The sequence below is a fragment of the Rana temporaria genome, chromosome 1 (genome assembly GCF_905171775.1).
Source record: "Rana temporaria chromosome 1, aRanTem1.1, whole genome shotgun sequence".
In the NCBI taxonomy this organism is placed as follows: Eukaryota; Metazoa; Chordata; class Amphibia; order Anura; family Ranidae; genus Rana; species Rana temporaria.
The window spans coordinates 647098270-648251702 of NC_053489.1; the positions used below are offsets into that span (position 1 = coordinate 647098270).

At 44.1% G+C, this 1153433-nt stretch overlaps 1 protein-coding gene across 2 annotated transcripts; it reads left to right on the top strand.

The window, feature by feature from the left end:
- The first annotated feature begins 1380 nt into the window (after positions 1 to 1380).
- CTNNA2 (catenin alpha 2) lies at positions 1381 to 834334 on the top strand. 2 transcript variants are annotated; one of them, XM_040335493.1, is made up of 12 exons: positions 1381 to 1503; positions 102236 to 102388; positions 517821 to 517913; positions 522621 to 522777; positions 529916 to 530116; positions 560826 to 560977; positions 578407 to 578520; positions 626037 to 626218; positions 633276 to 633381; positions 674241 to 674375; positions 747539 to 747682; positions 833052 to 834334. In XM_040335493.1, the coding sequence occupies exons 1-12, from the start codon at positions 1471 to 1473 to the stop codon at positions 833337 to 833339; spliced, it is 1758 nt and encodes a 585-aa protein (XP_040191427.1). In that variant the 5' UTR covers positions 1381 to 1470; the 3' UTR covers positions 833340 to 834334. The 2 variants fall into 2 exon arrangements, with proteins under 2 accessions (XP_040191427.1, XP_040191428.1); XM_040335494.1 differs by lacking the exon at positions 747539 to 747682.
- The last annotated feature ends 319099 nt before the right edge of the window (positions 834335 to 1153433 follow it).

The following is a 1153433-nucleotide window of genomic DNA, read 5'->3' on the forward strand; positions in this document are numbered from 1 at the left end:
ACAAAACATGGCAAAATCACTGTAAAATTGTGGTGCAGCTTTTTGTGTTTTCCCAAAGCTGTGGTCATAGTAGGCTATGTGTACATGAAGCATAGGTAGTATAATCAGTAACCCACATTGCTCCAAACACTCCCCACTTATTGATCCTCTGGCTGCTGTCAGGAGCCTACCTGAGAGTGCATCCCCGATACATAGACCAAGGAAATAAATGGTGATGGAGTCACTGATTAAAAAGCAATTTAAAGTGACACTAAAGGTTTACTTAAAAAAAAAACAAAAAAAAAAAACATGTTATACTTACCTCCACTGTGCAGTTCGTTTTTCACAGAGTGGGCTCGATCCAGCTGTTCTGGGGTCCCACGGCGGCTCTCGCGGCTCCTCTACGCAATAGATAGCCCCCTCTGGGAAGCTCTCTCCTGAGGGGGTTACCGTGCGGGCGTGCTTCCGTATGACTCGGCCCCGCTCCCCGGTGCCTGCAATTTGATTGACAGCAGCGGGAGCCAATGGCTGCGCTGCTATCAATCTATCCAATATAGAGCCGAGAAGCAGTGGGGAGAGCAACAAGGGATCGCACCCATGGAAATTCGGGGCTCAGGTAAGTAAAACAGGGGGGCTGGGGGGCTGGACAGTGCAAGGTGTTTTTTTCACCTTAATGCATAGGATGCATTAAGGTGAAAAAGCACGAAGGTTTACAACCCCTTTAATTCCAGCAATGAAGGTGTGCAGAATGGTTTCCCACCTGTCCTACTCATACTTCAAAGTGTTTCACCCAGTCTTCATGATTAAGCCTTTTTTTTGGGTGAAACGCATTGGAGCACAAGGTAGACAGATGGGAAGACATGCTGTAAACCTTTTTTTCTGGAATAAAATTGTTTTTCACATCACTGGTCACCAGTGTGTGGATCGTTCATTTCATTTTGACAAAAGGGTTGTCCCCTTGTTACAGAAATTGCAAAAATAAGAGATAGGATTAACAGGTAGTAAACTTATCTTACATGGGGGATTTATAGAAACAGGTTTTTTTTTAGCTCCACCCTAAAGTGTACCTGTGCACACTTATAGCACACCCTCAATAAATTACAAAAAGCCTGTTTTTCATTTCCGGTAAACCAACCCCTGGCTTTATCTCCAAGTGGGTTATTGACTCAGAAAAGGCGGGCAGGGGTATGTGTTAGGTGCCATTGTTCGCATTCTTACTCCAGTTCAGTGGCTCACTAGGTAATGAATCAATGATCAACATGGCAGACCTGAAACTTGCACCCTTACAAACATGCCAGCCATGATGTGTCCTATTTCTGTCTCGATCTGTTCATTTAAACTGTCCCTCAACATAACGAAAGCAGAAATTTCTTTTGCCTGATATGCAGTTTGGTAATTCTGTGTATTTAGTGTAAGCTAAAAGTATGTCCTTGTTTTTTTTAGAGTGGAAGAAAAGAAAAAGGTGACCCGCTGAACATTGCCATCGATAAGATGACCAAGAAGACACGAGACTTGCGGAGACAGGTGAGCTTCATAGTCTATACTTTATAGGCTTTTCAAATTCTGGTAAAACAGTATATAGCAGTATATAGTAGCAAAGTGTGTGAAAGAAGAATAATTTACACATTCAGCAATATTGACTTTCTGAAAAATATTCATGGAAAACCAAAAAAGGGAAAAAAGTCGAGATTTCATGGTGGATAATATTACAGTCCTGCTCAGTGAGGTTAGATTTTATTGGAAGATTTTCTTTCTCTAGATGTTCACCAAGAAACAATAAGAATACAAAAAGATGGATAGAAAAAAAATCACACAGAACTATATAACAAATGTATTTAGAGGGCAGGAAAAAAAAGGTCTGCAGCAGTTTTATACAAATAGGAATTTTTTTTCTTTGGTTCAGGATGCATTTGATTTAACAGCTCCATAACAACGAAGGGTAACCATGTACTGAAATATTAGAATAAGTACAAGAGTACACTGGCCTTGTGTAATAAAAAAAGTCACATAAATGTGGTTTAAAAAAAGTGGCAACTCACAATTTTGGTGCAGTAAGCATGTCTTGGGCAGTGGCTGGGCCCGATTGATGTTCTTGTGGTTGTCAATAGAACTAACCAGATGGTCCTGAACCAGGAGGGCTGAATGGAGGCTTCATAACTCTCAGGAGCCAATTAAGGCCCATTACATCCTTATAAATCAATAGACACTCACCCTTGGTAGCACCTTTTGGGGTGGAAGGGGAAATGATTGCCAAGAGACAGTGATTTCCTCTTGAACAGAGATTACTCCTATGGGAGTGGATTTCTTTTTCTAAGTTGGTGTTTAATGGTTTTTGAGGGTGCAATGGGCCTTAATTGGCTCCAAGAGAGCTGAATGGTTTCAAAGCCTTCAGGAGCCAATTAAGGCCCATTGCACCCTTAATCATCAAACACCACCTTTAAAAGTAACTACCCCCCCCCCCACACACACACACTTTAAAAAAAAATCTTTTACCTGTTAGGCAGAACCCACTCCAGTAATCTCTGTTCAAGTGGAAATCTTGGCCTCTTGGCAGTCATTACACCTTTGCCCCAGAGGTGCTACCAAGGGACATTGATCACCGCTTGCCCTGAGATTGCTGTAGTGGGTTCTGTCTAACAGGTACAGTAAGAGGTGATGAAATACAAAAGGGGGAGGGGAATCACTTTTAAAGGTGGCGTTTGATGGTTTTTAAGGGTGCAATTGGCCTTAATTGTAGGGTTATAGGAATCTCCATCGGGAGATGGACAGATGGCAAGGCAACAAACTGAGGCTTCCTCACCTTAGGAGGCAGGTGATGAGTCCTGGCTGGGATGACACTCTGATCTCCCCTCCTACTCCCTCCACTGTCTGAACCAGGGAGTGCTGGATGTGGCTGTGGGTGAGCCATTGTTTGAGACCTCACTTCAGGGCCGTTGCTTCTCCTCCCGGCTAAACAGGAAGCGGATCCTGTGACCCCTGGTCAATCGGGTCTTCCTGATTGACTGGGAGAAGAATGAGGAAAATAGTAGTGAATATTAATTTGCTTTGTCACACAACTGGGTGGGCTCAGGCCGCATTGCCCTCTAAGTACCCGCTAATCATGTGCTGCTGCTACTGCAGGAAAAAAAAACATTGGAATCCATGCGTCCAGTGCCCTGCATGTAGATTAGGGACCGGGCACATGGATTAAGGGGCGGCGCCCCTACACCCCTTATGTACGGGCCGCCACTGGACATCACCTAAGGTCTGTTCAGGAAGTAAGGCAGAAGTAATGAAGAAGTGTTTTTAAACAGCCATTGGAAGTGAGGTAAGCATGTGTAAAATAAATGGAAAGTTGGTTTAATTTTATAAAATAAGTACATTAAAGCTACTGTATATTGGTACTGGAATTTAGAAGAAAAAAAAGGTGAACAACGGTGAAAGTGGAAGTTTAGTCAAAGACTAACTAACTCTAAAGCTAGTCTTTATCACATTCTAAGCCTAATCTATCTAGTCCTGTACAGAAAGAATCGCTATACTTACCAGTTTTGCAGCCGCTGAGCTGTCAGTGGCAGCTTCAATGTGTAGGCGTGTGCAGGAGAGACAGCCAACAACGGAAGTCCCATAGTAAGTCTAAGGATGACTTAACTTCCCAGACATTGCACAGTCATTGCCGGTTGTCTCCTGCACACAGCAGCCGCCACTGGGGACTGGACCAAAGCAGCTGCAGAACAGGCAAGGAAAGGCAAGTATAGCCATTTTTAATTGGCTCCTGCGGGTTATGGAATCTCTATTGAGGTCTCTTGGACTTTTCATGTGGCAAAAAATGGCCTTCATTAGCCCCATTATTTATTTCAATTTATTTTTTTCACAAAATGGTAAAAACAGACAATGAAAACAATTACAATAATACATTTAAAGTACACAGTGAAAAGGTGATCAAATACACACATACAAAGAGAAAAATACACAATGGGAAGAACACTAAATTAAATGAACTAAAATACCCTAAATACATCTAAAATAAAAATCAGACAGTAACTACACAAAAAAGGAATAGTGTTTTTTTTGTCAAAGCAGTTTAATTACTGAAATTAATAACTTACATTGATTTTACATTTTGTTGGGAACTCCCAGTGCCTAGCAATACATTTCCTCTTCCCAATAAGGAAAAGGAATTAAGAGGTTAATTTTATGTAGGCTGCCTTAGTCTATCAAACAAATTGCACAAGAAACAGTCGTGGGTCCCAAAGCTACAGAAGACAGGTAGCTGCTCCTCATCATTCTCAAAGACATCTTTACATCTATGGCTAGCCTTAGAACCAGGAATAGGAGTAATAGAGTGATACTGAGGCATATAATCAAATTTTGGGCACAAAGAACAGCTGCGAAAATCCGAAAAAAATGCAGTTATATAATGGGGGACACTGATAAGGACAGAACAAAAAAAAACGTTTGGAGGCATTTCTTGGGTAGTTTCTCTATTAAAATCTTGATTGCCTTCCTTTACTGATAAGCCACCCTAGTCTTTCAGACTTCAGGGCAATAAAAGTTGACAGAATCTTCAAAAACTTCAACAGTATCCTACGACTAAAAGTCAGTTGGAATAACATTGGATTCACCCTGCTGCTTGATAAATTTTAGTTTTATAGCTGAGCTAAAATTGTAGCTGTATTTTTTTTCTATCTTTTATTTTTGTGTATCTTTATTTTTGTTGTCTCTGATAAAATGAATTTCTGCTAAATGTTTATTGGGATGACATTGGACTTTATGGGACACTTAAGTGCTTCAGGGGAAATGGAGAGTGGTTTAATACAGATGATTTACTTTGCCAAGCTGCAGTTATTTCCTTACCGCCTAATTATCGGGCTCAGTTTCATCTATTTCTCATGTACCATTTGCTGATACACATATAGCTTTCTATATTAGAACTCTTCACATGTTCCAGGTTTAAAGCAGGGCAGTTACTACAAATCGGAGATAGTGGTGCATATGTATCATGTTACTGGAAGAAATTTTGTTTTCACGTACAAGGGGATATTATTTTATTTTTAAATATTTGTGTCTTGTATGAAGTTCTAGGTTATAAGACATGATTCACCCTTATACTTCTTTATTATGATGATGATCATCATCATCATCATAAGTTCATCATCATCACCATCATCCCTACCCATCACCATTCATTAACCTTCATCTTATATCATTTTTTTCCTTAACATGTATTGTTTTATTCATCTGCTGACTCTAATAAGAGTTATAATTGGGGATGCAGCAGAGCATTCCAGAATGAATTTATTTTTATCGTTTACATTGAGAAAATACAGTTTAAATTCCTGAAGATAGAATCTCTTCAGGAGGATCAGATCTTCTTTCTCTAAATCCTTGGAGATAGACTTTTTCTTGCCCAAGATCTCCTCCCATTTAGGACCTGGAAATATAACCTCCACGGGTCAAGATATTCTCCTATTAGACGCCTAGAGACTTTCTTTGACTCATGATTTCCCCCAATTAGAGTCCTTAAAATATAATCTCTCTCTAGTCCAGGATCTCTTCTGGAAGTCGAATTTTCATGGATAGGATCTCCTCTCATTAGAGACCTGGAATTAACATTTCTCAGACTTGGGATCCTCTCCTTTTCCTTTTAAAGACTTGGAGTTAGAATCTCTCTGGCCCTGGACCTTTTCCAATTAAAGACCCAGAAGAAAGCAGGATGTCATCACTCTAAAAACCCAGAGATAGGATATCTCTGGCCTAGGATCTCCTCCCATCAAATAGAATCTTTATGGTCCAGTATCTCTTACCATTAGAGACCTGTAGATAGAATGTTTCGGTCTGAGCTTCCCCTCCAGTCCCCGAATAATAAGCCAGAGACAGAATTTCGCTGGCCTAGGATCCCATTCAATTAAAGACCTGCAGTTAGAATGTCTCTGGTTCAAGATCTCTTCTAACAAGAGGCCTGACGATAAAATCCTTAGAATCTTCTCCCAATAAATATATGGGAAGGAATCTCAGGAAGTCACTTCATACAGTAGTATCCACAAACCACCTTGACTATTAATAATGCGTTTCCCAAGAAAATATGATCTACCCCAATAATAAGACCTAGCAGGATTTTCGGGGAGGGCTGCAATATAAGCCCTACCCCAAAAATAAGCCCTAGTAAAGTGTGTTAAAAAATGTAATCCACCTTGCAGAACGATTACACCGCTATAAGGTGTGCGTGTCTTCCTTTGTAACTGCATTGTGCAAATACTTTATTTACAGACTTGCCGGAGGTCTTCTCCTCTCCTCCTCGCTGACGTCTGCAGCGGGGATATCGGCTCTTCCCTCTTCTGCTCTCTTCCCGGCTGACATCTGTGGCCCCTCCCTCTTAAGTGCACGGAGTCGGCTGATGTCAGATCCTAGAGAAGAGAAGAGCTCATGCAGATCATGTGTCACCCAGGGGAGCTGTAACAAAGGGTATTTCCAATAAAACAATTACAAAGGGAGTCTTTCAGTCATTTTAAATCTGAACCTTTAATTTAAATAATACCCACCATCGTATACAAGATCAAGTGCTCAGTATAACAGTATAAATGGGTGTTCTACCCAGTATAGAAGTACCTACATCCTAAATCCTAATATAATTGGACAAAAAAGTGGAAGTGGCAACAGGATTTTTCTTGGTACCATTAAGGACATTACATTAAAATCGCATAATTTCACGATTTTCACTGCAAAACATGTTGAGTTTGGCTGACTACAAAAAAGTGGAAGTGGCAACAGGATTTTTCTTGGTACCATTAAGGACATTACATTAAAATCGCATAATTTCACGATTTTCACTGCAAAACATGTTGAGTTTGGCTGACTACATGTACTATGGATTAACATCATTATGGTGCTAGTAGCACCACATTGTGGGTGTATTACAGCCATACAAGAGGGATTTTTATTCTTATGTTTTGTCTTAATGAAAAATATAGTTCATTGTGATGTTATTTGTAACAATAAAATTATGTGATTTTAATCTAGCGTAATGTCCTCCATGGTAGCAAGACAAATCCCGCTGCCCCTCCTACTTTTTTTGTCCAAAAATTCCCGCTATCTCTGACTCTTTGCATATATGCAGCTGTGAGGTCGGGAATGCCTCTGCCTCGGATATTCGGCTTAGCACTTACAGTTACCTTCTGGGTTTAACCCAATATGGATTTATCTTAACCCAAGCCAATCCCAAGCTCATGCCTAATCACTAGAAGGAGGCCTGTCCAGAGAAAGACTATATGCCCAATGCATGTAGACAGGGAGAAAGGGAGGCTGAAGGACATCAGCATCAAACATAAAAAGGATGTTATTGTCAAGCAAGCGTACATACTCGCCAGCACACCATGGATCGACTACTTCCATCCAAAAGTTTTAATGAAAAAAGATCACAACACAAGGGATAGTGCAACGTTTCGGAGCCACGCAGGGCCCCTTCATTTTGGCAACAGTGTCAAAGCAGAATATAAATACAATAGCCAATAGGCTATAGGCTATTGTATTTATATTCTGCTTTGACACTGTTGCACCTTATCACATGCCTGACGAAGGGGCCCTGTGTGGCTCCGAAACATTGCGCTATCCCTTGTGATATGATCTTTTTTTATTAAAACTTTTGGTCGGAAGTTGTTAATCCATGGTGTGCTGGCGAGTATGTCCGCTTGTTTGATGTTTCCAGAACCCAACTGGTAAGCGTTTCAGCACCCACCATTTTATGAGCCATATTTGCCAGGAACGTGCGCGATAGGAATATTGATCAGATTGTTTATGAGTCACTGAGCTTTAGAAGTCACCCAGTTATAGTTTGGATCTTCTATACGGCTAGTGGGTTAGCAACATAGCTGTTCAATTAGCATTTGTAGAAGAAGGTCAGGAATGATAACCCCCATAGTTTCTTAAGGCAGGCTTATTTTAAGGTAATAATGTAGGCTTTACTTGCAACAGTCCAAAAGTGCATGGAAGAAGCCTTAGTACCAGATGCCCCTCATTAGAGATTCACAGCTTTCAAATAACAAAAAAGTCCATGGTGCATGTACTAGACTCATCTCTTTTTTTTTTTTTATTACAGTTTTTTAAATTGCAATATACTTAGAAAGTGAAAAAGCCAACGTTCTTCATTGATTTTGTTACCGGGCCTGATAATTTGTAGTTAGACCCTTGAAAATAATGCCGCATTATAGCAAAATGTATGAGAAATAATGGCAAACATGTTTCTGGAGCTTCAGTGACAGTCTTCCACTTGGAAAAATTACAGCATTCATCAAGGAAAAAAAAGCCTATAATGTTTCAGTGCAAAATGTGACCAATTCATCTGGCGGCGGGCAGGTTTGGAGAATTATTCAGTAATGTATTTGCGGCAGGACCAAAGAAATGTTCCGCACAGCAGGGTATTAATTTGTCTCTGACTTCAGAGGCTGCTGAACATATTCCGAGGGCTGACATCGCTGAACTTTCCAATCTCTTCACTACTGCGCCAAAAGAACCCGCAGAACTCCGAAAGTAAATGAAATAATTCAGAAGAATATGATCCTTATTTTCAAATGGTTAACTTTATCTCTGGATGTTTCACCATCCTCCACAATGTTATCTGGAGCATATCATACAGGCATGCCATCCCTTGAGATTTGGTGTCAGGCTTCGAAAGTTTTGCAGTGATGGTTCCATGGAAAAATACTGTGAAAATATAAATTACTACTATAAGGAAATTTTGCAGAATATGTAAATATTTTAGTGCTTTAAAACCTTGGTGTATTAAAGGAAAACTAATTTTGTTGAAAAATTGATATAAGCTGTTTTGTGATTTAATGTTTAATTTAATTTTCCATTTCAATCCACAGCTAGCTATGATTTGCTAAAACTGACGAAAATGTTGCTTCCTTGTAATCGTGGCAACAGTGAGAGTGACTTCTAAATTATATATGTACAGAACACCCCCAGTGAGCTAATCTTCTGTTCATGGGATTGTCTTACCATTTAATGGAAGTGATCAAAGACCAACATGCTTAACTACTTCCCACCAGGCCGCTGTATATATATAGTCGGGTGAGCGCTCTCTCCTGAGTGGACGTTCAGGAACGTCCCTCAGAAGGAGGGGGATCGCACGCGTGTGCCCGTGTGCATGCCCACACAACGGCACGATCCAGATGTGCTTGTGCCACCCAAACATGGTGCATCTCCGATTGGCAGGAGGGCTCTGTGATTGGCCCTCCTGATCACATGACGGCCGTGTCCAATCACAGCCATCATGTGATGTAAATAGAGAGCCAGTTGCTAGGCGATCGGCTCTCCTCTCCTCACACAGAAGTTGCCGATGAGTAGAGGAGAGGGATCGCTGCAGCCTGCTGGTGATCAGTGAGTATGTGCGTTTTTTTACAGCTTTTTACACACTGATCACCATCCTAGTGTCCCCACACATGTAAACACACAAAGTCCCAGCACAATGTCCCCAAAACATATGTCCCCACACATGTTTCCCCACACATGTCCCCACACAGTAAAAACACATGTCCCAATGATTATCTGCACACATATATGTCTGTGATCACCTGCACACCTATGTCCGTGATCATCTGCGTACATCTGTCCGTGATCACACAAACCAATTATTATACACTTAACTGGATTTTTTTTACCAAAAACATGTAGTAGAATACATTTTGGCTTAACTTTATGACAAAATTAGATTTTCTTGGATTTCTTTTAAAATTGAAAGAAGAAAATATTGTTGTTTTTTTTTTTCAAATTTCCGCTCTTTTTTCGCTTATATCGCAAAAAAATAAAAAACAGATTCAGGAATAAATACCACCAAAAGAAAACTCTATTTGTGCAGACAAAGTGATAAAAAATTCATTTGGGTACAGCGTAGCATGACCGCGCAATTCTCATTGAAAATGCGAGAGCGCTGAAAGCTGAAAATTGGTCTGAGAAGGAAGGGGGCGAAAGTGCCCAGTATTGATGTGGTTAAAGCTCAGCCTTGGTGGCAACCATGGCTCCTTCTATAGATACAGTGGAGAAATTAGGGTAGACATAAAAGGGGCAGGAATTGTGTTGTTTGCAAGATTTCCAAGTATAAAAAAAAAAAAAAAAAAAAACATTCTGGCACAGGAAATAGACGATGACCCTGGTTAATAAATATGGTAACTGAATAAAAGTAGTTTGATCCTTCTGGAGAGAAAAGCACATGAAGTCATTGTCAGGGAGTACTGTAATCTACGAGAGAGGTAATAATACCTGGAAATATTACACTGACATATTACACCGGTTGCATGAAATGACCATGAAAATATACACGGTCCAGTCATAACAATATGGTGACCTACCTAATATAAGTAGGTCCTTCTTTTGCCTTCAAAATGGCCCTGACCCATCATGGCATGGATGCAGATAGACCTTTGAAGGTATGCTGTGATATTTGGTACCAAGCGGTCAGTAGCAGATCCTTCACATTCTGTAAGTTGTGAGGTGGGGCCTCCATGGATTGGACTTGTTTTTCCAGCACATCCCACAGATGCTCGATGACTTGAGATCTGAAGCATTTGGAGGTCAAGTCAACAGCTCAAACTTATTGTTGTGTTCCTTAAACCATTTTCCAGTGTGGCAGGGAACACTATCTTGCTGAAAGTGGCCACTGCCATCAAGGAATACTGTTTCCATGAAGGGGTATACTTAATCAGCAACAATGTTTATTTAGGTGGTACATGTCAGAACATCGCCCAAGCATCACACTGCCTCTGCCGACTTGCCTTCTTCCCATACTGCATCCTGGTGACATGTCTTCCCCAGACAAGTGATGCACACGCACCCGGCCATCCACATGATGTAAAAAAAAGTGTCCACATTGACGCTATTTTGGGACCATTCACATTTATACAGCGATGAGTGCTATAAAAATGCACTGATTACTATATAAATGTGACTGACAGGGAAGGGGTTAACCACTAGGGGGCGAGGAAGGGTTTAAGTGTGTCCTAGGGAGTGATTCTAACTGTGTGGGGGCAGGGCTTACTGTGACCCGACACTGATCGCTGCTCCCGATTATAGTGTCCTGTCACTAGGCAGAACAGGAAAAAGGCCTTGTTTACACAGACATCCCCCTGTTCTGCCTCTTTGTGACCCGATCACCGGACACCAGCGGTCTCGCGGGCACGGCCATGGGGAGTGCGGCGGGCACGCGCAATCTTAAAGGGGACATACAGATACACCCATTTTCCTACGCTGCCATTCTGCCGACGTATATCGGCGTGCAGCCGTCAGTAAGTGGTTAATGCCTGAAAATAAAAATAATCTTAATGCCTGAACCCAGTTTTGTGACTTTGGCATGTGTTAGTAAAGCCGTACATATCATTACAACTACTAAGTTTATCCAGGTAAATTATAAAACAAATTTTAGTTTCTTTTTTCAGAATTTATAAATTTATAAATTTGTCTGTAAATTTCTTTCCATTACCGTAACCCCCCCCCCCCCCCCACCAAACCAAAAAATAAATGAAATACATTTCATTCACCGTAATATCATATGTGTATATTATTTGTTGTTTGTACCGATAGTAGGGCCGAGAAACAATACTTCACATTTATTTTTTTTTTATCCTACCTAAACACGCTGACGCTAAATACAGTTTTTTTTGTTTAATCTTACCTAAAAAATACTGACACTGACCGTTGATCCTGACATTGACCCTGAAATTAAACCTAGACTAAGCCCTGATATAGCAATTTTACCTTTATTTAAATTTTTTTTATTTTCTCCTTTAATACCCAATTAATGCAAATGATATATGATTATTCAATAATAATATCGTATAATCGATTTATTTAAAAAATAAAGTGAATGGTGGGATATCAGAAAAACAAAAGCGCAGAGGAGCGAAGGACAAATTGCAGAAAGCACATTTGAGATGGCCTTCATTTTAATGGCACCAATAATCGCGGTGTGGTTCTGCCACGATTGTCACGCGATAGATAGCGCTGCAATCGCGGTAACCCGTAGGGCATGAAGCTTGATGCTCAAAAGTAGCGCCTGAAATTTTTTAGGGTGACAAGCTTCATGGGCTGATTTCTAGTGCACACAAGCACACATTAAGGCCTCTTTCAGACGTGCGCTCCGCCTGTCCGTTATTACAAGTCCGTTAACGGACTTGTAATACATCCCTATGGGATCGCGTCCGTTAGCGGATGGACGGTTTTCGGACAGAAGAAAACCCTATTTTTTTTCCGTCCGGCAGAACGGAACTGATGCAGACGGACAGACGGTCCATCTGCATCCGGTACCCCATAGGGCAGAGCGGAGCTGAGACAGGGCGGTCTCTGCACTGTGTGCGGGGACCGCCCTATCCGCCGACAGCTCAGCGGGGATCCCCGCTGAGCCTACGGAGACACACGGAGCGGACCCAGAAACGAGTCCGCTCCGTGTGAAAGAGCCCTAATATCCCATTTTTGGTAAAATATAAAAGATAATGTTGAGTCAAGTAAATAGATACTAAATGTGACAGAAGCCACTGTCACTGTGTGTTTTGGAAGGGACTGTGGACGGGCCTCCTACCCACAGACTATGGCCCAGAAGAGACTGGAGACCTGGGGACAAGCTGGCATTGAGATAATGTAATGTAATGCTACATCCCTTCTCCCTCAACCCCCCTCTTGTTGTTGTGTCTAATTGTGTTGGACATAGGCAATGGTCTGGACTGGAGACATCTCTAAGCACGGGATATGTATTGAGAGGCTGCCTGCTTACCATAATCTCATTATGTTTATCTGTAGTCTCAATGTATGTATGTTCCGTTCCCATTGGTTGTTTCTTGTCCCCTATCCCCTCCCCTCTAAGACAAAGCTAAGGGGAGTGTCCCTAACTGTGTGTAAAAGGGTATGTCTTGTATTTAATAAAGAGTTTATGCTCTGCATGTTTAACCCCCAACACCTGTGTGGATCTCGTGATTGAGGGGTTAAGGGCTGGTTATGGCGAATCTGCAGGCTGCGGGTGCGTTTGGAGAACAGGAGACACAGGTCTGGCGGATGTGCCCACCTGGGGTATTCGAGATCCGTCACACTAAACATGTCAAGATTTACACTTTTTTTATTTAACTTTATTGTTATCACAAAGGGGGTTAACACGCCCGCTTGTGATAGCTTTGGGTAGGCGATAGGACAGCGCCAAAATCATTGTCACTTCTGGGATAATTCATCACAGCGGAGATGGGGAATATAAGTTCTTCCATCTCTTCTGTGGGAAGCTGTCCCAGGCCCCCCAGAGTAACAGGAAAGTGCAGGGAGAATCACAGGGGCAGCAAAAGTGGGAGGAAGCCTTTCACAGTGCTGTAAAAGTGATCGGGTGGATGTAAAGTCGCCATAATCACTTTCCAAAACAGCCATTGAATATAAAACAGTACAGGAAGGGGCCATCCTCAAACTGTTCCCACAAAGTTAGGAGCATGAAAATGTCCAAAATGTCTTGGTATGCTGACACCTTAGGAATTCCCTTCACTGCCAAGCCTAGCCCTCGAAAAACAACCCCACACCATAATCCCTCCTCCACCAAATGATTTGGACCAAACCATGGTCCAAACAGACATGGATGAGCGAGTTATGGGTGGAGGAGCTTGACTGATCTCAACCCGATAGAGCACCTTTGGGATGAATTAGAGCGGAGACTGCGTGCCAGGCATTCTCGTCCAACATCAGTGCCTGATCTCACAAATGCTCTTCTGGAAAAATGGTCAAACATTCTCATAGACGCACTCCTAAACCTTGTGAATAGCCTTCCCAAAAGAGTTGAAGCTGTTAAAGCTGGAAGGGTGGGCCAACTCAATATTGAACCCTACATACTAAGACTAGGATTCCAATAAAGTTAATGTGTGTGTAAATACAGGTGTCCCAATACTTTTGGTAATATAGGGCCAGATTCAGGTAGAAGTGCGGCGGCATAACGTATCGTAGATACGTTACACCACCGCAAGTTTTCATCGCAAGTGCCTGATTCACAGAGCACTTGCAATGAAAACCTACGCCGGCGGCCTCCGGCGTAAGCCCGCGTAATTTAAATGGGTGTGTGCCATTTAAATTAGGCGCGCTCTCGCACCGGACCTACTGCGCTTGCTCCGTTTCGAAATTCCCGCCGTGCTTTGCGCGAAGTGACGTCATTTTTTCGAATGGCGACGTGCGTAGTGTACTTCCGTATTCCCGGACGTCTTATGCAAATGACGTGAATTTTAAAATTTCGACGCGGGAACGACGGCCATACTTTATACAGCACATACGTGTGCTGTATAAAGTTAAGGCACCCAAAACGACGACTAACTTTGCGACGGGAAACTAGACTAGCGGCGACGTAGCGAACGCGAAAATCCGTTGTGAATCGCCGTAACTCCAAATTTGCATACCCGACGCTGGTTTACGACGCGAACTCCCCCCAGCGGCGGCCGCGGTACTACATCCTAAGATCCGACAGTGTAAAACAATTACACCTGTCGGATCTTAGGGATATCTATGTGTAACTGATTCTATTATTCAGTCGCATAGATACTCTGAGAGATACGACGGAGTATCTGAGATACTCCGTCGTATCTCGGCTGTGAATCTGGCCCATTGTGTATATCGGTCAGCAAGTGGCAATTACTACCATAATATTTTGGACACCTTCACCACCATACCATTAACTTGCTAACATTTCCATCCCTTGTATCTTATAATCACAATAGTTTGGTATCACCTAATCGCTATAATTATTTAGGTTGGTCATTTCATACAATGTGAAAAACAATCTAAATATTCTTTGCGAGGACAGAGGTACGTAGTCTACTGCTCGCTCACCATTTCCGTTCTTTCCTTTTTTTTTTTTCCTGTCCATACGCCAAATTCTAACTAGATTGCGCCCTGAGAACAATGTTGACAATAGTGACAGTTTGTGGCTGCGGGGCACAAAAGTTGTTAGTGTCACTCAGCTAGGCAAACTTTAAATATCAAAGTGCGCCACAGTAACCTTCAGAAAACAGTTCATGCTAATAGTGAAGGACAGGCTTCATCCATTAACACATGTGAGAAGGTCGTCAGGGCTGAGCTTTGATTTCTCATAATGTGGCAATTTGCTTCTCAGGGGGACCGAGGTGTTACCTTTTTTTTTCTCATCTGTTAATGTGTGGATGTTTAGACAGACTTCTTCACAAAAAATAAATAAAAATTAAAAAGCATAATCCTATGGGATTTTCTGGTTTTTAGCAGCTCAATGCACACTGAGGTTGACTGAACATTTTTTCCGCAAACATTATGCTTTATTCATGCCAGGGCTGCGAAGGGGGATTTGCTCTACTGCTAAAAAAGTATCATTGCTTCTAATATGTTTTTGAAGAAAAAAAATATGGATATCCTGAGTTGTCACCCGCTAAGAAAGTACTCTTTAATCCCTGGTAAAAAATATGTTTAAAGCACATTTATTGAAAATTAATACAGAATATAATTTTTTTGCTTGTATTCTGCTAACGAATAGATACAGTACTTTTTTTTTTTTTTTTTAGTATATACAGTATGATACTATTTTAGTAGATTGTTGTTTATCCTGGTCAGGGTTAAGCCTTATTAGAATTCCTATTTTGTTAAAAATAACTAATATAGCATTTAAAATTGCGACTTTGTATTTTAATGTTATTTAAAGTACTGGTACTTTTCCATTTCAAATTGAAGCTGTTGAATTCTTTGTGTGCTTAAAGCATGTTTATTGGAAAGTAATACACTATATTACATTTTTGCATTTACGTGTATTCTGTTAAAGAATAGATTATGGGCCAGATTCTCAAAGGCGTTACGACAGCGCAACACCATTAGCGCCGTCGTAACTCCTCATCTGGCCCCGGGTATCTATGCGACTGATTCTTAGAATCAGTTGCGCATAGATAACCATTAGATCTGACATGCGTAAGGCTGTTACGCTGTCAGATCTTAAAAAGTAATTTTTTTTCCCGCCGCTAGGTGTCGCATCGTCGTTTTCCCCGTCGTCTATGCAAATGAGGTAAGTATGCGAGATTCCCGAACCTAGGCGCGTCCGACGCTGAGAATTTACGTCGTTTCCGTAGCGTACGCGACGCGTAAGGTTGCCCTTGCTATTAGCAGGGGCAACCAATGTTAACTATGGCCGTCGTTCCCGCGTCGAAGTTTAAAAAAAATACGTTGTTTGCGTAAGACGTCCGTGAATGGCGCTGGACGCCATTTACGTAAACGTCTAAGCAAATGACGTCGGGGCGACGTCATTTAGCGCAATGCACGTCGGGTAATTTACCTGACGGAGCATGCGCAGTACGCTCGGCGCGGGAGCGCGCCTAATTTAAATGGTGCCCGCCCCATTTGAATTGGGCGGGCTTGCGCCGAGCAGGTAAGTGTTCTGAGAATCAGGATGTAAACCTGCGGCGGTGCAGCGTACAGCACATACATTACGCTGCCCAGGAGCAACGTTAATGTATGAGAATCTGGCCCATAGTATTTTATTTTCGTATATACAGTATTATACTATTTTAGTAGTCTAATATGTATTATTTATTCTGGTCAGGGTTAACCCTTAAGAAGAGAGGGCCATATCCTCAAAAGAGATACGACGGCGTATCTACTGATACGCCGTCGTATCCCTGTTTCTATCTATGGAACTGATCCACAGAATCAGTTTCCAAGAGATAGACAGAAGATCCGGCATGTGTAAGGGACTTACACTGCCGGATCTTAGGATGCAGTACCGCATCCGCCGCTGGGGGCATTTTGCGTCGAAATGCCGCCTCGGGTACGCAAATTAGCACTTACGGAGATCCACGAAGCTTTTCAGCTTCTTTTTTTCCTCCGTAAGTATTAAGTTGCATGTGTAAAATTAGGGCTGCTTTTACAAAGTGTAAACTGTTTACACCATGTAAAAGCAGACCCTTCTGTCCAGCGACGCGTTTTTTTTTTTGTTTTAAATTTTTTTTTTTTCGCCGTATCTTTTTTTTTCCCGACGCAACTTTATTGACCCGTAGCGATCCACAAAGCTTGGCGTAACGTAATTTTGCGCTATGCACGTCGGGAAAATTACGTCACGAGCATGCGCAGTACGGCCGGCGCGGGAGCGCGCCTAATTTAAATGGGAATCACCCCCATTTGAAGAGGAACGCCTTGCGCTGGCCGGATTTAAGTTACACCGCTCAACATTTCTAGGTAAGTGCTTTGTGGATCGGGCACTTAGTTAGAGATTTTGCGGCGGTGTAACTTAAATGGAAAAAGTTACTTTGCGCCGGGTTTTTGAGGATTAGGCCCAGAATTCCTCATTTGTTTAAAAAAAAAATAAATATAGCATTTAAAAATGCCACTTTGTATTTTAATGCCATTAAAAGTACCTTTCTATATCAAATGTAAGCTGATGAATTTGTGTTTATAGCACATTTAATGGAAAGTACTGATGTATCTTTAATTTTTGCACTTGATCGAGTTTTGCTAAAAAAATAAAAAAGGTTTTATCCTGGTCAGGGTTATAACTTAAAAGGGAATAAAAATAAATAAATAAATAAATAAATAAAAAAAACACAAACCATACAAGCTATTTTGCAATTTAACGTTATGAAAATTACCTTTACATTTAAATCTTAAGCTGCTGAAGATTTCCAAAGCAGTTAAAATTTCAATGCAATCTTTGTTATTTCTCCCTGATAATATTGTTGCTTGTGCTGTCTATACATCAACCTAAATGGAATTGTATTTATGGAATTGAATGGAATTGTATTTACCATATATGACTCTGTTTCTGAGAAATTCTTGCTATAAAAATAAAAATAATATAAAATAAAATCAATGCATTATGGCAGAATAGAAGCATTTTGTCCCCTGTTGGTGTACAGCCCCCCCCCCCCCTTCACCCCAAAAATCGGGCAGAAAAACTTGATCATATTTTAACACATAGCCATGCTTATTTTATTAAATGTTTTTCCATTTTTGATTCGATCTACAAAAAACTTTATCAAAGTCAGATTGTGGGGGTGATTAATTGCTTAGTTTTTTGTGATTACTCGCAATTTTATTTGCAATTCCCATTGGGTAGAAAGTGGTTTAAACTGACTGAAAACTGCTGTATGTATGGTAAGTCATACAGTACGGTTTAGATTTAAAGGGAATACAAATTGCTAACAGTATAGGGTCTTCATTGTAAGGATTTTTAGCCTTTCAATTGCTAACCAGAGAAAGTGGTAATGACCAACTTTATGTAAATGTTGGTTGTCAAAGAAAGTGGTGGAGGCCAGCAATGGGTTGACAAAGGGATGTACTGAAGACCAATAGTATAGCAAAATTTAAATGTTAATTGGAGGCCTTTAATATTAGAAATGTCAAACCCAACTATAATTTGCTGGACTCGTTTGTGGAAGGTATTTATCTCACCGCCATTAACAGGGTCAATTCTTGCTCTTAATATGAGGATACATTGGCAAATGCCTTACTGTGGCTTCATTTTTTCTTCTGTTTTAAGAATATAAGAATAGTGGTAGTGATAATTAGAGCGGGTCTTTGTCCCTTTCCATCTTTATTTATTATGTTACTATGTTGTTATTTACACTATGGTCTCCTATGTCTAGAAAACACTTGGTTTAAAGTGCATGCAAACCCTGAGATTGAATTTCTCTTACTTGTCTAATTTTGATCTGTTAAAGATATCATTGGAAGTATTTGGTTATATCTAGAATTGCAAAAAAAAATAACTAATCATGTCGGAAATCTAGTGCAGTTCTTTGTCCATTGCACTTCGCAGTGTTATCTGAAGCAATGTTATCAGCCCTGCCCAGTTCTCCTCTGAAATACAAATGGAAATGTAAGGCTTCAAGTACACTTGGCCGTGATTTACAGTGGTGCGATTTTGCTGCAGTTTTGCCACGTTTTGCGGTTTCCCATGGTCAGCAGTCAAAATGTTCCTTTTCTAAACGTGATTCTTACGCAACCAGGAGAGAGAAGTTGAGGGAGGTTGAACCTCACCTAACTACCGCAGCTCCTAAACTCTGCTAAATGTCAATGTGTACATGGACACATAGGCCTGGATTCACATACATTGGCGCATATTTATGCCGGCGTATACGCTACGCCGACGTAGCGCAGAGAGGCAAGCACCAAATTCACCAAGCACTTGCCTCCCAAACTGCGCTGAGTTCCCTCAGCGTAAGCCGTCGTAGGTGGAAGCGGCGTGAGCCATGCTAATGAGGCGTGACCCCATGCAAATGATGGGCCGAGTGCCATACAAGTACTTAAAAGGAACGGCGCATGCGCCATTCCATGGACGTATCCCAGTGCGCATGCTCAGAATCACATCGGAACTACTCCCTAAGATACGACGGATCACTGCCTACGACGTGAACGTAACCTACGCCCAGCCCTATTCACGTACTACGTAAACGACGTAAAATACCACGGCTGTGTTCCCTGGTCCATACCTTAGCATGAGTTGCGCCTCCTATATGGGGAATAACTTTATGCCGGACGTACGACTTACACAATCCGCGTATATTATGCGCCGGGCGCAAGTACGTCCGTGAATCGACGTATCTCCCTCATTTACATATTTGAATAGGAAACCTTGCGACCAGCGTAAATATGCACCCACGATACGCCGACGTAGGAAAGTTACATCGGTCGGATAAAGCCTATTTTCAGGCGTATCTTGGTTTCAGAGTCCGGTGCATAGATACGACAGTGCATATTTACACTTACGCGGCGTATCTCGAGATACGTCGGCGTAAGTGTTTTGTGAATCCGGGCCATGGGCTTTTATGGAGTTAGGATTAGGAGCTTTGGTAAAAAAATGCCAAAAGTTCCTAAATTTAAAGCGGTGTTTCGGCCCAAAAAAAATTATTAAAAGCCAGCAGCTACACATACTGCAACTGCTGAGTTTTAATAATAGGACATTAGGGATGAGCCGAACACGCCCCGGTTCGGTTCGCAGCAGAACATGCAAACAGGCAAAAAATTTGTTCGAACACGCGAACACCGTTAAAGTCTATGGGAAACGAACTTGAAAAATTTAAAGTGCTCATTTTAAAGGTTAATATGCAAGTTATTTTTATAAAAAAAGTGTTTGGGGACCCGGGTCCTGCCCCAGGGGACATGTATCAATGCAAAAAAAGTTTTAAAAATGGCAGTTTTTTTTCAGGAGCAGTGATTTTAATAATGCCTAAAGTGAAACAATAAAAGTGAAATATTCCTTAAAATTTCGTACCTGAGGGGTGTCTAGAGTATGCCTGTAAAGTAGAGCATGTTTCTTGTGTTTATAACAGTCTCTGCACAAAATGACATTTCTAAAAAAAAAAATTATTTAAAACTACTCGCGGCTAGAATGAATTGTCGGGTCCCGGCAATACAGATTAACCACCTCAATACCGGGCACTTTACCCCCTTTCTGCCCAAACCATTTTTCAGCTTTCAGCACTGTCACAATTTGACTGACATTTGCGCGGTCATGCTACACTTTACCCAAATAAAATTGTAATAATTTTTTCCCCACAAATAGAGCTTTCTATTGGTGGTATTTGATCACCTCTGTGTTTTTTTCAATAAACAAAAGAAGAGCGACAATTAAAAAAAAAGCTATATTTTTTACTTTTTGCTATAATAAATATCCTCAAAAATATATATATATATATATATATATATATAAAAAAAAACTTTTCCTCAGTTTTGGCCGATACGTATTCTTCTACATATTTTTGGTAAAAAAAATCGCAATAAGCATATATTGATTGGTTTGCACAAAAGTTATAGGCTGGGATTCACGTACAGCGGCGTATCTTTAGAGCGGTGTAGCGCATCTGATATGCGCTACGCCGACTTAACATAGAGAGGCTCGTACTGTATTCACAAAGCACTTGCTCCCTTTCTTGCGCCGGCGTAACGTAAAATGGCCGGCGTAAGCCCGCCTAATTCTAAGTAGCAAGGCAGTGGGCGTGTTGTATTAAAATTAACCGTGACCCCATGTAAATGCATGGCGGAACGAACGGCACATGCGCGCCCATGCTCAGAATTTACTCCCTATGATACGCCGGCTCCATTCATACGATGTGAACATAACCTACGCCCAGCCCCATTCACGTACGACTTACGTAAACAACGTAAAATACAACGCTGTTCCCGCGCCCATACCTTAACATGACTTACCCCTGCGTGAATCGGCGTATCTAGCTCATTTACATATTCAACGCGTAAATCTATGGAAGCGCCCCTAGCGGCCAGCGTAAATATGCACCCTAGATATGACGGCGTAGGAGACTTACGTCGATCGTATCAAGCTAAAATTCAGGTGTATCTTGTTTCCTGAATACAGCGCATAGATACGACAGCGCATCCTTGAACTTACGCCGCGTATCAATAGATACGTCGGCGTAAGTCGTTTGTGAATCCCGGCCATAGTGACTACAAAATAGGGGATAGATTTATAGCATTTTTTTTTTTTTACTAGTAATGGCGGTGATCAGTGATTTTTTATCATGACTGCGATATTCAGGCTGATGGCCTTGACATTGTCCTGGCATACTTTCTACCATGTGTTTTACTACAAAATAGTGACCACTTCCCCCACCTATAGCTGGCCTTTGGATTAAGCAGCATTGGAGGGCACATAAGATATAAACAAGGCCAAGCATAAATCCAAGGCAAAAAACAAGCTTACTTACCGACCAGCCCACAGAAAATCGAATCAACCTGTCTAACAGTATGCGTTAAAAACAGGGGTTTAGTCTGCACACATGTGCCAATGCATGCATAAGCTACAGAGCCTCACCAAGGCACCCTGGTATCTGTAGTTTCTATCATTAACTAATGAGCACCCAGCATATGGCACGTGTTTTACTAGCCAGTGCCTGCATTCAATATCGCCAACTAAAACTGACCAAGTGTGTGGGAGGCTGCTGGACCTCCACATCAGATCAAAGCCAAGACCTTCTCCTGGTTGCCAGGCCACGCCAAACATGATTCTTTTTCCGCTGGTCCGTCACATGATAATTTTAATTTAATTTCAACCACTTTCAATCTACAGAAAATCAAAAATAGGGTTGAAAGTAATTAGCATAAACTAAACAATTCACCACCCATGAGTTTGATTGGCCACCAGAATTTGGACAGTTGTGAAGTGGAATTTGGCCAATAAATTTACATCTTCAATACAGATTGTTAAAAGAACAAATAGAAAAAAGCTACATCTATAATGTCGAAATAAATCAGATTTTTGCTCCATTTTATGTTGTGGACTGCTTTGTTATTTAAGTAAAACAATGTAACAAATGTTTATTTATCATATAGCCAATAGTATGGGCAGCTTAAGGGGTAAAGGCACGTGCCTTGTCATGTCTGGTTTTAGGCAATGTTAGATTTAAATTTTCATGACAGGTTTCCTTTAAGGAAAATTAATAGGAAAGCATGCACTTAAGACAACCTCATTACAAGTTGCTTACTCAGAACGTCTGAATCTTCATCATCTGCGTCCCTCTCTATCCGGCAACCAGCAATTCATAATGCGCCCACTGAAAAGCCTATCGACAAAACACAAATTGCTTAGAAAGATCATTTGAAATATAATTTCCAGGCTTGACTTTTTTCTCTACCATAATAACAGTTTTTTAACTTATGAGCTTGTCAATATAAACTCATGTCACTATTGATTGTGCTATCAATGGGCCTCTCTGTGTTCCACTGCTTTCCTAGTGACCCTGCCTGCCTGCAGCACTGCCTGGGGCTGTCTTTGCATGACTATTACTGCAAGCTAAAACATCTTCATGTTTGCCAGTATTGTAACAGCATGGTTTGGTCTAAGCAGCAACATCTGAAAGCCCATAGCATTGCCAACGGCTCCTGGACCTTATACTGTATACTGAGTCCTGTTGTCTGTCTGTCTGCTTCCTAAATAGAGCTACAGGAAATGTTCTTGGGATTACAGAGGAGAACAAATAGTTTCATAAGCCCACACAAAATGTTCCCATTTCAAATCATTACTATATCCAAATTAAAATGCCATGAACAAGTTCAGTGTATTCATTTAAATAGTACATTTGGTACACTTTGGACCCCAGAAGTCAGTATTGGAGGCACAGGTAGGTAAAGGTGCTATAGTGGTAGAAATCTCTAGCAGGCTCATACATGCAAGGGGAGGGGTATGCCTGTATATGAAGAATGATCTAGAAAGTAAATGTGAGGGACGACATCACTGATAGAGCAAAGGAGGAAAAGTAATACTGGGAGTATGCTATAGGCCCCAAAACCAGAGGGAGGAGTAGAAGGCGGACCTCCTATCACAGTTTGAAATGGCGGCAAGGATGAGAAGTGTCATTATAATGGGGGATTTTAATTATCCAGACATAGACTGGGCGGAAGGAACCATACATTCGTCAAAGACTTGCAATCTCCTAAATGTCTTGCAGGACAATTTCATGAGTCAGATGATAAATGCACTAACAGGAAACAATGCGTTACTAGACCTACTGATTACTAACAATACAGAGCTGATCGTGGATGTGAAAGAGCGATCACAGGTCAATTGGATTCAGCATAAATCACACAAATAGGAAACAGAAGGGTAATACAAAGACAAAGAATTTCAAAACTTCCCTAAACTACGCACCTTGCTAGAAGATATTAAAGGGGATAAAATCTTGGGAACAAATAACACAAAAGAAAAATGTGTGTGTTTTAAGAGCATATTAAATAAATGTATTGGCCAGTGCATTCCAATAGGAAATACATTTAAAAGATCTAACAAAAGTCCTGGGTGGCTTAACTCCAACGTAAAAAATGCATATAAAAGCAAAAGAGAAGGCCTTCAAAAAATACAAGGCTGGTGGGTCATCACCAGCATTCCAACTTTACAAAGACTGCAATAAAACATGTAAGAGTGCAATAAGGGCAGCAAAGATAGAAAATGAAAGGCGCATAGCAGAGGAGGGTAAAAAAACAACCCAATAAATTCTTTAACTATATAAATAATAAGAAAGGGAGGTCAGAACATAATAGCCTTATAAATAATTATAAAGGGAATCTGATTACAAAAGATGGAGAGATGGCAAAGGTTTTGAATGTATTCTTCCCTTCAGTCTTCACAAGGGTTTCAGTAAACAAACTGCAATGTTTATCCTCATGACACATCACAGGAAGCATACTCATGGCTAACATAGGATAGAATTACAAATAGACTTGAAAAATGTACCGTATATAAGCCAAGTTTTTCACCCCTTTTTTTGGGGCTGAAAATACCCCACTCGGCTTTTACCTGAATTCTTGCCAGGTGTCCATTTTTTTTAAAGTCGTGGCTTCCTCCTGGTGTTCCGTTCCGTGATAGGCATTTGACACTGTGTTCCACCTATCACGGCGGTCCTCTCATCCTCGGACAGTTTCCCAGCAGACACTGTTCAGTGTTCCAGCAATCGCGGACTTCCTCTTGTTCGAGGATGAAAGATTGGCGGAACACTGAACACAGTGTCTGCAGGGAAACTGAGTCTGAGGATGAGCGGACCTCCATGATAGGCGGAACACAGTGTCAAATGCCTATCATGGAACGGAACACCAAGAGGAAGCTGCGACTTTTAAAAAATGGACACCTGTCAAGATTGCAGGTACTCGGGCACAGAGAGGTATGGCACAGTGAGATTGCAATGGGCACAGTGAGGTATGGCACAGTGAGACTGCAATAGGCACAGTAAGGTATGGCACAGTGAGACTGCAATGGGCACAGTGAGGTATGGCACAGTGAGACTGCAATGGGCACAGGGAGGTATGGCAGTGAGGTTGCAATGGGCACAGTGAGATGTGCAAATGGGCATTGTTGACCCTCTTTTTTCACTTACAGTAGCTGCTGCATTCTCACCCTCGGCTTATGCTCGAGTCAATACGTTTTCCCATTTTTTTGTGGTAAAATTAGGTCCTTGGCTTATACTCGGGTCAGCTTATACTCGAGTATAAATGGTAACCTTAATAAGTCACCGGGACCAGGTGGCTTACACCTGAGGTCCTTAAGGAACTCAGTCAAGTGATTGTCAGACCATTGTTACTAATTTTTACGAACAGTCTACTGACTGGAATGGTACCAGCTGATTGGAGAAAAGCCAATGTAGCACCGATTTTTTAAAAAGGGCCAAGATATATCCCTGAGAACTACAGACCAGATAGCCTAACATCAATAGTTTGCAAGCTCTTGGAGGAGATGATAAGGGACTATATACAAGATTTTAGTAATAAAAACTGTATTATTATCAGTAATCAGCATGGATTCATGAAGAATCAATCTTGCCAAACCAATCTATTAACCTTCTATGAAGAGGTGGGAAACCATTTAGATAAAGGAAGGCCTGTAGATGTAGTGTATCTGGATTTTTCAAAGGCATTCAATACAGTTCTCCATAAACGTTTACAGCAGTGGCGGCCCGTCCATAGTGGGCGCAGGGGCGCCGCCCCCCCAAAGCTACTCATCAAAAAAAAAAAAAAATGAAAAAAAAAAATGAAAAAAAAAAAAATGACATTTTTTTTTTTTAATAACATGTCCCTTTAAGTGTGTGTGTGTGGGGGGGCGGAGCGCCGGCCACCGAGGTGCTGTGGGAAGCATGATGTCATCGAAATCGTGAGATTGGGCAAGCCGCAAGCAAATCTATCGGCTGGCTTTTATACTGCCCACGGAGCGCAAAGCTCCGCGCTCGCACAACCACTCTGTGCTGGATGTGTCCTGTTGGTGGTTAGTGATTGGCTGGTCCATAGGACTTAGGGCGGTGCTTTTATCGGACCAGCCAATCACTTCCGGTTTTCTCAGTGACTCATCCTCGCTAGTGTGAACATCGGGACATCTCACTGAGCTGCTAGCAGGTAATTAGGCAGAGAACTCTCGTGTTGTGCTCTCAGAACGTGCAGCAGCAGTGTCCTGTGTGTAGTGGATCTGGGAGGTAGAAGGAGGGGGAGAGTACAGTGAAGGGCTGAGAAGCTTTTAGCACATTTCCTGGGGACAGTAATCTGGATGGGGCTGCTAGTGTTATTACACATCTCCAGTATGTGTAACACGAGGGTTCCCAGCTCTGCAACCTCCTAGAGTCATGCAGCTCATGCTGTGTATAGGTCTGTATTCTCTCATCTCTCTTTCTATTCTAAATCTATCTATCTATCTATCTATCTATCTATCTATCTATCTATCTATCTATCTATTATATATCTATTTATCTATCTATCTATCTATCTATCTATCTATCTATCTATCTATCTATCTATCTATCTATCTATTATATATCTATTTATCTATCTATCTATCTATCTATCTATCTATCTATCTATCTATCTATCTATTATATCTCTATCTATCTATCTATCTATCTATCTATCTATCTATTATATCTCTACCTATCTATCTATCTATCTATCTATCTATCTATCTATCTATCTATCTATCTATCTATCTATCTATCTATCTCTCTATATATCTATCTATTATATCTCTATCTATCTATTATCTTAATCTATCTATTCTATAGCTATCTATCTATCTATCTATTCTATAGCTATCTATCTATCTATCTATCTATCTATCTATCTATCTATCTATCTATCTATCTATCTATCTATCTATTCTATATCTATAGCTAGCTATCTATTCTATATCTATCTATCTATCTATCTATCTATCTATCTATCTATCTATCTATCTATCTATCTATCTATCTATCTATCTATCTATTCTATATCTCTGTCCGTCTGTCTGTAAGCCCAATCACGGGTGAGTGACGTTGGGGGGGGGGGGGGGTGTTTGTGATTTTGTTTGCGCCCCCCTAAAAAAATGGAGCACCAGCCGCCACTGGTTTACAGTACAAACTAAGGTCTGTCAGCATGGACCAAAGGGTGATTACATGGATTGAAAACTAGCTATGGGGGAGTCCAGAGGGTGGTGATAAATGGAGAGTACTCAGAATTGTCTGGTGTGGAAATCGGGGTCCCCCAGGTCCTGGGACCAATCCTATTAAATTAATTGATAAACAATCCAGAGGATGGGATAAATAGCTCAATCTCAGTATTTTCGGATGATACTAAGCTAAGCAGGGCAATCATTTCTCCACAGGATGTGGAAACCTTGCAAGAAGATCTAAACAAATTAATGGGGTGGGCAACCACATGGCAAATTAGGTTTGAAGTTGAACATTTTTAAATAATGCATTTGGGTGTCAAAAATATGAATGCAATCTACTCGCTAGGGGGAGAATCTCTGGGGGAATCTAGGATGGAAATGGATCTGGGGGTCTTAGTAGATGACAAGCTCAGCAATGGCATGCAATGCCAAACTGCTGCAAGCAAAGCCAACAGAATATTGACGTGTATTAAAAAGGGGATTAAATCCAGAGATAAAATTATAGGGCCAGGTTCTTGTAGAATCTGCGGCGGCGTAGCGTAAGCCATTTACACTACGCCGCCGCAAATTACTGGAGCAAGTGCCGTATTCTCCAAGCACTTGCTCCGTAATTTGCGTCGGCGTAGTGTAATTGGCCCGGCGTAAGTCCGCGTAGTTCAAAGGGGGCGGCTTGTATTTAAATTAAGCGCGCCCCCGCACCGATCGAACTGCGCATGCACCGGGCCGAAAAATAGCCCAGTGCGCATGCTCCAGCTCACGACGGAAAACGTCAATGACGCCGACGTGAGCGCCATTGACGTAAAGTCATATTCGCGAACGACTTACGAGAACGACGGAAAAAGCCAACGCTGATCCGACGCCATACTTAACATGGCATACGACGGACCTACGTAAACTTGCCCCTCATTATAGCAGGTGCAAGTTTAGGCTTACGGAAACATCGTAAAATCACTGCGTCGTCCGCGCGTACGTTCGGGAATCTCGCGTAACTAGCTAATTTGCATAGACGACGGGGAAAACGACAATGCGACACCTAGCGGCGGGAAAAAAAATTGCATCTAAGATCTGACAGCGTAAGAGCCTTACGACTGTCAGATCTAATGGGTATCTATGCGACTGATTCTAAGAATCAGTCGCATAGATACCCTGGGCCAGATTAGGACTTACGACGGCGCAAATGGCGTTGCGCCAGCGTAACGCCTTTGAGAATCTGGCCCATAATTCCCCCACTCTACAATACTCTGCACCTGGAGTATGTCGTCCAGTTCTGGGTACCAGTCCTCATAAGGGATGTGCTGGAACTAGAGAGGGTGAAGAGAAGAGCAACAGAGCTAATAAAGCTAATAAAGGGACTGGAGGATCTCAACTATGGGGAAAGATTGCAAGCACTGAACTTGTTCTCTCTGGAGAGGTGATGCTTGAGAGGGGATATGACTTCAATGTACAAATACCGTACTGGTGACCCCACAGTAGGGATAAAACTTTTCCATGCAAGGGAATTTAAAAAGACACATGGCCATTCACTAAAATTATAAGAGAAACGGTTTAACCTTAAACTGCATAGAGGGTTTTTTACTGTAAGGCCTTGTACACACGAGCAGACATGTCTGATGAAAACGGTCCGCCGACCGTTTTCATCAGACATGTCTGCTGGGAGGTTTTGGTCTGATGTGTGTACACACCATCAGACCAAATTCCCTGCGTACAGAAAATTACGATGGCGCGGCAACGTGCGCGAACCAGGAAGTCCAATGCTTCAACACATGCGTCGAATCACTTTGACGCATGCGCGGGATTTCGGGCCAGCGGACATGTCCGATGAGTTGTACTAACCATCAGACATGTCCGACGGACAGGTTTCCACCGGACAAGTTTCTTAGTATGCTAAGAAACTTTTGTACGCTGGAAACCTGTCCGCTAGGCCAGGAATTCGGTCCGCTAGGCCGTACACACGGTCGGACATGTCCGCGGAAACTGGTCCGCGGACCAGTTTCAGCAGACATGTTCGGTCATGTGTACGAGGCCTAAGAGCGATAAGGATGTAAAATTCTCTTCCACAGGCAGTTGTTTTAGTGGGTAGCATTGATAATTTAAAAAAAAAAACTATTAGGTAGGCACCTAAACGACCACAACATTCAGGCATATACAATGTAATATTACCATAAAAGCACATACACAGGTCGGACTTAATGGACTTTTTTCAACCTCACCGACTATGTAACTCTTTATGGTGGCAACCAAACTCCTGAAACGTGAAATGTAATTGTTTTACTTTTTTATCCACTTGCCGACCGCCCACCGTAGTTTTACAGCGGCAGGTCGGCTCGGCTGCGCAAAAATCACGCAAAATAAAGTGATATTGCATTTCAGCCACTAGGGGCATTTCCCCTAGTCAGTCCCACCCCCTTCAGTTAGAACACGATGAGGGAACATAATTAACCCCTTCCTTACCCCCTAGTGTTAACCCCTTCCCTGTCAGTGACATTTTTACAGTAATCAATGCATTTTTATAGCACTGATCGCTATAAAAATGCCAATGGTCCCAAAAATTTGTCAAAAGTGTCCGAAGTGTCCGCCATAAGGTCGCAGTACTGATAAAAATCGCAGATCGCCGCCATTACTAGTAAAAAAAAATATTAATAAAAATGACATAAAACTATCCCCTATTTTGTAGACGATGTAACTTGTGCGCAAACCAATCAATAAACGCTTATTGCGATTTTTTTTAACGAAAAATATGTAGAAGAATACGTATCAGCCTAAACTGAGGAATATTTTTTTTATATATATATATTTTTGGGGGATATTTATTACAGTACAGCAAAAAGTAAAAAATATTATTTTTTTTCAAAATTGTCCCTCTATTTTTGTTTATAGCCCAAAAAATAAAAAACGCAGAGGTGATCAAATACCACCAAAAGAAAGCTTTATTTGTGGGAAAAAAAGGACGTCAATTTTGTTTGGGAGCCACATCGCATGACGGCGCAATTGTCAGTTAAAGCGACACAGTGCAGAATCGCAAAAAAAATTCCGCGGTCATTGGGCAGCCAAATCCTCCAGGATGAAGTGGTTGAGTAAACACAATACAAAATATGGTGCTTCTGAAGTGTTTGATACACTGGATAGATCATTTTTTTTAACAACTCCAACTCTATACCACTAAATTACTGTATTTTCAATAATAATCTGGAAATGAAATGAATATGACATGATGAAAAGAAATGCTAACAGTGAAAATTTGCGTGTATACGCGGCATGAGTGTAAAGTGTAAGGCCCCGTACACACCATAGAATCCATCCGCTGAAAAATCCCAGCAAATGGGTTTCAGCGGATAGATCCTATGGTGTGTACACTCCAGCGGATCTGTTTCCGCGGATATTTCTCCCCTGGGATGGATTCCAGCAGATCGAATATTTGCTGACATGCCAAACAAATCCATCTGCTGGAATCCATCCCAACGGATGGATCCGCTGGTCTGTATAGACTCACCGGATCCATCCGTCCGAAGGGATCCCCCGCATGCGTCGTAATGATTCGACGCATGCGTGGAATTCCTTATATGACAGCGTCGTGCACGTCGCCGCGTCAAAACTTTGTTTTTTCTAGAGGCTGAAAAACTTTTTTACAAGCCGAAAAATTATCGTGTGTACGCGACATCAGTCACCTATACTGTTGTACTAAGTTTTTTCACAACATTTAAGTTAATTTTCAGCGCATAATACTCATTTCACATTTATATTTGGTTGGTTACCTTTTTATATGCTGCGATTATTATTTGGTTGTTTTTTTGGTGTCATATATTGTAAGTATTTAGTAGCGCTGTAGTACTATTTCACTTTATTTCTGAAAGTATTCTTCATTTACAGCATTTTTTTAAACATCTGCCTAAAACATTAGCATAGTACTGAATATTACATTTGTGTTAGTGTATTTTTTATTGAAACTTTACATTTCATAAATTGTTGTGCTTATATTGTGTGACATAAAAACATCTGAACTACCATTATTTTATTCTCTAGGGTATCTTTAGTATCTCTTTCAGAAAATAGATAATGTTTTGTATGTTGGGGGTTTTACATGATCTTCAGGCCTAATTTGTATTTATTTTTTTAAACGTGTGCAATAAATTCAAACATGGCTGCAGAAGAAAAAGTATAGGAAGTATAATTTTAGTGAAAGAGTAGTTGATGCCTGAAACTTTCAATTGACTTCCAGCATAGGAAGTGAGCCAGTGAGCAGTTATGCCCCGTACACACGATCGGAATTTCCGTCTGGATAAACTCAGAAGGATTTTTCTGACGGAATTCCGTCCAAGCTGTCTTGCATACATAATGTCACACCAAATTCCGACCGCCCAAAACGCGGTGACGTACAACACTACGACGAGCCGAGAAAAATTAAGTTTAATGCTTCTGAGCATGCGGCGACTTGATTCTGACCATGCGTGTTTTTTTTCTCCGTCGGAGTTCCATACAGACTAAAGGAATTTCTAAAAGAGATTTTTTTTTTCATTGGAAAAAAAGAGAACATGTTCTCCTTCTAAGTCCGTCTGAATTTCCGATGAAAAAACTCAGATGGGGCACACACACGGTCGGAGTATCCGTTGAAAAAATTCCGTCAGACTTTTTCCATCAGAAATTCCGATCGTGTGTACAAGGCATAAGTGAATTTAAACATGCTTGAAACAAACATAGCTCTAAACTAGGGGCAAACTTGATGGATCACTTGGCCTTCTTCTACCGTAACTCTTAAAGGGTCACTAAAGGAAAAAAAATTTAAGCTAAATGGCTTCCTTTACCTTACTGCAGTCCTGGTTTCATGTCCTCCTTGTTCGTTTTTGCTCTGATGTTGCTGTAATACTACTATGTTCTTAACACTTCCTGGTTGTCTGGCTCCTTTTGAAAAAAGTCATGGGAGACTTTAGTTTTGTTTTCCTAGCCATGACTCTCTATGGCACTGTCCAGCACAGAGGCATAAAATAACATGCAAAGACTAAACTACTTTCACTTTCGTTTTTGCATCTAGAGGCACATTATATGATTGATTTTTATCTATTTTTAATCGTTTTTAAAAGGAATCAGTTAACTATTATTATATATAATAACCACCGGATCAATCCGCTGGACAGGATTCCAGCGGATAGATTTCTTAGCATGCTAAGAAATTTATATCCGCTGGAAATCCATCGGCCGGAAAAATATCCGCTCGGACGTACACACCACCGGATCTATCCGCTGGAACTGATCTGCGGATAAAAACTACGAGGCCTAAGAACTGGTAAGTTGCAATAGGTTACATTTTAAAATGGAATGTGGCTACGGGGTTTATGGGGACACAGAGCCAGTCACGTTGTTGGTCTATGTAGCTTCAATGAGAGGCCCGCCCTTGTATAATTATGGTTAATCAACAGTCCCCAGTGCCTTACTGCAACATTTATTCATTCTGAACTCCACGGCGGCACGCATTTTGGTGCCGATGATAAAATATTAATATAAACATTTGATTTTACATATACTGTAAACTGCCTCTTCGCTCCTTTCTGGCTGAATTGCATAAATAATTGTTCATGTGAAAAGATCTGCTTCTACTCCTCTCTGATGGATATCTCCAGGCCACGCTAGGAACATTTAAATAAAAACAACCTTATTAAACATACACGAAAATGTACAAGCAGGCCGAGCGACTACCGGCATTTCAAGCTGTAGTTAAAAAATAAAAAAAATAAAAAATAAAAAAAACAGCCAGCAGACCAAGAGGGCACCTCGGGCAAGAGTGCCTAGCATGTGGTGGAAAGACTTATAATCATGGACTCACAAACTAAATGTTTTCATTAATTACAAGAAAGTCTGCTATGGAGCTTTACATTCTAATCAGAGAGGTACTTTTGGAGGCTCCATTGGGCACAGAGGAATTGAACAGCTGCGCCAAGTCACAGCTACAGCGACTGCGAAAATCTTCAGCTTTCATGGAATGGATGTTCATGGCTATCAACATTTTCATTTTGGAAAAAAAAGACCTTATAAAGAACTTTGGAGTTGTTAGAATGTTAAATTCTGAGACTTTGCCAATATATGGGTCATAAATCCTGTGGCTTTTTTTTTTTTTTACTTTGGTAACATATAAGTAAACCAAATCAGTAAAACCTTGTATACTTTTTAAAATGTTCATGCAATTTAAAAAGTTTTTTTTATTTTTATATACCGTATTTATTGGGGTATAGCGCGCTCCCGCGTATAGCGCGCACCCCTAAATTTGCCCAGAAATTCCTGTGAAAGAAAGATTTTTGTACTTACAGTTTGGTGTCTTGCACGGCGTCCATCGGCGGCCTCGTCGGGTCCGGCGTCCATCTGCGGCTTCGGGTGTCCTCTTCGTCGGGTCCGGCGTCCTTCTGCGGCGTCCTCTTCGCTCGTTTCCCGCTTTCCCGCGCCGAGTTTGAATACTGCGCCGGCATATACCGAGCGCAGTACACTCACGTATAGTCGGCAATGCTCGCGCTGACGTCCTGGACGTACAGGACGTGAGCGCGAGTGTAGCCGAGACTGCCCGACTATACACGAGTGTACTGCGCTCGGTATATGTTGGCGCAGTATTCAAACTCGGCGCGGGAAAGCGGGTATCGGCGTATATCGCGCACCCACGATTTTGCCCTGATTTTCAGGGCAAAATAGTGCGCGGTATACGCCGATAAATACGGTATATATTTAGATATGCACCTTTCATTAAAATAATACCTGGTGATCCTGCTATGAAGGTCCTTGTTAAACAATTGACCTCTTCCTGACCAGGCCATTTTTTGCGTTATGGAACTGCATTATTTTAACTGACAATTGCGCGATCGTGCTATACCCAAATAAAATTGATATCCTTTTTTTTCCCCACAAACAGAGGTTTCTTTCGGTGGGATTTGAGCACTATGGGGTAGATTCAGGTAAGAGATACGACGGTGTATCTCCAGATACGCCGTCGTATCTCTGAGTGTGCGGCGTCGTATCTATGCGCCTGATTCATAGAATCAGTTACGCATAGATTAGACTAAGATCCGACCGGCGTAAATCTCTTACGCCGTCGTATCTTAGTTGCAATTTTAGGCTGGCCGCTAGGTGGCGCTTTCGTATATTTACGCGTAGAATATGCAAATTAGGTAGATACGCCGATTCAGAAACGTACGTTTGCCCGGCGCATTTTTTCACGTCGTTTACGTTAGGCTTTTTCCGGCGTAAAGTTACCCCTGCTATGTGAGGCGTATCCTATGTTAGGTATGGATGTCGTTCCTGCGTCGAGTTTTGAAAATTTGACGTCGTTTGCGTAAGTCGTTCGCGAATAGGGCTGGACGTAATTTACGTTCACGTCGAAAGCAATGACGATTTGCAGCGGAATTTCGAGCATGCGCACTGGGATTTTTTTCGTAAAATACGTGGGGTCACGGTAAATTTAATTAAAACATGCCCACACCATTCACATTTGAATTACGCGGGCTTAGGCAGGACCACATACGTTACGCCACCGTAACATAGGGCGCAAGTTCTTTCTGAATACGGAACTTGCGCCCTCATTTACTGCGGTGTAACGTATCTGAGATACGTTACGCCACGCGGAGAGATACACCAATGTATCTGAATCCGGCCCTGACACTGTACTAATGACACTGTCTGGGAAGGGGCTAAGCATCAGGGGCGATCAAAGGGTTAATTGTGTTCCTAGCCAGTGTTTTAGTACAGTGTGGGAGGTGCTTTCACTAGGGGAAGACTTGAATCATTGTCCCTGCTATATGAGGCGTAGATGAGGCGTACCAATGTTGGGTATGGACGTCGGAACAGCGTAAAATTTTTTAGGGCTGTGCGTCATTTACGTTCACGTTGAAAGCATTGGCTTCTTGCGGGTTAATTTGGAGCATGCGCACTGGGATACTTTCACGGACGGCGCATGCGCCGTTCGTAAAAAGCGTCATTTACTTTGGGTCACATTAAATTTACATAACACACGCCCACATCTTCCACATTTGAATTAGGCGGGCTTACGCCGGCCTATTTACGCTACGCTGCCGCAACTTTGGTTTGAGAATACTGCAATGGGATACGTTACGCCCGCACAAAGATGCGCGCTTCTACGTGAATCTGGGCCCTAGTGGTTAACCCCTTCCCCGCCCGTCACATTTATACAGTAATCAGAGCATTTTTATAGCACTGATTGCTATATGAATGTGAATGGTCCCATAATGATCGCTGCCATTACTAGTTAAAAAAAAACAAATATTAATAAAAGTGGCATAAAACGATCCCCTATTTTGCAGACGCTATAAATTTTGCGCAAACCAATCAATAAACGCTTATTGCGATTTTTTTACCAAAAATATGTAAAAGAATACGTAACGCCCTAAACTAGGAAGAAAAAAAATGTGTTATATATATTTTTGGGGGATATTTATTATAGCAAAAAGTAAAAAATATTGTTTGTTTTTTTTTCAAAATTGTTGCTCTATTTTGGTTTATAGTGCAAAAAAAAACAAACTGCAGAGGTGATCAAATACCACCAATACCACACACAGAAAGCTCTATTTATGGGAAAAAAAGGACGTAAATTTTGTTTGAGAGCAACGTCGCACGACCACGCAATTGTCAGTTAAAGTGGCGCAGTGCCAAATCGCAAAATGTGGCCCGTTCATTTGTCAACCAAATCCTCTGGGGGGCTGAAGTGGTTAAGCCTTCCTGATATCAAGGATGGGATCATGTAACCAGAACAGGGTGGTTACACAATTTTTACATCTCCTATCCTGTCCTTAGGCAATAACATCAGTTTTTTCATGGTAATTGGATCAAGGTGTTAGGGTTACTAGTTTGGATATAAATGCCGAGGCTTATTACAACTAAAAAAGTGGCTTGGACAAGCTATGAAACATTTGAAACATTACACGTTTGGTTAATTCGAAATGTTACAATATTGAAATATTTAAAGTTTGACTAATTTCTAACTGTCTGCAAATTCTGTTTATTTGAGGATCGAAGTGGGGGAAGTGTGTAGCCCTGGCTGGCAGCTCCTTTAAACATCTACCATTACCGCATGCCTCGGGACCCTTTCCACTCTCATAGCTGGATTCAGAGACAGTTACGCTGGTGTATCAGTAGATACGCCGTCGTAGCGCTAAATCTACGCCGTCGTTAATTTAAGCGTATTCTGGAAACCAGATACGCTTAAATTAGGCTAAGATATGAGTGGCGTAAGTCTCCTACACCGTCGTATCTTAGGGTGCATATTTACGCTGGCCGCTAGGTGGCGCTTCCGTTGATTTTGGCGTAGAATATGCAAATGTGCTCGATACGCTGATTCAGAAACGTATGTGCGCCGTAAGGCGTCGTTTACGTAAGGCTTTTTCCGTCGTAAAGTTAGTCGAACAAATAGCTGGCCTAGCCAATGTTAAGTATGGACGTCGTTCCCGCGTCGAAATTTGAAAATTTTACGTCGTTTGCGTAAGTCGTCCGTGAATGGGGCTGGACGTAATTTACGTTCACGTCGAAACCAATACGTCCTTGCGGCGTACTTTGGAGCAATGAACACTGGGATATGTCCACGGATGGCGCATGCGCCGTTCGTTAAAAACGTCAATCACGTCGGGTCACCAGTCATTAACATAAAACACGCCCCCCTGTTCCACATTTGAATTAGGCTCACTTAGGCCGGCCCATTTACGCTACGCCGCCGTAACTTAGGAGGCAAGTGCTTTGTAAACACAGCACTTGCCTCTCTGACTTACGGTGGCGTAGCGTATATGCAATACGCTACGCCGCCTCAAATTTAAGCCAGGCTATCTGAATCTAGCTATCAGCCTTTGATGGCTAGGCCACCAGGAAAGGAGAAAGAGCAAGGGAAAAAGTGGAACTATTACTAGATGCATCAGTGGCCACTGTGGCTGGGAAGTTAAGCCCTGCTGACAGGACCATGGAGAAGAGCCTCAGCAGCCAGGTTGCAAAGCAAAGAGAGCTTGGGGAGGATTAGCCAAAAGCAGTGGTTTGGGCAGAGAGAAACCCAGAGGAGTCTTTTAGGCTTCATGTACACAGGACGTTTTTACAACGTATTTAACTTGACAGATAGTAACCTACGTTTAATAAAAATCTGTTTTGACGCATTTAGCAGCGTTTTGCCGCGCTTGCTTTTAGAAGCGTAAAAAAAAAACACGTTTAGCTGCGATTAGTCGTCTGAAACTTGGAAATCTTCGGTGTCTGAACCCATTTTTTTGCTTTTAAAGGAACGCTGTTAAACGCATCTGCCTAAAAATGGCAATAAACGAGACTGTGTACATGGTCACATAGGATAACATTGAATGACTTGAGGGGCAGTTGAAAAAAGCGTCCAACTGCCTCTGAACGTAAGGGGGGGAGGTACTGCTCCAGGTGGGTATGCTAAGCAATCAATGTCAATCAAGGGTGCCGGAAATGCATGAAGCAAGTGGTAGAGAAATTGAATGGACAGCCGCACTCCAAAAGAACCTTGATGGTTGTCTTTATTGTAGAACAGATAAAAAATAGCACTACAAAACATATCAAAAGATGGGGATAGTAGCTTACGCGTTTCACGCTATCAGTTAGTGCTTAAAGTGGAGGTTCCCCTAAAAATAAACTTTTAACATTGCATTTCCCACATTAATGACAATTAGAATCATCTGGTTTTATTAAAAAAACGTCTGTGCGTACCGTTTGCTATATGCGTTCTCACCGCCGCTTCCGGGTATGATGGTGGGGCTGGGTGTTCCTAATTGATGGACAGGCATCTGACCGCCGCATACATCGCGTCACGAGATGCCGAAAGAAGCCGAACGTCGGTGCGCATGCGCCGTATAGAGCCGCACCGACGTTCGGCTTCTTTCGGCATCGTGACGCGATGTATGCGTCGGTCGGATGCCTGTCCATCAATTAGGAACGCCCAGCCCCACCATCATACCCGGAAGCGGCGGTGAGAACGCATATAGCAAACGGTACGCACAGACTTTTTTTTTAATAAAACCAGCCGATTCTAATTGTCATTAATGTGGGAAATGCAATGTTAAAAGTTTATTTTTAGGGGAACCTCCACTTTAAAGCGGAGTTCCACCTAAAAATTGAACTTCCGCTTAATCCACTCCTTCCCCCCTTACATGCCATATTTGGCATGTCATTTTTTGGGGGAGTAGTGGGGGGGTCAGGAGGAGTGGGACTTCCTGTCCCACTTCCTCCTTCCGCCGAGGGGCTGGTAAGGTGATTAGCTTAATCGCCTTATTCCAGCCCCTCCCTGTAGGCAGGCGCCTGTCCAATCGGACGGCCCTGCGCTGCTCGTGCATGCGCAGTGCCGCTCACGCATTCGCAGTGGGTGCCCGGCCGTGAAGCCGAAAGCTGTCACTGCCGGGTGTCCACACTAGGAATGAAGACGTCGGCCGGCAAGGGGGGGGGGCGAGGAGCGGAGCCCCGGCCGGCGCGTCGCTGGAACCGTGGAGCAGGTAAGTGTCTGTTTATTAAAAGCCAGCAGCTACACTTTTTGTAGCTGCTGACATTTAATAAACTTAAAAAAAGGGAGGGAGCTGCGGTGGCTCAACACGATTGGCACTGCGCTGACAAGCCATTCACCTCTACAGCTAGGGATTCGGATCCCGGTCTCGGCTACATGTGAATTGAGTTTGGTGGTCTCAGCCCGGCTCCCGGTGGGTGTGCTATGCGAGGTAAGCCTGCACTTAGTACGCCCACCCCCCTCCCACAAAAAAACACCAGACTTACACGCACTCGAAATTGGGTTAACATGCACGCACTTTGACCACGCGGTCTCTAAAAAGAGAGGCGAAGGACTAACGGGGCTGGTTGAGTGGGCTAGATCCTCTCACTCCCTTATAGGGAGTCCCTCTGCCCCGTTGGGCTTCAAAGCGGAGCAGGTAGGGCGGGCTGTGTGGGAGGACCCTCTCACACACCCGCCATTGCCACCCGGGGCATGGAGAAAGGTGGCAGACTCCTGCAGTCCGGCTCCTCTCTCGAGTACACGCACAAAATACACTTTAAAAAAAAAAAAAAAACTTTAAAAAAGGCTGGAACACCCCTTTAATCATGGCCTCTGAATGTACCTTTAGCAGCGTCCCGTGTACATGAGGCCTAAGCTCCAGGGAGACTGCATGCGTGGTCTTCGAAGGACAGACTGCATCCAAGAAGGCCATCAGATTGGTGAGCAGCTTTTGGCCATTATTGCATGTAGAAGGTTGCCTACACTTGCTGGGAGAGCTTTAAACGGGAACATACCCTCCTTTCTCTTTCTGTCCTTGGGACACTTTGCACATATACCTTTATCCTGTTGATTGCAAATACCTTTCTTTAAGCCCTGGTTCACACTGGGCTGCGGGAGTGAAGCCGTGCGAGTTCAGCTGAACTCGCACGATTTCACTCCCGCCGGCAGTCCCGATTTCGGCCGCGATTTAAGAGACATCTGTGCAGGTTTCTGCACAGATGTCTATGTAAATCGCGGCCCGAAATCGCAAAAAGTAGTACAGGAACTACTTTTTGAAATCGGTGCAGCGCCGCAGATGCGGCGTCGCACCGATTAGGACAGTGTCATTGCCGACAATTGGCGGCAAATGGCGCCGATTTGAGATGCGATTTCACATGTGAAATCGCATCTCAAATCGAAGGAAATCGTACCCAGTGTGAACCTGGGCTTAAGGTTGAGCTCTCCACTGTAAAATTAAAAGGGTCTCACTTCCCGCAGACGTTGTGCAATTATACCCAGTGGCCAGTGGTTAGCTAAGGTCAATTTGTGGGTAGCTAGGCCCCGGTATTTAGCCTTATCCTTCTCACTCGACTGATTGTTGTTATTGCTATTTGCAGTTTGGTTCTCCAGTCGTTTATTGCGTTTCATTTAAGGCCTTTCACTGGCAGTAATGAGAACGAGCACCAACCCTATTCATCTCGTTGTGTCATTGCATTGTACCTCTGTCTTTGAACCACTGCATTCACTACTGTTAAGCTTGTTTAATCCACATTTTATTTTAGGGCCTATAGCTGTCTTAACAAAGCCCATTTATCACTATTAGTGTGTCTGTGATTTTCTTTTCTTTTCTTTTAGATAACATTGCTTACAGAGAAAAAAAAAATGTTGTGTTTGCTTTTACCTTTATGATTACCTTGGCATTAAACATTGTTGCTTATGACTTAAGGACACATGAATTTATTGTCATTGTTATTTTTTTCCTTTGAAAGACCACAAAAACAAGTACTGCGTCCTTTGTCTATTTATCAACATTAGCATTGACATTATATTTTTATAACTTTTTTTTGCTTTTCAGTTTTAGGAACTCAGAATGCTGCAGCTTTGACCCAGCTTTGTTCTTCCGTTGGCTGCTCTAGTTTCATGGTATTTTATAGACTGTACTCCTAGGAAATAACACGATGTAAAAGCAAGGTGCAACTTGTTACGTGGTGTCAACATAGTGTATGGACTAAGATAATGCCTCCTAAGATGTCAAGGAATCAAACATTTATTTAAAAATGGAAGTATACATAGCATAAACAAGTGGTGACAAATAGTCTATGTTTTTCTTTCAGAAGGACTTACTTCTGTAGTAACAGAGCACACAACAGTTCAAAGGTAGAGTTCCCCATATAATAATAATAAAAATCAGCGAGCGCGTAGGTGGTGAAGCTGCTAGCACAAAATGGCGACCAACCTAGTACATATTAACATTTTAAAAAAAATGTGCAGCGCATAAAAACCTTATAAATCATATAACTTATCTTAATAAGTGTGAAAAAAACATGCATAGACCCCTTTTGAAAGCCTCTGATTTGGGAAGACAATTAGAAGAAGAACCACTATAGAAAATAGAAAAATTAGTGGGATGTTGGGAAGACAATTAGATCAAGAGGATTAGATCATGACAATAGCCCTTTCTAGTGGCTCCTCAATGTCCTCATTTTGGTGAATGCCTACTAGGCATGTGCATTTCGTTTTGTTCCGAATCGAAATTCGGACAAATTTTTCATTATTCGGATGCATACGAATTCCCGAATTGTAATATTAACTAATTTAACCGAATCCGAACAAACGTTTTCAAATCGAAAACCCGCCGACGAAATTCGATCGAATTCGAAAACAAATTCGATTCGAATCGAATTCGAAAACAATTCGATTCGAAAACAAATTCGAATGAAAATTGAAAGCAAATTTGAATCAAAATCTAAAAAATATAAATCGATTTCTAAAAAAGAATACAATAAAATAGAATATAAAATAATTAAACAATAGAATGAAAATCAAAGAATAGTAAAGAACAGAATTGAATTTAATAGAATGTAATCAAATACAATAGAATATGACCTGGCTTCTATCTATCTTCTATCCATTTTATGAAATTTGAAATTCATATAGAATGAACTGAAATTCGAATAGAAAAATATTAGAAGAGTAGAATAATAAAAAAAATATATATATTTTATTCTACTCTATTCTAATATTTTTCTATTCGAATTTCAGTTAATTCTATATGAATTTCGAATTTCAGAAAATGGAAGATAGGTAGATAGAAGAAGCCAGGTCATATTCTATTGTATTTGATTACATTCTATTAAATTCAATTCTGTTCTTTACTATTCTTTGATTTTCATTCTATTGTTTAATTATTTTATATTCTATTTTATTGTATTCTTTTTTAGAAATCGATTTATATTTTTTAGATTTTCATTCAAATTTGCTTTCAATTTTCATTCGAATTTGTTTTCGAATCGAATTGTTTTTGAATTCGATTCGAATAGAATTTGTTTTCGAATCCGATTGAAATATTATCAAATCCGGTCGAAATATTTTCGAATCCGACCGGATTTTTCGAAAATTCGGTCGAAAACGAACAAATTCTGAAAACGAATTTAACACATGTAACGAATTTAACTTAACTAAATTAATTAAATAACGAATTAAAACGAAACTAAACGAAACAAATTTTTCCCTTTTGCACATGCCTAATGCCTACAAGGTATTATACACCAGCTAGCCTAGGGCGCTTCATTGCATCATATTCCCCTCTTTGTTTCCGGGGTTGCTCACAGGAGGGAACTATGGCCCATATTTGGTGGGCATGTCCTAAGGTATGTAGACTATGGGTCAGGGTTCATACCCTTCTTCGTAACATGTTTTTTTACCAATCTTAAAAGGGACCCCTGTGAGGTTCTTCTTTGTAAACCAATCCTGGAACTCCTTTGTCCGGTGCGCCAATTGGCGCTGCACCTTTTTTTCTGCAACTAAGTTGACCATTGCGAGAACTTGGAAAACTCCTGTGCTTAGCTTTGAAGCAGTTAAAATATGCATGAATGACATCATGGTTAGTGATGGACGAACATCCGATGGGACGGTTCACGGACGTTAACCGCGAACGATCGCAAATGTCCGCGAACCGCAAGTTCGCGGCGGGCCCCATTGACTTTAATGGCAGGCGAATATTAAAAACCTTCAGGTCATATTTGCAGCCACAAAATACTTACTAGCTGTGCACAAATAGTCCCACAACATGGACACTGACCTACCAGAAGTATTAAGTGAAAAACCGGAAACATAAGTAAGTGCCGGCCATTACAAGCCCCAAAAATTTGCCGACAGGTGTTCACCTGACAGCAAACAACTTTGTATTCTGTAGCTGGTGGTACATTAAGCCATTCACCGGATACAGAAGTAAGTGTCGGCCATTACAGGCCCTAAAAATTAGCCCACAGGCATTCACCTGACAGCAAACAACCTTGTATTCTGTGGCTGGTGGTACATTAGGCAATTACTGGATACAGAAGTAAGTGTTGGCCATTACAGGCCTCAAAAATTAGCGCACGGCCACAGGCGTTCACCAGACAGCAAACAACTTTGTATTCTGTGGCTGGTGGTCCATTAGGCATTCACCGGATACAGAAGTAAGTGTCGGCCATTACAGGCCCCAAAAATTAGCGCACGGCCACAGGCGTTCACCAGACAGCAAACAACTTTGTATTCTGTGGCTGGTGGTACATTAGGCAATTACTGGATACAGAAGTAAGTGTTGGCCATTACAGGCCTCAAAAATTAGCGCACGGCCACAGGCGTTCACCAGACAGCAAACAACTTTGTATTCTGTGGCTGGTGGTCCATTAGGCATTCACCGGATACAGAAGTAAGTGTCGGCCATTACAGGCCCCAAAAATTTGCGCACGGCCACAGGCGTTCACCAGACAGCAAACAACTTTGTATTCTGTGGCTGGTGGTACATTAGGCATTCAACGGATACAGAATAAAGTGTCGGCCAGTACAGGTCCAAAAAATTAGCCCACAGGCGTTCACCAGAATTTGAATGAAACATGGTCTACTGGTCACATGTGTTGAATTCCTCCGAGATCCATGCTTCATTCATTTTTATAAATGTGAGGTAGTCAACACTGTTGTGAGCTAGGCGAGTGCGCTTATCGGTCACGACCCCCCCTGCTGCGCTGAACGTCCTTTCGGACAGGACACAGGACAAGGGGAAAGCCAACAGTTCCATTGCAAATTGTGCAAGCTCTGGCCAGAGGTCAAGCCTGCCCACCCAGTAGTCCAGGGGTTCATCACTTCTCAGTGCGTCCACATCGGCCGTTAACCCCTTCACTGCCAGTGTCATTTAAACAGTAATCAGTGCATTCTTATAGCAATGATCGCTGTATTAATGACAATGGTCCCAAAACAGCGTCAAAAGTGTCCGATGTGTCCATTATAGTGTCGCAGTCATGATAAAAATCGCAGATCGCCATCATTACTAATAGAAAAAATTATAATAAAAATGCCATAAAACGACCCCCTATTTTGTAGACGTTTTTTTTTCAAAATTGTCAGTCTATTTTTGTTTATAGCGCAAAAAATAAAAAGCGCATGGGTGATCACTAGTGTTGAGCAGAATATGCCATATTCGATTTCGCGATATATCTCGAATATATATTCGAATATTCGAGATATATTCGCTAAATTCGAATATTCGTGATATTTTATCGAAATTAAATGATTGCGATTTTTCGCTATTGCGAATGCGAAAATAATTGCGATTTTTTGATAACTGCGGTAGGAGCACTCTGATTGGCTCAGAATATTCGTGATATTTTATCGAAATATCGCAACATGCGAATGCGATATTTATTGCGCAATTTCGAGAAATGCTGGAGGAGCGCTCTGATTGGCTCAGAATATTCGTGATATTTTATCGAAATATCGCAACATGCGAATGCGATATTTATTGCGCAATTTCGACAAATGCTGTAGGAGCACTCTGATTGGCTCAGAATATTCGTGATATTTTACAATACAAAATAATTGCGAATATTCGGCAAATGCGGAAGGAGCACTCTGATTGGCTCAGAATATTCTTGATATTTTACAATACAAAATAATTGCGAATATTCGGCAAATGCGGAAGGAGCACTCTGATTGGCTCAGAATATTCTTGATATTTTACAATACAAAATAATTGCGAATATTCGGCAAATGCAGAAGGAGCACTCTGATTGGCTCAGAATATTCTTGATATTTTACAATACAAAATAATTGCGAATATTCGGCAAATGCGGAAGGAGCACTCTGATTGGCTCAGAATATTCTTGATATTTTACAATAGAAAATAAAAAGTGTTTTGCATTGGTGGTGATTCTTTACTCTATCCATCTGTCACAGCCATTTGTCAATCAAACACCTTGAAGATTGAACACGTTCATGCTGCATGCTTTGGACTTTTTTTCACTTCACATATCAAAGACATTTTTATGAAAGATTATTTTTCTATTATTGGGACTATATTTCTTTATATATTTGTTTCACTGTGTATTTCACAAGTTATTTGCGCTTGCTTATTTTATAATTTGCCCACATGTCTTGTCACTAGACATATTTTTTATTCTTGTAGAGCGACTCCATTTTCTGTCTTGTATTAATTTATGTTGTATAACATTTTTGAGTTGCTGCTGTATTCTCCCCTTTTTTAAGGTATGCGCAATATTTTCCTTCTTACAAAAAATAATAATATCAAACATACAAATATTCATAACAGAAACATACACAAAGCCCCCCCCCCCTTTTGCATCAGAGACAATCAGAGTTCTCCTACCACAGTTATCGAAAATTCGCAATCATTTTCGCATTCGCAATAGCGAAAAATCGCAATTTTTTTTTTTTCAATTTGGCAACATAATAGGATCGCCTCAGCTTAGCTACTCGGCCCAGGGTCTCTAATCATACCAGCAATGCTTTTAGACGTCGATAGGATGTGATCTGTTTTAAAAATCAAATTGAAAAAATGTGAATATTCGGAATTGCGAATATTCACCGCGAAATTCGAAATATAGCGCGATTTCTCGAATATGCTATATTCGAGTCGAATATTCGCAATGCGAATATTCGTGAACAACACTAGTGATCACATGCCACCAAAAAACAATATTTGTGGGGAAAAAAAGTTGTCAATTTTGTTTGGGAGCCACGTCGCACGAACGCACAATTGTCAGTTAAAGCGACGCAGTGCAGAATCGCAAAAAGTGGCCCGGTCATTTGGCTGTGGTTAATAGTGGTTAATAGTCTTCCGCTGCACCTCAGTTGGACTCCTCTCCTCTCTTTCTCTTTTTTCTTTTCTCTCTTCTTTCCCTCTTATTTCCCACCTTTTGTTCAAACACTTCACGCCGATATACGTCGGCAGAATGGCACGGCTGGGCACATCCACGTACATGTAGTGGCCCTTTAAGCCCAGCCATGGGGTTGCGCGCGCGCCGCCGGTGCGTGCACGCGATCCGATCAGAAGCTCCGTGACCACGGCCATGGGACCCGATCGCTGCTGGAGTCCTGCGATCGGTCCCCGGAGCTGAAGAGCGGGGTGAGCTGTGTGTAAACACACCTTCCCCGTTCTTCACTGTGGTGCCGTCATCGATCGTGTGTTCTCTGATATAGGGAAGCACAATCAATGATGTCACACTTACAGCCACACCCCCTACAGTTAGAAACACAGATGAGGTCACACTTAACCCCTTCAGCACCCCCTTTTGGTTAGCTCTCAAACTGCAATTGTCATTTTCACAGTAAACAATGCATTTTTAATGCATTTTTTGCTGTGAAAATGACAATGGTCCCAAAAATGTGTCAAAATTGTCCGGAATGTCCGCCATAATGTCGCAGAAACATGAAAAAAAATCGCTGAACGCCGCCATTAGTAGTAAAAAAAATGTTTTATAAAAATGCAATAAAACTATCCCCTATTTTGTAAACGCTATACATTTTGCGCAAACCAATCGATAAACGCTTATTGTGATTTTTTTTTTACCAAAAATAGGTAGAAGAATACAGCCTGATCTGAGGAAAAAAAATGTTTTTTTATATATTTTTGGGGGATATTTATTATAGCAAAAAGTAAAAAATATTGAATTTTTTTAAAAATTGTCGCTCTATTTTTGTTTATAGCACAAACAATAAAAACCTAATAAGGTGATCAAATACCACCAAAAGAAAGTTCTATTTGTAGGAAAAAAAGGACGCCAATTTTGTTTGGGAGCCACGTTGCATGGCCGTGCAATTGTCAGGTCCTTTAGCTGCCTAAAGGTCCGGGTCTTAAGTGGTTAAGATGGTTACAGTGATTACATTTTGCAACTTGTATACAGTTCATCTATGTATGATTGCACTGTCGTTTTTAGACATGTGCAGACTGGAATATTTTGTTTCGTTTTTTCGTTTTCGTTTGGAAAATAAATTTATTTAGTTACTCCCGAAAATCGTTTTGAGTTATTTTGTTTTTCGTTGGGGAATAGCTTTCGTCTGAAAATCCAATAATACTTGGTTTCTGTCGAATGGTCAAAAGAATATTCGCCGAAACGTTGAATCTTTTTGGTTTCGGTCGAATGGTAAACGAATATTCGACGGAACGTCAAATCTTTACGTCGAATCGTACATTTCCGTTCGAATATTCCGCCTACAAGAATTCTAATGTTGTATGACTAGTAATAATGTCGAATCTATTCTCTATAATGTCGAATCTATTTTCTCATAAATCGAAATCTATTCTCTGTAATGTCGAATCTATTATTTCTATAGTATCGAATCTTTTCTCTATAATGTCGAATCTTTTCCCTATAATGTCGAATCTCTCTATATCGAATTTTTACCACAGCGAAAACGAAAATAAAGCATTTTTTATGTCGGATCTTTCGGTTTTCGTTTCTTGCACTTTCGTTATCGTTTGTTAAAACGATAACGAAAAAAACAGATTTTTGGACGAAAATGCATTCTAACGAAAACGAATGCACATGTCTACTCGTTTTATCAATCAGGGTCTCCAGGTTTTACTCCACCATACGGTATAGTTTGGAGCAATGAGTGTTCTTCATTATGGACGACAACTTCTATTGTATTGGAGAAGTATGTACTATTCTTATTGCATCCCTCTGTTGGGATCTTTTTTTAAGAAAAAAACATGCATAAATCAATAATAAATGTTAGCAAACATCATAACTGTGATCATGAAGGAGATATCCACATACATCAAAATATCCACGGAAATTATAATTGATATAAAACATCTAATAAAAAATCCTTTAGTAATGACACTTCCCAGTGCAGCAATACAAAAACATGATTTGTCTCCGATGTTCTTCCTTCACCAATATGCACTCACCAGAACATTATTAATAAACAGAATTGAACACCATTCCAATCATAAGAAGTCTCCAGCAATCACTCAATCAATCTTCTGGATATATAACACTCACCCCGGGGAGTCCTATTTAACCACTTAAGCCCCGGACCATGTGGCACGGTGTCGCTTTAACTGACAGATGCGCGTTCGTGCGATGTGGCTCCCAAACAAAATTTACGTCCTATTTTCCCCACAAATAGAGATTTTTTTTGGTGGTAGTTGATCACCTCTGTGATTTAAATTTTTTGCGCTATAAACAAAAATAGAGCAACAATTTTGAAAAAAAAACACAATATTTTGTACTTTTTGCTATAATAAATATCCCCAATTTTTTTTTAAAAAAGCAATTTTTTCCAAAGTTTAGGCCGATATATATTCTTCTACATATTTTTGTTAAAAAAAATGGCAATAAGCGTATATTGATTGGTTTGCGCAAAAGTTATAGCGTCTACAAAATATGGGATAGTTTTATGGCATTTTTATTATATTTTTTTTTACTAGTAATGGCGACGATCTGCGATTTTTATCATGACTGCGACTTTATGACAGACACAACGGACACTTTTGACACATTTTTGAGACCATTGTCATTTATACAGCGATCAGTGCTATAAAAAATGCACTGATTACTGTGTAAATGACACTGGCAGTGAAGGGTTTAACCAGTAGGGGGCGAGGAAGGGGTTAAGTGTGTCCTAGGGAGTGATTCTAACTGTTAGGGGGAGGAGCTACCAGTAATACGTCAGTGATCACTGTCACTGGGAACAGTAGATCCCAGACGTGTCACTAGGCAGTACAGGGGAATGCCTTGTTTACAAAGGCATCCCCCTGTTCTGCCTGTTCTGCCTTTGCCAGGCCGCAATTGCAGGCCACCCGGGAACATCGAGTTCCCGGGACCTGCGGGCGCACTCACGAGGAATGCGGTGGGTGCATGCACACCCGCTGGGTGTCATATTTAAAGGGACGTACAGGTACGCCCATTTGCCTGCCCATGCCATTGTGTCGGCGTATATCATCGTGCGATGGTCAGCAAGTGGTTATAGATGCTCACCACACAGAGCCCGAGAGGTAATATACAGTGTAGCATTTATTTGAAAATGTGTTCATTAAAATACCTTTTTACCTGGAACTCAGAAACGTCAGCACATAAGCACTCATCCAATGAGTTTCACACGCACGTACGTCTTCAGGGGATATGCTTACAGGCCATGTCAGTCCTTTCTATTGAAACGGTTTTAGGGATATTTATTATAGCAAAAAGTAAAAATGTTTTTTTTTTTTTTAAATGTACGTTCTTTTTTTGTTTATAGCGCAAAAAATAAAAACCGCAAAGGTGATCAAATACCACCAAAAAGAAAGTTCTATTTGTGGGAAAAAAGAACGTCAATTTTGTTTGGGTGCAGCATCGCACGGCCGCGCAATTGTCAGTTAAAGCGACGCAGTGCCGTATCGCAAAAAGTGCTCTGGTCAATAAGGGGATAAATTATTCAGGGGCTGAAGTGGTTAAAACGTCCGCGTGGCAAATGGGACCCAGGCAGCAAAGAGGCAGGACAGAAATAGGTAGGTATATAGAAAAGCCACAGAATATAGGTAAGTATGATTGTTTATTTCCCCCTTATTTAGGTATAGAGGTTTATAGTGTAGGGAAGGTGGGGAGGGGTCCTCTCTAAAGTGTAAGGGTCCTTTCACACGTGCAGACCATTTTTTAGATCAGTTTTTTATCATCAGTTGATCTGTTTTTTCATCCGTTTTACATCAGTTTTTCATCAGTTGTCATCCGTTTTTCATCCGTTTTTCATCTGTTTTTCATCAGTTGTCATCCGTTTTCATCCGTTTTTCATCCGTTTTTTTATCAGTTTTTTCATCCGTTTTTTATTTTTTTTGTTAGAACTTTATTTTTATTACATATTTTGATGAAAAACGGACGTTAGTGGATCGGATGTTAAACGGATCGTCCGCTAACATCCGTTTTTCGTCCGTTCCGTTTTTTTGATGGAAGAAAAATAGGGCTTCCGCTATCCCATTGGAAAGCATTGCAGTCCGTAAACGGACGTATGAAAAAAAGGACCCTAAGGGCTCTTTCACACGTCCGTTCAGTTTTTCAGATCAGTTTTTTTTTCATCAGTTGATCCGTTTTTCCATCAGTTTTCCATCAGTTTTCCGTCAGTTTTTCGTCAGTTTTTCGTCAGTTTTTCGTCCGTTTTTCGTCCGTTTTTGCATCAGTTTTTGCATCCGTTTTTTTTTTTTTGGGGGGGGACTTTTTACATAGAAAAACGGATGTTAGCGGAACGGATGATAAACGGATCATCCGTTAACGTCCGTTTTTCGTTCGTTCCGTTTTTTAGACGGAAGAAAAATAGGGTTTTCTTCCGTCCAAAAAAACGGAACTGAACGCAGGCGGATGCTAACGGACGTTAGCGGATGCTCATCCGCTAACGGACGCTAGCCCATAGGGAAGCATTGCGGTCCGTTAACGGACGTCCAAAAAACGGACGAACGGAACGGACGTGTGAAAGAGCCCTTACTAAACACTTGTTTTTTCACATTGAAATAACAAATATGTTAAAATTACAGCTCTGTACAGAGGTTTTGCACAGAGCAGCCCGGATCCTCCTCTTCTCGGGTCCCGTGTCGGCAGTCCTGGCCCCTCCCTTCTGCCTACACCCAAGCAGCCGTGCTCCCTAGCTACGGCTCTGTGTGCCCCCACACTCTCCATCTCCTGATTGGCTCACTGGCCATTGTGGACATCGCTGGATCAAGAAGGGGCTCGGGTAAGTATTGGGGGGTTGGGGGGCTGCTGCACACAGAATGTTATTTACCTTCATGTATAGAATAACCTTGTGCCTTTACAACCACTTGATGTATTATTGATTGCAAATGTTGCATACTTTTTTTTTCTGCCTTGTGTTCAGCTTTAATAGGGAAGATTATATCAACAGTCATTATTCATAGTCAGCCAATGGATGGAGTTTGGGTCCCTCGGGTGTAGCTGGGTTGTTCCATTTGGGAAGGAAGGAAAGGGGTGTCCCTCTTGCTCCTTGCCCCTCCTGTGCAGGAACACAATCTGCATGATCAGGAAGACCGGAGCTCCCATTGCTGACCACATTTCCATGCGGCCGCCGGCCGGTGTCGCCCCTTCACATTACTGTTAGTGAAAATCCACCGTTTTGGAAACAGTAACGGCAACACATGCATCTTTCACTGTCACTTGATCAATAGCTAATCCTAACACTCAGCACCTTGACTCACAAAAGCAACTCTACAGATGTAATTGCAGCAAGCTACTGTAGCAATTTAAAATTCATTGTCCGTGTGCTACAGCTCCATAAGTCACAAACGCTCCTCTATCTCCGGATCCCATGCATGTTAAATAGCAAACCGGGAAAGTTAATTGCCATTTGATGTGGCAGGGGGCAATGTTTTCTGAATTTGTATTAAAAATGGCCCTGTGCATTCAGACTTCATAAACCTAAAGAGACTGTTCAGCCTATTAATCTGTCTGCGTGGGAGACTGGGCGACCCAGAGCTCTGAACAATGTACAGCAATTGTGTCTGGGAAATAATAATGGATTCTTAAAGCCAACTTAGCATTGGATGTATTCTTTTTAATGTTAAGTTCAGCATCCTAAGTAATGTGTAAGTATAAGACTTCCAGCTATTTATTACCTCTCACAGACATCACAGTACTCCCCCTGACAATGCTGTCATCTGCCTTTCCCTCCAGAAGGAAGGCACCGGCTTTAACCACTTCAGCCCCGGAAGGATTTACCCCCTTCCTGACCAGAGCACTTTATGCGATTTGGCACTGCGTCGCTTTAACTGACAATTGCGCGGTCGTGCGACGTGGCTCCCAAACAAAATTTACGTGCATTTTTTCCCACAAATAGAGATTTCTTTTGGTGGTATTTGATCACCTCTGCGTTTTTTTTTTTTTTTTTTGTGCTATAAACAAAAAAATTTGAAACGAGGGCAGGGGATATACAAAATTAAATTATTGGTAATAAACCAATTATGTATATGTGCAAGACACGTTAATATACAAAAAATAGTGGTAAATAATTGATGAAGTCCCGTGATGTAAACATCTACACGCTGAACAACTCCATAGTACAAGTGCAGTATACAATAGTCCAGTGATTCCCACTAATGGGAAATGGTTATAAACAGTCCTTGAATAATAAAGTGCTGTGTGCTTCAAATCCACTGAATGCTCAAAATAAGGATGGCACCTTACCAACAGTTGTTGACCCTTTGGTTAGAAAGAGGTCAATTACAGCTCAATATCACAAAGTGGCTCCATGCAATGCTCAGACTCCTTTAGCAATGACCATGCTCCGGTAACAAACCGTGGGATGCAGCAATAAAAGAGAGGAAGGACCGCAATAGTATAATTCCGTATTTAATTTAAAATCGCAATAAAACAAAACGCCAAATGGCTCCTTACTATTGACAGTGCCTGAGACCCGGCACTGAGGCTGTAGAGCGTTTCAATAGTGGAGAGATGTCCCCTGTAGCCGGAGAGACTGGCGTGCGTTCCACCACCAGAAACCATCTGGACCGGAAGTACGTAACTGTGCGTGACCAGGTACCGCCTCAACGTACGTTTCGTTACCACGTCATCAGGAAGCAATACTTTTAACTTTTTGCTATAATAAATATCCCCAAAAATATTTAAATAAAACAAATTTCTTCCTCAGTTTAGGCCGATATGTATTCTTATACATATTTTTGGTAAAAAAAATTGCAATAAGCATATGTTGATTGGTTTGAGAAAAAGTTTTAGCGTCTACAAAATAGGGGATAGATTTATAGCATGTTTATTCTTTTTTTTACTAGTAATAGGATGCATTAAGGTGAAAAAACATTTACCTTTACAACCCCTTTGAGAAAGGCCTGGATACTTTCCTAAATGTACATAATATAACTGGGTACTAACATTTATAGGTAAATTTGATCCAGGGAAAATCCGATTGCCTCTCGGGGGATCGGGAAGAATTTTTTTCCCCTCCTGTTGCAAATTGGATCATGCTCTGCTGCATTTTTTTGCCTTCTTCTGGATCAACTGGTATAGAATTGGGTATATGGGATTGTACAATATATTTTTTATTTTTTATTTGGTTGAACTAGATGGACTTGTGTCTTTTTTCAACCTGACTAACTATGTAACTATGAGGCTGCTAGCCTGTGGAACTGTAAGGGCAACTGAAAGCTGCTACAGCTGGATTGGGCTGAATAGGGCATCAAGTGGTACTAACATGTAGGGCAGTATGTGCCCTGGGGAAAATGCCCAGAATGCAAGCAGTCTGTGTTCCAGGTATTCACCCCTGGGTGCATACGGCTCTAAAAAATAGTAACACTTGCTGTCCAGCCCTATCCAGCCTTTCATAATGTTTTACAGATTGCTGACAGAGGGTCTGGATGGTGCACCTGTGTCTTCTGCCTGCGTAAAAATACATAATCTTATTTATTGGGGCCAAACACCCACTGTGCATGAGGCCTTTGGCATATCTTGATTGTGTGGCTGTGGCCCCCTCACCAAGACTTTATAACCTGTCCCAAAGTATTTGAGATCCTGGGGTTACCTATAGTCTGAGCTAGTCCCGTACTTTCGTTTTTCCTTTTTTTAAACATGGATAATGGTGTTCAGTAGAAAAATGGTAGCTAACAAGCTCTAATTGAAAGGCAACTTGGCAAGAATTAAGGAACTATTTTAATTCTCTTTGTTGTTATTTTAATTACAATACAGTGGAGAAAAGCAATTATAATTAAACAATTAAAAATATGAAGAGAAACAATTTTAGCTTTTGGTAATATTAATTGGACAACTGATTGGGGAGCAAGGGGAAAGTGACAAAGATGAAGTGAGCTGTAATTTATTACCTCTAATAAATAATACATTATAACCAATGAAAGGCATAATACAATTCTTGTATACAGGGACGTACATACACTCTGGAGGGCCCTCTGGGGAAAAGTTCAAGGCCAACAGTTCATAAGTGCTCTGTGTATGTATTAGTTGTATTGCCATGGTCCTGCCGGATCATAGTCAGTCTGAACAGGGGAACCTCACTTTTTGTGCACTCCAAATGGTACTCCGAAACTTGACAAAAACATTATTTCTCAGGCCCCGTACACACGAGGGGACATGTCCGCTCGGAGATTTCTGTCTGATGGTTGTACACACCATCAAACAGAAATCCGGGCGGACAGGATACGCGGTGACGTGGCCGCGCCGTCGACGTGCGCGACCCTGGAAGGTAAATGCTTCCACGCATGCGTCGAATCACTTTGACGCATGCGAGGGCTTTCGGCCGAGCGGACATGTCCGGTGAGTCGTACATGAACATGTCCGACGGACAGGCTTCCAGTGGACATGTTTCTTAGCATGCTAAGAAACATTTGTCCGCTGGAAACTGTCCGATCCGCCGGAAAATTGTCCGGTCGGCCGTACAGACGACCGAACATGTCCGCGGAAACTGGTCCGCCGGACCAGTTTCAGCGGACATGTTCGGTCGTGTGTACGAGGCCTCAGTCTGCCATACATAGAAATACTTATTAGTTTTTCTCTTGTTGTAAAGAAAGAAGAAAGCGTTACTTGATTGTAGCCATCTTGTCCTAAGCAGGAGTTATTCAAATTGTAGTGCTACTTAGCTGAATTGATAGTTTCATATTCATTTAGTCACCCCTAAGCCTGGTATTAGACTTTGTGTTCTTCTGTCTGCTGCTGAAGAGTGTCCCTGTAAATAGTACAAGAAGATTCAACAAAGTTGGTTTAAGAATATTTATGTCCCCCTAGCCAACCAGTTGGAGGTTTGTTGCCAGTGGTACAGACTGGGAGATAATATGAATGTTTAGGTGTGACCAGTGGCGGCTGGTGATACTTTTTTTGGGGGGGGAGCAAACCTGGCCCATCACTAAACCGACCCAAAAAACCCAACCCCCCAATCGATCAATTGCCGGTTCGCTCGCCTGCTCACCCGTCGCCAGCCCTACACTTACCCCATCCAGGTTGCGGCTTTGGTGGCTTCCCCACTGCATCTCCTTCCAAGTCCTAGCGGTCGCTTCTCCTCCTGGCCAATGGGGTCTTGGGACTCGCAGCCAATCGGGTCTTGGGACTCCCAGCCAATCAGGTCCTAGGTCTTCTGGCCAATCTGACCCACTTCCTGATTGCCCGGGAGGAGAAGCATGAAGACATTAGCAAATATTAATTAGCTAAAGTCACACAAGTGGGTTGGCTCAGGGGGCAGTCCTCTGTGCCCCGAGCCAACCCTTTTTGAAGCCAATTAGAGCCTCAGGCAAAACGCTATGTATGATGGAAAACTAACACAGCACAGACACATAGACAGCACAGTGGTGTAGTGAGTAGCAATTTCGCCTAGCAGCAAAAGGGTCGCTGGTTCGAATCCCTACCATGACACCATCTACCTGGAGTTTGCATGTTCTCCCTGTGCCTGCGTGGGTTTCCTCCGGGTACTCTGGTTTCCTCCCACACTCCAAAGACATGCTGGTAGGTAAAATTGGATCTTGTCCAAATTGGCCCAGTATATATATATATATCTGTGTGTATGACTGTGTGTCCCAAGCGTGTCACGATCCTACGGGGTAAAATGACCACACCAGCCAAGCGCCCAGAGGTGATTTAGTTCGCATGTGTAGCGCTATACAGATCATTCATTCATTCAACAGTGCACATCACCCAGAACACACCATTCCCACTGTGAAACATGGTGATGGCAGCATCATGTTGTGGGGATGCTTTTTTTCAGCAGGGACAGGGAAGTTGGTCAGAGTTGATGGGAAGATGGATCGAGCCAAATACAGGGCAATCTTAGAAGAAAACCTGTCAGGCCTCGTACACACGACAGAGTTTCTCGGCAGAATTCACCGAGAAACTCGGTCAAAACCCGGATTCTGCCGAGAAACTCTGTCGTCTGTACAGTTTTGGCTCAATGGAGCCGCCGAGGAGCTCGACGAGAAAATAGAGAACATGTTTTCTATTTTCTCGTTGTTCTATGGGAGAAGGCGGCCCGCCGAGCTCCTCGGCGGCTTCATCCCAAAACTCGACGAGGAACTCGACGTGCTTTGCACGTCGAGTTCCTCGGCCGTGTGTACGGGGCCTTAGAGACTGCAAAAGACTTGAGACTGGGGAGGAGGTTCACCTTCCAGCAGGACAACAACCCTAAAACTACAGCCAGAGCTGCAATGGAATGGTTTACTTTAAAGCATATTCATGTGTTAGAATGGGCCAGTCAAAGTCCAGACCTAAATCCAATTGAGAATTTGTGGTAATACTTGAAAACTGCTGTTCACAGACGCTCTCCATCCAATCTGACAGAGCTTGAGATATTTTGCAAAGAAGAATGGGCAAAAATGTCTCTCTCTAGATGTGCAAAGCTGGTAGAGACATACCCAAACGATTTACAGTTGTAATTGCAGCCAAAGGTGGTTCTATAAAGCATTGACTCAGGGGGCATGAATACAAATACATGCCACACTTTTCAGATATGTATTTGTAAAAAAAAAAATATATATTTATTATTTTCCTTCCACTTCACAATTATGTGCCACTTTGTGTTAATACATTTACGTTTTTGGTTATAACATGACAACATGTGGAAAATTTCAAGGGGTATGAATACTTTTTCATGGCACTGTACCTGGTCACCCACAGTTTACAGAACATGGAAATGCAAATATAGTATTTTAGTAACTAATGTGAGGAGAGTCACTTTGGACGGGGGGCCCGTAGAACCCAGCTTACCTTAGAGAGCTCTGGAAACCCATTTTACACTTTCCCAGGCCCCACTTATATGTAAATCACCCTGGGCCATATTCTGAGTAAAGTTACGATGGAGTATATCAGGATACTCCATCGTATCTCTCTTTTTTGGCCAGTGTATCTATGCGAGTGATTCTTAGAATCATTTTCGCATAGATACACTGAAGATCCGACATGTGTAAGTCACTTACACTGTCGGATCTTAAATGTAATTACTCCGCTGGCCGCTAGGTGGCGTTTACGTTCAGGTCTCATTTGTTTATGCAAATGAGCCTGATACGCCGATTCCCGAACGAATTTGCGTCGCGTAACCGTCGCTTACGTCAATGACACACACGTCGGCATCATTGACGCTTTACGCCGAGAACTGGAGCATGCGCACTGGGCTATTTTAAGCCCGGCGCATGTGCAGTTCGTTAGAATCGGGGGCGCGCTTAATTTAAATAGAAGCCGCCCCCTTGGAGATACGCGGGGATACGCCGGGCCAAATACACTCCGCCGCCCCAAACTACGGAGCAAGTGTTTGGGGAATATAGCACTTGCTCCTGTAGGTTGGGGCGGCGGAGTGTAAATGGCTTACGCGCCGCCCGCCGGAAATCTACGAGAATATGGCCCCCTGTGTCTATTAGGGGCACAGTGTTACTGAGAACCCCAGTCAGGTCTGTCCTAACCAGACTCCCATTACAACCACACCGGACTCTGCATTTTTCGTTACCCCTGTTATACTGGTTTTATATGTGTGTTTTGTGTGAAAAAAATGAAGGGGCTCTTTCACTTAAACAATATCCGTGAACAATATCCCTCAAGAAATATATGAAGATAAATAATTCCACCTTTCAGACTGCTAGAATATTGTAGGATTGTCTCATAGACCATTGCTAGATAGTTTGAGGTGGGGTTTGTTAAGTGTTTATTGTTAAGTGGCTGTATCCCATTGTTCTATTGTTTCTGTCTGCCTCAGGAGCAAACTATTATGGGATGTAAATGTTTATGTGGATTAGTTTATGGGTTAATGAACTCATTGTCAGCTATTATTTGCTAGGGGGGGGGGGGGGGGATTTCTCCAACAGCCCTACCAGTTGAAAGGTTTGAATGTACCTTTGTCTCTTGTTACTGGATGTATAGTTTACCCCACCCTGTTTTATTATGCAAAGAAGGGGAGATTGTTCCCTGAGTGTATATCTCTTTGTACCTGTGTTTTAATAAACAGTTGATGTTTTTGCGCCACCCTAGACTATGTCTCAACAAGTGAATGGGTGAGCTAAGGGATCTTGTAGCGTGCTGGTACCAAGCAAGGGAAGCTTAAACTGTGGACATACTCGTCTTGAGTATGGGGTTCATCACAAATATAAACTGCGAAATACGTTTTTTTCTCAGTTTATAACAGACTTATGATTATGAGTCTGGGAACAGAGAAAGGTGGGAGTATAAGGGATAGTGCTGTTCCTCTATACTAATTTGGATGATGGTACTCTATTACGGTTCATTATATGTTTTTTTATGTGAGGACAAAATTCTGCATTATTAGTGTCTGGTTAAAGCTTATAGGATGCGTTTTCATTCTATTCTGACTGTCCTATGAGTCAGCAGGACCCCTGACCTTCTGTCTGGACAGTGTTGATTGGGCCTGTGCTGATCACATGCACCCTCCCAAGAAAAAAATACTCTCTATCAATGCACACCAAACTGAGCATATGTAGAGTACTACCAAAGCTCTGTACTATCAGGAGATGGATTGGGCACAGTGAAAGAGGGGGAGGATGAGAGAAGACAGGATCAAACAGCATTTTTTACACAATGCAGATGATTTACCCCTTAGGTTCCACAATCAGTATAACAAGCATGCTTTACTGCAAGTACAGACTAATTTACTGGTGTGGGTTTAGTAACTTTAACTTCAGCTTTTTCACAGATGGCATCAAGTTACCATCCAAAATGTGCTGAAATTTTATTGAATCAATTTTTCCTTCTACTCGTGAAATGTTCCCTGTGCCACTGGCTGCAATACAATCCCAAAGCATGATTGATCCACCCCCATGCTTAACAGCTGGACAGAGGTTCTTTTCATTAAATTCTGTGCCCTTTCTTCTCCAAACCTACCTTTGCTCATTTCGGCCAACAAGTTCTATTTTAACCTCATCGGTCCACAGAATTTGTTTCCAAAATGCATCAGGCTTGTCTATATGTTCATTTGCAAAGTTCAAACGCAGATTTCTGTGCTGAGGACATAGAAGAGCTTTTCTTCTGATGACTCTTCCATGAAGACCATATTTGTACAAGTATCTCTTTATAGTGGAATAGTGTACCACAACTCCAGTGTCTGCCAGATCTTTCTGGAGGGATCGTGCAGTCAAACGTGGGTTTGAATTGCTTTTCTCACAATCCTGCGAGCTGTTCTGTCTGATATTTTTCTTGGTCTTCCAGATCTTGCTTTAACTTCCACTGTTCCTGATGACTGCCATTTCTTAATTACATTCCGAACAGAGGATATTGATATCTGAAAACGTTTTGCTATCTTCTTATAGCCTTCTCCAGCTTTGTGAGCGTCAACTATTTTCAGTTTCAGTTTTCTAGACAACTGCTTAGAAGAACCCATGGTGCTGATTGTTGGGGCAAGGTCAGATGAGTCTGGGCATTTAAAACCTTTGAGATTGACATCACCTGGTCTTCCCAGACGATGATTGAGAACAATCCATGACACTGGCAGTGCTACAAATTCTGCAGGGTGCCCAAACTTTTGCAGACACCATTTTTTTCTGCAATTTTGAAAGTGTAAATGATGGAAATAAAATCTAAGGGCCAGATTCACAGACGAGATACGCCGGAGTATCTACTGATTCTCCTCCGTATTTTCAAATTTGCCGCGTCGTATCTTAATTTGTAATTCACAAACAAGATACGACGGCTTTTGGCTAAGATCCGACAGGCTTACGGCTTCGTATGCCTTCGGATCTTAGGCTGCAATACTTCGGCCGCCGCTGGGTGGAGTTCGCGTCGTTTTCCTGCGTCGGGTATGCAAATGAGCTTTTACGGCGATCCACGAAGGTTTTTGCGTTCGTTACGTCGTCGCTAGTCATTTTTTCCCGTCGCAAAGTTACGGCTGCTTTAACATTGCTTACATTTAGACGAGCCATGTTAAAGTATGGCCGTCGTTCCCGCGTCAAATTAATTTTTTTTTTTTTTTTGCGTAAGACGTCCGGGAATACGAAAGTATGTTACGCACGTCGGCGTTCAAAAAAATGACGTCACTGCGGGAATTTCAAAACGGAGCATGCGCAGTATGTCCGGCGTGGGGGCGTGCCTAATTTAAATGGTACACGCCCCATTTGAATTAGGCGGGCTTGCGCCGGACGCCTTTACGTTACACCGCCGTAAGTTTACAGGCAAGTGCTTTGTGAATCAGGCACTTACGCTGAAAACTTGCGGCAGTGTAACGTAAATGGGATACGTTACGCCGCGGCGCAGGTACCTTAAATTTGGCCCTTACTTTTTTGACATGTTATAAGAATGTCTAATCTGTAATTTGATGCATTTTGGAGATTTTTCCATCTTTCCTTGGCTTCGTTATGCACATTAATACAAATTTTTACCTGGGGTGCCCAAACTTTCGATCCCCACTGTATAGCTTTAACAATTATTTTACACAAATCAACTCATGCCTTATGTTCAGCTGCCTTTTGTAGCCACTTTTTTTTCAGTTGTTATTAGCCATCTTGATTGAATTGTGTGCCTGACACTACAAACCCTTATACTGTTCTCTTGCTGTTGTCTGAACTAGAATTCCCGGTAGCTGTGTGTAGATCTAAGTATAAAAGCAGATGTCACATCAGATTTATTAAGTGCCGTTAATCTTTTACTCTGAGTGTTCATTGCTGTGATAATTGTAGAACATTGTGTTTGCACATTCTGGAAAAAAAAGAAAAAAGAAACAGAACAAAAAAAAAATTAGCACAGTGGATTAAAGAACAATAAGAAAGTTCTATAGAATTGCATTATCTACAAGAAAAGGACATTAAGATGCCATTATGGCTTGTGACGTAGCGCGCTTTTAGCCTTTGTCGCTCTGTATCCAGGAAGATTGCACTGAAACAATAGGACCATTATCAGCATTTTGGTATAGAAGTCGCACTTACATTTGGCGCCTCCTGATTTAGGTTATATAACACAGTCCTTGCATTAGGAGCTGAGAGAGGCATTATGCGGAAAGCTCTTCACACCTTCGTTTTTTTTGTGACTTCAGCCATAGGATAAAAGGTACGACTTCGTCTACTGCGTTATCAGGAGAATAATGTAGTGTGCCATTGTCAAAGGGAGATTACAGTTTGTAGCGTGCTCCATTCAGTCTAAAAATAATTACAATATGCTACCAGTGTAGGGAGGGGATCTCGAAGGTAAAGTAGGTTGAGCTCCATAATGGCTTAAAAAATGCAGCAGAAATGGAAAAAAAAAAGTTCAAAAAGATTTTCTAAAACTGAATCATAGTCACAGTTACAACTATTAAAGTGGTTGTAAACCCATTACAACCACTTTAACCTACAGGTAAGCCTATATTTAGGCCGGGTTCACACTGTCGCCGCATGCTGCGCACAGCAGGGGTCTGGTGCATGCTGGTTCATCGTTTCAGGTCCGATTTCAGCCCGAATTTTGGGCTGAAATCGAACCTGAAACGCACCAAAAAAAGCACGCATTTTTCTGCCACACCGCACCAGATCCACTGCGGAGATATGTGAACCACCTCCATAGAGAGCCGGTCACATTCTCCTGCTATGTGAATTGAATGCGGGGAAATGCGCAAAAGTCGAAAGTACGAACACGCATGCTCGAAATCAATGCTCACTAAACACAAAATTAGCAGAAGGGGCCCAAAGGGTGGTGAAATTCCTTGTAGAACTTCTAACCCTTCCACACTATGGGCCGGATTCAGATACGAGAAAGGACGGCGTATCTCTGAGTGCGGGCCGTCGTATCTATGCGCCTGATTCAGAGAATCAGTTACGCATAGATTTCCCTAAGATCCGACCAGCGTAAGTGTCTTACACCGTCGTATCTTAGCCTGCATATTTACGCTGGGCGCTAGGTGGCGCTTCCGTATAGTTACGCAAGAAATATGCTAATTAGGTATTTACGCCGATTCAGAAACGTACGTCCCGCCGGCGCATTTTTTTACGTTGTTTACGTTAGGCTTTTTCCGGCGTAAAGTTACCCCTGCTATATGAGGCGTAGCTAATGTTAAGTATGGACGTCGTTCATGCGTCGAGTTTTGAACATTTTACGTCGTTTGCGAATAGGGCTGTACGTAAGTTACGTTCACGTCTAAAGCAATGACGACTTGCGGCGTAATTTCGAGCATGCACTGAAATGCTGCTGCAAAGAGCCCGACATTCCTATTTCAGTTACCCAGATGTTTTGGGGCAGGCGTTGTCCATGAGCTGACCCTACTTACCAGGAACCTCTCTCTGCTCTATACAGTCTCTCAAGGTCTCGGTCCTTGAACCACCACTCACTCCAGGTGCTCCCAAATGACATGTGTACCCTATAATACAGGGTCTTACACCAAGATGGCCACCGGGAATTTCAAGAGGTTTCATCGTCCAATCAGACAGGATAATTCCCCTAGCAGACTCCACTTCATCAGTAATAACGGCACAGTGCCACCTCCAGGATGTGGTTTTAGATTGTGGCTAACTTATTAAGTGAAAACCCCAAAGCTACAATAGTTAAAGGAGTTGTAAAGGAAAAAAAAAAATGGCTAAAATTAATGTCTGCAAGGTAGACAGACAGAATAGTGTAATGATTCTGTTAAAAAACGAGTAAATACCTATTAAATTCCTTCATCTATATCACCTCCGGCGTTCTAGTTTCTGTTCACTCATTCACTTCCTGGTTTGCGGCGCTCGTTGATGTAAGAACTACATTTCCCAGTATGCATTGCGGCACACCCAGTAATTCACACCTCCTTGAAGTCTCTAAGGCCTTGTACACACGACCGAACATGTCCGCTGAAACTGGTCCGTGGGACCAGTTTCCGCGGACATGTTCGGTCGTGTGTAGGGCCGACCGGACAGTTTCCCGGCCTAGCGGACAGGTTTCCAGCGGACAAATGTTTCTTAGCATGCTAGAAACATGTCCGCTGGAAGCCTGTCCGTCGGACATGTCCGATGGTCAGTACGACTCATCGGACATGTCCGCTGGCCCGAGAACCCGTGCATGGCGTCGAAGTGATTCGACGCATGCGTGGAAGCATTGAACTTCCGGGTTCGCGCATGTCGCTGCGACATCGTCGCCGCCACGTCACCGCGTCGTCTGTCCACAGGGAATTTGGTCTGATGGTGTGTACAGCCATCAGACCAAATGATCCCAGCGGACATGTCCGATGAAAACGGTCCGCGGACCGGTTTCATCGGACATGTCCCCTCGTCTGTACGAGGCCTAACACGTAGAGAGCGTCCTGCCGCACAGATGTAGTTCCCAGGAGGGGCACGTCACTGACCTCCGCAGTAAAGCCTCCCTTCACGGTGTTGAGTAACAATCAGACAAGCAGGAAGTGAACAGAACAGAGAAGAAATAGAGCAACTTCTGAGCAAAAACGAACACTGAGGAAGTGAAAAGAGGAATGTCTGCAGGTAAAGGATGCTTATTATGAAAAAAAAAAATGTTTTCCTTTACAACCCCTTTAAGGTGGGTTAGGTTTAAAGCATGCACCTGTGCTTTAGCCATATAATTAGACCAGCAGCTTGTAAAAAAGAAGAGAGGATTTTGTTGTCCCGTATCTGTTTTTTATGGCAAAATCTGATACACAGCTGCTGGTTACCTATTACATATTCAGGTTCTGTCTGCTTGGCTGTCCTCCCTTTAAGTACCATGAGGGTGGAAAATAGCAAAAAACACGGGATTAGCTCCTGCTTTTCAGCAGTTATCTACATTGATGAATAACCCTAATTGAATAAAATAGACTTGTGTTGCTGAGCTAATGCCTTTGAATGCCTTGTCTGGTGCAATTAATATTCCCTTGTCATATATCCATTTAAGCTGTGGGAAGATTGTGTTCACCTAGCTTGTCTGTCACTGTTAAGGGATGATTTTGTCAAGTCATGGTGTCTGTTGATTCGTAACCAAAAAAAAGATGAATAAGAGCGTTTGAGAAACATTTACTTTATTTTGCATCTTGCCCTCTGAGGAGCAAACAACTAAACCATATCCGTTGTTTAATATGTCCCAAACCAAAGATGGACTTTTAAGGTGTCCCAGAGAAAACCAACAATACAAAGTTCAAAATGTAGGGGGAATGCGCACCCCTTAACAATTTAATTCATTTAAAGAATTAAAACTAGAGATGTGAGCAACTTCAAAATTGCAACATAAAAGACACTGGGGCAGATCCACAAAGCGAGTATGCCGGTGTATCTACTGATACGCCGGCGTACTTTCAAATTTCCTGCGTCGTATCTTTGTTTTGAATCCTCAAAACAAGATACGACGGCATCTGGGTTAGATCCGTACGCCGTTCCGTACGGGTTAGTCTTCGTACGCCTTCGGATCTAAGATGCAATTCTTCGGCGTCCGCTGGGTGGCGTTCCCGTCGTTTTCCGCGTCGAGTATGCAAATTAGCTATTTCCGACGATCCACGAACGTACGAGCGGCCGTCGCATTCTTTTACGTCGTATCTAGTCGTTTTTTTTCGGCGTATAGTTAAAGCTTCTGTTTGGTGGCGTACTCAATGTTAAGTATGGCCGTCGTTCCCGCGTATAATTTAATATTTTTTTTTTCGTTTGCGGAAGTCGTCCGTGAATCGGGCTGGACGTAATTTACGTCCACATCAAAACAATGACGTCCTTGCGACATCATTTAGCGCAATGCACGGCGGGAAATTTAGGGACGGCGCATGCGCAGTTCGTTCGGCGCGGGGATGCGATTCATTTAAATGAAACACGCCCCCCTAGTCGCCGGTTTGAATTAGGCGCCGTTACGCCGCGAGAGATACACTACGCCGCCGTAACTTACGGCGCAAATTCTTTCAGGATTCAAACCAAAAAGAGTAAGTTACGGCGGCATAGCGTATCTCAGATACGCTGCGCCGGGGCAGATCTTTGTGGATCTGCCCCTATATTTGCATGGCTCCCATATGCCAATGATATACCACACAATTATACTGTAAATAAATCATTCCCGATACAGAGTCATAAATCGCCTCAATATATGTGATATCCACTGTGTTGATGCAGAGTTGTTCCTCTATGCCGTGGGTCTCCAAACTTTCTAAAGAAAGGGCCAATTTACTGTAGTTCAGACTTTGGAGGGGCTGGAAAGTGTCCAGTGGAAGTAAACAATGCCCGATCTTTGGAATTAGTGGGGAAAAACAGGTAATGTAAGTGGAAGGAATAGTGTCCCATTTTTGTTGTCAGTGGAAGGAATAGTACCCCGTTGTTGGTGTAAGTGGTAGGAATTATGCCTCATTGTTGGTGTAGGTGGCAGGAATAATGCCTCTAGGGCCGGATAAAGGCAAGCAAAGGGCTGCATCTGGCTCCAGGGCCGCAGATTGGAGTTTACCGTTATACACGTTTCACAGCAATCTGCTTCCTCAGGAGGAATTCAAGTAAAGGGTAAAGCCATTCAACAATATTTCAATAACATCTCCCTGCACTGAACATGACCTCAAGAGGCAAAACCGATTTCCACCAGCCAGGCACCTGGGACACCAGAAGGGCAAGAGGAAGGTACCGGCTACATGCAAACATATGCGGAGCATATAAAGAACCAGATGTTAGGTATCCACAGGAGGTATGGCACAGCATCCAGTCAGGTGCAAGGTTCAAGGGGGGTTCCCAACCTCCTCTTCTCGGGCAGCTTGCTATGAGGGGCGCAGAGCCAATTGCTGCTCTGTGTGTCCATTCAGACATAGAGGCGCGGTACAGTCCCGCCTTTTCCATCTCCTGATTGGCTCACTGGCTATGATTGGCAGGAGCCAAGGTTCTCGTGGACATCGCTGGATCCAGAGGGGGATCATGTAAATATTGGAAGGGGGGGGGGGGGTGCATGAATGTAAAAAACCTTGTGCCTTTACAACAACATGAAACCACTTGCTGACCGCAATACTTATATTTATATACATATATATATATATACATATATATATATATATATATATATATATATATATATATATATATATATATATATATGTTGTGGTTTTCAAGTTGTTTACTGGTATTATGGCTGAAGCTATCTTTTTTTCAGCTGGTGACTTTCTTTCTTTTGAAAGCGTTCCGAGGGGCTCATGAGTCGATGTTTCTTACCGTTTTTACCGGTGAAGATGGTCTCTATGGCCTTAGAGGACCGGGGGGACGGCATGACGTCTCTTCCGGTCCAGGGTGGAAGTAAACAATATTTATTTTCTAAGCAAAAGATATTTTGCTTTTGATGGTAAAGAAGAGATGTGGGGTCTATAAAGAGGACCTATCATCCTTATTTCTATTACAAGAGGTGTTTACTGTACATTCCTTGTAACATGAATAAAAAGTGATTAAACAAAAATTAAAGGGACATTGTAAAAATTGGAAAAATAAATACATTTAAAGTGCCCCCATCCCCCCATTTTCACGTGCAGAAGTGAGCGCATACGTAAGTCATGCAAGCATATGTAAACGGTGTTCGCACCAGAATTGCTGCGAACATTAGAGCGAGAGCAATAATTCTAGTGCTAGATCTCCTATGTAACTCTAAACAGTTAACCTGTATTTTTTTTTTTTATTAATGTGGCCTACCGTGTCTGTTACAATTTTTTTTATAATGTTTGGGGGTTATAAATAATTTTCTGGCAAAAAAACACTGATTTAAATTTGTAAACAAACAGTGCCAGAAAAGGTCTGGTCAGCAAGTGGTTAAGGGAAGAACCATAAAAATAAACTAAGAAAATTACGCGGGGTTCCCCTAAATTTGTAATACCAGACCTTTTAGATCTCGTATGGATTTTAAGGGGGAACCATGCACAAAAATGCAAGAAAAAAAAAGGTTGCCCCCCCCCCTCTCTAAATCTATACCAGACCCTTATCCGAGCATGTGGCCTGGCCAGCTAGGAAAGATCCCCCCCATCCTGAAACATACAGAGTCATATTACCTCAACATGGGGGGGTACATTGGTGAACCCCCCTGGCAAACCACTTTTGTCCTCATGTTGATGGGAACACAGGCCTCTTCCCCACAACCCCAGCCTGGTGGTAATGGGGGTATGTGAATGGAGGGTTTATTGGAATTTAAAAGTCCACGTAAACGATAAGAGGACCCCCAGATACTGCTTCCCTGTCTATGAATGAGTTATGTGTACCCCTACCCATTCAAAAAAACTTGAAAAGCATACAAACATACATGCATGATTTTGACAAGTTCTTTAATTAAAAAATAAAATAAAAATCCACATCCATTATCAATTACATCATCCAGCAACACAGATCCACGGCAGTAACAATGAATGTGTTTGCAGTGTTATTGTTACAGGAAGGGTTATTGCAATTTATAGAAACACTGCATTATAGATATACAGGTAAGATTAAAGCGGAGGTTCACACAAAAAGTGAACCTCCGCTTTTTGGATCCCTCCCCCCATCCGGTGACACATTTGGCACCTTTCAGGGGGAGGGGGGTGCAGATACCTGTGGGACCAGTGACGGCGCTCCGCGATCCTCGCGCATGCGCAGTAGGGAATCGGGCAGTGAAGCCGTAAGGCTTCACTGCCCGTTTCCCTCACCGAGGATGGCAGCGGAAGCAGCCGAGGACCGAGTGATTGCTCAGCCTCGGCTGCTGACATCGCGGGCGCGCTGGACAGGTAAGTGTCCAATTTTTAAAAGTCAGCAGCTGCCATATTTGCAGCTTTTCCATTGTTTCCATGACTTTAAAGTCCGACCATGGTTACTGTAAGGAGTAGCCTTCCATGTTTAAGCTCCACTCTCCTCCCAAAAAAATTAAAGTCAGAAACAACAATATTTGTAGCTGCTGACTTTTATTATAAGGACAATTACCGGCCCCAAGATCCAGCGATGTCCTCACCTAAACGGATCTTTCAGTTGGCTTCAAGTGCAGGCTCCAGCATTTTTACTAAGGGAAACCAGCAGTAGAACCTTGCAGCTTCACAGCCGGGTTCCGTATGCGAGCCGCGCTGCGATTTGCGTTTGGTTCCGCAGTCTTCTGGGACACAAGCTGTGGGGGCAGGGAGGGGGACCGAACTTCTGCTTTGATAGCCGCGGGAATCTGACTGGAAGTTAGGGAGCAGGTACCTGTCAAAATCAGGTACCCGTCTCCCCCCCTAAAAAAAATAATGCACCAAATGTGCAAGGGGGGGGGGAAGAATGGAATGTCCCCCTTTGGGTGAAGTTCTGCTTTAATAAGGAAGTTAGTGTTAAGCCTCGTACACGCCAACGGGAAAACTGCGAGGAAAGCTTTTGGCCGGGATTCCCGGCTGTGTGTATGCTCTTTGCAGTTTTTCAGACGGGAAAACTGCCCAAAAACCGCCGGACAAAAAAAGAGAACCTGGTCTCTTTTTTCACGCCAGGATTCCCGCCTGACTTTTTCCCGGAAGTTTTTGGCAGTTTTCTTATGGATAAAACTGCGATGGAGCATACACACAGCCAGGTTTCCCGCCTGACTTTTTCCCGAAAGTTTTTGGCAGTTTTCTTATGGGAAAAACTGCGATGGAGCATACACACAGCCAGGATTCCCGGCAAAAAGCTCTCATCTGAGTTTTCCCGATGGGAAAACCTTTTGTGTGTATGGGGGAAAAGTTACCGAGCAGGTGCTCTGTTTTTCCCCCAGGGATTTCTGACGGATCTTTTCCCGTCGGGAATCCCAGTCATGTGTACGAGGCATTAGGCTGCGTACACACGATCGGTCAAAACCAATGAAAACGGACTGAAGGACCTTTTCATAGGTCCAAACCGATAGTGTGTGGGCCTCATCGGTCAGTTATCCTTTGGTCAAAAAAAAGAGAACTTGCTTTAAAATTGAACTGATGGACGTCTAACCGATAGGTCAAAACCGATGGTTAGTATGCAAAAGCATCGGTCAAAAAGCCACGCATGCTCAGAATCAAGTCGACGCATGCTTGGAAGCATTGAACTTCGTTTTTTTCAGCACGTCGTGTGTTTTACGTCACCGCGTTCTGACACAATCGTTTTTTTAACCGATGGTGTGTAGGCACATCAGACCATCAGTCAGCTTCATCGGTTAACCGATGAACCGGTCCTTCAGTCCGGTTTTGACCGATCGTGTGTACGCGGCCTTAGAGGTACAGGGAGGTAGTGTTAGGGGAATTGCTCTTTGCTCTTAAGGCTTTGCGCTAAAAACTAAGAAGACCAATCTAACAGCAAACAAAACTAACATCCCATCCCTTTAACTACTAGCCGACCAGCCACCGTCATTATACGGCGGCAGGTCGGCTCTCCTGGGCGAGAGCCCCTAGCTATACGGCAGCTCTTTGAGCAGCCACTAGGGGCGCGTGCGCGCCCCCCGCTCGCCCCCGACTCCCGTGCGTGTGCCCGGCGGGCTCGATCGCCGCCGGGCACCCGCGATTGTTCGTTACAGAGCGGGGACCGGGAGCTGTGTGTGTAAACACACAGCTCTCGGTCCTGTCAGCGGGGGAAATGCTGATCTTCTGTTCATACAATGTATGAACAGAAGATCAGTGATTTCCCCTAGTGAGGCCACCCCCCTACAGTTAGAACACCCAGGGACATACTTAAACCCTTCCCCGCCCCCTAGTGTTAACCCCTTCACTGCCAGTGGCATTTTTATAGTAATCCAATGCATTTTTATAGCACTGATCGCTATAAAAATGCCAATGGTCCCAAAAATGTGTCAAAAGTGTCCGAAGTGTCCGCCATAATGTCGCAGTACCGAAAAAAAATCGCTGATCGCCGCCATTACTAATAAAAAAAATATTAATAAAAATGCCATAAAAATACCCCCTATTTTGTAAACGCTATAACTTTTGCGCAAACCAATCAATAAACGCCTATTGCGATTTTTTTTACGAAAAATATGTAGAAGAATACGGATCGGCCTAAACCGGCCTAAAGGAAAAAAAATGTTTTTTTTATATATTTTTGGGGGATATTTATTATAGCAAAAAGTAAAAAATATTCATTTTTTTCAAAATTGTCGCTCTATTTTTGTTTATAGCGCAAAAAATAAAATCCGCAGAGGTGATCAAATACCACCAAAAGAAAGCTCTATTTGTGGGGAAAAAAGGACGCCAATTTTGTTTGGGAGCCACGTCGCACGACCGCGCAATTGTCAGTTAAAGCGGCGCAGTCCCGAATCGCAAAAAGTGCTCTGGTCTTTGGGCAGCAATATGGTCCGGGGGTTAAGTGGTTAATTGAGGTTTGTAACATTTGTCCAGAGCTCCTCTTTAACCATCTTCATCTGCATGGAACTGGCTCCTTGTGTATGCAATCTCTTACGCCATGTATTTTATTTTTAATCCTTCAAGTTGGCAAACCTCCGCTCTTGGCGTTGACCAGCCTAACATCTCTGCAATGAAGGTTGAACGAGGCAGGAATTTTCTTCCTTTGTTGTTAGTGGGGAACTTTAAAGAAAAGTACAGATGCCTTGGGCTGTGTTATCAAATTGATTGAGAAAGAACAGCCACTCATTGCTCTGGACTTCAATTATAGCTCTGCTCTTGGAGCAAACTCCTGCAAAGAAAAGAAAAAAAAAGTTCAACATCGATTTTTGTTTATGTTGAGGGAACAGAAAGAAATTTATGCCATCACTCTTACTAATATTTCCCCCACAAGCATCTGCTTCTCGCAGTAGAACAGGTGCTTAATCTTCAAAAGGTTTGTGAATTCTCATTAAGAATACATTTTGGATGCGTCTGTTAATTCCAGCCCTGAAACCGGTTCTGGGGCTTCATTTTGCTCATTAATACAAAACGTGCGATCTTAGTAAACACGTAGGCCGAGGACACCTTTCACATTATGGGACTGCGTGGAAGGGGCTGCTCTCAAAGCATACTGTTTTGGGCTGACTTGTTACGGTCTGGAGATTTGTCCATAAGGCGGAAATTGGAAGATGCTCTTCATCTTTGGCGGCGTCTCCGATCTACATAATGTTCTTATTTCTCTGGGTCAAGGAAGTCAAGTTGTCTTTCAGGTTTAGAAGCGGTTAAAAAAAAAAAAATACTAATGCCGCGTACACACGATCATTTTTCGGCATGTAAAAAACAACGTTTTTAAAAAATTTCATTTTAAATGATCGTGTGTGGGCTTCACATCATTTTTCGGTTCTGAAAAACGTCCAAAAAAAAATTCGAACATGCTGCATTTTTTAACGACGTTTTAAACTACCGTATTTATCGGCGTATACCGCGCACGTTTTTGCCCTGAAAAGGGCAAAATCGTGGGTGCGCGATATACGCCGATACCCGCTTATATGCGCCGGCATATATTGAGCGCAGTACACTCGGGTATCGTCGGGCAGGCTCGGCTCCTCTCGCTGTCACGTCCTGGACGTACAGGACGCACAGGACTTGACCACTAGAGGAGCCGAGCCTGCTCGTCTATACCAGAGTGTACTGCGCTCGGTATATGTCGGCGCAGTGGTTCAAACTCAGCGCGGGAAGCGCGGAGGACACCACGATTGCCGCAGAAGGACGCCGGACCCGACAAGGACGACACCACCGAAGCCGCAGACGGACGTCGGACCCGACGAGGCCGCCGCGCAAGACACCAAAACTGTAAGTACTAAAATGTTTTTTTTTACAGGAATGCCGGTCCACATTAGGGGTGTGCGATATACGCCGGATCGCGCAATTCCCCGATAAATACGGTATATCGTTTTTCGGGTTGTAAAAAATGGTCGTGTGTGGGCTAAAACGACGTTAAAAACCAGCGCATGCTCAGAAGCAAGTTATGAGACGGGAGCGCTCGTTCTGGTAAAACTACCGTTTATAATGGAGTAAGCACATTCATCACGCTGTAACAGACAGAAAAGCGCAAATCGTCTTTTACTAACACAAAATCAGCTAAAGCAGCCCCCACGTGTGTGGGCAACGTCGTTTTAATCATGAAGTTGGAAAAAACTATGGCCCAGATTCACGTAGAATCGCGTATCTTTGTGCGGGCGTAACGTATCCTATTTACGTTACGCCTCCGCAACTTTTACAGGCAAGTGCCGTATTCTCAAACCAAAGTTGCGGCGTAGCGTAAATAGGACGGCGTAAGCCCACCTAATTCAAATGTGGTAGATGTGGGCGTGTGTTATGTACATTTTATGTGACCCCACGTAAATTACGCTTTTTACGAACGGCGCACGCGCCGTCCGTGAAAGTATCCCAGTGCGCATGCTCCAAATTAACCCGCAAGAAGCCAATGCTTTCGACGTGAACGTAAATGACGCCCAGCCCTATTCGCGAACGGCTTACGCAAACGGCGTAAAATTTTCAAAATTCGACGCGGGAACGACGTCCATACTTAACATTGGTACGCCTCATATAGCAGGGGTAACTTTACGCCGGGAAAAGCCTAACGTAAACGGCGTATCTGTACTCCGTCGGCCGGGCGTACGTTCGTGAATTGGCGTATCTAACTGATTTACATATTTCTAGGCGTAAATCAGTGTACACGCCCCTAGCGGCCAGCGTAAATATGCAGTTAAGATACGACGGCGTAAGAGACTTACGCCGGTCGGATCTAATACAAATCTATGCGTAACTGATTCTAAGAATCAGGCGCATAGATATGACGGCTCGGACTCAGAGTTACGACGGCGTATCTGGAGATACGCCGGCGTAACTCGTGCGTGAATCCGGGCCTATGTTTTTTCTAGATGCTGAAAAACTTCGTTTTTTACAAGTCGAAAAATGATCGTGTGTACGCGGCATAACATTTAATGGCTTACTATGGGTGTCATGAAGGAACTTCATCACTACCAAGGTGATTAAGGTAAACCTTAAAGTAGAACTCTCCCATACAAAAAAAAATGAAATTTTCTTTAGATAGCATCTGTGTCAGGATTGTCAATAAATACCGTATTTATCGTGGTATAACGCGCTACCGCGTATACCGCGCACCCCTAAAGATGCCCCGAATCCTGTGGAAAAAAAGTTTGTTTTGTACTTACAGTTTTGGTGTCTTGCGCGGCATCCATCGGCGGCCTCGTCGGGTCCGGTGTCCTTCTGCGGCTTCGGGTGTCCTTCTGTGGCTTCGGGTGTCCTTCTGCGGCGGGTCCGGTGTCCTCTTCGGCGGGTCCGGCATCCTTCTGCGGCGTCCTCGAGTCCTCCCCGCTCGTTTCCTGCGCCGAGTTTGAATACTGCGCCGACATATACAGAGCACAGTACACTCTGTGTATTGTCTGCAATGCTCGGCTACCCACGCTGACGTCCTGTACGTCCAGGACGTGACCGCGGAAGGAGCCGAGACTGCCCGACTATACCCGAGTGTACTGCGCTCGGTATATGTCGGCGCAGTATTCAAAACCCGCGCACGGGAAAACGGGTATCAGCGTATACCGTGCACCCACGATTTTGCCCTAATTTTCAGGGCAAAAAAGTGCACGGTATAAGCCGATAAATACGGTAAACATACAACGCATATATAAATATATTTAATATACACACACACACTGTATATACATTTTGTCACGTTACAACCAAAAACATAAATGTATTTTATTGGGATTTTATGTGATAGGCCAACACAAAGTGACACAAAATTGTGAAGTGGAAGGAAAATGATAAATGGCTTTCAAAATGTTTTACAAGTAAATAAGTGAAAAGTTTGGTGTACATTTTAATTCAGTCAATACTTTGTAGAACCGCCTTTCACTGCAATTCCAGCTGCAAGTCTTTTTGGGGATGTCTCTACCAGCTTTGCATATCTAGAGAGTGACATGTTTTCCCATTCTTATTTGCAGAATAGCTCAAGCTCTGTCAGATTGGATGGAGAGCGTCTGTGAGCAGCAATTTTCAAGTCTTTTCACAGATCCTCAATTAGATTTAGGTCTGGACTTTGACTGGGCCATTCTAACACATGACTATGTTTTGATCTAAACCAGGGGTCTCCATACTTTCTAGGCAAAGGGCCAGTTTACTGCCCTTGAGGCTTTAGGGGGGGCCGGAGGGTGGCCACTGGGAGTAGAAGATGCCCTGGCATCAGTGCCCCACCATTGGTTTTGAGGGAAAGAATAGTGCCCAATTGTTGATATCAATGAGAAGAAGTGCATTTCATTGATGGTGTTAGTAGGTGGAACAGTGCTCCATCGTTGGTGTCAGTTGGTGAAATAGTGCCCCAAGGGTCAGATAAAAGAAAGAAAAGGGCCACACCTGGCCCCCAGGCCACAGTTTGAAGACCACTGATCTAAACCATTCCATTGTATCTCTGGCTGTATGTTTAGGGTCGTTGTCATGCTGGAAGGTGAACCTCTGCCTCAGTCGCATGTATTTTGCAGACTCTAACAGGTTTTGTTCTGAGATTTCCCTTTATTTGTCTCCATACATCTTCCTATCAACTCTGACCAGCTTCCATGTTACTGATGAAGAAAAGCATCTCCACAACATGATGCTGCCACCGCCATGTTTCACGATGGGGATGGTTTGTTCAGGCAATGTGTAGTGTTCGTTTTCCGCCACACATATGGTTTTGCTTTTAGGCCAAAAAGATCAATTTTGATCTCATCTGACCAGAGCACCTTCTTCCACATATTTGCTGTGGCCCCACATGGCTTTTTACAAACTGCAAACAGGACTTCTAATGGCTTTCTTTCAACAATGGCTTTCTTCTTGCCCCTCTTCCATAAAGGGCAGATTTGTGGAGTGCACGGCTATGGCCGCGTACACACGGTCGTTCCAAACCGATGAGAATGGACCGAAGTTCAGTTTCATCAGTCCAAACCGACCGTGTGTATGGCCCATCGGTCTGTTGTCCTTCGGTCCTAAATTTTAAAACATGCTTTAAAATCGAACTGATGGACCGATGACCGATCGGTCCAAACCAATGGTTAGTACAGAAAAGCATCGGTTCAAAACCCGCGCATGCTCAGAATCAAGTCGACGCATGCTTGGAAGCATTGAACTTATTTTTTTTCAGCACGTCGTGTGTTTTACGTCACCGCGTTCTGACCCGATCGGTTTTTGGAACGATGGTGTGTATGCACGTCAGGCCACTTTAGCGGTGAACCGATGGAAACGGCCCGTCGGACCATTCTCATTGGTTTGGAACGACCGTGTGTACGTGGCCTAATAGTTGTCCTGTGGACAGATTCTCCCACCTGAGCTGTGGATCTCTGCAGCTCCTCTAGAGTTACCATGGGCCTCTTGGCTGCTTCTCTGATTAATGCTCTCCTGTTAGTTTAGGTGGACGGCCATGTCTTGGTAGGTTTGTAATTGTGCCATACGCTTTCCATTTTCAGATGGTGGATTGAACAGAGCTCTGTGAGACGTTCAACGCTTGGGATATTTTTTTTATAACCTAACCCTGCTTTAAACTTTTCCACAACTTTATCCCTGACCTGTCTGGTTTGTTCCTGGGCCTTCATGATGCTATTTGTTTACTAAGGTGAAATTACACACAGGTGAACTCTATTTACTAATTAGGTGACTTCGGAAGGCAATTGGTTTCACTAGATTTTAGTTAGGGGGTATCAGAGTAAAGGTGGCCGAATACAAATGCACGCCACTTTTTATATATTTATTTGTAAAAAAAATGAAAACCATTTATCATTTTCCTTCCACTTCACAATTATGTGCCACTTTGTGTAGGTCTAGTACATAATATCCCAATAAAATACATTTACATTTTTGGTTGTAACATAACAAAATGTGGAAAATTTCAAGGGGTATGAATACTTTTTTAAAGCACTGTATCTATCTATCTCTTTACCCCTTCTATCTATCTATCTATCTATCTATCTATCTATCTATCTATCTATCTATCTATCTATCTATCTATCTATCTATCTATCTGTCTATGTATTTCTCTATAAAGTACTTGGGGTGGTATGATTGCTATGGTAGATTGTTAGAGGCTGTGGACATACTACAGTAAATTGTCAAAGACTGCAAACATACTATGGTAGATCGTCAAAGACTGGACATACTATAATAGATTGTCAAAGACTGGACTTACTATGGTAGATTATCAAAGACTGGACATATTATAATAGATTGTCAAAGACTGGACATACTATAATAGATTGTCAAAGACTGAACATATGATAATAGATTGTCAAAGACTGGACATACTATGGTAGATTGTCAAAGACTGAACGTACTATAATAGATTGTCAAAGACTGGACATACTATGGTAGATTGTCAAAGACTGGACATACTATAATAGATTGTCAAAGACTGGACATATTATGGTAGATTGTCAAAGACTGGACTTACTATGGTAGATTGTCAAAGACTGGACATACTATAATAGATTGTCAAAGACTGGACATATTATGGTAGATTGTCAAAGACTGGACTTACTATGGTAGATTGTCAAAGACTGGACATACTATAATAGATTGTCAAAGACTGGATATACTATAATAGATTGTCAAAGACTGGACATACTATGGTAGATTGTCAAAGACTGCAGACATACTATGGTAGATTGTCAAAGACTGCAGACATACTATAATAGATTGTCAAAGACTGGACATACTATGGTAGATTGTCAAAGACTGGACATACTATGGTAGATTGTCAAAGACTGGACATATGATGGTAGATTGTCAAAGACTGGACATACTATAATAGATTATCAAAGACTGGACATACTATAATAGATTGTCAAAGACTGGACATACTATGGTAGATTGTCAAAGACTGGACATACTATAATAGATTGTCAAAGACTGGACATATTATGGTAGATTGTCAAAGACTGGACATACTATGGTAGATTGTCAAAGACTGCAGACATACTATGGTAGATTGTCAAAGACTGGACATACTATGGTAGATTGTCAAAGACTGGACATATTATGGTAGATTGTCAAAGACTGGACATACTATAATAGATTATCAAAGACTGGACATACTATAATAGATTGTCAAAGACTGGACATACTATGGTAGATTGTCAAAGACTGGATATAATACAGTAAACTATCAAAGACCGAGAATATACTATAGTAGATTGTCAAAGACTGAGGACAAATTACAATGAATTGTCAAAGACTTTGGACATACTATAGTAACATACTAATTTAACGAAGTCTGCAGACATACAGTACTATGGTAGATTTTCAAAGACTGGACATATTACAGTAGATTGTCAAAGACTGAGGATGTTTTACAGTAGATTTTAAAAGACTGGCTATATTACAATAAATTGTCAAAGAATTTTGACATATCACTGATAGAGGTGGGCCTCTAGCACAACACTAGAGTACAGCTATTCTGCCTGCTGATCCGAATTACAAGAGCAAGAAATAATAGACTACTCGCTTTGTGTCCCAGTGCAAAGAGAAAGGGAGGCGGAACCTTTATTGGCCTTTATAGACAAAATGACATCATTCACATGAGCACATGTGATTAGTTCAGTCCATATAAAGTCTTCTCCTTGCGATGTTTATTCTTGGCACAAAAGTCCTCGTGGCATATCCAGAAGCACAGGGCCCCCCACTCAAGCTCACAGGGACTTCACTCGATGGAGGGGGGTTTGGAGTGACATCTGTTTTCATTTAGTCATTTCCTGAGCCAAGGTTTAATTCTATAATCTGCCATTCCATTTAAGGACAATAATACTGTAGTATATTTTCACACATACATATGTATACATATCTTATATAGATCAAGAAATAAAACAATATAAGAATATAAAAGAAATAGAAGAATATAAGAAAAGAAAGGCAACATTTCAGTGGTTTTAGTTTAAGATAGCATAAACACAAAAATATTCATTTTAGTAACTTCCATCACACCACAATACATTGTCAGGGACTGTTAGTGCTTTTTACAACCCTAAGCGAGATCTATTATAACCGATCAGAGGGGGGGGGGAGACACAACGAGAGAAGAGAATTGAAAACAGAAGCCTGGGTATTTTCTAGGTTTCCATCACTGAGCCTGCACCTAGGCAGGAAAAACACTAACTACTAGACATGTGCATTCGTTTTCGTCCGAATTTGAGTGATTTTCACGTTCATTTTAACAAACGCACAGAATCCGAAATCCAAAAGATCCGACATAAAAAATGCTTTATTTTCATTTCGTTGTGACAACAGTTCGATATAGATAGGAGATTCGACATGACGCTGACAATAGCGATCTGTGTCTATCGAACCTGCGGTTGAATGTGCCTAACCTTAACTCTATTAGTCCAAGATTATTCTACATAGAGAGAACAGATTCTACATACAGTAGAAAGAAAAGATTCGACATTATAGAGACATGAAGATTTGACGAAGTAGCTGAAAACATACGATCGCCGCGATCGGACATTTATGGTCAAACACATATAGGTAGATTCACAAAGAGTTAGGCCGGCTTATCTACAGATAAGCCGACCTAACTCCGAATCTAAGCCGACCTATGTTTAAGTGTATTTTCTAACAGAGATACACTTAAACATATCTAAGATAGGACGGCTTGCGCTGTTCTATCTTAGATTGCAATGTTTCTTTTGGCCGCTAGATGGCGCTTCCATTGCGGCCGGCGTAGATTATTTAAATGAGGGGATATGCCGATTCACGACGGAACGCAAGCGTACGCCAGGCCTACGCCGTCGAATTACATCGTTTCCGTAAGGGATAGGCCGCCTAAAGTTAGAGCTATGCTCTAGTGGCCTAGCCAATGTTAAGTATGGCCGCCGTTCCTGCCGCAAATTTCGAAATGTTAACGTCGTTTGCGTAAGTCGTCCGCGAATCGGGAGTTACGTAGTTTACGTACTCGTCGAAATCAATAGGCCCGTACGGCCTACTTAGCCGCAATGCGCACTGGGAAATGTAGTCGCCCGGCGCATGCGCAGTGTAAAAAAATGTCAAAAAACGTGAGGTCAAGCCTCATTTCCATACTACATGCCCCCCTGCCAGTCATTTGAATTAGGCGCGCTTACGCCCGCTCGTTTTAGGCTACGCCGCCGAAAATTTGACTAATAGCCTAAATAATTTACGGCGGTGTAGCCTAAAAAGACTAGGCTAGGCCGTCCTAATTTTCGGCAATTGTATGTGAATCTACCCAATAGACTATAGAAGAATTCTAATGTTGGTTGACTAGTAATAATAATTTATAAATATAATTATTACTAGTCATACAACATTAGAATTCTACTATAGCTTGTGGGCGGAGCATTCGACCGGAAATGTACGTTTGCGGCGTCGTACAGTTTAGCTGCTTCGTCAAATCTTCTTAGAACATTCGACAGACACCATAAGCCTTCAATGACAGATTTGACCTTAATTAATTTGGATTTTCGGACGAATGCATTTTTTAATGAAACAAAATAATAAAACAAATTTCGGGAGTAACTAAATAAATGTATTTTTTGGACGAAAACTAAATTCTGAAACAAAATATTTCAGTGTGCACATGTCTACTAACTACTGACTTCTGGGGTCTGAGGATCATACATTAGGTACCAGCAGGCCACATATGGCTTTCCGGCCCCAGGTATGAAGAGAATATGCATAGATATTGTTATGCCCATAGGGAAGACTGCCACTTACTTCCTGTTCTGGTGACACCCATGGCCCCCGACAGGAAGTGAGGATAAATCTCTCTAGTGGAAACCTTAACCTGGAACTATGGAACTAACAGGCAAGATGGTAGATGAGGTTTTTTTTCCACGCTCTGTCTGCTTGTCCAAGGTCAGTGTCACAGAAGGTCACAATGGCCGAGTCCAAAGTGATTGGTCCAAAGCCTGAACTTTTTAAAAGCAATGCAGCAATGTCTGTACCCTTACCAGCTCCCTTTTACTGACTGACTCCTGTTCTATAAGAACAGAATCCAAAAACAGGTATTTTATGACTATATTTACGTGGAAAGCATAGATAAATGAATACTGTAAGAATATAAACAGGGTAATAAAGTGCTATGCCTTCAATTACCAACATAAAAATAAACATCCCCAAAGCATTGTCTTTACAAACAATAATTTAAGGTCTGAAATGACAAAATACTGTTTGTGTAGCGGAAACTATAGAACAAAAGAGCATGCAGCAGCAAAAGGTAATTCTAACTACCAGACACTAATTTTTTTATTTTTTTTCATTCGTACTTGAGAATAAAAATGTATTGTGTTAGGAAGCATTTACAAAGAAAGTTAGACTGCAGCAAGAATAATGGTTGATTTTGGAACCAACGAATTTGGGTAACCTCAAAATACCTTGGAGTGTGTGCTAACTGGGGACAATGGGCCAGATTCACGTAAGAAGTGCGGCGGCGTAACGTATCGTATATACGTTACACTGCCGCAAGTTTTCATCGCAAGTGCCTGATTCACAGAGCACTTGCAATGAAAACCTACGCTGGCAGCCTCCGGCGTAAGGCGGAGTAATTTTAATGGGCGTGTGCCATTTAAATTAGGCGCGCTCCCGCGCCGGACCTACTGCGCATGCTCCGTTTCGAAATTCCCACCGTGCTTTGCGCGCCGTGACGTAATTTTTTCGAACGGCGACGTGCGTAGCGTACTTCCGTATTCCCGGACGTGTTACGCAAACGACGTTAAATTTTAAATTTCGACGCGGGAACGACGGCCATACTTTAGACAGCAATACGTTTGCTGACTAAAGTTAGGGCACCAAAAACGACGACTAACTTTGCAACGGGAAACTAGACTAGCGGCGACGTAGCGAATGCGAAAATCCGTCGGGAATCGCCGTAACTGCTAATTTGCATACCCGACGCTGGTTTATGACGCGAACTCCACCCAGCGGCGGCCGCGGTACTGCATCCTAAGATCCGACAGTGTAAAACAATTACACCTGTCGGATCTTCTGGCTATCTATGCGTAACTGATTCTATGAATCAGTCGCATAGATAGAAACAGAGGGCCAGATTCACATAGAACTGCGGCGGCGTAACTTATCGTAGATACGTTACACCGCCGCAAGTTTTCATCGCAAGTGCCTGATTCACAGAGCACTTGCGATGAAAACTACGCCGGCGGCCCCCGGCGCAAGGCGGGCCAATTCAAATGGGCGTGAGCCATTTAAATTAGGCGCGCTCCTGCGCCGGACCTACTGCGCATGCTCCATTTCGTAATTCCCGTCATGCTTTGGGCGCCGTGACGTAATTTATTCGAACGGCGACGCGCGTAGCGTAATTCCGTATTCCAGGACGGCTTACGCAAACGACGTTGATTTTTAAATTTCGACGCGGGAACGACGGCCATACTTTAGACAGCAATACGTTTGATGACTAAAGTTAGGGCACCTAAAACGACGACTAACTTTGCGACGGGAAACTAGACTAGCGGCGACGTAGCGAACGCGAAAATCCGTCGTGAATCGACGTAACTCCTAATTTCCTTCCCCTGACGCTGGTTTATGACGCGAACTCCCCCCAGCGGCGGCCGCGGTACTGCATCCTAAGATCCGACAGTGTAAAACAATTACACCTGTCGGATCTTATGGATATCTATGCGTAACTGATTCTATGAATCAGTCGCATAGTTAGAAACAGAGATACGACGGCGTATCAGCAGATACGCCGTCGTATCTCTTTGGTGAATCTGGCACAATGTCCTCACAAATGATAAGCTTGGGTTTGGTCCAAACTTGGAGAAGGCAGCTGTTCTCCCCGGACCAATGAGCTGCAAGCAGGGATTCCCCAGGAATGCTCATGACTTTACTGACCTATAATGGCCACATGGCCATCTCATTGGCCCAGGAATGACAGCTCATCACTTAAGTGGACATAGATATTGTTTCCTGTCAATGCACACTCTGTGGTATTCCAAGCTCACCCAATTTGGGTTTGGCCAAACCCAGATGACAACTGTGGGTCAATGAGCTTTGGGTAGCGGATTGGGGTGATATAAAGTCAATGATCCTATGAGCATCTCTTCAGGTTTGTACACGTGCAGCTGTGGGGTGGAGAATTTGCAGGTCACTGGCCTAGGAATGTCACTGCCTTTCTAGGTTACGTGGAACACATGTTGGGCAATCTCGAAATACCTTGGAGTGTTTGCTAACGGAAGACTGTGTCCACACAAGTTATGAGCTTGGGTTCAATCTGATGTTGGGTTTAGCTGTACTCAGAAGGCAGATATCATTCCTTTGCCATTGTGCTGCAAGTGGGGATTCCCCAACCCACAGCTGCACGTAAACAAAGGGGCAGAGATGCTCATTACTTTTAGGTTAGTGATAGGCCCCGTACACACGATAGAATCTATCCGCAGATAAATCCCAGCAAATGGGTTTCAGCGGATAGATCCTATGGTGTGTACACTCCAGCGGATCTGTTTCCGCGGATATATCTCCCCTGGGATGGATTCCAGCAGATCGAATATTTGCTGACATGCATAACATATCCATCTGCTGGAGTCCATCCCAACGGATGGATCCGCTGGTCTGTACAGACTCACCGGATCCATCCGTCCGAAGGGATCCCCCGCATGCGTCGTAATGATTTGACGCATGCGTGGAATTCCTTATATGACAGCGTCGCGCACGTCGCCGCGTCATAATCGCGGCGACGGCGCGACACGTCATCGCTAGAGGATTTCAGCGCGGATTTCAATGCGATGGTGTGTACACTCCATCGCATGAAAATCTGCCGAAATCCTCGAGAGGATTTATCTGCGGAAACGGTCTGGACTGGACCGTATTCGCAGATAAATTCTCTTGTGTGTATGGGGCCTTAGTGTCACACCACTTCCTCAAACTCAACTTGTCCAAAACTGAGCTCATATTTCCTCCCTCACGTGCCTCTTCCCCTGACTTCTCTGTCAAAAGCAATAGCACAACCATCCACCCATCCCCACATGCCAGGGTGCTAGGTGTTATCCTGGACTTTGAACTCTCCTTTTGGCCCCAAATCCAATCACTTTCCAAAGCTTGGCGGCTCAACCTCCGCAACATCTCCAAAATATGTCCATTTCTATCCAATGAAACCACAAAGCCCCTCCCTGTAGGCGATCGCCTGGGACATGTGACAGGTCCCAGGCGATCACCTGACCACTCATAGAGTGCAGCGTTGCTTGCGCATGCGCAGTGAGTGCCTGGCCGTGAAGCGAAAAGCTGTCACGGCTGGGTGCCCACACTATGAATGGAGAGAAGCGGAGCTCCGGCCGGCGCGGCGCTGGAACGTGGAGCAGGTAAGTGTCTGTTTATTAAAAGCCACCAGCTACAATTTTTGTAGCTGCTGACTTTTCTCCTTTAATATATAAAGTGCAGCCTCATCAGTGCCCATCAGTGCCACCTCATCAGTGCCACCTCATCAGTGCCCATCAGTGCAGCCTCATCAGCGCATATTAGTGAAGGAGAAACATTTTCTAACAGAAACTAGGAAAAACATATTTTTTCAACATTTTCTGTATTTAGTTATTTTTTGTTTCACCAAAAAAAAAAAACTAGTGGTGATTGAATACCAATAAAAGAAAGCTCTATCTGTCTCAAAAAAAATGATAAAAATGTCACATAGGTACAGTGTTGCATGACCGCGCAATTGTCATTCAAAGAGTGACAGTGTGTGACAGCTGAAAATTGGCCTGGGCAGAAAGGGGTAAAAGTGCTCAGTAAGTTGCTAAATAATTAAAGTAGAACTACAGGATAAGCAAATATGGTTTAAATACAAGAGTCATTCTTTCTTAAATCTTGGTGTGCTTTGTGTATTTCTTCCAGATACAGTAATCCGGTGTGACGCCTTACCTCTGTGCAGGAAGCTTCCTGTAATAAAGACCGCTCACTGCTGCTCTCTCTCCTTTTGCAGGGTGACTGGTCTGTCTCCGCCCCCTCCTGTCGTTTTCAGTAGGGGATTGTGCCTGCTGGGCCGCTCCCGCAGCTCTGCTCTCTGCCTGCTGGGCTCCTCCCGCAGCTCTGCTCTCTGCCTGCTGGGCCCCTCCCGCAGCTCTGCTCTCTGCCTGCTGGGCTCCTCCCGCAGCTCTGCTCTCTGCCTGCTGGGCCCCTCCCGCAGCTCTGCTCTCTGCCTGCTGGGCCCCTCCCGCAGCTCTGCTCTCTGCCTGCTGGGCCCCTCACGCAGCTCTGCTCTCTGCCTGCTGGGCCCCTCCCGCAGCTCTGCTCTCTGCCTGCTGGGCTCCTACCGCAGCTCTGCTCTCTGCCTGCTGGGCTCCTACCGCAGCTCTGCCTGCTGGGCCTCTCCCACGGCTCTGCTCTCTGCCTGCTGGGCCCCTCCCGCAGCTCTGCTCTCTGCCTGCTGGGCCCCTCCCGCAGCTCTGCTCTCTGCCTGCTGGGCTCCTCCCGCAGCTCTGCTCTCTGCCTGCTGGGCTCCTCCCGCAGCTCTGCTCTCTGCCTGCTGGGCCCCTCCCGCAGCTCTGCTCTCTGCCTGCTGGGCTCCTCCCGCAGCTCTGCTCTCTGCCTGCTGGGCCCCTCCCGCAGCTCTGCTCTCTGCCTGCTGGGCTCCTCCCGCAGCTCTGCTCTCTGCCTGCTGGTCCCCTCCCGCAGCTCTGCTCTCTGCCTGCTGGGCCCCTCCCGCAGCTCTGCTCTCTGCCTGCTGGGCTCCTACCGCAGCTCTGCTCTCTGCCTGCTGGGCCCCTCCCACAGCTCTGCTCTCTGCCTGCTGGGCCCGTCCCGCAGCTCTGCTCTCTGCCTTCTAGGCCCCTGCCCCGCAGCTCTGCTCTCTGCCTGCTGGGCCCCTCCCACAGCTCTGCTCTCTGCCTGCTGGGCCCCTCCCGCAGCTCTGCTCTCTGCCTGCTGGGCTCCTCCCGCAGCTCTGCTCTCTGCCTGCTGGGCCCCTCCCGCAGCTCTGCTCTCTGCCTGCTGGGCTCCTCCCGCAGCTCTGCTCTCTGTACAGCATTAGTGATGATGTCACTGCTGCTTTTCAAGGTAATATCTGAGTTTGCAAAAGCATTTGGTGCACACATCATGGATTTATATCCTTTGTGGCTATTGAGGTATAAATTTATGTGAAAGCCCAGCTTTAAAAAACTAAAAATGATCCAGTAAGCTTTCTCGTTAAAGAAATCCAGCTTGGCAAGAGAACACAGGCATTACAGACGGAACAAAAGACCATTCAGCCGTCTATTTTAGCTTCTGCAGGAAAAAATAAATCTACAGTATGTTGTAATTTTCATTTCTACAATTACCTCCCAAACTGCGGAGCCTCAGCATGGAGAAATTGGTGGTTTTTACGTAAGTGACCCGAGATCCCTTGGTGAAATCTCACATTAGTTTGTTGAGTAATACGCCAGGCGTCTTCGCGTTTTGATGGTCGTGTACATCTAATCTGGCCCCTTCTTGGCCTAATCCCCCATGAAGGCGGCAAATCGGGAATATTCCTACTTGATCATGAGCTTCGAAATTACTTACCTGCGTTTGAGGGAGGACCGTCTCCGAGAGAATTCAGGGAGGAGGGGGGGGGGGGGGGTGGTTGCCACGGCAACCACTTGTCAATGGCGTACACAGAGCTCGTCTTCGAATCTAAATCAGCGGGAAGCGAGCGGAGTCTCCCAGCTGTCTCCATGCTACAAATGCCAGCAAGATGCCGATTGTAGTTCAGTATGGGCTGCCTGGATCAGCTTTGTTGGCGGCGTTTCTATAAGATCAGTACTCCGGGAGGATTTGAGGGTCGGTCGCTGGTTCAGATGTATTCAAAAACAATTATGTTATTATTTAGTGTCGTGCCATGTTTATACATGCCCTGCAATTTATTAGGGCCTTTCTAATTTCCTTCTAGATATGTCCAATACCCTCTTAAAGGATAACTCCACTTTCATGGAAAAAAAAAATATATATATAGATAGACAGATATAAGTAGATTCAGTAAGAGTTAGGCCGGCTTATCAGTAGATAAGCCGACCTAACTCACAATCTACGCCGACTTATGTTTAAGTGTATTCTCAATCAGAGATACGCTTAAACATATCTAAGATACGACGGCTTGCGCCGTCCTATCTTAGATTGCAATATTGAGGCTGGCCGCTAGGTGGCGCTTCCATTGCGGTTGGCGTAGAATATGTAAATTAGTAGATACGCCGATTCACGAACGTACGCCCGGCCGCCGCAGTGCATTTACGTCGTTTCCGTAAGGCATTATCAGGCCTAAAGTTATTCCATCTATTAGATGGAATAGTAATGTTAAAGTATGGCCGCCGTTCCCGCTTGGAGATTCAAAATTTTCACGTCGTTTGCGTACGTTGTCCGTGAATAGCGATTTACGTAGTTTACGTCCACGTCAAAATCAATAGGCCCGTGCGGCGTACTTAGCCGCAATGCACACTGGGAAATGAAGGCGCCCGGCGCATGCGCAGTAAAAAAAAAACCGTAAAAAACGTAAGGTCAAGCCTTATTAACATAAAACACGCCCCCCTTACACACATTTGAATTTGGCGCCCTTACGCCCGCTTTAGGCTACGCCGCCGTAACTTAGCAGGCAAGTACATTGTGAATCATGTACTTGCCTAGCTAACTTACGGCGGCGTAGCCTAAACACGCTAAGCTACGCCGCCGCAAGTTTAGGCATCTGTACGTGAATCTACCTAATAGAGAGCATATACCAGTACTTAATTAATGTAAAATGTGTTATGGTTTTTATTATGCTTATTTTACATTTATTACATTTATATTTATATAACAAAAAAAAATAATAATACTGCATATACCTAATTAATGTAAAATAAGTAATATATATATATATATATATATATATATATATATATATATATATATATATATATATATATATATATATATATATATATATATATATATATATATATATATATATATATATAAAACATTTTCTTTGTTGGCTGCATCTCTATAAGCTCAGTACTCCCAGAATATTTGAGTAACCGTGTGTTGGTTCAGATGTATTCCTAAACACTTATGTTATTATTTAGTGTAGTGACAACATTATACATGCCCTGAAATGTATTAGGGCCTTTCTAATTTCCTTCCAGATATGTCCAATACCCTCTTAATGGACAGCTCCACTTTATATAACAAAAATTAATAAAAAAAATAGATACATAGGCAGATAGAGAGAATATATTTAATAAATGTAAAATATGTGATCATATTTAATATATTTACTTTACATGTATTACATTTGTATTTATATAACAAAAAATAAAAAATATAATAATGCATATACTTAATTATATATATATACAGTACAGACCAAAAGTTTGGACACACCTTCTCATTCAAAGAGTTTTCTTTATTTTCATGACTATGAAAATTGTAGATTCACACTGAAGGCATCAAAACTATGAAGTAACACATGTGGAATTATACATAACAAAACAGTGTGAAACAACTGAAAATATATTTCATATTCTAGGTTCTTCAAAGTAGCCACCTTTTGCTTTGATTACTGCTTGGCACACTCTTGGCATTCTCTTGATGAGCTTCAAGAGGTAGTCACCTGGCGCAGCACTCCATCACTCTCCTTCTCCTCCTTACACAGCCTGGAGGTGTGTTTGGCGTCATTGTCCTGTTGAAAAATAAATGATGGTCCAACTAAACGCAAACCGGATGGAATAGCATGCCGCTGCAAGATGCTGTGGTAGCCATGCTGGTTCAGCATGCCTTCAATTTTGATTAAATCCCCAACAGTGTCACCAGCAAAGCACCCCCACACCATCACACCTCCTTCTCCATGCTTCACAGTGGGAACCAGGCATGTAGAGTCCATCCGTTCACCTTTTCTGCGTCGCACAAAGACACGGGGGTTGGAACCAAAGATCTCAAGTTTGGACTCATCAGACCAAAGCACAGATTTCCACTGGTCTAATGTCCATCCCTTGTGTTCTTTAGCCCAAACAAGTCTCTTCTGCTTGTTGCCTTTCTTTAGCAGTGGTTTCCTAGCAGATATTCTACCATGAAGGCCTGATTCACACAGTCTCCTCTTACCAGTTCTAGAGATGTGTCTGCTGCAAAAGGTGGCTACTTTGAAGAACCTAGAATATGAAATATATTTTCTGTTGTTTCACATTTTTTTCTTATGTATAATTCCACATGTGTTACTTCATAGTTTTGATGCCTTCAGTGTGAATCTACAATTTTCATAGTCATGAAAATAAAGAAAACTCTTTGAATGAGAAGGTGTGTCCAAACGTTTGGTCTGTACTGTATATATATATATATATATATATATATATATATATATATATATATATATATATATATATATATATAATTTGCTTTGTTGGCTGCATCTCTATAAGCTCAGTACTGCCAGAAAATGTGAGGGTCAGGTGCTGGTTCAGATGTATTCATAAACTTTTAGTGTAGTGCTAAAGCCTAGTACACACCAGTTGCGGCCCGTCCTTTGGGGGCGCAAAGGCGTCGCCCCCCCCGCCCGCCATCCATGCACCTGGCCCCCTGATTTACATGCAAGGATTCCAATGGGGGGGGGGGGGGGGTTGCAGCACATGATTAGAGCCAGAAGCTCTAATAGTTTAAAAAAAAAAGGGTGGGCTCGGGGAGCAAGATATATATATATATATATATATATATATATATATATATAGATATATATATATATATATATATATATATATATATATATATATATAGGGTTTAGAAAATTTGAGGGTTCAGATGTATTTATAAACACTGTCATTCTTTTTCCAGTTCAATATTTTTTTAATGAAGATGAAATATAGTACAACAAATGTAACATCACATAGTATAATAAGTCCATTTTCCATAATAGCTACAGTGGGTAAGTCCATACAGTGTAGACCAGTGATTCTCAACCTCAGTCCTCAAGTACCCCCAACAGGCCATGTTTTGTGAATTTCTTTCAGATAAAATTGCTTTCCAAAATACCAAGTGTCCATCTGCAGCCTCAATGCAGCCTGATCTGTGTCCATCTGCAGCCTCAGTGCAGCCTGATCTGTGTCCATCTGCAGCTTCAATGCAGCCTGATCTGTGTCCATCTGCAGCTTCAATGCAGCCTGATCTGTGTCCATCTGCAGCCTCAATGCAGCCTGATCTGTGTCCATGTGCAGCTTCAATGCAGCCTGATCTGTGTCCATCTGCAGCCTCAATGCAGCCTGATCTGTATCCTTCTGCAGCCTCAGTGCAGCCTGATCGGTGTCCATCTGCAGCCTCAATGCAGCCTGATCTGTGTCCATCTGCAGCCTCAATGCAGCCTGATCTGTATCCATCTGCAGCCTCAGTGCAGCCTGATCTGTGTCCATCTGCAGCCTCAATGCAGCCAGATCTGTGTCTATCTGCAGCTTCAGTGCAGCCTGATCTGTGCTCATCTGCAGCATTGATCTTCAATGCAGTTTGATTAGTGCCCATCTGCAGCCTATAAATTAATCAAAATGCTCTTCCTGTTCAGTGCCAATCTGCAGTTTTTACCTTTCAATGTTAGATCATCTCTGTTGTCACCGAGGGAAGAGGGGGAGCAAGAGCGCCACTGAATTACATAGACCCGCAATCTCCTTCCTGTGTACCCGGCGCTCCGTCACTCACAGCCACGCCTCCTGCCCCTGCTCATATGATAGACATATGATAGACAGTACAGTAATCCAGTGCGGGACCAGAAGACGTGGCTGTGCGTGACGGAGCGCCGGATACACAGGAAGGAGATCACGGCTCTATGTAATTCAGCGGCACTCGCTCCTCTTCCCTCAGACAGCAGGGATCGGCGTATAACACGCACACATGATTTTCCCCTGATTTTAAGGGGGAAAAAAATGCATGTTATATGCCGATAAATACGGTAGCTTTTTTTTTATAATATTTGGGAATATTCAATATACCAAAAAGCACAAATATATATATTTTTTTCAAAATTTTCACTCTTTTTCTGTTTATAGCGCAAAAAATAAAAACAGCAGAGGTGATCAAATACGACCAAAAGAAACCTCTATTTGTGGGGGAAAAAGGACATTGTGGGCCAGATTCTCGTAGTTTGGCGTAACTTTGTGCGGGCGTAACGTAACCTATTTACGTTACGCCTCCGCAACTTAGACGGGCAAGTGCTGTATTCTCAAAGCACTTGCTCCGTAAGTTGCGGCGGCGTAGCGTAAATAGGCCGGCGTTATCCCGCCTAATTCAAATTTGGAACAGGGGAGCGTGTTTCATGTAAATGTTCTGTGACCCGACGTGATTGACGTTTTTCACGAACGGCGCATGCGCCGTCCATGGAAATCTCCTAGTGTGAATTGCTCCTAATACGCCCCCAAGGACGTATTGGTTTTGATGTGAACGTAAATTACGTCCAGCCCCATTCACGGACGAGTTACGCAAACGACGTCAAATTTTCTAATTTCGTCGCAGGAATGACGGCCATACTTAACATTGGTGCGCCGCACTTACGCCACCATATAGCAGGGGTAACTTTACACCCGGAAAAGCCTAATGTAAACGACGTAACTGTACTGCGTCGGCCGGGCGTACGTTCGTGAATTTGCGTATCTAGCTGATTTACATATTTTGACGCGTAAATCAGCGTACACGCCCCTAGTGGCCAGCGTAAATATGCAGTTACGATCCGACGGCGTAAGAGACTTACGCCTGTCGGATCTAAGGGAAATCTATGCGTAACTGATTCTAAGGCCCCATACACACGATAGAATCCATCCGCTGAAATTTATCCGCGGATCGGTTTCAGCGGATCGACGGATTTATCTGTTGATCCGCTGGAACGTACACACTAGCGCCCAAAAATCTCCGCGAACCAGAACGTATGCAACGTAAACCACGTAAAACGTCACTATAAAGGGGAAGACCAAAGTCAACGGCGCCGCCCTCTGTTCCGCTTTTGCTAGTTCCGTGTGACCGCGTGCTAGTGAAGGTTTGGTTAGAGCCGATTCGTGCTTTTCATTCTCCGCGTTTTGACAGTAGGTATTCTCGGGTTCAGTGCGTTTGCTTGCGGGTTTGCAGTTGGCATTCGGGCACAGGCTTTCAGCACGTTTCCGCGTACTGTGCGCTCGTATCTGTGTGTCGTGCGGGCTTAGCAGGTTGTGCTGGATTTGCGAGTGCTTTCTGTTGGAGTGTGTTCTTGACTGACCAGCCGGCCGGTTTGAATCCATGATGGAGCAGCAGCGTCGATTCTCGCGAATTGGTGCTGGTTATGGGATTGCTAATGGACAGGCTCAGCGAATCAGTTGTTTGGCCAGGAACAGTGGGAGGAGGCGTTTCTGGGCCAAGAATTGGTTGCGCCAGCGTGACCATTTTTCTCATATGCCTCTGCTTAGGGAACTCCAGGAGAATAATCCGGATGATTTTCGGAATTTTCTCCGCATGACGGACCCCGTATTCAACCGTCTGCTGGAACTTCTGTCCCCCTATATCACGAGGCAGGACACTGTGATGCGCGATGCCATCACGGCCGAGCAGAGGCTTATTGCCACGTTGCGGTACCTGGCGACTGGGAGGAGCCTGCAGGACCTCAAGTTCTCGACAGGCATCTCTCCCCAGTCACTTGGGGTCATCATACCGGAGACGTGTACTGCCATCATACATGTTCTGCAGGAGGAGTATATTAAGGTAAGTTCCCTAATTTGAACAACACAATTTTGTTTTTTTAAATGTGTGAGAAAGTCTTTTTTTTTTTCTTCCCTAATAACCATGAGATTGTAATCTGCTGTGTGTGGGATGTTCCCTTTTCTCCCCAGGCATGTTGTTAACCTTTACATGTTTGTTTTGGGCCTAGCTGCATATTTTGTCCTTACCCACCATAAACCTGTCCAGCATGCTTTCCTAGGCCCAAACCCACCTAGCCTAAATTCTCGGTTATTTTTAGGATAATCAATTGTAGCTCTGCCCCTCCCCCCCCCCCCCAAAATAGTTTCTTGCTCTATCATCAGAGGGATGTGGAGTCTGATAATTAAGTGGGTCTATATTTTTTCAAACAAATAAAAAATTCACAATGCTTGTGTGAAATGTGAATCCTGTTGTTGATGTTGCACAATGATGGTTTTTCGATTATGTTTGCAATGTTTATGTGCCAAAGTAGAAAATCTCATTTTTTGTTTGTCCCCACAGCTACCCTCCACACCACAGGAATGGCAGTCTGTGGCTTCCCAATTTGCCCAGCGGTGGGATTTTCCTAACTGCGGTGGAGCAATAGATGGGAAACACGTCCGCATTGTGCCCCCACGCCACTCGGGGTCCTACTATTTTAACTACAAGGGTTATCATAGTATTGTGTTGATGGCGGTGGTGTCGGCACAGTATGAGTTTCTATATGTGGACGTGGGGAAGAATGGCCGGATGTCAGATGGGGGAGTGTTCTCACGGACTGAATTCTATGATCGTCTCCAAACTGGTGATCTGGCACTGCCACCAGATGAAGACAATGTGGAAGGACTTCCGTTTGTGTTCCTAGCGGACGAGGCTTTCGGGCTTGGACCTCACCTAATGCGGCCTTTTCCCCAGAGGACCCTCACCTCAGAGAGGAGTGTGTTCAATTTTCGGTTGTCCAGGGCTCGGAGGGTAGTCGAGAATGCCTTTGGGATCCTCAGCAACCGGTTCCGCCTGTTCCTGACATCGATACATTTGGCGGAATATAAATTGAACACCGTTGTATTTGCCTGCTGCATTTTGCACAACTTTTTACGCAGGCATTCCCAGACGTACCTATCAGACAGCGTTTCTGAGGCAAGACTACTCTCAGATCCTCTCCCTGGGCTGGTCACTGGTCGCGCTGGCACTGGCACCCCATCTGCTCGTGAGGTACGCGACAAATATGTTGAGTACTTCATGGGTCGGGGGGCCATTGCTATGCCAGATCATATTTCTTTCTAATTTGGCCCCCCAAAGAAAGGAATATTCACAGAAATAATAAATAATTAGACCATTGGACTTTATACAGTTGTTTGTCATTCCTGCTTTTAGTATTTTTTTCTGTCTTCATGGTTAGCCCAAAAAATAGTGCACTTCTAGTGCCAAATGTAGGGTTCAGGTTTTAGTAAATAAACACAATTGCACATTATTCACTCATCTCCAAACTGGGTATTCAGCATCTTAAATAATCAAGCCACTCCTTGTAATGTTTTAAAACCAACTTTTTTTATTGTCAGTTTTTTTCAGTTTTTTTGCCAAAAGGTTTTTTTTTGGCTCTTAAACATGCCAACATTTTTACGTTTCACGTTGATTATTTTTTTTTAGTTTTTTTATTAAGTATCCTTTTTTTGATTTTTTGGGTTCCAAACAATTTCTTCAATATTTTTTCTCGTAATTGTGTCTAAAAATATATTCAAAATTTTTTTAACATATTTGTTCACCAAATAATCGTTATTATTTTTTTTGGGGAAATATTTTATAACAATATTTTTTTTTTTTTTTTTTTGGGTGTTGTTTTTTTTGGAAATCAATTAAAAATATTGATCATATTTTTGGGATCGATGTGTTAACCAATCTTTTTTTTTAATTTTTGGTTTAATTTTTTTGATTTTTTTACATTATTTTTTTTAATTTTTGTTTACTTTTTCTGTTTTGTATGGCTTGTTGAATGGAAGCCATTTTTAAACTATACAATAGAAAACATGTCCCAAAAAATACAAACCCAAATGTGTCACTTTTGCATTCCCAAAAACAGTCATGGTGTGAGGTCACACCGGAACACGCCAAAATTTCAAGATGCACACATTCAGTGCTTTTCGCCAAATGTCAGTTCTACCACAACAAAAGACTTTAAAAAGGCGACATGTGCTATCTGCCATCATGGGTGAACAATGTCTGGGTTTTGTGGGAGCAAACCTTTCCTTGAAAATTATTTAATAATCGAGGAGGGGGTTGTACCCACAAAGCACAGATATTCTATATTCTGTGATGGCAGATAGCACATGTTGACACACTGTGTGTGCATCTTCAAATTTTGGCGTGTTGCTGAGTCAGACATAAAAACAGGTTGGGGGATGGGCGGGGGGGGTTGGTTTAGTCTTTCACACGGCCCATCATGTCAATGATGTTCTTATAGTTTTGCTCTATAACCACCATTCGTTGCCGCATAGTGTCCAGCTCGGCACAGCAGTCGACTATTATATTGCGCACATTCTGTTCCATCTGAACCATCTGTTGCCGCATATTTTCCATTTCGCTGCTGCACTCCATTACTTGCTGGATTATAATTCCCGCACTTGCCCGAGAAAAATGGGGAACAGCATCTTCATCCCCTACAAAATTATTAAAAAATATAAAATTAGACATTTGACCGGCCGAGATACATCTAGGGTTGCCAGCTCATCACTTTAAACCAGAACACAGATTAATTACACAGGTTCTGTGGCTGATTAAAAGGTGGTAATTTTACTCACCTGGTGCCATATCAGCATTACATTAGCCACAGAACATGTGTAATCCATATGTGTTCTGGATTAAAGGGATGAGGTGGCAACCCTAGCTACATCTGTTTTGCCCTATCAAGCTGGGATGACACTGACCTGATGTCGTGTTGATTTCCTCCTCCTCCACCACTTCTCCATCTTCAATAACTCCTCCTTCTTCTTCTTCCACCAATCCACCATCTTCAAAATCTGCTAAATCTTCTTCTTCAATTTCATCTTCCTCCTCAACAACTACCAGATCTAAAATTACGCCATCATCCTCTCTTCCTTCCTCCTCCTCCTCCTCCACATCCTCCTCTCTTCCTTCCACCTCCTCCTCAACATCCTCATCTCTTCCTTCCACCTCCTCCTCAACATCCTCCTCTATTCCTTCCTCCTCCTCCACATGGCCAGATGGCAGATCCCGGGCATGTCTGGCCCTCTCTGCCTCCTCAAATTGCTGGCGTCTTCTTTCCCCTAGAAAAAAAAATAAAACAAAAGATATTGTAGAGCAAAAATCGCACACATTGCATAGAGGTTTAGAGGCTTTTTTGAAAAATATTTAGTTGTCTTATGAACACAAACCTATATTTTAGGATGACTTCTAGGCCAAGCTCTGATTAATTCCATTTTTAGCAAAGTGACACACATGGATGTCCCCCCCTTATAATTTAGAGCAGAGACCATCCAAATTTGCTGGTAAGATTTTGAGGGAGACACAGGTGCTATGGATTACAGATATGGAAACACCTGCTTAGTAGCACTGTTTGCATTTCCCATTCTTGGATTTAATTGTTCAATTAATAAATTTGACCACAATGTTTACAAACAATGTTTTTGGCAAGAGAGGCATGTCCAGGTGTGTTGTTCCTGGGCCAACATCGTATTTTTGCGAAGCAACCTGATGTGAACAAGGTTTCCTATTAACAGTCGTTGGCCAAGCAAATGAGATTTTGAGAAATACAATTATTTAAACATATTTTCTGAAGTACAACCAGGCCAAGGATACAGATGTAGAAATTTACCTGACCAAACATTCAAAGAATAAAATTGTCCCCACCCCTCAAAACAAAAAATAACTTACGTTTTTTGAGTATTTTTTTTATTTTCTTTAGTTGATGTGGCTCACGAAGCTTTAAGTCTGACCACCGCTTCCGTAGCTGCTCCTTGGACCTTGCGATGCCAAACATCCTCTGCATTTTACGTGCCACCTTCTCCATAATTTTCCCCTTCCTGCGGTTGGGGGTCTTGTATGGGCCATATTGCCCATCATAGTCCTTCCTCCGCATAATGTCTACCAGCTCCACCATTTCGTCAAAGGACATATTAGTTGCCTTATAACGTTTAGGCCGGGATCGGGACGTTCCTGCCTCTGTCCCCTCACTTCTGGCCTGAGAGCTCCGTGCATGCTCGCCTGTCATCGCCATCTTTCATCCCCACAGAGATTAGGGGCGTGGAAATCTGGAAATGTCCCGTCATGGGCGGGGACCAGGGCGGCGGGTACTACATACGCGGAGTCTAGAGAATGAATAAGACGTGATTACGTAGGTTACGCGGAGATAATGCGCCCGTTTCTGCTCAGTTGCTTCCGCGGAGATTAGTAAAACATTTGACAGCAGTAACACAGTTAACGCCAGATTTACAGAATTAACATTGAGTAGGGGGCATGGCAATGGTGACGATGTGTCACGCACACGCGGAGTCTTTTAAAGGGAACCTACGTGATTACGTTGCTTACGCGGAGATTTGTAGAACATTTGACAGCAGTAACACAGTTAACGCCAGATTTTGAGAATTAACATTGATTAGGGGGCATGGCAATGGTGACGATGTGTCACGCACACGCGGAGTCTTTTAAAGGGAACCTACGTGATTACGTTGCTTACGCGGAGATTTGTAGAACATTTGACAGCAGTAACACAGTTAACGCCAGATTTTGAGAATTAACATTGATTAGGGGGCATGGCAATGGTGACGATGTGTCACGCACACGCGGAGTCTTTTAAAGGGAACCTACGTGATTACGTTGCTTACGCGGAGATTTGTAGAACATTTGACAGCAGTAACACAGTTAACGCCAGATTTTGAGAATTAACATTGATTAGGGGGCATGGCAATGGTGACGATGTGTCACGCACACGCGGAGTCTTTTAAAGGGAACCTACGTGATTACGTTGCTTACGCGGAGATTTGTAGAACATTTGACAGCAGTAACACAGTTAACGCCAGATTTTGAGAATTAACATTGATTAGGGGGCATGGCAATGGTGACGATGTGTCACGCACACGCGGAGTCTATAAAAGGGAACCGACGTGATTACGTTGCTTACGCGGAGATTATTTCATTGAGCTGCACGAGGAGCTAGAGATAAGGTACAAACTTGAAACATGGGATCAGCAGAGGCCTAGAAACTTGAGAGCCATGGGATTGTGGTTTTGTCTGTTGTTTGCAGCCTTTTAACGCAAATTAGTATGTTTATTGTGTCCCCACAAACTGAATTAAATTCTCACAATGCTTTTACACATCACTTAAATCTAGATGTGAAGAATGCTCTACCTAGTTTTACTTTTTGCCAGGTGTATTGTGATCATGCAAGTATTGTTCTGTGTTGGTTGGCCAAAGGTTATTAGGAAGTGTATTTAGATTTCAGGAATGATGAGTGGCAGGCTAAGTACACATTAAATACTGCCTTCATGAAAGGTCTCAATCTGTAAATTTGGGGATGGGTCTAGATTACACGTATTTAGCAAAATGATTTTAAAAAGGGTCTGCATGTGAACTAATTTTGGGTCACAACAATGGGGCAGAGCTGGCCAGCATTTTGGCTGCAGGAGACACTGTGTTTGCATAGTACAAGATCAATCTGGGGCCACATATGAATACAATGTGAATGATGGGCATTTTCTAATTTTTAAAATTTTTGGTTTAACAGTGTTCATCAGAAATTTACCTTCGAAAACTCACAAATGGAAAATATCGTGGGAAAGGAGATAATTTCTAGGCTAATAGAGAAGTTTAGGGAAATGCCCCTACTTTGGGATTCAAAACATCCTCATTATTCAAACGGGGACCAACGAAAGGCAGCACTTGCTGAAATAGCTAGATATCTGCAGACATGGGTTCCCGGCTGCACAGGCAACATGGTGAAGAACAAAATGAATAACCTGAGGGCCGCATACAGAGCAAAAAGAAGAGAACTTCGGGAGCAAAGATCAGGAGCAGCAGCAAGAGAGTCCACGGAGCCAAGTCTGTGGTACTACCAGGAGATGGAGTTTTTGGGGGATCAAATAGAGGGCCGGCAATCAATGTCAAGCCTTCCACCCAGACAGCAGGGCAGCAGACCTTCCACAGATCACCCCAGCCAGGAGGAGGACGGTGAGGGGCTGGCTGGCAGGCCGGAAAATCTGCGACTCTCCACTTCTGATGAGGTAGAGTATTTTAAAAAATGTTTTTGGCCTGCTAATTCTTGTTTGTTTATTGAGTTGATATTGTAATCCCAAACAAAAAAATGGACTTGAAAAGTCATGGTCATAAAAATAGGGGTGATGGATGCCAAGTACAGGGATCAGAAGGAGAGTCTATTCAAGTTTAAAGTAAGATAAAACAAACCAGTCTAGAGCATGAAAATGTGTGTGATTTGCTTGTGCCAAATTTTTAAACATGTCACTTTTTTTTACACAGGAAGAAGGGAGCAACCAGGAAAGATTGGCTCATGATGCTGAGCTGCCTGCCAGCCAGGAGGAAGGGGTCATTGTCAGCCAGGAGGAGGAGGCCGGGCCCAGCACCAGCCAGGAGGGCCCCAGGCCCACGGTCAGCCCCACCAGGCAACTCCCTCCCCCCAGGGTCAGGCAAACTGGCCTAATGAGGCGCAGGAGGCAGGTGGAGGATGAGAGCCTCCGAATGATTAGGGAAGCTAGCGCCTTAATGAGGGCCCCCCTCAACCCCACTGAGGCCTACAGTGCCTATGTGGCCCATGAATTGTCCCAAGCGGGGGAGGACGGTCAGAGGCGTGCCAGGAACCTCATGAACCAGGTGCTTTTATGGCTGCACCAGGGCTGGCTGACCGATGACACTGAGCTGAGTGACCCGGCCTATCCTGCACAACACCTGCTAACTCCTCCTGCTGCCACATCATCCCGACCTGCAAGGGGCCGTGGACGGGTCCGTGGAAGATCTGCTGCAAGGAGTGTTCCAAGGAACAGGAGACGATGATTGCCGGCCTTCTATTTGATCCCCCAAAAACTTCATGTTTTTTGGAGTACCACAGCCTGGGCTCCATTGGCTCACTTGCTGCTGCTCCTGGTTTTTGTTTTTGTTGTTCTTTTTTTGTTCTCGGTATGCGGTCCTCAAGGTTATTCATTTTGTCCTTGACTATGTTGCCTGTGCAGTCTGGAACACAAGTCTGCATGTATGTTGCTATCTCAGCAAGTGCTGCCCTTCTTGGTAATTTAATTTTGTTTATGTACCAAATAAATGGTTATTTGATTTACTGAAAGACCTTGTCTATTGTGTTTTAATACTGTGGTGATTAGGCATGAAACATTTTAGCAAATAATATGTGTCATTTAGAAAGGACACCAACTCCTTGGGGGGGGGGGGGGGGAATTTGGCGTACCAACTTGGTAAAACAAAAGAGGAAAAACACACGCCTACATAAAATGGTGACATAACTTTACCAAAACAAAACCCAAAAAAAAGGGTAAAAAAATGGCCAAGGGAAAAGAATGGGGACATAATTAGCTAAACCTAAAAAAAAGGGTAAAAAAATGGCCAAGGGAAAAGAATGGGGACATAATTAGCTAAACATAAAAAAAAGGGTAAAAAAATGGCCAAGAAAAAAGAATGGGGACATAATTAGCTAAACATAAAAAAAAGGGAAAAAAAATGGCCAAGAAAAAAGAATGGGGACATAATTAGCTAAACATAAAAAAAGGGTAAAAAAATGGCCAAGAAAAAAGAATGGGGAAAATAATTTACTAAACATAAAAAAAAGGGTAAAAAATGGGCAAGGAAAAAGAATGGGGACATAAATTGGAAAAGAAAAACAAAGACATTCACATGTGGATGCAAAAAATAAAGTTCAAACATCTGGATAGATGGCATCAGCGAGAGAACGGGTTTATTCTAGCAAGAGAACGCGGAAAAAACAAGAGGAAATAAACGACACACTATATAGTTAAAATGACGAATGTGCCATATCACAAACAAACGAGAGTTTTACCTGAACGAGTGCTCCCATCCCCTTATTTTGTCTGAGCATGCGCGTGGTTCTTATCCGCGGATAATGTGTACTAACCAACTGATCTATCCGTCGGATAGATTCGCAGCGGATAGATTTGTTCAACATCTCAACAAATATTCGATCTGCTGAAAAGCCATTCGACGGAGAAATATCCGCGGAAACAGATCCGCTGGAGTGTACACACCATAGAATATATCCGCTGAAACCCATTTGCGCGGATTTATCCGCGGATGGATTCTATCGTGTGTATGGGGCCTAAGAATCAGGCGCATAGATACGACGGCGCAACTCAGAGATACGACGGCGTATCTGGAGATACGCCGCCGTATCTCTTTTGAGAATATGGGCCTAATTTTTGTTGGGGTATAGTGTCGCAATTGTCAGTTAAAATGTTGCAATGCCGTATCGCAAAAAATGACCCGGTCATTGAGCAGCAAAATCTTCCGGGTCTGAAGTGGTTAATTGAACAAGCTGACGTTAGAAGCTGATTGGCTACCATGTACCAGATTTTGAACTCTCCAATTTTAGTAAATCAACTCCAGTATCTCTGTTTGGTTGTACTTAAAAATCCATATATAAGCTACCGTATTTATTGGGGTATAGCGCGCTCCCACATATAGTGCGCACCCCTAAAGTTGCCCCGAAATTCCTGTGGAAAAAAGATTTTTGTACTTACAGTTTTGGTGTCTTGCGCGGCGTCCATCGGCGGCCTCGTCGGGTCCGGCGTCCGTCTGCGGCTTCAGGTGTCCTCTTCGTCGGGTCCGGCGTCCTTCTGCGGCGTCCTCCCCGCTCGTTTCCCGCGCCGAGTTTGAATACTGCGCTGGCATATACCGAGCGCAGTACACTCGTGTATAGTCGGGCAGGCTCGGCTTCTCTCGTGCTCACGTCCTGTACGTCCAGGACGTCAGCGCGGGAGGAGCCGAGACTGCCCGACTATACACGAGTGTACTGCGCTCGGAATATGCCGGCGCAGTATTCAAACTCGGCGCGGGAATGCGGGTATCGGCGTATATCGCGCACCCACGATTTTGCCCTGATTTTCAGGGCAAAAAAGTGCGCTGTATACACCGATAAATACGGTATATATTCCCTGATACACGACCCTAGCAGAGCCTGCTTTTAAACCTAGCAGGTCATTAATTCACAGATCAATTGTAACTTGTCGGAAGACTGTATCTTTTGATGAAATATTACAGAGCAAAGCATGTCCAGGGGTATAACACCCGTTTAGATTTCAATGTCGCTAATCCAGTCAGTTACCCGGTGACAACCATGTCGATTGCCTAGCCGGTTGCCGACTTCTTAAAGTAACTCAGTAAATGGCTGCAGTTGCTACAGTAACACGCTGGGCTGTGTGCCAGGCTGCCTAATGATAGATTGGATCATGTGGCTGCATTATCAGTCTTGGAAAGCTGTCAAGAGTCACAATATCAGTTTTAAAATGAAGAATACATTCCCTAAAAGAGGCCTCCCTCGTACCGGTGACAGATATTACAGCATAACTCTCTGTTCATTGTTTCATTTTTACGTTGCGTAGGATCAAAGCAAGGTTTGGTCCCCTGTTGGCTGCTTAAAGCTGCCTGGGGCCCACAATGGAGATTTTCCCCATCCGCCCTCATAACTGCACATCTTCTGTGACCTGCTGGTCCTGGCTGTCTGCTCCAGAGTACATTCCTCATATAGTCCTATACAGCACAGGCTTTTAGTCCCAGGGGGTACGTCTGATGAGTTCAGGGAGTACTTCTGCTTGTCAAAGTGAATTGGTCATCATAACGGTTATGATTTTTAGCAATTAATACATGTAAAACAGAAAATTCTGAGTTATTAGAGACCTTGTAGCTTGTCAAAAGTATGCTTTGTCTAGCTAGCAAATGTAGAAATGAGCTCAAGAGGTACTTCAAGTAGAACTGGTATATATTTTTTTGTTTTTGTTTTATCTGTTCTTCCTAAATCCCCACCACAAAAAAAAAAGAAAATACCTACTCATAGTGCCCCTCTCTTCTCTTAGAAGCTCCCACAGGATGTATGATTTACTGCTTTTTTATACTCACCTTTCTCAAAGTCCTTAGGCTGGTTTTATAATGCTGCATGGTGCTCTTTCTCTTGGCCTCTTCTCCAGGCTGGGCAGTCCTTAATGGAACAAAGGGTGATGCTGTTGTTGAAGGTGCATATCGCAGCCTGGGTGAAAGGTGCATATTGAAGCCTGGGTTGAAGGTGCATATCGCAGTCTGGGTTGAAGGTGCATACCGCAGCCTGGGTTGAAGGTGCATATTAAAGCCTGGGTTGAAGGTGCATAATACAGCCTGGGTTGAAGGTGCATATCGCAGCCTGGGTTGAAGGTGCACAATACAGCCTGGGTTGAAGGTGCACAATACAGCCTGAGTTGCAGGTGCATAATACAGCCTGAGTTGTAGGTGCATATTGCTACCTGATCTAAAGGTGCATAATACAGCCTGGGTTGAAGGTGCATAATACAGCCTGGGTTGAAGGTGCATAATACAGCCTGGGTTGAAGGTGCATAATACAGCCTGGGTTGAAGGTGCATAATACAGCCTGGGTTGAAGGTGCATAATACAGCCTGGGTTGAAAGTGCATATTGCTACCTGATCTGAAGGTGCATAGTGCTCCCTGAGCTAATTTTCACACTAGGGTGCTGGTGGTGGTGGCTGAACTTGGGTGGTAACTTTTTCAAGAGTTCCAGTTGTAATATTTGTGCCCTTGGTTTTCTAGATCTCCTCCATACAGCAATACAATTTTTAATTAAGAGAATGCATCAAAAGGCGTAAGAATACCCAAAGGTAGGCAAGAGGAACATGGACTCCCAAAGCTGGACAAGAGCAGTAGGGGCATTGAAAATACTGCAGTGACCGGAAACAGCAAGGAACTCTATTGGGGAAATCTCATTGCTGTAGCCCCCAAAATATATACACAAACAACATGGCAATTGTCAACTGCTGCCTAACGAAGGGGTCCTGCAGATCCTTGAAACATTGCACTTTACCATTGTGATGTTATCACCTGAATAAATGTTCAGACAATATTTTGAGAATCCATGGTGTGTTGGCTATATACTGTATACTTCCACTAACTATAAGGGCACTCCAGCCAAACTATTTAAAGTTTGGAGCCCAACTAGGTATTATAGTTGAGCATTGCATGCAAGAACTAGACAACACTAGCTTAGGTGGAAACTGGAACTGACTTTATTGTAAATTCACACAGAATATATACTGTATATAAGAAAACATGTTGACACTTAACCAAATTGTCTGTGTTGTTCCTCCTAAGACCCCCTGCTTTTGCAATCAAACTCATGAAACTGTCTAATTTTCATGAATAATGCTTGTAAATTTTTCCGATTTACATATTAAATCGTTTTCCCACTAATTTTTCTTTTATTCTTGTTTGCTAGCTCCGGAAAGCTGTAATGGACCATATCTCTGACTCTTTTCTGGAGACGAATGTTCCCCTGCTGGTTCTCATTGAGGCAGCAAAGAGCGGTAATGAGAAGGAGGTAAAGGAATATGCCCAAGTGTTCCGTGAACATGCCAACAAATTGGTGGAGGTAAGCCTTTGTTTCACATCAAAAGATGTTCTTTCATGTTCCTTGTGAGGCATTAAAGCAGTCTGGACGGATGTTATATTACCTTTATGAGATAATGAGCTGTGCAGAGCTGGTTTTCAAGGTATATATTGTTTTCCCCCAAACCCCCAAAGATTTTCTTTTATTGTTGTTGAAAATCATACAGTGAAACCTGGATGGTCTGTAATGTGTCGGTGTTTGGTAGAAGGATATGTACTTTATAAGGTATACTTGTACGTGTCGCGCTTGATACTTTACGAGCTTAAGTCATTATTGGCAATAATAGTTGTTTCAAATAGTTTCAATATGCAGAATGTGTCATTATACATACAAAGTAGCACACATGACTGTGACACATAAGCAATAAATGTATAAGTGAATAAAAACTTTGACAGAGTAGTAAAACATGGCAACAATCTATTTATAGTACATTAGACATGTGCACACTGAAATATTTTGTTTTTGGAATTTCGTTTTCGTCCGAAAAATAAATGTATTTAGTTACTCCCGAAATTAATTTTTATTTATTTTGTTTCGTTAAAAAATGCATTCTTCCGTAAATCCGAATTGATTAAGGTCGAATCTGTCATTGAAGGCTAATGGTGTCTGTCGAATGTTCTAAGAAGATTCGAAGAAGCAGCTAAACTTTACGACGCCGCAATCGTAGATTTCCGGTCGAATGTTCCGCCTACAAGCTATAGTAGAATTCTAATGAGTGAGTGAGTGAGTGAGAAACTTGTAAAGCACAGCACATGCAAACTGAATCGCCTCTGGGCGCTGTATCCATTTCATGGGTAAGGAACCCCTTGACCTCAGAAGAGATGGGTTTTAATCTTTCTCCTGAAGGCCAAGTGGTCCGACTCCAGTCGGATGGTGGTTGGTAGTGCATTCCACAGCCGAGGTCCCTGGACTGCAAATCTTCGATCTCCTTTGGACTTTGGGTATTTGGAGTAGGTTTTGATTGGTGGATCGCAGAATGTGATTGGCATTATGGGCTTTTATTTTTTCGCACACTTATGTATTAGGCAGAGTGCCTTGAAAGCGATTCTGTTTTTTACTGGCAACCAATGAAGGGATCTCAGTGAAGGTGAGATTGATTCCCATGTTTTTTTACCAGTCACTAGTCGAGCGGCCGTATTTTGAACGACTTGCAGACGAGTGATTTGGTATTTGGGGAGTCCTAGATAGAGGGCATTTGCGTAGTCGAGTCTGGAATTGATGATTGTTCCCACCACGACTGCAATGTCCTCTTTCGGGATAAAGGGCGTGAGTCTGCATAGTAGGCGCAGCAGATGGTGGGCTCCGCTGACTACTGACCCTATTTGTGCATCCATTGTCATGTAGGTGTCGAAAATGACTCCGAGACTTTTGACTTTGGTGCTAGGGGGGATGGTTTTGCCCAGAATGGGCGGGGGAGTCCATGTTGACGCGGGGTGATTTTTCTGGTTAGCGTGAAACAGGAGAAGTTCTGTTTTGGAACCGTTGAGTTTAAGATAATGTTGTATGACTAGTAATAATTATATTTATAAATTATTATTACTACTGTAGTCAACCAACATTAGAATTCTTCTATAGCCTATGAGCGGAGCATTTGACCATAAATGTCCGTTTGTGGCGATCGTATGTTTTTAGCTGCTTCGTCGAATCTTCTTAGAACATTCGACAGACACCATAAGCCTTCAATTGACAGATTCAACCTTAATCAATTCGGATTTTCGAAACAAGCTAAATAAAAATGAATTTCATTCAAATGATTTGTGAGCCGTCGGTTGCTAAGCAGCGCATATCTTTGAAAATAATAAAAATAACAGCAGAATGTCTGCGTTCCTATAAAAGTTTCTTAGCTCCGCTTTTTCTGAACAATAAAACAGGATGGGATATGAGGAACGTGGGGTGTATCAATGAGATCAAATGGCAAGTTGTGTGTAGGGTGACCAGGTGTCCCGGATTGCCCGGGACAGTCCCGCATTTTGCAGGTCTGTCCCGGGCACCTTCATTCCAGGGCAATACAGTGTCCCGGAATGAAACTGACACAGCCACCCCCCGGGCCAATCTGATGCCCCCAAAAAAGGCTGCCACATCACTGCTCTACTCACTGACAGTACTTGCCCTGGCTGGGAATGCCTGGAGGAGCACAGTCCCCCGCCCCCTGCTTGTGATTGAAGAAATCATAAATCCCGCCTCTTGTGTACAATGGGCGGAGCATTTGACCATAAATGTCTGTTTGTGGCGATCGTATGTTTTTAGCTGCTTCGTCGAATCTTCATGTCTCTATAATGTCAAATCTTTTCTCTCTATGTCAAATCTTTTCTCTATGTCGAATCTTCGTGTCCCTATAATGTTGAATCTTTTCTCTCTATGTCGAATAATCTTGGACTAATAGAGTTATGGTTAGGCACATTCAACTGCAGGTTCAATAGCCACAGACCGTCATGTCGAATCTTCTATCTAAATCGAACTGTTGTCGCAACAAAATGAAAATAAAGCATTTTTTTATGTCGGATCTTTCGGATTTCGGATTCTGCACGTTCTTTATCATTTGTTAAAATGAATGCGAAAATCCCCGAAATTTGGATGAAAATGCATTCGGATGAAAACGAATGCACATGTTTATACTGTAGTACAATAGTCATTGAGGTTAGGATAGCAAATAAGAATAGAATCAAAGCCTCAAATGACATATGTACTGTGCATAAATGTTTACAGACCTGGCTGAAGAAATGAGGCCAACATTTCAGGGTCCATGCTGAACGCTTCATTAAGGAGTTCCTCGTAAGGTGGAAACCTTATGGATTGCCCAATAAATATGTTGACGCCACAGTGATTATAGAGGTCTCTACCAGGGCCACAAGTCATTAAGTCCACCGTCTACCTGATATTGAGGAATGAGGTTTTTAAGCTGCCACAATGCTGTTTTAGCACACTATAAGTGGAATGAAGACAGCACTGTGCCAGGACAGGAAAACAAGGTGGTTATTCTGGAACTACTTTTGCAATATAATGCAACGGAAAGGTCATAAAAGGTTTGACGTTTGATCAAGCTGCTTAGGATTCATAGCTGGTAGGCGAGGGTCAGGGCAGGCACAACCGGACTGTAAAGATTTCGCCAGTTAATATGTCACAAAGGCATATGTGTTGGAGCTTTGAGGTGCACACCCTAAGGCCCCGTACACACGTCCGAGGAACTCGACGTGCCAAACACATCGACTTCCTCGTCGAGTTCTGTGTTGAAGCCGCCGAGGATCTCGGCGGGCCAACTTTCCTCATTGAACAACGAGGAAATAGAGAACATGTTCTCTATTTGGCCCGACGAGTTCCTCGTCGGCTTCCTCGGTGAAAACTGTACACACGACCGAGTTTCTCGGCAGAATCCAGCTCCAATCGAGTTTCTGGCTGAATTCTGCCGAGAAACTCGATCGTGTGTACGGGGCCTAATACAATAGGATGCACACACCTATGGCCGCGTACACACGGTCGGTCAAAACCGATGAAAACGAACTGAAGGACCTTTTCGGACCAAACCGACCGTGTGTGGGCCCCATCGGTCAGTTATCTTTTGGTAAAAAAATGTAGAACTTGCTTTAAAATTGAACCGATGGACGCCTAACCGATAGGTCAAAACCGACGGTTAGTATGCAAAAGCATCGGTTAAAAATCCACGCATGCTCAGAATCAAGTCGACGCATGCTTGGAAGCATTGAACTTAGTTTTTTTCAGCACGTCGTTGTGTTTTACGTCACCGCGTTCTGACAGGATCGGTTATTTAACCTATGGTGTGTAGGCGCGACGGACCATCAGTCAGCTTATTCGGTTAACCGATGAGAACGGTCCTTCGGACCAATGGGACAAATAAGGCCAATGGGACAAATAAGGAGGAAAGACAGACAGACAGAGGGAATGTGTTCCAAATCAGGGAAAGTCCCTTAATATCAGGGACAGTTCAGGGGCTATGATATTCTACATATATTGGGCCATATTCTCAAATAATTTACGCCGGCGTATCAGCAGATACGCCGACGTAAGTCCGATCCTATGTTTAAGTGTATTCTCAAACTGAGATACACTTAAACATGCCTAAGATACGACGGCCTGCGGCGTTGTATCTTAGGCTGCAATATTTACGCTGACCGCTAGGTGGCGGTCAGCGTAGAATATGCAAATGACTAGTCACGCCGATTCTCTAACGTACGCTTGCCCGCCGTAGTGTTTTAACGTCGTTTCCGTAAGCGATACGCGGCGTAAAGATAAAGATGCCCCCTAGGTGGCGTACTCAATGTTAAGTATGGCCGTCGATCCCGCATTGAAATTTGAAAATTTAACGTTGTTTGCGTAAGTCGTCCGTGAATGGCGCTGGACGCCATTTACGTTACAGTCAAAACAAATGACGTCCGTGAGACGTCATTTAGCGCAATGCACGTCGGGTAATTTACCCGACGGAGCATGCGCATTACGATCGGCGCGGGAGCGCGCCTAATTTAAATGATCCACGACCCCTACCAGGATCATTTGAATTAGGAGGGCTTGCGCGGGTGGACTTTACGCGCCGCCGCCGCAAGTTTACAGGTAAGTGGTTTGGGAATCAGGCACTTGCCACTTAAACTTGCGGCGGCGTAACGTAAAGGACATACGTTCCGCCGCCTCAGATCTTTAAGAATATGCCCCATTGTACTCTCTCCTGAGACTCAAACCATCTGTTTCTATGAATAGCGTTGAGTCTTAATTAGCAATTTTGGGTAAAATAAAAGTTCATGCATTAATTCAAAGTGATTGTTTAACAAAACATTTAAAAAGAAAAAAAAAAAAAATATTTAAAACAAAACACAATTTTTTTTAATCGGTTGTCTGGTTAGTACATCTGTACATGTGTACTGCTGTTTTGTTTTTCGCAAGATACAATTAAAAAAAAAGTTATTTGAAAAAAAAAATAATAATAATTTAATCAGCATTTTTGTTTCCTGCAAAGTACATTTATAAAATAAGCAATGCATACAAATCAACTAGAGAATCATCTTCTCTTTCAGACTACAGATGGGTTAACACATTTGAGTCAGACTCCTTTTCATTCTTATATTTGAACTTTTCCCCATTAGAATAAGACATCAATTACCACGGCAGCTTTCAATGGACAAAACTGGTGTAAAAATTGGAAATTTACTACGTTGTATAAAATTAGACGGAGCCAGCTAAATGGAAACATAATTATAGTAAGATAGCCATTTTCTTTGCCATTTAGGAAGTAAAAGCAATGCATTTTCTGAAGTAAATATAGATAAAACTTCATTTTAAGGCACTATTAGAATTAATCGGACAGCATTAGAAATGATACTGTGAAAATATTACCTTTCTCAAGTAGGGAGTTTTTTATTTTAACTTTATCTTAAGTTTTACAACATCTCTGTACTCTAGGCTAATTCGAGTAAATGTGATATTGTGCAGAAGGCATCATGAATTAATCTTAATCATTTTATCTGTGATAATACTTGACATTTGCTGGTTACCAATAGATCCCATCCAAACTAATACACAGCTAAGGCAAATTTGCTGAGAGGAATGGGCTCACATAGAGACGTTGGGGTGGATTCAGAAAGCATTTGCGTCTGCGTAACCATAGTTACGCAGCGCAATTGCTTACTTGCGCCGGCGTTTCGAATGCTCCTGATTCAGGAACCTCGATACGCCGACTGCAGCCTAAGATATGACTGGCATAAGGCTCCTTATGCCGTCGTATCGTAGGCTGCATTCTTACGCAGGCCGCTAGGTGGCGTTCCCGTAGTGGTCAGCGTAGAGTATGCAAATTGCATACTAACGCCGATTCACAACCGTACGCGCGCCCTGCATACGCAGTTTACGTTGTTTGCGTTCGTCTGGTTCCGCGTAAGGCTGCTCCTGCTATTAGCAGGCGCAGCCAATGCTAAGTATACCCGTCGTTCCCGCGTCGCAAAATTTGAAAATTACGTTGTTTGCGTAAGTGAATCGTGAATGGCGCTGGACGCCATTCACATTCACTTAGAAGCAAATGACGTCCTTGCAACATCATTTACCGCAATGCACGTCGGGAAAGTTTCCCGACGGAGCATGCGCACTACGCTCGGCGCGGCAACGCGCCTAATTTAAATTATCCACGCCCCCTATGGGATCATTTAAATTACGCGCGCTTACGCCGGGCAGTTTTCCGGAGCGCTCACACAATTTACGGAGCTACTGCTCCATGAATCAAGCGTAGCGCAGGTAATTTACGGAGGCGCAGCGGCAAAACGGTACGCTGCGCCTCCGTAAGAAAAGCGCAAAACTACCTGAATCTACCCCGTTATTTGCTAATTCAAGGCAAAGTAAAAGGTTTGCTTCAACTGACAAAACATGGAAAATTTACTGATGGAGCACATTTTTTACTGACACCCTAAAATATGACAGAAACTCCTAATATAAATTAAGACAATCAATATTTAACTGCTTGCTGTCCAGCCGCCGCAGTTATACGGCGGAAGGTCGGCTCCCCTGCGCGAGAGCCCGTAGCTATACGTCGGCTCTCGCGCTTGCCACTAGGGGCGCGTGCCCCAGACTCCCGTGCGTGTGCCTGGGGGCGCGATCGCCGCCGGGCACAAGCGATCGCTCGTTACAGAGTCCGGTCCTGTCAGGGAGAGAAATGCTGATCTTCTGTTCATACAATGTATGAACAGAAGATCAGTAATTTCCCCTAGTGAGGCCACCCCCCCCCCCCACAGTTAGAACACACCCATCGAACATACTTAACCCCTTCCCCGCCCCCTAGTGTTAACCCCTTCACTGCCAGTGGAATTTTTATAGTAATCCAATGCATTTTTATAGCACTGATCGCTATAAAAATGCCAATGGTCCCAAAAATGTGTCAAAAGTGTCCGAAGTGTCCGCCATAATGTCGCAGTACCGAAAAAAAATCTCTGATCGCCGCCATTACTAGTAAAAAAAAAATATTAATAAAAATGCCATAAAAATACCCCCTATTTTGTAAACGCTATGGCCCAGATCCAATATCCATTGATACGCCGCGTAACTTCTAGGATGCTCCGGTATATCTTTGTTTTGTATCCACAAAACAAGATACGCCTGAAGCTGGGCTAGATCCGACTGGCATACGTCTTAGTACGCCGTCGCATCTAAGGTGCATATTTATGCTGGCCGCTAGGTGGCGCTTCCGTTGATTTCCGCGTCGAGTATGCAAATGAGCTAGATACGCCAATCCACAAACGTACGTCCGCCCAGCGCATTTTTTTACGTCGTTTACATAAGGCTTTTTTCGGCGTAACGTTACCCCTGTTCTATGAGGCGTACGCAATGTTAAGTATGGAAGTCGGGCCAGCGTATAATTTTCCGTCGTGTACGTCGTTTGCGTAAAACATTTGCGACTAGGGCTTTGCGTAAATTACGTTCACGTCGAAAGCATTGGCTTGTTGCGATCTGAAACACGCCCACATCTTATTCATTTGAATTGCGCGCCCTTATGCCGACACAGTTACACTACGCCGCCGTAACTTACAGCGCAAATTCTTTGTGGATACGGAAAATACGCTGTAAGTTACGGCGGCGTAGTGTATCTGAGATACGCTACGCCGAGCTTAGAGATGCGCCGAGGTACGTGGACATGGCCCTATAACTTTTGCGCAAACCAATCAATAAACGCTTATTGCGATTTTTATTTACGAAAAATATGTAGAAGAATACGTATCAGCCTAAACTGAGGAAAAAAATACTTTTTTTTATATATATTTTGGGGGATATTTATTATAGCAAAAAGTAAAAAATATTATTTTTTTTCAAAATTGTCGCTCTATTTTTGTTTATGGCGCAAAAACTAAAAACCGCAGAGGTGATCAAATACCACCAAAATAAAGCTCTATTCGTGGGGAAAAAAGGACACCAGTTTTGTTTGGGAGCCACGTCGCACGACCGCGCAATTGTCAGTTAAAGCGACGCAGTGCCGAATCTCAAAAAGTGCTCTGGTCTTTGACCAGCAATATGGTCCGGGGGTTAAGTGGTTAAATAGTATAAACAAGATGTAAACATTAACAATACTCATAATCATAATACACAAATAAGCTGCTAGATTTACAGTTAAAAACTGAAAAAAAAGTGACAAAACAGGAGAATGACTAGAATTATTTATGGCCTTGGTCACCCTGGGACAAAACAGAAAAAAATAAGTTTGCATGCCATGAAAAATTGATATGCATGTCTAGAGTTTGCCAAACAGTAAAGGAGAATCATTATACAGAATCTGTGCCAATTGCTGTATACACTGTACACATATACCACAGTCCTTGTACCCCCAAAAAAATACGTTTAGTTACTGTAACACAACTGCCAGCCTTTCAGACACATATAAACCTCAGGACAAAGGAGCATTTTTTTTTAAATAAACATCTCTATTACTTATGCTTTTGTGCACACAAAAAAGGATATAATTTAGTCTGACTGAGTCTATCTTAAAGAAGAACTTCCTTAAAACTAACAACTGTTGGGATAATGAACACTTTGGTCAGGACTATGTAATGTACCCCATAATGTATAGAGTGCAGGGGTCAGGAATAAATAACCTACAAAACAACATATAGAGTGCAGCAGCCAGCAAGAACCCTCTGTTCACTTTAGAGTCCCCACTTACATCACAGTCCCCAGCACTTTACTATAGGTCAGAGTTCCCAGAGTTTCTCCTTACATCAGAGTCCCCATTGTTCCCATTACACCAGAGTGCCCCCCTCACGTAAGAGTTTGCTTTTACATCAGAGTCCACATATATTCCCCTTAAATCAGATTCTCCCCAGCATTACCTTCTTATATCAAAGTCCCCTGTGTTATCCCTTACACCAGAGACCACAGAGTTTCCTTCTACATCAGAGTCCACAGAGTTCCCTTTACATCAGTAAGTCACTAGAGGGGAGCAGGACGTTAGGGTGAGGAACCAGTAACAGGGTGCAGAGTAGGAAGTCAGTAGTGGAAACTGTGCTTATTGTGCATGCATTTACTGAACACGGTGCTTAACCACTTACCCCCCGGACCATATTGCTGCCCAAAGACCAGAGTACTTTTTGCGATTCGGGACTGCGTCGCTTTAACAGACAATTGCGCGGTCGTGCGACGTGGCTCCCAAACAAAATTGGCGTCCTTTTTTTCCCACAAATAGAGCTTTCTTTTGGTGGTATTTGATCACCTCTGCGTTTTTTATTTTTTGCGCTATAAACAAAAATAGAGCGACAATTTTGAAAAAAATGAATATTTTTTACTGTAATAAATATCCCCCAAAAATATATAAAAAAACATTTTTTTTCCTCAGTTTAGGCCGATACGTATTCTTCTACATATTTTTCGTAAAAAAAATCGCAATAAGCGTTTATTGATTGGTTTGCGCAAAAGTTATAGCGTTTACAAAATAGGGGGTATTTTTATGGCATTTTTATTAATATTTTTTTTACTAGTAATGGCGGCGATCAGCGATTTTTTTTTCGGTATTGCGACATTATGGCGGACACTTCGGACATTTTTGACACATTTTTGGGACCATTGGCATTTTTATAGCGATCAGTGCTATAAAAATGCATTAGATTACTATAAAAATGCCACTGGCAGTGAAGGGGTTAACACTAGGGGGCGGGGAAGGGGTTAAGTATGCCTGGGTGTGTTCTTACTGTGGGGGGGGGGTGGCCTCACTAGGGGAAACACTGATTTTCTGTTCATACATTGTATGAACAGAAAATCAGCATTTCCCCGGCTGACAGGAACGAGAGCTGTGTGTTTACACACACAGCTCCCGTTCCCCGCTCTGTACCGAGCGATCGCGTGTGCCCGGCGGCGATCGCGCCCGCCGGGCACACGCACGGGAGTCGGGGGCGAGCGGGGGGCGCGCGCGCGCGCCTCCGGCGGCGCGCGTGCGCCCCTAGTGGCGGCTAAGAGGTAGGACGTCCATTTACGTGGTCTCGCCTAGGAGAGCCACCTTGTGGACGTATAATGACGGTGCGGCGACGGCAAGTGGTTAAGCACAATGCAGGCAAAGGCCCATACTGAGCAGGCGTTGGCCAAACATAATAAACCATTAGCCATAAAGTTCAATCTAATACGCCGTCGTATCTCTTCTGTGAATCTGGCCCTGTGTTCCAATACTGTAGACAAAAAACAAGGGAAGAGGCGACTCTGAGTGTATTCAATGTATTCAATTTATTAAGCAAGTTTATTACAGGCAACTCACATTTAGCGAGGTAAAAGTAGGCCCAGACTTACCACACTCCAGGCCTTGCTCTGAAGCTCCCCCACCGCCACCGGCTTTCTACCATCCATCAGCGGTGCACGATGACTTCCAGCAGCACAGTGCCCCAGCAGGAGAAGGAACAGTTAGACTGATCTGAGCATCCTTTTCCAACCATGGAATTCGTACTATGCCTACTTTTACCTTGCTAAATGTGAGTTGCCTATTCCCTTGCTTTTTGTATGGGGATTCCACCTTCACCACACCAGGTGATAATCCGCTCCCTTAGGAGTTGCACTCACCAGATTTATATCAGATAAATGCTTTTAGATATGTTATGCCCATACGATCAATGCTGGAGTGCCATCTGCCAGGATAACCAGAATGGATCACCAAAAAGAATTTATTCGCTCTGGTCCTGTGATTCACTCATGCTCTACAAGCCATAAACATTCCAGTAGGCTCAGACATAAGGAAGGAAACAATCCTTATAGCGTGAATCCATTAAAACTTTATTCCATAAAAAGAAACCCTTTCCCTTATACCGGGGTCAAGTCCTGGGGAAAAAAGTGTGGGAACTCCCACCCAAGATCCACTCCCCCACCAAAAAAAAAAAAATGATACGCTCATATGCATAATTACTAAACCGCATTTTTTTTTTTTCGAACCACTGTACCTTAGTAATCCTTTATGTTACTGGCCACTTCCTGTATTCATCGGGTAGTGTGCGGGTATTCCGTTCTTTCTAAACCCCGCGATAACTCGCAGCAGACCTCCGCAATGTCTCCTGGGAACAATGACAAAAGCTCCCAGGAGACATTGCGGCATCGAGGAAGTGACGGAATACCCGCACACTACCCGATGAATCCATATAAAGGAAGCGGCCAGTAACAAAGGATTACTAAGGTTCGCCTGCCCCTGACAGTGACTCGAACTGGGCATCACCTCTTAGTGAAGAATTGGCTCGGGCGGGTCGGCTGCTCTAGTCCTGCAAAGGGAACTGAGTTGAAAAGTGCAGGAACTCCGTTCCCACGCGTTCCCACAGGACTTGAGCCCTGCCCTTATCCCTATGCACTTACAAACAAAGTTAAAAGAATAGCATTCAATGTAAACACATTGCACTGTGTACTGTATCTTGATACTCTCTCACCACTCGTGAAGATCTAATCGTCCGCGGTGATTCCCGGGAGGAGATCGGAACAGATGACAGATGCAGCAAGCTGTGTGGTCACGCCTAGACGTGTTTCGTCATTCCATCTTTATCAATAGGTGTTGGCCAAACATAGCACTACAGAGCTAGTGGTCCATACTCTGCATGCGTCTACAAACTCAACACCAGAGTACAGTAAGGGCAGCAGCAAGCACATTTGTTGGCCGAACACAACACCGGAGAGCTTGCAGACCATACAGCACATGCACCAGGCAGGGTGTAAGAAGTCATGGGACATGTAACCCCAAAGATTTCGAGTTCTGACATCCCCAGGGCTCATTCCCCAAATGGAAGTTCGGGGAAGGAGTGAGCAGAGGGACACGAGAAGGGGTAAATCATGGCAGCTAAAAAGTAAGAATTGGGGTCACAAGAAATGAAATAACATTATAGTATCTACTATTGGAGTGGATTTTAATGTAAAGAGCAGTAGATCAATGTAGGTTTAATACCACTTTTTTTAAATCCTAAAAAACAGACTTGGCTACACTTAAAGGGTAATGCCGCGTACACACGACCATTTTTCGGGTTGTAAAAAATTTCATTTTTTTTTAATGTCATTAAAAACGATTGTGTGTGGGATCCAGAGCATTTTTCACAATGTAAAAAATGGGCATTAAAAATTTCGAATATGCTCTAATTTTTCACATCGTTTTTTTACGGCGTAAAAAATAGTCGTTCGTGGGCTTTAACGGCGTGAAAAAAACGTGCATGCTCAGAAGCAAGTTATCAGACGAGAGCGCTCGTTCTGGTAAAACTAGCGTTCGTAATGGAGTAAGCACATTCTTCACGCTGTAACAGACTGAAAAGCGCGAATCGCCTTTTACTAACACTAAATCAGCAAAAGCAGCCCCAAGGGTGGCGCCATCCGCATGGAACTTCCCCTTTATAGTGCCGTTGTGCGTGTTTTATGTCACCACGCTTTGCTAGAGCATTTTTTTTCACGATCGTGTGTGGGCAAGGCCGTTTTAATGATCGGGTTGAAAAAAACGTCGATTTTTCTAGACCAGTGGTCTCCAAACTGCGGCCCTGGGGCCAGATGTGGCCCTTTGCTTGCCTTAATGCGGCCCTTGGGGCATTATTCCATCCAATTTAAATGGGGCATAATTCTTGTTGCTGACACCAATGGGGCACTATTCCTCCAACTGACACCATCAATTCTTTCCATTAACACCAACGATGGGGCACTAGACCTCCCACTGTCACCAAAGATATGGTATATTTAACTCCCACAGGGCACCTGGACATTTTTTTACTCCCAATGACGCTAGTCTGGCCCCCCTAAAGTCTGAAGAACCATAAACTACCCCTTTGTTTAGAAAGTTTGGAGACCCCTGTTCTAGACCCTTAAATACGTCATTTTTTACAACCCGAAAAACGGTCGTGTGTACGCGGCATAACACTAAGCAGATAAAAAAAATGATCCCTTGAGGTGGGGTTGTGCTCATATTGCAAGGGTTTTTAGCATGTTTTGTCTAGGGGGGAGGAGAAGAAGTTTTACCCATTGTACCTGATAGACCCCCCCGCCACCCCAACAAACAGTGCAAGCGACACTTTATTATTTGCCTGGAGTTGGGCTTTAAAGGCCAAGTCTAGGTTTACTTTTACTTTAAATGGTATGTCCCAGCCAGTTTGGTTTAAGGTTTTCAGTAAGCAGGGTAGCAAACTGTATGCAATGGTAGTAATATGAACCATCCAGGTCTGCTGTGCCTACTATATGAGTTTAAATGCATAGGCCCAGATTCACAGAGAGCAGGCGCACATTACGCCGCCGTAGCGCAAATAATATACGCTACACCGGCGTAGCGTGGAAAGGTAAGCATGGAATTCAGGAAGCCAGTGCTCCCAAAACTGCGCCAGCGTGGGGTGGATTTCGAGGGCGTAAGCCGGCGTAGGTGGAAGTGGGCGTGACCCATGCAAATGAGGCGTGACCCCATGCAAATGATGGGCCGAGCGGCAGACAGATACGTATCACGAACTGCGCATGCGCCGGGACGTGGACGCATCCCTCTGCGCATGCTCATAACCACGTCGGAACAACTGCCTAAACTACGCCGGATCACTGCGTATGCCCTGAACGTAATCTACGCCCAGCCACACACATCCAGCGTAAATTACGCCGGCTTGTGTTCCCTGGTGCAGACCTTTGCATGTCTGCTGCTGGGTTACACCTCCTTTATGGGGCATAACTTTACGCCAGACGTATAACTTACGCGCACTGCGTCGGGCGCACGTATGCTCGTGAATCGCCGTATTTTCCTCATTTGCATATTTGAATGGGTAATCAATGGTAGCGCCACCATGCGTCCAGCCTAAATGTGCGCCCACCCTACGCCGGCAAGTTACGTCGGCGGGATGAAGCCTGTTTTTAGGCGCATCTTAGTTTGTGGGTCCGGCGCACAGATACGACGGCGCACATTTGCACTTACGTTGTGATACGTCGGCGCAAGTGCTTTGTGAATCTGGGCCATAGTTGTTGTTTTGGACTGGAGTGAGCCTTAAAAGTTGTCTGCTTCCATTCTTCCCTAAAAAAAATATATATAAAAAGAAAATAATGTGTACACGGTCCTGATGCCTACTTAGCCTGGTTTGATTAATCCAGGCTTTCTGCACTCCGAAGAGGTAATTATCAACTATTTGTTTCTATCTAAATTGTTTCCTATTCATAAGGTGGTAGCTTGAAGAAAGATCTTATGGCCCTGAGACAAGCAAATGAATCTTGTTTGTTTGGTAATGATATCTTCAGCGCTCAGGAGGAAGATTCAAATGATTTGTGAGCCGTCGGTTGCTAAGCAGCACGTATCTTTGAAAATAATAATAATAATAACAGCAGAATGTCTGCGTTCCTGTCAAAGTTTCTTAGCTCCGCTTTACTGGACAATAAAACAGCATGGGATATGAGGAACATGGGGTCTATCAATGAGATCAAATGGCAAGTTGTGTGGTATTTGCATGTTTTACCCCTGGGTGTGTCAATTATTTTTATATTGTATTTTATGTAAGTTTACATATATTATAGAATTCATATTGCAACTTAACTGCTTAAGGACCGGCGCACGACTATTTAAGGCAAGCACAATGGCATGGCTGGGCACATGGACGTACAGGTACGTCCCCTTTAAGATGCCCAGCCGTGGGTCGTGAGCGCGCCGCCGCGTTCGCGACCCCGGTCCTGTCCTCCGTGACCGAGCCTGTGGGACCCGCGGACCCGATCGCGATCGGGTCACACAGAGGAAGAATGGGGAGAGGTGAGTGTAAACAAACCTTCCCCGTTCTTCCTAGTGTGGCTGTCAGTGATCGTCTGTTCCCTGTGTTAGGGAATGACGATCAGTGATGTCACACGCACAGCCACGCCCCCCCCACAGTAAGAACACTCCCTTAGAACACACTTAACCCCTACAGCGCCCCCTCCTGGTTAACCCCTTCACTACTAGTGTCATTTTCACAGTAATCAGTGCATTTTTATAGCACTTTTCACTGTGGAAATGGCAAAGGTCCCAAAAATGTGTCAAAAGTGTCCGATATGTCGCAGTCATAAAAAAAATCGCTGATCACCGCCATTACTAGTAAAAAAAAAAATCCTACTTTGTAGACACTATGGGCCAGATTCACATAGAATTGCCCTGGCGCAGCGTATCAGTGATACGCTACGCCGCCGTATCTTACCTGGCGGAATTTCGAATCCACAGCGAATTCGCGCCGTAAGTTACGGCCGCGTAGTGTTTTTCTGACGGCGTATTTGAAATTGGGCGGGTTGGGGCGTGATTCATTTAAATGAAGCACGTCCCCGCGCCGAATGAACTGCGCATGCTCCATTTTGAAATCTCCCGCCGTTCTTTGGGTGAAATGACGTCGCACCAACGTCATTTTTTGAAGTTAGATGTGAGTTACGTCCTTTCCTATTCACAGACGACTTACGCAAAAAAATAATTAAATTCGACGCGGGAACGACGGCCATACTTTAACATGGCAAGTCTATCTATACGCCACAAGATAGCAGCTTTAACTATACGCCGGGAAAAGCCGACTAGCGACAACGTAAGAGAATGCGACGGCCGCGCGTACGTTCGTGGATCGACGGAAAAAGCTAATTAGCATACCTGACGCGGAAAACGATGCAAACTCCACCCAGCGAGCGCCAAAGTATTGCAACTACGATCCGAAGCCGTACGTTTGTCGGATCAAAGCCAGAAGCCGTTGTATCTTGGTTTGAGGATTCAAACTAAAGATACGACGCGGCAAATTTGAAAGTACGCCGGTGTATCAGTAGATACGCCGGCGTACTTGCTCTGAGAATCTGGCCCTATACATTTTGCACAAAGCAATCAATAAACGCTTATTGCGATTTTTTTTTTTTGCAAAAATAAGTAGAAAAATATGTTTTTTTTATATATTTTTTGGGGGATATTTATTATAACAAAAAGTAAAACATATTGCACCTTTTTTTTTAATTGTCGCTCTATTTTTGTTTATAGCACAAAATATAAAAAACGCAGAGGTGATCAAATACCACCAAAAGAAAGCTCTATTTGTGAAAAAAAAGGGCGCCAATTTTGCTTGGGAGCCACGTCACACAACCGCGCAATTGTCAGTAAAAGCGACGCAGGGCCGAATCACAAAAAGGGGCCAGGTACTTTACCTGCATATTGGTCCGGGTCTTAAGTGGTTAAAATGACGCTGTAGCAAAAAATAAAAAATCTTTTAGGTGTAAATAGTACATTGGGGGGGATAGCTGTTGGGTTTTTTTGTTTGTGTTAATAACACTGAACCCTTAAAGCAGGGTTCCGGGCATAATATGTTTTATTTATTTTTTGCAATCCAAAATTAATTACTTTAAACAACCTCTAAAACATATCAATATCTCCCGATTTGTAACTAAATCAGTCCAAAAACATGCCAGATATCTGCTCAGTGTTCTTGTGCCCGTTTCCATGATAGCTAAGGGCACGTGAATACCAGTTTATTTTTCTTCCTGGTTGTTATGAGAGAGGTGCATGCTGGGAAACCAGCCTAAATGTGTGCCCACACTACGCCGGCGTAGGCAAGTTACGTCGGCGGGGTGAAGCCTATTTTTAGGCGTATCCTAGTTTGTGGGTCTGGCGCACAGATACGACGGTGCACATTTGCACTTACGTCGGCGTAAGTGCTTTGTGAATCCGGGCCATAGACTTTAGTGAAACTTTAATTAGAAACCATTTTTGTTTTCTTCATTGGTGTTGAAAGTACCACATCTGTTGCCATCTGTAATACAGTGGAACCTAGGATTACGAGCATAATCCGTTCCAGGAGAATGCTCGTAATCCAAAGTACTCACATATCAAAGCGAGTCTCCCCATTGAAGTCAATAGGAACGAAAATAATTTGTTCCGCATTGACTTCAATGGCATGCAATACCGCATGCGGCCATAGGTGGGGGGTTGCCGGAGAGCCTCAGAAACGGCCAGAAAGGCCAGCTCGGCTGACCTCTCCAAACTTTGGAAAGGCTCAGGAACGTTGTATTTCAGTGCCTTTCCAGGGATTTCTGAACGGTGAGATCGGCTACACTCGACGCCGCTCTGCTCCGGTGCCCCCCCACCTCAGGCCAAACGTGGTACTGCACACCACTTTGGTCTGAATCCTGCTCGTTTTGGGAGACAATAAACAGCAAACCAAGTTAGGTTTTTTTTCAATACAGTGCTCGTATTGTGAAAAGCTCGTTAACCGCTTTACTCGCAATCCGAGGTACCACTGTACTGTTCTTTGATAAAGAATGTGCATTTGCTTTACAAAACCTTATAATGAATAATTTAGAAGGCTTGTCTTGTCTATTTATCCATCTACAATTTCTAGGATTGCCAATGGCTGTCAAGAAGAAGGTGACGCTTTAACCACTTGCCGACCGGCCACCGTCGTTTTTACGGGGGCAGGTCGGCTCCCCTGCGCGAGAGCACATAATATAACGTCGGCTCTCACGCAGGCCACTAGGGGCGTGCGCGATCGCCGCCGGGCACCCGCGATTGCTCGTTACAGAGTGGGGACCGGGAGCTGTGTATGTTAACACACAGCTCCCGGTCCTGTCAGGGGGAGAAATGACTGATCGCATGTTCATACAATGTATGTACAGCAATCAATCATTTCCCCTAGTGAGGCCACCCCTCCTACAGTTAGAACACACCCAGGGAACATACTTAACCCCTTCCCCGCCCCCTAGTGTTAACCCCTTCACTGCCAGTGGCATTTTTATAGTAATCAATGCATTTTTATAGCACTGATCGCTATAAAAATGCCAATGGTACCAAAAATGTGTCAAAAGTGTCCAAAGTGTCCGCCATAATGTCGCAGTACCGAAAAAAATCGCTGATCGCCGCCATTACTAGTAAAAAAAATATATTAATAAAAATGCCATAAAAATACCCCCTATTTTGTAAACGCTATAACTTTTGCGCAAAACCAATCAATAAATGCTTATTGCAATTTTTTTTTACGAAAAATATGTAGAAGAATACGTATCGGCCTAAACTGAGGAAAAAAAAATATTTTTTTATATATTTCTGGGGGATATTTATTATGGTAAAAAGTAAAAAATGTTCTTTTTTTTTTTCAAAATTGTCGCTCTATTTTTGTTGATAGCGCAAAAACTAAAAACCACAAAGGTGATCAAATACCACCAAATGAAAGCTCTATTTGTGGGAAAAAAAGGACGCAAATTTTGTTTGGGAGCCACGTCGCACTACCGCGTAATTGTCAGTTAAAGTGACGCAGTGCCGAATCGCAAAAACTGACCGGGTCCCATAGGTTGTGTTCCCATCGTTTATAGCAGGGGTCTCCAAACTGCGGCCCGAGGGCCAGATGTGGCCCTTTGCTAGCCTTTATCCGGCCCTTGGGGCATTATCCCTCCCAATGACACCAGCAATGGGGCACTATGTTTTCCACTGATACCAATAATGGGATACTGTTTCTCCTACTAATACCAATAATGGGGCACTACTCCTCCTACTGACCCCCAACCCTGAGGCCATATTTATTCTCACTGATGCTGGGCTCGGGACATTTTCTACCCCTGCTGGCCACAATCCGGCCCTCCCAAAGTCTGAAGGACAGTAGACTGGCCCTTTGTTTGAAAAAGTTTGGAGACCCCTGGTTTATAGGGTGGGCTTATGGTGCTGGGCCTACCGTATATATATTTTGTAGCCTGGTCAACTATTTACATTGATGGAATTTAAAGAAAGTAATATATAGACACATGTAGATACCAGCCTACCTCATCTATAATTCCCAAGTTGTTTACAGATCCTAATGATGTTATTTTTCCCACAAGCTGCTATCAGCCGGGAACATTACTTAACATTCTTCCTGCATCCACACAGATAATAAACCACAGGGTATGAGACAAACAAATGTAACAGAGCGAAATACAAGCCACTGTGAATAGTTAATGAAAGACAAGGCAGACGTGTATGAGAGCGAGAGGACGGCTTCTTTTCTCTCATCCGAACACACAAGCCCGGCCGTTATTTTTTTTCCTGCTCCGTGTCGCTCGGGTCTGCAGCAGATCTGACCAGTGAGCCCACTGCATGGTGATGGTGCAGAGACTGAGGCTGGGTGATTGGTAATGTACAAGAAGCAGCCTTGATTGATTGCAGCACCAGAAGCATCATTATGTGGCTCCCTGGGCAGAGCGCTACAAATATGGAATACACATAATTACCCCATAGTCATCTAAGTCTCTAATGTGATATTTCTGTGTAAAAGGGCTCAGCAAACGAGGTATGCATGTATTATGCCGTAATATGCACACCGCTAAATATGCAGTTCAAATGTTATGTAGCCAAGCTGGGCTGCATGTCCTACACGTGCGCAGCCATGTGGTGGGGGAGCATCCTGGCTCTTTAACCCATTCCTGACTGGTATTGGCTGGTTCCCTAAACTCACTGTAGTGCTAAGAGCATGAGATCCTCCCCTGGATCCCATATTAGAGACCAGTGGCGACTGGTGCTCAAATTTTTTGGGGGGGGGGCGCAAATGTAAAAAAAAATTGCAGCCACACTGTGCCCATCAAATGCCGCCACTGTGCCATCAATTGTCACCACTGTGCCATGTCATGTCATCAAATGCAGTCACTGTGCCATCAATTGTCACCACTGTGCCATGTCATGTCATCAAATGCAGTCACTGTGCCATCAATTGTCACCACTGTGCCATGTCATGTCATCAAATGCAGTCACTGTGCCATGCCATCAAACGCAGCCACTGTGGCATCAATTGTCACCACTGTGCCATGCCATCAAACGCAGTCACTGTGCCATCAATTGTCACCACTTTGCCATGCCATCAAACGCAGCCACTGTGCCATCAATTGTCACCACTGTGCCATGCCATCAAACGCAGCCAATGTGCCATCAATTATCACCACTGTGCCATGCCATCAAATGCAGTCAACTATGCCATCAATTCGCACCACTGTGCCATGCCATCAAATGCAGTCACTGTGCCATGCCATCAAATGCAGTCACTATGCCATGCCATCAAACACAGCCACTGTGCCATCAATTATCACCACTGTGCCATGCCATCAAAAGCAGTCACTATGCCATAAATTCGCACCACTGTGCCATGCCATCAAACGCAGTCACTGTGCCATGCCATCAAACGCAGTCACTGTGCCATGCCATCAAACGCAGCCGCTGTGCCATTCCATCAAACGCAGTCACTGTGCCATGCCCTCAAACGCAGTCACTGTGCCATGCCATCAAACGCAGTCACTGTGTCATGCCAAACGCAGTCACTGTGCCATGCCATCAAACGCAGTCACTGTGCCATGCCATCAAACACAGCCACTGTTATTCCTCCCCTCAATTGTCGCCACTGTGCCAATTGTCACCACTGTGCCATTTAATTGTCGCCACTGTGCCCATTGTCACTACTGTGCCCATTTATGCCACTGTGCCCATTGATGCCACTGTGCCCATTGTCACTACTGTGCCCATTGTCACCACTGTGCATGTCACTGTGCCCTTTAATTGTTACCACTGTGCCCATTGTCACTACTGTGCCCATTGATGCCACTGGGCCCTTTGTCACCTCTGTGCCCATTGTCGCCGTTGTGCCCTGTAAAATGCACTTACCTTAATCCTTCAATGTCCCTCGATGTCTTCTCCCGCCTTGGTGACGCTTCAGCCAATCAGGTTACCAATAACCAGAATCGGCGAACCTGATTGGCTGAGACGGCCGTCAGTCTTATCCAATGTAAATGCATTTTTTGCTGTGAAAATGACAATGGTCCCAAAAATGTGTCAAAATCGTCCGAAGTGTCCGCCACAATGTCGCAGTCACGAAAAAATCGCTGATCGCCGCCATTAGTAGTAAAAAAATAATAATTAATTAAAATGCAATAAAACTATCCCCTATTTTGTAAACACTATAAATTTTGCGCAAACCAATCGATAAACGCTTATTGCGATTTTTTTTACCAAAAATAGGTAGAAGAATACGTATCGGCCTAAACTGAGGGAAAAAAAAATTATATATGTTTTTGGGGGATATTTATTACAGCAAAAAGTAAAAAATAATAGGATTTTTTGTACTCACCGTAAAATCCTTTTCTCTGACGTCCAAGGACGGACACAGCTCCTTAAGTCTTGACAAGTGGGTTATGTTCCCTGTTTACAGGAGAGGACTAGGCAGAAACATGTTAAATGGTTAAATACATGTTAAATTAACAGAGTTGAACAGCCCCGCCCAGGGGGCGGTCCCTCCAGACATAACCCTCCTCACTGCAGCATGCAGCCTCAGTTCGTAACAAGCAGTACAAACCTAAAAGGAGGGGTGGGAGCTGTGTCCGTCCATGGACGTCAGAGAAAAGGATTTTACGGTGAGTACAAAAAATCCTATTTTCTCTTATCGTCCATGGACGGACACAGCTCCTTAAGTCTTGACAAGTGGGACGTCCCCAAGCAGTGTCAAAACGAGGGGTGGGAAATATATCAGTAAAACCAATTTTAACTTCACCCCAAAACAAGCAGAGCTCCTCAAACGGAGGAGATGCAACTTCAAACGGCCACCTGCAAACGCTAGCGGGCGAAAGCATCATAAGATGCACTCACAGCAACCAGGACATTTTGAAAAACAAAAACGTGAACGGACGACCAAGTCGCCGCCCTGCACACCTGTGACACCGACGTATGAAGTCGGAAAAAACCCCGGAAGCACCAGGTGCCCTGGTCGAAAGTGCCGCGACCGGAAAAAGGGGGGCCTGCCCCCTAAGAGCATAGGCCTGTATGACGGTCTGTCAGATCCACCGAGACAGGGTGGTCGACGAGACCGCCAGGCCCTTTGTGGGCCAGACACTGACACAAAAGAGGGTCAGATCTCCAAAACGGAGCCGTAGCAGGTAGATACACCCGCAAAGCGCGTACCACGCCTGAAGTATGAAAAGCAACCTCCGCAGGATGCGCCGGCCGAGGACAAAAAGGACGGACGGAACAATGCCCCTATTCAGGCGAAAGTCCGAGACCACCTTCGGAAGAAGGGAAGGTCGCGGGCGCACCACCACCTAATCCTTATGGAGGATCAAGCATGGCGGCTTGCAAGACAAGCCCGCCAGCTCAGAGACCCCTCTAAGGGAAGAAAAGGGCCACCTTTCGAGATAGTGTTAAGAGAAAATCTCTCTGAAGTTTCCAAAGGGAAAGCTCCTGAGGAACCAGGAGCACCAGAGTCAAGACTCATTGGGGAAGAGATGGGCCAAGAGGGGAGCACAAAGAGGTACCCACCAGGGAACGGGCCCCAAAGGGCCACTGAAAGAACACAGCCAAGACTGAACTCTGCTCCCAAACGGTGCTTAAAAGTAATTTGAGATCCACACCAAGCTGTAAAAAACAGCAGGACCCTGGCCATCGAATACGTCCGTGGACGTCACTTCATCTCTTCGCACCAAGAGATGTGGGTCTGCCAGGTGTGACTGTAGATTCTCCTGGAAGAAGACTACCATGCCCTCAACATGGTTGAGATGACCGAGTCAGACAGACCCCGGTCTCTTAAAGTCTGGCTACCAATAGCCATATTGAGTAAGTTAGTGACTGTACAACAGAAGGAAGTATGGAACCTCGAGACAGAAGGACCTCTCGCCCTTGCGACGGCCAGGGTACCTCCGTTATGAAGCGCCCGAAAACGGCGTACCAAGGACGCCAATGTCAATCTGGAGTGATTAGGAACATCGGGATCCCCTCAGCCTCCACTCTATGGAGCACCTGAGGAAGCAACACAAATGGAGGAGCGGTATAAGGCCGCTGATACAGACCCCCACAGGGTCACCAGCGCAACTTACGCGTCAGTACCAGAGCACTAGACCTGGTCACTACTTCGACACCCTTGTGGTGGAGACGAGCGGCCAGGAGATCCACGAGTGGAAAAAAAAACCAAGGCGAGCCCGAGCCGTGTAACGACACAGATCTTCCTGGGCTTGAACCCAGAGGCAACTGCCTGCAGGGCAGGCAGTCTACCGCTGAGGCATAATCTCGCCTGCCCTGCGAGACTCACTTCCTGCAAGGGAGCCGAAACACCCCCGGGCACAGAAAACCAGTCACCCTGGTCCAGCATCAGGTGACTCCAGTAGTCCGCCTGCTGGCATACCCATGGTAGACCGAAGCCACGGTCGTGGCGTTGTTGTCTAGTACCTTGCAACCGCCTCGAACACGAGGAGAATCAAAGCCTGATCATGGGACAAAGAACGGTAGACAGGGTCCACAGCACCCAGGCGGCCTCCCACCTAGGTACTAACCAGGCCCGACCCTGGGTAGCCACCAAGATCAGAAGAGAGCAGGCACATTCAGGAAGTTGTGGCCGTAGGTCCATGCAAATCCAGCGACTCTGGGCCAACTGGACCCCCCCCAGGGGTCCCCACAATCTGTGAGGCCTGCATCCGTCGTAAACAACGACCACTGGAAGGAACAACTTCCCGGGCCGAAGATCCAGGGATCTCCGTCCCAACTCAGAAGACTCCGACTAAGTGGCGCACCTGAATCTGCCGATTACAGAGACAAGAAATTTCTTACCACCTGGACAGTATTTCCTGGAAAGCCCAAGTGTGGAACTGGGCATACAGTACCGCCTCGAAGAAGGCTACCCACAGGTCCCGGACCAGCATGCACCCGGAGAGAAGATCGATAGCGTGATGCTAATACCCTCACTGCAGACTGAAGAGTCTGCAATTTCTCCAGGGGAAGAAGGACCTTCGCTCCCTTTTGAGTCGGACTCAGGACCGGCTCCAAATGTTTAGCACCCACCCGAGACTTCGGGGGGTCTGAATGGCTATAAACAGCTACATTAGGTCTGAGACAGAAGCTGCCCTCAGAAGAAGGTCGTTCAAGAAGCCCACGAGGCAAAACCTCACTGTCCCAACAAAGTTAGGATAATTGCGAGCTCCTAGGTAAAAACCCTCAGTGCCAACGCCAGATCAAGAGGGAGGGCCACAGACTGACAGAAGCCCTCCCCCATCATGGAGCACAGAAAATTCTGTGACATATGCAAAACGGGACATGCATGTATGCGTCCATACAAGCGGGGACTCCCGTAATAGGGAGAGTGGTCAGCTATACATGACACCCGGAGGATCCCCTAAAAGGGCTCTCCTCAAAAGGGCACTGAACCGCCAGGCGGTGAGGGACTACCTCAGCGGCTTTTCTCATTCCGCATCTTAGAAATTATCAAAGAAGGGCAAAAAGGAGAGAACCTACACAGAGCGGTCTGATTTGTGAGATCCAAAAAAAGACCGAGCCCTCGGCGGAAACACAGCTGCACTATACAGCTTAAGAAAGTCCCTTACAGCAGTGAGAAGCGCACCCATAAATGCCTTATCCTGCTCTTTTTTTTTTTTTTTTTTACTACCCAGGTACCTGGTCCATGGCTTCATAGCAGAAAAAACAAAAGTACCCCCCTGAGGGTGGGACTTTAAAAGGTGACACACAAGAGAAAAAAGATAAAAAACACATATGGTCACAAATTCAATAATACGGAGCATTCCCCAGGGGATAACGGAGGGAGGGGGCACTCTTTTAACCCCCGCCCATCCGCATTCCGTCCCCAGCCTGGCCCAAAAGTGTCCAGGGCTAACAAAGAAGTCTCTGTGGAGATCCCAGGTGCTAACACCTGCCGCTGAGCATGTTGGGGGAAGGACGAGATACTGACTCCAAATATAAAAGACATTTACATGTGTATGTAATACCTGTCTTAACATAAAAACTGACGCTCCCAGGGCCCTATACAGGGCATCTTACCCACTCGCTGCGCTGACCCGGGGAGTTAACAACTTATCCCAATATAAGTCTGTTAGCATAGCCAGGGGACTCACCTCAGGAGGAGACTGCCCAGCGCTGCCGACCGCTCTCATCACACAGCGTGTGGAGAGGAAAGAAACCATGAAGGAACTGCGGCGTCTGCAGGGACCTGTGTGCGCCGTAGATACAGCACTAGGGGTCAGGACTGCACAAAGATGGCCGCCCGCTGCACATGGTGCGGCTACGACAAAATGGCCGCCAATGGGAGTTTTCAATGTAATTGAAAACCTCCCAAAAAATGGCGCCAGCGTCGGCCAAACGCCACATTTTAAACAGGTAAAGCCTCCTAGAGCCTTTACAGTGAAAACCCCCACAGGAAAAACCCAGTATCAGACAGTAAAAGGTGCCAGATAACACAGCCCTCTCAGGAAAGCCCCCCCCCCCCCGGACAGCGTGCCTTAGCAATGCAGCAAGGGAACGGAGCAGGGAAGGGAGGAGTGCTCCTCCACTGTCAGAGCACCTCCGAACCCCAGGAATGCCCAGCCGTACCAACCCACCGAAGTAGGAGGGACTGTACTTACCCGTCCGAGCGAGGACTCGCTGACGCATTCCTGACAGACATACAACCGCAATGGAGGTAGCTGTCGGCCCGGTCCACTGTGAGTGAGGCAACACCACAGCCCAGTCATATGTGGACCTCGGAGCAAAGCTCACGGCCACCTCAGGAGTCATGAGGTACGGCGTGGCAGACCAAGCCTCTTTGCATAGGTGTGTCCACGCTTGCTGGTCGGACTGAGTAGACTACAAGGATCTATAATATCCAGCCTGTCACTCAGCCGACAGTTGAAAGAAGATTCTTCAAGAAAAAGTGAAAATAAAATAAAATAAAATAAAATTTCTCCTCAGGGCGCTGGGCCCAAAGGGAGCCATACGTCCTTCTCCTTTGCTAGGCAGAACGAAACTGAGGCTGCAAGCTGCAGTGAGGAGGGTTATGTCTGGAGGGACCGCCCCCTTGGCGGGGCTGTTCAACTCTGTTAATTTAACATGTATTTAACCATTTAACATGTTTCTGCCTAGTCCTCTCCTGTAAACAGGGAACATAACCCACTTGTCAAGACTTAAGGAGCTGTGTCCGTCCATGGACGATAAGAGAAATTGCATTTTTTTAAAATCGTCGCTCTATTTTTGTTTATAGCGCAAAAAATAAAAACCGCAGGTGTGATCAAATACCACCAAAAGAAAGCTCTATTTGTTGGGAAAAAAATACGTAAATTTTTGTTTGGGAGCCACGTTGCACGACCGCGCAATTGTCTTTTAAAGTGATGCAGTGCCGAATTGCAAAACCTGGCCTGGGCATTTAGCTGCATTTTGGTCCGGGGCTTAATAGTGCCGTCGTACATGTTCTACATGACCGCAATCTTGGCGTTTAGAATTTCTGACAACATTTGTGTGACCGTGTGTATGCAAGACAAGTTTGAGCCTACATCCGTCAGAAATGTATCCATGGTTTTGTTGTCGGAATGTCCGATCGTCTGTACTCAGCATTATACACACGTTTTTCATGACGAGAAAAATGCCATTTTTTTAATTCGTCATTGGTGCATTTTTATAGCACTGATCGCTGTAAAAATGACAATGGTCCCAAAAATGTGTCAAAAGGGTCCGATGTGTCCGCCATAATGTCGCAGTCGCTGATCGCCGCCATTTTATATATATATATATATATATATATATATATATATATATATATATATATAAAATTAAATATACAGTATATAATAACAGCTAAAATATAACAAACAAAACCCTCTTGGCTAACCTTCCGATATTGCTGTTAAACGGTCTGAACCGTTTATTTTCTGAGTGGCCAGATTGGCAGTATGTAATCCTGAATAACAGCAAATACTGAACATTCCATGTAACACACAGACACAAATCAATTGCCTGGGCAAATTTCAACACATGGGACTCTCCTTGGAAAATGAGAACGATTTGTCAGTGTATTGTCACATAGAAAACTACAGTGCAAAGACACAATTACTGTTTCTCTAGGTTTGTATATCCAGTTTAAACACATTTTTTTTTCAGAGTGCAATTCATTTTTTTTCTTCAACAATACATTATTTAATGTTCCTTTTATCACATTTTTTTTGTGAGTCAGTTCTTGAACCATATTGAACCTAAACAACACTCTCAATGGATTGTTTTCATTCTTTTTTACTCCAATGTTATGTCTTTTTTTTTTTTTCATTTTCTGTCATTCGGCACATTTTTTAATTCATGAAAAAAACAAAAAAGCCATTTTAAATGAATAGTATTCTTTCTTTTTAAGGCTGCTTTTCAACTAAATGTATTAATGTAATAATAATTGAATAATTGTACTAATGCTTGGTAAAACGCATATTTTGCTGCATATTTACCACTTAAGCCCCGGATCATTTTGTAGCTAAAGGACCAGGCCACTTTTTGCGATTCGGCACTGCGTCGCTTTAACTGACAATTGCGCGGTCGTGCGACTTACTTTTTCAAACAAAATTGGCGTCCTTTTTTTCCCCACAAATAGAGCTTTCTTTTGGTGGTATTTGATCACTTCTGCGTTTTTTTATTTTTTGCGCTAACAAAAATACAGCAACATTTTTGAAAAAAATGCAATATTTTTTTACTTTTTGCTATAATAAATATCCCCAAAAAATATATAAAAACATATTTTTTTCCTCAGTTTAGGCCGATCGGTTTGCGCAAAAGTTATAGCGTCTACAAAATAGGGGATCATTTTATGGCATTTTTATTAATATATTTTTTTGTTTTTTACTAGTAATGGCGGCGATCAGCGATTTTTATCGGGACTGCGACATTATGGTGGACACATCGGACCCTTTTGACACATTTTTGGGACCATTGTCATTTTTACAGCGATCAGTGCTATAAAAGTGCACTGATTACTGTGAAAATGAGGCTGGCAGTGAAGGGGTTAAACACTAGGTGGCGCTGTAGGGGTTAAGTGTGCCCTAGTGTGTGATTCTTACTGTAGGGGGGCGTGGCCTGGCGTGACATGTCAATGATCTCTGTTCCCTTTGACAGGGAACAGACGATCACTGCCACTGCCACTAGGAAGAACTTGGAAAGGTTTGTTTACACTAACCTCTCCCCGTTCTTCAGCTCTGTGATCTAAATGCGGGACATCGGCGGCGATCGGGTCTGCGAGCAGGCGCGGTCAAGGAACTCAGGACTGGGCGCGCGTGACCCTGGGGCTCTTAAAGACAACGGATAAGCTGCGATCGCGTGCCCGCGGTGGTGTGGTGTGTCAGTCTGACGGAGGCTCCTTACCATGTGATCAGCTGTGTCCAATCAAGGCTGATCACAGTGTAAACAGGAAAAGCCGCTTGTCTGACAGACGCGAGTAGAGGAGAGCCATTATCAGCGCAGCCCCCTCACGGATGCCCACCCAGGACCACCAGGGATGCTGATCATGGATGGCCACCAGGTATGCCACCCTGGACCACCAGGGATGCCAGTCAGTGTCCAGACGTGAAGTCAATCAGTGCCCATCAGTAATGACTGTCAGTGCCATTAGTGATGCCTATCAGTGCCATCTATCAGTTTCCATCAGTGCCACCCATAAGTACCCATCAGTGCAGCCTTTCAGTGCCCATCAGTGTTGCCCATCAGTGCCACCTATGAGTGCCCATTAGTGCCGCCTATCAATGGCCATCAGTGCTGCATTGCTGCATTTGAAAAGTGACAGGGCTAAAAGTTGAAAATTGGCTTGGGCAGGAAGGGTGGAAAGTGCCCGGTATTGAAGTGGGTAATCATTTTGAATGTCAGCCCAATACACATACAGAGCACACCACAATGCATAACATAGTTCTATCAGCTGTTGATCCTGCCAGTGGATCTACTATTTTTTCACTTTTTTTTAACAGGGTGACCACCCTTTTTTTTCTGCGGTGAAATCACAGAGTAGTGTTGTCACCCTGTAGACAGGGTAGTCTTAGGTTGACATGTAGTTTTATATGGATATTAAAGTGGTTTTAAAGTCAGATATCAATTTCTGCCAGCCCCTCTACGATAAGAAGATATACTATACAGTGTGTGTTTTTTTTAAACATTCAGGAGCTAAATACCTTTTTTCATATCACTGTTGTGCGGTTACGTGACTGCCCGCCACTCTCCCTCCCTGATGTATGGACTTCAGTGCGTGATCGCCGTTGCTAAAGTGCGCCTGCGCCGTTGTCTATGGTGCATACGCCGTAGACATTGGCGCCTGTGATTTTTGTAAATATCTCCTAAGCCGTGTAAGTTTAGTATATATTTCAAGCACCTACAGAGATAAGCCTTATTCTAGGCTTACCTGTAGCTTAAAGTGTTTGTAAGGGGTTTACAACCACTTTAACCACTTAACCCCCGGACCATATTGCTGGTCAAAGACCAGAGCACTTTTTGCGATTCGGCACTGCGTCGCTTTAACTGACAATTGCGCGGTCGTGCGACGTGGCTCCCAAACAAAATTGGCGTCCTTTTTTCCCCACAAATAGAGCTTTCTTTTGGTGGTATTTGATCACCTCTGCAGTTTTTATTTTTTGCGCTATAAACAAAAATAGAGCGACAATTTTGAAAAAAATGCAATATTTTTTACTTTTTGCTATAATAAATATCCCCCAAAAACATATATAAATTAATTTTTTTCCTCAGTTTAGGCCGATACGTATTCTTCTACCTATTTTTGGTAATAAAATCGCAATAAGCGTTTATCGATTGGTTTGCGCAAAATTTATAGCGTTTACAAAATAGGGGATAGTTTTATTATTTTTTTTTTTTTTTACTACCAATGGCGGCGATCAGCAATTTTTTTTCGTGACTGCGACATTATGGCGGACACTTCGGACAATTTTGACACATTTTTGGGACCATTGTCATTTTCACAGCAAAAAATGCATTTAAATTGCATTGTTTATTGTGAAAATGACAGTTGCAGTTTGGGAGTTAACCACAGGGGGCGCTGAAGGAGTTAGGGTTCACCTAGTGTGTGTTTACAACTGTAGGGGGGTGTGGCTGTAGGTCTGACGTCATCGATCGAGTCTCTCTATAAAAGGGATCACTCGATCGATGCAGCCGCCATAGTGAAGCACGGGGAAGCCGTGTTTACATACGGCTCTCCCCGTTCTTCAGCTCCGGGGAGCGATCGTGAGGGGGCGGCTAGAAACAAATAGCTGCGCCCTCGTTCCGGATCGCTCCTGAAGCCACGGGAACCGCTGCATGTACCGAGGGGGGGGTCCCGATCGGACCCCCGACCCACGTCTAGGCAGGGACGTACAGGTACGCCAATGTGCCTGTCCGTGCCATTCTGCTGACGTAAATGTACATGCGGCGGTCCGGAAGTGGTTAACCCCCCTGGCGGTATGATCATTTCAGATTTTAGGTGCTGAAAGCGGTACCATTATTTTGCAAGGAAATTTGGCGTTTTATACTGTAGTCCTGCAATTCTTAGGAATAATTCACTTAACTACTTCAGACTCGGGTGTATGTAAAAAGATGGCCTCAAGGTGGCTCTATAAATCTGGGAGGCTATCTTTTTACGGCCTCGGGTTTCTTTTGGGGGTATTTGATCACCTCTGCGGTTTTTAGTTTTTGTGCTTTAAACAAAAATAGAGCGACAATTTTGAAAAAAAGGAATATTTTTTACTTTTAGGCCGATACGTATTCTTCTACATATTTTTCGTAAAAAAATCGCAATAAGCGTTTATTGATTGGTTTGCGCAAAAGTTATAGCGTTTACAAAATAGGGGGTATTTTTATGGCATTTTCATTAATATATTCATTAATATTTTTATTAACGGCGATCAGCGTTTTTTTTTTCGGTACTGCGACTTTATGGCGGACACTTCGGACACTTTTGACACATTTTTGGGACCATTGGCATTTTTATAGCGATCAGTGCTATACAAATGCATTGATTACTTCAAAAAAAATGCCACTGGCAGTGAATGGGTTAACACTAGGGGGCGGGGAAGGGGTTAAGTATGTTCCCTGGGTGTGTTCTAACTGTAGGGGGGTGGACTCACTAGGGGAAATGACTGATCGCTGTTCATACATTGTATGAACAGAAGATCAGCATTTCTCTCCCTGACAGGACCGGGAGCTGTGTGTTTACACACACAGCTCCCGGTCCTCGCTCTGTAACGAGCGATCGCGTGTGCCCGGCGGCGATCGCACCCACCGCGCACAGGAGTCGGGGGAGAGCGGGGGGCGCCTAGTGGCCTGCGCGAGAGCCGACGTATAGCTACGGGCTCTCGCGCAGGGAAGCCAACCTGCCGCCGTAAAACAACGGCGGTTGGTCGGCAACCAGTTAAGACCCATTTCACATTGAGGGTGTATTGCAGGCACTATAGTGTTAAAAATAGCGCCTGCAATTCGCCCTCAAACATTATCTCCAGTGTGAAAGCCTGAGGGGCTAGCGGTAAAACCGCCCCACTAGCAGCCGAAATGCGCCACAAATCCGCCCATAGCGTCTGCGGTAAAAATAGCAGAAAGTGTGAAAGGGGTCTAACTAACACTTTTGCTGAACGGCTTGTCTTTCAGGCTAGGATCACACGGCTGCAAATTCTATTGCGAATTTGAGCCGTTTGCGATTTCTCAAATAGTTTAACATTAGTGCCGTTCACATCAATGCGTTGCGAATTTAAGCTGCGGAAAAAAGGGTCCTGTGCGATTTTGATCCGTGTGTGCGATGCGAATTCAGCTCTATAGACTGGCATTCCCTGAAATCGTGGCCACGAATCGCGGAAAAATCACGGCAAAAAACGCAGCCGCGAAATCGATTTTACCGCGATTTTGAATTCACAGCAGTGTAAACCTAGCCTTATATGGAAAGACCTGTAAATAATAAAATAATTTCTATATATAATACTACCGTGTTTCCCCGAAAATAAGCCCGGGTCTTATATTAATTTTGGCAACAAAAGACACAGTAGGGCTTATTTTCGGGGTAGGTCTTACCATGTAATGTGCTGTCTTCTCTCCCTGCCTGACAGGAATCCCCAGTGTGAACTGAGTTAAAATGCTTGTAAAATCCTATAATCCACTCTATTACAGTAGTATATAATGTACAATGTATTTGTTTTTGTAATATAATTGTCCCAAATACCTTCGTTATAGCGCCGCTCTGTGCTTCTGTGACCCGTCGGAACTCTCTTCCCCGCAATTATATTACAGAAACACACACACTGTACATTATACACTACTGTAATAGAGTGGATTATAGGATTTTACAAGCTTTTTAAACTAGGGCTTATTTTCGGTGTAGGGCTTATATTGCAGCCCTCCTGGAAAATAACGCTGGGTCTTATTTTTGGGGTAGGTCTTATTTTCGGGGAAACACGGTAGCATTACAGGTAAAACTACATATATAAAATAATTATTACTATGGTGGTCCAATAATACATATGCACTAAAGCACAGTAAAGAAGTGAATTCAGCCTCAAAAAATAATAATGATAAAAAAGAAATGGTATTGGCGTTATATCAAAGTTCAATGTTCTAGCTAGACGGATACAACTTTTATGTCCTGTCAATATAGAGACCTTGGGGTTCAACATAAGCTCTTTTGTGTCTGTTATTATTTTTATTTTATTTTTTTGCTATTATTTTTTGCTCTTTTGGTGTATACTATCTTCGAGAGTCTGTCTCCACAGCTATGTGACATTTTCTTGCCAGCCTGTAATTCTCCATTATATGAGATATGAATGTGTCTCCAGGCTTTGTCAGAATGACATATCATTTCCTAAAACTAAACTTTGATAAAACAGAATCATTATTTTCCCTCATAAAACATTTTTTATTTCTCCTAAATAGAAATTATCCGTCAAGTCGTGCGCTATCCCTTTCATTAATTTTTCCAGGAGCCTGGTTTTATGTTTTCTGGGTTCGGGCAATCCATATTTTTCTTCCACGCGACTGCTAATATTTTTAATTTTACTTCAAGGAAAGTTTGTCATTTTGCCATGAATTATTTTTTTCTGGAATGGAATATAAAGAAATAAAGAAATAATTGAAATAAAAAAAAAAAAAATTCTGGAATGGAATATAAAGAAATAAAGAAATAATTGAAATTAAAAGAATGGCTTGTTGAGTTGTGAGTTTTTCTTTTTTTTTTTTTATGAACAATTGTTGTAAAAAAAAGTCCAAATTATTTGTTTTGCCCCAAATTAGGAAAATAATTTGGATGATTTGTGTTTTACATTTTTTGCCTGGTGCTCAAAGGGAAATCAGGACAAGTCAAAGCTTTAGGGATATTGTAATGCTCATTGATCTGTTCTATTTGCTGGGGTTTGTTCCAAAAACAAACAATGCAGATGAAAGTGTTATAACCCAGATAAACATTTTAGATAAGATTGGTCTTTTGACCTTTCCTTTGACTGAAATGACCTTCTATTGCTGTTTGTCCAAATTTTCTCCAATGTCTCTCTTAGGCCCCATACACACGAGAGGATTTATCCGCAAATACGGTCCAGCGGACCATTTCCGCGGATAAATCCTCTCGAGGATTTCAGCGGATTTCTCTGCGATGGAGTGTACTCACCATCGCATTGAAATCCGCGCCGAAATCCTCTGGCGATGACGTGTCGCGCCGTCACCACGATTATGACGTGGCGACGTGCGCGACGCTGTCATATAAGGAATTCCACGCATGTGTCGAATCATTACGACGCATGCGGAGGATCCCTTCGGACGGATGGATCCGGTGAGTCTATACAGACCAGCGGATCCATCCGTTGGGATGGATTCCAGCAGATAGATTTGTTTAGCATGTCAGCGAATATTCGATCTGCTGGAATCCATCCCAGGGGAGAAATATCCGCGGAAACAGATCCGCTGGAGTGTACACACCATAGGATCTATCCGCTGAAACCCATTCGCTGGGATTTTTCAGCGGATGGATTCTATCGTGTGTATGGGGCCTTAACCTCCCTGGCGGTATGATTATTTCAGATTCTAGGTGCTGATAGCGGTACCATTATTTTGCAAGGAAATTGGGCGTTGAATACTGTAGGCCTGTAATTCTTAGGAATAACTCACTTAAATCTGTCCAAACAAGAGTCTAGTAGACATCCCGGGTATGATAAAGTTTGAAAAACAAAATCATAAATTATAATATAATAAATAACTATAGAACAGAAAAAATATTGCGCATACCAAAATAAACAAAATGTGTAGCAGCTGCGTCTCAAAATGTCATACAACATCAAACAAATACATAGAAAAAAGGGGAGTCGCGCTAAATAATATAAGAAAATATGTGAACACCAATGTGATGTGAACGACAATAAATTGGTAAGTGAAAACCTGTATGGCATAAACTGGGATCCTTATAGCAGTTCAATGCATCAAAACAGTCCCCAATAAAATTACTGAAAAGAGAAATGAGCTGAAAACATGAACACAGTCCAAAGTAAAGTGATGAAGGAGCAGTGAGTCCCAAAGGTGCTGGACAAATCCACAACTTAGTGATTGGTAACGGACAGGAGACCTCCACCAGCGAGTAACACTAAGGCCCCGTACACACGACCAAACATGTATGCTGAAACTGGTCCGCGAGCGGGCAGAATTCCAGCAAACATTTGCCCGCCGGGCCTTTTCCCAGCGGGCAAATATTCCTGGACTTGTTTTAAAACCGTCCGCTGGAATCCTGCCCGCTCGGACATGTATGGTCGTTAGTACAGACCTACCGTACATGTCCGAGCGCCCGCCGTCCCTCGCATGCGTCGAATGACTTCGACGCATGCATGGAAGCATTTAAAAGGCAGGCCCGCCCACGTCGCCGCGTCATCGTCGCGGCGACAGCGCAGACATGCCCCGCGTATTGTTTACGCGCGGACTTCTGTACGATGGTTAGTACAGCCATCGTACAGAAGTCCCCGGGCAGACATGTACGGTGAAAACGGTCCGACGGACCGGTTTCATCGTACATGTTTGCCCGTGTGTACCCGGCCTGACTCTTACCACAAATATATTTTAAAACAGCAAGATAAATAGATATCCACTCTCCACAGCGGGAACAGGTCCAATCATCCATCCAATAGTATAAACCCCGGCAACGAGTACTTCTCTCTATTGACAGCCCGATGCAATGCTCCAAAGTATATGAAAAACCAAGGAGAGCTCATAGCATAATACTGTATGGTGGTTTATTAGATAAAAATAGATTGTGCACTTACATCAATCCAGATAAAAACGGACATAAAAAACAGCCGGCCGGCCTGTTTAGGAGCGTGTGCCCGGGATATCCGGGTCCTCACACGTGTAACGCGGTGACGTCGAAGCGTAACAAGTCCCTGTTGAGACGAAACGCCGGGAGGCGGCGCTTTGACGTCACCGCGTTACACGTGTGAGGTCCCTGCCTGTGGACACTGCGAGGCGATCCAGAGTCTGGCTCGGGGTTACTGCTTTTGGTTCTGAAATTCCACCCCGAGCCAGACTCAGGAATACCGCTTAGGGGGTTAAACACGAGGCCATGGACTGAGGTGTGAAAAAGTACCGACTACCATATGCTGTTCTACTCAAACATGTTTTGTAGGCCACTAGCTGGACGATGCCGTCAATCCCAAACCTGAGTGTAAGGCCTCGTACACACGGCCGAGAAACTCGACGGGCAAAACACATCGTTTTGCTCGTCGAGTTCCTTGTGAAGCCGCCGAGGATCTCGGCGAGCCAACTTTTCCCATTGCCGTCGGGGAAAAAGAAGACATGCTTTCTTTTTGGCCCGACGAGATCCTCGGCGGTTTCCTCGTTGAAAAGTGTACACACGACCGGTTTCCTCGGCAAAAAAAATAAACCAGCAAGCTTCTTGCTGTTTTTTGCAGAGAAACTCGGCCGTGTGTACGAGGCCTAAGATTTTTTTGGCTAATTTTTTTAACCCCTTTACGATCGTGCTATAGAGACTACAGCACGGCTGCACTTTGCCAGGAGGCCATCATATGAAGTGTGCATTGGCAGTGATCCGTGATCGATGCATCCTTCGGACACAGCTGATCACAGATCGGCATAAACAGCCCATCATGGCGGCTCTTTACCATGTGATCAGCCATGTCCAATCACTGCTGATCACAATGCATCCCTCACGCTGATAGGTTTGAGGAAAGAAGAGACGAAAGTAGGCAAATCCACACAGGAGACGTCTACACTGACAAATTAGGGCACTGATCATCAGTGTCCTGATTATCAGTTCAGCCTCAACAGTGCCCACCAGTGCTGCCAATCTGTGCCCACCAGTGCTGCCAATCAGTGTCCACCAGTGCTGCCAATCAGTGTCCACCAGTGCTGCCAATCTGTGCCCACCATTTGTGGCAGTGTTGAATTGTAAGTCTATTAAAGAGGACGTAAACCCCCAAAACATTAAAAAAAAAAACCTGCAAGAGAAAGTCATAATGAGCTAGTATGCATAGAATACTAGCTCATTATGATTGACTTACCTGAGATCGAAGCCCCCAGAGTTCGCCTCGGTTCCCTCTGCCGCCACCATGTCTCCTCCGATCTTCTTCCTTGGTGTTGTGACTGGCCGGAGAAGCGATGACGTCACACCCGCGCATGCACGCGGGACTGGCAGATCCCCTCGCATGCGCAGGATTATGGCATTAACCCCCCAATATCCCATTCACAAAAACGGAACGCTCAGTGCGCCTGCGCCATTGTCTACGGCGCGCATGCACCGTTGACATCGATGCAGTCCTTACTGCAAATATCTCCTTAACCGTGTAGGTTAAGGAGATATATCTTGCACCTACAGGTAAACCTTAATCTAGGCTTACCTGTAGGTGCAAGATGTAAGGAGGGGTTTACAACCACTTTAACTTCCTGCACATTTTCAATGGCAAGTTGTACACTTGCAGAGCACTTGAAGCACATGTTCTTGTAGACATGTTTCCAATTTGTAGCAAATTTGCATGGCAAGCCTCTAGCAAGAGCAAAGTTGCAGTGCTGAGTCTACAGCAAGAGCTCTGCAAGTCTACAGCATTAAAATTCAGCCACAGTGACCCCTATGGTGGGATGACTATTGCACAAACATAACTGAACCAGAACTTGCACCAAACTTGCAGAATGTTTGTAAAGAAAGTTGATCTGGAGTCACGCAATGTGGACTTGCTGCAATTGTGCAACAAACTTGTGAAGTCTAGCAATAGCTAGGCCAGACATTTTCAAACTTGCTGCACAATTGCTTGTTATCTGGGATGGTGTAGGTCATACATGACATGTGTGTTCTCTGGCTCGCAAGTGTGAAAAACTTAAAGCATTTTGAATAAATGGTTATATAAATGACCCTATGCGGGTATTTACTAAAACTGGAACATGCAAAATCTTGTACATCTCTGCATAGAAACCAACCAGCCTCCAGGTTTGATTGTCAAAGCTTAATTGAACAACTTAAAGTGGAGTTCCACCCATAAATATAACATTACATCCGTAGTTTTAAAAAAATGTCATTAGTCCTTTACAAATTTTTTTTTTTGTTTTTTTAGATGACTTCAAAGTGTTGTTGCTAGGCAGAATAGTTAATCTTCCCACTTCCTGCACCTAGGTGCTTAATGCTTCCTAACCTACACCGCACAGACTCCTGGGAATGTAGTGGGTGTAACTTTCCAGGAGTCTGTGCACTCCCCAGTCTCAAAGAATCATGTGACTTGGACAGCACAGGTGCTGAAACCTGATCTGACACTGCTTGTGCAGCACTGAGCATGTGCGAGATCTGCAAGGCTGAAATCCAGGAAGTCATACAGTCTGGCTTCATGATGCCCACACTTAAGATGGCCCCAGTCAATTTCTATTTTATAAAGTGTCTAAATGCTGTAACAACCTAACAAAACGGACCTTAGTTTACAGACTAACTTTACTATAATACATTAAGCTTGTGTATTACAGGGGTATTTATATTTAAAAAGTGAAATTGTGGCCGGAACTCTGCTTTAAGTTAGAAGATGATTGGCTACCGCCCATGGGGGTCCTACATTCTTCCCACTTTGCATCTGACCAGCCTAGACCTTGCTAACTGACCTCCTCCACGCAGAGGCAGCTCTAGGCTTTGTGAGGCCTCAGACAAGTCTGAGACATGAGGCCCCACTCCCATCCATAATGGGAAAAATAATTCAAGGGATAAAAATTTAACTGTATACATTGAATATATAAAGAGTTTTAAAATCTATGAACTATAAATTCACAGTTTATAGAATTTTCTCTAACCAATTCTTTAGGCAAATTAGGCAGCCGTGAGGCCCCTGTGGGGGCGAGGGCTAAGGCGACCGCCTAATTTGCCTAATTAGAGAGCCGCCTCTGCCTCCACCCTCCCGACCTGGGAAACCTCTTTCCTATCTATTCTACCTATTCGGCACCTACTTTTCCTTCTCTGTCTTTTCTTCTCATTCTTTGTGTCCCTCCTTTGCCATCTTTCCCCCCTCCCTCCTTTTTTTGGGGGGGTTCATTTTTGTTTTTTGCTTGCTCTTATGACCCTGATCCCAGTTTTGTTATTCCAAAAATTTTGTGGGCTACTTCACACCTCAACCACTGAGCAATTAAGCTCAGTCACCCCAAGTTGACCCCCGGCCTTGGCCGGAGGGTTGTTGATGTTCGACAATCTTTAGTACTGAATATGTTTTCAATGGCCCAGATTCAAGAAGCACTTGCGCCCGCGCAACCATAGGTTACGCAGCGCAAGTGCTTACTTGCTCCGGTGTAACGAGTGCTCCTGATTCAGGAACCTCGTTACACCGACTGCAGGCTAAAATCTGCGCGGCATAAGGCTCTTATGCCTCGCAGATTTTAGGCTGCATTCTTGCGGGGGCCGCTAGGGGGCGCTCCCATTGTGTATCAGCGTGTAGTATGCAAATAGTATGCAGTAGTATGTAGTATGCAAATTGAAACGTGAATGGCGCTGGACGCCATTCACGTTCACTTAGAAGCAAATGACGTCCTTGCAACGTCATTTGCCGCAATGCACGTCGGGAAAGTTTCCCGACGGAGCATGCGCTGTACGCTCGGCGCGGGAGCGCGCCTAATTTAAATGATTCCCGCCCCCGGCGGGATCATTTAACTTGCGCGCGCTTACGCCCGGCAAATTTGCCGGCGTGCCCTCGCAATTCACGGAGCTACTGCTCCGTGAATCGAGGGCAGCGCAAAATATTTGCGGGGGCGCAGGGCAAAATCGTTGCCCTGCTCCCCCGCAAATATCGCGCAATTCTACTTGAATCTGGGCCAATGTATATTATTAAGTTGTACCATGTTATGCTTACTGCCTATATCCCCTGCGTGGGATCATTACAGCTGTTTTCACTTCTCATATATTTTAATAAAAAAATTGTACCAGAAGACGATTGGCTACCATGCACAGCTGCACCAGATTATGAGTGCTCCAATTTTGGTTTTATTATTATTTTGCTCTTTAACCACTTAAGGACCCATTCACGCCGATATACATCGGCAGAATGGCTCTTTAAGCCCAGCCGTGGGCGCGTGCACGCGACCCGGCCCGAAGCTCCGTGACCGTGTCCGCGGGACTCGCGGACCCGATCGCCGCTGGAGTCCCGCGATTGGTCCCCGGAGCTGAAGAACGGGGAGAGGTGAGTGTAAACACAGCTTCCCCGTTCTTCACTGTGGCGCTGTCATCGATCGTGTGTTCCCTTTTATAGGGAACCACAATCGATGATGTCACACCTACAGCCACACCCCCCTACAGTTAGAAACACAAATGCGGTCATACATAACCCCATCAGCGCCCCCTTGTGATTAACTACCAAACTGCAATTGTCATTTTCACAGTAAACATTTTTTTTGCTGTGAAAATGACAATGGTTCCAAACATTTGTCAAAATTGTCCGAAGTGTCCGCCATAATGTCGCAGTCACAAAAAAAACCGCTGATCGCCGTAGTAGTAAAAATGTTTTTTATAAAAATGCAATAAAACTATCCCGTTTTTTGTAAACGCTATGGGGGTAATCCACAAAAGGGATACGCCGGCGTATCTACTGATACGCCGTCGTATCCTGGCGAGGCCATTGCGGCCGGCCTAGAATATGCATATGAACACTTACGGCGATCCACGAACGTTCCGACGGGCCCGTTGCGCTAAATCTACGTCGTTTACGTCGAGTTACGCCGCGTAAAAATAGGGCTGAGTCCTATTTGACCAAGCCCTATTAAGTATGACCGTCGTTCCCGCGTCGAAATTTTAAACTCTACGTCGTTTGCGTAAGACGTTCGTGAATGGCGCTGGACGCCATTTACGTTAACGTCTAAGCAAATGACGTCGGAGCGACGTCAGTTAGCGCAATGCACGTCGGGTAAGTTACTCGATGGAGCATGCGCAGTACGTCCGGCGCGGGAGCGCGCCTAATTTAAATGGGACTCGCCCCCATTAGATTCGGCACGCCTTGCGCCGGATGGATTTGAGTTACACCGCCGCAAATTTCCAGGTAAGTGTGTTGTGGATCGATACCTAACTTAGGAAATTTGCGGCAGTGTAACTTAAATCACTTAAGTTACGTTGCGCTGCGGGGCTGTGGATTTGGCCCTATAAATTTTGCGCAAACCAATCGATAAATGCTTATTGCGATTTTTTTTTACCAAAAATAGGTAGAAGAATACGTATCGGTCTAAACTGAGGGAAAAAAAAAAATGTTTTATATATTTTTGGGGGATATTTATTATAGAAAAAAGTAAAAAATATTGCATTTTTTTCAAAATTGTCGCTCTATTTTTGTTTATAGCGCAAAAAATAAAAACCGCAGAGGTGATCAAATACCACCAAAAGAAAGCTCTATTTGTGGGGAAAAAAGGACGCCAATTTTGTTTGGGAGCCACGTCTCATGACCGCGCAATTGTCATTTAAAGCGACGCAGTGCCGAATCGCAAAAACTGTCCGGGTCCTTTAGCTGCCTAAAGGTCCGGGTCTTAAGTGGTTAAACAGTTGTGAATACAAAGTTGGCAACGTGGGCACACTGGCATGATTTACATGTTTTGCTTTAGAAATCTGCCAAAAATTTGACTTGTTGATAAAGAAGATATATAGGAACGCTAGCTACCCTATTTAACGTGGAAATAAACTCAAACATTGAAGATATGCTATGTAATAGGAAACATCTAGTAATGTTAATAGTGTAATTTTCAAAATTTTTATTTCAATTCATCCTTAAAATTAGCAGTGTGCCATTAAGGATAAGAGTTGTTTTGTTGGTTGTCTTTATATTGAGTCTCCCTTTTATATGGCATGTGACTGACTGTATTACTTTGGTAAAGCTGATGTTTATTGATGTGCCATGATGCCTCTGGATTGTCATTTCAAACACGGATTTCTGTATTCTATGATCTGTATGTTACCATATTCAAGCTGCAATTCTGCATCAAGTCAGTCGCTTATATTACTCATCTCAACCCAGAGGGTTGGAAAAAAAAATCTGAAGAGCTCGGGAGGAGATCCTGTACTAACAATTAGTGTTGCTCACGAATATTCGTATTGCGAATATTCGGCTCGAATATGGCATATTCGAGTATTCGCGATATATTTCGAATTTCGCGGTGAATATTCGCTATTCCGAATATTCGAATTTTTTAAATTTTATTTTTAGAACAGATCACATCCTAGAGATCTCCATCGACGTCTAAAAGCATTGCTGGTATGATTAGAGACCTTGGGCCGAGTAGCTGAAGCGATCATTTTATCTTGCCGAAAAATCGCAATGCGATTATTCGGCAATCGGAATATCGCGCGATTATTTTCTCCGCCCTTCTTTTGCATCAGAGCCAATCAGAGTTCTCCTACCGCAGTTGTCGAAATTCCGCAATAAATATCGCATTCGCATTTTGCGAAATTTCGATAAAATATCACAAATATTCTGAGCCAATCAGAGGGCTCCTACCGCAGTTGTCGAAATTCCGCAATAAATATGGCATTCGCATTTTGCGAAATTTCGATAAAATATCACGAATATTCTGAGCCAATCAGAGGGCTCCTACCGCAGTTGTCGAAATTCCGCAATAAATATCGCATTCGCATTTTGCGAAATTTCGATAAAATATCACGAATATTCTGAGCCAATCAGAGGGCTCCTACCGCAGTTGTCGAAATTCCGCAATAAATATCGCATTCGCATTTTGCGAAATTTCGATAAAATATCACGAATATTCTGAGCCAATCAGAGTGCTCCTACCGCAGTTGTCGAAATTTCGCAATTATTTTCGCATTCGCAATAGCGAAATTTCGCAAACATTTCATTTCGATAAAATATCACGAATATTCGAATTTAGCGGATATTTCTCGAATATTCGGCTATATATTCGTGATATATCGCGAAATCGAATATGGCGTATTCTGCTCAACACTACTAACAATCCGATATAAAGACACTGAACTATTGTGTTTTGACGGGGAGGACAGCCCCCCTACCAGAACACACCGGTCAGCGCTCACAGCCATTGGCTGAGAGATCTAGGGCCTAAGGGCCAGATTCTCGTACCTGCGGCGCAGCGTAACGTAACCCGTTTACGTTACACCGCCGCAAGTTTTCAGTCTAAGTGCCCGATCCACAAAGCACTTACCTGGAAACTTGCGGCGCGCCGACGTGTTGAGAATCGCGACGTGCGTAACGTACGCCGGGAAAACAAAAAAATTCAAAAGCGACGCGGGAAAGACGGGCATACTTTAACATGGTGGAGTAATTTTACACCATGTTAATAGCAGCCCTATCTTTGCGACGGGAATCTAAAACTTGCGACAACGTAACGACGGGAAAAACCTTTGTGGATCGCCGTAACTGCTAATTTGCATACCCGACGCTGGTTTACGACGCAAACTGCCCCCAGCGGTGGCCGAAGTAATGCATCCTAGGATCCGACGGCGTAATTCAATTACACCTGTCGGATCTTAGGGCTAGCTATGCGTAACTGATTCTACGAATCAGTCGCATAGTTAGAACGGCCCTAAAACAGAGATACGATGGCGTATCAGGAGATACGCCGTCGTATCTCTTTTGTGAATCTGGCCCTAGGTCTGCTGAGGCAGAGACTAGTCCCTAAAAACCGTGATGGCTATGCCAGACCAGGATTCCTAAAGATTATGCCCCATTTTGGCATTTCTAATGACTACGGAAGTTGCCCCTAAGTAGGGGATCCCTTTTGCTGTCCCTGCCTTCGAGTTGTGTGGGACTTTTTTTCTCTTCCCGTTCTATGCCTGCAAGGCTACAGGGAACTTTTGGTTTGGTTGGCAACTTTTGCCACAATGCCAGGGTACTGCACTGTCTGGGTTAGTCAGCACCTCTAGTGGCACCATTGGAATGTAGTGTGGCTAGTGTGCATACCATCCAGCTTGGGACACAATAGGGGACCAAGCATCCCCTATGTGATAGAATGTTGTTTTCTCTAATAAGAACTCATGGGGATTTTTGACACATATCATGCTTAACCACTTAAGGACCGGACCAATATGCTGCTAAATGACCCAAGGGGTTTTTACAATTCGGCACTGCGTCGATTTAACTGATAATTGCGTGGTCGTGCGACGTGGCTCCCAAACAAAATTGGCGTCCTTTTTTTCCCCACAAATACAGCTTTCTTTTGGTGGTATTTGATCACCTCTGCGGTTTTTATTTTTTGCGTTATAAACAAAAATAGAGCAACAATTTTGAAAAAAATTCAATATTTTTTACTTTTTGCTATAATAAATATCCCCCAAAAATATATAATTTTTTTTTTTCCTCAGTTTAGGCCGATACGTATTCTTCTACCTATTTTTGGTAAAAAAAATCGCAATAAGCGTTTATCGATTGGTTTGCGCAAAATTTATAGCGTTTACAAAATAGGGGATAGTTTTATTATTTTTTTTTTTTTTTAACTACTAATGGCGGCGATCAGTGATTTTTTCGTGACTGGGACATTATGGCGGACACTTCGAACAATTTTGACACATTTTTGGGACCATTGTCATTTTCACAGCAAAAAATGCATTTAAATTGCATTGTTTATTGTGAAAATGACAGTTGCAGTTTGGGAGTTAACCACAGGGCGCGCTGTAGGAGTTAGGGTTCACCTAGTGTGTGTTTACAACTGTAGGGGGGTGTGGCTGTAGGACTGACGTCATCGATCGAGTCTCCCTATAAAAGGGATCACTTGATCGATGCAGCCGCCACAGTGAAGCACGGGGAAGCCGTGTTTACATACGGCTCTCCCCGTTCTTCAGCTCTGGGGAGCGATCGCGATGGGGCGGCTATAAACGAATAGCTGCGCCGTCGTCCCGGATCGCTCCCTGCGGGAATCTGACCGCCGAATGTAGCGGGGGGGGGGTCCCGATCGGACCCCTGACCCACGTCTAGGCAGGAATGTACAGGTACGCCAATGTGCCTGTACGTGCCATTCTGCCAACGTACATATACATGCGGCGGTCTGGAAGTGGTTAATAACTTTTTCCCTTGCCATAGAGGCCAGGGGAATTGATAGCATTATGCACACTTCCAGGTTCTTTCTAGGTGGGGAGATCAGCAAACAGATGTTCACTGGTCTACCTCCCCTCTACCCAGCAACTCCTGCAATGCTGGTCCAGGGCTTGCAGAGCCCAGGATGCATGGGGAGATGTTACACACTTCTGGGGGTCCATGGCTGTAGAGCCACCCAATTGCTTTCATCTGATTCTGGACAGTTGACTTGTAAAGTATACAAACACAGTTACTTTTATGGCACCCAAGTGCAAAATATTACACATATTTGATAAAATATAGAAGATAAGGTTGTGCCAAGTAAATAGATACCCATCATGTCAAGCCTTAACTACTTGCCAACCACCCACCGCAGATATGCTGCGGCAAGGCTTGGCTGCGCAAATAGACTTACCTGTAGGTCGGTCCGTGCATGTGATCGTGTGGGCGTGCTGCATGTGTGGGGAGCGTGCCCCGGCCACTGGCCACACGCGATCTCTCCTCACAGAGGCAGAACGGGGGTCTGACAATGTAATTAAGGAGAGAGAGAGACCTGCTGTTCCTAGTGATCGAAAACAGCTATCTCTCTCTACTCCCTGTTAGTCCACTCCCCCCACAGTAAGAAAACACCTCCCTAGGGAACACTTAACCCCTTGATTGCCCCCTAGTGTTAACCCCTTCCATGCCAGTGTATTTATACAGTGATCAGTGCATTTTTATAGCACTGATCACTGTATTGGTGTCACTGGTCACCAAAAAGTGTCACTTAGGGTCAGATTTATCCACTGCAATGTCGCAGTCCCGCTAAACATCACTGCCATTACCAGTAAAAACAATAAAAACAAGTCCCTAAATATTTCCCCTATGTTGTAGAAGCAATTTTGTTTGGGTACAGGGTCGCATGGCCGCAAAATTGTCAGTTAAAACGATACAGTGCTATATCGCAAAAAAATGGCCTGGTCATTAAGGGGCAAATCCTTCCGGGGGTTGAAGTGGTTAAAGTGTTATTAGAGGCAATATTTTTTATTTAAATAACAAACATGTCATACTTACCTGCTCTGTGAAGCGGTTTTGCACAGAGAAGCCCATATCCTGCTCTTCTCGGGTCCCCCGCTGGCACTACTGGCCCCTCACTCCAGCCAAGTGCCCCCAGAACAAGTAGGTTGCAATCCAAGCCAGTGCTCTGCGTGTCCATTCACACACAAATCTGTGGCTCAGCCCCATCCCCCTCTCTCCTCATTGGCTAACTGGCTGTGAATGACAGAAGCAGGAGCCAATGGCTCCGACTGATCTCTTATGAATAGAATGCATGAAGGTAAAACACCTTGAGCCTTTAGAACCCCTTTAAAATTGCATGTGGCCATAATCTTCTATACCCCTACATTTTTCATATGTGACATTATAAAAGCCTCTATAGCCCCTAAGCTCATATGCCATATGTTGGTAAATGTTGGTTGCAGTGTTTGGGCGAAAATCACATACATGTTTTTAGAAATATGATTCTTAGTAATTTGCATTCTTATTTTGGTTTTTGAAGTGAATACTTTTTCTGGCCGGGTTTTTTTTTTGGCATTTTTCTTTGTGCTTTTTGTGATCAGACAAGCACACATCAGAATAACAGGAGCCCTCTCATGTATTAATTCAAGAAGGACATTTCCAATTCAGTGCTTGAAAAGTGGACGACTTGAGCGAGGAGAAGCTTGGGGCAATTACCCGGAACTGGGAAGCCTTATCAGTCTTTTTTTATGCTATATTAAGTCTTTAGTGGACCTTCGGAGACTCTGGTAGACTTATTGTGAAGGAATTCACTAGCAAGAATATGAACTTATTAGGAATTCCATATGTGTCTGAGCCAGTTTTCTGTTCTGATATCGTTAATCATGTGAATGGAGCATTTACATATTAATGAATTATAAATAAACTGGTTCATTAGACCCAGCAAGGTACTGAAAGTATTTTTCAATAGACGACTGATATGTCATGAATTCTTTTTATTCCTTTCTTTTTGCTTATTTTTATCTGTTGCATTTTTATATTTGCCAGTTTTCTTTTATTTTATTTTCTTTTATTTTGTATTAAAGGGGTGGTTCACCCTAAAAACTAATTTTTCTTATTACACTGGCCCCCCACATTACAATACGATTAAGGCTATTATAATTTTTTTGATGCTGTACATACCTTTGTACAGCATATTCACCCGTGGCATCCGGGTTGCGAGTCCCGCGGGAGTGGGCGTTCCTAACATGTCTGTGATTGACGTTTTGCCCAAAAACGAGCTCCCCCCCGTCGCGTTAGCCGCGTCACGATTGGCGAAAGGAGCCGAACGGCGATGCGCATGGGCAGTATAGCGCCGACTCGCCGTTCGGCTCCTTTCGCCAACTGTGACGCGGCTTACGCGACGGGGGGGAGCTCGTTTTTGGGCAAAACGTCAATCACACACATGTTAGGAACGCCCACTCCCGCGGGACTCGCAACCCCGAAGCCACGGGTGAATATGCTGTACAAAGGTATGTACAGCATAAAAAAAAAAATAATAGCCTTAATCGTATTGTAATGTGGGGGGCCAGTGTAATAAAAAAAAGTAGTTTTTAGGGTGAACCACCCCTTTAAGAAAAGAAAAAGAGAAAATAAGGGCACAGTATTATATACCAATATCAATGTATTTGTCTATATTTTCTCAATGGGATCTATTCCTTCTATTGTAATCTTGTCTTTTCAGTAGAGATCGCTTATATCACTAAAAATGTAGCCTATCCATTTATTAGGCCTGATTCACACCTATGCATTTTTTGTGCTTTTTGCATTTTGCTGGTTTGCACTACAGTCCATTTACCATGGTTTCCTAAGGAACACGTTCTGTAGTGCAAATCTGCAAAATGCAAAAAGCACCAAAAATGCATAGGTGTGAATCCAGCCTTAGAGGATGATAGCATCATTAAGAAGGTAGCCTATATGTGTATTATAGGATGGTGACAACACTGAAAAATGAAGCCTATCTATTGATTATATCAGGGCTCGACAAATCCCGGTCGCCAGGTCGCCATGGCGACTAGAAATAGGGTCCTGGCGACTTGGCTTGGAAGGCTCACCAGATGTGAGCTGGCGCCATCTGGTGGCGAGCCGTTGGTATTACAAGTTATTACCACCAGATGTGTAAGCTGGCGCCATCTGGTGGTGGCCGTTGGTATTACAAGTTAAGCATTATAAGTTAAACAGCAATTCTAATGTAATTTTTCACTATTTTCACTGCCATCTTCTTCCCTCTAATTAGAACCCCCAAACATTATATATATTTTTTATCCTAACACCCTAGAGAATAAAATGGTGATCGTTGCAATACTTTCTGTCACGCCGTATTTGCGCAGTGGTCTTATACGCGCACTTTTTTGAGAAAAAAATACACTTTTTTTAATTAAAAAATAAGACAACAGTAAAGTTATCCCCATTTTTTTTAATATTATGAAAGATAATGTTACGCCGAGTAAATTCATACCCAACATGTCACGCTTCAAAATTGCGTCCACTCGTGGAATGCCGACAAACTTTTACCCTTTAAAATCTTCATAGGCGACGTTTAAAAAAATCTACAGGTTGCATGTTTTGAGTTACAGAGGAGGTCTAGGGCTAGAATTATTGCTCTCGCTCTACCAATCGTGGCAATACCTCACGTGTGTGGTTTGAACACCGTTTACATATGCGGGCGCTTCTCACGTATGCGTTCGCTTCTGTGCGCAAGCTCGTCGGCTCTGGCTCCTAACTTTTTTAGCTGGCTTCTAGATTCCAAGCAAATTTGTCAAACCCTGGATTATATGATAACATCACTGAAAATGGAGCCTATCTATTGATTAGATGATGATGTTAACATCACTGAAAATGGAGCCTATCCCGTCTTAGAGGGTGGTGACATCAATGACAATTGAGCTTTAAAATGTAGAGACAGTAAATAAATACAAAATATACAACTTTATTATGAAATCATTAAAATGCACAGGTTGAAAAACCTTAAAATTTGGGTGATTTCATAATATCATAATCTAAAATCAATTGCCAATTATACCACATATCCTCAAACAGGAATTGGCAGAAAGGTGATTATATAAAGGTTAAATCAGATCACCAACTGAAGAATGACACGTTTCGCTGGATCACCCAATTCATCAGGACCTTGGATCTCAGATATACATAAAGATGGACTCTTCAATAACAGATAGTAGTCATATGTTGCATAGGGAAATATGTCTGGACAAGTCCTGCTGGCCCTTGGAGAGGTTACCACCAGTGAAATAAGGCAAAATATAGACAAATACAGCTCCTGCTGTGTATTTAATATAGCAGTATTTCAACAGTACTTCAAGTCTGGTATTGTAAGTCTTGTTAAGTCTAGTGTAACAACATGAGTAATGGCAGACGTAACCTCCTACCACATGGACCAAAATGCCACTCAACCAGTTCCCAAAGGTGTGGTGTTTATACAAACACCCCTTACCTCCAGTTTATATAACTGAAAATGTAGACTATCCATTTTTACAGGGTGGTGACATAATTGACAATAGAAATTATTAGGTAGATTCAGGTACGTGAGCCTAAAGATGCGGAGGAGTGGCTTAGCCTGTTTAGGCTACGCCGCCGTAAATTAGCTAGGCTAGTAATGATTCTAAATCAACTTACCTGCTAATTTACGGCGGCGTAGCCTCAAACGAGCGGGCGTAAGGGCGCCAAATTCAAATTGGTTGGAGGGGGGCGTGTTGTATGGAAATGAGGCTTGACCTCACGTTTTTTGTCACTTTTATACACTGCGCATGCGCCGGGCGCCTACACTTCCCAGGGCGCATTGCGGTTAAGTACGCCGTACGGGCCTATTGATTTTGACGTGGACGTAAACGACGTAACTCCCGATTCGTGGACGACTTACGCAAACGACGTAAAAAATTCGAACCTCGCGGCGGGAACGGCGGCCATACTTTAACATTGTTATTCCACCTCATAGGTGGAATAACTTTAGGCCGCCTAAGGCCTTACGGAAATGACGTAATTCGACTGCGGCGGCCTGGCGTACGTTCGGGAATCGGCGTACAAGCTAATTTACATAATCTACACCGGCCGCAATGGAAGCGCCACCTAGCGGCCATCAGAAAAATTGCAAGCTAAGATAGAACGGCGCAAGCCGTCCTATCTTAGCTTTGTTTAAGTGTATCTCTGTTTGAGCATACGCTTAAACATACGGCGGCGTAGATTCGGAGTTAGGTCGGCTTATCTACTGATAAGCCGACCTAACTCTTTGTGAATCTACCTATATCTATTTATTAGAGGATGGTGACATCATGGAGAATGAAGCCTATCCATTTATTAGAGGTTGGTAACATCATTGAGAATGTATCCATTTATTGTGACATCACTGAAAACTCAGCCTGTCCATACTTTAGAGCAGGGGTCTCCAAATTGTGGTCCTCCAGTTGTTCTGGAACTACAATTCCCATCATACCTAGTCATGTCTGATAATGTCAGAGTTTTACAAAGCCTCATGGGACATGTAGTTCTGCAACAGCTGGAGGGCTGTAGTTTGGAGATCCCTGCTTTAGAGGAGGGTAACAAGGCTGAAAATGTAGCCAGTCCACTTATTAGAAGATGGCCACATCACTGAAAATGGAGCCTATCCACTGAATAAAGGAAATTGAGCCTATCTACTGAATAAAATATTGTAACATTAGCGAGAATGAAACCTATCTGTTCATTAGAGAATTTTGACATCACTGATGTAGTCTCTGTTTTCTAGAGGATCGTGACAATACTGAGAATGTACTGATAATTTATCTACCTAGAATGCAATCTGGCCCTTCACTAGAGGCCAGTACCTTCAGTGATGATCCATCTTGTTTATTCACTAAAGATTGCTAATACCACTAAGAATGTAGCCTGTCCATTTATTAGAAGATTATAAAATCACTAATGCCAGACCATTTATTAAAAGATGGTGACATTGATGAGAATGTAGTCTGACCATTTATTACAGGATAGATACATCATTGAAATGCAGCTTATTCCTTCTCTAGTAATTTGTGACATTGTTGTTAAACAAGCCTATTATTTCACTTAAAACCAATGACATCATAATTGAACATATAGCCAATGCTTTTACTGGAGACCATTGACATCATTGAGAATGTAGTATATCCTTTTACTAGTGACCGATGATATCACTGAGAATGTAGCCTATCCTTTAACTTTAGAACAGTGACATCACTTGGAATGTAGCCTACCCTTTTACCAGTGACACCACTGAGGAAGTAGTCTACCTAGGGACCAGTGACACCACTGAGGAAGTAGTCTACCTAGGGACTAGTGTTGAGCAGAATATGCCATATTCGATTTCGCGATATATCTCGAATATATATTCGAATATTCGAGATATATTCGCTAAATTCGAATATTCGTGATATTTTATCGAAATTAATTGAATGCGATTTTTCGCTATTGCGAATGCGAAAATAATTGCGATTTTTTTAATAACTGCGGTAGGAGCGCTCTGATTGGCTTAGAATATTCGTGATATTTTATCGAAATATCGCAACATGCGAATGCGATATTTATTGCGCAATTTCGAGATATGCTGGAGGAGCGCTCTGATTGGCTCAGAATATTCGTGATATTTTATCGAAATATCGCAACATGCGAATGCGATATTTATTGCGCAATTTCGAGATATGCTGGAGGAGCGCTCTGATTGGCTCAGAATATTCGTGATATTTTATCGAAATATCGCAACATGCGAATGCGATATTTATTGCGCAATTTCGAGATATGCTGGAGGAGCGCTCTGATTGGCTCAGAATATTCCTGATATTTTATCGAAATATCGCAACATGCGAATGCGATATTTATTGCGCAATTTCGAGATATGCTGGAGGAGCGCTCTGATTGGCTCAGAATATTCCTGATATTTTATCGAAATATCGCAACATGCGAATGCGAAATTTATTGCAGATATTTCGAAAACTGCTGTAGCAGCACTCTGAAATCGAATATGTATGATATTTTAACCAAAATACATATTGCGATTGCGATTTTTCGATCGCGCATGCGCAATTGCGCGAACAACACGCGACCATTTCCTGGAGCCTTGCCAGTTTCCCAATATTACAGCAACATGGTGGGAAGCAATTTCTCAAAGTCTGAGGAAAAGTTGCTGATTTGTGTAAGTATTTTGACCACTGTTATTTCATCATCTTCAACTGCATTTAAGTCTAGTTTAAAAGTTAGTATATATGATCAGATATTAGTATTTAACCAAAAATGTGTCTCCTGCTTTTACAAAACTACAAGTCCCAGCATGCCTGGACAGCTGCAGACACCCTGGTTGGCAAATGTGTATTTAGGCACTTTTCCTTGTTATTTAGCATAATGAATTTAAAATTTTTTTGGACATAGGACGTATGCGAACGTCCTGACTTCAGTGTCCTCAAGGCCCAAGGACGTTCGAATACATATTGCCCTTTAGATGTTGCAGAACTACAACTTCCAGCATGCCTGGGAATGCTGGCACTTCTAGTATTGTAAGTTCTGCAGGCCCACATTTTTCAGGCCTTTATGCACGGGTCTCTAAACTGTGGCACCCTAGATGCAGCAAAAGTAAAATTCTTAGCATGCACTGAAAGACCGTGGCTGATGGGAGTAGTAGTTTTGCAACAGCTGGAGGTGGACTGGTCTTGAAACCCAGAGTTAGGTAACAAACCCGTAGTGTTTTGCAACCATTCTGCCTCCAGCTGGTTATTTTCTGTTGAAAAGCCTGTGGCGTGCAAAACACAACCCAAAAACTCCACCCGGTGCAAGGAAAAATTTGCACACACCTAAAGAGTGACATCACAAAAAACTGCGACGGTTGCATACGTCAGTGGTCCTCCGAAAAGGTCCCGTCTCTGACCCCCCGGGGCGTTAGGCTCCTAGGCTCCTGACAGGGAAAAGAGTTACTGTGGTCCATACAGCCGAAGCCATATGGACCCATCTCGGTCCAAGCAGCGCAATCAACACGCGAACAACACGCGACCATTTCCTGGAGCCTTGCCAGTTTCCAACTTATGATCGCAGCGCAATCACACAGCAACATGGTTGGAAGCAATTTCACTAAGTCTGAGGAAAAGTTGCTGATTTGTGTAAGTATTTTGACCACTGTTATTTCATCATCTTCAACTGCATTTAAGTCTAGTTTAAAAGTTAGTATATATGATCAGATATTAGTATTTAACCAAAAATGTGTCTCCTGCTTTTACAAAACTACAAGTCCCAGCCCAGCCCAGCATTTAAGTCTAGTTTAAAAGTTAGTATATATGATCATATATTAGTATTTCACAAAAAATGTGTCTCCTGCTTTTACAAAACTACAAGTCCCAGCATGCCTGGACAGCTGCAGACACCCTGGTTGGCAAATGTGTATTTAGGCACTTTTCCTTGTTATTTAGCATAATGAATTTAAAATTTTTTTGGACATAGGACGTATGCGAACGTCCTGACTTCAGTGTCCTCAAGGCCCAAGGACGTTCGAATACATATTGCCCTTTAGATGTTGCAGAACTACAACTTCCAGCATGCCTGGGAATGCTGGCACTTCTAGTATTGTAAGTTCTGCAGGCCCCCATTTTTCAGGCCTTTATGCACGGGTCTCTAAACTGTGGCACCCTAAATGCAGCAAAAGTAAAATTCTTAGCATGCACTGACAGACCGTGGCTGATGGGAGTAGTAGTTTTGCAACAGCTGGAGGTGGACTGGTCTTGAAACCCAGAGTTAAGTAACAAACACGTAGTGTTTTGCAACCATTCTGCCTCCAGCTGTTTTTTTCCTGTTGAAAAGCCTGTGGCGTGCAAAACACAACCCAAAAACTCCACCCGGATGCAGTGAAAAATGTGCACACACCTAAAGAGTGACATCACAAAAAACTGCGACTGGTACATACGTCAGTGGTCCTCCGAAAAAGGTCCCGTCTCTGACCCCCCGGGGCGTTAGGCTCCTGACAGGGAAAAGAGTTAGCAACGCATATCTCCCCTATACGTGTATCCTGTGTTGTTAATAATATATTCATAATTATGCAAATGATAATGGCTGCTATATTTATGCAAAAAAGGTGGCGACCGAAATGGCAGGATATAAAATCTTTCATGTTACCCCTGTCATTGATTAATAAGGCGAGAATGCTTCCAATTGTTGAATAGCATACATTTACGTCATATATCCATAAGGCTGTCAACAGAAGTATTACAATATACTTTGTTCTTCATCTTGCAGAAGTTCCTGGAAACAGGATACGATGACCTGCGGCGGCAGCCACAGAAAAGGGCTGTGGTCAGCGCCCTAATCGCTGACTTTGGCGGCCAACATGACCACAAGGCCATTGTTAAGAAGTGGTCTGACCTCAAGAGGCGCCAAATGGGTAATGTCAGACGTCTTCGGGCTAAATATCATCCAGGTAAGTTATTGTTGACAGTTATGTTTTTTTTTAAAAAAGTGTATTTTGTGCGTGAACTCGAAAGAGAGAGGAGCCGGCCTGCAGGAGTTGGGAGGCCTCCCCCAGAGGCAATCTGCCACCTTTCTCCATGCCCCGGTTGGCAATGGCGGGTGTGAGGGGGTCCTCCCAACCCAACCTCGCATAGCACACCCACCAGTGGCGGGGCTGAGACCACCAAACTCAATTCACAGGTAGCCGAGAGCGGGATCCGAACCCCTAGCTGCAGAGGTGAATCAGTTGTCAGTGCAGTGGCAATCGCGTGGAGCCACCGCAGCTCCTTTGGTGACAGTTATGTAAGGTCATATGTAATTCATGTAAGGTCAGATGTTGTTAACCAAGATGCCATGTTGTGCTAACATATATCACCACCGGCCAAGGTATTCATAGTACTGTTGAAAAAAGACATGGGGCAGCAGACAGGAACACAGAAGTTATGTGGGAACATAATTTTCCCATTGCTTTGCATGGGACTTTAAAGAAAAACCCCGACCATGGCAAGTGGGGGTGGGTAAGGTTTAAACCACCTATCCTATGTTTGTGGCTGACATATAAGTAACCTGTGTGCCAAGTTTCATATAAATATCTTTAGCCGTTTGTACGTGATGCTGGAACATACATACATACATACATACATACATACATTTATGCACACACACACGTTGAGTTTTATATATATAGATTACCACTAAATTCCTGTGTTAGGAGTGGGGTTGTTATAGTAATCCCGTGTGCTCCATCAGGCCCTTTTTTTAACATGAGATGGTCTGAACAAAACAAAGGAGACAAAAACAGCTCATTTTAACATGGTTGCATCCCAGCTCACGCTCAGTCCCCTGTAGTGCCCACAAGACCCTTTAATATAACATTGTCCCATTGGTTAACTGTCTATATAAATCAATTTGTATTCATATACAATACAGCACAGTTCACAGAATTTGCATACGTCATTAGAAAACATTTTTATAATATATGAACATTGTGTTATTATAGGAGCTCCAATGCCAGTTGTCCGCGCCAAGCGCAGAAGGCGCCAGGCCGATGAGGAGGAGGAGGAGGATGCGGCAGAGGAGGATGCGGCAGAGGAGGACATGGATGAGGAGGAGCAGCCAGGGCCCTCCCACTCCCCAACCCCAGCTCCTGTTGAGGAGCAAGCTGAGGAGCTTCCCCCCCCCACCACCCCAACTTCTCAAGCAGAAGAGCAGGAGGAAGAGAGCGGTCCTGTGAGCCTCATTCAGGAAGGTAAATATGTGCACAATGATTAATAACATTTCAACAACAAAATGTAGATATAAAAATGGACAACATATAAAGCGCACCTGTCAGATTGTATAACCATAATATGGTATTGATGCTAGAAGTATACAGGTAGTGCATAATTATTAGGCAAGTTGTATTTTTTGAGGATTCATTTTATTATTGAACAACAACCATGTTCTCAATGAACCCCAAAAACTCATTAATATCAAAGCTGAATTTTTTTGGAAGTAGTTTTTAGTTTGTTTTTAGTGTTAGTTATTTTCGGGGGATATCTGTGTGTGCAGGTGACTACTATTACTGTGCAGAATTATTAGGCAACTTAACCAAAAAATAAATAGATAGCCATTTCAATGATTTATTTTTAACAGTGAAACCAATATAACATCTCAACATTCACAAATACACATTTCTGACATTTAAAAACAAAACAAAAACAAATCAGTGACCAATATAGCCACCTTTCTTTGCAAGGACACTCAAAAGCCTGACATCCATGGATTCTGTCAGTGTTTTGATCTGTTCACCATCAACATTGCGTGCAGCAGCAACCACAGCCTGCCAGACACTGTTCAGAGAGGTGTACTGTTTTCCCTCCTTGTAAATCCCACATTTGATGATGGACCACAGGTTCTCAATGGGGTTCAGATCAGGTGAACAAGGAGGCCATGTCATTACTTTTTTTTATTTAATACCCTTTCTTGCCAGCCACGCTGTGGAGTACTTTGACACGTGTGATGGAGCATTGTCCTGCATGAAAATCATGTTTTTCTTGAAGGATGGTGACTTTTTCCTGTACCACTGCTTGAAGAAGGTCTCTTCCATAATCTGGCAGTAGGACTGGGAGTTGAGCTTGACTCCATCCTCAATCCGAAAAGGCCCCACAAGCTCATCTTTGATGATACCAGCCCAAACCAGTACTCCACCACCACCTTGCTGGCGTCTGAGTCGGACTGGAGCTCCCTGCCCTTTACCAATCCAGCCACGGGCTCTTCCATCTGGCCCATCAAGACTCACTCTCATTTCAGCAGTCCATAAAACCTTAGAAAAATCTTTCTTGAGATATTTATTGGCACAGTCTTGACGTTGCAGCTTGTGTGTCTTGTTCAGTGGTCATCGTCTTTCAGCCTTTCTTACCTTGGCCATGTCTCTGGGTATTGCACACCTTGTGCTTTTGGGCACCCCAGTGATGTTGCAGCTCTGAAATATGGCCAATCTTGTGGCAAGTGGCATCTTGGCAGCTGCACGCTTAACTTTTCTCAGTTCATGGGCAGTTATTTTGCACCTTTGTTTTTCCACACGCTTCTTTTGTTTGATGATCACGCTTCAGAAGCTTTGCAACTTTAAGAGTGCTGCATCCCTCTGCTAGATATCTCTCTATTTTGGACTTTTCAGAGTCTGTCAAATCCTTCTTTTGGCCAATTTTGCCAAAGAAAAGGAAATTGACTAATAATTATGCACACCTGATATAGAGTGTTGATGTCATTAGACCACACACCTTCTCATTACAGAGATGTACATTACCTAATATGCCTAATCTGTAGTAGGCTTTCGAGCCTATACAGCTTGGAGTAAGACAACATGCATAAAGAGGATGATGTGGTCCAAATACTCATTTGCCTAATAATTCTGCACTCCCGGGATGTGTTAGACACATAACAAGTGTATACACATGATAATGATTGATTAATAAGCAAAAAAAAATATTTATTTATTTGGTAACGTTATTTGAAATCCAAATGTTTTTTTATTATATCCTAAAAGCATCAAGAGATCTGAAGAGGCAAAATATACTCATTGAAAAGACGCACCAGAAGATCCTTCAGAACCAGCGTAAGATGAGCTACCTCAACCAACAAAATGCTCTGCTAGAGCAGCAGCTATCGGGTCAGATTGCGGAAATGCACCGCATTCAAAAACGGATTGAGAGCTATATTTAAATTTATTTTTGTATTAAAAAAACTTATTTTTTGGAAATGTTTCATTTCTTTTTGAGATAGAGTTGTAGGTTTTTCAACACATCTAACTTCACATCAAACAAATCAACATCAACACATTTAACTTCATAATAAGCAAAAACATTTTATACTATTATTTTATTTAACATTAACCTAGGACAAACTAAAGCACACGACACAGACACGACGAACACAAAATAAACTGTTGAAAAATGAACATAACAAAAGCAACAATATATATATATATATATATACAAAGAGAGAGAGAGGGAGAGCAAGAAAGAGAGAGAATGCAGATGAGCTCTTGCAGTCAGCCCAATGGTTGCAGTATAAATGCCGCAAAACAGGGTTTAACATAAGGTTCATTGTTATAGTTACACTTGCTGTTTAGATCCGGTCTGGTAGTCCGGTCTGGTAGCTTGTAGCGGAGGCTGTTGGTGGATCCGCTGTGCCAGAAAGCTCATGAAGCTTTACTCAGCATGGAGGCAGCAGCAGGAGTATTAAAATATAATATAACTAGACAATGCATTTCCTGAGGAAAATGCGAGTGGGAATGCTGAATAGCTTAATTGGTGAGCCCCTTGCCAAAGACATTCACCATAACCACTACACTATCTTTAGGACACACAGCTTCTTTCTCTATCTGCAAAGTATAGAGTATGCTGACTTCCTGGTTGCCCCTCCCCCCTCAATAGGTTTCCCCTCCCCCCCAGGTCAGTGAGGAGGAATATTGCACTGAGGTCAGGAAAGTTATTTATGGAAAGAAATAACATTACAAACGCTTTTAATTCACAGATCTAATACATGATTTAAGCCTCCAAACAAAGCTTAATAAATCCTCAAACGTACATGCAATTGATACAACGACTACACCGTTTGAAATACACGGCCCTTGTAAACGCATCGATATGAAATTTATGTAGATAAACTTAAAAATGTGGCCATTTCTGCGATTTAGAAAAGAGCGTCTTTGTGAGTTCTGCAGCAACATTTTTTAGATAATTTCACATGAGAGTCTATGAGACATAATTTCTGGCTGTTGCTCCAATAATTAAAACTAAAATACGTATCGCAGAATTGGTCACATTGCCATAAACCAGACAAGCATAGCTACGTTTTGATCTAAAAATTGTGTATGAAAAGTAGATCTTGTGGGCGTGAGACCAATTTGTTTCCCCTTTTTGTAAAGATATTTTTAATTACAAAGATCTCCAATGTTAAGGTCACCTGACAGACTCTAAATCCCCTCCATAGGATTACATTATAACCTATTGCATTTTTGTGAAAAATTCGCAAAACGTAAATTGCGTTTTCACCAAAAAATTGTAAACGATAACGATTTGAAAAGTCATAGCCGGATAGCTAAATATTTTGTGACCGCTTTAAAGTTTTTTCAGTGTCTGTAAGTGAAAGTATGAAGTAGCTGAAACTTTTGGCATGGCATGTGAATTCAAAGGGGAAAAGGATGTTCTCATTGACTTCAATGTTTAAAAAAAGGGTCTAAAAGCTTAAAATTTATAAAAGTGTAAAAAGTAGAAAAAAACTTGAAGAAGTCCCATCATTAGCTGAACGAGACGAACATTTTTACAGTTGAATGGTCTCAATAGTTGAAAGTATGCCGAAGTTACGCAGAACCAAAAAACTTAAGGAATAATAAGATTACTAAATTTACGGATATCAATACTGGAAATGTTTATTAAAGCATTCACACTAATTAAGATTAATACATTTACGGGTATCCATACTAGGAATGCTTATTAAAGCATTCCCACTAAGTATCACACAGGCATGATTTACAAGCAGTAGTGGTAATAGTAATACATAGCATAAAAACACTTGGGGAATACTTTACAGCATCAGTAGTGGTCATAGTAGTCAATAGTGTACCAAAAAATTGGGACACAGGTGTCTTGACTGAGCTGTAATAGTAGTAGTAGACATTGACAATACAGTGTCAAATCACTCGGGCAAGAGGTGCCATGATGAACAGCAGTCTTAATAAGAGTATATAGGGTGTGAAATAACTGCTGACATAGGTGTCTTGACTGGGCAGCAGAAGCAGCAGTAGTAGTATTAACAGTAGTAGTTGATACAGAGTCATATCACATGGGCAGGAGGTGCCATCATGAACAGCAGTAGGAATAGGAGTATATAGAGTGTCAAATAACTGCTGACATAGGTGTATTGACTGGGCAGCAGCAGCAGAAGCAGCAGTAGTATTAACAGTAGTAGTTGATACAGAGTCATATCACATGGGCAGGAGGTGCCATGATGAACAGCAGTAGGAATAGGAGTATATAGAGTGTCAAATAACTGCTGACATAGGTGTCTTGACTGGGCAGCAGCAGCAGAAGCAGCAGTAGTATTAACAGTAGTAGTTGATACAGAGTCATATCACATGGGCAGGAGGTGCCATCATGAACAGCAGTAGGAATAGGAGTATATAGAGTGTCAAATAACTGCTGACATAGGTGTCTTGACTGGGCAGCAGCAGCAGCAGAAGCAGCAGCAGTAGTATTAACAGTAGTAGTTGATACAGAGTCATATCACATGGGCAGGAGGTGCCATGATGAACAGCAGTAGGAATAGGAGTATATAGAGTGTCAAATAACTGCTGACATAGGTGTCTTGACTGGGCAGCAGCAGCAGCAGAAGCAGCAGCAGTAGTATTAACAGTAGTAGTTGATACAGAGTCATATCACATGGGCAGGAGGTGCCATGATGAACAGCAGTAGGAATAGGAGTATATAGAGTGTCAAATAACTGCTGACATAGGTGTCTTGACTGGGCAGCAGCAGCAGAAGCAGCAGTAGTATTAACAGTAGTAGTTGATACAGAGTCATATCACATGGGCAGGAGGTGCCATCATGAACAGCAGTAGGAATAGGAGTATATAGAGTGTCAAATAACTGCTGACATAGGTGTCTTGACTGGGCAGCAGCAGCAGAAGCAGCAGTAGTATTAACAGTAGTAGTTGATACAGAGTCATATCACATGGGCAGGAGGTGCCATGATGAACAGCAGTAGGAATAGGAGTATATAGAGTGTCAAATAACTGCTGACATAGGTGTCTTGACTGGGCAGCAGCAGCAGAAGCAGCAGTAGTATTAACAGTAGTAGTTGATACAGAGTCATATCACATGGGCAGGAGGTGCCATGATGAACAGCAGTAGGAATAGGAGTATATAGAGTGTCAAATAACTGCTGACATAGGTGTCTTGACTGGGCAGCAGCAGCAGCAGAAGCAGCAGCAGTAGTATTAACAGTAGTAGTTGATACAGAGTCATATCACATGGGCAGGAGGTGCCATGATGAACAGCAGTAGGAATAGGAGTATATAGAGTGTCAAATAACTGCTGACATAGGTGTCTTGACTGGGCAGCAGCAGCAGCAGAAGCAGCAGCAGTAGTATTAACAGTAGTAGTTGATACAGAGTCATATCACATGGGCAGGAGGTGCCATGATGAACAGCAGTAGGAATAGGAGTATATAGAGTGTCAAATAACTGCTGACATAGGTGTCTTGACTGGGCAGCAGCAGCAGCAGAAGCAGCAGCAGTAGTATTAACAGTAGTAGTTGATACAGAGTCATATCACATGGGCAGGAGGTGCCATGATGAACAGCAGTAGGAATAGGAGTATATAGAGTGTCAAATAACTGCTGACATAGGTGTCTTGACTGGGCAGCAGCAGCAGAAGCAGCAGTAGTATTAACAGTAGTAGTTGATACAGAGTCATATCACATGGGCAGGAGGTGCCATCATGAACAGCAGTAGGAATAGGAGTATATAGAGTGTCAAATAACTGCTGACATAGGTGTCTTGACTGGGCAGCAGCAGCAGAAGCAGCAGTAGTATTAACAGTAGTAGTTGATACAGAGTCATATCACATGGGCAGGAGGTGCCATGATGAACAGCAGTAGGAATAGGAGTATATAGAGTGTCAAATAACTGCTGACATAGGTGTCTTGACTGGGCAGCAGCAGCAGAAGCAGCAGTAGTATTAACAGTAGTAGTTGATACAGAGTCATATCACATGGGCAGGAGGTGCCATCATGAACAGCAGTAGGAATAGGAGTATATAGAGTGTCAAATAACTGCTGACATAGGTGTCTTGACTGGGCAGCAGCAGCAGCAGAAGCAGCAGCAGTAGTATTAACAGTAGTAGTTGATACAGAGTCATATCACATGGGCAGGAGGTGCCATGATGAACAGCAGTAGGAATAGGAGTATATAGAGTGTCAAATAACTGCTGACATAGGTGTCTTGACTGGGCAGCAGCAGCAGAAGCAGCAGTAGTATTAACAGTAGTAGTTGATACAGAGTCATATCACATGGGCAGGAGGTGCCATCATGAACAGCAGTAGGAATAGGAGTATATAGAGTGTCAAATAACTGCTGACATAGGTGTATTGACTGGGCAGCAGCAGCAGAAGCAGCAGTAGTATTAACAGTAGTAGTTGATACAGAGTCATATCACATGGGCAGGAGGTGCCATGATGAACAGCAGTAGGAATAGGAGTATATAGAGTGTCAAATAACTGCTGACATAGGTGTCTTGACTGGGCAGCAGCAGCAGCAGAAGCAGCAGTAGTAGTATTAACAGTAGTAGTTGATACAGAGTCATATCACATGGGCAGGAGTTGCCATGATGTACAGCAGTCTTAATAAGAGTATATAGGGTGTGAAATAACTGCTGACATAATTGTCTTGACTGATCCAAAGGAGTCATGGGAGAAAATCATGTGGTCAGATGAGACTATAATATAATTTTTTGATCATAATTTCACTAACCGTGTTCGGAGGAAGAATAATGATGAGTACCATGCCAAGAACGCCATCCCTAATGTGAAGCATGGGGGTGGTAGCATCATGCTTTGGTGGTGTTTTTCTGCACATGGGACAGGGTGACTGCACTGTATTAAGGAGAGGATGACCGGGGCCATGTATTGCAAGATTTTGGGCAACAACCTCCTTCCCTGAGTTAGAGCTTTGAAGATGGGTCGAGGCTGGGTCTTCCAACATGAGAATGACCCAAAGCACACAGCCAGGATAACCAAGGATTGGCTCTGTAAGGAGCATATCAAGGTTCTGGCGTGGCCTAGCCAGTCTCCAGACCTAAACCCAATAGAGAATCTTTGGAGGGAGCTCAAACTCCGTGTTTCTCAGCGATAGCCCAGAAACATGACTGATGTAGAGAAGATCTGTGTGGAGGAGTGGGCCAAAATCCCTCCTCCAGTGTGTGCAAAGCTGGTGTAAAACTACAAGAAATTTTTGACCGCTGTAATTGCAAAGAAAGCCTACTGTACCAAATATTAACATTGATTTTCTCTGATGTTGAAATAGTTATATTCAGCACTGTAAATACATCAGGTCCGGGGCTTCATCAGGGAATGCATGGCAAGGGACCCTTCAGCGCCCTGAACCGACGACGGGTGCCAGAAAGTCACCGCCGATCCAGGACTCATTCATCTTTATGAATGTGAGTCTGTCCACGGACTCTGTGGACAGACGGGTCCTCTTGTCCGTGACCACCCCACCTGCCGCGCTGAATGTCCGCTCAGATAGTACGCTGGAGGGGGGGCAAGACAATAACTCCAGCGCATACTGAGCGAGCTCGCGGCAGGTGTCCAATCTGGCAACCCAGTACTCCATGGGGTCGTCGGTGCTCATACTGTCAGAAGCACCGACGGACGCCATGTAGTCTGCCACCATGTGGGCCAGCCGCTGGTGGTGACTGCTGCTGCTGCTGCTGGTGGTGGTACTGGGTCGCTCGGTTTGGAAGAACATCCTCATCTCTTCCATTAGGTCCCCTGCTCGGCTGCAGCTGGGTGCAGCCACCTGCTGGGTGAGATGAGGGGGGACAACTGGAGGCCGGGGAGTTGCCTGCTCCAACCGTCTGACAATGGCTGCCTGCAGTTCCTCCATCCGGTGCTGCCTCCGGCTGGCTGGGATGAACTGCTCCAGTTTCCCCTTGCACCTGGGATCCAAAAGGGTGGCCATCCAGAAATCATCCCTCGTCTTGATGGTCTTAACCCGGGGGTCCCTCCTGAGGCATCTGAGCATGTGGGCAGCCATGGGGAAGAGCACAGCCCGCTGTGACTCCTCAATGCTGGCCAGGTGAATGAGGTGCGACTCTTCTTCCCTGAGGCGCTGCTGGTCAAACTCAGACATGCCCAACCCCCGGACTATCGGTGCCCCCAACACCGGCTCTCCCTCCTGACCAGGCCCTGACTCCGGGACGACACCAGCAACCACCTCCTCCTCCTCTTCATCATCATCCTCCTCCTCCTCCTCCTCCTCCTGGTCCTGGCCCTGGTCTCGGTGGAGCATTGCTGACTCCTCCTGCTCCACCAAGGCACTCTCCCCAGCCTCGAGCAGGCGATCTAGTGTCCTCTCCAGCATGAACAGTATTGGCAGCACGCTATTGAGGCCAATTTGCTCACTGCTGACCATCTTGGTCGCCTGCTCGAAGGAGGACAACACTTGGCAGACCTGGTTTATCTGCCCCCACTGCGCACAGGCGATGAAAGGGAGTTGTGGTGAAGCCCTCTGAGTGCCTAGTTCCATCAGGTACTCCCTCACCGCCCTTTGCTGCTCCCACAACCTCTTCAGCATGTGGAGGGTGGAGTTCCACCGCGTCACACTGTCCACAATCAGCCTGTGAAGGGGCAGATTGTACTTCCGCTGCAATTTGGACAGGGACGCGGTAGCGGTTGGGGAGCGCCTGAAGTGGCTGGCAATCCTACGCGCCTTTGCCACAATGTCACTCAACCCTGGATAAGTGCGCAGGAACTTCTGCACCACCAGGTTGAGGACATGTGCCAGACAGGGCACGTGCGTCAGACTGCCAGCATGGAGGGCGGCGAGTAGGTTGCTGCCGTTATCGCAGACAACCATACCTGGCTGGAGCCTTCGGGGTGTCAGCCACTTCTGGACCTGAGCTTGAAGTGCTTTCAGCACTTCTTCTGCAGTGTGTCTCCGGTCCCCTAAACTAACAAGCTGGAGCACGGCCTGACAGCGCACGTGCCCCACACTTGAGTAGCTACGGGGGCGCTTGCTGGGAGGCTCAGCAGCTGCGGAGACAGTGGCTTGAGGGAGACCAGCAGTTCTCCCCTGGACACCCCGGGGCGGCACCACAAGATCGGTTGCCGACGATCCCTCACCGACGCCTCGGAGGGAAACCCAATGGGCCGTGAAGCTGATGTAGCGTCCCTGCCCATGCCTGCTGGTCCAGCCATCCATTGTCAGATGAACCCTGTCGCTGACAGCGTGATCCAGCGACAGGGTTACATTCTGAACAATGTGCTGGTGTAGGGCAGGGACACCAGTCCTGGCAAAGAAATGGCGGCTGGGGACACGCCATTGGGGTTGGGCCTGCTCCAACATCTGCCTGAAGGGGTTGCTGTCAACTATGTTGAAGGGCAGCAGATGTTGGGCAATAACCCTTGCCAGGAGCCCATTGAGGGAACGCACACGTCGGTCTCCAGGGGGGAAGGGAGTGGTGCGGTCAAAGGCGTCTGAAATCGACGCCTGGCGCCGGACGGCAGTGCGGGACACAGACGTGGAGGGTGCTGTGGAAGTAGAGGTCTGGCTGCCGGTACCAGTACCTCTACTAGAGGGAGCGGGGGGGCATGACCTGCTGGAAACAGATGAAGATGTGGCAGGGGCTGCTGTACCCTGCTCACTTGTGGTGGTGGCGCTGCTACCACCACCACGCTTCATCTCCTCATACAACGCCCAGTGGTTTATCCTGAGGTGCTGGTTCAGGGCTGTGGTACCCACCCGAGCCAAACACTTCCCTCTCTTCACCCTCACTTTACAAATCCGGCAGATGGCCACGGTAGGGTTGTCTGCCACCAGGGTAAAGAAATTCCAGACAGGTGACTTCAGCACCGCCCTCCTGTCAGATGGGGTGACGCTTACTTGCACCTGCTGGGATTCGGTGCGCACAGGTGGAGCTGCCTGCTGCTGCTGCTGCTGCTGCTGCTCCTCCTCCTGACACCTCCTGCTGCCATCACCAGTGGAGACCCTGACGATGGTCTCCCTGGTGGTGACCTGGCGCACCGTTTCACCAGGGTGCCTACCTTCCCCGTCGTCACTGACGTAGTGAGCCGACGCGTCAGATGGCAACCATGATGGGTCACCCTCTTCGCCCCCAGAGATGTCAGACCAAGGGCTGAGATGTGTTGGTCTGAGGGAACCACGTGACATGGAGCCTCTAGCCTGGCTCCGCTGTCCCCTCACCCACGCCTGGGTCTGACTAGGTGCTGCTGTTTCCTGCACCAAAACAGCAGCACCAGTTTGAAGGGATGTCTCTGGGATACTGCCAGCAGGTATCCCATCCTCCTCATCCATCCCTTCAAAAAGGTCCTGACCATCAGGACAGAGCTGGAGGTCTGCCTGATGCATGGCCTCCCCCAAGAGATCCCTATCACTGTCGCTGTCGAACAGTAAGATGCTGGACTCTTGGGGGCTGGGGGGGGGGGTAGTACAGGCAACGGTGTAATGGTGGTACTACTGTGAGTCGGGACCGACGACTCAGTGGCACTGCTGTGCCCCATGTAGTCCACCACTACTTGAGCCTGAGATGGCAATATCGGGCGGCTGCCCGATGGGAAGAACTCCCGGATCAGGCGTACTCCCCTTGCACCCGATCCTCTACCACTAGTAGGGGCACGAGAGGTACCCCGTGCTGGCAGCGATCCAGCACTGGGAGTAACTCCCCTACCCCTACTGCCACGGCCACGGATGCCGCTCATAATTGCTGATATGTGTGTGGGGGGGTTAAACTTTATTGGGGGGGAAAATGTGAACAAAATGTGTTTTTGTGTTTTTTTTACAAGACAGGCACGCAGACAAAGACGTACACAGACAGCTACTAAACTATAAGAAAAGTAGTACACCAGACAAGGACTACAAAATTAAAGAAAAAAAAAAAAAGCACTAAACAAACACTAACTTTTTTTTTTTTTTTTTTTTTAAACACAAAACACAGACACTAAACACACACTAAGCTAAGCTAGATGAAATAAATGTACACTAACAGTGTGTACACTTACTACACAAAATTTAACTAAACTGAACACAAAACTTAGCTTTTATAAAAGCTCTTTAGGGAAAACTAAACAAAATTTGAACTGAGATGCCTATCAAATATCACTGAACAGTGAACCTGCAAGATCTGACAGTAACACAAGATGAACAAAACTTAGCTTTTAGAAAAGCTCTTTTATAAAGCTCAGATCAATATGTGTTCTGAAATCTCTTGCAAATATAACTGAACAGGGAGGATTGCAGGATCAAACAGTAACACAAATGAAAAAAACAGCACAAAACAGCACAAAACGTAGCTTTGAAAAAAGCTCTTGGGTCTATTGCTTTGAAAAAAGCAGTTGATATACTGGAAAAGATCCACTGGAATCACTAAATAGCAATGCTGGTGATGATCTAAATCAATCAAGAACAAAGACACAGGAAACCAGGAACACAGAAACAGCCTCCACACTCTATAGCCAGCTTCTGAATCTGCAATGAAATGGTGCTGGGAGTGAGCTTATATAATGTCCATGCAGGCAGGTTCCTATTGGTTGCTAACCTGTGACGAGTGTGGAAGGAGAACTCTGATTGGCTCTGATGCAAAAGGGCGGAGCAAATAATCGCGCAATATTCCTATTGCCGAATATTCGCATTGCGAATATTCGGCAATATAAAATGATCGCTTCAGCTACTCGGCCCAATGGCTCTAATCATACCAGCAATGCTTTCAGACGTCTATGGAGATCACTAGGATGTGATCTGTTTTAAAAATGAAACTGTAAAAATCGCTCTGATGCGGAAGATCGGGGCGAGGAAAATAATCGCGCGATATTGCGTTTGCCGAATAATCGCATTGCGATCTTTCTGGAAAATTCAATGAACGCTTCAGCTACTCGGCCCAGGGTCTCTAATGATACCAGCAATGCTTTTAGACGTCGATGGAGATATCTAGGATGTGATCTGATTAAAAAAAAAAATTGTAAAAAATCGAATATTCGGAATTGCGAATATTCACCGCGAATTTCGAAATATAGCGCGATTTCTCGAATATGCTATATTCGAGTCGAATATTCGCAATGCGAATATTCGTGAGCAACACTACTAGGGACCAGTGACAGCACTAAGAATGTAGCCTACCCTTTTACCAGTGACAGCACTGAGAATGTAGCCTACCCTTTTACCAGTGACAGCACTGAGAATGTAGCCTACCCTTTTACCAGTGACAGCACTGAGAATGTAGCCTACCCTTTTACCAGTGACAGCACTGAGAATGTAGCCTACCCTTTTACCAGTGACAGCACTGAGAATGTAGCCTACCCTTTTACCAGTGACACCACTGAGGAAGTAGTCTACCTAGGCACCAGTGACAGCACTGAGAATGTAGCCTACCCTTTTACCAGTGACAGCACTGAGAATGTAGCCTACCCTTTTACCAGTGACAGTACTGAGAATGTAGCCTACCCTTTTACCAGTGACAGCACTGAGAATGTAGCCTACCCTTTTACCAGTGACAGCACTGAGAATGTAGCCTACCCTTTTACCAGTGACAGCACTGAGAATGTAGCCTACCCTTTTACCAGTGACACCACTGAGGAAGTAGTCTACCTAGGGACCAGTGACAGCACTAAGAATGTAGCCTACCCTTTTACCAGTGACACCATTGAGGAAGTAGTCTACCTAGGGACCAGTGACAGCACTGAGAATGTAGCCTACCCTTTTACCAGTGACAGCACTGAGAATGTAGCCTACCCTTTTACCAGTGACAGCACTGAGAATGTAGCCTACCCTTTTACCAGTGACAGCACTGAGAATGTAGCCTACCCTTTTACCAGTGACACCACTGAGGAAGTAGTCTACCTAGGGACCAGTGACAGCACTGAGAATGTAGCCTACCCTTTTACCAGTGACAGCACTGAGAATGTAGCCTACCCTTTTACCAGTGACACCACTGAGGAAGTAGTCTACCTAGGGACCAGTGACAGCACTGAGAATGTAGCCTATACTTTACCTAGTGACCAGTGACATCCCTGATGGTATAGCCTATTATTTTACTAGAGACCAGTGACATCACTGAGAATGTAGCCAATCCTTTTACTAGTGACCAGTGACATCACTGAGAATGTAGCCTATTATTTTACTAAAGATCAGTGACATCACTTGCAATGCAGCCTATCCTTTTTATTAGACAGCACTGACATCCCTTAAAATTTAACATTCTATCATTTAGGTAGTGTCAAATGGTATACATCAAAATGTAGTCTATGGGGCAGATCCACGTACCTGCGCGTAAGAATCCGCCGGGCGCAGCGTATCTAAGATACACTACGCCGCCGCAACTTATTTTTATTTTTTCGAATCAACGAATTTGCGCCGTAAGTTACGGCGGCGTCGTGTATCTTTGGCGGCGTAAGGGCGCGGAATTCAAATGGATGTAATGGGGGCGTGTTTTATGTAAATACGTTGTGACCCGACGTTAACAAAGTTTTTTTTAACTGCGCATGCGCCGTCCGTGGGGGTATCCCAGTGCGCATGCTCCAAATTAAACCGGAACTAGCCAATGCTTACGACGGTGACGTCATTCTACGCAAATCCCTATTCGCGAACGACTTACGCAAACGACGTAAAAAATTCAAAATTGGACGCGGGAACGACGGCTATACTTAACATTGAGTACGCCACCATATAGCAGCTTTAACTATACGCCGGAAAAAAGCCGAACGAAAACGGCGTAAAAAAATGCGACAGCCGGACGTACGTTTGTGGATCGCCGTAAATAGCTAATTTGCATACTCGACGCGGAATTTCGACGGAAATGCCACCTAGCGGCCGCTGAAATATTGCACCTTAAGATCCGACGGCGTACTAAGACGTACGCTTGGCGGATCCCTCCGAGATGCTGTCGTATCTTGTTTTGTAGATACAAAACAAAGATACGACGCAGGAATTTTAAAATTACGCCGGCGTATCAATAGATGCGCCGGCGTAATCCTTTTGTGGATCTGCCCCTAGGTTTTAACTAGAAACAAATGGATGCAGCCTATTCACTCTCTATAGACTAGTGACATCCCTGGGAATGCAGCCTATAAATTCATTATAGAACCAGGACATTTCTGGGAATTGAGCCTATCCATTGCCTAAAGGCCAGAGATCTTACTGGAAATGCAACCTATCCATTGACTAAAGGCCATATACATTTCTGGGAATGCAGTCTATTCCTTCTATATAGACCAGTAACATCTTTAAGAGTGCAGTCTATCCAATGACTATAGGCCATATACATTTCTGGGAATGCAGTCTATTCCTTCTATATAGACCAGTAACATCTTTCAGAATGCAGCCTATCCAATGACTATAGGCCAGAAACATTTATGGGAATGCAGCCTGGTAATTCATTAAATACCATGATCATCACAGAGAATAAAGCCTATCCATTGAATATAGACCAGAGACATTTCTGGGAAAGCAGCCTATCCATTAATTATATCCAGGAACATTTCTGAGATTGTAGCCTATCCACTGACCATAGGCCAGAGACATTTCTGGGAATGCAGCCTATTCCTTCACTATGGGCCAGAGACATTTCTGGGTATGCAGGTTGCCCATTCATTATAAACCAGGAACATCTCTGAGAATGCAACATATCTATTGAATATACATCAAAGATATTTCTGGGAATTCAGCCTATTCATTCACTATGGGTCAAGGACATTTCTTGGAATGCAGCCTATCCATTCATCATAGACCAGGAACATCACAGAGAATGCAATATATCCATTAAATAGAAGACAAAAACATTTCTGGGAATACAGCCTATCCATCCACTATGGGCCAGAGATATTTCTGGGAAAGCCGCCTGTCCATTCACTATGGGCCAGAGACATTTCTGGGAATGCAACCTGGTAATTCATTAAATATCATGATCATCGCTGAGAATAAAGCCTGTCCTTTGAATATAGACCAGAGACCTCTCTGGGAAAGCAGCCTATCCATTCATTATAGTCAGGAACATCTCTGAGCTTGTAGCCTATCCACTGACTATAGGCCCAGAGACATTTCTGGGAATGCAGCGTATCCATTCACTATGGGCCAGAGACATTTCTGGGAATGCAGCGTATCCATTCACTATGGGCCAGAGACATTTCTGGGAATGCAGCGTATCCATTCACTATGGGCCAGAGACATTTCTGGGAATGCAGCGTATCCATTCACTATGGGCCAGAGACATTTCTGGGAATGCAGCGTATCCTTTCACTATGGGCCAGAGACATTTCTGGGAATGCAGCGTATCCATTCACTATGGGCCAGAGACATTTCTGGGAATGCAGCGTATCCATTCACTATAGGCCAGAGACATTTCTGGGAATGCAGCGTATCCATTCACTATGGGCCAGAGACATTTCTGGGAATGCAGCGTATCCATTCACTATGGGCCAGAGACATTTCTGGGAATGCAGCGTATCCATTCACTATGGGCCAGAGACATTTCTGGGAATGCAGCGTATCCATTCACTATAGGCCAGAGACATTTCTGGGAATGCAGCGTATCCATTCACTATGGGCCAGAGACATTTCTGGGAATGCAGCGTATCCATTCACTATGGGCCAGAGACATTTCTGGGAATACAGCCTGTCCATTCATTATCGACCAGGAACATCACAGAGCATGCAACATATCCATTGAATATACACCAAACATATTTTTGAGAATGCAGCCGATCCATTTATTATAGACTAGGAACATCACTGAGAATGCATCTTATCCACTTATTATAGGCCAGAGACATTTCTGGGAATGCAGCCTATCCATTCACTATAGACCAGAGGTATTTCTGGGAATGCACCCTGTCCATTTACTAGACACCAGCAACAATAATGCAGCCTCACTGAAAATAAGGCCTCTACATCTTCTAGAGCATCATTATTAGTTTATAAAAAAAAATCCTGGTTAGGAGCGCTGTCCTTTGATAAAGTGTATGAGTTCCAAAGCTATATAAGCCAAGTCAGGTCCCAGTGGGTGACACATAGCCACAAAAAGGCATCTGTCTCTGAGGCTGCTAAATCTTATTTATTACACTGTAAAAATAGGCTGCTGGTATGAGGCAACCATAAAAGCAATAGCTGTAATAGCCACACAAATGAATGACAACTACAGAATGGAGGTTATTGCTATTTAATTCATCCCCAGTGAATGCTGGATTCACAGCATCCCAGTAACGCAATGGGAACTGACAGTGTTACCTGATGCAGCACGACTCATAATGATTTCCTAGTTATCAGGTTATTTACTAATTCAATTTAACTCCAATAAAAATAAGTAATTGGGCTTGTTAGGTTGTTTTTTTCTTCCTTTCTTGGATATTTAGGTTTTGCCATTAGGTTCTGGTGGAAAAATGAACAAAGGAAGGATTGGGTAGGTGTAAGAGAATTAGTGAATAGAACACGATTCTCATTATACTCAGGGCTTTCTTTTTTTGTAATATGTTTAATGTAAAACTACATTTAAAATAAAAATAAATAAATTTGCATTGGGTAGAGTGAAGCCCTGTACACACGATAGGTTAACCAGAGGACAACGGTCTGATGGACCGTTGTCATAGGTTAACCGATGAAGCTGACTGATGGTCTGTCACGCCTACACACCATAGGTTAAATAACCGATCGTGTCAGAACGCGGTGACGTAAAACACAATGACGTGCTGAAAAAAACGAAGTTCAATGCTTCCAAGCATGCGTCGACTTGATTTGGAGCATGCGCTGGTTTTTAACCAATGGTTTTTCATACTAACGATCGGTTTTGACCTATCGGTTATCAATCCATCGGTTAAATTTTAAAGCAAGTTTTCTTTTTTTTAACCAATGGTTAAATAACCTACTATGGGGCCCACACACGATCAGTTTTGACCAATGAAAACGGACCTTAAGGGAACTTTATAACCCCCCATACATTTTTTTTTGCCAGCTGTGTCCCAAAGGGAAATTTGAAATTCCCCTTCACTTCTTGCCCCTTACGTCAAACAGGAAGTGGGAGGAGATCTCCCCAAAATGATGGGACGCCTGGTTGACACCAGAATGAGTGACCCTATTGGAAGATTTCCCCTCTATTCCTGTTGTTGGGAAAATTGAAAATGTGGGATTTCCTTTTACTTTCATTTATAGTGATATTCAATTAACTCATACAGTCTCAAAGCCCATGGATACAGACCCTAAAGGAAATACCCACTCCAAAAAAAAAAAAAAAACTAAGCTTACATCATGCCAAATTAATGTTTTTTTTGTCCAGTTTTACAGGATGTGAGGGATAGGTCCTGGTTGGAAGGTACTGTATGTGTCCCTATTGTTTGGGTTGTGGTCCCTTTAAGGGGGAGGACAGGAGGCGGTTGGAGTAACCAGGGGTTCTCATCCATACAGGGGAGGGGTTCCGGCGTGATCTGATAAAGGGGGAAAACTATCTTGCAATATTCCCAAGATTACAAAGTTCTCACCTGGGTCCTGAAATTCAGAGACTCTGAGATATTTTCATGGGAAAGGGCTTCCAACCATGACTATGGGTACTTTTGTCCTGAAAGGATTAACCCCCCCCCCCCCCTGCAAGAGAGGGCTTAAAAAGCAGGAAACAGTCAGCAGGTGTGATATAGAACAGCGCACAGTTATGAAACCCTGCTTGGCTCCTTTGATCTTTTGCTGAACCCCTGAAGCAGGTTGAGCACTAGCCAGCTAAAGTCTGCACCATCCAGTGGCTAGCAATGAGGAATATGCTTGTCTAAAGGGTCGAAAGGGGGGGGGGGGGCTCTTTCATACAGGTTACTCGCCTGCTCATCACTCACTCTCTTCTCTCAGTGCATCTGAAAGTATGACTAGGAGAGGGGATATCGAGACAGCAGAATGAAATGTAGACACATAATTAAACTGGAAGCAGATGATTTTAAGGTATTTATGGGGAATAAACGTACACTCATTTTTTTTGGAAACCGGGTGAAACAATTGAACATTTTAACTTAAAGCATACATGTAATTGTGGTTTATTGACTTTAGATACCCATTAGGTTTATAGGTTTTATTTTTTATTTAAAATCTGTTAATTACACACACACACATCCTCTGCTTCCAATCCTTTCTATAAAAAAATAATAATACAAATAAAGCACATGACACGTGATTCCCAGAGAGAGTGTAGATTTTCAGCGCCCTATTTCTGATCGAAACCTCATACAAAATAGCTCAGAGGAAGGATAGAGAGGATGTATGAGTCACTTCCCTAACTCTTTAATTTGTGTATAAAAATGTCAACTTGAGCTACTGAGTTCTGTAAACAACAGACTTTTATTGTATTTTATTTTATTGTTTTTAGTCTTAATCATAATAAGTGCATAAAAAGAGAAAATGTATACACTAAATACTTTCTTTAAACAGTTTTTTTTAACTACTTGCCGACCAGCCGCCACAGTTCTACGGCGGCAGGTCGGCTCCCCTGCGCGAGAGCCCGTAGCTCTACGTCGGCTCTCGAAGCGGCCACTAGGGGCGCTCGTCCCTGACTCCCGCGCGCACGATCGCCACTGGGCACCCGCGATTGCTCGTTACAGAGCGGGGAACGGGAGCTGTGTGTGTAAAAACACAGCTCCCGGTCCTGTCAGGGGAGAAATGCCTGACCGTCTGTTCATACAATGTGTGAACAGCGATCAGTCGTTTCCCCTAGTGAGGCCACCCCCCCCACAGTAAGAACACACCCAGGGAACATACTTAACCCCTTCCCCGCCCCCTAGTGTTAACCCCTTCCCTGCCAGTGGCATTTTTATAGTAATCCAATGCATTTTCATAGCACTGATCGCTATAAAAATGCCAATGGTCCCAAAAATGTGTCCGAAGTGTCCGCCATAATGTCGCAGTACCGAAAAAAATCGCTGATCGCCACCATTACTAGTAAAAAAATATATTAATAAAAATGCCATAAAACTACCCCCTATTTTGTAAACACTATAACTTTTGTGCAAACCAATCAATAAACGTTTATTGCTATTTTTTTTTTTTACGAAAAATATGTAGAAGAATACGTATCGGCCTAAACTGAGGAAAAAAAAATGTATATATATTTTTGGGGGATATTTATTATAGCAAAAAGTAAAAATATCAAATACCACCAAAAGAAAGCTCTATTTGTGGGAAAAAAAGGCAGCCAATTTTGTTTGGGAGCCACGTCGCACGACTGCGCAATTGTCAGTTAAATCGACGCAGTGCCGAATTGCAAAAAGTGCTTTGGTCTTTAACCAGCAATATGGTCCGGGGGTTAATTGGTTAAAGTACTGTATTGACTCGAGTATAAGCCAAGTTTTTCAGCAAATTTTTTGGTGCTGAAAATGCCCCCCCTTGGCTTATACTCGAGTCACCTTTTTGCGCCTGATCTCCCGGACTTTGGGGACCTGGTACAAACTTGGCACACATGTAGCCCAACTCTTCCTCTATAAGTGTACAAAGTTTGTTGTCCGGGGGACTTACGGCCGGGGAGCACCGATATTTCAAAGGCGGGCACCCCTTCAATATACTCCCATGTTAAGCGTAAGTCTAGTCTTGGACACAGTGAGGCATGGGCACAGTGAGGCATGGACACAGTGAGGCATGGACACAGTGAGGCATGCACATGGACACAGTGAGGCAAAGTGAGGCACAGTGAGGCATGCAGATGGACACCCTAGGCTTATACTCGAGTCAATATGTTTTCCCATTTTTTTGTGGTAAAATTAGGTGCCTAGGCTTATATTCAGGTCGGTTTATACTCAAGTATATACGATAAATAGGTTTAAACATGCTTGGGACAAACATAGATCTATACTGAGACATAAATTAAATAAATGAAAAAATGGGCAGACTCGATGGACCACCTGGTAATTTTTCTGCTGTCACTATTCTATGTTTCTATGTTTTAATCCCCTGTTACCTTCCTTTTATAATATAATTATCTTATTTTCTGTCCAAGAAATATCCGCCAGTTAGGGTTCATTTACACTTGGGGGCAGTAAAAACAGACACACGCCTAAACTTTGTCACGGACCCACAATGACAAGTTCAAATGGGTCTACACAATTTGCTGTGAAATTAGAAAGATGTGTTTTATTCCAACAGATGTTTACACATAAGGCTCAATGTATCTTCATCTCCAGATATATTTTATTCATGTATTTTCTATTTGCTCTGTAGCACTTGAAGATAATCCCAAGATGCTTGGCAAAATCTAGTGTGGACAGTCAGTTTTTATGAAGGCAGCAAACAGATATTTCCCTTGGGATGGGGCATTGTAATTTCAGTATATCACTTTATAATAAAATGCAATGTAGAAAAATAAAGTAGTTTATATACATAATGCAGCTGGTGGTCAGCTTCAACAAAGCCACAGTCATTGGTTTTAAAACACAGACCACGCACATTATTCGAAGAGATGGATATAATTCATATATTTGTTTATGAAATACTATTCTTATTAGACAACGAAGGACGTTTCGAACTAAAAATGCCACCTTTTCATACAATTTAGGGGTTCTCCGTCTAATTACCATATATGTCAGTATTTTCGTTTTGAACTCCTTATAAAAAATACATTTTTGAGAAGTGTTTCCCTGTCTGTAATCAATGTTATCACATGTCCTCTTTGGTCTAAAAAGCAACGTGACCAAACTTCCCCTAAACCAATTTAGGGCCAGATTCAGGTACATTGTCGTATCTTTGTGCCGGCGTAGCGCATCTCATATGCGCTACGCCGACGTAACATTGAGAGGCAAGCTGAGTATTCACAAAGCACTTGCTCCCATATTTACGCCAGCGTAACGTAAATAGGCCGGCGTAAGCCCGCCTAATTCAAAGTAGGCAGGTAGTGGGCGTGTTGTATTAAAATTAATCGTGACCCGATGTAAATGAATGGCCGTACGAATGGCGCATGCGCACGCATGCTCAGAATCACGTTGCATATACTTCCTAAGATACGACGGCTCAATGCGTACGACGTGAACGTAACCTACGCCCAGCCCCATTCACGTACGACTTACTTAAACAACGTAAAATACGACGCCTGTTCCGACGTTTCCGACGTCCATACCTTACCCCTGCTTTATGAGGGGTAAACTTACGCCGGACGTACGCCTTACGTAAACGGCGTAGCTTACTGCGACGGGCGCAAGTACGTACGTGAATCGGCGTATCTAGGTTATTTACATATTCGATGCGTAAATTAACGGAAGCGCCCCTAGCGGCCAGCGTAAATATTCACCTAAGATACGACGGCATAGGAGACTTACGTCGGTCGTAGGAAGTCAAAATTCAGGCGTATCTTGTACTGTGAATTAGGCGCATAGATACGACGGCGCATCCTAGAACTTACCCAGCGTATCAACAGATACGTCGGCGTAAGTTGTCTCTGAATCCGGCCCTTAGTCTCTAAACCATTTAACTAAACTCTCCTTTCCCTCTTTGGTTTCCAAGCCATGAGACCACATTTCCCATCTGCTCTTTGATGTAAAAGACATGTGACCACACTCCCTTTCTCCTCTTTGGTCTATAAAGCTGCCCATAGATCGTTCCATAAACTAACAGATAACTCAGTCCTCGTAAAAAAGGTAGATGGAGAAATATTTCCAGGATATTGTATTCCAACAGTGGTACCAGGGACCCAGTGTTAACTTTGTTGACGAAAATATTTTTATTAACCTAATTAACGCTTGTTTCGTTGACTAAAACATGGCAAAAACTATTCAGAAGACTAACATACAACTAAAACTAAAATGCCATTTTAGTCAAAAGACTATTAGCTAGATTCAGAAAGACCGCCTTAACTTTGCGGCGGCGTAGTGTATCGTGTTTAGGCGAGGCAAGTACATGATTCACAAAGTACTTGCCTGCTCAAATTCAAATCACCTGACGTGATTGACGTATTTTACGAACGGCGCATGCGCCGTCCGTGTACATATCCCAGTGTGCATTGCAGCAAAGTACGCCGCACGGTCCTATTGGTTTCGACATGGATGTAAATTACGTCCAGCCCTATTCACAGACGACTTACGCAAACAACGTAAAATTTTCACATTTCGATGCGGGAACGACAGCCATACTTAACATTATTATTCCAGCTATTTGATGGAATAACTTTAGGCCTGAAAATGCGTTACGTAAACAGCGTATCTTTACTGCGTCGGGCAAGCGTACATTCGTGAATCGGCGTAACTACTCATTTACATATTCTAGGCCGACCGCAATGGAAGCGCCACCTAGCGGTCAGCCTAAAAATTACACTTTAGGATACAACGGTGTAAGACACTTACGCCGCTCGTATCTGAGCCTAATTTAAGCGTATCTGGTTTCCAGAATACGCTTAAATTTGCGTCGGCGCAGATTCTGACTTAGGCCGGCGTATCTACTGATACGCGGGCCTAAATCTTTCTGAATCTGCCTATATGACTAAAGATAAATCGAAAACAGAAGAACAAAAGTACTCATATGAGTACTGTATGTAATAAAACTTTTTTATACTATCTTTTGATCGTATCCCTACCTTATTATTGTGCCTTTAAAGTCCATGACTGGCCCTTTTGTTCTTCTGTTTTCAATTTATTAGGACGTGGCACAGCTACTTTTTTCATGTATCCGCAGTACCACTCTGCGTGTTGATACACTTTCTCGATTTAAAGATAAATCGAAATTTGACATCAAAATTAACAATGGTTATATATCTCATCTTCTCATCTCATCTCATCTCATCTATATATCTTATATATCTCTATATTTAAACCTGTGTCTGTAGTACATGTTCAAACCTTAAAGGGGTTGTAAAGGTACAATTCTTATTTCTTCTGAGAAATCCTCACTTCCTGTTCTTCTGTCTGTAACTCCACACAGGAATGCGAGGTGTGTCGTGCTCACCCCTTCCCTTGGACTACAGAAGAGTCAGGACGCCCACTAACACACAGCTCCTTTCTCTATCTGCAACGTAGAGAGCGTCCTGACTCTCCTGTACTCCAAGGGAGGTGGCGAGCACGACACTCCACACCAGGGAAAAAGCCTTGCATTACTGTGTGTAGGTACAGACAGACGAACAGGAAGTGAGGATTTTTCAGAAGAAATGAGGACATTTAAAAGCAAAATGGAAGGATGAGGTAAGTGAAGGAGGACTGCACTAAGGTAAAGGACGCTATATAAGGAAAAAAAATGTTTACCTTTACAACCCCTTTAATATCATAAGCAATAACATGTTATTAGATTTTTACAGGAGTATATATTAAGTTTGGAAATTCTAGAGAAATGCTTAATCAATGCATTACAATTTAACTAAACCCATTCGATTTTAGTAGACTAAAATCATTTTAGTCTACTGAAATGTACTGGACATTTTAGTTGTCTAAAATGTGCTGAAGATTTTAGTCGACTAATATACGACTAAGACTAGAACAATTTAGATGATTAAAATATGACTTAAACTAAAATGGAATTTTAGTCAACAGACTATGACTAAAACTAAATTGAAATTTGACATCAATTAATTAATACCCCAGGGACCATGACAACGTTTTCCAACTTGTCTGCTTGACAGAAGTCGATCTGATGATCCACTTCTGGCAAACAGGGAGGGCCAAACATTGACTGAAATTCTGATTAATCTATGGCCAGCCTAAGCCATGTGACCACACTTCTTTCCATCTTCTTTATTTTGAAAGCCAAATGACCACACTCCTCTTCTCCTCTCTGATCTCTAAGCCATGAGACTATGCTTCCCATCTTTGTTCTCTAAGCCATGTGTCTATGCTTCCACTTCCCGACCCTTTCTGGTGTCTAAGCCATGTGACCTACCTTACCTTCTCTGAACCTCTAAGCCGTGTGACAACCCTTCCCTTCTCTGGTTTTTAAATCATGTCACCTACCTTCCCATTTCTAGTTTGTAAGCTATGTGACCACTCTTCCCTCCACTGATCTGTAAGCCATGTGACCACCCTTCCTATCTCTGGTCTCTAAGCCACAAGACCACCCTAACCCTCTTTGGTGTCTAAGACATGTGACTACACTCCCTATTCCTCTTTGGTCTGAAAGCCATATGATCAAACCCCCCCCCCCATTGATCTGTAGGCTATGTAACTACACTTCCCTTTATCCTCTTTGGTCTGAAAGCCATGTGATCACACTCTCCCTTATGCCCCATACATAAGACCGGATCTTCCACCAGCAAAAGTCCGATGTGAGCTTTTCGTCAGAAAATTCAGACCGTGTGCATGTTCCATCTGACTTTTGCTGTCGGAATTTCCGCCAGCAAAAGATTGAGAGAAGGTTCTCAATTTTTCCAACGGGAAAAATTTCCGATCGGAAAATCCAATCGTCTGTAGCAATTCCGACGTGCAAAATTCCGATACATGCTCGGAAACAATTCAAGGCATGCTCGGAAGCATTGAACTTAATTTTCTCGGCTAGTCTTAGTGTTGTACGTCACCACGTTCTTGTCGGGCGGAATTTGGTGTGACCGTGTGTATGCAAGACAAGCTTGAGCGGAATTCCTTCAGAAAAAACATCCAAGGTTTTTCCGATGGAAAATCCGGTCCTTTGTATGGGGCATTACTCTCTTTTGTCTGTAAGCCATGTGACTCCTTTTCCTCTTTGGTCTGAAAGCCATCTGACCACGCTTCTTTTACCCTCTCTTGTCTCTAAGTCATGTGAACACCCTGCCTCTTCCTCCTTGTTGTCTCTAAGCATATAACCATGCTTGCTCTTCCCTTGACCATATGATGCCCTTCCCCTGTCTGGTCTATATGCCATGTGACCACCCTTAACTCTTTGGTCTGTAAGCCATGTGATCACCCTTCCCCTGATCATACTTCTTTACCGCTTTGGTCTCTAGGCCATATGACAGCACTTTTCCTTCCCCTCTTTGATATAGAATGGGTTGTCCTGTAGCTGTCATTGGGCATATGTACACTTGTCAGTTAGGGAGCCAATGCATTGCAGCACTTTTGTTTATTTTTGATATATGAACAACCCCTAATATGATTATTGCCAAATAACTTTAAAAACCTATTTTAAGCATGAAAAAGTATATTATACATGTAATAGTATGGTGATGTAATTAATTTACCAGTTTGTGATCAAGTTTACAAGCTTCCCTTTAAGTCATCTATATAGCCACGATATTTGGTTTCCACTTCATGCTCTGTAGGATCTAATGCAAATGTCATAACTGACATATAAATACAGCACTGGACAGCCAGGCAGATGTGAGCACCCTATTTTCTGATTTAGGTTTCCATTTTTTTGGTTTACGCGTTTCATCATAAATGTGCAACGTTTTCAGGAGCACATGGGATTAGAATAAGCACACAGAGCACATATTTTATGTGGATTTAAATCTTGTTTATTTATTTATTTAATATATTTTTATGTCTACAAGTTGCACATTTGAGGTTGTAGTTTTATGTTACAACTGCTGTCTTGCCCTGGAATTTGTGTATTTGTTTTTAATTATTAATAATTTGAAGATTTTTTTTTTTCATTTAAGCATAATAACAAACCATTTATTTTCACATTTTTGTCCCTTTGTCAGTCCTTAATAAGATAAGAAAATTTGTCATAGAGGTAATATCTGCTTAACAGACCTATACTGATGCTGCTCTTAGGTCTTGACCTCTGGTTGTTAAAGTATGGTACCCTGGGCCAGATTCACCGAAAAAGTATGCCGAAGTATCTGCTGATACTCCGGAGTACTTTCAAATTTGCCGCGTTGTATCTTAATTTGTGATTCACAAACAAGATACGACGGCATTTGGCTAAGATCCGACAGGCGTACGCCTTCGTATGCAATACTTTGGCCGCCGCTGGGTGGAGTTTGCGTCGTTTTCCAGCGTCGGGTATGCAAATGAGCTTTTACGGCGATCCACAAAGGTACGCGCGTTCGTTACGTCGTCGCTAGTCGTTTTTTCCCGTCGCAAAGTTACGGCTGCTATTGAGGTGGTGTAACAATAGACAGCCCATGTTAAAGTATGGCCGTCGTTCCCGCGTTGAATTTAATTTGTTTTTTTTTGCGTAAGACGTCCGGGAATACGAAACAACGTAATACACGTCGCCTTTCAAAACATTACGTCGGGGGGACGTCATTTCGCGCAAAGCACGGCAGAAAATTTTCGCACGGAGCATGCGCAGAACGTTCGACGCGGGAGCGCGCCTAATTTAAATGGTACACGCCCCATTTGAATTAGGCGGGCTTGCGCCGGACGGCTTTACGTTACACCGCCGTAAGTTTACACGCAAGTGCTTGGTGAATCAGGCACTTGCGCTGAAAACTTGCGGCGGTGTAACGTAAAGACGATATGTTACGCCGCCGCAGATCTCTATGAATCTGGCCCCCAATTTTTTTTAAAGGTGGGCCTTTTATTTGCATATGACACATATGCATGAAGCAGGTTAAGAAACCATTGCTGGAACGCTAATAACAAATGGTATGATCAAGAGACCACAGCCGCATACATTGTCATCTTCCGCAATGGCATTTTGTACCAGTAAAAGGGCAAAGCAATTACACCAATTTTTTTTCTCCTTCCTGTGATCAGCTTTGCAGAAATTTACAATGACAGATTTTTTAACAGGCCCTGGAAATATGATTTACCCTTAGATGATTTTTTCCCCTCTGAAAATGGAAACTTGCAAGAAATTTCACAAAACGAAAAGGAGCGTTTGTAGGAGAGACAGACCAGCCTCGCTGCTTTAAATTATTTCCACTTTAGAGATATATATTAAGAGCTGTTTTCACCTAGATGTCAATCAGGTCTGCGGTGGAGGATTTCAATTAAACCACAGCAGCCGCGTAGTCAAACAGGGCGCTGTCTGAGATAGGCAGAGAGCCAAAGCATAAGCATCAACATGAACTATCTGTCTTTGATCGATTAACAAGCCCTCTACATCATTATTAGGCTCCCCGAGAAGGAGAATGAAAACCTGAGAAGTATCTAAATGGCTTAGGAATAACCCCTTTATTAAATCACAAATAAACATTTGATCTTTTTTTTTCCCCTTTAGAACCATATGTTATTCTGTCCACAAAGTTATAATTGTTAATGCCTTTTCATTTTCCAACAAAGGCAAAGCACAATAGGGGACTTTTGTAACATACTGCTATTGAAATCTTTGGGGATGAACTGATACAGTATGGAAGCGGAGGTACATGGGGAAACAGTTATAATTTACAGAGAAAACTATCCACTCAGTTGGCAAGTATGTCAAAGATACCTATTTTCAAAGCTTCAAACAGCTAATTACACAGTTGAAATACACTTACTGTATGTGAACTGTTTTTGCTAAAAATAATTCGTAAATTTGCCCGGTTGCTCTTAGAGCCATCAGGAGATGCTAGTCTTCATCAAACCTTAAAGCGGGGGTTCACCCTAAAACATTGATATACAGTTACATCCAACATACTGCTGACATCAACAGTATGCTGGATTTTTTTTTTTTTCAGCTGTACAGTACTTATGTTTTTTGCTTTCTATTCACCTGGCTTCTGGGTTCTCGCTCCCCCAGGGAGTAGGCGTTCCTAAGACGAGGCAGGAGACGATTAGACATGTGCAATTTTTTTAGTTACGAATACGTTTTCCGTCAATTTTCGTTATTTTAGTTGATTCGTTAACATACGAATGAACGAACGGTTTAGCGCAATTAATAACGAATAACGATATTTTCAAAATAACGAATATGGAAAACAACTAAGATACGAAAGAAGAAAGAAACGAAAACATAGAAACAATAAAAATACCGAACCCCAAAAAAAAAATTATTACGAAAAACAAAATGAACGAATATGCAAACTTACTAATATTCGAAGACCGAAAAGAAAACAACCGAAATGCCGAACAAAGAATAAAAAACTAAAATCAAAACTAACGAAAAATAAATTACGAATCTTCGGAAAACGGAAATGAAAACAACGAAAATACGAAATAATGTAAATTAGCTTTCGTTAGTACTGAAATATTTCTGGACATTGACCAATAGCCACTGAGCGCTGTCCCTTTCCTCTGAAGAGGTTTGTTCCTTCCCCCAATGAGCTTCTTTCTCATTACCTCCTGGCTCCTTGTGTCTTTTTCTGTGTTAGACTGCAGTGCATCTAATTTCTAGATTTGTATTTGTAATATCTGACATATTATAGTTTTCTTCTACGTCAGACTTCATTCTAGACAGGGTGTGTGTGCTAACTAAGACAGTCAAGTCAATCACAGTAAAGTACGAATTACAAAATTACGACGAGTAGTGTGTCGAATAAACGTAAAATGTATTCTAACAGAATTACGAATGCAATAAAATCTACAAAAGTACGTTTTTACAATCAAAGGAAATTTGACACGAAAATACGAATGATCATAAAGCAACGAAGATATATTTCTTACGAAAATACGAACGCGGCATCATGGAAAATATAATGTAAATACGAATAGCAAAACAACGAAAATTAAACCAACGTAAAAACGAAGGAACGAATAAAATCATTATAAAAATACGAACGCGGCAGAATACAAAATATAACAAAAATACGAATCTCGATTCAACGAAAAATAAACTAATAGAAAAAAACGGAAACAGAAAAAAAAGTGTTACAAAAATACTAAAGTACGAATACGATAACTAACGTCTTACGAAATTACGACTCGTTACGAATCACGATAAACGAACAGAAACTAAACAGAAATAAACAAACATTTTTGCTGTGCACATGTCTAGAGACGATTGACATGCGGGTAAAGCACATCATCGCCTTCCGAAAATATCCGAGGGGGACTCTGCACTTTACGGCGCCTGCGCAGTCAGCTCTACACGGCAGGCGCTGTATAGCGCCTTAAAAAGCCGAGTCCCCGTCGGATATTTTCGGAAGGCGATGACGCACTTTACCCGCACGTCAATCATCTCCTGGGAGGATAAACACTCACTCCCAGGAGACATTGCGCAGAGCTCCCCGTCTGGGAAAAGGAGCGACACGCCCACTCCCCGCAAGGAAGAAGACCCAGAAGTGAGGCTGAAGACAGGTAAGTGTCCACATTTAAAAAAAATGACAACGCTACGAGCCTTTATTAAGGCTGGAGATAGGTTAGGTAAAAAGTTAATTTTGAGGGTGAACCTCCTCTTTAATGCAGGACCCCTAGTGTATTCCATTGTGATTCTTTTAACATCGACTGATCAAGCCCTGAAAAAGGGGGAGGATTTTCCCCCTGAAACGCATTGGCTGTATTTCACGCTCTTAGCCAGGCCCCAAACTTTTTAGTCTCATATTTAACAAATATTTGCAGGCCAAACAAAATTAGTTTTATCAGAATTTTAAATGTTTATTGAATTTATATATATATATATATAGAATTAATACAATTGAAATTAATTAATACATTTTACTTGGAGTTTTTAATTTTGCAATCAGCGCCATATGATTCAGAACAATAGAGATTGAAGGTCCCTTGAACCAATTTAACAAAAGTAAACCTTGACTGATGGAAGCATTGCATTACAGTGGGTGATGATCCAAGCCAAGGAGCCAGTGGCTCTGTCAGGTTTGGCAACAAGGACACAACATTATGGGGCGGAGCCTGAACACTAGAAAAAGGTTATGCTGAGGCACGCCCCTCAGACCTGAGAAGATCTTCAGTAAAGCAAAGCGAAGAAATTCCAAAGAAGCTTGAGCCCATCAGAGTTGCCCTTACATCAGAATCCCCATTTGGGTCCCTGATGTAAGAGGGGGCTCTGATGGGGGCTCTGGAGGAACTCTGATGCCCCGTACACACGATCACATCGGAATTCTGACGGAATTCCATCGGAGTAAAAGAGAACATGTTCTCTATATAAACTCCGATGGAATTCCTGGGAAAAAAGTCCGATGGGGCATACACAAGGTCGAAATTTCCGATGGAAAAAGTCTGTCTGACTTTTTCCATCGGAAATTCCGATTGTGTGTACGGGGCTTTATGGTCATCTTAATGTAAGGGGGGCTCTGATGGAGGCTGTCATGTAAGGGGGAGTGACTTTGATGGGTCCTGCTGTAAGGGTTAAGACTCTGATGGGGGTTCTAATGAAAAGGGGACTTACATGATTGATTGTTAGGGCACTGGTGGTCCTAGCAACCAACAGAGGTTCAATGAAGGGGAAGCCAGGGGAACCTACGCTGGAGACCAGATAAGGGTTGTGGATTTTGGAGAGAGACAGAGATTCCAGGCTGACCTAAAGACCTGTGTGAGAGGTCACTGACCCTAGCTGTGGGCCCAGAATAATATCTTTCAGTGGGCCGGATTTGGCCTATGGGCTGTCATTTGGAGACTGCTGCTCTTAACCATCAAATGTTTCGAAAAGACCTTTAAGGGATATTAACTTTTTGTATCAGGCACTCTTCTATACATATCCAAAAATTGTTAATCTGTCTGGTCTCTCCTTAATTTTATACATCTCTGTTTAACCACTTCAGCTCCGGAAGGTTTTACCGACTTCTTGAACAGGCCACTTTTTTGCGATACAGCACTGCATTGCTTTAACTGACATGTTAAAAAAAAAATCACTATAAACAGTTAATAAGAGCACATAAAGTGCAAGAATTTATAAATTATAAATCCAAATGACATATTATATATATTTTATATATATATATATATATATATATATATATATATATATATATATATATATATATATATATATATATATATATATATATTATATATATTTTATTAGATACATATTAGATACATATATATATATATATATATATATTTTTACCTACATGTGTAGGCATTTGTGGATGGAAGCGTACCAAAGCGGATGAACACTGTGGGAAAGAAATAGGTGCGAATAAATATGTGTGACTTTCATTGACAGCACCGAGATGAGGGGATTGGTGGAGTGGTCTCAGAAACCCCAGACTTTGTTACATACAGCTATGGTGTAAATAAAACAGCTTTTTTTCTTAGATAAAGTTGAATTTACTAATACAACTCAACGTACCAGGGTAGGTGCGAAGGGGCTACCCTGCACACTGTAATAGCTTTAGGCTTTTATCTTTTTTTTTTTATTCCTTATATGATTCTATAACTGCAGTTCTTTTTTATTCTGAAATTCAAGAGCCCAGGGATTAAAGGGAAGCTCTTTTATATTTTCAGTACACACAAATTTTATTTTTTTATTCGCTTTATTCAATAAAACATTTGTTAGTTCTTACAGCATTTCTAAATAAGGAGGTAAAGTGGAACTAAAGCAAAAACAATAAAAAATCTCTAGTTTTTTTTGTGAAAGTTTTGAAACTTCTATTGGGCTTTTCACAACTGGCAGATTCAATTTCATGTTCTGGTTCCCTATTGGTCAGAAAGTAAAATATATAATTATATAATTATATGTTGTTATTGGGTCAGTAACTCTTGCTATTTCTGTCGCAAAGAAGTTGGTAAGCTCTGTGTGTGGGTGGTGTGGGGTTTAGCTTATGTTAGGGTAGGGGGCAGGGAAGTGTAGGCATTATTTTATTAAAGCAAAACTGTATATTAACCACTTAAGGACAGAAGGTGTTTTTCAGATTCGGCGTTTACAAGACTAAAACATTTTTTTTTGCTAGAAAATTACTTAAAACCCCCAAAAATTATATATATTTTTTTCTAACACCCTACAGAATAAAATGGCGGTCATTGCAATACTTTTTGTCACACCGTATTTGCGCAGCGGTCTTACAAGCGCACTTTTTTTGGAAAAAATTCACTTTTTTTAATTAAAAAATAAGACAACAATAAATTTGGCCCAATTTTTTTATATATTGTAAAGGATAATGTTACGCCGAGTAAAATGATACCCAACATGTCACGCTTAAAAATTGCGCCCGCTCGTTGCATGGCGTCAAACTTTTACCCATAAAAATCTCGATAGGCGACGTTTAAAAAATTCTATAGGTTGCATTTTTTGAGCTACAGAGTAGGTCTAGGGCTAGAATTATTGCTCTTGCTCTAACGATCGCGGCGATACCTCACTTGTGTGGTTTGAACACCGTTTTCATATGCGGGCGCTACTTGCGTATGCCTTCGCTTCTGCGTGCGAGCTCGTCGGGACAGGGCGCATTAAAATATTTTTTTTTGTTTTCTTAACTTGCCCCCACCCCCTTCTAAACTAACTTGCACTAACACCCCCAAGCTGAGCTGGTAGACCTTGTGGATTCTTATGGGGCTGGCCCTGCTGTTGTAGATTTTTACAGTATGGCCCCTACACAAGTAGAGGCCATGGTGTTGAGTTCTTGCTGGTGCGCTCCCGTGATACAGCCGGCGGCCATAGCCGCTCACTGCATCACTTGGCCCCTCCCCCCGGCGTGCCGTGTCATCGGATGTGATTGACAGCACCGTGAGCCAATGGCTGCGCTGCTTTCAATCCATCCACTGTAACTATTCAACGGCCAGGCTGAGCGGCGAAGAGGATGTCGGGGGCGAGCGCTGAACTTCCAAGGGTAGGTAAGTATAACGGGGCCGGTATTGTCGGAAGTTTTTTCACCTTAATGCATAGAATGCATTAAGGTGAAAAAATGTTTAACTTTACAACCCCTTTAACCACTTCCCGAAGGCCGTACGACTATATACGACCGCAGGGTGGTTCTACTTCTCTGGGGTGCCGTCATTTGACGCCCCTTTCCGCGTTCCCCGCGCACGCTCCTGAGCGCGCAGCGGGGAACTTCTGTGCTGGCCGTGTCCCTTGGACACAGCCAATCACAGATCGCCGTTAACGGCCAATCGGAGTGGCCGTTTGCTAGGCGATCTGTGCGGCCAATGAGAGAGCGGTGCTGTCAGGGAGAGAGGAGACCGATCTGTGTCTCTTGTATATAGGAACACAGATCGGTCACCTCCCCCAGTCACCCCCCTTCCCCCACAGTTAGAACACTATATAGGGTACACATTTAACCCCTTCCTCACCCTCTAGTGTTAACCCCTTCCCTGCCAGTCACATTTATACAGTAATTAGTGCATATTTATAGCACTGATCGCAGTATAAATGTGAATGGTGCCAAAAATGTGTCAAAAGTGTCCGATGTGTCCGCCATAATGTCGCAGTCGCAATAAAAATCGCAGATCACCGCCATTACTAGTAAAAAAAAAAATAATAATAATAATAATTCTGTGCCTTATTTTGTAGGCGCTATAACTTTTGCGCAAACCAGTCGCTTATTGTTTTTTTTTTTTTTTTTTTTAATAAAAATATGTAGAATACGTATCGGCCTAGACTGAGGATAAAAAAAAAAATTTGAGCTATTTATTATAGCAACAAGTAAAAATTTTTTTTTTTTTCAAGATTGTCGCTCTATTTTTGTTTATAGCGCAAAAAATAAAAACCGCAGAGGTGATCAAATACCACCAAAAGAAAGCTCTATTTGTGGGAAAAAAAGGACGTCAATTTTGTTTGGGAGCCACGTCGCACGACCGCGCAATTGTCAGTTAAAGCGACGCAGTGCCGAATCGCAAAAAGTCTTCTGGGCAGGAAGGGGGTTTAAGTGCCCAGTAAGGAAGTGGTTAAACAGAAAATAATGCTTGTGGCCACTAAATGTCACTAAGTATTATATGTAGGGCCATCTAGTGGCCAAATTCAGTACTTTCCATTTGAAATCAATGAAAAACATTAGTCCAGCACAGAAAATTGCCTAATAACTTTGCCCCCAATTATTTTTTTTCATTCACACAGAATGAATGTGAAGATTTTCACTGTGTGAATTTCTATGCAGTTTTTGTTTATAAATTAACTTCTTTATGTATTTCTGTTATTCTTTGCATTTCTTCCTTGAATTAGCCTACAAATCTTATTTTCATTTGGCCTAGTCCATTTTAATTCCTTTCGAGCCTGTACCTAACACATCATAGCAGGTGCTTTTCTTAGATTAACTCGAAAGGGAGTATTGCCGTGAAATGGGACAGGTAATTGATGAATCTTGGGCAGAAAGCTCGGCACACATTCTCTGTGTTTGTCATGGTGAAAGATGTGGTGACAGAATTTGTCATGTGGCGAGGTGGACCATCGAGGGAAGGCCATTTATCTCTATCCAGTTGCATAGTGAGTGATTTTCGAAGGGGTCTGATAGGGGACTTCAGTCATCCACAGCTTTAGTGACAAATATGCATTTTTAGGTGAGTGCATCTGGAAGCATGACATATGTAATCCTTTAATATCATACTGGGAAATCATTAATGTTGTAGCTGGTAGTTATAATGAAACTGGTTGTTGTAGTTTATTTATATTTTTCTGAAAATTTCCAGGGACCGTTTGCTGTTGAGCCATTGTTTCTCTGCAAGGTGTAAATGACAGCATGAACTTTCACAGACAACATTTCCACTGAAAATTGTGTAATATGGGACTCAGTCTGGCACAATACCCTGTGGGTTGCAAACAATCTATTAATCTTCCAATCAATAACTGGTTAGCAGAGAGCAAATACAGATCTTACAGGGATGTAGGTAGTAAATAATAGGACAAAACAGTTCTTCCCAGGAGAAAACTGTATGATCACCAAAGGTAATGTTTTTTTTTTTGTGTTTGCTTGGAATTTAGCTTTAAAGCGGAGTTCCGGCCACAATTTCACTTTTTAAATATAAATACCCCTGTAATACACAAGCTTAATGTATTCTAGTAAAGTTAGTCTGTAAACTAAGGTCCGTTTTGTTAGGTTGTTGCAGCATTTAGACACTTTATAAAATAGAAATTGACTGGGGCCATCTTAAGTGTGGGCATCATGAAGCCAGACTGTATGACTTCCTGGATTTCAGCCTTGCAAATCTCGCACATGCTCAGTGCTGCACAAGCAGTGTCAGATCAGGTTTCAGCACCTGTACTGTCCAAGTCACATGGTTCTTTGAGACTCCTGGAAAGTTACACCCACTACATTCCCAGGAGTCTGTGCGGTGTAGGTTAGGAAGCATTAACCACTTACCCCCCGGACCATATTGCTGCCCAAAGACCAGAGACCTTTTTGCGATTCGGGACTGCGTCGCTTTAACAGACAATTGCGCGGTCGTGCGACGTGGCTCCCAAACAAAATTGGCGTCCTTTTTTTCCCACAAATAGAGCTTTCTTTTGGTGGTATTTGATCACCTCTGCGGTTTTTATTTTTTGCGCTATAAACAAAAATAGAGAGACAATTTTGAAAAAAATGAATATTTTTTACATTTTGCTATAATAAATATCCCCCAAAAATATATAAAAAAACATTTTTTTTCCTCAGTTTAGGCCGATACGTTTTCTTCTACATATTTTTTGTAAAAAAAAATCGCAATAATCGTTTATTGATTGGTTTGCGCAAAAGTTATAGCGTTTACAAAATAGGGGGTATTTTTATGTCATTTTTATTATATTTTTTTTACTAGTAATGGCGGCGATCAGCGATTTTTTTTTCGGTATTGCGACATTATGGCGGACACTTCGGACACTTTTGACACATTTTTGGGACCATTGGCATTTTTATAGCGATCAGTGCTATAAAAATGCATTGGATTACTATAAAAATGCCACTGGCAGTGAAGGGGTTAACACTAGGGGGCGGGGAAGGGGTTAAGTATGCCTGGGTGTGTTCTTACTGTGGGGGGGGGGGCCTCACTAGGGGAAATCACTGATCTTCTGTTCATACGTTGTATGGACAGAAGATCAGCATTTCCCCTGCTGACAGGACCGAGAGCTGTGTGTTTACACACACAGCTCCCGGTCCCCGCTCTGTAACGAGCGATCGCGTGTGCCCGGCGGCGATCGCGCCCGCCGGCCACACGCACGGGAGTCGGGGGCGAGCGGGGGGCGCGCGCCCCTAGTGACGGCTGGGAGAGAGGACGTCATACTACGTGCTCTCACCCAGCCGAGCCAACTTGCCGACGTATAACGGCGGTGGGCGGTCGGCTAGTGGTTAAGCACCTAGGTGCAGGAAGTGGGAAGATTACCTATTCTGCCTAGCAACAACACTTTGAAGGCATCTAAAAAAAAAAAAAAATTTCGTAAAGGACTAATGACATTTTTTTAAAACTACTGATGTAATGTTATATTTATGGGTGGAACTCCACTTTAAAGTGCAGCTGAAGTCACAAATTTGATAGGTTTTGCATTTACAACCTCCATTATTATAGTTGTCCCTTCAATTTCCTGTCACAGCAGTTGTCCAAGGTGTCTAAATATCACTGTGCAGTCCAACAGGCACCAGAGTTAGACCCAGTTGTAGGCAGGTGTAAGCTTCAGTATTTCCTCCAACCTGAAGATGGCACTGTGCCATTTCTTCAGGCTGGCAGAAGCCCATTGAGGAATAATAGTCCACTGCTTTGGGCTCCAGGCAGCCATCTTGGGGAGGATACGAATATTATTGGAATATGGAAATAATGTGAGATTTGGGCCATCTTGATTTAGAATAATTTCATATAATAGAGTGATTTTGTGTAATTTGGTGTGCCCAAAGTGTGGGAGTAGGATGAGAACAAAGCCCCCTTCCCCCACTAGATAGGGAGGAAATAGGAGCTGCAGTATTAGGGAAAGAATAGGTTTCCCCTACCAGCTTTTAAGAAAATGCCAGCCGAAGCTGTGGAGACCTTTGGGGATTGAAGTAATACCACCACCCCTCCAAGGGAAGTGCTTGACCTAGCTTATGATGCTTCAGGGGGCATGGGTAACATGACCGCACCTTCTGGTAGAGCTGGGAGATTGAAATTCCTTGCAATTGCAATGGACTCTGCACAAAGACACTACACAATGGGCCTGATTCCCAAAAGAGATACGCAGGCGGAACTGCTGTTCAGTCTGTGCCTAACTTTGGAAACGATCCTCAAAAGGCTTTTTCCAAAGTTAGGCAGAAAATCTGACATGTGTAAGACACTTAGGCCCCGTACACACGGCCGAGGAACTCGACGTGCCAAACACGTCGAGTTCCTCGTCGAGTTCAGGGATGAAGCCGCCGAGGAGCTCGGCGGGCCGCCTTCTCCCATAGAACAACGAGAAAATAGAGAACATGTTCTCTATTTTCTCGACGAGTTCCTCGGCGGCTCCATCGGGCCAAAAGTGTACAGACGACAGAGTTTCTCGGCAGAATCCGGGTTTGACCGAGTTTCTCGGTGAATTCTGCCGAGAAACTCTGTCGTGTGTACGAGGCCTGACACGGTCAGATCTTAGGATGCAGTACCGCATCTGCCACTGGGGGCATTTCTCATTGAAATGCAGCTTTGAGTATGCAAATAAGGACTTAAGCAGATCCACAACGCTTTTCATCAGCTTTTCATCCTTGTGATTTCTGCGTAAGTTCCGATTTGCTTGCGCAAAACTAGGGCTGGTTTTACAATGTGGAAAGTTAGTCACACCTTGTAAAGGCCCATTCAAGCGACGGCATTTGGTATGCATTCCTGAGGGAGAACTCCACGGCAATTTGTAAAATCAAAACCGGCATGGGTTCCCCCCCAGGAGCATACCAGGCCCTTAGGTCTGGTATGGGTTGTAAGGAGACCCCCCCACGCCGAAAAATCGACGTAGGGGGTCCCCCTACAATCCTTACCAGACCCGTATCCAAAGCACGCTACCCGGCCGGTCAGGAAAGGGAGTGGGGACGAGCGAGCGCCCCCCCCCCTCCTGAGCAGTGCCAGGCCGCATGCCCTCAACATGGGGGGGTTAGGTGCTCTGGGGCAGGAGGGCGCACTGCGGGCCCCCCCACCCCAGAGCACCCTGTCCCCATGTTGATGAGGACAGGACCTCTTCCCGACAACCCTTGCCGTTGGTTGTCGGGGTCTGCAGGCGGGGGCTTATCGGAATCTGGGAGTCCCCTCAAATAAGGGGGCCCCCAGATACCGGCCCCCCACCCTAAGTGAATGGATATGGGGTACATCGTACCCCTACCCATTCACCTGGAGGCAAAAAGTTAAAGTTATTAAACACACAACACAAGGGTTTTTAAAATAATTTATTAGTCTGCTCCGGACGCCCCCCATGTCTTCTTTATTAGCTCTAATACCAGGGGGGGCTTCTTCTTCCACTCTCCGGGGGTCTTCTCCGCTCTCCGGGGGGGTTTCTTCTTCCGCTCTCCAGGGGGGGGTCTTCTCCGCTCTCCGGGGGTCTTCTATCTTCGCCGCTCTCCGCTGTTGACTCGGCGAACCCCGGTTCTTCTGCAGCTGCCCGGTGCCCTCTTCTTCAGCGCTGGCTGCCTGCTATCTTCGTGTGTTAGCTCAATTACTAACAGGCAGCCTGCGCAGTCTTCTGTGACGTCACCTTCTTCTCTTCTGTTCTTCTCCCCTCTTCCGATGTTGACTCGACGCCTCTTGTCACTGCAATGATGGAAGCGCGCCTTGCATCCCATTTATATAGGCATCACCGTCCCATCATGCTCCAGTAGGTACCCACGTGGTGAGTGCACGTGGGTAGGCACCCACCACGTGGGTACCTGCCGGAGCATGATGGGACGGTGATGCCTATATAAATGGGATGCAAGGCGCGCTTCCATCATTGCAGTGACAAGAGGCGTCGAGTCAACATCGGAAGAGGGGAGAAGAACAGAAGAGAAGAAGGTGACGTCACAGAAGACCACGCAGGCTGCCTGTTAGTAATTGAGCTAACACACGAAGATAGCAGGCAGCCAACGCTGAAGAAGAAGGCACCGGACAGCTGCAGAAGAACCGGGGTTCGCCGAGTCAACAGCGGAGAGCGGCGAAGATAGAAGAAGACCCCCGGAGAGCGGAGAAGACCCCCCCCTGCAGAGCGGAAGAAGAAACCCCCCCCGGAGAGTGGAAGAAGACCCCCGGAGAGTGGAAGAAGAAGCCCCCCCTGGTAATAGAGCTAATAAAGAAGACAGGGGGGGCGTCCGGAGCAGACTAATAAATTATTTTAAAAACCCTTGTGTTGTGTGTTTAATAACTTTAACTTTTTGCCTCCAGGTGAATGGGTAGGGGTACGATGTACCCCATATCCATTCACTTAGGGTGGGGGGCCGGTATCTGGGGGCCCCCTTATTTGAGGGGACTTCCAGATTCCGATAAGCCCCTGCCCGCAGACCCCGACAACCAACGGCAAGGGTTGTCGGGAAGAGGTCCTGTCCTCATCAACATGGGGACAGGGTGCTCTGGGGTGGGGGAGCCCGCAGTGCGCCCCCCTGCCCCAGAGCACCTAACCCCCCCATGTTGAGGGCATGCGGCCTGGCACGCCTCAGGAGGGGGGGGCGCTCGCTCGTCCCCACTTCCTTTCCTGACCGGCCGGGTAGCGTGCTTTGGATACGGGTCTGGTATGGATTGTAGGGGGACCCCCTACGTCGATTTTTTGGCGTGGGGGGGTCTCCTTACAACCCATACCAGACCTAAGGGCCTGGTATGCTCCTGGGGGGGGGGAACCCATGCCGGTTTTTTCTTTGAAAATTGGCATGGAGTTCTCCCTCTCAGGAATGCATGCTGAGCGACACTGTCATTTTTTTTATAATTATTTGTTTTCCCGGCGCGTATATTTTTTTTCACCCGTCGCAACTTTAGTGTCCCGTCGCAATCCACAAAGCCCGGCATCAATTACGTTCGCGCGCTGCACGTCGGGAAAATTACGTCACACGCATGCGCAGTACGGCCGGCGCGGGAGCGCGCCTCATTTAAATTTTAAACGCCCCCCGGAGAGGAGGACCGCCTTGCGACGGAGGCACTTAAGTTACACGGCGTGTAATTTCTAGGTAAGTGCTTTGTGGATCAGGCACTTAGGTAGAAATTTTAAGTCAGTGTAACTTAACTGCTGAAAGTTAAGTTAGGCAGCTTTTTTGGGAATCAGGCCCAATATTACCAAAAGTATTGGGACGCCTGTCTTTGCATGCACATGAACTTTAATGGCATCCCAATCTTTGTCCGTAGGGTTGGCCCACTCTTTATTAAGTTGGCCCACTCTTTGCAGCTATAACAGCTTCAACTCTTCTGGGAAGGCTGTCCACAAGGTTTAGGAGTGTGTCTATGGGAATGTTTGACCATTCTTCCAGAAACGCATTTGTGAGATCAGGCTCTGATGTGGACGAGAAGGCCTGGCTCATAGTTTGATTTATTTTTCGTTTTTCAGATCATTCGTTATGATCGCAATACGTAAATTCGTAAAAATTTGTGGTTCAGTAAATTCGAAAATAAGAAAGAAAATCCGGAAAATTAGAAAAACAACGAAAATTTTAAATGATAACTAACTAGTTATTATTAACTAACTATTAAATTATAGATATTGGAATTTCCTTTCAAATTTGGCTGTTAGTGAACGTTACGAATTTATCCGAAGTTACGAATTATGCAAAATTACAAATGGCGCATCTAAACAAATGGAACGTAACAAATGAATAATAAATAATAATAAAAAGTTATTATTATTTATTATTAATATTAATTTGTTACGTTCCATTCGTTTAGATATGGCATTCGTTATTTGGGATTATTCTTAACTTCGGATACATTTGTATTTGTTACGTTCACTATGGCCCCTTTCACACTGGGGCGGTGGGTGCATCGGCGTTAAAGCGCGCTATTTTTAGTGACACTTTACCGTAATTTTTGCGTCACTATTCAGCTGCTAGCAGGGCGCTTTTACACCCGCTAATGGCCGAGAAAGGGTTAAAACCACAGTAAAGCGCCACTGGCGCACCGCTCCAGCCTTTGGGGCTTTCACATTGGAGAGACAGCAGCAGCTCTTTCAGGGTGCTTTGCAGGCGCTATCTTTAGTATTATAGCACCTGCAAAGCGCCTCAGTGTGAAATGTTAAACAGGTTTTCGTTCATTTGGATATTTCCGAATTTAATAATTTGTCGAAATTCGTTAAAAAAAACGAATTTGGAATAAAACACATTGCACATGTCTACAGGCCAGTCAAGTTCCTCCACACTAAACTCGCTCATCCATGTCTTTATGGATCTTGCTTTGTGCACTGGTCCAAATCATTTGGTGGAGGGGGGATTATGGTGTGGGGTTGTTTTTCAGGGGTTGGGCTTGGCACCTTAGTTCCAGTGGAGGGAACTCTTAAGGCATCAGAATACCAAGACATTTTGGACAATTTAATGCTCCCAACTTTGTGGGAACAGTTTGGGGACGGCCCCTTCCTGTTCCAACATGACTGCGCACCAGTGCACAAAGCCCATGAAAGCATTGAGGGCTATTTTAAGTGTGCAATCTAATTGGGATTTCAAGCATCAGAGGCCAGGTGAGGGTGAGTACATTTTTACTTTTTAAAGCGATTTGTGTTGGGGGGGTCATGGAACTTGCCAAAAAGCAAGGAAGATCCACATTAACCACTTCCAGCCCGGTCAATAGACAATTGACGTCCAGGAAGTGGTTCTGTAATCCTGACTGGACGTCTATTGACGTCCAGCAGGATAACATGCCGGTGCGCGCCCGTGGGGGCGCGCAGCGCGGCAATCGGTGATGCGGGGTGTCAGTCTAACACCCTGCATCTCCGATCTCGGTAAAGAGCCTGTTCCTTCATCACTTTTACACATAACTGCAAAAACCAGCAACCTTAAAGTGGAGCTCCACCCTAATTCCAACATTATCTTAATTGTACTGCTGATATTAAACATGCTTAAAACGGATGTTTTTGTTTTTCGTATATGTACAGTACCTATATATTCATGATCCTTCCGGTCTGCACAACTGCAGGTTTTCTTTGGACATTGCGTCACTTCCTGTACCATGCAGTGTGCTCTGGGAGCTTCTCTCATAGCTCCCTGTGTTCAGTTTCTGAGCTGTGATATCAAATATCGCGAGATTTCAGGACCAGGAAGTGACGCGACATAAACACAGACACTGATGCCGCGGCTCCCCGTTGCGAGTGCGCATGCTGGGACATCAGCATCACCGCAACAAGGAAGTGCCTGCTTGTGGGCTTCTAATGCCCACAGTTAAAATGGCAACGGCACGAACAGCGGAATAAAAGTCTAAATTGCAGGCAGAATGACAGAGGAGTGGACGTAGGACACCAAAAACGTGAGTTTATATAAGCAGCGCTATTAACTATTTAACTAGCCCTAAAAAAAAAAAAAAAAACATTTTTGCGTGGGAGATCCGCTTTAATCAGAGCCAGAGATGGAAGAGCCTGTGATGTGCACACTCAGAACTGACTCTAAATCTCTGGCTTCTTTTCTATAAACAGAGAGCAAATGATTACCACTCTCTGATAATTCTTGTGCCTCACATTACAAAAAGCTTCCTGTGTGCTGATTGCGTCCAATTTATATCACGCATTTCAAAGCACCGTCATGCCAAGCCCATTTCGGCTTTTTCCTTGGCTATTTTATCAAGGTCAGTTGGTTCTTATTTTGGACTCTACAGCTTATATAAAAAAAAAAAAAAGAGAAAAAGAAATTCCCCAAAGCTCATTTTTGTTCGGTGTGTTTACTTGCTACACTGTGGAGTTTGTATCTAATATCCCATTCTGCCATTCAAAAAACTGTTTGACAGCAGACAATGTGCCTAGCACTATGACATCTGCCACTGATAATTGTCTATTATGTGAGATATGAATGTGTCTTTAGGCTTTTGGCAAAACAACTGGTGACTCGTTTCCTAAAACTACATTTTCATTATCCAGGATTGTTCGTTTTTGTTCTCCTGAAACATCTTGAATTGCTAATATTCTGCAGTTTCATCTGTGGAAATACACCATATTAAAGGCTAACTCCATTCAAAATTGATTTTTTTTTCAGCTCCTGGTGGTTGAAGGCAAGGCCTATTGTATAGTATCCTCTTTCCCACCGGGCTTGTTTTTCAGATTTGGTGTTTACGAGACTAAAACAGTTTTTTTTTTGCTCGAAAATTACTTAAAACCCCCAAACATTATATGTATATTTTTTTAACACCTTAGAGAATAAAATGGCAGTCATTGCAATACTTTTTGTCACACCGTATTTGCGCAGCGGTCTTACAATCACTTTTTTGAATTAAAAAAATAAGACAACAATAAATTTTGCCACAATATATTGTGAAAGATAATGTTACGCCGAGTAAAATGATACCCAACATGTCACGCTTAAAAATTGCGCCCGCTCGTGGCATGGTGTCAAACTTTTACCCTTAAAAATCTCGATAGGCGACGTTTAAAAAATTCTACAGGTTGCATTTTTTGAGTTGCAGAGGAGGTCTAGGGCTAGAATTATTGCTCTCGCTCTAACGATCGCGGCAATACCTCACTTGTGTTGTTTGAACACCGTTTTCATATGTGGGCGCTACTCGCGTATGCATTCGCTTCTGTGAGCGAGCTCGTCAGGATGGGGCACTTTAAAAAAAAAAATGTTTGTTTTCTTATTTATTTTTATTTAGTTTATAATTTTTTACACTGAAATAAAAAAAAATTGATCACTTTTATTCCTATTACAAGGAATGTAAACATCCCTTGTAATAGAAAAAAGCATGACAGGTCCTCTTAAATATGAGATCTGGGGTCAAAAAGACCTCAGATCTCATATTTAGACTCAAATGACAAAAAAAAAAATGTTTCTTTAAGACGCTGGGCGGGACTGACGTTTTGACGTCACTTCCACACAGCAGAGCTATGGGGACGGGTGAAGGAGATTTTTCCTTCACTCGCATCCCCAGTCAGCTGCCGAACGGAGCCGATCGCCTCTGCCACTACCGACGGCTCCGGTGAGCGGCAGAGGGCGCGGGAGAGCGGCGGGAAGGGGGGGACCCTCTCCCGCCAACGATAACGGCGATCTCGCAGCGAATCCGCCACGGAGACCGCCGTTATCGTGTACAGGACCGGCCACTGAAGAGATGGATATCTCAGTTGTGGCAGCAGCTGCTGCCGTTACCGAGATATCCATTTTTAAAATGAGGACGTCTTTTTGACATGGGGCGGTGGACAAGAGGTTAAACAATATAGTGCAACGCTGAAATAAACAAACACAATAAATAAAACGTATGGTATGATGACCATACAAAAGATGTGCAAAATAATAACAAAAGTGTAAATGTCAGGAACGAGTATGGAGATCGAGTTGCAAAGAGGGCTTCCCTTTCGGCTGAGTGCAGCGCGACCCTGGAGTTTGGAACAGGAAGCGCAGTGCTCACAGAAGCAGGGTTGGCCAGGTGCTTGCTTGCAGTCTGATGAGCTCAGCCACTGTGGGATGGCTGAGGCAGGCAGAACTGAGCTTGTATTTAAATGAACGGAGATACCAGAAGCCAGGCCGGGGGTCAAACACAGGTAGGTCAGTCCAGAGCAAATACAGGGGCGAGACAGGGTCATACACGAGCAGGGTCCAGGTACAAGCCAAGGTTCAAGCCGGGTGGTCAGGAAGCAGGAACAGAGTCCAGCAAGCCTGGTCACAACGGATAAGCACGGATCAGGAAACAAGGTCAAGGTACACAGGAGACTGAAGAGATAATCCAGCAATGAGCACCTCCAGCAGCAGGCTTAAATAGACCAGGAAGTTAGTCATGTGATCTGTTCAGGTTAGAAGAAGGAAGTACTGTCCACCTTAGTCACCATGGTGGCCATGATTGCCTTGGGCGGAATTGCCAGTCCTTCTTCGGCCATTTCCCTGACAGTAAATCACAATAGCTCTGAAAAAGCACATGGAGCTATACCAGTAGTCTCCAAACTGCGGCCCGGGGGCCAGATGTGGCCCTTTGCTTGCCTTTATCCGGCCTCTGGGACACTTTTCCTCCCACTGATACAAAACACTATTCCTTTCACACCAAAGATGGGGCATAATTCTTGCTACTGACAAAGGGGAACTATTTCTCCCATTGACAACAATGATGGGGCATTATTCTTTAAACCTACTCCGATGATGGGGATCTATGCCACCCACTGACACCAATGAAGGGGCAGTATTTCTCCCACTGACACCAATGATTGCACCTTATTCCTCTCATTGACACCAATGATGGGGCGCTATTCCTCCCACTGACACCAATGATGGGGCGCTATTCCTCCCACTGACACCAACGACTGGGTGCTATTCCTCCCCCTAATACCAAAGATAGGACTTGGTTTACTCCCACTGACACCAGGACAATTTCTACCCTGAATGGCTACTGTCCGGCCCCCTAGAGTCTGAAAGACTGTAAATTGTCTCTTTGTTTGGAAAGTTTGGAGACCCCTGAGCTATACTAACCCCAAGTGATGTGAGTAAAACTCATAAAACAATACATAAAACAATACAATGTGATTGTATGGATGACTAATCACTAAAAATAAAAGTTTGTGGAAAAGAGTAAGGTCCCAACAAGGGACTGATGAACAATACAGTCCGTGGTGGAAAGAATACACTGTGGAGAAAACTGGAACAATGTATTTCAAACAAGGAAAACTGTGGAGGTACCCAAGTTGACATCAAATCTCCAAGAAAAGGTAAAAGTAAATGGATACTCTTATCGACTCTGGTGGACACACATAGCATACGGCAGTAGGTCAATCTAGGCTCCAGAGGTAAATTGGAAGGATGGAGTCTGGTCCAAACGTAGAAACAGATCGGCTGGTGGATCCAATAATATACGTTTTTATCAAGAGCCCAAATAGAAAGAAGTAGAAGGCAAAAAAAGCTCCATATGGTGCAGGTCTAAAACGTAAAAAGTGTTTATTTTAAAAGTACATCAAGGCAAGATGTATAAAAGTAATCACAAACGAATATGGTAGCAATGTGGCAAGCTATATGCAGTCCTATGGCATGCTGGCTTCTTGCATCTCTCCATGGCTTCACTGGCAGAATGTGTCCATCAGAAATCACAGGGCCATCCAAATGTTGCAGCAAGGCCAAACGATGGCGTTGCACACCTATGATGGACCCATAAAGAAACAAGCCATGAGCCCAGCTGTGAGAAAGTGAGACTGTGAATGCCTGGTTGGAGGGGCGAAGACAATTGTTCTGTTATAAATGCCACTTTATACATTGACATACATCCATAGTCTGTCTGGACAGTATGGTAACCTGCTGACATGGCACCATCCACAGGCATCTTAACTCAAAATATAACACAAAAGTCAAATCAAATTACATTTTATGTCAGATAATTGCAGTACAGAGGATGCTTTTCCAGTTCTTTAACGTGTAAGAAGACGATAACTTTCCTAAGCCCTATCTCTGCAAAAAACTAACACTAAAACACAAATAACACTTTACACCTTATTATGTGTATGTATCTTGTTTAGCAGCCACTTAAAACCCCATATAACAGTCAAACCAAGGGGGATCAGCCCAATTCTCACCCTTCCAGTGACTAGCAGAGTGCCAGTGGACCTCGGCAGCATGCATGAGTAGACAACATGTATGTGTTTCAATGTAGCATCTTCGTCAGGAGCCTGATAGAAAAGCAATGTCTTGACAATCCATTGATGATTATGAGCTGCGGTAAACGTCTTTGTCATGAGCCCGATGATGCAACCTCAAAATGCGTAGAGCGGGTACATGATATCATTACACATGCAACACATGGACACTTTACTTCTCTGCAGGAGCTTCCTGTAATATAAAGCAGTCACTGCTGCTCTCTCTCCTTGTGCAGGGTGACTGGTCTTGTCTCCGCCCCCTCCTGCAGTTTTCTGCAGGCGGCTTGTAGTAGGTGGGGCCTGCTGGAGGGTGGGGGGTTGCTGATAAACAGGATTTTGGTCAAATTTTAGTCTAAATAAACCACCAGCAAAATTATATTATTTATAGTGGCCCAAGGGACAAATACACCCTTGTTCTCCAATTTAGACTTTCCTTAACCCAGAAACACAGGAGATGGCACACTAGTAAAACTATAATACCGCGTGCACATGATCGGATTTTTCGTTGAAAAACCTTGGATAGTTTTTCTGACGGTTTTTCAAATTGTTTCCGAGCATGCGTCAGAATTGCTACAGACGATCTGATTTTCCAGCTCTCAATCTTTTGTTGATGGAAATTCTGACAGCAAAAATCCGATGGAGCATACACACGGTCGGAATTTCCGTTCAAAAACTCACATTGAACTTTTTTTGTCTGAATTTCCAATTGTGTGTACGGGGTATTAGAGTTATAGTGGATCTGGGGACAAATACCATTCATGTTCTGTGACCCAATCTTCCGTTTTATATCCCTTTCCTGTTTTATACAGTTCAACTTCCTTTTCCCGCAGATCCTTTGACAGTTCTTTTGCTTTCCCCATGACTGAGGCCTCGTACACACGACCAGAATCCATCAAGAAACTTGCTGGGAGATATTTTCTTGCCGAGGAAACCGGTCGTGTGTACATTTTTCGTCGAGGAATCTGTCAAGAAACTCGACGAGCCAAAAAGAGAGCAAGTTCTCTACTTCCTCGACGGGAGTCTCAAATTGGCTCGTCAAGTTCCTCGACGGGCTGGTTTTCGACGAGAAACTCGAGCGGGTGTATGCTAAGAAACCCGTGCTTGCTCAGAATAAAGTATGAGACGGGAGTAAAAGTAGCATTTGTAATGGAAATAACACATTTTTCAAGCTGTAACAGACTGAAAAGTGCAAATTGTCTCTTAACAAACTTTTACTTAACACGCAAACACATGAGATTGGCAAAACCAGCCCCAAGAGTTTAGCCAGTGGAATCGAACTTCCCCTGCCGTTGTATGTATTGTATGTCAGCGCGTTTGAGAACGAGGAGATTTTGTCTTGACAGTGTGTACGCAAAGCAAGCTTGTTCCTCGACAAGCCTAACAAGGAACTCGACGAGGAAAACGATGTGTTTCGCCCGACGAGTAACTCGGTCGTGTGTACGAGGCCTCAGAATCCAGAAACGTCAGTGCAGCACTGGATGAAAGATGCAAGGGTCTGTCAGGAGTCCAGAAACTCATTGACCTTATTGACAGATCACAGTTGAGGATGGTTACCTTTAATAGCCATTCAAACCCCTTTGTGCCAACTTGTGTGCATGTTATCAGGCCAAAATCACCAGGGTATGTAAACTTTTGATCAGGGTAATTTGGGTTGTTTCTGTTGCCATCATGATTTAAAAAGAGTAAACACAGTTGATTGATAATAAATGGCTTCAGCCAAACACTACCCATGAGTGAAAGAAATGTTTTTGTGTTATCATTCATATTCTCTGTAAAAATGGCCAAGCAATCATAAATTCTCTCAGGGTATGTAAACTTATGAGCAAAACTGTATATTATGTGTAATGCCCACAGTACTAGAACAGGTTCATCCAGCACCCAGGGCAAAGATTCAGAACTATGCCCCATCCCCTGCCGCTAATGTATCATAATGGGTGTACCGTCCTGAGCCCATTCTCTCCCCCTTGTGTCTGCTGCCCATGGTTGGCATGGAGTATGGCATGTGAGGCCGATTGCTTGCTTTCGCGATTGAAATGCCCACTAGTGCAGTTCCAAAATGCTTTATGCAGACTTTTTCTCTTCTGATGTTGCTATCAACTTATTTTATATGGCCCAGATCCACGAAGAACTTACGGCGGCGTATCTATTGATACAGCGCGTAAGTTCTACGATGCGCTGGTGTATCTTTGTTTTGCATTCACAAAACAAGATACGCCTGAATGTGGGCTAGATCCGACTGACGTACGTCTTAGTACGCCGTCGGATCTTAGGTGCATATTTACGCTGGCCGCTAGGTGGCGCTTCCGTTGATTTCCGCGTAGAGTATGCAAATTAGCTAGATACACCGATTCTCAGAACGTCCGTCCGGTGCATTTTTTTACTTCGTTTGCGTAAGGCTTTTTCCGGCGTATAGTTACCCCTGCTCTATGAGGTGTACGCAATGTTAAGTATGGACGTCGGGCCAGCGTCGAATTTCCCGTTGTTTACGTAAAACATTCGCGAATAGTGCTTTGCGTAAATTACGTTCACGTCGAAAGCATTGACTATTGACTAGCATTGACTATTTGCGTTGTGATTTCAAACATGCGCACTGGAATACCCCTACATGCGCCGTTAAAAAAAAAACGTCATTTATGTGGGGTCAAGTTGAATTAACATAAAACACGTCCACATCTTAGTCATTTGAATTTCGCGCCCTTACGCCGACACATTTACACTACGCAGCCGTAACTTACGGCGCAAAGTCTTTGTGGATAAGGAACCTCCGCTCTAAGTTACGCTGAGATACGCTACGCCGGCCTATATATGCGCCGAGGTACGTGGATCTGGCCCGATATGTGTAGGTTTCCCCAATGTGCTCAGAAATTTCAAATATAATCCTGTTTACAGAATAGATATAATACAGTATGCACAATATCTTCCCTATTGTGTATGGTTATATAGGGTGAAGAGTGGACAGTCACACATTGCGATTAAAGTATCATGGATTATGTTTTCATATACAGTAGTTTGTTGAAGTGTCTCGGGTATAAAAATTTGTTCTCCCCTTATTAAATATCTTCAACAACAGATCAGCTCATGGAGCAGTCTAATGCCGCATACACACAATCAGAATTTCCGACAACAAATGTTCGATGTGAGCTTTTGGTAGAATATTCCGACCGTGTGTAGGCTCCATCGGACATTTGCTGTCGGAATTTCCGACAACAAATGTTCGAGAGCTTGTTCTCAATTTTTCTATCAACAAAAATTCTTGTCGGAAATTCCGATCGCCTGTATGCAATTCCGATGCACAAAAATCCTATGCATGCTTGGAATCAATTTGATGCATACTTGGAATCATAGAACTTCATTTTTCTCGGCTCGTCGTAGTGTTGTACGTGACCGCGTTCTTGACGTTCGGAATTTCAGACAACATTTGTGTGACCGTGTGTATTCAACACAAATTTGAGCCAACATTCCGTCAGAAAAAATCCACGGTTTTGTTGTCGGAATGTCCGATCGTGTGTACGCGGCATAAGGCATCTCTTTATTTTAGGGTTAGTAGATGGAACCATGCAAGTCATTCCTTCATGTCTCTGGGCTAACCTTGTTAATCTGTGCTGTAACCTGGTGGTTCTGGGAAGTTAGCCCAGAGAAATAAAGAGATAAAATTCATGGCTCTGCTCAGAACCCCGAAAACAAAACCCATTACATTGGATATGTGGTCGAAGTTAGATCTACATAGAAGACTCTACTGTGCTTGGAGTTCCTAAAAGTGAACCTGATAAAATACTTTTATTGTTGGTTCTTCTGTTCAGCTTTCGGTGTGTCTTCTTCTGTAAATGGCTGGCTCTGGCCCGCCTCTTTCCACCTTCTACCCCTCACTAATGGCCCATCACTGTGATAGTCACCCTAGGATTGGAAGGAGATGAGTCCAAGCCAACTGCTTTCTGGGGAAAAGCTCACTGCTACTTTAAGATCCTGGGGTGCTAGACCGGTGATAGCGAATCTTGACAATTTCCATGATGCTCAACTACACTGCAGAGTGCATGAGCATCATGGGAAATGTAGTTCCAAAACATCTGGGGTGCAAGGGTTCACCATCACTGTCTAGACCAAGGGTCTCCAAACTGCGGCTCGAGGGCCAGATGTGGCCCTTTGTTAGCCTTTTTTCGGCCCTTGGGCACTATTCTTCCCACTAATATGAGGCACTATTCCTCCCACTGACACCAACAATGTGGCACTATATCTTCTACCGATACCAATGATAGGATACTATTCCTTGTACTAATAGGGGCACTAGTTCTCATTCTATTGACCACCAACCCCGAGGCCATATTTTTTTTCAATGATGCTGAGCCCGTGAAATTTTTGCCCCTGCTGGCCACAATCGGGCCCTCCTAAAGTGTGAAGGACAATAAACTGGCCCTTTTTTTGAAAAGTTTGGAGACCCCTGGTCTAAACAGTACCTTAGCATACAGGTACCTGGAGACACCACTAACACAAGATCGGGATAACATTCCTTTGACTGGCCGAAGGTTCATTTTCAGCAAATGTTGTACCCTTATTTGTGACATTGAACACTTGTTTTCTACACTCACTAATCTCGAGCTTCTTTCATCCCATTTCTCTTTAAGCATGACCCTACTAATTAAACTGTAATAAGGCTAAAAGATACCCATTAATGCTATTTCCTCTTACCAATGCAGACGGTGTTTTCATCATTTCGTGCACAGCCCTGTTCTGCAATGTTAAGTCAATGTTATTCCACGTTTATTGACCCCAAGCATCCCTTTTAAATTATCTCTTTTGAGGCGGCTCACCCTTTGAAAGATATTTGTCAATTGCGTTGTGTTTGATGAAATAATCTCATAAAGTAAATATCTGTTGTTGGATGTTACCAGCAATGATTAAAGTTGACCAGACTTTTTACTTTTGTCCTTTAGATGTGAAATAAATGTAAATAATGAGGGGTGAATATTCCAGGCTCTGTAAAGTTGTAACTAGAACTGATTGCAAAAATGGCGTTGTTTTATCTGTGCTCTAAGGAGCAGATCCACAGAGCGAGTATGCCGGCGTATCTACTGATACGCCGGCGTACTTTCAAATTACCTGCGTTGTATCTCTGTTTTGAATCCTCAAAACAAGATACGACGGCATCTGGGTTAGATCCAACAGACGTACGTCTTCGTACGCCTTTGGATCTAAGATGCAATTCTTCGGCGTCCGCTGGGTGGCGTTCCCATCGACTATGCAAATTAGCTATTTCCGATGATCCACGAACGTACGAGCGGCCGTCGCATTTTTTTACGTCGTCTCTAGTCGGCTTTTTTCGGCGTATAGTTAAAGCTGCTATTCTGTGGCGTATAGTTACATCTGCTATGTTAAGTATGGCCGTCGTTCCCGCGTTTAATTTGAATTTTTTTTTGTGTAAGTCGTCCGTGAATTGGGATGGACGGAATTCACGTCTATGTTAAAAAAAAATGACGTCCTTGCGACGTCATTTAGCGCAATGCACGGCGGGAAATTTAGGGACGGCGCATGCGCAGTTCGTTCGGCGCGGGGACGCGCTTCATTTAAATGAAATACGCCCCCTAATTTCCAATTTGAATTACGCGCCGTTACGCCGCCAGAGATAGACTACGCCGCCGTAACTTGCGGCACAAAATCTTTAAGGATTTGAACCAAAGCCGGGAAAGTTACGGCGGCGTAGCGTATCTCTGATACGCTGCGCGGGTGCAGATCTCTGTGGATCTGCCCCTATGTATCCATCAAAATAGTCAAAGTTTTTGTATATAGGGTCACAGCACTTCGTGAATGTTTTGATCTTTTCCTTATAATTTCCTAATGGTGGTACATTATCTCATATATTAGAAGATGATCCCACCATATTTGACCACCATGTTGTGATTTTAGAATTATACAAGCTAGAGTTTTCTGTCTATAATTAACCACTGCAGTTATGCACCAAGTGTTGCCTATCTTTACAGAAGCCCACTTACTCTCCAAATAGTTGCCTGATTTTTTATTTATTTTTACATTATTATTACGAGGCTGAGAGGAGCACACAAAGTAAGGGAACACCAACAACTCTAAGGTACCCAGGAGCAGAATTTAGAATTGCAGTAGGCAGATCTCACTGGTGGAGTATTCAAGACATACAAGAAATCAAGGGATAACTAAAGCCTCGTACACACGACCAAGTTTCTCGGCAAAAACCAGCAAGAAACTTGCTGGGAGATATTTTTTTGCCGAAGAAACTGGTTGTGTGTACATTTACGTCGAGGAAACTGTCGAGAAACTCGACGAGCCAAAAAGAGAGCAAGTTCTCTATTTCCTCGACGGGAATGGAGAAACTTGCCTTGTCGAGTTCCTCGACAGCCTAACAAGGAACTTGACGAGGAAAACGATGTGTTTCGCGGTCGTATGTACGAGGCTTCAGTCTTTTAGGCTCTACCTACAATGAAAATGTGTAGAAGGACTGATCCTTCTACACAATATAAACAAAACCTAATGCCCCGTACACACATTGTGGAATTTCCTACAGGAAAAGTTCCCGTCGGAATTCCCGGGGGGAAAGCCGAGAACCTGCTCGGTCAGTCTTTCCCCCTACACACGAGAGGTTTTCCTGACAGGAAAACTGCAATGGAGCTTTGGTCGGGAATGCTCCATCGCAGTTTTTCCCATAGGAAAACTGCCAAAAACTATTGGGCAAAAGTCTGCCGGTTTTCCAGGTGGGAAAAAAGAGAGCTGGTTCTCTTTTTTTGTCCAGCGGTTTTTAGGCAGTTTTGCCTGCAAGGAGCAAGGAGCAAACTGCAAGGAGCATACACATGGCCGGGATTCCGGCCCAAAAGCTTTCCTCACAGTTTTCCCATCAGGAAAACCGTCCGTGTGTACGAGGTTTAATCCTTGGTACAAATAAAAGAAACATACTTTAACAGCAATAAAATGTAAAAAAACACTTGAAAGCTTTTTAATTAACTTCCCATGATACCCTCCTCAATATATGTAGATGTTCATACAGTCATATATGACAATTAGCACTTCTATTGGACAGCTCTTTGGGCACCATGTCTGATATGATTTTTTATTTATGTTTTGCCAGTTTTTTATATGAGGCGGGTTGCTAGGCCTTTCCTCAACCCTTCCAAATTGCTTGATGTGGAACCAGCATGCAGAATGTGATATACAAGTTGCATATACTGTATGTACTGGGCCCAATTATTGACAAGTTGTGACTAACCTAGTCAACCTCAACCTTTTTTAAGCCAAGGCACCCTTTAAAATGATGTACAATCTTGGGGTATCCCATTCTAAAATGTAAAAAACAAAACTAATCGTTTTACATAATGCAGTACGACACCCAACATTATTAATAATAATAATAATAATTAATAATTAATAATAATAATGCACCGAACATTGGAAGCAATTTATTTTTACAAAGCAGTATTCCTCCCTGTGACCCCAGTGCTGAGGGGGGGGGGGGGGCAAATAAGAAAAACCTTGTCAACCTGTGATACTATCGAGTGTTAGAATGCCAGCAATTGGCCCGCATGGTGTACAAGGTTGTAATGCTGCACAACACCTATGACTAAAAATCAGGCTTGATCAATCTGCCATTTTTCCATGCATGTTCCCTTGATGAACTGCTGATATGATTGGTGGAGTGAGGTGGCAACATCATATTTCCAGGATTTTGGCCAATCACTTTCAAGTTCTTTGACTTCTCACTTTACGAGTCATACCATTCTGGTAAGCCTTTGACTTTGACTTGGGTACTGGTGTGGGAGAACGGAGTGTGTTGTTTTTTTTTGTTTTTTTACACTATATGAACATTATTTTGTTCACAATTCACTGTGGAGTTCCTTTGTTTGCATGAATATTCTACTATAGACACACATACTGGACTGATATTAATGTTGTCATTGTTTTATGATCACTGCACTTGAGTTTGGGTTTAGTTGACCCACCTGCCAGACTGTTGACAATTTGTGGGCAATATAAGGCATTTTGCCAAGGCAGACCTGAAGAACCCAGAAGGCAGTGCCCTGGTTGAAAAATGCTGGATTAATCTACTCTGGAGTGTGGAAGGAAACCCAGACAACCATTTAACTCCTAGATGGTGTCCGTGCCGAGATTTGAACCAAGGACTCCATGGTGCAAGGAAGAATGGGTAACCACTAAACCACTGCATCATCCCACTCAATGGCCAATACTACAAGTTTTTTGTATTGTGAACCAATACTTGACAAATAATTGATAAACATTTTAACTACACATTTTAGCAATAGTATAGGGATGAGCCCGATGTTTGAGTCGAAAGTAAGTTTGACTTGAACATCTGGTGTTCCCCGAATAGAAGACAATTTGCGGTGTTCTCTGCAAATTCGAAAGCCGCGGAACACCCTTTAAAAGTCTACGGGAGAAATCAAAAGTTAGGGAGCAATGATTTGGTTGTGTGCTCAAATGTGTGCTCAGATAAGGGTCTGGTATGGATTTTTGGGGGGACCCTACGTCATTTTATTTTTATTTTGGCGCAGGCTTATCCTTATAATCCATACTAGACCTGAAGGGCCTGTTATGGAATTTGGGTGGGACCCCCACGCATTTTTTTGTTTTACATTTTGTTTTGGGGTTCCCCTTAATATTCATACCAGACCCAAAGGGCCTGGTAATGGACTAGGGGAGGGGGGAACCCATGCCATTTTTTTCAATGAGTTTTACCTTTTTTTTTCCCTTAGAAATGTAATTTTGCTGCAGGACTGTTCTAAACACTGGAAAAATGCGCCACTTTGCAGGCATACTATAGACACCCCCCAGGTATGAAATCTAAAGGAATATTTTACTTTTAATGTTTCACTTTAAGCATTATTAAAATCACTGCTTCTGAAAAAATGGCCGGCTTTATAATGTTTTTTTTTTTGCATTCATACATGTCCCCTGGGGCAGGACCCAGGCCCCCAAACACTTTTTTATGACAATACCATGCATATACACCTTTAAAATGAGCATGTTTGTTTTTTCATGTTCGTGTCCCATAGACTTTAACAGTGTTTGCGTGTTCGAACAAATTCTTTGCCTGTTTGCAAGTTCTGGTGCGAGCCAAACCGGGGGGGGGGGGGGTGGTTTGCTCATCCTTACAATAGTATTATTCATGCTATAATTGACATTGTGATCTGTATTTTGTGTTGAGGACTGGGGTTCTATGTACTCACCTGTCGCACATCCAGTGCAATATTGGCTGTTCTAATCAATCAGGGCAATTACACTACCAGCATAAGGCCGCGTACACACGGTCGTTCCAAACCGATGAGAATGGTCCGATGGGCCATTTCCATCGGTTCACCGCTGAAGTGGCCTGATGGTCTGATGTGTGTACACACCATCGTTCCAAAAAGCGATCGGGTCAGAACGCGGTGAGGTCAAACACACGACGTGCTGAATAAAACTAAGTTCAATGCTTCCAAGCATGCGTCGACTTGATTCTGAGCATGGTTTTGAACCGATGCTTTTCTGTACTAACCATCGGTTTGGACCAATCGGTCATCGGTCCATCGGTTCGATTTTGAAGCATGTTTTAAAATTTTGGACCGAAGGACAACAGACCGATGGGCTATACACACTGTCGGTTTGGACCGATGAAACTGAACCTCGGTCCAATCTCATCGGTTTGGAATGACCGTGTGTACGCGGCCTAAGATTACTACTTTTTTTTTATGTGATCTTTTTCTGGAGTAATAAATAAGGTTTTTGAATGTTATGAGTATACATTGTATCAGATATGGTAAAAGATAACTGTGCCATTAATGTACAGTATATAGCAATATTTCCAGCACTGGATTTTCCATGTCAAAGACAACCAAACAAATTTTTAAAAGCTAAATGTTACTCTTTCATTACCTGTGGGGAGATATTCACTTATTCAATGAATGAAGTGGATATGGGGAGATGACCCCTCGAATCCCTTGAATAATGAATGATGCCATCCTCAATAAAAGCAAAGGTGTGTGAATGGAAAAGACTTGTTGAACAGAATTAAAAATTGTTATGCTTAGCTGGAGGTACTTTAACCTCCCTGGCGGTATGATTCTTTCAGAAAAAAGATGCTGAAAGCGGTACCATTATTTGCAAGGAAATTTGGCATTTTATACTGTAGGCCTGTAATTCTTAGGAATAACTCACTTAAATCTGACTAAACAAGAGTCTAATAGGCATCCCGGGTACGACATTTTTTTAAAAACAAAATTATAAATTATAATATAATAAATAATTATAAATAATTATAACAAATAATAATATAATTCTAATAAAAATTATTCAATAATGTAATCAACTCAAAATCACTGAAATTTGCTCAGTTGCAGAATTGTCGCTGTCATTTTTTTTTTTTTTTTTTTATGACGAATTTCCCCACAAATCGCTATCGCTCAATTCTGCAAGTGATTATAATTTATTATCGCTGTTTTCTGGCTGATCTAAAACCATTTTTGACATAAAGGGACACTTTTGGTTGCTATGGACAATATACAGTTTGCAGGGAGAAAGAACCGTTTTTATTACCGTATTTATCGCGGTATAACGCGCTCCCGCGTATACCGCGCACCCCTAAAGTGGCCCCCAATCCTGTGGAAAAAGTTTTTTTTGTACTTACAGTTTTGGTGTCTTGCGCGGCGTCCATCGGCGGCCTCGTCGGGTCCGGCGTCCGTCTGTGGCTTCGGATGTCCTCTTCGTCAGGTCCGGCGTCCTTCTGCGGCTTCGGGTGTCCTCTTCGTCGGGTCCGGGGTCCGTCTGCGGGCTTCAGGTGTCCTCTTTGTCGGGTCCGGGGTCCGTCTGCGGGCTTCGGGGGTCCTCTTCGTCGAGTCCGGCGTCCTTCTGCGGCGTCCTCGTGTCCTCCCCGCTCGTTTCCCGCGCCAAGTTTTGAATACTGCGCCGACATATACCGAGCGCAGTACACTCGTGTATTGTCGGGCAGGCTCGGCAACACTCGCGCTCACGTCCTGTACGTCCAGGACGTGAGCGCGGAAGACTGGCCGACTATACCCGAGTGTACTGCGCTCAGTATATGTCGGCGCAGTATTCAAAACTCGGCGCGGGAAAGCGGGTATCAGCGTATACCGTGCACCCACGGTTTTGCCCTGATTTTCAGGGCAAAAAAGTGTGCGGTATACGCCGATAAATACGGTATATAAAAGAACATGTAGGACACTGGGCAGACCACTAGGGACAAGGGGGGTGTGTATTATTTACATACAGTACTGTATGTATAGTGTTTGTTTACCTTTTTGAATTTGGCGCCGATCTCCGCCCCCGTGCGTCATAACATCGCAGGGAACGGAGATCGGCGGCACAGGAGGACACTGTGTGAATCGAGCGAGGTCCCGCTCGCTCACACAGCGCGGTGGCATCGCTGGATCCAGGAACAAGGTAAGCCAGCGCGCGCTGCAGGCTCTGCATAGCTACCCCGAGCGTGAATCGGGGTTACTGATTTTGGCACAAAAAATCCACCCCGAGTCACGCTCGGGAATACCGCCAGGAGGGCTAATCCAAATCACTTTCCCCAAACAACAGCTTTTAAAATTCTTTCAGAAAAGAAATATTGAAATAAGGCCAATCACTTTTGAATGTACAGAACATTTTTTTTTCCTGATTATGTTAATGGAGCATGAGTTTCTTTATAATTGTAATTCCTGCTCCAACATTTACCTGAAGGCTGTGAATAACGAGTCGCGATCCTGCAATCTCACATAGAGGAACAAGAGCTTGGTCCGCAACCTGCCTTCCTCACTTCATTATAAAGTATTGTTATAACTTTCCTGAGCTCCACAGGCAGGGGGAAGCGAGAGTCTACAATGGTCAGTGTGGAGGAGTCAATTTACATATATTTTATACAGTTCAATTGCAAATAGGTGATTGCTTTCTTTATTCTTAAATAGTTACTCACAGCTAGAGAAGAGCATTTAAGAGGAAACCGACTGGTGTTGCACAGGATTTCATGAAAACTCCAGGAAAAGACGAAAAAACTAATAATAATATATTTACAATACAAATAATGGTTAAAGTAGATCAAAACTTTTATGGGTGGCGTTTGCAAAAAGCACCATGCATCATAAAAATAAAACATCCTTGATTTACATTTTTATAAAATATTGCTTTGAATTTTTTGCTCAGCATTGCTGATCTCCTTTAACTTTTCTTGGATACTTAGGTCGTTATTTATGAAAGGCAAATCCACTTTGCACTACAAGTGTTGGCCCCACACTGCCGGAGAACACCCGCTGGTGAACACTGGTACTATGGCCCATGGATCCGGAACAGTGCCACCAGCAGGTGAAATCCTTTATTACAGATCCTGTCTGTAAGAAGACACCTGCTGGTGGACACCGGTACTGCGATCCACAGGACCAACAGCGCCACCAACGGTTGAACCCTTTCCTGACACAATGCTTTCTCCTGCTCTGACTGTGAACATTGCTGTATTGTGATGTCCTCTGCATCTTCAAGCAAATAAAAAAATTGGAAAATGCAGATCTGACAGATCATTACTGAGATTTACAAAAGGCAGATTATTGCAAGCGGCACTCCGCTTTGCACATTGTTCTTTGCCACACTGACTTGAGTAAAACATTATTTGTGCTTCTCAATAAAGCCACCCACACAGCAGTTGCAGAGTACAGAACGCAACAGCATACGTTCTTCTTGAAAAGTAAATGAGATGCCGAAAAAAACACAAAACTGAAATCAAAAGTCGTTCAGCTTTCGGAGCCATCCTTGCCCCTTAAAATTAGCCAATCTTGTGTTACAGCTGCACTCGTATTGTCAAACAGGTATTTATATGTGGTTTATGATGATTAAAATTTGATTTACTACCAGTGGATCAATGTAATCACAAGCCTGAATGGTGATTCCGAGGAGATGGAATCGAGCTTCAGCGTGCTGTTTCTATTTGTGCTTCTTAGTCATTATCTGAGATTCATATAGAAGATATTTTTATTAATGTTCTTGTGACTGTAAGGCTTGCAGCGGGAGCTATAGCTTTCATTCTTTACTTTTGTATCATATTTGATGTGATGCACAATTGTGGGACCATTTTACTCCTCGGAGACTGTTTTTCACATTGCTTGTCATGTTCGAATGCCCATTCTAGTTGTACAGCAATACATTAAAGTCTTGTTTTATACAAATCATAAGATGGCATATGGAATTTTTTTTTCCCCATCACATTCACAGAAAGGTCAAATGATCAGAGCAGAAGATATCTGAAATGAAGACGGTACAGCAGGGGAAGTGGGTGGGAGGAGATCTTCCTACACACAGTTGACTTCCTGTCCAGTAATCCCAAACTATAGTATAGTGCTATTAAAGGGACAAACCCAGGATCTGTCGAGATCTAGTGCACATTTATTAGCAGTATGTTGGTATTCATAAACCAGCAAATGTCGTACACTACATGGCTAAGTTTGGGGACATCTGAGTTTGGGAATCAATATGGTGTTGACCCTTTTTTGCAGCTATAACAGGCTATAGTCTTCTGGATGCAATAAAAAGTGATAAGCGCTCAAAACCGTAGTTGAAAAACTACTAAATGATGTGAATCCACATCCATGGATATGCCTCCCCAGACCATCACTGACCCATCACCAAACCGGTCATGCTGAACGATGTTACAGGCAGCATAAAGTTCTCTGCGGCTTCTCCAGACCCTTTCACGTCTGTCACATATGCTCAGAGTGAACCTGCTCTCATCTGTGAAAAGCATGGGGCACCAGTGGTGGACCTGCCAATTCTGATGTTCAATGGAAAATGCCAATTGAGCTCCACAGTGTCCGGCAGTGAGCACAGAGCACACTAGAGGACGTCGGGCCCTCAGGCCACCCCCATGAAGTCTGTTTCTGATTGTTTGGTCAGAGACATTCACACCAGTGGCCTGCTGGAGGTAATTTTGTAGGGCTCAGACAGTGCTCATCCTGTTCCTCCTTGAACAAAGGAGCAGATACTGATCTTAATAACCTTCTACGGCTCTGTCCAGCTCTCCTAGAGCATGGGTCTTCCAACTATGGCCCTCCAGTTGTTCAGGAACTACAATGCCCAACATGCCTAGTCACGTCTGTGAATGTCAGAGTTTTACAATGCCTCATGGGATGTGTAGTCCAGCAACAGCTGGAGGGCCGTAGTTTGAGGATCCCTGTCCTAGAGTAACTGCCTGTCTCCTGGAATCTCCTCCAAGCTCTTGAGACTGTGCTGGGAGACACGGCAAACATTCTGGCAATGACAAGTATTGATGTGCCGTCCTGGAGGAGTTGGACTGCCTGTGCAACCTTTATAGGGTCTAAGTATCGCCTTGTGCTACCAGTAGTGACACTGACCCTAGCCCAATACAAAACTAATGAAAAACTGTCAGAAAAGATGAGTAGGGAAAAAAATGTCAATGGCCTCCACCTGTAAAACCATTCCTGTTTTGGAAGTTGTGTCATTGTTGCCCATCTAGTGCACCTGTTGTTAATTTCAATTAACAGCAAAGCAGCTAAAACTGATAAACAACCCCCTCTGTCCTTTAATTTTTTTGAGAAGTGTATATCTATCTATCTATCTATCTATCTATCTATCTATCTATCTATCTATCTATCTATCTATCTATCTATCTATCTATCTGACTTAACAGGTTGCCACTGGACTCCTCTTCCACTCCTCCATGACGACATCACGGAGCTGGTGGATGTTAGAGACCTTGCGCTCTTCCACCTTTTTTTTTTCGGATGCCCCACAGATGCTCAATAGGATTTAGGTCTGGAGACATGCTTGGCCAGTCCATCACCTTTACCCTCAGTTTCTTTAGCACGGCAGTGGTCGCCTTGGAGGTGTGTTTTGGGTCAATATCATGTTGGAATACTGCCCTGCAGCCTAGTCTCCAAAGGGAGGGGATCATGCTCTGCTTCAGTATGTCACAGTACATGTTGGCATTCATGGTTCCCTCAATGAACTGTAGCTCCCCAGTACCGGCAGCACTCATGCAGTCTCAGACCATGACACTCCCACCACCATGCTTGACTGTAGGCAAGACACACTTGTCTTTGTACTCCTCACCTGGTTGCCGCCACACACGCTTCACACCATCTGAACCGAATAATTGTATCTTGGTCTCATCAATCCACAGGCCATGGTTCCAGTAATCCATGTCCTTAGTCTTCTTCAGCAAAATCTTTGCAGACTTTCTTGTGCATCATCTTTAGAAGAGGCTTCCTGCTGGGACGACAGCCATGCAGACCAATTTGATGCAGTGTGTGGAGTATGGTTTGAGCACTGACAGGCTGACCCCCCACCCCTTCAATCTCTGCAGCAATGCTGGCAGCATCATACATCTATTTCTCAAAGACAACCTCTGGATATGATGCTGAGCATGTGCACTCAACTTCTTTGGTTGACCATGGTGAGGCCTGTTCTCAGCGGAACCTGTCCTGTTAAACCGCTGTATGGTCTTGGCCACTGTGCTGCAGCTCAGTTTCAGGGTCTTGGCAATCTTCTTATAGCCTAGGCCATCTTTATGTAGAGCAACAATTCTTTTTTTCACATGCTCAGAGAGTTCTTTGCCATGAGGTGCCATGAGGTTGAACTTCCAGTGACCAGTATGAGAGAGTGAGAGCGATAACACCAAATTTAACACACCTGCTCCCCATTCACACCTGAGACCTTGTAACATTAACGAGTCACATGACACAGGGAAGGAAAAATGGCTAATTGGGTCCAATTTGGACATTTTCAATTATGAGTGTACTCACTTTTGTTGCCAGCGATTTAGACATTAATGGATGTGTGTTGAGTTATTTTTTTAAGGAGGCAACAAATGTACACTGTTATACAAGCTGTACACTCACTACTTTACATTATAGCAAAGTGTAATTTCTTCAGTGTTGTCACATGAAAAGATATAATAAAATATTTACAAAAATCTGTGGGGTGTACTCACTTTTGTGAGATACTGTATACCCACTGACTCACTCATGACATCACTACAACTGGGCTCCAGCTAAAAGGGACCTAGCACCTGATTACACTTTCCTATCCCCATACAGTATTCTGGGACAGAGCCACCTAGTGACAGACTAGCTCGCCACATCTGCCTACACAAGGATTGTAAGTAACTGGCGCCTTGTAAGTACTGAGGACTGTGAGTAACTATGTACTGAGTAATACTTCATATTCCCATCGCAAACATTCCTGGATAAGCTCTCAAATTTGGATGCTGCAGCAACAACCAGCTGGATACTGGTTCAAGTCACAACGAAGATATTTGCCAGCACACCATGGATCGACACAAAATAGCGTCCAAACGGATAGTTTATTGCATGATCACAACACAAGGAGGGTGCAAAGTTTCTGAGTCAAGTAGGACCCCTTTGTCAGGCGTGCCTGACAAAGGGGTCCTGTGTGACTCTGAAACTTTGCACCCTCCTTGTGTTGTGATAATGCAATAAACTCTGGGCCAGATTCTCGTACGATCGCGTAACTTTGTGCGGGCGTAACGTATCTGATTTACGTTACGCCTCCGCAACTTAGATGTATTCTCAAAGCACTTGCTCCGTAAGTTGCGGCGGCGTAGCGTAAATCGGCCGGCGTAAGCCCGCCTAATTCAAATTTGGATCAGGGGGGCGTGTTTTATGTAAATATTCTGTGACCCGACGTGATTGACGTGCGCCGTCCGTGGATTTTCTTAGTGTACATTGCTCCAAAGTACGCCACAAGGACGTCATTGGTTTCAACGTGAACGTAAATGACGTCCAGCCCCATTCACGGACGACTTACGCAAACGACGTAACTTTTTCAAATTTTGATGCGGGAACGACGGCCATACTTAACATTGTTACGCCGCACTTACGCCACCATATAGCAGGGGTAACTATACGCCGGGAAAAGCCTAACGCAAACGGCGTAACTTTACTGCGTCGGCCGGGCGTACGTTCGGGAATTCGCTTATCTAGCTGATTTACATATTTCGACGCGTAAATCAGCGTACACGCCCCTAGCGGCCAGCGTAAAAATGCAGTTACAATCCGACGGCGTAAGAGACTTAAGCCTGTCTGATCTAACAGATATCTATGCGTAACTGATTCTAAGAATCAGGCGCATAGATACGACCGGCCGGACGCAGAGATACAACGGCGTATCTGGAGATACGCCGTCGTATCTCCTCTAAGAATCTGGCCCTATCTGTTTGGACTAGGGTGACCACATTTCCAAACTGCCATTCAGGGACACACTCTCTCTCTCACATTCCCCAAAAAAAGATGAGCCGGGGGAAATGTCTCGGGGTTGATGGGGAATTTGGTGGCGGGTTTTTTGTCAGGTGAATGTGCCACCAGATGCAGTGCCTCTTGCCACCCATAGCCTGCCACCAGATGCAGTGCTGCTGTCACTCCCTCTGCATGAGCCACATGCGTAGAAGGAAAGGAGTGGCGTCACTATCTGGAGAGTGAAGATCACACCAGTTCCTGCCGCTTGCCACTGGGTGCCAGAAAAGGAGGAGGTGCCGAGGTGGGTGGGGACAGCAGTGCTGTACTAGGCGCAGGCCTCGCTCCCGGTCTCACTGTCAGAGTAAATTGTCACTGGTTGCAAGACGCCAGGCAGCGCCGGCCCTAGCAACCAGTTCCCGGAAATGTAGTTACCGTATTTTCCGGCGTATAAGACGACTTTCTAACCCCTTAAAATCTTCTTAAAAGTCGGGGGTCGTCTTATACGCCGGTAGCCTAACATCTTACCTTACCAGAATCGCGGCCTCCGTGATAGGCGAACACCAAACACAGGACGAGAGGGCCTCCGTGATAGGCGAACACTGAACACAGTGCCTCCTGGGAAGCTGAATGTTCTGCCTATCACGGAACAGAAGACGTCGGAGGCGCGGCTTTTGAAAAATCGTACGGCCGCGATTCTGGTAAGGTAAGATGTTAGGTTAAACGGCCGCGATTCGCATGGGATAAGGTAAGGGCACGGTCTGGTCATGTAATGGGGCAGGTCTGGTCATGTAATGGGGCACGGTCTGGTCATGTAATGGGGCAGGTCTGGTCATGTAATGGGGCACGGTCTGGTCATGTAATGGGGCAGGTCTGGTCATGTAATGGGGCAGGTCTGGCATGTAATGGGGCACGGTCTGGTCATGTAATGGGGCAGGTCTGGCATGTAATGGGGCACAGTCTGGTCATGTAATGGGGCAGGTCTGGTCATGTAATGAGGCAGGTCTGGTCATGTAATGGGGCACAGTCTGGTCATGTAATGGGGCACAGTCTGGTCATGTAATGGGGCACATTCTGGCATTTAATGGGGCACAGTCTGGCATGTAATGGGGCACGGTCTGGTCATGTAATGGGGCAGGTCTGGCATGTAATGGGGCACAGTCTGGTCATGTAATGGGGCAGGTCTGGTCATGTAATGAGGCAGGTCTGGTCATGTAATGGGGCACAGTCTGGTCATGTAATGGGGCACAGTCTGGTCATGTAATGGGGCACAGTCTGGTCATGTAATGGGGCACAGTCTGGCATTTAATGGGGCACAGTCTGGCATGTAATGGGGCACAGTCTGGCATGTAATGGGGCACAGTCTGGCATGTAATAGGGCACAGTCTGGCATGTAGTGGCATAGTCTGGCATGTAATGGTGGCACCGTGAGGCGAGGCATGACTAGTAGGAAAGGGGGTATTAGTTAGTAGGGGGTGGCTGTGTCCTATTTCATTCCGGGACATTGTATTGTCCCGGAATGAAGGTGCCCGGGACCAGAGACAGACATGTCAATTGCAGGACAGTCCCGGGAAATCCGGGACACGTGGGCACCCTAGTTTGGACGCTATTTTGTGTCGATCCATGGTGTGCTGACAAATATCTTCCTTGTATGTACCGAGGACTGTGAGTAACTCTGAGCAAAATTGTGGCTCAGCGATCTGTTTTTACCATCCCCCGCCCGTCTGTATGAAAGAACCCTTACACCATGGCTTCGTACCAGTCATACAGTGGAGAAAAAGCCTTCAGGAGCACAGCTTTAACACTTTGTAGAATATAAAAGGTGTCATGCAAATGTAATAATTTGGGAAAGTCACAGTTTATCACATTTCTTAGAAATATAAAACAGTGGTTTCGCATAAATAAAACATATTTTTTTTTTTCAGTTTTCCAATCTTTAGTTGAACACATAATAAATGAAGACAATATGTACAAAAACACTTTTCATTCTGTTTAATAAATTGTGTCTGCTCAATGGATAGTCACGCTTCCTCTTATTTAAGGGAAAGCACATGGCTTGTTTTCCCTCCGAGTCTCTGATGAAATGCATGCTGGGAATCAAACCAATGTTCATAACAAGTCAGAGATAACTGACCACCTCTTCCATCATGGTTAATGGTTAGAGATCACCGGGGCATACAAATATGAAAGCGACTTCAATATTGTTGCTTCTTATAACAACTTTCGGCTCAGTCACTTGAGTGACATTTATACGTCCGGTAAGGCTAAGTGTACAATTACAGAAATGTATCAGGTCGTGGCCTCTGACCTCTACAGGCAAGTCTATGGTTATGGCATAAATCAGTCATCTCTACAATTCTCTGGCATGTCACATGCAGCTACAACCGCATTGCAGGGGTGTATTTAGGTTTTGTTCTGCCCTAGGCCTGACTAAACTCACGCAACCCCTAATTTAAATATGACCCACCCCTTCCTGTCAAAGCCCCACCCCTTTTTGTTTAAGACCCACCCTGGAATTTTCAAGAGGGGACACTAGTTCTTAGGTCCTGGGGGGGGGGCAATGGATTCCCTTAAATTGCATAGATTTCCTCTCACTTCCTGTTTGGCTATGGGGCAGGAAGTGAAGGGAAATCTCTGCAATGGAACAGGTATGGTAAAAAATAAACTGACATGGGCTATAACCCTCCCTTACTCTATCCAAGATGAAAAAAAAAAGTGTTGCCTATAGTTCTACTTTAACCACTTAAAGCGAAGTTCCACCTAGAAAAAGGAACTTCCGCTTAACCCACTCCTCGCCCCCTTACATGCCAAATGCCACATTTGGCATGTAATTTTTTTGGGGTGGGAATGGGGGCTTCAGGAGAAGGGGACTTCCTGTCCCACTTCCTCCTTCCGCCGAGGGGCCTTAAAGACGATTAGCTTAATCGCCTTTTCACAGCCCCTCCCTGTAGGCGAGCGCCTGTCGCGCATGCGCACTGCCGCTCGCGCATTCGCAGTGGGTGCCCGGCCGTGAAGCTGAAAGCTGTCACTGCCGGGTGCCCACACTAAGAATGAAGACGCCGGCCGGCGAGAGGGGGCGAGGAGCGGAGCCCCGGCCAGCGCGTTGCTGGAGCCGTGGAGCAGGTAAGTGTCTGTTTATTAAAAGCCAGCAGCTACACTTTTTGTAGCTGCTGACTTTTAATAAACTTAAAAACAAGGTGGAAAACCCCTTTAAGGACCCATTCACACCAATATATGTCGGCAGAATGGCACAGCTGGGCACATCTACGTACATGTACGTGGCTCTTTAAACCCAGCCATGGGGTCGCGTGCACGTAACCCGGTCCGAAGCACCGTGGCCGCGGGACCCGCGGACCCGATCGCCGCTGGAGTTCCCATGAACGGTCCCCTACACTGAAGAACGGGGAGAGCTGTGTGTAAACACAGCTTCCTCGTTTTTCACTGTGGCGCCGTGATCGATCGTGTGTTACCTTTTTAATCGATGACGTCACACCTACAGCCACACCCCCCTAAAGTTAGAAACACAAATGAGGTCACACATAACCCCTTCAGCGCCCCCTTGTGGTTAACTCCCAAACTGCAACTGTCATTTTCACAGTAAACAATGCATTTTAAATGCATTTTTTGCTGTGAAAATGACAATGGTCCCAAAAATGTGTCGCAGTCACGAAAAAAAACGCTGATCGCCGCCATTAGTAGTAAAAAAAATAAATAATAAAAATGCAATAAAACTATCCCCTTTTTTGTAAACGCTATACATTTTGCGCAAACTGATGATAAACTCTTATTGCGATTTTTTTTACTAAAAATATGTAGAAGAATACGTATCGGCCTAAACTGAGGAAAACAATTTTTTTTTATATATATTTTTGGAGGATATTTATTATAGAAAAAAGTAAAAAATATTGAATTTTTTTCAAAATTGTCACTCTATTTTTGTTTATAGCGCAAAAACTAAAAACCGCAGAGGTGATCAAATACCACCAAAAGAAAGCTCTATTTGTGGGGAAAAAAGGACGCCAATTTTGTTTGGGAGCCACGTCGTACAACCGCGCAATTGTCCGTTAAAGCGACGCAGTGCCGAATCGCAAAAACTGTCCGGGTCCTTTAGCTGCCTAAAGGTCCGGGTCTTAAGTGGTTAAGCAAACATTTTCGATAATTTTATGGAGAGGACTAAGAAGATATAACCATGCCAATGGTGCAGCAGAAAACATATAGCACAGTGAGGAAGGTTTGTGGTCCAGGATGATAGGGCAGTCAAAATCAGAAGCAGCTTGCGTTACACTAACAGTGTAGCACAAGACGGCAGGGATTTTTTCCATGCTGCCCCCCTGCAAAGTGCTCCCCTAGGCCTGGGCCTTGTTGGCCTAGGCCAGGATACAGCTTTGTCGCATTGCGATGCAGATCTTGTGTAAGGCTCCACACTCTCCGTTAAAATAATTATTTTATTGATTGCGTAGAGTTTTTTTGCACCATTTTTCCGGAGAACACAAACGGGAATCAAAAAGATGCGGAACTAATATGGCTGGATTAAGCCAGAGGACATTTCCGAAAGTCTGAAGACATCCACCCACATAAAAAACAAAAAACGATTGCCCAGTCAAGCTGATTGTGGATTTTCTTAGCCGATAGCTGTTGTTTTCACCTGGGATAAACCAGCCCTCAGATGCCTCCTTCTCCTTCCTCCATAAGCCAAGATGTGCACTTTAGGCCAATACATTTGTACAGAGATTTTTCATGAAGAAGTTTGTTTGGAGGCTGGGTTGTGTAGGCATGGCTGCCATCCTCTGATATTTGTAGGTGCCTTAAAGCGGAGTTCCGGCCACAATTTCACTTTTTATATATAAATACCCCTGTAATACACAAGCTTAATGTATTCTAGTAAAGTTAGTCTGTAAACTAAGGTCCGTTTTGTTAGGTTGTTACAGCATTTAGACACTTTATAAAATAGAAATTGACTGGGGCCATCTTAAGTGTGGGCATCATGAAGCCAGACTGTATGACTTCCTGGATTTCAGCCTTGCAGATCTCGCACATGCTCAGTGCTGCACAAGCAGTGTCAGATCTGGTTTCAGCACCTGTGCTGTCCAAATCACATGATTCTTTGAGACTGGGGAGTGCACAGACTCCTGGAAAGTTACACCCACTACATTCCCAGGAGTCTGTGCGGTGTAGGTTAGGAAGCATTAAGCACCTAGGTGCAGGAAGTGGGAAGATTAGCTATTCTGCCTAGCAACAACACTTTGAAGGCATCTAAAAAAAAAAAAAAAATTCATAAAGGACTAATGACATTTTTTTAAAACTACTGATGTAATGCTATATTTATGGGTGGAACTCCACTTTAACCACTTCAATACTGGGCTCTTTCGCCCCTTGCTGCCCAGGACAATTTTCAGCTTTCGGTGCTGTTTGGATGACAATTGTGCGGTCATGCAACACTGTACCCAAACTACATTTTTATCATTTTCTTCCTAAAAATAGAGATTTCTTTTGGTGGGATTTGATCACCTCTGGGGGTTTAATTTTTTGCTAAACAAACTGAAAAAGACCCACATTTTTGATAAAAACATTTTTTTCCTTAGTTTCTGTCATAAAATTTCATTTTTCCCTTCACCAACAGGCACTGATGAGGCGGCACTAATGAGGCAGCACTGATGGGCACCAATGAGTTTCCACTGATAAGGTGGCACTGGTGGGCACTGATGAGGAGGCACTGATATGCAGTGGTGTATTTAGGTTTTGTGCTGCCCTAGGCCTGACTAAATTCATGCACCCCCTAATTTAAATACGACCCACACTTCCTGTCAAAGCCACACCCCTTCCTATTTAAGACCTGCCCTATCATCTGTAAATCACACCCCTTCCAGACCCCCACCCCCTTTCAGCACAAATCCTCACCCTCATAAGACTCCTTCCAGTGAAAATCCCCCTTCTCAGCACAAACCCTTGCCTTAACCTCCCCTTTCCCAGCACAAATCCCCCTTCCAGCATAAATCCTCCCCCATCACAAATTCTCCCCCATCTCCCCCTTCCAGCATAAATCCTCACGTTCAGAAAAAAATCCCCCCTCATCTCAAACCTGTGCCTCCTTCTCTCCCCTCCCAGTACACCCCCAGCTCTTTCTCCTGTTCTGTAAGAGTAGCCTCCTATGCTGGGACTTGTAGTGCACTCTGGGGGGCTAAGATATGGCAGTCTCCTATGCTGGGACTTGTAGTCCACTCCAGGGGGCTGAGATATGGCAGTCTCCTATGCTGGGACTTGTAGTCCACTCCAGGGGGCTGAGATATGGCAGTCTCCTATGCTGGGACTTGCAGTGCCCTAGACTACAGGGGATGGAAGAATGGCAGCCCACTCTGCTGGGACTTGTAGTGTCCTCAGTAGCGGAATGAGGATTCCTCAGTCCCCCCACAGTCTAAGTCACTACAAGTCCCAGCATAGGAGGCTGCCATATCTCAGCCCTCCCAGAGTGCACTTCAGGTCCCAGCATAGAAGGCTGCCATATCTTAGCCCCCACAGTGCACTACAAGTCCCAGCAAGAACGGGGCTGGGGGGATGTTTTTCGTGCAGGACACACAATTTTGAATCCGTACTGTCCGGACGAATCCCCTGGAAAGTGCCGCCCTAGGCCTGGGCCTTGTCGGCCTAGGCCAAAATACATCCCTGCTGATATGTAGAATTGATGGGCACTGATAGACGGCACTGATATGCAGCACTGATGGGCACCAATAGACGGCACTGATATGCAGCACTGATGGGCACTGATAGGTGACACTGATGGGCACTGACAGGCAGCACTGATGGGCACTGACAGGAGGCACTGATGGGCACTGGCAAGCGGCACTGATGGCCACTGACAGGAGGCTGTAAATGGCACTGACAGGTGGCACTGATTGGCACTGGCAGGTGGTACTGATTGGAAATGACAGGTGGTACTGATGGGCAGCACTGATTATGAGGTACTGATTAGTTACTGACATGTGTTACTGCTGGGCACTGATTGGCACTGTAATGGGCACTGATTGGCACTGTGGTGGGCACTGATTGGCACTTTATTGGCCACTGGCAGAGGGCTATGATGGGGCACTGACTGGGCATCGATTGGCAGCGTATTAGTACATTTGATGGGGGCTGTGCTGATAATCAATGTGCTGATTATCAGCACAGACACCCCTCTGACAGGGAGAGACGCCGATCGGCTCTCCCTTGTCTCTTTGAACCTTGATCGTGTCCTGGGGAAGCCTAACGTCGAAACGCGTGGACGCACAAGGGCTCACTGTACATACTGTATCATTATAGATGATTTTTAACTTTTGAACACTGTTATTATACTGTGTACTTTTTTCAATATTTGTGTCTATTTTTGCTACTTCTTCATTGTTTCCATGCCTCTAAAGTCTGACCCCTGGTTACTATCTAGTACCATTTATGTGTTTCCTTAGTATACTCACTCACTTGGAGGCAGGAGAGAGATGGGAGGGGGAACACTTTATTCACAGACATTGGATGGTGAGCTCACTCACCTAAATATGGAGGCTCAGGCATAGACACCTTTCATCCACAATGTATCTGCCAGTTGCTAAGCTTCAAACTTCTAGCCCACACATCCCTTTCCTGAGGCACAGCATGCCGGGGATTGATGTGTAGGTGGGCAGACAGATGGGTAAGGGTGGGGGGAGGAGGAGCAGATCAAGCCCTCTCTCCTCTCCTGTATGGGGGTGGGGCCCGTGTGCACCCCTATGCACTTGGCGGTTGTGGTAATGGATACTTGGGGAGCCACAGCCCATTATGAATATTCAGGTGGTCTGAAACCTGGACACACAATTTTGAATCCGGACCGTCCGGGTGAATCCTGGACGGGTGGCAACCCTATTTCCCTCTATCAATTATGTTACTTAGTTCTTCTAAATAGGCCTCAGTGCTATGTACAAAATGTCTGATTTGCCTCAGTATGGCACTAAATTCTAATACGGCTGCACTGGCATTCACAAAATGGCCTCTAATAAGTAGGCAGCAGAGAAAATATTACAATTACAGGATCTTCTCTGAGTTGCAAACACTGCAGCTGTGTTTTTTTCCTCTGTAATTTATTTATTTTCTGTTCCAATTCCCTAAAGAAACAATTAAGGGTCACCTCTATTTCAGAATGAAAGGGATTTTCAGAATAGGCTTGGGTTTGGTATTCATACACGTTGTCATACGCTAGAGAGAATTAATATTACGACTGTTCTATTCACTGTCCAGTATCATGTTTTTTCCACAATTATATTATAAGAAGGGTTATTTATTTTTTTCTTCCACCTGCACTTGAATCTTTGCACTTGAAAAAAAATGCATTTTTCAGCCTATTGTGTTTCCTAAAAATAGGTCATCGGAGGGCAAATGTAGACTATATAAAAAAATATATATATTTTCACATTATTTTCAACAAATGTTCTAAAGAACGTTTTAACACGCAGAAAAAAAAGAGAGCTCAATATTGTTCACCTTTTAGAAAAAGTTCACCTTATACAAAGTCTTTGGGTATAATTGCCACAATCTTAAGGAGGCCCTTAGTTAGAACAATTTATACTTAACCACTTCCGGACCGCCTCCTGCACATATACGTCGGCAGAATGGCACGGCTGGGCACAAGCACGTATATATACGTCCTGTACTTGTACCCAGCCGTGGGTCGCGGGCACGCTCCCGCGACCCGGTCCGAAGCTCCGGGACCGGGACCGCGATCGGTCCCCGGAGCTGAAGAACGGGGATAGCCGTGTGTAAACTGTGGCGGCGTATCAATCGCGTCATCCCCTTTATAGGGGAGACACGATCGATGACGTCACACCTACAGCCACACCCCCCTACAGTTGTAAACACTCACAAAGTGAACCCTAACTCCTACAGCGCCCCCTGTGGTTAACTCCCAAACTGCAACTGTCATTTTCACAATAAAGAATGCAATTTAAATGCATTTTTTGCTGTGAAAATGACAATGGTCCCAAAAATGTGTCAAAATTGTCCGAAGTGTCCGCCATAATGTCGCAGTCACGAAAAAAATCGCTGATCGCCGCCATTAGTAGTAAAAAAAATAAAAAAAATAAAAATGCAATAAAACTATCCCCTATTTTGTAAACGCTATAAATTTTGCGCAAACCAACCGATAAACGATTATTGCGATTTTTTTTACCAAAAATAGGTAGAAGAATACGTATCGGAAAAAAATTATATATGTTTTTGGGGGATATTTATTATAGCAAAAAGTAAAAAATATTGAATTTTTTTCAAAATTGTCGCTCTATTTTTGTTTATAGTGCAAAAACTAAAAACCGCAGATGTGATCAAATACCACCAAAAGAAAGCTCTATTTGTGGGAAAAAAAAGGACGCCAATTTTGTTTGGGAGCCATGTCGCACGACCGCGCAATTGTCTGTTAAAGCGACGCAGTCCCGAACTGTAAAAACACCTTGGGTCTTTAGCCAGCATATTGGTCCGGGGCTTAAGTGGTTAAGTATTCAAGGGAGATACACATCTTGTTCCCCCTTGACCCTACCTTCTTTCTCACTATCTGGCCAAAACATTAGATCCTATTTGGTACTTTTTTTTTCATATATGTAATGCGTTTGCTCCTGATGAGTAGCAACTGGTGACGAAAGACGTCAAGCCTATCAATGTCATCATGTTTCCAACACATAGCTTGACCTCAACTGTGATTCATCAGTATTCTATAACCCATTTTTATCCATTACCCAATAAGTATTTGGCTTTTTATACTAGTTACTTTCATGGGATACTATGCAATTTCAGATGCATGCATGTATACATATATGAATTCTTCTTTTTTGTATGACATCATCTTGTATATAGATAAAAATACTCAACCATGTTGTGAGGTATGCTTTGTTTTTATGCCAATTAAACAATTTACATAATTACTCCTACCACGTGCCTCACTCAAAGCCCCAAAAAAACCTTTCTTACATTTGAACATCACAAGCCCAGAACCCTTGACCGACCATTTAACCTGCCTTGACCTTACCCTGTTCCTGGATTACTGTATCATCTGCGGTCTGCCCTGATCTGTGCCTGACCCTGGACTGAGCTTACTCTTTGCTGCCTGCCCTGATCTCTGCTTGACATTGGATTATGCTTATTGACTTCTGCCTGATCTGACCTTTAATTATGCTTATTGTCTGCTGCCTGCCCTGACCTCTGCCCAACCCCGGATTATGCTTATCGTCTGCTGCCTGCCCTGACCTCTGCTTATCTCTTGCTTACAATTATTGTCTGCTGCTTGCACTAATATCAGCTTGCCTCTGGATTACACATATTTAGGTAGATTCAGTAAGAGTTAGGCCGGCTTATCAGTAGATAAGCCGACCTAACTCAGAATCTACGCCGACTTATGTTTAAGCGTATGCTCAAACAGAGATACGCTTAAACATATCTAAGATACGACGGCTTGCGCCGTCCTATCTTAGATTGCAATTTTTTGGATGGCCGCTAGGTGGCGCTTCCATTGCAGTCGGCGTAGAATATGTAAATGAGGAGATACGCCGATTCACGAACGTACGCCCGGCCGACGCAGTACTTTTACGCCGTTTACGTAAGAGATAGGCCGCGTAAAGTTAGAGCTTAGCCCTAGTTGGAATAGTAATGTCAAGTATGGCCGCTGTTCCCGCGTCAAAATTCAAATTTTTTACGTTGTTTGCGTAAGTCGTCCATGAATCGGGATTTACGTCGTTTACGTCCACGTCAAAATCAATAGGCCCGTACGGCGTACTTAGGGAATGCAATGCACACTGGGAAATGTAGGCGCCCGGCGCATGCGCAGTTAAAAAAATTAAAAAACGTGAGGTCAAGCGCCATTATCATAAAACACGCCCCACTCAAACACATTTGAATTAGGCGTCCTTACGCCCGCCGATTCAGGCTACGCCGACGTAACTTAGCAGGCAAGTACATTGTGAATCATGTACTTGCCTCGCTAACTTACGGCGGCGTAGCTTAAATTCCTTAAGCTACGCCGCCGCAAAGTTACGCGACCGTACCTGAATCTACCTAATTGTCTGCAGCCTGCGCTGAATATTCTTGGACAAAAGTGTTATCCCAATGGACAACATTCACAATGTTAAAGGAACACTAAAGCTTAGTTTTTTTTGTTTTGTTTTTTTAAATGACAAACATGTTATACTGAGTATGAAAACCTCTAGGGTTGGGATTATGTGGGCAACAAAAATATTCAAAAAATATATGTAAAACATAGATTTATTATACAAAAGTAGATAAATTCATAACAATACAGTATCACATCATAAAAAAAGATTACAGGCATGTGAATGACAGAAAGACCCAATGCCACATTTCAAAGTTCCCCAACAGGGATAGAATGGAAAAGTGGCTCATCCGACGTGTTTCAAAACAAACATTACAATTTGATCTTCATCAGGCATATCATATTGTGTCTTTGAGATCTAAATAAAGAAAAAATAATTGAATAGAATAAAACCAAAAACAAATCATATCCAATAGTGTAAACATATTCAAAGAAAAAAGCAAACAAAACTGGTAATGGTAATGGGTCTCTCAGCGCAGAAACTTCTACCACCCCTGAAGGCATAAGTGGGGGGGTGTGGGTGTTAACCACTAGCCGACCGCCCACCGTCGTTCTACGTCAGCAAGTTGGCTCGGCTGGGCGAGAGCACGTAGTATAACGTCCTCTCTCCCAGCCGCCACTAGGGGCGCGCGCACGCCGCCCGCTCGCCCCCGACTCCCGTGCATGTGCCCGGCAGGCGCGATTGCCGCCGGGCACACGCGATCGCTCGGTACAGAGGGGGAACGGGAGCTGTGTGTGTAAACACACAGCTCCCGGTCCTGTCAGCAGGGGAAATGCTGATCTTCGGTTCATACAATGTATGAACCGAGGATCAGTGTTTCCCCTAGTGAGGCCACCCCCCCCCCACAGTAAGAACACACCCAGGCATACTTAACCCCTTCTCCGCCCCCTAGTGTTAACCCCTTCACTGCCAGTGGCATTTTTATAGTAATCCAATGCATTTTTATAGCACTGATCACTATAAAAATGCCAATGGTCCCAAAAATGTGTCAAAAGTGTCCGAAGTGTCCGCCATAATGTCGCAATACCGAAAAAAAATCGCTGATCGCCGCCATTACTAGTAAAAAATATATAATAAAAATGACATAAAAATACCCCCTATTTTGTAAACGCTATAACTTTTGCGCAAACCAATTAATAAACGCTTATTGCGATTTTTTTACGAAAAATATGTAGAAGAAGAAAACGTATCGGCCTAAACTGAGGAAAAAAAATGTTTTTTTATGTATTTTTGGGGGATATTTATTATAGCAAAATGTAAAAAATATTCATTTTTTTCAAAATTGTCTCTCTATTTTTGTTTATAGCGCAAAAAACTAAAAACCGCAGAGGTGATCAAATACCACCAAAAGAAAGCTCTATTTGTGGGAAAAAAAGGACGCCAATTTTGTTTGGGAGCCACGTCGCACGACCGCGTAATTGTCTGTTAAAGCGACGCAGTCCCGAATCACAAAAAGTACTCTTTGGGCAGCAATATGGTCCGGGGGTAGTGCTGCGCTAATCAGTGGTGAATGGATAAGTGAATAAACAGGTGGGGGAGGGGAATGAAAGTAGGTGTAATTGAAATGAGGAGCAATATAGCCCAAATGGCATCAGCATAAAAATAAATATAAATGATCAGTGAACAATAACAGTAATGGTGCAAATCATATAACTACACAAGTTCCTCTTAATGTGATGAAATACACTATAAGTAATGGTGCAAAGAAAATTCCAGGTAACTGTGCTAAGTGACACTCCTATACTGGTGATAAACAGTCCATCAACAGAGTTTGAGAAATATTAGCAAAAAATATAAGTAAAATTTCAAAAGTCCAAGAAAGCAAAAGTGCAAGTGTAGGTCCGCAATATGGAGTGAGAGGAAAATGGGTATCCAGTGATCCTTTTAGGGTAAGTAAGGATGTCCCCTTACCTTACTGCTGTAAGGTAACAGCATATAGATCCAACCACATTAGATGGTTCACTCGATGGGCTCTGATCCAACAACGGCAGGTCCTCCTTGGAGTTCTCGTCCCAGATTGGTCAGTTTCTCGCCCCAAAGAAATAAAGCATCGATGGTGTGATACCGTTTTAAAAATTTTAATTCTCAAAGAAAATAGACAGGGGTACTCACATAATCCAAAATACAATTGAGCATGTAAAAAAGAGGGGCAATCTGTCGCCAACGTCACCTCCGATACCTCTCAGTGGACTCATGCGCATTCGTCACTATCATGTGACTTCCTCAGGAGTAGTGAGAGGCATAAATGGGATCCTTTTTATAAGGTGACTTGTTTAGTAGGCTGTAAGTAAACTCAGCTGTTTGCCATGTAAATAATGCAGCTGCAGCCATTTTCCCGTAGTCTGCTAGGCATTTAATAGTAAAATCAAAAAATTTCGCCCAGCATATAAAATATTTAAATTAGTAGCATTCAGATGGTGGGTGACAGATATGACATCTCATTTATATGGTTAACAATGAAAAAAATTGAAAAAACTTAAAAGCTTCAGCCAGGGGACGGAGACCATGGGGGGGGCCAAACACAGAAGTCCCATTGTACCATCATAACATTCTGTGTTGACAGTACACAGCGTTCTACAGGAAGTCTGGCAGCCGCCATTTTGTTGTAGCTCAAAAGTACCATCATAACATTCTGTGCTGACAGTACACAGCGTTCTACAGGAAGTCTGGCAGCCGCCATTTTGTTGTAGCTCAAAAGGCGTCCCCAGCATCTCACAGAGCGCTGGGGATACGTCTTACAAAAGTGAGCCATTCTGTCTGATGTCTGGTCGGGGGCCTGCATGGGGCCCCCCGACCTCGGCCAGCATCACAAATAGGCTTCCATCACGTATCGGCGGCGTCTATCAAAACGAGCGCCGCCGGAAGTGGAGCTGCAGCCACCTTGCAGCCACCGGAAGTGGAGCCGCGGCCATTTTTTTGAAGCCAATGCTTGTTAGATGGTGACACACGGCATCCTCACAAGGGAGCACTCGAGGGAAACAATTAAAAACACAGGGGAGCAGGAATTTATGTGTATATACACACTCATAATGCACCGAGAAGATTGAGGCTCAATTGGTATATTAAAAAATATTGAGAGCCAGAATAATTTGTTAAAAAATATATATATGTTAAAAAGTATAAAAAATTTAAATGAATGTATGTCGACATATTTAATTTCATTGAATGGATATGCCACATAAGGTTAAAAGACGTAGATGACGTGTGCGAACAGATCCACATATACAGATTAAAAACAATCTACGTCATCAATATTAGATAGCGAAAAGGAGAGAACAGAGAGGGTAAGTGAAGCAAGAAATAAATCAAAAAATAAAGTCTTATCGGTCACTTAAAAAACAATTAAGATCAAAATCTATGTTAAGACCTCGGGGAGCAAAAGTATCCAGAGTAAATATCCAGCGAGATTCTAACTGGCTCAATGTTCTAACTTTATGCCCGCCTCGCCAGTGTCTCACATAGGGCTCTATGCCCCAAAATTTAAGATGTGTCGGATCTTTATTGTGGTGGGTAAGGAAGTGTCTTGATACACTATGTTTATCGAAACCTTTAAGGATGTTTTGGACATGTTCTTTTATACGCACTCGTAATGCTCTTTTTGTCCGGCCTATGTATTGTAGACCGCAACTGCATTCGAGTGCGTATACAACTCCCTCTGTGTTACAGAGGGCAATTAATGCGCCTAAGACGAAATTGTACAGACAAAGATACTTTTCTCACCCAAGCAAAAGACATGGGAGAAAGGTTTAAACAAAAAGGATACGACAATTCCTTTATTAACCAGAAGATTGCAGAAGTGGCAACAATGGATAGACAGACTCTTATGAGTGATAAGCCTAAACAAAAAATGCATAAAGACTTGATGCCTATCATCTTCGATTACAGTATACAACATAAATGCATTGAAAAAGTCATTAGACGCCATTGGAATATACTACTGGCTGACAAAGAACTGGGGGGTGTCCTTCCACCGATTCCAAAGTTCGTATATAAAAGGGCACCTACTATTAGGGACAAAATTGTTAAAAATGTGCCTGATCCGCCTAAAAATAAAAACAACTTCCTCTCTTTTTTCACTGGTAAAGGTTTTTTTCCATGCAAAAGATGCTACGCATGTTTGAGAACTCACAAACCGAACCAGAAGAGGAAAGATTTTACTGCAACTAGTACAGGAGATGTATACGAAATAAAAGAATTTATCTGCTGTAACACAGAGGGAGTTGTATACGCACTCGAATGCAGTTGCGGTCTACAATACATAGGCTGGACAAAAAGAGCATTACGAGTGCGTATAAAAGAACATGTCCAAAACATCCTTAAAGGTTTCGATAAACATAGTGTATCAAGACACTTCCTTACCCACCACAATAAAGATCCGACACATCTTAAATTTTGGGGCATAGAGCCCTATGTGAGACACTGGCGAGGCGGGCATATAGTTAGAACATTGAGCCAGTTAGAATCTCGCTGGATATTTACTCTGGATACTTTTGCTCCCCGAGGTCTTAACATAGATTTTGATCTTAATTGTTTTTTAAGTGACCGATAAGACTTTATTTTTTGATTTATTTCTTGCTTCACTTACCCTCTCTGTTCTCTCCTTTTCGCTATCTAATATTGATGACGTAGATTGTTTTTAATCTGTATATGTGGATCTGTTCGCACACGTCATCTACGTCTTTTAACCTTATGTGGCATATCCATTCAATGAAATTAAATATGTCGACATACATTCATTTAAATTTTTTATACTTTTTAACATATATATATTTTTTAACAAATTATTCTGGCTCTCAATATTTTTTAATATACCAATTGAGCCTCAATCTTCTCGGTGCATTATGAGTGTGTATATACACATAAATTCCTGCTCCCCTGTGTTTTTAATTGTTTCCCTCGAGTGCTCCCTTGTGAGGATGCCGTGTGTCACCATCTAACAAGCATTGGCTTCAAAAAAATGGCCGCGGCTCCACTTCCGGTGGCTGCAAGGTGGCTGCAGCTCCACTTCCGGCGGCGCTCGTTTTGATAGACGCCGCCGATACGTGATGGAAGCCTATTTGTGATGCTGGCCGAGGTCGGGGGGCCCCATGCAGGCCCCCGACCAGACATCAGACAGAATGGCTCACTTTTGTAAGACGTATCCCCAGCGCTCTGTGAGATGCTGGGGACGCCTTTTGAGCTACAACAAAATGGCGGCTGCCAGACTTCCTGTAGAACGCTGTGTACTGTCAGCACAGAATGTTATGATGGTACTTTTGAGCTACAACAAAATGGCGGCTGCCAGACTTCCTGTAGAACGCTGTGTACTGTCAACACAGAATGTTATGATGGTACAATGGGACTTCTGTGTTTGGCCCCCCCCATGGTCTCCGTCCCCTGGCTGAAGCTTTTAAGTTTTTTCAATTTTTTTCATTGTTAACCATATAAATGAGATGTCATATCTGTCACCCACCATCTGAATGCTACTAATTTAAATATTTTATATGCTGGGCGAAATTTTTTGATTTTACTATTAAATGCCTAGCAGACTACGGGAAAATGGCTGCAGCTGCATTATTTACATGGCAAACAGCTGAGTTTACTTACAGCCTACTAAACAAGTCACCTTATAAAAAGGATCCCATTTATGCCTCTCACTACTCCTGAGGAAGTCACATGATAGTGACGAATGCGCATGAGTCCACTGAGAGGTATCGGAGGTGACGTTGGCGACAGATTGCCCCTCTTTTTTACATGCTCAATTGTATTTTGGATTATGTGAGTACCCCTGTCTATTTTCTTTGAGAATTAAAATTTTTAAAACGGTATCACACCATCGATGCTTTATTTCTTTGGGGCGAGAAACTGACCAATCTGGGACGAGAACTCCAAGGAGGACCTGCCGTTGTTGGATCAGAGCCCATCGAGTGAACCATCTAATGTGGTTGGATCTATATGCTGTTACCTTACAGCAGTAAGGTAAGGGGACATCCTTACTTACCCTAAAAGGATCACTGGATACCCATTTTCCTCTCACTCCATATTGCGGACCTACACTTGCACTTTTGCTTTCTTGGACTTTTGAAATTTTACTTATATTTTTTGCTAATATTTCTCAAACTCTGTTGATGGACTGTTTATCACCAGTATAGGAGTGTCACTTAGCACAGTTACCTGGAATTTTCTTTGCACCATTACTTATAGTGTATTTCATCACATTAAGAGGAACTTGTGTAGTTATATGATTTGCACCATTACTGTTATTGTTCACTGATCATTTATATTTATTTTTATGCTGATGCCATTTGGGCTATATTGCTCCTCATTTCAATTACACCTACTTTCATTCCCCTCCCCCACCTGTTTATTCACTTATCCATTCACCACTGATTAGCGCAGCACTACCCTCCCCATTTTCAATTGCTTATGGTTTGATACACCTTCCAGTGCCGCAGCTGTACCTCCACTTCTCATCACTTTCATTTCCCCTCCCCCTTTCTTCCCCTCTCTGTTTCCCCTCCTTTGATAAGCGCGGTAATATCCATTTTTCCAATATGGTCCGGGGGTTAAGTAGTTAAAGCCCACTCTCTTTGCCGCTGCACATATGTGTTACATGGGCAGCAAGAGGTTAATAACATCCCATGGTCACAGAGCTCCTGCCATAAACATGAATAGGCAAGAATGAAGAGAGGTCTTTTTATAAATGAATCCTCTACAAATATAGTGCAGAAAAGTTACTTGGAAGGAAGAGCGTTATCTCTAGGACCATGCAGCTTCACAGGTCAATACAGTCACTACCTGGAAGAAAACAAACTGATTAGGAGACAGTTAATTAATCTCTACACTGTTCCTCTTGTAAGACCCATTCTAAAGTTTTGACAATTTTCTTATCCCTTTTGACAGTTTGTGCAGATATCTTACATTGTGAAACTGTTTATGTCAAGCGCAGGTTTCCCTAAAGGACGTTATGGCAATTCTCACACATGACTGTTGTATAATCTATGTCATCTCAGATCTATACCCTTACCCACGTTGCTATACCTTAACAAGTAACTTAGACCAGACCAAGGGTGTGGAGTAAACATGGCCGTAGCAGCCTCCTTTATTAAAAATATAAACCTTTTAACATAACTTAAAAAACCGGATTTCCTAACCCAGGGTGTGATCAATGATGGAGGAAAACTTTAATAGAACTTGTGTACCATTCCTGCACTACGGCCTTCTTCTTCCGGTAACAGGCCTCAAGCCGACTTCCTGACTCAAAGACAACTTGACCGCAGTGCCCCATTTCCATTACTTTCAGCTAAGCCTCCGCTTGCTGTAATTCCCAAACCTCAGGACCCATACCAACGACAAGTCCTGACCATGTTTTCCTGGTATTTCCTCCTCCTCAACACGACCGACACCCGCCACTGCCACGACTCAGGCAAACGTCATAATCTACATAGAAAGGGAAGACACAAAAACAGACACCCCCAAAACAACAAGACCAACTTATATCCAACTTAGGGACGGGTGGGTGGGAAAATCACTAGGGGAAGTGTTACAGCAATGGGCGGGCTCTTTCTATTTATATCGCCCTCCCTGCCCCTCCCCTGTTATCCCGGCCAGTCCCCTGCCGTCTCTCTTTCCTTCCCAGTTTAACCCCTGTCATGCCCGCCCTCCGCCTATGGCATTCTTTTTTCTTTGGCTCCGGGCTTTTCTTTCTTTTGTTTCATTGTACACTTTATTCTAGAACTAGAGAGCATTCCACTAATTGGATTTTTGCTTAAATAAAATGAAAATATCTGTTTGTGAACACAGCCGAAAGGAGAATTGCAATACACAAAATTCATCATTACAATAAACCTCTGTTTTTTTTTGTAGGGAAAAAAATGTAATCATCTCCAGCTATACACATTACATAGCTTTTAGGGAAATTCAGATTCTAACTTACTTCTGCTCTGTGGATGCCACAACAAGCTATGAGAGTTAGGTCTTATTTACACAGTACCTACACTATATTGTCAAAAATATTGGGACACCTGCCTTTACACGCACATCAACTTTAATGGCATCCCCCAATCTTAGTCTGTAGGGTTCAATATTGAGTTAGCCCACCCTTTGCAGCTATAACAGCTTCAACTCTTCTGGGAAGGCTGTCCTTGCTTTGTGCACTGGTCTAAATCATTTGGTGGAGGGGGGATTATAATGTGGGGTTGTTTTTCAGGGGTTGGGTTTGGCCCCTTAGTTCCAGTGAAGGGAACTCTTAAGATGTCAGCATACCAAGACATTTTGGACAATCTCATTGTCATGGACCTTGGGATGCTAAAGTGTTTCTACTTGACATCTGTTACACAGGAGAGGGTTGCTAATAAATCATAATTCATGTATTACATGAGATGGGACATTACTGACAGTTCATTGCAGGAGATACTGGACACATTACAAGTGGTTTAGTTGTCCTGACTAGGTCAATAGACAATGACCCTTCAATGCTTAGCTCAGGCTATTGAAATGCTAAGTGAAATACCTTTTATTGTGTTCTGCAGGTTAAGAGCGGTTGTCAGAGACGGGACGTCTCTAGGAGATAATTACCTCCACTAAATGACTTTTAGAATGTGTGTTTGAAGATGTATGTGTTTACGCTAAAAGACTTTGTATTGTTCTAAAAGTCAGAAGTCTCCTGTCAGGAGTATTGAATTAGCATGTTATATCTAAAGGAATGTAACCTCTCAGAGATAGTAATTAAGTTCTGCTATTGTGTACATTGATTACCCCCTGGGGCTTCTGTCTCAATACACATAATAGTCTTTCTATCCAGCTATTGGACCAATCCCTGTTGACTATTTCAAGTCCTCATTTGCATGATTAAGGAGGACCTGAGTGAGGACTGCATATACTTTACAATTGACCAATAGGAAAGCGGTTGTTGGGGGTGGGATGTTCCAAATTCTGTATAAAAGTGTGCTGTGTACTTGGAAATAAAGAGTCCTGTTTGAACTTACATACAGCCTGCCTGGTGTTTGTTCTTAATGGGTCTGAACGGCACATAGCTGTAGTTCGGATCCCGGAACCTTGGATGACTGGACCATCAGACGTTGCAATCTGTCTGCAAGCTGACTCAATAGTAGCCGAGGAGTGTCGGGAGAGCAGAATCGAGCGAGCAAAGGGGTCTCGTCACACTCATGCTCCCAACTTTGTGGCAACAGTTTGGGGATGGCCCCTTCCTGTTCCAACATGACTACGCACCAGTGTACAAAGCAAGGTACATAAAGACACAGATGAGAAAATTTGGGGTAGAGGAACAGAGTCTATGTATATGTGGCACATGTGGCAGATTCAGGTAGCCCGACACCCTAATACAGTAGTGCAAATTTTACAAAGTTGTGCTAATTGATGCACCAAATAAAAAAATAATTACCATTGATTCATAGTTGTTGAAAACTGCATAAATTAAGACCTACTCTAAGCTGGCTTATAGAGAAAGGCTTCACTGTCATTGGTTGTTAAGAACGCTGTTGGCTTCCCAGTCGACAGTCTCCTAGCAACCTGTGATACTGCAGTGGGTGGAGCCTAAGGGAAAAGTTGAAACACTTGCGACGAGAAAGAGCCTGACAGGATACACGACGAGAAAAAAGAGAGCTGGTTTAAAAAAAAAAAATTTTGTTTAGAAAATTGCTAGGGAGCATACTGTACACACGACCGATTTTCTCGGTCGTGGCAGTTTTCTCGTCGTGAAAGCCGGTCGTGTGTATAAGGCATCAGGATCCACACACTGCCTGCTGTCAACCACAGAGGAAGCGGACCAGATGGGGAACTAGTGTCTGTGAATCCTCATTAGACTCCGCCCCCTGGTACAAAACTGACAGATGCAGTGGTAGGGAGGAAGCACAGTTGTACTGAGGGCAAAGTGTCCATATGAACACTCTGGCCTCAATGCAACTCCACAACCCGCCTGTCCACCGGATTTCTTGACCTGTCTACAACAGATACATATATCTGTTGCTCACACTGCCATTTTCAAAAGTGACCCATAAAGCTTCATATAGTTCTAGCAGTTTGAAACGGGTAGCTGAGATGTGTGATTTTTGGTTCCTAATTGAGGGAGTTTGGTCCATGTACAGGCGATAGAAGCAGTCTTTTCTTTTTTATCCTAGCCCCTTGTTGGAGGAAAATCCCTTAAAAGACTGCATCAAGGGCTTCCCATTGGTATAGTAATGGAGTAGGGTCATTAGAGCGATCAAGTAGAAACATATTAATCACTTCAGTGATTTTATTATGGCAATCCCGATCTGTCCAACAGTGAGTTATTGAAATGTTGGTCCATTCTCTAATTGTAAGAAAGGGAGAGCTGCTCTAGATAAGTCCACTCATTCTAAAACCCTGCACACTTCTATTTCATGTGTGTTGGCCCAGTTCACACACCTGGGCAATGATCAAAAGAAAGTCCTGCGTCGGTCTGGCCTTCCCACACCTCCAGCGCTACTATTATGCAGCACAACTAAGGGCTATAGCTTCCTGGGTTACCCTTCCGGCCTATAATCGCTGGACTCAAATAGATAAAATTTGTATAGCCCCCATCCACCCAAACAATTTATTGTGGAACACTAATGCAGATGTCCCCTCCACCGCCCTGCTGCATACCATGAGCCTCTTACACACTATTTGGAGACGACTAAATCGCAACACCCCCCTACAATCTGAGGCCTCTTTGGTAACAGCTTTTCTTTACAACCCTAAACTACCCGACAGCTTAACTTCCCAGATGATTTCTCCCTGGCTGCAGAGGAATCTCTTTCACTATGGACATCTGGTGAATCCAGTTTCTAGGACCTTGCTGCCATTCGACGAACTCAGGACTAAACACGAACTCCCTTGTAGTGCCTTTTTCGGTTACCTCCAAATCAGACACTACGCTCTTACCATCACCCCCACCCTCCAATTCTCTAAGCTATCCCCATTTGAACGCTTAATATTATCAGGGCCTACACAGAAAGGGCTCACCTCGGACATATATAAGCTTCTGAATTTCTATGATATGGCCATCCGGGGGAAACATAGCTATATGCGTAAATGGGAGGAACACATTGGAGAGGAGCTAACCCCTGAACAATGGGCTACCATATGGTCTTGGGCAGCCAAGAGTTCTCTGTGTACGCTCTACAAAGAGAACACGTATAAGGTACTTTTCCACTGGTACCTGACTCCGTCACGTCTGCATGCTATCTTTCCGTCGGCCTCGGATCGCTGCTGGAGATGTCTCCAGGACCGGGGCACGCTACTCCATGTTTACTGGAGCTGTCCACTCCTCCAACCCTATTGGCACTCGGTCCGGGGGCTGCTTCACCGGCTATTCGAGGTAGATATCCCTCTCTCCCCTAAGTTCTTTTTACTGGGCCTCCCCCCTCCTAAACTATCCACACTAGCTAAAAAGTTGGCCACACAAATTTTAACAGCAGCCAGATGTCTAGTAGCCCTTTACTGGAAACAACGAAACCCCCCATCTCTATCTGACCTTTACTCCAGAATTAAAGATGTGGAGGTCATGGAGTCCATGACAGCTAGGCTAGTGGACCGGGTGGACCGACATTCAGCAACGTGGGAACCGTGGCACCGGCGAATAGACCCCCCATGACCTCACGAGACCCCCCCCGTTCTGTACAACACGATCGCTTGGAGCCCGGGAGGGACGTGCCCTTCTGCTTGGGTCTTTCTTATGCCCTTCCCTTGCCTTATCCTCTCCCCCCTTCTCTCCTCTTTCTTTCTCTTATTACTTTTCTTTTGCTCCTCTCCCCCCCCCCCTTTTTTTTTTCTTTTTTCCTTTCTCTTCCTTCCCTTTGGAATAGCAGGACACGCAAATGTAAATCGCGGACCTCACTAATGGTCTGTTTTGTGCGAGAAGCCTGCGCTATAATTACTTTAGCGCTACTTCGGTCTGATACGCAGTGCTTTCCCTTATTGACTCCTGTCTGTGGTCTGTATGTTAATTTTATACTGTGTAGACCTCCGTGTCCTTTGCAGAGCTGATGGCGAATGCTGATTCCCTTTTACTTTTGTATTGTTTTGTTCTTTTGTTTCTGTTTTAAACCCAATAAAAATTGTCAATTATATAAAAATAAAAAAAAGAAAGTCCTGATGGGTGAAAAAATAAAACTTAAAAAATAAAATCCCCCAAATCAACCAATGTATCTAACCATGGCTGTTAGCAGGCCTGCCAACCATGGAAACCCCCCTCCCCCAGACATATATAAATACCACCCTATGTAATTTACCAACCCGAAAACTATTATCATCCACTACTATACAGAGATTCCCCTAACCAATCTCTCTTATTTCAAGAAACCAGCTCAATTCACAACACAGTCAACTCCAACACGGAGTCACAAAGTTTGTTAATACTCACCACATAACTTTTACTACTCCTTTGGATTTCCTTAAACGCATTATAGCGGTGCTATACAACGTTTTGTCATTAGATTTGGGTTAAACAATAAACCACTTTTACGGTTATGATATGCTTGTATAGCTTTAGGCCGGTGGGCCCATGTAAATTCTGGTATTCTATGCTCGTCCATCTCTGTATTCTTACTTTGAATATCCTTAATAAAATGTTATGGAAACGAAAAACTAAAATCCACTTTGTTAATCCTGAATAAAACAGCATACAAATACCATACAGAACCACAGCGGGGAGAACAAGTTCACATGTTTCGAGCTAACCTCTTTGGGTAATCATGGGCTACCCAGACTTAACTTTGATTCATTCTCTTATTGGTGAGTTTAGTAGTGTAAGAGCAGGAAATAGAGGGGAATAGTCAGACCACACCATGGTGTAGATGTCACAAGATGACCAGTCCAAGGGACTGTAGTCTATAAAAAAGTAAACGTGGTCTAGGACAGTGGTCACCAACCTTTCAGACCTCACAGACCACTAAACTCAAATTTTATATTCCTGTGGACCACTAATATGAATTTTACATACCGTATAGACTCGAGTATAAGCTGTCTTTTTCAGCACATTTTTTTGTGCTGAAAAAGCCCTCCTCGGCTTATACTCGAGTCTCACGCTGTGCAGTGTAACAAAGCCCTGCCTTCTCCTTGTCCTCGCCCGTGATAGACGGAACACTGAACACTGACTCACTGCTGGGAAACTGAATCAGTGTTCCGTCTATCACAGGCGAGGAGGAGGCGGGGCTTTGTTACAGTGGACGGCCGCCAATTGCAATAAAGACTGCACAACACAGCGGATACAGTGGGAAATCAGGTACATGAGGCATGCAGATGGACACAGTGAGGCACAGTGAGGCTGCAAATGGGCACAGTGAAGCTACAAATGGGCACCACAGTGAGGTTGCAGATGGGCACAGTGAGGCACAATGCAGCTGCACATGGGCACAGTGAGGCTGCAGATGGCCATTGTTGACCCTCTTTTCCACTTACAGTAGATGTTGCATTTTCCACCCTAGGCTTATACTCGAGTTAATATTTTTTCAATTTTTTTGTGGTAAAATTAGGTGCCTCGGCTTATATTCGGTTCGGCTTATACTCGAGTATATACTGTACCTTATTCACACAATGCTCCGGATTTCTGCCCCCTTCCGCCTGGATCGCACTACTGCCTTACACAGACTCATCATTGGATCTCATCTCCTTATCCAGCCATGTGCTCAAGCTCCATGCTACCCTCCACAGTCTGTGATCAGCGCTGCCATTGACAGTCCCCTCCTTCTTAACCTCCTGCTCTCTGCACTACTTCTTTCGTCTCCCTGATCTCATAGCGAGTGTGTGCTATGAGATCAACACTAGAAACAACAATTTTCTTGTGGACCATAAGTGGTCCATGGACCACTGGTCGGTGACTGCTGATCTGGGACACTATAAACTTGGTGGGGAAGAACAAAGTGTAGTTCTTAGACTGAGAATGTAGCATCCACCTGGCATCAATTAAATGATAGTTATCATCTATGAAAATGACAGTAAGGCTTCATTTCCATGGACGTTTTTACAGCCACTTTTCTGTCTATGGAATCATGCCCACCATGACGTTTTTGAGCTGTAGATGGCTGAGCCGTTTTTAAGCTGAAAAAAAAAACCCAGGACCAATGCCTTCTGAAGCCCCAGCCTTAGAGCTGTAAAAACGCCAGACGTTAAAAAATGCTCAAAATGCTCAAAAACGTGCAAAAACACTCAAAAACATGCAAAAAAACGTGCAAAAAAATTAAAATAAACATGGACAGGTGTTTTTAAGCTGTAAAAAAGACTAAAAAAAAGTGGCTGTAAAAACATCCATGGAAATGAAGCCTTATTGTTTATGATACACCATACTTTATAAATCATAAAGTGAGTGGCCTTGCAGATTACAGTAGTTACACTAGCCTGTGAAATGGAGACTTTGGTTTTTGCCGAAGTATCAAAGGCGGATTTTAGCAATTATCCTTTACATGCGAACATAGTTGAGCGTGGGGGAACCTTTTGTATGTTTGAGAATTTACCGACACAAGTAATTATCCGGCGTGTTATTCCCAGTACAGAGAAAGACGTGCTTGGTGCTCAGTGTGCAGGTGATCCTGACCGCCACAAATACATCCCCAGTTCAGCTATAGATTACATTCCCAAGGTTCTTTTTGCTCCCGATGACCTTACAGCAAATATTTCTCTGCTCCATTTACTGCATTATGTATGTCTTGTTCTTGCGCTACTCATCATAAATTCTTCAAATTCTCTCTGTGTATATTTTCTAAGTTAAAAGGTCTTATGCAATTTGCTGTCGGACCTTTTATCATACATGTATGCATGTACTGTAAATAACTTATTTATAGACGTCTAGATGCATTAAATATAAATCGGGGGTAAGTCTCTTGTAGCAAAAGCGGATGGATAAAAAGTTTGTCTCATACAAATTGTTGTCTCTGATGCAACCATTTTCCTGCATTAGTGTCAATAAAGCTGCCTGGCTTTGCCGTGTGTTGCGGGAAAACGCACTACTTCCATTGTCAGTGGCCCCCTGCTGTCAGCCATAAGCGTTGGCACATTGTGACTCTGTCCCCGTCACAAGCTGTCGTGTGTGTAGACATTTAAATGGAAAGGTTGCTGCCTCCCACCAGACTTGCACTTACCTCCTGAAATGTTCTTTGCTGCTGGAGGTCCCCACTACTTATTTGTAAGCCTCAGGCCCCGTACACACGACCAAGTTTCTCGGCAGAATTCAGCCAGAAACTCGATCGGAGCTGGATTCTGGCGAGAAACTCGGTCGTGTGTACACTTTTCAGCGAGGAAGCCGACGAGGAACTCGTCGGGCCGAAAAGAGAACATGATCTCTATTTTCTCGTTAGTCAATGGGAAAAGTCGACCCGCCGAGATCCTCGGCGGCTTCCTCACTGAACTCGACGAGGAACTCGATGTGTTTGGCACGTCAAGTTCCTCGTACGTGTGTACGGGGCCTCAGACTATGAAGTCACTATGACAAGCCTGGGTTCACACAGGAGCGGTGGGGGAAACTGCATGTGATTCAGAGAGGAAATGCACCACATTCCTGTTCAAATCAAATGCGATTCTTTGCAGTGAGATTTGATCCCATTCATTTTGTATGGGCTCAAATTGCACCACAAAGGTATCGTTTTCACACACACACACACACACACACTATATATATATATATATATATATACACACACACTGTATTACCAAAAATATTGGGACTCCTGCCTTTACACGCACATGTAGGTAGATTCAGGTACGAGTGCTTAAAGATGCGGCGGCTTAGCTTAGCCTGTTTAGGCTACGCCGCCGTAAATTGGCTAGGCTAGTAATGATTCTCACTATACTTGCCTGCTAATATACGGCGGCGTAGCCTAAAGCGGGCGGGCGTAAGGGCGCCAAATTCAAATGTGTTGGAGGGGGGCGTGTTTGATGGTAATGAGGCTTGACCTCAAGTTTCTTACGCTCTTTTAAGTGTGCATGCGCCGGGCGCCTACATTTCCCAGTGTGCAATGCGGCTACGTACACCGCACGGGCCTATTGATTTTGACGTGGACGTAAACGTTGTAAATCCCGATTCGCGGACGACTTACGCAAACGACGTAAACAATTCGAATCTCGCGGCCATACTTTAACATTGTTATTCCACCTAATAGGTGGAATAACTTTAGGCCTGCTAATGCCTTACGGAAACGGCGTAAATCGACTGCGGCGGCCGGGCGTACGTTCGTGAATCGGCGTATAAACTCATTTACATATTCTACGCCGGCCGCAATGGAAGCGCCACCTAGCGGCCATCCAAAATATTGCAATCTAAGATAGGACGGCGCAAGCCGTCCTATCTTAGATATGTTTAAGCGTATCTCTGTTTGAGCATACGCTTAAACATAGGTCGGCGTAGATTCAGAGTTAGGTCGGCTTATCTACTGATAAGCCGGCCTAACTCTTACTGAATCTACCTAATGAACTTCCCAGTCTTAGTCCGTAGGGTTCATTATTGAGTTAGCCCACCCTTTGCAGCTATAACAGCTTTAACTCTACTGGGAAGGTTGTCCACAAGGTTTAGGAGTGTGTCTATGGGAATGTTTTGACCATTCTTCCAGAAGAGCATTTGTGAGGTCAGGCACTGATGTATACGAGAAGGCCTGGCACGCAGTCTCTGCTCTAATTCAATCCAAAGGTGTTCTATTAGGTTGAGGTCAGAACTCTGAGCAGGCCAGTCAAGTTCCTCCTCCCCAAACTCGCTCATCTATGTGTTTATGGACCTGGTGGTTTTATTCTTGTTGATGTGGGAACACACAAGTGGTGCATGATACAAAAAATGGAGATAAATGGACAGCCGCACTCCAGGGAAACTTTAAAAAAGTAGTCTTTTATTCATAAAAACGGGACATGCAAATCCAAAAAATACAGTCACAAGAAGGGACAGCCAACGCGTTTCGCACACTGTTAGTGCTTAGTCATGGCTGATGTACATTTAAAACATGATAAAATTTATAGGGTAACTGCACCAAACCTGTGACCACCATCCTCCAACTGCCAAATGGGCTGATTGATGGAAAATACGCCCATTCTAAATTGGTAATGGAGATCACATGTGAGCACTGAAACATTGAACTGCAAGCATAAACATAAGTATTCTGAACAACATAACTTTTAAAAAAAAACACAAAATATAGAAAAAATATATGTATATGTTCATGTTTTACAGTGAAATGACAAAACATAAATATGTGTGTACACAACATATGTGTGTGACTATCTTTTAAGTGAAAGAGTCTATATATATATATATATATATATATATAGAGAGAGAGAATGACCCTGCAAAACTATTCAGAATGCAAGACCTCAGATAAACCTCAGATAGACAAGTGGTGCATGCTGTAGCTTAACCCCCTCCCGTCAGCAGTATAGTAAAATGACCGGTGGCTCTCTCGCCGGGCATGCAGCATGGTGATCGGTGGTACCCTCTGTCCCTGGGACACGATGCATCACTGATATCGGTAAAGAGCTGATGACAAGACTCTTCACCCAGGTCAAATGTGCCCAATCACAGCTGATCACATGTGAACAAGGAAATGCCAGTTATCAGCATTCCTCTCCTTACACTGACAGCGTTTAACCACTTGCCGCCCGCCAATGACAAATTGACGTCGGCAAAGTGGTTGTAGAATCCTGACTGGACGTCATATGACATCCTCAGGATTCTCAGCCGCTGCGCGCCCCCGGGGGCGCGCAGCGCGGCGATCGTTGTTGCAGGGTGTCAGTCTGCACGGCTGATCACGATGTAAACAGGAAGAGCCGTTGATGGCTCTTCCTCACTCGCGTCTGACAGACGCGAGTAGAGGAGAGCCGATCGGTGGCTCTCCTGACAGGGGGGGTTCGCGCTGATTGTTTATCAGCGCAGCCCCCCTCGGATCACCACATGGACCACCAGGGAAGCCCACCCTGGACCACCAGGGAAGGGCAACAAAAAAAAAGTCTTGGGAAAAAAAAAAAAAAAGTCTTGAAAAAAAAAAAAAAAGTCTGAAAAAAAAGCAATAAAAAAGATGCCAATCAGTGCCCACAAATGGGCACTGACTGGCAACATGTGTAAATCAGTGCCGCCCCACAGTGTCCATCAGTGCCACACCACAGTGTCCATCAGTGCCACCCCACAGTGTCCATCAGTGCCACCCCACAGTGCCCATCCATGTCCAGTGCCCACCTATCAGTGCCCATCTGTGCCACCCATAATTATCCATCAGTGCCGCCCATGAGTGCCCATCTGTGCCGCCTATGAGTGCCCAGTGCCGCCCATGAGTGCCCATCAGTGCCGCCCATCAGTGCCGCCTATGTGTACCCATCAGTGCCGCCTATGTGTGCCCATCAGTGCCGCCTATGTGTGCCCATCAGTGCCACCTATGTGTGCTCATCAGTGCCGCCTATGTGTGCCCATCAGTGCTGCATACCAGCGCCGCCAATGAGTGCCACCTCATCTGTGCCCGACAGTACTACCTCATCGATGTCCATCAGTGCCGCCATATCAGTGCCCGTAATTGAAAGAGAAATCTTACTTATTTACAAAAAAATTAACAGAAAAAAATAAAAACGTAATAAAAAAAAAAAAAATCAGTCTTTTTTTAGTTGTTGCGCAAAAAAAATAAATCGCAGAGGTGATCAAATACCACCAAAAGAAAGCTCTATTTGTGGGGAAAAAAGGACGCCAATTTTGTTTGGGTACAGTGTAGCATGACCGCGCAATTGCCATTCAAAGTGCGACAGTGCTGAAAGCTGAAAATTGGCCTGGGCAGGAAGGTGCGTAGGTGCCTGGTATGGAAGTGGTTAAGGAGAGGAGAGTCGATTGGCGGCATACAATATGTTGTTACAGATCTCGTTTCCTCTTCCTGCTTCTATTGTGTAGTTGTAGTTTGAGATTATTATAAAGGCTAAACAATCTGTTGAGTCTTTTCAAATAGTCGTTTTCATGTTTGTTATATTGATTCAGGGGATCCTGGAATAATCAGTAACTAACTATTGCCTTCCATCATTTCATACGCTCATTATAAAGCATCGCAACTTATTATGCCCCTCTGTAGAAAATGTGTTTGCTCTCTACACGCCGGCGAGTGAAATGATTTATGTAGGTGCCACCTAGGAGGAGCACAAAAACCATTACAAAAGAACAATACACGGCAATAAGAGTTTTGAAAATGTTTGAAATGATATGATGAAAACATAAAATAAAAAAAATAAAAACGCTCCTCTCAGAACTTGATGTTACATGGTGCTAAGCTGACAATATTGTTGACAGATAATGAGTACGAATGTACCGGGAGGTCTGCCGCGCCGTGGCGGCTCACCATAAGGCCTGAAATTATCAGCTGCTTAATAACGCTTAGAACGGGGAAATCACATGAAATGTTCAAGGAGATGTTGAAAGAAGAGCGCCATCAACAGCAGATGAATTCCTTTCATATTTCGACATGTAATAGTGAGGTTTTCTGCTGTTTTTTTTTTTTTTTTCTACTCCAGGTAATATGCTCAGTTGTTTTTTTTTCTTTTATATATATTAATATATATTTTTTTGATTCGCAGCTGTCATCTTTTTTTTTTTTCTAAATGTCAGGTCCACGCCGTTGTGCACTTGCATTGCATGAAGAGGCGGATTCAGCTTTTATTCCTTTAGCTTTATCTAGATACAACAAAGAAAAAAAAAATTCTAATGTTCGGCAACATGACAAAAAAAAAAGAAAAAAAGTCCTATATCCAACATAAAACCTGGCACAACATGTTGCCACAAATGCGCTGTGACAACTATTTAGCAAGTGCTCTGTCTCGGAATCCTTTTGGGAACAGGAAGATATATCCTTGCTGCACGTTTTCCTTTCATTCGTACTAACAGGGGACGCATGAGACCGTTCTTCCATATGTATTATTAAACACTAAAGCCAAGCAGTTTATATCAAAGCAGCAAAGTTCACTGGCGGCGCTCTGTGAAATCTTGGCGTTCCAAGGGGGCAATGTTTAAAGTGAACTCGTCACTTTGTAGCAGTGCCTAAAGCTCTAACGAGAAAGGATGGGAAGAGGAGATGGTGTGTTTTGTTTCTCTTGTATATAATCATCTACAGTGCATCCGGAAAGTATTCACAGCGCTTCACTTTTTCCACACTGTACAGCCGTATTCCAAAATGGATGCAATTCATTATTTTTCCCGCAAAATTCTACAAACAATATCCCATAATGACAACTTTTGTTTGAAATCTTGGCAAGTTTATAAAAATAAAAAATAAATCCCATGTACATAAGTATTCACAGCCTCTGCTCAATACAAGCCCCTTTGGCACCAATTATATCCTAAAGTCATTTTTGGGTATTTTGCTACACGCTTGGCACACCTATTTTTGGGCAGGTTCTTCCATTTTTCTTCGCAGGACCTCTCAAACTCCATCAGGTTGGATGGGGAGCATCGTTGCACAGCCATTTTTATATCTCAGCAGAGATGTTCAATCAGGTTGAAGTCTGGGCTCTGGCTCGGCCACTCAAGGACATTCACAGAGTTGTCCTATATCCAGGGCTCAAGTCCTGTGGGAACGCGTGGGAACGGAGTTCCTGCACTTTTTTCACAGCAGGAACGCAGTTCCCTTTGCAGGACTAATCCTTCACTAAGAGGCGATGCCCAGCTTGAGTCACTGTCAGGGGCAGGCGAACCTTAGTAATCCTTTATGTTACTGGGCGCTTCCTGTATATGGATTCATTGGGTAGTGTGCGGGTATTCCGTCACTTCCTCGATGCCGCAATGTCTCCTGGGAGCTTTTGTCCTTGTTCCCAGGAGACATTGCGGAGGTCTGCCGCGAGTTATCGCAGGCTTTAGAAAGAACTTGCAATTATGCAAATGAGCGTATAATTTTTTTTTTTGGTGGGGGAGTGGATCTTTGGTGGGAGTTCCCACACTTTTTTCCCCAGGACTTGACCCCTGCCTATATCCACTCATTTGTTATTAGACATGTGCAGACTGAAATATTTTGTTTCGTTATTTCGTTTTCGTCCAGAAAATACATTTATTTTGTTACTCCCGAAAATCGTTTTGATTGATTTTGTTTTCGTTGGGAACCTTTTAGTCCGAAAATCCGCCGATTTTCGATGCTTTGTCAAATTTTCGTCGTTTAATTCCTACCTATTCACTGTATTCACTGAATACAGTGAATAGGTAGGAATACAACGACGAAAATTCGTCAAAGCATCGAAAATCGTCGGATCTGATCAGCGTCATGTCTTACCGCAACGAAAACAAAAATAAAGCATTTTTTATGTCGGATCTTTCGGTTTTCGTTTCTTGCGCTTTAGTTTTCGTTCGTTAAAACGATAACGAAAATACCCGATTTTCAGACGAAATTGCATTCTAACGAAAACAAATGCACATGTCTATTTGTTATCTTGGCTGTGTGCTTAGGGTCATTGTCCTGTTGGAAGATGAACCTTCACCCCAGTCTGAGGTCCAGCTCTGGAGCAGGTTTCCATCAAGGATGTCTCTGTTCATTGCTGCATTCATCTTTCCCTCGATCTTGACTAGTCTCCCAGTTCCTGCCGCTGAAAAACATCCCCACAGAATGGTGCTGCCACCACCATGCTTCACTGTAGGGATGGTATTGGCCAGGTGATGAGAGGTGCCTGGTTTCCTCCAGACATGAGGGTTGCCATTCAGGCCAAAGAGTTCAATTTCTGTTCCATCAGACCAAAGAATTTTGTTTCTCATGGTCAGAGTCCTTCAGGTGCCTTTTGGCAAACTCCAGGTGGGCTTTCTTGTGCCTTTTACTGATGAGGAGTGGCTTCCGTCTGGCCTGATTGGTGAAGTGCTGCAGAGATAGTTGTTCTTCTGTAAGGTTCTCCTCTTTTCCCAGAGAATCGCTGGAGCTCTGTCAGAGTGACCAACCGATTCTAGGACACTTCCCTGATTAATCACTTAAAGCGGGAGTTCACCCGAAAAATTTTTTTTAACATTAGATTAGTGCTGTCAAACGATTAAAAATTTTAATCGCGATTAATCGCATTAATGTCATAGTTAACTCACGATTAATTCGTCATAAATTTTGATTGCTATTTTCTAGCTGATCTAAAACCATTTTTGACATAAAGGGACACTTTTGGACAATCTACAGTTTTCAGGCAGAAAGAACAGTTTTTATTATATAAAAGTACATGTAGGACACTGGGCAGACCACTAGGGACAAGGGGGGTGTGTATTTTTTACATACAGTACTGTAATCTATAAGATTACAGTATACTGTGTGTATTGTGTTTGTTTACTTTTTTGAATTTGGCGCCGTTCTCCGCTCCCGTGCGTCGTAACGTCGCAGGGAACGGAGATCGGCGGCACACAGACACTGTGAATCGAGCGAGGAGGACCCGCTCGATCACACAGCGGGGTGGCATCGCTGGATCCAGGGACAAGGTGAGTAACTTGCCTGTGAATCCAGCGAGAAGGTAAGCCGCGCCGCTGCACACTCTGCACGTCCACCCCGAGCGTTAATCGCGCGATAAAAAAATTGACGGCGTTAACATGGGTTTGCGTTAACGCCGTAAATATCGCGATTAAACGCACAGCACTACATTAGATTCATGCTCATTTTGTCAAGGGGAATCGGGTAGTTTTTTTAAAAACGAAGCAGTACTTACCGTTTTAGAGAGCGATCTTCTCCGCCGCTTCCGGGTATGGTCTTCGGGACTGGGCGTTCCTATTTGATTGACAGTCTTCCGACAGGCTTCCGACGGTCGCATACATCGCGTCACGAGTAGCCGAAAGAAGCCGAACGTCGGTGCGGCTCTATACAGCGCCTGCGCACCGACGTTCGGCTACTTCCGGAAAATCGTGACGCGATGTATGCGACCGTCGGAAGCCTGTCAATCAAATAGGAACGCCCAGTTCCGTAGCCCATACCCGGAAGCGGCGGACAAGATCACTCTCTAAAACGGTAAGTACTGCTTCGTTTTTAAAAAAAACTACCCGATTCCCCTTCACAAAATGAGCCTCAATCTAATGTTAAAAATTAACATTTCCGGGTGGACCTCCACTTTAAGGACCACCGCCTGTACATATACGTCAGCAGAGCGGCACGGCTGGGCATAGGCACATACAGGTGCGTCCCCTTTAAGATGTGAGCCGTGGGTCGTGCGCACGCCGCCAGCGGCGCACTTGCAACCTGGTCCGGAACTCCGTGACCGCGGGACCCGATCACCGCTGGTGTCCCACAACCTCCCCCCGTTTTTCTCAGTGACACTGTCAGTGATCGTCTGTTCCCTGTCATCAAAAACAGCGATCAATGACATGTCACGCCAAGCCATGCCCCCTAACAGTTATAGACCCTCCCTAGGTCACACTTAACCCCTTCAGCGCCCCTACAGGTTAACCCCTCCACTGCCAGTGGCATTTTTACAGTAATCAGTGCATTTTTATAGCACCGATCGCTGTAAAAATTACAATGAACCCAAAATGGTGTTAAAAGTGTCTGATGTGTGCGCCATAATGTCGCAGTCACGATAAAAATCGCTGCTCGCCGCCACAACTAGTAAAAAAATATATATATATTATTAAAAATGCCATAAAACAGTCCCCTATTTGGGAGAAGCTATAACTTTTGCGCAAACCAATCAATAAACGCTTATTGTGATTTTTTTTTTACCAAAAATATGTAGAAGAAAACATATCGGACTAAACTGTGGGAAAAACAATGTTTTTTATATATTTTTTGGGGATATTTATTATAGCAAAAGGTAAAAAAATATAGATTTTTTTTCAAAATTGTCGCTCTATTTTTGTTTATAGCGCAAAAAATAAAAACCGCAGAGGTGATCAAATACCACCAAAAGAAAGCTGTATTTGTGGGGAAAAAAGGACGTAAATTTTGTTTGGGAGCCACAAATCGTACGTCTGCGCAATTGTCATTTAAAGCGGCGCAGTGCCGAATCGCAAAAAGTGGTCTGGTCCTTTAGCAACAAAATGGTCCGGGGCTTAAGTGGTTAAGCTCCTTCTCCCCTGATCGCTCAGTTTGGCCAGGAGTCCAGTTCTAGGAAGAGTCCTGGTGGTTCCAAACTTCTTCCATTTACAGATGATGGAGGCCACTGTGCTCATTGGGACCTTCAATGCTGTAGACATTTCTCTGTACCCTTCCCCAGATCTGTGCCTCGACGCAGTAATATTTCTGGCGCCCACACATGGGCGTCGTCATGTTACTAACTCCTCCCCTTTACAAATGTTTCTATGGAAATGACTCAACCACAGAGATGCTCCCCCACGAAGTCTTCATTAACCTGGGATCCTTACATGATCTCCTAACAATAAACAAAATACAGGAAGAGAAGCAGAGTACTTTATTGGGACCTGGAGAAGGGCCTCTGTGATGGACACAGAGAGGGCTTCTGTTAGAGAGTTTGTTAGATGTTCGGCGCCCCCACCTCTGCAGGCGCCTGGGTGCAATGCACCCTGTGCACCCTGCCTAGAATCGGCCCTGATGCAGAAGGCAAACACATTCAACTGGCCATAGGCTAAAGAAAGTGTAACATGCAAAGTGTGCTATGGTGCCACATTGATGGAAAGTTTGTAAAGTATAGCAAAAAGTGAGCAATTTGGAGGGGGTAAGCTTTATACAAAAAAGATAGATGATTGGTTCTTATTAAATATTAAAGCCAACAATTAAAACAATTCATATGGACTTACTGTGCCATGAGATTATACAAATCAGTATGCATATCTGGTTAGTGGGCATAAAGGAGGAGGGAGGGAGTGGGCTGTCATTTACCACTATGTATACACCCACATGTGTGACTAGTCAAATGTGCTGCTTAGATGTGAAAGAGAGGAAATGCTCAACATAGAAACTCACTGAAAACTGAGCATGCGCAGAGCTGCCAACACTGCTCTGCAAAAAAACCCAATTGCAGTGGGGACTTGGACTAAAGGTAGATATAGAGAACAACAGGATCAACCAGGTTTTTTGCAAAATACAAACAACAAATCTCATAGTGACTGAGTGAGTATGAACAGCATGTAATATAACATTTATACATAAACTTTTATGATGCGGGTTCAATGTCAATGCGCATGCACTACTTTTACAGAGTTTCGCTGTGATTTGCAGTCCATTCAAATGAATGGGCTGAAAAATCACACAGCACAGGAATGCCTAGTGGTCCATATTCCTATGTGATTTAGGTGTTAATTGGTCCTAATAATGTTTAAATGGATTAAATGTCAACACATATAACCGCGTAAAATAATTAACATACAAAAAATTTGTATATATATATATATAATATAGAGAGAGAGAGAGCTATAGATAGATCTATATATACCATATATACTTGAGTATAAGCCAAGTTTTTCAGCACTTGGCATGGGCACAGTGAGGCATGGACACAGTGAGGCATGGGCACAGTGAGGTATGGGCACAGTGAGGCATGGGCACAGTGAGGCATGGACACAGTGAGGCATGGGCACAGTGAGGCATGGGCACAGTGAGGCATGGGCACAGTGAGGCATGGGCACAGTGAAGCATGCACATGGACACAGTGAGGCAAAGTGAGGCATAGTGAGGCATGCAGATGGACACCATAGGCTTATACTCGAGTCAATACGTTTTCCCATTTTTTTGTGGTAAAATTAGGTGCCTCGGCTTATACTCGGGTCAGCTTATACTAGAGTATATAGATCTATCTATCTATCTATTGATAGATAGATAGAAATATATATATATATATATATATATAATATGAGAGAGAGAGAGAGATATTATACAAATCTATTTTTCTTATTTTATCTGAATAAATCTAGCTTGTGCAATGGACACTGACATATATAATCAACTAGTATACAAACTTTACCATTCGTTTCTTACTATCATTTTAAATCTATTATCTAACAAACTGTCTAAATTAGCAAATTTTGACAGATTTTTCGCATAGTATATGGCCAGCATTACTCAGACAAGATAGATTCCTGACTTTACTCTGATTTTCTTGATCTGGTTACTAACTCCAGGTCAGAGACTGCCCTGAAGCCAGAAGGTGGGCATAACAGCCATCACTCAGAACCAGCATTAGGCACATTTCGAGGAACCAGGTTCCTAAACATGTGTTTTGCTCAGGGCCGATCCGCCATATAGGCTCACTATGCAAGCCGCTTAGGGCCCCGCAAAGCTGCGGAGGGCCCCCCAAATTACTAAAGGGCCCACCTGGTGAGAAGTCATTTTCAGCCCCGCTTCTCAACTCACTGGCTGCATGGGAGAAGAGGTAAGAAGTCAACACCCCCCGCTTCTCACTTTAATGTAGAACACCCCCTCCCCCGCGCTTCATGTCATTTTCGACAGCCCCCCGCTTCTCAACTTTAATGTGACATGTCATTTTGCTTAGAGCCCCAGGGAGGTCAGGATCGGCAGTGGTTTTGCTCAATGACAGAGTCCATTTTATTGCACCCCATGGCCAGTCCAATATAAACAAGGGTTCCTTTCTATGCCATAAAATCCGAAGCCTCTCCATGCATTCTATAACCTGAAGAGAATTCTTACTTTCCCACTTGCTGGTTGACATTACTGCACTCCTAATTGGCTGTGTTCTCTGTGTTTGGCGCTCTGCTCCTTGTAATCTCTGGGTCAGCTACGCCACTCATAAGTGGAATTACCATACATATAATTACCAGGATGTTATGTTAAATTAAAGATCACATACTTCAAACTACCCCACCGTGAAACACGTGTTATTGTCACAGAGGCAAGAGAAATTGCTTCATTAAGATTGGGTTGAGCTTTAGTAAAATAAAATAAAAATGATCATTGTAAAATGAATATTACTAATTATGTTATTATTTTTGGACTGCTTACAATGATAGGCAACCTGTAATGCAAATAGGTGCATATAAAAAAAAACTGAACCCAAATACTGTAGAATACTTTAAAGCGAGTATCGTAGAAAGAAACGTCTTGGTGGAATGGCTGCCGAGTTAAAAAGTGCAGGGTAAATGCCGGGGGGGATAATGCTTACAGTATCTTAAAGAAAGTAAGCAGCCAGAAAAGTGAGGAGGACATTGAAGGGTAGTTTTCAAGAGTTTGACCTTGGGACCAATGCATGGATTTGGGAACCAGTGAAACCTTGTGAAGCTTAAAATGGATTGTGCATTACAAGAAAGTTTTTTTGGACCCCCATCCCCATGCCATAACACTGCACTGCACTTACAAAACAAATAAAACTTAAAGTGGGTGTAAACCCTTATCGTGGAATGTGAGCTGGGCACATATATCTGCAGTATTTTGTTATCTCTCTTCAAAGAGCTAATGCCGCGTACACACGATCGTTTTTCGGCATGAAAAAAAAAAAAAGGTTTTCGGCATGTAGAAAAAACAAAGGCCCAGATTCAGTAAGCAATTGCGCCTGCGTAACCATAGGTTACGCAGCGCAATTGCTGACTTGCGCCGGCGTAACGAGTTCTCCTCATTCAGAGAACTCGTTGCGCCGACTGCAGCCTAAAATCTGTGTGGCATAAGGCTCTTATGCCACGCAGATTTTAGGCTGCATTCTTGCGTTGACCGCTAGGGGGCGCTCCCATTGTGGTCAGCGTATAGTATGCAAATTGCATACTTACGCCGATTCACAATGTTGCGCGGGCCCTGCTTACGCAAGGTACGGAGTTTCCGTACGGCATATTTAGCGTAAGGCTGCCCCTTCTAATAGTAGGGGCAGCCAATGCTAAAGTATAGCCGCCGTTCCCGCGACGTGAAATTTGAATTTCACGTCGTTTGCGTAAGTGATTCGTGAATGGTGCTGGACGCCATTCACGTTCACTTTGAAGCAAATGACGTCCTTGTGACGTCATTTGCCGCAATGCACGTCGGGAAAGTTTCCCGACGGAGCATGCGCTCTACGCTCGGCGCAGGAGTGCGCCTAATTTAAATGATTCCCGCCCCCGGCGGGATCATTTACATTGCGCGCGCTTACGCCGGGCAATTTTGCCGGCGCACCCTCGCAATTTACAGAGCTACTGCTCTGTGAATCGAGGGCAGCGCAAAATATTTGCGTGGGCGCAGGGCAAAATCGTTGCCCTGCGCCTCCGCAAATATAGCGCAGATCTCTTTGAATCTGGGCCAAAGTTTTTCCAACTTCATCATTAACCACTTCCCGACGGCCGTACAACTTTGTACGGTCGCAGGGTGGCTCTAATTCTCTGAGTGGCCGTCTTTTTACGGCCTCCGCTCCTCCTGGCCACTGGGGGGGCGCGCACGCGCGTGCCCGCCGCATCACTGAGATGCCGATGCGTGTGCCTGGCGGCCGCGATGCCCGCCAGACACCCGCGATCTGCGGTTACAGAGACAAGGACATGGATCTGTGTGTGTAAACACACAGATCCATGTCATGTCAGGGAGAGAGGAGACCGATCTGTGTCTCTTGTACATAGGGACACAGATCGGTCACCTCCCCCAGTCACCCCCCTCCACACACAGTTAGAACACACCCAGGATACACATTTAACCCCTTCCTCAAACATATGTAGAATACATATCGGCCTAGACTGGGAAATGTTTTTTTTTTTTTTTTAAATGGGCTATTTATTATAGCAACAAGTAAAAAATATTATTTTTTTTCCCAAAATTGTCGCTCTTTTTTTGTTTATAGCGCAATAAATAAAAACCGCAGAGGTGATCAAATACTACCAAAAGAAAGCTCTATTTGTGGGAAAAAAAGGATGTAAATTTTGTTTAGGAGCCACGTCACATGACCGCGCAAATGTCAGTTAAAGCGACGCAGTGCCGGAAGCTGAAATTTCACCTGGGCAGGAAGGGGGAATATGTGCCCAGTAAGCAAGTGGTTAAAACGACATTGTCCACACACCATCCCTAAGATCCGACTGGCGTAAGTGTCTTACACCGTCGTATCTTAGGCTGCATAATCACGATGGCCGCTAGGTGGCGCTTCCGTATAGTTCCGCGAGGAATATGCTAATTAGGTATTTACGCCGATTCAGAAACGTACGTCTGGCCGGCGCATTTTTTTACGTTGTTTACGTTAGGCCTTTTCCGGCGTAAAGTTACCTCTGCTATATGAGGCGTAGCTAATGTAAAGTATGGACGTCGTTCCCGGGCCGAGTTTTGACATTTTTACGTCGTTTGCGAATAGGGCTGTACATAAGTTACGTTCACGTCTAAAGCAATGACGACTTGCGGCGTAATTTCGAGCATGCGCACTGGGATTTTTTCACGAACGGCGCATGCCCTGTTCACAAAAAAATTAAAATACGTGGGGTCATGTTAAATTTTAAAAAAACACGCCCACAACATCCCCATTTGAATTAGGCGGGCTTACGCCGGCCCACATACGTTACGCCACCGTAACTTAGGGCGCAAGTTCTTTCTGAATACGGAACTTGCGCCCAAATTTACGGCGGCGTAACGTATCTGAGATCCGCTGATCTTTCTGAATCCAGCACCATGTATACAAATTCGATCTTTGTATTTAACTCTTGGTGTGGAGTTCAGCTTTAAAACAAGAAGCATTTCTAAATGATATGAGTTTTGCCATTTTGAGAAATCCAGCGTTGAAAGACAAAGGCTTGCGGAACATGCCAGAAAACGGACAATAGTGCACAATACATTTACACGTCCTATAGGACTCAGCCATTCTGTAACAGTAGCTGGCTTATGAATCGTTTATCTGGCATATGCGAAAGCTGGCAAGGCGCGCCGACCGCCGCAGGACTTTGGAGAGAACGGAAATTGGTTGGCAGTAGCACATTATGACTCTTTATATGTCTAAATTGGGGGAAATATATATAAATGTATTTAAGAATTCAAATTAAAATAACAAGAGGATAATGAGTTCCCAGAGTAAAGTTTAAAAGAAGTTTTATGAACTCCTGAAGTAAATGGCACAATAATGTGACAATGACTGGCACTGATGTATGGAAATGGCATCTAAAGGAGAGCAGTTGCCCGGAGGAACTGGGAAAGGATTATTTTTTAGTCTCCAAAACAAGGAAACAAAAATCATGGCCCGGATTCAGATAGGAGATACGACGGCGTATCTCCTGATACGCCGTCGTATCTCTGAGTGCGGGCCGTCGCATCTATGCGCATGATTCAGAGAATCAGTTACGCATAGATTTTCCTAAGATCCGACCGGCGTAAGTGTCTTACACCGTCGTATCTTAGGCTGCATATTTACGATGGCCGCTAGGTGGCGCTTCCGTATAGTTACGCAATGAATATGCCAATTAGGTATTTACGCCGATTCAGAAACGTACGTCCCGCCGGCGCATTTTTTTACGTCGTTTACGTTAGGCTTTTTTCGAAGTACAGTTACCCCTGCTATATGAGGTGTAGCTAATGTTAAGTATGGACGTCGTTCTCGTCGTTCCCGAGTTTTGAAAATTTTACGTCGTTTGCGTAAGTCGTTCGCGAATAGGGTTGGATGTCATTTATGTTCACGTCAAATCCAATAAGTCCTTGCGGCGTACTTTGGCGCAATGCACACTGGGATATTTCATGGACGGCGCATGCGCCGTTTCAATTCTTTTTTTTCTTGCATTTTAGTCTAATTATGAGATGTGAGGTCTTTTTGACACCAGATCTCATATTTAAGAGGACCTGTCATGCTTTTTTCTATTACAAGGGATGTTTACATTCCTTATAATTGGAATAAAAGTGATCAATTTTTTTTTTCAGTGTAAAAAGTAATAAAATAAATAAAAATAAATAAGAAAACAAAAATTTTTTTTTTTAGAGCTCGCACGCAGAAGCGAATGCATACGCGAGTAGCGCCCGCATATGAAAACAGTGTTCAAATCACACAAGTGAGGTATCACCGCGATCGTTAGAGCGAGAGCAATAATTCTAGCCTTAGACCTACTCTGTAGCTCAAAAAATGCAACCTATAGAATTTTTTAAACTTCGCCTATCGAGATTTTTAAGGGTAAAAGTTTGACGCCATGCCACGAGCGGACGCAATTTTTAAGTGTGACATGTTGGGTATCATTTTACTCGGCGTAACATTATCTTTCACAATATATAAAAAAATTGGGCCAAATTTATTGTTGTCTTATTTTTTAATTCAAAAAAGTGAATTTTTTCCAAAAAAAAGTGCGCTTGTAAGACCGCTGCGCAAATACGGTGTGACAAAAAGTATTGAAATGACCACTATTTTATTCTCTAGGGTGTTAGAAAAAAATATATATAATGTTTGGGGGTTTTAAGTAATTTTCTAGCAGAAAAAACTGTTTTAGTCTTGCAAACACCAAATCTGAAAAACACCTAAGGTCTGGAAGGCAAAACTTTTTTTTTTAGATTTGGATAGAGTGGAGAGAGATTAGAACACATGTAGAGTTTTTATTGCAGTCTGTGCCTCCATTAGGAAGATTCGCACTTTATTTGTCCTCTTTACAATTCTCGCTATACATACAGTATGTCACAAAAGTGAGTACACCCCTCACATTTGTGTATATATTTTCTATAGACACACACAGTACAGCTCGGCCCTGCCCCCGGGTTTGGATTTGATTCCCAGCAGCAGGAGACAATGTTTCCCACTGCTCTCACTGAGTCCAGTGAGGAGGGAGAAAGAGCACTGCCATATTCAGATTGGGCACAGGTATTTAACCGCTTAAGGACCACCACGCGCAGATATACGTCTGCAGAATGGCACGGCTGGGCACAAGGACGTCAATGTACATCCCCTTTAAGAGCCCAGCCGTAGGTCACGCAGGGCGCCGCTGGTCCTAAGCTCCGTGACCATCCCTGTGAGAACCGCGGACACGATCACTGCCGGTGTCCCGTGATCGGGTCACAGAGAGGAAGAATGGGGAGAGGTAAGTGTAAACAAACCTCTCCCCGTGCTTCCTAGTGAGACTGACACTGGTTGTCTGTTCCCTGTCATAGGGAACGACGATTAGTGACGTCACACGCTAAGCCACGCCCTCCACATAAAAATATGTATTTAACACCATGGCCATTTGTGGCTTCTTATGGGGTTTTGGTAGAGGGGGGAAGGACAAATAAACCACATGGAAGTAGGAAAGGGGACCCTCCTCTCCCTGCTTCCTTTTTGGGGATTTATTTTATTTTATTTTTACTTTTTTTTTCTCCTAAATTTGCGTGCTGTAATTCTAGTTTAGGGAATAGGCCACGAGAGCCGATGCGCATAATCACGGGTGAACAATAGTCAAATACGAGGCACAATTTTAAATATCACTATAATTATCTAATTCAATTATTATTTTAATAAAGTCAATCTCCTAACTTTAAATATTTCCCCCCCCCCCCCCCTCTCTAAATTTGCGTGTTGTAATTCCAGTTTGGGAAACAGGCCAAGAGGGCCAACGCATACAATCACGGGAGATCAATAGTCAACACTAGACACAATTTTAATCACTATTATTATTTAATTATTATCTTAATATTTCAAATTTTTACATTTTAAAATAAATTATTATTATTATTTTTTTTTTCACATAAAAAGAATAGACACAATGGCCGTGGCCTCTTTGGAAGTAGGATGGTGTTTTTTTCCTTTTTCTTTCCCCCTCTCTCCTTTCTCCTGTTTTCTCGGGGTATAGAAGGATACAGTTGGAGAACACAAGACTTAAGTACTCAAGTAGAAGGAATGAATGGGCCAGATTCACATACAAATGGACAGGCGCAGCGTATCCGAGATACACTACGCCGCCGTATCTTACCTGGCTTTAAGTCAAATCCTCAACGATTTTGCGCCGTAAGTTACAGCGGCGTAGTGTATTTCTGGCGGCGGAATTCAAATCGGCGGGTAGGGGCGTGATTAATTTAAATGAAGCGCGTCCCCGCGCCGAATGAACTGCGCATGCTCCGTTTCGAAATTTCCCACCGTGCTTTGCGTGAAATGACGTCGCACCGACATAATTTTTTGAACTTAGACGTGAGTTACGTCCTTTCCTATTCACGGACGACTTAAGGAAAAAAAGAAAAAATTCTAATTTCGACGCGGGAACGACGGCCATACTTAACATGGCAAGTCTATCTATACGCCGCAAAATAGCAGCTTTAACTATACGCCGGGAAAAGCCGACTAGCGACGATGTAAGAGAATGCGACGGCCGCGCGTACGTTCGTGGATCGACGGAAAAAGCTAATTAGCATACCCGACGCGGAAAACTACGCAAACTCCACCCAGCGGGCGCAGAAGTATTACACCTACGATCCGAAGGCGTACCTGAAGCCGTACGCCTGTCGGATCGAAGCCAGAAGCCGTCGTATCTTGGTTTGAGGATTCAGACTAAAGATACGACGCGGCAAATTTGAAAGTACGCCGGCGTATCAGTAGATACGCCGGCGTACTCGCTCTGTGAATCTGGCCCAAAGTGTGTAGGGACAGAGCAGACACACTCCACCGTAGCCAGGGGTGAAGTGGAAGAGGGGAGGTGAATTATAATCGACTTTTTCTACTCTTTTAAAAAAAAAAAATTCTCTCTTCTCTTTTTTTCTTAGGGGGGTAAGAATAACTGATAAGGTTTTTATAGGACCATTTTGTCTAGTTTCTTTCCTGCAATGTTGGTGTCTATTATGTAAATGATTGAACATAAGAAAGTACAATGTTGTACGGAATGTTGTTAACAACAATTAAAATAAAATAAAAACCTTGATTATAAAAAATGCCACGCCCCCCACAGTAAGAAACACAAATCAGGGCACACTTGAACCCTGCAGCGCCACCCACAGGATAACCCCTTCACCGCCAGTGTCATTTTTACAGTAACCAGTGCATTTTTATAGCACTGTTCGCTGTATAAATAACAATGGTCCCAAAATAGTGTCAAAAGTGTCCGATGTGTTCGCCATAATGTCACAGTCACGATAAAAATCGCTGATCGCCGCCTTTAATAGTAAAAAAAAAAAAAATTATACAAATGCAATAAAACCATCCCCTATTTGGTAAACGCTATAACTTTTGTGCAAACCAATCAATAAACTCTTATTGCGATTTTCTATCAAAAATATGTAGAAGAATACGCATCGGCCTAAACTGAGGACATTTTTTATTTATATATATATTTTTGGGGATATTTATTATAGCAAATAGTAAAAAATATTGAATTTTTTTCAAAATTGACGCTCTAGTTTTGTTTATATCGCAAAAAATAAAAATCGCAGAGAACATCAAATACCACCAAAAGAAAGTTCTATTTGTGGGAAAAAAAGGACGTCAATTTTTTTGGAAGCCACGTCGCAGGACCGCGCAATTGTCAGTTAAAGCGACGCAGTGCCGAATCGCAAAAAGTGGCCAGGTCTTTAAGCTGCATAATGGTCCGGGGCTTAAGTGGTTAAAGAAAAAGTATGGGCAAAGCTATTCTTGCCCTACTTCTTCTATGGGTCACAGCAGTGCACTTCTTTCTTCTCACTTGTGACCCGTTTTCAGCTGACAGCAGGCACCAGATCCAGATTGGGCTCGGTATTTAAAGGAGAAGTATGGCCAAAGCTGTTTTTGCCCTACTTCTTCTATGGGTCACAGGATTGAACTTCGTTATGCCTTCCTGTGAGCCGTTTTCAGCTGACAGCGGGCTTTAGCGGCACCAGGTTCTGGAAAGATCCTGGCTCAGATTCACGTAGTTCCTGCGGCGGCGGCGCGTAAGCCATTTACACTACGCCGCCCCAACTTACAGGAGCAAGTGCTGTATTCCCCAAACACTTGCTCCGTAGTTTGGGGCGACGGAGTGTAATTGGCCCGGCGTATCCCCGCGTAATTCCAAGGGGGCGGCTTGTATTTAAATTAAACGCGCCCCGTGCCGTTTGAACTGCGCATGCGCCGGGCTTAGAATAGCCCAGTGCGCATGCTCCAGTTCTCGACGGAAAACGTCAATGACGCCGACGTGTGCGTCATTGACGTAAAGTTGTATTCAAGAACGACTTAGTAAAACGACGTACCCGACGGGAAAAGACGACACGGACCCGACGCCATACTTAACATGGCATACGTTGGACTGGCGTAAGGTTACCCCTCATATAGCAGGGGTAACCTTACGCTTACGCAAACGACGTTAGCGATGGTTACGCGACGCGATTTCGTTCGTGAATTGGCGTATCAGGCTCATTTGCATAAACAAATGAGACCTGAACGTAAACACCACCTAGCGGCCGGCGGCGAATTACATTTAAGATCCGACAGTGTAAGTGACTTACACTAGTCGGATCCTAGCCTAAATCTGGCGTATCTTGTTTTGTGAATACAAAATAATGATACGCCGGCGGGAAATTCGATTTACGCCGGTGTATCAGTAGATACACCGGCGTAACTTGTTTGAGAATATGGCCCCCTGACTTTACACTCAGGGTCCTCCCAGATGGCTGGACCAGAAGCTGGCTCAGCCTCTCAGTGAGCCACTGTGAGATTGAGCCACTCTCTCCTGCCCCCTCCACAGCCCGGAGCTCCAGTGAGCACTGGAGGGGCAGAACAGAGGGCCAGTATCTGACCATTATCACCTCTCTGCTCATTGAAGACCAAGAACTGAGCAATCACCAGTTTTTGATCGCTCAGTTCTCAGTATAGAGCCAGCAGGGGATAGTGAGTAGTGAGTATGACTGTTTATTATATTTTTTTGTATTCCCAATCTTCTCTTTTAAGGGGGGAGCTGACAATAGAATTTTATTTTATTTTTTTACTATAATGCAGAGAATGCATTAACGTAAGAGGCCTTCAGCCTTTACAGCCAACTACGCTTTGGTATCTAGCATGAGTGAAAATTTTGTATTTGTAATTGTTGCTTTGTGGCAAATAAAGCTTCATTGTCCCGGTTCTCTAACATTCCATGTGCCAGATAGAAGGTTCTTGTATAACTCTGTACTTCCGGAAGAAACTTTTGTCATGATACAATAGGAAAGTTGTGCTCTATGATTAATGGACATTGTAAAATCAAATATTCACTGTCTTCCTACCCACCGCTCTTGCTGTTTTGCTGGAGATAAAGGGTGGTTTTTTTTCACGCCGCCTTTTTTTTAATTTTATTTTTTGCGAGGGTCAAGAAGCTTTGCCGGCCTTCACACAGCACAATGCAAAGCCTCGTTTTTGTTCAGCTGTATTTATTTAAATAGGCAGCAGCATTCCAAGCACTCCAAAGAGTCAGCACATCGCGTCCTCGCCAGTGAAGGAGATCATGCGGAGGGCCAGAGTGGTTTTCAAACATAAAGATAGGGCTTGCTATTCCAATGTAGCAAATCCGGCGTGTGATTACCGCCGCGTGCAGTCTCGTGTAAGTCAAATTTAACTGCAGTGGACACGAGTTTATTCTGAGTCCTGGGGAACCACAACAAAGCTCTGATTAGCAGCATACAGAATGCATAGGCCACGCATTGGACTGCTTACTAACTACCGTATTTATTGTGGTATAGCGTGCTCCCGCGTATAGCGCGCACCCCTAAAGTTGAGCAGAAATTCCTGTGGAAAAAAAGATTTTGTACTTACAGTTTTGGTGTCTTGCGCGGCGTCCATCGGCGGCCTCGTCGGGTCCGGCGTCCGTCTGCGGCTTCGGGTGTCCTCTTCGTCGGGTCCGGCGTCCTTCTGCGGTGACCTCCTCGCTCGTTTCCCGCGCCGAGTTTGAATACTGCGCCGGCATATACCGAGCGCAGTACACTTGGGCAGGCTCGGCTACTGTCGCGCTCACATCCTGTACGTCCAGGACGTGAGCGCGGAAGGAGCCGAGACTGCCCGACTATACACGAGTGTACTGCGCTCGGTATATGCCAGCGCAGTATTCGAACTCGGAGGCGGGAAAGCGGGTATCGGCGTATATCGCGCACCCACGATTTTGCCCTGATTTTCAGGGCAAAAAAGTGCGCTGTATACGCCGATATATATGGTAATTTTTTTTAAAGCTGAAATTCTTCGTCTTCCCCACTATCATCATAATCCAGTTACAGTGCCTTGAAAAAGTATTCACACCCCTTGAAATTTTCCAAATCTTTTCATGATACAACCGAAAACATGAATGTATTTTTTGGGGATTTTATGTGATAGATCAACACAAAATGGCACATAATTGGGAAAGTGGAAGGAAAATTATAATTTTTTTCATTGTTTTTTTACAAATAAATTTGTGAAAAGAGTCAATACCTTGTAGAACCGCCTTTCACTGCAATTACAGCTGCAAGTCTTTTTGGGGATGTCTCTACAAGATTTGCACATCTAGAGAGTAACATTTTTTTTGCAAAATAGCTTAAGCTGTCAGATTGGATGGAGAGCGTCTGTGAACAGCAATTTTCAAGTCTTGCCACATATTCTCAATTGGATTTAGGTCTGGACTAGGCATGTGCATTTCGTTTTGTTCCGAATCGAAATTCGGACACATTTTTCATTATTCGGACATTCGGATGCATACGAATTCCCGAATTGTAATATCAACGAATTTTTCGAATCCGAACGAACGTTAAAAAAAAATAAAACAAATTCTATTCGAATCGAATTCGAAAACAATTCGATTCGAAAACAAATTCGATGAAAATTGAAAGCAAATTTCTTGGATAGTGTCGATTGCATGAAGGAATGCCATCTGGAGTAGTATCAAACCTTGGCTGCTTCTTGTGTGAGGCACGTGTTGATTTTGTCATTATAAAGTAAGGACCCGTACACACGTCCGTGGAACTCGACGGGCAAAACTCATCGTTTTGCTCGTCGAGTTCTGTGTGAAGCCGCCAAGGATCTCGGCGAGCCAACTTTCCTCATTGAACAACGAGGAAATAGAGAACATGTTCTCTATTTGGCTCGACGAAGAACTCGTCGGCTTCCTCGGCCGAAAGTGTACACACGCCGGGTTTCTCGGCAGAATTCAGCTCCGATCGAGTTTCTGGCTGAATTCTGCCGAGAAACTCGGTCGTGTGTACGGGACCTCAGTGTAGAAGCTCCTGTTTTATTTGCAAGATGTTAGGGAAACAGGGGGAGGTCCAATTTTTTAGGATGGCTCTCCTGGCAATTAAGAGACATATCAAGGCCCAATTCTTATAGGGCGGGTGGGCGTTGGGGGACCATGGTAGTAGCGGTATATCTCAATAACCTAGGATGAGGAGCAAGGGGTCCTTGGGGATTTTCAGCAGGGTTATGCTGAAGACATAGGAGATGACCTGGCCCCAAAAAGTGGAGATGAAGGAGCATGACCAAAAACGGGGGGTTAGAGATGGTCTTGGCTGATGACATATGGGACATTTAGCAGTGCTGTGGTCATTTTTGGCTGAGAGGAAGGGTATATAGGTGCGATGGAGAATATTTAGTTGGGTTTTTCTCCATGATTCGTTGGGTATAAGTTGTTGGATTTTGTTGTAACCTAGCAGAATTTTGCCCACTATTTCAGTGTCTAGGAAGTCTCTGCCCCAATTTGCTGCTGATGAAGAGTCGATCGTAGGGGAGTTTTTTTGCAGAAGGGTTTTGTAGATGTCAGAAATTGTGTATGAGCCATCTTGGAGTAGAAGATCTATAAAGGACACTTTGAATCTCTTGCGTTCCTCTCTGCATGAGGTCCAAATGAAATTGACACATTGCCCAAAGTGAAAGGCGTGAGTTTGGGGAGGGAGAATTTTTCTGAGATGGTTGAGAAATTTTGTGGGCGTCCTGTTTCCATACTGCATATGGTGGAGAACCTTATGAGGCCTCTTTGTTCCCAGATGTCGAAGGGTAGGGCATCTTTTTTTAACCCACTTTAGGCAGGTTCATGTTTGTAAATCAAACCCAACAGCCTGAAAATGAAGGAAAGCAAAAACAGAAATATCAGTTGATTTAACATTCAGTTGTGGGGCGGGGGTTGAAGGCAAATCGTTTTTTTTTCCATATATTCCATAAGCGAGAACATACCTCAATACAGGGATGGACTGGCCATTGGCTCAGCGGGCCGACTTTAGTGACAGCGGACCGCCGCCCCCCTCTGCTCCTCTGTCTCTCCCTCCCCGCAGCGCTCACCTGGGGGGAACAAAGAAGCAGAGGGAGGAACAGAGGAGCAGGGGGGGCGACAGAGGAGCATGGGGGAGGGGACAGACAGCTGACTCAACAGCTATGGCCTGGGAGTTTCTCACTTCTGCCTAATTCTTTGCCCGGGTGAAATAATGTCTAGCTTCCCCACTGGTACTGCCTATAAGAGTACCAGTACCAGCCGTTCTACTCTAATAAAGTAGAACAGCTAGTGGCTAGTGAAGGATGAGAGGGGGTTTGGGTGGCCGAGGGGGGGTGCGGGAGTTGTCCGGCCGCCATGGGAGAAGAAAAAACATAGGTGTCCCCTATAATTGAAAACTAAAAACCATTATCTCACCACATCCCTGAATATAAGTCAGTTGCTGTACCCCCGAAGGGGTGTGTTTCCTCAATGGGATTTTATGCGTGGGAGATTGTGGAGTTGTGGAGTAAGGACTGAATTAGTCGACAAAAAATGTATCAAAAATATCAAATTTTATTTCAATGATGTTGCTCCTGGACAACGTATCAGGCCGCCATGGGAGAAACCTGTCAAAGTGGGCCAGTCTGGATGAAGTCCAGGGCCAAATTTTTGTCCCAGTCCAGCCCTGCCTCAATAAGACTTTACTGTAACTCACCCAACCAGCATCTTTCCCTGAAGATGCCCAATTATTTAATAAAGGACTCAACAGTACACATGCAAGGCACAGGTATGCCCACCAAGCCTTGGCTTCTAGAAAGCCACAATTGTCAAGTCCAGGAGAGTGTTCAATTGAGGTCTAAGCACCTATCTCTATTGAGGGAGCAAGGGGAGGTTTGCTAGGGCCTCTTTTTTAAACCACCATTACACTTTAGGCAGGTTCAGATTTGTAAATCAAACCCAACAGCCCTGATTAAAGGAGAGAAAAACAGAAATGTCAGCTGACTTAATATTCAGTTGCGTGGTAGGAGTTTAGGGCAAAGCGTGTTCTTCTTATACACTTTAAAGTGGAGGTTCACCCTCAAAAAAAATTCTGACATCACATGGAGTCGAGCCATCCTACCGACAGAATGCCAGTGTTTTTTTTATTTTTTATCAGCACATACCTCGTTATCACGATTTTCACCCCCCCCGGCAATCCCACGGGACTGGGCGTTCCCAAGCCCTGCCTGTGATTGACAGGCTTCCGAACGGCGCATACTGCGCGTCACAGGTTGCCGACAGAACCTGAACGTCGGTGCGCAGGCGCCGTATAGAGCCGCACCGACGTTCAGGTTTTTCGGCAACCTGTGACGCGCAGTATGCGCCGTTCGGAAGCCTGTCAATCACAGGCAGTGCTTGGGAACGCCCAGTCCCGCGGGATTGCCGGGGGGGTGAAAATCGTGATAACGAGGTATGTGCTGAGAAAAAAAAAAACGGCATTCTGTCGGTAGGATGGCTCGACTCCATGTGATGTCAGAAATTTTTGAGGGTGAACCTCCACTTTAAGGGTGAACATGCCCCAATAAGATTTACTGTAAATCATACAATCCACACCATTTCCTGAAGATACCCAATTACTTTGTGAAAGAGTCAACAGCGCATGTGGCTAGCAAAGAGCAAGAGCACATGTTGTGCACCAAGTCTTGGCTTCCAGAAGGTTGTACTTGTCAACTCCGGGTGAGGGTCCATGTGACATTTGGGCACCTATCTATGGTCAGGGAGTGAGGAGGTTTTCTCTTTTTTTAAACCACTATTACTCTTCATGCAAAATTCAGATTTATAAATCAAACCCAACAGCCCAGATCATAAGAGAGAAAAACAGAAACATAAGCCGACTTAACATTCAGTTGAGGAGTGGGGGGGTTGAAGGCAAGGCGACTCAGTTTCGCAAACAGTCTTCTGTATTATGAGCAATTGTTTATCCCATCACAAATGTGAGGCAGATTAGATTGGAGATAGAGATGTTTCTTCTCACCTTTGCATCTCTGATGGACGATTCATTTACTCGGGGAATGCGGCAACGTATTATTTTCTGGAAAATGCATTTTGCAAGTAATAGAGATAACAGAAGATGTGAAACAAAATGCCATTGTAAATGTCAACGAGTGATATATTTTTTCCCAGGAAACATTAGTAAGGAAATTAGCCCTTGCAGAAGGCGAATACCTGCTGCCATAACAGCAGTGGACACGACGCATGGCTTAAAAGAGCAACCTATTACATTGATTATATCTGGAGACCCCCAGAGGTCAGCACTTTTGCAGAACCTATAGACTGAGATTGACTTTTGCTACATGATGTAGGACCGGCTTGACTGTCAGACATTGTTCAGTCTTTCGGGATTTTTCAAGGAAGGACAGCATCAAGTCTTCAGGCGGGAGGCGCTTACATGCCACCAATTCTATCACTGGGCCAAATGAAAAGAAAACATTTACTTCTCTTTCATGTATATGCACGTAGGGCACACTTACATAAACCTTTATTCCTGTGGGAACCCCTCTTAACCACTTAACCCCCGGACCATATTGCTGGTCAAAGACCAGAGCGCTTTTTGCGATTCGGCACTGCAACGCTTTAACTGACAATTGCGTGGTCATGCAAAAGTGGCTCCCAAACAAAATTGGCGTCCTTTTTTCCCCACAAATAGAGCTTTTTTTTGGGTGGTATTTGATCACCTCTGCAGTTTTTAGTTTTTGCGCTATAGACAAAAATAGAGCGACAATTTTGAAAAAAATGAATATTTTTTACTTTTTGCTATAATAAATATCCCCCAAAAATATATAAAAAAAACATTTTTCTTCCTCAGTTTAGGCCGATACGTATTCTCCTACATATTTTTCGTAAATAAAAATCGCAATAAGTGTTTATTGATTGTTTTGCGCAAAAGTTATAGCGTTTACAAAATAGGTGGTAGTTTTATGGCATTTTTATTAATATATTTTTTTTACTAGTAATGGCGGCGATCAGCAATTTTTTTCAGGACTGCGACATTATGGCGGACACTTCAGACACTTTTGAGAAATTTTGGGGACCATTGGCATTTTTATAGAGATCAGTGCTATAAAAATGCATTGATTACTATAAAAATGCCACTGGCAGGGAAGGGGTTAACACTAAGGGGCGGGGAAGGGGTTAAGTATGTTGCCTGGGTGTGTTCTAACTGTAGGGGGGTGGCCTCACTAGGGGAAATGACTGATCTTCTGTTCATACATTGTATGAACAGAAGATCAGCATTTCTCTCCCTGACAGGACCGGGAGCTGTGTGTTTACAACGAGCGATCGTGTGTGCCCGGAGGCGATCGCGCCGGCCGGGCACACACACGGGAGTCGGGGGGCGAGCACGGGGCGCGTGCCTCCAGAGGCCTAGTGGCCTGCGCGAGAGCCGATGTATAGCTACGGGCAGGGGAGCCGATCTGCCGCCGGCGGCTGGTCGGCAAGCAGTTAATAGACACAGCCAGGGACACTCAGCATACAATCTCACCAAGAGAGTCCCTGAGGCCCCGTACACATGACAGAGGAACTCGACGTGCTTGGCACGTCGAGTTCCTCGTCTCGTTTTGGGATGAAGCCGCCGAGGAGCTCGGCGGGCCGCCTTCTCCTATAGAACAACGCGGCCAACGAGAAAATAGAGAACATGTTCTCTATTTTCTCGTCGAGCTCCTCGGCGGCTCCATCGAGCCAAAACTGTACAGACGACAGAGATTCTCGGCAGAATCCGGGTTTTGACCGAGTTTCTCGGCGAATTCTGCCGAGAATCTCTGTCGTGTGTACGAGGCCTCAGAGACAGGAGACGGTGCTTTATTTCTCCAGTATCTACAAAGTGTCTGCTATCACTCCTGTGCTCATTCTTCCAGAGTTGTGTCTCACGAATACCGGAGGTGTGTTATTAGGTGTGTTATTGGCCAGACTAGCAGGTGGAAACAGAGAAAAGAAAATGAATACCACCACATCTAATGATGGGTAAGTTGCAATATAAAACATTTTTGGATTTGGGTTTAATTCCAATTTTAACCACTTCCAGATCGCCCGTTATCGTTATACGTCGGTACTTTGAAGAGGGCCAGTCCAATTTCCGATAAAAATAGTCTCTGTGACGGATTCACCACAAGATCACTTTTATTGGCTTACCGGTTGCCCCCTGCAGCTTACCGGAGCCATCGGTAGCGGCGGAGGCAATTGCGACCTCTTCCTGGCTTGGTATGGAGACAAATGAGGGGAAGATGGCCCCGACCATCTCCATAACGTTGCAGGGCGGAAGCGACGTCAAAACGTCACTTCCGCCCAATGCTCTTAAAGAGACTTTTTTTTTTTAAAAATGACATTTAATTTATTTATTTTTATTGTATTTTACAGTAAATATGAGATCTGAGGTCTTTCTGAGGAACTGCCATGCTTTTTTTCTATTAGGCCAGTTACACACGAGGCGGACTCCGTCGCTACGGAGTCTGCCTGCTCCCGCCAGCTCAGCGGGAGATCAGTCCGCTGATTCAGCGCCGCTGATTCCTATGGAGCGATCTGATGAAAACGGGGCCTAACAAGGGAGGTTTTCATTCCTTGTAATAGGAATAATAGTGACACCATTTTTTTTTAAATACCGTTTTATCGGCCTATACCGCGCACTTTTTTGCCCTGAAAATCAGGGCAAAATCGTGGGTGCGCGATATATGCCGATACCCGCTTTCCCGTGCCAAGTTTGAACACTGCGCCGGCATATGCCGAGCGCAGTACACTCGTATATAGTCGGGCAGGCTCGTCTTCTCTCGCGCTCATGTCCTGGACGTACAGCGGGGATCGAGTGGGGAGGACGCCACAGAAGGATGCCGGACCCGACGAAGAGGACACCCGAAGCCGCAGACGGAGGCCAAAACTGTAATTACTAAAATGTTTTTTTACAGGAATGTCGGGTCCACTTTAGGGGTGCGCGCTATACGCCGGAGCGCGCAATACCCCGATAAAGACGGTAACTGTGAAAAAAAAATAAAACAAATGCTATGTACACACGGTCAGAATTTCCGATGAATTTTTTCATCAGATATTCCGATCGTGTGTATGCCCCATCTGACTTTTTCCGTCAGAAATTCAGACGGACTTAGAAAGAGAGCATGTTCTCTTTTTTTCCAAACGGAAATTCCGTTCGTCTGTATGGAATTTCCGACGGAGAAAACATTCAGACGAAAAAAACATTCATGCTCGGAAACAATTTGACGCATTCTCGGAAGCATTTTTGACGGTCAGAATTTGGTGTGTCCGTGTGTATGCAAGACAGCTTGAGCGGAATTCCGTTTCGGGAACAAACCCATCAGAGTTTATTCCGACAGAAAAAACGGTCATGTGTATGCGGCAAAACAGTAAAATAAGAAAAAAAGTAAACAGTTTTTAAACGCGCCCCATCCCACCGAGCTCATGCGCAGAAGCGAACGCATACGTGAGCAGTACCCACATATGAAAACGGTGTTCAAACCACACATGTGAGGTATTGCTGCGATCGTTAGAGTGAGAGCAATAATTCTAGCCCTAGACCTCCTCTGTAACTCAAAACATGCAACCTGTAGAATTTTTTAAACGTCGCCTATGGAGATTTTTAAGGGTAAAAGTTTGTCCCAATTCCACGAGCGAGTGCAACATTGAAGTGTGACATATTGGGTATCAATTGGGTAACATTATCTTTCACAATATGAAAAATTTAGAAAAAAAATATATATAATGTTTGGGGGTTCTAAGTAATTTTCTAGCAAAAAAAATGCTTGTACCTTGTAAACACCTAGGGGCAGATCCACGTACCTCGGCGCTTCTCTCCGCCTAAGATACACTACGCCGCCGTAACTTATTTTTTTTTTTAATCCTCAAAGAATTTGCGCCGTAAGTTACGGCGGCGTAGTGTATCTTTGGCGGCGTAAGGGCGCGGAATTCAAATGGCTGTGATGGGGGCGTGTTTTATGTAAATACGTCGTGACCCGACGCAAACAACGTTTTTTTTTTTAATGGCGCATGTGCCGTCCGTGGGGGTATCCCAATGCGCATGCTCAAAATTAAACCGGAACAAGCCAATGCTTCCGACGGTGACGTCATTCTACGCAAATCCCTATTCGCGAACGACTTACGCAAACGACGTAAAAAATTCAATTTACGACGCGGGAACGACGGCCATACTTAACATTGAGTAAGCAGCTTTAACTATACGCCTGAAAAAGCCGAACGCAAAGACGTAAAAAAATGCGCCGGCCAGACGTACGTTCGTGGATCGCCGTAACTAGCTAATTTGCATACTCAACACGGAATTCGACGGAAACGCCACCTAAGATCCGACTGCGTACTAAGACGTACGCCTGTCGGATCGATCCCAGATGCCGTCGTATCTTGTTTTGTAGATACAATACAAAGATACGACGCAGGAAATTTAAAATTACGCCGGCTTATCAATAGATTCGCCGGCGTAATTCTTTTGTGGATCTGCCCCCAAATCTCAGAAAGAGGCTTGGCCCTTTAGTGGTTAAAAAGCATTTTTTTCTGCATTTTTTTTCCTTTTTGTATTTGCAACCATAATATTATGGCCACAAGAAACAGATGACTCTGACATATATATTTTATGTTGTCACCTGCTAGGTTATGACTGAACCAGGTGCTGCTAACCAAGGATTTAAAGTGGTGGCTCTTTTTTTTAGCATGGTATAATTTATTAGAGGAAGACATGTATGGAGGAGTATTTTTATCTCCCAGTTATGAAGAATTTGTGAAGGCGATACATGTACACCATGAAACGACATTCTCCAGAGACAATATAATATCCCTGATGGAGTGATAGCGAGTGGGTGCTGATAAAACAAAGAGGTGGCAGTTTTTTAACGTATTCAGTGCCTTGCAACAAGCAGCCAAAGCTTAACCACTTCAGCTCCGGAAGGTTTAACCCCCTTCATGGCCAGGCCATTTTTTAACTGACAATTGCGCGGCCGTGCGAGGACGTACCCAATTAAAATGCATGTTCTTTTTTTCCCACAAATAGCGATATCTTTTATGTATTCTGCTGCATGTTTTTGGTAAAAAACAAAATCCCAATAAGCGTATATTGATTGGTTTGCGCAAAAGTTATAGGGCCAGATTCACGAATAATTACGGCGGCGTAACGTATCCCCTTTACGTTACGCCGCCGCAAGTTTTCGGCGTAAGTGCTTGATTCACAAAGCCTGTAAACTTGCGGCGGTGTAGCGTAAAGACGTCCGGCGCAAGCCCGTCTAATTCAAATGGGGCGTGTACCATTTAAATTAGGCGCGTTCCCGCGCCGAACGTTCTGCGCATGCTCCGTTAGGAAATTTCCCGCCGTGCTTTGCGCAAAATTACAGCGCCCCAACGTGTTTTTTGAACGGCGACGTGCGTAACGTACTTTCGTATTCCCGGACGTCTTACGCAAAAAATAAATACATTTTAAATTCGACGCGGGAACAACGGCCATACTTTAACATGGCTGGTCTAAATGTAAGCCATGAAAAAGCAGGCTTATGTTTGCGACAGGAAAACCCGACTAGCGACGACGTAAGAGAATGCGACGAACGCGCGTACCTTCGTGGATCGCCGTAATCAGCTAATTTGCATACCCGATGCGGAAAACGACGTGAACTCCACCCAGAGGTCGACGAAGTATTGCATCCTAAGATCCGAAGGCGTACGAAGCCGTACGCCTGTCGGATCTTAGCCAAATGCCGTTGTATCTTTGTTTGTGAATTACAAATAAAGATACAACGCGGCAAATTTGAAAGTACGTCGGAGAATCAGCAGGTAATCCGGCGTACTTTTTCTGTGAATCTGGCCCATAGTGTCTACAAACTGTGAGATATTTTGATGGATTTTTTATTTATTTATTTTACTAGTAATGGCAGCAATTAGTGACTTACAGTGGGACTGCGACATTGCGGCGGACACATCAGACACTAATGGCGTGTACACACGATTGAACATTCCGGCAACAAAACTGTGGATTGTTTTTCCGACAGATGTTGACTCAAACTCATCTTGCATACACACGGTCACACAAATGTTGTTGGAAATTCCGTCAAGAACGCGGTCACGTACAACACGTACGAATGGGAAATAATGAAGGGAAGTTCGATACCATTGTGATAGTAGAAGTTTGGTGAGAGACGATTCGCGCTTTTCAGCCTCTGGCTTTTCAGTCCGTTACAGCGTGACGTATGTGCTATCTCCATTCCGAACGCTAGTTTTACCAGACCGAGCACTTCCGTCTCGTACTTGATTCAGAGCATGGGTGGAATTTTGTGCGTCAGAAATGGCTACACATGATCGGAATTTACGAGAATGGATTTTGTTGTCGGAAAATTTGAGAAACGGCTCTCAAATTTTTGTTGTCGGAAATTCCGACATAAAATGTCCGATGGAGCCTACACACGGTCGGAATTTCTGACAACGAGCTCCCATCGAACATTTGTTGTCGGAAATTCCGAGCATTATTTTTTCACGATCATGTGTATGCAAGGCAGACTTGACAAGAATCACGACGAAAAAAACGTTGTTTTTTCTAGACCATTAAAAATGGTTGTGTGTACGCGGCATAAGGCTTGACGTGTTTGGAGTCTACCCGATCTTTTATATTTTACCAAAAAGTTGGGTATCATATTGCACTAACATTACTTTTAGTGTATTTTTCCTTAAAAATGAACATTTGATAAACAGTTGAGCAAATATTGTAAAAATAGTAAAAATTTGCAACTGCCACCATTTTATTCTACACGGCCTCTGCTTTTATAAAAGATTCAGGCCCAGATCCTCGTAGGAGATACGACGGCGTATCTCCAGATACGCCGTCGTATCTCTGAGTCTGAGCCGTCGTATCTTGGCGCCTGATTAAAAAAAAAGATATTTGTATAAGATACGACCAGCGTAAGTCTCTTACGCCGTCGTATCTTAACTGCATATTTACGCTGGCCGCTAGGGGCGTGTACGCTGATTTACGCCTAGAAATATGTAAATCAGCTAGATACGCCAATTCACGAACGTACGCCCGGCCGACGCAGTACAGATACGCCGTTTACGTTAGGCTTTTCCCGGCGTAAAGTTACCCCTGCTATATGAGGCGTACATGAGGCGTACCAATGTTAAGTAAGGACGTCGGAACAGCGTAAGTCGTTCGCGAATAGGGCTGGGCGTCATTTACGTTCACGTTGAAAGCATTGGCTTCTTGCGGGTTAATTTGGAGCATGTGCACTGGGATACTTTCACAGACGGCGCATGCGCCGTTCGTAAAAAGCGTCATTTACGCGGGGTCACAATAAATTTACATAACACACTCCCACATCTTCCACATTTGAATTAGGCGGGCTTACGCCGGCCTATTTACGCTATGCCGCCGCAACTTTGAATTGAGAATATGGCACTTGCCTGTCAAAGTTGCGGAGGCGTAACGTAAATAGGATACGTTACGCCCGCACAAAGATGCACCATTCTACGTGAATCCGGGCCTCAGATTTTAACATGTGTGCGAAAAACAAAAAAAAATGCCTCGGAGACGAGTGGTTAACCACTTCCATACCAGGCACTTACGCACCTTCCCGCCCAAGCCAATTTTCAGCTTTCAGCACTGTCGCACTTTGAATGGCAATTGCGCGGTCATGCTACACTGTACCCAAACAAAATAGGCGTCCTTTTTTCCCCACAAATAGAGCTTTCTTTTGGTGGTATTTGATCACCTCTGCGATTTTTTTTTTTGCGCAACAACTAAAAAAATACTGAAAATTTGGAAAAAACAATAAGTTTTTATTTTTTTCTGTTAATTTTTTTGTAAATAAGTTTTTCTCTTTCAATTACGGGCACTGATGGGCACCGATGAGATGGCACTGATGGACATCGATGAGGTAGTACTAACGGGCACAGATGAGGTGGCACTGATTGGTGGCGCTGGTATGCGGCACTGATGGGCACTCATAGGCGGCACTGATGGGTACACATAGGCGGCACTGATGGGCACACATAGGCGGCACTGATGGGCACACATAGGCGGCACTGATGGGTACACATAGGCGGCACTGATGGGCACTCATGGGCGGCACTGGGCACTCATAGGCGGCACAGATGGGCACTCATGGGCGGCACTTATGGGTGGCACTGATGGATACTTATGGGTGGCACAGATGGGCACTGATAGGTGGGCACTGGGCATGGATGGGCACTGTGCGGTGGCACTGATGGACACTGTGGGTGGCACTGATGGACACTGTGGGGTGGCACTGATGGACACTGGGGTGGCACTGATGGACACTGTGGGGCAGCACTGATTTTCCCAGGTTGCCAGTCAGTGCCCATTTGTGGGCACTGATTGGCATCTTTTTTATTTTTTTTCAGACTTTTATTTTTTTGCAGCCTTTTTTTTTTGTTTGACCCACCCTGGTGGTCCAGGTCGGGCATCCCTGGTGGTCCAGGGTGGGCATCCCTGGTGGTCCAGTGTGGCGATCCGAGGGGGGTCTGCGCTGATAAACAATCAGCGCGAACCCCCCCTGTCATGAGAGCCACTGATCGGCTCTCCTCTACTCGTGTCTGTCAGATGCGAGTGAGGAAGAGCGGATCAAGGGCTCTTCCAGTTTACATCGTGATCAGCCGTCATTGGACACGGCTGATCACGTGGTAAAGAGTCTCCGCCAGAGGCTCTTTACCGAGATCGGAGATGCGGGGTGTCAGACTGACACCCCGCATCACCGATCGCCGCGCTGCGCGCCCCCACGGGCACGCGCGGCATGAAATCCTGCAGGACGTTCTGGAACGTCCTGTCAGGATTTCAGAACCACTTCCCGGACGTAAATCGGCTATAGGCCGGGCGGGAAGTGGTTAAAGAGCAATGGCAACCCGCCATGCTTCCTTCTCTTTCTGATCATCTGAGAGATCAGTTTATTTGTCGTCAAATCTGGAAACGGCAGAAACTTTTAATAAGTTCTTTTTTCGGCTGTAGCAAATGAAAAGTTTTTGTTTAGCACCGGAGTTCTTCCATTGTACTGTTCCTACCTGAAGTGGCGGTTAATATATTTGCCTGATGCCTAGTCAAGCATAGAGTCTCGGAGCAAGTGTTAACCACTTACCCCCCGGACCATATTGCTGCCCAAAGACCAGAGTACTTTTTGCGATTCGGGACTGCGTCGCTTTAACAGACAATTGCGCGGTCGTGCGACGTGGCTCCAAAACAAAATTGGCGTCCTTTTTTTCCCACAAATAGAGCTTTCTTTTGGTGGTATTTGATCACCTCTGCGTTTTTTTTTTTTTGCGCTATAAACAAAAATAGAACGACAATTTTGAAAAAAATTAATATTTTTTACTTTTTGCTGTAATAAATATCCCCCAAAAATATATAAAAAAACATTTTTTTCCTCAGTTTAGGCCGATACGTATTCTTCTACATATTTTTCGTAAAAAAAATCGCAATAAGCGTTTATTGATTGGTTTGCGCAAAAGTTATAGCGTTTACAAAATAGGGGGTATTTTTATGGCATTTTTATTAATATTTTTTTTACTAGTAATGGCGGCGATCAGCGATTTTTTTTTCGGTATTGCGACATTATGGCGGACACTTCGGACATTTTTGACACATTTTTGGGACCATTGGCATTTTTATAGCGATCAGTGCTATAAAAATGCATTAGATTACTATAAAAATGCCACTGGCAGTGAAGGGGGTTAACACTAGGGGGCGGGGAAGGGGTTAAGTATGCCTGGGTGTGTTCTTACTGTGGGGGGGGGTGGCCTCACTAGGGGAAACACTGATCCTCGGTTCATGCATTGTATGAACCGAAGAAAAGCATTTCCCCTGCTGACAGGAACGAGAGCTGTGTGTTTACACACACAGCTCCCGTTCCCCGCTCTGTACCGAGCGATCGCGTGTGCCCGGCGGCGATCGCGTCCGCCGGGCACACGCACGGGAGTCGGGGACGAGCGGGGGGCGGCGCGCCTCCGGCGGCGCGCGTGCGCCCCTAGTGGCGGCTAAAAGGCAGGACGTCATAATACGTGATCTCGCCTAGGAGAGCCACCTTGTGGACGTATTATGACGGTGCGGCGACGGCAAGTGGTTAATCAGAACAAATTCAGCAGCTTCCCTTTCTTACAAAGGCTGGCTGATTGACAGGTTTAAGTTTTCTGAATAGGCTTCTGAATGATTTAATTACACTCGTCATTTCTCCATTGTTCCCCAGTCTGTATGAAATAAATGGGAATAACTTTCTATAGCAGCTAAACCCCGTTGTTTACCGACACCTTTCCCCGCACATTGTACTTTTCCGATTCTCGGTATATTTCCTCCCTGGAATTTTGCTGATCAATAGGGCTATTGATTTATATATAGGAAAACCATGAATTATGTATATTTTATTAGACATAACATTACCCAACAAGCAATATATACCCAAACATTCATTTTTGATCTACGGATTATAAACGGCATGCTCTCCATCAGGGGAACTTGAGCTTTATTACATGTGTGAGAAATATAGCGATAAAAGATGGTATAGGTATTTATGTTCCATCGGGTCATCTGTTTATCCTAAATGGTGGAAGACTATTATGGATGTGGACAGATGGATGTCATATCAGCAACTGCATCGTATTTCTTCAGAATGAGGAAAATGCAAATAAAGGAAGGTCAATATTCCACTTATTGATCAATATCTTTGTTAATTCATCAACTCAATAGTGGTATAGATAAGATTTGAACCTCTCAGGTTAAGAACAAAGTACAAAGGGGTTAGGGGTGTACCATCATCCTATTATCGAAGATAAAGTTGACGGGTTCAGGGAATCCCCAGAAACCCTGAAAGCCAATAGACAATGAGTGGACGGGGAGGACTATACCGGTACGGGATAAAGTGTTTATACTCAACCAGAGTGATACAAAAGAGTAATTTTTAAAAAGATTTATTCCCAAAATATACATAAAAAAGATATTTTAAAAAGAACAGACAATACATTTAAAATACAGTACATATACAGCGATTAGGTCACCAGATGTGCAATCCCTTCAGAAATGAGGAGGGGGTATGGGTGAACCAGAGGCGCCATGAGACAAACAGTCTCGGGTCTCGACTTGTTTCGCGATTTATTAATCGCTTCATCAGGAGACGATCTACAAGATGGAGTACAGAGAAAAAAGATCATTAACAAGAAACACATATAATTATAACTTTGGCCAGTGGACCATCTCTGTAGGCCAAAACATAGTAAGCAAGGGGATTGAGGATCATGTCGCCTACCTATGGGCACAACGTCCGGGTCTCCCAGCAAAGTCCTAGAGCGACCAACAATTGGGGGTTCACAAACGGAAAATCCTAGAAAAGACCTATTGATAGAGGTATATGTCAAAGGAGGGTTAACTGGGCTTGCAGGTGATGGATGTGAGTTGGGAACAAACATGCAGTGCCTGAGATATGGGAAGGATTGTGCAGAGGGAGAAAGGGTAGGGGGACAGAAGGAAAGATGGGGAGAGGAAGGAGGGAAAAGGAAAGGGGTTTGAGTGAAGGAAAGAAGAGAGGAAGGGTACTCTCAAACAAATAAAAAAAATGGAAAAGTGTGGTAAAAGGGAGTATATAATGGAGAGGGACTTAGGGAAAGAAGGAAAGGGGGAAAAAAGAAAAAAAAGGGATATTAGGGATAAGAGGGGGGGGGGGGGTGTGAGGGGAATGGAAAAACTGAAAAAGAGGGGGGGGAAGGGGAGGGGAAAAAAGGAGAAGAAAATAAAAGGGAAAAATGGGGAGGAGGAGAAAAAGGGACGAGAAAGGAGAGGGAAAAAAATAATAGTGGTATAGCCACATAGGTAGACGCCTGAAATAGTTTTCTTTTAAATTCTTTTTAAGCTATGATTAAGCGCTAAAGTTTAGTGTAAAACGCGTCAGTTTGTACCCCGTTTGCTGTGGCATGTATCCTGTGTTTTTCATTGTACAATAAAAGCAACACGTTTTGGAGTGCGGCTATCCAGAAATCCTTTCTTCATTTTGCAGAAGCCTGAAATAGTTTTCTTTTAAATTCTTTTTAACCACTTTACATCCGGCCAATTGTCAAAAGACGGCCACAAGGTGGCTCTCAGTTGCCGGGAGGACGTCTATGGACTTCCTCCGCCCCCCGGCCACTGGGGGGCATGCGAGCCCCGCCGGCGCCGCGCGCACCCCCACGGCAACACTGAAGTGCCGATGCACGTTCCTGGTGGCCGTGATGTCCGCCAAGCACCAGCAATCGGCGGATACACAGACAAGGACATGGATCTGTGTGTGTAAACACACAGATCTCGGTCACCTCCCCCAGTCAGTCCCCCCCCACACACAGTTAACCCCTTCCTCGTCCCCTAGTGTTAACCCCTTCACTGCCAGTCACATTTATACAGGAGAGCGCAGCGCGCTTTGCGCATACACAGTAGGGACCCGGCCGCGAAGCCAGAAGTTTTTACGGCCGGGTACCCTTACCAGCAATGACGGCGGCAGCACCCAACAGCTGATGTAAACATCAGCTGCGGTGCCGACATTTCTGGACTCCAGGACAGGTAAGTGTCCCAATATTAAAATTCAGCAGCTACAGTATGTGTAGCTGCTGACTTTTAATTTTTTTAGAAGAAGGCGGATTTTCGCTTTAATAGAAGGTGTTGTTTTAGTCAAGGGAGCCCAACTATGCCTTCCCTTCCCACCCAGTTACCCCGTTCATAAAAGCCATACTACAGCTTCTATGAATGCAATGTGATCTATGAATGGAGGGGGGCAGACCTATCAATCATCCACTCCACCTCCATTCCTATATCCTGTTTTATTTATAGAGGGGATGGGACATATCTCCCAACCTTCTAGCACAGTGTTTCCCAACTCCAGTCCTCAAGGCACACCAACAGGTCATGTTTTCAGGATTTCCCTCAGATGAAACGGCTGTGGTAATTACTAAGGCAGTGAAACTGATCAAATCACCTGTGCAAAATAATGGAAAGCCTGAAAACATGACCTGTTGGTGTGCCTTGAGGACTGGAGTTGGGAAACACTGTTCTAGCATAGGAAAGAGGGAATACCTTTTAGCACAGCATACTGCATTGTGGCATGAATTAAAGAGCAAAAATAGTCACATATTGGTTGCATAAACAAAATCCAAATGGAGCTTCAAAATTCAAATGGAGCTTCCTGGCAATAGAAGAGGTATAATACTCATCTCTGGTAGCCCAGTCCCTCTACATTCCCTCCATTTCAGCCCTGTAGTCCTTGTAAGACCCTTTAGTATTTGACTCTTCTGGAACTGTTCTCCATCGTGTGCCGTGGTTCCATCTTTCGAATCCTACCTTGCTACCTACCTACCTCTGGGGTCAGAGGTGGAACCACAGTTCACTTCTGGGACAAAAGAATCCTAAACTCATGGAAGTGCTTCAGATTCCAATAGAGTCTTCTACAATGGAGGCTAGGTAGGCAACATGGACCACCTACGAGGTGAGTAATATTTTAATTTCTATTGCAGGGTCACTTTATTCCCTCTTAGCCTTACTTTTTCATTTTATATACATGTATTTTTGAGACTTACATTTTTTTATTTCATTTTATTAACAGTTTTGTATATGTGTAAAATAATAAGACTTATCAGGAGTTACTTTTTAACACAAGAACATATTGAGGATAGTTATAAATAGGCTTCCATAGCCTATAATGAAGCCTATGTATTGGAGGACCTTGTAACCGTTGTGAGATATCCTTGATTGAAGGAGTATATCCATTCATATATCGGCCACAATCTAGATCATCACCTGTTTGTTCTGCCATGACTACGCATTATCCTTGGTATAAGATCATGCTATGAGGATCCCTTGATTATAGTCTCTTTAGGGAGCTGCGGTGGCTCAACGCGATTGGCACTGCGCTGACAAGCCATTCACCTCTGCAGCTAGTGGTGGTGGTCTCAGCCTGGCTCCCGGTGGGTGTGCTATGCGAGGTAAGCCTGCGCTTAGTACGCCCACCCCCCTCCCACAAAAACCACCACACTTACACGCACTCTAAATTAGGTTAACATGCACTCACTTTGACCACGCGGTCTCTAAAAAGAGATGTGAAGGACTAACGGGGCTGGTTGAGCGGGCAAGATCCTCTCACTCCCTTATAGGGAGTCCCTCTGCCCCATTGGGCTTCAAAGCAGAGCAGGTAGGGCGGGCTGTGTGGGAGGACCCCCTCACACACCCATGATTGCCACCCGGGGCATGGAGAAAGGTGGCAGATTGCCTCTGGGGGAGGCCTGCCTACTCCCAACTCCTGCAGTCCGGCTCCTCTCTCGGTTACATGCACAAAATACACTTTAAAAAAAAAAAAAAAGATTACAGTCTCTTTAAACTTTTTTAAGAGATTATTGGAGCCAGCCCTCTCTAGTGTTTTCTGGATATTATCCCACTGTTTATTGAACAAGAGTGACTTTTCTGCAAGATAGTGAGACCCGTTTCTTCATTTCTATCTATGAACCCCGAATGTGTCCTGACGAAACAGTGAAACGCGTTGATACATAAGGGCTCACTATATAGCCTGTATCATAATATATATGTTTTTTAATTCATTTTTCTATGCTCATTTTGTATACCACATATATATATATATATATATATATATATATATTGTACAGGACACCAGGGGTGGGTCCTGGACGGGTGCTATACGGCACCACTGTTTGGACTATGGTCCATTTAAATAGAGGTAGAAGGTTCAGGGGGTCACCCAAAAGTGGGTGAAAAGTTCCAGGCAGGCGCTAATTCAGAGAGGACTGGCTCGCAGTCTTCTCTATCTTAATAAAGTAGTTTGGGGCCTGGAATTTTGGAGGCTCCAAAGTGTTATTTGGGTGGGATGGAGCCTCCACTCCTAAACCCTGGAAGCCAGCGCACAAGGGGTTAAAATCTCACAGACAACCACCCATTAAAGCAGGAAGTGATGCTGGAGGGAATGAGTGAGTTGGGAGAGTGCACCTGTGAGGACAAGATGGAAGTCTGCTAGCTGCTCAGAGAGGATTTCTGAGTAGTTTGGAAGTGAAGCTGTGTCTGCAGGGAAGGTCTGGAGGACTTCTTACTAAAAACGTATGTGCCTTTCTTTTGGTTGTTTTTCTGAAGAAAGACTTTTTCCTAATTTATGCTGGAAACAAGCAGGACTTTTGTTGTGACGTTTTGGATGCTGAAGAAAAGCTTTATTTTGTTTTGTTTGGTCACCAATAAAGACCCTTTGCTTTACTGACACGGTTTTACGCACTTGTCTCGCGGAGCTTAAGAACCCCCAAAGTTTACAATTGGTGTCGAATGCGGGCAAAGTGCATTTGCAGGCGCAAAAACCGTTTAAAACTGACATTTAAAGAGACAGTGTACCTATGGCATGTCTTGGGTGAAGTCAGCCCAGGCGTTACAAACAGCAGACAAAGGCATGGAGGAGGTCGTTAAGGCTTTGGCACAAGCCACTGTGACCCAGCAGCAAGCCACTGTGACCCAGCAGCAAGCCATTGTGGCCCAGCAGCAAGCGTCAGCAGAGTCAAACCGTCGCCATGAGGAAGCGATGGCTCAACAGCAGCAGGCCCTGGCACAGGCTATAGCTGCGCAGCAGGAAAATACACGGCTGCTATCCGCCCAGTTTACGGCCCAGCAGGAGTCCACTCAAGCACAGGTGGCTGCCTTGCAGGAGGCCGTACAGCAGCTGGCTCAGGGACAAGCGCAAGCGGTCGTTGCCGTTAGCAACCCAGTGTCTGTTAGAGCCAGCCATTTTTTGCAGAAACTAACACCCAGCGATGACGTGGAAGCCTTTCTTACCACCTTTGAAAGGATAGCAGAGAGAGAAGCGTGGCCCCGGGACCAATGGGCCGGCATTATATCGCCTTTTCTCACTTGTGACCCGCAAAAGGCCTATTTTGACCTCCCAGCTGAGCACATCAAAGACTATGAACGTCTAAAAGCTGAAATCCTGGCCCGCCTGGGAGTGACCACAGCTGTCCGGGCTCAGAGGGTGCATCGCTGGCGGTACAAATCGGACCAACCACCCAGGTCCCAGATGCATGAACTAATTCAGTTAGTTAAAAAATGGCTGCAGCCAGAAAAGTTGTCAGGTCCACAAATGGTGGAACGAGTGGTAATGGACCGGTACCTACGGTCCCTACAAGATGACCTACAGCGCTGGGTAAGCCATGGAAACCCTACTAATGCTGACCAGCTGATCGAGCTGGTTGAACGGTATACCGTGGTGGAGGACCTGCTTGGGCCTGCCAAGCGTCGAGAACCCACGCCAAGGACACCCAGACCAGCCACCAACCTGAGGAGAGAAGCCTTGCCAGATGTTGGCGTCCGCAGGTTTACACCATCTGCCCTAGAACCACGGAGGTCGGTTCCTGTACCAAAGATGGGAGACATACAATGTTGGCGATGTCGGTCCTGGGGGCATACCCGGGCACAATGCCCACTGCAGGAGGAGCCTATGGAGTGCGGAACTGGTCGGAGAAGCTCCTTCTATGTGCGAAGTGTGTGTACCACTCATCTTGACCTGGCTGCAGGACGGTTTGAGTGTGAAGTGTGGGTGAACCACCTTCCTGCCAGGGCCCTACTGGACTCCGGTAGCATGGTAACATTAGTACATGCCAGGATACTTGGGAGGCTTAGACCAGTGACTAAAACTCTTCGGGTGGTATGCATTCATGGGGATACCAAGGAGTACCCCTTGGTTCCGGTGACTGTTTCTTATGGCCATGCCTCAGTTACACAGGAGGTCGGGGTGGTAAACAGTTTAATTCATGACATCATAGTGGGGCGGGACTGTCCACTATTTCTGGAACTATGGAACGAGGTGCAAATGGCACCACCAGGGGAACTGGGGGCACTGGGCCTGGAAGGGACAGGGTCCGAGGGGTCCGGAGCTGAAATACACCCCTCTCATATAGAAATACCTACCATTGATAATGAAGTCGCAGGGAATGCTAATGTGGAGGATAATGCCCCTGACCCAGGTCTTAAACCCGGGTTGATCTCTGAGGTGGGGGAGGTCTTCCCATTACAAGTCATGCTGGGGGAGGATGACGAGGAGCTCTCCCCGGTTGAGGAGGATGAAGGGGAAACCTCCTCAAGGCCAGTACATCCAGATCTAGACGTGTCCAGAGGTGCATTTGGTACCGCCCAATTACGGGACCCTGCCTTGGTCAATGCTCGAGAGCAGGTTTCTGTTGTTGATGGGGTCCCACAAATGCCAGATGCAGACCAGAGGTTCCCTCACTTTGCGTTGAAGGGGGACTTACTGTATCGAGTGGCTGAGAGCCGAGGGGAAACTATAGAGCAGTTGCTGGTTCCCCAACCGTATAGGCGGATGCTCCTCGATCTAGCCCACAACGATGCACTGGGAGGACACCTGGGGGCGGAGAAAACAGAGGCCAGGATAAACGACCGGTTTTACTGGCCAGGGTTGAAGGCCGAGGTTAAAAGATACTGTGCGTCTTGTCCCATTTGCCAGTTAACCGCCCCAGTGCCACACTATAGAAACCCTCTGGTGCCCTTGCCGATTATCGAAGTCCCGTTTGAACGGATCGCTATGGATCTGGTGGGACCCCTGGTAAAGTCGGCACGGGGCCACCAATACATATTGGTCATCCTAGATTACGCAACTAGGTATCCAGAAGCTGTCCCTTTGAGGAAAGCCTCCTCTAAGGCCATCGCCAGGGAGTTGTTTCAAATGTTCTCACGAACTGGGTTCCCCAAAGAGATCCTGACAGACCAGGGTACCCCTTTTATGTCAAAGGTAATGGCGGACTTGTGCAAATTGTTTCAAATTAAGCAGTTGCGGACGTCTGTCTACCACCCACAGACCGATGGCCTAGTCGAAAGATTCAATAAAACCCTAAAATCCATGTTGAGAAGAGTAGTCCAGAAAGATGGGAAGGATTGGGATATGTTACTCCCTGCCCTGTTATTTGCTATCCGGGAGGTCCCGCAAGCATCCACAGGTTTTTCGCCATTTGAATTAGTGTATGGACGAAGGCCCCGGGGGTTACTCGATCTGGTAAAAGAGACATGGGAAAGTGAGTCCTCACCACACAAAACGGTGGTAGAGCATATCTCTCAAATGCGAGAGAGGGTGGCTAAGGTGATGCCACTGGTGAAGGAGCACATGCAGAAGGCCCAGGATGCCCAAAGAAGAGTGTATAACAGGTCGGCTAAAATTAGACAGTTCCAAGTAGGAGACCGGGTGGCTGTTCTAATACCCACGGTAGAGAGCAAATTCTTGGCCAAATGGCAGGGCCCATTTGAGGTAGTAGAGAAAGTCGGTGAGGTGGACTACAAGGTACACCAGCCAGGGAAAAGAAAACCATACCAGATCTATCACATCAATTTGTTGAAACCCTGGAGAGACAGAGAACAAGTGTCAGCGGTAGTAGGGGTACAGTCAGGGGACCATGCAGGGATCGACTTGGTGCAGGTTGCTGCTACCCTGACTAGACCTCAAACCCAGCAAACAAAAGAGTTTCTACAAAAAAATAGAGATATGTTTTCAGAGTTGCCCGGTCGCACCAACGTCATCAAGCATGACATTGTGACCGAGCCCAATGTAAAAGTCAGGTTAAAGCCTTACCGTATCCCAGAAGCTCATAGGGTGGCAGTGTCCGAAGAGGTTAAAAGAATGTTCGAGCTTGGAGTCATTGAAGAGTCGCAGAGCTAATGGTCAAGTCCAATTGTGTTGGTACCCAAGCCCAACGGCACCCTCCGCTTCTGCAACGACTTCAGAAAGCTTAATGAAGTCTCCAAGTTCGACGCATATCCCATGCCACGAGTAGATGAGCTAATTGAAAGGTTGGGGCCTGCCAGGTACATTACCACGCTAGACCTCACAAAAGGGTACTGGCAGATTCCCCTGACTAAGGAAGCCAGGGAGAAGACAGCCTTCTCTACCCCAGAAGGCCACTTCCAATATAAGAGGATGCCATTTGGTCTACACTCAGCCCCGGCCACGTTCCAAAGGGCCATGGACAAAACTCTGCGTCCACACCAACGGTACGCTTCTGTCTACCTCGATGACATAGTCATCTTCAGCACTGATTGGGAGTCCCACCTTCCCCGGGTTCAGGCAGTCGTAGACTCCTTAAGAAGAGCAGGGTTCACCATCAACCCCGAGAAGTGTGCCATTGGGATGGAGGAAGTAAAATACCTAGGATATATTGTGGGTAGAGGGCTGGTGAAGCCCCAAATGAGTAAGGTGGAGGCCATACAGGACTGGCCCCGTCCCCTAACCAAGAAGCAGGTCAGAGCGTTTTTGGGCATAGTTGGCTATTATAGGAGGTTTGTCCCCAACTTTGCCACTGTTGCTGCACCACTGACCGACCTGACCAGAGGCAGAAAGTCAGTGATGATAAAGTGGAACGCCGAGGCCGAGACGGCTTTTCAAAAGCTTAAGACAGCTTTGTGCCAAGATCCGGTGCTTGTAGCTCCAGATTTTACAAAAGATTTTGTAGTACAGACAGATGCTTCAAGCGAAGGGTTGGGAGCGGTCCTGTCTCAGGAAATCAATGGGGAGGAGCACCCTGTGGTCTTTCTTAGTAGGAAGCTGACGGCAGCTGAAAGAAACTATGCGGTGGTGGAGCGGGAGTGTCTGGCCATCAAGTGGGCTCTAGACTCCTTGCGATATTTCCTCCTGGGCAGAAAGTTCCGCTTGGTGTCAGACCATGCTCCGCTTACCTGGATGAGACAGAATAAACACACCAATGCCAGGGTAACAAGGTGGTTCCTTTCTCTCCAGGAGTTCAATTTCATGGTAGAGCACAGACCCGGGAGACAGCATCAGAATGCCGATGCCCTCTCCCGAGTCCATTGTATGGTGTCTACTGTTGCCTCCAACACCTCCGCGTTGAGGCAGAGGGGGGGGATATGTACAGGACACCAGGGGTGGGTCCTGGACGGGTGCTATACGGCACCACTGTTTGGACTATGGTCCATTTAAATAGAGGTAGAAGGTTCAGGGGGTCACCCAAAAGTGGGTGAAAAGTTCCAGGCAGGCGCTAATTCAGAGAGGACTGGCTCGCAGTCTTCTCTATCTTAATAAAGTAGTTTGGGGCCTGGAATTTTGGAGGCTCCAAAGTGTTATTTGGGTGGGATGGAGCCTCCACTCCTAAACCCTGGAAGCCAGCGCACAAGGGGTTAAAATCTCACAGACAACCACCCATTAAAGCAGGAAGTGATGCTGGAGGGAATGAGTGAGTTGGGAGAGTGCACCTGTGAGGACAAGATGGAAGTCTGCTAGCTGCTCAGAGAGGATTTCTGAGTAGTTTGGAAGTGAAGCTGTGTCTGCAGGGAAGGTCTGGAGGACTTCTTACTAAAAACGTATGTGCCTTTCTTTTGGTTGTTTTTCTGAAGAAAGACTTTTTCCTAATTTATGCTGGAAACAAGCAGGACTTTTGTTGTGACGTTTTGGATGCTGAAGAAAAGCTTTATTTTGTTTTGTTTGGTCACCAATAAAGACCCTTTGCTTTACTGACACGGTTTTACGCACTTGTCTCGCGGAGCTTAAGAACCCCCAAAGTTTACAATATATATATATATATATATATATATATACAAGGTAGACAAAATGAGCATAGAAAAATGAATTAAAAAACATATAAATATTATTGTTTTTCATTATTCCTTATTGTTTACTGTGCCTTTAAAGTCCGACCCTGGGTCACCTCCTGGGACCCTTTTCTCTGTATCTTCACAAAAAACTTTCATGAATGTGGCAATGTGAGTGCTTTTCCTCTGTATTTTCAGGCTTCCATAGCCCTCAAGAGCCATAGCACCCAAAAACAAATTTATTTATTCTTACCCCATTACATTTCTTAAACAAAATGTTGTTATAATCTCCCAATTTTCGCTAAAGCTTCAGGGAAATGAAAACTTTTCATTTTGTTCATCCCTACTTTTGGATAGTTTGTACATTTACAAATGTCCTTTGGATGGTCTGTACATTTAGATCCCAAGACAGGTCCATTTTAAAGTGGAGTTCCACCCTAAAAACAGACTTTTTTTTATAAACAGCGTGCCTTTAACCACTTCCATACAGGGCTGTTATACACACATCCATACCAGGCCTATTCTGGCACTTCTCTCCTACATGTACAAATCATAATTTTTTTGCTAGAAAATTACGCAGAACCCCCAAACATTATACATGTTTTTTTAGCAGACACCCTAGGGAATAAAACGACGGTCATTGAAACGTTTTAACTTGCACAGTGTTTTATTTTTATTTCTTTTTTTGTTTTTTACATATTTATTTATTTATTTACACTTTTTTTTTTATTTTTTTTTTTTATTATCACTTTTATTCCTATTACAAGGAATGTAAACATCCCTTGTAATAGGAATGTGTGTGACAGGTACTCTTTATGGAGAGATGCGGGGTCAATAAGACCCCGCATCTCTCCTCCAGGCCTGAAAGCATGAAATCGGTGAAAAAAAATTCACCGATCTCATGATTACAGTTGCTTAGCAGCCGCAATCGCGGCTTTGTTTACTTACGGGGACCCGGGCGTGACGTCATCACATCGCGCCCGGGTCCTCCAACGGTCATAGAGATGACTGGTGACCATCTGGTCACCAGTCATCGCTATGCTTTCTGCCAGCGCCGGACGATTCGTTCTCCGGGCCCCCGATGGCACGTGAGAGCCCGGAGACGCACCGGATGGCGGCGGGAGGGGGGATGTAGTCGCCCGGCGCATGCGCAGTGTCAAAAAACGTGAGTTCAAGCCTCATTTCCATACAACACGCCCCCCTCCAAGTCATTTGAATTAGGCGCCCTTACGCCCGCTCGTTTTAGGCTACACCGCCGTAGATTAGCAGGTAAGTAGATTGTGAATCACTACTAGCCTAGCTAATTTACGGCGGTGTAGCCTAAAAAAGCTAGGCTAGGCCACCCTAAAGTTAGGCCATTCTACGTGAATCTACCTAATTGATGGTTGAGTTAGGCCTTCTTCGGTTCAGGAAGATTACACTTGCACACCAAAATACTTCAGATGAGTGTTGTACAGAAAAAGGCAAAACTGTAGAAAAACGGAAAACAATATTTAGAGGAGGCTCATTAATCACCAACTCTCGGTTACCTTCTTTGGCATCTGTGATTATAATCTCAGTAACCAGACTGGTATTTTCATTATAATGGCCTGCGTCACCCCCTTCCTCCCGGAGTGCATAGCTTATAATAAAAAGTGACTTCCATCTCAGCCTTCCTCAATTTGTACCGGTTAAAGATGGCTGCCTGTGGTCGCAAATTGAAGATCGTACAGTAATTGAACAAACGTCAAGGGATTTAATACACAATATTTTGATAACATGCTTGGATGGAACACAAAAGAAGGTCAGACTATGCAGGAAGAAGCCCTGGATATTTTCGGCATTCAGGAATCGAGTGAATGTCATTTTGACGGAAGCAAGGATTTTTTCTTCTTTTTTTTTTTTGTCGCCTGGCAGTGTTTATTTTCGGCGTGTTTGTAACAATACATCAGTTTCCCTTTTACATGCATCACCTCAATAAGACAACACCAGCTGGTCTGGCTGAATGCAGACTTGTGTTATAACTGGATGAACAAGCATTGGCCAGATCCTGAAAAAAAAGAGAAAAGAAAAATTGAGCAGTCACTGGTGTTTTTACACATGGCCCAGAGCCATCTGAATTCTGTGTGCTTAACCACTTAACCCCCGGACCATATTGCTGGTCAAAGACCAGAGTACTTTTTGCGATTCGGCACTGCGTCGCTTTAACTGACAATTGCGCGGTCGTGCGACGTGGCTCCCAAACAAAATTGGCGTCCTTTTTTCCCCACAAATAGAGGTTTTTTTTTGTGGTATTTGATCACCTCTGCGGTTTTTATTTTTTGCGCTATAAACAAAAATAGAGCGACAATTTTGAAAAAAATGAATATTTTTTACTTTTTGCTATAATAAATATCCCCCAAAAATATATAAAAAAACATTTTTTTTCTCCGTTTAGGCCGATACGTATTCTTCTACATATTTTTCGTAAAAAAATAATGCAATAAGCGTTTATTGATTGGTTTGCGCAAAAGTTATAGCGTTTACAAAATAGGGGGTATTTTTATGGCATTTTTATTAATATTTTTTTTTTACTAGTAATGGCGGCAATCAGCGTTTTTTTTTTCGGTACTGCGACATTATGGCGGACACTTCGGACAATTTTGACACGTTTTTGGGACCATTGGCATTTTTATAGCGATCAGTGCTATAAAAATGCATTGGATTACTATAAAAATGCCACTGGCAGTGAAGGGGTTAACACTAGGGGGCGGGGAAGGGGTTAAGTATGTCCCTGGGTGTGTTCTTACTGTGGGGGGGGGTGGCCTCACTAGGGGAAACACTGATCCTCGGTTCATACATTGTATGAACAGAAGATCAGCATTTCCCCCCCTGACAGGACCGGGAGCTGTGTGTTTACACACACAGCTCCCGGTCCCCGCTCTGTAACGAGCGATCGCGTGTGCCCGGCGGCGATCGTGCCCGCCGGGCACGCGCACGGGAGTCGGGGGCGCGACCCTGGTAGCCTGCGAGAGAGCCGACGTAGTATGATGGGCTCTCGCGCAGGAGAGCCAACCTGCCGCCGTAGAATGACGACGGCAGGTCGGCAAGTAGTTAAAGGATAACTCCACCTGCACACAGTTTCCTGTCTACACTGGGATTCCAAAGCAGGACATGTTCTACAATACATTGGGATTGTTTTATTTAAAGCTTGACTCTAGGAAGATATTTTGCAAAATTATATTACTAAAATTAATGGTACCAAAACACAACTATATTTAATCGGTTCCCGACTGGCTCACGCAGATATACTGCGGCAGAATAGCTCTCCTTGAAGCACTTGATGTTCTAGTTAACACTTTTCCAATTTTTAGCAAATTTGCGTGACAAGTCTCTAGCAAGAGCAAAGTTGCATTGGTGTGTCTACAGCAAGAGCCCTGCAAGTCTATAGCCTGAAAAGTCAGCCACAGTGCCCCCTGTGGTGGGATGACTATTACACAACATAACTGAACCAGAACTTGCAGCAGACTTGCAGAATGTTTGCAAAGAAAATTTATCTGGAGTCATGCAATGTGGACTTGCTGCAATTGTGCAACAAACTGGTGAATCCTGGCAAGTCTAGCAATAGCTTAGCAAGTCATTTTCAAACTTGCAGCTCAACTGCTTGCTATGTGGGATAATAAGTAATGTTAAAAGACATGCACCTTGTTATGCTTTGTCTACTAAGAAATCTAAATCACATTATCTGTACCACTCTGTTGTAATCCCTGCTGCCATCACAGCCCTGTGAACGTCTCCGGTCTATGGGCGTGTCCAGGTACTGGAGTTCAGGAGTTGTGACATCGCTGCTCCCCTCCCTCCTGTGCACTCCCCAAGCACAGTAGCATGGCTTAGCAGTGCACACGGCTCAGGAATTGTGCGTGCGCGACACTCCTGGTGCGCACTGCCCAAGCAATTTTTGCATGTCAAAGCTACCTGAAATTATGGGGCCCCTTACACAGCTTCAGGCATGGGCCCCCTGGAGCAGAGAACCGGGGGGTGCTGCCGTCTGAAATTGAGAATCGGGGGGACTGCCGTAAATTGAGAAGCGGGGGGGGGCTTTACAATAAAAAGAAGAAATAAAGAAAAATATATATAAAAAAGGGGGGTAGCCATCCGGGGCCATGGGAAACTCTGGGCCCTTTAATAAAAAAAGAAATAAATGAAAAAAGAAAAAAAAAAAAGAAATAAAATAATATAGAAAAATATATATATTATTTTTTATATAAAAAAAGGGGGGTTGCCATCCGGGGCCCTGAGGACCTCTGGGCCCTTTAATAATAACTATATATATATATATATATATATATATATATATATATATATATATATATATATATATATATACACAGTATATACAGTATATAATATATCTCTTGGCCCTGTAATAAAAAATAAAATAAAAATATATTAAAAAAATATATATATATATTTTTTTTTAAAAAGGGGGGTTGCCTTCGGGGCCCTGGCTCCGCACCCCTAAAAAAAAAAAAAAAAAAACATATATATTTTTTAAAGGGGGTTGCCATCCGGGCCCCTGAGGACCTCCGGGCCCCTTACAGGTGTACTGCCTGTACCCCCCTGATGGCGGCCCTGGCTGCCCAACCAAAAGGACATCCAGGAAGGCAACACCTGAGTTCATGTTGACCAACTATGCTAGAGTGAGGACCATCGAATCATAGGAGAGCCCGAGGAAGTAGAGGGAGTGATCTAAGTGGATGTTATGTGCACGGCTGGTAATGTGCATGGCTGCGGGACACACACCCACTGCCCTCAATGCCAGTTGGGGGGTGTGGCAAATAATTTTTTTATGTATAAAAGAGGGGAGGATTTTAAATGACTGGCTGCTCATTGGTAGGTCAGACTAGGACAAGTGCTTTGTTATGCTTTACAGTGTGAGGTACACTTGTCAGTATATTTTAGATTTTTTGGGTTTAGAACCACCGTAAAGTGTATCTTTTGATACTTAAATTTTTATTTATATTACAAATATGTTATACTTTATACATGTGTAGCGCTACCCCCGAAGGAGCCACTGCTTGTTGTTGGGATCGGCGTATTAAGTTACCTCACAATGTTGTCTAGGGGTGTAGTTGATGAGTAGAGTAGCATAGAGTAGTGAGCGAATGTCCAGTCAATGAAGGAAGGTTTTCAAATGCTTTATTTTCGGCCCAACATAGCCAACATCAACATGAAATAGGAAGGAAAAGGTTGATGAAGCGATAGAGAACTTTGCGGTATGCATGGATATGAACCGAGCAATCCAGCTCTTAGTAGCACAGTAGGCCAAGGGCCTGATAAAAGCATGCACTAGGGCCAAATCTGGCCCCAGGGCCGCAGTTTGGAGATCACTACTCCAGCTCTAAACATGGAACTGGGTTTGGGACTTTGAATGAGGCATGTGGATTGCACATGCCTCCATCCCTGAGGCATGTGCAGGGATAAAGGCATGTGCAATCCACATGCCTCATTCAAAGTCCCAAACCCAGTTCTATGTTTATCAATATGGATGGAGATGCGATTTTGATGCTTATACATTTACCCTTATGCGTTTTTTCCAGTGCTCTTTATTGCTACACCTATTTTAGATGGAGGCTGGCTGGTGACACACACCCCTGGTCACCTGCTCTCCATCTACTCATTAGCACTTGTATGCCTCTACTGAGGAAACTAGAACAGTTTAGTTAGGACCACAGGAATGCAGAGAGCCTTGTAAGCGGCCTGTGTCTTATCCATATATTTGCAAATGTGTGCAACCAATCCTCTGCTTTTAACATACTAAGTTAGACAGTTGAATTTGGCCTGCAATTTGGTTGGTAAGTTTGAGCCTGGTTATTACGCTATACAACTTTATTTATTTACTTATACATACTGGCCCAGATTCAGGTAGAATGGAGCAATATTTGCGTGGGCAAAGAGCAAATATTTTTCTCTGCGCCCACGCAAATATTGCGTTTTGCCCGCGATTCACGGAGCAGTTGCTCCGTAAATTGCGCGGGCGATATGCTAAACAGCCGGGCGTAAGGCTGCCTAATGTAAATGATCCCGCCGGGGGCGGGAATCATTTAAATTAGGCGCGCTCCCGCACCGAGCGAACAGCGCATGCTCCGTCGGGAAACTTTCCCGACGTGCATTGCGGCAAATGACGTCGCAAGGACGTCATTTGCTTGTAAGTGAACGTGAATGGCGTCCAGCGCCATTCACGGTTCACTTACGTAAACGACGTGAAATTTAAACGTCGCGAGCGGGAGGCGCAGCTATACTTTAGCATTGGCTGCGCCTGCTATTAGCAGGAGCAACCTTATGCTAAAGGCGCCGTACGGAAACTCCGTACCTTGCGTACGCAGGGCCCGCGCAACTTTTGTGAATCGGTGGTAGTATGCAATTTGCATACTACACGCCGATCACAAAGGCCGCGCCCCCTAGCGGCCAACGCAAGAATGCAGCCTGGGATGTGAAGGCATAAGGAGGCTTATGTTTGTCACATCCTAGGCTGCATTCGGTGTAACAAGGTTCCTGAATCAGGAGCACTCGTTACACCGGAGCAAGTAAGCACTTGCGCCGCGCAACTATGGTTGCGGGGGCGCAAGTGCTTCTTGAATCTGGGCCACTGTTTGCATCAACACGCATCTCATTTAAAGTCCCAATCCTTTCTTTCTTTCTACTCTACCTCTAATGCCTTCAGAGACATAGACCCAAAACTGGTTTATCAATCATGTTCTGACCTTATTTTGATTTCACTTACAACATGCTTATTCAAGGTCATTAACTTAGATGGTACTGAAACATGGAAAGTGGCATTTTTCGGAAGAAGGTCACCAGTAGCAGTCACCCTATTTCGTTCACTTCATTGACATCACATTATTGATCTATAGTATATCATCCCCAGTATCAAGACCAAAGGCCAAATGCAATGCTCTTGGTTTGTGTATTCTGTGTAACATGCTTTAAAAAAAAAAAAAAAGAAGGGAAAATTGTGGCGGCAGCCAAGTGGTAAATGTCTGACAGAAGCTGTAAAATGACAGAAAATTACAGCCCGCCGAGTGCATTATCCTCTTCACCACTCATGGTGTATCTGAACTCTGGTGCAAAAGAAATCTATGATGCATTTGGCTGTAACAATTTTTAGAATATGATAACAGTAATTTATCTTTCAAAAATTGACACGCCATGCACAGTCTTTACCTGCGATGATATTTAACGCGGGTGGCTCTTGCTGGGCATTAATAGCAGAGATGATTTCCACCCCTTATTTATTTTTTTAAAGTTTCAGCGTGTTCCCGTCAAATGGTATCAGTTCTAAATGTTTCATCAATGATTCTGCAATTGTTGTAATGAGTACTTGTGTGGTCAGAGCCGCCATTAACTGTCATCATTTTAGCTTTTTCCCCCCATTCTATTTGGCCTATTGTGGCTCTGACAATGGCAGAATAAAGTTCTTGATGACTTCTGTCATCTCTCTATCAGTTTTAATTTTGGCTTTCACAAAAAAAAAAAAAAAGAATTAGGTTTTTACGGATATAATACTTTATCTCATTTTACAGCATTAATTTAAACTCCACTAATCCTTTATCTGTATCTTAACCGGTTCCGGACTGGCTCACGCAGATATACTGTGGCACAATGGCTTCTCCTGGGCGAAATCCTGTATATATATGGCTTCGCCAAGGAGAGCCGCCTGCGCACGCCCCCTGCGCGGCAGGGAACCCGATGCGCGTGGCCGGCGGGCGCGATTTCCGCCGCCCACGCGTGATCGCGTGCACGAGCGGGAACACACAAATCCTTGTGCTGTCTGAGGAGAGGACAAAGTAGAAAACACGATCTGTCAACAATATATTGATCAGAGAACAAATTACATATCAACACCAAAATCCCAATCGTAAATTTTCTTCCATCTGGCAAGCATGGTTGGATGCTCCTGGACTAGCCCCACTTCAACTGATTATGTTCAGATTATTTCAAGTGTAATATGTGTTTTTTTTTTTGTGTGTCCTTTAAAAAAAAAATGCCCTTCTTATTTCACCCTGGGATGGCGGTAAGTTCAATTGTATATGGCTAATTGGCTAATGGTTTTGCCCTCCGGAAAGGGGGGAAAGTTATTCTTTTGGTTCCATTGTCTTTTTCCGAACTATGCTTTACACTAAGGTGACTCTGTTTTCTTCCCGCACTTTATTGGTCCAATACTCCTTATTTACCTGTTTATTTTAAAATGTTATATAACCTAGGTCATTTTGACGGTTACTATGTATTTTATGCCCTAGGGCTACTTTACCGGTGTGGTTTATTGTCATAGGTGTGTACAGCCTATTGCATTAGAGCAGGGGTCTCCAAACATTCTAAACAAAGGGCCGGTTTATTGTCCTTCAGACTCGTGGAGGGCCGGACTTTGACCAGTGGGAGTGGAAATTTTCCTGGCATCATTGTTAGTAAACATCTGGTATTAGGGGGAGGAATAGTGCTCCATTGGTGGTATCACAGGGAGGAATAGTGCCCCATTGGTGGTATCACAGGGAGGAATAGTGCCCCATTGGTGGTATCACAGGGAGGAATAGTGCTCCATTGGTGGTATCACAGGGAGGAATAGTGCCCCATTGGTGGTATCACAGGGAGGAATAGTGCCCCATTGGTGGTATCACAGGGAGGAATAGTGCCCCATTGGTGGTATCACAGGGAGGAATAGTGCCCCATTGGTGGTATAACAGGGAGGAATAGTGCCCCATTGGTGGTATCACAGGGAGGAATAGTGCCCCATTGGTGGTATCACAGGGAGGAATAGTGCCCCATTGGTGGTATAACAGGGAGGAATAGTGCCCCATTGGTGGTATCACAGGGAGGAATAGTGCCCCATTGGTGGTATCACAGGGAGGAATAGTGCCCCATTGGTGGTATAACAGGGAGGAATAGTGCCCCATTGGTGGTATCACAGGGAGGAATAGTGCTCTATTAGTTGTCTCAGTGGGAGAAATGGTGCTCCATTGTCGGTGTCAGATGGCAGAATAGTGTCTCGTATCAGTGGGAGGGATAGAGCCCCAAGGGCCGGATAAAGGCAAGCAAAGGGCCGTATCCGGCTCTCGGGCCGCAGTTTGGAGACCACTGCATTAGAGTATGCACCCCAAAACGCAAACACAAATGCGTGCATATATATATATATATATATATATATATATACCGTATTTATCGGTGTATAACACGCACCCAAACTTTAAGATGGAAGTTTCAGGAGAAAAACTTTACATATATAACACGCAGGCACAGTTTACCCTCTATTTTCAGGGTAAAAAAGTGAGTGTTATATGCCAATAAATACAGTGGGCCAGATTCACAAAAGAGATACAACGGCGTATCTCCTGATACGCCATCGTATCTCTGAGATACGATTGTCGTAACTATGCGGCTGATTCATAGAATCAGGTTACGCATAGATAGCCCTAAGATCCGACAGGTGTACGTAACTTACATCGTCGGATCTTAGGCTGCAATTCTAGGCCGGCCGCTAGGTGGCGATTCCATTGCGGTCGGCGTAGAATATGCAAATTACTAGTTACGCCGATTCAGGAACGTCCGCTTTGCCCGTCACTCTAAATTTACGTCGTTTCCGTAGAGATACGTCGCGTAAAACTAAACATGCCCTCTAGGTGGTCTAACCGATGTTAAGTATGGCCGTCGTTCCCGCGTCGAATTTTAAAATTTCACGTCGTTTGCGTAAGTCGTCCGTGAATGGCGCTGGACGCCATTTACGTTAACGTCGAAACCAATGACGTCCTTGCGACGTCATTTAGCGCAATGCATGTGGGGAAATTTAAGGGACAGAGCATGCGCAGTACGTTCGGCACGGGAACGCGCCTAATTTAAATGGTCCCCGTCCCATTTGAATTAGGCGGGCTTGCGCTGGGCGGATTTACGCTACGCCGCCGCAAGTTTACAGGTAAGTGCTTTGTGAATCAAGCACTTACGCTGTAAACTTGCGGCGGTGTAACGTAAATGGGATACGTTACGCTGCCGCAGCGTAACACATTTGTATGTGAATCTGGCCCAGTATATCTATCTCTATATATATAGAGATAGATACACACATGCTCTAAATAAATGTAATCATTTTAAAATGTAGTAGGGTAGTGGATGGTGTCAGTAGGGAAGCGGACAGTGGCCCAGATTCAAGTAGATTTGCGCTTTATTTGCGCAGGCACAGGGCAACGATTTTGCCCTGCGCCCATGCAAATATTTTGCGCTGCCCTCGATTCACGGAGCGTAAGCGTGCGCAATGTAAATGATGGCAGGAATCATTTAAATTAGGCGCGCTCCCGCACCGAGCGTACAGCGCATGCTCCGTCGGGAAACTTTCCCGACGTGCATTGCGGCAAATGACGTCGCAAGGACGTCATTTGCTCCAAAGTGGACGTAAATGGCGTCCAGCGCCATTCACGATTCACTTACGCAAACGACGTAAAATTCGAACGTCGCGACGCGGGAACATGGGTATCCTATAGCATTGGCTGCGCCTGCTATTAGGATGTGTAAGGTTACGCGAAACCCGACGTACGCAAACTACGTAATTTGCGTATGCAGGGCTCGCGCAACGTTGTGAATCGATGTTAGTATGCAATTTGCATACTATACACTGAGCACAATGGGAGCGCCCCCTAGCGGTCATCGCTAGAATGTAGCCTAAAATCTGCGTGGCATAAGAGCCTTATGCCGCGCAGATTTTAGGCTGCAGTTGGCGTAGCGATGTTCCTGAATCAGGAGCATTCGCTACGCCGGAGCAAGTAAGCAATTGCGCCGTGTAACCTATGGTTACACAGGCGCAATTGCTTTTTGAATCTGGGCCAGTGTCAGTAGTTTTTTATTGTTTATTTTTGTATTATTTTTTAAAATTGTATTTATATTTTTTAGAAGCTTTGGTGAAATATCAGCAGGGGGAATCTGCGCTGCACAAGGGTCATTAGAGTGTGCCCAGGCACACCCGGCACACCCCCTTGTTTCTTATGTATGTTGACCATTGGCACAATAATAATTTCTTTGATCAAAAAAGCTCGTTCTTAAACACAAAAGTCTTCCTGTTCCAGACATTTCAAAGTCAATATTTTCCATGATCATTTCCATTTATGTTTGGAGTTTGCCTTTGAACAGTCTCATCTCCAAAGCAGTTTAGCAAACATCCCGGCACTGGCAATCTAACACTCCTTCGGTATATTTCCGTGACCCGTATTTCCTCACGCCCTTCTAGTCTGAGGACTCAAGTCAATCTAGCTGAGACAAACAGCTTTATGTGTTTCTATTTTTCCAAAGCTGCTAAAATAGATAAATAATCCCGCACAGCCAATATCGCAGAAGCTCCAAAAAAAAGTAATTGTCAGTTTTCAGACCCGGGGAGACCTTTACCTTAGACACCTTGCCACAATTTGGGAGTGGATTGTACTGACTTCTGTAGAGTTTAGAACTTATATTATTTCTAAGCAGAAGTTTATTTCTAGTTTCGAAGCAAGAAAGAACTACTGACAATGCGGTGCTTCCATAGAGGGTGCAGGAGCGCCGCCCCCTCTCTCCTGCACCCGTCAATCTCCAATAGATAGATTCATGCATTGCATGAATCTACAGTATCTATTGTCACAGCTGCCGCCCCCTATTTAGGTGTATAGCCCCTTGTCGGGCACCAGGCATCTGAATTACAGCGGCAGGGGTGTTTTTGGAAGTGCCTGATTAGAGTCGGTGGCTCCAAATTGGTAAACAATGGGCGCACTGCAGTGCGTTCACTGATTACTCAGTGTTGTGTTAGGGGATCAAATAAATCGCTCCCCTAAAGACATGTACACACGATAGGTTAACCAGAGGACAACGGTCTGAAGGTTAACCGATGAAGCTGACTGATGGTCAGTCGTGCCTACACACCATAGGTTAAATAACCGATCGTGTCAGAACGCGGTGACGTAAAACACAACGACGTGCTGAAAAAAACAAAGTTCAATGCTTCCACGCATGCGTCGACTTGATTCTGAGCATTCGCAGGTTTTTAACCGGTGGTTTTGCATACTAACGATCGGTTTTGACCTATCGGTTAGGCGTCCATCGGTTAAATTTTAAAGCAAGTTGGCTTTTTTTTTAACCTAAGGTTAAATAACCTATGGGGTCCACACACGATCGGTTTTGACTGATGAAAACGGTCCTTCAGACCGTTGTCCTCTGGTTAACCTATCTTGTGTACGAGGCTTTACACTGACCCGCCTCTCAGCCAATCAGGTGCACCGGGTCTCATTACCTGTCACCTGATTGGCTGAAGCAACAAGCGCTGTGATTTGACGCCTATAGCGTTTGATGGGCACAGTGGTGGCAATGTATGGGTACAGTGGCTGCGTTTGATGGGCACAGTGGTGGCAATTGATGGGCACAGTAGCTGCATTTGATGGCACAGTGACTGCGTTTGATGGGCACAGTGGCTGCGTTTGATGGGCACAGTGGCGGCAATTGATGGGCACAGTAGCTGCGTTTGACGGCAAAGTGGCTGTGTTTGATGGCACAGTGGCTGCGTTTGATGGGCACAGTGGCAGCAATTGATGGGAACAGTAGCTGCATTTGATGGCACAGTGACTGCATTTGATGGGCACAGTGGCTGCGTTTGATGGGCACAGTGGCGGCAATTGATGGGCACAGTAGCTGCGTTTGACGGCAAAGTGGCTGTGTTTGATGGCACAGTGAGGCTGCAATTGATGATTTTTTTTCAGCTTGTTTGCCCCCTCCCCCAAAATTTGGAGCACCAGCTGCCACTGACTGACATTGAAACTGGCTACATATACTCAAATTTGCAGATAAATAATTGATATATATATATATTTTTTTTTTTACAGAAAAATCATTTATTATTATATTATTTTGAAGCAGACAATTCGTTCTAGTTCTGAAGCAAGAAAAGCCTCAGATAATCACTACCGACATTGAAACTGATCACATACAGTGGATGACCGCGATATTGTGTCGAGCCCCATCGCGGGAGCCAGCACCGAGCTGGCTTGCCGCGATGGAGACAAAGATGTCATAGAAGCGATGGGAGATCCGACTTGGATTCCCGCCAATTCTAGCTGCGGCATTTGGTATGCGTTCCTGAGAGGGAGAACTCCACGTCAAATTTTAAATAAAAAAACGATATGGGTCCCCCCCAGGAGCATACCAGGCCCTTAGGTCTGGTATGGGTTGTAAGGAGACTCCCCCACGCCGAAAAACCGACGTGGGGGTCCCCCCACAATCCATACCAGACCCTATCCAAAGCACGCTACCCGGCCGGCCAAGAAAGGAGTGGCGACGAGCGAGTGCCCCCCCTCCTGAGCCGTGCCAGGCCGCATGCCCTCAACATGGGGGGGTTGGGTGCTCTGGGGCAGGGGGGGCGCACTGTGGCCCCCCCCCCCCACCCCAGAGCACCCTGTCCCCATGTTGATAAGGACAGGGCCTCTTCCCGACAACCCTAGCCATTGGTTGTCGGGGTCTGCAGGCGGGGGCTTATCGTAATCTGGGAGACCCCTTTAATAAGGATACCGGCCCCCACCCTAGGTGAATGAATATGGGGTACATCGTACCCCTACCCATTCACCTGGAGGCGAAGTGTAAAAGAAAAAAAAAAACACACAACACAGGGTTTTTAAAGTAATTTATTAGTCAGCTCCGGGGGCCCCCTTCTCTTCTTTAGCTCTTTTAGCAGGGGGGGCCTTCTTCTTCTTCCGTTCTCTGGGGGTCTTCTTCCGCTCTGCGGGGGTCTTCTTCCGCTCCCCGGGGGTCTTCTCCGCTCTCCGGGGGTCTTCTTCCGCTCTCCGGGGGTCTTCTTCCACTCTCCGGGGGTCTTCTTCCACTCTCCGGGGGTCTTCTTCTGCTCACCGGGGGTCTTCTTCCGCTCACCGGGGGTCTTCTCCCATCTTCTCCGCTGTCATCTCTGCGCTTCCCGGTTCTTCTCCCACTCGCTCTCCGGTGCCTTCTTCTTCAGGGCTGGCCGCCGCTATCTTTGTGTGTTAGCTCGATTACTAGCAGCGGCCAGCACGCTCTTCTTCTGTCTTCTGTCTTCTTCTGCCTTCTTCTCTTCCTCCCATGTTGACACAACGCTTCTTCCCGCTGTTATGCCGGGTGTCCGGTGCGCGATAATTTATATAGGCCTCTCTTATGATGTCACAGTCCCATCATGCTCCGGAACCTACCCACGTGGGTTGAGAATATTTATTATAGCAAAAAGTACAAAATATTGCTTTTTTTTCAAAATTGTCGCTCTATTTTTGTTTATAGCGCAAAAAATAAAAACAGCAGAGGTGATAAAATACCACCAAAAGAAAGCTCTATTTGTGGGTAAAAAAGGACGTCAATTTTGTTTGGGAGCCGCGTCGCACGTCCGCGCAATTGTCAGTTAAAGTGACGCAGTGCCGCATCACAAAAAGTAGCCTGGTCATCTGGCAGCCAAATCCTCCGGTGAAGTGTTTAATAACTTTTCAATTCAATTACAATATGACTTGTGTCACAACTGTATACGCTATATTATTTTTGAAAGAGGAGTTACCCTTTAAACCATTCTTAATACACCATCAAAAAAAAAAACACTATCTAAATGAAGGGACAATCATTTATATTTTATTCCTCAAGCAACAGAAGCAACAAACCTTTTCTTATTGCTGAAAGCTAGGGCACTTACCTCCATTTGTTTGTGAGAAAATAATCATGCTGCATAATTGTCTTATAATTAAGGGAGAAGCACAAATAAATGGCTGCATGTTTACTCAATCTTTTCCTGCACAGTGTGATCGATTGTTTTTTTTTTTTTTTTAACTCACATGTCCTTTCTACAAACATCTTCTTGTTTTGTCTCCAGGTGGGTTCTGCTGATATAAAGACAATTATTCTAAATTAGACATCACTTATTAAAAGTGACACAGTATGAATAATGAGGGGTGATTCCTCTCTCTCTTAGCAAAAACTATAATTTCTGCTTATTCATTAGATCACAGCTGATAGCAGAGAATTGAAACTTTAAGCCTGGTACACACGATCGGATTTTCCCCGGACAAAGCGTAGGACTTTTGTCCGAAGGGCGTTGGCCGTGAACTTGTTTTGCATACAAACGGCAAAGAATTGTCGGCCAACAAGCACAAAACCATGGGCCAGATCCACAAAGATCTTACGCCGGCGTATCTATTGATACGCCGCGTAAGTTCGACGATGCGCCGTCGTATCTTTGTTTTGTATCCACAAAACAAGATACGACTAAATGTGGGCTGGATCCGACTGGCGTACGTCTTAGTACGCCTTCGGATCTTAGGTGCATATTTCCGCTGGCCGCTAGGTGGCGCTTCCGTTGATTTCCGCGTAGAATATGAAAATTGGCTAGATACGCCGATTCTCAAACGTACGTCCGCCCAGGGCATTTTTTTACGTCGTTTACGTAAGGCTTTTTTCGGCGTAACGTTACCCCTGCCTCTATAAGTTGTACGCAATGTTAGGTATGGACGTCGGGACAGCGTCGAATTTTCCGTCGTTTGCGTAAAACGTTCACGAATAGGGCTTTGCGTAAATTACGTTCACGTCGTCTAGGCATTGAGCGGGCGTAATTTAATTTGAAAATTCGACGTGATACTGAGCATGCGCGCCCATGCGCCGTTCGAAAAAAGCGTCATTTACGTGGGGTCATGCTTAGTTTACATAAAACACGCCCCCCTGTTCTTTATTTGATTTAGGCGCGCTTACGCCGGAACATTTACGCTACGCCGCCGTAACTTACGGCGCAAATTGTTTCTGGATAAGGAAACTACGATCTAAGTTACGGCGGCGTAGTGTATCTGAGATGCGCTACGCCCACCTAAATATATGCCCGTTTTTGTGGATCTGGCCCTATGTGTTTTTTCAGCTCTTTAGCGCCACCCTTTGGGAAACTTATGCTAACGTTGTGTTATGGTGAGCATTGCTTCTGAGCATGCGTGTTTGTACTTTGGAGCTGTTCAAAGGACTTGTGTACACAAGATCGGATAATGTTGCTATCCAACATTTGTTTTCGGAAAATCCGACAACAATTGTCCGATGGAGCATATAAACGGTGGGATTTTCCCACAACAGCCGCCCTGTCATCACAAAATTTCCGTCGGAAAATCCGATCGTGTGTACGGGGCATTAGTTTATTAAAAAGTCAGGCTTCATCTACGCGCTGGCTTGTTGACAATCTTTGGGCAATATTTAAGCATTTTGCCTAAGCACCCTTGAAGCCAGAAGGCACCCCACGGTGCCACGTAGGGCCGTTTGAAGGAATTTGGGGGCCCCAAGCAAGAAGCGGGGGAGGGAGTGTTGCTGAGTTTCAAGTTGAGAAGGGGGGGGTAGTTGACAAGTGTAAAAAATTATTCTATAAACCAGATAAGCGGGGGGGGGGGGGGCTGCTGTTGCCGAACGTTGGCTTGTACTTCTTCTGACTGCCTCCCCCCATGTTCTTTTTAACCCCCCTCATTACCGCATACCGCTGCATACAGATGCTGCCCCCCTCCCTACCGCATACCGCCGCATATAGCTGCTGCTGCAGAACGTCAGCTAGTACTTCTTCTGACTGCCTCCCCGGCTCCCCCCATGTTCTTTTTACCCCCCCCCCTTACCACATACCGCGCTGCAGAAGATTTAGTTTGCTGTTCCCGGCTGGACTGAAAGGAAGTGAGCACTGATTGTGTGCACTTCCTGTCAGTCCGGCCGGGAACAGGAAACTGAATCTCCTGTACCACGCGGTTACGGTACCCAGGACTGCAGGAGGAATTAGGAAAGAAGCTTGGCCACGCTACAGGCTGCAGCATTTATAGGAAGCGGCGGAGCGGCAGCGGCGCTCTGCTGGGGCCCCAGGCCAGCTTGGGGCCCCAAGCAGTTGCTTGTTTTGCCTGTCCTGTTCTGACGGGCCTGGTGGCCACGGCACCCTGGTTGAAAAGGCTGTGATGATTTGAGTCTGAAAAAAAAGAAAGAAAAAGGCTGTGCTAAGGCCTGCAATGCCAATGGCTGCGCTGCTATCAATCCGTCCAGCCTAGCCAATCAACGGCCAGGCTGGGAACCAAAGAAGATCACAAGGACGTGCGCGGGACTTTCGAGGGGTGAGGTAAGTAAAACGGGGGTTCGGGGGGGGGGGGGGGGCGGTACCATCGGATGTTATTTCACCTTAATGCATAGGATGCATTAAGGTGAAAAAACATTTACCTTTACAACCCCTTTAAGGCCTTCAAAGCTAAGCAAGTTTAATACCCTTGTGGTTCTAAAGTGAAGAATCTGAACAAGCATCCATTTTTCATTCAACCCGAAGGAGGCTACTGCCATGCAACCAATTTGTGAAACCAAGAGGGGGCATACTGTACAAATTCCCTTTTCCCATGTTTATTTTTGGCGCATTTTTTTTTTTATTGACAACTTTTTACTTTTTATTTATTTTAAACTTTAGCATTATTACGGACACCAACAGACTGTTCTTTAATTCTCATTTCACCATCAATAGAATGACTATTTCCCCCCCTCCCCCCCTTGATACAAAGCCACTGTTGGCATTTGACACGGTGGCTTGATCTTCTAGAACAATATTTGCTCAAAATTCCTTTTGCAGACCGAGTGTATTTCTTTTATACCGACATAAACAGTGCTTGCGATTTATTGCGTGACACCCTGGCCTTTCTGTCTGTTTAATAAGAATAAAAAAGACTTTCATTTTATTTGCTCTTGGAACGCAAGAACATCTTTTGGATAGGATTTATTTAATTATACGCTGCCTTTGTTGTGTAAATGTTAGATTTAGCTGATAGCAAGCGTTTTGGGAATTTTAAGATGATAAAACTGTTAAATATCAGCTTGCTGATATAAATTTCAATGCAGGGTTTTGTTTACACTATATATGGATTAGGTCTACCGAGGCAATTATACATTTTATTAAATGGAATTGTGTACACGGAATATAAATACACTCTTACGTGGATAACTACTGCTTAATAAAATGTCACCAAATCCGGCTTTTACTACGGTTCCCCATAGTTATCTTATCGGTGACTTGGCTTGTGCATTTAGGGATGATGGGCCAGATCCACAAAAGGGATACGCCGGCGTATCTGCTGATACGCCGTCGTATCCTTGTTTCTATCAATGCGACTGATTCACAGAATCAGTTACGCATAGATATTCCTAAGATCCGGCAGGTGTAATAGTTTTACACTGTCGGATCTTAGGATGCAGTACCGCGGCCGCCGCTGGGGGCATTTCTCGTTGAAATTCTGCGTCGGGTATGCAAATTAGCACTTACGGAGATCCACGAAGCGGTTTCCCTTCGTGAAGTCTCCGTAAATTGTTAGTTTGCAAACGCAAAGATAGGGTACCTTTTACAAAGTGTAAAGTTAGTACACCATGTAAAAGTAGACCCTTCTTTCCCGCGACGCTGTTAATTTTTTTTCCCGACGCAACATTTTTTACCCGGCACGATTCACAAAACTCGGCGCAACGTAACTTCGCGCAAAGCACGTCGGGAAAATCGCGTCGGGAGCATGCGCAGTACGTCCGGCGCGGGAGCACGCCTAATTTAAATGGGACTCGCCCCATTAGATTGGGCCCGCCTTGCGCCGGACGGATTTAAGTTACACCGCTGAAAATTTCTAGGTAAGTGCTTTGTGGATCGGGCACTTAGGTAGAGATTTTGCGGCGGTGTAACTTAAATAGGAAAAGTTAAGTTACGGACGCTCGTTGTGGATCTGGCTCGATATGTGCAGCGGTCCCCAGACTGTTGCCCAGGGGCCAGTTACAGCCCTCTGCATGCCATGGGAAGACCCTACATGCTGGGCTTTCTCCTTGTATGACACAGAAGCTGAATGCAGAGTGGCTGTTAATGCTGATTGCAGGAATTCTATTTAAAAGACCTTAGGTGGGGTGATCCCTTAGGTGACCTTAGGTGGGGTGATCCCTTAGGTGACCTTAGGTGGGGTGATCCCTTAGGTGACCTTAGGTAGAATGATCCCTAGCCTGATGGTGCCTGAATAGTTCCGATCCTAATGTCATCCAGCCAGTAGAGAAGGGACTACTAAGCTGGGGGTGTTCTAATACCAGCACCAACAATAGGGTGATGTTCCTACTGCTGGCATCAAACATGGTGCACTATTCCTCCCACTGACACCAAACATGGGGCACTTTTCCTCCTACTGACACCAAACATGGGACATTATTCCTCCCACTGACACCAAACATGGGACACTATTCCTCCCACTGACACCAAACATGGGACACTATTCCTCCCACTGACACCAAACACGGCACTATTCCTCCCACTGACACTAAACACAGGGCACTATTCCTCCCACTGACACCAAACATGGGGCGATATTCCTTCCACTGACACCAAACATGGGGCGATATTCCTTCCACTGACACCAAACATGGGGCACTATTCCTTCCACTGACACCAAACATGGGGCGATATTCCTTCCACTGACACCAAACATGGGGCACTATTCCTTCCACTGACACCAAACATGGGGCACTATTCCTTCCACTGACACCAAACATGGGGCACTATTCCTTCCACTGGCACCAAACATGGGGCACTATTCCTCCCACTGACACCACACATGGGGCACTATTCCTCCCACTGACACTAAACACGGGGCACTATTCCTCCCACTGACACCAAACATGGGACACTATTCCTTCCACTGACACCAAACATGGGACACTATTCCTCCCACTGACACCAAACATGGGACACTATTCCTTCCACTGACACCAAACATGGGGCGCTATTCCTTCCACTGACAGCAAGTATGGGGCTCTATTCTTCCCAAAAGAACACCAGTAATTGGAAACTGTTCAACCCACTTAGCCCAATGATGGGACACTATTCCGTTCACTAACACCAATATTGCTTCTACTGATAACAATAATGGGGCGCTATTCCTCTTACTGATACCAACAATGGGAAGTATTCCTTCAACTGGCACCAGTAATAATGGCACTATTCTTCTTCTGAGTTCCAAGGATTGGGGATCATTCCTCCCACTGACATCTGTGATGGGGCACTATTCCTCCTTCTGACAGTATTGATGGTGTACTATTCCTCCCCCTGACACCAACAATGGGGCTCTGTTTCTCCCACAGACACAAACCAAGGGGTGCTATTCCTTCCACTGACACCAACCATAGGTTACTTTTTCTCCCACCAACACCAACCATAGGGTGTTTTTTTCTCACGCTGACAGCGTTAGTACCCTAATTATAATATAGGGAGGAATGTTTATTAATACAATTATCTGTTTCAGCCAAGGCACTGCTTTCACTATAAAATACTGCTCTGGTTAGTTTCTTGCATCACATTTTGCATTAGCTCTTGTGACAGATAGTTTGAGTCTATTAAGTAAAGAGTGCCAGCCCTATATATGCTCTTTTAACAGGAGGCATAATTGGTATGACAATGACTCGGGTGAGCAGAGTGTGGCCTTAGGTGAGTTGATGCAAGCTAAAAAAAAACTTCAGTTCACTTATACAGCCTATGTGTTGAAGCAGACATGTGTGAGTGGTACAATTAAGAATACAGCCTTTGTCGACCCCACCACTTGGCGATCTCTGGCACTGTCACAAATAGCTTGGTATAGGCAGAGATTGTACATTTAATTATTAGCCCACTGACTATTGCTAGGGAGAAAAATTGCTACTAGTACTGCTGGTTGCTTAGAGATACCTTGATAATCACTGGCTATTAGGCCCTGTACACACGATCAGACCAAACCAATGAAAACGGACTGAAGTTCAGTTTCATCGGTCCAAACCGACCGTGTGTGGGCCCCATCGGTCAGTTATCCTTCGGTCCAAAAATTTAGAACTTGCTTTAAAATTCAACCGATGGACGCCTAACCGATCGGTCAAAACCGATGGTTAGTACGCAAAAGCATCGGTTCCAAACCCGCGCATGCTCAGAATCAAGTCGACACATGCTTGGAAGCATTGAACTTCATTTTTCTCTGCACGTCGTTGTGTTTTACGTCACCGCGTTGGACTCGATCGGTTTTTGAACTGATGATGTGTAGGCACATCAGACCATCAGTCAGCTTCATCGGTTAATCTACCGAGTGCTGGAACTATACTGCTAGAGTGCATTTATAGTGGCAATGCTAGTCCTAGACTTAATCCAAAAAGAAAAGGAGGATTGTAGCGTAGGAGCGGGGAAACAAAGGGGGCTTGCAGAATAATTATTATGGGAGGGGCAGTGCTTTAATATGTTCTTCTGCAAGCTATTGTTGGGGCTCTTTAAGCGTGTTGGTGGACTTAACGAAAGTCTCAGACAACCTACGTGCAGTATAGGTACAGTATACATAAAGTATAATCTTGGCACAGGCACAAGGTAAATTGGCTGTGCTGCCCCCACGTGTCCTCACTCCTAGTCTCAGCCTCAGATCTCTGCTGGTATGGTCTTCCGCTAGCAGGTGAATTTTTCAGACAGAGGCGCTCTCTCTCTAACCCCCTTGGTACCAAGTGGAAGAACTTTCCCAGTTTAATAAAAATCACCTCTCCTATCCTCCTACTAGACAGTGTCTACTGGGATCTGTAGTGTAGGGAGTCTCTTCAAATGATATGCCTGCTGGCCCAATCTACAACTCACAGGATTTTCAGTGCTCTACATAGAAATCTATGGGCTTGCTTGGCTATAGCTTTCCCCCTGCTGGCCAGAGGAGAAAAGTGCAACTTAAAGCGGTGGTTCACCCTCAGTGACACGATTTTACCATCGAGACAGGCATTGTAGCGCGAGCTACAGTATGCCTGTCCCGATTTTTTTACCCCCCCGTACTCACTGTGTACTCGTACATTATAGATTTCGGCTCCCGCGGGGAATGGGCGTGCCTATGGAGAGGGAGGATGATTGACGGCCGGCCCTGGCACGTCACTCTCCCCGAAGACAGCCGGAGTAGGTCTCGGCTCTTCACGGCGCCTGCGCACAGGCTATGCGCAGGCGCCGTGAAGAGCCAAGCCTATTTTGGCTTTTTCCGGAGAAGCGTGACGCGCCAGAGCCGGCCGTCAATCATCCTCCGTCTCCATAGGCACACCCATTCCCCGAGGGGAGTCGGTATCTTCGATGTACGAGTACACGGTGAGTACGGGGATAAAAAAATCGGGACAGGCATACTGTAGCTCGCGCTACAATGCCTGATTTTATGGTAGAAGAAAAACAATTTTTTTTTTTTGGGTTTATAGGGTGAACCCCCGCTTTAAGATTAGTATCTCAGTAGAGGGAGAGAAGAATAAAAGGCACTGTCTGCTTCTCCATACTTCTGTAGCCCAGCACCTGGCTACACGAGTGTTTGATGACTGGCTACTCAGGCACCCAGCACTGTCTTATGGGGGGTCAGGGAGCCCTGGGTAAAATTCTCAGGCCAAATCTTCTTATGACCTTGCTGGAGCATGCCACACCATCTGAAGGTTCCTGTTGTAGCGCCTGTGTACTTTCGTACAGGTGCTATATTTAAATTTAGTAGGGGAATGAGAGAGTTATGTTACTCTCATTCTTTGATTTGTCAAATTTGGCTGTCGTCAAATCTGGATTGTCCTGTGGGTCAGTCTCTGCCCCAGAGATGCGGTCTTATCTCTGGGTGTCAGGTGGCGCCAGAGGGGGTCCAGGTGGAGCCGCTTCTTCTCAGCAGCCAATTAGAGGAGTTTTCCCTCGCGGGGCATGCTGGGAGGGGTATTTCTGTGGCGGAGGCCGTGGTTCGGGGTTCTTTACGGGTTCCTGGTTTCCGGGTGCGGCACCCACCTTTAGGGTGTGCGCACATCACGGGCCCCACCACTATGACCTACCAGGCTGGGGTGGCGTGCTATGCGGAGTTCCTGACTCTGGGCTCTCATAGCCCGGAGCAACTGATGCTGCCAGGGGACCCCAGTGACTTACTGGGTTCCCATATCTATTGAGGAGATCCCAAGCTGGGTGCTGTTCGGAGGGGGATTGGTCTGAGGAGAACCCGGAGGCAGTTGATCCAACAGGGCTTGAACGAACCACCGGGGATCTGGGTGACTGGACACTGACAGGTCACATTCAACCTGTCAGTCGGTGACCCCAAAGACAAGCTGGGAGGATTTGCTCTATTGTTCTAACTTTCAAGCACTAGGCCTGTGGCAGAGGTCTCACCCTAACATCCCAATTTAATTAGAGCCAAGTCGGTGGCAGAGACTTGTTCCTCCCAGAAGTTCTAAGTGACACTCTGGCTGCCAGGCCTGTGAGAGAGGTCTGTCCAGGGGCACTTTACCCACTCTGGCTGGAGTGGCGACGAGACGAATACCATTGCTAAAGGGCAGGACTGCCTTTACTATCCATAGCCTGATTCTGTGAAGTTGCTCTTCCTTCACCAACCTATCCTGTCTACCTCAAGTTGACATGTTGGTCGTGTTTGACCGGAGAATAAAGCATTGAAAACGTCACCCAACGATCTGGACATTCTGTTACTACTCTCAACACCACCATCACCCCTAGACACAGTATAGAGGTAACTTAAATACGCCGATCCCAAATCTAACCAGTGGCTCCTCCGGGGGTAGCGCTACACGGTGTTGGAAATTTTTGAATTTAATAGTTGTTTTATATTGTCTTTAATATTGTGTCAATGTTCAGGCTGCCAGATCAAGTAACTGAAGGGTGGCTGCTGCCAACATGGGAAGCCACGATTCACGCAGCACCCCTGACATACCTTGTATTCACTTCTAACATTATACTGACTTCTGCTGTCAGATGAAATCACAAATTCAAGCTGCGCATCAAACCTGACACGACCTCTTTAAGAACCCACCTCTATATTACACGTCTCATCAAACCTTTAAAAATGGAAGCTGAAGCTCAATTCTGTTACATATCTGAGGTTATTTTTTTCCTTTTGTAAGATCTTCCTCATCCTTTGTGAATGTTCCTAGAAATTTCATACCTATCAGCTGGATGTACAGAACACAGAAAAACATAACTTCCAATAGAGATCGGACAAGACAAAGAAGAGTAACAAGATAAATGCTTTTTCCATTTGCTGCTTCCTCTTTTGTCTATTTGCAGCCTCCGCATGCACAATTTATCCTTGTTTAGAGTCATTCAGATAGCCCGGAATCATGTGACAGAGTATTAGAATGCCTGTGACATATTGAACTCCATGTAAGGTCAAATTCCAGTAGTATCAATACATCAGTTAATAAGAAGGCCTTTTACGCTGCCTTAAATTTGAGCGTAGTTTCATTACCAATGCAGACAAATGTCACTATATAACATATTTCATTGCAGTTTCTTTCCTCATACTTCAAGACATACTGTAGATACAACCAACAAAGTAGAAAGAAATAGTGGACCAATATACATGAATCCAACGTAGGATAAAAGTGAACTCCCTTACTGGATTGTTTAGGGGCAGTTGAGTGTTTTTTCAACTGCCCCTGAACTCTCCTCTATGTTATCTTATCAGTCAGGGTCGTCTTTAAGGCAGGGCAAAAGGGGGAAGCTGCCCTGGGCCCATTCATTGTTGTGGGGTCCAAAGCAGCTGCCTCATACTTACCAATTATCTCAGTTTAAATTATTTTGTCTCTTGAAGTTTTAGTCCTGTGCTGTATCCCGATATCTCAGTGTGAAGTTCTGTTACTAATGCTGCCCAGCCCTGCCCTATTGTCATGTCATCTGTGTTTATATGTAAATAACCGGAATTGATATATAAATAGCTACGGCATTAATATGTAAATAGTTGCAGGGTGGCTGCATTGATATGTAAATGGTGCAGCATTGATTAGTAAATAGAGGCGGCATTCATATGTATATCATGCCCCCCTGAGGTCTTATCCACTATCACTTCTGCTGAATGCTGCCCACTGGGGAGGTAAAGGGGCATGCTGGAAAGTCCATCTGGCAACTGTGCTCATTAAGCTTAACATCAGCCTGTTCTGCAAAGGTAACCAAATTGGAGGTGGAACCCTTTTTCAGAACAACTTGGTGCCACAGCACGCTGAATTTTGGTGCATGTGAATACGCACATCTCAGCAGATGTGTGAGGGTGTCATTAACAATTAACAGTAAATGTCCCAATTACATAAGTGGTCAGTGTAAATCTTCTCATTACATTGGGGCTTGGCGTACAATCCTTTCATTCACACTAGTGACCAGTGTGAATGCCCCCCTTACATTGGTGGTCAGTGTAAATCCCTCCTTACATTGGTGGTTGCTGTGAATATTCCTATTACATTGGTGGTCAGTGTAAATCCCCATTACATTGGTGGTCAGTGTAAATTAGCATTACATTAGTAGTCAGTGTAAATCTCCATTACATTAGTGGCCAGTGTAAATCCCCATTACATTAGTGGCCAGTGTAAATCCCCATTACATTAGTGGCCAGTGTAAATCCCCATTACATTAGTGGTCAGTGTAAATCTTGTTAAATCCAATTTGGGGGTCTTAATCAGACCATCAGATGATGAGGCAGTAGATCCACATAAGTGGGTGCTTTAATTAAGAGATTGCAATGGAGAAAGACAACACAGATCTCGGCTACTATAAGCGAGTAAAAGTGAAAGTGTTTCTGAGCTTACAACTATGGGGTATACAATTTATACGTATGAATATTCATAAGATATGGGTGTGTATCAAGTGTATTCTAAGCGTGATAAAGGTGTGATCGTATAGTTTAGTCCAATCAAAGTCCATTTCTTCTTTATAGTAAGGGAACAGTTAAATGGGTGGTAACATCACGTGACTGGCAGAAAAACCTTATCCAGTGGTCTCTGGTCAGTTCAAACTGGTTTAATAGAAAGTCTATTTTCAACTGGCTTTATCAGTCTTCTGTCTGATTCCCAAGGACAAAACGAAGAAGCTGTGAACATCTGTGAAAAAGCAAACAAGAGTGCATTAACAATCCTTAAAGTGAACGTCTATATTTATATATCTATATCTATATCAACATTATCAGACCCGTAAATTATACTCAATCCCCATTACATTAGTGGCCAGTGTAGAAACTCCTCCTTCTATCACTAAAAAAATCCAAACTTGCATTTGTGGTCAGTTTTGATTCCTACCTTACATTAGTGGTCCATGTAGAAGCCCCCTTTAGATTAGTGGTGAGTGTAAATCCCTCCCCCTTACGTTGGTGGCCAGTGTAGAAACCTCCTTTATTGGTTGACAGTGTATGACTCAGAGCAGGCGGAGAGCAAAATTGTATGGAGTGGGGAGGGGCCCAAAACAAAATGTTTGCCCAGGGTCCAGGTAACATTAAAGAAGGCCCTGTGTGTAGGCACGACTGACCATCAGTCAGCTTCATCTGTTAACTGATAAACGGTCCATCAGACCGTTCTCATCGGATGGACTGTTCGTGTGTACAGGGCTATAGAGACACACACAGACAGACAGATACAGACAGAGAGAGAGACAGAGATAAACACAGAGAGAGAGAGAGACAGAGATAAACGCAGAGAGAGAGAGAGAGACAGAGATAAACGCAGAGAGAGAGACAAATAGACAGACATAGAGAGATACAGACAGGGCTCAAGTCCTGCGGAACGCGTGGGAACAAAGTTCCTGCACTTTTTTTCACAGCAAGAACGCAGTTCCCTTTGCAGGACTAGAACAGCCGAGCCGCCCGAGCCAACCGAGCCAATCCTTCACTAAGCGGCGATGCCCAGCTCGAGTAACTGTCAGGGGCAGGCGAACCTTAGTAATCCGTTATGTTACTGGACCCTTCCTGTATATGGATTCATCGGGTAGTGTGCGGGTATTCCGTCACTTCCTCGATGCCGTAATGTCTCCTGGGAGCTTTTGTCATTGTTCCCAGGAGACATTGTGGAGGTCTGCCACGAGTTATCGTGGGATTTAGAAAGATTTAGGGGAAAAAAAAATCTGATTAGTAATTATGCATATGAGCGTATATTTTTTTTTTTTTAGGTGGGGGAGTGGATCTTGGGTGGGAGTTACCACACTTTTTTCCCCCAGGACTTGACCCCTGGATACAGAGATAGAGACAGACAGACAGGTATACAGATAGACAGACAGATGCAGAGAGAGAGAGAGAGAGACAGAGAGAGGCATGCATAGAGTGAGAGACAGACAGGCAGAGAAACCGAGAGAGAGAGACATACAGACAGACAGAGAGAAACAGACAGAAAGAGAGAGACAGACAGACAGAGACACAGAGAGACAGAGAGAGAGAGACAGACAGAGAGAGAGACAGACAGAGAGAGACAGACAGAGAGACAGAGAGAGAGAGAGACGGACAGAAAGACAGAGAGAGAGAGACGGACAGAGAGAGAGACAGACTAAGAGAGACAGAGAGAGAGAAAGAGAGAAACAGACAGACAGGGAAGCAGAGAGACAGAGAGACAGAGAGAGACAGACCGACAGAGAGACAGAGAAAGAGAGAGAGAGAGAGAAAGAGAAACAGACAGACAGGGAAACAGAGAGACAGAGGGGGGAGATCCATAGTTATTGCACACTGCTCTCTCTTCTCTCACAGAATGGCTGAAATAGTTGTTTTTCATGCATTGTGGGCATTTGGGACGGTCTCCTGAGGTTATCCTTAAAGAACATCAAATGCTCATAACTGCTGCTCAGTATGTAAAAGCTGTAAAATGGAAGTTTTTCACTGTCAGTTTCCAGCGTCAAGAAGAGGTTTTCACCTGCCCTGTATACATGGGGTCTTATTGAGTTCCGGTCTTTAGGTAAGGCAGAATAGAAAGTATGTTTTAGTCAATTATACACAGGCTGCCAATAAGCATGCATGCAGTTCTGGGCTTTCTTAATTTAAAGCTTAGAATGGTCTGCAAGCTGAGAGCAATGTGAAATGTGTAAATGGGAAAAATAGTTTTCATAACATGTTATTTTTTTTATTAAGTTTCCAATATTCTTGGTATAGTTGTTCTGACCGTAGTGTTAAGAAGTTGGCGTTTCCCCCGCTGTTCTGGGTGAAGCAGATTATTCCAGGTGAATCTTTGATTGCTCAAACATTGTTCTCCCGTGAATGAACTTTTTTCCTCCCGCTATCATGAAGCCTGTAGCAGTCTGAAGCACGCTCGGCGCTCATCTGCCTTTTTGCCTACTGCAACTTTAAACAAGCTGTTGACCCCGACACTACGCTGATTACATTTGATTATCGTCAGTGCATGTCAGACCCATTGTGATAAGACACAAACGGCAAAATGGAACAATTGAGTCTTTGCCGAAAGAAGATTCCCACCTCTGATTGTGTGAAATGAATTGTCAACAGACACCTGTTCTAGTCAATCTTAAAAGGGCCCAGTCTGTCCACCCACACGGGCAATATAACGCCTGTCAAAATGTAATGATTTTTCAGCCGCTATCCAACTCAGCCAGGTAAGAGCCAATATTGAAGTTCTTTGAACACTTGCCTTTGTTAAACCCGTCGAGCTTTCTGAAACCCAGATGCTCTGCTCTCTGTGATGATGAAATACTGAAATAGACCTTTACAAAACCGAATGAGCCAGAAGAAGAAGAAGGGGAAACAAGATTCCAATAAAGGAACACTCCAGGCAAAACACAAATACTACATCTGTTAATAATGACCTTTCCTTAAAAAAGAAATAGTTCTCTGGCTGTCTTGCCTTGGTTTTGCTGTTATCCAAGTTTCTGACCTATAACAATTATAGAGATAAGGAATTCCAACTTGATTCATTCTTGACCATTATCTGTAATTTAAAAATAGTGAAGACAGAAACTACCAGGCTACTAGATTTTTCAAGACTATGGTAAGACAGATGCAAACTGCCATTTACTCCTATTACCATACTTCCCACTTATCCTAAAATAACCAGGCAACACCATTTTGGAGTAAATTGGCTGCACCGGCCATTTTATTAAACATCTTAACCCAGGGATGGACTGGCCATTGGGACTACAGGGAGTTTCCCGGTGGGCCGATGGCTCAGTGGGCCGGCTTCAGTGACAGCGGACCGCTGCCCCCCTCCGCTCCTCTGTCTCTCGCTTCCCGCAGCGCTCACCTCCTCTCCCTCCCCACAGCGCTCACCTGGGGGGAACAGAGAAGCAGGGGGAGGACCAGAGGTGCAGGGGGGACGACAGGGGAGCATGGGGGAGGGGACAGACAGCTGACTTAACAGCTATGTCCCATAAGGGGGGGCACCAAACTGATTCCTTGCCCCGGGTGAAATAATGTCTAGCTTCCCCACTGGTACTGCCTATAAGAATACCAGTACCAGCCGTTCTACTCTAATAAAGTAGAACGGCTAGTGACTAGTGAAGGGGGAGAGGGGGCTTGGGTGGCCGGGGGGGGGCGGGATTTGTCCGGCTGCCATGGGAGAGACCTGTCAAAGTGGGCCAGTCTGGATGAAGTCCAGCCCTGTCTTAATCATAACATTTTAATCACAAACTATCCCCTCAAAGATACATTGTAACAATGTTGAGGATCATTGGAGGCACTGACCAAATCTTCTTCGTATCAGCGTGTCCACACAAGGTCCCCAGTCGCAGCAATCTGTCTCGAGGACAATACAACCTTCTACGCTGATACCCATCTCCCAATGCCAGTTAAGCCTCAGATAACTGGCATCAACCGAAGATCCCATACCATAATGGTTCCCCACTTATAACACACAAACAATTCTCCTGCACTCTGGTGTTCCTTGCTATAGGGCAACGTAATCCAATTCCAAGGTAAATTCTATGGTCTTGCAGCCCTCGTCAGAATCATGGGAATTCATAAAACTAAAAGAAGAAGAAACAAAAGAGGGCACACCGACCTAGTGTGTTACCGTTTAAAAAGGATTTATTGAATATATATGGTTCCCCACTTATGCCATATTTGTCTCGATTTCTAATGCCTCCAAAGATCCCCAACCACTAACCACATACTGAATAACCCACATGTAGCACTACCCCTGAAGGAGCTGCTGTTTTTTTTGGTTGGCATGTTACCTCTATTCCTCCGCCATCAAGGGTGTACAATGAGAGTTGAGAAGAACTCCAATGCCCACACTTTAGATGTCTTTTTCTGTGCTTTATTACCCAACGGGGTAAAATAATAAAAGTAGTAGTAGTAGAAGAGGTAGGAAGAATAGTAAGTAGCAGGTTCAGGCATATAACTTTGTTCGGAAACTATCCTGCTTCCAGCGATAAACTTTCGTCGCCACTCTAGCCAGAGTAGGTATTGTGCACCTGGATAGGCCTCTCTCACCAGCCTAGCAGCCAGAGTGTCACACGGAAATTTAGCAAAGTCTCTGCCACAGACCTTCCCAAAGATGGAGATATTTTCGGTCCAGAATCCTTCTCAACTCAGGATTAAGTACCCGGATCTCTCTTGAATAAACTTTGGTCAATTCAGAACTGACAGGCAACCATCACTCAGCCTCTCAGTAATGGTGCGTCCTTCGATGAAGTCTAAGGCCTCTCCTGAGATACCATCCTTGTGCTCGGTATTCCCCCAGACAGGTTCTTCATCGGGTGGCTTCCTCCCTCAGGACGGACAGCACAGGACCACTCTGCAACTTTTAAAGGGATGAGGTGGCAACCCTACCTCCGACAGCCGCAGAACCCAATTTGAGCAACTGGGCGGAAGGGGTGGGAAGTTTTTTCTTCGTCCAATGAGTTCCAACTGCCTAGAATAAACCTAATCCCACCTATACCACCCAGAAGCCCCCCCTAACCTTTCAAGCCCACTAATCCTGGTATGTAACTTACTGTAACTTGATACATTTTTAATCCCCCTTCTGCCTGTTTTCACTGTTTGCCTTGTCATGTCAGCTCTTCCCTAATTGTATTTGTTTGCTTCGTGATTATCTGAAGGATGGGCAGCACAATAGCTTATTGGTTAATACTTTTGCTATGCCACTCATGGCTTTCTGGACTTTGCATGTTCTTCCTGTGCTAGGGGGGGGTACTAATGACACTGGCAAGGAAAGGGGTTAACATCTGAAGCGCTGAAAGGGTTAAGTGTATTCCTAGGGAGTGCTTGCTAAATATGTGGGGGGTGCTTGTACTGTGGGAAGGCAGAAATCTGTGTACCTGCTTAGCAGAAAGACAGGATGACAGCCTTCACTTGTCACAGAATGGCAATCGGCCTTGTCTACATAGGCAGATTGCCGTTCTGCCTGTCTCCCGAACGAACCCGCCGGACCCGCTGACTGGCTCCCGCTGTGTCCAATCACAGCGGGAACAGGTCGCCGGCAGTGCGTGTGCACGCCCCAGACACATATGGCTAGATTCAGTAAGACTTGCGATGGGCGTATCAGTAGATACGCCGTCGTAAGTCCGAATCCGCGCCGTCGCAACTTTATGCTCAAATTGAGATACGCTTAAATGTTGCTAACATACGACCGGCGTAAGTCTCCTACGCCGTCGTATCTTAGGGTGCATAATTACGTTGGCCGCTAGGTGGCGCTTCCGTTGATTTCACTGTAGAATATGCAAATGAGCTGGATACGCCGATTCAGAAATGTACGTGCGCCCGGCAGATTTTTTTACGTCGTTTGCGTAAGGCTTTTTCTGGCGTAACGTTACTCCTGCTATATGAGGCATAGCCAATGTTAAGTATGGACGTCGGGACAGCGTTGAATTTTACGTTGTTTATGTCGTTTGCGTAAGTCGGTCGCAAATAGGGCTTAGCGTAAATTACGTTCACGTCGAAAGCATTGACTATTTGCGACGTGATTAGGAGCATGCGCACTGGGATACATTCACGGACGGCGCATGCGCCGTTCGTTAGAGACGTCATTTACGTGGGGTCATGTTTTATTTACATAAAACACGCCCACCTCTTCTCAATTTGAATTTGGTGCGCTTACGCCGGCAGATTTACGCTACGACGTCGTAACTTAGGGCGCAGGTTCTTTGTGAATCCAGCCCCAGCCTCACTTAATTACGGCGGCGTAGCGTATCTGAGATACGCTACGCCCGCACAAACTTACGGCGGGCTATCTTAATCTAGCCCATAATATATTACTGGTTATTAATATATATAAGTAATAAAACCAGGGATTGTTGACCCAGGGAATATCTGATTACCTAAGGGGATCAGGAAGGATTTCAAATGGGACCATGTTTAATTAGGGTTTTTTTTGCCTTCCTCTGGACCTACTGTGGGTATAGGGTTCTGCATATGGAGGCGTATTTGTTCATTTTTCTATTGGTTAAACTCAATAGACCTGTGTCATTTTTTTTCAACCTTACTAACTATGTAATAGCATGTAACCACTCTGGCACTGGCAGCGTTCTTATTGTATAAGATGCTAAACTGTGTTCAGTCAGCTGTGAATGTAAGCAGCCAAGCTGAAACAGAGAGTTTTCAGATTTCCTCTAATCCCACATAGTTGCAGAGAAATATTATTATGTATAATCAAGCCGGTCTCTGACAAAGCCTATTTGTAGCTTGGCCTTGGAAGGCTGTGTATTTTGGAGCTTAATAGACCTATTTTTTCGGTATTAATAAGGCCCAGATGCACTCACCGGCCACTTTATTACTAACACCTTGCTAGTACCGGTTTGGACCTCCTTTTGCCTTCAGAACTGCCTTCATTCTTCATGGCAAAGATTCGGCAAGGTGTTGAAAACATTCCTCAGAGATTTTGGTCCATAGTGACATTATAACATCACACAGTTGCTACAGTTTTGACGACTGCACATCCATGATGAGACTATCCAGTTCCACCACAAGGTGCTCTATTGGCTTGAGATCTGGTGATTGTGAAGACCATTGTTGTCATGCTCAAAAAAACAGTTTAGGATGATTGAATCTTTGTGACATGGTGCACTATCCAGCTGGAAGGAGCCTTCAGAAGATGGGGACATTGTAGTCAAAAAGTGGACATGGTCATCAACAATACTCAGGTAGGCCGTGACGTTTAAATGATGCTCAATTGGTATTAAGGGGCCTAAAATGTAGCAAGAAAATATCTCCCAAACTATTACACCACCAGCCTGAACCATTGATACAAGGCAGGATGGATCCATGCTTTTATGTTGTTTATGTCAGATTCTGACCCGACCATCTGAATGTCGTAGCTGAAATCGAGACTCATCAGACCAGGCAACGTTTTTCCAATCTTCAGTTGCCAATTTTTGGTGAGTCTGTGCAAATTCTAATCTTAGGCCTCGTACACACGATCGAGAAACTCGAAAGAATCCATCAAGAAACTTGGTGGCAGAGCTTTTTTGCCGAGGAAAACGGTCGTGTGTACATTTTTCATTGAGGAAACTGTCGAGGAACTCGAGGAGGAAAAAAAGAACAAGTTCTCTTTTTCCTCGACGGGAGTCTCAATTTCCTCGTCGTTTTCCTCGTCAGGCTGGTTTTCGACGAGAAACTCAAGCGTGTGTATGGTAAGAAACCCGCGCATGCTCAGAATAAAGTACGAGATGGGAGTAAAAGTAGCGTTTGTAGTGAAGATAACACATTTTTCACGCTGTAACAGACTGAAAAGTGCAAATCGTCTCTTACCAAACTTTTACTTAACACACAGTGACATGAGATTAGCAAAAGCAGCCCCAAGGGTTGTGCCAGTGGAATCGAACTTCCCCTGCCATTGCATGTGTTGTACGTCACCGCGTTTGAGAACAAGGAGATTTTGTCTTGACCGTGTGTACGCAAAGCAAGCTTGTCGAGTTCCTCGACAAGCCTAACAAGGAACTCGTCGAGGAAAACGATGTGTCTCGTCCGACAAGTTTCTCGGTCGTGTGTACGAGGCCTTAGTTTCCTGTTCTTACCTGACAGGAGTGGCACAAGGTGTGGTCTTCTGTTGCTGTAGCCGATCTGCTTTAAGGTTCGATGTTCAGAGATGCTATTCTACTTACCTAGGTTGTAACGAGTGGTTATTTGAGTTACTGTTGCCTTTCTATCATCTCAAACCATTCTTCTATGACCTCTGACATCAAAAAGGCAATTTCATCCACACAACTGCAGCTCACTGGACATTTTCTCTGTTTCGGACCATTCTCCGTAAACCCGAGAGGTGGTTGTGCGTGAAAATTCCAGTAGATCAGCCCATCTGGCACCAACAACCATGCCATGTTCAAAGTCACTGAAATCCCCATTCTTCCCTATTCTGATGCTCCGAACTTCAGAAAGTCTTCTTCACCACATCTAGATGCCTAAATACATTGGCCCAGATTCAAGAAGCTATTGCGCCGCGCAATAGCTGTTTTGCTCCCGCGTAGCGAATGCCCCTGATTCAGGAACATCGCTACGCGGACTGCAGCCTAGGATATGACAGACATAAGCCTCCTTATGCCTTCATATCTCAGGCTGCATTCTTGCGTTGGCCGCTAGGGGGCGCGGCCATTGTGATCGGCGTATAGTATGCAAATTGCATACTACCACCGATTCACAAAAGTTGTGCGGGCCCTACGCGCACGCAAGGTACGGAGTTTCCGTACGGCGACTTTAGCGCAAGGTTGCTCCTGCTAATAGCAGGGGCAGCCAATGCTAAAGTATAGCCGCCCTTCCCGCTCGTGAAATTTAAATTTCACGTCGTTTACATAAGTGATTCGTGAATGGCGCTGGACGCCATTCACGTTCACTTAGAAGCAAATGACGTCCTTGCGACGTCATTTGCCGCAATGCACGTCGGGAAAGTTTCCCGACGGAGCATGTGCTGTTCGCTCGGCGCGGGAGCGCGCCTAATTTAAATGATTCCCGCCCCCGGCGGGATCATTTACATTAGGCGCCCTTACGCCGGGCTACTTAGCATAGCGCCCGCGCAATTTACGGAGCTACTGCTCTGTGAATCGCGGGCAAATCGAAATATTTGCGTGGGCGCAGAGCAAAAATCGTTGCCCTTTGCCCACGCAAATATTGCGCGGATCTTCCTGAATCTGGGCCATTGAGTTGCTGCCATGTGATTGGCTGATTAGCAATTTGTGTTACCAAGCAATTGAACAGGTTTACCTAATAAAGTGGTCGTGAGTGAATATTATTAGGCATTTTACAGTTCTGCATAGGGTTGTCAGATTTTTTTAAGAATTTGATTAAGCTGGTATGCTTTGTGCAGGTAGAGATGAGTGATGGCCTTGGTTGAGTTGCTCCAAGTGGGCGGCTTTCCTCTTTGTATTCTCCATTGCTGGTATTTCCTTACTGGAGTAACTTGGTGGTATGTATCATGCACCAGATGCTGTCTACTTAAACAACCGGATCTTAGAGGGGCTGAACCTGCACAGCCAGATTTTGGATATACACTGCCATTTGTGTTTTTTTTTGGGGGGGGGGATGAGGGGTGTGACAGAACCCACTATCACTGTGGGCCAGATTCATGTAGATCAGCGGATCTTTGGATCCGCTAGATCTACGTGTTTTACGATCCGCCGGTGCAATTTAGCGAGGCTAGTGCAGTATTCATCAAGCACTTACCTCGCAAATTGCACCGTCGGATTGTAACTCCCCCCGGCAGAATGCAAATTCCGCAGCTAGGGGGAGTGTACAATTCAAATCAGGCGCGTTCCCGCGCCGATTTAACTGCGCATGCGCCACCGGCGAAATATCCCAGTGCGCATGCTCCAAATGACGTCGCTAGGACGTCATTGTTAGCGGCGGGTACGTCAATTGCGGCCATCGGTATTCCCGATCGACTTACGCAAATGACGTAAACATTTTGAATCTCGGCGCGGGAACGACGGCCATACTTAACATTAGCTACCCCTCATATAGCAGGGGTAGCTATCCGCCGGAAAAAGCCGAACGCAAACGACGTTAAAAAAAAGCGACAGGCGGGCGTATGGACTTGAATCGGCGGTTCTCCTCATTTGCATATGCGACGCGTAAAAAAAAGCGACGACACCTAGCGGCCGGCGGGAGATTGCAGCCTAAGATTCGACTGGTGTAAGTCACTTACACCAGTCGGATCTAAGGGAGATCTATGCGGAACTGATTCTTATGAATCAGTCACATAGCTCCGACCGTGGGATCTCACAGATCCGACCGTCGGCTCTCACAGATACGACAGTGGATCAGGAGATCCGCCGTCGTATCTCTTGATGAATCTGGCCCAGTGTTTTTTGGAAGGGACTGTGGGCTGGCCTCCCTCCTACAGATCTTGGCCCAGAAGAGACTGAGAGACTTGGGGACAAAATAGCATTGAGATAATGTAATGCTACATCCTTTCTCCCCCATCACCCCCTCTTGTTGCTGTGTTTAATTGTGTTGGGTCCTGGCACATAGACAAAGGTCTGGAGACACATCTCAGTAGGGGATGTGTAAGGAGGGGCTGCCTGTTTACGTTGTTGTACGTCCCCGCGCTTTGCTTGAGCATTTTTTTTACATTCGTGTCTATGCATGGCAGGCTTGAGAGGAATCACGTCGAGAAAAACGTTGTTTTTTTTCCATGACATGAATAACGGCCGTGTGTACGCGGCATTATAATAATCATAATAATTCCTATTTGGCCAATAGAAGAGGCTTTCACATGCAGTCCCACCGCTGGGTTTACTTTGGGGAAGAAAGCAGAATTTGTGCCAAGTTTTGGTCTCCTGAGAACAGTTTTCCTCGGCTGCTATGGGCAGGTCCATGAACATCAGTCAATGCAGCTGAAAACAAAAAGATCAGAAATATCTTCTATCTATGTGCTTCTTCACTATGGGCACTGCAGTAGTTTCCAATTGGAAAAATAAAAGCTAGGTGCACATTACCTGACGTTATGCACTGTACATTTTGTGGTGATCTATCTCTGGCATTTCCTTTTAAATTGACAAAGAAAAAAAAAACATGAACGGAGCATCTCTACAGTAACAGACAACAAGAAAGAAAAAAAAACCTTGCACTGTCTGTAGCCTATTGTTATGCAGTTCTCATTCTAATGCAGTTTTTTTCCTGTTCAATACCAGTTTGTAAGAATAACGCTCCATGTTCACTGACCCTTGGAAACTAAATAAATCCCAGTTTGTGGCAGCACAAATAAGTCCCAGTACATATACATAGCACGAGGATGGATACAAGGAATTGAAAACAAATCAAGCATTAAATCCTGGGATCTTAGTAAAATAAGTAGGAAAGAACAATCCTATTTCTTGCTGAATGTATTATTCATGACCCTCACGGGATGAGCTGCAGTTTTATTCTCCGTCTCATTTTCTCTGTAGGGGAAGAAAAGCTTCTCTGGGCTTCTTCTATAGTTTTAAGTAAAAACTACTGAACGGCAAAGGACGAACTTCTCTGATAAGATTTGTTTCCTTCAGTCAATTACTATATGAGGCTGATTCTAGATACAGGGGTGTAGAAAGAAGGTTAGGCAAGGTAGCAACTGCTATGGGGCCAGTGATCTTGTGGGAATAAAGCATGCTCTGAACCTAAGTTCAGAAAGCTTGCGCCTTGTTCCCTCACTTTAAAGCCTCGTACACACGACCGGTTTTCTCGGCAAGAAAACTGGTGGGAGAGCTTTTTGCTGAGAAAAACGATCGTGTGTATGGTTCCTCGTCGTGAAAACTGCCGGGAATCTTGACGAGAAAAGTAGAGAACCTGCTCTCTATTTTCTTGTCGGGATTCTCGTCCGACTGTTTTTCGACGAGATTCCCGACCGTGTGTACAGTGCTTAAGAGTAGAAATTTCATCATGGTGTCTTTTTTTCCTCATTGAACAACGAGGAAATAGAGAACATGTTCTCTATTTGGCCCGACGAGTTCCTCGTCGGCTTCCTCGCTGAAAAGTGTACACACGACCGAGTTTCTCGGCAGAATCCAGCTCCGATCGAGTTTCTGGCTGAATTCTGACGAGAAACTTGGTCGTGTGTACGGGGCCTCACTTTTTAATATCTTTATAAATGATATTGGGTCTGAGATCAAAAGTAACATTTCTGTCTTTGCAGATGACACCAAGCTATGCAGTGGAATAACGTCCTTACAGGATGTCTCCAATTTACAAGCCGACCTCAATGCTTTGTCTAATTGGGTGACTATGCGAGCAAAGACCTTTCTTGTATTAAGAGAGGTATGGACTCCAGAGACAGAGATATCATTTTGCCCCTGTACAAATCATTAGTAAGACCTCATCTGGAATATTCAGTTCAGTTTTGGGCTCCAGTTCTCAAAAAGGATATCGGGGAACTGGAGAAAGTACAGAGAAGGGCAGCCAAACTGATAAGAGGCATGGAGGAGCTCAGCTATGAGGAAAGATTAGAGGAACTGAATTTATTCACTCTTGAGAAGAGCAGATTAAGGGTTGATATAATCAACATGTACAAATATATAAGGGGTCCATATAGTGAACTTGGTGTTGAGTTATTCACTTTAAGGTCAACATCTAGAGGAAAAGAGATTTCACCTTCAAATATGGAAAGGTTTCTTCACAGTAAGAGCTGTGAAAATGTGGAACAGACTCCCTCCAGAGGTGGTTCTGGCCAGCTCAGTAAAGTGCTTTAAGAAAGGCCTGGATTCTTCCCTAAATGTACATATTATAACTGGGTACTAACATTTATAGGTAAAGTTGATCCGGAGAATATCCGATTGCCACATGGGGGATCAGAAAGGAATTTTTTCCCCTGCTGTAGCAAATTGGATCATGCTTTGCTGGGGGGTTGTTGCCTTCCTCTGGATCAACTGTGGGTATAGAATTGGGTATATGTGATTGTACGATATTATTATTGTTTTATTTCTTGTGGTTGAACTTGATAGACTTGTGTCTTTTTTCAACCTGACTAACTATGTAACAGGTACTCTTTAAATACTTAGGCCCAGATTCTCAAAGGCGTTACGACGGCGCAACACCATTAGCGCCGTCGTAACACCTCATCTGGCCCCGGGTATCTATGCGACTGATTCTCAGAATCAGTTTCGCATAGGTACCCATTAGATCTGACAAGCGTAAGGCTGTTACGCTGTCAGATCTTAAAAGTAATTTTTTTTCCCGCCGCTAGGTGTCGCATCGTCGCTTTTCCCCGTCGTCTATGCAAATGAGGTAAGTACGGCGATTCCCGAACATACGCGAGGTCGACGCAGCGAATTAACGTCGTTTGCGTAGCGTACCCGACGCGTAAGGTTGCCCCTGCTAATTAGCAGGCGCAACCAATGTTAACTATGGCCGTCGTTCCCGCGTCAAATTGAATAAAAATTACGTTGTTTGCGTAAGACGTCCGTGAATGGCGCTGGACGCCATTTACGTATACATCTAGGCAAATGACGTCGGGGCGACGTCCTTTAGCGCAATGCACGTCGGGTAATTTACCCGACGGAGCATGCGCAGTACGCTCAGCGCGGGAGCGCGCCTAATTTAAATGGTGCCCGCCCCATTTGAATTGGGCGGGCATGCGCCGAGCAATCTAACGCTACACCGCCGCAAGTTTACAGGTAAGTGTTCTGAGAATCAGGATTTAAACCTGTAGACCTGCGGCGGTGTAACGTAGAGCTCATACATTACGCTGCCCAGGAGCAGCGCGGATGTATGAGAATCTGGGCCTTAATCTACTGGTAGGTCTGGGAAGGCATACCTATACTCAGCTATTCATCCTAAGCAGGGACAGGCAGCATGAGACTCATGAGGTTGAGCAATGAAAATAGTTGGCATACCGTGTTTTCCCAAAAATAAGCCCGGGTCTTATATTCATTTTGGCAACAAAGGACGCATTAGGGCTTATTTTCGGGGTAGGTCTTACCATGTAATGTGCTATCTTCTGTCCCCTCTCTTCCTGTCTGACTAGAATCCCCAGTGTAAACTGAGTTAAAATGCTTGTAAAATCCTATAATCCACTCTATTACAGTAGTATATAATGTACAATGTATGTGTTTCTAAAATATAATTGTGCCAAATACCTTCGCTATAACGCCAATCTGCGCTTCTATGACCCGCCGGAATTCTCTTCACCGCATTTATATTACAGAAATAAACACGTTCATTATATACTACGGTAATAGAGTGGACTATAGGATTTTTCAAGCATTTTAAACAAGGGCTTGTTTTTGGGGGAAGGGCTTATATTGCAGCCCTCCTGGAAAATAATGCAAGGTCTTATTTTTGGGGTAGGTTTTATTTTCGGGGAACATGGTAGAAGTAAAGGATTGTGTATATAGGCACAGATACTGAAAATGGACATAAAAAGTTATTGTTTGCTTCAAAAAAGTTCTTAGCACACGAGTCACCTTTTAAAGTGTAGTTATTTTTCATTTTTGCATTTTAGATATAAAAGGGAAGGATTAGAACCCTTGTCGACACTTGTGTCATAAAACGTCAATGTTTTTTGGGTGTTCAAAGGGTCCTCCTTCATCAAAGAGATACAGAAATTAGTGAACCACCTGTGATATGGTTAAAAACAATTCTTCAAGTGACTTTATAAATTTCTGTATCTCCCTTATGATGGGGGACCCTTTTAACTCCCAAAGCCCACAGATAACCAGACTACACTAAAAAAAAATACAAAAAATGAATTTACTTTAGAAACTAATACGATAGAACAGGTTAAGGTGGGCATAACGACCACCAGCTACGAGCCATTCAGGTTTATAGGGCTGCTTGAAAATTCCATGAAATTTGATGTAATGTACAAGGTTGTGACGTGCTAGGGGTTAAACACCTCTGAAAAGTGATCCACACTGATGTTGCACCCTCCCAAATAGGCTGCTAGATTTTGTTAGGCATTTTTAGTTCTGTAGCTTTTCTGTAATCAGCAGAGCAGCATGTGATTGCTTTAGGCCAGGGATCCTCAAACCACGACCCTCCAGCTGTTGCAGAACTACACATCCCATGAGGCATTGTAAAACTCTGACATTCACAGACATGACTAGGCATGATGGGAATTGTAGTTCCTGAACAACTGGAGGGCCATAGTTTGAAGACCCATGATTTAGGCTGTCCTGGGCTGTGCAGGCTGCGAGTTTGATTGCTTTCCCTTGTCCAGAATGTAGTGGGTGGGAGAGTCAAATAACCAGCCTGAATATTTATGCAGCTCCAGCCAATCCCTGGGGAGGTGTGCTCAGATGGTGACTGGGGAGTGCATAAATAGTGTGAAGCCTCAGAGTGCAGGGTTCTTTCCAAAGAAGAAATTTTCCCAGCCAGTACAGCTGAAGATCATACCTGTCTCATCAAGGTCCCAGCTGTGCATACCTCAGGGTTCTATTCAGCTGCAAGTTCCTAGAGAGCTAAAAGAGCGGTTTCACTGAGGATTCAGTCTAGAGGCTCACCTGAGTCTGGAGGCTCGCTCCTCTCCCCCACCTCTCCTCGGCCCTGTCATCCTAACTGTGGGCACCCACAGTGGCGCTCTCCTATTGGCCAGCCGATCTTCTGGGACCTGAGGTTTTTTTTTTTTCTCTCTTTTTTTTTTCTTCTTGTACTATTTTTATTCTGATGGAAAAGATCAATCATCTGATGGAAAAGATCAATCATCTGATGGAAAAGATCAATATTGGATTGTATTGGGATTTTTTGTATTTTCTATCATATAAAGTAAATGGGAAGACTTCTTTATACAAAGAGCAACAACAAAATCAAAATAAGAACGATCTGATTTAAAAAAAAGAGTTGTGTCCCAGAAGATCGCTGGCAGGGAGGGGCCACCTAGGGCGAGAGGAGGAGTCGGCAAGGTGGCCGAAGATAGGAAGGAGGAAGTGGGACAGGAAGTCCCACTGAAAAGATGTTACCAACTCCCCCCCCCCCCCAAAAAAAAAAATGACATGCCAAAAGTGGCATGTCAGGGGGCGAGTAGTGCTTAAAGCGGAAGTTCTACTTTTGGGTGGAACTCCGCTTTAAGGGATAGTTCTGAGAAGAATCTGCAAAGGAAAAAATGCCCTCACACTCCTGTTAGGCCTCGTACACACGACCGAACATGTCTGCTGAAACTGGTCCGCAGACCAGTTTCCGCGGACATGTTCGGTTGTCTGTACGGCCGACCGGACCGGATTCCCGGCCGAGCGGACAGGTTTCCAGTGGACAAATGTTTCTTAGCATGCTAAGAAACATGTCCGCTGGAAGCCTGTCCGTCGGACATGTTCGGTCGTCTGTACGACTCACCGGACATGTCCGCTCGGCCGAAAGCCCTCGCATGCGTCAAAGTGATTCGACGCATACGTGGAAGCATTGACCTGCCAGGGTCGCGCACGTCGCTGCGTCATCGTCGCGGCGACGGCGCGGCCACGTCACCGCGTTCGCTGTCCGCGGGAAATTTGGTCTGATGGTGTGTACAGCCATCAGACCAAAATCCGGCAGCGGACATGTTCGATTCATCGGACATGTCCCGTTGTGTGTACGAGGCCTTAGTGTTCTGGAGTATTCCACAGCTTCCCTATGCCCATCCGAAATACTCTACAATAAACTTGAAAAAAGGCAACCCCTAGACTGTTTATTGATCCAAGGGAATGAATGCTGCTGTTTGCCTGGCTGCCGCTGCACAGAGGGCAAAAAGCAAGGACACGAAATCAGCGGCTCCTGCAGGGGGAGCTCTACACTCAGATGTCCCTGCCGCACATGTTAACAAGCCCTAAGAGGAAGTTTAGGAACCTTGTGAGTTTATAAAGATCATAGCTTTGCTATATAACAAACTTTTGATGCTTACCGGTGTTGATTCTTCTAACTGTTTATTATGCAAACTGTACTCTCTGGAAAAAAAAATTGTAAAACAGCTAGAAAATGAAAATATTGATTTTGGGAAACAATATCCTCTCCGGCTTTCTGAATATGTCTTTAATATGCCGAGAACAAACCGTTTCTACATTTTATAGAAAGTGGAAAGAAATCATCTGGACTTGTTTGGGTGATTGGGTTATACAGTTATGTCATGGAGTTGTGTGCAAATAAAACGTGTTACTTATTTTAAAGTATCTTTATAGAGCAGAAAAATCATTATGTTCTGAAACTTTCATCTTGTAAGATGCATTAGAAAAATGATAGTTGGATCCTGCTGAGGCCAACATGAATACCTTTTGTATTACAATCATAAATTATAGTGTTGCGAAACCCACAACATTAAAATCAGTCTGTATATGCAGTAAAGCATGCCTGTTATGCTCACCTAAGTGGTTAATCCTGCGCATTGTGTAAAAAGGCTGTTTGACCCTGTCTTCTTTGATCCTCTCTTTCTTCCACTGTCCCCAATCCATCTCCTCATAGAACAGAGCCTTTGGAGGCACTCTGCACATGCTCAATTTGGTGTGTATTGCTAGAGAGTTTTTTTTTCTCTTGCGAGGGTGCATGTGATCAGCACATGGCCAATCAGCACTGTCCACACAGAGGATCAAGAAAAAAAACTGCACTAGGGCTGTCACATGAAATATCAAATAGCAGCTAGCACAATACCCCAATACTAGGTATATACAGATTAGAATAAAACAGTGCAGCGCATTTATATCAAACACCCATATGGTATGCAATAACATGTGATTATGATCAACAAAATCACTCCAAGATAAAAATTATGGGCTAGATTCAGAAAGCCCGCCGTAATTTTGTGCGGGCGTAGCGTATCTGAGATACGCTACACGCCGTAACTTAGTGAGGCTGGGGCTGGATTCACAAAGAATCTGCGCCCTAAGTTACGGCGTAGCGTACATCTGCCGGCGTAAGCGCCCCGAATTTAAATTCTGAAGAGGTGGGCGTGTTTTATGTAAATAAAGCATGCGCCGTTCGTGAAAGAATCCCAGTGCGCATGCTCGAAATTCCGCCGCAAATCGTCAATGCTTTAGACGTGAACGTAATTTACGCAAAGCCCTATTCGCGAACGACTTACGCAAACGAAGCAAAATTCGACGCTGGCCCGACGTCCATACTTAACATTGGTTGCTCCTCATATAGCAGGAGCAATGTTACGCCGAAAAAAGCCTTACGCAAACGACGTAAAAAATACCGCCGGGCGCATGTACGTTTCTGAATCTGCGTATCCAGCTCATTTGCATATTCTACGCTGTAATCGACGGAAGCGCCACCTAGCCGCCAGCGTAAATATGCAACTAAGATACGACGGCGTAAGAGACTTACGCCAGTCGGATTTTAGGCAAATTTTGGCGTATCTTGCTTTCTGAATACAGAAAGAAGATACGCCGGCGCAGATTTGAATTTATGCGGCTTATCAATAGATACGCCGGCGTAAATTCTTTCTGAATCTAGCCCTGTATGTGTAGCGGCTTGCTCATTTTGAGCCGGCGCTGCTGTAAATTTAGAGGGAAGTCTGAGAGTTACTTTACTCAGACATGTGTGATTTTGAGCAAATTCCAGCCATGGCTGTGCTGTGAGTAACCACTATTGTTTGCCTGGGGTGTAGTTGTTACTCCAGGCCAAGGTTGGCAGCAGCTAGGTCAAGGTGATTTGAGTATTTTCCCTCTGCAGCCAATCAGTGGGGTTGATCGTCCCGCTGTGCAAGCTGGGGAGGGGTACTTAAGGGACAGACGTCACTGGACTGGGGTCGTCGATCCTGAGTCTGTCGTCCCACCACCCCCCATGTGTGGCCCTCCTGGTTGGGGGTGAGTGTTCCTGTAATCCTGGCTCTGGGACCACATTGGTCCGGGGTTGTGATCTTCTGAGTAGGCCCAGTAGGCAGATTGGGTCTAAGCATTGGAAGGTGATCCTGTGCTGTCCGTCCTGAGGCAGGAAGCCGCTTGATGAAGGACCTAACTTGGAGAGGACCGAACACAAGGCTGGTGTATCAAGAGAGGCCTTGAACTTCATCGAAGGATGCACCGCTTACTGAAAGGCTTGATGGTGATCGCCCGTCAGTTTCAAGTTCTACAAGAAGTTACTCTGGAGAGATCCGGGTGCTGAATCCTGTACTGTGAGGATTTCGGACCGAAAAGTGTCTCCATCTGTGGGAAGGTCTGTGGCAGAGACTGTACCATTTTCCGTGTGTCATTCCGGCTGCTAGGCTAGTGAGAGAAACCTATCCGGGTGCGCAAAACACACTCTGGCTAGAGTGGAGACGAAAGCTGTGTTACTGGAAGAAGGAGTGTTTCCGGATTGAAACTACACACCTGAACCTATCTAGTTCAGCAAATAAATTTTAGAAAAAGAAGTGCAAAGTGTGAACTTTTTCAGTTCTCATCTAGTACCCTGGACGGCGATGAAATAGACGAAACATGTCGCCCGAAAATACCCAGCAGCTCCTTTGGGGGTAGTGCTACATATGTAAATAACATGAACACATTATGGCATATAATTAAAAAGAAAATTAGGGAAAAAGTCCACTTTTGTCCATTAAAGGTTGGGAGTGTGAGTCCTAGTAAAAAAGACTCAGGCTGTGCAGCAAGGAATCAACCCAAAAGACCACCACCGTGACTGAAGAGTGGAGGCATACCAGATGTAGTTGACCCTCCCAAAGAAGAATTGCAAAACTCAGGTAATGATCGACATATAACTGCACAGTTGTTCAGGGGTTGTTTCATCATAGGTGACGTCATCAGGGGACGAAACACATTGGGTGAAACCAGAATACATGCCACTGCGCATGTGCAATTGAGCCGCGGCCATCTTAGTTTTGGGAAAGACAGAATACATATGGATTTTAATGGCTTGCATAACGCTGTAATCTTGTAAGTGCAATCTTCTTTATTAAACTTCACCATATACACAGTTTTACACTATGGGAGTTATCTTTAAAGTGTAGCTGCTGACTTTTAATAAACAGACACTTACCTGCTCCATGGTTCAGCGATGCGGCCATCCGGAGTGTCGCTCCTTTTCCCCCCTCTCCGCCGGCACATCCATTCACATTGTGGGCATCCGGCCGTGACAGCTTTGGGCTTCACGGCCGGGCATGCACTGCGAGTGGACAGGCGAACTCCTGGGACCTGTCACATGTCCCAGGAGATCGCCTAGAGCAGTGGTTCTCAACCTTCTAATGCCGTGACCCCTTGATAAAATTTTCCAAGTTGTGGGGACTCCTAACAGTAAAATAATTTTCGTAGCGTGGGTTGTCAGCACCCAAGGCAAGAAAAGTAATTTGCCCCCCCAAACCCACGGACATTTTGCACTCCCTGAATCCCTTCCACTCATACAGTATTAAAAACCCTATGGTACATTTTAGGATGTACAACTCTTTCTCTTTGTTCTCCTTTCTTTTCCTTTTATCTCTCTTTATTCGAATTTCTTGTTTTTTTTCCCCATCTCTCTCCAGCCGTCTTTCTTGTTCTTTTTCTCCCTTTTTCTTTCTTTCATCCCCCTCTTTTCCTCTATCTTCCATGTATTCTCTATTTTTATTCCTTCTCTTGCTCCTTGGTGGGGGGGGCGGGGTGGGATGGGATGGGATGGGATGGGTGGCAGTGCTGGCGGTGAATTGGGATGAGTGGCAATGCTGGGGGGAGTTCTGATCAGTCAAAAAGGCTGGGAGAGCGGTGTGGGCTTCAGGAACAGCCCAGGATTCGGGGACCACTGGCAAATCATCATGGGACCCCTGGAACAACTGTGGATGTGTGGATCATTACATGTGTTTGGAGACCCTTTGGGAGGGTCAACTACACCTGGTAAGCCTCCACTCTTCAAGCATGGTGGTGGTCTTTTGGGGTGATTCCTTGCCGAACAGTCTGAGTATTTTTTACTAGGACTAGGACACTTCCAACCTTTAACCACTTGCCGACCACCGCATGTATATGTACGTCCACAGAATGGCACGTACAGGCATATGGGCGTACATGTACGTCCATGCCTTTCCGCGGGTCGGGGGTCCGATCGGGACCCCCCCGCTACATGCGGCGGTCGGATACCCACGGGGAGCGATCCGGGACGACGGCGCGGCTATTCGTTTATAGCCGCTCCGTCGCGAACGTATGTAAACACGGCTTCCCCGTGCTTCACTATGGCGCTGCATCGATCGAGTGATCCATTTTATAGGGAGACTCGATCGATGACGTCAGTCCTACAGCCACACCCCCCTACAGTTGTAAACACACACTAGGTGAACCCTAACTCCTACAGCGCCCCCTGTGGTTAACTCCCAAACTGCAACTGTCATTTTCACAATAAACAATGCAATTTAAATGCATTTTTTGCTGTGAAAATGACAATGGTCCCAAAAATGTGTCAAAATTGTCCGAAGTGTCCGCCATAATGTCGCAGTCACGAAAAAAATCGCTGATCGCCGCCATTAGTAGTAAAAAAAATAATAATTAATAAAAATGCAATAAAACTATCCCCTATTTTGTAAACGCTATAAATTTTGCGCAAACCAATCGATAAACGCTTATTGCGTTTTTTTTTACCAAAAATAGGTATAAGAATACGTATTGGCCTAAACTGAGAAAAAAAATTATATATGTTTTTGGGGGATATTTATTATAGAAAAAAGTTAAAAATATTGCATTTTTTTCAAAATTGTCGCTCTATTTTTGTCTATAGCGCAAAAAATAAAAACCGCAGAGGTGATCAAATACCACCAAAAGAAATCTCTATTTGTGGGGAAAAAAGGACGTCAATTTTGTTTGGGAGCCACGTCGCACGACCGCGCAATTGTCTGTTAAAGTGACGCAGTGCCGAAACGCAAAACCTGGCCTGGGCATTTAGCAACAAAATGGTCCGGGGCTTAAGTGGTTAATGGACACAAATTGACTTTTTTCTTTTCTTTATTTTTAATTATACGCCATCATGTTTTCATTTCATTTACACATATCAAATTGCTTGGAGTGATTTTGTTGATCATAATTACATGTTATTACATTGCATATGGGTGTTTGAGCTTTGCCCAGGTGCACTATCCCCCTGGTTTACTGTAAGAGAATAATGGCTGCAGCTGCCCCCCTTGGACACATGCCGGGCCACAGGCCCTGGCCTAGGTTACCTTGTAAAGGGCCTGGCTTTGCCTGTTTAAGACAATTAGTCACCTTATTATAGCAACCAGACTCCAGCTGTCATTTTTCTAGTTCATTTTAGATTATGCAGAGAAATATCTATTTGGATTTTGCGGGCAGCACAAAGTTACCTCCGCTGTTATAAAAAGAGCTCCAGCCTGCAGAGACAAACCATCAGAGTAATGATTTAAATTGGTTTCTGGGGCCTAAGCAGTGTTTTGGCAAAAGAGCCAAGTAGCTAAATGGGCCCCAGAGTCTATTTTAGTCGTCTGATTGATTGGAGTCACTTTAGATGAGCCAAATACATTATAAAGGCGGTGTAGGGGGAATGATATTTTTCATCCTATCCCTTGTCTAGAAATCCCATAGAGAAATATTACAAACTCACTCCATTGTGTTCCAATGGGTTGCATTTCTGATGTTCTTTTGCGCTACCAAAATCCAGTTTGCATTAAAGTGTAGAACATTCATGACAATGTACTCTACTGAAGACATAGGCCCGGATTCACAAAGGAGTTACGACGGCGTATCTCCAGATATGCCGTCGTAACTCTGAGTGCGGGCCGTCGCAACTCGGCGCCTGATTCATAGAATCAGATATGCCTCACAGTTGCCTAGATACGAGCGGCGTAAGTCTCCTACGCCGTCGTATCTTAGGGTGCATATTTATGATGGCCGCTAGGTGGCGCTTCCGTATATTTCCGCATCGAATATGCTAATTAGCTAGATACACCGATTCACGAAACGTACGTCGTTTACGTAAGACATACGCCGGCGTAAAGTTACCCCTCATAAAGCAGGGGTAAGTCATGTTAGGTATGGAGGTCGGAAACGTACGAACAGCGTCGTATTTTACGTCGTTTGCGTAAGTCGTCCGTGAATGGGGCTGTGCGTAGGTAACGTTCACGTCGACTAAGCATTGAGCGGACGTAATTTACTTTGAAAATTCAACGTGATACTGAGCATGCGCGCGCCATTTACGTGGGGTCACAACACATTTACATACAACACGCCCCCTAACAGACTAGTTTGAATTAGGCGGGCTTACGCCGTGTCAGATACACTACGCCGCCGTAACTTAGAGCGCAAGTTGTTTCTGAATACAGGACATGGCGCTCTAAGTTACGGCGGCGTAGTGTATCTGAGATACGCTACGCCCGCCTAAAGATAGGCATTTGTACGTGAATCTGGGGCAGTATACTTATTCATGGCATGTGGCCTACATTTGAAAACAAAAAACATAAGCCTAGATTCACGTAGGGCGGCGTAAGTGTGGGCGGGCGTAGCGTATCGTATTTACGCTACGCCGTCGCAACTTAGAGAGGCAAGTGCTGTATTCACAAAGAACCTGCGCCCTAAGTTACGGCGGCGTATCGTAAATGTGCCGGCGTAAGCGTGCCTAATTCAAATTGTGAAGAGGTGGGCGTGTTTTATGTAAATAAAGCATGACGCCACGTAAATTACGTTTTGAACGTATCCCAGTGCACATGCGTCGGATAGAATGCCTAAGATACGTCGAACACTGCCTACGACGTGAACGTAACTTACGCACAGCCCTATTCGCGTACGACTTACGCAAACAACATAAAACGATAAAAAAATCTACTGATACACCGGCGTAATTTGAATTTCCCTCCGGCGTATCATTGTTTTGTATTCACAAAACAAGATACGCCGGATTTAGGCTAGGATCCGACTGGTGTAAATCACTTACACCGTCGGATCCTAAATGCAATACAACGTCGTCCGCTAGGTGGCGTTTACATTCAGGTCTCATTTGTTTATGCAAATGAACCTGATACGCCGATTCCCGAACGAATTTGCGCCGTTTTGTCGTCGTTTACGTAGTTTCCGTAGGCGTAAGGTTACCCCTGCTATATGAGGGGTAACCTTACGCCAGTCCGCCGTATGCCATGTTAAGTATGGCGTCGGGTCCGCGTTGGCTTTTTCCGTCGGTTACGTTGTTTTCCTAAGTCATTCACGAATACGACTTTACGTCAATGACGCTCACGTCGGCGTCATTGACGTTTTCTGTCGTGAGCTGAAGCATGCGCATTGGGCTTTTTCCCGGCCGGCGCATGCGCAGTTCGATCTGCGCGGGGGCGCGCTTAATTTGAATACAAGCTGCCCCCTTTGAATTACGCGGCCATACGCCGGGCCATTTACACTACGCCGCCGCAAATTACGGAGCAAGTGCTTTGCGAATACGGCACTTGCTCCAGTAAATTGCGGTAGCGTGGTGTAAATGGCTTACACTACGCCGCCGCCGATTCTATGAGAATCTGGCCCACTGTGTCCATGACTAGACTGACGTTTAATATGGGAGTCTATGGAAGGGGTGCCTGGATTTGAAAAATCGGCGCTCCCCAGCCGTAGGTCCCCCAGACAACAAACGTTGCACACTTGTAGAGGAGAAATGGAGCTACATGTATGCCAAGCTCCGGGTCCAGGGAACTTACGACCAGCCAGTACAGGGTCCCCAAACTCACCGAAGAAATGTCCATTTAACATGGGAATCTATGGAAGGGGTGCCCAGCTTTGAAAAATCGGTGCTCCCAGGCCGTATGTCCCCCGGACAAAAAACGTTGCACACTTGTAGAGTGGGGCTACATGTGCACCAAGTTTGGGGTCAAGGGGACCTACGGCCGGCCGGTACCGGGTCCCCAAAGTCCGGGAGATCAGGCGCAAAAAGGTGACTCGAGTATAAGCCGAGGGGGGCATTTTCAGCACAAAAAAAAATGTGCTGAAAAACTCGGCTTATACTCGAGTATATACGGTACTTCAAATTAATAGACTAACCTGCTTCTTTTGAGACTTGTTCATAGAATACAAGGTAATTGTTAACGTTCCTCAAAACAGTATTTCCAGAACTCAGTGTTTTGTAACACCTGAATACCTCGAAAAGGCATAATTTGTCCATGACTTACAAAACGGAGCCATCATCTGATAATAGTGAAAACAAAAGCTGTATCAAAAGATAAGTTGTTAAACAGTAAAAACGTCAAGGAGAAATAAGTAAATGAAGTCAACTAAGTTCTACATTTCCGGCGAATAGCATTGCATGGAAACAATGTTTATCATGTCTTCTGTTCTCTAACAAAATTGTAAGTATGGAAGTATGTAGACAATAGCACAGATAGTTCAACTTGAAGGCTGTGCAGATGCTTTTAGCTAATGTGCTTTTATAAAATGATTATCATGAGGTGCGGAGGGGAAAATAAGGAGATATGTTGTACATAGATGAGAGACGGAAAGACTGTGTCAATGGGCTTTTATTTAAAATGGAGTACCACACAGAATTTTTTTTTAGCCCAAAAATCCTTTAAAAATATAAAAGAAAAAAATTATACTCGAGTCTATCTTCTTCATCTTCTTCTAGTGAATGGGGCGCGCTGCTTTCTGGGAACTGTGTGTGTTCCCAGAGAGCAGCCGCCCATTCACAAGTCAGCGCGAGACTTGCGCATGTGCAGTAGAAAACGGGCAGTAAAGCCGTAAGCCGTAAGTTTCCCTTAGTGTGAATGGCGGCACGGGACCTGCACTGATCGAGGGATCGGCATCAGGGGGGCCATCAGCGCGGGTGAGTAGGACAGGTAAGTGTCCTTATTAAAAGTCAGCAGCTACACTGTTAGTAGCTGCTGACTTTTTAAAAAAAAAAAAAATTGCGGGTGGAATCCCGCTTTAAGTTGGATTAACCATCATGCCTGAAAATTGGAAGAAGTCAATACACGTTGATACTTCAATTATACTGTATATTACAGAAATGCAATGTTCACACAAATAAAGCAGTTTACAGAAACAACATTGTATACTTAGTGAGTATCTCTTTTTCAGGCAGAAAGGTAATATCTTTGTAGCGCTGATTTGGTCCCAAAGTTCTTTCCCCAGTTAGTGTACTAGCAGCCAAAAACACTGTTGCAGTCACTCTTCTGGCTCATTAGACAGTCTAGGGCACATGTGTGGCCACGGGCCAAATATGGCCCTCCAGGCCATTTCATGTGGTCCCTGAACTTCTCCTACAGCTCCGCCTCTAGCTACTTCCTGGCAGCAGCCGTACGTCGGGTACTCCTTGCCGACGTACGTTTCGTCAAATAATGACATCGTCATGGTTTAGGACAGGGATAAGCAATTAGCGGACCTCCAGCTGTTGCCAAACTACAAGTCCCATCATGCCTCTGCCTCTGGGTGTCATGCTTGATGCTGTCAGAGTCTTGCTATGCCTCATGGGACTTGTAGTTTGGCAACAGCTGGAGGTCCGCTAATTGCATATCCCTGGTTTAGGAGATATTTTCAATAATGACAGACGCCGATGTCTACGGTGCATGCACCATAGACAACGGCGCAGGCGGATATTAGCATCGGCGATCGTGCCGTTCCTAAAGGATGCCGTGATGTGACTGGTGGCCCCCAATGCGCATGCATGGCAGTGACGTGATCATGGCTCCGGCCAATCACAGCGCAAGAACCGTGATACCTGGAAGTAATCCCTGGGAGAGAAGTCGGCCGCCTGAGTGGTGGACGTGGATGGCTGCGGGGGCTTTGATCTGAGGTGAGTATTACATAATGAGCTACTACGCTATGAATACTTGCTCATTATGCCTTTGTCTTACAGGCTGCGTTTTTTGTAAAAGTGGGTTCACAACCACTTTAAGGGGTAGTTCTAAGAAGTAGCTGCAAAGGGAAGAGGTTCCTCACATTCTCATTTGGTGTTCTGGAGTATCCCACACCTTTCATATCCTGTCCAATTTAATCTGTAATAAACTTTAAAAAGGCAACCCCTAGACTGTTCACTGAGCCATAGGAGTGAAGGTTGCTGTTTGCCTGGCTGCCGCTGCACTAGTGGGAATAGAACCTGGAACACAAGAACCTTGCGGGGGCAGCGCTCCATTATTTTATTCTCTATTTTCTGGTTTTCCCGGCCAAAAGCTCTCCTGGCAGGAAAACCGGTCGTGTGTACGAGGCTTTAGCTCTTTTGTAAGCCCAGTTATGACTGGTCCTCTTTATTAACAATCTCCCCATCTGTAGAATCTTTCATATATTGTAACCTATTTTTGAAGGCTAGAGAAAAAAGTATTACACATGGAAGACCACCCCCAGAAATCACAGAGGTCTGTGGGACTCTGTTTATTGCTGCAGAGTTTGTTAATGGAGGTAAGCCTGGAGAGGCGCATGTCAGCAGAGATGTCACACTGAGCTATTCCCATCATGGCAGACTGCTATAAATTGCTGTAACACACAGCGCTCTGCCCCTGACACACAGACGTATTATCCTTTATTACTTCCAATGAAGAAAAGAAGCCTTGCCCCTCCTCTGCTAACGTGAAGCCTTCATGCTGATGCTGTGCCGACTGTAATCTTTACCTCCTGTCTGTATTCTTTTTATTAGTTTTCTGTGCTGTATCAAGGCTCCAGGAACACACTCATCACATCGTCCTTTATTAGCTACATCCAGGTCAGGGCAAGCGCTATTTGCTGCAAAGGCTTTACTGCTTCAACGTCAGTGGCGGCTGGTGCTCCAATTTTTTTGGGGGGGCACAAACAAACTGAAAAATTCTGAAAAAAAAACCCATCATCTGCAACCACTGTACCAAATGCAGCCACTGTGCCCATCAAGTGCAGCCACTGTGCCATCCAACGCAGTCACTGTGCCATCAAACGCAGCCACTGTGCCATCAAACGCAGCCACTCTTGCCCATCAAACGCAGCCACTGTGCCATCAAACGCAGCCACTCTTGCCCATCAAACGCAGCCACTGTGCCATCAAACGCAGCCACTCTTGCCCATCAAAAGCAGCCACTGTGCCATCAAATGCAGCCACTCTTTCCCATCAAACGCAACCACTGTGCTATCAAATGCAGCCACTTTGCCCATCAAATGCAGCCACTGTGCCCATCAAACGCAGCCATGTGCCCATCAAGTGCAGCCACTGTGCCATCAAACACAGCCACTGTGCCATCAAACGCAGCCACTGTGCCCATGAAACGCAGCCACAGTGCCCATCAAACGCAGCCACTGTGCCCATCAAACGCCGCCACTATGCCCATCAAACGCAGCCACTGTGCCCATCAAACGCCCCCACTGTGCCATGAAACGCAGCCACTTTGCCCATCAAACGCAGCCACTGTGCCCATCGAATGCAGCCACTGTGCCATCAAACACAGACACTGTGCCATCAAACACAGCCACTTTACCCATCAAATGCAAGCCACTGTGCCATCAAACACAGCCTCTGTGCCCATCAAACGCAGCCACTTTGCCCATCAAATGCAGCCACTGTGCCATCAGACGCAGCCACTCTCCCCATCAAACGCAGCCACCTTGCCCATCAAACGCAGCCACTGTGCTATCAAACGCAGCCACTGAGACAATTTAAACACTCCCACTGTGCCCCAAGTGCTGCCACTGTGCCGCAAGTGCTGCCACTGTGTCCCAAGTTTTGTTAATGTGTCCCAAATGTTGCCACTGTGCCCCAAGTTTTGCCACTGTGTACCCCCACCCACCCATTGTCTGCCCGGCACTTACCCTGTCTCAGGTGGGCAGCAGGCGACGGCAGCGAGCGGTGTCCGGTGTCCTCCATTTCCCCGACCCGATGTCTTCTCCCGCCCGCTCCTCCTCCTCTCATCCTCTGCTGTGATTGGACGCCTGATAGGCGTCCAATCACAGCGCCTGTCATTTCAGCCAATCAGGTGACAGGTAACACAGACCCGGTGCACCTGATTGGCTGAGAGGTGGTTCAATGTTAGGAAAGCAAATTCCTTTGCTTTACTAACATATGCACAGCGTTGCGCCCACTTCTCAAATTTTTGGGCGCTTATTAGAGTCTATCAGGTGTATCCGAAAAACACCCCCACTGCTGTAGTTCAGGTGCCCGAAAAGGGTCCGGACACCTGAATAGGGGGTGTCAGCAGCGACCATAGATAGATTCACGCAATGCAGTGACAGGAGAGGGGGTCAGCGCTCCTGTGCCCTTTATGGACGCACCGCCGCTGTTCAACGTACAGCTCTCCAGCTTCTGTAGACATCTGATATTGGCTTCTGCTATGCTTGATCTCACAGATAGAGCTTCCTGTTCTATGTCTAGCGTGTAGCTACATTTTATTTGTAAATGGAACTCAGGGAACCATGTTTTTTTCTTATGGAAGGATGAATATAGCACCACAGCTAAGGATGCAGTGAGAATATACATGAAGGAAATGTTTTACCTGCTAAGAGCGTTGCTTAAACACCTGTTCAATTTGTTGGCAGTTTGACCAAACAGGCTTAAAATCATAAGAAAACCTAATCCTGAACACCACTAAAGGTAATTTGGGTGGGTTGTACACGTCACACTCCTGCTTCCAAATGATAGATTCTTGGCTGCAGTAATATCGCTAAGAATCCTGGGTGCTGTCATTGACCATTTTTGGTCAAATTTTATTGACCAAATTTGGTCAATGATGTCACTTGGTATTCCCGTTGGTAAAATTGAATTACTGGAGGTTGGAATTAGTTTTTTTTAATTCCGTGTTATTGTTTTTACTTTTAACTCTCGGGACTGGGTAAGTGGAATTGTGCCCCTTTACACATTCCCCTTGGAGAGGATGGAAATCTGGTTGCTCTTTTGTTGTAAAATGGGGCTTCCAGTTTCCACTATAAGTCACTTCTTGTCTTACTTTTATCCTCACCTCCTTTTTGGAGCACAGGGAGGCCTTCATCCGTGAACCGTACCAGGCGGCATGCATTGGTGGGTGCTTTGGGGCAGGGGGGCCAAAGCACCTTGTCCCCATGTTGATGGGGACAAGGGCCTCTTCCTGACAACCCTGGCCGTTAGTTGTCGGGGTCTGTGGGCGGAGTGCTTATCGGAATCTGGAAGCCCCCTTTAATAAGGGGGCCCCAGATCCCGGCCCCCACCCTGTGTGAATGAGTATGGGGTACATAGTACCCTTTCCTATTCACCTGGGGGGTAAAAGGTGTCAAGAATAAAAACACACTAGACAGGTTTTTAAAGTAGTTTATTAGGCAGCTCCGGGGGTCTTCTTCCAACTTCGGGGGTCTTCCGACTTCTCCCTTTTGCCGGGCACCACCACTGTCTTCTTCCAGCTCTTTTACCAGTGGGGGCCCGGCCTTCACCCTTCTTCCAACTTTGGAGGGGTCTTCTTCCGACTTTGGGGGGTCTTTTGACTTCTATGCTTTCTTCTCCGGGTGGTGACAACATAATTACCTTGCCCCGTATGTTGGGAGCATGCTAGGACTGTGACGTCATAAGAGGCCAATATAAATCGTTGCGCACCGCACAACTCGGATAAGGGTCTGGTATGGATTTGGGGGGGACCCCACGCAGTTTTTTCGGCGTAGGGGATTCCCCTTGAAATCCATACCAGACCTAAGGGCCTGGTATGCTCTTGGAGGGGGAACCCATGCTGTTTTTTTATTTAAAATTTGGCGTGTAGTTCCCCCTCCTGGAGGCGACTTCAAGTCGCGTTGTAAGTCATGCTGAAGTCGCCCCGAGTCGCGTTGTGATTCATACTCAAGTCGCGTTCAAGTTGCCTCCCAAAGTAGCGCTGAAAGTCGTGTTGCCCCTGTGTGAATGGGCTCTTATTGTGAGAAATCTTATACTTATACATAAATTGTAAAGCAATATCAAGCAATATCACATTAACTATATAGCAATTTTTTTAAAGAGAAAAAATTGAAAACAATTTTTACAGGTATATATGACATGCTAAGAATGAATGCCTACCAGTTGCTTTAAAACATCATAAATAAATAAAGGGAATCCCACATTGTTTTTTTTTTTTTCTTGGATCCAGAAAACCAAACTCACATGCGCATTTTGACTTTTAAGTAAAGCCCTGTACACACGATCAGTCCATCCGATGAGAATGGTCCTTCGGACCGTTCTCATCGGTTAACCGATGAAGCCGACATATGGTCTGATGTGCCTACACACCATAGGTTAAATAACCGATCGGGTCAGAACGCGGTGACGTAAAACACAACGACGTGCTGAAAAAAAAAGAAGTTCAATGCTTCCAAGCATGCGTCGACATGATTCTGAGCATGCCTGGATTTTTAACCGATGCTTTTGCATACTTACCGTCGGTTTTGACCTATCGGTTAAGCGTCCATCGGTTCAATTTTAAAGCAAGTTCTACATTTTTTGACCGAAGGATAACTGACCAATGGGGCCCACACACGGTCGGTTTGGTCCGATGAAAAGGTCCTTCAGTCCGTTTTCATCGGTTTTGACCGACCGCTCCCAACTTCAAAGTCCTTCTATTAGTCTTTTAGAATGATGACCAGCCTTAATAACTAATAGGTAAGTAATGGAGTTGGAAAGACTTTTGCTGGAAAATTTGAGATCTGCATATCATTTGAGTTGCTTATACCTCTGGATCTACTTACCATTTTGGCATGTAGTTTTCACTATAGGTCACATCTGCTTGATCATTTTTTGCCTCATAATATCTTTTGTTTGAATTGCCAAAGTGTGTGACTGGTCAACTGTAAAGTCAAGTACCGGTGCTTTTTTTTTTTTTATATTATTATTCTATATTGTATTTTTTAAGACAGCAACAAGATTTTCCATGGAGAAAGTATCAATTTTGTGCTTGTCTCTCTGGCTTTTTCTGCATCCAAAGCAGCATGAAAGTGTGCACACGGACATCCTGAGGAATTAACTTTTGCTTAAAGGGATTACTGGGGGTATTAAGAAGTTTGTACTGCTGAGCCAAGGTTAAGCGGATACACTGGCAGGAATCCCTTTAGTGACAGTTTAGTATTTTCTGGTGGCTTGGTTCCTCAGCCCTGACTTGTTAAACATTAGATAGTTATAATAAAAGTACCTGAGTATTTTTCATGCCCTTTTCTTTTAATGAAGTTCATTTTTCAGCATTGTTGTTTTCATCTGTAATAGACATACCTGTATAGGATCACTTCACAAAATCTGAATACTGCAGCTGCTGGAAATATATTTGCCTTGGGTGGAAGCCTCTGACCTGAGACAAGGGCCCAAATTCACAGCCGAGATATGACGGAGTATCTCTCAGAGTGAATCAGTTACGCATAGATAGCCCTTAGATCCGACAGGTGTAATTGTTTTACACTGTCGGATCTTAGGATGCAGTACCGCGGCCGCCGATGGGGGGAGTTTGCGTCGTAAACCAGCATCGGGTATGCAAATTAGTAGTTACGGCGATCCACGACGGTTTTTCGCGTTCGCTACGTCGCTGCTAGTCTAGTTTCCCGTCGCAAAGTTAGTCGTCGTTTTAGGTGCCCTAACTTTACACAGCACACGTATGTGCTGTATAAAGTATGGCCGTCGTTCCCGCGTCGAAATTAAAAAATGTTTCCTTCTTGCGTAAGACGTCCGGGAATACGGAAGTACGCTACGCACGTTGCCGTTCGAAAAAATGACGTCACTTTGCGCAAAGCACGGCGGGAAATTCAAAAGGGAGCATGCGCAGTATGTCCTGCGCGGGAGCGCGCCTAATTTAAATGGCACACGCCCCTTTGAATTACGCGGGCTTACACCGGAGGCCGCCGGCGGAAGTTTTCTCGCAGGTGCTTTGTGAATCAGGCACTTGCGATGAAAACTTGCGGCAGTGTAATGTATCTATGATACGTTACGCCGCCGCGATTCTATGTGAATCTGGGCCTATGTTCCTACCTCAATTATAGTGAAAACAGGGCTTTTTTTCAGGGGGAACTTGGTGGAACTCAGTTCCACCACCTCTGGCTCAGACCCTTCCGGGGGTCCAGTTTCTGTGTTTAACAAGTGACAGCTCTGCACTCTGTGTGTAACTCCCCTGAACTCTGCACTCTGTATGTAATACAATCCTGGTATTTAATGCCCCTTTAAGACCCTCCTACTCTTCATGAAATTTGACTGACCACATCCACTGTTTGATGTGATTTGGAGGGGGTGTGTGTGGGTGGAGGTGTTTTGGGGGGTCGTAGTTGAGTTCCAGTACCTATTGTTTGAGAAAAAAAGCCCTGGTGAAACATATTGATAAAAGCCTTTAATCAGAGCCTACAGGCCCTTGATGTCCCTCATTATTTAGTCGCCCTTTCCCTGAGCTCACTGCAGTCCCGCCTACACCTACCGAAGGTTGATGCAATGGGACAGAAGGCTGCCATTATCCAGAAGCAGATGTGTGTCTACTAAATCTAGTTAGAGTCTAGAACCCCGACCCTCAGGTTCAAGTTAAACTGAGTAGATTTGTTGACTTAACCACTTCAGCCCCAGAGGATTTGACTGCCGAATGACCGGACACTTTTTGCGATTGTGTCGCTTTAACTGCCAATTGCCAATTGAGCGGTCATACTACGTTGCAACCAAACAAAATTGAAGTCCCTTTTTCCCACAAATAGAGCTTTCTTTTGGTGGTGTTTGATCACCTCTGCGGTTTTTATTTTGTTTGTGCTATAAAGAAAAAAAGAGCAACAATTTTGAAAAAAGCTATGGGCCAGATTCACAAGAGATACGACGGCGTATCTCCTGATACGCCGTCGTATATCTGTGATCCGCCCGTCGTAACTATGCGGCTGATTCATAGAATCAGTTACGCATAGATAGCCCTAAGATCCGACAGGTGTAATTGATTTACACCGTCAGATCTTAGGATGCAATTCTAGGCCGGCCGCTAGGTGGCGATTCCATTGCGGTCAGCGTAGAATATGCAAATGACTAGTTACGGCGATTCACGAACGTACACTTTACCCGTCGCTCTAAATTTACGTAGTTTCCGTCGAGATACGCCGCGTAAAACTAAGGCTGCCCTCTAGGTGGCCTAGCCAATGTTAAGTATGGCCGTCGTTCCCGCGTCGAAATTTTTAAATTCATGTAGTTTGCGTAAGTCGTCCGTGAATGGCGCTGGACACCATTTAAGTTAACGTCGAAACCAATGACGTCCTTGCGACGTCATTTAGCACAATGCACGTCTGGTAATTTGACAGACGGAGCATGCGCAGTACGTTCGGCGCGGGAACGCATCTAATTTAAATGGTGCCTGCCCCATTTGAATTAGGCGGGCTTGCGCCGAGCGGATTTACATTACACCGCCGCAAGTTTACAGGTAAGAGCTTTGTGAATCAGGCACTTACGCTGTAAACCTGCGGCGGTGTAACGTAAATGGGATACGTTACGCCGCCGCAGCGTAACGTATTTGTGCCTGAATCTGGCCCTATATTTTTTACTTTTTGCTATAATAAATATCCCCCAAAAATATATATATAAAAAAATATATTTTTTTCCTCAGTTTAAGCCGATACCTATGCTTCTACATATTTTTGGTAAAATAAGCATATATTGATTGGTTTGTGCAAAAGTTATAGCGTCTACAAAATAGGGGATAGTTTTATTGTATTTTTATTATTATTACAATTTTTTTTTACTAGTAATGGTGGCGATCTGCGATTTTTATCGTGACTGTGATATTGGACACTTTTGACGCTATTTTGGGACCATTGTCATTTATACAGTGATCAGTGCTATAAAAATACACTTATTACTGCGTAAATGACACTGGCAGGGAAGGGGTTACCCACTAGGGGGCAAGGAAGGGATTAAGTGTGTCCTAAGGAGTGATTCTAACTGTGTGGGGGCTGAGCTACCAGTGACACGACACTGATCACTGCTCCCGATGACAGGGAGAAGTAGATCACTGTCCTGTCATTAAGCAGAACAGGGAAATGCTATGTTTACAAAGGCATCTTCCTGTTCTGCCTCTCCGTGACATGATCGCGGGACACCGGTGGACATCAAGTTCACGGGTCCCACGGTCGCGGTCACAGAGTACACGGCGGGTGCACTTACAGCCACAATGCCGTGATTTAAAGGGGACTTACCTGTACGCCCATTTGCGCAGCCATGCCATTGTGTTGACGTATATCTTTGTGCGCTAGTTGGCAAGCGGTTAAAGTGGAGGTCCATCCTAGAAAAAAAAATAGCCAAAAGGGCTAAAAAAAATAAAAAAAAAGTTATACTTTTACATATACCAGAAAAGGCTGTTACTAAGCAGAACGTCCTAATCTGCCTATTCCTCGTCCACGGTGAGGTTCTGTGTTCTCCTTCTTGCGTTGCCTCCTGGGAAATGGAGGTGTGCTGCCTTCTGGGACACACAGGACAGTGTGCCCATCCACAAAAAGCCACGCAACTCGCACATGTGCAGTAGGAAACAGGCAGTAAAGCCGCAAGGCTTCACTGCCTGTTACCCTTAGTGAGGATGGTGCCGCCGGGACCCGGTCCAAGGGACGGATCGGCCTTGGGCGGCCAACATCGTGGGCCACCTGGACAGGTAAGTGTGTTTATTAAAAGTCAGCAGCTACAGTATTTGTAGCTGCTGACTTTTATCTTATTTTTTTTTCCCGCCGGACCTCTGCTTTAAACACAGTGACAATGTTTCCCGGGTGGCCGGTGGCATTACCAAATCAGTAATTGCCTTTACTTGTTATCTGGCCTTGATCTAGAAACATACAACTATGAAGCTCATGGAGGCTTTTTTTGCAGAATTACAGGGCCTGCTGGGGTTTTATTATCTCCTTGACACTTGACTGTTAAATTGGCATCTTGTACTGGTATGTCCCTTTTAATCATGCCTGTGCTAGGCATTGTTGCACAAATACAAAAACACCATTACACAGACCAGTAAGCATCCACTGATACATTTTTACCTTTATAGGTCAGTCACTCTTTTTAATCTTTTTAACCCAATGTCTGCCAGCACCCGTTGATCGATCGGTACACAGGCAGAAAGACAGGGGCATGCGACTAGAGGGATTAATTCTTCACCCCCCCTCTTCTCTATCCTTGACCGCCTTTCCCCTTCCTATCTCTTTCCTTTCCTCGTTACACTTCCAATCTGTCTCTCTAACCCTGAACTTCTTACATGACCCCGTCTAGGGGTCCTCCCGGATAAAAAAGAAAATGGTGGGGTCGGTTGCGCGGTCCGAAGCTCCTCCCCCCCTTCTTTGAGAGCTGCCGCGGGCTTGTTGCGCGCGGCGGCCTTCGGGCGCTCCCCGGGGACGCAGGTGCAATTTGGCGCTGGCAGTCCGCGGGGGGTGCCTGAAGGGAGGTTAGCGATGGTTTTAATACATTATGTTCTGCTGTTGTGTAATTTATACATTGCGTGTACTGTGTGTACTACTGTGTTTATTTTTGTCGGCCCGCGCGGCCTTGTCCCTGTTTTACAAATAAAAAAAGAAAAAAAAGAAAGAAAGACAGTCTGCTTATGTAAACAAGGCATATTGCTGTTCTGTCAGTCCAGAAGGCATCAGGCCAGGATTAACATAGGGGCTATTGGAGCTGGAGCTGTAGCTCCAGGCCTCTCCCTTAAAATAGGCCCAGCACAGTGAGTCACTAAAGCTGTGTACATAGGATTAATATGTAAATTGCGGACTGTATTGATATTCAAATCGTAGGCGGCATTGATATGTAAATCATGAGGCGCCACATTACTACTCTACTTAAGCTACTCAGAGGCACCCCCTCTCTAACCCCACTTCTTTTACCCCTCACCTGCCCGTACCCTCCTCTCCTCTGTTTAATTTGTTTTAATAATGAATTTATTTTCACAAATTGTTTGTTTTTATTTCATTTATTCCCAAAAACTCTCTGCACATGATGCCCGTGATGCTCTCAATCCGGCCCTGGAAGGCATGGATACTGTGGGCCATATCCTCAAAAGAGATACGACGGCGTATCTACTGATACGCCGTCGTATCCCTGTTTCTATCTTTGGAACTGATCCACAGAATCAGTTTCCAAAAGATAGACAGAAGATCCGACATGTGTAATTGAATTACACTGTCGGATCTTAAGGATGCAATTCTAGGCCGGCCTCTAGGTGGCGAGGCCATTGCGGCCGGCGTAGAATATGCAAATGAACACTTACGGCGATCCACGAACGTCGCTCTAATGCTACGTCGTTTACGTCGAGTTTACATCGAGTTACGCCGTGTAAAAATAGGGCTGAGTCCTATTTGACTAAGCCCTATTAAGTATGGCCGTCGTTCCCGCGTCGAAAATTTAAACTCTACGTCGTTTGCGTAAGACGTCCGTGAATGGCGCTGGACGCCATTTACGTTACCGTCTAAGCAAATGACGTCGGAGCGACGTCAGTTAGCGCAATGCACGTCGGGTAAGTTACCCGACGGAGCATGCGCAGTACCTCCGGCGCGGGAGCGCGCCTAATTTAAATGGGACTCGCCCCATTAGATTCGGCACGCCTTGCGCCGGACGAATTTGAGTTACACCGCTGCAAATTTCCAGGTAAGTGTGTTGTGGATCGATACCTAACTTAGGAAATTTGCGGCAGTGTAACTTAAATCACTTAAGTTACGTTGCGCTGCGGGGCTGTGGATTTGGCCCTGTGTTCCTGTAAAGCAGGAACACAGATCCATGACTTCCACTAGTAAAAGCACCTTTTACTACAATAAATCACCAGCTAGGCACACATTTAACACTTTGATTGCCCCTGATGTTAACACCTTTCCAGCCAGCGACAGTGCATATTTTTAGCACGGATCACTGTGATAATGTCACTGGTCCCCAAAAAAGTGTCAGCTAGGTGTCTGATTTGTCTGCCGCAATAAGTCGCTGATCACCGCCATTACTAGTAAATAAAAAAAAAAATATTGATACAAATTTCTTAATTAATATTAAAGACGGTCCTGCTTGTATCTATAGCATCGCCTCTGGTTCCAGGGCTGGTGTTATGAAAACAGATGAAGCCCTGGGATTAAATCCTCTTATGCCACTTTATAGTTTTCTTTAATTAAAACATATATTAAAATATTGATGTTTTCTACTTACTGTTAATTATGTGGAAACAGCACGACTCCTAAATTCCCATATATTAATAAAAGGCATCAATGGTTTCTTTAACCATTTGAGTACTAGCCTACAAATATCTCTTCATTACCAGGCCATTTTTCAGTTTTCAGTGCAGCGATACTTTGACAATTACTTTGTCACGCAACACTGTACCCAAATTAATTTTATATCTATTTTTTCTGAGGCAGATAGAGCTTCCTTTTGGTGGTATTTAATAACCACTGGGATTTTATTTGGTATTACATTAAGTGCATTTTGAAGAAAAGCCTGTTTGCCCTACTCTATGTATTAAAACATGACAAATATACATGTCATATAAAGAAGAGGATTACAGATCCACAAGGATATCTTATATGAGGACACTACTGGTATTATAGAAAAATGCACAGCCTTATTAAACAATCAATGGTCAAATATAAATAACACTACCACCACTACAGTTAGATTAAAAACATAACAACATTGGGCCAGATTCTGGTAGTTTCTGCGGCGGCGTCGCGTAAGCTATTTACACTACGCCGCCCCAACTTACAGGAGCAAGTGCTGTATTCCCCAAACACTTGCTCCGTAATTTGCGGCGGCATAGTGAAATTGGCCCGGCGTATCCCCGCGTAATTCCAAGGGGGCGGCTTGTATTTAAATTAGGCGCGCCCCCGTGCCGATCGAACTGCGCATGCGCCGGGCTTAAAATAGCCCAGTGCGCATGCTCCAGTTCTCGACGGAAAACGTCAATGACGCCGACGTGTGCGTCATTGACGTAAAGTCGTATTCAAGAACGACTTAGGAAAACAACGTACCCGACGGGAAAAGACGATGCGGACCCGACGCCATACTTAACATGGCATACGGCGGACTGGCGTAAGGTTACCCCCCATATAGCAGGGGTAACCTAACGCTTACGCAAACGACGGCTACGTGACGCGAATTCGTTCGGGAATCGGCGTATCAGGCTCATTTGCATAAACAAATGAGACCTGAACGTAAACGCCACCTAGCGGCCGGCGTTGCATTACATCTAAGATCCGACAGTGTAAGTGCCTTACACCTGTCGGATCTTTGCCGTATCTATGCGAAAATGATTCTAAGAATCACTCGCATAGATACCCGGGCTCAGAAACAGAGATACGACAGTGTTTCCTGAGTTACACCGTCGTAACTCTTCTGAGAATCTGGCCCATTGTCACCACTCTGAAGAAGCTTGATCCTATTGGCAAGCGAAACGTGATGTCATCACCCTGGCCAGCCAGCTGTGAGCAGACGCATCGCCCACCAAGGAGTAATCAGACTATGGGATCAGCGTGGTCAGCTGGTCATCCAGGGGATCTCTACATGGGACATCTGTACAGTATAGGAATCAGTTAGGTCAATGTAGAGGTTAGTGCAGTGGTCAGGTAGGTCAGTGTAGGAATCAAGTTGGTCAGTACTACTGTACTAGTGGAAGGGACTCAGGGAGTGCTAAAAGTCTGGCAGGGGGCGCAAATTTCTTGCCTTGTCCTGGGCACTGACAACCCACGCTAGACCCACTGACTGTATATATAATTTGAGGAAAATATGCGTATAAAAAAGTTTACCATTTGCCAATAAAAAAAACATGTCCGCGGATTTCATCATTTTAAAAATCTGGTCACCTTACTTTAATATGCAGGTCACAGACAGGAGAATGGGGGAGGGGGTTAAAAAAACACTATTAAAGTAATTAAAGCCCCCTCATCTTGCATCTGCTGCTTCTTATAATTTCTTGATTCAATAATTTATTATTCATAACCAACCACAGCAATCACAAATGTAAACAATACTACTGTTTACATTTGAGAGCCCTCCCCTTCCTCTCACAACAGAGAAAGGAGAGGGGGGTCTCAAATGTAAACAGTAGTCGTGTTTACATTTGTGATTTTTATGGTTGGTTATCACAGTAATCACAAAGGCATAGCCACTATGAATGGCTGTGTGCAATTTACCTGTGATGTGCACTGTCTAATGAGTGATCATGGGTGTAAAGCATGCATCTGGTATAAGCACGAGTTGTAAACAGAGCACTTCTTTAAAACAGCACTCCAAAATGCTGTGTCCAATGCTGTGAAATTTAAAAAGATACAGCACTAGTAGTCAGAAACAAAGATGGGGGGGGGGGGGTCAAGGGGGTTGAAAGCCCCCCAGAGTGTCAGTGTGTAGAAGTAGTTGTCGTGTTTTGCGTAGTAGTCAAGTGAGACCTAGAGTGCAGCCATTAAAGAACTCAAATATTAAAACGGCTCAGATATTGTTTTTTTGCTTTTGTACAGCTAATTTACAGGAAGACAGCACAGGACTATGACTGAAATGCCAATTTATAACTAATAACCAAAATTGGAATTCTGAATACCGTATTTGCTGGCGTATAAGACGACTGGGCGTATAAAACGGCCCTCTAATTTTCCAGCTAAAATGTTGGTTTTGGGATATACTCGCTGTATAAGACGACTCCTCACTGTGCCGTTCTACATGCCTCACTGTGCCATCTATACATGCCTCACTGTGCCATTATTACATGCCTCACTTTGCCATTATTACATGCCTCACTGTGCCATTATTAAATGCCTCACTGTGCCATTATTACATGCCTCACTGTGCCATTATTACATACCTCACTGTGCCATTATTACATGCCTCACTGTGCAATTGCCAACCTCACTGTACCATTCTATTCCCTGCCTCGACGATCTCCCTACCTTCTACTGTTTGCAGAGTATGTCAGACGGCGGCCATCCATTATTCAAAAGCCGCGCCTCCTCCTCAGGCTGTTCTGTGATAGGCGGGACACTAATTTTCCGAGGAGAGCCTCTGTTCAGTGTTCCGCCTATCACGGATGTCCTCTCGTCCGAGGCTGAGGCCTATCACGGAACGGTCTAAGGAGGAGGCGTGGCTTTTGAATAATGGATGACCACCGTCTGACTGTCAGGTACCGGCGTATAAAGCCTCGTTCACATGATCAGTCCATCCGATGAGAACGGTCTGAAGGACCGTTGTCATAGGTTAACCGATGAAGCTGACTGATGGTCCGTCACGCCTACACACCATCGGTTAAATAACTGATTGTGTCAGAACGTGGTGACGTAAAACACAACGATGTGCTGAAAAAAATGAAGTTCAATGCTTCCAAGCATGCGTCGACTTGATTCTGAGCATGCATGGATTTTTAACCAATGGTCGTGCCTACTAACGATCGGTTTTGACCTATCGGTTAGGAATCCATAGGTTTAATTTAAAGCAAGTTGGCTTTTTTTTAACCTATGGTTAAATAACCTATGGGGCCCACACACGATCGGTTTTGACCGATGAAAGCGGTTCATCAGACCGTTGTCCTCTGGTTAACCTATCGTGTGTACGAGGCCTAAGACGACCCCCGACTTTTGGGGCATTATTTTACATGCAAAAGGTTGTCCTATACGCTGGAAAATACAGTAATTCCAACGACGCAAACATAAACTGTGAACATTTACTTACAGTATAAACAAAGTGCTAGCTGAAAACTAGAAGAAACAATACATCCTTTGTCCACGTTGTCAGTGAACTGTCTGAGTACCTTCTGGCGCTTTGTAACTCAGCGGAATTGTATGACCTGTTTGATCTTTACCCGGTGTTGCTTTTGTTAATGTCTTCAAGCTAAAGCATTTTCACATTACGATTGGTATGCATTGTGTTACAAGGTAATAAAAGGTAATGAGAAGTTTATGGCTATTTGCTATCAAAGTATAAAAATGTGCATGACAAAAAAAGTTCATTAATCTAGTTATTTAATTTCATTAAATTTGGGTGATTGGTTCAACTTGTATTTGGGATTGGTATTCGGGATTTAAATTTGGAATTCTTATTCGTAATTTTTCAACTTTTCTTCAAATTTACATTTTTTTCTCAATTCAAAACATTCAAATCGATAAACTTTGAATCGGTCAAATTGATTATTTTTTTTTTTTCGATTAGAATGTGGCAAAATGAACAAACAAAAGAAAAATCTTTACTAAAACAGCATTATTGCAAAATGGTACTCTAATAATACACACAGTCTTTGATTTTAGCAATATGTGTACAGTTAGAATTCAACTGAAGTTCAAAGTAAAATTTGGATTTGAATTTCGGTCCGAATTTCTGAAATTGTAATTTGGTCATTTGGATATATCCGGATCTCCGAAAAATAACAAACTGCACATGTCTAATAAAAATCGACTCGACTTTTAGCTGTGACACCCTTAAAAACCATGCAACATCCTGTCTAAAATGAAAAAAAAAAATGAAATGTTACTTATCAATAGAAAATCTGAACCTAAGGCATTGCACACAACTGCCTTGATAAAACTAAAGTGATTCTAAAGGTTGATTTTTCTTTATTTTTCTTTAACCACTTGCTGACCAGAAAGCAGAATGGCACGCCTGGGCGAAACAGCGTTACCTTACGTTGCTTCGCCTTTTGGCCACTAGGGGTACTGAGAATGAACACCGATCTCTCACCAATCTCTCTCTCTCCTCCTAGTAAGTCCCACCCCCCCCCCCACAGTTAGAACACACATGAGGGAACACAGTTAACCCCTTTATCGCCCCCTAGTGTTAACTCCCTTTCCTGCCAGTGACATTTATACAGTAATCAGTGCATTTTTATAGCACTGTTCACTGTACAATTGTCAATGATTCCAAAAATGTGTCTAATCTGTCCGCTGCAATATCGCAGTCCCAATAAAAATTGCAGATTGCCGCCATTACTAGTAAAAAAATGACATAAATCTATGACCTATTTTTAAAAACTTTTGTGCAAACCAATTAATATACACTTTGTAACGGAATGGCCCGGTGACACCCAGAGACTTCTGAAGAATGTTGGGTACTCCTGTGCCAGCTTCACCAATGACTCTTGGGTCTAGGGTCATCCTATGTCCGATAGGGGCATAGGATGACTGAGAACTGATATCTCGGATTACATGAGATGGGACATTAATGATAATTCATGTTTTGCAGGATATCTTAGAATATTACAAGTTGTTCCTTATGAACAGGTCAATGGACTGTTGAGGTGTTAATTGAGTCAGGCTCCTAAAATATTCCATTGTCCATTGTGTGATGCTAATACTGTTTTGTGTCTATTGTACTAATTAAGTCTGTAAAGGTCAGATGTCTAACTTTGAGGTGTTAATTAAGTCTGGCTTCTGAAAGTCCTTTCATTGTGGATGCTAATGACACTGTATGGTGTGAAAAATCTATTGATGATAAGGTGTGGAATGTGACTGAGCACCCTCTAAAGGTCAGACATCTGTGTATTGTGTATCAGGTGTGAATAGCTTATTGTCGGAGACAGAACATCTGACATAGGAATGTGTATTATTCAGGTGAATAGCTTATTGTCGGAGTCAGGATGTCTGGGGGATAATTAACTCACCTGAATGTCATTATCTAAAAGAATGTGTAAAGTGGTTGGTGGAGTTGAGTCATTGTCCCTGTAACATGCTTTTTGGTTGTGAACTGTATAAAAGACTGAGTTTTACCATTAAAAGTATTCATTCATTTTAGAACCAGTAACAGAGCTGTGTGTTGTCTCGTTATTGAGGGGTTAAGGGCTGGTTATGGCGAATCTGCAGGCTGCGGGTGTGTTTGGAGGACACGAATACAAAAAATATGTAGAAGAGTACATATCAGCCTAAGCTGAGAATTATTTTTATGTGGGATATTTACTATAGCTTGCGCCGTCCTATCTTAGGTTGCAATATTGAGGCTGGCCACTAGGTGGCGCTTCCATTGCGGTCGGCGTAGAATATGTAAATTAGTAGATACGCCGATTCACGAACGTATGCCCGGCCGCCACAGTACATTTACGCCGTTTCCGTAAGGCATTATCAGGCCTAAAGTTATTCCATCTAATAGATGGAATAGTAATGTTAAGTATGGCGGCCGTTCCCGCTTCGAAATTCGAAATTTTTACGTCGTTTGCGTAAGTCGTCTGTGAATAGGGATTTACGTCGTCTACGTCCACATCGAAATCAATAGGCCCGTGCGGCGTACTTAACCGCAACGCACACTGGGGAAATGTAGGCGCCCGGCGCATGCGCAGTTAATAAGAAAAGTCAATAACGTCGGGTCAAGCCTCATTACCATTAAACACGCCCCCTCAGACAAATTTGAATTAGGCGCCCTTACGCCCGCCCGCTTTAGGCTACGCCGCCGTAACTTAGCAGGCAAGTACTTTGAGAATCAAGTACTTGCCTCGCTAACTTACGGCGGCGTAGCCTAAACACGCTAAGCTACGCCGCCGCAAGTTTACACCATTCTATGGGAATCTACCTATTTGTGACTTTTTTTCCTTTCAGTACCGGCAGATTCTACCATCAGGAATTATTGTAGCAAGAAAATGCATCTCGGACCTCGCTGGATGGCTTACTAATTTATAGCTTATTTAATATTCATTTATAAATGCCCACACTCTGGTGGAGATATTCTTGTATCATCCCCTACTGCACATTGTTCCTTGTGCACTCCATGCATCCCTGCATTTCAGTCCTTTCCTTGGTGTCTGTAATAGCTTCTGTCCCAGTTCTCCCTGCACTATCTGGAGTAGCTTCTCTACCAGCTATTCCCCACTGCTATGTTCTCTGGCAGGTAACTTCCGACCACGTCAGTCCACGCTGGGCCCGATAAACTCTGAACTGGCGGCTCTGTACACACGGGAGTTTTTGCACATTACATCTGATTTTGGCACATTATATTTCAAATAAACCATTACATTGCAGGGTACATTGTTTATTAACTGCATATTAGAATTCTTAGAAATATTATTACTTGATATATTATTAAGTTGCATACAATGTAGAATTCCAACAATGAATCTTTCTTGATGGGCGGGTGCCCCCTTTAACTGTCATTCTACAACGTGCTTTTAAAGGTATTTTTGAGAACAGAGAAAATAGGTTTTCTTTCTCTTAAGCTTCCATTTAATGCAAGCTATTTTTGATGAGTGCCCCATTTCTTTATGAAAATAAAATAGTATTTCATCTATCGTGCTATCGTTCTCACTGTTCTGCTGATTTGTAACTTTTTTTTTCCCCGTTGGAAAGCGACCATAAAGTCTTATGGAGGGTTCCATTTTCTTTTTACGATCTTGAGTGCATAATAAATCTGTTAGTATCTTTCTTCGTAAAAATTGCATAGTGAGTTTAGCATATAAAGTGTTACGTGGCAGACACTTCATATAGGCTGAAGTTTGCCAAATGATGACTGCATAATCTGCAAGTAGAATATTATAACCAAGTTCAAATGCAACTCTTTGATTTTATTTCCTCCTCTTACATTTTTGTTATAACTATCAGAGCACCGTAACGTATGTAAATGTACCATAAGAGGCTATATATGTACTGAGTTAATGCATTGTTTGGCAACGAAGGTTCTTTTCCAATTTCAGTGTATGGCCTGCAGAAGAACTGCTGAAGAATTGTAGACCCGGAGGTTTCCTTTAGTGTTCCCTAATACATTCAGTACTTTACAGATCAACCAAATGATACATGAATTTGTTGTAAATCAATAGTGGAAACCCATGGCCAAATCTATACATGTAGCATTATTTCAGACAAATAATTTCCAATAGTACAGTCACTAGTGACTAGTCACGATTTATATAGGCCTCTTATGACGTCACAGTCCCATCATGCTTTGTGCATTGCCTGCACCCATCGGGTTTTGAACCATACTCACCGCTGAAGTGCATTTGTCTGGATCGGCTGTTTTCTTTCTCTATGCTCTGGGTGGTGACGATATAAGGGGCGGGGTATCCGGGCGACATCACCTGGTGACCACGCCCCATGCCTATATAAATCGTTGCGCACCGCGAACACTGCATTACAGCGGGAGGGAGCGTCATGTCAACATCGGAAGAAAAGAAGAGGGAAGAAGACGACGGAGAAGACCAGGCCACCGCTAAAAAAAGAGCTGGAAGAAGATAGCGGAGGAGCCCGGAAGAAGGAAGAAGGGACCGGAGAGCTTGAGAAGAACCAGAAATAGCAGAGACAACACCGGAGAGCAGAAGAAGAGAGTGGAGAAGTCTTAAAAAGACCCCTGAAGTCGGAAGAAGACCCCTGGAGCTGCCCATTAAATTACTTTAAAAACCTGTGTAGTGTGTTTTTTTTCCTTGAGACTTTTTTCCTCCAGGTGAATGGGTAGGGTTAGGATGACCCCTACCCATTCTCAACCCCATACTCAATCACCTAGGGTGGGGGGCCGGGATCTGGGGGCCCCCTTATTAAAGGGGGCTCCCGGATTCCAATAAGCTCCCCACCCACAGACCCCGGGAACCAACGGCCAGGGTTGTTGGAAGAGGCCCTTGTCCTCATCAACATGGGGACAAGGTGCTTCGGGTTTGGGGGGCCGCAGGGCACCCCCCTACCCCAAAGCACCCACCCCCCATGTTGAGGGCATGCGGCCCGGTATGGTTCATGGGGGGGCGCTCGCTCGTCCGACCCCCTTTCTTGACCGTGCTCGGATAAGGGTCTGGTATGGATTTTGGGGGGACGTCCATGCATTTTTTTGGGCGTAGGGGGGTTCCCCTTAAAATCCATACCAGACCTAAGGACCTGGTATGTTCCTGGAGGGGAACCCATGCCGTTTTTTTATTTAAAATTTGCTGTGGAGTTCCTCCTCATGATTCATACCAAACATAGTGCCTGGTATTGGCTGAAATCCAAGTCGGATCCCCATTCATTGAAAGTCGGACGTATGTCGGCTTTAATACATTTTTCCCTTCCCGGTGAGCCAGCTCGGTGCTGGCTGCCGCGACGGGGCTCGTAGGTGGTCAATCTCGCCGATAAAATCAGCGAGATTGACACAATATCGCGGTCACCTACCATAAGTCAGTCAACATTAAGAGAATTTAAACATACTTTGGCCAAACATACAGTAGATCTATATTCAGACAAAAGGATTAAAAGAGTAAAAAAATAATAAATCAAAGGGCAGACTTGATGGACCACTTTCTGCTTTTAATCTTCTATGTTGCTATGTATTGTGTACGCTAAGGCGCTGGCTTGTTAAATTTTCCATGACTGGGTTTACTTTCTAATCAAGATGAAGGCTTCGCTTCATGTCACAAATGATATTTCTCATTTTCTTAACTGGGACATGTGTACTTTCATGGGAAATGGGAATGTTTCCATTAAGAGTTTCACAACACATACAAGTGATGTGTAACACTTTTAACATTTACCATTTTAATGGAACAAATGATATTTCATATTTTCTTAACTGGGACACGTGTACTTTCATGGGAATGTTTCCATTAAGAGTTTTATAACATACACAAGTGGCATGTAATACTTGTAGCATTTACCATTTTTAATGAGTCTTTCGTGAATGTAGTAGAGCAGATTCAAGGGGCTGTGCGGCATGAAGCTTTGTAATAGTTTTAATGAAGAGACATTCTAGGTGGTCAACTTGCAAGTCAAAGGGGGCCTCAAAGCAGTATTAAAGCCTTGTCATTTTAACCCAAAACAAGCAATTTAATCCTAAAAAGTTCAGAAACTTCAATCGGCTCATCTAAAAGCAAAATCTCCTGGATCAAGTCGCAAGAAAAACTTGTTAGTATCCTACAAGATAGGATTAAGAAATTTGAACTAACTTGGGAGCCATGGGCAGCTTAAGTGAACATGACCATATGATTTTTGTTGTCGTTGGGGATCTATTCTTCTCCGCTTTGCTCTCTCCTTTTTTACACCTCTCTTTCTTTTGATCTTTATTTTACTAATTAAGGTTGTCTTCAACCTCCAGCAGTACCGGGCCCCCCACTCTCCTCTCACCTGATGGTTTCTGGTGTCCGGAGGAGGAGAGAGGCTCAGGTCTCTATCTTGGCTCACCTTAGTTTACAGGGGCATTAAGAGGCAAGGATGTCTTATGACGATACATCTTTTTGTTATTACTAAACTTAAAGGGGAGTTCCACCCACAATTTCACTTTTTAAATATAAATACCCCTGTAATACACAAGCTTAATGTATTCTAGTAAAGTTAGTCTGTAAACTAAGGTCCGTTTTGTTAGGTTGTTACAGCATTTAGATAGTTTATAATCTAGAAATAGACTGTGGCCATCTTAAGCGTGGGCATCATGAAGCCAGACTGTATGACTTCCTGGATTTCAGCTTTGCATATCTCGCACATGCTCAGTGCACAAGCAATGTAATAGGTTTCAGTCAGGTTTGCAAGGACTACTGGGAAACATGATGCCTATCCCAGAAACCCTTGCAAATAGCCTAGGCAAATAACTAGGAGGAAGTAATGAAGGACTACAAAATAAAGGTATTTACAAGCAACAAATTAAAAAAAAATTGTCCATTCTGAACACTATGAGATTAGAGCATGCAGCACAGACAAACATAAAAAAATGGGTGGAACTCCACTTTAATCAACTGGTTGCCCCTGATGACCATGGTGATCTCCACCTCCTATGCTAGCCTGATTCCTGGTTGGTTAGGATCCAGAGGACTGTGTGTGTCGCAAACAGTTTTATGGTGCACAGGGTCTCCCCTACCTGGGACGTGGCTTTTTGAAATACTGTTTATTTGCTCTTTTTGATTTTCTTTGTTTGCTGAATAATTTTTCAATAAAAAGATTGAACGTAAAAAAAGTGCAGAAAAAACTTGCATTTGTGTCTGTTTACAGCAGCATCCTCCCTCTTCCTCCTTGCCACTTAGCTTATATCCTCTACCTCAGAGGGTCTCCAAACTTTGTAACTTAAGGAAGCCAATAGGAGTAGAAAAGATTCCAGCATCAGCTAGAGTAAACAGTGCCCCATCTTTAGTGTCAGTGAGAATAATTGTGCCCCTTCATTTGTGACATTGGGAGGTATTGTGCACCATCATTGGTATCATTGGGCCCCATTGTTGGAGTCTTTGGGAGGACCTGTGCCCCATTGTTGGTGTCATTGGTAGGAATTGTGTCTTATCGTTTGTGTCATTGAGAGGAATTGTTCCCCATCATTGGTGTCACTGTGATGAATTTTGCCCCATCATCATCTGTGTCATTGGGAGGAATTGTGCTGCACCATTGGTGTCATTGGGAGGAATTGTTGGTGTCATTGGGAGGAACTGTGACCCATCGCTAGTGTCATTGGTAGGAATTGTGTCCCTTTGTTGGTGGCAGTGAAGGAAATAGTGCCTCAAGGGCCAGATAAAAACAAGCAAAGGGCCACATCCAGCCACAGTTTGGAGACCAGGGATTACAGTACTTGGGACTACATGTCCCACTATTCACTGCACCAACATGTTTTTGTGCCCTTTTATTGATGATATTTATCCAACGTGAACAATTATGACACTGAGGATGACAGTTGGCAGATAGGTTTAGAGTGTTGTTACCCCAAAACAGGAAGTACATAAACAAGGAACTTCAAGGCACAATAAACAGGTATTATTTATTGAAACCTGCAGAATTAAAAGAAAAGTCAATGACCTTTCAAATTATCATGTTAAAGCTTATACAGGGCTGGGACAAGGGATGGGACTGGAGGGGCAGCTAACCTGGGCCTAATACCCTCATGTGAGGGGAGGAGGGGGAATGTGCACAATCCTCTCTAGCAGCTCACAACCAACACAAAAAACACTGTGGCCCGGATTCACGTAGCACTTACGCCAACGTATCTCGAGATACGCCGCGTAAGTGCACAGATGCGCCTTCGTATCTATGCGCCTGACTTTGAAAGCAAGATACGCCTTAAATGAGGCTTCATCCGACCAACGAAAGTTTCCTACGCCGTCGTATCGTGGGCGCATATTTACGCTGGCCACAAGGGGCGCTCCCATTGATTTACGATTTGAATATGCAAATGAGTGAGATACGCCGATTCACGAACGTAGTTGCGCCCGGTGCATAATATATGCGGTTTGCGTAAGGCTTACTTCTGGCGTATAGTTTTTCCCCATCTATGAGGCGCAACTCAAGCAAAGGTATGGACCTGGGAACTGCCGTCGGCTTTTACGTCGTTTACATAGTAGTACGTGAATAGGGCTGGGCGTAGGTTACGTTCACGTCGTAGGCAGTGATCCGTTGTATCTTAGGGAGTAGTTTCGACGTGATTCTGAGCATGCGCACTGGGATGTGCCGTTCGTTCGGCCCATCATTTGCATGGGGTCACGGTTCATTTAAATGGATCACGCCTACTTCCACCTACTTTGAATTTGGCCGGCTTGCGCCTACGAATTTACGTTACGCCGGTGCAATGTTGGGAGCATTTCCTTTGTGAATACTGTGCTCGCCGCTCTGTGCAGCGTCTGTGTAGCGTATATTTGATACGCTACGCCCGCCTAAAGATGCGCCGAGGTATGTGAATCTGGGCCTGTGTATGCACAGACACCTCACAACTGTAAGAAATCAAGCAATTGGCCATGCATGCATGTGCAGTGTGTACTCCATGCCAACCATAACCTGGCAGAGAATAGATAATGAAGTATGGGTGCAGGGTACTATATCATGAATTTGCAATGGAGGGGGGAAAGCAGTTCTGTATCCATGCCATGGATACTGTACAAACTCAACCTAGTACAGAGCTTATCTTTGTGATTAGCTCCTCCTGCTGGTGATCCCTCTAGTGATAACTAAGATCTATATATAAGAATCAGGAGCTCTTTACTCTTGCTGATAATCCCTCTAGTGATAAATAAGATCTATATAGAGGAGTCAGGAGCTACTTATTCCTACTGGTGATCCCTCTAGTGATAAATAAGATCTATATAGAGGAATCGGGACCTCCTTCTTCCTGCTGGTGATCCCTCTAGTGCAGGGATCTCTAAACTACGGCCCTCTAGCTGTTGCGGAACTGCACATTCCATGAGGCATTGTAAAACTCTTAAGCCTCGTACACACGACCGAGGAACTCGACGGGCGAAACACATCGTTTTGCTCGTCGAGTTCCTTGTTAGGCTGTCGAGGAACTTGATGTGCCAATTTTCTCCATTCCCGTCGAGGAAAACGATAACATGCTCTCTTTTTGGCTCGTCGAGTTCCTCAACAGTTTCCTCGTCGAAAAATGTACACACGACCAGTTTCCGCGGCAAAAAAAAAATAAAAACAGCAAGTTTCTGTCGTGTGTACGAGGCCTTACATTCACAGACATGACTAGGCATGATGGGAGTTGTAGTTCCTAAACAACTGGAAGACCATGGTTTGGAGACCCCTGCTCTAGTGATAACTAAGATCTATGAAGAGGAATAAGGACCTCCTTCCTCCTGCTGGTAATCCCTCTGATTATAATTAAATTACTAAATAGATGAATCAGGACCACCTTCCTTCTGCTGGTGATCCCTCTAATTATATTTAAAGATCTAGATCAGGGGTCTCCAAACATTTCAAACAAAGGCCCACTTTATTATCCTTCAGACTTTAGGAGGGCCGGATTGTGGCCAGCGGGGGGGGCAGAAAATGTCCTGGACCCAGCTCCAGTGAAAATAAATGTGGCCTCAGGGTTGGTGGTCAGTAGGAGGAGGAGTAGGGCCCCTATCAGTAGGAGGAATAGTATCCCATCATTGATATTAGTAGAAGAAATAGTGCCCCCTTGTTGGTATCAGTGGGAGGAATAGTGCCTCATATCAGTTGGAGGAATTGTGCCCCAAGGGCCGCATAAAGGCTAGCAAAGGGCCACATCTGGCCCTCGGGCCGCAGTTTGGAGACCCCTGATCTAGATAGAGGACTCTTGACCACATTCCTCCTGCTGGTGATCCCTCTAGTGATAACTAAGATCTATATAGAGGAATCAGGACCACATTCCTCCTGTTGGTGATTCCTCTAGTGATAACTAAGATCTATATAGAGGAATTGGGACCACCTTTCTCCTGCTGGTGATCCCCCTAGTGATATTTAAAGATCTAAATAGAAGAATCAGGACCTCCTCCCTTCTGCTGGTGATCCCTCTAGTGATATTTAAAGATCTAAATAGAAGAATCAGGACCTCCTTCCTTTTGCTGGTGATACCTCTAGTGAAAAACTAAGATCTATATAGAGGAATCCTGACCTCCTTCCTTCTGCTGGTGACCCCTCTAGTGATATCTAAGATCTATACAGTATAGAGGAATCAGGACCACATTCCTCCTGCTGGTGACCCCTCTAGTAATATCTAAGATCTATATGGAGGAATCGGGACCTCCTTCCTCTTGCTGGTGACCCCTCTAGTGATAACTAAGATCTATATAGAGGAATCAGGACCTCCTTCCTCCTGCTGCTGATACCTCTAGTGATATCTAAGATCTATATAGAGGAATCGGGACCACCTTCTTCCTTCTGGTGACCCCTCTAGTGATATCTAAGATCTATATGGAGGATTCGGGACCTCCTTCCTCCTGTTGGTGATCCCTCTCATGATGCATCCTATAATTATATTTTCTTTTCCCACTGTCTGGCTGTTTCATAGGCCATTAGACCCCATTCACATGGGCGGCAACCCTTGCTGCCTCTCTGAAAAGTGATCTGCAGTAGCAATATGCTATCCTCTAACACCTGTTCTAAACCTGTTGCAGGGCAGCCCCATTCATTTGGACACAATAGGGCAGGGGTGGTCAACCAGTGGCCCGCGGAGCCCTCTGATGTGGCCCGCGACCTCCTGCTCTGGAATAGCGGGTTGGCAAGCCCAGATCGCAGGTTGCCGATTTTCCATACCACAGCATAAGTGTTGTGAATGAAGCTGGTGGTAGAGGAAGAAAGCGGCTGCGGACCAGAGCCCCATAAGCTGATGTTTCCTCTACAGCGCCGACTTTGCCACAGAAGGAGTCTATGGCAAAGTTCAGCTAACCCGCAGGATAGACAGAGGTGCACTACGCTGCACCCGCAGTGTGGGCAAACCGCAGCACATCAGTTGAAATCAGTCTTAGGCCCTTTACACATGATCAGCCCGACCAAATGGGACCCTCAATTCACCTCTACAGAGCGACAGATGTCCATTTACGCTCGCCTACCTCCAATCCAAAAAACAGAAGGGAATTTGTCCCCTTCCATCAGGGCAGATCGGAGAGCCCATAGAGTAGCCGTGACCTGTCATCCGCACGCCTTGCTCATTGTGGCCCACGACTGGTTACCAAGTTTCTTAAGTGGCCCTCGCTATTCAAAAGGTTGGGCACCCCTGCAATAGGGGGTAACATTTTTGCACAACAGCGGCATGTGTACAGCCCCATTTGTCTGCATTTGCAGCTTAAAAGGGGGGGGGGGGCAGTTGTGGAGTGGTAAAACTAAAATTTTTTACTATGCCTTGGCCAACCGCCCTAAAGCACATATGGCCAGATTCAGGTAGGAGATACGATGGCATATCTCCAGATACGCCGTTGTATCTCTGAGTGTGAGGCATCGTATCTTGGCGCCTCAGATACGCCAGAATTTGTCTAAGATACGACCAGCGTAAGTCTCCTACGCCGTTGTATCTTAACTGCATATTTACGCTGGCCGCTAGGGGCGTGTACGCTGATTTACGCCTAGAATATGTAAATCAGCTAGATACGCCTATTCACGAACGTACGCCCGGCCATCGCAGTACAGATACGCCGTTTACGTTAGGCTTTTTCCGGCGTAAAGTTACCCCTGCTATATGAGGCGCAGCCAATGTTAAGTATGGACGTCGGGCCAGCGTCGAATTTTCCGACGATTACGTCGTTTGCGTAAGTCGTTCGCGAATAGGGCTGTGCATCATTTACGTTCACGTCGAAAGCATTGGCTTTTTGCGGGTTAATTTGGAGCATGCGCACTGGGATACTTTCACGGACGGCGCATGCGCCGTTCGTAAAAAGCGTCATTTACGTGGGGTCACAATAAATTAACATAAAACACGCCTATATGTTCCACATTTGAATTAGGCAGGCTTATGCCGGCCTATCTACGCTACGCCGCCGCAACTTTGCTTTGTGAATACTGCACTTGACTGTCAAAGTTGCGGAGGTTGTTTCGTTAAATAGGATACGTTACGCCCGCACACACATACGCGCTCCCTACCTGAATCTGGCCCATAATTTATAAAAGTGAACTATCCTTCCAGTTTTTTTATTTGATATAAAACTTTGCTGAGCCTCAGCAGTAAACATGATTTATGCTCTGTGTTTGACCTTAGATTTATAAGTCGGGAGAACAAATACCTTTTTTTTTATTTTTAAGAACACACTGTATCCCTTCAGCATCGGAGTAACACAGCAACAAAAAAAACCCTAGCACTGACGGTGAACTCCCTGACACAGACAATGGTTAAATGTGCGGTACAAGAGGAGAGAAAAAAAATCAATGGTAGTTTTCACTTCCATCCAAACAACAGCGCTGAGTCTCAGATCCATCTGTGCAGGAAAATGTAAATTATCATTTGACCTTTCTTCTTTGCCTTGAGGGGACCGCGACACTTTCCAATCTTACAGTAACACAATGTTTTATTTTCAGTTCAAGGTGTGTTTAATTGAACTGCTTTACATTTGCCAAATGCTTTCCTTGAGGTTGAGTGAAGCTCTAAAAGCTTCGGTTTGAATTAAGCATTTTTATGTTACATTTAAGTTTAACCGCATCCCGACCGCCACAAGCCGATATACGTCGGCAGAATGGCACAGGCATGCAAATCGGCGTACCTGTATGTCCCTTTAAATTTGCCACCTAGCGGGCACTCGATGTTTGCCGGCGGCCCGCGATTGCGGTGAGGAGAGGCAGAACGGGGGGGTGCCTATGTAAACAAGGCATTTCCCTGTTCTGCCTAGTGACATGACATGGATCTATTGCTCCCTGTGATCAGGAGCAGTGATCACTGTCATGTCAGTCGCAGCCCACCCCCCACAGTTAGAACCACTCCCTAGGACACACTTAACCCCTTGAATGCCCTTGAGGGGCAGATCCACAGAGAGAGTACTTTCAATTTTCCCGCGTCGTATCTTTGTTTTGAATCCTCAAAACAAGATACGACGGCATCTGGGTTAGATCCGACAGGCGTACGGCTTTGTACGCCTTCGGATCTAAGATGCAATTTTTCGGCGTCCGCTGGGTGGCGTTCACGTCGTTTTCCGCGTCGAGTATGCAAATTTGCTATTTCCGGCGATCCATGAACGTACGAGCGGCCGTCGCATTCTTTTACGTCGTCTCTAGTCGGCTTTTTCCGGTGTATAGTTAAAGCTGCTGTTTCGTGGCGTATAGTTAGACCTGCCATGTTAAGTATGGCCATCGTTCCCGCGTTTAATTTGAATTTTTTTTTTGTTTGCGTAAGTTGTCCGTGAATCGGGATGGACATAATTCACGTCTATGTTAAAAATAATGACGTCCTTGCGACGTCGTTTTGCGCGGGAAATTTAGGGACGGCGCATGCGCAGTTCATTCGGCGCGGGGACGCGCTTCATTTAAATGAAACACGCCCCCTAATCGCCGATTTGAATTACGCGCCGTTACGCCGCCAGAGATAGTCTACGCCGCCGTAACTTACGGCGCAAAATCTTTATGGATTCGAACCAAGGACAAGTAAATTACGGCGGTGTAGCGTATCTCTGATACGCTGCACGAGTGCAGATCTCTATGGATCTGACCCCTAGTGTTTAACCCCTCTCCCTGCCAGTGTCATTTATACAGTAATCAGTGGCTATTTATAGCACTGATCGCTATATGAATGAAAATGGCCCCAAAATAGTGTCAAAAGTGTCTGATGTGTCCGCCATAATGTCGCAGTCCCGATACAAATTGCAGATCGCTGCCATTACTATTAAAAAATATATATTAATAAAAATCTATCGTACACAAGTAAAATGCGCATGAACTAAATACAGCAAGAATTTCTCGGTAATATATAAAAATAGTAATAATAATAATAATGTACAAGGAAGTGTACAGCATAAAAGAGTCCAAGCTCAAGGGGGTATATATGGGGGAGAGTCCAGGGATGGATGGAGGAATGTTGTTGCAGGGGTCACATATACAGTCTCAGGGCTGCCATCATAAAGAAACAGAAACCATGTTTCAGTACTGTGAACAAAAAGCAAGGGAAGAGGCGCCTCTAAGTGTAGATGTTTAAAACAATTTTTAATGAACAGGTAAGTACAGGCAACTCACATTTGGTGAAGTTCAAATAGGCATTGTACAAAATCCATAGGGAGAAGTCATCAGGTCAGTCCATCTGCTTTTTTTCCTGCTGGGGCGCTGTGCTGTGTGAAGACATCTTTCACCGCTGTATGATGCTGATAGCCGGCGGCGGTGGGGGAGCTTCAGAGCAAGGCTGGAGATGTAAGGATCGCAGCAGTCGGAGGGCAGTGACGTCACTGCTCTCCGACATCTACACTTAGGCCCTGTACACACGAGCGGATATCCGATGAAAACGGTCCGCCGGACCGTTTCCAGCGGACATTTCTGCTCCGGATTTTGATCTAATGGCTGTACACACCATCAGGCCTCGTACACACGGCCGAGGAACTCGACGTGCCAAACACATCGAGTTCCTCGGCCAGTTCAGCACTGAAGCCGCCGAGGAGCTCGGCGGGGCGAGAGCTCCCATAGAACAACGAGGAAATAGAGAACATGTTCTCTATTTCCTCGCCGAGCTCCTCGTCGGCTTCCTCGGCCGAAAGTGTACACACGGCCGGGTTTCTCGGCAGAATTCAGCCAGAAACTCGGTCGGAAGCTGAATTCTGCCGAGGAAACTGGTCGTGTGTATGGGGCCTCAGATCAAAATCCCAGCGGAAAACATATGCGGTGACGTGGCCGCGCCGTCGCCGCGACGATGACGTGGCGACGTGCGCGACCCTGGAAGGTAAATACTTCCACGCATGCGTCGAATCACTTCGACGCATGTGAAAGATGGGGATCGGTCGGACTTATCCGGTGAGTCTGTACAGACGACCTGATAAGTCTGACGGACAGGTTTCCAGCGGATAGATTTCTTAGCATGCTAAGAAATGTTTATCCGCTTGAAAACCGGTCGGCTGGACAAATGTCCGCCGAAAAATGTCCGCTAGGCCGTACACACGACCGGATTTGTCTGCTGGAACTGATCCGCGGATAAATCCCAGCGGACAGATCCGGTCGTGTGTACGGGGCCTCAGAGGCGCCTGTTCCCTTGCTTTTTGCCATAAATCTATCCCCTATTTTGTAAACGCTATAACTTTTGTGCAAACCAATCAATAAACTCTTATTGCAATTTTTTTTACCAAAAATATGTATAAGAATACGTATCGGCCTAAAATGAGGAAAAATAAATGTATATATATTTTTGGGGAATATTTATTATAGCAAAAATTAAAAAATATTGCTTTAAAAAAAAAAAAACTGTCGCTCCTATTTTGTCTATAGCGCACAAAAATAAAAACCGCAGAGGTGATCAAATACCACCAAAGGAAGCTCTATTTGTGGGAAAAAAAGGACATCAATTTTGTTTGGATACAGCGTCGCACGACCGCGCAATTGTCAGTTAAAGTGACGCAGATCAGGAAGGGGGTAAATTCAAACTGAGATACACTTAAACCTATCTAAGATACGACGGCTTGCGCCGTCATATCTTAGGGTGCAATATTTAGGCTGGCCGCTAGGTGGCGCTTCCATTGCGTTCGGCGTAGAATATGTAAATCACTAGATACGCCTATTCATGAACGTACGTCCGCCCGTCGCAGTAAAGATACGCCGTTTCCGTAGGAGATACGCCGCCTAAAGATAAACATGCCCCCTAGGTGGCGTAGCCAATGTTAAGTATGGCCGTCGTTCCCGCATCGAAATTTGAAAATTCTACGTCGTTTGCGTAAGTCGTCCGTGAATAGGGCTTGACGTAATTTACGTCCACGTCGAAACCAATACGTCCTTGCGGCGTACTTTGCCGCAATGCACACTGGGATATGTACACGGACAGCGCATGCGCCGTTCGTAAAAAACGCCAATGTACTGTATGTCCCTTTTCCCCACAAATAGAGCTTTCTTTTGGTGGTATTTGATCACCTCTGCGGTTTTATTTTTTGCACTAAAAAAAATTAAATATATATATTATTTTACTTTCTGCTCTAAAACACATCCAATAAAAAATGTTAAAAAATCAAATTTATTTATCAATTAAGGCTAACATGTATTCTGCTACATATTTTTGGTAAAATAAATCCCAATAGGCATATATTGATTGGTTTGCGCAAAAGTTGTAGCGTCTACAAACTTTGGGATATTATTTTTTTTTTTTACTAGTAATGTCAACGATCGGCGACTTATAGCGGGATTGCAAAATTGCGGCGAACAAGTCAGACACTAACTGACACTTTTGACACTTTTTGGAGATCAGTGACACTAATACAGTGATCAGTGCTAAAAAAAATATGCACTGTCACTGTACTTATGACACTGGCTGGGAAGGAGTTAACATCAGGGGTGATCAAAGGGTTAAATGTGTGCCTAGGGAGTGCTTACTAACTGTTGGGGGGTGCTTTTACTACTGGAAGACATGGATTGGTGTTTCTGCTTCACAGAAACGCAGGATCCATGTCTTCTGTAGTCACAGAATGACAGTCTGTCTTGTTTACATAGACACCAGTGGCACGCACTCGCGCCCAAAACACGGTTGCTTAACCCCCCTGGCGGTATTCCCGAGTCTGGCTCTGGGTGGAATTTCAGAACCAAAAGCGGTAACCCCGAGTTGTGCGATAGCGATTTGTGCGATAGCGATTTGTGGGGAAATTCGTCATCAAAAAATAAAAGTAATGACAGCGACAATTCTGCAACTGAGCAAATTTCAGTGTTTTTGATTTGATTACATTATTGAATAATTTTTATTATTATTATATTATTATTTGTTATAATTATTTATAGTTATGTATTATATTCTAATTTATGATTTTGTTTTTCAAACTTATACTCAGGATGTCCACTAGACTCTTGTTTGGTCAGATTTAAGTGAGTTATTCCTAAGAATTACAGGCCTACAATACAAAACGCCAAATTTCCATGCAAAATAATGGTACCGCTTTCAGCACCTAAAATCTGACATACTGTATTCATACCGCCAGGGAGGTTAATGGTAGAAGCATGGCCTAACATTATAGTCACATAGGTATCCTTTCCCACTTCCGGGAGTCCAGGCCGCGGCCTGTGACGTCAGTGCGGGGGTTTCCTCCTCCTCCCCCGGCTGCCTGGCCAGTAGAGAGAGGAGAGGGCCTCGCACAAATGCGCATTAGGGTTCCTGACGTGAAGCCGAAAGGCTACACTGCCGGGTACCCTTACCTGCAATGGCGGCTGCAGCACCCGACAGCTGAAGGAAACATCAGTTGCGAGTGCCGACATCGCTGGTGTCCAGGACAGGTAAGTGTCCATTTATTAACTGCTTTATACCTGCACGCCGTCAAATGACGGCGGGCGGAATCCCCTAGACGTGAACGTAACTTACGTACAGCCCTATTCGCGAACGACTTACGCAAACGACGTCAAATTTTCAAAATTTGACGCGGGAACGACGTCCATACTTAACATAGGATACCCCTCATATAGCAGGGGTGACTTTACGCCGGAAAAAGCCTAACGTAAACGACGTAAAAAAATGCGCTGGGCTGGCGTACAGTACGTTTGTGAATCGGCGTATCTACCTAATTTGCATAAATATAAATATACGGAAGCGCCACCTAGCGGCCAGCGTAAATATGCAGCCTAAGATACGATGGTGTAAGACACTTACGCCGGTCGGATCTTAGGGAAATCTATGCGTAACTGATTCTATGAATTAGTCGCATAGTTACGACCCCGCAACTCAGAGTTACGACGGCGTATCCGGAGATACGCTGTCGTAACTCGTTTCTGAATCCGGGCCATTGTGTTTTTTTTCAAAATGTACGCGCTTTTTTTGTTTATAGCCCAAAAAATAAAAACCGCACAGGCGATCAAATACCACCAAAAGAAAGCTCTATTTGTGGGAAAAAAAGGACGTCAATTTTGTTTGGGAGCCACGTCGCACGACCGCGCAATTGTCAGTTAAAGCGACGCAGTGCCGGAAGCTAAAATTTTGTCTGGGCAGGAAGTGCACAGTAGGCAAGTGGTTAAAAACCAGCAGCAGTTTTTTTGCCCGGAACACCACTTTAAGGCCTCGTACACACGGCCGAGGAACTCGACGTGCCAAACACATCGAGTTCCTCGGCCAGTTCAGCCCTGAAGCCGCCGAGGAGCTCGGCGGGACGAGAGCTCCCATAGAACAACGAGGAAATAGAGAACATGTTCTCTATTTCCTCGTCGAGCTCCTCGTCGGCTTCCTCGGCCGAAAGTGTACACACGACCAGTTTCCTCGGCAGAATTCAGCCAGAAACTCGGTCGGAAGCTGAATTCTGCCGAGGAAACTGGTCGTGTGTACGGGGCCTGAGTGTTAATTATTATTTGAGCCTTTTTTTTTTATCTGAGTTCATCTACACAGAGCTACACACATGCTTTAGCTATACATATGGTGCAGTGGTTTGCCAAAATGACCAACTCTTTGAACGTGTCATCGGCAATGCACATAATTTTGTTTATCGGACTTACATGGGAAAAACATAATTTTGATGTTCGTTAAAACTCATTTACCATGGTAACGGGGCTCTCCAGACTATAAAGCTAGAGATCTCACCTTGTATCTTCCTGCACACAGCTATTTCTTATACCGTTTTGTAAATTCATCCCCAGAAATATAATGGAATTTGGGATACTTTTCTCCACTATTTATCCCTTGTCGAACTTACCCCGAGCTGACCATTGCACTGGATACATTATTATTTTGTACCGACTTTGCAATATGGCCGTGTTTTACCGTAATTGTGACTTGCAAAAAATAGCTGGAAGGAACATTTTGAGCAAGTTTCACTGGACACCGAACAGCACTTTGATTTTATTTAATATTTTCCTGGAATCTGTGCACAGAAGGCATAAAAAATGTGTTTAGTTCAGAATCCAAGCACATCGTGTCTGGAAGATGAAAGTGCCGGCATGTTATCTAAGTTCTAGAGATGATTATATAATGATTCAGAAACAATGGTAAATTGTATTCCGAGTATATTTCACCATAAAGTGTCTGCCGGAATAGCTTAGCAAACTAGCATTAGATAGGGCAATCAATGAACTTCAGTTTCTGAACAGGGAAAAAAAGGAATCTGTAGGAAGGAGGAGATGTTATCTGGGGATGAGAAATTTCTCGGTTTCAAGTTGTTGTTTTTTAACACAGAGATGCCGCATGGCACACCTATAATTGGGGCCTGTGCTTTATGCTGTGAATACAACTTTATGGTTGCTTTCATTTTAAAGAAAATCAGGAAAAGGCAACAGGTTTGCTTAAAGGGGTTGTAAAGGTAAAAAAAAAATTCCCTAAATAGCTTCCTTTACCTTAGTGCAGTCCTCCTTCACTTACCTCATCCTTCCATTTTGCTTTTAAATGTCCTTATTTCTTCTGAGAAATCCTCACTTCCTGTTCTTCTGTCTGTAACTACACACCGTAATGCAAGGCTTTCTGCCTGGTGTGGAGAAAGCCTCTTGAGGGGGGAGGGGGCGAGCAGGAGTGTCAGGACACTGTCTACTTTGCAGATAGAGAAAGGAGCTGTGTGTTAGTGGGCTAAGGTGACCAGATTTTTTAAATTAAATCCGGGGACATATTTTTTTTTTACTAGTAATGGCAAAAATCAGTGACTCTCTGCCCATCGCCGCCGCCTACCTCACAGCCTGTCAAGTCTCACTCTCCTGGCCCCGGCTACTACTGAATGGGGAGCGGAGGAAGACCACTCTGCCAGGGAAGGCAAGGAGATAAGCAGGCAGGCAGCTGGCCGGGACTTGAGCCAAGGCAGAAGAACATGCGAGCGGAGCTGAATGGGCGAAAAACTGAAGAAATATTCCCTCCGCTCCGACCAGCAAATGATCATCAGAAAGGGGCACAAATAATGGAAAAAAATACATCCCCTAAGCTAGTAGGAGCAGCGGAGCGGGGGGGGTGTAATTCTGATTTTTTTTTTTTTAATTCTGCACTGTCTTCGGAATTGCCTCTGTTCAAATCCAATCTGGGGACAAAACCAGGGACAGACTTGGTCTGGGGACAGGGTCCTCAATTAGGGGACTGTCACCTGAAACCGGGGATGTCTGGTCACCCTATAGTGGGCGTCCTGACACTGCTGCTCACCCCCCTTCCCCCTCAAGAGGCTTTCTCCACAATATTATTATACAGGTATTTGCACCCACTTCCTGGCATAGACCCCCTCGGGTTACGCCACTCCCCCCCGTGGTCTTCCTTGGAAACACACAGGTCCCAGAAGACAGTAGGCACCAGTGAGGATGCGCAGCGCGACTCGCACATGCGCAGTAGTGAACCGGGAAGTGAAGCCGCAATGCTTCTCTTGCTGATTCCCTCAGGCCCCGTACACACGTCCGAGGAAATCGACGGGCAAAACACATCGTTTTGCCCGTCGAGTTCCTTGTGAAGCCGCCGAGGATCTCGGCGAGCCGAAATTTCCCATTGAACAACGAGGAAATAGAGAACATGTTCTCTATTTCCTCGCCGAGATACTCGTCGGCTTCCTCGGCCGAAAGTGTACACACGGCTGGGTTTCTCGGCAGAATTCAGCTCCGACCGAGTTTCTGCCTGAATTCTGCCGAGAAACTCGGTCGTGTGTACGGGGCCCTCACCGATGATGGCGGCGGGGGCAGCCGAGAGCCGAGCTATTGATCGGCTTCGGCTGCCGACATCGCGGGGCACCCTGGATAGGGAAGTGTCCATTTATTAAAAGTCAGCAGCTGCAGTATTTGTAGCTGCTGGCTTTTAATATTTTTTTTAGGCGGACCTCCGCTTTAACATATTGTAAATACCTGTTGATTCTGCTAGTCATAGGTGTGCACACAGTGTGTTCCGGATGTACCTGGGCACACCCTAATCTCCCCATGCACATTAGCATTCTCACTCTGTGTGCCAGTGGGAACATCTCTCTTCTACCAGCTCTGTCATAAGAGAAGGGCTTACGTGTTTCACTGTACCAGCAGGGAGATCAATGTGCCAGGGTCATATATATGTATGTATGTAGCGCTACCCCCGGAGGAGCCGCTGGCTAGATTTGGGACGGCATAATTATGTTACCTCTGTGATGTGTCCAGGGGTGATGATGGTGGTGAGAGCAGTGACGGAATGTCCAGACAGTTGGTTGAGTTTTAAAAATAAAAATCTCCAGACAGTTGGTTGACGTCTTCAATGCTTTATTTCTGGTCCAACACGACCAACAGTCAACTCAAGGTAGATAGTATAGGTTGGTGAAAAGAGAATAAACTTTGCAGATTCAGGCTATGGATAGAAGAAGCAGTCCTGCCTCCAACCATTACACTTGTCACGTCGCCACTCCAGCCGGAGTGGGTAAAGTGCCCCTGGACAGACCTCTCTCACAGACCTGGCAGCCAGAGCGTCACTCAGAACTTTTGGGGAGGAACAGGTCTCTGCCACAGACCCGGCTCCAATGGAATTTGGATTAGTAGTGAGACCTCTGATACAGGCCCAATACACAAGAACATGAAATGGTAGAGCGAATCCTCCCTGATGATAGTTAGCCTGAATTTCCCCTCAGATGGACTTCTTGTCCTTGGATCACCGACTAACAGTTTGCAGCATACATCCTGTCAGTGTCCGGCCACCCAGATCCCCAATGGTTCGTCTAAGCCCTGTTGGATCACCTGCCTTCGGGTTCACCTCAGACCGACTCCCCATCGAACAACACAACTCGCTTGGGATCCTCTTGATGAGGGGTGGGGAACCCAGTCAATCACTGTGGTCCCTTTGCAGCATCAGTTGCTCCGGGCCATAAGAGCCCAGAGTCAGGAACTCCGCGTAGCACGTGCGCCCCGCCCTGGTAGGCCATATCGCCGGGGCCCGTGATGTGCGCACACCCTAAAGGTGGGTGCCGCACCTGTAACCAGGAACCCGCGAAGAACCCCGAACAATGGCCTCCGCCACAGAAATACACCTCCCAGCATGCTCCGCGAGGAGAAACTCCTCTAATTGGCTGCTGGGGAGAAGCGGCTCCGCCTGGACCCCTCTGACGCCACCTGCCATCCAGAGATGGAACTACATCCCTGGAGTGCAGAATGACTCACAGGACAGTCCAGAACTGGCAACAGCCGAATTTAGCAAATCAATATAGATGAGAGCAAGTAACTCGCTCATCCCCCAACTAAATTTGATATAGCACCTGTACTGAAAAGTACACAGGCACTACATGTAGACACACAAACACATGTGTTTTTGAGCTTCAAGGTGCACACCCTAATGCAATAGGCTGCGCACACCTATGCTACTAGTAGAATACATTAATAGGTACTTTACCTAATAGAATGACATATTCTTCCCCTTGTAGTGAAATAACTCTAGTGTTGTCACCCTAGCTGCTGCTGTAGCTGCGTTGATGTTGACAACTCTGATGGCCATGTCTAGCTCCTACTTCTAGATTGACAGTATGTTGCTGTATCTGTCGAAACTTGCATATTCTAGGCATATGACATGCAAGGCATGATCAGTCCCTTCAGCTCTGTCTAACAACCTCCATGGTCTGTCTTTTTCAACCAGGGTGCCCAGGCACCTTGGGGTGCCTTTGCAAAATGCCTAAAAATTGCCCAAAAATTGTACACAAGCCAGCATATGGATGAAACCTGCCTTTTAGTCACACAAAGCCACAGGTTTTCATTGTGCACTATTACAACCTTCTAACTGCCAGCATCCCAACAGTCAGTGGCATCATCATTTGATATGGAGGATGTCAGTTGCCTGAATAGCTTCCTTGTTTGACCCTCCCCTTCCCCTCTCCATCAGCATTGGGGTCACATTAGCTGAGTGATGGAGAAAAACAGAGGGAGAAAAGAAATATTGGACTACTAGTCAGTACTGGTTTGCAAAAGTTTATTTATATTTGAAGAATAAATCACCTCTAATGTTGGGTGTCCTACTTGTGTGGATGCTGTAGCTGCTTAGCTGTTGGCACCACCGATGGTGGTCTAGCTTGGTTCACAGCCTTTTAGATTTAAAGTTCATTGCTGTATCTGTAGGAACTGTTATGTCCTAAGCAAATTACATGCAAGCCATGCTCAGTCCCTCCAGCCCTGTCTAACAACATCCATGGTCAAACTATATAACCACTTATGTGATGTAGACTACCCATCCCAGGACATCTGGAGTCTCTGTTACATAGGCACTTCCCATGATAAGATGGCACTACTCTTGCTTTTGCAGTGAAATTGCTCTAGCACTATTCCCATAGCTGCCGCTGTAGCTGCTTAGATATTGGCACCTCTGATGAACCTATCAGTAAAAAGCCATGTCTAGCTTGATTCACAGCCTTTTAGATTGACAGTTCATTGATGTATCTGTAGGAACTTGTATGCCCCAGGCAAATTACATGCAAGCCATGCTCAGTCCCTCAAGCGCTGTCTAACGACATCCATGGTCAAACTATTTAGCCACTTATGTGATGTAGACTACCCATCCCAGGAAGTCTGGAGTCTCTGTTACATAGGCACTTCATATGATAAGATGGCACTGCTCTTGCTTTTGCAATGAAAGCACTCTAGCATTGTCACCATAGCTGCTGATGTAGCTGCGTAGATGTTGGCAGCTCTAATGGCCCTAGCAGTAACTAGCCATGAATAGCTTTACCCACAGAGCTATTTACACTTGTATTACTTACCAAGGAGCGGCCCACGTTGGATCGATCTTCAGAGGGCATTTGCCAGGCGGTGGAGAGGTGTTACATCACCTTTTCACTGCCTGATTTAACCCCTTACACCCTGCACAAGTGTGCCATAACCATATATATTGAATGCAGTTGCGAGGTGACCCCATTCAACGAGTTGTGTTAGGTGGGGGTGGTACGGCTAGCCAAATGAGACAGCTAGTCATTTTTTTCAGTGGAGGCAGTGTCATCTTAAGAGCATTATAGGCCCCCGGGCAATACAGTGCACTGGGGCCCTGTCTACACAATCACACACTAGAATTTACTGACAAAAATCATAACATTTACTGGCAGAACCACATTTTTTACTGCCACTGCAAAAAAGTACCTAAAATTACAGTTTTCAGTGCCCAACAATGCAAATGTCAGTATTTAAACTATAAACATATAGCTAGTGCTATTAGAAATGTGTTTAAGTTAAACAAAAGTAAAAAAAAAAAAAATGTCTTCATTGACATGAAGGTCAGGTTACTATAACCCAGCCAGCACAGAGTTTCCTCTTACATCAGAGTCTGCAGGATTCCCCCTTACAGTGAAAGGGAACTCTTATGTAAAGGGGAACGCTGCAGATCATGATCTAAGGGGGGAACTCCGATGTGGAGGGGGGCTCTGGTGACCAGAGACCGCCTTATATCAGAGTCCACTGCTTTCTCTTTCCCACTTACATCAGGGTCCGCAGACTGAGTTCCCCCTTGCATTGTAAGGGGGAATCCTGCAGACTCTGATGTGGGGGGTACTCTGGTGACCAGAGACCACCTTCCTTAGATTAAATACACTAAGGTAAGGGGGGTCACTAATATAGGAGGGGGAACCTTTATATCAGTGCCCCCTTACATTTTTGCATTCACTTCCCCCTTACATCAGCAACCCCCCGCACTCGTGGAGGACCGGATCTTCTCTGTGATTTCCGCGAACTGGGCATGGGCAGTTCTAACCCGTCACTCTCCATAATTTTTTACTGGGGTTGCTGGGCAGCCGGTGGGGCCCCCCAGGCAAGCGGGGCCCCCGGGCAACTGCCCAGCGTGCCCAATGGAAAAGATGGCCCTGAGTGGAGGGGAGCAGTTGGAAGGTGGTAGAAGAGCTTGGCTCATCTGTGCGTCTTTACCATCCCCCCCAAACACAAGTGTAAATGAGGACTTGGGAAACGTAATCGACTTGCATTGAAAACACTTGTTTATCACTCTGAGAAAAAACAAAACTAGAGACTTCAGATAGATATTTTTGTTGTATTTCCCCCTGAGAAGCACATTCTCACTGTAGCTCCATATTCCTCTTCCTTGTAACCATGTCAACAATACTTAAATAGAAAAAGGAGACAGACATTCCCAGAAGTGTATGATCTCATACTAAGACCTAGTGAATCTCCATAATGTTACAGCAAGTATATACAATATATAATATATATAGTGAAAAATGTTTGGATGCATAGGCATAACTGTAATTAAAAGCTTTAAGTACAGTGTATGCTCTAATTCACTACCTTGGCCTTTGCAATACTGGTGTATATGATGAATACAATAACATTAAACACTTCTTAAAGTGATAATCCATCTCATGATAGTATAGAACCTTGGGGGAACTCTGCACATGCTCAGTTTCGTTTGTCCCAGTTTAGTGTATTTTCTTATGAGTCTGCATGACCCCTGACCCTCTGTATGGACAGTGCTGATTGGCCCTGTGCTGATCACATGCACCCTCCCAAGAAGGAAAAAAATTATCTAGCAATACACACTAAAATAAGGACATTTAAAAGCAAAATCAAAGGATGAGGTGAGTGGAGGACTGCACTAAGGTAAAGGAAGCTATTTAGGATTTTTTTTTTTACTTTTACAACCCCTTTAAACATATCTATGGAGAAATGTATTCCTGCAGATTACTTTTCAAGGAAACAAAAGGTATTTTTTTTAGACTGAAGATATCCTGTAGTACTAGGGGTCAGTACTTTTCTTAGGGCATAAAGGGAGAAAGCGGAACAAATTGAAAGATCATATTTGCTTACTTGCTTTGTCTAGATATAGTTTTTTTTTTACGAAAGACAAATCAACTTAGCACTACAAGTGCAAACTACGGGCCAGATTCACAAAGAGTTACGCCGGTGTATCAGTAGATACACCGACGTAACTCGCAATCTAAGCCTGTCGCATGTTTAAGTGTATGCTCAAACTGAGATACACTTAAACCTACCTAAGATACGACGGCCTGCCCCTGTCGTATCTTAGGGTGCAATATTCCTGCTGGCCGCTAGGTGGCGCTTCCATTGAGTTTGGCGTAAAATATGCAAATTAGTAGATACGCCGATTCACGAACGTACGCTTGCCCGTCGCAGTAAAGATACACCGTTCCCGTAAGAGGTATGCCGGCGTAAAGATAAAGCTGCCCCCTAGGTGGCGTATCCTATGTTAAGTATGCCCGTCGTTCCCGCGTTGAAATTTAAAACATTTTACGTTGTTTGCGTAAGTCGTCCGTGAATGGGGCTGGATGCCATTTACGTCCACGTCAAAACCAATGCGACGTCATTTAGAGCAATGCACGTTCGGCGCAGGGACGCGCTTCATTTAAATGAAACACGCCCCCTACCCGCCGAATTTGAATTCCGCCGGGTGATTTACGCTACGCTGCCGCAACTTTACCGGCAAGTGCTTTGTGAATAAAGCACTTGCCTTAAAAACTTGCGGCGGCGTAACGTAAATCAAATACGTTACGCCCGCCCAAAAATATGCCCATCTACGTGAATCTGGCCCTACAAGTGCACTTGAAATTGCACTGAAAGTGCACTTGGAAGTGCAGTAGCTGTAAATCTGAGGGGTAAATCTGAAATGAGGGGAAGCTCTGCTGATTTTATTATCCAATCATGTGCAAGCTAAAATGCTGTTTTTTTTTTTCCTTGCATGTCTCCCTCGATCTACAGCGACTGCACTTCCAAGTGCACTTTCAGTGCAATTTCAAGTGCACTTTACACTTGTAGTGCAAAGTGGATTTGCCTTTAGTAAATAGCCCCACAGTGTATGAAATAAGTAAATATTTTTGGCAGAATTTTGGTATTATGTAAAAAAATAAAGCTATTTAACATCTTACTGAATTTGTATTATGCCTATATATCATATTCATATTCCTTCTACGGATTAACAGGACGACGCTGGTGACTCATGCTCATTGGAGCTATATGGAATATGTTGGATCCAAGGAAGAAGTTTTATTTTTAGCATTTTGCAATTTTAGCAGACATTGAGATGTAAATGTGTTTCAGAAAACCAATCCACTCGCCATCTATAGAGTGAAACAATTCTATGTCATCTTCTTTCAATTGGATTGGCATATTACTCATCAAGCTAGGACGTGGCTAACATGGCTGTTCCGACAGAGCTTGGTATCTATATAGGTCTTGCCTTGCTTTTCAAAGTTGACCTATTAATTAAAATGTGATTCTCTTTTTCCCCCTACCCATTGCAGCCTTTCCTGCACTCCTCCACTATTCCATACAGCTCCAGGAAATACCTAGTATTCCTTGCCTGGTATGTGGGGTATCCAACTCATGTGACAGCTGGGTGCTTTCCAAGGGGAGTCCATACCCTTATGTAAGCTATGACTTCCAAAACTAACATAGGACTTTTTTTTGTGTTCTTGGTACTGAACAGAACTGCAATGGGATAAAAGGAAAGTAAAAATCAGTGCTGGGAAAAGTTCATCTAGAGCCCAGGGCGAACATGCCAAACTGTGCCCCCCCCCTCAATATGTATGAGCATTATGTGTCAGCAAACCCCCCCCCCCCCCCACCAAAAACATTGGGCATTAATCTGTGTGATTACCCCATAAGCATAAATCCCCCCTCCTGCCAGTGCAAATCGCCCCCCTGCTGAAATCCCCCCTCCCAGTACAAATCGTTGTACTCCTTCATCCCCCATATCCCCCCCAAAAAATCACCCCTCCTAGCACAAATCCTTCACGCCCCAAAAGTCCCCTCCGGGTACATATTATCTCCTTCCCCACTCCAAATACTCCTCCTAGTACAAATATCTCCCTCATCCTAGCACAAACACCCCCCAATCACCCCTAATAGCACAAAACCCCCTCCTCCCAGACCAATTTCCCCTCCCTCCTCTACCATATCACCTCTTTTAGCACAAGCCCCCTAAATACCCCCTCCTAGCACAACTCCTCTTCTCTCACCACCCTCACAACACAAATCCCCTTGAATTTCCTCTCATAGAAAAATTATTTTAGCCAGCTGCCCCCAAACTCCTCCTCCTAACACAAATCCTCTCCCCCATCAATCTCTTTGTGGTGCCCACCCACCTCACATTGTACCACGGTGCCCAGGGTAGCCGCTCCTCCTGCCCACCCCTTGTCACGGCCCTGGTAATAACTACCCAAGTCCATAAGTGAGTACATTTCAAGTGAATAAACTTAAAGTGTCCTCTTAATCTTCTTAAAATATCTTGCTTGAGACCTTCCACCACACCATAAGTGCTCAGTGACTCCACACCCTAAGGAATTGCGCTTACCAATAGGACACGCCTTGCATTCGCATGCTCGGCAATACAGCTGAATAAAATCTCCAAAGGTATTAGACGATTCCACCAGTGCTCCAATAAATCAAAATTGCTCCACATGTTAAAATAAAATGGCTCCAATAGTGAAGTATATCAAAACTATTTATTAAAAACAGCACAAGAAGCCTTCACACGTTGCACTCACATCTATCAAAAACAAACAGAGGCAATTCAACAGTAAACTCGGCAGTGGGCTCCAAAACTAGAGTCAAACTTGCGGTAAAACCTTGATGTATTTTGGTCTCGGCGGACCCAGAGTTAACCATAAGTCTCACCCCCCGCTCCGTTCGTTCTCCCCGTCACTCAGGAAGAAGTCCTGAGTGACGAAACTGGTCTGGGAATGGTTACACGGCATACTAATTGTGTTCCATAACGTTCGGATTACCAACCACCGAGTGTGCAGTATTTAAAAGTGAAGAGGAGAGCGAACGGTGCAGGGGTTGAGACTTATGGTTAACTCTGGGTCTGCCGAGACCATAATAAACTGGTGGAATCGTCTAATACCTTTGGAGATTTTATGCAGCTGTATTGCCGAGCATGCGAGTGCAAGGCATGTCCTATTGGTAAGCGCAATTCCTTAGGGTGTGGAGTCACTGAGCACTTGTGGTGTGGTGGAAGGTCTCAAGCAAGATTTTTTAAGAAGATTAAGTGGATACTTTAAGTTTAATCACTTGAAATTTACTCACTTATGGACTTGGCTTGTTATTACCTATTTTCAACCACTGGATGAACGTTTTGAACATTTATTTTACATTTATTTAATTACTTTAGTTTTATCCAATATATATGAACTATATTTTTTGGTATATGTGTGATATACTTTTCACAGGGTGTTTCATTTATACACTAATTTAGAATTGTTCATTCACTGAACATAGCGCTACTATTTTGTTCACTCAGAATCATTACACATCACTATTTATTTAAAGTAGCTGCTTTAGGTATTTTTTCAGTTTTTTTCTAGGCGCAGTGGGGTGTGAAAAGGTAGAAGGGCGCGTATATTTTCCCTTTTCACCATTTATTAATCCAAGGCATCAGCAGCTTTCGGAGCGGTATTATTTCTGAACAATTGTCCGATGGAGCATACAAACAGTCGGATTTTCGGCCAACAGTCTGTCAACACACAATTCCCCTTCGGAAAATCCGATTGTGTGTACAAGACTTTAGAAAGTTCTACTAAAAGAAAAAAATTGCATCCAATCAGAATCATTGGTTCATTTTCAGATGTGCACTATTGGAAGTTGATTGGTGGCTGTGGCCTCGTACACACGACCGAGAAACTCGACAGAATCCATCAAGAAACTTGGTGGGAGAGCTTTTTTGCCGAGGAAAACGGTCGTGTGTCCATTTTTCATCGAGGAAACTGTCGAGGAACTTGACGAGGAAAAAAGAGAGCAAGTTCTCTTTTTCCTCGACCGGAGTCTCAATTTCCTTGTCGTGTTCCTCTTTGGGCTGGTTTTTGAAGAGAAACTTGCGTGTGCGTGTTAAGAAACCTGCACATGCTCAGAATAAAGTATGAGACGGGAGAAAAAGTAGCATGTGTAATGGAGATAACACATTTTTCACGCTGTAACAGACTGAAAAGTGCAAATCGTCTCCTACCAAACTTTTACTTACACGCAGTAACATGAGATTAGCAAAAGCAGCCCCAAGGGTTGTGCCAGTGGAATCGAACTTCCCCTGCCATTGTATGTGTTGTACGTCACCGCGTTTGAGAACGACGAGATTTTGTCTTGACCGTGTGTACGCAAAGCAAGCTTGTCGAGTTCCTCAAAAAAGCCTGACAAGGAACTCGTCGAGGAAAACGATGTGTCTCGCCCGACGAGTTACTCGGTCGTGTGTACGAGGCCTAAGTGTAAAAAAGAAAACATTTTGCTTGCTTGCTTTTCATGCATCCATCCCACAGAGTCATGGAACTGTGGTTAATTGTAGTCTTAATGGTATATAAATGACTGTGATTTGCTTTCCATTGTCATCGGTAACGTAACATAATTGCATGTTTGTTGTGTCTGCATCAACAAATTAAAAATAAAAAAGTAAACGGATGAGTAATTGGATTTTTAAAAACTTCATTACTGAACACATTAACACGCTGTTCCACCTCACATAAGGCTCTCTGTGCATTAAAAAAAAAACATATGTTCAATTCTGTAATGAGCTATGCCTGCTAATCACTTTAAGCAATCCTACATGAAATTCTTTGATCAAACTTGTACAACTTGAAATTCCTTAAATTTAACTGGAGTAGGAAAATGTCAAATGTAATTGCCTTAAATGGCTCTACTGGACCTAATAAAGTCCTCAGTTTAGGCCGATACGTATTCTTCTACATATTTTTGGTAAAAAAATCGCAATAAGTGTATATTGATTGGTTTGTGCAAAAGTTATAAAAGTTATAGTCTACAAAATAGGGGATAGTTTTATGGCGTTTTTATTAATATGTTTTTTACTAGTAATGGCGGCAATCAGCTATTTTTATCATGACTGCGACATTATGGCGGACACATCGGACACTTTTGGCGCTATTTTGGGACCATTCACATTTACACAGCGATCAGTGCTATAAAATCACATTGATTACTGTGTAAATATGACTGTCAGTGAAGGGGTTAACCAGAAGGGAGCGCTGAAGGCGTTAAGTGTGTCCTAGGGATGTGTTCTAACTGTAGGGGGATGGGCTAACTGTGTCACGACACTGATCACCACTCCCGATTACAGGGAGCTGTGATCATTGTCCTGTCACTAGGCAGAATGGGGAAATGTTTGTTTACATCATAATTTCCCCGTTCTTCCCCTCCGTGAGATGATTGCGGGACTCGCGGTAGAAGGCAGTGCCCACAACCCGGGCCTTTTTAGGGGACGTAAATATACGTCGATCTGCCCAGCCGTGCCATTCTGCCGACATATATAGTCATGCAGCAGTCGGCAAGGGGTTAAATTGACATGGTTTCATCCTATTTACTAAGCTCCACAAACATTCTCTTTGCTCTAGTCTCTATGCCTAAGTCAACCCGAATTGGTCAGTACTCACATATATGTCTCTATGAATGCAATTGCTTTTTCAGCAGTCTATTTAAAGGGATTGTAAAGGTAAAAAAAAAATTCCCTAAGTAGCTTCCTTTACCTTAGTGCAGTCCTTCTTCACTCACCTCATCCTTCCATTTTGCTTTTAAATGTCCTTATTTCTTCTGAGAAATCCTCACTTCCTGTTCTTCTGTCTGTAACTCCACACAGTAATGCAAGGCTTTCTTCCCGGTGTGGAGAAAGCCTCTTCAGGGGGGAGGGGGCGAGCAGGAGGGTCAGAACGCTCTCTACTTTGCATTTAAAAGCAAAATGGAAGGATGAGGTAAGTGAAGGAGGACTGCACTAAGGTAAAGGAAGCTATTTAGGGAAAACATTTTTTTAACTTTACAACCCCTTTAACTGGTTAGGTAAATTGAAAACATTAAAAATAGCAACTTCATGTAAACCATAAGCACTGGAAGGATTTTAACACATTTTTTTTCCTTTCCCTGCTCTAAGAAAATGAATATATACAGTATGTGTATATATATATATATATATATATATATATATATATATATATATATATATATATACAGTATATATATATATTTGTAAATATATATTTATTTAGCACAACGAAGATCAGCACAGCATTGTAGTGTAATCAGGACACACCTGCATTTTACTAGTGCGCTAAAATGCAGATCAACGCAAGTTATTGTGCGTTAAACACTCATAAAATGGATGAAAATGTACATCTATTTTCCCTACATTTTAAGCCAAGTGAGTGTGAATTCAAGGCGATAAAACGTCTTCATTGTCCAATACTCAGCCAAAAGTGGTGTCAGTTGTCTGCTTGGTTGGGCTGTCTGACAGGATTGTGTAAATCATAGAACATCGAAACAAATTAAAAAATCCTTGGGGCGGGTCAAATATTAAGCATAAACGTTATTCAAAATAGTTGTTTACCTGGATCTGTTCTTTTTTTTATATACACATATATATATATACATATGTGTATATATGTATATATATATATGTGTATATATATATATATATATATATATATATATATATATATATGTGTATATAAAAAAAAGAACAGATCCAGGTAAACAGCTATTTTGAATAACGTTTATGCTTAATATTTGACCCGCCCCAAGGATTTTTTAATTTGTTTCGATGTTCTATGATTTACACAATCCTGTCAGACAGCCCAACCAAGCAGACAACTGACACCACTTTTGGCTGAGTATTGGACAATGAAGACGTTTTATCGCCTTGAATTCACACTCACTTGGCTTAAAATGTACGGAAAATAGATGTACATTTTCATCCATTTTATGAGTGTTTAACGCACAATAACTTGCGTTGATCTGCATTTTAGCGCACTAGTAAAATGCAGGTGTGTCCTGATTACACTACAATGCTGTGCTGATCATCGTTGTGCTAAATAAATATATATTTACAAATATATATATATATATACTGTATATATATATATATATATATGTAACGGACATATGCATGCTGCCGGGACAGTTATACTCTTCATGCAGGGAGGACTACAAGGAACTGCATGGCTTGTCACAATTGGATGTACCACATTGTATTCTGAGCTCAAAGGGTTAATTGGACAAGTCTCTTTAATTGCTGAATGCTAATGTTCCCTTCGCATAGCTAATGAGAACTCTCTCTTGTGTAGGTAACAGCCCTGGGGATTATGTGTGAGTGATAATTGTTTTAAAGGTTAATTGAATTCTATTGAGAAAGGAATGTGCCTGGCCAGAAAATGTTAAGTGGTTTGCGGTGCCGAAGCGTCTAGAGACTGGTCAAGTGATTAATTCAAGGAGATGTCATTGTTTCAGGGGGTCTGTGTTGAAGCCCCCTACTGGGTGAAGGGGGGGCGGAAACTGTCATTGTTCTTGTAACAGTTGTAAGCAGATATAAGCAGGTGAAATATGCCAAATAAAGTGAGTCTGCTTGACCCTTCAAACGTAGCCCGTCTCGTTTCTTGGAAGGGCGTTCGATGGGATATACCGGCGGTACTTGCATATCGCAGCTTGCCAGGGAAAAGGATGTCTCCAACGGCTGAGACCCTCACACCAGTGGGTAGCCGTTACATTGGTTGGCAGCGGTGGGATGGTCCTTTTATCCAAAGAGCAAGTGCTGAATGGAGTCGCAGTACGCCAGGCTGAAAAGATCCACACTGAAAGATTTATTAGAGAGTCGTGGTAGGAGCGCCAGCAACAGACCACGGAGGGAGCTGATAGCTGAACTGCTGGAGCTGGACGAAATGGATGGATCCATGGAAGGAACGGAGCCCCTTGCACCGGTCAGCGAAGAAGATGTAATTACTGGGATTGTACAGCGGAGATTATCCTTGTATCCAGAAACTAATCAACCAGCTGTTTCGGGAAGCAAGGGAAGAGATACAAACGAAGAGGGGACAAGAACTGGAACTGGTAAGAGCGAGACAGCCCATTACACCTGCAGTTCCTACCCCCCCACCTGCTGCTACAGGAAAGAAAATACCGTTCACTGCATTTAAAGCTTTTGTAGAAAGTGAGGAGGAAATCGATGGATATTTGGCGGACTTTGAGAGGCAGTGCTCACTACACCAGGTACCACCAGACCAATGGGTCACTATTTTGTCGGGGAAATTGTCGGGCAAAGCCAATGAAGCCTTTCGGGCTCTCGCTCCAGAGGATATTTTACAATATCAGCAAGTTAAAAAGGCGCTGCTAACCCGATATGCCGTAACGCCAGAAGCCTACCGCCGGCGCTTCCGGGAGTCCAAGAAGATGGCTGTGGACTCCCACATGGAATGGGCCAACCAGTTACAAAGGGTGGCATCCCTTTGGGTCCAAGGGTGCAAGGCCAACAACGGGGAGGAAGTATTGCAGCTGTTCCTAATGGAACATATCTTCCAAGACCTGGCCGCAGACATACAAGACTGGGTACGAGATCGCCGTCCCGCTAACTTAAACGAGGCGGCTCGGCTAGCAGATGAGTACGCGGAGACAAGGAAAGTAAGCCAGGGTACTACACGGCTGGCTCATAAGGTAGAACCGCGTACTCCAACCGTCACCCCACGCCCAGAGTTTCGGGCTCCAGTCCCACCACGTCCTCAGGGGCCTAGCAACTACCCCCGGGATTCGCCTAGGGTGACGTGCCATCACTGCAGCGACACGGGACATATTGCTCGTTATTGCCCTTTGAGAGCTACAAATAACAATTGGAGACGCACAACACCCAACACAGAGGTCACTCCATCATGTCCCTCTGCGGCCCACTGCCTGGAGACCGAGGGGGGCCCTGAGGAATGTCTGGGAATTTGGTATGAGGCAGACCCAATACAAGCGGCCTCTCCGGATAACCGTCAGCATCACCGTCAGGAGGTATGAGTGAATGGACAAGTAGCACAAGGCGTAAGAGATTCCGGGACTACTATCACTCTGATTCAAAAACATCTGGTAAAGCCAGAGAACGTGTCCACTCGCACAGTTGCCGTCCGGGTCGCAGGGGGTGCTGTATTTCGCGTACCCACCACCCGGGTGCACTTAGACTGGGGAGCCGGGTCAAGAAAGACCACAGTTGGTATCATGGACAACCTACCTGCCGAGGTGGTGCTGGGCAACGACATTGGCCCTCTAACTTCGGCTTATTTACCTACACCTGCTGCTGCTTGTCCCGTGACCACCCGCGTTGCTGGAATCAACCCGCTTGCTGCTGAGAACCGGGTAAGACTACCTTCCCCGACATGTACTGTAGATCCGGCACAATATCACAGTCTAAAATTGGAATGTGACAAGTTGGCCAGTGAGAAATCAGAGATGCAACGACACTATGTCATGTATTATGAGATGTCCCGTGGCTTGAACATTGAAATGCACAAACAGGCGGAAATTGTCAAAAGATTAAATGGGATTTGCATCCAGGTGGTGCCGTATCTGTCCCAAGAGCATCAGCAACAGGTTTTGGGAGCCATTGAGAGAGCAAAGCAAGTGACTGTTCCAGAATTGAATTCTATTCTTCACCGTCACCATCAGCTACCGACCTGGTAAGCCAATGGGAAGGCCGACGGACTGTCCAGGCAAACGGAACTTTTACCCTAACAGCAGACCGGACATCCCCAAGTTGATCCGAAAAGGATCAATCCGGGTCTGCCGGAGTGTTCCACAAAAGGGGAGTAGTGTAACGGACATATGCATGCTGCCGGGACAGTTATACTCTTCATGCAGGGATGACTACAAGGAACTGCATGGCTTGTCACAATTGGATGTACCACATTGTATTCTGAGCTCAAAGGGTTAATTGGACAAGTCTCTTTCATTGCTGAATGCTAATGTTCCCTTCGCATAGCTAATGAGAACTCTCTCTTGTGTAGGTAACAGCCCCCCTGTGAGGTGTATGCTGATGGGGATTATGTGTGAGTGATAATTGTTTTAAAGGTTAATTGAATTCTATTGAGAAAGGAATGTGCCTGGCCAGAAAATGTTAAGTGGTTTGCGGTGCCGAAGCGTCTAGAGACTGGTCAAGTGATTAATTCAAGGAGATGTCATTGTTTCAGGGGGTCTGTGTTGAAGCCCCCTACTGGGTGAAGGGGGGGCGGAAACTGTCATTGTTCTTGTAACAGTTGTAAGCAGATATAAGCAGGTGAAATATGCCAAATAAAGTGAGTCTGCTTGACCCTTCAAACGTAGCCCGTCTCGTTTCTTGGAAGGGCGTTCGATGGGATATACCGGCGGTACTTGCATATCGCAGCTTGCCAGGGAAAAGGACGTCTCCAACGGCTGAGACCCTCACACCAGTGGGTAGCCGTTACAATATATATGTATGCACTTCTTTTTATAATTAACTAAATGTTGTAAAAATAAAAATAAAAAAATAAAGTCAGTGAAAAAAAAAAAAATTCTTTTCATTTTTCCCTTTGTCATGGTTTTAGTGTTTAACACCTTCATTTTATTCCCAATGTTAAAACAAAAAAAGTTTTGAAAGTAGCAACTTTTAAAATTTAATGAGACAACCAAAATAAATATTACCTATTATACATTTTTAGTTACTTTTTAGTTCTTATTTTAGTCAACTTAACTAATTATGTAATTAATATATACAACACTTTTTTTTATGAGTTTTAAATTTTAAAAATGGTTCTTAATTTAGATATCTCGAAAAATCCATATTGTGTTGTGTTTTATTTTGTTTTGTTTGGGTGAGAGAAGTGCTTAGATGTGCTTATGTGATACAGCCTGTTTTGTCATTCTTTTTATTTTGCTGACTGTCTCTTTTTTTCGTATCACATTTATGTATTCAGGTTTGTGTCTACAATCATAACACTCCATGGATCTGTAGTGTTCTGTGTGTTACATGACCCGATTATCTCGATCAGGGTAAAGAATGATCATATTGCTAGCATAAACTCTAGTGTCACAACCCATTACTTTGGAGAATATAATCTGGAGGCAGTTTTGTGTCAGGGGTTTCGGTTGAGTTTTATGAAATCACTGGATATCGTCTCAAAGTTTTTTTTTATTTTTTTATTTTTTTATTGTGTATTTTATTTAGTAATGAAGTTAGTGAACTGTTATTTTCTTCTTTAACGGTTCCAAGTCTTCAATGTTTTTGGCCATTGCTCATGAAGTATAACACTTGGATGAACCATCACTTCTTATTAGATTTTCAAATTGTATTTTTCACGCTATAAAGAGTTTTACTTTCCCCATTCTTTGTAGTTTACATTCCCTCATTTTTACTTTGTTTATTTCAGATAAATCTTTTCTCTAATTTGTTTATTTATTTTATTTCTGTCTCTTTCTTTCAAATTAGGTAAGACCTATGTATGTCTTTCTTTCTTTTTTTTTCTACTATTCGAAAATTGGAAGATTATGAGGCACTTATAATAACAGTAAACACATTTGATAAGAAAGACATAGACAGACAAGAAAGAAAGAAAGAAAGAAAGAAAGAAAGAAAGAAAGAAAGAAAAAGAAAACGCATATGCTAAACTGTAAGGCCTCGTACACACGACTGAGTTTCTCGGCAAAAACCAGCAAGAAGCTTGCTGTTTTTTTTTTTTTCCCGAAGAAACCGGTCGTGTGTACACTTTTCAACGAGGAAACCGTTGAGGATCTCGTCGGGCCAAAAAGAGAGCATATCTTCTTTTTCCTCAACGGGAATGGGGAAATTTGGCTCGCCGAAATCCTCGGTGGCTTCACAAGGAACTTGACGAGCAAAACGATGTGTTTCGCCTGTCGAGTTCCTCGGACGTGTGTACGAGGCTTCTGATTAAATTTAATAGCCATACCTGTATCCTATGGATCAAATATTCGAACATTGGAAGATTATGAGGCACTCAGGACATTCATGGTATCACTTAACTCACAACTTTAAGTTCTTACTAAAATCATATTTATTGCATTATTCTTTTAAAAAAACTTTTTCTTATGTGTTTTGTATCAAAAAAATGGAAACGCAAGCAAGCATTTAAAACACCACAGACTAAATTTATCTTTCAGGGACTGGATGTGCTAACAAATTTTTTACCAGTCAAGTGATCAGTCTTCACAATATAGGGAATGGAACAGTTTATTGAGTTGCTTTAGGTTTTGTGTTTATTGCTTTACCAGTTTAAGATTTTTTTTTTCTATGGGCATATGCGTTGTAGCTTATTTCTCTGTACACGCTATCACATATATATGATATTGTCAAAAGTATTAGGACACTTGCCTTTACAAGCACATGAACTTTAATGGCATCCCCGTCTTGGTCCGTAGGGTTCAATATTGAGTTGGCACACCCTTTGCAGCTATAACAGCTTTAATTCTTCTGAGAAGGCTGTCCACAAGGTTTAGGAGTGTGTCTATGGGAATGTTTGACTATTCTTTCAGAAGCGCATTTGTGAGGTCAGGCACTGATGTGGATGTGAAGGCCTGGCTTGCAATCTCTGCTCTAATTCATCCCAAAGGTGTTCTATTGGTTTGAGGTCAGGACTCTGTCTAGGCCAGTCCAGTTCCTTCACCCCCAAACTTGCTCAGCCATGTCTTTATGGACCTTGCTGTGTGCACTGGTCCAAATCATTTGGTGGAGGAGAGATAATAGTGTGGGGTTGCTTTTTAGGGGTTTGGCTTGGCCCCTTAGTTCCAGTGAATCGAACTCTTAAGGCGACAGCATAACAAGACAATTTCATGCTCCTGACTTGTGGGAATAGTTTGGGGATGGCCCCTTCCTGTTCCAACACGACTACGCACCAGTGCACAAAGCAAGGTTCATAAAAACATAGATGAGCACGTTTTGGGTGGAGGAACTTGACTGGCCTGCACAGAGTTAGCTTGTAAAACATGATTGAAGGAGCTGATTTTTCTCTTCAGGAGCAGCTTAGCAAGACTCACGTTCTAAGGAGACTCACACTGAGGCCCCGTACACACGTCCGAGGAACTCGACGGGCAAAACTCATTGTTTTGCTCGTCGAGTTCTGTGTGAAGCCGCCGAGGATCTCGGCGAGCCAACTTTCCTCATTGAACAACGAGGAAATAGAGAACATGTTCTCTATTTGGCTCGACGAGGAACTTGTCGGCTTCCTCGGCCGAAAGTACACACGGCCGGGTTTCTCGGCTGAATTCAGCTCCGATCGTGTTTCTGGCTGAATTCTGCCAAGAAACTTGGTTGTGTGTACGGGGCCTCAGAACACTTGGAACACAGAACTCACAGATGCAGTTACAAGGGATTTTCAAGCCCAAGACAAGCCTCAACAGCCCAGAGTTTGGCCTCTCCCAGCACCACCAAGTTTCCAGACACAGGGACTCTGAGTCCCAGATCTCCCAGGTTGGGACCAGTGGATCTACAATTCATCACTTATAACGTCACCCTATGGATACTAGTCAGGCCAGCTGAATCCACACACAGGGGTTGATTTACTAAAGACAAGTAGACTGTGAAGTTAGCAAATGCACTTGCTTTCTTTAAAATAATTTGCTCCAGAGCTTAATAAATGAGGTTCAATTTGCAAAGACTTCCTAATCCTGTGCAAGGGAAGAAAACAGCATTTTTTCTTGAACACAATTTGATGATGGAAGTTAGCAGAGCTTCCCCTCATTTACTAAGCTCTGGAGCAGATTTCCTTGTGGAGTGCAACTACACCTGCAAAGTGCACAGTCTATTTTCCTTTAACAAATCAACCCCACGGAGTCTTGTTACTGACTTGCCCCAATACACAGAGTAGTAAACTGTAGCCAGACCAATAACTAAATGTCGTATTGGGAATACATTTATAGTGAAAATAAACCCTTTACTTTGAAGTAATAGATTTAAATACAAAGTTCCAAAAATAGAACAAAGACTGTTCAGGCACATTGATTCAACTTTTCATCAAAGTGATAACAAGTCTCCAACCGTGAATTTTCAATACCCACAGAGATTTATGTAGCATAATCTTCCTTTGAAATTTGGATCCTGAATCTCAACATTTTCACATGTCTCCACGGAGTAGACCCACGCCCCCAGAGGAGAACATTGACCAGGGCTACTGCCATAGTCCTGTTCTCTGCAATATCTCCTTCATAACTGATGTTCCTCTTCAAGGTTTACATAGTTTGCAACCAACCCAGGCTCTGCTCACAGCTCTCTACATATCCCCAAGTATGAAGTAACTTACTTGACAATCAACTGGCAACAAACAAGATGAGGTTCTAAAATGGCCTACAATAAAGGCAAAAATCACACCACTTGAGACCCGCGCTATTGACAAAAGACGTCAACAGCGCGGCTCTCAAGTGCCAACTGGACGTCTTTGGACGCCATTTAAAAGCATTACCCGCGTGCACCACTGGGGGGCGCGCAGCGGGTAAACACTGTCCCGGCGCATCGCTGGGAAGCCGATGCGTGTACCTGGCGGCCGCGATGTCCGCCGGGTACACGCGATCATCGGTAAGACAGCAGGGACGTGGAGTTCTGTGTGTAAAGACAGAGCTTAATGTGATGTCAGAGGAGAGGAGACCGATCTGTGTCTCTTGTACATAGGGACACAGCATCGGTCACCTCCCCCAGTCACCCCCCTCCCCCCACACAGTTAGAACACACCCAGGATACACATTTAACCCCTTCCTCACCCCCTAGTGTTAACCCCTTCCCTGCCAGTCACATTTATACAGTAATTAGTGCATTTTTATAGCACTGATCGCTGTATAAATGTGAATGGCGCCAAATTTGTGTCAAAAGTGTCCGATACGTCCGTCGCAATATCGCAGTCCCAATTAAAATCGCAGATTGCCGCCATTACTAGCAAAAAGAATAATAATAAAAAAAAAACATAATTCTGTCCCCTATTTTGTAGGCGCTATAACTTTTGCGCAAACCAGTCGCTTATTGCGTTTTTTTTTTATTTTTTACAAAAATACGTCGAAAAATACGTATCGGCCTTAACTGAGAAAAAAAATAGTTAAAAAAAAAAAAAAATTGGGATATTTATTATAGCAACAAGTAAAAATTATATATATATATTTTTTAAATTGTCTCTCTTTTTTTGTTTATAGCGCAAAAAATAAAAACCGCAGAGGTGATCAAATACCACCAAAGGAAAGCTTTATTTGTGGGAAAAAAAGGACGCCAATTTTGTTTGGGGGCCACGTCACACGACCGCGCAAATGTCAGTTAAAGCGACGCAGTGCCGGAAGCTGAAATTTCGCCTGGGAACGAAGGGGGTTTATGTGCCCAGTAAGCAAGTGGTTAAAGGATTTAGACACACTAGTGCCGAGTTGAGAGATAATATAGAAGATGAGGCTGATTTACTAAAGGATTTGAGAATGTTCACACAACAAAATGCATGACTATTCACTGCAGCTAACTAATCATGTGCAGGTAAAATAAGTAAACAAAAGCATTACTAAGGGTCAAATGTCACCAGGATTTTCCAAGACAGAGGGAACAGGAGCAAAAGATTGTGTGTGACAATGGCTTACTGTAATGCCGTGTACACACAATCGGATTTTCCGTCGGAAAAACCTTTGGATGTTTTTTTCTGATGGAATTCCGCTCAAGCTTGGCTTGCATACACATGGTCACACAAAAGTTCTCTGAACTTTCGTCCGTCAAGAATTCGGTGACGTACAACACCACGACGAGCCGAGAAAATTAAGTTCAATTCTTCCGAGCATGCGTTGAATTGTTTCCTAGCATGCGTCGGAATTTTGCCCGTCGGAATTGCTATAGACGATCAGATTTTCCAATAGGATTTTTTTCCGTCTGAAAATTTGAGAACCAGCTCTCAATCTTTTGTTAGTGGAAATTCCGACAGCAAAAGTCCAATGGAGTATACACATGGACGGAATTTCCGTTCAAAAGCTCATATCGGACATTTGCTGTTGGAATTTCTGATTGTGTGTACAGGGTATAAGGGGGCCTGAGAATGCCTGATCTTCACCAGAACTCCTGTTAGAGATGAAGCTATGCGGCTAAAACTCCAAGGCTATGGCCCTCCCTGGTGACAGAGCCAGACCAATGGGCTAACCAAAAAAAGCAGGCTCAAGCTAAACAAACTATCAAACAATGAAAAAGTTGCCAGGGGCAAGCACATAAACATAACAGCAACTCAGAAGCTAATGCTGGAATGGAAGGTTGCCACTTGCCAGAAAAGTTACTGAAACTCAAGTAAAGAGGCGAACAGGCAAGAGGAACATCGGAAGGATCTTTGGACCAACCACACATACAGAAGCAACCCAACATCAATTACTGATATAGCATGTTGCCAGGAAAACACACACAAACAGAAACAACTCAACAGCTATTGGTGGGAGAGCAAGTTGCCAAAAAGGGGCTCACAAACAGAAGTAACCACACAGCTACTGCTGATATAGAAGATTGCCAGGAGAGATGACATAGACATAACTTGTAGTCAGAGTCGTCACCCGTAATACGTAGTGACCCCAACCACCAAGGCCTGTGGCGTGCCTTGGCCTAGCTGGATGGTACGCCTAAAAGAGGGCATACCCTGAATATGAGAAATGAGAAATGAATGAATGAAGCATATTACCTAAAAGGGGGCCGGGAGGGTGGGAAACAGGAAATGAGCCGACGCTGGACCCGACGGAGGAGGGAGGATATGTACTCCCCCAGACTCCGCCTACAAACACAGGCCGGCCTCCGTCCAGCCTTCTTACTAATCTGACAGCTAATGCTGAGGCAGATGGCTGTAATTAGAAAAAAAAATCTAAATATTTAGGGTATAGTAACCAATGGAAGAGCTGAATGCCAGATGCTGGTGCAAGTATTTTTGACACTCTAGGCGAAACCTCATTTTGCCACCTCCTAATTTTGGCTCCACCCTGACTCCACCCACTTTGCTCTGCCCATGTAGCTCATGTGACCTACCTGCCCCCTACACTAATCTACCTGACCCCTACACTAACCTACCTGACCATTACGCTAACCAACCTGAACCCTACACTAACCTACCTGACCATTACACTGACCCCTACACTGACGATTACACTAACCATTACACTGACCTATCTGACCCCTACATTGACTTACCTTACCATCACACTGACCTACCTAACCCATACACTGACCTACCTTATCCCTACACTGACTTACCAGACCCTTTCACTGACCTACCTGGCACCTACCCTGACCTACCTGACCACTACACTGACTTACCTGACCATTAAACTGACCCACCTGATTCTTAATGCAATGTCAGTGTTCTGAGACCAGCTGGAGACAGGGAGTAGGGAAACCAGCGGCTGGGCACCCTAGGCGACAGTGCGCCCCAGGCGGCTGCCTAGTTTGCCTAGTGGTAGCGCCGGCCCCGATCAAACAAATATGCTCCAACCAGTATGTACTCCCTATTATAAAGCTGTTTGAGAGTTGGAAATACTACATAGGTGGGAATGCGATGGGGTAGGGAGGAAACACTGGGTGATTAGCAGGAGACATGCAGCAGATATAAGTGAAAGCAAAGCAAGGAGTGCAGGAAGGACACTGCAGAGGTGGATGCAACCAACCTATTCACAAATCTGGACTGCAGCAAGATCTCTGCTTTAGAAGATTTCCCCTCATTTTACATTCCAGTGATCATACTTGAATCTGACCTGCAGCCAACCTTACACCTCTCCCCACTCAATCCTAAAAAATAAAAAAATAAAAATAATGAATTTGTTCTACAGGCACATAGGCAAGAATGATTTTACAATGCACATTTAAAGGTTCGTAGATAAAGACAGAACAACAGACTTTTTGGGCCAGATTCTCAAAAGAATTACGCCGGTGTATCTACAGATACACCGGCGTAATTCGAAAATCCCACCGGCGTATCATTGTTTTGTATTCTCAAAACAAGATATGCCAGAATTAGGCTAGGATCCGATTGGTGTAAGTCACTTACATCGTCGGATCCTAAATGCAATTCTACGCTGGCCGCTAGGTGGCTTTTACGTTGATTTCAGCGTCGCATATGCAAATGAGCCGAATACGCTGATTCCTGAAAGTTTTTGCGCCGCTTCGCCGTAGTTTACGTCATTTCCGTAAGCGTAAGGTTACCCCTGCTATATGAGGGGTAACCTTACGTCGGTCTGCCGTATGCCATGTTAAGTATGGCCGACGGGACAGCGTCGGGTTTTTCCGTTGTTTACGTCGTTTACGTAACTTGTCGCGAATAGGGCTGTGCGTTAATTATGTTCACGTCGCAACCAATGTATTTGCGGCGTACTACGGAGCATGCGCAGTGGCCTACTTTTAAGGCCGCCGCATGCGCAGTTCATTCGGCATGGGGGCGCGCTTAATTTAAATACAAGCCGCCCCCTTTGATTTACACAGGGGGTACGCTGGGCCATTTAGACTACGCCGCCGCAAATTACGGAGCAAGTGCTTGGAGAATACGGCACTTGCTCCAGTAAGTTGCGGCGGCGTAGTGTTAATGGCATACGCTACGCCCCGCTCGTAGATACGCTGATCTACGAGAATCTGGCCCTTTATGTTCTTACAAGGACATAACTCTTAAAAGCCTAGGCATTTCCACCATGACGTCACACTCCAGTCAAAAATGAGAATCAAACCCTGACAAAATCTGCCTTCTCCGTAGTTTAGTATATTATTTAGACAATTTCTGTTGTGTACCAGCCCACTTCACTAACTTCTTTTGTAGTCTGGTGATCTGAGAACTCCTGTTTGTAATCCTAGAGAATAGTTCCCAAACACACCCACAGCTAATTTTTAGTAGGGTGAGGATGAGTTTGGACTTCTGACAGCATTTGTATTGTTGTCTGTGCCTTCCTGACCAATCCACCAATCTCTCGTATGGTGTGTCACAGAGCTGAGAAGTGAGGGAAAATCTCTCCAATGGGGTCCAGAGACTGAAATAAATTCTTCTTTACAAAAAAGAAAAAACTGCGTGGACACAGAAAACACCACTAGTTGTTAGAAACCTTCTAGTATGAATTAGTAACCATTTAAGGACCGCCTGTCTGAAATGTACCTGTACATCACTGGCCTCTTCCGGGTACAAGCAGGGACGAGCATCCCCTCCCGCTGGCTCATGCTGTGATTGGACACAGGGTGATTTTGTCAACAGATCCCAGCCAATGATTAATGGACGGGACCCGCTGATCGGCTGTGTCCAATCACAGCCCAGAGCCCTGTGTTCACAATCAACACAGGGCTCTGTACATGGAATGAGCTATGTGTCTCTTCTCCCTGCTTTGGAGAAGAAGCAAACTGATTTTTAGTAAAAAGCAGCACAAATTACACAAATTAATGCTTGTTAGGCACGCACTTTACCCCACGAGTACCTGAGATATTAAAGCAGAGTTCCATCCAAAAATGGAACTTCCGTTTTTCAGATTACCCCCCCCCCCCCCCTCCGATGTCACATTTGGCACCTTTCAGGGGGCAGGGGGGAGCAGATACCTGTCTAATACAGGTATTTTGCTCCTACTTCCGGGCATAGATATCCGAGCCACCCGCGGGTATCTAAGCCACGTCCGCCGGCACCTTCTCCGTTCCCTCCACTGTCTTCTGGGAGACACACAGGTCCCAGTGGGATCGTGCAGCATGAGTCGCGCAAGTGCAGTAGGGAACCAAGAAGGGAAGCCGCAAGGCTTCCCTCATCAAAGATGGTGGCGGCAGCACCTGAGAGCCGAGGGATAGATCGGCTTCGGGTGCGGACATTGCGGGCGTCCTGGACAGGTAAGTGTCCTTATTTTAAAAGTCAGCAGCTGCAGCATTTGTAGCTGCTGACTTAAAAAAAAAAAGAAAATGGCGGAACTCCGCTTTAACTCCTTCCCAGCCAGTGTCATTAGTACAGTGACAACGTGTAGTATCCCTGTATTAGTGTCACGGGAGATGTCAGTGTCTGTTAGTCAGTTCCCACCCAGTGTCAGATTGTCTGCTGCACTATCACCACCATTAGTAGTATATAAAAAAAAAGTTCCAGTATATATACCATAGTTTGTAGACGCTATAACTTTCATGCAATTTAATAAATATATACTTACTGGACATGTAGCAGAATACATTTTGGCCTAAATTCATGAAGACATTTTTTTTTTTTTAATTATTGGATATGTTTTATATCAGAAAGTACAATTTTTTTTCATTAATGTAATACAAATAATAATAATAATAATAATAATAATAATAAAAAACAGAGTTAACCCCCCTGGCGGTATTCCCGACTCTGATTCGGGGTTACATTTTTTTGCTACAATCGGTAACCCCGAGTCAGACTCGGGCTCGCCTCGCTGAATCCACAGGCATGGTTTACTTACCTTGGATCCAGCGATGCCACCGCGCTGTGTGAGCGAGCGGGACCTCGCTCGATTCACACAGTGCCTCTGTGTGCCGCCAATCTCCGTTCTCTGCAACATTACGACGCACGGGAGCGGAGAACGGCGCCAAATTTAAAAAAGTAAACAAACACATTACATACAGTATACTGTAATCTTATAGATTACAGTACTGTATGTAAAAAATGCACACCCCCCTTGTCCCTAGTGGTCTGCCCAGTGTCCTACATGTTCTTTTATATAATAAAAACGGTTCTTTCTCCCTGCAAACTGTAGATTGTCCATAGCAACCAAAAGTGTCCCTTTATGTCAAAAATGGCTTTAGATCAGCTAGAAAACAGCGATACTAAATTATAATCACTTGCAGAATTGAGCGATTTGTGGGGAAATTCGTCATAAAAAATTAAAAGTAATGACAGCGACAATTCTGCAACTGAGCAAATTTCAGTGATTTTGAGTTGATTACATTATTGAATAATTTTTATTATAATTATATTATTATTTGTTATAATTATTTATAATTATTTATTATATTATAATTCATAATTTTGTTTTTAAAAAAAATGTCATACCCGGGATGCCTACTAGACTCTTGTTTGGTCAGATTTAAGTGAGTTATTCCTAAGAATTACAGGCCTACAGTATAAAACGCCAAATTTCCTTGCAAATAATGGTACCGCTTTCAGCACCTAAAATCAGAAATAATCATATCGCCAGGGAGGTTAATGAAATACCACCAAAAGAAAGCTATATTTGTGTCACAAAAAAAAATATATATAATTTTTGTTCGGGTACAGTGTTGCATGACCACGCAATTATAAGTTAAATTAGCGCTGTGCTAAATTGCAAAAAATGGCCTGGACATGAAGAAGGTAAACCTTCCAGAGCTGAAGTGAGTAAACACTATCATGATCCTTCACGGATATGTTTCATCTTGTCCTGCTTCTAAGCGTACAGTGAGTGAGTGAGTGAGTGAGTGAGAGACTTGTAAAGCGCAACACATGCGAACTGAATCGCCTCTGGGCGCTGTATCCATTTCATTGGTAAGGAACCCCTTGACCTCAGAAGAGATGGGTTTTAATCTTTCTCCTGAAGGCCAAGTGGTCCGACTCCAGTCGTGGTCCCTGGACTGCAAATCTTCGATCTCCTTTGGACTTGTATCTGGTTTTGGGTATTTGAAGTAGGTTTTGATTGGTGGATCACAGAATGCAATAGGGGTTATGGGCTTTTATTTTTTCGCATAGATATTGGGGGGCATTTCCTTGAATACACTTATGTATTAGGCAGAGTGCCTTGAAAGTGATTCTGTCTTTTACTGGCAACCAATGAAGGGATCTCAAAGAAGGTGAGATTGATTCCCATGGTTTTTTTCCCAGTCACTAGTCGAGCGGCCGTATTTTGAACGACTTGCAGACGAGTGATTTGGTATTTGGGGAGTCCTAGATAGAGGGCATTTTCGTAGTCGAGTCTGGAATTGATGATTGTTCCCACCACGACTGCAATGTCCTCTTTCGGGATAAAGGGCATGAGTCTGCGTAGTAGGCTCAGCAGATGGTGGGATCCGCTGACTACTGACCCTATTTGTGCATCCATTGTCATGTAGGTATCGAAAATGACTCAGAGACTTTTGACTTTGGTGCTAGGGGTGATAGTTTTACCCAGAATGGGCGGGGGGGTCCATGTTGACGCGGGGTGATTTTTCCGGTTAGCGTGAAACTTGTAGTTCACCAGCAGCCTTAGACTGAAATGCCTAATGTATTTTGAATGTAACAGATCTTCAGTATTTTATTAAATCTCACCTATTTTCTTGATCCCTAGAAGTAGTCATTTGTGACCTGTTATGGACCCTGCTAATTCTTCTTGACTATAATATCCAATAAAAAAAATTCTGTGCCATTCTAAAAAACAAAAGGCAACCCCCACAAAAATGGCCTTTATCATGGACCCTGTTAATTCTTCTTGACATTAATATCCAATATTTTTTTTTCTGTGCCATTCCAAAAAAAACAAACAAAAAGGCAACCCCACAGAAATGGCCTTTATCATGACCTCGCATGTGGCTCAGTAATTTCTCTTTTATTGGAAACGGCTGTTTATCTGTCATAAGTGACAATATAAAATTAACGGACCATAGGATGAGTCAGTGGACCTTGAACATACGTCTAAACCTCTCTGCTTTTATGTATTGATGCCATTGTCATTTGCTTGCCTCCTATTCTGATGGGTAGAAAGTGGTTTTGAAAAGGGGGCTATTCAGATACGCCGAGGCCTAATCACAGATAATGAAATATGCTAATTCTTCTGACGCTGGGGAACGCAGAGCTGGAAAGTTTTTAATGGCCAAAATGTTAAGTGTTAGCTGTCCCAATAATCTCTTTGAGTCATTGTTATTCTGATTTTGTTATCAGTTGCTTTTGAGCTCCGCAACAGTGCATACAAAATGATTCATTTAAACTCAGACTGAAAAAATTAGAAACTTCTGTGGAAAAAATAGCATCACACCCTACCCGGTGTCTTAAAGAAGCACCTGTTTGCTGAGGGTAAAGTAAGGGCATCCTGATAGCCCAATCTCCTAATAAGGTATACTCACCCACCTGCGTTCCATCGTCACCTCCCTGCTTCTTCAGAGCCCTCATGCTATTGCTCCAATGTTGCTAGGCTTCCGAATCTGGGAGGAGAATGTGTCTGCCTCCCTCCCCATTTGATGACATTCGGCCTGAGTAGCCAATCGTAAGACCAAAACATTCACCCAGGCAAGCTCTGAGGCCCCGTACACACGACCAGTTTTCTCGGCAGAATTCAGCAAGAAACTCGATGGGAGACGTATTCTGCCAAGAAAACCGGTCGTGTGTACACTTTTCGCCGAGGAAACCGACGAAGATCCTCGTCGGGCCAAAAAGAGAACATGTTCTCTATTTCCTCGTTGGGCAATGGGAAAATTTGGCTCGCCGAAATCCTCGGCGGCTTCACAAGGAACTCGACGAGCAAAACGATGTGTTTTTCCCGTCGAGTTTCTCGGACGTGTGTACAGGGCCTGACACCATCTGGTAAGTAGGATTGACTCCTGTAGCAGGAAAGTGGAATGGGAGTGTGGGTTGGTGAGTATACCTTGCTGGAGGGACTATCGGGTGGTACGGTCATTGAATGGGCAAGTTATATTGCGGTTGATTTACTAAAACTGGAATGTGCAAAATCTGATGCAGCTGTGCATGGCAGTCAATCAGCTTTTAAAGGGGTTGTAAACGTTTGTATCTTTTCACCTTAATGCATCCTATGCATTAAGGTGAAAAAACACCTTGCATCGTCCGGCCCCCCCGTTTTACTTACCTGAGCCCGAATTTCCGTGTCCCCGCCGTCCTCCTCTCCACAGAGTCCCGGCTTTGATTGGATAGATTGATAGCAGCGCAGCCATCGGCTGCCGCTGCTGTCAATCAAATCCAATGATACAGGGGCTGGGGCCGAGTCATACACTCAGCGTCTATGGATGCTGAGTGTATGACTCAGGAGCGTGCCCCCAAGGTAACCTCCTCGGGAGAGAGCTTCTCCAAGGGGGTTATCTAATGCAGGGAGGAGCCGCGAGAGCCACCGAGGGCCCGCAGAAGAGGAGAATTGGGGCCACTTTTTTTAAAGGAAGCTTTAGTATCACTTTAACTTCAGCTTGTTCAATTAAAAGAGAAGTATGGAGTTCTTTTTTTCCCTTGAATCATACTTACCTAAGTGGATGCAGCATTGATGAGGTGCTGCATCTGTCCCCTGCGGGCTCTAACACTGAGAACTGAGCAATCAACACCGCTGATCACTTGGTTCTCGGAGCTCGGAGCTCAGCCTCTAAACAGCTCCTTAATAGGCTGAGCCGGGTGCCGGTCCAGGCATGTGGGCAGATCCCGAACATATGGTTGCGATCTTGCCTGAGCCTGGACTGGCTCTGTGATGTCAGCAGATTGCTTCCATTTGTTGTCTGCTGAAAAGGGGTCACAGGAGTGCAGAACACATTGCACTCTGGTGATCCATAGGATAGAAATGAGCTTTGGATGTACTTCTCCTTTAAGCTTTGACAAGAAAAATGGAAGCTTATTGGTTTCTATCAAAGCTGCACCAGATGTTGCACTATCCAGTTTTAGTAAATCAACCTCAGTGTCTCATTGTGCAGCATTACAATCTTGGGCACCATCATACGTCCCAACTTTTTGAAATGGGAATGAGGGACACCTATTAGCAAAAGCATGCAGGCATAGGACACACCCCTTGTCATGCCCCCTTAAAGGAGAATTGTACAAAAGTGCTTTTTTTACCACTACTATTTCTTTATATTGGCTTTTGGAATTTACAACTGCAGCAATTTAGAAATCAGATGAAAGGTTTAGGGCTGGAAAACACTTTTTGATAGATAAAAAGTGCATTTTATATGCATCTATATATAAACACATATGTAGATCAGACCAAAGTGAGGGACAAATGAGGAGGAATGGGGGACAGAGGGACATTCCTCCAAGTCAGGGACAGTCCCTTAAATTAAGAAGAGTTGGGAGCACCATGAAGCCAGCTGCTGACGCTCTAAAGCTGATAAAGTCATATGTTGATAAAGAGGACATTGGGCACGTGAGGATGTCCTTGTATGCCCTTCACCATCAGCACTGGGGTTACATTAGCTGAAAGAGGAAGAGAAACTGAGGGAGAAAAGAGACATTGGAATACTAGTCAGTACCAGTGTGCAAAGGTATATTTGCTTTGTAAAAATAAATCACATCTAATGTAATGAGTCCTATGTGTGTCAATGCTGCTTTTTTTATGGGTGAAACATGTTGAGTTTTGGGGTTGGGGTGCTCACTTTTTGATGTGCTTTATATCATCATGGGATGCAGGGTAAAATAAATAAATGGTCTGGTATAGGAGCTGCTCATTAGTATGACCAGTTTTTGGACACAAGTAAGTAAATGTTTCTCTTCATGGAAAACTACATTTGAATACCCCTAAGGCCTCGTACACACGACCGGACATGTCCGCTGAAACTGGTCCGCGGACCAGTTTTAGAGGACAGATCCGATCGTGTGTACAGGCTAGCGGACAGATTTCCAGCGGACAAAAGTTTCTTAGCATGCTAAGAAACTTGTCTGCTGGAGAGCTGTCCGTCGGACATGTCCGCTGGTTAGTACGTCTAACCAGCGGACCGAAATCCCGCGCATGCATCAAATTGATTCGACGCATGTGTGGAAGCATTGAACTCGCGTGATAGAGAACGTCGGTGTCGTCTACATCACTGCGTTCTCTGTCCGCGGGGATTTCGGTTTGATGGTGTGTACAGCCATCAGACCGAAATCTCCGAGCGGACATGTCCGATGAAAATGGTCCGCGACCGTTTTCATCGGACATGTCCTGTGGTGTGTACGAGGCCTAAGGCCCTGTACACACGGACGGACAAAACCGATGAGAATGGACCGAGGTTCAGTATCATCGGTCCAAACCGACTGTGTGTATAGCCCATCGGTCTGTTTTCCTTTGGTCCAAAATTTTAAAACATGCTTCAAAACCGAACCGATGGACCGCTGCCCGATCGGTCCAAACCGATGGTCAGTACAGAAAGCATCGGTTCAAAACCCGCGCATGCTCAGAATCAAGTCGACGCATGCTTGGAAGCATTGAACTTCGTTTTATTCAGCACGTCGTGTGTTTGACATCACCGCGTTCTGACCCGATCGGTTTTTAGAACGATGGTGTGTACGCATATCAGGCCGTCAGGCCACTTCAGCGGTCCGTCGGACCATTCTCATCGGTTTGGATCGACCATGTGTACAAGGCCTAACAGATTTTTTACCCCCTGCACCCACCTGCACGTTCATGATTTTTACATTTTTGCCAACATACATTATTTTTAGCTGTATATGAATAAAAGTTATATTTTGGGGCTTAGTGGGTTCTTGGTAATGCACAACTATCGTGTTAACCAGTATGTTCACTTTAAGAATTTTAAGAAAAAACGAAGAGATAGATTAGGGAAAATCCATCCCAGTTCAAGAATCACAGCAGCTGTAAAATGTTACAAATGTAATCCTCTTGTTGCTATGCCTCGCATGTGATGGAATCGTTTTAAAATGACCCCTTTGACCCATTTGTACATCAGACATCTGAGCTCCAGTTTACACATTTTACTCTAATCCACAGTTTCCCATCCTTTGTTCAATTGTGACATCCTTTAATTTACTAAATCTCAAGGTACTCCATTCTTGTTTTGCTTTGGTGTCTAGTAAGGTCACTTTGCGTTATAAGCAAGGAAGCTTAGACCTCTGCAATGTATTAATGTGCTTTTACTATGAAAAAAGTGCTGTACATACAAAACTTTTAATTTTTTTAGGAATACAAGACATATATACATACAACAAACAAAACGCCACTTACTTCATAGTAAATAAGCAAACAGTAAAAATAATTTGAAAAGTTACTTAACTCAGTTTAAAGCGGTCTCTGTAGGCAATGAGGACTCCAGGCTTATTCTATAAGCTGTTGCTAGAGATCAGGCAAAATTGTCTATAGGTATAGCTTCTTCTGGCTGGCACAGACCTACCGTGTTGTTAAGTCATTGTGTAGTCTCTTGTCAGCTTATGTCGCTGCCCTTTTATTTGGAAAGTTTACCATTCCCACATGGGTGTGACCCCTTTTGCAATACTGGGTCTCAATGGGAGAAACATTCTCCAATTCAACCTCTAGATTGAATTATTGTGTCACACATGCCATAGGTTACCGTATTTATCGGCGTATATCGCGCACTATTTTCCCCTTAAAATAAGGGGAAAATCGTGGGTGCGCGATATACGCCGATAGCCGCTTCCCGCGCTCAGTTTGAAATCCTGCGCCGACATATACCGAGTGCAGTACACTCGGGTACATTCGGCCAGGCTCGGCTTCGCTTGTGCTCACGCATAAACGTCACAGAGCGTGAGCGCGAGCGACGCCGAGCCTTACCGAATGTACCCGAGTGTACTGCACTCGGTATATGTCGGCGGAGGCATTCGAACTGAGCGCGGGAAGCGGGGACTCAACGTGAGGCGCGCGCTGGAGAAGCCGGGAGGACACCATCGAGGCCGCAGACGGACGCCGGACCGGACGATGGACGCTGGGAAGACACCAAAACTGTAAGTAATGCAATCATATAACATTTTTTTTTACAGGAATTTCGGGGGCACTTTGGGGGTGTGCGGTATACGCGGGAGCGCATTATACTGCAATAAATACGGTATATATGTGAGAAGGTCAAGCTATTGTTTGACCATGGTTACAGAACAATAGACTGATCCAACTGTCAACTGAAACACAACTGGTATCTGGTATCTACAGTATGTTACCATTGTATCCAGCAGCATTTGTTTGAGAAGTATTCGCTCAAACTCTCCAAGAAAACATGATGCGTGTCTCCAAGACAAGCAACCAAACAAGTGCAACCATGCAAGTCTGAGAAAAAATCATATATTTATATTTGTATCAAACGCAACGTTTCTGAAATGTTAAAAATGTAAAACCTGAACTTGGGGCCATTCACACAACTGGGTAATAAAATTAACTTCACCCCAATAATCCCACCATCACATCAGAGTCCACCCTTCACATCAGAGGCTCCCTTCCATCATGGCAGAGGACCTCCCATCACATCAGAGGCCTTCCTATACTTTAGAGGCCCCCCATCTCATAAGAAGTCCCCCCTTCACGTCAGAGTCCTGCCATTACATCAGAGCCCGCTATATACATGAGAGCACCAATCTCATCAGAGTACCCCTAAGATAGTGTACCCCATCACGTCAGAGTCTTTCCATGGCCACAGAATCCTCCAAAAGCACAGTCTTATGATCCCATTAAAGTCCCCCATAGAGTCACCTGTTCTCAGAGCCAACCCGTTACACAATTCCCCCATCACAGAGCCCCTCAATCACACAGACCCCCCAATCACATAGCCCCCCTATCACAGGCCCTTCCATCACAGAGCCCCCAATCACACATCCTTCCTATAACAGACCCCTAATCACAAAGTCCCCCATCACAGAGACTCCCAAACACATAGTCCTCCCAGCACGCAGCCCTCCATCACAGAGCCCCCAATCACACATCCTTCCCATCACAGAGCCCCCCTAATGACACAGTCCCCCCTATCACAGATCCCCCCAATCACAGAGCCCCCCATCATAGAGCCCCTTAATCACACAGTCCCCCATTATCATATCCTGAATGCTGGATGTGGCCCTGCATTTCCTGGATCATCATCATGTGTTGCCATGGTTAGCCGTTTGTTAACACCATGCCAACGAATGATGCTGTGCATCCTGCCCTGACACATCATTGGTTGTTATGATTCTGGCAGGGGTGCCCATCCGCACCATGGCGACTCATGCTCATGGCACCCCAGGAGAAGCTTAAAGCGGAGGTTCACCCTAAAACAATTATATTCCATTACATGCAGCATACTTCTGACAGCTACAGTATGCTGGTTTTTTTTTCCGCTGTACATACCGTTTTATAGTTCTTTTTCTTTTCTCACTCCCGCGGGGAATAGGCGTTTCTATGAAGAGGCGTAGATGATTGATGTGCAGATAAGGTGCGTCACACGTTCCGAAAATAGCCGAACTGGGACTCGGCTATATACGGCGCCTGCGCAGTCAGCTCTACACGGCTCCTAGTCTGTGCGCAGGCACCGTATAGAGCCGAGTCCCAGTCTGGCTATTTTCGGAACGCGTGACGTGCCTTATCCGCACGTCAATCATCTATGCCTCTTCATAGGAACGCCTATTCCCTGCGGGAGTGGGAAAAGAAAAAGAACTATAAAACGGTATGTACAGCGAAAAAATAAAATAAAAATACCAGCATACTGTAGCTGTCGGAAGTATGCTGCATGTAATGGAATATAGATGTTTTTTAGGGTGAACCTCCGCTTTAACAACACCCCAGGTTCCCGTGGCACCCAAGTTGGAAAACTGTACTCTAAACTAGGGAAGTTCAGATATAAGAACTTACATCAGCAATTTCAGCTTTCTTTGGATTTCAAATTACATTATTTAAAAAAAAAGAAACTGTTCATAAAGCCCTTGTGTCCTCCAATATAAATGTGTAATAAAAATGCGCGTTTCATCCTGAAGCTCACACCTCACACTTTGTAGCAAAGCAAAATGATACAATTAATCTATATTTCAGTGATTAATAGCAATATTTTATCGTAAATAAAGGCATATAATTATCTGGGTTCAACCTGGGAGAAAAAAAAACCCTCAACAGACAGCAATGTCTTAATTAGAAGAGTACAATCAAAGTGATTATATCACACACAGCAGATTTACTATTTTTCATTTGTATATAATTCCTTCTAAATTACCTTATTAAAAGCTGCTATAAATTACATTGCCTAATACAATGTTCCTCTGGATGACTTGTGAAAGTTGAAATGATTTCTTCAAAGTGTATTGAGAGGAGCTGGCGCGCCAACAGCCATTCAGGTAAATAGATTGCCGCTAGCTGTAGATTTACGTGGCTTAATAAAGGCTTTTTTTTTTGCACATTCTACAAATTCTCTCAATCCGTCTTTTTAAACACAGGGGGCCAGATTCACATAGGTTAGCGGATCTTTAGATTTGCGTAACCTATCTGATTTACGATCCGCCGCCGCAAGTTTAGGAGGCTAGTGCTGTATTCACAAAGCACTTAACTCAAAACTTGCGGTGGCGTATCGTAACTCCCCCGGCGGAATTCTAATTTCGCGGCTAGGGGGAGTGTACTATTTAAATCAGGCGCGTCCCCGCGCCGATTTAACTGCGCATGCGCCGTCCGTGAATTTTCCTGGCGTGCATTGCTCCCAATGACGTCGCTAGGACGTCATTGGTTTCGGCGTGAACGTAAATTACGTCCATCCGTATTCGCAAAAGACTTACGCAAACAACGTAAACATTCAAAACTCTGCGCGGGAACGATGGCCATACTTAACATAGGATACGCCGCATATAGCAGGGGTAACTATCCGCTGGAAAAAGCCGAACGCAAACGACGTAAAAAAAAAGTGACAGGCGGGCGTTCGTTTCTGAATCGGCGGAAATCGGAATTTGCATATTCGTCGCGTAAAAAACCGAAGCGCCACCTAGCGGCCGGCGGGGAATTGCAGCCTAAGATCCGACGGTGTAAGTCACTTACACCTGGCGGATCTTAGGGAGATCTATGCGTAACTGATTCGATGAATCAGTCGCATAGATCCGACCGTCAGATCTCAGAGATACGACGGCGTATCAGGAGATAAGCCGTCGTATCTCTATCTGAATCTCCCCCCGGAACAACAGAATTAAAGCAACAGGCATGTACAAGGGGGGGGGTGTTCCAGGTGTGCCTGGGCACACCCTAATCACTCTGTGCAGTGCTGACTCCTCCTACTGCCTGGGCTTCACCCACATGTTGCCCCCCCCATGAATGCTGCTGGCTTAGCTACTCTTCTCTCATCTCCCCTCGGCTGCTACAGGGGATAATTCAGGATGGCAAGGAGATGAAAGGGCTAGTCAATAAGTAATTTACTGGACCCTTCCTTTTCTAAATGAACACAGTGAACGCACTCACTCACTGTGTTCATTCGTAACTGAAGCATAGTAAACTGTGTTTGGCATGGCATGTGTGTTTAAGCTTGGATTAAAGCAGACTTAACATTTTGGGATGCTTTAACCTTCCTGGCGGTATGATTATTTCAGATTTTTGGTGCTGAAAGCGGTACCATTATTTTGCAAGAAATTTGCATGGAAATTTGGCGTTTTATATTGTAGGCCTGCAATTCTTAGAAATAACTCACTTAAATCTGTCCAAACAAAAGTCTAGTAGACATCTCGGGTATGATAAAGTTTGAAACACAAAATCATAAATTATAATATAATAAATACATATAAATAATTATAACAAATTATATAATAATAATAAAAATGATTACTTTTAATTTTTTGATGACAAATTTCCCCACAAATCGCTATCGCACAATTCTGCAAGTGATTATAATTTATTATCGCTGTTTTCTAGCTGGTCTAAAACCACTTTTGACATAAACGGACACTTTTTGGTTGCTATGGACAATCTCCAGTTTCCAGGCAAAAAGTACAGTATTTATTATATAAAAGTACATGTAGGACACTGGACAGACCACTAGGGGCAAAGGGAGGGGGGTGTATTTTTTTCATACAGTACTGTAATCTAAAAGATTATAGTATACTGTATGTATTGGGTTAATTTACTTTTTAAAATTTGGCGCCGATCTCCGCCCCCGTGCGTCGTAACGTCGCAAGGGAATGGAGCTCGGCGGCACTCGGCACTGTGAATTGAGCAAAGAGGACACAGCGGGGAGGCATCGCAGAATCCAGGGACAAGATAAGTAACTTGTGCCTGTGGACACTGCGAGGTGATCCCGAGTCTGGCTCTGGGTTACCGCTTTTGGTCCTGAAATTCCACCCCGAGCCAGACTCAGGAATACTGCTCAGGGGGTTAAAAACTTGGGGAGAAATATCAGAGGCAATATACATTTCCCTTTTAACCGAAACAAAAACATCCAATCACACTCTGGGGTTGATTTACTAAAGGCAAAAAGACTGTGCACATTGCAAAGTTCAGTTGCTCCAAAGCTTAGTAAATGAGAGGAAGCTCTGCTGACTTCCATCATCCGATCATGTGCAAGCAAAAATTTAGTTTTTTGGGGGTGAATTGCAGCAGAGACTGCAAGCCAGGCCTTCTCATTCAACATCAGTGCCTGACCTCACAAATGCGCCTCTGGAAGAATGGTCCACACTCCTAAACCTTGTAGACAGCCCTCCCAGAAAAACTGAAGCTGTTTAGCTGTAAAGGGTGGGCCAGCTCAATATTGAACCCTACGGACTAAGACTGGGATGCCATCAAAGTTCATGTGGGCGACAAGGGGTTAAGAACTTATGGAACTTCACTATGGAAGCTGAAAGTGTCAGATTCTAATAGATTTACCACCAGTTTGCAGAATAGGACACTACAGTAATTATATTAACCCACGCCATCCATTGACCTCCATTGACTTCCATTGAAATTCAAGTCATGAGACCAACATTTTTTAGCACAATATATAAACTGCGACTGTGCCTTCAATTTTTATATTTCAGAGACATACTATACATCAAAAGATCTGGGTCTTGTGATTCACACAATATAAAGATATTCGCTGTACGATTTATAGTTTTTAAAATAAAACCGTTTGAAGGACAAGTATTAAAAAAAAAGCAAGAATCTGAGTCTCTGCTTAGAGGCTGCTTGCATATGTTTACATTGGAGACACTGAGGTAAATACCTTCATACACACAGCTGTGAGGTGAAATGGCTGTTTTTTTTTGGCTCTGCGTAACTTCTGCATGCTCTGCATATAGCAACCATCCATAGCAACCAGTCCATAGAAACCATCCATAGCAACCAGTCCAAAGCAACCAGACCATAGCAACCAGTCCATAGCAACCAGTCCATAGCAACCAGTCCATAGCAACCCGTCCATAGCAACCCATCCATAGCCATCAGTCCATTGCAACCACTCCATAGCAACCACTCCATAGCAACCACTCCATAGCAACCAGTCCATATAAACCAGTCCATAGCAACCCTCCATAGCAACCAGTTTTTGATGGGGCAAATAGGATGGTGCAGTTTTGATGGTGCGGTTTTGATGGGGTAGTTTTTGATGGAGCTGTTTTTGATGGGTCAATGGATCGAACTGGATGGACACACTGTTGGATCACATTTACATCTCCAGGGGCACTGTCTCCAGTCAGGAGTATTGGTGGAGGCAAGACCACGTCACAATTTCCCCAGAAATTGTATATTTTCTAGTTATATTTGTAATTTAGAACAAAAAAAAATACAAAAACCTAGTGCCAGCCTCTGGTCTCTGTCAATAAACTGCCCAATGCCAACCTGTGATCTCTGTAAATATATACTGCCAACCTTTGAAGTGTGCAAATGTTGCAAACCTCTGTTGCCTGGAAAAGTGTCATACCAGCTGCCAGGATTAGTATATGATAACGGATAAATTACTTGTTAGTTCTGTTATAGTCAAAACTGCCTTCATGAATCCATAAACAATATTCCATAAAAGTTCTTTGTAATAACCGCTGTACATTTAATAATATAATAAGTTGGCATCAGCGGGGAAGTACACAGAGCAGAAATTATAATAAGGAGCAGCCTGAGACCAGTTATATTTACAAGTGAATTATTGTTAGTTAGCTCCAGTCCCAAGAAACTGTGTAACTGTAGTAATTAAGGATCTCCAGCATAAAAGTGTAGTATAAACAGTTGTATAAGCAGACTTCGGTCCTCAGTCCAGCAATATCTATTATTGAGGAGCATTCCATGCAATGAGTGAAACCAATCAGTAACCTACTAATGCAGTCCAGCAAACACTTTAACTGAGCCAAAGTCTGACTTAAAAGGGTTGTAAATGTTTATTTAAAAAAATAATAATTAAATAACAAACATGTCATACTTACCTCCACTGTGCAGTTCGTTTTGCACAAAGTGTCCCCGATCCTGCTGTCTTGGGGTCCCTCGGTGGCTTTCTTGGCTCCTCCCCGCAATAGCTAACCCCAATGCTGTATCCTGGCCTAGGCCAACAAGGCCCAGGCCTAGGGCAGTACTTTGCAGAGGGGTGTTACTGTTACAGTGCATACTGTTAGTATAGCTCCAGTCTTATGGGGCAGACTGGGCAGAGAGGCAAATCAGTCTAGTGACCCCATAAAGCGGCCACACTGCTTCCGGTATGCAGGCGGCCAGCATTGCGCAACTGTGGGGGTGGGCGGTGCTTCTAATTTTGACTGTCCCATCATCCTGGATCACAAACCTTCCTCACTGTGCTATGTATTTTCTGCTGCACCATTGGCATGGTTATATCTTCTTAGTCCTCTCCATAAAATTATCAGAAATTTGTGCTTAAAGTAGAACTATAGGCACATTTTTTTTTCTTCATTTTGGATAGAGTAATGGAGGATTATAGTCCCAGTCAGTTTATTTTTTGCCATCCCTGTCCAATTGCAGAGATTTCTCTTCACTTCCTGCCCCATAGCCAAACAGGAAGTGAGGAAATCAATGCAAATTAAGGGGCTAGTGTTGTCCCCACTTGAAATGTTCAGGGTGGGTGTTAGACAGCAAGGGGTGTGGCCTTGACAGGAAGGGGTGGGCCAGATTTAAATTAGGAGGTGCACAAGTTTAGTCAGGCCTAGGGTAGCACAAAACCTAAATACACTACTGGCTAACCCCCCTCTGGGAAGCTATTTTCCAAGGGGGTTAGCTTGTGGGCGCGCTCCCGTTTCATACAGTCATCATCCTTAGATGCCGACTGTATGACTCGGTCCCGCCCCCGTCGGGCGCGTCGTTGGATTTGATCGACAGCAGCGGGAGCCAATGACTGCGCTGCTATCAATCTATCCAATCAACGCAGAGACTCCGTGCAGAAGAGGACCCCAGGGGGTGCATTAAGGTGGAAAAACATGAACCCTTACAACACCTTTAATGCAGAACATTACAGCTAGGAATTTGAGAACTGAGCAATTGAGGTTCGGTGAACCCAGTGGAAAGTCTGCACACCCATAGGACATGAGACCGAACCCTACTGAGGTTTTTGTCATTTTTTGTCATTTTTTATCTGGCTTTTTTCACAGCTAATTTGCAAGTTTTTGTTAAAATTGTGCATAGTTAGCTAGGCACTGCCTTTTGGAATATATATATATATATATATATATATATATATATATATATATATATATATATATATACAGATTTCTTCTTTATAGGTTAGTGTTGGGCCGTGGATGTCTCTAGATGCAGGCATTTTAGTGTTAGGCTGGACTTACACTTTAACTGACATTTAAAAATCAAACCAGAACCCCATCTATGCATGCAACTTGAGTAGCCAAGAAAGGGAGGGCAGCAAGAACACATCCCCCTTCCTGAATCATACCAGGCGATGTGTCTTTCAACATCGGGGGGATACTTTACAAGAAGAAAAGCTAAAGCCCCTCATCTTTTCCTAAGCACCTTGTCCCCATGTTGAGTTGTCAAGGGCCTCATTCTCACATTCTGTTACACTTAGGAGGCCCTCAGATATACACCCCCTAGGAAAAAGGACCCACCATCCTACTTCCAAAGAGGCCACTAAAATACCTCTCAACTTTTTGAGATGGGAATGAGGGACACCTATCAGCAAAAGTATGCAGGCATTGTCACGCCCCCTTAAAGGAGAATTATACAAAAAAACAAGATTTGTTAAACCCATAAGTGCTTTTTTTTACCACTACTATTCCTTTATATTGGCTTTTGGAATTTACAAATGCAGCAATTTAGAAATTTAGATGAAAGGTTTACCTCTGGGAAACACTTTTTGATTGATAAAAAGTGCATTTTATATAGATCTATATAGATCAGACCAAAATAAGGGACAAATGAGGAGGAATGAGGGACAGAGGGACATTGCTCCAAATCAGGGACAGTCCCTCCAAATCAGGGACAGTTGGGAGCACTAATTATGGCACTAATGGCCCTTGTGTATATTCCCTTCTTTCCCTTTCTTTTTAATATAAATATTAAATAAATAATAATAGTAATTATTAATTTGTGCCTCGTGTTTGACTATTAGTCACTGGTCACTCGTGATTATGTGTGTCGGCCCTCATGGCCGCTTTCCCCAAACGAAATAACAACGTGCATATTAAGAGTTTCTATCCTGAACGCGATTCTTCCCCATTCAAGAGAGGGAGATTGAAGCACACATAAACACGGCATCTCCTAAACTCTGCAAAATGCCATAGGGGGCTATTTACTAAAGGAAAATAAAACACAGCATATTTGCTTGTACGTGATTGGATGATAAAATCAGCAGAGCTTCCCTTCATTTCAGATCTAAAGCGACTGCACTTCCAAGTGAACTTGCAGTGGAAAGTGGATTTGCTGCTAGTAAATCAACCCCTAAGTGTACCTGGACACATAGAGGTTGATTTACTAAAGGCAAATAGACTTTAGAACTTAGTAAATGAGCAGAAGCTCTGGTGACTTCCATCATCCAATCATGTGAAAGCAAAAATGCTGTTTTTTTACATTTTCCTTGCATGTGATTGGGTATTCTTTGCAAAGTGAAGCTTTATCTCGTTTACTAAGCTCTGGAGCAACTGCACTTTGCAAAGTTCACATTCTAGTTGGCTGTAGTAAATCAACCCATAGGCTTTCATGGAGTTGATTTTAGGAGTAGGGATGAGCTTCGTATTCGAGTCGAACTCATGTTCAACTCGAACATCATAAGTTCGATCGTTCGTCGAAATACGAACAAAACGGGTCGTTCGCGCCAAATTCGAGTTACGTTTGGCTGATGATTGGCTGATGATTGGCCAAGCATGCACTATGACCCGCATGCTTGGCCAATCACAGCGCGCAAAAAACGGAGAGCCATAATTGGCCAAAGCCAGGGTGGCTTTGGCCAATTATGGCTCAGGGGGTTTAGTACACGCCCCACACTATAAAAGGCCGCCTGCAGGGCGGCCTTGTGTAGTGTGTTGCGGCAGTTAACAGAGAGAGACAGAGAGAGTGTCATTTTTTGCAGGTAGATAGAGCAGGCAGGCAGGCAGGCATGCTAGTCAATTAATGTTACAGTGTGTAGAGGATATATATACATCCCAGGTGTTGTACATATATTTATACACTGTATAGTTTAGCTAGATCAGTTCTTCCTAATTTACTGGCAGGCAGGTGATTGTGCTATTTAAAGACATTATCACAGGCATACTATAGACACCCAGCTATATTTTTTTTAATTTAAGCATCATTAAAATCACTGCTCCCGATGCAGGAGCAGTGATTTTAATGATGCTTAAATAAAAAAATAAAAAATTCCTTTAAAGCGGTAGTTCACCCTCCTTTCCATCATTAGACCATTAAATTCGGCATCGTAGCGCGAGCTACGGTATGCCGGTCTTAAATTTTTAATCCCCGTACTCACTGTGGTATCGCTGATTGAAGAATCCGACTCCCGCGGGGAATGGGCGTGCCTATGGAGAGGGAGGATGATTGACGGCCGGCTCTGGCACGTCACGCTCCCCGAAGACAGCCGGAGTAGGTCTCGGCTATTCACGACGCCTGCGCACAGGCTATGCGCAGGCGCCGTGAATAGCCAAGCCTATTTCGGCTATTTCCGGAGAAGCGTGACGTGCCAGGGCCGGCCGTCAATCACCTTCTCTCACCATAGGAACGCCCATTCCCCGGATTCTTCAATCAGCGATACCACAGTGAGTACGGGCATAAAAAATGTAAGACCGGCATACCGTAGCTCGCGCTACGATGCCGAATTTAATGGTCTAATAAAAAAAAAACTTTTTTTTTTTTTTTAACAGGGCGAACCCCCGCTTTAAATATTGTACCTGCTGGGTGTCTATATTATGCTTGTGAAAACGTCTTTAAGAACCCGGGTCTTGCCCCAGGGAACATGTATCAATGGAAAAAAAGTTTTAAAAACGGTAGTTTTTTCAGGAGTCCTGAAAAAAACAACCGTTTTTAAAACATTTTTTCCATTGATACATGTTCCCTGGGGCAAGACCCGGGTTCTCAAAGACGTTTTATGACAATAACTTGCAAATTAGGCTTTAAAATGAGCACTTTTGAATTCGAACGTTCGAGTCCCATAGACGTCAATGGGGTTCTAAATGTTCGCGCGAACGTTCGGGGGGGTGTTCGGCTCATCTCTATTTAGGAGCTATGGCAAAAAATTCCAAAAAATCCTAAACTCAAGATTAAGAGCTGCCATTATAGGCTAGTGTACATAAAGCCTTACTCAGTCCCTAAAAATGTGAAATTGGAATAAACAAACTCACACCGTGACAAAGTCCTTTAAAGGCATACCCCACTTTTAAGTACACAATGGGGTTTATTTACTAAAGCTGGAAAGTGCAAAATCAGGCTCACTTCTGCATAGAAACCAATGAGCGTCCAGGTTTTCTTACCAAAGTTTAGTTGAACAAGCTGGGGTTAGAAGCTCATTATTTTCTATGCAGAAGTGAGCCTGATTTTGCACTTTCCAGCTTTAGTAAATAAACCCCATTGTGTACATAAATGTGGGGTATGCCTGTATTGCAAAAAAAGACCCACAATATAAATATAGAATCATTTGTGTTGTCCAGCGACATCGATCCATCTTCTTCAATCACAATGACCCATCACTCATGATAATTCCCCACTGCTGAATGACAGATCCTTGGCTTCTGTTAGCAAACAACCAGACAGGGATTCTGAGTGATATCATTCACCATTTTTGGCAGAGAAGGTGACTCTAATGTACATCACTATAGCGGCCGGCCTTAAGGCCCCATTCACACTTGCAAATGGGGCTGTATCTGATTCAGTATGGGAACCCCAATGGGAATAGCTGCTTTTTAGCTGTGGAAGGGAGCCCCATTAAAGCAATGGGTGGCTGACAGCCCCAAAAGCTAATTGTGGCCTTTCGCATGTAAGCCCTCAAGCAGTGATTACCTGTGAGTGATCGGCCCTGGACACAGGTTGCTGATTATTTCCAGGTAATCCCTCCATGAGTGATTTTATGTAAGTAGCTGCGCTTAGCTGTGGGAGCTGTCAGCCTCCCATTGCTTCAGTGGGGCTCAAAGGGAATTCCCATTGGGGTTCCTGTATGTAGGCCAGGTTCACGCCAAAAATTGTATTTGTGCAATCAGCCTCAAATAAATAGAATTTTTACCAGCAGCTAAACCATCTCACATGACCCTATTCACAAGTTTGATTGAGGCCTTATACAGCAGCCTCTGTGACAATGTGCAAGCCTTTAGTTATTGATCAACGATCAAAAAAATATATTTATTTGGTCCTTTCAAATTTTGGGCCTAGACTGTGGGCCAGATTCTTGTACATTCTGCGGCGGCGTAGCGTAAGCCATTTACACTACGCCGCCGCAACTTACTGGAGCAAGTGGCGTATTCTTCAAGCACTTGCTCCGTAGTTTGCGGCGGCGTAGTGTAAATGGCCCGGCGTATCACCGCGTAATTCAAAGGGGGCGGCTTGTATTTAAATTAAGCGCGCCCCCACGTCGATCGAACTGCGCATGCGCCGGCCGGGAAAAAGCCCAGTGTGCATGCTCCAGCTCACGACGGAAAACGTCAATGACGCCGACGTGAGCGTCATTGACGTAAAGTCGTATTCGTGAACGACTTAGGAAAACTACGTAACCGACGGAAAAAGCCGACGCGGACCCGACGCCATACTTAACATGGCATACGGCGGACTGGCGTAAGGTTACCCCTCATATAGCAGGGGTAACCTTACGCCTACGGAAACGACGTAAACGACGACTACGCGACACAAATTCGTTCAGGATTTGGCGTATCAGGCTCATTTGCATAGTGAAATGAGACCTGAATGTAAACGCCACCTAGAGGTCAGCGTTGTATTGCATTTAGGATCCGACGGTGTAAGTGACTTACACCTGTCGGATCTACGGCGTATCTATGCGAAAATGATTCTAGGAATCACTCGCATAGATACCCGGGTCAAAAAACTGAGATACGACGGTGTTTCCTGAGATACATCGTCGTAACTCTTCTGAGAATCTGGCCCTTTGACTATAAAACTGAAAATCCAGTTTGAAGAAATTATGCGTGGTCGCACAAGGACATTACTTTTAAAATCTAAAAATAATTGGTCTTCATGTCATGCAGTCACCGTACTTGTAAGTCTGCAGTTTACTTTGCATTATTTATCGTCTTGTGCCAAAGAAGTTGCAGCAATTACAGCATGAAATTAGCATAGAAATTACCACAGCAAGCTCCCTTTTTTGAAAGAAAAGAGGTGAATTGGATTACAAACAAAATGTTTTTTATACTTTCGAGTTGATAATGGCTCTTTGAAGCGGTAATGAGGCCAAAAACATTGAGCACCACTGAATTTAACAATAGAAGCTGCATGTAACCAGTAATCACAAGACATTCTTCACCACTAACACGTACCTTAATCAGGTATTACAGACGTATCATCAGGAAACAAATGCTGTTACGGACTGGTGTTGCGAGCCAGGGGATTATACAATGACAAAAATTAGAGGTCCTAATTTAGAACTGCAATAATTTACACACAAGAATTCAGACTGATTTCAATAATAAAATCTACTGTGGAATCTAAGCCAATTATATGTTTTCTTGTCTTGTCACAATGGCTCGTTTCTTCATCTATCTAAACTCATTTTCTCTTGAGTGAGACTATTTTCCTTATTGAAATTGGGAACTGCTGGCTCTTAATTGCTTTTAACTGCATGTGGAAATGTGAACATTGCAGGACACCTTTGAAAATAAGGACATGCTGTACGGTACAATATTAATATTATACAAAATTAAAGGACGATTTGGCAAGATATATATTCAGGGGTAGAATACCTAGAGAAACCATAAAAAGAATAATAACGAAAATAAAAATACATATCCTCTTGTGATACCCTCACACTCTTTGGGATGAATGTTTATGTAACTTTGAGGCTTGAGGGTTCAGAGGGTGGCTATTCCACAAGAGGGAAGGAGAGAACTTATTTAGGCAAAAGCAAAAGTCAGTCCACCAGATATTCTTACCAGCACCACTGCAGCAGAAGCAGAGGGGTACCACACATTCTAGGGCCATACCCAAGTGTGACAGGAGTCACTTTGGGTGGGGGGTTTGTGCCACTCCGCTTACTTTGGAGACCTCTAGAAACTTTGGGGCAGATCCACAAAAGGATTACGCCGCCGTATCTATTGATATGCCGGCGTAATTTTAAAATTCCCGCGTCGTATCTTTGTTTTGTATCTACAAAACAAGATACGACGGCATCTTGGAGGGATCCGACAGGCGTATGTCTTAGTACGCCGTCGGATCTTAAGGTGAAATATTTCGGCGGCCGCTAGGTGGCATTTTGGTCGATTTTCGCATCAAGTATGCAAATTAGCTATTTATGGCGATCCACGAACGTACATCCGGCCGGCGCATTTTTTTACGTCGTTTTCGTTCGGCTTTTTCCGGCATATAGTTAAAGCTGCTATATGGTGGCGTACTCAATGTTAAGTATGGCCGTCGTTCCCGCGTACAATTTAGAATTTTTTTACGTTGTTTGCCTAAGTCGTTCGCGAATAGGGATTTGGGAATAGGGATTTGCGTAGAATGATGTCACCGTCATAAGCATTGGCTGGTTCCGGTTTAATTTGGAGCATGCGCACTGGGATACCCCCACGGACGGCGCATTCACAGTTAAAAAAATACGTTGTTTACGTCGGGTCACGGCGTATTTACATAAAACACGCCCCCATTACATCCATTTGAATTCCGCGCCCTTACGCCGCCAAAGATACACTACGCCGCCGCAACTTACGGCCAAAGTTCGTTGAGGATTCGAAAAAAAAAAAGTTGCGGCGGCGTAGTGTATCTTAGATACGCTGCGCCCGGCGGATTCTTACGCGCAGGTACGTGGATCTGCCCCTTTGTGTCCAGCTTTCCTGGATCTTCTTATGTGTAAATCACCCAGTGTCTCTAAAAGGGGCACAGGGTAAATGAGAAAAATGATGGACAGCTGTTTAATGGACAATGAGAAGGTAGTTACTTAAATATAAAAATAATATGTATCCACAATATCTCCCAGGATATATATAAAGAGCTGATCACTGTTTGTATTGTTAATTTTAATTAGCTTCTGCTATTGTGAGAAGGTTTTCTGTGCTTCTATTCATGATAATGTTGATTGTGTCTTCTGAGCTAAAAGACGACAAGTCTGTCCTAAAGGTCATGCCTCTGAGTCACCTAGGCTGTCTAAAGGATTGGTAATTAGCTCATGTTAATTAGGTTTCTGGTTACAGTTTGTATTGTCACCCTTGTGTATATATTTGTGTGAGATCTCCAATCAAAAGGCTATTCCTGATGTACTCCAAGACTGGTGTTGTCTGGTGACTGGGTGGGATAAAGAGTCTTGGATAGTGCTGGTTATGGACAAAGAAAGCACTGACAGCGGACATAGTCATGGGTTTGTCACACCAAGATACTGCGTTCTCTCATTATTGCCAAGAATAAGGTATCAGATCCATTCCACAAGTGCCTTTCTAGTTATGGAACACCAACACTCTCCCATCCCTCTCCAGTCATAGGGAAGAAACCAATATTACTTATCAAAGAAAGTCACCATAACTCGTGGATTTCTCCCCTTGAGTTCTCTTCACCTTACTGTTTGTTTCCAAATATTGACCAGCCCTGCATCTTTGGTATTTCATTAGCCATTGTTCACCTCTTCCCATTGCAATAGCCCACTTGATCTAGGACAGGTCATCTATTTAATGTAAGAGTAATAGAATGCACATGACTTTTGGAAGGTTTGTAGAGTCTGGACTTGCCTAGATTATGTGACCATGCTTCACCTCTGATATATGGAAAACAATAATAGGCACAACATTGGTGTCACCACCCTTATCATCTACAATGACAGAAATGCCCAGACATTACTTGTAATGGAAAGCAAAAAATCTGCAGTCTCTACAGTTCTGGAAATATAATCCAGTGGGTTAAATAGAACCAAAACTCCCTCCACTAGACCAGTGTGATGTACAGTAGAGCCTTCTTGAAAAAAAGAGGGGTCTCATTTCCATCACGAATACCAAAAATAATGAATATATCCCTTGTTTTAGGATAGTGGCAACACCACTTAAATCACTTATTTATGCCTTTGGACAAAATTGTACTTCTCCTACCACATAAAGGCAATTGTTTCAACGCAGTGCACTCTAGACGGCCAACAAGTGCTACGGAGTTTGAAATAACGGTCTCTACAGTAACAAGCTATATCTCTGCTGCAACCGGTCTGGATGTACAAATGGCCCAGAGGCATTAAGAAGTTATTTGCATGGCCCTACTTACTAGCTGAAAACAAGAAATATACCCCTATGTTTTGGGATTTGTGATGGAATGAGAAATGTGGCTATCAGGGCTTTTTTTCAGCTGGAACTCAGTTCCACCACCTCTAGCTCAGGTCCTCTGCTTCCTGTTCACCTTTATCGCTTGTAAACGCAGAAGTCCAGCTTCTGTGTTTACAAGTGACAGTTTGTCTCCCAATGGCTCCCACTGAGTGCAAGATGGGGGCAAGGCAGATGCAGGTGCCCAGGGTACAGGGCAGATGCCGACACCTCCACTGGATGATCGCCCAGCATACTGCCCATTTAAGACCCTCCCACTGTTAGAGAAATTTGACCACACCCACAATTTGATGCAGTTTGGAGGGTACATGTGTATAGGGGGGGGTGAAAGGGGGTTTTGGGGGGTTGTGGTTGAGTTCATGTACCTATTTTTTGTGAAAATCCCTGGTGGATACTATCTGGAAATACTAGTCCATTGACTATCATGCTAGTCCAGTGGCTTTAGCCCTTCTTAGTAACTAAACCGGATCAAGTATGAAGATTAGGAGACTTGCTACATGCTCATTTTGAGTCAATATCTAAGACTAGATTGGATTTTGAGACTGCCAAGCAGCTAGTATTTTCAGAATTGGGTCAGGAATAGCATTATAGTCTGTGGTATTGGTTTCTCTCAGTCACGTACCTGATCGGAGACTGAAATTACAAGGTTGGCCTCTCTTGTATCTCCAGCCCAGGTGCCGCTGAAGATGGTACTGAGAGACAGAAGGAACACAAGTGTCGGCAAATGTTGGTAGGAGTGCTTGCAGCAGGAGATGCATACCCTGGTAGACTGGTAGAACATCAGGCCAGGAACAGTAGAGTCGAAGTTAAGGGGCACTCTACACAAGTTGAGGGTTCCAGATGCAAGGTTTATCAAGGCTCCCAGCAGGCTTGAGACAGGAACTCGCTTTGATGAGCAGAGCTCATACAGATAACAGCCAGATAGGCACTTGAACCAGATGTGAGAGCAGAGCCGGAAACTGCAGCATGGTCACGGGGATAGCCTAGGTCAACAGCAGGTGGGCAGCGAAGTTCTGAGACATAAGACAGAGACGTGGTCAAGAATAGAGTCCGGGTCAGGAACTGGCGACAGAGCAGAGGCAGGATCCAAGTTCAGCTCAAAGGCAAGCCGAATCAGCAACAAGGGAAAAAGCAGAGTAATTGCAGGATACTGGGAACAGCTGAAAGACCAGTCCGCACTGGAGAATGAGCAGGAGCCCCTTTAAATAGTCCACCTGGTGCCAACCTGCATTGAGCGCATGCCTGTGTGGATTCCTGTGCTCATGCTTATACCTAGTCACCATTCTGCCGAGAATTCTGTGCCCATGCACATTAGCCATTCTTCGTGCATGCACATTTCTATTGGCCAAACACCTGGTAGTCATTCTCTGACATTATTATATACATAGCAAAACTTGGTGCAAGTTATTTAGCATAATTTGCATGATTATGATGTCAAAATGATATCTCAATAGGATTGTGCACTTGGTTGCTTTGGACTACCATAGAGTATTCATGTATGTTACATATCACTCTTATGCCTCATACACACGGTTTGACTTTCCGATAAAAAAAAGTCCTGCCATGTGTAGCCTCCATCTGACTTTTTTGGTCGGAAGTCCGATGGACCTTAGATAGAGGACCTGTTCTCTATCTTTCAGTCGGACTTCCGACGGACTTACGGCGGACTTTTGCATGGTCAAAAGTCTGATCGTGTGTACGAGGCATTAGTCATCACTGCATTGCCTTGAGGATGGGACTATGTGAGGCCCCCGAAATCTTGGTGGAATATTAATGTGATGATTTCTTTCACAATTAAGTGCTGGTGACTTTTTACATTTTTTATCGTATAAACAAAATATTTTTTTCTGAACTCGCCCATCTGTTCCTGCTGTAAAAGAGGAAGAAAATAATAACAAAACAGTTACACTGAAGTTACTTAGTTAGAAACTGTATATGAATGGGCCCCAAGGGAATTTAAAGTGCCAATCAATTCACTATAGAGCAATAAAACTTGGCATAATCTTTTTTTTTCCCAGAATCCTTTTCTTCTATTGGTAACAATGGCTGTGCTTTTGCTTGGAACAATGACTCTGCAGCTTTCCCTACTTCCCAGGTGTCCTTAGGATCCTTTTTTTAAATATGTTGTGACAGGTAAAGCAACAAAAATTCAATAGTGCCTTGGAAAACTTCAGGAAAAAATAGATACTGCAAGGTTAGGTAAAAGTAGATGGATGTACACATTTGTCCCTGACCTTCAGAGATAGCAGTCTGCTAGTTAGGTACTATAAATTTACTTTCTGCACAGGGAACAGCATAAATGTGCACTTTCTGGATGTAAAAGGCATTTATGCCCCTACCACTGTACAGAGAGAAATAAATCGATCAAATTAATTTCTGGCTGTCACCTCTGAGATTTATTTCCCATACGCCACATCAGACAGTACAACTGCTGCTAACGCAGGAAGCCTAGACGTGTGTTTGTTGCGGATTACCTACTTTAAAAGGAAACTCCATATATAAAGGTAGATTCTGGGATGTGCCAAGTTGTTTCCAAACAATACAAAAACTTAAACACAGTATCTGAACAAAATGCATGCTTCCTCTCCTTTGTCTACCCTTCAACCCATTAGTATTTAAAATAAAATGCTTTTAATGCCTGTTTTGCTTACCTGAATCCGGAACCGCATATATCTAGATGCCACCTCTTGTGGTAGTGGGACCCAGCACTGCAGTTTGTTCCCATCCCCACTGGCCCCTCCATTGTGATTTCATCGTGCCATGCAGTCTATTGCCATGCAACCTCATTGAACTGTTGGAAATCCAATAGAAGTGTTCACGTCACAAAGGCCACAACATGGGCACCCGAAGAAGGACTCTACCACTGTGTAGTAAAACAGAAAAACCTTGGCATAATTTGTTCCAGAAACATGCTTGTAATCCAAAGCACTTGTATATCAAAGCAAATTTCGCCATAAGAAATAATGGAAACTCAAATGATTAATTCCACAACCATTTATTCATAAGTCCTTTAGTTTATAGTCCATATAAAAAGATTATAGCAATGTGATAGGTTGTGTAACCATAAAATGTCCATCCACAAATAGAAGCCTCCACAGGGGGATTCAAAGCAAAATCTAGCAGGAGCTACAGAGTATAAAAGAGTAGTGTCATGTCACAACTGAGTATAAAAGAGAAGAGAGGCATCGCTAAGTGTAGCAAAATGTTTACATTTAATGAAGGTTCAACATTTAGCAACTCGCATAGTTGATGATTAATGAGGCACATCTAAGGCCTCGTACACACGACCGAGTTTCTCGGCAAAAACCAGCAAGAAGCTTGCTGTGTTTGTTTTTTTGCTGAGGAAACTGGTCGTGTGTACACTTTTCGACGAGGAAACCGTTGAGGATCTCGTCGGGCCAAAAAGAGAACATGTTCTCTATTTCCTTGACGGGAATGGGAAAATTTGGCTCGCCGAGATCCTCGGTGGCTTCACAAGGAACTCGACGAGCAAAACGAGTTCCTTGTAACAAAAGAATTAGCTCCTGCTAAGATAAGTATGGCCGTCCTTCCCGCCTCGCATTTTGAATTTTTTACGTTGTTTGCATAAGTCGTTCACGAACAGGGATTTGCGTAGAATGACATCACCGTCGTAAGCATTGGCTTGTTCCCGGTTTAATTTTGAGCATGCGCACTGGGATACCCCCACGGACGGCGCATGCGCCGTTCAAAAAAAACGTTGTTTACGTCAGGTCACAACGTATTTACATAAAACACGCCCCCATCACATCCATTTGAATTCTGCGCCCTTACGCCGCCAAAGATACACTACGCCTCCGTAACTTACGGCGTGAATTCTTTGAGGATTCCAAAAAAAAAGTAAGTTACGGCGGCGTAGTGTATCTTAGATACGCTACGCCCGACGCAAATATGCGCCAATGTACCTGAATCTGGCCCGAGATTTGCAAAGGTTTATTATCACATAGATCGGGGATATGCAATTAGCGGACCTCCAGCTGTTGCAGAACTACAATTCCCATGAGGCATAGCAAGACTCTGACAGCCACAAGCATGACACCCAGAGTCAGAAGCATGATGGGACTTGTAGTTTTGCAACAGCTGGAGGTCCGCTAATTGCATATCCCTGACATAGATCATGTAGCCAATGTTTTGGGTTATGGGGCCTTGCAGGGTGCCTTCTTCAGGGCAGCTTAGTGACCCGATCAGTGGCCATTGAGTTGCCTTAAGGAAGGGAACCTTGCAAGGCCCCAAAACGTTGGTTACCTGACCTATGTGACTATAAACCTTTGTAAATCTCATGCTTGGAGTTCTGGTGGTCTTCTTGAGTACTGTGTACACGTTAAAAATCTAATCATATGCAGAGGAATTTGAAAAAGAACTTCTTCACATGATTGTAGGTTTGTAGGGAAAATCAGCCTTGCACTATAGCAGGGGTCACCAAACATTTCAAACAAAGGGACACTTTATTGTGCTTCAGACTTTAGGAGGGCCGGATTGTGGCCAACAGGGGCAGGGAATGTCACGGGCCCAGCATCAGTGAGAATAAATATGGCCTCGGGTTTGGTAGTCAATAGGAGTAGAAGTATTCCCCCTATTAGTAAGAGGAATAGTATCCCATCATTGGTATCAGTGGAATATATAGTGCCCCATTGTTGGTGTCAGTGGGAGGAATAGTGCCTCAAATCAGTGGGAGGAATTGTGCCCCAAGGGCCAGATAAAGGCTAGCAAAGGGCCACATCTCACCCTCAGGTTGCAGTTTGGAGACCCCTGCACTATAGTAAACCAAACTAAGGATAAAATGGACCTGTTTGATTGCTTTTTTAGCGCCACTCATAGTAAAGGTGAATGCATATTCCTGTGTCCCAGAATTCGATGTGCAGGCTTGTCCTAATACCAATCCAGGGGGGTTATTAAATATAAAGAGGAAAAGGCTACTCCTGACCGGCCCAGGTAAATAAACAATAAAGATGTCTCCACCAAACCACACACCTTGATGCATTTTGCCCTGCCCACCAGGGCTTAGTCATACTTACGTAGGGCTTAGACAAGGACTAGCCCTATGACTAAGCCCCGTAGGGTGGGGTGAAATACATCAGGATGTGTAGTTTGGTGGAGACATGTAGGCTGAGGCTGCTCTTTATCATTTATTCACCTGGGCTGGTCGGGAGTAGCAGTGATTATTTCCTCTTTAACCGCTTGCTGACCATATACGTCGGCACAAGGCCATGACTGCGCAAATGGGCATACAGGTACATTCCCTTTAAATCGCGTCATTGTGGGCGCACTGCCACGTGCTCCGTGCCCACGGGACCCGATGTCGGCCGGTGTTTCGCGATCGTGTCACGGAGCTGCAGAACAGGAAGATGCCTGTGTAAACAAGGCATTTACCTGTTCTGCCTAGCAACATGACAGAGATCTACTGCTCCCTGTCATCTGGAGCAGAGATCGCTGTCATGTCAGTGGTAGCCCACCCCCCCCACTGTTAGAATCACTCACTAGGACACACTTAACCACTTGATTGCCCCCTAGTGTTTAACCCCTTCCCTGCCAGTGTCATTTACACAGTAATCAGTGCATTTTTATAGCACTAATCACTGTATAAATGACAATGGTCCCAAAATAGTGTCATAAGTGTCCGATGTGTCTACCATAATGTCGCAGTCACTATAAAAATCGCAGATCGCCGCTATTACTAATATTTTTTTTTTAAATGCTTTAAATCTATCCCCTATTTTGTAGATGCTATAACTTTTGTGCAAACCAATCAATATACACGTATTGCGATTTTTTTGTTTAACAAAAATATGTATAATACATATCGGCTTCAACTGAGGAAAAAAAAAGTAAAAACATATATTTTTTTTTTAATTGACGTTTTCAAAAATAAAAGCCTGCAAAGGTGATCAAATACCACCAAAAGAAAGCTCTATTTGAGGGGAAAAAAGACGTAAATTTTGTTTGGGTACAGCGTCGCACGGCCGCGCAATTGTCAGTTAAAACGACACGCAAAAAGTGCTCTGGTCAGGAAGGGGGTAAATTCTTCTGGGACTGAAGTGGTTAAAAAGATGAAATTAGATTTTTAGGGGTCGTCATGAAAATCCAAATGCTAAATTTTTTTAATCTCAAGGGGATTTACACAAATCTTTACCAGTTCCTTACGAATAGGAGAACCCCTTTAATGCCCTTTTCTTCATTCTTATGTTATGCATTCCATTTATTCCATTACTTTGCTCATATAAGTAGATTGTCTTACCTTTTATTCCATGCTAGCACTTCTGTTTTAGATCCTGTCAGGTTGGTGAGATGTTATATTATGTCCCACGATACATTACATTTCTGTAACTGCCAGGTGTGCAAATGCTCAGTCCCGGTTAGAGGCAGGCGACATGATATCATATAGACTTTTCAACATCCATACGATGATTTTCTGTTCCAGCCTATATTGTAGTCATTTTGTAAATAGCACACTTGTGCTCATTATAAATAAATATAGCATTCTGGATGCATTGAGGAACATTTCTTAGCTTTTTTTTCTAGCTGGCTCTCTCCAGTGGTGAGCTTTATGGAGCAGTAAAACGGAAAGTATAGATTACAGAGTTGATTTGCAAAGTGCAGTGTAAGTCTTAATAGGGATTACCTAATAAATGGTATACTATGTGCGCAAATGTTTAATTTCTAAATTGCAGAAATGTTAAAAGTCCCAGTGCTTGCTATTTCTGTCTGTTCTTCTATATGGACACGATGCAGTAGAAGTCTTAAAGCTGAAATAAAAGCCTGCAATAAAAAAATGCTAAGAGTTTGGATTATTTTGCAGAAGAGATACACAGTCTCTTTTGTTAAAAAATAAATAAATCACTCAGCACCTATGCAGTAGACAGCCCTGCAAAAGATGATGTTAGCAAACCAGTTCACAAAAAGGATACCAGGGAACTGGAGAAAGTGCAGAGAAGGGCAACCAAACTGATAAGAGGCATGGAGGCGATCAGCTATGAGGAATGATCAGAGAAACTGAATTTATTTTCTCTTGAGAAGAGTTTTTTTAGGGGGATTTGATCAACATGTATAAATACATAAGTGGTCAATATAGTGAACTTGTTGTTGTGTTATTCACTTTACCACTTGCTTACTGGGCACTTAAACCCCCTTTCTGCCCAGACCAATTTTTAGCTTCCAGTGCTGTCATATTTTGAATGACAAATGTGCAATCATGCTACACTGTACCCGTATGACATTTTTATTGATAATAAATGGCTTCAGCTAAACACTAACCATAAGAAAAAAATTTGTGTTATCATTCATATTCTCAGAAAAATGGCCAAGAAATCATAAATTCTGCCAGGGTATGTAAACTTATGAGCACAACTGTACATAATATTACTGGATACTAACATTTATACAGTTGTTGAGTAACGGTTTCAGCCAGATGACCAGACCAGTGGTGATATGCAATTTCTACTTTACTTAACAATGAAATTCAACACAAATTGTGCAGGAGATCATGTGAACACGGGTATACAGAACAAAACATTAATATGAATCGTAGGGAAAAGATATAACAACTACAGTGGGCATCGAAAGTTTGGGCACCCCAGGTAAAGAAATGTATTAATGTGCATAACAAAGCCAAGGAAAGATGGAAAAAACTCCAAAAGGCATCAAATTACAGATTAGACATTCTTATATGTAAAAAAAAGTTAGATTTTATTTCCATCATTTACACTTTCAAAATTACAGAAAACAAGAAAATGGCGTCTGCAAAAGTTTGGGCACCCTGCAGAATTTATAGCATGCACTGCCCCCTTTGCAAAGCTGAGACCTACCAGTGTCATGGATTGTTCTCAATCATCGTCTGGGAAGACCAGGTGATGTCATTCTCAAAGGTTTTAAATGCCCAGACTCATCTGACCTTGCCCCAACAATCAGCACCATGGGTTCTTCTAAGCAGTTGTCTAGAAAACTGAAACTGAAAATAGTTGACGCTCACAAAGCTGGAGAAGGCTATAAGAAGATAGCAAAGCGTTTTCAGATGTCAATATCCTCTGTTCAGAATGTAATTAAGAAATGGCAGTCATCAGGAACAGTGGAAGTTAAAGCAAGATCTGAAGGACCAAGAAAAATATCAGACAGAACAGCTCGCAGGATTGTGAGAAAAGCAATTCAAAACCCACGTTTGACTGCACGATCCCTCCAGAAAGATCTGGCAGACACTGGAGTTGTGGTACACTATTCCACTATAAAGAGATACTTGTACAAATATGGTCTTCATGGAAGAGTCATCAGAAGAAAACCTCTTCTACGTCCTCACCACAAAAATCAGGGTTTGAACTTTGCAAATGAACATATAGACAAGCCTGATGCATTTTGGAGACAAGTTCTGTGGACCGATGAGGTTAAAATATAACTTTTTGGCCGGAATGAGCAAAGGTACGTTTGGAGAAGAAAGGGCACCGAATTTAATGAAAAGAACCTCTGTCCAACTGTTAAGCATGGGGGTGGATCAATCATGCTTTGGGGTTGTATTGCAGCCAGTGGCACAGGGAACATTTCACGAGTAGAAGGAAAAATGGATTCAATAAAATTTCAGCAAATTGTGGATGGTAACTTGATGCCATCTGTGAAAAAGCTGAAGTTAAAGAGAGGATGGCTTCTACAAATGGATAATGATCCTAAACACACCTCAAAATCCACGGGGGATCAAGAGGTGTAAACTGAAGGTTTTGCCATGGCCTTCACAATCTCCTGACCTCAACATAATTGAAAATCTATGGATAGACCTTAAAAGAGCAGTGCGTGACAGACAGCCCAGAAATCTCAAAGAACTGGAAGACTTTTGTAAGGAAGAATGGGCAAAGATACCTCAAACAAGAATTGAAAGACTCTTGGCTGGCTACAAAAAGTGTTTACAAGCTGTGATACTTGCCAAAGGGGGCAGTACAAGATATTAACTCTGCAGGGTGCCCAGACTTTTGCAGATGCCATTTTTTTGTTTTCTGTAATTTTGAAAGTGTAAATGATGGAAATAAAATCTAACTTTTTTTGACATATTATAATGCCACGTACACACCATCACTTTATGTGATGAAAAAACGTCAATTTAAATGACCGAGTGTGGGGGGAAAACATCTTTTTATGTCTTGTGAAAAACGAAAAAAAAAAATTGAAGCATGCTTCAATTTTTTGTGTCGTTTTTCAAAACGTCGTTTTTTGTTTCACAAAAAATCACCGTGTGTAGCAAAAACGACGTTTAATACGACGTTTTTAAACCCGCGCATGCTCAGAAGCTAGTTATGAAGCGAGCTTCAATGGAAAAAAGTGGTGAACGTAACCGCGCTTTGCTAGAGCATTGTGAAAAAACGATGGTGTGTAGGCAACGTCGTTTTTGAAAAATTGAAGTTTCAAAAACGTTGTTTTTTTACTTCACAAAAAAAATCGTTTTTTTTTTCATCCCATAAAGTGATGGTGTGTACGCGGCATTAGAATGTCTAATCTGTAATTTGATGCCTTTTAGAGATTTGTCCATCTTTCCTTGGCTTCGTGGCTGCAGAAAGGGCCAACCCACTTAATGGACAGCTTTCCCAAATGGACTGTAACAGAGTCCTCTCCAGTGACTTTGGTTTGGAAAGATGCTACGTGCTCTTGTGCTCACTGCTGGTGGCCCGCACACCAGGCTTAACAGGGGAGGACCCAGCACCTGGGAACAGCTCACTTGTCCAGTCACTGCTGTCCCATCAGGCCGAATCTCTCTATACACCGTAAGCGGGGTGGAGCTGACATTTATATCCCCTGGGTGTGTCCAGGAGCTCAGAGGATTGTGGGGAGTTGAGTTAAAGGGACCTGCACTGGAATCTGGATAAAGAGGCATCCCACTACACAGTAGGTAAAGTTGATCCAGGGAATATTGGTTTGCCTCTCAGAGGATCAGGAAATAGGAAGCATTTCTTCAGTATTCTCTCCTCCAGTAAAAGCGGTAGTTCCCCCTCAAAAAAAATGTTTACCCTTAGATTGATGCTCGTTTTGTCTAGGGAATCGGCTAGTTGTTTTAATATCGAAGCTGTACTTACCGTTGTAGAGAGCGATCTTCTCCGCCGCTTCTGGGTATGGTCTTCGGATCTGGGCGTTCCTTCTTGATTGACAGGCTTCCGACAGGCTTCCGACGGTCGCATCCATCGCGTCACGAGTAGCCGAAAGAAGCCGAACGTCGGCGCGGCTCTATGCGGCGCCTGCGCACCGACGTCTGGCTACTTTCGGAAAATCGTGACGCGATAGATGCGACCGCCGGAAGCCTGTCGGAAGCCTGTCAATCAAGAAGGAACGCCCAGACCCGAAGACCATACCCGAAAGCGGCGGAGAAGATCGCTCTCTACAACAGTAAGTACAGCTTCAATTTTAAAACAACTAACCGATTCCCCATGACAAAACGAGCATCAATCTAAGGGTAACAATTTTTTTGACGGGGAACTACCGCTTTAAGCACAGGCAGTATTCTGAGATCACTTTGCATTTTTGCAGTAAATGAAAAGTGTTCTCTAATTTGACAAGCTGGTGACATCACGTTCTTCGCTTCATCCATCAGAGAATGCTTTGCATTCATTGGGAAAATGAAAAGCATTTTCTTAATGGTCCCTGTGCCCAGTGGCCGACCTCTTGTGTTTACAATGCAGAAGGGCAGCCACTCTGTCTGCATTGTATGATGTAGAGATCTGTATAGTATCAGTGAACCAAAAGAGTTATAAAAGGGCATATATCTAAAACACCACATCCAAATGACATATGAGAAGCTGAATTTGAATTAAACAGATTTTTAAGGCGCTCATAGAATACAACACAACAAATTCCCCTCAAAAGTTTATTATACATATCATCATAAAAGCAACAACAGCCCTTACAACTGGTAAGTACAAGTACACATGATTGGTTGGGGGGGGGGTCCCATATATTTTTATGAATCATATTTGTGTTGTATTATTAAGGAATGAGTCTGGATGCCGCCTGAGGTTCAGAGATTTCTGTGGGCTTCGTCTGCGCTTGCGCAGTCAAACAGGGAACCATCTCGATAGGGGAACTAGATTGACAAGACACCGGATCTCTGTGCCACTGGATGTTAATGGGGAAATGGCTCTGACAGTCCAGTTAGGGTTGGCACCTCATCCATTTAAACACAAACACATATGAATTACACAGGTTCTGAGGCTAATTTATTGCAAATAAGGCACCAAGTGAGTTTCATTACCACCTTAATCAGCCACAGAGCCTGTGTAATCAATATGTGTTCGATTTAAAGGGATGAGGTGGCAACCCTAGGTCCAGTAAGCATGTGCCGCGGCCTCCTCGTTCTTAGTGTCAATGGTTGATGGACGGTGATGTCGATCTGGAGTCCAGGGTCACAGGATGCGTTTTGAGGGACCTTTCTTTTCCTCAGCTCACCCCAAATAGGCTACCCGCTCAGTTTAAATAGCTCCCCTCCAAAAAAGAAAACAACCCAGGACACCAGATACCTGAACGAGCTGTCTCAATTACTGAAGCTTCAGGCTAATGCTGAGTACACACGACCGTTTTTCATGTCATGGAATAAAACAAAGTTTTTCTCAACGTTATTCCTCTCAAGCCCGCCTTGCATACATGCGATCGTGATAAAAAATGCTCGAGCAAAGAGCGGTGACGTACAACACGTACGACGGCACTATAAAGGGGAAGTTCCATTCGAATGGCGCCACCCTTTGGGCTGATTATGCAAATTTCCCGTCTCATAACTTGTTTCTGAGCATGCACGTTTTTTTTCCCCGTCGTTAAAGCATACACACGACCGTTTTTCACGACGAGAAAAACGACGACGTGAAAAACGCAGAAAAAAAATAGAGCATATTCTAAATTTTTAATGGCCATTTTTCTCGACGAGAAAAATGCTCTGGAGCCTACACACAATCGTTTTTAACGACCAATTTAAAAAATTGCATTTTTCTCGTCATGAAAAATGGTCGTGTGTACGCGGCTTTTGATGTAGACGGGAGCAATCTATCCTTAAGCACAGCCTGTCAAGGCAGCCATCCAGTTTCCCTTCGACACCCTCCAAACAAACAGACAATGGATGCCAATGTATAGAGGAAATATGTATAAACAAATATTGTCAATTCCAAAAAAGTACAATGAAAATGAACCAGAAAGGACATTTTATAGGCAAGTGACAAAGGGGTCTCAGTAAAAGAACACCTACCCAGTCTCAGACTGAACACCACCAACAGCGTTGCCAACACCACCAACAGTAAGTGGTGTCTACTATAGTGATTTCCAGTTTCTAGAGGGATCCCACACATATGGTATATAGTGTATGCATACATTCTAAACTGAACCAATGTAATTATAAAATATATCTGTACCTGAATTATTCTTTAAGGATAGTTACACATTTAAAAATATTCAAAATGACTTTCAAAACGTCATTAATCTATTAAAGTTAATATGAGATTGGCTGATTGTGTTTAATTATACTTTAAAGTGGATGTAAACCCAATTCATTAAATTTGAGCTGGGCACATATATCTGCATTATTTTGTTATCTCTCTTCAAATCTCTCTTCAAAGAGCTAAGTCCCGTAGCTCTCTCCTGAACCGTTTCTCTGTTATCAGCCTGATAACTCCTGACAAATTCTCGGACACATCAGATAATAGCAGCCTGAAATTTCTGTCAGGGGAGGTTGCTATAAATAGATTAGCAGGGAGCTGGTCCTGTTGCAAAACACTTCTGAGAGTCTCTGCCCTATGATGAGAGGGGGTGTGTACCTTTCCTCCAATCAGCAATTTTTGCTATCTTGGCTGTATGCCCAGACATCACACTTTGTGTTAAACAGGAAGATGACATTTCCTAACACGATCTGAACTTTCTAAACAGTATATAAATGTGAAGACAGCAGATATACATGTAAAACCTATGTGGTTCATCTCTGTGTATCATCTGAGGCTGTTCACTTCACTGGGTGTATGAAGGGTTTACATCCACTTTAAGAGTAACTGCTCTCTGCTCACATAATTTGTAATAAAAACACCTTTGTCATTTTAAAGCCGCGTACACGCAATCAGGCTTTTGCCTGGTCCAAAAGCACATCGGAATTCCGACGGAATTCCATCGGAGTAAAAAAGAACATGTTCTAAATTTTAACTCCGATGGAATTCATCGGAATTTCCGATGGAATTTCTCCGATGCGCTATACACCCGGTCGGAATTTCCTATGGAAAAAGTCTGTCTGACTTTTTCCATCGGAAATTCTGATGGTGTGTACGGGGCTTAAAGCTTCCCTACAACCACTTTGCATATTATTTTATAAATACTGTGATTCTGTACTTGCCAAATATTCTGTAGAAATCTCCCTCCACTGAGTCTGGCTGCAACCATTTTAACTGTGGGCAGCTGAAGCTGTTGCCCGTTCACTTCCTGGATTTACACTGACACACAGAGGCACACCTCCAGCTCTGCAACTTCCATTTGCCCTCTTATGACTCATCTACCCTCCCTTCCTGCAAACTCTCACGAGACTTTTTACCAGACAAGAAACAGGAAGTGGGCTGTATAAGATTAAAAAAAAAAATGTTTTACTATCCAAAGTTAAAACAACAAGGGCAGAAGATTTAATAACAACAAAGCCTGGGGAATGCCCAGGGAAAAACCAAGCCTACTTACCGACCAGATTGCAGAACAACCAAATAACCTGTCCTAACAGTATGCGTTAAAAACAGGGGTTTTGTCCGCACGCATTTGCAAACGCCAGCGTGAGCCACAGAGCCACGCCAAGGCAGCCTGGAATCTGTAGTCCTAACACTAAAATAGGAGTGTCCCCTCAATGGAGGCACATGCATTCTGAAGGATAGATGAGGGCAGGTGGACTGAAGGGGAGCCACCCCTCCTTAAAGGTGCAGGAGCACACCAAACACCCAGCATGTAGCACAGTGGCTGCAAAGGTGTTGGTGCGCAGAAGATTTTTGTAGATATTCCATGGTCACCTCTCTGTGATGAACTGTACCTATGTTAATGATACATTATCGGTGGCTTTGGCTCAGATGATAAAATGGCAGTTGCTAGTGAACTGGAGACAGCCGCTCTGTAATGTAGAACATTAGGTAATGGAGCTTAAGTGTGGCCTTTTTTCAGACACTGGATAGAGTAATGTCCTCATTCTATCTACTCAATCATTATTTCTAGGTAACAAGATTTTATATATTTTTACACCTTCCACCAGGAAACCGGCTAATATACTCAATAAATCAGAAGGCCTCAATGTCAAGATGTAGCAACTTCAGCCGTTTATTTCACATTGCCAATGGAGGAATTGTATGTAAATGCCAAAGCAAAAAAAGTGTAATTACTCTCTGTAAGAAGAGGTAGAATCATAAATCAAATCAACAAAAAAACCAAGGCTTGATAACATTTTAAAACCTTATAGCACATTACATGGCCCCAGTGTTGTGGATTATACATATATATATGATAACCCCGGAGATGTAAGCTTGCTTTGCATTGTTGAAGAGATGAGATTAACGCTATGCTTAGAGACGAAAATGTAATTTATTGTTTGCGAAATTGAAGCATTATTGAAAATGAAAAATGGTTTCCCATTTCCCAGAAAAATATTCCAATATTGTTGTGCCCTGTTTACAAAGGTCCTAACTTCAGGCCTGAACTTCTTTGATTTTAAAGGCCAACTCCAACATTGTACTAGATAGGTACCTGAAGCTTCTCTTATACCCCCTGCCTCCCTTCCTCACAATATTTAATTTCCCTTCACTTACTTGTTCTAAAATGTTGGTCACGTGACTACTAAGGATGAACCGAACACCCACTGGTTCGGTTCGCACCAGAAAGTTTTTTCGGGAGCAGTGATTTTAATAATGCTTAAAGTGAAACAATAAAAATGAAATATTCCCTTAAATTTTGTGCCTGGGGTGTCTATAGTATGCCTGTAAAGTGGCACATTTCCCCTCCGCAGCAAAATTACATTTCTAAAGGAAAAAAAGTCATTTAAAACTGCTTGAGGCTGTAATGAATTATCAGGTCTCAGTAATACAGATAAAACTCATTGAAAAAAATGGCATGGGTCCCCCCTCCCAGTCCATTACCAGATCCTTTGGGTCTGGTATGAATATTAAGGGGAACCCCCGAACCAAAATTGAAAAAAAAATTGCGTGGGGGTTCCCCCAAAATCCATACAAGGCCCTTTTGGTCTGGTATGAATATTAAGGTGAACCCTGCACCATTTTCTTTTTAAAATGACATAGGGGTCCCCCCAAAATCCATACCAGACCATACCAAACCAAAAAAACGCTCACCCACATGATGCCATACATGCTATCTGCCCTGTACAGTGAAAATCAGGATTCATCCATGAAGAGAACACCTCTCCAAAGTGCCAGACGCCATCGAATGTGAGCATTTGCCCACTCAAGTCGGTTAGGACAACGAGCTTCAGTCAGAGACCTCGATGAGGACGACAAGCATGCAGATGAGCCTTCCTGAGACAGTTTCTGACAGTTTGTGCAGAAATTCTTTGGTTATGCAAACCGATTGTTGCAGCAGCTGTCCGGGTGGCTGGTCTCAGACAATCTTGGAGGTGAAGATGCTGAATGTGGAGGACCTGGGCTGGTGTGGTTACACATGGTCTGCTGTTGTGAGGCCGGTTGGATGTACTGCCAAATTCTCTGAAACACCTTTGGAGAATAGAGAAATTAACATTCAATACAAGGGAAACATCTCTGGTGGACATTCCTGCAGTCAGCATGCCAATTGCACGCTCCCTCAAAACTTGTGACATCTGTGGCATTGTGCTGTGTGATAAAATTGCACATTTTAAAGTGGCCTTTTATTGTGGCCAGCCTAAGGTATACCTGTGCAATAATCATTCTGTCTAATCAGTATTTTTATATGCCACACCTGTGAGGTGGATGGATTATCTCTGCAAAGGAGAAGTGCTCACTAACACAGATTTATACAGATTTGTGAACAATATTTGAGAGAAATAGGCCTGTTGTGTACATAGAAAAAGTTGTAGATCGTTGCGTTCAGCTCATGATAAATAGGGCCAAACACAAAAAAGGTTTTGAGTTTATAATTTTGCTCAATATATATATATATATATATATATATATATATACACATATATATATATATATATATATATATATATATATATATATATATATATATATATATATATATATATATATATATACATATATATATATATATATATATATATATATATATATATATATATATATACATATATAAAGTTTTAGAAGTACTTTCAGATCTTCCAGAGACTGTCAGAGCAGAACACAAGATTTGCCCATCTCTATTAATATTAATAACATGGGGCCAGATTCACGTAGAAGTGCGGCGGCGTAACGTATCATAGATACGTTACACCGCCGCACGTTTTCATCGCAAGTGCCTGATTCACAAAGCACTTGCGATGAAAACTACGCCGGCGGCCTCCGGCGCAAGGCGGGCCAATTTAAATGGGCGTGTGCCATTTAAATTAGGCGCGCTCCCACGCCGGACCTACTGCACATGCTCCGTTTCTTAACTCCCGCCGTGCTTTGCACGCCGTGACGTAATTTTTTCGAACGGCGACGCGCGTAGCGTAATTCCGTATTCCCGGACAGCTTACGCAAACAACGTTATTTTTAAAATTTCGACGTGGGAACGACGGCCATACTTTAGACAGCAATACGTTTGCTGACTAAAGTTAGGGCACCAAAAACGATGACTAACTTTGCGACGGGAAACTAGACTAGCGAACGCGAAAATCCGTCGTGGATCCGCCGTAACTCCTAATTTGCATACCCGACGCTGGTTTACGACGCAAACTCCCCCCAGCGGCGGCCGCGGTACTGCATCCTAAGATTCGACAGTGTAAAACAATTACACCTGTCGGATCTTATGGATATCTATGCGTAACTGATTCTATGAATCAGTCGCATAGATAGAAACAGAGATATGACGGCGTATCAGCAGATACGCCGTCGTATCTCTTTGGTGAATCTGGCCCATGGTAACTAATGAAAACACAGAGGAATTTGGGTGATGATTTCATGTGTTCATTGTATGCAAATCTTAATACTTTACCACAGGACTTTGTTCTGAGAGCCGTTCAATGCTTTTCTATTCGGCAGCTTTCCCCCCCCCCACAGTCTGAATATTGAGCTTCACTTATAATTACTTGTGATTTTAATTACTTCTGATGTATCATTTCATCACTTCCCTTATTATTATCACCAGCCCTGTAGCAAAAGACCCAGTACAGTAAAAGCTTGACCTGCTATAAATAGTCTCCATTTAATTGTTTCCTAGGAAAATTATTAAATGCAATACAGTCCTGAGTATTATGGTAATTAAATGAGTCTTGCACGGTACAAGCTTGAAAATCGCACTGGCCTAAAAAAACAGAAAAGTTCAGAAGCTAATTTCATGAAAGCACCCAAAAGATGGAAAGAATATAACAAGGGAAGGCAATGCAGAGGTTGAGCAGAGAAAAAGATCTGCTCTGAAATTGTAGTCTGATCCTCAAAGTACCTGAGAACCATAACTGGATGACCTTTGGTTTTTATAAAGAGTTTTTTTGCTGATTGTGTTGCAACGGAGGGTTGTCATGTGAAATGAGCCCATTTTTACAGCTTTTACTGTATATATCCATGCTGTAGCAGCACCTGAGCAACAGGTATACTTGAGCCTACAGTAAGTGGGAGTGTTACCATCTAGAGTTCTGTAGTTCTTAAAGTGGTTGCAAAGGGAGAAGGTTTTTTTAAACCTTCATGCTTCCTATGCCTGAAGGTAAAAAACCTTCATGCCGCGTACACACGGTCGTTTTTCGGCATGAAAAAAAATTAAATTTTTCAGCATGTCCAAAAAACGAAGTTTTTCCAACTTTATCATTAAAAACAACGTTGCCCACACACCATTGTTTTTTTGAAAAATTATGAATAAAGTGTGGTGACGTATAACACGTACGACGGCACTCTGAGGGGGAAGTTCTATTCGCTTTTGGGCTGCTTTTAGCTGATTCCGTGTTAGTAAAAGACGATTTGCGCTTTTTTGTCTGTTACAGCGTGATGAATGTGCTTACTCCATTATGAATGGTAGTTTTACCAGAACGAGCGCACCCGTCTCATAACTCGCTTCTGGGCATGCACGGGTTTAAAACGTTGTTTTAGCCCACACACGATAATTTTTTTCAACCCGAAAAACGACATTTTAAAAAACAACATTAAAAAATGCAGCAAGTTTGAATTTTTTTTTGTTGTTTTTCAGAAGCCGAAAAACGATGTGAAACCCACACACGATGGCCCAGATTCACAAAGGACTTACGACAGCGTATCTCCAGATACAACGTCATAAGTTTGAATGTGAGGTGTCGTATCTCGGTGCCTAATTCAAAGAATCAGATACGCCAGAATTTGTATAAAATACGACTGACTTAAGTCTCTTATCTTAGGTGCATATTTACGCTGGCCGCTAGGTGGCGCTTCCATTGATTTCCGCTTTGAATTTGCAAATGAGCTAGATACGCAGATTCACGAACGTACTTGCGCCCAGCGTATTAAAAAAAAGCTGTTTACGTAAGGCGTCCGACCGGCGTAACTTTACCCCTCATAAAGCAGGGGTAAGTCATGTTAGGTATGGACGTCGGAAACGACGGAACAGCGTCGTATTTTATGTAGTTTGCGTATGTCGTCCGTGAATGGGGATGGGCGTAGGTTACGTTCACGTCGACTAAACATTGAGCCGGCGTAAGTTAGGGAGAAAACTTGACGTGATACTGAGCATGCGTGCGCATGCGCCATTCGTTAGGTGCGTCATTTACGTGGGGTCACGATTCATTACCATACAACACGCCCCCTACCAGCCTAGTTTGAATTAGGCAGGCTTACACCGGCCCATTTACGCTACCCCGCCGTAACTTAGGGCACAAGTTCTTTGTGAATACGGTACTCGCCTCTCTAAGTTACGGCGGCGTAGCGTATCTATCTCCCCCATTGTGACTGTGTGACAGTATGGAACAGGTAATCATTTTCTGTTCTTAACATATACAAGAAATTGTAGTTGCTCAATTGAAAACACAAGGAGAAAAAACAATGCTACCCATATTATGACTGATTTGGAGCATGGTGCTACCGTCCAAGTTTTTACGCTTCACTGTACAGCTAAAACATGTCCCTGAACTTTACCAAATAGAAAGTAATGGCTCGAACGTGCTATTATTCATGTGAACTTGTGATCAGAATTGACCTGTGTAGCTCTAGACTCAAACTGCCTCTTTGAGGGAGAACAAATCCAGCCCATACCCAAAAATAATTTTTACCTTTTGATGGACTGACCTTTAAAATTAATAACAGGGAAAGCTTAAATTGCCAGTACACAATATTTTCTTCAGATAGGTGATTCATTGCTGTACATTCAAAGAAGCTTTTAAGTGATACATTACTTTTATTTCCTTTGGCAAATTGTAGGTCATGTCCCAGTCAGAAAAATTAATTATGGCCATCATCGGTACGTTTTTGTAAAAAGAGACCGTCAACTGACCTGCCGGAGGGACAGTTCTTGAGAACCAGAAGACCTTTCAGAGGAATGATGTAGCAGTGTTGTTCTGCCTCCTTGTTCATTACTGAAATAACAGAGCAGGAGTTGATACTGATATGGCAACAACCTGATGAGGATTTTAAAAGAAAACAGTTGTGAGAGAAACATGAATGCTTCCATTGATGACCTTTAGGCCCCGTACACACGTCCGAGAAACTTGACGGGCAAAACACATCGTTTTGCTTGTCGAGTTCCTTGTGAAGCCGCCGAGGATCTCGGCGAGCCAAGTTTCCTCATTGACTAACGAGGAAATAGAGAACATGTTCTCTATTTGGCTCGACGAGTTCCTCGTCGGTTTCCTCGGCCAAAAGTGTACACACGACCAGGTTTCTCGGCAGAATACGGCTCCGATCGAGTTTCTGGCTGAATTCTGCCGAGAAACTCAGTCGTGTGTACGGGGCCTTAGGCCTCATTCACACTACACCTAGTGGGAACTTGTGTTTCTGTCCGCAACTTTGTTTGCGTGATTCTCATGTGGAAATGCGTGTCGCACATGGGGCAGCCCTTTCACTTGAATGTGTGATTGTTGCTCCAAGGAAGCTCAGAGACCAAACTTTAGCCCTGAGCTAGCAGCGATTTTGCCCTTGTGTTTTGCTAAGATTTGTTTAAGGGTTTTTGATGCTCAACAATTACAACAAAATTGCTCTGCCTTTGGGGTGTCATTCAAGATTAATGGAACCTACATGCGCATCACCCATTTTGGCATTATTTGGAGTTGCCCATATGTGATTGGTACTGAGGGTCCCTTAAAGTGACGTAAAAGTTTCTGTAGCTAACATTTTTGTTTTGGATAGAGTAGGACCTCCTGTCATTTTTTTTTTACTCTGTTTCTGGTGGGTAACTTTACTCTCTCTATTTTATCCTGGTGACCATTGTCACTGAAAAAGAAGATCCACAATTTTTTACGATTCATTCCAAAATAAAAGGTGAGTGGGATTTTTTTTTTGTGGCGATACCTGTTTCTGTGATGATTGCCTAAGAGGGTATTTTTTTCAAAATTTGAAGAGAGTTGCTCTTATTTCCTGTTACATAGTTGCATAGTTACTCATCTTGGTTGAAAAAAGATATTGAGGTTGATGGATGTTGATGGACACAAGTCCATCTAGTTCAGGCAATAGAAATTTTTTTTTTATAAAAAAATAGATAAATAGGAAACCTCCATATACAGAATCCTATACCCACAGATGAACCAGAGGAAGGGAAAAAAATCATATAAAGTGATGAGGATATGTAATATAACAACCCAAGTTTATTCTTAGATAATAAAAAATAACACTTCAGTGATCCGTCAGATCTGAGAGAGAACCCAATGATACAAATGAACGCGGAGTGTTATCAAAAGGTCTCTAGTTTATTGAACACAGATTCACAGTATTTATGCAGTTTGTAAAGACGATAAAGTGGGGGATTAGGAAAGGGCTTGCTTTATCAGGATAAGACATACGTCATCTCTTTAACAAACATCTGCTTCCATCCTGACAATGCAAGTTCCTATTTTCCTCTCAATGATGTATGTTACAGTTAGAACAGGAAATGTATTCTGGGCTCTGTCTTAAAGATAAAGTCTATATAGGTGAGAAACAGATGTTGCCTACTGATAGACATATTGTAATTTTACTTCTTAACAGAAATGGGAAGTTTCTTCCTGGACACGGTTCAACCACAAAACTGTCAAACTCTTTTATTTTATGTAAACCAGATTTAGCAAAACATAGGAAAATCTAGAATATAGAAATATTTTTTTTTTTTACATTCTTACATAAAGCATAGCCCAATTTGCTCCAGCAAGGAAAAAATAAATTCCTTCCTGATTCCCTAGTAGGCAATAGGAAATTCCCTTAATCAACAATCTCTGGTGTTATTACCTATACATATTGTAAGGGGTTAGCTCGGCAGCGGCGTGTGTGACCTGCTGAGTGGGTTCACTACACACTGAATTATACAGAGAGGCAGCCGTGGGTGGTTGAAAAACAAGGGTTATGGTTTATTCTTCCATATTGCTGGAAACAAGTGCAAGCATCAAAACAGCAAAAACAAAATAAAACATAAAATAAACCCTGGCCACTTGGGCTGTCTACCTTCACAACACATGAACCTACCTATGGAGTCTGGCACAGCCTACTGCTGGGCAGACACTGCTGGTCTTCCAGCAGAAAACAATAGTCTTTTTGATTTTCTTATCACACAGCAAAAAGATCAACAACCACTTAACCTTCAGAAGTCTTCCTCAGCTCACTGCTCTCCTTAACTCAACAAGCCTCAGGATGCAGCATTCAGTAGTAATCCTCTGGACAACTTATAGAGGCCTTAATTTTCTCATTCTGAACAGCTGAAGCTATTCAACGTCCTTAAACCTTTCTGGCTACCTCTGCAGCCGACACCTGATAGTAATTGGTGAACTTTCTAAACAAGGCAGAAATGTATCTCCCGTCTGTGACGACACCCCCAGATTTACCTGGCTTCCTTTCACAATATCTATATCCATATAGTTAATTCCTGATGCATTTTCAGGACAGGAAGTGAAGGTAAATGTCCCCAATAGGGAACAGGTGGCAGAATTTTTTTTTTTTTTACTGAGAAGGCTGAAGTACCATTTAATTGGGTGCGTCAACATTTTCAAAAAGTAGTTATTGCGTGTTCCACTGCATTTTTTTAAGGCATGAATGGGCTGCAAAATCACACTGCAGGGGAATGCGCAGGAATTGCATAGGAAAGTGGAACGTGTTTCTAAGCCATTTTGGTGTAAGCTGGCCCTAAATAAAAAGTCGATTTTTAAAAAAAAAGTATATTTCATACAAGCAGCTCAGTGAGCAAAATCACAGATTTCAAGTTTGGCAAAAATTTGAAAAGTTTTAAAACAGTAATTTTGTAGCTAAATCAACATATAATCACCCTGCTCACCCTAGTTTCAAGGAAATAAATATATATTTTTGGGGATTTTCAAAAAGTAATAGGTTACAGAATAAAATGGAAAAGGAGACAGCATAGGTGATTGAAACACAAAAATGCAGAAGAAATTCAAAACTGGTAGAATTTTAATATCAATAAATTATGGTTCAGTTTGCATATACTCTATCAAATTTTAATGAAACAAACAAGTAAAAAAAGATCAAAAATAACTCTTACAAAAAAATAAATTCTGCCTTTAGAAACACACGTTATTCAGTGCCCATACCACCCACGGGCAACTCGTCATACCTGATCTCTTTACCTTATTCCATACACAAAGACATCACCTCTTGCCTCAGGCAAACCTTTTCGTTTCCTGCCAAAAAATCTATCTTCCTTTATCCTCTAGAACACAAAAATTTTTTATTCTAATTTCATGTAAATCCAACACAAATTTCTAAGTAGCAAACTCTGGGGAAGGAGCCGGAAAAGCAGTAATTAGATTTGGCTTTTGTAGCAGATGGAAGGGGTTGTTTTTTTAGGGACCCAAAGCATTTCCATACCACTCTTAAATATAGAAAAGATAATGAAGTAAACAGATGCTTGGTCTGAAATAGAAAGAGAAGGTAGGATTTTAGAGCCAAAGCAATGGATGTCTGTCAACTGTCAGTAAGTCTTAAAATTTAAGATAAAAAAAAATGTTAAGATGTAGTTTAACCACTTAACCCCCAGACCATATTGCTGGTCAAAGACCAGAGCACTTTTTGCGATTCGGTACTGCGTCGATTTAACTGACAATTGCGCGGTCGTGCGACGTGGCTCCCAAATAAAATTGGCGTCCTTTTTTCCCCACAAATAGAGCTTTCTTTTGGTGGTATTTGAGCACCTCTGCGGTTTTTAGTTTTTGCGCTATAAATAAAAATAGAGCGACAATTTTGAAAAAAAATTATATTTTTTACTTTTTGCTATAATAAATATCCCCCAAAAATATATAAAAAGTATATATTTTTTCCTCAGTTTAGGCCGATACGTATTCTTCTACATATTTTTCGTAAAAAAATCGCAATAAGCGTTTATTGATTGGTTTGCGCAAAAGTTATAGCGTTTACAAAATAGGGGGTATTTTTATGGCATTTTTAGTAATATTTTTTTTTACTAGTAATGGCGTCGATCAGCGATTTTTTTTTCGGTACTGCGACATTATGGCGAACACTTCGGACACTTTTGACACATTTTTGGGACCATTGGCATTTTTATAGCGATCAGTGCTATAAAAATGCATTGGATTACTATAAAAATGCCACTGGCAGTGAAGGGGTTAACACTAGGGGGCGGGGAAGGGGTTAAGTATGTTCCCTGGGTGTGTTCTAACTGTAGGGGGGTGGCCTCATTTTGGGAAATAACTGATCTTCTGTTCATATGTTGTATGAACAGAAGATCAGCATTTCTCTCCCTGACAGGACCGGGAGCTGTGTGTGTACACACACAGCTCCCGGTCCCCGCTCTGTAACGAGCGATCGCGTGTGCCCGGCGGTGATCTCCCCCGCCGGGCACACGCACGGGAGTCGGGGGAGAGCGGGGGGCACACACGCACCCCTAGTGGCCTGCGCGAGAGCCGACGTATAGCTACGTGCTCTCGCGCAGTGGAGCCGACCTGCCGCCGTAAAACGACGGCGGCTGGTCGGCAAGTTGTTAAAGAGTAAGTTGACATTTTCACTTACAATTAAACTAACTCCATATATCCCAGCCACCTCTCTGGACCCTGCTGCACATGGTGGCCGCGATGCACTGTGCTGCCGGTGTAGCTGTCCATGGACCACCATGGACCATACACCACAATACACATCCCCAGAGTGAGTATTCATCATAAGGTTCAAAATGACAAGAGCTCATTGGTAGGCACAGCCATGTGACCATGCAGACCAATGAAAAGTGCATTTGGAGCTTCTTCTACCAGTAAGTTGTCCCAGAAGGAAGAAGCACTTTTGTTTGGTCAGCACAGTCGTCTGAGCGCTTGCCACACCGCTCCTTCACCGATCCAAAGATGCGGCTAGCAGGAATTTTGGAGCGATCCCGCTAACGCACCGCCTCAGTGTGAAAGCACTCGGGCTTTCACACTGAGACTGCAGTACAGGAGTTTCAGGTGGTATTTAGGTGCTATTTTTAGCGCTAAACCGCCTAAAAAACTCCTCAGTGTGAAAGGGGCCTTACTCTTTATGATTAGTCGATACTGAGATTATTACATGAAAACCATGACAAGCTGAATGAGGTCTTCAAGGATTTATGTGTATGTATAGTGAGATGTTTTTTCCTCCTGTATACTTTACAATACCTTATAAACATTGGCCCGGATTCAAGTAGATTTGCGCATTTTTTACGGAGGCGCAGGGCAACGTTTTTGCCCTGCGCCCCCGCAAATTTACTGTGCTGCCCTTGATTCACGGAGCAGTAGCTCCGTAAATTGCGTGGGCGCGCCGGCAAAATGCCCGGCGTAAGCGTGCACAATTTAAATGATCCCGTAGGGGGCGGGAATCATTTAAATTAGGCGCGTTTCCGCGCAGAGCGTAGAGCGCATGCTCCGTCGGGAATCTTTCCAGACGTGCATTGCGGCAAATGACGTCGCAAGAACGTCATTTGCTTCAAAGTGAACGTGAATGGCGTCCAGCGCCAAATTACGATTCACTTACGCAAACTACGTAAATTTCAAATTTCACGATGCGGGAACGACGGGTATACGTAACATTGGCTGCCCCTGCTAATAGCAGGGGCAGCCTTACGCGAAAACCGCCGTACGGAAACGACGTAAATTGCGTACGCAGGGCTCGCGCAACGTTGTAAATCGGCGTTAGTATGCAATTTGCATACTCTACGCTGAGCACTACGAGAACGCCACCAAGCGGCCATCGCAAGAATGCAGCCTAAGATATGCGGGCATAAGAGCCTTATGCCGCGCATATCTTAGGCTGCAGTCGGCGTAACGAGGTTCCTGAATCAGGAGCATTCGTTACGCCGGGGTAAGTTAGCAATTGCGCTGTGTAACTTATGGTTACGCAGGCGCAATTGCTTCTTGAATCCAGGCCATTATCTGATATTTCTGTGCAAATATGTAAAATCGGCAGGTTTATTTGATGTGACAGAGTATTTTACATTCACATATGGCATTAACCTTTAATAACGCTAAGCATATATGTACAGATGTCTTCACACCTTCTGAAGCGTGTTGGCTTGCCTCTGAAAAATAGCTTGGAATGAATGTGACATATTGTGTTGACATATTTAAAGAAGGTGAAGAACACTCTATGGAGTATAGCCTTTTATGTACTGAATCTGATTTTCTGAAATTTCTCTAGAAGCTATGAACCATCGCCTCTGGATGGAACAGTTGGCCACAGAAGGATTAAAGAATGATTTCCATTGCTTTGCCCTCTGGCTTTAATGCCTAAAGCCAGACATACATGGATCATAATTTCTATCTATGTATGGGCAGAGTGGTTGTACAGAAGTCAATCTACTAATTGGCTTATGTACAACCGCCCTGTTGGGCTTTCCCCTGCTCGATCAGCACTGCAGGATATAGCCAGCAGGACTGATCAGTTTATTCTGGTGGCGGGGAAGCTACCCCCTGTCAGAATACAATAGCTTAGCAAGGAGGATTCCCACATCCGCCTTGAATGTGTGGATGGGGGAATCGGGTCTTTTTTTTTTTTACATTGAACCCGCTGATTGAACGAAAAAACTGACTCATTTATGGGCTGCCTAATTTTGAGTTTTGGCGGCAGTGAGAAAGGATAAACATCCTTGTTACCTCTTTTTTGCTGTGTCCCTACTTGTGGGGTATTTTCCTCACTTCCTGTATTAGGCCTTGTACACACGACCGAGTTTCTCGGCAAAAACCAGCAAGAAGCTTGCTGGGGGTTTTTTTTGCCGAGGAAACCGGTCGTGCGTACACTTTTCGAGTAGAAAACCATCGAGGATCTCGTCGGGCCAAAAAGAAAGCATGTCTTCTTTTTCCTCGACGGGAATGGGAAAATTTGGCTCGCCGAGATCCTCGGCGGCTTCACAAGGAACTTGACGAGCAAAATTATGTGTTTCGCCCGTCGAGTTCCTCGGACGTGTGTACGAGGCTTAAGATAAGATAACAGAGAGAACAATGGAAGATGGAAACTTACCCACTTCCTGTTTATTTTATGGGCGTTGTGTAGAACAGGAAGTGAGGAAAATCTCCCTGTTGTTTTGTCTCGTTGTGAGACACAACAGTTGGGGGGGGGGGGGTATTCTATATGATAGGTACGAGACACAACAGGAAGTGAGGAAAATATTCCCACCTATTCCCTTGCCTTTTATATGAGCGTCAGATAAAACAAAAAGTGAACACAAAGCCCCCTTTTACCCTGTCTATTGGATGAGCTTCAGATATAACAAAAATGTGAGGTAAAATCTCCCCGCTGTTGTTCTTCCAGTGTATATGAAGACCATCGGACAGAATAGGAAGTGAGGTAAATTCTCTCCAATTCCTGTCTGTCTATGTAATGAGCACCAGACAGAAAAGGAAGTGAGGAAAAATCTTCCCACTACCCAACATCCACAAGTGTCATCCACAAGTGTCATCCACAAGTGTCATCCACAAGTGTCTGTATGATGCGCATTAGACAGAATTGGAAGTGTGAAATAATAATATTATTCCAAGTACAAAAAATGCAAGCACAAAATTATACACAGCATTACATATCAAAATGTCTGTTTGTACGGGTCGAAACGTGGTAGTTTTATACAAACAGACATTTTGACATATGTAATGCTGTGTATAATTTTGTGCTTGCATTTTTTGTACTTGGAATATTATTATTTTTTCCTACCGGAGCTCATATTTTAACTGTCATGAGTACATTACATGTCTACTTTCAATAAAGAATCTATTTTTAATCAACTTATTTTTGGTAATTACTAACTTTGCTGCTAAAAAAACCCCACTGGGGGAACCCTCCCATATTGTACTATTCGGAGTGTGCAGCACCATTCCCTTTTCACAATATGTGTCTTTCCCATTCGATAGATAGACAGTTAGACAAATAGATAGACAGGTAGATAATGGGAATCTGAAATGCTAAATATAATTTTTCTACAGCAAACCAATCCTCTGAAAAAGACCTTGATTGTACGGGTCGAAACGTGTCAGTTTGAAGAAGACCTTGATTGTATATAAACTGACACGTTTCGACCTGTACAATCAAGGTCTTTTTCAGAGGATTGGTTTGCTGTAGAAAAATTATATTTAGCATTTCATATCTATCTATCTATCTATCTATCTATCTATCTATCTATCTATCTATCTATCTATCTATCTATCTATCTATATGTCTGTCTGTCTGTCTGTCTGTCTATCTATCTATGGGGAAGATCCACAAAGATCTGCCCCGGCGCATCGTATCCGAGATACGCTACGCCGCCGTACCTTACCTGGCTTTAAATCGAATCCATAAAGAATTTGCGCCGTAAGTTACGGCGGCGTAGTGTATCTCAAGCGGCGTAATGACGTGGAATTCAAATCGGCGATTAGGGGGCGTGTTTCATTTAAATGAAGCGCGTCCCTGCGCCGAATGAACTGCGCATGGGCCGTCCCTAAATTTCCCGCCGTGCATTGCGCTAAATGACGTCGCAAGGACGTCATATTTTTTAACATAGACGTGAATTACGTCCATCCCGATTCACGGACGACTTACGCAAAAAAAAAAATTCAAATGAAACACGGGAACAACGGCCATACTTAACATGGCAAGTCTAACTATACGCCGCAAAACAGCAGCTTTAACTATACGCCGGAAAAAGCTGACTAGAGACGGCGTAAGAGAATGCGACGGCCGCGCATACGTTCGTGGATCGTCGGAAATAGCTAATTTGCATACTCGACGCGGAAAACGACGAGAACTCCACCCAGCGGACGCCAAAGTATTGCATCTAAGATCCGAAGGCGTATGAAGCCGTGCGCCTGTCGGATCTAACCCAGATGCCGTCGTATCTTGGTTTGAGGATTCAAACTAAAGATACGACGCAGGAAATTTGAAAGTACGCCGGCGTATCAGTAGATACGCCGGCGTACTTGCTCTGTGGATCTGCCCCCTTGATTGTACGGGTCTAAACGTGTCAGTTTGAAGAAGACCTTGATTGTATATAAACTGACACGTTTCGACCTGTACAATCAAGGGCTTTTTCAGAGGATTGGTTTGCTGTAGAAAAATTATATTTAGCATTTCAGAGTCTGTCTATCGTTGTAATTTGGCTTTACATGGAATAAACCTGTCTCCATATTTTTGGTTCTAAAATAGGGAATGCCCCAGTTTTGAGCTCTGTACCTAACAGACATGTACGCTTTGAAGGATTCTGTAGTTGGCTAGGGCTGGACTGGCCATTCTTCCAGCCACAATGGATGACCCTTATCACCTGCTAAGTTTATGGCCGCATGCAACTCCTCGATTCACTTTATAAAGTAATAGCAGCAGGAGTTTTCAAAGAAATTTCTGCGGATAAATGTGCCATTTACCTCGACAGACAAAGACGCCAGGACACACAGGAGCCTTTAGAAAAAGGAGAGAGATAGATAGATCAGATAATTGTTATTTAACCTACCCTAGCTGGCAAATCAATCGAAGGACAGACGTGGTGGGCTAAGTGGTCTGGATCTACTTTCAATGAGTAAATCTAATAGTGGAGAGCAAATATAATTCTCTGCAACGTCGGAGAGTTTAGTCACTTTATCACTCTCAACACTTTGCCGCGATATACTATACTGGGTCTGCGGGGTGATATTTGTTGTCTGCGTTAATCCAAACAGAATCTTCAATCTGAAGAGCAGCCAAGGATAAAATACTGAGCTCTGGATGAGCTTTTGCTGGACTGCTAGACAGTGACGTCTTAGAAGAATGTGGTGTTTACTGTTCTTACTCATTGAAACGTATTCAGTGTTGGTTGAATGCCCGCCATCAACGAGTTAAAATGAAACTCCTATTCCGTGAAATCAGCAATCCACTGAAGGCCTTTATTGCATTACCTAAGCATATTTCACTGCAGGTTTTTACTGAGCAGTGTGTGCCGTTTGTTCTATTTTAAACTTAAATTAGAACTAAAGGCAAAACTTTTTCTCACTTTGGATAGAATAATGGAAGGTTTTAACTGCTGTCATTTGTGTCCCATTGGTGAGATTTCCCTTCACTTCACTTTCCCTTCACTTCTCTAGATTCTCTTCTAAATATATATATATATATATATATATATATATATACTGTATATATATATATAATGTTTGGGGGTTCTAAGTTTTTTTCTAGCAAGAAATACGGATTTTAACTTGTAATCACCAAATAGGCTTAGGCATAAAAGGGTTGGCATGGTATCTATTTACTCAACACAGCCTCATCTTTTATATTTTACCAAAACCCAGGTATAATATTGTGTTTGCTTGCCCATAAGCCGCGTACACACGATCAGTCCATCCGATGAGAACGGTCCGAAGGACTGTTGTCATTGGTTAACCGATGAAGCTGACTGATGGTCTGATGTGCCTACACACCATCGGTTAAATAACCGATCGTGTCAGAACGCGGTGACGTAAAACACAACGACGTGCTGAAAAAGTTCAATGCTTCCAAGCATGCGTCGACTTCATGCATAATAACGATCGGTTTTGACCTATCAGTTAGGCGTCCATCAGTTAAATTTTAAAGCAAGTTCTAATTTTTTTGACCGATCGGTTTGGACCGATGAAAACGGACCTTCAGTCCGTTTTCATCGGTTTTGACCGATCGTGTGTATGCGGCCTAAGATTAATTTTAGTGTATTTTTCCTGAATTTATGCATGATAACTAGCTGTGCAAATATTGTGCGACATAAAAATGTGCAGCTACCACCATTTCATTTTTTATGGTCTCTGTTTTTAGAAAATATATTTTGTGCTAAAGTGCAAAATATATTTTTAAATTGCTCCAGTAGACAAGCGGTCATTTGAAAAGGAATCTTACATGTGCCTGTACTACATTGTTTTTATGTTTTCTGCTAAGAATAGGTCACAATTGTCATCAGATGTCACTCATGAACAGATGAGATGACTGTATGCTGATGTTAGCCCCTGGGGCCAAAGAGGAAGAAATCTGCTTGAGTTAGGAACGGTATTGAGAAATCTTCTCTGAACAGCGCAGTCAGCATACTCTGTTTTATCTGCAAGACTAAATAACGGTTTGTCATGTAAATCTTGACTTGTGATAAGTAGTAGGCAGAATTCTTGAGGCTAGTGGTAATGCTAATGCAAGCAGTTGTAATAATAGTAAACTTGCGAACGATGGGATATATAAACCGAGTTTACAATCTAGTTTCCATGTTACCGTTTGCTGTAAAGTGTTCCAGCTTACTGCAATCTGTTACAGAATAAATATAATCATTTGGAATTCTTACTTTCTGAGAGCTTGTTCACACATGAGGCTACACTGCCATGTCGATGGATTGCTTTATAGAGGGCGATATGTTGGCCCCTCTTCGCCTGCTGTAACCCTCAGAATGCCATCCCATCGTGCCACAAAAGCATACATTGCAGATGGTTGTGGTCTGGCCCTATTCACTTAAATACATCAATTTTTACGATGGTACAGCCTGCCCAATGTGACATGCCATTTAATGTTTGTCTGGTATCAGGGGTCAAGTCCTGGGGAAAAAAGTGTGGGAACTCCCACCCAAGATCCACTACCCCACCAAAAAAAAATGATACGCTCATATGCATAATTACTAAACCGCAAGTTCTTTCTAAATCCTGAGATATCTCGCGGCAGACCTCCACAATGTCTCCTGGGAACAATGACAAAAGCTCCCAGGAGACATTGCGGCATCGAGGAAGTGACGCAATACCCACACACTACCCGATGAATCCATATACAGGAAGCGGCCAGTAACGTAAAGGATTACTAAGGTTCGCCTGCCCCTGACAGTGACTCGAGCTGGGCATTGCCGCTTAGTGAAGAATTGGCTCGGGCGGCTCGGCTGCTTGAGGCTGCTCTAGTCCTGCAAAGGGAACTGAGTTCCTGCTGGGAAAAAAGTGCAGGAACTCCGTTCCCACGCGTTCCCGCAGGACTTGAGCCCTGCCTGGTATGAGTACAACTTCGATCAGCTGCCTTTTTCTGCTTAGGTGGGCAGTTGGGGGGGGGGGGGGTTTTGGTACAAGCACAGCTCAACTGCCTGCTTTTATTCCACAATATTTATGGGCTGGTTCATCCACCCAGCCAGGCCTCCTGCCTGAGGCTTTGGCCAGGTTTCCATAAATATTCAGATCATTGCCTCTTTACCCCCGCCCACAAGCTTCTAGAAGTTTCTATGAGACCCTCCAGAACCAGGGGAAATCGACAGAGGCCTGGCCTGCAGATTCTTTGAGCCTGACCTGAATCTGAACCCTGACTCAATAAACAGACTCATGCAACTATTACGAGTCAGGTAAATTTTTCCTACACCTATTAAAGCACTATATGGTGCTACAACAGGTGAAATAGTAAACATATATGCATTTCCACCACGTATTTAGCTGCCACCTTCTCCCTTCTGCTTGTAACAAAGTGTTAGTCTCCCATTGTTATTCATTTAGAGAGGTTTATGTGTAGTTCTCACTCCTACCACTAGATGTCCCCACTTGATCTTATTTAATTTTCGTGAAAGTGGAAGCTCCTCCCTTTAGTTCTAATATTGGGGCAGAACCCAACATAATGCTTTGTTCTTTGCTGAGGGCTCTGGACACCATCTTGGGGAGGTATGGGTTACAGTTGAACACTGAACCCCTGGGAGATTTAGCTGGCAGTTTTGTGATACAGAAGTGATAAATACACTACGTGATCAAAAGTATTGGGACACCTGCCTTTACATGCACATGAAATTTAAATGGCATCCCAGTCTTAGCCTGTAGGGTTCAATATTGAATTAGCCCACCCTTTGCAGATATAACAGCTTCATCTCTTCTGGGAAGGTTGTCCACAAAGTTTAGGAGTGTGTCCACTCATCTGTTCAGTTCGTTTTGCACAGTGTTCCCGAACGTCCTCTACGGGGCTCCTCCCAAAAGAGCTAACCCCCTCTGGGAAGCTCTTTCCCGAGGGGGTTAGCTTACGGGCGCGCTCCTGTGTGATACAGTCGGCGGCCATGGCTGCCGAGTGTATGACACTCCCTGCCCGACACGCCGCGTCATTGGATTTGATTGATAGCAGCGCGAGCCAATGGCAAGAACGGCGAGAAGCTTGGGCAACGATCGAGCGTGTTCGCGACGCTGGACTTTCCAGGGCCCAGGTAAGTAAACGGGGGGGGGGGGGCGGCTGGGGGGCTGCTAATCGTCAGATGTTTTTTCACTTTAATGCATAGAATGCATTAAGGTGAAAAAACATGTACCTTTTCAACCCCTTTAAGTTGGATCACAAGAGATGAATGGGCTCTGTTTGGGAAAGGGATGGTTGGCATGCTGGGTGGTACAGAATCCCGTGGTATGATATAATTGGGTTTTACTGTTCCTGAAATGCACTGCCAAACTTGGGCTCTGCCATCTCGATGACCCTGATGTTGCAAAGAGTTGGTTTCTAACCTCACGTAAATGCCTGATAAGAAAGATAGCAGGATCTGGCTTAACCTCTTGCCACCCACGTAACAGATATGTGCTGTAATGCCCACATGCTGCATGTAGGCTGGAGGGAGGCCGGTTGGTAGGCAACCCTGGCGGGAAGGAACGACACACACAATGGTTGAAGTATCAGGAAATGTATTGTCAAAAATATTCCAACATATAGTAACAGAGTCTATGCAGTAACTTAGAACTGGCTGCAGCATTCACAGATCATTGTACAGTACTTCTCAAAGACTGACAGCACCTGGTGCAGGAGGCGGCTGGCAGGCAGTAAGCAGTGAAGATAGAACTAGTAGCATAGAGGTTCCCCACAGCAATCCCTTTGCTGTCCCTTCTCCTCTGGAACCTCTCCCTCACACAAGGCACACTCTCCCTGTCCAGCAGGTTCCTGTCCCTACCCTAACCACATGCAACATACGTGCCAACTGCAGTGAGCCAGTGCTTTTTATAAGCACTGCCCTCACTAAAGATAGCTGTTGGGATCATCTGGGGCAGCAGTGTTCAGTCAGACAGCTGCTCACCTGTTGACATTTCCGGGGGCCTAAGAGGGATGTACATACCTCCTGTGCTCCACTCTCCCTGCCTGGTGGTTATGACAGAGCCACCTTTGTAGGGAGTAGGGTTGCCACCTGTCCGGGATTCACTCAGACAGTTTGGGTTTGGAATCATGCGTTCGGGTTTCAGACTGCTTGAAACTCGGACACATTATTCAGACTGGACTATGGCTTCCCAGCAGGGTTGCTAGCTGCAGTTTTCTAAGCTGAGAGTGTCTGTTACACTCTCTTTCATGCTGCCCAAAGCCAGCACTAACAACCCCCCACTGTTCGCCGTCAACACAGCGCATGCGCGAGATTATACGGTGCATCATGGGAGGCTCGCATCACCGCATCCAGGAAGTCTTTGCTTGTGGGCTTCACAATACCCACAAGCAAGATGGAGAACGCCTGGATGTTATTTTTAAAGTTCTTCTTTAGGACAGAAAACAAGGCAATACGATTTCAATCGGCTAACAAGTTAGTGTGAATTTGTATTATGTTTTAGTGAGTGAATGAGTGAGTAACTTGTATAGCACACAAATGCGAACTTAATCGCCTCAAGACACTTGACATCCAGAGTCGTACCGGTCCTTCAGAAGAGGTGGGTCTTTAGTTTTTTCTTAAAGGCCCGATGGTTTTCCTCTAAGCGGATGGTAGTGGGTAGAGCATTCCAGAGCCGTGGTGCTTGGACCAAAAATCTCCCTTCGATTTGTAGCGGGATTTAGGAATTTGGAGAAGGTTTTGGTTGGTTGACCGGAGCACGCACTTGGTGACGTAAGGTTTTATTTTCTCGCTTAGGTATTGGGGAGCGTTCCCCTGTGTACATTTGTGGGTGAGGCAGAGTGTCTTGAATGTCACCCGATCCTGTATGGGCAGCCAGTGGAGGGACCTCAAGGCCTGGGAGACTGATTCCCACGGCTTTTTACCTGTTACCAGTCTGGCTGCCGTGTTCTGGACGACTTGTAGGAGTGAAATCTGGTATTTCGGTAGTCCTAAATAGAGGGAATTTGCGTAGTCGAGTCGTGAGTTGATGATGGTTCCAACCACTACTGCTCTGTCCTCTTCCGGGATGAAGGGGATGAGTCTACTTAGCATGCGGAGCAGATGATGAGAACCGCCGACGACTGATCCTATTTGTGCATCCATCGTCATGTCTGAGTCAAAGATGACTCCGAGACTTTTGGCTTTAGTGCTTGGCGCGATGGTTTGTCCGAGGATGGTAGGTGTGTCCCTGTGGTCCTAGAAATGGATTTCCTATTTGCGTGAAGGGTGAGTAGTTCTGTTTTGGATGCATTTTACTATGCATTGAACAGCTAAAAAATCGTTAAACCGCGGAACCCCCGCTTTAATGTCACAGTTTTGAGGGGCATTGATAACACTATAGACTAACAGCTCAGAAAAGGAAAAAAAAATATTTTCAGGTAGGTAGTGCCTGTTATAGCTTTCTACAAACAAGCTGCCTTATGTTTTTTTTTATATGAGGTTATGGTTCAGCATCTCTCTCTGTAGAATTGCTGCGTGTTGCCATGTTCCATCCAGTCTTGTCACAGCAGTATATTTCATCCTAAGCAAGGTCAAACCTCTGACAACAATGACTCATGCGGCTAAACAGCATAAGGAAAGAACAAAATAATAAATCTGATTTAAATTCTGTAGTATGTTAAGTTCAAACAACATTCAGTTAGAGGTCTGTGCAATGCCAGTGCTTTTTGATTACCTCAAATAGCCTACTTCATGACCTCCTCTGTATGGTTACATGACCGATCGAGACACTTATTACTATGATACAGTTGTGTTGTATGAACTCTGTGGGCTTATGTAAGTAAAAGAAAATGAGTTTAGCAAGTAATAGTAAACAACAATAATACTATAAAAATAATAGTAAGAAGACTGTAAAATGTAGAAAGGGGAGACATATGACGTGTCATGTGTTATGTCAGTAGTGTCTTCTCTTCCCAGGCGTTTTGTTCCCAATATTCAAGACTTAGGCCTAGTACACACGAGAGGATTTATCCGCGAATACGGACCGTTTCCGCGGATAAATCCTCTTGAGGATTTCAGCGGATTTGGATCCGATGGAGTGTACTCACCATCAGATCGAAATCCGCGCCGAAATCCCCTCGCGATGACGTGTCTCGCCGTCGCCGTGATGATGACGCGGCGACGAGCGCGACGCTGTCATATAAGGAATTCCACGCATACGTCGAATCATTACGACGCATGCGGGGGATCCCTTCGGACGGATTGATCCGGTGAGTCTGTACAGACCAGCGGATCAATCCGTTGGGATCGATTCAAGCGGATAGATTTGTAGACATGTCTACAAATTTTTATCTGCTGGAATCGTGAAATTCCCGCGGGTAAATAATGTACACACCATAGAATCTATCCGCTGAAACCGATCCGCTGAGATTTTTCAGCGGATGGATTCTATGGTGTGTACGGGGCCTGAGGCTTCCTTCAAAAATGTAAAGTTTATTCTTCAAGATAGACAAGCAAAAGACAATGGGGTAGATTCAGGTAGATGGGCGCCTAGTTACGGCGGCGCAGCGTATTGTATTTACGCTACGCCGACGCAACTTACAGGAGCAAGTGCAGTATTCACAAAGCACTTGCTCCGTAAGTTGCAGCGGCGTAGCGTAAATGGGGCCGGCGTAAGCCCGCGTAATTCAAATGTGGAAGGGGGGGCGTGTTTTATGCTAATGTGTTATGACCTGACGTGATTGACGTGTTTTACGAACGGCGCATGCGCCGTCCGTGTACATATCCCAGTGTGCATTGCTCTCAAGTACGCCGCAACGACGTATTGGTTTCGACGTGAACGTAAATTACGTCCAGCGCTATTCGCGAACGACTTACGCAAACGACGCAAACAATTCAAATTTCGAAGTGGGAACGACGTCCATACTTAACATTGGCTGCGCCACCTAATAGCAGGAACAACGTTACGCCGAAAACGTCTTACGCAAACGACGTAATAAACTACCGCCGGCCGCACGTACGTTTGTGAATCGGCGTAACTGGGTAATTTGCATAATCTATGCCAAAAACGAAGGGGAGCGCCACCTAGCGGCCAGCGTGAGAATGCACCCTAAGATACGACGGCGTAAGAGACTTATGCCAGTCGTATCTTAGGCTAATGTTGGCGTATCTTGCTTTCTGAATACAGAAAGAAGATACGCCGGCGCAGATTTGAATTTACGCGGCGTATCTATGGATACGCCGGCGTAAATTCTCTCTGAATCCGGGCCAATGCTTACATAATGATAGCTGGTAACACATGGCAGGATGGTAGTTTCAGAAGGAGGAATGTGATATGATGGTCTTTCTGCTGGGTTTCCATAGTGAAGGCTTCCTGCTGGGTGGGCTTCCTACCCCCATCTCACTGCAGGGCAAACCCCAATTCCCCTTGTAATTCATTAGGTTAAAGTAGAATGTTCCTGGTATAGCATGCAGCATTGCTATTGATCACTAGGGGACCTTCTAACATCCTATTGTATGTCTATACCAACCTTTCTCAAATATTTTAAAGCCAAGAAACCTCTAAAATAACTTTTCAGCCTCCTGAACCCCTGACAATAATTACTATACATTAGTGTAATGCAGGGGCGGATCCAGAGGGGCAACAGGGCAATCGCCCTCTCCGAAAATGCAAGCCAGCGGGTGAGAGAGGCGGCGGGCAGCTCCGCTGGTGAGCAGCTGTGCGGCACTGACCGGTGACAGTGTGTGAGCGGGCTGCTGGCCAATCAGGGAGCCGGCGGGGGGGGGGGGGGGCAGAAAGATGATATCATCTCTCACCACCCGGTGCCCGACCTGCATCTTTGCAGTTCCACCCTTACTGTGCACTGTGTGCAGGCAGCCGCCGCAGCAGAGAGATTACATCATCTCTCTGCTGCCTGACTGGTAATCTGCTAAGGGGCTCTGGGACACAGTAAAAGACCACCTTAGCAGGAAAGTGACACAGCAAGTGACAATCCACGACGTGTAGCATGTGACGTGGCAAGTGACAATCTACATCTGGTGGCAGGTGACGTGGCAAGTGACAATACACAACTTGTGGCATGGGATGTGGCAAGTGACTATCTACATCTGGTGGCAGGTGATGTGGCAAGTAACAATCCGCAATGTGCGGCAAGTGACAATCTACATCTGGTGGCAGGTGACGTGGCAAGTGACAATCCGCAACTTGTGGCAGGTGACGTGGCAAGTGACAATCTGCAACATGTGGCAGGTGACGTGGCAAGTGACAATCTACATCTGGTGGCAGGTGACGTGGCAAGTAACAATCCGCAATGTGCGGCAAGTGACGTGGCAAGTGACAATCTACATCTGGTGGCAGGTGACGTGGCAAGTGACAATCCGCAACTTGTGGCAGGTGACGTGGCAAATGACAATCTGCAACATGTGGCAGGTGGCGTGGCAACTGACAATCTACATCTGGTGGCAGGTGACGTGGCAAGTAACAATCCGCAATGTGCGGCAAGTGACGTGGCAAGTGACAATCTACATCTGGTGGCAGGTGACGTGGCAAGTGACAATCCGCAACTTGTGGCAGGTGACGTGGCAAGTGACAATCTGTAACATGTGGCAGGTGACGTGGCACGTGACAATCTACATCTGGTGGCAGGTGAGAGAAAGAAAGTTACCGCTCCAGGTGGATTGTGTTAGGATGATCAGTATTGTCTCAGGAGATCAAGGGTGCTGGCAATGCACAAGGCAACAAATGGAAAAAGAAAATATGGACAGCCGCACTCTAAAAAACCTTGATAGTTGTCTTTATTTAAAAAAGAAGAAAAATGCACTACAAGTCACAGCACACAACACTGGAGTAAAACAACTGATGCGTTTTGCACTTGGTTAATTTGTTTTGACCTATCAGGGGTCAGCATTGATCACATGTCTTTGAAAGTTTGCTATATATTAGATGTGATGTTTTATAATTGTCAGCTATGATTAAGCACTAATTTATAGTGCGAAGCGCGTCAGCTGTTTTACTCCCGCGTAGTGTGCTGCGACTTGTAGTGCATTTTTCTTTTTTAACCACTTAAGGACCGCCTCCTGCACATATACGTCGGCAGAATGGCACAGCTGGGCACAAGCATGTACAGGTACGTCCTCTTTAAGTGCCCACCCAGTCCGAAGCTCTGTGACCGCGGCCGCGGTACCCGCGGACCCGATCGCCACTGGAGTCCCGCGATCGGTCCCCGGAGCTGAAGAACGGGGAGAGCTGTGTGTAAACACAGCTTTCCCGTTCTTCACTGTGGTGCCGTCATCGATCGTGTGTTCCCTAATATAGGGAACCACAATCAATGACGTCACACATACAGCCACACTCCCCTACAGTTGTAAACACACTAGGTGAACACTTAACCCCTTCAGCGCCCCCTGTGGTTAACTCCCAAACTGCAATTGTCATTTTCACAGTAAACAATGCATTTTTAATGCATTTTTTGCTGTGAAAATGACAATGGTCCCAAAAATGTGTCAAAATTGTCCGAAGTGTCCGCCATAATGTCGCAGTCACGAAAAAAAATCGCTGATCGCCGCCATTAGTAGTAAAAAAAAAAAATTAATAAAAATGCAATAAAACTATCCCCTATTTTGTAAACGCTGTAAATTTTGCGCAAACCAATCGATAAACGCTTATTGCGATTTTTTTTTTTTACCAAAAATAGGTAGAAGAATACGTATCGGCCTAAACTGAGGAAAAAAAAGTTTTTAGATGTTTTTGGGTGATATTTATTTTTAGCAAAAAGTAAAAAATATTGAATTTTTTTAAAAATTGCCGCTTTATTTTTGTTTATAGCGCAAAAACTAAAAACCGCAGAGGTGATCAAATACCACAAAGAGAAAGCTCTATTTGTGGGAAAAAAAGGACGCCAATTTTTTTTGGGAGCCACGTCGCACGACCGTGCAATTGTCAGTTAAAGCGACGTAGTGCCAAATCGCAAAAACTGGCCAGGTCCTTTACCTGCCTAAAGGTCCGGGGCTTAAGTGGTTAAATAAACCATCAAGGTTTTTTGGAGTGCGGCTGTCCATATTTTCTTTTTCCATTTGTTATCTGGTAGCAGGTGACGTGGCAAGTGACAATCTACACCCCCCCCCCCCCACAGAGAGCTTTAAAGATAGATATTGTTAGTGGTTAATTATCCAAGAGGCAGAAATTTGCTCATTGCTCGAGCCTCTGGGGGAACCTTAGGCCCCGTACACACGACCGGATCTGTCCGCTGGGATTTATCTGCGGATCAGTTCCAGCGGACAGATCCGGTCGTGTGTAGGCCCGAGCGGACATTTTCCAGCGGACATTTGTCCAGCCGACGGTTTTCCAGCGGATACATTTTTTTTAGCATGCTAAGAAATCTATCCGCTGGAATCCTGTCCTTCGGACTCACCGGATAAGTCCGTCCGATCCCCATCCCTCGCATGCGTCGAAAGGATTCGACGCATGCGTGGAAGTATTTACCTTCCAGGGTCGTGCACGTCGTCGCGTCATCGGCGCGGCGACGGCGCGGCCACGTCACTGCAGAGGTTTTCTGCGGGGATTTTGATCTGATGGTGTGTACAAGCCATCATATCAAAATCCGGAGGAGAAATGTCCGATGGAAACTGTCCGGCGGACCGTTTCCATCGTATATCCTCTCGTGTGTACGGGGCCTTAGGCCCCGTACACACGAGAGGATCGATCCGCTGAAATTGATCCGCGGATCAGTTCCAGCGGATAGATCCGCTGGTGTGTACGATCCAGCGGATATTTATCCGCGGATATATTTCGGGCCGACCGATTTCCAGCGGATAAAAATTTCTTAACATGCTAAGAAATCTATCCGCTGGAATCGGCTCCAGCGGATCGATCCGGTGGTCTGTACAGACTCACCGGATCGATCCGTCCGAACCCATCCCTCGCATGCGTCGTAATGATTCGACACATGCGTGGAATTCCTTATATGACAGCGTCGCGCACGTCGCCGCGTCATCATCGCGGCGACGGCGCGACACGTCATCGCGATGGGAATTCGGCACGGATTTCGATCCGATGGTGTGTACACTCCATCGGATCAAAATCCTCAGAGGATTTATCCCCGGAAACGGTCCGGAGGACCGTATCCGTGGATAAATCCTATCGTGTGTACTAGGCATTAGAGTTCCACAGAACCCTGGTTGAGAGGGGCTTGTCTATAGTCTATGACAGCTTTCGGTAGCATTACATTCCCTCAATATTTTGTGCAGCCCTCTATATCAAGAAAGTTCACCACCACCGATCGGAAGCCTTTGGATCAAAGTCGCACTAATCAGAAAAGCACAAAATATAAGTCAAGAAAGGATTTACAATAAATATTATTTCCTTTGTTCATCAAGCAAAGAAAATATAACACAATCACGTACCAAAATACAGAATGAGATGATTTAGGACACCCTAGAAATCCTCGGGTTGTATCATGTAATGGCAACACCATTCTGTTCATTAGATAATTAGAAATATATTTGTTAAATCTATTTATTATGACTGTTTTCTCAGGCCTTGCAGAAGAAACGTAATTATTTCTTAGCGTCTGGCTCTGCTCTTGTGTGTTCTGCTATAGTCGCTGTAGTAGAAGAGATATATCAGACCTCCTTTATCTAGACAATTCCACAGCCCCTCTCAATTAATCTTATCAAGACAATTCTGTGCTGGTGCCTGGCGCTATGGATTACACTTGCCAACAATCTTTCCAATCTTTTTTTTTACACACACAAGAAGAAGATCTTAATTTATGTTTATGTGAGCAATTAATTTCCGCTGGTCATCTTCCTCCCATTAATGTAGACACAACGCTACAGTGATCCTCTAAACCATTAATGTTTTGTTGCCAGCATAATTATCGCTGTTGTGTTCTCTTTATTGTATATAGTTCGTTACTTGTCATGTCTATGGCCAGGTAAACACATCCCAAAACTTAGGTTAAGGTGACCAGATTTTTAACCACTTAAGACCCGGACCATTATGCAGGGTAAGGACCTTGCCCCTTTTTGCGATTCGGCACTGCTTCGCTCTAACTGACAATTGTGCGGTCGTGCGACGTGGCTCCCAAACAAAATTGGCGTCCTTTTTTTCCCACAAATTGAACTTTCTTTTGGTGATATTTGATCACCTCTGCGGTTTTTATTTTTTGCGCTATAAACAAAAAGAGAGCGACAATTTTGGATTTTTTTTTAATATTTTTTACTTTTTGCTATAATAAATATCCACAAAAAAAGATATATAAAAAAAGTTTTTTTTCCCCTCAGTTTAGGCCGATACGTATTCTTCTACCTATTTTTGGTAAAAAAAAATGCAACAAGTGTTTATCGATTGGTTTGCGAAAAATTTATAACATTTACAAAATAGGGAATAGTTTTATGGCATTTTTATTAATATTTTTTTTTTTTTTACTACTAATGGCGGCGATCTGCGATTTTTTTCATGACTGCGACATTATGGCGGACACTTTTGACACATTTTTGGGACCATTGGCATTTTCACAGCACAAAAGTGCTATAAAAATGCACTGATTACTGTGAAAATGACAATGGCAGTCAAGGGGTTAACCACTAGGGGGCGCTCAGGGGTTATGTGTGCCCTAAGGGAGTGATTCTTACTGTAGGGGGGTGTGGCTGTAGGCGTGACGTCACTGATCGTCATTTCCTATATCAGGGAACAAACGATCAGTGTCACTGCCACAGTGAAGAACGGGGAAGCTGTGTTTACACTCACCTCTCCCCGTTCTTCAGCTCTTGTGACCGATCGCAGGACACCGGCGGCGATCGGGTCTGCGGGTCCCGCGGGCACGGTCATGGAGCTTCGGACCGGGTCGCGTGCGCGACCCACGGCTAGGCTCTTAAAGGCAACATACAGGTACATGCCTGTGCCCAGCCGTGCCATTCTGCCGACGTAAATGTGCAGGAGGCGGTCCTTAAGTGGCTAAAATGAAATCCGGGGACATATTTTTTTTTTAATCCACACATGGTAAACTATTTTATAAGCATATTTTTCTCAAATGATATATGAAGTAGACATGTGCACAGCAAAAATTTTCGTATTATTTTGTTCCGTTTCGTATCGTTCTGTAGGTTCGTACCGATTCGTAATTTCGTAAGACGCCCGTTTTCCTGTTCGTTCCCATTCGTATTTCGTACGACGCAATATTTTCGTATTCCGATCGTTTCGTATTTTGGTTACCGTTTTATTTTCGTACATGCGGGATGATTGGTTATTCTGTTTAATTTATCGTTGTGTCTTGTTAGACAATAATTTTCGTGAATTTTCGTAATTTTGTACTTTCGCAAATATATCGCGGGATTCGCTGCACTTTCAACACGCGGCTCATCCATATTAACTATGGTTAAGCCCCGTACACTTGGTCAGACTTTTTTGCCAACAAACATAAAAACGAACGTGCTCCATCAGAAAACCATTTTTGGGTTCAAAAGTCTGGCCAACTGATCTCCCTTCAGACGAAAATCCACGGAAACGTTTTTTTGGCTTTACTGTACTCGGCAGTCGGCACAAAAGAGAAGCTGATTCACTAACTACACTCACTCACTGCCCATTCAAAAAACGAATCAAGTACACAAATTTACAAACAGACCAAAAAAAACGGATTTACAAAACACACAAATGAAAATATGAACATACGACTGAAAATACGAACAGAAAAAGGATTTAAACAGAATGCAAATCATTCGTTATAGATGTCATTTTCGTTCTTTTGCCGTTTCTGTTTTGTCGTATTTTCGTAAGATTGCCGTATCGTTCGTATTTGCGCTTGTTCGTTATGCGGCTCACTCATAATCCCGTAGTTTTCGTATTTTGGTGCTTTCATTTTTTCGTATGTACACATTATTCCGCGGGTACGAAAATGAACAAATTCGTACGAAAATACATTTGTTACGAACGGGAACGCACATATCTAATATGAAGTGTATGTGGTATGTGTTTATGGATTGATTGTATAATATATATGTTATGTCTCACATTTCTTCTATGAGATAAAAAAAAAGAAGATACTTTTTCAATTTTTTTGGGGATGTGACTACCAAATGTTAAGAAGATAACATAGAGAAAACATTTTTTTACTGCAAATGTTATATTTTATTCTTAGCAAAGAAATTTGGTTCAACGATAACAATATAAATGAACAATTTAGAACAGTAAAAGATTGCATGGTAACAACACGTACCCATCTGACATTTTTATAAAAAATAATTCACACAAATAGAGCTTTCTATTGGTATTTAATTGCCGCTGGGTTTTTCATTTTTTTGCTAAACAAATAAAAAAATACCCCCAAATTTTGAAAAAATAAAACGTTTCTTAATTTCTGTTATTTTTTTTATAAATAAGTAATTTTTCTTCTTCACTGATGTGCACTGGTGATTCTGCAATTATGGGCACTGATAGCCTGCACTGATCTTCAGCAATGATGGGTACTAATAGGTGGTGGCAATGATGGACACTGACAGGCAGCACTGATATGCGGCAATAATGGGCACTGATAGGTGGCATTGATGGGCACTGACTGGCAGCCCTGATATGCTGCAATGATGAGCACTGATAGGCGGCAATGATGGGCACTGATAGGCAGCACTAATATGTTGCACTAATATGTGGCAATGATGGGCACTGATAGGTGGCACTGATAGGCAGCAATGATGGGCACTGATAGGCAGCACTGATGGGCACTGATAGGTGGCAATGATGGACACTGATAGGCGGCACTAATATGCGGCAATGATGGGCACTGATAGGCAGCAATGATGGGCACTGATAGGCAGCACTGATATTCAGCAATGATGGGCACTAATAGGTGGTGGCAATGATGGACACTGACAGGCAGCACTGATATGCGGCAATAATGGGCACTGATAGGTGGCAATGATGGACACTGATAGGTGGCAATGATGGGTACTGACAGGCAGCACTGATAGGCCGCAATGATGAGCACTGATAAGCGGCAATAATGGGCACTGATAGGCGGCACTAATATGCTGAAATGATGGGCACTGATAGGCAGCAATGATGGGCACTGATAGGCGGCAATGATGGAGACTGATAGGTGGCAATGATGGGCACTGATAGGCAGCAATGATAGACACTGACAGGCAGCACTGATATGCAGCAATAATGGCCACTGATAGGTGGCAATGATGGGTACTGACAGGTAGCACGGATAGGCCGCAATGATGAGCACTGATAAGCTGCAATAATGGGCACTGATAGGCGGCACTAATATGCTGAAATGATGGGCACTGATAGACAGCAATGATGGGCACTGATAGGCGACAATGTTGGGCACTGATAGGCAACAATGATGGGCACTGATAGGCAGCACTGATATGCAGCAATGATGGGCACTTATAGGCAGCACTGATATGTGGCAATGATGGGCACTGATAGGCAGCAATGTTGGACACTGATAGGCGGCACTGATATTTGGCAATGATGGGTACGGATAGGTGGCAATGATGGACACTGATAGGCAGCAATGATGGGCACTGACAGGCAGCACTAATAGGTGGCATTGATGGACATTGATAGGCAGAAATGATGGGCACTGATAAGCGGCACTAATAGGTGGCAATGATGGGAACTGATAGGCAGCACTGATATTCAGCAATGATGTGCACTGACAGGTGACTATGATAGGAACTGATAGGCAGTATTGATATGCTGCAATGATGGGCACTGATAGGCAGCACTGATATTCAGCAATGATGTGCACTGACAGGTGACTATGATAGGAACTGATAGGCAGTATTGATATGCTGCAATGATGGGCACTGATAGGCGGCACTGATATGCAGCAATGATGGACACTGATAGGTGGCAATGGTAAGCACTGATAGGTGGCACTGATGAGCACTGGTAGGCAGCACTGATGAGCACTGATAGGTAGCAATGGTGGGCACTGATATGTGGCAATGATGAGGCTGTGCTGATGGGCATTGATGTGACTGCACTGATGAGGTGGCACTGATAAGCTGCAATAATGGGCACTGGTGAATAGGCACTAATGAGGCTGCACTGATAAGTTGACATTAATGGGCAGCACTGATGGGCACTAATACAGTGCACTGATGAGGCTGCACTGGTAGGAGGCCCTGATGGACACTGATACGCTGGGGGGGGGGGTTAATTAATCTATAATGCTATTTGTAATATGCAGCATGTGGGGGTTAATGTATTGCCATTGGTCAGTGGTGCATTAGTGACCAGTGGCAGTTAATTAACCCCTTTAGGGCATTAGTGACAGTGGTGGTAGTGTTTATTAAACCGTTTATGCTGCAGCATGAAGGGGTTAATAAACAGTGACACCACTGCCACTAATTCAGCACAAAGGGGTTAACTAACTGCCACTGGTCACTAATGCACCAGTGACCAATGGCAATACATTGACTCCCGCATGCTGCATATTACAAGAAAAAGAAAAAAAAGACTGATAAAATAGTCATTTGGGTACAGTGCTGCATGACCGCACAATTGTCATTCAAAGTGCGACGATGCTGAAAGCTGAAAATTTACCTGGGCAGGAAAGGGGTGAAAGTGCCCTGTAGGCAAGTGGTTAAAGTGTTACTAAACCCACAACAGTAAAATCTGTCTGTATATGCAGAATAACATGCTTGTTATACTCACTGTGGAACTTAAGGGGTTAATCCTCTGCATTGTGTAAAAAAAGCTCTTGTATGGATAGAACCTCCCCCTCCTTGCAGGGTCTCTCTTGGCAAGGCCAGATAAGACACAGTGAGGGTAGTAAAGCTGCACATGCTCAGTTTGGTCTCTATTACTGGAGAGAACATTTCTTGGTTGAGCTGAGCTTTTCAGGTCACATGATATTGACATCACACATGTGGGAGTGTATACAGATCCTAAATGACAGCCCAGTCCCTCCCTTCCTCCTCCATGCTCAGTAACTAAAAAATAACACAGTGTAGATGGGATGTCACATCTTGATTGATGGATGATCCGCCTCCCATTACAGCATGAGCACACAGGCTGTAGTAAAAAATCTCCTCCTACCTGAACACTCAGCACTCAGGCAGTTTATCATGTGACCGTGGAATACAGATCAGCCAAAAAGGTATAAAGTGGCAGTATTTTAATGTAAATAGAAGATTTATAATCTGTGGCCACTGAGGGGGTGGGGGCAGGGCCGGCCTTAGGTGTTCAGGCACCCTATGCGAGCTAATCCTGCCATGCCCCCCCCCCCCCCCATCTTCACCCCTCGCCCCCTGGTCACCTAAACATACACAAAGAGGAGGAAAATATTTTTAACAAATAATAATTGTATTTTACTTCTTTTTTTTTCTTATGTTAAGTCCCTTATATCCTCCTCCCCTTCTGTGTGTAGGCTGGCTATAAAAAGTAATTACTTTTTATTTTTTTATTTTTATCTGAAAAAGTAGATGCATGCAGGGCCAGGGGCTCAGTGTGACTTTCCTTTCGGTGGGCTTTCCCGAGCAGCGGCGGCACATGAGAAGTGTGCCTATCGGGGCCTGCAGCAGCCATTTTTTTTTCAGGTGCCGCAGCCGATGCGTTGCGCTTCACCCAGTCCCAGGGCAGGGGGACCTGACAGCGCGCAGGGGGACCTGGCAGCGCCTGCTGCTGCGACTCGTAGGAGTCAGACTCCTGTGATGATCATGTGAGTAACTGACTGCGACTCACATTCTGCGAGCTGTGATGGCCGCACGGCGCCCCTGTTGCCCATGGCGCCCTGTGCGGCCGCACAGCTCGCACGCCCCAAAGGCCGGCCCTGGGTGGGCGGTACATGAACTATTTTCATATAACTGTGTTTAGTAATACTGCTATAAAATATAAAATGTTTGTTTTTGGGTACCATACCACTTTAGAAAATCCCCCGGCGCAAGCCCGCCTAATTCAAATGATCCGGGTAGGGGGCGTGGATAATTTAAATTAGGCACGTTCCCGCGCCGAACATACTGCGCATACGCCGTCCCTAAATTTTCCCGACGTGTATTGAGCTAAATGACGTCGCAAGGACGTCATTGGTTTCGACGTGAACGTAAATGGCGTCCAGCCCCATACTTAACATTGGCTACGCCACCTAGGGGGCATGTTTATCTTTACGCCGCATATCTCTTACGGAAACGGCGTAAATTTACTGCGACGGGCAAGCGTACGTTCGTGATTCGGCGTAACGACTCATTTGCATATTCTACGCCGACCGCAATGGAAGCGCCACCTAGCAGCCAGCGTAAATATTGCACCCTAAGATACGACGGCGCAGGCCGTCGTATCTTAGGCATGTTTAAGTGTATCTCAGTTTGAGAATACATTTAGACATACAACGGGCTTAGATTCAGAGTTACTCTTTGAGAATCTGGCCCACAAAGTTTGGGATGGTTATCAGTAAACTTTATAGAATGTCTGACCTGCATGCTATGTCTCCTTCACACATCATCGATTTGACCTGTTATTCGGGAATCTCCCTTTACATTCACATAAAACGATGCCGAAAACTGACGTTTCCCAAATAACATTGCGCACGGCCTGTGTGTCATCTCACTGCGAGACAGATTATTAATAATCAGCCTGATACCCAGATCCTATTATAGCATGCTTTATTGCACCGGTTTAGGCTCCTATACGAGAAGCCTGGAATTTATGCTGAGTGGCTGAACAAAGGACCATAAGCCATAATTTGTTCATGAATATGAACCAGTGCCTGCCTATTATTAAAATCATTGGGGCAGACTAATCACTTTAATTCAAGGGTAGTGGCAAACAAGCGCGATTTGCTGATTTCACGACTGCCCGCCAGCGGGAACATTTGCCTTTGCTGCACATCTTTAATATGATCGATGAGCTCAGATAAATGCCTGTGCATGTGTTTGTGTCGAGGACGGGATATATACCTTACAGGCAGCGCAATAAATACAGCCCCCGTGTCTTCTCGACGCACTTTAAACATAAAGGGAACCCCCTACGAGACAAATTATGTTGATTTAGGAAGGAGAATGTTCGTCCCACATGGAATGATGCCCTCATAACTCTAAAAGATAAGCCGTGCCATATACGTGGGTCTTTGTTTTACATTCTGCATACCAAATGATGCTGTTTTGTTAGGAGATGATATAGTGGTGTTTGATATTCATTGCGCCCTTTCACTGCCGTCAGCCGGCTCAGATTTGGAACCTCAAATGGCCAAACTGGCTTTTTTATTCTTCAGGTACAAATGCAAGTTATAGACTAGAGCGGAGGTCTCCAAACTGCTACCCGAGGGCTGGATGCGGCCCATTGCTAGCTTTTTTCTGGCTCTTGGGGCACTATTTCCCCCACTGACACCAACAATGGGGCACTATTTCTCCCACTGACACCAACAATGGGGCACTATTTCTCCCACTGACACCAGCATTGGGGCACTATTTCTCCCACTGACACCAACAATGGGGCACTATTTCTCCCACTGACACCAACAATGGGGCACTAGTTCTCCCACTGGCACCAACAATGGCACACTATTTCTCCCACTGACACCAACAATGTACCCACCTTATAGGGGATGGGGGGTCACCACTTGACCCTGTACTAATATAAACAGATGCTGAGAATTGAGGTCTTCATGTCTACAAAACTGTCATTGAGAACCACGTATCTTAAGGTGAAAATCTAAAAAGGATCCTACCCATAACCTGGCCTGTAGACATGCGAACATCTGAAAAAAGTAACAATATAAAAACAAATGTTGTTAGTCCTCCTGTAACGGTCAGGGGTTAACACCGTTCACGATCTCCCATTCCATCAACCCAAGACAGCTTCCGACCCTCCAACCATTCAGCAGACCCGAACCATTCCATAAGAATTCCCTCAATAACGACTGACAAGCTCTGTTACTGAGTCAAAATATATGAACACCTTTAATGGTAACTTAGCTTTCTTATATACAGTACAACAGGTTACAATCATCAAAGGAACAAAGAACTCTCCACCCCCAACATCACTCCATGGGCTTCAATCACATTATTTTATCAATAGAGTTCAAACAAAACACCATCACACAATGAGTTCCCCTCAATCCACATCTTTAGACAGACGGTCTGTCTCCGACAAAAAGGTATTCACACCTGATCATCAATAGGCTTTAAACAGTGTTATCACACAATGAAAGATCTTACTGGAGCCAGCCTCATTTAACAACTCAATAGCCTGGGTTAAGCATTGAAAAATCATTCTATTGACCGGTAGGGTCAGAATAGTCTTTACAGACATTAAGGAATGTATGGTGGATTACTGTCCATGTTAAAACAATCCAACATATGTCCCTTATATCCTGGCTCAATCTGTGCCCAAAAGTGACTCCTGTTACATGGCTCCCTCCTTGTGGAACACTCCGGCAGACCCGGCTTGATCCTTTTCGGGTCAACTTGGGGATGTCCGGAACAAGGAGGCTGGGATGACGTCTGTTTGCCGGGATAACCCATCAGCATTGCCATCTGGTTTACCAGGTCGGTAGCTGATGGTGAAGGTGAATAATGGAATTCAGTTCTGGAACAGTCACTTGCTTTGCTCTCTCAATGGCTCCCAAAACCTGTTGCTGATGCTCTTGGGAGAAATAAGGCACAACCTGGGCGCAAATCCCATTTAACCTTTTGACAATTTCAGCCTGTTTGTGCATTTCAATGTTCAAGCCACGGGACATCTCATAATGCATGCCGTAGTGTCGTTGCATCTCCGATTTCTCACTGGCCAACTTGTCACGTTCCCATTTTAGACTGTGATATTGTGCCAGATCTACGGTACATGTCGGGGAAGGTAGTCTTACCCGGGTCTCAGCAGCAAGCCAGTTGGTTTCAGTAACGCGGGTCTTGGCACAGGTAGTTACTGTGTGGGCTTCAGCGGGGCACATTGGGGCGTAAGCAGAAACAAGGGGGGCCAAATCATTCCCCAGTAGTACATCCGCTGGCAAATCCTTCATCACCCCCACATTTACATGTCCCGAACCAACCACCCAATCCAGGTGAAACCGGGCAACGGGTAGCCGGAAGACGGTGCCTCTCGCTACTCTTACGGCTATAGTGTCTCCAGTGTGCTGGCTCTCTGGGATGAGTTTCTTCTGTAGCAGGGTCATCGTGGCCCCAGTATCACGTAGCCCATTGACCCAGACCGTCTGCCTGTGTTGCTGCCTGTTGTCCTGGTTAGCTGCCTCGTGCAGAACGCTCCAATGTTCCTCCTCCTCAACGCAGTGGGCCGCAGGCATGGGTGTGCGGGGGTTCCCCCTTTCTGGCTGTCTCCATGACTGACTGCCTGGGTGGATTCAATGGACAGTCTAGCTTTTTGTGTCCTGGCTGTTTACACCCAAAACACATGATGGGTTGTAAGTAGCCCTGAGAGTTGAACCTGGGCTGCTGAGGATAAGTGGCCACTGTATGTGGTGTTGTAGGACGGTCCGACTGGGGTTTGTAGGCAATAGCCGGCGGGGGTGCCGCCGATCGATAATCCACCCGAGCTGTGGTCTTGACCACAGAGTTATCCAGTTTGCGGGCGTCTGTATATTCGTCCGCCAGGCGAGCTGCTTCAGACAAGGAAAAAAGGGTTTCTGTCCCGGACCCACTCTCTGACTTCCCGGGACAGTTTGTCAAAGAAGTGCTCTAGTAGGAACACCTGCAGCACCTCTTCCCCGTATTCTGCTTGGCATCCATCGACCCAGTGGGATGCTGTGTGGTGTAGGCGACATGCCCACTTGGTATATGAGTCTCCAGTCTGCTTGCTCGTCTCTCGGAACCGCCTGCAGTATGCCTCCCGTGTGACGGCATACCTGGCCAAAAGTGCTTCTTTTACCAGTCCATAGTTCATAATATCCTTGTCTGGGATGGCCCTGAACGCTTCACTGGCCCGGCCGGACAATTTCCCAGACAAAATGGTAACCCATTCCTCTGTGGGCACCCGGTGTAGGGCACATTGCCGTTCAAAATCCGCCAGGTACCCATCAATCTCCCCTTCAGTTTCAATGAAATTCTTAAAAGCAGCAAAATGTATCTTTCTCCTTTCAGTTGGTGCTGCTGCGACTTCTGCAGAACCTCTTTGCCATAGCCAATTTGCATCTACAGCCGCTATAACTCGGTCTATGATCTCCGGTGGAGGGTTAGGACCATAGTGTGCCAGTCTTAGTTTAACAGCCCAATCGAAACTTGCCTCCTCCGGGGTCCTGTCTGTTACGCTGGGCCTTTCCATTATGTTGGGTCTTTCAGCTCCATCCATTTGGACAAGTTCTGTGATCACGTCCATCTTCTTACGGTTGCTGGCCGGTCTGCCACGGTTCTCCAGTAAGTCCCTGTAGCTGTCCTTTAAGGCTGTGGGATCATCTCACTGCTAGACAACAATTGTAACGGTCAGGGGTTAACACCGTTCACGATCTCCCATTCCATCAACCCAAGACAGCTTCCGACCCTCCAACCATTCAGCAGACCTGAACCATTCCATAAGAATTCCCTCAATAATGAGACTGACAAGCTCTGTTACTGAGTCAAAATATATGAACACCTTTAATGGTAACTTAGCTTTCTTATATACAGTACAACAGGTTACAATCATCAAAGGAACAAAGAACTCTCCACCCCCAACATCACTCCATGGGCTTCAATCACATTCTTTTATTAATAGAGTTCAAACAAAACACCATCACACAATGAGTTCCCTTCAATCCACATCTTTAGACAGACGGTCTGTCTCCAACAGAAAGGTATTCATACCTGATCATCAATAGGCTTTAAACAGTGTTATCACACAATGAAAGGTCTTCCAGGAGCCAGCCTCATTTAACATGGTGGATTACTGTCCATGTTAAAACAATCCAACATATGTCCCTTATGTCCTGACTCAATCTGTGCCCAAAAGTGACTCATGTTACACCTCCTTTAGTACATTTAGGTTGCCAGCTGCCTATAAATTTCCAGACAGTTTGCAAATGTCGTAAATTACTGTTATGAACAGCGGCTACACATAAAATAATGGCAGTAGGCCGCTTTGAAAGTCCACATGCTCGAGCGGGTTTAGATGGGGGGTGGGCACGCAGTGACATAATGGCGCCACTTGTCGCCTTTTATGAATTACAGAACTGGAGGGTGAGCTAAGACGTAAGAGCACCATTGGCCGCTGTCTCTGGAGGACTTATGGTCTGGAGGAGAGGAGGTGGTCATGTAAGGGTGTACAACAAAACAACTGATATGTAAATCTTTTTGCCATTTAAAGAGGTATTTAGAACCTGAGTTTATAGTCACCGTTTGGCCTGTTGTCCTTTAAAAAGAAACACATTTTAGAGGCGAGTGTTTCTTTAAATTGCTGAGAAGGAAACCCAAATCTTAATACATTTGTATTATATCATGCTTTAAGTCTGCAATGCACCAAGGAGCTACACGCCAAAATCTTGCTTTGCTGGTCCTAAAAGACATCTCCATCTGTACATTACCGCAGGACTAAAAATGTGTGATTTAATGGCCTTTGTCTGTTCTGTGCCGGTGTTACGGCACTTTACAAAATAAATTATTAACATTGCACCATCTCATTGGGAAAAACACCTCACTAACTCATAATAACAATGATAATCTTCCACCGGGTTTGAGGAAAGTGCTCCATGCAGAGCTGCATTTTACCGTGAAGCCGTACCATTTCTATCGGTGCTTTAGTGAAATATATGCTCTTTACAAGTGAAAATAATTCCCTTTCTAGTTTACAACAAATAGACAGAAAAATATATGTGTGTGTACAACCTAGTCAAGGATCACATCCTTCTCTATAAACCCGTCTTTATATACTGGTGCTTACCTCATCTGAGGTCGTATTGCTTGTCTATTGTGTTATTATTTTCTTACTTATTTAGTTGGTTATATGTTTGTTTTTCAAACCAAAAATTGAATACCTAATAGTATATGAAAAGTACACACTGATCAATATTGAGAATTCAAAACTCAAGATGGGGGTCATTGAGTACAACCTAACTTAACCAATTTTTTAATTTAGAAAGTTGGAAGAGAGAGAAAGAAAGAAAAACATGGACTTGGAATAGATTTGTTGGTACAAGGAGAGGAGACAACAGGGGGAGGGGGGAGGGGCAGTGAAGGAAAGAGAGAGAGAGAAACATTGAGAGAGAAATGGAGAACGGGATTGGGGAGAAAGAGAGAGAGAGAGAGGAAAAGATGAAAAGAGAGTGGAACGGGGAGAGTGGACGAGAGAGGGGGAGAAACAAATGGAGAGAGAGGGGGAGAGACAGTGAGTGGAAGAGAATGAGACGGGAAGAGAGGGGGAGTGGAAGAGAGGGAGAGAGGAAGGGAGAGAGAGTGAGTGGAAGAGAGAGAGGTAGAGAGAGAGGAAGGGGGAAAGTGGAAAGGGGAGATAGTGTTTAAGAGGGAGAGAGAGATAGAGGGGGAGAGGAAGGAAGAGAGATAAAGAGAGTGAAAGGGAAAGAGAGAGAGAGAGAGAGAGAGAGAGAGTGGAAGAGAGAGTGTGTGTTTGAAAGAGAGAGAGAGAGGGGGAGGGAGAGAGAGAGGAATTGAGAGAGGGATTGGGGAGAAGAGGGAGAGTGGAGGAGAGAGAAATTGAGAGAGGGATTAGGGAGAAGAGAGAGAGTGAAAGGGAAAGAGAGGGAGGGAGAGAGATAGAGTGAAAGAGAGAGAGAGAGCGAGTGGAAGAGAAATAGATTGGAAGAGAGAGAGAGTGTGAAAGGGAGAGAGTGGAAGAGAGAGTGAGTGAATGGAGAGAAAAAGAGAGAGGGAGGAAGCAAGGGATTGGGGAGAAGAGCGAGAGAGAGAGAGGGGGGGTTTGAGGGAGGGAGAGAGAGGGAGGAAGCGAGGGAGAGAGTAAAAGGGAGAGAGATTAGGAAAGAGAGATAGGGGGAGAGAGGGAGGGAGAGAGAAGGAGTGGAAGAGAAAGAGACTGGAAGAGAGAGAGAGAGAGAGAGAGAGAGAGAGAGAGAGAGTGGAAGAGAGAGAGAGAGAGTAAAAGGGAAGGAAGAATGATTGGAAGATAGTTAAAGAGAGTGGATAGGAGAAAATTGAGAGAGAGAGAGAGAGAGAGAAGGAGAGAGAGAGAAAGAGCGAGTGGAAGAGAAATAGACTGAAAAAGATAGAGTGAAAGGGAGAGAGTGGAAGAGAGAGAGGGAGTGAATGGAGGGGGAGAGAGAGTGAATGGAGGGGAGAGAGAGAGGGGGAATGAAGAGGGATTGGAAGAGAAACAAAGAGAGTGGAAGGGAGAAAGATTGAGAGAGAGAGAAAAAGAGAGAGAGAGAGAGAGAGAGAGAGAGAGAAAGTGAAAGTGAAAGAGACTGGAATGCTTCGTACACACGATCACTTTTCCAGACGGGAAAACTGTGAGAAGAGCTTTTGGCCAGGAATCCCGACCATGTGTATGCTCCTCGCAGTTTTTCCGACGGGAAAACTGTCTGGTTTTTGGCAGTTTTCCTATGGGAAAAACTGCAATGGAGCATACACACGGATGGGATTCCCGGCCAAAGCTCCATCACAGTTTTCCTGTTGGGAAAATCGGCCGTGTGTAGGGGAAAGACTAAAACAAGCAGGTTCTCGGCTTTCTCCTCGGGATTTCCCACTGTAACTTCTCCAGTCGGAAATCCCGTACGTGTGTACGAGGCAGAAGAGAGAGAGAGAGAGTGAAATGGAGAAAGTGGAAGAGAGAGAGTGAATTGAGAGAGAGAGGGGAGAGAGAGTGAGAGAGGAGGGGGAAGGAATAGAGGTAAAGCGAGTGAAAGGGAAATTGATTGGAAGAGTGGGAAAAAGAGTGATATTGGAAGAGAGAGTGTGCGTGTGAGAGAGAGAGAGAGAAAGAGAGAGAGAGTGGGGGAGGAAGTGAGAGGGAGAAAGCAGAAGAGAGAGAGATAGATATTCGAAGAGAGAGAGGGATATTGGAAAAGAGAGAAAAAGAGAGAAAGGGAGAGAGTGGAGGAGAGAGAGAGGAAAGGAGAGAGACTGCAAGAGAGGGAAAGAGAGTGGAAGGGAGAAATATTGAGAGAGAGTGTGTGTAGGAAGGGGGGGGGGAGAGTGAGAGAAATAATTTGTCTTGGAATGGATTTGTTGGAGAGAGGAGAGGAGAAGGGCTATAACCCTTTCCTCTATCCGGAATGAAAGAAAAGTTTAGCCTTAAGTTCTACTTTAAATATAGAATATTGTGTAAGATCCACTAGATGGGGAGGGCTAACTAATTTTGTAATGACTCTATTTCCATTCTTCTCAACTGTTGAGATATTTGCCACACAGGGCGTGAATTGTGGGATAACCAACTCATTGGGACAGATTTACTAAGGAAATAAATAATTAGTTTACTTTGTAAAAATTGTGTTCACCTGTATTTAACCCAATCATCCAATCACTTTCAAGCATTCCTGTTTTTTATTTTTTATTTTATTTAGGTATTTAAAGTGAACATAGCTTACATTTTTTGCTATGCTTAGTGAATATTCACATTACTAAGCAGACTCTTCTCTGTTCTTGTAAATCATCATCAGATAGTTTAATTATAAGAAAGATCAGTAAACAGCAACCATTGTGTAGCTCTGCAAAGCCGGATCCAGTTAACCTATCAGCATGTCTTAGGAGTGTGGGAGGAAACGGAGTACCTGGAGGAACCACATGCGTTTCCTCCCACACTCCACGGGCATGCTGGCAGGTTAACTGTATTCTGTCTAAACTGGCCCTAATATTTGTATGTATGAATGTGAGTTAGGGATCTTAGATTGTAAGCTCCTCGAGGGCAGGGCCTCATGTGAATGTACATTATTTATGTAAAATGCTGTGTAAATAAACGCAAAGTACCTGAAATAAATAAAATAAATACATTATTTTTTTTAATATATATATATGTGTAGCGGCCTGCTACTTTCATAGATGGTGCTGCCTTAAATTTAGAGGGTAGTCAGAGACTTAATTACCTCTAACTGTATTGTTTTACCAAGTTTAGGCCTCTGTTCCAGCCATGGCTGTGCTGTGAGTGACCACTATTGCTGTCTGGGGTGTTGGTACCACCCCAGGCCAAGGGTGGCAGCAGTCAAGTTAGGGCGTATTGGGTGTTTTTCCTCGGCAGCCAATCAGTGGGGGTTGATTGCCTCGCTGTGCATGCTGGGGGAGAATACTTAAGGGACAGACATCATTAGTTTGCGGTCGTCGATCGCTGGTCTGTCGTCCCACCACCCTCCATGTGTGGCCCTCATGGCCGGGGGTGCGTGTTCAAGTGTTCCTGGCTCCGGGACCACGTTGGTCCGAGGTTGTGATCTACTATGTAGGCTTGGTAGTCAGACTGGGTCTACAATCGCAGAGTGGTCCTGTGCTGTCCGTCCTGAGGGAGGAAGCCACCCGATGAAGAACCTGTCTGGGAGAGCACCGAGCACGAGGCTGGTATGTCAGGAGAGGCCTTGAACTTCATCGAAGGACGCACTATTACTGAGAGGCTGAGTGATGGTCGCCTATCAGTTCTGAGTTCACAAGTTTATTCAAGAGAGATTGGGGTGCTTAATCCTGTGTTGAGAAGGATTCTGGACCAAATATATCTCCACCTTTGGGAAGGTCTGTGGCAGAGACTTTGCAAAAGTGTCCGTGTGACATCCTGGCTACTTGGCCAGAAAGAGGCCTATCCAGGTGCACAATACCCACTCTGGCTAGAGTGGTGACGTAAGTTACATTGCTGGACGCAGGAGTGTTTCCGAACAAAGTTATACACCTGAACCTACTACCTTCTCAAGTATTACTTTTATTCTTTTACCCCGTTGAGTAATAAAGCACAGAAAAAGACACCTAAAGTGTGGACATTGCAATTCTTCTCAACTCTAGACGGCGAAGGAATAGAGGTAACATGCCACCCAAAACAATCCAGCAGCTCCTTCGGGGGTAGTGCTACATATATTTTTTTTAATATTATTATTAATAGTAATGATAAATCTACATGGAGGCAGCCAAATTTGCTCATTACGGGCTAGATTCAGCCATCGCCTTTGAGAACGTCACATGACGAAACGCGTCAGGTGACCTATACAGACGCTCATACGCTTGTTCACACGCTACCAGCCAGCACGCTATCTGTCTTAGCTGAGCACTGCGTTATTACATACGGACGCCAAGGGAGGATTTCATATTGGCTATCCGAGCAGTGCAGCAACAACTAGCAGCAACAGACAGTGGGCTAGTGCAGCTTGGTGCTTTTTTCTTTCTATTGGTTTGTTTTTAATTTTGCACTGGTTTTAAATATATTGAATATTGGAAATCCCTCTGCGCAGGGACGCACGTGGAGTATCCATTCCAATTAATCATTTTTTTTAATAAAATCATCTGTTGGGTATACCCTAACAATACAAAGACGTATTACGCTATGCGTTCTTTCTTTTTATTTTTTGTCTAACGAATGATCCAACGCGGACACCTGTAAAAAACATTTCAAGTATCCTCTGACCCCTGGACAAGGAGACACCTGAGGACTGACCGTAAGAGACCATCACTCTGCAGATACCTAGGTACCACCACCACCCGCTTTTTGCCCCCTGGGGGGTGACGACATCTGGTGAGTGGGGATCCATGTGGGGGAGCACAGCTGTCACCGATACTTTGGTACATGTTAATGGCACTTCAAGTCACTGGTTAATAGAGTGTTAACCTGCATGAAATAACGTCACCACAGGACTACATTGTTTTGGCTCAATTAAGTGTGGGACATAGCATCCTTTATATTGATCCAACTTTTGCATTTTCTTTATATTCCTGAGACGCAAGGATATACAAACTTTTTTTATCATTTGATTTTTACTGTAGTTATTTTTAAACATCTACTATTTCACTGTGATGATTTGGGAGGATTTCTATTAACCTCAAACACATTGCAACATTGTTGCACTATTGTTACTAATCACCACACAGTGACATTGTCATAAGAATTTTCTCTTTTTTTAGTTGCTTTTTATTTATATTAATACCAGGCACTTAAATCACAACTTCACATCTTTTGATGCAATAATCAGGTTGCCACAGTGCCCCATAGACACCCTGACACTACACAGGGGCTACTAATTAATGAATATTTTTTTGTTTGTTTATTTTTTGTCTAAAGCACCCTTGCTATCACTTGAGATATCCACTGCCTATAGATATCACTGTTTTATACCGGATGATGATCACCTAATCATTTGCTTGTTTGCATTAGTTTTTTGAGGAACCAGAAACACATTGCATTTATATTGCCTATAGTTATCACTGTTTCACACCGGCTGATGATCACCTAATCATCCGCCCTCTCACATTTTTGTTTTTTGAGTAATCAGAGACACATTGCATCTATTGGCAACACTTATTAATCAGGTCTTCACCTGACACTTTATAGCTACAGGCACCAGACTATTAGATCCTGTAAGGACACTCCCATATTAACCCTCTCTGAGCCAGCTATAGTATTGGCACCATTAAACAGGGTATCTGACGGACTGTGTCTCCTACAGGAAAATCCACTGAATTGGATTTTTTCCTGCTAACAGATTACCCAACACCTGTGCACATACAGGATTAGTGAACATCCAAGGGTGACCCAATTTGCAGCGCCACTATCCCAATCATTTTCACATTGCAACTGACCTCAGCACTGAGGTTCCTTAGGGAGGCAGCAGCATCAACTTACATCCTAAGCGCGGATTCCTCTTTTTCTAAATTCAGCAATCATTTACGGCGGCGTATCTCCAGATACGTAATTTCAAATCTGCGTCGGCGTATCGTTACGCCGATTCTCCATCGCAGATACGTCCAAAAAATAGGCTTCCTCCTCCGACGTAACTTGAGTGCGACGGCGTATAATTGTGTGCATTCTCACGCTGGCCGCTAGGGGCGCTTACATTGTTTTCCGCGTAGAGTATGGAAATTACCTAGTTACGTCGATTCACAAACGTACGTGCGCCCGGCGGTAGTTTTTTACGTCGTTTGCGTAAGGCGTTTTCGGTGTAACGTTGCTCCTGCTATTAGGTGGCGCAGCCAATGTTAAGTATGGACGTCGTTCCCGCTTCGAAATTTGAATTTTTTACGTTGTTTGCGTAAGTCGTTCGCGAATAGGGCTGGACGTAATTTACGTTCACGTCGAAACCAATACGGCGTACTTGGGAGCAATGCACACTGGGATATGTACACGGACGGCGTCAATCACGTCAGGTCATCACACATTAGCATAAAACACGCCCCCCTTCCACATTTGAATTACGCGGGCTCACGCCGGCCCCATTTACCCTACGCCACCGCAACTCACGGAGCAAGTGCTTTGTGAATACTGCACTTGCTCCTGTAAGTTGCGTAGGTTGCGGCGGCGTATCGTAAATACGCTACGCTGCGCTGCCGTACGAATGGGCGCAGCTACGTGAATCTAGCCCTACATGTTTTGCAGTGCTACACAATGATTGGTGACATTATTTATATTCAATATAACAGTTTTACACGTATATCTAACAAATTATTGGAAAGATCTACATCCCTTTAAAATAGCCACCATCCACTGTAGTTTTATTTTAAATGTAGATAGTGTTGTCTTTCAGTCGTGGTCATTTTCAGGATGACACTTTCTTTTCATCCGGCGCTGAAAATGCATTAAACTGTAATTAAGCCGCGGCAATCACGGAAATGTTTGGTGGCAGGAGACAGTGACAGATTGTCATACCTTGGGGGTGAAGGGATACTGTTCGAGGAATGACAGTCCTGTGGATCCGCGGTCTGTATTCGCCTCAGGAGCTGCGAAGAAGCGTCTGGAGAAACCTTGGAGCTTTTTACAGCCTGAGTTCCCAGATACTCAAAGTAATTGTGTGTTTTGTAAACATGGGAAGAATTCTGTCATGCTCCTTGGATTCAAGTGACAGTCAGCCAGGGATGGAAAATCTCATCCAGAGTATATCATTTTTTGGTGGGTACCTTTAGAATTGTAAAGCTAAAAATCTTGCTTTTTTTATAAAAAATTTCTTCGTAAAATGTTTTTTTTTTTTTAAAGATGTGAATTGTACACTATACTGTCAAAATTTGTGAACATCTGACATCACATCTAACTTAATGGCCAAAAGTATGTGGTCGCCCCTCAAATTATCGAATTGTTGTGTGTTCCAGTGAAGAACGCTGTTAACGTTACCGCATACATTGACATTTTTGCACTTCCAACCTTGTTGAAATAGCTTTGAGAAGACCTCTCTTTTTTGACTGTGTCCCTGTGCACAAAGCCAGCTCCATAAAGATATGTCTTGATGAGTTTGGTGTGGAAGAACTTGAAGGTTCTGCACCAAGTTCTCGGAACACCCAATAAAAGGATTGCATGCGACCGGTCTAAACTACGTGGCATGTTCACCAATGCCAGGAGTCTGGCGGACAAAATGGGTGAACTAGAGATACTGTTGTACGAGGAGTATTTGTATTTTGTGGGAATTTCAGAGACCTGGTTCAACAGCTCTCCGTTTATCGCAAGGATAGAGAGGGTAAAAAAGGGGGAAAGGTATGCCTATATATCAAGAATAATGTACAAGAGAATGTGAGAGATGAATGTACTCCTGTGACCCACATGAGAGGTATGGACAGAAAAGCTTTGGCTATTCACAAAGATAACAAACCAGGATAAATACAATTAAAGTGGTTGTATACCCTTTCTTTGAATTTTTAGGTATATAATAAGGCTTACCTGTAGGTAAAATGAATATCTCCTAAACCTGCCCGGTTAAGGAGATATTCACTTTGCATGCAATCGCTGACGTCAGTGGCACATGCAGGGCCGCCATCAGGGGGGTACAGGCAGTACACCGGTAAGGGGCCCGGATGGCAACCCCTTTTTTTTAGGTGTTCCGGAGGTCCCCAGGGCCCCAGATGGCAACTCCCCTTTTTTTATTTATTTGTTATAAAAAAAAAAAAAAAATTAAATATATTTGTATTAATTTTTTTATTAAAGGGCCTAATTTTTTTTTTTTTTAGAGGTCCGGAGGTCCCCAGGGCCCCGGATGGCAACCCCCCTTTTTTTTATTTATTTTTTATGAAATTTTTTTTTCTAATATATATATATATATATATATATATATATATATATATATATATATATATATATATATATATATATATTTAGGGGTATGGGGGGCCCGGAGATCCCCAGGGCCCCAAATGACAACCCCCCTTTTTTTATAATATTTTATAATATTATTTTATATTTTTTTTTATTTTTTTTTTTATTTATATATATATATATATATATATATATATATAAATATATATATATATATATATATATATATATATATATATATATATATATATATATATATACACATAATACACATGTATATATATATATACACATAATTATTATTAAAGGGCCCAGAGATCTCTGGGCCCCGGGTGGCAACTCCCCTTTTTTTATAAATGTTTATTTATTTTTATTAAAGGGCCCAGATGGCAACCCCCCCCCCCTTTTCTTTTTTTATAAATGTTTATTTATTTATTTTTTATTAAAGGGCCCAGAGGTTTCTTTTCTTTTATTATTATTAAAGGGCCCAGAGGTCCCGGATGGCAACCCCCCTTTTTTGTAATTTCTTTTTATAACAAATAAATAAATTGTATATATATATACATATATTTATATTTATTTTTTATTAAAGGGCACAGAGGTCCCCAGGGCCCCGGGTGGCTACCCCCCCCTTTTTTATATATATTTTTCTTTATTTCTTCTTTTTTTGTAAAGGGCCCCCCTGCTTCTCAATTTGCGGCAGCCCCCCCCCCACTTCTCTGCTCCGGGGGCCATGCCTGAAGCTGTGTAAGGGGCCCCATAATTCCTGATGGCTGCCCTGGGCACGTGCGCTGTGAAGGCCCGGCTGAAGGTCTGGCAGATGCTGCCGGACTTTGCAGGGAAGGTCACTCACAGCGCCGGAGCCACAAACCCAGGAAAAAACGCTGAGGGCAAAATGTCGGCTCCCTCGGGGTGGACCGGGATCAGATGTTGACGCCTCAGAAACAGAAAAAAAAGAACCATGCTCACAGCATTCCCAAGAGAATTTATGCATGGGAATTTTTTGACTATTTTTCTATGCTAGGCTTCATAACACTAGATCAGACATGATTCTAACCATAGAAACAAAGGAGTTTATACTTCATACTGTTCCGCATACAACCAAAATAGAGAACATGTACTTACTAACTTTTACTGAATGTCAGCAGCTTGGAACGGTTTCAAGCAGAACAGGTGGTAAACAATGACAACTTGCTACAGTGGCCTTGACAGCCCCTTTTCTTATAAACTATGAGAAAATGGCATCCCTGTTAACCACTTCATTACTGGGCACTTAAACCCCCTTCCTGCCCAGACCAATTTTCAGCTTTCAGCGCTGACGCATTTTGAATGACAATTGCGCGGTCATATAACACTGTACCCAAATTATATTTTTATCATTTTTTCCCCACAAATAGAGCTTTCTTTTGGTGGTATTTGATCACCTCTGCGATTTTTATTTTTTGCGCTATAAACATAAAAAAACAGAACATTTTGAAAAAAAACCCAATATTTTTTACTTTTTTGTTATAATAATATCCCAATTAAAAAAAAAAAAAAAAATTCCCTCGGTTTAGGCCGATACGTATTCTTCTACATATTTTTGTTAAAAAAAAATTGCAATAAGCGTATATTGATTGGTTTGCGCAAAAGTTATAGCGCATACAAAATAGGGGATAGATTTATGATTTTTTTTTTTTACTAGTAATGGCGGCGATTTGCGTTTTTTTTTCAGGCCTGCGATATTGCGGCGACATATCGAACACTTTTGACACAATTTTGGGACCATTCACATTTATACAGCGATCAGTGCTATAAAAATGCACTAATTACTGTATAAATGTGACTGGCAGTGAAGGGGTTAACACTAGGGGGTGAGGAAGGGGTTAAATGTATTCCCTGGGTGTGTTGTTACTGTGTGGGGGGAGGGGACTGACTGGGGGAGGTGACCGATGCTGTGTCCCTATGTAAAGGGACACAGATCAGTCTCCTCTCTCCCTGACAGCACGTGGAGCTCTGTGTTTACACACAGAGCTCCACGTCCCTGCTGTGTTACCGACGATCGCGGGTGTCTGGCGGACATCGCGCCCGCCAGGCACTCGCATCTGCTCCCGAGCGATGCGCCGGGCACGTTGTTTCCCCGCTGCGCGCCCCCAGCGGTGCGCACGGGGAACAACAACAACAGGACGTCCAGGGACATCCACCCGGCACTTGAGGGCCGCGCTGTGGACGTCTTTCGTCCTTAGCGTGGATCCCAAGTGGTTAAGGAAGCTGCCTACTAGCTGTGATTTACAGCCCATTGTAGGAAACTAGTGCAACTCTGTATCTTGAATCTCTTTCATTAATTTTGCAGTTTAGAGTCCAACCAAAAGTTCTATTTCATTTTGGTGGACCCTGGTAAACTGTGTCAGCTCTGGGATTGGTTTGTGTCTTGTGTACCTCAACAGAAACACCTCCATCCCACAATAACCGTGACTTTGTAAATGTCAAGGTGCCCACCTTTGTTCTAGATCATAGGTGTCAAACACAAGGCCCGCGGGCCAAATTCAGCCCTCCGCCCATTTCATGTGGCCCTCGCACCTCTTCTGCAGCTCCAGCGCTCCACTGGTACTCCTGCAGACCCTTACTTTCTGCTTTCAAGCAATGCATCCAGCTTCTTCCCATCAGCAGCATAAGGAAAGGGGGTGCTCTGTGATGTAAGGGAGAGTAGGGGGACTCAAATTCTGATGATGGGGTGGCTCTTGACATCTAATGTAAGGGGAGGGGATGCGCTGGACATCTAATCTTACATATACAACCGGCCCTTTTGAGGACAATCATAATGCTGATGCGGCCCACAATGAAATTGAGTTTGACACCCCTGTTCTAGATCTTCCTGGTAATTCTCCATCATATAAAAAAAAAAAACATTCAACAGGGAGAGTGGGACTCCTCATAATTACCATGTCAGGTGTGCAGGCCCAGAACTTAAAGTGATTGTAAAGATCTGAAAGGAAAAATGAACAAAGCATATCCTTCTATAGTGTGCACTTGCCTTGATTCAAAGCGCCTAGTGTGATTTTTTTTGTCTGCTCGTCCGTTCCTCTCCTATCTGCATGAATCGCTTCTTTCAGTCTATTTGGACACCAGACAATCCCTAAAGATGGTCCTGCCCTCCACCCAGAACACAGCAGGTGATTGACAGCCCCAGCTGTGCATGTTTCTTTAAGAGACTGTGTACAGGGGTGTGTGCCCACTGCCTCCACTTAGGTCTCAGATTACACTCATCACTCCTTTCTGTGCTGTGCCGTGTGACATCAGATCCCCTCCCCCCTGCCTTCTGGAGAAATGCTGTGTAAATTGTGTGCTTTAGGAGGCTGTGGAGAAGAGAGGGTTGCAGATGAACAAGTACAATGGCCCAGATTCAGCATAGCTGCGCTATATTTGCGGGGGAGCAGAGCAAAATATTTTGCACTGCCCTCGATTCACGGAGCAGTAGCAAATTTGCCCGGCGTAAGCACGCGCAAGTTAAATGATCCCGCCGGGGGCGGGAATCATTTAAATTAGTCGCTTTCCCGACGTGCATTGCGGCAAATGACGTCGCAAGGACGTCATTTGCTTCAAAGTGAACGTGAATGGCGTCCAGCACCATTCACGAATCATTTACGCGAACGCCGTGAAATTCAAATTTCACGGCGCGGGAAGGCCGGCTATACTTTAGCATTGGCTGCCCCTACTATTAGAAGGGGCAACCTTGCGCTAAAGTTGCCGTACGGAAACTCCGTACCTGGCTTGCGCGGGGCCCGCGCAAGCTTGTGAATCAGTGGTAATATGCAATTTGCATACTACACGCTGATCACAATGGGAGCGCCCCCTAGCGGCAAGCACAAGAATGCAGCCTAAAATCTGCGAGGAATAAGTGCCTTATGCCGCGCAGATTTTAGGCTGCAGTCGGTGTAACGAGGTTCCTGAATCAGGAGCACTCGTTACACCGGAGAAAGTAAGCAATTGCGCCGTGTAACTTATGGTTACACGGGCGCAATTGCTTCTTGAATCTGGGCCAATGTATGTAGGAGGATTTGTTTCATCTCTGTGTATCACCCGAGGTTAGTCACTTCAGTGTGTATATTTAAAGCGGGAGTTCACCCATTTGTAAAAAAAAAAAATTCTCCCCTTAGATTCCTGCTCGTTCGGTCTAGGGGAATCGGCTATTTGTATTAAAATATGAGCAGTACTTACCCGTTTTCGAGCTGCATCTTCTTCCGTCGCTTCCGGTTATGGGTCTTCGGGAGCGGGCGTTCCTTCTTGATTGACAGCCTTCCGAGAGGCTTCCGACGGTCGCATCCATCGCGTCACTCGTAGCCGAAAGAAGCCGAACGCCGGTGCGGCTCTATACTGCGCCTGCGCACCGACGTTCGGCTTCTTTCGGAAAATCGTGACGCGATGGATGCGACCGTCGGAAGCCTCTCGGAAGCCTGTCAATCAAGAAGGAACGCCCATTCCCGAAGCCCATACCCGGAAGCGACGGAGAGGATGCATCTCGTAAACGGGTAAGTACTGCACATATTTTAAAATAAATAGCCGATTCCCCTAGTAAAAACGAGCAGGAATCTAAGGGGAAAAAGTGCCCTCTAAGGGTGAACCCCCGCTTTAAGAGTTTACATTCATTTTACATGCACAAGTCCCACCAATGGAGCCCAAGAGGGATATAAGAAATCATGCACCTGTGAAAGCCTAATTCCAGAGTTTTGGGTGGAATAACACTTGAAATGGTACTTTTTTAGATGACTGTAGACTCTACTCTAGATGTACCCCTGGTCTGTCAGAGGTTAACCAAATCCAATGGTCTATAATCTTTTAACAATGGGCCTGATTCTCTAAGAAACGGCGTAGGCGTAGTGTAAGTCATTTACACTACGCCACCGCAACTTACTGGAGCAAGTGCCGTATTCGCGAAGCACTTGCTCTGTAATTTGTGGCGGCATAGTGTAAATGGCCTGGTGTATGGCCCGCGTAATTCAAAGGGGGCGGCTTGTATTCAAATCAAGCGCGCCCCCGCGACGATCGAACTGCGCATGCGCCGGGCTGAAAAATAGCCCAGTGCGCATGCTCCAGCTCACGACGGAAAACGTCAATGACGCCAACGTGAGCGTCATTGACGTAAAGTCTTATTCGCGGACGAGTTAGTAAAACGACGTAACCGACGGAAAAAGACGACGCGGACCCGACGCCATACTTAACATGGCATACGGCGGACTGGCGTAAGGTTACCACTCATATAGCAGGGGTAACCTTACGCTTACGGAAACGACGTACGCGACGAGTACGTGACGCAAATTCGTTCGGGAATCTGCGTATCAGGCTCATTTGCATAGTCAAATGAGACCTGAACGTAAACGCCACCTAGCGGTCAGCGTTGTATTGCATTTAGGATCCGACGGTGTAAGTGACTTACACCAGTCGCATCCTAGCCTAATTCCTGCATATCTTGTTTTGTGAATACAAAACAATGATACGCCGGCGCAGGGGCGGACTGACAACTCATGGGGCCCCCGGGCAATAGAAGAGTATGGGGCCCCTCTGGCTTACAGATGGCCACCACGCCAGGAGGTAGTGCAGAGGCGGGCAGCTAAAATCTTGGGATATTCACATTAAAAGCATGTCATTTTCGGACATATCAGGGACAGATCTAAAAAAAACACAGATTTTTACATACTGTCCCTGGTTTTACTGAGCCTGGCAACCCGGATGGGGCCCCCTAGTGGCATGGGGCCCTCGGGCAGTGCCCGAGTGACTCAATGGTCAGTCCGCCCCTGCGCCGGCGGGAATTTCGAATTACGCCGGTGTATCAGTAGATACACCGGCGTAACTCTTTTGAGAATCTGGCCCAATAACATTAATGCACAGCAGGAACACACAAGACAGCCAACATGTTTTGAGGTTTATATATAATCTCCCTTCTTTGGGTCTTTGGTTTAAATGTGTGGGACTCTTAAGATGTTAAAGTAACCAGGGACAATTATCAATGGTGTAGGGAAGCCATTCTCAACCAGAGTTTCATGGAATCCTAGGGTTTTTTCCATGATTGCTAGGGGTTCCTGTGGTTAATTGAGCTCAACCTGAAGTTCCTGCATAGTTCTTGGGCCAACACCACTTGAGAGAGCCAGTGGCATTACACCAATAATATTTTTAGCTGTCTGTAAAGGTGAGAGTCTGACCGCAATAGTGGGGGGGTCTTCCATCTGGCAACAAGTGTAAGGGTCATTCTCCCCAATGCAGATTTTGGCTGACTGGCTGTGTTGTAAAGGAATGTGATCTCAGCCCTGCAGAGGAGGAGCAGTATAGAGTGCTGTAATGGGAAAGGAGCTCAGCAGCCGGGCATAGCATCCAGGGCGGAGGGGGTGGTGAGGATGCCTTGGGGGTGGGGCAACTTAGATCTGGGGGGGCAAAGCCATGTGACACAACATTTGGAGCCTGCAGCCCCTCAGGTGTTTTTTTATCAGTTTCTCTGTCAGTGTTGGCGGGTGTTGGGGGAAGGTCACCTCCCGGCAGGGATGGACTGGCCATTGGGACTACAGGGAGTTTCCCGGTGGGCCGATGGCTCAGTGGGCCGGCTTCAGTGACAGCGGCCTGGGAGTTTCTCACTTCTGCCTAATCTTGTCCCATGAGGGGGGGGGGGGCACCAAACTGATTTTTTGCCCCAGGAGAAATAATGTCTAGCTTCCCCACTGGTACTACCTATAAGAGTACCAGTACCAGCCATTCTACTCTAATAAAATAAAACGGCTAGTGGCTAGTGAAGGGGGAGAGGTGGCTTGGGTGGCCGGGGGGGTGCGGGAGTTGTCCGGCCGCTGTGGGAGAGACCTGTCAAAGTGGGCCAGTCTGGATGAAGTCCAGGGCCAAATTTTTGTCCCAGTCTAGCCCTGCCTCCCGGAGGTGTGTATCTTTTCCCCATTGGCAGGGGAGTGGGGTAAGCGGACATCCCCGGGTGGGGTACAAAGAGTCCAAGCTAGTGACTAGGAGACACTGAGCGGTGTCTTACCTCACCAGTGCTATTGGTCCCATCGAGGCTACAGAATGGCACCTCCTCTTGAGTGTAGTGTGTGGATTGCACTACCCTGGTGGTTAGTCTAAATCCACCTACTTCTGGGTACTATTTACAATTATTAGCCCCAATACATATCAACTCTATTGACAATATATGTATATACATACATATATATATATATATATATATATATATATATATATATATATATATATATGTGTATATATATATATATATATATATATATATATATATATATATATATAAGTGTGTACCAAGTGCTCATATACAAATATTCTCAGAAAAATGCAAAAAACACATACATATCTGTGTCATCTACGTATTGAATAGTGCTCTTAAAAAACGTGCATTCCCCTATATCAAATTTAGGGAATCTTTACCACAGAAACAAACAACTTTTGCAATAGCCACAAAAAAATAAAAAATAAAAATTGTATATGTGAAGAAAATAACAATTATATAGAGGATTTCTAGGTTGATCCTCTTCCCTTTAAAGTCCCAATGTGGTGACCAATTGCTCATAAAACGATTAATGCTTCTAGTGTGAGACGTTAAAACGTGATTTCACCACTTCTGTGATAGTCCCATGATCGTAAAAAATGGCCACTCACCAGATCTCATTTAATAAATGCCTTTGGTTCATTCCTGGGATAACCACTCCTCTTATGCGTTTCCAACAACTGCCAGATGCCTTTGGTATGCTATTGTGGTCTCTCTTTTTCTACAAAAGCTCACAGAGAAAGAGTGCCCCTCATAGTGTAGTATGTAAAAAAATATTTATTTTTAAAATTTAAAAACAGGTATTGCACTCATATTTTATTGTGCCCATATGCCGGCACCAAGCTTCTCCAGCCGTGTATGCAAATATGTGAAGGATAAAAGCCGTTCCTCTCGTATTCCCCCTACGCCCATCTTGCGATCAGCGCGTGGTCCCGTAGATGTCAGCAGCAACTTAGATCTGTGGGGGCAAAGCCATGTGACACAACATTTGGAGCCTGCAGCCCCTCGGGTGTTTTTTTTATATCAGTTTCTCTGTCAGTGTTGGCAGGTGTTGGAGGAAGGTCCCGGAGGTGTGTATCTTTTCCCCATTGCCAGGGGAGTGGGGTAAGCGGACATCCCCGGGTGGGGGGGGTACAAAGAGTCCATGCTAGTGACTAGGAGACACTGAGCGGTGTCTTACATCACCAGTGCTATTGGTCCCATCGAGGCTACAGAATGGCACTCTCCTCCTCTTGCCTCGCTGAGCTTGGTTACCATTCCATGTTGCCAGAACACAGCACAGATGCTTCCTCACCCTGGGCTGTTCTCACCCCATGCTCCTCTCCATTCAGGAAATGACTCACAGCTTCTCCCCAACCAATGAGAATAGAGGGATGCGGACTGTGAAAGGTAAAGTGGAAGCCCAGTAATGGAGAATGGCTGTGGGGCCCTAGGGCAGATCGGAGCTGGACTTTGTGGAGGATATCATAATATAACAGGGAGGCTGCATGGGTCCCCTGGAGCTAGGAGCAGGGTTGCGATTGTGACCCCTGCAACCCCTTATGATATGCCCATGCATGGAGGTAAGATCAGGGGTCAAGTCCCGGGGAAAAAAGTGTGAGAACTCCCACCCAGGACCCCCAAAAAAAAAAAAAAAAAAAAAAGATACCCTTATATGCATAATTACAACATTTTTCGATCCACTGTAGCTTAGTGATCCTTTATGTTACAGTCCGCTTCCTGTATATGGATTCATCGGGTAGTGTGTGGGTATTCCGTCACTTCCTCGATGCCGCAATGTCTCCTGGGAGCTTTTGTCATTGTTCCCAGGAGACATTGCGGAGGTCTGACGCGAGTTATCGCAGGATTTAGAAAGCGGAAGCAAGTTCTTTCTAAATCCTGCGATAACTCGCGGCAGACCTCCACAATGTCTCCTGGGAACAATGACAAAAGCCCCCAGGAGACGTTGCGGCATCGAGGAAGTGACGGAATACCCGCACACTACCTGATGAATCCATATACAGGAACCGGCCAGTTCGCCTGCCCCTGACAGTGACTCGAGCTGGGAATCGCCGCTTAGTGAAGGATTGGCTCGGCGGCTCGGCTGCTCCAGTCCTGCAAAGGGAACTGCGTTCCTGCTGTGAAAAAAGTGCAGGAACTCCGTTCCCACGCGTTCCCGCAGGACTTGAGCCCTGGGTAAGATGCCCTACCCGATAGGTGACTTCCCTGTATCTCTATTGGAAAAGACAAGGAGGAATAGAAGTTCAGCATGCTCATATGTTGTGCTGCTTCTGTTAATAAGGAATCATTTGCTATTTTTAAATGTTTATTTGTAAAACCAAGAAAAAACAACCAAAAAACTGATGAAAAATATAATAGAAATTGACACAAAACCACCTATAGTTTCTATTTAGTACATAAAAGTTGTACATCCTGCAGGACATGGCTTTCATTGCCATCACTTTATCTGGAGTTTAGTGAGTAGGATCTCAAGCAGAGTATTATAGCTTCAGCTTTTATTCCCAAGAGTTTAGCAGCATAAATGCCTCACTGATCTTGATGCTATCTCTCACGTGTGAGCAATATACCAGCATCACTAGTTTGTAAATAAATTTTATAGCTTTAGGAAAGCTAATACTAAAAGATGGATAGATTTGAAATAGCAGATAGCTATAACAAATAGATCCCTTGTGTAAACTTCATCTTATATCATCTACGAGCATCATCTGCTTATTAACATATACATTCAAATGGATAGCTTTGGTGCTTTTGTGTTTGGGAACAGTGTGGTATAAGGAAGAGTATTGTAAGCCAGAACTTCCCAAAGTGACAAGCAAATGTACAGCGGGCATTATTGAGTTTCTGTCTTTACTTTGCAATGGATGCCTAGGGCAGCTAATGGATTGGATACTGGCACCCATATGTCCCAACCGTCCCGTATATGTCCCAACTCTGATCTGTGGACCCCCCCCCTCAACAACTTCGATCCGCCCCCCCTTGCTCAACAACTTCGATCCGCGAACCCCCCCCCCGCTCAACAACTTTGGTCCGCAGCCCCCCCCCCCCGCTCCCGCTCCACAACTTTGATCCGGAACCCCCCCCGCTGAACAACTTCGATTCGCGGACCCCCCCCCCCCCGCTGAACAACTTCGATCCGCGGACCCCCCCCCCCCGCTGAACAACTTCGATCCGCGCCCCCCCCCGCTCAACAACTCTGATCCACGGTTTCCCCCCCCCGCTCAACAACTTCATTTGGGGGGTATGCCCATTTGTCCCTCATTCTGAAGTTGAAAAGTTGGGAGGTATGCTGGCACCCCATGTGATTCTGGTGGTCATCTTGGGTCAGGCAGAGTCTGTTTAAGACCCTGACTCCCGGGCTGGATGTGCATGTCGCCACTCTGTCAGGGACAGTATTTAGCAGCAGGGAGAGGTTCCAGACGAGTAGGGAAATAGCAGGGACATGCCAGACTTCCTGGAAGCCTCAACAATTGGGTATTGACCGGCCAGGCCGCATTCTGCCCCCCGAAACAGATGCTGTTGGTGCACCTGAGACCTTTTGTTATACTCTTTACTGCAGCACTCTGAGAGTCCATTAGCTGCCCTAGTGACCCAGGAAACCATAGAGAAACCATGTTCGTCTTGACTTCCACTCCCTCTGCAGTGCTGCTGTGGTTTTGGGAGCCACCCGCAGTGGGGAAAGCAGACTGCACCTGTCTACAGGCATCCATTGCAAAGTAAAGACAGGAGCTCTATAATGTCTGCTGTACATTTGCTTTGTCAATTTGGGAAGTCTGGCTTAGAATACTCTTCCTTTAAAGAATTTCAGATTATGCCACACTGTTCCCAAACCCAGTCGAGTTGTCTTCTAGCCAGGTAGTTTTAGTAAACTTTGACTGTTCTGTTACCAGAACTGGACTCTGATTGCCCTTACACACAACCGGGTTTTCCAACGGGAAAACTGCGAGGAGAGCTTTTGGCCGGGAATCCCGGCCGTGTGCATGTTCCCTTGCAGTTTTTCCGATGGGAAAACTGCCAAACCCGCCGGACAAAAAAAAGAGAACCAGCTCTCTTTTTTCCTGCCGGGATTCCCGACTGACTTTTTCCCGTCAGAAAACCCGGCTGTGTGTAGCAGAAACCGGAAATTTTTGGCAGTTTTCCTGTGGTGAAAAACTCTGATGGAGCATAAACATGGTCGGGATTCCAGAGGAAAAGCTCTCATCAGAGTTTTCCCGACGGGAAAACCGATCGTCTGTACGGGGGAAAAGTAGAGAGCAGGTTCTCGGTTTTCCCCTTTGGATTCCGAAGGACCTTTTCCCGTCGGGAATCCCGGTTACGTGAACCAGGCATGAGTGTTTACTGCTGCCACACCACAATGCACCTCCCCACATGCCTTCTCCCAGACCTACTGCTTATAGTTATATATCCTTTATATGTTTATGGATCATTAACATGCACTATTAATTCACTTTCACTTGTTAATTTTTATGTGCTAATTTTTATGTGTTTATTTATGTTATTTTAATAAAATTACTTTACTAGTACTGTTTTATGAAACAGAGCGCTACGATTTTTTTTCACTAAAGATTCACTATATACATTTCTATTTAAGTAGCAGCTGTAGGTAATCAAGTTTATCCTGTGCGCAGTGGTGGTTTAGAAAGTTACTAGGGGGCGTTAATTAGCTTTATTTACCAGCGTTTATTACTTTGCCTACCCTACAATGGGACTTGAGACTCCAGTATACATTCAGGCCCGGATTCACGTAGAAGCGTGCATCTTTGTGCGGGCGTAACGTATCCTATTTACGTTACGCCTCCGCAACTTTGACAGGCAAGTGCCATTTTCTCAAACCAAAGTTGCGGCGGCGTATCGTAAATAGGCCGGCGTAAGCCCGCTAATTCAAATGTGGAAGATGTGGGCGTGTGTTATGTAAATTTAATGTGACCCTACGTAAATGACGCTTTTTATGAACGGCGCTTGCGCCGTCCGTGAAAGTATCCCAGTGCGCATGCTCCAAATTAACCCGCAAGAAGCCAATGCTTTTTGACGTGAACGTAAATGACGCCCAGCCCTATTCGCAAACGACTTACGCAAACGACGTAAAACGTGAACATTTTTACGCTGGCCCGACGTCCATACTTAACATTGGTACGCCTCATATAGCAGGGGTAACTTTACGCCGGGAAAACCCTAACGTAAACGGCGTATCTGTACTGCGTCGGCCGGGCGTATGTTCGTGAATTGGCGTATCTAGCTGATTTACATATTTCTAGGCGTAAATCAGCGTACACGCCCCTAGCGGCCAGAGTAAATATGCAGTTAAGATACGACGGCGTAGGAGACTTACCCTGGTCGTATCTTATACAAATTCTGGCGTATCTGATTCTTTGAATCAGGCGCCAAGATACGACGGCTCAGACTCAGAGATACGACGGCATATCTGGAGATACACAGGCGCAACTCGTACGAGAATCCGGGCCTCAGTCTTTTTCTGGGTAGTTGTTATGTATATTTGGTATTTATATGATTAATTAATTTGATATTTATATTTATAATTTTGGTAAATAAAATGGCTGCTGTGGCCATTAAATCCCAGTTGGTGTCAGTGTGTCCTATTTTGTTGGTGGGGTGGGTAATGGAGTGGCCAGGCAGCTTGAAGGAAGGCCTGAACCTTATCTTTTATACCTTAGTCATGGTTGCACCGCTGTCTGTTGCTGACAGGTCCTCAGCAGCACATCCTTAGAGCTCAGCGTGCCAGCATACGGCGTGATGAATGGACACAGAGAATGGAGAGAAATCCTATAGTCATATTGTTAGGAAATAAAACACTTTTTTTCAGGGGAATTGCACATTTCACATCAGTGTGATAGGCATCTTAAAAGGGCAATAAAACTATTACAGAACTATTACGCTATTTCCTATTCTACGGCCGACCTCTCACAGAAAACAAGATGAATGGTCCATTTTAAGGCCTAAGAAGCATCTCCTTCACTCAGGTCACAATCTTAGAGAGAATAAAAACCAAAAGTACGTATCACATTCATGCATTGCATGGGCCATAATACCGCATTGACTTTTACGCTTCAGCTTTATATTTATACTGTATATCTTTTTATTTCTTGGCACTTGATATTTTTCATTGCCAGCCCAAGCCTTTGTTTCCTTATGAAATCTGCAAAGAACTATATTATCCCAAACTTTTCCTCATTTTGACAGGAGTCCCTATTGTCCAGGTCACTGTGGCTCTGTGATTAGAGGTATACTACCATGTTATTTGTGTGCAAAGACATTTGAGCAATTATTGTAACATACCAAAAAAAAATACAATAGAGAAAAAAATGGCAATATTTTAAGTCACATCGTATTTGCGCACGGTCAAGAGCTTTTTGGAAAAACATTTCTTTTTTTAATTAAAAAATAAGACAACAGTAAAGTTATCCCAATTATTACTTTTTTTTAATTGTGAAAGATAATGTCACGCCAAGTAAATTGATACCCAAGATGTTACGCTTCAAAGTTGCGCCAACTCGTGGAATGGCGACCAATTTTTACCCTTAAAAATCTCCATAGGCGACGTTTAAAAAATTCAACAGGTTGTATGTTTTGAGTTACAGAGGAGGTCTAGGGCTAGAATTATTGCTCTCGCTCTAACGATTGGGGCGATACCTTGAATGTGTGGTTTGAACACCGTTTTCATATGCGGGCGCTGCTCACGTATGCATTCGCTTCTGCGTGCGAGCTCGTCGGGACGGGGCACTTTAAAAATAAAATCTTATTGATTTAACTTTTCATTTTTTCTTTTTGGGTCACTTTTATTAAAGCGGAGGTTCCCCCTAATAGCATTTATATCTGACCAACTTCCTTATACTTGTAACAAGTACAGTCCGCAATTTATTTATTTTTTTAGGCTGTTCGTACCTTGTAATCTATCTTTGCATCCCGGCTTCCGGGTAGTTCTCCCCGCGGGAGTAGGCGTTTCTCTGCCAAGGGGCAATGTCATCTGGGAGGTCGCCAAGATGATTGACGTCCGTTCCGTCCGGCGGATAAGGCCCCGCCCCCCGTATAGCTTTCCAAAAGGAGCCGAACGTGCAGAGCTGTGAGTCGGCTCTATACGGCGCCTGCGGACGGAACGGACGTCAATCATCTGGGCGACCTCCCAGATGACATTCCCCCTCGGCAGAGAAACGCCTACTCCCGCGGGGAGAACTACCCGGAAGCTAGAGATAGATTACAAGGTACGTACAGCCTAAAAAAAAAAAAAAAAAAATTGCGGACTGTACTTGTTACAAGTATAAGGAAGTTAGTCAGATGTAAATGTTATTAGGGTGACCCTCCGCTTTAATGTAAACATCCCTTGTAATAGAAAAAAAAAACATGACAGGACCTCTTAAATATGAGACCTGGGGTCAAAAAGACCTCAGATCTCATATTTACACTAAAATGCAATAATAAAAAATCAAATAAAATTTTATGTCATTTAAAAAAAAATTCCTTTTAAGAGCATTGGGCGGAAGTGACGTTTTGACGTTGCTTCCACTTTGCAATGATATGGAGATGGGTGGGGCCATCTTCCCCTCGCTCGTCTCCATGCCAAGCCAAGAAGAGGTCGCGATCGCCTCCTCCTCTACCGATGGCTCCGGTAAGCGGTGGAGGGCACAGAGGAGCGGCACGAGGGGGGCCATTTCCCGCCAGCGATAAAAGTGATCTCACGGCGAATCCACCACAGAGACCACTTTTATCTGAAAGTGGACCACTCTCTGAAGAAGAGGATACTGGGGTTATGGTAGCTAGCTGGTACCATAACAACGGTATTACTCTTCAAAGTAGCAACATATGAGGACAGGTTTACAAATCTTTAACTTTTAATGAGTTATAATTTTTTTAACCACTTGCTTACTGGGCACATAAACCCCCTTCGTTCCCAGGCGAAATTTCAGCTTACGGCACTGCGTCGCTTTAACTGACATTTGCGCGATCGTGCAACGTGGCTTCCAAACAAAATTGACGTCCTTTTTTCCCCACAAATAGAGCTTTATTTTGGTGCTATTTGATCACCTCTGCGGTATTTATTTTTTGCGCTATAAACAAAAAAAGAGCGACAATTTAAAAAAAAATATATATATTTTTTACTTGTTGCTATAATAAATATCCCAATTTAAAAAAAAAATATATATATATATTTTTTACTTGTTGCTATAATAAATATCCCAATTTAAAAAAAAATATATATATATATATTTTTTCTCAGTTAAGGCCGATACGTATTTTTCGACGTATTTTTGTAAAAAAAAAAAAAAAATCGCAAATAGAGACTGGTTTGCGCAAAAGTTATAGCGCCTACAAAATAGGGGACAGAATTGTGATTTTTTTTTATTATTTTTTTTTTACTAGTAATGGCAGCGATCTGCGATTTTTATTGGGACTGCGACGTTACGGCTGACACATCGGACACTTTTGACCCAAATTTGGCGCCATTCACATTTATACAGCGATCAGTGCTATAAAAATGCACTAATTACTGTATAAATGTGACTGGCAGTGAAGGGGTTAACACTAGGGGGTGAGGAAGGGGTTAAATGTGTATCCTTGGTGTGTTCTAACTGTGTGGGGGAGGGGGGTGACTGGGGGAGGTGACCGATGCTGTGTCCCTATGTGCAAGGGGCACAGATCGGTCTCCTCTCCTCTGACAGCATGTGGAGCTCTGTGTTTACACACAGAGCTCCACGTCCCTGCTGTCTTACCGACGATCGCGTGTGTCTGGCGGACATCGCGGCCGCCAGGTACACGCATCGGCTCCCGAGCGATGCGCCGGGACAGTGTTTACCCGCTGCGCGCCCCCCAGTGGCGCGCGCGGGTAATGCTTTTAAATGACGTCCAAAGACGTCCAGTTGGCACTTGAGAGCCGCGCTGTTGACGTCTTTTGTCAATAGCGCAGGTCTCAAGTGGTTAATAGAGTTTTGCTTTAACCTGAGCGCACATCTGACATATATTGTGCTGCAACAGCTACGTTTGCCCCCCAGTGTCCAGAAGCTGTGTCCCCTGCTATGTCGAGAATGCAAAGAATAAAAGAGCAAAGAATAATTTGATGGAAAAAAATTGACATCCAGTTCCAAAGGCTGTTAATAAACAGAGTAAAAGTCATTTACTTCCCCCTGAACTGAAAATAATTACATTAAGAGTGAATCTTGACTTGGAGTATGCCCCAAAGATTCTCCGAAGCCCAGGATGGCTTTTGCTCTGGTAAAGTTTGACACAGTGATGCATGCAAGCCACGTCCTAAATTGCCGTGAAGTGGAATGGACCCTGAGAAGAGCAGATGGATTGGGGCTTATCCAGTGATGTACACAAGACAAGGGAACAGATTAATACCGCGAGGGGAGACCAGGAGAAAATTGCAAAGGCGAGGGCATTTCAACTCATTCATGAATCATCTCCAACTGGTATCTCAGCTGCGGGGCATCATGAATACTCAAACATGCTATTTAAAAATGGATCACTCGTTTTCCTATGCAGATGTGAATGGCAAAGCGTGTTCCTGATGCCATTTCAACCTACGTTTGCCAGTGAGGTTTCAGTTACTAGTAGGTTGACTTTCTTTTTATAGAGGGGATATCCTTGTACTTGAGGGAGAGTTGACATCTTTGCATGAGGTATAAATCATGTGTTGCTTTTTTTTTCGAGATGAGAAATTAAAGCGTGCCAATTGAACATCTATTTTAAAACAGCTCCTGGCAGATGAAAAGAATAGTAATAATTTATTTTGTAATTAATTGACTAAAATATATATATATATATATATATATATATATATATATATATATATATATACCGTATTTATCGGCGTATAACATGCACAGGTGTATAACACGCACCCTAACTTTAAGGGCTCTTTCACACGTCCGTTCCGTTCGTCCGTTTTTTGGACGTCCGTTAATGGACCGCAATGCTTCCCTATGGGTTAACGTCCGTTAGCATCCGTCTGCGTTAAGTTCCGTTTTTTTGGACGGAAGAAAACCCTATTTTTCTTCCGTCAAAAAAACGGAACGGACGAAAAACGGACGTTAGCGGATGATCCGTTTACCATCCGATCCGCTAACATCCGTTTTTCATCAAAATATGTAAAAAGCCCCCCAAAAAAAAGGTAAGTGCTTTATTCACAAAGCAGTTGCCTGTAAAGTTGAGCTGGCGTAGCGTAAATCCCCCGGTGGAATTCAAATTCCGCGGGTAGGGGGGCGTGTAACATTTAAATCAAGTGCGTCCGAACTGCGCATGCGCCGGCCGCGACTGAATCCCAGTGCGCATGCTCCAAATGACGTCAGCAAATCGTCATGCTTTCGACGTGAACGTAAATTACGTCCATCCGTATTCGCGAACGACTTACGCAAACGATGGAAAATTTCAAAACTCGGCGCGGGAATGACGGCCATACTTAACATTTGCTACGCCTCATATAGCAGGGGTAACTATACGCCGTAAAAAGCCGAACGCAAACGACGTAACAAAAAAAGCGCTGGGCGGTCGTTCGTTTCTGAATCTGCGTAAATCCTCATTTGCATATTCCTCGCGTAAAACATACGGAAGCGCCACCTAGCCGCCAGCCTGAAATTGCAGCCTAAGATCCGACGGTGTAAGACACTTACACCTGGCGGATCTTATGGATATCTATGCGTAACTGATTCTCTGAATCAGTTGCATAGATACGACTGGCTGAACTCAGAGATACGACGGCGTATCAGGAGATACGCCGTTGTATCTCTTTCTGAATCCGGCCCACTATATATAATATAATATACTATATTACCAAAACTTTTGGGACACCTGCCTTTACACGCACATGAACTTCAATGGCATCCCAGTCTTAATCCGTAGGGTTCAATATTGAGTTGGCCCACCCTTTGCAGCTATAACAGCTTCAACTCTTCTAAGAAGGCTGCCCACAAGGTTTAGGAGTGTGTCTATGGGAATGTTTTCAAGTTCCCTTTATTGATCTTTTTCTTTATACAAAATGTATCATTTATACAAGATTCATTACAATATACATTTGTTCCCTCGTTATCTAAAATATAGAACCTTATTCAATATTTATAAGCTTCTTTATCATAAAAACATGTTTAAACATTCACAATCCCATTCACTTATTCTTACTTTCTTCCATACACATTCCTCCTGTTGCCCCCCCCCCCCCCCCCCGGAAAAACAAAAGGGAATGTTTGACCATTTTTCCAGAAGTGCATTTGTGAGGTCAGGCATTAATGTGGACGAAACTTGCAGTCTCCGCACTAATTCATCCTAAAGTTGTTCTTTCAGGTTGAGGTCAGGACAGTCAAGTTCCTCCACCCCAAATTTGCTCATCCATGTCTTTATGGACCTTGCTTTATGCACTGGTCCATATCATTTGGTGGAGGAGGGATTATGGTGTGGGGTTGTTTTTCAGGGGTTGGGCTTGGCCCCTTAGTTCCAGTCAAGGGAACTCTTAGGGCATCAGCATTTCAAGACATTTTAGACAATTTTATGCTCCCAACTTTGTGGGAACAGTTTGGGGATGGCCCCTTCCTGTTCTAACATGATGTGCACCACTGCAAAAACAAGGTCCATAAAGACATGGATGAGCGAGTTTGGGGTGGAGGATCTTGACTGGCCTTCACAGAGTCCTGACCTCAACTCGAAAGAGACTGCGAGCCAGGCCTTATCTTCCACATCAGTGTCTGACCTCACAAATGCACTTCTGGAAAAATGGTCAAACATTCCCATAGACACACTCCTAAACCTTGTGGACAGCCTTCCCATGGACTAAGCCCAGTCCGCCCCATAAGACTGGCGCTACACAGTGTAGCGAAAGCCGGTGGGGACTCTTTCCGTGCTGCCCCCCTGCAAAGTGCTGCCCTTGGCCTGGGCCTTGTTGGCCTAGGCCAGGATACAGCGTTGCTTGTGACATCATTGTCCTCATATGGCCATGTCAAATATGTCACAAGAATCCCTGTCTCTTTTAGTATGTGCAACTGTGTGGCAGGGATTGCCCTGTCTGCAGTTGGCTGGGCAGCAGTGATAGCTTCCTTCTGAAGCCAAGTTTGGACCAAACCAGAGCTCATCCCTAGTCAACTTCTACTGGTTTCAGAAGTTTTTGGGATGACAAAAACAGCTTGAAGCAAGTTAAGAGCGGGTCGAATGCACTTGTCAATTCTAAAGCCTCGTACACACGATCAGTCCATCCGATGAGAACGGTCCGAAGGACTGTTCTCATCGGTTAACCGATGAAGCTGACTGATGGTCTGATGTGCCTACACACCATAGGTTAAATAACCGATCGTGTCAGAACGCGGTGACGTAAAACACAACGACGTGCTGAAAAAAACGAAGTTCAATGCTTCCAAGCATGCGTCGCCTTGATTCTGAGCATGCGTGGATTTTTAACCGATGGTCGTGCCTACTAACGATCGGTTTTGACCTATCAGTTAGGCGTCCATCGGTTAAATTTTAAAGCAAGTTCCTATTTTTTTGACCGAAGGTTAACTAACCGATGGGGCCCACACACGATCGGTTTGGACCGATGAAAACGGTCCATCAGACCATTCTCATCGGATGGACCAATCGTGGCCTAAGTAATTCCAGACTTAATCTCAAACTGATGTCAAAAGCTTGCTGGATTTGCAGTCCAAAACCCACCCACACCGGTCTAAATCTAAGGCCCCGTACTCACGACCAAACATGTCTGCTGAAACTGGTCCGCAGACCAGTTTCAGCAGACATGTTTGGCCGTGTGTTGGCCCGAGCGGACCATTTTGGGACGGATCGGACAGGTTTCCAGCGGACAACTGTTTCCCGGACTTGTTTTAAAACAGTCCGCTGGAAACCTGTCCGCCCGGACATGTACGGTCGTCTGTACAGACCTACCGTACATGTCCTGCCGCCCGCATCCCTCGCATGCGTCGAATGACTTCGACGCATGCGTGGAAGCATATTTAAGGCGGCCCGCCCACGTCGCCGCGTCATTGTCGCGGCGACACCGCGTCATCGACGCGGCGACACCGCGGACACGCCCCGCGTAATGTTTACGCGCGGGCTTCTGTTCGATGGTGTGTATAGCCATCGAACAGAAGTCCCCGGGCAGTCCCCGGCCAGACATGTCCGATGGAAACGGTCTGCAGACCGTTTTCATCGGACATGTCCTGCCGTGAGTACAAGGCCTTAGGTCTGAATGTACAAGATAAACTATTTTACCAGGTTATACAGCACTCATATATGTATTCTATTTATGTATTGAGTTATTTACCTGAAGTTCAGCTGTAAAATGTCAATTTCCTCTTCAAAGTAATTTCTTGTAATCATCTTTGTGCAGCGCCTGAGATGACACCTACATCATTATAAAATGTATAACTTGTCATACAAAAGGATCAGGTTCAATAAACTTTCCCGCTTCCTCTAGAGACGAGGTATTGGAGTCTTAGGGTTTGTTTTGCATTTGTGTTGGGAACATTTTAATCATCTGAATGAATACATGTTACATTACAACTAATAAGACTTTTGTTGCAGAAGTGGCAGCCAAGGACATGCAGTGCTTTCCCCATCACCAGTGTTCTCTAATTGTGCTGCTTTTTGACATAAAATTTGATATTTTTCCTGGCCGTTTTTCCATTCCAAAAGTATTTGATAGAAGACCTAAAGCAGAAGTTGTAAAAAGGTCCCTACAGCTTTAGTCACTCTACCTACCTGTATGTCCCACATTGTACAGGCAGTTGGAGCCTGGAGAATGCCCTGGCCTCTCCCTGTCCCTGAACTTCTAGCGCTGTAAAGGTTGAAAGCTTCAGATCCTAAGAAAATAAGCAGTAAAAATAGTACAGACACAGCCTCTCTTCCTCCATTGATAAAAGTGCTTATCAAGGTGTGACGTCATCGATTGTGGTTCCCTATAAAAGGGAACACACGATCGATGTCAGCGCCACAGTGAAGAACAGGGAAGCTGTTTACACACAGCTCTCACCGTTCTTCAGCTCCGGGGACCGATCGCGGGACTCCAGCGGCGATTGGGTCTGCGAGTCCCGTGGCCACGGTCACGGAGCTTCGGACCAGGTCGCGTGCACGTGCCCTCAGCGCGCGTGACCCCACGGCTGGGCTTAAAGAGCCACGTACATGTATGTAAATGTGCCATTCTGCCGACGTATATCGTCGGTAGGGGGTCCTTAAGTGGTTAAAAAAAAAATAATAATAGAGGAATGCCAGTTGAGAGCTATAGCCCAGTGTATTGAAGTGAGCAATGTGTGTATTAGCCTAGTGTGGGTTATAGGGATGTCGGGGATAGGATAGAAAAGGAGACACATTTTAGGTGTCAGTTCTATTCTTCTGCCTGTTATCTGTTCTATTTTGATATTGGCTTGTTGCCATGTATTTTTGAGGTGTGTACAATCGCAGAAGGTGTGTATGAAAAAAATTTAATAATAATCATTACATTCATTAGTGTATTTGACACCGGTATACTGGCTTAAAGGAGTTGTAAAGAAAAAAAAATGTCACCTTAATTCAATCTATGCATTAAGGTGAAAAAACATCTGATGCTGCTGCCCCCCCCCCCCCCGAACCCCCGTTATACTTACCTGACCACTCGAAAGTCCCGCGCGGTCCCGAGATCCTCTTCGCCGCTCAGCCTGGCCACTGATTGGCTAGAGCGGATAGATTGAGAGCAGCGCAGCCATTGGCTGGCGCTGCTGTCAACCACATCCAGTGACACGGCGCGCCGAGGCGCGGGGCCGAGTGATACAGTGAGCGGCTATGGCCGCTCGCTGTATCACGGGAGCGCGCCCGCAATTACCCACCACCATGCGAGCTCTCGCATGACATTGGTCAGTAATTGCGGAGAGGACAGGGACACCCGCCGAGGGACCCCAGAAGACGTGGATCGGGGCCACTCTGTGCAAAACGAACTGCACAGTGGAGGGAAGTATCACATGTTTGTTATTTTAAAGCAAAAAAATAAAATTCCTTTACTAACCCTTTAAAGGGGTTGTAAAGGTAAATAAATGTTTTCCTAAATAGCTTCCTTTACCTTAGTGCAGTCCTCCTTCACTTACCTCATCCTTCCATTTTGCTTTTAATTGCCCTTATTTCTTCTGAGAAATCCTCGTTCTTCTGTCTGTAACTCCACACAGTAATGCAAGGCTTTCTCCCTGGTGTGGAGTGTCATGCTCGCCCCCTCCCCTGGGCTACAGGAGAGTCAGGACGCTCTCTACGTTGCAGATAGAGAAAGGAGCTGTGTGTTAGTGGGCGTCCTGACTCTCCCGTAGTCCACCTTCGGGGCAGCCACGGGTACACTGGAAAAGGGTCCTGTGCATCTTTAACTCCGTTTCAGGTCCAAATTCTGGCAAAAATTCTGACCTGATTCGCACCTGAAACTATGAACAGGGGAGCACCGGACCCCCTTCTGGGACACACGGCCGCTGCTAGAGTGAACCCGACCTTATTCTAAAGAAGACTTGTATACTTACTCCCTTGTCATTGGGTATATTTACAGTTTAAGTGTACTATGGTCTGTTTTTTTTTCTTTGCTACCTATATTGTATTCAATAAAAAATTATTAAAAGTAAAAATAATAATTATAATAATTCTTCCCTATTTTGCAAGAAGCCCAGAGTAATAGCAAGACAATCCACCCATTCACTGAATAGACCTGGGAAAGTCGTGCTGGACATTCAACTCTGTAGACATGCTTTGTATCCTTTGTAGTCAGCAATGCCGTGTTTCTAGGAGCTAACAGGCTATACCTTATTATTTTTCTCTTGGGGCTCCATTTTTGTCCGCACTATTGAATATATTGAATGAGGACTTGAGCTGAAGTGAGAGTAACTTGTAGTACCTTGACTATTGTGTTTCTTTTTTTTTTTTTATTGCTTATCACAGAGATCCAAGTACTCTCCCTGACAATGCTTTTATCAGTCTTTCTTTTCAGAGAGATATAGGCAGCCAGTATCCAGGGTCACCATCTACCTAAACTGAGATGTTCTCTCAGAGATGATACAATCATGAAAACCCTGGTGGCTGTGCAATTCTTGGCACTCGGTGACCTCCTTCCGGCTCTAACAAAATCCATCAGCCAATGATAAAAATTCCCATAGGATCTTGAGAATGCTAGGTGTAAACCGTATGGCTTATGGCTTTATGTATAACGTAATTCATGAGCTATCCACGTTACCTTGTAAATCTATGTGGATCATTTTATTTTTATATATGTCAGCTCTGAATATTTCATCAACACTTGGTCTACTTGGATAGCATTCAAGTATTCTTCAAAAGCCCATTTCCTATTTTTTGCCTTATAGGGCTCTCTATATATATACAGTATTATGATGCAAATGAATAAGAACTCATTAAAGACAAACTTGATACTTAACCTTTTTATCCATTTATAAATTTTAACGCCAATCCCTGGGGTCTTCAGATTCATCCAACCAGTCCTTCTTATTTCTTCTTTTTCTTGTCTGTAATCTCTCCCCCATTTTACCTCTACTTTAGTAGACCTCCTCTGTCTAGGAAAATTGGTTAAATGGATGTTAGACTTTGTCATTTGGATACAATTTTAAAAGCATAGTTGGGTAAATAATGTATTTAACAAGCAGATGGATCTTTTTTTTTTTACTCTAGCTTTCTAATCAATGAAACAATTATTTTCAGAAATAATCATGAAATGAAACTAACAATATCAAGTGCAGAGAAATACCTGTTGATACCATCAGAAATTCAATGATCTCCTAAATAATTTTTTGAATTGACATCTCGGCTCTTATGCCGTGTACACACGATCATTTTTCAGCATGAAAAAAAACGACGTTTTTCAGCATGTAGAAAAAACGTTGTTTTTTCCAACTTCATCATTAAAACGACGTTGCCCACACACGATCGTTTTAAAAAAATGCTCTAGCAAAGCGTGGTGACGTACAACACGTACGACGGCACTATAAAGGGGAAGTTCCATGCAGATGGCGCCACCCTTGGGGCGGCTTTAGCTGATTTCCTGTTAGTAAAAGACGATTTGCACTTTTCTGTCTGTTACAGCGTGATGAATGTGCTTACTCCATTATGAATGGTAGTTTTACCAGAACGAGCGCTCCCGTCTCATAACTTGCTTCTGAGCATGAGCAGGTTTTTAACGTCGTTTTAGCCCACACACGATAATTTTTTTCAACCCGAAAAACTACATTGTTTAACTGGTTGCCGACCAGCCGCCGTCGTTTTACGGCGGCAGGTCGGCTCCCCTGCGCGAGAGCACGTGGTATAGCGTCGGCTCTCGCGCAGGCCACTAGGGGCACGTGCGCGCCCCCCACTTCCGCGCGATCGCCGCCGGGCACACGCGATCGCTCATTACAGAGCGAGGACCAGGAGCTGTGTGTGTAAACACACAGCTCCCGGTCCTGTCAGGTAGAGAAATGCTGATCTTCTGTTCATACAATGTAATTTCCCCTAGTGAGGCCACCCCCCTACAGTTAGAACACACCCAGGGAACATACTTAACCCCTTCCCCGCCACCTAGTGTTAACCCCTTCACTGCAAGTGGCATTTTTATAGTAATCCAATGCATTTTTATAGCACTGATCGCTATAAAAATGCCAATGGTCCCAAAAAAAAACGCTGATCGCCGCCATTACTAGTACAAAAAAAATATTAATAGAAAAATCCCAAAAAATATCCCCCTATTTTGTAAACGCTATAACTTTTACGCAAACCAATCAATAAACGCTTATTGACATTTTTTTTTTACGATGTTTATTATAGAAAAAAGTAAAAAAATATTAATTTTTTTCAAAATTGTCGCTCTATTTTTGTTTATAGCGCAAAAACGAAAAAACGCAGAGGTGATCAAATACCACCAAAAGAAAGCTCTATTTGTGGGGAAAAAAAGAAAGCCAATTTTGTTTGGGAGCCACGTCGCACGACCGCGCAATTGTCAGTTAAAGCGACGTAGTGCCAAATCGCAAAAACTGGCCAGGTCCTTTACCTGCCTAAAGGTCCGGGGCTTAAGTGGTTAAATAAACCATCAAGGTTTTTTGGAGTGCGGCTGTCCATATTTTCTTTTTCCATTTGTTATCTGGTAGCAGGTGACGTGGCAAGTGACAATCTACCCCCCCCCCCCCCCCCACAGAGAGTTTTAAAGATAGATATTGTTAGTTGTTAATTATCCAAGAGGCAGAAATTTGCTCATTGCTCGAGCCTCTGGGGGAACCTTAGGCCCCGTACACACGACCGGATCTGTCCGCTGGGATTTATCTGCGGATCAGTTCCGAATAGCAAAAGGTGCTCTGGTGTTTGATCAGCAATATGGTCCGGGGGTTAAGTGGTTAAAACGTTGTTAAAAAATGCAGCATTTTCGTAAAAAATTGTTTGTCGTTTTTCAGAACATGAAAAATGATGTGAAGCCCACACACGATCATTTTAAATGACATTTTTTTTTAAACGTCTTTTTTTCATCCCGAAAAATGATCGTATGTACGCGGCATAACTGTACTAAAATCTCAAACAATGTTCCTAGCCCTGCCTAGTTCTTCTTTACACTCTCTTTGTCTCTATTGCCTTAGGGGGTGTTTCTGTAGTCACCAGGTAGAACACTGGACAGGGATGGTTGGGAGTTCAATTCAACAAAGGCAGCATTGTCAGTTCAAAAAGTGAGCTCACTAGATTTCTGGCAGATCAACGGGTATTTGTATGTACTTACCTTCGTATTAATGCAACAAAACATGATGGATTTTGCATTTATTGCAGTGGTGTGCTGGGTACATTTTTATTTGCTCGTGCATTCACTTTAATGGTCTGAAAAGAAATACAGAAGGTAAAATTTACATTGGCCGTCAGAGAAAAGTGTCCCTCCTACAGTGTTAGCCAAGGGAACAGTGGCTTCTTACATTGGTGGTCTATGGAGAAGTGGTCCCTTAGATTGGTGATCAGTGGAGAAATGGCTTCTTTAAAGCGGAGTTCCATCCAAAAGTGGAACTTCCGCTTTAAGTACTCCTCACCCACTTACATGTCACATTTGGCATGTTATTTCTTTTTGGGGGGGGAGTGGGTACTTTAGAGAGGGACTTCCTGTCCCACTTCCTCTTTCAGTCTTCAGGCCGCCTAGGCGACTCCTCCTCTACCCCTAGGCGGCCGCTCCCTCCAGGCGATCTTCTGGGACACGTGACAAGTAAGCATCGTGATGTAGGTGAGCCACTGTAAGAGACTGTTTGAAGAATTTCTAACATTCCGTGAAGCAACATTAGGGTTCCACCTATCTCTGGTTACCTATGTCTGGTTGGGAAAGGCTGTTCTGGACCATTGTGAGATAATTGTCAACCTATAGATTCCACATTTCTTTGTATGGCAATATCTTGAAGCTAGATCAATATTCTTTCTTTTTTTGTGTTGTAATTTTGGCGAACATTGGTTTCACCTCAAATATACAATGATCAGAAAATTGCTGCATCATGTCAACATGTATAAAGCTTTACTTGAAACAAAAAATAGACTTATGGCCTGTTACATCGCCTTTGTTATTCCCTTTTCTGTGCTCACGGGGACTGTAAATGTGACCTTGTTTAATAATGACAAATTAAAATGACAAAATCAAGCCTTTTATTAATTCCTCTGTCCTGTTCTGTTTCTTCAGGTCGCCAACCTGGCTTGCTCAATTTCCAATAACGAAGACGGTGTGAAATTGGTCCGAATGGCAGCCACTCAGATTGACAGTTTGTGTCCACAGGTATGTGTCATTCATTTATTCAATCATGACTGACCCTTATCGTGATGTTTTGCGGGTTCTTCAATATCTTTGTTTAAAACCATCCGTCCACATAGCCATTTACAGCTTAAAAATCAATTACAGTGAAATTGTGGATTGCGAATAACGCAGTTAACGAGCGTTTCACAATATGAGCATGTGTTTTTTTTTTAATTTTAATTCTGACTCGGTTTGCGTGTGTTGTCTCGCAAAATTAGCAGGATTCAAGCGTGTGCAGTACCGTGTTTGGCCTGAGTTGGGGGGGGGACTGAAGCCGAGCCGATCAAAGCCGTTCGGAAATGCTTGAAAAAACTCAGAAATAATCCGTTCCCGAGCCTTTACAAGGTTTTCTGAGTTCAGCCGACTGTTTCCGAGGCTCTCTGGCGCCCCCACCTCTGGCCACATGCGGTATTGCATGCCATTGAAGTCAATGTGGAACAAATTATTTTCGTTTCCATTGACTTCTATGGGGAAACTCGCTTTGATTTGCGAGTGCTTTGGATAACGAGAATTCTCCTGGAACGGATTATGCCAGTAATCCAAGGTTTCACTGTATTTGATATTTGAATCAGCTCTCATAGGATTTGTTGGCTATTTCCCCCGTTGGGCGGTTTTGGTAACATATCTAAACAGACCCCTGATGTCCCACTTTTGAGACAGAGAAAAGGAGTGAGGACAGAGATTCCCCAGTCTATTTCTCTGCAGCCTCAGCTGCACTGGACAGTGAATGAATAGGTAGAGCTCTGTGCTGAGCGGCTTCCTGTTCATTCACAAATTGAAAGATATCCTTCGTTTAACTACGTGCCAACCAGCTGCCGTCATTGTACTACGGCATGTCAGCTTGTTCCCGTAAATGGCCGTCATTGTATGTCGGCTCAGAAACTGTAATTTGTGGGCGCATGCACGCGCACGCCCACTGGCCAGCGGGGGAGCCAATCAGCGGGTGGGGTGGACTTGATGTTGTTCCCCACAGTGACAGAACGGGGACCCTTGGCTTTGGCCAATTATGGCTCTCCGTTTTTTGCAAGCTGTGATTGGCCAAGCATGCGGGTCATAGTGCACGCTTGACCAATCATCAGCCAGCGATGCCGCAGCGAATTATGGTCTGTGAAACTTAACTCAAATTTGGCACGAATGACCCGTTTTGTTGGTATTTCGACGAACGATCGAACATACGATGTTCGAGTCGAACATGAGTTTGACTCGAATACGAAGCTCATCCCTGGTGCTGGAACCAAAAGAAGGTCTGAGATGTAGGCCACAGGAGAGATCAATATAATGCCTCTTCTTTTGCAGGGAGAAGATTGAATTGATCTCTTTATAAGGATCAATGACTCGCCTAATAACTAACTACACTGTCAGCTAGTATGTAATGTTGGTTTATACTTGATATTTTTCTTGTGTTATAATGAAAACAATTAATCAGCAAGCCATGACTAAATACCAGTGTTGTATTTTGGAATTGAGAAGTGCGGTTGACTCCAGGGGCACATCTCTTGTTCCTGAGCACAGGCATGACTCAGTCAAATAACTCTCAGCTGCTTCTGTTTTAGTGAAGGAAGTTGTAATTTCTTGCGGCTAAATAAGGGTTGATCTTAGCAACATGGAATGCTTTTTTTCCCGAATATAGGCAGGTTTTCGAGTAAGTGAAAAAAAGTCCTGATGTTTTCAAATTAGCATGGTAATAAGGAAAAAATATGTAGCGCAAATAGTGAAAAAAACTTTTGAAGGTCACCTGAAGTGACTAAACAGCAAGTGATTATTTAACACATAAATGTTAAAAAAAGGAAAAAACAACAGTCCATCAGTGAATATATGAAAGGATGAGAAACATATGGCCACATCAATCGTCATGGACAGGACATTCCTCCCGGCTATATAAGATAGGTGAAATACTCTTACCGGATCCAGAGGATCTGCCTGTCAGCGACCGCAGACCGTGAAAGCATGGATTATCCCCGAACAGGATCCACTCGACTTGTCCAATGACTGGGTGGTAAACCACGCGTAAACCTTGATAAAGCCTGATAATCCTTAACCGGAAACTCTTGATGGAAGTAAATCGATCTCAGTAAAACCTTGGGGGTCCCCAAGGGGCATGCCCTATTTGATGGGGGAAGCCTGGACCCGCAACCGTTGGACCCAAATGTCGTACGACAGTCGATCGAGGTTGGAATGTCGCACAGTGATGTCACCGGAAGTCCAGAAGGAAATGGAGTCTACCCCCTAGGCAGTCAGATGTCGTCAACCCAGGAAAGGGCAGGAAGACCAGATGTTCATCGGCCACCGACTACTCCAATACTGAAGATCCTAGTAAACCGTGGGTATGGCAATCATAAAAGATCCTCCAAGCATCCAAACACGATCTGGTTCAGGTAAGTGAGAACGCTGGAATGGGAACTGAAAACCAACTGGAGAGGGCTCAAAAAAACCTTATCTTCCACAAATGCATGTAAAGAGAAGAAAAAAAATGGGGGCTCCAATGGTGTAGGTCATAAGGAAGTTTTAATGACAAAAACAATATACATAATAAAATATAAAAAAAGGTGATCACAATTCATAAGTATTAAAAGCAATGTGGGGAGCAAAATGCATGGTCCGACTCGTTTCGATCCAATAGGACGTCTACAGGGGCATTTGTATTTGTATTTTTAGAAGGAGAGGTCAGCTATGGCAGACTCCATACATTGATGATCTTCACACCTCTGCTTGAAATCCCACAAGGCTTGACAACTTGAAAGAGCACAAACTAAATTATTTTCTTATCCTGGCATACACTTTTAATTACTAAGGCTGGGTTCACACTGATACGACAGTCATCCGACTTTCATCCTACTTTGCTCTGCGACATCAGTCCTACATTTGTCCTACATCCATCCAACTTTCATGAACAGATACTACTTTGATCCGACTTTGTGATAGTCTGACTTGTTCTTTGACCAATCAAAACAATTCCAGTGCGAGATAAATTCTTTTTACTGCTGCTGTAATCACAATGTCGGATGTTTAGGACAAGGATCCTACTTTGATCCGACTTCAATGATATATGAAGTAGGATCAAAGTCGGACCAAAGTAGTACAGGGAGCATTTTTGAAGTCGGACTGACTTGTATTGGACCAGTTAAGACGACTCTTATAGGGAAACATTAATTTTCACACATCATACGACATGAGCTCCCAATGTCAGAGCATTTGTCGGACAAGTGTGAACCCAGGCTGTTGCATGACGTGTGAAAATCAATGTTTCCCTATGAGAGCCGTCTTTACTGGTCCGATACAAGTCAGTCCGACTTCGAAAATGCTCCCTGTACTACTTTGGTCCGACTTTGGTCCTACTTCAGCCCATTAAATATCACTGAAGTCGGATCAAAGTAGGATCCTTGTCCTTTTCATCCGACTTTTGACATCTGACATGGTCCGACAAATGCTCCGACATTGGGAGCTCATGTCGCATGACGTGTGAAAATCAATGTTTCCCTATGGGAGCCGTCTTAACTGGTCCAACACATGTTGGATTGACTTTGAAAATGCTCCCTGTACCACTTTGGTCCGACTTTGATCCTACTTCACTCCTTTGAATATCAATGAAGTCAGATCAAAGTCGGAACGCCGTCTTGCATGATCCGACTTTGGTGTGCTTTGCTGATCTTGAGGGGGAACTCCACGCCAAATTTTAAATAAAAAAACGGCATGGGTTCCCACTCCAAGAGCATACTAGGCCCTTGGGTCTGGTACGGATTTAAAGGGGAAACCCCTACGCCAAAAAAACGGTGTGGGGGTCCCCCAAAATCCACTCCAGACCCTTATCCGAGCAGGCAGCCCGCCGGTCAGGAAAAGGGGTGGGGGCGAGCGAGTGCCCCCCCCTTCTGAGCCGTACCAGGTTGCATGCCCTTAACATGGGGGGGTGAGTGCTTCGAGGCAGGGGGGCGCCCTGCGGCCCCACCACCCCAAAGCACCCTGTCCCCATGTTGATGAGACAGTCATCTTAAAGTGGTTGTAAACATCAGACATGGGATATGAACAAAGTATATCCTTCCATAGTGTGTACTTGTTGCAGTTAAGAGCACTAATTGTCATTTCTATCTGCTGCCTTATTCCTCTGCTATCAACATGATTCACTTCTGACAAGTTTTTCAGACACCAAGAGAAAATAGGTGACAGGGGGATGGATCCCTTGCCTCCAATCAGACCTCTCCTCCTTGAGCTCTGCTGAGTGTAACTTCAGCTCTCCAGACCCTTTTTTCTGGCAGTTCAAAAAGCTTTAAAAGTTTTTCTTGACTTTGAATGGCCAAAGAGGAAAGAAAACTGCAGATAAATGGGTATAAGTTATAATATACCTGTGTATAACATCTTTATGTATAACCTGAGGCCAGTAACTTCACTGGGTACATGTGAGGGTTTACATTTACAACAAGGGTCCATCATTTTTATTGTTGACAAAAATGAGACAACAGGAAGGCAAAATTAAATGGCACAAGCAGCATTAAAGTGTTAATAAACCCCCAACAGTAAAATCAGTCAGTCTGTATAGGCAGTAAAGCATGCTTGTTATACTCATTGTGGAACCTGGTCAATCATTTGTTATACACATGCTTGCATGCATAGTTTGTACTGTACAGACGCAGTGATGGTTTTTTGACAGGTAATGGATAATGTGTTGTGGAATCTCAATGCCTTTTCTTATTGCAGGTGATCAATGCTGCACTGACATTGGCTGCCAGACCCATGAGTAAAGTGGCTCAGGATAATATGGATGTATTTAAAGACCAATGGGAGAAGCAGGTCCGGGTTCTTACAGAGGCTGTAGATGACATCACATCTGTAGATGACTTTCTTTCTGTTTCTGGTAAGTCCCTATCTGATACCTCCTCTGTGTGACATCAGAATTGCTGTATAGGTGTGAAAAGGTTTTGCATGCACATTTTTGTGCAATATACAGAAGTCACGGAGTGTTACAGGTACATTGAGCTCTCTAAAGAGTCAGGTGAGCAAAGGTATTCCATTCATTTAAACTTTGGTAGAATGAGTGTTGAAGTTTGATTAAATCTCCACCAAGGCCACTTCTATTCTACATTTCCTTCACCACAAATGTTTGTTGCTGCACAATTCCTTGGTCCCTGTAGATAATAAATATGGTTATAGTATCTATAGCTGAAAACGAACATTGTATTATTTCACATTAAGTACGTACATACCATTGTTGTAAGATAGTGTCTGTCCCTCCTGACAACTTTGATTGTGTAGGTAAAGCCCACGTGGTCACGATTCTTAGCCCAGTAGGAAATATGATGGGAATGCTAAACTAAGCTAATCTTACACTTTGAGGGTTACAAGGTGAATCAGTGTTAGGATTGCAGCGAAGGATGGTGTTAGGGTTACAGGGAGAGTGTCATGATCCGTGTTCTGGCTTTGGTAACCTGCTGGTGGCACTATTACCTCCAGCAACTAAGGGTGCAATTCTGGTGGCCACCAGCGGGTGTCTCCCAGTAGATGGACTCTTCACTAATCAAGCTGCACTTGATGTGAGCCTGCTGGGAGTATGAAAAGATGCCTCAGGGGTAAAATAAATGAATATTGTAATGAAGGGTACCATCATCCTTGAGATCAAGATATGGGGTACTTGGGTTTAAGGTCCCCGAACCAAAGAGCCAAGAAGAGGAGAAAGGGGCCAGTTAGGACTATTGCGGTACCAGTAAAGAGTTACAAAATAAAATAAGAATATAAAAAATGTATAATTTTTATTTTAAGACATATACAGAACAGTTACAGAGTAAAAATTGTGACAACCATCCAACAGCACCAAAACTGAGGTCCCCGGAGGGGGAAGACATTACGATGGGTTGAGGGTTGTAACAGTGTCTCAACTAGTTTTGCGGATTATACCGCTTCATCAGGAGAGGATCTAGGAATAATTCAACAGTACATCAATGATAAATTAAAAACAAGAGTATAAACGCGTACAACGGGTGGGACCAGACATAAACCCCCATGGTGGCCAACAGGGACACATGTGTGGAGGGACCTGCTTGTCTAATGTAAACAGATCTGTTTACATTAGACAAGCAGGTCCCTCCACACATGTGTCCCTGTTGGCCACCGTGGGGGTTTATGTCTGGTCCCACCCGCTGTACCCCTCTGGCGGACCTTTTTTAGGTGAGCAATTTAACCTGTTTTTTTTTTATAAATTTTTTATATTCTTATTTTATTTTGTAACTCTTTACTGGTACCACAATAGTCCCAACTGGCCCCTTTCTCCTCTTCATGGCTCTTTGGTTCGGGGACCTTAGACCCAAGTACCCCATATCCTGCTCGGAGTATATAAACCCACCTTTCACTGAGGTTCAGTGCTTCAGTATCCTCTCTGCTAACCTTGTTCCTGCCTGACCTGTTCTGTTCCCTGTATATGTTCCTGATCTGCTTCCTGCCCTTTCCTGGACTCTGTTTCCTGTACCTTGTACCCAGTCCCTAGGCTCGTCCCCCGATTCCAGCTTCCCCTTGCCACTGCTCCGTCCATCTGGCTGCCTGTTCCCCCTTGTCTCTCATCCCTGCTTGTTTATCTATATATGCTCTTGTTTTTGTATATATTAGTCCTTAATAAATATATATTTCTCACCTACCTTTGTGCCTGTTTCCTTAAGTGCAGCCCACTGATCTGTTTAAACCTGTGTTGGATGCCTGTGTTAGACATCCCTGACAGAGAGTACTTGTTTAGGTCACAGTGAGTGGTGCTCCAGCCGGGGAATGCGGGGGGCGAAAAACAAACCACCCAACCTACTGCCCCCCCATCGGGTGGTACTCACACGGTCTGGCTCGCGCTCTATGCAGAGCACAGAGATCGCTCTGGGTTGCCATCTCCCGAGTCCCAGATCTTCCTGTACATCCTCCTTCATGCCCAGGCCAATACAATCGCTTCTCCCCTTGGCTAGTCATGCTCCTCCCACTTCCTGATTGTCCGGGAAGGTAAGCCAGAAGACAATAGTGAAAATTAACTTGCCATTGTCACACAACTGAGTCTGTTTGGGACGCAGTGCTCTGCGCCCCAAGCCCACCCCTTTTTTGAAAGGCAATTAGAGCATCAGGCTTTAATCATGTGCTTCAAAAAAAAACAACAACTTTGGAATCCATGTGTCTGGTGCCCTGAATGTAGATTAGGGGGACGGACACGTGGATAGGGGGGCGGCGCCCCTGCACTCTGCATCACGGGCTGCCACTGGTGGTGGTGTTAGGGTTACCTAGAGAGTTAAAGTGATTGTAAATGATCACCTTGTAAAACAACCCATTTCGTTTAAAATGCAAATAAAAGGCAAAACACGTGTGTGTATAGATATATATATAAAAAAAAAAACATTAGAAATATATGTTTTTCCTTTTTTATAAGAGATCACACTTCCTCTGTTGTCTGTTTGCTCTGTCCATCTGTGGTTGGACCTACACCACTTAGTGTCTGTGCTGCATATTAGTTGGCTGTCACCCAATATGACACAGCAAGACCACATTCCTTTTTATAAAAGCCTGTTTCTGCTACATTGCAAAGATCTCTTAGACCAGTGGTTCTCAACCCTGTCCTTAAAGGAGTTGTAAAGGAAAAAAAATTTTTGCCGAAAATTAATGTCTGCAAGGTTAAAATTAATGTCTTCTCAGTATGAATTGCGGCACGCCCAGTAATTCACACCTCCTCAAAGTCTCTAACACGTCTCGAACAATAAAGGAAGTGAAAAGAGGAATGTCTGCAGGTAAAGGATGCTTATTATGAAAAAAAAAATGTTTTCCTTTACAACCCCTTTAAGTACCCTCAACAGGCCATGTTTGCAGGCTTTTCTTTATCTTGCACAGGTGCTTTAAATCAGAGTCAATGGATTGTTATTTTGGACAACTATTTTATCTAATGCCTTGTACACACAACCGGTTTTCACAACCAGAAAACTGCCATTTTTTACATTGGGCGTGAAAATCGATCGTGTGTATGCTCCCTAACAGTTTTCTCGAAGAAAGAACTGCTCACAAAAAAAATGAAACCAGCTCTCTTTTTTCTCGTCGCATGTCCCATCGTTTTTTTTCTCGTTGCGAAAAACGGTCGTGTGTATGCTTTTCCGAGGGGAAAAAAAAAAACGTGCTTGCTCAGAATCAAGTATGAGACGAGAGCGCTCGTTCTGGTAAAACTAGCGTTCAGAATGGACATTCGTCATGCTGTAACAGACTCAAAAACACGAAGACTTGAAAGCGTGAATCGTCTCTCACCAAACTTTTACTAACACGAGGATCAGCAAAAGCAGCCCGAAGGGTGGCGCCGTTTGAAAGGAACTTCCCCTTTATAGTCCCGTCGTACGCGTTGTATCTCACCACGCTTTTGTCTGACTTTTTTAGCATGAACGTGTGTATGCAAGTCAGGCTGGAGAGGAATTACGTCGGGAAAAACGTTGTTTTTTTTCCTGCCGAGAAAAATGGTCGCGTGTACGAGGCATACGAGAAATTCCCAAAACATGGCCTGTTGGGGGCACTTGAGGACAGGGTTGAGAACCACTGTCTTAGACCGTGCACTAAGAAGATCCAAAGAACTGTTTATGTACTCTGTAACTGGGAGAACTTTGTATTGATGTCGTCTCTGTCCTTTATTGCTGCAAACCATCAGCAATGTAACTTGGAGTGGACTCAAATGGACTTCGCTGCTGAGTTATGATACTCAGTGATGTCTGAGTGGGAGATATTGAACCATAATTAACCAAACCTCCAAACATTTATTAAGATCTATAACTCAATCTCTTCTGCATTTTCTTTAGATTGAAAATTACGCTGGGTATTCGCTGGAATTATTTGAGTTGTCATTCGTTATGTTGCAATGAATCAGAAGCATGCTGACTTCTGGGCTCCAATTACTTTATCCCGCGACCTTTATCAAAAGCGCTGAAAAGCAATTGGCTGAATGGCTGATAGACACTGGTCGCCTGCCACCTTGTTACTCTCATTTAGCACAGAGCTCACTTCATGTCCAATTTTACAGCAACCTCAGGCGAGGGAGTCTGGCCATTTTATTAGCTGTGCCCTCCAAGCAAGGATCAATACGTTATCCAGACAGATTTTATCATATCAGATGCTTGCTGTTTTTAACAAATTTGGATAACGCTGTTTAAAATTATATCAACCGTGGACAGCCAAGGGATTTTTCGTTAGAGAAGCTTTAGGGATAAATACTTTGGGCAAAAAAAGCTCCCTAATTAATGGGACACCACTGGTTGGTAACATCTTGAACAGCATGACAGATTTGTGTTTTATTATTGAAGAATAACTGCAAGTTATAAAACTGTTATGTTGGTGCGTTCGGTGAACTATGCTCAGCCACTTTTTGTCCTAAAATCTTTTTGTAGTCCAGGGTGTCCTCAGATACAGCAATGTATGATAGATGTGTAGTTAATAGAGATTTTTTTTATTATTTAAGATATCCATGTACAAGAGTCCCCTATGATGTACAGTAAATTATACTATCAATGTGTGTTAAAAACAAAATATAAAAAATAATAAATGTTGGCTAAAAGCCGCATCCGAACAAGAGAATGCATAAAATATTTGGGACCAGTTAACCGGAACCATACTTTAGAGGCTCAGCATGGGAGTCAAAGCAAGGTTTGTAAAAATAATATCTTTAATTATGAAAGTTAAAAATAGGTATATATTTGTAGGCATATCCGACTACAAACAATCCACAGAATAATGTTGCAAAGAAACTCTACTTAGGTACTGGAAGGCTATTAATGTGTAGATAGGTTTAGAGATAGCGTAACAGCAATGCATGAACTGTATGCTTTTGTTAACCAGATCTGCCAAGAGAAACAATATCACGTTTCAGGGGATCCCAGAATCTATTAAGGCAGCAGACTTCCGTCCTTCATTACAAAAATTGATTTTGAATCTTCTCCTCTCACTGACTCCCAATGACATCACTATTGACAGGGCTCACAGGCTGCCCAAACCCACCCACCTGCCTGAAAGATTTTCTAGAGACATCATAGCAAGGCTCCACATTTATCATATCAAGGACCAGTTAATGCATTTTTTCAAGGCAACAACCTTCCTTACCTGACCCTTATGGGGGTATCTTGCTTTATGCAGACTTGTCACAGGCTACTATAATGGTGAGAAACAACCTAGTTTCTATTACTAAAATCGTGCATAACCATAGGATAGTTTATAAGTGGGGGTTTTGGGTCAAACTAATCGTAGATAGAAAACAAATCTTTCTCAAGGACGTCTCTGGAGAAGGCAGTGAAGCTTCTGTGCAATTGGGGCCTTTTACCGAGCAATGAGGATGGCAATCCTAACACACCTCCACATGCCAGGAACCCCACGCATTGGCACAACACCCGCGGATGATGTCCTTGTCATGGCATTACATCTGGAGAGTTACGCTATGAGGGTTATCTCCAGAGTTTCTATAATGAGTGGCTTGCATTGCTTTCATTATACAGTACTTTACAACTTATACTTCCCGTTGTTTGGCTGAACGTTATAATTCTACCTCTGTTTATTTACAGGACACTCCTGTATTCATTTCTAGGCAGCTCACAAGAACCCATTGCAGTTTTGTATATTGTATTTTTCTATGTTCTATGACTAATATGAAAGTATATCTAGTTCTGCACTTAAGCTTCAGGTTTCCATCTTCCTCCAATCCACCAGTTCCATACTTTTACGACTCCACTACCAGATGGCAAAGTGGTAATTTGTATGTTTCCTATGTCACTTAAACTGATGTATTTTAATGTGCGAGGACTGATAAGTCCTATTAAATGCAAAGCATTATCGAAGGAAGCCATGTCTCAGCAATGCAACATCCTTTGCGTCCAGGAGACACACTTTGCTCATGTCAAAGCACCTAAATTCTCTCATATGAAGTTTCCCTACTTGTTCATAGCTAATGCTCCTACCAAGCGTGATGGAGTTTTAGTAGCCATAAAAGACTCTGTTGCTTTTACCTTAATGCACAAACGTATTGATGATCAAGGTAGATATATCATATTAGTGGCTGAGCTCAACAATACTAAATCTGTATGCTCTTAACAAATGCCCTATGAAGTTTTTTCGTAAAATGTTAAAACTAGCTAAGCAAATGCAGAAGGGCAATATAATCATTTGTGGTGATTAAAATATGGTGTTGAATGCTGATATGGATTCCTTTTCTAGTGCTATGAGGGGGTGGCAGGACTTAGGCTTACTCTGCTTTAAGGAGGACATTTATGATCCCTTGCACTGCCTTCATACCACAGAGAATGATTTTATCTACTATTCTGCTGTGCATAATAACTATTCTAGGATTTCTTTCTCATGGCACCTTTATTACAGCGTGTGTCTAAAGTGTGCATCCACAATATCACATGGTCTGACCATGCTCCAATAGCATTAGATAGCGTGGACTCACACAAAGGTTCCACACGTACACACGAACGGAAATTCCGACAAGAAAAGTCCAATGTGAGCTTTTGGTCGTAAATTCTGACCGTGTGTAGGCTCCATTGGACATTTGCTGTCAGAATTTCCGCCAACAAAAGATTGAGGGCAGGTTCTCTATCTTTCCGATGGAAAAAGTTCTCGTCTGTATGCAATTCCGATGCGCACAAAAACACGAATGCTCGGAATCAAGCAGAAGAGCCAAACTGCCTATTGAACGTCATTGATCTCGGCTCGTCGTACGTCTTGTACGTCACCACGTTCTTGGCGGTCGGAATTTCCGACAAGATTTGTGTGACCGTGGGTATGCAACACAAGTTTGAGCCAACATTCCGTCAGAAAAAATCCATGGTTTTCTTGTCGGAATTTACAATCGTGTGTACGTGGCATAAGTCTGCCTCTAAAATAGCCCATGTAACTTTTGGAGCATCAGGCATACAGTTACAGATTCCTGAGCACTCCCATATGAACAGACACCACTATAAAAAAAAATAGGATTAGTGCTACATGGAACTTTATTTATTTCGTATTTTTTTTTCCTACAGAGAACCATATACTGGAGGACGTCAACAAGTGTGTCATCGCCCTACAAGAAGGAGATGTCGACACCCTGGACAGAACGGCGGGAGCAATCCGTGGTCGTGCCGCCAGGGTAATCCATATTATAAATGCAGAGATGGAGAACTATGAGGCAGGCGTTTACACTGAGAAAGTTTTGGAAACCACCAAGCTGCTGTCTGACACTGGTAAGAAGAAAGAAATGCCTATTCCATGTACACAAGTATGGCCTTCTGAACACTATGGGGTTGATTTACTAAAGGCAAGTAGACTGTGCACTTTTGAAAGTGCAGTTGCACTCTGCAAGTGCAGTTGCCCAGAGCTTAGTAAATGAGCTAAAGCTTCACTTTGCAGAGAATACCCAATCACATTTCAGGAAAAACAGCATTTTTGCTTGCACATGATTGGATGGTGGAAGTCAGCAGAGCTTCTGCTCATTTAATAACCTCTTGCCGACCACCGCACACAGATGTACGTCTGCAGCATGGCACGGACAGGCAAAAGGACATATATATATACATCCCCTTTAGGAAGCTGCATTATGGACGCACGCGGGTCCCGCGGACTCAATGTCTGTCACGGTGAGGAAGAACGGGGAAATGCTAATGTAAACAAGCATTTCCCCAGTCTTCCTAGTGACAGGACAGTGATCACAGCTCCTTGTAATCGGAAGCTGTGATCACTGTCGTGTCACACTCATCCCACCCCCCCTACAGTTAGAAGCACTCCCTAGGGCACACTTAACCCCTACAGCGCCACCCACAGGTTAACCCCATTCACTGCCAGTCACATTTACACAGTAATCAGTGCATTTTTATAGCACTGATCGCTGTAAAAATGACAATGGTCCCAAAAATGTGTCAAAAGTGTCCAATGTGTCCGGCGTAAAGTCACAGTCACAAAAAAAAATGGAAAACGCCGCCATTACTAGTATAAAAAAAATTATAATAAAAATGCCATAATTCTATCCCCTATTTTGTAGACGCTATAACTTTTGCGCAAACCAATCAATATACGCTTATTGCAATTTTTTTTTACCAAAAATATGTAGAAGAATACGTATCAGCCTAAACTGAGGGGAAAAAAAATGTTTTTTTTTAATATATATATTTGGGGGATATTTATTATAGCAAAAAGTAAAAAATATAGATTTTTTTTCAAAATTGTCGCTCTATCTTTGTTTATAGCGCAAAAAATATAAACCGCAGAGCTGATCAAATACCACCAAAAGAAATCTCTATTTGTGGGAAAAAGAATTGTTTGGGAACCACGTCGCACGACCACGCAATTATCAGTTAAAGCGAGGCAGTGCCGAATTGCAAAAAGCGGCCTGGTCTTTGGCCAGCAATATGGTCCGGGGCTTAAGTGGTTGAAGTGATATTAAAGGTTCAAGTTTTTTTTTTTTTTTAAACAACAAACATATCATACTTACCTCCACTGTGCAGTTCGTTTTGCACAGAGTGGCCCCAAACATTCTCTTCTGGGGTCCCTCTGTGGCTCTCGTGACTCCTACCCGCATTAGGTAACCCCCTCTGGGAGGCTCTCTCCCGAGGGGGTTACCTTGTGAGCGCGCTCCTGTGTCATACACTCGGAATCCATGGACGCCGAGCGTATGACTTGGCCCCCCCTACCGATGGCCGTGCCATTGGATTTGATTGACAGCAGTGGACGCCAATGGCTGCGCTGCCATCAATCTATACAATGAAGAGCTGAGACGCCGTGGAGAGAGCGATGTGGGATCGCGGAGGTGCCAACCCAGGTGTGTCCAGCCACGCTTTCGAGGTGCATTTCTATGCTGATATGTTAGGTGCTCTCGAATGAGAACATAGTTTACTAGGTCCACCGACTGAAGTTTAGTCGGTACACGTGCAGCCAGCCAAAACCTTGCAACCAGCTTGCGAACTATGTATAATAATCTAACCACCGCTATATTGACAGGGTAAGGAAAAACTTCCTCATCAATTGCTCCCAAGACACAGATCAAAGGATCCAATGGGATCCTAACCTAAAATACTGAGGAGATGACTTCAGTGACATTTTTTCCCCACAAATAGAGCTTTCTTTTGGTGGTATTTGATCATCTCTTTTTATTTTTTGCGCTATAAACAAAAAAAGACAATATTTTTTACTTTTGTTATATAATAATATCCCAATTTTTTTTTTTTTTTTTCTCGGTTTAGGCCGATATGTATTTTTCTACATATTTTTGTTAAATCGAAATAAGAGTATATTGATTGGTTTGCGCAAAAGTTATAGCGCCTACAAAATAGGGGATAGATTTATGATTTATTTTTTATTTTTTACTAGTAATGGCGGCGATCTGCGATTTTTTTTGTCAGGTCTGCGATATTTACACACAGAGCTCCACGTCCCTGCTCTGTCACCACCAATCGCGGCCGACAGTGTTTCCCCGCTGCGCGCTCCCAGCGGTGCGCTCGGGGAATGCACATAAAAGGACATCCAGGGACGTCCACCTGGCAGTTGAGAGACGCGCTGTGGATGTCTTTCGTCTATAGCGCGGCTCTCTAGTGGTTAAAATTAAAATTAAGAATACTAAAAAACAAATAACAATACTGGGAATGCTATATAGCATTCCCAATAATAAAAAACGAATAACAATACTGGGAATGCTATAGAGCATTCCCACTAACTAATAAAAAACGAATAACAATACTGGGAATGCTATAGAGCATTCCCACTAACTAATAAAAAACGAATAACAATACTGGGAATGCTATTTAGCATTCCCACCAATAACAATACTGGGAATGCTATTGAGCATTCCCACAAAAAAATGCACATGATCAGAGTGCCAAGCCTTCAACACCAACCGTTCAACCTCCCCCCCCCCCCCCGGGGTGTCTTTCAAGCAAAAGTTATGCCAGGAAGGAGTGTTTAGAGGAAGCTTTCCTAGGGCAGATGAGGGCAATGCCGTGTATGGTGGTCTAGATCTATAATACTATAAACCATTTCCTGCATGTTCAACAATTTTCGGCTTATGCTGTTTATTAAAGATTGCAGCAGGCTGTTACTTAGTGGAGGATTTAAACATATTACCGTGAACTTAGCAGCTGTTGAGAAATTGCCCAATTTCATATTTTTTTTTATTTTTTTTTTAACCATTTTAATACAAAGGTGAAGTGTTAGATCCTGTGCCAAGTTTTAATTGCTGTTGGTATCCCATGTAGGAAATGTTCTGTTTCTTCATGTGTTTGATGGGTGTGAGTTAGAACTGGTAGTGGAGGGCTTTTCAAATGGGGTAAAGACAACAATACATTTTTTTTTGTTGAGTTTTGATTGCATTTTGTTTCCCCACTAGGGAGACTTTTCCATTTTAACTTTCGAAGTCAAAAATGGTTTTGGAGGGGAGCTGCAGTGGCTCAACTCGATTGGCACTGCGCTGACAAGCCATTCACCTCTGCAGCTAGAGGTTCGGATCCCGGTCTCAGCTACATGTGAATTGAGTTTGGTGGTCTCAGCCCGGCTCCCGGTGGGTGTGCTATGCGAGGTAAGCCTGCGCTTAGTACGCCCACCCCCCTCCCACAAAAACCACCACACTTACACGCACTTGAAATTGGGTTAACATGCACGCACTTTGACCACGCGGTCTCTAAAAAGAGAGGCGAAGGACTAACGGGGCTGGTTGAGCGGGCTAGATCCTCTCACTCCCTTATATAGGGAGTCCCTCTACCCCGTTGGGCTTCAAAGCGGAGCAGGTAGGGCGGGCTGTGTGGGAGGACCCCCTCACACACCCACCATTGCCACCCGGGGCATGGAGAAAGGTGGCAGATTGCCTCTGGGGGAGGCCTGCCTACTCCCAACTCCTGCAGTCCGGCTCCTCTCTCGAGTACACGCACAAAATACACTTTAAAAAAAAAAAATGGTTTTGGCAGAGGCTTTAAATCTGAACTCTGGGCACAGGAACTTGATACAAAGATATCCCTCAATAGCCCCAAAGGATATACTGTAAATCTACTTCGTGTGCATCAAATGCCTTTACAAACTCGAATATTACCTTGTGAACATAACAGTGACATCATCAGTCTGTACAGAGAGCAGAGCAGTGGGAGGGGACCCGCAGTCCCCACCCACTACAGGCTACCTGTAGAAAACGACAGAAGGGGGCGGAAACAAGACCAGTCACCCTGCACAGGTTAACAAAGCAGCTGGTCTTTATTACAGGAAGCTTCTGCACAGAGGTAAAGCCTCACACTGGATTACTGCACAGATCTGGATGAAATACATAAAGTACACCAATATTCAAGTAAGAATACATATGACTCTTGTATTTGGGCAATATTTGCTTATCCTGGAGTTCAGGATTAATCTTATATACATCTATGTCTGTGCAGGTTGCTTTATTAAGATAAACTCATTTCAGTCTTAGCTCGTTCCCTTAAATGGTAAGTTCACCTTTTTACAAAAAATAGGAAAAGGTGAACTAACTCTGAATATCCTGGCCACCATACCGGACTCTGCTAAACAAAAAAGCCATGATACCCAGTGCTGCTAGTGTAGTGGTCCTTACACTGAAATGCACAGCCCTGGAGTGAGTATCCACCATAATGTTGACATCAGCAAGTACTCAATGGACAGTACAGTTATGTGACCATGCTGACTAATGTGAAGCACATCCGAGATTTCTTCTTTTGGTAAGGTGTCCCAGAAAAAAGTGCTTCTCATTGGTCAGCGCTGTCACACGGTTGCACTGACCAATGAATACTTGCCATCGTGAGCATTGTGATGGATCTTTACTTTGAGGTTGAGTATTGCGGTTGAAATTTTATGGGCAGCTACATCAACAGCCTAGAGCAGTGATGGCGAACCTTGGCACCCCAGATGTTTTGGAACTACATTTCCCATGATGCTCTCGCACTCTGCAGTGTAGTGGAACATCATGGGAAATGTAGTTCCAAAACATCTGGGGGGTCAAGGTTCACCATCACTGGCCTAGAGCACCACTGCTGCTATGTGCAACAGGGTTCAGAGAGGTGGCCAGGAACTTTGGAGTTAGTTCAGCTTTACATTTTTTGTGACAAGGTGAAGTTACCCTTTAAAGGGGTACGTCTCCCAGGAAAAAATAAAATAAAGTCAGTAGCTACAAATACTGTAGCTGCTGACTTTTAATAAACACACACACTTACTAGTCCAAGGATCCAGGTCTATCCTCACCCAGGCTGTTTTTTCGCTAGTCTTCAGGTCCCCAGTACCGCTATCTTGGATCTGGGAAGCCAGCTGTGACTTCCTGGTTCTTCACATCTAGATTCCCTCTGTACATGCACAAGTAGTGCTGTACTTTCTCAACTTCCCTTTGGATCACCTAGGTCAGTGGTTCTCAACTCCTGTCATCATGACCCCCTAACAGGTCAGGTTTGCAAGATAACTGAAATACATCACAGGTGATATCATTTGCTGCTCAATAGTTGCAGTATTCTAGTCTGCATCTCTCCAAGCTAATACTTAAAATATGGCCTGTTAGTGGTCCTGAGGACAGGAGTTGAAAACCACTGACCTAGGTGATCCAAGTGGAAGTGGAGCAGGTACATGCTCCAAGATAAAAAAAACAAAACAAAACAAAAGAACATCCAAAGTTAGTAGTTTTGGGGGGAGTTGGTTGGAGGAAATCCAACCAACACATCGGACACTTTTGACACCATTTTGGGACCATTGTAATTTTTACAGCGATCAGTGCTATAAAAATACACTGATTACTGTAAAAATGACACTGGCAGTAAAGAGGTTAACCTGTAGGTGGCGCTGAAAGGGTTAAGTGTGAGCTAGGGAGCACTTCTAACTGTTAGGGGGCGTGGCTTGCCGTGACACGTCACTGATCGCTGCTCCCGATGACAGGGAACAGACGATCAGTGACATGTCACTAGGCAGAACGGGGAGATGTTGTGTTTACACTGACATCTCCCTGTTCTTCAGCTCTGTGACAAGATCGAGGGACAACGGTGGACATCGAGTCCGCGGGTCCCGCGGGCAGGCTCGCGGAGCTCGCCACAGCGACCAAACGGCCGGCAAATTAAAGGGGACGTATATTTATGCCCATTTTCCCAGTCGGCAAGCGGTTAACCACCTTTGGAGCAAATTATACCATGCTTTATTGTTTTATTTTGTTTTGCCTTTCTCTCGATCACTATAGGATCCTGTATATGGAGGTTTTTTATTTATTTCTTCTATTTATTTTTTTTATTTTTTTCTGTTGGTTGAACTAGAAAAACATGTATTTTTTCAACTATGTGACAATGTAACTGTAATACTGCTTGTCAGCAGTGGATATTTCCTACAGTTATTACATGTGTCTTTGAAAAGTTTCACAACAAAGCACTTCAATATCTAAAAGAAAATGATCAAAATAAGATAAAAAAACTAAATATATATATAAAAAGAAAAACCTTTTACACAACACTGAACGTTGGTATTTCTGTATACATTTCTTACTGTACACAGATACTTGAAACCAACATGATTACTATATTTCAAGCACTCCACACACAACCTGCTTTCTCTTTTTCTCCAAACCAAGAGCAGCACAAAGTGGCACATTAGACATTTCCTCTGCCAAGAGAACACTATTTCTCCCTCTACATATTTTTGGAGAAGAAAGGGCTCCTCTTAAGTGAAAATGACAGGGATAGTGATTCCATTTCAGATGTTATTGCTGAACTTTCCTAAGTTTAATATGTGACAGATTTTCTATTTGAAGCCGTCACACCGGAGAGGAAAATACAGAATGTTTTCCCAGACCTGAAACCTTCAAGCTTAACACTTATTTTTTTCCGTGTTATTCCAGCAAAGGAAGGTAGACGGGGTTCTATCTAATATCTAATAGCTTGTGACGGAACATTCATTAAATTGGAAGTCCATGCAAAAACTAAAATCCCTGCATCTATAGACACCACAGATATAACATTAACCTCTCTATCCCTGTAAAGAAAAAAATGAGTATACATACCGTATTTATTGGGGTATAGCGCGCTCCCGCGTATAGCACGCACCCCTAAAGATGCCCCGAAATTCCTGTGAAAAAAGATTTTTGTACTTACAGTTTGGTGTCTTGCACGGCGTCCATCGGCGGCCTCGTCGGGTCCGGCGTCTGTCTGCGGCTTCGGGTGTCCTCTTTGTTGGGTCCGGCGTCCTTCTGCGGCATCCTCCTCGCTCGTTTCCCGCGCCGAGTTTGAATACTGCGCCGGCATATACCGAGCGCAGTACACTCGCGTATAGTCGGCAATGCTCGCGCTGATGTCCTGGACGTACAGGACGTGAGCGCGAGTGTAGCCGAGACTGCCCGACTATACACGAGTGTACTGCGCTCGGTATATGTCGGCGCAGTATTCAAACTCGGCGCGGGAAAGCGGGTATCGGCGTATATCGCGCACCCACGATTTTGCCCTGATTTTCAGGGCAAAATAGTGCGCGGTATACGCCGATAAATACGGTACCTTTTTGGAAGCCGATCTGACCCGCTCTGACCCGATCTCCAGTGCGGAAGCTCTGCAGAGGACACGGCCAACAATGGCTGTGAAATGAATGGGAAGTGACGTCACCCATAGAGTCACTATGGGGCGTCTATCTCTTCTGCACCCGCCTACACAGTGAACCCGCGGCTGACAGCTCAGCGTGGGATCCGGTCAGAGCAGGTCAGATCGGCTTCCAAAAAGGTATGTATACAATTTTTTTCTTTACAGGAATAGAGAAGTTAGTGTTAGATCCCTGGTGTCTACTAGACATGTGCACACTGAAATATTTTGTTTCGGAATTTCGTTTTCGTCCGAAAAATGAATTTATTTAGTTACTTACTAAATTCGTTTTTATTTATTTTATTTTCGTAAAAAAAGCATTCGTCCGAAAATCTAAATTAATTAAGGTTGAATCTGTCATTGAAGGCTTATGGTGTCTGTCGAATGTTCTAAGAAGATTTGACGGAATCTTAAAAAAAAAAAAAGAAGATTCTGTAGAATCTTTAAAAAAAAAAAAAGATTTGACGGAGCAAAGAAACTGTATGATGCCGCAATCGTACATTTCCGGTCGAATGTTCCCCCTACAAGCTGTAGAAGAATTCTAATGTTCTATGACTAATAATAATTATATTTATTAATTATTATTACTAGTCAACCAACATTAGAATTGTTCTATAGCCTATGGGCAGAGCATTTCACCATAAATGTCTGCTTGCATCGTATGTTTTTAGCTACTTCGTCGAATCTTCATGTCGCTCTATGTCAAATTTTTTCTCTCTATGTCGACTCTTCTTCATGTCTCTATAATGTCGAATCTTTTCTCTTTATGTAGAATAATATTGAACTAATAGAGTTAAGGTTAGGCACATTCGACCGCAACAAAAACGAAAATAGAGCATTTGTTTATGTTGGATCTTTCGGTTTTCGTGTTCTGTACTTTCGTTATCGTTTGTTAAAACGATAACAAAAATACCTGAAATTCGGACGAAATCGAATGCACAACCACCATCCGACTGAAGTCGGACCACTTGGCCTTCAGGAGAAAGATTAAAACCCATCTCTTCTGAGGTCAAGGGGTTCCTTACCCATGAAATGGATACAGCGCCCAGAGGCGATTCAGTTCGCATGTGTTGCGCTTTACAAGTCTCTCACTCACTCATGTCTAGTGTCTACAGATTCAGGGATTTTCCCCTGACTAGGGACGCCAGAAGAAGAGGATCAGAGCTGCTCTGTGCAAAAGCATGGACTTTTTCTACTAAATCCACTGCGTAGACAGCATATGCAGGAAGGAAAGCGGTCCAGGATCTTTTGTACAGAGGAAGAAAGTTGTCCCCTGTTGTTGTACTTGATTCAAGTTGGGCATTCCCCTTGCCCATCCAAGTTGTTATCCCTAATAAAACATAAAAAAAAGCCAAGGGACAAACTTCTTGTGTTTGGTTGCAAGTGGAGAATGTGTGTTGCCCGACTTTGCAGGAGTAGGAAAGACAGTTACCAACAGCTCCTGCAGGGTTAGTGCTCCATGTAAAACAGAAGGACATATAAAGGATGTTCTAAAATGGGCTGCCTAGGCCTGACTGTCATCCAAAATCAGTCCACCCTTTTCTATAGAAAGGCGTATTTCACGTAGGGTTTTAAAAAAATTGTAATGAAGCAATATTGGTAGTGATAAAGAATATGAGAATAGATGCAACAAACTGATTGAAATTAGTTAGAAGGACAGGTCCTCTTTAACCACTTCCTGTTGGCAGGGCGTACATTGACGTCCTCCGGTTTCAGTAGTTATACTGGGATGATGCCTGCACCTACAGGCGTCATCCCGATATTGATCTCTTCAGCCGGCAAATTAACTATCTGACAGAAACAGGGCTGGACTGGGACAAAAATTTGGCCCTGGCCTTCATCTAGACTGGCCCACTTTGACAGGTCTCTCCCATGGCGGCCGGACAACTCCTGCACCCCCCCGGCCACCCAAGCCCCCTCTCCCCCTTCACTAGCCACTAGCCTTTCGACTTTATTAGAGTAGAACGTCTGATACTGGTACTTTTATAGGCAGTACCAGTGGGGAAGCTAGACATTATTTCACCCAGGGGAAAGGATCAGTTTGTTGCCCCCCCTTATGGGACAAGATTAGGCAGAAGTGAGAAACTCCCAGGCCATAGCTGTTGAGTCGGCTGTCTGTCCCCTCACCCATGCTCCTCTGTCATCCCCCCTGCTCCTCTGGTCCTCTCCCTGCTTCTCTGTTCCCCCCAGGTGAGCGCTGTGGGAAGGGAGAGGAGGTGAGTGCTGCAGGGAGGGAAAGGAGGTGAGCGCTGCGGGAAGGGAGAGAAAGAGAAGAGGAGGGGGGCGGCGGTCCGCTGTCACTGAAGCCGGCCCACTGAGCCATCGGCCCACCAGGAAACTCCCTGTAGTCCCAATGGCCAGTCCATCCCTGGACAGAAATGATCTAAAAGGCTAATTAGCCACTTGATCACTTCTGCGAGTGGCAGAAGGGGGTCCTACCACCTCTCCCGGGCTCTCAGGTCCCATCACGAAGGCCGGGAGCAATGCGGCCAGTGGCGGTGGCTGCCCTGTACAGAGAGAGAGAGGAACTGACTTTGTTTCCCTCTCTCTGTAACCCATGGAACTGGGAGTGACGAGTTGTCTGTCACTATTTGTTTACCATGTTACCATTTGTTTACCTGGCCACCAATGGTAAGTAGCCAATCAGACTGATCTGTGTCTGATCGGCTACATGAAAGGCCAGAGGAAAAATATTTTTGTATAAAATAAATATATATATATTTTTTTTAAAGCACCCAACTTCCCACGTGCTTACGCGCAAATGCCAACACATACGTTCCTCCCGTGCGCATATGTAAACGGCGATCCTCAGAGCGAGATCAATAATTCTAGCACCAGACCTCCTGTGCAACTCTAAACTGTTAACCTGTAAAGGTGTTTAAAGCGTCACCAATGGAGAATTTTAACCACCGTAGTTTGCCACCTTTCCATGGGCAGACGCAATTTTAAAGAGTGACATTTAGGTACCGTATTTATCGGCGTATACCGCGCACTTTTTTGCCCTGAAAATCAGGGCAAAATCGTGGGTGCGTGATTTAAGCCGATCTCCGCTTCCAGCACAGAGTTTGAACCACTGCGCCGGCATATACCGAGCGCAGTACACTCGGGTATAGTCGGACAGGCTCGGCTCCTCTCGCGGTCATGTCCTGTGCGTCCTGTACATCCTTTACGCGAGAGGAGCAGAGCCTGCCCGACTATAACCGAGTGTACTGCGCTCGCTATATGCCGGCGCAGTGGTTCAAACTCGGCGCGGGAAGCGGGGATCGAGCGGGGAGGACACCACGATGGCCGCAGAAGGACGCCGGACCCCACGAGGAGGACACAACCGAAGCCGCAGACGGACGCCGGACCCGACGAGGCCGCCGATGGTACTAAAAGTACTAAAAAATTTTTTTTAAAGGAATGCGGTTCCACATTAGGGGTGCGCGCTATACGCCAGAGCGTGCAATACCCCGATAAATACGGTATCTATTTACTCTGCGTAAAACACCATCTTTCACATTATACAAAAAAAAATTGGACTAACTTTTAGTATTTTTTTTTTTAATACACAAAGTATTTTTTTTTTTCCACAAAAATTGTGTTTGAATCTAAAAAAACAAAAATACATATAATGTTTGGGGGTACTAAGTAATTTTCTTGCAAAAAAAAAACATTAATTTTTACCTGTAGGAGGGAAGTGTCAGAAATGGCCTGGATGGCAAGTTGTTAACACAAGGTCCGGAAATCTTTTGAAATCCCCTTACTGCTAAACTGTACAGATTTCAGTGATATAACACTTCCTTCATTCGCTCTTCTATGTTATTTTCAAATGTAACTAAGCTTTGATGCAGGTTGGATGAAGAAAGATATATGTTTCAGATTGCCTTCAGCAGACCTTCTGATGTTCAGAAATGTAGATCCAGCTTCAGAACGATCTTTCTTCCCTACGCCTCTCTCACAGATGTAGGCAAAGCGCTCCCAGCATTGTACCACCACGGAAGCCTAAAGCAGTCCCAGAGGGAAGTCTAACACTTATACTTCTGTAGGAGATTAGAAACTTTCCCCTTGCTTTTCAAGCTCCCAGTCACATAGCTCTTTATTTGTGGATGTGCCGTATCTAAAAAAACAAAAACAAATCATTAATTCTGGCACCCATCACTGCCTTTAAAAGGGTGACAACTCTGCATTCTTTAAGCCCTGCATTCAATGGCAGCGTTGTCACCTTATGAAATGTGCTTCAGCTGCAGCTGCTGCTTCCTACCTATTAGCCTGCTCCAGCCTCTGTACCACCCACCTCTTCTGTGATTGGCTGTGGTAGAAATGTTTACCTGCTGCTGTACACAAAGATGACGTGACACAGAAGAGCTCTTAAAGCGGAGTTCCGGCCACAATTTCACTTTTTAAATATAAATACCCCTGTAATACACAAGCTTAATGTATTCTAGTAAAGTTAGTCTGTAAACTAAGGTCTGTTTTGTTAGGTTGTTACAGCATTTAGACACTTTATAAAATAGAAATTGACTGGGGCCATCTTAAGTGTGGGCATCATGAAGCCAGACTGTATGACTTCCTGGATTTCAGCCTTGCAGATCTCGCACATGCTCAGTGCTGCACAAGCAGTGTAATAGGTTTCAGATCAGGTTTCAGCATCTGTACTGTCCAAGTCACATGATTCTTCGAGACTGGGGATTGCACAGACTCCTGGAAAGTTACACCCACTACATTCCCAGGAGTCTGTGCGGTGTAGGTAAGGAAGCTTAAGCACCTAGGTGCAGGAAGTGGGAAGATTAACTATTCTGCCTAGCAACAACACTTTGAAGGCATCTAAAAAAAAAAAAAAAATTCTTAAAGGACTAATGACATTTTTTTAAAACTACTGATGTAATGTTATATTTATGGGTGGAACTCCACTTTAAACCATGCGCCGCCCATGAAATTTAAAACTGATCTCCGGGATAAGTAATTATTTTTTAAACACTTCAGCCCCCTTTGCCCCCTTAATGACCCGGCCATTTTTTGTGATACGGCACTGATCCTGTCTGTGGTCCCCCCGACTGGTCCCCATCGCCCCACTGTAGAATGCTAATAGCCCCTACGGCCCTGCTGCACCTGGTAAGAGACTCGGGCTATGGGCCACAGATTCAGGGCTGTAGCCCCAGAATTCCCCCCTAACGATGCCACTAACTGGAGGAATCCAGGCTGGAGAAAGATCTAGGGGTCCTAGTTGTTAACAGACTGCACAATAGCATGCATTGTCAAGTTGCAGCAAGCAAAGCAAGCAGACAGTTAGAATGCATTAAAAGGATAATTTACTTCAGAGATAAAACAATAATCAGTGGAGGCTGGTGGTATATTTTTTGGGGGGCTCCCCCGGTCGGTCAGTAGCCCCACACTTACCCCATCTAGGTTGCGGGCTTCCTCCAGGCAACGGGCAGCGGCTTCACCCTGCTTCTCCTCCTACCTTGGCTTCACAGCCACGTGGCTTCCCCTGCGTCTTCTCCTTCCTCGGCGGCCAATAGGATCTCTTCTCTTCTTGGCCATTTGGGTCCCAGGACCCACTTCCCGAGCCGGGATTAGCCAGGAGGAGAATCAGGAAAACAATAGCAAATATTAATTTGCTACTGTCACACAACTGGGTGGGCTCAGCCCCCCGAGCCTACCCTTTTTTAAAGTCAATTAGAAGCCTCCGGCTCTAACCACATGCTTCTTAAAAAAAAAACATTGGAATCCATGCCTTTGACTCGCTGCATTTAGATTAGGGGCCGGCAGCATGGATCAGGGAGGTGGCGCTGACGGTAATCCTGACACTTTATAAAACTCTGGTTCTGCCACATCTTTAGTATTCCGCCCAGTTCTGGTCACCAATCCTCAGGAAGGATGTGCTGGAACTGAGAGTCCAGAGTAGGGCAACAAAATTAAGAAGGGGACTGGAGGACCCTTAATTACTAGGAACGACTACAAGCACTAGACGTATTCTACCTGGAGAAGAGACGCTTAAGAGGAGATATGATAGCGATATACAAATATCTCAATGTGGATTCCAGCATAGGAGGAAGACTATTTATTCTCATGGAGTGTTGAAAGACACGGGACCACTCAATAAGATTGGACGAGAAGTGGTTTAAAGTGGAGGTTCACCCTAAAATAATTATAAACCATCCCGTCCAGCATACTTGCGTCAGCTACAGTATGATTTTTTTTGCACTGTATTGAGGGCCGTCTTTAATATGGTTTGGGCCCAGGGCAAACATTTTTTTTGGGCCCCCCTCCAGCTCATTTTGGGCCTGGCTGGTTCACATGTATGTTTTGGCGGTCCTCATTTGTGCAGGTACAGCAGCCCGTTGATTTGAATGGGCTGCCATGCCTTTGTTTCCTGCAGAAAAAAGGTGCATTCAGCATTTTAAAAATACAGTTGCCTTGAAATCCATTCTGCTTTTGCACCATGCTACTTACCTGCAGTTCTTGCACACACAAACGCACTGTGTTTTTAAAAGCGTGACCTAAACATCTAAAAATGCAGCAAGTTTGACAGTGCGGGAACTGCAGATAAGTCACAGCAGACAGCAGAATGGACAGACAGTGCTGTATTTCAGTGCTTGATGGGCATAAGCGTGCCGTGTGCGCAGCCTATTACATGAGGCATGCGCTTTTCTTTGCAGGAAACGCAGGCATGGCGGCCCATTCAAATGAATGGGCTGCTGTGCCTGCGCAAATGTGGGCCGCCAAAACACATACATGTGAACCAGCCAGGCCCAAAATAAGCCCATCAAGCAGTTAAATACAGACAGTAATGCCATGTGCTCTGAGGCCTTACTCAGCCTGGACTGCAGGTCTGGTCTGTGATTTAAAGAGTTCCTCTATTTTACACATGGCATGGCATGGGGTCCCATGGTGCTAAAGCAGAATGGACAGACGGTGCTGTGACCCCATGCCATGCCATGTGTAAAATAGAGGAACTTTTTAAAACACTGACCAGACCTGCAGTGAATCATCAAATATTATAAAGACTTTGGGCACACTCTACAGAAAACTTCAATTTACAATATAGATTAGCAAACAGTGACATACCTTGAGGAGCAGGACATGAAGAATTCAGCCTCAGGAAGAGCAAACTGGGGATGTTATAAAATCACATTCTAATTCACTTTTATATGCAAGCAGCACCCAGTGGCAGGAAGGGAGAAGTGCGCGTCCAAAGGGAAGCCAGGGGTGCTGTACATTTTAAAACACTGGGAAGGGAAGCAGTACTGTCACTGGCTGTGTGCCGCTGATGATTTTCAGCCTGATTTGTGGGCAGCACAGGGGCTTAACGGGCGGCAGGGCCGCCATCAGGAATTATGGGGCCACTTACACAGCTTCAGGCATGGGCCCCCTGGAGCAGAGAACCGGGATGGGGGGTGCTGCCGCCTGAAATTGAGAAGCAGGGGGGGGGGGCTGCCGCAAATTTAGAAGCGGGGGGCCCTTTACAAAAAAAGATATAAAGAAAGAAATAAAGAAAAATATATATAAAAAAGGGGTGTAGCCATCCGGGGCCCTGGGGACCTCTGGTCCCTTTAATAAAAATAAAAAAAGAAATAAAAAATATATATAAAAAATATATTTTAAAAAGGGGGTTGCCATCTGGGGCCCTGGGGACCTCTGGGCCCTTTAATATTTTTTTTTTAATAAAAATAAATTACAAAAAAAAGGGGGTTTCCATCCGGGACCTCTGGGCCCTTTAATAAAAAATATATATAAAGAAACATTTATAAAAAAAAGGGGGGGGTTGCCATCCAGGGCCCTGGGGACCCTGGATAAACAAAAATAAAAAATAAAACAAAAATAAAAAAATAAACATTTATAAAAAAAGATAAAGGGTGTTTGCCACATGGGGACCTCTGAGCCCTGTAATAAAAAAAAAAAATAATAAAAAAAAAAAAAATATATATATATATATATATATATATATATATAAGAAAAAAAAATATATAAAAAAAATGTTTTTTATAAAAAAAAAGGGGGGTTGCCATCCGGGGCCCTGGGGACCTCTGGGTCCTATAATAATAATAATAATAAACATGTATTTATATATATATATATATATATATATATATATATATATATATATATATATATATATATATATATATATATATTTATATATATATATATATATATATATATATATATATATAAAGATTTTTTTTTTTATAAAAAAAGGGGGGTTGTCATCCGGGGCCCTGGGGAACTATGGGCCCCTGGGGACCCCAGACCTCTAAAAAAAATTGGCCCTTTAATAAAAAATAAAATAAAAATATATTAAAAAATTGTCCCTTTAATAAAAATATATAATTTTTTTTTTTTATTTAAAAATAAATAAAAAAAAGGGGAGGTTGCCATCTGGGGCCCTGGGGTCCTCCGGGCCCCTGGGGGCCTCCGGACCCCTAAAAAAAAAAAAAAATATAAACAAAAATAAAAAAATAAACATTTATAAAAAAGATAAAGGGTGTTTGCCACATGGGGACCTCTGAGCCCTGTAATAAAAAAAAAAAAAAAAAAATATCTATATATATCTATATCTATATATATATATCTATATATATATATATATATATATATATATATAAAAAGAAAAAAAAAAAATATATAAAAAAAATGTTTTTTATAAAAAAAAAAGGGGGGTTGCCATTCGGGGCCCTGGGGACCTCTGGGTCCTATAATAATAATAATAATAAACATTTATTTATATATATATATATATATATAGATATAGATATATATATATATATATATATATATATATATATATATATATAAAGATTTTTTTTTTTATAAAAAAAGGGGGGTTGTCATCCGGGGCCCTGGGGAACTATGGGCCCCTGGGGACCCCCAGACCTCTAAAAAAAAAAATTGGCCCTTTAATAAAAAATAAAATAAAAATATATTAAAAAATTGTCCCTTTAATAAAAATATATAATTTTTTTTTTTATTTAAAAATAAATAAAAAAAAGGGGGGGTTGCCATCTGGGGCCCTGGGGTCCTCCGGGCCCCTGGGGGCCTCCGGACCCCTAAAAAAAAGGGTTTTTTTTTTTTTTTCAAAGGGGGTTGCTTTGGGCCCCCAACAGTGACAGGGCCCAGGGCACCTGCCCCATTTGCCCTGCGGTAAAGACGGCCCTGACTGTATTTACCGTTTAATCCTTCAGTTTCTTTTCAGACTCCAGCAGGGAGTAGGCGTTCCTATGAAGAGGGGAACATGATTGATGTCCGGCTATGGCGCGTCACGTGTTCCGAAAATAGCCGAAATAGGACTCGGCTGTATAGGGCGCCTGTGCAGTCAGCTCCTAGTCCGTGCGCAGGCGCCGTATAGCGCTGTGAAGAGCCGAGACCTAGGCCGTGACGCGCCATAGCCGGACGTCAATCATGTTCTCCTCTTCATAGGAACGCCTACTCCCCGCGGGAGTCTGAAAAGAAACTGAAGGATTAAACGGTAAATACAGCACAAAAAAAAAAGCATACTGTAGCTGACGCAAGTATGCTGGATGGGATGGTACATAGATGTTTTTTAGGGTGAACCTCCGCTTTAACCCTAAGCTGCACAGGGAATTTTCCACTGTCAGGGCGGTAAGAATGTGGAACTCTCTTCTACAATCGGTGGAGTCTGCAGGAAGTATGAATAGTTTTAAAGGACTCCTGGACTTACATCTTAATGAACACAATATACAGGGATATGGGAAATGATTATCAACATGAACACACCCACCCACACAGGTTGGTACATTCCTGCCCTGGGAGGAACTACACTGAAGCCACATCTCCTTGTTCCATACCTGGGCTGTGTTCTCGATATGTGGTGTCCCTTCAGTTTTTTAGATGCTTCTTGTTCTTATGGTTATCCATACAGATAGGTGTCTAAAGGAACCTGTATTAAGAGAAATGTGGAAGTTGCCTTTTCTTATCCCTCTCTGATTTCCTGTCTGCTAATATCAATACAATTTGAGCCATTGGGGCAATACCTCTCTAAGCACTAAAGCTGTTGGAATAATATGATATCCAGGCAGAGAACATTTTCAGACAGAGGCCAGCGATGGTAGCTCGCTTATCTTCTCTCTGCTCAGATTTCCTTTAAGAAATGTGCAATTGTGAGTTTATCTTCTCAAACATCTGTCTGTGTAAAATAAAGCCGGTGCTGCCTGTAAGTGGCATATATGAAAATGTTCTCATTAATTGATACTTGACTGCAAATAATATCTGTTCCTTATAAAATAAAAATGTTCATTAGCATTTTAACTGCTTTATGCAAAACTATCGTTAGACAGGCCTTTCTCAACCAGGGTTCCATAGAACCTTAAGGTTCCTACAGAGGTTTCTAGGGGTCCCTTGAGCAATAAGAAAACTTTGCCCCTCAGAAAAGTTCCCACTGACACCTAGCGGCCCATTTACAAAGCATTTCTTGGATGAATATCATAAGCATTCATCCAGGCTGCACACATTTTCGCTGTATTATCGCTAATACTATGACACTTCCTACGAATGTTAGCTCCATCTAGTGGCCAAAATTTCTGAAAATCCTCAATTAGAAAAAATACTGTATTATGACCATTAGGCCCTGTACACAGGACCGAACATGTCCGCTGAAACTGGTACTGCCGACCAGTTTCAGCAGACATGTTCGGTCGTGTGTACGGCCGACCAGACAATTGTCCGGCGGATCGGACAGGTTTCCAGCGGACAAATGTTTCTTAGCATGCCGTCGGACATGTTCGGTCGTCTGTACAGACTCACCGGACATGTCCGCTTGGCCGAAAGCCCTCGCATGCGTCAAAGTGATTTGACGCATGCGTGGAAGCCTTGACCTTCCAGGGCCGCGCACATCGCCGCGTCATCGTCGCCGCGACGGCGCAGCACGTCACCGCGTATCCTGTCCGGGCGGATTTCTGTTTGATGGTGTGTACAACCATCAAACAGAAATCTCAGAGCGGACATGTCCCCTGAAAACGGTCCGGTGGACCGTTTTCAGCGGACTGTCCGCTCGTCTGTTCGGGGCCTTAGATGGAGCTGACGATTATAGGAAGTCATAATATTAAAGAAAATATGGGTAAAATCTGTGCAGCCTGAGAGAATGCTTCTGACGTCCATCCAAAACATGTTTTATAAATAGAGCCCTAAGGATCTTTTTAGCTATCTGTAATGCCGCGTACACACGATGGAAAAATCCGACAAGAAAACGTGGATTTTTTTCAGACGGAATCTTGGCTCAAACTTGTCTTGCATACACACGGTCACACCAAATTCCGACCGTCAAGAACACGATAACATACAACACTACGACGTGCCAAGAAAAATCAAGTTTGATGCTTCAGAGCATGCATGGATTTTGGTGCGGCAGAATTGCATACAGACAATTGGAATTTTCCTCCAAGAACTTTTCTTGTGGGAACCAGCTCTCAAATTTTTCTTGGCAGAAATTCTGATAGAAAAATTACGATGGAGCCTACACACGGTCGGAATTTCCGACCAAAAGCTCACATCGGACTTTTCTTGTCAGAATTTCCAATCGTGTGTACGCGGCAAAAGAGGGGGATTCCGGCGCACAAGGCCGTATTTCGTGGCATTTGCATTGCTGAAAGCTCTCGATTGAAGAGGGATAGAAATGTACTCCTTCGATCTTTGACATCCGCTCTAGTTGACGCAGAGCGGAAGCTGCTGTGCGCCCCCACGGTGGTGAAACTCCGTAGAGTCACTTCCCTTCGAGAACAAATTAAATCGTCGAATCTCGATAAAGCGGCCAGGTCCTTGATGTGGTCGAAACAAAAATGTTATGAATTCTCAAACAAACCCCACAGAATGTTGGTTAATAAGTTGCGCCCACGCCCTTTCCACTCCTTTCCTGACTTCCTTGTGAAGTCGGATGGTTCCAGGACGCACTGCCCTCGAGAAATGGTTGATATCTTTGGCAAGTTCTACCAAAAATTATACAATTGCCTGACTCTGGAAAATCATTTCTCTTTTAATCTAGATAAATTTGAGTCCTTCTTTTCCACTTTAAAGCTCCCAAGATTGTCTTCAGCGGATTTGGCCGGATTAAATGCGTCGGTTAGTGCTGAGGAACTCTCAGTTATAATCAAAAGCCTCCCCCTACATAAATCACCTGGCCCTGACGGTCTGTCTTACTTTTACTATAAAACCTTCATTGACATTCTATCTCCCCACATGTTGACCCTGTACAGCTCCCTATTCAAAGGTACTCCCCCACACCCTCACTTCTCTCACTCACACATTTCAGTTATTCCAAAACCTGGCAAGGATCCCTCTATTCCAGATAATTACAGACCCATTTCTCTTTTAAATTCTGACTACAAAATTTTTACCAAGATCCTCGCATCCAGATTGTCCAGACTAATTCCCAAATTGATCCATAGTGACCAGGTTGGTTTTGTCCCTGGCAGGCATGCGGGGGACAACACACGCCGTACAATTGACTTGATAGACCTCCTGGACAGAACCTCCAGCCCGGCACTGGTGTTAAGTCTAGATGCTCAAAAGGCCTTTGATAGGCTAAGTTGGCCTTATATGTTTGCCACTTTAAAAGTATATGGTTTTAAAGGCCCTTTTTTAAAAGCCCTGGAGGCCCTTAATTCGACAGTCACGGCCCAAGTACAGATGTCGTCCTTCTTGTCGCCTCGCTTCCCCATGACGAATGGGACTCGGCAGGGGTGTCCCTTATCTCCATTGCTCTTTATTTTGTGCTTGGAGCCCCTGGCCGGGTCTATTCGCTCCCATCCGGACATTTGTGGGGTGGTGATACGACAGGGAGACGACATTTTCCTCACTATTACCAAGCCACTAATTTCCCTCCCCTCACTACACAAACTATTGTCCTCCTTTAGCGCCATCTCGGGATATAAGGTTAATACTTCCAAAACTGAGGCTCTTCCCATCCATATTTCTCCGACCCTACTATCTCAACTTAATGATTCCTTTCCCTATAAATGGTGTACTGAGTCCCTCAAATATCTAGGTATTCTGCTTACTCCCTCTTATTCATCTCTATATACAGTTAATTTTCCCCCTTTAGTCTTGGACATTAATAAATCCCTGCAGACATGGACGAAATACCCTCTTTCCCTTCTTGGTAGGATTAATGTTCTAAAAATGTCCATTCTGCCTAGATTGCTCTATCATTTTGAAACATTGCCGATTGCCCTACCATCCCCCCAGTTAAAAGCAATACGTAGGAGTTTTTTAAAGTTTATATGGGGTGGCGGGTCTCATCGTATAGCAGGCTCAGTGGTGTTTGCCCCTAGATCCAGGGGTGGTTTAGGTGCTCCGGACATCGCTAAGTATTATTATGCTTCACATTTAAGGGCTGTTGTGTCTTGGTCCTCCCTACACGCTCCGAGTCAATGGGCCACCATTGAGAGGGGAGTGCTATACCCGGTCCACCCTTGCTCTTTAGTTTGGGGTACGCTTTCTTCTCTAGACCCTATCTTTAAACGTCAATGTACTGCCCCAATGGCCTTTACTCTAAACGTTTGGCGTAAATGTCTCAAAAACTATCCCCATGCCTCGACCTGCCCACTGCTTGTAAATGTCCTGTTCAATCCGACCATTCCAGATAGCATGTCCCTGGGTAGGGTCTCCCCATGGCTCAATGTACCTCTGTTCCAGCTACGGAATGTAGTTGATCCCATTACGCGGAGGCTGTACTCTTTTGACTTCCTGTGTAGAAAATTTAATGTACCATCTCATCTTTTCTATTTTTACCTACAAGTTAGACATTTCTTTCAATCCAAATCTCCCACCTTGACCCTTGACAGACCGACAACTTTTGAGTTTTTAAGTGCTCAGGGCCCCCATCAATTACATTTAATTTCCTCTATCCACCGTATCCTCCATGAGTCGACTCCTATTTCTGAAACCACACACCTTTACATGAGAAAATGGTCACGCTTACTGGGTAAACCTATTACGGTTCAGGTTTGGGACAAGATTTGGTCCTCTACTTTTAAGTCTTCCAAATGTGTGACCCATCGTGAAACATCCATCAAAATCCTCATGTTCTGGTATAAAACCCCTGATGTTATCCATACGTATGTTCCCTCGGTTTCATCACTTTGCTGGCGTTGTGGAAGCATTACTGGTACTTTGTTCCATATCTTTTGGAATTGTTCCCTGGTCCAACCCTTTTGGCTGAAGGTGAGGCTACTGTTACAAGAGGTATTAGATTTGTCCCTTTCGTTTGACCCTTTAAATTTTCTTTTGGGACTTCCGTTCCCTGGCCTGACCAAAAATGTAAACCGCTTGGCCGCTTATGTCTTACTTGCGGCCAGGAGGCTTATACCGCTGTGTTGGTTATCCACGGCTCCCTCTCCGTGGTCCAGATTCCTACACCTAGTCGCTGAGATTCGGAGGATGGAGTACTTAACAGCGTCTGTCCATGATTCTATCCCACAATTTGATAAGGTTTGGGAGCCTTGGGACCACTCGAGATACGGGACTTCTGTGCCACTATCCTCACCTTAGCATTTGATATTCATCTATTCTTTTATTTTATTTTTCATAAGAAACTTAATATTTACTATTATTCTCTGCTCTATGTTGCTAATTTCTACATTGGAGTTGTTTGTTTTACATTATTCTGATATTCTTGTGCAGATTACCACTGTGATCTGCATGTTTGGACACTGTATTTTTGTCAAGTGTTTCTATGCTCTCTTTTGAGAAATCCCTTTGATATCATTATGTTGATGTTATCTTTTTTTGTGTGTGCTATTTTGCTTTGAACTTTGTATTTCTTAAAACCCAATAAAAATACAATTTAAAAAAAAAAAAAAAAAAAAAAGAGGGGGATTCCTTCCACTGGTCACAAAGATAGGGAGCATTCTTCCCACTGACTATTACACTAATGTATAGTGAGCTGCTAATATACAGTAGGTATTAGTAGGAAGGGTTCCCTGACACCTACATAGTTACATAGTTGGTAAGGTTGAATAAAGACAATAGTCCATACATTTCAACCTGTGTGGGTGGCCGTGTTAATATTGATAATCATTTCCCATATCCCTGTATATTGTGTTCACTAAGATGCACATCCAAGAGTCTTTCAAAACTATCAATACTTCCCACTGACACCACCAATTGTGGAAGGGGCTTCCACTTCCTTGAAGCCCTGATAGTGAAAACCCCCTGCGCAGCTTAAGTTTAAAGCGCTTCTCCTCCATATTAATTTAATGACCTAGTGTCTTTTCACACTTCCTGACACTGAAAAGTTTTCTACCTACGCTGGGATCAGCATTGAAGTATTTGTATATCGCTATCATATCTTTTCTTCTCAAGCGTCTCTTCTCCAGGGAGAATACGATTAGTGATTGTAGTCATTTCTCGTAACTGAGGTCATCCAGTCCCCTTATTAATTTTGTTGCCCTTCTCTTGACTCTGTCCAGTTCCAGCACATCCTTCCTAAGGATTGGTGACCAGAACCGGACTGAATACTCCAGATATATCAGAACCAGAGTTTTATTGATGGAATCATTCAGTCCGGGATGCCGGGTGGCTGCCAATAAATGGATCCATTTTGACTCCCTTTGGAGAAGGGTCTTATCAACATCCCCCTCTTTCATTCAAGGGTAAATATTCCAAAGGATCAAAAGAATGAAAGAGACCACTATGTCTACTTATAGGTGTCTCCATTTTCTTTTTCTGAATAAGACACACATGGTCTCTAATTCTGTGAAAAAAAAACCTTTTTGTTTCGCCTACGTAAAAGACATTGCAGTCACATTTCATAAGGTAAACAATCCCTATTGATTGACAATTAGCAAAAAAGTTGGGTCTACAGATGGTGCCATTTGGAAGAACGATTTCAGTTGAATTGGAAACAAATTTACAAAAATCACATCGGCCACAAGGGGCTGTACCTCTGCGTTTAACCCCAGATTTGGTTTGGAGGTGGTCTTTAAAAGATCTAGACTTTCTATAGTTAATTTGTGGAAAAGGGGATCTGCGCACTGCACCGATTGTTTTACTATCTCCCAATGTGGAGATGAAAAAAGTATCCAACCCCCATGTTGCACTAAAAGGGACTCAGAAAACGGTCTCCAAGTAATTAATCTATCTTCACATATTTTGACGGCAGATCAAACCCAGGTTCTCAGCCTGGGTTTGACTTTTTTCCCCCGATCAAGAGGTTGATGCTTTTAAAATCATTAAAGACGTTCATTTTTTTGCTAGGAAACTAATGTTCAAGATTATTTTTGACAAAGATTACAAACATCCCCCTTTGAATTCTTCAATGGAGGATGTTTGGCAAAACAAGACCATTAGGGAAGTTGAGGCCCTAAATGATCTTATGGAACTATGGGAAGAAGGAAATCCATTTGATGATCCCATGGAAGAAATTCCCCCTGATCCTCTCCCTTTGACTACTACAGAGAGATTCCCCCCCCCCCAAATTTGTACAAACCTAAGTCCAAGACATTTCCTACCCTGCAAGGAAACCCCAAACCCCTTTACCCAACAGGTCACAAGAGAAATACAAAATACAGAGTGGAAAATATTCAGCAGTAGATCCAATCTTAAACCATCCCATCGTAAGGCTTTATCTTCTTTAAAACAAAATTATAACATTGTTATCAAACCCTCTGATAAAGGGGGAAACATTGTGGTGATGGATTTTCTTAAGTATAAACAGATGGTGATGGATCTTCTTCTGAATAGGAACTGGTATCGCCCGATTCCATTTGCACGAGTTAAGTATGCAGAGTCTAAATACCGCATCCTGATCACTCATGCTTTTTATGAAAATCTTATAGACAAAAAAACTTGTGAATTTCTTACTGTCGATAAACCCAGACTTCACACTCTTTATGCACTACCAAAGGTCCACAGACCCATTGTGTCAGGAAATGGCTGTCTAACTGAGTCGGCTAGCAAGCTAGTTGACAATTATCTTAGACCACATGTTGCTTCCTTAAGCTCCTATATTCAAGCGCCAGCGGACTTGTTGAGATCTCTGGATGGTCTGTCTGTACCTTCTGGGTCTTGGTTGGTGGCTAATGATGTGGAAGCCCTCTACAACTCCATCCCCCATTATTGGGGGATCAGAGTTGTGGAGGGCTTCCTATCAGAACGAGGCCCAGGTGCCTCAAAATATAACAGTTCATTTTGGACTTGTTGTTGTTTATTTTAAATAACAATATTTTTGTATTCGATCGCTCCCACTACCTCCAGGTGCAAGGTGTTGCGATGGGGACTAAATGTGCCCCATCGTACGGCAAGTTGTACCTGGGGGGTGGGAGCGGGAGATTTTTTCCTCAGATAGATTTGGGGATTTTTTTTTATCATGTTTTGATTCGGCGTTGCTTCATTGACGACATTTTTGTCGTATGGACCGGCAGCCTTGAAGAATTTTTTCTTTTAATGTCATCTCTGGCTGAAAATTGTTATAATTGAAAAAATTCACGATGACTCGTAATCAAAGGTTGATCAATTTTTTTGACATCTCAATTTATTTAAATCCAGATGGTACTTTGGGTTCTTCTCTCTATAGGAAACCATCTGCTGGGAATACGATTCTACACGCTACCAGCTCTCATCCCAGGTCTCTGGTACAAAGTATACCTTACAGCCAGTATTTACGAATTAGAAGAAATTGTAGTCAAGATCTGGATTTTGAATGAGAGGCCTCGGCCTTGCAGTCCCATTTACTAAATAGGGGCTATAGCCGCTCGACCATTAAACAGGCATATAAATGGGCTAAGAATAAGAACAGAGCTGAGTTGATTCACCCTAAAAAGAGTCCCAAAGATGGCCAACAGGTGCGACTGATCACGAGATTCTCAGCCGAACACAAGAAAGTTAGAAAAATTATTCAAAAATTCTGGCCTTTACTGTATGCCAATGAGACAATTTCCAAATATATCAAGCCTTTTCCACAAATGACCTAGTCTATTATTAAGGAAAAGAAAATGGAGACCCCTATAAGTAGACATAGTGGTCTCTTTCATTCTTTTGACCCTTTAAGAATGGAATTGCTTTGGAATATTTACCCTTGAAAGAAAGAGGGGGGGGGGTGTTTATACCCTTCTCCAAAGGGAGTCAAAATGGATCATTTATTGGCAGCCACTTGGTATCCCGGACTCAATGAGTCCATTAGCTTTAAGCCATTCCTCTAAGGTTTTATTGAGCCATTTCTCCGCAATTGAACTTTTGAATAAACAATATTTATTTGTTTATATATTTATTTTTGTTCATTTTGTGTTTTGTAAATGGCAGATCATGGTCCATGTACTCAGAGTGCCTTTCTTGCCTTATGGTTGGGTTAATAACTTTATTTATTATCGTTTCATTTCTTCCTTTTTCTTCCCCTTTTTTATATATATACTTCATATTTCAAATATTTTTTTCCAAATTCGTTATGTAGGAGTGGTACCTTTTGGAGTCAGGTGACCATACGGGCGCCCAGGGCATTCCTGATGCCCCAGGGTTCTCTTTTCTGGATTTCTGGGCTGGCGCCATCCGCTGGAAGTAATCCATGACTTTGCCCCTTTTGGTAGTCAAGATTTGACTTTTAACCATCTTTATATTCTTGGTACAATTAAGTTTCGGTTTTGTTAGGGATGTAAAAACGCAGAGGCACACATCTAGGTGTTCCTTTTTGTTTGCCAGGTCTGCCCTGCCCATTTCTAGCCTCATTTGCATTTCACTTCCTGCTTCCTGGATGGTGTGACATCACTTCCGGGGCATGGAGTGACGCATTTCCGGTTCCTTTTTAGGTTATCCTAGCCGGAATCGTCACTTCCGGGTTTAGTTTGGCCATTGAAACCAAAAGATCGCTCCTCCCACTGTTGCGCATCCACTGGGAAGGAGGAGAGGGGTTTATAAGAGGTGCGGTGTGTGTTTGGTCGGCAGGAGCAGCTTTTGAAGGACAGGCACCATCTTTGTTGTAAGCAGCCAGATTCTCTATCTTCTCTTTTCCCTTTCTCCTTGATGATGATTTTGGCCAATATTGCATTGAGTATTTATATTCTTTTAGATTCCATGCCGGCCGATTGCCGCACATGATAGATAGATAGATAGATAGATAGATAGATAGATAGATAGATAGATAGATAGATAGATAGATAGATAGATAGATAGATAGATAGATAGATAGATAGATAGATAGAGATTTATATATATTTTTTTAAACATAACACACCTGAGCTGATCGTTACCCTGAGAGGAGAAGAGAAGATATATACTGTATCCTATATATCATCATATATTGTCATCAATGTTATGAAATGAATAGTATGCTGTTTGCAATAAACTTTGCATAAAATATTTAATTTTCATTTAATTTTAATGGTTCAAAAAGTCAGGCAAAATGGTCAGCCTTTGGGCATTTTCACTTCATGGAATCTGTCCCTCTTTGTAAAAAGTTTGGACACCCCTGCCCTATGGCTTTTGTTACATTTTAATAATAAATAGCATCCAAATATAATGCACAAGGCCCCTTCTTTGTTACATTTTTTCAATAAAGAATTTGGATACACTTTAACGTCATACTTTATTTCATTTTTATTATTTGTTCTACCTTCAGACAAAAAAAAGTATATTCTTATATTCTATATATTTTGTTCTGCTTTCACAAAATACCCAGTACACAGGGCAGAATGCACGACCTCTTAATGTCTGTGTATATGATGTGACTTTATTTTTGTTGTTTTCCTTGTTGTGTTGAGTATTTCCTGGAGCTATGCCATTTAGTGTAAATAGACTTTGAAGTCTTGGAGCAGGCGTCCCACTCTCCTTGATCAGTTCAGCATTAATCTTCTATTTCTCACTCAGCCAAAGTTCTTATGTGTTATCTATCAGACAATCACATTTTCACTTCAGGCATTATCTGCCATTGCTTTATTCTCCTTTTCTTCACTTCAAAGTATCAGTGACAAGAACACTGTTACCACCCAAGGATGTGTTTTATGTTTATTTCTTCAGGGTCTATGAATGGGCAGTGACATACATTTTTTCAGCAACTTCTCTATTTAGACATAGCCCTGGTCACATAGTTCCCTTTGCCGATAATTAACAAGAAATCCCAAGCTCTTTTCTATTCACCAGGCATATTTCCACCCTTATAGAACATCCAAGATCTGATATTGGCTGAATTACGTGTCTGATGTGCTGCTCCAACAAGGCTTGGGTCATGTGAAGCCACCTAAGGGGTAAAAGCATAGAAGCCACCCAAGGCTTCTATGCGTGACTCTGGAACTCTTAAGGTTTTTTAACTTTTGGGAAAATATTTGTACAGTCAAACCAATGCCTTCCCTTTTTTTTACTGAGAAGGAAGCATGGCTGGACTGGGACAAAAATTTGGCCCTGAACTTTACCCTGACCAGCCCACTTTAATTTTGAGTTTCCCCATCAGCACCCCCTTACATCAGAGTGTCCTCAACAGCGTCCTCCTTACTTCAGAGTGTCCCAAACAGCACCCCCTTACATCAGTGTCCCCATCAGCAGTCCCCTTACATCAGTGTCCCCATCAGCAGTCCCCTTACATCAGTGTCCCCATCAGCACCCCCTTACATCAAAGTGTCCCCAACAGCATCCTCCTTACATCAGAGTGTCCCCAACAGCATCTCCTTACATCAGTGTCCCCATCAGCAGTCCCCATACATCAGTGTCCCCATCAATAGTCCACTTACATCAGTGTCCCCATCAGCAGTCCCCTTACATCAGTGTCCCCATCAGCAGTCCCCTTACATCAGTGTCCCCATCAGCAGTCCCCTTACATCAGTGTCCCCATCAGCAGTCCCCTTACATCAGTGTGTCCCCATCAGCAGTCCCCCTACATCAGTGTCCCCATCAGCAGTCCCCTTACATCAGTGTCCCCATCAGCAGTCCCCTTACATCAGTGTCCCCATCAGCAGTCCCCTTACATCAGTGTGTCCCCATCAGCAGTCCCCTTACATCAGAGTGTCCCCATTACCAGCAGCCCCCTTTCATCAGACTGTCACCATTACCAGCAGCCCCCTTACATCAGAGTGTCCCCCCTCTCCTCCCCTCCCATGTGTACTCACAGTTCTGAAGGCAAATTCTTATTCCTCTCTCCAGTCATGTGATAAGTGACAAGTGATAAGAGAGGAAGGACAGTCTACCGGCTGTCTTTTTCCCCCTGCAGGCTGGAGGGAGCAGAAAGCCTAATCCAGTGTTTCCCAACTCCAGTCCTCAAGGCACACCAACAGGTCATGTTTTCAGGCTTTCCATTATTTTGCACAGGTGATTTGATCAGTTTCACTGCCTTAGTAGTTACCACAGCCGTTTCATCTGAGGGAAATCCTGAAAACATGACCTGTTGGTGTGCCTTGAGGACTGGAGTTGGGAAACACTGGCCTAATCCTCTCTACAGCAAGTGACAGGATCGTGATCACTCACTGTCAGTGAGGAGCGGCTCCAGGAATGCACCTGACCGGCCCACTGAGCCATTGGGCCACCGGGAATCTCCCCAATGGCCAGTACATGCCTGGAAGGAAATGATTTACCATGCATGTGCCCAATTAATTCACTAGGTAAGTCACTGGTATGGCATGGTGGCATGGTGGGTCCAAGGAGTTTGATGAACAAGAATGTCTTACAAGAATGTCTTACTGCCTGTCTTTCTTGATAAGACATCTGAAAATTCATAGATATCTCATGGTTAATAGTACATCAAGATGTGGACTAACTTCCAAAAGACTTTCCTTGCTAAAGATATTTTTGCAAACATGCATGTTTGCAGGGCAGGACTTAGGGTGGTGGGGGCTCCTGGGCTTGAGTCACTTTCAGCCCTACCTTCTATACATTACTTTAAATTGAACAAAATGATACATACACAAGCTATGTATTAGAGCTACACAATTCTGGATAAACTGAGAATAAAAATAGAGATCACGATTCTGAAATAAACCCTGTCCGATTTTTGCAGTTTTTCAATTATTAAGTTATAACAGCTCATCGCAATGCAATACATATATATATATCCCCCCAAAAACAAGGCCTGCAAATACCTTTTTTAGGACGGGTTTGTTCTCTGTATTTCCGGGTATCTCAAGCATATCCCATTCGCACTGCTGTTATGTGATTCTAATTATGACATCGCTTCCGCCCTTACTGTGTCCCTGTCGGTAATATTGCACATGCGCCGATGCGCCGTAACCATTCGTTGCTGTGACTGCGGCTGCTGTTTTCTTTCACACCCCTTTTGTGATGTCTTCTGTAGTCACACGGGGGAGTATCGGGAAGAGTGGAAGGACACCGTGAGACTTCTCCTCTGTGCCGGACAGAGGGGAAGTTCTCACAGACTGCATTCCGGCAAGCTTTAAATGTTGGTTTAGAGGGGCTAATGTGCGCAATCGCGGTGACGTCATAGAAATGATCAGCTGCCTGTGTTATGGGCTATTTTTTAAGACAATGTTGTGTCCGAGGGTTTACATTACAACCACTTTAAATGACTGGCATATTATTGAAAAAACTTAAACGTAAGGGGCCCCCTATTGGGTGGGGCCCATGGGCTTGAACCCAGTCAAGCCCAATGGTAAGTCCGGCTTGCATGTTTGGATGGCCCAATTGTGCACATTTTTAGCTGTAAAGGAGTAAAGATAAAGGGACATGACTGCTGGTGGTGTCTCAGTATTGAGGCAGGAAAGTCCAAGAGTTTAATATCACTTTAAATAGGTGGCAAGGATTTCTGAAGTCATCTAGGAGCTTAACGTGGATGTAAACCCTCCATACACCCAGTGAAGTGAACAGCCTCAGATGATACACAGAGATGAACCAAATCTCCCTACATAGGTTTTACATGTATATCTGCTGTCATCACATTGATATACTGTTTATAAAGTTCAGATAGAGTTAGGAAATGTTCTCTTCCTGTTTAACAGTTTAAGAGTGTGATGTCTGGGCATACAGCCAAGATAGCTAACATTTCTGATTGGAGGAAAGGCACCCACTCTCCACATAGGCAGATACTCTCAGAGGTGTTTTAGAACAGGGCCAGCTGCCTGCTAATCTATTTATAGCAACCTCCCCTGACAGAAGATTCAGGCTGCTTTTATCTGATGTGTCCAAGAATTTGTCAGGAGTTATCAGGCTGATAACAGAGGAACGGGTCAGGAGAGAGCTATGGGACTTAGCTCTTTGAAGAGCGATAACAAAATACTGCAGATATACCAAATGTGCCCAGCTCAGATTTCATGAATTGGGTTTACATCCATTTTAACGATCATACTTTTATTAAGGCACAGATTTTTTTGTGTTTTTGTAACCTATGGTAGAGGGTTTACTATGTCTATGCTCCATGTGTTATATGCATTCATACTGCTTCTGTAATTAAACTGTTTTATAAGAAAAATAAATCATTTTACATTCCTCTTCTCTTTCTTCCTTCATAAAGTAATGCCCCGTTTTGCTGAACAAGTAGAAGTTGCTATTGAAGCGCTGAGTTCCAATATCCCCCAACCTTTTGAAGAGAACGAGTTTATAGACGCTTCTCGCCTGGTGTATGATGGTGTTCGAGACATCAGGAAAGCCGTACTTATGATAAGGGTAAGATGTTCTGTGTGTATTTTTGGTTTTGGTTGCTTTTAGCCTCATTTTAAAAGTATTTAAAGCGGGGGTTCACCCGAAAAAAATGTTTTAACATTAGATTGAGGCTAATTACAGGAAGCACAATCAGGTGTTTTTTTTTTTAAATCAATGCAGTACTTACCGTTTTAGAGAGAGATGTTCTCCGCGGCTTCCGGGTATGGTCTTTGGGACTGGGCGTTCCTATTTGATTGACAGCCTTCCGACCGTCGCATACAGCACGTCACGAGTTGCCGAAAGAAGCCAAACGTTGGTGCGGCTCTATACGGCGCCTGCGCACCGACGTTCGGCTTCTTTCGGCAACTCGTGACGCGCTGTATGCGACGGTCGGAAGGCTGTCAAGACAGAGAAAGGAACTAAAGACACAGATTCCCCAGTCCCTTTTTCAGCAGCGTCAGCTAAAATGAATGGAGAGAAGCTCCTCTCCATTCATAAACTGAAGTATCGTAAACACAGGTTACAATGCTCAGTTATGTGAATGGACAGAGTCAGTGATCACTGATCCTGTTCATTCGTTCACTCTCCATCTGACAAATTGAGGAGGGAGAGCAGCACGGAGGGGGGAGAAGACAGCACGGAGGGGGGAGAAGACCGCACAGAGGGGGGGAGACAGCATGGAGAGGGGAGAAGACAGCACTGAGGGTGGGAGAAGACAGCATGGAGGGAGGGAGAAGACAGCATGGAGGGGGAGAAGACAGCATGGAGGGGGGAGAAGATAGCACAGAGGGGGAGAAGACAGCATGGAGGGCGGGAGAAGACAGCACGGAGGGGGGAAAAGACAGCACGGAGGGGGGAAGAAGACAGCACGGAGGGGGGAAGAAGACAGCACGGAGGGGGATAAGACAGCACGGAGGGGGGATAACACAGCACGGAGGGGGGATAACACAGCACGGAGGGGGGATAACACAGCACGGTGGGGGAAAGAAGAAAGCACGGAGGGGGAGAAGACAGCACGGAGCATGGAGGGGGGAGAAGACAGCACGGAGGGGGGAGAAGACAGCACGGAGGGGGGAGAAGACAGCACGGAGGGGGGGAGACAGCACGGAGGGGGGGGAGACAGCACGGAGGGGGACAGTCAGAGGTGATCGGTGCGGCTTTGGGGGGAGTTACAAGCACCGAACACCGCTGTATAACTTTAACCAAAACAGCGGAAAAGGGGGCAGATCAGTGCTTGCAACTCCCCTGCCGCACCGATCACCCTGACTGCCCAGGTATCGGGTGAAGCATCGGAGCATTTTCCCCGAGTACAAGTACTCGGGGAAATGCTCGGTATCGGGACATCCCTATTATCCACTCACATGTAAAAGTGCCTTGAAGCCGGCACTGAGCTAATCCAGCCGTGTATAAAGATATACAAATATGCCTGGTCTGCCCGTGTGCCCTGTGGTTCCTCAGCCTCGCTATGATTCGACCGGAGGTGACGAGCTGATAATAGTACAGCCTCTATGCATTTCGCAACAAGTGCATCATCAGGAAGCTTTATACAAACATTATATTGGCATTGCTTTGTGAACACCTGACTTATATGAGCCTGTTTGGCATTCCATTTCCAAGCCATGGAAGTTGGTCACCCCTCTGTGTCTATAAGAGTATTTTCTCTAAAAAGAGGGATTTCTAGAAGGATTTGGAGGGTGTCTGTGGGAATGTGTGCCTTTTCATCCAACAAAGCACTTTTAAAGTCTTGTACCAAAGTTCCATGATAAAACATGGCTTGCAATCCATGCTCCAACTCATAAAGGTGTTCATTAGGGGTTAAGGTCAGGGATTGGTCCAGGTCACTAGAGTTCCTCCACACCAAACTTATCAAACCATGTTTTTATGGAGCTGGATTTGTACACAGGCACAATCATTGACACAATTGTGGAAGTGTACCATTTTTTACAAGGTTTTTGCATGTTGTACTCAGAACTCTTCCCTGGAAAAGCCTGTACTTAATAATTCAGAGGTGTATTCACATTCTTTTGGCAATATAGTATAGGTGTGATTGTCAGTTAATGATTGACAGTGGAATGTCGTTCACCGTGTGGTAGACCTCAACCTCACCTTCCCTGTACAGAGAGGTCCATCACAAACCAGGCCCAGGAGGAAGAGAGCGTGGGATGGGTCTCTGGCTTCTTTTATAGCTCCTCCCAGCATTCTCTCTGATGGTAGCAAAGATCCCTGGGCTATGTAGTCTGGGTGCATAGTCATACGCATACCTCCCAACATTTTGAGATGGAAATGAGGGACACCTATCAGCAATAGTATGCAGGCATAGGACACACACCCTACCACACCCCCTTAAAGGAGAATTGTACAAAAAAACAAGATTGGTTAAATCCACAAGTGCTTTTTTACCACCACTATTCCTTTATATTGGCTTATGAAATTTACAAATGAAGCAATTTAGAATTTGGTTGAAAGGTTTAGGGCTGGAAAACACTTTTTGATTGATAAAAAGTGAATTTTATATACAACTATATAGATCAGACCAAAATGAGGGACAAATGAGGAGGAAAGAGGGACATTGCTCCAAATCAGGGACAGTCTATCGAAATCAGGGACAGTTTGGAGCAGGGCCGGCCCTACTATGGGACCCGATGGTACCATTGTACCAGGCAGCACTTTCAGGGGGGCAGCAAATTTCCTGCCTGCACGCCATTAAATTCCGCCAACTCCACTCTCCACTCCACTGTGGGGCTAATTACCGCCCGACCGCTCCTTCCGTTCGGCTCTCCGCTCCACTGTGGGGTTAATTGCATAAATAGAGCCATAACAGGTCCTTTTTATACTCCTATATACATGTATAGAGCCATGATAGGTCCACTTTAGTTATCATGATATAAAATAATGGATGTGGGGGCATTTTGGTGGGCGTAATTTTTTTTTGGGGGGGGGGCAGCATTTCATTCTTGGTACCAGGCAGCACAATGTCTTGGGCCGGCACTGGTTTGGAGCTATGAATACGGAACAGTTTGCATTCTGAGGAACTACTAATCCCACAATCCCTTTGGTTTGACTCACAGATAGGATGTCCAGTTAGTGACGCTGAGCACTAGAGGAACAATACAGTACATAGAAATGATGGGAATCGCTATGTTTTGCAATTGTAGTCCACATTACTACAATTACAAATTCAAATGATGGTGTCACTTCCAGCTGGCTGTGCAGATCACACTGAGTATGTCTTAAAAGATAGAAGTCATTTTCAGTAAAGACAATCAATTGACCCAGATATATAGGTAGCAGAAATTGCAGTAAATGCACATCTTGGCCCGGATTCACAAAGCACTTGCGCCGACATATCTCAAGATACGCCGCGTAAGTGCAAATATGCGCCGTCGTATCTGTGCGCCGGACCCAAAAACTAAGATACGCCTAAAAACAGGCTTAAACCCGCCAACGTAACTTGCCTACGCCGGCGTAGGGTGGGCACACATTTACGCTGGACGCATATTTACGCTCACATTGATCAGCCATTCAAATATGCAAATGAGGAAATACGCCGATTCACGAACATACTTGCGCCCGACGCAGTGCGCGTAAGTTATACGTCTGGCGTAAAGTTATGCCCCATAAAGGAGGTGTAACTCAGCAGCATCCATGCAAAGAGCTGCACCAGAGAACCCAAGCCGGCGTAATTTATGTTGGACGTGTGTGACTGGGCGTAGATTACGTCCAGGGCGTACGCAGTGATCCGGCTTATCTTAGGCAGTTGTTCCGACGTGGTTGTAAGCATGCGCACGGGGATGCGTCCACGTCCCGGCGCTCGGCCCATCATTTGCATTGGGTCACGGCTCATTTGCATGGCTCACGCCCACTTCCACCTACGCCGGCTTACGCCTTAGAAACCCAGCACAGTTTTGGGAGCACTGGCTTTGTGAATTCCGTGCTTGCCTCTCTGCACTGCGTCGGCGTAGCGTATATTGTTTGCGCTATGGCGGCGTAATGTGCCCCCCGCTCTCTGTGAATCCGGACCCTTAGCTTTTAGAGTCCACCAGTGTTCTTTTATGTAATAAGTGACATTGTTGGCCAATAGAAAGTTTTGAGAAGTGGAAGGATTAAGCTTGTTTTTTTTTACAGCAAAATTAGAGATTTCTATGTAACTCAGCTGCTGATGTACCTCAAACTACTTATTTTGATTTGCAGTATTTACTGAAGGTAACCGTTGGTTATGCAAATTGCCATCCTATGTTTAGTTTGTTATGCCCATTTTTTGACAGCTACTTTAATTTCTGACAAAAATAAGCATAACAATTAGACACAATTAGAATATTGTGGAAATGTGTACACAAGGTTGTATGAAATAACTGTTTTTCTGTTGAGCACAGAGAGTGTGTGGTAGATAACTAAAAGAACAAAATCTTAATATATTGCAGCTTACCAGTTCTTAAAGCTGAAGTTTAGGTATGGCAATTTTTATATAGTTACAATGACCCAGCTTGGACCTCCGCTTCAGCCCGAACCATTTTGGTGGTCAAAGACCAGGCCACTTTTTGCAATTCGGCACTGTTGTGCTTTAACTGACAATTGCGCGGCCGTGCGACGTGGCTCCCATACAAAACTGACGTCCTTTTTTTTCCCACAAATAGAGCTTTCTTTTATGGCTTGTACAGACGAGCAAACATGTATGATGAAACCGGTCCGCCGGACCGTTTTCACCGTACATGTCTGCCCGGGGACTTCTGTATGATGGCTGTACTCACCATCATACAGAAATCCGCGCGTAAACAATACGCGGGGCGTGGCCGCGCCGTCGCCGCGGCGACGTGGGTGGCCCTGCCAGTTCAATGCTTCCACGCATGCGTCAAAGTCATTTGACGCATGCGAGGGATGGCGGGCGCTCGGACATGTACGGTAGGTCTGTACAGACGACCAAACATGTCCGAGCGGACAGGATTCCAGCGGGCTGTTTCTAAACATGTTTGGAAATATTTGCCCGCGGGAAAAAGGCCCGGCGGGCAAATGTACACTGGAATCCTGTCTGCTCGGGCCTACACACGACCGAACATGTCTGCTGAAACTGGTCCGCGGACCAGTTTCAGCAGACATGTTCGGTCGTGTGTACGGGGCCTAAGTGGTATTTGATCACCTCTGCGTTCTTTATTTTTTGCGCTATAAACAAAAACAGAGCGACAATTTTGAAAAAAAATCTATATTTTTTCCTTTTTGCCATAATAAATATCCCCAACAAATATATAAACATTTTTTTGTCCCTCAGTTTAGGCCGATACGTATTCTTCTACATATTTTTGTTAAAAAAAATGGCATTTTTATAAAACAAATTACTAGTTATGGCGGCGATTAGCGATTTTTATCGTGACTGCGACATTATGGCGGACACATCGGACACTCTTGATGTCATTTTGGGACCATTGTCATTTTTACAGTGATCAGTTCTATAGAAATGCCCTGATTTCTGTAAAAATGACACTGGCAGTGAAGGGGTTAGCCACTAGGTGGCGCTGCAGGGGTTAAGTGTTCCCTAGGGAGTGATTCTTACTGTTAGGGGGTGTGGCTACACGTGACACTTTACTGATTACCGTTCCCGATCACCGGGAACTGTCATCAGTGACAGTGTCACTAGGCAGAATAGGGGAATGCCTTGTTTACAAAGGCATTCCCCTGTTCTGCCCTTGCCGACCGCAATCGCGGGACTCCCGGGAACATGGAGTTCTCGGGACCCGCGGTCGCACTCGCAAGGCACGCAGCGGGCGCACGTGCACCCGGTGGCGCTCGCGCCCCCGCTGGGCAACAAATTTTAGGGGACGTACCTGTACGCCAATCTGCCTGCCTGTGCCATGTTGTCGACGTAAATAGTCGTGCGACGGTCGGCAAGTTGTTAAACCTTGTAACGGAATGACCCGTGACACCCAGAGACTTTTGAAGTCACTAATGACTCTTGGGTCTAGGGTCACCCTGTGCCCCAAATTGTAGTTACCCTGGATGCCACTAGATGTCAGTGCAAAGATTATACATTCCATAATTAATCCTGTGCAAAGGTGATGGATGCATAATAAGTGTTCCAGAACAGTGACTATGTAGGAGTAGTGTTGTCACCCTAGGACAGTAAGTATTTTAGGACTAAAGAACAGGGAAGTATTCTATAGTCCACAAAGACTTGGGATAATGTTAAATAATACCAGCCAACAGATAACACAGGAAGCTATTATAATATCTCTGGCAAGATCAACAGGTATTGTATTGCAGATAGGCAGATAGCAAAGAAAATATGAGGTTTTGAAGGCACCACGCACATGAGTTGTTATAAAAATATGCAAGTTATAAAAATATGCAAGTTTATTAATACATGTTTAAAATTACGTAGTTTGATAAAAAAAAAAATCTTTATAGATGACATGCAGTCATTTCATTTCACTTGACATGTTTCTCTATAGGATAGCTTCCTCAGGAGATTATAATAGATGCTGCATGTTACACACTCTAAATTAAACAAAGTATATCAAACTAATCAAGAAAATAAAAAAAAACAATGTTGTATACATCTTACAAAAATACATTTAATCATTGAATTTTTGGTAAAGCTTACATTGATAGGTGATCTGTTTTTTTTTTTTTATGATAATGGAATGCCCCCAAAAAAAGGCTTATAGGAGCATAAGACAATCATACAATAACAGGGGATGATCCACGAGAGATATCAGCATACCACGGGGGAAGGTACAGACCAAAGGTGTAAATGCCCTTCGGGGAACTTCAATGGATCCTCAAATCCCCACACAAAAATGATCACAATGGAGTCATCCTCAGACTAGAGCAATGCAAGGCATCAGAATCCCCACACCAACCCTATGCAATCCATGTGTATCCTGCTGACTTGCTGTAGGGTGTCCCACTCCCCCATTGTGATCATTTTTGACAAATAACCATAAGTGTGGGAATTTGAGGATCTACTGAAGTTCCTTCAGGACTGCTTCCCTCTGTCTTAAACTCCCTTCTCTAAAAGGGCATTTACACCTTTGGTCTGTACCTTCCCCTATGGTATGCTGATATCTCCCCGTGGATCATCACCTGTTGCTCTATGATTGTCTTATGATCCTATAAACCTTTTTTTGGGGCATTTTATTATTAATGAATTCATGAATTCATGTATTTTTGTAAGCTGTATACAACATTGTTTTTTTTTTTTCTTGATTAATTTGATACACTTATTTAATTTATAGTGTGTAAACATGCAGCATCCATAATTATCTCCTGAAGAAGCTATCCTATAGCAAAACACGAGTGAAATGCAATAACTTCATGTCATCTGTAAAGATTTTTTTTTATCAAACTACTGGATTTTAAACATTTATTAATAAACTTGCAGATTTGTTTAACTCATGTGTGTGAGGCGCCTTTAAAACCGCATATCTCCTTTTGCTTTTTTTTTTCCACATGTCCTTTGCTATTTGTCTATTATCGAAAAAACTTCCAAGGGGTGTGTTGCCTGTGATCTTCAGGTACTCGACAATCTCTTGAATACCATGGGCTAGATTCAGATAGCCCTGCGTAATGTTGTGCGGGCGCAACGTATCTCCGATAAGTTACGCCGCCGTAAATTAGGGAGCAAGTTCCGTATTCAGAAAGAACTTGCGCCCTAAGTTACGGCGGCGTAACGTATGTGGGCCGGCGTAAGCCCGCCTAATTCAAATGGGGATGATGTGGGCGTGTTTTATTTAAATGAATGGTGACCACGCGTTTTTTTACGTTTTTTACGAACGGCGCATTCGCCGTTCGTGAAAGAATCCAAGTGCGCATGCTCGAAATTCCGCCGCAAATCGTCATTGCTTTTGACGTGAACGTAAATTACGTCCAGCCCTATTCGCGAACGACTTACACAAACGAGGTAACCATTTCAAAATTAGACGCGGGAACGACGTCCATACTTAACATTGCGTACGCCTCATATAGCAGGAGTAACCTTACGCCGGAAAAAGCCTAACGTAAACGACGTAAAAAAATGCGCCGGGCGTACGTACGTTTGGGAATCGGCGTATCTACCTAATTAGTATATTCCTCGCATCAATCAACGGAAGCGCCACCTAGCGGCCAGCATAAAATTGCAACTAAGATACGACGGCGTAAGAGACTTACGCCGGTCGGATCTTAGGCAAATCTATGCATAACTGATTCTAAGAATTAGGCGCATAGATACGACGCCGCAACTCAGAGATACGACGGCGTATCCGGAGATACGCCGTCGTATCTCGTACCTGAATCTAGCCCCAGGTATTTTATTGCACCTATTGAACATATATAAGAAAATGTTTCCTACATTATAATCAACACACCATAATGGCTCAAGTAAGAGAAGATCATTGTTAGGGTTTACAAACACTGCACAATAATGCCCAGAACAGAATTACAAATCCATTGGCAGGTAAAACAGATATATCCTTCATCTGCGTGTTTAGTTGTTTTCCTGCAGCTTTAAACACAATGCAAACTCTGCCTGAGATAGCCCGTAATTGATTTTTTTTCTCTCGGCAGTCGCTCTGCAAGGATGCCGATTGCATTGTCTAATATACCTTTATTAACCAGGGAGAGACTCTGCAAATCTTCTTATGAAATACCTTTGTAAAAAAAAAAATAGCACATCAAGCCATAAAAATGTGAAGATACAATTGAAAATTAATCCCAGTGGTGCAAAAATAACTCAAATGTTGTACTCGCTGAAAATACACAATCATTTTCTTTTAAGTTTACTGTTGGTTTGGATGTCTGCTGTTCAATAAAGACCCTTTTCTATGCTAAAGTGCTCAATTGAACTATATTCTCCTTCACTGTGTTTACCTCATCAATTCTTCACAACAGAAAGTGGTCAATACTCTTCCCTGCCACTGTATCTGTCTCTTGCCTGTTGATATCTATCTGTATCTTATCTCTGTTTATTGATCTTACCAGTCCGTTTGTCATTCTCCGAGCAGTTAAAGCATTAAAAGATCTTGGCAGTGTTAAAGCACAGTCTTTCTACAATACACGAGAATGATTTTTTTTTTTTTTTTTCCCTCCAGTACATTTTATTTTTTTGTGCTTTAGGCATTTCATGCTTTTAATTTTTATGCTTATTAAATTCTGAAGAAAGCTTCCCTCTTATCTAAATGGACTTTTCTGCCATTAAAACATATCAGTCAGTTACTATGAGGCAGGCTTAGCATAAAATTGTATTGGGTAAATGTAGCAAAAACAAGGGCTGTGTTAAAGGGGTTGTAAAGGATTTTTTTCCCCCTAAATAGCTCCCTTTACCTTAGTGCAGTCCTCCTTCACTTACCTCATCCTTCCATTTTGCTTTTAAATGTCCTTATTTCTTCTGAGAAATCCTCACTTCCTGTTCTTCTTTCTGTAACTTCACACAGTAATGCAAGGCTTTCTTCCTGGTGTGGAGAAAGCCTCTTGAGGGGGAGGGGGAGAGCAGGATAGTCAGGACACTCTCTACTTTGCAGATAGAGAAAGGAGCTGTATGTTAGTGGGCGCCCTGACCCTCCTGCTCACCCCCTCCCCCTTCAAGAGGCTTTCTCCACACCGGGAAGAAAGCCTCGCATTACGGTGTGTAGTTACAGACAGAAGAACATGAATAGGTAGATTCACAAAGAGTTAGGCTGGCTTATCAGTAGATAAGCCGACCTAACTCTGAATCTACGCCGCCGTATGTTTAAGCGTATGCTCAAACAGAGATACGCTTAAACATATCTAAGATAGGCCGGCTTACGTCGTTCTATCTTAGATTGCAATGTTTCTGTTGGCCGCTAGATGGCGCTTCCATTGCGGCCGGCGTAAATTATGTAAATGAGGGGATACGCCGATTCACGAACTAACGCAAACGTACGCCAGGCCTACGCAGTCGATTTACGTAGTTTCCGTAAGGGATAGGCCGCCTAAAGTTAGAGCTATGCTCTAGTGGAATAACAATGTTAAGTATGGCCGCCGTTCCCGCCGCGAGGTTCGAATTTTTTACATTGTTTGCACTAGTCATCCGCGAATCGGGAGTTACGTCGTTTACGTCCACGTCGAAATCAATAGGCCCGTACGGCGTACTTAGTCGCAATGCGCCCTGGGAAATGTAGTCGCCCGGCGCATGCGCAGTGTAAAAAAACGTCAAAAAACGTGAGGTCAAGCCTCATTTCAATACAACACGCCCCCCTCCAAGTCATTTGAATTAGGCGCCCTTACGCCCGCTCGTTTTAGGCTACGCCGCCGTAGATTTGCAGGTAAGTGGTTTGAAAATCACTACTAGCCTAACTAATTTACGGCGGTGTAGCCTAAAAAGGCTAGGCTAGGCCGTCCTAAAGAAAAGCCGATCTACGTGAATCTACCTAGAAGTGAGGATTTCTCAGAAGAAATAAGGACATTTAAAAGCAAAATGGAAGGATGAGGTAAGTGAAGGAGGACTGCACTAAGGTAAAGGAAGCTATTTAGGGAAAAAAATGTTTTCCTTTACAACCCCTTTAAGGAGCAGGTGCCTCGGGATATCATTATTATGGCACCTCACTTTTCTCTATTGTCCATGGATAGGGATGTAGTGGGCTTTAATGGTACCATAACACTTGGTATACACACATAGATAAAACAAATAAAGTTTTATTAAATTAACATCGACATGTTAACCACTTCCATACCGGGCCTATTCTGGCACTTCTCTTCTTCATGTAAAAATCATATTTTTTTTGCTAGACAAATTACTCAGAACCCCCAAACATTATATATATATATATTTTTAGCAGACACCATAGGGAATACAATGGCGGTAATTGCAAGTTTTTATCTCGCACAGTATTTGCGCAATCATTTTTCAAACGCCTTTTTTTAGGGAAAAAAAAACGCTTTCAAGAATTAAAAAGTAACAAAACAGTAAAGTTAGCCCATTTTTTTGTATAATGTGAAAGATGATGTTACGCTGAGTAAATAGATGCCTAACTAGTCACGCTTTAAAATTGCACTCGTGGAATGGAATGGCACCAAACTTCAGTACTTAAAAATCTCCATATAGACGACGCTTTATTTATTTTTTACAGGTTACCAGTTTAGAGTTACAGAGGAGGTCTAGTGCTAGAATTATTGCTCTCGCTCTAACGACAGAACCGCCGCCATGATCGTTCTTATGGTGCGCACAATCGCTGCCTTAAAAAAAAGGATATCTGAATGATGCCTGTAGCTGCACTCATCATTCAGATATGCCCCACTGAAGTCCAGGACGTCATATGACGTCCTACGGTACGTAAGTGGTAAAATATGCAAATTGTAATACAGCTCTGCAATTTCATACATAAAAGGTGCATCTGGGATAGATTATAATACCAGTTCAGAATATAAATAAAAAAATCAGTGCTACTACCCATACATCACATGGAAAGCAGAGCTCCCGGGTGCTTGATCCACAGTCGCTGGCTGTGTAGAATGAGGAAAAGATGCTCCTAAACAATTGACGTATTTATTGACAAGCCACAGTAGACAAACGCAAATAGGAAAGGTTGACACGTTTTAGCCTATACGGCCTTAGTCATAACCACATGCAAGAAAAACAGCATTTTAGCTTGATTGCACATGATTAGATGATAAAATCAGCAAAGCTTCCCCTCATTTCAGATCTACCCCTTAGATTTAGAGCGATTGCACTTCCAATATATATATATATATATATATATATATATATATATATATATATATATATATATATATATATATATATATATATATATATATATATACAGGCTTACCCCACTTTCAAGTACACAGTGGGGTTTATTTACTAAAGCTGGAAAATGCTAAATCAGGCTCACTTCTGCATAGAAACCAATCAGCTTCCAGATTTTATTACCAAAGCCTAATTGAACAAGCTGGGGTTAGAAGCTGATTGGTTTCTATGCAGAAGTGAGCCTGATATTGCACTCTCCAGCTTTAGTAAATAAACCCCATTGTGTACCTAAAAGTGGGGAAGGCCTGTATACAAATAAAGCTCCTGAAGAAGCAGTAAATTACCCGCGAAACATGTCGAGCATGCCAATATGATTGTGACAGGGTGAACTGGTATTATCATCTATCCCAGATGCACCTTATATGTATGAAATTGCAGAGCTGTTTTAGAATTTGTATATTTTAACGTGTCAATGTTAATTTAATAAACCTGTATTAGTTTTATCTATGTGTGTATCCCAAGTGTTATGGTACCATTAAAGTCCACTATAGCCTCAATCAACAAACGCTCTCTATATAGATAGGACGTAGGTCCCCTTATTTTGCCAATATTATTAAACTTTATAGGCAATCCATTTAAATACATGGATAGGGATGAGCTTAAGGTTCCAAATGGTAGAAAAACATCATGCCTAATAGCAGTATTGCTACCACTGTTATAAATCAATGGCTGTCAAGGATGCCAGTGATTGCCGACACTGCAAGTCCTTAACAACCAATGATGTCACCGGCCCCATTCACATACATGGCTGGAAAAATTTAGCTAGCGAACTAATGGCCCCAACATGCAACTATAGGCTTTAACCAATCTAAACTAGAAATAAAATGAACCTTATCACCAATAAAAGGGTGAAAAACTACACAACCACTAAACGACTAAACGACTTAAAAGAAATGCTCCAAGTGAAAAATATTGAGGTCAGGATTATTCAGTTCACACACTTTTGCGTACACATGATCGGACATTCCGACAACAAAACCGTGTTTTTTTCCCCAACGGATGTTAGCTAAAACTTGTCTTGCATACACACGGTGGCACAAAATGTTGTCGGAAATTCCAATCGCCAAGAACGTGGTGATGTACAACACCTACGACGGCACTATAAAAGGGAAGTTCAATACCAAGTGCGCCACCCTTAGGGCTCTTTCTGCTAATCTCTTGTTAGTAGAAGTTTGGTGAGAGACGATTCGAGCTTATATGTCATCTGCTGCTGTTCCCGATCTCTCGGAGTCTCTGAGAAATCAGTTTGTCAGAACTCTGTGTGAATATCAGCAGCAAAACAACTTCATTATTCTAGCATTATAAAGAAGAAGAGAATGTGCTGCATTAAAAGATAAAAAAATGTGCAGTGTGACGAATGTGCTATCTCCATTATGAACGCTAGTTTTACCAGACCGAGCGCTTCCGTCTCGTACTTGATTTAGAGCATGTGTAGAATTTTGTGCGCCAGAATTATCTATACACCCCGCGGAATTTACAAGAATGGATTTTGTTGTCGGAAAATTTGAGCTCCAGCTCTCAAATTTTTGTTGTCGGAAACTCTGACGGCAAATGTCCGATGGGGCCTACACACAGTCGGAATTTCCTACAACAAGCTCCCATCGAACATTTGTTGTTGGAAATTCCGAGCATATGGCATAAGTCTACTGTGAGGCTGCTTATTGCATTCAAGGGTTGCACAGGGCATTTTGGGTTCATGCTGAAATTGGAGCAAAATCAAAACTAAAAAAAAAATGCTATTATATTAGAATTCTGGAAATGTGGGTCCAATTTGTAAATTTCAATGTAAATTCAAATTCTATCATTAAGCCTAGGGCTACACTGGTGATTGCTAGTGGCTTAGTCATGCTGCTAAAGTCTCACGGGATCATTTTTAATGTGGGAGATTATCACAGGGCGATTGAACAATTTATCGTAAAATGCTGCAATTTAATCCTGTAGCGGAGACTATTAGCGAATAATCCCCTTTTTTCTCCATCATGGAATTTAATAGGAGCAGGAGATTAACTACTGAAAAATTACCCCATTAGGAGATTTTCCCTTTGAAATTATTAGTACATGTATACCCCCTGAAAATAATCTTCTGAGACTAATCTCCTAACAATTTCCCAACAGTTGCCGCATGGATGCAAATCATTTGGAATGGCACCCCAACATGTTAATGTAAGGTCTACACAGGCGCTTAGGCTGGATTCATTCCTATGTATCTATGTTTTCTTATACTGTATATTTTTTCTTTATTGATTTGTACAGATGCATTGACATGCACTGCCCTTCTCATTCAAAGCCCCTATAACAGGGAAATGCAATTAGCGGACCTCCAGCTGTTGGAGAACTACAAGTCCCATGAGTCATGGCAAGACTCTGATAGCCACAAGTATGATGCCCAGAGGTAGAGGCATGATGGGACTTGTAGTTTTGCAACAGCTGGAGGTCCGCTAATTGCAAATCCCTGCCCTATAATGTGTGTCAACGGATCAAAAACAGACATACAGCTTCATACACGTGTAAACCACCACCAATGAAAAAAATAACATTTAGTTGACATGCATTAGAATGAATAGTAATAAATAGTGTTAGTGTTCGTTGTGTTTTTAGAGTTTTATGTGTATTTTATCGATATTTGTTTAAATTACATTTTTTATTTTACTTTTGGTCTCACTGTTTTTGGCAAAAGATTAGCAAGATCATCAGGGAAAGTTCATTGCACCCTTAAAAAAACACTGAAAATTACCTTAAGCCCTGTACACACGATTGGTTTGTCCGATGAAAACAAACGGTTTGTTTTCCATCGGTGAAAAAACAAACAAAAAAAAACATATTTTAAATTTTACCTATGGATAAAAAAACGATAGAAAAATCTGATGGTCTGTGTGGAAGTCCATCGTCAAAAATCCACGCATTCTCAGAATCAAGTCGACGCATGTTGTAGTGTTTTATGCGTGGTGTGTTGGCAAGACTGATGAAAGTCAGCTTCATCGGATATCCGATGAAAAAAATCCATCGGATTAGATTCCATCCAAGTGATGGTGTGTACGCGGCATTAGGCTTCAGACGACATGGAGTAGAGTTGTGAACCATCTCCATAGAGAATAATAGATTTTTTTCTCCTCCAGCGTTTTGGAGCTTCAAGTTTCAAGCTACAAAATGCAGAGGTATGAATGGGGCCTAATGGTGTATTTGTAAAAATGTAGGGCCAGATTCACAGAAGAAGTACGCGGGCGTATCTACTGATACACTGGCGTACTTTCAAATTTGCCGCGTTGTATCTTTAGTTTGAATCCTCAAACCAAGATACGACGGCTTCTGGCTTCGATCCGACAGGCGTACGGCTTCGTACGCCTTCGGATCGTAGGTGCAATACTTCGGTGCCCGATGGGTGGAGTTTGCGTCGTTTTCCGCGTCGGGTATGCTAATTAGCTTTTTCCGCCGATCCACGAAGGTACGCGCGGCCGTCGCATTCTCTTACGTCGTCGCTAGTCGGATTTTCCCGGCGTATAGTTAAAGCTTTTGTTTTGTGGCGTATAGATAGACTTGCCATGTTAAAGTATGGCCGTCGTTCCCGCGTCGAATTTAAATTATTATTAATTTTTTTTTTTTTGCGTAAGTCGTCCGTGAATAGTAAAGGACGTAACGCACGTCGAAGTTCAAAATATGATGCCGCGCAAAGCACGGCGGGAAATTTCAAAACGGAGCATGCGCATTTCAATCGGCGCGGGGACGCGCTTCATTTAAATGAATCACGCCCCCTACCCGCCCAATTTGAAATCCGCACCGAGAAGTACATTACGCCGCCGTAACTTACGGCGCAAATTCTTCCTGGATTCGAAATTCTGCCAGGTAAGATACGGCGCCTGGGCAATTGTCTGTGAATCTGGCCCGTAATTGTTAATTTTACTTATGATTTCAATGTCTATAATAAATTAGGTAAATGAGGTGCTGTTTTGGCAGAAGATAAGAAAGATCATCAGGAACAACTGTTTTTAGAGGGCATTGCGGCCCGAATTTCAACCCACCTATGATTGATTCCTCGTGACAGAAGTCGATCTAAGTCAACTTTTGCCATATGGGAATATTGGAAAAATGTCATTCAATTAGTGGCGGAAGCTAATCAAAGTATTGCAGCGGGATGGATTCCTTCATCCACCTAGCTTGTGTAGATGGGAGAAATCTGTTCAATCTCTTGGATCAGTCCTGTGGCCAGCCTTAAAAATCACCTTAATTTCATTTTTCCTATGTTGCTGACATTTCCCAAATTTTGGGGAAATTAAGACTAAAGCCATCGTACACACGGTACGAAAATCAGAGGGGATTGTCTGTTGACAGACTGTTGTCCTAAATTCTTACCGTTAGTACGCTCCTTAAAGGCTCGCACACACGATAGGTTAAACCGATGAAAACGGTCTGAAGGACTGTTTTCATCAGTCCGACCGTGTGCTAGGTTAAAAAAAAAGCCAACTTGCTTTAAAATTTAAAGCGGAGTTCCGGCCACAATATCACTTTTTAAATATAAATACCCCTGTAATACACAAGCTTAATGGATTCTAGTAAAGTTAGTCTGTAAACTAAGGTCCGTTTTGTTAGGTTGTTACAGCATTTAGACACTTTATAAAATAGAAATTGACTTGGGCCATCTTAAGGGCATCATGAAGCCAGACTGTATGACTTCCTGGATTTCAGCCTTGCACATGCTCAGTGCTGCACAAGCAGTGTATTAGGTTTCAGATCAGGTTTCAGCACCTGTACTGTCCAAGTCACATGATTCTTTGAGACTGGGGAGTGCACAGACTCCTGGAAAGTTACACCCACTACATTCCCAGGAGTCTGTACGGTGTAGGTTAGGAAGCTTAAGCACCTAGGTGCTGGAAGAGGGAAGATTAACTATTCTGCCTAGCAACAACACTTTGAAGGCATCTAAAAAAAAAAAAAAAATTCTTAAAGGACTAATGACATTTTTTTAAAACTACTGATGTAATGTTATATTGATGGGTGGAACTCCACTTTAACCTATGGATTATAACCGATAGGTCAAAACCGATCGTTAGTATGCAAAACCATCGGTTAAAAACCAGCGGATGCTCAGAATTAAGTCGACGCATGCTTGGAAGCATTGAACTTCATTTTTTTCAGCACGTCGTTGTGTTTTACGTCACCGCGTTCTGACACTATCGGTTGTTTAACCTATGGTGTGTACGCACGACGGACCATCAGTCAGCTTCATAGGTTAACCTAGAACAACTTCAGACCGTTCTCATCGGATGGACTGATTGTGTGTACGAGGCTTTAGACAATTGTTTTCCAATTTTCGGCCAATGTTGGATGGCAGGCTAGTAAATTGGCTCCACCTCTGAGCTTCGTATGGTCAGTACACAAATCTGTCACACAAAAGTAGAAAATACAAACACGCATTCTTGGAATCAATGCTCGCCAAACACAAAATTAACAAAAGGGCCCCAAAGGGTGGCACTCAAGAGCTGAAATTCCTTGTAGTACTTCACTACGTTTGTGTTTGTGGCACGACAATTGTATACCGTTAGTATGCAAGACAAGATCCTGGCACACACCCTTTTGACAAAAATCTGATGCTCGGTTGTCCAACAATTGAACCGTGTGTACGAGGCTTTAGTAGTACGTAAAGTCCGGTAGAGGTGTATGACTGAGCATTTAGCACTGTACCTGTGTGTTTGTTAACACTCTGAACATTTCCCTCTCTTAGACACCCGAAGAGCTGGAGGATGACTCTGACTTTGAACAAGAAGATTATGACGTGAGAAGCCGGACAAGTGTCCAGACAGAAGACGACCAACTCATAGCAGGACAGAGTGCAAGGGTAAGTGCCAATGAAGCCTGCCCAATGTAACCGGCTGGCTAGTATTCCCTCTGCATGTATCAATATATTCATATTTCTGGGTTTTATAAATGACTTGGGGTCTGGGTATAATTTTTCTCATTATAAAAAATACTTTTTTTTTTTTTTTTTTTAGGATGTACAATTTGGAGCAAAAATATAGAGCTCCATATACAGTACCTTGGGAGTCTAAAGTAGGAATATATACAGAAGTACCTAGGATTACAAGCATAATCCATTCCAGAAGAATGCTTGTAAGCCAAAGCACTCGTATATCAAAGCGAGTTTCCCCATAGGAATCAATAGAAACTCAGATAATTTGTTCCACAGCCACTGATTGTATATGCAGTACCACATGTAGCCAAAGGTGGGGCGCCGGACATACTCGGAAACACTCAGAGAAGCTTGTATATGCAGTACCACATGTAGCCAAAGGTGGGGCGCCGGAGATACTCAGAAACACTCAGAGAAGCTCGTAGAGCACTATGAGACGTTCGGAGACACTCGGGAACGGAGTGTTTCTGAGTGTCTTTGAGCAGCCTTGAGTGTCTCTGAGCATCTCTGAGTGTCCCTGAGTGTCTCAGAGCGTCTCTGAGTTTCTCAGAGCATCTCCGAGTGTCCTTGAGCAGCTCTGAGTGTGGTTGAGCGTCTCTGAGTTTCTCTTGATTCCTGCTCGTCTTGCGATACAACACTTGCAAACCGAGTCAGGATTTTTTTTTAAAAGCTCGTATTGCGAAACGCTTGTAAACCGCGTTACTCGCAATCCAAGGTTTTGCTGTACATAGTTTTGGACAGCAAACTAACTATTGCACTTGTTGTCACTACATTAACCCATGTTGTCATTTCATTTACCCATGAGCCATCATATGTCCTATCATAAAAAATGTAATACAATTAATTAATTGCAGTTACAAGGAGATGATTTGTAAACTTAAAGTGATTGTAAACGATCACCTTGTAAAACAACCGTTCAGTTTAAAACAGAAATTAGGGGGGATTCAGCAGCACACTGATCTTCCCAGTGATTGGCTGTGCAGCGAGGACATGTCAGGACAAATCTGATCATTGGAGGAGGGCATACTGAGTTCCCAGCATAGCTAGAGAACTGACCATGATGTGCTCCCCTGTGGGTCAGGGGAGCACATTAGTGTGGTCAGTTTTAATAGGAAAGCAGAGGGACTAGCAGGAACACAGGGAACCCTCTTCTGTCTTTGGACACGTGCTCTGATTCTTTTTAAGGCCTCAAACAGGAAAAATGTTGCTGTTATTTCTCTCTTTCAATCCTGCTGAGACAGTCCCTCATTTCCTTCTTTACAAGCAGTAAAAGTGCTCTCTGGTGCAGAGGAAAGAGAAATTACCGCTCCAGGTGGGTCTGCTGGACAATCAGTGGCTACTCAGGAGGCCAGGAGTGCCGGCAATGCACGAGGCAAAATGTAAAGGCTAGAAGTATGGACAGCCGCACTTCCAAAAAAAACCTTAGGTTGTCTTTATTAAAAAACAGTGGATGGAAAATGCACTACAAATAACAGCAAAGGGTGGGATACAAGTGTTTCGCACTGCGATCAGTGCTTAGTCGTGGCTTTTTTGGAAGTGCGGCTGTCCATCCTTCTAGCCTTTCATTTTGCTCTCTAGTGCAGTTTATTCATATCATTTATCTAAATCACACTTTGCACCCTCCTAGAAAGAAGGTTCTCTGTGTCTGAGGCAAGATCAGTCACTTTGCTTCTCTTAGGTCTCATGATTGTGGTCAGCTATGGCAGGGTTCCGTTCAGCCAGCAGCCCAGTTTTTTCCCCATACACCTGCTTGCTTCTCTCTCTTCCCCCCTTGTTCTCTGCTTTTACCTCCCTTGCTTCAGCAGGTCACAGTCTGTCAGGATCAAGCCACACCCAGTCAATATGGCTGCCTCCTGCACTGGAGACACTCCATGGTCTCCTTAAAGATGTCTGCTGCCCTTCTGCATTAATGATTACTCAGTTAAACCTTGTCCATACTGCAGAAGGATAGTACAGCAGCAACAAAGGTAGACGATGTTCCACAGTAGTTATCAGCTACAGTCCAGGTTACAGTTATCTTCCAAGCAAGCTAACCATTCCATATCCCAAGCTAACCAATCCATCTTCAAATGTAACTGACCATAGCCAGCTATTAAATTCAGTAGGACACAGGCAGGTAATCAGTAACATTTGAATCTGCAAAACCCCAAAAAATACTAAAAATAATTGATGTGAATATATCTAATAACTTTTTTAGAAAATCTGGTACTTGTATAAAAATAGCAATAATGAATTTCCAGTCTGGCCATTCTTGTACAAGTTGTCGTGGAAACCAGTACTGTCAAACTAAGTACAACATTTGTATTTTATGATTAGAGAGCCAAGCGCTGTTTGCAGATACACACAATATGACCCTGATTTTAATTTTAGGAAAACAAGGGCGACCCAGGGAGTGTTCCTGCATAGATGTCACATTGGAAGCAGTGTCTGTTTCCATGCAGCCGCCACGTCCCAATTTACAGCTATGGAGACGACACAGGAAAGCATGCAACACCTGTGCATCCCTATGCTGGTAAACATGACCATGCATGGGATTAATTTGCCCCTTGTGAATGAGGATTTACATCTCCACAACATAACCGCTAATCATTCTGTAGTCAATGATAAGAACTTGGAGGGCCCGTTGAGATAACTCAGGACACAGCAGAGGACACAGCAGAGCTCTGAATTTTTGACATGAAATGATAACCTCTAACCCAGTGGTTCTCAACCTAGGGGTCGGGACCCCTTGGGGGTCAAATGAGGCTTTGCCAGGGGTCACCAAAGCCTGGGCTGTTCCTGAAGCCTACAGCCGCCCACTCAGCCTCTTCACAGCCGCCCATTTAGTTCATTGCATAGCTGGGGAGCAGGGATTAGAGGTCAGCTGACTGGTGAGAAATGTGAAGTGGGAGGGGCTGGAGGAGACCCTATCTGCTGATTTCAGCATAGGTGTCGCTGCTACGAGAAATCACAAAGTCGGAGACACAGTGGGCCAGATTCTCAGAAGAGTTATGCCGGTGTATCTACTGATACACCGGCGTAATTCAAATTTCCCACCGGCGTATCATTGTTTTGTATTCACAAAACAAGATACGCTGGATTTAGGCAACTTACACCGTTGGATCCTAAAGGCAATACAACGTCGACCGCTAGGTGGCGTTTACGTTCAGGTCTCATTTGTTTATGCAAATTAGCCTGATACGCCGATTCCCAAACAAATTTGCGTCACGTAGCCGTCGCTTACGTCGTTTGCGTAAGCGTAAGGTTACCCCTGCTATATGAGGGGTAACCTTACGCCAGTCCGCCGTATGCCATGTTAAGTATGGCGTCGGGTCCACGTCGTCTTTTCCCGTCGGGTACGTCGTTTTCCTAAGTCGTTCTTGAATACGACTTTACGTCAATGACGCACACGTCGGCGTCATTGACGTTTTCCGTCGAGAACTGGAGCATGCGCACTGGGCTATTTTAAGCCCGGCGCATGCGCAGTTCGATCGGCACGGGGGCACGCTTAATTTGAATACAAGCTGCCCCCTTTGGGGATACGCCGGACCATTTTAACCACGTCGCCGCAAATTACAGAGCAAGTGCTTTGCGAATAAGGCACTTGCTCCAGTAAGTTTTGGTGGCGTAGTGTAAATGACTTACACTACGCCTGCGGCGTATCTGTGAGAATCTGGCTCAGTGAGCAACACTTCCTGTGATTAGAGTTGCCTTTAAAAGTCCCAACTACAGTTCTCAGATCAGCAGATGACCTTGATCAAGAGCACCTAAGTTGGCTGATCCCAACTCCCCACCAGCACTGCCCCTGATCCCAACTCCCCACCAGCACTGCCACTGATCCCAACTCCCCACCAGCACTGCCACTGATCCCAACTCCCCACCAGCACTACCACTGATCCCGACTCCCTGCCAGCACTGCCACTGATCCCATACTCCCCACCAGGGAGTAATAGAAGGAATAAAAATAGAGAATACATGGAAGGGAAAGGAAAAGAGGGGGAGGAACAAAGAAAAAGGGAGAGAAAGAATAAGAGAGAGAACAAGAAAGACATCTAGAGAGGGATGGGGATAACAAACAAGAAATTAGGATAGAGAGAGATAAAAGGGTAAGAAGGGAGAACAAAGAGAGAGTGGTACATCCTAAAATGCACTATAAGGGGTTTTAATATTGTGCGAGTGGAAGGGACTCAGGGAGAGCTAAATGTCCGTGGGTTAGGGGCACAAATTACTTGTCTTACCTTGGGTGCCAACAACCCACGATAAGAAAATAATTTTACCGTTCGGGGTCCCCACAGCTTGGGAAATTTTATCAAGGGGTCACGGCACTAGACAGGTTCTAACCTAATTATTAAAATTACCTGTAAAGAAGAATTTGATCTGATCCTCCAGTGGACAACATGCTAGTAGCAATTTGCCCTGTTTTGATAGGTGCTGAAGATGCTGAGCTAGTGTGGTCAACAGTGTGTCCCACACCCAACTCTTATCTGCTATTCACAAGAGATGAATCTCAAATCAGATCCTAAAAGCAAGGGTATGGATGTGCCAGCAATTATTTCTGGTACCATCATTGACAGCAATGCAAGTTACTAGTTAGCCTCTCTTCCCAGAATAGCAAGTAGGCTGGTCTAGGCTCAGTTTTCTATCACAGTTGACATGACCATTGTATAACAGATGATCCATACTTCCCACATATCTGCTATGCCAACCCAACTCCATTCCCCTTACCATTACCCCAATTGATGGAGACCACACCAATCTGGAGTAAATATTGGCCATAGCAGCCTCTTTATTAACAACTCAAATCAAATTAAAATAACTGTATAAAACTTCTGTTGAACCACCACTCAGTCAAATAGTCGTGTTGGTCTTTGCAGGAAACCCCAAGAATTGCCATGCGATCATAATACTGCACTGCGGTACCTTTAACTGAAATAGGCCTCCAGCTGACATACTAGCTCGGAGACAAACAAACCCCTGACTGCAGTGTATTCTTTAACCCCCCCTGGCGGTATTCCCGAGTCTGACTCGGGCTCGCCTCGCTGAATCCACAGGCTTGGTTTACTTACCTTGTCCCTGGATCCAGCGATGCCACCGCGCTGTGTGAGCGAGCGGGACCTCGCTCGATTCACACAGTGCCTCTGTGTGCCGCCGATCTCCGTTCCCTGCGACGTAACGACGCACGGGAGCGGAGAACGGCACCAAATTCAAAAAGGTAAACAAACACAATACATACAGTATACTGTAATCTTATAGATTACAGTACTGTATGTAAAAAATACACACCCCCCTTGTCCCTAGTGGTCTGCCCTGTGTCCTACATGTACTTTTATATAATAAAAACTGTTCTTTTTGCCTGCAAACTGTAGATTGTCCATAGCAACCAAAAGTGTCCCTTTATGTCAAAAATGTTTTTAGAGCAGCTAGAAAACAGCAATAATAAATTATAATCACTTGCAGAATTGTGCGATAGCGATTTGTGGGGAAATTCGTCATGAAAAAAATAAAAGTAATGACAGCGACAATTCTGCAACTGAGCAAATTTCAGTGATTTTGAGTTGATTACATTATTGAATAATTTTTATTATAATTATATTATTATTTGTTATAATTATTTATAATTATTTATTATATTATAATTTATAATTTTGTTTTTTAAAAAAATTCATACCCGGGATGCCTACTAGACTCTTGTTTGGTCAGATTTAAGTGAGTTATTCCTACAGGCCTACAGTATAAAACGCCAAATTTCCTTGCAAATAATGGTACCGCTTTCAGCACCTTTTTTCTGAAATAATCATACCACCAGGGAGGTTAATCAATTTCCAGCTAAACCAACGTTAGCTGGAATACCACCAGCGGGACCTATACCACTGATGGGTCCCGAACTCTTCCTTCCTTTACCCGCAAAGACCAACACCCGCCAACTGCCACGACATCCAAGGACCCAGCCGCTCTGTGAAAGAAAATTGGTTAAACAAGAGACAACCACAATACCTACTACAACCAGGGAGGGTGGGTGGGAAGCACCCTCCTCCCGATGACACTGACGCTGGGGAGGGACCATCTCTTCCCCTAACCTCCTGCTGACTCCTCCTCTTCCAGCTACCCCCCAATCAGGAGCGTTTTAACAACCCCTGCTCCTGTCCACTGTTTCCCCTGTCATGTCAGCCCTCCGTTCTATTTCCTTCTGTTATTTTACTTCGGGTTTCTCTTAGTGGTCAGTAAGTGGGTGACAGATGATGTTGTATAATTAGGAGGCAAAAATTGTTGTGTAACCAATTACAGAAGATGCAGTGTAATAAGTGGCAGATCATACAGTATAATAAGTGCCAGTAAAAGATGGAGTAGCAAGGGTCTGTGGTGGGCTTGTGCTGTATAGGAACAGGCTTAAAATGAATGGCAATGAAGAGGGGGTTGTGGTTAGAGTGCTGTGCTGTGGTTCCTCAGTGGAAACGCCCAGAAATTGGACTTTAGCCTAGGGTAGAGCTACTGGCATCACAAACAGAACCAAAAATGTGCTTCTATTTTTTGCACAGTTAGAGCAATATGCCATACACGCACGTGGGGGTAAGCACCAATGCTCAGAAGCATCTGCCATTGACTTGTATTGGGGCCTGTACACATCACCTCAGACTCCCTAGGTATGGGGAGGTGCTTGAACAATTTTGAGCCTTTAAACATTCATATTCTTATCTGTCCCTAGGCATACAAAGTAATTTTCATTGCTGACTGGGATTACCAGAAGCACTGAGGATAATAAATGTATACTGCTCCACAGGGCTTTTTTCAGCTGGAATGTGGGGGAACGCAGTTCCGGCACCTCCTGGACTGACTGTATGCAATGTCAAGGGGTGCTGGGGTGTGCTGCAGGGTATTGATGCTCACTGCTGGCGGATCTATTCTAGCCGGAGGGGATCTACTTTTGCAGAGGCGTCTATTGTTGCTGAGGAGGTCTAGTGTTGCTGGTGGGGACCTATTGTTGCAGGGGGGTCAGTTGTTGCTGAAGGAGATCTACTGTTGGGGGAGGGGCCTATTGTTGATAGCTGGCAGAGAGTCTATTAATTAATGCTGGCTGTGCGGAGATCTGTTGAAGCTGCCGGGAGTCTATTGTTGCTGTGGGGGGGGATATTGTTGTGGGTGGTACATTGTTAGGGGGATCTATTGTTGCTGGCTGAAGGGGAAACCAAATTCCATACAAATTACAACAAAATGATACTTGGCTCTGTATTGTCTAAAAGGGGCGGTACTGGGAGGCGGGTAGGTGATGGAACCAAGGGACGTTGCTCGGAGGTGGGTAGGGGCGGAGAAAACAAGTGACTCGGAAAAGGGGAGTTCCTGCACCTATTGTCTGAGAAAAAAAGCCCTGCTGCTCCAACAGCTAAAAACAATTCCAGCCTGCAAAGGGGGGGTATGTAACAGCCTAAAACGTTCTACAGTCTAATCCTGAATGTCTGACAGCTCTTCTTCATTGGAAATGTTACAGGACATAGAGGGTCAATGTCAAGAGCAGCCTTTCTAGTCTTGAATAATACAGTCATGGGCCTGGGATAGGATGTTTAATTGTCACAAGCACACAGGTTTTATACATATAAATTGCCTTAGCGGCTCCCCTAATAGAGCCCCTTTGCACCCCCCAGGCCTCATAGCAGCTGTGAGGGCTGCTATGGCTATCGTTACTCCACTGCCTCTAGGCATGCATGCTCTTTACTCATCCCTCCCGGAAGATGCTTTTTTATTCATAAAACCTTTCTACTGTTTGAGAATGTCTGCAAATGAATTTATCAGCCAACAGACTTGAAATCTAAATTGGCGGTCCCAGTTGACCTCCCAGAGAAGAAAGAAGTTAAAGGTAAAAGGTTATAGTTGTGAACTTTACTTGGATATATTAAATGAACGAAGGTGTGTTTGATGTGCCCTTATTCTTTAAACATCTTCAGTCAGGCATTACCGTTGATCTCACTCCACAATCAGAGATCAAAAATCCAAACGGCTAAACTTCTACTTTCATTGTGTCAGTTGCACATTCTATACATTTAAACTAGGAGGTCATAGTAACTAATGGGTAAAATGCCTATCTTAAAGGGAACCTGGTCTCCATTTAAAAAATATAAAATGTGTCTCTATAAGTATACAACATAGGACTCCTAGCATTTCCTTAATGCTAAAGTCTGGGTATGGCAAGTTTTACATTGGTGCAGCTTGGACCAATATAAGTACCGGTATGTACTGTACGTGCCATATCTGTGGGATCCCATTGTAGTAGGCACGGCTGCTCCAGTGATGTCCACTAGCTTCCCAGTCCCGTTCCAAGCAACTGCATTGCTACTTACTGAACAAACATAGTAGGTTGCACAGACATAATTCGGAGAACATTTACATTTCCTCAATCTCAATTATTGCAAACTGTTCTCTGGTTAGCCCTTCAGGTCTGGTATGGTTTTTAAGGGGAGACCCATGCCAAAAAAAAATGGCATGTGGGTCCCCCCAAAATCCACACCAGATCCTTATTCAAGCATGCAACCTGGCAGGCCGCAGGGAAAGGGGGACGAGAGTGTCTGTCTGGTTCTCTTCCGCTCTCCGGGGGGGTCTTCTCTGCTCTCCGGGGGGTCTTCTCCGCTCTCCGGGGGTCTTCTATCTTCTCCGGTTCTTCTCCCGATCGCTCTCCGGTGCCTTCTCCTTCAGGGCTGGCCGCCGCTATCTTCGTGTGTTAGCTCAATTACTAACGGCGACCAGCCTGGCTCTTCTGTGACGTCTTCTTCTCTTCTTGTCTTCTTCTGCCTTCTTTCGATGTTGACACGACGCCTCTTCTCGCTGCAATGACGGGAGCGCGGTGTGCATCCGATTTATATAGGCCTCTCTTATGATGTCACAGTCCCATCATGCTCCGGTACCTACCCACGTATCTCATTTAAAGAATGCGCGCAAAGATACGATGGCGCGCATTCGGACTTACGACGGCGTATCTACTGATACGCCGTCGTAAGTCTCTCTGAATCTAGCCCAAAGAATACAAAGTGCTTTTGCATTTTCTAGAATTAGTAGATCTTCCATGGTCTATTAAAGGGTTATCCTGCTAAATTCATTGGTGCTCAATCCAAAACTACCCATATTCACACCTGGTATAGGTGATTCCAAACATATAGATGAGTGTGTGGTTTACATTTCTTTTATCATCCCAGATTTGTTTTGGTAGATTACTATTTCTAGTTTTTCTTTTTTTTTTTCTCTGCTCTGGGCGCTTCATGTTCTCTTTCAGCTTGTAATAGGATTAAAATTTCACCTACGGTTGCCGTTGATACACAACTGAGGATATTTTATATAGTATAAAACTTTAGTGATGATAGCAGGGGAGAGAAAAGATAACTCAGAGTAATTTTAGGAGATTAACCTCTTCTGTGCTGTTAAAGCTGATGTGTAGTTAAAAAAAGTTTTTTTTTTCCTCTACAGCTTTAGATACATTACTTACCAATAACGAAGTATGCTTCATGATGTGCAGGCTGCTGGTTTCTGTGGAAATCGTCACTATGGGACTGCCCTGTCCTCTTCCTGCTATTGAACTTCCAGTACTGTGGGGGGTTAACAGCTTTGGGGCTCTGGGTTTTAGCTGCACTAAAGATGATCCAACGGGGACACAACTCCTCCTGCCCTCTCCTCCATTGAAAAAAGTTATTTAATTGTTTGCCCCTCTCCTCCCTACATAACCTTCTATGTTGCTGCCAGGGGAGAATCAAAGGGGAATTTGAGAGCTATACCAAAAGTAATGCAAAAGTGGGCAAAACGTTTTAATTGACTTATATAGGTTGTTCAAATGTCACGTTTGTAAAGTAAAGCCGTGTACACACGATCGGTTTGTCCAATGAAAAAAGACCGATGGACTGTTTTCATCGGACAAACCAATCGTGTGTGGGCCCCATCAGTCTTTTTTCCATCGGTGTAAAAAAATAGAACATGTTTTAAATTTTTCCTATGGGTAAAAAATTGATAGGAAATCCCGATCGTCTGTGTGGAACTCCACTGGAGAAAAATCCACGCATGCTCAGAATCAAGTCGGCGCATGCTCGGAAGCATTGAATGTCATTTTTTTTCGGCTCGTCGTAGTATGTTACGTCACCGCGTTTTGGCACGGTCGGAATTTAGTCTGATAGTGTGTATGACAGACTGATGAAAGTCAGCTTCATCAGATATCTACCGAAAAAATCCATCGGATTTGATTCCATCAGAAATCAGATCGTGTGTACACGGCTTTTTCTTGAGGAGCTTGCCCTGATGGGGGTGGACCCTGAGGAGCTTGCCCTGATAGGGGAGGCCCGTAGACAACTTCCTCTAGTGGAGAGGTGTGGGCTTTCCCTGATGGGGGAGGCCCTTGAGGGGCTTTCCCTGATGGGGGAGGAGGATGAGGGGCTTCCCCTGATGGGAAGGAGGTTTGGGTGGGTCCAGGGATGGTGGTCTCCTCCTCGAAGTAGACACTTGCTCCTCCTCAACTTCCTCTAGTGGAGAGGTGTGGGCACACACCTCCTGGGATGGCGTGGGTCGCCCAGCAGCCGACAACGGCCCAGCTCCCTCCAGCACATCTGTGGATGACACAAGCATTCACATGTTGGTGGACCCACACACTTGTCACATGTTCCCTTCCACCCCCTCACATGCTACACACCGGATAGGAGAAAAAACACATTTACCTGTCCTCAAGGCCTGATCAATAGAGTCATAGCCCTCCAGGCCCTCCACCTGCTCCCTCTGCAGACACCGGGCAATCACCTCCTCATCAGGAGTGAGGCTGATCTTACTGGCTGGTCCACCTCCTGTGCCCCTGGCGTGCCTTCTCATCGTGGCCAGTTTGTCTCGGACCAGACGACGCAGGTCGTTGATCTTTTTGCCAATGTCCCTTGAGGTCCTCCGCTCATGTCCAAGGGCATTGACCTGCATGGTGATCTCCTGGAGGATCTCCTCCTTCCTGACCTTGGAGGTACACGTCGTACCTGGAGATGGCATTGATCACGATTGCCTTCTCCTCCGGTGTAATTTTTTTTTTCCTCCTCTCCTCACTGGAGCAGACATGGCATAGAAAACAAAAGTACCTACACCAAAAACTGCTGGTGTACTTTTGCGCTCGACGGACGCATGTCTGGGCGTATTTATGCTCTGGGCGTAGGCGGTGGGCCGGCGTATCTTAGGGGTTATGCCGGGCGTAGTTGTGAGCATGCGCAGAGGGGTGCAGGACGTACACCCACGTCACGGCACATGCGCCGTTTAAGATACGCCGGGCGTAAACCACTGCGACACGGTCGGACCATCATTTGCATGGGGTCACGCCCACTTACACTTACGCTGGCCTGCGCCTTCGAAAATAAGTTACGCTGGCGCATCTTGGTGAGCAATGGCTTTCTGAATGCAGTGCATGCCTCTCCGCGCTGCGCCGTTGTAGTGTAAAAATGATACGCTACAGCGGCATAAATATGCGCTGATGTATGTGAATCCCGGCCAACATCTCTTTCTAAGTCTGACGGTATTTCCGACGGAAAAAGTCTAATGGGGCATACACACGGTCGGAATATCCAATGAAAAAATTCCGTCTGACTTTTTTCATCGGAAAATCTGATCGTGTGTACAAGGCATAAGGTGCTTTTACAGGTAAATAACATGCTTTAAAATAAGTTATATGCATCTTATAGGCTGTTAAAATAAATGAACAGTCGACAAAGTCTCTCACTATTCCCTACTCTATCCAAAATGGAAGAAAGAAGCTTTGGCTTTATCAGTGACGTCTCCAGCTTTCATATTTAGGGGGGGCACATGGGGGGACAGGGACAAAAGTAGGGGGGCCAACTATAAAATGCAATTATATATATATATATATATATATATATATATATATATATATATATATATATATATATATATATATATATATATATATATATATATATATCCTGGGGCCCTTTACTACGATCCCACTATGGGCCCTTTCACATGTTCTGCAGTGAGCTCCCTTCCTACTATACTGGGGCCCCCAGGGTGGCAAAAAACAAGAGATATATGTCACCAGCACACCAAGAAAATATAAGGGTTTAAAGCAGTGGGAGAACTATCAGGTTTGCAAAGGTTGTCTTGCCATCGGGCCCTGGTGTTCTGCCACAGTGGGGATCCCCAGCTGTCCTGTCCCTGCTATTTACAGAGCTGGTCTGGCGTCTGTCTCCTTGGCAGCGGCGGCAGTCTATTAGGACCTAGTGCTGGTGACATTATGGGTGCATGCATGGGAAGGCTGGCACTATTGGTTATAGAGAGCCGAGCCCCCAGATGGTCACCTAGCAGCAGTAATGCTGTATAACCTTCTCTGTTGACATGCTGATCGGCATGTGATCCAGGTAATGCTCCCAGTCAGATCTAATATACACAGTATTTATTAGCATCAAGGGTACAACCACATAAATATAATCAACCGTATGATCAGCAGCCATGTGGGCTCTATGCCTGTAAAGTGTGGGCTTTGATCAATAAAATCACTGATATTTATGACTAGGATTTGACTAAGAGCATCACCTGGATTGCATCCCGATCAGCATGTCAGAGAAGGGTCCACTGCTGCTAAGCAACCTGCAGGGAGCTCCACTGTCTACAACCAATAGAGATGGGCTCGGGTGTGTTTGAAATTCCACATGCCCGATCACGCCAGGAAGCCGACACTCCACAGTGCTAATCAGGGCTGGACTGGGGAAAAAAATTTGGCCCTGGACTTCATCCAGACCGGCCCACTTTCACAGGTCTCTCCCATGGCGGTCGGACAACTCCCGCACCCCCCCCCACCCAAGCCCCCTCTCCCCCTTCACTAGCCACTAGCCGTTCTACTTTATTAGAGTAGAATGGCTGGTACTGGTACTCTTATAGGCAGACCAGTGGGGAAGCTAGACATTATTTCACCCGGGGCAAAGAATCAGTTTGGTGCCACCCCCCTTATGGGACAAGATTAGAAAGAAGTGAGAAACTCCCAGGCCATAGCTGTTGAGTCAGCTGTCTGTCCCCTCCCCCATGCTCCTCTGGTCCTCCCCCTGCTTCTTTGTCCCCCCAGGTGAGCGCTGTGGGGAGGGAGAGGAGGTGAGTGCTGTGGGAAGGGAGAGACAGAGGAGCAGAGGGAGGTGGCGGTCCGCTATCACTGAAGCCGGCCCACTGAGCCATCAGCCCACCGGGAAACTCCCAGTAGTCCCAATGGCCAGTCCATCCCTGGTGCTAATCAATGTATGGGCTGCCTAAGAGCTAAGACCAGCCATAGACAGTTTAAATCTCAGCTGGTTCAGCAGAAACTGGCTGAGATTTGAACCATTAATGAGCAGATTCTCTTATAATTATCACTAGTGGTTGCTGTATAGTCACTAGTGATAATCACTGTTTGTCGGGAGAATATAATTGCTGGGCAGGAGGGATATTCCCCTGTCACCACTGTCTGTTGATGGGGGAATCATTCAAGTTTCTTTCCTGCAATCTGTGGATGCAGGAAAGAAATTTGCACCGTTTATTATCTGCCTAAGTGAAAGTGAAAGTAAATTGTGAATGTTTTGAAAGAACAGGAGAGGGGGAGGGAGACAGATGGGGGGGAGAGAAGGGATGGAGATAATGTAGTTCAGTGATTACAGTGTACTGCAGTCTGCAGTGCACACACTTAAACACGGCCCAGGCTAGAATATCTGGTTGTGTGAGCGCTCGCATTATGCAGTGTCGGCGAGCACAGAGAGGGGGAGGAATCCCTCTCGGGGAGCACATGGTGGGGCACAGCATGATGTTGGGGGGGTCAGGGCCCCCTCTGCCCCCCCCTCCCCTAGGGACGCCTCTGGGCTTTATATCTTCTTAACAAAGTTTTATTTTTTACACTTTATTTTTATTTTTTTTTACCTTTTACCTGATGCCACACGTGTGTTAAGTAGGTATAGCTCATTTGCATCAGGTAAATAAATAAATAAATCAATCAAGCTTTTTAGGTGTCCTCTAAATCACTTGTAACAAATTCTACCATCGCTTGGAGATTTCAATCTGTGAAGCTTACAAGTAATTGTCAGCGAAAGTGACACCTGTTCAAACTGATTAAACATTATTGTTCAAGATATAATAACATTAGTTGAAACTGACATCAAAGAACAAGATGAACTCAAGCGGGCGCGTTAGATGAATATGAAACGTAAGAAAGAATATATTTTAATTATGTTTCATTACAGAGAAATCCCTTTAGTATTACTGTTTTGTTGATTTGGAATCATTAGATATCTCTCTATTTTTTTCCGGTTGAAAAAGCATGAAAGAATGTTTAACACAGGCGTAAAGACTAATTACTGCAGCCGCCATCGATGGAGAAACTTTTTTATTTTATTTTCCACCTTTAGATTTTGGTGATTCAGAGGCGTTCTCTTCAGACTGAGATAATTAGATTTTAACCATCACGATGAGTAATCAGACTTATGAAACTGACTTGCCTCAACTGTTAATTACTATTATTAAAGGCGGCGTTGGAAGTTTTCAGATTAAATAGCCGAATTTAGCACAATGGCAAAATTAGCCGGTAATAAAATGTATCTTTCCTTTGGGTATTTTTCCATAAAGACAGTAACAATGTGTAATGATCCTTGATTAAGTGAAATGTTTTTTTACTTAACCACTTCAGCCCTGGAAAGTTTTTACCCCTTAATGACCAGGCCAATTTTTGTGATAAGAGACTATGTTATTTTAAGTAAAAATTGTGTGACCGTGCAATGCTGTACCCAAATAAAATGTATGGACCAGATTCACAGAAAAGGTATGCCGGAATATTTCCTGATACTCCGGTGTACTTTCAAATTTGCCGTGTCGTATCGTTATTTGTAATTCACAAACAAGATACGACAGCTTTTGGCTAAGATCCGACAGGCGTACGGCTTCGTATGCCTTCGGATCTTAGGATGCAATACTTCGGCCACTGCAGGGTGGAGTTTGCGTCGTTTTCCAGTGTCAGGTATGCAAATTAGCTTTTTTACGGTGATCCACGAAGGTACGCGCGTTAGTTACGTCGTTGCTAGTCGGTTTTTCACATCACAAACATAAGCCTGCTTTTTCATGGCTTACATTTAGACCAGCCATGTTAAAGTATGGCCGTCGTTCCCGTGTAGAATTTCAATTTTTTTTTTTTGCGTAAGACATCCGGGAATACGAAACGACGTAACGCACGTCGCCGTTCAAAACATTACGTCGGGGCGACGTCATTTCGCGCAAAGCACGGCGGGAAATTTTCACACGGAGCATGCGCAGAACGTTTGGCGTGGGAGAGCGCCTAATTTAAATGACACACGCCCCATTTGAATTAGGCGGGCTTGCGCCGGACAGATTTACGTTACGCCGCCCAAGGTAACACTTCAGTGCTTTGTGAATCAAGCACTTACGACGAAAACTTGCGGCGGAGTAACGTAAAGGGGATACGTTACGCCGCCGCAATTTTTCATGAATCTGGCCCTATGTTCTTTTTTCCGCACAAATAGAGCTTTCTTCTGGTGGTATTTGATCACCTCTGCAGTTTTTATTTTTAGCTCTAGAAAAAAAAAGTACAACGGTTTTGAAAAAAAAAACAACAGTTTTTACTTTCTGCTATAAAACACATCCAATACAATAAAAAAAAAAAAAAAATCTTCCTCAATTAAGGCCAATATGTATTCTGCTACATACAAAAAAACAATAAGAGTATATTAATTGGTTTGCGCCAAAGTTATCACAAACTATGGGATATTTTTATGGCATTTTTATTTTTTACTAGTAATGGCGGCGATCATCGATTTTTAGCGGGACTGCAACATTGCGGCGGAGACAATATTACAGTGATCAGTGCTAAAAATATGCACTGTTACTGTACTAATGACATTGGCAGGGAAAGGGTTAACACTGGGGCGATCAAAGAGTTAAGTGTGTCCCTAGGGGGTGCTTGCTAACTGTGTGGGGGAGGACTGACTGGGTGAACATAGAGATCCGTGTTCCTGCTAAGCAGGAACCCAAGATCTCTATGTTCACCCCTGTCATAACAGCGATCTGCCTTGATTACATATGCACCATTCTGCCCCTCTGGGGAATGATCGGCAGGTCCCGATGGACATTGGGTCCGCCGGACCCGCTGATTGGAGGTGTGCCGCCCCCAAGCTGTCTATTGCACGAAATGACGTACAGGTATGTAATTTCACACAATAATGCCATTGGGAGCATGGGTGGCAATGTCTGCAGCACATTATGGCATTGGCAGCATGGGTGGCACTGTCTGCAGCACATTATGGCATTGGCGCAATGGGTGGTACTGTCTGCAGCACATTACGGCATTGCCAAAATGGGTGGCACCCCCCGCCCCTCCCCAAGCACACACCTGTGTTAACCGGGTCCCAGGAGTCACTTCCACCCTGATCCTGCTGCTGCCTGGACTGGAGTGCGAGTGTCCAAAAAATATTCCAGTCAGATGCCAGCTGCTTTTTTTCTTCTGCCGCCGCCGCCGCTCGCATCACTGCTTCTTCTCTTAGGTCGAGTGATGAACAGAGCAGAGGGGGAGGAACCACTCAGCTGCACCAGGGAAGGCAATATGGAGGATGCGTTGGCCGGGACTTGAGCCAGCATTAGGAGCGGGCACGGAAGAAACATTCTTCTGTGCCCGAAATAGACAAAATAGTCCCTCCCCTCACTAAGAAGGGGGGCAGGGGGCGGTTGGTGCAATCGGACAGATGATGTTCTTCATGGTGGCTGGAGGATTTTGTTTTTTGTTCACATTAATTAGTTCTCTGTTCAGGTTGCCCTGGCCCCCCTGCTGGCCAGGCCCGGTACTGGCCTATCAGCGGTCCTGTGTACAATGCACACAATTGTGATGCGATGGTGCAGCATTTACAAGGATAAATTAGGCAGTCAGGACGCAAAATATTGGGGATGAGTTATTAAAACTGGAGAGTGCCAAATCTGGTGCAGCTCTATATAGTAAAAGCAAAAAAGGTGCAATCAGCGCAAAAAAAAAAACTTATAATAATCCCCCCTTATTTAAATGCAAGCTGAACACGGAAGGAAATCCACAAAATCCAATAAATGCGTAAAATAAAAATGTTAAGTGCAGAGCAAAAATACAAATATAATGTACAAAATTCCAAATGATGCAATAAATCCAAAAATTGTGTGAAAAAGTCCAAATGACAAAGTGAAATAAAAAGTGAAAAAAAAACAAATTCCAGACAAACTTCACCAGTGACGTTAGCAAAATAATTGGTGATCCCTCTACCTCCTGATAGCATTGGCTACTCTCACCTTAAGGCATGGACTCCTGTATTACCAGGTAGTCATGCAAGCAGAAATTAATGCCGCAGGTAAACCAAATAGCGTATATTCATGTCAGATTCCTCGGAAGTCAGCAAGAATTTCGGACCATAAATAGAGAAGAAAGATCTAAGTGCTCTCTGTTTGATCAATACTAAAATCTATTGAGTATAAACGCAAACTACTCACATAAAATAAGCTTGAACGGCAGCATATAATACAAACACCAAATGTTTGTTTCCAAAGTATGGCAGCGAGCAACGTCAGACAGCTCCTCCCCTGTACGCGTTACGTTTCCACGAACTTCCTCTGCGGGGCGGAGGAAGTTTGTGGAAACGTAGCGCGTACGGGGGAGGAGATGTCTGACTCAGACATCTCCTCCCCCGTACGCGCTACGTTTCCACAAACTTCCTCCGCCCCGCAGAGGAAGTTCGTGGAAACGTAACGCGTACAGGGGAGGAGCTGTCTGACGTCGCCCGCTGCCATCCTTTGGAAACAAACATTTAGTGTTTGTATTATATGCTGCCGTTCAAGCTTCTTTTATGTGAGTAGTTCGCGTTTATACTCAATACATTTTTAGTATTGATCAAACGGAGCGCACTTAGATCTTTCTTCTCTATTTACTGTATCTGACATGAATATATGCTATTTGGTTTACCTGCGGCATTAATTTCTGCTTGCATGATTACCTGGTAATTCAGAAGTCCATGCCTTAAGGTGAGAGTAGCCAATCCTATCAGGAGGTAGAGGGATCACCAATTATTTTGCTAACGTCACCAGCTCTATATAGTAACCAATCAGCTTCCAGATTTTTTTTTGTCAAAGTTTATTTGAACAAGCTGATGTTAGAATCTGATTGGCTACCATGCCCAGCTGCACCGGGGTTGCACTCTCCAGTTTTAGTAAATCAACCACATTGTCTACTTACGGCCTATCAAATGCCTCTGAAAAGTGTTCCACCACATTTTGCTTTTCAGAGGGGCGGCAAATGCTGCCACACATACGTACGAGCCCTTAAAGGAACACTAAAGGTTCGTTTTTTATTAGATCAATTGATTGCTGTAAGCAAGAGCATTTAAATATCACTTACCTCGTTTTTCCTTTTGACCTCCAAAATACAGTAATCCAGGTTTGAAAATGCCATTTCCTGTCTCTCCTCTTCTTGCTTTCCACCAGCACCTGAGCTGTTTTGCATGGTGGAAAGCAGAATGTGCTCACCCCCTCCCTATGACTACAGCCCTGCGTGAAGATGCTCTCTTATCCCTCACAGGCATGGAGGCTAAGCCTAATGTGAACTGTAGTTCCCATTAGGCCGTGATGTAGCAAGAATGAATGCGCACTGCAAACCAGGAAGTCAGTGAGAATAATGATTCAGGAGTGACAGAGGTGAATAAAACAGCTCGATTTCAACAGGTATCAAACTAGTTATAATGCAAAACATTACTTTTTACTTTATCAGCTACTGTCAGACTTTAATTTAATAGAAAAATATTTTTGTCTTTACAACCCCTTTAAGGATGACTTGTTGCTTCATACTCTAAATATGTTCCTTTGTAGAAAACCTGGAGGCAGGCCCGTCGCTACAGGACAGGCAAAACAAACAATTGCTTGGGGCCCCGAGCTGGCCTGGGGCCCCCAACTTCCCCTTCCCAGGCTGTAGCGTGGCCGAGCTCCTCTTCCTTCCTCCTGGAGTCCTGTCAGTCCGGCCGGGTACCGCACGTGGTACAGGAGATTCAGTTTCCTGTTCCCGGTCCTGACTGACAGGAAGTGCACACTGAGTGCTTACTTCCTTTCAGTCCAGCCAGGAACACAGGAAACAGAATCTCCTGTACCGCACGGTACCCGGCCCAGCTCGGGCACTATATGATTGGGAACTGGGGACCCATAATGATAGAACACCTGACTGACAGGAGGAAGAGGAGCTTGGACACGCTACAGCGACAGCCTACAGGGAAGAAAGAGAGATGAGAATAGAAAAACATTAGGGACTAGGGAGGGGGGGAGGAGTAAGAACATGGGTGTAAAAATTAGTGTAGCGCTAACGTAGGCTTTGCGTGCGGGGGGGTGCTTGGGGGCCCCCATTTTGCTTGGGGCCCCCAAATTCCTTCAAACGGCCCTGCCTGGAGAAAAGTGTTGCTGCCACCCAGTGACCAATCGGATTCCTCATTTCATATTCTCAGAGAACACTAGATAGAATCTGTTTACTATCGACATTATCACATTTATCTTTTTGCTTTAAAAAATAAATAAAAACTATCCCACTTAAACTTTCAAAGGCATACATGAAGCAAATGCATTTATGAACTTCTTCATATTGTGTATTAATTTCCTGGTACAGTAGCAAATAGACCATGATCTTCATTTATTGCATCCAGCCTGCAAAAAAAAAGAAAAAACTTAAAATATTGAAGAGGCTTAATGATCGCTACACATTTTTCCATTGGCAGAAATGATTTAAATTAGCATACACTTATTCTTTTGAATCACAGATAATTAATTTTCACTGATTCTGCTTTTCCTCCATCAAAATAGTTTAGGTGGCTCAAGTTGTGATATGTAATTCCTCTAGAACATACTTCAGTGTGTTTCAATTGGAAACCACTGGGCTTCTTTTGATAAGCCCTAATTAAAATGCATGCATTGAATTTTAATTTGATTAACTTGCAGATTTTTTCCTCTTCATTCTCGGATCTCCCTGTTTAGAGATAACCTTTTTTTTTTTTTTCTTCGTTTTCCAAAAGGTCAATTATATATATTTTTTTTCAAAAGCCGAGAGCGGTTTAAGAATATGTAGAAAATAAATGCTGCCTGATTGAAAGTGACATAAACAGGAAAAATTTAATGGCATTTAAATATAGGTCACGCACCATTACATGCATGGTGCACTGTGTAGACGACTGAAAGGGGATAAGAAAGGTCTTTCAGTGTTCGGATAGTTGTTGAATGTTGCCATCTGGATTCTGGAAGTGTGTACGAATATAATATTTCACGCACATCTAATATGTTTAGGGTGTAGCGTAACACAAGGCACTTTGACATGCTTGTAAATGCTGCTAAGCAACTGTCAACAGTCTACGGTTAGAATTTTTGTTGTGTAGGCTGCAGATTAACACTCTTGGCTGATTCTGCTGTTTTAATTCCTTCCAGTGTAACAGGGTTCTGTGGGAATAATTTACAAAGATTGTTAAAGGTTGAAATATAAATATTCCCCTTTGTCCATTTTACCATTTGTCAAGTGCACCCCGTTGGGGTCAGGGATGCACCACAGGGTAGTGAACCCTATGGCCGACTGCTGCAATCAGAGAGGAAGCGTGAACCCAAGATTCCCCAGGGCGCGGAGTCTAAGACCCAGCTTTGTTTTCACCAGATCCTCTAGTGGTGAGGATGGCATTCGCTGCAGCTGGATCCAGGTCGTGACCCCTGGGATCCCCTAGGTCACGCTCCGCAGGGAGAGAGGGGAAGCAGCAACCAGGACAAGCGATAATGATGGGTAAGCTGAGGTCAGGGCAACAGGCAGACAAGGGTAACCGAGGGACAGGCAAAAGGTCAGGGTCACAGGCAAACAGGAGAAGTCAGGGACGAGCCAAAAACGGTACACAGAAAGGTAAACGTAGCAGACTGCAGACAGGAACTTAAGCTAACAACAAGGTTGAACAGCAAAGCAGACTAGCAGTGCAGTGGTTAATATAGGCTTCCTGTGATGGCCTGGGGTGGAGCCATACAGGGAGAAAGGTGATAAAAGACAGCCAGGAAGAGAGTCAGGCCTCTAATGAACACATGGAGACAGGTAAGCTGCCAGACTTTATTGCATATCCATGACACCATCCTGCCAATCTACATGTTTACAGTATGTATGTGCCACCCCCTAAGTACAGATCATCTGGTCTAATACTTTATCCACATGCTAGTGATATTCATTGTGTGATCTTGCATGCAGCCTCATAGGTTTTCCTACAAAATAATTCTTGCCAGGTCCTCTTCATCATATACATTTGTGCTGCAGCCCTATGCATTCCTATGGGTGGCCATACTCGTCTCCAGTGATCCTAAAGAATGTAGATCTCCCCTTGGGAATAAAAGGGAGAACATTCTGTATGCCCAGGATAAAGAGCACACCTTTCGGGAAAAAAAGTTGTGTGGCTTCTGCGATGGCCAAACAGTGAATATTGCTGGAACAGGTGTAGAGGTTAAATATCAGACCAGGCGGATTACACTGAAGCCTAGATTTTCTGTGGACAAAGCGTAGGACTTTTGTTTGAAGAGCGTAGGCCAGGAACTCATCTTGCATACAATCGGCACACAATTGTCGACAAACAAACATTAACATAGTGACATACTAGACGTGCTACGTGGGTTTCCAGCTCTTGAGCGCCACCCTTAGGGCACCTTCTGCTAATGTCATGTTTGGTGAGCATTGACAGACCGATGGCCTAAAATCTGACCGCTTGTATGCTCCTTCGGACAATTGTTGTCGAATTTTCAGTGGACAAATGTTGGATGACAGGCTTTAAAATTTTCCATGGACAACAGTGTGTTGTCAGATTTTCCGATCGTGTGTACACAAGTCCAAAGTAAAAACACGCATGCTCGGAATCAATGCTCACCAAACAGGACATTAGCAGAACGTTCCCAAAGGGTGGCGCTCAAGAGCTGAAAAACCTTGTAGTACATCTAGTACATCACTACGTTCATGTTTGTTGGCCGGCAATTGTGTGCCATTTGTATGCAAGACAAAATCCAGGCAGACGCCCATCGGAGAAAAGTCTGATGCTTTGTCTGCAGAAAATCCAATTGTGTGTATGAGGCTTTATGCCACGTACACACGAATATTTTTCGGCATGAAAAAAACAACGTTTTAAAAAAATGTAATTTAAAATGATCGTGTGTGGGCTTCACATTTTTTTTTCCAACATGCTGCATTTTTTAACGACGTTTTAAACTATTCGTTTTTCAGGTTGTAAAAAATAATCGTGTGTGGGCTAAAACGACGTTAAAAACCCGCGCATGCTCAGAAGCAAGTTATGAGACGGGAGCGCTCGTTCTGGTAAAACTACCATTCGTAATGGAGTAAGCACATTCATCACGCTGTAACAGACAGAAAAGCGCGAATCGTCTTCTACAAACAGAAAATCTTCCCCTTTAAAGTGCCATCGTACGTGTTGTACGTCACCACGCTTTGCTAGAGCATTTTAAATGATAGTGTGTGGGCAACGTCGTTTTAATGATGAAGTTGGAAAAAACAACGTTTTTTCTACATGCCGAAAAACATAGTTTTTTTCATGCCGAAAAATGATCGTGTGTAAGAAGAATGAGTCATGCCCTAAAGGACAACTTGTGGCACAGGTACAGTTGTCCTTTAAGATGAACCCCACATAAATAAAACATCACGGGACCCAATATTGTATTGAATTCTTACAATGATCTTACACAGCAGTACTGTATTTAAATATTGTACTCGGTTAGTCATTCATTAATTTACAAGATCTAAGTTATAGCCTTTACTAGCTAACTCAAAGATGAAAAAAAATCTAACTTTCAGGATTTCTTAAATACCTTCTTCAGGATTTAATCATTTCATATAAAACCAGGAGAAAGGATCTTTATATCATCCCAAAAATGTGAATATAACCTGTTAGCCAATAAAGGGTTCCAAATAATCCTATGCAAGAATATACTGTACATGCAAAAAAGTCTTATCTACCAATCCTTTTTTTTTTTTTAAAACCACTTTACTATGAACGTAGTGGAGAAGGATTTGGGAGTTTTGGTAAATCATAAGCTCAATAATAACATGCAATGCCAAGCAGCGGTTTCCAAAGCGAGTCCTTTCTTGTATTAAGAGAGGTATGGACTCCAGGGAGACAGAGATATAATTTTGCCCCTGTACAAATCATTAGTAAGACCTCATCTGGAATATGCAGTTCAGTTTTGGGCACCAGTTCACAAAAAGGATATCGGGGAACTGGAGAAAGTGCAGAGAAGGGCAACCAAACTGATAAGAGGCATGGAGGAGCTCAGCTATGAGGAAAGATTAGAGAAACTGTGTGTATTCACTCTTAAAGCGGTAGTTCACCCTCCTTTCCATCATTAGACCATTAAATTCGGCATCGTAGCGCGAGCTACGGTATGCCGGTCTTAAATTTTTAATCCCCGTACTCACTGTGGTATCGCTGATTGAAGAAATCGACTCCCGCGGGGAATGGGCGTGCCTATGGAGAGGGAGGATGATTGACGGCCGGCTCTGGCACGTCACGCTCCCCGAAGACAGCCGGAGTAGGTCTCGGCTATTCACGACGCCTGCGCACAGGCTATGCGCAGGCGCCGTGAATAGCCAAGCCTATTTCGGCTATTTCCGGAGAAGCGTGACGTGCCAGGGCCGGCCGTCAATCACCTTCTCTCACCATAGGAACGCCCATTCCCCGGATTCTTCAATCAGCGATACCACAGTGAGTACGGGCATAAAAAATGTAAGACCGGCATACCGTAGCTCGCGCTACGATGCCGAATTTAATGGTCTAATAAAAAAAAACGTTTTTTTTTTTTTTAACAGGGCGAACCCCCGCTTTAAGAAGAGGAGATTAGGGGGGGGATATGATCAACATGTACAAATATAAAAGGGGTCCATATAGTGAACTTGATGTTGAGTTTTTCATTTTACGGTCAACACAAAGGACAAGGGGCACTCTTTACGTCTAGAGGAAAAGAGACAGTAAAGCCCTGTACACACGATCAGTCCATCCGATGAGAGCGGTCCGAAGGATCGTTGTCATCGGTTAACCGATGAAGCTGACTGATGGTCTGATGTGCCTACACACCATCAGTTAAAAAAACGATCGAGTCCTACGCGGTGATGTAAAACCCAACGACGTGCAGAGAAGAATGAAGTTCAGAGCTTCCAGGGAGCTGCGGTGGCTCAACGCGATTGGCACTGCGCTGACAAGCCATTCACCTCTGCAGCTAGAGGTTCGGATCCCGGTCTCAGCTACATGTGAATTGAGTTTGGTGGTCTCAGCCCGGCTCCCGGTGGGTGTGCTATGCGAGGTAAGCTTGCACTTAGTACGCCCACCCCCCTCCCACAAAAACCACCACACTTACACGCACTCGAAATTGGGTTAACATGCACGCACTTTGACCACGCGGTCTCTAAAAAGAGAGGCGAAGGCCTAACGGGGCTGGTTGAGCCGGCTAGATCCTCTCACTCCCTTATAGGAAGTCCCTCTGCCCCGTTGGGCTTCAAAGCGGAGCAGGTAGGGCGGGCTGTGTGGGAGGACCCCCTCACACACCCACCATTGCCACCCGGGGCATGGAGAAAGGTGGCAGATTGCCTCTGGGGGAGACCTGCCTACTCCCAACTCCTGCAGTCCGGCTCCTCTCTCGAGTACACGCACAAAATACACAAAAAAAAAAAAAGTTCAGAGCTTCCAAGCATGCGTCGACGTGATTCTGAGCATGCACGGTTTTTAACCGATGCTTTTGCGTACTAACCATCGGTTTTGACCGGTTAGGCGTCCATCGGTTGAATTTTAAAGCAAGTTCTAAATTTTGGGACCGAAGGATAACTGACTGATGGGGCCCACACACGGTCCTTCAGTCCGTTTCCATTGGTTTTGACTGACCGTGTGTACGCGGCCTAAGAGCTGCGAAATTGTGGAATAGACTCCCTCCAGAGGTGGTTCTGGCCGGCTCAGTAGATTGCTTTAAAAACGGCATGGATACTTTCCTAAATGTACATAATATTACTGGGTATTAACATTTATAGGTAAAGTTGATTTAGGGAAAATCAGATTGCCTCTCGGGGGATCAGGAAGGAATCCCATGCTGTAACAAATTGGATCATGCTTTGCTGGGGTTTTTTGCCTTCTTCTGGATAAACTGTGGGTATAGAATTGGGTATATGGAATTGTTTGGAATTTTGTGGAATTTTTATTTTATTTATTTTTATGGTTTATGGATGTGTGTCTTTTTTCAACCTGACTAACTATGTAACTATGTAACTATGACATTTGAAAAAAAAATGCATTGTTGTGCCAGTTAAAACTGTTGTTTTATTTAGAAAAGAGTTCCTAAGGACCATCAATATAAGGAGGACTCTCCTTATTTCATAATCACCAGCAGGAGTGAAGCCACTTGACCTACGTGGTCCAATAAAACAGCAACACTAGAATCCAGACTGCAAATAATAAAGTATCCCTTAGAAATATATCCAACATATATCCCTTTAGGATTGGATTTCATCCCTAGGTGAGTTTTAGATTTATATAGCAGCCATAAAAATGTCTGTTAAAGCACAGGAGAAGTGATCTGTTATCATGTGCTAGGCAGCAACATCTGCCCTAAATTGCTAAAAGTGCGTCACTGAAGTTCACACAAAGGTAAGTATATATCAAACTCCCCCTGGTCATGGCTGAAAATATATACTGCTCCCACGAGTGCAGCAGTTCAGCCTAGTAATGGTGTAAAAACACTGTCTCCATTCAATGTTTTGGTCTTTCTAGATCATACTATAAAGGGTCATTAGGTGTCTGACAACCAAGGCATAAAGCCTGTCCAAAAGAAAAGAATAGTCTTACCCATCATTTATATTGATCAAGATGGATGTAATATTCATGCTGGCTTCCCAGGTGCAAGTTGGGACTCCTCATGGTCAAACACTACATTGGGCTGACATATTTCATTGCATTGCTCCTTCTGTCACTTCAATGGCTGGATCAAAGTTTGAAATAAGATACGGTATGGATGTTTTTAAATAGTTTAATTGGACCAGCTTATGCCAATGTAACTATGCATGTACCATACGTGTGGGATCCCTCTAGAACAGGGGTCTCCAAACTTCTAAAGAAAGGGCCAGTTAGCTGTTCTTCAGGCTTTAGAGGGGCCAGACTGTGGCCAATGGGAGTAGAAAATACCCAGACATCAGTGACTCCTCATTGCTTTTATTAGGAGGAATAGTGCCCCATTGTTGGTATCAAATGAAAGAATAGAGCCTTATTGATGGTGTCTGCAGGGGGTAATGGTACCCATCATTGGAGTCAGCTGGTGGAATAGTGCTCCAAGGTAGGGTGACCAGATGTCCCATGTCTCTGCGGACAGTCCCCTGGACTGAGGACACTGTCCCCAGACCAAGTCTGTCCCCGGTTTTGTCCCTGGATTGCAGGGATGGTCCCGCTGGGTCCATTGGACAGGCAGTGATTTGAAAGGGGCGGCAGAGGCGGATCTTTCATTAGGCTAATTCAGGGCTGGACTGGGACAGAAATTAGGCCCTGGACTTCATCCAGACTGGCCCACTTTGACAGGTCTCTCCCATGGCGGCCGGACAACTCCCGCACCCATCCCCCCCCACCCGGCCACCCAAGCCCCCTCTCCCCCTTCACTAGCCGTTTTACTTTATTAGAGTAGAACGGCTGATACTGGTACTCTTATAGGCATTACCAGTGGGGAAGTTAGACATTATTTCACCCGGGGCAAAGAATCAGTTTGGTGCCCCCCCCTTATGGGACAAGATTAGGCAGAAGTGAGAAACTCCCAGGCCATAGCTGTTGAGTCAGCTGTCTGTCCCCTCCCCCATACTCCTCTGTCGTCCTCCCTGCTCCTCTGGTCCTCCCCCTGCTTCGTTGTTCCCCCCAGGTGAGCACTGCAGGGAGGGAGAGGAGGTGAGCGCTGCAGGAAGGAAGAGACAGAGGAGCGGAGGGGGGCAGTAGTCCGCTGTCACTGAAGCCGGCCCACTGAGCCATCGGCCCACCGGGAAACTCCCTGTAGTCCCAATGGTCAGTCCATCCCTGGGCTAATTTAATTTAAAGAGCCATCTCTGGGGGTGGGTAGCTACCGTACTGGCTGCTCTTTGTCCCACATTCCCTGCTCGTGTGCTCAGCCGGCTCCTCCGGGTCCCTCTCTCGTGCTCCATGCAGTACCACTCAGCTCAGTGTCCCCCCCCCCCCAAACCCGAGTCGGCTGCATCCATTCCGCCTCCTGTGCAAACAAAGTTTAAGCACACAGGTGCTGCAGATACTTCTTGGAATTTTTGGGAATATGACTCCCTGTCCCCAGGGACCTTATTTCCTCTGGGGACAGGTAGTCATATCCCCAAAAATTCTAAGAAGTATCTTTTTTTATCCCATGGACAAAATGTGAGAAATAATGTATACATAGGCATGCGCACAGGGTGTGCCAGGTGTGCCTGGGCACACCCTAATCACCCTGTGTGGTGCACATTGTACCAAAAAATACTACATTAAACTGGCACTAACGCACAGAAAAATACAGCATTAAACGGCACATAACACACCAAAATATACTACTTTAAACGTGCACTAATGCACAGAAATATGCTGCATTAACTGTGCAGTAACACACTGGAATATAGTGCGTTAAACATGCAGTAATGCACAGAAAAATACCCCCAATATTTCACCGAAGCTCCCTAATGGGGCTCCTAAAAAAAAAAAAACTACTGACACTGTCCTCTGCCCTACTGACACCGTCCACCGTTCTGCTGACACCATCAGTATACTGTATATACACATGCAAATATGTTTGAGATTTGGGGTGCACACCCTAATGCAATAGGCTGCGCACACCCATGAATGTATATATCATACAATCATTGCATAAACACATACCACATACACTGCATATATCATTTGAGGAAAATATGCTTATAAAATAGTTTACCAGTTGCCAATATAAATAAATATATTCCCGGATTTCATTTAAAAAATCTGGTCACCTTACTCCAAGGGCCAGATAAAGGGAATCAAAGGACCACATCTGGCCCCCGGGCCACACTTTGGAGACCACTGCTTTAGAAGTTGGAAATTTACTGTAGTAAGCACTGCTACTCCAGTCATCTCCACTAGCTTCTTAGCTGGGATATTATTGTAAAGTATAATTATAAGTTAATGAATGCATCTCTCTAGCCACCATGTAATCTGATCGATTCATTCGTATTCATGAAAAATGTATCTCAGCGCTTCTCGATTGATGCAAAATGATCAATAATTTCCCACCCTGGCCGATTGTTTCAGTTTGATTGAATCTGATTTAAATAGAGTCAAAATCATCCAAAAGAGAATTAATGGCTATTCGATCGTACGCAGATTGGATCATTTCGACCTAATCACACATCTATTAAATTATAAAAAGGAAATGTGTAAAACCGTGATAAGAGATGCAGTTTTTCTCATTAAAATATTAAGATTACTTAGGTGTTAATGATGAAGGCTGATCCTCTCACTCAGAAAAAAAATCTGAGGAAAATCATCAAAACAGCAATTTCTTTCAGAAGAAAAAAAAGTTTATTCAAAATCTCTCTGATCTATATAGTTTACCTAGAGGGATTGTTTTTCCCTCAACAAAGCTGGCATTCCACTTTAAAGCTGAACTTCATGACAATATAAAAGACACAAAATGATATTAACCACTTCCTTACCACGCTATAACGGAATGACAGCTGCAGTGCGGTCAGCCAGTTCTGGTAGGGCATCCTGTGACGTCCTCCTGGCGATTGCATTCTTAGAACATAGCTGATCACAGATCAGGGTAAAGAGCCCATCACAGTGGCCCTTTACCACGTGATCAGCCCAACCATAACTGATCACGATGTAAACAAAAGGTGGTTATCGGTGTTCCTTTCCTTACGCTGACGGCATGAGGAGAGGAGAGCCAGTAACCAGGTTGTGTGAAAGGGACATCTACACTGATAATCAGGGCACTCATCATCAGTGTCCTGATGATCAGTGCAGTTCCAACAGTGCCCACCAGTGCTGCCTATAAGTGCTCATCAGTGCTGCCAATCAGTGTTCATCAGTGCTGCCAATCAGTGCCTCCTCATCAGTGTCATCTATTAGTGCTGCCCATCAGTCTCACCTATCAGGCCCCGTACACAAGGTCGGACCAAACCGATGAGAATGAACCGAAGTTCATTTTCATCGGACCAAACCGACCGTGTGCATAGACCATCGGTCTGTTTTCCTTTGGTTCAAAATTTTAAAACATGCTTCAAAACCGAACCGATGGACCGCTGCCCCATCGGACCAAACCGATGGTTAGTACAGAAAAGCATCGGTTCAAAACCCGCGCATGCTCAGAATCAAGTCGACGCATGCTTGGAAGCATTGAACTTCGTTTTATTCAGCACGTCGTGTGTTTTACGTCGCCGCGTTCTGACCTGATCAGATTTTGAACTGATGGTGTGTACACATATCATGATGACCATCAGGCCACTTCAGAGGTGAACCGATGAAAACGGTCCGTCGGCCCATTCTCATCGGTTTTGTCCGACCGTGTGTACGGGGCCTCAGTGCCCATCAGTGCTGCCTATCAGGACCCATCAGTGCTGCCCATCAGTGCCTCCTCATCAGTGCCCCCCAGTGCCGGCTCATTAGTGCCACCTCATCAGCGCACATCAGTGAAGGAGCAAAATCACCTGTTTGTTAAATTTTATAACAAACTATGAACATTTTTTGTTTTTTTTTCAAAATTTGTGTTCTTTTTTCATTAAAGGAGTTGTAAAGGAAAATGTTTTTTCACCTTAATGCATTAAGGTAAAAAACATCTGATGTTGCCGCCCCCCCCCGAGCCCCGTTATACTTACCTGACCCCTCGAAAGTCCCGCACGGTCCCGATATTCTCTTTGCCGCTCAGCCTGGCCACTGATTGGCTAGCTCGGATGGATTGAGAGCAGCGCAGCCATTGGCTGGCACTGCTGTCAATCACATCCAGTGACGCGGCACGCCCTTGGGGTGGGGCAGAGTGATACCACGAGCGGACGGCTATGGCCGCTCGCTGTATAACGGGAGCGCCCCCGCAATTAGTGACCACCATGCGAGTTCTCGCATGACTGTGGTGATTAATTGCGGGGAGGACCTAGACAGCCGCCGAGGGACCCCAGAAGATGCGGATAGGGGGCACTCTGTGCAAAACGAACTGCACAGTGGAGGTAAGTATGACATGTTTGTTATTTAAAAAAAATGTCCTTTACAAACCCTTTAATTTAGCCCAGTGGTGATTAAATACCACCAAAAGAAAGCCCTATTTGTGTAAGAAAATATGATAAAAATGTCATATGGGTGCAGTGTTGCATGACCGCGCAATTGTCATTCAAAGTGCGACAGCGCTGCAAGCTGAAAATTGGCCTGGGGATGAAGGGGGTAAAAGTGCTCAGTAGGCAAGAGATTAAATGCATTTTTTTTTTAAAATAAACATGTTATACTTACCTACTCTTAGCAGCCCTGATCCTCTTCCTCTAGGGTTCTCTAACGGCGCTCCTGGCCCATTCCTTCTGCCCACAAAGCAAGCAGCTTGCAATGGGGGCGCTCTAGCAGGCTTGCAAGAAAAAATGTAATACTGTATATTGCAGATCACCAGTCCTTAGACAAGGTGCCTGCATTTGTTTTCTTTTTTCAGGTTTTTTTCTGCCTCTAGACTCTCTTCTATGTTAGCCTATGCGTCCACATAGGCAAACATAGAGGGGAGTCTAAAGGCAGAAAAAAAAAATATGCCTATAAAAGCTGTGTTTTTGACATCTGTGCATAGAGACCTTAAAATGAATAGCTTGTTATATAAAAAAAAATAAAATGCTTTTGTTGCAATCTGCACATTCATGCGGACACGGGTGCATGTCCCCGAATTCAGACAGTGTTCATTCATGGCTGTGCACACGCTTCAGCATGGATGTCTATGGGAGCAGCAGCTGAGTTCATGTAGCAGCTTCTTCCCATTTGACATGAATGGGACTGCCTTAATGGGGATGCAGGGAAAACCTGTGCAACCCTGTGCAGGCAAACACGGCCCTCACAGGGGCATGCTCTGTAGTACACCTATATGAACATGGCCTTACCCTTCTCTGCTACCAATTCCGTTTTAGGCGTTTGGAGCAAAATTTCTTCCTATAAGGATTGGCTGCAAACAGTGGCGGCTGGAGGTTGGTCATCCAGCCCGTCACTACTCCTTCTAGGTTGTGGGTGGGCAGCTCTCCTACGGGCTATGGGTGGCGGGCAGTGGCTCCTGTGTCCTCTCCTTCTCTTCTGCATCACAATGACTTCTGGCGGTGGTCTCCTCCCTCCTCCTCCTAAGCTTCCAATAGGATCGCCTGTCCTTTAAGCCAATCAGGTGACAGGTCTCAAGACCCGCTTCCTGATTGGCCGGGAGGAGGATCAATGTGGCAATAACGAATATTAATTTGCTATTATCACACAACTGCTCTGCGCCCCCCTATCCCACCCTTTTTTTTTAATCCTATTAGAGCCTCTGGCTCTAATCACATGCTTAACCCCCCCCAATTGGAATCCATGGTCCGGTGCTCTGAATGTAAATCAGGGGGCCGGGCCCATGGATGGGGGGACGGCATCTGTGTGCCCCTAATGGTCATTTTGGCACCAATTTGAATCTACAGCTATGGGCGACGGGCAGCGGCTCCTGTGTCCTCTCCTCATCTTTTGCATCACAACAACTTCTGGTGTCCGTCTCCTCTCTCCTCCTCCTAAGCATCCAATAGGATCGCCTGTCCTTTAAGCCAATCAGGTGACAGGTCTCAAGACCCGCTTCCTGATTGGCCGGGAGGAGGATCAATGTGGCAATAACGAATATTCATTTGCTATTATCACACAACTGCTCTACGCCCCCTGATCCCACTTTTTTTTTTTTTAATCCTCTGGCTCTAATCACATGCTTAACCTCCACCAATTGGAATGCATGGTGCGGTGCTCTGAATGTAGATCAAGGGGCCGGGCCCATGGATGGGGGGGGGGGCGGCATCTGTGTGCCCCTAATGGTAATTTTGGCACCAATTTGAACCCAGTATGGTATAAGCTGCATTTTCTCGTTACCGCCCTTTAACTGAGCAACGACTACAACGAGACTAAACAAATCAAAGTACCACCAAGTCGTTATATTTATCGAGAACAGAGAGCATGAAAAAGACTTGATTCCCATCAGAGCTTCTATTGCTTTGGTCTATTAATGCCGATGCATTAACAGTATTTGCCCACACATTAATTATGATAGAAGTCAGTACAGCAAGATAATAATACATCCCACTGACTGAATAATAAAAAATAAAAAAAATATGTTGCTTCGTTAAAAGCATTCACTTCAAATGCATTTCGTAATGAGGCATAATTTGATCAACGTTCAAATCCTTCTATTTTGATCGTCTGCTTAGCGATAAGGCAGTGGTATGATTTGACAGTATTATGATGTTAGTCAATACACAAGTGGAATATGAAAGCTGGAAATTATTCTCCAGATTGTATTTTATAGAACATGTCAGTGCTGTGTATTATATGATTTTATGTCACAGTGTTCTTTAAGAAGTTTAAACAAGGTTTTTATTTCCTTTATGTACCAATGACATAGAAACAGAAGTCACGGTGGTAGCTGGGCCTTTACGCCTGTCGGGGTTTCCATCATCATGAAATAAAAGCTGTGGTTACAGAATGCATCACATGGTGTTATAAGCAACCATTCCGATTGCAATTGGCATTTCTGAAGACCTGGTTTAAAAATGAAATGAGGATTGGGATTGACTGCTTTTTACAGGGGCGGACTGACAACTCATGGGGCCCCCGGGCAATAGAAGACTATGGGGCCCCTGGGCTAACAGATGGCCACCACGCCAGGAGGCAGTGCAGAGGCGGGGCAGCTAAAATCTCGGTATTTTCACATCACAAGCATGTTGGTTTCAGACATATCAGGGACAGATGTAAAAAAAACATAGATTTTTACATACTGTCCCTGGTTTTACTGAGCCTGGCAACCCTGATGGGGCCCCCTAGTGACATGGGGCCCTCGGGCAGTGCCCGAGTGACTCAATGATCAGTCCGCCCCTGGCTTTATACAACAAGATACACTATATTACCAAAAATATTGGGACACCTGCTTTTACATGCATGTGATGGCTTCCCAGTCTTAGTCCGTAGGGTTCAAAATTGTGTTGGCCCACCCTTTGCAGCTATACCTGCTTCAACTCTGTGAAGTCTGACCGCAAGGTTTAGGAGGGTGTCTATGTAAATGTTTGAGAATTCTTCTAGAAGCGCATTTGTAAGGTCAGGCACTAATGTGGACGAGAAGACCTTGCTTGCAGTCTCAACATCCCAAAGGTGTTAAATTGTGTTGAGGCCAGTCAAGTTCCTCCACCTGAAACTCGCTCATCCATGTCTTTATGGACCTTGCTTTGTGCACTGGTCCAAATCATTTGGTAGAGGGCGGATTATGGTGTGGAGTTGTTTTTCAGGGGTTGGGCTTGGCCCCTTAGTTACAATGAAGGGAACTCTAAGGCCCCGTACACACGGGCGGATAATCCGCTGAAAACGGTCCGCCGGACCGTTTTCAGCGGACATGTCCGCCCGGAGATTTCTGTCTGATGGTCGTACACACCATCAGACAGAAATCTGCTCGTAAACAATACGCGGGGCGTGGCCGTGCCGTTGCGACGATGACGCGGCGACGTGGGCGGCCCTGGAAGTTCAAAGCTTCCACGCATGTGTTGAATCAGTACGACGCATGCGAGGGATGGCGGACGGTCGGACATGTCCGGTGAGTCTGTACAGACGACCGAACACGTCCAACAGACAGGTTTCCAGCGGATAGATTTCTTAGCATGCTAAGAAATTTTTATCCGCTTGAAAACCGGTCGGCTGGACAAATGTCCGCCGAAAAATGTCCGCTAGGCCGTACACACGACCGGATTTGTCTGCTGGAACTGATCCGCGGATAAATCCCAGCGGACAGATCCGGTCGTGTGTACGGGGCCTTAAGGTGTCAGCATACTAAGACAAATTTTGGACAATTTCATGCTCCCAACTTTGTGGGAACAGTTTGGAGATGGCCCCTTCTTATTCCAACATGACTGTGCACCAGTGCACAAAGCAAGGGCCATAAAGACATGGAGGAGTAAGTTTGGGTGGAGGAACTTGACTGGTCTGCACAGTCCTGACCTCAACCCAATAGAACACCTTTGGAATCAATTAGAGCGGAGACTTGAGCCAGGCTTTCTCATCTAACATCAATGCCCGACCTTACAAATGCATACCTTCCAACATTTTGAGATGGGAATGAGGGACACCTACTAGCAAATGCTTGTAGGAATAGAACACACACCCCTGCCACACTCCCTTAAAGGAGAATACCCCCAAAAAAGTTAATTGAATCCATAATTGACTTTTTTTACCACTACTATTTCTATATATTGGCTTTTGAAATTTATAAATACAGCAATTTATAATTTGGATGAAAGGTTTAGCACTTTTTGAAAGATAAAAAATGCATTTTAAATACAACTATATAGGTCAGATAAAAATTAGGGACAAATGAGGAGGATAGAGGGACAGAGGGACATTGCTCCAAATCAGGAACAGTCCCTCCAAATCAGGGACTGTTGGGAGCTATGTAAATGCGCTTCTGGAAGAATGGTCAAACATTCCCAAAGGCCTCGTACACATGACCGAGTAACTCGTCGGGCGAGACACATCGTTTTCCTCGACGAGTTCCTTGTTAGGCTTGTCGAGGAACTCGACAAGCTTGCTTTGTGTACACACTGTCAAGACCAAATCTCCTTGTTCTCAAACGCGGTGACATACAACACATACAACGGCAGGGGAAGTTCGATTCCACTGGCTAAACTCTTGGGGCTGCTTTTGCTAATCTCATGTGTTTGCGTGTTAAGTAAAAGTTTGGTAAGAGACTATTTGCACTTTACAGTCTGTTACAGCGTGAAAAATGTGTTATCTCCATTACAAATGCTACTTTTACTCCCGTCTCATACTTTTTTCTGAGCAAGCGCGGGTTTCTTAGCATACACACGCTCAAGTTTCTCGTTGAAAACCAGCTCGACGAGGAACACGATGAGAAAGTTGAGACTCCCATTGAGGAAAAAGAGAACTTGTTCTCTTTTTTTCCTCGTCGAGTTCCTCGACAGTTTCCTCGATGAAAAACGTACACACGACCGTTTTCCTTGGCAAAAAAGCTCTCCCACCAAGTTTCTTGATGGATTCTGTCGAGTTTCTCGGTCGTGTATATGAGGCCATAGACCAGGGGTGCCCAACCTTTTGAAGAGCGAGGGCCACTTAAGCAATTTGGTAACCAGTCGCGGGCCGCATTCAGCGGAGCGGGCGGATGACAGGTCACGGCTTCTCTATAGGTCCTCCAATCCTCCCAGATGGAATGGGACAAATTCCCTTTTGTTTTTTGGATTGGAGGTAGGCGAGCGTAAACGGACATCTGTCGCTCTGTAGAGGTTAATTGAGGGTCCTATTTGGTTGGGCTGATCGTGTGAAAAGGGCCTAAGACTGCTTTCACCCTGATGTGCTGCGGTTTACCCACAACGTGGGTGCAGCATAATGCACCTGTGTCTATCCTGCTTTAATTTGCCATAGACTAGCTGTAGAGAAAGCATCGGCCTATGGGGCTCTGCTCCGCAGCCGCTTTCTTCCTCTACCACCACCATTCACAACACTGATGCTGCAGTATGTCGGGTTGGCAACCTGCGATCTGGGCTTGTCAACCCACCATTCCAGAGCAGGAGGTCGCGGGCCACATCAGAGGGTTCCGCGGGCCACATGTGGCCCCCGGGCCACTGGTTGGCCACCCCTGCCATAGACACTCCTAAACCTTGTGGACAGCCTTCCCAGAGTTGAAGCTGTTATAGCTGCAAAGGTTGTGCCAACTCAATATTGAACCCTACAGACTAAGACTGGGATGCCATCAAAGTTCATGTGCGTGTAAAGGCCGGCGTCCCAATACTTTTGACAATATAGTGAATGTTTCTCTTTGCAGACTTTAAAGCTGTGGTAGCCACAATGGGGATAAAGGTACTTTGTGTGCACCAAATGTTTTTGTCAACCTAGATAATACCATGTAAAAGTAGCAGTGGCTGCTGCTGTCTTTACTGCTGCTGGATCACTATCTAAGGACGCCTGGAATAGGCACTACCTACGCCACCCCCACCATGGCTCACACTTGCAGGCTCAGGTCTGGCATGGCGGGTTTTGCCGGAAAGATAAGTAAGCAGCTGTTTACTGATCCCTGCTAGCCAGTAAAAAACCTGGAGCAATGATAGTCACGTCATTACCTGATTCAGGTGTCACTTTTCCCAGCTGCTGAGGAAGAAATAAATGGAGCATGACATTTGTCCATTGACGACACCTTCTGTCACTTGCCCCTGAATGGTCAAAGTGACTGGGTAATTCCTGTTATAGTTACAGGTATACTAGGACATAACATAAATTAGATTAGATGTTTTATTTGCAACATAGACCTTCATGGTTTATCATGTAAATATACAAATTTTGAAGCAAATGGAACTTTCCTTGAAATACACACCTGCTAAGATCCAGCTCTCCAAAAAAAACAATTTTAAATGAAGAGTATAACACCTGGTCGTGGTTTCTGCTTCAAAGTATGTCCATGCGAGAAGAATGCACTGTCATCCATCAGCAAATCCAAAGGAAGTACATAAACCGCTCATAGCCACGATTTATAGGCACCTATTTTTAGTAACTAAACATTTGCCAATTATTCTTCTAAAGCAATAAACTTCAGTACAGGTCATATGGAAAATACGGGTCACCACTTATATTTTGCAAGGCAGTGAAGGATTATTTACGAGTAGTGGAATTTACATTGGCTAGACAAAGCAGCAGTTATGTTAAAGCTGGACTCTGGGCAAAATGTTTTAATTAGTCCTTCTAATTCAGTTCCTACCTTTACCAAAATATCTTCTTTTTCCAATAAAATCTGCAGCGACTGATCACTTTGTTGCATGCAGCATTTCCAGGGCTCGGTGTCCCCAATCTCCTGTATGTAATATTGGTGACTTATGGGCCAAATCCTCAAAAGAGATACGACGGAGTAACTGCTGTTACTCCGTCGTATCCTGGTCCTAACTATGGAACTGATCCACAGAATCAGTTTTCCATAGTTAGGGAGAAGATCCGGCATGTGTAATTGAATTACACTGCCGGATCTTAGGATGCAGTACCGCTGGGGGCATTTCGTGTCGAAATGCCGCCTCGGGTATGCAAATTAGCACTTACGGAGATCCACGAAGCTTTTCTGCTTCGTTTTTTCTCTGTAAGTATTAAGTTGCATACGCAAAATTAGGGCTGCTTTTACATGGTGTAAAGTTAGTACACCATGTAAAAGCAGACCCTTCTGTCTAGCGACGCGTTTTTTTTTCGAATTTGAATTTTTTGACCCGTCGCAATCCACAAAGCCCGACGTAACGTAATTTCGCGCTATGCACGTCGGGAAAATGACGTCACGAGCATGCGCAGTATGGCCGGCGCGGGAGCGCGCCTCATTTAAATGGGAATCGCCCCCATCAAACGAGGAATGCCTTGCGCCGGTGGAATTTAAGTTACACGGCCAGAAATTTCTAGGTAAGTGCTTTGTGGATCGGGCACTTAGGTAGAAATTTTAAGGCAGTGTAACTTAAATTAGAAATTCGCCGTTACGCCGGGTCTTTGTGGATTTGGCCCTATGTGCCTACTTCTTTACTTGTTTGGGTCACCGGTTGTGTATGTTTCCATTGTAGTTTTTTTTTAACAATGGCAGCGGCATTGCATTGCCAATCAGTATGATGGGAGGACCCTAGCACCTCAAACTCCTGGTCTGTCCCATTTACTCTTACTGCCTAATTGAATTGACAGGCCAGGAGATTGCTTTTCTGTCCTTCCCATAATAATATAACATCATAAATGACAGAACAGGAGACTCCTTGTCTGTCCTGCCCATGATGACCTACCACCATGATTGACAGATCAGCAGGCTCCTGGTCTTTCCCACTCATGATGACATAACACCATGAATGACAGGCTAGGAGACTCCTTTTCTGTACCACCCATTGTGACATAACCCCATGACTGACAGGCAGAGGTACTCCTGAGCTGCCACACCCACGATAACATAACACCATAAAAGACAGATTAGGAAACTTCTTGTCTGTTCTGCCCATAATGACATTACACCAAGATTGACAGATCAGGAGATTCCTTGTCTGTTCTGCCCATAATGACATTACAGAATGATTGACAGATCAGGAGACTTCTTGTCTGTCCTGCCTATGATGACATAACACCATGATTGACAGATCAGGAGATTCCTTGTCTGTTCTGCCCATTTTTGTCCTGCCACCACGATTGACAGATCAGCAGGCTCCTGGTCTGTCCCACCCATGATGACATGACACCAAGATTGACAGATCAGGAGACTTCTTGTCTATCCCACTTATGATGACGTAACACCATGATTGACAGGCTAGGAGACTCCTTGTCTGTACCACCCATTGTGACATAACCCCATGACTGAAAGGCTGGGGGACTCCTGAGCTGCCACACCCATGATGACATAACACCATAAATGATAGATCAGGAGACTTCTTGTCTGTTCTGCCCATAATGATATAACACCATAAATGACAGATCAGCAGGCTCCTGGTCTGTCCTGCCCATGATGACATAGCACCATGATTATAAAAAACAATTTGCTGTGCTTAGTGTAGGTACATAAATATACACACATTAATATCTTATGCAGTCCCAATAAGTGATGGTATAAAGTGCCTGTGCCTAGTAACGTATCCGTGTGCAGATGTGCTCAGACTGCCCCACATACTGTAGATGTACACTGGCCCCTAGGAGTTGACCACCTATCTCTAGTGTGGTCTTTTAAGCATGTGGGGATACCCCTGTAGAAGTCTGTTAGCTGATGTCTTATGCAAAGAAGAGCCTCATGTGGATGAATGGAGATAACAGAAAGAGATCCTCATTGCGCAATGCCATTAAAAGCGATTTTATTTTGTAAAAACAATATAACATTTCCACTCACATTTGAATGTGCCTATATCCTGGCACCTGGTGTGTGTAGCGGGTGATTGAATTATGGGGTAATCGGCCCACACATAGGAGACACCTTTTTCAGCGCTCGGCGCAATTCCCGATTCCTCGTATGGGCGGAAGTGTGTCACGATGACGCTGTAAAACCTTGACGCTTTTCGGCCAATCACAGGGCCATCATCAGGAGGTTCTAATTCCACCTTATTGGTTGAGGGAATTTATACCCTTACTTCAAATATCGTTAATTGTTTGTATGGATCACCTACTAGATACTTTGGGGAAACTTACAATCTATTGTTACTACTTAGTAGCCTCTAGAACAGTCACATTACGATATTACTTTGTACCATAATACCTATAACAATTATGACATGGCGTCATAACACCATGATCGACAGATCAGGAGACTACTTGTCTGTCCTGCCCATGATGATATAACACCAAGATTGACAGATCAGGAGGCTCCTTATCTGTCCCATGTTAAGATAAAATCATGGGTGGAATAATGGACTTTATAGGCACCAATGGTTAACACAAAGTATAATTTTTTTTTTATTGATACAAGCCCAGAAAACTGGGTAATTGAATCAACAATTACAGTACAGAAAAACAATATATAAAAAAACATATATTTTACTACATTAAAAACATTGGTAAGCATAGAATATCTCTAAAATGCTAATAACCCAGAGGGGTTATACTGAATCCACAAACAGTCCACAAGGGACAGCAACAACAGTTGATGAACAAACGTAGACTTCAATTGGCGTTTTTTGATAAATAGGCGCCTATTTATCAAAAAACGCCAATTGAAGTCTACGTTTAAATGTTTTTAATGTAGTAAAATATATGTTTTTTATATATTGTTTTTCTGTACTGTAATTGTTGATTCAATTACCCAGTTTTCTGGGCTTGTATCAATAAAAAAAAAAAATATATATACTTTGTGTTAACCATTGGTGCCTATAAAGTCCATTATTCCACCAAATATTAAAATCTTCTACTCATGCTAGGACGTGGCACCGTAGTACCTTAGGACACCCATAGTCCATCCTATGGTTGGTGTTCCTTTATTTTTTTTCATTCCAAGATAAAATCATGATTGACAGGCCACTAGATTCCTTGTCTCTCCCACCCATGATGACATAATTGACAGATTAAGAGATTCCTAGTCTGTACTGTCCACAATGACATAACACAATCATTGATTGACCAAGAAACCAATTGACCAAGAGCCTCACGGCCTGTACTGTCCACAATGAAATAACACCATGATTGACATATCAGGAGGCTCCTTGTCTGTACCATCTATTATGGCACAATACCATGAATGACAGGTCAAGAAATTCCTGGACTTCCCCACCTACGGTGACATAACACCGTGATTGACAGGCCAGAAGCCCCAGGTCTGTCCCTCCCACAATGAGAATTGTAATTGAAAGAGGAAGAGACTCCTGGACTGTCGTGCACATTAACGCCTACTGGAGTCCCGTCCACATTCCTACCAATTGAAGGAAACACTTCCAGTTGCATCATGGGAACTGGTGTTTGATACAGTGGTGTCAAACTGGAAAAGGAAGTGATGTTAGCATTTCATCAATCCTTCATCACAGGTATAGATACTGTATTTTCTCCCTTCCAAAACGATGATGTCATAAACTTCAAATAGATATTCTTTACAAAAAATATACAAATTAAAAAAAAATAAAGTTGTGTTTTAATGAGGAAAAGCAATTAAAGTATAAGGGGAATTCTGCATCCTGGAGTTCATCTTTAAAGTGTTCTGTATTTTTTATTTAAACATAAATTTAAAGGTATGCTTGTACAATAAATCTTGGTTTTTAATAATCTGGCTGTTAACCATCTTAGGCTCAATACCCCATACCATGAGAATGTTTATTACCATTCAAGGTGAGAAATAGGAATGGTCACCTCTGTGCCTTCCTTGTTCTGAGACCCCGCAGTCAAGTGACAGCTCCAGGTCTTCCCCCGTAATCAGCATGTCTCCCAACCATATGATCACCTTCCTTTCTCACACAGAGAGAGAAACACTGACAGCTGTAACCAGCATGCTGCAGCTGTCAAAGGGAAATATGGTGTTAGAAAAATAACTAAAATGAGTCTCTCTATATATATAAAAATATGTGTGTGTGTGTGTGTGTATATATATATATATATATATATATATATATATATATATATATATATATATATATATATATATATATATATATATATATATTTACATTATCTCACAAAAGTGAGTACACCCCTCACATTTTTGTAAATATGTTATTCTATCTTTTTTATGTGACAACACTGAAGAAATTACAACATTTAGTACCTTCGTTCAGGGACAAAGTACACTAACAAAGAAGACCTGTGTTTCGGACCTTCGTTTCTGCATGCATTGGGCGTTATATCATACTATTGTCATTCTGGCCAACCCTGCAAGGTTGCGTGCTTGGATAAGATTCTGGTATGGATTTTGGAGGGACCCCCATGCCACTTTTTTATTACATGTTGGTGCAGAGTTCCCTTAAAATCCATACCAGACCTGAAGGGTCCCATGTGCATTGGGGCCTTAGGAATCTTTCACACAATGTATTAAGTTGTGGCTCTTGTGCAAATGCTTTAAAATGTATTGTTCTTAAGGTATTTTCTTCTCTAAACAAATGTTTTAGACTTTGCAATAGACCAGCCATTCTCAGCCACATTTCCATGGAACCTTAGGAATCCTCTAGGAGTGGGAAAGGGTTCCTTGAGCTGTGGCCAACAGACCTTCCATCTGAGGGTAACTGCATAGTTAAAGGTGCGACCCCACTTGGCATATCCAGCGGCATGACCGCAAGGTTGTCATTCTGGCCACCCCTGCAAGGGGAACATTCTTCCCTTTTACCACCACCAATATAAGAGGTGTTTTGCCAATGACCCATTGATTAATCCTACCAGGGGATCCCTGAGACCTAGAAATTATTTCAAGGGTTTCTCTGGGGTAAAATGATTGAGAAAGACTGTTTTAGACTATTTTGAATAAATGTTGTTAAGCTATTCTCTCAAATGTTCGTAGAATATTCTTTTAGGCTATATTCTCTTCAGGTCTATATTTGTTAGGCTTTTGTTATAGACTGTTTTCTGTTCTGGTTGAATGTTGTTAGGCTATTGTTAGACTATATTTACTTAGAACTGAATGTTCTTGGGAATTAGAAAATCTAAATTTTACAACAACTTCAGTATTAGAAAAGAACATTTTGCACAAATGAAACACATTTGCAAGGGTTTAACTTTTGCTGATACATTTGCACCGTTTTTTTTTTAACTAGACCCCTTAGGGTTGTTTTCAAGTTATACAAAAGCTGCTGAATTTGGTCTTGCCTTTTAAACTTCAATGACCTGTCTTGATGAAGGGTTTAAGGCATGACTAACTCAAAGAACAACAATTTGAAGTGACTAGAACAAACAAGTAATATAAATAGTCATGCCAGCCAAGTAATAGAAAAACAACAGAACAGTTACCCTTTTTTTCCCAAGATGTCCAGTTGTGATTAGAGATGTGTACTTTCTTCATTAGCCAGATACAATAAATAGGAACTGAAAACTATACTATGTCTGCCAATTTTAATGAGATGTCAGGAGAATTAAACTTTTTGCCGTGGGTTTGAAAAGTTGCAAATACATAGAACCAATCATATGGCTTCTGTACAAACACCTGATAATATGTTAGGAAGTTAATGCATATTTAAACCCAAAAGGAAAAATGTATTGCAGCTTACCAATTCATAGATACAGTGGCTGAAAAAAATAGCAATTAATAATAAACCAATATATATATATATATATATATATATATATTTATATAGCGTATACAATTGTGACACAAGTCATATTGTAATTAAAAGTTATTAAAAATTACCTTTCCAAAAACATTAATTCTACCCAAATTGATGGGTGGGCTGGGATTTCCAGATTTTGCAACATATTACAAAGCAGCACAATTGGCGCAACTATCAAAGTACCACTCAACCACAGAAATCCCATTGTGGGTACTTATTGAGGCAATAGACTTTGACCCTCTTCCTACTAATAATATCCTTTGGCTGAGCCCTCAAAACCGTAGAAAAATGAAAAATCCAATCTCTAAGCACTCATTGTCATTATGGGATAGGTACAAAACCTTTCATGGATTGCAATCCCCACACATTCCGCTTCTTTCCTTTTATAAAAATCCGACCTTTTATCCAGCATGGGTATTTCCAAAAACTTTTAAGGCTTGGATCAGGGCTGGTATTACGTGTTTATATCACAGAACGCGGTGACGTAAAACACAACGACGTGCTGAAAAAAATGAAGTTTAATGCTTCCAAGCATGCGTCGACTTGATTCTGAGCATGCGTGGATTTTTAACCGATGGTCGTGCCTACTAACGATCGGTTTTGACCTATCGGTTAGGAATCCATCGGTTAATTTTAAAGCAAGTTGGCTTTTTTTTAACCTATGGTTAAATAACCTATGGGGCCCACACAGGATCGGTTTTGACCGATGAAAACGGTCCATCAGACCGTTGTCCTCTGTTTAGCCGATCGTGTGTATGAGGCCTCAGGCCCCGTACACACGACCGAGTTTCTCGGCAGAATTCAGCCAGAAACTCGATCGGAGCTGGATTCTGCCGAGAAACTCGGTCGTGTGTACACTTTTCAGCGAGGAAGCCGACGAGGAACTCGTCGGGCCAAATAGAGAACATGTTCTCTATTTCCTCGTTGTTCAATGAGGAAAGTCGGCCCGCCGAGTTCCTCGGACGTGTGTACGGGGCCTAAGTCTTTTATTTTTCAACAAGCTGCTGAAAGACCAAGCTGTCTGGCAAAAATTGGCAGTTAGAGTGTTGAGATCAACCATCTAACGCCATCTAACGCTTACAATAATCGACTGTTATCCATTTATGTAAAACCTTTATCCCAAAATGAAAAAAAAAAACTGCTGCTGTAATTACTTAAAACATGTTAGCTGGACTTCAGCTTTAAGTTTTTACTCCCTTATACTCTATACCTTTTTACTCCCTTATACTCTATACCTTTTTAACTCAGTTATGCAAAGTCCATCTAAATCTACTATCTTCTGGTACCGCGATAGTCTATAGTTTCTCTGCTTCAGGGGTGACTAATAGGGAATTGGCCCCCGTTCTCTCCAGTTACGGCAGCGTAGTGTATCTCTGGCGGCGGAATTCAAATCGGCGATTAGGGGGCGGGTTTCATTTAAATGAAGCGCGTCCCCGCGCCGAATGAACTGCGCCGTTCCGAAATTTCCCGGCGTGCATTGCGCTAAATGACGTCGCTAGGATGTAATTTCTTTTAACTTAGACGGGACTTACGTACATTCCGATTTACGGACGACTTACGCCCAAAATTTCGACTCGGGAACGACGGCCATACTTAACATGGCAAGTCTAACTATAAAATACCAGCTTTAACTATACGCCGGAAAAAGCCGACTAGAGACGACGTAAAGGAATGCGCCGGCCGCTCGTACGTTCGTGGATCGTTGGAAATAGCTAATTTACATACCTGACACAGGAAAAACAACGTGAACGCCACCCAGCGGACGCCGAAGTATTGCATCTTAGATCCGAAGCCGTACGCCTGTCGGATCTAACCCAGATGCCGTCGTATCTTGGTTTGAGGATTCAAACTAAAGATACGACGCAGGTAATTTGAAAGTACGCTGGCGTATCAGTAGATACGCCGGCGTACTCGCTCTGAGGATCTGGCCCTTCGTATTCAAACTTATGCTGTAGATGTACGTTTACATGTTGTTTAATAGAAGTATATCAAGAAAAAAAAAAGAAAATTCCCAGCTCAACTTACCAACCAGCCTATAACCAACATGATTATCCTGTCTAACATTATGCGTTAAAAACATGGCTTTCGTTTTCACACATTTGTAAATACATGCGTAAACTGCAGAGCCACTTCACGGCACCCCAGTATTATCTGCAGTCCTAACTATAAATTTTGTGAGCCTCCACAATGGAAGCACATGCATAATAGATAGGCAGAGGGTAGATAAGCCTGGAGTAAGCCCACCCCTCCTTAACCACCAAAGGATCCTTTTTTAGGGGCATCAGATTGGTCCCGGGGGTGGCTGTGTCAATTTCATTCCGGGACACTGTATTGTCCTGGAATAAATGTGCCCGGGACAGACCTGCAAAATGCGGGACTGTCCCGGGCAATCCAGGACAGGTGGTCACCCTACCAGTGCATCCCCTCACCATTATTGCATAAGAAACAAACAAATGGCCACTGCCCCAACCTATGATTTCCTTTGGGTTTTGGTTGACATGCATCACCATTCCATGTGCACCTTGCTGCAAAGGCCAGTAAGGCCTGGTTCACACCTATTCAGGTTGCAGTTTACATATTGCAGGTGCATTTAGCATTTTTAAATACACATTTTTGATCCATTGACGTCTATGGGACCAAAGACCAGACAAAAGTCCCTGGCCCTCTCCATAAAACGCACAGATGTGAACTACATCCATAGGAAACCATGTTAAATAGACTGTAGTTTGTTTCTGCAAAACTAAAAACACACGAAAAAATGCATAGGTGTGAAGCAGGCCTTATAGGTGAGGGCAGTGACCGTTTGTAGTGTTGTAATATGGGTATGGGGACAAACTGGACACCTTTGCTGCCATGGTGCTATGTGCTGGGTGTCCAATGCACTCTTGTGCCTTAAACTACCTCAATACAGGGCACTTAAACCCCTTTCCTGCCCAGGCCATTTTTCAGCTTTCAGCACTGCCGCAATTTAAATGACAGTTGCACGGTCATGCTACACTGTACGCAAATCATTTTTTTATGATTTTTTCTCCAACAGATAGAGCTTTCTTTTGGTGGTATTTGATCACCTCTTTTTGCGCAATACACAAAGGATGAGTGACAAGTTTGAAAAAAAAATATATATATTTTTTACTTTTTGCTATAATAAATATCCAATAAAAAAAATGTACTCAGTTTAGGCTGATATGTATTCTTCTACATATTTTTGGTAAAAAAATATTGCAATAAGCGTATATTGATTGGTTATTGCGTCTACAAAATAGGGGATAGAATTATGGCATTTTTATTATTATTTTTTACTAGTAATGGCGGTGATCTGCGATTTTTACTGTGACTGTGACATTGCGGCGGACATATCGGACACTTTTGATACTATTTTGGGGCCATTCACATTTATACAGCGATCAGAGCTAAAAAAAATAGCCATTGATTGCTGTATAAATGTCATTAATAGGGAAGGGGTTAACACTAGGGGCGATCAAGGTTAAATGTGTGTCCTAGGGAGTAATTCTAACTGTAGGGGGAGGGGGACTCACAAGGGGAGGAGACTGATCAGTGTTCCTCTGTACTGGGAACACACCATTGGTCTCCTCTCACCTGACATGACGTGGATCTGTGTGTTTACAGACATGCGTCACCCTTTCATGTGCTCCTTGCTGTAAAGGCCAATAATAGGTGGGGGCGGTGGACATTTGTTTGTACTGGTGTGATAGAAGTGAACACAACCAGTTGGGTGATGCTACTGCATAGCTAATCCATAAGCCTCTGGGTCTCATTTACAATGGTGTACCGTGTGTAGGGTCATCTTTGCCAGCATAGGATGCACAGGTATTTCATCCATGTTCATTTTGACAGGTCTCTCCCATGGCGGCTGGACAACTCCCGCACCCCCCCCCCCCCCAGCCACCCAAGCCCCCTCTCCCCCTTCACTAGCCATTGTACTTTATTAGAATAGAATGGCTGGTACTCTTATAGACAGTACCAGTGGGGAAGCTAGACATTATTTCACCTGGGGCAAAGAATCAGTTCGGTGCCCCCTTTAGGGGACAAAATTAGGCAGAAGTGAGAAACTCCCAGGCTACAGCTGTTGAGTCAGCTCTCTGTCCCCCCCACCATACTCCTCTGTCATCCCCCCTGCTCCTCTGGTCCTCCCCCTGCTTCTTTGTTTCCCCCAGGTGAGCGCTGTGGGAAGGGAGAGACAGATGAGCAGAGGGGGCGGCGGTCTGCTGTCACTGAAGCCGGCCCACTGAGCCATCGGCCCACCGGGAAACTCCCTGTAGTCTCAATGACCAGTACATCCCTGGTGGTGGCACAGACACATATTAAAAATGAATATGTCTGTGTGTGTACCTATGTCCTAGAGATTGATATATATTCTGAATCTTATAAATTGCCCTGGTATACATGGACTTTCTGGTGAATTGCTGTAATTTTTAACATGAAATTCATATTTGCAGCTGGGGGATGTGTTGTCACCATTCTACAAGCTAATGTTACCCATCATTGTTTGATCCAACAGGCAATCATGGCCCAACTCCCGCAAGAAGAGAAAGCCAAAATCGCAGAACAGGTGGAAATATTTCACCAAGAGAAGAGCAAGCTAGATGCTGAAGTAGCCAAGTGGGACGACAGTGGCAATGACATCATCGTATTGGCTAAACAGATGTGTATGATCATGATGGAGATGACAGATTTCACCAGGTAAGAACCACTCTGCTCACAAAAAAAGAAAAGACAACATGCATAGTATGAAGGGCTGTATTTCATCAGGTTACTGTGATAAACAATTAACCCTGAATACACCACAATATACTGCTACTTACACATTACTTCTACCCCAACTACCACCAAAGCCACTCCCTCGCCTTCTGCTAAAATCACCTATACCCCTCTAGTTCAACCAGACTAACACCACTATTACAACCTTTGCTTCTTCTACATTTACCACTACCTACACTTCTACTAGTAACACCACTAACACTACTTCTACAACTTCTGCTTCTGCTACTACTACCACTACCTATACTACTATTAGTAACAACACTAACACAACTTCTACAACCTATATTTCTACTACTACCATCTATATTACTAATAGTACTACCACTGACACCACGTGTACAACCTCTGCTTCTACTACTACTACTACTACTACTACTACTACTACTACTACTACTACTACTACTACTACCATCTATATTACTACTAGTACTACCACTAGCTCCACCTCTACAACATCTGCTTCTACTACTGCTGCCACCACTTAAACCAACACCACTTCTACAACCTTTGCTTCTTCTACCTTTACCACTACCTACACTACTACTAACACCACATCTACAACCTCTGCTTCTGCTACTACTACCACTACCTATACCACTATTATTATTACTATTAGTAACACTGCTAACACTACTTCTGCAACCTCTACTGCTACTACTACTACTGTAATAGATTAATTAATTTCCTGAAACAATTTCTCAGGGCAAATAGCTACTCTGCCTGCTGACCAAATTACAAGAAGCTGAGACCAGACTACCTGGATGGCTGTGCGAAAAAGAGAGAGAGGAGGTCCTCTCACTATAGTTTTATTAGCCACATGAAATCACAAATACATGCATTTGACTGGTTCACATTATACATCCACAACCATCGACCCTCCCCCTCCTTGTGACGTCTGTAGCACATGGCACACATTGCTAAAGTCCAGGAGCAAAGGGCAAGGAATGAAAGTCCTTATTTGGAAAACAGTTCTTCTGGTCAGATGAACACAGGAAGAGGGGGAAGGGTTGAACACGTTTGAAACATAATGAAGAGGAAATGGCATCTGCTCCCATCTTTAGTTCTTTATCCCTCATATTTTCAATGCTGAGTTCATTACTTTTAAAATTTAATTTCATATCTGACAAATCTTATCAAGGAAAATAAACACTTATTGTGACATATACTTTTCACACATGCATATATAAAAAGAAATATAAAAAAACAACAATATAGAAACAATATGAAAATATAAAAGAGATTAAACATTTTAGTGGTTCTAATAAGATAATTCAAAAATAGAAATGTTACCCTAATCCATCACACTACCACCTATATTACTAATAGTACAACCTCTGGCACCGCTTCTGCAAACTCTGCTTCTTCTACTACTACCACCACCACCTATTCTACTACTGATATCATCACTAACACCACTTCTTACTACTACTACCACCATCTATATTACTAATAGTACTACCGCTAGCTCCACCTCTACAACCTATGCTTCTACTGCTACTGCCACCACTTAAAATACTAATAGTACTACCACTAACACCACTTCTACAACCTTTGCTTCTTCTACTTTTACCACTACCTACAATACTACTAGTAACACCACTAACACTACGTCTACAACCTCTGCTTCTACTACTACTCTCACCAGGGAGAGGAGAGGAGAGGGAGGTTGCATGCACATTGGTCAACGGTGCCTCCATGAGGAGCTGTCAGCTGTATCTCCAAATGCCAGCAGCAGTCCTCCCAGCTAGAACCTGAGGTTGAGCATGGAGGGGTCAGTGGTAAGGGCAATTGGTGGTGTGAGCTGCCACCTGTTTAAACCACAGCAGAACTCTGTGGGCTTCAGAGGTGGTATCATCTCTTGAGGCTGGAAATCAGAAGACTGCATCCCATTGCAACACCAAAAGGTCAGTAGGAGAAGCATTAGGCCCCGTACACACGTCCGAGGAACTCGACGGGCAAAACACATAGTTTTGCTCGTCGAGTTCCTTGTAAAGCCGCCAAGGATCTCGGCGAGCCGAAATTTCCCATTGAACAACGAGGAAATAGAGAACATGTTCTCTATTTCCTCGCCGAGATCCTCGTCGGCTTCCTCGGCCAAAAGTGTACAGACGACCGAGTTTCTCGGCAGAATCCAGCTCCGATCGAGTTTCTGGCTGAATTCTGCCTAAGCCCTGTACACACGCTCATTTTTCTCTGCGGTGAAAAATGTCAGCCGAGAACCTGCTCGGTAAGTTTCCCTGTGTACACACAACCGGGTTTCCTGTCGGAAAAACTGCAGGGAGAGCTTTGGCTGGGAATCCCGGTGGGAAAATAGAGAGTAGGTTCTCTATTTTCCGGCCGAGATTCTCAGCAGTTTTCCTGTCGGGAAAACTGCGAGGAAGCATACACACGGCTGGGATTCCCGGCCAAAAGCTCTCCCTGCAGTTTTTTTCTGGATGGGAAACCCGGCCGTGTGTACGGGGCTATACTGTATTGTTAGGACTCATGCCTCGTACACACGACCGAGTTTCTCGGCAAAAACCAGCAAGAAACTTGCTGGTATTTTTTTTTCGCCGAGGAAACCGGTCGTGTGTACACTTTTAGACGAGGAAACTGTCGAGGATCTCGTCGAGCCAAAAAGAGAGCATGTCTTCTTTTTCCTCGACGGGAATGGGGAAATTTGGCTCGCCGAGATCCTCGACAGCCTAACAAGGAACTCGACAAGCAAAACGATGTGTTTTGCTCGTCGAGTTTCTCAGTCGTGTGTACGAGGCTTTACATGCACTTCAAGAAAAACATAAAATAAAATCTGATGCTAGATCCTCTTTAAGGCCTCTTTCACACGGGCGGATAGAATGGTGCTTTTAGGTGCGGATTTTATCATTTTCTACCGCAGCTGAAAGCACACAATGCTTTCCTATGGCCCCATTCACACACTGCGTTTAGCTGCGTTTTCATTACATGCGGTTTGGTGCAGATAGAAAAAATAGATCTGACTGCGTCCAGGAACGATTTTGCGCAGCTATCTGCACATAACTGCAGGTAATCGCAGTGCACTGTGTCAGCTGCGGATAGCAGCGTGAACAAAAGAAAAAACAACAGGAAGCACATCAAAATAAAAACGGTTGCTATGGTGATGACAATAATGGCCAACCGCAGCTAAACGTAGCTGCATGTAAACGCAGCTAATCGCAGTGTACAAATGCAGCCGATCGCTGTGCCTGGAGTCTTGAATTTCAAATGAAAGAAACATGCTTTTAACTGCGGCAGAACAGCCGTCCGTGTGAAAGGTGCCTGATAAAAAAAGAATCTTAAAAAAAATCTGCTCATACCACTTTTACAAGCCACGCTCTCTTGGTGATGATCTGTAATTCTGTATCTGCTGCCTTTTATATAAAACACCTTTCTCTTATTGTAAATGGCTTTTTTGTTTATGAAAGGTCTTATGTTATTCCCGGGACAGGAACGCCTTTAGCTACTTTTTCAATCAACAAATAGATATATTAGCATTGTTATTACTTATATAGCTATCAACGAGGTCTCTTCAAACCGTTGTCCCTCTGGCTCATGACATCATTCTGAAGCTCTTAGTGCAGTACAGGGAAGAATCCCTAACAGGACAGAGCACACCGAATATTAGAATGAAATAAAAGCAGTAAAAAAAGCTGTTTCATATTTCACAATAAGCGTAAGCTGTCGTCTTGTACCTTTCTCTGTATCTAAATACATTTTTTTTCCATTTTAAATGGAGTAGGAAAAGTTAGAAAACTCGAAAAAGATAATATGGACGGCCGCACACCAAAAAACCTTTAAAAGGTAGCCTTTAATGGTAAAAAAGGAAAAAAGCACTACAAAGCACAGCAAGCAGTGGGGTGTATACCTGACGCGTTTCACACTGGGGTTCAGTGCTTAGTCATAGCTGGAAAGGTTAGAACCCTTATCAGGGTTTTATTGTAAAGCCTTGTACACATGCACGGTTTTCTCGGCAAGAACCAGCAAGAAAACTGCTGGCAGAGCTTTCTTGCCGAGTATACCGTGCGTGTGTACGAGGCTTTCAGGTTTCTCGTCAAGAAAACTGCCCAGAATCTCGACGAGAAAAATAGAGAACCTGTTCTCTTTTTTCTCGTCGTCATTCTCGGCAGTGTTTTCCTGCCGAGAAACACGAGCGTCTGTATACTTACCTGTCGCCGTGGAAACCCGCGCATGCTCGAAATGACTTTGACGCATGCGCTGTAGCTTCCAAGGCATAGGTAGGGTGTAGCAAGATGGCGGAGACGGCATCGAATGTGACGAGCGCATGCTCGTCATAGTCGATGACGTCACCGCGTTCGTGCCATTCAAAATAACGGCGGTTCTTTTGTGTCTGTACACATGACCGGCAAGAGATTCTTGCCAAGAATCTCGTCAGGGAAAACAACGTTTTTTTTCCTGACGAGATTCTGGGCCATGTGTACAGGGCTTATGTCTCTGATAACCATTGTCACTAGAGCTGAAAGAGAAGGCAAATCTAAAATTTTGAACAAGGAATAGGGCGCTTTTGCCTGGTGCGTCTGTCTTGTATGCAGTGGCGGGTGCTCCATTAAGGGGGGGCAGAGACGCTCCTAATCCATGCGCTCGACCCCTAATCTACATGCAGGTTTTTTTTTTTTTTTTTAAGCACGGGCGAGCGACAGGGTTTTTTTATCGCCAAGGAACCGAGAAACAGGGGGGGTGATGGGGGGTATTGATTGACCGAAAAAGTGGAGCAGAAGCAGGAGGGTAGCCGCCGATGAGGAGATGCAGGGGGAAGCTGCCGAAGTTGCCCGCAACCTGGATGGCGTAAGTGCGGGGCTGGTGGGTGGATGGGTGAGCGACAGTTTTTTTTTTTCGCCAAGCAACCAAGCGACAGGGGGGTGGGGCTATTGATTGACAGAACGAGGGGGGGTCGGGTGGTGTGTTTGTCGCCCCCACCCCAAAAGTGGAGCAGAAGCAGGGGGGAGGCCACCGAGGAGGAGATGCAGGGGGAGGCTGCTGAAGCTGCCCACAACCTGGATGGCGTTAATGCGGAGCTGCTGGGCGGATGGGAGTGCGAAGGGGGTTTTTGCCAAGCAACTGAGCGACAGGGGGGTGGGGATATTGATTGACCGAATGAGAGGGGGGGTAGGGCGGTGTGTTTGTTGCCTCCCCCCCAAAAGTGAAGCATCAGCCACCACTGCTTGTATGGCTAGAGTCCTAGGTCTAAGGGTTGTACATAAAGCTGAAACTAGCACTAGGGCTGCTAGGGACATTAGATAGTCAAAGGAATGGCGACACAATTTTTTTTCAAATGTGTCACTCGGAAAGCATGCAAGAAAGCAGGAAGAATTACATAATGCTGGATTCATCTTTAATTCCAAGAGTGGGAACAGATGCCTTCTAAGGCCTTGTACACACGACCGAACATGTCCGCTGAAACTGGTCCGTCGGACCAGTTTCCGCGGACATGTCCGACCGTGTGTAGGGCCTACCGGACAGTTTTCTGGCCTAGCGGACAGGTTTCCAGCGGACAAAAGTTTCTTAGCATGCTAAGAAACTTGTCCGCTGGAAGCCTGTCCGTCGGACATGTCCGATGGTCAGTACGACTCATCGGACATGTCCGCTGGCCCGAAATCCCGCACATGCGTCGAATTGATTCGACACATGCGTGGAAGCATTGGTCTTCCGTGTCAGAGAACGTCGGTGTCGTCTACATCACCGCGTTCTCTGTCCGCTGGGATTTTGGTCTGATGGTGTGTACACACATCAGACCAAAACCTCCCAGCAGACATGTCCGATGTCTGCTCGTCTGTACAAGGCCTCATGCTTTGCTCTACAAGGTACAATTCTTGCTTAAAGTAGAACTACCCTGGGTGTTTACCGCTCCTATACCGCTCCTTCCCATTGAAATCAATGGGAAACCGCGGTAATACCGCCCGCAATGCGCCTCTACAGAGGCGCATTGTGGGCGGTATTAACCCTTTTTCAGCCACTAGCGGGGGTTAAAACCGATAGCGGCCGAATATCGGTGTTTACCGCTCCTATACTGCTCCTTCCCATTGAAATCAATGGGAAACCGCGGTAATACCGCCCGCAATGCGCCTCTACAGAGGCGCATTGTGGGCGGTATTAACCCTTTTTCAGCAACTAGCGGGGGTTAAAGCCGATAGCGGCCGAATATCGCGGTAAATACGACGGTATAGCGGCGCTAAAAATCGCGCCGCTATACCGTCACCGCACCTCCACTGCTCCGTGTGAGAGGGGCCTTAGTTTTACTTTAACATTTTTTTTTCAGGTTTACTAATTTAACAGAGCCCAGAGAGCATAAAAATAATCTGACCTCCATCCACTTTAATAGGTCATGCATAAAATAAATGGATTTATCTCACATGCTGTGAATTTCTATATAAAAAAAAAAAATGTAGATTCCCTTCAGTTTAAACCTCTAGTTTTGTTCCTCATTAATAAGATGTACCCTACAAGGCCAAAATTCCTCTTCAAACAGCCATTTCCATTAAAACGGCTCATTGAGCAATGGAGGCAAACAGGTATAAGCATTTTACGACATGGAGAAACTGATTGATGGATAGATGCACATATTGCACAAATCCTGATTGGATGGCGGCCGGTGATGGAGAGGACATTTGCCAACAACGTCTTTGGCGCTCACTGGACCAAGCAGTCTCTAAAAGTGACTCGGTCCTCTCCAACTTTTGTATTCAGCAGGCCCGTCTCCTTAATGAGCACTTAAAAATGTACATACTATTAAATATAATTCATGAGCTGGAAGAAGCCATCAAAGTAAATTGCCGGTGAGGAAATTTCAGATAAGAGCGGAAGCTGGCAGGTTTCCTCCTTTCTCCAGCGTGCCATTAAGAGGTGAACTCACAGTAAATTACCAATCATTTATACAACGGTGAGAAGGGGCGATCGATGAATAAGGTAGTTCGGATCAGGTGCTTATTTTAGTCCTGAATTGCAATTAGACTGTTTTCTTTTGCAGAGGGAAAGGTCCACTAAAGAACACATCCGATGTGATTAACGCTGCCAAGAAGATTGCCGAAGCCGGCTCCAGGATGGACAAGTTGGCACGTGCCGTTGCTGATCAGGTGAGGCGCGAGTGGCAAATGAGCAAAGGTTGAAAAAAGAATTTTCTGTCTTGTACGACATTTCAACCAATCAGATTCAAACCTCAACTGGATTTTGACAGTTGGAGGCTAAAGATTTGTTTGCATTCTGGCAATATTTAATATTTAAGTTTCATTTATTAATTAAATAAAATTACAGTTTATTTTTTTTAATGTTTTTAAGTTTAGAAACTGATGTTTTATATATATTTTCTTTCTTATAAGATAACATTAGAACATGTAACAATATTTATATATATACAGGGCTTTTTTTCAGGTGGAACTTGGTGGAACTTAGTTCCACCACCTCTGACTCAGACCCTTTGGTGCCCATTCACCACAATCACTTGTAAACACAGAAGTCCAGTTTCTGTATTTACAAATGACAGCTCTGCATTCTGTATGCAACCCCCCCCCCCCCTGAACTCTGCACTCTGTATGTAATGCAATCAGGGGTCAAGTCCTGGGGAAAAAGTGTGGGAACTCCCACCCAAGATCCACTCCCTCCACCAAAAAAATGATACGCTCATATGCATAATTACTAAACCGCATGTTTTTTTTTCGATCCACTGTACCTTAGTAATCCTTTATGTTACTGGCCGCTTCCTGTATATGGATTCATCGGGTAGTGTGCGGGTATTCCGTCACTTCCTCGATGCCGCAATGTCTCCTGGGAGCTTTTGTCATTGTTCCCAGGAGACATCGCGGAGGTCTGCCGCGAGTTATCGCGGGATTTAGAAAGAACTTTAAGCAAGTTCTTTCTAAATCCCAATGACAAAAGCTCCCAGGAGACATTGCGGCATTGAGAAAGTGACGGAATACCAGCACACTACCCGATGAATCCATATACAGGAAGCGGCCAGTAACATAAAGGATTACTAAGGTTCGCCTGCCCCTGGCAGTGACTCGAGCTGGGCATCGCCGCTTAGTGAAGGATCGGCTCGGGCGGCTCGGCTGCTCTAGTCCTGCAAAGGGAACTGCGTTCCTGCTGGGAAAAAAGTGCAGGAACTCCGTTCCCACGCGTTCCCGCAGGAATTGAGCCCTGAATGCAATCCTGGTATTTAATGTCCCTTTAAGACCCTCCTACTGTTTGTGAAATTTGACTAACCACACCCACTATTTGATATGAATTGGAGGGTGTGTGTGTGTGGGGGGGGGGGGGGGGTTGGGGCTTGTGGTTGAGTTCCAGCACCTATTGTTTGAGGGGGGAAAAACTGTATATCTATCTATCTATCTATCTATCTATCTATCTATCTATCTATCTATCTATCTATCTATCTATCTATCTATCTATATATAGCATTGTCAATGTGTTTGTTGGCAGCCTGCCTTATTCAAATACCTCTTTGCTAATATAGAGGTAGGGTGTTTTTTCCTCCTCTGACTTTTTCAGCTGTGTGTGTAGTCTTATCTCTCCTGTTATTTTTCACAGCACAGCTGTTTGTTGGAGCAGCGGAATACAAGTGCTTTGCTTTGAGCCTTACCACATGCTGGTGGCAAGTGGTGTTGTATATATGAAATATTAGTACACTAAATATTATTTATATTTACCCAACTGAAAGTAATTTCTTATTTAAAGCAGAACTAAACCCTCTCAATCATTATTCAAGTAGAACTACTAGCTAAACTTTTTTTTTTTTTTTTTTTCATTTTGGATAGTAAGGGAGGGTTATAATCCCTGTCAATAATTTTTTTTGAGGAGAGATTACTTAAGGAGTCACGTGAGAGTGGCTGGCCTCTAAAGGTGAACACATGAGGAGAGGTAAGCTGACAGACAAACATTACTGCATAACCGTGACAAAAACCAAATGCACTCCTGTGATCCACAGGAGAAGTACAGCCAAGCAAGCTATGGCTATACTTTTCCTTTAATCACTGGACCTCCAGAAGGTTTTACCCTCTTCAGGACCAGACCATTTTTTTTCTATTCAGCACTATGCTACTTTAAAGATGTTCTAAAGCCCCGAGGTTACCTTCTGTTCTACAGGTGACCCCCAGCCCCCCTTTATTCTTACCTTAGTCCAATCCAGTGAGGTGCAGGAGAGCATTGGCTCCTGCTGTTGTCATCCCTGATGAGGGAGCGGGGGCGGGGCCGAGTCGCCTAGTCTCGAACGGCGAGTGAAATCAAGGATGAAAAAATAGCCAGATCTATGTTGTGTTTACTAACACACACTGATCTGTGCTGTGATTGGCCACAGCAATCAGCAGGTTCACAACCAAAACCCTTGGCTGTGCACCTGCTGACAAACTTGTTCTGTGTCTAACCACAACACGAGTGGCAGGGGGTAGGCTTGTAAACCCGTAAGTTTGGCGTGATGTGAGGGTACGTCGCTGATCCCGGGGGAACCGCCTGCTGCCGCCGGCAGTAAATGTACCGTTGGACGTGGCCAAGTGGTTAAGACAAGGTTGGTGAGAAGACTTGTGTAGTTTGCGTTAAACAAGTTTTCTATTTTTATCCTTGTTTTATTATGCAATGGTTTCTTTTTTAAAAAAAGTACAAAATCGATGTATTTAAAGCATGTATATTGATCTCATTCTGTATAATTGAAGTTTTTGAACAAACCGCCAGAGTTATTGTTTCTGATGTACCTGTCAAGCAAAGAGCTCTCTGCACCTCGGAAAGCCGTGTTTCATCAATAACCAATATTTCTCTGAACTCTTCAAGTTTTTGCGAAATCCACTTAATGCCTTGCAGGTCCCTTTGTCTGGGAAAGTGCTAGAAAACCCACAATTGCCTCTTCTCTTGGCTTCTATCTTTGTTGCATTGTGTAAGCCTCTAACTGCTGGATGCAGAAGAGTTTGAAAATAGTAAGACATGGTATTAAAGGGTCAGTAAAGGAAAACATTACATTTTTTTTAAATAACAAACATGTCATACTTACCTCCACTGTGCAGTTTGTTTTGCACACAGTGGCCCCGATCCACGTCTTCTGGGTTCCCTCGGCGGCTGTCTCGGCTCCTCCCTGCAACAACTCCACACAGATTTGCGAGCAAGCTTGCATAGTGTGGAGCTGTTGCGGGCGCGCTCCCGTGATACAGCGATGGCCATAGCCGCCGCTGTATCACTCGGCCCCGCCCCCTGGCATGCCGCGTCATTGGATGTGATTGACAGTTGCACCAGCCAATGGCTGCGCTGCTTTCAATCCATTCAATGCAGCCAGTCAACGGCCAGGCTTCGACTCGAGGAGGATAACGGGGCAAGCGCTGGACTTTCGAAGGGTCAGGTAAGTAAAACGGGGGATGGGGGGCGGCAACATCTGTTGTTTTTTTACCTTAATGCATAGAATGCATTAAAGCCGAGGTTCAACCAAAAACACAACTTTGTACCATCCAAACTAGCATACTAGCATCAGCTACAGTATGCCTTTTTTTTTTTTTTTTTGCGCTGTACTTACGGTTTAATCCGTAACTTTTGTTTCAGACACCCGCGGGGAGTAGGCGTTCCTATGAAGAGTGGAACATGATTGACGGCCGGCTATGGCGCGTCACACGTTCCGAAAATAGCTGGAGTAGGACTCGGCTCTTCACGGCGCTATACGGCGCCTGCGCACAGACTAGGAGCTGACTGCGCAGGCGCCGTATATGTCCGCGTCCTATTTCGGCTTTTTTCGGAAGGCATGATGCGCCATAGATAAACGTCAATCATGTACCCCTCTTCATAGGAACGTCCATTTCCCGACCGGAGTCTGAAACGAAAGTTACGGATTAAACCGTAAGCACAGCGCAAAAAAAAAAAAAAAGGGCATACTGTAGCTGATGCTAGTATGCTCGTTTGTATGGTAGATAACAATTTTTTTTTTTTAGGGTGAACCCCCACTTTAAGGTGAAAAAAATAATTACCTTTACAACCCCTTTAAATGGAATTCCAAATAAAAAGTAAGATATGTTTTGCAAATATGCAAAACCTGTTGCTAAATTTGGTTTGTGTAATACAACATACAGTAACCCTTTTTTTTACACCATGCATGGTCATGGGTTTGTGCAAAGGCGTGCACACAGGGTGTGCCGGGTGTGCCCATGTACACCCTAATCACTCTGTGCAGCACAGATTCCCCCTACTGCCCTGGATCACCCCTCCTTTTCCTTGCACCACTTCCGGCTTTCCTACTCTCCTCTCCCTCCAGCTGTTTCTGCAGGGATGTTTTAGAGTGAGTGGCGGAAGGGGCCAGTAAATATGTAACTTACCGGCCCCTTCCCTTTCATCATGAGTGATCTTTGGGGGTGCACATCCTAATGCAGGGGTGCCCAACCATTGGCCCGGGGGGCCACATGTGGCCCGCTGAGCCCTCTGATGTGGCCCGCGACCTCCTGCTCTGGGATGGTGGGTTGGCATGTATAGCGCCAACTCTTGCCACAGGTGGGGTGATACTAAATTCTCTCTGCCTGGGATGGCAGCAGCTGGTGATACCTGAATGGAATACTGTTATTAAAGGTGTTTAATAATAAAATCACAGTGTATATATGGGCATATCTGTTCTGCAGTGGTTACTTGGCTGCTTTCAAATGGATCCGCAGGTGCAGAGCAGAACACCTGCGGTTTACCTGCACTGAGCCATAGACTTTTGTTATTACCTGTGGGTTGATGCACTTCAGAAAGTGCACCACCCCTGCAGTATATAATAGAAGTCTAAATGCAGGTAACCTGCAGGAAAGCCACAGGCGCACTGCGCTGCATCCGGGGTGTGGGTAAACCGCAGCGCATCAATGTGAAAGCAGCCTAAAGCCCTGTATACACGATCGGTTTGTCTGCTGAAAACCGACCGATGGACTGTTTTCATCAGACAAACCGATCGTGTGTGGGTCCCATCGGTTTTATTTCCATCGGTGTAAAAAAAAATAGAACATGTTTTAAATTTTTCCTATGGATAAAAAAACGATAGAAAAATCCGATCATCTGTATGGAACTCCATCGGTCAAAAATCCATGCATGCTCAGAATCAAGTCGACGCATGTTTGGAAGCATTGAACTTAATTTTTTTTTCCGACTCGTCGTAGTGTTGTACTGACACGATCGGATTTTTGACTGATGGTGTGTAGGCAAGACCGATGAAAGTCAGCTTCATCGGATATCCGACGAAAAAATGTGTGTAAACGGCTTTAGGCTCCTTTGACATGATCAGTTTGACCCAATTGGACCCTTCGTTCACCTCTAGACAGAATTCTCACCGCTCCAGGTGAGCCTCGTGATGATCAGGGGTTGTTGAACCACCAGGGTGCTGGCAATGCGGTAATAGCAAAAAAACAAAAGAACAAAAGCTGGACAGCCGCACTCCAAAATTTTCACCCACCTACCTCTAATTTGATCTGCTAAAAAAAAAAAACTGAAGGGGGGATCTGTCCCCTTCCATCTGGGCAGATCGGATTGGAGGGCCAATAGAGTAGAGTGGGCTGTGCCCCTATTTGCTCTGAATATGCAGAGTGAACATGGACCTGTCATTTGCCTGCTTTGTTTATTGAGTGGCCCTCGCTCTTTAAAAGGTTGGGCACCCCTGCCCTAATGCAATTGGCTGCGCACACCTATGGGTTTGTGGATACCTGACCATGACATCTACTACTATATGGCCAAAAGCAAAAGAATTATCAGATCTCCACTATTTTAAAAGGAATATTTATTATTATATTATTATTAATATTATTATTAGTAGTAGTATATTATTATTTTATTATTTAGAATGTGCATTGAAGATTCTCCGTGAGCAAACACATTTATAGGATCCACGACCCCTTCATCAGTCCTAATAACAGACATATTTGATATTAATTATCATAATCCATAAAAAATTTATATAAAATAGGTCTTCTGAGATATTTTAATGTATATATATATATATATATATATATATATATATATATATATATATACATATCATAGGCATGCGCACAGGGTGTGCCAGGTGTTCCTGGGCACACCCTAATCACCCCATGTGGTGCATATTCCCCCTGTTAAGACCCCTAATATCTCACCAAATTCTCCCCTTTTCTGCCCCCAAAAAATAGAAAAATAATAAATAAATAAATTGTAGAAAAATTATACAAATAAAAACTACTGACACCATCCATTGCCCACTGACACTATCCACTGCTCTACTGACACCCTCAGTAAATATACACATGCACACACATGCATATAGTATGGGGCAGATCCACAGAGCGAGTATGCCTGCATATTTACTGATACGCCGGCGTACTTTCAAATTTCCCTCAAACCAAGATACGACGGCATCTGGGTTGGATCCGACCGGCGTATGCCTTCGTACGCCTTCGGATCTTAGATGCAATACTTCGGCGTCCGCTGGGTGGAGTTCTCGTCGTTTTCCGCGTCGAGTATGCAAATCAGCTATTTCCGACGATCCACGAACGTACGCGCGGCCGTCGCATTCTCTTACGTCGTCTCTAGTCGGCTTTTTCCGGCGTATAGTTAAAGCTGGTGTTTTGCGGCGTATAGTTAGACTTGCCATGTTAAGTATGGCCGTCGTCCCTGCGTTAATTTTGAATTTTTTTTTTTTGCGTAAGTCGTCCGTGAATCGGGATGGACGTAATTCACGTCTATGTGACGTCATTTAGCACAATGCACAGCGGGAAATTTAGGGACAGCGCATGCGCAGTTCATTCGGCGATCATTTAAATGAAACACGCCCCCTAATCGCTGATTTGAATTCTGCGCCGTTACGCCGCTTGAGATACACTACGCCGCCGTAACTTACGGCGCAAATTCTTTATGGATTCGATTTTAAGCCAGGTAAGGTACGGCGGTGTAGCGTATCTCGGATACGATGCGCCGGGGCAGATCTTTGTGGATCTGCCCCCATGTGTTTTAGCTTTGGGGTGCACACTCTAATGCAATAGGATGTGCACACCTATGATATTATATATATATATATATATATATATATATATATATATATATATATATATATATATATATATATATACATATTTTTTTTTATTAAAATATCTCTGAAGACATATTTTATATAATTTTTTTATGGATTATAATAATTAATGTCAAATATGTCTACACTATATTGTCGAAATATGTATACACTATATAGTCAAAAGTCGAAATATGTATACTGTACATAATATTGTCAAAAGTATTGGGACACCTGCCTTTACGCGCATATAAACTTTAAAGGCATCCCAGTCTTAGTCCGTAGGGTTCAGTATTGAGTTGGCCCACCCTTTGCAGCTATAACATTTTTGTAACGGAATGGCCCGTGATACCCAGAGAAGGATGCAGGGTACTCCTGTGCCAGCTGACTCTTGGGTCTAGGGTCATCCTATGTCCAATAGGGGCATAGGATGACTGAGAAATGATATCTCGGATTACATGAGATGGGACAGTAATGATAATTCATGTATTGCAGGATATCTTGAAATATTACAAGTTGTTCATTCTGAACACAACAGGTCAATAGAGTGTCTCCTTCAATGTGGAACATAGACTGTTGAGATGTTAATTGATGTTAATCACCTCCAGCTACCTGGCTGTAGTGATGAAAGCTTGCTGTGATTGCATTCTATTGTCTATTGTGTTAATTAAGCCTGGCTCCTAAGATATCATGGTGCTATGCTAACTAACCCTGTATTGTGTGAAAGTTCTATTGATGCTAATATGTGTTGTGCGTTAACACACTCTAAAGGTCAGACGTCTGACTTGTGTTCACTAAAGGAATGTGTATTGTGTATCAGGTGAGAATAGCTTATCGCGGAGTCAGAACGTCTGGGTAAATGACTAGTAATTAGTTCATGTAGATTATCTGAATGTCATTATCTAAAGGAATGTGTATTGAGCACCCATTGTGTCATGTTGTGGGTGGAGTTAAGCCATTGTTTCTTGGGGCTTCTAACTGTATATAACAAGCCTGAGTTTACCATTAAAGTGTCATTCTGTTTCGAACTAGCGAACAGAGCCGTGTCTAGTTGTTCTGGGAAAAATCCAATGGGTCCTGTCTGCTGGATTGTGGCGTGTCGGAAGCTGTCTTGGGTTGGTTGAATGGAATATCGTAACGGTGTTAACCCCTGACCGTTACAATCTTCAACTCCTCTGGGAAGGCTGTCCACAAAGTTTAGGAGTGTGTCTATGGGAATGTTTGACCATTCTTCTAGAAGTGCATTTGTGATGTCAGGCACTGATGTAAAAGGAGAAGGCCTGGTTCTCAGTCTGCATTCTAATTCATCCCAAAGGTGTTCTATCGGGTTAAAGGGGTTGTAAAGGACATTGTTTTTTTTCATAATAAGCATCCTTTACCTGCAGAAATTCCTCTTTTCACTTTTTCATTGTTCGTTTTTGCTCAGAAGTTGCTCTATTTCTTCTCTGTTCTGTTCACTTCCTGCTTGTCTGATTGTTACTGACCACCGTGAAGGGAGGCTTTACTGCGGTGGTCAGTGACGTGCTCGCCCCCTCCTGGGAACTACATCTGTGTGGCAGGACGCTCTCTACGTGTTAGAGACTTCAAGCAGGTGTGAATTACTGGGCGTGCCGCAATTCATACTGGGAAATGTAGTTCTTACATGAACCAGGAAGTGAATGAGAGAACAGAAACTAGAACACCGGAGGTGATATAGATGAAGGAATTTAATAGGTATTTACTCGTTTTTTAACAGAATCGTCACACTATTGTGTAATTTTAGGCAAAAAATGTTTTTCCTTTACAACTCCTTTAAGGTCAGAACTCTGTGCAGGCCAGTCAAGTTCCTCCACCCCAAACTCGCTCATCCATGTCTTTATGGATCTTGCTCTGTGCACTGGTCCAAATCATTTGTTGGAGGGGGGATTATAGTGTGGAGTTGCTTTTCAGGGGTTGGGCTTGGCCTTTGGTTCCAGTGAAGGGAAATTGTCAGCATACCAAGACATTTTGGACAATTTCATTCCTCCAACTTTGTGGGAACAGTTTGGGGGTGGCCCCTTCCTGTTCCAACAAAGCAATGTCCATAAAGGACGTGGATGAACAAGTGTGGGGTGGAGGAACTTGACTGGTCCTCAACCTGATAGAACACCTTTGGGATGAATTAGAGCGAAGACGGCGAGCCAGGCATTGTCGTTGAAACATCAGTGCTTGACCTCACAAATGTGCTTCTGGAAGAATGGTTAAACATTCCCATAGACACACTCCTAAACCTTCCCAGAAGAGATGAAGCTGCTATAGATGCAAAGGGTGGGCCATCTCAATATTGAACCCTACAAGCTAAGACTGGGATGCCATTAAAGTTAATGTGCCTGTAAAGGCAGGCGTCCCAATACTTTTGGTCATATAATGTGTGTGTGTGTGTATATGTATGTATATATATATATATATATATATATATATATATATATATATATATATATATATATATATATATATATATATATATAGATATATATATATATATATATATATATATATATATATATATAGATAGATAGATAGATAGATAGATAGATAGATAGATAGATAGATAGATAGATAGATAGATAGATAGATATAGATATCTATATATCTATCTATATATATCTATATATATCTATATATATATATATATATATATAGATATAAAACAACATATCTATATATATTTATATATATATATATATACGCACACAGGATATATACACAGAACTGAGCAAAAGACAGGTGTGAAGAAATGCTGTAAGGTAAGAATGCTTTCAAATACATATATTTGAATTGTTTATTTTTATCAATTTACAAAATGCAAAGTGAGTAAACAGAAGAAAAATGTAAATCAAATCAATATATGATGTGATTTACCTTTGGCTTCAAACCAGCATCAATTCTTTTAGGTACAATTGCACACAGTTTTTGAAGGAACTCGGCCGGTAGGTTGTTCCAAACATCTTAGAGAACTAACCACAGATCTTCTGTGGATGTAGGCTGCCTCAAATCCTTCTGTCTCTTCCTGTAATCCCAGACAGACTCGATAAGGGTTGAGATCAGGGCTCTGTGGTGGCCAAACCATCACTTCCAGGACTCCTCATTCTTTTTTACGCTAGTAGCTCTTAATGACATTGGCTGTATGTTTGGGGTTGTTGTCCTGCTACATACCGGCATACCCCACTTTTAGGTACACAATGGGGTTTATTTACTAAAGCTGGAAAGCGCAAAATCAGGCTCACTTCTGCATAAAAAACAATGAGCTTCCAGGTTTTATTACCAAAGCTTAATTGAATAAGCTGGGTTAGAAGCTCATTGGTTTCTATGCAGAAATTAGCCTGATTTTGCGCTTTCCAGCTTTAGTAAATAAACCCCATTGTGTACTTAAAAGAAGGGTATGCCTGTAATAAATGTGGGCCATTTACACGCCTTCCTGACAGTATGGCATGATGGACAGGTGCACCTGATTGGAAAAGCTCATGTGAAAGAACCCTTAACCCCTTGCCGACCGCTGCACGACTATATATGTCGGCGGAATGGCACGGCTGGGCAGATCGATGTATATATACTTCGCCCGCCACAAGCTCAGTGAGTCTGACCGCAGGTCCCATCGGACTCGATGTCCACCGGGAATCCCGCGATCGTCTCACGGAGAGGAAGAACAGGGAAATGCTAATGTAAACAAGCATTTCCCTGTTGTGTCTAGTGACAGGACAGTGATGACAGTTCCCTGTGATCGGGAGCAGTGATCAGTGTTCTGTGACACGTAGCCCCGCCCCCACACAATTAGAACACATCCCTAGGTCACACTTAATCCCTTCAGCGCCCCCCTACAGGTTAACCCCTTTACTGCCAGTCACATTTACACAGTAATCAATGCATTTTTATAGTGCTGATCTCTGTATAAATGTGAATGGTCCCAAAATAGCGCCAAAAGTGTCCGATGTATCCACCATAATGTCGCAGTCACGATAAAAATCGCTCATCGTCGCCATTATTAGTAAAACAAAATATTAATAAAAATGCCATAAAACTATCCCCTATTTTGTAGACGCTTTAACTTTTGCGCAAACCAATCAATAAATGCTTATTGCGATTCTTTTACCAAAAACATGTATAGTAGAAGAATACGTATCGGCCTAAACGATCACAAAAAATATTGTTTATATATTTTTGGGGGTATATTTATTATAGCAAAAAGTAAAAAATATTGCTTTTTTTTTTTTCAAAATTGTCACTCTATTTTTGTTTATAGCGCAAAAAATAAAAACCGCAGAGGTGATCAAATACCACCAAAAGAAAGCTCTATTTGTGAGGAAAAAAGGACACCAATTTTGTTTGGGAGCCACGTCGCACAACCGCGTAATTGTCAGTTAACTGCTTGCCGACCAGCCGCAGTTATACGGCGGCAGGTCGGCTCCCCTGCGCGTGAGCCCGTAGCTATACATCGGCTCTCGCGCAGGCCACTAGGGGCGCATGCGCGCCGCTGGAGGCGCGCTTACCCCGACTCCCGTGCGCGTGCCCGGTGGGCGCGATCGCCGCTGGGCACACGCAATTGCTCGTTACAGAGCGAGGACCGGGCGCTGTGTGTGTACGGTCCTGTCAGGGAGAGAAATGCTGATCTTCTGTTCATACAATGTATGAACAGCGATCAGTCATTTCCCCTAGTGAGGCCACCCCCCCTACAGTTAGAACACACCCAGGGAACATACTTAACCCCTTCCCCGCCCCCTAGTGTTAACCCCTTCACTGCCAGTGGCATTTTTATAGTAATCCAATGCATTTTTATAGCACTGATCGCTATAAAAATGCCAATGGTCCCAAAAATGTGTCAAAAGTTTCCGAAGTGTCCGCCATAATGTCGCAGTACCGAAAAAATCGCTGATCGTCGTCATTACTAGTAAAAAAAAAATATTAATAAAAATGCCATAAAAATACCCCCTATTTTGTAAACGCTATAACTTTTGCGCAAACCAGTCAATAAACACTTATTGCGATTTTTTTTATGAAAAATATGTAGAGAAAAACGTATCGGCCTAAAGAGGGAAAAAACGTTTTTTTATATATTTTTGGGGAATATTTATTATAGCAAAAAGTAAAAAATATTCATTTTTTTCAAAATTGTCGCTCTATTTTGGTTTATAGCGCAAAAACTAAAAACCGCAGATCAAATACCACCAAAAGAAAGCTCTATTTGTGGGGAAAAAAGGACGCCAATTTTGTTTGGGAGCCAAGTCGCACGACCGCGCAATTGTCAATTAAAGCGACGCAGTGCCGAATCGCAAAAAGTGCTCTGGTCTTTGACCAGCAATATGGTCCGGGGGTTAAGTGGTTAAAGCGACGCAGTGCCGAATCGCAAAAAGTGCTATGGTCTTTGACCAGCCAAATGGTCCGGGGCTTAAGTTGTTAAGGTGTGCAATACGAATATCCTAACATTTTGTTTTTGTTATTGAATTTGCATCCTGCAACAAATTGCCACTACATGATGTGTTATTCTCCACCAAATTCCATTTGATTCTTTCTGTCATTAGGGAAAGAGGGAAAATGCTTCATTAAAATTAAGCTAAAAAAAATAAAAAAGCAGAAAAAGAGGCAGACGATGGGACTTAGTGAGCAGAAACAAGATGTTATGAACATTATCCAGGCAGGTGGCTGTGCACTGTAGTTGTAATGAGTCAGAGCCATCCTGCTGTTTAAGCTTCTTTTGGTGCTGCGCGTATGAAAAAAAAAGCAAATCTTATAAGTGATAATTGACACTTACATTAACAGTACCACAAAAACACGCAGGCAGCGTAAGCTGATTAGAAAGGAAGGATAGCAGTTAGACCCCGGGCAGACAACACAGGTGTTCACTGATCTCTGTGCGCTTTTATTGCTTAGGTTTAAATGAAAGTATATACACGCTGACCTCGGGCTCGGCAAGTCCTCTTCCTGGTTACCTGAATGGAGCTAAGGGAAAATCCCAGTTTTTAGTGCATGCGCCTTAACCGCTTAAGCCCCAGACCAAAAAGCACCTGGCCACTTTTTGCGATTCAGCACTGCGTCCAGCGCCGGATTTGCTCTCCCTGCCGCCCCAAGGCCAGGTTCCGCAATGCACCCACTCCCCGCCAACCGAAACAACCCCCCACCTCCAAATCAACGGAGAATGGCAACCGGATGGCAGGGGTGGCACGGTTAGTTCAAATATTTTTTGATTCCTTTTTTTTTTACATTTTTATCACTTTATTTTTATTTATTTGTAGCTTGTCGTTTACTTTTTATTCTTTTTGTATAATTGTATTATTTTTAATATTATTTTTCTTATTCTTTACTTTTGAATTACTTTTTTTATTTTATTAATTTAAAGGGTCACTAAAGGAAAAATTATTTTTTGCTGAAATGACTGTTTATAGGGTATAGAGACATAATAGTTAACTGATTCCTTTTAAAAATGATTAAAAATAGATAAAAACCAATCATATAATGTACCTGCAGTTTAGTTTCGTTTTTGCTGTTGTTTCCTGGTTCTCTGATGTACAGAGACAAAGAGCCAATAGAGGGCAGCGATGCTTTGTCTAAAATCCCTCAGCACCAATCCAGTTTCGTTTTGCAAACAGTAATCACACCTCCTTGATTAGTCACCACAGTGAGAAATCTCCCAGTACTGTGGTGATCAGGAAACAGACAACCAGGAAGTGTCCAGAACAGAGAGGATTTACAGCAACATCAAAGCAAAAATGAACAATGAGGACATGAAACCAGGACTGCAGTAAGGTAAAGGAAGCTATTTAGCTAAAAAAAAAAAAAATCCTTTACTGACCCTTTAATTTAATTATTATTTCTTATTTATTTATTTATTTATCAAATTTTTTCATTTAACTTTATTGCTATCACACAGGAGAAAACAATTCACTGTGTGATAGCAATTGGAGGTGACAGGTTCTCTTTATTGACCCTGTCACCTCCAAAACAGGAGTCCTAGCACTGTTAGAACTCCTGTCACAGCTGAGATGGGAAAAGCACAGATCTCCCCTCTCACTGTGTACATCGTCAGCAGGGACAGGAGACAGACTTGTGGCCGGGGGGGGGGGTTAGTCCCGAAGACAGAGCCAGCAGAGAGAGGTATGTGGGGGGGGAGGACGGACGGGAGCACACATTTTACAAGTGATTGCGGCGACATTGCCACAATCACTTGTTAACGAGCGAGCGGATAGCATTAGCCTTATCTTCCACCTAAAAAAAATAATGATTTTGCTGGCAGATTAGCCGCTTCAGTCCCTGAAAAATGTACCCCCTATCTGACCAGAGCACTTTTTGCGATTCGGCACTGCGTCGTTTTAACTGACAGTTGCGCTGTCGTGCCCAAACAAAATTGACGTCCTTTTTTCCCCACAAATAGAGCTTTCTTTTGGTGGTATTTGATCACCTCTGCGGTTTTTATTTGTTGCGCTATAAACAAAAATAGTGCTACAATTTTGAAAAAAAAAACAATATTTTTTAATTTTTTGCTATAATAAATATCCCTAAAAAAAATATATAAAAAAACAATTTTTTTCCTCAGTTTAGGCCGATACGTATTTTTCTACCTATTAAAACTGGTTGAAAGATTTTTTTTTTATTTTCCTTCTTCCGCTGAGTAGCGGCTTAAGAAAGAGTAGACGCTCTCCATGCCTTGACAACTTTCTTTTTTTATACAGTATGATTTCCATGGCAACACAGAATCATCTATTTCTTTGTTTCCACAACTACTGCTGTGTACCCTATCTAGCGTAATGCATGCATTTTCCATTTTTATACTCTATCATCATTAAAGATGTTCGCTTGGCTCCCTAGTTCCTGTAAGACCCAAAGAATCTTTGACAGTAACACTAAACATTATCCTTTAAAAAAAAAATACTCCATACGCATCCACTACCTAATGGCCTTTGTAGCAGAAGGGTTGATTTACTAAAGCCAAATAGACTGTGCACTTTGCAAAGTACAGTTGCTCCAGAGCTTAGTAATTGAAGTAAAGCTTCTCTTTGCAATTACCAATCACATGCAAGGAAAATTAACCTCCTCACGCTTGCGTTATAGCCAAAGTACGGCTACACCGCGGGCCTAAATTGCCGGGAGGGCATACATGTATTTCCTCAGGGCCGCCATCAGGGGGGTACAGGCAGTACACCTGTAAGGGGCCTGGTCGTCCATAGGGGCCCTGATGGCATCTCCCTTTTTCTTTTTCTTTTTTTCTTTTTCGTCAGCCCCCAAAGCCCCCCACCGCGACCTCTAATGGGCCCGGTTGGCATCCCCCTTTTTTTAAATTTTTTTTCTTTTGATCGTCAGCACCCAAAGCCCCCCCGACGTTAATTTGCGGCGGCACCCCCCCACTTCTCAACCTGCGACACTCCCCCCCTTCTCAATTTGCGGTGGAAGCACCCCCCGGTTCTCTGCTCCAGGGGGACCATGTCTGAAGCTGTGTAAGGGGCCCCAAAATTCCTGATGGCGGCCCTGTATGTCCTCCCGTGCATGAGCTGCCTGCATGCCCCCTGCGGAGCACGTGTGGCACGCTCTGTGATCAGCGAATCAATCCTGGCCCCTTACCACGTGATCAGCTGTCAGCCAATGACAGCTGATCATGTGATGTAAACAGAAGATCGCAATCTGCCTTTTTTCTCACAGCGTGAGGAAAAAAAATACGTTGATTACCAGCTTCTGTCAGAGGGACATCGATCCTGAACACGAGCGCTCACTGCTGCTAAGCAGTGCCCACCAGTGTCACCTAGCAGTGCATATCAGTGCTGCCTACCAGTGCCACCTATCAATGCCCACCAGTGCCACATATCAGTGCCCATCAGTGCTGCCAATCAGTGCCCATGAGTGCCTCCTCTCAGTGCCACCTATCGGTGCACATCAGTGCATCATCATCATCAGTGCCACCTATCAGAGCCACCTATCGGTGTCCATTAGTGCATCATAATCAGTGCCACCCTACCAGTGCCACCTATCAGTGCCACTCATCAGTGCCACCTGTCAGTGCCCACCAGTGCCACCTCATCAGTGCCCATCAGTACCATCTATCAGTGCCCATCAGTGCTGCCTCATCAGTGCCACTCCTGCACATACAGTATTACCCCGTCATACCCTCTGCACTCCTCTCCTACACATATTGCCCCATCATACCCCCTGCACTCCTCTTCTGCATATACTGCCCCCTGTCATACCCTCTGCACTCCTCTCCTACACATATTGCCCCCATCATACCCTTTTCCCTCTTCCTCCTCCCATTTTGCCCCTGTCATACCCTCTGCACTCCTCTTCTGCACATATTGCCCTTGTCATACCCTCCATACTCCTCTCCTACACATATTGCCCCGGTCATACCCCCTGCACTCGTCTTATGCATATATTGCTCCCTGTCATACCCTCTGCACTCCTCTCCTACACATATTGCCACATCATACCCTCTGCCCTCCTCCTCTGCCCATATTGCCACTGTCATACCCTCTGCACTCCTCTTCTACCCATATTGCCTCCTCTCATACCCTCTGCACTCCTCTCCTACACATACTACCCTCATATCTTCCAGCACACATGTCTTGCACATGCTGCCTGTTAAGACATTTCTTTAGCGTTGTTTGACCTCCCCGGTAGTAATTATCTCCAGCTGGCAAGTAAAACCCCTTTTGCATAACCAATATAATGAAATGTGTTGTGTTTACTAGCTTCTGTGTCACGGCAGGTGTCTTCGTTTAACTTCTTGAAAAGTTCATCCCGCTTAATTGGCCTGTTTATTTCCCTTTTGATTTCAGGACTGCGGTTGTTGTGTGAATTTGTTACATGACTACAAGTGTATTGGACCAATTTGTCATCTGCTGGGGCTTCTATATTCTGTATCTATGGAACATAAATATCAATTTGACAGGAACAAAACACGTATAAAACACAGACTTATCTATTTCATTCTTTTCTGTATAGATTTTGTATTAACAGTTTTTAGGTTTAAGAAGACCTGTAAATGACAGTTTGGTGTTATATCACATCTACAGCCATTGCCAGTATCAGCACTATATTAGGTTATCACGCTGTCAGGTCTTGATATTTTTCCATAGTCCCATTGGTCCATCTTAGAATTATTGATGCAAAATGAGGGCTATTGTTTTGGGAGAACTTACAGATTTTTAGCAACTTCTGAAATTCCTACTTGATTCTGAATTTCTATTAACCACTTAAGCCCCGGACAAATATGCAGCTAAATGCCCAGAGGTGTTTTTACAATTTGGCACTGCGCTGCTTTAACTGGTAATTGCGCGGTCATGCAATGTTGTACCGAAACGAAATTTGCGTCCTTTTCTTCCCACAGATAGAGCTTTCTTTTGGTGGTATTTGATCACCTCTGCGGTTTTTATTTTTTGTGCTATAAACAAAAATAGAGCGACCATTTTGAAAAAAATTCTATATTTTTTACTGTTTTCTATAATAAATATCCCCCAAAAATATATAAAAAAACAATTTTTTCCTCAGTTTAGGCCGATACGTATTCTTCTACATATTTTTGGTAAAAAAAATCGCAATAAGCGTTTATCGGTTGGTTTGCACAAAAATGATAGCGTTTACAAAATAGGGGATAGTTTTATTGCATTTTTATTATTATTATTTTTTTTACTACTAATGCGTTTTTTTTCGTGACTGCGACATTATGGCGGACACTTCGGACAATTTTGACACATTTTTGGGACCATTGTCATTTTCACAGCAAAAAATGCATTTAAATTGCATTGTTTATTGTGAAAATGACCGTTGCAGTTTGGGAGTTAACCACAGGGGGCGCTGAAGGAGTTATGTTTCACCTAGTGTGTCTTTACAACTGTAGGGGGGTGTGGCTGTAGGACTGAGTCTCCCTATAAAAGGGATGACACGATCGATGCAGCCGCGACAGTGAAGCACGGGGAAGCTGTGTTTACATACGGCTCTCCCCGTTCTTGAGCTCCGGGGGGGGGGGGGGTCGATCGCGAGGGGGCGGCTAGAAACGAATAGCCGCGCCCTCATCAAGGGATCGCTCCCAGAGGCTTACCGACCGCCGTATGTACCAGGGGGGGTCCCGATCGGACCCCCAACCCACGTCTAGGTAGCGACGTGCGGGCACGTCGTTTTGCCTGTCCGTGCCATTCTGCCGACGTATATGTACATGCGGTGGTCGTTAAGCGGTTAATCTCTAAGCCAGCCTGCAATGTACTGTGGGTGAGTGGGTGAGCGGCCGGTGTAGGCAAAGCAATGTACCCGTACATCTCTGCCTACTATCGGGTTTAGGCAGTGAGCATGCCTGCCCCAACCCCCCACCTGCCCAGCACCCACTGATTGTACACAGTGGGGGCCTGTCAGCAAGTTCCAGCCAATTATTCACGACTGGGACCTTCTTATCAGCTGTGTCCAATAACAGCCCAGAGCTCTGTGAGGATAAACAACACAGAGTTCTGTACAGAGGGAACGATCAGTCAGTTTCTCAGTGCTTTGCAGGCATGAGAAACTGAGAGATCTAGTAGTAAAAGCAGCATACTGTACACACATTACACCAGTCAGGCCTCGTACACACTGCAAAAACCAGCAAGAAACTTGCTGGTATTTTTTTTTTTGCCGAGGAAACCGGTCGTGTGTACACTTTTCGACGAGGAAACTGTTGAGGATCTCGTCGAGCCAAAAATAGAGCATGTCTTCTTTTTCCTCTACGGGAATGGGGAAATTTGGCTCGCCGAGATCCTCGACAGCCTAACAAGGAACTCAACGAGCAAAACCATGTGTTTCGTCCGTCGAGTTTCTCGGTCGTGTGTACGAGGCTTCAGTGTCATTAGTACAATGACAGTGTATAGCAGGCAGCACTAAATGGCAGACCACTGTCTGGATAACTGCCAAGTCATTGTCCCATTTGGACCCGGGTGGGGGGGGAGGGGGTAACTGTGTGTGTAGGGGGCGTAAAGGAGGATAGAAAGGACTACTGGGGGATGAAGTAAAAGGGCATAGATATCTACTGTGGGGGGAGGGGATGTAAAGGGACAGAGAGCACTCACTGCTGTGGGGGGGGGGGGTGTGTAGAGGGGCAGTGCTGTTGAGGGGGTAATGAATAGGGCAGAGGGCACTGCTGTGGGCGGTGATGTGAGAGGGGCAGAGACCACTGCTGTGGGGGAAGGTGATATAGGGGGGGGTTTTGAAGGGGGGGTACAGAACACTACAGAGGACACTGATGTAAGATATATATCAGGATTCTGATATAAGAGGAGGGGGTTGTGATGTAAAGGATAGGAAGCATTGGGCAAACATGCAATTCGGACCTCTGCTGGTAGAAAATCTTACTGATTTGATCTCCTTGAATTTTAATTCAATATCCCTGGTGTATAGTATTATCACTGATCGCTGTATTAATGTCACTGGTCATATCAGTGGCAGTTAGTCGCCCCCCCCCCCACCGAGCAAGGACAAAAGTGATCGCCTCCACCTCTACCAACGGCTCCGGTAAGTGCCAGAGTGCACCTGAGAGCGGCAGGAGGGGGGGCCCTCTCCCGCAGCTGATAAAAGTGATCTTGCGGCGTATTTGCCACAGAGACCACTTTTATCTGAAAGAGGACCGCCCGCTAAAGAAGAGGATACTGGGGTTATGGTAGCTAGCTGCTACCATAACAACGGTATTCCTCTTCAAAGTACCGACATATAACGACGGCAGGTGGTCCATAAGTGGTTAAAGTGGCTGTAGACATGAAATATGAACAAAGAATATCCTTCTATAGTGTGTACTACAATCCAGTGTACTAAGAAGTTGATTTATTAACCACTTAAGGACCGCCTCCTGCACATTTACGTTGGCAGAATGGCACGGCTGGGCACATGCACGTATAGGTAGGTCCTGTGCTAGTACCCAGCCGTGGCACGCTCCCGCGACCCGGTCCGAAGCTCCGTGACCAGGACCGCGGAACCCGCGGACCCGATCGCCGCTGGAGTCTCGCGATCGGTCCCCGGAGCTGAAGAACGGGGAGAGCTGTGTGTAAAAACAGCTTCCCCGTTCTTCACTGTGGCGGTGTCATCGATCATGTGATCCCTTTTATAGGGATACACAATCAATGACGTCACACCTACAGCCACACCCCCCTACAGTTGTAAACATACATGAGGTCACACATAACCCCATCAGTGCCCCCTGTGGTTCACTCCCAAACTGCAATTGTCATTTTCACAGTAAACAATGCATTTTAAATGCAATATTTGCTGTGAAAATGACAATGGTCCCAAAAATGTGTCAAAATTGTCCAAAGTGTCCGCCATAATGTCGCAGTCACAAAAAAAATCGCTGATCGCCGCCATTAGTAGTAAAAAAAAAAAATTAATAAAAATGCAATAAAACTATCGCTTATTTTGTAAACGCTATAAATTTTGCACAAACCAACCGATAAACGCTTATTGCAATTTGTTTTACCAAAAATAGGTAGAAGAATACGTATCGGCCTAAACTGAGAATTTTTTTTTTTTTATATATTTTTGGGGGATATTTATTATAGAAAAAAGTAAAAAATATTGCATTTTTTTTAAATTTTCGCTCTATTTTTGTTTATAGCGCAAAAAATAAAAACTGCAGAGGTGATCAAATACCACCAAAAGAAAGCTACATTTGTGGGGAAAAAAGGACGCCAATTTTGTTTGGGAGCCACATCGCACGACCGCGCAATTGTCTGTTAAAGCGACGCAGTGCCGAATCGCAAAACCTGGCCGGCTCCTTTAGCTGCCTAAAGGTCCGGGGCTTAAGTGGTTAAAGGCATATAGACTGTGCACTTTGTACGGTGCAGTTGCGCCAGACCTTAGTAAATGAGGTAAAGCTTCACTTTGAAAAGAATACCCAATCACATGCAAGTGAAAAAAAAAATATTTGCTTCCACATGATTGGATGATGGAAGTCAGCAGAGCTTCTGCTCATCTACTAAGCTCTGGAGCAACTGTTAGTCTATTTGTCTATTTGTAAATCAACCCCTTGGTGTAATTTCTGTCTGCTGCCCCAAACCTCTGCTATTTGCACAATTCACTTCTGAAAAGTTCTCCTGACACAAAGAGGTAACAAGGTGACAGGGGAGGACCTCCAGCACACAGCCTGTGATTGGTAACCTCAGCTCTGTTTCTGTGTCCTGTGTGAAGGGGAGTGTGCCCCTTCCATCCAATCAGCTCTCATTGCTCTCTTCACTAAGCTCTGTGTGTCATATCAGCACTCCACCCTCTGTTTTCTAAAATCTCAGGCAAGCTTTACAAATTCTGGACTTTGGACTGCTGTAGAGGAGAGATGACTGCATATACATAGGTACAACTTATGTAGAATCATTTGTTTTATCTTTGTGTATCACCTGAGGCCAGTCACTTCACTGGGTAGATGTAAGGTTTTGCGAGGATTTTAAATGTTGTAGAGAAGAGGAAAAAAACAGGAGATTCATAGTTACATAGTTGGTCAGGTTAAAAGGCACAAATCCATCTAGTTCAACCAAAAAATAAATAAAAATGCAATCCCATATACACAATCCTTCACCCACAGTTGATCCAGAGTAAGGCGAAAAACCCCAGCAGAGCATGATCTGGATCAACTTTACCTATAAATGTTGGTACCAAGTTATATTATGTACATTTAGGAAAGAATCCAGGCCTTTCTTAAAGCAATCTACTGAGCTGGCCAAAACCACTTCTGGAGGGAGTCTATTCCACATTTTCACAGCTCTTACGACTCGTACACACAATCGTTTTCCTCGACAGAATCCATCAAGAAACTTGGTGGGAGAGCTTTTTTGCAGAGGAAAACGGTCATGTGTATGTTTTTCATCGAGAAAACTGTTGAGGAACTCGATGAGAAAAAAAGAGAACAAGTTCTCTTTTTCCTCGTCGGGAGTCTCAATTTCCTCTTTGTGTTCCTTGTCAGGCTGGTTTTCGACAAAAGACACGTTCGTGAGTATGCTTAGAAACCCGCACATGCTCAAAATAAAGTATGAGACGGAAGCGCACCTTCGGTATGTAATGGAGATAACACATTTTTCACGCTGTAACAGACTGAAAAGTGCAAATCGTCTCTTACCAAACTTTTACTTAACAAGCAGTAACATGAGATTAGCAAAAGCAGCCCCAAGAGTGGCGCCAGTGGAATCGAACTTCCCCTGCCGTTGTATGTGTTGTACGTCACCGCGTTTGAGAACGACGAGATTTGGTCTTGAAAGTGTGTACGCAAAGAAAGCTTGTCAAGTTTCTCGATAAGCCTAACAAGAAACTCGTCGAGGAAAATGATGTTTCATTTACGGCGAGTTCCTCAGTCGTGTGTACGAGGCCTGACTGTGAAGAAACCTTTCCGTATTTGGCCCTTTGTCCTCTGTGATGACCTTAAAGTGAATAACTCAACACCAAGTTCACTATATGGGCCCCTTATGTATTTGTACATGTTGATCATATCCCCCTTAATCTCCTCTTCTCAAGAGTGAACAAATTCAGTTCCTCTAATCTTTCCTCATAGCTGAGCTCCTCCATGCCTCTTATCAGTTTGATTGACCTTCTCTGTACTTTCTCCAGTTCCCAGATATCCCTGATTCAAGTCTAGCTGACTTCACATTGTTCTCTGATATATACAATCCATGTTCAAAGCAGTCTTCTTGTGATCCAAGACTTGGTGGGTCAATTTGCCATTTTCCAATTGGAAGCTAAAGTCGAAGGTTAAGAGTTTTGACAGTTAGATGTAGGGAAAAAAAAGAGCTGAAAAAATTAACTGTAGGCAGCCATGTATCCCGCAATGCTTTCATCCCTTCAGCAGTAAAAAACAATTGCTCTGCTGTAAGATAGATAGACAGCATGTTATTTTCTCTCAAGAATCGCAGAAATCAGCTCAGAGACACAAAAGCTCTCCTCTAATAGTTCCTTTTATCTACACGGTTTTCTAATTGCTAAATATAAATGCCGAAAGTTTGCCTGAAGTTCATTACATGCATAAGTAGAGGGAGTCGTCATATTCGTAATGTTTAATGACATGGAAACCGCTTACGAAATGCCACCTCCATCAAGATAACAATATACGAATGTTTGTTAAAGATCCTTAGCCAGGAAGAGAAGAAAAAACACGTTTAACGATTATTACAAGCCTTGTCTACTTTGTATGAGTAGTCACGCTTTCCAAAGGGAACTCGGCTACAAGATTTTTTCTGTTTTATAGGTTTTGTAGAAGTTGATTCAAATTTCAAGCAGAAACATGACTAGGGTAGTTCAGAGCTCACCTTATTAATCTAAATTTCCCAACCACATTCTGTAACCTCCTCCCAACACCACCTTTTATTAATCAACAAGATTTTAACTAACATAACATAATCCAGTTAAACTTGGTTGAATGTCCTTGACAGTACCAAATTACTACCAGCTTTTGGCTGGGCTGGCCCAGACAACCTCAGACACCCACCTGTACCAATTATAGGATGCCATACCTCAGATGGCTCCCCACCTTTTTACTAAATCAGACCAGCTTTTAGAGCCCTGCCAAGGACCCCACACTGCAATAGGATACCAAAGAAGATAATAACTCAGAGTTCCTTGAACCATAAGGTCAGAAGGGAGGGACTTTCTTCCAATGATTCCAGATCTGAGAGTGAGGCCTCGTACACACGACCGAGTTTCTCTGCAAAAAACAGCAAGAAACTTGCTGTTTTTTTTTTTTTTTTTTGCAGAGGAAACCGGCCGTGTGTACATTTTTCGACGAGGAAACTGTTGAGGAACTCGTCGAGCCAAAAAGAGAGCATGTTCTCTTTTTCCTCGACGGGAATGGATAAAATTGGCTCGCAGAGTTCCTCGACAGCCTCACAAGGAACTCGACGAGCAAAACGATGTGTTTCGCCCATCGAGTTCCTCGGTCGTGTGTACGAGGCCTGAGCCAAAACCCCTCCTCCCCTGCAACCATACTCTCCAGCTCCACCCCATCTGCTTGGTCTAAACTAGTTAACCCCTCCAGCTTGGTTCCCCTTTCCACCCAGTCATGTATGCCCTCTACTTATTTTGTTCCTCATTAATGGCATAAGCTGTAAAAATAAAATAAAAAAAAAAAGCAGATAAAAAAAATATATAACTACCCTGACCAGGCTTCAGGGCTGGAGTGGTTGACGTCACAAACCTTCAAGCAAGATCCTGTAGTGTCGCATATGCAAATCTCAAGAGAAGATGCACATACATATCCTCACAAGATTTGGGACCTTTAGCATTTACAGATATAATATAATTATAATGATAGTTTATATTTTATTTTTTAATACAATTTATAATTAGGAAAAAAATAGTTTAATCTGATTTTATTGGACTTTAGGCCAGGTTCACACTTGTACGACATGGGTGTCATACGACAGTCGATCAAACTTTGCCCTACATCGGTCCTACTTCCATTCGACTTGAATAAACAGGATACAATTTTGCTCAAACTTTGATATAGTACGACTTGTCCTTTGATCAATCAAAATGATCCCAGTGTGACATGAATTCCTTTTTCTGCTGCTGTAATCACCATGTCGGATGTCACAAGTCGGATGGTTAGGACTAGGATCCTACTTTGATCCAACTTCAATGATATTGAATGGTCTGAAAACGCACCAAAGCCAGACCAAAGTAGTGCAGACCGACTTGTGTCGGACCAGTTAAGACGGCTCTCATAGGGAACCATTGATTTGTACAGGTCATGCGACATGTGATCCCAAAGTCGGAGTGTATGTTGCACCAGTGTGAACCCGGCCTAATGCAAAAAAAAGTGTTTTTTATTTATAATACAATTTATAATAACAGTGTTTTCTGGTTTTATTTGGTTTTAAGCAGAAAGAAATGGTATACGGCTATCAAAGTGAGGAGGGGTCCACCAACAAGCCCTAGAAGAGTATGGCAGCTACAGTGCATTGACTATAGCGATTTGCCTGAGAGTTTGGGGTTGATTTACTAATGGTACATTAGGTGTTCACTTTGCAAGGTAAGTTGCACTTTGCAAAGGAATTTGCCTCAGAGCTTAGTGAATGTGATGAAGTTCTGCAAAGAATACCCAGTCAGGTGCGAAGAAAATAAAAAACAGCATTTTTGTTTTCACATGATTGGGTGTTGAAAGTCAGCAGAGCCTCAACTCATTCATTAAGCTTTGGGGCAAATTGCAAAGTCTTCTGGGAACAATGACAAAAGCTCCCAGGAGTTATTGCAGCATCGAGGAAGTGACGGAATACCCGCACACTACCTGATGAATCCATATACAGGAAGCGGCCAGTAAAATAAAGGATTACTAAGGTTCGTCTGCCCCTGACAGTGACTCGAGCTGGGCATCGCCGCATAGTGAAGGATTGGCTCGGGTGGCTTGGCTTCTCTAGTCATGCAAAGGGAACTGAGTTCCTGCTGTGAAAAAAGTGCAGGAACTCCGTTCCCGCAGGACTTGAGCCCTGGGCAGAAGAATGTGAAAAGGTGAAGGAAAGTATCGAAAAGGAGTGAGCGTGGAAAGGGAATGGGTAGGAGGGGAGAGGGTGAAGGGTGAAGTAAGGCCTGGGGGAGGATAAGGGGGTCAAACAGTGTTCTCTTCCCAACCAGTTCCAAATTTAAATAATGAAGTAAAGAGTTCTCCAGTCCAAGGGATAGTTTTGAAGTTCCCTAAAATTTTAGAAAAGTGAAAAGGTGTAGGTATCTTGTGTATCATTTTCCAAAGACAAATGGAGTCCCACTCGTTAGGTAGGTACCTGTTGTGAGTGACCTTGGCCCAGGATCATAGTGCTAGCTGTGGCTAAAACATTTTTTGAAAAATGTATTTTCTATCATTTTTGATAGAGCCCAGTAACATGGAGAGCAGTACGATTTGGGGAGTTTTGGGGACAACGATTTCAGTAATTTAGGTATAGATGACAAGTATTGTATCCCATACTTTTATGATGGGGCACAGGGCAACCAAATGGGCTTTCCTAGCTTTAAGGCAGTGGTTTGAGATGGAGAGGAGGCACTATGTAATAAGCAAACCATTCCTTTTAGTGCAAGGTCAGCTTTAAACTGATTTGCAAGTACATGAGCCTGGACATTGGAAGTTTGTGAAATATCTAGGAATTAACTTTTATTGCCATGGTTTCAAGAAATAGAGTTTTTTGATTATTTAGTAAATCAGGGATGGCTATAGACTAAAACAGGTAATATTTAAACAAAACAAGCCACCGTTGAGCTTATACAAGTATCTAATTATTCTGCTATATAATCAAATTGAGTAAGTCTTATGTAGTAATTGTGTGGACTAAAATATTTAGCTTACTGACTTTGTCCGAGCCTGACTCATTCTCTGTCGGGGTGAAAGGTCAACTCAGGTCTGATAGCTGCCTTACTGTCAAATGCCCGACTTCATGCTAATAACTACGTGTTGTCAGCATTGGGTCAGGCTTTTGGCAGCACTGCAATGGACAAACCTCAGGAGACCACTAACCGCTGACTATCAGAGCCAAGGGTCAGACACAGACAGAGTAAATAAAGCTAAATAAGGGGACAATTAAAATAATTCATGGCGAAGTCTACACAATTATGATAATTGAGCACTGAATATTCAGAGCCTAGCATAAGCTTGATCATGACTGATTCTCTTCAAAAACATTAACCTATGCAATGGTTTGTCTAAACATATATATATATATATATATATATATATATAAAATCTTCATTTTAGTTTGTAATTGCTAATGAGCATCCTCATTGTTACGGTACTATGTACTTTTATTTCGAAAAGTGGCATGCAAACTAATCATGTTGTAGAATAATAATGATAGTAATAGTTTGCAGACAAGGCTAAGAACATTTTCAGCACATACAGAAAATACCTGATGACCCTGCCAGAAATGCAGTGTCCTTATCACTTCCTGTGAGATGACCTGAAAGCAAAAGCAATCTTATTCTTATTGTGTAAATTACAAATCCTGTTAACTACTTAACCCCCGGACCATATTGCTGCCCAAAGACCAGAGTACTTTTTGCGATTCAGGACTGCGTCGCTTTAACAGACAATTGCGCGGTCGTGCGACGTGGCTCCCAAACAAAATTGGCGTCCTTTTTTTCCCACAAATAGAGCTTTCTTTTGGTGGTATTTGATCACCTCTGCGTTTTTTATTTTTTGCGCTATAAACAAAAATAGAGCGACAATTTTGAAAAAAATGAATATTTTTTACTTTTTGCTGTAATAAATATCCCCCAAAAATATATAAAAAAACATTTTTTTTCCTCAGTTTAGGCCGATACGTATTCTTCTACATATTTTTCATAAAAAAAATCTCAATAAGCGTTTATTGATTGGTTTGCGCAAAAGTTATAGCGTTTACAAAATAGGGGGTATTTTTATGTCATATTTTTTTTACTAGTAATGGCGGCGATCAGCGATTTTTTTTCGGTATTGCGACATTATGGCGGACACTTCTGACACTTTTGACACATTTTTGGGACCATTGGCATTTTTATAGCGATCAGTGCTATAAAAATGCATTGGATTACTACAAAAATGCCACTGGCAGTGAAGGGGTTAACACTAGGGGGCGGGGAAGGGGTTAAGTATGTCCCTTGTGTGTTTTTACTGTGGGGGGGGGGGGGGGGGGGCCTCACTAGGGGAAACACTGATCTTCTGTTCATACATTGTATGAACAGAAGATGAGCGTTTCCCCCACTGACAGGACCGGGAGCTGTGTGTTCACACACACAGCTCCCGGTCCCCGCTCTGTACCGAGCGATCGCGTGTGCCCGGCGGCGATCGCGCCCGCCGGGCACACGCACGGGAGTCGGGGGCGAGCGGGGGGCGCGCGCGCGCCCCTAGTGGCGACTGAAAGAGAGGACGTTATACTACGTGCTCTCGCCCAGCCGAGCCGACCTGCTAGTGGTTAAAGTAAAAAAAGGGAAGTTCCACTTGTTTCTAACCTCCATCCTCCACATAAACATTTGGGCCTTTTTTTGGGGGGGGGGGGGGTACTTGGTTTTGACAGGTACCCACTCCCACTTCCGGTCAGATTGCTGCAGCGATCCCAGCGGAAGTTCCCCCCTCCTTCCTCTGAAGCCTTCTGGGACAAATCCAATCACAGGTCCCATAAGTCTGCAGGACCATTCACAAAGTGCAGCGCGGCACGCACGTGTGCAGAGAGAAACCGGCTGCGAAGCCACAAGGCTTCACTGCTGGTGGCACTTAGTTAAGATGCCGGTTCCTTCACCCAAAGCAGATTGAAGAATCGACTCAGGTGAGAAAAGACTATCTAAAAACTAAGGAAAATGGACTTTGAAAGCACACGGGTAAATAGTGTAAAAAATTAAGGGTTTTTATTTTAGAAAATTTATAAAAACAGTTATATGTATAGAATTGTTATACCACTGTTATTGAATGGCTCACACATTATTGTTATAGCACTTCCAAAAATGACAATTGAGTTTGCAAAACCCAGAGAATACATTAATAAGTATCCAAAAAGAATAAATAATTTGGAAATACAAATGTGGAGTGGGTAAACCACGATGTGGGTCCAGATGCAGAAAAGATTTTCTCTACATGTTACGCATAGAGATATGCTTCTTCAAGTGGAGTTCCAAAACAGAATACAATGAGTAAACATAGTTTAATACACATGTAGATATAAAAAAGAGTATTTATATAGTATGATAGAATATGCTACTATGTGGACAGGTGACTACGGAGGTGCCCTCACCTGAACCCCAAGGAGCATAAAAGCAAAGCCCCTCAATTGGGACATACATATGGTAGTTGTATAGACCACAGTATAAGCAGCCTTCAAAAAATCCACTCACCTGCTCGCATTTTGCGAGTGAATTTTGAGGGCTGGCATGTGGGCTGCCTGTGGGCGGGGGGAGCACCGCCGGCAGCCTGGGTTTGTCGGACTTGGAGCGATAGTAGGGAAGCCTGGTTGATCAGCGCGCAGGGAACAGCTTTCATTTCAATAGCTGTGTTCCACGCCGTGCGCTGTCACATATAGCCCCCTCCCCTGTCTGTGCACTTTGATAGACAGATCACCCATCCCAGGATTGGATGGGTGATCTGTCTATCAAAGTGCCTGGACAAGGGGGAGGGGCTGTATATCTCGGCGCGTGGCGGGGAAGCTGTTCCCTGCGCGCTGATCAACCAGGCGGTAGCGTCTCTCCTCTCTTTTCTCCTTCCCTACGGGCCTACACAGTACACAGGTAGGCATTGGGGAGACCGAGGTGCATTGGGGAGACCAAGGTGCATTGGGGAGACTGAGCTGCATTGGGGAGACAAAGCTGCATTGGGGACAAAGAAATGCATTGGGAAGACAAAGCTGCATTGGGGACACAGAGCTGCATTGGGGAGACAAAGCTGCATTGGGAAGACAAAGCTGCATTGGGGACACAGAGCTGCATTGGGGAGACAAAGCTGCATTGGGGAGACAAAGCTGCATTGGCGACACAGAGCTGCATTGGGGAGACAAAGCTGCACTGGGGACACAGAGCTGCATTGGGGACACATGGCTGCATTGGGGACACAGGGCTGCATTGGGGACACATGGCTGAATTGGGGACACATGGCTTCAATGGGGACACAGGGTTGCAATAGGGACACAGGGCTGCATTGGGGACACAGAGCTGCATTGGGGACACAGAGCTGCATTGGGGACACATGGCTGCACTGGCAAACACAGGCTGCACTGGCGGACGCAGGCTGCACTAGAAACACATAGCTGCATTGGGGACACAGGCTGAATTGGGAACACATGGCTACACTGGCGGACACGTGGCTGCACTGGCGGACATGTGGCTGCACTGGCGGACATGTGGCTGCACTGGCGGACACGTAGCTGCACTGACAGACACATAGCTGCATTGGGGACACATAGCTAAATTGGGGACACATAGCTGCAATGTTGACACAGATAAAGTTGTTTATTTATTTTTAAAACTTAATTCTGCATAAAACATTTAAGTGTAATTTCATGAGATCATTTATGAGGGTGGGAATGGGGGCGGGGCATGGTAGGGGTTGGGGCAACTCGTGGCGAGTAACCCTTGAGGCCTGGCTAGTAGCTCAGGACGTGAAATTTTGAGCCCTGGTATAAGCATATATATATATAAGCATGTATAAGCATAACTAGAAACAAAAAGGGGTTAATCGAGCGCACTCCGAATGAAGCTACATTTCACTAGGATGACGAATAAGGATATGAAGAGGAAGGTGGGGGGGAAGGCTGGGGGGAGGGGGGGGGAAGAAACAAAGGGCAAAAATCAAATCTCTTTTAAAAAAAAGAATGAATGGCAGATCTATATATTAGTCCATTAGTCCATTTAGGGCAAGTCCATAAATAAAAACGATACTGCCGCGAAGGAGGCTGCCAGCTTGCAGATAGAAGCAAAATCTAAAATTGTAGAAGGAAGAGAAAAGCAGCGCCTTCTAAGCGTAGTAATCGGGTTATTTTATTGTATTAAAAATATATATTCTTATAAAATCATCACTCACAAAGGAGCTAAACATATGGCTTATCTGTAGGGGTTGTAAGTGTCTTTCATCCGCTCTGCGTCTGGAAGTGCTGGTGCTCTGTAGTCTGCAAAGGGAGAGAGAAAAAAAAAACGGATGCTTCCAATAGTGAAATATAGTAAAAAAGGGGGTATCTTTATTAACTAGTTAAAAATGGACTCTTAGGCCCGGATTCACAAAGCACTTGCGCCGGCGTATCTCGAGATACGCCGCGTAAGTGCAAATATGCGCCGTCGTATCTGTGCGCCGTGCCCACAAAACTAGATACGCCTGAAAATAGGCTTCATCCGACCGACGTAACTTGCGTACGCCGGCGTAGAGTGGGCGCATATTTACGCTGGACGTATTTGGCGCACCCATTGATTTTCCATTCACATATGCAAATGAGGGAGATACGCCGATTCACGAACGTACGTCCGTCCGACGCAGTGCGTGTAAAGTCATACGTCCGGCGTAAAGTTATGCGTTACCTCTATTTCTCCACCGTCTAGGGTACTGGATGAGAGCTGAAACAATGTCAATGTCCACACGTTGCGTTCCTTTTTCTCTGCTTTATTTACTGAACGTGGTAAAAGAACGTCTCCTGTCGCGGTCACGTCCTGTGCGTCCTGTACGTCCAGGACGTGACTGCGAGAGGAGCCGAGCCTGCCTGACTATACATGAGTGTACTGCGCTCGGTATATGCCGGCGCAGTAGTTCAAACTCGGCGCGGGAATCGGGTATCGGCGTATATCGCGCACCCACGAAGTGCGCGGTATACGCCGATAAATACGGTACCTTGTCTTATGCCATGTTTAGAGGGGAATGATTCCAACAAATAGGAATAACCCAAGTTCTAAATGTACTGTCCTTTCTTTTTGGTTTGAACCTAGATGTTCCAATCTGCGACATCTGTGAATCTATGAAAATTTTTCATTTTCTAATATCTACATATTTTATCCAAATGCAATTTAAAATGTCCATGCTGAATATCATATCTTCAGAGGACTCCTTTATTCATAAATAATACGATTTTTTTTATTTTTTATTTTTATAAATCTGGACATGGTCACCGCACAGCAACCTCGGAAATAAGCGTAATATTTTATAAATGAGTAATACAAATGGATTCTGCATGAAGAAAGAGCTCATTTTCTGCCAAACAAGGACACACATATTGCTTTCCTTCAGGAAATAATATATTGTATAAGCAATGCTCATCTATGCTTGTAATACAACATTTGGGGATTGAATACTGATCTCCACATTACCGGCAATGATAGGATTTGCAAAGCCGGATGCCATATAACAAATGCATATAGTCTTGTACATTATAGTAAACCCTATGAATTTTACCACAGACAGAAATTATTTTCTAATCCCTAGATTTGTTCAATTTTTTTTTTCAAAGGTAAACAAGGTGGGGGGTTCTGGAAAATAAATAAATCCTTTATCTCGGCTTTTCACTATCGCCATCACCTTTACAAAGCATTTTCTAGAATGTTAGAGACAAACCGTAAAGTTGTGGGGTCAATTTTATACATTTTTAGGTATACACATTTTCAAACCGACGTTTAATTTTTTTAAAGCAGAAATTCAGCCATCTGTTTGCCCCAAACCCTTTCTCATTCAGTAATTATTTTAAAAAAAGACACCCTAAGTAAAAATCGGGGGGATTTCACCAAACATTTTATTTTACTAGCAAAGCTCCCTTTTGGTGATACTTTTGGTGATACTAGTGTTGCAAATTCCTGTTTGTAATGTTTACAAAGGAAAAAATTGATGTTGATGTACTGTGTCCAGTGGCATCAAAAAGTATTCATACCCAGGGGTCAAGTCCTGGGGAAAAAAGTGTGGGAACTCCCACCCAAGATCCACTCCCCCACCAAAAAAAAAAAAACGATACGCTCATATGCATGATTACTAAACCGCATGTTCTTTCTAAATCCCGCGATAACTCGCGTCAGACCTCCGCAATGTCTCCTGGGAACAATGACAAAAGCTCCCAGGAGACATTGCGGCATCGAGGAAGTGACGGAATACCCGCACACTACCTGATGAATCCATATACAGGAAGCGGCCAGTAACATAAAGGATTACTAAGGTTCGCCTGCCCCTGACAGTGACTCGAGCTGGGCATCGTCGTTTAGTGAAGGATTGGCTCAGGCGGCTCGGCTGCTCTAGTCGTGCAAAGGGAACTTGAAATGTTCCTCATTTTGTCATGTTAAAGACATAAATGTATTTTATTGGGATTTCATGTGATAGACCAGTAGTCTCCAAACTGCGGCCCGGGGGCCAGACATGGCCCCTTGCTTGCCTTTATCCGGCCCTTGGGACACTTTTCCTTCCACTGATACAAAACACTATTCCCTTCACTCACACCAAAGATGGGGCATAATTATTTCTACTGACAACAGGGCACTATTTCTCCCATTGACAACAATGATGGGGCATGATTCCTTAAACCTAAACCAATGATGGGGATCTATGCCACCCACTGACACCAATGACAGCACCCTATTCCTCCCACTGACACCAATGATGGGGCGCTATTCCTCCCACTGACACCAAAGATGGGACATTGTTTACTCCCACTGACACCAGGACAATTTCTACCCTGAATGGCCACAGTCCGGCCCCCCTAAAGTCTGAAAGACCATAAATTGTCCCTTTGTTTGGAAAGTTTGGAGACCCCTGTGATAGACCAACACAAAGTGGCACATAATTGTGAAGTAAAATGACAACGATTTTCATTTTTTTTTACAAATAAATATGTGAAACGTGTGGCATGCATTTGTATTCAGCCCCCCTGAGTCAATACTTTGTAGAACCGCCTTTCTCAGCAATTATAGCTGCAAGTCTTTTGGGGATGTCTCTACCAGCTTTTCACATCTATAGAGGGACATTTTTGCCCATTTTTCTTTGCAAAATAGCCCAAGCTCTGTCAGATTATATGGAGAGCGTCTGTGAACAGCAATTTTGAAGTCTTTCCACAGATTCTCAATTGGATTTACCGTATTTATCGGCGTATACCGCGCACTTTTTTGCCCTTAAAATCAGGGCAAAATCGTGGGTGTGCGATATACGCCAATACCCGCTTCCCGCGCTGTTTTTGAACCACTCCGCCGACATATACTGAGCGCAGTACACTCGGGTATAGTCGGGCAGGCTCGGCTCGGCTCGCGGTCACGTCCTGTGCGTCCTGTACGTCCTTTACGCGAGAGGAGCCGAGCCTGCCCGAGTATACCCGAGTGTACTGCGCTCGGTATATGTCTGCGGAGTGGTTCAAACATAGCACTGGAAGCGGGGATCGGCTGAAAAACACAGCGGGGAGGACACCACGATGGCCGCAGAAGGACGGCGGACCGGACAAGGCCGCCGATGGACGCGATGGACGCTGGGCAAGACACCGATGAGGGGCATCCAAACTGTAAGTATTTCTTTTTTTCCATGAATTTTCCTTCTAGGTTGGGGGTGCACGCTATACGCTGGGGCGCGTTATATGAAGATAAATACGGTAAGTCTGGACTTTGACTGGGCCATTCTAACACATGAATATGCTTTGATCTAAACCATTCCATTGTAGCTCTGGCTGTATGTTTATGGTTGTTGCCCTCATGGAATGTGAACCATCTGCCCCAGTCTCAAGTCTTTTGCAGACTCTAAGGCCTCGTACACACAATAGGTTAAACAGAGGACAACAGTCTAATGGACCGTTTTCATCGGTCAAAACCGATCGTGTGTGGGCCCCATAGGTTATTTAACCATCGGTTAAAAAAAAGCAAACTTGCTTTAAATTTAACCGATGGATTCTTAACCGATCGTTAGTAGGCACGACCATCGGTTAAAAATCCACACATGCTCAGAATCAAGTCGACGCATGCTTGGAAGCATTGAACTTCATTTTTTTCAGCGCGTCGTTGTGTTTTACGTCACCGCGTTTTGACACGATCGGTTATTTAACTGATGGTGTGTGGGCGCGACGGACCATCAGTTAGCTTCATCGGTTACCTGATGACAACGATACTTCAGACCATTCTCATCGGATGGACTGATCGTGTGTACGAGGCTTAACAGGTTTTCTTCTAAGATTGCCCTGTATTTGGCTCCACCCATCTTCCCATCAACTCTGACCAGCTTCCCCGTCCCTGCTGAAGAAAAGCATTCCCACAACATGATGCTGCCACCACCATGTTTCACGGTGGGGATGGTGTGTTCAGGGTGATGTGCAGTGTTAGTTTTCTGCCACACATAGGGTTTTGCTTTTAGGCCAAAAAGTTAAATTTTGGTCTCATCTGACCAGAACACCTTCTTCCATATGTTTGCTCTGTCCCCCCACATGGCTTCTCACAAACTGCAAATGGGACATCTTATGGCTTTCTTTCAACAATGGCTTTCTTCTTGCCACTCTTCTATAAAGGTGAGATTTGTGGAGAGCACCACTAATAGTTGTCATGTGGATAGATTCTCCCACCTGAGCTGTGGATCTCTGCTGCTCCTCCAGACTTACAATGAGCCTATTGGTTGCTTCTCTGATTAATGCTCTCCCTGTCCTGCCTGTCAGTTCCTTGGCCTTCATGATGCCGTTTGTTCACTTATGTTCTCTAACAAACCTCTAAGGGCTTCACAGAACAGCTGTAATTATACTGAGATTAAATTACATACAGGTTGACTCTATTGACTAATTAAGTGACTTCTATAGGCGAATGGTTCCACTAGATTTTAGTTAGGGGTATCAGAGTAAGGGGGGCTGAATATAAATGCAAGACACATTTTTCAGTTATTTATGTTCTGTGTTGTTTACGTATGATCGGCGGGTGCTGGAGGGCATTGAGTGCCCGGCACCCACAGATCAGCTTCTCCTGTGAAAAATCACAGCAGAAGAGGCTCACCGGCAGCACATGTGTGCCCCCTCTAGGCAGAAATGCAAAATCACATATATATATATATATATATATATATATATATATATATATATATATATATATATATATATATATATATATATATATATATATATATATATACATATATACTGTATATATATATATATATATATATATATATATGTATATATATATATGTATATATATATATATATGTATATATATATATATATATATATATATATATATATATATATGTGATCCTGTGCACAGCTACCACCCTGTAGCAGTAAAACTGTCAACAAGTGGTTAAAGCCCTGTAGCAAGAAGTGAATTATCTGTATGCTTTCATATATATAAATTGGCATGGTGCACAGCACGATGACCTTATAAATAGGGACTGGTCACTCTCAGTGGTGCCCCATGGTGACATGGGTGGAACATTTGGCTGAGTACAACAATAAAACCTTCAGAACTCTTTTTGGGGGGTTTAGACACCTGTTTAAGACAGTAGATACCTGTTTAAGATTGCTGTCCTCAACACAGTAGACCATGTCGTGTTGTAGCAAGAAGTAAAATGTCTATTTGCTCCTGTATATACAGTTGTGCTCATAAGTTTACATACCCTGGCTGATGAATGCAAATGTTCCTCCAGCATTATTTGATAACATACTGCATTCATCTTGCCATAAATTTTGACCACATTTTTTCTGTGCCTTTGTATCTCACACATCCTCAAAACATCAGTGATTCACCTCCGTGTTTCACAGTAGGAATGGTGTACCTTTCATCATAAGCCTTGTTGACTCCTCTCCAAATGTAGTGTTTATGGTTGTGGCCAAAAAGCTAAATTTTGGTTTCATCACTCAAAATGACTTTGTGACAGAAGGTTTGAGGCTTGTCTCTGTGCTGTTTGGCGTATTGTAAGCGGGATACTTTGTGGCATTTGTGTAGTAATGGCTTTCTTCGGGTGACTCGAACATGCAGCCCATCTTTCTTCAAGTGCCTCCTTATTGTGCATCTTGAAACAGCCACATCACATGTTTTCAGAGAGTCCTGTATTTCACCTGAAGTTATTTGTGGGTTTTTCTTTCCATCCTGAACAATTTTCCTGGTAGCTGTGACCGAAACCTTAGTTGGTCTACCTGACCGTAGTTTGGTTTCAATAAAACCCCTAATTTTCCACTTCTTGATTAGAGTTTGAACACTGCTGATTGGCATTCTCAATTCCTTGGATATCTTTTTATATCCCCTTCCTGTTTTTACAGTTCAACTACCTTTTCCCACAGATCCTTTGACATTTCTTTTGATTTCCCTATGACTGAGAATCCAGAAACGTCAGTGCAGCACCGGATGAAAGATGCAAGGGTCTGTCATGAGTCCAGAAACACATTGACCTTTTATACACACACAATAATTACAAGCAAACAGATCACAAGTGAGGATGGTTACCTTTAATAGCCTTTAAAACTGCTTTGTGTCAATGTTATCAGGCCAAAATCACCAGGGTATGTAAACTTTTTATCAGGGTCATTTGGGTAGTTTCTGTTGCCATTTAGGGTTTAAAAAGAGTAAACACAGTTGATTGATAATAAATGGCTTCAGCTAAACACTAACCAAGAGGGTAAGAACTGTTTTTGTGTTATCGTTCATATTCTCTGAAAAATGTCCAATAAATCATAAATTCTGCCAGGGTATGTAAACTTATGAGCACAACTGTATAAACCAATGCACAATCTCCAGTGGATGTTTAAGGTGGCTTAGGATGGCAGGAACATGCTGAAGGTGCCACCCTTTCAAGGTCTTTATATACTGATGCTCACTTTGTTTCATAGCATATTCCCTGTAAATAATCCTGACAACATTCCTATTTCTCTTACAAGACATTAACTCATCAAAAGTCATGGATATTACTCGCATTTATTTCATGTTTACTTATAGCAAATCACGTCTCTGATTTGCATTTCCTATGAATACCTTTTTAGGAGCCTCAGCTATGAACAAGCGATAAATTATGACTGCTGCACTCCGGCAATATATCAATCATCACATCCATCGGACTCCACAAATATTATTCATGTAAAATGAGCATAGCTAAAGGGGAGCAGCATTCATAGGACAGTTTACCCTCGAACCATTGCCCGAGAACTCACAGCTTCTTCATTAAAATTATTTATTTGCATGATGAAATACGGTTGGTTTACTTTGCAATGATCTGCAATGATTTGCTTATCGCTTCTCTAGTAGTAAATAATACAAGCAGAGCACTTCCATTAAACTGCATCCTCTATTACCTAGATAACAAATTATATTTTCTGATTTTAGACATTTACTATACTCAGCGTTAAAGGAGCCCCACCACTATTTTATTATTTATTATAGATTATTGATAATGGGGTTGATTTATATAAAGCTACAGTTTAGGTATGATTTTTATTGTATACGTAGGTTGGTCTAGTTTGGTCAAATGTAAGCATGCATATCTCATATCTGAGCCACCACTGTAGAAGCTGCAAATCACTGTATTAGTTGGAGCTACTACAGTGATAGCACCAATCCTCCCGGTCAGATCGTCTTCTGCATAGTAACCACAGGGCTTGCTTGATCGGCATGGCCACCATCAGGGGTGGCCCGTCCATTAAGGGTGCATGGGCGCCACCTCCCCTGTCCTAGCTACTGCCACCACCCCCTGCCCATGCGTCAGGCCCCTTTGCAGGACGCTGGGTGCATGAATTACAGTGGCGGGGGTGTTTTTTTGAAGCACCCGATTAGAGCCAGAGGCTCTAATAGGCTTCGAAATAGGGTGGATTCCGGGTTCAGAGCATTGTGCATCCGGGCTCAGAGCTAACACCCAGGTGTGTTAGAATAGAAAATTTATATTCACTATTGTCACACTGAATCGCCTCTCCGCCAATCAGGAAGCATGGCTCTGAGACACGTTTCCCGATTGGCCAAAAGGAGAAGCATTTCAATTGGCCTAGGAGGAGGAGGGAGTAGACGTTCTGCAGAAGTTGCCGTGATACGGAGAAGAAGAACAGGGGAAGTCACTGCAAGTCAGGAAGCGCTGCCCACCATAGATGGGACAGAGAAGCTGCAGTGATGCCGAGGAGGAGAGCAGGGGAAGGGGAAGCTGCCCCTCTTTGGGAAGCCCTGTCCGCCATAGATGGAGTAAGTGCCGGGCTCCTTACTGACGGACTGGACCGGGGGTGTGTGGGTTACCCGATCAACGCCCCCCCCCCTCCAAAAATGTTTTTACCACCAGCCACTACTGGCCACCATTGGCCACCATTGACAGGACACCTTATATGTTTCCAATAAATACAAGGCATTCTTTGATCGGAAGAGGTGGAATTGTGGCATCACTGCCCCGCCTCTCCACCTTGTCCAAAATTAAAATGGCTTTTATTTATAAAACAAAAATAAGGCAGTTTGTGAATGGTGGTGGTGCCAAATAAGTAACCCCATATGGTTGCAGGACCCAGAAGACCTACCTAGACTAAGGACCAATGTAACTATGCATAAAAAATCAAACCTCAATTGAACAAAGTCTGTTTACATAGCAAAATTAATGATATTAAGTAAGGTGAACCTGTGTTAACTCAATCATGTCCCAGCAAAATAGCCTTTATTATATTTCCCTCATACATAATAAGATATACAAAGTCAATTTAGACCATAGAAATTACCTTTACTCTTTTAGTAAATCAATCCCATTTAAAGTTCAAGAAAATAAATACATCCATAACCTCACTTTGAACCTCTACAGCAGTTTCCAAGAGAAGAAACCATACCGTACAACTATATGAGGGATAGCAAGCTAACCTTTAAAGACTATTGTCCATACCTCCCAACATTCTGAGATGGGAGTGAGGGACACATACCAGCAAATGTATGTAGGAGTGGGACACGCTCACTGCCACACCCCCTTAAAGGAGAATTAACCACCAAAAATTGTTAATTAAATCCACAAGGGCTTTTTTATTAACCACTACTATTCCTTTATATTGGCTCTTAAAATGTACAAATGCAGCAATTTAGAATTTGGAAGAAAGGTTTAGTACTGAGAAACACTTTTTGGAAAAAAAAAAGTGATTTTCTTATTTTTTTATTTAGAGATTTTTATTTTTATTTGGGCTTTTTGCTACATTGTCACAGTTGATATTCTTGTCTCCTTGTTCATGGTTTGATTTTATACAGAGATGATTGCATTTGAGTTTTCTGTTTGTACATCTGACATCCTGAAACTTTTGACACAGTCAAATACCGATCAGCGGGGTCTCCAGCCATGTCTTGCAGGGTTCAGCGTCGGTTTTCCAAATCAATGGTTTACTGAGGTTTACAACTGTATGGATCAGACCAAAATAAGGGACAAATGAGGGGGGAAGAGGGACAGGGGGACATTGCTCCAAATCAGGGACAGTCCCTCCAAATCAGGGACAGTTGGGAGCTATACAGTTGTCCCATCCAACAGCGGCTTCTCCTGCTTTTACACACAAAGCAAGCACTATGGGCCAGATTCACAAAAGAGATACGACGGAGTATCTCAGATACTCCGTCGTATCTCTGAGTATCTATGCGACTGATTCATAGAACCAGTTACGCATAGATAGCCAGAAGATCCAACAGGTGTAATGGACTTACACTGTCGGATCTTAGGATGCAATACCGCGGCCGCCGCTGGGGGGAGTTTGCATCGTAAACCAGCGTCGGGTATGCAAATTAGGAGTTACGGCGATCCACAAAGATTTTTCCCGTCGTTACGTCGTCGCAAGTGTTAGATTTTGCAAAGATAGTGCACCTTTAACATGGTGGAAAATTACTCCACCATGTTAAAGTATGCCCGTCTTTCCCGCGTCGCTTTTGAATTATTTTTAAATTTTTTATTTTTCCCGGCGTAAGTGCTTTGTTGACGTTGCGATTCTCAAAACGTCGGCGCGTCGTAATTTCGTGCAAAGCACGTCGGGAAATTTGCGACGGGAGCATGCGCAGTACGTCCGGCGCGGGAGCGCGCCTAATTTAAATGGTACACGCCCTATTTGAATTGGGCCGCCTTGCGCCGGACGTGTTTACGATACACAGCCGCAAATATCCAGGTAAGTGCTTTGTGGATCGAGCACTAAATCGGAAAACTTGCGGCGATGTAACGTAAACCGGTTACGTTACGCTGCGCCCAAGCTACGTGAATCTGGCCCTATTATCCTATGGAGTGCTGGCCCTATGAGCTTTAGGTAAGGCTCTCCCCCTTACTATGCCATTTTGAGTAAAAAGATTTCCAGTGAACTTCTATGGCTTATTAATATTTATTCATAAAAGCTATTAAATTCTCTTGTAATTCAAGTTTAGTGATCAGTTAAAGTTATCCCTCAGAAATTAAAGCACAAATAGAGCTGACAATATGAATGATGGATTTGAAAAGTTGCCACTAATTTGTGAAAACTTAACAAGCAGCACCAGTATTCCTAACAGACCTTTATCTGTTGTCTTAAAGAAATTGCTCTGTGGTTTTACAAAGCGATATTAAATATGCCGTTTGCATATTATTTTATCTGATTGCATTGCTTAATGATATGCGGTTAACACAAGGATCTTAGCATTTAATCAAGTCTTCTGATGTTGCTGTTCCTTTTTTTCTCCCCGCAGTGCCCTGATTCAGCATGCAAACAAGATCTCCTCGCCTACCTGCAGCGCATTGCCCTCTATTGCCACCAGCTCAATATCTGCAGCAAAGTGAAAGCAGAGGTGCAGAATTTAGGAGGAGAGCTCATTGTTTCAGGGGTGAGTAAATGAGAAATATCAGTCACCTAAACATGAAAACCTGCATACTGCAGACTTATTGTATCTTTGTTATATGTACAGTGTGTGTCCTACACAATGCAGTATTAGTGATCGGCAAATCTGCCTGGGTTCAGTTTGAAGAAGGTCCCTTGGATCTTGAAATTTGGTCAACCCGAACTGAGGCGAATCCTATTGAACGGGTGAATCTTGTTCAATTTTGGCAATTTTTTGAGTCAATAGGCAAAAGGCATGGTAAGCTCTGCACTTTCATAGAGGACATGTACCAATACAGTACAAAAAAATACTCTACAGCAGCTAAAGGGTATTTTTATGTGATTTCAAGGACAACATTGAAAATACAGAATTTCTTTAAATAATTTACTTGCGAGATTCCTTCAAGCTGTATTTGGTGTTACAGAACAACACCATTTTCGTGGACAGTCTCGGTGACAGTATACACCGGCCAGGGGCGGACTGACCATTGAGTCACTCGGGCACTGCCCGAGGGCCCCATGTCACTAGGGGGCCCCATCAGGGTTGCCAGGCTCAGTAAAACCAGGGACAGTATGTAAAAATGTTTTTTTTACATCTGTCCCTGATATGTCTGAAACCAACATGCTTCTGATGTGAAAATCCCGAGATTTTAGCTGCCCCGCCTCTGCACTGCCTCCTGGCGTGGTGGCCATCTGTAAGCCCAGGGGCCCCATAGTATTCTATTGCCTGGGGGCCCCATGAGTTGTCAGTCCGCCCCTGACATCGGCAATGCATATTTGGCTATGGCATAGATTTTTATTTTATTTTACAATTCATTTGGCTTACTTACAGCAGCAGTACTCCAATCTAATTCATTTCAGTTTGAAAAATGTTTTTTTTTTTTTTTTAGAAACACTTTCACAAAACAGTAATAGATCTTCCTTGATCAGCAGATATATATTGGCAAGTTGTTTGCTGAGACTGTTACAATATTGTCCTGCACCTGAACAATTCATATGAAGCTGTCTATAAGAACTAAGGGCCTAATCCACAAAAACCCGGCGCAACGTAATTTTTCCCATTTAAGTTACACCGCCGCAAAATCTCTACCTAAGTGCCCGATCCACAAAGCACTTACCTAGAAATTTTGAGCGGTGTAACTTAAATCTGTTCGGCGCAAGGCGTTTCTAATTAAATTAAATTAGGCGCGCTCCCGCGCCGGACGTACTGCGCATGCTCCCGACGTCATTTTCCCGACGTGCTTTGCGCGGTTTTACGTTGCACCGGGGTTTTGAGAATCACGACGGGCGTAAAAAAAGAAAAAACGAGTTGCGGCGGGAAAAAAAAAATTAAAAAAAAAAGACAGCGACGCGGGGTAGAAGGGTCTACTTTTACAAGGTGTAAACAGTTTAGGCCTTGTAAAAGTAGCCCTAATTTTGCGACAGCAAACTAATACTTACGGAGAAAAAACGAAGCGTAAAAGCTTTGTGGATCTCCGTAAGTGCTAATTTGCATACCCGAAGCGGCATTTCGACGAGAAATGCCCCCAGCGGCAGCTGCGGTACTGCATCCTAAGATCCGGCAGTGTAAGTCCCTTACACATGTCGGATCTTCTGCCTATCTATGAGAAACTGATTCTGTGGATCAGTTCCATAGATAGAAACAGGGATACGACGGCGTATCAGTAGATACGCCGGCGTATCCCTTTTGAGGATCAGGCCCTAAGAGACCATAGATGATACGACAGTGTAAATGTGGCCAGTAGCAGGGCTTTTTTAATGAGGTAGTATTGGCTGAAATGTACTAAAGATAACGGGTTTGATTTACTAAAGGCAAATAGGCCGTTCACTCTGCAAGAGAAGTTGACATTTGCGAATAAATTTTCTTCAGTCAATTGCTCATCATTATTGCCCTCAAGGATCAAAATTGTAGATCAGGAAGATCAAAATTGTAGATCAGGAAGATCAAAATTGTAGATCAATAAAAATTGAAAGTTCTCATTTACATTGTTATTCTGGGTTTCGCTCATCATTGACCACAAGAAGCAAAATAGCAGATCAGGAAAAAAAAAATCAAAGTCAAGTAGTTGGGTCAGTAACTCATGCTTAAAAAACCTAGTAAATACATCAAAGCTGGGTCCACTTTAAACATCCAATCATTTGCAAGGACAAATAGACTAGATGATCACTGTGACCACAACACCAAACACTTCTTTCATTTAATTTAAATTCAGTAATCAAGTTATTTAGTTTTGTTAAATTTGGTTAATTCGTTCAATTTGTATTCGGGATTCGTATTCAGAATTAGTTATATGTCTTTTTCTAACTTTTCTTCAAAATTAAAGATTTGTTTAGATTCAAAATTTTTGAAATGATAAACTTTGAAATGGCCAAATTTGTTGTTCGATTTAAATGTGGCAACGTGAACAAACAAAAGAAAGATCTTCATCAAATGATTACAATGACTCTTTAAATCACATTTGGCTTAACTAAAACAACATTATTTTAAAATGGTACTCTAAAAACACACTGTCTTTGATTTCAGAAACATGTTTACAGTTTGAATTAGACTGGAATTCAATGTAAAATTTTATTCCAATTTTAACTCCAATTTCAGAAATTCGGACACATTTTGTTTCGTTATTCGGAGCATTCATTAGACTTTGTTTATACTGTAATTTGGGTGTTTAGATACATCCGAATAAATAAAAATTTGTCAGAATATTTATTTAGAATGAAACAAACCACACATGTCTTTTTTTACTAAGCTCAATGAATATTCGCCTTACAAAGTTGAAAGTCTTTACACTTTTAGTATATCAACCCTAAAATATTGAGCTAAGATGGTCAATATGACCACAAAAAGCATATTCAACAAAAGAGGTAAGCAACACTAGGCTGCCTAATTAATTCATGATGGGTTTAGATTGATATAAAGCAGAAGTATGTCTTGGCATGAGTCCCGTTTTTATAATTTTTACAGTTTATCCAACAAAGCAAACATTACTAACAGTTCATTTTTCTCTAAAAGACATATTTAATAATACAGTCCACAGTAACCACTCACATATTATATTTCCAGATTTTTGCCATTTGCCCAGTGGATATTTCATCAACAAGAGCCATATGGCCTGTTTTTGTGTAATATACTTATGATACATTCAGGAGGCATCCATATGTAGATTGGTTTTCACCCAGCATGACATTGCTGCCTTATCATTTCCTCTGGTACTAAAGAAAGATTGACAATTGTTTTTGAACATTTAAAGAATAACTTTTGTTGAGAAAAAAAACATTCCCCTCTGGGTGTACAATGTAGAGAAGCTGGAAAGCAGGTGTTGGCGGGGAAGAGCCAAGTGAGAGAGGTCGGAAGGGGAGGAAGGGGAGGGGAAGGGGAGGAGGGGAGGGGGGAGGGAAACAATCTCCATGGAGACACAGATGTATTAATAACCCCCGTTTTAAAGTAGAGAGAAAAAAAAAGAGAGGAAGAAATAAAAGTAAAAAATAAATAAAAAAATAAAAGAAATAAGAAACAATAAGGAAAGGAAAAAAAAAGGGAAAAAACACTTATAATGCGAAACCATAGAAGAGACGTTATGGGCAAATGAACCGTGAGCAAGTCTCGTTGTCCTTTTAGGTGGAGTCTGAAGTGGAGAAAAATGTACATTTCAAGGATTATAACAGCATTTGTTGCAGATTCCTCCCTCTTGTTATTCAGAAGAAATCCCTGTGTGTTTGTCTGTGGGTCTAATGGGTCTGTGGGTCTAATGGGTCTAATGGGAGTGGTTTCATAATTAACTGTCAGGTGTGCAGCTACATGGCACTAATGAGGAAATCTGCTGGGCCCGCATCCCTTTAGATGTGCTTCTATTGAAAGTAGCTCTCCAAAAAAAAATCTGACTTGTATCTTAGGCAGACTTCTGGGAAAATTGGTGAGCCAATTGCACAAGCAGGAAATTATGTTTCTGGGGGGTGGTCAGTATACACTCTGTGTACAGAACTACTCCAGGTAGCCATATTTCAATGCATTCTCAGAAATTTACAGAGGCTGCAGATTGAAAAGGAAAGGTCATTTTTAATAACATCCATATACAAGATGATTAGTGTCGCAATTATATGCGCTATATTATTTTTTCTTCATTTGCTATTTTTCTTCCTCACGAAAGTGGAGTTATCCTTTAAGGAAAAACTCCAGTAGTAGGGAAGAGCTTCGTATTCGAGTCGAACTCATGTAATACGAACAAAACGGGTCGTTCGTGCCAAATTCGAGTTACGTTTCACAGACCATAATTCACTGCGGCATCGCTGGCTGATGATTGGCCAAGCATGCACTATGACCTGCATGCTTGGCCAATCACAGCGCGCAAAAAACGGAGAGCCATAATTGGCCAAAGCCAGGGTGGCTTTGGCCAATTATGGCTCAGGGGGTTTAGTACACGCCCCACACTATAAAAGGCCGCCTGCAGGGCGGCCTTGTGTAGTGTGTTGCGCCAGTTAACAGAGAGAGACAGAGAGAGTGTCATTTTTTGCAGGTAGATAGAGCAGGCAGGCAGGTAGGCTAGTCAGTTAATGTTACAGTGTGTATAGGATATATATACATCCCAGGTGTTGTACAAATATTTATACACTGTATAGTTTAGCTAAATATAGGTACCTTTTCCGTGACCTTCTACTTTATTGTTTTTGTCCGTGACTGCCAAAGTCTATGCCTGCTTAAAGCCTTCAAAAACCTTTAGGCTCTTATGCTGCGCACACACGATCGGAATATCCGACAACAAAACCGTGTGTTTTTTTCCGACACACGGTCGCACAAATGTTGCTTGGAAATTCCAATGGTCAAGAACGCAGAGACGCACAACACTACGACAAGCCGGGAAAAATGAAGTACAATGATTCCGAGCATGCGTCTAATTAGTTCCGAGCATGCACAGCACTTTTGTGCATCTGAAATGGCTACACACGATCGGAATTTCTGACAAGAACTTTTCTTGTCGTAAAAATTGAGAACCTGCTCTCAAACATTTCTTGTCGGAAATTCCGACAGCAAATGTCTGATGGAGCCTACACACGGTCGGAATATCCGACCAAAAGCTCACATCGAACATTTGTTGTCAGAAATTTTGAGTGTGTGTACGCGCCATTAGTTTAAAAAAATGACAGAAAATTTACGTTTATGAGTAATATAACTCTTTGATCATTCAAACCTTCATGTGCCCACTTCACTTTCTTACTTATACTTTGGATTGTTTTTGTCCCAGAACTGATTCTATTTTCCTTCATTCCTTGCGTCGATTTAACAGACAATTGCACGGTCGTGCGACGTGGCTCCCTAACAAAATTGGCGTCTTTTTTTACCCACAAATAGAGCTTTCTTTTGGTGGTATTTGATCACCTCTGCGGTTTTTATTTTTTGCGCTATAAACAAAAATAGAGCGACAATTTTGAAAAAAATGCAATATTTTTAACTTTTTGCTGTAATAAATATCCCCCAAAAACATATATACATTTTTTTTCCCCCTCAGTTTAGGCCGATACGTATTCTTCTACCTATTTTTGGTAAAAAAAATCGCAATAAGTGTTTATCGATTGGTTTGCGCAAAATTTATAGTGTTTACAAAATAGGGGATTGTTTTATTGCATTTTTATTAATTATTATTTTTTTACTACTATTGACGGCGATCAGCAATTTTTTTCATGACTGCGACATTATGGCGGACACTTCGGACAATTTTGACACATTTTTGGGACCATTGTCATTTTCACAGCAAAAAATGCATTTAAATTGCATTGTTTATTGTGAAAATGACAGTTGCAGTTTGGGAGTTAACCACAGGGGGCGCTGAAGGAGTTAGGGTTCACCTAGTGTGTGTTTACAACTGTAGGGGGGTGTGCGCCGCAACAGTGAAGCACGGGAAAGCCGTGTTTACATACGGCTCTCCCCGTTCTTCGGCTCCGGGGAGCGATCACGATGGAGCGCCGTCGTCCTGGATCGCTCCACGAGGTAAGCCGCCCGCCGCACGCAGCGGGGGGGGGCCTCGATCGGACCCCCCACCCGCTAGAAGGCAAGGACGTATATATACGCCTATCTGCCTGTCCGTGCCATTTTGCGGACGTAAATAGTCGTGCAGCGGGCAATAAGTGGTTAATAACATCCATATACAAGATGATTAGTGTCGCAATTATATGCACTATATTATTTTTTCTTCATTTGCTATTTTTCTTCCTCACGAAAGTGGAGTTATCCTTTAAGGAAAAACTCCAGTAGTAGGGATGAGCTTCGTATTCGAGTCGAACTCATGTTCGACTCGAACATCGAATGTTCGATCGTTCGTCGAAATACGAATAAAACGGGTCATTCGCGCCAAATTCGAGTTACGTTTCACAGACCATAATTCACTGCGGCATCGCTGGCTGATGATTGGCCAAGCATGCACTATGACCCGCATGCTTGGCCAATAACAGCGCGCAAAAAACGGAGAGCCATAATTGGCCAAAGCCAGGGTGGCTTTGGCCAATTATGGCTCAGGGGGTTTAGTACACGCCCCACACTATAAAAGGCCGCCTGCAGGGCGGCCTTGTGTAGTGTGTTGCGGCAGTTAACAGAGAGAGTGTCATTTTTTGCAGGTAGATAGAGCAGGCAGGCAGGCAGGTAGGCTAGTCAGTTAATGTTACAGTGTGTAGAGGATATATATACATCCCAGGTGTTGTATATATATTTATACACTGTATAGTTTAGCTAAATCAGTTCTTCCTAATTTACTGACAGGCAGGTGATTGTGCTATTTAAATACGTTATCACAGGCATACTATAGACACCCAGCAGGTACAATATTTAAAGGAACTGATGTAGGAGCAGTGATTTTAATGATGCTTAAATAAAAAAATAAAAATAAAAATCCTTTAAATATTGTACCTGCTGGGTGTCTATAGTATGCCTGTGAAAACGTCTTTGAGAACCCGGGTCTTGCCCGAGGGAACATGTATCAATGGAAAAAAAGTTTTAAAAACTGTTGTTATTTCAGTCCTGAAAAAAACAACCATTTTTTAAACTTTTTTCCATTGATACATGTTCCCTGGGGCAAGACCCGGGTTCTCAAAGACGTTTTCACAGGCATACTATAGACACCCAGCAGGTACAATATTTAAAGGAATTTTTCATTTTTTTTTATTTTAGCATCATTAAAATCACTGCTCCTGAAAAAACTACTGTTTTTAAAAAAAAATTTCCATTGATACATGTTCCCTGGGGCAAGACCCGGGTTCTCAAAGACGTTTTACGACAATAACTTGCATATTAGGCTTTAAAATTAGCACTTTTAAATTCGAACATTCGAGTCCCATAGACGTCAATGGGGTTCTAAATGTTCGCGCAAACGTTCGGTCTGTTCGAAGGTTCTGGTGCGAACCGAACGGGGGGTGTTTGGCTCATCCCTATCCAGTAGAAATGTAGTGTAGTGCTCCCTATGTCAGGGTTCTGCACTGCTGCATAACCAGTCACACAGCATTTCCTTCTTGCATCCTGACACAGAAAACAATCTTTTGACTTGTTTTTGTTGTTTTATAAGGAGATGATAGCTTGGATGGGGTAGGGATTAAGGGCTGCCCTACTTTTTTTTTAACCCAGAAAAAAAGTTTTATTGAGAAAAACATGAAATAACAAAGCCAAACAGTTCACTTTGTTTTTTGCACATATAACAATCATTGCTATTTGAGACATTCTTTATATAAATAGTATGCATCGCCTAAAATCAATAACACCACACTCCCCTTTCGTCATAAGCGGCATCACCCAACATTAAGCCTTAGTAGCCTATGCATGATCAGGTTTGCAGAGGAAAGCCCAGGAACCTCTAACCATGGAGCCCAAAGCCCTCTGTGTTGATATATAACTTTTTTCCATCCATAATGCATTACCAACATTGGTTATCCATTCTGCAACTTTAAGAGGGACCTCCGACTTCCACTGTACCATTATCAGCTTACGTGCCAAAAATACAACTCTGACTATGGCCTCTCTAGTGTGTTTTTTTGGGATGCCCTACTTGACAAACAATAGATCCAGGGACAACGTCCTCCCTATTTACAACTTCCACTTCCTCCTGCAGCACAAATATTGCTTTGTTTGACAGCTCTGCTGGGTTCACTCCTTTAGGAGGTAGCAGTCTTTTGTTAGCTCAGCAATGGCCCATTACAGGCTAGGAACTCTCATTCACTTGGAAAAGTAGCACATGTGGAGTGGACGCCTTCTGCTTCCCTGTAGACACTGACACCAGCTCCACTTCTGCAGAAAATGCTAGGCCACCTGGCTGTCACTTCACCAGCCCAGCTGGCTGCTTCTTCTTCTTCCCTATCTACCCGACAGACACACACACTGGAGATTTTCCAAGGTTGGATGAAGACGTAAGCACACCGCTGTCTTCAAGAGAGACCTGCTACAGCTTGCAGTCTCTCCCCTCGTCTGTCCCTGCACTGTGCTGATCTACTGTCTCTCTTTGCTCCTGCTGCCTCTCTGGAAAGCTTTCCTTCAACCGCCTCCCGTTGCAGGTTCCTTCCAGGCCAGTCACCCAAGCCCCACCCAGGGGTCCCTCAAGGGCCACTAACAGACCCCTCAGCAGACCGTTCTCATCAGATGGACCGATCGTGTGTACGCGGCATAAGAAGCATATCTTCAGCTAGAATTAACATACTACAAGACAGACATAGCACAACTAAGCTGTGAAAGACAAGGCCAGAGATCACTCCAAAATGTCTAGTTTACTATTCAGAACACATTAATAATAAATATGAACATGTTTTGTGAGTGCACCTGTTAATATAATATTAAATTAATGAGTTTAACTTATAATTAACAGTACAACTATAACTGCACACATTTCAAATAAACTAAGGTGTGCTATTGTTCACTTAACACTTATGTGGAAAAGGTTGCTGACCCATGGGCTCCAAAATCTAACTTTTATCCCAAATTTTTTGAATATTCACTTTCACACATGTTAGAAATATAAAATCGGCTGTTATAATGAGATATAGCATTTATTTCATTTGAGGGACAGGTCTAACATAAGGAAACAAAGCTTGTGTGACTGATATGGTCAACAGCAAACAGTCATTTAGAGCAGAACAAGGCTAGATGCGTTGAATCAGGAGACAATACCAGCTGCCTGGATATTACACAAAATATAGGTACCTTTACCGTGACCTTCTACTTTATTGTTTTTGTCCGTGACTGCCAAAGTCTATGCCTGCTTAAAGCCTTCAAAAACCTTTAGGCTCTTATGCTGCGCACACACGATCGAAATATCCGACAACAAAACCGTGTTTTTTTTTCCGAAGGATGTTGGCTCAAACTTGCCTACACACGGTCGCACAAATGTTGCTTGGAAATTCCAATGGTCAAGAACGCGGAGACGCACAACACTACGACAAGCCGGGAAAAATGAAGTACAATGATTCCGAGCATGCGTCTAATTAGTTCCGAGCATGCACAGCACTTTTGTGCATCTGAAATGGCTACACACGATCGGAATTTCTGACAAGAACTTTTCTTGTCGTAAAAATTGAGAACCTGCTCTCAAACATTTCTTGTCGGAAATTCATACAGCAAATGTCTGATGGAGCCTACACACGGTCGGAATATCCGACCAAAAGCTCACATCGAACATTTGTTGTCAGAAATTTCGATTGTGTGTACGCGCCATTAGTATAAAAAAATGACAGAAAATTTACGTTTATGAGTAATATAACTCTTCGATCATTTAAACCTTCATGTGCCCACTTCACTTTCTTACTTATACTTTGGATTGTTTTTGTCCCAGAACTGATTCTATTTTCCTTCATTCCTTTTCACTTTCTAATTTAGACTGTACATAGCTATCTTCTTCATTTGCCTTTGGTTTTTAGATCTCTTTAGACTTCAACAATGGTATTCGTGACCTTCCACTTTATTGTTTATGGCTGCCAAAGTCTAGGCCTGCTTAAACATATTTAAGATCTTAGTATAGGAAAATATCGACAATTAACATTTATGAGGAGCAATACAACTATTCGATCATTCAAAACCTTCCTATTCCAACATTCTTATTTCCACTTTGGATTTATTTTGTAATAGAACTGATTCACCTTGTCCTTGTATCCTTTCCCCACTCCAGACTGTTTAGAGCCCTTCCCTGTGTAATATGTCTTCATTTGTCTTTCGTTCTTAGATCTATTCTTCACCTTGCTGTTCCAGAAAACCTTTTGTGTTATGGACTTGGGCTTCAATAATAGTAACGCCACCTGTTACCATTCTACCAACCATTGACCTAATGGTTCACCATACCCATCATGGCTTCTTTCTCATCTTTCCACCCACCATTTCAGAAGCCACAGTTCTCTTCTCATCATTGCTCTACTCTATTTTTCTATTCATCTTTAGTGGAAATCTTTGTTGCTCTTGTTTTTTTTCCACCTGTTTATGCTGACGCTAATCAGTTCCTTTCAGATCTCTAAATGATCCTGCTGGGCTGTTTCATCTCTTGTCATCTTCAATATTTCAGCAGAGGAGCAAGTGCCCATTTCCAGATAAAATAACCATTGTTATAAATATGCAACGACTTTAATCTGCTGCGAATATCTTTATTATTATAAGTTTCAGAAAACGAGCTGTGTTCATAGATCAAAGCATTTCTTTATTTAAGCAGGTCAGTCCTTTACATTATAGATTCAGTGATTCACTGCTGCCTTCCACGTATCTGAAAGGAAGAGGATGTATTGAAACATGTTAATAATGTTATTCTTATCTACCTTAAAAGGGAGTTAAAGGGATATTTTCTTTGTTCTTCTTTGTTTCTGCAATAGAGAAATAAATATGTAAAAAAAGTCCGGCTTTATGCAAGTTAAACAGGCACTTCAATTGATTTCAAATTATTAATATTTTTTTTATTCACAGCCAGTCCTTGGCTCTTTCAAGGTCCCCCATGGGCTTCTTTACTGCAGACTAACAAAAATGGTGCAAGTTTTGAGGGATAAAGCATATCAGGAGAGACTGGATGAGCTTAATATTTACGGCCTCAGGGAAAGGGGAAATGACAGAAACCTTTTAATACAGTAAGGCCTCGTACACACGACCAAGGAACTCATCGGAAAAGACACATCGTTTTCCTCGACGAGTTCCTTGTTAGGCTTGTCGAGGAACTCGACAAGCTTGCTTTGCGTACACACGGTCAAGACAAAATCTCCTCGTTCTCAAACGCAGTGACGTACAACACATACTATGGCAGGGGAAGTTCGATTCCACTGGCACAACCCTTGGGGCTGCTTTTGCTAATCTCATGTGTTTGCGTGTAAACGTTTGGTAAGAGACGATTTGCACTTTTCAGTCTGTTACAGCATGGAAAATGTGTTATCTTTATTACAAACGCTACTTTTACCGAAGGTGCGCTTCCGTCTCATACTTTATTCTGAGCATGCGCGGGTTTCTTAGCATACACACGCTCGCGTTTCTCGTCGAAAACCAGCCCGATGAGGAACACGACGAGGAAATTGAGACTCCCGTCGAGGAAAAAGAGAACTTGTTCTCTTTTTTTCCTCGTCGAGTTCCTCAACAGTTTCCTCGATGAAAAACGTACACACGACCGTTTTCCTCGGCAAAAAAGCTCTCCCACCAAGTTCCTTGATGGATTCTATCAAGGAAAACGGTCATGTGTACGAGGCCTAAAGCCTCGTACACACGACCGAGAAACTCGACGGGTGAAACACATCGTTTTGCTCGTCGAGTTCCTTGTTAGGCTGTCGAGGATCTCGGCGAGCCAAATTTCCCCATTTCCCGTCGAGGAAAAAAGACATGCTCTCTTTTTGGCTCGACGAGATCCTCGACAGTTTCCTCGTCAAAGTGTACACACGACCGGTTTCCTCGGCAAAAAAAAAAACCCAGCAAGTTTCTTGCTGGTTTTTGCCGAGAAACTCTGTCGTGTGTACGAGGCCTCAGAGAGTGATTTGGGTTCAGGAGACCAGTATTGTCAATATGAAGCTGAGCTCAAGAACAAAGGGGTATGATCTCAAATTAGCAGAAGGAAAGCTGAAAGATAATGTTAGAAAGTATTATTTTACTTAAAGAGTTTTGAATGCTTGGAACAGATTTACAACAAAGTTAAAGTGGAGTTTCCATTAAAAAAAAGTTTTGCTTTATAGTGTAGCTTAGACCTAAAAAAAAAAAAATGTTTTACTCACCTTGAAATGCCTGTTGCTATGGGGTCCCACGAAAGCTGCCTTCCTATTCACCGAGGATCCTGACGTCAGCTCCCTCGGCTCCTCATCGCTATTGCTCCTGGGAAATGATGACACATAATGCCGTACGCCTCCCCTTTGCAAGAATCATGCACACTTCCGCAGCCGCCGCTCGTTGTCATGGCAACCCAAGTGGTTGACAGCGTGGCGCGAGATTGGGGCGGGGCGGGCAGCGCTTTCTAATTCGTCTCCAGAGAAATCCAGGAAGTAATTGCTTGTGGGCTTCACAATGCCCACAAGCAAAATGACAACCATCAGCACACCGGAATATAAAGTGTTCGTTTGTAAGAAGTCTGCAGAACGGCGGCGCATTTAGCAATAGTAAGTGACCCTATGTGTACAGATAAAACGATTAGAGAACAGACATACTTAAAAAAAAAATGCAAAATGTAGTGGAAACCCTGCTTTAATTTACTAAAGGTGTTGTGTTGAGAATATTCATGCAAAAAAATATATGAGAATTCACTTCAATTATCTAATCGGTGAAAAACAAATTATTATTTACTCATTTCATTTACACATGATTGTATAAATGACGTGAATATTCATAAAAAAAGTTGAGTGAATGTTCTCAACAATTTGAGTAAAACAGCCTCAGTGAGTCAATCAACCTTACATTGAACAGCACAACCTCCGCAGAAGCTGCTGGTAAATGATTGGTTCTCCTACGATTTCCAGTAATGAGGTCACCCTAAAGATAGACCCACCAACACACCAAATGTTCTTTATTAAAAATAATAAACCGTGAACAATTGCTGCAATCAAAACAGCAAAAAATATTCTCAAACCAGTGTGAGAAATATGCGACTAGCTACTAGGCCTAACTACTATCTATAGACTCTAGCTAAGCACTGGCAAGTAGGGAATCTGCATACAGTCTGCCAGCAGTGGGGGTCAAATGAACTATAATGGTAGAGAGCTCAACCTTTACAATAAGTTTTTTGTAATCCACATAGGCAGGTGCAGTCTACTTTCTCCACTGCATGTGGCCCTCAACCGTAGAGGCATTGCAGAGGGAGAGAAAATCAAGAGGATCATGGTTCCTCTATGGTTTCCTGGGTCACTGGGGAAGCTATCTGATTGGATGCGGGTCCCCGTGTTACTCTGATGGACATCTTGGGTCGGGCAGAGTCTATTTAGACCCTGGCTTTGCATGTGGGTAGTTTAAAGACAGGTCATCCACCTGTCAGGGACAGCAATTAGCAGCAGGGAGGTGATCCAGATGAGTAGGGAAAGAGCAGGGACACATCATCCTTCCTAGAAGCCTCCCCATTTGGGAATGGATCATCCAGGCTGTACTCTGTCCCTCAAGACAGACACTGTTAATGCAAACAGGACTTACTGTTATACTCTTCACTGAATCATTATGTGAGTGAGCCCACTGGGTAGTTGTGCTTTACTGAACTCTAACTTCAATACAGTTATTTTACTGCAACTGGACTGAGTGTTTAGTGCCTCCGCACCACCTTGCACCTCCTAACACACAGGTAAAGATATCTAATCTAAAACAATTAAGGGTGCAGAAATCACCTTTAAACAAGCTCCATAAGCAATAGTGTCTCCAGCAGATGTAAACATAGATCTATACAGCAAGGGATGGACAAATTTCACTCCTGACTCTGGCATCAAGTAAATATCCTCACAGATGCAGTCTGTCCTCTGATAGCAGTCCTCTTAGGCCCCTTTCACAGGGTCGGACCGTTCAGGTCCGCCTGTCAGTTATGTTGGCGGCCGTTCCATGCCGTCCTATGGAGCGTCGGATGTCAGCGGAGACATGTCCGCTGACATCTGACCTGATCCGATCCGCCAAAATAAGACGGATGGCGATACGTCCCCATCCGTCCATGGCGGATCAGATCAAATCTGATGAAAACGGACATGATGTCTGTTTTTTATCAGATCTCTCCATAGGAGACAGCGGTGCTGCACAAGCCCCTCCCCGCTCAGTGAGCAGAGAGAGACTTGTCATCCGCCAGCTCAGCGGAGATCAGCGGAGAGATCTCCCGCTGAGCTGGCGGGCTCCGTAGTGACAAAGTCCTCCTCGTGTGGAAGAGGCCTTTGGCAGAATGAAGGCAAATGCTTTCTCTGGCAGGATCCTCCCTTGGTGTTCAGGTCACCCCTTCCTGGTGCCTAGTGGGTTCTCCTCAATATGACACCCTGCGTTAAGCCTCATACACACGACCGAGAAACTCGACGGGCGAAAACACATAATTTTCCTCGTCGAGTTCCTTGTTAGGCTATCGAGGAACTCGACAAGCCAATTTTCTCCATTCCCGTCAAGGAAATAGAGAACATGCTCTCTTTTTGGCTCGTCGAGTTTCTCGACAGTTTCCTCAACGAAAATGTACACACGACCGGTTTCCTCGGCAAAAAAATATCTCCCAGCTAGTTTCTTGCTGGTTTTTGCCGAGAAACTCGGTCATGTGTACGAGGTCTTACTTGCAGGGGATTCTCAGCTTTCTGAGACATTTTAGTAGACTCTCTGGCCCACTCTGTCCTTCTTTTGAGCATTGGACAGCCTTGCTGAGTGACTTAAAGGGCCACCAGCAAGGGTGACACATATTTTGGATAAACATAGCTCTACATTAAAAATAATTAGACTTGACGTACCTCTTATGCCGGGTACACACGAGAGGATTTATCCGCGGAAACGGTCCTCCGTATCCGCGGATAAATACTCTGGCGGATTTTGATCTCCTGGTTGTACTAACCAGGAGATGAAAATCCCCGCGGAATTCCATCCGCGGTGACGTGTCGCGCCGTCGCCGCGATGATGACGCGGCGACGTGCGCAACGCTGTCATATAAGGATATCCACGCATGCGTCAAATCATTACGACGCATGCGAGGGATGGGTTCGGACTAATCGTTCCGGTGAGTCTGTACAGACCACCGGATCGATCCGCTGGAGCCGATTCCAGCGGATAGATTTCTTAGAATGCTAAGAAATTTTTATCCGCTGGAAATCGGTCGGCCCGAAATATATCCGCGGATAAATATCCGCTGGATCGTACACACCAGCGGATCTATCCGCTGAAACCGATCCGCGGATCAATTTCAGCGGATCGATCCTCTCGTGTGTACGGGGCCTTAGTCTTTATCTGCCATCAGCAAAAAAATATAAACTGCATAAGTGATAAATTACCACCAAAAGAAAGCTCTATTTGTGGGAAAAAAAGGAATTTTGCTTGAGTACAGTGTCACACGACCGCGCAATTGTCAGGTGAAGCGATGCAGTGCCCTATCGCAAAACATTGCCCGGTCATTAGGAGGGGAAATCTTACTGTCCTTAAGTGATTAAAGACCTCATATTCCAATTGCATGTTTTTTTGATCTTTAGAACTGCAGATTAGAAAAACCTTTATATTGTTTATACATTCTGCCATAGCAAGAGCTGTCACAATAACCTATATTTAAACTTTCAGAAGCATCGTTCAAGACTGTGGTGCTTGCTAGGGCATTTCTTGCAGCGCAGCACGCTTTATGCAAGTAAACTGGCTATTAATACTCACATGAATATGTATGCCCACCTCAATTGTGACAGATTCATATGGATATGTATATAAAATAAATATACAACAAGCTATGCACACAGAATAATAATTGTATTTAAAGTGTACCTATCAGGAGAAAAGTATAATGGCTGTCATTGTTGGCTTCTTTCTGATAATGCTAGTTTCCTGGCTGTGCCTGGCTTCCAAATATTTGAATCAAGGGTGTGGAAAATGTAAGATGTATGTGAATTTCAAAGAAAAAATTCTAGACAGTCTATATAATTATCTTGTGACAGGCATATTATAAAAGCAGATCTGTAGGAGAAGGACCCAACAGGAATATTTCCTGAGCAAAGTCTGTGCAGCGCCACAAAGGGATGCACAGTGAAAATGACTGGAGCAGGGTAGAAGGTAGAAGGTAAGTACTTTACTAGGCAGTCTCACTCTGGGCTCATTCATTAAAGGACAACTATCAAATGAAACAAACTACAAATCACAAAGCGAAAAAGGAGAAAAAAAATATTGAACTGTATCTAAGTCATGACTAGTGTTGAGCAGAATATGCCATATTCGATTTCGCGATATATCTCGAATATATATTCGAATATTCGAGATATATTCGCTAAATTCGAATATTCGTGATATTTTATCGAAATTAAATGATTGCGATTTTTCGCTATTGCGAATGCGAAAATAATTGCGATTTTTTGATAACTGCGGTAGGAGCACTCTGATTGGCTCAGAATATTCGTGATATTTTATCGAAATATCGCAACATGCGAATGCGATATTTACTGCGCAATTTCGACAAATGCTGTAGGAGCACTCTGATTGGCTCAGAATATTCGTGATATTTTACAATACAAAATAATTGCGAATATTCGGCAAATGCGGAAGGAGCACTCTGATTGGCTCAGAATATTCTTGATATTTTACAATACAAAATAATTGCGAATATTCGGCAAATGCGGAAGGAGCACTCTGATTGGCTCAGAATATTCTTGATATTTTACAATACAAAATAATTGCGAATATTCGGCAAATGCGGAAGGAGCACTCTGATTGGCTCAGAATATTCTTGATATTTTACAATACAAAATAATTGCGAATATTCGGCAAATGCGGAAGGAGCACTCTGATTGGCTCAGAATATTCTTGATATTTTACAATACAAAATAATTGCGAATATTCGGCAAATGCAGAAGGAGCACTCTGATTGGCTCAGAATATTCGTGATATTTTACAATAGAAAATAAAAAGTGTTTTGCATTGGTGGTGATTCTTTACTCTATCCATCTGTCACAGCCGTTTGTCAATCAAACACCTTGAAGATTGAACACGTTCATGCTGCATGCTTTGGACTTTTTTTCACTTCACATATCAAAGACATTTTTATGAAAGATTATTTTTCTATTATTGGGACTATATTTCTTTATATATTTGTTTCACTGTGTATTTCACAAGTTATTTGCGCTTGCTTATTTTATAATTTGCCCACATGTCTTGTCACTAGACATATTTTTTATTCTTGTAGAGCGACTCCATTTTCTGTCTTGTATTAAATTATGTTGTATAACATTTTTGAGTTGCTGCTGTATTCTCCCCTTTTTTTAAGGTATGCGCAATTTTTTCCTTCTTACAAAAAAAAATAATATCAAACATACAAATATTCATAACAGAAACATACACAAAGCCCCCCCTTTTGCATCAGAGACAATCAGAGTTCTCCTACCACAGTTATCGAAAATTCGCAATAATTTTCGCATTCGCAATAGCGAAAAATCGCAATTTTTTTTTTCAATTTGGCAACATAAAAGGATCGCCTCAGCTTAGCTACTCTGCCCAGGGTCTCTAATCATACGAGCAATGCTTTTAGACGTCGATAGAATGTGATCTGTTTTAAAAATCAAATTGAAAAAATGCGAATATTCGGAATTGCGAATATTCACCGCGAAATTCGAAATATATCGCGAATACTCGAATATGCCATATTCGAGCCGAATATTCGCAATACGAATATTCGTGAGCAACACTAGTCATGACCAGTAATGTTTATGATTCACCACTAGACTCCCAGAGAAGCATAAATACACTTGCATGATCTGATCCTCCAGAAGCCACTAAAATAGAATTTACTTCAGTCCCCGTCAGTACAGGTTTTATAACCCAACTACCAATATTCATCTATTAGATCTGGGTGGAAGGTAGGGATGAGCAAAATAATTTTCGGTAAACACTGACAAGGTCATCACATTGCTTTGTTGATAACAAAGGGCTAGGGTTAGCTAGCATTAGGATGAGGGTTAGCTTTGTGATTATCTTTAGAATTATGGTTAGCACCAGGATTGAAGTTAGCATTAGGATTAGGGGTAGCATTTTGGTTATCTTTAGGAGTAGAGTTTGTATAAGGATTAGAGGTAGCATTATGGTTATCTTGCGGACTGGAGTTCTTTTTAGGATTAGGGGTAGCGTTATGATAATCTTTTAGAATTAGGATTATCTTTAGGATTAAGGACAGCAATATGGTTATCTTTAGGACTAGGGTTGTTTTAGGATTAACCACTTAAGGACAGAAGGTGTTTTTCAGATTCGGCGTTTACAAGACTAAAACAGTTTTTTTTGCTAGAAAATTACTTAAAACCCCCAAAAATTATATATATATTTTTTCTAACACCCTAGAGAATAAAATGGCGGTCATTGCAATACTTTTTGTCACACCGTATTTGCGCAGCGGTCTTACAAGCGCACTTTTTTTGAAAAAAATTCACTTTTTTGAATTAAAAAATAAGACAACAATAAATTTGGCCCAATTTTTTTATATATTGTGAAAGATAATGTTACGCTTACAAATTGCGCCCGCTCGTGGCATGGCGTCAAACTTTTACCCATACAAATCTTGATAGGCGACGTTTAGAAAATTATATAGGTTGCATTTTTTGAGCTACAGAGTAGGTCTAGGGCTATAATTATTGCTCTCGCTCTAACGATCGCGGCGATACCTCACTTGTGTGGATTGAACACCGTTTTCATATGCGGGCGCTACTCGCGTATGCGTTCGCTTCTGCGCGCGAGCTCGTCGGGACGGGGCGCTTTAAAAAATTTTTTTTTGTTTTCTTATTTATTATTATTGATTTTATAATTTTTTACACTGAAATAATAAAAAAAAAATGTATCACTTTTATTCCTATTACAAGGAATGTAAACATCCCTTGTAATAGAAAAAAGCATGACAGGTCTTCTTAAATATGAGATCTGGGGTCAAAAAGACCTCAGATCTCATATTTAGACTTAAATGCAAGAAAGAAAAAAAAAAAGGAAAATTTGTCATTTAAAAAAATTACAACAAAAAAATTGTCTCTTTAAGACGCTGGGCGGGACTGACGTTTTGACGTCACTTCCGCCCAGCAGAGCTATGAGGACAGGTGGGGGCCATCTTGCCCTCACTCGAGTCCTCACACTGGGCAGCAGCACCCGATCTCCTCCGCCGCTACCGAATGCTCCGGTAAGCGGCGGAGGGTGCGGGAGAGCGGCGGGAGGGGGGACCGCCGGGAGAGCGGCGGCCGCGGAGACCGGCGTTCTCGTTTACCGGACCGCCCACTGAAAACATGGATACCTCGGTTGTGGCAGCAGCTGCTGCCGTTACCGAGATATCCATCTTTAAAAAGAGGACGTACATATACAGTGGGCGGTCGGGAAGTGGTTAAAGGGGTTGTAAGGTTTCGTTTTTTTTTATAACAAACATGTTATACTTACCTCCACTGTGCAGTCCGTTTTGCATAGAGTGGCACCGATCTTCGTCTTCTGAGGTCCCTCGGTGGCTGTCTTGGCTCCTCCCTGCAAGAGCTAACCCCCTTCATGGAAAGCTCTCTCCCAAGGGTGTTAGCTTGCGGGCACGCTCCCGTGATACAGCCGCCGGCTATAGCTGCCGACTGTATCACTTGGCCCCGCTCCCCGATGCGCCGCAATATTGGATGTGATTGACAGCAGCGCAAGCTAATGGGTGCGCTGCTATCAATCTATTCAATCTAGCCAATCAATGGCCAGACTCCGTGGAGAAGAGGACGCCAGACACGCGCACAGCAGGCGAACAGGCTCAGGCCAGGTGTTTTTTCACCTTAATGCATACGATGCATTAAGGTGAAAAAACACAAACCTTTACAACCCCCTTTAAGGGCAGCATTATCTTGTGGCTTACGGTTATCTTTAGGATTAGGCGTAGCATTAGGGTTATTTTTAAGATTAGGGGTAGCATTATGGTTAGCTTTAGGAGTAGGTTTATCCTTAGGATTAGGGACAGAATTGTCGTTATCTTTTGTATTAGGGTTAGCCTTAAGATTAGGGGCAGTATTATGGTTATGTTTTGGGTTAGGGGTTAGGGTTATCTTTAGGATTAGGGGCAGCATTATGGTAATCTTTAGGAATAGGATTATCTTTAGGATTAAGGGTAGCATTATGGTTATCTTTAGGACTAGGGTTGTCTTTAGGATTAGGAGTAGCATTAGGGTTATTTTTAAGATTAGGGGTAGCATTATGGTTAGCTTTGCGTGTATGGGAAGCATTATGGTTATATTTTGGATTAGGGTTATCCTTAAATATGGACAGAATTATCGTTATCTTTTGAATTATGGTTATCCTTAAGATTAGGGGCAGCATTATGGTTATGTTTTGGGTAAAGGGTTTCTTTAGGATTAGGGGTAGCATTATGGTTATCTTTAGGGTTAGGATTATCTTTAGGATAAAGGGTAGCATTATGGTTATCGTTAGGATTAGGGTTATCTTTAGGATTAGGGGCAGCATTATGGTTATCTTTAGGATTTGGGTTACCTTTAAGACTAGGGGGTACTATTATGGTTATCTTTAGGATTAAAGTTATTTGTAGGATTAGGGGTAGCATTATGGATATCTTTAGGATTAGGGGTATCTTTAGGATAAAGGGTAGCATTATGGGTATCTTTAGGATTAGGGTTATCTTTAGGATAAAGGGTAGCATTATGGGTATCTTTAGGATTAGGGTTATCTTTATGATTAGGGGTAGCATTATGGGTATCTTTAGGATTAGGAATTGCATTATGTTTATATTTAGAATTAGGGTTAGTGTTGGGATTAGTTAGTATTATAGTGATCTTTAGTATCAGTGTTAGTATTCAGTTAGTGTTAGCATAATGGTTACCTTTGGGATTAAGGTTAGCACATTGATTAGGTATAGCGTTAGAATTAGCATTAAAATGGAGTTCTGCCGAAAAAAAATACAATTAAAAGTCAACAGTTACAAATACTGCAGCTGCTGACTTTTAAAATAAGGGAACTTACCTGTCCAGGGCGCCCGCAATGTCCTCACCCGAAGCCAACCTGTCCCTCGACCCCCGGGTGGAGGCGCCGGCTGCCGAAAAAAAATACAATTAAAAGTCAACAGTTACAAATACTGCAGCTGCTGACTTTTAAAATAAGGGAACTTACCTGTCCAGGGCGCCCGCAATGTCCTCACCCGAAGCCAACCTGTCCCTCGACCCCCGGGTGGAGGCGCCGGCATCTTCAGTAAGGGAATCAGAAAGTGGAAAAAAAAGGATGCAAATTTTGTTTGGGTACAGCGTTACACAACCACACAATTGTCAGTGCCGTATCGCATAAAATGACATGGTCATTAGGGAGGCAAAACCTTTCCGGGGCTGAAGTGGTTAAAGTGAAGCAGTGTCGTATCGCAAAAAAGGTCCTGGTCATGAAGGTGGGTAAATCTTCCTGAGATATTTTCATGTTTGTAAAATGAATACAGAGCTGCAAGGATTTGGGGTTGATTTACTAAAGATAAATCGACTGTGTATTTTGCAAGTGCAGTTGAACCAGAGCTTAGAAAATGAGGGGAGGATCTGTTGACTTAAAACATCCAATCATGAGCAACAAAAATGCATTTTTTTTTTGTGCCTTGCACGTGATTGGGTATTCATTACAAAGTGAAGCTTTACCTCATTTACTAAATTCTGGAGCAGCTGCACTTGCAAAGTACACATTATATTTGCCTTTAATAAAATAAATCAAACCAATACTGTCTTGTATATCTAAAGTTTGGGTTTATTTTTTTAACGTTTGGAAAAAACAGGGTTGGGTATAAACCCACCATAGTCATAATGGTCTGGTGGGAATAGAACTCTAGAACCCCAATACTGCAAGGCAAATCATGTCTAAGCCACGATCCTGACTGCTGAAATATATATTTTTTTAATTTCATAAACTACAGCCTGTAAAAAAAGACATCCAATGCCTTGAGGTTTGGATTTCTTCCGCTCAGGTCCTGCAGGTACAGAAACACATTTTGATTTTATACGGAGCGCAGTTCTGGGATACATCTTTATCAAAAGTCTAACAGGTACATTTGATTCTTCCTCGCTGCGGCTATTACTGTCTATCATCTCGGCGAGTCAGATGTGTTCCATTTAACTAGCACAGAAATAAATACATTTATACATCTCTTCAGAGGTTGGCATTTTAGTCGGCTCAGTATTGTCGCCGTTTGGTGACTCAGGTGCGCGAGTGAAAAGGACAGCAGCTGCTAATTGTTCTTTCCGCAGCGCTGCCGGACTCAGCGTGCCGGTTGTGTCTGGTGTTTATCGTCACAAAGAAATAATTAACAAAAGCTGTGATCATCAAAGACTGAAAAAATATGTTCGGCAACATGGTGACAATAACAAAAAAATATGTTTTAAGTTATTGTGTCGCTTTCTTTTTTTTATATATATGTATATGTGTTTGGATGTAGGCTTTAGACACACAAGCATCATAAGCATGACAATTGTTAAAGCTTCAATCATATAATGGTGTAAATGCTGTAAAGGCATCACATTTAATTATGTACTGCAAAATTGTTTTGCTGTGTGTCAATGCTGGGTAGATTTACCCTCCTTATCGTCACCTAAACAGAAAGGCCTCTTTTACATGGGCGGCCAGGGGTGGGAGTGATGGGCGGTCAAGTAGCTGAGTTGTTGTTTTACTGCACTCCCAGCCACCCACTTAAAGGCTAATCGACAGCCGAAGGAGGCTGTTAACCACTTAAGCCCCGGACCATTTTGTTGCTAAATGCCCAGGCCAGGTTTTGCGATTCGGCACTGCGTTGCTTTAACAGACAATTGCGCGGTCGTGCGATGTGGCTCCCAAACAAAATTGGCGTCCTTTTTTCCCCACAAATAGAGCTTTCTTTTGGTGGTATTTGATCACCTCTGCGGTTTTTATTTTTTGCGCTATAAACAAAAATAGAGCGACAATTTTGAAAAAAATTCAATATTTTTTACTTTTTGCTATAATAAATATCAACCAAAAACATATATATAAAAAAAAATATTTCCTCAGTTTAGGCCGATACGTATTCTTCTACCTATTTTTGGTAAAAAAATCGCAATAAGTGTTTATCGATTGGTTTGCGCAAAATTTATAGCGTTTACAAAATAGGGGATAGTTTTATTGCATTTTTATTATTTTTTTTTTTTTACTACTATTGGCGGCGATCAGCGATTTTTTTCATGACTGCGACATTATGGCGGACACTTCGGACAATTTTGACACATTTTTGGGACCATTATTGTCATTTTCACAGCAAAAAATGCATTTAAATTGCATTGTTTATTGTGAAAATGACAGTTGCAGTTTGGGAGTTAACCACAGGGGGCGCTGTAGGAGTTAGGGTTCACCTAGTGTGTGTTTACAACTGTAGGGGGGTGTGGCTGTAGGACTGACGTCATCGATCGAGTCTCCCTATAAAAGGGATCACTCGATCGATGCAGCCGCCACAGTGAAGCACGGGGAAGCCATGTTTACATACGGCTCTCCCCGTTCTTCAGCTCCGGGGAGCGATCGCGGCGGGGCGGCTATAAACGCGCAGTTGTCCCGGACCGCTCCCCGAGGTAAGCCGCCCGCCGCACGCAGCGGAGGGGGTCCCGATCGGACCCCTGACCCGCTAGAAGGCAGGGACATATATATACGCCTATCTGCCTGTACGTGCCATTCTGTGGACGTAAATAGGCGTGCGGCGGGCGTTAAGTGGTTAACATGTTTTGCGTTACAATCTACTCACTGGGGGGAGAATCTCTGGGGGAATCTAGGATGGAAAAGGACCTGGGGGTCCTTGTAGATGATAGGCTGAGCAATGGCATGCAATTCCAAGCTGCTGCTAACAAAGCAAGCAGAATATTGGCATGCATTAAAAAGGGGATTAACTCCAGAGATAAAACGATAATTCTCCCGCTCTACAAGACTCTGGTCTGGCCGCACCTACAGTATGTCGTCCAGTTCTGGTCACCAGTCCTCAGGAAGGATGTACTGGAACTGGAGGGAGTCCAGAGAAGGGCAACAAAACTAATAAAGGGAATTGGTTATATTAGTTATGTTATGAGGAAAGGTTACGAGCACTGAACTTATTCTCTCTGGAGAAGAGACGCTTGAGAGGGGATATGATTTCAATGCACAAATACCGTACTGGTGACCCCACAATAGGGATAAAACTTTTTTCTGCGAAAGGGAATTTAAAATGACACATGGCCATTCACTAAAATTAGAAGAGAAGGCGGTTTAACCTTAAACTACGTAGAAGGTTCTTTACTGTAAGAGTGGTAAGGATGTGGAATTCTTTTCCACAGGCGGTGGTCTCAGTGGGGAGCATCGATAATTAAAAAAAAACTATTAGATTAGCACCTGAATGACCACAACATAAAGGGATATACAAGGTAATACTGACATAAAAGCACACACACAGGTTGGACTTGATGGACTTGTGTCTTTTTTTCAACCTCACCTACTATGTAACTATGTAACAACTGTGGAAAATGTAACGCAAAATGTTAAATTGACTGCCGGTGCTGCCTGTCAAATTTGATGATTCAAGTCAATGGGACCACAACCCTGTGTCAAACGGTTGGCTAGTGGTTGCAATGTAGCCCATTATTAAAAAAAAAGCAAAAACAGGCCATCCTGGGGCCTCCTAAACACCTGACAGCATCCATTTAGCTGACCTCTTCACTACGGATCACTGTTCAGAGCATTGGCTAGTGTGAACCTAGCCAAAACGATGTGAAATCCCATATTTTACAGTTGTCACCAGTACAAGAGGTGAGGGTAAAGCTGGCCTCTGGCCATAGATGGACCTTTTGTTTAAATGGATTCCTTGATTCTCATAAACGAGGTGGAGGAAGGAATCCTCCCCAATGATACATTGTATTCTGGCAGTGGGACTCCTCTGCTGTCAGAATGCACTAATCAGGAGCTGATCAAGAGAAAATGTTTAACATTCCCGTTTGAGCTTCCACACATAGATCAAAATTTGACCGATCCCTGCTGGACCAGAGGAATTTCGATCCTTCCATAGCCAGCTGTTATCTTCCAATGGGGACATCTGTTCCACTGACAATTATCTAAGATGGGAACTCCTTTAATTTTGTAGATATTTCCTATCATGTTGTGTCTGCCGGCCAAGAAGTAAGTATAATATCCTAAATGGGATGTAGACCCCAAAAAATAATCTGACAGGGGTTGAATCTCCTGCTGTAACAAAAAAATGTTGCATCACCATTTTTAAATAATTATTAGAGCTGTTACTGATTAAAAATTTTGTGTTTGATTAATCATTTTTTTTTTAATCGATTAATCGACTAATTTCAATTAATTATCATACACATACATTTTTCGGATCACCACCATATATAGTTCCCACTGTAATATCCACAGACATCTCCCCCACTGTAATATCCACAGACATCTCCCCACTGTAATATCCACAGACATCTCCCCACTGTAATATCCACAGACATCTCCCCCACTGTAATATCCACAGACATCTCCCCCACTGTAATATCCACAGACATCTCCCCCACTGTAATATCCACAGACATCTCCCCCACTGTAATATCCACAGACATCTCCCCACTGTAATATCCACAGACATCTCCCCCACTGTAATATCCACAGACATCTCCCCCACTGTAATATCCACAGACATCTCCCCCACTGTAATATCCACAATTACCCCCAACTGTAATATCCGCAGACATCTCCCCCACTGTAATATCCACAATCACCCCCCACTGTAATATCCACAGACATCTCCCCCACTGTAATATCCACAGACATCTCCCCACTGTAATATCCACAGACATCTCCCCCACTGTAATATCCACAGACATCTCCCCACTGTAATATCCACAGACATCTCCCCCACTGTAATATCCACAGACATCTCCCCCACTGTAATATCCACAGACATCTCCCCCCACTGTAATATCCACAAACACCCCCACTGTAATATCCACAGACATCTCCCCCCACTGTAATATCCACAAACACCCCCACTGTAATATCCACAGACATCTCCCCCCACTGTAATATCCACAGACATCTCCCCCACTGTAATATCCACAGACATCTCCCCCACTGTAATATTCACAGACATCTCCCCCACTGTCATATCCGCAGGCATCTCCAACACTGTAATATCCACAGACATCTCCCCCACTGTAATATCCACAGACATCTCCCCCCACTGTAATATCCACAGACACCTCCCCACTGTAATATCCACAGACATCTCCCCCACTGTCATATCCGCAGGCATCTCCAACACTGTATTCCACAGACATCCCCCCACTGTAACATGGTCCACATCTCCCCCACTGTATAGGAAGATTAGTGCTTGCTTAGTCTTACCAGAGAAGCCGGCCGAACATGAGCAGTTGAGGCCGGGTGAAGACGTCAGCATGCCACTCTAGGCTCACCTAGGCCGCCGCCGGGTGGATCAAGATGGCCGCCACTCCAGGAGCTAGGCTGAAGCCACGGCCTTTTCTACAGCCGAGGCAGCAGCGGAGCTGCGTGGATCACATGGTGTGCCAATCCGCATATGGTGACCCGTTCAGATCACAGAGTACCGATCAAAAGAATTTTGATCGATCAAAAACATTTATGATTAATCGAGGAATTAATCTTTAATTTCCACAGCCCTAATAATTATATCAAGAAACCATGGATCAAAATTTAACCAGTCCCTGCCGCCCCGGCCAAATTTCAATCCTTTTTATGTCCAGTTTTGACCTTCCAATGGTGGTACCTATTCCAGTGACAACTAGGGATGAGCTCCGCGTTCGATTCGAACGTATGTTCGACTCGAACATCGGCCGTTCGATCGTTCGTCGAAACTCGAACAAAACGGGTCGTTCGCGCCAAATTCGAGTGACGCAAAACGTCCCATAATTCACTGGGGCGTTGAGCGCTGATGATTGGCCAAGCATGCTGTATGTCCCGCATGCTTGGCCAATCACAGCGCTCAAAAAACGAAGAGCCATAATTGGCCAAAGCCAGGGTGGCTTTGGCCAATTATGGCTCAGGGGGATTAGTACACGCCCCACACTATAAAAGGCAGCCTGCACGGCTGCCTAGTGTAGTGTGTTGGCGGTTCTAGAGAAGATCAGTCAGTCAGACAGAGAGAGATAGAGAGATAGAGACACAGTGTCTTAACCAGATAGATAGATAGATAGAAAGATAGATAGAGTAGGAAGTGTAGTCAGTATAGTTAAAAGTACAGTTTGTAGAGAATATATTCACATCCTTAGGCGTTGTCAATATATTTATAAACTGTACAGCTCAGCTAGTTTATCTATCAGGCAGGAGATTGTTCTACATGCAGCGCTCTAACGTGTTGTATTGCCTGCATTAGGGATTTACTTTAAATATAATTATTCTGTGTTATTTAACGTGTGCTAGTTAATTGCACACACAGACGCATTACCTGTTACTGCACGTGTGCAATTTATTTGCACAGAAGCGCAGTCGCTGTTAATGCAACTGGGCTATTGAATTGCACAGAAACGCAGTCGCTATTACTGCGTGCGTGCTGTTTAATAGCAACTAAAGGCAGTTGGTGTCACTGCGTGCGTGCTGTTAAATCGCATTTGACCGCAGTCGCTATTACTGCGTGCGTGCTGTTTAACCACTTCCCGCCCGGCCTATGGCCGATTTACGTCCGGGAAGTGGTTATGAAATCCTGACAGGACGTTCTAGAACGTCCTGCAGGATTTCATGCCGCGCGCGCCCGTGGGGGCGCGCATCGCGGCGATCGGTGATGCGGGGTGTCAGTCTGACACCCTGCATCTCCGATCTCGGTAAAGAGCCTCCGGCGGAGACTCTTTACCACGTGATCAGCCGTGTCCAACCACGGCTGATCACGATGTAAACAGGAAGAGCCGCCGATGGCTCTTCCTCACTCGCGTCTGACAGACGCGAGTAGAGGATAGCCGATCGGCGGCTCTCCTGACAGGGGGGGTTAGCGCTGATTGTTTATCAGCGCAGCCCCCCCTCGGATCGCCACACTGGACCACCAGGGATGCCCACCCTGGAGCACCAGGGTGGGAAAAAAAAAAAAAAAAAGCAAAAAAAAAAAAAAAAGTCTAAAAATAAAATAAAAAATAAAACATAAAGAAAAAAGATGCCAGTCAGTGCCCACAAATGGGCACTGACTGGCAACAATCAGTGCTGCCACCCCAGTGTCCATCAGCGCCACCCCAGTGTCCATCAGCGCCACCCCAGTGTCCATCAGTGCCACCCCACAGTGCCCATCCATGCCCAGTGCCCACCTAGCAGTGCCCATCTGTGCCACCCATGAGTGCCCATCTGTGCCGCCCATGAGTGCCCATCTGTGCCGCCTATGAGTGCCCAGTGCCGCCCATGAGTGCCCATCAGTGCCGCCTATGTGTGCCCATCAGTGCCGCCTATGTGTGCCCATCAGTGCCGCCTATGTGTGCCCATCAGTGCCGCCTATGTGTGCCCATCAGTGCCGCCTATGTGTGCCCATCAGTGTCGCATACCAGCGCCGCCAATCAGTGCCACCTCATCTGTGCCCGTCAGTACTACCTCATCGATGTCCATCAGTGCCATCTCATCGGTGCCCATTAGTGCCGCCATATCAGTGCCCGTAATTGAAAGAGAAAACTTATTTACAAAAAAATTAACAGAAAAAAATAAAAACGTAATTTTTTTTCCAAATTTTCAGCCTTTTTTTAGTTGTTGCGCAAAAAAAAAAATCGCAGAGGTGATCAAATACCACCAAAAGAAAGCTCTATTTGTGGGGAAAAAAGGACGCCAATTTTGTTTGGGTACAGTGTAGCATGACCGCGCAATTGCCATTCAAAGTGCGACAGTGCTGAAAGCTGAAAATTGGCTTGGGCGGGAAGCTGCGTAAGTACCTGGTATGGAAGTGGTTAATAGCAACTAAAGGCAGTTGGTGTCACTGCGTGCGTGCTGTTAAATCGCATTTGACCGCAGTCGCTATTACTGCGTGCGTGCTGTTTAATAGCAACTAAAGGCAGTTGGTGTCACTGCGTGCGTGCTGTTAAATCGCATTTGACCGCAGTCGCTATTACTGCGTGTGTGCTGTTTAATAGCAACTAAAGGCAGTTGGTGTCACTGCGTGCGTGCTGTTAAATCGCATTTGACCGCAGTCGCTATTACTGCGTGCGTTCTGTTTAATAGCAACTAAAGGCAGTTGGTGTCACTGCGTGCGTGCTGTTAAATCGCATTTGACCGCAGTCGCTATTACTGCGTGCGTGCTGTTTAATAGCAACTAAAGGCAGTTGGTGTCACTGCGTGCGTGCTGTTAAATCGCATTTGACCGCAGTCGCTATTACTGCGTGCGTGCTGTTTAATAGCAACTAAAGGCAGTTGGTGTCACTGCGTGCGTGCTGTTAAATCGCATTTGACCGCAGTCGCTATTACTGCGTGCGTGCTGTTTAATAGCAACTAAAGGCAGTTGGTGTCACTGCGTGCGTGCTGTTAAATCGCATTTGACCGCAGTCGCTATTACTGCGTGCGTGCTGTTTAATAGCAACTAAAGGCAGTTGGTGTCACTGCGGCTATTTTGTTACTTTACACTTGAGCCAAGTCGCTCTTACTGTGTGGTTGCTGTTTAATACCATCTGAAAGCAGTTGGTGTGACAGCGACTATTTTGTTACTTTACACTTGAACCAAGTCGCTCTTACTGTGTGATTTCTGTTTAATACCATCTGAACGCAGTCGGTGTGACAGCGACTATTTTGTTACTTTACACTTGAGCCAAGTCGCTCTTACTGTGTGGTTGCTGTTTAATACCATCTGAACGCAGTTGGTGTGACAGCGACTATTTTGTTACTTTACACTTGAGCCAAGTCGCTCTTACTGTGTGGTTGCTGTTTAATACCATCTGAACGCAGTCGGTGTGACAGCGACTATTTTGTTACTTTACACTTGAGCCAAGTCGCTCTTACTGTGTGGTTGCTGTTTAATACCATCTGAACGCAGTTGGTGTGACAGCGACTATTTTGTTACTTCACACTTGAGCCAAGTCGCTCTTACTGTGTGGTTGCTGTTTAATACCATCTGAACGCAGTCGGTGTGACAGCGACTATTTTGTTACTTTACACTTGAGCCAAGTCGCTCTTACTGTGTGGTTGCTGTTTAATACCATCTGAACGCAGTCGGTGTGACAGCGACTACTTTGTTACTTTACACTTGAGCCAAGTCGCTCTTACTGTGTGGTTGCTGTTTAATACCATCTGAACGCAGTTGGTGTGACAGCGACTATTTTGTTACTTTACACTTGAGCCAAGTCGCTCTTACTGTGTGGTTGCTGTTTAATACCATCTGAACGCAGTCGGTGTGACAGCGACTATTTTGTTACATAACACCTGAACGCATAACTATGGCTGGAAGGACAAAGAGAGGCAGAGAGTCACGAGGGCAAGCAGGCTCTGCATCTAGAGGTAACGCTGGTGATGGATGTGGTGCATCCTCTTCAGCACGTGGCCGTGGCCGCTCGTCCTTCTTTTCGGGAGCTGGCCGTGTTGAGCCTCAACATGCTGAGAAATTAGTTGAGTGGATGACCAAGCCGTCCTCATCCTCCTCATCCTCTCTCACACAGACTGATTATAGTTTGTCTGGCAAAGCAGCTGCCAAGGCGTCCTCTACCCTCTGCACAATGGGATCACACAATCCTTCCCTAGTCCCACCGTGTCCTCCTGAGGAGTCCCCCGAACTGTTTCAACACAGTGTTGGGTACATGCTAGCTGAAGATGCACAGCGTTTTGAAGACTCCGATGACGGAACACTGATAGAGGAAGGCATTGATGTGAGCCCAGGGAGAGGGGGTGGCCGAGAGGGACAACAATCTGGGAGTGATGTTCCCCCAGCTGGAGCATACTGCCAGGTTGTCGCCAGTGATGATGAGGAGGGAGGGGATGATGAGGTCATTGACTCTACCTGGGTGCCTGGTAGGAGAGAGGAGGAGGAGGAAGAGGACGAGGCACAGGCACATCTTCAAAGAGGCAGGAAGCCCTCCAGGGGTCAGCTTAAGGGCAGTACACCAACTGCATTACGTGGCGCTGCTGTGTCTCAACGGTACAGCAAAAGTTCTTTGGTGTGGGCCTTTTTTGAAACCTGTCCATCAGATGCTACCTTTGCTGTTTGCAACATATGTCTCAAGCGTATCTCGCGTGGCCAAAACATCACCCGCTTGGGCACCACATGCTTGTCCAGACATATGTCGACCTGCCATGCAGCTCGTTGGCAGGCATACCAGAAAGACCCACACCAAAGACCAAAGCGGTCCTCCCCTTGCCCTTCTGTGACCTCAAACCCCACTAGACCCCTAGTCCTCTCTGCAGCCTGCACCGAAGGTGTAGAAATAGGTGTGTCACAACGTAGTAGTGGTAGTACATCCGGGCCAATCTACTGATATTACCAGACAAATTTCCCTGCCCCAGCTGCTGCAGCGCCGAAAGAAGTACGCTCCCAGCCATCCACATGCCCAGCGGTTGAATGCTAGCTTAGCAAAATTGCTAGCACTTCAACTGCTACCTTTTCAGTTGGTAGATTCTGCCCCCTTCCGTGAGTTTGTGGAATGTGCAGTACCTCAGTGGCAAGTACCCAAACGCCACTTTTTTTCACGGAAGGCGATTCCGGCTCTCTACCGGCATGTGGAAGGCAATGTCCATACCTCGCTGGACAGGGCGGTCAGTGGTAAGGTGCATCTTACCGCTGACTCATGGTCCAGCAGGCATGGACAGGGACGTTACCTGTCTTTTACGGCCCATTGGGTGACTCTGCTGGCAGCTGGGAAGGACGCAGGTCAAGGCACAGTAGTTTTGGAGGTTGTTCCACCACCACGCCTCCAAAACACTACAACTGCTTGTGACACACCTCTCTCCTCCACCCCCTCCTCTTCTTCTTCCTCTGTGGCCTCTTCCTGTGGTGATGTTGGCTCAGAACCAGCCGTGCTCCGTAGGCGTACGACGGGCTACGCAGGAATGCAGGCCAAGAGATGCCATGCGGTCCTAGAGCTGGTGTGCTTGGGAGACAGGAGCCACACTGGGGAAGAGGTTCTTTCAGCTCTGCAGGGGCAGGCTCAGAGGTGGTTGACGCCACGCCAGCTGAAGCCTGGAATGGTGGTCAGCGATAATGGCACCAACCTCCTCTCTGCCCTGCGACGTGGAAAACTCACCCATGTGCCCTGTTTTGCGCATGTTCTCAATTTGGTGGTGCAGCGGTTCTTGGGCAGGTACCCTGGCTTACAGGATGTCCTGAGGCAGGCCAGGAAAGTCTGTGTGCATTTCCGGAGGTCATATAATGCCACTGCTCGGCTGACAGACCTCCAGAGGGAATACAACCTGCCCAAGAACCGCCTAATCTGTGACATGCCCACCAGATGGAACTCTACGTTGGCCATGCTGCAGCGGCTGCACACGCAGCAGAGGGCCATCAATGAGTACCTGTGCCAATATGGCAGCAGAACTGGCTCAGGGGAGCTTGGGTTTTTTTCACCACGCCAGTGGGCCTTGATCAGGGATGCATGCACTGTCCTGTCACCATTTGAGGAGGCCACGAGGATGGTGAGCAGTGACAGTGCATGCATCAGTGAGACTGTCCCGCTTATTCACATGTTGGAGCACACCCTACGTGGAATAATGGACAGGGCCCTTGAGGCAGAACAGAGGGAGGAAGAGGAGGATTTCCTTACCTCTCAAGGCCCCCTTTATCCAGACACTGTTCCTGCTTGCCCACCTGGAACACAGGAAGAGGAGGAGGAGGATGAGGAAGAGGAGGAGGAGGAGGATTGTATCAGCAGCATGGAGGTGGAGCCTAGCACTCAGCATCAACAGCAGCAGTCTTCAAGGGATCATTTACAGTCCCAAGGAACACGTGGACTTTTACGTGGCTGGGATGAGGTGGCTGAGGATCCTGTCGTCCTCAGTGACCCAGAGGACTGTGCCCCAAATGCCTCTGCAAACCTACGCTGCATGGCCTCCCTGATTCTGCAAAGCCTGCGTAAGGATCCTCGTGTACGTGCTATCAAGGAGAGGGATCATTACTGGCTGGCAACTCTCCTTGATCCACGTTACAAGAGTAAGGTAACGGATCTTATGTTGCCATCGCAGAGGGAGCAGAAGATGAAACTACTGCGGGAGGCCTTGCAGAAGGGTCTGTGCAATGCGTTCCCAGAACCGGGGGGATTACCAAAACCTGGCCCTGGACAACGTCTTGCTGAGGCTTCGGTGAGTCAGAGAAGGAGCGGTGGAGAAGGTGGCCGTCTGACCGATGCGTTCAGACAATTTTTTAGTCCGCAGCCCCAAGGTCTGACCGGTTCCAGCAACCATCGCCAGCGTCTGGTTTACATGGTCCGGGAATACCTAGCGGCAAGATCCGACTTGGACACCTTCCCCACGGAAAATCCTTTGGCTTACTGGGTCTTGAGGATGGATCACTGGCCAGAGCTTGCACAGTACGCAATTGAGCTACTGGCTTGCCCTGCATCCAGTGTTCTTTCAGAACGTACATTCAGTGCTGCTGGAGGCTTTGTGACCGATCACAGGGTACGCCTCTCCACCGACTCTGTTGATCGACTGACCTTCATCAAAATGAATCAGGCTTGGATCAACACCGGCTACCAAGCACCTGATGCTGATGTTACTGAATAAGAATTTTGTGTTGAAATATCAGATCCCTTTGAGACTGCTGATGCTGAGTGACTGTCCTGTTGTGCTGCTGATGGAATATCCTTCTCCTCCTCACTTTTCATGCTGTTAGCTAGTAAGAAATTTTGTTTTTCTGTGCTCCGCCACCAGTGCCTAAGGCCTAATTTTTCTGCCCCTGTTTAACAGGGGCGCCTAATAACAATTTTTGATGCAATACTTTGCACGTGGCCTAAGGCCTAATTTTTGTGCCCCTGTGTAACAGGGGCGTCTAATAACAATTTTTGATGCAATACTTTGCACGTGGCCTAAGGCCTAATTTTTGTGCCCCTGTGTAACAGGGGCGTCTAATAACAATTTTTGATGCAATACTTTGCACGTGGCCTAAGGCCTAATTTTTGTGCCCCTGTGTAACAGGGGCGTCTAATAACAATTTTTGATGCAATACTTTGCACGTGGCCTAAGGCCTAATTTTTGTGCCCCTGTGTAACAGGGGCGTCTAATAACAATTTTTGATGCAATACTTTGCACGTGGCCTAAGGCCTAATTTTTGTGCCCCTGTGTAACAGGGGCGTCTAATAACAATTTTTGATGCAATACTTTGCACGTGGCCTAAGGCCTAATTTTTGTGCCCCTGTGTAACAGGGGCGTCTAATAACAATTTTTGATGCAATACTTTGCACGTGGCCTAAGGCCTAATTTTTGTGCCCCTGTGTAACAGGGGCGTCTAATAACAATTTTTGATGCAATACTTTGCACGTGGCTCTTTGTTGCGCTACAATTACAGTATGTTTGAGGGGTGCCCTTTTTTCTACAATTTTGCTTTCCCAAAAAGATAATGCCACCCCCCACCACCCCTAAAATAATCGAGATATTGTTCCCACACAGCACGTGCGCAACCAGTATTAAATTACTTTGTTCTTATAATAATTTAATGTTGTGCAGGGACATTTCTAAACATGTGCCACTACTAGAGACACACAGCAGGTGTGATATTTGAAGGAATTTTTCATTTTTTTTTCACTTTAAACATCATTAAAATCGCTGCTCCGCAAAAACGTCCGTTTTTAAAATATTTTTTTCGATTGATACATGTTCCCTGGGGCAAGACCCGGGTTCTGAAAGACGTTTACCAACATTAAATTGAATATTGGTCTTTAAAATGATCGTTTTTGAATTCGAACGTTCGAGTCCCATAGACTTCAATGGGGTTCTAAATGTTCGCGCGAACCCGCGGTCTGTTCGAACGTTCTGATGCGAACCGAACCCGGGTATGTTCGGCTCATCCCTAGTGACAACTATCTAAGATGGGAACTCCCCTAACTATGTAGAGATTTCCTATTACATCCTGTTGTGTCTGCAGGCCTCATACACACAACCGTTTTCCTCGACAGAATCCATCAAGAAACTTGGTGGCAGAGCTTTTTTTGCAGAGGAAAACGGTGGTGTGTATGTTTTTCGTTGAAAAAACTGTCGTGGAACTCGACGAGAAAATAAAGAGAACAAGTTCTCTTTTTCTTTGTCGGGAGTCTCAATTTCCTCATTGTGTTTCTCGTCGGGCTGGTTTACGACGAGAAACACGTTCGTGTGTATGTTTAGAAACCCACGCATGCTCAGAATAAAGTATGAAATGGGAGCGTGCCTTCGGTAAAAGTAGGGTTTGTAATGGAGATAGCACATTCGTCACGCTGTAACAGACTGAAAACCGCGAATCGTCTCTCACCAAACTTTTACTTAACACACGGTAACATGAGATTAGCAAAAGCAGCCCCAAGGGTGACGCCAGTGGAATCAAACTTCCCCTTTATAGTGCCGTCGTACGTGTTGTACGTCACCGCGTTTGAGAACGACGAGATTTTGTCTTGACAGTGTTTACGCAAAGAAAGCTTGTCAAGATTCTCGAGAAGCCTGACAAGGAACTCGTCAAGGAAAACAATGTTTCATTTACGACAAGTTCCTCAGTCGTGTGTACGAGGCCTGAGAAGAAAAGACAATCTCCCAAATGGGACGTGGACCAAAACGAATTATCTGACAGGGTTTGAATCTCCTGGTGTAATAAATGTGGCATTGCAGTTTTCAAATCATTAAATCAGGAACCCCATTTGCCTTTAGTAATAATTTTTCTGGTAAAGGGCCGTGATGATTGGCCCTTTCTGCTTCAGTTAAGAATATAATTGTATAATTATAGCCAGATTCAGGTAGACGTGCGTAACGTTAGGCAGGCGTAGCGTATCTCATATACGCTGCCGTAAGTTAGAGAGGCAAGTACAGTATTCACAAACAACTTGCGTCCTAAGTTACGGCGGCGTAGTGTAAATGTGCCGGCGTAAGCGCGCCTAATCCAAATGTGGAATAAGTGGGCGTGTTTTATGTAAATTAAGCATGACCCCACGTAAATGACTATTTGGACGAACGGCGCATGCGCCATTCGTGGACGTAACCCAGTGTGTATGCTCCAAATTACGCCACAAAGACACGCGCGCACCTCAGACCCACTGCATTAGATCACATACCAGTACATGATTTCGCTTAGGAAAAGCCACCCTGCTGCAGTATATCTGTGTGGGGCAGTCCTTAAGTGGTTAATTGAACAAACTGAAGTTAGAAGCTGATTGGCTACCATGCACAGCTGCACCAGATTTTGCACTCTCCAGTTTTAGTAAATAAACCGCATTGTATGGGTTATGTACTGTAACTGGGCAAAAAGCAGCAAATAAAGAAAATCGTTGTTAGAGCTTACATATCCTTTCATATCATTTCTAGGAACACTTTGCTGCTCAATCATTGTATAGGAGAGTATAATGCACTGTAGTTTCTCAGAAAACTGTATCCATTAACCCCCAAATGTTCATCAATGTATTGAAGATACTTTGTGCATTTTCAGAATTGCTTTTCAATACATATTAAGATGCTGAGCTTCTCATTAAAAGACAATATGAATTTAATCTAACATGCCGACAAAATAGGAATTTTATGGCGTAACCCATCACAGCAACATTCTCATAGACCTCCTCCTTCCCTTTTCCAATATTACTTTATTGTGAGAGTCTAGTGATTTTTTTCTTTTTCTTTCCACTGATTTCACAAAACGTTTTTACATGCTGCTTTTTTTTTTTTTTTTGGAAACTTTGGAATCTTACATTAACCACTTCAGCCCCGGAGGATTTGGCTGCCCAATGACCGGGCCATTTTTTGCGATTCGGCACTGCATCAATTTAACTGACAATTGCGCGGTCGTGCGACGTGGCTCTCAAACAAAATTGACGTCCTTTTTTTCCCACAAATAGAGCTTTCTTTTGATGGTATTTGATCTCCTCTGCGGTTTTTATTTTTTGCGCTATAAATAAAAAAAGCGTAAATTTTGAAATAAGGTATATTTTTTACTTTTTGCTATAATAAATATCCCCCAAAAATATATATATAAAACATTATGCAGTATGTGTAGCTGCTGGTTTTGAATTTTTTTGTCCAACAATGCATGAAAGATACTAAAAAAGTAAAAGAGGGGATGCCAAAATGTTGGTTCTGCGGTTTACAGGCTACAAATAAATTCCAACATAAGGGGGAGCCTGTTTGTGGTCTATTAAAAAACAATACAAATAAATTAGGGCTGTGGAAATTAAAGATGAATTCCTCGATTAATCATGAATTTTTTCGATCAATCAAAATTCTTTTGATTGGTACTAGTGGTGCAATGGATCGTAAATGATCCGTGATCCGAATGGGTCACCATATGTGGATCGGCACACCACGTGATCGACGGAGCTCCGCTGCTGCCTCGGCCATAGGAAAGGCCGAGGCTTCGGCCTAGCTCCCAGAGCAGTGGCCATCTTGGTCCACCCGGCGGCGGCCTAGGTGGGCCTAGAGTGGCTCGCTAATGTCATCACCCGGCCTCAACTGCTCCTGTTCGGCCGGCTTCTCTGGTAAGACTATCTTCCTATACAGTGGGGGAGATGTGGACCATATTACAGTGGGGGAGATGTCTGTGGATATTACAGTGGGGGAGATGTCTGTGGATATTACAGTGGGGAGATGTCTGTGGATATTACAGTGGGGGAGATGTCTGTGGATATTACAGTGGGGGAGATGTATGTGGATATTACAGTGGGGAGATGTCTGTGGATATTACAGTGGGGAGATGTCTGTGGATATTACAGTGGGGGAGATGTCTGTGGATATTACAGTGGGGAGATGTCTGTGGATATTACAGTGGGGAGATGTCTGTGGATATTACAGTGGGGGAGATGTCTGTGGATATTACAGTGGGGAGATGTCTGCGGATATTACAGTGGGGGAGATGTCTGTGGATATTACAGTGGGGGAGATGTCTGTGGATATTACAGTGGGGGAGATGTCTGTGGATATTCCAGTGGGGAGATGTCTGTGGATATTACAGTGGGGGAGATGTCTGTGGATATTTCAGTGGGGGAGATGTCTGTGGATATTTCAGTGGGGGAGATGTCTGTGGATATTACAGTGGGAAGATATATGTGGATATTACAGTGGGGGAGATGTCTGTGGATATTACAGTGGGGAGATGTCTGTGGATATTACAGTGGGGGAGATGTCTGTGGATATTACAGTGGGGGAGATGTCTGCGGATATTACAGTGGGGGAGATGTCTGTGGATATTACAGTGGGGGAGATGTCTGTGGATATTACAGTGGGAAGATATCTGTGGATATTACAGTGGGGGAAATGTCTGTGGATATTACAGTGGGGGGAGATGTCTGTGGATATTACAGTGGGGGAGATGTATGTGGATATTACAGTGGGGGAGATGTCTGTGGATATTACAGTGGGGGAGATGTCTGTGGATATTACAGTGGGGGAGATGTCTGTGGATATTACAGTGGGGGAGATGTCTGTGGATATTACAGTGGGGGAGATGTCTGTGGATATTACAGTGGGGGAGATGTCTGTGGATATTACAGTGGGGAGATGTCTGTGGATATTACAGTGGGGAGATGTATGTGGATATTACAGTGGGGAGATGTCTGTGGATGTTACAGTGGGGGAGATGTCTGTGGATATTACAGTGGGGAGATGTCTGTGGATATTACAGTGGGGGAGATGTCTGTGGATATTACAGTGAGAAGATAGATGTGGATATTACAGTGGGGGAGATGTCTGTGGATATTCCAGTGGGGAGATGACTGTGGATATTACAGTGGGGGAGATGTCTGTGGATATTTCAGTGGGGGAGATGTCTGTGGATATTACAGTGGGAAGATATATGTGGATATTACAGTGGGGGAGATGTCTGTGGATATTACAGTGGGGAGATGTCTGTGGATATTACAGTGGGGGAGATGTCTGTGGATATTACAGTGGGGAGATGTCTGCGGATATTACAGTGGGGGAGATGTCTGTGGATATTACAGTGGGGAGATGTCTGCGGATATTACAGTGGGGGAGATGTCTGTGAATATTACAGTGGGAAGATATCTGTGGATATTACAGTGGGGGAGATGTCTGTGGATATTACAGTGGGGGGGAGATGTCTGTGGATATTACAGTGGGGGAGATGTCTGTGGATATTACAGTGGGGGAGATGTCTGTGGATATTACAGTGGGGGAGATGTATGTGGATATTACAGTGGGGGAGATGTCTGTGGATATTACAGTGGGGGAGATGTCTGTGGATATTACAGTGGGGGAGATGTCTGTGGATATTACAGTGGGGGAGATGTCGTGGATATTACAGTGGGGGAGATGTCTGTGGATATTACAGTGGGGGAGATGTCTGTGGATATTACAGTGGGGAGATGTCTGTGGATATTACAGTGGGGAGATGTATGTGGATATTACAGTGGGGAGATGTCTGTGGATGTTACAGTGGGGGAGATGTCTGTGGATATTACAGTGGGGAGATGTCTGTGGATATTACAGCGGGGGAGATGTCTGTGGATATTACAGTGAGAAGATAGATGTGGATATTACAGTGGGGGAGATGTCTGTGGATATTCCAGTGGGGAGATGACTGTGGATATTACAGTGGGGGAGATGTCTGTGGATATTTCAGTGGGGGAGATGTCTGTGGATATTACAGTGGGAAGATATATGTGGATATTACAGTGGGGGAGATGTCTGTGGATATTACAGTGGGGAGATGTCTGTGGATATTACAGTGGGGGAGATGTCTGTGGATATTACAGTGGGGAGATGTCTGCGGATATTACAGTGGGGGAGATGTCTGTGGATATTACAGTGGGGAGATGTCTGCGGATATTACAGTGGGGGAGATGTCTGTGGATATTACAGTGGGAAGATATCTGTGGATATTACAGTGGGGGAGATGTCTGTGGATATTACAGTGGGGGGGAGATGTCTGTGGATATTACAGTGGGGGAGATGTCTGTGGATATTACAGTGGGGGAGATGTCTGTGGATATTACAGTGGGGGAGATGTATGTGGATATTACAGTGGGGGAGATGTCTGTGGATATTACAGTGGGGAGATGTCTATGGATATTACAGTGAGGAAGATATCTGTGGATATTACAGTGAGGAAGATATCTGTGGATATTACAGTGGGGGAGATGTCTGTGGATATTACAGTGGGAAGATATCTGTGGATATTACAGTGGGGGAGATGTGTGTGGATATTACAGTGGGGGAGATGTGTGTGGATATTACAGTGGGGGGAGATGTCTGTGGATATTACAGCGGGGGAGATGTCTGTGGATATTACAGTGGGGGAGATGTCTGTGGATATTACAGTGGGGGAGATGTCTGTGGATATTACAGTGGGGAGATGTCTGTGGATATTACAGTGGGGAGATGTCTGTGGATATTACAGTGGGGGAGATGTCTGTGGATATTACAGTGTGGACTATATATGGGGGTGATCCGAAAAATGTATGTGCGTTATAATTAATCAAAATTAGTCGATAAATCGATAAAAAAAAACGATTAATCGAACACGAACATTTTAATCAGTAACAGCCCTAAAATAAATAAAAATTATAATAATATAATATTTTTGTTTTAAAAATATTAACAGGTGACAGAGGGGGGGGTGTCTGCTGCAGAAAAGGCACAAAATATTTAAAAAGCAACTATGTGAATCTTATCTTCTTTATACCGCATTTATTAATGAAAACTTAATGAAAGGTGGAGTTACACATTGATAAAAAAAAAAAAAAAAGAAAAAGAAAAGTTGCCTAGGTTATAACCGCAACACAAATTTCCCACCTCTAGCTAATTCCTAGGCTAATTTTCTAAATTGCAAGAAGGCAGAAATCAACACAAAGCACCTTGACGCTCTACCGTGCTTCCCTGCTTCCTCTAAATCCAGAATTTAATGTCTTTTTAATTACAAGCCGTACAGTTTGGGAGCTAGTTATCTTTCCCACTCACTGTTCATCATTAATATGCATGGAGACCTCTGCCATAAGCCAACCTATTTGACGGGAAGCCAGTTAGAAGCAAAGCTGAGAGTAAGTCTAACTGATGAGAGAAGAAGTGACAGCAGTATTTTCCTAAATAGAGACGCTGGTGTGTGACCCGTGGCAGCTCCTCTTAGTGTCCTTTCCTCCCTCTGGCTGGAATTTTCTGCTTTTCACTTAAAAGGTTCCACATGGGAAATGAGGAGAGTTTAGCTTATTACATCTGCAGCGCAAAAACCAAAGCTAGGAATGATTTCTCTGACAGTGATGTATGTGTCATACAATACTATATTGTCCTATTCATTTAAGAATTATTGCACTGCAAAGTATCTTGTTGGAACAGCAGCTTATAGGGCTTGTGATACGCTGTCTATGCAAATTAAAGGGGTTGAAAAGGCAGAAAGTTTTTTATTTTCATGCAGGGTGAAATGCATCAGCAAGGGGCGGTCTGTAGGTGGTGTGCTGGCTCAATACAACTTAACCACTTGCTTACTGGGCACATAAACCCCCTTTGTTCCCAGGCGAAATTTCAGCTTCTGGCACTGCGTCGCTTTAACTGACATTTGCGCGGTCGTGCGACGTGGCTCCCAAACAAAATTTACGTCCTTTTTTCCCCACAAATAGAGCTTTATTTTGGTGGCATTTGATCACCTCTGCGGTTTTTATTTTTTGCGCTATAAACAAAAAAAAAGCGACAATTTAAAAAAAATATATATATTTTTTACTTGTTGCTATAATAAATATCCCAATTTTTTTTTTTTTTTTTTTTTCTCAGTTAAGGCCGATACGTATTTTTCGACGTATTTTTGTAAAAAAAAAAAAATCGCAATAAGCGACTGGTTTGCGCAAAAGTTATAGCGCCTACAAAATGGGGAACAGAATTATGATTTTTTTTATTATTTCTTTTTTTACTAGTAATGGCGGCGATCTGCGATTTTTATTGGGACTGCGATATTGCGGCGAACGTATCGGACACTTTTGACACAAATTTGGGACCATTCACATCTATACAGCGATCAGTGCTATAAAAATGCACTAATTACTGTATAAATGTGACTGGCAGGGAAGGGGTTAACACTAGGGGGTGAGGAAGGGGTTAAATGTGTATCCTGGGTGTGTTCTAACTGTGTGGGGGGAGGGGGGTGACTGGGGGAGGTGACCGATGCTGTGTACAAGGGACACAGATCGGTCTCCTCTCCTCTGACAGAACGTGACATCCTTGCTGTGTTACCGACGATCACGTGTACCCGGCGGACATCGCGACCGCCAGGTACACGCATCGGCTTCCCAGCGATGCGCCGGGACAGTGTTTACCCGCTGCGCGCCCCCCAGAGGCGCGTGCGGGTAATGCACTTTAAAAGACGTCCAAAGACGTCCACTTGGCACCTGAGAGCCGCGCTGTTGACGTCTTTTGTCAATAGCGCGGGTCTCAAGTGGTTAAGTGGTTAAAGGGGCTGTAAAGGTAGAAGTATTTTTTTATCTTAATGCATTCTATGCATCAAAATAAAAAGCCTTCTGTGTGGAGCAGCCCCCCTAATACTTATCTGAGGTCCCTCTTTGCCCAACGATGTCTACAAATTACTCAACCATCTGAGATTCTCCCTCCTGATTGACTGAGACACAGAAGAGGCGACATTGGCTCCTGCTGCTTTCAATCAAAGTCAGCTAGCCAATCAGGGATAGAGAGAGGGGGTTAGGGATCCTTATCTGAATTGACACAGGGGGATGTGACTCGGCTCAGGTGCCCCCATAGCAAGCTGCTTGTTGTGGGGGCACTGAAAAGGAGGGAGGGACCAGGATCACAGAAGAGGGGCCCGAGAAGAGGAGGATTCGGGCTGCTCTGTGCAAATTCACTGCAACAGAGCAGGTAAGTATAACATGTTTGTTATTTTTTTAGGGAAAAAAAAGAGACTTTACAATCACTTTAAAGGGGTTGTAAGGGCAGAAGGTTTTTTATCTTAACCACTTAAAGTGGAGGTTCACCCAAAAACTCAATTTTTAACATTAGATTGATGCTCATTTTGGGCAGTAGAATCGGGTGTTTTTTTTTAAATCGAAGCAGTACTTACCTTTTTAGAGAGTGATGTTCTCCGCCGCTTCCGGGTATGGGCTGCGGGACTGGGCATTCCTATTTGATTGACAGGCTTCCGACAGGCTTCCGGCGGTCGCATACAGCGCGTCACGATTTTCCGAAAGTAGCCGAACGTCGGTGCGCAGGCGCCGTATAGAGCAGCACCGACGTTCGGCTTCTTTCGGCTACTCGTGACGCGATAGATGCGACCGTCGGAAGCCTGTCGGAAGCCTGTCAATCAAATAGGAACGCCCAGTCCCGAAGACCATACCCGATTCTGCTGCCCAAAATGAGCCTCAATCTAATGTTACATTTATTTTTTTCGGGTGAACTCCCGCTTTAAGCCCCAGACCATTTCGCTGGCCAAAGACCAGGCCACTGACAATTGCGCAGTTCACCTCTGCGGTTTTTATTTTTTGCGCTATAAACAAAAAAGGAGCGTCAATTTTAAAGAAAAATTCAATACTTTTTGCTATAATAAATATCCCCAAAAAAATATATAAATTTTTCGTTTTCTCAGTTTAGGCCGATGCGTATTCTTCTACATATTTTTGGTAAAAAAAAAATCGCAATAAGCGTTTATTGATTGGTTTGCTCAAAAGTTATAGTGTCTACAAAATAGGGGATAGTTTTATGGATTTTTTTTTTTTTACTAGTAAAGGCAGTGATCTGCGATTTTTATCATGACTGCAACATTATGGCGGACACATCAAACACTTTTGACACCATTTTGTGACTATTGTCATTTTACAGCGATCAATGCTATAAAAATGCACTGATTACTGTAAAAATGACACTGGCAGTGAAGGGGTTAACCTGTAAGGGGTGCTGAAGGTGTTAAGTGTGACCTAAGGAGTGCCTCTAACTGTTAGGGGGTGTGGCTTGCCGTGACATGTCACTGATTGCTGTTCCCGATGACAGGGAGCAGATGATCAGTGACATGTCAGGGGAAGGACGGGGAGATTTTGTGTTAACACTGACATCTTCCTGTTCTTCAGCTCTGTGACCCGATCGCAGGACACCGGCGGACATCGAGTCCGTGGGTGCCGTGGGCACAGTCACGGAGCTCGCGACAGGGTCGCAGACGCGCTGGCAGCGGAGCACGCACGACCATGCGGCTCGCAATTTAAAGGGGACATATATATACACCCATTTGTGCAGCCGTGCCATTCTGTCTATGTATATCCTCGTGCGGCGGTCCGGAAGCGGTTAATGCATTCATTGCATTGAGATAAAAAAACTTGTGTGTAGCAACCTCCCCAGCACCCCCTAATTACTTACCTGAGCCCCCTCTCTCTCCAGCGATGTCCGCAAGTGTCTAAGCCGTCTGGGACACTCCTCCTGATTGACTGAGACACAGCAGTGGCGCCATTGGCTCCCGCAGCTGTCAATCAAAGTCAGCAAATCATGGGAGAGAGGGGTCGGGGCTCCATGTCTGAATGGATACACGGAGCTCTGCCTCGGCTTGGGTGCCCCAATAGAAAGCTGCTGGCTGAGGGGTCACTCGATAGGAGGGAGGGGCCAGGAGCAGCAAAGAGGGACCCGAGAAGAGTAGGATTGGGGCTGCTCTGTGCAAAACCAACTGCACAGAGCAGGTAAGTACAACATTTTTGTTATTTAGTTATTTTAAAACAAGACTTTACAATTACTTTAAGCCTGTGCAAGCCACTTGTATACAAAGTTATCAAAAGTCCCGGCAACGCGGAAAGGTACAATCCAATAATCTGGATTGAAAGAGCAAAATTCCAGGAACAACCACGTTGGGGCATTTCAGTCTATGCATACCTTAGTCATAACAAGTGGCAAACGTGTGCAGGTGACTTAACGCGTTACTAAACCGTACATTCACTATATCTGGTTTCCCACAGTACACGGAAATGCAATTATTTTAGCAAAAATAAACTAAATACCTTTATTCATCAGCAGTATATAGCAGTCTTGTGACTTCTATCAGTGTCTGCTTAAAACTTGTAGGAAGAGTTGTCATTCTCCCCATATTCTCAATATTCTGAAACTCATCAAAATGTTTGTTCCTGTAATTTTACCCCGTCATCATATTTTGACCAAAGAAGATTGGATTGTACTGTGCTGACTCTTTTGATAACTTTCTGGCTCAACATAGACCCACTACGAGTGCTGTGATTGGTGTTCTGCTGTCTGCTTCAATACTGAATATGAAGTGCCAATTGGCTCCCTTTGGCAAGCACCCAATGCACTCACAGCAGAGACCAAGGGCGAGTTTTGAGATTTGGAGTAGGGTCTCATCTTTGCATTGCCACACAAAATTATGCTGAAGTCCCTACATATAGCCTTTTATTTTGGATAGTACAGTAAGTAGGGTTTAAACCTGTCAAGTTCTTTGGTTATTTATTTATAGTTGCTGTCTGTATACCATTCTGGAAATATTCCTTCAGTTCCTGCCCAAGAGACAACAGAAAGTTAGGGGAAATCTCCCAAAGCAAGGGTTGCCACCTATTGATAGTTTTCCCAGTTGTATCCATTGGAAGATTTCCCCAGAACTCTAAAATTCAGGATTTGCCCTGTTTTTGTCCAGGCATCAGTGGTGACCAGTACAAATAGAGGGGTGAATCTCCTCAGTGGGGACACAGACAGCAATTAAAACTTCACAAAAGGTCTATCTCTTCTCTGTTCTACCCAAAACTTGCAAAAAATGAAAAATAACTGTCTAGAGATTCTGTAATGGGTAACAACCAAAAAAGGGCATTCCGACCTAGTGCATTCATTTAAGCACCATTGACAATGCACCATGGACATACTGGCCCCGATTCAGATACAATAGTGTATCTCTCCGCGGGCGTAATGTATCTCAGATACGTTGCGCCGCCGTAAATTAGGGCGCAAGTTCTGTATTCATAAAGAACTTGCGCCCTAAGTTACCCGCCTAATTCAAATGTGGATGATGTGGGCGTGTTTTATTAAAATTTAGTGTGACCCCACGTATTTTACGTTTTTTACGAACAGCGCATGCGCCGTTCGTGAAAGAATCCCAGTGCGCATGCTCGAAATTACGCCGCAAATCGTCATTGCTTTAGACGTGAACGTAACTTACGTACAGCCCTATTCGCGAACGACTTACGCAAACGACGTAAAATTTTCAAAATTCGACGCGGGAACGACGTCCATACTTAACGTAGGATACCCCTCATATAGCAGGGGTGACTTTACGCTGGAAAAAGCCAAACGTAAACAACGTAAAAAAAAAAATGCGCCGGGCAGACGTACGTTTCTGAATCGGCGTATCTACCTAATTAGCATATTCCTTGCGTAAATCTACGAAAGCGCCACCTAGCGGCCAGCGTAAATATGCAGCCTAAGATACGACGGTGTAAGACACTTACGCCAGTCAGATCTTAGGGAAATCAATACGTAACTGATTCTATGAATCAGTCGCATAGATACGACCCCGCAACTCAGAGTTACGACGGCGTATCCGGAGATACGCCGTCGTAACTGCTCTCTGAATCCGGGCCACTGTATAATGAATCCTGTAGCAGGGTCTTCAAAACTTCAATGACCTGAATTACCAATGTGAAAGACCACACAACCCAATGCAAGAAGGCCAACACATTTCAAGGGACATGCCCTCTTCCTCAGCTATATCTAACCACTTTCAGTGGTAAATGTTACGTACCAAAAGCAAACAAATAAGAGAAGTTCAGTGTATGGGTTTTACAATGACCTTTTTTAAGTGGATTAGTTAGTAGAGTAAAGGTGTCATTATCCAATCGAAAATCCTTTCCAAAATATTTTATGTTTAATTTTTTTCTTCAGGACACCAGTACAGTACATAATTGGATATTTAACCACTTAAGACCCGGACCAAAATGCAGGTAAAGGACCCGGCCAGTTTTTGCGATTCGGCACTGCGTCGCTTTAACTAACAATTGCTCGGTCGTGCGACGTTGCTCCCACACAAAATTGGCGTGCTTTTTTTCCTACAAATAGAGCTTTCTTTTGGTGGTATTCGATCACCTCTGCGGTTTTTATTTTTTGCGTTATAAACAAAAATAGAGCGACAATTTTGAAAAAAAATGCAATTTTTTTTCCTTTTTGCTATAATAAATATCTCCCAAAAATATATAAATAAACTTTGTTTTTCTTCAGTTTTTGGGCGATACGTATTCTTCTACCTATTTTTGGTAAAAAAAAAACGCAATAAGCGTATATCGATTGGTTTGCGCAAAATTTATAGTGTTTACAAAATAGGGGATAGTTTTATTGCATTTTTTATCAAAAAAATGTTTTTACTACTAATGGCGGCGATCAGCGATTTTTTTTCATGACCGCGACATTATGGCGGACACAGACAATTTTGACTCATTTTTTGGACAATTGTCATTTTCACAGCAAAAAATGCTATAAAAATGCATTGTTTACTGTGAAAATGACAATTGCAGTTTGATAGTTAACCACTAGGGGGCGCTGAACGGGTTAAGTGTGACCTCATATGTGTTTATAACTGTAGGGGTCGGGGCTGGATGTGTGACATCATTGATCGTGTTTGCCTATATCAGGGAACACACGGTCAATGACAGCGCCACACTGAAGAATGGGGAAGCTGTGTTTACACACAGCTCTTCTTGTTTTTCAGCTCCGGGGACCGATTGCGGGTCTCCAGCGGTGGTCGGGTCCGCGGGTCCCACATCCACGGTCACGGAGCTTCAGGCACTTAAAGAGGACGTACAGGTACGTGCTTGTGCCTACCCGTGCCATTCTGCCGACGTATATGGGTCCTTAAGTGGTTAAAGATGAACTCCAGGAAAAATGTATATTTTCCTCAGCAGTGCACTGCATAGGTTAACTGCTCATTTTTGTCTAGGGGATTGCAAAGCAGAGATATACTTACCTAATCCGCCGATTCCCTGACAACAAGACTGGTCCCCGCTGCTCCTGCCCCACCCCCCACACACATACATATTCACGGTCTTTGGAATGGACTGTTCCTGATGTCGTCACACCCATAGAACGGCTCTGGACGGGAGGTTGCCAGAAACAGTCCACCGCTGGACGTGGGGGAGCGTGGTATTCCAGGTACGGAAGTACAACTTTCTCTTGTGTCCCTGGACAAATTGAGCAGTTAATCAATGCAGTGCAGGCAGAGCCCCACTGCATGGCAGAATAAAAATGTGTCATGGAGTTCTTTAAGGTAAAGAAAAATGGGTTCCCCTGGGTGGACTTTTAAGGCACTGATAGTATTCCAAATATACAGGATATTGAGGTAAAAAAATAGTTTTTATTCACAATTATACATATTTATCAAAAAAATGAAATATTGAATTAAAATATACAGTTCCAATGATTGTCACCATATAGGTAAATACATGAAAACCTTTTTTAAATCTGATGCGTTTCGGGGTAACCTTCTTCAGGGGTGTGTAGAGAAGGACAATTAGTTCATCTAAGCATAAAAATACATAAAGTTAATTACATGCATTTAAAACATTATTATTAAATATATATAAAAAGTTTTCTTTATATATATATATATATATATATATATATATATATATATATATATATATATATATATATATATGATGTATATACATGTAATCATTCACTTATATTATAAATGTAGTAGAAGGATGATGAATATTTCATTGGATACGATTTTTTAAAAGCATTGAAAATATAAACAGCACGCTGGGTTCAGTCAATGAGGTTGCCAGTCAAGCAAGAAATGGGTATCAGAAAATACAATTAATGCAGGTAATTTATTTAAGGTGAACATGACTTCACTTTCTAAGTAAACATTCTTTAGTCCAAGTCAATATACCAAAATGAATGAATGAATGACTTGTATAGCGCAACTCATGCGAACTGAATCGCCTCTGGGCGCTTTTTCCAGCCAGAGTCTGCTTGGCTGGTGCGGTCATTTTACCCCGTAGGATCATGACACGCTTGGGACACACAGTCATACACACAGATATACATATATATACTGGGCCAATTTGGACAAGATCAAATTTACCTACCAGCATGTCTTTACCTAAAAGCAAGTGATTAAGAGAAGGTCAGTGTTGGCGTTTTTTGGGGGGGGAGGTGAAGGGGTTACTTAGCAAAGTAAAGCTGTCCCTCTCCTATCATATGCAAAGCAAAAAGAAAAATTTATTTAAAAAATACTTATTTTTTAATTTAAGTCACCAGCACATGGTTGGATATTTGAGGGGAGATTGACTTCACTTCCTAAGGCCCCTTTCACACTTGTATGACTTGTCCTATGACTCGGGACTGCAAAGTCCCATGACAAGTTGTTCCCCATGATTTCCAATGACAACCATTCATATTAGTACGACTTTAAGTGGTGCCAACTTTAAAGTAGTCCCTGCACTACTTTGGTCCGACTTTGATGACAGTTCATAGGCCTCAAGTCTCCCTGAAATTGCGTCCAAATTGCGTCAAAATCACAATGAAGTAGCGGTAGTGTGAAAGGGGCCTAAGTAAACATTCCCCAGTCCAATAGTAAGCCTACCCTTTTGAATACCCAATCGGGTTCAGGGGAATTAGGAGAAACAATAAAAAAAAAAAAGCTTATGTCTTGCACATGATTGGATGGTTAAAGTGAATACAGCTTCACTTCTGTAAGTAAATCTACATTTGACCATGGGGTGAAGTGGAAGCACAGGGGTTGATTTAATAAAGGAGTAGAAAGAAATGTGACAAAAGTAACCTCAGAATTTATTGTAGTTGTTGTTTTTAAAAACATATTGGGCCAGATCCACAAAGAACTTACGCCGGCGTATCTATTGATACGCCACGTAAGTTCTACGATGCGCCGTCGTATCTTTGTTTTGTATCCACAAAACAAGATACGACTGAATGTGGGCTCGATCTGACTGACGTACGTCTCAGTACGCCGTCGGATCTTAGGTGCATATTTACGCTGGCCGCTAGGTGGCGCTTCCATTGATTTCCACGTAGAGTATGCAAACTAGATACGCCAATTCTCAAACGTACGTCCGCCCGGCGCATTTTTTTACGTCGTCTACATAAGGCTTTTTTCGGCGTAACGTTACCCCTGCCTCTATGAGGTGTATGCAATGTTAGGTATGGATGTCGGGACAGCGTCAAATTTTCCGTCGTTTGCGTAAATCGTTCGCGAATAGGGCTTTGCGAAAGTTACGTTCACGTCGCCTAGGCATTGAGCGGGCGTAATTTAATTTGAAAATTCGACGTGATACTGAGCATGCGTGCACATGCACCGTTTGAAAAAAGCGTCATTTACATGGGGTCATGCTTAGTTTACATAAAACACGCGCCCCTGTTCCTCATTTGATTTAGGCGCGCTTACGCCGGCACATTTACGCTACGCCGCCGTAACTTACAGCGCAAATTGTTTCTGGATAAGGAAACTACGCTCTAAGTTACGGCGGCGTAGTGTATCTGAGATTTGCTACGCCCGCCTAAATATACGCCCGTTTTTGTGGATCTGGCCCATTAACTATACATTTTTCATTTTGTTTTATTTTACAAATTGTTATTGTTTTTTCAAACTATTTAGTGTTTTATTATATTACGATATTAATATATAATATAAGTCCTTATATATTAGTATATTAGTATGCACTACAAAAATATTCACAGTACAAAACAATAGCACTGCCACACTGGGGACCTCCACAAAGCAAGTATTGTAAGTAGAAATTCATATAGCCTTGAAATCCAAGAAGGATTAAATATATTATTATTCTTATCATCATCATATATTATTATCATCATGACCTTTCCTTTTTTGATTTTAGATAAAATTTGCCGTTAAACATGAGAGGCCTTTGTAACGTTATGATTGGTAAAGAGGCACTTTGGTGTGTAAGTGCTCCAGTGTTCTCCATACACAAGCCGACAACAAAAGGTTGAAAATATGGAAGGGCATTATACTCTATTGTACCTCGTTTTCTGTGCATACTAGAAAAATGTATTGGTGTAGTGCTTGGAGTAGAAAAGTGCTCCAGTACACAGACAAAAGCAGAAAGGACACATTCGGGTTATTAAAGCGGGGGTTCATCCGAATCTTTTTTTTTTACATTAGATTGAGGCTAATTGTGGGAAGCACAATCGGGTGTTTTTTTTTAAATCAATGCAGTACATACCGTTTTAGAGATAGATGTTCTCCGCGGCTTCCGGGTATGATCTTAGGGACTGGGCGTTCCTATTTGATTGACAGGCTTCCGACCATCGCATACAGCGTGGCACGCGTTGCCGAAAGAAGCCGAACGTCGGTGCGGCTCTATACGGCGCCTGCGCATCGACGTTCGGCTACTTTCGGCAACTCGTGACGCGCTGTTTGCGACGGTCGGAAGCCTGTCAATCAAATAGGAATGCCCAGTCCCGAAGATCATACCCGGAAGCCGTGGAGAACATATATCTCTAAAAAGGTATGTACTGCATTGATTTAAAAAAAAACACCCGATTGTGCTTCCCACAATTAGCCTCAATCTAATGTTAAAAATTTGTTTTTTGGGTGAACCCCCGCTTTAAGGCCTTTTCTAAACAGTTACACGCATCGTAATTTTCAGGTTGCATTTAAGATCATCTTGAGATGCTTCTAATGTACTTTGGAGGTGCTTTGAGTTTCTTCTGAACTTCTAAGCTTCTTTGAGCTGCTTTTGCATTCCATTTGGTTCTTATAGAAAGAGTTCTGACACCTTTGTACCTGAGCACTTACTAGACTGGCTGTTCACCTTTTCCGGTCTTAGAAACCTGGCTAGAAATATCGGCCCGGATTCACATACATCGGCGCATATTTATGCCGGCGAAGCGTATCACTTTTATGCTACGCCGGCGCAGCGCACAGAGGCAAGCACTGGATTCACAAAGCACTCACTCCCACTCGTTGTTAAAGATACGCTGGGTTTCCTCGGCGTAAGCCAGCGTAGGTGGAAGTGGGCGTGAGCCATGCTAATGAGGCGTGACCCCATGCAAATGATGGGCCAAGCGTCATAGAAGTACTTAAAATGAACGGCACATGCGCCGTCCCGTGGCCGCGTTCCCAGTGCGCATGCTCAGAATCACGTCGAAACAACTGCCTAAGATACGAGAAATCACTGCCTACGACGTGAACGTAACCTACGCCTAGTCATATTCACGTACAACATAAACGACAAAGGATACGACGGCTTGTGTTCCCTGGTCCACACCTTTGCATGAGTTGCGCCTCCTATATGGGGAATAACTTTACCCTGGACGTACGACTTACGGAAACCGCGTATATTATGCGCTGGGCGCAACTACGTTCGTGAATAGGCGTATCTCCCTCATTTGCATATGTGCATAGAAAATCAATGGGAGTGGAAAATGCGCCCAGCGTAAATATGTGCCCACGATACGACGGCGTAGGAAAGTTACGTTGGTCGGATGAAGCCTATTTTCAGGCGTATCTAGTTTTGTGGGCACAGCGCACAGATACAACGGCGCACATTTACACTTACGCGGCGTATCTCGAGATACGTCGGCGTAAGTGCTTTGTGAATCCGGGCCATCGAGTGTTAACCGAATGATGAAGGAATCAGATAGTCAGACATTCCATAAGGGGAGCATGGCTAAACACTGTGCAAAAAAGCTGTCCATACACTAGCACAACCCTTCTCATCCAGGGTTCTTTGAGAGAAGGGAAATAGTAGTACAGCACATCTGGGACTTTAATTATATCACCCAGGGTGTAACATAAACTCAAACAATGCAAATCTAAAACCCACATGCTTACGTCACCACACCATCTCATCGAGGACGGGAGCTTAGCATTGTAGCCGGCCGGCTTTTGCACTACATGCAACTATTGTATTGTTTTCCTGTAAGTGTTAACATTTTTATTTAATTAAACAAGTTTATATGGTATTACACTATGGTCCTCTATCTTTCTTGGGGTTAATATCAACTCCCACGGGATCCACGGAAAACATAGATCACATACAAAGGTTTTCCATATCTATCCATCCAGCAGCCCTTAGCCTGGCTTCAATTAGAAGATCATTGTCAGTGCTTGTTTTGCCTTCAAATTCTTGTTGTCTGGTAAGGATTCAATTTATACGGTGGTGGCGCACATTGTGGTGTGATATTGGGTGCCTTTTGACTGTCATCTGCCGTTTGGTAAGGAGGCTTCATGCAGTGGTGGTACACTTATGCAGGCATATTCACCGGGTGTCAGTTGATGCAGCTCAATTTCTTCCACATTGCATGTGTATTGGTCCTGCTATAAGGTCATTAGTTGTGGCAGGATCACACTATGATATATTTTTTTCTTTTGGGTTAATCACTGAACAACGCTTGTGGAGTCAACCTTATACCCATCTGAAGAATATTATCATTTGGAGAGTTAGTGTCATCTCAATAACCAAAGGCATGGGCTGGGTTATAGCCACCTGTGCTTTAGTGTCTTACGATTTGGTAAGCATGTCTTTCATCAGGTTTTGACCCAATTTCCAGCTTAACATTCATGTCACATCGCATTGGTTTCATCTGTGCATAACTTTGGGACTTTTTTCACATTTTATATTTTTTTACTTTGGACTATAATCAGCACAATTTTCTCTTTCCTAAATCTAAAACCCAAACACTTTATTTTGGACATATCCATTAAAAATCTATTTCTAAATACCAAGTATACAAATCAGAGAAACGTGACAAGAAGGGTTTGTAAGGACAGTTGCTGTCACCATGGATATACACCCATCAAGTAGGTTGTACTGGACTATCTCGGTACTGATACACAAACAATTTCTTAACCTCCCTGGCGGTATTCCCGAGTCTGGCTCGGGGTGAATTTTACATACCAAAAGCGGTAACCCCCGAGCCAGACTCGGGATCGCATTGCAGGATACAGGGGGAAGTTACTTACCTTGTACCTGGATCCTGTGATGTGTCCCTGCTATGTGTGCGGGCTCCTCCACTGTGTCTCCTTACTCGATTCACAGTGCCGACTCCGTTCCCTGCTACGTTGTGACGCGCGGGGACGGAGTTGGGTGCCAAATTCAAAAAGTGAAACACACTATATACATACAGTATACTGTAATCTTACAGATTATAGTACTGTATCAAATAATTACACATCCCCTTTGTCCCTAGTGGTCTGTCCAGTGTCCTGCATGCACTTTTATATTATAAAAACTGTTCTTTCTGCCTGGAAACTGGAGATTGTCCATAGCAACCAAAAAGTGTCCTTTTATGGCAAAAGTGCGTTTAGACCACCAAGAAAACAGCGATAATAAATTAGAATCCTGCAGCAGCTTTCAGCTGCTGCAGGAGAAACATATAGAGGATCGGTTCCAGTAAAAACTGTCCCTGGCATGTCAGTCATGATTAAGGCATAAAAAACTTGGATTTTTGACTACACATGCAATAATAAAACAATGTTTTAGCGGACTTTAATGGCTTCAGCCTCTCTCCCTTTTTTGCATGGATTACATGGAGGTTTGCAGAGACTTCCCAGGCTGAGTGCTGTGTTCTTGAGGCTCACCAGGCATTACACAGGAGGTAGCAGCTCAGATGCACCTGTTCCAAATGCGGTCCCTGCTCTTGTCCAGTTTCCGGGAGGCGGCATGGAAGCGATGCAATCTACCCACACCTGCCTGTGATCAAGGGGTAGATCGCGATCGACGGTTTGCCTACCAATAGGCAATTTCTGCCTCTCAGATGACTAACAATTGACAACAATAATATTTTTAGCTATGAAATTCTTCCCAATAACTGATAATGATTGATACAACCTCAGGGCGAACCCCATTTCTGCCCTTTGACCCAAATCATAATAGTGAAACATGCAGACCAGAGAGAAAAAATCGGCATCTTCACCTTTCGAGCGTTCAACCTCAAGAGGAAGAGGTGGAGCCTGTGCGACTCCTTTATTAACAACATGACATCACAAACATAACACATTTGATCGGTTTAGTCTATACAATTCAGCCCCTTATTACATGCCCCTGTGACTACTGTACTGCACACGTTCTCCTTGCAAGTCCACGTGTCATACAGGCATGAGAGTCCATTGTGGAATGTCCATGTGCAGGGTTCTATTCTCAACTCTGCAAGGGTTTCTCTTCAAAGTCATATTTGGTTCCTTCAGTAAAACAAGGACAGGGGGGGGGGGGTTGGAATGAGAGGAGCAAGGGGGTGGGCAATTGAATAGGTCTTTGTCTCTTCTCCAATGCTGAGTTGTAACTTTTAAAACATCATATCTGATATAACTTCTTTTAAGGAAAATAAACACTATTGTGATATATATTTTTCACATATGCATATATAGATAATGAATATAAAAACAATATAAGAATATAAAATAAATTAAAAGAATATAAGAAGAGAAAACATTTCAGTGGTTCTAATAAAAGAATTAGCTTAACACAAAATAGGAATTTTAGTAACTTCCATCACATGACCACCACTGTAAGGGTCATTCTTTTAACTGATCACCAATGTAAGGAGCATTTTTCCCACTGATCACCATACTAATGTACCACAAGCTGTAGATACAGTCATTATGAGCAGGGGTTAAGTTATTTCAAAGGTTTATCTGTATTAAAAAGGTTGAGAAAGGCTGCACTAGCAGATTTTGTAACCAAAATTATCACAAAAATTCTCTGTGCAGTTGAAGATTTGAGGAATGTCATTTAACCACTTCCTTACTGGGCACTTAAACCCCTTCCTGCCCAGAGGACTTTTTGCGATTCGGCACTGCGTCGCTTTAACTGACAATTGCGCGGTCGTGCGACGTGGCTCCCAAACAAAATTAACGTCATTTTTTTCCCCACAAATAGAGCTTTCTTTTGGTGGTATTTGATCACCTCTGCGGTTTTTATTTTTTGCGCTATAAACAAAAATAGAGCGACAAATTTTGAAAAAAAAAAACATTTTTTTACTTGTTGCTATAATAAATAGCTCAATTTTTTTTTTTGCATTTTTTTTTTATCCTCAGTCTAGGCCGATACGTATTCTACATATTTTTAGTAAAAAAAAATAAAAAAATCGCAATAAGCGACTGGTTTGCGCAAAAGTTATAGCGCCTACAAAATAAGGGACAGAATTTTTTTTTTTTTTTTTTTACTAGAAATGGCGGCGATCTGCGATTTTTATTGGGACTGCGACGTTATGGCGGACACATCGGACACTTTTGACACATTTTTGGCGCCATTCACATTTATACTGCAATCAGTGCTATAAATATGCACTAATTACAGTATAAATGTGACTGGCAGGGAAGGGGTTAACACTAGGGGGTGAGGAAGGGGTTAAATATGTACCCTAATTAGTGTTCTAACTGTGAGGGAAGGGGGGTGACTGGGGGAGGTGACCGATCTGTGTCTCTATGTACAAGAGACACAGATCCGTCTCCTCTCTCCCCTGACAGCACCGCTGTCTGCGAGAGCCGGGAATGAGAGATGATCTCATATGTAAACATATGAGATCATCTCTCATTGGCCGCACAGATCGCCTAGGAAATGGCCGCTCCGATTGGCCGTTCACGGCGATCTGTGACTGGCTGTGTCCAAGGGACACGGCCAGCACAGCAGTTCCCCGCTGCGCGCTCGGGAGCGCGTGCGGGGAACGCGGAAAGGGGCGGACGTAAAAAGATGGCCTGTTAGAGATTGGGAGCCGCGCTGCGGCCGTACAAAGTCGTACGGCCGTCAGCAAGTGGTTAAAAATTCTTCAAAATGTAATTTGCTTTTAACATTAGATTGTAAAATGAATTTACTTTCTCAAACAAACACCACTTAAATTTTCCACCCTGCATTTTCAAATTTTCTTGTCACTGTGTTGAACAAATATCTATTTAACCTCACTAATCAGTTGAAAATGTAAGATTATTTACTGTAATTATCGGCGTATAACACGCACCCTAACTTTAAGAGGGAAGTTTCAGGAAAAAAACTTTCCACAGCCCCCTGCGTATAACACGCAGGCACAGTTTACCCTCTATTTTCAGGGTGTGTTATATGCCAATAAATACAGTATTTAAATATTGACTGCTGGCACACACTTTAGCGATTAGCGAGGATGAAGACACGACAGAGCTCTTTCCTGTAACGGTCAGGGCACTTTCACACTGAGGCGCTAGGGCGTCGGCGGTAAAGCGCCGCTATTTTTAGCTGTGTTTTACCGTTGTTTTCATGGCGATTTTCGGCTGCTAGCGTGGCGCTTTTCTGGCGCTTTGGCGGAACTGCTCCTAAAACACCTCAAAGATGCTGCTTGCAGGACTTTTTTAAGCTTCATGCCAGCGCATCGCCCCCAGTGTGAAAGCACATTGGTGCACTGTCCGATATCGGATGTGATTCACACCGCACTGCAGTGCAAATCACATGCAATGTCTGTGCAATGCAAACTCAGCCATACAGATTGTATGGCTGAATTCACATCGCATTCAGACCAAACTCGCATAGGACAGGACGATCCGATTCGTTTCCAAATGGATAGTTGGCACTGCGATATGCAAACTGATTTTGGGGTGTCATTAACTTTCTATTGACACTCCTAGCAGTTCTCATATGGCAGTGTGAATTGGCAGTGGATTCGTAGGGTTCTCGAATCGCGGCAATGTGAACCGAGCCTTAAGCCTCATACACACGACACACGTTTTCCTCGGCAAAAACCATCAAGAAAACTGATGGCAGAGCTTTTTTGCCGTGTGTATGTTTTTCGTCGAGAAAACTGTCGTGGATCTCGACGAGAAAAAAAGAGAACATACTCTCTTTTTTCTCGTCAGTGGAATCAAACTTCCCCTTTATAGCGCCGTTGTACGTGTTGTACGTCACCGCGTTTGAGAACAACAAGATTTTGTCTCGACAGTGTGTATGCAAGGAAAGCTTGACAAGAATCTCGTCAAGCTTGACAAGAACCTCGTCGAGGAAAACAAAGTTTCTTTTACAACGAGATTCTCAGTCGTGTGTACGAGGCATACCAGACGTATTTAATTTCAGTGATTTTTTTTTTTATTATTATTAAAAAAATAAAACAAAATATGCACTTGAAGTCCAAAAAAGAGAAATGTAGAGGATTCACTGCAAAAGTTCACCTTGCAAGTTTAGGAGTGTGAAAAATCTCCTTTGATATTGAACATCATTAGCGAATGTTAAAAAATAATGACATGCTAAATGTTCTTAGTACAACTTTGTTTGATACTGTAAGTAAGTGGCTTGCATTGCAGCAAACCCTTCAGTTGAAGTCTTTATAAACATTTCCATCCATTTAAAGCCCTATTGAAACCTCTGTTTTTGTTTTTTTGGTCACTTGTTATGGAGTCAGGCTGCATAAAAGTAAAGATTTTTTTAAATTTCAATAATTTTTATTGAAGTAACAAAATATTGTCATACAAGGCACAATATTAATAAAATGGTGAAAGAAATAAGTTATTGCAAATACAAAATTGCATTTCCCTCAAATGCCAAATTCTATAAGGCATCTTACTATCAAGTAGAAATCACTCAACATTAAATTCTCTCAGGTGAAAATACCTGTAGAAAAAACTACCGGTAATTCAAAATAGAAGGATGAAAATATTTTTCTTAAATATATTTTGCCTCATACTGCACATACTGCCCAGTGTTGACAGCACATTTTCTTCGAAATAATTCTTATTTATTTAAATACGTAAGCCATACTTCCAAAAATGAGTTGCTCTCAAAGCACCATCCTCTATTCATGGCAACATATAGGTATGTTATCCAGCTTACTGTCATGTGTCGACAGTACATTTTTTTTAGAATAATTCTCATTTATTTAAATAAGTAAGCCATACTTCCAAATAAGGCCTCGTACACACGACCGTTTTCCTCGAAAAAAAACATCAAGAAAAATGCTGGCAGAGCTTTTTTGCAGAGAAAAACGGTCGTGTGTATGTTTTTCGTCGAGAAAACTGTAGTGGATCTCGGCGAGAAAAAAAGAGAACATGTTCTCTTTTTTCTTGTCGGGAGTCTCAATTTCCTCGTCGTGTTTCTCGTCAGACTGGTTTACGACGAGAAACACGTTCGTGTGTATGCTTAGAAACGTGTGCATGCTCAGAATAAAGTATGAGACAGGAGCGCACCTTCGGTAAAAGTAGCGTTCATAATGGAGATAGCACATTCGTCACGCTGTAACAGACTGAAAAGCGCGAATCGTCTCTCACCAAACTTTTACTAACACGCGGCAACATGAGATTAGCAAGGGTGGCGCCAATGGAATGGAACTTCCCCTTTATAGTGCCGTTGTACGTCACCGCGTTTGAGAATGACAAGATTTTGTCTTGACAGTGTGTACGCAAAGAAAGCTTGACAAGATTCTCGACAAGCCTGACAAGAAACTCGTCGAGGAAAACAATGTTTCATTTACGACGAGATTCTCGGTCGTGTGTACAAGGCCTCGGAGTTATGCCCTGTACACACGATCGGTTTGTCTGAAAAGGAACGGATGGATTTTTTCATCAGATATCCGATGAAGCTGACTTTCATCAGTCTTGCCTACACACCATCACTTAAAAATTCGATCGTGTCCAACGCGGTGACGTAAAACACGACGTGCAGAGAAAAATTAAGTTCAATGCTTCCGAGCATGCGTCAAGTTGATTCTGAGCGTGCATGGATTTTTGACCGATGGATTTCCCCACAGACGATCGTTTTTTTCTATCGATTTTTAACCATACGAAAAATTTAAAACAGGTTCTATTTTTTTTCACTGATGGGAAAAAAAACTGATGGGGCCCACACACGATCGGTTCGTCCGATGAAAACGGTCCATCGGTCTGTTTTCATCAGACGAACCGATCGTGTGTACAGGGCATTACTCTCAAAGTACCGTCCTCTATTGCACATATGTGGTCCACATATGTGATGCAAATGTCCATGCATCATTAGAGGATAAAAAATCATATTGCATTATATTTATTTTGTTCTTTTACTGGTTGTTTTATATGCTTTTGAAAAGTGGTTGAGACATGAATGTGGCACCATATTCAAATATGAGCAAATTAAAAAAAAAAAAAAAAAAGCATAAATTGGTAGCCACCGGTAGTCCCAAGATGAAAAAGAGGGCACTTAATTGAATAACCATCCAAATTAATTTAACATCATATAAAACATATTAAAATTTAATGTAGGAATACATATCAGAATTATATAGTATTGTTCCACCTAGGTGAGACCTATATAAACACTTGAAAAACCCTGTATGAATGTCACTAAAAAAGATGGATTCTGAAGCTGGTGTAAACAGACGGTCTTACATATCGGGGGCCCCACAGGAAAACAAAGTACAGAGGAATCACTACATGTTTGAAATACAGTGGAACCTCGGATTATGATTAACGTGGTTAACGAGCGTTTCACAATATGAGCACTGTATTCTTAAAAATCCTGACTCGGTTTGCGAGTGTTGTCTCGCAAAACGAGCAGAATTCAAGCCACAGCGGTGTGCAGTACCCCATTTGGCCTGAGGTGGGGGGGCCTGGGAGCCGATGGCTCAGGAAATACGCTGTTCCCGAGCCTTTCTGAGGTTTGCAGAGGTCAGCCGAGCTGTCCTCGGGCCTTTCCGTATGTTCCCGAGGCTCTCCAGCACCCCCCCCGACTCTGGCTGCAGACGGTATTGCATGCCATTGAAGTGAATGCGGAACTAATTATTTTAATTTCCATTGACTTCAATGGGGAAACTCGCTTTGATATGCGAGTACTTTAGATTACGAGCATTCCCCTGGAACGGATTATGCTCGTAATCCGAGGTTCCACTGTATAGCTTCCTCAGGGGATCCTATTGGTACCAAGTTGCAGAAGAAAAAGAAAAACAAGAAAAGCCCAACCACATGTCACAAAAGGGGACAGAGAAACAGCGTGCAGATAGTGTAAAGGCAGGATTGCTTCAAGTGTGTTTCAGCCAAAAGAGAGCTACTTGCCATAAGGTGAGAAACGTACACATTATGTGTGGAGTATATCCAAGAGTATATCCAAAAGGAGCAAGATCTGGGCAGATATCAAAGAGTTTGTGCAAGATGTTGTGCAACCGTCCTGTCCTAGAGACAAGTCTCCATAGACTGATGTGTCCACCAGCTTGTAGTATTTACTAGCAGGCGCAGAGGCATGCTGTGCATGCATCCACGTCACGGCGCATGCGCAGGTCGTGATACGCTGGGCGAAAAACACTGCACAACGCTCCGACTATCATTTGCATGGGGTCACGCCCACTTCCACGTACGCCTACGAAACCCACGCCACGCTGGCACAGCGTTAGGAGCACTGGCTTGCTGAATTCAATGCTTGCCTCTCCACGCTACGCCGGTGTGGCGTACGGCATTTGCGCTATGGCGGCGTAATGTGCGCCCACACTCTGTGAATCTGGGCCATTTTCTTTTAATCTGGAGGGTCAGTTTACAGCCAGCATAGGCTCAAGGAGTAAATACTACAAGCTGGTGGACACATCAGTGAATGGAGGCTTGTCTCTCAGACAGGATGGCGACACAACATCTTGCACAAACTCATTGACATCTGCACAGAAAATGCTACTTTTGGATATACTCCTTGAATATACTCAACACATGGAGTGTATGCTCCCCCCCCCCCATCTTTGGCAAGTTCCTAGTTTTTGGCTTAAACACACTTGAAGCACTCCTGCCTTACCAATAGGATCCACTGAGGAAGCTATATGCCAAACGCATGGTGATTCCTCTGTACTTTGATTTCTTGTGGGGCCCGATATATAAGACCATCTGTTTACACCAGCTTCAGAGTCCATCATATCTGGGGGGCATTTATCCAGGGTTTTTTAAGTGTTCATATAGGTCTCACCTAGGTGGGACAATACTATATAATTCTGATATGTATTCCTACATTCCATTTTAATACATTGTATATGATGTTAAATGAATTTGGATTTTTATTCAATTGAGTGCCCTCAAGTGGCTACCAATTTAAAGTCCATGTCCATCCTTGGTTCTTTTTTTTTCATAGGCTTTTAGTACAAATGATAAATTATAATAAAATATTATATTGCATGCAACTGATTACCATAACTAGCGCCTTTTAATGTATGCTTTATTTATGTATTTAATTTTATTGGGAAAAAAATGTAGTAGCTCTATACCATAAAAGTTTACTTAAAATATTCCTCTCGACAAATAAATTAATTATAGTAACTATCTTGTATCTGGTAAGTAACCAGGACTGATGTTGATGCACAAGTCCATTATAGATCCATTACAGAAAAGTCAATATAAATACTAACCATGTTCTTTATATGTCTGTATCTAGCCTTGTATAATGGCGCATTAACTTGAATGTCCTCAATACGGTGGGCTCTAATATATTCGAGCCCATAACCGTTCAGCATGTTTTCTTCTGTCCTTTCTTTTGAACAAGGCTGTAATTATCTTTTGATTATCCTGTAATATATTCTCTGTTGTGCTCTACCGCCTTATTATCATCACAGAAAATGATGCAAAATTATTTATCCGATTGTCTTGCCTGAACTGAACATATACTTTTGGGAATGTATCCTTAAGGAAAGTATGTGTGTAGATGATGTGATGAGAATTTAATGGTACCCAAAACAAAATTACTTTTTACTCAAATTAGTAATTTTACTCACCTAACCACCAGTTTCCCAGCACTTTTACATAATTCTTTGCAGCAAGCAGGCATCAATATATTCCTATAACAAATACAGTTATGATTACACAAATCATAAAAATTAACATATCTTCCAGTATTTGTAGGTACTTGCATCTGACTAAATACACCTTGGGAAGCTAGACTTAAGGTCAAGGGCTGCATAATGCATTTTCCGCTGAAAGGGATGGTTGAAAGTGTATTTTCTGCATTATTATTTTTTAAATCTAGGAGATAGTGAACATCCTCTCAGGTCCCAGCATGGGTGAAATTTGCAAGTAAAAAATGTATTTTTTTACATAATAGTATTCAAACAGTTTCAGATTTATATATAATTATAAAAAAAAAAGTCCAGTTACTGCTTGAAGGTGAAAGGAAAAATACAGGTAATTATAACATTGTTAGATTTTTTTTTTTTTTATAAATTTGGTAAGAACAAAGGGCCAGATTCACGTACACTAGCAGCGGCGTAACGTATCCCGTTTACGTTACACCGGCGCAAGTTTTCAGCGTAAGTGCCTGATTCACAAAGCACTTACCTGTAAACTTGCGGCGGTGTATCGTAAACACGTCCGGGGCAAGCCCACTCAATTCAAATGGTGCGTGTATTATTTAAATTAGGCGCGCTCCCGCGCCGGACGTACTGCGCATGCTCCGTTAGGAAATTCCCGCCGTGCTTTGCGCGAAGTGACGTCATTTTTTTGAACGGCGACGTGCGTAACATACTTTTGTATTCCCGGACGTCTTACGCAAAAAAAAAATTTAGAAATTCGAAGCGTGAACGACAGCCATACTTTAACATGGCTCCTGTAAAGTTAAGGCATGTAAAACGAGGCTTAACTTTGCGACGGGAAAAAATTACTAGCGACGACGTAACGAACGCGAAAACCATTGTGGATCGCCGTAAATGCTCATTAGCATTCCCTGACGCAGGAAAACAACGCAAACTCCACCCAGCGGCGGCCGAAGTATTGCAGCCTAAGATCCGAAGGCGTACAAAGCCGTAAGCCTGACGGATCTTAGCCAAAAGCCGTCATATCTTGTTTGTGAATCACAAATAACGATACGACGCGGCAAATTCGAAAATACGCCAGAGTATCAGTAGATTCTCCGGCGTATCTCGTCTGAGAATCTGGCCCAAAATATTTATTCATGTCTACTCTCTTTTTGGCTGCACTGTTTAAATAGAAATATGTTTAAATACAAATATATTTGGGCCTGTCGCAGTATGCAAAACTGCCCCTGACCACAATTTGGTGGCCCCCTCCTAACCATAACATTCAGTACTAACACATTCCAGCTGGACTTAATGTGATTATTTGTTTTGATAAAGTAAGTACTGTATTTATTGGCATATAACACTCACTTTTTTACCCTGAAAATAGAGTGTAAACTGTGCCTGCGTGTTATACGCAGGGGGCTGTGGAAAGTTTTTTTCCAGAAACTTCCCTCTTAAAGTTAGGGTACATGTTATACGCCGATAAATACGGTAAGTATTTATAACTTTGAACCATTACATATAGTAAGCTGTAAAGTTTATGAAATAACAAACCAAAAAATAAATAAAAGTAATCTAAAATATAAGACAGTTGATTTATTATGAATAGATATAGCTGTATTGCAAATCAATTCATATTGATATTATTATTATTATTATTATTATTATTATTATTATTATTATTATTATTATTATTATTATTATCATTTGTTCATAAAATGTAACTAGAATATCATAAGATGGTCCCAATAATAATAATAATAATTAATACAGGCAGCCCCAGAGTTGCAAACATTCGACTTACGTACGAGGGAGACACCAGGAAGTGAGAGAAAATCTACCCCTAGGAAGGGAAAAGAACCGCAGGTCCCTTTTGGTAGTCCCGTCTCAGGATAGCCAATAACTCGCACCCAGAGGGATATCCTGAGACGGGACTACCAAGAGGGACCTGCGGTTCTTTGGATTACAGTCCATTCAGATAACCACCCATACAGACACGATCAGAAAGTGCGCTTGGATCTATATGCTGTTACCTTACAGCAGTAAGGTAAGGGGACATCCTCACTCACCTTAAAGGGATCATTGTATATCCATCCTTTTTTTCACGCTATATGTTTGGGATATACACCAGCACCTTTTTTTTATTTTGGACTTTTTGATTAGCATTCAATTTTCCGTTCTTATCACAACATTAAGCTCTGCTGCATGGACTTTTTAGCTTAGCTTATCCCAGTCACTTATGTTATGCACATTGTACATCTTTATTTGCATCATTTTATTACTTATTTTACTCCACTGAGAAGAGTTTATGAAGTTATTTTATTGGCACATATGCTTAGAATTGATACACCGTTGTCAGCCAGTTCAATGATCCTTTTTTGATGACATTTTTGTTTATATTGGTTTAACCACAGATAGACCACCTTTTACTTCCTCCACACGCCTTTCCCATCCCCCATTCACAGCGCAGCACTACTTCCCTTTTTTGTTGTTATCTTATGGTCTGATACACCTTTTAGTGCCGCAGCTGTATCCCCCCCCCCCCCCCCCCCATTTCTTGGTGGCGCGGTAATATCCACTCCTTCACGTGTTGTAATTCACAGCGTTCTTGACGGTCGCAATTTTTGACAAGATTTGTGTGGCCATGTATATGCAAGACAGGTTTGAGCCAACATCTGTCAGAACAAAATCCATGGTTTTGTTGTCGGAATGTCCGATCGTCTGTACGCGGCATAAGAGTTATCATGGGGAAAAAGGTGTCTCCGGTGAAACCGTATTACCAATACTTGTTTCCACGACAACCCAAAATTAAGAAAATCCAATTGTCACGACAAAATCTTCTGAACAGGGACACAGACAGCAAAAAAAACAGTACAGGGGTGTAACTCGTCCCTATGCTATCCAAACAAATGAAAACATCTATTTTTTTGGCTGATGTTACACTTAAAAAGTGTGCCTGTTCCTAATTACATACAAATTCAATTTAAGAACAAACCTAAGTCATCTTGTTTCTAACCCGGGGGCTGCCTGTAATATTATTTGTAAGCTTTATTTATGTTTTTTATTTCATTGGAAAACAAATTGAAGATTTAGTAGCTTTATACCATAAAAGTTTACTTAAAATATTCCTCTCAGCAAATGAATTAATTTCTTAACTGTCTTGCATCTTGTAACTAAGATTGCAAGCAAGCCCACAAGCATATTCGAGAAATTAGAATATCAAAGAATATCAAAAGTTATTCCGCGTGACGATAATAATAATAATATTACTAATAATTTATATTACTACTATTGTTATTATTACTATTATTTTTAGCATTATTATTATTTTTTATGTAACTTGAATATTAAAAAACAGTTTATGTATTAAAAGGTGTTGAAAATGTTCAGTTAGCAAAGCTAAAAGACACATTCAGCTGGACTTGTTTAGTAAAGTTTACGATATCTCACCACTCATCCAAGAGGCTTTTTTCAGTTCAGTGAGAGTTGGGAATATAGCCAACATTGATACCTGCATGGGCAAATCTAAGTTCCATAGCAAAGTGAAGTTGTGTTCACACTAACCCTGTCATGTAGTAATACAGTCTTGTATCTTGTAACTAAGCCTGATTGCAGATTCCAGAAACTAGAATATTAAAAGTTATTCCAAGTAACATAAACAACAATAATAATAATATTTGTTATTATTATTATTATTATTATTATTATTATTATTATTAGTAGTAGTAGTAGTAGTAGTAGTAGTAGTAGTAGTAGATATATATATATATTTTAATGTGACTTGAATATTAAAAATCAGTTCATGTAATAAATTGCAAAGGTGTTGAAAATTGTAATTTAGCAAAACTAAAAGACACATTCAGCTGGACTTGTTCAGTAATGTTGAAGATTTTTCACCACTCATCCAAGAGGCTTCATCAGTTCAGTGAGAGTTGGGAACATAGCCAACGTTAATACCTGCATGGGCAAATCTATTTCCCTTAGCAGAGTGAAGTTGTGTTCACACTAACCCAGTCATGTAGTGATATAGTCGTGTATCTTGTAACTAAACCTGATTGCAAATTCTAGAAACACATCTAAGAGGCTTCATCAGTTCAGTGAGAGTTGGGAACATAGCCAATGTCAATACCTGCATGGACAAATCTAATTGACTTAGTGAAGTTGTGTTCACACAAACCCTGTCATATAGTGATACAGGCATGTCTCTTGTAGCTTAGCCTGATTGTGAATTCTAGAAACTAGAATATCAACAGTTATTCTAAGTAACACCAACAATAATAATAATAATAATAATAATAATAATAATAATAATAATAATAATAATAAGAAGAAGAAGAATTGTTATTATTATTAGTATTATTCACATTATATATTTATTTATTTTGTAACTAGAATAATAAAAAACAGTTAATGTATTTAATTGCAAAGGTGTTGAACATGTTCATTTAGCAAAGCTTAAAGACACATTTAGCTGGACTTGTTCAGTAATGCATTAATGTTGAAGAGGTTTCACCTCTCATCCAAGAGGCTTCTTCAGTTCAGTGAGAGTTGGGAACATAGCCAATGTTAACACCTGCATGGACCAATCTTGTTCACTTCAAGCGAAGTTGTGTTATTATTACTAATTAATATTAATAAGTATAACTAATTATTAGCATTATATATATATATATTTATATATATATATATATATATATATATATATATATATATATATATATATATATATATATATATATATATATATATATCTTTTTCTAAATGTAACTCGAATATTAAAAATAAGTTCATGTATTAAGTTGCAAAGGTTTTGAAAATGTTAATTTAGCAAACCTAAAAAAAACACATTTAACTGGACTTTAACTGGACTTGTTTAGTAATGTTTACTAAACTCAGTGAGAGTTGGGAACATAGCCAACGTTAATACCTGCATGGGCAAATATAGTAAAGTGAAGTTGTGTTCACACTAACCCAGTCATGTAGTGATACAGTCTTGTATAATATAACTAATATAATATAACTAATAAGCCTGATTGCAAATTGTAAAAACTAGAATATCAAAAGTTATTCCAAGTAACAATAATAATAATTGTTATTATTATATTATTAGTATTAGCATTGTAATTTTTTTTTTTAAAGGTAACTCAAATATTAAAATGCAGTTCATGTATTAAATTGCAAAGCTAAAAGACACATTCAGCTGAACGTGTTCAGTAATGTTGAAGATGTTTTTCCACTCATCCAAGAGGCTTCTTCAGTTCAGTAAGAGTTAGAAACATAGCCAATGGTATAACCTGCTTGGGCAAATCAAATTCACTTAGCAAAGTGAAGTTGTGTTCACATTAACCCAGTCATGTGGTGATACAGTCTTGTATCTTGTAACTAAGACTGATTGCAAGCTCTATAAACTAGAATATCAAAAGTTAATCCAAGTAACAACAACAATAATTATTATTATTATTATTGATATTATATATATTTTTTAATGTAACTCAAATTGATTTATTAAAACGTGAGGTGTGGTGAACTGAAATTATTTTTGCTAGGATTTACTATATTGGTAAGCTGAAGTAAACCTGTATCTTCATCAAACATCCAATCGTGTGCAAGGGAATTGAAAACTGGAAACCTTCTTAATATGGCTGGAAGTTGAAAGTCATTTCATTTCATTTTCCTCCTCAAACCTGGTCCAGTTTTACTTTGCTGCAATTTATTAAATCAGGCCTAATATGAGTAGAATATGGATAGGTAAACTGGCATATGTCTGGCATGCAAGATTTGCATTAGCCCATGTTTAAAAAAAAAAAAAAACAATAATAACAAAAATGTATTGATAATTGTATTAATAACATTTCAAATACTATCATCTAAAATGCATTATATTTTTATAGTCACATTCTACATTTTTCAATTTATCCTATATACTTTTTTTTAGACCTAAAGGGTTGCATGTTAAGAATTTGAAGTTGTATATATATAAAATGTAAAATTTGGCTATATGTATTAGAGAAAGTGATTTCACTGATTTGTGTGGGAAGTGGAAAAAAGTAATGTAGGGGTCAAAGAATTCATTTTGCGCCTGAAATGAAAGAATTTGTGTCCTCATGTATTAGATAACTTCTAGTTCAAGATTGCTTTATTACTGCGGGTTTTACAGATACCATAAAAAAAGTTGTGTTAGAACTAGAAAAAAGAAAGTGAAAAGTTTTACCACTACAAATGATAGTTATTTTTCTTCATCATTATGTCTTATGTTTAGAATGTAAAAGCTTTTAAATAGAGGTACATTTTATTTAATGCACTTCTACATTAAGATCAATTAAGTGAAATGTATTATTTAAAGGGGACTCCAGTTTTGCTGAAAAAAAATCTCTTTAAAGCCCAATAAGTTTCAATTTGTTTTGCATAATGCAAAAAATTGTCAGGACAGGGAGTGATGGAAAAAGACAAAAACAAAAAACAACATTATAGTTCAGTAGGAAAGGTTTAGATTGGCCATAGATGGATCTTTTTTCATTCTGAATTCTAACAAATAATTGTATTAATAATTTTTTTATTCAAATGTATAGCAAAATGTAACTTAAAATTCATGATATTTTACAATATACATTATTATTTTCTTCTTGTATACTTTTATAAAAACCTAAAGTATTTTAAGTTGTATATTTAAACATTTGGCTATGTATATTTGAAGAAGTCATTAGATCGAATTCTGTTGAATGAGAGAGAGTTCACACATGGATGGAAATTCAGCCAGTCCACACTAAACCAGAAAAACTTTGCTCCATCTATTGCCAGCTTTAGAGCCTCTGCCGTGTTTTCATTGCTGTCTGTGACTTTCTGAACTGTGATGAGCACACCCTAGTTCTTACAATGGCATTACAGGAACGGGAAGGGAAAATCTTCCCTATCAGTTCACAGACCAAAATAACATTTCTATATGCTTTAAAGTTCCACTATATTTACAAAAGTATTGGGATACCTGCCTTTTCATGCATATGAACTTTAATGGCATCCCAGTCTTAGTCTGTAGGGTTCAATATTGAGTTGGCCCACCCTTTACAGCTATAACAGCTTCAACTCTTCTGGGAAGGCTGGCTCACAGTCTTAGCTCTAATTTATCCCAAATTTGAAGATGTTAAACCATCAGGGAAAAAGATCCGAAATGCGTTGCCAACATCCCTGAACGATGGACAGAAAATGTATATGTACCCCCCAGTACTTTGGGATTTTAAGGGCAGACTCAGATACTGGGTTAATTAGGTGCAAAAATATAAAGATTATTAATACATAATAAAGATTTTGGTGCATGCATCACCATCAATTGCATAAGATAGTAAAGTATACAAGGGCTTGTGATGATCTAATAAATGACATGGTAGTTTCTTCTCATAAGGCCGGCCACGGTTTCGGGGGAAACAGCATTTGAGAGCGTATGTCTTAAATCTAGAGCATTCAGCATCACGGCCCACATTGGACATATCAAAGTTAAAAACAATCAGAGATGAGACTGCATCAAAAGAAAAGTAATCCCCCAACAAACAAGTAGGGGGGACCCACCAAGGCCTTAAGTGCCTCTCACAAGGATTCAAAAAGGAGCAGCCAAACCAAGACAGCGAGAAAAGGGGATAAACAAGGAGAGGGAGAGAAACTTCCAGCTGGTAAGGAGTCAGTTAGTTGGTGTCGTTGATAGCATCTACCCACACCTTCTACAGTTTCCAGGTATCTGGAAGATTCCCCTTCTGTGTTCAGCTTGAGAGACAGTGACTGTCTGTCTCTCAGGCTGAACACAGAGGGGGGATCTTTCGATGTAGGTAGATACCATCAAATACACCAAATAACTCACTCCTTACCAGCTGGTAGTTTCTCTCCCCCTCCTTGTTCACCCCCTTCCCTCGCTGGTTCAGTTTGGCTGCTGTTTTTTTTATCCTTGAGTGAGGCACTTGAGGCCTTGGTGGGCCCTCCTACCTGTTTGTTGGGGGATTCACACTGAGGGGATTACTTTTCTTTTGATGCAGCCTCATCTCAGATTGTTTTAACCTTGATATGTCCAATGTGGGCCGTGATACTGAATTCTCTACACTTAAGACCTTCTGTCTCAACTCGCCCTGAAGAAGGGAAAGTCCTGTTTCCTGAAGCGCAGTGGTCATTATGAGAAGGAACTACCACGTTCTCTATTAGCTCGACACAAGCCCTTGTATACTTTATTATTTTATGCAATTGATAGTGATGTATGCACCAACAGTTTTATTATATATTAATAAACTTCATATTTTTGTACCTAATTAACCTAGTATCTGAGTCTGCCCCTAAAATCCCAAAGTCCCGGGGGGTACATATGCATTTTATGTCCGTAATTCATCCCAAGGGTGTTCTATTGGGTTGAGGTTGCAGGCCAGTCAAGTTCCTTAACCCCAAACTCGCCCATCCATGTCTTTATGGACCTTGCTTTGTGCGCTGGTCCAAATCATTTGGTGGAGGGGGGATTATGGTGTAGGGTTGTTTTTCAGGGGTTGGGCTTGGCACCTTAGTTCAAGTTAAGGGAACGCTTAAGGTGTCAGCATAAGACATTTTGACAATTTCATGTTCCCAACTTTGTGGGAACAGTTTGTGGATGGCCCCTTCCTTTTCTAACATGACTGTGCATCAGTGCACAAAGCAAGGTCAATAAAGACATGGATGTGTTAAGATTTTTGGGGAAGTCCAATGAAGAGTTTATCTTTCAGAATGGAATTCCCTATACTTTGTAGAGACTTTGTGTTGCATCTCTAGGTAAGGCAGTGAAGTGAAATCTCCCCAACAGACACAGACAGCAAAAAATAAACTTAGGCAGGCCATAGATGATATGAATTTCTTTCCTGCAACCATGGGTTACAGGAAAGACAATTCCTTGATTACCCTATCAACAATGTCAATGTTCATGGAGTAATCCCTCCTGCTGAGCTATTGTGTTCTCTTGGCAGGAGGAGGGTAGGGGAAGCTGTCCCTGCCAGGAAAACACAGTGATTATTGCTAATGGCTATAGCCGCTGACAATAATCCCATCCTAAAAACCTGACATGATAGTTGTACGATGGATCGATGGATTGACTTGGGTACAATGAGCCTGCCTATACATGGTTCAAATCATGGCCAGTTACCGCTGAACCAGCCGAGATTCAAACCTTCTATGACCAGCTTTACAAGTCTCTTTGCCTTGCCCTACTCTATCCACAACTAAAAACATTTTTTTGGAAACATATGGCCATGAAATTACAAAATATTTCTATATAATTCAAATTACAAAAGTGGAGTTTCCCTTTAAATTCTACAGAAAAATACACTCTATACTCTTTCAAACTTCACATCTTTTAAATATAAACTTAAGATATTTGTGAACATGCAGCATTGATATATTTCCTATTCAACAAAATTGATATGATAGACTTTTACAGTTTATAGTTTCATGTGTTTTGTCTGTATTAACTTCATACTTTTATAATCTAATATTTTGCTAACATAACTGCTGACTATGGATGGGTGAATGTAATATTGGCATTAACAAAAAAAATAAAGAGAAAGTTGTGTGTGAGATGATAATGTATTTGGGCCACGCACATCCATGTGAACCTAAACACACGCACATTTATAAATATTCATACATTCATTTTGTTTTATGTTGATGTTTTCATTTTTCACATCTGAAATTGATTTTGCTAATATTATTATTTATGTATGTATGTATTTATTTTTTATGACACAGTAAACATGGTGCTGTGGAATTAAATTATTATTTATTTTTTGACACACTAAACTAAAATTGTGCTGGGAATATAAATTAGAATTTTTATTATTTACTTATTTATTTTTATGACACAATATTGGAGTCTATTTATTAAAATTTTCACACACTTTCTCAATTTTTTTTAATTAAAACTTAAAAATAATAAAAAAAATGTGTGAGCCTTGAATGAACATTGTGGAAATGTTTTTGAAAATATTTATAAATAGACCCCTAAGCATGGTGCAGAGGATTAAGTTTTGCTTTAGCGAAATACATTCACCCATCCCTAGCAATGACATCACTGGATACCTCAAAAAGTGGTCAAAATGCTCTGCCCTAATCTCTGGCTTCTCTTGAAGAGTCAGGTAATGGAGCCTAATCTGTGAACCAATTTGTTAAGCCTATATGTTTTTGGGCAATAAATAAAAAATAAAAAAAATATTTCAAAGCACAAAATCTCTCTAAGTTTAACAGCTAGTTAATAATATTTTATATATATGCAAAAAAAATATAAAAAATCCAGAATGTTTTGTGTTTTTTTTCCCAATATATACGAGCCTTGCATATATACATATTTTTTTTTACATTTTTGACTTTCTTCTGAAGAAGCCTGAAAAAAAAACTCTTTTACTCTCTTACCCTTTCTCTCTTCTGTATTTCCCAAAAATCAGCCCGGAATGCAGAGCACTTTCACTACCTTTTATGACGTAGCAGGTGATGTCATAACTGGCAGGGATAGTCAACTTTCCCTCGACCTCCTCCCCTCCTGCAATGAAGGAAATATTTTCAACACTGGAAGCCGAGACTCATCTATGGTAAGTAATTTCAACTTTAATCTGCATCTCTAATAAATTTGCATTCACTTTTTTTAAGGAAATGTTTGCTTCCTGTGCTTGGTGTGGCTCTTTGATTGCTCTTTTTTTTTTTTTTTTAATAAAGCTTGGAATGAAGGATTTATAGATAAATGGTGATCTTCATTGCAGCATCACAGATATGCCTCATTTACTTTCAGTTTTATATATCTGGAAATTAGGATTAATGGTGGCTGCTTTGCATTCTTTTGGCAACGGCACTTATGCTTGGCTCTTTGTGTATTTTGTAGCCTTTTTAGAAAAGCCTGATGGTCTGTTTTGGATCTTTTTCCTTTTTTTTTTTCTTTGCTGCCTCCTGGGTGCCTATTAAACCTGTCAAGATGTCAGAGATATTGCAGAAAAGGGCAGGGGAGGGTCATGTGAAGGTTGTAGGCCCACGGGAATTTCTGCTTTACTTCTTTTTTTTTATTCTTTTCTTTTAAACCCTTTGCCAACTCGCTGTGTGTCCCGTAATTTTACGAAGAGGATCGGCAAGAGGCAATAAGGCATAGTACATAAATCAAAGAGAAGGAGCATGATCACAACCTTTTCAATGCAATGCTCATCAGTTTGATTGATGGCAGACTGTCAGTTCTGCAGCCCAAAGTCAAACTTGGACAAGCAAGGACATTTTAGGTTTAGGAATAAAAAATATAGATGGCTACATTTTGGTCGTCAAATAATGTACAGTGTATATAGTGTAATATAATTTTTAATGATTTAAATTATATATATATATATATATATATATATATATATACACATACATACACACACGTATCTATTTAATATATATTTTATTATTATTGTTATACAGGATTTATATAGCGCCAACAGGTTACGTAGCGCTTTACAATATAAAGGGGGGACAATACAGTTATAATACAATAAAATACAAAAGGATTAAGAGGTCCCTGCTCAGAAGAGCTTACAATCGAATATATACAGTATATATAATTTTATTCATATATATATATATATATATATATATATATATATATATATATATATATATATATATATATATATATATATATATATATATATATTATTATTATTTTATTTTACTACATATATGAGACATTTCCTAATATATAATACAGAGGCGACAATCTTCAAACGTTTTCCCCCCAATATATATATATATATATATATATATATATATATATATATATATATATATATATATACAGGGAGTGCAGAATTATTAGGCAAATTAGTATTTTGACCACATCATCCTCTTTATGCATGTTGTCTTACTCCAAGCTGTATAGGCTCGAAAGCCTACTACCAATTAAGCATATTAGGTGATGTGCATCTCTGTAATGAGAAGGGGTGTGGTCTAATGACTTCAACACCCTATATCAGGTGTGCATAATAATTAGGCAACTTCCTTTCCTTTGGCAAAATGGGTCAAAAGAAGGACTTGACAGGCTCAGAAAAGTCAAAAATAGTGAGATATCTTGCAGAGGGATGCAGCACTCTTAAAATTGCAAAGCTTCTGAAGCGTGATCATCGAACAATCAAGCGTTTCATTCAAAATAGTCAACAGGGTCGCAAGAAGCGTGTGGAAAAACCAAGGCGCAAAATAACTGCCCATGAACTGAGAAAAGTCAAGCCTGCAGCTGCCAAGATGCCACTTGCCACCAGTTTGGCCATATTTCAGAGCTGCAACATCACTGGAGTGCCCAAAAGTACAAGGTGTGCAATACTCAGAGACATGGCCAAGGTAAGAAAGGCTGAAAGACGACCACCACTGAACAAGACACACAAGCTGAAACGTCAAGACTGGGCCAAGAAATATCTCAAGACTGATTTTTCTAAGGTTTTATGGACTGATGAAATGAGAGTGAGTCTTGATGGGCCAGATGGATGGGCCCGTGGCTGGATTGGTAAAGGGCAGAGAGCCCCAGTCCGACTCAGACGCCAGCAAGGTGGAGGTGGAGTACTGGTTTGGGCTGGTATCATCAAAGATGAGCTTGTGGGGCCTTTTCGGGTTGAGGATGGAGTCAAGCTCAACTCCCAGTCCTACTGCCAGTTTCTGGAAGACACCTTCTTCAAGCAGTGGTACAGGAAGAAGTCTGCATCCTTCAAGAAAAACATGATTTTCATGCAGGACAATGCTCCAGCACATGCGCCCAAGTACTCCACAGCGTGGCTGGCAAGAAAGGGTATAAAAGAAGAAAAACTAATGACATGGCCTCCTTGTTCACCTGATCTGAACCGCATTGAGAACCTGTGGTCCATCATCAAATGTGAGATTTACAAGGAGGGAAAACAGTACACCTCTCTGAACAGTGTCTGGGAGGCTGCGGTTGCTGCTGCACGCAATGTTGATGGTGAACAGATCAAAACACTGACAGAATCCATGGATGGCAGGCTTTTGAGTGTCCTTGCAAAGAAAGGTGGCTATATTGGTCACTGATTTGTTTTTGTTTTGTTTTTGAATGTCAGAAATGTATATTTGTGAATGTTGAGATGTTATATTGGTTTCACTGGTAAAAACAAATAATTGAAATGGGTATATATTTGTTTTTTGTTAAGTTGCCTAATAATTATGCACAGTAATAGTCACCTGCACACACAGATATCCCCCTAAAATAGCTAAAACTAAAAACAAACTAAAAACTACTTCCAAAAATATTCAGCTTTGATATTAATGAGTTTTTTGGGTTCATTGAGAACATGGTTGTTGTTCAATAATAAAATTAATCCTCAAAAATACAACTTGCCTAATAATTCTGCACTCCCTGTATATATATATATATTCTCATACATTTACCCTTTACTTTTTTTATTGTTTATCCAAACTTTTATTTTTTTTAAACTCATTTTTCAATGAGCATTTAGGAGTTCAGAGGGCTGACATACACAGAATGTTATCTTGAACTATACATTCTGATCAGAATGTCAATAGGAAACCACTTACCTTCTAAGCAGGGAAAATTCCTGGGATTAAGCACAGATTACTTTGAGGTGGATGTGCTAAACAGCTGAAGGATAAATGGGCAACGGTGTGTCGAGTGGAGGCTGAATGGATTGTCTTGAATTCACCTTTTTATTTATATCAAAATAAAGGTGGAATCTATGGAGTCTAGAAGAAAGGTAGGAAAAACATTACTATAGAGAAAAACACAAGACCTTGAGAAAAGTGCTAAAAGTACAAAAGACCTGAAAGCTGTTTTTTATTATTACAAATGAGAATTATATTATAATATGGTTGTACAAGAGCAATTATAGGTCTCATATTGTTCAAGTAAAGTAGTCCTTCAAAACTAGTTTACATTTTTTACTGCTTTTGTGCAAGAGGATCAAAAATAGAGAGGAGGTAATAGCTGGTCACTATGGATAATTACGCATCATAATATATCATTGTACTGTCCTAAGACAGTACAATGATATATTATGATGCGTAATTATCCATAGTGACCAGCTATTACCTCCTCTCTATTTTTGAGAGGTGCCTTTTAAAAAAAGGTTAAGGTGTAGGAAGAGGAAATACTGTTAGGCCCCGTACACACGTCCGAGGAACTCGACGGGCAAAACTCATCGTTTTGCTCGTCGAGTTCTGTGTGAAGCCGCCGAGGATCTCGGCGAGCCAAGTTTCCTCATAGAACAATGAGGAAATGGAGAACATGTTCTCTATTTGGCTCGACGAGGAACTCGTCGGCTTCCTCGGCCGAAAGTGTACACACGCCGGGTTTCTCGGCAGAATTCAGCTCCGATCGAGTTTCTGGCTGAATTCTGCCGAGAAAATCGGTCGTGTGTACGGGGCCTCAGAACACCGCTTTGCCTAGCATATTGCAGAACCCCAAAGAAGTTGGTTAAAACATATGAAGACTTTTTTTCTCTTTTTTTTTTAAGGTCAATTTAAGAAAACTTGAGAGTGCAAAATCTGGTGCAGCTGTGCATGTTATCCAATCAGCTTCTAACTTCAGCTTGTTCAATAAAGCTTTGACAAACAAACAAAATGGAAGCTGATTGGTTTCTATGCAGAACTTCACCTTCACCTTCAACTTCAGATTTTGTACTCTCCAGTTTTCGTAAATCAACCCCTTAGGGCCCTTTCCCACGTACGGATCCCGTGAGGATCCGTACCGACACCTGCTTGCTCAGCGGAGATCGCTCCGTTGATCCCCACTGAGCCGGCAGATGACAGGGCGGTCCCTGCAAACTGTGCAGGGACCGCCCTGTCAGATCTGCGCTCTCCCCTATGGGGGGTTTGGATGAACACGGACCGTCTGTCCATGTTCACCCGATCCACTCTGCAGACGAATAGAAAAATAGGATTTTCCTCTGTCTGCAGAATTGGAGTATAGCGGACACCGATGAGATTGGGTGTCAGCGGATATTCATCCCCTGACACCCGCTATTGCATAGGGATACATGTATGTCCCTTTTTCATCCGTAAACGGATGGATGAAAAAGCGCACATGCGGTCCGCTGGTGTGAAAGGGACCCTAGTTTTCGAAAGAATAGGAAAGGAAATCATTTGGTGGAGGGGGGGATTATGGTGTGGGGTTGTTTTTCAGGGGTTGGGCTTCGCCCCTTAATTCCAGTGAAGGGAACTCTTAAGGCGTCAGCTTACCAAGACATTTTGGACAATTTCATGCTCCCACATTTGTGGGAAATGTTTGGGGATGGTCCCTTACTGTTCCAACATGACTGCACACCAGTGCACAAAGCAAGGCCCAGAAAGACATGAAGAGCGAGTTTGAGGTGGGGGAACTTTCCGGCCTGCACAGAGTCCTGACCTCAAACTGATAGAACACCTTTGGGATAAATTAGTGTGGAGACTGAGAGCCAGGCCTTCTTGTGCAACATCAGTGCCTGACCTCACAAATGCACTTCTGGAAGAATGTCTATGGGAATATTTGACCACACTAGACCGCCTTTCCAGAAGAGTTGAAGCTGTTTTAGCTGCAAAGGGTGGAACAATGCAATATTGACCCCTACAAACTAAGACTGGGGTGACATCAAAGTTCATGTGTGTGTAAAGGCAGCTGCTGTCCCAATACTTTTGACAATATAGTGTATATGGGGTGGCAGGACAGATGGCTTGTTATGTCTAGGCCGCTGCATATATGCGTCTCTGTGTAGTCCATTGGTTCCCCCAGAACTGTGACTGAGCTATCATTGACAGCTAATTGTCACATACTGATGATCAGTACCTGGTAGGATGGGCTCCCTATGATTTCAGCATTGTGCAGCGGATGAAAGTGCAGGAAGATTAGGAGGCCCTCGGGAGCTTGTTTAAAGTGCCGGCTGTTGTTGGTGTAAATGGATTATTTGCAACCCCCGTATGCAGCACATACTCACCCTAGCTTCATGGCTCCACCAGTCTATTGGGTTATCAGGATTGAATAAAATAGCCACACTTCCAGGTATTGGGGAGCATGTGTCTCATACCCCATCCTCCAACTTGGTGAGTGGCCCCAGCACTGTCACATAGGGTCAGGGATGGAGCCCCTAACCCTGTGTAAGCACCAGGATGCATCCTGAATCTTACATGGGGCTTCTTCTATTCAAGTCTGGTCCAAGAACAGAAGTCGTGGGGAAGCAAAGAAAATGTGAGTTAATGTATTTCCTACTACAGGCTCATGCATTACCACATTATTTTTTATTATTTTCACATTAAACACCCACCCAAAAAAAGCAGACAGTAGAACAGCTTTTTACTCTAGATACTATATTCATTAATGAATGCATTTTGTTTTTGTTCCATCTTCTCCTTTAATCAATTTATCTTTTGTGTTTTAAAAGTTCTCCTGCACGATTATTTAAACATAATTCCCAGTGCCAGGAATCACTTACTCATGCTCTGGGGAATGTCAGTTCCCAAAATCTCTTATTTTATTCCTATCATATTATTAAGTTAAATGCTCTTTAACAGGCCTGCATGGACGCCTAATGTATCTGAAATATTCGGAGGAACCAAAACAGATAAATGTAAATTAAATTTTGAGCAGAGATAGAGGTAAATTGAGTAGTGAGTAAATGGTAATAAATATGTGTATGACAATGATGTCTGTTGGTGTTGTATTTAATTTAGATAGGACATGTACAGATACAGCAGGTTTATGTTTCTGAGGAATAATCAGAGTCCGGTGAGAATTTACTGTTCATATGTATCAAGTTTTTAGCTTACCACCAACATAATAATAAACCAGGTTAAAGTGTAATTCTAGTGTAGCGCTGGTCTCCCAACGAGTCAGGCACTATTGAAAATGTAGGGGTGTCTGAGCCAATAGTTGGGCTTAGACTCTGTTAATTCTATTTAAATTAGCCTCTGTTCTGGCTATGGTTGTGCTCGGTATAGGTTTTCCCTTGTTGCCTGAAGGTGGCGTTACCACTTCAGGCTCATGTTGGAACTCTGGCAAACCTTAGTGTATTGAGTGACCCTTATCGGCAGCAGCCCAGTGGGAGAGGTGCCCCGCTGTGCATGCTGGGCAGACACCATTTTCCAGGGTCCTTCGCCTTGTGGGCCTCCTGGCGCGAGGTGGGCGTGCGTGATTTCAGTCTTGGGACCACGTTGGTCTGAGGCTGTGTTCCTGTCAAGTAGGCCCAGCTATGCTGGCTTGGGCCTATGGTTCTACAAGGGATCCCAAGCTGTCCATCCAAGTGGAGGAAGCTTCTTAGAGAAGGAAACTGGTGGAGGACCTGCCCTGGAGAAGACAAACAAGGCAAGCTGATGTCTCGGATAGGCCAGGTGACCTACTTCGGGGGTAGTGCTACACTAATTTTTACTCTGAAATAGAGTGAGAAAAAATACATAAAACCTTTGTCAGCTGTTTCATAGATTTCTTCTCACCTGCCACATGGTTGGTGGTTTAGGAAGACTCCAGGAAATACTAAATCCCAAATGAAGGTTCAAACTCTTCAATGGTCTATTCAAAATACAGAATAAAATAAATGTTTTGTCTAAAATTCTGTTTTAAAACCCAACTTCGGGCAATAAAAAAGTTTTCTAGGGGTGAGAAGAAAGCTTATACCCACGTGATCCTTCACTCCACTGGAACATGGCACTCCCCCGCGGTCCAATGTTCCTGGTCTATGGAGCTTGCTCTGGGCTTACTGATGTCATGAACAGTCCACAACTCAAAACTGCTGCAGCACGAGGGGTGGCTGACCAGTCTTGTGCAGGAGGATCATTGGACTGGGTAAGAAAGGTGATCCTTTCTCCTCTCCCCTAGACAAAAACAACTAGTTAACCCATGCAATGCGGGCACAGCCTCTTTGCATGGGAATATATATATATTTGTTTTTTGCTTGCTTTAAAGTCCATCAAGAATAACCTCTCATTGAAGCAAAACTAAAGTTAAATTTGAAAAAATTGCTTGCCAAAAGCTTTTTGGCTACCCGTTTCCTAATTGCACATGCACACACAATAAATGAAATAACACAGATGCTGGAAATAAGAGTCGGGAAAGGTAAACCACATACTGTATGTGGAAGATATGTTATCCATGGCCAGCCCAATAGAGAAGACTGAAAATTGCAAATCCAGAAGAAGACTGGGTAAGGATGGCAGCAGCATTGATAGAACAATGAGGTGGAGCATAAGGCCTCGTACACACGACCGAGTTTCTCTGCAAAAACCAGCAAGAACCTTGCTGGGAGATATTTTTTTGCCAAGGAAACAGGTCGTGTGTACATTTTCGTGGAGGAAACTGTCGAGAACCTTGACGAGCCAAAAAGAGAGCAAGTTCTCTATTTTCTCGATGGGAGTCTGATTTGGCTCGGCGAGATCCTCGTCGGGCTGGTTTTCAATGAGAAACTTGGACGTCTGTATGCTAAGAAACCCGCGCTTGCTCAGATTAAAGTATGAGACGGGAGTAAAAGTAGCATTTGTAATGGAGATAACACATTTTTAAAGCTGTAACAGACTGATGAGTGCAAATCGTCTCTTACCAAACTTTTATTTAACACGCACACACATGAAATTAGCAAAAGCAGCCCCAAGAGTTTAGCCAGTGGAATCAAACTTCCCCTGCCGTTGTATGTGTTGTATGTCACCGCGTTGGAGAACGAGGAGATTTTGTCTTGATTGTGTGTACGCAAAGCAAGCTTGTCGAGTTCCTCGACAAGCCTAACAAGGAACTCGACGAGGAACTCGATGTGTTTCGAAAGTCGAGTTTCTCGGTCGTGTGTACGAGGCCTAAGCCTCCCATCACCGAAAGAGGGCACTTTAGCCTAGTTCAGCTTTAAATGATTTGGTCCTAGCCCCCAAGGGACTTACCCCTTGAATACCTGTATGGTTACTTTTATAGTCAAAAATGCCCATACTGTTTCTCATTGATCAGACTTTACAGGGAATTATTTCATCATAGTGGTGATTGACTCATACAACTGATCACTGCACTTAACAATTGTTCTTCTATCCCATGATTAGTAACTACTCTGAAAGTCATGCGCCTAGTCCCTGGAAGTCTAAAATCACAATCTCTGCTTTATATTGTAGGTGGGAATAAGGTTTACCAGCATGGTGGTTTTCCTACATGGGTTACATTTTCGGGAGGATTGCTAGTTTGCTCAATGACATGCTCAACTCTTGCTTTAAAGAAAACATCTAGCCTATTTCCAAGCTAACCTACAGTATGAAGATAAAAGATGATAGTTGTAATTGTCCAATTTCAAAACCATATCAAAAGTGGCAGCTTTCCTTAGATTTTTTTCAGGCTGCCTTAAAATCCTATTAGAAATGTTGTAATTTCTACATTGAACTGCATGACATTCTACAGCTTAGCCGATTAAAACTATTTCCTTCTATACACAACTGATGGCCCTTGTCTTTTAAATAGTCCTTAAATTCTAAAAGTAATTTGCTAAATACTCATTTTGACCTTGGGTATTTTTATACATATCAATTAGGTCATTGATAAGGCTTATCTTGTTTCTCTGAAGCTACACAAGTTTAGTTTTCTAGATTTGTCTTATACATGACACCTCACACATAACATTTCTATCCATTTTATTAATTTGGTTGCCTGCCTTTGAACCCACTTTGAATCGGCCATGTCTTTACTCTGTGTGGTTCCTGATATTATACATCATATTAATGATATGGCTATACCAAGGACATCTTGAGCACAATATTTATTTCCTGGATGGTATCAGAGTCTCTTTTCCTAAGGCCCCTTTCATACTTGTACGACTGCAAAGTAGCATGACAAGTCGTTCCTTATGATTTCCAATGACAACCATTCATATTAGTATGACTTCAAGTCGATCAGACTTCAAAGTAGTCCCTGCACTACTTTGGTCCGATTTTGATGCCAGTTACACAGGCATCCTCTGAAATCGTGGCAAAATCGCGGCCGTGAAATTGTGGTAAATTACTAAGTCATAGTAGTGTAAAAGGGGCCTCATAAGGACATATGCTAATTTTTCTTTTGTACCTTATTGACTCATTTATGTGCGGTCCTCAAATTTTAAGTAAGGCCGATAATTATTCAGTTGGATATTACTGATCATGATGGATGACACAGTCATAAAAGCGTTTTGTTTTGCATATGGCTGTCCCCAACAGAATGTGTCTCTGCATTTGTCCCTGGTTATATCATGTATGTGCACTGTAGCCCCTTTAAGGTTTGGGAGTTGCCCAGCTTGGACATATTGATTGCAACACTGGATCACTCTCATCTTCCTTCCATCTCCTCCCTGCCGGTGGGCACGGTCAGTAAGTTGCCCGCAGAGTTATAGTCACCTTATCATATACAGTACATCACAAAAGTGAATACACTCTTTTCATGTGACAACAGTGAAGAAATGACACTTTGCTACAATGTAAAGTAGTGAGTGTACAGCTTGTATAACAGTGTAAATTTGCGGTCCCCTCAAAAAAACTTAACACACAGCCATTAATGTCTAAGCCGCTGGCAACAAAAGTGAGTTCACCCCTAAGTGCACCATAATTGGGTCCAAAGTGTCAATATTTTGTGTGGCCACCATTATTTTCCAGCACTGCCTTAACCTTCTTGGGCATGGAGTTCACCAGAGCTTCACAGTTTTCCACTGGAGTCTCTTCCACTCCTCCATGAAGACGTCATGGAGCTGGTGGATGTTAGAGACCTTGCGCTCCTCCACCTTCCATTTGAAGATGCCCCACAGATGCTCAATAGGGTTTAGGTATGGAGACATGATTGGCCAGTCCATCACCTTTACCCTCAGTTTCTTTAACAAGGCAGTGCTCATCTTAGAGGTGTGTTTTGGGTCGTTATCATGTTGAAATATTGCTCTGTTGCCCAGGAAGGGGATCATGCTCTGCTTTAGTATGTCACAGTACATGTTGACATTCATGGTTCCCTTAATGAACTGTAGTTTCCCAGTGCCGGCAGCACTCATGCAGCCCCAAACCATGACACTCCCACCACCATGCCTGACTGGTGACTTTGGTACCAATTGAGCATCATTTAAACACCACGGCCTACCTCAGCAGGGACGCCATCATGGGGGTACAGGCAGTACACCTGTAAGGGGCCTGATGGTCCCCAGGGGCCCGGCCGGAACCCCCCCCCCTTTTTTTTATTTCCATCCTTTTATTGTCCATCCCTTTATGACTACATTGTACCCGTCTTCCGATGGTTACTTCCAGCAGGATAATTTCACAAAGCTCAAATCATCTCACTACTGATTTCTTGAGCATAACAATGAGGTCACTGTACTTCAATGGCCTCCACAGTCACTCGATCTCAATCCAATAGAGCATCTTTGGAATGTGATGGAAGAGATTTGCATCATGGATGTGCAGCCGCCAAGTCTGCAGCAACTGTGTGATGCTATCATGTCACTGTTGACCAAAATCTGTGAGGAATATTTCCAACACCTTGTTGAATCTATGCCATGCAATGAAGGCAGGTCTTAAGGCAAAAGGGGGTCCAACCAAGGACTAGCAAGGCGTATGTGACGAGACCCCTTTGCTCGCCCGGTTCTGCTCTCCTGACACTACTCTGCTACTATTGAGTCAGCTTGCAGATTGCAACGTCTGATGGTCCAGTCATCCAAGGTTCCGGGATCCGAACTACAGCTATGTGCCGTTCAGACCCATTAAGAACAAACACCAGGCAGGCTGTATGTAAGTTCAAACAGGACTCTCTTTAATGGCCGCATTCTCCTGGTTATATACAGTTTACAAGCTTATCATCAATCAAAAGAACAATGAAATCTCCACCCCCTTTTCACACACTGGGGCTTCCATACAGATTATAGGTAGACACTCTGGTGCCGACCCTGACAAGACACATTTCTTTAGATAATGACATTAGTGAAGTTAATTACTAATTGTAACAGAATACAGAATAACAGAATAACAACGAAGCAATCAGAATAATTAACCTGAGCCAATTATCTAATCATTTAGCCTGACGAGATGAATAGGTGTCTCGTCTGCAATTCCCCACGATACAATACACATCTCTTAAGGTCTTCTTCACACACACAATAGATCAATTAACCTTTAGAATAGAGAGCTGGCTGATGGTGGAACATTAGCATTTCAACAGTCTGTTATGCAGAGGAATGAGTCACTCTGGCCCACATGAAATCACCTGTAATATGTCCCATCTCATGTAATACATGAATTATGATTTATTAGCAACCCTCTCCTGTGTAACAGATGTCAAATAGAACCACTTTAGCATCCCAAGGTCCATGACAGCGTACCTAACATACCTTACAAAGTGGCCGGTGAGTGTGTATATATGTGGCCATTAATCAAATGGTTACAATTGAGGAACCATATTTGATTGGCCAATATTTCTTTGATTTTCAGCAGAGCTGGCTACATAACAGTTAAATCTTGTAAATACAAATATTCATTTCATACATCAGCTGCAGCTGTCTTGTGTTCAAACCCCCAGGACCCTCCGGGATCCTCGATCCCTAGGCACTTCTTCAACTTGAGGACTGGTAATCCAAAACTCAATAGGAGGACAACGCCACAAACATAGATCTATGCACTTCAATCAGAATGTTAAATATTGCATAAAAATAACAATTCTACATGACAGCCTGATGAGTATCACAAACCCCCACAAGGGGAAGTCAGCGCCACAAATTCCACATACAAGCATCTCATTTCATGTGGAGAAAGATGTGATTTATGGCAGCAATCTGTCAGGCGAGGAGCACACGTCTGTTTGCCTGTAAATAAAAACTGTATCCACTTGTGATCATTTAGCCCATGTACCGGTGGTGGTAATGCAATGCAGCGTCCTAACACTCCGCATCAAGCATTCCATTCATAGAGGCATGGGGAACCTGGCTGACAAAACGCCGTGATATCAGTCTTGATAATCACTTATGTGTTCTTTCTAGCATTAAGAAATTCTCGGCACATTTTCAGGACATTCATCACACCTGAAGGAGCTCTATTTGCCTGTCACATGATTTATGCTGGTGTCACCCCGACCGCTTGCTTTCATATATATTCACATTGTGGTGACTGACACGGTTTTTTGTCTTGCGTACATGTGCAGCTAGTCGGCCTTAATGCTTGGAGCTTGATGTGGTCTGGTCACGCTGTGAATTCCTGTGTGGAATTTGATAATTTTGCAAGCGTGCTGAAATCAGAAGTGGTCTGGAATATTGACAAGGGGATTCGTCTTTTCTAATACAGATGTGTACCAGTATGTCTAGGGAGTACGCGTCTGAAGGGGGGGGGGGTTGATTCACTAAACGCAAATAGACTGTTCAGTTTGCAAGGGAAGTTGCACTTTGCAAGAAAAATTCCTCACAGCTTAGCGAATAAGGTGTAGGTCTGATGCCTTCCAACATCCAATCACAATGAAGCAAAATGCTATTTATTATCATTAATATTATATATTATAATATTATTTTATATTCCTTGCACATGATTGGATATTCTTTGCAAAGTAAAACTGAACGACATTCACTAAGCCATGGGGAAGATTCTGTTACAAATTGCAACTTCCCTCGAAAGGGGAACAACATATTTGCCTTTGGTAAATCATCTTCACGATGTGAAATACTCCAGATAAGTCTTGCAGTCAGGAAGCAAACGAAGGGGCCCCTAAATTATCAAGGGATGAGATGAGGCTATGTGCTTGGTACAGGGAGTAGCAAGCTTTTTTATTAAAGAGTACCTGTCTGTCAGCATCTGACATCATAGTTACATAGGGGTTGATTTACTAAAACTGGGGGGTGCAAAATCTGGTGCAGCTGTGTATGGATTAAGATAAAAAGCTTTATGTGTGCAGCCCCCCTTAGCACCCCTAAGGCCTCGTACACACGACAGAGATTCTCGGCAGAATTCGCCGAGAAACTCGGTCAAAACCCGGATTCTGCCGAGAATCTCTGTCGTCTGTACAGTTTTGGCTCGATGGAGCCGCCGAGGAGCTCGACGAGAAAATAGAGAACATGTTCTCTATTTTCTCGTTGGCCGCGTTGTTCTATAGGAGAAGGCGGCCCGCCGAGCTCTTCGGCGGCTTCATCCCAAAACGAGACGAGGAACTCGACGTGCCAAGCACGTCGAGTTTCTCTGTCGTGTGTACGAGGCCTAACACTTACCTGAGGTCCCTCTCTGTCCAGCGTTGTCCACGAGTGTCTCAGCCATCCAAGATTCTCCTTCCTGATTAGCTGAGACACAGCAGTGGCGCCATTGGTTCCCGTTGCTGTCAATCAAAGTCAGCTAGCTAATCAGGGGAGAGAGGGGGCGGAGCCGGGTTGGGGCTCTGTGTCTGAATGGACACAGGGAGCTTTGACTCAGCTTGGGTGCCCCCATAGCAAACTGCTTGCTGCGGGGGCACTGAACAGGAGAAGGGACCAGGATCACAGAGGAGGGACCCGGGAAGAGGAGGATCTGGACTGCATTGGGCAAATTCACTGCACAGAAGAGGTAAGTATAACATGTTTTTTATTATTATTATAGGGAAAATAATGAGCTTTTACAATCACTTTAAGCTTTGACAATAAAACCTTGATTGGTTTCTATGCAGATCTTAGTCCTTAGTTGTATTGGCTGCATTTGTTTTTTCCACTATTTTCCCCTGCTAATCCTGTGAATAATACACTTTCTGGGATGCTACATTCACCCTTCCACTTGGACTATGGGGGGAGTCATGGTTATCACACATGTCTGCCATTGTTTATCTTTATTACATGGGTGATAGGGAGATTATTAGGAATGATAAGACTGCTTTTCCATGCAGCGTACAGAAAGTTAAAATAACACTGCATGTCTGGCAAGTCAACAGATGTTTCCTGTACTTGCTGAAAATATTCTTAGTCTAAAAAGAAGAAAACTAATACAGCCACCACATATAAGAACTAGAAAGCTGTAAATATATATATTATTGTTTTTGTTTTTGGCTTTTATTACTCTTTAGTCCCTATATGTAAATCTTTTGTTATGTTGTGTTTCATTTCTGTTCGAACAGCTGCAAGTGCAGTTGCTCCAGACGCAGGGGTCTTCAAACTACGGCCCTCCAGTTGTTCAGGAACTACAATTCCCATCATGCCTAGTCATGTCTGTGAATGTCAGAGTTTTACAATGCCTCATGGGATGTGTAGTTCCGCAACAGCTGGAGGGCCGTAGTTTGAGGATCCCTGCTCCAGAGCTTAGTAAATGAAGTAAAGCTTTACTTTGCCAAGAATACCCAATCACATGCAATTTTTTTAAAACAGCATTTTTGCATGCACATGATTGGATGATATAAGTCAGCAGAGCTTCTGCTAATTTTTTAAGCTCTGGAGCAACTGCACTTTGCAAAATGCACCGTCATTTTGCCTTTAGTAAATCAACCCACACAGTTTGGTGTGGAGAACTCAAGTGGCCTGCACAAAGCCCAGACATTTGTGTGCTTTTAGCCTTGTGGTAACAGTTTGGAGAAGGCCCTTTTCTGTTATAACAGCTCCATCAAGAAATTATTTGATTAGTCTATTGTGAGGAAATCAATTGTGGCCTGCTCAAGGTCCAGCCATTTGTGTGCTTCCAACCTGTGGTAATAGTTTGGAGAAGGCTGTTTTCTGTTCCAGCAGCTCCATAAAGACATGATTTGATTATTATTAGATCATTATTATTTGATTCTGGTGTGGGGAACTCAAGTGGCCAGCACAAGGTCTACTCATTTGTGTGCTTCGAGCCTTGTGATAATAGAAGGCCCTTTTCCTTTCCAACAGCTCCATGAAGACTGGCCAGGTATAGAAGTGCTCGTGTGGCCTACATACCGTAAAGCCCAGACCTCAACTCCACTAACACCTTTGGGATAAATTAAAACATTAGGAGTCTGGTCTTCTCATTCAACATCAGTATCTGACCTTGCAAATGCTCTTTTAGGCCTAATGGGCATCCTCAAAAGTCGTGGAAAGCCTTACCAGCAGAGTAGAGGGTGTTCTAGCTGTAGAGGGAGGCAGGGGGGATAGATCCATGTTTATTACCATGGTTTTTTGAATTCCCAGAAAACTCTTATAAGTGTAAGGCCCCATACACACGAGAGGATTTATCCGCGAATACGGTCCAGCGGACCGTTTCCGCGGATAAATCCTCTCGAGGATTTGTGCGGATTTCCATGCGATGGAGTGTACTCACCATCGCATTGAAATCCGCGCCGAAATCCTCTGGCGATGACGTGTCGCGCCGTCGCCACGATTATGACGCGGCGACGTGCGCGACGCTGTCATATAAGGAATTCCACGCATGCGTCGAATCATTACGACGCATGCGGGGGATCCCTTCGGACGGATGGATCCGGTGAGTCTATACAGACCAGCGGATCCATCCGTTGGGATGGATTCCAGCGGATAGATTTGATAGCATGTCATCAAATATTTATCTGCTGGAAATCCATCCCAGGGGATAAATATCAGCGGAAACGGATCCGCTGGAGTGTACACACCATAGGATCTATCCGTTGAAACCCATTTGCTGGGATTTTTCAGCGGATGGATTCTATCGTGTGTATGGGGCCTAATGGTCAGGTGTTCACAAAAGTTTGGCCATAAAATGTATTATTGTCATAATAAAGTATTTATATAGTGTCAACAGTTTGCACAGTGCTTTATAAAATGGAGGGGGCAGTACAGTTATAATACAAGTCAACACAAGAGGGAACAGAGGGCCAAGTGCCACAAAAGGTAATAATTGTAAGGAATGAGCTGATGGAGAAAGTAAAGGTACAGTTTAGTGGTTAGAAGCATAGGCCTCTTTGTAGAGATTGTTTTTCAGGGATCACCTAAAGATGGACAGAGTAGGAGATAATTGGACAGATTAAGGTAAGGCATTCCAGGATGGGATGGGAGAGAGGCTCAGGAGAAGTCCTAGAGGCGAGTATGGGAGTAGATGACAAGGGAGCTAGAGAGCAGGAGGTCTTGGGAGGAGCAAGGAGAATGGTTTGGTTGGCATTTTTAAATGATGAGTTTCATAATGTAGCTAGAGGCCGAGTTGTGGATAGCTTTGTAAGTTATTGCTAGTATTTAGACTTTTATTTGCGGAAGCCAAAGTGATTGGCAAAGAGGGGTAGCAGACACTGAATGGTTGGTAAAGTGGATGTGTCTAGCAGCAGAATTCATGATGGACATAGGTGTACGTAAGCCTATTGCATTAAGTGTATATTGATTGGTTTGCACAAAAGTTATAGCATCTACAAAATAGGGGATACATTTATGGCATTTTTTGTAATGACGGCGATCAGCAATTTTTAGCAGGCCTGTGACATTGCGGCGGATAGATCAGCCACTTGTGACCCTTTTTTAGGACCATTGACATTTATACAACAATCAGTGCTAATAAAATGCATGGATTACTGTATAAATGTCACTGGCAGGGAAGGGGTTAACAATAGGGGGAAATTAATGGGTTGAATATGTTCCCTTATGAGTGTTTCTAGCTGTGGGGGACTGGACTCCCTGGGGGAGGAGTCCGATCGATGTTCCTAATTAGTAGGAACAATTGATCTCTCCTCCCCTGTCAGAACGGGGATGTGTGTGTTCACACACACTCATCCCCGTTCTGACTCTCGTGCCCACGATCACGGGTGGCCGGCAGTCATCACGACCGCTGGCCACGCACATCGGATCCCCCGCTGTGCAGAATTTACGCAGTCCCGCTATTGCCCTTAAAGGTGCCGACGAACACCTACGGCAATTTGCGGGATCACGTTGATCTGCCGTAGTATAATGACGGTGGCTGGTCGGCAAGTGGTTATGGTATGCATGTACACAGCGAGTGAGTGTGTTCTCTGTGTTCATTTAGAAAAGGAAGGCACTAGTAAATGATAGCAGCAGCTGGGGGGGGGGGGGGGGGGAGAGGAGAGGAGGGGAGCCAGCAAGCGGGGCAGGGGAACCAACATGGGGAAAGACCAGGAAGTAGGGGGAATCGGCACTGAAGGTAGTGATTAGGTTGTGCATAGGCACACCTGGCACGCCCCCTGTGCACTTCTATGATAATGGACTATCTATCTATCTATCTATCTATCTATCTATCTATCTATCTATCTATCTATCTATCTATCTATCTATTGGCTTTATTTTCTTTGCATAAACTTGTGAAGGAAGTAGAGAGTATAGAGAGAAGAGGAAGGTTCAGGTATGCAGTACAGAATGCACAATAGTATTCAAAGTTCCAATATTCGCCACTCAATCCTGAGTGGGTATTGCTCGCCCGGATAGGCCCCTCTCACATGGCCTAGCAGCCGGAATGATGCACGGACAGTATAGAAACAGTCTCTGCCACAGACCATCTGAGAACACAGAATGGATATTAAGGAATCCTCTGCCACAGGATTTAAAGTCCCGAAACTTCCTGCCTTACAGCCAAAGAGCCTTTATGCCAATCCGATGAACTGTAAGGTGTTGTAGGTTATGGTGCATCCTTCAATAAGTTACCAGGCCTCTCCCAAAGTACCAGCCTTCCGCTCGGTCCTTTCCGGGATAGGTCCTTTCCCGGCTTCCTTCATTAAGTGGCTTCTTCCCGCAGGACAGACAGCACAGGATCACCTCCAACACATAGGCCCCAGCCAGGATAGCTGGGCCTACCTGATGGGAACACAACGTGGTCCCGAGACTGAAATCGCACACACACCCACCTCGCGCCATTAGGGCATCAAGGCGAAGGACCCCGAAAAATGGCATCTGCACAGTGGGGTCACCACTCCCACTGTACCACTGCCGAGGAGGGACACCCAATGCACCATGGTACACCTGCGTTCCAACATGGGCCCGAAGTGGTAATGCCACCCACAGGCAACAAGGGGAAATACTACCAGGCAGTACCACAGCCAGAACAGAGGCAATTTTTCATATAATTCAACAGGTCTGGGCCCAACTATTGGCCCAGATATCCCCTAAATTTAAAATAGCGCTCCTATCTTTGGGAGCAGGGTGCTACATATCTGCTCTTTTATAGTGTATAACCCACCCATCCCTCCATCCAAATGTGTATACAAATCGGCCATACAAATTTCATTTTTCCATGCATTTCCACATCCTGCCTATCGGCACCAGATAAAGTAAAAATATATTTTAATAAAACATAATGAATTTGCACAGAGCAAAGTGCAAGTCCAGCCACTTTTTTTAGAGCTTTTACAGCATTTCAGGGATTACTATTATCATCAATCTGAAAGAATTAAAAAGCCACTAAGGAAAATAACATATTAAGGCTGGTTCAAAAGGCTAAGCAGTAAATGTACACTCAAATGTAAATTCTCACCGATTTCTATCACATACAATGAAACAAGCCAGGGGGGCCGGTGTTTCCGCTGCCAAGCAAAGTGTTAAACTTATTGAAATGTACTTTTTTCTTTTTTTTAAGAGCTATGCATTTAAGGCACAATTATATTGTACAAGGCCTGATAAAAATCACTCTGTCCGTCCCCAGAGACAGTGGCTTCCATTTCTCATTCACTTCCTCCTCTCATTACTCTGACAACTGAAAGACATTCGGTAATCGTTCACATGCCTGAATGATACATGAATGAGGTGTTTTAATGTGAGTTGGAGCGGCGGCTTAATGAAAAAACAGCGGGACAAAAATGAGCAAAGATTTATATAGAAGGTGCAGCTCTAATGGGGTCGAATCTATAAAAATAATAAATGAGGGGATAGATTTTGTCGTTGGGGAAAAAAAAAACAAGAAAAAGAAAAAAACGAATTAAGGTGATGCATGTAGGTCTTATCTCTATTTTTAGAGCCACGGGATTGGAGATAAAAATGGGAATATTATACTTATTAGCCTGTAACGGGCACGGCAGGATGCTACCTTGTTGCTGCCTTGCATTTGTTACATCTAGATAGTAAATCGAGACAAGGTTTCGTGCAGGCAAACGGATGCATTTGCGAGGGTTCTTAATAGGTACACATGATCGTAAATCTAACTTTTCCAGTGGTGGTGAGGTCAGCAAAGTGGGATTGCGATTATAGTGATTAAAGTTTTTATGGCTCAAAAAATGCATCATGGGTATTGTGTACTCGACAGGGGGTGGTAAAACATTCTATTGATGGTAAGTTCTGCTATGCTGACATTATTTGAGGATGGTTTTCAAAGGATGGAGGAGTTTCTCATTTAAATCGATTTTTTTTTATTTTATTTTTGTTAATCAACCAACACATCAACGAGTACATTCATCAGTGGTATCTAAGTGTGGATCTATTAGTCTGTCATTCAGTTTAAGATTATTTGTGATAATGAGTTTGACCTAAAATGTAATAGATTTGCAAATGGTTTTCTGTGATTAACTCAAAGAAAGAAAGACATTCTGTTGAGGTTTAACCTCCCTGGCGGTATGATTATTTCAGATTTTAGGTGCTGAAAGCGGTACCATTATTTGCAAGGAAATTTGGCGTTTTATACTGTAGGCCTGTAATTCTTAAGAATAACTCACTTAAATCTGTCCAAACAAGAGTCTAGTAGGCATCCCGGGTATGACATTTTTTTAAAAACAAAATTATAAATTATAATATAATAATTAATTATAAATAATTATAACAAATAATAATATAATTATAATAAAAATAATTCAATAATGTAATCAAATCAAAATCACTGAAATTTGCTCAGTTGCAGAATTGTCGCTGTCATTACTTTTATTTTTTTATGACGAATTTCCCCACAAATCGCTTTCGCACAATTCTGCAAGTGATTATAATTTATTATTGCTGTTTTCTAGCTGCTCTAAAACCATTTTTTACATAAAGGGACACTTTTGGTTGCTATGGACAATCTACAGTTTGCAGGGAGAAAGAACAGTTTTTATTATATAAAAGTGCATGTAGGACACTGGGCAGACAACTAGGGACAAGGGGGGTGAGTATTTTTTACATACAGTACTGTAATCTATACGATTACAGTATACTGTATGTAATGTGTTTGTTTACCTTTTTGAATTTGGCGCCGTTCTCCGCTCCCATGCGTCGTAATGTCGCAGGGAATAGAGATCAGCGGCACACAGAGGCACTGTGTGAATCGAGCGAGGTCCCGCTCGCTCACACAGCGCGGTGGCATCGCTGGATCCAGGGACAAGGTGAGTAAACCACGCCTGTGGATTCTGCGAGGCAAACCCGAGTCTGACTCGGGGTTACCGATCGCAGCACAGAAATTTAACCCCGAGTCAGACTCGGGAATACCGCCAGGGGGGTTAATACGAAAAAATAAAATAAATAAATAAATATATATGTTTAGCGGTGCTGAAATAGAAATCCAATTGTTTAACTGCTTGCCGAGCGCGGCATGTAGATTTACATCGACAGAATGACACGGCTGCACCAAGTAATGTATATTTACGTTACTTGGAATTTTGCGCCATGCCGGCACGCATGCACCCCTGCCAGGAGCTCTGTGACCGTACCCGTGGGACCTGCGGATCACGCTGTCCGCCAGTGTCCTGCGATCATGTCACGGACCGGCAGAACCGGGAGAGGCCAGTGTAAACTGATCGTCTGCTCCCTGTAATCGGTAGCGTGATCAGTGTTGTGTCACAGTAAGCTACGCCCCCTAACAGTTAGAATCACTCCCTGGGACACACTTAACCCCTTCCTAGCCCCCTGGTGTTAACCCCTTCCCTGCCAGTCACATTTATACAGTAATCGGTGCATTTTTATCAAACTGATCGCTGTATAAACGTGAATGGTCCCAAAATAGCGCCAAGAGTGTCCAATGTATCCGCCATAATGTTGCAGTTACGATAAAAATTGCAGATCACCACCATTACTAGTAAAAAAAAATATTAATAAAAATGTCATAAAATGATTCCCTATTTTGTAAACGCTATAACTTTTGCGCAAACTAATCAATAAACGCTTATTGCGATTTGTTTTACCAAAAATATGTAGAAGAATACATATCGGCCTAAACTGAGAAAAAAATAGCTTTAAAAAAAAAATTGCTGTATTTATTATAGCAAAAAGTACAAAGTATTGCTTTTTTTTTCAAAATCACTCTATTTTTGTTTATAACGCAAACCACTGTGTTTGTTTTAGTTGTGCTTCTTCAAAAGAGTTTGAACATCATAACTTGAAACCCCAGCCTGCTTTGAAGGCTTTGCCTGGGAGAGACCTTGCTGATGAAGTATATTTGCCTTGTGTCTTCTTACTGTGCTCTGCCTTTCCATGCCTGTGACATGCCTTCCACAACCTCACCTTTGCAGCAAAGTTTGGCTGTTCCTCTCCCAGCTTTAAACCACTTTTAAGCATGTAACTGCAACATTATGGCGGACATATTGGACACTCTTGGCGCTATTTTGGGACCATTCACATTTATACAGCGATCAGTTCTATAAAAATGCACTGATTACTGTATAAATGTGACTGGCAGGGAAGGGGTTAACACCAGGGGGCTAGGAAGGGGTTAAGTGTGTCCTAGGGAGTGATTCTAATGTTAGGGGGTGTGGCTTACATAGCTGTTTCTGTTTTAAATTAATGTGTTTCAACCTACATATGAAATTGATGATCATTAGCACCTGCTTGGTATAATTGGTTAATCATACACCTGACTCTAATTCAACAAAAACTCTAGGTTTCAAATAATTCTGGACTTGAAAGGGTTACATTTTTTATTTTTTATTTAAACTTAGTTTCTAGACCTCCTTTTCTATAATGTGTGAATAAAATGCGGGAAGTATTTCTGGTCCAAGTGAATAAGTCTTTCGTAAATTGAAAATAGAACTTTCGGTTGGAAAACCGAACAAATCCCTTCACAATGGTTAACCTATCACATGCATTATTGTGGTGCAAATTGAAATCAGCCTGCGTTCATTCACAAATCATTTGCCAAGTAAAATAATCCCTGCCAAGTAGATGTGCTGTGTTTAGCTGTTTGTCTGGAGTTCATTCAGGTAAAGATACTATGATGCAGTACATTGGCTTAGTGGTTAGCACTTTTGCGTGGCAGCACTAGGGTTGTAGGTTCAAGCCCCAACCATCACACTACCTGCATAAAGTTGGCTCCTGTCTAACTTGGCCCTAGTATGTTTTACGTATGAATGTCAGTGAGGGACCCTCGATTATAAGCTCCTTGTGGGCAGGGACTGATGTGAATATTTAATATTTATATGTAAATTGTTAGAGCTATATACTGTAAATACCTATAATAAAAAAATACTCGTACATGTATGTGAAGGCCCTTGATAGCATAAACTTTTCCCTAGACATAAGCAGGGATGGACTGGCCATTGGCACTATAGGGAGTTTCCCGGTGGGCCGATGGCTCAGTGGGCCAGCTTCAGTGACAGGGGACTGTCGCTCCCTCCGCTACTCTGTCACTCCCTCCCTGCAGCGCTCATCTCCTCTCCCTCCCCACAGAGCTCATCCGGGGGGGAACACAGAGAAGCAGGGGAGGACCAGAGGAGCAGGGACAACGACAGAGGAGCATGGGGGAGGGGACAGACAGCTGACTCAACAGCTATGGCCTGGGAGTTTGTCACTTCTGCCTCATCTTGTTCCGTAAGGGGGGGCACCGAACCGATTCTTTGCCCCGGGTGAAATAATGTCTAGCTTCCCCACTGCCTATAAGAGTACCGGTACCAGCCGCTCTACTTTAATAAAGTAGAACGGCTAGTAGCTAGTGAAGGGGGAGAGGGGGCTTGGGTGGCCGGGGAGGGGCGGGAGTTGTCCGGCCGCCATGGGAGAGACCTGTCAAAGTGGGCCAGTCTGGATGAAGTCCAGGGCCAAATTTGTGTCCCAGTCCAGCCCTGGACATAAGAATTAAACACATTTTACTCCATTTTCATGTCCTGTCCTTCTGGATAATTGTATGTGCTTGGGAAACAAAACGTAAAATACCTTGAATATCAAAGAAGAAGCCTCCTGGCCTGTCTTCCACAGCTTTGGTGACAAGCAGGAACATCTGGGTATGTGGGCCAAGCAGGACATACTCCTCTGCAGGTCCTCTCTACCTAGCTGCTTGTGTATTTATTAACCTCTTGCCAACCCACCACATTTACTGTGGTAGGTCAGCTTGTAAAGGCACAATTACTTACTTGGGTCAAGGTGAGATACTGCGCTGTCTGTGTAGTATATCCTAAAAGTTAATAATGTGATATTAAATATGCTGCTGCAACTAGAATGCAAGATACACACACTATGAACAAATTAAATAAAATAAGCTGCGCTGCAAATAAGAAATTGTGACATAAGAACATGAAATGTGTGATACATGAATCATGAGCCAATTGCAACCGAAAAGAGCCTGGAAGTCCAAAAACAAAAACAAACTGATGGACCCACATGCTAGAAATAAATCATGTACAACCATTATAAGTTTATTTTCCAGTAGGTACCACGTGGGTAGGTACCGGAGCATGATGGGACTGTGAGGCCTATATAAGTCGGATGCAAGCCGCGCACCTGTCATTGCAGCGAGAAGAGGCGTCGGGTCAACATCGGAAGAAGGGAGAAGAAGAGAAGAAGACGACGTCACAGAACAGTGGGCTGGCCGCCTGCTAGTAATTGAGCTAACACACGAAGATATCGGCGGCCAGCCCTGAAGGAGAAGGCACCGGACAGCGGGCGTAAGAACCGGGGTGCGCCGAGTCAACAGCAGAGAGCGGCGAAGATAGAAGAAGACCCCCGGAAAGCGGAGAAGACCCCCGGAAAGCGGAGAAGACCCCCGGAGAGCGGAGAAGAAGCCCCCCCTGGTAAGAGAGCTAAAGAAGACAGGGGGGGGCCTCCGGAGCAGTCTAATAATTTTTTTTTAAAAACCCTGTGTCGTGTGTTTATTAACTTTAACACTTTGCCTCCAGGTGAATGGGTAGGGGTACGATGTACCCCATATCCATTCACTTAGGGTGGGGGGGGCCGTTATCTGGGGATCCCCTTATTTGAGGGGACTCCCAGATTCCGATAAGCCCCCGCCCGCAGACCCCGACAACCAACGGCCAGGGTTGTCGGGAAGAGGCCCTGTCCTTATCAACATGGGGACAGGGTGCTCTGGGGTGGGGGGGCCCCACAGTGCGCCCCCCTGCCCCAGAGCACAGAACCCCCCCATGTTGAGGGCATGCGGCCTGGTACGGCTCAGGAGGGGGGGCGCTCGCTCGTCCCCACTCCTTTCCTGGCTGGCTAGGTAGCGTGATTTGGATATGGGTCTGGTATGGATTGTAGGGGGACCCCCTACGTCGGTTTTTCGGCGTAGGGGGGGTCTCCTTACAACCCATACCAGACCTAAGGGCCTGGTATGCTCCTGGGGGGAACCCATGTCGGTTTTTATTTAAAAATTGGCGTGGAGTTCTCCCTCTCAGGAATGCATACCAAATGCAGACGCTAGAATTGGCGGGAATCCAAGTCGGATCCCCGTCCCTTCTATGGCGGCTTTGTGTCCATCGCGGCAAGCCAGCTCAGCGCTGGCTCCCGCGATGGGGCTCATAGGTGGTCAATCTCGCCGAGAAAGGGAGCGAGATTGACACAATATCGCGGTCACCCACTGTGCCAGTATAGCATCTATAGCTGTGTAAATTCCAGTATATATGCCATATCTTTTAAATGCTAGAATTTTTGTACAAACCAAATAATATACACCTATTGGGATTACATTTTTTACCAAAGACATTTTGGCCTATATTTAAATCTATTTGATTTAACCACTTGCCGACCATGTAACGCCGATATACGTTGGCAGAATGGCTGCGCAAAGTAACATATATTTACGTCACTTTAATTTTCGCACAGTATGGGCACGCGTACCCCTGAGCATGCCCATGGGACCCCGCAGACTCGATGTCCGCCGGTGTCCCGCGATCGTGTCACAGAGCTGCAAAAAGGGGGGATGCCTGTGTAAACAAGGCATCTGTTATGCCTAGTGACAGGACACTAATCTACTGCTCCCTGTAATTGGGAGCAGCGATCAGTGTCGTGTCACAGTAAGCCCCACACAGTTAAATACACTCCCTGGGACACACTTAAAGGGTCACTAAAGGAATTTTTTTTGTTTAGCTAAATAGCTTCCTTTGCCTTACTGCAGTCCTGGTTTCATGTCCTCATTGTTCATTTTTGCTTTGATGTTGCTGTAATTCCTCTCTGTTCTGGACACTTCCTGGTTGTCTGTTTCCTGATCACCACAGTACTGGGAGATTTCTCACTGTGGTGACTAATCAAGGAGGTGTGATTACTGTTTGTAAAACGAAACTGGATTGGTGCTGAGGGGTTTTAGACAAAGCATCGCTGCCCTCTATTGGCTCTCTGGCTCTGTACATCAGAGAACCAGGAAACAACAGCAAAAATGAAACTAAACTGTAGGTACATTATATGATTGTTTTTTTTATCTATTTTTATTCATTTTTAAAAGGAATCAGTTAACGATTATGTCTCTATACCCTGTAAACAGTCATTTCAGCAAAAAAAAAAAAAAATTCCTTTAGTGACCCTTTAACTCTCTCCCTGCCCCCTACTGGTTAACCCCTCCCCTGCCAGTCACATTTACTGTATACAGTAATCAGTGTACTGATTGCTGTATAAATGTGAATGGTCCCAAAATAGCGTCCAGTTGCAGTTGTGATAAAAATCCCTGATCACCATTATTAGTAAAAAAATATTAATAAAAATGCCATAAAAACTATCCCCTATTTTGCAGACGCTATAACTTTTGCGCAAACCAATCAATAAACGCTTATTGCAAGTTTTTTACCAAAAATATGTAGAAGAATACGTATCGGCCTAAACTGAGGAAAAATTTGTTTTTTATATATTTTTTGGGGATATTTATTATAGCAAAAAGTAAAAAATATTGCTTTTTTTTCAAAATTGTCACATTATTTTTGTTTATAACGCAAAAAAGAAAAACCGCAGAGGTGATCAAATATCACCAAAAGAAATCTCTATTTGTGGGAAAACAAAAGGACGTCAATTTTGTTTGGAAGCCACGTCGCACGACCGCGCAATTGTCTAAAGCAGTGCCAAACTGCAAAAAGTGACCCAGTCATTTGGCAGCCAAATCCTCTGGGGCTGAAGCGGTTAATTGATATGTAGAAAATGTTGTTGTTTTTTTTTGTTTTTAAATGTTCAGTCTTTTTTAATTTATATAATAATAATAACGAACGTATAAAAACTTTACAGTGGAGAGACACTAGAACACCCTCCATCACAAGATGGCTCAATAGAGTTCGAGAGATAGGAGCTTTAGAAGATCTGGTTCTTTCAGCCCGAAATAAAAGAGAACAGTATGTGGAAACATGGACAAGATGGAATCTATTCATGTCTTCGGAAGAGGGGAAGAGAATGTTGGTTGAGGAGAATATGGAGTGAGGAGGCCTACCTGGGGGGAGTGTGTATAGGAGTGTGATCAATAGAAATAAGGAAAGAGTACCACCATCTCTTGAGTAAAGGATTAGTGGTGGGGGGGGGGGGGGGGCGGTAGAGGTCCTGGGAGGGGGCGGGTTGGGGTTTTTTTTCCCCTCTTTTGTTTGGGGTAGGGGAGGGGAAGGTAGGGTATATAAGGACAAGGGAACAGAGAGGTTTTAGGTGTATGAGAACAACAAATTTAATTTAGAGACTTGGATGAGAAGGTTTAAGAAGTTTTGTTCACTAGTATAATATTAAAGAAAGGAGAGATATGGACATTCCTTTCTTGGTTGCTTTTTGTTTTTCGCTGTTTGGAGCGATAATATGTATATGACTATGTACTTCTCTCTTTTCTGTTATGATAATACCTCTTTGTGGTCTTAGATAAAAAATAAAAATAAATGATATGAAAAAAAATAATAATAATAATAATAATAATAAAAAAAAAAAAAAAAACTGGTGATCAAATAACACCATGGGAAAGCTCTACTTCTGAGAAAAAAAATTATATAAATTGAATTTGCATAAAGTGTTGCATGGCAACTGTCAATTAAAAGTCGCAGTGCTGAATAGAAAAAAATGCCCTGGTCATGAAGGTGGGGGTAAAACCTTCCGAAGCTCAAGTGGCTAAAAACAACATATTGCAAGCTGGAAAAAAAAATTGCAGCATTGCTATTATTATTATTATTATTATTATTATTATTATTATTATTATATATCATTATTATATGCAATATTAGTTTCAGTTTCCATGAGCATAAAACAAAAACATTTCTATCATCCTATAGATCCATTTTTTATCGCAAGATTAAAAAGACATATTGATGATTCGATTGGAAGTAAAATGACGTGTGTACTTTATTAATGTATGATAAAACCCACATGAGGGTCCAGCGTCAATCCTACATTCTAGGTGTAGTGCTGTGCGGAGTCTAGCTCTTGTCTTGCAGTTTATCAGGAATCAGCAGGAAGTTCTGTTTCATTTTCTTCCTATAAAGCGAGTAGCGGCATTGCCGGTAGGAGTTCTCCAGCAGCGCTGTAACCCTGAAGCCCCATGTCTAAGGGCTGCCTTTGACATCCAGGAAACATATGAGCATCTTCAAGCTTCAAATATATAAATCATATACATTTATGAAATAGAGAAGATTATTCTCTTAGAGAAATACCCATCCACCCATCCTGCCCTCACATGCTGGCAGTAATCTCCTTTTTCTGTGCTGTGGAATGCGGAACTTTGGTTTGTCTATTTGAGGAAACTGACCCGCGGTTTACAAGAGGGTTTTTTTTTTCCATCTGTCTTAAAATGTTCTGTTTTATCATCTGAACTCCACATGGCTGGAGTTGATACTGGGGAGAAAGAAAATGTCAGGTGTGCTCATATGTAAACTGAGAAGGCCATCTTCACCAAAAACAAATCTTTTTTTTTTTTTTAGTTTGTGTAGGTTTCCCCTTAAAAGTCATGAAATATAATTTTACTCTACAGGGTTTCTTCCTTTCTCCATTTTCACTTAGACTCACATAGCAACTAGTGTTGCTCACGAATATTCGCATTTCGAATATTTGTTACGAATATGGCATATTCGAATATTCGCGAATAACTCGAATTTCGCGGCCAAAATTCGCTATTCCGAATATTCGTATTTTTTCTAATTTATTTTTAAAACAGATCACATCTTATCGACGTCTAAAAGCATTGCTGGTATGATTAGAGACCCTGGGCCGAGTAGCTAAGCTGAGGCGATCCTTTTATGTTGCCGAATATTCGCAATCGCGAATATTCGATTTCCGAATATTCGCAAATACTTTCTCCGCCCCTTCTTTTGCATCAGAGCCAATCAGAGTTCTCCTACCACAGTTGTCAAAATCTTGCAATCAATTTCGCATTCGCATTAGCGAAATTTCGATAAAATATCACCAATATTCGATTTCCGAATATTCGCGAATACTTTCTCCGCCCTTCTTTTGCATCAGAGCCAATCAGAGTTGTCAAAATCTCGCAATCAATTTCGCATTCGCATTAGCGAAATTTCGATAAAATATCACCAATATTCGATTTCCGAATATTCACAAATACTTTCTCCGCCCTTCTTTTGCACCAGAGCCAATCAGAGTTCTCCTACCACAGTTGTCAAAATTTCTCAATCAATTTCGCATTCGCATTAGCGAAATTTTGCAAATTTTTTTTTTTTTTTATAAAATATCACGAATATTCGATTTTAGCGAATATTTCACGAATATTCGTCTATATATTCGTGATATATCGCGAAATCGAATATGGCGTATTTCGCTCAACACTAATAGCAACACGGTTGCTCTTACATCAAGGGTTAGTACACCCAAAACCAGGGCGGTCTTTAAGGAAGGGCAAAAGGGGCCCTGTCATTGTTGTGGAGCCCAAAGCAACTGCCTTATACTTGCCAATTATCCTAGTTTAAATTTCCTTTCCCCTTGAAGTGTTAATCCTTTGCTGTGTCCTGATATCTCAGTGTGAAGTGCTGCTGCTACTAATGCTGCCCAGCTCTGCCCTATTGTTGTGTACAGATGACTCACCTGCAGACCCTGGGCCAGATTCTCAAAAGAGATACTCCGGCGTATCACCTGATACGCCGTTGTATCTCTGAGTCCGCCCGGCGTATCTATGCGCCTGATTCATAGAATCAGTTACGCATAGATAACCATTAGATCCGACAGGCGTAAGGCTCTTACGCTGTCGGATCTTAATTGGAATTTTTTCACCGCTAGGTGTCGCCGACGTCGTTTTCCCGATCGAGTACGCAAATTAGCAAAATACGCGAATTCCCGAACGTACACCCGACCGACGCAGTGAAGTTACGACGTTTGCGTAAGATTTGCGATGCGTAAAGTTGCCCCTGCTATATGAGGCACAGCTAATGTATGTAAGTATGGCCGTCGTTCCCGCGTCGAAATTTAAAAATGTCATACATTGTATGAACAGACGGTCAGGCATTTCTCCCCTGACAGGATCAGGAGCTGTGTGTTTACACACACAGCTCCCGGTTCTCGCTCTGTAACGAGCAATCGCGGTTGCCCAGCGGCGATCGCGCCCGCCGGGGACACAAGCACGGGAGTCAGGGACGAGCTAGTGGCCACTTCTAGAGCCCGACGTATAGCTATGGGCTCTTGCGCAGGGGAGCCGACCTGCCGCCGTATAACTGCGGCGGCTGGTCGGCAAGTAGTTAATTTTTTTTTTCAATGCATAGAATTTACCTTCTACTTTTACAACCACTTTAATTGAACAAGCTGCAGTTAGAAGCCAATAGGCTTGTGCAATTTGTTTAGTAAAAAATCGAAATTCGGACGAATTTAGCAACTTTCGGAGGTTCGGAAGCATTTGAATTTCCGAAAAAAAACGAATCCGAAATAAATTATATCGCAAATAGCGAAAACCCGAATGCCTTCAGCATAATTAGTTGTTGCGTTAATGCGGCCTAATTCAACAGCACGTGTTGTGATTCCAACCATACATCCAACAATAACACTCTCTGCTCTGCTCTCTGCTCCTCTCTCACCGTGCTGAACTCCCTCTCAAAATGGTGTACAGGGGCGGAGGCTATAGCCACATGTCAAAAACGAAAGAAAAATACGAGATTTTGAATCTTTACAAATAACCGCAATGGGCCGGATTCAGATACATTGGCGTATCTGTCCGGCCCGCGTAACGTATCTCCGATACGTTACGCCGTTCTAACTTTGGGCACAAGTTCTTTATTCACAAAGAACTTGCGCCCTTAGTTAGAGCGGCGTAGCGTATGTGTTATGTCGTAAGGCCGCGTAATTCAAATTGGGATGTAGGGGGGCATGTTTTATTTAAATTTCCCAGGACCCCCTTGTTTTTTACGTTTTTCTTGAACGGCACATACGCCGTCCGTAAAATCTCCCAGCGTGCATTGCTCTAAATGATGTCGCAAGGACGTCATTGCTTTTGTCGTGAACATAAATTACGTCCATCCGTATTCGCGAACGACTTACGCAAACAACGTAATAATGTCAAAACTCGACGCGGGAACGACGGCCATACTTAACATTGGCTGCGCCTCATAGACCCAGGGGTAACTATACGCCGGAAAAAGCCGAATGCAAACAACGTTAAAAAAAAGCGCCGGGCTGTCGTTCGTTTCTGAATCGGCGTAACTCCTCATTTGCATATTTGTTGCGTAATAATACAGAAGCGCCACCTAGCGGCCGGCCTGGAATTGCAGCCTAAGATCCGACGGTGTAAGACACTTACACCTGTCGGATCTTAGGCATATCTATGCATAACTGATTCTCTGAATCAGTCGCATAGATACGACCGGCAGAACTCAGAGATACGACAGCGTATCAGGAGATACACCGTCCTATCTCTTTCTGAATCTGACCCAATGTATTTAGAAAAGTACAAATCCATTCGAAGCACGTTAGGCAGCACCATTGTGAGAGAAAAAAGGAAAATTACGAATCTACGAAAAACAATGTACTCTACCGAAAGTACGAATTATAAATCAACTAAAAATAAGGCTTACGTTAATACGAATCATTCCGATTCAATGAAAAATGACGCTTGCGAAAATACGAATTAGTCCGAACACGAAAAATCAGTTTAACAAAATTACGAATGATTACGAATCAACAGGACGGAAAAGAGACTGAACTAAACTAAACAAATGTTTCCGTTGTGCACAAGTCTAGAAGCCAACTGGTTACTACATACAGCTGCACCAGTTAGGCGTCGTACACACGACCGAGTTTCTCGGCAAAAACCAGCAAGAAACTTGCTGTTTTTTTTTTTTTGCTGAGGAAACCGGTCGTGTGTACACTTTTCGACGAGGAAACTGTCGAGGATCTCGTCGAGCCAAAAAGAGAGCATGTCTTCTTTTTCCTCGACGGGAATGGGGAAATTTGGCTCGCTGAGATCCTCGACAGCCTAACAAGGAACTCGACGAGCAAAACGATGTGTTTCACCCGTCGAGCTTCTCGGTCGTGTGTAGGAGACTTCATAGTAATCCCCTCCCCCCCCTTGCTGTTGCACAGTCCTGTGTTCAGTTATCCTTCGAACAACCCCTACATGGATCTCATAAGTTTACTCCTAAAATCATAATAATTGGCTAACACAACTGTCTTTGTGAGTTTCTCCAAAGTAGAAACAGATGGAATGATGCTAATGGTTCTGTAAAGTGCTATATAATGTAGGTGTTATATAAATATGAGAAAAATGTAATAATTATGGAACACGTTCAGTACGTTTTCTTACTTATGTGTCACTTCAAACAAAAAAAAAAAAATGCAAATGATTTTCCATATATAGAGAATACTAGGTAGATTCAAGTAGCTGTGCCTAAACTTGCGGCGGCGTAGCTTAGCGTGTTTAGGCTACACCACTGTAAGTTAGCTAGGCAAGTACATGATTCACAATGTACTTGCCTGCTAATATACGGCGGCGCAGCCTAAAGTGGTCGGGCGTAAGGGTGCCTAATTCAAATGTGTGTAAGGGGGCGTGTTGTATGTTAATTGTGCTTGACCTTACGTTTTTCACGTTTTTTTTTTCAACTGCGCATGCGCCGGGCGCCTACATTTCCCAGTGTGCAATGCGGCTAAGTACGACGTACGGGCCTAGTGATTTTGACGTGGATGTAAACCGCTATTCACAGACGACTTACGCAAACGACGTAAAAAATTAGAATCTCGAAGCGGGAACGGCGGCCATACTTTAACATTGCTATTCCATCTAATAGATGGAATAACTTTAGGCCTGATAATGGCTTACGGAAACGGCGTAAATGTACTGCGGCGGCCGGGCGTACGTTCGTGAATCGGCGTATCTACTAATTTACATATTCTACGCCGACCACAATGGAAGCGCCACCTAGCGCCCATCCGAAATATTGCAATCTAAGATAGGACAGCGCAAGCCGTCCTATCTTAGATATGTTTAAGTGTATCTCTGTTTGAGCATACGCTTAAACATAAGTCGGCGTCGATTCTGAGTTAGGTCGGCTTATCTACTGATAAGCCGGCCTAACTCTTACTGAATCTACCTATACAAGTGAAAATGAAGAGTAAAGCCTCGTACACACGATCGGATTATCCAACAGGAATTGTGTGTTGGCAGCCTGTTGGCTGAAAATCCGATCGTTTGTATGCTCCATGGACAATTGTTGTCGGATTTTTCGTGGACAAATGTTGGATGGCAGACTTTACAATTTTCCGTGGACAACGGTCTGTTGTCGGATTTTCCAATCATGTATACTCAAGTCCGTCAGGCATAAGTCTAAAATACAAACACGCATGCTCGGAAGCAATGCTCACCAAACACAACATAGGCAGAAGGTGCCCAAAGTGTGGCGCTAAAGAGCTGAAAAACCACGTAGTGCGTCACTACGTTCGTGTTTGTTGGCCGACAATTCTTTGCCGTTTGTATGCAAGACCAATTCCTGGCCAATGCCCTTCGGACAAAAGTCTGAAACTTTGTCGGCAGAAAATCCGATCGTGTGTACGAGGATTTAGACTGGGGTGCCATTAACCTCCCTGGCGGTATGATTATTTCAGAAAAAAAAAATGCTGAAAGCGGTACCATTATTTGCAAGGAAATTTGGCGTTTTATACTGTAGACCTGTAATTCTTAGGAATAACTCACTTAAATCTGACCAAACAAGAGTCTAATAGGCATCCCGGGTATGAATTTTTTTTTAAAACAAAATTATAAATTATAATATAATAAATAATTATAAATAAATATAACAAATAATAATATAATTATAGTAAAAAATATTCAATAATGTAATCAACTCAAAATCACTGAAATTTGCTCAGTTGCAGAATTGTTGCTATCATTTTTTTTTTTTTTATGACGAATTTCTCCACATCGCACAATTCTGCAAGTGATTATAATTTATTATCGCTGTTTTCTAGCTGCTCTAAAACCATTTTTTACATAAAGGGACACTTTTGGTTGCTATGGACAATCTACAGTTTGCAGGGAGAAAGAAAGGTTTTTATTTTATAAAAGTACATGTAGGGCACTGGACAGACCACTAGGGACAAGGGGGGGGGTGTTTTTTTTACATACAGTACTGTAATCTATAAGATTACAGTATACTGTATGTAAGGTGTTTGTTTACCTTTTTGAATTTTTTTTTCAAAATTGTCGCTCTTTTGTTTATAGCGCAAAAAATAAAAACGTAGAGGTGGTCAAATACCACCAATAGAAAGCTCTATTTGTCGGAAAAAAAGGACGTAAATTTTGTTTGGGAGCCACATCACGCGACTGTGCAATTGTCATTCAAAGTGTGACAGCACTGAAAACGAAAAATTGGTCGGGTAGGGGGTGAAAATGCCCTGTATTGAAGCGGTTAAAGCGGCGGTTCACACAAAAAATTAACCTCCGCTTTTTGGATCCCCCCGTGTCACATTTGCCACCTTTCAGGGGGGAAGGGGTGCAGATACCTGTCTAAGACAGGTATTTTCACCACTTCCAGGTTCTGACTCCCGCGGTCCAGCCCCTTTACGTCACCCCCCCCCTCCCCGTGCTGTATTCTGGGAAATACTGTTCCCAGGAGAGATCGGGGACCAGTGACGGCGCGCTGCTAACCTCGTGCATGCGGTTAAAGCAGGGGTTCACACAAAAAGTGAACCTCTGCTTTTTGGATCCCTCCCCCCCTCCGGTGTCACATTTGGCACCTTTTTTAGGGGGGAGGGGGGTGCAGATACCTGTCTAAGACAGGTATTTGCACCACTTCTGGGTTCTGACTCCCACGTGAGTCCAGCCCCTTCACGTCACCCGCGCTGTATTCTGGAAAATTCTGTTCCCAGGAGAGAACGGGGACCAGTGACGGCGCGCCTCGATCCTCGCGCATGTGCAGTAGGGAATCGGGCAGTGAAGCCGCAAGGCTTTACTTTCTGATTCCCTCACCGAGGATGGCGGCGGAAGCAGCCGAGGACCGAGCAATTGCTCAGCCTCGTCTGCTGACATCGCTGGCACGCTGGACAGGTAAGGCCGCGTACACACGGTCGTTCCAAACCGATGAGAATGGTCCGATGGGCCATTTCCATCGGTTCACCGCTGAAGTGGCCTGATGGTCTGATGATACACACCATCGTTCCAAAAACCGATCGGGACAGAACGCGGTGACGTCAAACACACGACGTGCTGAATAAAACGAAGTTCAATGCTTCCAAGCATGCGTCGACTTGATTCTGCGCGGGTTTTGAACCGATGCTTTCCGTACTAACCATCGGTTTGGACCGATCGGGCGGCGGGCCATTGGTTCGATTTTGAAGCATGTTTTAAAATTTTGGACCGAAGGACAACAGACCGATGGGCTATACACACCGTCGGTTTGGACCAATGAAACTGAACCTCGGTCCATTCTCATCGGTTTGGAACGACCGTGTGTACGTGGCCTTAGTGACCATTTTTTAAAAGTCAGCAGCTGCAGTATTTGTAGCTGCTGGCTTTTAAAAAAAAATAATTGGGTGAACCTAGACTTTAAACATGATATTTCTGTACTTCTAAGATAAAATATTGTTTTTGGATCCTTACCAGCACAGCACTGGCCTCGGCTGCGATTTCAGTTGGAGTGTTACGCTTTTCATAAGTATTTGCAATTAATGCATCACCAAATGTTCTGCACTAGTTGTGATTATCTTAAAAAGCCTTTTTTCCCCACCTATTTTCTTTTTTAATATCCACTCGAAAAGAACACGATTCTGTTCCAATTACCGGAGCTTCATCAGCCAACAGCCTATTTGCATTGGCTCATGTCTTACCGGGTAACTTACCTAATAACAAATACAAGTGTAAAAATGATTAGAGAAACAGCAGAAGTAATTATCCGCTGACAATTACTTAGAAATATGAGGGAAGTTACCTTTTTTTTGTACCTTCTGTTCTACCTGGAGCCATCTCCATCAAAGGTTATTTAAGCAGCTGGGCACAATGGACGCGTTTTAATGAACCATTAAAATATACTGTAAGTATTCTGAGCGGAACAGTTGATGACCTTATCAAAGGCCAAAATTCGAGTTTTAAAGTGGCAAAGAAAGTAGAGAACAGAAGCGGGAAGAAAAAGTGAGGGGAAGAAAAAGATGGCTTCCTAATAGAGGCAAGATTAAGGCAATTTACGCCGAGACGGATAAAAGGGATGAAAGAGACACAAGAGGAAAGATGGCCGACACATCAAGGTGGCATGCTCATTGATGATTTAAAGGACAGAATAGGGGTAATTAGATGGTGTGCATTAATGACTTGATTGAAGCAAAATGCTTTCCAAGATATGGCAATTATGCAAATGTGCAAGTGGGAAAAAATATGAGAGAACAGCTAAAGTAAAAATGTATTTTTATCCTAACTTCATCCTGTAGTTACCTCAAAAGACTATGCAATGAAAGAGTTATGAGAGGGGAGGGCACACAGTTTTATTACAAGGGGACCCCAACTTTTAACCGCTTGCTGCCCACTGCACGCAGATATACGTCTGCAGCATGGCACAAGGACGTACATGCACGTCCCCTTTAAGAAGCGGTTGTTGCGGGCGAGTGCCGCAGACTCGATCCCCGCGGGCATACCCGCAATCGTCTCACGGAGAGATAGAACGAGGAGATGTTAGTGTAAACACAACATCTCCCCGTTCTGCCTAGTGACACTGTCACTGATCGTGTTCCCCGTCATCGGGAACACGATCAGTGATGTGTCACAGCAAGCCACGCCCCCTACAGTAAGAATCACGCCTTAGGAAACACTTAACCCCTACAGTGCCACCTAGTGGTTAACCCCTTCACTTCCCGTGTCATTTTCACAGTAACCAGTGCATTTTTATAGCACTGATCACTGTAAAAATTACAATGGTTCCAAAAATGTGTCAAAAGAGTCCGATGTGTCCGCCATAATGTCGCAGTCACGATAAAAATCGCAGATCACCGCCATGACTAGTAAAAAATAAAAATGCTATTAAACTATCCCCTATTTTGTAGACGCTATAACTTTTGTGCAAACCGATCAATAAACGCTTATTGCGATTTTGATTTTACCAAAAATATGTAGAAGAATACGTATCGGCCTTAACTGAGGACAAATTTATTCTTTTTGTGGGATATTTATTATAGCAAAAAGTAAAAAATATTGTTTTTTTTCCAAATTATCGCTCTATTTTTGTTTAAAGGCGCAAAAAATTAAAACCCCAGAGGTGATCAAATACCACCAAAAGAAAGCTCTATTTGTGGGAAAAAAAGGACGTTTGGGAGCCACGTCGCACAACCGCGCAATTGTCAGTTAAAGCGACGCAGTGCAAAAAGTGGCCTGGTCCTTTAGCTACAAAATAGTTCGGGGCTTAAGTGGTTAATCGAAAATATAGAAGGTACAATAAGATAGATTGAGAAATAGAAGATACTGTAGGTAGAAGATAGTAAACAAATACCATAGCTGCTGACATTTAAAAATCAGATACTTGTAAGTGCAGTAGTCCAGCCTTCTTCTGGCAGCCCCTCCTTCTTACCACTATGGGTCCCCAGTGCCGCCATCTTGGATATGGGATCGAGGATAAGAGTATATGTACTAATGGGTGCTTTGGGAGGGGAGAGGGTTTGTGCTAGAAGGGGGAGTGGATTTAAAATCCCCCCACAGCACCTAATAGCACAAGTCCTCTCTACTCCCAGAGCACCCTCCAGCATATATCCGGCCACCCCTCCAACCCACCCTCTATTAAAAGTCCTCTACCATCCCAACTTGGCCCCCCAGTACATATCAGCCCCTCCTCCATCCCGTCTTCTAGCACAAGTCCTCTCTACTCCCAGAGCACCCCCCAGCTTATCTCCAACCACCCCTCCAACCGGCCCCCTATTAAAAGTCCTCTACCATCCCAACTTCCTCCCCAGTACATATCAGCCCCTCCTCCATCCTGCCTTCTAGCACAAGTCCTCATTCCTCCCAGAGCACCCCTCCAGCACATATTCAGCGGCAGCCCCCACCCCAAACCCACCTTTTAGCACAAGCCCTCTCCTGTCCCAAAGTACACTAAGCACATATCCAAAACCTGGATTTTGTTTAACCATGCCCTGTAAGCCCCTCCCAATGTAAAGTTTGACCACACCCACTTTTGCTGGGGGCTTTCTATGCATGCCCCAGGTCTTGGCCTCCCTTAAAGCTGGCTTCATCCAAGCTCCACTTGTTTGCACCCTCCACTGCCACATTTGACACTTTTTGTGGGGCAGCGGGTACCTGGTCTTGACGGGTTTACTTTAGTGAAGATGCTGGCGACAGTACCCGAAACCAATTGAAGAATCAACTCGGGTGCTGACATTGCCGGATGCCTGGACAGGTAAGTACCGTAATATTAAAAGTCAGTAGCTACAGTATTTGTAGCTGATTTTTTATTTTTTTGGGGAGACTGGAGCTCCTCTGTTATATGGTAAAGAAATTATTGGTATTGGGAGGGGGGGGGGGGGGCGGGACGATATTAAAGTTGCATGTCAGTGCGACTTCAGGTGTGATTAGGAAGACGTGTGTGTGGCTTCATGCACAGATGTCTATGCAAGTCACACCCGAAATCAGCAAAAATATCGCAGGAACTACTTTTTCATATTGATGCGACATCACAAATTCGACGTCGCACTGATTTAAACAGTGCCATTGCCGACAATAGGGTGTGACTTATCATGCGAATTGAAGAGGGCTGAAGCAACATTTACATATCTGAAATGAAAAGGTTATAAAAAATCACTTAAAAAAAAAAAACTCCACAAGGCAATAAGGAACATTCTGCATGTGTTTACTACTGGAATTTCTCTTTAAAGCACAAAAGTGTTGTTCTAAGATAAAGTCAAGGAAAAAAAAAAATGGTCTGAAAACTAACAATGGATTCTGGCCCTTTCACATATTCAGAATATAATGACAGTTAAATCTGAAAGCGTCGTAATGTGGAGTATAATAAACCAATGGGAACACACATTTGGTGGGTTAGAGTCCCTCCTATTGGCTTGTCTCTAAGCCGGCCAGGTGGTAGATGGACTTGTGCTGTGTGAGTTGGCAGCCAAGCCGTATCTGCAATTGTTTGAGCTGGACGCAAGCCCCGGCCAATTCATAGGGCAGAAAAGATTTTAATTCCCATTTATTGAGTCTGCACAGCTCTCTGAATAGCTGCAACTACTGAGAGATGTCCAACGCTTCACATTAACCGTTGAATGGCAACTCCAGTCAGAAAATACGATAAGTACTTGAAAAGACCTTTCCTGACTGCTGCCTACTTACCTATGTAACAGTCCTCACTGGAAAAATGTGAGATTGTAACCTGAGCTTGCATCTAAAGCTGGCCATACGCTAGAGGAATTTTTATGAAAATATTAAGAATGTTCATTTAATTTTCTATTGGTTATTAGGGTCAAATTGATGTTCATCTTCGACCACGTTGATGTGAAAATTCAATGGAGCAGGATGGACATTTTCTTAATTTGAGAATTTATATATATTTGTATATTATATACCGTATTTATCTGCGTATAACACGCACAGGTGTATAACACGCACAGGTGTATAACACGCACCCTAACTTTAAGAGGGAAGTTTCAGGAAAAAAACTTTCCACAGCCCCCTGCGTATAACACGAAGGCGCGGTTTACCCTCTATTTTCAGGGTAAAAAAGTGAGTGTTATACGCCAATAAATATATAGCTGGATTCACGTAGGGCGGCGTATGTTTTAGCCGGCGTAGCGTATCGTATTTACACTACGCCGCTGTAAGTTAGTGAGGCAAGTGCTGTATTCACAAAGCACTTGCGTCCTAAGTTACGGCGGCGTAGAGTAAATGTGCCGGCCTAAGCGCGCCTAATTCAAATGAGGAACAGGGGGGGGGGGGTTTATGTAAATTAATCGTGACCCGACGTGATTGACGTCCGTGGACATATACCAGTGTGCATTGCTCCCAAGTACGCCGCAAGGACTTATTGGTTTCGACGTGAACGTAAATTACGTCCAGCCCCATTCACGGACGACTTACGCAAACGATGTAAACTTTTCAAAATTCAACGCGGGAACGACGTCCATACTTAACATTGGCTAGGCCAGCTATTTGGTTGATTAACTTTACGCCTGAAAACACCTTACGTAAACGGCGTATCTTTACTGCGACGGGCAAGCGTACGTTCGTGAATAGGCGTATTTCTCGCTGATTTACGCATTCTAGGCGTAAATCAGCAATCACGCCCCTAGCAGCCAGCCAAAATAGAAAGCTAAGATATGACGGCGCAGGCAGTCGTGTCTTAGCTAGGTTTAAGTGTATCTCAATTTGAGAATACACTTAAACATACGATGGCGCAGATTCAGAGTTACGACGGCGTATCTACTGATACGCCGGCTTAACTCTTTGTGAATCTAGCTAATAGTGTATATATACATATACATATACACACACACACACACACACACACACACACACACACACACAGTGCCTTGAAAAAGTATTGTGCCACTGAGCACAAGTTACCCCATCCTATTTCCTTGGTCAATGCAGTGCCTTGAAAAAGTATTCATACCCCTTGAAATTTTCCACATTTTGTCATGTTACAACCAAAAATGTAAATGTATTTTATTGGGATTTTATGTGATCAACACAAAGTGGTATATAATTGTTAAATTTTGGTCTCATCTGACCAGAGCACCTTCTTCCACATGTTTGCTGTGTTCAGCACATGGCTTCTGACAAACTGCAAACAGGATTTTTAATGGCTTTCTTTCAACAATTGCTTTCTTTTTGCCACTCTGCAATTAGTGGAGTACACGACTAATAGTTGTCCTTGTCGCTGTCATTACTTTTTTTTTTTTTATGACGAATTTCCCCGCAAATCGCTATCGCACAATTCTGCAAGTGATTATAATTTATTATCGCTGTTTTCTAGCTGATCTAAAACCATTTTTGACATAAAGGGACACTTTTGGACAATCTACAGTTTTTAGGCAGAAATGACATTTTTTATTTTTATAAAAGAACATGCAGGACACTTGGCAGACCACTAGGGACAAGGGGGTGTGTATTTTTTACATACAGTACTGTAATCTCTAAGATTACAGTATACTGTATGTAAAGTGTTTGTTTACTTTTTTTAATTTGGCGCCGTTCTCCGCTCTCGTGCGTCGTAACGTCGCAGGGAACGGAGATCGGCGGCACACGGAGACTGTGAATCGAGCGAGGAGGTCCCGCTCGCTCACACAGCGGGGTGGCATCGCTGGATCCAGGGACAAGGTGAGTAACTTGCCTGTGGATCCAGCGAGAAGGTAAGCCGCGCCGCTGCACACTCTACAATTGTGAAGTGGAGGAAAAATGATAAATGGTTTTCAATCTTTTTTTACAAATAAATATGTGAAAAGTGTGGGGGCATTTGTATTTAGCCCCCACACATTCAATACTTTGTAGAACCGCCTTTCACTGCAATTACAGTTGCAAGTCTTTTTTGGGACGTCTCTACCAGCTTTGCACATCTAGAGAGTGACATTTGTTTGCCAATTCTTCTTTTCAAAATATCTCAAGCTCAGTCAGATTGGATGGAGAGCGTCTGTGAACAGCAATTTTCAAGTCTTGCCACAGATTCTCAATTGGATTTAGGTCTGGACTTTGACTGGGCCATTCTAACACATGAATATGCTTTAATCTAAACCATTCCATTGTAGCTATGGCTGTATGTTTAGGGTCGTTGTCCTGCTGGAAGGTGGACCTCCGCCTCAGTCTCAAGTCTTTTGCAGACTCTAACAGGTTTTCTTCTAAGATTGCCCTGTATTTGACTCCATTCATTTTCCTATCAACTCTGACCAGCTTCCTTGTCCCTGCTGAAGAAACGCATCCCCACAACATGATGATGCCACCACCATGTTTCACAGTGGGGATGGTGTCTTCAGGGTGATGTGCAGTGTTAGTTTTCTGCCACACATAGCGTTTTGCTTTTAGGCCAAAAAGTTAAATTTTGGTCTCATCTGACCAGAGCACCTTCTTCCACATGTTTGCTGTGTTCAGCACATGGCTTCTGACAAACTGCAAACAGGATTTTTAATGGCTTTCTTTCAACAATTGCTTTCTTTTTGCCACTCTGCAATTAGTGGAGTACACGACTAATAGTTGTCCTGTGGACAGATTCTCCCACCTGAGCTGTGGATCTCTGCAGCTCCTCCTTACCATGGGTAACTCTGGATTAATTAACTCTGCTTCGCTGATTAATGTTTTCCTTGCCCGGCCTTTCAGTTTAGGTGGACGGCCATGTCTTGGTAGGTTTGAAGTTGTGCCATACTCTTTCCATTTTCAGATGATGGATTGAACAGAGCTCTGTGAGATGTTCAAAGCTTGGGATTTTTTTTTTTATAACCTAACCCTGCTTTAAACTTGTCCACAACTTTATTCCCAACCTGTCTGGTGTGTTCCTTGGCCTTCATGATACTGTTTGTTCACTAAGGTTGTCGAACAAACCTCTGAGGGTGTCACAGCTGTATGTATTCCGAGATTAATCTACACACAGGTGGACTCTATTTACTAATTAGGTGACTTCTAAAGGCCATTGGTTTCACCAGATTTTAGTTAGAGGTATCAGAGTAAAGGGGGCTGAATACAAATGCACGCCACACTTTTTTCAGATATATATTTGTAAAAGAAATTGAAAGCCATTTATAATTTTCCTTCCACTTCACAATTATGTGCCACTTTGTGTTGGTTTATCACATAAAATCCCAGTAAAATACATTTACGCTTTTGTGGTTATAACATGACAAAATGTGGAAAATGTCAAGGGGTAGGAATACTTTTCCAAGGCACTGTATTATATAAATATAATATAAAAATGTCATGTCATATTTAAAAGAAAAATAAAACATAACTTTAAAAGGGGTTGTAAAGGTAAATGTTTTTTCACCTTAACCTCCCTGGCGGTATGATTCTGTCTGAAAAAACATGCTGAAAGCGGTACAATTATTTGCATGGAAATTTGGTGTTTTATACTGTAGGCCTGTAATTCTTAGGAATAACTCACTTAAATCTGACCAAACAAGAATCTAATAGGCATCCCGGGAATGACATTTTTTTAAAAACAAAATTTTAAATTATAATATAATAAATAATTATAAATAATTATAGCAAGTAATAATATAATTAAAATAAAAATTATTCAATAATGTAATCGACTCAAAATCACTGAAATTTGCTCAGTTGCAGAATTGTCGCTGTCATTACTTTTTTTTTTTTATGACGAATTTCCCCGCAAATCGCTATCGCACAATTCTGCAAGTGATTATAATTTATTATCGCTGTTTTCTAGCTGATCTAAAACCATTTTTGACATAAAGGGACACTTTTGGACAATCTACAGTTTTTAGGCAGAAATGACATTTTTTATTTTTATAAAAGAACATGCAGGACACTTGGCAGACCACTAGGGACAAGGGGTGTGTATTTTTTACATACAGTACTGTAATCTCTAAGATTACAGTATACTGTATGTAAAGTGTTTGTTTACTTTTTTTAATTTGGCGCCGTTCTCCGCTCTCGTGCGTCGTAACGGCGCAGGGAACGGAGATCGGCGGCACACGGAGACTGTGAATCGAGCGAGGAGGTCCCGCTCGCTCACACAGCGGGGTGGCATCGCTGGATCCAGGGACAAGGTGAGTAACTTGCCTGTGGATCCAGCGAGAAGGTAAGCCGCTCCGCTGCACACTCTTCACGTCCACCCCGAGCGTGACTCGGGGTTACCGATCCTAACATGAAAAACCAACCCCGAGTCACGCTCGGGTTTACCGCCAGGGAGGTTAATGCATCCTATGCATTAAGGTGAAAAAACATCCGACAGCGCCACCCCCCCCCGAGCCCCCGTTATACTTACCTCACCCCTCGATAGTCCTGCGCTCGTCCCCCGTCATCCTCTTCGGTTCTCAGCCTGGCCATTGATTGGCTAGGTTGGACAAATTGATAGCAGCGCAGCCATTGGCTGGCGCTGCTGTCAATCACATCCGTTGATGCGGCATGCCGGGGGGGGCCGAGTGATACAGTCGGCGGCTATGCCCACCGCTGTATCACGGGAGCGTGCCCGCAAGAGCTTTCCACCATGTGAGCTCGTATGAAGGTGGAAAGCTTTTGTGGAGGGGGAGCCATGTCAGCTGCCAAGGGACCCCAGAAGACGTGGATGGGGGCCACTCTGTGCAAAACGAGCCACACAGTGAAGGTAAGTATTTTATTTTTTTATCTTTAGTGTCGCTTTAAGTTATATTGATAGACTGGTGAGGGATATTGTTAAATGTTGTGCAGTTTAGCAGACAATTTTATGTATTTATTTTTTTACAGTTTTTTCTTAATATAATTAATGTATGTTAACTTTTTTTTGTTTCTTCTGTGTGTACATTAATTCAACTCTATCAGTTTATTGTATATATATATATATTTTTTTTTTTTTTTGCATATTGCTGCAAAGTGATTGTAGGTTATTGTTCATCTCTACTAATGGACATCTATCAGTCTGCTTAGGCCAGCTAAAAATAATACCTTTTCTAATGTACATCATCTTGCATAATCATATTTAATTAGAATGGGTAATAATTGCAGTTGGATGATATGAATCTAGCCACTAAAGGCAGAAACAACACACGTGACATGAAATATGGCCATTAATTAAACATTAGCAGCAGGTATAAGCACGTGAAATCACAGCTCACACATAGATCATAAGCACTACAATAATAACCTAAGATATGGACCCGCGCTGAGAACTCACTATATCTTCCCTCCAACTCCGAGCAAACAACTTTAGTTTCCTGTGATTTGCATAGTAGACGGCTTTTCATGTTGTTGTCCCCTAATTAGAGGGACTTTTCTAATGTGATTCCACTAAGTTCAGTAAGGCTTAATTTCTTACTCCAATTAATAACAGTTGGTTTTTGCGCTTGGCATTCGTAGGTGGTGACAGGCGCCTTACCAGCTCCCTATAATGGGGATGCTGCATTTGGACTCGATATTAATTTGCCGAAAGTCAGAATTTGTTAACTGAAATGCGGCCTGTCTGGGAACTCCGCTGGTTTGCTTACCTATAATTGAAAAAATGCAAATGAGGACAATTAATCAGTGGACTGGCCAACTATGAAATACTACCTACCTGGATGAATTAAACATTTACTATATATGGAAACATGCCGAACCTCAACTCCGCTGAGAAAAGCCACTATGCAAAGTCCTTGTAGGGTGTTATAGTATGGACTGTTGCAGGGAAACAGCAGGTTGTGTACATTCAGGGGGATTTTTCTATTGTAAGCAACTGAATTGCTTACAATTTGAACCCTATCTTCAGCCAGTAAAACACCTCTATGTCAGGCCTCGTACACACGACCGAGTTTCTCTGCAAAAACCAGCAAGAAACTTGCTGGGATTTTTTTTTTTGCAGAGGAAACCGGTCGTGTGTACATTTTTCGACGAGGAAACTGACGAGGATCCCGTCGAGCCAAAGAGAGAGCATGTCTTCTTTTTCCTCAACGGGAATGGAGAAACTTGCCTTGTCGAGTTCCTCGACAGCCTAACAAGGAACTCGACGAGGAAAACGATGTGTTTCGCCCGTCGAGTTCCTTGGTCGTGTGTACGAGGCTTTAGCCTATGTGTCCATTCACACATAGGTGTTTACAGGCATATTAGAAGAGGAGCGCTTCCAAGCATAATAAAATAAATAATCACCTAACACATTCAGGAGAGGAGCTTTTGAGCAAAAAAAAAAAAACACTTGACACACCTAAATGTATGTACACGCATCTAAAAGCTTAACGTGTTTAGGCTCATTTGAGCGTTAATGCGTCCCAATGGTCAGAATAAATGAATATTCCAGCCAATCACACTCAAATATTTAATGTGCCTAAACATTAAACACTGGTGCACTACGCAGCCTAATCCCTTGGTGCCGGACATATGTAAATATGCAGGCTCTCAGCATCTGGGGGGGGGGGCAGCGGGGGCTTTCCTTAGTGTCGAGCTGCCGCATGTTTGCGTGAATTGCTCTCAATACACCTGTTTCGGGAGCGCGCCACCTGCACGCTCCCGGGAAAGGCATTATAGGATGGGGTAACTTGTGCCCAGTAGTGCTTGGTGTTTTTTTGGGGGGGTAGTCGGGTCAATAAAAACAACCACCCCCCGGTCGGTCCTGCGCCTACCCCATATATAGCGTGGACCGCGCTTTCCTCTGGGTGGCGGATTCTCCTGCATCTTCTCCTCTGCTCTATGGCGGCCATGCATCTCCTCCTCCCTCCTCCTCCTAGGCCATTAGGATCACATCTAATTTTGGCCAATCTGGAATCTCAAGACCACTTCCTGATTGGCCGCGAGGAGAATCAGTGTGACAATAGCGAATTTTTATTTGCTATTGTCACATTCTTTAAGCCTCTGGCTCTAATCACGTGCTTGAAAAAAAAAAAAAAAAAACATTGGAATCCATACATCCGACACCCTGCATGTAGATTTGGGGTTCGGACGCATAGATAGGTGGGCCTCTAATGGAGCGGCTGCCACTGCTTGTGCCACTAAATCACACCCAAACCAACCAAATCCCAAAAACCACACGGAGGCTGGATTTTATTGGCCATAGCAGTCATATAATTATTTCAAATAACAACATAGCAAGAAAACAATAATTAACTAAGAAATTGGGCTTTTTTGGAAAATAAAACTGGTACACCAAGGGCTTTCAGTCACAGGACATCTCCTTGGGGGCATTTTCAAATGTTGCTGCAGGTTCCTAATTAACCTCACCTTAACCCATCAAGAAGGGGATACCATACCTGAGAAGGCTCCTGTATATCAGCTGAACCTTGAGAACAGATACTGTCTTCTCAAAGAGCTCAAGACCCTGCTGTCAAACTCAGTCTGAGGATGGAACTGCCCCTCTCCTCCAACTTCTTCACTGATGCCTCTCCTGTCTTACAGTTCTGTAGCTACCAATCCAAGGTATGTACTAAGACCACTGCCTACCACCAGGGCCGTGGATAGTGGGGGTACCATTTGTCCTCCTGTATGAAGGCCCGGGCCAGCAGAGAGGCCCAGGCAGCAGGGTGAATTGGATGTGGGAAGGGAGGGTGTCTGGCAAGGGGGGCAATTACTGGAACCTATACCCTATATGGCTTTCCCTGCAGCAATTAAAAGCTGGCATCTTCTCCCCATCTTTCAGCTGCTGCAGAGTGCGCCATTCAGGGGCTCAGATACAGTAATTGCCCCCCCCCCCGCACTGGTCACCCTCCCTGTGCACTATATGCATCCCCCTGCCGCCTGACTTTATGTTGGTGTTGTTGGTGGAAGAAACTGTACTTCACTGCTGCCTCAGGTAGTATAAAGAAGGGGAATATTACTGATAAAAGGTAAAGGTAATTTCCCGAATTGCATGGACAATTGATGTCATGCTTCTTATAAGATATTTAAGCTTTTTCACTTTCCTGTTTTAGATTACCCACTCTGGCTCTAAATATGGCCATGATGCAGGCTGTTTTATCCTTTTGAGGGAAAGCTGTGTTATCTGAGTGGCTTGTTGTATACAGCAATCTCTCTTCTTAAGCCCTGTCAGACTGCGGCGCAGAACCTGCGAGGGTGGCAGGCTTAATCACTCCTGCAGTGCAGCAGAGAGCAACACAAGACAGAGACGTGTCTGGGTATCGCGCATCCTGTGCATTCAGCTGTATCTGGCCTGGATATTTCACATACTGGGCTGACCAGAGCTGCCAACTGCCAAGATGCACACAGCAAATCACACAGAATTAAAGAGCAGAGGGAGAATCAAGACACTGCAGACATATCTGAGAAGAATAGCCAATGTATACTGTCAGGTGGAGTCCAAGATCTGCTGGGTGCCCAGGATACATGATATTATTATTTTTGTTTTTTGCTTAATATTAAACCCTTCTGTGATGCTTAATGGCACTGTCCATTATAGTTTATTTGTATTTATTTGAGATGCTTATATGGTACTGACAATTTACACAGTGCTTTATATATATGTATATATATATATATATATATATATATATATATATATATATATATATATATATATATATATATATATATATATTGTAAGGGGTTAGCTCGGTAGCAGGGTGTGTGACCCCTTGGATGGGTTCACCACACACTGAATTTATACAGACTGGCAGTCGAAGACAGTTGAAAACAAAGTTTTTGGTTTATTTTTCCATCTTGCTGGAAAACAATTGCAAGCATCCAAACAGCATAAACAAAATCAAACATAAAATAAACCCTGGCCACTTGGGGCGTCTACCTTCACCACACAGGAACCTATCTATGGAGTCTGGCTCAGCCTAGCGCTGGGCAGACAGTGCTGGTCGTACAGCACAAAACAATAGACTTTAGATTTTTATCACACAGAAAAATCAATCCTTCCTCACCTCCTCAGAAGACCTTCAGTACTGGGCTCTTTCACTCAGAAAGCCTCAGCATGCAGCAAATTAGTGGTAATCCACTGGGCTACTTATAGAGGCCTTAATTGCCTCATTCTGAACAGCTGAAGTTTTTCAACGGCCTTTAGCCTTTCTCTGGCTAGGTTTGTAGCCGACGCCCGATAACCATCTGTGTATCGTCTAAACAAGGCAGAAATGTATGTCCCATCAGTGACAACACCCACAGATTTACCTGACTTCCTGTCACAATATATATATATATATATATATATATATATATATATATATATATATATATATATATATATACATACATACATACAGTGGGTAAACAAAAGAATCACCCTCTTTAAAAGAAAATCTAATTGTGTTGCTTTGCAGCCTGAAATAAAAACATACACTGTTTTTCTTTTGTCCAGCTATATTCACTAATACAATGTATAACATCCAAGTGAAGGATAGAACACCAACCTGTGCATGGCCACCTATGTCGCACTTATGTTGGTCATGCCCAAAAATTAAAACATATTGGAATAAAGTGATATTATAGTAATAGAGGAAATTCCTGGAATTAAAATACCAGAGGAGCCGTGGGTATGCCTGTTTCACGGGGCCAAAATGCCTATCAAACAGTACATGAGAACCTTACTTCCCCGTTTCCTAAACGCAGCGAAAAGTTTGATTCCCAGACAGTGGAAGGATCCCAAGAGCCCTACGGTGAGGAATTGGCTATGTAAAATAAATAATATTTATTATACGGAAAACCTAAGGTTTATTGGGGAGAAGGGAGAAGGGGGGGTTCAAGCTGAAATGGCAAGACTGGCTAAAATATAAGCAGACACAGAGATTTGCAGAAAGGATGGTATAGAGCAGGAAGGATGATAGGTAAAGGGAGACATGACATGAGATGGTTGGTCGGAGAGAAGAGGGTGGGTAGGATGGGTGTAGGTTTAGGGATGGGTTTTCCTAAAACCAGAAAATTAAGTATTTTTGTATAAATTGGGCCGGTACAGGCTATTCGACAAAGAGATGGAAAAAAAAAAAAAGAACACCAACCTGTTTCACGTGTACCCCAATGTAGGCGGTCAGACACTATAGCTGGTTACTGTGTTCTTCGCCTATAGCAACCCCCTTTCCCATAAGGCAAGCAGGCTGGTACTTTGTTGCCCCCAGGTCTTATACACAATGCTATAGTGCCTGGCCACTACGCCAGGGCAGGCGCAAACTGAGTAAAGCAAACAGGTACTTGCGGTTGGCAGGCAGAGCAGTTCTATGACAGTCCAGGTAAAAGACAGGCTGAGTTCAGGAAGTAGTCCAATATCCAGTCCAAGGTCATACACAGGGAAATCCAAACTAGCAGAGTGGGGCAGGGCAGACAGACAGGGGGCTTGATCAAGAATTACACAACCTATCACTCTCTCTGTATCACAAGCATGAGACTGAAGGTTTGGCTCGCTTATAACAGGTTTGGTTTCCAACCAGAGACTGACCACATCAATCACCTTGCAGGTGGAAAAAGGCAGGCAGAATGCCATAGCCAAAACGAGGATGCTGGAATGAGGAACAGGAGCGCTAGATAGGTAACCTCTCTGAACCTCTCTGAAAAATCTAAAATATCTCTCCTGTTGTCTTCACCATTTAACACCACCAGGGCCGTCTTTAGTATGGTTTGGGCCCAGGGCAAACATTTTTTTTGGGCCCCCCTCCAGCTTATTTTGGGCCTGGCTGGTTCACATGTATGTTTTGGCAGTCCTCATTTGTGCAGGCACAGCAGCCCATTGATTTGAATGGGCCGCCATGCCTTTGTTTCCTGCAGAAAAAAGGTGCATTCAGCATTTTAAAAATACAGTTGCCTTGAAATCCATTCTGCTTTTGCACCATGCTACTTACCTGCAGTTCTTGCACACACAAACGCACTGTGTTTTTAAAAGCGTGACCTAAACATCTAAAAATGCAGCAAGTTTGACAGTGCGGGAACTGCAGATAAGTCACAGCAGACAGCAGAATGGACAGACAGTGCTGTATTTCAGTGCTTGATAGGCATTGGCGTGTCGTGTGCACAGCCTATTACATGAGGCATGCGCTTTTCTTTGCAGGAAACGCAGGCATGGCGGCCCATTCAAATGAATGGGCTGCTGTGCCTGCGCAAATGTGGGCCGCCAAAACACATACATGTGAACCAGCCAGGCCCAAAATAAGCCCATCAAGTTAAATACAGACAGTAATGTCATGTGCTCTGAGGCTTTACTCAGCCTGGACTGCAGGTCTGGTCTGTGATTTAAAGAGTTCCTCTATTTTACACATGGCATGGCATTGGGTCCCATGGTGCTAAAGCAGAATGGACAGATGGTGCTGTGACCCCCATGCCATAACATGTGTAAAATAAAGGAACTTTTTAAAACACTGACCAGACCTGCAGTGAATCATCAAATATTATAAAGACTTTGGGCACACTCTACAGAAAACTTCAATTTACAATATAGATTAGCAAACAGTGACATAATACCTTGAGGAGCAGGACATGAAGAAGTCAGCCTCGGGAAGAGCAAACTGGGGATGTTATAAAATCACATTCTAATTCACTTTTATATCCAAGCAGCACCCAGTGGCAGGAAGGGAGAAGTGCACGTCTAAAGGGAAGCCAGGGGTGCTGTACATGTTAAAACACTGGGAAGGGAAGCAGTACTGTCACTGGCTGCGTGCCGCTGATGATTTTAAGCCTGATTTGTGGGCAGCACAGGGGCTTAACGGGAGGCAGGGTCGCCATCAGGAATTATGGGGCCACTTACACAGCTTCAGGCATGGGCCCCCTGGAGCAGAGAACCGGGATGGGGGGTGCTGCCGCCTGAAATTGAGAAGCAGGGGGCGGGCTGCCGCGAATTTAGAAGCAGGGGGCCCTTTACAAAAAAAGAAATAAAGAAAAATATATATAAAAAAGGGGTGTAGCCATCCGGGGCCCTGGGGACCTCTGGGCCCTTTAATAAAAAGAAATAAAAAATATATATAAAAAATATATTTTAAAAAGGGGGTTGCCATCTGGGGACCTCTGGGCCCTTTAATATTTTTTTTTTAATAAAAATAAATTACAAAAAAAGTGGGTTGCCATCCTGGACCTCTGGGCCCTTTAATAAAAAATATATATAAAGAAACATTTATAAAAAAAAGGGGGGGTTGCCATCCAGGGCCCTGGGGACCTCTGGGCCCTTAAATAAAAAATAAATAAAAAAAATATATAAACAAAAATAAAAAAATAAACATTTATAAAAAAGATAAAGGGTGTTTGCCACATGGGGCCCTGGGGACCTCTGAGCCCTTTAATAATAATAATAATATATATATATATATATATATATATATATATATATATATATATATATATATATATATATATATATATATATATATATAAAGAAATAAAATATATAAAAAAAATGTTTTTTATAAAAAAAAAGGGGGGTTGCCATCCGGGGCCCTGGGGACCTCTGGGTCCTATAATAATAAACATATATATATATATATATATATATATATATATATATATATATATATATATATAAATAAAAAGATTTTTTTTTTATAAAAAAAAAGGGGGGTTGCCATCCGGGGCCCTGGGGACCTCTGGGTCCTATAATAATAAACATTTATATATATATATATATATATATATATATATATATATATATATATATATATATATATATATATATATAAATAAAAAGATTTTTTTTTTATAAAAAAAGGGGGGTTGTCATCCGGGGCCCTGGGGAACTATGGGCCCCTTGGGACCCCCAGACCTCTAAAAAAAAAATTCGCCCTTTAATAAAAAATAAAATAAAAATATAAAAAAAAAAAGGGGGGGTTGCCATCTGGGGCCCTGGGGTCCTCCGGGCCCCTGGGGGCCTCCGGACCCCTAAAAAAAAAAAAAAAAATTTTTTTTTTTTTCAAGGGGGTTGCTTTGGGCCCCCAACAGTGACAGGGCCCAGGGCACCTGCCCCATTTGCCCTGCGGTAAAGACGGCCCTGAACACCACTCTGATAAAGTGCAATTGTCTCCCTTGTTTATTAAAAAAAACAACACTTCTAAGGGTGTCAATCTTCTGTGTCCCTTACTGTCCTTAATGGTTCTTCCCACCTGCCTCTTTACCACTACAATAGTAGCTCTCTAAAAGGGCTGAGCTCATTGTTTGAAATATGGTTTTATAGTAACTTACTGCATATTTTTTTAAAATCAAAATCAGGCTTGTAAAGAGAATGTTGGCCATGCAAGTTGTCTGGAGAAGGGGGATGTGGTAGTCTGTTAGAAGAGTGAGGTGTCATCTAGGTCAGTGCTCATCAACCCTGTCCTCAGGGCCCACTAACAGGCCAGGTTTTTACGTTTTACCTTGAGGAGATGCAGACTAGAATACTGCAATCACTGAGCAGCAAATTATATCACCTGTGATGTACTTCAGTTATCTTGCAAACCTGGCCTGTTAGTGGGCCCTGAGGACAGGGTTGATGACAACGTATCTAGGTGATGTAGGCAGTAGGGATGGGCGAACGGTTCGGCCCAAGCAAAAGTTTGAGCCAAACTTTGGTTGTTCTGGCGAACACCAAACAATATGTTGAGTTTGGGGAAAATTTGAAAGCCGCGGAACTCAGATAAAGTCTATGAGACACTAACATGAAAAATCAAAAGTGCTAAGTTTAAAGGCTAATATGCAGGGCATTGTCATAAAAAGTGTTTTTGGGAACCGGGGCCTGCCCCAGGGAACATGTATCAATGCAAAAAAAGTTTTAAAAACTAAAGTTTTTTCAGGAGCAGTGATTTTAATAAATGCTTAAAGTGAAACAATAAAAGTTAAATATTCCTTTACATTTCGTACCTGGGAGGTGTCTATAGTATGCCTGTAAAGTGGCACATTTTCCCTGTGTTTAGAACAGTAGAGTAGAATAGCCGCGAGTAGTTTTAAATTACTTTTTCTTCCTTTAGAAATGTCATTTTGTGCAGGGACTGTTCTAAACACTGGAAAAATGTGCCACTTTAAAGGCATACTATAACATTAGCACTTTTCATGTTCGTGTCCCGTAGACTTTAACAGTGTTCGTGTGTTCGAACTGCTTTTTTGCCTGTTCTGCAAGTTCTGGTGCAAACCGAACTGGGGGTGTTCGGCCCATCCTTAGTAGGATTAGTAGGATCCTTAGTCTTAGTAGGATCAAACTGCAGGCTCGGAAATAATCACAAGTGTTTATGCATTTTTGTAAATATTTTTTACTTGGTTAGGACTTCAAGCATCAGATTTTAGAAGAAGATTTGACAGTTGGCTGTATTGAAAGGTTTTGCAAATTAAGTCACTTTCAACAAAAGGTCTATCATTATCAAAAGTGAGTAAAATCTCACATAATTCTAAAACAGAATCTACTGTACTTATCTAGTATTTCAGCTATTGTCATTTCGGTTTGATAGAATAGTAGATTTTGTATGCTTTTTCATGCATAACCCTTTTCACAGCTGTATAATGAAGACCACTGTACCCTTACTGAAAGTATTGCATCTGCTGTGTTGTCACAAACAGGAATCATTTTCTTAACAGCCCATTAGATTCTGTGCAGCATGCCACAGCTTAAAAAACATTTTTGCTAGATGCACGGATAAATTCTGTTTGCCTAAATGGACAACAGGTTGTCTCATTAAACATTGGGCTTATGGACATCTGTTTCAATGCACATTTGCTCTGGGTAAGTAATGCCTTAGTAAATTACTTAAGTGGAACATGCTGACTGAGAATTACTGAAGTATTAGTGCACACTGGTTACCAATGCTAGTAGTTTTTAGAAATTTCACAGGTAGGGTCGTTGGCCTTCCTAGTGAATAACAATATGCAAGGTTGGGTTTTGGTAAGCCATTGGCTCGTGTTAAAATGGACCAAAATCAGCTATTTGTATAATATTTTTAGGAGCTCCATCTGTGGGGGTAAGAGACTCAGTAAAGGCAACTGAAGAGCCTAATGATGTCTTCAATATAAAATTGTCTTTAATTTTTAACAATATGTTCTGTGACCAATACATGTTTACCTAAAACTCCACTTCCAAACAAAGCCGTTTTTGCTTAGTTTTGAATAGCTTTAATTATGGAATTTTTTATTATGTATTCTCTACTCCCATATTATCCGATACATCTAATTATTTTCTTTCCTGCTCCATTGTATTATTGTAGGTGATTTTAAGGCTTAACACAAATTACCTTTCACATGAATTAATGTTTAATTCTGCATTTACGGCATAGATTTCATAAAAATGGAACTTAATTGTTCCTGGGCACCACAAACTGAAAATGCTATTTATTAATTTTTTTCAAAGCAAATTCCCCCAACCATCCATGTCTCCATGCTTTATTTTGATGATAAAATCACTTTGAAAAACACTGCCTAGCATTTCTACCTGTGGCCATCTTGATTAAGGGCAGATGATTCACGTAGCATTTACTTCCTGGAGTCCATTTGTCCTTAGTTTAGGCATGCAGACAGGAGGGTGTACTTAGCTGAGAAAGCCCCTCCTCCAGGTGAAAGAAAGGAACTCTGAGGACTACTGGGATGTATGACATCATTTTGACTTAGATAAGAAACCAGGAAGTAACTAAAGAAAGAAATAATAATAATAAAAAAAGATTAAAACATCAAAAATATAATATACCTTTACTAATGCTACCAGCATAAGGATTACAAATAGCTAATGTTGATTGGGCAAGTTTAGTTCCGCTTTAAAGAACACATATTTATTTATTCATGTTCCTTTATCACTGATGAAAGGGGTCTTTAAAAACACACTGGATTGACCTTTTAATGCTGTATGAAATAAACTCTTCTTGTTCTTTCAACATTTGGCACCCTTCATTTTTTTTTCTACCTGTACTAGGTTTTTGTTGCTGTCTGTGTGTTATTTGGGAGATTTCTTTTCACTTCATAGTCCCCCTATTACCAAAACAGGAGGTCATGGGGGAAAACTCTTGCGCACAAATGTGTTGACCAGGCGATCCAAAGTTCAGAGTGGATATTATCTGCCCTCCAGGATAGGGGTATCCTTTTAGAAAAGAAAGTAGAAAAGAGAGGGCGCACCAGCCTTGTGCATTATCCTTTGATGTATTTATTAAAAGAAAAAATATTAAAAGCTACTCACAAGCTTTGAAAGAAAACCACAATGTAACAATCTTTGGTTTATGATGATCCCTCTACTGGTAGCAGTCTCCAGATCCTAGAGAGAGGACGTGCAAACCACTGCTGGCTGATGCTTTTCGAAGGGTTACTTTCTTTTCTTTCTCAGAGCCTCTCAAACTGTGGTCTGGGGGCCAGATGTGGCTCTTTGCTTGGTTTCGTCCAGCTCTTGGGGCACTATTTAATCTACTGATACCAACAGTGAGGCATAATTCCACCCACTGATGCCAATGATGGGGCACAATTCCTCCCAATGACACCTACTATGGGGCCTAGTGACACCAATGCTGAGGCATTGTTTTTTTCACTGGTGTCGGAACCTTTCCTACTCTTGGTAGCCACAGTCTGGTCCCTCTAAAGTCTGAAGGACAGTAAACTGGCCCTTTGTTTAGAAAGTTGGGATTCCCCTGGATTAGAATATTTGACGTGTTTTACTACTGGCTACTACTACTGCAAAAACAAATTGAGGAAACCTCAAGGACACAGACAGTATACAAAGGTTTGATTGGTTCAGCACTCTACCTAAAACAAAACACTGCTAAAAAAAATACCCCCCCCCCCCTATTCACACTCTCAGTCTCATGGCATTCTAAGAGTCCCTAGGTATACCAAAGGCACAGTATATGCATTCACTGTCCAATTGCGGCACAATTTTACACGTATGACCTTCTATGCTACGTGGCCAAGGTTTGTTGACCATTACACCCATATGAGCTTCTTGAACTTCCCATTCTGAAACCTTTATTAAGGAGTTGCTCTCCCCTCATTGCTGCTATAACATCCTTTATTCTTCTGAGTATGCTTTACGCAAGATTTCAGAGTGCGTCTAGTGTTAAGCTAAAAGACCTGGCTCACAACTGATTTATCCCAAAAGAATTTCCTCCACAAAAAAACTCATCAAGCCATGTATTTATTTTGCTGGCTTTGTACACAGGGGCTCAGTCATGCTGGAACACAAAAGGTCCTTGCCCAAACTGTTTCCAGAAGGTTGAAAGAACACTGATTTTAAAGTATCCTTGTATGCTGTGCCATTAGTGGTACCCTTCACTGGGAACACCTAAACTCAATGCTTTGGAGTGCTGCTTTGGCCATATGGTGTATATGCACGCATACACCATATATTCTAGGAGGAGACCAACTGATGAAGTCAATGGTTAAGAAGGATCTGGGTGTTATGGTAGATCATAGACCTAATAGCATGAAATGCCACGCTGCAGTTTCTAAAGCAAGCAAAATACGTTCCTGTATAAAAGAGGTATATACTCCAAAGAGACATAATTCTGCCTCTGTGAAAGACATTAGTGAGACCTCTTTTGGAATATGTAGTTAACTTTGGGCACCAGTTCACATGAATATATTATTGGATAATCAGAGAAAGTGCAGAGAAGGGCAAAATAAAGGATAAGAGGCATGGAGGAGCTCAGCTATGAGGAAAGATCAGCTGAAATGAATGTAATTTCTCTTGAAAAGAGGCAGTTAAAGGAGAAGTACAGCAAAAGCTCATTTGGCTTTACTTCTCCTGTGGATCACAGCAGTGCAATTTGTTCTGCACTCCTGTGACCCATTTTCAGCAGACAGCTGAAGCCCGCTGTTGGCTGATGTAGTAGAGCTGGTGCAGGCTCGGGAAAGATCGTGACCACATGGTTAGGATCCGCCCACATGCCTGGAACGGCACCCAGTTCAGCCTACCAGCGAGCCACTGGGAACCTGAGCCGGATCTTCCACAGCCCAGCACTTCAGTGAGCATGGGGAGACAGAACACCAGCTCTCTGCTCACGTAGGTTTGAGAACCGAGTTGATCGCTTAGTTCTCAGTGTTAGAGCCGACGGGGAACAGATGTTTCAGACCGATGCTGCAATCATCTAGGTAAGTATGATTAAAAAAAATAAAAGAATCCCATACTTCTCTTTTAAGGGGATATGATCACCATGAATTAATATTTCAGTGGTCCATATAGTGAACTTGGTGCAGGGTTATTCACTTCTCAAGTCATTAAAATGGACAAGGGGGCACTCTTTACATCTGGAGGAAAACTGCGTTAACATCACCATATGTTATGGCTTCTTCACGGTAAGAGCTGTGCAAATGTGGAATAGACTTTCTCAAAAACTAGTTCTGACCAGCTCAGTATATTGTTTTAAAATGCACAAAAAATAACTGTATATTAGGATTTATAGTTGATAGATTGCCTTCTGGGGAATTGGGAAGGAATTTGTTTTTCCCATGTTGGAGCAAACTGGATCATGCTTTATAGGGTTTTTGCCTATGGGTATAAGATTGTGTATATGGAAGTTTTCTAATATTTTTTTTTCTATGGTTAATCTAGTTGAACTTGCATCTTGTTTTCAATCTGACTAACTGCATAACTATGTATGGCTTTATCTAAAACAATTTTTTAACCAGAGTCCCAAAAATATATATACCATATTTTCCAGCGTATAAGACGACCTTTTACACTTAAAAATATGGCTCAAAAATCGGGGGTCATCTTATACGCCGGATGCAGACTGTAGACGTCCATATTTTAAAAGCCACGCCTTCTCCTCGTGGTGTTCCATGATAGGCGGAACACTTAGTTTCCCAGAAGAGCCTGTGTTTAGTGTTCCGCCTATCACGGACATCGTCCTCGGACGAGAGGACTTCCATAATAGGCGGAACACTGAACACTGAACACAGGCTCCTCTGGGAAACTGAGTGTTCTGCCTATCACGGAACAGCACAAGGAGGAGGCGCGGCTTTTAAAAAATGGACGCTTGCAAACTGACTCACTCTGCCAGGCATAAAGGAATGAAGATCGGTGAATTGAGGTGAGGCAATGGCACAGTGAGGCAATGGTACAGTGAGGCAATGGCACAGTGAGGTGAGGTTAAGTGAGGCAATGGCACAGTGAGGTGAGGTGAGGTGAGGCAATGGCACAGTGAGGTGAGGCAATGGCACAGTGAGGTGAGGCAATGGCACAGTGAGGGGGGAGGGGGTCGTCTATTACGGCGAGTATATCCCAAAACCAACATTTTAGTTGGAAAATTAGGGGGTCGTCTTATACGCCCAGTCGCCTTATACGCCGGCAAATACGGTATATCATTTTTCTTATCAAGCTGGTTTCGACTTGCCCTCTTTGTTTGTTGGTTCTCTTTAATATATGTGCATACACTTATGTTCAATTAAAATTTGTATCCATCTGAAGTGTTTGCTTAGTATTGTAAACTGGAACATGTGTTTGTTCCAGGCCACAGAACAGAAACAAACATTATTGTTCTGGAAAATTACACAAAGGATGTACTATTATCTTTAAAAGAAAGCTTTTTGTTATCGTCGGTTATTGCTTCAACACTCAAGTGCTTCTCTAAAAGCTGAAACGCTTAGCCGGTATTTCTTTGTGTTTACATGGACAATAAGTAGATGAAGATGTACAATCATTAAAAGGACATGTGCATTTTTTATCTAGAATCTACAGATCTATTACTCAAAGCAGAGATAGAACAGGGACATTGAATTGTTGGCCATAGCAACAAATCAAGTTTTATTTTTAACCTGAGCTAGAGAAAATATGAGTTGGAATCTGGTCGATATGGCTAAAATAAGTTTCACTTTGTGTCTTTTTGACTTGACATACTTTATTAAATCAGGTATGGGGGATTTAGTTGTCCTGGTGTCTGATCCACCTTCTTCAGGGCTAGAAAAACAGACATTAATATATAATAAGAATCGATATATAGTTAGTGTAGAAATTTTGCTCACTACTCCTGCGTGTAAGGATATTGGTCCTGGTGCAATCCATGAAAAAATATGTAGAATTTGCAGCAGGCAGCAGTTGCACTCTACGGGACTAGTACCGGGAGGAATTTCTAAAGACTAGGAGCTGCCAACCTTACTAAGTAAGACCAAAGTATTGTGATGCCTGTCTTTACATGCACATGGACTTTAATGGCACCCAGTCTTAGTCCAGAGGGTTCAATATTGAGTTGGCCAACCCATTGCATCTATACCAGCTTGAACTGTTCTGGGAAGGTTATCCACAAGTTTCGGAGTGTGTCTATGGAAATGTTTGATTATTCTTCCAGAAGCGCATTTGTGAGGTCAGATACCAATGTGGACGAGAAGGCCTGGCCCGCAGTTTCCCTCTAATTCATCCCATCTATCTAGTTCTATCAGTTGAGGTCATGACTCTGTGCAGACTAGTCAAGTTACTCCACCCCAAACTCGCTTATTCATGTCTTTGTGGACCTTGGTTTGTGCACAGGTCCAAATCATTTGGTGGAGGGGGGATTATGACGTGGGAGTGTTTTTTCAGGGGTTGGGTTTGGCTCCTTAGTCCAGTGAAGGAAACTCTTAAGTCATCAGCATACTAAGACATTTTGGACAATTTCATGCTCCCAACTTTGTGGGAACAGTTTGGGGATGGCCCCTTCCTGTTCAAACATGACTGCACACCAGTGCACAAAGCAAGGTCCATAAAGACATGGATGAATGAGTTTTGGGTGCAGGAACTTGACTGACCTGCACAGAGTCCGACCTCAACCCGATAGAACACCTTTGGGATGAATTAGAGAAAAGACTGTGAGCAAGGTCATCTCGTCCACATCAGTGCCTGACCTCACAAATGCACGTCTGGAGGAATGGTCAAACACTCCCATAGACACACTCCTAAACCTTGTGGACAGCCTTCCCAGAAGAGTTGAATCTGTTATAGCTGCAAAGGGTGGGCCAACTCAATATTGAACCATACAGGCTAAGACTGGGATGCCAAAAAATGTCATGTGCGCGTAAAGGCAGGTGTCCCACTACTTTTTGTAAAATAGTGTATATACAGTAGGTACTGTGTATAGAATGCGAAAAACCACATTCAAAATATAAATTTTAAAAAGAAAAAAAAATCTAAAATCTAAATCTAGAAATTTAAAAAATTTCAATTTTTTTGTATGGAACATAGTTAAAAAAAGAAGAGTTGAAAAAGTGTTGGAGTGTTAAAGCCTCATACGATACTATGTAAAAAATATGTGCAATTCGCAAAATCACCATAATTTCATTTACAACAACTAACCATTCTTGTAGTATGGAAATGAAGCAAAATGAGAAGCAAAAGAAAACAATACAAATAGTAGCAATGAAAGACAAATAAAGGAACACAAGAAAAGGCAATACAACATGAAATTATTAAAATGGCTAAAAATGAAACACTGAAATGTATAAAATGAGGACAAGTATTGTCACCATAATAATAAATATTGTTAATGGAAGAATAGAACTATAATAATATTGCAACTCTAATAGATAATAGATAGACATTGGACAATGGACAAATAAAACCATCATCATATTACAACAATGTATAACCCATAAAAACATAATGAATGAACACCAGTGTGTACCATAAGAAACTGCTATGATACATCCACTTGCAAAGTATCAAAACGTGAATTTAATCCAAAAAGATGGGACAGATTCACACTTGTGGCCGGGGAAAGGCAGTAAAAATAGACAGTTAAGACTTGATTTTACTGTCTTCCCTACCGCTCCCTACCGCTCACCTTAACCTCTTCGCACCTATAGGTAAAACAAATCTTAATGCCTAAGCGCAATTTTGCAACTTTGACATGTGTTAGTAAAACCGTACATATCATCACAACTACTTTGTGCATTTAGGTGAATTTTACCTTGTTTTTTTTCAAGACAAACTGGGCTTTCATTTGGTGGCAAATGGTAATGGATATCTAAGATTTTTTTCTTATTATCAAAGGAAATTGACCCAAAATAGTAAAAAAAAAAAAAAAAAAGATTATTTTTTTATTTAGTTGCATATTTCTTGCTACTACCATAACCTTCCACCAAAAAGCAATCCAAATTACATTCCCCTGCTTCTGACAATCACAGCAATACCAGATATGTGTATGTTAGTTGTTGCTTGTTGCTTGTACCCGTTGCTTGTACCCGTAGTACAGCCCAGAAACAATAGTGCACTTTTTTTTTTGCTTTTTTTTATTCTACCTAAAAAACACTGGCCCAGATTCAGGTAGCAATTGCGCCTGCGTAACCATAGTTACGCAGCGCAATTGCTGACTTGCGCCGGCGTAACGAGTTCTCCTGATTCAGAGAACTCGTTACGCCAACTGCAGCCTAAAATCTGCGTGGCATTAGGCTCTTATGCCACGCAGATTTTAGGCTGCATTCTAGCGATGACCGCTAGGGGGCGCTCCCATTGTGATCTGTGTATAGTATGCAAATTGCATACTAACACCGATTCACAACGTTGCGCGAGCCCTGCGTACGCAAATTACATAGTTTGTGTACGTCGGGTTTCGCATAACGTTACACATCCTAATAGCAGGCGCAGCCAATGCTATAGGATACCCGGCGTTCCCGCGTCGCCACGTTCGAATTTTACGTCGTTTGCGTAAGTGAATCGTGAATGGCGCTGGACGCCATTCACGTTCACTTTGAAGCACTTGCGACGTCATTTGCCGCAATGCGCTGTACGCTCGGCGCGGGAGCGCGCCTAATTTAAATGATTCCCGCCCCCGGCGGGATCATTTACATTGTGCGCGCTTACTCCGGGCAATTTTGCCGGCGCGCCCTCGCAATTTACGGAGCTACTGCTCCGTGAATCGAGGGCAGCGCAAATTTTTTGCGGGGGCGTAGGGCAAAATTGTTGCCCTGTGCCTCCGCAAATAATGCGCAAGTCGTACCTGAATCCGGGCCACTGACACTAATACTGATTAAAAATAAAAATCTGTGACAATAAAATACTGACCCTAAACTTTAACCCTGACTTTGACCCAAACACTAACCCTGACAGTGACCTCAATCAAACCTTGATGTGTGTATTTTTTATTATTATTATTATTTTTGCACACACTTTTTTTTTTTACTCTGCAAGGAGAGTGAGAGATACAGTGTATCTCTCTCTCCTCCGTTCACAGAGAAAAAACACAGGGGCGGGCTTCACAGTGACTGATCACTATGATAGCCAATCAGAGGCTATCACAGTGATCAGGTGACCCATAATTCTAGATTTTCCTAGTATAGGGACGGAAAATATTGATTATATGATGACAGGAGGCGAGTATCTTGCATTAATCTTTCCATTTTAATGCTCATAGCAGAAAACATTTTTACATTTAAATGAACTGAAAAAACGACGTTTCCCATCAGTCCCAGCGTCCATCTAGCCCCCCCCCCTTAGGGGTCCGAGCCTATAATAAGGACTGCCCCACTGTAAATCCTCCTCTTTCTGTAAGCGAATGCCCAACTCCGGACCACTTTGAGGAAGAAATAACAACACAACTCTTCGACCAGCCGGTCAAACCTGCGACGACGTCAACATAGGCAAGCTGGAGGACAAAATGTAGTCAACAGGACTCCAACCGGGAAACTAAGCACGACTTTGTTCCAACGGGGAACACAGGAATCGCTTCAAAGACTGTACCAAGCATCTGGGATGATATTCAGTATCCTGAAAAAGAAGATAAATAACCGTAATAGGGCGGGTAGGGAGGGAAGATACTCGCCTCCTGTCATCATATAATCAATATTTTCCGTCCCTATACTAGGAAAATCTAGAATTATATATCAGACAGGAGGCTCATATCTTGCAAGTTCAAAGCTATACATGTGTGAAAACCTCCTGAGATACTCACATATTTATCATATACACAATATTTTTCAAAGAAAAACCTTAAGAATGATAACCGGGATCCATAAACTAAGTGTTGAGAACAGATAATGAGACGTGATCCTCCGGTCTAAAGTAAAAACGACGAAAGGTCACTTCTGAAGACCAATCTGCCGCCAATAAAAGATCTGATAGTGATCCCCCTGATGTAACCACTCTAGTGGCCATGGCACCTCTGGTGGAATGAGCCCCAAAAAGAGATATATCTATACCTGCTATCTTCATGACTGACTTTACCCATCTAGCTAGGGTTGCTGAAGATACCGGCCGATGTGGTTGCACAAAAGATATCAACAATTGGGAAGAATCTGGAGCACGAAGCGCCGCAGTGAGGGACTCGTATGTCTGTAGGCAACGGACCACACAAAGACGCGGATACGCTGGAAAAAAGGGGTAAAAAACTGTGTGTAGATTGGTTTTTGTCCTGCGAACCACCGAAAACTTAACCCCTTCCGGCGAGAATTGTCGTCTAGAAACATCTAGGGCCCTGACATCGGATACTCGTTTAATAGAAATTAAACATAACAGGGTGGTGAGTTTTAGGGATAAGTCTTTCAAGGATAACTGATCATTATCCTCCCAAGAAGAAAATACTTGAAGTATTTTGGACACATCCCAGGTAGAATGGTATCGTGGACGAGGAGGGCGTTTGTATTTAACGCCGCGGAGTAACCGACACACAAGAGGGTGTCTGCCTATAGGAACTGCGTCTACCGGACAGTGGTAAGCCGATATAGCTGACCTATAGACGTTCAGGGAACTGTATGATCTTCCCAGCTCATAAAATTCCGCAAGGAAATTTACAACTGAGGGAACAGGGGCATGAATGGGATCAATCTGTCGTTGATCACACCAACGGACCCATAACCCCCAGGCAGATCGATATGCCGATCTAGTCCCTGGGGACCAGGCCACGGCGAGAAGATCTCTAGCCGATTGCGAAAGGTCTGAACCTGTCTCTGACATCCCGAGACCAACCAGGCCAGGAGTGGCAGCCTGTTTTCCAACAGCAAAGGGTGTGGACCTTTGGACGGGTTCGTCAATAGCTGAATTGAGTGTGGGAGAAGTCTGGGGTAGTCGATCGACATGCCTAGAACTAGCGGGAACCATGGTTGCGTTGGCCACCAGGGAGTGATCAACGCCACCGTCGCAGATTGAGTCATGATATGAAGGAGAAGCCTGGTTATCAGTGAGAAGGGGGGAAACGCATAGTTTACTCCCTTCGGCCATACCTGGAGGAATGCGTCCACCGCTGTTGCTTCTGGATCCGGCCTCCAACTGAAGAAGTGGATCAGTTGCCGATTGATCCTGGAAGCGAAAAGGTCTGTGTGGAACGGACCCCAAAGTTCCTGTATTGTTAAGAAGGTTGATCTTTCCAGCGTCCAATCGCTGGCGTCTGACAGATAACGGGAATTCCAATCTGCCACGTAATTGGAAACCCCGGGGATATATTCTGCCACTGGCAGGATGTCCCTGGAAAAACAGAAATTCCAGAAGTCGGACGCGATGTCCGCCAACATCTTGGATTTCGCGCCCCCTAGGTGGTTGATGTATTGCACCGCCGCCACGTTGTCCATGCGTAAAAGAACGCAACATTTGGACCTCCGGGAGAGAAAACTCTTGACGGCAAAGAATGCCGCCAAGAGTTCCAGTGCATTGATGTGAAGGGATGACTCCTCGTTGGACCAAGTCCCTCCTGTGGAGGCTTGCCCGCAACGAGCACCCCAACCCTGTCTGCTCGCATCGGATTCCAGTATGACATCCGGTCGAGAACTGAAGATAGTTTTGCCATTCCATTCTATGGCGTGATGGAGCCACCATCGTAACTCCTTTTCGGATTCCGCACAAAGGGAGATTTTGTCCGAATAACCTAGACCCTGTCTCAGGTGTAAAGTTTTGAGGCGTTGAAGGGCCCGGTAATGTAGGGGAGCTGGGAAAATAGCCTGAATGGAGGCTGACAAAAGTCCGACAATGCGTGCCAGGGTTCTCAACGATATCTGGCCTTTGCTCAAAACTGACCTGATTTCTTTCCGAATCAGGGACAATTTTGACTGAGGTAAACGTAAGATTGCCTGTCTGGTATCTATCGTGAAACCTAAGAACTCCATCTCCTGAGCTGGGGACAGTACGGACTTCTTGAGGTTGATGAGGAAGCCTAGTTCCTCTAAAAGTGACACTGCCCATCGCTTGTGTAGGTCTGCCTGAGCTTTCGAATGGGCCATGATTAAGAGGTCGTCTAAATATATTATCAGACATACTCCTCTGCATCGAAGGGCAGCTACCACGGGCTTCATTATCTTGGTGAAGCACCATGGAGCCGAGGAAAGGCCGAAGGGGAGACAGGTAAACTGCCACATACGGCCCCACCATAGGAATCTTAGAAAGGTTTGTGAAGACAGGTGCATGGGAATCGTCAGGTAAGCATCTTTCAAGTCTATCTTGACTAGCCAATCCCCTTGAGAGAGTAGGTCTCTTAATAGATGGATGCCTTCCATCTTGAAGTGACGATACGCCACAAATTGGTTTAATCCTTTCAAATTTATAATTGGGCGATGACCTCCGCCTTTCTTCTTTACTAAGAATAGGCTGCTGACAAACCCGGGTGATAAAGGGTCTACTTCCACTATGGCCTGCTTTGCTGCTAGGTCCTGAATCTCTTCGTCTATGAGATGAGTACATTGTTCTGAAAACTGAGCTGGGTGTGGGGTCCCCAGCATGATTGGTTGCGAGATGAAATCTATGTGGAAACCCGCTACTGTCGATAATATCCAAGCGTCTGCCGTAATCGTGTGCCAGACGTGGATAAAATGCTTCAGTCTGCCCCCTACTGGAATGTGAGAAGAAAACTGAGGAACACTTACCAGTGGAAGGGCGTGATCTGGGAAAACCTCTGCCCCCGCGTCCTCTCCATGGGCGTCCTCTGGGAGGAAAGAATGGCGCCGGTTGTGCCACCGGTAGGGCGTATTGCTGATGCATGGGTGTGTAAGGTTGAGCGGCTGCTCTAGGGTAGGCCCTGAAGTAATTGTTTCGACTGGCAGATCGGCCTCTCCCTCTGCCGGCCCTACCAAAAACCTTAGATCCAGAGCCCGCTTTCTTTAAAGAAGTCTGGGCCTTGTCCAGGCTATTAAACAGGCCAACAAACCTGTTAATATTTTTCATAAGATCTTCTCCGAAGAGAAGACCTTCTGCAGAGGGGCCCGGCTCTGATTCTGCCAAATGGGAAAGTTGTGGGTCCAACTTCATTAAGATTGACCTGCGACGTTCTACAGCGCAGGCTGTATTAGCCGAGCCTAGCAGACAAATGGCCCTTTGTGCCCAACCTCGTAATTGCCCTAAGTCTACTGGGCCCTCAGTGGAGGCTGCTTGCTCCGAGAGGTTTAGGATTTTCGTTAGGGGTCCTAACATATCTAGGATACGATCCTGGATCGATTTGAACGATCGTTCAATGCCCTTTTTGGCTTGTTTGCCAGCTTTGGTTAGATATTTCAAAAGCACTGGATCGATCTCTGGGGTAATAGCCACTTTCTTTGGAATAACGGGTCTCGGGCATTCTGCCCTTAGTTTATTCCTATTGACCCTATCCAGACCCTTCCGAGTCCAGTGTTCTACATACTGGGCTACCTGAGGAAGAGGTGTCCAGTCCCCCGATCTGGGGTGAGAAATGCCCTCTGGATTGAAAAAGGGTTCGCCTAGCGAGTCTAGAATTGTCTCAGATGGTAAATCTGAGTTAGCCCCAAGGTCCGTGAATTCTTGCCCAGAGTCTTCCATATCGGATTCATAATCTTCTGATGCGGCGATCAGAGATCCCTCAGAGGCATTATCATCTGAGTCCTCGTTAAAAGAGTCCGGTTTGGACCGGTGGGAAGACTTAAACTTTTTCTTTGAAGACTCCTTAACTAGTAAGGGTCGTTCACCCTCTGGGTGATTGGGGCGGCAGGCCGTGGGGGGTCCTGCGTCAAGCACAAATTGTACTTCCCCTGCCGGGGAGTCAGAACAAGCGGTCAAATTTTTACGCTTGTAAAGGGCCTTGCCCTTTTTTACTACTTCCTGATGAGTAGTAGACGGGTTGGGATGAGAGGCTAGGGCTGCTTGAATAGAGCAGTTGATAAGGTCCTGTATTTGAGCAGCAGTTAAAAGCTGCGGGACCTCAGGGGTTAAACCTGTAGAGGTATTAACAGTCATGCTAATATCATCCGTCATGGTGAAATATTATATTAATGTAAGCACAGGTTACAATAAATGAGGGCTTAAAACTGAGATATCTCTGCAGAAGCACAGTTTACAATTAGTGAGGGTTAAACCTTCCTGCAGAGTTTCACTAATAGAGTAATCAATAAAAGGGGTGTCAGCAAAATCTAATATTATAAAATGTCTAGTGATAGCAGACCACTCCTCGAGTGCTCCGCTGTGAGAGAAAGTAGGGAATAAAACTATATAGCAGCGTTACCGCTCTCCTCACCGCCCAGCAGCAGACTGGCGTGCGGTGAGGAAGCGGTGAATACAAACTACAGCGCCGCCCGAGATCTCGCGAGATCTCGGCTGCGGGCTGTGATTGGTTAGACAGCGCTGAGGAGAGAGCGCGCGCTTGACGTCGCCCCCCCTTCCTCTGCCCACAGCCCGGGAAAGTCGGCTAGTGACAGGGAAGAAGAGGGGGGGCCGAGGAGGACAATGGAGGACAGAGCCTGCCTTTGACCAGGAGGGAGAATACCGCAGAGGCAGCGGTTAGCAGAAACATGACGCCCTATAAGCAAGGGCAGGAATAACAGTAAAACACAAAATTCTATATGCTGGTAAAACTTTCAATTAATACAATAGAAAATTAATAACATATATAAAATAACAGTAAAATTGAAAGTAAACACTCGATAACAAATGCACATGGAGTGCTCTATGTAAAAGCTGCTAATAACACATATATATAATAAATCCTAAATATCCAATAAATATCAGATAAATATCATAAAAAATATCAAGGTAATATACTTATCTCTGCCATGAGCAGAAAGAAAGAGGAGGATTTACAGTGGGGCAGTCCTAATTATAGGCTCGGACCCCTAAGGGGGGGGGCTAGATGGACGCTGGGACTGATGGGAAACGTAGTTTTTTCAGTTCATTTAAATGTAAAAATGTTTTCTGCTATGAGCATTAAAATGGAAAGATTAATGCAAGATATGAGCCTCCTGTCTGATATATAATTAGGAGTTCTGAGTCTCGATCATTAGTATGGGGCCCGGGGCTTTCCGTGAGACCCCGGTCTCTGTGCTGGGAGCACGTTGTACAGCGTGCTCCAAGCACAAATGGAGATATGCAAATATGCAGCCCCACGAAAAACAGTCTAGTCCAGTGGGGCCGCATATTTGTGTTAGGTTGACGTGAAGGGGTTAACCTAACATGGTGGCCATAGGGGGTGGTACTCATTACTTGCTTCATAGCTGTCAAAAATTCATAACATAGGTCTGGTTCATTGGCTGGCAAAAATGATTGATTCAAGTGAGTGAGGCTTCTCTGCAACGAGTCTACATCTATATATTAATATTTATATACCATTCCTTTGAAAAAGTATTCATACCCCTTGGAATTTTCCACATTTTGTTACAACCAAAAACGTAAATGTATTTTATTGGGATTTTATGTAATAGACCAACACAAAGTGGCACATAATTGTGAAGTGAAATGAAAATGATAAATGGTTTTTAAAATGTTTTACAAATAAATATGTGAAAAGTGTGACGTGCATTTGTATTCAGCCCCCCTGAGTCAATACTTTCTCTGCAATTACAGCAGCAAGTCCCTTTGGGGATGTCTCTTCCAGCTTTGCACATCTAGAAAGTGACATTTTTGCCCAATTCTTCTTTGCAAAATATCTCAAGCTCTGTCAGATTGGATGGAGAGCGTCTGAACAGCAATTTTCAAGTCTTGTCACAGATTCTCAATTGGATTTAGGTCTGGACTTTGACTGAGCAATTCTAAAGCCTCGTACACACGACCGAGGAACTCGACGGGCGAAACACATTGTTTTCCTCGTCGAGTTCCTTGTTAGGCTGTCGAGGAACTCGACAAGGCAAGTTTCTCCATTCCCGTCGAGGAAATAGAGAACTTGCTCTCTTTTTGGCTCGTTGAGTTTCTCGACAGTTTCCTCGTCGAAAAATGTACACACGACCGGTTTCCTCGGCAAAAAAATATCTCCCAGCAAGTTTCTTGACGTTTTTTGCCGAGAAACTTGGTCGTGTGTACGAGGCTTAACACATGAACATGCTTTGATCTAAACCATTTCATTGTATCTCTGGCTGTATGTTTAGGGTTGTTGCCCTTCTGGAAGGTGAACCTCTGCCCCAGTCTCAAGTCTTTTGCAGACTAACAGGTTTTCTTCTAAGATTGTCCTGTATTTGGCTCCATCCATCTTTCCAACTCTTCTCAACTCTGACCAGCTTCCCTGTCCCTGCTGAAGAATAGAATCCCCACAATATGATGATGCCACCACCATATTTCACAGTGGGGATGGTGTTTTTAGGGCGATGTGCCGTTTTAGTTTTCCACCACACATAGCATTTTGCTTTTGGGCCAAAACTTTAAATATCGGTTTCATCTGACCAGAACACCTTCTTCCACATGTTTGCTGTGTCCCCCACATGGCTTCTCGCAAACTGCAAATAGGACATCTTATGACTTTCTTTCAACAATGGCTTTCTTCTTGCTACTCTTCTATAAAGGGCAGATTTGTGGCGTGTGCGACTAATAGTTGTCCTGTGGACAGACTCTACCACCTGAGCTGTAGATCTCTGTAGCTCCTCCAGAGTTACCATGGGCCTCTTGGCTGCTTCTCTGATTAATGCTCTTCTTGCCCGGCCTGTCAGTTTAGGTGGACTGCAATGTCTTAGTAGCTTTGCAGTTGTGCTATACTCTTTCCATTTTCGGATGATGGTTTGAACAGTGCTACGTGAGACGTTCAAAGCTTGGGATATTTTTTTTTTAAAACCTAACCCTGCTTTAAACTTCTCCACAACTTTATCCCTGACCTGTCTGGTGTGTTCCTTGGCCTTCATGATGCTGTTTGTTCACTAAGGTTCTCTAACAAAACTCCGAGGGCTTCACAGAACAGCTTTATTTATTCTGAGATTAAATTACACAAAGGTGGACTTTATTGATTAGGTGACTTCTGAAGGCAATTGTTTCCACTAGATTTTAGTTAGGGGTATCGGAGTAAAGGGGGCTGAATACAAATGTACGCCACACTTTTCAGATATTTATTTGTAAAAAAAATAAAAAACATTTATCATTTTTCTTTCACTTCACAATTATGGGCCACTTTGTGTTGGTCTATCACGTAAAATCCCAATAAAGTACATTTAAGTTTTTGGTTGCAACATGACAAAATATGGAAAATGTCAAGGGGTATGAATACTTTATCAAGGAACTGTATGTGTGTATGTATGTATGTATGTATGTATGTATATATATAGCCGCCATCAGGAATTATGTGGCCCCTTACACAGCTTCAGGCAGGTGCCCCCTGGAGCAGAGAACCGGGGGGGGGGGGGGGGGGTTGCCACGAATTGAGAAGTATATAAAATGTATATAAAAAAGGGGGGTTGCCATCCGGGACCTCTGGGCCCTTTGATAAAAAAAAAAATATCTAAAAAAAAAAAAAATATCTAAAAAAATATAAAAAAAAAAAAATAATATCTAAAAAACAAAAACAAACATTTATATATATATATATATATATATATATATATATATATATATATATATATATATATATATATAAAAAAGGGGGGATGCCACCCAGGGCCCTGGAGACCTCTGGGCCCTTTAATACAAAATAAACAAAAAATAAATATATATATACAAAAATAAACATTTATAAAAAAATTTAAAAAAGGGGGTTTGCCACATGGGGCCCTGGGGACATAAGAAATAAAAAAAATATATATATAAAAAAGGGGGGTTGTCATCCGGGGCCCTGGGGGCCTTCGGGCCCCTGGGGACCTCCGGACCTCTTAAAAAAAAAAAAAATTGGCCCTTTAATCAAAAATAAAATAAAAATATATAATTTTTTTATAAAAAATAAATTAAAAATAAATTAAAAAAAGGGGAGTTGCCATCCGGGGGCCCTGTGGGCCTCCGGGCTCCTGGGGACCTCCGGACCCCTAAAAAAAAAACAAAAAAAAAAACAATTTTCTTTTTTTTTTTTTAAAGGGGGTTGCCATCCGGGCCCCTGGGGACCTCTGGGCCCCTTACAGGTGTACTGCCTGTACCCCCCTGGTGGCGGCCCTGTATATATATATATATATATATATATATATATATATATATATATATATATATATAAATAAGAGAGAGAGAGAGATGCATATTTTGTTTACTGACATTACTTCTTGCCGTTTCATATATTTGGTTCTGTTCAGGCTACACTTTTCATTCTTATGGTTGACTAACTTATGAATACATATATAGATTTTTCTAACCTTGAGTTCCCCTCTTCTAGATATCACATTTAGTATAGGTTGGGAGCTGCACATATATTAAAATCCCCTTTACATAACAGCATTACAATAAAATGAATGCTTAGCATGCTTTAGCATTGCCGGAGGAAATTTTCCAGATAGGAATGAAATTTTCCATGAATCAGAAAAATGATGCATTGATGAAACCAATAATAGTTATATATCAAATCTTATAACATATCTCTGTACCTAATCCAGTCATATATAAATATAATTTGTGCACACATATAAGTGTAACCTCTATGCACAGATATAAACCTACAGTATGTATATACCTCTACCATTCCAACACACTAACAAAAAATCTGCCCCCCTCCCCCCACATTGCCTGTCCCCCTTCAGTCAAAATGTCTCTCTTCTGCAGCCACCACCACCAACAAGCCAGAAATCCTTCACTTATTCTATCCAGGGATTTTTTTTTGCGGGAACGTGGGGGAACGCAGTTCCGGCACCTCCAGTACTGAATGTACTCTATGTAATGGGGGTGCTGGGGTGTGCTGGAGGGCCTATTGCTGCTTGCTTCTGGGGGGGGGTCTATTGTTGCTGGAGGGAATCGTTTGCATGGCGGTTAATTGTTGCTGGGGAGGTCTATTCTTCCTAGTTTGCTGGGTGGGGGGAATTCTTATGTTGCTGGGGGGTCAATTGTTGCTGGGAGGGATCTGCTGTTGGAGGGGTCTATGGATGCTGGCTGCTGAGAGATATGTTGTTGCTGCTCAAGGTCTATTGTTGCTGTTTTTTTTGCAGGGGTCCATTTTTGCTGGGGGAAATCTATTGTTGCTGGGGGGGGGGGGGTCTATTGCTGGGATTTATTTTACTGCTTTTCTTTTTATCATTATCAAATTCCATACAAATTACTTAGCACCACAAAATGGTACTTGGTTCTGTATTCTCTAAAAGGGGCGGTAATGAGAGGTGGGTGGAGGGGGGGGTCAATAAACGTTGCGGGGTAGTGGGTGGAGACAAGAATTGACTTTTCCATTCACACTGGATTTTCAAGCAATTCATTTTATTATTATTATTATTTTACAGGATTTATATAGTGCCAATAGTTTGGACCTTTTTCAATCAAAATACAGTTTAATACAGAAGGGCCCTACCCGTGGAGCTTACAATCTAAAGGTAGGGGGAGGTGGTACAAAAGATAATAGCTGCGGAGATGGTCTGATGGAGATGGCCAGAGTATAGTTCTTAGGTGGAGGTGGGGTAGGCTTCCCTGAATAAGTGAGTTTTCAGGGATTGTCTAAAACAGGGGTTGTCAAACTGTGGCCCAAGGGCCAGATACGGCCCTTTGCTAGCCTTTATATGGCCCTTGGGGCACTACTTCTCCCACTGATATGAGGCACTATTCCTCCCACTAACACCAACAATGGGGCACTATTTCTTCCATCGATACCAATGACGGATACTATTCCTCCTCCTTATAGGGGCAATACTCCTCCTCTTTGACCACCAACCCTAAGGGCATATTTACTCTCATTTTCTGCCCCTGCTGGCCACACTCTCCAGCCCTCCTAAAGTCTGAAAGACAATAAACTGGCCATATGTTTGAAAAGTTTGGAGACCCCTAGTTTAAAGGCTGACATGATAGGGGCTGACCGGACATACTGGGACAGGGAGCTCCAGAGGATGGGAGAGGCTCTGGAGAAGTCCTGCAGGCAAGCATGGGAGGAGGTACCAAGAGATCTAGAGAGCAGGAGGTCTTGGTAGGAGCGTAGAGAATGATTTGGGCAATATCTGCAGATGAGGTTGGTGATATAGCCAGGCGCGCTGTTGTGGATGGCCTTGTATTCTGGTTAGTATTTTGAATTTCATACGATAGGGGTAGGTGGTTTGCATACATATATGAGCATTCTATAAGTGTATCTCAAGCTAATTATGTGTGTAGCCTGTACCAGTTCACACTAGAACACAGTACGGGAAGGACGTGTTCTGTGCACCATGTTCAGAACGTGGACTTTAATGGAAAGGCTGCAACCGTGCCAATTGAACACTTTGTCAGACATATTTCAGGCATCTTTAAGCCTGCAAGAACTGGTCTCCTCCCCCTAATGTGCTAAAACAAAAATTCCTGAAGCTTGAGGGTCCGTTTACACCAGCATCACACAGAAACGTGGGATGGAATCCCTTCTCCCCCCCCCCCCCCCCCTCCTTCAGCCTCCTAGGACTTCACATGTCCCAGAAGGCTGCAGAACCATTCACAAAGCACCATGCAAGGTCGCACATCCACGTGGGGAGTCAGCTGTGGTTCCTCACTTTGCGGCCTCTGTATCCAAGACAGTGGTGCCAGGGACCCACAGGGGTAAGAAGAACCAGCTGAGGAAAGACAGCACTGAATCAACAGGCACTTGATTTTTAAATGTCAGCAGCTACAGTATTTGTAGCTGCTGACTTTAAAAAAAAAAACAGAGATCAATTGAAAAAGGAAACTATTAATATTTTAACCACTTACTTACTGGGCACATATACCCCCTTCCTGCCCAGGCGAAATTTCAGCTTTCAGCACTGCGTCGCTTTAAATTAAAATTGCGCGGTTGTGCAAAAGTGCCTCCCAAACAAAATTGATGTCCTTTTTTTTCCCACAAATAGTGCTTTCTTTTGGTGGTATTTGATCACCTCTGCGGTTTTTATTTTTTGCGCTATAAACAAAAAAAAGAGAGACAATTTTGAAAAAAAAACACAATATTTTTTACTTTGTGTTATAATAAGTATCACATTTTAAAAATATATATATATATTTTTTTCTCAGTTTAGGCCAATATGTATTCTACATATTTTTGGTAAAAAAAAAAAAAAAAAAATCGCAATAAGCGTATAGTGATTGGTTTGCGAAAAAATTTAAGTGGCTACAAAATAGGGGATAGAATTCACATCTGGTACTTTTGACACATTTTTGGGACCATTCACATTAATACAGCGAACAGCGCTATAGAAACGCACTAATTACTGTATACATGTGACTGGCAGGGAAGGGGTTAACACTAGGGGGCGAGGAAGGGGTTAAATGTGGATCCTGGGAGTGATTCTTACTGTGGGGGGAGGGGACTGACTGGGGGAGGTGACCGATGGAGGACCCGAGGCCGTAAAAAGACAGCCTCCCGGATTTATAGAGCCACCTTGAGGCCGTCTTTTTACATACGCCCGGGTCTGAAGTAGTTAAAGTACGTATGGCCACCATTAGGAAGATCGTACAGAGATTGTACAATCCGATTGCAGCATGTGTGCCCAGCTACTTCCTAAATGCAATATTGTCAAGTTAGGCTGGTGTGCAACTTTAATGAGCCACAAATGGGAAAAAGCAAGTCTTAGTAAAGCCTATAATAAAATGGTAATGAGATGTTGGCTTTTCTTTATCTGAAAGAACCTGGGCATCTTCCGTCTCTGCTTATTTTCCTGTTACACCCCTCTCATTATTTTGCACATAATACCTCGGATGCTCTTTGGATATATGCACTCCGACAAGAGTCATGAAATGTTTCTTCTTTGCAAAATTGTGTAATCAGGTTACATAATGCGACATATTTCACGCTTATCTTTTTGTATTGGCAGACATTACGCTTATATTGTAACTATCCATCTTTCCTCTCCTCTTTAATAGACAAACAAACAAAACACTGCGCAGATATAGGAATCTGACTTCGACATATGGAGCCCATCCAGCTCGCCCATTTTAAGAGTCTTTTTACATTTTACGATGACATTATGCGGAGAGGAGTCGAAACTGTATTTTTCTTGCTGTCAGGTTTCAGGAGCTCTTGCTGAAGTTGAATTGTGTTTTTTTGATATTTAGCATTTTTTTGATAAGACTACCCAACAGCGCACTGAGTTCTGAAGAGAATTAAAGCTGACCGTAGATGGGTAGAATGTTGAATTTAAACTCTTAGGAAAATAATGTTCTAAGAATGTTTGTCAATTTTTCTAATTATCAATGGGTTAATTCAACATTTGTTTTGACCGTAGTGGTGCGAAAATTCAAAGGAGCAAGATGGACAATTCTTCTTGAATTAATGAATTTCTAATAGAGTATGTGGTTTTTGTTTGATTAAAGTGACACTAAGGCCGCATACACACGATCGGTTAAACCGATGAGAACGGTCTGATGGACCGTTTTCATCGGTCCAAACCGATCGTGTGTGGGCGCCATCGGTTATTTATCCATCGGTTATTTATCCATCGGTTAAAAAAAAGCCAACTTGTTTTAAATTTAACCGATGGATTCCTAACCGATAGAAAAAAACAATTGTTAGTAGGCACGACCATCGGTTAAAAATCCACGCATTCTCAGAAGCAAGTCGACGCATGCTTGGAAGCATTGAACTTCATTTTTTTCAGCACGTCGTAGTGTTTTACATCGCCGAGTTTTGACACGATCGTTTTTTTAACCGATAGTGTGTAGGCACGACTGACCATCGGTCAGCTTCATCGGTTAACCGATGAAAACGGTCCATCAGGGCTTTAAGGTTCCTGTTTTTTTTTTTTAAATAACAAACATGTTATACATACCTCCACTGTGCATTTCATTTTACACAGAGTGGCCCCGATCCACCTGTTATGGGGTCCCACGGCTTCTCTCGCGGCTCCTTTCTGCAATAGCTAACCCCCTTTGAGACACGCTCTCCTGAGGGGGTTATCTTGCGGGTGCGCTCCTGTATCATACACTCAGCGTCCATAGACACCGAGTGTATGACTCTGCCCCGCCCCCGGCGTCTGCGTCATTGGATTTGATTGACAGCAGCGGGAGCCAATGGCTGCGCTGCTATCAATCTATCCAATCAAAGCCGCGACTCCAAGGAGAGAATGACGGTGGGGACGCGCCCACGGAATTTTGGGGCTCAGGTAAGTAAAGCGAGGAGGCTGGACACTGCAAGGTGTTTTTTCACCTTAATGCATACGATGCATTAAGGTGAAAAACACATAGGTTTACAACCCCTTTAAGTTCATTCTTTCCAAAACCAAATGTTAAAAGCAAACAAAATCTTTTGAACAACTTTCGAATGTTGGTACGGATTTTCCTAAATTACCTAAGAGTCTTTTTTGAAAACTCTATCAATCAATGGCCAACTTAACAAAAACAAAAAAAAATAAACCATGAAAAAAAATTGAATTTGCCCAAAAATTGTGCAGTCTTTTTGGTCAGGTTATTATTTTTTATTATGGCGGTAGCAAATTTGTAACAAAAAGTGGGACTTTGTAGGGTAGAATAATTCAAACTTCCTCAAGAGGAACATGGGAGATGGATATTTAAATAGCATCGCATTTAATTTTAAAATCATTAAAGGCATTCAAGGGTACTGTCATCCATAATGTTGCCAATAGGGAGATATTCCAAAGTGGGTTGGGAGTCAACCAGCTGAAAGTCCTTATAAAAATTGCCCCTACTAGGGTGAATCTTGTTGTCTATTGACTCCAAACATGTCTTTTCCATATCACTGTAATCTTTACAAAAAGGGGCATCCTCCATTAAACAGTTTCCAATGGGCATTTATGTAATTTACTGCCCAATCAAAAAAGAGTGTCCACCAGTTTCACTCCGTCACCCGAACAATCATTATTGCTAAAATTACACATCTGGGCACAGGTGTGTTTTCTGAAAAAAGTGGACCTGTTTGCAAAATCATAAGTTAGGCCCCTCTTCCTCAAGCCTCTTTGCTACACTGCTCTATGCCATGGTTGCACATGGGTACATTCAGGGAGCATAGTCACATCCAGCATGTTTTCATGGATGCAAACAATTGGTGTCCAGCTCAATCAAAATTGCTCATCAAACCACTTGTGTGAGAGGTTACATGCAATCAGCACCAGTACCAGCCATTCATGTTTGACCAAAAACATCTGTGCCCCTCAGATCTCAGAGCAGCCATACTGCCACAGAACCCTGGGGTTCCTCCAGAATTTGTTGAGGGTTTCCTTAGCTGTGACTGATTGACTTCCCATTTGATGGCGCTTGCATAGTTCCAGGCCCAATACCACAAGGCATGAGTCAGTGGCATGGCACCAATGATCTCTTCAGCCATCTGTAAGGGTGCCATTCTGACCAGCACCATCAGGGGGGCTTTTATTGGTTTTAAAATGGGTTCCCCAAGACCTAAAAAATGTCCCTCAAGTGTAAAAATGTTGAGGAAGCATACCTTAGACTTGGAGGGATTTCAACTCACTTCTTGTTTCAACTATGGGACAGAAAAATCTCCCCAAAAACAAACAAAACTTAGAAAGGTTATAACTCTCTATTACTTTTTCCAAAAAAGTTTTACTTTAAGTTCTGTTTTAGGACTGGCAGAGCAATTTTAGACATCCAAACATGTTGAGGAAGCATACCTTAGACTTTGGAGGGATTTCCACTTGCTTTCTTTTTCAAATGTAGGACAGAACAATCTCCCCAAAGGGACACAAAAAAAAAAACATAGAAAAGTTATAACTCTCTATTACTCGATCCAAAAAAGTTTTACTTTAAGTTCTATTTTAGGACTGGCAGAGCAATTTTAAATAATATATCATTTTAATCCTTAAAATGTATTTTTAATTTAAAATTTTACTTTAAGTAGAGAATTATTTTACCATATGACATCCAAAGTGGACAAATGGCTACTATTCATTTTTCTTTTTTTAATTAAAATATGTTCTCAAGGCAACCGTCTGTGCTTCCTAAATAAACACATTACAGGAACACAATGTAATTTCTTGTACCGCGGTGCGATTTTAATTTTCTAGATTTTGTAATCATGAGACATTGCACTGGAACTGATCCTAACATAGACTTTACTGTTCTAGGCATGACGGAGAGAGATGGAGACAGCCCATTAAACGGGTAATAGAAACCCCTTTGTAGCCATGAGGCTATATTCCTCCGTCACCGAAAGATTGTGTTTTTGTGCCTGTTTGAGCACGTCACATTGTTTTACAACTCCGACTTTTATATGTAGATTTCCCTACTTTTCTTTCAGCGTATTTGTCTCAATAAACATGTATTTGTTTGTGGCTCAGATATAGGACCTGACATAGCATCCCTCTTTTCCCGGAGTGTATAAATAGCATTTCTGCAGCGCGATCTGTGTCAGCGCTCTACTTAATATGGAAATTTCAACCATTGCGTGTCATCGCTTTGATGTGCCTGTTATTCTGCCCACTGCTTTCTTTATTGACACTTAATTTATCTTATTCTTTTAACTTCCAGCACCATCAAAATAAGCCATAAAACATTGGAATTAAAAAGTGGTTTTTGAAGGCCCTTTGCTAGAATTTACTGAAGGCGCCAGATAAGAGTTGGTAATCTTAGCTAATTAGTACGTGTTTTATTTGACAGACTGAATAAAACAAAAATAATGACCGATGATTATAAATTGTGCACATCTCTTTTTATAAGATATGTGGATGTAAACTAGTGGACCTGTAATTATGCCCAACTCCAGCGAAACAATTTTTGGGGTATTGGATAGACTTCAGAAATACTTCTGACATTTTTTTTTATTTTTTTATTTTCATTACAGAAGATAAACAGAATATAATATCAGCACAACATAACAAAACATGAAACATCATAAAGGGGTGGGATGTGTAACAAAGTATCAGCAACAAGGCCCTAAGGCCTCGTACACATGACCGAACATGTCCGCTGAAACTGGTCTGCGGACCAGTTTCCGCGGACATGTTCGGTCTTCTGTACGGCCGACCGGACCGTTTTCCAGCGGACATTTGTCCAGTTGACCATTTTCCGGTGGACAAAAATTTCTTAGCATGCTAAGAAACTTGTCCGCTGGAACGATGTCCGCCGGACATGTCCGATGGTCAGTATGACCGATCGGACATGTCCGCTGGCCCGAGAACCCGCGCATGACGTCGAAGTGATTCGACGCATGCGTGGAAGCATTTAACTTCCGGGTTCGTGCAAGTCGCCGCGTCATCGTCGCCGCCACGTCACCGCGTATTCTGTCCGCGCGGATTTTGGTTTGATGGTGTGTACAACCATCAGACCAAAATCTCCGAGCGGACATGTCCGATGAAAACGGTCCGCGGACCGTTTTCATCGGACAGATCCGGTCGTGTGTACAAGGCCTTACAGGTCTTTCGAGGTGCCAATGTGGGCTTAATGAGAGAAAGTTCAGTCAATACCCCTGGCTGTCGGTATTAAGCAATCGACCTATGGAATAATGGGACAGTTCGAGGGGGTCATACCTGACCCGGGCACCCCTAATGGGAATATCATGTGCCCAGGCAAGGCCTCCCCCTCGCTATCGCTATCATACTTCTGACATTTGTTATTGCTCTTTACCCTGTTAGGGAGATTTCACACGAAACAATGGGGCATATTTTCTCTCACTGATACCAACGATAAGGCACTATTCTTCCCATTGACAATAATGATGGAGCACTATTCTTCCCACTGAAACCAAGGCTAGAGCACTATACCTCCCATTGATACCAAAGATGGAGCACTGTTCCTCCCACTGACACAAATGATGAGGCACTATTCCTCTTACTGACACCAATGATGAAGCACTATTCCTTCCAGTGATACCAATGATGGGGCACTGTTCTTCCTACTGATACCAACAATGGGGCACTATTCCTCTCACTGACACACAACAAAAATAGAGCATTCGTCCTCCCACTGATACCAATTTCCTGCCTCTGTGACAACAGAACAAGAAATTAGGGACAATGTTTTCATTAGAATGGGAAGTCACAGGCAGTGATAAGTGGTGTTCTAGCCCTTTCCCATTTTACTGATAACATGTGTTTTGTTGTAATCTGTTTCTCCACTGGAGAGATTTCCCATCACTATCTAATCCAACTGGAAGAGAGTGAAATTCTAATTAGTGGGCTCATAGACTTCAGTTAAAATCTGATAGTGGTTCTATGACTACCCAAAGAAAAAAAAATCCCAACCAGAAGAGAGTGAAATTCTAGTTAGTGAGCTCATAGACATCAGTTAACATCTGTGGTTCTAGCACTATCCTATTAGGGCCAAAAAAATAAGTTTGGTCTGAAGTATGAAGGCTTCAATGTGGCGTTTTAATGCAGGACTTCATTCAAAAGGGGAAGTTCTGCTTGTTTGCATCCTTCCCCTTTTCACAGCCCCAATTTTGAGGGGAAACGGGTACCTGTTTTTTACAGGTACCTGCTCTCACTTCCGTCTCAGATTGCCGTGGTGAACTGAGCCGGACATTTGCCCACTCTCCTTCTACCGCAGTCTTCTGAGACACATCACAGCTCCCAGAGAACTATGGGACCATTCACAAGGCACAGTGCAGATTGCACATGTGCAGTAGGAAGCCGCCTGTAATACCGCAAGGCTTCACTTCCTGTTTCCCTTACTTGGGATGCCCGCGCCTGCACCCAAAGCCATTTGAATAATCGGCTTGGGTGGGGAAATTGTTGGATCCCTGGACAGGTAAGTGTCCTTATAGTAAAAGTCAGCAGCTACAGTATCTGACTTCGATTTTTTTTTGGGGAGGAAGGAGTCTAGAATGCCTCTTTAAGTGCTTCTAAATGTCCAGTTGAGGTGCAGATAGGGTATGTTGGGTGTGTCTAGGAAAAGGAAGCACAAAGGGGTCTGAGGTGGAAGCAGATGTGTGAGACAAAGGAGGAAAGCAACAAATGGGATGTGGAAGGCTGAATCGTTCAAAAAGAATCAAACATAAGCAGAAGATTATGACCTATAGCCAAGCAGGCTCCTGTAGGCTACTTTTGTGGAGAATTGTGACCTGTAGGACCCCTCTTGCAAAAAGAAAACCCAACTTTACCAACATTTTAGATAATGTGGGTATTGGCATGCTATATGCTGTATATAGACATAGGCACAACAACCATTTTTTTTAATAATTATTATTATTATTATTATACTGTGATTAGTAATTCTGCTACTAGGTGGTAGTAATGTATAATGTATTGTTCTGTCTTGGAACTACATGGTCATTTCCCATTTATGTGTTTTGGTTGGTTTCCTATAAAACAACAAGAGGTTTAGTCGTCTGTCTAGCAACATCATGACTGGTTAAAAAACATAACTGCAGCTGCTTCCCAACAGTAAGGAAGAGTTAGGACTCCTATTAGCTTTTATTACAGTCTGGGTCTCCAATGGTGAGATTTTTTTCCCTGTTTATACTGGTGACCACACAGAACGTAAGAGCTGGTTCACACAGGGGCACCTCTTCAGGTGACTCAGCTGCCTGACAAGTCGCGCTCCACTCTATTCAATGGAACCATTCTAATAGGAGCAACTCAAGTCGCTCCGACTTAGAAAAAGGTTATTGTACGACTTTGGGGGCGACTCAGGGTGACTTGCATTGACTTCAATACAGAAGTCATTTTGCAAGTCGCCTCTGAAGTCGTCTTGAGACCGCTTTGCCGAGTCACCCCCAAAGTCGTGCCGCCCCTGTGTGAACCGGCTCTTAGGGAAATACACAAAAAACAAAAGCATCATTAAAGGAGAAGTGTGAGATTGTAGGAAACATTCATTCTCAAGTTCATGGCTGCAGAATCGCTGTGATGCTGCCTCTATGACCACTTCTGAGCTCCACCCTTCCAGTGCTCACTGAAGCACTGGACTGTGATGATTAAGGCCACTAGATAGAGCTGAAGTAATCATATTACACATATTATGATAATTATTCATAACAGCTGTGTATGACTAGTCTTAGACCCAGTACACACGACCGGATCGATCCACTGGGATTTATCTGCGGATCAGTTCCAGCAGATAGATCCGGTCGTGTGTACAGCCTAGAGGACATTTTCAGGCGGATAAAAATCCAGCCGATGGATTTTCAGCGGATAAAAATTTCTTAGCATGCTAAGATATCTATCCACTGGAATCCTGTCCACCGGATAAGTCTGTACAGACTCACCGGATAAGTCCGTCCGATCCCATCCCTCGCATGCGTCGTAATGATTCGACGCATGCGTGGAAGTATTTACCTTCCAGGGTCGCGCACGTCGCCGCGTCATCGTCGCGGCGACGGAGCGGCCACGTCACCGCGGATGTATTCCGCGGGGATTTTGATCTGATGGTGTGTACAGCCATCAGATCAAAATCCGCCAGAGGATTTATCCGCTGGAAACGGTCCGGCGGACCGTTTCCAGCGGAAATCCTCTCGTGTACACAAGCCTTAAGGTTTGCATCTTTTTATCTCATCTTGCATTTTATTTTTATTTTATTTTATTTATTTTTTTAGTCTCTGCTATGTCATATAATGACTAAATTAAATAAGACGTCACACAAATCACATTCATTTGAGGCTTTAATTTGGATGGAGAGTAGACAGGGCAGACTGGATTACCATCAAGACAAATCCAGTTTGTTTATAACACTCCGCGAGCCTCCGCTTGCTCCGTCTGAAACTTTTATCGTTTTGTTAAATTTACATGTTCTTCCATTCCCAGAAAAAGGCTTTGCTTAATTCCTGGTTTACTCTGCTGATGTGTGATATTAATAAAATGATACATTTCCTCCTGCTTTATGGCTTTTTTTAAAGTAATGCATCTGCATAAAAGCTAAACGCTGGCAATGGCTTTCAGAAAACAAGCTCAGCTCTTAGTAAAATGAATTCTGTAGCATTAAAACTCTCCGAGATATAGTCTTCTTATCCACAGCTCGCTTATGTGTAATGATTACAGATGATTTCTGCAAGCCGCTCACTTTATCTGCTCCCATGGTCCAATTCAACAAATTCTGTAGTTTTCTGCTCCATATTTGTTCTTTTTTTTCCTCTTTATTTTTAACAATTTAATTCAAATCAAAGTGGCATTATGGGTAAAATCAAATACATCTGTCACCAGCATTAACAATCATTTTATGACCCAACGTAACATAGGTAAACGTAGTCAGGGCTGAGAAAAGGGGTGGGTCGAAGGGACATCAACCCCAGGATCCAGATCAGTTGCTGGCAACCAGCTCTCCGCAGCTTCATGTCTGACAGCTAATTCAATCCAATAAATGTAAATATTACCCTAAGATTCACATTTTATTAAGAAGACATGGAAAGGATAGAGGGGGATAAGCAGTACCCCACCCAAAAACATACTTTTTGGCCTCACAGTTTCAGCAGCTGGTGGGATGGGGATGGGAAGAAAGAGGGCCAGATCCACAAACGTTTTTTCCGTAAGGCATTTTTCAGCGTATAGTTACCCCTGCTATATGAGGCGTATCCTATGTTAAGTATGGCCGTCGTTCCCGCGTCAAATTTTGAAAATGTTACGTTGTTTGCGTAAGTCGTTTTGCGAATAGGGCTTTGCGTAGAATGACGTCACCGTCGTAAACATTGGCTTGTTCCGGTTTAATTTCGAGCATGCGCACTGGGATACCCCCACGGACGGCGCATGCGCAGTTGAAAAAAAAACGTCATTTACGTCGGGTCAAGACGTATTTACATAAAACATGCCCCCATCACATCCATTTGAATTGCGCGCCCTTACGCCGCCAAAGTTACACTACGCCGCCGTAACTTACGGCGCAAATTCTTTGGGGATACAAAAAAAAGCTGTAAGTTACGGCGGCGTATTGTATCAGAGATACGCTACGCCCGACGGAGGAATGCGCCGCGCTACGTGGATCTGCCCCAGAATATCCAGGCTCAAACTTACCGACCAATCAGCAACCAACCAAATTCACCTGTCTAACTGTGTGCGTTAAAAACAGAGGTTTAGTTGCATGCATTTGCAAATGCATGGGTAAGCTGCAGGCCCCGTCAAGGTGCTCTGTATACTGCAGTCCTAACTATAACATTGCATTTTAAGTCTCCTCAGTAGGAGCACATGATTGCTGATGGATAGGTAAGGGGCAGGTGACTGGAGGTAGCCCAGCCCTCATTAAAGGGGCAGGAGCACACTGCACACTCAGCACATGGAAGCAAAGGTGCCAGTGTGCTGCCTGACCACAATGACATAAATACAACAAACAAAAGTCACTGCCCCTACCTATGACTGGTCTATACAATAAGGAGCACTGGAAAGGGCGCATATACATACAAAAACATAGAATATCCAGGCTCAAACTTACCGACCAATTAGAAACCAACCAAATTCACTTGTCTAACCATGTGTGTTAAAAACAGAGGTTTAGTTGCACGCATTTGCAAATGCATGGGTAAGCTGCAGGCCCCATCAAGGCGCTCTGTATACTGCAGTCCTAACTATAACATTGCATTTTAAGTCTCCTCAGTAGGAGCACATGACTGCTGATGGATAGATAAGGGGCATGTGACTGGAGGTAGCCCAGCCCTCATTAAAGGGGCAGGAGCACACTGCACTAAAGGCGGCCTCTCACGTGGAGATGGACTTGCCCAGTATACCACATTCTGCACCTATAGGCATCCTCATCAAAAAGGTATGGGGCGAGGTTCGGAAGGATTTGAGGTTAATGGGCCCACTACCCTTCACCCCGGTATGGCATGACCCTAGATACTCAGAGTTACAAGACCTACAGGGTTTTGCTTCCTGGAAAAAGAAGAGGATCTGGTTCTTTATGCAGTTGTATGATGGGGAGGTGTTAAAAACATATGAACAGTTGTGCCAGGGGCAGAAAATTACAGCTGGAATGTGTTAATGGCCAAGCACAAGACCCGAGAGATCATGGGGGTTGAAGAAATTACTTATGTTATTTTGTTATAAAAGGCTCTGTGTGCACGGGCAGCAACGACGAGGTTAGGGGGGGGGGGTCAAAAATAAAAAAGCTATAGTTACATGGTAGAGTGTTATTGTTTACATTATATGGACTCATGTTCTACTATGCTTTTTCTCTTGCACTATTTGGTAAGAACGGATGTATTGATTATAAGTATCATTTGAGCAATTATACAATAAAAAGACTTTGATTTAAAAAAAAAAAGAGAAGACATTAAAATTTCTTGTTTTTATTCTTCACAGTTGGACAGCGCCACTTCCCTGATTCAAGCAGCCAAGAATCTGATGAACGCCGTTGTGTTAACCGTAAAGGCTTCATATGTGGCTTCCACCAAATACCAGAAAGTTTATGGCACGGCGGCCGTGAACTCCCCCGTTGTCTCCTGGAAGATGAAAGCTCCAGAGAAGAAACCTCTAGTAAAAAGAGAAAAACCTGAAGAGTACCAAACCCGAGTACGACGAGGATCCCAAAAGAAGCATATTTCTCCTGTCCAGGCTCTTAGTGAATTTAAAGCAATGGATTCCTTCTAGAACTCTAGGCTTTACTAAATGGTTGTTATTTTTTTTTTTAAGAAGTCATTTTGTATGCTTACCTGCCGACTTGTATGCGTCTGGCATGATCTGAATCTTAGCACTGTCTATTTGCATGCTACCCAAGATTTTATTGGAGTTAAAATATGTTGCACAAAAAAAAGCAAATGAATATATTGACTGCTGATAAATTTCTAACTTGTATTTTGGCCCTAATCCCATCCTGAAGCTTTGAGACATTGACAGGAGTTAGCCAGTGGAGAATTAGTCCTGAGTTGCCGGCTACCAATGATTTCTAGGTGCTTAACTGCTTGACCAAAAATCACCCATTGTTGCATCTCACAAGGCCCCTGTCAACCCCTACTATGCTGCAAACTAAAAACAAGCATTTACATGGATTTACATATATAAACCCTGCCTGCTGGGTTTTTAAGGAAAGTGGAAAATAGATTTGAACCCATAAGGTTATTATGCTGGTATATGACGTGGAGGTAGGTGACCTGGTTCCCAGGCAGGTGGCTTCTACATTGTAGACGGATCTCCATGGCCTCCTTGACTTGTATTGTAATGTAACAAACATTTTAATTGAAGCACTATACTACTGCTTAGAGGTCCATGTATAACTATATTCCAATAAAAGTCAGGGAGACAATCTAAAGAGTAGCAATGTGTTTTGGGGGTCCAAAAATACACCCTTCATCTGGGCTTGGGATTAAAACAATGTAAATGGACTAAAAGTGGATCTTTAATGGTATTTCTTCCAGCGCGATTACCAGTTGCTGATAAGACCTGTTCTTAACTTCTAGTTCCTTTACATTGGTTTTAATATCAAACCCTGGAAAAGGGAGGTGTTTTTTTTTAACACATCAGATGATTCATGTAGCATTTACTTCCTAGAATCCATCTGCTCTTACCTCAGGAATGCAGGCAGGTGGGTGTGCTTACTTGAAAATGCCCCCCCATGCTTCCTCCGGATGAAAAAAAAACATTTCCTTGGATTTATGACATCAGCTTGGCCTAGGCCAGAAATCAAGAAGCAACTAAAGAAATGTACATTGAGAGAGTTTAGTTCCACTTTAACTCTTCCCCACTCAATACAAAAACTAAAAAAGAATGTAAAAAGAAATGTGAACAGCAAGCTTAAACATGTTGGCCCGGATTCAGAAAGGATTTACGACGGCGTATCTATACGCCTATTCAGAAAGGCATTTACGTTAGACTCTGTCCAAGATACGACTGACGTAAGTCTCTTACGCCGTCGTATCTTGGGGTGCATATTTATGCTGGACGCTAGGGGTGCTTCCGTATATTTCCGCGTTGAATATGCAAATGAGCTAGATACGCCGATTTACGAACGTACTTGCGCCCGGCGTATTAAAATACGCTGTTTACGTAAGGCGTGCGACCGGCGTAACTTTACCCCTCATAAAGCAGGGGTAAGTCATGTTAAGGTATGGACGTCGGAAACGTCAGAACAGCGTCGTATTTTACGTTGTTTGCGTAAGTCGTACGTGAATGGGGATGGGCGTAGGTTACGTTCACGTCGACTAAGCATTGAACCGGCGTAATTTACGGAGAAAATTCGACGTGATACTGAGCATGCGTCGTTCGTTAGGTGCGTCATTTACATGGTGTCACGATTCATTTCCATACAACACGCCCCCTACCAGCCTACTTTGAATTACACGGGCTTACGCCGGCCCATATACGCTACGCCGCCGTAACTTCGGGCGCAAGTTCTTTCTGAATACAGTACTCGCCTCTCAAAGTTACGGCGGCATAGCGTATATGAGATACGCTACGCCTGCATATAGTTACGCCATTCTATCTGAATCCGGGCCAATATTTGCAGAGCTTTCAGAGAGCTTTGTTTAAAACTTTAGTACTATTCAACTCCAGTTTGTAAATGCTGATCGCAGGTTCTAATGGGAGTGTTGATTTCTTGCCAGGCTTCAGCAGGCTTTTAACAAGCTTGAAGAAGTAAATCAAAACAAATAAAACAGATCTCATACCAAATGATAATTTCTAAAAGTCCATAAAAAGCCCAAACATAGTTTCCAAATTGTATATAGAGTGGCCACGATCCTCCTCTTCTCGGGTCTCCCACCAGATCTCTTGGCTCCTCCTCTCTTGCTGGTGCCCCAATAGGAAACCGATTCCCATGGGGTCACTCATGCAGGCTCACTCCCATGCCTTGCCGCAGCATCCATTGACAGAGACAGTAGGACTCTGCCCCATCGTCACTGGAGTTGATTGGCAGGAGCAGGAGCCAATGGCTCCCACTGCTATTGATCTGCCCAGGGAGAAGCGACAAAGCCATGTGGGCTGCAGCTCTCATGCACAGCGCTGCATCATGACACGCTGTGTCTGTGACACAGAAAGGTTTTTACCCTAATGCATACAATACAACTACTTTAAAATAACACTTTCAATGTATATAAATGTTTAACATTCATAAGACCAAAAGTGCCATAACCGGACGTCCCACCCAACATGTTTCGTCATACAAGTGCAGTTTATTTTTAACTCTTTGTTGTTGTTTTTTTACAGCGACTGCACTTCTAATTTAGAAGTTTACCATTTATCACTTATTATAATTTATCATGTAGGCAGGGCCGCTGATAGGGGGGGGACCACCAGTCCTCCTGTAGGGGGCCCCAGGAAGCACAGAAGGGCCCAAACAGCAGGAGTGTGGTCAATCAGAGGGGCATTTACAGAAATATGCCCTGTGCAGCTCTCTGCAGCAGCTAAAAGCTGGTTTCTCTCCCTCCCACCAGCTTTCAGCTGCTGCAGGGAGAGACACAGACACAGGACATTGTTCTTGTGATTGCTTCCCCTGCACTGATTCCCCTCCCTGTTCTATTATAAAAGGGCTCATTTATGCAGGTTCTCTGTTATGTTTGTGTCCGCTAATAATATTTTTAGTGTATTTTTTTAAGTAAAACAAAATTAATATATAGGCGGGGGGGGGGCTGCCTTTTAGGCTGTACGGGGCCCCATGATTTCTAACAGCAGCCCTGCATGTAGGCATGATATAAATTGTCTTATTATTATTAAACTTCAAGAAGTTTCGAAGCCTGCTAGCAGCTTGTTTAAAGCCGAGTCCCACCCAAAAATGAAACTTCTGTTTTAAGTGCTGGTGACTCCCTGACATGCCACATTTGGCATGTCATTTTTGGGGGGGGGAAGGAGTGGGTACCCTGTTTTTAGAGGCACCTAGTTCCCACTTCTTCCCTAGCGCTTCGGCGCCAGGAGTGAGATCAGCTCACCCACCTCCCTCCCTACGATCTTCTGGGACACATCACAGGTCCCAGAAGATTGTTTGGGCATTCACAGCGCAGCTCGCACATGCACAGTGTGCGCCCAGCTGTGAAGTAGGGTTGCCCCCTTTTCTTAAAACTAAACCTGAACACTTTAGTGGCCTGGGACACCTTTGGGAGAGTAGTAATGTGGTGTGCATAGCCTGCTGCAGCGAACACTGGGTGCAGCCAAATTTGTCTTGCTGACATCATTGCCCTGCCCCCCCCCCGCCCCAGTAATGCCGAACCTGCCCTTAGACAGCCACCTGCAGCCCCCGGACAGCAACAGATGTGTGTGGCTATCTTGGTTACATGGGGAGCCACAGCCCAGTCTGCCTGAAACCCGGACATATGATTCAAAACCCGAACTGCACGGTGAATCCCGGAAAGGTGGCAACCCTACTGTGAGGCCACAGCCCGCCGCTAGGAAGAGCGAGAGAGGAGCAGGGCTTCGTACATCCGCATCTCTAGACCTTGGGACAGGTGAGTGTCCAATTATTAAAAATCAGCAGCTACACTTTTTGCAGCTGCTGACTTTTAAATGGGTGGAACTCCGCTTTAAAGTGACAATCACACTCCCATTAGGATATGAATTCAATATTTACAAACTTGAGCTGAATGGTACTTTAAAAGCTTCAAAGAACCTTACTAAAAAGATCTTCTAAAGCAGGGGTAGGCAACCTTGGGCCCTCCAGCCGTTGTGGAACTACATTTCCCATGAGGCATGGCAGTTAGAATTGCTCCCAGAGGCATGATGGGACTTGAAGTTCTGCAACAGCTAGAGGGCCCCAGGTTGCCTACCCCTGTGCTAAAGCTTTCTCAAAGCTTGATGTTCACACTGCTCTTATATACGTTGAAACCCAGGTGAAACAGCCCATAGAGTTGCTTTAAAGACCAAAGGTTTTTAACTGTTTCTTCCACAACTCTTGCTCTATGGTGTGGGCCACAATCGGTCATTCAGAAGATCACACTGGTACTGAGGAAAAGATGATCCGCACTCTGGTCGTTGCTCTTTAAAAAATCGTCATATTTATTAACGAGCCACAGTAAACACACGCAAATGAGAACAGTTGACGTGTTTCAGCCTATAAGGCCTTAGTCATAAACACTGGTGGGTATGACTAAGGCCTTATAGGCTGAAATGCGTCAACTGTTCTCATTTGCGTTTGTTCACTGTGGCTTGTTAATAAATACAACAATTTTTTAAAGAGCAACGACCGGAGTGCGGATCATCTTTTCCTCATTACTCTACTCCAGTGACTGTGGATCAAGCACCAGGGAGCTCTGCTTTCTATGTGATGTATGGGTAGTAGCACTGACTTTTTTGTTTATATAGAGCACACTGGTATGCTTGTGGCTACTCATGACCACACAATTATGGCAGTATTTAGTGATTCAAGTGTGATTTTTGGTGCAAGGATTGGCACATCTAGAATTTGCTCTTTTAACCTCGTGTTTAGCTTGGGCCTTAAAATAAAATCCAATCTTAGAAGGGAAACGAGACATGCATGCAAGTGACAATAGGTTGGCAGGTATCATAGTTAGGACATGAAAGTCAATGGTGAAATGTTCATCTATTATGCTTTTGTTTAGTGCAAAACTATACCTAGCGAACATGCCTAATTGTGTGCCCAAAACGATGAACTTATAACATCCTTGTGATAGTATGTGGCTTTTTTATTTTTTCCTCTTCAAAATATCGACTAATAACCTAACCTGAGGCTTATCACTTCTTGTGCATTTTGTTCTCTAGATGTTTGATAACTTGTTCCTAACTAGTCCCCACCAATAACCGCTAGCTAAGTTTGTTTGTCGGCGTGTGAAAGACATTGCGGTGACTGAAATGGCATTTATTTTTTATTTTTATTAGTTAAATATTTGGATGTTAAGGTGCGCCCTTCACCTTTGACCTTTTGCTCCAGCAGCCATTTTGTCTCCGTGAGGCCATAAGTGCCTGGTGGATTCCTAGGATGCCTATTGGGTCAGCAAAATGGCTGCCTCCTTTGTGTGTTTGTGTGTGTGTGTGTGTGTGTGTGGGAGGTCCATTTGAACTTGCTGGTTATGAAAAAACAAACAAAACAAAAACATAACAAACATGGCAGCTTAAAAGCAGAACTTAGATGACCAGTAGCTTGGAATAGAGGTATTGACCATGGCTTTGTACCCAGTAAGTAAATAAAGTCATTAACTCCATCTAATGTTGTGTATTTATTTTATGAAGACTTTTATTACTGATGTTCTGTTGTCGCCTGAAAGATTTATTACATGTGGTTGCCATTTTGTAAAAGACAATTGGACATATTCACTAAGCTGTAACGCAGGTGTTTTATAGACATGTGCAGTCGTCTTAGTCCGAATGCATTTTCATCTGAATTTCGGGTATTTTTGTTATCGTTTTAACAAACGAAAAAGAACAAGCAGAATCCGAAATCCGAAAGATCCGACATAAAAAATGCATTATTTTCATTTTCGTTGCTATAATATAACAGTTCGATATAGATAGGAGATTCAACATGACGCTGACAATAGCAATCTGTGTCTATCGAACCTGTGGTCGAAGGTGCCTCACCTAGTCCAAGATTATTCTACATAGAGAGAAACGATTCGACCCTATAGAGACAGTGTTGGGGTAGATCATTCGACATACAAACGTACATACAGCGAAAAACATACAAACGTTGAATCTGTCATTGAAGGCTTATGGTGTCTGTTGAAAGTTCTAAGAAGATTTGACGAAGCAGCTAAACTGTACGATGCCGCGATCGTACATTACGGTCAAATACCTCAGCCCATAGGCTATAGAAGCATTTGAATGTTAGTTGTTAGTAATAGTAATTTATAAATATACAGTACTTTGAAAATCAGGGCAAAATCGTGGGTTCGCGATATACGCCGATACCTGCTTTCCCGCGGCGAGTTTGAATACTGCGCCGGCATATACCGAGCGCAGTACACTCGTGTATAGTCGGCAGTCTCGGCTCCTCTTGCGCTGACGTCCTGGACGTACAGGACGTCAGCGCGAGAGTAGCCGAGCCTGCCCGACTATACACGAGTGTATTGCGCTCAGTATATGCCGGCGCAGTATTCAAACTCGGCGCAGGAAAGCGGGAAACGAGCCGGGAGGACGCCGCAGAAGGACGCCGGACCCGACGAAGAGAACACCCGAAGCCGCAGACGGACGCCGGACCCAACGAGGCCGCCGATGGACGCCACGCAAGACACCAAACTGTAAGTACAAAAATCTTTTTTTCCACAGGAATTTCGGGGCAAATTTAGGGGTGCGCGCTATACCCCAATAAATACAGTAATTATTACTAGTGTCATACAACATTAGAATTCTACTATAGCTTGTAGGCGGAACATTCGACCATTAATGTATGATTGTGGCGTTGTACAATTTAGCTGCTCCGTCAATTCTTCTTAGAACATTCAGCAGACACCATAAGCCTTCAATGACAGATTTGACCTTAATTAATTCAGATTTTCGGACGAATGCATTTTATAACAAAACAAAATGAATAAAAACAAATTTCGGGAGTAACTAAAAACATTTATTTTTCGGACGAAAACTAAATTCCGAAACAAAATATTTCAGTGTGCACATGTCTAGCGTTTTACGCTTTAAAAGCCAGTGACTGTCTATTCCAGGACTCGTCTGTTGTGGTGCATAAACACATGCGCTATGTCTTATGTTAGCGTGCTTTGTGTTAAAGTGGATGTAAACCCACTCTCATCCTTTCTAAACTACTGCCATAGTGGTTATCAGATTCTGTGGGTGGCTCTGCTGTCCGGAGCTCGGTGGGTGGAGTTGTGATGTCAGTAGGCTCCCCGCCCACCTCTACACTCCCCTTGTCAGCATGTATTTTCTTCTGTGTATTTCTTACACTAAATTCTGATCACTAACATCCAGTCAAAACCTAGAAAAGTAACCACATGACTTCAGCATGCCCAATCATGATGAGGCGTGAAACAGCCAATCCTTGGAGAGCTGCAGAAGAAATGAGAGGAGGTGAGAATTAAAAAATAATGCCTGTCTCAGGCTCATGCAAGAGATATGTAAAAAACCTGTCACTCACAGCCAAAAAATAAATAAAACATTTCGGGTTTACATCCAATTTAAGGCAGCTTATTCATTATGGAAGGGCTGCCAATGCACTATAACAGAGGAAAGAAAATGCACTATGGCCTGGATTCACAAAGATTGGCGTTTCTTTAGTGCGGCGTAGCGCATATCAGATGCGCTACGCCAACGTAACTTAGGATGGCTCGTACTGTATTCAGAAAGGACTTGCTCCCTTTCTTACGCCGGCGTAACGTAAAATGGCTGGCGTAAGCATGCCTAATTCAAAGTAGCAAGGCTGTGGGCATGTTGTATTTAAATTAACCGTGGCCCCATGTAAATGCATGGCCGATCGAACAGCGCATGCTCAGAATCACGTCGCAAATACTCCCTAAGATACGTCGGCTCAATGCTTTAGACGTGAACATAACTTACGCCCAGCCCTATTCACGTACGACTTACGCAAACGACGTAAAATTCTGACGTTTCCGACGTCCATACCTTAACATGACTTACCCCTGCTTTATGAGGATTAAACTTACGCCGGACGTAAGCCTTACGTAAACAGCGTAGCTAAATCCGACAGGCGCAAGTACGTTCGTGAATCGGCGTATCTAGGTCATTTGCATATTCGACGCATAAATCTACGGAAGCGCCCCTTGCGGCCAGCGTAAATATGCACCCAAGATACGACGGCGTAAGAAAACTTAAGTCGGTCGTATCTTGCAAAATTCAGGCGTATCTCAGTTCCTGAATAAGCGCATAGATACGACGGCGCACATTTGGACTTACGCCGTCGTAAGTCCTTTCTGAATCTGGGCCTATATTTCCAAAAGCATTAGGAAGCCTGCTTTTACACGCACAATAATTTTAATGGCACCCCAGTTTTAGTCCGTAGGGTTCCATATTGGGTTAGCCCTTCCTTTTCAGCTATAAAAGCTTCAACTCTTTTTAGAAGGTTGTCCACAAGGTTTAGGAGTGTGTCTATGGGAATGTTTGACCATTCTTCTAGAAGTGCATTTGTGAGGTCAAATCTGATGTTGAACGAGAAGGCCTGGCTCGCAGTCTCTGCTCTATTTCATCCCAAAGGTGTTTTGTCAGGTTGAGGTTAGGACTCTGTGCAGGTCAGTCAAGTTCCTCCACCTCAAACTCACTGATTCACGTCTTTATGGACCTTGCTTTGTGCGCTGGACCAAATCATTTGGCGAAGGGGGGTTATGATGTGGGGTTGTTCTTCAGGGGTTGGGTTTGGTCCATTAGTTCCAGTGGAAGGAATTCTTAAGGAGTCAGCATACCAAGACATTTTGGACAATTTCATGCTCCCAACTTTGTGGGAACAGTTTGGGGACGGCCCCTTCCTGTTCCAACATGACTGAGCACCAGTGCACAAAGCAAGGTCCATAAAGACATGGATGAGCGAGTTTGCGGTGGAGGAACTTGACTGAGTCCTGACCTCAACCTGGTAGAACACCTTTGGGATGAATTAGAGCTCAGTCTGCGAGCCAGGCCTGCCTGAACTCACAAATGCGCTTCAAAGAATGGTTACATTTTTCCATAGACACACTCCGAAACATTGTGGACAGCCTTCCCAGAAGAGTTGAAGCTGTTATAGCTGCAAAGGGTGGGGGGCAACTCAATATTGAGCCCTACGGACTAAGACTGGGATGCCATTAAAGTTCATGTGCATGTAAAGGCAGGTGTCCCAATACTTTTGGTAATTTAGTGTTTGTGACACATTTTTTCAAAACACATTGCACCACAGTGCTGCTGTGCAATATTGCACTTTGCTCTCCTGTACAATGCATTGGTGTGTTATTCACAATTAATGTAACTGCAATGTACAGTACATAGAGCAGGTGTACATAGTACATACCCAATGCAGGTGTGCATTGGCATACATTTTGAATGGACCCTTCAGTCATGTGACTGTTGATTTCAGCTCCAGCGCACAGCACACATTGAGACCAGTCTGTTCACAGTGCTCAGGCTGAACTTACATAGAGCACAAGGAGAAGAAAAATGCACAAACTAGAAGGCTGCCGCTCTCATGTCAGGGCAACTTTCAGCAAGCGCTGAACTGGAGTGGTAATTTTTGCAATCCTCCACCTCACTCATTACTTTCTGCTCTCCAGCCACATTGGTCGGGGCCCGGGGGAGGGGGGCAGGCTCAGAGAGGTCATACTGTTAGGTCCCATGGCTTAATGAGAATTGTAAGGAGAGCACCTGTGTACTGCTTTGCCTGTGCGTGGCTCAACAGACTACATTTCCCGAGCATGCACCTTTCCTCTTCGGCCGCCAATCTCATCGGGACTCTAAGTGTAGGCACAGATTGGAGGGAGATTGGTCATGCAGCCCTGTCATCACTCGCCCCCAGCTTAAATCCACTCGCCAAATGCTAGTAGGCGAGTGGAAATTTTGAGGGCTGATGATCTATATAAATCTATATGATATTATATAAATTGATAAGCTGAAGCTAATGAGCTGCTTAAAGCCTAAATGCAACCAAATTCACCAACAGAAAAAATCAAACACAAGGCACATAACCTACAGTCCCTTGTGTTGACTACTCTTCTGGTAAATTATGTGATTTTCTTTCCTGCAACGTTGGAGTGCAGGAACGAAAATTGCTTGATTCCACTATAAACACAGTTAGTGTTGATAGGGTAATCCCTCATGCAGAGCTATTGTGTTCTCCCAGTGGGGTGGTGGGGGAGGGGGGGGGGTAGCAGAGAGCAATCCCTGCCGGGAGAGTACAGTAATTAACGTTAGCGGCTATAATTGACTCGGGTACAACCAGCCTGCCCATAGATGGTTCGAATGTTGGCTGGTCCCTGCTGAGCCGGCCAAGATTTAAACCATCTAAGGCCAGCTTTAGTGAAAATCGTCCTCTGTCCTGCCCCACCCTAGCCACTATAATTCTTTGTGGCAGAGGTGGAGGGGTAGGGCAAGATGGAGGAACATTTTCACTAACAGAAGAGGAATCAGCACCAGGGACACTATGGACTTTAAGTTATATCCATTGTGCTGTTTACTCTTCTGTCAGTGAAAATCGTCCTCTGTCCTGCCCCAACCTGGCAGCCGTAATGTTACGGTGTGGCGTGGGGTTAATACAACTAATGAGCTACTGACTCTCATCAGGATTGACTGACTATGCCTGCCCTTTCCATCCAGCTGCTCCATTCATTAAAGCCGTACTACAGTTCTATGAATGGAGAAGGGACCAATTATTCATCCGCCCTCTATTCATGGACCCTTTTTCATTAATAGAATAGTACAGCTTCTATGAATGGAGCAGCTAAATGGAAGAGGGTGGGCATAGCCAGTAACTCTTGACACAAGCCTGTGACAGCCCATTAGTTGTATTTGCCCCCCACTGCACCATAACATTATGTTGGTGGAGGTGGATGGGTAGGGCAATGGTTCAAATCAGCCTGCCCATAGATGGTTCAAATGTTGGCTGGTCCCTGCTGAACCAACAGAGATTTGAACCATCTATGGCCAGATTTAGTGAAAATTACCCTGCTCCCTCCCCAACCTGGTCACCATAATCAGGTGTGGCCAAGGTGAAGGGTAGGGCAAGACGGGGGAACATTTTCACTAACTGAAGAGGAATCAACACCAGGGACACTACTGATTGTAAGGGACTATATGTCCCTTGTGATAATTGCTCTTCTGTTAGTGAAATGTGTCCTCCATCCTGCCCCACCCTGACCACCATAATCTTCCGGTGTGGAGTGGGGTTAATACAAGTACTAAACTACTGGCTTTCATTAAGAGAGTATTGCTATGCATGGCCTTACCATCCAGCTGCTCTATTGATAGAAGCCATACTACAGCTTCCATGAATGGAACAGGATCCATGAGTGGAGGGGGGGGGGGGGGGCAATCAATCATCTGCCCATCTTATATTCATGGATCCTATTTCATTCACTTGTAACTGTAAGTTATACAGTATCCCTTGTGCTAATTTTTCTGTTCTACACCACAACACGCTTGGAAACAGCTATAGTTTACTAGGTAGACATAGATGCGTCAAATAGTTTGTGTAACAATGTGAGGTGGGTATTTGCTGCTCAACAAGGATAAGAGCCCCTGTTGGGTTTTTAGAGGTATCTGTCATCCTCACCAGGGCTGGTGCAAGGATTTTTGACAGCCTCAGCGAAACCTAATTTTGCCGCCCCTTGGCTTCACCCCTGACTCCAACAAAAGTGCCTATCAAATGCAGCCTCACCAGCACCCATTAAATGCAGCCTCGCCAGCGTCCATTAAATGCAGCCTCGCCAGCGCCCATTAAATGCAGCCTCGCCAGCGCCCATTAAATGTAGCCTCGCCAGCGCCCATTAAATGCAGCCTCGCCAGCGCCCATTAAATGCAGCCTCGCCAGCGCCCATCAAATGTAGCCTCACCAGCGCCCATCAAATGTAGCCTCACCAGCACCCATCAAATGCAGCCTCGCCAGCGCCCATCAAATGCAGCCCCGCCAGCGCCCATCAATGAATGTTTGCTTGCCTCCATTCATTTTGGAGTCGGGACACAGTCCTCCGCCGCCACTGCACCTCTGACACTATGTGTGAACAGAGCGGCAGTTGCTTGCTGATGCTGAGACTTAGTTGCTTACTGCAGAGAGAAGAGTGTAGGAACACCAGTGGTTGGGATCCCTAGGCAGCTCCCATCAAATGCAGCCTCACCAGCGCCCATCAAATGCAGCCTACCAGCGCTCATCAATGAATGTTTGCTTGCCTCCATTTATTTGGAAGTCGGGACACAGACACAGTCCTCCGCCGTCACTGTGCCTCTGACACTATGGGCCTGATTTACTATGCTCTGTGCGCTGCGCTGGTTCATGCGTTAATTAGTACTCCGGGTGGAGGCTTAATCAGGCGCATGAACCAGCGTAGCAGCCGGCGCATTGAAACTAATATGTAAAGCCGCGCCGAACTCCCTATAGAAGTCTATGGGAGAAATCAAAAGTGTTAATTTTAAAGGCTAATCTGCAAGTTTTGTCCTAAAAAGTGTTTGGGGACCTCAGTCCTGTCCCAGGGAACATGTATCAATGCTTTTTTTTTTTTTTAAAACGGCCGTTTTTTCGGGAGCAGTGAAATTAATAATTCTTAAAGTGAAACAATAAAAGTGAAATATTCCTTTAAATTTCGTACCTAGGGGGGGTGTAATGTCAGCATGTGAAATAGCGCATTTTTCCCGCACTTAGAACTCCCCCTGCACAAAGTGACATTCTGAAGGAAAAAAGTCATTTAAAAATTCACACGCGGCTATAATGAATTGTCGGCTCTGACAATTCTAAAGGGATTCATTCATAAAACAAACAAAAAAATGTGTAGGGGTTCCCCCAAATTAAATTACCAGGCCCTTCAGGTCTGGAATGGATATTAAGGGGAACCCCGCCGTAAAAAACAAAAAAAAAAGACGTGCGGTTCCCGGCAAATATCCATTCCAGACCCTTCAGGTCTGGTGTGGATTTTAAGGGGAACTCCACCCCAAATTGAAAAAAAAAATGGCGTGGAGTCCCCCTAAAAATCCACACCAGACCCTTATCCGAGCACGTTGACCTGGCCGGCCGCAGAAAAGAGGGGGGCGGGGTCACATGAGTGTGACACGGCGGGAACTTCTTCTCCGGGCGGCGCGATTGAAATTGAATTCCCCCGCTGTGTGACGCTCTGCGACCCCGCCCCCCTCTGACGCACATGACCTTCTAAGGAGTTTACTTGTGGCGTCAGAGGGGGGCGGGTGCCAGGAGCGGGAAAACGGCGGCCAAATCAAATTCAAACGCTGGGTCCGGGGACGAGAAGGCGGCGGACCGAGAAGAAGACCGCAGAAGACCCAAGATGCGGACGAGGAGGCGGACGGAGAAGACAACGGGCAAGATGCGGGACCAGAAGGCGGAAGGACGGACGGAGAAGATAGAAGAAGACGTCGGGCAAGATGTGGACGAGAAGAAAGAAGCAGCGGAAGAACCCCGAAGGAAAGAAGACTTTATTAAAAGATTTGTCAAAAACCGGCTACTGTCATTTTTATCACTTTGACATTTTTTTTGGGGTGAAATGGTAGAGGTACAATGTACCCCATTACCATTTCACACAGGGGGGGGGGTCAGGATCTGGGGGTCCCCTTTGTTAAAGGGGTCTTCCAGATTCTGATAAACCTCCCGCCCGCATACCCCCACAACCACCGGGCAAGGGTTGTGGGGATGAGACCCTTGTCCCCATCAACATGGGGACATCCTCCCCATGTTGAGGGCATGTGGCCTGGTGCGGTTCAGGAGAGGGGGGGGGCCGCACTCTGTCCCCCCCTCTTTTCTGCGGCCGGCCAGGTCAACGTGCTCGGATAAGGGTCTGGTGTGGATTTTTAGGGGGACTCCACGCCATTTTTTTTTTCAATTTGGGGTGGAGTTCCCCTTAAAATCCACACCAGACCTGAAGGGTCTGGAATGGATATTTGCCGGGAACCGCACGTCTTTTTTTTTTTTGGTTTTTACGGCGGGGTTCCCCTTAATATCCATTCCAGACCTGAAGGGCCTGGTAATTTAATTTGGAGGGACCCCCTTTTTTTTTTTTTTTTTTTTTAATGAGCAATGACTCTATTCTTTATAGCCATGAGTACTTTAACCACTTGCCCACCGGGTTAATTCTGGCACTTCTCTCCTTCATGTGAAAATCACAATTTGTTTGCTAGAAAATTAATCAGAACCCCCAAACATTATATATTTTTTTTTAGCAGACATCCTAGGGAATAAAATGGCAGTCATTGCAATACTTTTTGTCACACCGTATTTGCGCAGCGGTCTTACAAGCGCACTTTTTTGGGATAAAAATCACTTTTTTGAATTAAAAAATAAGACAACAATACATTTTGCCCAATTTTTTTCTATATTGTGAAAGATAATGTTACGCCGAGTAAAATGATACCCAACATGTCACGCTTAAAAATTGCGCCCGCTCGTGGCATGGCGTCAAACTTTTACCCTTTAAAAATCTCGATAGGCGACGTTTAAAAAATTCTACAGGTTGCATTTTTTGAGTTGCAGAGTAGGTCTAGGGCTAGAATTATTGCTCTCACTCTAACGATCGCGGCGATACCTCACTTGTGTGGTTTGAATACCGTTTTCATATGCGGGCGCTACTCGCGTATGCGTTTGCTTCTGTGCGCGAGCTCGTCGGGACGGGGCGCGTTAAAATTTTTTTTTGGGGTTTTCTTATTTATTTTTATTTAGTTTTATAATGTTTTACACTGAAATAAAAAAATAAAAAAAAAATGATCAGTTTTCTTCCTATTACAAGGAATGTAAACATCCCTTGTAATAGGACTAGTGTGTGACAGGTCCTCTTTATGGAGAGAGGCGGGGTCAATAAGGCTGGAAAGCATGGTATTGAAAAAAAAAAAAAAAGTTCTCATGCTTTCAGCTGCAATCATGTTCGTTCACCACAGTGGTGTAGTGTATAGCACTTTGACCTAGCAGCAAAAGAGTCGTTGGTTCGAATCCCGCCCGTGACAGCATCTGCATGGAGTTTGCATGTTCTCCCTGTGCCTGCGTGGGTTTCCTCCCACAATATAAAAACACGCTGTAAATCGGTTCCGGTCTAAATAAGCCCTAATATGCAGTAGTATATTTAGGTTTGGTTCTGCCCTAGGCCTGACTACATATCTGCACCTCCTAATAGAAAAATGACCCACCCCTTCCTGTCAAGGTCACACCCTGTTTTTGTATAACCCCGCCCAGTAATTTTCAGGGGACCCACACACTAGTTCTGGGGGGGCACTGGATTCCCTTAACCACTTCCATACCAGGCACTTACGCACCTTCCCGCCCAAGCCAATTTTCAGCTTTCAACACTGTCGCACTTTGAATGGCAATTGCGCGGTCATACAACACTGTACCCAAACAAAATTGGCGTCCTTTTTTCCCCACAAATAGAGCTTTCTTTTGTTGTTATTTGATCACCTCTGCGTTTTTTTTTTGCGCAACAACTAAAAAAAGACTGCAAATTTTGAAACAAAAAAAACGTTTTTCTTTTTTTAGGTTAATTTTTTTGTAAATAAGTTTTTCTCTTTCAATTACGGGCACTGATATGGCGGCACTGATGGGCACTCATGGGCGGCACAGATGGGCGGCACTTATGGGTGGCACTGATGGATACTTATGGGCGGCACTTATGGGTGGCACTGATGGATACTTATGGGTGGCACAGGTGGGCACTGATAGGTGGGCACTGTGCATGGATGGGCACTGTGGGGTGGCACTGATTTTCCCAGTCAGTGCCCATTTGTGGGCACTGATTGGCATCTTTTTTCTTATTTTTTAATGCTTTTTGTTTTTTTGTTCTATATTTTTTTTGTTTTTGCACACCCTGGTGGTCCAGGGTGGGCATCCCTGGTGGTCCAGTGTGGTGATCCGAGGGGGGGCTGCGCTTGTTGATTATAGTTCTTGTCAGGGGCGGACTGACCATTGAGTCACTCGGGCACTGCCCGAGGGCCCCATGCCACTAGGGGGCCCCATCCGGGTTGCCAGGCTCAGTAAAACCAGGGACAGTATGTAAAAATCTGTGTTTTTTTTAGATCTGTCCCTGATATGTCCGAAAATGACATGCTTTTAATGTGAATATCCCAAGATTTTAGCTGCCCGCCTCTGCACTACCTCCTGGCGTGGTGGTCATCTGTAAGCCAGAGGGGCCCCATAATCTTCTATTGCCCAGGGGCCCCATGAGTTGTCAGTCCGCCCCTGGTTCTAGTTTAAGCACAAATTTCATAGAGTTTTATTGAGAGCCCCAAAAAATATAACCATGCCAATAGGCCAGGATACAGCGTTGCTAATATGTAGGAATGTGTGTGTTAGAGCACCCCACCCAATGTTAACTAAAAAATTATTAATTTGCAAATAAGTATTATCTGCTCATTTTTTTGGGGATGTCTGCACCCCTGATAGTGACAACATTTGTGAGGCGTCTTCACCCTTTCTAATTCATTCACTTCCTGTCACATAGCCAAACAGGAAGTGAGGGTAAAACCTTACTAATATCTTTTCTTGGGGACACAGAGATCAATCTAAATAGTTTCCCATTATGTAAATTGCACTCTAGCATTTTGCTGTGTACACCCCAAATTATTAGGGATCTTGGACTTTGGGGTCCATTTACTAAAGGCAAATCCACTCCTACAAGTGCAAAGCAAGGAAGAAAACAAAACAACTTTGCTTCTACAGGATTGGATGTTAAAACCATCAGTGCTTCCTCTCTGATTTTCAGCAACTATGCTTGTACTGCAGAGTGGCTTTGCCTTTACTAAACCCCAAACTAAATAATCATTTGGGGCAGGGATCCTCAAACTACGGCCCTCCAGCTGTTGTAGAACTACACATCCCATGAGGCCTTGTAATGCACTGACATTCACAGACATGACTAGGCATGATGGGAATTGTAGTTCCTGAACAACTGGAGGGCCGTAGTTTGAAGACCCATGATTTGGGGTGTACACAGCAGTGCTGGAGTGCAATTTGCTTAATGGGGACACTGGTTAGATTGACCGGTGTCCCCAAGAAATGACACTGGTAGGGTTTTAACCTCACTTCCTGTTCAGCTGTGTGACAGGAAGTGAAGCCAATTTTAAGAAAAGGGACACAAAGCTCAACACAAAAATAAAAAAACACAAAGCAGGGGTTCTAACACTCACTTGGCTTCCCTCAAACACCCACAATTTGAATAGGATTGCCTTGCGCTAGATTTAAGCACAGTGCTGTAAATCAGCACGTCAAGCCTGTCCACCAATAGCAAACCCCCCCCCCCCCACAGGCCATGTTTGCAGGTTTTCCTTCATCTTGCACATGTGCTTTAAAATACAGTCTGGACAGCAATTCTTGATAAGAGAAATCCACAAAACATGTCCTGTCGGGGGTACTTGAGGGCTGAGGACCACTGCAGAATAAATAAAATACTTACCAGTTTTTGTCTTTAAAGTCATGGGGAATAAACATGGCAAACATTTCATGATTACACACCAGGAAAGAAGCTTAGACAAAAATCACACATAATTTGTTAGGCCCAAACCTAGTTCAGCTGCAGCTGTCAACATATGTAGCATGAAAAAGTAACAAAAGACAAACTTAACAATTTTAAAGTAATTTTTATTGGTCAACAAAACAAGGAAAGCAAAAAAAGACAAACAAACAAAAATACATTTCAAAATTCTAATTAACCATAGCTTCACACATTTTTCATAAAATAAGGCCACATAGACAAATACATCAAAGTGAACATCATTTAAAAATAAACCAAAACCATTGGCAAAATAAAACAAAACCCATGCAACAAACCACATTTGTGTTTAGCAACAGCATTTCTGCCAGCCTGCCCCTTCTGAGGGCAGCTGAGGACTGATCGATCCAAGCTTTTTATAACAGTGCTAGTAATGAAGCAATTGAAATCACATGAACAAATTGCAGTCTCTAGTTTGGGTGAGCTTGTAATTGGGCACACCTGCAATTAATCCAAACCACGCTCTATGAGCATCCAATGAGTGTTTTTCACCTTTTAAAAAGAAAGGATATTTTTTTTCTAAGTGTTTGAGCATGCTCAGTTCATCACACATGTAGGAACCAAGCTGCAATGGAATGAGAGCTTTTTTTTTTTGTTTCCCCTGATCTGATGCTTTCCAGCCTGAAGGGGAGGTGTTAAAGACAGAAGTAAACACGCACATTTAATAATCTATTTGTGTGAAAAAAAAGGTTGCCAATTTTGTTTGGGAGCCACGTCGCACGACTGCGCAATTGTCAGTTAAAGCGACGCCGCGCCGAATCACAAAAACTTGCCCGGTCATTGACCAGAAATATGGTCCGGGCTCAAGTGGTTAAAAATTAACAAAACACAAAAGTGAGCCCAATTTTTGGGGATAATGTGAAAGATGATGTTACACTGAGTAAATAGATACCTTACATGTCACGCTTTACTATTGGAAACACTCCTGCAATGGGGCCAAAATGAATTCCGTGAATATCCCCATAGGCGACCTTTTTATTTTTTTTCCAGGTTACCAGTTTATAGTTACAAAGAAAGTCTAGTGGTAAAAGTATTGCTCTCGCTCTAACGCACGCGTCAATACCTCACATGTGTGGTTTGAACGATGTTTATATATGTGGGCGGGACTTGCGTAAGTCCCGCCCACATATGTAAAAATTATTTTTACTTTTTGCTATAATAAATATCCCCAAAAATATATATTCAAAAAACTAAAAAAACCCTCAGTTTAGGCCGATACGTATTCTACATCTTTTTGGTTCCAAAAAATCGCAAATAGCGTTTAGTGTTTGGTTTTTGCAAAAGTTATAGCGTCTACAAATTTTTTTTTTTTGTTGTTTTAACTAGTTATTGGGGCGATCAGCGATTTTTATCGGTACTGCGACATTATGGCGGACACATCGAACAGTTTTTTGGAACCATTGGCATTTTTCTAGCGATCAGTGCTGTAAAAAATGCATTGCTTACTCAAAAAATGCCACTGGCAGGGAAGGGGTTAACACTAGGTGCGAGGGAGGGGTTAAATATGTTCCCTGGGTGTGTTCTAACTGTAGGGGGGGGGGGGTGGGACTGACATGTGTAAATGACAGATCGCTGTTCATGAAGGGGAACTCCAGACCCCCCCCAAAAAAATAAGGTGGGTTCCCTCCAGGTGCATACCAGGCTCTTAGGCTTGGTCTGGAACATAAGGGGTTAAACCGGGGCCAAAAAAAATAGCGTGGGCCCCCCCCCCAAGATCCAAACCAAGCCCTTATCCCAGGCACGCAGTCTGGTCAGACAGGAATGGGGGTGGGGACGAGCGAGCGCCCCCCTCCCTCCTGAGCCATACCAGACCACATGCCCTCAACATGGGGGAGTGTGTGCTGTGGGGGAGGGGGGCACTGCCCCCCCACCCCAAAGCACTCTTGCCCCCATGTCGATAGGGACAAGAGCCTCTTCCCGACAACCCTGGCCGTTGGTTGTCGGGGTATGCGGGCGGAGAGCTTATCAGAATCTGAGAGACCCCTTTAATAAAGGGGTCCCCAGATTCCAGCCCCCCACCCTATGTGAATGAGTATGGGGTACATCGTACCTCTACCCATTCACATGGGGGAAATGTAAAGTAAAAAAAAAACACCACACAGAATAAAATATTTTATTAATCTGCTCCGGAGCCCCCCCTTTCTTCTTTAGCTCTCTTAGAAGGGGGGGTTTCTTCTCTCCCGATCTTCCGCCGGGACCCTGGGCTTCGGTGATTTCTGCCGGGGGAGGGCGCCATCCCTCGGTCCTCTCCGGAGCCTTCCGCCGGATGCCCCCACCCCATTTAAGCTCTTTTTCATTAGGGAGGGGCATCCGGACTTCGGGGTCTTCTGCCGGGGGATGGCGCCTATCCCCCGGTCTTTCCGGTGCCTTCCGCCAGGGTTCCGGTCTTCCTGGTCTTCTGCCGGGGGTGCGCCAACTCCCCGGTCTTTTCTCTTCTGTCTTCTCTGCTCCCTCTTCTGCCTGGCTCCCCCGCGGAGCCAGGGCTTTCTTCCGTCTTCTTTCTTCTCTCTTCCTTCTTCTGCCTGTCTCCTCCGGGAGCCCAGGGCTTGTCTCCGCTGTCTTCTTGCTTCTCTTCCATTCGATGTTGACACGACGAGGTTCCGCGCTGACATGCCGTGTCAGCGGCGGGCATGGACTTATATAGGGTAATGCCACCATGTGACCTCAACCCATGTGACATCACATTCCCTGGGCATGATGGGAATGTGATGTCACATGGGTTGAGGTCACATGGTGGCATTGCCCTATATAAGTCCATGCCCACTGCTCAGACGGCATTCCAGCGCCGGACCTCGTCGTGTCAACATCCAATGGAAGAGAAGGAAGAAGACAGCGGAGACAAGCCCTGTGCTCCGCGGAGGAGACAGGCAGAAGAGGGAGCAGAGAAGACAGAAGAGAAAAGACCGGGGAGTTGGCGCACCCCCGGCAGAAGACCAGGAAGACCGGAACCCTGGCGGAAGGCACCGGAAAGACCGGGGGATAGGCGCCATCCCCCGGCAGAAGACCCCGAAGTCCGGATGCCCCTCCCTAATGAAAAAGAGCTTAAATGGGGTGGGGGCATCCGGCGGAAGGCTCCGGAGAGGACCGAGGGATGGCGCCCTCCCCCGGCAGAAATCACCGAAGCCCAGGGTCCCGGCAGAAGATCGGGAGAGAAGAAACCCCCCCTTCTAAGAGAGCTAAAGAAGAAAGGGGGGGCTCCGGAGCAGATTAATAAAATATTTTATTCTGTGTGGTGTTTTTTTTTTACTTTACCCCATACTCATTCACATAGGGTGGGGGGCCGGCATCTGGGGGCCCCCTTATTAAAGGGAGCTCGCAGATTCCGATTAGCCCCGCCCGCATACCCCGACAACCAATGGCAAGGGTTGTCGGGAAGAGGCTCTTGTCCCTATCGACATGGGGGCAAGAGTGCTGTGGGGTGGGGGGGCAGTGCCCCCCTCCCCCACAGCACACACTCCCCCATGTTGAGGGCATGCGGTCTGGTACGGCTCAGGAGGGGGGGGCCGCTCGCTCGTCCCCTCCCCCATTCCTGTCCGGGCCAGACTGCATGCTTGGGATGAGGGCTTGGTTTGGATCTGGGGGGGACCCCCGCGCCGAATCGGCGCGGGTTTAACCCCTCACGTTCCGGACCAAGCCTAAGAGCCTAATGTAGCCCTGAAGGGGGACCCGCGCCGATTTCAAGTTTGAAATTTGGCGCCGAGTTCCCCTTCAGGGCTGAAAACAGCTCGGAGATTCCCGTGCGCCGCGTCACGCAGCGCAATCACGGGTACGCCGCTTGGTATTTACCAAGATTTTCACGGCGTACTGACAAGGCGCACGGGAATCCCTGACTTTTCTCTCTGCGCATGCCCAGTATGCAAATGAACCTCCCGAGGTTCAGGCGCACTGTGCAAGCGTACGGGGATCTGTTTTCAAAAAACACTTTCCCTTTCAATTCGGCCCGCCAAACACTTCAAAACACATGTCACTTCACTTCCCCTGCATCCCCCCACCTCCCCCCTTAATAAACTCCCGCCCAAACCCCCGCAATTTATAGTTTAATGTGCCGTGCGCCAGGTCTGTACTGGTGCACAATGCACCCTCTCCTGGGCGCACGGAGCACATTAGTAACTAGGGAAATACACTGCACTAGCAGCGTATTTCTTTAGTAAATGGCCAAACGGCTGCTACTCCTGCTTTTACTCCATGAGTCATGGAGTAAAGGCTTGGTAAATCAGCCCCTATGTGTGAACGGAGCGGAAGTTGCTTATGTTGAGACTTAGGCTCCATTCACACCTAGACGTTTTGTCGCCTGTAGCGCGACACTATTGCAGCCTGAAATACGCTGGAGGGGTGATTTAACATTGTCGGCTATGGAGATGGTTCACGCCGTACGCCTGAAGCTCAAAACAAGTCCCTGACCCTTTTTTTCAGGCGTTCGGCCATAGCCGACAATGTGTAATCACCCCTCCAGCGAAAACCACAGTAAAAAACGCCAAGTTTTGCCGCGGCAAATCGCGGGACAAAACGCTGCAATTTGTCGCGGCAAATCACGGTAAAATACGCCGCGTTCAGGTGTGAATGCAGCCTTATGCCGCGTACACACGATCATTTTTCGGCATGAACAAAACGTCATTTAAAACGATCGTGTGTGGGCTACACATAATATTTCAGGTTCTGAAAAACAATTTTTTTTTTATCGAACATGCTGCATTTTTGAACGTCGTTTTAAACAATGTCGTTTTTCGGGTTGTAAAAAATGATCGTGTGTGGGCTAAAACTACGTAAAATACCCACGCATGCTCAGAAGCAAGTTATGAGACGGGAGCGCTCGTTTTGGTAAAACTACCGTTCATAATGGAGTAGGCACATTCATCACGCTGTAACAGACAGAAAAGCGCGAATCGTCTTTCACTAACACGGAATCAGCTAAAGCAGCCCAAAGGCGAATGGAATTTCCCTTTTATAGTGCCGTTGTACATCACCACGCTTTGCTAGAGCATTTTTTTAAAGCGATGGTGTGTAGGCAACGTCGTTTTAATGATGAAGTTGGGAAAACTTCGTTTTTTGGACATGCTGAAAAACAAAGTTTTTTTTTCATGCTGAAAAATGATCGTGTGTACGGGGTATCAGTTTCTTGCTGCAGAGAGAAGAGTAGGAACACCAGTGGCTGGGAGCCCTAGGCAGCAGGGCGCCCTAGGTGGCTGCCTAGTTTGTCTAGTGGTAGCACCGGCCTTGATCCTCACTAGAGAGATCTTCCTTCACTTTCTGTAATAGGAACAGAGATGGCGCTGGGGTGGAACATGAGGAAAAATCTCCCCAACAGGAACACAAAAAGAATGAAAATAAATGAAAGTAGAGTGGAAAAGGGTTTGCATTTGTATTGCTTGGGGGAATTGGAACAGACGTGCTGAGACCTTAGGGTTATCTCATTATTATAGTTTTTTTTGGACTAGGTATCTGGGTTTTGGGCTGGCAGCTTCTCCACGCCAAAGAATTTTAACTCCGTTCTTGGTTTGGGAATGAAGCGCCACACCAGAAAATAAAAATGTCCAGATACAAGTTTTTTCCAAAAAGAGACAAATGGATTTATTGCAGAGCCAAATAGATGATAAAGTATACTGGACTGAATGTGGATTGACAGTTGTTGAAATGAGTGAATATTAAGGCAGACAGTCTGTCATCAGCTAAAGGTCAGGCCGCTCAAACCAGCTGTCGGCAGACTGTCTGCCTTGATATTCACCCGGTTCAACCACTATTACATAATTACATAGCTAGACAGGTTGAAAAAAGACACAAGTCCATCTACAGTAGTTCAACCAATAGAAAAAAAAAAAAAAGGAAAGAAAAAATAACAATGGATAGATGCACAAAAAACTTCCATATACACAATCCTATACCCATACTTGATCCAAAAAAATGCAAGCTACCCCCTTGTAAAAACATGGTCCAATCTGCTCCTGTAAAAAAAAAAAAAAAAACTTCCTGAACCCCCCCCCCCGAGGGGGCTCAGGAGGCATGATGTGGCCCACAACCTCCTGCTCTGGGATGGCTTATATAGGCATGTCTGTTCTGCAGGGGTTGCTGGGCTGTTTTCAAACTGATTCGCACGTGCACCGCCTACCTATCAAATCCGCCTGGGTGGACTGAATCGAAGGGCACATAGAGTGGAGTGGGCTATGTCTGTGTCTGCTCTCGATATGCAGAGTGGACACAGACCTGTCATCCGCCTGCTCCACTCATTGTGGCCCGCGCCCGGTTACCAAGTCACTTAAGCGGCCCTCGCTCTTCAAAAGGTTGGGCATCCCTGCCCTAGATGAACAAGCTCAGGTGGTAAGACATATACAGTGCCTTGGAAAAGTACATTCATACATTTAGAAATTTTCCACATTTTGTTACAACTAAAAACGTAAATGTATTTTATTGGGATTTGATGTGATAGACCAACACAGAGTGGCACATAATTGTGAAGTGGAAGGAAAATGATAAATAGTTTTCCAAACTTTTTACAAATAAATATGTAAAAAGTGTGGGGTACATTTAAATTCAGCCCACATGAGTCAATACTTTGTAGAATCCCCTTTCTCTGCAATTACAGCTGCCAGTCTTTTTGGGGATGTCTCTACCAGCTTTGCACATCTAGAGAGTGAAATGTTTGCCCATTCTTCTTTGCAAAATAGCTCAAGCTCTGTCAGATTGGATAGAGAGCGTCTGTGATCAGCAATTTTCAAGTCTTGCCACCAATTCTCAATGGGATTAAAGGGGTTGTAAAGGTACATGTTTTTTCACCTTAATGCATTCTATGCTTCTGATGTGTGGCCAGAAGTGGGTGCAAATACCTGTCTTAGACAGGTATATGCACCCCCTCCCCCTGAAAGGTGTCAAATGTGACACAGGAGGGTTCCAATGAGCGGAAGTTCCACTTTAGGGTGGAGCTCCGCTTTAATGTGAAAAAACATCTCAGCATTAGCGCCCCCCGCGAGCCCCTGTTTACTTATCAGACCCTTCAAAAGTCCCACGCCACGAACACGCAGGCTTCTCGGCTCATTCATTGGTTGATTGAAAGCAGCGCAGCCATTGGCTCGCGCTGCTGTCAATCATATCCAATCACATGGCGCGCCGGGGGGGCGGGGCCGAGTGATACAGTATCACGGAAGCGCACCTGCAAGAACTTTCCACCATGCGAGAGAGCTTGCATGAAGGTGCAAAGTTCTTGTGGGGGGAGCCGAGAGAGCCGCTGAGGGACACCGGAAGACCAGGTTCGTGGCCACTCTGTGCAAAACGAGCTGCACAGTGGAGGTAAGTATACCATGTTTGCTTTATTTTTTTTTTTAATTCTCTTTAGTGATCCTTAAAGGTCTGGACTTTGACTGGTCCCTTCTAACACATGAATATGCTGTGATCTAAACCATTCTATTGTAGTTCTGGCTGTATGTTTAGGGTCGTTATCCTAATGGAAGGTGACCCTCCACCCCAGTCTCAGGTCTTTTGCATACTCTTACAGGTTTTCTTCTAAGGTTTCTCTGTATTTGACACCATCAACTTTGATCAGCTTCCCTGACCCTGCTGAAGAAAAGAATCCCCACAACATAATGCTGCCATCACCATGTTTCACGGTGGGGATGGTGTTTAGCGTGATTTACATTGTTAGTTTCCTGCCAAACATAACGTTTTGCTTTTAGGCCAAAAAGTAAAATATTGATACCTGACCAGAGCACCTACTTCCACATGTTTGCTGTGTCCCCCACACGGCCTCTCGCAAACTGTAAACGGGACTACTTATGGCTTTCTTTCAACAGTGGCTTTCTTCTTGCCACTCTTGCATAAAGGTCAGATTTGTGGAGTGCACGACTAATAGTTGTCCTGTGGACAGATTCTCCCACCTGAGCTGTGGATCTCTGCAGCTCCTCCAGAGTTACCATGGGCTGCTTCTCTGATTAATGTTTTCCTTGCCCGGCCTGTCAATTTAGGTGGACTGCCAGGTCTTGATAGGTTTGTAGTTGTGCCATACTTTCGGATGATGGATTGAACAGTGCTCCATGAGATGTTCAAAGCTTGGGATATTTTTTTTTGTACCCAACCCTGCTTTAAACTTCTCCACAACTTTTTCCCTGACCTGCCTGGTGTGTTCCTTGGTCTTCGTGATGCTGTTTGTTTTCTAAGGTTCTCTAACAAACCTCTGAGGGTGTCACAGAACATACTGAGATCAAAATACACACAGGTGGACTCTATTTACTAACTAGGTGACTTCTGAAGGCCATTGGTTCCACTAGATTTTTGTTAGGGGTATCAGAGTAAAGGGGGCTGAATACAAATGAACACCACACTTTTGTCAGATATTTATGTAGCGGATGGTTGCTACTAGTTACTAATATCCACCATATCACCCTGCTGCCAGACCTCCATCTATCACCTCAGAGGCAATAAACAGTAATTTGCGTTGTTTTGTTTATTGGGGGATATAACTTGGTTGGGGGAAAGGGAATATTAGGATGGCCATAGAACAAGTTACTTTGCCATCATATTTAAGTAATTGAACAAATAGATTGAGCCTTGAAGAGCTGATGAGCCCTAACATTTACAGTCACTTCCCTGCAAAAACCCATGCAGACTATTGCTCCTCCTCTGCATCAACTCCTGCAGACTGTTGCACTCACCAATGGAAGCTCATAAGGGCACCAGACGGCATTAGAGACACCCTAGATGGGTGTTCCCCCCGGGGGCGAACATAGAAGGCTATAAGTGGTGGACGAACTAAAATGATATGAAAGAATATACATATATTATGAGTGTGGGTCCAATATTCAAGTAAGCACACAAGAATTGAAATGGGGGAAGGAGGTGTTGGGTATTGAGGGAAGGGAAGAGGAAAATGAAGACAAGGGAAGGGAGTGGGGGAAAAAGAGGGGAAGAAAAGGGTGGGGAGGGAAAAAGAAAGGGAAGGGAAACAGGAAGGGGCAAGGAGGGATTGGGGAGAGAAGGAAGGGGACTGTTGGAAGGACAGGCTAGGGCTGGGAAGGGGAGAAGGGAGGAAAGGGGGAGGAGGGGGGAAGAGGAGGGGGAAAGGGAAGCAAAAGAAAATGGGGGAAGAAAGGGGGAAGAAGAGGAAAGGATAAGAAAATAAACCGAAGTGGGGGATTGGGGATGGGCAGCAGATGGAAGCTGGATAGGAGAGGAGGCAACCTTTAGAGGAACAAATCCCCTCCATCTTCCTCCTGGAGCCGCTGAATGCCTGCAGGAGGGAGAGGAGGAGAATCAGGCTTTTATCAGCTGCAGGAGGAAGATGGAGGTGATCGGTTCCTTTATAGCACGGGTCTCAAACTGCTCCATCGGGCATTGCAAGGATGACAGTTACAAGCATGACTCCCACAGGCAGAGGCATGATGTGACTTGTAGTTTTGCAACAGCTGGATGGCTGCTATTTTGAGACTCCTGCTCTATAGGCTGCTGCCCCTTCTATCCAGGTGTACAGGGGAGGGACACATAGGCCCCCTGTAGCTACACCACTGCTCTATGAAATTTGTGACACAGCAGTGCCTACTGGGCATAGTGACTATGGATTACCGAATTCAGGAAGCATATGATTAGGGATCTTCACAAAGTAAGATTACAAACTTCAAGATGATCTGAGTAATAGGAGGAGGCTAGAAATAATTAAAACATAATGTACAAATTCATATATAATTTTACATTTTGACCATATATACACTTTACAGAATCAGGCAGTAGTGATAACAGCCAGACTCTCAAGTTAGAGATTGTTGGCCACCCTACACAGCAGTCAATCTCAAATCATCCTCTTCCGTACGCTCACGCCTGATTGGCTTCATGGGGATCCTGTGCTCTGTACATTTCCAGTGTTCATTGAGATGGCCTAACTCATCCTGCAATGTGACCTTGAATATGATCAGCAGCAGGTTAAGTGGATACATAGAGGACATCATTTTCCCTTAGTAAAAGTAAACAGTCTGTTATATAATTTAGACCAAGGCACCCTCCATTTCAAGATGACATGAACACATTAACGTGTCAATTTCAAGCGTTCCTAACACCAAGGTAATATCATTTAATTAGCATTAGGAATATACTCAGTGTATATAATTATCACAGTTTATGTCATCTGCTAAGTTTTGTTTCAATGATAAAACAAGGAGGTGGTTCAGATCGAGACAAAAAACATATTTTTTTCTACCAACATTTAAATGTATAGACTTTCTACTCCTAGGGGCGTGCGAGATAATACCCAAAATACTGTACCCCCTTCTTGTCATCTTGGAACCCCCCACAGTGGCGGAACACCAAGGCTTGGTCACAAGCGACCCCGGTAGTTCTACCACTGGAGTGTCATGTGATGGGTGGAATGCTCTGCAGTGTCAGGGATTGGTGGAATGCTCTACAGGGTGTCATGGTATGGTTGAAATTCTCTGCAGTAACATAGGATGGGTGGAATACTCTGCAGTAACATGGGATGGGTGGAATGCTCTGCAGTAACATGGGATGGGTGGAATGCTATGCAGTAACATGGGATGGGTGGAATGCTATGCAGTAACATGGGATGGGTGGAATACTCTGCAGTAAAATAGGATGGGTGGAATGCTCTGCAGTAACATGGGATGGGTGGAATGCTATGCAGTAACATGGGATGGGTGGAATGCTATGCAGTAACATGGGATGGGTGGAATACTCTGCAGTAAAATAGGATGGGTGGAATGCTCTGCAGTGTCAGGGGATGGGTCACCTAATTAGTAAATAGAGTCCACCTGTGCGTAATTAGGTTAAATTATAAAAGAATATCCCAAGCACTGTTCAATCCATCATCCGAAAATGGAAAGAGTATGGCCCAACTGCAAACTTACCAAGACATGGCCGTCCACCTAAACTGACAGGCCGGGTAAGGAGACCATTAATCAGCCAAGAGGCCCATGGTAACTCTGGAGGAGCTGCAGAGATCCACAGCTCAGGTGGGAGAATCTGTCCACAGGACAACTATTAGTCATGGTCTCCACAAATCTGGCCTTTATGGAAGAGTGGCAAGAAGAAAGCCATTGTTGAAAGAAATTCATAAGAAGTCTGGTTTGCAGTTTGCGAGAAGCCATGTGGGGGACACAGCAAACATGTACAAGAAGGTGCTTTGATCAGATGAGACCAAATTGAACTTTTTGACCTAAAAGCAAAACGCTATGTGTGGCGGAAGACCGGTGCAACAACTCAGCAGCACCTGATAAAACAGCAGAAGGAGCAGAGATCGGATCCCAGCTACCATGGTCAACCTGGAGCAGAGGCAGGAAGAGACACAGACATAAGTAACCACCATGGACCAATGCAGTCTCTCTCTGATGTCTCAGAAGCTTGACAAGGGAGCCAGCAGGGCATGAAGCTACATTCTTGGCTCCCAGTGAGCTTTTTTACACAGGTTAACCCCACTAAAGGGGTATGCGGATTCACTGCTGTTCACTCCACTCCCACCTGGATGCTATTCATTGATGAAAGACCTGGCTGAGATCAACCTCTGTTTTATAACAAAAGGCTCATCTTTATTCATCTTCTGGTGAGTGCCTTATATACTGGTGGAGGATTATCACAGTGGAGAATCTACAGACCATATTTTGGGTGGAATGTCCTCTGCATGAGATGCTAGCTACCAGCTGATGTCTGATACACGTTTTGACACCCTACAATACCTTTGAATAGAGATGCTTTAATAGACTTAAAAACTTGTTATCACTATCACCGCGGGTCTCTCACAGAACAGAGACAGCCCCTCTTATCTCTGACAGGAGGATAAAGGGGGATGGACTTAGGCAGCCAGCCAGGAAACAGTGGCGGCGGTGGTGACTGGTGGAGAGAGCGACACGACATGTAGGGGGGAAGAGGGAGGGGAGCACTCTGGCGCTTGAGCGCCCCCACCTCTGTGGCGCCTGGTAAACTGCACCCTTCACACCTCGTCTAGGATTGGCCCTGTTGCCCATGGCGCCCTGTGCTCGCACACCCCAAAGGCGGGCCCTGAATGGAATGGTTTATATCAAAGCATATTCAGGTGTTAGAATGGCCCAGTCAAAGGCCAGACCTAAATCCAATTGAGAATCTGTGGCAAGACTTGAAAATTGCTGTTCTCCATCCAATCTGAAAGAGCTTGAGCTATTTTGCAAAGAAGAATGTCATTCTCTAGCTGTGTAAAGCTGGTAGAGACATCCCTAAAAAGACTTACAGTTGTAATTGCAGTGAAAGGTGATTCTACAAAGTATTGGGGGGCTGAATATAAATGTACACCACACTCTTCACATATTCAGCTGTAAAAAATAAATAAAAAACATTTATAATTTTCTTTCCACTTCACAATTATGTGCCACTTTGTGTTGGTCTATCAAATAAATTCGAAATAAAATACATTTACGTTTTTGGTTGTAACATGACAAAATGTGGAAAATTTTGAGGAGTGTGAATACTTTTTCAAGGTACTGTAAATTAAAAAAAAAGTTTTTTTGACTATTGGAGCCTTTTATCTCCTCTGAGGAGTGGTGTTACCTTGACTGATTAACCCCTTGGGGGAAAGTGCTGACTGACCTACTCTAGCAGGGGGTCAATCCTGTCTGGAGAGTTTTTACTGTATATGTGGTGTTAGCTTATTTCTGAACACGGGAGCAATTTTTGAAGAGCATTTTATGATCAATAGAATTTGGTTTGCACAATTTGAATGGAGCATTTTTTAAACATTATTTCACAAGATAAACGATAGCTGCAAGCAGCACCTGAAAGATGTCATTCATGGACTTTATCTTCAAAGCTGCAATATATGTCCTCCTACTCCCAGGAAAAAAATCCCACACCATGTTCCGGTGGCATAGGGATCTATTGACATTACATAAGATTTTTCCTTCCACCCCCGCCACCTGCTGGCGTTGTGGCTCAGCTCTGGTTATGTACCTCCATATCTGGTGGGAATGTGTGAGGATACACCCCAAAATAAATAAAAAAAAAATTCATTAACAAGTTTAGCCTTTAGGTTGTGAACTTTGGGGATTGTTTAGCTCTGCGAGATTAAGTGTATAAACCGTAATGGTGAACAAAAAGGGTTTTTATTTGTGACCAAACCAAAAACAATGCTTTATCAGCACACAGGGAAAAAACATTAAAGCAAAAATCCGCTTTTCTCCAGCATAAACAAAAAAAGTCTGTTTTTCTTCAGCACAGCAATAAATCAACAACAAAGACACATACGATTTTAGGCAGAACCTCCAGTCCTTGCTGACCCTTTTCAGCTTCTCAGCAGTGCACAGCTTCTGCAGACAGGTTCACTCCCATACTCCTCCACACCCTCTATCAGCACTTCCATAGTTGCCAACATTTGAAAAAAAATTCCAAGGACACTTTGCAGCAGAGCTATTATTAGTTACCACACTCACTTCCCCGAAGCTCCACCCACTCCGCATAATCTTCACCTACTTATCAGATTACAGGGTCTACTCAATAAAGAGAGAATTACAGGAAATTGAAACGGGAATTTCAAACTTAAGACCAATGTAGCAGAGTTGGAATAATTCTCCCATTCAGCTGCACTACTTCTGCTTAAAGTTTAAAATTCTCATCACAATTCCCTGCAATTCTCTCTTTATTGAGTAGGCCTTTATAACACCAAATTCCCACCAACAACTATGCTGATGAATAACATTAATATGCAAAAATACTGTACGTGTAAAATTAAATAAATGGCCCTCAGAGAAATCCATGTATCGATTGTATTCCGCCATAAATACCTTCTCTCCCTCCCCGGCCCCCGAGCCTCCTGCCTGGGCAGCACTCTAGGAAAGCTTGGGGGTTCGGCCTATACAGAGGAAGCCGCATATCTGCTCTGCTCCTCCCAGGAAGTAAACAGCTGGCTTCTCTCCTGAACCTGCTGCCCGCTACTGAGAGCTGTACAGCCGGCCGGGTCACCACTGGGGCCAGTACGAATAACAGGGGACAGAGGAGGCAAAGCGCCACCATTTTGTCAGTCTGCCCACTCACCTGCTGTAGAAGCGAGTGCCCTGTGAGGGGAGGAGACTTCATTCACCCCGAGCGACCCCACTGACCGTCCTTTACTGCTGTCACCCTGAGCCTGCACTCTTATCATTGCCCGCTAGATGGCGCGCGAGCACACACACATAACATGTCTGCCTCCAGCTTCCTCATCTCTCATAGAGGCAGCTTACATACATGGCCAAAATTAGTTGCGGTTTCATGTTAGCCGGGACAAGTCCTGGCAGGCTAAATTAGCCGGGACTAGGTCCTATTTGACGGGACTGTCCCGTTAAAAACGGGACAGTTGGCAAGTGTGTGTTTCCTGGAAGTTCTTAACCCCCTGTGTGCTTGACTGCCAGGAGCCAGGAGAGAAGGCTCTTTCCCTCCTGAACGTCACTTTAGAGCCTCTGAAATTCTGGGCCCCAAATGACACTATAACAAGGACAGAGAGGACGGTAGGCCCGTCCTCTCTGGATCAACTTTTATTTCCCGGAATTTCTCACCTCCTCTGGGTGACCTCCTGAACCCTACACCCTTGCCTTAAAGGGACCAGACTCCAAATATTGGCGCAACATAGCGTCTGTCCAGGACCCAACCCTGGCGTCCTGTACAAGGTATACAGTAAAACCTTGGATTGCAACCATAATTCGTTCTGGAAACATGCTTGTAATCCAAAGCACTTGTATATCAAAGAAAATGTTCCCATAAGAAATAATGGTAACTTAGATGATTTGTTCCACAACCATTTATTCATAAGTCCTTCAGTTTATAGTCCATATAAAAGGATTATAGCAATGTGATAGGTTGTGTAACCATAAAATGTCCACCCACAAATGGAAGCCTCCCCAAGGAGATTAGAAGCAAAATCCATCAGGAGCTACAGAGTATAAAAGAGAAAAGAGGTGCCTCTAAGTGTAGCAATATGGTTACATTTAATAAAGGTACAACATTTAGTAACTCACATGGCTGATGATTGAAAGAGGCACATTTAAGTATGCAGGGATCCGGGGTTAAGCTGTCCACATAGACCATCATCTGCACTACCAGCTCTCACTACTGTCAGTCTGCAATCATGACCAGAAACACTACCCTGCAGTAGAGCGATCTGAAAGTGAGGCTTGAACTGCTCGTGGAGTGCAGTGTGGAAGGGACGACGTTGATAGCGGTGAGGAGGATGATCTATGTGGACAACTTTACCCTGGATGCCTGCATACTTAGATGTGCCTGTTTTAATTATCAACCATGTGAGTTGCTAAATCTTGTGCCTCCATTAAATGTAATCATATTGCTACACTTAGAGGCGGCTCTCTTATTTTTTATACTCAGCTGTGATGTGACACTACTTGTATATCAAGACATTGCTTGTATATCAAGTCAAAATTTATAAAAAAAAATTGCTTGTCTTGTGAAACACTTAAACCAAGTTACTATAAAAACAAAGGATTTACTGTATTTAGTTATATTTTAAGATTATTCTCTCTACTAAGGATGAGCCGAACACCCCCTGGTTCGGTTCGCACCAGAACATGTGAACAGGCAAAAAATTTGTTCGAACACACGAACACTGTTAAAGTCTATGGGACATGAACATGAAAAATTAAAAGTGCTAATTTTAAAGGTTAATATGCAAGGTATTGTCCTAAAAAGTAAAATATTCCTTTAAATTTCGTACCTGGGGGGTGTCTATAATATGCCTGTGAAGTAGCGCTTGTTTCCTATGTTTAGAACTGTCCCTGCACAAAATGATATTTCGAAATGAAAAACAGTCATTTAAAACTTCTCGCGGCTACTCATGAATCGTCGGGTCCTGGCAATACAGACAAAAGTCATTGAAAAAAAAAAAGCGTGGGGGTCCCCTCAAATTCCATATCAGGCCCTTCAGGTCTGGTATGGATATTAAGGGGAACCCCACGCCATTTTTTTTTAAATGGCGTGGGGTTCCCACAAAAATCCATGCAAGACCCTTACCTGAGCAAGCAACCTGGCAGGCCGCAGGACGAGAGAGCGCCCCCTCCTGAACCGTACCAGGCCACATGCCCTCAACATGGGGAGGATGTCCCCATGTTGATGGGGACAAGGGCCTCATCCCCACAACCCTTGCCCGGTGGTTGTGGGGGTCTGCGGGCGGGGGGCTTATCGAAATCAGGACACCCCCTTTAACAAAGGGGAACTCCAGATCCCGCCCCCCCATGTGAATTGGTAATGGGGTACATTGTACCGCTACCATTTCACAAAGAAAGTGTAAAAAACACCCAGACACAGCTGGACAAGTCCTTTATTTAAAAATAAAAAAATTAAAAATAAATTCCAGTGATGTTATCCCGTCTCTCGGCCAACAATGATCCATTCTCCAGCGACGCTGCAGTCTCCACTAATTCTTCACGAAACCCCCATGACGCGTAGGAGGGGGCGGGGTCACATGTTCACGTCGTTGGGTAACCCCCAGCCGCTGGTGGACATTGAGAGAAAAATAGATAACAACTCAGGCTAAATACAGCCCAGCATTAACACACAAAATAAATGTAATTAGGGACACCATGGCATAGGGCAGGGTCCTTACATTCTCTCGCTTCTCAAAATGGCCTTGTCCTCACAGATCAAGAGAGAAAAAAATAATAGAGTAACGTTCTTCTTTTCATGAGCTGGATATCACACAGCGTAATAGATGAGAAAGAAAAAAACACACTGTAACAAATATAATGTTTCAAGTGACATTTCACACTTTGAAATAGTGGCAATTGCAGCTGTCACAAAGCAAAGTAAAACTGGTTGCAGGATACATGGAAAAGCAAAAATGTTAGGCAGACTGATATACCGATGTAGCACTTACCCACGGAGGAGCCATTAGGTATAATGGGTTCTCTGTTCGTGACTCTGGGAACTGCTCCAGCCCCTCTAACACACATGGTTAGGGAGTGGGATGCTGCAAACACTTGTTAACTCAGTTATTAGAACACTACCCACAAATGTTTTAGAATAAAGGATATAGGCACCAGGCTAAGCAGTAGTAAATTAAATACTGTAAGTATATTATTACCAAGCAAACATAATTAGTAGTACAAAAAAAATGGACAGATAAGAGTCCTTTTGAATGCAAAAACATAGATGAACCTCCTGAAAGGGGTACCCCTAAGAGGTATTTGTACAGTGCCTGGCACCTGGCTTGCAGACTTCAGCCGGCTACCAGTGGGGCCCAATCTGGTGCACTTTGTTACCTGTTATTATGTTTAAATCGGCATGCAGTTGTTGGTTTTGAAATTATGAAGTTAATGGGCAATCCACTGTGGTACTGGACTGCTAACAGTGGTGTAGTAAGCACAGCCGCAACTGCTCATCAGTCCTGGTACCCAGAAAACCTTGGCCTGGCTAATGTCTGTCTCTGGTCTCTGGAACTCAATCCTTGGTGGCTCAGTCCTTGTCATCAGATCTTCAAAGCACAGTCTCAGTGCTCCCATCCTCACAAACTCAGTTCTGGTACTCTGGTCTACAGGAACAGCAACAGCACACTGGTTTTGACATACCAAAGGCAGGTGTTGCCACTCTGGTTCCTGCACATCAAAGGCCCGCTCCATTGTCTAAAGCCCAGGAAAACTCTGATCTCTCCTCCTCCTGCTGTGCCTTGTAGTTTGCAATCCCATCCACCACCACAGAACTACATATCTCAGTGTCCTTAGCAGTTGCATCATCCTTAGGTGAGATGGGGGGGAAGGAGGCCGAAAGGGGCAGGTGGAGGATTCCTCACACCACCGCTAGGTCCTCAGTGCAGCAGCGGGGAGAAGGGAGAGAAGCATGCTGGGAACACACAGCCCGTTCTGCACAGATATAAAAACATAGATCAACAACCCTTAACTCCTTGGCACTGACCACCTCCTGGCCCTTTAAGGGTTTTAAAAGAACAGGAGGCAGAGGTGGGTCATGTGACCACTGTGATTGGTTGTTACAGCGGTCACATGATCGGAAAGCTCCTGATCACAAGTATGCATCAGGAGCTTACTGATCACAGTCGGCTACTATGCTGGGAGCATGCAAAGAGTGCGCTCTTGGCATGGTAAGTTGTTTACACAAGACAGCATATATGTGGCTGTTCGTCATTATGGTCCTTCCGCCGAGAAGTCACATATATGCATACTGTCTGTCCCAAGAGGTTAAATGAATGATGATTGGTAGAGCATCTATTCCTCATTAAACAGACAAGAATACCTGAACCTCTGGGCAAACCAAGGTTTAATTTCTGTATGGAAAGTGTGAATACATGATAAGTAAAATGGCTCAGAGAATAGCAGTCCTATCTCCAGCCTTTCTTTATTGTTTTAGGATGGTCATAGACATAAGAGAAGAACCTGTTGCTATAAGAGTGAACTTTAGGACAATTGCAAGTCTGCATGAACAATTTTGTAAATAAAGTTTAACCTTTTATCATCAAAAAGTCTATAAGCTCCAATTTGCTGCAGGCAGGAGAAAACCTTACCTCAATCTCTTCTTCCCCAGTGACCATGCTGTACTTTGTAGCCTTTTAGCAAGTAGGAATGAGTGAATCTGTCGAGTTTCGATTTGCCAAAAGATCAAAAATGTCCTAAAAAAATTTGCAAACCACAAATTCCACTATGAACCCCACTGAAGTCATGGGGAGGCAAATTTTATTAAGCATTTGTGGCACACTGTGGGGTTCCGAGGCAAACTATGTACTTTAGCTCACTTTCTGTCTCAGAAATCATCATTGGATCAGTGGCACTCTCTGCATCTTGTGAGAACACCCACTGCTGGATAGGGATGAGCCGAACACCCCCCGGTTCGGTTCGCACCAGAACCTGAGAACGGACCGATCGTTTACGCGAACTTTAGAACCCCATTAAAGTCTATGGAACGTTTGAAATCAAAAGTGCTAATTTAAAAGGCTAATATGCAAGTTAGTGTCCTAAAAAGGTTGTGGGCACCCGGGTCCTGCCCCAGGGAACATGTATCAATGCAAAAGAAAGTTTTAAAAACTGAAGTTTTTTTTCGGGAGCAGTGATTTTAAGGATGCTTAAAGTGAAAAATATATCTGCTGGGTGTCTATAGTATGCCCGTGAAGTGGCACGTGTTTCTCGTGTTTAGAACTGTCCCTGCACAAAATGACATTTCTATAGGTAAAAAGTCATTAAAAACTGCTTGCGGCTTTGATGCAATGTCTGGTCCTGTGCAAAGGACACTAAAACAAAATACTGCATGCAGGTCCCTGCCTGTATTTGTATGAGAACATCAGCAATTGTATTCAGGTAAGCTTTAGCTGCACACTGTGAAAAGGACACAGTACACTAAGTGAAAATACAGCAGCTAGCACAATCCCCTGCCTGCCTGTCAGTATATTATGAAAAGAATAACAGGAACGGATCTAGCTAAACTGAATACAGTGTATAAATATATATACAACACCCGGGATGCATATATATCCTCTACACACTGTAACTGAAGCTAACTGACTTGCCTGCCTGCTCTATCTAACTCAAAATAAATGACACTGTCTCTCTCACCGCCGCAACACACTAAACAAGGCTGCCATGCAGGAGGCCTTATATAGTGTGGGGCGTGTACTAAACCCCCTGAGACATAATTGGCCAAAGCCAGCCTGGCTTTGGCCAATTATGGCTCTCCGTTTTTTCTGCTCTGTGATTGGCCAAAGCATGCGGGTCATAGTGCATGCTTGACCAATCATCAGCCAGCAATGCACTGCATGCCGCAGTGAATTATGGGCCGTGACGCGCCACTTGAATTTGTTGCGAATGGCCCATAATGTTCGAAATTCGGTGAATGGTCGAACAACCGACGTTTGAGTCGAACATGGGTTTGACTCGAACTCGAAGCTCATCCCTACTGCTGGAGAAGATTGGTGGAATAGGACCTTGTACCTCAAGTTGGCCTAAGTATTGATGACTTTCTACTGTGCGTTCTTGTTCGGAGGCCAGTGGTTCAGAAAGCACTGATGTCAGCAGTGTCGGATTTAGACCTTTGGGGTCCCGGGGTCAGGGCAGCCATCAGAGTTTTTTTGGCCCCTTACACAGCTTTAGGCCTGCCCTCCCCCCTCCCCGAGCCTGACCACCAACATTCCCCAGGGCTTGCCAACCTACTGAATACACACACCAGCCACCTCACCTGTACGCACTCAGCCCCCCCCCTCAATCCTGTATATATATATATATATATGTCAGCCACACACCTGTATCTATGTCAGCCCCCCCTCACACACCTGTATATAACAGCCCCCCTCACGCCTGTATATATGTTAACCCACACACACACAGCCTGTCAGTTAAAGCGATGCCATGCCGTATGCCAAAAAATGGCCTGGTCATTAAGTGGGGAAAACCTTCCCGGTCTGTAAGTGGTTAAATATTTTACTTGGGCAACTCCATGCCTGAATACAAACACTAACCAAACCTAAATATTTTAGATACTTCGAAACCTAACATATATTTTTTAGAACAAATTTGGTTTATTATTCTTTTCATTTCACTCTTTATTTGTCATATCATTGGATTTTTATGTTGAGGGGTTCCCAAACTTGAAGTCCACCAGGCCTGGGGCTAACATATATACAGGTGTGTGGGGGGGTCTGACATATATACAGGTGTGTGGGGGCTGACATATCTACAGGTGTGAGGGGGGCTGACATATATACAGGTGTATGTGTGTGGGGGGGAGGCTGACATATATACCGGTATGTGTGGGGGGCTGACATATATACAGGTGTGTGGGGGAGGGGGGCTGACATATATGCAGGTGTGTATGTAAGGGGGCTGACATATATATATATATATATATATGTGTGGGTGGGGGACTGACATATATACAGGTGTGTGTGTGGGGGGGGCTGTTATATACAAGTGTGTGTGTGGGGGGGGGTGACATATATACAGGTGTGTGGGGGGCTGTTTTTTACAGGTATGTGTGGGAGGGGGGTTGACATATATACAGGTGTGTGTGTGTGTGGGGGGGCTGACATATACACAGGTGTGTGTGTGGGGGGGGGCTGGCATATATATACAGGGTTAAGGAAGGGCTGAGTGCGTACCGGTGAGGTGGCCGGTGTGCGGATTCGGTAGGATGGCAAGCCCTGGGCAATGTTGGTGGTCAGGCTGGGGTGGGTGTGTGTAGGGGGCTGACATATATACAGGTGTGTGTGGGGGGGCTGACATATATACACGTGTGTGGGGGGGCTGACATATCTACAGGTGTGTGGGGGGGCTGACATATCTACAGGTGTGTAGGCCCAAAGCTGTGTAAGGGGACCAGGCCGTCGCTACAGGACAGGCAAAACAAACAATTGCTTGGGGCCCCGAGCTGGCTTGGGGCCCCCAACTTCCCCTTCCCAGGCTGTAGCGTTAGCAAAGCTCCTCTTCCTTCCTCCTGGAGTCCTGTCAGTCCGGCCGGGTACCACGCGTGGTACAGGAGATTCAGTTTCCTGTTCCCGGACGGACTGACAGGAAGTGCACACTGAGTGCTCACTTCCTGTCAGTCCGGCTGGGAACACAGGAAACTAAATCTCCTGTACCGCGCTGTACCCGGCCCGGCCCTGGGGACTCATAATAATAGAACACCAAACTGACAGGAGGAAGAGGAGCTCGGCCATGCTACAGCAGCAGCCTACAGGGAAGAAGGGGAGGTGAGAATAGAAAAATATAGGGATGAGGGAGGGGGGAGGAGCAAAAACATGGGTGTAAAAAATTAGTGTAGCGCTAATGTAGGCTTTGCGTGCGGGGGGGCCCCATTTTGCTTGGGGCCCCCAAATTCCTTCAGGGGACAAAACATTTCTGATGGCTACCCTGACTCCGGGTGCCCCAAAGGTCTAAATCCGGCACTCCTGACATCAGTGCTTTCTAAACCAATGGCCTCAGGCTCCGAACAAGAAGAACGCACAGTAGAAAGTCATCAATACTTGTTGCCGGTAACTGTAGTGAAACCAGGAGTGAGCATAACAGTCAGCCAGCTAGTATTATCAAAAGTAAATCAGCCTACATATTTTTCTTGTGTAAGTTTGCCTTTAAAAAAAAAATCATTTTTGGTCAGAGAACTTTCTGGCGCTGTGAGACGTCTGCCCGCAGCACTTTCCATACAGAGTAGAGTACAGTGGGTGTTCTGGTACAGGTGCACAGTAAAGCGCTGATTGCGCTGTCACATATTCAGCGAGAACGACTCCCTGGGCCTCGGCTATATTGTGGCTACAAGGAGACAGTGTGACGAAGAAAGGCAAGCTGTGAAGACAACACAATATGACTGCAGCCTCCTACTGGATTCGGAGGCGTGCACACCTGCACGCTGCTTCAGCCATGGGAACTGCAAATCTTCATACTGAACGACGATCTGTCACACTGACTCCTGATGAATTTATCCCACACAGCCTGATTCATCCGCGTTCAGGAGTGACTGCTGTGCCAATAATTAGTCTAATAATTGGATAATAAGGAGATGTCGGCAGGTCAAGGAAAACAGAATAATGCTGTCAATTTCTTCATAATATGAACATTAGTCCCCCCCCCCACCCCCCAGACTGATGACATTAATTAAAGACAGAATATCAGGGAGATGTAAATGAAAGAATCTGCATAGGCAGCCTTATTTAAAGGGTCTGTCCACTCAAAATGTATATTTTAGATATACAGTATATCACAAAAGTGAGTACACCCCTCACATTTTATAAATATTTTATTATATCTTTTCATGTGACAACACTGAGGAAATTACACTTTGCTACAATGTAAAGTAGTGAGTGTGCAGCTTGTATAACAGTGTAAATCTGCTGATCCCTCAAAATAACTCAACACACAGCCATTAATGTCTAAATATCAACACACAGCCATTTGTTGCTGGCAACAAAAGTGAGTACACCCCTAAGTGAAAATGTCCAAATTGGGCCCAATTAGCCATTTTCCCTCCCCGGTGTCATGTGACTTGTTAGTGCTCCAAGGTCTCAGGTGTGAATTGGGAGCAGGTGTGTTAAATTTGGTGTTGTCGCTCTCACTCTCTCATACTGGTGACTGGAATTTCAACATGGCACCTCATGGCAAATAACTCTCTGAAGATCTGAAAAAAAAAAAGAATTGTTGCTCTTCATTAAGATGGCCTAGGCTATAAGAAGATTTCCAAGACCCTGAAACTGAGCTACAGCATGGTGGCCAAGACCATAAAGCAGTATAACATGACAGGTTCCACTCAGAACAGGCCTTGCCATGGTCGACCAAAGAAGGTGAGTGCACATGCTCAGTGTCATATCCAGAGGTTGTCTTTGGGAAATAGACGTATGAGTGCTGCCAGCCATAGGCATGCGCATGGGGTGTGCCGGGTGTGCACCCAGGGCCGGCACTCTCTACTAGGAGGAGAGGGCGCATGGAGCTTGTTAATGCGCCTCGTCCTTTACGCGGCTGTCTAGCACCAGAAATGTGTGCAGTGGCAGTGGGCAGCAATCAGCAGCACGCACCCTTGGGGAGGGAGCGCAGATAAGCCGAGAGCCCGCACCGCCTCCTCCTTGACCTCGTCCCCTGATCCCGCCTCCCCCGAAGGAAAGCGGGCACAGTGTACCCCATGCTTCCAGAGCATGGACTGCTCCAAGTTCCTCTCCGCGCTCTGATTCGAGGCCCGTAGCTGGAGGACAGACAGGCTCGCCGCTCACTGGGGACACAGAGCTGTCACAGAGGATGGACAGGAGGTGCATGCATCATGTTATTGAAGGTACTGTCTGTCATCATAGAATACACACCTATAGACAGAGACTGGGACAGAGGTGGGACTGCAGGAACCGGCCCCTCTCTTATCTCCCCCCCACCTCCCCCTCCCTCTCTCCAAGCCCCCCTCCCTCTCTCTCCAAGCCACCCTCTCTCAGCCACCCTCCCTTCTCTCCAAGCCCCCCTCGCTCCAAGCCCCCCTCACTCCAAGTCCCCCTCTCTTCTCTCTAAGCCCCCCTCCCTTCTCTCTTAGCCCCCTCTCTTCTCTCCAAGCCCACCTCACTTCTCCATCAGCCCCCCTCTCTCAAAGCCCCCCTCCCCGATTTCTCAGGCCCCCTCCCTTCTCTCTCAGCCCTTCCCTCTCTCTTAGCCCACTCCCTTCTCTCTCAGTTTTCCTCCTCTCTCTAAGCCCCCCTCCCTGCTATCTCAGCTCTCCTCCTCTCTTTAAGCCCCCCTCCCTTCTTTCTCAGTCCCCCTCTCTCTAAGTCTCCTCCCCTGTCTCTCAGCCCCTCTCCTCTCAGCCCTCCCCTCTCAATCAGACCCATCCCTTCTCTCTCAGCCATCCCCCCTCTCTTAGCCATCCCTATACTCTCAGCCATCCCCCCTCTCTCTAAGCCCCCCTGCTTTCTCTCTCAGCCTCATCTCTCAGCCCTCCCTATTCTCTCAGCTCCCTTCTCTCTTAGCCCTCCCTATTCTCTCAGCCCTCCCTCTTTCAGCCAACCCGTCTCTATCAGCCCACCCTATTCTCTCAGCCCCCTCTCTCTAAGCCCCCTCCCTTCTCTCTCAGCCCACCCATCTCTATCAGTCCCCCTCTCTTAGCCCTCCCTCCATTCTCAACCCTCCCTCTCTCTCAGCCCTCCCTATTCTCTCAGCCCCCCTCTCTCAGCCAACCTGTTTCTATCAGCCCACCCTATTCTCTCCGCCCCCCTCTCTCTAAATGCCCTCCCTTCTTTCTCAGCCCACCGTCTCTATCAGCCCCCCTCTCTTAGCCCCCCTCTCTCTCAGCCCTCCCTCCTACACCTCTCCCTCTCTCAGCCCTCCCTCCTACACATCTCTCTCTCTCAGCCCTCCCTCCTACACCTCTCTCTCAGCCCTCCCTCCTACACCTCTCTCTCTCTCTCTCTCAGCTCTCCCTCCTACACCTCTCTCAGCCCTCCCTCCTACACCTCTCTCTCTCAGCCCTCCCTCCTACACCTCTCTCTCTCTCTCTCAGCCCTCCCTCCTACACCTCTCTCTCTCTCAGCCCTCCCTCCTACACCTCTCTTTCTCTCAGTCTTCCCTCCTACACCTCTCTCTCTCTCTCTCTCTCTCTCTCTCTCTCTCTCTCAGCCCTCCCTCCTACACCTCTCTCAGCCCTCCCTCCTACACCTCTCTCAGCCCTCCCTCCTACACCTCTCTCTCTCCCTCTCTCAGCCCTCCTACACCTCTCTCTCCCTCTCTCAGCCCTCTCTCCTACACCTCTCTCTCAGCCCTCTCTCCTACACCTCTCTCTCCCTCTCTCAGCCCTCTCTCCAACACCTCTCTCTCCCTCTCTCAGCCCTCCCTCCTACACCTCTCTCTCCCTCTCTCAGCCCTCCCTCCTACACCTCTCTTTCTCTCAGCCCTCCCTCCTACACCACTTTCAGCCCCCCTCCAACCAGCAAACTGAACAAAAAACCTGTGCACATGTACCAATTTATTTCTAAAAGAGCACGTGTGTGTGTGTATATATATATATATTTATATATATATATATATATATATATATATATATATATATATATTGTAATGTTCGGGGAACCAGCTTGATCGCAGGACACAGGCTTTTAAATCAAAACTGAGGTTTATTAAACTTAAATGGCTTCACAGCAGCAAAAACAAAAGAAACATCAGTCTCACCGACTTGTACAGCTCAGAACTGCTATCGCAGTTAAACAGTCCTTGCAGGTAAGTTTCCCAGTAGCAGGCTTCCAGGCAGGACACTGCCAAGTGCTTTTACAGCTTTTCACAGCTTTTCCATGTCCATCATTCACCATGCACAGCCTTCACTATGCTCCTTCACTTCTCACCTGCAACTTCTTGTCTGCTTTGAACTACTTCCTTAGACAGGTGCGTTAACCCTTTCCATTCCATTCAAGGCACCACAGTCCAAACAGAGGGGAAATATAATGTCCTTCCAGGACCCAGCCACGGCGTCCTGTACATATCCCCCCCCTGTGCCCCAACGCCAAGGAGGTGGAGGCAACAGTGGAGCTCAAACAATGGACTCGGGAAAGGGCATCTGCATTTTGATGCAGTCTCCCGGGCCTATGCTCCACTACAAACTTAAATTCTTGGAGCGCCAGGAACCAACGTGTAATCCTGGCATTAGTCCCTTTACCCTGCCTCATCCATGTTAAAGGGGCATGATCAGAAATGAGCCTAAACTTCCTCCCCAAGAGGTAATACTTGAGGGACTCCAGAGCCCACTTAATGGCCAGACACTCTCTTTCAATTATAGCGTAGTTTTTCTCTGCTGGTGTCAACTTTCTACTGAGGAAGACTACTGGGTGTTCCTCACCACGAACAACCTGTGACAATACAGCTCCCAATCCTACATCGGAAGCATCAGTTTGGACAACAAACTCTTCTGAAAAATTGGGCGCTATCAAGACAGGGTGTTGGCACAGTGCTGACTTTAGCTCCAAAAAAGCCTTCTCAGCGTCTGTATTCCACTCCACCATGACCGATTTCCGACCCTTAGTCAGATCGGTCAATGGAGCCGCCAATGTGGCAAAGTTGGGTACGAATCTCCTGTAGTATCCCACCATGCCCAGAAATGCACGTACCTGCTTTTTTGTGAGGGGGCGGGGCCAACTCTATATAGCTTCTACCTTGCTGACCTGAGGTTTCACCACCCCTCTACCCACGATATAGCCCAGGTATTTCACCTCCTCCATTCCCAAAGCACATTTTTCAGGGTTTATTGTAAACCCCTCTTTCCAGAGAGAGTCCAGTACTGCCTGGACTTTGGGCAAGTGTGACTCCCAGTCTCTGCTAAAAATGACTATGTCGTCCAAGTACACTGAGGCATACTCCCGATGAGGTCGTAAAATCCTATCCATTGCTCGCTGGAACGTGGCTGGAGCAGTTTGCAGTCCAAAAGGCATTCGTTTGTACTGAAAACTCCCCTCTGGGGTAGAAAAAACAGTTTTCTCTCTAGCAGCCTTAGTTAATGGGATTTGCCAATACCCCTTGGTAAGGTCTAATGTTGTGATATACCTGGCTGGACCTAGTCTCTCAATAAGTTCATTTACCCGGGGCATGGGGTAGGCATCAAACCGTGAAACCTCATTAAGTTTCCGGAAATCATTGCAGAATCGCAGAGTCCCGTTGGGCTTTGGTACCAACACAATCGGGCTCGACCACTCACTCTGCGATTCCTTAATGATCTCCAGGTCTAGCATCTTCTTTACTTCCTCTGAAACGGCCTTCCTTTGAGCCTCTGGGATGCGGTAGGGCCTGACAAAAACTTTGACTCCAGGTTCTGTGATAATATCATGCTCTATGATACTAGTTAGCCCCGGCAAGTCTGAAAACTTCTCTTTATTTCTCTGCAAGAACTCCTTTGCTTGCTGACTTTGGTATTTAGATAGGGTATTTGCTACTTGGACACTTTCCACCCCAACCTGAGGCTCAAGTCTTGCACTAGCCAGGGAGGTCACCGGTTCCCTGTCTGTCCAGGGCTTTAACAAGTTGACATGATATATCTGATACAGTTTCCTCTTGCCTGGCTGGTGGACTCTATAATTGACTTCTCCCACTTTTTCCACAACTTCAAAGGGTCCTTGCCACCTGGCTAAGAACTTACTTTCCACAGTGGGAATCAGCACCGCTACTCGATCCCCCACTTAGAAGTGCCTTATTTTAGCAGTCCTGTTATAGACCCGTCGTTGAGCCTCCTCCTGGGCCTTTTGCAAATGCTCTTTGACTAGTGGCATCACGGTTTGGATCCTTTCCTGCATTTGGGAGACATATTCCAGGACACTCTTATGCTGAACAGGTTCACTTTCCCATTCCTCTTTAACCACGTCAAGAAGTCCGCGAGGTCTCCGCCCATATACCTCCTCCGAAGAACCCCGCATTCCATGGGCTCCTCTTGCAGTGGGCAGTGTGCCCGGGTATGACCCCAGGAATGACATCACCAACATTATACATCCCCTCCTCTCCGAACAGGAACAGAACGCTAAGGAGGTACCGGGAGTGACTCTTGGCCTTCCGGGGTGTTTGTCCCAGGGCTCCTTGGAACATCCTTTCGAAGGGCAGTAGTTGGTCGAAACAGGCCGTGGCAGACTAGGCCCTATGCGCTTGGTAGGTCCGAGCAGGTCCTCCACCACTGTATATCGTTCCACCAGCTCGACAAGGAGGTTTGCTGTTTTGGGGTCTCCATGGCTGACCCACCATTGAAGGTCATCTGGCAGGGACCTCAGGTATTGGTCCAGCACGACCCACTCCACAATTTGGGGGCCAGACAACACCTCAGGCTGCAGCCATTTTTTTACTAGTTGCACCAGGTCATGCATTTGAGACCGGGGTGGCCGATCTGGACGATATTTCCATTGGTGTACATGTTGGGCCCGAATAGTCACCCCCAGACGAGACAGAATTTCTGCCTTTAGCTTTTGATAGTCTTTAGCATCATCTGGTGGCAGATCAAAGTAGGCTTTTTGAGGATCTCCAGTGAGAAAAGGAGCAATGAGGCCGGGCCCACTGGTCCTGAAACCATCCTTCTCTCTCCGCTGTCCTCTCAAATGTAGCAAGAAAAGCCTCTACATCATCACGCAGGGACAATTTCTGTAGAAAATGGCTTGCCCTCACAGTCACCTGGTTGCCAGGGGCAACAGCCGCTTGTTCCCGAACCTGAGACAGCTGCTGCACTGCTTCCTTTAAAGCTGTCACCTGAGCCTGCATAACCCCTTGCTGGGCTGCTTGCTGGGCTGCTAACTGGCTAACTTTGTGATGGATGACCTTATATGGGGGCTTTTTGATGGGGGGAATCTGTGATGGGGGATCGGCGGCTGTCTCGGCTCCTCCTCGCAAGAACTAACCCCCTTCATGCGAGCTCTCTCACATATGGGTTAATTCTTGCGGGAGTGCTCCCGTGATACAGTCGGCGGCTAAAGCCGCCAACTGTATCACTTGGCCCCTGTGTGTGTGTGTGTGTGGGGGGGGCGGCATTGAAGGACCCGGCCTTGGGGCGGCACAGGGAGTAAATCCGGGCCTGACTGAAGTTACACTCTGTAGTGCTCAGTGAGGAGAGCTCTGAGAGCTGATTGGAGGGAAGGGACGCACCCACCTCCACACAGCACACATAAACAGTGCTGAAGATGTCAATCTGCTGGAGGTCACTCTCCTGTCACCATCTTTCTCTTGGTGTCAGAGAAAATTGTCAGAAGCGATTTACACTGATAGCAAAGGATCAAAGCAGAAATTACACTTAGGGGTTGATTTACTAAAGGGAAAAACACTATGGGCCAGATTCAGAGACGAGATACGACGGCGTATCTCCTGATACGCCGTCGTATCTCTGAGTGCGGTCGGTCGTATCTATGTGCCTGATTCAGAGAATCAGTTACACATAGATATCCCTAAGATCCGACTGGTGTAAGTGTCTTACACCGTCGTATCTTAGGCTGCATTTTCAGGCTGGCCACTAGGTGGCGCTTCCGTATGTTTACGCAAGGAATATGCTAATTAGCTAGATACGGCGATTCAGAAACGTACGTTCGGCCGGCGCAATTTTTTACGTTGTTTACGTTAGGCTTTTTTCGGCGTTTAGTTACCCATGCTATATGAGGCGTAGCTAATGTTAAGTATGGCTGTCGTTCCTGTGCCGAGTTTTGAAATTTTACGTCGTTTGCGTAAGTCGTTCGCAAATAGGGCTGGACGTAATTTACGTTCACGTCGAAAGCAATGATGTTTTGCGGCGGATTTTCGAGCATGCGCACTGGCATGCGCCGTTCAAAAAAAACGTAAAATATGCGGGGTCAAAGCAAATTTAAATAAAACTCGCCCCAACATCCCCATTTGAATTAGGCGGGCTTACGCCAGCCCACATACGTTACGCCGCCGTAACTTAGGGTGCAAGTTCTTTCTGAATACGGAACTTGCGCCCAAAGTTACAGCGGCGTAACGTATCTAAGATACATTACGCTGGCCGGATAGATACGCTCAGGTATCTGAATCCAGCCCTGTGTACTTTGCAAAGTGCAGTTGCTTCTGCTCCAATGAGCAGAAACGTTGCTGACTTCCATCATCCAATCATGTGCAAGCAAAAATGCATTTTTTTTTCTTGCACATGATCCGGTACTTTTTTGTAAAATTAAGCCTTACCTCATTTACTAAGCTCTGGAGCAACTGTACTTGCAGAGGCCAACTGTACTTGGAAAGTGCACAGTCTATTTGCCTTTAGTAAATCAACCCCTTAGTGCTTTTAATTTAGACAAGTACACACTATAGAGGGATATGCGATCTTCATATTTCATGTCTGAGGTTTACAACCACTTTAAGTTAATACCTAGGGGGATTCTGGCCTTAGGCTTAGTAATCCAAACGGCTTTACACCAAAGTAAACAACAGTGTAAATCTTCCTCAAGTACAGAACCATCAATTTCTCCAATGAAATGAAAAAAGAGTCCTTATTGCCTCTATGTACCAAAAATGTACATAGGTACATAGAGGTACAATGTTAGTGGCATTGAACTGTCTAGTCTACGGGTCGGCAAGCTGTTGTTTGCAATCTAATCACAAACATGTGCCCGCTTTGCCAGTCCTCCCCCCCAGCCCCCGCCACTCCCTTCTTCACAGTAGAAAGGAGAGTGGGAGGCAGCACAGTATGGGATGGATGGTGGCAATAGAAATTTCCTCAGTCAACCTTTCAAATTCACCAGTAGGACCGCCTGTAAGTTAACTTCAGCAGCTCCCACCCTCCATCCAGGACTGTGCTGCCTCCCGCTCTCCGCTGTGCTGTACACCAGTTGTAAGGTAGGAGAGTGCTATCTACACACTGGTGTGCGTTTGTGCTGGGGGGGTTGATGTGTAAGGGGCAAAGGCCAATGTGGGGGGGGGGGGCAGAGGACATTACTGTGAGGGGAGGCATAGGACACTTCTATGGGGGGGGGCAGTAGGACACTGCAGTGCTACATTGGGGGTGATGCAAAGGGTGGCAGAGGACACGTCTTTTGGGGGGGGACACAGGACATTACTGTGGGGGATGGGGGGCAGAGGACACTACTGTATGGGGGGGCAGAGGACACTACTGTATAGAGGGTAGAAGTGCAGAGGACACTACAGTGGGGGGGGGGTTACAAAGGACATATAGCGCTACAAATGTGAAATGAATCACCTCAAGGCGCTTGGCATCCATTTCCTTCTAATTAGGCCTTCAGAATAGGTGGGTCTTGAGTTTTTTTCTGAAGGCCTGGTGATTCATTTCCGTTCCGATATTGGTTGGTAATGCGTTCCACAGTCGAGGTCCTTGGACTGCAAATCTTCGTTCTCCTTTGGTCTTGTAGCGGGCCTTGGGGATTTGAATTAGATTTTGGTTAGTTGATCGGAGAACACGATTGGGGTTGTGGTATTTTATTTTCTCACATAAATATTGGGGAGCGATTCCTTGTACACATTTGTGCGTTAGGCAGAGGGCCTTAAATGTGATCCAGTCCTCAGGGAGGTAGTGATTGATTCCCAGGTTTTTTTTCCTGTTACAAGTCGTTCCGCCGTGTTCTGGACGACTTGTAGATGAGCAGTCTGGTATTTTGGGAGTCCAAGGTAAAGGGCGTTTGCGTAGTCGAGCCTGGAGTTAATTATTGTTCCCACCACTACTGCTGTGTCTTCTTTTTGGGATGAAGGGAACGAGTCTTCGTAGCAGGCGCAGAAGATGGTGAGATCCGCTGACTACTGAACCTATTTGTGCATCCATTGTCATGTCGAAGTCAAAGGTGACTCCGAGGCTTTTGACTTTGGTGCTAGGGGTAATGGTTTGTCCCAGTATGGGCGGGGGCATCCACGTCGTGGTAGCTGGTCTCTTTCGGTTTGCGTGGAGCAGACTGTTATAGGGAACGACGATCAGTGACGTCACACATCCAGCCGTGCCCCCCTACAGTAAGAATCACTCCCCTAGGGCACACTTAACCCCTTAGCGCCCCCTAGCGGTTAACCCCTTCACTGTCATTTTCACAGTAATCAGTGCATTTTTATAGCACTTTTCGCTGTGAAAATGGTCCCAAAAATGTGTCAAAAGTGTCCAATGTGTCCGCCATAATGTTGCAGTCATGAAAAAAATCGCTGATCGCCGACATTACTAGTGAAAAAAAAATATTAATAAAAATGCCATAAAACTATCCCCTATTTTGTAAACGCTTTAAGGTAGATTCACACACAATAGCCTAAACTTGCGTCGGCGTAGCTTAGCGTGTTTAGGCTATGCCGCCGTAAGTTAGCTAGGCAAGTACATGATTCTCAATGTAATTGCCTGCTATGTTACGGCGGCGTAGCCTAAAGCGGGGGGGCGTAAGGGCGCCGAATTCAAATGTGTGTTAGGGGGGCGTGTTGTATGCTAATTGTGCTTGACCTTACGTTTTTTACGTTGTCTTTCAACTGCGTATGCGCCGGGCGCCTACATTTCCCAGTGGGCATTGCGGCTAAGTACGCCGTACGGGCCTATTGATTTAGACGTGGACGTAAACGACGTAAATCGCTATTTGCGGACGACTTACGCAAATTACGTAAAAATTTCGAATCTCAAAGTGGGGACGGCGGCCTTACTTTAACATTGCTATTCCATCTAATAGATGGAATAACTTTAGGCCTGATAATGGCTTACGGAAACGGCGTAAATGTACTGCGGCGGCCGGGCGTACGTTCGTGAATCGGCAAATCTCCTAATTTACATATTCTACACCGACCGCAATGGAAGCGCCACCTAGCGGCCATCCAAAAAATTGCAATCTAAGATAGGACGGCGCAAGCTGTCATATCTTAGATATGTTTAAGTGTATCTCTGTTTGAGCATACGCTTAAACATAAGTCGGCGTAGATTCTGAGTTAGGTCGGCTTATCTACTGATAAGTCGGCCTAACTCTTACTGAATCTACCTATATAACTTTTGCGCAAACCAATCAATAAACGCTTATTGCAATTTTTTTTTTTTCCAAAAATATGTAGAAGAATACATATCGGCCTAACCTGAGGAAAAAAACGGTTTTTTTTTACATATTTTTGGGGGATATTTATTATAGCAAAATGTAAAAAATATTGCATTTTTTTTTTTAATTGTCACTCTATTTTTGTTTATACCACCAAAAGAAAGCTCTATTTGTGGGAAAAAAAGGACGCCAATTTTGTTTGGGAGCGACGTTGCACGACTGCGCAATTGTAAGTTGTAAGCGACGCAGTGCCGAATCGCAAAAAGGGGGTAGGTCCTTTACCTGCATAATGGTCCGGGTCTTAAGTGGTTAACAAAGCCTGTCCGAAGCCTTGTTTTGAAGCAAGTGTAAACTAGCCCTAAAAGGGAATGCAGGGATGTCTCTGTAAATCTGTACTGTACCTTATGATCGCAATTGCGGGATTACTAATGAAGGCTCACCCTTTCCCTTATTTTGTCAAATATTTTGGTTGATCAAAAAAAAAAAATACAGGGCCAGATCCACAGACGAAGTACGCCGGCGTATCTACTGATACGCCGGCGTACTTTCAAATTTCCCGCGTTGTATCTTTAGTTTGAATCCTCAAACCAAGATACGACGGCTTTTGGGTAAGATCCAACTTCGTAACGCCTTCGGATCTAAATGCAATACTTTGGCGCCCGCTGGGTGGAGTTTGCGTCGTTTTCCGCGTCGGGTATGCAAATTAGCGATTTACGACGATCCACGAACGTACGCCCGGCCGTCGCATTTTCTAACGTCGTCTGTAGTCGGCTTTTTCCGGCTGGTATTTTGCGGCGTATAGATAGACTTGCCATGTTAAGTATGGCCATCATTCCCACGTCGAAATTTGAATTATTTTATTTTTTTTGCGTAAGTCGTCTGTGAATAGGGATGGACGTAACGCACGTCTAAGTTCAAAAAATTACGTTGTTGCGATGTCACGGCGGGAAATTTTAAAATGGAGCATGCGCAGTTCAATCGGCGCGGGGACGTGCTTCATTTAAATGAAACCCACCCCCAACCCGCCCAATTCGAAATCTGCCGCCAGAAATACACTACGCCGCCGTAACTTAAGGCGCGAACTCGCTGAGGATTCGAATATACGCCAGGTAAGGTACGGTGGCGTAGTGTATCTCTGATACGCTGCGCCGATGCAAATGTATGTGGATCTGGCCCACACAGTTTAATTTCACTTCAAATTGGAATCTTCCTATATCAAAAAAAAAAAAAAGCAAACAAAGTCAAATGAATGTAAAAAAAAAATATCACATTAGACTGGTGATGTTATGAGGTAGCTGATCTGTAAAGTCCAGGGGCAGCAATGGCAACAGCATAACACGGTGCAGCAGAGGATAATTAGGCATCAGTAACAGTAACAGTGTAGTGGGATGTAGTCCAGATAAAATGTGTGCCCGTGTTGTAGTATCCCAGCAACAGGGGTTAAAATTCATCATTATAATCTAATGACACTCTGTCGTTCTGAAGCTCCTCACATAAAAATAAAACGGCCAATCATGCGAGTTATGCCATAGGCCAAGAAAGAGAACAAAATCCAAAGCAATAACAATAACAAATTTAATTTTCTGTACAATTTTTGGATACTATTTATATTCACTGTAATACTGGGAAAGAATAAGATTACAAGGCAGGTCTTTTTTAACGGTGTACACTACTCAAATTGTAGAACAAGTTTTTATAACTGTAGTGAATATATGGAAACAGAAAGTAAACAGACTTTTGAGGTTCTCAAATATAACAACTATCTACAAAAAAATGCAAACATTTTAATAATATAAAAAAAATATAAAATTAAAAAACAATACAAAAATAAAATATAGTTAATAGAAATTATCATATATTGGATATGCCCCTGCAATTAGCCATTAACTTGTGTGTGAATATCACCTTGAGCTATTGAGAACTATCAACAATAGATTTTTTTACTACAGGGGGTAAGGAAACAGAAAACAGAAAACATGGGAAACAATGGGCCAGATCCACATATAATTGGAAATTGCAAAATAGCAGCTTTAACTATGCGCCGGAAAAAGCCGACTGGAGACGACGTAAGAGAATGCGACGGCCGCGCGTACGTTCGTGGATCGTCGGAAAAAGCCCATTTGCATACCCGACGCGGAAAACTACGCAAACTCCACCCAGCGGGCGCCAAAGTATTGCACCTACGATCCGAAGGCGTACGAAGCCGTACGCCTGTTGGATCGAACCCAGAAGCCGTCGTATCTTGGTTTGAGGATTCAAACTAAAGATACGACGTGGGTAATTTGAAAGTAAGCCGGCGTATCAGTAGATACGCCGGCGTACTCGCTATGTGGATCTGGCCCTATGTACCTGTTGACACAAATAGAGACTTCAATATCGTTTGCAAAAATCCCCCAAAAAATTAAATTTAAGTGCAATGAATAGAAATTGTCATAAATAGGATGAGCCGCTGCAATTAGTCATTGACTTGTGTGTCAATTCCATCATGAGCTATTGATGTCTGCCAACAGGAGACTTTTTACTGCAGGAAGTAAGGAAACACAAATCTTGTGATTTTTTTTCCTGTTGACTAAAATAGATTCTTCAATATCATTAAAAAAATATCATAAAAAACAATATATAGTTTAACTGTGATGAATAGAAATTTTCATAAATGGGAGGAGCCACTGCAGTTAGTGATTAACGTGTGTGTAGATTTCACCTTGAGCTATTGAGGTCTGTCAGTAGAATGTTTTTTACTTTAGGAAGTAAGGAAAGAAAAAAATGTTGACTAAAACAGAGACTTCAATACCAATAAAAAAGTTTGACGTAAAGGCCCGGATTCACAAAGCACTTACGCCGACGTATCTCGAGATATGCCGCGTAAGTGTAACTATGCGCCGTCGTATTTGTGCGCCGTGCCCACAATTTGAGATACGCCTAAAAATAGGCTTCCTACGACCAACGTAACTTGCCTACGCCGTCGTATCGTGGGCGCATATTTACGCTGGGCGTATTTGCCGCTCCCATTGATTTTCTATGCACATATGCAAATGAGGGAGATACGCCGATTCACGAACGTAGTTGCGCCCGGCGCATAATATACGCGGTTTGCGTAAGTCGTACATCCGGCGTAAAGTTATTCCCCATATAGGAGGCGCAACTCATGCAAAGGTATGGACCAGGGAACACAAGCCGTCGTATCTTTTGTCGTTTACGTTGACTAGGCGTAGGTTACGTTCACGTTGTAGGCAGTGATTCGACGTATCTTAGGCAGTTGTTTTGACGTGATTCTGAGCATGCGCACTGGGATGCGACCACGGGATGGCGCATGCGCAGTTGGCGATTCGTATCTTTCTGGCGCTCGGCCCATCATTTGCATGGGGTCATGCCTTTGCATGGCTCACGCCCACTTCCACCTACACTGGCTTACGCCGAGGAAACCCAGCGTATCTTTAAGAGCGAATGGGAGCGAGTGCTTTGTGAATCCAGTGCTTGCCTCTGTGCGCTGCGTCGGCGTAGCGTATATTAGATACGCTACGCCCACCTAAATATGCGCCGATGTATGTGAATTCCGGGCCAAATAGTTTAAGGGCCATGAGTAGATAATGTCATAGATGGGATGAGCAGCTGCAGTTAGTCATTGACTTGTGTGTAAATTTCACCTTGAGATATTGAGATCTGTCAACTGGAGGCTTTTTATTTTAGGAAGTGCAAGAAAAAATTTACCTGTTGAATAAAATAGATAATTCTCCAATATCATTTAAAAAAATCATAAAACATAAAATATAGTTTAACTGCGATGAATAGAAATTGTCATAAATAGGATGAGCCACTGCAATTAGTCATTAACTTGTGTGTAAATTTCACCTTGAGCTATTAAGGTCTGTCAACAGGACGCTTTTTACTTTAGGAATTAGGGAAACAGAAGAAACATGTGAAAAAAAACTGTTGACTAAAATAGAGACTTAAATACCATTAAAAAATCATAAAAAATTAAATATAGTTTAAGGACGATGAATTGAAATTGTTATAGCTGGGATGAGCAGCTGCAATTAGTCATTAACTCAAGTGTAAATTTCACCTTGAGCTATTCAGGTCTGTCAACAGGAGACTTTTCACTGAAGGAAGTGCCAGGAAAAAAAATGTGCCTATTGACTAAAATAGATTCTCCAATATCATTAAAAAATCATAACAAAAATTAAATATAGTTTTACTGCGATTAATAGAAATGGTCCTAATAGTCATTAACGTGTGTGTAAATTTCACCTTGAGCTATTGACATCTGTCAACAGGACGCATTTTACTTTACTTTTTACTAAAATAGAGACTTCAATACCATTAAAAAATCATAAAAAATGTAATATAGTATACGGGCAATGAATATTAGTTGTCAAAGATGGGATGAGCAGCTGAAATTAGTAATTGACCTGTGTGTAAATTTCACCTTGAGCTATTAACCACTTCCATACCGGGCCTATTTTGGCACGTCTCTCCTACATGCATAAATCATAATTTTTTTGTTAGAAAATTACTCAGAACCCCCAAACACTATATATGTTTTTTTAGCAGACACCCTAGGGAATAAAATGCCGGCCATTGCAACTTTTTATCTCGCACAGTATTTGCGCAATAATTTTTCAAACGCCTTTTTTGGGGAAAAAACAGTTTTGTGAATTAAAAAATAACAAAACAGTAAAGTTAGCCCAATTTTTTTGTATAATGTGAAAGATGAAGTTAAGCCGAGTAAATAGATACCTAACATGTCACGCTTTAAAATTGTGCACACTCATGGAATGGCGCCAAACGTCAGTACTTAAAAACCTCCATAGGCGTCGCTTATTTTTTTTTTACAAGTTACACATTTAGAGTTACAGAGTAGGTCTAGTGCTAGAATTGTTGCTGGCGCTCTAACGCACGCGGCAATACCTCACATCTGTGGTTTGAACGGCGTTTACATATGTGGGCGGGACTTACGTGTGTGTTCGCTTCTAAACGCGAGCTACCGGGGATAGGGGCGTTTAAATGTTTTTTTTTATTTATTTATTTTTTATTTTACTCAATTTCTTTTATTTTTACACTTGTTTTGTCATTTTTTTGATCACTTTTATTCCTATTACAAGGAATGTAAACATCCCTTGTAATAGGAATGGTTTGTGACAGGTACTCTTTATGGAGAGATGCGGGGTCAATAAGACCCCACATCTCTCCTCCAGGCTTGAAAGCATTAGATCGTGAAAAAAAATTCACCAATCTAATGCTTTCAGCCGCGATTGCGGCTGTGTTTACATTCCAGGACCCGGGCGTGACGTCATAACATCGCGCCCGGGCCTCTGACGATCATAGAGATGACTGGTGACCATCTGGTCACCAGTCTACTCTATGGTTTCCATCGGACGCCGGCGGATTGTTTCTCCGGGTTTCCGATGGCAAAGGAGAGCCTGGAGAAGCACCAGATGGCGGCGGGAGGGGGGGCGTGCTGCAGGCATCATTCAGATATCCCCACTGAAAGTCCAGGACGTCATATGACGTCCTTGGGCGGGAAGTGGTTAAGGTCTGTCAACAGGAGACTTTTCACTGCAGGAAGTGCATGATTTTTTTTTTACTGTTGACTAAAACCGATTCTTCAATCTCATTAACAAATCATACAACATAAAAGATAGTTTAACTGCAAAGAATATAAATGGTCATAAATGGGACGAGCCACTGCAATCAGTCATTTACTTGTGTGTAAATTTCACCTCAAAGCTATTGAGGTCTGTAAACAGCACTTTTTCTTACTAGGAAGTAAGGAAACCGTAAAAAAAAACAAAAAACTGTTGACTAAAAAAGACACTTCAATAATATTAAAACAACGTAAAAAAGTAAGTATATTTTAAGGAAATTGTCATAGATGAGAGAAGCAGCTGCAATTAGTCACTGACCCGTGTGCAAATTTCACCATGAGCTATTAAGGTCTGTCAAAGGCAGGCTGTCTACTGCCGGGAAGTGCAGGATTTTTTTTACCTGTTGAGTAAAATAGAGATTTCAATATCATTAAATAAAATCATGAAAAATAAAATATAGTTTAACTCCAATAAAAAAAACTTGTCATAGATGTGATGAGCTGCTGCAGTTAGTCATTACCTTGAGTGTGAATTTCACCATGAGCTATTGAGGGCTGTCAACAAGAGGCTTTTTACTGCAGGGAGTAAGGAAACAGAACAACATTACCTGTTGACTAAAATAGAGACTTTAAAGTATTATTATCAAAAATATTCTTGGGACTAAAGAAGAAATATTTTTAGAAATGTACTTTTTAGTCCTGGCCAATATACTATATATTGTATAAAACATCTACAAACCACTACACGATCCTTGTAATAATAATATTTAATTTTAGAACCACGTCCAGGCTATCTTTTTGTCTTTCATACTTGCTTGCACTTTTAATGTCTTGAAGCAAAAGATACTCGGAATAAGAATTCCTGGCTGGTCCTGAGTGCTCAGAGATCCGCCATGGTTGGAGGAACAGAGCACACACTTGTTTTTCCCATAGTTCATTCCAAATTTGGCACATTCGAGCTACGGAGAGGCTAGAACGTTTTCTGAAGATAAAAGTCGATGCCAGATGAGAATGAACTTCTGTCCCCTGGCACACAACGGTGGGATGAACATTTCTCAGAAAGAAACATGATGCCAGCATTGATCTAGTGAGTACAAAGCTGAAGTCTTGACACTGGTATAGTTACAGCTAATATCAGAATGCATCATGCAGGGAGAGCACAGCAGATACATGATGCCTGCAGACTAGGGAGGGAGCGTGCAACCCCTGCCCTTCCATAACGCAGTGTTATCATTCACTGCGCCGGAGCAGGGATACAAGCCCAGGCTCACTGGGTCGCGGACATCAAGACACTTACAGACAGCACGCTAAATTACATTGTCTGTAAAGTCCATGAATCCATCCGTAAAAAAGTATTTTTTCCAGCCTTTGAGAATCAGCAGGCCACAATGTTTTTATCGGATTAACGAGATAGTGACAATTTTCCCATACAGGAGGTGATTCCTACAACTAATGCAGAGGATAGCCCGCCGTAACTTTGTGCGGGCGTAGCGTATCTCAGATACGCTACGCCGCCGTAACTTAGTGAGGCAGGTTCTGTATTTACAAAGGGCCAGATTCACATACATTTGCGGCCGTGTAACGTAACCCGTTTACGTTACACCGCCGCAAGTTTTCAGTTTTAGTGCCCGATCCACAAAGCACTTACCTGCAAACTTGCGGCGGTGTATCGTAAATACGTCCGGCGCAAGGCAGGCCAATTCAAATGGGCGTGTGCCATTTAAATTAGGCGCGCTCCCGCGACAGACCTACTGCGCATGCTCCGTTTCGAAATTCCCGCTGTGCTTTGCGCGAAGTGACGTCATTTTTTCGAACGGCGACGTGCGTAGCGTGCTTCCGTATTCCCGGACGTGTTACGCAAACGACGTTAAATTTCGACGCGGGAACGATGGCCATACTTTAAACAGCAATACGTTTGCTGAGTAAAGTTAGGGCAGGTCAAACGACGACTAACTTTGCGACGGGAAACTAGACTAGCAGAGACGTAGCGAACGCGAAAATCCGTCGTGGATCGCCGTAACTACTAATTTGCATACCCGACGCTGGTTTACGACGCAAACTCCCCCCAGCGGCGGCCGCGGTATTGCATCCTAAGATCCGACAGTGTAAAACAATTACACCTGTCGGATCTAAGGGCTATCTATGCGTAACTGATTCTATGAATCAGTCGCATAGATACTCTGAGAGATACGACGGAGTATCTGAGATACTCCGTCGTATCTCTTTTGTGAATCTGGCCCAAAGAACCTGCGCCCTAAGTTACGGCGGCGTAGCGTAAATGTACCGGCGTAAGCGTGCCTAATTCAAATTGTGACGAGGTGGGCGTGTTTTATTCAAATAAAACATGACCCCACGTAAATTACGTTTCTAACGAACGGCGCATGCGCCGTCCGTGAACGTATCCCAGTGCGCATGCTCCTAATCACGTTGCAAATAGTCAATGCTTTCGACGTGAACGTAATTTACGCAAAGCCCTATTCGCGAACGACTTACGCAAACAACGTAAACGACGTAAAATTAGACGCTGTCTCGAAGTCCATACTTAACATTGGCTATGCCTCATATAGCAGGAGTAACTTTACGCCGGAAAAAGCCGTACGTAAACGACGTAAAAAAATCCGCCGGGCGCACGTACGTTTCTGAATCGGCGTATCTAGCTCATTTGCATATTCTATGCGGAAATCAACGGAAGCGCCACCTAACGGCGAGCGTAAATATGCACCCTAAGATACGACGGCGTAGGAGACTTACGCCGGTCGTATCTTAGCCACATTTAAGCGTATCTCAATTTGAGCATACGCTTAAAGATACGACGGCGCGGATTCGGACTTACGACGGCGTATCTACTGATACGCCCGTCGTAAGTGTTACTGAATCTAGCCCATAATGTACAACACTATATTACCAAAAGTATTGTGACGCCTGCCTTTATACGCACATGAACTTTGATGGCACCCCAGTCTTAGTCCATATGAGTTCAATATTGAGTTGGCCCACCCTTTGCAGCTTCAACTCTTCTGGGAAGGCTGTCCACAAGGTTTAGGAGTGTGTCTATAGGAATGTTTGACCATTCAGAAGCGAATTTGCAGTGGCAGCTGGTGCTAAACTTTTTTTTGGGGTGGGGGGGGGCAGCAAAAAATCCACTCCCCCAGGTCCGCACTCACCCCTTCATGGTAGCGGCACCACGGTTTCCTTGGCTTCACTTCCCAGCCAACACAGTCTTCTTTAGATCTGCCTCCTGTACTGATTGGCTGGGAGGAGAAGTCGAAATCCAATAGCGAATATTGATTTGCTAGTATCACAAATGAGTGGGTTTGGGGCGCAGTGCTATAAAATAAAAGAATAAAAATAGATGTATAAATGAAATAAATGGGGTGAAAGTGAATTGTGAGAACAAACGTGTGTACCCAATAATAAAATTGGGCAGAAATATGTGTACGATCAAATAGTAGCAATGATATCAAAAAATGTAAAAGTTGGAATTTGTATATAAAAAGTAAATTAACAGATGCAAATATTACCTGGTGCATTGATGTTTGTTTATGTAGCTTGGTATAGTAGGTAGTTGGGGGCCTGATGGCAAATATTGCAGAGCAGGCAGAGACTAAATGCCAAGACGGTGTGGATGCAATAGCATCCAGCCTGGTGTGGGATATGGTGTGCATTCCCCAGAGGCCAGACATTAATAATGCCCTAAAAGTGGCAATCCTGGTGATCAAGCGCAGGCTTGTAACTCCCCCCACCCGCCGAGAGAGGCGGCGTAGCGTTCTCCAGAACGGAGACCATGTGATGCTCCCTCGGCGTCCCGGAAGGCCGGAAAAACCCCGACCACTGTCGTCCTCTCCGCCGCAAGTCGCGTGACGTCATGACATGTGCGCACGCCGTTCTCTTGTTCGTGCGCACTAGTCCAGACTGTCCAGAGAGGATCAAGGGACACCGCCGGCAGATGGGGCTCGCATCGGTGTGTGAGGGTAACCCCTCGAGCACCACCGAGGCGAGAAAGAGGGGACAAAAAACATCCCTTCACCCCCCTGCCGGGAGACCCGAAGGGGAAGGACCCCCCCCCCCCCCCCCCCCCGGTAAACGACAGGGACAAACAAGTCCTCCGGAGTCCAAAGTGACCAATCCATATATAAAAAAAGATACAATAAAGTAACATAGATAATAGCTAATTATGATGGTTGCGCAAAAATGCAGCTAAATCAATTTGACAAATGTATTTACACAGGGACTGTGCTTTAATTCCATAGCTGAAACTCCTTGCATATAAAAATTTAAATATGAAACAAATTTCCATTTGAAATATTTGAACATATTGCAATACAGGAGTCTGTATAAAGTGCCTCCTGATGCGGGGCACCCACGATCGCTTGTTACAGAGCGAGAACCGGGAGCTGTGTGTGTAAACGCACAGCTCCCAGTCCTGTCAGGGGGAGAAATGCCTGACCGTCTGTTCATACAATGTATGAACAGCGATCAGTCATTTCCCCAAGTCAGTCCACCCCCCCTTCAGTTAGAACACACACAGGGAACATACTTAACCCCTTCCTCGCCCCCTAGTGTTAACCCCTTCCCTGCCAGTGGCATTTTTATAGTAATCAATGCATTTTTATAGCACTGATCGCTAGAAAAATGCCAATGGTCCCAAAAATGTGTCAAAAGTGTCCGAAGTGTCCGCCATAAGGTCGCAGTACTGATAAAAATCGCAGGTCGCCGCCATTACTAGTAAAAAAAATATATTAATAAAAATGCCATAAAACTATCCCCTATTTTGTAGACGCTATAACTTTTGCGCAAACCAATCAATAAACGCTTATTGCGATTTTTTTTTACTAAAAATATGTGGAAGAATACGTATCGACCTAAACTGAGGAAAAAAAAAAATTATATATATTTTTGGGGATATTTATTATAGCAAAAAGTAAAAAATATATATTTTTTTTCAAAATTGTCGCTCTATTTTTGTTTATAGCGCAAAAACTAAAAACCGCAGAAGTGATCAAATACCACCAAAAGAAAGCTCTATTTGTGGGGAAAAAAGGACGCTAATTTTGTTTGGGAGACACGTCGCAGGACCGCGCAATTGTCAGTTAAAGCGACGCAGTGCCGAATCGCAAAAAGTGGCCCGGTCATTGACCAGCAATATGGTCCGGGGCTGAAGTGGTTAAGGAACATCGCAAATCCACCATGGGCCTTAGAGAATGGGTCATTGAGCCCATTTTCATATATCCTGCTGCAGAACATTTTAAACGCTTATGTCAGCAGGAAACCTACTGGATATATTCGCTAAACACTCTCTCACCGGGGGGACTTAATGAGGAAATAGAGACACATTCCTTATTATAGAAGAAAACTTACTTATTTACAAAAAAAATAACAGAAAACAATAAAAACTTTATTTTTTTTTCAAAATTTTCGGTCTTTTTTTAGTTGTTGCGCAAAAAATAAAAATCGCAGGGGTGATCAAATACCACCAAAAGAAAGCTCTATTTGTGGGAACAAAATGATAAAAAAATTGTTTGGGTACAGTGTAGCATGACCGCGCAATTGTCATTCAAAGTAAATGACGCGCCTAACAAACGGAGCATGCGCCGTCCGTGGACGTATCCCAGTGCGCATGCTCAAAATCACATCGCAAATAGTCAATGCTTTCGACGTGAACGTAACCTATGCCCAGCCCCATTCACGTACGTCTTACGCAAACGACGTAAACGCCGTGAAATTCGACGGCTGTTCCGACGTCCATACTTAACATTGGCTGCGCCATCTTTTTGGTGGTTTATCTTTACACCTGAAAAACGCCTTACGTAAACGGCGTAGCTTACTGCGACGGGCGTACGTACGTTCGTGAATAGGCATATCTTGCTGATTTACATATTCTAGGCGTAAATCAACGTACACGCCCCTAGCGGCCAGCGTAAATAGCCAGCTAAGATACGACGGCGTAGGAGACTTACGGCGGTCGTATCTTAACAACTGAGAAGCGTATCTCATTTTGAGAATATACTTAAAGATACGACGGCGCGGATTCAAACTTACGACGGCGTATCTACTGATACGCCATTGAAAGTCTTTCTGAATCCGGCTATATGTATGTATTTTGAACGTATATTTAGCTGCTTGCCCGGAGTTTAGCGTTAAATACATGTTACATTTTTTCACTGCAGCGGCATAAGCGGCAATCAAGTCTCAAGTGATTTGGAATCTGACCTTCCCTCTAAATGTGTATTTTTGTGGCAGGAAGCTGTATGAATCTCGCACAGTCTAATCACTGAATGTTCTGAGTGATGGGTAGCTACAATCATATTTACTAAACTACATTTCACTACTGCTTGCTCTTGGGAATAATTCAAAGTATGTTGCTGTTTTCATGTTATGCTTCAGTGCGAGCAGAAAACAAACATAATTATTGTGCTCTAGATATGTGTAAAGTGTTTACTTGCTGTACCTCGTTTCAGCGCCGTGTATTTGAAGCAGCTTTTTTATTAAGCTCCTTGCTGCATATAGGTCGTGCTGGATGGTTGTTGCAGTGGTGGTTGGAAGGCCAGAGCCCCCCCCCAGCCCCAGCTTTCTGAAGTCTTAACAACCCGAAGACCACTCCTGTTCTGGCACTTTTGTTTACAAGTTTACATCACTATGTTTTGCTCGAAATTTACTTATAACCCCAAAACATTATATATATTTAGTCCGACTGAGTGTAGACATCTACAGTTACTAGACATGTGCATTAGTTTTCGTCCAAATGCATTTACGTCCGAATTTCGGGTATTTTCATTATGGTTTTAACAAACGAAAACGAATGTGCAGAATCTGAAATCCGAAAGATCCAACATAAAAAAATGCTTTATTTTCGTTTTTGTTGCTACAACAGTTCGATATAGATAGGAGATTCGACATGACGCTGACAATAGCGATCTGTGTATATCGAATGTGCCATCGAATGTGCCTAACCTAACTCTATTAGTCCAAGATTATTCTACATAGAGAGGAAAGATTCAACATTATAGAGACAGTGTTGGGGTAGACCATTCAACGTGAACAACGAAGATTCGACGAAGAAGTGAAAAACATACAAATGTTGAATCTGTCATTGAAGGCTTATGGTGTCTGTTGAAAGTTCTAAGAAGATTCGACGGAGCAGCCAAACTGCACGACGCCGCAATCGTACATTTCCGGTTAAATGCTCGGCCCATAGGCTATAGAAGAATTTGAATGTTGGTTGACTAGTAATAATGATTTATAAATATAATTATTACTAGTGTCATACAACATTAGAATTCTTCTATAGCTTGTAGGCAGAACATTCGACCGGAAATGTACAATTGCGGCGTCGTACAGTTTAGCTGCTCCGTCAAATCTTCTTAGAACATTCGACAGACACCATAAGCCTTCAATGACAGATCGACCTTAATTAATTCGGATTTTTGGACGAATGCATTTTTTAACGAAACAAAATAAAAAAAATGAATTTCGGTAGTAACTAAATAAATGTATTTTTCGGACGAAAACGAAATTCCGAAACTAAATATTTCAGTGTGCACAAGTCTAATATTTACGCACTTGATCCCAAGAAGTAAATTTATTCAAAAAAAGAGAGGGAAAGGATAAAGGGACTATAGCAGTGCTTTTTCACATAATGATGGAAACCAAACAGAGGTAGGTAAAAAGTATATATAAATTAACTTTATTATACAAAAAGTAAAAAAATGGGTAGCAAATCACATAAGGTCGTTAGTACAAGATCAGTCCAATATGGTGGTTACACATAACGGTTTTCTGAAGATTGAGTAGTCATACGTTATCAACGACATGTTTCGCCACTAGGCTTCATCAGGGGATTTGGCACTTCTGTGTCGTGGTTGCTTCCCCTCCCTTTTTCCCCCCAAGTTTTTTCCTCCCATATAGGGGGATAGGGTCCTTGGTGGTAAGTTCCCCTGTTTTTTTTGTGAACTTTGTTAATAAGTTTGCTCTTGTTATCTGTATTGTTGATTTAACTTTGCTATTTTTGTATTTATATAGTTTTTTCGATTATCTGCGGTTGATGCATACATCCCCTGATTAAGCCTCGAGGCAAAACATGTCGGGATAGCGTATGATTACTCGATCTTCAAAAAACTGTTGTGTATAACCACCATATTGGACTTATCTTGTATTAATGACCTTATGTGGTTTGCTACCCATTTTTAACTTTTTAACTTTTTGTATAATAAAGTTAATTTATATATACCTTTTACTTACCTCTGTTTGGTTTCCATTATTATGTTAAAAAGCACCGTTATAGTCCCTTTATCCTTTCCCTCTCTTTTTTGAATAAATTATATATTTATCTATATAATATATCTATATAGAGAGATAGAGATAGATAGATAGATAGATAGATAGATAGATAGATAGATAGATAGATAGATAGATAGATAGATAGATAGATAGATAGATAGATAGATAGATAAATAGATAGATAGATAGATAGATAGATAGATAGATAGATAGATAGATAGATAGATAGATAGATAGATAGATAGATACCGTATTTATCGGCGTATAACGCGCACCGGCGTATAACGCGCACCCTAATTTTAGGAGGGAAGTTTTAGGAAAAAAACTTTCAACAGCCCCTTTTATATTCCAAAGCCCCCTGCACATTACATACAGATCCCAGCACATTACACATAGATCACATCCCAGCACATTACATATAGATCACATCCCAGCACTTAGATCACATCCCAGCACATTACATATAGATCACATCCCAGCACTTAGATCACATCCCAGCACATTACATATAGATCACATCCCAGCACATTACATATAGATCACATCCCAGCACTTAGATCACATCCCAGCACATTACATATAGCCCCCAATCCTGTGGGAAAAAAAGATTTTTTGTTGTTTTGTACTTACAGTTTTGATGTCTTGCGCGGCGTCCATCTGCGGCCTCGTCGGGTCCGGCGTCCTTCTGCGGCCTCGTCGGGTGTCCTCTTCGGCGGGTCCGGCGTCCGTCTTCGGCGGGTCGGGCGTCCATCTTCGGCGGGTCCGGTGTCCATCTTCGGCGGGTCCGGCGTCCTTCGGCGGCGTCCTCCTGCTCGTTTCCCGCCACGACTTTGAATACTGCGCCCGCATATAGCGAGCGCAGTACACTCGTGAATCTTCGGGCAGGCTCGGGCGCCTCTCGCACTGACGTCCTGTACGCTCAGGACGTCAGTACGAGAGGCGCCGATGCGGGCGCAGTATTCAAACTCATGGCGGGAAAGCGGGTATCGGCGTATACTGCGCACCCACGATTTTGCCCTGATTTTCAGGGCAAAATAGTGCGCGGTATACGCCGATAAATACGGTAGATAGATAGATAGATAGGACATCTATATATATATATACAGTCCTGATCAAAAGTTTTAGACCACTTGAAAAATGGCAAAAAATCATATTTTACATTGTTGGATCTTAACAAGGTTCCAAGTAGAGCTTCAACATGCAACAAGAAGAAATGAGAGTGAGACAAAACATTTTTTGAGCATTCAATTTAATGAAAACAACGAATAAACTGAAATAGGCTGTTTTTCAGCTGATCAAAAGTTTGGGACCACATGCCTTTAACCACTTACCCCCCGGACCATATTGCTGCCCAAAGACCAGAGTACTTTTTGCGATTCGGGACTGCGTCGCTTTAACAGACAATTGCGCGGTCGTGCGACGTGGCTCCCAAACAAAATTGGCGTCCTTTTTTTCCCACAAATAGAGCTTTCTTTTGGTGGTATTTGATTAAAAAATCGCAATAAGCGTTTATTGATTGGTTTGCGCAAAAGTTATAGCGTTTACAAAATAGGGGGTATTTTTATGTAATTTTTATTATATTTTTTTTACTAGTAATGGCGGCGATCAGCGATTTATTTTTTCGGTACTGCGACATTATGGCGGACACTTCGGACACTTTTGACACATTTTTGGGACCATTGGCATTTTTATAGCGATCAGTGCTATAAAAATGCATTGGATTACTATAAAAATGCCACTGGCAGTGAAGGGGTTAACACTAGGGGGCGGGGAAGGGGTTAAGTATGCCTGGGTGTGTTCTTACTGTGGGGGGGGGGTGGCCTCACTAGGGGAAACACTGATCCTCGGTTCATACATTGTATGAACCGAAGATCAGCATTTCCCCTGCTTACAGGGCCGAGAGCTGTGTGTTTACACACACAGCTCCCGGTCCCCGCTCTGTACCGAGCGATCGCATGTGCCCGGCGACGATCGCGCCCGCCGGGCACACGCACGGGAGTCAGGGGCGAGCGGGGGGCGCGCGCGCCCCTAGTGGCGGCTGGGAGAGAGGACGTCATACTACGTGCTCTCGCCCAGCCGAGCCAACTTGCCGACGTATAACGGCGGTGGCCAGTCGGCAAGTGGTTACAAGGCCAAATCTGTAAAAAGATGTGGATTCATTGTCATTTTCTGTCAGGTAGTCACACGTTGTGATGGCAAAGGCAAAAAAACTCTCCCTTTTTGAACGTGGTCGGGTTGCTGAACTGCATAAGCAGGATCTCTCATCAAGACACTGGACAAGAATCATGTCGAAAAAAACTATGTTTTTTTTTTTTACGACGGAATTCTCGGTCGTGTGTATAGGGCTTGAGACCGGAAGGTCTAAAGCAGAATGACGTTTTAATGTCGCTCTGGTCCTCCAAGGCCATACAGGCAATTTAGAGACGATCTAGTCTATTATTGCCTTTGTGACCAGCTGGCCAAAGACGGCCACAGCAGGTTGCAGGAGGGGGGACATCCCCTCCTGGCGCTTTGGAAACCGATCCAGTGGCTAGTGATCGCTTTCATGAAAAAGCCAGCCAACGACTGAAAAAAAAAAAAGATAACAGGGTTATGGCTGATACACAGAACATGGAAATGCAATATTTTAGTAAATATAAACTGCCAAGTACCTATTATTATTCTCATCAGCAGTATATATGTCTTTTCGCCACTTCCGATCGCGGCTGAGACCGGAAGTCCCAACTTTTTACCACACTGTTTGTTATTTCTCTAAAATTGGAAGTTACTACGTTTTAATATTAAATCATTTTTTGAAAATGTTACACTATGGAGCCCCCCTCTTCCTTTATTTCATGGGAATGAGCTGAGAGATTATTTCCCCTGTGAGTATTATCCAATTTTGGATGTCCTGGGAACCGATTGTTGTGGAACCAGTACTATATCAGAGAGGCTTGTTTACTGACCTATATGAGGTGAGAGGCTGGGGAAAACCATTTGCGCACATCAGATGGTGGAACCTATTGGATATTTGGCACTTGCACTTTGTCTTGATGAACTTTGTTTACACCACTGGATACATCTATACGTTGGATTAAATTTGCACTTTTAATGTTACTCTTGGAATTACTATATTGCTATTTGCAAAATGTTTTGCTAGGATTGCACATGTTTTACTGGAAGCACTATTGATGTCATTTTGATTCATACATCTTTGTGAAGATTGCACATGTTTTTTTACCTTATGCACTTTATTTTATATGAAATACAGGCATACCCCACTTTTAAGTACACAATGGGGTTTATTTACTAAAGCTGGAAAGCGCAAAATCAGGTTCACTTCTGCATAAAAACCAATGAGCTTCCAGGTTTTATTACCAGGCTTAATTGAACAAGCTGGGGTAAGAAGCTGATTGGTTTCTATGTAGAACTGAGCCTGATTTCGCGCTTTCCAGCTTTAGTAAATAAACCCACATGTACTTAAATGTGGGGCATGCCTGTAACCAACTATATGGTTCGGGAGCAAAGTCTCGAATCCACTCTGAGAATAACAGACAGAAGAGATATGCTGTATATACTATTATGCCCCGTACACACAATCTGCGCATGCTCCGTTCGCAATTTTCCCGACGTGCTTTGCGAGAAAAATTATGGCGCCCCGACGTGTTTGTGAATGGCGACGTGCGTAACGTACTTACGCCGTACTTACGCCGAAAAAAATAAAAATAAAATTTAAATTCGAAGCGGATACGACGGCCATACTTTAACATGGCTAGTGTAAAGAAATTAAAAAGAAAAGAAATGAAAAAGATTGCTTAACTTTGCGACAGGAAAAAATGACGTTACGCATGCGAATAGGTTCGTGGATCGCCGTAAATGCTAATTTGCATACCCGACACATGGAAAACGATGCGAACTCCACCCAGCGGCTTGGCCAAAAGCCGTCGTATATTGTTTGTGAATCACAAACTAAGATACAACGCGGCAAATTTGAAAATACGTCGGAGTATCAGTAGATACTCCGGCGTATTTGTTCTGTGAATCTGGCCCATAGTTTGTCAGGTTGAAAAAATACACAAGTCCATCCAGTTCAACCACAAAAAAATAAATAAATAAACAAACAAATAAAAAACACAATACAATCCCATACACCCAACTCCATACCCACAGTTGATCCAGAGGAAGGCAAAAAACCCCAGCAGAGCATGATCCAATTTGTTACAGCAGGGGAAAAAAATTCCTTCCTGATCCCCCTAGAGGCAATCGGATTTACCCCGGATCAACTTTACCTATAAATGTTAGTACTCAGTTATATTCTGTACATTAAGGAAAGAATCCAGGCCTTTCTTAACCTCCCTGGCGGTATGATTCTTTCTGAAAAAAACATGCTGAAAGCGGTACAATTATTTGCAAGGAAATTTGGCGTTTTATACTGTAGGCCTGTAATTTTTAGGAATAACTCACTTAAATCTGACCAAACAAGAATCCAATAGGCATCCCGGGTATGACATTTTTTTAAAAACAAAATTTCTAATTATAATATAATAAATAATTATAAATAATTATAGCAAGTAATAATATAATTAAAATAAAAATTATTCAATAATGTAATCAACTCAAAATCACTGAAATTTGCTCAGTTGCAGAATTGTTGCTGTCATTATTTTTATTATTTTTATGACGAATTTCCCCACAAATCGCTATCGCACATTTCTGCAAGTGATTATAATTTATTATCGCTGTTTTCTAGCTGATCTAAAACCATTTTTGACATAAAAAGACACTTTTGGTTGCTATGGACAATCTACAGTTTTCAGGCAGAAAGAAAGGTTTTTATTATATAAAAGTACATGCAGGACACAGGGCAGACCACTAGGGACAAGGGGGGTGTGTATTTTTTACATACAGTACTGTAATCTATAAGATTACAGTATACTGTATGTATAGTGTTTGTTTACTTTTTTGAATTTGGCGCCGATCTCCGCTCCCGTGCGTCGTAACGTCGCAGGGAACGGAGATCGGCGGCACAGGAGGACGCTGTGTGAATCGAGCGAGGTCCCGCTCGCTCACACAGCGCGGTGACATCGCTGGATCCAGGAGAAGGTAAGCCAGCGCGCGCTGCAGGCTCTGCATATCTACCCCGAGCGTGACTCGGGGTTACCGATTTTGGTAGAAAAAATCAACCCCGAGTCACGCTCGGGGATACCGCCAGGAGGGTTAAAGCAATCTACTGAGCTGGCCAGAACCACGTCTGGAGGGAGTCTGTTCCACATTTTCACAGCTCTTACTGTGAAGAAACCTTTCTGTATTTGGAGATGAAATCTCTTTTCCTCTAGACGTAAAGAGTGCCCCCTTGTCCTCAGTGTTGACCGTAAAAAGTGAATAACTCAACACCAAGTTCACTATATGGACCCCTTATATATTTGTACATGTTGATCATATCCCCCCTTATTCTTCTCTTCTCAAGAGTGAATAAATTCAGTTCTTCTAATCTTTCCTCATAGCTGAGCTCCTCCATTCCTCTTATCAGTTTGGTTGCCCTTCTCTGCACTTTCTCCAGTTCCTCGATATGCTTTTTGAGAACCGGGGCCCAAAACTGAACTGCATTTTCCAGATGAGGTCTTACTAATGATTTGTACAGGGGCAAAATGATATCTCTCTCTCTGGAGTCCATACCTCTCTTAATACAAGAAAGGACTTTGCTCGCTTCGTTCATTTTCTAATTGTTTGTGAGGTCAAAACGAAAATTCGAAGGAGCAGAATAGAAAACTTCTTGGTCAAACAAACCCCCCCCCCCACCAACGCTTCTGGCTCCTCCTTCCTTCAGAGTGCCCCGATAGCAAGCTGCAAAATATAGTATAGAGGCCCCTAGAGGAGAGTAAAAAAAAACTTCTGCCTTTAAAACCACTCACTTCCTGCCCAGGACTACATGTCCCATGAGGCATTGCTCCTCAAACTTTCACAAATTCTCAGGCACTTACTGACATGTATGGATGGTGTACTGAGCTGTATGTGTGCTTCACTATATTTCCTGATATGTAAACAAATAATGCATTCTGTATGCAGGCCAACTAATTGGCTGGGCGATTAATCGATTATGAAAATAGTTGACAACTATTTTCATAATCGATTAGCTGTTGATTAATCGATTAGTTGTTTTGGTCCTGATGTCAACAATGGCGGGTAGGTGGTGTGTTTGGGCATCTCGTTCAAATTAGTGACACCTTTTTTTTTTAAAGTCTGCTTTAAGAGGCAATAGAAGACAAATAGCTAGATTCAGGTAGAGTTAGGTCGGCGTATCAGTAGATACACCGACCTAACTCAGAATCTGCGCCAACCTATGTTTAGGTGTATTCTCAAACAGAGATACGCTTAAACATATCTAAGATACGACGGCTTGCGCCGTCCTATCTTAGGTTGCAATATTTCGGCTGGCCGCTAGGTGGCGCTTCCATTGCGGTCAGCGTAGAATATGTAAATCAGTAGATACGCCTATTCACGAACGTACGCCCGGCCGCCGCAGTACATTTACGCCGTTTACGTAAGAGATAAAGTTAAAGCTGCCCCTAGGTGGCGTAGACAATATTAAAGTATGGCCGCCGTTCCCGCTTCGAAATTAATTTTTTTTACGTTGTTTGCGTAAGTCGTCCGTGAATAGGGATTTACGTTGTTTACGTCCACGTCTAAATAAATAGGCATGTGCGGCGGACTTAGCCGCAATGCACACTGGGAAATGTAGGCGCCCGGCGCATGCGCAGTTACAGAAAAAGTCAAGCCTCATTACCATAAAACACGCCCCCTCAGACAAATTTGAATTAGGCGCCCTTATGCCCGCCCGCTTTAGGCTACGCCGCCGTAACTTAGCAGGCAAGTACTTTGAGAATTAAGTACTTGCCTCGCTAACTTACGGCGGCGTAGTCTAAACACGCTAAGCTACGCGCCGCAAAGTTGCGGCCATCTCTCTGAATCTGGCTAATAGAAAATAGCTATTTTGTACTGGTGGCTTTGGCGATATAGAAAATTGTATTTTCATAATATGAAATAGCAATTTCGTTAAAATTTGAAAATCGAGTCATAAATGATTTTCAGGTAAAGTTTACAATGATAACCAGAATGTGTACTCACTGTTTTCCTTTCAGTGTCAACCAACATGAAATGTACCTTGTTAGAAGATCGAAGCGCTATGATTTGTGAAGGAAGTGGGAACATTGTTTCATATACTTAACCATATAATGCGCCCACAGTGAAGTCACTTTTGACAATATAATAGGCCATTGTACTGTAGGTGAATATACAGGCCAGCAAACTGGAGGTAGATAATGAATGAAAATGGATTCGCTGTAAATGGAGATGTATTACCTTTACAAAATGAAATTCAAACAATAAAGGTCCAATCGCTGCATTTACTGGAACTAGCTATAAAAACTCCAGGTTTAGCATTGTACTCACTCATATACAGTATGATAGGGGCTAAAACAAACTTCAAGTGGTGTTGTTATATATATTATATTAAATAGTATGCTATAAAAATAACATAATATCATAAAATAATCTAGTATGAATGGCAGTATTTTATACAATATACTTGATTGACTGTAGCAAAAAATATTTTACCGGTTTCTTTATCTATCTATCTATCTATCTATCTATCTATCTATCTATCTATCTATCTATCTATCTATCTATCTATCTATCTATCTATCTATCTATCTATCTATCTATCTATCTATCTATCTATCTATCTATCTATCTATCTCAAAGTACATAGTCACACACAATAGGGAGACTAGGTGACACGTGGCAAATAATCAACAATATTGTAAAAGTTATATATTGTTATAACATAGAATTCAAGATGGCAACCTGGGGCTAAAAAGAAGGTGTATTTGAAGTGATATACTGGGCCAAATTCACATATAATTGCACTTGCGCCGCGTATCCTAGATACGCTACGCCGCCGTACCTTACCTGGCGTATTTTGAAATCCTCAAAGATTTTGTGCCGTAAGTTACGGCAGCGTAGTGTATTTCTGGAGGCGGAATTCAAATCGGCGGGTAGGGGGCGTGATTCATTTAAATGAAGCGTGTCCCCACGCCGATTGAACTGCGCATGCTCCGTTTCGAAAATTCCCGCCGTGCTTTGCGCGAAATGACGTCACAACAACGTAATTTTTTGAACTTAGACGTGAGTTACGTCCTTTCCTATTCACGGACCACTTACGCAAAAAAACAAAAAAAATTGAAATTTCGACGCAGCAATGACGGCCATACTTAACATGGCAAGTCTATCTATACGTCGCAAAATAGCAGCTTTAACTATACGCCGGGAAAAGCCGACTAGCGACGACGTAAGAGAATGCGACGACCGCGCGTACCTTCGTGGATCGACGGAAAAAGCAAATTTGCATACCCGACGCGGAAAACGTCGCGAACTCCACCCAGCGGGTGCCGAAGTATTGCATCTAAGATCCGAAGGCGTACAAAGCCGTACGCCTGTCGGATCGAAGCCAGAAGCCGTCGTATCTTGGTTTGAGGATTCAAACTAAAGATACGACGCGGCAAATTTGAAAATACGCCGGAGTATCAGGAGATACACCGGCGTACTCTCACTGTGAATCTGGCCCACTGTGTCCATCTAACATGTCTAAACATTGCGTAATATATGTCTTAAGCAAAGAATATTTCGGCCCGGATTCACATACATCGGCGCATATTTATGCAGGTGTAGCGTATCTAATATATGCTACGCCGACGCAGCGCACAGAGGCAAGCACTGGATTCACAAAGCACTCCCACTCGCTCTTAAAGATACGCTGGGTTTCCTCGGCGTAAGCCAGCGTAGGTGGAAGTGGGGAATAACTTTACGCCGGACGTACGACTTACGAAAACCGCGTATATTATGCGCCGGGCGCAAGTACGTTGGTGAATCGTCATATCTCCCTCATTTGCATATGTGCATAGAAAATCAATGGGAGCAGCAAATGCGCCCAGTGTAAATATGCGCCCACGATACGACGGCGTAGGCAAGTTACGTCGGTCGTAGGAAGCCTATTTTTAGGCGTATCTCAGATTGTGGGCACGGCGCACAGATACGACGGCGCATAGTTACACTTACGCGGCGTATCTCGAGATACGTCGGCGTAAGTGCTTTGTGAATCCGGGCCGAATGTGTAATTGAATTTGCACTCCGATAACGGATGATCACAGGAAAATCTTGTTCAAAAGCTATCTGACTATAGGGGCTGGGAATGGGGAGGGTGGTAGGAAAACATGTTTGCGAAGTACAGATGTGCTGGGAAATAAATGTATAGGAATTGGGGAAAGTGGCGCTACCTATGAACTGATGAGTGATCTGTCAGATCGCTCTTCACAAGTGAATTCGCCCTTAAACAGCTGCTCTATTCACTCCAGTGTGAAAGCCCTCGGGGCTTTCACATTGGAGCGGTGCGCTAGCAGGGTGTCAGGAAAAGTCCTGCCAGCAGCTTCTTTGGAGCGCATAAGGAGCGATGAACTCACCGCTCCCAATGCCCTCCTTCCATTGAAACCAATGGGCAGCGCCGCCGCACAGTCAGCAATACACCACTGTAGCGGCGCAATGCAGGGGGTATGAACTCTTTCTTGGCTGCTAGCGGGGGTTAAAAGTGCCCCGCTAGTGGCCGAAATGTGCCGCAAATCCGACAATAAACTAGCAGCGTTTTACCGCTATTTTACCACCGACGCTAGTGTACCAGTGTAAAAGGGGTCTTAAAGGGACAGTGACTAAACCAGTAATTTATAATATCCCAAAGTGAATATCTGCTTGCCCTAAGTAAGATACCATACGCTGTCAGCAATGTTCCACTATCATATAGTACACAGGGCAAAACATAAAGGCCCAGATTCACTAAAAAAACGCCTATCTTTAGGCGGGCGTAGCGTATCTCAGATACACTATGCCGCCGTAACTTTGAGCGGCAGGTCCCGTATTCTGAAACATTTTCTGCCCTAAGTTACGGCGGCGTAGTGTATCTGATACGGCGTAAGCCCGCGTAATTCAAACTAGGCTAGTGTGGGCGTGTTTTATGTCAATGTATCGTGACCCAACGTTTTTGAAATTAAATTGCGCCGGCTCAATGCCTAGTCGACGTGAACGTAACTTACGTCCAGCCCCATTCACAGACGACTTACGCAAACGACGTAAAACGTGAAAAATGTTACGCTGTTCCGACGTCCATACCTAACATTAGTACGTCTCATCAACGCCTCATAGAGCAGGGGTAACTATACGCCGAAAAAAGCCTAACGCAAACGACGTACAAAAATGCGCCGGCCGCACGTACGTTTGAGAATCGGCGTATCTAGCTCATTACCATATTCGACGTGTAAATCGATGGAAGCGCCACCTAGCGACCAGCGTAAATATGCAACTTAGATACGACGGCGTAAGAGACTTACGCCGGTCGGAACTAATACAAATCTATGCGTAACTGATTCCAAGAATCAGGCGCATAGATACGATGCCTCAAACTCAGAGTTACGACGGCGTATCTGGAGATACGCCGGCGTAAGGCCTCGTACACACGACCGGATCTATCCGCTGGGATTGATCCGCGGATCAGTTCCAGAGGACAAATCCGGTCGTCTGTACGGCCTAGCGGATATTTATCCGCGGAGATTCGTCCGGCCGATCGATTTCAAGCGGATAGAAATTTCTTAGCATGCTAACAAATCTATCCGCTTGAATCGTGTCCAGCGAATTGATGCGGTCGTCTGTACAGACTCACCGGATCAATCCGTCCGCTCCTCTCCCTCGCATGCGTCGTAATGATTCGACGCATGCGTGGAAGTACTTACCTTCCAGCGTCGCGCACGTTGCGGCGTCATCTTTGCGGCGACGGCGCGACACGTCACCGCGGATGTATTCCGCGCGGATTTTGATCCGATGGTGTGTACAAGCCATTGGATCAAAATCCGGAGGAGGAATCTCCGCTGGAAACGGTGCGGCGGACCGTTTCCAGCGGAGATCCCCTCGTGTGTACGGGGCCTAACTCGTACGAGAATCTGGGCCAAAGTGTCCCAAGCAAAAGTTAATAATGTGACTATTCTGCTCAAATGAGCAATGAGGATCAAAAAACATCAGTGTATGTAGAAATAAGGTTATGATAAAGAAGTTCATATAAAAAATGAAATTCATAAAAAAAGAAACTGAGGGCCATATTCTCAAATAATTTACGCAGGCGTATCAGCAGATACGCCGACGTAAGTCCGATCCTATGTTTAAGTGTATTCTCAAACTGAGATACACTTAAACATGCCTAAGATACGACGGCCTGCGCCGTTGTATCTTAGGCTGCAATATTTACGCTGACCGCTAGGTGGCGGTCAGCGTAGAATATGCAAATGACTAGTCACGCCGATTCTCTAACGTACGCTTGCCCGCCGTAGTGTTTTAACGGCGTTTCCGTAAGCGATACGCGGCGTAAAGATAAAGATGCCCCCTAGGTGGCGTACTCAATGTTAAGTATGGCCGTCGATCCCGCGTCGAAATTTGAAAATGTAACGTCGTTTGCGTAAGTCGTCCGTGAATGGCGCTGGACGCCATTTACGTTACAGTCAAAACAAATGACGTCCGTGAGACGTCATTTAGCGCAATGCACGTCGGGTAATTTACCCGACGGAGCATGCGCATTACGATCGGCGCGGGAGCGCGCCTAATTTAAATGATCCACGCCCCCTACCAGGATCATTCGAATTAGGAGGGCTTGCGCGGGTGGACTTTACGCGACGCCGCCGCAAGTTTACAGGTAAGTGGTTTGGGAATCAGGCACTTGCCACTTAAACTTGCGGCGGCGTAACGTAAAGGACATACGTTCCGCCGCCTCAGATCTATAAGAATATGCCCCAGAATGTGAAAAAAAAGTGAGAAAACACATGTATCACACAGTATTACTATAACTGGTGCAGAGTTTCAAAGTGACTTGTGCTCGCTGTAGTTTCAAAGGAAATCAAGTGACTCTTGTGCTCCCCCGTTTTGGGTCCCCAGTCACCAGCTCTTATTACCCCTATGGCGAAATGAAGGAAGAAAATTGGACAGCCGCACTCCAAAATGACTTAAAAAAAGTTGTCTTTTATTTTCAACTGTACACACACAGTCACTGCAACCACAAAAACAGAACATCCGACGCGTTTCGCACTCGTAGCTAGTGCTTAATCATGGCTCTTATTACCCCTACAGGGGCAAATCACTTAAACCAATATGCAGCTAGCTCTCAGCTCGATCGATCCTGTAGCTCGTCCTCCGAACCTCAAGGTCTCCATGTTGTTAAATGGCACTCTCTGCTGTCATACAGTCGCTGGATCATAGGCAATCAGTAATTTTCTACTGTGTAGTCACAGTAATGGATCCTCATATGGAAAAAAGCGTAATTCCGAATGGTAAAATTATTTAAAAATCTTTATAAAAACAATCTCACAATACAGGGTGACCCAACCCAAAAAAACGCTATATATTAGGCAAACAAGTAATTCTAGGCTGATGTGGGCAGCGTGCGATCCATCTGCGTTCCAGCAGCCTGAATCTTGTAAATCGGAAGTGACGTGTGTGTGTGTGTAGCTCCGCCTCGCACGTTTCATCATTGACGTCGTCTGAGGCGGTCCTGCATCACATACTAGCCAATTATGTGGCACTTACCTGCAATCGAAGCCCGCATTGTCCCGCTGGTGACCACATCCATCTTCGCTTCTCTTCCTTCCAGGGCCACAGACTCCGACTTTTTGACTGGCTGGAGTCGCGTGACACCACTCCCGAGCATGCGCATGGGAGCAGTCAGTCACAGCACTTGCTAGTAAAGAAACAGCGCCTAGGGCCATTTCTTTACAGCACATGCGCCAATGATGTTGGTGCAAGCGTATATGGTAAATATCTCTTAAACGTGCAGGTTTAGGAGAAATTTCCAGTACCTAGAGGTAAGCCATATTATAGGCTTACCTGAAGGTACAAGTGGTGTAACTAGGTTTACAACCACTTTAAGCTTGCTGAACCCAGCCTGGTTCACCCCTGATTACTCCTCAATATTTGGAGAGGGATTAGGTATAAATAAAGATGTGACATTTGTTATGTTAGAATGATTCCTTTTCAGAATTAGTTTTGTATATTCTGATTTGTTTTGTATATTCTAGATTTATTTTGTATATTCTGATTCAATTAGTATATTTGTAAATTTCAAATCGATTCAAATTTTAGAAGATTTACAAGCTATATTTGTTCCATTTTATCCTATTCTATTCTAATCTATTCTGTTTTTTTTTCTATTCTATAATATTCACTGACCTACCTGACACATGCACTGACCTATATGAAACATACACTGACCTACCTGACACATACACTGACTTACCTGATACATACATTGACCTACCTGACCCACTACATTGACCTGACACATACACTGACCTAACTGAAACATACACTGACCTACCTGACTCCTACTTCCTGCTCTACTCACACACCCCCAATCCCCCCCACACACAGCTCGATGTGGATCGGAGGATTTATCCTCCTCCATACCTCTCTATGGCCTCATCATCCATCACATCTTTCCTGAGGGCTCTCCCCAGCACTGGGCAGGCAGTATTGCTTAGGAGTCACCGCCAGTGCCATCCAGCCGCTCCGTGGTGTCTCCTACCTGGAGGTCAGCTCAACTATCAGCCGCTGCACCTCTCTCAAAGCTCTCATGATCTCCAGTGAAGAACAACGCATGATCCTGCCAGCACCGGAGGCACCCGGTCGAATGCTGTGCAAGCTGTTTGACAGTTCTTTTATAACCGCGGGTGGGGCCACCCGTGACGTGGACGGGTGACCCCACCCCTCTGCTGCAACAGGGGTTTCCCATGAGGGCAGGGTCACACGTCATGGGTGGCCCCGCCCTCGGTTATAAAAGAACTGTCAAACAGCTTGCGCGTCATTCGCCCTGGTGCCTTCGGTGCGTCGTTCCTCGCTGGAGAGAGCATCGCTGGAGAATGGATCATCGATGGACATCGAGAATGGATTACAACGCTGGACATCGAGACTGACATCGCTGGAATCGTTTTTTTTTTTTTTTTCATTTTTTTATTTTTAATAAAGGACTTATCCCAAGCCGTCTCCTGTCGTTTTTTAAATTTTCACACTTTTTTTGGTGAAATGATAGGGGTACAATGTACCCCTTACCAATTCACATAGGGGGCGGGATCTGGGGGTCCCCTTTGTTAAAGGGGGCTTCCAGATTGCGATAAGCCCCCCCGCCCGCAGATCCCCCTCAACCACTGGGCAAGGGTTGTGAGAATGAGGCCCTTGTCCCCATCAACATGGCGACATCCTCCACATGTTGAGAGTATGTGGCCTGGTAAGGTTCAGCGCACCCCTCTTTTCCTGCGGCCTGCCAGGTTGCGTACTCGGATAAGGGTCTGGTATGGATTTTTGGGGGGGGAACCCCACGCCATTTTTTTTAATTATGCCGCAGGGTTCCCCTTAAAATCCATACTAGACCTGAAGGGTCTGGTATGGATCTTTGGGGGGAACCCCACACCATTTTTTTTTTATTTGACGTAGGGTTCCCCTTAATATCCATAACAGACCTGAAGGGCCTGGTAATGAAATTTAGGGGGACCACCACACATTTTTTTTTTTTATCAATTACTTTTATCTGTATTGCCGGGACCCGACAATTCATTATAGCCACGAGTACTTTTACAGTAAATTATTTTTTTTCCTTTTAGAAATGTCATTTTGTGCAGAGACTGTTATAAACACGGGAACAATGCTCTACTTTACAGGCATACTAAAGACACCCCCAGGTACGAAATTTAAAGGAATATTTCACTTTTATTGTTTCACTTTAAAGCGGGGTTTACCCCAATTTTTTTTCTAATTACATCTAGCAGAGCCAGCATACTAAGGACATTACATTTCGGCAGATCATTATTTTTTTTCTCGGTACATACCTTTATATCCTGATGTTGTCCAGGGCTTCCGGGTTCCGATGACTGCAGGACTGGGCGTTCCTATGCTTCCGTTCGATGATTGACGTCTTGTGAAACAGGTGACCTGTCGCACAACGCTGAGCTGCGAGTCGGCACTATACGGCGCCTGCGCAGTCAGCTCTACACGGCGGGCGCAGGTGCCGTAAAGTGCCGACTCGCAGCTCGGCTATTTCCGGAAATCTGGTGACGCGCGTTGTGCGACAGGTCACCTGTTTCACAAGACGTCAATAATCGAACGGAAGGATAGGAACGCCCAGTCCCGCAGTCATCGGAACCCTGAGGCTGGGATAGGAACGCCCAGTCCCGAAGTCATCAGAACGCGGAAGCCCTGGACAAAATCCGGATATAAAGGTAAGTACAGAGAAAAAAAAAAAACTGCCGAAATGAAATGTCCTTACTATTGTACTATTAATGTAAAAAAATTGTATTTAGGGTGAACCTCCACTCCACGCATTTTTAAAATCACTGCTCCCAAAAAAACTGCAGTTTTTAAAACTTTTTTTTTTGTGCATTGATACATGTCCCCTGGGGCAGGACCCAGGTCCCCAAACACTTTTTATGACAATAACTTGCATATTAACCTTTAAAATTAACACTTTCAATTTCTCCCATAGACTTTTAAAGGGTGTTCCGCGGCTTTTCGAATTTGTCGTGAACACCCCAAGTTGTTTGCTGTTTGGCAAACGGGCGAACAGCCGAAGTTCGAGTCGAACTCATGTTCGACTTGAACATAAAGCTCATCCCTAGTATACAGTACAGTATATCATAGGGCACAGCGACAGTAAAACCTTATTTTAGACTTTCAACCACCGATATGTTTTCTGTTCCTTCCATTCTTTATTTAGCACCAAGCTAATATCCTTTCTGTGGATAGAGGGAAAATAATTCACAGATTATATTCAGTGAAGTTTGGAAAAATACAAATCTAATTAGTGAGATAGTCTCCAAAGGTAAATTGAATGCTGTTAAAGCATTTTTAAAAAGTTCCAGAGTTCCAAAAGAGAAAAATTAAATAAAATACCAGAACAAAGGATTATTAGTTAGGATGCAAGTAATTCTTTATCTCCGGATGCTGTATCGACTACAATGTAAGGGGCTGATTTTAGTAATTAACCAAATAACCATTGCGTCTTTTATGCTTTTAAAGGAAAACTAGTATTCTGATAGCCGCATGCAGTCATGTATGAACCTATAGTATTTGTTATATTAATTTCCTTTTTTTAACATGCGTTTGTTTAACCACTTAAGACCCGGACCATTATGCAGGTAAAGGACCTGGTCAGTTTTTGCGATTCGGCACTGTGTCGCTTTAACTGACAATTGCGCGGTCGCGCGATGTGGCTCCCAAACGAGATTGCCGTCCTTTTTTTCTGACAAATAGAGCTTTCTTTTGGTGGTATTTGATCACCTCTGTGTTTTTTATTTTTTGCGCTATAAACAAAAATAGAGCGACAATTTTGAAAAAAAACACAATATTTTTTACTTTTTGCTATAATAAATACCCCCAAAAAAGATAATAAAAAAAATGTTTTTTTCTCAGTTTAGACCAATACGTATTCTTCTACATATTTTTGGTAAAAAAAATCGCAATAAGCATTTAACGATTGGTTTGCGCAAAATTTATAGCGTTTACAAAATCGGGGATAGTTTTATGTCATTTTTATTAATATTTCTTTTTTTACTAGTAATGGCGGCGATCAGCGTTTTTTTTTTTCGGTACTGCGACGTTATAGCGGACACATCGGACAATTTTAACACATTTTTGGGACCATTGTCATTTTCACAGCAAAAAATGCTGTAAAAATGCATTGTTTACTGTGAAAATAAAAATTGCAGTTTAGGAGTTAACCACTAGGGGGCGCTGTAGGAGTTATGTGTGACCTCATATGTGTTTCCAACTGTAGGGGGGCGGGGCTGGATGTGTGACATCACTGAACGTCTTTCCCTACTGTATATCAGGGAACAGACGATCAGTGACATTGCCACTGTGAAAAACGGGGAAGGTGTGTTTACACACACACCTCTCCCCGTTCTTCAGCTCCTGTGACTGATCGCGGGACACCGGCGGCGATCGGGTCCGCAGATCCTGCGGCCACGGTCACGGAGCTTTGGACCGGGTCGCGGGAGTGCGACCGATGGCTGGGCACTTAAAGGGGACGTACAGGTACGTGCCTGTGCCATTCTGCCGAAGTAAATGTGCGGGAGGCGGTCCTTAAGTGGTTAAAGGGGTTGTAATGGCTTGTGTTGTTTCACCTTAACTACTTGCCAACCAGCCGCCGTCGTTTTACGGCGGCAATTTGGCTCCCCTGCGCGAGAGCCCGTAGCTCTACGTCGGCTCTCTCGCAGGCCACTAGGGGCGCTCGGCGCGCCCCCGCTCGCCCCCGACTCCCATGCGCATTCCCCGCGGGCGGGATCCCCGCCGGGCACACGCGATCGCTTGTTACAGAGCGGGGACCGGGAGCTGTGTGTGTAAACACACAGCTCCCGGTCCTGTCAGGGGGAGAAATGCTGATCGTCTGTTCATACAATGTATGAACAGAAGATCAGTCATTTCCCCTAGTGAGTCCACCCCCCCTACAGTTAGAACACACCCAGGGAACATACTTAACCCCTTCCTCGCCCCCTAGGCCGAGTACTCACGACCAAACATGTTCGCTCGAAATGTCCGACGGGCTGTTTCCGGCGTACAAGGCTGTTTTTTCATTTGGCCCGCTGGCTTGTACACACCAGCGGACGATATTTCCCTGCGGACCTGAACGCGTGCACGTAATCCACGTTTGACGTCACTATAAAGGGAAAGGCCAAAGTCAATGGCGACGCCCTCTGTTCCGCTTTTGCTAGTTACGGCTTTGCTCGTGTTAGTGAAGGTTTGGTTAGAGCTGATTCGCGCTTCTCGGTCTCCAGGCTTTAGCAGGTAGTATTTTCTCGTTCAGTGCGTGTGCTTGTGGGTACGTAGTTGGCATTCGGGTACAGGCGTGCAGTTCGTTCTGCTTAGCAGATTCGTACTGTGCGTTCGTATCTGTGTGTCGTGCGTTCTTTGCAGGTACCGCTGGATTTGATTGTGCTTTCTGTTGGAGTGTGTTCTTGACTGACCAGCCGGCCGGTTTGAAGCCATGATGGAGCAGCAGCGTCAATTTTCGCGAGTTGGTGCTGTTTATGGGATGGCTGCTGGATATGTTCATTATTCCAGTACTTTGGCCAGAAACAGGGGGCGGAGGCGTTTCTGGACCAAGAATTGGTTGCGCCAGCGTGACCAGTTCTCTCATATGCCTCTGCTTAGGGAAATCCAGGAGAATAATCCTAATGACTATAGGAATTTTCTCCGCATGACGGACCCCGTATTCAACAGTCTGCTGGAACTTCTGTCCCCCTATATCACGAGGCAGGACACTGTGATGCGCCAAGCCATCACGGCCGAGCAGAGGCTTATTGCCACGTTGCGGTACCTGGCGACTGGGAGGAGCCTGCAGGACCTCAAGTTCTCGACAGGCATCTCTCCGCAGGCGCTTGGGGTCATCATACCGGACACGTGTGCTGCCATCATTAAAGTTATGCACGAGGAGTATATGAAGGTAAGTTTCCTCATTTTAACCTCACAATGTGTCTTTAATAATGTGGCAAACTAACTTTTTATTTTATTTCCCAGATATGCTGTGTGTTTAACTAACGTTCCCTTTTCTCACTATGCATGTTGATATCAGCTTTTACATGTTCTTTTTATTTTGGTCTACCTGCATATTTTGATCTTACCCAATATTAACCTGTCCAGCATGCTATCTTCGGGCCAACCCCCACCATGCCACTTTTTTTTTTTTTTTTGTTTTCTAAAAACAGTTTAAACACCCCCCACCCCCCCTTCAAAGTGTTTTTGTCCCCATCAGAGGGCTGTGGAGTCTCTTATTAATTAAGTGGGCCTATATCTTTGTGCCCCGAAATTCTACCTTCATAATTTGCAAATGCTATTTTAAAAATGTAAAGTTGCACAAGGATGCTTGTAGGATTCTGTTTGCAATGTTTATGGTCGTTACCCTCTGACCGAGAGAGATGTGGATCACATAAACACGCGACAAGACTTACAACATAAATAGACCTGAAGTGTGCCTTGGTGGTCTGGTCAGTATGCCAAGAAAAGGGGGCATACCCAAGGTAAGTAATGGGTAGTTAATTGAAGAAGGACATGCTGAGAAGTGCCCTGAAAAAGGGAAGGGCGGGAGGGTGTCGAATGCGATTGAATGCGCAGACTCACGGACATGAGGTGAGCTGGGAAGAGTCGGCCCAGTGACGTGTAGTACTGCACACTGAACCGACAAAGAGCATGTGTGAGTGGGCTGTTTAAATACCCTCCGGGCTCCTCCCATAAACTCAGGCCACCATACTGGCCTTCTTATTTATGGTCGTTACCCTCTGACCGAGAGAGATGTGGATCACATAAACACGCGACAAGACTTACAACATAAATAGACCTGAAGTGTGCCTTGGTGGTCTGGTCAGTATGCCAAGAAAAGGGGGCAAAAGACTCAGATAGGGAAATAGTTTATATTGATTTCTTGTATTTATTGAGCCAGCTTGGTAAAGGCTTGTGCCATTCCTTCATGAGGATTTGGGATGTATGTGGCAAAACAAGGAGACTTCCATCAGCCTGGTATCTTGATTACGTAGTCTGGTACTCCCTGTTGGGAGGCAACTGAGACTGCTCCAATTCGGAAAGAATGTCCAGAGAACTGACTGGGGTTTGAAGCCCAAGTTACTTAGGAGGATTCTGACATGCTTGACACACTGGCTGACACTCAGGGAGCTGGTTTAGAAAGGGTAGCAACGAGCTACCATCAGATTGGCTGGGTAGATGGAGCAGTAGTGGGTCGAGCACCGTCACTGGGCATCAGGCGTTGTCAGTCTGAAACAGGTTGATGTCAACCCCAGGGGCCTGTTTGTTGCGTTTGCAGACTGTGAGAGTGTAGTGGTTCGAAAGCGAGTCGGGTGGCGTCGGAGAAGTGTGTGACTGCCGGAGCCGCTGACTAAATTCACTAGGTTGTAGGGAACCGTAGAAGGCCTGGTAGATGGCTGTTGGGTGACTAGACTGGGCAAAGCCCTAAACAGGGAACGAGTAAGGATTTTAGACATGTCCCTAAAGAGGGGACTCTTGAAAGGTAGGCGCTTGCCACTGACTACAGGTTGGTGCTTCTGTATGCCCTGTAGGAGGGACTTGACTGCATGGGCTCGAGAATACTGACGGTTTACTGGGGTCCTGCAGGGACAGGAAATGCTGGATGCCATCTAGATATGGCGTGATAGTATTGAGAAATGGTCAGCTGCATGTGGCAATACGATATGAAGGCTAGGATGTGTTCAACGTTGCCTATTGCTGCTCCGGGGCAAGGGGCCAAAAATTTGCGATTAGTGTTCCAAGCAGTGCGATAGGCCTTCAGTGTGTTGCGTGCCAAGGAGTGGTTAATAAGTTGGATTGCGTTGGCGAGATGCGACTTCAGTCCATCATCAGCATGTCCATGGTGGGACAGGGATAGTTGTTGGGTCGGCTCCAGGCTCTTGCTGGAAAAAACATCCATTCCAAGGTTGGAATAGGAAAGTGCATCAGCTGCTTTTTGCATTTGCCTGGAAAAGGTCTACATAAGATATTAACTGGTGACGGAGTGACAGCTGCGCGAGCCTGCGCAGGAAGTGATGGGGAGTGACTTAGATCTATCTTAATTGATGATGTCGGCTGTGGCCTGATTGTCTGTGGTGAAGAACAGTGTCTGTCCTGTTCAAGTGTGGTCCCAGACCTGGGCAGCTGCCACGATGGGGTGCAGCACGAGGCGTGATGAAGACTGGGTGAAGCAAAAATTTAAGAGAATTTCTGGGGACCAAGTTATGGAGAACCAGTGGCGGCCTAAAAATGGCTGCCAAAGCCTTTGGTGGCTCGGCTGACACTGCCGGGATGAAGATTGAAATGATGTTCTATCAGGTGGGGAAGTTGTCCCACATAGCGAAGTCTGCTACTGATGCTTGGTCTAGTTTGAGAACTTGGACTGGATCTTGCATTGGTGTGAGAAAATCAAGACAATACACAGGTGCTCAACAAGACGATATACGTGCACTCGCAGGCCAACGTGCACTCGCAGGCCAACGTGCACTCGCAGGCCAACGTGCACTCGCTGGTGCTGGATGAAAACCTGAACTAACCGCAGGGAAAAAACTGAGAAAATATGAGTGGCCCGCGTGCCACTGAAGATGAATGGCCAACTGGGTGCCACTGTGTGTTTGTGTGGCTGAGGTGTGTTTGCAAGTTTAGTTTGTATTCGGGTTTGCACGTAGGTGCGTGCCGCTAAGTGTTTTATACTACTGCAGACAATATTGTGCGGTTGCAAGGGTGTCAGTGAGTGTCAGGTTGCTGGGACGATATTGTGTGGTGGCAGGGGCCTTGAGTATGAAGGTTTGATGGTATTGGTGGTTGCAAGGGTCTCAGTTGTTTTCTGAGACGATATTGCATGGTTGCAAAGGTGTCGATGATTGTGAGGTTTGTTTTGAGATGGCATGGTGTGGTTGCACAGGTCTCAACAAGTGAGGGGTTGCTGAGACGATGTTGCGTTTTGCAATGGTCTCAAATGAGTGTCGGCCGCTGAGACAACTTTGTATGGCTGCAAGGGTCTAAATGGGTGTCAGGTTGCTGAGACGATATTGCATTTGCAATGGTCTCAAATGAGTGTCAGGTTGCTAAGATGACTTTGTATGGCTGCAAAGGTCTGAACGGGTGTCAGGTTGCTGAGATGAGATTGTGTGGTTGCAAAGGTCTAGAAGGGTGTGAGGTAGCTGAGATGATATTACATTTAGCAAGGGTCTCAAATGAGTGTCAAGTTGCTGAGACAATATTCCCCTTTATTTTAATTTTTTTTATGAAAACGACTGTGAATGAAACGCTGGTAAACATGAGTTACCGCATCTGGCAGTGTTTACAAGCTGTTACAGGCATTGGCGTTTCGAATGCGTTTCGAATGCCTCTGAACATCCGTCTGAACCCATTTTTATTTTTTTTTATTTTTTACCAACAGCAGTGTACATGAGGCCAAAGATGATTTGTCTGGCTGCAAGGGTCTCAATGAATGCCAGGTTGCTGGGGCGAGACTGTATGGTCACAAAGGTCTTTGACGAGTGGGAGGTTGCTCAAGACAGTATTGCGTGGTTGCAAGAGTCTTGATGAGTGTGGGGCTGCTGAGACGGTATTGTGTTTGCAAGGGTCTGAACTATGGTGTGAGGCTGCTGAGACGGTATTCCGTGGTTGCAAGGGCCTTGATGAGTGTGGGGCTGCTGAGACGGTATTGCGTTTGCAAGGGTCTGAACTATGGTGTGAGGCTGCTGAGACGGTATTGTGTGGTTGCAAGGGTCTTGATGAGTGTGGGGCTGCTGAGACGGTATTGCGTTTGCATGGGTCTCAACAATGGTGTGAGGCTACTGAGATGGTATTGTGTGGTTGCAAGAGTCTTGATGAGTGTAGGGCTGCTGAGACGGTATTGCGTTTGCAAGGATCTCAACAATGGTGTGAGGCTGCTGAGACGATTTTGCATGGTTGCAATGGTCTCAAGAGGTGTCAGGTTGCTGGGCCAAGATTGTGTAGTGACAATTTTTTTTTTTTTTTTTTTGCATATTTTTTTTTTTTTTGCGTTTTGTAAGGGTCATGTGTTGCAAGGGTCTTAACAAGGGTATCAGGCTGCTGAAACAATTTTGTGTGTTTGCAAGAGTCTCCATGAGTGTGGGGCTGCTGACACGGTATTGCGTTTGCAAGGGTCTCAACAAGGGCGTCAGGCTGCGGAGACAAATTTTGCGTGCTTGCAAGAGTCTCCATGAGTGTGGGGCTGCTGAGACGGTATTGCGTTTGCAAGGGTGTCAGGCTGCTGAGACAATTTTCTGTGCTTGCCAGAGTCTCCATGAGTGGGGGGCTGCTGAGACGGTATTGCGTTTGCAAGGGTCTCAACAAGGGTGTCAGGCTGCGAAGACTAATTTTGCGTCGTTGCAACGGTCTTAACAGGTGTCAGGTTGCGGGGCTGAGATTGTGTGGTGGCAATTATTTTTTTTCTGCACTTTTATATTTCTTTTTGCGTTTTTATTTTTTTTATTTTTTTGCGTTTTTTCTTTATTTTTTTTTTATTTTTTTTTTATTTTTTTTGTTTTGTAAGGGTCATGTGTTGCAAGGGTCTTAACAAGGGTGTCAGGCTGCTGAGACGATTTAGTGTGGTTGCAAGAGTCTCGATGAGTGTGGGGCTGCTAAGACGGTATTGCGTTTGCAAGGGTCTTAACAAGGGTGTCAGGCTGTGGAGATGAATTTTGCATCGTTGCAACGGTCTCAACAGGTGTCAGGTTGCTGGGCTGAGATTACGTGGTGGCAATAGTTTTTTTTTTTTTTTTTGCGTTTTATATATTTTTTTCCTTTTTGCGTTTTTTTTTGCATTTTGTAAGGGTCATGTGTTGCAAGGGCCTCAGCAAGGGTATCAGACTGCTGAGATGATTTGCATGGTTGCAAGGTCTCAATCAATAAGAATTGGGTTACTGAGAAAGGATAGAAACACCTGGTTTGTTTGTACCTTAAGCAAGCAGTATAAGGTAGAAGGACAACGCCTGTTTGGATCGTAGGTTACATAGGGGCCACTAATGAACGATATGGGAGACAACGAATGGTAGCAAATTGATAGAACATAAAGAATGTAATAACAAATTTTACTTGCGACAGTGGGCCATGCGAGTGAGTTTGCGGCGGACTGTGGCTGGAGTGAAACATGTCGGGAACGTGTAGCGTGATGCCGTGCATGGGGCAAAACAAGGAGGTTTGGTGTAGAAAATAGAACACGAGAAGTGCGTATCAATGCTTTGTAAGCTCCACTGCGGGAACCAAACATATGGTACAGGTGACACCATGAGTGGCCACGAATTTGACATGACAAACAAGCTAACGAATCCTACCTGGGACAGTGAACGTGCGACTGGGTTTGCTTTGGTCTGGAGTGGATGTGCAACACATCCCAAGAGTGTGGTGTGGCGCCATGCATGACACACAGGCAATAACTTTGGTAAATAAATGAGAGAGAAGAGCCGTGTACAAGCAATTCGTAAGTTCCGCTGCGGGAACTAAAACACACGGCATGGGGGAAACAATGAATGACAACGGTAGAAAGTATGCAATGTATCTGATACAAAATGGTTGTAAAATGCATGAAATGAATCCGATACGAATTGATAGTAAGGAGTATTGAACGAATCTGATACGAATTGGTTGTAGAGTGTATGCTACCCCTTGCTTTGAAACCGAACACCTACCAACCACCCATCCCCCCAGGCTAATCAAGTGCAGAGAAGGCACCATGTGAGTCCAATTACCACCTCAATCTGCCAAAGAACCCATACAAACACATGTCAATCTCCAAATGGATTTACAAATGAATCGTATGTTTGGCAGAAGGAAGTTGCAAATGTATTATGCCTGAGCCAAATGATGTTGGAACATGAGCAAAAGTAACTCAGAGGCAGATTTTTTCCCAAAAGGGATGCAGGATAGGAAGCATAACGAATTGTAAGATTGCACAAGATTCGAAAAGGTTTGAATCCTACCTGCGACAGTAAGCGGGAACCGCCGGTGAAGACCATGAAGGGAGAAGCCGCAAAGCGCTTGCGATGTCGAATGCGATTGAATGCGCAGACTCACGGACATGAGGTGAGCTGGGAAGAGTCGGCCCAGTGACGTGTAGTACTGCACACTGAACCGACAAAGAGCATGTGTGAGTGGGCTGTTTAAATACCCTCCGGGCTCCTCCCATAAACTCAGGCCACCATACTGGCCTTCTTATTTATGTTCCAAAGTACTAAATCTCTTTTTTTGTTTGTCCCCACAGCTACCCTCCACACCACAGGAATGGCAGTCTGTGGCTTCCCAATTTGCCGAGCGGTGGGATTTTCCTAACTGCGGTGGAGCAATAGATGGGAAACACGTCCGCATTGTGCCCCCACCCCACTCGGGGTCCTACTATTATAATTACAAGGGTTATCATAGTATTGTGTTGATGGCGGTGGTGTCGGCACAGTATGAGTTTCTATATGTGGACGTGGGGAAGAACGGCCGGATGTCAGATGGGGGAGTGTTCGCACGGACTGATTTCTATGATCGTCTCCAAACTGGTGGTCTGGCATTGCCACCAGATGAAGATAATGTGGAAGGACTTCCGTTTGTGTTCCTAGCGGACGAGGCTTTCGGCCTTGGACCTCACCTAATGCGGCCTTTTCCCCAGAGGACCCTCACCTTAGAGAGGAAGGTGTTCAATTTTCGGTTGTCCAGGGCTCGGAGGGTAGTCGAGAATGCCTTTGGGATCCTCAGCAACCGGTTCCGCCTGTTCCTGACATCGATACATTTGGCGGAATATAAATTGAACACCATTATATTTGCCTGCTGCATTTTGCACAATTTTCTACGCAGGCACTCCCAGACGTACCTAGCCTCCATGGGCTCTGAGGCAGGACTACCCTCAGAGAACATTCCTGGCCTGGACACTGGTCGCGCTGGCTTGGCCCCCCAATCTGCTCGTGAGGTACGCGACAAATATGTTGAGTACTTCATGGGTCGGGGGGCCATTGCTATGCCAGATCATATTTCTTTCTAATTCGGCCCCCAAAGAAAGGAATATTCTCACAACTAATAAATAATTAGACCATTGGACTTTATACAGTTGTTTGTCATTACTGCTTTTTCTCTATTTTTCTGTCTTCCAGGTTCTCTCCAAAAATAGTGCACTTCTAGTGCCAGATTTACTTACTCAGATGTATTAACTAACCACATTTGCACATTATTCACTCATCTACTAACTGGGTATTCAGTCTAGAAATAAGAAGCCACTCATTTTTCTGCTTTTGATGTCACAATTAATTTTTTTTATTTTAGTCATTTTTTAACAAGAAATGTGTATTTTTTGGCAGAAAACATTTCCTGCAAATTTTTGGAACAAAATATTGGCTTTGAATTATTATTTTTTTTGTCTTTATTGACAGTGATTAGCAATAATACTGATCGAAACACAATGTAAGAATAATTTCACTGAAACTATACGCAAGAATTTTTGGGCTTGTCTCCTATATATCTATCTCTAGAGATAGATATAGATATATATATCTATCTCTAGAGATATATATATATATATATATATATATATATATATATACACACTTCTAAACATAATTTTTTTAGACTTTGGTTCAAAATTAAAGTTCTTATTTAGTTTGGTTTTCAATAACCCAGACTAATTTATGTAGAAATTTTTTTGGTTATTTTTTATTTTTTTTTATTTTTTTGGTATTTGTTTCGAAGACATTTATTTACATTTAGAAATGTTTGGGTATTGTTTTTATACAAAACATTTTTTGGCTTTGTATTTGTTTGTGTATAATTTTTTCAACAAGATTTTAACACAACAAAATTTTTTTTTTTTTTTTTAAGAAAATTCGTTAACTTATTTCTTTAGGTGAGATTTCTTGTTCGTTTTGTGATCTGAAACTGTAAACATTTACAAACCAAAAAAGATCAACACCAAACAAAAATTTAAAAAAAGAACAGCAGTCAGTCATGGATGGTGTGCTTTCACACTGGAACACGCCAAAATTTCTAAATGCACACATTCAGTGAAAACTCGCCAAATGTCATTGGTTAAACAGACAAATGGCCACATGTGCTATCTGACATCATGGGTGATCAATGTCTGTGTTTTGTGGGAGCAAACCCTTCTTCCTCTCAACTACTTGAGGATCGAGGAGGGGTTTGTACCCACAAAGCACAGACAATAGATAGTCTGTGATGGCAGATAGCACATATTGGCACACTGTGTGTGCATTTAGAAATGTTGGCGTATTATAAAGTAAAAAAATTAAAAAGGGTTTTGTGGGCGGGGGATGGGCGGGGGATGGGCTTCTGTGGTTCAGTCTTTGACACGGCCCATCATGTCAATGATATTTTTGTAATTCTGTTCGATGACTAGCATCCTTTGGCGCATGTTGTCCATTTCCGTGCTACACTCTGAAATGACATTTCGCACATTCTGCTCCATGACTAGCATCCTTTCCCGCATATTGTCCATTTCCGTGCTGCACTCCATTACTTGCTGTACAATTATAGAAGCACTTGCACGTGAAAAATGTGCTACACCATCTTCATCCCCTAAAAAGAAACAAATTGGCATTCAAAATATGTAAATAGTTTCCAGCCTATCTGCATATGTTTGGCCCTATTAATATAGGGGTGACACTGACCTGATGGCCTGATAATTTCCACATCCCCAATTTCTTCATCTTCTATCACTCCTCCTTCTTCCACCACCTCCCCATCATCTTCTATCACTCCTCCTTCTTCCACCACTTCCCCATCATCTTCGACTCCTCCTTCATCCATCAATCCACCTTCTTTCAATTCGCCAAATTGTTCTTCCGCCACTTGCCCTTCATCTGCTATAAATTCTAAGTCCAAAATTACTTTTTCCTCCTCTCTTCCTTCCTCCTTTCTTCCTTCCTCTTCTCCTTCCACATCCTCTTCTCCTTCCACATCCTCTTCTCCTTCCACATCCTCTTCTCCTTCCACATCCTCTTCTCCTTCCACATCCTCTTCTCCTTCCACATCCTCCTCTCTTCCTTCCCCAGCCTCCTCCTGCTCAACATGTGGAGGTGTTTGATTTTGTGGGTGTCTGGCCCTCTCTGCCTCCTCCAATTGCTGGCGTCTTCTTTCCCCTATAAGAAATAATAAAAAACAAAAGGTATACTCATCAGCACACAGATATTGGATATCATAAATCGCACACATTGCATAGACGATACATTTATGATGATTTTTGGTTGTTTATTCTTTCAGCAATCCTCCATTTTTGGCGTAGTTCTAGGCCAAGCTCTGATCCTGCCCCTTTTTTGCAAAGAAGTGACACACATGGATGTCCCCCCAAAACATTAATTCTCGTCGACCCTCCAAATAAATATACTTTGATTATTGAGACACAGGTGCTTTGCATTTCCAGATGTTAAAACATCAGCTTTATTTGCATTTTGGAGAATGAATCTTGTTTGCCTGTCACATGCACTCAATTTAATTTCTGTGATTTTGCTATTCAACAATGTTGGAAAACCAAGTTTGGGGCCAGTCAGCCATGTCCAGGTGTGTTGTTCCTGGAGTAACGTCACATTTTTGCAAAACAATGTCATATTACGCGTGTTTACTATTTCACGAAATTTGTTAAGGGTTGTTATTTGACATAAACACAATACAGTATCTACACGTGTTCAAAAGTACAAGCAGGCCAAGGAGGCAGATGTGAAAAAATACATGTCAACACATTATTGCAGACATTCCCCCCCCCCCTTAAATAATATGGACTTACTTTTACGCAGAATTTTGAGTATCTTCTTCATGTGATGTGGCTCCCTCAATTTTAAATCGGACCAACGCTTCCGGAGTTGCTCCTTTGACCTGGTGACACCAAACATTCTCCTCATTCTCCTTGCCACCTTGTCCATTATGTGTGACTTTCTACGGTTCGGTGTTTTGTAGGGCCCACATTCACCATCATAATCCTTCCTCCTCATGATGTAAACCAACTCCACCATTTCTTCAAACGCCATATTAGTGGCTTTATATCTTTTAGGCCTGGATCGGGACGGTCCTGCCTCTGTCCCTTCACTTGCGCCATGAGAGCTCCGTGCCCGCTCGTGTGACATCGCCATCTTTCCTTCCCACAGAGATTAGGGGCGTGGAAACGAGGAAATGTCCCGTCAGGGGCGGAGATGAGGGCGGGGATTCTTGCATATGCGGAGTGTCGCGAATGCCAACAACGTATTGACGTAGGTTACGCGGAGAATATTCGCGCGATTCCAGAACCTACACAGTTAACGCCATATTTACTTTTTAAATTGATTAGGGGCATGGCAAAGGTGACGAGGGCGGCGTTTCATACATACGCGGAGTGGATAAAAGGCGCTTGACGTGATTACGTAGGTTACGTGTTAATTCAGCGAGCGTAACAAACGAGGATTTTGAGAGAGGCAGGTAAGAAATTTAAACATGGGATCAGCAGCGGGCTCTAAAATGTAGAGCCATGGGATGGGGGTTTGGTCTGTTGGTTGCACAGTTTTATTAAGCTATTATGTCTCTTGGATACCAGAATGTGATTTTCGTACCCAAATGCTTTTGTAGACATCACAAAATAGAGAGGTCAAAAATGCTGTGACTCATTATCAATTATGTAGGGTGTATTCAGATCAGGCCAAGTATTGTTCTGTGTTGGTTGGACAGAGGTCATTAGGAAGTTTCTTTCATGTAATCAATGCTGAGGGGCAGGATATCTACACATGCAATAGTGCCTTGATGAATGCTGTCATTTGTAATAATTGTGTATGGTTGTACATTTCTATTATTTCCTGCAATGTAACCAAAGGGGCGGCATGTATAAAAAAAATGTTAGCTAAAACCAACCAATGGGGCAGAGCTGGCCAGCATTTTCTAAACAAGAGACACTGTGTTTGTATTTCTATATAGGTACTACTTTTTAAACAACATATTCTATCAATGTAAATGCTGAGGCTTTTTTTAATTGTGTTTTTGGTTTCTTTTTATTTTTTCAATCTAGAATAAAAAAGACTAAATCATCATTTCCCAATGGATCTCCTGCAGACCCAAGAGATTATCCAGCACTTGCTGGATAAATTTAGGGAAATGCCCATCCTGTGGGATTCAAAGCAGCCCACCTACCACAATAAGGACGTACGAGCGGCAGCACTTGAACAGCTAGCAGCATACATGAGGACATGGGTGCCAGAATGCAGTGCCAACATGGTGAAGGATAAACTTGCCAACCTCAGGGGCACATATAGGAGAGCGTACAAAGCTCACCAAAAGCAGCTAAGATCTGGAGCAGCAGCAAGACCACCAAAGGAACCCAAGCTGTGGTATTACAACCAGATGTCATTTTTGCGGGATCAACTGGAAGGCAGGCCATCTATGTCAAGTCTGAATCCCAACCTTCCCTCCATGCTACCTTCCAGCGGGACTTCCCCAGATCACCACAGCCCTGCAGAGTCAGATGAAGAGGGCCTGGCTGACAGAGAGGCAGATCTGCGCCTCTACGATGATGAGGTATAGTAGTTTCATAACTATTTATGTAATAATATTAATTATTGTTTGATTCTTGACTTGATATTGGTTAATAAAATACAAGCTGGGAAGTAAAAATCTAAAGTCGTGGGCAAACAAATAGGTGTCAGGGATGACAACTGCAGGGGTCAGAGGGTGAGTCTGTTTTCAAGTTTAAATTCAAGGCAAAAAATAAGATTAAAGCATGAAAATGTGAGTGATTATATTCCTAAATATATTACAACATGTCCCTTTTTTTTACACAGGAAGAAGAGACCAGCCAGGAGGTGGCAGATCCTCTCCTCACTGTCAGCCAGGACGAAGGGGTCAGTGGCAGCCAGGAGGAGGCCGGGCCCAGTGGCGTTCAGCAGCTCCCCAGGACAACCACCACCAGCCAGGCTCCTCCCCTTTATATTAGGCCACCAGGCCGTAAGAAGAAATTGGGGGCAGTGGAGGAAGCCAGCCTCAAAATGATTCAGGAGGCGAGTGCCATCATGAGGGCCCCCCTCAACCCCACTGAGGCCTACAGTGCCTCCGTGGCACATGATCTCAATAAAGGCACGGAGGAGCAGAGGCAATTGGCCAAGGGCATCATCAACCAGGCCCTTTGGTGGATGCAGAGGGAGCTGCTGACCCCAGACACTGGGCTATGTGACCCGGCCCGGCTTGCTGAACATCATACTCCTGCTGCCACATCATCCCCACCTGCAAGGGCCCAGGGAAGACCCGCTGTAAGGCAGCCTGGAAGGAAGGTTGCAAGGAAGAGGAGACGTTGATGCCCTGCCTTCCATTTGATCCCCCACAAATGGCATCTTGTTTGGACTACCACAGCTTGGGTTCCTTTGGTTATGTGCTGCTGCTTCAGATTTTATTTTGTGTGCCTCCTGAGGTTGGCTAGTTTATCCTTCACCATGTTTGAAATGCAAGTTTGCATGTATTTTGCTAGCTGTTCAAGTGCTGCCATTCTGTTTTTGTTCCTTTTTATCATTTGCTAAAATAAAAGCCTTTTTGTTGATTTGAAAAACGTGCCTATTGTTTGTAATACTGTGGGTATTATTTTAGGCATCAAACATTACAAACAAATAAAATGTTTAATCTAAAATATTCACTAACTCATGGGGGGGGGGGGGGCATTTGGTGTGCCAACATGGTAGACAATTTAAACAACCTTCAAAATAATCCAGTTAAATATACAAACAAAAGCAAAATCAAAACTATTTCCTATTAAAATCTTCTAAATGGTGACATAACTATAAACACCTAAATAAAGTGGGAAAGATAACCATTAAACATTAAAAGCAAAAAATTTAACATGTGGAGGACCACTAAAAATATGATACGTCGGGCCAATAAAAGTTTGCTAAAATCTTACTACATCACAGCTAACAAATGTCACTTTTCAGTATGGAACAACTCAGTTGAAATAACATGAGCTAAATAACTGATTATTTATAGCAAGAGAAGAATGAATAAAACAACGGCATCAAGCGTTGTTTATTGTGTGGTTTGCTTCAGTGTTCTATTGCTAGAATTAATCTTTCTATTGACGAATGTGCCATATCCCAAACAAACGTGAGTTTTACCTGAACGAGCGCTCCCGTGGCCTCATTTAGTCTGAGCATGCGCGGGGTTTTTGTACGTTGGTTTTGTGTACTCACCACCAAACATGTCCGTTCGGACAGGATTTGAGCGGACGGTTTTAAAACAAGTTTGCAAATAAATGTCTGCTGAAAAACGGCCCGGCGGGCAAATGTACGGTGAAATTCTGTACGCTCGTAACTACACACGACCAAACATGTCTGCTGAAACTGGTCCGCGGGCCAGTTTCAGCAGACATGTTTGGTCGTGAGTATGGGGCCCTAGTGTTAACCCCTTCACTGCCAGTGGCATTTTTATAGTAATCCAATGCATTTTTATAGCACTGATCGCTATAAAAATGCCAATGGTCCCAAAAATGTGTCCAAAGTGTCCAAAGTGTCCTCCATAGTGTCGCAGTACCGAAAAAAAATCGCTGATCGCCGTCATTTCTAGTAAAAAAAAATATTAATAAAAATACCCCCTATTTTGTAAACGCTATAACTTTTGCGCAAACCAATCAATAAACGCTTATTGCAATTTTTTTTTACGGAAAATATGTAGAAGAATACGTATCGGGATAAACTGAGGAAATTTTTTTTTTTTTTTAGATATTTTTGGAGGATATTTATTATAGCAAAAAGTAAAAAATATAAATTTTTTTCAAAATTGTCGCTCTATTTTTGTTTATAGCGCAAAAACTAAAAACCGCAGAGGTGATCAAATACCACCAAAAGAAAGCTCTATTTGTGGGGAAAAAAGGAGGCCAATTTTGTTTGGGAGCCTCGTCGCACAACCGCGCAATTGTCAGTTAAAGCGACGCAATGCCGAATCGCAAAAAGTGCTCTTGTCTTTGACCAGCAATATGGTCCGGGGGTTAAGTAGTTAATGCATCCTATGCATACATTTGAAAAAACACCTGACAGTGACCGGCCCCCCAGCCCCCCGTTTTACTTACCTGAGCCCTGGAATTCCCCCCCCCCCAGGAATGCGCCATGCCTCTGCCCGGAGGTTCTTGGCTCTTGATTGGATAGATTGATAGCAGTGCAGCCATTAGCTCCAGCTACTGTCAATCAAATCCAATGACACAATCACCGGAGGGCAGGGCCGAGTCCTGCATTTGGTGGCTATGGACGCCAAATGCTGGACTCTGGAGCGCGCCCGCAAGGTAACCCGCCGGGGGAACACCGTGAGCCGCGAGAGCCGCCGGGGGACCCCAGAAGAGGATTTCCGGGGCCACACTGTGCAAAACAAACTGCACAGTGGAGGTAAGTATGATATGTTTGTTATGTAAAAAAATAAAAATAAATATTAATTAAATACCTTTAAATTATCTCTGCATTTACATGCTAGCTAAGCTGTCTAGTAAATGTGTGACAGTGACAAAAGCAAACTTTAACATTACAATGGGTGCTTGAAAATATTACATTTCTCTTCTTCAAAGTAAAAAAGCAGTATTACATTTCTCTTCTTCAAAGTAAAAAAAAATGCCTTCCGCCGCTTACAGGACTAGTCGGTAGCGGCGGAGGCGATCGGGTCCTTTCCTCTCCTAGGCTGGGATACGAGTGAGGGCAAGATCGCCCCCACCTGTCCCCATGCTTCTTAAAGCAACATTTTCTAGTTGTCATTTTTTCAAATTACAATTTTATTTTTTATTTTTTGCATTTAAGTCTAAATATGAGATCTGAGGTCTTTTTGACCCCAGATCTCATATTTAAGAGGACCTGTCATGCTTTTTTTCTATTACAAGGGATGTTTACATTCCTTGTAATAGGAATAAAAGTGACACATTATTTTTTTTTTTTTTGTGTAAAAATTAATAAAATAAATAAAAATAAATAAGAAAAAAAAAATGTTTTAAAGCGCCCCGTCCCGACGAGCTCGTGCGCAGAAGCGAACACATACGTGAGTAGCGCCCGCATATGAAAACGGTGTTCAAACCACACAAGTGAGGTATCACCGCGATCGTTAGAGCAAGAGCAATAATTCTAGCCCTAGACCTCCTCTGTAACTAAAAAGATGCAACCTATAGAATTTTTTAAACGTCGCCTATGGAGATTGTTAAAGTTAAAAGTTTGACGCCATTCCACGAGCGGGCGCAATTTTGAAGCGTGACATGTTGGGTGGCCCTAGTGGCTTGCGCGAGAGCTGACGTAGAGCTATGGGCTCTCGCGCAGGGGTGCCGACCTGCCGCCGTAAAACGACGGCGGCTGGTCGGCAAGTAGTTAAATGATGCCAGGTGTGTACTGACTCCTATTTAGCATGAGTTTGAATGTGATTGCTTAAAGCGGAGTTCCGGCCACAATTTCACTTTTTATATATAAATACCCCTGTAATACACAAGCTTAATGTATTCTAGTAAAGTTAGTCTGTAAACTAAGGTCCGTTTTGTTAGGTTGTTACAGCATTTAGACACTTTATAAAATAGAAATTGACTGGGGCCATCTTAAGTGTGGGCATCATGAAGCCAGACTGTATGACTTCCTGGATTTCAGCCTTGCAAATCTCGCAACATGCTCAGTGCTGCACAAGCAGTGTCAGATCAGGTTTCAGCACCTGTGCTGTCCAAGTCACATGATTCTTTGAGACTGGGGAATGCACAGACTCCTGGAAAGTTACACCCACTACATTCCCAGGAGTCTGTGCGGTGTAGGTTAGGAAGCATTAAGCACCTAGGTGCAGGAAGTGGGAAGATTATCTATTCTGCCTAGCAACAACACTTTGAAGGCATCTAAAAAAAAAAAAAAAAATTTGTAAAGGACTAATGCCATTTTTTTAAAACTACTGATGTAATGTTATATTTATGGGTGGAACTCCACTTTAATTCTGAACACAGATACATCCCCAGTTATAAGATTTCAGTTTGTTTTTTAAATGTAGTTGTACAGTTTATAGGTCACATTAAGTGTAAATTGATTACATTTTCTAATACGTATTATCTGATACTTCTATGCTGCCTTAAATTAAATGATGCTAAGGAATAGTAGATTAGATTTGCCACATCTTCTATGTGTGTTGTGTTTCCATTACATATATCAGCCGGTCTATAAAACGTGACCACGCATAAACAGCACCCAACCTTTTTGCTCTTATGCTGGCTATACAGGTATTGATCCAATCGTTTGAGAAAACAATTGTTTCAACATTCCAATCTAATGTTGCAATTAAAAGTATTTTTTCTACTCTTTTGATTGATTTAAATTGTTTTTGTATGATTACATTGAAGTTAATAGTAATCAATTTTTTTTTATTACTTTCTTATCTTTTGATATTCAAAGTTATTGAAACGCAGCAGAGGAAATTACTGATCGTGTCGCATTGAGCGTTTACTTCAAACACCCAATTCAATGAATGGATCAAACAATTGGTCTAATGGAAATCAATGCACATACGTAGGATATTTTTCTTCTTTACAAAGTGTTACTTATTTATTTGTACCCTTTATCTACTAAAACTTCAGGTAGATAAAAAGAAAGAAGAATCCACGTATGAATTTATTAAGAAGTCCTGACCTCAACTTGATGGGATGAATTAAAGTGGAGACTGCGAGCCAGGCCTTCTCATCCAACATCAGTGCCTGACCTCACAAATGCTCAAACATTGCCATAGACACACTTCTAAACCTTGTGGACAGCCTTCACAGAAGAGTTGAAGCCGTTATATCTGCTAAGGGTGGACCAACTCAATATTTAACCCTACAGACAAAGACTGGGATGGTAGGGAGGAGCAGGTGTCCCAATACTTTTGGCACTATAGTATATGTATGTGTAGCAGGTACTTCTCCAGACTGATCTAATCTATTAGGGGACAGCTGTCTGCTGCAGCAGCGTGGGCTTTTTCACCCCACCCCCCCCCCCCCTTTTTCTTTCACACAGACACTCAGATCTGCTTGTTTGTAAACTCCCTATTGGAAGTTGTCTGTAAACTCCCTATTGGAAGAACCTGAGCCAATCATCAGGCAGCAGCAAAGGACTATGGGGGAGGAGATAAAAAAGCCAGAGGAACTAGGCCAGAGCATCTTTTTTGCCTGCACCCCATCAGGAGAGTATCTCCTGCACTCTATTATGCGCCGTGCGCCTACATTTCCCAGTGTGCATTGCGGCTAAGTCCGCCGCACGGGCCTATTGATTTAGACGTGGACCTAAACAGCGTAAATCCCTATTCACGGACGACTTGCGCAAATGACGTAAAATTTTCGAATTTCGAAGTGGGAACGGCGGCCATACTTTAACATTACTATTCCAACTATTTGATTGAATATCTTTAGGCCTGATAATGCGTTACGTAAACGGCGTATCTGTACTGCGTCGGCCAGGCGTACGTTCGTGAATAGGCGTATCTAGTGATTTACATATTCTACGCCGACCGCAATGGAAGCACCACCTAGAGGCCAGCCTAAATATTGCACCCTAAGAAAGGGCGGCGCAAGCTGTCGTATCTTAGATAGGTTTAAGTGTATCTCTGTTTGAGAATACACTTAAACTTAGGTTGGCGCAGATTCAGAGTTAGGTCGGCGTATCTACTGATACGCCGACTTAACTCTACCTGAATCTAGCTACATGTGTGTGTGGAATTGTGGCTACCAAGGGGCACACAGCCTACAACTCCAGCCCAGAGGAATAGATTGTTCATGCAGCTCCAGCCCAGAGGAACAGATTGTTCATGCAGCTCCAGCCAAGAGTTACAGACTGTCCATGCTAAAAAAAAGACACCCTGCAACAGCTCAAGGACTGAATGCCACTGCGACACACCTCGATCGGGACCGCTGACTGTGTACAGGATTTGGTGAGGGGGCTTTGCCCAGGAACCCTAATGCTTTTCATAGAATACCACATCCAAATATTGTCCACAGAGCTCCTACATTGTCAGTGAAGATAATAAAACGCAAAGCTTTGCTTCCAGGACATTACTGCGGTTGCTTTTAAAGGGGACACACCACGGGTATTGAGATCATTTCATTGGGTGTGTACTAGAAGCATCGTAGGCCGGCCTAGGGTTCCCCTTTAGCCACAGCATCCCACACACACCAAAAGTTAGTGGGGAGTCTATTTAATCTGTACACATTGTTACCTATTGCTTTCGTTGTTTGCATAGTGTTCCTGACTGTTTTCTTTAAACTGTCCCAACCAAGTCCTGGGTACTTACACAGGTCCTGGCTGACTAATGTTAACCTGAATTGTACTTTTCTTCAAGTAAACTACAAGAAGAACTGTGTTGTGTACAGTATTCCTGCTGAGTTATTCCATTAATCACATTGCTAGGTGTGCCCAGGGCTGGACTGGGACAAAAATTTGGCCCTGGACTTCATCCAGACTGGCCCACTTTGACCCCCCCCCCCCGGACCACCCAAGCCCCCTCTCCCCCTTCACTAGCCACTAGCCATTCTACTTTATTAGAGTAGACCAGCTGGTACTAGTACTCTTATAGGCAGTACCAGTGGGGAAGCTAGACATTATTTTACCCAGGGCAAAGAATCAGTTCGGTGCCCCCCCTTATGGGACAGGATTAGGCAGAAGTGAGAAACTCCCAGGCCATAGCTGTTGAGTCAGCTGTCTGTCCCCTCCCCCATGCTCCTCTGTCATCCTTCCTGCTCCTCTGGTCCTCCCCCTGCTTCTCTGTTCCCCCCAGGTGAGTGCTGCGGGAAGGGAGAGACAGAGGAGCGGAGGGGGGTGGCGGTCCACTGTCACTGAAGCCGGCCCACTGAACCATCGGCCCACCGGGAAACTCCCTGAAGTCCCAATGGCCAGTCCATCCCTGGGTGTGCCAGAGGGGCTGGGACAGTTCATTGGGGTTGAAAGGCAAAGTAACCGAGCAAACAAAAGCAGCTCCATCTGGTGTTTGCTATATATATATATATATATATATATATATATATATATATATATATATATATAAAGTACAAAGACAATTATCCTGCAATGTAAAATATAGAAGACATTGACGTTGAATACCAGTTCACACTATAAAGGAGTAAGATGGACAATAAAATGTCAGTTTGCGTCTTCCTTTCTTGGTCTCCATGCCAACACCTTTACATACATTCTTTACACTTATATAATGGATTATAATAAGAATAACCATCATAAAATATAATTTGCCGCTTATTAGGCCATTCTTTGCATTGACTTAACCTTTTTGATCTGTGCGTGATTCATATTACTCGAGAATGGTCTTCGCATATATAAAGTACATCAATCTTGATTTCCGATCTTTGTGCTTAACTCAAAGGCTCTTGTTCAATTAAGTATCTGCTTCCATACAGTTCTTTCCTGTGTGTGTGTACATATTATTAATTCCATCAAGATTTATCAAGTATAATATTAATATATTGAGTCTGATTCAAGAAGTTGGGAATGTTCAACAACTTTCAGAATTGTGAGTACCGTATTTATATCAGTTATCCAATCGCGTGAAAAGAAAATTCCCGTTCAGTCTGAATACCCAATCACGTACAGATGTTTTTACATGATTGGATATTAAAAATGAATGGTCAAGCAATTGTATGAATGAAAAGGAACAACTCTTTTGGTAAATCATCCTGAATGTGTTGGTCCTGTTATCTGCTCTATATATAAAACATACTTTGTGTTCAGTTTAATAATGCTTATATAATAATCGTTCATGTTTCAATATCTGTATTTAAGGCTCCGTTCACACTTTGGTGACAGAAATTGCTGCACAATGTGCACTGTTGGTGCCATTCATCCTAAATGACACCCCATATGCAATGCGATTTTGCCACGATTGGCAGATGACAAACACAAGAGTATTACAGCAAAATGACTCTGTAAATACGTAGCTTGCTTAGGGTCAACATTTGGTCCCTGAGCTCAGGCCTGGATCTAGCCGAGGGTGCAGGCTGAGGCTGAGGGTGCAGTAAAAAATGTCAGGAGGGCAGAAGATGGGAAGTCAGCAGGGCAGTGTATAGGATGTCAGCAGGGCAGTGTATAGGATGTCAGCAGGGCAGTGTATAGGATGTCAGCAGGGCAGAGGATAGGACTAGCAGTTTCTAGGGCAGTGTACAGGGGTTTAACAGGGAAGAGGACCGAAGGGAGCAGGGCAGTGAATAAGGAGTTCAGCAGGGCAAAGGATGGAAGGTCAGCAAGGGATGAACTGAGGACAGGGGTAAGCAAGGTGAAGGACCGGGGTTGGTGTTGACAGGGCAGAGGACAGAGGTCACCACTGGAGAGGCAGATGACAGGGATCACTGCTTGAGAAGCAGAGAACAGGGATCATCGTTGGAAGGTCAGAAGACAGGGATCATGGCTGGAGAGTAAGAGGACAGGGATTTTGGCTGGAAAGTCAGAGGACAGGGGCCACTGCTGGCATGATAGAGGTTACCATGGGAATGGCAGAGGAAGGGGAACACCGCTGGCAAAGAAAAAGATAAGGTTCACTGCTGGAGAGTCAGAGGACACGGCTCACCACTGGAGAGGCAAAGGACAGGGATCACCACTAAAGAGAGAGAGGATGGGGATCACCACTGGAGAGGCAGAGGACAGGGATCACCACTGGAGTGGTAGAGTTCAGGGATCACCGCTGGTTAGGCAGAGGGCATGGATCAACACTAGAGAGGGGAAGGACAGGGATCACCACTGGAGAGGTAGAAGATAGTGATTGGCACTGGAGATGTAGAGGACAGAGGTAACAGAGCAGAGGTAGAAGACATGGATCACCAATGGAGAAGCAAAGGACATGGATCACAATTGGGAGGGCAGAGAACAGGGATCACCACTGGAGAGACAAAGGACAGATATCACAGCTGGAGAGGCAGAGAACAGGATCACCATTGGCAGGGCAGAGAACAGGAATCACCACTGGAGAGACAAAGGACAGCGATCACAGTTGGAGAGGTAGAGGACAGGGATCACCAATGGCAAGGCAGAGAACAGGGATCACCACTGGAGAGACAGAGGACAGAGATCACAGCTGGAGAGGAAGAGGACAGGGATCACCATTGGCAGGGCATAGAACAGGGATCACCACTTGAGAGACAGAGGACAAATATCACAGCTGGAGAGACAGAGGCCAGAGATCTCATGCAGCTATGCATGGTAGCCATTTAGCTTCTAACTACAGCTTGTTTATTTAGGCTTTGACAAAAATACCTGAAACCTGATTGGTTTCTATGCAGAGCTGCACCAGATTTTGTGAAATGTCCTCTTAATTGAGAAATCAGGGTTATTTTATACCCCAGATTAGTGATGGACGAACATCTGACGGGATGGTTCGCGAACGCTAACCACGAACTTTCGCAAATGTCCGCGAACCGCAAGTTCGCGGCGGGCCCCATTGACTTTAATGGCAGGTGAATATTAAAAAACTTCAGGTCATATTTTCAGCCACAAAATACTTACTAGCTGTGCACAAATAGTCCCACAACATGGACACTGACCTACCAGAAGTATTAAGTGAAAAACCGGGAACATAAGTAAGTGCCGGCCATTACAAGCCCCAAAAATTAGCCAATAGGCATTCACCTGACAGCAAACAACCTTGTATTCTGTGGCTGGTGGTACATTAGGCATTCACCAGATACAGAAGTAAGTGCCGCCCATTACAGGCCCCAAAAATTAGCCCACGGCCACAGGCGTCCACCTGACAGCAAACAACCTTGTATTCTGTGGCTGGTGGTACATTAGGCATTGTAACAGCACCGGTGAACGGAGTGAACCACAACTGCGGATAGCAAGGAATGCGACAACTCAGTATTAGACCCCAGGCGTGACTTCTCGCAACAGGAGTTTGGGGGATCTATACATCATCTCTGTGTCACATAAAGAAAAGCGTTGAGCTACTAAGCATGGACGCATTACAACATGCGACCAAGGCTTAGCGTTTAAAATTAGCTCATGGTCAATATCCCAATACACCACTACATGCAGGTGATTGTTAGTAAGGGACCCCAAGCGTCACTCCTAGCAACAGGAGTTTGGGGGTTCTCTACATCATATCAACCTTAGCATGTAGAGATGTGTTTAGGCCACTAGGGGAGATGCTATGAAATGTAAGATCCGTGTAAGCATCTTCTGAAATGGGCCGAGATTTTCCTGGCCTGCCGCAAGACGTCCTGGAGCCCAGGGTATTTGGCAACAAATCGCTGCCCGACCAAGTTCAGGACGTGTGCCATGCATGGCACGAGTGTAATTTTGCCCTGTTTCAGCGCGCTCAGCAGATTGGCACCGTTGTCACACACCACTTTACCAACCGTCAAATTGAGCGGTGTTAGCCACTGATCTGCCTATGAACGCAAAGCTGAAAGGAGTGCAGGACCAGTGTGACTCTTGTCTTCCAGGCACAACAGACGCAGCACAGCATGGCAACGTCTCACCTGGCATGTCAAATAGGTTCTGGGGATCTTGGGCGGCGCAGCGGAAGAGACGGTAGCACCGGAAAATGAGGAGTCAGCCAAGGAGGAGAGGGAAGATAGAGTAGGAGGAGGAGAAGAAGAGGCAGGCCTGCATGCAATCCGTGGCGGTAAAACCAAATCTACATGGGTGCCACGGGTTACATGCTTGACGGCCGTCAGAAGGTTCACCCAGTGGGCAGTGAAAGTTATATACCTTTCCTGTCCGTGTTTGCTAGACCACGTGTCTGTGGTCAGATGTATCTTGGCACCGACACTGTGTGCCAGAGATACATTCACTTGCCGCTGAACATGGCCATATAGCTCTAGGATGCCCTTCTGTGAATTTTTTTTCCTTCCTGGGACCTTCCATTGTGGTGTTCCAATGGCCACAAATTTTCGAAAGGCCTCCGACTCCACCAGTTTATATGGCAGTAGTTGGCGGGCTATTAGTTTCGACAAGCCAGCGGTCAACCGTTGGACAAGAGGGTTATCGGGCGTCATCGTTTTTTTACGATCGAACAATTGTGAGCATAGAGGGGAAGGAGAAGGAGAAGAGGCTGGACGGTGAGAGCCTGGAGTGTGGGTTCTGATGGCGTTGCTTCCACTGGGCTCGGTGATGGGAGGCAAGGTGCCTTCTTAAGGCGGTCGTCCCTAGGTGAGTGTTGGGCTTACCGCGACGAATGCATTAACTGCAAAGCCTGAAGATGGCAACACTATTGTCTGCAGCGGACACGTTAAAAAAAGCCCACACTGCGGAGCCATGGGCCGGCATCCTGGGAGCGTCAGATGTGACCGTACATGGTTATTGGCTCGCTCCTGATACATTAGGAGTCTAGTTTGTCCTTCCTGTGCAATGTAAGTTCGGCCTGCTTCTCATCCCTTTCTGCTGGTCCATCTCTCCCTCTGAACTCCCCTCCTCTTCCTCTCTTGTGGGAACCCACGTGACATCTGTAGACACATCATCATCGACGTCACCTTCCCCATCACTAACAATAGAGATCTCGGAGTAGGCAGCAACAGTGGGCACCAACCTCCTTGGGCTGATCTGAGTACTGTAGTCAGACTGCTGAGTGCCGGCTGTTGCTACCTTCTCTTCCTGATCCAATGCCAAGAATGGCTGCGCATCTGAAATGTCTTCTGATGGATCGGAAAATAATTCCTGTGACTCAAGCATATGGTGGCGGTGGTGGTGGCGAGCCACTCAACCAAGTCTGGTGCCATTGTGTCACTTCCCACTTTGGCTCCGGCCTGGTGCTCCTGCCCTACCCCTACCACCCCTGCGGAAGGGCCTGCCTCTTCCTCTGCCTGTCAATTTTTAAATGACCCTGTGACAAAAGTCTCTAGAGAAGCGCAGTATATGTGGAAGAAGGTATATAACAAAATCTGTCGTTTTGGGGGGCCACTGGTTTATCGCACCAGTTGTGAAACTTTTTTTTTCAGGAAATTTTGTTAATGTGTGTAGCAGAGGTAACGCAGCAAAAGAGGCAAAAATTCAGCAGTAACCAAATACACCGCCAGTCACAATGCTGCACAATACAAATCCACTATAATATGCTTTCTATATTCAAAAGTATATTATAAGTGTATATTACACCTATATACTGCAGAGCAAGTAGAACACCTATACCAGTGCTTGAAAGGACTTTTGTGGACCTGTTAAATAATGATTTGTGTCACTATAGTCTGTCCTTGCTCGAAACAGCAACCTGTCCCTACACTGACAAAAAGTATATGAATGTATTACACACCTACAGTATGTACTGCAGAGCAAGGAGCACACCTATACCAGTGCTTGAAAGGACTTTTGTGGACCTGTTAGGTAACGATTTGTGTCACTACAGTCTGTCCCTGATGGAAACGTCAACCTGTCCCTACACTGACAAAAAGTATATGAATGTATTACACACCTATATACTGCAGAGCAAGTAGCACACCTATACCAGTGCTTGAAAGGACTTTTGTGGACCTTTTAGATAGCTATTTGATTGAATACAGCCTGTCCCTGCTCCAAACACCAACCTCTCCCTACACTGAAAGCAGAATGTAAGATGGCCGCCAGATCAGGTCTATTTATAAGGTAGGGGGTATGTCCATGTGCTGAAATGTCTCAATTGGCTGTCCTGCACCACCTGATGGATGTGTCATAGGTCAAAGTTCTTACCCATGTAACATTGCGGACCGCTGCGAACATCGACAGATGTCCGCCGGTTTGGTGGACCGCGAACATGCAAAGTTCGCCTCGAAACGACTGCAGGGTGAACCGGCAGGCCATCGCTACCCCTGATGTCTCACCTGCCTTCCATTGAAGCTAACGGAGTGCAGATCTCTCTCAATTAGCTTCTTGCCTGATCAGAGCAGCCAGGGAAAGTGGAACAAGAAACTGGGAGTGACATTATGCACGTCATTTGTGAATTCTTTACAGTTAGATAGACCTTTGCTGGTCTTCCTCTCTTCCACCCAGTGACACAAGCCATGCTGGTCCAAGGCACCCTGGGGGGACAGCGGAGCCTGTGAAGCATGGCTGGGGGCACAGCTCATGGGGTCACAGTAAGCGATCCGGCTGATGTAGTGCTGCCGGATCACTTTCATTCGAAAGGCAACAGTTGACTTGTGAAAGGGAGACCCATCTTGGCTGCTGGAAATGCGTGTAAACCCTAGTTTACTACCAGTGTAAAGCCTTGTACACACGATCGAATTTTCCACAGGCAAAACCTCTGACTTTTGTCAGAAGGGCATTGGCCAAAAACTTGTCTTGCATACAAAAGGCACAGAATTGTCGGCCAACAAACACGAATGTAGTTACGTACTATATAGTTTTTCAGCTCTTTAACGCCACCCTTTGGGCAACTTCTGCTAATGTGTTTAGTGAGAATTGCTTCCGAGCATGCATGTTTGTACTTTACACTTTTGTCCAACAGACTTGTGTACACACGCTCCGAAAATCTGACAACAGAGCGTTGTTCGTGGAAAATTTTAAAGCATACCATCCAAAAATTTTCCGCGGAAAACCCAGACAACAATTGTCCTAAGGAGCATACAAACGGTCAGATTTTCCACCAACAGTCTGTCATTACACAAGTCCTGTCGGAAAATCCGATTGTGTGTATGAGGCTTAAAGGGTCACTGTAACGGTCACCACCATTTACGATATTCCCATTCCATCGCCCCACGACAGCTTATCCGACAGTCCGACACGATCCATATGGATTTCCCCAGAATAAACGAGACACAAGCTCTGTTCTCTGGTTTCAAAATGTATGAACACTTTTAATGGTAACTTAGCTTTCTTATATACAGTTTTAGAAACCAAGTGAACAATGAATCAACTCCACCCACACGGCACTTCAATCACACTCTCTTAGACAATGACATTCAGTTGAGTTGATTATTAGTCATCCCCCAGACGTCCAGTCTCCGCAATAATAAGCTATTCACACCTGATCATCAATAGGCTTCTCACACCAACAGTGTCATTAGCATCACACAATGGAATGTCTAGGAGCAGACACAATTAACACCTCAAAAGCATGTGTCCCCCCATTGAATGAAAACACTCCATTTGGAGTCAGACTTTAACAACTTGTAACATTCCAAGATATCCTGCAAAACATGAATTATCAGTAATGTCCCATCTCATGTAGTTTATAATTAATATTTCTCAGTCACCCTATGCCCAATAGGGGCAAAGGATGACCCTAGACCCAGAAGTCATTAGTGACGCTGGCACAAGAGTACCCCCCATCCTTCAAAAGACTCTGGGTGTCATGGGTCATTCCGTTACAGTCACTAAAGGAAACATTTTTCCTTTACCTTACTGCAGTCCTGGTTTCATGTCCTCATTGTTCGTTTTTGTTCTGATGTTGCTGTAATCCTTCTATGTTCTGAACAGTCTGTTTCCTGATGAAAAAAGTCATGGGAGCTTTCTCTCTGTGGTCACTAATCAAGGAGGTGTGATTACTGTGTGTCTAAAACCCCTCAACACCAATCAGTTTCGTTTTACAAACCATCACTGCCCTGTATTGGCTCTTTGTCTCTGTTCATCACAGAAGCATGAAACAGCATGCAAAAACGGAACTGAAACTGTAGGTACATTATATGATTGATTTTTATCTATTTTTAATCATTTTTAAAAGGAATAAGTTAACTATTATGTCTCTATACCCTGTAAACAGTCATTTCAGCAAAAAAATGTTTTCCTTTACAACTCCTTTAAGTCTTACATCATTGTAGACAAAAGGGTTAAACATAAGTATAGGACATAAGAATGTGATAGGCAGTCCTAACTGCTATGACTAGCGGTCAGCAACAAAGAACCATTAAAACAAAATAATGTTTCATGATAACGACGGTATGGCAATATTAATTTAACAGTACTCAACTAGTCTATATTATTAGTAGTGGTCATCTAGAGCTAAGGGGGAATATCCCCCCCGCCCAAGATGTATGAGCATTATGTGTCAGCAAAAATCCCTCCACAAAAACACTCAGCACTAATCTGCATGCTTACACCCTAAGCATACATTTCCCCTCCTCCGAGTACAAATCTGCCCCCTGCTTGAATCCCCCATCCATCAAAATTCCCCTAGCTCAAAAGACCCCCACAAAAAAATGTTACCCCTCCTAGCACAAATCCTGTACACCTAAACTTTCCTCTCCAGTACACACCCCCCCCCACTTAAAATGTCCCCCTCCCAGCACAAGTTCCCCCCAAATCACCCCTCCTGCCTCAAATCATCTCCCCCACATCCCCCTCCTAACACAAATCCCCCTAAATCACCACTATCAGGCCCTGTACACAGGACCGAGAAACTCGACAAGCAAAACACATCGTTTTTCTCGTCGAGTTCCTTGTTCGGCTGTCAGAAAACTCGTCGAGCCAAATGTTCCCATTGCCCAACGAGGAAGTAGAGAACATGCTCTCTATTTGGCTCGACGAGTTTCCCGACGGGTTTCTCGGCGAAAAGTGTACACACGACCGGTTTTCTCGGCAGAATACGTCTCCCATCGAGTTTCTTGCTGGATTCTGCCGAGAAAACCGGTCGTGTGTACGGGGCCTTAGAATTTCCCTCACCCCAAATTTCCTCACCTTGAACAATACTTACCCCCTGCCACCCCCCAATTTCTTCCCTTCTAACACAAATCACCTCCCCACCAGTCCCCTCATTATACCATAGTGCCCAGGGTAGCCGCCCCTCCTGCTCACCCCCTGTCCTGGTCACTAGTAAGTCTTTACCGCCAATTGAAGTTCTACAACTGCCATAGACCAAAGAGAAAAGTGTTGGCCAATTCAATATTTATCATCTCATATTGAGACAAATCTTCATAAAGAAAAATAAAGATAAAGGGCAAAGAGGAAAAGAGAAGAGAGTTGGCCAATTCAATATTTATTATCCCATATTGAGACAAAACTCCATAAAGAAAAATGTAGATAAAGGGCAAAGAAGAAAAGAGAAGACTAGGGAGTAGAAAGAGAGGAGGCATCTGAGACATCCTTTGTTAACAATTCCTTCTTCCCTTCAAACAACAGAGTTGTGTTATTTTCAGGGTTGTCGTGTTTGTTGGCATTATTCAAGGTATAATAAATAAGCTTTTATAATCTATGACAAGTTTTTTGTATTAGATGGCTCTGCTTGCAATGGACATGTTTTCATGCATTATGTTGCATTCTCCCATTACAGGCACAAGACGTGTACAGGATAAAATAGATTCTTTACAAAAGGTTCTTTTGCGCCAATGTGTTGCGATTTGTTGTAAAACAGTGCTCTGTGCTGAACTTTGGGGGCGTTGATATGAATTTTGCTATTTAAATGAAAAATAAATCTTGAATGCAATCCAACACATCAATGTGTATGAACTTTATTGCTCTGTATTGTTTGTGAACCAAATCCTGACTTTGCCACCTCCTATTCCATGCAATTATTTACAGAATGTCTGTATTGTATATTCTATACTTCTTTGCCTAGAATTTTTTTTTTTCATCTACATGTAAAAATGTTGTACACCATGGGCCAGATTCTCGTACATCCGCGTATCTTTGCGCGGGCGTAACGTATCCGATTTCCGTTATGCCTCCGCAACTTAGACGGGCAAGTGCTGTATTCTCAAAGCACTCGCTCCGTAAGTTGCGGCGGCGTAGCGTAAATCGGCCGGCGTAAGCCTGCTTAATTCAAATGTGGGACAGGGGGGGCGTGTTTTATATTAATGCTATGTGACCCGTCATGATTGACGTTTTTCAGGAACGACGCATGCGCCGTCCGTGGAAATCTCCCAGTGTGCATTGCTCCTAATACGCCGCAAGGACGTATTGGTTTTGACGTGAACGTAAATTACGTCCAGCCCCATTCACGGACGAGTTACGCAAACGACTTCAATTAAAATGATCGTGTGTGGGCAAAATGTCATTTTATGTCTTCTGAAAAATGACAAAAAAAAAATTCGAACATGCTCGAATTTCTTGTGTCATTTTTCAAAATGTCATTTTTTGTGTCAATGAAAATGATAGTGTGTGGGCAAAACGACGTTTTTAAACCCGCACATGCCCAGAAGCAAGTTTTGAGACGGGAGGTAAAACTACCATTCATAATGGAGTACGCACATTCATCACGCTGTAACAGACAAAAAAGCACGAATCATCTTTTACTAACAAGTAACCAGCTAAAAGCAGCCTCAAGGCGAATAGAACTTCCCCTTTAGAGTGCCGTCACTTTGTTCATCATTTTTCAAAATGATGGTGTGTATGCTACATCGTTTTTGAAAATGAAGTTTCAAAAATGTTGTTTTTTTTCATCACTTCAAACGTAATTTTTTTTTCATCACAAAAAATGACCGTCTGTATGGGGCATAAGAGCTTCAACTCTTCTGATCAAACATTCCCATAGACACAATCCTAAATCTTGTGGACAGCCTTCCCGGAAGAGTTGAAGCTGTTATAGCTGCAAAGGGTGGGCCAACTCAATATTGAACCCTACGGACTAAGCCTGGGATGCCATTAAAGTTCATGTGCATGTAAAGGCTAGTGTCCCAATAGTTTTGACAATATAGTGTATTTCTCCATCCACACACTATAAACTTCTATAGTCAAATGTTTGTGGACAATTGACCATCTCACCCATATGATATGTGGACACCCCTCAAAATTATGGAGGTCAGGTGTTTCCAGTGAAGGGTTTTGTTAATGTTACAGCATATTAAGGCATTTTAAAGGCGAACATTAAAAACCTGCAGGTCATATTTGCAGCCACAAAATACTTATTAGCTGTGCACAAATAGTCCCACAACATGGACACTGACCTACCAGAAGTATTAAGCGAAAAACCGAATACAGAAGTAAGTGTCAGCAATTACAGGCCCCAAAAATTAGCCGACAGGTGTTCACCTGACAGCAAACAACTTTGTATTCTGTGGCTTGAGGTACATTAGGCATAAATAAGTGCAGGCCCCAAAAATTAGGCATTCAACAGACATACAGTAGGTGAACCCGATTTTGTGTCAATCTCGCTCTCTTTCTCGGCGAGATTGAGCACCTACGAGCCCCATCGCGGGAGCCAGCGCCGAGCTGGCTTGCCGCGATGGAGACAGAGCCGTCATAGAAGCGACGGGAGATCCGACTTGGATTCCCGCCAATTCTACACGTGTGCGGCGTTTGTTATGAATCCTGAGGGGGAAGTCCCCGCCGGATTTTAAATAAAAATCCGGCATGGGTCCCCCCCTCAGGAGCATACCGGGCCCTTAGGTCTGTTATGGGTTGTAAGGAGAGCCCCCCTACGCCGAAAAAAACGGCGTAGGGGGTCCCCCTACAATCCATACCAGACCCGTATCCAAAGCACGCTACCCGGCCAGCCAGGAAGGGAGTGGGGACGAGCGAGCGCCCCCCCCCCCTCCTGAGCCGTACCAGGCTGCATGCCCTCAACATGGGGGGGTTGGGTGCTCTGGGGCAGGGGGGGGCACTGCGGCCCCCCCACCTCAGAGCACCCTGTCCCCATGTTGATGAGGACAGGGCCCCTTCCCGACAACCCTGGCCGTTGGTTGTCGGGGTATGCGGGCGGGAGGCTTATCGGAATCTGGGAGCCCCCTTTAATAAGGGGGCCCCCAGATACCGGCCCCCCACCCTAAGTGAATGAGTATGGGGTACATCGTACCCCTACCCATTCACCTGCAAGAAAAGTGGTAAAAACACAAATAAACCACACAGTGTATTAAAATATTTTATTTTTCTGCTCCGGAGGCCTCCCCTGTCTTCTTTATTAGCTCTTTTACCAGGGGAGGCTTCTTCTTTGACGTCTTCGGGTGGGTGGGGGCCGCCGTCTGGTTCTCTTCCACCGCCGGGGGGGGTCGCTTTTAAAAAAGCCCCCACCCCCCGGCGGGTTTCCTCCGGCGTCTTCGGCGGGGCTCTTCTTCTTCCGCTATCCCGACGGGTCTTCTCAACTCTCCGGGGGTCTCCTTCTGTCTTCGCCGCTCTCCGCTCTTGACTCGGCGCACCCCGGTTCTTCGTCTCGCTGTCCGGTGTCTTCTTCCGTGCTGTACGTCTTCTCCTTCCGTGCTGTGATGAGTTCTTCTTCCGCGCTGTGACGTCATGTTCTTCACTTCTCTCCTTCTCCCGGTGTTGACACGTCGCCGGCTCCTCTCTGCAATGACGGGTGCGCGGGTGCATCGGACCTATATAGGCCTCACAGTCCCATCATGCTCTGTACCTACCCATGTGATACCTACCACGTGGGTAGGTATCACATGGGTAGGTACAGAGCATGATGGGACTGTGAGGCCTATATAGGTCCGATGCAAGGCGCGCATCCGTCATTTCAGCGAGGAGGACCGGCGAGTCAACATCGGGAGAAGAAGAGAAGTGAAGAACATGACGTCACAGCGCGGAAGAAGAACTCATCACAGCACGGAAGGAGAAGACGTACAGCACGGAAGAAGACACCGGACAGCGATACGAAGAACCGGGGTGCGCCGAGTCAAGAGCGGAGAGCGGCGAAGACAGAAGGAGACCCCCGGAGAGTTGAGAAGACCCGTCGGGATAGCGGAAGAAGAAGAGCCCCGCCGAAGACGCCGGAGGAAACCCGCCGGGGGGTGGGGGCTTTTTTAAAAGCGACCCCCCCCGGCGGTGGAAGAGAACCAGACGGCGGCCCCCACCCACCCGAAGACGTCAAAGAAGAAGCCTCCCCTGGTAAAAGAGCTAATAAAGAAGACAGGGGAGGCCTCCGGAGCAGAAAAATAAAATATTTTAATACCCTGTGTGGTTTATTTGTGTTTTTACCACTTTTCTTGCAGGTGAATGGGTAGGGGTACGATGTACCCCATACTCATTCACTTAGGGTGGGGGGCCGGTATCTGGGGGCCCCCTTATTAAAGGGGGCTCCCAGATTCCGATAAGCCTCCCGCCCGCATACCCCGACAACCAACGGCCAGGGTTGTCGGGAAGGGGCCCTGTCCTCATCAACATGGGGACAGGGTGCTCTGAGGTGGGGGGGCCGCAGTGCGCCCCCCTGCCCCAGAGCACCCAACCCCCCCATGTTGAGGGCATGCAGCCTGGTACGGCTCAGGAGGGGGGGGGGGGGGCGCTCGCTCGTCCCCACTCCCTTCCTGGCTGGCCGGGTAGCGTGCTTTGGATACGGGTCTGGTATGGATTGTAGGGGGACCCCCTACGCCGTTTTTTTCGGCGTAGGGGGGCTCTCCTTACAACCCATAACAGACCTAAGGGCCCGGTATGCTCCTGAGGGGGGGACCCATGCCGGATTTTTATTTAAAATCCGGCGGGGACTTCCCCCTCAGGATTCATAACAAACGCCGCACACGTGTAGAATTGGCGGGAATCCAAGTCGGATCTCCCGTCGCTTCTATGACGCGCTTGCTGGGATGTGCTGTCACTATTCCAGTGAGTGCGAGGTGTCGGGGAGATCTCGGCACCCTGTCGCCGAGTATCAGCGCGACGCTGTCGTGCTAAAAGCACAATATCACAAACACCTACTGTAAAAGGCCTTTTATGCCGCTGTATTTACCTAAGACAGGAACCATGAATTGTTATAGGTGGTGGCGGATATTTGTGGCCTGTCATAAGGAATTTGAATCAAACATGGTCTACTGGTCATATGTTCTGATTTCCTCCCAGATCCATGCCTCATTAATTTTTAGAAATGTGAGGTAGTCAACACTGTTGTGAGCTAGGCGAGTGCGCTTATCGGTCACGACCCCCCCTGCTGCGCTGAACGTCCTTTTGGACAGGACACTGGAGGAGGGGCAAGCAAACAGTTCCATTGCAAATTGTGCAAGCTCTGGCCAGGGGTTAAGCCTGCCCACCCAGTAGTCCAGGGGTTCATCACTTCTCAGTGTGTCCACATCGGCCTTTAACCTGATGTAGTCGGACACCTGTCGGTCTAGGCGTTCCCTGATGCTGGATCCGGAGGACAGCTGTCGATAGGTCGGCTGAAAGAATGACCTCATATCATTAGTGACCAACACATCTTCAAACCGCCCTCTTCTTGCAGGCGCTGTTGGATTGGTAACCGAAACTGTTTCTCTGTGAGTGGAAATTCCTCTGCCAGCGGACGCAAAAGCAGAATGCAGCATTTCTCGAAGCAAGGCCTGGAAGTGCTGCCTTCTGATAGCCCTCTGTGATGATGGTAACATTTCCACCATATTTTGTTTGTACCGGGGTCTAAGTACGTTGCCACCCAGTACTGGTCCTTGCCCTTTATGCTTTTTATACGGGGGTCCCTCTTAAAACACTGGAGCATGAAGGCCCCCATTTGCACTAAACTGGAAGTGGTGTAGTGGCCTGGCTCCTGCTCATCATCCAGGATAATGTCGTCCTCGTTCTCCTCCCCCCATCCATGGACAATACCAGGAATCCCAGAAAGATTTAAAGCATGCTCTTCTTGCTCCTCCTCCTCATCCGCCCCGGCACCATCCTCCTCTGACTCCACTTCAGACTCCCGTTGTTGACTTGTCTCAGGTGGAGTATCCCCCCGTGGGAATTCATCCAGCATTGCGACTTCCTCATCTTCCTGCTCCTCGACGGCTTGATCAATGACACAACGCAATGCACGCTCCAGAAAGAAGGAGTAAGGTATGGTGTCACTGATGGCGCCCTGGCTGTAACTGACCAGTTTGGTTATCTCATCAAATGGCCACAGAAGTCTGCATGAGTCGCGCATGAGCAGCCACTGGTACGGTAAAAAAAAACAAGCTCCCCAGAACCTGTCCTGTTCAATCACGGCTGGCAGTCACAAATAAGACGTCTGACGGGCAGGTTGTGTCGCTGCTGAATGTCAGCAAGGCGACCCAAGGGCGTGTAAGATCTTCTGAAATGGCCCAAGATTGTCCTGGCCTACCGCAAAATGCCTTGGACTCCAGGGTATTTGGCAACGAATCGCTGCCCGACCAAATTCAGGACGTGTGCCATGCATGGCACGTGTGTAATTTTGCCCTGTTTCAGCGCGCTCAGCAGATTGGCACCGTTGTCGCACACCACTTTAACATCTGTCAAATTGAGCGGTGTTAGCCACTGATCTGCCTGTGAACGCAAAGCTGAAAGGAGTGCAGGACTAGTGTGGCTCTTGTGTTCCAGGCACAACAGACGCAGCACAGCATGGCAACGTCTCACCTTGCGTGTCGAATAGGTTCTGGGGATCTTGGGCGGTGCAGCGGAAGAGACGGTAGCATCGGAAAAGGAGGAGTCAGCCAAGGAGGAGAGGGAGGATGGAGTAGGAGGAGAAGAAGAGGAAGGCCTGCATGCAATCCGTGGCGGTAAAACCAAATCTACATGGGTGCTACGGGTTACATGCTTGACGGCCGTCAGAAGGTTCACCCAGTGGGCAGTGAAAGTTATATACCTTCCCTGCCCGTGTTTGCTAGACCACGTGTCTGTGGTCAGATGTATCTTGGCACCGACACTGTGTGCCAGAGATACATTCACTTGCCGCTGAACATGGCCATATAGCTCTGAGATGCCCTTCGGTGAGAAATATTTCCTTCCTGGGACCTTCCATTGTGGTGTTCCAATGGCCACAAATTTTCGAACGGCCTCCGAGTCCACCTGTTTATATGGCAGTAGTTGGCAGGCTATCAGTTCTGACAAGCCAGCGGTAAACCGTTGGGCAAGAGGGTTTTCCGGCGTCATCGTTTTTTTTACGATCGAACATTTGGGCCATAGAAGCCTGCCTTTTTGCAGAAAAATGTGAGGACGGCATGATGGAAGGTGGAGTGGATGACGATTGTGAGAATAGAGGAGAAGGAGAAGAGGCTGGACGGTGAGAGCCTGGAGTGTGGCTTTGTGGGTTCTAATGGCGTTGCTTTCACTGGGCTCGGTGATGGGAGGCCAGGTGCCTTCTTAAGGCGGTCGTCCCTAGGTGAGTGTTGGGCTTAGCGCGACTTATGCGTTGACTGCAAAGGCTGCAGATGGCAGCACTATTGTCAGCAGCGGACACGTTAAAAAAAGCCCACACTGCAGAACCATGGGCCGGCATCCTGGGAGCGCCAGATGTGACCGTACATGGTTCATGGCTCGCTCCTGATACATTAGCAGTCTGGTTTGTCCCTCCTGTGCAATGTAAGTTCAGCCTGCTTCTCCTCCCTATCTAGTAGTCATCATCGACGTCACCTTCCCCACCACTAACATTAGAGATCTCGGAAGTAGGCAGCAACAGCGGGGACCTACCTCCTTGGGCTGATCTAGGAAATGTCGTCAGACTGCTGAGTGGCGGCTGTTCCTACCTCCTCTTCCTAATTCAATGCCAAGAATGGCTGCGCATCGGAAATGTCTTCTAAATGGATCAGAAAATAATTCCTGTGACTCAAGCGGAGGGTATATGGTGGTGGTGTTGGTGGTGAGCCACTCAACCAAGTCTGGTGCGTCCTTTGACGTAATCGAACACCCCTTGTGCCACTTCCCACTTTGGCTCCGGCCTGGTGCTCCTGCCCTACCCCTAGAGGGCCTGCCTCTTCCTCTGCCTGTCATTTTTTAAATGACCTTGTGACAAAAGTCTCTAGAGAAGCACAGTATATGTGGAAGAAGGTATATAACAATCTGTCGTTTTGGGGGGCCACTGGTTTATCACACCAGTTATAAAACTTGTTTTCAGTAAATATTGGCACTGTGTATAGCAGAGGTAATGCAGCAAAACAGAAAAGTAAATTCTGCAGTACCCAAATACACCACCAGTCACAATGCTGCACAACACAAATCCACTATAATATGCTTTCTCCTCTAATGATAGAATGATAGAATGGCCTACAACCAAGGTAGGGTAGAGAAAACATAGAGGAGGCTCTCTAGTCTAATATATTTTAAACACTCAGCGGTTTATTCAAACATATAACAAACAGGGTACTCACATTTAAAACAGTAAATAGTAATGTAGTGTGTAACAGAAATGAGCAGCGCGCTCGCGCCTTGCAGACGTCACTTGTTGACTGGTGTCTAGTAACTGACGCATATCGTCACTGTGACTTCATCGGAGACAGTGACGATACGCGTCAGATGATACGCGTCAGGACACTAGGACACTGGAAGTGACATTTGCATGGCACAAGCTCGCTGCTCGTTTCTGACACACTACATTACTGTTTTAAATGTGAGTACCCTGTTTGTTATATGTTTGAATAAACCGTTGAGTGTTTAAAACATATTACACTAGAGAGCCTCCTCCGTGTTTTCTCTACCCTGCCTGGTGACACACTTTGGAGCTGTCTTACCTTGCTGACCACCCAGCCTGGAAGGAAGCCCTAACCCCCTAGGCACCATACTACTGGAAGGACGGATAGGAGTTATCCCCTCTACCCCAAGTGATTCCATTGGTTTCATTGAATGCTGCTTACCTTGCAGCCGTAAGGTAATTTGCTAGCACACCTTCGGGTGTCACCATACACCAATGATTCACCAACAAGTCACCCTGCCACCTGCTGATGTCATTTAGCACCCAGCACTTTACTTGCACCTTGCAATTTCTTTTGATTAAACTGCATCACCTCTTGGACTGAGTCACAGTTGCACCATTTGCACTTTGTAACATTTGGACAATCTTGTGGTTCTATCCGCCATTCATATGATGTGATTTTACTCACACTATACAGTCACTTATTTTTATTTATTTGCACTCTTATTCAGTTCACTGTTTTATTCATCCATCATTGTTGTATATCAGTTATGTTCAGTCATTCATTTTGATTGGAGCATAACACCATCCTGCGATTTCCCCTGCGAATGTATATATTATTATCTTTACGTTGTGATTTTATTTATGCACTTGAGTCACCTTATCTGCACTGTTTGCACATTTATTCAGTTCACTTTTGGATGCACCTTATCTTTGCATCTATGGCGATTTTATCTTTCCGACAGTCTATTTGCATATTTGCACATTCATTTATCAATTATACTACATTACAGTGGGGGGAGATGTGGTTGACATTATTAGACATGTGCATAGCAAAAAATTTGGTTTATCTCTGTTTAGTTTCTGTTCGTTTATCGTGATTCGCAACGAGTCATAATTTCGTAAGACGTTAGTTAGCGTATTCGTACTCTTTAGTATTTTCGTAACACTCTTTTTTCCGTTTCCGTTTTTTTCTGTTAGTTTATTTTTCGTTGAATCGAGATTCGTATTTTCGTTATATTTTGTATTCTGCCGCGTTTGTATTTTTAAAATTATTTTATTAGTTCCTTCGTTTTTACGTTAATTTAATTTTCGTTATTTTGCTATCCGTATTTACATTATATTTTCCATCATGCAGCGTTCGTATTTTCGTTGCTTTATGATCATTCGTATTTTCGTGTCTAATTTCCTTTGATTGTAAAAACATACTTTTGTAGATTTTATTGCATTTGTAATTCTGTTAGAATGCATTTTACGTTTTTTCGACACACTACTCGTCGTCATTTTGTAATTCGTACTTTACTGTGATTGACTTGACTGTCTTAGTTAGCACACGCACCCTGTCTAGAATGAAGTCTGACGTAGAAGAAAACTAAAATATGTCAGATATTACAAATACAAATCTAGAAATTAGATGCACTGCAGTCTAACACAGAAAAAGACACAAGGAGCCAGGAGGTAACGAGAAAGAAGCTCATTGGGGGAAGGAACAAACCTCTTCAGAGGAAAAGGACAGCGCTCAGTGGCTATTGGTCAATGTCCAGAAATATTTCAGTACCAACGAAAGCTAATTTACATTATTTCGTATTTTCGTTGTTTTCATTTCCGTTTTCCGTATTTTTCGTTAGTTTTGATTTTCGTTTTTTATTCTTTGTTCGGCATTTCGGTTGTTTTCTTTTCGGTCTTCGAATATTAGTAAGTTTGCATTTTCGTTCATTTTGTTTTTCGTAATTTTTTTTTTTTTTGGGTTCGGTATTTTCGTTGTTTCTATGTTTTCGTTTCTTTCTTCTTTCGTATCTTCATTGTTTTTCATATTCGTTATTTTGAAAATATCGTTGTTCGTTATTAATTGCGCTAAACCGTTCTTTCATTCGTATGTTAACGAATCAACTCAAATAACGAAAATTGATGGAAAACGTATTCGTAACTTAAAAAATTGCACATGCCTAGACATTATAGTAGGGGAAGATGTGGATATTGCAGTGGGGGGAGGTATGGACATTACAGTGGGGGAGATGTGGACATTACAGTGGGGACTATATATGGTGGTGATCCGAAAAATCATCCGATCCGTAACTCTGATCCGAGAAACGATCTGAACCGTGAGTTTTTTGATCCGTTGCACCCCTACTTATCATGGATGTGCAGCCGACAAATCTGCAGCAACTGCGTGATGTTATAATGTCAATATGGATCAAAATCTCTAAGAAATGTTTCCATCACCTTGTTGTATCTATGCCACAAAGAATTAATGCAGTTCTAAAGACAAAAGGGGGCCCAACTCGGTACTAGCAAGGTGTACCTAATAAAGTGGCCAGTGAGTGCAAATTCCTCTGCGCACACACAAATATATATTCCTCTGACCACCCAAGAGTATTTATCTCTCTAGCCGCATGTGAGGCACTGTTTAGAATTCAGTGTATGTGAATGCGGCTGAGCACGCTGCAGAGGACGGGAGAATGTAGATAACCCGTTTGATAGTGAACCCTTATGACTCGGTACATAGGACTTGGTGACAGGTGAAGCGGCTAAAATGGAATAGATGATGTCGCCGATATCTGCCTCTGTCCATCAGCCTGTGAAAGGAGGAAATGACAATCCTTTTCCTATGACTATTGTATGAGCTGAAAGAGTACATGAATTTTCATGATGTCAGAATGCCAGTATCTGTGGAGGTTATCCGTGAGATGTGTATGGTGTATGGAGCTGATCAAATGCAAAATTATTTAAAGAACTTGCTTACGACAAGCAAAATAATTCAGAGAATTGCTGCTGCAATCAAAGCAACGGTGTGCGTTAACATTCTTATATCATTTCCCAAAATCTGAATATTACGCTGTTTAAGGCCTAGAATCAAAGCAAACGTGTTTGGTTTAGCGCAGGTTGATGAACGTTCAACACACTTGAGTTGATGTGCCTTGATGTGCGTATTTTTTTCACAGCCAAAGCGAAAAATACTTTATTTTTGTTTCCAAAAGTTAGTGTGAACTGGGCTTAATGGAAACAATGGATTTTAGCTTGTAATTGTGGTGGGGCTGAGTTGAGAAAAGATCCCTCTATAAGACTTCTCCAACTGAGAGTGGCTTCGGGCATGGGCGTCCGCTGAAACTTTTTCAGGGGGGGGGCGCTTCAAATTCGGCGATACACAGTCACATTTAACACGGCCAGCTGGCTGTGAGAAAAAGCTCTTGAGATAATTCAGCTTCACTCCATGCCCATATAAATGTAGCCTAGAGAATGTACAGACCCCCCTTCAGCACAGATGGACCCCCCCTTCAGCACAGACCCCTCCATTCAGCACAGATGGACCCCCCTTCAGCACAGACTCCCCCATTCTGCACAGACCCCTCCATTCAGCACAGACGGACCCCCCCTTCAGCACAGACCCCCCCATTCTGCACAGACCCCTCCATTCAGCACAGATGGACCCACCCTTCAGCACAGACCCCCCCCATCCCACACAGGCCCCTTCATTCAGCACAGCCCCCTTTTGTCTTTAGAACTGCATTAATTCTTTGTGGCATAGATACAACAAAGTGTTGGAAACATTTCTCAGAGATTTTGATCCCCTCCCTTTAGAGACTGGGCCGCAGGGCAGTATTCCAACATGATAACGACCCCAAACACACCTCCAAGATGACTACTGCCTTGCTAAAGAAGCTGAGGGTAAAGGTGATGGACTGGCCAAGCATGTCTCCAGACCTAAACCTTATTGAGCATTTGTGGGGCCTCAAATGGAAGGTGGAGGAGCGCAAGGTCTCTAACATCCACCAGCTCTGTGATGTCATCATGGAGGAGTGGAAGAGGACTCCAGTGGCAACCTATACAGCTCTGGTGAACTCCATGCCCAAGAGGGTTAAGGCAGTGCTGGAAAATAATGGTGGCCACACAAAGTATTGACAATTTGAGCTCAATTCAGTCAGTCAGTCAGTCAGTGTCAGCGGTGGAGTAGGGTGCTTCGGACCTTCCGCTTACGAGCCTGCTCTCACCCAGACCTGGCAGTCAGAAGCTAGGCAGACTCTCCATACCTGCGCTGCACAAGAAACAGCTCCTTGGAACCAGGAACCAGCTCCTTTCTCTCCTCGTGGACTCCTCTTTCCTCCGCAGGTAAGACCCTGCCTCTCAGGGCCTGACATCCTGGGGAACCACTGACGGCCGTCCTTATCAGGGCAGCCGTCACTCAGACCCCACACTGCGGCTCTCTGCCCCATCTTTCGCCCGGCATCGCCGCCCGCACGGCCACCCACGTTTGTGGTGGTCCCAAGTCACCCCCCCTGGGTGTATTCTCGGCGTTTTTCAGCGTTTCTACACGCCCGCGCCAGCCTGCTCCTTTTCGCGGCCGCCGCACCTTAGGAAAGTCCGCGGCTTCAGCCGCGGCCTACCGGCGCGCCGACCGTTCTCCCTGCATTTACTTCCAATAGGGCAGATCGCTCTGGATTTTCGCCCCCGCACCCCTAGAAGTCCCCTCCACCCCCTGTTCAGCAACCTCATTGGTAAAATTACTGTTTTTACCAAGCTGACAGCCCCCCCCAGCCTGGGTCCTGTGCTTTGCCTGGCGGCCATTTTTGGTACACCCCAGCAGCAGTGACACCCAGCATCCCCCCCTTTTCCCCTCCATAGCCTTCAGTCTTTGATCCAGGGTTTGATCCGATCGCCTTCAGGGATCAGGAAGGAATTTTTTTCCCTGCCGCAGCACATTGGCCAGCTTGCCCAGGGTTTTTTTGCCTTCCTCTGGACCAAAAATTCCCTCGAGCAAGGATTCTGCGAATCCTCTCTCACCCAACACCCGCACCCCCGCCCACGGTGACTGGTAACAATGGTTAAATTGCGATACTCTGCAGAAACCATTTGGGGTCTGAGACAATTCGCAACAATATTACCTGCCGTCACCACAAAAGCCTTAAAATCAGATCAACTTTTGAGATTCGATCGTCGATCGATCATCAAAAATTTCAACCATTCAACACAGCTCAAGCACATATCATGTGCGTTGCTTAACACTAGATCGGCAGTTAAACACCGATCAGAAATCCATGATTTCTTACTACAAAACGATCTAGACTGCCTCTTTATTACAGAAAGTTGGCTGTCAGACGACTGCAACACCATTCTCGGAGAACTGGTACCAGCAAATTATCGCATCTTAACGGAAAATAGAATAGGGCAAAGAGGAGGAGGCCTGGCGGTGATTCATAAGTCTCATATTGCAATCACTAAACCGGTCCTTCAAAATCCTCTACCTTTTATGCAAACCCTTACGCTTCAACTTCAAGCTCACTCCCAGGAGACCGTTCACATTCTCCTCTGCTATAGGCCCCCTGGGCCCAAATCGCAGTTGCTTCCAGCATTAACGGAGTTCATATCCACTTACTCCCTTAACAGCAATCATCTTTTGCTGCTCGGGGATTTCAATCTGTGGGCAAACTCCTCACAGGATCCCATCGCGGAGGCCTGCATCGACCACCTGGAAGGGTTAGGACTTCAGCAACTTATATGCGGACCCACGCATGCTTCAGGTCACACACTCGACCTAATTTTCAGACAAAATCTGAAAATAAACATTTTGGGTAATGAACCTTTGCCATGGACAGACCACCATGCAATTAGCTTCATAATTCCCAGAATTCCACTAGTTATGAAAGTACCCAAGCCGGTGACAATACACTGGGCTAGATCTCAGAAGAAGCTCCACTCGGAACTCTTCAGATCTACCCTGGGAAACCGAATTGGGGTTATTCCTCCTCAGCTAGCAGCCTCAGATACATTGGATGCCATAAATGCAGCTCTGCTACAGTCAGCTGACTTAGCAGCACCAAAGCGCAAAGTCCGCAGCCGGGCAAAAAAGTCCAGCTGGTTCAATAACCAGCTGTCGCTATTGAAGCAAGAGCGCAGAAGGGCGGAAGCCGCCTGGAAAAGAAGTCCTTCAGAAGACCGCCTCAACTTCTACAAAGCAGTAACAACACAATATCACAAGGAAATTTTCAAAGCCAAAAAACTTCACTTTTCCATGCTGATTAACAGCGCAATGAATCGCCCACGCGAACTCTTCAGGATGGTCACCCAGACCATGAATCCGGGATGTCTTGAAGTCCCCACTTCAGACACCCAAGAGTTCTGCAATGAACTATCGGATTTCTTCATCAACAAAATTGAAAAAATTCGGGTAAGTATTCGGCAAAACAATACTCCACTCAGCCCCCTCTTCAATCAACTACAAAACACTGACAGAAAGCCTCTACAATCAACTAAGTTCACTCTGGAACCCATCTCCATCGATACCACCAAAAAATTCATTGGTGCGTTGCGGAACAGCACAGCACCCAATGACATCATTCCCACCAAGCTACTGAAGGAATGTGCCGACATCCTGGCGCCTCCAATCACACAGCTTATAAATCAGTCATTTAAGGAAGGCATAGTGCCTTCCCTGCTGAAAGAGGGCACAATCCTGCCGATCTTGAAAAAAACAAATTTGGATCCTATGGACCCAACTCACCGCCGTGCCATAACAGGTCTAAATGCTCTGTCCAAGATAATGGAGAAAGTGGTGGTAAATCAGCTGCAACAGCATCTGGATACCCACAACCTACTTGATCCATTTCAATCCGGGTTCCGTCCCGGTCACGGGACAGAAACGGCCTTACTGAAAATATGGGACGATGCGCTCGAGGCCGCAGACGAAGGAGAATCGTGTCTCCTGGTTCTGCTGGACCTAAGCGCAGCCTTCGACACAGTAGACCATAAATTGCTACTGAGACGACTCACAGAAGTCGCCGGAGTCACAGAAGATACCTTACCATGGTTCTCCTCTTTTCTCGGAAACCGATCACAAACAGTGAAACTGGGATCTTTCACGTCAGAAAAACGCACGGTGCCATGTGGGGTCCCCCAAGGATCCCCCCTATCACCGGTGCTGTTTAATATCTATCTTCGTCCTCTCTTTGATATTATCAGTAGCCAAGAACTACTCTATCACTCTTATGCAGACGACACGCAGTTGTATTTTCGCATCTGCCACAAAAAGGATCATCATCTCAGATTAGAGAAATGTCTCTCTTCAATAGAAAACTGGATGACTAAGAGTTATCTCAAACTCAATAGCGCTAAAACAGAACTCTTTATGTTCGATGCCAGTCAGAAGAGACAACCGGCAACAAACTGGACACCATCGCCCATTCTGGGACAAATCATCGCCCCTAGCTCCAAAGTCAAAAGTCTAGGAGTCACGTTTGACACCTTCATGACAATGGACGCACAAATAGGGTCAGTAGTCAGCGGGGCGCACCATCTGCTGCGCCTACTACGCAGACTTATTCCATTTATCCCCAAAGAAGACGTAGCAGTCGTGGTGGGAACAATCGTGAATTCCAGACTGGACTATGCAAATGCCCTTTACCTCGGGCTCCCCAAGTACCAAATCGCTCGTCTTCAAGTCGTACAGAATACGGCCGCTAGACTGGTGACTGGGAAAAAATCTTGGGAATCAATCTCACCTTCACTGAGATCCCTTCACTGGTTGCCAGTAAAAGACAGAATTGCATTCAAAGCACTCTGCCTGACACATAAGTGCATCCATGGGAAGGCTCCTAGATATCTATGCGACAAGATCAAACCGCACAATTGCAACCGCATTCTGCGATCCACCGACCAAAATCTGGTCAAGGTTCCTAAAACCAAATACAAGTCCAAAGGAGAAAGAAGGTTTGCTTTCCAGGGCCCCAGGCTTTGGAATGCTTTACCAACCAGCATTCGGTTGGAGCAAAACCACCTGTCTTTCAGAAGGCAGATCAAAACCCTGCTTTTCTGAAGGCATGAGACACAAACAACCAGCGCCCAGAGGCGATTCAGTTCGCATGTGCCGCGCTATATAAATTTTTCATTCATTCATTCATTCAATTTGGACATTTTCACTTAGGGGTGTACTCACTTTTGTTGCCAGCGGTTTAGACATTAATGGCTGTGTGTTGAGTTATTTTGAGATAACAGAAAATGTACACTGTTATACAAGCTGTACACTCACTACTTTACATTGTAGCAAAGTGTCATTTCTTCAGTGTTGTCACATGAAAAGATATAATAAAGTATTTACAAAAATGTGAGGGGTGTACTCACTTTTGTCAGATACTGTGTGTTTATTACAAAACGTTAAACATATGTTAGAATTATATTAATACAATCATAAGGTCGGTGCTCATTTAGGATGATGCAGGCCATATATTTACACTTCAACAATATTTTTTTGCTAATATATCAAAGGGGTGACACATTTCACAAACATTGCTTCCTCAGGACCTCAGTATCCTGACCAAAGAAAACTGTCATGTCAGAGAAACATATTATAAAGAAACATATTATACTTTGAACACTAGATGGCAGCAAAGTTGACAGTGAGAAGCTCAGCTGCATAGTGCATGCAGCACATGACTTTCTGGCTGCCTATAAAAGCTGAGCAAGTGCTCAGAGGAATTGCTGGTGTGTCTTCAGCTTCCTGTACCCGAGTTCCTGTTTCCTGTGATTGATTACCTACTGTGACCCGGATTGACCCTGACTTACTCTGATCCTCTCCTGGACCGACCTCGGCTTGTTTTACGGACCTATAGCTAGATTCAGGTAGAGTTAGGTCGGCGTATCAGTAGATACGCCGACCTAACTCAGAATCTGCGCCGACCTATGTTTAAGTGTATTCTCAAACAGAGATACGCTTAAACATATCTAAGATACGACGGCTTGCGCTGTCCTATCTTAGGTTGCAATATTTAGGCTGGCCGCTAGGTGGCGCTTTCATTGCGGTCGGCGTAGAATATGTAAATCAGTAGATACGCCTATTCACGAACGTACGCCCGGCCGCCGCAGTACATTTACGCTGTTTACGTAACGCATTAGCAGGCCTAAAGTTATTCCATCAAATAGATGGAATAGTAATGTTAAAGTATGGCCGCCGTTCCCGCTTCGAAATTCGAAAATTTTACGTCGTTTGCGTAAGTCGTCCGTGAATAGGGATTTACGTCGTTTACGTCCACGTCAAAATCAATAGGCCCGTGCGGCGGACGTAGCCGCAATGCACACTGGGAAATGTAGGCGCACGGCGCATATGCAGTTAAAAAAAAACGTCAATCACGTCGGGTCAAACCTCATTATCATAAAACACACCCCCTCAGACAAATTTGAATTAGGCGCCCTTACGCCCGCCCGCTTTAGGCTACGCCGCCGTAACTTAGCAGGCAAGTACATTGTGAATCATGTACTTGCCTCGCTAACTTACGGTGGCGTAGCTTAAATGCCATAAGCTACGCCGCCTTAAAGTTGCGGCCATCTCTGTGGATCTAGCTACTAGTACCTGTCTCCTGCCTGTGACCCGGATTTATCTTCAGTCTCCTGTGCCTTGACCTTCTGCTTGTGACCTAGTTTTGCCTCCTATCTCCAGTGCCTTGATCCTCAGGCTGTGACTTGGATTGTCTGCTTACCTTTGTTTGACCCTCAGCCTGCTCCAGACTTTCTACCTGACTTCTCCTGCTGGATCCTGATACTCATCGGACCCTGCTCCAGTTCTACAGGACTTGCACACAAGCTCTACACTGCCTGCTTGTAGCTTGTGCCTCTTTGTGCCATCCACCCTCTGTTCTACCTCCAGGGGGCGAACTGCGCTTAGTCGCAACAGCGAACCGCTCTCGGCATCTCGGCCTTGGTGAGTACCCTATTCTGATACAATCAGAGCCAGGCGAAAGCCAATGGTGTTCCATATGTCGTAAAGCTGTGATATGCCGCAATGTGCAGTAGAACCGCACATAAAAATCCCAGAGGAAAAAATCGACACTGAAAAAGGATCACGATATCAAGATGTATAATCCAATTCAGATTATTAAATCTGTACTAAAACAAAAAGTCCCTTCAAAATATCATCATGGTCATCCCTACTAAATATAATCTACTCTTTCTCTAAAAATAACATTTTCTACAACTAGTTTTGAACTTTTCTCTTGCTAGTTTGAGGTAATTTTGGTGATCTTGGCTTCATATAATACATACAATACTTTTGTCATAAAACTTAATAATATAATTATTATTTCAATGTTAACTTAGTTTCATTTAAAAAAAAAAGTAACTGAAACTTTTTATCTTTATAAAGCAAAGCATAACTTTAAACAATGAAGGTAAGTGAGGTAACTCGTGCATACTGTATAGTTTTAAGTTAAACTCAGATCCTGATTAGTATGTAAATTTTTATTTATTTTTTTTCAATCAAATGCAATTTGTTCAGTGACTTAATTAAAAGTTTTCTGCATGGTCTTTGGAAACTTAATTATAACAATTAATTTTCTGTCTGATTTTTTTGTCAAACCAGCGAAAAATTGGCAGCGCAATTCAGTCTATAAAATGTGGTTTACAGTCTCTTAGTTTTCAAAATCGAGATTGCCACAAGCAAACAAGTAAGCAAAGATATAAAATGTGTCACTTTTAATACCAATGAATAAAGTTCTTTGGTCGTACAGATTTATAAGGTAACTTCTCTAAAAGGTGCTTTTAAATGTATGTGTACAGACAGCATGTTCTGGTTGTATAAGAAGAATATCTCAGATGTATGGCCCAAATCCAGCCGACAACCATAAAAAGCCTTGCCCACCACCCTGACTATTCCTGTCCACCATCACAAAATGAAATACAGTGGAACCTCGGATTGCGAGTAACGTGGTTAACGAGCGTTTCGCAATACGAGCACTGTATTTTTTAACTCGGTTTGCCGGGTTCAGGATTCAAGCCAAAGCGGTGTGCAGTACCGCATTTGGCCTGAGTTGGGAGAGCCATGCGTAGCCGATCAGTTTGGAAATGATCGGAAAGACTTCAAAAAACACAGTTCCCGAGCCTTTCCGAGGTTTGCCGATGTCAGCAAATAATTTCCGATTGACTTCAATGGGGAAACTCACTTTGGTACGCGAGTAATTTGGATTACGAGCATTAGCCAGAGCCCCCCCCCCCACACACATATTAGCCAGAGTTCTCCCCCACACACACATATTAGCCAGAGTTCTCCCCCCCACACACATATTATCCAGAGTTCCCCCCCCACACACACACATATTAGCCAGAGTCCCCCCCCAAACATATTAGCCAGAGTTCTCCCCCCCCACACACACATATTAGCCAGAGTTCCCCCCCCACACACACATATTAGCCAGAGTTCTCCCCCCTCACACACATATTAGCCAGAGTTCTCCCCCCCACACACACATATTAGCCAGAGTTCTCCCCCCCACACACATATTAGCCAGAGTTCCCCCCCACACACATATTAGCCAGAGTTCCCCCCCCCCCCCCACACACACATATTAGCCAGAGTTCTCCCCCCCCCACACACATATTAGCCAGAGTTCTCCCCCCCCACACACACATATTAGCCAGAGTTCTCCCCCCCCACACACATATTAGCCAGAGTTCTCCCCCCCACACACATATTAGCCAGAGTTCTTCCCCCTCCCCCCCCGCATCCTACCTGAGCAGGGTAGGAGAGGAGGAGCCGCCGCCGAATGGTTCAAACCGCGGGGAACATTACAGCTTTCAATTCAATAGCTGTGTTCCCCGCAGCGTACGTCTTATACAGCCCCTCCCCTCTTGTCCGGGAAACTTTGATAGACAGATCACCCATCCAATCCTGGCATGGGTGATCTGCCTATCAGTTTCCCGGAGGGAAGGGGCTGTATAAGAGGCGCACTGCGGGGAACACAGCTATTGAATTGAAAGCTGTAATGTTCCCCGCGCTTTGAAGTCCGCAGCAGCTCCTCCTCTCCTCTCCTCGCCCCCCTGCTCCCAAGCAGCCAGCCAGACAGTTGCCAGCCCCCAAAATGTACTCGCAAAATGCGAGCGGCAAGTGTAAATTTTGAGGGCTGGGGTAGAACTCAGTTCCTTTCGTATTTAGCTCAGTCCAAGCCTTAAAGGCTGTCCGGATAGTGGGGTGGTCCACTAAGTCACTGGACTTGGGTATGTTGGGAGCCATAAGTAGAGAGAGTGGAGGTTTGTTCTAAAGCCACGCTAGTTCTATCTGGCACTAGGGTTTGCTAATGGGGCTGGTGAACCAATTCTTAGGTTGGTCTATCACAGCTGCTATAAAATAATCTTTTATCACTGGTAGGCCCATACCCCCAACGGATTTGTGTTTGCTTTGTATGTTTGGAGAACATCTAGCCCTACTCCCCGCCCGTACAAATTTTGATAGTTGTTTCTTTAAAATAACTTTCTGCACTCAGGGAACTCCTGATAAAACTGGCTATATCTACAACGCATGATACATTGGCTTTATGGTCCTGTGAAGAATGCTGATTACGTATTGTTGTCATTGGGAAGAATTACACCCTTACAGATAGCTAAAAAGATCAATGGCGTCAGTGGGAACTTATCTGAGAGGTAGAAATTTCTCATTGCTCAAAAAAAAAAACTCTAGCAACCTCTGCAGGAACCCTAGGGTTCTGTGGAACACTGGTTGAGAAACCCTGATTTAACGACTTGCAGGAATTTAACTTTAATTCTAATTGAGGAAACAGAAACCTATCTTAGAGGTAGAAATATTATTAAGGCAAGGTTTCACTTTTACTTGTGAGAAAAGTAATACACACACCTAAATATAGACAATTAGACATCAGATTAAAGAGAACGAAGAACTTTTAATGAGTTTACAGCAACTTCCCTCCAGGGTTGCATTCCACCATTTCGTCCAGAGGAAATCTATGTGAATATACTGGCCCTTGGTGGCTAAGAATCGTTTGACCCTCTCTGGCAGAATTAATGAGTCTTGCAGACTAATGAGGAACAAAGACTCGTCTACATGTGCTTGTAACCTCCGCGCTGCAAGAACTGATAAGATTGATCTTAAAAGTCAAACCGTAACTAGGTTGTTTCCGCGTCGAGAGAAATTAATTCAAGAGCGCATCTTTAAGACTGTGTGTCAAAAATAACAACACAAAGTGTTTACGGCATTTAACATTAAATGGAAACTTGTGTGGAGTGTTTTCTGTGACATACAAGAGATCACTTCACAAAACTTTGGCGCTGATTGGAATCAAATCATTTTTGTAATTTTTAAGGCCATCAAAACTTTTTACATTTTTATTGACATCTCTCAATAAAATGAAATACATTAAAGTGTCATTAGAAGAGTGGAAATAAATAGACCAAGTGGTCCATCAAGTCTGAGTATAGAAGTCATTGGCGTATATAGTCAATAACTTCTTATGGACACTGGGAACACCACACACACCCAAAAACGTCATTGAACAGAGAGTAAAATCCTGGGTTATGTCCTGGGAATAATCCAATCCTAAAATGGATATATATACCTGATTAAAGAGGAAGTAAACCCTCTCTTAAAAAAAAAAAAAAGCTCATTATGAATTACTTACCTGAGAACGAAGCCCCCGCAGCAGTCCTCGGACACCTCCTCCGTCGCCGCCATAATACCCAGAGTGACTTCCGGGTATCGCTCCTCCGGCGCTGTGACTGGCCGAAGCAGCTATGACGTCACTCCCATGCATTCGCGCAGAAGCCGCCACTAACGGCATGATGCCGTTAGTAGCGGCACGCTCAGTGTGCCTGCGTGCTGTCTTTCTTGGAAATATCTCCTTAACCGTGTGATGCATAGAATGCATTAAGGTGAAATTTTTTTTACCTTTAAACCCCTTTAATCTAGGCTTACCTGTAAGTCAAAGTGGTCTGTAAAGCCCTGTACACACGATCGGATATCTGATGGAATCTAATCCGATGGATTTTTTTGTCGGATATCCGATGAAGCTGACTTTCATCAGTTTTGCCTACACACCATCAGTCAAAAATGTAATCTTGCCAAAACGTGGTGACGTACAACACTATGACGAGCCGAGCATGCGTCGACTTGATTCTGAGCATGTGTGGATTTTTATCCGATGGAGTTCCACACAGACGATCGCATTGTTCTATCGTTATTTTATCCATGGGAACAATTTAAAATATGTTTGTAACGGGAGGGCCGTGGGACCCAGAAGCTCTTAGAAAGCATGAGCCAGAAAATAATGGACTGTCAGAATATATCTTGGACTACCTGAGATGGGACTATTATGTAATTATTATCCACAATATATTCCAGGATATCTGTGGAGAACTGGTTGCTGTTTGTTGATTCTGAACTCAACAGGTTAATTGAAAGAGTGACTCATTCATAATGTGGGGACACATACTGTTAGGTGTTAATGTCATTAACTCCAGCCCACCTGTCTGTCTGGTGTGATGTAAATGAATCTAGGATGGCTTGTGCTAATTGACCCTGTATTGTGTGAAGGTCTATTGATGATAAATGTGTATTGTGAGTTAGCAGACAGCCTAAAGGTCAGGTGTCTAAATTATCAGCTGCAGTTAATTAGCTCATGTTAATTATGTCAGAGCTGGAGCCAGAATGTCTACTAAAATATGTGTATTGGAGCTCATTAGGAACCATTGTGTGATGATGTGGGAGGAGTTGGGTCATTGGTCATTTTGGTTACTGCAGGATCCTAACTGTATATAAGAGCCTGATTTTCTTAATAAAGGGTCTATTCGTGTGGAACCTCAAACAGAGCTGTGTGTCTCGTTATTTGGGTTTATTTGCCTGACTGTGGAGTGTCAGTAGCTGTCTTGGGTTTGGGAATGGAATATCTTAAACGGCTTAAACCCCTGTCCCATCTGGGGTTCCGTTACAATGTTCTATTTTTTTTCACCGATCAGACCATCGGTCTGTTTTCATCGGACAAACCGATCGTGTGTACACGGCTTAAGGGTTTACAACCACTTTAAGTTTTCTATGTGCGATGAGTGGAATCTGTGTGTAAATCTAAACTTCTAATAAAATGTGATTAAACAAAAACTTAATTGAAGTACATAAGATGTATGCAGTACTCCCTGTCCTTCTGCCCCACTGTTGTTAACCCCCTCACACTTATTGTCAATTTCCTCTGTGTAAATACAGCAGCTGTAGAAGCTGTTGCTGTCTAAAATCAACCATATGACACAGTATATATAAACACTGTTCAGCCATGAAATAAAAATGTATAAATGTCAGTTAAAGCAACCTAACATTCGCATCTCCATGTGTATAACTTTGATTATTGGTCGAAGTAGTATGTGTACGCATTTTGATTTGAACTCTTATGCCGCGTGCAGATGATCAGACATTCCGACAACAAATATTCGATGGGAGCTTATTGTCAGGAAATTCCGACCGTGTGTAGGCTCCATTGGACATTTTCTGTCGGAATTTCTGACAACAAAAATTTGAGAGCTGGTTCTCGTAAATTCCGATCGTGTGTTTCCAATTCCGACGCACAAAATTCCACGCATGCTATGAATCAAGTATAAGACGGAATTGCTCGGTCTGGTAAAACTAGAGTTCGTAATGGAGATAGCACATTCGTCACACTGTAATGGACTGAAAAGCACAAGGCTGAAAAGCGCAAATCGTCTCTCACCAAACTTCTACTAACACGACTGGTATTGAACTTCCCTTTTCTAGTGCCGTCGCACGTGTTGTAGGTGACCGCGTTCTTGACGTTCGGAATTTCCAACAGCATTTGTGTGACCGTGTGTATGCAAGACAAGTTTGAGCCAACAACCGTCGGAAAAAAATCCACGGTTTTGTTGTCGGAATGTCCGATCGTGTGTACGTGGCATTAGTGTTCTTTGTACTCTGTTCTGTTTGTCCTTGTCTTTCCTAAAATGAAGAATTCATTAAAAAAAAAAACCTGATAAGTAAAAAATTAAATAAATAAATAATTGTTCCTATGTACCCCCTTTGTACCCTTGGTTTACCCAATCAGCTCTAATTAACTCCATTCTCCTCTTGTCCCCATGAATACTGTTTTACTGCTATTTAATTTTTTTTTTATATAACCCTTAATATTTAAACCTTTTGTTTGTTTTTATTAATTAGTGCATTATTTTTTATTATCAATAAAATGTATGTGTCAAATTGAAAAAAAAAAAGCCCAAAATTGTGAATTTTTTTATTTATTTGTAATTAACCTTGCAATGCTTTGTTCCAGAATAATTTTTATTGTAATTTTAAATTGGATACATTACAGAATAAAATGTATACTTTTTTTTTATACAGTTATGCCCTGTACACACAATCGGTTCGTCTGATGAAAACGAACCGATGGATTTTTTCATCAGATATCCGATGAAGCTGACTTTCATCAGTCTTGCCTACACACCATCGGTTAAAAATCCGATTGTGTCCAACGCGGTGACGCAAAACACAACGACGTGCTGAGAAAAATGAAGTTCAATGCTTCCGAGCATGCGTCGACTTAATTTTGAGCATGTGTGGATTTTTGATCAATGGATTTCCCCACAGACCATCGTTTTTTTCTATCAGTTTTTTAACCATACGAACATTTTAAAACAGGTTCTATTTTTTTTCACCGATGGGAAAAAAACTGATGGGGCCCACACACAATCGGTTCGTCCGATGAAAACAGTCCATCGGTCCGTTTTCATCAGACAAACTGATCGTGTGTACAGGGCATTACTGTTTTAATTTTGTAACTAAATTGAAATAACACTGATATGATGCTCAGATGTCACAAAGGGGGTTATCCACAAAAGGGATACGCCGGCGTATCACTGTTTCTATCTATGGAACTGATCCACAGAATCAGTTTACCATAGATAGGCAGAAGATCCGACATGTGTAATTGAATTACACTGTCGGATCTTAAGGATGCAATTCTAGGCCGGCCGCTAGGTGGCGAGGCCATTGCGGCCGGCCTAGAATATGCAAATGAACACTTACGGCGATCCACGAACGTTCCGAAGGGCCCGTCGCGCTAATAGGGCTGAGTCTTATTTGACTAAGCCCTATTAAGTATGGCCGTCGTTCCCGCATCGAAAATTCAAACTCTACGTCGTTTGCGTAAGACGTCCGTGAATGGCGCTGGACGCCATTTACGTTACCGTCTAAGCAAATGACGTCGGAGCGACGTCTGTTAGCGCAATGCACGTCGGGTAAGTTACCCGACGGAGCATGCGCAGTACGTCTGGCGCGGGAGCGCGCCTAATTTAAATGGGACTCGCCCATTTGAATTGGCCCACCTTGCACCGGACGGATTTAAGTTACACCGCCGCAAATTTCCAGGTAAGTGCTTTGTGGATCGGCACCTAACTTGGCAACTTTGCAGCAGTGTAACTTAAATGGAAAAAGTTACGTTGCGCTGGCTGGCTGTGGATCTGGCCCAAAGTCCTTAGCTTTTCCTTGAAACTTAAAGTGATCGTAAAGTCTCATTTTTTTTTAAATAACAAACATGTTATACTTACTGTACCTCCTCTATGCAGCTGGTTTTGCACAGAGCAGCCTGGATCTTTCTCTTCTGGGGTCCCTCTTTGCTGCTCCTGGCCCCTCCCTCTTATCGCGTGCCCCCTCAGCCAGCATCTTTCTATGGGGCACCCGAGCCGAGTCAGAGCTCTGTGTAACCATTCAGACACAGAGCCCGGACTTGACCCTACCCCTTTCTCCCCTAATTGGCTGACTGACTTTGATTGACACCCGCATGAGCCAGGAGGCATGTCCCGGACGGCTTAGGCATTTGTGGACATCGCTGGAGAGATATGGGGCTCAGGTAAGCAGTGGCGGCTGGTGCTCAAAATTTTTAGGGGGGCGCAAACAAATGAAAAAAAAAAAAGACAATTGCAGCCTCACTGTGCCCATCAAAGGAAGCCACTGTGCCCATCAAAGGCAGTCACTGTGCCCATCAAATGCAGCCACTGTGCCATGCCATCAATTGTCGCCACTGTGCCATCAATTGTCGCCACTGTGCCATCAATTGTCACCACTGTGCCATGCCAAACGCAGCCACTGTGCCATCAAACACAGCCACTGTGCCATGCCATCAATTGTCGCCACTGTGCCCACATAAATTGTCGCCACTGTGCCCACATCAATTGTCGCCACTGTGCCCACATCAATTGTCGCCACTGTGCCCACATTAATTGTCCCCACTGTGCCCACATTAATTGTCCCCACTGTGCCCACATCAATTGTCCCCACTGTGCCCACATCAATTGTCCCCACTGTGCCCACATCAATTGTCGCCACTGTGCCCACATCAATTGTCCCCACTGTGCCCTGTAAAATGCTGCCAGTCAGATTCCCCCCCCCCCCTCCCGGCACTTACCTTTCTGGGGTTTGCCATCTTCCTTCCACGGTCCCTCGATGTCTTCTGTCGCCCTCGATGGCGCTTCAGCCAATCAGGTTGCAGATAACCAGAATCGGTGAACCTGATTGGCTGAGATGGCTGTCAGTCTTATCCAAGGGACGTAGCCCACTACGTTCCGAGGATAAGACATCCGGGAGCTGAAGGGCTGTACTGGGAAAGCCTATCAGAGCCGCTGGCTCTGATAGGCACTTCCGCACAGCCAACCAGCTGTCCTTATTCAGATAATCGGCGCCCAATGTCCGGTTATCTGAATAGGCTGGCCACAATAACATACACTTATGCAATGCATGAGTGTATGTTATTTGCGCGGCGCTGCAAAACGAATTTTTAAAAGCTTTAAAGGGCCTGTTTTTTTTTTTGACTACAGGAGGGGGGGGCGCCCGGGTGCCCCCTATGGACGGGCCGCCACTACAGGTAAGTAATTAGGGGGTGCTGGGGGGGGGGGGGGCTGCTGCACACATAAGGTTTTTGTATATTAATGCATAGAATACATTAGGATAAAAAAAACCTCCTGCCTTTAAAACTCCTTTAAAGCAGAACTTTCCCCAAAAGGAGAAGTGACACCCTCCATCCTCCTCCCCCCCACCCCCCCCACCATACTTTTGGGAGCGGGTGCCTAGCTTGCCCTATCAATATGAACAGAAGTTCGCCCCATCTTCTGTACCCCCAACCTTCTGGAAAACGTCACAAGAGGCCGCAGGACCATTAACAGGGTGTAATGCAACTTGCAAATGTGCAATGGGAAGCCGGGTGTGAGTCAGAATTTTTCCTCTCCCAATCTATTCCAGTGGTCCTTGATGAGACCGAGAAAGGGCATTGACTTCAGTGCCACTCTCTGCATCAATATACCATTAATGCCATTGTGATTCACCCTCTGTATGGGTGTGTCCTCATTCCTCCAGATTGGGTGGGGTGGAGAAGATGTACTGTGGGGGACAGCTTTGGAATGAGGGTGCAAAATAAACTTCAGCAGCCTGTTATATTGTTTTTTAATTCAGCTTGGGGACCAATGTATTACAAACAAAAAATGGCCCATAATTTGACTTTAACCACTTGCTTAATGGGCACTTATACCCCTTCCTGCCCAGGCCAATTTCCAGCTTTCAACGCTTTCACACTTTGAATGACAATTGCGCGGTCATGCAACACTGTACCCAAATTTAATTGTTATAATTTTTTTCACACAAATAGAACTTTCTTTTGGTGACATTTAATCACCGCTGGGTTTTTTATTTTTTGCTAAACAAACAAAAAAAAATATTTGAAAAGGAAAAACAAAGTTTTTCATATTTTGTTATGAAATTTTGAAAACAAGTAATTTTTCTCCTTCACAGATGGACACTGATGAGCTGACACTGATGGGCACTGATCAAGAGTCACTGATGAGGCTGCACTGATGGGCACTGATAGGTGGCAATGATAGGCGATACTGATGAACACTGATAGGTGGCACTGATGGGCACTGATAGGCGGCACTAATGGGCAATGATAGGGCCGACTGATGGGCACTGCACTGGTGGGCACTGATGATAAGGCATTGATGGGCTTTGATGGGCACTGATTGGCAGCACTGATGGGCACTGATAGATGGCACTGGGGGTCACTGATTAACAGTATTGATGGGCACTGATAGACTACACTGGTGAGCACTGATTAGCAGTACTGATGGTCACTGATAGATGGCACTGGTGAGCATTGATTAGCAGTACTGATGGTCACTGATAGATGGCACTGGTGAGCAATGATTAGCAGTACTGATGGGCAGTGATAGATGGCACTGGTGGGCACTGATTAGCCAAACTGATGTTACCTCTAAGGCCTCGTACACACAACGGGACCTGTCCGATGAAAACAGTCCGCGGACCGTTTTCATCGGACATGTCCACTGGGATCATTTGGTCTGATGGCTGTACACACCATCAGACCAAATTCCCCGCGGACAGGATACGCGGTGACGTGGCCGCGATGATGACGCGGCGACGTGCGCGACCCTGGAAGGTCAATGCTTCCACGCATGTGTCAAATCACTTTGACGCATGCAAGGGCTTTCGGCCGAGCGGACATGTCCGGTGAGTCATACAGACGACCGAACATGTCCGACAGACAGACTTCCAGCGGACATGTTTCTTAGCATGCTAAGAAACATTTGTCCGCTGGAAACCTGTCCGACTCGCCGGGAATCCGGTTCGGTCGGCCGGACAGACAACCAAACATGTCCGCGGAAACTGGTCCGCGGACCAGTTTCAGCAAACATGTTCGGTCGTGTGTACGAGGCCTTACAAAAGCCGGTTATTGACTTTATTATTTTCTTCATGCTGACAGTGGTAACTGACTTCTGTTTACTTCCGTGATCAGCTGTCATTGGCTAACAGCTGATCACGTGGTAAAGGGCCCACTGTGATTAGCCCTTTACCCTGCTCCGTGATCAGCCGAGTCCCAAGAACTTGACGATCACAGAGTGTGCCGCACCAGGGGGCGCGCGGGCGGCACGAGAGCGGGAGGAAGTACACGGACGCCCTCCTGCCATTTGAGGTCTGAACTGTAGCCGTCCTTCTGCTTTAGTGCGGATCAGGGGCGGACTGACAACTCATGGGGCCCCCGGGTAATAGGAGATTATGGGGCCCCCGGGCAATAGGAGACTATGGGGCCCCTGGGAAATAGATTATGGGGCCACACAGTATACACAGACACACAGTATACATACACACAGAATACACACACTAAAAAGGTACTGGAGAAGCAGCTTTAATCTTGGGATTTTTTTTTTTTTTTAAACACCGATTTTTACATACTATCCCTGGTTTTACTGAGGCTGGCAAACCTGATGGGGCCCCCTAGTGGCATGGGGCCCTCGGGCAGTGCCCAAGTTTCCGAATGGTCAGTCCGCCCCTGCGGATGTCAAGTGATTAATGTCAGCTGCCACCATAGACGCAATTTTAACCCTTTCTTTCAGAAACTTTTTAACAGATAACAAGTTGGACTGAATCTTTTAAAGCATTTTGTCGCGTGTCTATGTTTTTTTTCCCCCTAACTGAATCTAGTCAACCAATTACCTTTGATGGATGAAGCAATCTGAAAGGCTCCTACTATATTATTCCTCTATCAAGTCAACATGGAAAATTATATTAGGATTGAACTTGTTTTATTTTGTATCCCATCGTTATTCCTAGTTCTGCATCCACCGCCAGATCATTCTTTCTTCACTCGTTTCAAGAAAAAAGCGCAGGAGTGGCAAAAGCGGTAATCTGATCTGAATGCGAGCGCGAATCATTATTCAGCGATCGATCTCGTTACGTCGCTGGCATCTCAAGGGTTGAAAATTCATCTATCAATAAAACATGCTGGGGACAGTTACAGCTCGCTCAAATGCGTTCAGAGACTTAGGCTATAGTGTGTGCAATGAAAAGACCTGAAACCCTGATGAGAATAGCCAGGTTATATATTTTATTTTTTTTTCATTCCAGGGAAAGAAAGAAATAAAAATTCTTTATCGCAGTGGGAGATGAGGTATCTGTGAGCATTCAGAGTGCTATGCTGTCTGCTGAATTCAAGCACATTCTAGGCTTTATAAATAAATAAGTGCGTAACTGGGGCTAACTGATGCGCATGAAAGGTTTTGCTCTGTATTTCCCAATTGTGGAAAAAGAGTCTTCCACTGTATTCACAGAGTATCTTAAAGTCAGGGTCAGCGAGAAGGAAAAGGAAGAAAAAAATGAAAGGTAAAAATCGCAAGCAATTTATGTTTCTGTTTTTTTAACCACTTAAGGACCGGACCAATATGCTGCTAAATGACCCAAGGGGTTTTTACAATTCGGCACTGCGTCGCTTTAACTGACAATTGCGCGGTCGTGCGACGTGGCTCCCAAACAAAATCGACGTCCTTTTTTCCCCCACAAATAGAGCTTTCTTTTGGTGGTATTTGATCACCTCTGCTGTTTTTATTTTTTGCGCTATAGACAAAAATAGAGCGACAATTTTGAAAAAATGCAATATTTTTTACTTTTTGCTATAATAAATATCCCCCAAAAACATATATACATTTTTTTTTCCTCAGTTTAGGCCGATACGTATTCTTCTACCTATTTTTGGTAAAAAAAATCGTAATAAGCGTTTATCGATTGGTTTGCGCAAAATTTATAGCATTTACAAAATAGGGGATAGTTTTATTATTATTTTTTTTACTACTAATGGCGGCGATCAGCGATTTTTTTCTTGACTGCGACATTATGGCGGACACTTCGGACAATTTTGACACATTTTTGGGACCATTGTCATTTTCACAGCAAAAAATGCATTTAAATTGCATTGTTTATTGTGAAAATGACAGTTGCAGTTTGGGAGTTAACCACAGGGGGTGCTGTAGGAGTTAGGGTTCACCTAGTGTGTGTTTACAACTGTAGGGGGGTGTGGCTGTAGGTCTGACGTCATCGATCGAGTCTCCCTATAAAAGGGATCACTCGATCGATGCAGCCGCCACATTGAAGCACGGGGAAGCCGTGTTTACATACGGCTCTCCCCGTTCTTCAGCTCCAGGGAGCGATCGCGAGGGGGCGGCTAGAAACGAATAGCCGCGCCCTCGTCCCGGATCGCTCCTGAAGCCACGGGAACCGCCGCATGTACGGGGGGGGTTCCGATCGGACAGGTACGCCAATGTGCCTGTCCGTGCCATTCTGCCAACGTAAATGTACATGCGGCAGTCCGGAAGTGGTTAATGGAATGAAAGCAATGCAAAGATGGGAGTGTGAACATATGGAGGAATGTCATTGTTATGAGGAATATAACTCAAAGGCAAAGGCATATACAGTAAAATTTTGATTTAAGAGTAACTTGGTTTGAGAGCGTTTTGCAAGACAAGCAACATTTTTTTTATAAATTTGGACTTGATATACAAGCAATGTCTTGATATACAAGTAGTGATGTCACTACTGAGTATAAAAGAGAAGAGGTGCGCCTCTAAGGCCCCGTACACACTAGAGGATCGATCCGCTGAAATTGATCCGCGGACCGGTTTCAGCGGATAGATCCCCTGGTGTGTAGAATCCAGTGGATATTTTTCCGCTGATTTTTTCCCCGGGGATGGATTTCCAGCGGATCAAAATTTCTTAACATGCTAAGAAATCTATCCGCTGGAATCCATTCCAACGGATTGATCCGCTGGTCTGTACAGACTCACCGGATCAATCCGTCCGAATCCATCCCCCGCATGCGTCGTAATGATTCGACGCATGCGTGGAAGTCCTTATATCACAGCGTCGCGTACGTCGCCGCGTCATCATCGCGGCGACGGCGCGACACGTCACCGCGGACGGAATTCCGCGGGGATTTTGATCTCATGGTTAGTACAACCATGAGATCAAAATCCGCCAGAGGATTTATCCGTGGAAACGGTCCTCCGGACCGTTTCCGCGGATAAATCCTCTCGTGTGTACTAGGCCTTTGTGTAGCGATATGGTTATATTTAATGAAGTTACAACATTTAGAAAAACATATTGCTACACTTAAAGTGGATGTAAACCCCCAAAAAAATGTATTTATTTTTTATGTCACAATGTAGAGAATAAGATTTCCTATCATCTGTGCCCAGTCTTGCCACACAGACTCAATCCAGCTCCGAGCAATCCTCTTTTTATTGTTCAGGGAAATAAAACAGACTTCCAGATAAAAACCAAAGTCCTTGCTTGAGTGACAGGTTATTTACATATCTCGTGCACTGCTTGCGTCAGACATACTCCAGCTCTATGTATATTCTGATGGCTGTTGCATTTTCTCATGGCACTGAACTGTGACTCACCCCATATTTTGAAAACATTTAATCAAATCACAGGGGAGGGAATGTGAATTGTGCACTTTTTTTCAGAAGCAAGGACTTTGGTTTTTATCTGGAAGTCTGTTGTATTTCAATGAACAATAAAAGAGGATTGCTCAGAGCTGGATTAACTCTGTGTGGCAAGACTGGGCACAGATGATAGGAAATCTTATACTGTACATTGTGACAAAAAAAAAAAATGTTTGGGTTTACATCCACTTTAAGCCTCGTACACACGCTTGGTTTACTTGGCAAGAACCAGCATGAAAACTGCTGGCAGAGCTTTCTTGCCGAGTATACCGAGCGTGCGTACGAGGCTTTTAGGTTTCTCTACAAGAAAACTGCCCAGAATCTAGACGAGAAAAATAGAGAACATGTTCTCTATTTTCTCGTCGTGAGGATCTCTGCTGTTTTCCTGCCGAGAAACCCGAGAGTGTGTATGCTTACCTGGTCGCTGTGGAAACCCGCGCATGCTCGAAATGACTTCTATGCATGCATGGTAGCTTCTTAGGCATAGGTAGGGTGCAGCAAGTTGGCGGCGATGGCATCGAATGTGACGAGCGCATGCTCGTCATACGCGATGACGTCACAGCGTTCTTGCCTTTCAAGAGAATTGCGGTTCCTTTGAAAGGAGAGTCTGTACACTCGGGCGGCAAGAGTTTCTTGCCAAGAATCTCGTCAGGAAAAACTACGTTTTTTTCCTGACGAGATTCTGACCTGTGTGTACAGGGCTTGAGAGGCACCTCTCTTCTCTTTTATACTCTGTAGCACCTGCTGAATTTTGCTTCTAATCCCTTGTGGAGGCTTCCATTTGTGGAAGGACATTTTATGGTTACACAATCTATCACATTGCTATAATCCTTTTTTATGGACTATAGACTGAAAGACTTATGAATAAATGGTTGTGGAACGAATCATTTGAGTTTCAATTATTTCTTATGGGGAAATTTGCTTTGATATACAAGTGCTTTGGATTACAAGCATGTTTCTGGAATTAATTATGCTCGCAATCCAAGGTTTTACTGTATCTCAACCATTTGAGATTGGAAAGGGGCACAACATCTAGCACAAAATATTTAGGGAGAAGACAGATCTAATAACCCCCCCACCCCACTCTGCTCAGTTAAGCAGACCATTCTAATGCCGGGTACAGACGAGAGGATTTATCCGCGGAAACGGTCCTCCGGACCGTATACGTGGATAAATCCTCTGGCGGATTTTGATCTCCTAGTTGTACTAACCAGGAGATCAAAATCCCTGCGGAATTCCGTCCGCGGTGACGTGTCGCGCCGTCGCCGCGATGATGACGCGGCGACGTGCGCGACGCTGTCATATAAGGATATCCACGCATGCGTCGAATCATTACGACGCATGCGAGGGAGGGAATCGGACGGATCGATCCGGTGAGTCTGTACAGACCACCGGATCGATCCGCTGAAGCCGATTCCAGCGGATAGATTTCTTAGCATGCTAAGAAATTTTTATCTGCTGGAAATCGGTCGGCCCGAAAAAAATCAGCGGAAAAATATCCGCTGGGTTGTACACACCAGCGGATCTATCCGCTGGAACTGATCCGCAGATCAATTCCAGCGGATAGATCCTCTCGTGTGTACGGGGCCTAAATCTCTAAAAAAAATGAACAACTATATCCATCCTTCTAGGTGTGTACTTGCCTCAATCTATAGCACTTATGCCGCGTACAAACGATCGGAATTTGCGCCAAAAAATGGTCGATGTAAGCTTTTGGTCGGATATTCCGACCGTGTGTATGCTCCATCGGATATTTGATGTCGAAATTTCCGACAACAAATGTTTGAGAGCTGGTTCTCAATTTTTCCGACAACAAAAGTTCTTGTCGGAAATTCTGATCGTCTGTAGCCAATTCTGACGCACACAAATCCTACGCATGCTCGGAATCAATTTGACGCATGCTCGGAATCATTAAACTTAATTTTTCTCGGCTCTTCGTAGTGTTGTAGGTGACCGCGTTCTTGACGTTTGGAATTTCCGACAACATTTGTGTGACCGTGTCTATGCAAGACAAGTTTGAGCCAACATTCCATCGGAAAAAAATAGACGGTTTTGTTGTCGGAATGTCCAATCGTCTGTACGCGGCATAAGTGTGAATTTTGTCTGCTCTTTCCATCCTCTGCTACCTGCATGATTCGCTTCTGACCGTTTATCCCGACATGAGGAAATCTCAGCAAAAAAATACACACCCTCCCCATCCCAGCACACAGCAGATGATTGACTTTTTTTGGAATTGGATAACCTTCTGGTGGCATTGTGGTTCCCAGAGTGGAAGGCTGTAGTTCTGGTGACCAAGTGTGGGTGTCTACCAGCGGCCAGCAGTAATCAGTCTCCACCTGGTACTGGCTGCTGGAAGGGTATTTAATACCTTTTCTACATTTCCCTTGCGCTTTAGTGTTTTTCCCTGCTAGTCAAATACTGTTTGCTATTGATTCTGAGCATGCTCTATCCTCGCATCTATATTCTGTATCTGTTATGAGACAAAACCCCTGATTCGGTTTGCACCAGAACTCCAAACCCTATTAAAGTCTATGGGGCCCGAACTTGAAAAATCACAAATCCCCATTTTGAAAGCTTACATGCAAGTTATTGCCCATTAGAGGGTATGGGGGAATTGGTTTTCTCTGCCAGGCCTATCTCCAGTAAACTTAATACTGGATAGATTATTACTGTGATGTGCCAGTAGAATAAAAGCATGTTAGTGAAGCCATGTCACTGAGGAACTACCCGGTAGGGTGATGGAAGGGCAGTTGACGTGGATTTTCTTTGTAAGATAATATTGTTTTCTTGTTATGGTGCATGTGAGTAAATGAACATAGCTATTCTGTATTGCTAAATGTAAACAGATATGACTTATAGGTAGATTCAGGTACAATAGTGCAAAGTTACGGCGGCGTAGCTTAGCCTGTTTAGGCTACGCCGCCGTAAATTAGCTAGGCTAGTAATGATTCTCAATATACTTGCCTGCTAATATACGGCGGCGTAGCCTAAAGCGGGCGGGCGTAAGGGCGCCAAATTCAAATGACTTGGAGGGGGCGTGTTTGATGGTAATGAGGCTTGACCTCACGTTTTTGACGTTTTTTTTCACTGCGCATGCGCCGGGCGACTACATTTCCCAGTGTGCATTGCGGTTACGTACGCCGCACAGGCCTATTGATTTCGACGTGGACGTAAACAACGTAAATCCCGATTCGCGGACGACTTACGCAGACGACGTTAAAAATTCGAATCTCGCGGCGGGAACGGCGGCCATACTTTAACATTGTTATTCCACCTAATAGATGGAATAACTTTAGGCCTGTAACGCGTTTAATCGACTGCGGCGGCCGGGCGTACGTTTGTGAATCGGCGTATAAACTCATTTACATATTCTACGCCGGCCGCAATGGAAGCGCCACCTAGCGGCCATCCAAAATATTGCAACCTAAGATAGGACGGCGCATGCCGTCGTATCTTAGATATGTTTAAGCGTATCTCTGTTTGAGCATACGCTTAAACATAGGTCGGCGTAGATTCTGAGTTAGATCTACTGATAAGTCGGCCTAACTCTTACTGAATCTACCTATTTGTAATTAATTTTAGATGATATGGTATAATGTGCATGAACTCTCTGGAACGTTCTTTTTTTTTATGTTTTATGGGGTTTGTTGACTTTCTTCAATAAACGTATACCTGATTCATAAAAAAAAAAAAAAAAAAAGTATGGGAGGCTGGGTATTGCCCTGGGGGACATTTATAAATGTAATTTTTTTTTTTTAAATATTGGGGCAGATTCAGGTACCTGCGCGCCTAGTTACGGCGGCGCAGCGTATTGTATTTACGCTACGCCGACGCAACTTACAGGAGCAAGTGCCGTATTCACAAAGCACTTGTTCCGTAAGTTGCGGCGGCGTAGCGTAAATGGGGCCGGTGTAAGCCTGCGTAATTCAAATGTGGAAGGGGGGGCATGTTTTATGCTAATGTGTGATGACCTGACGTGATTGACGTGTTTTACGAACGGCGCATGCGCCGTCCGTGTACATATCCCAGTGTGCATCGCTCTCAAGTATTCCGCAACGGCATATTAGTTTCGACGTGAACGTAAATTACGTCCAGCCCTATTCGCGAACGACTTACGCAAACGACGTAAAAAAATTCAAATTTTGAAGCAGGAACGACGTCCATACTTAACATTGGCTGCACCTCCTAATAGCAGGAGCAACGTTACGCCGAAAAAGCCTCACGCAAACGACGTAAAAAACTACCGCCGGGGGCACGTACGTTCGTGAATCGACGTAACTAGGTAATTTGCATATTCTACGCCGAAAACAACGGAAGCGCCCCTAGCGGTCAACGTAATATTGCATACAATTATACACCGCCGCATTCAAGTTACATCGGCGGAGGAAGCCTATTTTTTTAGCGTATCTGCCTTTGAGAATCGGCGTAACGATACGCCCGCGCAGATTTCAAATTACGGCGGCGTATCTGGAGAAGGAGTAGTGATTTTATTGATGCTTAAAGTGAAGCAAAAATGAAAAATTCCTTTAAATATAGTGCATTGGGGGTCCCCTTAGTCTGCCTATAAAGTGGTGCATCTGTATTGTGTATAGAACCTGCTGCAGCAAAACTGAACCCCATGTCAAAAAAACAAAAAGGAATGCCCCCCCAAATCTATACCAGACATGCAGCTTGCCGAGTCAGGAAAGGGGGGGGGGACGAGTAAGCATCCCCCCTCCTGAACAATACGAGGGATGGAACGGTCTATTTAAGAACTGTCAGACGGTGGAGCAGGGAGTTTAGCAGTTAGCCTTCAGCGCAGGCAGAGTTTATTTTTTCAGGAGCGCCAGGTGTCGTTAATGACAATGGCCCATATTCTCGTAGATCGGCGCATATTTAGTGTGGAGTAGCGGATCTCCGATGCGCACCGCCGGCTTAACTTGGCGAGAGCCGGACCATATTCCTGGACCACATGCGTCCTACGCAGCGCTCGCGTAACTTAAATGTGTCGGCGTAAGATTTATGCTATGTGGAGCTCTGTCTAAAAATTTATGCTATGTGGAGCTCTGTCTAATTTATGCTATGTGGAGCTCTGTCTAATTTATGCTATGTGGAGCTCTGTCTAATTTATGCTATGTGGAGCTCTGTCTTGTTGTCTTCTATATCCCTCGTTGAGCACGGAGTGGTTTAGTGCAAGTGAAGGAGTTACTACTGCCTTACAAAATCTCTGCTTGAGAGATATGTGGATAGTGGTCCGGCAGGACCCAGATTTCCGGTAAGCAGCTGCATGATCGGTGGAGGATTCACGTCTGGTGTATTAATTGCAATATTTCTGGAATCTTCACGGGTGTTTTTATTCATTATATGGACTTACTATCTAATTTAAAAATTAGTCTTGGACTTTATGGACTTTTTAAACACTAATATCGTTACTGTTTATTCAATTATTTGAAGTTATGGTTTATCACTGTTTATGTTATTGATTATTGGGTTTACATATATCAATATCAGCAGGGTAAGAAACCCTGACTTCCTGATTCCATTGGATCATTCATTTAGATACAATGGTCTTCACATACACTTGCTTAATACAAGTGTGTATTTGGGTTTAGCGCAATTATTTTCTTTTTTCATTTGTTAATTTTGTTTATACACAACCTAATTGCTGCTTATTAATCCCGATCGCTCATCCTAGCGCAGTTGTTTCCAACTATTTTTCTATATTATCGGCGTAAGTAGGCGCAAGTGATGGTAGGAGGGATGTGGGCGTGAAGCATGCTAATGAACCGTGACCCCATGCAAATGATGTCCAGACCGAACGGCGCATGCGCCGGACGTGCCCCGCCCTCTGCGTATGCGCACAATGACAATAGGCGTAAATCCCTGCCGAGTTGGGCCGGCCCAGTGTATAAAAGCCTCAGCACATCCGCCCAGCTAGCGCAAAGTGACTCACTTGGATTTCGTTTTTTGGAGTTTACACTTTGCTGCTGCTATGCCAGGCCCAAGGAAAGAAAGGAGAAAAAAAAACTTCACCCATGCTGAGAGGGCAGTTGTTTACTCAGCAATGGAGCGCTTTGATGCCAGGCTCCATGGTGCTGAGAGTGGCAACACAAGCAAAATAAAAAAGGAGGAGATTTTAAGAAGAGTGACGGCACAGGTCAATGCCCTTGGCCATGAGGTGAGGACCCCCAGGACATACAAAAGAAAATGAATGACCTGTGGGGTGTGGTCCGAAATAAAATGGCCACCATTGCCAAACATGCCAGGGGCACTGGAGGTGGGCCACCCTGTCCGATCCGCCTTACAGAGGAGGAGGAAGTGATAGCCCGATGCCTGCGGAGGGAGCAGGTGGAGGGCCTGGAGGGCCATGACTCCAGTGAGCCGCCCATGAGGACAGGTAAGTGTGTTTTATCTTCTATCTGGTGTGTAGCATGTTTGGGGGGGGGGGGGGGACATGTGACAAGTGTGCGGGTCCACCAACATGTGAATTTTTTGTGTCATCCACAGGTGTGCAGGAGGGAGCTGGGCCGTCTACTGCTGGCAGTGTCCATCCAACACCATCCCCCCAGCAGCCTGCTTCAGTGGCTGACCCCCTGGGAAGCCAACAGGCTTTGTTGGAGGGGAGTGGGCAGTCCTCCGCGCAGGAGGTGGTTGAGGAGGAGATTGCCCATGAGGAGGTGGTGGGCAATGAAGAGGAGGTGGTCCAGAGCGAGCAGGAGGTCTTTTTATTTCTAGAGGACTCGCATGAGGTGGCCGGACCATCACAACGCCACCACATTTCCAGCCCCTCAGGGTCTTCCAACACCCTCTCCAGCCCCTCCCGTCCCATGCCCCTCACCACCAGTCCCTCACGGCCCTCCCCCTATTCAAGGGCCCCAGGCACTCCTGTCCCAAGGAAGGCCACTCATAAGACCAGGGGTGTGGCAGGAGTCCTGCAGGAAAAGCTGGCCAGGCAGCAGGAACAGCAGAGCCGCCATATGGGGGACATTGTGGAGGAGTTGAGGCGGCTGAATAATAGCCTGTCCTCCTCTGGAGCAGTGCCCGATGCTCTCCAGGATGTGGCTGTAAACTCTGCAGCCACAGTCACCAGCCTGGGTGAGCTGCATACCACCACAGCCGAACTTGTGGGGGAGGTCAGGTGCCTGCGGAAGGCTGTTCAGGCCCAGACTGCTTGCCAGGAGGCCCTTCTCACCCGCATAGCAGTGGCTCCAGAGGGCAGAAAGCCAGCCAGGGAGGCACCTGGGGATGCTCCTCCACCTGATGCCCCACCCCCCCAAATGAGGCTCCCCCCAGGCAAGTGAGGGCCAGGAACCTGGGCACCAGGCGCAGTCCGCGCCGGGGCCAGTGATTTTTTTATTTTATTTATGCTCTGAGTAAGAGCTTTTTTGTATTATTTATGCTCTGAGTAAGAGCTTTTTTGTATTATTTATGCTCTGAGTAAGAGCTTTTTTGTATTATTTATGCTCTGAGTAAGAGCTTTTTTGTATTATTCATGCTCTGAGTAAGAGCTTTTTTTTTTTGTAGTAGTGCATAGTACAATGTGAATGGTGTGTGAATGTGGGGGGGGGTGACACTCCTGCCAGTAAGGGGTGTCACCCTCGGTCGCTGGGGATAAGTTCTCCCCAGGTCCGTGTGAAAGGTGTATGAATGGACAGCAACATCATTGGAGCCTTGACGCGGCGTTGCTGCTCCTTAGTACCGTGCGGTGTACTTCGGTCTAATCCAATGGGATGTGCATGTGGGGAGTGTGTGCTAGGGACCACAGTGGTGTGCATGCGTGCATTCTCATTGTGCAATGTTTAATGTGTATTTTTAACGTTCAAAGATTCGTTCCACGAGACATCTCCTGATTGCTGATCCCTCAGAAGACGGGGTACCCTCGGTTAGGGGGGTAATGTTTGGTTGGGGGGTCAGGTCATCACTTAGCTCAATCTCCAGGCCCTTTCTCACAGCAAAGTTGTGCAGCACGCAACATGCAGCGATGATCTGGCACACGAAGTTTGGGGAATACAGCAGGGTACCCCCAGTCTTATCCAGGCATCGGAAACGTGACCTCAGGAGGCCAAATGTGCGCTCAACCACTCCACGGGTACGTGCATGTGCTTTATTGTAGTTTTCCTCTCCTGGGGTTTGTGGGTTCCGGAATGGGGTCATCAGGTGGGGTCCCAGGGCATATGCAGAGTCACCTGTAAGGGAAAAGACAGGAGGATGTTAGTCATGCATGTGCCCCTCGTGATGTCTGCATCATGGGGGGGGACAGTCATACCTGACACCCATGTCACTCACCAACCAGCCAGCTGTCCCCATACACGTTCTCTTCAAATTGTCTTGGGATGTCGCTTTGATGGTATATGAAGCTGTCATGGCTGGATCCTGGGTGTTTGGCACGGACATGCCATATGAGGCCATGGGCATCCACGATCACCTGCACATTGATGGAATGCCAGTGCTTCCTATTCACATAAATGTGCTGTGTCTCATGGGGGGGCTGTATTGCCACATGGGTGCAATCAATGGCCCCGACGGTGCGTGGGAATCCATCAATCAAGAACTCACGCATTACCTTCAGCCGCTGGACCTCCTGGGTGGGTCTGATGATGTGGTGGGACATGCGTCTTAGGATTGCAGGGACAACCTGGTGCACACATCTGCTCATGCTGGTTTGTGATATCCCAATCACGTCTCCACTTGTTCTTTGAAAAGAACCAGTGGCCAGGAAATGCAATGTTGCCAGGACCTTCACCAGTGGCTGCACTGCATGTGAGCGTTGTGTTGGGCTGGTGATGTCATCCTGCAGGGCTCTGGTAATTTCCAGGATGGCATCAGGGCTGAATCTGAAACGGCGATACACCTCCACATCAGCCATGCCAAAGAGGCTAATGCGCTGTGGGTATATCCTCTCACGTGCCCTCCTACGTGCCCTCCTCCTTTCTTTGCGCCTCTGCCTCTTCCTCTTCCTCTGCATACACTAGTAGTGCTAAGACCTCGCCTGCCCCTGGCATGTTGGCATACGAATGTGTTGTCCGAGAAGTTTGGTTGCTCAGCTCGTCCGGGATGATGCTGCTGTATTGGCTTTCAAGCTGACTTACTCAGGTCTGGAGCAAAGTTATCCGGGCTTTATGAGGAGTAACTTTCAGCCGGACATTCGTCTTACGCGCACAGCGCGTAGCCTACGCCGATCGCGCGTAGGTTCGGGAATCTGCTTATGTACATCATTTGCATATTTGAATACTAATTCTATGGCCGCGTAGGATGCCTTCAGCGGAAATATGCGCCTACGCCGCGTAAACTTAAACGAGCTAGGACGGACGGGAGCAGCCTTGTTTCTGGCGGATCTGGTTCTGTGACTGCGGCGCTTAGATAGGACGGCGCATCTTTACACTTACGCCGCGCATCTCCATATACGCCGGCGGAACTTCTTTAAGAATATGGCCCAATGGATCTACATCGGGGATATTGTTTTTTATATTTGATAAGGGAATGGTCAAAAACTGTGGGTGTGGGGGCGTGGCTACCGCGCGAAGCTGCATGGACGTGTAATCCGACAGCTCCGCTCCAGGCACGGGAACCGCCGACGATAGAGGCACTACCACGGCTCGCATCCACTCGGACTCTCCGCGTATCAGACCCCGGACGGCAGCGGTATGACCCGCAAACGTAAGGAGTCAAGGGAGCCGCGGAAATTGGAGGACTTTTATCCTCCGAAGGGCCGCGGCCTACACCAAGATGGCGCCGCTCCGGAGACTGTCTCCCCGGCTTCCTCGCGTGGCTCACATTCGACCGCGTCCAGCCCAGGAGACCAAGCAGGCCTGCCACGGAGGTCTCCAGCGACACTCACCCCAGCATCTACTCCTCTCTCCAGAAGCCCTGCCAAATCTAAGCCCCGCTTGGAGGGAGATGCAGGGACACTGAGACCTGGACAGGACTCCATGGAGGACACGAGGGAGCTGATTGACCCATTCACTGCCTTTCCTACCTCAGGTAAGGCGGTTTCAGATACAACTTTAAAGGACATGTTAGTTTCCCTACGTAGCTCCATGCACACTGATATGATGCAATGCATGCGTAACTTCAAGGCTGAGATGGGAGAAATGGGGGAGCGTGTCACACATGTGGAGGAAAAAATGGGTGAATTTGCCAGCTCTCATAATACCCTGATTGATGCCCATGCTGACCACTCAGAAGAACTAGCTTGGCTTAGGGCAAAGGTGGCCGACCTCGAGGACAGATCGAGGAGGAACAATGTAAAAATTAGGGGGGTCCCTGAGTCAGTCCTCCCAGCACAACTTCATCACTATGCTCGGGACTTGATTCACCAAATCCTCCCCTCTGTCCCGGAGTCCGAACTGCAAATAGATCGCATCCACAGATTGCCCAAGCCAGCCCACCTTCCTGATAATATCCCCCGGGATGTTTTAATGCGGGTGCATTTTTAGCATGTGAAGGACCAGCTTATGATGACTTTCCGCAAAACGCAGCAACTTCCTGAGCAATTTGAACGCATCCAACTCTATGCGGACTTATCTCAATTTACGATGCAAAAGCGTAGGTCTCTGATCCCTGTAACCAAAGCGTTACGGAACCATAATGTCCCCTACCGCTGGGGTTTCCCAGTTAAGCTCACTATTACTCATGACGGAAAAAACTCTGTAGTGACGAGTATAGACGAGGGCCTTGCTCTACTCAGAGCTATGGACATCCTTCCGGAGCAATCACAACCTAGTGCCTCGTCCCCAGAGAAAATAGGAGTTCAATCTGAATGGCAAACAGTGGTGAGGAAGAAGAGTGGCAAAAACAAATCCAGCTCATAATATGCCTATATGGTTAGTTTTTTCTGAACCTCAAGGTTCCCACCTTGACCTGGCGTACGTGTACGCACGTTATGTTTACCCCCTCAGTTGTGGGTAGAAACCCTACCCTCTGGTTCTTGCATGGACAAGTCGCATTTTTACTACATTATTTGCTTTTTTCTTTTCTTTTTTTGACTTTCTTTTTGTTCCCCGTCCTCCCTCCCTCTTCCTGGAATGGTCTGCTCTCCGTTCATGCTGCTCTCCCTGCACCGCTCCGAACTGGATCGTCCATCTTCCCCCTGCCTGTCAGTGATGCCGAAAACCTGGAGCCTCTGATGTTTATGGAATTAAGGTACTGTTATCATCCGCACCCACACTGTGACCATGGCGCTTAAAATAGTGTCCCTCAATGTCAACGGCCTTAACCACCCGGCCAAGCGGGCCTCGGTCTGGAGGGAAGCGCTTAAACTCCAGGCCGACGTTCTTTGCATACAAGAGACGCACTTTCGGGCTTCTGAGCCTCCTCGCTTTCAACACAGGAACTTTCCACATATCCTCATGGCTTCAGCCCCCACTAAACAAAAAGGGGTTCTCATTGCTTTCAGAGACACGGTGGCCCTTACGTTGTTGGAAACCCACGCTGACCCAGAGGGGAGGTATCTTATTCTGCTTTTGGAACTCAACAACAAACCCTTCACTCTGGTCAGCTTGTACGCTCCAAACTCCCACCAAATCCGGTTTCTGAAGAGACTTTACAGTAAAATAGCTGCCCTCAAAAGGGGATCCCTGGTAATATGTGGGGACCACAATTTAACAGCAGACCACACTCTGGACTCATCGTCTGGTACGAAACGAACCCCACCCCAGCTCCAACCCCTGTTTCACGCTGAAGACATTTTCGATGTTTGGAGGTGCCAGCACGCTAATGAGCGTGATTATACTTTCCATTCTGCCAGACACAACTCTTACTCCAGGATTGACCTGATTCTGGTGGATAAAATGCTCCTGCAGGCGGTGTCCTCCTCCACCATCCACGACATCTCTTGGTCTGATCATGCACCTGTGTCGATTACGGTGGTGGAGGGGCACACCCCGAGCCCTGCATATGTGTGGCGGGCTAACTCCCGAGTTTTTCAGTCATCATCCCATGTGTCGATGTTATCCAAGAGTTTGTCCCAATTTTTTGCTGAGAATGCAGGTTCGGTCTCGGATCCTGCAATATTATGGTGTGCCCATAAGGCTTTTGTTAGAGGGATCATTTTGCAGATATGTGCGAGGGAGAAAAGGCTGAGGACACAGAAAGTGGACAGGCTCCTTAGGGACATCCAACTCTTAGAAGCCCAAAATAAGCTCAAAGCTACAGATCAACTTGCACAAAAACTATCACAGAGCCGCTCTGATCTCAGACTTCTATTAATCCACCAATATGACAAACACCTGCGGGCCCTAAAACTGACCCATTACTCCTCAGGTAACCGTGCTGGTAAATTCCTGGCCCAAAGACTTAAAGCCGCTAGGGTCAAATCTAAAATTCCATACCTCCTCCACTCGTCCAACAATTCTAAAATTGTGAACCCCAAGGACATAGCGAACTCCTTTGCGGAGTATTACTCCTCCTTATATAATCTAAATAGAGACCCCAAAACGCCCCAACCCTCAGAAGATGCCATCCAGGCCTTTTTTGCTAAGATCAATCTCCCCTCCCTCTCGGAGGGCCAACTCACGTCACTGAACGCACCCATAGGGGAATCTGAGATCAGAAGCGCCATTAAATCACTCCCACTGGGTAAATCCCCAGGACCGGACGGGCTGCCGGGTGATTATTATAAGCTCCTACAGGACAGTCTGACACCCACACTACAAGCTGTGTTTACTAAAGCTGTGTCCTCTGCCTCGTTCCCCTCCGAGATGCTGAAGGCTTATGTGGTTACAATTCCTTAACCAGGCAAGGATCCCACCACCCCGGCTAACTTCAGACCCATATCCTTGCTCAACACTGACGTTAAGCTGTACGCAAAGATCCTGGCCCATAGACTTCTCCCTGTCCTCCCGACCCTCATCAGCCCTTATCAATCTGGTTTTACCCCGGGGAGACAGGCGTCGGATGCGACTAGGAGGGTGCTCGGGGTGGTGCAGTGTGCTAAGTCCTGTCGGACGCCTTCTCTGTTGTTGTCCTTGGACGCGGAGAAGGCGTTCGACAGGATACATTGGGGGTACATGGGATATACTTTACAGAGGTTTGGCTTCACGGGACCCATCCTTTCGGCCATACTTGCCTTGTATTCCTCCCCTTGTGCTCAGGTGTATACATCAAACCTACTGTCGGATGCATTTACTATCTCTAATGGCACAAGACAGGGGTGCCCCCTCTCCCCCTCAATCTTTAATCTCTTGATAGAACCCCTAGCGGAGAGGATTAGATCCCATCCGGATATCAAGGGTTTCCCTGTTCAAGGCAGATCCCACATTATTAATCTCTTTGCCGACGATATAATCATCTTCCTCACCTCTCCCTCGACCTCATTGCCGCATGCCCATGACGCACTAGCAGCATTCAGTGACATCTCTTACTACAAGGTGAACTTCTCAAAGTCAATCATTCTTGACCTGGGCATTCCACCTCCTACAAAAGCTCATCTCCAAAAATCCTTCCCCTACACTTGGAGCAAATCCTTTATCTCCTATCTAGGAATTAAAATAATGGCGGACCCATCCAAACTTGCGGATGCCAACTACTTACCTTTGATCGACAAACTGACTAAAGACACCAATAGATTCGCTAATACGGAGCTATCTTGGACTGGACGTTTAGCCACATTTAAAATGATGATCCTACCTCAGATGCTTTACATCTTTAGAACGCTTCCCATCCCCATTCCCAGGGTGCACCTTAAAGCCCTCAATGGCATCCTGTCCAAATTTATTTGGAAATCAAAAAGACCCCGTTGTGCCAGAACCTTATTGGTCAGACATAGATCGGTGGGAGGGATGGGGCTTGTGGACATTCAAGACTATTTTCGGGCGTCGATTCTGACACAACTCAGACCATGGCTGACCTCCCCGAACGACTCTAACTCTATCTGGACCGACATTGAGATGTCCCTTAGCCCGACTAAAAATCTCAAACTCCTGCTACTACTGGACACGTGGAAACCGTTTCCGCTAAGTACTTTACCGCTCACACTTCGGGCCTCTCTTGCGGCCTGGAGGGAGCTGCGTGATGCGCCTCCCCTGCCCTCTGGACGCGTAGAGCTTTCAGTTCCCATAGAGATCCTTTCTCTGGCTATCCCGAACCTTTCGATGTCGGACTGGCGGGACAAAGGTATCCTGTACATAGAGGACCTCTACCACAATAATGTCCTTCGCCCGTTCGCCTCTCTTCAGGGCCAATTTGCATTGTCCCATAGGGATCACTATGCTTATCTTAGGATTGCCCATTTTTTGAAATCCCTAACTTCTTATCAAATGTGCTTCCATAGGGAGGCCTGGGACTTTTACACTTCTGATCCAGCGCCACCCAAGGGTATCGCAATTTTCTACAACTTTTTCCAACACAAAATGTATTTTAAGAAATCCCGGCCGTTTGAGAAGTGGGAGGAGGACTTAGGAGTGACTTTTACAGAACAACAGTGGAAGCAAGCATTCCGCTCAATCTACAAAGCGTCTAGCTGTATAAACCACTGGGAATTGGCCCAAAAAATTGCCCTCAGGTGGTATCTCACTCCCTACAGGCTCTCCAAGTTTGTCCATCTTGGCTCACCACTGTGTTGGAGGAACTGTGGGGAGTCAGGTAACCTGCTCCACATGTTCTGGACGTGCAAACACCTGAGGAGTTTCTGGAACTCTATATTTACGTACATTTCCAGGATTACTGGATTTTTGACCCGCCCAAACCCTGCCCTTGCGGTACTGCATATAGGCATTAAGAGGTTTCCACCAGATCTCAGAGTGGTGATCTCTCACATCCTGTTGGCGGCTAGAACTCTCATTGCGAGACACTGGAAGGCAGACAGGGCCCCCAATGCATCAGAGGTTCTGGTAATCACCAGGTCGCATTATGTCTATGAGTCCCTAATAGCTAATAGGAGAGGCAGTAGGCCGAGGTTTGATGTGGTTTGGCAGGTGTGGACCACACACTTTCCAAGTGATGCATAGGTGAATTTTTCGAGTGCCTGATGTTATTTGTTTCTAAATGATTGCTGTACTGGGGGCGGGCAGACCCTTCCTTCCTCCCCTCCTTCCTTTCCCTTCCCTTCCCTTACCTTTACCCCCTCCTCCCCCCCTCCCCCTCCTTTCTTTCTCTCCTCCATCTTAGTTTACTCCCATGACTGGCTAATGTTCTACTTATGGGCCTATGTTAAAGGACTAATGATGTTCCTGATTTTCTTCGGTCTTTGATCTCTCTGTGGACTTATGCTCATGTAGACCCTATATGGAATGTCACCGTGAAATTGGCCTGTTATGTCTCTATACCCTTTTGTATTCTTTTGTTCATTATTTCTGATCCTTGGTTGCACACCATAACCTGTTTTGAAAAACTTTTCAATAAAAACGAATTGATAAAAAAAAAAAACTGTGGGTGTGTTTTTATTTATTTTTTACACTTTTTTTGGTGAATGAGCAGGAGTACAATTTACCCCATACTCATTCACGTGGGGGGGGGGGGGGGACTGGGATCTGGGGGGCCCCTTGATTAAGGGGGCTTCCAGATTCTGATTAGCTCCCTGCCCACAGACCCCCACAACCACATCCCAGGGTTGTCGAGAAGAGGCTCTTGTCCCCATGGGGACAAGTTGCTTTTGGGTTGCGGCAAATCCAATCATCAGACTTGTCCTGACACCCACCCATGCATAGCTACTGGGAAGTTATTTATTGATTTATTTATTTATTAAAATGCTTGTAAAACAACAGCACAGTCTTACACACGTGCCTCGATGCGCTGGCGGGATAAAAACAGAACAGAAAAGGGGCAGAAACTACATCGATCAAACAAGTAACAATAAAACAATAACAATCAGCGAACAAGAACATATATAAAACATACAAAGTTAAAAATATAAAATTTAGAGCTATTAGAATGTTTAATATTTAAGTCACCCCGAAAGCCTGTATATATAGCCATGTTTTTACCAATCTCCTAAACGTTAGGAGATCATTCTCAAGTCTTATGAAAGGGCAAGGAGTTCCAGAACTGAGCTTCTTGAACTTCCAGGGTCCTCCCACCGCATTTGTTTTTGGCAAAATTGGGGATGTTCAATAAAGCCAAATTCTCAGACCGCAACGATCTGGTAGGCACATGTCTAGTTCAGTGTGTGACTCTTTCTTCTCACCCAGCTCTTATGCAGCTGAGAACAGAGGGAATGTGACCACAAAAGGTACTGTATTTATAATGTATTTTTATATCTATATGTAGAACCCTGATGTTTAGGCAGGGTTGCTTCTAAATTTACCTGCCAGGTTAAGTTACCTTGGCTCATTGTTAGGGATCAATTGATTTCACCCTAAGTCTAGAATTGTTGCACTTCTCCCTTCTGCTGCTAGGTGGCCGGGTACCTAGTGGTACTAGATAGGACAAGGGCAAAGCAAGGACAGATTAGGAGTATATGGGGTACCTCAGCCAATATGCAGAGGTTTTCTTGAATCCCTTGGCCTACTGGGAGAGACTATATATTTGGGTGGAGTCAGATGATCGGGGTTCTGTGACACCTAGATGGCTGTCTGGGTTGACGTGTGTTGTACTGCCCGGGATGCTAGGCCACAGTTTAAGCCTATCCCGGGCACACTTGGCTGCTAGGCTGTCTGGGGGCCTATCCAGAAGCAAGATAGCAGCGTAGGGTTGGCCGGCCAGAGAAGTGACGGTTCTGCCGGCCAGAGAATCTGGTGGTCGGAGGTAGAAGGGAAACTGTCGCCACTAAGGAACCAATCACCTTAATACCAGGGGCCATAGTGAGTAGCTGAAGCAAGTCCTGGAGCAGTACCAACTGGAGACAGTTAAGAATCGGGAAACTTCAACAGGTGTCAAGCCAGGGACCCAGCCAGCAGAGGTGATGCTTGCAGAGCAGCCTTGTGTGTCAAGCCAGGGACCGAGCAGGCCAGTGGGGTGAAGCTTGAGAAGTATCTGGAGTGCCAAGCTAGGGACCCAGCAGAGAAGCGGGGGGGTAATGCTTGAGGAACTTAAGTGAAGATTGGAAGAGCTCAAGGAATTTGGTGGCAGTAAATCATCTAGTCTAGTGAGAGAGACTAAGAGCTCAGGTGGGTTGGGAACCTACAAGAAGTGACTGCAGAGAAAGTAAAGGAGTTTATTACAAATTGAGTTGGAAACTGTTCTAAGACTGTTGCCATAGGAGACAGCATTCCTAAACATGCAGATGTGGTGTCTTGGTGGATGCCTTTCCCTGCATGGCTGTTTACCTTGCAACTACCTAAGGGTGTCCTGCCTGCCCTTATACCCTCTCTCCCACAGTTCTGTTCAAAAGAAATAACATCTCTTTGCATTCAAGAAGTGTCTGGCGCCTATGAATCTACCTTACACTACACCCACCATGTCTTACAACCCACTCTACATGGAAGGATGTCAGCAGCTCTTGACTCTGGAGGTTCTCATTGTACTAAAGGAGGCCTGGGATCTTGCTACATATAGGCAAATGTTTTTCCGTTCATTTCCATTTTAAGGTGAGGGTTCACATATACAGTGGAACCTTGTATTACGAGCATAATCCGTTCCAGGAGAATGCTTGTAATCCAAACATATCAAAGCGAGTTTCCCCATATAAGTCAATGGAAACAAAGATAATTTGTTTCACATTGACTTCTATTGCATGCAATACCGCATATGGCCAGAGGTGGTGGCGCCGGAGAGACTCAGAAATACTCAGAGATTGCTCGGAAAGGCTCAGAAACACCAGGAACTGAGTATTTCTGAGTGTTTCTGAGTATTTTCAAACGGCTCCGACCGGCTCCGAGTTACGCCGGCACCCCTGCACCTCTGGTCAAATGCACACAGCAGAGGCTTGAATCCTGCTTGTTTTGCAAGACAACACTCACAAATCGAGTCAGGATTAAAAAAAAAAATACTCGTATTGCGAAACGTTCGTTAACAGCGTTTCTCGCAATCCGAGGTTCCACTGTACTTTAAAAATATATTTACTTACTCTACACTAGAGCTAAAATAGGGATAATCCAGGAGGAATGACAGACAGAGAGACTTGGTTCCAGAAAAGGGGACAGTTCTTTCACATAAGGCAACTTTGCACAGGTAAGAATATACAAGACTAGATTTTAGGCTTAGATATATAGGGCCGGATTCACATACATCAGCGAATATACGCTACGCCGACGTTGCGCAGAGCGGCGAGCACAGTATTCTCAATGGAAATGCTCCCAACGTTGCGCCGGCGTAACGTAATTTCGTTGGCGTAAGCCAGCGTAAGTGTAAGTGGGTGTGACCTTATGCAAATGAGCAAGCACGCCAGGGGCACAAGAGGAGGACCAGCCTCTGATCTGCGGTTGACGGATGAGGAGGAGGTCGTCGCCCAATGTCTGCAGTGGGATCAGGGGGAGGGCATGGAGGGATTCGACTCCGGTGATCAGGCCTTGAGGACAGGTAAATGTGTTTTATCTCCTATCCGGTGTGTAGCATGTGAGGGGGTGGAAGGGAATATGTGACAAGTGTGTGGGTCCACCAACATGTGAATGCTTTGTGTCATCCACAGATGTGCTGGAGGGAGCTGGGCTGTCGTCGGCTGCTGGGCGACCCACGCCATCCCCAGAGGAGTGTGCCCACACCTCTCCTCTGATGGAAGTTGTGGAGGAGCACGGGGACCTGGAGGAAGTGGTCTACCTCATTGAGGATCCCATCATCCCTGGACCCTCCCAACCCTCCTCCCTCATCAGGGGAAGCCCCTCACCCTCCTCCCACATCAGGGGAAGCCCCTCACCCTCCTCCACCATCAGGGGAAGCCCCTCACCCTCCTCCACCATCAGGGAAAGCCCCTCAAGGGCCTCTCCGTATACACGGCCCCAAGCCTCTCCTGCCCCCAGGAAGGCTACCCGCAAGACCAGGGGTGTTCCTGAGTCCCTTCAGGAAAATCTTGCCAGGGATCAGGCCCGCCAGACCCGCCATATGGGTGCTGTAGCCAGGGATTTGCGACGTGTGGCAGACAGCCTGGCCTCCTCAGCGCAGATTAACAACAGTCTGCAGGATATCAGTGGCAACTGTGCAGCTGTGGTCACCTGCGTTGGTGAGCTGCAGGCCACAACCTCATGCCTCGTGGCAGAGGTCAAGAGCCTGACAGTGGCTGTAAAGGCCAATAGTGCTGCCATCGAGGCGGAGGGGAGGCAGAGGAGGCGTCACCAGCAGCACACCACCACCCGCCAGCTGCGGATGCAGGCTCAAACAAACTCGGTGCTCACCCGCATTGCCCTGGCGTTGGAGGGCAGGCAGCCAGCACCTGCCAGGAGTGGCGGACCTGAGGATGAGCCTCCTCCTGATGCCCCACCACCCCCACCTGAGGCTTCCCCCAGACAACTAAGGAGCCAGAGCCGTGGCACCAGACATAGCCCACGACGGGGCAATTGATTGCCTTTTTTTGACTATTTAATGCTCAGGTTATGAGCCTTTTTTTCCCTTTATGCTCAGGTGATGAGCCTTTTTTTTCCTTTATGCTCAGGTTATGAGCCTTTTTTTTTGTAGTGTATGCACACGGTGAGGAGTGCAGGCTACAGTGTGACTGGTGTGTGAATGTGAGGGTGACATACCTGCCAGCAAGGTGTGTCACCCTGGGTCGTCGGGGAGAGGTTATCCCCACGACCGTGTGAATGTGGTATGAATGGACAGCGAGACCATTGGGGCCTTGGCGTGGCGTTGCTGCATGGTGGACTTGGGCTAATCCAATGTGATGTAGATGTGGTGTGTGTGAGCTAGGGCCCACAGTGGTGTACATGCGTGCATTCTCCTTGTGCCATGATGAATGTGTGTGTTTAACGTGCAAAGATGCGTTCCACGAGGCAACTCCGGACTGCTGTTCCCTCAGCAGATGGGTGAGCCTCAAACAGGGGGGGGACTGTGTGGTTGGGGAGTCAGGTCATCACATATGTCAATCTCCAGGCCCTTTCTCATGGTGTAGTTGTGCAGCACGCAACATGCACCGATGATCTGGCACACAAAGTTTGGGGAATACAACAGGGTCCCTCCGGACTTATCCAGGCATCGGAAACAGGACTTCAGGAGGCCAAATGTTTGCTCCACCACTGCACGGGTACGTATGTGTGCAGCATTGTATTCTCTCTCTCCTCTGGTTTGGGGATTCCGGTATGGAGTCATGGGATGGGACCCAAGTGCATATGCCGAGTCACCTGGAAGGGAAAAGACAGGAGGATGTTAGTCATGCATGTGCCCCTCGTGATGTCTGCATCATGGGGTCGGTCAGTCATGCCTGACTCCCATGTCACTCCCCAACCAGCCAGCTGTCCCTGTACACCTTCTGTTCGAATTCTGTTGGGATGTTGCTTTGACGGTATATGTAGCTGTCGCGGCTGGCCCCGGGGTGTTTGGCACGGACGTGCCATATGAGGCATTGGGCATCGGCTATCACCTGTAAGTTGATGGAATGCCAATACTTACGATTGCGGTATATGTGCTCTGTGGCACAGGGGGCCGTAGTGCCACATGTGTGCAATCAATGGCCCCCACGGTGCGTGGGAATCCTGCAATTCTGTAGAAATCCTGCATTGCCTTCTGCCGCAGATGCTCATGGGTGGGTTTGATGATGTGGTGGGACATGCGTGTGAGGATTGCGGGGACAACCTGGTGCACGCATCTGCTTATGCTGGATTGTGACATCCCAGCCACAACTCCACTTGTACGCTGAAAAGATCCACTGGCAAGGAAATTCAGTGTTGCCAGTACCTTGACCAGTGGCTGCACTGCATGTGAGCGTTGTGTCTTGCTGGTGATTCATCATGCAGGGCTGTGGCTAATTCCAGGATGGCATCAGGGCTGAATCTGAAGATGCGATACACCTCCGAATCCCCCATGCCAAAGATGTTCATGCGCGTTCGGTATATCCTCTCCCGTGCCCTCCTACGTGCCTGTGGACACAGAAGTAGTGCTAGGACCACAGCTGCCCCTGGCATGTTGGCAAACAGATGTGTTGTCCTGCAAGTGTGGTTGCTCAGCTCGTCCGCAACGGTGCTGCTGCAGCTGCTCTCCAGTTGACCTGTGCATGTCTGTTGCTGAGTTACACCAGCTGTATGAGGAATAACTTTAGGCCGGACGTACAACTTACGCGCACCGCGCGTAGCCTGCGCCGGGCGCACATACGTTCGTGAATCGCCGTATCTCCCTCATTTGCATATTTGAATAGGAAATCAATGGGAGCGTCAGATGCGTCCATCGTAAATATGCGCCCACGATACGCCGGCGTAGGAAAGTTACTTTGGTCGGAAGAAGCCTATTTTTAGGCGTATATAGTTCTGTGGGTACGGCGCACAGATACGACGGCGCACATTTAGATTTACGCGGCGTATCTCGAGATACGTCGGCGTAAGTCCTACGTGAATCTGGGCCATATACTCTAACCAACAGAGAAGATACATGTGCCAGAATATAATATATATATATTTTTTTGCCTGGGGTCCAGATGGTAGAACAGAAGCCACTACACTACACAAGTAATTCAACAAGCAACCCCCTATAGTCAGAAGCCATGGGTCAGAGACATATTCTGACAAGTTTTGTAGTGATGCACTTAGAGGTCTATTTATAAATGTTTTTACGCTAGATTCACAAGATATATGATGGCCTATTCTGCAGGAGGTATATGGAGGTGGGAGTGCATATTGAAAGCTTCTGGTAGGATTTATATGAGACCTAATAAAAAACTTGACTCTTCAAGATCCACTGCACATTTGGCAAAATGTTGTTACATCGACAATATAAATGCCTTTAATAAAAATAAATAAATATCAGTGTAACCCTGTTTTGGGATGGGGGGGCGGGGGGAGGGGTTAAAATGATCCTCTCCTAGCTTGATACTTATGCCTCTTTATGTATTGGAGATTTGGGATTTTCCTGAATTCTTTATAGTACACTGCATTAAGAACAGCCTCGAATTGCAAGTGGCACTCCTTTACAGTGCCCTTTAATTGGTGGTCCCAACTGGGAGTGCTGCTGTCATTCATCATTCCTGGACGGGGCATATAAGGAAGGGTTGGAGGAGCTTGGTGATTGGTAGCACAGTGGAGGAGCAGTTGGAAGAAGAATTCTAGTTGGAGAGTAAAAGAAGTGAGTTTTTAGGGTCTTTGTCTCCCCTTCAGGGGATGGGGGCTGCTTCCGGTGGGCAGAGGCAAAGGAATGGATTGATTCTCTTATGCATGCATTCAAAGTCTATGTGGGCACTAGGATATTCTGATGAAGTACGTTTACCAGCACTTCATGTACTTTACATCCTTGTTGTTTCAGAAACGTTCTACTCAGTAAATTTTTATTTAGGAAACATTAAACCCTGGTTCACACCAGTGCAATTTGTCATGCAATTCGACAGTTCAAAATCACATAACAAATAGCACCCCATTGCCGGCAATGGAACCATTCAAATCGTTGCAACTCAAGTCACATCGACTTTGAAAAAGTTTCCTACACTACTTTTTTGCGATTTTATTGTGACTTGCATTGACTTCTGTTAAATGAAGTCACAAGCCTCAAAGTCTTGTGTAAAAAAAAAATAATAATAATAACAAACATGTTATACTTATCACCTCTGTGCAGTTTGTTTTGCATCGGGCAGCCTGGATACTCCTCTTCTCGGGTCCCTCTTTGCTGCTCCTGGCCTCTCCCTCCTGTCGAGTGCCTCAAGGGCAAGCAGCTTGCTATGGGGGCACCTGAGCCAAGTCACAGCTCCATGTGTCCATACAGACACAGAGCTGCGGCCCAGCCCTGCCCCCTCTCTCTCCTGATTGGTTGACTTTGATTGACAGCCGTGAGAGCCAATGGCACCACTGCTGTGCCTCAGACAATCAGGAGGAGAGTCCAGGGCGGCTAAGACACTTGTGTACATTGCTGAAGAGAGATTGGGGCTCTGGTAAGCATTCGGGGGTGCTGGAGAGGGCTGCTACACACAGAAGTTTTTTTTTTATCTTAATGCATAGTATACATTAAGATAAAAAACCTTCTGTCTTTACAACTCCTTTAATAATGGTGACCTGTTAGGAGAAGTACAAGCCAGACTAACACCTAAGTGATTGACACCTGAGAGTATCTTCTGTTATCAACCGGGAAGAATAGAACCCTAACAGGGTTTCTGGAAGGTAGGGAACTGTAATGAACACGTGTGACCAGAACCGTGTGAACTGCAACAGAGGAAACCAGACGTATGTAAAGTGAATATTAAGATTATTATTATTATTAAGATTAGTGATATTTAAATACACAAACACCTCCAATACCAAATGGTGACAACAAACCAAACAGTGACCCACAAATAACAAATAACTATATACATGTAGCGCTCACCCCCGAAGGAGCCGCTGTTTAGTTTGGGATCGGCCTATTTAAGTTACCTTCTTGACTTGGTCTAGGGGTGATAGCTGTGAGTGTGAATAAAGAGCAAGTGTCCAGACGTCAATTGAGTTTTCAATGCTTTATTCCAAGGCTTAACATGGCCAACATCAACATGACACACCATAGAGAATAGTTGATGAGCGTAGAGAAACTACGGGCCTTGGATATGAAAGAGAGCAAGCCTGCTCTCAGCAATAATGTAACCCAATTCGTCGCCACCACAATCAGGGTGGGTAAAGTGCCCCTGGACAGGCGTCTATCACAGGCCTGGCAGCCGGAGCGCCACTTAAGTATCACTGGGAATAACAGGCCTCTGCCACAGGCTTAACACATTTGAGATTTGTGAAATTAGATTTGGTGAATCCTCCCAGTCAGTTCAGATAGTGTCACCCACTGACAGCTTGAGCATACCTGTCATCACTGGATCCCAGATGGTTGCTATGTAAGCGCTATGTAAGCACCTGTAATACATAATCAACTGCGAATTGAAAGCTCCACTAAAATGTGTCAGTATATATAAACTGCTAACAACAGCACATACTGTCAGGGCCGTCTTAATAGCATCATGGGCCCCTGGGCAAAGTAATGCTCTGGGGTCCCTACAATGGAGACAGTGCAGACAAACAGACATCAAGTTGGTAGGAGGCACCTTTTGGGTAGAGCTCCGCATTGACTACATGAATAATCATTCTGTCCAGCAAAGAAACCGTAGGAAAATACTACATACATAAAGTAACACAGCTGTCCTGTGCATATAATATATTTGCTAGACTGATGCCTCCCCAGCACTCTGACTCCTCTACACCTCAGATATCCCCCCATCACTCTCAGTGCCATCATGGGGGCCCCCAATTTCGGTGCAGCGTGGGCTCAAGGACCAGCTGCTTTGGGGAAAGTGCAGGGGCCCCCCATGCATCTGGGGCCCCTGGGCAGTGCCCGGGTGTGCCCTCTCATTAAGACAGCCCTGCATACTGTAGCTGTAAAGAACTACATGGTGGTTTGTAGATGACACCCCAATTCTGGATAAATACAATAGATTTTGACTTTTTAGCATGTGAAATATTTATGAGTAATTATAGAAGCCTATGGCAATGTCAAAATCAATCCTGGCTCTCCAACAATGCTATAAAACATGGATCTGAACATCTGTAATGTTTAACTCCCTGTATAGTCTCCGGAATTGTTTATTTGCAGCCCTTTTGTATCTTCCAGTAATTGTTCCAATTATTCTTACTAATAGCTATGCTAATGGTATTAATTTTTCATACGAATGTCTCATCTTGGGAAAAATAAATAAATAACACAATATAGTAGAAGATATATTGAATCTCTGAAGGACGGGTAAATATTTGTGTCCCTGAAATTATGATTTTTGTACTCATGAAGCAAAATGGGAGGGGCTTATCATAAGGGGCAGAGTTTATTGTCTAACTCAGAATATTAATGGGAAATGCCACATTTAAAATTTGCTGTGAAGGGTAATGCAATCATGGATCACAGATGAGTGAAACAATCCTAAATATATGATTTCCTACCAAAAAAAAAAAAACTGAAAAAATATCCACATGTCCCCCTTAAAGCGGGAGTTCACGCGAATTTTTTTTTTTTTAACATTAGATTGATGCTCATTTTGTCAAGGGGAATCGGGTAGTTTTTTAAAATCGAAGCAGTACTTACCGTTTTAGAGAGCGATCTTCTCCGCCACTTCCGGGTATGGTCTTCGGGACTGGGCGTTCCTATTTGATTGACAGGCTTCCGACAGGCTTCCGACAGTCGCATACATCGCGTCACGAGTTGCCCGAAAGAAGCCGAACGTCGGTGCGGCTCTATACGGCGCCTGCGCACCGACGTTCGGCTCCTTTCGGAAAATCGTGACGCGATGTATGCGACCGTCGGAAGCCTGTCGGAAGCCTGTCAATCAAGTAGGAACGCCCAGTCCCGCAGCCCATACTCGGAAGCGGCGGAGAAGATGCATCTCTAAAACGGTAAGTACTGCTTCGATTGTAAAAAAAAACACCCGATTCCCCTTGACAAAACGAGCCTCAATCTAATGTTAAAAAAAAAGGTTTTTGGGTGAACCTCCACTTTAAAATATCCGACCCTAAATAGGACCGGAAAAATAATAGATTTTGTTAAAGCAAATTTTGCCTTAACAGCTCAGTGAGTGAACTTAGGAGTTTCTACTTTCTCATTATTTTATCAACAGCAATGCTGAAATCTTTCCACCCATCGTGACTCTATGAGTAAGCCTATTAGCTGACTCTGACTTCTTCAGATTTCACCACCGCTATTCACTATGACATTCACAGACCAATCAACGGTTCAGATGTGCGCAAGACAACAAACACACTGCTTAGAGGTGGGCAAGTGTGCAATTGTTGAACCTCTTCAGCCCCAGAAGGATTTACCTCCCTTAATGACCAAGCCATTTTTTTGCGATACGGCACTTTGTGGCTTTAACTGACAAGTGCAAGGTCATGCAACACTGTACCCAAACAAAATTGATGTCTTTATTTTCCTACAAATAAAACGTTCTTTTGGTGGTATTTAATCACCTCTGTGGTTTTTATTTTTTGCGCTATAAACAAAACAAAAAAACTAAAATTTTGAAAAAAATATATATATTTTTAACTTTTTGCTATAATAAAAAAACAAAAAATAAAATAAAAAATGTCTTCATCAGTTTAGGCCAATATGTATTCTTCTACATATTTTTGGTACAAAATTTCACAATAATTGATTGACAAAATAGGGGATATATTTATGACATTTTTATTATTCATTTTCTTTGCCAATAACCCACTTCCTGTGAGCTTAGGCCATCATGAACCATTGGGGGGCCAAACTAAAAATTCTGAACATGTGATCACACTCCTCTACAACCTACATGTTATAAATGTAGTGCTTACCCCCGAAGGAGCTACTGGAAATAACCCAGGTACCAGCTCCAAAGCACAATGATCTCCCACAGTACACAGTATTTTAGTAAATATAAACTGTTAGAGCCCATTCACACAGGGGCAACACAACTTCTAGTAAGACTTTGGGAGGCAACTTGGACAACTTATGAATATGAATCATCAGGCAACTTACAAGGCAACTTCAAGTTGCCTCCAGGACAGTACAAGGCAACTTCAAGTCGTCTCCAGGACAGGAGGCTTTCCAGTGGCCAATCAAACAACAATCAGCTCTGTGGGAGGGAGGGGGAGGGAGGGGTTTGCCTGAGAAATGTATGTTATCTTCCTGTATTGTTGCTTCAGTTAAGACAGTGATCAGACTTCTGAGGCGACTTCCATTGAAATCAATGGGTACACGTTGCCTACAAGTTGCCTATAAGTCGGATTGAAGTAGTACAGGAACCTTTTCTGAAGTCGGAGCGACTTCAGTAGTGTACATTAAGACGGCTCCCATTCACTTCCATTCATTTTCTCGACCGCGCGACTTGGGGCAACTTGGGGCGACTTGAAGTCGGATTCCAGGTCGCCCCAGTGTGAACCGGCTCTTAAATACATTTTCTCATCAGCAGTATATAGCAGTCTTGTGACATATCAGTGTCTGGTTAAAGCTCGTAGGAGGAGTTTTCATTCTTCTCTGACTGTCCTATGAGGCTGCAGGACCCCTGACCCTCTGTCTGGGAAGTGTTGATTGGCCCTGTGCTGATCACATGCACTCTCTCAAGAAAAAAATAAGAAAAACTCTCTAGCAATACACATCAAAGTTAGCATGTGCAGAGTGGCATGTACAAGGCTCTGTACTAACAGGAGATAGCCTGCGGACTGTGGAGAAAGGAGAGCATCGGAGAAGACAGAATCAAACTGCCTTTTTACACAATGCAGATGATTAACCTCTTAGGTTCCACAGTGAGTATAACAAGCATGCTTTACTGCATATACAGACTGATTTTACTGTTGTGGGTTTAGTAACACTTTAACGATTTATTGCAGTACTTGAACACAAGCAGGTAAAGGGATGAAGATTCTGAATACCCCAAACCACAAGCAGGTATAGTAAGGCTCCATGCACACTGAAGCTGATAAAAGCTATAAAAAAACACCAGTAGCTTTGCAGGGAGCCTTTCAACGTCTTTTAGCGTTTTTGCAATAGCTTTAATCAGCGTTTTTGAGTGTAGCTTTTTTTTTTTGCAATGGATAAAAAACGCAGCGCCAGCGTTTTTGAGCATTTTTAAGCGTTTTTCTGCATTTTGGCATTTTTTCTCACCGAAAAACGGCACTTTGAACGCAAATTTCGGGTGTTCATAAAAAAGCCAATAAACTCCAAAGCTCATTAACACTAAAAAACGCCCAGGTGTGCATGGGCACATAGACTAACATAGAGTTCAGTTTATGGGCTTTAAAAAAAAAAAAAGCCAAAACGCCAATAAACTGCAGTTTATCAGCTTCAGTGTGCATGGAGCCTAACACAAATTCTCAAGTTCTTTAATAGCAGCCCTTAAAGTGATAATAAAGTCTTGTTTTTTGTTTGTTTTTCTTTAAAAATAACAAACCTGCCATACTTACCTGCAATGTCCAGTTGGTTTATTTTACAGAGCAGCCCTGATCCTCCTCTTCTCGGATCACTCGCAGGCTCTCTTGCCCCCCATTCTGTCGAGTGTCCCCACAGCAAGCGGCTTGCTATGGGGGCGCCCAAACCAAGCCGCAGCTGTGTGTGCCCATTCAGACATGGAGCTGTGGTTTGGCCTCGTCCCTCTCTCTCTCCTGCTAACTGGCTTTGATTGACAGCAGCGGGAGGCAACTGCACTGCTGCTGTGTCTTAGCCAATCATAAGGGAGAGTCCCAGATGGTCAAGGCACCTGCGCAAATTGCTGGACTGAGAGGGAGCTCAGGTAAGTATCAGGGGGACTGAGGGAGGCTACTGCACACAGAAGTTTTTTTTTTTATCTTAATGCATAAAATGCATTAGGATAAAAAAACTTCTGCCTTTACAACCCCTTTAAGTATTGCTAAAGGTAGAGGGGACAGCCTGCTAGTCTGAGACTGTGAGAGCATTCAAAGTCCATAAGGCAACCTCTGGCATCTAACTCTGAAAGTTCAAGCACCCCTGGAGCTCTAGGCAACGTCCCACTCACAATGTCGAGAGATAGCTCCCAACTAACTTCCCTGCGACACACTTCAGCAAAAGGGTCACCTATTACAGCCAAGCTTTCACAGGCAGTGTCTTCCAGCAAGTTTGCATAAGTCCAGCTCCCTTCAGGCCCTTAGACATAGCACATGCTGGGGCCTAATAGCAATAGTTCTTCTGTATCATAAACAGGCTGCAGGGCCGGCGCAACCACCAGGCGGACCAAGCGGCCGCTTGGGGCGGGCAGGTCCGCAGCCTGGGATGGGGCGAAAAGATGACCTTTTTTTATTTTTTTTTATTTACTGTCCGGAGTTGCCGCCGCCCTCCGGCGCCCGGTGTCCCGCTCCAGGGCTCGAGTTGCGGGAACGGCGTCTGTAGAGGAGAAGGGAGGGAGAAAAAGTTTCACTGGCACCGCACTGCCCCGCCCCCTCCCCCTGCGAGCTGTTGCAGAAGAACAATAACATCATTAGCATGTGACAAGCCTCTGCTGCCTGACTAGTAACTCCCCCCAGCAGGAGATCGTGGCCAGCACTAGCTAAACTTCTCTTCCTCCCCTGCAGAAGGGAGCATGCTGGCTGCTTGTAATTTTTTTTTGTGATGGACGCTGATGAGCTGACCAACCAATCTGCATGCACTTGATAGGGCTAGGTGCATGCAGATTGGCTGGTCAGCTCATCAGCGTCCATCACAAACATTTTTTACAAGCAGCCAGCATGCTCCCTTCAGCAGGAGAGAAGAGAAGAGAAGAGAAGTTTAGCTAGTGCTGGCCACGGTCGGGTTTGTCACATGCTAATGATGTTATTGATGTTAGGAAGCAGCATGGATGGAGGGTAAGTCACAGAAATTGTGTGTGTTACTGTGCCCCCCCCCCCCCTGCAGACTTTAATTAAACTCCTGTTTAAAGGGAAACCTGGCTGAGGTTGACAGGCTGGCATTGTGAAGATGGATGAGGATGACTCTGGGTGGATATGAGAGTTACATTGTGGAGATCCTCTTCACAATGTAACTCTCATCCCCACAGAGTCATCCTCATCCATCTTCACAATGCAACACAATCATCTTCATCCCCACCCAGCACCATCCATCCCTCTCTAACGCATCCCCTGCACCATCTATCCCTTTCCACAACACATCCCCACCCAGCACCTAGCACCATCCATCCCTCTCTAACGCATCCCCTGCACCATCTATCCCTTTCCACAACACATCCCCACTCAGCACCTAGCACCATCCATCCCTCTCCACAACGCATCACCACAACGCATCACCACCCACGCCAAGCACCATCCATCCCACTCCACAATGCATCCCCACCCACCCCACTCCACAACACATCCCCACCCAGCACCTAGCACCATCCATCCCTCTCCACAACGCATCACCACAACGCATCACCACCCACGCCAAGCACCATCCATCCCACTCCACAACACATCCCCACCCAGCACCTAGCACCATCCATCCCTCTCCACAACGCATCACCACCCACGCCAAGCACCATCCATCCCACTCCACAATGCATCCCCACCCACCCCTCTCCAAAACGCATCCCCACCCACGCCTAGCACCATCCACCCTCTCCACAACACATGGCTGTGGAGGAGGCGGGTACAGAGAGAGGTGGCTGTGGAGGAGGCGGGTACCACCCACCCCTCTCCACAACGCATCACCACAACGCAGCACCATCCATCCCACTCCACAACGCATCCCCACCCACCCCTCTCCACAACGCATCCCCACCCACGCCTAGCACCATCCACCCTCTCCACAACACATGGCTGTGGAGGAGGCGGGTACAGAGAGAGGTGGCTGTGGAGGAGGCGGGTACCACCCACTCCTCTCCAACGCATCACCACAACGCATCACCACCCACGCCAAGCACCATCCATCCCACTTCACAATGCACCCCCACCCACCCCTCTCCACAACGCATCCCCACCCACCCCTCTCCACAACGCATCCCCACCCACCCCTCTCCACAACGCATCCCCACCCACGCCTAGCACCATCCACCCTCTCCACAACACATGGCTGTGGAGGAGGCGGGTACAGAGAGAGGTGGCTGTGGAGGAGGCGGGTACCACCCACTCCTCTCCAACGCATCACCACAACGCATCACCACCCACGCCAAGCACCATCCATCCCACTTCACAATGCATCCCCACCCACCCCTCTCCACAACGCATCCCCACCCACCCCTCTCCACAACGCATCCCCACCCACGCCTAGCACCATCCACCCTCTCCACAACACATGGCTGTGGAGGAGGCGGGTACAGAGAGAGGTGGCTGTGGGGGAGGGGGGTACAGAGAGGTGGCTGTGGAGGAGGGGGGTACAGAGAGGTGGCTGTGGAGGAGGGGGGGTACAGAGAGGTGGCTGTGGAGGAGGGCGGGTACAGAGAGGTGGCTGTGGAGGAGGGGGGGTACAGAGAGGTGGCTGTAGAGGAGGGGGGTACAGAGAGGTGGCTGTAGAGGAGGGGGGTACAGAGAGGTGGCTGTAGAGGAGGGGGTACAGAGAGGTGGCGGTAGAGGAGGGGGCACAGAGAAGTAGCTTTATAGCCCTCTCTGTACCCCCCCTCCTCCACAACCACCTCTCTGTACCCCCCTCCTCTACAGCCACCTCTCTGTACCCCCCTCCTTAAAATGACTAAGATTGTATTTTTTTTTCTTTTTTAATAATTATGAGGTGGCACTGGTGGGCAGTAATGAGGTGGCACTGATGGACACTAATGGGCTGAACTGGTAGGCAGTGATGAGGTTGCACTGACAGGCTGAACTGGTAGACACTAATGAGGTGGCACTGTTGGACACTGATAGGCTGCACTTTACCTCTCCACCCTAAACAATAACCTCCTCCCCAACCTAGATTTTCTGAGATAATGAAAAAAAAAAAAAAAAATATCGGCCATCGGCCGCCCCAATTTTGAAATATCGGCATCGGTATCGGCCAGAGAAAAACCCATATCGGTCTACCTCTAGTCTGCACTGTAGGGGTGTCTGCATTGTAGGGGTGTCTGTACTGTGGGGGTCTGCACTGTAGGGGTGTCTGTACTGTGGGAGTCTGCACTATAGGGGGTCTGTACTGTAGGGGTGTCTGTACTGTGGGGGTCTGCACTATAGGGGTGGGGGTCTGCACTGTAGGGGTGTCTGTACTGTGTCTTGTTGGGGTCTGCACTGTAAGGGTTTCTGTACTGTGGGGGGCTTCACTATAGGGGTGTCTGTACTGTGGGGTATGGGGGTCTGCACTGTAGGGGTGTCTGTACTGTGGGGGTCTGCAGGGCCGGCGCAACCACCAGGCGGACCAAGCGGCCGCTTGGGGCGGGCAGGTCCGCAGCCTGGGATGGGGCGAAAAGATGACCTTTTTTTATTTTTTTTTATTTACTGTCCGGAGTTGCCGCCGCCCTCCGGCGCCCGGTGTCCCGCTCCAGGGCTCGAGTTGCGGGAACGGCGTCTGTAGAGGAGAAGGGAGGGAGAAAAAGTTTCACTGGCACCGCACTGCCCCGCCCCCTCCCCCTGCGAGCTGTTGCAGAAGAACAATAACATCATTAGCATGTGACAAGCCTCTGCTGCCTGACTAGTAACTCCCCCCAGCAGGAGATCGTGGCCAGCACTAGCTAAACTTCTCTTCCTCCCCTGCAGAAGGGAGCATGCTGGCTGCTTGTAATTTTTTTTTGTGATGGACGCTGATGAGCTGACCAACCAATCTGCATGCACTTGATAGGGCTAGGTGCATGCAGATTGGCTGGTCAGCTCATCAGCGTCCATCACAAACATTTTTTACAAGCAGCCAGCATGCTCCCTTCAGCAGGAGAGAAGAGAAGAGAAGTTTAGCTAGTGCTGGCCACGGTCGGGTTTGTCACATGCTAATGATGTTATTGATGTTAGGAAGCAGCATGGATGGAGGGTAAGTCACAGAAATTGTGTGTGTTACTGTGCCCCCCCCCCCCCCCCCCCCTGCAGACTTTAATTAAACTCCTGTTTAAAGGGAAACCTGGCTGAGGTTGACAGGCTGGCATTGTGAAGATGGATGAGGATGACTCTGGGTGGATATGAGAGTTACATTGTGGAGATCCTCTTCACAATGTAACTCTCATCCCCACAGAGTCATCCTCATCCATCTTCACAATGCAACACAATCATCTTCATCCCCACCCAGCACCATCCATCCCTCTCTAACGCATCCCCTGCACCATCTATCCCTTTCCACAACACATCCCCACCCACGCCTAGCACCATCCACCCTCTCCACAACGCATCCCCACCCACCCCTCTCCACAACGCATCCCCACCCACGCCTAGCACCATCCACCCTCTCCACAACGCATCCCCACCCACCCCTCTCCACAACGCATCCCCACCCACGCCTAGCACCATCCACCCTCTCCACAACGCATCCCCACCCACCCCTCTCCACAACGCATCCCCACCCACGCCTAGCACCATCCACCCTCTCCACAACGCATCCCCACCCACCCCTCTCCACAACGCATCCCCACCCACGCCTAGCACCATCCACCCTCTCCACAACGCATCCCCACCCACCCCTCTCCACAACGCATCCCCACCCACGCCAAGCACCATCCACCCCTCTCCACAACGCATCCCCACCCACCCCTCCAGCAACGCATCCACCCTCTCCACAACGCATCACCACAACGCATCCCCACCCACGCCTAGCACCATCCACCCTCTCCACAACGCATCCCCACCCACCCCTCTCCACAACGCATCACCACAACGCAGCACCATCCATCCCACTCCACAACGCATCCCCACCCACCCCTCTCCACAACGCATCCCCACCCACGCCTAGCACCATCCACCCTCTCCACAACACATGGCTGTGGAGGAGGCGGGTACAGAGAGAGGTGGCTGTGGAGGAGGCGGGTACCACCCACTCCTCTCCAACGCATCACCACAACGCATCACCACCCACGCCAAGCACCATCCATCCCACTTCACAATGCACCCCCACCCACCCCTCTCCACAACGCATCCCCACCCACCCCTCTCCACAACGCATCCCCACCCACCCCTCTCCACAACGCATCCCCACCCACGCCTAGCACCATCCACCCTCTCCACAACACATGGCTGTGGAGGAGGCGGGTACAGAGAGAGGTGGCTGTGGAGGAGGCGGGTACCACCCACTCCTCTCCAACGCATCACCACAACGCATCCCCACCCACGCCAAGCACCATCCATCCCACTTCACAATGCATCCCCACCCACCCCTCTCCACAACGCATCCCCACCCACCCCTCTCCACAACGCATCCCCACCCACGCCTAGCACCATCCACCCTCTCCACAACACATGGCTGTGGAGGAGGCGGGTACAGAGAGAGGTGGCTGTGGGGGAGGGGGGTACAGAGAGGTGGCTGTGGAGGAGGGGGGTACAGAGAGGTGGCTGTGGAGGAGGGGGGGTACAGAGAGGTGGCTGTGGAGGAGGGCGGGTACAGAGAGGTGGCTGTGGAGGAGGGGGGGTACAGAGAGGTGGCTGTAGAGGAGGGGGGTACAGAGAGGTGGCTGTAGAGGAGGGGGGTACAGAGAGGTGGCTGTAGAGGAGGGGGTACAGAGAGGTGGCGGTAGAGGAGGGGGCACAGAGAAGTAGCTTTATAGCCCTCTCTGTACCCCCCCTCCTCCACAACCACCTCTCTGTACCCCCCTCCTCCACAACCACCTCTCTGTACCCCCCTCCTTAAAATGACTAAGATTGTATTTTTTTTTCTTTTTTAATAATTATGAGGTGGCACTGGTGGGCAGTAATGAGGTGGCACTGATGGACACTAATGGGCTGAACTGGTAGGCAGTGATGAGGTTGCACTGACAGGCTGAACTGGTAGACACTAATGAGGTGGCACTGTTGGACACTGATAGGCTGCACTTTACCTCTCCACCCAAAAAAATAACCCCCCCCCCAACCTAGATTTTCTGAGATAATGAAAAAAAAAAAAAAAAATATCGGCCATCGGCCGCCCCAATTTTGAAATATCGGCATCGGTATCGGCCAGAGAAAAACCCATATCGGTCTACCTCTAGTCTGCACTGTAGGGGTGTCTGCATTGTAGGGGTGTCTGTACTGTGGGGGTCTGCACTGTAGGGGTGTCTGTACTGTGGGAGTCTGCACTATAGGGGGTCTGTACTGTAGGGGTGTCTGTACTGTGGGGGTCTGCACTATAGGGGTGGGGGTCTGCACTGTAGGGGTGTCTGTACTGTGTCTTGTTGGGGTCTGCACTGTAAGGGTTTCTGTACTGTGGGGGGCTTCACTATAGGGGTGTCTGTACTGTGGGGTATGGGGGTCTGCACTGTAGGGGTGTCTGTACTGTGGGGGTCTGCAGGGCCGGCGCAACCACCAGGCGGACCAAGCGGCCGCTTGGGGCGGGCAGGTCCGCAGCCTGGGATGGGGCGAAAAGATGACCTTTTTTTATTTTTTTTTATTTACTGTCCGGAGTTGCCGCCGCCCTCCGGCGCCCGGTGTCCCGCTCCAGGGCTCGAGTTGCGGGAACGGCGTCTGTAGAGGAGAAGGGAGGGAGAAAAAGTTTCACTGGCACCGCACTGCCCCGCCCCCTCCCCCTGCGAGCTGTTGCAGAAGAACAATAACATCATTAGCATGTGACAAGCCTCTGCTGCCTGACTAGTAACTCCCCCCAGCAGGAGATCGTGGCCAGCACTAGCTAAACTTCTCTTCCTCCCCTGCAGAAGGGAGCATGCTGGCTGCTTGTAATTTTTTTTTGTGATGGACGCTGATGAGCTGACCAACCAATCTGCATGCACTTGATAGGGCTAGGTGCATGCAGATTGGCTGGTCAGCTCATCAGCGTCCATCACAAACATTTTTTACAAGCAGCCAGCATGCTCCCTTCAGCAGGAGAGAAGAGAAGAGAAGTTTAGCTAGTGCTGGCCACGGTCGGGTTTGTCACATGCTAATGATGTTATTGATGTTAGGAAGCAGCATGGATGGAGGGTAAGTCACAGAAATTGTGTGTGTTACTGTGCCCCCCCCCCCCCCCCCTGCAGACTTTAATTAAACTCCTGTTTAAAGGGAAACCTGGCTGAGGTTGACAGGCTGGCATTGTGAAGATGGATGAGGATGACTCTGGGTGGATATGAGAGTTACATTGTGGAGATCCTCTTCACAATGTAACTCTCATCCCCACAGAGTCATCCTCATCCATCTTCACAATGCAACACAATCATCTTCATCCCCACCCAGCACCATCCATCCCTCTCTAACGCATCCCCTGCACCATCTATCCCTTTCCACAACACATCCCCACCCAGCACCTAGCACCATCCATCCCTCTCTAACGCATCCCCTGCACCATCTATCCCTTTCCACAACACATCCCCACTCAGCACCTAGCACCATCCATCCCTCTCTAACGCATCCCCTGCACCATCTATCCCTTTCCACAACACATCCCCACCCAGCACCTAGCACCATCCATCCCTCTCTAACGCATCCCCTGCACCATCTATCCCTTTCCACAACACATCCCCACTCAGCACCTAGCACCATCCATCCCTCTCCACAACGCATCACCACAACGCATCACCACCCACGCCAAGCACCATCCATCCCACTCCACAATGCATCCCCACCCACCCCACTCCACAACACATCCCCACCCAGCACCTAGCACCATCCATCCCTCTCCACAACGCATCACCACAACGCATCACCACCCACGCCAAGCACCATCCATCCCACTCCACAACACATCCCCACCCAGCACCTAGCACCATCCATCCCTCTCCACAACGCATCACCACCCACGCCAAGCACCATCCATCCCACTCCACAATGCATCCCCACCCACCCCTCTCCAAAACGCATCCCCACCCACGCCTAGCACCATCCACCCTCTCCACAACACATGGCTGTGGAGGAGGCGGGTACAGAGAGAGGTGGCTGTGGAGGAGGCGGGTACCACCCACCCCTCTCCACAACGCATCACCACAACGCAGCACCATCCATCCCACTCCACAACGCATCCCCACCCACCCCTCTCCACAACGCATCCCCACCCACGCCTAGCACCATCCACCCTCTCCACAACACATGGCTGTGGAGGAGGCGGGTACAGAGAGAGGTGGCTGTGGAGGAGGCAGGTACCACCCACTCCTCTCCAACGCATCACCACAACGCATCACCACCCACGCCAAGCACCATCCATCCCACTTCACAATGCACCCCCACCCACCCCTCTCCACAACGCATCCCCACCCACCCCTCTCCACAACGCATCCCCACCCACCCCTCTCCACAACGCATCCCCACCCACGCCTAGCACCATCCACCCTCTCCACAACACATGGCTGTGGAGGAGGCGGGTACAGAGAGAGGTGGCTGTGGAGGAGGCGGGTACCACCCACTCCTCTCCAACGCATCACCACAACGCATCACCACCCACGCCAAGCACCATCCATCCCACTTCACAATGCATCCCCACCCACCCCTCTCCACAACGCATCCCCACCCACCCCTCTCCACAACGCATCCCCACCCACGCCTAGCACCATCCACCCTCTCCACAACACATGGCTGTGGAGGAGGCGGGTACAGAGAGAGGTGGCTGTGGGGGAGGGGGGTACAGAGAGGTGGCTGTGGAGGAGGGGGGTACAGAGAGGTGGCTGTGGAGGAGGGGGGGTACAGAGAGGTGGCTGTGGAGGAGGGCGGGTACAGAGAGGTGGCTGTGGAGGAGGGGGGGTACAGAGAGGTGGCTGTAGAGGAGGGGGGTACAGAGAGGTGGCTGTAGAGGAGGGGGGTACAGAGAGGTGGCTGTAGAGGAGGGGGTACAGAGAGGTGGCGGTAGAGGAGGGGGCACAGAGAAGTAGCTTTATAGCCCTCTCTGTACCCCCCCTCCTCCACAGCCACCTCTCTGTACCCCCCTCCTCCACAACCACCTCTCTGTACCCCCCTCCTTAAAATGACTAAGATTGTATTTTTTTTTCTTTTTTAATAATTATGAGGTGGCACTGGTGGGCAGTAATGAGGTGGCACTGATGGACACTAATGGGCTGAACTGGTAGGCAGTGATGAGGTTGCACTGACAGGCTGAACTGGTAGACACTAATGAGGTGGCACTGTTGGACACTGATAGGCTGCACTTTACCTCTCCACCCTAAACAATAACCTCCTCCCCAACCTAGATTTTCTGAGATAATGAAAAAAAAATAAAAACAATATCGGCCATCGGCCGCCCCAATTTTGAAATATCGGCATCGGTATCGGCCAGAGAAAAACCCATATCGGTCTACCTCTAGTCTGCACTGTAGGGGTGTCTGCATTGTAGGGGTGTCTGTACTGTGGGGGTCTGCACTGTAGGGGTGTCTGTACTGTGGGAGTCTGCACTATAGGGGGTCTGTACTGTAGGGGTGTCTGTACTGTGGGGGTCTGCACTATAGGGGTGGGGGTCTGCACTGTAGGGGTGTCTGTACTGTGTCTTGTTGGGGTCTGCACTGTAAGGGTTTCTGTACTGTGGGGGGCTTCACTATAGGGGTGTCTGTACTGTGGGGTATGGGGGTCTGCACTGTAGGGGTGTCTGTACTGTGGGGGTCTGCACTATAGGGGTGGGGGTCTGCACTGTAGGGGTGTCTGTACTGTGTCGGGTGGGGGTCTGCACTGTAAGGGTGTCTGTACTGTGGGGGTCTGCACTATAGGGGTGTCTGTACTGTGGGGGTCTGCACTGTTGGGGGTGTCTGTGTAATGGGGTCCAGTGGTGTAGGGTGCTGTGTAATGTAAAGGGGTCCAGTATGTTTTACATTTAGTAGTATGGTGTATATTATACTAAGAATTTCTGGTGTGGCGTGGTTACAAAAGCACAAATTAGTGTGTTTTTTTATATAAAAAAATTATTGAAAGAAACATTTTTGCAAGGGAGGTGGGTGGCCGTTGGGGGGGGGGGGGGGCGCCAAAATGGAGCTTCGCTTGTGTAGGCAGAAATCCTTGCACCGGCCCTGGGGGTCTGCACTATAGGGGTGGGGGTCTGCACTGTAGGGGTGTCTGTACTGTGTCGGGTGGGGGTCTGCACTGTAAGGGTGTCTGTACTGTGGGGGTCTGCACTATAGGGGTGTCTGTACTGTGGGGGTCTGCACTGTTGGGGGTGTCTGTGTAATGGGGTCCAGTGGTGTAGGGTGCTGTGTAATGTAAAGGGGTCCAGTATGTTTTACATTTAGTAGTATGGTGTATATTATACTAAGAATTTCTGGTGTGGCGTGGTTACAAAAGCACAAATTAGTGTGTTTTTTTATATAAAAAAATTATTGAAAGAAACATTTTTGCAAGGGAGGTGGGTGGCCGTTGGGGGGGGGGGGGCGCCAAAATGGAGCTTCGCTTGTGTAGGCAGAAATCCTTGCACCGGCCCTGACAGGCTGCCTCCCAGGAGGTGAGACCCCAGGAGAGAGAGAGCTCTAAACAAACCCTCCCAAACATTTATCTTCTTCCCAGCCACACCTTCTGGGCGCCCCCACCCAGGAATTGGCTGAGGTCAGATAAATATTCATAGTCCAAAAAGTGATCCTCCTATTCTCTTTCTAGAAGCTTCTAGCAGAAGCAGGCAGGAGCAATCAACCTCCAGGTTTAGGGACAGGCCTAAACAGACCTGAAAAATAGATTGCTGTTCAGCGGAGCCAAAAACAAATTTAATCCAGATTAGGGCAGGGCACTACATACTGTATATATGTCAGATATTTGTGTTTGGCCACATAGATTTCTCCAGTTCTGTTGTATCATACTAGCCGTGGCTCATAGTACTTCTGACTCTGTTCTGTGAAATAGGATCTGCCCACTGCCAAACAAGTAGAGGTGCGAACCTTGACACCATATGACCAATCAGAAGGATTTTAGATTAAAGGAATAAATACTGTTTTGTTTATGTAGGGCAGTGTTTCTCAACTCCAGTCCTCGGGGCGCACCAACAGGTCATGTTTTCAGGATTTCCCTCAGATCAAACTGCTGTGGTAATTACTAAGGCAGTGAAACTGATAAAATCACCTGTGCACAATAATGGAAAGCCTGAAAACATGACCTGTTGGTGCGCCCCGAGGACTGGAGTTGAGAAACACTGATGTAGGGTGTCAGGGATAGGTCAAAGGGCTTGTAAACCTTTATGTTTTTTCACCTTAATACATCCTATGTATTAAGGTGAAAAAACACCTTGCAGTCACAGCCCCCCCCCCCCCCCTTCCTGAGTCCCCATTCTACTTACCTGAGCTCCAAATTTCCGAGGGCGCCATCCCGCGTCGTTCTCCCCATGCCTGATCGGTTCTTCATTAGATAGATTTATAGCAGCACAGCCATTGGCTCCCACTGCTGTCAATCAAATCCAATGACGCGGCCGCCTGGAGGCGGGGCTGAGTCATGCAATCAGAGGCTATGGACGCCGATTCTATGCGCCCACAAGGTAACCCCCTCGGGAGAGAGCTTCCCAGAGGGGGTTAGCCCTTGAGGGGGGAGCCGTGAGAGCCGCCGTGGGACCCCAGAAGAGGACAATCGGGGGCCACTCTGTGTAAAATGAACTGCACAGTGGAGGTAAGTATGATATGTTTGTTATTTTTTAAAAAAGTGAACCTTTAGTGTCACTTTAAAGGTGGAGATGGGCTTTAAGTGTCTTCTGGAAAAAAAAAAAGGTGTGAAATGTTGCAGTGTCACTTTGAATTAAAAGCTCCCAATGAGCACAATTTCCCAAATCTGTTCTCCAGCGGATGCACTTTTTCCAGCTATTTTCACTGTAAATTATTTACACAGGATGTTTTTTTATCAGTTTCATTGTGACAGCAGCACTTTGCTCTTACCATTAAGTTAAAACAGATAAAATGGATTGGATGTGAATAATTCACAGCAAACGCAACTTTTTATCTGATTTATCTGAGCAGCAACAACAAGAATTTACAAGACTTTGTTCATTAAGGCAAAATCACTGACATCTCCGACAGATACATACAGTTTAACCAGTCTCTTCAAATTGAATTACACTGCCTGCTGAGCTTTAAAGGAATGCTGAAGTTCACAAATGTTTCTCAGTATAGAAAGTAGATACTTTTATTTCCATTACCTGGCAAGTTTCAATACAGAGATAATGACTTATATATCCATCTCGGTTCACCTTCCCTTTTTTATTATTATGTTCTTCTGGCATCAATCTGGTGCTCATTTGTCATCTTTTCTCCAAATCGAAAGCACAAAAATCCAGGTATCAGTCAATTACTACAATTTTTTTTAAAAAAATATTCACACTTCTTAGGCCGGGTACTCACGACCAAACATGTACGATGAAAGCGGTCCGTCGGACCGTTTTCACCGTACATGCCTGCCAGAGGGCTTCTGTACGATGGTTGTACACACCATCGTACAGAAGTCCGCGCGTAAACAATACGCGGGGCGTGTCCGCGTCGTCGCCGCGAAGATGACGCGGCGATGATGCGGAGACGTGGGCGGGCCCGCCATTTAAAGGCTTCCACGCATGCGTCAAAGTCATTCGACGCATGCAAGGGACGGCGGGCGCCTGGACATGTACGGTAGGTCTGTACTGACGACCGTACATGTCCGAGCGGGCAGGATTCCAGCGGACGGTTTTAAAACACGTCCAGGAATATTTGCCCGCTGGGAAAAGGCCCGGCGGGCAAATGTTTGCTGGAATTCGGCCCGCTCGCGCCTACACACGACCAAACATGTATGCTGAAACTGGTCCGCGGACCAGTTTCAGCATACATGTTTGGTCGTGTGTACGGGGCCATATAGTCGGTTCACACATAGGTGGCACGACTCCGGGGGCGGCTCTGCAAGTCGTCCTGAGGACGACTTCAGAGGCGATTCGCAAAACGACTTCTGTATAGAAGTCAATGCAGATCGCCCCGAACCGCCCCCGAAATACTACAGGAATTTTTTTTTAAGTCGGAGCGACTTGCGTCGCTCCTATTAGAACGGTTCCATAGCATTGCATGGGACGCGACACGTCAGGCGGCTGATCCGCCTGTCGTGTCGCCCCAGTGTGGACTGGGTCTTACTCAACAACTCAAATTGATACAATTTTTGTTTTGTTTTGGATAGAGTATACAATGCTTAGGACCATGTCAAGTTTCTATTATCAGTAGATTATGGCTGAAGAAAGTCAATTGAGTTGACTGAACTTCAAGAAAGTCAGTCGAGCTGTCAACAAAAACAGGTTTCCTCTTATCTAGGGGACCTGTCATTTAAAGGTCCCTATAGATTAATGAACTTAAGCCCTGTACACACGGCCCAGAATCTCGTTGTTTTTCCTGACGAGATTCTTGGCAAGAATCTCTTGCTGGCCGAGTGTACACACACTGCATTTAGAAGAACCGCCGTTCTTTTGAATGGCATGAATGCGGTGACGTCATCGACTACGACGAGCATGCACTCGTCACATTCGATGCTGTCGCCACTGTGATGCATTTGCCTATACGTCTCAGTTTAATTCTCCCTGCTTGCCATGTGTGATTCAGTCCTCGGCTAACAGGTTATTGAAGTGCTAATGTCCCCTCACTATTTCTAAAGGTTAATTGATCTATTGTGTTGTGTGAAGGAGATCTGTGTTTAAGTGGCTTGTGTTAATTATTCTGATTGCTCCATTGTGGTAATTATCTCTCTATATGCGGGGTCGAGCTGTCTAGTTAATGTATTCAGTACAACTAGTAATTAGCGTCACTGATGTCATTGTCTAAAGAAATGTGTCTTCAAGAATCGGCACCGAGATGTCTGCCTGTCCTCTGTATGAAGAGCCCCCACTGTGTGAAAAGGGGGTGGAGATTTCATTGTTCTTTGATTGGTGATTAGCTTGTAAACTGTATATATATCTAGCTGAATGCTGCCATTAAAGCTGTGTTGTTCCAGCAGTAAGCTTGTCTCATGTATGGCTTTTTGGGGCGACTCCAGGAATATTCCTCCTCGTGGAATATTGGGGTGATTTTCGTTATGGGAAGAAGGGAACGTTGACGGGGATATCATTGTAATACCGTCACAATTGGTTGGCAGCAGCGGGATTTTCCCTTCTACTCTCCTTTACACCCGGATTCCAAGCAGACACTGGAAGAACTACTGGAAGTTCGTGGAAGGATTGCTAGCAACAAAACCAAGCGGGTCATCATAGCAGAATTAATGGAGATAGACCAGGAGGACGGGATTGCAGCAACGCCAGCAGTACAAGAGATGGAGACACCAGTGATTCAGGAAGAGGAATCGCCAGCCAACAAGCTAATGAGAGAGAAGCTAGCATGGTTCGGTCCGAACCCAACGGCGGATGTAGTGCTGAGAGTGATGGAGCTACAGGAGGCTAAAGAAATAAGAGACACAGAACTACAGTTAAAACTGGCAGCAGTCCAACAAGCAGCCGCGCATTCTCCAAACAGTGAGTACAGCACAGCAGACGCAAGGAAGATTCCGTTTAGCGCTTTTAAAGCTTTTGATGAAAAGGACTGTGAGATTGATAACTACCTGGCAGATTTTGAGCGACAATGTAACCTGCACCGAATAGCTAGAAGAGAGTGGGTTGCAATATTGTCAGGCAAACTGTCAGGCAAAGCTTCTGATGCTTTCCGGACCGTGCCAGATCAGGATATCCATAGCTACGCCCGGGTTAAAGAAGTGCTCCTGGCTCGTTATGCAGTAACCCCAGAGTCCCACCGACAGAAGTTCAGGGACTCACCCAAAACCATGGAAGACTCTTACGCGGAATGGGCATGCCAGTTATCCCTGTCGGCCTCTAACTGGGTTAACAGCAGCCAGGCCACCACCGCAGAGGACATTTTGCAACTAATGCTCCTGGAGCAATTTTACAATCACATCCAGACGGATGTCAAAAATTGGGTGAGAGATTGCAGGCCCATGACTCTACCAGAGGCTGCGAAGTTGGCGGATGAATATGCGGATACTCGCAAGACAAACCAGGTCACACCACGGGTACAACCTCCACGACCAACGGCGACCACACACCCACCAGCCGCTAGATACCAACCTCCTAACAGACCGATGACATCTAGCCCTCGCTATCCACGCCAGGAGGACAACGAACAACGCTGCTTCCGGTGCAAACAGCTGGGTCACTTCAAGCAGAATTGCCCCATGAATGACAACACCAGGTCAAATTGGTCTCAACCTGGGTACCGCCCACCAGCAGCAGCCCATTGTGTAGACTCGGCTTGGGATCTCCAGGAGCTGGGTCAGGAAGAACCATTGGACACCCTTTACGAAGTCCTCACGGTACAATCTGTTATTACGGACAACAGGGAACACCATTGTCAGCTAGTCATGGGCGACAGCCATGAGCCGGAGGGGCCCTGGAGGGAGCTGGGCAGAAAGAGGCACCGCCGGCTACCCCCCAAGAAGAAGAGGTCCTGGAAGCCGTATAACAAGCTGACCTGGGAGGATAAGAAGCGACTGGAGGAGAGGGAGTCGCAGCGGGCGTCCCAGATGTGGGCCGAGATGTTCGCCAAGAGCCCACCGGTGGCCCCTTACACCACCACCCAGTTCCTGATGATGAAGGACCACGTAAAGAGCCTGCAGGACATGAGCAAGCAGGAGCTGATCCGTGAGTACATAGAGCTGGAGGAGTGCATAAGCCGCATGGAGGAGGAGAACAACCACCTGAGGTCACAGCAGGCTGACCCCCCCAGGCTCCATGAACTGGAGATGGAGCTGGAGAAGCTCAAAGAGGAGAACTGGCGGCTGCGGAGGGAGCAGAGGGTGGCTGACCCTATGGGGCACTGATCCCCCCCCGAACTCTGAGCACCGGTGCTACAGCATTTCAACAAATATAACTTTTTTTTTTATGAATCACCTGTGATTGTCACTTCAGAGCCATAACCTGCCCCTCCCATAGCGGGACACCTAGATGGCGGCGCACAGACCCATTTGCCGTCTTCACACTGACTTCTGGTGACTCTGCAGATCGCACAAAGACTTGGGGACTGAACGGCGTGTGATCTGATGACCTAGTGGCATACCTGAGTCTGAAGCAGTTGCCAAGGGAGGTCAGTCACGCCAAACGGAGTTAACCTCGGACTAAAAGCTCTGAACCCGTCAACCCTACTGGACCAGGGAAGGTCCAACCGGGTTTGCCGGAGCAGGGAGAAAAAGGGGGGGCATTGTGATGCATTTGCCTATATGTCTCAGTTTAATTCTCCCTGCTGCCATGTGTGATTCAGTCCTCGGCTAACAGGTTATTGAAGTGCTAATGTCCCCTCACTATTTCTAAAGGTTAATTGATCTATTGTGTTGTGTGAAGGAGATCTGTGTTTAAGTGGCTTGTGTTAATTATTCTGATTGCTCCATTGTGGTAATTATCTCTCTATATGCGGGGTCGAGCTGTCTAGTTAATGTATTCAGTACAACTAGTAATTAGCGTCACTGATGTCATTGTCTAAAGAAATGTGTCTTCAAGAATCGACACCGAGATGTCTGCCTGTCCTCTGTATGAAGAGCCACCACTGTGTGAAAAGGGGGTGGAGATTTCATTGCTCTTTGATTGGTGATTAGCTTGTAAACTGTATATATATCTGGCTGAATGCTGCCATTAAAGCTGTGTTGTTCCAGCAGTAAGCTTGTCTCATGTATGGCTTTTTGGGGCAACTCCAGGAATATTCCTCCTCGTGGAATATTGGGGTGATTTTCGTTATGGGAAGAAGGGAACGTTGACGGGGATATCATTGTAATACCGTCACAGCCACCATCTTGCTACACCCTACCTATGCCTAGGAAGCTACCGCGCATGCGTCAAAGTCATTTCAAGCATGCGCGGGTTTCCACGGCGACAGGTAAGTATACAGACGGGTTTCTCAGCAGGAAAACACTGCCAAGAATCACGACGAGAAAATAGAGAACAGGTTCTCTATTTTTCTCGTTGAGATTCTGGGCAGTTTTCTTGACGAGAAACCTCAAAGCCTCGTACAATTGCTCGATTTACCCAGCCAGCCTGAGTAACAGTCAGACCAACCTGCCTACAGCTAGGCTGTCCAGGGCCTCATGATTTCTAATGACAGCCCCGCTTGCAGGGCAACTCATGACTTAAATTTCAGCTGATTCATCAAGCCTAAAGCCTCGTACACATGCATGATTTTCTCGGCAAGAACCAGCAAGAAAACTGCTGGCAGAGCTTTCTTGCCGAGAAAACCATGCATGTGTACGAGGCTTTAGGCTTGATGAATCAGCTGAAATTTAAGTCGTGAATTGCCCTGCAAGCGGGGCTGTCATTAGAAATCATGAGGCCCTGGACAGCCTAGCTGTAGGCAGGTTGGTCTGACTGTTACTCAGGCTGCCTGGGTGGTAAGGGGTTAAGCCTTTCTGTTCACTTTCCCAGGCATTTTCTGTGTTCTGCACTCCACCCTGCGGTGTAAATAAATAGGGAGATTTCTCTGCTCGGAGGGCTTTTGGCCGGCAATCAGCATGGGAAGAATCAGGTGGCTAAGCATGAAGTACTAACGATACCTCTTAACCCAATCACACCTAAGGGTAAAACAAATCGAAATGCTTAAGCTCAATTTTGCAATTTTAACATAGTTACTGTACATAGTAGGTGAGGTTGAAAAAAGTCCATCAAGTCCAACCTATGTGTGCGATTTTGTGGCAGTATTACATTGTTTATACCTATATGTTGTGGTCGTCCAGGTGCTTATCTAATAGTTTTTTTTAAACTATCGATGCTCCCGATGAGACCACCACCTGTGGAAGGGAATTCCACATCCTTGCCGCTCTTCCAGTAAATAACCCCCTACATAGTTTAAGGTTAAACCTCTTTTCTTCTAATTTTAATGAGTGACCACGTGTCTTATTAAACTCCCTTTTGCGGAAAAGTTTTACCCTATTGTGGGGTCACCAGTAATGTATTTGTAAATTGAAATCCTATCCCCGATCAAGCATCTCTTTTCCAGAGAGAATAAGTTCAGTGCTCATAACTAATATCCTCCAGACCCTTTATTGGCTGCGTTGCCCTTCTCTGGACTCGCTCCATTTCCAGTACATCCTTCCTCAGGACTGGTGCCCAGAACTGGACAGCATACTCCAGGTGCGGTCGGACCAGAGTCTTGTAGATCAGGAGAATAATTGCTTTATCTCTGGAGTTAATCCCCTTTTTAATAAATGCCAATATTCTGTTTGACATGTGTTATTAAACCGTACTTATCATCACAACTACTTTGTGCATCCAGGCATTAAGTCTTAAAGTGATACTAAAGGTTCCTTTTAAAAAAAATATAAATAACAAACATGTTATACTTACCTCCACTGTGCAGCTCGTTTTGCACAGAGTGGCCTCAAACATCCTCTTCTGCGGCTCTTGCAGCTCCTCCCCGCATTAGATAATCCCCTTTGGAGAAGTGCTCTCCTAAGGGGGTTACCTTACGAACGCACTCGAGTCACACACTCGGCGTCCATAGAATAGTTGATCAGCATTGAAGAAAGACTGGCCCAGATTCAAAGAGCAATTGCGCCTGCGTAACCATTAACGTTCACTTTGAAGCAAATTGCGACGTCATTTGCCGCAATGCACGTCGGGAAAGTTTCCCGATGGAGCATGCGCTCTACGATCGCCGCGGGAACGCGCCTAATTTAAATGATTCCCGCCCCCTACGGGATCATTTAAATTGCGCGCGCTTACGCCGGGCATTTTGCCGGAGCGCACACGCAATTTACGGAGCTACTGCTCCGTGAATCGCGGGGCGCAGGGCAAAAACGGTGCCCTGCGCCTACGTAAAAAAAGCTCAGATGTTACTGAATCTACCCCGCTGTATTTTTCTCATCTTGCATTTTTTTTTTCGATTTTTCTGTTTTTATTTTTGTTTTTGGCATCATATTGTTTTATATTTTACTATTGAAATCACAGGTTTGTGTAGAATATTTGATATAATGGTATATTTTTCCAAGCACAATGTGGCACTTTATTAATATTCACTGCTCAAATAGAAGTGTTATAATACTCAGTAATACACAGTTAGCACAGTTATCTCCTTTTTTCCTGTAACCAATCATCCCACAATCTTGGTGGGAAACATTTAACTGCAGCAAATGTACACATCTAATATAGATTTGACACAATTAAGTTTGTTTGCGCCGGTGACAAACACATCACAAAACCGATGATTACCAGATAGGATGCATTACGGTGAAAAACACAAACCTTTACAGCCCTTTTTAATGCTTTAGCAAGTAAAACAACCCTCATACAGTATATGTATTTAATCTATGTACTTAACATGTTTGCCTGATTTTTGTAAGCTTCTATTTCAGTGGTTCTCAACCTGAGGGTCTGGACCCCCTTGGGGGTCAAATGATGATTTGCCAGGGGGTCACCAAATCATGGGCTGTTCCTGAAGCCCGCAGCCGCCCACTTAGCCGCCCATTAAGTTCACGGCATGGCTGGGGGGCAGAGACTAGAAGTCAGCTGACATGAAGAATGTGAAGTGGAAGAGGCTGGAGGAGACCCTATCTCCTGATTTCAGCATAGGTGTCACTGCTACGAGACACTACAAAGTCTGAGACACCGTGAATGCGGAGACACAGTGAGTAACACTACCTGTGATTATAGTTTCCATTTAAAGTCCCCACTACAGTTCTCAGATCAGCAGATGACCTTGATTAAGAGCACCTAAGTTGACTGATCAGAACTCCCTGCCAGCACCGCCACTGATCCTACTATCCCCACCCCCCACCAAGAAATAAGAGAAGAAATAAAAATAGAAAATGCATGGAAGGGAGAGAAAAATAGGGGAAGGAACAAAGAAACAAGTAGCGAAAGACGGCTAGAGAGAGGGATGGGGGGGGGGGGGGGCAGAAAGGAGAACAAAGAGATAGAGGGGTACATCCTCAAATGTACCATAAGGAGTGCCATAAGGAGGTTGAGAACCACTGTTCTATTTGATTGGCTGCTGTTGGTCACTACTGGGGTTGACCAAAAAGTAATTTTCCTCGAAATGTTGATGAAAATCAGAAGATTTAATGGTTTCTGAAACTAAGAATAGGATAAATCAAGCTATGATTCATTCAAAACAGAAGCCATATCCAATGATAACAAATGTAAATTAGAGAAAATATGGAGTCCTTGTGTGACTCACTTGTTTCCTCCCAATTTTGACACCACCCTACGTAGACCTTGGTAATATTACTACAAATACTGTATATACTCTGCGTACTCATAGTATATGGCTACCACTATGAGATACCCCGGGGATCCTTACTATCTTTGATTTCTTTGTTTTTCTTCTTTCCTTTTTCTCTTTTCTAATTCTCCTCTTTAGTCTGTCTCCTCTCCTTCTACTTACTTTCATACACAATACTGGTAGTGGAATTTCTATTTCCTGATTTCCTTAACAATCATTATAGAATAGTTATATAGGGTCAAATCTTCAAAGGAGATACGCAGGCGGAACTGCTGTTCAGCCTGCGTATCCCTGTGCCTAACTTTGGAAACGATCCTCAAAAGGATTTTTCCAAAGTTAGGCAGAAGATCTGACATCTGTAAGACACTTACACTGTCAGATCTTAAGATGCAGTACCGCATCCGCCGCTGGGGGCATTTCGAGTCGAAATGCCGCCTAGCGTATGCAAATGAGTACTTAAGCAGATCCACAAAGCTTTTAAGCTTTGTGTTTTCTGCGTAAGTTGCGATTTGCTTGCGTAAAATTAGGATTGGTTTTACAATGTGTAAAGTTAGTACACCATGTAAAACCAGACCTTTTTTTCGATCGCCGCATTTTTTTTAAAATTTAGATTTTTTTTTCACGGCGCGTATTTTTTTTCAACCCGTCGCAACTTTATTGTCCCGTCGAAATCCACAAAGCCCGGCGTAAATTACGTTCGCGCGCTGCCCGTCGGGAAAAATTACGTCACACGCATGCGCAGTACGTCCGGCGCGGGAGCGCGCCTCATTTGAATAGGAATCGCCCCCTCGAGCAGACGACCGCCTTGCGACGGAGGCACTTAGGTTACACGGCGTGTAATTTCTAGGTTAGTGCTTTGTGGATCGGGCACTTAGGTAGAAATTTAACGCCTGTGTAACTTAACTGCTGAAAGTTAAGTTAGGCAGCGTTTTTGAGAATTTGGCCCATAGTTCCAATGAACAAATACAAACCTATTGATTTTACACAAAACCATTCCTTAATCTCTATTGCACTCTATTCCAGTGATATATGCAAATTAATAACATGGGGCCAGATTCACGTACAATTGCGCCTTTGGAAACTTAAGCCATTTAAGTTACACCGCCGTAAGTTTTCAGGTTTAGTGCTCGATCCACAAAGCACTTACCTGGAAACTTGTGGCGGTGTATCGTAAATAAGTCCGGCGCAAGGCGGGCCAAATCGAATGGGCGGCTAACATTTAAATTAGGCGCGCGGCTGCGCCGGACCTACTGCGCATGCTCTGTTTCCTAACTCCCGCCGTGCTTTGCGTGAAGTGACGTCATTTTTTCGAACGGCGACGCGCGTAGCTTACTTCCGTATTCCCGGACGGCTTACGCAAACGACGTTAAATTTTAAATTTCGACGCGGGAACGACGGCCATACTTTAGACAGCAATACACTTGCTGACTAAAGTTAGGGCACCAAAAAAAACGACTAACTTTGTGACGGGAAACTAGACTAGCGGCGACGTAGCGAACGCGAAAATCCGTCGTGGATCCGCCGTAACTCCTAATTTGCATACCCGACGCTGGTTTACGACGCAAACTCCCCCCAGCGGCGGCCGCGGTACTGCATCCTAAGATCCGACAGTGTAAAACAATTACACCTGTCGGATCTTAGGGCTATCTATGCGTAACTGATTCTATGAATCAGTCGCATAGATAGAAACAGAGATACGACGGCGTATCAGGAGATACGCCTTCGTATCTCTTTTGTGAATCTGGCCCTAAGATCTTTTGTTTTCTTTTTTTTCTCATCCTCTATAATCATATATTATATAATTGTTCTACTTACTTTACTTTCAAGACTAAGCATATTTTATGTGAGATTTTAGATCTTCATCTACATAGGTTAAACTTAATGGCCCAGATTCTCAAAAGAGATACGACGGCGTATCTCCAGATACGCCGTCGTATCTCTGCGTTGAGCCGCTGTATCTATGCGACTCATTCTTAGAATCAATTACGCATAGATATCCATTAGATCCGACAGGCGTAAGTCTCTTACGCCGTCGGATCTTAAGTGCAATTTTTTTTGGCCCGCTAGGTGGCGCTTCCGTCGAAATCCGCTTTTCCCGGCGTAAAGTTGCCCCTGGGTCTATGAGGCGCAGCAAATGTTAAGTATGGCCGTCGTTCCCACGTCGAAAATGTAAAAATTTACGTTGTTTACGTAAGTCTTCCATGAATGGGGCTGAACGACATTTACGTTCACGTTGAAACCAATGAAGTCCTTGCGACGTCATTTGGAGCAATGCAAACTGGGATATTTTACGGACGGCGCATGCGCAGTTCGTTTCGGCGCGGGGACGCGCTTCATTTAAATGATACACGCCCCCTACCCGCCGAATTTGAATTCCGCCGGGTGATTTACGCTTTGTGAATAAAGCACTTGCCTGAAAAACTTGCGGCGGCGTAACATAAATCAGATACGTTACGCCCGCACAAATTTGCGGCAATCTACATGAATCTGCCCCAATATTTTTTTAAATATTGCAACTCAAGTTCGATACTGTTTTCTAGTATATGAGCTCTACTACTGTTACCATTAACTGTATCTATGTTTGTTAATTATACCTTTGTTTGTAATTATCAAAAACTCAATAAACAAAATTGACAAGAAAATCAGAAGATTATGGAAGGTGAAGATGTTTTTAGTTTTTTCTTAAGGGTTCAAAAGGCTTTCGAAAGACCATTAAAGGCTACAGAATCTAATTTCCAATATTCTGACCTGTTCTTGTGCCACAAAAAAACAGGACCTTTTTAGCCTTAGCATTTTCTGTTTTCAGAGAAATACAATGAAAATGAAAAAAATAAATATACAGTAAAACCTTGGTTTGAGATTAAATTGATTTGAGAACGTTTTTCAAGACAAGCAAAATTTTTTAATACATTTTGACTTGATATACAAGCGATGTCTTGATATAAGAGTAGCGTCATGTCACAACTGTATACAAAAGATAAGAGAGGCGATACTTAGGTGTAATAATATGGTTAGGCACAATCTAAGTATGCAGGCATCTGGGGTAAAGATGTCCACATAGACCGTCCTCCGCACCACCATTGATATCGTCCCTTCCACACTGTGCTCCACGAGCGATGCAATCGCTCTACTGCAGGGTAGTCTTCCCATTCACGATTGCAGACTGACAGCGGAGAGAGCCGGCAGTGCTGAGGATGGTCTATGTGGATCGCTTTACCCCGTATGCCTGCATTCTTAGATTTGCCTCTTTAATCATCAATAGGGATGAGCCGATCACCCCCCCCCCCCTGTTCGGTTCACACCAGAACCTTCGAACGGACCGAACGTTTGCGCAAACATTTAGAACCTCATTGACGTCTTTGGGACTCGAACATTCAAATTCAAAAGTGCTCATTTTAAAGCCTAATATGCAAGTTATTTTCGTAAAACGTTTTTTCAGGAGCAGTGACTTTAATGATGCTTAAATAATTAAAAAAAAAAAAAAAAATGAAAAATTCCTTTAAATATTGTACCTGCTGGGTGTCTATAGTATGCCTTAGAAAACGTCTTTGAGAACTCGGGTCTTTCCCGAGGGAACATGTATCAATGGAAAAAAAGTTTTAAAAATGGTTGTTTTTTTCAGGACTCCTGAAATAACTACAGTTTTTAAAACTTTTTTTTCCATTGATACATGTTCCCTCGGGCAAGACCCGGGTTCTCAAAGACGTTTTTACAGGCATATTATAGACACCCAGCAAGTACAATATTTAAAGGAATTTTTATTTTTTTTTATTTTTTATTTAAGCATCAGGAGCAGGGATTTTAATGATGCGTAAATTAAAAAAATATATAGCTGGGTGTCTATAATATGCCTGTGATAACGTCTTTAAATAGCACAATAACCTGCCTGCCAGTAAATTAGGAAGAACTGATCTAGCTAAACTATACAGTGTATAAATATATGTACAACACCTGGGATGTATATATATCCTCTACACACTGTAACATCAACTGACTAGCCTGCCTGCCTGCTCTATCTACCTGCAAAAAATGACACTCTCTCTGTCTCTCTCTGTTCTCTGTTAACTGCCGCAACACACTACACAAGGCCGACCTGCAGGCGGCCTTTTATAGTGTGGGGCGTGTACTAAACCCCCTGAGCCATAATTGGCCAAAGCCACCCTGGCTTTGGCCAATTATGGCTCTCCGTTTTTTGCGCGCTGTGATTGGCCAAGCATGTGGGTCATAGTGCATGCTTGGTCAATCATCAGCCAACGATGCCGCAGTGAATTATGGTCTGTGAAACGTAACTCGAATTTGGCGAACGACCCGTTTTGTTCGTATTCCGACGAACGATCGAACATACGATGTTCGAGTCGAACATGAGTTTGACTCGAATATGAAGCTCATCCCTAATCATCAACCATGTGAGTTGCTAAATGTTGTACCTATGAATGATAAATGTAACCATATTGCTACACTAAGGCCGTGTACACACCAGCAAACATGTACGATGAAACCGGTCCGCTGGACCGTTTTCACCGTACATGTCTGCCCGGGGCTTTCTGTACGATGGCCGTACTAACCATCGTACAGAAAGCCGCGCGTAAACAATACGCGGCGACGTGGGCGGGCCTGCCAGTTAAATGCTTCCACGCATGCGTCGAAGTCATTCGACGCATGCGAGGGATGGCGGGCGCTCGGACATGTACGGTAGGTCTGTACAGACGACCGAACATGTCCGAGCGGGCAGGATTGCAGCGGACTATTTTAAATCAAGTCCAGGAATATTTGTCCGCTGGGAAAAGGCCCGGCGGGAAAATGTTTGCTGGAATTCGGCCCGCTCGCACCTACACACGACCGAACATGTCTGCTGAAACTGGCCCGCAGACCAGTTTCAGCAGACATGTTTGGTCGTCTGTACGGGGCCTTAGAGGCTCCTCTCTTCTCTTTATACTCTGTAGCTCCTGATGGATTTTGCTTCTAATCCCCTTGTGGAGGCTTCCATTTGTGGATGGACATTTTATGGTTACACAATCTATCACATGCTATAATCTTTTTATATGGACTATAAACTGAAGGACCTATGAATAAATGGTTGTGGAGTGAATCATTTGCGTTTCCATTGTTTCTTATGGGGAAATATGCTTTGATATACAAGTGCTTTGGATTACAAGCATGCTTCCGAAACAACCATGTTCTGGAATGAATTGTGCTCGCAATCCAAGGTTTTACTGTCTATCTATCTATCTATCTATCTATCTATCTATCTATCTATCTATCTATCTATCTATCTATCTATCTATCTAGAAGTATATATCGATATATAGAAAGATATCTATATACTGTATCTATTTATATATAGATATATATGTATATAAATATATAGTATATAGTATATAGTATAGAGTATAAACACTCAGGGCCAGATTCACAGCGGAGATGCGCCGGAGTATCTCAGATAATCCGTCGTATCTCTCAGAGTATCTATGCGACTGATTCATAGAATCAGTTACGTATAGATATCCATAAGATCCGACAGGTGTAATTGTTTTACACTGTCGGATCTTAGGATGCAGTACCGCGGCCGCCGCTGGGGGGAGTTTGCGTCGTAAACCAGCGTCGGGTATCCAAATTAGGAGTTACGGCGATTCACAATGGATTTTCTCATTCGCTAGTCTTGTTTCCCGTCGCAATTTTAGTCGTCGTTTTTGGTGCCTTAACTTTACACAGCAAACGTATTGCTGTATGAAGTATGGCCGTCGTTCCCGCATCGAAATTTAAAAAATAGCGTTGATTGCGTAAGCCGTCCGGGAATACCGAATTATGCTACGCGCCTCGCCGTTCGAAAAAATGACATCACTGCGCGCAAAGCACGGCAGGAATTTCGAAACGGAGCATGCGCAGTAGGTCCGGCGCGGGAGCGCGCCTAATTTAAATGGCACACGCCCATTTGAATTGGCCCGCCTTGCGCCGGACGTATTTACGATACACCGCCGCAAGTTTCCAGGTAAGTGCTTTGTGGATCGGACACTAAAACTGAAAACTTGCGGCGGTGTAACGTAAACGGGTTACGTTACACGGCCGCAAATATATGTGAATCTGGCCCTCTGTCTCACAAAAAAATTCATTAATTTTGATAATAACATTGTTAATTTTGCTGCAAAATCACTTTAGCTGTAATCACTCTGCTTATATAGTTAATACAAATTATACTTAATAGGATATTTTTAAAGCAATGACTATGACATTTAGCAAACATTTACTGTAAAATAATCTTCAAGGTGCATGCGTTTTAAATGACAGTGATTGATTCACTACCACTGAATGTTTGGTGAAAGTCACTTTAACAATATGCCCCTAAAGTACAACTAAAGGCTCTTATATGACAAAATCAACAGTGGAAAATCCAGCTACCATGTGATACAAGCCCCGTAAAAAAAAAAAGAAAAAGAAAATCATTTACCTTCCCTAATTAAGACAAATTCTCCTTCATTTGTGTCTCACACCCTTCCCCTTCCAGACACTGCAGCTCACAGTGGGAGGGTTTAATAACAGAGGCAGTGCTGTCAATCCAGAGAGCAGTGGGTAGGACTGAGTGTGACCAGATGTTGATGGAAAAGCTACAGACTTTCAGTGACAATGCTGATAGCCATGTCCCCTCCAGCATTTTTTTTATCCCACTATAGGGGCATCAGCAGTGGCGGCCCATCCATGGGGGGGGCGGGTGCCGCCCCCCAAAAGAAGAACCCACCAGCCGCCACTGTTCATTAGGCAATAAGGTGGATTTGCTAAAGTCAAACAGACTGTGTACTTTGGTTCACTTTGCAAAATAGCCAAGTAAAATTTTAAAAATATATATAATTTTTGCTTGCACATGATTGGATGATGGAAGTCAGCGGAGCTTCCCCTCATTTACTAAGCTCTGAAGCAACTGCACCTGGAAACAGGGCTGCTGAATAGGGGGTAAAACCAGCTTTCCAGTACTGTGCCCAGGCCAGCAAGGGGGGCCAGGGCAACAGGGGAATCAGATATGGGCAGGAGACGGGGGGAATTAGAGAGTGTCTCTCCCTGCAGCAGCTAAAATCTGTCTTTTCCTTCTCTCTCTCCCATCGACTTTCAGCTGCTGCAGGGAGAGGCACACAGGGGATTGGTTCCTGTAATTGCCCCACCGCCTCACCAATCACCTTCCCTGTTCAGGATCCGATTCCCCCTGCTGCCCTCTAATAATGATTTTAAGCAAATTCTTAATAAAAATATAATTTTAATTCTTTTGGGGGAGGTCCTTTCAGATAGGCTGTACATCATTTTTTGGGGGTAGGCCCTGTCAGGTAGGCTGTACAGGGCCCTGTGATTTCTAACAGCAGCCCTGCCTACAAAGTCAAGTACCAAATCAACCTCAAAGACTACATGAGAGTGGCAACTCTGCTGTGAATTCAGAATCAGTGCAGCATTGCTGCCACACCCTCACAGGAAGATGCAATAGGTGTACTTTACTGGCAGTCTCAACAGGTATTTGTAGATTTTTTCATGGGGACTAATTCCGCGTACACACGACCGTTTTTCATGACAGGAAAAATGCAGTTTTTTAAAATGGTCATTAAAAACGATCGTGTGTAGGCTCCAGAGCATTTTTCTCGACGTGAAAAATGGCCATTAAAAATGTAGAATTTATGGGATGGCTCATTAGAGGAGCTTCAGTCTTTTATGGAGTTCCTCAATACCAACTCCAGGGGCATACATCTTAACTTTGAGGCGAGCCAGTCTAGTATGAATTTTTTAGATCTCAAGATTTCTGTCTCTCATGATCAAACAGGGGTTCCCTAGGCTTGGGGCTCCTAAATAGGGGTACCCAATCTCTATATTTTTCATTTATTTGTATTTTTAATTTCATTATTATTTTTAGATTGTGTGTGTGCTATTATCTTTGCTGATGATGACCTCCGTGTGCACACACATAATCTTCATTGGAAAAAAATTCTTTCCAAAAATTCTTTCCACATATTCTTTTTTACCATATGAGACCAATATTTGCATTGGTGATAATTAACCACCATGTATTATTTGTTTTTCCCGCTATCTATTCTAACCTGAACACAATCCATTTTGGTCATCATAGGTCACCGTGTTTTGAACGTCCAGGGATCTTGACTCAGATCGAGGCTTGGTCTCTGATCAGCTGTGTAATACATGATGATCTTGACTCAGATCGAGGCTTGGTCTCGGAATAGGTGTATAATATGCGATGCGTCAATACATCGCCCGTGCCCCAGACGACGTCATTGTATGACGAAACGTACATCGGGAAAGAAGACGTATTGACGTGTGGCGTTACGGTACTGTAATGCCGTGACTGGCAAGTCCCGCGCACATGATGTCATTGTGGCTCTGGCCAATCACAGCGCCGGAGCCTCGATACCCGGAAGTAACTCCGGGGATGACGTGTCGCCAGACGCTGCCTTTGTCTTGCAGGTGTTATTTTTTTTGAAAAGTGGGTTTACAACCACTTTAAAACCCTAGTTCTAATTTAAAGTGATTGTAAAGACTTGTTTTTTTTTCTATAAAAATAAGAAACATGCTATACTACCTGCTCTGTACAGTGGGTTTGCACCGAGCAGTCTGGGTCCTCCTCTTCTCGGGTCCCTGGTTGGAGCTCCTGGCCCCTCCCTCCTGTTAAGTGCCCCCACAGTAAGCAGCTTGCTATGGGGTCACCCAAGCTGAGCCGCAGCTCTGTGTATCCATTCAGGAATGGAGCCACGGTTGTGCCCTGCCCACTCTCTTCCCTAATTGGCTAACTGAGTTTGATAGGCAGCGGGAGTCTAGGGACTCTCCTTCCTGCTTGGCCGAGGCACTCGTGGATATCGCTGGATAGAGACGGGGCTCAGGTGAGTATTAGGGGGGCTGGGGCTGCTTTAAGATAAAACAAATCTGCCTTTACAACCACTTTGAGCCTTTTTTTATTTTACACACCCTTACTGAAAAAGGAAAACCTGTCCTTATTGATGTTATTTTCTTGTGGAATGAATCCAGAGATCTGTTGAGATTAATTATCTGCTCTACAGTACGTCACTAATAGGGGCTCATGCTTTGCATAATACTCGCTGACCTTTTATTTCAATCATTCCATTATGGCTGGCACTGATTCAAGAGACAATTGATAAAAACTGAGCACACGTATAGAACATAAGTTGTAGTGACCTATTGTAGCAGTCCTACTTATTTTTCCATGCTTGCTTTTATTAGATTGTATTTTAAAAGGTCTACAAACATATTCGATAGAAAAATGACTTAGAATTAACATCAGTTAGCATCAGTGGCTGTTGCTAATTGGTTTAGCAGTGTGACCTACATGAATATAAACGTCTTACATAATTATCTATTACAAATCTATCTCTGATGGGAAATATGTCATGTTACTGTACTTTTGGAATATTTAGAAATTCAGGTCCTCACCCTATTACGGTAATACAACTATTTATCTCAGGTCAGGCCTAAAAAATATCCAAGATCATAGATTGATCATTATGTATTAGAGGTAGTACCATTGCTTTACAGATACACTATATTACCAAAAGTATTGGGATTTTTATTAATATATATATTTTTTACTAGTAATGGCGGCGATCTGTGATTTTTATTGGGACTGCGACAATGAAGCCGATGTGTGTGCCTAGTTGCCGCGATCAGTGGCGGTGCCTCCATAGAGGGCGCAGGAGCGTCGCCCCCTCTCACTCCTGCACCGCCACTGAATCCAATACATAGATTCATGCAATGTCAATCTGGCAGCATTTTACAGGGCACAGTGGCGACAATTGATGGCACAGTGGCGACAATTGATGGCACAGTGGGTGTGTTTGGCATGGCACAGTGGTGACAATTGATGGCACAGTGGCGACAATTGATGGCATAGTGGTAACAATTGATGGCACGGTGGCTGTGTTTGATGGCATGGCACAGTGGCTGAGTTTGATGGCACAGTGGCTGCGTTTGGCATGGCACAGTGGTGACAATTGATGGGCACAGTGGCAACAATTGATGGCACAGTGGTTGCGTTTGATGGCATGGCACAGTGGCAACAATTGATGGCACAGTGGTTGCGTTTGATGGCATGGCACAGTGGTGACAATTAATGGACACAGTGGTGACAATTGATGGCTGCGTTTGATGGCATGGCACGGTGGTGACAATTGATGGGCACAGTGGCGACAATTGATGGCACAGTGCCTGCATTTGATGGCATGGCGCAGTGGTGACAATTGATGGGCACAGTGGCGATAAATGATGGCACAGTGGCTGCGTTTGATGGCATGGCACAGTGGCTGCATTTGATGGCATGACACAGTGGTGACAATTGATGGCACAGTGGCGACAATTGATGTCACAGTGGTGACAATTGATGGCATGGCACAGTGGCAACAATTGATGACACGTGGCTGCAATTGATGAATGAATGAAAAACTTATATAGCGCGGCACATGCGAACTGAATCACCTCTGGGCGCTTGATGTTTCGTGTCTCATGACATCAAAAGAGCAGAGTTTTAATCTGTCTTCTGAAAGTCAGGTGGTTTTCCGCCAACCGAATGCTGGTTGGTAAAGCGTTCCATAGTCTCGGACCTTGAAAAGCAAACCTTCTTTCTCCTTTGGACTTGTATTTGGTTTTTGGCACCTTGACCAGATTTTGGTCAGTGGATCGCAGAACGCGATTAGAATTGTGAGGTTCTATCTTGTCGCAAAGATATTGCGGCGCCTTCCCATGGATGCACTTATGTGTCAGGCAGAGTGCTTTAAATACAATTTTGTCTTTTACTGGCAACCAGTGAAGGGTTCTCAGCGAAGGTGAGATTGATTCCCATGTTTTTTTCCCAGTCACCAGTCTGGCGGCCGTATTCTGTACGACTTGCAGACGAGCGATTTGGTACTTTGGGAGCCCGAGGTAAAGGGCATTAGCATAGTCCAGTCTGGAATTCACGATTGTTCCCACCACGACTGCTACGTCTTCTTTGGGGATAAATGGAATAAGTCTGCATAGTAGGCGCAACAAATGGTGCGATCCGCTGACTACTGACCCTATTTGTGCGTCCATTGTCATGAAGGTGTCAAAAATGACTCCTAGACTTTTGACTTTGGAGCTAGGGGTGATGCTTTGGCCCAGAATGGGCGGCGGTGTCCAGGTAGTTGCCAGTTGACTCTTTCGGCTGGCGTGAAACATAAGAAGTTCTGTTTTGGAACTGTTGAGTTTAAGATAACTCTTAGTCATCCAGTTTTCTATTGAAGAGAGACATTTCTCTAAACTGAGATGATGATCCTTTTTGTTGCAGATGCGAAAATACAATTGCGTATCGTCTGCATAAGAGTGATAAAGTAGTTCTTGGCTACTGATAATATCAAAGAGAGGGCGAAGATAGATGTTGAACAGTACCGGTGACAGGGGGGATCCTTGGGGGACTCCACATGACACCGTGCGTTTTTCCGACGTGAAAGATCCCAGTTTCACTGTTTGTGATCGGTTTTCAAGAGAGGAGGAAAACCATGGTAAATCACCTTCTGCGATTCTGGCTACCTCGGCCAGTCCCATTAGTAACATTTTGTGGTCAACTGTGTCAAAGGCTGCGCTTAGGTCCAGCAGAACCAGGAGACAGGATTCTCCCTCGTCTGCGGCCTCGAAGGCATCGTCCCATATTTTGAGTAAGGCCGTTTCTGTCCCGTGTCCGGGACGGAAACCTGATTGAAATGGATCGAGTAGATTGTGGGTATCCAGATGCTGTTGCAGCTGTTGTACCACTATTTTCTCCATTATCTTGGAGAGAATATTTAGGCCTGTTATGGGGCGGCGGTGAGTTGGGTCCTTGGGATCCAAGTTAGGTTTTTTCAAGATGGGCTGGATTGTGCCCTCTTTCAGCAGGGATGGCACTATGCCTTCCTTAAATGACTGATTTATAAGCTGTGTGATGGAAGGCGCCAGAATTTTGGCGCATTCCTTCAGCAGCTTGGTGGGAATGATGTCATTGGGTGCTGTGCTGTTCCGCAACGCACCAATGATATTTTTGGTGGTATCGGTGGAGATCGGTTCCAGAGTGAACTTAGTTGATTGTAGAAGGTTTCTGTTGGTATTTTGTGGTTGATTGAAGAGGGGGCTGAGGGGGGTATTATTTTGCAGAATACTTACCCGGATTCTTTCGATTTTGTCGATGAAGAAATCCGATAGTTCATTACAGAACTCTTGGGTGTCTGAATTGGGGACTTCAAGACATCCCGGATTCATGGTCTGGGTGACCATCTTGAAGAGTTCTCGGGGGCGGTTCATGGCGCTGTTAATCGTCATAGAAAAATGATGTTTCTTGGCTTTGAAGATTTCTTTATGATATTGTGTTGTTATTGCCTTGTAGATGATGAGGTGATCTTCTGAAGGGCTTCTTTTCCAGGCGGCTTCCGCCCTTCTGCGCTCTGGCTTCAGTAGGGACAGCTGGTTGTTGAACCAGCCGGACTTTTTTTTCCGGATGCAGACTTTGCGTTTCGGTGCTACTAAGTCGGCTGACTGTAGTAGGGCTGCATTTATGGCATCCAGTGTATCTGAGGCTGTTTGATGTGGATGGATTGTTCTGACTCTGTTTCCCAAGGTAGATTTGAAGAGTTCCGAATGGAGCTTCTTCTGAGATCTAGCCCAGTGTATTGTCACCGGCTTGGGTGCTTTTATAACTGGTGGAATTTTGGAAATTATGAAACTAATTGCATGGTGGTCTGTCCATGGCAAAGGTTCATTTCCCAAAATGTTTATTTTCAGATTTTGTCTGAAAATTAGGTCGAGTGTGTGACCTGAAGCATGCGTGGGTCCGCATATAAGTTGCTGTAGTCCTAATCCTTCCAGGTGATCGATGCAGGCATCCGCAATGGGATCCTGTGAGGAGTTGGCCCACAGATTGAAGTCCCCGAGCAGCAAAAGATGTTTGCTGTTAAGGGTATAAGTGGATATGAACTCCGTTAATGATGGTAGAAGCTGCGATTTTGGCCCAGGTGGCCTATAGCAGAGGAGAATGTGAACAGTCTCCTGGGGGGTAGTTTGAAGTTGAAGAGTAAGGGTTTCCATAAATGGAAGAGGATTTTGAAGGACCGGCTTAGTGATTGCAATATGAAACTTATGGATCACCGCCAGGCCTCCTCCTCTTTGCCCTATTCTGTTTTCCGTTATAATTTGATAATTTTCTGGCACCAATTCTCCAAGAATGGTGTTGCAGTCGTCTGAAAGCCAGCTTTCTGTGATAAAGAGGCAGTCTAGATCGTTTTGTAGTAAGAAATCGTGGATTTCTGATCGGTGTTTTACTGCCGATCTTGTGTTGATCAAAGCACATGATATGTGCTTGAGCTGGGTTAAATGGTTGACATTTTTGATGGTCGATCGTTGATCGAATCTCAAAAGTTGGTCTATTTTTAAGGCCTTTTTGGTGACGGGTGGTAATACTGTTGCGAATTGTCTCAGACCCCAAATCGTTTCTGCAGAGTATCGCAGTTTAACCATTGTTGCCAGTCACCGGGGGGGGGGGGGGGAATTAATTGCAATAGAGGGAAGATTCGCTGAATCCTCTCGCTTGGCCTTGGTCCAGAGGAAGGCAAAAAAACCCTGGCAGTGCTAAGCCAATTCGCTGCCGCAGGGAAAAAAAATTCCCTCCTGATCCCTGAAAGGCGATCGGACGAAACCCTGGATCAAGTACTGTTTGGAATGGGGGGGGGAAGGGGGGGAAGAAGGGTGTCACTGTAGCTGAGGAGTACCAAGATGGCCGCCGACCGGGCCACAGGCCTCAGGTTTGGGGGCTGTTTGGCTTGGTGGGTATGAGCTGGTTGTTAATCCAGGGGAGGATGGGATCCTCCAGGGATAGGGGGATGATCCCTGACAATTCCAGGAAAATTTCCAGGCTGTCAGTGCTCCTTTTTGCGGCGCGCCGCTAGGCCGCGGCTGAAGCCACGGTCTTTCCTAATTGCGGCGGCCGCGAATAAGGCCTGGTCTGGCGCGGATGCGGGAAAGAGCCGCAGATCGTCAGAAAAAAGCGCTGCTATGCGCGGCGGGTGGCCGAAATGATTATGGGTGACTGATTGGGGTGCATGCGGCTCTAAGAGAAGGTAAACAGCCGCAATTTGGATCGCTGGAGTGGCTGTCCTGAAAAGGACGGTCACTAGCGATTCCTGGGGGTGGAAAGATGGCCCTGAAAGACAGGGTCTTACCTGAAGAGAGGGGCCCACGAAGAGAAGGAAGGAGCCGGTCCTATGGGCTGCAAGTTGATTCATGCAGCAAAGATTGTAGGAGCCTGCCTGCCTGTCTGCGGTGTCTAGCTGGCTATCTGTCTGGTCCCTGGAGAGAGCAGACTCGTCGGGAAGCGTCCTACTCCCTCACTGAACTGACTGATTATCCAGCTAAGCCTTGTCAGCTAAGCCTTGGCGCAGTGGCTGCGTTTGATGGGCACAGTGGCTGCCTTTGATGGGCACAGTGGCTGCGTTTTATGGGCACAGTGGCTGCGATTGATGGGCACAGTGGCTGCGATTGATGGGCACAGTGGCTGCGTTTGATGGGCACAGTGAGGCTGCAATTGTTTGTTTGCGTCCCCCCAAAAATTTTGAGCACCAGCCACCACTGGCCGCGATGTTCTTTGGGCACCTACGATCGCTCCTGAGAGACACAGAATGGAGATATGTCAATGTACGTTCTACGTTCTGTCAGAGGTGAGGAGACACATCTGTTGTTCATACTAAGTATGAACAGCGATCTGACTCCTCCTTCAGGCAGTGCCATCCCCCCTCACAGTTAGAATCACTCCCTAGGACACACATTTAACTACTTGATCGCTCACTAGTGTTAACCCCTTCCCTGCCAGTGACATTTATACAGCAATCAGTGGCTATTTTTAGCTCTGATTACTGTATAAATGGTAATGGTCCCAAACATGTGATCTGTCCGCCGCAATGTCGCAGTTCTAATATTAATCACATAATCTCGTAACTCAGTTCCTTTCTCTGTCTCAAGACATCAGGGTCTGTTTAGACATTTCATCAAAGCACCCCAATGGGGCTCCTAAACAAAAAATGTTTTAAAAAATGAATAAAAACTAATAATATTGTAAAAAAAAAATTATAAAAAAATATAATTGTAAAAAAATGAGAGAAAATAAAATGATAAAAATATACTGACCTTACTGACAAAGTGCACTGCTCTACTGCTATATCTATCTATCTATCTATCTAACTATCTATCTATCTATCTATCTATCTATCTATCTATCTATCTATCTATCTATCTATCTATCTATCTATCTATCTATCTAGATATATACAGTATATATATATTTATATATATATCTATATCAATATATATATCTATGTCGATATGTATGTATATATATATATATATATATATATATATATACAGTGGAATCTGGGATTGCAAGTAACGCGGTTATCGAGCGTTTTTCGCAATACGAGCACTGTTTTTTGAAAAATCCTAACTCGGTTTGCGAGTGTTGTCTCACCAAACGAGCTTGATTCAGGCCAAAGCAGTGTGCAGTACCGCGTTTGGCCTGAGGTGGGATGGGTTGCCAGAGCCGAGCGGAGCCAAACCGTGACAATCGTAGCCGTTCGGAGCTGTTCGGAAATGCTCAGAAAGACTTGGAGCTACTATGGGCCAGATTCACAAAGCAGATACGACGGCGTTTCTCCTGATACTCCATCGTATCTGTTCTTCTATCTATGCGACTGATTCATAGAATCAGTTACGCATAGATAGCCAGAAGATCCGACAGGTGTAATTGTTTTACACTGTCGGATCTTAGGATGCAGTACCGCGGCCGCCGCTGGGGGGAGTTCGCGTCGTAAACCAGCGTTGGGTATGCAAATTAGGAGTTACGGCGATCCACGGCGTTTTTTTGCGTTCGCTACGTCGCCGCTAGTCTAGTTACACTTTTTTTTTGGTGCCTTAACTTTAGTCAGCAAGTGTATTGCTGTCTAAAGTATGGCCGTCGTTCCCGCGGCGAAATTTAAAAATCAACGTCGTTTGCGTAAGCCGTCCGGGAATACGGAATTACGCTACGTGCGTCCCTGTTCGAAAAAATGACGTCACGGCGCGCTAAGCACGGCTGGAGTTCGGAAACGGAGCATGCGCGGTAGGTCCGGCGCGGCCGCGCGCCTAATTTAAATGGCACACGCCCATTTAAATTGGCCCGCCTTACGCCGGAGGCCGCCGGCATAGGTTTTCATCGCAAGTGCTTGGTGAATCAGGCACTTGCGATGAAAACTTGCGGCGGTGTAACGTATCTACGATACGTTACGCCGCCGCAATTATTCGTGAATCTGGCCCTATGTTCCCAAACCTTACCGAGGTCAACCGAGCTGTCCTCGGGCCTTTCCGGCTGTTTCCCCGGCTCTCCGGCTCCCCCACCCCACCCCCCAACATCTGGCCGCATGCGGTATTGCATGCCATTGAAGTCAATGTAGAACAAATTATTTTTGTTTCCATTGATTTCTATGGGGAAACTCGCTTTGATATGCGAGTGCTTTGGATTACAAGCATTCTCCTGGAACGGATTATTTTCTTAATCCAAGGTTCCACTGTATTATATACACACACCTGTGTGTTAGAGCTTTGGGGTGCACGCCCTAATGCAATAGACAGCACACACCTATGATGACCACACACAAGTTTATTGCAGGGCTTCAGCAATTGTTCTTGATGTTGTAGCCAGTTACAACCACTCCATACATAGGAGAGCCAGCAATGAGTTTACCGCTCATATGGATTGAGTGCCAGATTATATCAATGCTTTTTCACTCCCCCAGGTGTTGACACAAACACAACATCTGGGACTCGAGTAAGAAAACCTTTCCTTATCTGGTGACCTCAGGATCAAGACTGATTGCTAAACCCTGTAATAAGCTTGTGTGTTCTCATTGACTTTTATGTTAGAGACATTAATTATCATTAGCTTTGGCATATTGGTCGTAGGAAGTAGTGATTGCAACTTGTTCTAGTGTAGTGGCAATAATAATTTTATATATATATTTATTTTTGTACTCTTTGTCTGAATTTCTCACTTCCTGTTCCTCCTCAGTAAGCTGATCTGGCTGACTAACCCCCAGCCAGAATGGCTCGGATGATGGGGGCAAGCTTACTGAGGAGGAACAGAAAGTGAGAAATTCAGACACAGAAAAAAACATTTAGAAGGAAAATTGAAGGAAAAGATAAGTGAACCAACAATGCACTAGCTTAAAGGAACCTAAAGTACCTGCCACCGATATTGTGTCAATCTTGCCTCTGCTAGCGGCGAGATTGACACCCGCGATCCCCGTTGCGGGAGCCAGCGCCGAGCTATGTCGCTCCTCCCGCTCGCGGCCCCCAATGGATTCCTATGGATGCGCGGCATCTTGTGGGGGCCGCGAGCGCGAGAAGCACAGCCTTGCATTGCCGGTTTCCAGCGCGATCCCATTGCGCTGAAAATCGGCGGCACCTACTGGATTTAGAAAATAAAAAACATTTTACAACCCCTTTAAGCTTAACTGAGTGTAAGCTTTGCAGAGTTTATGAATTTGACCAGCAGATAACAAGGACCAGGCAAACAATACAGATAATAAAACCAATATTGGAACGGTACAATGAACGGTGCAATAGATCAATGAAGATTGTAATTTCTATATCTATTACTAATAAAGGCTATGGCCCGGATTCATGAAACACTTACGCTGACGTATCTACTGATACGCCGCGTAAGTGCAGGGATGCGCCGTTGTATCTATGCGCCTGATTCTGCAAGTAAGATACGCCTGAAATTTGTCTTCATACGACCGACGTAAGTTTCCTACGCTGTCGTATCTTGGGCGCATATTTACGCTGGCCGCAAGGGGCGCTTCCATTGATTTACGCGTCGAATATGTAAATGACCTACATACGCCGATTCACGAACGTACTTGCGCCCGTCGCTGTAATCTACGCCGTTTACGTAAGGTGTACGTCCGGCGTAAAGTTATTCCACATATAGGTGGCGCAACCCATGCGAAGGTATGGACGTCGGAACAGCCATTGTATTTTACGTTGTTTACGTAGTACTACGTGAATAGGGCTGGGCGTAGGTTACGTTCAGTAAATCAACGTATCTTAGGCGTTCGTTCCGACGTGATTCTGAGCATGCGCACCGGGAAGGGTCCACGGGACGGTGCATGCGCCGTTCTTTCGGCCCCTCATTTGCATGGGGTCACGCTTCATTTTAATGTATCACGCCCACTTCCTTCCTACTTTGAATTAGGCGGGCTTACACCGATCAATTTACGCTTTGCCGGTGCAATGTAGGGAGCAAGTGCTTTGTAAATACTGGGCCAGATTCACATACGTAACGTAATCCATTTACGTTACACCGCCGCATTTTGCAGCGTAAGTGCCTGATTCACAAAGCACTTACCTGTAAACTTGCGGCGGTGTAACGTAAATGCGCTCGGCGCAAGCCCGCCCAATTCAAATGGGGCGGCACCATTTAAATTTGGCGCATTCCCGCGCCGAGCGTACTGCGCATGCTCCATCGGGTAAATTACCCGACGTGCATTGCGCTAAATGACGTCGCAAGGACGTCATTGGTTTTGGCGATAACGTAAATGGCGTCCAGCGCCATTCACGGATGACTTACGCAAACGACGTGATGTTTTAAATTTCGATGCGGAAACGACGGCCATACTTAACATGGCTTAGAACACCTAGGGCTCAGCCCTAATTTTACGACGCGTATCTCGATGGAAACAACGTAAAGTTAGAGCGACGGTAATGCGGACGTACGGGGATCGCCGTAACTAGTCATTTGCATATTCTACGCCGACCGCAATGGTTAGGACGGGCGGATCACAGAGATACGCCGTCGTATCTCTTTTGTGAATCTGGCCCACTGTTCTTGCCTCTCTGTGTTACGTCGGTGTAGCGCATATGAGATGCGCTACGCCCGCACAAATATACGCTGCTCTACGTGAATCCGGGCCTATGTGTGCAGAAAAACATAACACTGGCTGACTACAAAGACCAGCTGGACCCCAGAGACCGCAATAACCATAGAGAGTGCTAGGATGGTACAACAAAAACTAGAATAGTAAAACAAAAACAACAATAACTAAGTGGAAAATATGAAGGTATAAATAAAATATACAATTTATGTAAAATATAAAAAAATACAATAAATACACAACACAATACACGATAAAAGGATATGTTTTAAGAACTAAAAAAAAAGGAAGCATGCAACAAATAGTGTTAAAATCTATAAGAAAGATATAAGATATAATATAAGATATACTGTATAATATAATAGGTCAAGTATCCATTTTGTGAATATAGCCATATTTCCATGTTGATTTAACACATACACAGCATTGAATTCTGTTTCTGCTTCTATTCCTTTGATGTGTTGACAATGTGTTGTTTTTATACCAGTGGTATCATTTTTGCTTCATTGGATATTTGTAATATTTTGATACTTGTATGTGTTTAGTGCTCCCAGCTTCTTGTCGTTTTACACCCCCTACTGGTCATCTATAATCACTAAAAGGATACTTGACCTATTACATTATATATCTTATTTCGTTATTAGAGATTTTTAATACTAATTGTTGTATATTTATTGTTTTTTTTTTTTTTTTGTATCCTTTTATTGATCCTTAGTGGTGATTTTATTATTGCATATTTATTATATTTTATATACAGTATCTAACAAAAGTGAGTACACCCCTCACATTTTTGTAAATATCTTATTACATCTTTTCATGTGACAACACTGAAGAAATTACACTTTGCTACAATGTAAAGTAGTGAGTGTACAGCTTGTATAACAGTGTACATTTGCTGTCCCCTCAAAATAACTCAACACACAGCTATTAATGTCTAAATCGCTGGCAACAAAAGTAAGTACACCCCTAAGTGAAAATGTCCAAATTGGGCCCAAAGTGTCATACTTTGTGTGGCCACCATTATTTTCCAGCACTGCCTTAACCCCCTTGGGCATGGAGTTCACCAGAGCTTTACAGGTTGTCACTGGAGTCTCTTCCTCTCCTCCATGATGACATCACAGAGCTGGTGGATGTTAGAGACCTTGCGCTTCTCCACCTTTCGTTTTAGGATGTCCCACAGATGCTCAATAGGGTTTAGGTCTGGAGACATGCTTGGCCAGTCCATCACCTTTACCTCAGCTTCTTTAGCAAGGCAGTGGTCGTCTTGGAGGTGTGTTTGGGGTCGTTATCATGTTGGAAAACTGCTCTGCGGCCCAGTCTCAGAAGGGAAGGGATCATGCTTTGCTTTAATATGTAACAGTACATGTTGGCATTCATGGTTCCCTCAATGATCTGTAGCTCCCCAGTGCCGGCAGCACTCATGCAGCCCCAGACCATGACACTCCCACCACCATGCTTGACTGTAGACAAGACACACTTGTCTTTGTACTCCTCACCTGGTTGCCACCACACACGCTTGACACCATCTGACACCAAATAAGTTTATCTTGGTCTCCTCAGACCATAGGACATGGTTCCAGTAATCCACGCCCTTAGTCTGCTTGTCTTCATCAAACTGTTTGCAGGATTTCTTGTGCATCATCTTTAGAAGAGGCTTGCTTTTGAGACCCATGCAGACCAATTTGATGCAGTGTGTGGCGTATAGTCTGAGCACCGACAGTCTGACCCACCCAACCCTTCAACCTCTGCAGCAATGCTTGCAGCACTCATACGTCTATTTCCCAAAGACAACCTCTGGATATGGCGCTGAGCATGTGCATTCAACTTTGGTCGACCATGGCAAGGCCTGTTCTGAGTGGAACCTGTCCTGTTAAACCGATGTATGGTCTTGGTCACCATGCTGCAGCTCAGTTTCAGGGTCTTGAAAATCTTCTAATAGTCTAGGTCATCTTTATGTAGAGCAACAATTCTTTTTTCAAATCCTCAGAGAGTTCTTTGCCACGAGGTTCCATGTTGTACTTCCAGTGACCAGTATGAGAGAGTGAGAGCGATAACACCAAATTTAACACAGCTGCTCCCCATTCACACCTGAGACCTTATAATACTAATGTGTTACATGACACTGGGGAGAGAAAAAAGCTTATTGGGTCCAATTTGGACATTTTCACTTAGGGGTGTACTCACTTTTGTTGCCAGCAGTTTAGACTATAAAGGATCACTAAAGGATTTTTTTTTTTTAGCTAAATAGCTTCCTTTACCTTACTGCAGTACTGGTTTCATGTCCTTATTGTTAGTTTTTGCTTTGAAGTAGCTGTAATTCTGCTGTGATCTCCACACTTCCTGGTTGTCTGGCTCCTTATAACCACAGTACTGGGAGCTTTCTCAGGGTGGTCTAAGCTGTCATTACTGTGTGTCTAAAACTCCTCAGAACCAATCAGATTCATTTTAAAAACAAAACACTTCCCTGGATGTGTTTGTTTTTGTTCTGTGGGTCTCTTTACTTCACAGAAACATGAAACCAGTTTAAAACCGAAAGTGAAACTAGAGGCACATTATATGATTGAATTTAATAAATTTGTAATCATTTTAAAAGGAATCAGTTAACTTTTATGTCTCTATTCCCTGTAAACAGTCATTTCAGCAAAAAAAAGATTACCTTTAGTGACCCTTTAATGTGTGTTGAGTTATTTTAAGGGGACAGCCAATTTACACTGTTATACAAGCTGTACACTCACTACTTTACATTGTAGCAAAGTGTCATTTCTTCAGTGTTGTCATATTAACCACTTAACCCCCGGACCATATTGCTGGTCATAGACCAGAGCACTTTTTGCGATTCGGCACTGCGTCGCTTTAACTGACAATTGCGCGGTCGTGCGACGTGGCTTCCAAATAAAATTGGCGTCCTTTTTTCCCCACTAATAGAGATTTATTTTGGTGGTATTTGATCACCTCTGCGGTTTTTTAGTTTTTGCGCTATAAACAAAAATAGAGCGACAATTTTGAAAAAAATGAATATATTTTACTTTTTGCTATAATAAATACCCCCAAAAAATATATATAAAAAAAATGTTTTCCTCAGTTTAGGCCGATACGTATTCTTCTACATATTTTTCATTAAAAAAAATACAATAAGCGTTTATTTGAGCAAAAGTTATAGCGTTTACAAAATAGGGGGTATTTTTATGGCATTTTTATCGATCAGCGATTTTTTTTCAGTACTGCAACATTATGGCGGACACTTCGGACACTTTTGACACATTTTTGGGACCATTGGCATTTTTATAGCGATCAGTGCTATAAAAATGCATTGGATTACTATAAAAATGCCACTGGCAGTGAAGGGGTTCACACTAGGGGGCGGGGAAGGGGTTAATTATGTTCCTTGGGTGTGTTATAACTGTAGGGGGGGTGGCCTCACTAGGGGAAATGACCGATCTTCTGTTCATACATTGTTTACACACACAGCTCCCGGTCCCCGCTCTGTAACGAGCGTTCGCGTGTGCCGGCGGCAATCGTGCCTGCCGGGCACACGCACGGGAGTCGGGGCCTGCGCGAGAGCCGGCGTATAGCTACAGGCTCTCACGCAGGGGAGCCGACCTGCCGCCGTAAAATGACGGCGGCTGTTCGGCAAGTAGTTAAAAGATATAATAAAATATTTACAAAAATGTGAGATACTGTAATGCCGCGTACACACGACCGTTTTTCATGATGATAAAAATGCAATTTTTTAAATTGGTCATTAAAAGCGGTCGTGTGTAGACTCCAGAGCATTTTTCTCGACGAGAAAAATGGCTATTAAAAATTTAGAACCTGCTCTATTTGTTCTCGTTGTTTTTCTCGTTGTAAAAAACAGTCGTGTGTAGGCTTTAACGACGGGGGAAAAAATATGCATGCTCAGAAGCAAGTTATGAGAAGGGAAATTTGCAAAATCAGCCCAAAGGGTGGCGCCATTCGAATGGAACTTACCCTTTAAAGTGCCCCCGTACGCGTTGTACGTCACTGCGCTTTGCTAGAGCATTTTTTCACAATCCTGTGCATGCAACGCAGGCTTGACAAGAATCACGTAGAGAAAAACATTGTTTTTTTCCATGACATGAAAAACGGTCGTGTGTACGCGGCATAACTCTTGTATTTGGACAGTATTTTCTTATCCCACCTTTGAATTTTTATTTTGTTTAGTTATTTACCGTATTTATCGGCGTATACTGCACACTTTTTTGCCCTGAAAATCAGGGCAAAATCGTGGGTGCGCGGTATACGCCGATACCCGCTTTCCCTCGCCAAATTTGAATACTGCGCCGACATATACCGAGCGCAATACACTCGTGTATTGTCGGGCAGTCTCGGCTCCTCCCGCGCTGACGTCCTGGACGTACAGGACGTCAGCGCGGGTAGCCGAGCATTGCCGACAATACACGAGTGTACTGCGCTCTGTATATGTCGGCGCAGTATTCAAACTTGGCGCGGGAAACAAGCGGGGAGGACGCGAGGACGCTGCAGAAGAGGACACCCGAAGCCGCAGATGGACGCCGGACCCAACGAAGAGGACATCCGAAGCCGCAGAAGGACGCCGGACCCGATGAAGAGGACACCCGAAGCCGCAGACGGACGCGGACCCGACGAGGCCGCTGATGGACGCCACGCAAGACACCAAAACTGTAAGTACAAAAAAAACTTTTTTTCCACAGGATTCGGGGCAACTTTAGGGGTGCGCGGTATACGCGGGAGCGCGTTATACTGCGATAAATATGGTACTTATTTAGGTTCTGTTCGCCTAATGTGTCTGGTTATATTTTAGCACTTAGAAATTCGCCTTCCTGTCTTCCCCTGTCAATCTCTGTGTATTTCTCTGATTCAGCTCATAGTTAATAGTTCACCTTCCATGATAAATATACACGTGTTAACCGCTGGCGTACACGGTAAGTCAATAGTAACAATTTAATAGGTATATTTGTCCTGTGCAATACAGCCGCGTGTTTCTTCACAAACGAGACATCGCAAATCCTGACTTGATTAAAAATTAATCTTCCTTCCAAGACAATAATAAACTATAAAGGCTTAAGCACGGTGCCGGGTAATCCAGAAAAGCTAATATTGGGGACTTTGATTCGTCAAGAACAGAAGTCATTCTCAAAGTGAACAGCGGCCTCTGATCTTGTGCCGCCACATCTAACAGTAATGCGCGAAGCTCTGAAAACATGTCCTCTTGTTTTATTTTACTGAAGAATTTGACAAATGTATAATAAAGATGGATATCCTCTGATCAAATATACATCTAAGAGCTTCCATCTACCCCTTTAGGTTACTGGAAAAGAAGATCTAAACTAAGGTGACCTGAGATGCCTCAATGATGTCACTGATCCAGGTGTGTGATGACGTCATCAACTCTAAAAGCAATATTATTTATAAAGCCACAAATATAGGAGTACAATTGCCTGGAGCAAATAAACTTCACAGGAAATATACAAGCTATGTGTAAAAAGGGAAAGGAAAAAATAAACTACTTATACTGTATCTCCAGTGGTGGCTGGTGCTCAATTATTTTTTTGGGATGGGGGCGGCAAACAAACCCGGCCCCTCACTCGCACTACCCCAAACCCCCACCCCCCAGATTGGTCAGATGGGAAGGCATCCATGACCTTACCTTGGCAGGACGATGACGAGGTGGTGGTGTTGGTGCTGGATCTGGGGTAGGGCTCCCTGGAAGAGGCTGTCCCTCCACCTGCTGCTCCTTGCTGCACATGACCTTGCGAAGGGAAGAGCCAGGGCCGTTGCTTCTCCTTCTATAGTACAGCCATCTCTGGCAGGGCAGATGATTTGATTTCCCTCTTCTGCAGGTAAAGTGTATGTAGACCCCTGCAAGGACTGTGTCACCCATGAGGCTAAATGAGGCGGCTGACTCAGGTGGTACTCATGGAGGTTTGGTGGGGAGGGCATCCCTGGGGCCAGAGTGTATATACCCAGACACTCCATTCTTGATGCATGTTTAGCCCCTAGGCCCCACAGTGTCATTGGCTGTTATGGTGCAGGCTCTTCATTGTCCACCCCATTCCTTTGTAGAGGTTCTGCAGTGGGGGTCAGACCTTTGTGCCCCATCTCCTGGTCACCCACCTACCCTCAGCTACCAGGGGGGAACCCCTGCTGTGACGTTTTTCACAGCAATAAGATCCAGATGTAATTTCTTTCTACCTCTATCATGTGGTCTTGTTTTCTACATTACTAACCTCCATGTGAGTGTACCCTGTGTATATTAGTGGAAATCAATTCACAGAAACTGACGCACTTCTTAATAAAATCTGACTGTTTGTTCATCTTATTCTTACATTGCCCCTAAAAACTTGTCTTTATATTGACATTCTCTTTCCACAGATGTACAATACAATAATGTATAATTAAAGTGGAGTTTCCATCCCAATTTTTTTTTTTCATTATTGTGCTCATTAGACCTAAAAAAGTAAAAAAAAAAGATTTTTTTTTTACTCATCTGAAAATGCCTGTTGCTATGCGGTCCCACGAAATCTGCCTTTGGAATCACCTAGGATTCTGACATCATCTCCCTCTAATGCTCCTGGGAAATGTGTGTCACCATTTCCCAGGATGCAGTGCGCTGTCGAATTATCACTCCCCATCCAAGACTTCCAGGAAGTAAGTGCTTGTAGGCTTCACAATGCCCACAAACAAAATGACAATGGTGTAGACATAGTTTTATAAACTATCTTTTTTGAATATCTATGCGGATCGGCGGCGGATTGTAAAATAGTAAGTGACCGGATTTATATTATAAAAACGCAGGATGAAAGGACATACATTTAAAAAAATGCTAATTGTGGTTGGAACTCTGCTTTAATGTGTTATTAACCTCATTGGCATCTTGAATGTACATTGGTGAAATTGTTTTATTATGACACAACTAAAGTGGAATTGTATATGTTTTTTATGCAAATTGAAATACATTTTGTAATTTTTTTACATATTTGATGTATTATTTTACTTAGCACCACTCACAAATTTTGTTTTGGTTAATCTTTAAAGGGTTAGTTCACCTTTACAAAAAAATTGCCTATGTAAGTAAAGTGTGTTTGTAGGTGAAAACAAACTATGTTGCTCTGACTAAAGTTGAATAATGCAGTTGCAATAGATGTAGCCCATTTACATACCTTCTGAAGCATAACTGGAATGCTCCCAAGATGTTGCTAAGTGAGGACTGGTCCTCACTGCCCACCTCCACTATCACAGGAGTGAACATTTTCCCTGATTCAAACCCCCTCACATGCTTTTTCTCTCCTCTGATGCAGTAGCTCTGAGCTCAGCGTTTGAGAGCTCACTCCTATGATGGAGGATGTAAGCAGTAAAGACAAGGCCCCACTTAGCAACGTCCTAGCAATGTCTTGGGAGTATTCCAGTCAGGCTTCAGGAGGTACGTAAATGGACTATACCAGGGTTCTCCTAACTTCCTAAACAAAAGGCCAGTTTACTGTCCTTCAGACTTTAGGGGGACTAAGACCAGTGGGAGTAGAAAATGTCCTGACGTCCAGTGGGACTAAACAATGTCTTATCATTGGTGTCAGAGGGAGGAAAAGTGCCCCATCTTTGGTGTCAGTGGGTGGAATAGTGCCACCATCGTTGGAATCAATGGAAGGCATTATACCTCATCGTTGGTGTCAGTGGAGGAATTAAGCCCTTTTGATGGTGTCAGCATATTTATTTATTTATTTATAAAAATGCTTATTGGGAGCACAGTCATTACCCAAAGGCCTCGATGCGCTCATAGAACCGACATATACAAATACAAACAGTCTTTTATTACTGTACAATAATTATATAAAACCACATACTAACCATTTAAAAACATAAGGAAAAGTGCCACCATTGTTGGGGTCAGTGGATGGAATAGTGACACCAATGTTGGTATCAATGGAAGGAATACCTCATTGTTGGTGCCAGTGGGAGGAATTGTGCCCATTTGATGGTGTCAGCAGGAGGAGTAGTGCCCCACTGTTGGTGTCAGTGCATGGAATGGTGCCCCAAGGGCCAAATAACGGCAAGCAAAGGGCTGCATTGAGCCCAAGGGCTGAAGTTTGGAGACCACTGGCCTACACCTATAGCAAGGGCATTATTCAAATTATGTCAAATCTGCACAGTTTGGTTTTATCTACAGACATCCCTTTTATCTGCATAGGCAGTTGTTCCGTAAATGAATCCTTTAACAGCTCAGATCTCAGTTACTGTGTGTAGCACCTTTGTACTTTCAGTACAGGTGCTATTCTAAATTTAGAGGGGGGTGAGAGAGTTAGTTAGCTCTCATCCAAGTGATTTGTGCAAATTGGGCCTCTGTTTTAACTGGGCTGTGCTGTCGGTTCATTCTGTGTTCCTGAGGTGCTTTTCCACCCTGGGGCGGCAGGTGGCGGCAGTGGAGTTCAGGCTGGAGTGCCTCTTGCCAGCAGCCAATCGGGAGGGTTTTTCCCTTGCGGGGCATGCTGGGGAGGGTACTTCTGGAGCGGACGCCATTATACGCCATGATATACTACCCCATCTGCACTGGTTAGAACTAACGGTCCCTTGTCTGCTGCCTTTGCAATTCACGATGGAACAAGACAAGGTTGCCCCTTATCGCCCCTTATTTATGTCATTACAATGGAACATCTTACAGTAGTTATCTGCAACAATCCTTCCATCCAAGGTATTAAGTAAGCAGGAAATTCAATTTAGGCTGGTATACGGATCATGTACTTTTATATATCTCCTACCCCAGGGTAAGTATCCCATAAAAGAATTCTGATTATTTGGTCAATTTGTTGATTTAAAGGTCAACATTACCAAGTCTAAAATGCTTAATATTTCCCTTCCTCATAAAGAAATTTCATAATTAGCACACACTTTCCCTATTAAATGGCAGTCTATTGCAATAAAATACTTGAGAGCGTGACACTTGCCCTCTATATCCTAAAGCTCAGCTGAGGGTTTCACCAACAAATATTGGTCCTCAAACTCTATGGTCACTGTTCGTTTAAAATATTCTTTGATGTTGGCACCACAATCAAACAGGTTTTGCTTGGTAAGTCTGCATAATAACCCTACTTTCCCATCTGGTCTACACTCTGCTTTATTCCTAAGTTGGAATAGATATTCCTTATTTTCTTTATCTTAATTACCGTCTTTGCACCCTGGATCTAAAAGCCTTTGGCTAACTTATTTGCAACCAGGGGCGGACTGACCATTGAGTCACTCGGGCACTGCCCGAGGGCCCCATGCCACTAGGGGGCCCCATCCGGGTTGCCAGGCTCAGTAAAACCAGGGACAGTATGTAAAAATCTGTGTTTTTTTTAGATCTGTCCCCGATATGTCCGAAAATGACATGCTTTTAATGTGAATATCCCAAGATTTTAGCTGCCCGCCTCTGCACTACCTCCTGGCGTGGTGGCCATCTGTAAGCCAGAGGGGCCCCATCCTCTTCTATTGCCCGGGGGCCCCATGAGTTGTCAGTCCGCCCCTGTTTGCAACTGCAGAGCTTTTATAGATCCTTCCTCCAAAATGTGGACCTTAGATCTTTGACAACCTTTTAAACAACTCTGAACTTCACATACACCTCCTCAGTATACTATATCCGTAGTATATTCAACAGCCATTTGGTATCAACTGGTCTCCAGTAGACATCTTCATTAGTTTTCGTCCGAATGCATTTTCGTCCGTCTGGGATTTTCGCGTTAGTTTTAACAAACGATAACGGATGTGCAGAGTCTGAAATCTGAAAGATCCGACATATAAAATGCTTTATTTTCGTTTAGTTCGATATAAATAGAAGATTCGACATGACTGTGACAATAGCGATCTGTGTCTATCGAACCTGAGGTTGAATGTGCCTAACCTAACTCTATTAGTCCAAGATTATTTGACATAGAGAGAAAAGATTTGACATTATAGAGACATGAAGATTCGACGAAGCAGCTAAAAACATACGATCGACACAAGCAGACATTTATGGTCAAATGCTCCACCCATAGGCTATAGAAGAATTCCAATGTTGGTTGACTAGTAATAATACTTAATAAATATAATTATTACTAGTCATACAACATTAGAATTCTACTATAGCTTGTGGGAAATGTTCGATTGTGGCGTCGTACAGTTTAGCTGCTTTGTCAAATCTTCTTAGAACGTTCGACAGAAACCATAAGCAGATTTAACCTCAATTAATTTGGATTTTCAGACGAATGCATTTTTTAACAAAACAAAATAAATAAAAACGAATTTCGGAAGTAACTAAATAATTGTATTTTCGGACAAAAACTAAATTCCGAAACAAAATATTTCAGTGTGCACATGTCTAGAATCTCCAGACCTAGACTACTAAATTTTCCACTGAGTTAGGACATCTCATTACTGAGGAAGATTGAGATTAAAAAAATGATATATTCTCATAATATTCTATGTATTTCTAACAATTTTAAAATACGTATTTTTTTTTTTTTACATCTTCCAAACTTCGATCTATCTACCTTCACAGTCTGATATTGCTGGAGATGTCACTCTGCTTCTGGCACTACTTTACATATTTGGTGGGAATGTACACCCATTAAGTATTTCTGGAACTCAATTATGACTGACTGTTTATAATGAAGTCTATCATGAATGGGTTGAAAACTATCCTACTGTAAATGTACACTGTTTACTTTGATCCCACAACCTCTACCCAAAGCCAAGAGTTCAACATTACGATTCTTCCTGCTCACTGTTCGACAGCTGATCCCTAGATAAGGTAAAGTCATGTTGGACTCTATCTATACCAGAATGGCTGGATACACTCAATAATATCCTGCATATGGAAAGGTTGGTAGCTGAAGACAGGATTGCCAACAGGAAGTTCTATAATATTTGGTTGGCATGGATAGTCTACAATGAATCTCAACGATCTTAAAGATTTTATGACCCAGCAAAGTACAAAGGTTACAGACGTTTAACTTTCCAGCTATATTCTGATGATTCCTTAGTCAGGTTCAAATTTAATTTCTTGCTCATACTGTACATCAGGGGACACTTAATGGGTTATGTGATCACCACAGGTGATTGGACACTGGTTAACCCAATTAGAATTGAGTTCCTCCCCTATATAACCCCTCCCAAATGTAGAGTACCTCAGTTTTTTCGCCAGTGTCTAAGGTGGTTGGTCACGTTGAACATGTGCTAAGAAGAAAAAAGCTCTTTTGATAGTCTTTCTGCGGAGGCCTAGGATCTATAACCGGATCCATACCTCGAGCTGATATCAAAAGCCTAAGATGGGTGTAAAGAAGAAACAAGGTTTGCCTGTAATGTCTCTCTGCGGAGGTCTGGGCTCTGGGATCCAGGCTTTGGTGTACTAATGCAACTGTGGCACGAAAGGTTTCTGGCAGAGTCTTCTACAGGTCCAGGTATGAGGTTTCTCTAATGTAACCCTTGGTAAACCTGAAGGTTCGCACAACTTGCCCGCCGTGATGGGTGAAAGCTGGAACTACTTCTTAGTAGCTTTCCTGCGGCATGGATAAGGTAAGAGAGGATAATTTATTTTAATTAATAATATCTTCTGTGAGTAGGATGTCTTTCCTGGTTTTCACCACTGGAGGGAGTAAGTGCATACCTGGTGTATTCTTACATAGCCATCCAGGACACGCTCAGTGAAGTCGGTCAGTTAAAACACCACTCACCTCCTCCGCTGCAGGCTCTGCCACAAACGCATACAGAGGTCCCCCAATGAAGCCCCCAGTGATCTCTCTTTCCTCTTCGCCTTGGGTGCCTTCATGACGGTCGGCACGTGCGCGCTTTGTAATGTCTAATGGGCAGATGGAGAGGGGGAGGGCCATGGTTGCTCGTGCACGTGCGCAGACACGCCGCACCTGTGTGAATGCGCCAAGAGGCTGATTTAAAGCCCAGCACGCCATAAGCCTTCTGTAAGTGGCATGGACACGGAACTGTGGGCTGTAAGCATCCCTGTGGATTGAACCAGGCAAACCTAAGACTCTTACTCGGCATCAGGTTGTGCAGTGAGCTGATATTTGTGTATTGTAAGACTTTAGCACAACAGTGATTGCCTTTTTTTGTGGATAGTACCTTTGCTTTGCAGTAAGGACTATGTCCCCGAGAAGCGGTACAAGGGCTAGTAAAAGAGGCACCAGAAAATCCCTGCTTATTGCTAAGGATTCTGAGCTTCCCTGCAGTTTACCATCCCCCTCTGTCAGTCTGATAGCAGCCTCACAGGCTGATCATGTGCCCCTGTCTGGTTCTGCAGCTTCTCCTATGGCAGCTCCAGTATACGTCACTAAGGATGCTTTAAAAGTTGCTTTGGATGACTTGGAAGGAAGGATTGCTACTATAGCTCTGTGATCCGATCACGGCGGACATCGAGTCCACGGGTCCCGCGGGCATGGTCACGGAGCTTGATAAAATAGTGATCAGCGCATACAGTCCAATAAATAAATATAGATAATAAAACCACTAATGTATGACAAAATAAGTGATAAGTGACAATAATGTGCAATAAATGCTAATAGTCCCAAAGTGCAAACATAAGTGATCAGAAAATGGCAAAAAATTATTGATGAGGGTCCTTGTGCAATCCAAATCTTAAAGGGACTTCACAATCTTCTGTATAAATCTTCTAGGTGCTGTGCTCACAGAGCGCTTACCTTAAGGCAGGTATATGCAGACTTGTATGAGTGTGGGTAGGTCTAGGGATGGTTCCTCCACATAGGTTCCCAGCTACTGTCTGTCTCCACGGTTACAGATAGCCTCACAAGTTCTCTCCTCGATTTGAGCCCCAGTAAAATCAAAAGAGACACTCCATTGTGAAGTACAGCAAGGGATTTCTAATAAATAAAGCTGTAGAAACTTACATCAAAGTAAAAACAAAGCAGCAGTGACAGTGGTGTTCAGGCTCTTCCTATTTCCTGGTCCATCAGATCCTTACCGGTTACGCCCCATCACGTGGCTTCATCAGATCTGACTGGGACAGTCTTTAGGTTGCACAGCTGGGAGCCATGAAATAGCTTGTAGGACAGAAAGGCTAGCCCAATGTTTCTCAACCTTTGTTTCAGTCAGGGAACTCTTGAAAATTCTGGACAACGAGCACTCCTGTCTCATAACTTGCTTCTGAGCATGCGCAGGTTTTTAACTTTGTTTTAGCCCACACACGATAATTTTTTATAACCTGAAAAACAACATAGTTTAAAACGTCTTTAAAAAATGCAGCATGTTCGAAAAAAAATTTTTTGTTGTTTTTCAGAACCCGAAAAATTACGTGAAGCCCACACACGATCATTTTAAATGACATTTTTTAAAAACGTCATTTTTTTCATGCCGAAAAATGATCATGTGTACGCGGCATAACTTTTTGAAACATGCACTAGTCAGCCCCATACTTAAAAAGCCCTCACTGGACCCATCCAATCTTGACAACCTATGCCCCATCTCATTGCTCCCCTTTTTATCCAAACTCCTTGAACGTCTAGTCTACAACCGACTAAGCGTCCACGTTGCTGATAATAACCCTTATGATCCCCTTCAGTTTGAAATTCCTCCTCAACATTCCACAGAAACTGCTCTCCTAAAACGTACAAACGATATACTAACGGCCAAAACGAAGGGACACTATTCTGTACACCTACTCCTGAACCTCTCTGCTGCCTTCGATGCGGTTGACCACCCCCTTCTCCTCAAAAAACTCCACACCTTTGGTCTCTGTGACTGTACTCTTCACTAGTTCTCTACCTACTTATCCAACCGCACCTTCAGCATTACTTACAACTCTACTTCCTCCTCTCCTCTTCCATTCTCTGTTGGGGTCCTCCAAGGTTCTGTTCTTGGACCTCTCCTATTTTCAATCTACACCTCCTCCCTGGGTCAGCTTATAGCCTCCCACGGCTTCCAATACCACCTTTACGCTGATGACACTCAAATCTATCTCTCTACCCCTCAACTCACTTCTTCATTCTCCTCACGCATCACTAATTTACTATCAGATATATCAGTTTGGATGTCACACCACTTCCTCAAACTCAATCTATCCAAAACGGAACTTATCATTTTCCCTCCCCCATGTGCCTCTTCCCCTGATCTCTCTGTCAAAATTTATGGCACAACTATCAGCCCATCCCCACATGGCAAGGTCCTAGGTGTAGTCCTGGACTCTAAACTCTCCTTTAAGCCTCACATTCAATCACTGTCCAAATCTTGTCGCCTTTGCAACATCTCCAAAATACACCCCTTTCTAACCAATGTCACCACAAAACTCTTAACAATCCCTGGCGGTATGATTCTGTCTGGAATTACGTACCAAAAGCGGTACAATTATTTGCAAGGAAATTTGGCGTTTTATACTGTAGGCCTGTAATTCTTAGGAATAACTCACTTAAATCTGACCAAACAAGAATCTAATAGGCATCCCGAGTATGACATTTTTTTTAAAAACAAAATTATAAATTATAATATAATAAATAATTATAAATAATTATAACAAATAATAATATAATTCTAATAAAAATTATTCAATAATGTAATCAAATCAAAATCACTGAAATGTTCTGTTTTTTAGCTGATCTAAAACCATTTTTGACATAAAGGGACACTTTTGGTTGCTATGGACAATCTACAGTTTGCAGGGAGAAATAAAGGTTTTTATTATATAAAATGACATGTAGGACACTGGGCAGACCACTAGGGACAAGGGGTGTGTGTTTTTTTTACATACAGTACTGTAATCTATAAGATTACAGTATACTGTATGTATAGTGTTTGTTTAAGTTTTTGAATTTGGCGCCGTTCTCTGCTCCCGTGCGTCGTAACGTCGCAGGGAACGGAGATCGGCGGCACAGGAGGACGCTGTGTGAATCGAGCGAGGTCCCGATCGCTCACACAGCGTGATGGCATCGCTGGATCCAGGACAAGGTAAGCCAGCGCACGCTGCAGGCTCTGCATAGCTACCCCGAGCGTGACTCGTGGATACCGATCGCAGCATGAAAAACCCACCCCGAGTCACGCTCTGGGATACCGCCAGGCAGGTTAATTCACTCCCTAGTCATCTCTCGCCTTGATTACTGCAACTCCCTCCTCATTGGCTTACCTCTGCATACTCTAACCCCCCTTCAGTCCATTATGAATGCTGCTGCCAGATTCATCCACCTTACCAACCGCTCTGTCCCTGCTACTCCTCTCTGTCAATCCCCCAACAAATTAAATTCAAACTACTAACAATTACCTACAAAGCCATCCACAACACTGCCCCCAGCTACATCAATGACCTAGTCTCTAAATACCAACCTAATCGTTCTCTTCGTTCTTCTCAAGACCTCCTACTCTCTAGCTCTCATGACCTGCTCCCATGCTCGTCTCCAGGACTTTTCAAGAGCCTCTCCAAGCCTATGGAACTTCTTACCCCAATCTCTCCGTCTATCTCCTTCTCTATTAGCTTTTAGAGGATCCCTGAAAACCCTCCTCTTCAGAGAAGCCTACCCTACCCACACCTAACAACTGTATTTTCATTTGAGTCCATCTGATCATCCCCCACAGCTACTACCCTTTGTTCCACTTGACCCTCCCTTCTAGATTGTAAGCTCTTAACGAGCAGGGCCCTCTGATCCCTCCTGTATTGATTTGTATTGTGATTTTACTGTCTTCCCTGATGTAAAGCGATGCACAAACTGTTGGCGCTATATAAATCCTGTATTAAATTAATGATAATAATTATAATAATAATATTCCAACGTTTCTCCTTTCCCTCTGTTTTTTTCCCATCACTAATGAGACTGCTGATGGAGAGAGGCAAGTGAGGGTCAAACAAGAATGATATGCAGACAACTGACATCCTCCCTATCAACAGATGATGCCATTGGTCGTTAGGAGGTTAGCAGCTAGAAGGTTGTAATGTTGTACAGTGAAAACCTGTGGCTTTGTGCAACTAAAAGGCAGGTTTCATCCACCCACCGGCTTGTATACAATTTTGCTGCATTTTTTAGGCATTTTGTCAAGGCACCACTGAAGAAACCTCAAGGCACCCCAGAGTGCCTGGGCACCCTGGTTGAAAAAGGCTGGGCTAGACTGCAACCGTCTTTAGGTTCATGGCTTGGGACCATGGAGTAGCTTTGTAGAACAGATGGGCTAGACTGCAACAGTCTTTAGGTTCATGGCTTGGGACCATGAAATAGCTTTGTAGAACATATGGGTTAGACTGGAGCAGTCTATAGATTCATGGCTGGGGACCATTAAGTAGCTTGTAAAACAGTTAACCTAGACTGGAACAGTCTATAGGTAGCTTGTAGAACAGATAGGAGTCTATACTCACAGAAGTCCACAGGTGCAGCCTCCTTTAAGTAGATTATCATCCAGCCCCACGGACGCCAGAAACAAGTAGACTCTCTCCTCTCAGCAAAAGGATCTGTCCCCTCCAGGATAGCAAAGACAATCTCCTCTACCACCCACTAGCTGGGCCCTCCCCGCCCCCAGGGATTGGCTGGATCCTGCTCAATATTCAGGCTGGCCATTTAAATTATCCCTCCCTAAACTCTAGAAACTTTTCTAGAGGCAGGGGAAAGCAATTAAACTCCCACCCAGTGCAGCCATGAACAGACCAAAATAAACAATCACTGCCCCTCTGGTTACAGCAGGGGACAACATTTTATTTTTCCTAGCTGGAAGGGTGTTACTTACCCATGGGTGCATCCTGAATATGAACCATTAAATGCTCAAGCTTGCACATTCATACATTCATATCAGGTTATACTGAGCCTTTATAATAGTGACTCCAGACTACACTTGCAATGCATTCATAGGCAGAAAAAACTTAGGAGGTGATCGCGCCTTTAGGGAATGTGTTCTATTTCAAACGTGCATAGAGTTAAAGCCTTTCTGAACTTCTCCTTGTTGCAAATAAAACTGCGCCTGCTATCAAATAATCCACTCATATAAAAAAATAAACAAACCAGCCAGCCAACCAAATAATCCTTTTGTATATAAACACAGTGTTCCCGGTAATTCTGTACATCTTTCCGCTCCCAGCTCTTATTGACTTATTACTGTGTTCCTTGTCACTTAATGCTCACTTTTATGGTAAAGAACATATTTCTTTTCAGATATTGACTTTATTTAATTGCGCAGATTGAAAGCCATTTAACCATATTTGGGTTCTTCGTTCCATACGACATGCTCTAATAGAACACTTAGCTGTTGTCAGAGGCAGTCATGCTGCAGTTACATGGTAAGAGCTTATTTGTGAGGACCTGAATTCAGGCAGAGAAAAGCGGCATATGGTTAGTATGAAGCCAGATCTGACTCTGCATAGGGAATAAAGCATATTTTCACCATGTCAAAGGCTGTGTATTTTACAATATCACTCATGCAACATACATACGGTATATAAAATGACTTTAATTACTTGACCCCCATAGAACGTTTATTAATGTTCTAAAGCTCATGGGGTTTAAACAAGCTTAAAGCTGCAGCTTGGTACTGTTCTGTTCAGCCGTTCTGCTCCTCCGGCTGGCCAGTCGCTCCGCCCCCTGGCTATCAAGTAAAACTGATCTGAGCAGCTCTCCTGTAGGACTTGTTCGCTTGTGTGGTGGCTCCTCTGAATCACTTTTCAGAGGTGTTTGGCAGGCAGTAAGGGGGTGATACATCGCCTCCCAACTGCCTGGGTTAACCCCATAATTGCTGCACTACCACGCAGCAATCATGTGCATCGCATGCAGTTAAAATAGAAAATGTGTTGCGCTGTCATAAAATCAGTGCATAAATCTCCATGAATGTCATGATAAGTGATATTAATCAATTATTTAAAATCCAAAATAGAAGAAAATATTAAGAAAAATTAATTTAGTGTCCAAAGAAATGTCCATAAAAGTGGTACACATCCAAGTGCAAATGTCCTCCCGTTCTTAATAGGTGCAACACCCAGTGCTCCCCATAGGAAATCAGGGCAAATATATTCTCTTACCAGATTCCAAGACCAATCAATGTCTGTACCAGGGGCGAACTGACAACTCATGGGGCCCCCGGGCAATAGGAGATCCTGGGGCCCCCTGTCCCCGACCATGTGTTCCCACCCGTACTCAAGCCACACCCACACAAATCATATTGTACTGCCCACACTACATGCGTTCGTCACAGAATTTCTCTACACTATGTTCAAAATAAAATGGTAATTATAGAATATAAAGAAAAATAAACTTATATTAAAGAAAGTGCAACAACGATACATTTCCAAAATGAAAGTGATTGTAAAGGCTCTCTCTTTTTTTTTTTAAATAACAAACATGTCATACTTACCTCCACTGTTCAGTTCGTTTTGCACAGAATGGCCCTGAACCTGGTCTTCTGGGGTCCCCGCGTGGTTCTCACGGCTCCTCCCCCAATCAGATAACCCCCTAGGAGAAGCGCTCTCCCGGGGGTTACCTTGAGGGACATTCTTCCCACTGACCCCCCAATGCAAGGAACATTCTTCTGGTGACCACCAATGTAAGGAACATTCTTCTGGTGACCCCCAATGTAAGGAACATTCTTCTGGTGACCACCAATGCAAGGAACATTCTTTCTGGTGACCCCCAATGCAAGGAACATTCTTTCTGGTGACCCCCAATGTAAGGAACATTCTTCTGGTTACCACCAATGTAAGGATCATTCTTTATGGTGACCACCAATGCAAGGAACATTATTCGCACAGACCACCAATGTAAGGAGCATTCTTTCTGCTGACCACCTATGTAAGGAACATTATTCGCACAGATCACCAATGCAAGGAACATTCTTTCTGGTGACCAACAATGCAAGGAACATTCTTTCTGGTGACCACCAACGTAAGGAACATTATTCGCACAGTAGGGTTGTCCAGATACCGATACCAGTATCGGTATCGGGACCGATACCGAGTATTTGCGGGAGTACTCGTACTCGTGCAAATACCCCCGATACCTAAATAGAATACTTTCCCCCCCTTTCCCCCCCGCCGCTGCCGCCGCATCGCAACGCCACATCAAGGGACATGGCTAGAGGGACATTGCTGCATATGTGAGGGACATGGCTAGAGGGACATTGCTGCATATGTGAGGGACATGGCTGCATATGTGAGGGACATGGCTAGAGGGACATGGCTGCATATGTGAGGGACATGGCTAGAGGGACATTGCTGCATATGTGAGGGACATGGCTAGAGGGACATGGCTAGAGGGACATGGCTGCATATGTGAGGGACATGGCTAGAGGGACATGGCTGCATATGTGAGGGACATGGCTAGAGGGACATGGCTGCATATGTGAGGGACATGGCTAGAGGGACATGGCTGCATATGTGAGGGACATGGCTGCATATGTGAGGGACATGGCTAGAGGGACATGGCTGCATATGTGGGGGACATGGCTAGAGGGACATGGCTGCATATGTGGGGGACATGGCTGCATATGGGGGGGGACATGGCTGCATTTGGGGACACATTTAAAAAAAGTATCGGTATTCGGTATCGGCGACTACTTGAAAAAAAGTATCGGTACTTGTACTCGGTCCTAAAAAAGTGGTATCGGGACAACCCTACCACCAATGTAAGGAGCATTCTTTCTGCTGACCACCTATGTAAGTAACATTATTCGCACAGATCACCAATGCAAGGAACATTCTTTCTGGGGACCACCAATGTAGGGAACATTATTCGCACAGACCACCAATGCAAGGAACAATTTTTTCTGGTGACCACCAATGCAAGGAATATTCTTTCTGGTGACCACCAATGCAAGCAATATTCTTTCTGGTGACCACCAATGCAAGGAATATTCTTTCTGGTGACCACCAATGCAAGGAATATTCTTTCTGGTGACCACCAATGCAAGGAATATTCTTTCTGGTGACCACCAATGCAAGGAATATTCTTTCTGGTGACCACCAATGCAAGGAATATTCTTTCTGGTGACCACTAATGTAAGGAACATTCTTCCCACTGATGGTTCTTTTTGTCCAAGTGTACAGATATATCAGTGTTGTATACAAGGAAAAGCTCTCAATATACATATATCAGTGTCAGGGCAAACACTCAGTGTATAGATGTCAGTTATACACTTAGTGCTATTCCTTATGTGTTACACTGACATCTATACACTGAGTGTTTTCCCTGACACTGATATCTGTATATTGAGAGCTTTTCCTTGTATACAACACTGATATATCTGTACACTTGGACACTCAGTGTACAGATATCCGTGTGTCAGGGAATAGCTCCTGGTAGATGGGCACTGGGGAAGAAGGAACACTTAGCCTGGCTGATGATCACAGACACTAACCTGCTGCTGCACACAACAAGGCAGGTCAGATGACTGTCTCCGACATGATGACTGCACTGTGTCTTCCCTCTCCAGCCTCCAGCTCTCTCACTGGCTTTCCCCCGCGGCATGGATGCATACTGTGGCCCCGCCCCTCTGCTGAATTCCCTAGGAGGATAGGTGGCCAGAGCGCCTGTCACTGCAATAATCCTCATGTCTCCATGATCGCTCTGTAATCCTGGCCAGCACCTAGTCCTCTCATACAGCCTCATCATCTGCAGGCAGGGTTAACATCACTCACTACCTCTGCGGTGCACAAACTTTCCTAATCTTACATAATAAACTGTGGGCACATCCAGGGGCAGACTGAGCCAGCCCGGGCCCTCCCACCACCGGGGCCCTCGGGCACTGCCCGAATGACCGAATGGTCAGTCCGCCCCTGGTCTGTACTTGCATCAGTGAGCTTGACCCCTCACTTTAGGTATAAGCCACTACTGTTTTTCAACCACCTTGTGGATGCCACTGATGGAAGTCACAATATAAATAAATCCTTAAAGGGGTTATAAAGCTTCACGTTTTTCACCTTAATGCATCCTAAAAAACATCCGATGCTTAAAGCCCCCCAGCCCCCCCCCCTCTGTTTACTTACCTGAGCCCTCTAAAGTCCTGTGTCGTGAACGCGCTGGCTTCTCGGCCCGGTCTTCTTGGCTGTGCTAGGCTCTTCATTGGAGATTGATAGCAGCGCAGACATTGGCTCCCGCTGCTGTCAATCAAATCAACAATGCAGCGTTCCGGGTGGCGGGGCCGAGTGATACACTTGGTGGCTATGGCCGCCACTGTATCACACTGGAGCGCGCCCGCAAGCTAACCTCCTCGGGAGAACACAGGGGGTTAGCTGATGCGAGGATGAGCCGAGACAGCCGCCGAGGGATCTCAAAAGATGAAGATCGGGCCACTCTGTGCAAAACGAACTGCACAGTGGAGGTAAGTAGAGGGTGGAGGATAGATGTATGTATGGCTGTCCCTGAATATGTTGGTGTTAATTAAATTCTTAAAGGAGAAGTACAACCTGAGCTCGCTTGGCTGGGCTTCTCCTTTGGGTCACAGGAGTGCAATTCATTTTGCACTCCTGTGATCCGTTTTCAACAGAGAGTGGACTGAAGGCCGCTCTCTGCTTACGTCACAGGAATCAGTCCAGGCAACAAAGTCTGGATCCTCCAGGTGCCTGGACTTATACCCGTCTCTGCCTCCGAGAGCCTGATATGGCCGCTTTCTGCCCCTCCACAGCTCAGCGCTCCAGTGAGTGCGCGGGGGGAGGGGTTTGCAGAGCAAAGAGCTGATGATTGACTGCTGGAGAGCTGTGAGAATCGAGCCATCGATGGTGTTCGACCGCTCAGTTCACAGTGTAGAGGCACTGGGGGGATAACGAGGATGCCTTGTAAGGCTGAAGTGTGCTGAGCGTGAGCGGTAAAGTCACAACTGTTGGTGAAAGGCAATCATGGCTAAGTAAAAGCAAATTTCAGACCCTGCTGATCTGCTCTATGCCTGTAAGTTGTCTCCTTCCCTTTCTCTAGACCAGGGTCTATTAACCAGGGTTCCCCGGTGGAATTATTTTTTTTTGGGGGGGGGGCGGCAAAGAGTATGCCACCCCCTCCCTGGTTGGTCGTACTTACCACATCACCGGCGGCTTCTTCCCCTGCTCAGCGGCCTCCCATTCTCCTGCTCTCCCTGGGTCATCACAGCGAGGAAGGCGGCGGCTTCTGTTTTCTCCCACCTCCTTGGCGGCCAATTGGGAGTCTTCTCTTTTCGGCCAATTGGAAAATGTGTCTCACACCCGCTTCTGTTTGGCCGGATTGAGGATCAGTGTTTTAATAGCAAATATCCATTGTAACACACCTCGATGGGATCCGGTCGCACGGTCTGCGACTGGAGCCCACCCTATTTTGAAGCCTCAAAATCGCAGGAAGATATATAAGGCTCATCCACAGTAGTTAGGGTATGGGAGACAGATACAATCAGCAGGTGTCACACTTACCCATTAAAAGTCCCATTACCTAGGCGGTATGCTACAAAGCAAAAGCCAACCTGGTAAATCCCTCTAAAATTATATAGCATATGAAAGGGGGAGTGAAATAAGAAATTTCAAAGAATTTATCAGGGAGAGACTACTGGGTTAAACTACAGTTAATTTATTTAACATCCACATAAAAAAAATATAGGATACACGTATCTACAAAACACTGGCTCCTGGCTCTAATCATGTGCTTAAAAAAAATGGCCGCTGTAATTCCTGTACCCGGTGCCCTAAAAGGTGCTGGACACATGAATGGGGGTGGCCGCAGCGGCCATGGATAGATTCATGATATGCATGAATCCATCCATTGTATATAGGGGTGGCTTGGAGAGAGGGGGCGGCGCCCAGGCGCCCCTAATCGATGGGCCACCGCTGGTTCCCCCAAAGGATGCTACGGGTTCCTTGAGCAATGAGCAATTTCTGCCTCTCAGATAAGTTCCCACTGATACCGTTGGTCTTTTTAGCTTCATGATACAGTAATTTTTAGCAGGGATTCCCTGACCCCGGAAAGTTATTTCAAGGGTTCCATTGTGCTGGAAAGGTTGAGAAAGGCTGTTCTGGACAGTGCCATTACCTCTTTGCTCATCCCAGCCTGAGCTGTAGGGACAAGGGATTGCCCATTCAGCTGATCTTCTCTATGCCTTTAAGCTGTCTCTTCCCTCTCTCTAGACCATGATCTCTCAAAAAGGGTTCCTCCAGAGTTAGCTAGGGGTTCCTTGAGCAATGAGCAATGTCTGCCTCTCAGATAAGTCCCCACTGACATCATTGATCTTTATAGCAATCTGTAAGGGGGTAATTCTTCCCAATAACCACAAGTGTAAGCAGCATTTTTCCCTTTGACCATCACACTAATGTATTATGAGTTATAGATAAAGTCATTTTTAGCAGGGGTTCCCTGAGAATGAAAAGTTATTTCAAGGATTCCGTTGCTCTGGAAAGGTTGAGAAAGGCTGCTCTGGACAGTGCCATTACCTCTCTGCTCATCCCGGCCTGAGCTGTAGGGATAAGGGATTGCCCATTCAGCCACCTGTTCAACAAGCATTGTATATAGATGTGTTATTTCTGTCAATGGTTTCTAAGGAAGCAGCAGGTACTGGCACCCGATGCTTCCCTAGCAACCGCTGCTGTCACGAGACATTACTTACATAGCAAGGAATCCCTGAATATGGCCACTATCTGGGCAATGGCTTTGACTAAATATACCCTCCCTTTCCCAACTATAGCTGATGACAGCAGGGAACTGTCATTCTGGTATAAGTAACGTCAGGATCAATCATGTGTGCCAGGTATTTTGGGTTTCCTGACTAATGATGGGATAACACTGAGGGGCTTTATTTTGGGGGATTTTTATTTTTTAAATAAAGAACTGGGAGGACTGTGTGTCTTTATTTATATTTTTTTTTTTGTGAACAAGTAAGAGTTTCATGTACAGTATATGGTATTTTTTAAAATAAAAGTGGTGGGACTTTAAATATGACAAATGAGAAGAAAGTCAGAATAAAAATCAATATAAATGTTATTGCACATAAAATATATTACACATAAAACACAATATTAAAAACATAGATATGGATAAAACAACTTTGCTATAAATAAAAAAAAAAATTAAATCTGATGGATACATGTACTTATAACTGGTCTACGCTTTACTCTGATGGATACATGTACTTATAACTGGTCTACGCGTTACACCTCCCCCCTGCTTCTTCAGGATCATACATATATTGCAAGTGTGTTATATACAGAGTTTATTACTCAATATGATAAATCGTCAAAACAACAGGGGAGAGGAAGACAGGATCTGTCTCAGATGTTTTGCCAACCAGCCTATAGGATATTGTCTGAACCTTTAAAGGCAGAACTAAACATAAATATCCAAAGGGGGAAATAAATATCAAAGAAAACCAGGCAACTCTGTTACGACCACTAGGGATGAGCTTCGAGTTCGAGTCGAACTCATGTTCGACTCGAACATTGCCTGTTCGCCTAACAACGAACAATTAGGGGTGTTCGCGGCAAATTCGAAAAGCCCAGTATTTCCCGGTCTTTCCCAGTGACGTACGAGGGTGCATCAGAGGGGGCGGGGTCACGTGACGGGTGGCCGCTTCCCCTATATAAGAAATGTCACAGCTCCAGCGCGTCATTCCGCTGGGCTGTGTCCAGCGGAGAAAGGAGCTCGCCTGCTGCGCTCTGGACGGATGGATCTTCTCATCGCTGGACCGGGCCGCTGATCACCCGTCGCTGGAGAGATCATCCATCGCAGGATAGAAGACCACGTTAGAGCGGGGGGGCCGGGCCGAGAGTGGATTCACATCGCTGGATTTTTTATTTATTTTTATTAATAAAGGATTTTTTTCTACGGTGTGTGTGTTTTTTTTTAACTATTTACACTTCCTTCGTGAAATGGTAGAGGTACAGTGTACCCCATTACCAATTCACATAGGGGGGCCAGGATCTGGGGGTCCCCTTTGTTAAAGGGGTCTTCCAGATTCTGATAAGCCCCCCGCCCGCAGACCACCACAACCACCGGGCAAGGGTTGTGGGGATGAGGCCCTTGTCCCCATCAACATGGAGACATCCTCCCCATGTTGAGGGCATGTAGCCTGGTGCAGTTCAGGAGAGGGTGGGCCGCACTCTGTCCCCCCTCTTTTGTGCGGCCGGCCAGGTTAACGTGCTCGGATAAGGGTCTGATGTGAATTTTTGGGGGAAATTTTTTAAAATTTGGGGTGGAGTTCCCCTTAAAATCCACACCAGACCTGAAGGGTCTGGTATGGATATTTGGGGGGAACCCCACGTCATTTTTTTTTTAAATTGATGGCAGGGTTCCCCTTAATATCCATATCAGACCTGAAGGGCCTGTTAATGAATTTGGGGGGACCTCCAGCTTTTTTATTTTTATTTTTTATGAATGAATCATCTCTGTAATTGCCAGAGCCGACAATTCATTAGAGCCGCAAAGCCGGTTTTAAATGCCTTTTTTTCTTTCAGAAATTATACTTTGTGCAGGGACAGTTCTATGTACGGGAAACATGCGCTTTTTCACATGCTGACTTTACACACCCCCCCCCCTAGGTACGAAATTTAAAGTAATATTACACTTTTATTGTTTCACTTTTAGCATTATTAAATTCACTGCTCCTGAAAAAAAGGCCGTTTTTAAAACTTTTTTTTGCATTGATACATGTTTCCTGGGACAGGACCAAGGTCCCCAAACACTTTTTAGGACAATAACTTGCATATTAGCCTTTAAAATTAACACTTTAGATTTCAAATGTTCGAGTCCCATAGACTTTAACAGGGTTCTAAAGTTCACAAGAACATTTGGTGTGTTCGCAAGTTCTGATACGAACTGAACAGGGGGGTGTTCGGCTCATCCTTAACGACCACATATGCTGGTATTGTGGTAGGTACATATCCACCTCTCCAGGTGCAGACTATATCCTATAGGCTGGTAGGCAAACCATTTGAGATAGATCCTGTATTCCTCTCTGTTGTTTTGATGATTTATGATATTGAGTAGGAAACTCTGTATATAAACACACCTGCAATATATGTATGGTCCTGAAGAAGCAGGGAATCTTGCGTAACGCGTAGACCAGTTACAAGTACATGTATCCATCAGATTTACATATTTTTATATTTATCGCAAAGTTTCATTATGCATACCTATGTTTTTAATATTGTGTTTATGACAATGTTTTATGTGTAATAAAATTTATATCGATTTTTATTTTGACCTTGTTCTCATTTGGCATATTTAATGTTCCACCAGTTTTGTTTTCAAAAATACCATATTAATTTACTGATGTGAACTTGAGATTGGATTTTATGACATGTCCTTTACCTTACAACGTAGGGGAATCATGTCCCCTCTAACTTAGTCACTTAGAGGAAGGGGTGGTGATTGGGGGCCCCTTATTGTAAATAATAATTCCCAGATTCTCACAGACCCCCAAAAAACACCATTCATGGTTGTGGGGAAGAGGCCCTTGTCCTTATCAACATGGGGACAAAACCCAAACCCAGGGTAGTTCAGCTAATTTATAGTTATCAATTTACATGGTGAGCAATTTTGCTGCAAGCCTGATTTCTATTTGGCATGAGACCACCCAGTATAAACACATCTTTCATTGAATTGCATTAAGCCTTTTTGAAGCAATACCCAAATGTTCTAAAGGTTTCTATTTATATCTAGTGATGAGCAAGTCGATTTGCAAAGCAGGCGAATTGGAGATTTGTCCAGTCTATGGAGACTCATACAATTAACGATTCACAAATGCCTAGATTCCTAAACAGCCCGACTCCCTGCATAGAAACAGATCAGGATGAAAGTATTCAGGCAAATAAAACTGAGCCAATTAGTGATTCTCTCGATTCAATGGTTCTCTTTGGAGGCAATATTTAGTCTTTTCAAGGCTACATTTAGATATTTTATCGGTACTTGTATATCTATAAATAATAGACTTTGTTTCTATGTATAGTTTGTAATTAGATATGTACATCAGGACAGACATTATTTGCTCAGTACACAATCAGGTTCTGTTTCCTGCTTGACAACGCTGTGCGTTACTGCTTCTTATGACAATACAAGTTAGCTGACCAACCAAAACCAATGCACTCCCCGTGTAGCTGATATACCTTATCTCATTGGTTGTTAAGCAAGCCATAGATTATACAATTTTTTTCCATGCACCATGGGTGCTAGCATAGGCTTGCGCACAGGGTGTGCCTGGGAACACCCTAAACATCCTATGCGGTGCATATTGTGCCTGCTTCCTTTCTCACCTCTACAGTGCTGCCAGCTCCTCTCCTCTAAGGAGCATAGAAGGGTCTGGTAAATATTTAATTAACCGGCCCCTTCCTTTTCTGTATGAAGCGAGTGATCTGTACTGATCACTCGTGTCTTCATTGTTTTTTTTTTTTTTTTTTTTTTTTTTTTTCTTTTCTTTTTTTTTAAAGTGTATTTTTTGTGCGTGTACTCGAGAGAGGAGCCGGACTGCAGGAGTTGGGAGTAGGCAGGCCTCCCCCAGAGGCAATCTGCCACCTTTCTCCATGCCCCGGGTGGCAATGGCGGGTGTGTGAGGGGGTCCTCCCACACAGCCCACCCTACCTGCTCCGCTTTGAAGCCCAACGGGGCAGAGGGACTCCCTATAAGGGAGTGAGAGGATAAGCCCGCTCAACCAGCCCCGTTAGTCCTTCGCCTCTCTTTTAGAGACCGCGTGGTCAATGTGAGTGTGTTAACCCAATTTAGAGTGCGTGTGTAGGTGTGGTGGTTTTTTTGTGGGAGGGGGGTGGGCGTACTAAGCGCAGGCTTACCTCGCATAGCACACCCACCGGGAGCCGGGCTGAGACCACCAAACTCAATTCACATGAAGCCGAGACCGGGATCCGAACCTCTAGCTGCAGAGGTGAATGGCTTGTCAGCGCAGTGCCAATCGCGTTGAGCCACCACAGCTCCCTCGTGTCTTCATTGTTAACCACTTCAACACCAACCGCTTCACGCACTTATACGTCGGCAAAATTGCTTGGCTGTGCGTGAGCTCTGTGACCACGCCTGCGGGAACCGCGGACTGGATATCCGCCGGTGTCCCACGATCGTGTCACGGAGCTGCAGAACAGGGAGATGCCTGTGTAAACAAGTGACAGGACACTGATCTACTGCTCCCTGTCATTGGGAGAAGTGATCAGTGTCGTGTCGCTGGTAGCCCAGCCCCCCCACAGTTAGAATCACTCTATAGGACACACTTAACCCCTTCCTCACCCCCTAGTGGCTAACCCCTTTCCTACCAGTGTCATTTACACAGTAATCAGTGCATTTTTATAGCACTGATCGCTGTATAAATGACAATGGTCCCAAAATAGCGTCAAAAGTGTCCCATGTGTCCGCCGCAATTTTGCAGTCACGATAGAAATCGCAGATCGCCACCATTTCTAAAAAAAAATATATATATTAATAAAAATGCCATAAAACTACATTATCACCTATTTTGTAGACACTATAACTTGTCTGCAAACCAATCAATATACTCTTATTGTGTTTTTCTTTTACAAAAATATGTAGAAGAATACGTATCGGCCAAAACTGAGAATATTTTTTTTAGATATTTTTGGGGGATATTTATTATAGGATGTTGATTTTGTTTGGGTACAACGTTGCACGACCGCGCAATTGTCAGTTAAAGCGACAGAGTGCCGAATCACAAAAAATGCCCTGGTCATTAAGGGGGAAAATCTTGCGGTCTGTAAGCGGTTAAGCAGAAAAAAATTGCATGTACAAAAATGCACAACGCACTGAAAAATGCACTGTAGAAGGCATCAATCATAAAAAACATAGATGTGAACTGAGCCTTAGGATACGTTCACTCAGGCATACTACCATGTACACCCATGCAAGGGTTGCATCTACCTGCATGGGGATCCACAGACGGTATGCGTTTGGAGCCGTGCATCTGCACAAGTGTCATAGTAGGAGCAGAGATTGGGGGTTATTTACGAAAGGCAAATCAAATTAGAAGTGCAGTCGCAATAAATCTGAGGGGAAGATCTAAAAACAGGGGAAGCTCTGCTGATTTTATCATCCAATCATGTGCAAGCTAAAATGTTGTTTTTTTATTTTCCTTGCATGTCTCCCTTAGATCTACAGCGACTGCACTTCCAAGCGCACTTGTAATGCAAAGTGGATTTGCCTTTCGGAAATAACCCCCATTGTGTCCATGCAGCCACTGTGTCCCAATTGACATGAATGGGACTGTCTGCACAGAGATGCATGGAACACCTGTGCATCCCCATGCAGGTAAATGCGGCCTTCCCATGGGTGTATGCTGTAGTGCGCTCGTGTGAATATGGCCTTCTGAAGTTTGTAACAGGTGCTAACAAGCTGTGGTCGGTGGCTGTTAACCCTATCCACAGTGCCGATCCTGACCTCCCTGGATCCTGACCTCCCTGGGGCCCTAAGCAAAATCACATGTCACATTAAAGCTGAGAAGCGGGGGGAGGGGATGTTCTGCTGTCGGAAATGACATCTTACATTAAAGTGAGAAGCAAGGGGTGCTAACTTATTACCTCTTCTCCCATGCAGCCAGCGAGTTGAGAAGCGGGGGTTAGGGGCTCGAAATTACTTCTCACCAGGCGGGGCCCCTAGTCATTTGGGTGGCCCTCCGCAGCTTTGCGGGGCCCTAAGCGGCTTGCATAGTGAGCCTATAGGGTGGATCGGCGGTGGATCCACTCCAAATTCGAAATTGCTTTAAAGCTGTGCATCAAAATGCACGTCAACGCGCGAAAAAGCTGCATGTCAATGCACAACAATGCACCTGCCTAACACTACAAAAAAAAAAATGCACCTCTACGCACACGCATAGATCTAAATGGGCCAGTAATCATCTTCAGCTCGCCTCTGCAGGACAGAGCAGATGGAATCAGACTCTGCACAGCTCCCCCTAGTGGACGTTTCCTTGTATAATTGCAGTGATACCAGTTACATAACAATAATCCTTTGTTCCACTGTGTTGCACTTTAAAAATAGGAAGCGCAATCTCTTCAGAATTCATGTTTCTGTGAAAAGCAAAGACAATTACCCAGGGAAACCGGCGCCGGCAACTCGTCAGCATTAACATGCAGAGTGAGCGTCATGCTTGAAGGATCAGGGGCCCGGGCCCTAGAGACCCAGGTGACTGGCATGACACAGTGACAGTTGGCTGCTGTAGGCAATGTGGTCCTCGAACATGAACTGCATGCCGGAGTAGAGCTGTAATATCAGGCACAGCGTCCTGGGGGAGAATTTATGAGTGTGAAGGAAAGAGACAACAAGAGCAGCCAAATCAGAGCCAGAGATGATGTACACTGATATTTATAGCTGCAGAAAAAGAGGAAAGGAAATGGCAATGTCTCTGATTTCTGGGGGACGGATGGACAGGTGGGGCTTTGCAGGGTGGATTCAGGTGGAGGAGGATGCAGAAGCTGGTGTGCAAAATGTAAAGGGGAACCCCAGAAGTCAGATACTGAGACATACATCTGCCATACAAAATGAGAAGTGCTACTGTGCACCATCCATATATATCTATATATATAGAGAGAGAAAGAACAGATACTGAGAATTACACCCAGAATACAAAATGAGAAGTGCTACTGTGCACCATCCATATATATATACCGTATTTATCGCGGTATAACGCGCTCCCGCATATACCGCGCACCCCTAAAGTTGCCCCAAATCCTCTGGAAAAAAAGTTTTTTTTGTACTTACAGTTTTGGTGTCTTGCGCGGCGTCCATCGGCGGCCTCGTCGGGTCCGGCGTCCGTCTGCGGCTTCGGGTGTCCTCTTCGTCGTGTCCGGCGTCCTTCTGCGGCTTTGAGTGTCCTCTTCGTCGGGTCCGGCGTCCGTCTGCGGCTTCGAGTGTCCTCTTCGTCGGGTCCGGCGTCCGTCTGCGGCTTCGGGTGTCCTCTTCGTCGGTTCCGGCGTCCTTCTGCGGCGCCCTCGCGTCCTCCCCGCTCGTTTCCCACGCCGAGTTTGAATACTGCGCCGACATATACCGGGCGCAGTACACTCGTGTATTGTCGGGCAGGCTCGGCAACTCTCGCGCTGACGTCCTGTACGCTCAGGACGTCAGCGCGAGAGGCGCAGAGACTCCCCGAAGATACACGAGTGTACTGCGCTCGGTATATGCCGGCGCAGTATTCAAACTTGTGGCGGGTATCGGCGTATACCGCGCACCCACGATTTTTCCCTGATTTTCAGGGCAAAATAGTGCGCGGTATACGCTGATAAATACGGTATATGGAATAAAAATACATACCGTATTTATCTTCATATATCGCGCCCCGGCGTATAGCGCGCACCCCCAACCTGGAAAATAAAGTACTTACAGTTTGAATGCCCCTCGTCGGTGTCTTGCCCGGCGTCCATCGGCAGCCTTGTCCGGTCCGGCGTCCGTCTGCGGCCTTGGTGGTGTTCTCCCGCTCTGTTCTTGAGTCGATCCCCGCTTCCCGTGCTGTGTTTGAACGCCGCCACCGACATATACCTAGTGCAGTACACTCGGGCACGCTCGGCCACGCTCGGCTCCTCTGGCATAAAGGCTAGGAGGCGGCACAGGGCGTGACCGCGAGGGGAGCCGAGCCTGGCCGAGTGTACCTGAGTGTACTGCGCTCGGTATATGTCGGCGGCGGCGGCGTTCAAACACAGCGCGGGAAGCGGGGATCGGCGTATATTGCGCACCCACGATTTTCCCCTGATTTTAAGGGGAAACAAGTGCGCGGTATACGCCGATAAATATGGTACTAAGAATTATACCCAGCATACAAAGTGAGAAGTGTTACTGTGCACCATTAATAGAAATAGAATATGAAAAAAATACTGAGAATTACACCTGGCATACTAAAGCTGAAATGCTACTGTGCACCCTTTAGACACAGAATATCAACAGATTGGCTCATTATATGCAGCATCCCTGGATACAGAATAAAACAGATACTGAAGCATAGTTACATAGTTACATAGTTAGTCAGGCTGAAAAAAGTCCATACAGTTCAACCATAAAAAAAATATATATACATATATATATAATATCATACAATCCCATATACCAAATGCTATACCTGCAGTTGATCCAGAGGAAGGCAAAAAAAAAACAGCAGAGCATGATCCAATTTGCTACAGCAGGGGAAAAAATTCCTTCCTGATCCCCCGAGAGGCAATCGGATTTACCCTGGATCAACTTTACCTATAAATGTCAGTACTCAGTTATATTCTGTACAATTAGGAAAGTATCCAGACCTTTCTTAAAGCAATCTACTGAGCTGGCCAAAACCACCTCTGGAGGGAGTCTGTTCCACATTTTCACAGCTCTTACTGTGAAGAAACCTTTCCGTATTTGGAGGTGAAATCTCATTTTCTCTAGACGTAAAGAGTGCCCCCTTGTCTTTTGTGTTGACCGTAAAGTGAATAACTCAACACCAAGTTCCCTATATGGACCCCTTATATATTTGTACCGTGTTTCCCCGAAAATAAGCCCGGGTCTTATATTAATTATGCCAACAAAAGACACAGCAGGGCTTATTTTCGGGGTAGGGCTTATATTGCAGCCCTCTTGGAAAATAACGCTAGGTCTTATTTTCAGGGTAGGTCTTATTTTTGGGGAAACACGGTACATGTTGATTATATCCCCCCTAATTCTTCTCTTCTCAAGAGTGAATAAATTCAGTTCTTCTAATCTTTCCTCATAGCTGAGCTCCTCCATTCCTCTTATCAGTTTGATTGCTCTTCTCTGCACTTTCTCCAGTTCCCCGATGTCCTTTTTGAGAACTGGGGCCCAAAACTGAACTGCATATTCCAGATGAGGTCTTACTAATGATTTGTACAGGGGCAAAATTATATCTCTGTCTCTGGAGTCCATACCTCTCTTATACAAGAAAGAACTTTGATCGCTTTGAAAAGCACAGCTTGGCATTGCTCCTAAGCATGCGTGTTTGTACTTTGGAGTTTTGTCCGACGGGCTTGTGTACACACGATCGGAAGATCTGACAACACACAATTGTTGGCGGACAATTTTAAAGCATACTGTCCCACATTTGTTCATGGAAAATCCGAGGCTGTCATCACACAATTCCTGTTGGATAATCCGATTGTGTGTACGAGGCTTAAAGGGGTTGTAAATCTTCAGTTTTTGTTCACCTTAATGCATCCTATGAAAAACATCTGATAGTTACAGCGAAAATCCATGGGCGTGATCCCGCATTGGTTTCCCCAGCTCTTATGGCCTCGTCAATGGATGATTGATAGCAGCACAGCAATTGGCTCCCGCTGCTGTCAATCAAATCAATGACGCGGCATCCGAGGGGGGCGGGGCTGAGTGATTTACTTGGTGGCTATGGCCACCACTGTATTACACGGGAGCGCGCCCACAAGCTAAGCCCCTTGGGAGAGCGCTTCCCAGAAGGGAGTTAGCTCTTGCGAGGAGGAGCCAAGACAGCGGTAAGTATAACATGTTTGTTATTTAAAAAAAAGAAATTTCAATACCAGGCTTTTTATACCACCTCAATACCGGGTCTATTCTGGCACTTCTCTCCTACATGTACAAATCATCATTCTTTTGCTAGAAAATTACTCAGAACCCCCCAAACGTACCTGCCAACATTTGCAGATTGTCACGTGCCACATCACCTGCCACCAGATGTGGATTGTCAATTGCCATAACACCTGCCACCAGATGTAGATGATCGCTTGCCACGTCATTTGCCACTATTTGCGAATTTGTCCCTTGCATGCCAGCCAGTGTCACCAAATGTGCATTGTCGCTGCATTGGTGGCAGGCCGGCAGCACTGGTCCATTTATCACAGAGGCAGGTGCAGTTGTCGGTTCTGAGTGAGGGCAGGAGAGCAGTGATACGGGGCAGGCAGTGATGTCATCCCTGCTCATCCACCTGTGCGCTTTTCTTATGCAGCCCATCTGCCACACCCCGCAGCCCGGCTGCAGAGAGGCGATGGCCCACTTGTTAGGCAGGGACACCTGCGGCAAGAGACTCGAGGCTATGGGCCCCAGATTCGAGGCTATAGCCCCAAAAGCCACCCCCTAGCAACGCCACTGCACCATGCATATGTCTAATTAGATGGTTAACATTTACTTTAAATGCATAGCAGGATTAGCATGGTGAGTATTTGTTCTGTATGCCTGTATCTTATGCTATCCTTCATGCTGGAAAATTCTCATTACTTATTGCAGCTATATAAAAATAAGAGGAACATTGCATTTCATCTTTGTTATCATTAAGCTGCAACTAAAGTAGAGCAAACTAAATCAAGCAAATGTGTATATTAAACCAATCGCTACAATTTGCCTGATGCAGACATCTGGATTTGGTGGTGATTTTTGATCCTAGTCATTCTTCCTTATCTTTGTTACAAAAAAAGCCACATGGGGTTTGATGGTTGTGTTTGCAAGCACATCCATTCCTTGGGAAACAGATAGATCTGAGAAAAAGCCACAGGGAGGCTCAGCAAGGTGTCCTATGATATCTTCCGAAATTCATAGATGGTTTTGTGCAAAATCCCAGCAAAAATTGTACTGCTGCTAATGTGGGTCCATGATATTCTGCTTTGTATTATCCTTAGGGCTGTTACTGTTTAAAAGTTTGATTAATCTTTTTTTTTTTAATCGATTAATCGACTAATTTTGATTAATTATAACACACATACAGATCCAACTACTTTTAGCTGATCTCCTTGCAGGCTGATTCCCAGTGCAGCTACCAACAACTGGAAAAATGGATAGCAGGATACAAAAAACACACAAAGGCAGCGCTCGATGGGAGTAGCATTAAAACTTTTATAGTCTTCAAGTAGGTAACCAAATAAATATTGCACTGGAGATAAAATCGATGTAGCTACATAAACTGTAAAAATGGTGCGAGTAATACCAAACGGTACCAAAAGCAGTCATAAAAACATGTAGCTAAGTATGATACTGGTATAAAAATGTGTACAACGATAACACTGCTGAATCCAGATGAGGAGAGGTTACCATCAGTCCGTTGGCATGTAAATGTCCCGTTAGGGGAACTATCACAACTCCCAGTGGATGGTTGTAGAATCCCAGGTTGATAGAGGGAAGTGATAGAGGGAAGTGTAACAGCCCTTGCTTGTGGCAGATAGTAAGGTCCCGCCGGCATGCAGATATGAAGGCACAGCAAAGGAGCCCTTCAGATGGACACGGCAAGCCCCGCCGGTGTCCGTGACGTTACTGGATCTCGGAACTCCCTGAAGGCCCAGAAGCCGGCGGAGAGGTGAGTACCAATCAAAAGAATTTTAATCGATCAAAACGATTTTGATCGATCAAAATAATTAAAGATTAAGCGATTAATTAAAAGTTAATTTGCACAGCCCTAATTATCCTCAAAAGGAGATAAGTCAGTGAAAAGCCTCGGATGGAAGCAGGCATTCTCCAACTCTGAAGCCTCGTACAAACGGGCAAGAATCTCGTCAGGAAAAAAAAACATAGTTTTTCCTGACGAGATTCTTGGCAAGAATCTCTTGCCGCCTGAGTGTACACACACTCATTTCAAAAGAACCGCAGTTCTTTTGAAAGGCAAGAACGCAGTGACGTCATCGCGTACGACGAGCTTGCGCTCGTCACATTCAATGCCGTCGCTGCCATCTTGCTCCACCCTACCTATGCCGTGGAAGCTACCGCGCATGTGTCAAAGTCATTTCGAGCATGCGCGGGTTTCCACGGCAACAGGTAAGTATACACACTCTCAGGTTTCTAGTCGGGAAACAGGCCGACAAGAATCTTGACGAGAAAATAGAGAGCAGGATCTCTATTGTTCTTGCCGAGATTCTGGGCAGATTTCCAGACGAGAAACCTGAAAGCCTCGTACACACGCACGGTTTACTCGGCAAGAAAGCTTGGCCAGCAGAGAAAACCGAGCGTGTGTACCAGGCTTTAGATGAAAACCCTTTACAGCACAAAGAAACATGCCAATGTAGAGTGGTGAAGTCCTAGCTGAATAGTTCATAATGCCAAATGAGGTACAGCAGTTGGTTTCACGGGACTTAAAGGGTCACTAAAGGAAAAAAATGTTTTTTGCTGAAATGACTGTTTACAGGGTATAGAGACATAAAAGTTAACTGATTCCTTTTAAAAATGATTACAAATAGATAAAAACCAATCCTATAATGTGCCTGCAGTTTAGTTTCACTTTTAAACTGGTTTCATTTTCCTGTGAACTAGAGAGACACACAGAACAAAAACAAACAAATCCAGGGCAGTGTTTTGTTTTTAAAATGAATCTGATTGGTTCTGTTAAGTTTTAGACACACAGTAATGACAGCTTAGACCACCGTGAAAATCTCCCAGTATGATGGTTATAAGGAAACAGACAACCAGGAAGTATGGAGATCACAGCAGAATTACAGCAACTTCAAAGCAAAAACGAACAATAAGGACATGAAACCAGTACTGCAGTAAGGTAAAGAAGGCTATTTAGCTAAAAAAAAAATTCCTTTAGTGATCCTTTAATACAGCTCCTCAACAGATAGAAGGAATATCTGTAGTAATGTAAAAGATGACAGAATTGAGAAAAAGACGTTACATAGTTGCACAATGTCATAGTTAATGCCTTGGTCACCCGGCCCTTTAAGGGGTTTCAGATGCCAGGAGGCGGGGCGGGGTTTATGATCATGTGACCGACCTGATTGACTGTCACAACGGTGATTGGAAAGCTCCCGATCGCAAGCAGCAATCTGGAGCTTTCTGTTAGCTTCCGGTAACTGTGGCCGGAGCAGGGCGCATGCTCTCGGCACAGCTTGTTTTACAAGATTCCACACAAATATGCGGGTGCTCGGCGCTAAGGCCCACCCGCCGAGAGGCCACATATTTGCATGCTGTCAGTGCCAAGAGGTTAATCTTGTTGAAAAAAGTTACTAGACCATTCAGTTCAGAGAGAAAGGGGTTGCTGCCTTGAAACGCATAGCAACACCCCCTGATGTCATCGGCCAAGTTCCTATGCTGTCAGATTGGCTCCTGAGTAGTGTTGAGCAGAATATGCCATATTCGATTTCGCGATATATCTCGAATATATATTCGAATATTCGAGATATATTCGCTAAATTCGAATATTCGTGATATTTTATCGAAAGTAAATGATTGCGATTTTTCGCTATTGCGAATGCGAAAATAATTGCGATTTTTTGATAACTGCGGTAGGAGCACTCTGATTGGCTCAGAATATTCGTGATATTTTATCGAAATATCGCAACATGCGAATGCGATATTTATTGCGCAATTTCGAGAAATGCTGGAGGAGCGCTCTGATTGGCTCAGAATATTCGTGATATTTTATCGAAATATCGCAACATGCGAATGCGATATTTATTGCGCAATTTCGAGAAATGCTGTAGGAGCACTCTGATTGGCTCAGAATATTCGTGATATTTTACAATACAAAATAATTGCGAATATTCGGCAAATGCGGAAGGAGCACTCTGATTGGCTCAGAATATTCTTGATATTTTACAATACAAAATAATTGCGAATATTCGGCAAATGCAGAAGGAGCACTCTGATTGGCTCAGAATATTCTTGATATTTTACAATACAAAATAATTGCGAATATTCGGCAAATGCGGAAGGAGCACTCTGATTGGCTCAGAATATTCGTGATATTTTACAATAGAAAATAAAAAGTGTTTTGCATTGGTGGTGATTCTTTACTCTATCCATCTGTCACAGCCGTTTGTCAATCAAACACCTTAAAGATTGAACACGTTCATGCTGCATGCTTTGGACTTTTTTTCACTTCACATATCAAAGACATTTTTATGAAAGATTATTTTTCTATTATTGGGACTATATTTCTTTATATATTTGTTTCACTGTGTATTTCACAAGTTATTTGCGCTTGCTTATTTTATAATTTGCCCACATGTCTTGTCACTAGACATATTTTTTATTCTTGTAGAGCGACTCCATTTTCTGTCTTGTATTAATTTATGTTGTATAACATTTTTGAGTTGCTGCTGTATTCTCCCCTTTTTTAAGGTATGCGCAATTTTTTCCTTCTTACAAAAAATAATAATATCAAACATACAAATATTCATAACATACACATACACAAAGCCCCCCCCTTTTGCATCAGAGACAATCAGAGTTCTCCTTCCACAGTTATCGAAAATTCGCAATCATTTTCGCATTCGCAATAGCGAAAAATCGCAATTTTTTTTTTTTCAATTTGGCAACATAAAAGGATCGCCTCAGCTTAGCTACTCGGCCCAGGGTCTCTAATCATACCAGCAATGCTTTTAGACGTCGATAGGATGTGATCTGTTTTAAAAATCAAATTGAAAAAATGCGAATATTCGGAATTGCGAATATTCACCGCGAAATTCGAAATATAGCGCGATTTCTCGAATATGCTATATTCGAGTCGAATATTCGCAATGCGAATATTCGTGAGCAACACTACTCCTGAGCTGATGTATCTTCTGGGTTTGAGCCTGTACATCTGCTAACACTGGCTGTGTTGCTCCCAACTTCTTCAGATGACCCAGGACCTCATGGATGACAACTTTTAAAGAGTAAGGGCTAGATTCAGGTACAGTTACGCCGGCGTATCAGTAGATACGCCGTCGTAACTCTGAATCTACGCCGTCGTAAATTTAAGCATATTCTGGAAACCAGATACACTTAAATTAGGCTAAGATACGAGCGGCGTAAGTCTCCTACGCCGTCGTATCTTAGGATGCATATTTACGGTGGCCGCTAGGTGTCGCTTTCGTTGAGTTCGGCGTAGAATATGCAAATGACTAGATACGCCGATTAAGAAACGTATGTGCGCCCGGCTCATTTTTTTCTGTCGTTTACGTATGGCTTTTTCCGGCGTAAAGTTAGTCGAACAAATGGCCTAGTCAATGTTAAGTATGGCCGTCGTTCCCGCGTCGAAATTTACGTCAAATTTACGTCATTTGCGTAAGTTGTCTGTGAATGGGGCTGGACGTAATTTACGTTCACATCAAAACCAATACGTACTTTGGAGCAATGCACACTTCGATATGTCCAACTTTCATAAAAAATGTCAATCACGTCAGGTCACGAATAATTTACATAAAACACGCCCCCCTGTTCCACATTTGAATTAGGCGCGCTTAGGCCGGCCCATTTACGCTACGCCGCCGTAACTTATGAGGCAAGTGCTTTGTGAATACAGCACTTGCCTCTCTGACTTACGGCGGCGTAGCGATAGCTACGCCGCCACAAAATTACGCCGACATACCTGAATCTAGCCCTAACTCTTTTAACCACTTAACGCCCGCCGCACGCCTATTTACGTCCACAGAATGGCACGTACAGGCAGATGGGCGTATATATACGTCCTTGCCTTCTAGCGGGTCGGGGGTCCGATCGGGACCCCCTCCGCTGCGTGCGGCGGGCGGCTTACCTCGAGGAGCGATCCGGGACGACGGCGCGGCTATTCGTTTATAGCCGCTCCGTCGCGATCCTTTCCTGGAGCTGAAGAACGGGGAGAGCCGTATGTAAATACGGCTTCCCCGTGCTTCACTGTGGCAGCTGCATCGATCGAGTGATCCCTTTTATAGGGAGACTCGATCGTTGACGTCAGTCCTACAGCCACACCCCCCTACAGTTGTAAACACACACTAGGTGAAACATAACTCCTACAGTGCCCCCTGTGGTTAACTCCCAAACTGCAACTGTCATTTTCACAATAAACAATGCAATTTAAATGCATTTTTTGCTGTGAAAATGCGAATGGTCCCAAAAATGTGTCAAAATTGTCCGAAGTGTCCGCCATAATGTCGCAGTCACGAAAAAAATCGCTGATCGTCGCCATTAGTAGTAAAAAAAATAAAAAAAAATAAAAATGCAATAAAACTATCCCCTATTTTGTAAACGCTATAAATTTTGCGCAAACCAATCGATAAACACTTATTGCGATTTTTTTTACCAAAAATAGGTAGAAGAATACGTATCGGCCTAAACTGAGGAAAAAAAAAATTATATATGTTTTTGGGGGATATTTATTATAGCAAAAAGTAAAAAATATTGAATTTTTTTAAAAAATTGTCGCTCTATTTTTGTTTATAGCGCAAAAAATAAAAAACGCAGAGGTGATCAAATACCACCAAAAGAAAGCTCTATTTGTCGGGAAAAAAGGACGCCAATTTTGTTTGGGAGCCACGTCGCACGACCGCGCAATTGTCTGTGAAAGCGACGCAGTTCTGAATCGCAAAACCTGGCCTGGGCATTTAGCAACAAAATGGTCCGGGGCTTAAGTGGTTAAAGAGTAAACATTCCCCTCTGGGTGACCTATGTACATTGCAAAGATTTTGACAAACGTTGTTGTAGATTTCTACCTTTTGTTATTCTGAAGAAATCCCTGTGTGTTTGTCTGTGCCCATGTCAGAAAGTGAGTCTAATGGGAGTGGTTTCTCAATTATCAACCAGCTGCTGCACCTGTCGGGCTGTAATGAGGAAGGCTTCTGGGCCTGCATCCCTTAAGACGTGATTTCCTGTTGGGAGTATCTCACTAAAAATTACATTTTGGTTGCAGGGAATGCCAGAACTCTGACTTGTATCTTAGTGCAGTCTTTTGGGAAAATCAGTGAGCCAATTACACAAGCAGGAAATGATGCTTCTTTGGGGTGTTCTGTATACATTCTGTGTACAGAACGCCTCCAGGTAGCCATATTGCATTACATTTTACAGAAAATTACACAGCTGCAGATTGAAAAGGAAAGGTCGTTTTTAATAACATTCAATTATAATATGCTATATGCTATATTATTATTTTTGTATATGCTATATTATTATTTTTTTATTTTCTATGTTTTTTCTAAAGTTACCCTTTAACCACTTCAATCCATGGCACTTTCCCCCCTTCTTGCCCAAGCCAATTTCCAGCTTTAAACGCTGCCGCTGTTTAAATGACAATTGTGCGATCATGCTACACTGTACCCAAACAGAATTTTTATAATTTTGTTCTCACAAATAGAGCTTTCTTTTGGTGGTATTTGATCAGCTCTGGGGTTTTTATGTTTTGCTAAACAAACAAAAAAAAAAGACAGAAAATGTTGTAAAAAATTGTTTTTGTTTGTTTCTGTTATAAAATGTTGTAAATAAGTACATTTTCTCCTTCACTGATGGGCACTAAGTAGGCTGCACTGACAGGCACTGATAAGGTGGCACTGATGAGCATGGATGAGGTGTCACCAATGAGGAGGCAGTGATGGGCACTGATGATGGGCACTGATATGCGACACTGATGGGCACTGATAGGCGGTACCTATGGCCACTGATAGGTGGCACTGACATGCAGCACTGATTGGCACTCATAGGCAGCACTGATTGGCACTCATAAGTGTCACTGATGGGCACTGAAAGGCTGCATTGGTGGGTACTTATGGGTGGCACTGATGGGCACAGCTAGATGGCACTGATGGGCACGTATGGGCACTGGTGGACACTGATGAGTGGCACTGATTTACACTGATAGATGGCACTGATGGGCATTTCTGCTATTGAGGCACTGGCAGGTATTGCTGATGGGCACTCATTGGCATTATGTGTAGGCAAACGGCTCTTCATGTTTACATTGTGATTGGACGCGGCTGATCATGTGGTAAAGAGTCTGCGTCAGAGACTCTTTACCTAGATCGGAGTTGCAGTGTGTCAGACTGACACCCCGCAACAACAATCGCTACGGGGGGCGTGCAACGACTTGTTATCCTAACCACGTCATATGACGTCCGATCAGGATAACTAAACCACATTGCCCCGTCGTTTTGCTATATGGCGAGCGGGAAGTGGTTGAGCTTGATATGTGCTTTTATTCCTATTTTATGTGAATAACTTTTTTGCATTTCTTTTCTACTAATAAATTATTTAATCTGCTCCATTTAAATGTGCCCTCTTGTTTTTACTTTTCTCTTCCTAAATGGAAAAATTATACATGTTATCTATTTCTCCATTCTAGAGAAGAGTTTAAACAAAAAAGTCTGTGTAAAAAAAAAAGATCAGAGCTTTTTTGCTCTTCAGCACTGCGCTACTTTAACTGGCAATTGGTGGGTCATGCAACACTGTACGCAAATGAAATGATTATATAATATTATATAATTTTTTTCACACAAATAGAGCTTTCTTTTGGTGGTATTTGATCACCATCACTGGGGGTGTTTATTTGCGCTATAAACAGGAAAAGAGCAAAGAGCAAATATTTTGAAAAACTGTATTTTCTAATTTCTGTTATAAAAAAAATCCAATAAAATCATAGGGCCAGATTCACGAATAAGTAAGTGCTTGATTCACAAAGCACCTGCCTGTAAACTTGCGGCAGCGTAGCGTAAAGCCGTCCGGCGCAAGCCCGCCTAATTCAAATGGGGCGTGTACCATTTAAATTAGGCGCGTTCCCGCGCCGAACGTTCTGCACATGTTCCGTTAGGAAATTTCCTGCCATGCTTTGCGCGAAATTACGGCACCCCAACGTGTTTTTTGAATGGCGACGTGCGTAACGTACTTTCGTATTCCCGGACGTCTTACGCAAAAAAAAAAAATTTAAAATTCGACGCGGGAACGACGGCCATACTTTAACATGGCTGGTCTAAATCTAAGCCATGAAATAGTAGGCTTAAGATTGCGATGGGAAAAACCGACTAGCGACGACGTAAGAGAATGCGACGAACGCGCGTACCTTTGTGGATCGCCGTAAACAGCTAATTTGCATACCCGACGCTGGAAAACGAAGCAAACTCCACCCAGCGGCCGCCAGGGGAATTACACCTACGATCCGAAGCCGTACGCCTGTCGGATCTATGCCAAAAGCCGTCGTATCTTGGTTTGAGGATTCCAAATCAAATTTGAAAATACGCCGGCGTATCAGTAGATACACCGTCGTATTTCTGCTGTGAATCTGGCCCATAGTGTGTCATAAATTTACTCCAAAATGTATTCTATGTGTCTTTTGGTTAAAAAAAAAAAAAAAAGTGTATATTAATGGGTTTGTGTGAAAGTTATACCATCTACAAACTATTGTATATACTGGAATTTACGCACCTTTTTCTTTCTTACTGCCTATCACATTTCTTGAGGTGCTAAAATGCCAGGGCAGTACAAACACCCCCAAAATGATCCCATTTTGAAAAGTAGACACCCAAAGGTATTTGGTGAATAACCTTGTGCCTCTGGATAAAATATTATACTAAATGAGCTGCTCCCCAAAACTGTAGAGAGTCTACTGTGTAGAATGTGTGATATAGATAGGGGGCGCTAAAATTATAATCGTGTTATACCAACATACAAAAAACAAGAGTGCAATCAGCGCAAATATATATAGATCAAGGATTAAAAATTGTTACAATAAATAAAGAAAAAGTGAAAAAACCAAGGTTTGCTTTCACCAGTAATGCTAGCTGAACACAACAGGATATTCACAAAATCCAAAATAAGATATTTAAGATAAAATATGGAGAAACAGTGCAGCGCAAAACTAATATGAATCATATACTCATAAGGATAATGTATGAATTAGTGAAAGTCCATAAAACGAAATCCAATGTGCCAAAAATTAGGAATCTTCACCACGTGATAATGTAAAGCCAAACTTAAAAGTGATCCCTCCACCGATAAAGATGGGTACTCTCACCTCCACACATGGACCACTGTGTTACCAGATGGTCAAATAAGCAGATTTCTCAAGCATAGGTGACCAGGAAGCAGGGTGGTGACTAAGATCCTCGTAAGGCAACCAATAACATGGACCCGAACATGAAAAGAGTAATCACAATCTAAGTGCTCTCTGTTGACTTAGGTATTTATTAAAAAGTTTAAAAATTCAGGCTACTCACATTTAGCCAGTGATCAATCGGCATTAAGAAGCAGGGCATACAATCTCGAGTTGTCCAGGATGGCAAAGAGCAACGTAGTGACAGGCTCCTAAACCCCCGTACGCGTTGCGTTTTACAACTTCCCCGCTGAGGAAGCAGTTTTTGACATTCCATGTCTGCTACAGACACATCTTCTTTGGGGTGTTCTTTGAGTTGGGGTGCCAGAGAAGATCAGGAAAATGCCTCTCACGCAGCTGGCTCACTGTATCTGGAATTTGGGTTTGGGCCACAAGCACCTTCTGGATACAAAAGGGTGATGATTGCTTCCTGAAATTTTGGGAATGATTGACTTTGTCCTGTTGCTTTGTAAATTACAAAAGCGTTATACTGTATACGGCCAATTGAAATAGATACATAGACACCTTTTTTGCACCAGTGTCTGACTCTGTGGGAAACTAAATACGGTTTCATAATTTGGTCATTGAAGTCCACCCCTCCCACGTTAAGGTTGTAGTTATGGACATAGAGGGGCTTCTCAACAACATCAGATGCCGTGTTTGCCTGAATGAAAGACATGACGAAAACATCCCATTTATCCTTCCATTTCACTGCAAGCAAATCATTTGTTCTCATGCAGGCTTTTTCCCCAGTCTAAGTTGGGTGTTTACAAGCTGTTGGGGGAAGCCCCAAGCGATTAGATCACAAGGTGCCACATTAGCAAATTCCAAGTTTGCATAAGTGCCTAAATAGTGGCACGCTTGTGTAGAAGTTGTTCACGTACAAGTGGTACCCACTGCGGAATGAAGATGACACCAAGTCCCATACTGTCTTGCCACTGCCCCCTGTGTAGTCTGGGCAGTCGGGGGCTCTACGTCACTGTTTCTTCCCTCATAAACTATAAAATCATATGTATAACCTGTTGCCCTCTCATTGCTTTACTCTAGAAATTTCCATGTTCTTCCTTTTGTATATCTGGGACAGGAAGTAAGAGGAAATGTCAATGATTAAGCCCAGACAAGCGAAAAACAAACCTGACAGTGGATTTAAGCCTTCCCTACTTAAAAAATAATAATAATTAAAATCCAGTAGCTAAACATACTGCAGCTGCTGGCTTTCAATAATAGAACACTTACCTGTCCTGGAGTCCAGCGATGTCGACACCGCAGCTGATGTTTCCATCAGCTGACGGGTGATTTTGCCACCATTGCAGGTAAGGGTACCCAGCAGTGTAGCCTTTCAGCTTCACGACGGAAACCCTACTGCGCATGCGTGAGGCCCGCTCCTCTCTCCTACAGGCCTGACGACAGGGGAAGGAAGAGAATGGAGGAGGAAGTCCCAGCCGTAAGGTCAATAGCCACGGCTGAGGCTCCCGGAAGTGGGAAAGGATACCTGTCAAAGACAGGTTTCCTGACCCCTTACCCCCGAAAGGTGTCAATTGTGGCACCGGAGGGGGGAGGAATCAGATGAGCGTAAGTTCCACTTTTGGGTGGAACTCCGCTTTCAAGTAGAACTAAAGGCAAAACTTTTTTAGGGATAAGGTAGGGGTGGGTAACCCCTGTCGGTTCTTTTTTTTAACAAGTCCCATTGGGGAGATTTACCTTCACTTACTGTCTGATAGCCAAACAGGAAGTAAGAAGAAATCTCTGCAAATTAAGGAAATTCCTTGGGTCCCCCCAAGTTACCAGAACTAATGTCCTTATTGGAAGATTTCCCCCCTATTACTATTCTGGGGACAACCCATCATTTTGGATTTTCTCTTACTTTCCCTTTCAATGATAATAGTAAACTTGACAAATAGAGAGGGTACATTTCATCAAAGAGGGCACATACAACAATAAAAACCCACCAAGGGTTTTAATCCCTCTCCACGCTATCCAAAACGAAAAAAAAGCTTTGCCTTTAGTTGCACTTTAAATCTTGGGTTGCGTCATGCGATCAGTTGACACGCAAGCAGTGCTTAGCAAAGTTCTTTAAAGTTGCGGTGTTGTGATGGAGATAAACTCGGCACATAAGCCTAGTAAGCTGTATAGTTTTTAGAAAGCAGAGAACAGCAGGATGCAGAGTACTCATAATGTGTCCTGCTGGGATCGATGATACATGATACTGACTGATGCTGCCGCTGACTCCTCACCGGGGAGCGCCGTGATTTTACAGTGGCGGGTGATAGAGGGAACCATTTACATTTTGTTTATTGCTTATTTTTATTAAACAGGTAGAGAAGTGATAGCTGGCTAGAAAAAAAAAAGTAGCATAAGCATCTTAAACAGAGCTGAAGCCATAATGAGACAGAGTCTGGCTTGAGTCATGGACTCCCGAGGCACAAGTGCAATTAATACCCCGAACAAGCTGCACATTCTGAGCCGCAGTGCTGTGTTCGGCATTCCAAATCTGACTGTGAGCACAGTGTAGTAAATAGTCTGTGTACACAAATCAATGGGAGATCCGCAGCGTGCCGAGAGGAGGGGTCCGCTGCACATTACACTCACAGCACACAGGCTTGCTTAATATAGAAGGAGACTCAATCACCAAAACCTCATACAAGCTTTAGGTCCTGTTCACATCTCAGAATTGTGGACATGTAAGAGAGGACTTGCTATTGGCTAGTAATGGCACCAAAAGCCCAATTTTTTTCTACTGTTAGAATAGTGACCCTCCTGCATGAGGTTTCAACACCCCACCCTCTTGTGCCCCACTCCATACCAGAGACCTCCTCCTGGCATTCCCAGCAATTAACCTTTATATCCCAAAAGGAAGAATGTCCACACAAAAATAGGGTTGCTGCAACTTATTGATGGAACTTATAATATAGCATAAGCAGTCACATCGCATCACATCATCATACAATCAGGGGTTGCTCGACAGTCTATTGCCAATCTCATTTAGTGGACAGTCCGCAGTAGTCACATGTGAAAGTATCATACAACACTTTTAGTAAGCCATCCTCACTTAAATAGTCTCTCTCCACCAGGGATCATTAGTACTCAGTGGAACGTGATCTCTGTAGTCACCTCCTCCATAGGTACATCTCTCCTGTGATCCATAAAAGGGATAGCCTCACTCCAGGGAACTCTTGGCCTGGCCAAAATGGCTATTTGCAACCCACCCTAGCCCCCCACCATAAGGGTCAGGGAGTTTACAACCACCTCTTCTGGGTGCAGATCTTTATCTCTCTGGTCTTCAGCCCTGTCTAGAGCCTCCTCTTAGCTACATATGCATAGGTGTGGGGTGTTTGGCTCCCATACCCAACTGCACTAGGGCTCCTCCCAACCTGGCTTATATGTGGGTATTGACTCGGTAAAATGTAAAATTGCTCTGATGAAAAATGCACCAAAGTTACCTCCACAAAGGGTACAGAAACTACAATTGAATGGTGTCACTCCAAAAATGCAGCAAACCCCCCCCTAAAAAATGCAACAATCCTGCATCTCTAGATGTGAATGATACCTTAGGCTCTGTTTACACATGTCCAGTGTGAATTCCACCTCCGTTTACACTGCAAATTTCCATAGCAGCTGTTCAGCGGTTCAGCTGCGAATTCAGAGATGGTTCAGATGCAAATTTTCAGAACCGTCGGTCGGCGTCTTTAACAATAGCTGCTTGTTAAGTAGCGGGCTGGGACGATTCTTGAACGTAAAAAAAAAACATTGTCATAACTATAAAATTATGAAAGAAAAAAAGGGTACAGATTTTAAGGGGAACCCCACACCAAAATTTAAAAAAAGATGGCGTGGGGTTTCCCCTAATCGGATTTTGAGGGGAACCCCCACAGCTATTTTGTTTTTAAATGGCGTGGGGTCCCCCCAAAATCTATACCAGACCATTATCTGAGCATCCTGACATACCAGGAAAAGGGGGGGATGGGGCGAACAAGCACCACCCCCCTCCTGAACCATACCAGAGGCCACATGCCCTCAACATGAGGAGGGTACTTTGGGTGCCCCCCACCCCAAAGCACCTTTCTCCCATGTTTATGGAGACATGGGCCTCTTCCCCACGACCATGGGTGGTGTTTGTGGGGGTCTATGGACAGGGGCACCCAGATCCCACCCCCATGTGAATGAGAAAAGTGTCAAAAATAAATAAAAATACAGAGATAGTTTTTTTACAATTTCTTTATTATAAAAACAAAAATAATGTCCCCCAGTGTAGATCCATCATATATCACCCCAAAGTCTCCTGCCGTCTGACTGCTCCGCCTGCTGACAGTTCTTAAATAGCTAAGGGGCCTGGCCACCCAGTGACATCACCTGGTGTCACGAACCCCTGGGGGCACTTCACAGTGAAACTGTATATATACACATTCCTTTAGAAATTTACTCATTTTTTTACATCTTCCATATGCAACATTTTGCATTTATGCGATCACATCGCATAACAGTTCCACTGTGAATGGTACAGTATGCTGGTGTCTGGACTTTTTGTGTTTGTTTTCTTGATTTGTGTATATGTATTGTTGTGTGTGTCTTAGTGTTCTTTGTCTGTTTTTTAAAGCACCATCTTATGGGGTCTCTTCTTCTTCAGGAAGGAGACCTCCACAACTGCTGTGATTGAAGCTGTCTAATAACCTAATATTTATAGTCGCATCATGGAATCATGCATTGTGCGCCTTTGTGAAATTAATAAATGTTGTGTAGCACTACCCCCCGAAGGAGCTGCTGGTTTGTTTTGGGTGGCACGTTACCTATGTATCTCCGCCGTCTAGGGTACTTGATGAGAGTTGCAATACAGGGAATGTCCACACAGGTGTCTTTTCTGTGCTTTTATTACCCAGCCGGGTAAAAACGATAATAGTAGAATTGAGTGAAGAGATAGGAGAAAAGGAAATGGCAAATTCAGGTGTAACTTGGTAGGGAAACAGTCCTGCTTCCAACGACAACTGGCCTGGCAGCCAGAGTGTCATTCGAACTTAGGATCAAGTCTCTGCCACAGACCCTTATAAAAGTTTGGAGACAACTATGGTCCGGAATCCTCTTTTAGTATATTCAGCACCCGGGTCTCCTTCAATAGTCTCAGTGAATTAGTAACTGAGAGGCGACCAACATCCAGCCTCTCAGGACCCAGGTTGTCCCCCGATGAATAGACAGGCCCCTCCTGGAACACCAGCCTCGTGCTTGGTATCTTTCGGACAGACTCCTCTTTGGTCAGCTTCCTCCAATGGGACGGACAGCTCGGGACCCCCTTAAGATAGAGGGCCCAGTCGATTACTGGATCATTAAAGCAGATCAATTGCTCCGGGCCAACGTGGTCCCGGAACCAGGAACACTGCTACCCACGCACACCCCGGCCAGGGGGGCCATATGCGGGGGTGTCGTGCAAGGGCTACCCCAATGGTGGGCGCCCCGTGGAAATGGCGTATGCACCATTTATATCTCTCCCCAGCATGCACAGCGAGTTGGTCTAACCCCTGACTGGCTGCTGAGGACCTGCTGCCACCTGCCGTCCGGGGGTGTCGGGAGTCCCCGGACAAAAGGATAGCCCACAGTACAGTCAAGTTAGAGCAGAGACCCAAATTTAAACAATCAAATTAGTTCAGAGCCAACTATTTCTCTGACCTTTCCCTCTAAATTTCACAAAGGACCGGCCCTGATAATAGCCAGGCGCTACACACTCCCCCTGTCAAATAGACAAATGGCGTTCAATCCTGAACACCTACCTGAATCTGCTTAAGAGTAAAGTAGAGTGAGAGAAAAAAAAGATAAAAACAGTACAAAAATATAAAACTTTTTAGATTTTCACAATGATACATTTGACATTGGAATGCCTGACTATCTAGCCTGCCCCATTCTCTGGCAGTCTTGATAGAAGGTCAACAGGACCTGAAAAACAAACAAAGAATTGCACGCACAAAAATATCACATTATTTACAGTGACTAGGAGAAAAGGAAATGGCGAATTCAGGTGTAACTTGGTAGGGAAACAGTCCTGATTCCAACGACAACTTTACATCGCCACTCTAGCCAGAGTGGGTATAGTGCATCTGGACAGGACTCTCTCACCAGCCTGGCAGCCAGAGACCCAAAATCAAACAATCAAACTAGTTCAGAGCCAACTATTTCTCGGAACTTTCCCTCTAAATTTCACATAGCACCGGCCCTGATAATAGCCAGGCGCTACATTTGTATATTTTTTTAGAATCTAAATCTAGACTAAGACCCTCTGTTGCGGAAGTAGCAGCTTTTTTGACCTTGCTAGGGATACCAGGGTCTTCTTTTGTATGCCCTTGTGACCTCATCAATCAGTGCATGCTGGGTGAGTGACATCACAAGGGGGCGGGCCACCAGGTGACGTTGTTGGTTGGCCTTGCCCCTAAAGAAATTGTCAAAAACAGTCTATGGGCCAGATCCACGTAGCGGATCGTAATTTTAGTCCGGCGTAGCGCATCGTATTAACGCTACGCCGCCGCAACTTTGAGAGGCAAGTGTTGTATTCACAAAGCACTTGCCTCTAAAGTTACGGCGGCGTAGCGTAAATCTGCCGGCGTAAGAGCGCGGAATTCAAATGTTAAATGTTTTATGTTAATTTTACTCTACCCAACGTAAATGAAGTTTTTTTTTAACGGCGCATGCGCCGTCCGTGGGGGTATCCCAGTGCGCATGCTCCAAATTAACCCGCAACAAGCCAATGCTTACGACGTGAACGTCATTCTACGCAAAGCCCTATTCGCAAACGACTAAGGCCCCGTACACACTACCGAACATTTTCAGCAGACATGTTCGGTCGTGTGTACGGCCGACCAGACAATTGTCCGGCAGATCGGACAGTTTCCAGCGGACAAATGTTTCTTAGCATGCTAAGAAACATGTCCGCTGGAAGCCTATCCTTCGGACATGTTCGGTCGTCTGTACAGACTCACCGGACATGTCCGATCGACCGAAAGCCCTCGCATGCGTCGAAGTGATTCGATGCATGCGTGGAAGCATTGACCTTCCAGGGCCGCGCACGTCGCCGCGTCATCGTCGCGGCGCGGCCACGTCACCGCGTATCGTGTCTGCGCGGATTTATGTCTGATGGTGTGTACAACCATCAGACAGAAATCCAGCAGCGGACGCAGCGGACAGATCCGCTGGTGTGTACGAGGCCTTACGCAAACAACGTAAAATTTTCAAAATTCAAAGTGGGAACGACGTCCATACTTAACATAGGATACGCCTCATATAGCAGGGGTAACTATACGCCAAAAAAAGCCTTACGAAAACGACGTAAAAAAATGCGCCGGCCGGACGTACGTTCGTGGATCGCCGTATCTAGCCGGAAATCTAAGGAAACACCACCTAGCGGCCAGCGTAAATATGCACCTTAGATCCGACAGGCGTACTGAGACGTACGCCAATCGGATCTAGCCCAGCTTCAGACGTAGCTTGTTTTGTGGATACAAAACAAAGATACGCCGGAGCAAACTAGAAGTTACGCGGCGTATCAATAGATATGCCACCGTAACTTCTTTGTGGATCTGGCCCTCTGTGTTTTTATTTCTATTTGACATTTTTTTTGTTGAATGAGTAGGGGTACAATGTACAACTTCTCATTCACATGGAGAGGGGGCGGGATCTGGGGATCTCCGATAAGCCCCCTGCCCACAGACCCCCACAACCACCGGCCAGGGTTGTGGGGAAGAGGCTGATTTGGGGTGGGGAGGCAGTGCCCCGTCTGCTATAGCTGTAAAACAGACTGACGCACGGCTACAACGATTTGAACGAGCTGACCTGCCGCAGTATAATGACAGTGGCTGGTCGGCAAGTGGTTAAGATCATTTAGATTAATAGGAGAAGGCTAGAAATAATTGGAGTACATTTTCACCATAGATACACTATAAGGATGTGTTCATGAATACAGAGCTACATTAATTTGTATCTGCCTGGAATTCAACTTTAAGAGGTGTTAATGGAACACTAACAATGATACATGCCTTCCTTCGGTCTTATTAAATTCATTTAGCATGTTTGTCTTCACTATTTCAGTTGCAATGCGACTCTCCTAAAATAAATAAATGTCAATTATATTTGCCATGTCACGTGGGTCCCTAATGAATAAAATATCCGGCGTTCCCTTCGCTATAATGAAACATTTTGCCCGATAGGTGTAACAAATAGTTTTGCCTGTGTCAATATTTACGCTCGCGGCCCAATGCTGAGATTCCGCATTACCGAATTGGCTGCAGTTTTGTTTAAAATGAATTTCAGCTTCGGGATGACAGTTTAATATACTTCAAATTAGAACGATCGAGTCTTACGCTGATTCAACAAATGAAGCTGTCACAGACTTGCAGCTCGAATGTACAGTAGCAAAGTGCATCACAAAGTATATGTTACAGTTATTTACTGACAACTCATTATTAAGGGGTAGAGGAAATGGAGTGCAAACACTGAGATTTGCCTTTTTTTTTTTTTTTTACATTTTTTTTCTTTTTATTTGCGTGAGTTTTGTTCACTTAAATTTTCTTCAAGTATAACTGCAATACATGACAGGGACCAGGGCGCAGAGACAGGGAATGTCTGAACCTGAGGTCTTATTGTCTATTGTAGAAAATGCGATGTTCTGTTTCAAATGCTGCTGATCTGGCACCATCCACAGGCAGCTTAAAGTGGAAGGCAAGTCAAAACCTAAGATTAAAATATGACTAAAGGCACAACTTTTGTTTTGTTATGGATAGAGGGAGATGGATTAGAACACATCTGTTTTATTGCTGTCTGTCTCCCTGTTACGGAGATTCACCCTCTCTATTTGCCTTGCTTACCATTATAATTTAAAGCTGGGGTTCACCCTAAGAATTTTTTATTTTTTCTAACATGCCATCTAGCATACTAGCGTGAGCTACAGTATGCCTTTGTTTTATGTTTTTGCGCCGTACTCACTGTGATATCCCGGAGATAAGTTTCAGTCTAGTAGGCGTTCTTAGTCAGAGGGGAACATGATTGACGGCCGGCTATGGCGCGTCACGCCTCACGGAAATAGCCAAAATAGGACGTGGCTCTTCATGGCGCCTGCGCAGTCAGCTCCGATGTCTGTGCGCAGGCGTCGTAAAGCGCCGTGAAGAGCCGAGTCCTACTCGGGAGGCGTGACGCACAATAGCTGCCCGTCAATCATTGTCCCCTCTGACTAGGAACGCCCATTCCCCACGGGGAGCCTGACACTTATCTCCGGGATTAAACAGTGAGTACAGCGCATTTAAAATAAATAAAGGCATACTGTAGCTCACGCTACTATGCTGTATTTCTTGCTAGAAACTTGCATTTAAGGGTGAACCACCGCTTTAAGGTGGTTGTAAACCCTTTACAACCACGTTTTACTACAGGTAAGCCTAAAATAAGGCTTACCTGTAGCTATCCCGGATATCTCCTAAACCTACACAATTTAGGAGATATCCCCTGTATCAGCATGATGTCATCGGCACAGGCGCACTGTAGCAGTGACGCGTCCGTGCCGTTGCTTCAGATAGTGTGCCTATACTGGCGGCTTCCGCGCACATGCGCAGGAGTGACGTCATTGCGGCTCCGGCCAATCACAGTATCACAGTGCCAGGGCCCGCGATACTCAGAAGTAACTCTGGGAGTGATGTCAACGGCCGGAGCGGTGTACGGGGACTGCTGCAGGGGGCTTAGATCTAAGGTAAGTAATTCATGATGGGCTAGTATGCTATGCATACTAGCTCATTATGCCTTTGTCTCACTGATGGGTGCTGATAGGTGGCACTGATGGGCACTGATAGGCGGCACTGATGAGCACTGATAGGTGACACTGATGGGCACTGATAGGAAGCGCTGACTGGCATCACGGATGGGCACTGTTGGGGCTGCAGCGATGATCAGTGCCCTGGTTTTCTGTACAGGTCTCCCCTGTGAGGAAGTGCCGCTGATCGGATCTCCTCTCCTCACACTCTGTATGTGTGAGGAGAGGAATGCCGATAACTGGCATTTCCTTGTTTACATGTAATCGGGTGTGATTGGACACTGATCATATGGATAAAGAGCCTTGTCATCGCCTCTTTACCAAGATCATTGATGTGCCGTGTCCCAGGGATACAGCACACCACTGATCGCCATGCTCCATACCCCGTGAGTCATGTGACGTAGTCTCAGAACAAGAGAGCTGCCTTGCGCCCATCATTTCACAATATGGCAGGCAGGAGGTAGTTAAATTTGAAAGAAAAGAAAAACCCACATTTTTGGATGTCCTCAGAAAAGTAATAGAGGGGAAATCTTCCAGTGGGGACACCAGTTCTATAGGTACATTTCCCCAATGGGGAAAAGATGGCAATCCACCTTGCTTGTGGGAACATAGACATAGACCACAGTACATAGACCTCCAGATTCTCTACAAAAAAAAAAAGTCTGTACAGGAATTCAATAGGCATTAAATCTTCACAACCGGAACAACTCAGGATATGGAAGAAGCATAGCAAACAAGCCTAGTGCATTATAAATGGTAACACTTTAATAAATAAAAACATAGATCCACTCACAGACATCATTTGAAGAAAGGACTAATAAATTGGGCTTTAAGGGCACACAATACCAAAAGATGTAGAAAACTAGAGATTTATTTAGTATGAAATATCATAAAAGTGGAATGACATAAAATCAAAAGAGAATAGGTCAGCAACTAATACCACAGCTGTGATTACAACACTATACAATCATATCATATATAGGCTTCATTTAGAAAGCACAGTTACAGGTACAATGTTGAGTTGCATATCCAGTGTAGTATTCCAAGATTTGGTGAAGAGCTTGCTCTACATGTTACGCGCGTTAGCGCTTCCTCAGGAGCATAAGATATTGCATCTAAAAAATAGGTCGCATTGGGGGTAACCAAGCGATAATAGCGTGTTAGCCCCACAGTGGCTGGGCGGACAAGCTATATCAAGCCAGCCAAACGTGGGGAGATAATCAAAAACACTGATTTGTAAGCATACATGTGTCCCCAGGAGAGCGATGACGCGTATCAGCGTCATCGCTCTCCTGGGGACACATGCGGTTTTCACCTTGCTGATCAGGCTGCAGGAACTAGCTCTGGGAATCCTATACAATACCTCTGGGTTTATATACCCAGGATTTTCTGGATTGCCCTATGATATGTTAATATATATCCTGTTCAGCCCAGCTCTGTGAAATTTTGAAATAACCGCATGCTAGTGATCCCTGGATCCGAATTTCTAGTGCCTACCAGCACTTGACTGTCCGAACACTTGTATGCTTACAAATCAGTGTTTTTGATTATCTCCCCACGTTTGGCTGGCTTGATATAGCTTGTCCGCCCAGCCACTGTGGGGCTAACACGCTATTATCGCTTGGTTACCCCCAATGCGACCTATTTTTTAGATGCAATATCTTATGCTCCTGAGGAAGCGCTAACGCGCGTAACATGTAGAGCAAGCTCTTCACCAAATCTTGGAATACTACACTGGATATGCAACTCAACATTGTACCTGTAACTGTGCTTTCTAAATGAAGCCTATATATGATATGATTGTATAGTGTTGTAATCACAGCTGTGGTATTAGTTGCTGACCTATTCTCTTTTGATTTTATGTCATTCCACTTTTATGATATTTCATACTAAATAAATCTCTAGTTTTCTACATCTTTTGGTATTGTGTGCCCTTAAAGCCCAATTTATTAGTCCTTTCTTCAAATATCGTTATTTCGGGGCGTTGGCACATTACTCACTAGTGCATTCGCGGTGTCACCACGCGCTGTATGCACATTAAAATAGGTCCCTCTCTTACCAAATCACTCACAGACATCCATGGAAGAGGCACATAGCAAAAAGCCCAGGTTGATGTAACAAGATTTACCTCCTTCTATGAAGAGTGGGTGGGGGGAAAACTGTAGCTTCTAGGGATGAAAAGCAGAAGACCCACTCATTGATGGTAGAGGCAGCATTCTGATTGCTGGGTATCAATGTTGTCAAATAGAAGTGCCCACTTCTAAGGGCCTGTTGTGTTTTGATGATGCATCTCTTTTCTTAAGCTTTTAAAGTGGTTGTAAAGACAGAAGTTTTTTTTATCTTAATGCCCACAGCCCACTAATACTTACCTGAGCCCCATCTAGATCCAGCAATGTTGCAAGAGAGACTCTGCTTCTGGGACTCCTCTCCTCATTGGCTGAGACTGCTGTCAATCAAAGTCAGAGAGCCAATGAGGAGAGAAAGGGGGCAGAGACGGGCCACGGCTCCATGTCTGAATGACATGGAGCTGCGGCTCGGCTTGGGTGCCCCCATAGCAAGCTGCTTGCTGTGGGGGCACTCAACAGGAGGGAGGGGCCAAGAGCACAGAAGAGGGACCCGAGAATAGTAGGATCAGGGCTGCTCTGTGCAAAACCACTGCATAGAGAAGGTAAGTACGGTATAACAAGTTTGTTACTTTAAAAAAAAAAATGAGACTTTAGTATCAATTTAAGGCTTTCCATTAGCTATGACCTACGTGTACTTCGGTTTGCTTCAAGGCAGGTTCAGCAAACTGTACTTTGGGTGCCAAATCTGAACCCTGTTAATGTCAATAGGAGTCGAAAGTAAAAAAACAAAACAGTAATTGCTATTTTTTAGGCTAATAGGCAATGAACTGTCAAGCAAATGGCTAGGCACTGCCCTGGGTGACATGTGCCAAAGCAAAATTAAAATAACAAAAATACATAAAACAAAAAAAGTAGTATGGCAGTGTGCAGCAATTTAATAATTCTTAAAATAAAGCAGTGCAGTAAAAAACCATGGGAGTAGTGACACACTCGCCTCCTCGCCACACTTCCCCGAGGAAGTCACGTGACCAGTGACGCAACGTGTCAGATGGAGCCTCATGACGTAATTTCCGGTGGCGTTTTACGGAAGTGCGGTGAGGAGGCGAGTGTGTCACTACTACCACTGTTGTTTACTGTGATTTTATTCTTACTTGATGTAAGCAGCTTCTTTACTAAATACATGTACTTTTTATTTGGCAATATTGCACTATGGCTGTTCTTTGTTTCCTTTGAGTGCCATTTATACAATAAGTGTCATTCCTTGGAGCAAGCTGTTTCCTCTATGTATGGAATTACCCAAGATGATTTGATGCCAAGAATTGGATGTAATTCTTCGTCTTAGCCTGGAACTTGGATGCCTTTACAGACCCATCAGCAGGATTCCTTATCTGACTATCTGATAAACCTTGTTTGACCCTTGGGTCATTGTTCTCCAACAATGATCCAAGGGTCAAACAAGGTTTATCAGATAGTAGTAGTGTGAGCGGCCAATTCATAAATTTAACAGTCAATGTTTGGATTGACGTTTTGTCTGTTTTTTCTTCTATCAAGTTATACCTATGAGATTTTTACCTCTATATGAACTGACTCCTACCATTGGGCTTTAGTAGGACTTTTATTCACATTTATCCATTTGTATGTTTGGATACTCATCATATTCATTCTTTGAGTACATTATTTTATGGCACATTATTGAATAAGCGCACCACTCAAATTTCTTTCTTGTACAGAGCTATGAATAGCTATTGATTACTGTATAAATGTCACTGGCAGGGAAGGGGTTAACACTAGGGGCGATCAAGGGGTTAAATGTGTGTCCTAGGGAGTGATTCTAACTGTGGTGGGATGGAACTGCCTGGGTGAGGAGCCCAATCATTGTTCCTAAGCAGGAGGAACAACAGATCGCTCTCCTTACCCCTGACATAATGGTGATCTGTCTGTTAACATGGACAGATCTCCGTTCTCTCCATCTCAGGAGCAAACATAGGAATCCGACGGCCATCGTTACGGCCATTCGCGCAGGAGTGCCATTCTGCTGCTGTCAATCGACCGTGGGCGATCGGCAAGCGGTTAAGGTTACTTTGCTGTCTATGCAAGGAAGCATAAAAACCTCTGTAGTGTATATGAATTTGCTTTACTAAACAAAGATGCTGCACATACAAACTTCTTATAATTTTAGGAAAAACTCCCCTCATTGGCCTCATTGGCTGAGACAGCAGCAGGGTGCCATTGGCTCCTACTGCTGTCAATCAAAGTCAGTAAGCCAATGAGGAAAAAGAGGGACAGTGTCGAGCCGCAGCTCTGTGTCTAAATGGACACACAGAGCAGTGGCTGCTTGTTGTGGGGGCACTCGGCAGGAGGGAGGGGCCAGGCGTGAAGGTGTTTCATCAGATATGGTGACTCGTCAGAATGTGTAACGGAAGTGACGTTTCGTCGCTGCCATCTTGTTACACCCTGCACTCGTAAGGATAAACTGAGAAGGGGGTAAGCGGACATCTTGTTACACCCACAGGAATGTTACATTTTACACGTTTTTTTTAAGCAGTAAACTGACTTTATAAAGTGAAATGCAGTACTTACAACTCCACCTTACTGTTTAGTAATTAATTAATGTTGAATTTTAAAAGATACGGCAAGCATGCTGATCTTCCAGGTTTGTTAATCTGACAGAAGTCCGCTGCTTTTAGAATTCAACATGTAAACATTCACCCGGAGTTCCAAGTACTGTATTGCACTATATAAACTCAGTTTTCTGTTAAAAAAACTTGTAAGATGCAAAACTCCGATGTGTGTAACAGGATGTCCGCTTACCTTCTTCTCAGTGTATCCTTAAAATGGACGGGTGCGGGGTGTAGCAAGATGGCGGCGACAAAATGTCACTTCGTTACACTTTCTGACGGGTCGCCTAATCTGATAAGACACCAGCGAGGGACTCAAAAAGAGGAGGATCTGGGCTGCTCTGTGCAAAACCACTACACAGAGCAGGTAAGTATTCAGTCAGAGTCAGATTCAGAATACTTTATTGATCCCCCAGGGAAATTATTGCAACACTTGCCACGCTCAACAAAGACAACGCAAGACCACAATAATAAACAGAACAAGATACAGTAGTGGGCCATATTCTCAGTGAAGTTACGATGGAGTAAGTCAGATACTCCATCGTAACTCCCTTTTTTGGCCAGTGTATCTATGCTCCTGATTCTCAGAATCATTTTTGCATAGATACACTTAAGATCCGCCATCTGTAAGTCACTTACACTGGCGGATCTTAAATGCAATGACGCCGGCCGCCGCTAGATGGCATTTATGTGAAGGAGTCATTTGCATATGCAAATGATCCTTCTACGCCGATTCCCGAACGAGTTCGCGTCGCATAACCGTCGCTAACGTCATTTGCGTAAGCGGAAATTTAGTCCTGCTATATGGAGGATTAAATTTCCGCAAGTCTCGCGTAGGCCATGTTACGGATGGCGTCGGGTCCCCGTCGTGTTTTTTCGTCGGGTACGTCGTTTACGTAAGTCGTTCTTGAATACGACTTTACGTCAATGACGCACACGTCGGCGTCATTGACGTTTTCCGCCGAGAACTAGAGCATGCGCACTGGGCTTTTTGCAGCCCGGCGCATGCCCAGTTCTTTCACATCGGGGGCGCGCTTCATTTGAATAGAAGACGCCCCCTTGGAGATCCGCCAGGCTACGCCGGGACACTTACACTCCGCTGTCCCAACTTATGGAGCAAGTGTTTGGGGAATACAACACCTGCTCCAGTAAGTTGGGACAGCGGAGTGTAAGTGCCCTAAGCGCAGCAGGCGGATATTTTTCGAGAATATGGCCCAAAGACATTAGAAAAGTTCCATTCCCAGCCATTAGCATCAAATAAAACTAATTAAAATGACACTCTAATAAACATCCATACAATTAAAATACAGCATAGAATAAATAACACAGATTAAAAAATAACAGAAAATCAAACTACCAAAATACACAACTTTTTCTAGCATTGCCCCCAACTAATAATTAACAAAATACCAACATACTATAAAAACTACATTAAAATCCAGAACATAAACCATATGTTGATCTTTACCTCCAGCCCTCACAGAGATAATTTTTTTATAAAATGCAATGGCCACGGGTAGACATGTGCAATTCATTTTGAATTTGTTTTTCGACTAAATTTTACAAATTTGTTCAGTTGGAAATATTTAAATGAACAAAAACCCTTTAAAACATTTTTCCAAAATTTGAAAATCCAAAAATTCGGAAATTCAGAAATTACAAAGATTAGAAAATTCAAAAATCCCGAAATTTGAAAATCCGAAAAGAAGAACAAAAATACGAAAGAAAGAAATCTGAAGACTCGAAAATTTGAAAATGTGAAATAATAACTAACTAATAATAACTATTACTAACTATTAAATTATAGGTATTGGAATCTCCTTTCAAATTTGGCTGTTAGTGAACGTAATGAATATGAATATATCCGAAGTTACGAATTATCTGAAATAACGAATGTCGCATCTAAACGAATGGAATGTAACAAATTAATAATAATACATAATAATAATAATGATATTTAAAAAATATATAATAATATTAATAATAACTTTTTATTAATATTATTATTATTAATTTGTTATTTTTCATTTGTTTAGATGAGACAATTGTTATTTCGGATAATTTGTAACTTCAGATATATTCGTATTCCTTACATTCACTAACAGCCAAATTTGAAAGGAAATTCCAATATCTATAGTTTAATAGTTAGTTATTATTAGTTAGTTAGTTATGTTTTCGGAATTCTGAATTATCTAATTTCGGATTTAGAATTTTCTCATTTCCAAATTTTCGAGTTTTCTAAGTTACAAATTTTATCATTTACAAATGTATTCAAAATAACAAATTTCGATCATAACAAATGCCCGAAAAAAAAAATGAAGTCAAAACAATTTTTTTTTTGCAGTGCACATGTCTAGCCACAGGCAAAAATTGTCCAATGTCGCTCTATGATGCATCGTGATTGTAGCATTCTGTCACTGATTTTTTTTTTTTTTAATTCTTTTATTTAAAATTTCATAAATAAAATACATAGTAAACATTGACAAAAACAACAAAAAATATGTACAACAACGTATTGTACATACTGTACAAGAATAAAAACAAGAAATACAAAAAAAAACTTTTGACAAACATTTCACAATACAAAATACAATATTTACATAGTAGAAAAAAGTTTTTTGACACATATTTACATATAACACCCACATTCCTCCCACGAAACCCTCCCTCAAAACCCTCCCACAAAACCCCAAAGGCAAATAACAAACAAAATACACATCATCAAAATATCCAACAAATAAAAATGGCAAAAAAAAAAAAACAAGAAAATATTTACAGCAAAACCCCTTCCACCCAACAAAAATAGTACAATAAAAAACTACCCCTACAATATTCTATCCCTCAACCCTATCCCTACACAAACAAAAAACACTCCTCAACACTTGCTCCACACTTTCCCTTCACCACCGTCTGCACTCACCCTGAAAGACAAAAATGAAAAAGTTAGATACATCAAAAACCAAAAACCATAACCCTGAACACAACTTACACCCAATATTTCCACTGCCTAAAGCACCAGGTTTCCTGTGCTCTCGGCAACCCAAGCTGCTTAACGTCACACAGCCCATAGAAGTATAGCCTTCCACGGATCATGGCGGCACACTCCTTCACACTTACCACTTCACTCCTAAAAACTAAAATGTTCCTAACATCCCACAAACACTCCTTCACACAGTTAACCAACAACCAAAACAACCTCATTTTTTCATCCCCTAAATCACACAATCCATACACAACCATCTCATACGTTAAATCTTCCACTCCAGTCAAACCTTTAATTAAACCACCCATTTTCCTCCACACTTTTTTTGCAAACACACATCTCCACAATAAATGAACCACATCCTCACACCCAATACACCCTTCCCTCGGACACACCTCACTGTCTACCAACCTCCTTCTCCGCTGAAACGCCCTTGTCGGCAAACACCCATGCACAATCATCCAAGCCACATCCTTCTGCCTATTGGTCAGATCACTGACACACACATTCCGCCACACTCTTTCACTCTTAGCCTCACTCAAACCACCTATTATTTCCAAATCCTCCCTTCCATCCATCATCTTCAATACTTTCTTACATTCACACCAAGCTTCCTTACTTGCACTCTCCAAACCATACCTCCTAATACCTCTCTCAATCCTCACGTAAAACCACGGTGGGTTAAAACACACAGGCTTCCTCAAATCACACTCCACCAATTTACATCTCCTCAACACACCACCTCCCACATACCTCAGAAAACACCCTGCCAAACTCTCAGACTTACCAAGCTTCACACACATACTTATATACCTCACAACCAGAAACCTCTCAATGCACACCAACCCCTTCCCACCATTCAACTTACCTTTCACAACTTTATTTCTTTTGAGTTTCTCCATTTTGGACGACCAAAAAAAAGTAAAACATAATTTAATAATTTTTTTTAACACCCTGTCTGGCGCTGGAAAAACATAAAATAAAAACATTAAAATTGGCAACAAGACAGATTTAACCACTAGGGCTTTACCCTCCAAAGACATGGACCTTAAAGACCAAAACTGGATCTTCCTCTCCAGCTTCCCTCTCACATCTTCCCAACTTTCTCTACCATACAAATCACAGCCAAACTTCACACCAAGCACCCTCAAACCACCAACACATTCTTTCCATCCACAAGATGCCACATCGCTCCACACTCCAAACACCTTACACTCGCTCTTCTCCATATTCACCCTGAAACCACTAGCCATACAGAACACATCCACTAACAACTTCACCCTCCTTAAACCTGCCACACTCCTACATAATACAGTAACGTCGTCCATATACCCAATCACACTCAGACACTTACCCCCCCCACCAGGCACTTCCACACCCCTCACAATTTTATCCTTTTTCAACATACGCAACAAAGGCTCAATCACACAAACAAACAACACAGGGGACAACGGACACCCCTGCCTCACACCCGCCTTAATCTGCACCTCCCCTGTTAACCATCCATTCACAAGCACTCTACTAACCATACCCTTATACATACTACTAATCCACCCAATCATCCTCTCCGGCACACCCATCCTAGACAATACCTTAAACATAAAGTCATGCACCACCCGATCATACGCTTTCTCAAAATCAACTGCTAGCACAGCCACCCCCTGACACCTACTCTTACACCACCACAGAGCATCCCTCAAACTCACCAAACTCTCAGCAATCTTTCTTCCAGGCACTGCACACACTTGCTCTTCACCCACCATCTTCCCAATCACCTCCCTCATTCTATCAGCCATAACTTTCGCAATCATCTTGTAATCTACATTCAAAAGTGAAATAGGCCTCCAATTTTTTAGATCACTCCTATCTCCCTTTTTGTGCAACAAAACAATAACACTCTCACGCATAGACTCAGACAAACTTCCACTCGCCAACACCTCCTTACATACATCAAAAACACACCCCCCAATCACTTCCCAAAAGACACAATAAAAATCCACCGGCAGTCCATCGCCACCTGGTGATTTCCCTTTTTTTAAACTCCTCATACATTTCTCCACTTCCTCTTTCGTTACATCCGCCATCAACAACTCTCTATCCTCCATACTTAAACACGCCTCAACCTCACCCAAAACCTCTTTCTCCGCACTCACATCAATCTTACCAGCCGTATATAATTCAGAATAGAAACTTCTCACCACCTCACTTATACCCTTATTTCCAACCACTACCGCACCACTCTCATCCACCACATCCTTCATTTCCATCCTCCCTCCAAACACCTTCTTAAAGAAAAATTTAGTACACCTTTCATCCTTCTCTTTCACCTCCATTTTCGCCTGAAACACAATCTTTCTCCCTTTCGCCTCCAAAAACTCATTCAACTTCTCTCTCGCCTCTCCAATCTCCACAGACACATCCTCTCCCAACTCCCTCATTTCCTCCAAATAGTCAAACCTCTTTTGCCACATTTCATACATAAATCTTTCATTCCGCGCTCTCTCACACCCCTTCCTCACAAAAAACTCTTTTGTCCTAACTTTCACCCACTCCCACCATTCAACCATGCTTCCGAAATCATTCTTCCTACCTTTCAACCTCAAAAAAAACCTACCATACTCTTCTCTTATTTTCACATCCTCCAACACATCCACATTCAACTTCCACACCCCCTTCCCATACAAACCTTCAGCACATATACTTACTCCACAATCAATCCTACCATGATCCGTGAAAGGCATCTTCTCAATTTTAAAAAATTCTTTTTTCATGTTCCTGGACAGAAAACAAAAGTCAATCCGTGAGGACACCTTCCCACCAGAACTAAAAAAGGTTGACCCCCCATCACACCCAGCATCAATAAAATTAAACGTCCTAACAATATCCCCAAGCTCCTTCCCCGACTTGTCCATTGTGCTACCACCACCACCAACCCCACCACTACTCACTCTATCCCCATCCCTAATAATACAATTAAAATCCCCAACCAAAAAAGTAGGTTCCCTCCCCCCCAAAAAAAATTTCAATTTTTCAAAAAGTGCAAGTCTTTCATTTTTCACGGCAGCCCCATATATACAAAACAGACGAAAAATAATACCCCCAAACTCAAAAAAAACCAGCAGACACCGGCCCTGGTCCACATGTACAACCCTTCGGACCTTAAAGTTTTTATTTTTAAAGAGCACACACACCCCGCCACTCTTTCTATTATTCAGGGACCACACAGCAGGTCCCTGGGTCCAACCAGCAGCCCGGGGCTCCTCACTCAAGTTGCACTCCTGCAAGCACAAAATATCGCAGGGCAGGGCAGCAAAAAGTTGGAAAATAGCCGCCCTCCTGTATGCAGATCTTATACTCCTAACATTGAGTGAAGAGATCCTTACTTTCATCTAAGGGAAGTTTAGACAGCACACCGGTCCAAGACAAAAAAGAAAATTGACCGTCACTTCTTTTTCTTACTCGCCTTAGAACTCCGGGTCTTCACAGGAACCACCCCCCCTTTTTTTACCTCTGTTTTTTTCCTGGCCTTTGGTCTGTGGTAGCCGGTCACATCCTGCAGATGTTCCACTTTGTCAGCGCTGATGTAAGATTGGCCCGAGTCGTCTGAGTCAGCCGCCACGTCCTCCTTCGGAGAGCCCACATCGCTGTAGTCCTCGATGACCTGTGAGGGAGACAAAGGAGATTCTTCTTTTTTTCGCTTTAAAGAGTCGTGGCTGAGGTCCATTGCCTCCTGCGCAGGACACTCAGCACTCGGGCCTGCCCCCCCCCCGTCAGCCACCACTACCTCCCTTTCCTGCTCACCCTCCGCTGCCAGGGCCTCAGGCGCGCACTCAGCCCCACTGGAGTGCGCGTCCCCCACGGCAGCATCTAGAGGCTCGCGAGGAAGATCCTCAGCACGGGCTAGATCACACACAGGGGGAGGGGCAATGATGTTACTGCCCTTTACTGCATCGGCGTAGGAGGCTTTGCCTCCCCCACTCTCCAGTGACTCTCCACCTCCAGCGTCTTTCCCCTGTGGGCCCGACTGCTGGCTTGGCTGACTCCCCCGGGCCACCTTCGGGCAATTCCGGGCAAGATGCTCCCGGCTACCACATATATGGCATTTCCTGCCCTCCCCACAGCCTGCGGTCTTATGGCCAGGCTTAAAACAGTTCCTGCAGACCTCGCCGACGACACACTCCTCCCTGGTGTGCCCGAAAGAATAACACAGCCGGCAAAATGTAGGCTGCCCTGGGTACCAAAGATACCCACGATTGGACCCAATAGAAAAAGTCTGGGGTGGGTGCCTTACCCCTCCAATTCCATCTGGATCCCGTTTCTGCTGGACCCAAAACTTACGTTTGCCATTGAATGTTCCAAAAATATTGGCCTGTTCCTGTCCAGCAGAAACGGAATCACAGTACATGGCCAAAAAGGCCACGATCTCCTCATTCTTCACGAAAGGGTTGTACATGTGGACAATGACCGGTATCTGCAGCTTGCTTTCCCGGCAATGAAAGCTTATGCCGTCCAGCAATGGGTCGCCCTCCTTCTCCGCCTGCCGTAGCCAACATGTTTGCAAGTCAGCTTTCTCCCAAAAGGTGACATCGTAAACACCAGTGGAAGGAAAGCACTGTACGCAAAAAATACTCTCACGAGCCATTCCCAACAGTTCCTCGATTACGCGCTTCTGGATATGGTGCAGCCCAACGTCATCCCTCCTCTCCTCAACAACAGACAGCCGAACTGTATTTGGTGCGTCAGGTGTAAACACCATGTTCACCTAGGGACTACTCCACATCCCACAAAGGGAAGTAAGTAGGCGATCGCTTCCCGTTGCCCGGGGACTAAGCCTAAGGCCAATAGCAGCAAGGGGGGGCCCCTCCGAAGAGGAACGATCCCCCCAGGGCCGACCGTCGGGTACCCCGGGCACCTTCTGACCAATCACCAGCACAGCAGACGTAATCATCATTTGGGATGGCCCTCAATCTACAGTAAGTCCATTTGTTGAATACTGTAACGATAATAATCTAGGCCTTTCCTTTACCTTTGTGTGGAACATAGAAAGTTTGGCCTTTCTCGATCTGGAATTGAGTCATGAAGGTGGACGTATATTTACACGAAACTATACCAAACCTACTGCAGGTAACTCATATCTTCACTTCAACAGCTGCCATCACCCCTTATGGATTAAAAATATACCTAAGGGGCAATTCTGTAGATTAAGACATAATTGCACACGGGACAGCGATTATATTACACAAAGTCAACATTTAAAACAAAAATTTCTAGAAAAAGGATACCCAGAACCTTTGATTGATCAAGCATACAACACTTTCTTACCTGGTATAAAACCAAAACAGAAAAAATCACCTGAAACATCTACTGTACGTTTCATCACAGGATATCATGAACAATATAAGAAGATGGAACACATTCTAACTAAACATTGGAATATCTTAAAACAAGACCCACATCTAGTCTCCACTTTAGGCGACAAGCCTAAAATTACATATAGGAGGGCCTCCTCCCTTAAAAATAAAATAGCCCAAAGTAGACTGAAAGATCTTACATTAACCAGCACCACCTCCTTGGCTCCTCTGACTGGAATGTACAAATGCAATAAACCTCGTTGTAAAACCTGCCATTTTGTCTCCCATGGCCAAAAATACTTTGTCCACACTGGAAAAACTTACAATCTTGATAACTTTTACAACTGTTCCACCGACCACGTTGTGTATTGCCTTTCTTGTCCATGCAACCTTCTGTATGTGGGCCGTACAATCAACCCACTTAGACAACGCTTTGGTACACATCGCCGTCTTATCCAAGCAGGCTGCGATGAACATAGCGTCCCCCGCCATTTTTTGCAACACCATGACCAGTCAACTGATGGCTTGCGGGTATGGGTCATTGAATCAATTCCCAAAAAACTATCAGAGGCTGAGCGTTTTTCGCGCCTTTGTGAGCGCGAAACTTTCTGGATATTCACGCTTAATTGCCTCTCCCCTCTCGGTTTAAATGAAGAATTGGATGTAAATACCATCTTATAATTACACAAAAATATAGATAATACTAACCGTTGTCACTTATGATCCCAAAAATCCCCGTATCCCTTACAATGAGGATAATTCACATTATGTAAAACTTGCTGTCATTATTATTATTATTATTATTATTTTGATATATATAATTATATTATTCATATCAATATTTCCTCATATAGCCTTGCCGGCAAAAACCATATGAATGATTCTCTATCCATCAGGTTATTTTCCTTTGCATGTGTGCATCCATATGTTGTACACGTGTACATATGTGTGTTTATATATAGACGTATGTGTATACAGGTTTATGTATCTATACATATACTCCTCTGATTTATAATGACTACTAGGTTATTACCATTATCTCCTTGTTTTTTCTGATATTATTATATCTCCAGTTTTATATTTTCTTATATATTTACATATATTTTTATATTTTTAATTTCCATGAATGCATTTTGATATGAATTTTATATAGCTTTAATTAATTAATTAATTAATTAATTAATTATTTCCAGCTCCACTTTTCAATTGTATACAAGAAGTGCCTTTTTACCTTTACTATCAGTGCTCTCATCTGGCCCCTGTGCAAATTTTATAAGTATGGCTCTAATTGGCATAGTCCTCCACATACACATTTACATTTACATATTTTTTCTGCCTAATTTTTTCTGCTTCTCTTTTTCTCCCTCTTATAGCCATTTCTGCTTTATCTCTTTCACCCCCTTTTCACTGTTGTATACCGATCGTAATTCCAGGCTCCCCATTGGCCATTTTTTATCACATGTTTTCCCCTTTATATTCCTGTATGGCCTTCCTCTTTTACACTTGAAAAAGGAGCGCGCTGTCTTGCTACTGACTGACGCTAGGCTCTGAAACGCGTTGTGTACTACATTGGCCCTTGTCGGCCACCGTCCCGCTGACGTCACCGCCTCCGGAACGAGAGCCGTACATCTGCATGATTTTCTACTTTGTATTATCCTGTGTTGGCCCCTATCGGCTACCGTCCGGCACACTTGAATGGATTGAGCACTGTGCTCCAGCACCGCTCCTACACAGCCATCAGCCTCTGCCTCTCCTCCAGCTGATCTGCTCGTCCATCACCAGGATTGAGACACGAGCAATCTTCATGTCACACATCCTCACTTGCACCCCTGTTCCTGCAATATTACATGTAAGTGTTGGAGACTTATTCCCATCTATGTAAATAAATCAGATGACCTAGAGGCGCTTTTTTCCTGTTTTTCTTTTTTTCATGTATACCTGAGTTGACTTCACTCCTGGAGAGCAGCCCTTGGTCACCTATTAGAATTCACCCAGAGAATACAGCTTTTATATATGGACTGATTGTATTCCTATACTTGAACTTTTATCCATGAACTTTTAACTATTTTATAATTGTTACTGTCATCTTATCCCGTATTATTAACCCTTGCTAACTGACTGTTATCATTTGGTTTTTTCTGAGCGCTGTTGCCTTGTGATTTTTTGTCTCACCCATAGTAATTTAAATCAGACGGTAGAATGGGTTAGCCCTGAGATTGTATCAGGAAATCAATTAATTAATGAGTCCACATCAACAGTACCTCAAAATACATAATCAAAAACAGAATTTTAAATAAAAAGTAGTCAACCTACAATCAGCTGTTGCCAACTCTCTGGCCAAAATAGAGTATCCACATGATTTTCTTTAGAGGTGTCAAGGTCTCAAATGACGTTTCAAGAAGGCGATTATCTATAAAAGATATCACATACAAATACTCATGAGAAGGGTGTAGCTTGCTTCACTAGCTTCATTAGCAACAGTTCTGTTACATTTTTATCTATGACTAACGGTTCTGTCTCAGGTGTATACAGTTTCTGATCCAATCCCAAAGCATGCACATTACAGTTGGAATGCAAACCAGACAGAAAATGGACAGGTCGCGGGAATGCACATCAGCTATTTAACTGTCGTGCCAGCGGCCCATCTGCCCACATAGGCTCTCTCCGCTGATTGCCCACATGCATTAGCATATGAGTCCCAATTCTCTATGTCTCCTCACTATCTTTTGCTGATCTTGTTACCCTTTTAGGTAATAAGACTGCAGGAACTTATCTTTTAGACTTGTTAAGCAAGATCACAAACTTGCACTTACTTTATATTTTCTCTACAATGTTATATGGAGAACCAATTAGAGATTTCAACTATCTTAAATTCTAGACTAGTTAAATAATTTCTCTAATTCAGGAACTATGTTGTAGGAAGATTTTAATGATGTCTATGAAACTTTTTTTTCAACCCTTGGTAATAAAAAGCACTCATTCTTCACAAAATTCATGATGGAACCCATTTTTTAATTGCGATTTTACTATATGCATAAGATACATCAGACATTATAAACACAAGCTGGCACTCCAGTAAAGATCCCTGGTATGCTTTATTACTTTATTCACTTCAGCCCCAGAAGAATTGACCCCCTTCCTAACCAGAGCACTGTTTGCGATTTGGCACTGCGTCGCTTTAACTGACAATTGCGTGTTCGAGTGACGTTGCACCCAAACAAAATTGATGTCCTTTTTTCCCCACAAATAGAGCTTTCTTTTGGTGGTATTTGATCACCTCTGCGGTATTTATTTTTTGCTTTATAAACGAAAAAGTGTGTCAATTTTGAAAAAAAAGTAATATTTTTGACTTTTTGCAATAATAACTATCCCCCAAAAATATATAAAAAAATGTTTTCCCTCAGTTTAGGCTGATATGTATTCTTCTACATATTTTTGGTAAAAAAAATTGTAATACGTGTGCATTGATTGGTTTGCGCAAAATTTATAACGTCTACAAAATAGGGGATAGATTTATAGCATTTTTATTATTAAAGCGGAGCTCCACCCTATTTTACAACAGTAGCTTAATCACATTACAGCAATGTATTCTATTAAAAACTGTGTTTGCCAGGTGTTCCTCTGTGTTTCCGGCCTTAGTATTCTGTGGATATGGGCGGTATTCTGCAGGTATTTAGTCATTTCCACAATGCCGCAATGTCTCCTGGGAGCTTGTGTCATCGTTCCCAGGAGTCATTGCGGAGGCCTGCCACGAGTTATCGCGGGATTTAGAAAGCGGAAGTGACGCAATTTTTTTTATTTCAGTTTGATTGCCATCACAATAAGGCGGGAACTTCCGACGACGATGTCCATTGTGATGGCAACCCTGTAGTTAATGGTGCTGCTCACCGTAAACTACAGAGCATGCGTGGGAACGAGCAGTGAATGTTGGGGGTTCAGCATTCACTGCATCCTGGAAAACAATGCTTGTAGTGGGCTTCACATGCCCACAAGCAAGATGGAAACAGCCAGGAGGTGATTTTATAAATTCATCTTCCATACAAAAAATGGACAGCAGCTGATTAAAAACACATAAATTGTCAGTATAATGTTAGGACAAGGAAGGTGTCTGAATGACTGTGGAAAAAAAAAACTTGTCGCCAGAGCTCCGCTTTAATGTTTTTCTTATTAGTAATGGTGGTGATCAGCGATTTTTATCATGACTGTGAAATTATGGCTGACACATTGGACACTTTTGACACTATTTTGGGACCATTGTCATTTATACAGCGATCAGTGCTATAAAAATGCACTGATTACTGTGTAAATGAAGGGAAGGGGCTAAACACTAGGGGGTGATGAAGGGGTTAAGTGTATCCTAGGGAGTGATTCTAACTGTGGGGGGATGTGCTACAAGTGACACAACAGTGTTCACTACTCCCGTTGACAGAGAGCAGTAGATCTCTGCCATGTCATTAATCAGAATAGGGTAATGACTTCTTTACACAGGCATCTCCCTGTTCTGCAGCTCTGTGACACGATCGCGGGACACCAGGGGACATCGAGTCTGCGGGTCCGTGGGCACAGTCACGGCAATTTTAAAGCAACGTACAGGTACGCTGCTTTGCGCAGCCGTTCCATTCTGCCAACGTATATCGGCGATAGCCGGTCGGCAAGTGATTAAATGGCCCAATAGGCCCAATAGCTACACAGACAAATGTCAAAGAAATATAATGTTCCATGAAATTGTCTGCAGCCCACCCCAGCTGTACCCACAGCTGTGGGATCAGTGAAGGGATAAAAGAAAAGTATGATGGTGAATTGGCGCTGCTAAGTGTTATTGATGTGACAAAAATATTTATAATTTTTTTTTAGTATATATGGGGTACTGTCTCTTTAAAACATCATCACATAACGTGCGAATGTGTTGTATGTGCAAACACAATAATATAAGGTGTTCAAGTGCAGATTAACAAACCTGTGTCCACAGTAGGGATGAGCTTTATGTTCGAGTCGAACATGAGTTCGACGTGAACAGCGAACAATTTGGGGTGTTTGCGGCAAATTCAAAAAGCCGCGGAACACCCCAAGTCTATGAGAGAAATCAAAAGTGTTCATTTTATAGGTTAATATGCAAGTTATTGTCATAAAAAGTGTTTGGGGACCCGGGTCCTGCCCCAGAGGAGATCCACACTGAACAAATAGATGTACCCCTGCAGGGCAGGGGAAAAGGACCCCACAATGGAGTCAGCTCTTTTTCCTGTATTCCCTCCTCGATATCCACGGTCATTCGATACAATCACATATAGATGGATAAGAAAAAAGGGCATCCCATTGTGTAAATTTGTAAATTGAAGTTTATTAGGTAAAAGTTTTAATAAAAAGCACTGTCATTAGTGCTATAAAACAAAACACGACTGTATAACAAGTTTGTCTTGGATGCCTTGCGTTCCACAGACCAGAAACTCCAAACTGGAAGTGATGTAGTGATGCTAAAATCTCCGCCCTACGTGTTTTGTCCTGCCAACGTCATCTACTCTTGGACTTATAAATAACGACCCATCAAGTAAAAGAAAAAATATATATATATATATATATACTTTAGATATTCAGTACTGTGCAAAGGTTTTAGGCAGGTGTGAAGTAATGCTGTAAAGTAAAAATGCTTTAAAAAAATATATATTTTAATTGCTAATTTTTTTCAATTTACAAAATGCAGAGTGAATGAACAAAAGAAAAATCGTGTGACCATCCTTTGACTTCAACCCAGCATAAATTATTTTAATCCTTACACTTGTACACTTCATAGGTAGGTGGAAACACGGTCATTAACTGAAACAGAAACAGCTGTGTAGGAGGCTCGAAAATGGGTGAGGAACAACTAAATTCTGCTACTAAGGTGAGGTTGTGGAAGACAGTTTCATGTCACAGGTCATACACCATGGAAAGACTAAGCACAACAACAAGACACAGATAGTTATACTGCATCAGCAAGGTCTCTCCCAGACAGAGATTTCAAAGCAGACGGGGGGTTCAAGATGTGCTGTTCAAGCTCTTTTGAAGAAGCACAAACAAATGGGCAATGTTGAGGGCTGTAGACGCAATGGTTGGCCAAGCAGAAGAAAGACACATCTTGCTTATTTCATTTATACATCGGAAGATGTCCAGCAGTGCCATCAGCACAGAACTGGTGGAAACCAGTGGGACCCATGTATACCCATCTATAGGCGGTGAATTCTAGCCAGACTTTGGACATGGATCAAGGCTAAGCAACTAAACCATGTACAACAACATTTGAATTGGGGTGCGTCGGGACCCTTCGGGGTAAGACCGCGCTATATTAAGATACCTCTCAACTATGCATAACAACATTAGAACTGGGGTGCAGAAAAATGGCAGCAGGCGCTACTGATGAGTCGAAATCTAAACATATTTGGTTGTAGCAGGAAACAGTTTGTTCGCCAAAGGGCTGGAAAGTGGTACAATAATCCACAATGTCCACCCCAGAATCTGTCACCAATTCTCTTTGGCCCAGATTCTCGTAGATTGCCGTAAAACTCGGCGGGCGTAACGTATCTGATTTACGTTACGCCGCCGCAAGTTTTACAGGCAAGTGCTTTATTTACAAAGAACTTGCCTGTAAAGTTGCGGCGGCGTAGAGTAAATCACCCGGCGCAAGCCCACCTATTTCAAATTAGCCAGGTAGGGGGCGTGGAGCATTTAAATTAAGCGCGTTCCCGCGCTGAACGTACTGCGCATGCGCCGTCCGGAAAATATCCCAGGGTGCATTGCTCCAAATGACATCGCAAGGACGTCATTGGTTTCGACGTGAACGTAAATGGCGTCCAGCCCCATTCACGGACGACTTACGCAAACAACGTCAATTTTAAAATTTCGATGCGGGAACGATGGCCATACTTAACATTGGTTGCCCCTCATATAGCAGGGGCAACTTCACCCCGCGCAAACCTAACGTAAACATCGTAACTTCACTGCGTCGACCGCACGTACGTTCGGGAATTCACGTATCTAGCTAATTTGTATACTCGACGGGGAAAACGACAGAGACGACACCTAGCGGCAAAAAAAAAATGCATTTAAGATCCGACAGCGTAAGAACCTTACGCCTGTCGGATCTAATGGATATCTATGCGTAACTGATTCTAAGAATCAGTCGCATAGATACGACGACCCTGATTAGGACTTACGACGACGTACATGTCGTTGCGCCGTTGTAAGCCCTTTGAGAATCTGGGCATTTGTCGTTATCAGGGACTGAAACTAGGTGCGTCTACTCTGCACCTCCATTGTGCATTAGAACCTTTGAAGTAGAACTCACTCCACTATATATCCATCAGTACCAAACCTCTCTTTAATCACCCTATGGGGCCTCCTCCTTTTGGGCCTTCTGTAGTAGCAAAGACATATAAACCCTTGATTCGAGTGAAAAATATTCTGTTGCACTATATAACTCAGACTCTATCTATATCTTTTCCAATAGAAAAAGTGCCTGAAAACTTTTTATGGCACAAATAACAATAAAAAAATATTGCCGCTCTGTTTGCTTTTTATGCCTAATGTCTCCTTTTCCAACCTCCTGTCTCTATGTGCTATCCATTGCATTACTTTACCTCCTCATATGTGTGACACATATTTATTGAACGTGAAAATAGATGAGCGGAACAACTGATGTCATTAATATTTAAGTATGTCATCGGGATCCTGTCAGTTCATTATTTTTCAGCCTCTCTCTTTCATTCTTCTTTCCCGTTTTAATCATTATCTTGCCAGCTTGGTGGTGACCTATGGTGTCATCATGTGATTAAGTATGTTTCTTTGCCTTTGATTTAGAGCAAAAAAAACCCTTCTAAATACAATGATATTTACTGAAATAAAGGCTGTGTATGTGTGCGATTCGCATAGAAACGAGAGAACAATCAAACAGAAAAGTTTTGGAGAACTTAGGGCATTGTGCAGTAAGAGAAAAGTATGACATACAGTCCTCCCCTTCTGTTTGTAGATCACAATCTGCTGTATCATGTGGGCTTCTCTATCAGCCTGGCACAGTAATTGCTGGGCATTTGGAGCTGGTCAAAACAAGCCACAGCTTGTATTTATTCTGCAGAACAATCAAATGAGAAATAATAAAAAAGCGCAAGATCATCCATCTGCACTTATAAAGTCAGCATTGCTTTGTAGGTTTGATCCTTTGGAAATGTAGACTCAGTGGTAACTTTATGAAGTACAATTATCTAGTACAGGGGTGGCCAACCAGTGGCCCGGGGGCCACATGTGGCCCGCGGAGCCCTCTGATGTGGCCCTCGACCTCTTGCTCTGGAATGGAGGGTTGGCAAGCCCAGATCGCAGGTTGCTGACCCACCATACCACAGCATCAGTGTTGTGAATGAAGCTGGTGGTAGAGGAAGAAAGCGGCTGCGGAGCAGAGCCCCATGAGCCAATGCTTCCTCTACAGCGCCGGCTTTTGCCACAGGTGGAGTCTATGGCAAAGTTCAACTAACACAGGTGCACTACGCTGCACCCACGGTTTGGGTAAACATCAACAGCAGCACATCAGTGTGAAAACAGTCTTAGGCCCTTTTCACACGATCAGCCCGACCAAATGGGACCCTTAATTCACCTCTATAGAGCGACAGATGCCTGTTTACACCTGCCTACCTCTGTAACGGCTACCCAGGTAGTGAGAGGGTATCAGCCGTTGGAGAAGTCCTTTTCCCTGGCAAGTTGCGATATGCAGGTACAGCCGGTATATCCCATCCACGAGATCCAGAGAGAGAGTCAGATTCAGCTGTAAAATTAGCAGAATAGTAATCCCATCGAACGCCCTTTCAAGAATGAGACGGGGCTACGTTTTGAAGGGTCAAGTAGGACTGATTTTTAATGGTTCACTCTGAGATTTTATACAGTCTTCCAGGCACATGAACAATCAAACTGTCCCCACCCACACATCACACCGTGGGGAAGCTTCAATCACATTCTTTGAGCTAATTACTAAACATTCCTTCATTAACAGAACTCAAACAAAACACCATCACACAATGATCTCCTTCCAATCCACATCTCTAGACAGACGTTCTGTCTCCGACAAGTACATTCCACACATAAACAGTATTTAGCATACATAACACCTTTACACAAGGGACAATGAAATGTCTAGGAGTCTATGCAATTAACACCTTTCAAAAGAATGTGTCCCCACATTGAAAAGCCAACAACTTGTGATATCTCCAGACATCCTGCAAACATGGATTATGATATCTCAAGACATCCTGCAAACATGGATTATGATTCACTTGCCACCCCATCTCCTGGCTCAATCTGTGCCCAAAAGTCACTCTACAATTAACCCTTTGTATGCCTCACTGCATGATGATTATAGATGTCCAGGCAGAATACATAGTTCCGTTACAACCTCCAATCAGAAAAACAGAAGGGAATTTGTCCCCTTTCATCTGGGCGGATCGGAGGGCCTATAGAGTAGCCGTGGCCTGTCATCCGCCCGCTCCGCTCATTGTGGCCCTCGACTGGTTACCAACTTGCTTATGTGGCCCTTGCTCTTCAAAAGGTTGGGCACCCCTGATCTAGTAACTACTGTATATAGGAGTGCACATGGTTATCAGCAGTACTCAGGAAAGATGTGATATTCAAGTAATGCCCAGTCAGCATTTTTTGTCCATTCAGGTTAAATTGACGAGCCTCCAGAAAGTTCACCACCCTACCCACTTCCATCCTCCCTGCAATCCCCTCCCACTTTCTTCTTCTTTCAGGATAGAAATCCAACGTCTACAACCTAACCCACTCATCCTTACCACATTCCCCCCAACACCTTGTTCTTCTTTTTGAGATAAGAAACCCAAGTTCCCCGCCCTACCCACTCATGCTCCCTATGATCCCATACCGCTTTGTTCTTCTTTTAGGATATAAATCCAAAACTCGCTACCTAACCCACTCATCTTTACCACATTCCCCCCCACCACTTTGTTCTAATTTTTGAGATTAGGAATCCAAGTTCACCACCCTACCCACTCATTTTCCCCACAATCCCCCAATACATTGTTCTTTCACAGATAAGAGTTCAAGTTCACTAACTCACCCACTCTTCCGTCCCACTTTGTTCTTCTTTTAGGATAGAATTCCAAAGTTCAAAGCTCGACCCATTCATCCTTATCACATTATCCCCCCTCCCCACCTTCCCTACCACTTTGTTCTTCTTTTAGGATAGAATTCCAAAGTTCACAGCTCGACCCACTCATCCTTATCACATTATCCCCCCTCCCCACCTTCCCCACCACTTTCTTCTTCTTTTGGAGATAGTTCAAGTTCACAACCCTACCCACTCATCCTCCCCACAATCCCTTAATACTGTTCTCTTTCACAGATAGGAGTCCAAGTTCACCATGTTACCCACTCATCCTCCCTGCAATTCCCTTCCACTTTGTTCTTCTTTTAGGCTAGAAATCCACAATTCACTACCCTACCCACTCACTCATCATTACCATATTTTCCCCACCACGTTCATCCTTTGGAGATAGGAGTCCATGTTCACCACCCTACCCACTCATCTTCTCCACAATCCCCCAATACTTTGTTCTTTCAAAGATAGGATTCTAAGTTCATCACACTACCTACTCATCCTCCCCACCATCCCCTGACACTCTGTTCTTCTTTTAGGATAGAATTCCAAAGTTCACTACTCTACCCACTCCTTACCACACCCCCTCCTCCCCTCCTCCACCACTAGTTGTCAAAGTTCACCACCCTACCCACACATGCTCCGCACAGTCCCCTGATACTTTGCTCTTCTTTCCAAGATAGGTGCCCAAAGTTCACCACCCTCCCTTGTACCTCCACAGGCAGGTAATGGGCAACAAATTAGTGAAAGTTCTAAGGGATAAGTTCAGGAGACTTAAAGTGGTTTACAACCAGGTTAACCTACAGATAAGCCTAGATTAGGGTGATGCATAGTAGCCCATTATGCTTTACCTTTGCAGGGAAACAAAGAGGAAGTAAAAAACATCCAGGTTTACTTCCTCTTTAAGGAACTTAAAGGGTCACTAAAGGAAACATTTTGTTTTGCTGAAATGACTGTTTACAGGGTATAGAGACATAAAAGTTAACTGATTCCTTTTAAAAATGATTACAAATAGATAAAAATCAATCATATAATGTGCCTGCAGGTTAGTTTCACTTTTAAACTGGTTTCATGTTCCTGTGAACTAGAGAGACACACAGAACAAAAACAAACAAATCCAGGGCCGTGTTTTGTTTTTAAAATGAATCTGATTGGTTCTGTTAAGTTTTAGACACACAGTAATGACAGCTTAGACCACAGTGAAAAGCTCCCAGTACTGTGGTTATAAGGAAATAGACAACCAGGAAGTGTGGAGATCAGAGCAGAATTACAGCAACTTCAAAGCAAAAACGAGCAATAAGGACATGAAACCAGTACTGCAGTAAGGTAAAGGAAGCTATTTAGCTAAAAAAAAAAATTTCCTTTAGTGATCCTTTAAGTGGTTGTAAAGGGAGTAGGTTTTTTTACCTTATTACATTCTATGTATTCTGCTGTGTGAGGCGGCAAACTGCCTATGGACTGATGGAATGCTTGTCTGAGGTATACAGCCAAAGGCTTGTCTGAGGAGACCGGTGGATTCCATTCTAAATCAAATTTTGGAATATGGTTATATTCTTTCTATTCAATTATATTCTATTGTTTTTTCTATTCTATTCTATTATTTTATTTTCTGTTCTATTATTTTTTTTTCTATGATATTCTATTCTTTCAAGTTCAAATTTATTCTATTTGAAATTTTAATTTCAGAAAATAAATTGTTATATTCTATTCTAGTCTATTATTTTCTATTCTATTCTATTATTTTCTATTCTAATATTTTCTATTCTATTATTTTCTATTTTATTCCATTCTTTTCTAATTAATTCAAATTTATTCTATCCGAAATTCAAATTTCGGAAGATGGTTATATGCTTTCTATTCTATTGTTTTTTTTTTTTATTCTATTATTTGTTTAATTATTTTTTATTCTATTCTTTTCTATTCTATTCGAATTTAAATTTCCAAATTTTTCAGAAGAAGGTTATATTCTTTCTATTTTTATTCTAGTCTATTTAATCTATTATTTTCTGTTCTATTCTATTATATTGTTTTTCCTAGTCTACTCTTTTCTATTGTATACAAATTCAAATGTATTATATTTGAAATTAGAATTTCAGAAGATAGTTACCGTATTTATCGGCGTATACCGCGCACTTTTTTGCCCTAAAAAACAGGGCAAAATCGTGGGTGCGCGGTATACGCCAATACCCGCTTTCCCGCGCCGAGTTTGAATACTGCGCCGACATATACAGAGCGCAGTACACTCGTGTATAGTCGGGCAGTCTCGGCTCCTTCCGCGCTCACATCCTGGACGTACAGGACATCAGCGCGAGAGTTGCCGAGCCTGCCCGACAATACACAAGTGTACTGCGCTCTGTATATGTCGGCACAGTATTCAAATTCGGAGCGGAAAACGAGCGGGGAGGAAGCGAGGATGCCGCAGAAGGACGCCGGACCCGACGAAGAGAACACCCGAAGCCGCAGACGGACCCCGGACCCGACGAAGAGGACACCCGAAGCCGCAGACGGACCCGACGAGGCCGCCGATGGATGCCGCGCAAAACACCAAAACTGTAAGTACAAAAAAAACTTTTTTTCCACAGGATTCGGGCAACTTTAGGGGTGCGCGGTATACGCGGGAGCGCGTTATACCGCGATAAATACGGTATATTCTTACTTTTTTGATCTATTGTATTTTTTATTCTATTCTATTCTATTCTATTTATTTTATTTTCTGTTCTTTTATTTTTTATTCTATTTTGCTATGTTTTACTCTATTATTTTCTAGTTTATTCTTTTATTTTCTATTCTATTTTGCTCTGTTTTACTCTATTATTTTCTAGTTTATTCTTTTATTTTCTATTCTATCCTTTTAATATCTATTCAAATTTTTTCTATTCTTTTATTTTTTATTCTTTTCTGTTATTATATTATATTATTTTATCTTTGATTCTAATATTTTCTAGTCTATTATATTCTTTATATTTAATTCTATTCCTTTATTTTCTATTCTATTTTATTCTATTTGGAAATTCAAATTTGGATTATTAAACCATTTGAATTTGATTAGAAAACGATTTGAATTCGAATTTCGTTTGAAATTTTGTTTAGTTATTTTGGATTTGTGTAATTTCATTACTATTGTACTTCAGAAATTCGGATGAATCCGAATTTCCAAATAACCAAAAAATTGTCCAGATTTCAGTTGGGAACAAAATAAACTGCACTTGTCTAGACAGTTGTTGAGGGAAGAGGATGGTGGGGAGCTCTGCACTTATAGGGCCAGATCCACGAAGTAGTTACGACGGCGTATCTATTGATACGCCGCGTAACTTTTAGGTTGCTCCGGCGTAAGATACGCCTGAAGCTGGGCTAGATCCGACTGGCGTACGTCTTAGTACGCCGTCGGATCTAAGGTGCATATTTACGCTGGCCGCTCGGTGGCGCTTCCGTCGATTTCCGCGTCGAGTATGCAAATTAGCTAGATACGCCAATCCACAAACGTACGTCCGGCCGGCGCATTTTTTACGTTGTTTCCGTAAGGCTTTTTCCGGCGTAAAGTTACCCCTGCTATATGAGGCGTACTCAATATTAAGTATGGACATCGTTCCCGCGTAAAATTTTTAAAATTTTACGTCGTTTGCGTAAGTCGTTCGCGAATAGGGCTTTGCGTAGAATTACGTTCACGTCGAAAGCATTGGCTTGTTGCGGGTTAATTTGGAGCATGCGCACTGGGATACCCCCACGGACGGCGCATGTGCCGTTAAAAAAAAACTTAATTTGCGTCGGGTCAAGACGTATTAAGATAAAACACGCCCCCATCTCATCCATTTGAATTGCGCGCCCTTACGCCGACACAGTTACACTACGCCACCGTAACTTATGGCGCAAATTCTATCACGATACGGAAAATACGCTGAAAGTTACGGCGGCGTAGTGTATCTGAGATACGCTCTGCCGGACGTGGATCTGGCCCATAGTTTAACTGTCACTTAGTTATACTTTAGTTATACATTATTAAAGTGGCGGTCTTCCCACCCCTGCATAAATTAAAAGCCAGCAGCTACACATATTGCACATATTTTAATAATAGGACACCTACCTGTTCTGGAGTCCAGCGATGTTGGCACTGCAGCTGATGTTTCTATCAGCTGTCGGGTTTTGCCGCCTCCATTGCCGGCAAGGGAACCCAGCAGTAAATCATTATGGTTTCACGCCGGGTCCCTACTGCGCATGCGTGAGGCACTGCTGCGCTCTCCTACTGGCCCCCTCGGCGGGGGGGGGAAGGAGGAGGAGGGAGCCAAGCTGCTGACGTAATTTGCCACAGCCCGGTCTCCTGGAAGTGGGGACAGGTATCCGCTCCCCTCTCCCACCCGAAAGGTGCCAAATGTGGCACCTGAGGGGGGGAGAAGACAAATGAGCGGAAGTTCCACTTTTAAGTGGAACTCCGCTTTAAAATTGATGTTCCCAGCCCAACGGAGTTCGTAAAAAAAATGTTTGCTGCTTTGGTACATGTTCCCGAAGGAAGTGACCAGCCCTCCATGCTGTTTGTTTGACAATTGGCCTAGAAAATGGCCTATACTGTTTTTTCAGCATTTGGATCCCATTGATTTCAGTGAGGTTGGGATTTGGCACCCAAACCTCAGCCCACTCTGAACCAAACCCAGGTGCATCCAGCTTGTCAATAATCATTGAGGCTGCATTCACGCCTGAGTGTATCGTTTCCAGGCGGAAAGTCGCGTGATTTTACTGCGATTTTTGCCACGATTTTGTACAGGTCAAAAGTTCACCAATGTAAAAAGCATTTAAACAACTGTAATCTGCCTTAAAAGAAGCTTGTGTATTTTTTGGAGCTTCAGGCATTTTGATCAGGCGACAGAACACTCAGACACTCATGCCGCGTACGCACGACCATTTTTAATGGTCTAGAAAAAAACAAAGTTTTTTTCAACCTGATTATTGTTAAGCTGGCCTTGCCTACACACGATCGTGCAAAAAAAATTAAATGCTCTACCAAAGCGCGGTGACGTACAACATGTATGAGCTGTGAAAATGTGGAACAGACTGCCTGCAGAGGTGGTTCTGGCCAGCTCAGTAGATTGCTTTGAGAAAGGCATGGATTCTTTCCTAAATGTACATAATATAACTGAGTACTAACATTTATAGGTAAAGTTGATCCAGGGTAAATCCGATTGCCTCTCGGGGGATCAGGAAGGAATTTTTTCCCCTGCTGCAGCAAATTGGATCATGCTCTGCTGGGGTTTTTTGCCTTCCTCTGTATCAACTGTAGGTATGGAGTTGGGTGTATGGGATTGCATTGTGTTTTTTATTTTGTTTTTTTATTTATTTTGTTTTTTAATTTTTTTTGTGGTTGAACTGGATGGACTTGTGTCTTTTTTCAACCTGACTAACTATGTAACTAGGGGCCAAATCCACAAAGACCCGGCGTAACGGCGAAATTCTAATTTAAGTTACACTGCCTTAAAATTTCTACCTAAGTGCCCGATCCACAAAGCACTTACCTAGAAATTTCTGGCCGTGTAACTTAAATTTCGCCGGCGCAAGGCGTTCCTCATTTCATGGGATGCTCCCGCGCCGGCCGTACTGCGCATGCTCGTGATGTCATTTTCCCGACGTGCATAGCGCGAAATTACGTTACGCCGGGCTTTGTGGATTGCGACGGGTCAATAAAGTTGCGTCGGGAAAAAAAAAAAAGATACGGCGCGAAAAAAAAATTCAAATTCGAAAAAAAAACGCGTCGCTAGACAGAAGGGTCTGCTTTTACATGGTGTACTAACTTTACACCATGTAAAAGCAGCCCTAATTTTGCGTATGCAACTGAATACTTACGGAGAAAAAACAAAGCAGAAAAGCTTTGTGGATCTCCGTAAGTGCTAATTTGCATACCCGAGGTGGCATTTCGACACAAAATGCCCCCAGCGGCGGATGCGGTACTGCATCCTAAGATCCGGTAGTGTAATTCAATTACACATGCCGGATCTTCTCCCTAACTATGGAAAACTGATTCTGTGGATCAGTTCCATAGTTAGGACCAGGGATACGACGGAGTAACAGCAGTTACTCCGTCGTATCTCTTTTGAGGATTTGGCCCTATGTAACTATAAAAGGGAAGTTCCATTCGGATGACGACACCCTTGGGGCTGCTTTTGCTGATTTCGTGTTAGTAAAAGTTTGGTGAGAGACAATTCGCACTTTTCAGTCTGTTACAGCGTGATGAATGTGCCATCTCCATTACGAACGCTAGATTTACAAGAACAAGCGCTCCCCTCTCATAACTTGCTTCTGAGCATGCACGTTATTTTCACATCGTTAAAGCCTACAAACGACCATTTTTTACAATGTTAAAAACGACAACGTGAAAAACGACGCAAACATTTATGTTCTAAATTTTTAATGCCCATTTTTAACGTCGCGAAAAATGCTCTGGAGCACACACGAACGTTTTTAATGACACTAAAAAAAATTTAATTTTTTTACATCGCGAAAAAACGGAAAATTGTATCATACTTACCAGTAATTTTCCTTTCCTGGTGCCTATCCATGGCAGCATACTTGTGATAGAGCTCCGCCTCGACTCCTCCTTCAGGGCTAGTGAATAGAATAAAGTAAAGGCATAGCCCCTCCCCCAACATTCTCCGTTATATAGAATACCGAGGGTGGGAGCGTATGCTGCCATGGATAGGTACCAGGAAAGGAAAATTACTGGTAAGTATGATACAATTTTCCGTTTTCCTGGTGCCTCCATGGCAGCATACTTGTGATAAATAACTAGCTGATATGGGTGGGATAATGCTTAACAATAAACGTTTAATTAGAAGAAGACATGGCAGCCTGAACTGCCCTTCTTCCAAACTCAACAGTCGTGAGAGCTCCTAGACCAATATGGTAGTGTCTGAGGAACGTATGGTGAGAAGACCAGGTGGCGGCCCTGCACACCGTCTTCAACAAAACATTAGCCCTTGCTGCCCAGGAAGCCGAGACTGCCCTTGTAGAATGAGCATTTACTCAGGATGAAGAATATTCTTTACCCTGTAAGCCTTCTGGATTAACTTTACAACCCAAGATGCCAGAGTTCTGATGGAAGCTTCTTTGCCCCTGTATTTACTGAACAGTACAATGAAAAGTCTCTCAGAGTTTTTGAAGGGGTCGTGGCTGCTAGGTAGGCCCTAAGCACTCTGGATACATCCAGCTCACGACAAGACTCTGAACCTGTGTCTGTAAACACTGGTAGTGCCCAGGTTCCAACAGGTGGCTTGGAGTAGCGACCTTAGGTGTGAACCCTCGAAGGGGCGAAGTTCCACCCTGTTCGGGAAGAAGGAGATGTGGCCGTCACCCATCCCTAAGGTGTGAAGTTCCGATATCCTTCTGCCAGATGTAATGGCTAGCAGGAAAGCCGTCTTTAGTGTCAGGTTCCATCTTGCTACTTGTTCCACTGGAGCAAAGGGATGGTCAGATAGAATTTCAAGGACCAGGGACAATCCCACTTAGGAAATGATCGTCTGACAGGTGTCGCCGAATCTTCAATACTCCTCTGAGGAAAGTGACTACCAAGAGATCCTCCACCCATCTCTTACTTGTTGCGGCAGAGACTGCTTCTACCTGCACTTTGAGGGAGCTCAGACCAAGCCCCAGATCAAGTCCTGTCTGAATGAAACCTAAAATATTGGACGTAGAGGGAAGGATTGGATCAAATCCATTTCCGGTAGCAGATGACAAGAACTTGTCCCAGACTTTTGATTATATGGCATTAGTTGCCGGTTTTTCTGGCTTTTAGAAGGGTTGTTATGACTCCTGGGGAACACCCTAGGGACTCGAACCCTCGCCTCTCAACCTCCAGATTCGAAGATTCAACTTCTGGAGGGTTTGGATGAACTAGACTGCCCTGCGACGGAAGTTGAGGGACAGGAGGGATCCTGATTGGAGAGCTCACACTGAGGCGCATGGCTAGAGGGAACCAGGGTCTCTTCAGCCAATACGGAAGTACTGCCACCACCTGGACTGACTCCCTGAGGAGCCTCAGGAGGAATTTGAATATTAATGGCCTGGGAGGAAAGGCATATGCTGTGGTGAACCTTCAGGGGCATGACAGGGCATCCACTGCCTCGGCTTGTGGATGCTGCATTCGAGAGAAGAATCTGTCCAGCTTGGTATTCTTTGGGGAGACGAACAGGTCTACCTGAGGGGGATCCCACATGCTGGCAATCTGATGGAAGATGAGGGGGTGGAAAGCCCATTCGTTGTTGTCCAGGAAGTTTCTGGGCAACGTGTCTGCTTCCGTGTTCAACCTGCCCGGCAGATACATTGCTCTGGGGTCCAGGAGGTTCTTCTCTGCCCAGAGTGTGATCAGCATCACCAACTTGAGGAACGACCTGCTGCGAGTGCCTCCTTGCTTCTGCAGATAAGCGACAGCTGCCATGTTGTCTAGATGTAGAAGTATTCTCTGGCCTCTGATTTGGGACGCCAAAGTTAGTGCTAAGAAGGCTGTCCTCATCTCCAAGATGTTGGATACTACTCCCTGGGTAGAACATGACCATCTACCCTGTATTCTGGTTTCCCCGGAATGGGCTCCCCAGCCCTGTCCGCTTGCATCGGACATAATTGTGATCCAAGGATGGGGGACCAGGTGACTAGGTTTGGAGAGGTTTTCTGGAACTGTCCACCAGTGAAGATTCCTGTGCATTACTCCCGTCAGCAGTATCGTCTGGGATAGTCGTCGTTTCTTCCACTGCGCCAAGAAACCTGTCTGGAACTACCTTAAGTGCCAATGGGCCCAAGGAACCATGGGTATACAAGGAGACACTGTGCAAATGAGGCTCAGACATTGTGAAGCTGTCAGATACGGGCTCCGGATGACCTTGATCATTCTCTGGGTGACAATCCTTGCCTTTGGCGGTGGTAATGACACTGTCCCCTCCTGAGTGTTGAACATTGCACCCAGGTAGATTATCTGCTGTGTGGGTGCTAGTTGACTCCTTTCGGAATTTATTAGCCACCCTAGCTCTTTTAGGGATTGTAGAAGAATTTCCCGTTCCATTTCCAAGCTTTTCGGGCAGATATACCGGCTGAGCCTCTGAAGGCCTGTCACAGGCCTCCACCCACCTGTCCTCTTTGGGACCAGAAATAGGGTGGAGTAGACGCATGCGAAGCGCTCTGCCAAGGGAACCAGAACAGCCGCCCCCTGAGGCTGAAGTGACGTTAGGAAGTTTTACTCCCTTGGCGGAGAGGATGGAATCTGTTCCTTTGAAAGAATCCCGAGGTGGGGGATGAGAGAAATTCCAAAGGTGCCCCCATTGAATTGTAGACAGAACCCAGGGGTCCTGACAGCATGTGGTCCAGACTGGGACAAAGAACTTTAGCCTAGCTCCCACCGGGAGTGCCTGGGCTACTCTGGCGTCAAAAAGACTGCTTCTGCTCCTGTGGAGCCGGAAAGGTCCTTCATCTTCCTGTTCAAAAAGAATGTCTGAGTACCTTTCCAAGGTCTTTTGTTGTCTCTGGGCTGTCTTGACTGCCTAAATCTATTGGATTTGTCTGGCGGAATCTAGAGGACCTGCCTCTGAATCTTCGCATCCTTCTGTCCTGGGGAAGCACACCGGACTTCCCTCCTGACAGCCTGGAGATGGCTTTAACCATTTTGTCTCTGAATAGTGCTTTTCCACTGAATGGGATTTTGCACCAATTTTTTTTGGAGAATAAGTCAGCCAGCCAATCTTCCAGCCAGAAGACCCTCTTCACCATTACTGAATGCAACATGGATCTTGCAGAGCATCTGATCGTGTCAATGGCCGCCACCCTGACAAAGTCTGCTGACAATCTAAGTTCTTCCAAGGCTTTAATTATATCCTCCTTGGGGACATCCTGACGCAAAGCCGTCTCAATATTATATGTCCAAGATCTTATGGCATTTGATACCGATGTGAGGGCGATAGCTGGCTTACATGCTGTGAGGGCGATAGCTGGCTTGCATGCTGCTCCCGCGGCTAAATAGCTCCTCTTCAGCTCCAGGTTGGTTCGCATGCCTAGAGGGTCTTTTGAAGGAAGCGGAATCCTCCATTGGTAAAGCGCGCTCTTTTTTTTTTTTTTTTTTTTACGAGTCGCACCCCCGATGCGTCTACCACTGGCATGGATTCTGTTAATGGGTATAGTTTATTGAACCAGCCCCATGAAAGTTTTCTATCAGTCTTTGCCCATTCATTCTGAATGACCTGGCTAATGTCGCCTCAACAAGAAGAGAACCTGCCTCCCTTTGAGGATGGGAAGTAACTCGTAGACTCTTGGGTAGGCTCTTCTGCGTCTTTTCAGGTGACTGCAGTTTTGACTGCCTGGAAGAACAGCTTTACCAAGGAGAGACTGAAGCCAGAAGGTTGACTCCTCTGAAGAGTCTACAGGTGGTGAATCTCTAGCTGGTCAGCCTGACAGTGGCAGAGGTGTACTGACTGCTGCAGGACCAGGGAGATTAGGTTCTGTATCCTGAACCTGGGACAACTGCTGAAGTGGTTGAGCGCAGTGCTGGGACAAGGCTATTTGGTGCCCAGGGCGAAGATGGCAAACTGCGCCCCCCCCCCTCCGTTTTTAAGAAAGAATCAACGTCGTTTCAGAACAAGAATATACTTAAAACAATACAAATTAAATTATCACCCCACACACAGTATTTCGCCCTTTACATGACCCCCCCACACAGAATTTCCATTTAGTGATGCCCGGCATAGGATAATGACACTCTTATGCCTGCTAACAACCCGCCCAGGGCTGTCTTTAATATTGTTTGGACCCTGGGCAACCATTTTCCTGGGGCCCCCATGCAATATTGCTCTTCACCCCAACATCCCAAAAAATTTACACACACTGTGTAACCCCCTGTCCATGTCCACCTCTGTACCCCATGTCCACTGCCACCTCTGTACCCCATGTCCACGTCCACCTCTGTACCCCATGTCCACGTCCACCTCTGTATCCCCCCTGTCCATGCCCACCTCTGTACCTCCCGTCCACTGCCACCTCTGTATCCCCCCCTGTCCACGTCCACCTCTGAACCCCATGTCCACGGCCACCTCTGTATCCCCCCCCTGTCCACGGCCACCTCTGAACCCCATGTCCACGGCCACCTCTGTATCCCCCCCCTGTCCACGTCCACCTCTGAACCCCATGTCCACGGCCACCTCTGTATCCCCCTCCTGTCCACGGCCACCTCTGTATCCCCCCCCTGTCCACGTCCACCTCTGAACCCCATGTCCACGGCCACCTCTGTATCCCCCCCTGTCCACGTCCACCTCTGAACCCCATGTCCACGGCCACCTCTGTATCCCCCCCTGTCCACGTCCACCTCTGAACCCCATGTCCACGGCCACCTCTGTATCCCCCCCTGTCCACGTCCACCTCTGAACCCCATGTCCACGGCCACCTCTGTATCCCCCCCTGTCCACGTCCACCTCTGAACCCCATGTCCACGGCCACCTCTGTATCCCCCCCCTGTCCACGTCCACCTCTGAACCCCATGTCCACGGCCACCTCTGTATCCCCCTCCTGTCCACGGCCACCTCTGTATCCCCCCCTGTCCACAGCAACCTCTGTATACCGCTCCTCCATAGCAACCTCTGTATACCCCCCCTTCCACAGCAACCTCTGTATACCGCTCCTCCATAGCAACCTCTGTATACCGCTCCTCCATAGCAACCTCTGTATACCGCCCCTTCCACAGCAACCTCTGTATACCGCTCCTTCCACAGCAACCTCTGTATACCGCTCCTCCACAGCAACCTCTGTATACCGCTCCTCCACAGCAACCTCTGTATACCCCCCCTTCCACAGCAACCTCTGTATACCCCCCTTCCATAGCAACCTCTGTATACCCCCCTTCCATAGCAACCTCTGTATACCCCCCTTCCATAGAAACCTCTGTATACCCCCCTTCCATAGCCACCTCTGTATCCAACCCCACCCCCCAATGTCCGTCCACAGCCACCATTGTAATCCTCCCTTTAAAGAGTTCTCACCACTTTTCACAAATTCCTCCCCCTCCTTCTCATCTTCACCGTGACACTGCCTGCACCTTTCTGGAATGTGTGTGCGGCGCGCTCTCAGATCCGTAGCATACAGCCAGAAGAACACTTCACTCTGTGCTGTGCTATAGAAGTCTGAGGGGGGGTGACGGGACGGGGGAGCAAAGACGACCGCTCTGCCTCTGCCTCACTCCCTGTCACAGGTCAGCGTCAGCCACTCCGATCCTGCAGCTCCTGTCAGAGGGAGAAGCAGGACGAGTCGGCTCTCACTACACAGCCCACAGCTGTTTTCTTCCCCTGTCAGTGTGGCCGCTTGTGTTAACCCGGCCGGGAGAGCAAACAGGGGAGGACGGACAGCACAGCTGTGATCGTGACCGGGACAGCAGAGGCGCACTCGGCAGCTAGTCGGCACACAGTTTGTACAGTGCCACTGCTGCTGCCCGCGCTGTCTACTTGTCTGGCGGCCGCTTGTGTGTCCGAACTGCGCCCCCCCTCCTGTACAAAATGGTAGCGCCCTGGGTACTCGCCCCTCCCGCCCCTGCCTTGTACCGGCCCTGGTTGAGCGGGGACCCAAGTCGCAAGCTCGGAGAAGGAGTCCTTCATTGTTCACTTGAGCAGGTCTACAGCGTGCTGATTTTCTAGCTCGCAGCCGGACTCATAGTCCATAAAACAGTCCTTACAGACCACTCTGTCTGGTAGTGGTGTGGCCCCACCTGTCCAGCATTTCTTCTTTGTATAGGTCCTAGGAGAGGGGGAAGGATCTTGTCCTCTGGATCTTGATCTCTCTGATCTATGACGTGAAGAATGAGACCTGCGGTCTGATCTGTCGTCATCACGGTGTCTTGAAGATTTTCTGGACCTCTTGGAGTGGGCAGGGCCACGGTGTAAGGAACTCACATTAGACAGTGAGCGCACTTTTTTTTTTTTTTTTTTTTTTCCCAATACTCACATATAGTTGGTCACATACCTAATAGGGGTGCGAGGATCTTTGTTTGCAAGATAAATGACTAATTGCGGAGTTAGGCAAAAGGATCAGCTGCGGAAATTTAGTAAGAAAGGGGGAAAAAAAGGAACTATGGAGTTTTTTTTTTTTTTTTGACACCTTTTTTTTTTTTTAAATAACATACATTTATTTTAATTATTTTATCTAGCACCATTTTTTTTTTTTTTTTTTTTTGAGAATAAACACAAAAAGGTAGCTACCACAGAGCAGCATCAGTGAAACCTAGCAGGGCACAGCTGAGGAGACTCTGACAGCTAACCCTGAATCTGAACTTAACTAGGCTCAGGTGGATGGGCTAATAATCCCATAAACCACCATTGCAAAGTGACTCTGGAAGAAAAAGGGCAAATCTGGCCCCTCTTCCAGAATCCAAGATGGCCGCAGTGATGTCGAGTGATATACAAAACAAAACAAAACAAAACAAAACAAAAACTGTAGCCCACCTCTGATTTCGGGGGAAACAATCAACAACTGCAAGCCTGTCAGGATAAAAGGCACCTGCCCCATCAAACTGACCGGACTTAAAGGGAGCATCACAAAAAATAAAACAACAAGCACACCCTCTTTTTTTTTTTTTTTAAAGGAGACCTAACAGGCAAGTTAAAGGAAGGAAGGGATGGGAGAGGGGATAGACAAAAAACAATATATGCCTAAAAATAAAATGGAAACCACCAGCCTGGAAAGATGTGAGCTGATCCTTTTGCGACTCCACTGCATTCATCATGGATGCGATAGCAGACTTCGTTCCTAAGCGGAAACTCTGCGAAATGACCCCAACAGATCCACAGAGGGGTCTCCCAGACTTATTAGCGCTAAGAGCGGCCCAAGAACAGGGACTGCGCACGGGAAAGGCTAAACCCGGCGGACGCTGCCGACTGCAGAGGTATGGACATACATCTACTCTTCACCAGCACAAGAAGGTATGAGGGAAAAAAGGAGAATGTTGGGGTAGGGGCTATGCCTTTAATTTATTCTATTCACTAGCCCTGAAGGAGGAGTCGAGGCGGAGCTCTATCACAAGTATGCTGCCATGGAGGCACCAGGAAACAGTCGTGTGTACGCGGCATCAGATGTGAACAGGGGCCATTTAAGTAAGTGTGATTTTTCTTGTTGGGCGTTTTGGAACGTTTGAGACGAGCGTGCTGAAAACGTTCAGGTGTGAATGCAGCCTCACAAGTTATTTTCATCTGCTGCCTAATTTTTATTTGCTACAATATCCATGTTTGACACTAGCAATCATTTTGCAGTCACCGTTCTTTAGATCAGGTTTTCTCCTACCTCTAATATTAGCCATATATAGTTTAAGTAGGTGTACAAGTGATCACTAATTATAAGGATGGGAATATTTTATTAAAGGCAAAGGGGTCATTGATCCCATAAATACGAGGGGCCATTACCAAGCAAGCAAGCAATTAAACCTCATTAGCAGAAACATTAAAGTATAAACAAAAATATAAACAATATAAAAAAAAGTAGCAGAATACATGTTGGCCTATATTGATGAAGAAAGATTATTTATTTGCAAAATGTTATAACAGAAACAAAGAAAAACACGTTTTTTTTTTCATTTATTTAGCAAAAAAAACAAACAACAACAAAAAACAACTGCGGTAATTATATATCTCTAACAGAAAGCTCTATTTGTGTGAACAGAATTCTAAACATTCCATATGGGTACAATGTAGCATGACCACGCAATAGTTATTCAAAGTGCAACAGCGCTGACAGCTGAAAATTGGCCTGGGCAGGAAGGGGGTGAAAGTGTCCGGCATTGAAGTGGTTAAACTGCATAAAATGGCAACATTTCAGGCCGTGTAAGACCCCTTCTTTAGACATGATCTGGAAAGCCTCATACCCACGTTCGCTTTAGACCCCTTTCACACTGAGGAGTTTTTCAGGCAGTACATCGCTAAAAATAGCGCTGCTATACCGCCTGAAAAACCCCTTCACTGCATACTCAATGTGAAAACCTGAGGGCTTTTACACTGAGGCAATGCGCTGGCGGGAGAAAAAAAAATCTCCTGCCAGCAGCATCTTTGGAGCGGTGAGAGGAGCGGCGTGTATACCGCTCTTTCATCGCTCCTTTCATTTAAAACAATGGGAAACCGCAGCAATACCGCTCGCAATGCGCCTCTGCAGAGGCGCATTGCAGGCGGTATTAACCCTTTATCGGCCGCTAGCGGGGGTTAATACCGCACCGCTATCGGCCGAATCCTGCAGCAAATCCGACGGTATAGCGGCGCTATTTTTAGCGGCGCTATACCGCCACCGTGCCTCCCGCCCCAGTGTGAAAATGGCCTTACTCGCCATGAACCAGCAAGAAAACTGCTTGCAGAGCTTTCTTGCCGAGTATACCGAGCGTGTGTACGAGGCTTTCATGTTTCTCGACAAGAAAACTGCCCAGAATCTAGACGAGAAAAATAGAGAACATGTTCTCTATTTTCTTGTCGTAAGATTCTCGGCAGTTTTCCTGCCAAGAAACCCGAGAGTGTGTATACTTACCTGTCACCGTGGAAACCCACACATGCTCGAAATGACTTTGAGGCCTCATACAGACGAGCAGACATGTCCGATGAAAACGGTCCGCGGACCGTTTTTATCGGACATGTCCGCTCGGAGGTTTTGGTCTGATGTGTGTACACACCATCAGACCAAAATCCCTGCGGACAGAGAGCGCGGTGACGTAGACGACACCGACGTTCTCTGACGCGGAAGGTCAATGCTTCCACGCATGTGTCGAATCAATTCGACGCATGCGCGGGATTTCGGGCCAGCGGACATGTCCGATGAGTCGCACTGTCCGACGGACAGGCTTCCAGCGGACAAGTTTCTTAGCATGCTAAGAAACTTTTGTCCGCTGGAAACCTGTCTGCTAGGCTGGAAAACTGTCCGGTCGGCCCTACACACGGTCGGACATGTCCGCGGAAACTGGTCCGCAGACCAGTTTCAGCAGACATGTTCGGTCGTGTGTACGACGCCTGACGCATGCGCGGTAGCTTCCTAGGCATAGGCAGGGTGCAGCAAGATGGTGACGGCATTGAATGTGACAAGTGCATGCTTGTCGTGCGCGATGATGTCACTGCGTTCTTGCCTTTAAAGAGAACCGCGGTCCTTTTGAAAGGAGAGTCTGTACACTCTGCCTTTTTCCTGACGAGATTCTGGCCCATGTGTACAAGGCTGAAGACTTACCTTTGTTTTCAGTGGTGCCCGTCCATAGAGAGTGCATGGGCGCCACCTCCCCTATCCATGCGTCCGGCCCCCTGGTCTACATATCAGGGCACCGGACTATGGATTCAAATGTGGGTGTTTTTTTTTAAGCACCTGATTAGAGACAGAGGCCCAGATTCACGTAGAGCAGCGTAAAATTGTGCGGGCGTAACGTATCTGATTTACGTTACGCCTCCGCAACTTAGACGGGCAAGTGCAGTATTCTCAAAGCACTTTCTCCGTAAGTTGCGGCGGCGTAGCGTAAATAGGCCGGCGTAAGCCCGCCTAATTAAAATTTGGAAGATGTGGGCGTGTGTTATGTAAATGTTATGTGACCCCACTAAAATGACGCATTTTACGAACGGCGCATGAGCCGTCCATGGACATATCCCAGTGTGCATTGCTCCAAAGTACGCCGCAAGGACGTATTGGTTTCGACGTGAACGTAAATGACGTCCAGCCCCATTCACGGACGACTTGCGCAAACAACGTAAAATTTTCAAAATTCGACGCGGGAACGACGTCCATAGTTAACATTGGTACACCGCATGTACGCTTCGTATAGCAGGGGTAACTTTACGCCAGGAAAAGCCTAACGTAAACTGTGTATCTGTACTGCGTCGGCCGGGCGTACGTTCGTAAATTTGTGTATCTAGCTGATTTACATATTTCTAGGCGTAAATCAGCGTACACGCCCCTAGCAGCCAGCGTAAATATGCAGTTAAGATCCGAGGGGGTAAGAGACTTACGCCGGTCGGATCTAATACAAATCTATGCGTAACTGAGAATCAGGCGCATAGATACGACCGCTCAGACTCAGAGATACGACGGCGTATCTGGAGATACGCTGTCGTATCTCCTTTGAGAATCTGGGCCAGAGGCTCTAATAGGCTTCAAAAAAGGGTGGGCTCGGGGCGCAGAGCTGTCTCAGTGCCACGCCAAAGGGGGGGGGGGGGGGGTTGTTTGTCTGCCGCCCCCCCAAAAAAAGAACCCACCAGCCGCCACTGTTTATTTTGATACAACTGGAAATTATTTAGCTGAACTTAAATGTTCAATTGAACATTTCTACACTACTCCAAAACTATAAAGAGTTTTGCCTTTAGATACACTTTCAACAACAAACTTCCATACGTCAAAGCCACTTGGGCTTGCATAGCTGTAGGGTGCAGTCTTACCTCTATGTGGTCTTTTATGACAAATGACTGCGGATCAGGAAAACCTGTCCGGGAACAGCAAGTATTGTTATGCTGAAAAGGAAACATTGATTCTGGAATGCACAACATTTTTTACCGCGTGGGAAGAAATGGTTTGATCAGAGCAAGGAAGAATGAAAGAATGATGTAAAAATAATTATAATCTATGGGTGAGTTCTTAGAGCTACTATGCAATCCCTGCTAAAAACTGGTTGAGGATGGGAAGTGTGGGGGGAGGGGGGGTGGTTCTAAAACAGATCTTAAGACATAATGACTGATCGGTAAAGATGTTATTGCTGTGCAGTGTATATTGTGATTAATGTTTATTATTTTACAAGAATTACAAAGGCAGCTTTTAATTATTTGTAGTAAGCAATATTGCTCAATGTCATTTTTAGTATAGAGTTTTCCCAACCAAAACTTTACTGAAAGAACAACTGCACTTTTGTTGAGAAAAACATTCCCCTCTGACTGATCTATCTACATTGCAGGGATTTTAATAAACGTTGTTGCAGAGTCCGACCTTTTGTTATTCTGAAGAAAGAGGTGTTTGTTTCTCGTTATCCATGTGGAAAGTGATGCTCCGTACACACGACCGTTTTTCGGGTTCTAAAAAAGTATGATTCACATACATTTGCGGCAGTGTAACGTATGTCATTTAAGTTACACCGCCGCAAGTTTTCAGCGCAAGTGCTTGGTTCACAAAGCACTTGCCTGTAAACTTGCGGCGGCGTAGCGTAAAGCCGTCCGGTGCAAGCCCGCCTAATTCAAATGGGGCGTGTATCATTTAAATTAGGCGCGTTCCCGCGCCGAACGTACTGCGCATGCTCCGTTTTGAAATTTCCCGCCGTGCTTTGCGCGAAATGACGTCGCACCGACGTAATTTTTTGAACGGCGATGTGCGTTACATCCTTTCCTATTCCCGGACGTCTTACGAAAAAAAAAAATGTAATTCGACGCGGGAACGTCGGCCATACTTTAACATGGCCTGTCTATTTTTACACCACCTAAATAGCAATCGCAACTTTACGACGGGAAAAGCCGACTAGCGACGACGTAAGAGAATGCGACGACCGCGCGTAACTTCGTGGATCGCCGTAAACAGCTAATTAGCATACCCGACGTGGAAAACGACACAAACTCCACCCAGCAGGCGCCGAAGTATTGCATCCTAAGATCCGAAGGCGTACGGAGCCATACGCCTGTCGGATCTTAGCCAAATGCTGTTGTGTCTTTGTTTGAGAATTCAAAATAAAGATACGACGCGGCAAATTTGAAAGTACGCCGGAGTATCAGCAGATACTCCGGCGTACTTTTTCTGTGAATCTGGCCCTATGTTTTTAAGGGTCGAGAGAAAACGTTGTTTTTTTCAACCCGATCATTAAAAGGCCTTGCCTACACATGATCGTGAAAAAAAAAAGCTCTAGCAAAGCGCGGTGACGTACAACACGTACGACGGCACTATAAAGGGGAAGTTCCATTCGGATGGCGCCACCCTTTGGGCTGCTTTTTCTGATTTAGTGTTAGTAAAAGACGATTTGCGCTTTTCAGTCTGTTACAGCGTGATGAATGTGCTTACTCCATTACGAACGCTAGTTTTACCAGAACGAGCGCTCCCGTCTCATAACTTGCTTCTGAGCACACACGTTTTTTTCACATCGTTAAAGCCCACACACGACAATTTTTTACAGCCTTAAAAACGACAACGTTAAAAACGTTGTGAAAAAATAGAGCATGTTCAAAATTTTTAATGCCCATTTTTTAGATCGTGGAGCCCACACGCAATCGTTTTTAATGACATTTAAAAAAAAAATCATTTTTTAGAATCCGTGTGTAAGCGGCATGACTCTGATGCAAGTGATTTTATTCACCAGTTAGGTGAAGCTTGGGGATAATGTTTGGAGATTTTAACAGCTTGCCGACTGCCACACGTCCATATACGTCGACACAATGGCTTGGGCAGACAAATGGGCGTACCTGTAGGTCACTTTAAATTTGCCACCTAGCACGTACGCACACGCCCCGTTACGTGCCTTGTGAGAGCAGCCCGTGGCTCCCGGGAACTCGATGTTCCCGGGTGGTCCGCAATTGCGGTCAGCAAAGGCAGAACAGCAGGATGCCTTTGTAAACAAGGCATTCCCCTGTTCTGCCTAGTGACACGTCAGGGATCAACTGTTTCCTGTAATCGGGAACAGTGATCGTTGACGTGTCACTGGTAGCTCCTCCCCAAAACAGTAATGCCGCATACACACCATCACTTTATGTGATGAAAAAAAACGACATTTTCTGTGAAGTAAAAAATGACCTTTTTGAAACTTCAATTTTCAAAGACGAAGTTGCCTACACACCATCGTTTTTCTCACAATGTTCTAGCAAAGCGAGGTTACGTTCCACCACGTTTTTCCATTGAAGCTCGCTTCATAACTAGCTTCTGGGCATGCGCGGGTGTAAAAACATCTTTTTAAACAACGTTTTTTGCTACACACGGTCAATTTCGGTGAAGTAAAAAACAACGTTTTGAAAAACGACACATAAAATTTAAGCATGCTTCAATTTTTTTTGGTCGTTTTTTATAAGACATAAAACAACGTTTTCCCCCACACACGGTCAATTAAAGTGACGTTTTTAAAAACGTCGTTTTTTTTCATCACATAAAGTGATGGTGTGTACGGGGCATTAGAATCACTCCCTAGGACACACTTAACCCCTTCAGCGCCCCCTAGTGGTTAACATCTTCACTGCTAGTGTCATTTTTACAGTAACAGTGCATTTTTATAGCACTGATCGCTGTAAAAATTACAATGGTCCCAAAAATGTGTCAAAAGTGTCCGATGTGTCCTCCATAAAATTGCAATCATGATAAAAATCGCAAATCGCTGCCATTACTAGTAAAATAAATAATAATAATGAAATTGCCATAAAACTATCCCCTATATGTAGACGCTATAACTTTTGCGCAAACCAATCAATATACGCTTATTACATTTTTTTTTTACCAAAACTATGTAGAAGAATACATATCGACCTAAACTGAGAAAAGAAAAGCTTTTTTTTTTTAAATTGGGGATATTTATTATAGCAAAAAGTACAAAATATTGCAGAGGTGATCAAATACCACCAAAAGAAAGCTCTATTTGTGGGAAAAAAGCACGACAATTTCGTTTTTTTGTTTGGGAGCCATGTCGCACGACCGCGCAATTGTCAGTTAAAGCGACGCAGTGCCGAATCGCAAAAAGTGGCCTGGTCATTTGGCAGCCAAATGGTCCGGGGCTTAACCACTTAAGGACCGCCTCCTGCAGATATACGTCGGTAGAATGGCACGGCTGGGCACAAGCATGTACCTGTACATCTCTTTAAGTGCCCAGCCGTGGGCTGCGGGCGCGCGCCCGCGACCCGGTCCGAAGCTCTGTGACCGCGGCCGCGGGACCCACGGACCCGATCGCCACCGGAGTCCCGCAATTGGTCCCCGAAGCTGAAGAACGGGGAGAGCTGTGTGTAAACACAGCTTCCCCGTTCTTCACAGTGGCAGCTTCATTGATCGTGTGTTCTGTAATATAGGGAAACACAATCAATGACATCACACGTCCAGCCCCGCCCCCCTACAGTTAGAAAAACATATGAGGTCACACATAACCCCTACAGCGCCCCCTAGTGGTTAACTCATAAACTGCACTGTCATTTTCACAGTAAACAATGCATTTTTATAGCATGTTTTGCTGTGAAAATGACAATTGTCCCAAAAATGTGTCAACATTTTCTGATGTGTCTGCCATAATGTCGCAGTCACGAAATAAATCGCTGATCGCCGCCATTAGTAGTAAAAAAAAAAATGCAATAAAACTATCTCCTATCTTTTAAATGCTATAAATTTTGCGCAAACCAATCGATAAACACTTATTGGGATTTTTTTTTACCAAAAATAGGTAGAAGTATACGTATATAGAGTTCCCTTCACTGGAACTAAGGGGTCAAGTCCAACCCCTGAAAAACAACCCCAAACCGTAATCCCCCCTCCACCAAATGATTTGGACCAGTTCACAAGGTCAATAGACATGGATGAGTGAGTTTGGGGTGGAGGAACTTGACTGGCCAGCACAGAGTCCTGACCTTAAGTTCATGTTGGTATAAAGGCAGGCATCCCAATACTTTTGGTAAAATAGTGTATATGCAGAAATTCACTGTCAAAACTGGGCGAACAAGTGGGTGGGGGGGGGGGGGGGGGCACCCAGTCCAAACACAGTGTGTGGCTGTGTTTGGCCATTGAGCTTACATTAAGCTCATTGCTCCCATCTCTGGCCATAATCTGCCACCTTGGGCCACAAGCCACTTGTGCCCTCCGCTTGTTCCCTGGAATGTCCTCACCTCTAGCTGAGCTCTATGTCTCAGCCATAGCATTAAGCTACAAGCGATGGGGCAGAGAAAATGGTCTACCAGGTTCCCCAGATAAAGTATGGATGAATGTTCTGAAATTTGGAGGAAGTATTGTTGACTAGAAGATTTACTAAAAGAGCAATGGTGCATTGGAAGGAACAAAACCAGACATAGGATAAATTTGACCAGATCAACCAAGAAGACAAGAACCAGGAATTTGAGATCATCCCACGTCTAATTACTGTATAAATCTTTCCACCTTAAACTCTGTAACATCTTCAAAATTTGCCCCTTCTTATAGTGAAGTTCCGCCTGGGAAAAAATAAATAAAAGTCAACTACAAATACTGTAGCTGCTGACTTTTAATATATGGACACTTACCTGTCCAGGGAGCCCACGATGTCGGCACCCGAAACCGATCTTCAGATTGACGCACGGGTGCTGCCGCCACCGTTCCTGTTAAGGGAACCAGGTAGTGAAGACTTTTGGCTTCAATCCTGGTTCCCTACTGCACATGCGTGAGTCGTGCCGCACAATCTGACCTGTGTGTCTCCCAGAAGACAGCGGGGGAAAGGAAGAAGGGTGTATTTTGCCGCAGAAAGTGTGGCCATCTATGCCTGGTAGTGGAAGCAAATACCTGTATTTGACAGGTATCTGCTCACCCTCCCCCTGAACGGTGCCAAATGTGACACCGGAGGTGGAGAGGAATCCGATAACCAGAAGTTCCATTTCTGGGTGGAACTCGGCTTTACGTAGCGACACCAAAAAGCTTCTAATTCACACCCTGATTATCTCTCGCAATATTGCAACTCCCTTTTCATTGGCTTACCTTTACATAGGCTATACTCCATTCAGTCCATAATGAATGCTGCTGCCAGATCAAGGGTTGGCGCTTGTACAAAAGGGGCATCCTCATTTTAGTGTGCCTAGGAAAGCATGATGTCTAAATACAGCCTTGAGTCTTTTTATATGCGGAAAATACCCGACAAGGACAACTAGGTTACGGTTATATTCGGTCTACAGAAGAACACTAAGTAAATCTAAAATCTAAATGCCATTTAAAGATATTTTTTTTGTGTGGGATATGATTCATAAGTGAGTCTTTTAAGTCCTTTTTTTCCAGGCCAAGTACTTTGGAGGGGAAAAATTTCAGCTATTTTCATTGAAACTAATTATACGCTTCGAGTGCGGCAAACTGCATCTTAGATTAGCTCAGGTGACTGGGGAAAAAGCCTCAAATTTTCAAAAGAGTCTCAGCTTTCCTGTTTATTTGGAAGCAGAAAATGCACACATAGAATGATAACTATCCTACCATTATATATTCACAATGACTATTCAGCATATTACAATGAGGGCTACAAAAAAAAAAAAGGTTGTTTTTGTTTCTTTTCCTTTTCTCCACACTGATTGAAATATTTATTTGGTAACTGGGACAGAAAGCGAAAGGGAATTTCTCCAATGGGACCTGACGGAGGTTCTAATCTTTGTAAGCCTGCAAGGTTTTCCATTAGCATCCTTTGAGAAAAAAGCCAAGCATGACTCAACAGCTGTCTGGCCTGGCGTATACTGAGGCCATTGGAGGAGAGCGCCTGCTGAACTAATGTTAGTAGCAAAAGCTAGAAATTGTATTTGGAAGGTAAGTGGTGTAAAATTGTCCCTACATATTGTAAAGTTAAAGCGTAACTCCACTTTTGTTGAGAAAATAAAAACATTCCCCTCTATGTACATTGCAAGGATTTTAACAAACTTTGTTGCAGATCCCTACCTTTCGTTATTCTAAAGAAATCACGGTTTGTTCCTCTGTACCCATGGACTGAGTGAGTCTAATAGGAGTGGTTTTTATAATTATTCTCTCTTTGTTTATCTTTATACTTTCTATTATTCTTTTTAACCATCAAATCCTGTCTATTTAAAAAAAAAATATCTCTTTCACCAATCAAAAATGGTTTAGTGTAACCCTTCTCCAAAGATACTGGGCTAGATTCAGATAGGTTAGCGGATCTTTAGATCCGCGTAATCTATCTTATTTACGCTCCGCCAGCGCAATTTTTTGAGACAAGTGCTGTATTCAGAAAGCACTTACCTCGAAACTTGCGCTGGCTGATCGTAACTCCCCCGGCGGAATTCAAATTCCGCGGCTAGGGGGAGTGTATTATTTAAATCAGGTGCGTCCCCGCGCCGATCGTACTGCGCCTGCACCGGCCGCGATTTTTCCCAGTGCGCATGCTCCAAATGACGTCGCTAGGACGTCATTGGTTTCGGCGTGAACGTAAATTACGTCCATCCGTATTCGCGACCGACTTACGCAAACAACGTAAAAATTCAAAACTCGGCGCGGGAACGACGGCCATACTTAACATTGGATACGCCGCATATAGCAGGGGTAAGTATACGCCAGAAAAAGCCGAACACAAGCGACGTAAAAAAAAAAGCGACGGGCGGGCGTTCATTTCTGAATCGGCGGAACTCCTCATTTGCATATTCGGCGCGTACAAAAAACAAAACATCACCTAGCGGCCGGCCTGGAATTGCAGCCTAAGATCCGACGGTGTAAGTCACTTACACCTGTCGGATCTTAGGGAGATCTATGCGGAACCTGATTCTATGAATCAGGCACATAGATACGCCGTCGTATCTCTATCTGAATCCGGGCCCTGGAAATCAAACTGTCTGTCTGATCCAAATAATCTGTAAACACCCCGCTCCTATACCGCACCAAAGATGCAGCTAGCGGGACTTTTGGAGCGGTCCTGCTAGCGCACCGCTTTAATGTGAAAGCCTTCGGGCTTTCACACTGAAGACTGCAGGGCACGATTTTTTCAGGCGGTATAGCAGCGCTATTTTTAGTGCCGAACCACCAGAAAAACATGTCAGTGTGAAATGGGCCTAATTCTGGTAAACTGACTGCTCAGAGTGTTATATAGCCACCTACGGTGGTGACAGCTGTTTGTAGGAATGAGACTGTTTCGATCAGTTTCTTTGACCACTTAAAGCGGAGCTCTGCCGTAAAAAAAATATTAAAAGCCAACAGCTACAAATACTGCAGCTGCTGACTTTTAATACTAGGACACTTACCTGTCCTGGAGTCCAGCGACATCGGCAGCAGAAGACGAGCAATCGCTCTTTTCTCGGCTGCCCCCACCGCCATCCTGGGTGAGGGAATCAGGAAGTGAAGCATTGCGGCTTCACTGCCCGGTTCCCTACTGCGCACGGGCGAGTTGCTGAAAGGGTCGTTGGGACGTTGAAAGGGTCCCTGCAAAGCTACTGGCGTTTTTTATAGCTTTTTTTTTAGCTTTTGTGTGCATGGAGCCTAAACAAAAAAAAAGCAACATTTTGAAAAAAAATATATATTTTTTACTTTTTACAATAATAAATACCCCCCCCAAAAAACAATCTTCATAAGTTTAGGCCAATATATATTCTTCTACGTTTTTGGTAAAAATCGCAATCAGCGTACATTGTGTCGGGGGCGTGGCTTGGACTCCACCGAGATGGCGGTGTTGACTCCTGAGCTCCGGAACATCGGAGCGGCTCACAGGGGACAGAGGCTCTGGATTAAGCCCTAATAGCAGCCTACTAGCAGCGGAACATCCCCCCGACATCTGGGCAGCATGACGAGGAAACGGCAAGCGGAGCATCGGCTGAAAAAGCTAACGGACTTCTTCTCCTCATCACCGCTGCCTCGTGAACAAGATGGCACTGGCGCTTCCTCCTCGTCTGGGCCCTGCAACGGACATCTCCAGAACAACAAAATGCCGGCTCATCGTGAGACCCCTGGCTCTGGGGAGACATCACAGGCGCCTTCCCCGCTCAGCAGAGGCCCTGCAAAAGCTTGTTTCAGAGCAGACGATTTGGACATGCAGCAATGTGAGGTAAGGTCTAACGCTCACTCACAGAAAGACACCAGGGAGCTCCCTGATTCTATAGTCTCATTACCCACGCTGCACCAACCAGTCATGGACACCACAGTTAAGGACATGCTCATTTCCTTAAGAAGCACTATCCACAGTGATATGATGGCGTGCATGAGGAAATTCAACACAGAGCTTTCAGCGGTGGGTGACAGAGTAGATCAAACTGAAACCAAAATGGGGGAATACGCTACCACCATCAATGATCTGGTGGATGCTCATGACACAGCTGAGGAAGAACAAATGTGGATAAAGGCCAAGTTAGCAGATTTGGAAGACAGGTCTCGAAGAAACAATGTCAAAGTAAGGGGTATCCCAGAGACTGTGCAACCCTCTGACCTGCGTTCATATGCCACGGCCATGCTTACTACCCTCATGCCTGATATTACTGCCATTGAGCTATCTATTGACAGGATCCACCGTTTACCTAAACTTTGGTGTCGGAGCATTCTGATTCACTGGGTCGTTTTATAATTTTGGTATGTGATCTCAATAATGTTCGATACACTTTGGTCAATGTATATGTACCCAATAAGCGACAAATTTATTTCTTAAATGGACTTATGCGCAGGGTGAAGAAGCTTCAACAGGGCTCACTTATAATATGTGGAGACTTTAACATAATACCTGAACCCCTTGTTCCACTACAAATTTCTCCAAAACTGTTCCCTCTCTGGCAAATTTCCTACGATCTTATGACCTGTATGACCCTTGGCCAGTGAAAGGGACTATTCCTTTTTTTCGCACAGGCACATATTCGAGGATTGATCTGTTCTTATTAGACAAGGGGTTGCTCCCTAAAGTAATCCAGACCAAAATTAACACAATCACATGGTCTGACCACGCTCCTGTTCTCCTAACTTTAGGGGATACATAACCTAATACGGCTACCTATGTGTGGCGTGCCAGCTCGTCAATTATTAAAAATCCGTTAACCAAGGAAACAATAAGAGAACACTTGTCGGAGTATTTCCAGATCAACTCCTTATCCACGGATAATGTTTTCTCTTTATGGAATGCCCATAAGGCTTTTATCAGGGGAATATTTATCCAGCTAGGCGCCAGGGTCAAGAAGCAGAGGCAGCTGAGCATCTCCACTCTCCTTGCGGAAGTCCCACTCCATCCACTAGTGCTAAACTCTCAGCTTTCAGACATGATCTCAGACTTATTATCCTCCAAAATTTTGAACAGAAGGAAAAATGGATGAGAATGTCTTTCTACTCGACCAATAACAAGGCAGGGAAGGCGTTGGCGCGATATTTACGGTTACAATGCTTTAAAACTAAGATTACTCGACTAATCCACCCTAAAAGCAAAGACCCAGTCCATGACCCTCAGAGTATTGCGGACTCATTTAGCGACTACTACAGCTCCCTATATAATTTGGATCAAGATGACACTACCTATCAACCATCCCTGACTGACTGACATAACAGACTTTCTCTCCAAGATCAAGTTACCTAGTCTCTCTCCTGAACAACTCCGTGACCTAAACTCTCCCTTTTCACTGACGGAACTATTGCAAGCTATAAAAACTCTCCCTTCTAATAAATCCCCTGGCCCAGATGGACTTATAGGGGACTACTACAAGACTTTTCAAACAATTTTAGGCCCACATCTGCTGAAAGGTATTTGAGTCTGCAGCTGCTTCTGCTTCTTTTCCATCCGAAATGCTGGAGGCTCTGATAGTCACATTGCCCAAACCTGGGAAGTCGCCTAATGCTCCTCAAAACTTTCGGCCCATATCATTACTAAATAATGATCTTAAAATATACGCCAAAATTATAGCTTTAAGATTGGTAGACATTCTGCCCACTTTGATAGACCCCAACCAATCCGGCTTTACGAAAGGTAGACAAGCGTCGGACGCCACGAAGCACTTAATCAATATTACTCATGTAGCTAGAATGACTCGAACACCTTCTCTGCTCCTAGCTTTGGATGCGGAGAAGACGTTCGACAGGGTAAATTGGCTATACTTGAAATGTACGCTAGAAAATTTTGGATTTACGAATCATTTGCTTTCGGCAATTCTGGCTCTGTACACAGTTCCATCGGCTAGAGTGTATACGTCGGGATGCTGTCTAAGCCCTTTGAGATCACGAACGGTACGAGGCAGGGATGTCCTCTATCCCCCTTCATTTTTAACTTATTAATGGAACCACTTGCTGCGTGCATTAGACAAACGCCTGAAGTACAAGGTTTTATGATTAATGACAGAAAGCACGTCATCAGCTTATTCGCTGATGACGTCATATTAATGCTCACTAATCCGGTGACTTCCTTGGAGAGGGATTTCTGTTTGCTTCGGGATTATGGTAAAATATCATATTACAAAGTAAATGACACAAAGTCTTTCATTCTGGATCTGGGTGTGGCATACAGTGATAAATTACTTATGCAACATGCCTTTCCATATGTGTGGAATGAAAACGCGATTGACTATTTAGGGATCCGTTTTACTTCATATCCAGAACAATTATTCAGTGCCAACTATTCTCCATTAGCAGATAAAGTCAAGCAAGGAACAAAGACACTGAGTAAACATATACTTTTGTGGTCAGGTAAATTGGCCGCTTTTAAAATGCAGGTGTTGCCACAAATACTATATGTGTTTAGGACGGTCCCTATACCAGTTCCCAGGAAGTTTTTTGGGGAATTACAGGGAATACTCTCGAGATATATTTGGGTAGGCAAAAGGGCACGCAGTGCCTTTACTAAACTTCGCAAAATTAAAATGGCAGGGGGAATGGGAGTACCATTTTCTTCTGACTATCATTTGGCTGCTGTATGGTTCCCAAACCAGCCTGCCCCGTTATGGGGACCCCTTTAACAAAGTCAGGTACCAGGTAGGGATCTGGGAGCCTTTTTACTAGCCTGTCCCTTCCTCAAAACTCTACACACAAACTGCTCCTCCCCTATGAGGGCCACTATAGAGGCATGGAAGAAATTGGTCTTGTCTGACCTAATTTTGACTCTGACTGTTAATCTAGATATACCCATTTCCTCCTTGGCATTGATAATACCAGAACTTAATCTACAGAAATGGGCTTTAAAGGGCATAAAAAGGGATTCGGATATACAAGCTGGCAGTGCCTTGGAGTCTTTTCAACAAGTGCATTCTGAATTTGATCTTCCAGGCTCTGAACAATTTAATTTTATTAGGGTACAGTCGTTTCTCAAAAGCAAACACTATAGACCCTACAAAGTGTTCTGGAAAATACATACAGTACCTTTTTTACTGCGATTGATAGTCGTAGGAAGGGTATAACTTTGTTTTACAACCTACTTACAACAAATCTGTCTTTGAAAAAAATAATTTGTTATTGGCTTGGGAAAGGGATCTGGAGATCTCCTACTGAGAAGATCAATGGTTTAAGGCTTTACAATACACTCACTCAGCCACCAAAAGTGCCAACCTCTGGGAGCTTTCCCACAAGGTTACCCAGAGGTGGTACCTCACACCATCTAGGCTTGCAAAATTTGACCACAAAGTATCTCCGCTGTGTTGGAGGCAGTGTTCTCAATTGGGTACACTGCTTCATATTTTGTGGTCTTGCGGGAAATTAGCTAAATTCTGGACCAATATTTTTTCAATTCTCCAACAGGTCACAGGCCTTTATGTACAACCCTCACCGTCTCTGGCTATCCCACATTTAGGCATAGAAGATATACCACCTCCTTTTAGGAAGTTTACCATTCACTAATTCCACGCTACCCTGTAATAGAGGATGTTGTCAGAACGTTATCGTTACATTTCACATTTGAAAGTATGCTAGCTTCTGTAGAGGGTAGATACACAAACTTTTATACCCACTGGCAATCCTGGACTGATTGGTATGGCAACAACAAAGCCCTTTACCAAGGGTAAAGTAGTCATCAATTTCTATTAGGAAGGTAAGGTGCTGGTTCCTTCTTTTTCTTTTTCCTTTCCTCTTCTTTTGTTTATTTGGCCTATTTTATTTCTACTAAACTTCTAGGTTTAAGTTTTTATCACTTTTGAATGGCACTTAAAATGGATTCCATGAGATACAATGGAATGCACATATCTATGCAGTATAGAATAGAAGATTGTTCTTTACATTTTAGCAATCTATTGCAACATAGGTTTAGCCAGCCCAGTTCCGCGGGTAACAGGTAGTACCCATGGGGGTGGCCTGTGGAATGATTGTGATTTCAAAGTTGTTTAACTGCTGATCTATTGAATTGTTTTTTTTTTTTTTACTGAACTATGGATCTGTCATTGTGAAGTGAAGTTGTTTTTTTTTTTTTGTTATCTATTTGTCTAAATTGGACATCTGTTTGTAACATGTTTTCTATTATTGTTCACATTCAAAACCCAATAAAAATGTATTGTAAAAAAAAAAAAGTTATTGTGTCTACAAAATAGGGGATAGATTTATGGCATTTTTATTATTTATTTTTTTTCACTAGTAATAGCAGCGATCAGTAATTTTTAGCGGGACTGCAACATTGCAGCGGATAGATCGGACACCTAATAGAAATTTTTTGACACTTTTTTGGGAACCAGTGACATTATTACATTCATCAGTGCTAAAAATGTGCACTGTTATTGTACTAATGACACCGGCAGGGACCGGGGGTTAACCTTAGGGGAGCTTAAGGGGTTAAAGTGGAGGTTCACCCTAAAAAATTTTTTTTTTAATTAACAGTTTCCTTAAAACTTCTTAAAAACATTTGAAAAAAATAATAATTTTACTTACCAGAAAAGCCTGTTGCTAGGCAGTCGTCCTAATCTGCCATTTCCTATTCCGCGGAGCTCCTAGGTCACTTTCTCCCTTGCCTGTGTCTTCCGGGACCTGTGTGTGTCCCAGAATACAAGCTGGCCATTCACGAAGTACTGCGCAACTCAGGCATGCACAGTAGGAAACGGGCAGTGAAGCCACAAGGCTCCACTGCTGGTTTCCCTTAGTTGGAATTGCGGTGCCGGCACCCGATCTGATGGATGGATTGGCCTCGGGGAGGCGACATCGCGGGCTCCCTGGACAGGTAAGTGTCCTTATTAAACGTCAGCAGCTACAGTGTTTGTAGCGGCTGGAACACCGCTTTAAATGTGTCCCCTTGGTGTGTTTACTAACTGTATGGGGGACTGTGTGACTGGGGAAACACACAGATCCATATTCCTGCTTCGCAGAAAGACAGGATCTGCCCACAAATCGACGTGTACGAGCTGACATACAATGATGGCGATTCGCGGGAAGCAGCCACATTGCCTCAGTACAACTGTGGTGGCTGGTCCTTAAAGGGTTACTATAGGAAAAAAATGTTTTCTTTAAAATAACAAACATGTTATACTTACCTCCACTGTGCAGTTCGTTTTGCACAGAGTGGCCCTGATCCAAGTCTTCTGGGGTCCCTCTGCGGCTGTCTCTGGTCCTCCCTGCAAGAACTCACCACATTCATGCGAGAGCTTGCATGGTGATGAGTCCCTGCAGGCGCACTCCCGTGATACAGTGAGCGGTCATAGCCGCTCACTGTATCACTCAGCCCCGCCCCTCGGCACGGTGCGTCACTGGATGTGATTGACAGCAGCGCCAGCCAATGGCTGCGCTGCTCTCAATCCATCCACTCTAGCCAATCAGCTGCCAGGCTGAGCGGCGAAGAGGTTCTCGGGACCGAGAGCGGGACTTTCGAGGGGTCAGGTAAGTAAAAGGGGGGTTTGGGGGGGGGGCATCATCAGATATTTTTTCACCTTATTACATAGATTGCATTAAGGTGAATTTTTTTTTTATTTACAACTCCTTTAAGTGGTTAAAGTAAGTTTTTGTGCCTATGTTCTTATTGACTTTGAACAGGGTGAGATCTAAGAAATGTATCTGTTTGTTACTAAATTCTCCAGTGAATTTTAGATTATATCTATTATCATTTTAACCTTAAAGCGGAGCTCCACCCTAAAGTGGAACTCCCACTGATCGGAACCCTCCCCCCTGAAAGGTGTCACATTTGACACCTTTCAGGGGGAGGGGGGTGCAGATACCTGTCTAAAGACAGGTATTTGCACCCACTTCCGGCCACACAGTCTCAGGCAGACTGTGGGCATGACGTCACCTCCCGTCCCCCCGTTCATCCTCTGCTGCGGACGGTGCTGGACTCCAGGACAGGTAAGTGTCTTAATATTAAAAGTCAGCAGCTACAGTATTTGTAGCTGCTGGCTTTTAATTTTTTTTTTTTCAGCGGAGCTCCACTTCTTCTAAACTGCCTTGTGTTCCTCCCCATATACTGGTAATCATAATGTCATCTATGTAGCGCTTGTATAGCACCATCGCTGGCCATTTATGATACATTTCTTCCTCTTCCTATTTTGCCATGACTATATTGGCTACACTGGGAGCATATTTGGCTCTCCCTTATACTGTTGATAATATTGTTTGCCATACCAATAATAATTATTTGCCATGACAAACTCTGAATTTGATTTATTTCTTTTTGAAATATGTTTTTTATGTAGCGCCCATATACATTTACATCAACTGTATCTAGTAGACTGTCTTTATGAAATTTTTTAGGGTCTATGAGTTTCATCAATTCACCACTGTCTTTCAAATATGATAATATTTTGGTCACAATCTCTTGAAGAAAGTGATCTATATACTCACCGACCCCAGAGAAAATGGACTCAATGCCACTAACAATGGGTCTTCCTGAAGGTTTGGTCTGACTTTTATGAACTTTTGGGAGATAATAATAAATAGTCAGAGTAATTGGCTTCTATTTTAAAGCAGAGCTCCACCCTCCACCTCCACTCCCACTCATCGGAACCCTCCCCCCCTCCGGTGTCACATTTGATACCTTTCAGGGGGAGGGGGGTGCAGATACCTGTCAGCACGGCGCAGCGCGACTCGCGCATGCACCGTAGGGAACCGGGCAGTGAAGCCGGAGTGCTTCACTTCCTGGTTCCCTCACCGAGGATGGCGGTGGGGGCAGCAGAGTGACGAGCGATCGCTGGACTCCAGAACAGGTAAGTGTCCTAACATTAAAAGTCAGCAACTGCAGTATTTGTATCTGCTGGCTTTTAATATTTTTTTTTTTTCAGGGGACATCCGCTTTAATGAGATTCCCAATTTATTCTTCTTTTTGGACAATTTTTTTGAATCTATCTTTTTATTTATAAGTGAGGCATCTTGATAGCTTTTTATATGTATGGACGGCACAGTGGTGTAGTGAGTGACACTCTTGCCTAGCAGTAAAAAGGGTCGCTGGTTCAAATCCCAACCATGACACTACCTGCCTGGAGTTTGTATGTTCTCCCTGTGTCTGCGTGGGTTTCCTCCCACACTCCAAAGGCTAATAGGATAGGTTAATTGGCTTCCGTCTAAAATTGGCCCTAGTATATGAATGTGAGTTAGGGACCTTAAATTGTAAGCTCCTTGAGGGTAGGGACCGATGTGAATGTATATGTAAAAAGCGCTGCGTAAATTGACTGCGCTACATAAGTACCTAAATAATAATAATGTGTCCTTTGTAGCTAATAATCTTGACATCTCGTCTTCACAATCCTGTTAATTCAAAATCACTATGGCCCCTCCCTTATCTGCAGCTCTTATAATGATCTACTTTCTCTTTTCTAATTCCTCTATTATTGTATTATTATTCTTCTATATAAAAAAAAAAAAATGGTGGTTGTCCCTAGTCCCAACTTTTTTTTATATCACTTTCCACCATAGCCCAACAATATACTAAATCTCTGATCCTA

What these genes read in the sequence shown, in the direction of transcription:
- CTNNA2 (XM_040335493.1), top strand. Translation starts at nt 1,471, where the DNA reads ATGACCAAGAAGACACGAGACTTGCGGAGACAG. An exon ending in TTGACAGTTTGTGTCCACAG is followed by an intron (nt 517,914 to 522,620) that starts GTATGTGTCATT and finishes TTCTTATTGCAG; the next exon opens with GTGATCAATGCTGCACTGAC. An exon ending in CAAGCTGCTGTCTGACACTG is followed by an intron (nt 530,117 to 560,825) that starts GTAAGAAGAAAG and finishes TCCTTCATAAAG; the next exon opens with TAATGCCCCGTTTTGCTGAA.